At 42.8% G+C, this 1,060,150-nt stretch overlaps 57 protein-coding genes, 2 long non-coding RNA genes and 2 other non-coding genes across 132 annotated transcripts; 31 read left to right on the top strand and 30 right to left on the bottom strand.

Annotated features, from left to right (window-relative positions):
- Positions 1–5,577: 5,577 nt before the first annotated feature.
- Positions 5,578–22,964, top strand: cyhr1 (cysteine and histidine rich 1). The gene is made up of 4 exons (XM_022224554.2): positions 5,578–5,895; positions 9,751–9,989; positions 14,746–14,957; positions 15,582–22,964. Exons 1-4 carry the CDS (start codon positions 5,668–5,670, stop codon positions 15,971–15,973), a joined length of 1,071 nt encoding a protein of 356 aa, XP_022080246.1. The 5' UTR covers positions 5,578–5,667; the 3' UTR covers positions 15,974–22,964.
- Positions 22,965–23,163: 199 nt separating this feature from the next.
- On the bottom strand, positions 23,164–36,614 carry LOC110973749 (uncharacterized). Of its 6 annotated transcripts, XM_087138142.1 has the most exons (3): positions 36,452–36,582; positions 25,804–26,132; positions 23,164–24,987 (listed from the first exon to the last, which is right to left on the bottom strand). In XM_087138142.1, exons 2-3 carry the CDS (start codon positions 25,804–25,806, stop codon positions 24,253–24,255), a joined length of 738 nt encoding a protein of 245 aa, XP_086994268.1. In that variant the 5' UTR covers positions 25,807–26,132; positions 36,452–36,582; the 3' UTR covers positions 23,164–24,252. The 6 variants fall into 6 exon arrangements, with proteins under 6 accessions (XP_086994268.1, XP_022080501.2, XP_022080505.2 ...); XM_022224809.2 differs by lacking the exon at positions 25,804–26,132 and having other exon boundaries at positions 36,452–36,614; XM_022224813.2 differs by lacking the exons at positions 25,804–26,132; positions 36,452–36,582 and adding an exon at positions 30,781–31,082.
- Positions 36,615–36,713: 99 nt separating this feature from the next.
- LOC110973658 (piezo-type mechanosensitive ion channel component 2-like) lies at positions 36,714–94,993 on the top strand. Of its 9 annotated transcripts, none has more exons than XM_087138133.1 (51): positions 36,714–37,567; positions 38,573–38,668; positions 39,282–39,401; positions 39,776–39,818; positions 40,024–40,482; positions 43,120–43,282; positions 44,784–44,822; positions 52,830–52,886; positions 55,073–55,084; positions 57,712–57,930; positions 58,385–58,657; positions 59,729–59,870; positions 60,159–60,370; positions 60,845–60,993; positions 61,869–62,021; positions 63,062–63,162; positions 63,698–63,852; positions 64,591–64,764; positions 65,440–65,523; positions 66,621–66,821; positions 67,257–67,458; positions 67,947–68,039; positions 68,617–68,773; positions 68,882–68,903; positions 69,421–69,584; positions 70,132–70,289; positions 70,878–71,052; positions 71,532–71,621; positions 72,215–72,291; positions 72,655–72,776; positions 73,118–73,199; positions 74,598–74,645; positions 75,237–75,329; positions 75,924–76,093; positions 76,821–76,900; positions 78,406–78,462; positions 79,985–80,279; positions 80,754–80,942; positions 81,102–81,264; positions 81,885–82,023; positions 82,258–82,399; positions 83,230–83,444; positions 83,986–84,144; positions 84,774–84,921; positions 85,595–85,780; positions 86,265–86,357; positions 87,201–87,373; positions 87,511–87,645; positions 87,769–87,848; positions 89,510–89,684; positions 90,287–94,993. In XM_087138133.1, exons 1-51 carry the CDS (start codon positions 37,075–37,077, stop codon positions 90,537–90,539), a joined length of 7,680 nt encoding a protein of 2,559 aa, XP_086994259.1. In that variant the 5' UTR covers positions 36,714–37,074; the 3' UTR covers positions 90,540–94,993. The 9 variants fall into 9 exon arrangements, with proteins under 9 accessions (XP_086994259.1, XP_086994258.1, XP_086994263.1 ...); XM_087138132.1 differs by lacking the exon at positions 55,073–55,084 and adding an exon at positions 54,610–54,627; XM_087138137.1 differs by lacking the exon at positions 44,784–44,822.
- nbn (nibrin) lies at positions 94,145–122,283 on the bottom strand. Its single transcript, XM_087138141.1, is given in 17 exon segments — positions 94,145–95,822; positions 96,398–96,501; positions 96,959–97,018; positions 97,020–97,073; positions 97,835–97,984; positions 100,281–100,382; positions 101,205–101,898; positions 101,991–102,201; positions 103,357–103,448; positions 104,179–104,375; positions 104,627–104,744; positions 105,420–105,523; positions 105,944–106,103; positions 116,402–116,553; positions 116,754–116,836; positions 118,055–118,105; positions 122,136–122,283. Coding segments are annotated over 16 exon segments (2,340 nt in total). The 5' UTR covers positions 122,167–122,283; the 3' UTR covers positions 94,145–95,822; positions 96,398–96,420.
- Positions 122,284–123,250: 967 nt separating this feature from the next.
- Positions 123,251–130,113, bottom strand: LOC110973753 (borealin-like). The gene is made up of 8 exons (XM_022224828.2): positions 129,987–130,113; positions 128,827–128,986; positions 128,153–128,281; positions 127,170–127,366; positions 126,504–126,646; positions 125,494–125,601; positions 125,188–125,332; positions 123,251–124,239 (listed from the first exon to the last, which is right to left on the bottom strand). Exons 2-8 carry the CDS (start codon positions 128,957–128,959, stop codon positions 124,108–124,110), a joined length of 987 nt encoding a protein of 328 aa, XP_022080520.1. The 5' UTR covers positions 128,960–128,986; positions 129,987–130,113; the 3' UTR covers positions 123,251–124,107.
- Positions 130,114–130,321: 208 nt separating this feature from the next.
- LOC110973675 (AFG2-interacting ribosome maturation factor-like) lies at positions 130,322–134,915 on the top strand. 2 transcript variants are annotated; one of them, XM_022224668.2, is made up of 5 exons: positions 130,323–130,477; positions 131,129–131,456; positions 131,974–132,153; positions 132,409–132,521; positions 133,338–134,915. In XM_022224668.2, the coding sequence occupies exons 2-5, from the start codon at positions 131,161–131,163 to the stop codon at positions 133,376–133,378; spliced, it is 630 nt and encodes a 209-aa protein (XP_022080360.2). In that variant the 5' UTR covers positions 130,323–130,477; positions 131,129–131,160; the 3' UTR covers positions 133,379–134,915. The 2 variants fall into 2 exon arrangements, with proteins under 2 accessions (XP_022080361.2, XP_022080360.2); XM_022224669.2 differs by lacking the exon at positions 133,338–134,915 and having other exon boundaries at positions 130,322–130,477; positions 131,974–132,055.
- On the bottom strand, positions 134,242–142,809 carry LOC110973673 (uncharacterized). Its single transcript, XM_022224667.2, has 4 exons — positions 142,447–142,809; positions 138,819–139,196; positions 137,776–137,883; positions 134,242–137,381 (listed from the first exon to the last, which is right to left on the bottom strand). The coding sequence occupies exons 1-4, from the start codon at positions 142,544–142,546 to the stop codon at positions 136,897–136,899; spliced, it is 1,071 nt and encodes a 356-aa protein (XP_022080359.2). The 5' UTR covers positions 142,547–142,809; the 3' UTR covers positions 134,242–136,896.
- Positions 142,810–148,077: 5,268 nt separating this feature from the next.
- LOC110973591 (E3 ubiquitin-protein ligase TRIM56-like) lies at positions 148,078–150,725 on the top strand. The gene has a single exon (XM_022224494.2). It carries the CDS (start codon positions 148,386–148,388, stop codon positions 149,550–149,552), a length of 1,167 nt encoding a protein of 388 aa, XP_022080186.2. The 5' UTR covers positions 148,078–148,385; the 3' UTR covers positions 149,553–150,725.
- Positions 150,726–151,868: 1,143 nt separating this feature from the next.
- Positions 151,869–160,104, bottom strand: LOC110973764 (uncharacterized). Its single transcript, XM_022224847.2, has 4 exons — positions 159,777–160,104; positions 156,377–156,755; positions 155,196–155,309; positions 151,869–154,828 (listed from the first exon to the last, which is right to left on the bottom strand). The coding sequence occupies exons 2-4, from the start codon at positions 156,720–156,722 to the stop codon at positions 154,464–154,466; spliced, it is 825 nt and encodes a 274-aa protein (XP_022080539.2). The 5' UTR covers positions 156,723–156,755; positions 159,777–160,104; the 3' UTR covers positions 151,869–154,463.
- Positions 160,105–162,567: 2,463 nt separating this feature from the next.
- Positions 162,568–169,369, top strand: LOC110973677 (suppressor of tumorigenicity 14 protein-like). Its single transcript, XM_022224673.2, has 5 exons — positions 162,568–162,725; positions 163,709–163,825; positions 164,505–164,870; positions 165,299–165,412; positions 166,498–169,369. Exons 2-5 carry the CDS (start codon positions 163,756–163,758, stop codon positions 166,722–166,724), a joined length of 777 nt encoding a protein of 258 aa, XP_022080365.2. The 5' UTR covers positions 162,568–162,725; positions 163,709–163,755; the 3' UTR covers positions 166,725–169,369.
- Positions 169,370–169,880: 511 nt separating this feature from the next.
- LOC110973676 (uncharacterized) lies at positions 169,881–175,091 on the bottom strand. Of its 2 annotated transcripts, XM_022224671.2 has the most exons (4): positions 174,778–175,091; positions 173,336–173,521; positions 171,963–172,248; positions 171,112–171,246 (listed from the first exon to the last, which is right to left on the bottom strand). In XM_022224671.2, exons 1-3 carry the CDS (start codon positions 174,854–174,856, stop codon positions 171,968–171,970), a joined length of 546 nt encoding a protein of 181 aa, XP_022080363.2. In that variant the 5' UTR covers positions 174,857–175,091; the 3' UTR covers positions 171,112–171,246; positions 171,963–171,967. The 2 variants fall into 2 exon arrangements, with proteins under 2 accessions (XP_086994603.1, XP_022080363.2); XM_087138477.1 differs by lacking the exons at positions 173,336–173,521; positions 174,778–175,091 and adding an exon at positions 169,881–170,771 and having other exon boundaries at positions 171,963–172,196.
- An 8,672-nt stretch (positions 175,092–183,763) lies between these two features.
- On the top strand, positions 183,764–186,486 carry LOC147798726 (uncharacterized). 2 transcript variants are annotated; one of them, XR_015425736.1, is made up of 3 exons: positions 183,764–183,923; positions 184,779–184,953; positions 186,274–186,397. It is a non-coding gene; the product is annotated as an uncharacterized LOC147798726 (long non-coding RNA). The 2 variants fall into 2 exon arrangements; XR_015425735.1 differs by lacking the exons at positions 183,764–183,923; positions 184,779–184,953 and adding an exon at positions 185,383–185,520 and having other exon boundaries at positions 186,274–186,486.
- Positions 186,487–191,078: 4,592 nt separating this feature from the next.
- LOC110973647 (uncharacterized) lies at positions 191,079–195,322 on the bottom strand. 2 transcript variants are annotated; one of them, XM_022224625.2, is made up of 2 exons: positions 193,874–195,322; positions 191,079–193,759 (listed from the first exon to the last, which is right to left on the bottom strand). In XM_022224625.2, the coding sequence occupies exon 2, from the start codon at positions 193,625–193,627 to the stop codon at positions 192,839–192,841; it is 789 nt and encodes a 262-aa protein (XP_022080317.1). In that variant the 5' UTR covers positions 193,628–193,759; positions 193,874–195,322; the 3' UTR covers positions 191,079–192,838. The 2 variants fall into 2 exon arrangements, with proteins under 2 accessions (XP_022080317.1, XP_086994604.1); XM_087138478.1 differs by having other exon boundaries at positions 191,079–193,754.
- Positions 195,323–196,632: 1,310 nt separating this feature from the next.
- Positions 196,633–258,195, bottom strand: LOC110973637 (uncharacterized). Of its 6 annotated transcripts, none has more exons than XM_022224604.2 (10): positions 257,976–258,195; positions 248,822–248,866; positions 205,673–205,777; positions 203,620–204,507; positions 203,133–203,354; positions 202,614–202,694; positions 202,199–202,453; positions 201,298–201,428; positions 200,721–200,875; positions 196,633–199,953 (listed from the first exon to the last, which is right to left on the bottom strand). In XM_022224604.2, exons 3-9 carry the CDS (start codon positions 205,682–205,684, stop codon positions 200,764–200,766), a joined length of 1,701 nt encoding a protein of 566 aa, XP_022080296.2. In that variant the 5' UTR covers positions 205,685–205,777; positions 248,822–248,866; positions 257,976–258,195; the 3' UTR covers positions 196,633–199,953; positions 200,721–200,763. The 6 variants fall into 6 exon arrangements, with proteins under 6 accessions (XP_022080296.2, XP_022080292.2, XP_086994602.1 ...); XM_022224600.2 differs by lacking the exons at positions 248,822–248,866; positions 257,976–258,195 and adding exons at positions 219,333–219,440; positions 219,587–219,791; XM_087138476.1 differs by lacking the exons at positions 248,822–248,866; positions 257,976–258,195 and adding an exon at positions 234,302–235,017.
- A 731-nt stretch (positions 258,196–258,926) lies between these two features.
- Positions 258,927–273,253, bottom strand: mettl3 (methyltransferase like 3). Its single transcript, XM_022224780.2, has 15 exons — positions 272,906–273,253; positions 271,329–271,531; positions 269,741–269,814; positions 269,116–269,182; positions 267,267–267,352; positions 265,968–266,121; positions 265,297–265,387; positions 264,781–264,860; positions 264,294–264,330; positions 264,069–264,124; positions 263,462–263,572; positions 262,504–262,691; positions 261,915–262,062; positions 261,332–261,510; positions 258,927–260,520 (listed from the first exon to the last, which is right to left on the bottom strand). The coding sequence occupies exons 1-15, from the start codon at positions 273,045–273,047 to the stop codon at positions 260,391–260,393; spliced, it is 1,746 nt and encodes a 581-aa protein (XP_022080472.2). The 5' UTR covers positions 273,048–273,253; the 3' UTR covers positions 258,927–260,390.
- A 360-nt stretch (positions 273,254–273,613) lies between these two features.
- On the bottom strand, positions 273,614–285,761 carry LOC110973726 (nuclear factor of activated T-cells, cytoplasmic 4-like). 2 transcript variants are annotated; one of them, XM_022224770.2, is made up of 12 exons: positions 285,546–285,761; positions 284,216–284,284; positions 282,766–283,348; positions 282,385–282,580; positions 282,062–282,261; positions 281,775–281,947; positions 281,464–281,657; positions 281,224–281,362; positions 278,064–278,120; positions 277,602–277,808; positions 277,177–277,440; positions 273,614–275,498 (listed from the first exon to the last, which is right to left on the bottom strand). In XM_022224770.2, exons 1-12 carry the CDS (start codon positions 285,625–285,627, stop codon positions 275,476–275,478), a joined length of 2,187 nt encoding a protein of 728 aa, XP_022080462.2. In that variant the 5' UTR covers positions 285,628–285,761; the 3' UTR covers positions 273,614–275,475. The 2 variants fall into 2 exon arrangements, with proteins under 2 accessions (XP_022080462.2, XP_022080463.2); XM_022224771.2 differs by lacking the exon at positions 277,177–277,440.
- An 8,420-nt stretch (positions 285,762–294,181) lies between these two features.
- On the bottom strand, positions 294,182–297,952 carry LOC110973728 (uncharacterized). The gene is made up of 2 exons (XM_022224778.2): positions 297,770–297,952; positions 294,182–297,243 (listed from the first exon to the last, which is right to left on the bottom strand). Exons 1-2 carry the CDS (start codon positions 297,925–297,927, stop codon positions 296,472–296,474), a joined length of 930 nt encoding a protein of 309 aa, XP_022080470.2. The 5' UTR covers positions 297,928–297,952; the 3' UTR covers positions 294,182–296,471.
- Positions 297,953–302,693: 4,741 nt separating this feature from the next.
- mettl9 (methyltransferase like 9) lies at positions 302,694–310,086 on the top strand. 5 transcript variants are annotated; one of them, XM_022224776.2, is made up of 6 exons: positions 302,694–302,782; positions 303,958–304,175; positions 305,233–305,423; positions 305,835–306,044; positions 306,732–306,907; positions 307,622–310,086. In XM_022224776.2, the coding sequence occupies exons 2-6, from the start codon at positions 304,059–304,061 to the stop codon at positions 307,906–307,908; spliced, it is 981 nt and encodes a 326-aa protein (XP_022080468.2). In that variant the 5' UTR covers positions 302,694–302,782; positions 303,958–304,058; the 3' UTR covers positions 307,909–310,086. The 5 variants fall into 5 exon arrangements, with proteins under 5 accessions (XP_022080468.2, XP_022080467.2, XP_022080466.2 ...); XM_022224775.2 differs by having other exon boundaries at positions 302,712–302,857; XM_022224774.2 differs by having other exon boundaries at positions 302,722–303,119.
- A 605-nt stretch (positions 310,087–310,691) lies between these two features.
- Positions 310,692–314,718, bottom strand: rpl14 (ribosomal protein L14). Its single transcript, XM_022224779.2, has 5 exons — positions 314,664–314,718; positions 313,388–313,489; positions 312,465–312,659; positions 311,560–311,613; positions 310,692–311,002 (listed from the first exon to the last, which is right to left on the bottom strand). Exons 1-5 carry the CDS (start codon positions 314,664–314,666, stop codon positions 310,931–310,933), a joined length of 426 nt encoding a protein of 141 aa, XP_022080471.1. The 5' UTR covers positions 314,667–314,718; the 3' UTR covers positions 310,692–310,930.
- Positions 314,719–314,721: 3 nt separating this feature from the next.
- LOC110973725 (mdm2-binding protein-like) lies at positions 314,722–323,623 on the top strand. The gene is made up of 17 exons (XM_022224769.2): positions 314,722–314,876; positions 315,408–315,482; positions 315,624–315,831; positions 316,289–316,350; positions 316,780–317,060; positions 317,421–317,564; positions 317,837–317,928; positions 318,120–318,325; positions 318,591–318,758; positions 318,961–319,077; positions 319,457–319,630; positions 319,926–320,063; positions 320,465–320,669; positions 320,952–321,428; positions 321,681–321,849; positions 322,154–322,267; positions 322,506–323,623. The coding sequence occupies exons 1-17, from the start codon at positions 314,780–314,782 to the stop codon at positions 322,608–322,610; spliced, it is 2,832 nt and encodes a 943-aa protein (XP_022080461.2). The 5' UTR covers positions 314,722–314,779; the 3' UTR covers positions 322,611–323,623.
- A 194-nt stretch (positions 323,624–323,817) lies between these two features.
- On the bottom strand, positions 323,818–392,164 carry LOC110990022 (axonemal central pair apparatus protein HYDIN-like). Of its 4 annotated transcripts, none has more exons than XM_087137627.1 (84): positions 392,014–392,164; positions 389,159–389,306; positions 388,745–388,870; positions 388,141–388,260; positions 387,590–387,724; positions 387,060–387,259; positions 386,461–386,585; positions 385,948–386,149; positions 385,214–385,340; positions 384,010–384,285; positions 383,116–383,407; positions 382,159–382,373; positions 381,676–381,776; positions 380,069–380,204; positions 379,284–379,448; positions 378,237–378,389; positions 377,767–377,870; positions 377,148–377,282; positions 376,491–376,632; positions 375,398–375,510; positions 374,543–374,693; positions 373,851–373,997; positions 373,135–373,263; positions 372,607–372,960; positions 371,747–372,100; positions 371,264–371,437; positions 369,496–369,705; positions 368,699–368,920; positions 367,836–368,099; positions 367,055–367,239; positions 365,875–366,148; positions 364,573–364,767; positions 364,284–364,304; positions 363,846–363,992; positions 363,460–363,699; positions 362,959–363,139; positions 362,404–362,619; positions 361,773–361,937; positions 361,099–361,365; positions 360,094–360,395; positions 358,717–358,900; positions 358,111–358,255; positions 357,812–357,895; positions 356,664–356,924; positions 356,230–356,402; positions 355,609–355,781; positions 354,352–354,674; positions 354,064–354,142; positions 353,417–353,643; positions 352,538–352,720; positions 351,563–351,842; positions 350,264–350,436; positions 349,530–349,728; positions 349,118–349,317; positions 348,142–348,310; positions 347,705–347,955; positions 347,021–347,059; positions 346,211–346,300; positions 344,802–344,970; positions 343,816–344,100; positions 343,182–343,334; positions 342,020–342,253; positions 341,170–341,275; positions 340,754–341,026; positions 340,096–340,370; positions 339,623–339,928; positions 339,126–339,286; positions 337,978–338,262; positions 337,258–337,621; positions 336,705–336,870; positions 336,047–336,194; positions 335,079–335,286; positions 334,004–334,228; positions 333,260–333,429; positions 332,546–332,711; positions 331,793–332,098; positions 331,092–331,261; positions 330,579–330,714; positions 329,196–329,489; positions 328,706–328,869; positions 327,980–328,130; positions 327,169–327,399; positions 326,116–326,340; positions 323,818–325,362 (listed from the first exon to the last, which is right to left on the bottom strand). In XM_087137627.1, the coding sequence occupies exons 2-84, from the start codon at positions 389,285–389,287 to the stop codon at positions 324,880–324,882; spliced, it is 16,281 nt and encodes a 5,426-aa protein (XP_086993753.1). In that variant the 5' UTR covers positions 389,288–389,306; positions 392,014–392,164; the 3' UTR covers positions 323,818–324,879. The 4 variants fall into 4 exon arrangements, with proteins under 4 accessions (XP_086993753.1, XP_086993752.1, XP_086993756.1 ...); XM_087137626.1 differs by having other exon boundaries at positions 391,997–392,128; XM_087137630.1 differs by lacking the exon at positions 347,021–347,059 and having other exon boundaries at positions 391,997–392,128.
- Positions 355,329–355,401, top strand: Trnai-aau (transfer RNA isoleucine (anticodon AAU)). The gene has a single exon. It is a non-coding gene; the product is annotated as a tRNA-Ile (tRNA).
- A 916-nt stretch (positions 392,165–393,080) lies between the features above and the next one.
- Positions 393,081–398,816, top strand: LOC110990021 (PRELI domain containing protein 3A-like). The gene is made up of 6 exons (XM_087137660.1): positions 393,081–393,267; positions 394,013–394,181; positions 394,724–394,810; positions 395,592–395,662; positions 395,983–396,085; positions 396,825–398,816. The coding sequence occupies exons 1-6, from the start codon at positions 393,236–393,238 to the stop codon at positions 396,945–396,947; spliced, it is 585 nt and encodes a 194-aa protein (XP_086993786.1). The 5' UTR covers positions 393,081–393,235; the 3' UTR covers positions 396,948–398,816.
- A 1,065-nt stretch (positions 398,817–399,881) lies between these two features.
- LOC110990025 (scavenger receptor cysteine-rich domain superfamily protein-like) lies at positions 399,882–408,018 on the bottom strand. Its single transcript, XM_022254796.2, has 4 exons — positions 407,878–408,018; positions 406,022–406,363; positions 403,970–404,323; positions 399,882–403,301 (listed from the first exon to the last, which is right to left on the bottom strand). Exons 1-4 carry the CDS (start codon positions 407,972–407,974, stop codon positions 402,979–402,981), a joined length of 1,116 nt encoding a protein of 371 aa, XP_022110488.2. The 5' UTR covers positions 407,975–408,018; the 3' UTR covers positions 399,882–402,978.
- A 209-nt stretch (positions 408,019–408,227) lies between these two features.
- Positions 408,228–418,784, top strand: LOC110990024 (E3 ubiquitin-protein ligase TRAF7-like). 2 transcript variants are annotated; one of them, XM_022254794.2, is made up of 15 exons: positions 408,228–408,433; positions 409,110–409,378; positions 409,807–409,904; positions 410,504–410,616; positions 411,210–411,337; positions 411,721–411,811; positions 411,975–412,116; positions 412,759–412,863; positions 413,406–413,483; positions 414,059–414,145; positions 414,384–414,519; positions 414,936–414,995; positions 416,238–416,386; positions 416,778–416,897; positions 417,313–418,784. In XM_022254794.2, exons 1-15 carry the CDS (start codon positions 408,228–408,230, stop codon positions 417,382–417,384), a joined length of 1,854 nt encoding a protein of 617 aa, XP_022110486.1. In that variant the 3' UTR covers positions 417,385–418,784. The 2 variants fall into 2 exon arrangements, with proteins under 2 accessions (XP_022110486.1, XP_022110487.1); XM_022254795.2 differs by lacking the exon at positions 414,936–414,995.
- A 410-nt stretch (positions 418,785–419,194) lies between these two features.
- Positions 419,195–437,103, bottom strand: aars1 (alanyl-tRNA synthetase 1). 2 transcript variants are annotated; one of them, XM_022254805.2, is made up of 21 exons: positions 436,982–437,103; positions 434,265–434,430; positions 433,938–434,126; positions 433,290–433,435; positions 431,694–431,888; positions 431,060–431,204; positions 430,788–430,933; positions 430,588–430,696; positions 429,473–429,626; positions 429,164–429,288; positions 428,503–428,650; positions 428,012–428,181; positions 427,303–427,431; positions 426,776–426,913; positions 426,067–426,207; positions 425,289–425,401; positions 424,546–424,654; positions 424,163–424,279; positions 423,452–423,571; positions 422,698–422,898; positions 419,195–421,775 (listed from the first exon to the last, which is right to left on the bottom strand). In XM_022254805.2, exons 2-21 carry the CDS (start codon positions 434,415–434,417, stop codon positions 421,599–421,601), a joined length of 2,925 nt encoding a protein of 974 aa, XP_022110497.2. In that variant the 5' UTR covers positions 434,418–434,430; positions 436,982–437,103; the 3' UTR covers positions 419,195–421,598. The 2 variants fall into 2 exon arrangements, with proteins under 2 accessions (XP_022110497.2, XP_022110498.2); XM_022254806.2 differs by having other exon boundaries at positions 434,265–434,426.
- A 122-nt stretch (positions 437,104–437,225) lies between these two features.
- LOC110990029 (E3 ubiquitin-protein ligase RNF212B-like) lies at positions 437,226–444,755 on the top strand. 2 transcript variants are annotated; one of them, XM_022254804.2, is made up of 17 exons: positions 437,226–437,379; positions 437,759–437,893; positions 438,358–438,419; positions 438,883–438,957; positions 439,484–439,540; positions 439,805–439,872; positions 440,679–440,768; positions 441,010–441,071; positions 441,313–441,364; positions 441,676–441,721; positions 442,130–442,208; positions 442,353–442,413; positions 442,845–442,928; positions 443,358–443,413; positions 443,643–443,704; positions 443,921–443,949; positions 444,080–444,755. In XM_022254804.2, exons 2-17 carry the CDS (start codon positions 437,782–437,784, stop codon positions 444,120–444,122), a joined length of 1,038 nt encoding a protein of 345 aa, XP_022110496.2. In that variant the 5' UTR covers positions 437,226–437,379; positions 437,759–437,781; the 3' UTR covers positions 444,123–444,755. The 2 variants fall into 2 exon arrangements, with proteins under 2 accessions (XP_022110496.2, XP_086993784.1); XM_087137658.1 differs by lacking the exon at positions 443,921–443,949.
- Positions 444,028–464,567, bottom strand: tbc1d31 (TBC1 domain family member 31). Of its 3 annotated transcripts, none has more exons than XM_022254800.2 (24): positions 464,457–464,567; positions 462,915–463,026; positions 462,293–462,448; positions 461,537–461,652; positions 461,149–461,327; positions 460,318–460,466; positions 458,922–459,081; positions 458,303–458,503; positions 457,742–457,966; positions 457,213–457,295; positions 455,940–456,086; positions 454,925–455,058; positions 453,632–453,765; positions 452,807–452,986; positions 452,038–452,217; positions 451,332–451,537; positions 450,787–450,922; positions 450,223–450,315; positions 449,227–449,367; positions 448,364–448,480; positions 447,980–448,057; positions 446,944–447,034; positions 446,630–446,722; positions 444,028–445,611 (listed from the first exon to the last, which is right to left on the bottom strand). In XM_022254800.2, exons 2-24 carry the CDS (start codon positions 462,989–462,991, stop codon positions 445,457–445,459), a joined length of 3,231 nt encoding a protein of 1,076 aa, XP_022110492.2. In that variant the 5' UTR covers positions 462,992–463,026; positions 464,457–464,567; the 3' UTR covers positions 444,028–445,456. The 3 variants fall into 3 exon arrangements, 2 of the variants coding, with proteins under 2 accessions (XP_022110492.2, XP_022110493.2); XM_022254801.2 differs by having other exon boundaries at positions 457,754–457,966; XR_015425561.1 differs by having other exon boundaries at positions 445,565–445,611; positions 446,944–447,059.
- A 66-nt stretch (positions 464,568–464,633) lies between these two features.
- Positions 464,634–470,947, top strand: derl1 (derlin 1). Of its 2 annotated transcripts, none has more exons than XM_087138467.1 (7): positions 464,634–464,975; positions 466,602–466,713; positions 466,869–466,933; positions 467,373–467,399; positions 467,885–468,033; positions 468,709–468,819; positions 468,945–470,947. In XM_087138467.1, the coding sequence occupies exons 1-7, from the start codon at positions 464,817–464,819 to the stop codon at positions 469,087–469,089; spliced, it is 768 nt and encodes a 255-aa protein (XP_086994593.1). In that variant the 5' UTR covers positions 464,634–464,816; the 3' UTR covers positions 469,090–470,947. The 2 variants fall into 2 exon arrangements, with proteins under 2 accessions (XP_086994593.1, XP_086994592.1); XM_087138466.1 differs by lacking the exon at positions 466,602–466,713 and adding an exon at positions 465,690–465,801.
- A 148-nt stretch (positions 470,948–471,095) lies between these two features.
- LOC110990020 (uncharacterized) lies at positions 471,096–535,795 on the bottom strand. 9 transcript variants are annotated; one of them, XM_087138456.1, is made up of 77 exons: positions 535,276–535,773; positions 531,070–531,192; positions 530,263–530,640; positions 528,792–529,034; positions 526,926–527,168; positions 525,911–526,153; positions 524,783–525,043; positions 524,097–524,351; positions 523,635–523,883; positions 523,061–523,315; positions 522,600–522,848; positions 522,026–522,280; positions 521,565–521,813; positions 520,991–521,245; positions 520,530–520,778; positions 519,956–520,210; positions 519,495–519,743; positions 518,921–519,175; positions 518,460–518,708; positions 517,886–518,140; positions 517,425–517,673; positions 516,851–517,105; positions 516,390–516,638; positions 515,816–516,070; positions 515,355–515,603; positions 514,782–515,036; positions 514,321–514,569; positions 513,747–514,001; positions 513,269–513,517; positions 512,794–513,048; positions 512,316–512,564; positions 511,742–511,996; positions 511,281–511,529; positions 510,707–510,961; positions 510,093–510,341; positions 509,519–509,773; positions 509,057–509,305; positions 508,483–508,737; positions 508,021–508,269; positions 507,447–507,701; positions 506,986–507,234; positions 506,198–506,452; positions 504,412–504,660; positions 503,752–504,000; positions 503,114–503,365; positions 501,925–502,038; positions 501,160–501,282; positions 500,468–500,590; positions 499,852–499,986; positions 499,221–499,346; positions 498,679–498,804; positions 497,592–497,726; positions 496,993–497,151; positions 495,431–495,586; positions 494,473–494,592; positions 493,424–493,672; positions 493,006–493,266; positions 492,059–492,319; positions 491,248–491,508; positions 490,866–491,129; positions 489,006–489,269; positions 488,616–488,876; positions 486,432–486,692; positions 485,343–485,606; positions 484,953–485,213; positions 483,701–483,961; positions 482,490–482,753; positions 482,099–482,359; positions 481,403–481,660; positions 479,191–479,445; positions 478,091–478,348; positions 477,069–477,314; positions 476,440–476,529; positions 475,963–475,998; positions 474,847–474,957; positions 474,346–474,465; positions 471,096–473,359 (listed from the first exon to the last, which is right to left on the bottom strand). In XM_087138456.1, the coding sequence occupies exons 1-77, from the start codon at positions 535,340–535,342 to the stop codon at positions 473,166–473,168; spliced, it is 17,409 nt and encodes a 5,802-aa protein (XP_086994582.1). In that variant the 5' UTR covers positions 535,343–535,773; the 3' UTR covers positions 471,096–473,165. The 9 variants fall into 9 exon arrangements, with proteins under 9 accessions (XP_086994582.1, XP_086994583.1, XP_086994585.1 ...); XM_087138457.1 differs by lacking the exon at positions 535,276–535,773 and adding an exon at positions 533,387–533,513; XM_087138459.1 differs by lacking the exons at positions 490,866–491,129; positions 491,248–491,508 and having other exon boundaries at positions 535,276–535,780.
- Positions 535,796–536,469: 674 nt separating this feature from the next.
- LOC110990027 (G patch domain-containing protein 1-like) lies at positions 536,470–573,975 on the bottom strand. Its single transcript, XM_087138465.1, has 16 exons — positions 573,778–573,975; positions 569,807–569,938; positions 569,007–569,095; positions 566,076–566,227; positions 565,285–565,385; positions 564,459–564,694; positions 563,256–563,397; positions 560,843–560,901; positions 560,101–560,275; positions 559,346–559,594; positions 558,671–558,849; positions 557,914–558,041; positions 542,015–542,270; positions 541,229–541,397; positions 539,855–540,234; positions 536,470–537,389 (listed from the first exon to the last, which is right to left on the bottom strand). The coding sequence occupies exons 1-16, from the start codon at positions 573,845–573,847 to the stop codon at positions 537,216–537,218; spliced, it is 2,691 nt and encodes an 896-aa protein (XP_086994591.1). The 5' UTR covers positions 573,848–573,975; the 3' UTR covers positions 536,470–537,215.
- Positions 573,976–576,593: 2,618 nt separating this feature from the next.
- On the top strand, positions 576,594–618,459 carry LOC110974776 (uncharacterized). Of its 2 annotated transcripts, XM_022226641.2 has the most exons (54): positions 576,594–576,991; positions 578,277–578,396; positions 578,980–579,357; positions 580,654–580,896; positions 581,024–581,266; positions 581,900–582,157; positions 582,644–582,898; positions 583,631–583,885; positions 584,106–584,357; positions 584,828–585,082; positions 585,555–585,806; positions 585,950–586,204; positions 586,488–586,739; positions 587,188–587,442; positions 588,176–588,427; positions 588,664–588,918; positions 589,115–589,366; positions 589,749–590,003; positions 590,951–591,202; positions 591,352–591,606; positions 592,078–592,329; positions 592,451–592,705; positions 593,020–593,271; positions 593,473–593,727; positions 594,521–594,775; positions 595,825–596,079; positions 596,808–597,056; positions 597,622–597,876; positions 598,794–599,045; positions 599,684–599,797; positions 600,387–600,509; positions 600,936–601,058; positions 601,704–601,841; positions 602,418–602,540; positions 602,867–603,127; positions 603,339–603,497; positions 603,865–604,020; positions 604,654–604,773; positions 605,448–605,693; positions 606,235–606,495; positions 606,992–607,249; positions 607,457–607,717; positions 608,010–608,273; positions 608,577–608,834; positions 609,471–609,725; positions 610,776–611,033; positions 611,715–611,978; positions 612,495–612,749; positions 613,513–613,770; positions 614,439–614,525; positions 614,732–614,773; positions 615,008–615,109; positions 615,629–615,748; positions 617,248–618,459. In XM_022226641.2, exons 1-54 carry the CDS (start codon positions 576,925–576,927, stop codon positions 617,445–617,447), a joined length of 11,847 nt encoding a protein of 3,948 aa, XP_022082333.2. In that variant the 5' UTR covers positions 576,594–576,924; the 3' UTR covers positions 617,448–618,459. The 2 variants fall into 2 exon arrangements, with proteins under 2 accessions (XP_022082333.2, XP_086993675.1); XM_087137549.1 differs by lacking the exons at positions 585,950–586,204; positions 586,488–586,739 and having other exon boundaries at positions 576,595–576,991.
- Positions 618,460–627,359: 8,900 nt separating this feature from the next.
- On the top strand, positions 627,360–667,948 carry LOC110974758 (uncharacterized). 3 transcript variants are annotated; one of them, XM_022226609.2, is made up of 59 exons: positions 627,360–627,751; positions 630,235–630,369; positions 630,876–631,253; positions 631,530–631,772; positions 632,275–632,529; positions 633,351–633,602; positions 633,717–633,968; positions 634,292–634,543; positions 634,954–635,205; positions 635,345–635,596; positions 635,839–636,090; positions 636,218–636,469; positions 636,693–636,944; positions 637,108–637,359; positions 637,595–637,846; positions 638,263–638,514; positions 638,943–639,194; positions 639,409–639,660; positions 639,935–640,186; positions 640,605–640,856; positions 641,288–641,539; positions 641,734–641,985; positions 642,402–642,653; positions 643,095–643,346; positions 643,663–643,914; positions 644,412–644,663; positions 644,952–645,203; positions 645,449–645,700; positions 646,036–646,287; positions 646,699–646,950; positions 647,567–647,818; positions 648,312–648,563; positions 648,850–649,101; positions 649,579–649,830; positions 650,289–650,540; positions 651,227–651,478; positions 651,979–652,230; positions 652,873–653,127; positions 654,094–654,345; positions 654,811–654,924; positions 655,298–655,420; positions 655,976–656,098; positions 656,449–656,586; positions 657,029–657,151; positions 657,555–657,680; positions 658,178–658,312; positions 658,869–659,030; positions 659,313–659,468; positions 660,037–660,156; positions 660,798–661,043; positions 661,330–661,593; positions 662,093–662,347; positions 662,888–663,151; positions 663,641–663,910; positions 664,388–664,636; positions 664,991–665,083; positions 665,945–665,974; positions 666,439–666,558; positions 666,885–667,948. In XM_022226609.2, exons 1-59 carry the CDS (start codon positions 627,691–627,693, stop codon positions 667,082–667,084), a joined length of 12,954 nt encoding a protein of 4,317 aa, XP_022082301.2. In that variant the 5' UTR covers positions 627,360–627,690; the 3' UTR covers positions 667,085–667,948. The 3 variants fall into 3 exon arrangements, with proteins under 3 accessions (XP_022082301.2, XP_086993674.1, XP_086993673.1); XM_087137547.1 differs by lacking the exon at positions 627,360–627,751 and adding an exon at positions 629,583–629,775; XM_087137548.1 differs by lacking the exons at positions 627,360–627,751; positions 664,991–665,083 and adding an exon at positions 629,582–629,775.
- Positions 667,949–669,035: 1,087 nt separating this feature from the next.
- mroh1 (maestro heat like repeat family member 1) lies at positions 669,036–704,906 on the top strand. 3 transcript variants are annotated; one of them, XM_087137551.1, is made up of 38 exons: positions 669,036–669,307; positions 669,887–670,032; positions 673,376–673,507; positions 673,771–673,827; positions 674,342–674,504; positions 676,806–676,904; positions 677,754–677,905; positions 678,752–678,892; positions 679,376–679,468; positions 680,116–680,305; positions 681,521–681,594; positions 682,368–682,499; positions 682,927–683,034; positions 683,613–683,798; positions 684,730–684,871; positions 685,268–685,326; positions 685,933–686,040; positions 686,159–686,278; positions 686,860–686,982; positions 687,315–687,332; positions 688,572–688,721; positions 689,354–689,556; positions 690,130–690,370; positions 691,044–691,154; positions 691,285–691,420; positions 692,091–692,203; positions 692,927–693,079; positions 694,232–694,386; positions 694,779–694,944; positions 695,976–696,190; positions 696,647–696,784; positions 697,830–697,944; positions 698,147–698,293; positions 698,896–699,084; positions 700,044–700,199; positions 701,027–701,161; positions 701,644–701,812; positions 702,203–704,906. In XM_087137551.1, exons 1-38 carry the CDS (start codon positions 669,250–669,252, stop codon positions 702,283–702,285), a joined length of 5,076 nt encoding a protein of 1,691 aa, XP_086993677.1. In that variant the 5' UTR covers positions 669,036–669,249; the 3' UTR covers positions 702,286–704,906. The 3 variants fall into 3 exon arrangements, with proteins under 3 accessions (XP_086993677.1, XP_086993679.1, XP_086993678.1); XM_087137553.1 differs by lacking the exon at positions 673,771–673,827 and having other exon boundaries at positions 669,037–669,307; XM_087137552.1 differs by lacking the exon at positions 687,315–687,332 and having other exon boundaries at positions 669,037–669,307.
- Positions 703,416–711,908, bottom strand: LOC110974745 (uncharacterized). Its single transcript, XM_022226579.2, has 10 exons — positions 711,797–711,908; positions 711,125–711,278; positions 710,097–710,173; positions 709,484–709,593; positions 709,021–709,117; positions 708,817–708,899; positions 708,294–708,477; positions 706,684–707,694; positions 706,297–706,395; positions 703,416–705,303 (listed from the first exon to the last, which is right to left on the bottom strand). Exons 1-10 carry the CDS (start codon positions 711,806–711,808, stop codon positions 705,169–705,171), a joined length of 1,962 nt encoding a protein of 653 aa, XP_022082271.2. The 5' UTR covers positions 711,809–711,908; the 3' UTR covers positions 703,416–705,168.
- A 1,916-nt stretch (positions 711,909–713,824) lies between these two features.
- ano10 (anoctamin 10) lies at positions 713,825–734,572 on the top strand. Its single transcript, XM_022226728.2, has 13 exons — positions 713,825–713,971; positions 715,463–715,753; positions 716,581–716,754; positions 717,512–717,640; positions 718,208–718,330; positions 718,860–719,432; positions 719,762–719,817; positions 720,011–720,085; positions 720,653–720,847; positions 727,303–727,494; positions 727,831–727,962; positions 728,280–728,396; positions 731,014–734,572. Exons 2-13 carry the CDS (start codon positions 715,486–715,488, stop codon positions 731,116–731,118), a joined length of 2,139 nt encoding a protein of 712 aa, XP_022082420.1. The 5' UTR covers positions 713,825–713,971; positions 715,463–715,485; the 3' UTR covers positions 731,119–734,572.
- Positions 734,564–739,666, bottom strand: LOC110974811 (uncharacterized). Its single transcript, XM_022226693.2, has 3 exons — positions 739,199–739,666; positions 737,396–737,616; positions 734,564–736,878 (listed from the first exon to the last, which is right to left on the bottom strand). The coding sequence occupies exons 1-3, from the start codon at positions 739,308–739,310 to the stop codon at positions 735,160–735,162; spliced, it is 2,052 nt and encodes a 683-aa protein (XP_022082385.2). The 5' UTR covers positions 739,311–739,666; the 3' UTR covers positions 734,564–735,159.
- Positions 739,667–739,794: 128 nt separating this feature from the next.
- On the bottom strand, positions 739,795–745,404 carry LOC110974812 (uncharacterized). Of its 2 annotated transcripts, none has more exons than XM_087137557.1 (3): positions 745,225–745,404; positions 744,512–744,720; positions 739,795–743,344 (listed from the first exon to the last, which is right to left on the bottom strand). In XM_087137557.1, the coding sequence occupies exons 2-3, from the start codon at positions 744,710–744,712 to the stop codon at positions 741,656–741,658; spliced, it is 1,890 nt and encodes a 629-aa protein (XP_086993683.1). In that variant the 5' UTR covers positions 744,713–744,720; positions 745,225–745,404; the 3' UTR covers positions 739,795–741,655. The 2 variants fall into 2 exon arrangements, with proteins under 2 accessions (XP_086993683.1, XP_022082386.2); XM_022226694.2 differs by having other exon boundaries at positions 744,512–744,723; positions 745,225–745,403.
- Positions 745,405–746,117: 713 nt separating this feature from the next.
- cog4 (component of oligomeric golgi complex 4) lies at positions 746,118–756,484 on the bottom strand. Of its 2 annotated transcripts, XR_002597630.2 has the most exons (19): positions 756,359–756,484; positions 755,759–755,841; positions 755,405–755,519; positions 755,216–755,266; positions 754,970–755,096; positions 754,020–754,213; positions 753,462–753,618; positions 752,872–753,034; positions 752,517–752,613; positions 751,931–752,092; positions 751,556–751,641; positions 751,135–751,351; positions 750,557–750,730; positions 749,682–749,858; positions 749,421–749,522; positions 748,584–748,712; positions 748,335–748,426; positions 746,855–747,973; positions 746,118–746,811 (listed from the first exon to the last, which is right to left on the bottom strand). XR_002597630.2 is itself a non-coding variant. In XM_022226735.2 (18 exons), exons 1-18 carry the CDS (start codon positions 756,464–756,466, stop codon positions 747,931–747,933), a joined length of 2,277 nt encoding a protein of 758 aa, XP_022082427.2. In that variant the 5' UTR covers positions 756,467–756,484; the 3' UTR covers positions 746,118–747,930. The 2 variants fall into 2 exon arrangements, 1 of the variants encoding a protein (XP_022082427.2); XM_022226735.2 differs by having other exon boundaries at positions 746,118–747,973.
- A 760-nt stretch (positions 756,485–757,244) lies between these two features.
- Positions 757,245–785,557, top strand: sf3b3 (splicing factor 3b subunit 3). The gene is made up of 27 exons (XM_022226592.2): positions 757,245–757,352; positions 757,531–757,779; positions 762,266–762,342; positions 762,767–763,033; positions 763,924–764,065; positions 764,722–764,834; positions 765,419–765,481; positions 766,468–766,646; positions 767,534–767,699; positions 768,096–768,191; positions 768,778–768,850; positions 772,956–773,107; positions 773,616–773,720; positions 774,081–774,131; positions 774,784–774,939; positions 775,481–775,621; positions 776,526–776,648; positions 777,507–777,661; positions 778,308–778,482; positions 779,448–779,653; positions 780,159–780,315; positions 780,603–780,728; positions 781,219–781,431; positions 782,111–782,353; positions 782,760–782,864; positions 783,608–783,703; positions 784,380–785,557. The coding sequence occupies exons 2-27, from the start codon at positions 757,554–757,556 to the stop codon at positions 784,422–784,424; spliced, it is 3,651 nt and encodes a 1,216-aa protein (XP_022082284.1). The 5' UTR covers positions 757,245–757,352; positions 757,531–757,553; the 3' UTR covers positions 784,425–785,557.
- On the top strand, positions 757,807–761,279 carry LOC147798725 (uncharacterized). The gene is made up of 2 exons (XR_015425532.1): positions 757,807–759,701; positions 760,021–761,279. It is a non-coding gene; the product is annotated as an uncharacterized LOC147798725 (long non-coding RNA).
- A 564-nt stretch (positions 785,558–786,121) lies between the features above and the next one.
- Positions 786,122–823,622, top strand: LOC110974757 (uncharacterized). The gene is made up of 7 exons (XM_022226608.2): positions 786,122–786,910; positions 805,957–806,098; positions 809,328–809,531; positions 812,363–812,524; positions 813,396–813,666; positions 814,257–814,467; positions 816,766–823,622. Exons 1-7 carry the CDS (start codon positions 786,310–786,312, stop codon positions 817,638–817,640), a joined length of 2,466 nt encoding a protein of 821 aa, XP_022082300.1. The 5' UTR covers positions 786,122–786,309; the 3' UTR covers positions 817,641–823,622.
- A 93-nt stretch (positions 823,623–823,715) lies between these two features.
- Positions 823,716–829,102, top strand: LOC110974862 (ileal sodium/bile acid cotransporter-like). The gene is made up of 5 exons (XM_022226772.2): positions 823,716–824,360; positions 825,441–825,539; positions 825,843–826,036; positions 826,389–826,593; positions 827,063–829,102. The coding sequence occupies exons 1-5, from the start codon at positions 824,232–824,234 to the stop codon at positions 827,531–827,533; spliced, it is 1,098 nt and encodes a 365-aa protein (XP_022082464.2). The 5' UTR covers positions 823,716–824,231; the 3' UTR covers positions 827,534–829,102.
- Positions 829,103–829,319: 217 nt separating this feature from the next.
- LOC110974818 (ileal sodium/bile acid cotransporter-like) lies at positions 829,320–835,627 on the bottom strand. 2 transcript variants are annotated; one of them, XM_022226705.2, is made up of 6 exons: positions 835,521–835,627; positions 834,341–834,466; positions 833,996–834,094; positions 833,358–833,551; positions 832,718–832,922; positions 829,320–832,394 (listed from the first exon to the last, which is right to left on the bottom strand). In XM_022226705.2, the coding sequence occupies exons 2-6, from the start codon at positions 834,458–834,460 to the stop codon at positions 831,885–831,887; spliced, it is 1,128 nt and encodes a 375-aa protein (XP_022082397.2). In that variant the 5' UTR covers positions 834,461–834,466; positions 835,521–835,627; the 3' UTR covers positions 829,320–831,884. The 2 variants fall into 2 exon arrangements, with proteins under 2 accessions (XP_022082397.2, XP_086993704.1); XM_087137578.1 differs by lacking the exon at positions 835,521–835,627 and adding an exon at positions 835,033–835,514.
- A 2,436-nt stretch (positions 835,628–838,063) lies between these two features.
- Positions 838,064–842,690, top strand: LOC110974861 (uncharacterized). Its single transcript, XM_087137592.1, has one exon. It carries the CDS (start codon positions 838,266–838,268, stop codon positions 838,599–838,601), a length of 336 nt encoding a protein of 111 aa, XP_086993718.1. The 5' UTR covers positions 838,064–838,265; the 3' UTR covers positions 838,602–842,690.
- Positions 842,691–854,593: 11,903 nt separating this feature from the next.
- bop1 (BOP1 ribosomal biogenesis factor) lies at positions 854,594–867,095 on the top strand. Its single transcript, XM_022226717.2, has 13 exons — positions 854,594–854,737; positions 857,593–857,844; positions 858,464–858,673; positions 858,855–859,006; positions 859,197–859,416; positions 860,368–860,592; positions 861,650–861,811; positions 862,560–862,710; positions 863,252–863,568; positions 864,260–864,445; positions 864,666–864,768; positions 865,563–865,755; positions 866,344–867,095. The coding sequence occupies exons 1-13, from the start codon at positions 854,669–854,671 to the stop codon at positions 866,495–866,497; spliced, it is 2,394 nt and encodes a 797-aa protein (XP_022082409.2). The 5' UTR covers positions 854,594–854,668; the 3' UTR covers positions 866,498–867,095.
- Positions 867,096–867,657: 562 nt separating this feature from the next.
- On the top strand, positions 867,658–872,562 carry LOC110974835 (uncharacterized). 2 transcript variants are annotated; one of them, XM_022226737.2, is made up of 3 exons: positions 867,658–867,840; positions 869,086–869,638; positions 870,562–872,562. In XM_022226737.2, exons 1-3 carry the CDS (start codon positions 867,747–867,749, stop codon positions 870,842–870,844), a joined length of 930 nt encoding a protein of 309 aa, XP_022082429.2. In that variant the 5' UTR covers positions 867,658–867,746; the 3' UTR covers positions 870,845–872,562. The 2 variants fall into 2 exon arrangements, with proteins under 2 accessions (XP_022082429.2, XP_022082428.2); XM_022226736.2 differs by having other exon boundaries at positions 869,083–869,638.
- Positions 872,563–873,149: 587 nt separating this feature from the next.
- dsel (dermatan sulfate epimerase like) lies at positions 873,150–884,743 on the top strand. The gene is made up of 3 exons (XM_022226730.2): positions 873,150–873,277; positions 877,241–880,765; positions 881,294–884,743. The coding sequence occupies exons 2-3, from the start codon at positions 877,384–877,386 to the stop codon at positions 881,500–881,502; spliced, it is 3,591 nt and encodes a 1,196-aa protein (XP_022082422.2). The 5' UTR covers positions 873,150–873,277; positions 877,241–877,383; the 3' UTR covers positions 881,503–884,743.
- Positions 884,744–886,114: 1,371 nt separating this feature from the next.
- On the bottom strand, positions 886,115–901,308 carry tmx3 (thioredoxin related transmembrane protein 3). 2 transcript variants are annotated; one of them, XM_022226588.2, is made up of 14 exons: positions 901,189–901,308; positions 900,189–900,243; positions 897,557–897,596; positions 896,723–896,846; positions 896,422–896,467; positions 895,960–896,040; positions 894,401–894,512; positions 892,861–893,011; positions 892,240–892,344; positions 891,102–891,222; positions 890,386–890,442; positions 889,814–889,949; positions 889,336–889,404; positions 886,115–888,682 (listed from the first exon to the last, which is right to left on the bottom strand). In XM_022226588.2, exons 1-14 carry the CDS (start codon positions 901,274–901,276, stop codon positions 888,455–888,457), a joined length of 1,413 nt encoding a protein of 470 aa, XP_022082280.2. In that variant the 5' UTR covers positions 901,277–901,308; the 3' UTR covers positions 886,115–888,454. The 2 variants fall into 2 exon arrangements, with proteins under 2 accessions (XP_022082280.2, XP_022082279.2); XM_022226587.2 differs by having other exon boundaries at positions 892,240–892,350; positions 901,189–901,256.
- LOC110974751 (prefoldin subunit 4-like) lies at positions 901,301–904,219 on the top strand. Its single transcript, XM_022226590.2, has 4 exons — positions 901,301–901,389; positions 901,824–901,937; positions 902,359–902,426; positions 902,958–904,219. Exons 1-4 carry the CDS (start codon positions 901,357–901,359, stop codon positions 903,157–903,159), a joined length of 417 nt encoding a protein of 138 aa, XP_022082282.1. The 5' UTR covers positions 901,301–901,356; the 3' UTR covers positions 903,160–904,219.
- Positions 904,220–904,894: 675 nt separating this feature from the next.
- Positions 904,895–915,704, bottom strand: LOC110974865 (lysosomal phospholipase A and acyltransferase-like). The gene is made up of 8 exons (XM_022226775.2): positions 915,505–915,704; positions 912,943–913,096; positions 910,957–911,075; positions 910,697–910,795; positions 909,937–910,164; positions 909,353–909,598; positions 908,874–909,027; positions 904,895–908,245 (listed from the first exon to the last, which is right to left on the bottom strand). Exons 1-8 carry the CDS (start codon positions 915,635–915,637, stop codon positions 908,122–908,124), a joined length of 1,257 nt encoding a protein of 418 aa, XP_022082467.2. The 5' UTR covers positions 915,638–915,704; the 3' UTR covers positions 904,895–908,121.
- Positions 915,705–922,526: 6,822 nt separating this feature from the next.
- cyc1 (cytochrome c1) lies at positions 922,527–929,390 on the top strand. The gene is made up of 8 exons (XM_022226615.2): positions 922,527–922,642; positions 923,994–924,038; positions 924,869–925,017; positions 925,675–925,801; positions 926,258–926,375; positions 926,838–927,038; positions 927,596–927,696; positions 928,108–929,390. Exons 1-8 carry the CDS (start codon positions 922,565–922,567, stop codon positions 928,213–928,215), a joined length of 927 nt encoding a protein of 308 aa, XP_022082307.1. The 5' UTR covers positions 922,527–922,564; the 3' UTR covers positions 928,216–929,390.
- Positions 929,391–929,684: 294 nt separating this feature from the next.
- LOC110974761 (tubulin polymerization-promoting protein family member 2-like) lies at positions 929,685–939,302 on the bottom strand. Its single transcript, XM_087137588.1, has 5 exons — positions 939,144–939,302; positions 934,770–934,996; positions 933,973–934,135; positions 933,194–933,385; positions 929,685–932,523 (listed from the first exon to the last, which is right to left on the bottom strand). Exons 2-4 carry the CDS (start codon positions 934,934–934,936, stop codon positions 933,203–933,205), a joined length of 513 nt encoding a protein of 170 aa, XP_086993714.1. The 5' UTR covers positions 934,937–934,996; positions 939,144–939,302; the 3' UTR covers positions 929,685–932,523; positions 933,194–933,202.
- Positions 939,303–939,794: 492 nt separating this feature from the next.
- On the bottom strand, positions 939,795–949,398 carry LOC110974791 (tubulin polymerization-promoting protein family member 2-like). Of its 3 annotated transcripts, none has more exons than XM_022226671.2 (5): positions 949,270–949,398; positions 944,670–944,889; positions 943,332–943,485; positions 942,643–942,850; positions 939,795–942,130 (listed from the first exon to the last, which is right to left on the bottom strand). In XM_022226671.2, exons 2-4 carry the CDS (start codon positions 944,837–944,839, stop codon positions 942,656–942,658), a joined length of 519 nt encoding a protein of 172 aa, XP_022082363.1. In that variant the 5' UTR covers positions 944,840–944,889; positions 949,270–949,398; the 3' UTR covers positions 939,795–942,130; positions 942,643–942,655. The 3 variants fall into 3 exon arrangements, with proteins under 3 accessions (XP_022082363.1, XP_022082364.1, XP_086993713.1); XM_022226672.2 differs by having other exon boundaries at positions 944,670–944,859; positions 949,270–949,381; XM_087137587.1 differs by lacking the exon at positions 949,270–949,398 and adding an exon at positions 948,043–948,063.
- Positions 949,363–959,209, top strand: LOC110974789 (leukocyte receptor cluster member 1 homolog). The gene is made up of 6 exons (XM_022226669.2): positions 949,363–949,491; positions 950,527–950,626; positions 950,790–950,963; positions 951,244–951,425; positions 951,876–952,490; positions 956,601–959,209. The coding sequence occupies exons 1-5, from the start codon at positions 949,469–949,471 to the stop codon at positions 952,486–952,488; spliced, it is 1,092 nt and encodes a 363-aa protein (XP_022082361.2). The 5' UTR covers positions 949,363–949,468; the 3' UTR covers positions 952,489–952,490; positions 956,601–959,209.
- Positions 952,960–962,688, bottom strand: LOC110974787 (F-box/LRR-repeat protein 18-like). 3 transcript variants are annotated; one of them, XM_087137556.1, is made up of 11 exons: positions 962,500–962,688; positions 960,834–961,101; positions 959,703–960,555; positions 959,462–959,606; positions 958,614–958,737; positions 958,194–958,251; positions 957,413–957,567; positions 956,569–956,814; positions 956,025–956,123; positions 955,179–955,307; positions 952,960–954,385 (listed from the first exon to the last, which is right to left on the bottom strand). In XM_087137556.1, exons 2-11 carry the CDS (start codon positions 961,001–961,003, stop codon positions 954,184–954,186), a joined length of 2,181 nt encoding a protein of 726 aa, XP_086993682.1. In that variant the 5' UTR covers positions 961,004–961,101; positions 962,500–962,688; the 3' UTR covers positions 952,960–954,183. The 3 variants fall into 3 exon arrangements, with proteins under 3 accessions (XP_086993682.1, XP_022082355.2, XP_022082356.2); XM_022226663.2 differs by having other exon boundaries at positions 960,834–962,688; XM_022226664.2 differs by having other exon boundaries at positions 959,859–960,555; positions 960,834–962,688.
- A 144-nt stretch (positions 962,689–962,832) lies between these two features.
- On the bottom strand, positions 962,833–970,537 carry LOC147798724 (uncharacterized). 2 transcript variants are annotated; one of them, XM_087137590.1, is made up of 3 exons: positions 970,400–970,537; positions 968,328–968,448; positions 962,833–967,230 (listed from the first exon to the last, which is right to left on the bottom strand). In XM_087137590.1, exon 3 carries the CDS (start codon positions 965,922–965,924, stop codon positions 965,481–965,483), a length of 444 nt encoding a protein of 147 aa, XP_086993716.1. In that variant the 5' UTR covers positions 965,925–967,230; positions 968,328–968,448; positions 970,400–970,537; the 3' UTR covers positions 962,833–965,480. The 2 variants fall into 2 exon arrangements, with proteins under 2 accessions (XP_086993716.1, XP_086993717.1); XM_087137591.1 differs by lacking the exon at positions 968,328–968,448 and having other exon boundaries at positions 970,400–970,524.
- Trnat-ggu (transfer RNA threonine (anticodon GGU)) lies at positions 963,130–963,202 on the top strand. The gene has a single exon. It is a non-coding gene; the product is annotated as a tRNA-Thr (tRNA).
- LOC110974788 (Y+L amino acid transporter 2-like) lies at positions 970,018–999,593 on the top strand. Of its 3 annotated transcripts, none has more exons than XM_022226667.2 (10): positions 970,018–971,231; positions 981,394–981,519; positions 985,721–985,817; positions 986,623–986,667; positions 988,820–988,943; positions 990,771–990,874; positions 991,528–991,624; positions 992,676–992,825; positions 993,218–993,395; positions 993,826–999,593. In XM_022226667.2, exons 1-10 carry the CDS (start codon positions 970,703–970,705, stop codon positions 993,885–993,887), a joined length of 1,512 nt encoding a protein of 503 aa, XP_022082359.2. In that variant the 5' UTR covers positions 970,018–970,702; the 3' UTR covers positions 993,888–999,593. The 3 variants fall into 3 exon arrangements, with proteins under 3 accessions (XP_022082359.2, XP_022082358.2, XP_022082357.2); XM_022226666.2 differs by lacking the exon at positions 970,018–971,231 and adding an exon at positions 973,301–974,776; XM_022226665.2 differs by lacking the exon at positions 970,018–971,231 and adding an exon at positions 978,362–979,570.
- Positions 999,594–999,738: 145 nt separating this feature from the next.
- On the bottom strand, positions 999,739–1,003,562 carry emc8 (ER membrane protein complex subunit 8). Its single transcript, XM_022226748.2, has 5 exons — positions 1,003,309–1,003,562; positions 1,002,795–1,002,871; positions 1,002,473–1,002,542; positions 1,002,278–1,002,372; positions 999,739–1,001,318 (listed from the first exon to the last, which is right to left on the bottom strand). Exons 1-5 carry the CDS (start codon positions 1,003,510–1,003,512, stop codon positions 1,001,165–1,001,167), a joined length of 600 nt encoding a protein of 199 aa, XP_022082440.1. The 5' UTR covers positions 1,003,513–1,003,562; the 3' UTR covers positions 999,739–1,001,164.
- Positions 1,003,563–1,004,743: 1,181 nt separating this feature from the next.
- Positions 1,004,744–1,058,620, top strand: LOC110974840 (b(0,+)-type amino acid transporter 1-like). Of its 11 annotated transcripts, none has more exons than XM_022226742.2 (16): positions 1,004,744–1,004,905; positions 1,014,511–1,014,613; positions 1,014,736–1,015,127; positions 1,017,828–1,017,921; positions 1,034,761–1,034,933; positions 1,035,667–1,035,814; positions 1,040,376–1,040,618; positions 1,042,049–1,042,174; positions 1,042,850–1,042,955; positions 1,043,088–1,043,132; positions 1,043,894–1,044,017; positions 1,048,256–1,048,359; positions 1,049,944–1,050,040; positions 1,050,667–1,050,816; positions 1,052,174–1,052,342; positions 1,053,602–1,058,620. In XM_022226742.2, the coding sequence occupies exons 5-16, from the start codon at positions 1,034,781–1,034,783 to the stop codon at positions 1,053,682–1,053,684; spliced, it is 1,548 nt and encodes a 515-aa protein (XP_022082434.1). In that variant the 5' UTR covers positions 1,004,744–1,004,905; positions 1,014,511–1,014,613; positions 1,014,736–1,015,127; positions 1,017,828–1,017,921; positions 1,034,761–1,034,780; the 3' UTR covers positions 1,053,685–1,058,620. The 11 variants fall into 11 exon arrangements, with proteins under 11 accessions (XP_022082434.1, XP_022082435.1, XP_086993693.1 ...); XM_022226743.2 differs by lacking the exon at positions 1,048,256–1,048,359 and adding an exon at positions 1,046,964–1,047,067; XM_087137567.1 differs by lacking the exon at positions 1,040,376–1,040,618 and adding an exon at positions 1,039,390–1,039,635.
- The last annotated feature ends 1,530 nt before the right edge of the window (positions 1,058,621–1,060,150 follow it).

Below are 1,060,150 nucleotides of genomic sequence, written 5' to 3'. Positions count from 1 at the left end.
ATGTTGATATAGATTGGACACCAGGAGAAATGTAAGATTTCTCATGTCACAGCGCATAAGTAAGATTTGAAGCTTTGCATGCTGGAGGTTACATGAGCTGTGGGTTTGCAGGTACAGCATGGAAACGTTCTCTGGGGAAGATCTGCGGTTCTAAGAAGAACGTCAGTTAACCCCTTCACGGCGGGATTATTTTGACCGCGACTGCTGGGCTGTGGTATGCCCTGAATGGAGGGCTCTGTCCAGCAGCAGGCCCACATTGAACCAGCAGCTGCATGGTGAATGGACTGTATGTGTGGTAGGCACTAATCCTCACACAATGGTGCGGTAGTAGCAGTCCTCCACAGCAGAGGGGTCAACACTCGCCGGTTCTTCTCAGAATCACACATCTTTTAAAGAGAAGGTTTCCATGGCGTACCCGCCAACCCACTGCTCACAGCACATGCTTGAGTCCGGTAGTTGATAACAGTTTATTTTTGCATTTGTCACGCTGACCCATGTCCAAAAGAAATCCAACCATTTAGTTTAAAACCATCAGTATATGCAGTATACTCAAGCAAACTTTTGGTGCAGGGCGATGATCAGAGTGGGGCAAAGCAGACGAGGCTGTTTTACCCATGGGATGCAACTTACCCCAGTGGGGAAACTGTGGTAGGGCACGTGACGCATGAAGTGAACAGTTTAAACAGTTTTGAAACACAAAGTACCATATTCGTGATTTCTTAACAAAGTAATCCGTGCGTGGCACCATCTGGTGGCGGCTTTCCACAAGTTCTATAAATTGTTCAGTACATACTCCAAAGTATATTTTGGAGTGGACTGAAAACTGTCCCAAATCCTAATTTGTACTTTTTTTTTTTTTCCTTTTTTTGCAGAAGAAGAGAAAAGTAGCCAAGCCGGTTGTGGAGACGGGCACGCAGAACCACACAGACATAGACTATGACTGGATTCCCAAGGAGAACATTGCAGTCAGTAAGTTGAAGACAGCTGGGCGATTTTTGTCCAGTTCAGATGTCACCCAGATTTGGGGAGCATTACAGTTCATTTTGGAATTCTTTTTTTTGGGGGGGGAATACCTTTTTCCTAAGATTGTGCTTTTTGAGTAGGAGTGTTGGAAGTTGACCAGCATTGCCTTGTTGAAATGCCGGATGGTCCTATGCTTTTGGCAGCACGGATGGTATATTCTCCACTTGAACAAAGCAAAATCTCAACAACCGCAGTTAAAGTTGAAGTTGCAGTATATTCCCACTGAGTTTGTACGGAGTTGACTGACTACTGGATGGAATTTTGCACAGCTGCAAACAGCATTGGCGATCTCAGGGAAATCTCTGAGCCGTCATCTGTGTAGGTCCGAGTGTCTCAAACCAGACCTACACACACATTGTTTGTTCAACATCTGATGGAAATTGTTGTTTTCTTTATTGTGCCTGGGGCTCTATGCAGAACAGAAAAGTCAGAGAGTCCCAAAGTTGCTCACACGATCCATAGGTCATTTCCAATTGTTTTAAAAATTTTTTTTTTTTTTCATTTTTTCCTCTTTACAGAAAAATCGCCCTCGCCTCGCAAGTCCCCGCGCCGACGCACTGCCAAGAGAGCGACGGGGTCTGGGGACGAGTGACATGCCTGGTCACTCAACCCTTGGCCCCCCCTCCCAGCCTAGTCACACTCTCATCAATAGTTGGGGTGAATTTACCTGTTGGGTAACAAACTCATTATCAGTCAACAGTGCGTTAACATGAAACGTGATTTTTTTTTTTTTTTTAATGCATGGACATCACTATGCAAATTAATGATTTGCCAAATGCTTTCTGAATGGTCCCTGAAAATGTGGTCACCATGAAGTCAGTCCACAGAGTGACACAGTTTTTACTGGCCACCAAATTGGCTGTTGCGGCCACTTCATGGATGTTGAACTACAAACGACTCCCGTACTGACTTGTAGTATATCCCCCTCCCAAAAGCAGGGACGAGGAGAAATATGACTGACACTACCCCTGAGTGGCTGGTATTTGTGTACTTGTTAAGAAGACAATAGGCAGTTGTTTATACTTGGCCACAGCATGTGCACACCCATGTGCATACATCGTGTGCCTCTCCACCGAGTTCCTCTCACAAGGTGTAACCCTGCCTTCACCGACTGTTCACTCAAGGTCAGTAAGGCCACCAACTCCAGTGACTACTGCAGAAGTCTTACTGCTCAGAATTGAGTAATTCAAGCAGTGTAACAGTACAGATACATGTACGCCTATTTTTCCCAGTTGCCGTGACCAAGAGTAGTCCCCTTGAAGGGGTAGAATTTTCATCCATTGATCAAGATTTGTTGACTGATAATGAACCAGATGTTTTTTATCTCTTCAATTCACAAGCCAAAATGCTTTTAACTCCAATTACATTACTATTTAGCCTCATACGATTTTCTTTCAATTTTTGTGGACCGCACAGTTAGATTTTATCTGGAAAGAGCCTCATGAAAGAATAAAAAACACCTGGAAATTTTATACCTTTGTCCGTCTTGTGTTGTTTTGATAATCGTAGTCCAGCGTAAACATAGATCATTTTGATAATTTAGTAAGTAGCAATTACCCCACAAAGACAAAAAATGTTTTACTATGAAGACATTTTGTGTAAATGAAGCTGTTTTGCGGTATAACTAAGGCAATTTGAGCAATTGTAATTGACATGTGGTCAAAACGCACATGTTGGTGCAATCCATCAGCAGTTGAGCAAGTGATCTGTAGATGAATTTGAGGAGACATGCTATTGGATGCCACACTGGCATTGCCACTTTTTTTTTTTAAAGTCAGGGCACATTGTTGGTTGAAAAGGCATTTGATGCGTGCCTGTGACTTTGGCGAGCATAGTGCCGCCGTATAGAGGGTTTCCATGGCTGCCATCTTGCAGGCCAGTGCTGTGGCTCTACTGGGTATGCTCAAAGAAATTTTCCCTATGGAACAGAAGAACTGCCCTGCAAAATGGCAACCACCACAAGGCCTCTATAGATGGCTTCTAATTTGTGTCACTTGATTAGCCTACAAATTGATGTACCATTGCATAAGACACGGCACATGATACTTGGGAGTCAATGGTTATATATCATAACATGCCATGATGTCCTATAGGTTGACAACCTCATGAACAGCCAAAATCAAAATGAAAGCACACGCCACCCTGTTGAATTTTGTGGTTACCTCTGCTTTAAGTAATTGGCTGTTCTAGTTTATAGCGGTAGTAATGTCATTAGGAGTGGAAACTGGACGTCTTCGTTTACCCAGCCAATTATTTATTTTGCATTGTGTTAAGAATTTTAATCACAATACTTGATGAGCAGTCAGCATAACTGCTGGTGTAACTGGAGTTGACAAATTCCGTCAATTAACAAATTTTATTCTTCAGCTTCTGTGTGTGCTGTTTGTAGATATTAAAAAGCGCTTGCACTACAAACCTCTGAATCTCTTTTAAGTTTTTCAGTTTCCAGCCATTGATTTAGAAAGTGGAGAGGAAAAAAAAAAAAAAGAGGAAATTTGAAGTCAGAATTTTCAAGCAGAAAAACTAGAGGTTGGCAAAACTCACATAATGTTGAGGTTCAATTTTGAGATATGCCTTGGGCTATCAGTTTAAGAATTTAAATTTGAGCCAAGGTGTATGAAAGCTACAACAGACTAGTGGAGAGTACTTATTTTTCGGCAGCTTCTTGCTCTTTAGCAGGTGATGGTTCAGACTTAATGCCAGCTGGGCTTGCAAGATTGGTGTCAGGCCATTAATAAGCCTTTGCAAATTAAATTTGAATAAAATCTGTTACACTAGTTCTCTAAACTCACATGAACATAACAATTTGAATTCTCTACACTAAAGACACTGTTGCCATATCTTGTTATTCGGGGCAAGCAGTTGCTTAGTTACATAAGACATGCCTTGCACCAGTACATTGTTGCACAAAGAGCCAGTCAATTCCAGAGATGGTGGTCGCTATGCAAAAGCTTGCCCCATATCATGAGGTATAGCAACAGTGTCTTTAGTCTGGGGAATTCAAATCGTTATCTTTATGTGCAGTCGCATAAGACAGTGCACCAGAGTTTATACGAATTTAACTCTGGTTTATTTTGGACTGGCCAGATCGAGATCATGTTGGCATTTTAGTGTCCATCAATGGAGGCACTCTGTCACTCCATGGGATAAAAGAACTGAAGTGTGATTTCAGTTAATGTGTGCACTGCTGTCTGAATTTTCAGCATTTTGGCTTAGTTCTGAAATCAAACATGGCATGCCGTGGAGCTTCCCTAGAGCATTTAGAATGTACTCCCTTCAGATCTGTTGCATGGCGGCCATTTTGACTGATAGTCATGCAAAAAGTTGATAAGCAGGAGACTGTCTGAAAAAGTCTGGTGCTATTGGCGTGTAACTTAATGCAGGTATATATATATATACACCCAACTCCATGAGGTACCCAGTCAAAATGGCTGCTTGTAATGTTACACACGCATGCAGTGCAACCAAACCGTTATCTTGTAAAAACTGTTCAATTGAAAAGTCGGCATCACATATATGGAAATTAAGGATCTAATTACAACTGGTAAGCTTGAAATACATTTGAAGTGATAATTAAATTGAACAATGAAGCTGGTCGACTTCGTCAGTTTCACTTCATTGTTTGCTTGATATCAAAGTTTAATGAAGAGAAATTGTTCTGCAATTTGCCAAGCAAAATCTTCAGGTTTAATTTTAAATGTCCTTTTTTCTTCATTTTTGTGTTTTTGTTGTTTTTTCTCTAATTGGTGGTGGAATTTAAAACATCCGTGCTTTTCTGTTTTGGGTGAAATTTTGTTTGAGGGATTTTGTTTTGATGGTGAACTTGATGAACTAAAGTCAATGTAATTTCCAGTCTATGAAATGTCAAAAATTATGGTACAAGTTGGATAAGTTTAACATGACTCCATTCCTTGCCTTAAATAAAGAAGGAATAAATTTTCTGGAAATGTCCAGATTAATCAACAGGACATTCAAATTTGTGTCTTGATTCTAAGTCAACAGAGCCACAATCGTATTGTGTTCTTTTTAATATCCAAGCCCATATGAATTTCATAGGAGCAACAATACTCAACACGTCACGCCTTCACATCTTTCCTTCTGCCACACCTTTTTCAAGAAATGGGGATGGGCTTTAAACTGGTGGCAATTTGCATCGCTTGCGTAACGCGTCATGTGATGTCAACGTGGCCATCTGCCAAAATCTGTTGGCCGTTTCGGTGGTCATTTTTCACCCTCACCGACGGGAAAATATAACATTTGCTGTAAGTCTTTAGATCGTGTTTAATAGGTTGCGTGTATAAAGCTTATGAGTAAGGCAATTGTGGTTCAAAAAAGGTAACTTAAATATAGCTGCTAGGAAAGAATGCTTTTATGACAGCAAAAATTTCCACCCCTTCGCTCATTAAAATAGAACCTTCTGTTGAATATTTATTTCTTCGTTATCTGTTCTCTGATTGGCCTACCGAATGTACCTGTCAATCATTTGTGCTGGATCGTAGTTTGATTGGTTGCTGATGACGTCACGTATGTTGACAACTGGTCAGAGAACGTGCAGCTAGCCGCAATGTTGTCAGCTAGCGCAGCTGATCGTATGGTTAGAGGTCGATCAGTTCACTAGAAACAGAAATTTGCAATACATCAACAATGGCAGAACACGAAATCTCTGTGCAAGGAGCTGTAAATGTCATAGAAAATCCTGGCGTTTCGAGCCAAGATGCCGTGGACTGCTCCGAACCTCCTCTGAAGAAATCCAAAACCGAGGTAGAGGTGGAGACGGAGGAAGTGCCACAGGACGAGGACTTGGAACAGAGGCTGAACGATATCCTTTGCTGCTCGGTTTGTCTTGACCTGCCCGTCAATTTAGTTTACCAGGTGAGAAAAAAATTACGGGTTCCTAGGACCTACATGTAGTTCGGCATGTTTCTTGTCTGCGCTGGATGGGCAGATTCTCAAATTATACTTTCAAAGTAAATTATGTATGTAGTGATTTTGTGTTGAGTGGCCCATGTATTGTTTGCAGTGTGAAAAAATGCCAGCAGTATTGTTGGCTGAAGTCCAACTCAACTGTGACCTTGTTTGGAAGTTGGCACCGTGCCGACTTCGTATAAAATCCCATACTTTGACCCTGGTCCCGTACATTGTGTGAACAATTACTTGTACATGAATATATTAATGAAATTTCATTTACAGCTGCAAGACCATCTAGAGGTGAAAGCACAATCTTTCACACATTTGACACACCATTCCTCGACTTGGGGCCTTTATTTCTTGCAAAATTACCAAGTGGTGAAATCATGTGTAAATTGCTGCATTAGGAATCAGTGACGAAACATCTTTCTATTTAAGGCAAAGTAAAAAACAAAACAAAAAAAGAAAAACAAGCATTCAGGTTTTTCCAGAAACGGGGGGGGCTAAAAATTTTATAATTTTTGACATTCAGCTGTCGCTGTATTTTCACAGTCAAAAGACTCAAAACTGAAAGAAATATGTTGAACACCAGTAAGATGTAGTAGAGCAAATGGAGGTTCCAACTCACAAGTTTTTAATTTTCTGATGAATTAGGTAATGTTTTGTTCCTTTCGCCTCATTTTTTTCTGTGGTTAAGGAAAAAATCCAGGTGGCCTCAAAAGACAGAAGCGGGCAAAGATACAAAACAAGCTTTTTTTTTATTTAAAGATACTTGTTCCATGGTTTGTAACAGAAAACTAGGGTTGGCCAAACCAAATAACTCCTTGTATGGTTATCTGCTCATGCATGGAGCCGCCGTGTGGTTTCATTTGGATATCATAAAGGCTGACATTCCTCAGGAAGTAGACAGATTGGAAGGGGCAATCACAAGGCATGTGATTAAGAAGAGGTTGCCTTGAAAGGTTTGACTTGATGGGGCCCGAAGGGGGTGTGAATGCAAGAGAAGAGAAAACGGCATGAAGGTTTACAGTTCTGAGTTCCAGGTCAGGCAGACAGGGGAACATTTCTAAGGTTTTTTATCTAGTCCCGAGCTGTTACCATAAAAAGGAAAATTCTATTTAGTACTAAACAAAACAGGCAAGTGGCCACAAAAATGTGCACCTTGCTGAAACTCTGGCATCGGCTGTTAATATAGAATTTGCCAGCTGGTACTCTGCGGTTGAGGGAACCACAAAGAGGGAAGGATACCCACATGCTCATGAAGGAAGGGTGTGAAATTCTCAGTGAAGGAAGCATGCAAAGAGATTCACGCTGTGAGTGTGTACCGTAGGCACTTTTTGTTCAAGTCGGTGAATGGACCCTATTTTGCGAAGAAGCCATGTTTTTATTATCTTGATCATAAAAATCTGTTCTATCACTGTTAGCTGTTGAATCAGATTTTTTTCAAATTCATGTGATTTGTAAGCTTCACTTCCAATTTTTTTCCAAATATAGCAAAAAAACACTCAAGTATGTTTTTATCGCAAATATGAAATTAATCATCAAATGGACCAGAACTACTAGTATCCATAATATGACGGGAAATTTCATTCTATTCTCTTATTGATGCTTTCATGTTCCAAAAATGAAGCGTTACTAGTAACTTTTTTCAGTTTCAGCAGGGCTGACTCATGACCAATTAGATCCATTGTCTTGCGTGCTGTACAGCAAGAGTGTGGACGTTGTGCGTGAAAGTGATGGAAAATAGCCCGTTACTATGAATATGCCTTGCGCTTGAGCTTTCCATTGTTTGTCAGTCACAGTTGCCTGCTTCCCCCTTCCCAAAAGAGCTGTGCCTCTTAGCAGTAATGCCCATGACCTTGAGAAATAAGCCCACTTTGTAAAGTGTGCTAAAAATGGCATCGCTGCTCAATACTGCAGGGTTCGTGACCACAGTTTACCAGGTGAGCGAGGAGACTTTGGTGTGATACCATAGTACACCTGCACAGTACACACACTCTTGGTACACATTGCATCAGGCAGCAGATTGAAAGCCACGCCCACAGCCTGCAATCACACCACAGAACACAGGCAGTTGCTGTTGGTGTTGATATGCTATGCCAGCAATGTTAACAATTGCAGTTCATCTGGGTTGAGCCCCAGTCACTATACAATATGGACACAGATGTTTGCTGTCTACATCTCTCCAATATTGCCTGTGTAATGCCTCCCCTTCATACACAAACATGTATATGTACATACCCTCTTTTCAGTGTAATTGTAGAAGGAAGTGTAGAGAAATTAAAATTGGGGAAAACTGATCAATCTAATAATATACCGTCAGACTAGAGAATTTTTATAGATCGTGTCCAATAAACATGAGACTACCGTCCTGAAAGTACCTCTTCACACAAGAGACATCTGTTCACTTTGTATCATCCACAAATCTTGTTTTTCGTTCCCCTCAGACACTTTTATATTCTGCATGGCAGTCATCGCAGGAGTGGTTTTTGTTTCGTTAATTACGGCGAATTGATTAGTCATATGTGTCTGTGTGGAACAAAAGCATGGCTAGCCTTGCCTCGAGGTTACCGCCCGATATTTGCTACACGTACACAGACATATTCGTTGAAACCATTAACACATACATCATGTAATATTTGAACTGCAGAGGGGCCAGAAACCAGTCAAGAATTGAACACAAATCCAAAGGAATCAATGCTCTTACAGACTAGAATTGAAACTTCATTACAGTCAATATTTGTAGAAATATGCTGGTCAAAATGATATTTTTGACAATGAGAAAAAAGGATGGAAATGCAGAAAAAAAAAGAATGAAGTTATTGGAACAAGGACCAAAGCACACCCTGAACTGACAGCTGTCATTAGAACGGTTTGTTCAATCTTGCCACCAGCCAGGGCTGAAGTTTTTTTCACTCACAACACAGGATTCTGCTTGATGGTCACTTACTTCATCGTCCCAGATTGGCACAAATAGAATTAATGAAACTCGTCAGCAGTGTATATGAAAAAAATAATCAGAAGGTCCTTGAAATTGGGCTGAATTCGTCATCAGTTTAGAAGCTGTTGGTGGCTGTGCAGTGTCAAGGTTTTTTGTTTCATGCGAGGTGTTCATTTATGGCCCTTTGCTGCCCTAGGCAGGATTTGGCCTTGATATATATGCCGCAAGCAAGGAGGCGCAGAATGGCTCATTTACATGAAGGCGTGTGGATTGCATTGTCTGCCTGGTTATCAGTTGAACAATATAGCAGACAAGCAATATTTTAACAATTTGAACAAAGATTTATATTCAGTCCAACTAAAATTCGCTGTACTACTTCATCAAGCAAAAGAAGGATTTTAATGCAAATGTGGTAAGGAAATTCATACAATAGTGCCCTTCGTATTGTGCAGAGTAAAAACTGGGAAATGAATTATCAGTGTCGCTTTATTTGATAAAGGAATCATGGACGTCAGCCATTTTCTGACAACAGGTGGTGTTTGGCTGACCAAAACTAATGTGGTTCACAAACTGTCGATGGAAATGTAAAGGTTAAATTTCCAAAAGCAAAATCCTGTCGCTGTACTCTCGTTTTTGAGCTTGACTATGAGGGTGCTCTCATCTGACCTTGATATGTCCCGATCATTAATGATAATGGCTGAAGTAGCATGATCATATGTTTTTGTCAACCACTTTTTGGCCTGATATCATTCACTGATCCTCCATGATTTGAAACATTTGTTTTGAAATCGGAATGTACATGTAATTGAGCCATCTTCAATGACTAGGACACCTGTTTACATGAACGTGACCCAGTTGTGCACTTCTTTTTTTTGCAGTGTGTGAATGGCCATCTGATGTGTGCTGGCTGCTTCACACACGTCCTGGCTGATGCCCGGCTGAAAGATGAGCAGTCGACGTGCCCCAACTGCCGCTGTGAGATCAGCCGGACGCAGTGCAGCCGCAACCTGGCCGTGGAAAAGGCGGTGAGCGAGCTGCCCTCACTGTGCCAGCACTGCGCCTGCAGGCTACCCCGCAACGTCCTGGAGCACCACCAGCGCTCTGAGTGTCCGCAAAGGTACAGGCCTTAACCCCCGCTGGGCCGCGTCGTGCCGGCGGTGCCCACACCCACACCGCCTGCGCGACTTTCAGGCAGCCTCGGGTGTGTAGGCTTACCGTAGGGCTGTATCTACCCCCGTCCCTCTCCCCTCACAGTCTGTAACCCCCTCTAGGGCTATAGGGCTAGGGCCGTGCTGTAGGGTTTGGTCGTAGGGCATAGGTGCTAGGCCTAACTCTGTATACTTGTGCCATTCTTGCTCACCCAACTTTGCTTGACCTCCACACAGGGGTATAAAGCTTTGAGCTTGTTGCTGTTTTGATGGAGAAATAAAGCCGGTGGGTACGGTGAGTATAACCTTACAGGATTGGTAAGTCCTATCCCAGAATGGTCACGGTCTTGTTGGGGGGCATGTGTGCAGTCTGGAGACACATATGGTGGCTAGATTGTGAACATATAAACAAAACACAAACATGAAATAAAGATGTTTTTATAAACTCGATCACTGTGCATGTGAAAGGTGATTTTTGTGACACATTGAGAACATGTTAAAGATTGCACAAAAATTGAAAAGCTAACTGATAATTTCAAAAAAAGGAAAAAAAAGCTCTCAGCTATGATGCATGTTAAACAGAAACAGGGTTTTACACATTTTTTGTTTTTTTTGTGATGAAACCAAATGTTTCCCAAGCATGGCAATGTATGCTTGAAAGTTGCAAAAACCTATAGATAGATCAAAAATGAAGAAATATTCGGTCTTGGAGGTGCCAGAAAACCCCAGACAAATATGCCGGGGGGAACCCACAGAGTCGCATGTCTACCTGGGTGGGATATGAACCCAGGCCATTTGAGTTGGAAGGCAGGGAAAGCACCGTACCACACACCAACCTGACCCCCTAAAATCCCAGAATGATTAATCGCACATGTATGTAAATCACCCTTGTCAATGGTTTGCATGTAAAAATTGCACCGGATTTCAAGAGGGCCCCTTTAATATGGCAATCGGAACCAGGCCGTCTTCCCAGTTCATGCGTACATGTTCATGTCTGGTGGCTGTAGCGCTGACCTTTACAGCCTTGCAAGCTCTAATACCTGCTTCCTGCTAGGCCTACATGTACCAGACGAAAGCATGCAAGGAAATCTCAAGCCACAGACATCTTGTTTTGTTTTGGCTACAAAAAATGTAAAACCTCAAGCAAGTCACACATTCCGAAGATTCACATGCAATCAATTTTAACGTCAAAGCTGCTGATCTCTCAGCAGTGATTTTTTAGGCCTTTTGAAATTTCGATTCTTTGCAAAAAAAACAGTCAACGATCAATCACTTCAGCCAATTATTCTCATTCCTACAAAAAAATTGAAGGGACTGAGCGGGACATCGAATTTTAAAAATCCTCTTGAACAGAGAAACGACTTATTGTCCATGCCATCAACAGTTGCATGGTTACTCACCTGTTCAGTGACTGAATAAACACGTAAACTTCATGTACATAAAAACTGACAAGGGCAATTGAACTTGTATCATTTGGGCACTACATGTACATGTAGTTGACGAGCCCCATATGAATGTCTGGCATGATGGATGCCTCCATGGCCGGTGAATTCAAGGTTGACTCTGTGAATGAGTACATTTTTGTATGCATAATTTGAAACAAAAAAAGGAAATTCGTCCCGGAGAGAACTACTGTGGGGAGATTTGGCCCAAAAGGAGAAATTCTCACTTCTTGGGGAAAAAAAGACGAAACCCAATTTAGCCCTGAAAACATCAGCTGATGAGTTTTATTTTTCTGTTCTGTCCTTGTTTTGATGAAAGTGCGTAATACGTGTACACAGGAAAAGTACATACATGTACATGATAAATGTGAAATTGTGCATGAGAAACATAGAGTTCTTTATGGACATTTGATAAAGCTCTATGATAAAAAATGAATTGTCCAAATAACTTCAAAGTGCAAATTCAGTATGCTCTATTGCAAAATGTCACGTACATACCTGTACATAAAGCCATGCACACTGTAGGAAGTGGCAGGCCCTTGACATTAGCATTATTTTCATCTCTTGGAATCAGTCATGCATATTTGCGTGTCACCAGGGGTGTGTTCCAGACTGTGCAGTGCTTTACCAATGGGCCGTGAGCAGACTGGTGACTGACACGTTGTGCCTTCATGTCTCAGTACAGCCAGCATTAAGCAAAACAAAAACAAATTAGAAATTTTTTCTTTTCCCAGATCCTATTGCCATTCTTGCAAAACCCAAGTACGTGTAATTATTAAGCAAAGGCAGTGTTGCATAATTTACTCGCAGTTTTGGATTAAATCCTTATGTCTTTAACACATTTATTCCTTTTCTTGATGAAATCTGCTCTTATGTCTATGTACATCTACATGTATCTGTGCATTTTGATCAAAATTGATAATTCACAAATAGTGCTAAAAATGAATATCTTTTGGCAAAGTCTGTGCTAAATCACCTACTTTTACATGTACATGACATATCTGACGTTGGATCCACATTTGTAAAGCAGATTTGACCCCAAAAAAGTCACAACTTTGCACTGACTGGTCAGTTCGGAATGATTTTTGAATCATTGTACATTGTATGTAAAAAAGAAATGTATTTTTTCCTTTGGAAGATTTTTGGAATTTATTTTTGGTTACATGCATGTAAAATGACATTAATGCAAAATTCAGGACACACAGTTGGATAATCATCAACATGTCAACTATGGTCCTTTTTGACACTTTCTCTGAATGAGCCATTTTGAATTGTGGCATTTTCAAATTGAAACCAGTGTTTGAAGCAATGAAGTATGGAAAAGTGTGATTTTTTTTTCAATTTGGGTTGAATTGGTCCTATGACAATATTTTTTTTGAAATTTCAGTGAGTTTGCACAGAACGGCCTTGATGCAACCCTCCTGGCTGAATGGAATATATCAGAAAATGGATTTCCAGTGAAGACATTTCAGTAAAGTTCAGGGGTGTTCTACAACTATGGCATGGCTAGATTTGACCTGTTACTGCCCAAAGTTCTCCCTGAAACAGTCATAAGTATGCCAAATTCGCCTCCACATTGGGAGCAATTTTGAGAGTACTTTTGTTGCAGCTAGCCTGAACATTCTTTTCCTGTTGTTCATCCAAATCTCTGCTCGGTCATGACTGCTTCTGAACATGGAAGAGCCACGAAGAACAGAATGCTGCGCCAGTTGCTACATGATCTGCGTGTAATAAAAAGCCGGGATTGACAGCTGAAGAAATGAGCCGCGTTAGGCCAGTAGTGATTGGTCAGATGATTGCCAATAGAGGACAAACACTCCCAACAATGATACAAGCAAAACTGCTGGACATTGTCAGTTCATTCCCATCTGGCCGTGTTAAAATGAGTACATGCACCACTGCCTCCTCTTTTTTTTCAGCAGGACTAAGAAATTAGTCTTCCCCAGAAGACTGAATACCGAAGATATTCAGATCAAGACAAAGAATTTCACTTGGAATGCCAAATTTGATACTGTCTAACATGTTCAAAGTACTGAGATATATTCACAAGGTACAATGTGTCGGTCTCATTAATTTGATAATGCCTGCTATTTTTAATGACAGAGCGCCGTGGAAACCCGCTGATACACGCAAGACACAAGAAACAAGATGTCGCTGTCATTTTGGATTCTCACACAGTTGTCATCAGAGACTGAACACGTTGAAATCGCACCCGTCATGTTATGAAATAATGGACACGTGAACCCGAACAAGCCTACGCAGAAAGTGAAAAAAGAAAGCCCAGTTAAACTTGGAAAAGCAAAATGTTATCCAAAGCGTTCATCATTGAACTGTTCAAAACAAGTCCCACATTTAGTGAATTGGATGGCCCAGAAAAGAATCATGAATCCCTGGAACTCCCTTTCCTTGAAGCTGGAGTTTGGTGCGGAGAACATCACCTGATCGATTGCTTTGCAAGTTGATGGTTGAAGGTTGAAGTTCTACCTTCTGCCAGCTGGCTTTACCTTCCCTGTTATCAAGGGTGAAGCAGGAAGTCGATTTTGAAGAGAAAATGATCCAACCGAAAATGTTATGTGAGAAATGGAGCTTGATGCATCAAAATGAACTTGCCCCCTTTTTCACAGACCTGTTTCAATACGAAAGAGCTGAGTTTAGCTGGGCTTTGGAAACCTAACATTGCTATAAGAAGTTTATTCATTGTAATTGTTGAAAGTTCTTGGAGTTTTCTTGGATTTTCTTTTCTGTTTTTGTAATGTTCCTCTTCTAAATAGGCAACAATCACCGATAAGAGACGTAAAAATTGCTGCCGAGTTGCTGCAAGACAAGTGTTAATCAACACAGTTGACATGAGGAACTCTGGACTGAAATTGAGCGAAACAATGAAACACATTATTGATAATTAGGAATCGTTCTGCAGGATCGCGTTTGAAGAGTTTGTTGTTTTTCTCGTTTGTGCTGCAGAAGTTATGTGAAGACACCAACACGCATAGTACCATTGAAATCAAAACACTTCAAAATACCACAGTGCAACTAAAACTCATGTACCAGTTTCAGTCCTGACCTCACTAAGGTTGTATGTTTGCTTGTAAACACATCTACGTTTACATGCAGTTCGTGCCTCATTCCTTCAAACAATGCCAAAGCTCAGACGAAAGCACAACTCACTGATGACCAAACATTGTGACGCTGAGACGCGTGTGAAATCTTTGAGCTAAACTATTTCTTTTTCGTTTCCTCTACTACCAAAAAAAAATTCCCTCGACTATTGAAAAAAAAATCTCAGAATTTCCAAGTGTGGGTACGCGTCCATTGGCTGTCTGTGGAAAGGTCCCAACCGGGAGGTCAAAGGGCATGAGAAGGACTGCGAGTACCCAGGGAAGACCGGAGCCGAAGTCTTGGCCGCTGTGGAAGAGTCCAGTCGGACCTACCAGTCGGAGATCAGGAACTACCAGAGGATCATCGACCTGTTGTCCTTTGAAAAGCTGACTTTCAATGGTAAGCTTGAAGATGATGTTACACACGTGGGTTCACTTGTCTGAGACCTGCGCATGCAGCAAACTTTCCTTGTCAGGAATAAAAGATGAGCTATATGATGAGGCTGGCCAAGGAAAAAGCATTGAACCTGTTTGTAGTTAAAATGTCTGAATGAAATGGAATTACCGGCAAAGTACGTATGACATCAGATCAAACGTAGATGCCTACCTTTCAGTGGGATGTAAGCAAGTCCTTACAAGCTGTCATCCTAGTGAATTTTGATATTATCAGCATTCCCCTCAAAAGCTTCTAAGAGATTACTTGGTTTTATACATCATGCAAATTTATGAATTTGGTTTGTATCGAACGGTACATGTAAGTGGTGCAAATAAAATGATTACAAAAAAACAGAACTTGTCAAAGATATCAACGGTAAAATCCAACTAGAAGTCTATGATTATGTTGGCCTTGTGTCTTGGAAGGTCCATCACAATTTGTCTTGTCACAGGTTAAGTCACAGTCTTTTGAACCACAACAAAGGCATTCCTTTGTAGAATTTATGATGGACTTGGTTATTGCAGTGCTAATGATTGTCATTGTGGCCTCTTGAATATTTACAACTGTAACTCTGCTTTTCAATCCCAGATTTGCAGCTGCGCCCGTACCGCACCGACGACTTCATCACCAAACTGTACTACGAGACCAGCCGCTTCACCGCCCTCAATCAGCAGTGGGTGCTGAAGGCGCGCATCAACGACAGCGAGCGCAACCCGCTGCACTCCACCGAGCGCCACTTGACCTACCAGCTGCTCCTGAAGAGCCGCATCAGCAACCCGCTGGCCTTCCACTTCATGCTGCTGGGTGGGCCATTCACCGACGTCAAGGTGCGGCCCGAGGTGTACCGCTTTGAGTTCACGGCCGACCGCACCGAGTCGCCCCACCATCTCATGCCGCTGGCCAATCAGGGGGACGGCAACAAGCTGCTCTCAGCCAAGACCATCAATGTCAGACTACTGTTGTTCCAGGTGCAGAAGTAAACGACCTAATCAAACCGGCCTAGGTGTCGATATATCTGAAACTGATCTATTAAAGATGATTTCAGGTCGTCAAGGCCGGTATATATTCTGCATTGCTTTCATCTGTGCGTGAAATTTAACAAATCATATTTCCCAACAAGACTAAGTCTGACGTTGATGGTTGTGAAATTTTGTCTTGGTACAGCAATGCAAACAGGTTTTTTTCTGTTTAAAGTGATGCAACCAATTTGCTATGTATCAATGTGGCTGTTCAGAGAAGAAACATCAAATCTGGGGAACATAAAATTGGAAATGGCTTCCCCTAAAACCTTTTCTTCAGGCTGACCAATTCACTACTGCAAAAGCAGTCGTCAAACTCAGTGTTCCTTTATTTTCACACATGAAGGAACTGAGACCATACTTTGTTTTGACCTGTCCTGGCTCTGTCCCGGATTTTGCAGAACAAATCCTACAACCAGGACTATCAGACAAGTGTAACGTAAGGGCAGATCCAGAGCCAAATTTTGGGGGGGGGGGGATTGTTTTGGGAGACCAAAAATGTTGGAAATTTTTCCGTGTGACCCTTTATTGCCTATCCTGGGATTGAGGATATATATTCAGATATATATTCAGATATTTGGGATTTTGTACACAATTTGGAGGAAAGAAAAATGAAATACAGGCCCCCCCCCAAAAAAAAGCCTTTCTGTTTAATTTTTTTTGTCTTTAAACTTTGTTTAGTTTGGGGGAGGGGAGCATGGTCCCCATCAGCGCCCCCTTCCCCCAAATCCGCCCTTGATGTAACATGAGCATATCCACGTGTTTGAAGTTTTACATCCGTGGTCATTTATGGCAACTAAATCCTTGCCTTGTGGTTGAAACTTGTCTGCCTAATTAATGTGCTCTGCATGAAAACCAGATGGGACCAACAGCAAAATACGAAGAGCTCAATGCAACAGGTAACATACAGTATACGTTCCAGTTCCCCTACATTCAGGGACTGGATTCCCTGTGTTGGAGGTAGCCTTGGATGCCCTCACAGTCCCATGGATGTTAGTTTGAACCTCCCCCAAATTTAAATTGACCTTTGACACAGCAGTCTATTTTTTGTGCTAGTCCTGTTGGAAATTCTGCTTGCTGTTCGTCTTCTATTTATAGCTAACGGAGTGTGGGGTATAATTTGCATACAAAGTGCTGTACCAGCCTGCAGAATAAGGTTCCGGCGTTTCTTGTAAAAGCAACACCCACACAGCCAGTGGTCGAGCCAAGATTTCCTTCCTTTGATTCAACGCACTGGGTCACCAGGGTAGTGCCACTTTTGTTTTCAAAGACTTCAAATACCTCGTGAATTCTAATTTTTTGATAGACGAATGCTAATTGGGCACCCAAGCTATTTTTGAAGCGCTATAGAGTCTGTAAAATGTATATTTAGGCAACATGAGATGAGGTTGAGATTGTAATCTTGTATCATAGTTCAAACCCAGTCCCCTTGTTTAGAGTCATTGGTTGAAGTCTGGTCGCAAGATTGTTTGCGGACAAACCAAAGAGGTTTAACACGTTGACTGCTGACTTCGAGTATACTTGTGGAAAATGAAAGGCTTTTTTGTATTGCAAACTGAATACACCGGCATCACCAGAAACATAACAAATACACTGCTGGCTGTGGTGAGGGTATACATCTGTAAAATGCTCAAATTCAAACAGACTTATTAACCACTTCGCACCGGGGTTCCCGGTACCGGAGACACGGTGTGTGGCTCACGAGTCCAGGGTGGCCAAAATTGGAACTTTCCAAAAAAAAATGAAATTACTGGGCGTTTTAAAAAAGTTTACTTGCTGTCAGTCAAGGCAATTCCGTCAGTCATTTGCAACAGTAGATTCCCTGGACTGGAAAACGGGGCCTTTATTCATGGCCAGGGTGACCGAACTTGGAAGCAAAGGACAGAGCTGCTGGGACTTGCCAATGAATTAAGGTTCATATGCTGTCAGTGCTGTGCGGGTCATTAGCATACGTAATCTGTCATTTAAATACGGCTTTTGCCCTTACCCAACATGTATTTATATTTAAATAATCCGTCATTGTTTTGAAACAGTATCATTGTTTGGCACTGCCAGCGTCAGCAGATTGTGAGTGTGGACAAATTAGCGATTAGCGACACAATACCGCTGAGCGCTCGTGGAATCTGGCCGCATTGTGCAGCGGTCAGTGTGCTTGCTGAATGGCCTGGTTCACCCTCATGGCCCGTGCGCTCTGCATAGCAACACCGGCCGTCCAGCGTCGCAACATAGTAGGCTAATTCTCGGAACAAAGAGGAAATTATGCGACACAGCCATGTCGCATAATTTTTGCATAATGAGGGTTCTTTACTGGCCAGCATGCTTGGCTGCAATACTCACACCTCAGTGGAGGTTGCCTGTCAGGTTAGAGTTGCCACAGGACAGTCATTCTTTGGGGTGTATGCATGCAGTATATGAACATGTGAATTTTGAGGAATTTTGAAAAAGGAAAAAAAAAGAAATATTGCCCAGCCCAGCAGCTTGAACATGGATAATTCGGCCTGGCACGAAGTGGTTAAATATGTGCGCATGCAGGCTTCACTTGGCAAATGGAAACACCCTGTAAAATTATGTACAGCAGTCAACTTGTTAATCGCATGAGTCTTACATGTAAATAACTTTGGTCCAGTCGAGGTCACCCAGGTTAAGTTTGTGTTGCCACCCAGTTGGGGTCTCAAGTCACTGTGGTCAAATCAAAAGCCCTACTGGTCAAGTCAAGTCTTGAGTCATTCAGGTCAAGTGTCAGTCATCAGGTCTTGTCTAAAGTTTCACTGGTCGAGTCTTGACTCACGTTGGTCAAACCTCAAGTCATTTTCTCCAGTATCTGTCATCAAGTCTCATTGGCACTCAGGTCTAGTTTAAAGTTTCAATGGTCGAGTGTAGACTCGCACTGGTCAAGTTACTGTGGCCATAGCTTTAGCAGCTAGATTCAAAAGTTCTTTCCAGTCTTAAGACCAGAGGTTAATCAATGTCAAACGCAAATTATAAGAAGTTATATATAACATGAGTAGGAATAAGTAATGTATTTTAATCACCTATATTCTATCTGAAATTATCACCAATGTGTAACATATATGTAATGCTTAAAGTAATGGCTGTGTGTAATATGTAATATAGACTAATGATTTCATTAATGTTAATGGGGCATTTTTAATTGTCACACCTGTGTCTTGGATACTGTCTGTTTATTGGCCCAGAACGATCACATAAGAGAGCGATATATCTGCATATCACACTCATCGTGAGATTTATCATTCTGCCAATAGTGAGAGCACGTGCAGACAGAAGAGCTCTGGGAAGTAGAAGAGCTCCGGGAAGTTGGTGAGCAAACATTTACGCTCCTTTCGTTAGGATATGTTCCGCACTCGTAAAACAGACTCGTTCCTGTCCCCGCAGCAAATAATATAATGCGGGGACCACTAACCAGACTACATGTACTCACTGGTACCCGCACTTATTTCGCATTAAAGTATACGGACTTAAAGACAGTGAGGGAACAGTGCATTTCCAGACGATACCGTGTACGTCTGTTATGTTAATTAGTCGGTGTCCAAATTACTTGGCTATGGCTTGAAATTACACGTGACTGCATGGGAACTGGCCGTGGCCACTTCCATAGACTTGTGTGTAATTTTAGGCCACAGTCAAGTAATTCGGACTTGGCCTTATACAGTTTGACAGTAGGCCTACCGTCTTCTGAAATTCAGAGCTAAGGCATTGGAAGACAGAGGTATGACAAAACCATTGTTGATCGCTTTGGTGTTGGATATGACAGTTTGAACACCCTCGGGCACGCATAGCGCCCTCGGCTTCGATCGCCTTGGGGCACTATGCGTCCCTCGGGCATTCAAAATTTCACATCCCACACTACTGGAGTCAACAGTTGTTAAATGTGTCACTTTTCCTAAATCAGAGCATTTTCCGGAAAGTGAACATTCAAATTTAGAGAAAAAAAAACACGGAACCAATCGTGAACCATTATGAAGTACACTTCTGATGCCTTGTGGATTTTTGCAATGAGAGAAATAAAAAAGGTAATTTGTAATTAAAAACAGTGAAAAAGATAACATAAGAAATACCCCTTCTTGGTTCAGATAAATTTTATTATCAATTTGTAAAAGGGTTATTTAAAGATTATTTCATTTTTGTATTTTGAATTTGGACAAGAGTCTACTGGTAAATAGTATTTTTATTCTGGTGGGCCTAATCGGTTTCCGGTCTCGTTTCTCATGCAACTTTGCTTTAAATTTGGCCTGCCTTCCTCTGTGTCTCAAATTTGCCACTGTTATTTGCCATATCCTATCAAAATTTTAAGTATTCCTTGATTTGGTGTCTACATGTATCTTTCACTTTCTTCTCTTTCTTGTCTCTATGGAAACAGGTATTAGCTCTTTGGAATAAAACTTGTAAATAAGTAGCTCCATCCATGCAAATCAATGTGTTGTAGACATAATGTACAATGTATCTTTAAATTTTAACAGGAAAAGAAATCAAAATTTTTAAGATATATTTTTCTGTGGAAAAGCATGCTGTGGAGAATCAAATTTATCCCAAAATGGATGGTTAAAGTGCAGTATTGAGCAATAACTGGTATTTTGGGCTATGTGGCCTCCATCTCGGTATCTAGGGTAATTCATTGACCAGAAAAAGGCCAAGTCTGAATTACCTGTACTTAGCTTTGGCCTGAAATTACACGTAGGCCGTAGCCAGTTCTTGTAGACTCGTGTGTAATTTCAAGCCACAGCAAAGTGATTCGGACGCGGCTGTAGAAGCCATTCCATTAAAACATGCCTGTGAGTTGCAGTGCCATCGCAGCAATGGCGTCTCCTGTGATTGGGCTATTGTCTCCTTGCAGAGACAGCAGAGGACGTACTTGGACCTACGCACAAGGGCCGACCAGGGGTGCAGTGTTTGGTTGGGTGAATCGATAACTGGTGAAAATGGTTGATCATAGCTTATAGCCTCTCAGAATTAGACAAATACATTTGTGCACCCATGCACAAAAGGATATGATCACCGTTCAGAGTAATATGCCCCAGTTTCATGGCTGAAGGCATGGAGGTGTATGACATGCAGAAAGTATTTAAAAAGAGCCCCTGGTGCCCACTCTTGCTGGTAGACGGCCCGTGGTTATATATGTACAGGTACAGCTATGGTGCTTGTCATAATATGCAAGAACAGAATCTTGGTTGCCACGTTTTATGGGACTCGGTGTCACATTTCTGTGAAACTTTCTGTAGTAGTCTGTTAATAGCATGCATAGAACAAAATCCTTGGATAGGGCAAATTTGGTCTGTTTTTCTTTTCAGTAGATCTGAATAAGGCAATAGATTTGCATCGGGGACAATCCTTGCTTTTACAACGCCTCTACGTTTGTTTCACTCAGTTTTCTTTTCGTTTCTCAAAAGGTGCGCATCAGTCCCAAATTACCTTGGCAACCTGTATTACACATCTACACAACTGAAGGAATTACTGGAGTCATTTTAGGGAGAATGTTGCGGGAAAATGTGAAATTATAACCAATTTTGGCAGTTTTTATGTTAAATACATGCACTGTAGTAGCAGGGTACAAAAAGTAAGGGGCTTCCTCACCTGGAGGTTGTCGGAATTGTTTTTTGTCACTGCTTTGCACTATTAAGGAACTGCCTAGTTTGTCTATTCCCGCAAGCCTGTCCCAGAGTTTCCCCGGAAAGCAGCGGGTAACACCTGGAAAACACAAATTAGTCAGTTGCCAGGACATATGCAGCAAGGTATGAGACGGAGAGAACCCCCCCTGCTTTGTGTTTGTCATTGTCTCGCAGGAATCTGGGGAATTCCTTTCAGACATCTTGGGGGGGGATGTGTTAAGTAACAATAGTCTGGAAGGTGTATAGGGATTGGACATGGGGGGGTACCCCTCGGTCTCATTTCTTGCTGGGTATATGCCAGGATGACGCTGTGCTGAAGTCCCCTTTCTAAAGAAAATGGTCATATGGTTCAACTTTTTGAGTCTGGAATGTGTCAAAGTACCAGACCACTTCCTATGCGATACTTCAATTTCTCACATCACATAATGGTAGTGAAATAAATGTCCATTACAAGTAGATTTAATATAGAGAATCAAAAATGAAGGGCATTATATTAATAACATTATTAACCTACATGTATATTTGAATATTTATTACGAAATGTATTTATCATTTCAATTTTTTCTGTTTTCAAAAATTTTTTATTCATTTACATTATACCCGTGATGAAAGGGTTTGTTTGATTGACCTAAGGATGTGGAATATTGATATCGATGAGTCAGTTTGATGCAGGGGAAAAGAAAAAAAACAAGAATCCATCTTAAAGGTTACTGAAAATTGGCTGTGGACACTAACCAAAGCATGTAAATTATATAACTTGCCCTAGTCAAAAACATTGAATTCGGAGATACCTAATTATTATGTCAAACTTTTAGAGTTGCCTCAGAGCTTGAAATGTTGGCCTTCTTTGTGCATCTCAACCAGTGTTTCTATTCTGTCTGTTTCTTTTGGCGAAAGCTGCATGATGGAAAAAAATGTTTAGGGGTTGGGTGGTGGAGTCTTGGAACACTAGGAGTCCTCCCCATCCATTTGTTGCATTTTCTCAGACATAGTCCAATGGCAATTTTTGTTCTGGCCCTGCTCCCTATCGATTTGGCCGAGCGATTTGTGAAGACAAGCTTTCTCATTTTGAAACATGCACCCTGAATATTAACACTGATATTTGCAGTGGATGTCCATTGCACTTTTTATGCAGTTTTTTGGTGAGATTTTTCTGGGCACTTAAAATGCTTGGCATGATCTGAAGATATCTGTGATTCCACGGGAAAAGAGCATTGATATGACTACATATTGCAGATGTTGCTATGTTTGCCGTGTATGGGGGCTTCCCAGAAATCTTGACTTTCAGTATTAAAAGAATAAAAGCCAGAAATGTACGGGGCAAATGAGATGCTTTGAACAAGTGTTGATTCGTTGTTGTAAAGTTTGTCTTTTTCCCCAGTTGGTTTAAGTTTCCTTTTGGTCATCAAGTGAGAAATGCACACATATCGAAACTGGATGGCTAGTTGCTGGTGCTAATTCGTTTTCAGCACACCCACAGTACGAGGAAAACGCCCGCAACAAGAAATGCACGAATAGAAACCTTGATGCTGATTAAATACATATATTTCACTTTACAAGCTGCACTTTTGTGCAATGAAGATGGGCCTTTAATCTACTGCCATCAAAATTCTATCAAAAGTAGCCTCTAAGAATACAGCGTAAAGACGGGAGTTTTGTCATGAATGGTTTCAACTAGTCTTTTGTATGCAGTAATGAAAACAAAACTTACACAGCTACATGTACAATATGGAGTTACATTACATCAATATACTAAGACTCCACTCTCCTGGCATCGTCATTATCAAAGTGTGTAACAGGTCAACACTGTCAAAAATGAAAGCTTGTGAATGACACAAACCTAAACTAGTGAAAACAGTCATCACAGCAAAATGCAAACAAAGAAACACAAATTCAAATGTGGGTTTTTATACTTGTAACAAGCACTTCAGCAAAAAGGAAACGGTAATGTCAAAAATTTTGCAGACTATCAGAGTGACTTCAATGAAGTGTCCAACTTCAAACGAGTCACATGTATTCTCAAACTATGAAATGTCCTCTCCTAAGTGGCCATATTTGGTTTGCCTTTTTGCAAATATTGGATGTCTTTAGACTCGTGACTAGTCTATGGTTCCTAAACGCTCCTTAGTTACCAAATTCGGTTTAATTCTGCAGTGTTCAATGAGATTTCCACCCTTACGCCAGTTATAATTCCTAAATCGTTTCTTCCCATGAACCCTCTGTTAACAAAGTCAGTTGAAAAATCTAATCTGCCCCCTCCCACCGTATTTACAAACCTGTCACTTCACTAAACTTTGAAAGGACAGGCCTGTCCTGAATTTATGAACATTTTTCATGAGCAGTTCTGCTGTCATTAAGTAATGAAATCGTGGCATGCCACTTGTTTCGAGCACACACACATGAACACATGTAGCATGGAGATTCTGCGCGTATAGTAAAGTGAGCCTTAAACCTTGCTTACTGACATTAAGCTGCATGAAAGTTGAAACTAGTCAAGATGGCTGCACTGTTCTAAGGAAATAAGAACAATTTCAGGCATTGGAAGACTGAGCAAGAACATGTTGCAATCAACTGATCAAAACTGAACAATTCGATCTTTCTGTGACTTTCAAAAATTCAGTTGTCCTTGTAATACACGTGAGGAGTGGCATATGTGAAAGCTCGTAAAAACACCACATTGGCGAAGGCGAGCAGATAGTGAAACCAGTCAACGCGCAGAATGCTAGCCAGCTCTCCTGTTGTTCCAACCGCTGCTGCGATACCGTACAAAACTGCTGCCAAAATCCCAAAGGGGTTGGTGTGAAGGATGCTGAAGACACCGATGGAAACAACAGCCGCAGAAGACACCGCTGACACCAAGAACTCCTCTGTCTGCAGAGCGAGAACGTCTGTCACCTTTGACAAACAAATGAGTGCTAACGCACTGCCCATGTGCACGGCGGACATGACCGAGTTGTCATACCGCCGGTGGAACCCACTAGCCACTAGCGATGTTCCAAGAATGGTGGTCACCCAGGCCATGGCCTGGTGTAACTGGAGGACCGCGGGGGAGGGAGAGGCACGACTGAAGCGGTAGGTCCCGCAGCTCGCTACTGCTCCCATCAGGGCAAAGCCAGCCGAGGCAAAGCTGTTCTGGCGCAAGAGGGAGATAGCCGTCCCGAAAGATGTCAGTGCAAGGACAAAATCCGACACTGCCGAGCTCATCTGCTGCATGTTGCTCATCTGCTGGGCAAACTGGTTTTCAGATCTTTGAATGTCTGACCAAGTAATACTTGGCCCAGGTAAGGTAAAGCCTTTTGTTAGGTCTTTCTTGTTGTACTGGAAATGCAACTTGAATTTTTCCGTTGGCACCTGCAACAATACAAAGAAAAGAAACCAGTTATGTTCAATACAACCATACAACTGAATCCATCCCCATAATTATCATTAATATTCCAGGCAATGGCACCAGCCTGAATTTTCTCAATAACTCAATATAGATCTAGTCTGGAATCCACCCATCATGCACGTCCCACAAAAAGATAACAGACCACTGCTGCGGCCTCGATCGCCTCAACGATCAGCGAGATTGATCATGTTGCTGTAATTGTCTTAAACAATTCACCCTGACACGCACAAACTAAATCAAAACCCTGCGGCATGTAGGCATACCACACCAGACGCAGAAGATCATGTGAAGCCGCCGACTGATTTGCGCTGCATGCATGGGGGGATAAACGAAATCGCGAGAGAGCCACGAGAAAGTGTACAAGTTGAATGTTATATCGCCCTCATCGATCCACAACTAACTTAACGCACGGGATTTAACCAATTTCGGCTTCATGTTATAATTTGCCCAATTTTTACGCCTGATTTCGTTGTTACCACAAACAGATCCCCCAGTCCATTTTTACTAGACAAGAATCCTACTAATATTCTGTTGATCGAAAAATGCTGAAGTATTTTTATATCATTCGAGCGCTACTAGGCCTAGTTTGACCCCAACGGTGAATAAACAGCCTCCAACAGAACAAAGCCGAGTGCCGGAAAACCTCTTCACTCCTCAGACTTCGGCTTGCGAGCGAAGCTCGGCGTACGAGAGCCGCGCGGATGACCTAGTTGCAGTCACGCGGAGAGCGTGCAATCGCTGACACAAAAGGCGGGTCATTATCAACTGCTGCACCGTACCATTCGTGAACTCTCCGTGTCTTTACGCAGAGCTTGCTGGCGTACTCAAGGCTCAGGGAAGATGTCTGCAGTAAGCTGATGCAGTTCTCGAGCCTGATATCTGCAGATATTTGTACACAAGGGCAACCCTCGGAGCTACAGTCTGTTCTTTCCTTCCCTACGCGAGGAACGGGGATTTCGGGCCTGATCTGAGCGGCCGCTGAGTTCGTTGGAGGCTTGAGCTCCCGAGGGATTCGCAGCCATCATGGGGATCCTGAGTGTGGGCAAAATTGCCCTGTCAACAGTGCTGTTCAAGATCTTCTTGGGAGTAACTTTGTTGGCAGGTAGGCCTATGTTAATAAACACAAATTGTCTGAGCTAATGAGAATAAGATGTAGTAGGGATTTGGTGCAGTGTACTCTACATATACCCACAGTCTGTGGGGTCCGACGTCCGCTCCGCTCCCACGAACGTTCCTGGGAGTGGGGCGGACGTCGGATCCCACAGTTCTGGAGGTAGGTGCAGTGGTGGTTTGCCTCTATTTATTTATTATGCTTAACATGCTTCGGCTACCCTTTTCAAAATGTTTTGAACAAATTCTGTATATCGTTCTGTCACAATTTTTGCAATCATCATAAAGCAAGGAAAATATCAACAAGTTTATCCCATTTTCTTAAAAACCTGACTTGCTTGCCCATAGCATTGGACTGTGCCTAGGTCTATGGGGTTTGCCGCACCACCTTTTTGACTTAGGAAAACAGAGCATGTGATGAATCCTAGAGTCTGGCAGAATTCTAGGGGTAGGGCATAGGAGTATCGGCCTATGTTTCCCATAGGCTGTTAGCCGTGCACAAATTTGGATTGGATACTGATCAGAGTAGGACCTGTGCACCATCAAAGGCAACTCCGGAAGCAAAACTGATTTTGCCAGGCGGGCCGCACTGGTGCAGCACTTGCGCTCCGGCACGCGACAAGATTTGGTTCGTGCGGTGGCCCAACTTACAAGGATTTTTTTCAAGTGAAGGAGAGGGTTGTATAATGTAATAAATTAAAATTAATTTAAAAATTGATTGTTTGCAAGCAAAGCAGCCATTGCTAGGATAATCCACTGATGACAATAATACATGCAAGGGTACGAGTTGACTTGGGTACGAATTGACTGGGGCACGAGTTGACTGGGGCACGAGTTGACTGGGGTACGACTTGACTGGGGTACTAGTTGACTGGGGCACGAGTTGACCTGGGTATGAGTTGACTGGGGTACGAGTTGACTGGGGCACGAGTTGACTTGGGTATGAGTTGTCCCGGGTACGAGATGACCCAGATTCATTAAAACACCTGTTTGTGACACTTTCCAAATGTGGTTGTCCAACATGGAACTCTTCCCCAAACGTTCTTCCACAACTGTTATGACTGTTATTAATTAGAAAGAACAGGTGATCAGCTGACAGAAGAAGGATCAATGGATCATACCGGTACCTGAAGTTTAAGAGCAAACGATAGCACAGCAGTGTCACTAATCAATCGATCACATTCAGCATACTGCACAGACATGACAGGGCTCATACCGCACTGTTCATTTCCTGCAGCAGTAGTTTCTCAATGCTTAGTGACAATTGACACTGAATTGAGGGTGTTGTCAGTGTCTTGGATGAGCATGGTTAGCCAAGCAATCAAAGTTATATGTACATGTACTGGTAGACCTCTGTGGTCAATATGTGGACAGGACAGTTCATCTGCATTGTAAGCCCTTAATGAGAAGTCATGCATGTTGTATACAAGTAGATACTTTGGTTTTCGGATGGTACCAAAGGAGTAATGTGATGTTGGAAGGACACGATGAGACAGGCGCAAATCACTGGATCCATGTGATCACTCCATTGCACTGTGCTGTAAATTGCAAATGGTGTGCTCACTGGTGGATAATAATAATAATAATAAGTTAGTATTTATATAGCGCCCGTCCATGATAAAATCGTGCTCCAGGGCGCTTTCCAAAAAGTTAAGACACTGGTTAAAACTACAATACAATTACACTAAAAACAATAAAAATAGTAAAACAAATTATTGTAAACAATAAAAACTAGCAATTAAAAAGTTTTACAATGATCCAAAAATCTGTAAAATATGCCTACCTCAAAAAGGGAATTTGGACAATTAGATTAAAAAAACGCTTGCTTAAAAAGATGCCATCAATTGATCCCGTTTTCTGTACGTGTAATTCATGGTGCATTGACCCTAGAGGATGGCTTAGAGAAAGCTACATGTACACTGTACATGTACATTGTACATACACATGTAACTTACAGTACATTGTAAGTCCAAGATTTCATGCAGTATAGCACAGTGACATTGCAATCAACTGATAGTCTGATGTGCAGATCATGCCCAACATTTTCCATTTAAATGAAATGGCATAGATTTCCACGTCTTCACAGGTATCTTACAAACTTGACTTCACTTACTACCTGACATTGAATGCTACACAGTACGCAACAACAATGATAAATTTATGATCTTATATCTCTGCTTCATGTTGCATTACAGTTTCCAGTGTCGCGTCACTACTAGTACTAAAATGCATGCATATTGGTTAGTTTGCACAAAGTGCCCCAAACACCCTGGGAGTGGCAACAGGGAAGTCAGATTTCACACCGTTGTGCAAAAGCAGCTGCACAGTAGCAGGCAATGATCATTAATGGTTGGTTTCATTTCATTGAGCTATGGTATCAAAGGAGAGATTGCAAACAACTTGAAATGGTACAGTGATGGCATACGTACAAATCATGGATTTAATAAAATATTACAATGCATAGGTCATTGCTCAGTTTAACTTTTCTATGTCCCTGAAGCACAACTGTTGGGCTCTAACTTAAGAGCATTCAGCAATTTTGTTCCGATCAATGTTATACATGTACATGTACTAGTGCATGCATGTAGCCGTATTTGAGACAAAGTGACACTGTACGTAGCCTATGTGGACTGCACCGGTACAAGAGTACGGTAAAATGACAAAGGGAGACTGTAGGTATGACAAAGGGAGACTGTGGGTAGACCCTTGGATGCCATTTCCACCAACCACTATGCACTGCGTGTGCGTAGTGCTTTGTGCTCATTCTGATGAAAATCAGGCCATGCGTACTTCAGACCATTCCAGGCAGACCAGACTGGAGCTCATGCATTGCTCAAATGCATGCCAGTATGTATTGCTTTCAGACCAATCCAATAAAACCAGAATCTTTTAGCAACCTCTGCACGATGGTATTTTTAAAATTCCTCACAATCGTAATCTTCTGATAAAAAATACAATGTACAGTACATGAGGCCACATTTCATGTATTGAGTAAACCATTCCAATGAATTTGAGGTCATGGACTTTGTACATGTAACAGTATGTTTTCAGACAAATTTTCGCAGAAGTGCTTCCAAAACAAAATGTACAGTGTATGTTGTAACAGTAAGGCAACTGCATAGGAAGTGCATGTAGGTCCATTACATCACATCCTTTATGCATGCTTTTAGCAATCGTAATTTATAAATCTGGTACATGTATATGTAGATACCGTACATGTTATCACATGCTCACTCTGAACCTTTTTTAGGTTCTATTCCTCTGCTACTGAATTGTCACTTTCAGTTTTCATGTCGAAGTGGCCACCTGTGATGTGTACACGCAAGCACATGTGTACATGCACTCCCTATTCAGGCTATTGTCTTTGTTACGGTCATACAGTGGGTTGAGTGCACATCCATTTGAATTTTAGAGGTGTTGGATGCTTTGTTTGCCAGCTCGTGCTTTATCTGATCAATGTCGACCATGGTCCAGTGCATGCACATTTGTGGAACAGTGCCTACAAGAACAACAAAATTATTTCTGAAAGGAGCATTCAGAAGTCTTGAGGTAACAGCTGTCGCAGATGACCGACTGTCGTACACAGGTCCAGCGTCACTGCAGAGTGCTGTATAGGCTCAGCCGACCTACATGTACAATGTACATCCCACGACGCAGCTGAGAAATTCCAGGGTCAGTAGCAGCCGGGCCACAACTCAGGGCGCGCACACTTGCCAGCGGACAAAGCACCAGTGGCGTAGACTGTGCCTGTGTGGGCAGCACAAAGGCCGTCCACTATTGAACGTTATATTAAGAGAACAATGGCCCAACCCATGGTACAAGGCATTGGAGGCTGTCATCTGGCAGCGGTTTGGCCTTGGGAAAACTGTTCATTTATAATGTTTATGAATACATGTTGGATACTTTCTTTTTGAACAGAAATTGTTATGAATTCAGCTGTAATTTCATTTAGTTTAAAGCAAATTTACTATTCATTGTAATGAGAAAAAAACGGAATTATACTGTAACTAGTGAGCATGTTAACATACAGTACAGTACCTCATATTAATTAATTTCTTTTTCCTAATTTACAAATCTTAACTAAACTGCCTCAATTTGATGGTTGATTTTTTTTTTCCTTTGGAGAGAATCTGAAAAGGGATTTTTTCATGAATGAGGTTTGGGAAATGATTGCAATAGATGGTGGACTGTTTGTTAGAAGCACATTTTGGGGGTGTAAATTTATTTGTTTTTTTTTAAATTTTGATTAATCCCTTTTCCAATGTTGACCACATAGGACTTTTAATAAAATATGAGTGGGGTTAAATTCGTGTAAAAGAAGGGCCACTGTAGTTTAAATGCTAGAAGTTCTTGAAAACACCAAATGCACTGTGCGTATGCTAGGTGAATGTTTATTTTTACATAAACTACTATTATGACATCATGTGTGCGTTTATCAGCTGGTGAGAATGTTCTGGAAATTGAGCCTGTAGATATATATAGTTTTATTTCTCAACATTGATAACGTGTTACGTTCTTACCCGTGAAAAAGCATGTGTACTTAAGTCAGTTGGAAAAATGCACTACTACACTAACAGAAATCATGCATCCTACCGGTACGTGCACTGTATGCATGTATGCATTCGACACCGTGAATATTCTAATACCTCGCACGTGCGTTCTCCATGCTCTGATGGCGGGGTGCCCAACAGACGCTGTCATACGTGTAGCATCCCCGAGCAGCACCCATTTTCACTGTCCATTGCCGACCCCACCATGCACGGGCGGACACGATTCAGCCAAGATTGCTGCACCTGTTATAATTAATGATGGCGGGCTTGCTGCAGTTGTGTGTGAGCAGATCACGATATCACACATGGACAGTCAGGCGTTCATCATGTTCATAATGGCTTGAATAAATATTGATCCATTGTTTGTCTTCGTTGCCTTTAGCATACATGGATGAATCAGACCTCTGGCTTTGCACCTTAGGTTTTTGGACTGGAAATACCGTACGTGTTACAAATACATGTAGGTTCATTGAATGAAAAGAATGCATATTTTTTTGTTTTATGCAGCACCTACATATTTACATGTACAGTACTTGTAAATGTGTTCAAAATGAATAGGGCTTTCAATTTATAGATGGTATTCACAGATGGGATTGTCACTTAATAGTTGTTATAGCATGACCCAGGTCCAGTGTATACATGTACAAGTGCATGTTCAGGTGCACTATACCAGTTGATTTGGGATGCATTGTTCTGCAAGTGACCTTGCTTTGTCTGATCCTCAGGGAAATTTTCCCCAGGGTAAATACATGTACATTGTACTATCACACACAACTAATACAAACACATTTGAAAAGTACATAGTGGGTGAGTGAGTGAAATACATGTAGGATTGTCTGTCTGGCTTATCCTGCTGTTGAATTTGAGTATGGTACATTAAGGTTAATGTACCGCCACCAGATACTGTTTTTTTCGCACTACGCTCAAAGTCTTCACTCCTCCACCTGTTGGAGGATTGTGGACTGTCTGAGAATAATTGATTTTATTTAACCTTGGGGTTATTGTTTCTTCCACACAATGTAAGATACATTATACACTGAATGTATGTAGTAGACATTGTAGTTATTTGGTGTTCCACTTCACCAGAGTTCAGTAAGCCCCAGAAATCCAATCTGAAATTTACATGTAGAAAAAGGAGCTTCTTGTTGCAAGTTTGAATACAGGCATCTCATTAAGATCTGAAATGAACCAGAAAAGAGGAAAAGAGGAAACAGGTTTTTCAAACATAAGAACAGACTGCATCATAGGACTCGGTCTGGAGAATCACCATCCCCACAGTCTTGGAACAAGAGACATGATGTACTATTGTTTGTAAAGAACCATAGTTACATGTACATGTAGGTACATGTATGATCCATTGTACAAACATTGGTGTCTGGCATCAAGACTATGCCAGCCCTGGTGCACGGAGCCTGACCTTAGCCAGGGGAAGTGCAGTCTCCTAGTCCAAAATAGGCTGAAACTTGCGGCATGGAACTTGGGAAAATATTTGTATCCATTTGGATGCTTCAGGTAACAGGAGATGATTTCTTAAGCTCCTTGTGGATGCTGCTGTGATCTCACTGAGTAATCCCTATCCCCCCCCCAGCAGTTGTTAATAGAGTAGGCAGGGTGGACTGTACTTCACTGTCGGCATCAATCATTGCTAGACTGTGGAGAAATGCTGGCCCAACATGGTCAAACTGGGATGAACATGGGCACCTGCACATTAAACTAGGCTGCATATTGTGTAGTAGTTCTGCTGGCCTGTATGGATTGACGATTGAGATGCCACAAGCGATGTGATCCGGAGATGCCACCCTGGTGAGAGGGTCAGATAGATAATCCTCTCTTGTCATCGACAGTCAATGTGACATTCCAGGGTCATCCCTTGTGGGATACTCAGCTTAAACGGTGTACAAGGCTTCACAAGGCTCCACGGGTAGAAATTGAGTGGTGAATGTCAAGGAGACCAGGTGGCATCAAGTAAGCATTGGCTCCCATCCTAGGGAAAGGACTTCCCTTGTGGAAAAAAAAATGAACTTGTTTATTTGATTCAGTTGGAATAATTCACAGTGAAGGAAATTCATGTTAGCCCATTGGAAAGGAAATCGACCCAAAAATAGCAGTTGATTTTGATTGGACATTTTTCTTTCTACTTTGCTGTGATTCTTGTATCTACCGTGGATCATTGTATTGAAGTCAAACTTGAGCTGCAGTTGGGTTAGCTCTACTCATTACATACATGTAATATTAAACACTAGTCGGGTTGGGGAGTCGGGTTGGCAAGGTAGTTCTTTCCTCGCCTTCCACCTCTGTGGTCCCGGGTTCGATTCCCAGCCTGGTCCATATGTGGATTGGGTTATCAGTCCCTACCTGACTCCGTGGGTTTTACCCAGACTATTCCTCTGGGGTTTACCTCCCACCTCTAAAAATGCAACTGCTTCTTACTGTCTCCCCTTTACTGATGTTGGTGAATGTGGGTCACTTGGCAGCTGCCCGAGGTGCCCTTGTATGCCATCGGCTCAACCATGTTTAAGTGTATTCATTATTCCACACTTAACCCTAACAGTCCCAAATCCGCCGATTTCAATGTCTTTCATTGTACAACACATTTGAACATACCGGTATCTATATGAAATTTGCGCTTTATAAATGAATAAGTTATTATTATTATTAACACTATTTTTACACACATTGGCATATTATCCAAACAAGCGAGGTGTACATGTACAAAATGAAGTTGTCATATACTGGTACCCGGTATACGCGTACATGTATGTATTTGCAACAAATTGAATAGTTTCCCAGCAAGCTTTGTTGGGCTACATACATGTATAATCTGTGGTACAGTATTGGCTACTAGGAATTTCACCTTGACTTGCAAAGACGTGTACACGTACCAGTACACTGGATGACACATATATACAGAATGTGTGCACTGTACATGTACAGTATGTACATGTATGCGTATTCCTGTGTACATGCTTTCTCACTTGCGTGTATGTACTCACCTACATGTATGTAGGTAGAAAAATGACAGAAATAAATGTGACAGGATTGAAAGCAAACTTTCGCTGTGTTTCACATATTTGGTTTTTTGTGCAAAAATGTACAGTAACTGAAGTACATGTACAGTTTAGTTCTGCGATATGACCTGCCACGTTTACCAGAGGAAAGACCTCTTCAAGAGGGTTTGGATCAACAGAACTGCGTTAGACTCTATTTGGATTCAGTGCCGTTCTTCCTAGTGCTTGAGTGTTCCATTTCCAAAAATGTAGATATCCTGTGAATATAAGGTTGTCCGGTTCCAAAACTATTCGCCCATTGTGACCATTTACACAAACACTTTATTTGGAATGACTGTACACACCTGCCGAGTCAGATTACATGAAGCTGTGATGAGTTTGTAGCTGATGTTGTGATCAGAGCATTTTTTTTTATTGTTCTCGCAGTGTATACAGTGTGAGATTGGATACTGGAACCGTAAACTATGGCACAGTACCGTAGTTTGTAGTCTTGGTCAAGATGTTGTTGTGTTCTTGGTATGCGAAAGGGCACTCACAAGACGAATAGCTGGAATGCACAAACCACAACTAGCCATCCCAGTAACAACATCTTGGGAAGTTGGTCGAATCGGTATCGTTTGTGCGCACCTAATTAGCATTATACATAAAGCACGCTGAATTATCTCACTGAATATGTATAACAGTTGAAAAATGCATCATGCATGATCTGTCTATTCCCCAGACTCCTGTTTGAATGTGATTGTAGATTGACTTGTACATGCTGAACATGTAATACCGGTACATGTCGTTCTGTATGTGTACATGTACATTGTCCCATAGAGCTACATGTATACAATGTACATGTACATTGAGCTGGGAACACAGTACATGTTTGCGTGCTATGCAAAAAAATGGCCAAACACTTGGATGATGTTTTGCAAATTGCTGCTCAAAAAGTAGGTCATCCCAGTGTGAAAAGCAAGAAAGTAATGTTCTTCGACAGTTCGTCCAAGGCCACGACCTTTTGTAAACTTGTGCGGTCCATGCTGTTGGATAGAGTTCGGGTCCGAAAACTTAGCCGCCATGATAATGTGACTGTCCATTGTGGCAGACCGTCGACCGGCCAGCCAACAGTGGCAGGTACATACATGTACAATGTAGATGTACCATACACTCGCAATCAAACACATTTTTTGACCAGTGCACCGTGCAAGATTGTACCAGACTATTGTGCAACTTCGTCGTGGCTGTTCAATGTGTATGCGCATGTGTGAACAGAAAACGAGAAGCACCTGCATTCGTACATGTAAGTAATGCATGCGCAGTGAGTTTCCCCCAAGTTCGAAGGGAGATTTGACCAACTTCCCAAGATGTTGTTGCTGGCATGGCAAGTTGCGGTTCGTGTGTTTCAGCTGTTCATCTTGTGAGCACCGTCTCGCGTATCAACATCACAACAACATCTTCACCAAGACTATCAACATCACAACATCTTCACCAAGACTATCAACATCACAACAACATCTTCACCAAGACTATCAACATCACAACAACATCTTCACCAAGACTATCAACATCACAACAACATCTTCACCAAGACTATCAACATCACAACAACATCTTCACCAAGACTATCAACATCACAACAACATCTTCACCAAGACTATCAACATCACAACAACATCTTCACCAAGACTATCAACATCACAACAACATCTTCACCAAGACTATCAACATCACAACAACATCTTCACCAAGACTATCAACATCACAACAACATCTTCACCAAGACTATCAACATCACAACAACATCTTCACCAAGACTATCAACATCACAACAACATCTTCACCAAGACTATCAACATCACAACAACATCTTCACCAAGACTATCAACATCACAACAACATCTTCACCAAGACTATCAACATCACAACAACATCTTCACCAAGACTATCAACATCACAACAACATCTTCACCAAGACTATCAACATCACAACAACATCTTCACCAAGACTAAGTAGTTTACAAAACAGTGACTGGCTTGAAATGAAAAAAAAAGTCCCATTAACTGTGTGGGGGGATATAGCAGTAGGTCTTTCAAGTAGATTTGTTTTAGAAATGAAGTGACAAGGCCTGGGTTTGAGTTCAACCCAAATATGCAGACATCTGGTGACCAGAACGAGGCACCACTTTGTGTTGGTACACGAACGTGCATGTCAGAACATGAAATTAGGGTTGGACATTGACAGTTTTCTAGCTTTATTGGTATTTGTCTGTCCAGAAGCAGATGTGAGGGGACAAACTATCCTAAGGAAAGGTGAGAATAAAAGATCCGTAGTTGTTTTGGCGTGTTTGTCCTTACAACACTTAAATCAGTGTTGTAATCGAGTCCACAACCTTCGAGGCCAAGTCTGAGTCCTGGGTCTCTGAGGCCAAGGCCAAAATTGAGTCACGGCATCAGATTCCAAGGCCATGAAGCAGTTTTTATCATTGGTCAATCTCATCACTGATTACACTGTACAATGCCACACTTGGGTGCAAGTGGTACAGTATGTGCACTGTAGACACACACATGGACCTGTACACAATGGTAAGTTGTACTTGAACACGCACACTCTACGTGTTCAGTGTGCCCACTGCATGCACATACTGGTAGGATCCATTCTGGAATTGGCACGTATCAAGTAACGCAACTACTGGTCGTAAATGAGTCAAACAAGTCATTTGGGTTCCCTCATTTATTTGGCCAGGGCACCGATGAGCTTGTGTCAAGAGACGTACCTGTATCATCCCTCGTTGAAAACGATCGGCTCCCCCTGCACCGAATTACGCATTCGACAGATTATACCCTTGAGACAAGGTTTCCCGCCCGTCTCCAATTTTGCGAAAATGATGAAAGAGGCTCTCCAATAGGTCCCCCAGACTATATTTACTCTGACCTCTGAATGTGTACAGCTCGGGTCTTATATTAATTAGTGTTTGCTTCTAATATCTAAACCACCTGACTCTGCTGGACTTTGCCAGCGTGGAAAGATAAGCAAACTGAAACGTGCACATTACAGTCTGTGCTGTCCTGATGTCTTTACATACAACGTACAGTACCTGTACACGTATTCTGGCTACATGTACCTTCACAGTTTGCCTGTGGACTCTGCAGTATTAAGAGTTTTCAGAGTTGGCACCGTAGCAGTTAAGGCCCCAGGCTTTCGGTTGGACAGTGTGTACATGGTACGTGCATGAAGAGCTACTGGGGCTGCTTGTTTGTTTTTTCATCTGAGAAGGTCTGCAATTTGTTGCTTCAGTCATCGTTAATTACCAGAGCGTTTGGCGTAGGAATGCTGCTTGTGTACAACCCTGCTGCAAAGGATTTGTAGTTTTACTGGATGCGATAGTGCAAGGATAAGATGGCCAACACAGCGAAAGGAAAGTATGCTAAGCTTCATCCCGATGTAGCACTGGCAGATCTATCATCGGCGGATGAGGCTAGTGACGAGGTAGACGTGATGAACCTAACCTCCAAGCCTGCCAAGGGGAGTAGGACCAGCCTGACAGATCCATCCATGGACATCAGCGGCGACAGTGACAAACTGGCCAATCACGAGCCGGGAGACCAGTCCTACGATGTCTACGACCGCGCCAGACCTGTTCGAGCTGCCCATCACGAGCCGGACCAACTCTCCGCCCACGACACCACGACGATGACCTCGGGGATGAGCCTGAGCGAACTCCCATTCCGAGACCTCTGGAGGAATGCCAAGTTGTCCATCAAGTTGGCCTGGTCCAAGTCTCTCCAGGGCGTTTCCCGCTGGGGTCAAGAGACCAAAGCTTGGATCCTCTCCCGATATTTTGTCACATGGCTGCTCTTCTATTTTTTGGTTGGACCAGTAGTTCTGACCGGTGAGATCGCTGTGCTTGGTTTGACCCCAACACTGGATATTTATGCCTTTCTCACAGTTTACAGAGTGGATTCCAATTTTCCCATCAACTCCTTACAATCTCAGTTGTCCAGCGGCAGACTTTCTAACAGTTTGGAATTGCACGTTGATTGTTAAAATACCCAGCCCAATAGCATATGCACGTACAGTCCCGTCCAGCTGGATGCTAGAGTTAGAGCCCTTTTAGGTTGCAGCTTGCATGTGCATCAATCAGTGGTAAAGGCCAACATCTTCTGCTGCCCTGTCTTTTGTGAAATGGGACTCATCAAATGTGTTGAAACATGCCCAAAATATCAACATTACCTCACAAATTGCAACTACATTATGGTACCAATACCTACATAGTTCTGAGCAAAAAATCACTGACAGACCCACATTTCATGTACTAGTATACCATGCCTACTGCATGTACCAGTACATGTACATGTACTCTACTAGCAGAACATGTACATGAATGTACATTTTACACATAGGCATTCATTGTACAATACTTCCATGTCTTTTGCAAACACTTACAAACTTGCATTCATACATGTACAATTTGTACAGGTGTACTCCACCACAGCACTGCTATGTATAGCATATTGCAAATGTATTCACATGCACCTCAATTATATGAACTCATTGCATCTGTATTGCATTGTCTTCGTATCTTATCCATAATCCCTGATGCATCACTATCAAGGTTTTGGAGGATATTGCAGTATTGAGGTTTGTAGAGTCCAACCACATGTCCACGTACATGTATGTGTACATGTACATACATGTAGATGTTACATTTTCATGGGGATTGGCTCCACTGGAAGGAATAAAGAGCGTTACATTTACAGAGAATGTGCCATTGGTTTCCTGGTGTGGGTTTTAGGTCTAGGAAGGGTCAAATCAAAATTGCTCAGGGGGGCATATGTTGTAATTTCAGATGAATATACATGTAGCTGTACTCTGTGTTTATTGTCTTTCTCAACAGCCTCATTACTGCGCTACAATGCCTTGTCCGGTGCGTATCTACTCTGTCTTCTGGTGCTGCCCCTCATGCCCAATCCCAGCCGAAGGAACATGTCTGGTAAGGTTCCCTCCCCAAGTCAAGACTGGCATGCATTTCCTCGAAAAGTGAAGTGATAGCCTGGCTGGCCTGTTACCAGTGTTGTAGTCAAATACTCTTTTAGTACCAAGTTCTCTGCTAAATATTGAACTGGTTAGAATGACAACTTCATTCCATTTCCCTCCTTGAATAAAAATGAAGGGTTCATGATAAAAGCACTGGAATGATACTTTTCTCCTTAAAGCTTAAGTTTTACAAAGCTGAAAGTGTCTGAAGTCTTGCTTTTGTTTTGTAATCTTACCGTTGTGTTTCCACCGTCTTGTACCCATTGTTCTCTAGCTTTGTTTCCTGTATCTGATAGCCTTTATAGTCAGGCGTGCAACTTTTCCTCGGATCAGCTGATTTCCTCATTTATCACTTCATACTCAATGCCGTTGAAAATTAAAAAACACTTTACAAAGTCTTGTAAAGATTGGAATTTCCTTGTTCTTTGCTCAAAGCCCAAATTGCGAACCGGTATAGTCCTTGCTTTTCTGGTAAACTTTAATCGGGCTATCATTGATTTGCTCGTTGTTGATACTTTACTCTTAATTTACTGATAATTCTGTTGTTTGTTTGTCCCTTTTTTTGCCAGGGAGGACCGGGATATACCTCATCATCCTTCTCATCTTGTCTGCCCTTGCCTGCCTCACCCAGGCCGTATTCCAGATTGTCCTTGCCGCTGACTCACCGTATGGCCACGACTGGGAAGCATGTGAGTATCCATCTGGGATACCATGAGACAGAGAGGGAAGAATTGAAAATCTAGAGGCAAATTGAGCCTTTAAACCCTACCCACCTTCAGAAGTATCCCCAAAATGCACCAAGCTCCAGCACCCAGCTTAGATCTTAACCTCTAGGGTCCTTCAAAGTTTGCCAGCTGGTGTGGGACTATTTTGTTGGATTACGGCGGGTGGAAGGTAATAACTTGCCTCATGGATTTGGAAACAAGATAGTCAAATTGGCCTAAAATGTGTGTTAAATGGAGAAACCTTATGTGCATATAAGTTTCAGATCAGGCCCTGCAATGAGACCATGGCATAAGCCGGACTGAATATGAATTAATATTTGATGAATTTCTTTCTTGAGGTAACGGAACTGAGCCAATTTGGAGACAGCTTGGTTATCAGAGGTAAGAGAACAGTTCATTCCTATGAGTGTAAATTACCGGAATATGTACATGAGGGAAGCATACACGTATATCAGCTTTGATGGCAAGTTCTACTAGAATGCTATCGTAAATGAATGCAACAGGAAGCTCAAGCAAATTTTCTTGAAACAGAGCGCTTCAACATTTCCAAGACCTACAATTAATGATTCCGGTATTGTGGTATCAGGTTAAATGAGCTTCCTGGTGGATCCGTTTGCCGCCTCATCCTTCCTGATGTGGTGGTCCTCCTAGTCACCATCATCGTATTTGCGGTCTGCAAGAAGCTCTTTGCCCCGCGTAACCCGGCCGACGAGACCCAGCAGCCGACGGAAGCCGATGGCAGTCCCGCCGTAGTGGAACGCCGCACCCGGCCCAAGTCAGTGGTGGTGGAAGGCCTGCAGTCCTTCCTGGCCATGCTGCTGTGCGCCTTTGCCGCGGTCATCTACCCGTCAGTCACCTCGGGCCTGTACTTTGTCACCTTCCTGCTGGTCATCACCTGGTGGTCGCTCTACAAGTCCTGGGGTCAGCGGTTCTACCACGTCTGCATCGTTTGGCTCCTCTACAGCGGTGCCCACATCTTTGCCTTGTATCTCTATCAGTTCCCGTTCTTTCAGGAGGGTTTGGCTCCAGAAGACCTCTTTGCCAGGTGAGAACTTCTTTTCGTTGCACAGGAATTAACTACTTCCGTGAAGTAATGCTTGCCTCCAGAGTTTCCCAAATGTGAATGGCCTCATGAGGTGACAAGATGAGAAAACCAACTGAGAGAAGGTAAGTCAGACAAAAGAAGAACACCTTGAAAGTACCTGCGTTATCAATGAGGTTTAAAAATTGGGTTCTGTGAGCCAAGCTGAAAGGTACGTGTACACATAAAATCAGTTAAGTACACTTTAGTGCTTGCCTGAAAGAGGCCACTTGTCACCAAGCCGAACCAAACCAAACACCATACAAGAAACAAACCAATCCAACCCATTCAACCCAGCAATGCCCACTCAACTCAACCCAACCACAAATGGAGGCAATTCCTTATTTCGTATCATTCCTGTTCAATTTTTTTTGCCTGCTGTGGTATTAATGCACTTTTGAAGGACATCTGAAAAAAGTGTTTACTGCAGTTGCATGCAAAAGGAGTATTATTGTTTCCGTTGGTTGATCAAATTCAGTAATTTGGGAAGCTTATGTATTTTTTTTCCTGATATCAAAACCACCGGTTTTACTGGGCAGTAAATTATTTATGAGGAAACCTGCAGCTGCTTATTACTTTTATGAACAGCAGAGGGTTTTTGTTTTTACTGATTTTCAAATGCAGTTGTTCCTGAATTGTCCTTTCAGCACAATTGCTTTCATTTCTGACTTGATGGCTCATCGCACGTACATGTACCTCACAATTTATTGATTGTCTGTATTTGTTCAAAATGATGCATATCTGTCCATGGAGATATACATGTACATATATCCATTGCCTCACACATGTGATGGGTATGTTATGTGAATTACATGTATGTGTAGCACAAGCTGTTCTTTTTCACTCCTCAAAAAATAATAAATGGATCCCTGTACTGGAGAAAAAAGGTTGCCTTTAATACCATTTCCATGCCAGCAGGAAATTTAGTACTGAATTGATTGATATAGCTTTCTTCAAGTCTACATGTAATTGCACCTTACTCGTGCCATATGTTGAATTAGGCACCCGCAGTTTGGTGTTGTATGTACATGGGTTTGCCCCTCAAAAATCATTGAGTTGAATCAAATGAGATTGTCACGCAGCGTACAGACAAAATGAGCGACATGCAGATCGAAACGTACATGTACATGTATATACCCCTTGCTGCTAAAAGTAGCATCATCCTTCGTGCAGACTGAAAGTACATTGTACATACAGGTACATACACCATTTCTTAGCATTCTGAAAGTGTTACAGGTAGTCTCTTTACAGCAAGAAGACCGGTTCATCATGACAATTTGGGACTCAAATAGTCTCTCCGTTGATATGTTAACATTAACTGCGCTTTTTTCAGTCTCACTGATAACTTTTCCCCATTCTGAAGTTATGTGGTGATAAATAATTATGTGTGTATACGTACATGTGGACTATTGCGTGTACTTGTATATCTGTCTGGATCGTGATAAGCTGTCTATAATAACAACAGTGATCAGTGTTCGGAGTTTGAATAAACATGCCGTCTCAAAAAGAAGTAAGCCGGGTGTACATGTACATGCCAGCTGGAGACAGCTATGGTGACATAAACATCTGCAGTTTCACAGCAGTACAAATTGATTATTATGCACTAGATGCACGTGCGCCATTGGGTGGTACATTGGGCCCACCTTCTGCAAGAAGACCAGGCAGCTTTGTTGTTCAAATGACCACCACCCCCAAAATGGAACAAAAACTCGCCAGATGTCACGCCCCGATCACTCCGGTTCATTTCAACACCATGAATACAACCAAAGTTTGTTAAAGAACCTGAACCACATCTCCCCATGGAGGGACCCTTCCTGCAAGCTGAAAGAACTTGACTATTCACCAGAGTCTTTCCACCTGTAATGTGGGTGGGTTCGAAATCTCTAAAAGTACCGATACTGTAGAGATACACGCACATGTACATGTACATGCATTATCCTTCAGATGGTAAATGTGTTGGCCTGTGTGCCCCACTCTTTACCTCTCCCCCTCCCCGATACCTCATTCCTTAAAAAACATTCTTTTAGAAAGTGTCAGGAAGGGTTTCGCAGAACTTGGTCAAGGATACCCCCTGGCCCCCCCTCCCCTCTATCAGTAACAATGACGTGTTGCATTCGGCATGGTCAGGTTCCAGTTTAGCTTTCATTACGCGTGTATGAAAAATAAGGGCATGACCATTCTTCAGTAATCAGTGATCTGAAAATGCTGTGTGACTTTGCGTCATGATGTGAAATAGACCTGCATCACCATACTTGGCTCAACAGTAAATGCATCAAAACCAAGAGCAATGTTTTCTGGGCCAAGAAAGTCTGACTGTTGGTGACAAATCACGCTGCTGTGAATAAGAAGGAACCGGTAGTTTTGCACAGTAGTGAATGCCACAGCTTTGAAGTTCAGTACATGCATGTACGTGTATCATACTGTGAGTTTGGCAATTTGATAAGCATTGTAATTTGAAAAGGTGGAATTGTTACACACCATATGAAAAAGTAAACTGCCATTGTAATACCATTACGCACTTGTGTGCTTCGTCATATTCTGATAGCTATGAAAAGTGCCGGATTCTAATGTCAACCATTAATCTTTTCATTGCCCTCCCAGACTGTTTGGACTTAGAGCCATCATTAATGCCACGGAATGCGACGAACCGAGAGAAATTGTATTTGTCGGCGGTCAGCCTTGGTTTGTCTACGTCAACCCGGGGGCTGTGCTGATATTCTATTTCTACTTGGCCATTCTGATCCGATGCTGGCTGGACGGACCGGTGAGTCGTTGACGCTAATTACCCCTCGGCCGCAAATTTGCTGCAGCAGCAGATTAGAAAATGGCTTAGCTTATTTCCCCAGTGTCCTTTTTTGTAGGGGGGGGGGGGTTACGGTTGGAATTAATAAAGCTATCTTTTTCAATGCTCGTGTTCCTGTTCTAGAGATACGGTTTTGGAGATCCTTTGAATACTTGAGCACACAAATTTCACGTTTAGTCTGCTATTTACAAGATCAATAGATCTGCATTTCCTCTGAAAAGGGTTATTTTTTGTTTTGTTTGGTGCTTTTTTGTTTTGTTTTTTCACTTGTTTATTCCTTGAGCAAAGTCATATTTGGCTGTAAAATATATAAATGGGAAATGCAGTCCTTGCTGGTGTGGCATTATAAATGCTTTCATCTCCTGTTAGTGGCAAACCTAGAAGGCAACAGAAAAATGCAAATGCGAAATATGAATGCAAATAATTGTGTGTTGTTTTTCAGAGCCAGTCCAACAACGTCCGATTGTCTCTGTATTGCGAAACTGAGTACAGTTTTTGTTACGATAGCGAAGTAGAAAGTGACGACGTTCCTGTAGGTGTGCTGGTCAGTTTGGGTCGCGAGTTGCACGAAGATACCTTGAAGCCTCTTGTTGCATGCTGCTCGCTTTCCCGTCTGGCTTGGAATTTAAGAAGTTTGGTCACAGGTCAAGTCAGCTCCCGTACGCTTGGTCACTTTAAGCATTGACCAGTCTGAAAATGCATGCACAAGACTGTGGCTGTCCGTTGAACAATTCCACTGTTAGTAGGTAACCCCAAATGAGTGGTCAAGAACAGAAATAGATTAGGAGTGTGAATTAATTATAGAATAAGATTACAAATGAAGCAGTGGTTACACTGAGTGTTCTTTCTCATTGTGCAAAACCTGGGTTTTTGAAACCAAAGTTTCGAAGGATCATTAATTGTTGGAATAAACCAGGCATTATTTTGATTGTGTCTGAACATGTAGTAACAGGTGCTTAGTAAATGTGGAGCCTGTCAGTGAGAAGCCAAATTGAAGCATGAATCAAACTGCACTGACAGTGCGTACCTCTGTCTCCAGGAAAAAAATAACAGAATCATACCTAGATCTGTCAATCCCGTAAGGGCCCAGAGTTGTACATTGTACATTTACAGAACAGTACAAAGTGGGTCTTTTGGCATGTTTGGGAGACTGTCACAGCTTACCAACCCTTCTGTGGCATGGTTCTTAAATAGAGACTTGCAGTCATTCTTTTTTTCTTTTTGGATTCATTAGCTTAGCTAATTTTAGAAAATATTTTGTTTGCTTTGAAATGCATTTTTCTAATTTCATGTCTCACTGAATATAAAGAATACACACATTTTGACTACCTCCCCAGCACATATCATACTGTTTATGTGATGTCTATAATCACAAATAATTTGTTTAAGAGTGTCAATGCCGGAACTTCACAAATTAAATTAAAGTTGATACTTTACATGCATGCCTTGATTTGTACAACAGACCAGGAAAATGCACATTAACGGTAACGCCAAAAGTCAGGTGAGTTCTGAAGAAAAAAATATGTATATTTCATGGCTTACTCAGCTGAATTTGCAGTACATCTCCATACACATTAAAGCTACATGCAGCACTTAATTGACTTTTTAATCGAAAAACTAACAGGATCATTCTGTCATCAGTTATTGTCACTGCTTCACAGAACGATATAGAAGTCTCTTGCAATATCATTATGCTGCAGTTAACGACCTATAATTATCTAACACAGGAATGCATGTGTTACCTGGACATACTAACTGTCTACAAATCTCCATAGTTGGTATTTACAGAGTTCTTTGGTTCTCTGAACAGTGTTGATAATAGTTCATAACATTCCACGTGTAGATACGTTAACATAAAAACCATGTGTACATCCAGCTAAAATAAACTGCAGTCACCCATCTTCAGTCCTTCAACCCTGATGCCTAATAGAAATTAATGTACATGTAATCAACTAAATTGGCTTCCTGCACTACAACCCCATTATTGATGAAAACACGGAACGTCACTTTAATGTAGGGCACTTTCTCGGTTATGAAGCGTTTTCTTAAATTTTTTTTTGCTTAAACATCAGTCATAACACCTGGATGCTCTGTAGATGATTGACAAGATATCTTCAGTGTTGCATTCAAATCCATCACAAGTTAATTCATTGCTCAGTTTGCAAGACCCGGCATGGGTAGCTTAGATAAAAGAAAGCAGAGAGAGGCGTTTGTCACAGTTCAAGTGGCTTGTTACTTGAGAGTTGCTGTCTTAGGAAGGAATTGTGAAGACTTGTGATAAGCCTGCAAAGCTAGTGATTGACTTGTGAGGGCTTTCAGTGACTTGTGATGGAATAGTGAGGACTCAGTGTTACATTGTAAGTTATGAGGACATGTGATGCAGTTGTAGGGACATGTGAGGGCCTGTGAACTCTGAGGACTTGAGAGGGAATTCAATACAGTACTGCACAGCTTCCTCTTGACTAGTCAATACACCAAGCCAGTGTACATGTACATGTATGTATGGAATATGATCACACACATAGCAGAAGCCGTGGATGACAGCAGTAAACATGTACCTGCCCAACCAAGGCAATTTTAGGAGTAGCAATCCCATTGTAGCTTGGCATTAATGAGCCCATTCATCATGCTGAATCATCTCAAGTCTGGAGTCACAGTTTCAACCGCAGAAGCCTTCAGTACATGCACCATTGAGTTTAAGTTCCAGACAGTTTACTGGCACCAGATGCATATTGCAAGGTCTGCTTATTATACAGCCATTGCTCATCAGCATGCACAAGGCTATTTCATAACTCATTAAGTGCCAATTGTGAGGCAATTTAGTTATCCTGTTTTTTGCCAGAGAGACAACCCTAATTACATGTAGAATCGGACTCCTTTCCCCCTCCCCCTGTTTCTGGGCTGCCCTGGAATAAGCCCTGGAAATTAGTCCCCCTTCTCCAGGTCGTAATACTTTCAATGTAATAGACTGTCCTGGTCGTGAATTCCTAGTGAAATGAGCTGACGGGGTTCCATACTAAAAGCCGTACTGGTCGTGAATTCCTAGTGAAATGAGCTGACGGGGTTCCATACTAAAAGCCGTACTGGTCGTGAATTCCTAGTGAAATGAGCTGACGGGGTTCCATACTAAAAGCCGTACTGGTCGTGAATTCCTAGTGAAATGAGCTGACGGGGTTCCATACTAAAAGCTGTACTGGTCGTGAATTCCTAGTGAAATGAGCTGACGGGGTTCCATACTAAAAGCCGTACTGGTCGTGAATTCCTAGTGAAATGAGCTGACAGGGTTCCATACTAAAAGCCGTACTGGTCGTGAATTCCTAGTGAAATGAGCTGACGGGGTTCCATACTAAAAGCCGTACTGGTCGTGAATTCCTAGTGAAATGAGCTGACGGGGTTCCATCCTAAAAGCCGTACTGGTCGTGAATTCCTAGTGAAATGAGCTGACAGGGTTCCATACTAAAAGCCGTACTGGTCGTGAATTCCTAGTGAAATGAGCTGACGGGGTTCCATACTAAAAGCCGTACTGGTCGTGAATTCCTAGTGAAATGAGCTGACGGGGTTCCATCCTAAAAGCCGTACTGGTCGTGAATTCCTAGTGAAATGAGCTGACGGGGTTCCATACTAAAAGCCGTACTGGTCGTGAATTCCTAGTGAAATGAGCTGACGGGGTTCCATCCTAAAAGCCGTACTGGTCGTGAATTCCTAGTGAAATGAGCTGACGGGGTTCCATACTAAAAGCCGTACTGGTCGTGAATTCCTAGTGAAATGAGCTGACGGGGTTCCATACTAAAAGCCGTACTGGTCGTGAATTCCTAGTGAAATGAGCTGACGGGGTTCCATCCTAAAAGCCGTACTGGTCGTGAATTCCTAGTGAAATGAGCTGACGGGGTTCCATACAAAAAGCTGTACTGGTCGTGAATTCCTAGTGAAATGAGCTGACGGGGTTCCATACTAAAAGCCGTACTGGTCGTGAATTCCTAGTGAAATGAGCTGACGGGGTTCCATACTAAAAGCTGTACTGGTTGTGAATTCCTAGTGAAATGAGCTGACGGGGTTCCATACTAAAAGCTGTACTGGTCGTGAATTCCTAGTGAAATGAGCTGACGGGTTTCCATACTAAAAGCCGTACTGGTCGTGAATTTCTGGTGAAATGAGCTGACGGAGTTCCATACTGAAAGCTGTACTGGTCGTGAATTCCTAGTGAAATGAGCTGACGGGGTTCCATACTAAAAGCCGTACTGGTCGTGAATTCCTAGTGAAATGAGCTGACGGGGTTCCATCCTAAAAGCCGTACTGGTCGTGAATTCCTAGTGAAATGAGCTGACGGGGTTCCATACTAAAAGCTGTACTGGTCGTGAATTCCTAGTGAAATGAGCTGACGGGGTTCCATACTAAAAGCCGTACTGGTCGTGAATTCCTAGTGAAATGAGCTGACGGGGTTCCATCCTAAAAGCCGTACTGGTCGTGAATTCCTAGTGAAATGAGCTGACGGGGTTCCATCCTAAAAGCCGTACTGGTCGTGAATTCCTAGTGAAATGAGCTGACGGGGTTCCATACTAAAAGCCGTACTGGTCGTGAATTCCTAGTGAAATGAGCTGACGGGGTTCCATACTAAAAGCTGTACTGGTTGTGAATTCCTAGTGAAATGAGCTGACGGGGTTCCATACTAAAAGCCGTACTGGTCGTGAATTCCTAGTGAAATGAGCTGACGGGGTTCCATACTAAAAGCTGTACTGGTCGTGAATTTCTAGTGAAATGAGCTGACGGAGTTCCATACTAAAAGCCGTACTGGTCGTGAATTCCTAGTGAAATGAGCTGACAGGGTTCCATACAAAAAGCTGGCAATGTCCAAGTTTCACCCCCGGTTTCATCACCTGTGACTTGCTTGCCTCATTGCATCTTGATGCTCGTTGATTCTCCTAGCCGATGGCTTGCCGCATGCTTTGCCACATTTCTGTTTGAGTGATAAAGTCACTGAACCTGGACTGTATGTGCACATAGGCAGCGTCATTAATAGTCGTCAGTAACCCATTAGTATGTTGCACTGCACACTTCATCTTGCCTGCATGTTGATTACCTCTGGGCTAGATGTACATGTACCATTGATTAATTGATGAGACGCAAAGCCAACCTTGTCAGCACAGAATTTTACCGTTAATTACCTCCCATGCCAGGACTGCCCAAGGGTCTGTGAATGTAAAGTCCTGTACATCTTGAGAGCCTTAAGGTGACCCATTCACACAAAGGATTATTCTGCCAGACAAGCTTGGCTTGTTGGCATTGTTCCAAATACGGCTTAACATTCTGTCATTAGCACACGTATCTGTGTTTTTGTTATACTTTAGTTTAATTTCCCTTTTTGTTTTTTTTGTGTGTGTTTTTTCTCGTGTGATTATGTTTCAGTGCTTTTTAGTTGTCATGCATTGAGTTTTCTATGATTATTTTTCACGTCATTGTCATGCGATATAATGCCTGATGCACATTATGTTCAGTGCACATTTATGTACTTGCATACACGTACATGTATATCTGATAAAGTCTATACATATAGTTGAGGAGAACGACATGTAAACTGCAAACAGTAGCGTATTGTGGATACCAGTATGGACATTTTTTTATCACGCTTAAAAATCACAAGCACTAGGCAGTGATCGAAAAATAATATCTGGCCTAACCCTCTGCATTTTTGCTGGTACATGTACATTCATTGTTGGTGGTTTGATCATTCTTTGAAGTGTGTAGGCCATTCTGCCGAGTATACCATAATACCTGGCATTCTTTCAGTCAGTGGATCATTCAAAAAGGTGACAAATGTATGTACATGCACATATACCTACCGGTATGTATACTCTGAACAAGGAGTTGTGCACGACACCATAGCTTCTAGAATATACTCAGAAACTTCAGAAGCACACGTGTTAATGGTCCTCTTCTCGTTATATTTCCCATATATCAGGGGTGAGATTATCAGGCGTTTTCTGATCTCAGGAGTTTTTTAATCCGTTTTTTGGATTTTAGGTTTTTTGAAAATAAACTCTTTAAAATCCGGAAAAACCTGTGTAAAACTAAGGTGTTTTTACGCATGAACATTGGTATTAAGCACAAGAAATGGGTATTTTAAGGAATGCTCAGAGGTAAACACAAAGTTTATGTTTACCCCTAGACTCCATGGTACTGTGGGGCTCTGAAAGGCTCTAGTGATTGTTTCCTGGATATTTCATTTTCCTCCAATCTCGCCTGTTTACATTTCATTTCTACCGGGGTGGTTTTGATGACGATCAGTCTTTACGAGTATTATCCAAACAGAATGGACAAGCACCTGTATATTTATCTGCGTAGTGCCAAGCTACGTGTAAGTAAATGAACTTGAGGCCAAGTCTCTTATAATTAACTGAAAACAATATTACCCTGGCCTATAGCCTGGTTTGTTGCCGGGGTTGTTATTTATTCATGTCCTTCAGCAGCCCTCTTCATTTCAGTTGCCATAGATACAGTCCATTAATTGTTACAGATACCGCATAGATTGCTCCATACCAACCGTACATGTAAGTTTCATCTCAGAATTCATTACTTGCTTTTGAAACTGAAAAGGAAACTCACCTGTAATGGTTATGGTTAACGGTGCTAGAGATAATTACAAAAAACCCTTGACCGTTGTTATAATTAAGCAACTTTGTTGTATGATTGGGATGCAAGTGAGTATTCACAAGTAAATTGCAGTTTTGGCCAGCGATATTCACTTCAGAAATTTTGACCAATCAAACTGCTTCCTTAGTATCAGGAAAAGTGGGCCATTGGCTGTGCATGAAGTGCTTCCAACTTTAAAAGTCTTGTCAATCAATTGGCTCATTGGGCCAGGGGACTTGCAGAACACATGGGCTGCATGCTGTGTCTCAAAAGGCAACAGTTTAAACAGCATATTGAGGGGACTTCGTCTCATGTCTGCATGATGACACTGTACGTGCCCTGGAATGGCCTCCTTAACTGTACTGTACAGCAGTCCTTAGAATTTCATGCAAAGGTATCCAGTGCACTCAAACATGCCGGTTCTCTCGCTTGTGCTGTCTGCGTCAGTTCTGTTTGCACTCATCAAACAAAACCATTTGTCAGTTGAGATTGGCAGATACACTGTACATGTAGTCTTGATTCTGTTGCGCCCATGATGCAATTCAATGGAGTGGACATGCTTTCATGTACATTCCTACACTGTACATGTGACTGGCACATCTCTTCAAATCAGCAGTGTAAACTGTTTACCAAGACAAGGTGTCTCAAATCACCCAATCCTAGATGCAAAAGCTTGAATGTGCAAGTTATAGGAGAACATTTTTTATTCATGTACCGGTACCGTGAATGGCTACAGTGTAGCTACATGTACATGTAGGTTCCAGTTTATTTTTTTTTTATCCAAGGAGTTAATATTTAACCCTAATCCTCCCAAATCCTTCAAAATCCTTCTCTCCCAAGTGGAGGAATTTGAAGGGTTCAGGGTGTATGGCAAAAGTGCATGGTTGATTTCAAAGGATGCCATAAGTGAAGGTCGTGGATTAGACCTTGTGTTGTTCGTTGTTCTTGCTTAGTCATGCATAAATTCAGTCCGATTTTTTTTTTATTCAACTGCACAGCTAAAGAGTTCCATTTACACTGCCTAAACATAATGACAGGAATTGCCAGAGGATTTCGAAGGATTTGGGCAGTTAGGCACACCTCCAAATGACATTTTCAAGAAATTTTGGAGGATTTTGGAAGATTTGGGCTGAATGCAATTTTCTCATGTTGAAAATTGGAGGATTTCGGAGAGAAATATACTGAATCCCAGAATTGTTTGGTTTTTAGTCCCAACTCCTAGTAGTCACACTGCATGGTCAAGCAAAAGTGATTCTACCCAACATAAACACAAGTTTATGCGTGTACATACAGACATCTGTGCATTGTTTGTTTTTCATATGAATGTGCCGTTTGTATCATTTTCCACTGTAGAGTTCTTCCTTTGGGCATTTTGTGTGTAATATTAACCAGTATGAGCCCTTATCAGATGTTTTGGGGCACTTACACTGATGGACTAACTTGTTTTGGTGTTATATGGCTTTATTAAACATTAAATTTCCACAATATTGCCCCTTGATTACAGACTATTGATTTACTGACAAACTGGTAACCTTACTTTGGTCACTCATTTATGAGACCTTGGCTTTTGCGTGAGCCTTGTGGCAGTGGCTTAGCCAAACCAGACTGACTTTGTGACTTCCTACTAATCCACTAATTCAGGCCCCATTGAAAACAGTGTAAAATCAGCATTGTTCGGGGCCCAATAATATGCATACCAACATCCCTGAGGCATCTGAAACACATGTTAAGTTATTGTATGGTCCATAATCTTTCACTTTCTTTTCAATTTTCTGTGGGTTAACTGATTACATTTTGAGTTATTCCCTCAAAACAAAATTACCCCCCAAAACATGATTTTTCCGAAGTCTGCTTGCAGCCATTTTTCAAGTGACAACCCTCAACTTCCTTGGGCACTTAGGACCATTTTTCAACAGTACATTTTAGCCATTCTGCTCTCAGATGAAAGCTCAAAGACCCAGAGAGTTGATTCTGGCAAAGATTTACACAATCTCACCATTTTGGGGGCCATACAATTCTCCTTTTTCAAAAGATACTGTGGGTGGGGGCACTTTTATATGCAAATGAGCCGGCCAGAAATTCTTGCTTGAATTAGTGGACTGCACCCTGTACTTCTCCTACACACTTAAATTTTATGTAAAGCATTATGAGGCTCCAAAGACTAACTGTAGGGTCTAGGGCTTGTTCTGGCCCATATTGTTGGCACGAACCTACTCCTCAAAGATCCAGAGATTGGAAACCTTTTTAATTGTGAAGTTCAAATCAGCAGGAGTCACACAGGACAAGTTGGGTAAGGGACCATTTGTTGACCACTGAGTCATTTCTTCTGTGCAAAAAGTGTCCTGGGTACCAGGAAAATTGGTGGACCAATATCTGCCATATATGAACAATATGAACAATTTCTGCCATATGTGTTTTCATGCCTGAAGTCACAGTCAAATTTGCAGACAAGGTTCCAGAAATGCAAACAAACAACACATACGTTTTCCTGATTATTGCTTGGTTAGTTTTGAATTTGGTGAGATAAGGCTATTCAGACTCCCATTTGCATGCCAGTTTACAACTACTGTAGCTTTTGAAGTTGGAAACATTTTTGATTGTTTTTATTTGGACTAGTATTATTCATCTTGTTGATTTTTTGTCAACAAATCCTGGTACATGTATCATTTTTCTTTTGTAGGGATATACTGGTTATTAAGAGGATTTTTGAAGTCTTTACCCAAATTTCTGTAAATTTGATTAACGTACTCATGCGAAGTATGGAAAATAGGATGGCATTTAATCATATGCCATTTATGGTAACTGGGTTGGTCACGGCAACCGATAAACTCTTGCTTAGCAGTTATTGTGTAAATTTGATTCCTCCCACTCATGCTTCCAGCAACACGAGGTTGTGAGACGGCCAAAGAAACAACGCAAGCAGCATGGAGAGAAAGAGGTAAGACGCAGAAAGCAGAGATGAGGCTTGAAACAGAGGCAGTGTTGGGGATCAATAAGATAGAGGTTGGGACGAGATGAAAGGGTTTAAGTAGGAAAACATCAGAAGAAGCCAGTGTCTCAGAAGAGAGGTGGAAAGAGCACCCGTATACTCTTCCAGAATATTTTGATTCTTTTTTAAGGAAAATGCCTTTCAAAGCATGCATGGGCTATTTTGACCGTATCATTGGGGTTTTCTGAGGGATGTCTCTTGAATCCATTGCTTTGTGCTCTCCAGCCTTTGTATTTCATATTGTGGCTTTTGCTTTGATTGGATTTTCACAGCCACACATTTAGTCTACAAACGAGTCACATTATCATGCTGTCTCAACTGAGTTTTGCAATTCATACACGTATGCAAATTAAGCTTTGCACATCCCATTATTTACATGGGGGTTAATATTTAAAGTCTTAACTTTATAGCTGGTGCTAACTTTACAAGACTGAACCATATGCCAACAATGGTTGATTAATTTTGTTTTTCCAACTAAACTTATTGGGTAATTATTAATGTTATGAAAAGGCTTGTATTATCAACTCAATAATGTGGTCAGTTCATTTGGACAATTTTAAAAGTTTTTTAGTGTTTGGAGATAGTAATATTTTGTTTTAAATCAAAAGATAACGTCCTTTAGGGAACTTACTTCCTTTTCTCCCTGTTCTAACACTTTGTTTTTCTCAGTTTTAGAAACATCTTTGTGATTTCCCACAATACCCTATCTCTTACGTGTGATTGGTCAAAACCCTATGGCCTATTGTTTTTCTGTCTCACACTTGAGGTCCTGTCCATTGAGCTTCTTGTCTTGCAACAGTTCTATTCCATTTCTGATGTAAACCCTTTCTTCTTGTAGTCTTCCTCTCTTCCTCAGTGTTCTCCTCTGTTTATTTCTTCTACCTGTCTGTCATGATCCAAACGCGGTGGTTGTGTTTACGCTTGCCTGCATTCAGATTCCTCAGAATCACCCAGCCTTACCCTTGAGCTGTGCATAGCGTACAAGACAGTTTGAAAGAAAAGCATCCACTGAAATGAGCTGTACAGTGAGAACTAATTACAGGTGTTTCCACACCATTAGAAAGGCATATGCACAGGGGTTTAATCATTGCAATGAAATACCAGACAAACAGAATTAACCTCGTAGTCTGTGGTGTGGATACCCAACCTCATATCATGCATGTATACAACGTACATGTACATGTAGCCATGTCCAAGTGGCTGCGGCTGACAGTACCGCAGGTGCTTGTGAGAAGTGGAGGTAGCTGCTGGTTAGTGGCTCCCTTAAGTGCACATGTTATTTCTAGCTGTAGCCATAATGTTCTCTTCCGTGGACAGACAACACCTGTCTTGGGCTTCTGAAATCATATTGGTTCTACCTTCCACATGAGCAGTTGGCTTTGCTCTTAGCGTATGTATACATGCTACATGATGGGTGCATAGACGTAGGCATTTGCCTTTGTAAATTAAGCTAACCTTGTGTCAGAGGTCATGAGTACAATGATACATCAGCTCTTCTCACACTTTTCGAATTGGAGATATCAAGGCTTGCGAATTGAACACTGTGACCCTTTCCGTCGTTCTTACCTCATGTGTATGTGTTTGTGCTGTCTTCCGTGTATGGAGCTTCGGCACATGTTTTCACATCTCAATTTCTCTAATATCTGGTTGTCATGGCATTCTCTTCATCAAGGTTTCCCCACAGAGACAGGTTTGTATGTTTTTGTTTTCTGCTAAAATTTCTCCCATGTGCACTGTGGGTAAATTTTTTTCATCACCATTCAATTGTCACATCTTTTTTTTAAAGTGAAAATTAATGTTCAAATTTCAAAGTGACGGGATTCACTCGATATTACATAAATTATGTTATGTGGAAAAAAAGTCCTCCAAAAAGGTAATGTTGGACAAGGTGAATGTGAATATTTTTTTTACATTTCCTGTTACATTTTTGGTGTGTTTTTAAGAAAATGTATGTTTTCTTTTGCACCGCACACATTTTTTGCTCTTAATTTTATTGTTAAACAGTGCTGTGCTATAATTATTTACCAGTATGAACGAAATAGAAACTAAGTTTTTTTTGTACCCAAATGTTCTGAAAAGGTTTCAAAGAAAATTAATTTTGCTTTATTTTGCTCTCCATCATTATTATCCCGCAGTCGTCCCCAAAAGCAAGTATTTCTTTTTGTAAAGTTATATTTAATTACCTTCTGATAAGCATCCTTTCCTATGGCGTGCATGATGTGTCTTGTAAATGTTGCAGTGATATGATTTGGCCTATTTCAGAGATGTCTCGCTCGTGACTTTGGTTGGTTTTTCAATTTTTTTTTGTGGTAGAATTGCAGGCAAGTTTCCAGAAACTGTGTGGGCAATTTGGCCAATATTGTCGAGCTTTTTACTGTAACCTCTTGCTGCGCTTTTTTTGTGATGCTGTGGTACGTGTAAATGGGCTAACATGAGAAATGCGAGGCCCGTAGTTCCGTAACTGTGGACAATCTGAAGGCACCGGTAGTACATGTCAGGTTTTGCCAGTAAGAGTTAGAAGTTATTCTAACATGTCTAAAGAAGACTGCCCTGCTGTTGCTATTGTGGCCCTCAACGGGACTTTGTAGCAAGAAGTTCCAGACGCCCCCCCCAAAAGTCATCCACTGTACAGGCAACCAGTAGTACCTTCCTTGTTTTTCACCCTTCAAGGGGCACCATGCTCTTTGCAAAGTAATACACCTAACCATAATACGGGCGATTCACAATAGTGCGCCTCCAAGAGTTTCAATGCATTGGCCAACCACCTTTCCAAACACGCACTGGGTGGACAGATTTTGCGCACTGGGATTGGCCAATGCGTTGCAAACTCTTGGAGGCGCACTATTGTGAAATGGCCGGTACATGGCCGGTCTGTGCGTTCTTCCAAAATTTTCCTCTTGCCCTCGGTGGATTTTGATGGCTCTAGATTTTGAACATGCTTCACATTAAGTCGTGTTTTTATACCAGGGGTAAGCCTTCGGTTATTTTTCGGAAACTATTCAAAAAGTCATAAATGTATGCGATGTGACATCTCTGGAATTGGACTTGCTTTGCAGCACCGTGTTCACTGAGTGTGTGTGTGTGTGTTCGCAGTTTCCTGACTGCCCAGCTTGATTTTTTTTACATGAAATATGGTACTTTGTATTAACCAGTCCCATGGCTGCTCAATACTTCCAAAACCTGTAGAATTTAGAAATATCTGACATTTTGTTCGAAACTTGCGGTTAAAATGGATGTTTTCCAACTTGGCTGCTCAAAGAAGCCCGTTCAGTGTAAACGGAAGGAAATTTTGGAAAGTGTCTGTTTGCACGATGTCCCTTGGAAGCATTGCAGGCAGTGGTTGCGTTTATCCCCTTCGTTTTACCCCAAAAGTGCTTTGTTATTCTGCATTGGATTTCGTCTGTGGGTCCAGTGTGGCACAACTTGTACATGTCATGGACTTCTAGGTTCTGCAGAATACCATATTTCGTGGATGTCCCAGACTCCTAACTTTACTGGCAGTATTGCATAGATATGACACCAAATTAGCTAATTTTAAAATTCCCCTCGGAGATGTCAATCTGAAGCCTATATTTACTATGTACTTGGTACTGTATTAGAAACAAAGCAAGATTGCACGTAATGTACGATCAGCTAGGAAATAAGTTTTGTTTGACAGTAACCAAGTTTCCTATTACAGCATTTGAAAAAGTGTCAGTTTCTGGCCACATCCAGTAAACAAATTTTCGGACCAAAGCTACTGAATTAGCTTTTGAAACTTGGATGGGTTTTAGGACATGGAATGTAGCCCTTCGATAACATAGCACGTTTCTTGGCATGTTGCATTGTACTGCTCATTTTCATTTCATTCTGTCATATGGTCCGCATTTGTGAATCCGCTCCATGCCTGCTATCTGCTGCTTTCCACATTCGTGCCAGTGTAATACTGTGCATGTTGCTTCTATTGTTGGGATATTGCCAGGGCAATATCAACATATTGCCTGGGCAATAAAAATATCTAGCCCGGGCAATATCAACTAATTGGCACAGCAGTGTTTCACTGGCTTTGATCCTGCTGCTCATTTCATTTGTCTCTCTTTCTTGTAGTTTGCATACAACATTATCTATGCATTGAGTGATCTAGTGTATGACTTGTTATTGTAGAGTGGTAGGTACCCTTTTCAATTGTAGCTTCAAATGCAGACGAAATTGTTCCCGTTGTACAGAGAACAAAATCCCCGACAGAAGTTGAATTTGAGACATTTCTGGAATCCATGCGGTTTGCTGCTAACAACTCCAAATGCATTTCTTTTTAACTTCTCATTCCCAACACTGCTGCTAACCCTCTTTACATGTACGTGACATTCAAACGCAATCGCAGTTTCGTTCACATGTCCAGCTCACGTCAAATCATACCTTGAAAAAAAATAATTAACTGTGTATAGTTTCATGGGGAAATTTGAAAATTAACAAATAAATGAAAAATATACATTATTCCCTCATGAATTATTGCAAGTGGAAACTTACCAACATGTACATGTAAGTCATTCACATTCTAACTACATGTAGGGTGGAAAATCAAAAACAGTATGGACATATTGCAAATGAACTAACTTACTCCAGTACACCTACATGTTTAAAATCTAATACAACGGGCAAAGCTGAAGTTCTGTAGTCATAGCAACAATATCCAAACAAAATTGATCACACAATTCCTACAGCTTCATTATTTTGCCAGACAGCCAAATCAAGAGACCACTTTCTCACCGTCTGTTTTATCTCCACCCACCCTCAGCGCCTCATGGACGAGTCTGGCCCATCCTACCAATCCATGGAGCCGACGGACGCGGCCGCAGCCAGCGGGAGCAGAGAAGGGGCAGAGGAAGGGGCAGAGCTGCAGCGACAGGTATCGACCCGGAGCGAGGAGGACGGGCAGCGTAAGATGTCGCCGTTTGCCACGATGGTGGCCTACGTCACCAAGCAGTGCTACATCGGGGCCCTCATCTTGATGATGGTTAGTGCTACAATAACCCCTACTTACCCTACTCTGCCAGAATTTCCACTCCGGTAGGTTTGGATGGTTGGCAAGATGTGCATCGAACTTGATATAAATGAGTCTTGTTGATTAGTTTCTGTCTGATTCAACTTGCCTCCTAAAGATGTCTGTGTAGTCCAGATAATGAAGGCATTTTGGTGTCAGTGTCGAGTACAGACTGTCATGCAACTTCCAATTCCAGTGTAATTTTTCGCACACCCCTGGGGATTTGGATAATACGAGTGACTTCCCTTTTGCTTTGGCACAATGCACAAGGCCATTACACAACATGTGTATAGTCTCCAGATCCACCAAAAAGATTGCAAATTTTTATCAGAAGGAGATCTCCAGCTGAGAACCATCTCCCCACTTATCAAGGCCTTCACCACCCCCTTTGATATCACAACTCGTCTTTGGCCCCAATTCCCCACAGGTCTGGAGTATCACCTACCACAGCTGGCTGACCTTCGTCCTCCTGCTCTGGTCACTCCTCATATGGATCATCCCTGCCTCCACCACTCGCAACCGCGCCCTCTACAGCTCGCCGCTGCTGGTCATCTACTGCGAGGGCCTTCTCCTGATCCAGTTTGTCTACGGCCTGGACCTGAATGACTCGGAGCTACCTTCCGTCACCAAAGACGGAATCAACCTGACCGAGATCGGCCTGATGAAGTTCATGTATCCATGCGGTCCGCTGGCTCTCCAGGTTGGTTCTGTTGGCAAAATGTAGAGGCAGTCAAATAACGACCTACTACGTCTTCTGTTCTCATTCCGGCCTAGTTTTCAGAGATGCAGATAGCATCACAGATCAGTCCCTGACAATGCGCAGTCAGATTAGAAAGCTCTATCATGGCAAGCAATTTTTTTTCCAACGCCATGGCGCACTGTCTCTTCCATGACTGTCTGTGTCCTGACCTGTTGCATACTGTCAGTGGTCTGTACATGAATAAGGGAACCAGGCTTCACTCTTTGAAATTGAATCATCAGTGCTAACGAGTCCATGCACACAAGACCAGTCACAAAAGCGAGGATGAACAGTGATGAAGGAATGCTGTGGTTGCAATTAATTTGAATAACTTGTGACTTAAGATCAGACTGGAGGTCTTGTGTTGATCTTGTGATGGTCTCATGGGGTCCTGGGATGGTTTTAAGGGGTCTCGTGGTGGTTTTAAGCGGTCTTGGGTTGGTTTTAAGCGGTCTCGGGATGGTTTTAAGGGGTCTCCAGATGGTTTTAAGGGGTCTCTGGATGGTTTTAAGGGGTCTCGTGGTGGTTTTAAGCGGTCTTGGGATGGTTTTAAGCGGTCTCGGGATGGTTTTAAGGGGTCTCCAGATGGTTTTAAGGGGTCTCCGGATGGTTTTAAGGGGTCTCGGGATGGTTTTAAGGGGTCTCGGGATGGTTTTAAGGGGTCTCGTGGTGGTTTTAAGGGGTCTTGGGATGGTTTTAAGGGGTCTTGGGATGGTTTTTAAGGGGTCTCCGGATGGTTTTAAGCGGTCTCGGGATGGTTTTAAGGGGTCTCGGGATGGTTTTAAGGGGTCTCGGTTACAATACTGTAAATGTAGTCTAAGCCTTCCCTACTGATGCTGAAATGTACATGCAGCTTAGTTGGCTGCAGAGCCGGTAAGTCCAGCAAACCACGGCTGTTTTTTATTACTTCGAATGAATAGAAATAAGGGTGTGTTGTCATTCAACCTGACTCACATTCAAACTTGAGTCTACATCTTTTTTTTTCCAGTTTTTGTTTTCTTACATGCCAGTTTTTGTCCCCGCGTGTTTCAGCTCTTGTACACCGTCATGCTATGGCTGACATTGCGACAGTTCCTGCGGGAGAGACGCCTGGCCAAGCTGAGCGTGAACTCGGAGGGGATTGTTCTTCAGCCATTTGGGGTGATCTTCTCCAATCCGGATGAGGAGATGCAGGGTAAGAGGCCAATATATTTCAAGGAATTAAGAAATCGGAATCATTTGTTCGAGTCTTGATGCTGGAGTGGAGCAGTACTTACTTCGCGTCCATCACACTGCAGGTGCAACCAGATCCCTTATAATAAGACCCGAGACCAGTGGTTTTTTTTGGTAATTTTGTTGGAGTCTGCATTAGAGAGGGCTGTCTGTTTTGAGGTGTCACTCTGTTCGACATCCTTGACACTTTTCTTTTCACCCAAGTTGTTTTGTTATTCTCATTCCGGAAATGCCTCCTCTTTCACCGCAGCTATTGAAGATGCAAGGGAAGGAGGTGACTTTCCTGACAGGGGGGACAGCGAGACCATGTCGGTCATCGGCAGCACCGTCCTGGGCATCTTCTCCAAGTACTGGATCCTCCTCGTCATGGCCATGTTCCTCATCGTCACCATCCAGCATTCGGTGGACATCTTCAAGATCATCTACATGGGGCTGTTCCTGCTTATCGCCAATATGTTCTTGGTGAGGACTCACTGAGATATTTCTCTCTAAGTTTTAAGTATTAAGCCTGATGCTGTTATTATGTATATAGGGTGGCATAGGTGGATATCCCGTGATACAGGGATCCCAGACCTGGATCTGATGATAACAATGTCCTCAACAACAAAAGTGCAAATGTTACTGTCATTTTGGACACTTTGGAGCAATTACTGTCCTGAGCCTTTGCTCAGATGTGTTTGTATAACACAAACATATGGAGGGGCTTGTGCGCATTTTGTCGAAAATTGTTTAGGTGTACTCATCACCTCAGAGAATGTTAAAACAGTGCATTCCACAGGATCTGCAACAGGGACAAGCAATAAGCAAGTAATAGTATGATTTTTAGAAATAATTTTGTTGTCTACCAGTTGAAGAATTTGGTAGCTCATGTGACTAAACATATTTGTGTTTTTGGTACAAATCATTGCTTTGTTGGCCTTGTTTTTTTTCTTCCAGTGGTCCTTTACTCTCTTCCGAGGGCTGGTCTGGATCTTTCTCTGGCTGGTGGTGCTGTATTCCATTGCCGTCCTCGTGATGATCTACACCTATCAGTTTGAAGATTTTCCTGGCTACTGGACCAACGGCACGGGCATCTCTCTTAAAGTGTAAGCTAGTCTTGAGATGAAAAATTTCCAGCTTCTCTGATGTGCTGTTGTGTGCTCACACGGCTATCTAAACCTTTCAGATTTTTCCAAACAAATATCTTGTTGATATTTGAACTGGCTCGCTGCCTGACTTTAGGAGTCCTATGTCAACTCCTCTTTGGAAGGACAGAGGGTGGGATGGAGGGCATTTCACTGGTTGGCACAGTCAGGTCATCCGTTTTAAGTTATGAATGCGTACCAGGGGCGGTGCCATTTTGTCAAAAGCCATGTTTGAAACTGGATTCCAAAGCTACAGCTTTGTCCGTTGCCGGCGTGTCTCTGAGTATTTCAAACAGGCAAACACTCAGACCGAGCTCTAGATAACAGATTGGAATGCGGCCTGGCATCCTGAGAGGAGTAGGCTAGTCCATTTGCCCCACTATTTTATCTTAAACTTTGAAAGGACAGGGACTGCGACCAAAGTTGAAGTGAGAGTCGTACCTTGTTGGTTCACAGGATTTTAACTTCTTGTAGAGAAATCCATATAATCTGTGTGTTACCTTGCTACAGGTCAGGGTAATTCCAGAAATAAGGGGTCCAAAAGTGTGACATATTTGTGTCTCTGTTACTCCTGACCTTATTTGACATGGATATATACTGGACTTGATTTCAAACTGTCACTATTTGTTTGGCGGGCAATTTGCATTAATTCATCATTCTTGGAAATTAGAAAAATGGGTTCTGAACTTAGAAAATCATATGCCAGATGTGACAGGGACACGAAAACCAGTGGACCCCAAATTTCTGGAATTACCCTTGAGTTTTGGTCTCAATTTTGGCTGGTAATCATCTGAAATCAACTCCACTGTGTCATCTCTTTGCCTGTTTGATTTCAGACTGGAGGATCTTGGTCTTCGTGAGTACGACGTGTCAGAACTGTTCCTGAACCTCCTCATTCCAACAGCGTTCATCATCATTGTCATGGTTTATCTCCACTACTTCCACTCCAAGTTCATGGACATCACCAAAATAGAACAATCCGGATACAAGTAAGCACTGTTCTTAGTCTATGGATTGCTGTCAGCAGTCGTTTTGCTTACGTACAGTGTCATTTATTGATATGTTTTTCCGCTTTGAAGACACTTTTTCAAGAACCAACATCAGGCCCTCCAAATTTTGTAAATTTCTTGTCGCTTCTGTCAGTATTCGCACCAGCATTTTATTTCTAATTACAAAAAATTCAATAATAGATTTTTAAGGAAATGCATACTAAGACAGGGGAAAGAATTCCACATACAGGCGCCACTTGACACCCCATGCATAAACCCTATGAGACTTTTTAGGACATGTTATTGCTTTCAAATGGTTAACCCCTTCGCGCTGGGAAGCGGCTATAGCCGCCGTAAAAATTGAGATCCTCAGCCTGCTTTTCAGCTATTATTCTCGGCCCACACTCGAGCGAACACGGTGAAAGAAGGCTGACCCTGGCTCTTGTGTATATGGTAATTGGTCTTTGTGCATAGCCCAGAAATGAAAAGACCGATTTTGCATCATAATCACCAGCTTCACAATGGTCCCCACTTTGAAAAGAGGCAACGGGAATGTGGAAGGGTGAGTAGAGCCACATGCCACCGAACAATCAGCCTTTTCACTGTGTAATTCAAAGCGTGCAGAGCACGTAGGGCCACAAACCGAGAATTTACGGTTTGGCATGTGGCCTTCGTGGCCAAGCGAGGCTGGAATTCTTGGAATCGGCTTTCGGAAAGAAATTCCCGTCGTCACTGTTGAGAAAAATTAGTGGAAATCTTTCCCATACAACTTGTCCCAAATCGATGTGTTTTAACTTTACCTGTAACCACACCACCCCCCTCCCCAGAATGGCACCTGCTAGTGGTAGAGACTAGCATACCAGCAGCGGTCACTAATTACATGTATATATTGTGAAAGAACCTAAAGAAGGCAGAGTTATAGTGAATGTTCAGTTTGCAAATATCTTGAAGGGAGATGCTGAAATACCAAACAAGGTAAGTCTGTTATCACAGATACTAAACGTGATGTTTGGGTTTTTCTCACGTCCACTGCTGATCAGGCCGAGCAACATCAAAGAGGAAGACGTAGAAGGAGAGGTTGGGGCAGCTGGAGAAGAAGGAGGTGACGAGACGGACAGAGCATCTCACACCAGCAAGAAAGGTATGACGTTGTTTGTGCCGTTTAGCTTGTTAGAAGTTTATCTTTGTACCGTGTTCAACTGTAACTGCTTCTTATTGTCTCCTCTTTTACTGATGTTGGTGAATGTGGGTCGTTTTGCGGCTGCCCGAGGCGCCTTTGTATGCCATGGGCTTAACCGTCCTTTAACGTATTCATTGTTCCATGCTTAATGTCTTCATTGTACAACGCATTTGAACATATCTATATGAAATTTGCACTTTATAAATGAATAAATTAGTATTATTATTATTAAACCGAAACAACCTTAGGATGTCTACCACTAAATTACTATTTGAAATAGGTTGTGCTATTTAATCCATTCAAGAATTACTTTCCTCTAGCATGTTTCAGTATGTTTTGATGCACCAGTAAATAAACATTGTGTTATGTTTTGTTAATTGATTAAACATAGGGAATCCATGTTCATGGAATGCCGCACCCGTCATGTTATTTTGAAGAGCCTGCTCAATGTTGAGCACGAATGGACTTGACCCCATTTTTATGAATTTGTGTTCAGACAAGACGCATTCCCAGTTGAAGCTGTACGTGAAATACATCAGCATCATCTGCAAGACATACTACGACCGGGCGGCGGCGATCCTTTGGCGATGTCTGGAGATACACATGAGCAAAGTCGTCCTCTTCACCATCATCATGGTGGTCACCAGGGAGGTAAATGTCACATTTTCTCTCACCTTTTTGAGTTGTCCAAAATAAAAAAAAATGACTGATAGTGTAGTCAGGCCACAGTTGACCGAGCAGGTGTTCCCTATGTGGTTGTGGTTTTGGTTAGTATAAGACTTAAAACTGTTTTTCCCCAACAGGATTGTCAGGATTTTGCTTTTCTCTTATTTAGCAACTGTGCCAATGCTTCATGAGCATATGAAAATTGGGAAATTGCAGTGAAAAAACTTTTTTACTCCTAATTTTGAAACTGGTCATTAACCCTAATCGCTTATGCCCTTTTGGCTGAGATACACCCTTAATCAGCAATGCAATTTTTGCCATGCAGCCTCAAACCTTCAAAATCCTCCAAACTGCCGGTAGGATTTTGGAGGATTGAGGATGGTTAGGCTTAAGCTCAAGAATTCTACAAACTGGTAAATGTTGAACTAGCTGCAGTGTAAACTTTTCGGGCAGCTGAAAGTAAGAACTAAATTCACGCAAGGTGCTAGAGGAAGGGAAGTTAAAGGGTGTCATGTTGATAAAGTCATTGTCTTAAGGGGGAAATGCGACATTAAATTGTCTGTAACTTAGGGTTTACCTTGAGATTCCGCAAGGCCTAACGGGGACTGAGGAGGTAATACTCCTCATTAAATCTTTCATTGATCCTTTATGGGGATGTCGTTACTCAAATTCTAAAATTACCGTCGTCAAAATTCTGCGTGGATTTTTGTGCCCTGCTTGCAGATGACAGCGGCCAACGGCCTCTTGGTCCTCCTTATCTTTTTGGTCATGCCCCTGCCGTGGTTCACCCGCTGTATGTTCCTTCTAGCGGCACTCTGGGTCTCCATCGTCATCTTTGTCAAGATGGTCTTCCAGCTAGACCTCATGCCCATGGAGAGATTTGCAACCAACTGCACGGTAAGCGGAGGGGCGAAGCAAGATCTCAAATTTGGGGGGGGGAAATGGTGATGAGGGTGTATAGGAGTGACAGCTAAAGTCAAGTCAAACGGCCCACTTTTGCTGTGGAAAGGAAATTGCCAAGTAGCCCATGGCTTTTCCTGGCTTAATTGCATCCGTGGTGCGTAAGACACGGAAAAAAAGATGAAAAATGTTGAAAAAAAGGGGGGTTGTTCCACGGAAAACATTGGGGGATGACGTTTCTAACCCTTTGCTCCACCCACGTGATAGAGGCTCAAGCCTTAGTACATGACGGTCCTCAGGCAGAGAGCCGGCAATGCCAGTTTCTGCATTCTGACTCGTTCTTGGATACAGCTTGAGTAGTTTCTGTCCTGGGCTGGGAATACTGACCCCTCTTGTTTAGTGAGTCGCCCGTATCAGCAGTATGAGCACTCTTTAATGTAGCACTGCTTACTTGGGAGATGTGTTCATTCCAACATGTTTGAAGTGTTCAGGTTTAGCCCCCATCCGCCCCAAAGTTGAACCTGGACATCAAGTGGGCTATAATTTAGTGAGAATTTCTGTCTGTAAAGCTGCTAAGTAACTCCCTCGGGACCTGCAGTCAATGTTAGCTAGATTAAGTACAAATTGCTGCAGATATAAAGTCGAAATGTTGTCGCTGCTCTTTCCTTTCAGGATAATGAAGCCATCAATGGAACATTTAGTTACCTTGAGTGGTTTGGTCTGAGACAGACTAATAGTTTTCCAGCATACATCATTGTAAGTATCTCCACATTGTCGAGTCAGGTTACCTTGAGTGTAAGGATGAATCCATTACGCGTTTTCAGTGTGAAAACTTGCCAGAAAGTTTCTCTATTTAATAAATTTGAGCCAACTAAAGTTCTCATTTGACTCGAGTGTTGATATTCAGTTCAACTTTAAATTTTAGTAGTTGGTTTTGTTCAAATTTTATCTGTCTGTTAAACAAAACTCAGGTATGAGTTCATCGAAAGCAATGAAAATGAGGCTGAACTTTTGGACCATTAACCTATTTTTTGTAAGCAAAAGTTGTGTACATAACAAGTTTATGAAAATGGGCCCCTGGAAGTGTGCAACATAAATATTTTGTTAAAGGGTTTGTGACACAAATGTTACTTTCTGAAATATTTGGCAGTGTTTTGGCGGTTATCGGGAACCCCTTTTGGGTGAGCTTGTCGAAGAGTGCATCTTTTCAAGCATTATTCAAATTTCCAGGCTTCCCCTGAGAAATGAGGGTGCAGTTGCCATGATGTTGTAAGAGGAAGACATGTTTGGCTGGTTTCTGTCCAAAATGCTAAACCTAAACTTTAGCTCATTGAAAATATTGTTTAGAAACTATGCTGGTAGACCACTGTCGTGTACTGAAACAACGGACACCAGGGGTGCGTTCACGCGGTTACTCCTGTTAACATGAGTAGGATGCGTGCGCATTACACTCGGGTGCAGGAGTATACTCCCCTCTAGCGAGAGTATACTCTCACTGACCCTCGGGTCGTTCGAGTCGTTCAAGCGCTTAGGAGTATACTCGTATTTATGCACCCTAAGAGTTGAGAAAATTTCAGACAACAAGACAAGCAAAATTTAGACAAATGCTTTTGCTGAAGTATCTTTAAATATTGAGGTTTCCTCCAAAAATGATCTTACACTTTTGCTCACATAATGCAAATTTGCATCATCATAAAAAAATCCAAAAGGGCTTCTCAGTGCCCTAAAAGCAGCCGAATGAAGAAAAAAAAAAATTTTATAGGATGCAAAGGTATAAGATGACCTTGTGTACATGTAGGTCCTTAAAACACCAACCTCCTCGTGAGTCTTGTTCCCTGTGATCTTGTTTCTAGGGTTACGTGTTCATCATCCTGATGATGATCCTGTGGTACGCAGCCCAGCTTCGTCAGGAGCACTACCGCAACATCAACAACCTGGAGAGGCCCAAGCAGAAGATCGTCTTCGAGGAGGTCAAGCGAGAGCAGGCCGACGAGGGGCTGGTGAATTGCATGAAATTCCTGGCCAACTACTGCTTCTACAAGTACGGGCTGGAGGTAAGGGTGCCGCCATTTTCCGTTGAATGTACCTGTTCCTGTCAAGCACTTCCCAAGTACTTTGTTGACCAAAACAATGATTACTTTCAAAATGTCTGTCGTGAAGGCCTGCTCTGTGTAGGATTCTGAATGGTCCAAAGTTTTTAATATCTGTTTCTAAGTATGTATTATCCAGTGTCTGTACTATGCAGTTTTATCAACACCAAACTATATCAATATCTTGCAGTTAACCTTTCTCAACAAAGTACTCAACTGTGACTTGTGAACGTGAATATGCGCACATTTTGCTCGTGTTTGTGCTAAATGCCGCTCATTGTTGATGTCATAAGATGAGGTCCACGATTGGTTGCATGTTCAGTGATGATTACGATTATTTTTTAAGTGTTAAGTTCAACTGACAGACGCAGTTCTTTGACTCTGCCCGTCTCGTCCCAGATGTCCTACATCACCACGGTGATCGTAGCGGCAGTCCGCCTGGACGTCTTGTCAGTCATCTACATGGTGCTGTTGCTGTGCCTCATCTTCCTGCGGCGGAAGACCGTCTCCTACCTCTGGCCGTTCTACACCATCCTCCTCCTGTGCCTCCTCTTGTTGACCTACGCCCTCTCCCTGGGCCTGCCGCCCATGTTCTGCTTCGGTGAGTGCTGGACGTCGACACTCATCACATCTGCCAAGTCACGCCCACAGTGGACGGGTGGAATAGACAAGGGTCACGAGATAAAGCGCCACCATGTTTGGCCGTGAAGAAACAGCTTTCCAATTTCACAATTTAACATTTTAGCCATGCTGTCTCAGAGTTCCTGTATTTATGATGGAATGCACACCCGAAGCCTCGTTAACAAAAACCATCATTATAAACCAACAAGAAAAACAAACTAATAGCACAGGCTCATCAAAGTTAACTTTATTTGAGCCATAGTCTTGCGCCTTGTATTGGCTAATGCTTTCGAGATGAAAATTTCTCTGAAGATAGCACGTATACCATAGTTCAGCTGATTGTGTGCTTCGGAACAGGGTACCCAAGTACATCCACCATGACACCCACCAGGAACAACCATGCTCATGGCAAGGTACATGTATATGTATTTGTTTAATGTTTGATTGTCTTGATTACCAATGTTGCAGAGTACCCGTGGACAAACCCACTGCCTCCCCGACTGACCACTTGGCTGTATCTGTCCGACTACATTTCCCCTCCAGAGGGGCACTATATCGTCGGTGAGTACCTAAACGTGCCTGTGTTTTTTCTAAACCTGTCTCAGTACGCTTACCAAGAATCCCATACTAATGTTGTGTTCTGGGCAGTGATAAAATTACTTCATAAAACTCCTAAACAGTTTGGTCAAAAATGTTGTTTTCAGTTGCAAGGTTCATCCTATTGAGTTCCTGAGGACTTAGTGGTTTGTGGGTTGTTTGTTTGTTTGTTTTTTTTTGTAAACTGGATCCGTGTTGTAATCATTACCAGACAGGAGATAATTTTGGTGGTAAAATTTCACCATTGAATCTTGGAAGTAAGAATGAATGCGATAGAGAGAGTTTTACAGAAACGCTTTTGGCAACAGCCTCTTGACTTGTGGCATTTGTGAGGGCTGTAGCAGAATATTTAACTTGTCATAAGACTTTCATTCTTTCAATAAAAAAGCAGAAGATATCATTTGCTAATTATGAAGAATAAAAGATGTGTATTTGCCATTCTACAAAAGTCGAGGTTTACAGCCTTCAAAACATCTGAATGCTTCGACTTTGACGTATTTTATTTTTCTATTATTGTCACTTTTTTTTTTCACTTTTGCAGCGGACTTTTTCCAGCTGCTGTTCGTCTGCCTGCAGCTGCACGTGTTCCGGATTGAGAAGAACCGTGGGCCTGCATACGGAGGCGGCGACAACTACGAGGCTTTCGTCGATATTGAGAACATCGCCGAAAACCCAGTCCCCAATTTCACATTCAGCAGGTATGAAACCTAGCCTGGAGTTTACAGTGACGATTTTAATTTTCAACGTGTTGAGAAGGACTTAGTAGAGTTGTTATTTACATTTGTATTTGTGTTTTCCCATTTCAGGTCCTATCTGGATACGGCAAAAGTAAGTTCAGTTAATTGCAATTCACAAGTAATTTGTTAATATTTGTTTTTATTTGAGTATTTGATTATATTTGGTTTGGTAGCTGTGAATGTCATCAGGGTGTTGTAAAAATTCATGGGATTTCATTGGAATGGAAAAATTCTACTGAACCAAGTTACTTGAACTGTTTTACAATCAGCATTTTTACGATCAGGATTGTAACTTCCAGGCTGTGCTGATTTCCTCTCTTTTGTTAGATATTCCAGTCAGACATCTATAAAATGGATTCTGTTTAGATGCTGGAGTTTTAAAGCAACAGCGTTACTGATGTTGTAGAGAACTGAAGTAAATACGACACACGCACTGTTATATGTGTAAAAGGCATTGGCATGAAAATCAACGTTTGAACCAGCATGTGCATGCACTCCATTCGTTTGCACTGCACTTCCTGGTTCAAAATGATGTCACACTTCAGTGTTCTATAGAGGAATTTGGTTTAATTTTCCCAATTTGATTTTTTTCATTCCCTGTTTTCCAGACCCTGGTCTTTGAGTACCTGTTCTGGGTGACCCTAGCGGTTACTTTCCTCGCCGGAACCACCCGCGTCAGCCTCTTCGGACTCATCTACATCGTCTTCTCATTCTACTTCCTCTGGCTGGGATCCGAGTATCTTATCAAGCCCACAAGAGTCGTCATCAAGCGGTAAAGAACTCTAGAGAAATTTCCTTGTTTGTGAAGTGAATCATTTAGTTGTGGTTCGAGAAGGGAGTGAGCAGATAAAAACTGTTTGTGGTTTGTATGCATGGTTTGAAGATGGAATTGAGCTCGGTTCTGCAGACTGCTCTGTCACTGGTTTTCATGTAGAATACGTTTTCATTCTGCAGTGTGTATTTTCTTAGTCTTTGGTTAGCTGTTGGAGTGTTTAGGGTCTGTACCAACCCCATTTTGCTCAGATTTGAAGCAGTTTTTCAGGTCAGTATCTGTCCTGTCTGTGGGTCAGAGGTGGTTAGCAGATGGAAGATGGTTCTTGTTTTAATTTAGTGCTTTGGTTTTTGATTTTCGGTTGGGTTAATGTTTTATTCTTCAACTGCCTCTGTCTTTGTCTTGCAGATGACATCGGCTTCTGCCCTGTGACATATTTCATTTTTATTGAAGTAATTGAAGCTTCCTGCCATTCGATCTTTTTTATCTTGACATGTAAATCCTTTGTTGAATTGAATCTTTGGTTCCACGCCCTCTTTGTCGGCAGGTGGAATAAACTCCTGCTCTACAACCTGCTCGTGATCTTCCTGAAGGTGTGCCTACAGATCATGTCGTGCGTCTACGTCAAGCAGCTCCTGAAGGCCAACTGTTGCTGGCTGCTGCAGCTGCTGGGCGTGGTGTGCCTGCAGTCGGACTTCAACATAGGTAGGTATTCCTCTCCTAGGAAACTTCACAACCGGTCAGTTGTCAGTGACATGTAAGGGATCATTTGTGGGTTTTGATTGCATTCATTAAGGACAGCTGGAAGGGGGAACCGTCTCCGTATACGTTCACAAACTGTGAAAAATGACAATTAGCTGCCATCATTTTCTTGAGGAGGATGAGGATGGGGTAGGAGGAGTCCGAGGCTGGTCCCTGACGTTTAATTTTCATAGATCATTCAGGCTTTGTTTTACTGGTTTTGGAGGGGTTTGTTGGGAGAGGGGGTAGTCTGAACTGCAAGATGTCAGTTGTGCCGTATCAGGGTGTCCGAAACAAGATATTTTATCCTCTGAAGTTACACATAAAGGACAGTAATAGCTTATGACACCGTAGAGAAAAAATTATGCCGTTGTCCCACACATGAACAAGTGGTCATCTGAGGGACATTGGCATTTCTACGTTGTCTTCTCTGAAAGGTTTTGCAACTCCAGGTAGGATTTGCACATGGTTAAATTCCACTAGAGAGGAAAGAATGCTTAAGAAATGACGAAGTGATCTCTGTGAGTCTCTCTCCCTTTTTTTTTATCGTAGGTGACATTGAAGCGGCTCGAGAAGAGAATAAATGCACCTTGCCCGTGGACGATGCAGGCTTGTCGTGGGACGTGGCCGTCTTCATCTTCCTCCTGATCCAGAAGCGCATTTTCACCAGTAACTACTTCCAGTATGTCGTCATCTCGCTGGAGGAACAGAAGAGCCTGGCCTCCAAGTAAGTCATGATGGAACAGCGTCGTAGTCGAGTCCATCACACGTCTCCTCACAAGACCGGTCACAGGTCCTAGGTCACAAGACCAGCTAGAAGGCGAACAGTGACAAAAGAATGCATTTGTCCCTGTTCATTTGATTTAGATTGTGACTTGGCTTGGGACTGAATGACTTGTGATGGACTCAACTACATCACTGTCATGGAGCGGTGACGTAGAACCTCAAAGTAACAAACTGTGTGGGATCATTTAAACACTCACTGTGTGCCATGAATTGATTTCATTTTGATTGATAAAGCAACATTTGTTACACTTGGTGTATTGGTTCATTGGGAGTTAATTTTTTTAATGAGAACATAGCTTGGTTGTGTGTAATGCACAGGAGCAAAGACTTGCTCTTTGGAATTCTTGGAGATGTAATTCAAAGCTTGACACGTATCCGAGCATCGGTATTGAAATTTGCCTCTCCTGTTATTGGATGAAGGGGAGCCGAGCTGATCAATGAGCTACTGGCCACCAGGGTGCGCAACAAGCGGCTGGAGGAGAAGCGGATCCTGGAAGGTATCAAGAAGAAGTAAGTTGGCAGAGTCTGATCAAGACGTCGGCCTGGCCGGAAGGCAAGGGGGCAGGGCTTTGCTGATGAGAGGGGGGGAGGAGTTGGTTTCAACCAGGAATCGGAAACAAGGTGTCAGAATTGAAAAATTCAATTGAAAAGTTGGGTTTGGCGCTTATTTACCTTGTCTTTGTCAGTGATGAGGGAAACAGGATGCATGAGTTGTCAAAACTTGCAACAGAATTCCACAGGCATTGTGGAATAGTGTGTTGCCAATTCACACGGACAAAGCAAAGGTAACTGGAGCATGTGGGTTTTCCTGTGTGAGAAACAGTGGTCACTTTTCACCAGAATGTGCACAAAACAGAAGCCTGTTTGAATGAAAGTCATGCAGTGTTATCAAAGATGCCTGACAGGAATGGGACTAAGGTTTACCCTGTCAACATTCGGGTTTGGCTGAGGGTGTGGTTATTTAGAGTGCCCGCGAAGCCCTTAAATTGAAGCCAGTAACTCATCTGTTGAAGACAGCTAGGCCTGATACCCTTGTGCATGATGCTGTAGTTTTAATATCAAGCTACAGTAATAATACAGCTGGTTTGTTTGGTCTGTTTCAGGATGTCTCGGATCCAGAAGCAACAGCTGGACCTGATGCACAAGGCCGAATGGAGGGAACCCAAATATCACGACGAAGGTAATAAGGCAGCTTGTCATCGTGAAGTTAGCGTCATACTGCTTGTTATTTGACTTGAGTTTTAACTTGACTTTTGGTAAAATATGGTGAGATTAGTAAATAAGCAACAAAAATCTGTGAACCAGTCAAATCAGTCCTTTAATGAACAAACAGTGGGATTTTTGGAAATCGAAATGGCATCTTTTATGCAAATGTTACGTCATAGAAATAATTTAAATCACAAAGGTAAATTTCTATAAATGATGCCTTGCATGGCGGAACAGTTCAGTTCCTGTCATATGACACAAGCGAGCCTCGCCATTGGATGATTCATACAAACATGAGGCTGATTACTCAAATTTGAATATGTGTTTCTGTCTGCAGCCGTGCGTGGCCAAGGTGGGTACTACATGTTCAAGGATGTGAGCGACGAGGAACTGAGCGATCTAGAGCCTGACGCAATACCGGGTGGTGAGGGTGACGAGGGAAAACACTCGGCGTTCCATGTGAGTACTAAGAAATCAAGCCTGGTGCATGTGTGTATGGGGGTCAAGCTGTGTGAGTGGGGGGGGGGGGTCTGGCTGGGCGTGTGTCGGGGGGGTGAGGGGGTTGAGTTACAAGGAACTGAGTGACCTAGAGCCTTACGCTGTTCCAGGTGGCAAAGGTGACAGGGGAAAACACTCCGAATTCCATGAGGCCTTTCTGTGTGAGGAGGGGAGGGGGGTCTGACTGGATGTATGGATGGGAGTCTGGCTGGGTGTGTGTTGGCGGGGGGTTGCGTGATGGACTAACACTATACCTGGAGCCTGGTGCTATATCATAAACTGCATTCTAATTTTGGCTGTAGCTTGTTCATGATGCGGTTGCTATGAGCCCAGAGGATGCCTTGAAGAAAGACGACAAGGCCAAGGGAGAGGAGGATATTGATAGTAAGACTTCCACTTCTGAGAGTATTTGTCATTTTACCCAACCATTTGCCTGTTTTCATTAATAATGTTTTACTGCATACTTAAATCACATAGGGTCAGTTTTATTCATGCGGATCTGGATCTCAATCAGGGATCCCATCGCTGGTCACTCCATCCATTAGGTGGGTTTTAGTGTCAGTGAACCAGTGACGGATCACTGATCGCTGGTACGCTCCATCCATTAGGTGCGTTTTAGTGTCAGTGAACCAGTGACGGATCACTGATCGCTGGTATGCTCCATCCATTAGGTGCGTTTTGGTGTCAGTGAACCAGTGACGGATCACTGATCGCTGGTACGCTCCATCCATTAGGTGCGTTTTAGTGTCAGTGAACCAGTGACGGATCACTGATCGCTGGTACGCTCCATCCATTAGGTGCGTTTTAGTGTCAGTGAACCAGTGACGGATCACTGATCGCTGGTACGCTCCATCCATTAGGTGCGTTTTAGTGTCAGTGAACCAGTGACGGATCACTGATCGCTGGTACGCTCCATCCATTAGGTGCGTTTTGGTGTCAGTGAACCAGCGACGGATCACTGATCATGATCCAGATCCGTATGAAAGAAACTGGCCCATAGATTTGACGTGTAAAGATTCAGCGAGAGTAGGATTGACTTACCAAAAATGGATTGAAAGTTGGTAGGATTTGCTTACAGAATTTGTCTCACGTGCATGAGGGTTCATCGTATTCTACTTGAGAAGTACAACCACCAGTAAATTCTAATTAGTTGAACCTTTTTAAACCAGGTAGATAGTCCTTACCCTTCCTTCTTCCTGAAGCATTCATTATATGTGCACTTCCACCGTCCTTTTCACGATAGTGCTAAGGGGTCTCAGGGATGCATGAAAAGCCCCATTTTTACTCGGTGAGCCTTATTGGTCTGCCCTCCCCCATTTACACCCCACCCGACCTACAGTTCAACAAAGATACTCCAACAATGAGATCCCCCTCGTAACCTGTCTGATCCTTTCAGTTGCTCCTTATTCTCAAGTTTGCCATTTTTAAAATCAGAAAAGGAGGCGATCCCTCCAAGTGTTTGTTTCATTGGCTCCCACTGAGTAGGAGAGAAGATTTAATTGAAGCATATTATTCATTGTGGCTTAAGTTCAAAGTTATGGACAGTTTGTGGCTCAAATCCCCAAAATGAATCAAAACGCTGGAGGCTGGATGCCAAATGGTCTGGCACCCTCTCCAGATAGTGTGTGTACAGTAGATTCTGTGGATGTGGGGAACATGACAAGAAATGGCCACCTTGTGAATGAGGTATACATTGATCTCCTAGTGAATCCCATGCCCGGTTGATATTTCTACTTGTGTGTTTTTTTGTGTGTGTGTCATATTTTGCTAACGTGCTAACAGCTGGAGAGACGTCTGGTGCAGCTGATGCTGAGAAGAAGAAAGGCGATGGTAGGTCCCTTAAGAAGGGAACAAATAAAGCTACTAAAGGCAAGCAAGATATGAGTTAGTTGGCTAGAAACTGGCTTGTCGAACCCAGTTTGCCAGCAGGAAAAATCATGCTAGTTTTTCATTTATCGCCACTCATTTAAGAAATGTGAGGTGATATTCATGAATGAGAGACAGTCATACCGGTTGACAAGAAAGTTTTTCTTTGTAGAAAAACTTTTCCCTGTGCGTTGAAATGCATTTAGTGGAGATGGCACTATCAATTTTGCAAAGTAAGCAATAAGAACAATAAATACTGGATAAAAATCTAGTTGTAATATTCATTTAGCATTTATCTTGCTTTTATCAATACAAATTTATCTTTCTGAGTGGAAGGAACACTTAAAGTTGGAGTTACAAGTCTGTGGGAGAAGCAACTTTTAGATTGAAAGCACAAAGTTGGGAAGTTTGATATAAACAAGGCGTGCTTTTGAAGGAAAGTTAGTCTCAAATCAGATTCTGAAGCTTCATCCAAGGAAGATTCTTGTATTAAAAGTGCATGGGGAAAAGACTGAGAGAACCAAACAGATTTTTTTCCCTTGCTCTCCAAAACAGACAAGAAAGATGGCCCATTGGACATTGAGGAAGCAGAAGGTGTTCTGGCCGAGATCGAAGAGCTGGAGAAAGACGCTGAGGAAGAACAGAAAGGTATAATTGGCATGAAACTGCACCTAACTTGCACAGAGCCTCTGGATGGAAGTAAAAATGTTAGTCATGTGAGGGCACATCACCAAAAGTAATTTATCCTTGGCTACCATAAAAGAGCCATTTTTTTTATCTTCAAACCTCTTGTTGTCTGGGTCTTGGCCATTAAAGTTTGAATTGTGTTGAAAGTTAGTATGCCTTGAATGACAACCATGGTTTACAAATGTGCAAAGTTTCAACTCAATTGGGCAAAGCATTTGGCAGGTACCATCATCGGTATTTCATCCCTGTTCCTGAATACGGCCATTGATGAGAACTGAAGATGTTTGGTGGTCCAGCATAAAAATTGACATCTTGTGAGAATGACATGTCCAAACTTTACAAAAATGGCGTCGAAATGTGAACAAGCCATTGTTTTCTGATCTAGCCAAAACCTGATGCCAAAAAATGGTAATAATATCTTCACTGCCCTCCCAGATTTCTTGAAAAAAGATTGATTTTTATTAGCCATGCAGCATTCACAGGACAAATTAATGAAGTCATGACATTCTGGACAGAATTTTCATCCCAACCAACTGTCTTCTCTCGGTCTTTCAGGCGGCATCTGCACCAAGTTCCTAAACATCCTCAAGCTCATCTGGCGCGTCCTAATGCGGGGCCTGGAGGGCTGCATCCACTTCTTTGACGAGATCTCCGAGGAGTACCGCTATGTGGCCCAGGAGCTGGACAAGCTCAGCTCCGAGGGCAAGAGGCAGCGAGCGCTCAAGGTGAGTACCAGGGTCTCAGTGACGGTGAGAAAAAAATTGAGTTGCTAATATCCATTAGTCTGGAATGGGCAATTCTGTGTTTTAAAGGGCAGAAACAGTGTTTTTATAGATGATTTTGCCGAACAGAACCATGGGTCACGACTGCAATATTACCATGGTTGCACACAGGCTGTATGCATTGCCTCTACTATCAAACATTGCCACTGAAGGATTGTGTGAGGGCTGCCCAGCTGGAACTTTGAGGCTGACGTGCATTTAGACAGTTGACCTCATGAAGTTTGTTATGCTAAACCAGATTCGTCCTACAGTAACTGTTGTATTTGTTTTGCTTGTGGCAAGGGTCGTTGCTGTGGGGTGTGATATATCCGGACGGTTTTTCTCTGAAGATGTCAACTTTTTACCCAAAACGTCCAATTGTTTTAGAGGCTTAATCATTCGGATTTAGAGATTCTCTTTGTCCCTGCCTTTTTGCAGAAAATACTTGCTTTGCTTACTGAAAGCCCTGAAATGTCAAAGTATTCTGTTGTCATGGTTACATCCCCTCTGCTGCTTTTTTTTGGTGCATTTATTTGCTTCATCCCAAATCTCGCCACTGCTACTGGCCAAAGCAATGTGAGGGTTTCTGTCGAGAAAGGTGAGGGAGTTTGAAATGCAGATACTGGGCTCATTGGCTCAACTCCTAGCCTCAGCAGGACTTAATTTGTTGCATCCTGTCATTAATCAACAGAGGAAAGCAAAGGCCATCAAACCAGCCGAAGACGTTGGCGGAGAAGAGATTGAGGAAGTTACGCCCCGTGAGCCTGCCAGGTGAGCTGCTGGTCATTGGCTTTAGACCGCAGAAAAAAAAAAAAAAAAACTGTGGAACGGAAAGATAGAAAATCATGGGTCAGAAAGATTTTCCCCAGGTGTGAAAGTGAATTGACGTGTGAACAGATTTCCTTTCATTTACCAAATAAAAAAATATTGTTCCATAGAAATGAAGATTTCTGGGGTTGTTCAGAATTACTGTTTCTTTGAAAACAACTGCAAAAGGGCGTTAGGCTTTTTTAAATTTTTGCAGCTATTTGTGTTCAGGACTAAGCCCTCTGTTGAAGTTCATGGCAATGCTTTGAGTTTTCTACAAGTGCATTTCATTGCTTGCTATGTAGTCCATCCTTTAATCTATCTGTGGAGAAAAATGTCAGCTTTGCAGTTGCAAATTGTGCGAGATTTTTTCCAGTTTTCATACTCTAACCGCCTGTCCAACTTTCTCTATAGCACATTGTGAAGAGAAGTTAAATGAGAATTTCATTTGTTTCATAATGTCTCGTTTTAATTCTCGAAATGGGAACACATTTCAACTTGGGAGAACTTTTCTTGGTGTGTCTAATGAAAATTAGGCTGAACGTTGATGAAATTGAAATGCTTCAAATCAGGAAGACTAATACTATTTTTGGAAGCCAGTGCATGCACTAGATGTAATTTGCTTCATTTTTAATGATAGAGTAAACACTACCGATTGATGTTTATAATTTACATGTATTTGCATGCGCAAAAAACTTAACCGCCGATTTTACAAACTACAAACAGCAGTGTAACATTTCAGCTGACTGTGCACCCAGCGCCGAGAACAGAAACATGTCACAAGATTGATGTTAACCCCTTCTCGGCGGTAATTTCTTTCCGAAAGCTGACTCCAAGAATTCCAGCCTCGGTTGGCCACGAAGGCCACCTGCCAAACCGCAAATTCTCGGTTTGTGACCCAGCGTGCTCTTTGAATTACACGGTGAAAAGGCTGATTGTTCGGTGGCATGCGGCTCTACTCAAGCTTCCACATTCCCGTTGCCTCTTTTCAAAGTGGGGACTAATAGAATAATAGCTGAAAAGCGGGCTGAGGATCTCAATTTTTACAGCTTGTCTTAACGTGTCCCGGCCCGAAGGGGTTAAACAGTCGCTACCTCAGGCTTTGTTTGTCTGTCGCCAACAAGCATCTCAAATTTTCCACGGCAAATTTTCAAATAAGTCCAACTGATATATTAGTACAAAACACGAATGTCTGCAGTAGCCAAAATTTCTCATTTTAAGTGCCTGTACAATTTTGGTCTTTCCAAGATGCTAAAATCTTGTTCAAAATACTAGTGACTAACTCTGTGTTATGATACACCTTTGCTTCTCCCGTTTGCTCCGCCCACCCTCCCTCTACCCCATCCATTCTTACCTCCCCTGTGCTTGCATGGCCTGATTTTTGTACCTGGCTTTTGTGTGTTCTGACACCCCTCCTTGTGATGGATGGGATGGGTGGTCGCTGTTGTTGACGATGGGCGTGGCTTTAGAGTCTCCATCAAGGTGGAGGATGCAGACGGAGGTGCTGGTGATGTAGAGGGTCTAAGGTTGGTTACCAGTGGCATGGGTACCAGGGGAAGTCTATTAGCTTACACAAAGTGGATCAGTGTTCCTGTGCACTGTTTTGGCTAGCCTTGGAATTGAAAATTGATCTTTCTCCAGGAAAGAGGAAAAATAAAGGTGTCCTTGGTATGGTTGGAGTTCATACCCTTTGGCAAAAGGTTTTTAAACGGGAAGTAATTTTAGAGAAATATTTCAATGTGAGCAGAATTGCTTGGAGATTTTTGAGTGAGCTTTTTGTAATGTAATGGACTTCCCTTACCAAGTCAGTGAGAGTGTTTTAGCACTGCCTGGTTGGAAAATCAGCGTTGTGTGCATATTCATCAAATACATCAGTATTCATTAGTGACAAAGTCATTAGCATGTGAAAGAGCTTCAGGTAAGTGCTGTATGCATGATGCCAGACAACAGATGTTGATGATGCGCTCGCTTGTAGTAGACACGCGGCACCTTGTCCGTTCTTCTTGATGTTGTCACAGGAACAGTGTTAATAGTTCCTCTTTGAAAGTCGCATGAGTCATTTCAAAGTTACAATCCGCATGTATGTTTTTTTATCAATACTTGCTCTCTTTATGAAATTCTGGAGAAATATACCCGATCCTTGTTGTTTTGTGGTGTCCTCATGCAAGTGTCGTTGACTGCGTTTTTGCAATCTTTTTGATTTGCTAATGTTCAGCAACCCTCCCTACTAAAATTCTCATCATTTGTATGTCTACATCCAGTAGTGTTATGAGTACCTTTGCTGTCTCGATATTAACAACATGCTAGTTTATGAGTTGATGAATGGATAAATATTGAGTTATGTAAAGCATTTAACCCCTTCACGCCGGGATTCTTTTGACCATGACTGCTGGGCTGCGGTATGCCCAGTATCCAAAGCTCTGTCCAGCAGCAGGCCCACATTGAACCTGCAGCTGCGTGGTGAATAGACAGTATGTGTGGTAGGCACTAATCCTCACACAGAGCCACGGCTGTGGACTGCTCCCGGTATGAAGGGGTTAAGCCAGGCTGAATTCATTCAATGTATTTTATTGCGAGTTGCATGTATATTGGTCACCGTTCAGCATCTACATGTACATCCAAAGATTAATCTGGTTCAGATTCTGCATATACAGCGAGGGAGAAAAAGCAACAAACCAACAGATGTCTGCACTTATTGACAATGGAGCAGCCAAAATAGCATTTTAGTTGAACATTCTAGCAAGTTCGTGTCTTTCAAATTTGAGTTGTTTTCCTGCGCTGTCCACATTGCCACCTTCAGTAGTTTCATGACTTGAGATTGTTCTAAAATTTCAAAACTTGTCCAATTCTCAGCAGGTCTTGTGGTTACCAAATTTCAATTGGATAATAAAATTCTTGGACAATGAACTTGCTGTTTCAACCAATTCACAATTTCACTGTATCTTGGGGAAATAGACTTATCCATATGAATTTAATACTGTGTGTACACATCCTAGTTTTGTCATGCTGTGTATTACCACGGTCCAATCATATTCTTCACTCCCATAGTCAAGGTGATGAGACAGATGCAGTCGCCAAGGCGGAGACAGCCTCCACCGCCGAGACGACCTCCAGCGAGAAGTTTGTGCGCACCATGCCCCGGCCGATCCGCTTCATTTTCTCCCTACTCTATGCCGTCGTCTCCCAGTCCCAGCTGGTCTGCTACTTCCTCATCATCCTCAACCTGCTCCTCTCGGCCAACCTCCTCTCGCTGCCACTGCCCATCCTGGTCTTCACCTGGGCCATGCTGTCGGTGCCCCGCCCGACCAAGCGGTTCTGGATCACCGTCATTACCTACACCGAGGTGGGTTTGGAGACAGCAACTCCACATGTCACTGCTGTTTCTTAGAAAATGGCCATCCCCCCTATTCCTAATTTGGAAGGGATCTGTTATCGCTAAAACACTCCTACATTTACATATGCATTTCCCAACTTCGTGAAAATGTGACAAAGTGCACACCCTACCGATAGAAAAAGAGAGACTATAACCCATTGTCTAGTTGCAATTTGTGTTACAAAGAAATCTCTTCTTATGCCAGTTATTTTTCAGTGATGATAATTGACAATTTTTTTTTAGTTTTTATATTGTCTGAGAATGCTCCATAATTTGCTCTCAAAATGCAGTAAATTTGATCGAAACTTTCTACAGAAGTTTCTTAAAATGCTGAGAGAGCCACATGCAGATGTCACATTGTCATAATCTTGAACAATGAGATAACTAGTTTTCAACGGAATGAGCACATTTTTGTCTCATCTTCCCCCTGCTGTGACACACCAGTTGGTGGTGATCTTGAAGTACTTCTTCCAGTTCTACTTCTACCCATGGAACACTGACGACGAGATTACCCTGAACGCCAGCAATCCCCTGTGGTGGCCGGTCATCCTAGGCATCAACCACAAGGATGCCTACGCCGTGCTGGATCTCTGCATCTTGTTGGCCGCATTCTTCCACCGATCTATCTTGAGGGTAGGTAACAAGAAGCCCGTTCCCAGATCGGTAGCGGATTGGTCTTACAACCTTAAACTCTCTAGCCACGTTTTCTTAAGTCTGTCATTCAATTATTTGATCCAGGGTTAGCTGCAGACCTTTCACGAGCCAGATTCTACATATTCTTAATGTCCACAGAGACACGGCCTTTGGCAAGAGAGCCAAGTGGTGCCCAACCTGGAAGATCCAGACGGCCAGGAACAACTTGCCATCACCAGCGGAGATGCCTCAGCGGACGATGCTGACTCCAAGAAGAAGAGGAAGAAAAAGAAGAAGAAGAGCAAAGCTGACAAGGAAGCTGGTAAGATGGAGGAGCCAGGATTGTCAGCCACGGTCTTTACAAGCAACCCAATAGTAGTTTGACGCAATGATCATTTACTTTGTCTTGAGCTTATAACCAGTCATGTGTTTGTAATGAGAACAACTGTTGAAGGTTTCTTGGCATTCCTTTGTCATAGTTGTTATGAAAGTCCTTGTGAACGGATATGAAAAATACTTCTAACACGTTAAGATTTGGACTCCAGTGGTGGATTTTGCCCGTCACTGATGTTCAGCAGGCTTCGTGCGCTACATGCTTATACTTTCTCTTGGCCTAACGTAGCCCTGCGCATAAATTTGCTAGGCAGCAGGTTTTTTTTTCCAAATCTCAGCTTTCCTTTGCGCTCCATTTACTGTGGAAACCAAATGCATATTCTTTGAATCATGGCCTCGCACTACGTCAGTAGATATAGCAGAGATGGCAGCGGCCTTGGGCCTAAGGGGCTCAGCGGTGGGGGGGTGCCAAATGCCGAACAGTCTGCCTGAAACTGAGACTTCCAGAGACCCACATTTCCTGCTGGCTTAACCCAGTGAGATTGGGCTGAGATTCTGAGGGCGATGTTGCCTGCAAAGTCGGATGAACGTTTCCTGTTCTGATCACAGAGAAGTCTGAGACTGCGACCGAGGAGGTCAAGGAACCACCTGGGGAGGAGGCAGCAACGGCAGAGGGCGGAGGAGACGAGGCGAAGGGGGAAACTGACGCCGAGGAGAGCAGCGAAGAGGAAGAGGAGAAACACAAGACGTGAGAATCAAATTCTCAATAGACCTATCGGGCGGATGGGCTTGTTGCCGTGGACTTCTTACAGTGTCACGGAATGAAAGCAGTTGAAATATACGCTAAGTCCCCCAGATAGACCGAAGAATATGAGAGAATTGTATTGAATTCAGGTTCATGAAGTAGTGTTGAGCTATCACTCACACAGCAGACATATACCGGTGTGTAGCGTGTACAGCTTCAGTCCTTTCTATATTTCAGGAGCATCTTCACTCCCTTTGTCAGCTTCTTTCACAATATGCTGGACCCGACCTACACGGCGGTGACCGACGTGTACGTTCCCATGTTCCTCTGCGATGTCTTCAATTTCATCCTTTTCGCCATTTTCTCTTATTCGTTTGGAGTAAGTACTGGACATCAAAGATCCTCCCCCCCTCCCCAAAGTCAATGTCACAGCAGAGTCGGGCAAGCAATTTGGGATTTTAAAATTTCCTTTTCTATAAATGGAAAAATCTAGCAACTCTCAAAAATCTTTATTATGTTCTATATTCTCTGTAAATAATGTAGCCAAGATTTGTGTATATATTACAGTGATTAAAAGTCAATTTAAGGTAATTTTGAGGAAATGATTCTTACAGTTGTGTGGGGACTGACAAACTAGTGCTTAAATCTTGTACCAAGTTGGGTCTCAAGCATGGTCGTTTGGTTTGAAAGGTGAGGAAGATAGCACTTGTCATAAAGGGGAATCGGGTTGGTGTAATGGCTTTTTCCTCGCATTTGAATCCCACCTAGGTCAGCATGTGGATTGGGCTTTCAGTCCCTGCTTGATTCTGTGGGTTTTCCCTGGAATATTTATCTGGGGTTTTCTTCCCACCTCTAAAACTGATCATCTCTTCATTGTCTTCTTAATAGTCCTTTCATCCTGTAATTGGCACCAAGTGCGGTTTGATGAACAGAAAAAAAGGAACATACCACCGGAATTGTTGCATGGTTTAAGACATTGTGTTCATTCAGTTTTGTAGTCTATGACCCTAATAAGCGCTTCACAAGTACTGACAAGTACATCACAGATACCAGAACCTCAGTCAAAGCCACAATTTTTCATAGCAAGCTTTATAGAGATATCCCTTTGTTACTGAAGCACCTGTGAAGTACTTGTGTAGTACTTGACTGCAACACTGTATGGATTGCATCAATCAGTGGGCATGATTCCTTTGTTTTTTTGGTTTCCAGGAGGAGCAGTCCCAGAGCGACGTGGCAGAGCTCATCACCAGCAACTCCATCCCCCTGTTCTTCGTCCTCTTTCTCCTGCTGCAGTTCATCCTGATGGTCATCGACCGCGCCATCTACCTGCGCAAGGCCGTCGTGGCCAAGTTCATCTTCCTCATCCTGGTCATCGTCGGCGTGCACGTCTGGATGTTCTTCCTGCTGCCCAAGATCAACAACAGGTGCAGCTCCACGTTTTTTGTTTTTCTTTGTCTGAATTCCAACTGCCTTTGGGGGGTTTCGTGCTAATGAGTGAGCATGCATGAGAAAAGCTGCAGTGTCAATGTTACATTGGTTCATACACAAAAAAGTCCTGCATTTTTGGTAGATTTTTCTGGGCTAAATTTTCTCTTTCCTTGCGGATTGTTTATGTGCACAGCAATGAGTAGGTATCAATTCCTTTCTCAGAAATGTCTTCAGCAAGCAAATCCTGGGTGCACTGAACTATGTCTTCCCTGGATGACATCACAGCAACAGTGCCCTCAGTTGTCCCGGAAAGCGTGGATAATTTTCAGTGTATAAAAAAAGTGCACTTTTCCAATGCATTTAACCAAATAGGAGTGTAAAAGCGTATTCATACATTGAAGAAGAGAAGAAAGTGGCAGAAAATCTGTGTCTAAGAAAAACGCATTACAGCTACTCTTGAAGATATCGAGTTTTTCTCATGAAGAAGCTTGAAGTGCAGTGAGTCACCCCTGTGTGTATTTGACTGGTGTTGCACAGGCGATTCACGGAGAACGTGCCAGCCCAGATATGGTACTTTGTCAAATGCGTCTACTTTGGCCTGTCGGCCTATCAGATTCGTTGCGGCTACCCAACCCGAATCTTAGGCAACTGCTTGTGTAAACGCTACAACTACCTGAACCTGTTCCTGTTCTACGGGTGAGTGCATCTTTGATCAAAATAAAAACACTTCTGAAATGAAAAGTAATGAGAACTGGAAGTCATCAGATACAAGCAATATAGGTAGCGAATACCTGCGTGCCACGTTAGAAATTGTAGACTTTCCTGAATGGTGGAGACGTGTAACCTGAAGTTACAGCAAAAACTTGGCAGTTTCACCAGTTTGGTATGACATGAAAGGTACGCCTATGTGGAATAGTCAACCGTTCAAAACATTTGATCTCTCATGGAGTGGATCATTCGGTGGCGCAGTGCAGTGAAAACAAAACGCATAAGCGGCTGAAGTTTTGCTGAAGGATAAATTGTTGCTTTGCACTGGCCAAAAAATGGTAAAAGTGGGAAGTTATTGCGATGATAGTTACATGTTGTGTCAAGAAAAACTGCTGCCAAGGATTGATTGGCTGACTGAAAATTTGCCATACAATAGAATGTTCAATCAAACTTCAGGTCAAATACTCATTTATGCGATCTTACTTGGGCCTAATGTGAGGGTAGCAACAGGTTGGCAAATCAACCAATCCAAGAAAAAGCCCAAGAATTGTATTAAACATGAAGGTAGTTATCGTACACACTCTTATGTAGCCTCTTTATCTCTCTGGTCGAGCCAGCTACCAAGCCATCCCATTTCTGAAGGAGATCCGGATGCTGATGGATTGGATGTTCACCAACACCACCCTGTCGCTCACCCACTGGGTGGAGGTAGAGGATGTCTACTCCAGTGTCTACACCACCAAGTGCTGGAGAAACGCTGAGAAAGTACATGGTTTTTTTCTCCATAAACTCTGCCTGCTAAATATTCAGTTCTAGTTGGTCACTGATAGCATTGATTGACACAAACTGGTACTTGTGTGCGCGCCTCATGCCTACAATTGACAGTTTCCTGTGTTAAACACCACCATTTATCACAAGTATACGGTTGGAGTGACTTCTCGAACTCTTCTTCCCTGAATTTGCATGCTCGTGTATTTTATATCAAAACAAGAATCTTTTAAGCACAAGTCAGCTTGCAAAATCCACACACGTACCTCCGTGTGAATTTTTGGGTGGCAAATTTGACGTACCAAGGGTTGAGAAAAAAAAGAAAGTTTGGAATACAGTCCGTATGGTGAAAAGAGCATTGCTAATAGCTGATCTGCTTTCAAAGTGTACAGACTGGCCCTCTGCTTCTGTGCTGCTCATCGGCTTAAGTTGTTTTCTACATTACATCTCCTTTTCATAAAGCAGAAGGTCTTAGGACTTGAAGTTGATGTGTTAAAACCCTGGAGTAGCTAACAAGTCTTAACACTTAAAAGTTGCTCGAGTAGTAATCAATAGGTTTCAAGCTTACTCTCCAAATTTAAAACAAGACAATTTGATTCCACTCTCGTCACATTATAAATTGATCACTCGCGAGTAAAGCGTGAACACTCTTTCCTCCATCTCCCTGTAGAATTATCCAGTTGATCGTGGCCGCTTGAAGAGTAAATTGGTCAAGTATGGTGCCGGTGGCATCCAGTTGCTGCTTCTCATCATCATCGTCTGGTTCCCTCTGCTCTTGATCTCGCTGTCCAACACCTCCAGCATCGCCAACCCACCCTCAGAGATTGATATCAGCATCAGCATCAGTGGATATAGTGTAAGTCACTGTCATCGCCTCTGTCATTGTCATTGGCTGGTTTTGTCTTCCCCTGATATCTCTTGGGTGACATGAGATCCTTCTTCATCCAAGCCTGCCCCGAGGGATCGATGGCAGCATCAGTGGGTGTGAGCAAGTCATAGTCATTGTCACTGGCATCGTTTGGTTTCGTCAGCTTTTGATTTCCCTTGTCTGACATCTCCCTCACCCTAGGCGACTTTCAGGGATCACTTTCACCATCAGTAACCATGGGGCATGTCATTGTCACTGTCATTGTCTGTTTTTTTTCGCTCCTGATCTTGCTTGTCTGACGAGTCAAGCTTCCTTAACCCTAATCCACTCTCAGGGATCAACTTCAGCATCAGTGTATAATATGGCAAGTCATCGTCACTGTCACCGTCACTATCACTGGCAAGTTCCTGTCCTGATGTGATTTTCTTACTCCTCATTTGATTCAACCCTCCACAATGTTTTCTTCTTTTAGCCATTGTTTGAAACCACCGCTCGGGATACCGCTCTGAGAACCATCACTCAGAAAGAATACAATGACCTGCTTGACCGCTTCAGTGGTGATCTGGTAAGAAACAACACGCACCTGATTCCTGTTTCATGTAAATTGGTCTGAACAAGAGCTCAAACCTAGACCAACTCAACTGCTGTTCTAGTGTACCGTCAGCTAAGTTATCCAGTCTTGAAATTTCTTTCTTGGGCTCCCGCGCATCCAAAATGATGCTACCATTGAAGTTATAGTTACTTTGATGTCATGCTTGTACTATTGCAGTGCAGTTTTAAATCAGTCAGCTTGACTGTATCAATGGCCATTAGGGTTAACTTGTTAAGATTTCCAGCAGAAAAAAACAGAGATGCACTCATAGACATAGCCATTGCTCTGAAACCTTCTTTCAGACACGGCTTACATAAAGTCCTGTCTTAAAGCCTGGCTTCTGTTGCATAATTGTCCCAAAAGGATTCGAGAACAGCCTATGTGCATCCTCTGGCATATTGTGCATTAAATGAACTAAGTGTGTGTGTGTGAACCGGTGAGGTGTAGTACCCACCAAGGGAGCTTCCTTTACTAGGAATATTGCGCCCTCTCTTGGTCCTTGTTGCCTTCTGATCGTGGTTGGAGCGCTGTCAGAACAAGCACATTCAGTTTTTCAGTCCTTTCCCGATTTGCACAGAATTCAATACCTGGATCTTTATTCGTGGGCCATTCCTCCAAATTCTCTGGCTCCTCTCTGAAGGGAAGCTAGGGCTTGGGCCTTGGGTAATTCAAGCAGGTCCATTTGAGCTTTGAAGCTTTTCATGGTGAAGGTAGCAAGTTATAGAGGTATGCAGTAGTATTTGATATGACACTATTTTCTGTTGTGAGTTGGATTTAGTGGTTCACAGTGGGGATTGCCTTTATTGGCTGTTGTAGGATGCGGTGACATTTTTTAAGAACTACAGAGCGGAGGACGTCGTGGAGGTAACCATCAGCGGTGCTTCTACAACTTCTTGGGACGTCAGCCCGCCAAGCAGGAAAAGCCTTGAGGAGACCTTGCTGTCCAAAACATCCAACATTGATTTCCGCTACTCCTATGCTGTCAAAAGGTTGGCTTTTCACAAAGTCCAATTTCGAAACAAATTTCCAGCAAATTTTTGGTACCCGTTTATTAAACAAGATATCAGTTCCACAGGACAAGTAAATCCATTGTAACTGTATTGATTTTTTCCCTTTTTTTCCCCAGAACCAGTGATAGCTCCTTAGTGACACCTACAGTGGACGGCTACTACCAGATTTCTCTGAGTCCAAACAAGCCCCCAGGCAAGATGATAAGAAAGGAGCTCGCTACACAACTGAACACCAACACCACAGCAACAGCGTAAGCAAAAACGGTGGACGCTACAAGTGTTTTTGCTAGGACCCTTTTCTGGAATAAGCAAAGTCGGCATTTTCTGGAGGTCATGACCACTGTTGTAGACGTAATTGTCTCTCTGTTTTGCAGGATGGTTCCTCGCGTGTATCCCAGCTACCTGAGAGTCCCAGCGACGGGTAACGCCGAGCCAGCCACAAAGCTGCTGGAATGTAAGTTGCCGTCATTTCTAAGACAGTTCTGCTTCTAGAGAACCTTTCCTGACAATTTAACCATGATGTGGATATCCCCGGGGGTACATGGAAAAGCACCTGAGTGGTGTCAGTCATATCTCCAATCTAGACCCAAGTTGGTTCAAATTGGAAGCTGTAAGTCCGACTTAGATGTTCACGATTTTGGAGTGCCTCAAGGTTCGGTTTTGGGACCACTTTGCTTCACTGTCTTTACATACCCCACACGAGATATAATTTCCAAACACCAACTCAACTTTCACATGTACGCTGACGATACCCAGCTGTATCTCTCATTCAGGCCCTGACACGGTTCTGCTGACCAAGGAATTGAGAACATGGAGACCTGTGTGTCTGAGGTCAGAGCATAGATGAGAGATAACTTTTTCAAGCGAAATGACAAGAGAACAGAATTTAGGCTCTTTGGTTCTAATTCACAACTTGCCAAGATATCTGTTCCTCATATTACAATAGGTGATACTGATGTTCCAGTAGTCTCAGAGACCTTGGGGTCATTTTTGATTCAACAATGTCTTTAGACCCTCAAGTTTCAAGCGTTGTTTGTTCCACATCGTTCCATATTCATACTGTTGGTAAAATAGGAAAATATCTTACTTTACATGCAACAGAATGAATTGTCCTTTCAGTGATAACTTTACATTTGGATATGGGAAATGTTTTTTTGTTTGGATTCTAACAATCCCAAATTCGGCTGCTCGTATCATTACTCTTTTGAGAAAGACTTGTCACATTAAACCGATTCTACAAGAATTGCACTGGTTGCCTGTTGAGTTCAGAATCATTTACAAGATGCTCTTATTTGTCTGTAAGTCACTCCACAGTCTTGCTCCAGCATATATTGATGACTTATTACAACCATACAATCCCATACATAGACTTCGATCCAGTAATATGACTTTTCTTAGAGAACCCAGGTCGTTTCATTTATGGGGGGATCGCTCTTTTTCATGTGCTGTACCTTGTCTTTGGAACAATATGCCGGCATGGTTACGATCTTCCCCTTCTCTCCTGCAGTTTAAGAAGGATCTTAAGACTCATCTCTTCAAATGAGGCATTTAATGAATTTCTTTGTACTAGCGCCTTGAGCATCTTGGTGGATCTGTGCGCTCTATAAATCATCATCATTATTATTATCAAACAAGCCAGGATTTTCTGTGTCCATATCACACAGGACGCTTAAACACGTTCTGGGGAATTCCCTATGCAGTATCAGTTAACATCTGTACTGGTACCCACACTCAAGTGATTGCCATTGAGTTTCCACGTGCTCCAAGGATCAGACTAGTGGATGGATATTGAGTGTTGTGTGTTGCCCTCAAACAGTCATGGGCCATGGTCAGGTGTTGGAGCATATATCGCTCTGCAACATTGTCTCATTGTCTTGAAAAAGTGACAGTGTGGTAAGAAATCTTGAACAAATCGTGAATGAATGACCAACATGGTAGAAGTAATACCACACCCGCATCGTAGTATAATACTTCCTGCAAGTGGTCAAGCTAATGCCAGACGGATATCTTGAAGTAACGACTGTGGTGAGGTCATTGGACTGTACGTTCTGGGAAAAAAATTCAAAGTCAGAAACTGCATCTCTCACACGCACCTCCACCCTTGGTACTTTTCAGCACCCACAGTCAACGGTTACTCCAGCATCACCATGAAGTTGGAGTCGGGCCCCATCGCCAACGTTGGCGGGGAACGGGAGTGGTGGGTGGTCAACCAAGGTAATGGTTCCATGGTCATCTACACGCTGAACGACCGAGTGGCATCAGATTTGTTTGCACCGCTGGCTGGTTACGGGTAAGGCCTTCCAGACCCTCCCTAAAACACGGACCGGGTTGCGAGATGGGGGGAATATCACCCAGTAGTTAATGTTCCTAATTCCTGATGATGGGGGGTCGGCATTTGAAATCCAGTAGCTGGTCGTAAGTTGGTAAATCTGATCAAGTTACCCTACCCCTCTCCTGCCAGGAGCATAAAAGGTACCGGCGAGGGCAGTGATGGGTCGTTAGATTTGATAAGCTGTTTGCCACTTGAAATGGCAGCAGTGAGCTGTATACACCACAAGGAGCTGAGATGGCTTTAGCAATGTTTATGGGCCCGATGAGCAGGGGTAATGTATTGCGCCCCCCCCAACAAAATTACTTGATAAAGGGCTTTTCATATGCGAATGCAAGTCTAGCATTTGATTACACAGTCCAACACTTGTCAAGTCCAGGCAGCCTTATCTTTTGATGCATATTTTCCTGCGATAGGTTTTTGACCGATTCAGAGAGCAAAAAGTTGAAAACCAATACTCTTTGATAATACTGGGGAGTAAACGTTTCATGGAGCTGTTATTTCTCATCGATGGTTGATCATTTCTCTCCTTTCCCCCCCCCTCCCAAACTGTCTTTCCACAGAGTAATCGGTCTGTACGTATCCCTGGTCCTTGTCGTCGGCAAGTTTGTGCGTATGATTTTCAGCGGGGTGGCCACCAAGATTATGTTCAACGAGCTGCCCAACGTGGACCGCATCGTCAAGCTCTGCCTGGACATCTTCCTGGTGCGGGAGTGCGGCGAGATGGCGCTTGAAGAGGACCTGACGGCCAAGCTCATCTTCCTCTACCGCTCACCGGCGATGCTCATCGAGTTCACACGCTACAAGCGTGACTAAAAAAAAAAAAAATCACCACCCCCCCCCACCCCACGGTCTCACGTAACGTGCCAGTAACGCCTCAAAGGCAGGGGAGGCAACCTGATTATTGTCGCATGGGTTTGGCTACATGTACAAAGCGAGAACTGTGGAGGATCGAGCAATTTGTGTCCGAGTCTGCAAATTGAGATACGCGACCTCTATCATGATCTCTATCACTGATCTCAAATACACCATTGTGTATTTGCTGATAAGGGCATTGTCCAAGCACACTGAGCATTTGCATTCCTTTGCATTCAGAATCTGTGCTAAAAGGATGACCCCTATCATGGATGTATTTTTAAAAGACAGCATTATGTGGTGATATTTTTGTTATGAGCATGAAACAGTTTTGCGATACAAAAAAAGCTTGAACATGTGCGTACATGTACAAGCAAGTGCTTTCACCTGAAGAAACCTTTTTGGGGTTTTTTTTTTGGTGAAGCTTTTGGCACACTTTTTTTTTTGAACCCTCGTAATCTCTGGTTGTGGAAACTTTGGAGGTTTTTTTTTTAATCACTGTCTTAAATTCAACTCAGGGGACTGATTTCATGAAACATCAGGATTTCATGAGCTTTGAAACATCCACGGAGGATTGCCAAGGTAACAGTGTGTGCTGCATCTGAAAGATACTGTAAACCAGTCTCCCCTCTGTTATTATAAGCCAAGCTCCTGTGTACTCAAAAGGCAGGATGTGATTGCTGGTTAGGTGCAAAAAAATATTTCTGCTTCCAGTTCCTGACCGACCCAAAATTTTTCGGCACGACCCTGAAAATTTTTCTCAGCAAAAGCAAATCTTCATATCTTTTCTGTCTTCACAAAACACCTTTCAACGACCCTGCAATTTTTGCAAAGAAACTTCAATTTTTTCACGAGTTCCCTTTGCATTTCATTGTACACCAGAGTTTACATCATCTGAAATGGTCCGCAATAATTTTTCACCACCTAAATGTGCTACAGGCACGCAGCTTTTCCTTGGATCAGCCCGATGTCCTCATTTTTCACTTAAACACTCATGCCATTGAAAATTGAAAAACACTGTACAAAGTGTTCTGAAGAAACAAAATTCTTTTTTGTCAAAGTCATGTTGCATGCCTGGTGTTGATTCACAGCAAAATTCAGCGCCAATTCAGCGAAAAATTCCCCCTGTGGTGCTTGCATACTTGGCACGATCTTGGTTGATTTCAGAGTAGTGCTTACTTGGGGATACAAAACGTTCTTAGCTGTGGCTCCTTGTGAAACTGGGCACCGCATGACACGTACAGTGCTAGTAACAATGTAGCTCGTCGATAGAGGGCGTTTTCATCCATGAACGATTTCAGTACTAAATCCATGTATCACGTCCATCTCGCAGGTGGTACGCATCAAAAGAGGGCACTACCGCGGCCCATGCAACGTGCACTACATTGACTCTTCAGGATGGGTCATTTTACGGCACGTGTGCAAGATTACTTAAACAGTTTCCGGTAATACATAGGTGTGTCAAAATTGCGATTTGGCAGAACTTTTAGGGGCAAAATCAGGAGAGTTGGGAGGTCTGGGCATGTAACTGGAGGCAGATTTATTATTATTTTTTGGGGGGGGGGCCTTATTGTCCGCTAGGGAAACGGGTAATTCACCAGTGTTGAATATCAGTGTTGTAGTCGAGTACTTTTTTCCCGAGTACCAAGTACTGCCGAGTACTTTGACTGCTGAGTACAAAGACAGGTCGAGTACTTTGCCAGCCGAGTACAAGTACTGGTTTCCCAGTACAAGTACTTCTAATTACGAGTACAAGTAATTCTAATTCAAAAGTAGTTTTATCTTAATTTATAGACTCTAAGACCTGCCACTGTGTAAAAGAAACATCAAATGCACATGACATGGCTACAAGAACAAGTGATCTGGCTAGCAATGTCACGGTCACTGCACGTGTGTTGCAGCAGTTGACACAACGTGCACGGTGCGGCAAAACCTATTTTCCAGACTCAATTATTCACATGCCTGTGATTTTCTGTAAGCTGGGTTCGTCGTTAGAATTTTCGGGTCCAGGAACCAGACTACCAATGCCCAAGTAAATCGCGGGACCATTCTGGAGTACCTCAATATAATTTGCATACGTGATTGGTTAAGTACGCGCACAGACGGCGAATGGGTCGTATACGTTAATGGTCCCACATTCAAGCTTTTTCTTTGTCAGAACCGTATCGAATATCGGGTCATTGGGGTTGATATTTTTGTACCTTATTTTAACGGCCGTGGTAAGTTAACTTAAAGGATTTTTTTATAGAGTACTGTTAAGCGAGTACGAGTACTTTGATGCTCGAGTACAATTTTTGGATGTCGAGTTCCGAGTATTTTGTAGCCCGAGTACAAGAACTGTAGTTAGAGTACGAGTACTTGGACATCCAAGTACAAGTACGAGTACTCTGAAAACAGTACTCGAGTAGTGTATGAGTACCGAGTACAAATACTACAACACTGGTGTTGATTTTGCTGTGGGGGAAATGCATGAAGTGATTGAAACTGATTTTTCGCTAGGGCAAGTTTTATTGTGTAGGTTTAACATGAATGCCTTCTGTATTTCTCAGGTTTCCTGTTTAAATTTTGAAGTTGCGCCGTTTCTTGTGGCTCAATATTACGCAACGCTGCTGATTTTTTAATTTTTTTTGAGTACATATTAGGGTACACTGAGTGACTACAAAATTGTTCATTATGAGAAAGTTTAATAACACGCAAGATTGTTGAGGAATCCTTTGGTTTTAGGAATAGTTAAACTTTATATGCTAATGTAGCACTGGATGTGAACGTCCAGTTTTGTAGACTTTATATGCAATCCTCTAGTTGCATTTTAGTTACTTTTTATTACAATTTATGCAATATAGAATAGGAAAAATTATGTTTAGATTGTGACTGCATACATGTAGTGGCTTTTTTTTGGCAAAATGTGGTCAGTGTTTGCAGTAGCGGTACTGTCTGTGTAACAGTAAGCCTAAAATAATGTGAAAGCTTTGAAAATTGTTGCTTGTATGTTTGTAAGGTGTTTGACATCCATGTAAACAGCGTCTTGACTGATGTTCCCGTGTTTGTAGAATATAATGCGTATATTTATGATCTTTCTGTATGTGCCATAGCCAGTGTGTTACTTGATGGTTACTTGAAGGATGGAGTTTTGTGTCTGCACGGTAGCCATCAAGAGCATAGTTATTCCATGTAGCTGATGTAGTTTATTGACCTCCAATTCGTGATCAGGTCCCCACCCAAGGCCATTTTGTGGGGGTAAATATTTTAGTTTCGATTACAAAGAGCGCACTGAGATTACAGCTATTGTTGTATCACTTGCAGCTTGTGTGTCTTGATAATAATAGGCATTAGATGCGTGAAAAAGTTTGACTGCTTCCTAGAGAGCGAGTTGCATTGTGTAAGATTCTTCTCCGAAGTGGCTCTGGTGACTTGTGCCTCATTTTCGTTGGGTTGGCTCCCGATTTATTGTTGGGCATCTGAGCTGGAGCAATGAATAGACGGGTAGTTTTTTTTTCCCAAGGAAACTTTCACAACTTAAGTGGCCTTTTGTAAACACAAAACCCTGACTGATGTTAATAATCAAGTTGGAATCGCAAGACCTTTATAAACAATGTTATTAGAAGGCGCAGGTGACCATGAATTGACAGGAAACTGTTGAGAAAAGCCATAGCTAACAACGATTTTATGTACGTTGTCCTAAAAGTAACCTTGCATTGGATGACACTGCTTGGTAGAGTCTATTGACCTCTTTTGTGACATAAAAAGAAAATACTGATAAGATTTAGTTCAGTTTTGTATTTCGGCAACTATTGTAAGTAACAAGAGAGCATGAATTGTAGTTTATGTATAGTCGGGTAGACAACTTAATGGCAGCATAGAATGTCCTATGATACACGTTAAAATTGTTAAAGTGGGACAAAAACGTATATAGCTGGTTGAGTTTGCCATGGAATTTGTTCCATTTTCTCTCCACAAATATGCGTAGTGTTATTGCGGAAAGCATTGTCCCAGTTTAACTTGAATCTCATACTGTGCAATGATGTCAAACTTTTGTTGCCAGGGAAAATAGGTTTTCTCCCTCCCAATCGTTCAAGAACTCTTAATTTTGTAGTTTTGGGTTTCACTACGTACTGTAGAACTTTCTAAAAGCAATAAGTTGGTTTTTCTAAGCATTTAAAAATGTGTACAACCGTCTTCAAAATACATCATAATTTTTAAGCTAATCTGTGTGCATTTGATGTATTTGGTGGTGTTTAATTTTTGATTCATTTTCACTTGACATCATATCTTGCTTCAGAAAAGTGAGGCTGTAGTTGGTGGATACGATTGCGGTGTGTTGTCGTTCAAATTTGAGTTGTCTTTGTGAAAACTAGTCTTACTGGGCCTGATGTGGTAGAAAACGTAATAAACTTGCTTGTATATTGCATCAAAAATGCAGTGACTGCAATGTTCAGTTGGAAGTCCATCTCAACCCTGACCTATCATGTATTACAAAATATGATCACGAAGGAAAGGATTTCATGAAAACAACCTATTCAATTTCTCAAAATGTAGAAAAATTCCCCCAGACAGAGGGTGAGATCTCAAATTATCCACACTCCCCAAGAAGAATCAACAGCATTATACAATGTTCTTTGTGTGCCAAAATATACAGTGAACTTGAAATAATGTTTTGGGGCTCTGAATTGGAAGCAATATATATACGGTCTACAGTAAACCCAATAGCCTGTCAAATTTCCATCAGAGTAAAACAAGCTTGAAAGATTAACATCCGACAATTTGTTTTGCCCCAACTTGTCAAAAATATTCACCAAAGAGGTGAATTTTGAAGAAAACTATCGGTTAACCTTTCCAAAAATGTCAAAACTGACGCTATTAAACAAAATTTAGCAACCCTAAAAATGCATTACTGTATTTTTTTCTGCCTCTTTAGAAAGAGGTTTAATTGACTCTTTTTAATATTCCAATATTGCATAAGATTTTGACCAACCTTTGACAGGACAGTGCACCCTCTTGAGTTTGTGTAGGGAGCCAATACCCTTTCAGAGAGGTCTGAGGCTCCCTAGCTGATTGCTTTTGGGGCCGGAATCCCTAGCTGGTGCTTTGTGAGCCTTGGGGTCCACTAGGTCATAACTCCGTCACCAAGGGTTAATTGTGTGTTTGTACTCGCAATTCCTGTGATCTGGAGTTACGGTGTTTCGGCACTGACGGCAGTGCAGCCATGTTGGAGGTAAGGCAAGCTGAGCTTCACTGGCAGGGAATCTACACAGCAAAACAGGATCACATACAATTGACTATTCTGGTACTAAAGTTGATCTGAACTCCTTTATGCTATTGGTTCAGCAGCATGAGGTACCATCTGGTTATTCTTTATGTTCATTGGCTGAAAGGTTTCAGACATTGCCATGTTATCACATCCTCTGCCATTCCAAAGCCCACCAATCAGACAAACCATCAAGTCCCGCCTTAAAGCCACCCCCAACCCTCCAAACCCCTCCCCCATGTAGTGTGAAATCCCAAGAGCTCAGTCCTGGCCTCGGAGACGGAGCATCCTCGCTTCACACATGATGATGTCTGCTCCAGGAAAAACACCAATGAGACGGCCCTTTGCCAAGGGTGCATGATACAGAGCATGGCTGGGACAAAGGTGGTGGCCATCTTGGTTGCTAAGGAAGAGGGCAGAGGTCAAACCTTTTACTCAGTCATCACGAACCTTTCAACTAACCGTGTGCTTGTCTGGGTTTGGCACTACCTCTTGTGTACTTCAACTTTTGATATCCGTAAAATTGGAAATGTCATTCCAACAAAATCTGACATAAATTTCAGGTTATTCATACCTTGACTGGTTGCATGTCGGTTACTAGCGGCGCCGTTTGGGCTTAGGATCCCAGTCAAACAGCTGATCGGCAAGGTTCCTTTCTTTATGTCGTTTGTGTAATGTCTATTTATGGAACAAAAGACAAAGGAAGCTGAGAAAAAATTCATTTGTACAGAAAATGGCATTACAAATCAGAAACTTCAGCTAGGCAAACAGGCAAATGGAACTGAATTCCACAAAATTTGTCTTAAGTTCTCACTCACCGGTTCTTCTCAGAACCACCACTCTTTCACTCATTTTGTTAATTTACATGTAGTTTGCTAAGGTTGGTGAGTCAAGAGTGGTTCTGGTAAAACCTGTGACTTAATTTGTCGGGTTGGGTCACATATGGCCTTCCAATGGAGGGGTTCTTGAAACATAGCACCCCACTACAAGAAGTACTGGAAAATCTGCCTACAGTAATGAAGACCCTCTGAGAATTAATACCAGTCTCACACAAGCATTTCTGAAGAGCATGTCCCACATACTTCCATTTTTCCCCGTGAATACTGCCCACGATGCAATTCTTACACTCTCTCACCTGTCGCTCCTGTTCCATCATTTCCTCCGCTTCCCGGATGTGTCCGACGCCACGATGCTCCCAAGTCTGAGCCACCGATGATGCGAGGCATGCTGTGCTGGCCTGCATAGCTTGCCTTCAGGAAACAAAAATAGTAAAACACAAACCGCAGTAGTCATCAAACTCTGGTGAGATCCTCACATCAGGTTGGGTACTCCTGTCGTGAAAACAACCAGGCTACAAGTCCTAGTCCTGCCACAGCACTGGGATTGGTGAAGCATTATGTGTGAATGTATTCTAACCCAGCAAACTGCATAGAACATTCAACATAATAGGTGTGCCAGTGAACATCCCAAAAGAGGGCTAATCCATTCAGAAAATAGGGGAGTGTAGTGTCGTATTCCATTCACCACAAGTCCGGCCACAAGTCCCTTCACAAGGCTAGCCATAAGTTACTGGGAGAACAATGACAAAAGAATGCTTTTGTCACAGCTCATTTGAATGGCTTGTGAATTGGCTAAAGACTGAATGACTTGGAATGGAATTGTGATGGACTTACAGGGACTTGTGATGGACTCAAAGACAACACTGGGTGTGTGGGCTTGACCACCATGAAACAACTGGTCATGTGCTCTGATGATTTCACTCATTTCCAGAAAAGTATAAATAGATACATCTGTAACTGGCTCACTTGGACGATCAAAATTTCAAATGACTGATGTAGGGCACATGTTTTTTAATCCTTTGGTAGTCCATTGGGTGTGAAAAAACATTATCCAACGTCACAGACATCAACAACTGTCATATGTAAGGTTTTGTTCAAGAGCTGTGAGCAATCCAACCCCCAAACTCCTACCCTTCCTCTGAGGAACCTGCGATGTCCAGTGAGTCTCTCACCTTTCGGAACTTTTTGAAGTTGTTGACTCCCTTCTTTCCGACTGCGGAATGAGTTCCATTCACTGCTAGTCTTCTGACAGCCAGGGTGACCCTCTCGACCACGGCAACGTTGCAGGGCAAAGTAGGATCTTGAGGACTTGCTGGCTCTGACTGATTATTTGAATCAAAATGGGTTGATAACTGCAAGATTCACAAATCTTGCTCGTATACATGTAATTTCAATTTATACCCATCAAACCCTTCAATGAAGGCCATTTGTCAAGCACTTCTGAAAAATGGAGACATCTTTAAGGTCAAGTGATGCTCCTCCAAGGTCACCTTTGGCAGTCAAAAGTCAATCTTATGAGCTTCAACCCATAAGCAAAATTTGGCTCACCCGCTTTTCGTCAAATAGTGATACATCTCTTTCACTGGCAATGTATTGTTGCAGTCGAGTACTTTCCGAGTACCAAGTTCTCTGCCAAACATTGAACCAGTTAGGAGGGATCAAAGCTGAAGTAGATGGACATTTGATGGTGCATACACAAAGGTGAGATTACAAAGTAAACTGATGACTTCAGACTATCACTGTTTAACCACTTCCTGCCGGGGACTCCGGAATCGGAGACGTATGGTTTATATGGGTGGCCGGGGTCTCCGAACTCGGACAAAGGAAGCAGGGCCCTGTAACAAAAGACCGTACTCCGAACAAAAGACCAGGCTGCTGGGCATTACCGACATTTTTCACTCTCAAAAGTGGTGATAATCCAGCCTTGTTTTGAAACCGTATACCAGGGTTTGGGGCATTTATAGCGAACGGATTACCACGGGGGACAAAAGCACTCCACCACCACAGCAATGAGCCACACAGCACCGCTGCATGCTAATCTGGCCCCTATTGAAAAGAGGTCAGCAGTGCACTGAGCCAGGTTCGTGAACAAAAGAAAGTTGCATAACACCGCACGATCTGGGCTCTTTTTACAAGGCTGCAGGCCTGGCTGAAATACTCAGGCATCAATGAAGGTCTAAGTTGACAAGTGTCAACTTAGAGTAGTGCCTAAAGATTACTTCGTGCAGCTATAAACAACCGTTAAATGAAATGATGAATTTTTGAAGGATTTTGAAAACGGAAAAAATGATAGTCATGCCGGCCCAGCATCATCAACGTTGAAAAATGCCCCGGCATGAAGTGGTTAATAAAACTTAAGTTTTCAAGATGAAAGTACCGAGCACTTTTCTCCTTCAAACTTAACTTTTACAAACCTGGGAGTGTCTGAATTCTTATATTTTGTTTGTAATCTTACCTTTGTGCTTTTACCATCAAATGCCTGTACACTCCAGCTTTACTCCCTCTTACCCAGTTCAATAATTGGCAGAGAACCTTGGTACTCGAAAAGTACTCAACTATAACACTGGGCAAATGTACATATCCAAAATAAAATTGTACCAGAAAAGTCATCTATCATTCCTCTACTGGTCTATGTTTTTCTCTTTAATAACCAAATTCCTTGCTGAACCTTCATATTTCACCAGATTTTCAAGATTTTTCCAGGAATAAGAAAAGTAGAGTCCAGCTACGAACATGTACTTTACATGGGGGCTTGGTGCTCTTTGATGGTGCAAAAATTATTCCCATTAAGTTCCCACACAAGAGTAGATTTGGGGGGATTTGACACAGCATGGTAAAGACCATACAAAAACACTGTAACTTTGTTCAGTAGCAGTACCCTGCGTCCGTGCTCATTGCACCAATAGTCCAGTCAACAGAGAATGAGTCAACAAACTTCCCAAAACATTCAGCAGGTTAACTAGAGGCTTCGTACCAAACTCCACGTTCATTCCTCTTCGCACCAAAAAGGACTGCTACAGACGCTCACTTATTCCACGGACAGTCCTTGAATGGAACCAACTCCCTCACTTCATTTGGGAAGCTTCTACTGTCGACACTTTCAAATCCAGCCTGTTGACCCTGGATATCAAGGCCCTTTGAAAACGCGCCCACCCTCTAGACTAAATTGTTGCCTAGTGCCCACACTATGCCAGCGCATTTATAACCCTGCGAGGGCGTTTGCGCAGTATGGAGCAGAAGCAAAGGAAGCAATCTATAATGAAATGAGGCAAAGGGATGTCCTCAAGGAAGGCATCTGGGACTGCCAAGCTAACTGGTAACAAACCTCTCAAAATCTGATCCTGTGGTTTCCCTGGAAGAATATTGTCCAGGGTTTTCCACCCACCTCGATAAAAAAAGGGAACAATTCTTCGTTGTCTTCCAACCCCTAGGCACCTTGGGGGGGCAGTTTATAACTGATGGGGCTTTAGCATGGTTAATCTTAGCAAAACAGAAATACAACTTGTTCGGTCATCAGTGCAGCAGGTTCATCTCAATCATGAGGCAATTAAAAGTCTCCTTCCCAATACAGTGTTTGCATGCTGCGCACTGTACCAGAGCACCTGATACAAACCTGACCTTGAGCGCCTTGTTAGCAGTGATGTAACCAGCAGGAACGTCGTGGGCAGGGTACGTTGTAGAATTCAGCCTGGCGTGCGTGCTGGCCTCCATTTCATCATCCTGTACAGCATGTGAAATTACACAGTGACAAGGAATATTTCAGCAAAATTTCTTCTGAGGCATTAAACTTAAAACAACAGAGTAAACTCTTTATTAGATTCCAGTGAGGCAGAGTGATCACTAAATTCAACATCGCCATTCAACATCAATATCCGCTAACCTCATGGTTCTCAGACAAGAATGTATTACCACACACCATGACTGCAAGAAGCAGAATAGGATCCACTAAGTTGTTGTTGGGAAAATGATTAACAGTTTGTCTTCTTTGCAAAACATTAAGAATTCAACACGTCGACCATGACGAAAAGCTTGGTTATGCTGTATAAATTCTAATGAACATGAGTTTTTTCTTGGTAGGCCTACAATAACCACCATATGCATTTTGAACACCTAATGAAAATCATAACTTCATTTACTGGACATTTACACCCACACAAATGACTGTCTGGTGGCTACTCTAATCTAACAGACAACATCTATTGATGCCCTATTTGAATGCCACCAACAGTGGAATAGTCTTTCAATGCAATGACGGATTTCCTCCTCTACTGACAACTGCAAAAACGTTAGCAATTCCCAGCAGCACGGTCTTTTGTTCCGAGTACGGTCTTTTGTTATAAGGCCTAGCTCTTTTGTCCGGTTTCGGGCTCCCCGGTTTCGAGTATAAAGCCTACGTGTCTGAAACCGGGCTCCCCCAGCAGGAAGTGGTTAATACAGCTGTCTCAGGGAACAGCTTTGGTAAACTCAGGTATCAATGATCTATCTACAACAGTAGCAGGCATTAAGCAGTGATTACACGTTATATGCACTGATTCGTTTTACCTCTTCAATCGGTCTGCTCTTCTTAGCCTTTTTCTTCCACATCCCTCGCTCCATCCCTCTCTCCTCTTCTTCCCTGACCTCATCTGTTTCCACGACAACTGAATCCTGCATTCCCCTGCCCAACCTCTTGCCTCTTCCTTCGACTCCTGATGGAGGGATGACATCGTCTTCGGTCTCAGCGACCACCGACTCGATGATGTCCTCCGTTGGTTTGTGGGGGTTTTCTTTCGAGTCATTCTCCCTCTTGATTCGTGATCTAGTCTCACTGATCCTTTCTGAAGGCGAGAAGAAGTCATCTTTAACGGAAGGCCCCTGGTACAAAGAATCTTCGACGGCAGCTGCTCTTTCTTCTTTCTCAGGCTTGACAGAGCTTCTACTTAACCTATTCTGAAAGGTAGTGGCAACAGTTTCTCGTTTCTTGGCGACGGGCGATGATTTTCTACTCTCTTTTTCGTCTTTGATGTCGGTCTTTAACACATCCTTAAAGTTAGCAGACTTTTCCTCCATTGTTCGCAATATTGGTTTGCCTATGTAAGGCAGCTCTGGGGATGTTCCTGGGATAGGGCCAATGTTGGTTCCTGCTGGACCAGGGGCAGTGACCGGAGTTGATGGTGTCTTGCTTAGCTTACTTGATTCCCTCCTGAGGACTTTGGATGGTGAGGCAAAGTTGGCAGCATCGTCATCACCTCGTAACCTGTGTAAGCAACACACAACTCAAATGGAGCGGGTAACAACTCGAGAAAGAGTGCTATGACCCGGGAGTTGGAGTAGAATTAAGTTTCTCACCTTTTCTTGGATGAAGTCTGCTCCAATCTGTCTCCAGCCTCATCCGGTTCCTCCCTCTGGCCCACGGACCGTAGAGGACTCCTTGACGAGCCCAGGTTGCTCTTTGTGGCCGTGTGGGATCTGGGGAGTTCTGAGGGCTGGGTCTGAGAGGCCAAGACGTCTTGAGTCGGCAGAGAAGGAGCTGCCACGGGATGAATGAGGGTCAGGCCGGCTAGAGATGCAAAGACAATCGTGAATTATTTCAAAAGCTTCAATCACAATTTTAGGCGAAACCAAAACCCCTTGGTTTTCTAGAGTGAGATTTCAGAAAAGGTGCTAGCACAGAGAAAAGCCAACGGTGGAGGACCCCATTGTTTCCCAACGTTCTAGTGAGGCGATATTTCCAGTTTGAAGTTGAGTTCTTTTCTGGGACCCCAAGGTCAACTGAAACGTAAAATGAGGTAGCAGAAATCCGGCCAAGATACAAAGGCTGTGTTAGCAGGGTTGATTGAATAAATGCAAGTTTGGAAAACAAAGACTACATGGGTATGCAAGATACACATATATTCGCAAAAGGACTCTGACAAAAGTCCAGTGAATACTCGGGCATCTCCTTCACACCTTCTTCACACCTCAGATTCACTCTCATAATCACTAAGGCTGAGTTCGGGCGGCTTGTTCTTGTATGTTCACGAACCGCTCAATTTGTTATTCGTGGGTCGGCCGCTCGAACGCCGGGAACATACAACCGGTTACCACCACTAGTTATTTGTGGCAAGCAACATAGAACACGACGGTGTCCTAGTGCCCTCAAGAGTTCAATGTTGGATAACTGGGCTAACGTCTTTTCCATTTAAAAATATTCATTTTATGCACAGAAAATTGTTAATGTTAATTTTGCAAAATTTTCCATTGTCTCCGGCTTTGTAAGCCATCTCGATACTTTTTGCGGCTGTTAAAAAATCAAATTTCACGAGTTTTTCTGTGTGTTCGTGTAAAAACCCTGACGAGGAGGTGGTGTGTGATCCTGTTCTGAGATCATTGTCCTTGGGTCATGTCCCCTCCGTTCGACCGTGAGAACACGAAACCCGAGTCAAGAACAGGCCACTCAAACTCGACCTAAAAGCCACTCATTTGCCAAACAGGCATCACGTTCAAAGTTTGATTTCCCACTATGCCACCTCATCTATTCTGCTATTTGTTGGAGTCAGACAAGGATCCAACTGTAATATTGACTATCTGCCACATGCTACCGTATAACAGGAATCCTGAACAACGATATCAAATTTCAATTTCAATCTAGCAGTGACGATTGATTGGTCACTACAATCTCTTCCTTTGTCACTACACTGAAAGGGTACTTAATCAAGATGGGGGGTGCACGTACCTTGAGCCACTCGAGGGTTACAGTGGACATCGGTGGATGCGTACAGGACAGCCAGGCCAAACTCTGACTGGGGGATGGGGCGGAGACCATTCCTGGTTAAAAACCCGAAATAGAGAAAAATAGTGGCATTTAATGGTTTTTTGAAGTGATTACAAGGCCATTACAAAATTCCAATTCAGGACTTTTGACAAAAGGGGGGAGGCCATATTTCTTCTCATTTGTTTCATCATTTTCACGATGGCAGACATTTCAAGCTGGTGGACACACCGGCATTTTGTGTTTCAAAAAGCAATCACTTCTCTGACTGCAAAGGTTTACAATGTGCATAAACAGTTAAATATTAAGTTAGAAACAAACACGCAATATATGATACGATTAACCCTAACCCTCCTCAGTCCTCCAACAGGTGAAGGATTGAGGAGGGTTAGGGTTAATTAAAGTATCTAACAGTCCTCAGTCCTCCAACAGGTGAAGGATTGAGGAGGGTTAGGGTTAATTAAAGTGTCTAACAGTCCTCAGTCCTCCAACAGGTGAAGGATCGAGGAGGGTTAGGGTTAATTTCAGTAAGAGGCGGGTGGGAAGAAACAACAAGCCAATTTATTTTTTTCTACTCAGTCTAACCACGAGAGCTTTATGCTTTGGAAGCAAGCACTAATTATCTTATCACTTGGAATACCCTTTCTCATGACGACAAGATTGTCAAGTCACTAAAATACAGAATAGGAACAAAGTTGAAACAACAGGGACAATAACAGCAGATGTTGGAAATCAACAAACTAAAGGGTTAATAACTAAATAAGTTGACCAACTATGACCCCTGACCTTTTCAAAAGGTTCATGACCTGGGTGACCCATTCCTGGCCAGCCTGGGTCATGACCTGGCTCTGGTCCTGAGGGTCAGCATACATGACGATGGTATTGGCGTCTACCAGAAGACGCTCCTCCTTCTTGGTCACTCCTTCCTCAATGAGAAGTACCTTGCCTCCTGCCAGTCTCACTGTGTGACCCAGCTGCTTGAACTACAAGGGAAAACCAACAAGCGACAAGCCATCTCTCAAACTCCTTCAAGCAGTCTGTTCAATTGGGCACAATACCGCGGATAGAGGGTCGACTAAAGAAAGTGATCAATTTAGAGAAGCAGAAACTGACAAGCATGATTTCGTTGTCATTGGGATCATTTGGGGGCATTCTTTGTTTTGCTTTTACGGGTCCGACGTTTGAGTAACTACAACATATACTTCGTAGAGTGAAATTTTCTTGACACCTGTACCTGTTTCTGAGCCAGGAATATAGCTGTCTTTCCTTGGAAGAGTGTCCTACGGTCCGGGTTCGCCTGAAAACACACATCATCTTCCTTGATGGCTGTCTCAGCTACGACTGGCTGGAAACTAAAAGATAAAGATTCAACTTGATCACAAAGTGGCTTTTTCCCCTTTTTCTTCTCTCTCTTTTGCAAGGCAAAGCAGATCCACTAACTATAGCCAGTAAATCTCACCTTCCACTGTATCAATCCCAAGGAAATACCTCAGGGCAATTTACATGTACACATGTATTTGAGCAGTGATATACCAGATACTTAAAAGCACCGATATACAGTATGTCTCTTTGTTCAGTAATATGCACAAGAATGCATCGATGATTTTCAAATGTATCTGAATCTCATATCATGATTGCTTTTTCAACTACCCTTTACTCAGATTTAGTCTCTTTTTATTTCCAGTTTGTATTAAAATATTTTTTCGACTTTTATGCTCGGTTTTTACTTCTTAACGTCTTGTCTCTGTAATGATGCCTTTACGACATGAATGAGCCTTTTTTCTTTACCGCTGCGAACAGAATGTCGCTATAGATGTGAAAGCCAGTTCACACTCAACGTGAAAGTAAACACACGTGCAACGTTGTCATGTCAAGTCAAGTTTCTGCTCGGTAATATGGCAAAGTTGAATACTTTGCAACTGAAACAAATTTCACTGTGATTGCTTCGTGACAACAGATCTGCATTCCTGTTCAATTTCAGGCCGAGTGTGAGCCAGCCTTCATGCCACAAATGAAGCTAATCTCACTCAGTGGGATCAGGCATCTGTGTGTGGTTGGATGCTGCTTCCTCCATCCTGCGTAAATATTCCGGAGTGACAACAGGCCGACACGTAACCAGGGCACCAATCACCTACAAAATACAGGTTGCTCTCCAGCATTACAAAATCCTGCAACTTTCGCTTGTCTTTTGTCACAGTGAAGAAAAAAATGAGTAATTTTTCTAGTTCCGGAAGGATTCAGGTTTTACAACTGGCTAATCATGGTACCTTTCTAGTTCAATGAAAACTAATCACTAAGAGCATTTCTTCTTAATCTATTATATTTTATTAGTTTTGGTTTCGTGTTGTTTTTCCTCTTCAGCATGTCATTTCATAAATATCACTAATTGTGACATGTTGAAAACCAACAGAAAGACTGACGGCGATAATGATGGTAACTAGAAATATCGGGGGGCAAACTTGAGGAAAACAAGGTCAATGACCTGTACACATTCATTTTGGAAGTGTGGAGCATAGATCAACTAAATATAATTATCAGAATGCTATCGTACTTTAATGGTGACTGTAAGCTGCGTCATGACCAGGTGCGTGCATTCTTTACTCCACTCGGGCACCACGTGACCTCCCAGTTTACGGGTCAAGGACTTTAAGGCCTTCTTGTCGGCCGACGGGAGAGATGAGAAGGCTACCACCAGCGGCTCGTAGGTCACTCTAAAAGAAAAGAAATTAGAACTTGTCTGTCTTTCTCGCATCCATGTCCTGTTGCCGTTGGTGTAATGGTCGTCGGCCGTGGCCATTGGTCCTTAACAGAATTAACAGAATTATTCCAGGATAAATTTGTCCCAGGCACGGTATTAGTTGCAGCTGAAAACAGCAAACTTTTTTGAAACAAAAAGAGAGCACAACCATAGTCCTTGCTGACACTTAACGATCATTAGTTCAAGGTTTGTGCCACTTTTTTTTACTGCACCATCGCTATTGTGAAGCTGGCAGGCAGCGTCAAAGAGTAACATTTGCTACAATGCCCAGCCATGGCCCACAACACTTGACAGCTCCATCATCAACCTCCACAGACTATGGGAATTACTCAAACATGGGGACAAGTAGACATCACAGAGCCTTTTGTGAGTTAAAGTTGAATATGTGGTACGCAGTTCTTTAACTTCAAGTGAACATAACAATTTGAATTCTCCATACTAAAGACACTGTTGCTATGCCTCGTGATTGGGGGCAAGCTTTCGCTTAGTTACATAAGAGACACCTTGCACCAATACAACATCTTCAGTGGATAAGAAGGGCACAAAGGAACCAGACCATTTTAGAGACGGTAGTTGCTATGCAAAAGTTTGCCCCGAATCGCAAAGTACATGTACAGCAACAGTGTCTTTAGTCTGGGGAATTCAAATTGTTATGTTTGTGTGCAATCAGACAACTGAGTATACCAGATTTTATTCAAATCTATATGTAACTCGCAAAAGGCTTATTGCTAACACATACTGTACATGTATATTTAATGAGCATCAGTGTTACAAAACAGGAAACCCCTGGTGTAAATGATTAAGAGTCATCGATCTTAATTCATTTATTTTCAGTAACATACTATCTGTCATATTAAGACCCCCCCCATCCCTTTGTCTAAGAGAATAGGAACTGAAAAGAGAACAAATGAGGATTTGTGTACTCGGCGTTATCACTTTCTGTTGTATTTTTGAAAAGCATACACAGCCCCTAACCCCTTCCCCACTAACTTATTTCCATTTTAAAAATCCTATGAAAATGATTTGTAAATGTAACAACACCCTTGATGTCAGAGACGCATGAACAAAAATTTTAGGGTGTATCCATGTAACAGCAGGGCTATAATAGTCAGAGCCTGAACATTGGAAGGGCAATTTTTTTTCGGGAGTTGAAGACATCATCCAAGTCTTGCATGACGGGAGTGAGTTCCCGGAGAAGCCGGGAGGTTATACAGGGCATGGCGCAGACAAAAAGTGATTGCAGTGCAAGCAGGAGTATGAAAACAAGATCCTTAAGGATGCCATTCCCCGGTTACCATGGTGAGCCTCCTGTCAATATTTCTAATGCACTTTAAGCTTCAAGTGTACGGGGCCTAAGACAAACAGAATGATGGCGTGCTGCGGTGTTATCTGCGAGACAACGCAAAAATGCGCACATGTACTGTCTGTACCCCACTTCAGGATAGACCTGACGTGAGATGGAAAAAGATAGATCTGTACTTGACCGTATCACAGTTATGAATTCGCTGTGCATGAAGGGTCTAAAAGGTTTGGATTAGTTAAGGTTTGATGTCAGTCTGTATGGAATTCACTTTGTTTTCAAAAACAGAAAGCTTTCTGATGAAAGTGGACCTATTACCTGCTTTTGTTTCTCAAGTGTACAGAAAACAAACTGGTGCATAGTTCTGTGTATTTAGACGACAAAAGGATGACCAGAATATAAAGAATAGGTCATTAGAGTGCCCATCGACGGCCTATTTATCACCAAGCCCACTTTAGTGGGAGAGTGGACAGCATTTGTCACTTGTCTTAGGGCCGTGACAGGTACATGTACAACGTATATATCGGTACCTTATCAGTGAGGCAAGAGTGATATCTTCCTTGAGCAGCCAGCCACTCACTCAACTCTTCAGTGAACAAATGAACCCTCCTGTGCAACACTCAGATTGTCAGTGTGGACCACGCAATGCTAATATCTGTATAAAAGCTAGGACCATCACACTTTGCTTGCTTGTCTAACACCAAGCTCAAGGCACCAAAGAGTCCAAACACGGCCGATTACTAAACATCTCCATTATCTTAATGACTGTGTTGGATGTCCCAAATTACAGACAGGACGCTAAAGTTATATCTGCCTTCCAACACAAGTGATTCCTCGATGACACCATCGGTCTCTCAATTTTAAGAAGCCTTCTACAACTAGCTGGTTTTTTTCACTTGCATGTGTCCTCCACTGCCTCAGAGCTAGAGCGGTCCACTTTTCTTTCACTCAGCAATCATCACTGAAGTAGTGAGTGCAAAATTAAACATGTTTGAAAACGTAACTGCGGCAGGTTTAAACTCATCATCAGGGAACAGAGATGACACAAAACCAGCTACGGTGTACTTGGTGTTGGGCATCGTATTCATGGTCGTTGTCACTCTATTTGGCCTAACGGGGAACACACTGGTTCTTCGAGTGTACTTGATGAAGACACGCAAGACAAGCACCCACATCTTGATAATGGGTCTGGCAATTGCAGACCTAATGGCCAGCATGTCACTGATTGGCTTTACAGCCGAAACTGCCTTGATTCTTGCTGGCGACTATGTCTCGGAAAAATGGCACCTCTTGACAGCTCTGAGCAACACCTGGGTAGGAGTGTCAGTTGGAATCACAGCGTTCATTGCAGTTGATCGCTATGACTGCGTGTGCCGTCTGCAAAAACGCTGGTTCAGCTGTCGCCGGGCCAAGATCGCCATCCTCTTTGTGGTGCTCCCTTCTGCCGCAGCTGAGGCTCCAAATATTGTTTGTGCCGTCTGGTCTTGCAAGGTGACAAATGTAGCTACCTTCGTCATCCAGGCTACAGGCTTCATAACGGCACTGTTGGTGATCTGTGTCTGCTACAGCAAGGTTTACATGATGATCCGCCATCACACTCGTGTTGGAAGTGCCCATTTAGCCCGATGGGCGGCCTGTAGTCCGCACACAAATGCAACCGCTTCCAGTCAGTTTGGCATGACGGAGGTAGTGCGAAGACCACAGACAAATCTGACCTGGACTGGCATGGGCTCGCTGGATACTCCAGCATGCAGGATGCCATCTGCATGTTCTCCATTGAAACCTGATCCATTGCCAACAATGTGCAAGACCGTCTCGGGTGAGTGTTCGACGCAAGGTGCGGGTACCAATCACAGGCTGCTCACAAACACCATACTTCAGCGGAGGACGACAAGGATGCTGTTTGCCACCAGTGTGGTGTTCCTAATCATGTGGATGCCAAGTTGGATATCCATAGCGATCACTTACAACAGAACTTTTGAGGATGAGAATCTCTCCTACATTCTGAGTAACTTGCTGCTAATGACTTATTTTGTGAATAATGCCGTCAATCCTCTGATTTATGGTGTCGCAAACAGACAATTCAGGAAAGACTGTAAAAGGGAACTCAACAGATTATCAAATATATGTCTCTGTTGATCAGTAAACAAATGTAATGTACCCAGTACTACTGTTTTTGTGAGTACATATACCGGTACATGTACATGGCTGACCACTTCTAGATACAAAGCCAATTTTGATATCACCAATTCGAATTGTCCCTGATCGGTTCTGTGTGACCCTAGAATAATCTTTCTTGCATCAAAGAGGAACAAACTAAGCTTTCAAATAAAGTACACACCTTTTGGAAAAAGTTAATTCATTCCTAAGGAATCCATGCCAAAACCTTTGTTTCCTAATTTCTGTCCGGACACCTTGTACTTGTAGACATGTACATGTGTACATGTAGTTTCACAATTGATTAATGGTCATACTTAAAGTACGTGTACGTTCAACATCTTCATGGTTTGTCCATGTACATGTACAGCACATGTATATTAAAGTACAAGAGCATGTAACACAAACTACATGTATGTGCTGTGAATGGCGATGGAAGCATAAATTGACAGGTGTAATTTCATCAAGTTAGAATTGGTTAGTTAGAAAAATGTCTTTGCAACATCGGACATCGCTATGACATCTGACTTTGGACCAAACCGCCAAGCAATTCCCCGACTTAACATCCGCTAGCAAATGTCATTTACATGTACCTTGCAATGACAATGCAAAGATGTATAGTAAGAGTGTTATTTATGAAGCACATCACCACAGTCTTTTGTGGATATTGAACAAACCTACAAAACGAACTAAACTTGTGAGCCTAATTAGAATGTGAACAATTATTGAGTCACCTTTGAAACATGGCACTCTTTGTTATTTTGATGTACCCGGAAAACTCACCTCCACTCAGTGTTGTAACCGGTCACTAAATTTGATGACTCAAGTCAAGTCATTTTAACATTGTGACTCGAGTAGAGTCAAGTCATTAGGTCAAGAAGTTTAGTAAAGTCACTTTGTGTAGTCGAGTCAAGTCAAGTGCTGAGCTCCAGTTAATTTGAGTCACAAATTTTTGAACAAAATACAATAAAACACAAATCATTTTTTAGTATTTTTCTTTTCATTCAGACATAAGTAAATTAGGGTGACAGGTATCTAGCTAACTAAAATTTTGCTTTTAAACCTTTCTGAGACTCGAGCCTTATAAGATTGTACTCCAATGAGAGATTCGAGTCGAGTCCTTTACCTGTTGGGACTCAAGTCGAGTCGCCAAAATTGTGACTCGAGTCGAGTTGCTGACTCCAGTCATGACAACTCTGCCTCCACTACTGGTTCCATGAACTTCCTAGTATCAAAAACAGGACAAATGGCCAAAATTGTGACTCGAGTCAAGTCATTGACTCCAGTCATTACAACTCTGCCTCCACTACTGGTTCCATGAACTTCCTAGTATCAAAAACAGGACAAAAATGGTTCATATGCTTAAATTGCTTTTAAAATTCCACTACTTACAGTATCTCTTGATGAATTATTAACTGTGTATAAGGGATGTATACGACCACTAACAGTTTTAAATCATGCTTTTGTTTATTAGCATTTTATTACATGTACTTGTTCTTGTTTGTTATTCATTTTATTATAATTGTGTGTGATGGTGTCCAGTTGGGTGTTCTTTTTAAACTGTAAACAATGTAGCAATTTAGCCTTTGGGCTACAAATGCATTGTGTTTTTAACAAATCAGAAATAATGATAATAATCCTGCCTTTGACATTTTCAACTCAAGTTCACTTGGTGAGCATCACTACATAGACTCCTGTGAAGTCCACAGATAAGACGATATCAAGATTTGATGTTTCCTAATCATCACAAAAACTGGGTGAAATGTCAGTACAATGATGCTTCAAAATGGCTATCTGTACGGGTGCCAAGTTGAGGTGCACATTAACCAGTTCGGTGCGGGATTAATTTTCACCAAAATATACCCCACGCTGGATATTTTTTAAATCAAAGAGCAAAGTGCAACTGCTGGCATTAGTTTTTTTAATTTATGACAATTTTGTTCAATAAAAAGCTTTCGAAATGAATAAAATGTTACAGTTAAAGAGTAACCTTTATAGCTGTCTTGTTATACTCAATGTCCATGTTCAAAACTATTCCTGAAGACTGCGGGCATCAGTTGCTGTAAAAGGTTTCTAATTTTTGGACAGTTGTTCAGTACAAGTCGATTTCAGACTTGCATACTAATGCCCATCAAAATTATCAATGCCAGTAATGCTTGAATTTCATCTGGTATTACCGGCTTCTATTGCAAATTATGTGATTTTTGGGGGGGAAGCACGGGGAGATGAGGGGCCCGGGCGTCAGCATATTGGTTTGTTTCCTGTGCAATATTCCCTATCAGATCAGGGGTTACGAACTTGGAGGGAATATCCAGAGGTGATGTACTGTGGTCAAAGCTTGGGATTTTCTAACCAGGATTTCCAGTAAAAGGGATATTATTTGGCACATGATCCTTTTTTCTGCCACTGCACAACATCTTTGGCATTTTGATTCCGTCCGGTACCAAGACTCCTGCCACGTACCGCTACATGTCTAGGCCTTTTTTGGAGGTGGCTGTTGCTGATCTGCATCACTCACTTCATCGGAACTAGTTGTAACTTCCGTGTCCCTGCTGTTTTCACTATTTATTTTCAAAATCTGATTCCGAAGACTTGTTTTCTTCAATTGACCTGTCAGCAAAGTCATCTATATTTTCCAGTGAACACGATGAATCTGAGTTTGACGAAGTTGCCGGTACACATAAGCTAAGAATTTCAGAGTCATTGCACACTTTTTTTCATGGAGGCCGCCATTTTGATTTTGTCAGGTGGACCGCACATTTGTGGCAAAAAAGCTTTACTTATTTGAAAACCATTCAATGTGTAATAAAAATGCTTAATCCAGCAAAAAGTGTTATGATGGAAAATGTCCATGAATCAAAGACGAAGCTACGTACATGTATTTAGGTCAATGTTCGGTGTGGCTTTTGGAATCAGTCACAGCCTGGCGGCTTTTATTTCTGAATCTATTCAAGGCCCAGTTTAGCACATCTGAAGTTTATTCCAGCGGCTTTCTTATTTTCAATTTCTCATTCCAGATTGACACAGCTTGTGCCAAGACCTTATGGAGAGGGCCATCCCATCATTGTCAACATACCGGCGCTATCTTTTTTGGGCATTCGACCTCGAGTACTTATCTTCTCAAGAGAAAGAAAATTTTTGCCCAAGTACGATCTGTAATTGGTATTCCATGACTGTGGGCTGTTCAAAGCAAGTTATCATACACCATACATATACACGTACATCTTTCCACAACTCACAATTCTTCTACGGTCAACATTTTTCTTGCAAGGTTTAGTCACATTCCTCAGCTACTGAAGAGCATTTAACATTATGAGGAATGGCATGACAAAATGAGCCTCAAATCTGACTCCCTCCTCTCCCAGATGTAAACGCCAAAGAATGGGAGGAAGATTCTTGTGCCAGCCATAAAACACCTGAAGTTATTCAGAACCCATTTACAATAACCCCTTTCAATTATGTACATATGTCTAACCCTAACTCCCTAGGGTGTATGCAAAATCATATTTAAATTGGAGGATTCAGGACTGTTAGGGCTAATGATCATATTGGCCTATGGAGAAGCTGCACGGAGAAAACAACAGGTTGAAGTTTTTAAAAACAGCAGTGGAGTGAAACAATTTTGAACGGAACTGAAAAGACTGGCACGAGAAAAATGCTTCTCACTCTTCTTCCTGGAATATGTTGTCATCTGCTCCAAGTTCTATCTCAATCTACATGTGACTTTTTTAATGTTTTGAATATCAACTTTATTTATCATTAATTCATTAATTAATAACCCAAACCCAAACAAACAGGAGCAGATTAATACAAAGTGGCAAAATAAAACATCCCAAGGCAACAAGTTACCAGAAATTGTAGCATTTACAATCTACATGCAGATAAACTTGCTCTCAACCAAGTTGTGTGCCAACCAAAGCAGAGAGTAACTTGTTCATGTTGTCTCTTCACAACTGATTCACTCTACCAGTACCCCCACTGGAAAGATTTATCCAGTCCAGAGGACTTAGTCCACTTATTAACAAGCAAGTACATAGACGGTGTCGTGGATCACCCAAGCACATGCGACAGAGTCCTCTTTTTCTAAGCAGGTTGCTGTAGATGCAGATGGTATCCTGTTGGGCTTGCTTCATCTCTCCAAATCAAGAGTGCTTCAAATGGTTCCCGCTGATTGTATTTGACTCCATGAGTCAAAGGACTCATAGGATTCATGAGTGGAGGGCAAGAAGGGGCAAGGAACACTGGATTGAACGACATTTACATGTACGCACTGGGGGAAAGCTAACAGGTGAGACGGCGGTCTTCGGTTCACACGTGTGTTTCAATTTCACGACTTTAGCACAATCAGCAATAATTATGTAGTTTTATGACTGCTGATAGGCTAATGTGTTACATGCTACAACAGCCCCAAGTACAGTAGCAAGAGCAACAGGTGCGTCAGTTGATTACTTTGCGAATAACGATAGCCACGGTGATATCAAACTTGTGTGAACCAGTCAGTTAACATGCACTGTCCAACATTCATTTCAAATTTTCTCGTATCTGAAGAAAGTCTGATTTGGAATGAGAGCCGACACCAAATATCCTTTGCAACAGTGTTTCTGTTTAGTTGTGGCACTGGCTTCGTGGATCACTTCGAGGGGATTGCCATACAATCCCACCACCCAGCACTGCTTCCGAACTGAGGAAACTGACAAAAACTATGGCGAATTCAACTCCTCCTGGCTTTGCTTACAATGCATCATCTACTGTTGATGGGCAGGTAGGCAGGTTAAACATATATCCATGCCAGGTAGCGGAAATCATTCTCTGCTCTGCAATCTTTGCATTGGGAAGCCTGGGTAATGGTCTGATTCTACGTGTATACTGGGTAAAGAGACACAAAACCAGTACCCACATCCTGATCATGGGGCTGGCCTTTGCTGATTTGATGGTGTGCCTGAGTCAGACGTTCTTCATCACCGAGACTACTTTCACTCTCGCCGACAAACAGCTTCCAGACAAGTGGGTTTTTGTTCACAGTGTGGCCAATACGTGGACTGGAATGTCTGTTGGGATCACAGCCGTCATTGCACTCGACCGTTATGACTGTGTGTGCCGTCCGCACAAGCGCTGGATCAGCTGTCGCAGGGCTAAGATGGCAACTGCATTCGTAGCAGTGCTGTCGGTGGCTTCAGAAGCCTCAAACATGGTGTGCAATGTTCTTAGCTGTGAGATATCTGCCCCACTGGAATGGACCACTGCAGTGGCAGGATTTGTCACAGCCCTGTTGATGATTGTGGTTTGCTACGGTAAGGTTTACTTCAGAATTCGACAACATGTTAAAGTCAGCACCCATTCCAGACAAGACGGAGGCACTTTTGGGACAGACAGAAAGAAGCTGAACAGCGGCCGGAGTGGAGTGACCACAATGATAGCAGCCGGTCAGCAACTTGCTCCACCTGCAAGTTCCTTATTCCCTAAGGATCCCAAAGACCCACCTCGTTTAATGACAACGGTGTTAACAGGAGGGCAGAGCATTGGAGATTCTGCAGGCAACTCGGCAGTGAGACCACTCGACACAAATCTGACCCAAACCAACCCACCAATCGGGCAGCAATCGGCAAGATTTACTCGGAGGTCAAGAAGTAGAGCAGTACTGCACAAGAAGACAACACGAATGCTCTTTATAACCAGTGTCGTGTTTGTGCTTCTGTGGCTGCCATCTTGGACAAGCATAGCCGTGAGCTTAACCGTGTTCCGTGACACTAAAGACCAAAACCTGAAGTCTCTCCTGGAGGAGCTCATACCAACCACATACTTCATTAACAACGCAGTGAACCCACTGATTTACGGACTCGCAAACAAACAATTCAGAGGGGACTGCAAGAAGGAGCTGCACAAAATGTTGCAGCTTTGTTGTGGGTAAAAAGAAGAGGCGATGTCGACTTCTGACAGCCCAAGGGAATTTGAAAGTTTGGTTCTTGGTGTCTATTTTTATGTCATGTACTGGTAGCAGGCTCCTAGTCAATACATTGGCTTCATGTGTGCAGAAAAAAAATGTAGCGCAAGAAAAGAAAGGCATAATAACCAGGTCGTTGGACAAAAATGTGAGCTTAAACAGAGTGAACCCAGTGTGTTCTGCAAGCGCTCACACTGACTGTATTGTGCTGTTTGCATTTCGACAAAGACTTGGAAACAACAAACTTAGGCTGTTTATGTTTCTTTTTTCATTAAATACACGAGTGGTCTAATTCTGTGAGTTCTGCTTACGCACATAAGAACTGTGCACAGGTACATGTACGTGTATGTCACAATCGCTTTTCACTCAAACACCCAAAGCTGGGACTTTAATGCTCTTAACCACTTTGCTGCCAGGTGGATTTTTCTTGAGCAAGACAAGATGCCGGCTCATTTTCAAGATTTTCCGTTTTCAAAATTCTTCAAAAATTCACCATTTCATTTAATGGCCGTTTATACCTGCATGAAGGACTCTTTGGGCACTACTCTAAAGCTGACAGTTAACCTTCATTGACTTTTGAATATTTCAGCCAGGCCTCTGCATATAAAGCCTATGTTCTCGAAAACGGGTCGCCTGGCAGGGAGTGGTTAATTCATTTTGTGAGCCATACTGCTGGCCACAATAATGATAGGGACACACTTTCCATCTGGTAGCCATGTTTGACCTGGTAAGTTCAAGTACAAAGTTCACGCACTGGTTTCCTATTGGAGGATTCGAGGGTTGGTTCAGGACACAAAATGGCCACAGAACTGAGGGGTACGTGTACAAGAGCTCTTTCTTCTTTGTAACTCACCTCCACTGATTGGAGTTCATGGCTCCAAAGACAATGCGATCACCGTCTTCGAGGTTGGTGTTGCTTCCAATGGCGACCTTGCTTCCATTTCTCAGGGAGCCAAACTTGGAGGAGTCAATCAAGGTGAGAACCGGCTTCACTTCTGGTTTGCTCTGACAAGGAAAGAAGAATTGAAACATTGCTGACAACTCATGGTCATCTTTCACCGCAAAACTGAGAGAATTCAGGATTCAAAGCACTACACAACATGTACTAACCATTCAGCATCGACAGACACTACAAAAAAATGAGTTGGGGTTTATGAGTACAGTTTTGGACAAAGGGAGAACTGCCAACCAATTGAGTCACGTACCAGATTGGCATCCGAGTGTGTCACAGTCAGTGTTGCATGCTTCCGGCTCACAGAGCTATCATTAAGGATCAAGATCTGACAATCTGGAAAAGAGGACAACAGTTTGAATTGATTCAAAAGAATTTCCAACCAGGAGTAGCACGGACGCACAGGACTGCCGAGCCCTCCCTCTTCTAAGAAAGAAAGCGCTATGTGTCGTCCTCCGTCCAAACCAACTGGCCCCTGGTAATAATTCTTAAAACAAAGTGGCGCCAGCACTTCCCTCTGAACACGCTCTATGTATATACGGCAATTACAGGCCAATCAAACAACAGTAGCACAGCCAAGAGTAGGCAGAATGGACTGGGCTGGAGAATTAAAAGTGAAACCTGGACGCTGACAGAAGTAAAATCAGAATGGCAAATGCTTTTCAAATGCAATATAGAAGCGGTGCAAAAAGATCATAATAGCAAAACCAACCTGGTGGAAATGAAGCATTCAATCACGCATTAAATTGGATAGTGTCTTCCAACTCGTCTTCCTAGCCTGACTTTGCAAATGAACCTACACAGGACAAATAGTCTGTATTCCGAATTGCCACAGATGTCAAACAGGCATAATAGAACATCAATGCCTTCTGAACAGACATAGAAATGTGACGCATTGGGATAATAGTCACTGGTACCCTACAAAGCTTTCCAACATTCTCAATGCATTGTGGGACAGGATGACAAACAAGCCATGCAGTTTATGCATAAATGTAGTGAACCAGTCAATTTATAATTTTCTGCAGAATATTTCTGATGTACCTGGCATCAGGTCAGGGATGGATGCACAGTATGGTAACATTTTCAAACTGACAAATTTCAAAAGTTTGTAAGAAGTAAGAGATCACCAGTAAATTCATCTTTTTTTTAAAAAGGCACCAGTCACTATAGGCTGAAATGAACATAATAGGTCAATGCACGATGAATGAGCTCAAGTCTTGGCTCTGATTGGCTAGTACTAGTACACTGACATTAATCATCTTGTCCAAGACAGAAAGTGGTGTCCATGGAAGGGATTCCCCTAATCTTCAATTTTTAAGCTTCAACATTTTATCTTAATATCAAATCTGCAGTGATACATTGTACAAGAAGAGGACAGCTTGACTTCAAATACTCATAAGGTGGTACTGATTAGCATTTCACACTTTGCACGTACATGTATACCTCTTCAACATGGTCCTGCATAAGATAAATTGCTTGTCTGTCATCCAATCCCATGATGCACTGCACATGCCAAATTTGGTTCATTGCCTCCTTGGCAGGTGTAACCCTTACCTTTTCTTCCAATGGAGTGATTCTGTCCCTCTAAGAGGTAATAACTTTCATCTGAGGTAATATTCAAGAAAAAAGTCAACATTGACATCAGCTGCAATGTCTGTTCAAAAGTACATGTGTTCCAACTTAAATGTACATTTAACTCAAATTCATGAGTACCTCAGAGAGTCTCCCTATTCAACAGCGTGCAACATGACCGTGTACATGTATTAACATTTGACAATGCCCGCTGAGAAGTAATAATGCTCACTGCATAAATCACGGGCTAGCACCTGGATACAAGACAGTTTCGTCCCTTCTGGTTGGTCAAGAGTCTGTGTGTACACCATGCATGCGCCAATTGGACAATTTGCACAAGGAATAGTCCATAAAGTGGACGGGGTGTTCAGGAAAACTAAAGACATGTTCTAGAACAAACTTGACTTCTTTTGACTCTGAATAAAAAGGCATTTATGCGGGAATAAATACGTGCTTGGCCAGTCTTAAATTAACGTTTAATGTAAGACATTGCTCGGGAGAACAAACGCTGATAATGTCCTCGCCTGTGGTTCAGGTACTGGTAGCATCCATTCTCCTGAGCTGGTCTTAAATGCACGTTTAGACCAGCAAAGGACATATTTATACCCTAATTTAACTCACATTAATTGGATCCAAATACATTACATATATATATACTGACTTACTGGCTGTGGATTTGAAATGACTGTAACTAAACATATACCGAATGGGCACTTGCTAGTTGCTACCCTGGAAAATTTGGTTCCAAGATAATTCACTGACCAGAAACAGGAATAGAGACATCAAGAGGATTACCTGGCCACCACCATTCCCAAGCTCACTCTTAACTTTTCTTAACTTTTCCTCAAACTCAATTTCAGTTTTTCTGATCAGACTTCTCTTCAATGAAAATACGAGGTGAAGTGGAGATTGTTACGTTTGATGGTAGGCATACAGTGGCAGGATATGTAACTCATCCCTCCTTCTCCCGGTCATGCCAGTCAAATACTACCAGGGCCTATAGTACTCCCAGAACTTTGCCAGTCAAATACTACCAGGGCCTATAGTACTCCTAGAACTTTGCCAGTCAAATATTACCAGGGCCTATAGTACTCCCAGAACTTTGCAAGTCAAATACTACCAGGGCCTATGGTACTCCCAGAACTTTGCGTCACTCCTCCATGCTACTCGGTGTGACTCGGAGGTGATGCCATTATAACGCTATGTGTTTTTTTAATCCAGTTTTTGTGGTGAAACAACAGTGAAAATCCCGTAACACAAACTCTACTTTTCCAACCAAATTTTCCATTGAGAGCAACGGTGAAGTAGCTATAGCTCTTAAACACCTCCGAACAGGAGTTTCAGACCAAGAGACTGAGTATTTATTGAAAAATATGACCTTTTTACTCACCAATCTCATGTCCACCTGACATCAATCGCGCCGTTCATGCCGTCCGTGTTTGTCACATTGCGCATGCATCAGGCCGGCCAATGGCTGAGCTCGCTGCTCATTTCGATTCGACCATTTATGGAGGCAGGCGATTGCATTTTGTTTTCATTGTGCGACCGTTCTGTGTGACTTGTTTCTGGAGGGTATGAGTATGAGCTGTATAGCTCCTCACTCATGAAATAAAAAGAAACAGAGTTGCTGACTCGAGCCATGTGACTTGGACTCAAGTCGCTATTTTTGTGACTCGTGACTTGACTTGTAAATACCAGCTTTGACTTGTGACTTGCAAAAATGACTTGTTACCAACCCAAGGCAGACACTACTCAGCCGGCTCCATATACATGTATCTTTATAACTCGTAACTTCGTAAGCTGACGCCTGGTTCTTTTTGCTGATTACAGCTGGACAAAATGATGTGCAGCTTGACTTGTTCTTGGACAAAGAGACTTGTGAGTTGACTTGGCTTGCCCTGTGACCAAATGATTTGTGACTCGACTTGTGACTGCACCTAATGACTTGTGACTTGACTTGGATTTGCAAAAAAGTGACTTGCTGCCACCTCTGAAAAGAAATGGGTTGTACGACTCCACTTTCATAGAAATAAATAGATAAATGTAGCACCGAGCATGTTGCGCATCAATCCTGACGTTATTAACTACGACGCAGACAGCATGAATGGCGCAATTGATGACGGGTGGACACCAAAGATTGGTGAGTAAAAATGTCAAATTTATCAATACTCAGTCTCATGGTCTGAAACGCCCATTCGGGCATGTTTATAAGCTACAGGTACTGTGTACTTCACGGTTGCTCTCACAGGAAAATTTGGTTGAAAAAGTGGAGTTTGTGCTACTGGGTCTTCATTATTGTTTCACTGCAAAAACTGGATTCAAAAACACAACATTGCGACCATTGAGAACGCCATCACTTCCGAGTCACATGGAGTAGTGACTCAGAGTTCTCAGACATGTCGGAGTAGGCCTATTAGTAGTAGCATCCCCCACCCCCAAGAACTGTAGGGTCTGACGTCCACCCTGCTCCTACGTTCGTGGGAGTGGGGTACCGGTGGTCGTCGGACCCCACAGTTCTGGGGCTAGCTTGAGGACCAATCACTTTGCTGTTTGCCTGTTTATCTCTTTGCCCACAACTTAACCACTCCACCCACAACCACTTTGCCCATTTGCCGTACCGTGGACTCCATGATAATCCAAGCAAGCCCCAGACTGGGGGCCAGTCTACTGGACTCCCTCCGTATCCTAGGCCCCACAGCGGTGCATTCAAAAAGTGGGGAATCAGCAAAAATGCCTTCTATGAAACCCCTTTTGTGTATATGGATCACTCACCCATCAATAGTCTGATGTATTACTTTGGGCGATTACCACTTTGTGGAAATCCATGAAATTTTTGTTTCAATTTGGGCCATTCGTTTACTACAGCGATTAACTGCCGATCGCTGACCGATGCCAAACACAGTCGAGATCTGTTAGGTCTGGGAACCACACAGCATTATTACGTAGATCCCCAGAGCATAACCTTGTCAATGAACGTTGATGAATGATGAACCAAAACACATACGATGCTTGGGATCGAGTGTCCACTCGTTGCCAGACAGCGTGGGACGTGGGAGCGCACACCACTGGCTCATCCAATCTCCATCCCAGACGATGACGACACGCATCCATGAAAATACCCTACAGCTGTTGTTTTTGACATATTCATTGCATTCACCCATACACACAAGGCTTCATTACGAGTGAGGCACAGTCGCTGATAAAACAGCAGCTCGGATCACCGTCTCTAACGCTGTGTGGTCAGTGGTGGTTCCCAGACCAAACAGACCCCGACTGTGTTTGGCATTGGTCAGCGAAAGGGAGTTAATCGCTGTTGACTGTAGTTAACGAATGGCCCAAATCGAAACAAAAATTTCACGGATTTCTACAAATTTGAAATCGCCCAAAGTAAGCCTAATTGGTTTGAAGGGGTGATTGATCCACACACGCAAAAGGGTTTCATAGAAGAAGGCATTTTCGCCAAGTCCACGCTTTTTGAATGGACCGCCGTGGGGCCTAGGGTCCAGTAGATTGGCCCCAGGTCTGGGGGTAAATCCAAGCATGCCATGGCCGCACTGAAGGCCACAGCAAAAGTTCTTGAGCACACGACAAAGTGTAGGGGTTGGTGCCTACAGAACTGTGGGGTCTGATGCCCGCCCCACTCTCACGGCACTAGCACTGCACAGGGCTGATGTCCATGACGTTGGACCCCGAAGTTCAGGGCCGTTTTCCAATACTCAACTTCGTCTCTGTCGCAGGCTTCGTCCCCGAAACCAATCCCCGATTGTGGGCCCGAAGCGTTTAAATCAAATTTGATTACTATAGTTTTTTGCTCTCTTGCATCTTATATGATGTTTTGTGGCACTATTAGACTAATTAGTGCGCTCACAGCTTCAAAGTCAGCTAGTAAAAAAACAGTTGAAGCCTGAGACGGAGCCGAAGTTGAGTATTGGAAAACGAAACGGCCCTGCTATGGCCTTGGGGTATCACACGATATATACACGATACACATGACACAGACGCCCGCTCATTTTAAAATTAAACGCCACTAAAAATGTTTAAACATACGTATTCATATACCTACCTGGCTCTTTAATATTTTCTAAAAGCCACATGATGTTTTTCTTATAGGCCTAGATAAAACTACCTCAAATTTGCACTTGCAGCGAGCTCGAGGTAGCCAACATTTCGCACCGTCGCGTTCATCAGTGCGTTCATCACTGCGTGCATGCGCCGCGCCGAGCGCGAGCCAGGGAACGATTAAACAGCGCCACCAGGCGTTTAAATTATTTTCCAAACTTGATAATCCACTTATTCTGTAGGCACTTTAATTACACTTCAAAAAAGTTGCCTGGAAATTCCCTCCGAAAAAATAAGGCAAACAAGCAAACAAATATGAAACTTACAGCTGTCACTTTCCTGATCATAGCATCAACAGAGAGAATATTAAAAGATGAATAATTATTTCTCTGCAGAGGTCTAAGAATATAAGAAACAAATAAGGACAAATTCAGCATTTGAGTCTTTCCTTTGTTCTTATTTATTTATATTGATTAATTTGCGCCAATATGTTTAACATTAGTTTTTTTGCAATCATTACTTATATCTTTGCTGACGGGGTAAAAGCTTATTCTACATCACCTTCTACTTGGTGAACTGGGATTTAATAAAAATGGAAACAAAACCAAATCTCAAGTGCAGGCCAAATATTGGCCAAAAATTCAGTGGAACTCCAGCAGTAATGACACAAAATACAAGCACCGTGTCGTATTTCTCGAGGCCATTGGCTGAAACATTTGTTGCCTAACCCAGCAAAGTGAGTCTTACAGTGCCAAAGGGAGTTACAGCTGGATCCCTTAAACCAGATCTGACTCAACAGAAACCTGTAGGATATTAGTAACCTACATTTCGGCTAGGATGTCGAGTGATACACATCAGAAAGAAAAAAAAAATGGTACACCTCTGTGGACTTTCCAATGCAGACTACAATCAACAACGTGGACAGATCTAAGACTCATTTTGAGGGACCTAGTGACATTTGCACGCTTATGAATGTTTCCAAATGAGTTACAACTGAGCTTCTATTTATTCCACTTTCAGTCAAGTTTGATGCAAACTCAGACTTCTTTGGGACCAAGAACGTGCGTAATTCTCGAACTTGCTTCAAGTATAAACATTTTACTGACACAAGTCAATGAATCAAACTAAACAATCTCATTTATTGACCTGTTACGCACTCTAAACCAGTCAACTCACTTTAAATAGATTCTTTTCTTAATCAAAACGGAGACTTTTCCTCACACAAGTATGAAAAAAGCCAGTTTCTACATTGTTCATAAAAAGAGGAAACAGACGGTATAAAACAAAACATTATCTACAGGGACACACTTGCAGCAAATCTACAGTAACGTTCAAGTTGCAATGTGTTTGATCATTACTAAACAGACGAGTAGCTACTGAGAATGTTGGAAATGTTTAATAGTCGCAAGTTAAACTGTACACCTTATTGAATATACAGGAGAATAAAAACTGAAGCTTCTTTTACTGGTGTATCTAGCATTGGTCTAAAGTCGGAAAAGTCCTGGACTTTTTTTACTTCTGAGGGGAAATCAAATGTATTTCTCTCCCGTTCTTTGGATTGGGGAGTTGTCATGGCAATACGACAAGAGAAGTCACAAACGTTAGGCACATCCTGGGCCAGTTCATGCCCCATCCCCACAAATTGTTCCAATTGAGTGCTTCCAATTTTCACACTTCAGTGAAACTTCAAATTTATGCTACCACTATTAACAACAGTGGAAATATTTTGTCGGGCTCTCCATCCTTTAAGGATATTCCACATCTCTCCAGATCTCTCAGCACTTCCACGGCTTGGGAATCCGGTCTAGATGTAATCCTCTATAACTTTTGCAAACATTTTCCCACAACTTGTTAATTTGTACATTTCTGTATCGTTTCCGTTTCGAAATCTAACTTCTGCGTGACTGTTTCCAGCCTTCGCAGACTTTCTGAGGTGTACTTGTGTCAGTCAGGGAAGAGTGATCTATACGGTCCTCCTAGCTATCTCCTTGCACCGGACACTTCTGGAGGATCTTGGCCAGGTTGCTCTGCAGCAGGAGGATGTTCTTGCGAGTGTTTTCGTCCATCGTCATGTCAACCTGCGGAGATGACGTGCCGATCGTCAAGGCCTGGGGGGGAGGGAGGCAAGTGTCACAACTATTAATTCCATTATTGCGAGAATGACTCCTACATTGAATTTATAATGTGTTGCATGATTACAAATAATGTTCCACAGCTACATGACGACAATTTAAAAAAAGACAATTTATGAATTACTTTACTTTAAGGGCTTGTCCTGGACCTGATTTTATGACACCCCTGGGCAAAAAATATTTCTTAGCTACTTTACATGCTTAACCATATGCTGCCGGAGAACCCAGTTTCGGGCACATAGGCTTTATACACAAAACTGGGGAGCCCGAAACCGGACAAAAGAACTGGGCCTTGTAAAAACAAAAGACCGCACTCGGAACAAAAGACCGAGCTGCAGACATTTTTTCAGTTGTCAATAGCAGAGGAAATCCGTCCTTATTTTGAGAGATTATACCACTATTTGTGGTATTCATCACGAGTGGATTACCATCCGGGACAAAAACGCTCCAGCGATGAGCGATACAATACCGCTGCAAGCTAATCTGGCCCGTATTGAAAAGACGTCAGTAGCGCACTGGGCCAGATTCGGGAACAAAAGAAAGTTACATAACACTGCACACTCTGGGCTCTTTTTACAAGGCGGCAGGCCTGGCTGAAATACTCGGCATCAATAGATGTTGTCTGTCAGATTAGAGTAGCCACCAGACAGTCATTCGTGTGGAGGTAAACATCCAGTAAATGAAGCTATGATTTTTTTAAGAATTTTGGAAACAGAAAATCCTGAAAATCTCCCGGTTTTCCATCATGCAAAATTCCACCCGGCAGCAAGTGATAAACAATGATCTGCAGGGGACCAGTGACAAGCAGCATACACTTTAAGGCATTGTTGCCGGTAACCCATTCCTGCTAAGCAGATATTTTTCTACACTTGTCAGGTGTGCTCAGTTGAAATGGGAACCTGGTATGCAGTGTACGTGGCTCACCGTGCCATCTGCCAGTGGAATCACAGCCTCAGGTCGGGACGCCTCTCGCTTGGATGGCACGTTGATGGGACTGCCTGCTAGGGAGATGATGGTCTCACCTCGTCTAGGGTCTCGCATCACGCAGGTAGCTGGCGTCACCGGTAACCTGAGAGACAAGTATTTGATGAGACGTGATTGTGTCACAGAAGGGTGAAGGGACACCTGAAATCAAACGCCATGCAGAGCAACATCTGACTGCTATGTGGAGTGGGGAAATCAGGGAAGAGTTGAGAAGGATTGGGTGGGGGGAGAGAACGGGAAGCACACCTTGGATCAAACTTGGGCGTGACCATGGGCGTGTCCCAGCTGGACAAGACTGCCCCCGACTTGCCCATCTTGGTCGCCGGCGTTACAAACTGATTCCTGGCAGTTTTCCTACAAAGACACAAAAAAATTAAACAGCACATCAAAAGGAGGAAAATGTACCTTAACTTAAACTCTCATTGTAACTATGGTTATGACCACCTAGTGTTGTCAAGTCTTTTTTCCCCCGTCCGACATATCCAGCATACCTGAGTCCAATAATTTCCACTCTTCAAAGTACTTGCCCAACACAGTCATGAAACTCCAACTTGATTCCTATTACACTGACAAGGAGGTTGACAGGGCCTGACATCTCTGCCCTTGAAACCCAAGGTTGACGGGAGCAACTATATCATCTATAATTTGTGTATGAGGAGCCAGAAATTAGGCTCGTCCAGGAAGAGTCCATCTCAGCATTTTTATGCTTTATCAGACTTGGAAAAGGACTTCACACCCCCCACGGTCTGGACAAAATATCTCCTTTTATAGTATTTGACGTAACACAGCAGTAGATTTGCCTTGAAGCTATGCATTCTGGAAGTACTAATTTAGGTCAGGCTTGCGGTTGCACCATGTACAAGAAAATATCTGTTTTATGAGGGTGCGGTTCCGAGAAGAACCGATGGTGAACACTCGACGTTCCGAACAGTATGCTCTGTTCTTCACTAACACAACAGTATTCTCAAAAGGTCTGGTCCTGGCTATCTCATCTTAACAAAGCCCCCGCCCTCCAATTATGGTCACTACCCTGGTGTCTAATTAGAGTTGCCTGCAGGAAAAATGAGCTGATTTTCCGAGGTGAAATCGTTTTTGTTACACAGTAGATAGGCCGCAGTGCTGTGATACAGATCTGAGTGCCTCGGTCCGACGGTTATGCTGTCTGACCCAAGCACTATCACCATGATTAAAAATGATTAGAAATAATTTGCTGATGAAGCAAGCAGGTTTATGAGTTTGTGGGGAGGCGGACGTACTGTCTGGTGGACCGGCGCACCGTCTGAGGCTCTCCAACGTCCTGTATGTTCATCTCCTGATTGTTGGTCAGTACGCTCTGCGTCCTCGTTGAACGTTTAGATGTTGCTGCCGCCGTTGTCTTTTTCCGTCCCTTTGCTCCTTTCTGGATGGAGAATCGGAAAACAACTTAGAGCTGGGAAGTAAACTTACTCACACGGAGCACATGGAGCAGTTCTCTTGGTAGAAAATGAGGATCAAAATATGGACATTTCACACACGAATTCAAAGTTATATTCTTAGAAAAATAATTCAACCTGACCCTCTTAATCCTTCCAAATTTTAGGCACTGAAGGAACTCAATTGCATGTACAGTCTTTATGAATTAGATGGGACACCAAAGGGGAATTAAATCCCTTGGCTATGGAACCAGTGTTGGGCTCTTCCTTCCTCGAACCTACAAAATCCTACAATGTACTGGTGGATTTCGAAGGATATGGGGGTTAGTGTTAGCCGTCCTCTCTTAAAGAGGACTTGTGCTTGTTGGCATTTTGCCTAGAATGAACACACATCTTGGCACACACACATTTCTTTAATGCTAATCTTCCCAGATTTTCCACAATCCAAAAAAATTGGTTTTGAGGGCCTTTGTGGGATTTAGCAATAAACTCAGCCCTAACTGGGTCTACCTTTTTTGTAGTAGTCACAGTCTTTTCTGTGCATTCCTCCAAGGCGCTGGGCGCTTGAGCAGTCGACGAGGACTGCGCAGATAAGGCCTTGCCCTGCTTGGACGCCGTCATGGTCTTGGCGACGATGGACGAGGCCAGCGAGTCCGTCATCTCAGTGACATGCTGCAAGGCGGTGTCATTGATGCTGCCGCCCCTGGCTGTCACAAGGAAAGCCACACTGAATTGAGTACATTTCTAAAAACTTCTCAGGGCTGCCTGGCTAGCTTCCAACCAAATTCACAAGCTGTCGCCAGTTCTGCAGACTAAGGGTGTGATTTTTCATGCCAGTTTATTCTTGAAACAAGAGCAGACAGGAGTGCCAAAGTATGACATCGGATCAAATTTATAGGCTGCAAAATTCACAAGACTTTAACATACGTCAACTCCAGCAAATTTTGCTTTTGTTTAGTGACATCATTTCTACTTTGCTCTCATGCTCGACTGAAAAATAACTGGACGCAATGTGGGTTTCTTTAAAATTGGGTATCCATTTTTTACATCCGGTTGAGTGCAACCACTACACTTTGAGGAAAATAAATTAATCATAAGTTGATTTGGTGGTATACTCTAGCTACAATTGTTACCAACAGACACAAATTTGTGCCTTCCATTAAGGAAAGGTTGTGTAGGAATCTGCAAAGAGGATTTGGCATATTAAAACCGACAAATAAAACCTTTTACTAGCGATTTTTTTTTACGAAGAGTAACAAGCATCCACATCAAATTTTTGTGGTCAAGACCTTTTCAGGAATTTCTGATTACAATAATAATCTGAATTTCCTGAAACAACTTCACGAAGAAAGAAACATACGTGTACTTTTGTACACGTATGTAAATGTGGCGTTTCAAAGCGAGAGTCTCTCCAACTTCTTTTCTGCATCCAGATTCCCAATGAAACACTTACATCTTAAATCTTACCCTTTCCTTCGAACAACTAAACTTACCCATAAAATCTGTTTTGGCCATCTCCCTGATGCTCTTGGGAAGTTTGAACAGTTCAATGGTGAAGGCACTGTTGATGGCATTACACATCGTTGTGGCTTCGCTGCGAGCTTGAGCAATGCAGTTGGCAACTATATTAAAGGAGAAACAGCTTGTGACATCTGGCTCTAAATGTGGATTTCAAAATCAATGGTTGCTCTAAAGCAAAGCCCGCATGTCGTCAAATTCAAATTGCGTGTACGCAAGGGGTGGCAAGTTTTTCCTTATCAGGGGAAAATAGAAAAAAATGTCCCTTCATGGTATTGTCTTCTTTTAAATTTTTTTTCCTTTCCCACTGATTTGCAAATATGTACAAATTTGGTGATGAGACAATTGTGGAAGGACATAACAGTCCTGTAGCAACTTTTCATACACAAAATATCTCCACGTATTTTCCATTCCCATCTGCTCAGAATGTAGCATTCTATGCACAAAGCTTCACTTTCAATAGGGTGAGGGCCGCCTAAAACAGCAAACCCCCAACAAAATTTAGGGCTGACTAACTCTTGACACATACCTCCAAAATCCTGACACCGAGCCTTGAGAATCATCTTAATGGGTGGGGGAGGGTTATTGTGGGGAAGAGCCAGGAGCAACTGAGAATTGCTGGGGGATTTGTAAGAAGAATTCACCTCACCTCTCAAATCAAAGTCCTTGAGGTAGGCATCGATCTTCTTTTGCCTCTCTTCATTGCTGGAGTTCCCACTCTCGTCTCCTGAGGCGGTCTTTGCAGCCAACGTCACTACCTTTGTCCGGCGTTTCTTTGGCATGATGTTATTTGATATTACTCTGACTTGCTATACAGAAAAAATTGCATGTAAACAGTGAAAATGAAAGCTTTGCATGTTACACATCCATCATTAGCAATCACAACTTTTCTGCTTACTGTTGTAAGAAGTGCCATGAAATTTGGCCCAAGGGGACTACTTGATGCCCATGAGCACAAACCTATGAGACTGGTATTTTGTCTGAAAAACTCTACTTGGAAATGAATACACTCTGTGGGAACTGGCCAGAGGCGTATGTAATTTCAAGCCATTGCCATGATTGCCAAGTAATTTGGACGTGGCCAATGCCTGGTTTGACGGCCAGTAAGGGTGCATGCGCACACACATCACAATTTTGAAAATAAAGAGTGGTGGAAGTGAACTGATTGATACACATTGTCTAAGGCTGAGAAATTTTGAATCTGGCTTTGTTGTGAAAAGTCAACATGTACATGTCATGACATGTACTTCCACAACTGTAAGGTTTATACAAACCTTGCAGATAGCCATGTACAAACTCCCATATTTTAAATACATGGGCCATAAACACAGGATCTGTTTGGTCTTGGAACCAAACAGCGTTACTTTTTAACGTAGATCCCCAGAGCATGACATTGCCAATGAATGTGATTGATGAACCAAAATGCATACGGTGCTTGGGATCGAGTGTAAACTTGTTGCCAGACATATCATTCAGCGATCGGGAGTTAGTCGCGGTAGGCCTATGCCTAGTGTAAACAAATGGCCTAAATGGAAACCAAAATTTCACGGTAAGTTCTACAAATTGGAAATCACCCTAAGTTACACATCAGAGTATTAAGGGGGTGAGTGATCATAGAAGGCATTTTTGCTGGGTCTCGCTTGAATGGACCGCTGTGGGGCCTGGGATACGGAGGAAGTCCAGTACAGTAGGCTGCCTCCCCCGGGGGGGCTAGCAAGCAATGTTGTTGCAGTTAGTGGTTATGAATTTCATTCTTATGTCTTGATTCACATTTCTACCAAATTATTTCATATCCATGACATTCCTTACCTTGGAGTAGCTTAGGCAATAATCTTTATGAATGGTAAATTTTCGACTCGGTGTATTTAAGCACAAAAAACAAATGACATTCACAAAACAGCAAACTGAATAAACCGCCAACAAATTAAAAATATCAGTGCGCCCTCTTTTGACAAAAAAGTTAAACGTTAGAAGAAAGCGCCCTCTAGTGAAAATTAAAAGGACGCCCTCTTGTGAAATTTTTTACCTAAATAAAGCGCCCTCTTTTGACACTTTACAAAAATTATTTTGGGGCGCCTCCTTTTATTGGGAAATTGAAAGTAAACTTTCAGAAGCACGCCCTCAACCATGTTTTCTGTGTAAAAGGGCTCCCTCTTGTGACCAAACCTTTTTGACAAAAATTACCAAGGGCTCCCTCTTCAAGCATAATTTTCGCTAAAAGGGCTCCCTCTCTTGTTAGGTGAAAGAGAAGTTGCAGATCATCAGTCTGTTGCTTGCAGCTAGCCTCTGCTTTAGTTCTGGTTAGTAAAACCTTTCTTATCTAGTTTATATATAGACATGAAGTTAGTGGAACACTTTGTTAATGATGAATCATAAGAGATCAGGAAGATTTGGATTCATCTCAAGAAGAGAATAAAAATTCCATTAATAAGCCTCATTTAGGAAAGGCCTTTTCCTATCCTGCGTAACTAGGCTAGTTTAGTTAGCATGTTAGGCACTTGCCCCACAAATAGGGCTGTGGTGGCATAACTTTTATGCATTTTTGATGGCGTAGCGTGGAGTAATATGTACAGAAAAGGAGTCCTTGTAGTTCCCCGTACATTTAGTTGGACGCTCTTTGCCAGATGATGTATTATACATTATACATTTACATCTGGGAACCAGACAAATGAGGTGGTCTTGTGTCCAGTGTACATGTACAAGCTTAAAATACTTTTAAACAGAAAGTGGGGGGCCCAGTCTGTTTTAGTGTTGGTAGCAGCCAGCATGACGTGTGCATGCAGACGCGATGGAGATCGCAAGTTCTACATACATCATTTCCAGCAAAAAAAGCGAGGTTAAATAAAAGCTGCGTTGCCGCACCACTTTTGATTTATTTTGGGGGGGGCCCAAGCAGCAAAGTCGTAAAGTTTGTGTGATTATTCCTGATGTGTATATTCTCTGCACTCCAGTTGATCAATTCTTCTGTCAACGGTAAACTTTGATGTCTTCGGCTCACAAGACAGTTACCAGCGATAGCGAAGAGACCATCCTCAAACAGCTGAGGAAATCCTTCAAGATGGTCAGCCAGCAAGCAGCCGTCTGGCAGGAGGCGTCAAACTGCTCTGCATCGCTGGTGCGGTCTCTGGCCAACCATGCGGAGCAACTGCAGTGCTGCCACTCAGCTTGCAGGGATGGTTGCCGCGACGTTTTGCAGCAGTTCCCCGATCTGCAGGAGAGGCTGGAATTTAAGCTGCTGAAGTCCATGGAGGTGATTCTGTCAAGGCTAAATGCTCACCTGTGAGTTCTTGCAATGAAGCAACGCAACACTCAGACTTCCATTTGTTAGCACTCATACAATTTGAACATAACAATGCAAAAATCAGTGATGGAACAAGACCCCTCCCCAACAAGCCAAGCCCCACCCCTTTACCCCCTCAGAAGTTGAAAAAGAGCACCATAACATGATCATGTTGTGACTTCTGGGCAAGTAACCTTGGGGGTTTTTTTGGGGGGGGGGTTTGGTGGAGGCTAATAGTTTCCTTGCCCAGCACAATTCTGAGATGCAGTTTTGTGCACATTCCGTTGAAAATTTCAATCTATATGCTCTCAAACCAGAAGCCTTATGGACATCTTTTTATTAGAGGAGTGTGGCATTAAATAGAAATAAACAGCCCTGTTAATGGTAATGTTTACCATTTTTATTGTTGGAAGTAAGATGCAGAGAGCAGTAAGTCAAAAGGAAATTTTCCTCTTGGCACGCCTTTATGTACCCGTCGTTACTCACTCTGTGTTCCTTTGTAACTTGTTTTGGTAGGCTGACCATGGAGGAAGTGTGCAAAAAGCACAGCCAGCACAGTGCCTACTCACTCAGGGCATATCACAACCACTACAGGGAGGTGGGTGTGGCTAAAGTGCTTGCTAGGTCAGCAACATGGCCGTCAATAGCCGACATGCTGCAATGGCTAGCTGATGTGAATTCACTCTATAGAAGACTGTATCCTTTCTTGGCCTCTCCGAGAATATTATCCTTGAAAGTACATGCATTTAAGTACACCCACACTTGTTCCGTAGTTGTCATTACTTGGACTTCATGGGACGGAGAAATGTCTTTAAAACTCCGTCCTAATTACCTAACAAAAGAAATGGTCTCTCTAACGCTGTGAAGGTGTGCCCGTATACTTCTGGTGTATTGTTTTTATTTTCAAAAATTTGATGGACATCTATTCCTTGACTTCTGAATTTTGTTAAGATATGCTGAGAAGCAGTGGCTTTATGACACCATCTCCTACGATAAGTTACACGAGATGCAAAGTCTTGCGAGTAGGTGGCAAAGAAATGATGTTAAATTATCAGCAGTGAAAAGTAAGTGCAATAAATGTGCATAGGTAGGACCAGAGTCTCCAATTTTGGTTTTAAATCACAAAACTTCAAAGGACAAAGTTGGGGGGGTGTGTGAACAATTCTTCTGTTGGGTATAGGTGGCCATGGACTCCTGGGTCAAGTTCGGACGGCCTGTTCTTGACACGGATTTCTTGTTCTTGCGTTCAAACGGCTGGAACACGACTCAAGAACACTGTTCTCGGAGCAGGATCACACACCACCTCTTCGTCATCTGGGTTTAAGAGGAACACACCTAAAAAATCGAGAGATTTTTATTTTTGAACAGCCACAAACAACAGCGAGATGGCTTAGAAAGCTGGAGACAATGGGAGGTTTTGCAAACTTTAACATAAATAATTTTTCATAACAGAAATGGTCAGCTCAGTTATCAGAACATTAAACCTCAAAGAACGTTCATGGACGCTGCCACGTTGCATGTTGCTTGCCACTAGCTGCCAGCTGTAGCTGGTTGTATATTTCTGGCGTGCAAGCAGTTGACCCACAAATCACATATCGCGCTGTTCATGAACATACGAGAACAAGACGCCCAAACTCAGCCCTGGGGACTTTTAATCTTTCCTCGTCTTGTTTCCAGACTTGTTTGCTTGAAACTGAACAGTTCTTGAATCTGGAATGCCTAAAGCAGAGATGCTTTTCCAGGGCTTACATTAATCATGGTTCTGAAATGTGGCTTCTCAGTGGTTTTCACAAGTCCTGTTGTTGCTGCAGCATTTCTAGGGCAATCTTTTTTTTACCCGTATTCTTCACGGTTACTTTTTTGTGTTCATTTTCTGCTAGGTGTTTTAGCACATGTGGCCTTCTTCATGGAAGATCGCTGACGAAGTTTTGGGCATGTAAACAGCTTTTTGGCAAAGACAACACATCTGCCAAGTCCACCAGTGCAGGACCTTTCAATACAGAGGCTCTTTTGCACCAGACGTCTCTAGTTGTCAAGTAAATTGTATCACTGGATTGCGGCAAGCATGCAGATGTTGCGCTGGCTTAAGAAAGGTCTTTGGATGAAATTCAAGAGAGGTTTCATTTTGGGAAAGAAATGTATAGTTGGAGATCCCCTGCCAAGTTGACTACTTTGAGCGACCCACACGATGTCTGCTGGCTGGGCCAAACCGAGATGTGACTTCATTAAAATGTCTGAAAATTTGGGCACAGTCGAGAACTGTGTCACATTTGTTGTCAAATCGAGAGGGAACCAAATTCTGTCTCTTAATTCAGGATGCAAGTGAACACAGTAGGATTATGCATAGACAGACGTCCATTTGACAAACAGACCTCTATCGTGGGGCGGCCATCTTGCTTTTCTACTATTCAAAGTAATGTAACCAAACTGAGGCTGGAAGGAGTAATAGTCTGTTCCTTTTATCAATATAAGAAGTTGTATTACTATTATCAGTGGTCTTCCGGGGGACAAGACAAACATGGAAGCATCATGATAAAGATCTAAGGGGGGTGTTGAGGTGGAGTGAAATAAAGGAACTTTCCAGATGGCAAAGGAAATACACTTGTGCCATCGATACTACTGAAGCCAATATCAATATTGAAATGAAAGTCTATTTAGTCTGTGAAAACAGAAAACATGCACATTAAAAAAAAAGAAGTGTGATGTAAATGATGTACTCACCCCTCATTAATATTCATTTATGAAAACAAAGGTGTGGCATGCATACATTTGCAGAGACTCTCGTTGGTACAAACGCACTGCTTTATTCACTGTAGTACTAATCTGTGATTTTCTAATTATAAAAAGATTAAGCTCAGACATGAACGATTGTATATTTCAACAAACACAGATAATATCACTTTAAAGTGTTTGCCACCTAGCTCAGATGCCCAACTAAAAAAGAATAAATAACTCTTTAAAAAAGGTTAAAAATTTTGAACTCCATCGTTCTCAGGCTTTGCCTGTTTCACCTCTGCCTTTGGCTCAATACAAGTTTTAGGAAAGAAACAAGAATAACTGGCTTTTTGTTTTTTAGAGTAGCATCAAAGCGTATGCTACGGACCCAAAAATGGGAATATTAGTAATTTCAGACAACTTTGGTTCAAACAATGTTGGCCAAGACATTTCAGTGTCGGAGATGAAGCCTGTGACGGAGGCAACACTGAGATTTCAAACAAACAAATTTTCAATGACATTCCGGCTGCTAACAAAACAGCTCAGCACAATCTTTCAACTTCCTTATTTGTCCATAATTCAAACTTGTTTTTCCACAGCTCTCGTTACCATTGCTCGAGTTTTCCTAGTCACTTCAAGTACATGTAAAGCCACAACCTTACTCCGAAGAGACCTACGGCATCATACAATGCTTACATCCTGTACTTTCCAATAAAGCCAGTAACCATGGTAACAGTAAAAGATGTCATCAGTGTTCTTGTGCATGTTCTATGTTTATCTCTCATGCGTGTTCATGTACATGAAGTCACATGCATGCCATACACGAGGCACTGAGGGAGGTACACGTGGAAACGTACACCAAATTGACAAGCCTGTCTTGCATTTCTCAAAACAATGGCAAAGCGACCTAAATCCAATGAAACTGCCCAAAAATTTTGGAAAGAAAGTGTCGTCAAGTTGCACTGTTTAGGAGAAATCTCTTAATAATACAACAGCAATCCGAGTGCAGGCAATTTGACATCGAGTATGAAATATAACCTTCGACTGGAGGAGGCAAAGTTTTGGCAAACACTTGGAGGAAAAAGTTCTTTGCAGCTTTTTCCTGGCAAATACATCTTTGTAGCAAGAGAAAAGCCATTAACCCTACAATGCAGGTCACATGGCTACTGGGTGACCTTTTCATCAAAATATCCAAATAGATATTTGGGACAACAGCCAAACCTGCGGAAATTCTGGTAGCATCTTAAACTTTAACAGATTTCTGAGTATATTTCTGTACCTCCCATCCACATCAAAACCCTGTTCCATAATTTTGGGGCTAGCTACCTGTAACAACAAAAAATCCCCATATAAAATGCATCTGAACTGGCATAGTTAAGGGCCGAGAAATGGTCAGAACGGCGGCTCAGAGATTAGACATTTTTGTTACAAGTTGAAGCCAACAATTTTGTTTAATAAAAAGATGGGAGAGAGTCCCCTCTAATGTTTAAAAAAAAGTGTGCGGCTTCCGATGCACAAAAAAAAGAGCCGTTTCATGCAAGTCAAAATGGTCTGCCCGGATTGCATGAAATGTCAATGGTTAAGTGTTCTTTATATTTCAAGGATACCCGTATACCAAGTACTGACATACATGTAAGACGGATACCTGATTCTAAAAATACCCATTAATACACACCCCTATAAAAATTAATGATTCCAGCAAATGCAAGGCACACCTGCTTTTGAACAGGCTTCATTTACTCTAACCTATCCCTAAATATGCTGCCACCCTGCTGAATCCAATGATATCCAACAGCTTTGTAAGTGTGAAGCCTCCTTTACCCAACAGAATCCAACAGCTAGAACAAAAGGCCTATTGTTCGCTACTCACATCAACAAAATCTCTCAGAGAGAGCCCACTGTTGGATACTTTTGGGTTCAGCACGGTTAAGGCTTATCAAGCATACTCCTTGAACACTAACTAGTGGGTGTTAAGAACTAGCTGGCACGGTAGCTACGGTGTAGATGGTACCCAAGTTAGACACACTTTGACTTGTGTCGGCTCTTGAACATATGGTAACGTGTAATTGTTGATGATGTACATGTGTTCTTTGTTGAACCTGTCGGAATTCTGGAATACCTGTACGAAAAGTTGGTGGCTTTTCTTCTAAACACACTATATGGCTGCTAAGGAGTCTTTGCGTGGTAGCCATCTTGCAGGGCAGTTCTTTTGTGTATATCCTGTGGAACAAAGGCACTGGCCTGAGAGATGGCCGCTACGCAAGCCCTCTATTATGCAAGAAGCTGCCTGAATATTTCAGTATGATTTAAAATTGAACTTCAGTCTTCTAATGATGCTGATTATAAATTCGTTACGCTGTACAAGATTAGTCACAATGATTAAAATTACTACTTTCACATATACTACAGAACAACAGTTCAGTATATTCGATGTTATCATATAACCACATTAAACAAAAAACACCCACAGTCAGGTTTTGCTGGTTTCACAGATATCACTGGCCAAGTCTGCACGTCATCATTTGCATTATTAATGAATAATTCATCAACTCTGCTAGAGAGGAACTAATCAGAATGCTGACTTTCAATTCAACCTTGGGATAGGTAGCCAATGCGTAGGTCATAGAAAACTCCAACTACAAACAACCCATTCAAAAATAACAGCAAAACATCTACCAGCATAAGATACTCTGACATGAAAATATTGTTGAGTGTTGAACATGCTTAGACCTTTTCCCCGGAGTAAGCTGTTGGTTGACCGGGAGGGTAGGCTGGTTGGACAGCAGGATAGGCCGGTGGGGCAGTAGGAGATAAACCCGGCTGGCCAGCAGGGTATGCCGGCTGGCCAGCAGGGTAAGCCGGTTGGCCAGCAGGGTATGCCGGTTGGCCGGCAGGGTACGCTGGTTGGCTGGCAGGATAAGCCTGCTGACCGGCAGGGTAGGCCCCTGGTTGCCCATACGAAGCCGGTTGACTGGATTGACCGGTCGGTTGCATGGCCATAGGGGGTTGCTGCTGGGGCGTCTGGGATACAACCTGATATGAGGGCTGCTGCGGTTGGCGTTTCTTGCAGCAGCAGTGGTAGCAGATGCACCCCACGCAGACACAGACCAGCACCACGCCCACGATGGCAGCAATGATGATGGCAACGAGGATGCCTATTGCAAGACCCACAGTTTTATGGACAGTGTCTTCAACATTGATAGAAGTACCTAGGAGGATACACAAAAGCATTTAGGCTTACACTCAACAAATACATACATCAATTATCATTTTGCATTCATTCGCGACTGAAGGAAAATTTACACACTGCAAACAACCCAGCCAAAGTTTAGAAACAGAAAGTGTTCCTGATCCCTGTTCTTATTACACATCTGGAGAATTACTTTTCAAGTTTTCATCGTGCAGAGTGTTAAAATTGTTATTAAACGCATGCTGGCTCTCCAAAAAAAATAGTGCAAGGCAAACAATGCGTGAAGGATTCTGGTTTGGGCATCAAATTCGCTCATTAATTTGAAATTGGTACAGGTATGTTTCTTGCCAAGAAATTCGACCGAGGCAGAGTCTCTGAAGTAAGACATCTCTTCAGGTGTCATCATTACTTACTGAAGGTCTCGTCACTGTTGTCACCGCAGTTGTCATAAGAATTGAACCTGAGGCTCACATCGATGCATCGATTGTTGTCGCATTTGAATTCGTCTGCACCACAGGTCGCTGAAATTAGCGAAAGGCCACATGATATGAATAGCAGGTACTTAGCTGTGCGATGTTGAACGCGTCGGAGGAAAGAGGGATGCGACGTGTTTTGGTTACAACAGAGTTGTAATGACTCAAGTCAATTATGCAACTGGAGTCCAATTTAAGTCAAAATTTGAGACGACAACTCGACTTGAGTTTCAACGGGCAAATGACTTAACACATGTCACGGCGAGCAATTGACTCAACTCGAGTCCTTCATCAGAAGATCGGACTCAAGTGAAAGTTAATACGATGATATTTGCAATGACTTACAGTGCGGGTTTATAACATTCATGTCGTGTTGTCATCAAGACTAAGATGTGGTTGTGACCACATCCAGAAACCATGAGGTAAATTTAAAAAGGCCTCAAAATTTTTTATCACATCATGTGCAAATATTTGTGACTCGAATTGACGCAAGCTAAATACTTGGTTCGACTCAACCTCTCTGCCTAATGACTCGACTTGATTCAAGTCACTGTTATAATAACCTGAGTGACTATGTTGTAACGATTTGACTTGATTAAAGTTACAAAAGTAATGACTTGTTGCATCTATATGCCAGAGTCACTGCATTACAATGATTTGGCGTGACTCAAGTCATAAAAGTTAGTGGCTCGTTACAAATTCTAAGCTAAAGAAGTTAACCACGGTTGCACCAAGTCTACAGACAAATTAGGCAGAACAGGCTCGAATGAATGGGCATTCTTTTGAATGATTTTTGAAGTTGATTCGCCAGGGATTTAGCTTGGACAGGTCATGGAAGCTTTGAAAATATTACGATACACTAGGCTTTGACAGATGCAGGGATACAGAGATTTGCACTGCAGACTTGAGGGGCTTCATTATTCTGGTTTTTGAAAATGTACAGTATTATCCCTCGTAATGTGCTCCGTCAATGAAAAACTTACAGAAGGTAGACGACTCGAAGGACGTGTAAGAGAGGACGAATCCTGTCCCTGATCCGGAATAATCGGTCTTGAACCTCAAAGTGATAGTATTTGTTAATGAAACAATGTTCCCAGCCGAGGTGCCACAAATCACCCCGAGGTCCGGGGAACGGAACAGAGTCGATGATCCCTCGTAGACCTCCAGGTAGTCCGAGTTACAGCCCAATCCACCATCGATGTCGACCTGGCTGAAGGTGAGTAGGATCCGTCGATTGAAGTCGGCAGTGATAGTGACCGTGCAGTCTATGAAGTCACCGTAATAGTAATCCATCTGGGAGTCAAGCTTGTCCCCGGAACGGCCAGCATCGATTGTTCCACCGCAATTTTGGTCCATGTATTCTGCACAGTGTGTAAAAGGTAACAGGAATCATAAAGAGAGAACACGCCAAGAAATGGGGAATGCACCTAAATCCTGCACTGTTCACATCCCACCACCAGGCTGTCTCACCCAAGACGTGGAATGTCATCTTATGAGATTACTCACGCCGACCCCCGGGCAGGTATTCCATGTCTTGCGCCTATGGATGACAAATGAATCCTGGCGCTTGAAAATGTGACAATCTAAACTTTTTAAGACCTGCAGGCACCGTAGGAGTAGAGGAAGAGGGGAAACACTTTGGACAAGTGCAGACAAAAGCAAAACTTATCAAGGTGAAAACACAAATCTCCCGCACTGTAGTTGTGGGGACATACACTCGACATTTCACCTATTTTGTGGGGACCGAAAACGTTGTGGGGACTCAGAAATGTCCCCACAACTCGGTTCAAATTTCCCTAACTCAAGAACTTGTCCCCTATAAAATCCCTCCTATGGTTTTACAGCACAAATGTGCACAAATGCCCACAGTCACTGGTGAGCATGTAGTTTCTATATGGAACTCAAACATGCACAGGTTCAGTGTGTACACAGTAGGTTGTCAGCACAAAATGACCCAGGGTCTTTTGTGCAGTCCTCTTCACTGTATTTGGTTTACTGCACAATGATGCACATGAAACAGTGAAGCACAGTTCTTGGGCAGCACAAAAGTGCAATCTGATATTCCTGTGAGGGACAGTTAGTGCAGTGCACAACACAACACAGCTGTGCTTCTTTGAGGTGTTTACCAAATGACCCAAAGAGTGACTTCAGCATAGGAGGGTTCCAGGTGAATGCCTCCCCAAACCTACAGACTGGCCAAACAAGTGTAATGGTGATCCTGTATACAGTGCACTTATGCGAACCAGAAACACACTCACAGGGTTAAGAAATTGTATTCATTGGTACATAGTTTATTTCTTAATGAATCCATACAATGAATGTTTCTTAGACTCACTTTTCGTGCATCCTCCTTTTGGGGTTTCGTGTACTATAAAGTGCACTTTTTAAAACTTGCTGTTGCTGTAATGTAAATCAAGGAAGACTTTTGGTTTACGTGGTTTCATGTGCAAGTTTCCAACCCGTAATTTGCTCTTTGAAAACATTTCTAAAAAAAAAAAGTTTGCTGGCTTAATTACACTTACAAAACAATACGCTGCAAGGACATGGAAATTTACAACAGCAAAATAGAAAAAAATTCCAAGCTTTCTTGTGCACAAATCATGCAATCATTTGTTATGTAGCTATTCCAGGATGTATCAGTTTGTTTCGAACAACATGGGCCAACACTTCCTTGTGTGTATCATTGTGCAAGTGATGATTACAGACGTTAGTCATCCAACGTAGTCAGTCCCTCCTAATGCCCCATATAGGCAGTGAATTTGATATCAAATTGAGTTCAATCATTTGAGCAAGTTTAGTTTACACACTTTTAAACAATCAAAATTAACCATGTTTTCCGGACAACTGAGAGCGCCGGGGTTTCTGGTGCCGGACTCCTTGGGTATGTGCGCATAGCCACGCTGCCTGAAATCAGACAAAGGAGCAGGGCCTTGTAACAAAAGACCGCACTCAGAACAAAAGACCGAGCTGCTGGGAATTACCATCATTTTTCAGCTGGTATTAGCGGAGGTAATCCATTGTTTTGGAAGGGTGTACCACTGGCGTTCAGAGCCCACAGATTATCAGCGCGGACAAAAGTGCTCCAGCACTCCAGCGATGAGCGATACACTGTTGATCATAATGTACAATTGTGTGCTTTATTGCAACTGATTTTGTATGTGGCTTGTTCATCAACAATCTGCTGGTCAGTACGACTGAATATTTGGATATTCGATCAAATTCGAATATTTGAATAGTGAATTATTCGCATTGACTCAGCCCCAGAGACATTGTTCAGCCTGTATTCATGTTCAAATTCAGGACCCCAAGTTTCCTGTTTGAAAACATGTCTGATGAAAGGTTGCTCACTACTAGCTGACTGCCATATCCATTGTACATGCACTTACAGGTACTTAATGTAATGCCTGAAAATATGGAAAGTACTGCAAAATATTAAAAAATGCCAGCATTTTGTTGGGTTTTTTTTGTTTTATTTTGTTTTTTTTGCACATTAACGCACCATTGTGGTTTAGTGCCCAGGACGGCATCATAGTTTTGCTTCTAAATATGCAAATTTCATTGTCACAAAAACCCAAAGGGTTCCAAAACACAGATTAAACTCGCAAAACAAAATTTGATGCTAAAATTGATTGAAACAAAAAAGTGATTTCAAAGGCTGTAAAATGAAGAATGATCCTTTCATTATCCATACACCGGCCATTGTACTTACTGACCTGCAAGTTGTCACTACAGAGTATGTTTTGCAGTTCTGTAATTACAGCACTAGCCGCACATGTAAAGCTGGTTCACCACAAATCTTACACACAGGCAGCAGCATATCTAGCTTTTGGCGAGTGGGGGGGGGAATTCAAATGTGAATGCAACTTTGAGCTTATTCAACATGATGTTATGGGAGAAAAAAATCAAAAGTCTTACTCAAAGTCCTGATATCCTTGCTTTTATTTGCCATGGTTGTTGTCTTAGGGTTTTACCTTCTCCGTACTCATCTATGAGGTATTCTTGGTTAAAAAAAATTCAAACAAAATCTGTCTGGGGCATGTTGCCCCCTCACCGCTGAATAGCCACTGCACACAGCACCAGGGCTGTAAATGGCACTCTCTTGACATCAGCCTTATTTTGTAATGGTGAGACAGATGTCAAAAGAGTGGCATTTCAAGCCCTATGTAGTACGACTATTTCACCACTCCCTTGACCATGACCTTCAAGGTTCAAACACACTGCATGGTTGCATCGCTGACACGTTTTGCAATGACTCTTCAAACACCTCCTCGTTTCGGCAAGACTGAACATGGGTACCCTTATACATGTACAATGTACATGCAATATGGCATTCATCGCACATTAATTCAGAGAGCAGAACACCCAATGAAACCCGCAGGAATAACAGTATACACACGCGTCATACCTGCATACTGATCATTTGACTTAGTTGCAGCTAAAAAGGACTGGGCTCGGCACTCTTCTCAAACCCCAGGGGTTCGCCCCATGCAAAGACAGGGCCTATTGCATATCAAGCATGCACATATATGCCTACCTACTGTACATTTCCCTACGTTACAGCTGATATAGAATATTAACAGAGAGAATTGAAGAAGGCATCAGTCTCCTTACCAGTGGCGTCCCCAGTTCTAATGAGTAGCATTAAAATCCCGACAGCGCAAGCGAAAACTTGATGATAACCGCATGGAGGTAAGAAAAGAGAAGTCGTCATGTTGACAGCCTATTTCCTGACACCACACTTTCACGACGAATTTTCTCACTGAAGACACTCAGAACTAAGACACCGGGGGCTGAAATTAGTAAGCTTGGCTAATGTGTGCCATATATATAGAGAGCTTTCGGTTCGCTGCAGTGCCGTGTCTTTACGAGCAGACGAATGCACCCAAAATATGCGCTGGGCGTAGCTAGTTACTGTACTAGTTACTGTACAGTACATTTACTGTACAGTGTACCATACGCACATCCCCACGGCCTGGCTCGTGCCCTGCATGCCATGCCGGCCCTGCCCTGCATGCATTATGCGAATGCCCACTTAGGAGAGAGTTAGCGCATGCGCACTCGATTACTTTACTGAGGATTTCGAGGCAGGCGACGTCGGTCATCGTTCCGACACTTCTTTCCGGTATTCCTCGGATGGCGACCATTATTTATTTTCAACAAAATTAAAACAACGGAAGTTCACAGAGATAACCAGATAACTAAAAACATAATTAGAAAACATTAACCCCCTGTATTATAATGAACCCAGTTGCACAAAATTTGAAACAAATTCTGAAAAAGTGATTTTTACAACAAAATAAACACGATCAGATTTGAAAGAAAATACATCCACGGTCTTCCCCATTTTAAAACAACTTCTCCAGTTTATTCAAACAAATGAAATAAAGTGCTGATAAAACGTCGGTAGAATTTGCAAGTTATTGCGAATTTGCACGAGAATCGTTTGTCCATAAATAAAGCAAGGGGTACATGTACAGTATGTCGATACGTTTACGTGCGTTGATACATGTAAACATGACTAACATGCCTGTTTTCCAATACTCAACTTCGTCTCCGTCTCAAGCTCATGATGAAACCAAAGCCCGATTGCGGGCCTGAAGCGTTTAAATTCTCTGAAAAGCTCAAAATAAGCATCACTCAGAACGGAACTGGGGGTTGTTCATTCCGGCTGTTGATGGTTTTGCAGTGCTGTTTTGAAGCTAGATAACTTTTCCATAGAATTAAATTGATGTATTGTTATGTTTGGCTCTTTTGCATTTCACTTAATGTTTTGTGGCACAATAAGACTTACTATTGCGCTTACAACTTCAAAGTTGCTGTAGTCAAAAAAAAAAGTTGAAGCCTGGACGGAGCCGAAGTCGAGTATTGGAAACGGCTCATGACTGGTGCCTGAAGGACGCATTCCACCGAATGGTTGTATTTCTGGGCACGAGCTCATTAATATTTTGTGACCCAATGGTGTTTTTTACAACAAGACATACCGTAATCAGGAGGGATCATAGAAATGTTTCCATAAATCCCGAATTTGGGACTGGTAGTTTCCAGTTCCGGGTCATAGCGTCACCGATTCATCCAGGTTGATTTGTTAGGCCCAGTGGAGGTCAAGTCCTGTATACCCTTACGCTACTATTTTGGAGGTATCTTCGGGGGAAGAGGATTTAAAAATATTTGTGGCTAACCCCTATAAAATTGAAACGAAAAGTGATCTTCTGGCCATAATTTTGAGTTTCCAGTGAAAAAAACGGAGGCCAACCTCTTTCCGAGATTCAACTGGCAGCTATGGAATTCCATATCTGCCGTCGTGCGTCGCCCATCGTCCGTCGTGCGTCGTGCGTCGCCCGTCGTGCGTCGTCCGTCGTGCGTCGTCCGTGTTTTTTTGTCATGATTGCGCTGTAGTATTTTTAACTTTGACCCTTGATTGTTTCACATGTACATGTCCTTGTTCGATCGATCCACCATGCCTGACTCTCATTCTAGCAATAGAACTAAAAGATGTACATGTATTCGTTTTTGCAGTTGCGCCAAACTCCAATTGAAAGAAGAAATAATGTCCTGACATCGGCTAAGTAACGTGTATATGAAATAACACCATTTTGGTTACATAAATAAATCAACAAAATAGACTTTTGTTACGGTAGATTGTTTTTCTCCATAACTTAGTTACTCTAGACGTAACTTCAATTTACTCGTTAACAGCCAGACTTTAGGTCTATAGCCTATGTGATATTTCTGTCTGTCCCTGCACGATATCCCACAGAACGGAATGTAAATAATAGATTATTTACAATGTTTGATTTCCAATAGTTTTCATAAGAGACGAACTGATTCAACATTATTTTGAAGGCGGGTATACCTATGATGAAATCTGCTGTATACTCCAAATTAGACATGACTTTATTTGCAGGTTGGCTCACAGAAGTCTTCTAAACAGTAACGTTACTTGTTAGCCCCATAAATAATGCTGATGTGCTGCACAACCTGTTCTCATTGGTCTATCCACCATGGCATACACGCCCACAAAAACCAACACGTCATATTTTCTGAAATGTAAACCAAGTGGTAATTGCCCCTTAACAATACATTTAATAAACAGTTTGTTATCCACAGCACGTCTAGTATTTCTGGATTTCAAGGTGAAATTGAAAGGACAAGATAGGATATCTGTATCGGTTGGCAGATTTCTTCCTGGAATTTGATGAAAACAAGTCGGCACATTTTTACAGTATGCAAATTAGAATAACACTGTGGATAAGTTGGCCGGAACAATTTTTGCTGAAAATGTTTTTCCCCAAAAAACACTTGGTTGAATTCTCAGAGAGGCGATATTTTCTTGTCAAGGGGCAGGGGTAGTCTAGCATTATTGGAATTAATTATGTGACGAGTATATGCTTTGCAGGTGGGATTTGTACTTGCCTTATTCGGAAAAGATCTTTAGAAGTGAATGGAATCATCACATTGTCATTTGTTAAACAACGGCTTTTGCATGTCCTATGCAACCCATTTGATGGGCGACGGACGACGCACGACGGGCGACGCACGACGGACGACGCACGACGGGCGACGCACGACGGAAAATGGCATGTTTGGAACTGGTAAATGGCAGAATTGGGACACAACAAAAAGCAAAATGCGACAAACGACGGGCGACGAGCGACGGCAGATATGGAATTCCATAGGCAGCGCAGGTCTGATTTTGCACTGGCACATGTTTTCTATGGACGCGTATTTGGTGTAGTGCAACTTTAGTGTTAGCCATAAACATATTGGTCGAGTTCGGGAGTCCTTTTCTTGACACAATTTTCTTGTTCCCTCGCTCGAAGGGGGGGGGGACACGATCCAAGAACACTGTTCTCGGAACAGGATCACACACCACCTCCTCGTCAGGGTTTTACAGGAACACACTGAAAACTTGTGGGATTTTGACTTTTGAACAGATGCAAAACATGGCAAAAAGTAGAGTGACGGCTTACAAAGCCAGAGACAATAGCAAGTTTTACAAAATTAACATTAATTGTTTTCCATAACACATAAATTAAAGTTCCTATTTAGAAAAGAATTCAGCCCAGTTATCCAAACAGAAACTCTCAAATGACGTAGATGGACGCCACCGTGTTGCATGTTGCTTGTCACTAACTATATGTACCAGCTATAACCGGTTGTACTCGTTCCCGGCGTTCGCGGCGAGCGGCGGCTGACCTAAAAGCTGTTCGTGAACGTACGGGAATAAGCCGCCCGAACTAAGCCATTGTGACGTCACGCCCTTCAGACGAAAGCGAGGGCGCCCTCCTCTTCAGAGTGTGGCACCGGACGGCACGTACGGTAATGAGTCCGTTGGGATTGAAGTATTACCGTCCCCAAGAAAGTTCGATGATCTGTGGTCTTCTTTGAGACGACGCCTAATCTGATTGGTCCAAAGCTTAGTGCCGAAACCCGGACAGAAATGACTTCAAATAAACTTCGTCTGGACACCTGACTTATTGATACGCCATAAGGGTACATTCAAGCCCCATTGAAAACACTGTAAAAAATCAGCACTGTTCGGGGCCCAATAACATGCATGCCAACATCCCTGAGATTTCTGAAACACAAATGAATTTTTTGTCTGGTCACTAATCTTTCAATTTCTTTTCAATTTTTTGTTGGTTAACCAATTACATTTTTAATTATTCCCACAAAACAAAATCACCCCCCTAAAAAAGTGATTTTTCCGGAGTCTGATTGCAGCCATTTTTCAAGTGGCAACTCTCAACTTTCTCAGGCACTTAGGACCATTTTTCAACCGTAGTTTTTAGCCATTCTGCTCTCATATGAAAGCTGTAAGGCCCATAGGGAGTTGATCTTGGCAAGGATTTACACAATCTCACCATTTGGGGGGCCAAACAACCTCCTTGTTCAAAAGATACTGTGGGGGCACCTCTAATGCTAATGAGCTGGCCAGAAATTCTCACTTGAATTAGTGGTCTGCACCCGTATGTGATTGGACTTCGCCCAGAGCAGCAAACACCCCAATTAATTGTGGGCATTCAGTGCCAAATCAGGGACTTGAGCAAGTCTACAAGGCTTTTGTCAGGGCGGCGCTACACGCAACTCGCGTTATGACATACCGATCCGCCCTCATATCGACCGCAAGCTCCTATCAGGAACTATACCGCACCATCAATTAGCCCCTCAACCTACTGAGCCCCTCAACTGCACACGCATTACTCGGGATGAGGCACACAGTCACGCCTGGCTAAATAGGTTAATTACCTTTTCCCCTATTATTTGTGAGTTTAAAATCCCGATTTTCCCTTCGAAAAATGAAAGTTTTCTCAAAAGTGCCCGGTTTTGATGGATACGCAACGCTTTGCGCAAGTGTTGACGCGCATGAGGAAAGGCGCCTTAAAGTCGTGCGACGAGACAATGAGTCGTGCACACGAAGACAATATGCCGTGCACACGAGATATATATAATGGGCCGCTTTGTTTCATACGGACCCAGATCGCGTTCAGTAATCTGTTGTTGGTTCACTAATACCAAAACCCGCCTAATGGATGGAGCGAACCAGCAATCAGGATCCTTCATTGGTTCACTGACACCAAAACCTGCCTAATGGATGGAGCGAAACAACGGTGGGATCACTGATCAAGATCCAGATCTGTTTGAAATAAACTGGCCCAGTAAGTAGTGCGCACGAGATAATAATGCGCACGGGTAAAGAACAATCATTGGGGTGTCCCTTTAGGAACTCCGTAGTTTCCCACCTCTCATTTTACGAAGAGGGCTATGGATTGTGCCGTACATGAAAATGTTCCCAAAGTGCTTGTATGGGTGCGGTTTGCTTATTACACAAACATCATAAGGGTCTTTAGAAGCACCTCGTTGTGCGGAATAAAGGGGCTGATCTGCATTACGGAAGCTCCCCTCCGCGGTAGTGCCGAATTCCTCCATTTTCCCCATTTCGCTGATGAAAGTGGAGAGTTGCAAGAAAACGAAGGGAGTATCACAGGAATGGAAACAAATCCAACTATCACGTCGGAAGGTGAAAGTTGGAGACAGTATAGGGACTGGTTTTTCAGCGGTCAGACTGCTAGCTGAGCGAACTAATCAGATGTGCGAAGTTCAAAGCAGTTTACAAAGCGGATCCAGTTGAACTATGAACCATGAACCTAGTAACAGTAGGCTCAATATTTCCCGGTAACTATCGAACCGAACAGAACTTTCACCTTTACACATCACTGTCTGGTAAAACAGTATGGCTGGCTGTCGGGGAAACAAAGGAATACGTCAAAATGTGTTTCAAAATCCCAGGCAGCCCATAACACACTAGAAAATAGCAAATCCTTCAAATTTTTACTAAAAGCGCACGCGATCCTCTTAAAAGTAATTGGACACCTGTACATTTATAGGTAAGCCTGATGTTAACCAAGGGTGATATTTCTGCAAACTTAGGCTGTCCATACGAATAGGCAACATTAGGCCTAGAGAGCTCCATTCGTTGAGCGCCATTTTCAGGAACCGCCCTGCTATGTGTAACAGCACAATTTGCCTCTTGTACAGTCGATAACGTAATGGCGACTGGAAAATCAATCGATTCAACTCTGAAAAGGATAAGCAAGAATCACTTGGAATGCAGTATTTGCCAGGAGCGATACGACCGGCCCAAGATACTACCATGCCTCCACAGTTTTTGCGAGAAATGTCTGAATGAATACTGGACGAGCAGGCATCGTGGCGTGCCGAAAATTCCTTGTCCAGTGTGCCGTCAAGAAACAGTACTACCAGAGAAGGGCGTGTCCGGCCTCAAAACGAACTTTTTCATTACGAGTCTGATGGAAGACGTCACACTACAAGATCAAGTGGCAGACAACACGCACGCACTGACGTGCGACACTTGCGACACAGGCGAGGCGACCCACCGCTGCCTGGACTGTTCAAAGAACATCTGTGCTGGCTGCTTGCGGTGTCACAAGCAGTTCCCAGATTTACTGCACCACACGGTCGCTTCTCTGGAGGACATCCGGCAGGGGAAAGTCACGGCCAAAAAGACAAAACGAGAGGGTTATTCTGAGTGTGAGAAGCATGCGGGAGAGATGAGGCGATTCTTCTGCAAAAGGTGCGAAGAGTTGATTTGCAGAGATTGCACGGTGATAGACCATCCTAAAAACGAAGGACACGAGTATGATGACTTGAAGGCTGCTTCCTCCAAGTTGCGTCAGGTGTTCACAGACCTCCTGCCCAGATTGACTGGAAGGGAAAAACTGCTCCAAGACGCCCTAACATTTGTTCAGAAAGTGAAAAAAAAGCTTGAAAACAATGCCTCTAGGGCGATGCAGAAGGTAAGAGACACCGCTGCTACTATGAAAGCTGAAATCGACGCCGAGGTGGATGGGATTATGGATGAAATAGAAAATGTCATATCAAATCGAAACGCGGTAATTGACGGCATGGAAAAAGATGCCCAAACACTGTTGTCTAGGAGTAAGCATTCCCATGAGCTCGCGCGGGACATCACGAGCCACTCATCTGACAGTGATTTTCTTTCCCTGTATCCTGAAATCAAGCGAAATTTGCAGGCCCTCGGTACTGCTAGTCCTCCGAAGGTTGATCAAGAGCTTTCCGCACTCACGGTCATTTTAAGGCCCATTAACTTCAGGGGTTTATGGCAACTGCAGCTTAAGGAATGCCAGTTTCCAGTTCGTCGGGAAAACAGAATTGTCACACAACCACGTCCCTAGCGGAATATTGACACGGATTAGGTATAGGTCTGAATGGAATTTTTTTTATCTTTATTTTCTTGCATGGATACATGGGCGTCAATCAGTGGGGAACGGGGGGCGTGTCCCCCTACACTTTCCAAATGGGGGGAATTGTTGTCCCCCACACTTGTTTCGAAACCTAAATAAAAAGGTATACTTATTTGATCCTGTATCTCAGACAAGCTCATTAAATGGCCCCTAACATAATACATACATATGTAAGAAGAACAATTACCTGAAAAATTAAACAAATGTTGCCAAAGCATTTGTTCAGCCTGCATGGCTAAAGCAGCCAGAAGTTGTCTCAGATCCCACCGCAGAGCATCTACACTCCAAAAGTTTCTGGGGCCTTTGAGCGGGCCCGGACCCCATGCCGCTCAAGGCTTGGCGCTTCGCGCTTGCATTTGTTCTGATCAGGGCTATGACCCCCCCCATTTTCAAAACGGATTGACGCCTTGCATTGATAGCTGTGAATTGCTTTGAGATAATGGCATTTAATACGTATGGAAGCAATTCATATAAATATTTATAAATCGATTAGTACTTGTAAAGGTATCATTGATAAACTTTCGGATGGAAATTTGAAATTCCATAAATTGAAATAATTGAAATCTTTGTGAATACAGTTAAGAGTCAACAAATATATGTACATAAACAAGTGACTTTGACCGTAGCCTAAAAGGAAAAACAGAGCAACACAAATACCTAACTCTCAGCGATTGTACCTGCTGAAAAGCAATCAACAGAGAGTTGATTATAATCCAAGCTTGCTTAGCAAATCATCTTTATGCTTGTCAAATTTCTATGATTATTTCTGCTGTATGAATTTTGGCAAATGAGGCCACGTTACTTGTATAAGTGCATTTAGTTCGTTTGTCCGCCAACTGTACACTGCCATACTGTGATCTAACTTTGATAATGGCCTTGTTAAGCAACGATTTTAAATGCTTAGACTGAACCTATAAGAGTTATTAATGTACAATGTTAATCATTAGGTTGGCTTTCTGTGCGTTCATATCTGTAAATTTCAAAATATAAAAAGTTTGTGTATATTAAATTTTATGTTTTTTATCAGCAGCTTTCAATACAAAAACTTCTAAGAAGATTATTTACCCATTAAAATTTCTCTGCTCTCTACGAGCTTGCAAACACTGGATGCATACTCCTTAACTTTTTGCGACCTTCATCCTTACCTCATTTCCATAAACGTATTTTCCACTTATTTTGCAAATTAATTTATTGTGATCTGAGGGCTGTGAATGAGCAATACCATAGGCGGCAGATATTGTCCATGATTCAGGGCTTCAGTCGGAAACAAAAATGAGCACCGTGAACCTTGCATAAGACCGTACATGTATTTTGAATTTGTAGGAGTTGCTTCGAGCAAATGGGCCTGTTCCAAAGGGCTATTAATGGGGGAAGGGGGTGTCTGCCTCTTGCAGGATGTCTGACATTGGTAACCGTAAGATCCAGGTATCTTCTCTGGTTTTCACTTGAGCTTGTTTGGAAATAACGATGGAAGTATTTCTTGAATTTTCTCACCCTGTCGGGGGGATTCAGATGGTCAGCACCGTCTGGTTGCATGGCAGCACCGGTAGCGGTCATTGGTGGTGACAGCTGGCAGACGAGCACCACACATCAATGATAATGTCATTTGGAACTTTATAAGGGGTTGGGAAGTGTGACGCTTTTCCCAGTTATTTTAAAGTCCCATTTTATCAAGCTCGGTAACAGCAAACGGTCATTCCGAGCGATATTTAACATTCACACAGGAGCGAAAACCCGTTTTGCATTTATGTTACCAGCATTCCACAAAAATAGCGCACCAAGTCTAAGCAAGCCTTGACAAAGTAGCCCTGATTTCTAAACGCAGCAGCTCCTCAAGCGACCGTGCGGTTTATCCGCTCTGAAAAAAAAAAATCATATGCCTCTTATTCAATGTTTTGACCGCGCAGAATGTCATTACCGGTTACCGCACGCATGTGTAAATGAGCCTTAGAACGTTTGCAGGCCTGGCACTGTTTATACCTTTCCAGTGGCTCACAGTCAATAGACAAGGGGAATTCCCTGAATAATTGTCAATTGCCCACAAGTAGTCGCAAGTCACGAGCAATTATCTGTAGCACCAACCCATCACGTTGTGATTGGCCAACGCGTTGCAAACTCCGAGTGGAGGAGCACCATTGTGAGTCGCCCGTATTACAGTTCTACTTGAAAATCAAAGTTTGAAATGAAAAGCTGAAACATTACCGCAACGAGTTCAAACAGTGACATACAAATACACTGTCTCTCTAGTGGAATTCAAGAGAGATTTATTCTGCAAAAGAAACAGACAGTTGAATATCACCCGGCAAGTTAACAACTTTGAGCGACTCACACAAGTTCTGTTGGCTTAGCCAAACCCAGATGTGACTTTGTAAATCTTGATAAAATGTCGAAAAACTGGACACAGTCCAGAACTGTGTCACATTTGTTGTCAAATCGAGAGGGAACCAAATTCTGTCTCTTAGTTCAGGATGCAAGTGAACACTGTAGGATTATGCATAGACAGAAGTCCATTTGACAAACAAACCTCTATCACGGGGCGGCCATCTTGCTTTTCTACTATTCAAAGTAATGTAACCAAACTGAGGCTGGAAGGGGTAATAGTCTGTTCCCTTTTATTAGTATCTGAAGTTGAATTATTATTGCAGATGGGTATACAGGGGGCAGCAAAAGCATGGCAGCAACACGATAAAGGTCTATGGGGGATTTTTGAGCTGGATTGAAATAAATATGGGAGGTTTCTGGGTAAGAAAGGAAACACACTTGTGCCACCGACACCACTCTGCCAATATTAATATTGAAATGAACAAGATCAAATATTTAGTCTATAAACACTGAAATCATACATGTGCAGTTTCAAAAGCCCGAGAATGCAATAAAAAATGTGATGTAAATACTAAAATATTTATGTAATCACCAATCATTAATTGAGGCATAAATGAAACTGCACAGTGTCACATGAATACTAGTCTTCGATAGGAACTTTTAAAATTTTGAAAAGATTAAGCACACACACAAACAAGTGTAAATTTCAACAAACATACAAATGATATCAAATTCAAGATGCTGAACTATGTAAATAAGGCAACTATTGAAAGACTCTTTTAAAGGCAAGAAAAGGATAGAAATCTCTACTTCCGTCGTCTTCAGGCTTAGCCTGATTTTTTTTTTTTCACTTTTACCTTTGGCTCAACACAAGTTCAGTTAAGGAGCAAAACTACGCTTTTCTTTTAATAAACATAGCACCAAAGTGTATGCTACCGACCAAAAGGTGGACCTTATTTCTGCATCAGAAATAACACCTTTGAAGGACACAACTCTGAGATTTCCCCAAACAATTAATTGACACCCCCGATGCTAACAAATTAGCTCAACAGAGCATTTCAGTGTTCTCATTCACCCATACTAAAAATCTCTTTTTCCGCAGCTCTCATTACGATTGCTTAAGTTTTCCCACGGCGTGGTGGGCCTCAAGTCAAGCCACGATCTTACCCTGAAGAGATCTATGTAATGTTGACATCACATTTTTGTTCACATGTATGCACTTTCCTATGGAGCGCGTGGAGGCCCACAGTCCAGGAAGGCACAGATGTCATCAGTACAGTGCAGTGCGCCATCACATACATCTCATACACAAGGCGGCTAGGAAGGTCCGAGAGGCGAAGTGTACGGTACATGTACATAAAACTGTCACGCGCGACTTGCATTTCTCAAAACATCTGCAAAATATTCCGCCTCCGTCTCGTTTCTGATTTCAGAAACATTTCACCGATTGAAAGACTCTTTAGGTCGAGAATGGGCTTGGGTATTAAAACCGCTTCGAAGCACCTACACTCTAAGGAAACTATCCGAACACTGCTTAGGAGATATCGCTTAATTACACACTAGAGGAACTTGAGGGCAAACAGTCCGAGGCAGAGTTTTAACACTGAAAGATACCCTCCGAATGGATTAGACAAAGTGTTGGGAAACGCTTGAAGGAACAAGTCATTTGCAGCTGTTCCTGGTAAATGTGTCATTAAAACCGTACGCAGCAAGAGAAAAACATTAAGCCTACACTATACGTTTCCCCTGGCAACAGAGAGACCGTTTCAGCCAAAAATCTGCTAGACGAGGTAGATATTGTGCTGAAATTCTAGCAGATTCGTAAAAGATATCTGCAGATTTTGGGGCATATCATAGAATTCTGGAATGCTTCCACAAGAATTCAGTGGCTTTCCTGTAGTCACCCAATATGGCTGCAATGGAGTCTTTGCATACTAGCCATCTTGCAGGGCAATTCTTTCGTTCCTCAGGGAAACCTCCTTTGTACATACCCTGTGCAATAAAAGCACTGTCCTGCAAGATGGCAGCAATGCAAACCCTCAATAATGCAAGAAGCTGCCTGGATAATTCGGCAACGACAGCACCGTATTTCAGTGTGATTTAAAATGGCTCTTCTAGGTTTTCTAAAAGATTCTGATTATGAATTCGTTATGCAATGCAAGGTTATAGTCACAATGATTAAAGTTCTAATTTTACTTTTTTCAGAGCTACATTTCAGTATGTCAATATGATTACATAACCACTGAAAGGGAAAACAACCACAGTCAGGTTTGCAGGTTTCACAGATGTCACTGACCAAGTCTGCACGTCATCATTTGCATTATTAATGAATAATTCATTAACCTTGCTAGGAAGGAACTAATCCGAAGGCAGACCATGGATGAATTCAAGCTCGAAATATGTAAACAACGCAAAGCCGTTTAACAACTCCAAACTCAAATAACCCACTTGAGATGAAAACCGAGAATCCACCAGTCTGCGATTCTATGAGACGAAAATACTGTCGAGTGCTGAACATGTTTAGACCTGTTCCCCAGGGTAAGCTGTAGGATAACCAGCAGGGTACGTCGGTTGGCCGGCAGGGTACGCCGGTTGGATGGCAGGATAAGCCTGCTGACCGGCAGGGTAGGCCCCTGGTTGCCCATACGAAGCCGGTTGACTGGATTGACCGGTCGGTTGCATGGCTATAGGGGGTTGCTCCTGGGGCGTCTTGGAAACGACCTGAGACGAGGCCTGCTGCAGTTGACGTTTGTTGGAGAAGTAGCGCCAGCAGAGGCGACCGACGAGGACACAGACCAGTACCCCGGCCCCGATGGCACCCAGGTGGACAGCGGCAAGGATGCCGGCCTTATTACTCGCAGTGTTTTCGGTGTCAATGGTGCCATCTAGGAGGATGCACACAAGCATTCAGGTTTACACTCAACAAATAACAACCGCTATCATTTAGCATCCATTCGCTATTGAAAGAAAACTTTCACACTGCAAATACCCCAGCCAAAGATTTGAGGAAAGAAAAGGTGATTTCCTGACACCTGTTTTATTATAAACCTACAGATTAGTTCATGCTTTCAAATTTTCGAGGCGCAAAGTGTTGAAATTTTTATCAAACAAATACTGGTTATGATCCCCCGAAAAAGACCGCAGAAAAACACAGCGTGAATGATTCTGGTTTGAGTATCAAATCTTTCATTACTTTACAATAAGGACAAGTCTCTGTCATAAGAAACGTCTCAAAGTGTCGTCATTACTTACTGATGAAGAGGGTCTCATCACTGTTGTCACCACAGTTGTCATAATCATTGAATTTGAGGCTCGCATCAATGCATCGATAGTTGTCGCATTTGAATTCGTCTGCACCACAGCCCTCTGAAATTAGCGAAAGGCCTCGTGATATGAATAGCAGGTACTTAGCTGTGCGATGTTGAACGCGCTGGAGGAAATAGGGATGGGACATGTCTATGAAAAAAGTTGTAATGACTCAAAATCAATTACTCAACTTGAGTCCGATTCAAGTCGCAATTTGTGACGACTCGACTTGAGTTTCAATGAGTAAATGACCCTACACAAGTCACTGCGAGCAGATGACTCAACTTGAGTCCCTTATCAGAAGACCCGTCTCGAGTGAAAGTTAAGTAAATGAGAAAAAACAAACGTCTTTGCCAAAAATAAACATTTGCAACGACTTACAGAGCGGCTCTTTGCAATGACATACAGAGCGGCTCTTTGCAATGACTTACAGAGCGGCTCTTTGCAATGACATACAGAGCGGCTCTTTGCAATGACTTACAGAGCGGCTCTTTGCAATGACTTACAGAGCGGTTCTTTGCAATGACTTAAAGAGCGGCTTTTAATATTTTGGGAGGTAAAGCTTCAGCAGGCAAGTACAGTGGAAAACAACGAGGACTGAATGCAGGTCAAAATGTTCTTGTCATGTCTTATCATCAAAAGTAAGATGTGGTGTGACCACGTAGAAACCGAGGTAAAAATAATATAGAATGCCCCCAAATGACTTTCCCTTTGTTTTCACGTACCATATTGTGTTCGAATTGACTGGAGCTAAATACTTGATTCGACTCAATTTTTGGACTAATAACTCAACTTGACTATAGAGTGACTGTTTAAATGACAAGTCACTATGTTACAATGACGTCATTTGACTCAAGTCACAAAAATTAATGAGTGATTACAACTCTATAAGCTACAGACGTTAGCCACGGTTGCGACGGGCCTACAGATAAAGTAGGTAGAGCAGGGTCGAATAAATGGGCATTATTTTAAATGATTTCTGAAGTTGATTTGATTGGGATTTCGCTTGGATGGATCGGGGAAGCTTTGAAAATGATGATACACTAGGCTGTGATGGACGCAGGGATATGGAGATTCACGATTGCGCTGCGGACCCTCGTAATTTGCTCCGTTAATGATAAACTTACCGGAGGTAGGCGACTCGAAGGACGTGTAAGAGAGGACGAATCCTCTGCCTGTTCCAGATTTGTTGGTTTTGAATCTCAGAGTGACGGCATTTGTTCGAGAAACAATGCTCCTGGCAGAGGTGCCACAGATCAACCCGAGGTTTCGGGAAAGGAAATAATTCGACTTTCCCTCATAGACCCCCCAGGTAGTCCTGTTTACATTTCGGTCTATCCTTGATGTCGACCCAGTCGAAGGTGAGTAGGATCCGTCGACTCGAGTCAGCGGTGATAATGAGCTTGCAGTCCATGTAGTTCCTATATTTGTGATCCCTCTGGGAGACCAGAATGCCTCCGGAACCGCCAACATCGATGGTTCCCCCGCAGTTTTGGTCCATGTATTCTGCAAAGTGTTTAAAGGGGACAGCAGAAAAACATGAAGAGAGAACATGACAAAGAACGGAGAATGAAAAACTTTCTAAACGGTGCAGGGAACCCCAGTGACGGTGTCTGTGCGTATAACAAAGGCAAACCGTATCATTGTGAACACAGACCTATAGCATGGGCATATAATGACGATCCTGTATATCATGCATGTTAAATAACAAACAACACGCTCAGAAAGTCAAGAAATCGTAATGATACACGCAGCTTTCGTACAGTGACTTTTTCTTTTTCACATTTTGTGTATCTTTACACTCTTGTTCAGTGCATGTACTGAAAAGGGCAGTTTTTGTTCAAGCATTGTTCAAACTTGCCCAGACAAGTGAGGGCGCTGTTGCTGTGACGTAATCAGGGAAGACACTGTTCAGTTCGCTCGTCGCAAAGCGCCCGAATAGGGCACTGGGAAGGGCTGATGGCCTTGCACAGATTTTAGTGAAGGAAATACGTCACACGGGGTCACAGTTAACGACACGCAGAGCATTGTGGGTAAATTTTTGCCAGGCGCGCGAGCTCGCTCAATGCGTTACACAAGTGGGGGGGGGGGTTACCTCATTGCTGAGAATATTCTCTCTACACTTTATTCGTTCATCCATAATTGATCAAGATAACCAATGATTTGAAAAATATCGCCAAAAGACACACGATCAGTGATACTTAGTGAAAAGTATGTGATTGTACCAAGGCCGTGTTTTTATCATATAGCCGACACTTTGTCTGTGCCAAAGCATTGCCGTCGGCGAAACAACAAAATTCAATAACGCTTCGCTAACAGGAAGTGATAACCTCATGGTCACAGGTCGCGCATAATGTAGCCAATCGCAGTGCAAAGCCATCAGCCCTTCCCAACGCCCTATTCGGACTTCAGGCGACGAGTGAATTCAGTTACATCTATTCCTGTCCAAGTTCTGAACCCTTAATGTGCTCTACGAAAACATTTCTCAGAAAAGGTTGCTCGCTAGCTTATACACTTACAAAGCAATAAGCTGTTAAATCAAGAAATGGAAATTTACAGCAGAAAAAATATTTAAAAATTCAAAATTTCTTGTGCACCGTAATATATCTATTTCGGGATGCATCAGTTTATTTGAACTAGCACGATCCAACACTTCTTGTTTGGGTTATGGTGCAGATGACGATCACAGACGTGAGTCATCCGAGTGTTTCGTTTTGCACGTCTTTAGGTCTGACACACCTCCTCCATTCTACGCAGGCCATCAGCCCTTCCTACCGTCTGGAAAGGGCGATGGGCACGAACGAGTGAATTGAGTGTCGTGTCAAATTTAGTCCAGTTAATTTAACGATTTTCGTTGAAATCGGTCGGGCTAAAGTGTCTTGCAATCCACTGTTCTGCTGTGAAAACCTCATAGCATCCTGTGTACGTAAGTAAACCAAAAGTTTACGGTAGTCTCGGTTCCAACAGCAAATGCTGAAGAATGGGCCATACAGCCTTACAGGCCAGTCCGTTCATAAAAGTGGAATTTGGAAACTATTTTTATCTGCACAGCTCAGAATTAGTTTGGGGCTGATAATACGGCAAAAAAATTAATTTACACAATGCTATGCTGTACACATCTGTCATAAACTGGACAAAAATTACTAAAAAGGTGTACTAATCCACCGGAAATATAAAACAATTCAAGAAAAAACACATAAACCTTATATTTGCAATATAACAGTGCATACAAAACATGTAGGTGCTTGGAGTACAACCTCGAGGAAGTCCCCCTTCTGTCTTTGGGTTCTTCGTCTTAATGTTTCCCATGTTTTGCACAAGAAATGTTCTCTTGAAGCCAAAGACCATGCATAATCTAGCACCCATAACCTCTCCCTTTCGTGCGATCCAGATCTGCGCGAAACAAACAGGAACCATGCAGGAACCAGTAAGTGCACTGTACAGAAGAGGGCACTTTTTAAACTTTTAAAGTTATCCAAGCTTGCTTGTTGCTGCTGCCGTCACATTATTCAGCCTGTCTTCATGTTCACTTGAAAAGTGTATTTGGTCTTTAAAACACTTTTGATGAAAGGTTTCTCGCTGGCTTATTGTGGATGCGATATACTTACACGACAAACTGTCAGCAAAATAATTGATTTTTAATTTTTTTTCCAATTAGTGCACCATTGAGGTTACGTGCTTGGGACTGGCATCACAGTTTTGACCTTGAATTTGACCTTGAATATGCACATATCCACTATGTTAAAGACCAAACGAAAACTTCCAAAATACATATCGAACAAAACAAAAATTGAAAGTACAATTGTTCAAACATCATGGAGGAATAAGAAATGTTTAAGGTCTGCAGTGAAATAAATGTATTATGGTCCTTTCGTGAACAATATAAAAATATACTGGCAAATGTAGGCTATCTCCAAAGAGTAAATGGTAGAATTTTCCATCCATGTCTACGATGCTGTATATGCATTTAAATACACTGGCCGAACATAAAGATAGCTTACTATTAATTCTACTCACTGGCCTGAAAATAGCTCTTTTTTTAAAATCTGACTTAATAATTAATTCGTAATGGCTACAGGAACAATACAGCTAGATCTCAAAAGAGAGCCATTTGTGTGTAAGGCTATATATTTCCCAACTCGCGAGATCATGATCTTCAAAGTTCAAATACACTGCATCAAGCTTGTATCACTGACAACGATTTTGCCATGAACGGCTCATTCAAGCAGTCACTCGTAGTTTCGACAAAACGGAGCATACCCGTTTCAGATAAAGAACGCGCGGTCATTTCAGAGCGGTGTATATGTAGCGCGCAATGAACCCCAAATGCGCGCCCTGAGACCTGGAGGAGAACTGCACAACTGCATCATGTGAGCCATGTTGTGGCTGAAGAACTGGGCTCTGTTTTCCGCTTCAACCCGGCCCTGGGATGGAATACAGGCACACAAGGGAGATCAAGCACTCCTACATTTCCTTACGTTAATATAAAATAATTAACAGAATTGAAGAAGGTGTCTGTCTCCTTACCGATGGCGTTCCCAGCTCTAACGAGCAGTATCAAAATTCCGACAGCACAAGTGATACCCGGATGATAACGCAGAGAAATCGCCATGTTGATAAATTATTTCCCTGATTCTAGACTTTCGAGACGAATTTTCTCGCTGAAGACACTCAGAACAAAGAGGTAGAACAAAGACACCGGGGCGGAAATTGTTAAAAATGTAGTACGCGCATGGGTGACCTTACGCTTTCGGTTTGTCGCTGTGTCGATCCAGCGAGTTCATGTCCACTGTTTTATAGACCGGAACATGGACGAGATTATAATCACATTATAATTATCCGCACGGTACCCAAGCTTTGCCTCCGATACTCTGTAAGCATAATAGCACACAGGTCGCGGAGGAATGTTCATGTATAGAATAATTGGTCAGCTGTCTGACCGGAACAAGAATTATTATAATTTCTGCTCACAGGCCATCGAGAACGGGTAATTGTGTGTTTGTAGTGGAAAACGAAATGATAGTGATGGATGACACTTTCTTTATCATCTGATAGGTGGAAAGGCTTGCGGTACGCAGTACCATGCGAAGGAATATATCTCTCTTATGAGTATGTGTGGTTCAGAAAAAGAGCAGGGAGTATACTCAGTGTCAGTCTCCTGACGACGGACAGAGCACGCAGTCCGATACATTGAGTATGCTCCGATTCTTTTTCTGAACCACACATACTCGTATAAGAGAGATATATTCCTTCGCATGGTGCTACCACAAGCCTTTCCACCTGTTGCTGTCCTTCACCATGAATAGCCTGAAATCCCATCTGACTTTCTCCTTTTGACTTTGGGTGGACAGCTGAGGTATGTTGGGTGCACACGGACATCACCCAACGTAGAATGCAGACAGTTGTCATCAGATTCATCCATTCTTTCAAGTGACACAGTGCTCAGAGAAACTTCAGGTTAAGCTGTGTTTCAGCTTAACCTTAAGTATTGTTAAAACAACACTTTTAGTGTTATCAGAGGTCTACACCAAAATGTGTTACTTTAACACCGCTGATGTTATTTTTTACTCTTACAAGACTTGTTACAATGCACTAAAAATTTTAGCACATGGGAAAAGTATTGGAATGATCTTCTAACAGCACCGGATTTTTTTGCAGTGTGTAAAAAATAAAAAATAAAAAAATATGCAGCTTGGCCACCCGACTCCCCTCGGAAAAAATTTCTGAATCTGCCTCTGCTATCAAGGCGCGGTAGATCCGCTGCTAAATTGCATGTAACTTCGGACATCAGATTAGTTCGTTCAGCTAGCAGTCTGACCGCGGGAAATCTCAATCCCCTGTCTCCAGCTTTCACCTTCCTTCACGATTATTGAAGTTTACCCATTCTCGGAATTGTACATGTACCCTCAGTGTTTTTGCTGCTCTCCATCATGGGGAGAAGTGGCGGAATTCGACGCTTACGAGGGGGAGAGCTTCCGCAATGTGGATCAGGCAGGCTGTGGCATCATCATTAATTTTGCACAGCGCAAAGCGTGTGATCAGTGAACCGCATCCACATAGGCACTTTTGCCAACATTAAGGCCTGGTGCAAAATTCGCAGTAATCCTTTTCCGTTGGCATATGAGAGGATAAAAACTGCGGGTACCGCTGAAAACTCTTTAATTTCCCGATGGGAAATCCGGGTAACTCGTAAGGGTAATGAATGTATTCAGTGCAGTGGCCAAGCTTTAATTTCCCTCTCTGATTAAGGTACCACAATCAATGATTCCCTTTGCTGCGCCTTGGCGTTTCCAAAATGTGAAAAAATAATATCAATTCGAAAATATGTTTACGGCTATTAAATAAAGCAGATGACAAAATGAAACAAAATACAGAGGAAAGAACACGTCATTGGGTGTGCAGGTATTAAAACACTGCATGCTGGCATTGATGTAAAATACAATGGTGTAAAATTGCTGTAAAAGGGGGGTTAAGAGGGGAACAGAAAAATGAACAGAGACCGTGACGTTCCTTGCACGAAAATATGACTGGTGCCTTGCGGTGCTTAAAGTTGTACGCTCTCTTTCTAAACTAGGCTGGTTTACTGCATGTAACGCCCCGAAATCATGTTCGTCGTCTGGATGAGTTTCAAGGTCCAATGATACAAGAAGACGGATATCTGGCGGAAACTAGTCCGTCGTCGATAACTGATCGGCATAACACCGGAGGAATAAATCTAGGAATTATCTACCCCCATTGTTTACCTTTTTTCTCAGAGCAAGGGGTCGAATATTGCATAGGCCTATTTCATCATTAGTTCTAATGCATTCATCCCTTTAAATGTAAATGGATCCATGCGACAAGGCAGTACTATATTTAAAAAAAATCAGTGTTACCACTATTCGGTATTCCACAAATTCTATTCCATAGAACCACTAAGTATGTCGCTGGGCAGAACTTAACGCTCTGTTTTCTAAACGCAGCCGTGCATCGGCTTTGACATAACTTCAAGTTAGCTATAGCTGTTCGACGAATGCTCATTGCTTGTCGTCAGCTGGGGTCAGGTTTACGGCGAAATTGATTGCGTCATGGGTTCCTTAGAAACGATTCATTTTGGCGTCTTCCACTGTATAGTGGGGGTAGTCCGTAGAAACCATGAATGATTTAATTGAATGCGTGCCTTCATATAGCCATTATTCTGAAGTGATTGAGTCTGATGTGATATACTTACAGAGGAAATTGTCGAAATGTGGAGAAAAAAGAATAAAATTCAAGGTGGAAATTTAGATTTTTTTCTCTCTGAAAAATTATCCCTCTTGTATGAATGTCGTGCTGGCCTTGCTGTGTGTCAACAACATATCCAAGATGGCGTCTTACACTTACCTACAGAGTGTGTGATTTTCCTGCTTTTGTAAAAATGATCGACTTCAAAGTCTCAAAACATCAGGAATGATCAAGTTTGGGTTTTCTGAGGTTTATTGTACTGAATATTGCGAGGTAATGTATAGCCTTAATATTGAAACGGCGTTTCATATACTTGAATTTGAGAGTGGTGGTTGTTCGATGTTCGTTGTGGTATGGTGGTGGGAGGTTAGTTGGGCCTTTACCTCCTCCTCGTTCGACGTTCGTCATTCAATGTTGGACAAATTACCGTTTGATATTTCAACGTTGAATAAGTAACCGTTTGACATTCTAGATGCACATCCTTAAAAGTGATGGAGTGCAAAAGGGATAAAAACAAACTATACCTACAGCATTTCAGGGTTTGTTTGACCCCGAAAATCCCCATCATGCCCCGGGTTGCAAGGAGTCGTCTGCGATTGAGGAAAAGAACGACATCAGATTCAATGCAATCTCTAGGCGGAGCATGGGGTTTGGGTATTTGATTTTGATTGGAGAAAAGTATGGTGCGATGTATTCACTTTTCCACTCTGGTTTGCAAGTGAAGAACTCCACCAACAAGACAAGTTAATTTCATCAAAGCTATTTTGACCATGGAAATCTGCCATTGCCCGGTTGAAATGGAGGCAACGAGGTTGCTAAAGTTACAGAAGCACTCTAAAAGAAACAAGTTTAGAGCTGGGGGCGTGGGATTGATATCTTTTCGATGGACTGAAATAGTTTTAGTGAAATGGCAAGTATATAAATAAAAAAACTGTTTTATTTCCTCAAATAATTATACTGCCGTAAAAAACCATTGCCTACATTTCATGGCTTGTTTGATCCCGAAGAACCTGTACGCTAGGTTCCCTCTATAGGAGACAGTTGCTTGTGTATACACGTACATCATTGTAAAATGGCATGTGGAATGTAAATTGGGTACATTTAATAATCATATACCTAATGGAACTCTTTCTGGCAGTTGTGTTTAGAAAAGCAGGGCACCACCGTCGGATAATGGTGAGACTGTCTTTTTGATTCTGAAAAGGTTTAGAAGAACCTGCCACCTCAGAGAATATTCTCAAAATTACATTTTATAGGCCTACAGTCCGTGGCGGAACTAAGCAGAGAGAACTTGGCAATCAGTATGAAGGTGGTGCTTCTACTGGTCAGCTTCTGTCTTCTGATTGGGCGATATGAGTGTGCCCTGCCCATCGGTAAGTGAAGTGCCTATTAATCATGATCATAGTACTTGGCCACTGTATGGGATTAGTTGCACATGGTACCATGTTTATCACCTGGACGCATGCATCACTGCAATGCTCATACCATTGCCGCATTCCTTCTACAGTGACAGCATTTGCCCACACTGACGTTTGTCATTGAGTTGAATGTTTAGACTCGAGTCAAGTTATTTAGCCATTGTGACTTGAGTCGAGTCATATTATTAAAAAACTGTTACTCATTTATGGTCATTAAAAATTTGTCATTCACAAACATGCCTTCCGCTTTGGCTTTCAATGAAAGTGCAAACTGAGCCCATTTATCAAGTGAAAGATAAAAGCATTTTACAAGTTGTGGTATTTGTTATGAAGTGCAGGAGAACTCGCACGTGGACATCTCTACTTGGTCCCTGCAGTGGCATATCAGCCATAAGAAAGCAATAAATGGCCCTTGAAAGACTAATTTACTGGGAATTTTTTTTAACCGGGCTCACGCACACACCCAACAGCAAACGCAAAGACTATACATTCAAACAGAAATTTGTCCCAAGTGTTCAGGGAATCCTGCACCAAATGCGTAAAGCCTGTGCAGGCTCATGATGAGTTTACACCAAAGGACCATCGTCTCTGAGCAAAAATTCCCTCCCTTGTTCCTTGCTCTTCCGCACTCCAGTGCACCTGGCCGACAGCTGCAACAGCACAGTGCAGGCCAGCAACGGTGGCTTCATCGAGCCGGACAAACGCCTGCTGTACAACAGCAACCTGGACTGCACCGTGGTGCTGACTGCCGAGCAGGGCAGCCGCTTCCTGCTGCGCTTCTACCGCTTCAACCTGGAGGAGCCAGTCGGCGGCAGCTGCGTGGACCACCTGACCATTTACGACGGACTGGATAGGCTCAGCCCGCTGTCCGGGGCCCTCTGTGGCCGGACCAAGGTGGCCGACATTGTATCAAGCAGCAACAGTATCACCTTGGACTTTGTGACAGACGAAGACGGGAGCACAAACGGTTTTGAGATATTCTACTCAATTTTCACTGATGGTAAGTTGAAAATCAATATGCCTTGAAATCTAAAAAGCTCAAACTTTAATATTACCTAGCTGCCTAGAAAACTTAGCAGAGAATATTCAAATATAAGAAGGTTCAAAATTCAAGTTAAAATTACAGTTAAGCAGTTTAAAAGTAAGACCTTTGTCTCTGCTTAATTATCTTAGCCTGTTACATATATTATCATTAATTATTTCTGGTAATGACACTAAGGATTCTTCAAAAAGTGCCCTAGGCACTGCAGCTCGCGAGCCTCAAGAAACCTGTAAAGAGGAGTCAATGAGAAGCAGTCACAGTTTCAGAGGTTCAGAGGTGGGAGGAAAACCCCAGAAGGCTTTGTCAGGCACGCCAGTCGCACAAGGCAGGCTGCAGCTGCGTATTTAGGACTAATGGATTCAATCTTGTGTGATCCCCTCTTGTAGCTCCTTGCACTATTGATCAGTTTGCCTGCAGCAACAGCAGGTGCATTGACGCTGCATTGAAGTGTGACAGCTACAACATGTGCGGTGACAACAGCGACGAGACAGACTGTGACGGTAAGGGAGTGTTTCCTGACTCGGAACATTTCTGCTCCTTTTTGAAACTCTGTATTTCCTCCGTTGAAGTACGCAATTAACAGGCAACATTTTTATTCAGATCAGTTTTCTGCCAGAGCAGTTGATTTTTCTGTGTTTTTAATTTTTCTCCCCAAAGTTTGGGAATAATTGGAAAATTCGACATCGTGCAGCTCCAAATGTGCCCATCTGAAATTGAACCCTGCCTGACTTGTACGTATGGATCAGCCCAGGTTCACATGCTGACTTTGTTTCTATTCAAAACTTAAAACCGTGTCTGATCGAACTCGAGGCAAAAAGCACTGAGATAGAAATTTAATCAGCAACTGGAATTTATTTGCCCTGAACTTGGCCTGGAAATATCATGGGTGAAACTTTCTGTTGTTGAATTATCCAAGTGTGATCTTATTTCAACTGGAAGTATGTTGTGGCGCCCTCTGCTGTTCAGTCATAGCCACCTCGAGTGTGCCACGCTTTGTAAGTTAAAATCAACATGAAGCAAATTATAAAGGAACATAAAGGTATTGTGGGATCGCATTTCTGACCATTTCTTACCTTTTTGATGTCATTTATCATCATGCTCTAGTTCATTTATCATCATGCTCTAGTTCAATCCCTGCAAAATATTTTCACTTAAACAAAAGCTCTGACGTAAGTAAATGATATCTTGCGACAACCATACAAGCAGTGCCTGCAGGTGATGATTAGAGTTGTTCTAAAAATATACATTTATTACGACTAAAGATCACATCTGTGATACCCAATATTTCAAGTATCAAGAGGTCATTCTTTTTTTAAGTGGTAGAGAGTGTTGAGTGATGAGTTATTCCATACCAAAAGACAAAGTATTCCTATGTACTTATTTCACTTTGTTATGTGCAAGATTGAGATTAAGGACAATACCAGTTATAGAATTTATGGAAGTATCTAAGGCCAATTTCAAAAACTGTCTGTATTTAAAAATAAATTCGGTTTTGTTTTGCACAGTGGTTTGTTATTTGTTTAAAGTGTGGAACAGTGCATGTTTTGCCTTTGACTGTTTGGACAAATTCCTCTGCTATCTGCAGATGTTGTGGCCGAGGACACTGGTTTGAGTGCGGCCGCCATTGCAGGTATTGTAGCTGGTTCCCTGTGTCTCATTCTCCTCATCATGGGGGTGATCCGGGCAATCATACACAAGTACCAGTCAAACCAACTGCTCAAGCAGCTGATGGACGAGATGAGCAAACAGCCCACGTCCAACGAGTACTCGGACAAGGACTTCTGGGGAGACAGCAAGCCCATTGACCAGTAGGGTAGGCACCAGCCAAACATTTACAACCTCCGAACCTAGTAGCACATAGATGAGGATTTTTGGAGGCATTAAAAATCCACTTTGGGACCAGGATAGAAAGACCTTGCAATAGATTGGTTCTGTATATGTCTTCTGGGTGTCCTCAGAAGCTCATTGTACTTTGACAGGAATCTTTTTGAAGACCTTGACAATGCCTGTTTGGGACAAGGATAAAATAGACCTTTCAATGCATCTGTTCTGTAGACATTCCAACCAGGATGTCCCCCAAACCCAGGAGCACTTAGGCGAGGAGTCAATTTAGACATTTAGAGTCCAGTTAAATACATGTACTGATAAAGGCCTTGCTGTGCAGTGGTACGGGAGACGTCTCCACGTTCCCAAATGAATGTCTACAGAACCTAGGAATACTTACAGAGGACCAAATGCGCTATCTCTTTTTTACTATTCAAGCTATCGAAGTTAGGTTTTAGTTAGTAATTTTTGTGCAGTTACAGCAGTAATTTTGTATGTAGCATAATGACAATATGGTGCCATTAACAGCTTGGTTGCTGGATATGGGCAAGGTATAAGTACATCAACCATTTTAATGTGTATGTTTTGTATACAAGTCACGGCACTTTGGCGGGGGAGTTTTGAAAATAGGACGACTCACTGAGGACATTGTAAATTCATGTCTATGTATGATTAAAAGTGTTTGGATTGGCCTTCACCAGGTTAAAGGGACAGTTTCTTTTGTTAGGCCAAAATAAGACTGACATGTGGGGACATTTCTCTGTCCACATAACGTCTTCGATCGCTACAGAACAGGTGAAATATCGTGGGTATGTCCCCACAGCTACGGAACCAGAATGGGTTTACTTTTTTGTTTTGAATGTTTACATGGAACACTGTTCAAATCAATCGTCCAATAAGCACTCTTATGTTGTTGACTGGGCCATGTTGTTGGAAGATCGGGTCATTCATGTAAGGCTGTATAAATGTAGCCTGACCAGACATTGGTGTGTTTTGTGAAGTGGTGAATTTTTTGCCTGACATGAAAAAGACGTTTGAAAACTCACCAACACAGCAAAAAAGAAAGGACTGTGTGCGGGAGCATGGGTACCGTGAGACATGGTCGTGAAATGTCCAGAACGTTACCAGGCTGTGTGTTCTTTTGCCTGCGTGCCATGTTCATGTAGTTGAAATTACATCCTTGACATTTTATAATTAATTGGGTTGTGGTCTTGGCTGACTTGGGACATCCGTCAGCAGGAATGGTAAAGACAACAGATGTTGTCTGATCGTCTGGTAATAGTTCATTCGTACCATATGATACAAATCAAATGCCGCAGCTTCATTCTCAATAACCCTTGTCCCATACGGAGTGAAGCCAGAAATACCAAATACACAACAAAACAGAAATATGCAAAGGCGGGGGGTGGACCGAAAACAAACAAAAAATTCAGTGAATCTCAATATAAAAGAAAACACGATTAAAAAAAGTCCCAAGTCACAAACCTCATGAGAAATGATGCAGTCTTCTCCACCGCACCCTTCTTTCTTTTCTATTTTTTGCGCTCCGGGATCCCAGATAAATAAACATGACGGTTTAGACTTGATATATGCCGTCACGCTTGGCCGGTCTCGTCACGTGGAACACATTATACGCATGTGTGCAAAATACAGGGCAGCGTTGCAGGCAGAATCTGGGCCAGGCGAAATGGACAAACCATGCGAGCTGGGATAGAAATAATGATTTTCAGCTCTTCTGACAACACCTCCCTCCCCCCTCTTTTTTTTTAACCCATTCTTCACACCGGATCGGCAAGGTACCCCGGCCCCATGGGATACATCAGACACAAATCGCACATTAAAGAAGAGACAAATTAGTTTCACATGCTCAATGAATAGCTCTGGTCGGTCCAGGTATTTAATTTTCTTTCCGATTTGAACATCTGTTGCAATGTCTCATATTTATTGGATGCTGGATGCCCGCTGCCATTTACAATTTCACAGTTTGCCTGTCTACATATTGACGCAGCGATGTATGTACATAATACTTCACCTTTGGACGTCTGTCCTACTTTCTGGAACTAAAGCCGATCGCCGAAGCTGGGCCTGCCCACACGCCAAGTATAATGATAACACAACTGAAACTCAAGTTTCCCTCAAAAAGCTACACTTCAGCTAGAAAATGGCATTTCATGCTCCGTGTACGTATCAACACATGTCAACAGAATTCATTATCTTCCGCCGTGCTGAGCAGAAAGGGTTTTAAACGCTTATCCTCATATAAATTCAACAACTGAAGCATTTTACCCGAAACAGGATTGTTTATCCAAGCTCCAGACATGTTAATGTTTAACTGCATTTCTTTCACAACTCGTTATTGAGGAAACTTGTTCAGAATATTTTGTGCACGTTGCGTTTCCCAGGCAAATGGAATATACTGGGTTTTACACCTTGCTTTTTTATCTACAAAATGAAATACCCAACCTATTTTTCTTTGAAATGTAACCTCACAAGAAATGTTAGAGTGTAGCTATTACAGTCTGTGCCAACAGCCTACGTGTCCACAGCTTAATTTGGCCATTTAGAGACACTGGGACACAATCAATACACATGGTATTCAAACTAAACACATGGTATTTTAACTAAACGTTAAAAATGGCGTTAATGAGGAAATGGCGTTAATGAGGGTTAGAACATGACACGGTTAATGGTGCCGTCAGTGGCATAAATGTGTGCCGGAAATTGGGGGATGGGGATTTGTGTGTACCCCCACCTATCCCGGGATTTACGCCCGTGGCTGACGTTTTTACATCATGTGTGGAGCCGGCCTCGGATCTTAAATAGGAAATGTGATTTTATCTGTAAATATCGGTTCCAAAAGAAATTGTGTATTTGATTGGCGGGTGTTTGTACCAGCTGTAGATTTTGTTTCGATAAAAAGATGTTTGATTGTGACAAGAAAACTGTGTTCTTTTTTTAGAAGAAATATGTACGAAACTGCTTTCTGTCAGAGGCAGCCAGCCATTTGGTGGCCTTTACATTCCAACTGAAAGGTTATTTAGGTTTTCTCAAAATTTGAAACAAATTTGTAATTTATTCTACACAGCTATGGTGTTTCAACCGTCTATACGTTACCTTCCAGTCCTTTGTTATCAGTTTGTAAGCATTTTTCGAAAAAAAAAATCCGTCCATTTGTGAAAACGTGCAAAATGTAATCATTGCGAATTGTTCAAGTTCTGTCCGAATAGGACTAATAATTCTTGTAGTTCTTCAATCCGTAAGTCTTTTCTACTGTGTATTGTACAATTTTGATTTAAAAAAATTATGAAGGCAAACTGTGAATTTAGGAAGCATTTGCAACCTTTATTTATTAAAGCGGTGGACTCGGTGTTTTCATGGAAAAAATCATGTTTGATGAGCTTGTTTGATTTGCTCGGTCAGTGTGAAGAAAAACCGAATTCCGATTTTTTTTAAATTTTATTTATCTACTCTCTCGGACGTGTCCCCCGTCTCCCCCTGTATTCCAATTAGCTAGTTCCCTCTCCGACGGCATGCCCTTATCGTCGTGTCCCCCTCCTGGCCCCTGGTGTCCCGTCTGGTTCCCATTATTCCCTCCACACGGACAACAGAGGTAACTGATACCCACTGCAGCAGCTCCTCTTGGTCTCCTGTTCCGCTTCCCGCCATAGGCACCAGACTGCCCCGGGCTACCAGCTGGCTCAGAGTGGCCTCCTGCATCAACAGTTGTCACAGCCTCAGACCCGTTGCCACGGCAACACCCGCCAAAACTTCCCGGCGGGCGGGTCGGGCAACAACAGGAGCTGGAGGGGGCGCACCGTCCCGACTTTGCGCACGCGCGACAGGCGCAATCTCGGCAACAACCCCTGCAACAGTCCCGGAAGCAGCCGCCGAGGAGATTGCGACAGCAGGCAAGGCGCCAGGGGATGTAACCCGGTCGCCAGCACAGCCAATAGAGCACAAATGCAGCGAAGAGTGCCCCCGCCACAGCCAGGAGAACGTCCCAGGGAAAGTCGACAGGTTCGACAACGGTTGTCACTGTCGATTGAACAAAAGGCCAAATGATTTCAGACTGTAAACCATGTGAGGTACGAAAGCTGAAGAGTATAATGGACGCAACCAACCGTCCGGAAGAACTCTCAGCCGTTTGCTGTTAATGCTGTGTCCGGCTATAGGAATAACACTCGTGTGCCAATGATTTGACTGCATCAACTTACAGCTGCAGCCACTATAGACGTTTGTCTTACTGCTGGCCACATCTTTCAAACACGACGTAGGCTCCTTTAAGTTTGAAAATTGAAATCTCACAAAAGCAGCTGTTTTCTCATTGTTTTGTGCGTATAGTATCTTTGGATTTAGTTTTTTAAAAAGAACTTACGGCTGCAGTTGGCCGGTGGCGAAGGCCGCTGGTCCGTGTTGTCCCCACAATTGTCGGCGATGTCACAGCGGACGCTTCTCGGTACACACCGCCCGTTATGACACTTCAACTCGGTCACCTCATCGGTACACGGTCCTGCAGAAACACGACCGTGAGCAATTAAATACAATGTTTTTAAACCGTAGACACTCTCGTAAGTGAACACGTTTTTTTTAAGGTACGGACCTATATAGGCCAAATAAATAAACAGTTCTCGATTCTCCAACATAATTAAATGTAGGCCTATGTTGAGAGTTTTACAATGTGGAATGCATGTACATTGTATTGTAGGGTTTTGTATCTTCCTCTTAAAAACGATTCAAATTTGCTGTATTACGTTCGTTCTGGGGGGGGGGGGGCGGGGGAAATCTGCTAGTGAGTTTTCAGCCATTGACCGCATAAGTTTATTTAGGCCTACATACCTATTTGTATTTCAGTCCAGTTCACGCGTCAACCACCCAAAAAGTGCTGGGTTTATACTTTAAGACGTTTAGTGCTCGTGTTTATGGGATTCGGCTTGCAACTAAGCTAACGTTTCTGGGTTCCCTAGCCACTTCCCTCTAGCAATGCACCCCCTCAATGGGTGAGTAATGCTTAGTAAGTGCTACAGATCTTTTCTAGGCCTTATTTCCAACTGGAGTCCCTGTAGTGATGGCTTGTTTGTGTCATGTCCTCATCCACGGCTTAGCCATATAATGCAGCATGTTTGTGGAAACACTTGGGGAAGAAAGCACGTCGGCTTTCCCCCCGAGGAATTCGACCCTCGCATGAGGGGGCTACAGTGAGTGGAGTGGTATGGTGTTAAATTTAACCTGCATCAAAAGAGGTGGTAACCATGGTAACATTGACCGTAGCCGTTGGGTGCACGGTCAGCCGGACGGTGAGGAACTGGGTCTGGGACTCGACCACGGTGGACGGGGGGCCGAGCATGGGCTGGGGTGGTGCCGCAGACTGTCACGAGGTGGTTGACGTCATTGATGACGTCACCGTCCCATATTTGGAGATAGGAGCTGTTGCAGCCGGAGGGGCTGAAGAGGTCTGGCTGAGTGGAATTGGTAGCGTTGGCCGACGGTGCTGTGGGGATAACTATTGCTTCATCTACGAGAGAGAGAAAGTACTATGGTCGGTGAGGCGTGATCAGTTTTTTTCTCGTGCTGAAATTGCGCTCTGCGTTTTCACAATTGGTTCTGTGACATTTTTCACTAGAATTTTCGTTAAGCTCTGCTCACCCACTCATTTCCCTTCGAGTAAAATGTCTGATGATATTTCTGACTATAGTTTCTCTGCAAGCTTTCGTAAACTTGTTGCTCTTGTTAAAACTTATGATGGTTGTAACTTTATAGTGGGCCAGGGTTTGTACGATGGTAGTACATAATACATCACAGCTATACGTGCGCGTTGGTGCGTGCATGCGCTGGCATCACTCGGCGACATTCTGGATTCACGCTGGATCAGACGGTTACGAAAACCAAAGCCCCGGCCGCGGCATGCAGGAAGATATGGCGCTGTCTATTTATAGAAAGCGAACTGGAGTGAGCGGCGATGACTTCCATTAAAGCCCTTGTTTGCGGAGTGGATGACAAGAAATCATTCCTGTTTGAGTACGAGGAGAATAAAATGGAGAGACGAGATACCGCCCACACGGCCGACGTGCCTTGGTGGCAGAGATGCAAGAGAAAAGTGATGTCTGCTGGCTGGGATGTGAACCCACTTGACTTGGGGAGTTGGAGTGTGCTGCCGCTTAAATTGGAATTCATCAACCCCACCATGTGACCCGCAGTTCCATCTTGTGTTTACGTCACTCAAGAACATAGGCGTCGCGAAGGAGTGCCACAAAGGGGGACGCTGGCCCTTCCCGCTTAGTGAAAAAAAGGGAACTTTGATATAAGGGGGAGAAGAAAAAGCAGAAAGACAGGATATTGGACGAAAATGGCCGGATATACCTTGGAATCGACTCCGTTCTACCCTAGTTCCTCTACCCCCCCCGGAAAAAATCCCAGCGACGCCCATGTTCCAGAGTATCCTATGCTGTGACACATACACCTTCCAAAATAACTTTGGGTGTGGTTTTCCTTTAATTTCGGAACTTCAGCGGTTCATGTTACCCTTGAAAAATTACTGGAGAGTATACGCTTCGTAAGGACGAACTAGTTCACTGTACTGTCATCACTTTAAGCACACGCACCTTGTAAGATGAAGTACTCCTCGAAAGAGACCGCGAAAGCCTGGCTCGTTTTCAAGGCTTGCAGTACGAATGTGCACTCCGGCCGCAGGAGGTCCCCGGTTGTTGCATCTTCGAGGTTGTCATGTGAACGCAACCTCCAGGCGTCCTTCTTGTCGACGCGGTGGCCGCACAATCCTTGCATGCTGACTGCGTGACAACCATTATTGAGGTTAAATAAATCACGTTTGGTTTCAGACAGTGATGAGGAGAGGCAGTTTTTTTTTTGTGAATTTGATAAGCACTCAACTTTCAGTATTCCACTTGGGGATCCATTAAGTGTCAGGTTCTGCTTGTCACACATTTCCAGCAATGCTATACTGGTTAGTTGGGTACACTATAATTTGCAATGATGAATGGTACTACCCAATTGAAACCCTGTTTATCATTACACATAACTGTTTGGTTTTAAAGCACACTTTGTTTTGTGTTGTTATTTTTAACGACTCTGCACAAGTTATTATCTAAAGCAAACCTTTAAAGTGTAATTTGGAAGCCGGCTATAGTCTTTCACGACCCTTGATTTGTAAATGATTTTTTTCTATTTGCTGTTAGAAATTCTTGTCAACATGTCAAAATGTCCTGGCATATGCCTTGACTTTTTGGGGCGTTTTTTTTTATTCAGTCTTTTTTTTTTAAATTAGCAATGCAATTAAAAAATTCAATGTATTATCTTCCTGATACATCTTTCTTCCCCTGGACCAACAACACACGGCGTCTTGATTTCTCCCCACCTGCGACTCTAGATTCATATCCGGTGCTGTCAGCTCGCTGCGATTAAGCAGCTTCTTAATGCATGTATTCCAAAGGGGGAAAAAAGAGATAAAAAATACACCTCTTTAGCTGGTGTGAGACAGGGTGCCTACCTGCAGAGCTTTATTATATCCGCCGTCTCCAAGGTCGCTTGTAATTCACTCTCCAAGATGAGACGGTATACGGGGTAAATAATTTGAGGACAATACGCCAACGCGACATACAGCTCGCGACAGGGCCTTAACCCCATTAATGGAGTTCATTGATAATTGTAGACTACAAATTTTCAAATTACTTCAATGCTGTCGCGCAAGATCTGATGATAAATCTTACTCATGTAAACTCTATATTTGCTACTATTTTAAGAACCTTCCGATAAGCTGTTCGTTTGGTAATATTCAAATTGGTAAGCCAATTTCGTGGAGATGTGTGAAACACATTTTGCACTGCTAAGAAACGAAATATAATTTGCTCTTGGATTAACTTTGCTCTTTTGAACTTACCGTGCATTCAAGTATCGATAGATTTTTAGGAAATAAGGTTACTTTTAGGTAATAAGTCGTTCATTGACATTTTGCTGGGTTGCCTAAAAAGTGCTCCAACCTTCTTCCTCCGAATGCCTGGATAAATCACTTCTTAGAGTACCTACTTACCAGTTTGTGTACTTGCACCAAGTCCATCGAGCAGCGTCGCTAAGAGCAAGATGACCAATTTTGCGTGTGATGTCTTCATGCCGACGGATTTTCTCGACTTCACTTTTTGGGGGGGGGGAATCTCTGTACACTCAATTTACTGCTTTTATCACAGCGACTAATTTGCCTTTAATCTACGCCTCCCCGCTGTCCTTATAGATGCAAAGCAATGTTGTCGTTTGCCAGGCCTCATGAAACACTCAAAATATTTGGGTCGTGAAGTTTTCGCCCAGTGCTCTTGATTTTGTCGATTCGCTGTACCGCTTTGTTAGCACAGAGTCAATATATTCTACCCAGGGGTACATTCCGCCAAGTCAGGAAGGCGATCACTATAGGAACATGCAGCGTGTTAAACATCTTTTACTTTTCAAAATGTCGATGTTTGCATTGTTGATTTTGACCGACGTTTAACAAAGTGCTGTTCTGTGGAATAATTAAAACAAGGCTGGAGATTTCAACAAAATGCCAAACTTACAAACATACATGCATGTTCGTTATAATTAGTTGCACATAAATTCAGTTGGGCAACAATTTTTGGAGCGAAGAGAACGGCGCCATCTTTGAAAGTACAACCACTGTGGTGGGAATTTACCTGCAAAACAGTTCATATTATACCACCATTACTCATCTGCCTATGATGCATTAATGTGATCGCATATTTTATTCAGGGCTACTGCATGCAATATTCAACACTGATATATAATTATGAATTCGTGATAATGAAATAATGATCGTGATCATTTGAGAAAAAGTGATACTGAGTAGTTCTTTATTACACTCCTGAATGGCTTCCATTTCATTATATAAACATACATCTCACAGGGTTTAAGGTTTAAAGGTTTGCGCGAGTGTCACTGATGTGCTTAAGAATTAGAGACACTAATTTCATCACGTGCAACCACTGAATAAGTACAACATTGATGTGCTTGCTTGCTTGCTTGCGTCCGGCAAGCTAACATGAGCAGTATTTATCGCCTCACAGTGTCCATGTCAGAGGTTGTCTGTGTAAAATCTTGTTATGAACAGGAAATCACGTCCAAAATGAGGAAGATTGATTTATCCTTTTAAAACAAAATGGAAAATCCGTGTTACCTTTTATGACATCAATAACCCTATTTAGTGGAACCCCAAACTTACTAAGCTCGCCAAGTAATGAAACGATAACGTATATACAATTTACTGTGCAACTTTGTAGTGATGAACGCGTGCTTGTGAGAACGTTGGGTTAAATTATTTGTAACGACTGTACAGTGTGGCAAGTATATTTGTCCAACGCGCCGCAAATTATGCGTGTGTAAGCCCGTTTTTGTGATTAAATTATACATTCTATTGGCATCCGTGGAACTGCACGAAGGTATTAAATATAGCAACGCTGAGGAGACCCGTGCAGCAATGGGAGAGCCCGTGGCGGAAAAAATCGAAGAAAATTCCGCGCAGAAATCGCTTTGCAGTGCCCCCCGGGCTAGCTCCGTAGACAGGGCGAGCGGTTTTTGTTCTTGTTTTCTCCCTTCCCAAAAATTGTCATTTGTTATTCGAACAGGAAAATCTCCCTCGTTCGATTGAAACATCGAATGTTCGGCGAATTCGGGGCGCAATGGCGTTGTTGTTGCTCTACTAGTGGTTGGGGACGAGGAGCATTCGGCACGAACGGGACAGTCCCTGGTTATATCAAAAACCCGTCGTGTGGGGTACACGCGCGTCTTCTTTTCCGCTTGTGGGATAGCGAGCAATTTTATCCAGCGTCAAATCTGTTGGTCCACTGCATAGGATCTTCGGACTACACCCATAGACTTCGCTTATTTTATGCGTACATCGAAAAATCGTAGCGGACAAGGCCAGCAGTTTGATCATTTTTCTGCCTGCTAAACTCGCTCGGGCCCTTATTATGCCCGTACTCTTTTATGTGAGTATGTGTGATAGAGAGGCAGAGACGTGCACGGGCTTTTGTGCCCAATTGTAACCGATCCCTTCCAGGAAATAAGACAAAACACGACCACAGGAAGTGGCCCCTCCAAGAACGCGAGGGCGAGTTTGTCTGTCTCCCCCCGGGGAGGGTGCTCGCACCGAGCCCGTGCGCAGAGAGAAGCCTTCTCTTCCCCGCTTGCTTCGATCTCCTCGGCTGAATGTTCATCTTCCCCCCCCCCCCCACCTCGCCTCGGGCGGGAAATGGGAAAGGATGCCTTGGCGAGCGAGACGAATACGACAAGAGGTTGGGATTTGTCCGTCTGCCATAGGGGATGTAATATTAAAGCCGTGATTCGAGTACACCCAGTAACACCGTCGGAATTTCTGCTGTCTGAAACCGCGTCTATCGGAAGGTGATCAAATTATATCCTCGAAAGAAAAATTCTTAAAAATTATCCCACACCGCAAAAACGGGGATGTTAATTTAACACCCTGGGTGTTGTCAGAGTCTTCTACACTGAGTAAGCAACACGTTTTTGTAGTGCATAAATCAAATCTTGCTTTTCGAGTTTTTCTGAGAATGCATGGAATTAATCACTCCTTTTAAAAACAGAGATTGAGATAGTTTGGCCCTATCGCTGGAACCGGCAGTAGAACTGAAGACTAGAATTTAATAATCAGTAGGGCCTACCTGTATGTTGAGTGTAAATTACTTTAAAGGTCTTAATTATAAGATTTTGGCTTTTAAAAGCGCTTAGAGCGGATAACAATTGAATTGCACACTTCGTTCCTTTGAAACATAACGAATTATTGGAGAGGTTCGCGCAAGCGACGGATGCCATGCATATTGAGAAAAGATAGTCTGGTTTCCGTCTTTGCCGAACACTTTGGTGAAAAACCCGCTCAACATGGCGGCCGCCATTTCTCGCACCTAAACAGCACTCCTGTCATTGTGTGAATAAAATGGCTCAGCCGGACTTGACTTCTTTGTCAGCCCGTACACTGATAATGACTTCCATTTCGTGAATCTGTTTGTGAATCACACACACAAAAATGGAGGTCAATATTTTCATTACAGGTGAGAGGGAAGCCAATTTTTCTGCAGGCTCGCTGCATTTAATATCGCATTAGCCGAGTACTGGCTCATCGCGTCCGATTGGATTCAAGCTCTTGAACCGTTTTGGAATTAATTCCCCGGTTGATAAACACTGCCTTGGAAATCTCATTTGAATTCGTATTGGGTCATTACGCGAAGCGGACAGCAAATACGGGGTCTGCTTATAGTCTCCGCGTGGCATTCGCACACCGATACGGATCGCATGATACGGCCGATGCCGTTACACAAGCCAGGCAGAAAGTGGAGAGAGGCAGTTTGTAGCTACAAAATCGGAGGGCCGGGCCAGGGATTCTTGTGAGCAACTTAATTACAGGACGCAAACAGGGACGAGAAGAGGACTGAGAACTCTATACAGGGTAATGATCTCGCGCGAGAGGTAAATCAATGCGCCGAGGAAATTCAACTTTCTAAATTTAGAGGCGGATTGTGTTTGGGGCGGGCTTGGCTGTCGCGAGCGCCCCGGCATCAATTGCGGGGCCCGGGGTGACGGCGGGGCAGGTGGCTGTGCCCGACCGAGCAGGTGAAGGCTCCCGCCCCGGCCACGCTCCGGTTTCTCTTCCTCCTTCTCTTTGCCAGACTTTACCTCGGATGACCAAATTAAATAGACATCTTATCAAACCAAGCAATGCGAATGAATCTGTGACAGTAAGGCGTTGCATACAGGGCAGCAGTGTAGGGTTCATCCCAGCAGGAGAATGCACTTGAAATAAGCGAAAGAGTTTAGTCTTTTTTTCTGGGAAGGATATCGGTCAAACACGGTGAAATGTTCATGGCAGACGCAGCAGTGTGACGAAGTCTGCGATTGGCACTTTTAAGTTGAAAAGGACCGGAAAGGTGTATTCCACGTTCTGGACATTTATGCTCAGTCCATCGCTGGACATTTTCACTTGGCGCACCGTGTACATGAGGTATACGTACCATATGCAGCAAGGTATGAGACGGAGAGAACCCCCCCTGCTTTGTGTTGGTCATTGTCTCGCAGGAATCTGGGGAATTCCTTTCAGACATCTTGGGGGGGGATGTGTAAGGTAACAATAGTCTGGAATGTGTATAGGGATTGGTCGTGTTGGGGGGGGTACCCCTCGGTCTCATTTCTTGCTGGGTATAATATATACAATGATACCACCGCAAACCTGGTCCTTCCACAGAACGGGTCAAACATGAAAGCCAAGAGTACGACCTCATATTTTTTTTCTACGCATCTGGTCACCAATTCTGTGACCCTCATCGTCCCAACCAGTCCCTCCCCCCCCAAAATGGTCAAGAATCGCGCTTGCTTGCTCGCTCCGTGAACGAAACTGGAATTTCACAGTGGAAATTTATCAAAGTCTGTTTTCAAGCATTGCATCTCTTCACCAACCAAAGTCTGTCCTGCCAAGCACCTGTGACGGGATACCGACCACATTTGTGAAAGGGGCAGTTGGGGAGAGGGGTATTTGAACATTTCCTTGTGAGTTTTCTCGGGTGTACGCCTACATTATAGGTACTTTTACACGATTTGAGGAGGAGAAATGTAATAGTCCTCTTTAAATTGAGAAAATAAAATTACAGAAAAAAAAGTATTTTGGTGCATGGTTGTCTCAGTTTGCTCGTTTGACCCCACCCGTTCCGACCCCATCTGATGGCGCCCTTGGAATTTTACTAATTTTTATTTGACATTTTTTTCAGTTTTACTCATGCTACATATCTTTTAATAATGTTTAAAAAAGAATACACAGTTAGTAGACATGTGCACTTGACATTATCACAAGTCAACCGTAATGTACATTATGGATTATGTAGCTATAGGCCTATTCAGATAACGAAAGAATTGTTCTGGGGCAATTACACAACCATCTGTGAGACAATCAAGGTCAAAAATGTCGCAAGAACGAAACCTGTCCTAGACCTGCACGTCTTTGACTACCAGCTGCCGAGTCGTTACATGTTAATTATTTAGGTATTCTGATACTTAAACTATGCATAATTTATGTATGCAGATTGACAACCGTGGGGGATTGTTCGAGTGGATGGATTGTTTAAATGATATGCATGACCCGTACATGATAGCCTTGAAGGTATTTATATACTTTTCAACGCGACATCAGATGTGCACAAATGAAAGGAAGGCCTGCCCTTTATTTACAAGTTGCAATGTAAGGCCACAGACTGAATATTTCTCACGCAGATAGACTTGCTTGAAGGTCAGGGTTCCATGCTGTCGATCATCACTAACGTACCACTCCCGATGCACTTCAGCTGGGCAATTTCTAAAATCCTTCTTTCGCGCATTTTACTTGCAAGTACATGTATAGGACACGTAGATATCGGTCTGTACTCCATTTAGCGACCGCACATTCATGTCATTGACGCAATGCGTTTATGATAAAACGGAATTGCCTCTTAACCATACCCATTGTTCACAGAGGGAAAGCGTGGATTTTGCACACTCTATTGCCAAGGGCAATGACGTATGCAGATTTTGGGCGGGGGCGAAATGGATGTTTTTTTTCTGGCACTGATCGAGGGAATTTCTCAGTCAGCATAAAACAGAAATGAAAAAGCAACAGACACATTACTGATGGCGGCCACATTAAATTGGCCGCTGTTGAACTTCCTTGCTGTAATATCCGAAAACATGAAATGACACTCTTGTATATTTCCTTTGGGGAATCTGGCTACCAGCCTGTTCAGAAAATAATCCTGGTATATGGATTCTTCATCGTCGCACATAAATCTAGGTCCTCGGAACTCCTGGCCTAAATAACCTCAAACTCAAGCCGTCAAAACCCGGACAAGAACTCGCCGGAAAACTCGATTATTCCCTCCCCCAACTCCCGCGGCGAGGCAGATGTTTAGATGGGCTTTACTTAATCCCTTATTATTTTGTTGAAGCAATTAAAGTGATTTGGCCAAATACCAACGCCTTTTCCAAAGGTTAGGCAAACGCCTCGAGTAACCAGAGAGGTTTAAAGGATAATTAACCGGCCAAGAAGTGTTTTGTCCGGTTGTCTAGTTTTTCTGGCACCCGGCTGAACAGCATCACGAGAATAACAATTCAACAATTTCCCGCATTTTTTGTTGCATTTTTTAGAAGACTTCATACGGCAACTAAGTGCAACACTTTGTCATCATCTCGTTGTTTGTTGCATTACTCGTTTCACTGTGCTTCTTTGCTTTTTTCTGTCTGTATTTTAAGAGAAGAGGTTGGAGTAAATTTAAGTGAATTATAAATTATTGACGAGATCTGGTCCACAACGCAGCGCTCCCCTGAGCAATGAAAAGGGTGTCAACGTGTGTGTGTGTTTGTTACATTGTCTGACGTGCCGCGGCCTGGTGACAATGAATTTGCTTAGGGCGTGCGTCTAAAAAAAGTGCAATTTTCACCGTCAGACTTGTCCCGTGTTATCCATTAACCTGCTCGAAATCACAATTCGGCATGCACAGTAAACAGTATACATATTATTTCCGGCCACACTTGCATATGCAGAGAGATACAAGTCTTGCATCGTGTATAGCATCGCTGAAGATCGATATGAGATTTCAAATTTGAAATTTGACTCGCATCGCGGTGCCAACTAAAATATTCCTAACGGTGATTTTTTTTTTTACTGATTCATTCTGTTTATCGAGATTTTTTTTTAAGGTCACTTGCTTGTAAGAAATCGATACTAAGCGAGTCTCGGAGGAAACCAAACCCTTGTGACACAGTCTAACTCGAGTTCTTATATAGTCCTTTCATGCAAGTTCCTGCCAGGACACGGGAATCAGGCAAATTTAAAATACGACATCCAAGCTTTAATCCTTTGCGAAGTTGTTTGTACTATACTTGCTATGTTTGCTGCCGCAAACGTATTGTTACTGATAAGTATCTTGCTGTTAAGCCTTTATTATAATTCATTCAATTAATTCAATTTTAGTTAGCATTCTCGTCTACCAATTTGCGACTCACCATCCTAGATTTGTTACTTCTTGCTCCTTTTAGACAATAAATCTTTACTTTCAATAGTCCAGAAACATCCAGAAACAGTTTCTTCCATGCATACAAGTAATGATTTGAAATAGAAAAGACAAAATTTGATTTTAAATTACACGACTTGCTTGTCACGTGCTCTCTGTTGCCCAGTTTGAGTGATCCGCTGGGCATGTCTGGGTCTACGTGACTGCACGAGCGTTTGTAGGCAATAAGACTCTATCTCAGCTGATAATCATTCCCAGCTCATGATTAAGCATAGCAGCGGATACAGCGAGAATGATGTCAAGATGAAACGGCGCAGAGTGATTATGTACATTACAGACGCCATAGTTTTGAAGACGGGGTCTGGCTCGTAGCATAGCATCACAATACTGCGGCCACGCCAAACCACATCACCATGGGCAACCTTCTTTCTGAATGGGAGGGCATCCGTTTATGTGTCATTCGAAATTAGCGGTCGTGAGATGAATTGGTATTCAGCCTGAAGATCGTTTGTCAAAATAACCACCTGACTGAGAGATAATGTCGGTTGGACTTTTCAAAAACTGCGCGCGGGCCCCTTGCACGGTCGAGTCGAAGAGGAGGCTCAGCTGGCAAGCTTCGGTCACTTGCATGGGTTCTGGCGTAATGTTAGTAACCATGGTAACGTTAATGGTAGCATTAATCGTAACAATGCGAAAGGTCTGCTTTTCGAGCGCAGTCTCTCCACGCACAAAAAACTGATACCGTGTGAAGGCCTGATGACTTCTCCGGATGAATGTCACTGAGATCAATATTCTACAGTCACCGTTCCAGCCATTTCCTAACTGAACCTAATAGAGGAAGAAGCTACAACATTCCAAAGTCGAATTTCGAAATCTCGAAATAAATTTGTACATGAATAGCCCAAACCAGTGATGAATGCCCGAACCTTACAAGAGGTCTTGATGTCGAGAGTTATTTTATTTTCGTCTGCCACGAGCGTGCTAGCTGTCTTTGCCACAGAAAGCCTAGGCCTGTGTTTGAACCAAACTCTGAACAAATCGTTGTCGAGCAAATTAAACAAAAACAAATATGAAAGGAGACGATAGCACAGACAGTTGCTACACTACACAGAACCTACACAACTTCACTTCAGTCTCCCAGTATCCAGCGACGGCATTTATTTCACGAATTATTTACAAATCCAAAGCCCTGCACTTGCAAACAACAGGCTTAATAAATTAATTTTAGTGCACCGATGTATAAAATACCTGACTTTCTGGCACGTCCCTGCTCTAGAGTCTAGTATAACTGTGTATAAAGTTTGTGTTTAATACCTTTTTTTTAACGAACGAACCTCCGCTACCAAATCATTACTCCAAGTATTTTACATGTTAAATAACTTGCACACTATAGGCCTACTCTGCTTTATACAGATACTTCTAAATACTAAATTTTCCAATCTTCAATTTTAATTGTACAAGGCTAATACAGGTAAAAAGAACATTCTATCGCATCTGAAAATGAGCCGTACAAGCAGCTTTTCTTCAGGTGGTGGTCAGGCTTTAGAACAGAAATTAAAAAGATGATTTGAGGAAGCTAAGGTGCATATTATCCACGACATCAATTACACAAACGGTGCTTTATCTTTCATCCTAATAGGCGGTATATAAGCAAAGTCCATACCACGCTCGTTGTTTGCTATGCATCATCCCATAATGTAAACGTCAACACGCATACATACGTGTTTGCCAACTTTTTCAGAGCAAAAGTTTGCTTTGTTTGGCGTTTTTTTTAATTTGACGTCATCGAAAGGAAAATACACACTTACTCATTCCGCAGAGTGTGAAATACTTTGTTCGTTTTTCCTAGAAACGACCTAAGAAGAATTGCCAACTGACTGTATTTGTTGCTTTGGCAACCAATCATAGAGGTGCATTATATTAAGCCATACGTTGCACTTGATGTATTATCATTCGAGAAAGTACTTTACAGTAACAGGAAAGAGCACAATGGATATTATGAAATCATTTGAGTTTTGTTACTGCCATAACTCATGCGAATGACATCAAGAAACCCCTCTCATTTGGAATTAATAATCCAACAGTTCTTATATTCCCAACTGAGGTCAACAGAATATCTTGACATCCGATTGATTTCAATTTTAAGGTGAGTTTTCTTGATCTCTGTTGACTTAAAACGGCAGGCATTTTAACGGTGCTGCAAAACAAGCAAGCCAAATATTAATGCACAATAACCAGTGCATGATGGATAAACCATGATTTTATGATGTCTTGTCTTGTGAACTTATTTTGCCGAATTTTCTGGGGTTTTATGAAGTTAAGTCTCAGTTTGAGCCGGTTAACCAGGCAGGGACATTAAGTGTCGATGTACTCTGTCAGCATCAAGAAGATTTCGCTTCGCCTGAATAATCTGCCTTATAGCCTGCTGTTTCTTATTAGAGGGACAGATTCGTGGGCGGATCTTATTTCGCGTGGGAGGCAACCCAACGTCAAATTATCAGCATTAAAAGTCTGGCCCGCGTGTTCTGCTGGCATCAAATTACCATTCCTTCGATAGAATTGAAAAACTTCAAAGATACGATGCAATTACCAAAATAATTCTTCTAAAGCTGCGCTTGTTTCTCTGAATCCTCGCGGTTCATTTCGGACATTCAACCCGCGTTTCATTTCCATTTTGTAAGAACGGATTGGATTTTTCTCTCACGAGCCTATCCCGGGAGATCTGTGTCAGAATCCCTGCCTCCGGTGAGTATGCATAGATAAAGGCTCAACACCTGCGGAAGACAAGAGACCGATCCACCCTTCTTTGAATTTGAAGATGCTTGTCCATGAGTTGTATAATAGAAAGACACATAACGATTGATAATTGATGAATAATAATTGATTGAAGATTAGAAGTGGTGACCTCTTCCTTTATTAGTGGGTGGTACATGTATTTGATATGAAAAAAAGAAAATTATTTTGTGTGAGCTTTTGACCACTTTTTATCCTTTGATATTAGAGGACAAGCGTGGCCATTTGATGCTGCTAAGAAGGAAATATAGCACTGTCAACATGAAGGCATGCTAAGTATATTGCCAACTTAGCAGCTTCAGCATCGTGTACCACAGAAGGCACTCTGCATGACAGTTTCAATTTGGATATTCAGCCGAATAAGCTGCAGGTCTTGCACGCACGTATGCATCTACCGTGTATTAATAAGTCACAATGGGGATCATGCATGTTGTATGAACGTCTTATTTTGGCGCGCGAGAGCAATATTGGCCGGTGGAGTGATCTAGCCGCGCGCTTCGCCCAAAGGAGATAAAACACCCTTTTCCCCGCCTGATCGATTTTATGCACTAAAATTACTATAGATATATTTATGAACGTGGCTTTAGAAGTGTAAGGTTTGAAACAAGATAGTGGCTACACTGTGTCAAATTATAAGAAAGTGACTGACGAAATAAAATGAGAATAACCACCCAAATAATTGTTTATTATGCAATACATGCATATAAATCCTCGTCATCTGATTGGTGGATCGTTGATCACGTCACTTAATTATTTGATCTATTCTACGGTACTCGCTGATTAGAACTTCATTTCACTTGACTGGTTCCCGCCCCCGTTTCGTGTATATAAGTTAATTTGGGGTTCACAATTTGAACAGAAAACCTATATGTACTGAACGATGTCTTCCTTGGATGACGTCAAAGCAACAGCGCCCTCAGTCGTTCAGGAAAGCATGGATGATTTTAAAGGTATAAAAAAGTGCCTTTTTCAGTGCATTTAACTAAGTAGGAAAATAAAAGAGTTGTCATACATAAAAGAAGAGTAAAAAGTTGCAGGAAAATTGTGTCTAAGGAAAACTCATTGCAGCTACACTTTAATACTTGAGGGTCGTTTGTTCTCCTAACGCTAAGCGGAAATGATGCGGGTATTGTAAACAAACAATGAATGTTTTATATTTGTGCAGTGGTAAGAATAAATTCATGAGAAGACAGACGAAATGTTCCATTCCACTTGGCTTCACCTTGTCAAATGGAACATTTCGTCTGTCACCCCATGAAATTATTCTTTCCACTGTACTCATAAGTATTCATTATTTGTGTAATATCCGCGGGAAAAATAGATTTTTTGTCATCCGCTTCAACTCATCCGTCTCTTCCCAGACTTACGCACTTGACAACGCGGTATTTATGAAAGGCACTATGCACACGTTTCTCACCATATAAGAACGGCTGGTAGTTAGCGAAGCGACTTGCATTTAGTGTGTTGCCAGGATCGCGTTCAACAGCTCCATGCAGCCATCTTTTACTTTTCTCACCAAACTTCATTAAAAAAAAGAGACTTTCTTCAATACAGCAGAATTCTGCTCGTAATTGTTCATGGCATAAAACGACATGCCCTTTTCTCTGTTCATGATATAATCGTAAGAGATGTATAGGCAAGGCACTGCAATTAGCCCGTTATTTTTGCGTGTCTAAAGTGTTTTTTTCCGGCTCATTTTTCAGGGTGAACTGGAGGGTTTGCATCGATGCGCAGCACGGCGCGACCAGAAAGACGAGACCTGCATGTGGACCACGATGACGGATATAACTCAGCGTCGGGGCGCCGCAGAACTTGTAAAGCTGGTCATGCCTGGACAAGATGCAAACGGTACTCAGAAGACGTCGGCCATCTTAGAGAAGGTCACCGAAGTTAACCCGAAACGTTTTGTCCAGTAAAAACCAATTTCTGGGTAACTCGCAAAGAAGAAGGTTCACGCGTTGTGAGAGGCCCATACTGCAGGTTTTTCGGAAAATTACACCCAATTGGATGCACCAACTGCCGGATATTTTTCTAGATAATTAACGATTCGATTACGTTCACCGATTGAACTTACTTTGGCGTCCCTTTGTCGCTTCCTTTTGCCCGTTTTCATTCACGCGATTTGAGAAGCAATGCATTTAAACATCCAGATCCGAACGTCCGACCCAAAAAAATATTTGAGTCCTATATATGTATCGTTTGTAATTATTAAAACAAATTTTGCGCCATCCGGACTACTTGGAAATGCTGATGACTGTTTCATGTACAAGGAAACAAGCTTGTACATTTTTTAGTTTAACTCAAAAGTGAAATAGCACACGAAGTGACGACCTTGTTTAAAGAATTTATTTCAGAGAGTACATTGCTCAGAAAGGGCTTACTCTATGTTTGAGTCAGAACCAAAATATTTATCAAATTGATATTGTACACGAAAGAAAGAAATATAGTTTCCTGTAGTTTATGAAATATTAACATTCAGGGATAATCTCCGGAATTAATTTTGAAAGGAAAAACTGTTCTAGTATCCACGGCAGACAAACTATACGGGAGACACGGATGAGTAGTTCATTGCAATATTGATAAAAACCGCATCATCAAAGCAAATCCCGACCTTTTTTTACCACTCTGTAAATTCAGTTTGACAAATGTTGGATTGTGGGGCGTTTTGAAATGGTCGTATTTTCCTTCTTGGGACCAAACATTCGCGACTGAATTGAACGAAATTAGACTTCCATTTCCTGGAGTTGACAACTTCACCCTATTTGAGTGATTACACTCCAAAGTTCGCCTGGACTATTGTTAAAATATACTTTTAAAGTAGCTGTTATTCCACGCGAAAAATAACACCAGAAACGGAAGTCGGGGGGGCAGTGAAGGGTTATTAGATATTTGCAATTATCTTAATTGCATTATAGTTTGAATGTCGGTCTTACGTTTCATATTCATTATCCGGAAGTGATGAGTCCGACAAGAACAGCATGTCAGAAATGCCGATATGTCTCTGTTTCGTTCTTTTTTTCCAAGTGTTTCATTCAACCTACGTTAATATTTCGCGTTCCTTGATTCAGTAGAGCCCCCTTGTGACTTTGTTTCAATATTTTATGCTTGGGTTGGCCATAATGACCGTCCCAAACAGCAAGCTTTTAGGGGTAATTTACATTATAATTTCTGGTTTATAAGTGTGATTTAAACATGTTTGTAATGTATAAATTAGGCGTGGGTGACCCTCCGAACTTACTGAGTTAATGTTTAGGAGTTATTTTTGTCACCACTCCGTCGTATGGACTGAAATGAAATCACTGAACTCAATCTGTCCATTTTCTTTTCAATTACTGGGGGCTCGCCACATTTCCATTAGACCTATCTGCTCCTCAGGAATCTACGTCGCTGGCAGACGTTTTAAAAGTGATGAATTTTTATGGCATTCTTTTTATTGGGGAATGAATGATCAAGCCCAGTGCAGAATGTGATGACATTTCGATATTAAGAGATTTATCTACGTTGGTCATGTCGGCATTTGTATGTCATGCAATAGTCTGATGGCGGGTTATATACCAGTGCACTCGAAGTTCAAACCAAGCTAGATACCAGATCTAACCTTTTTATGCATATTTGTCAACCATCTGGTATAAGCTTTTACGTAAACGTATGAGATTATGAAGTATTTATTTATGAATTATCCTTGAAGCAGCAACTACAACGCGCGAACAAAAGACAGTTTTGATGGTTGAAAATGGCGCAGGAATACAAGAATCAGTGAACCACAAAGCAACGACGCCATGCCCACTGCAGTGAAACCCGGATCACGATGGCCAACTTAACGTCCACAATTCCACAGGGACTCCAAAGACTGAAACTAAATTATTCCATTTCTACTCGAGTTAATTCGGCTTGCGAGGCAAGGACACCGATCGAGTCGACATTTGGGCGAAACGGATCGGGAACCGCCTCCGCGCACACACCGATGCCAATGACGTTGACATTTTGCAAATCGGTTGAGACATAACGCGACGAGACATTGAATCAGTTTTTAAAGGGGTGTGTCGTGGCGGGGGAAAACTTGAAGAACAGTGACACGTGCACGTTCCGAGACACATCATTCCTTTTTCATCTGAAAAATGTTTAAAAACCACGTTGTTTCAGACCCGAGTTAGGACCATAAATGGAATTTTTCCCTTTATACCTCGTTTAGAATCATTTACGCACTGTTGTTTTTTTGGGGGGAGGGCTTATAGCCTATACACAGTATCTATATCCGAAAACCAGTCACTACAGAAATTTCTCTTTGCCTAGTGCAATCATACAGCAAGGAAAATCAACATGTTAAATTCAGGAGTTTAGGTTATCATAAAATGCACGCCGGGGGTGTTTGCTCGATTATATTGATTTTAGGTGTTTTTGTATGTGTTTTATTTACATCTTTTCTATATAAATTGTATTGAGGTTTATGTGTAAATAGTGTGTGTATATAGGCCCCTATGTTATTGAGGATTTTCAATTTAACGGTAATTTTTGTGTCTTTAAATTTTTATGCATTTTAAACTTAAACACAATATTTCTAACCTGCTGTGCACACCTAGACAAACTGCATCTGTGCTCGATAAGAATTCAGAGCGTTCCTTTAAACCACTCCTTTAAACCACTCAAATTGAGAACCAAACATTTTACGGTGGCCTAATTTCCCATCGGTCGTGACTGTGATATTCAGCACCGGAACATATTAAGATCCAGCCCCAGACAATGAGGTTCGCATTAAGGCCAGCGTGGGCTTATTGGAAAAAGATCCCCTGACGAATGCGAGGGATGACTTCCCAGCGAGGATCGCTCCAGCTAATAGACGCCATGATTCAGCAAGAGGGACGACCATTTTAAAGAATAAAGATGGCCAAAATCGAAAGTAATAAATTCCGATATTCATTGCCGGATCGTAGTGAAAGAAATCATGAATCGTGTAGGATAATTTCAAACGTTTTAACAGCAAATTCGTCGTCTTGATTGCTCCCAAAAGTAAGCTGACGCAAACTTTGCCATAATGAACGTTGCATGAATGATTTGTTGTAATGAAAACGCGGTCTAATAAATAGCAACACAAGATCGAAAAAGCTGTCATCGAGATTTCACGAGAATTCAAGAGACAGTGCAAATGAGTTCAATTTTATGCGCGCAGGGGGCCCAATATAAAACATACCTAAAATGCTATGTTATAATTCTGAGCTTTATTACTTAACAGGAACGTATAGGCCTACACTATTAAATATCTGGTAGAAAATAAAATTGAAATGATAAAAAAATTTGAAAGCTAGAATCCAAATCCAGATACGACCAGTATATACCTTTTCCAACCCGCAATATTTTAGTATCTCTTATGTGGACAACCTATTTCAATTTCCTCCGAAAATTTTACAGATGTTTTTTACCATGGTAATTAAAAACGGTATTGGACACAATGAAACCAATAATTGACAACAGCTAAAGGATAACCCAACGTTGGTAAAGAGGGTAAATTCTTGGAAGTTTTGTTCACAGAGCAAAACAAAAATAGTGAAATATCCATTTTATCGGAAATCACTTCCTGGAAAAGATGCGACAATATCCTAAAATTATCCGTGTATTTCATTTAGAGAGGAAAGTGTATTGACCGTTGAATGTACGTGTTGTTTTTATGGCTTTATGGTCAAGGTTTGTTCTCTGTATGCATGCAAATGAAAAACAGATATGGCGTACATTATATATAGGCGTGACCTTTAAACGCACCATACCTGGAAGGCAGTTCTCGAAATGTTGTGATAAATGGTTCGAACATTGGCAGGGCAAGACGCTGCAGTTTTTTTCCTTCTTGCGCCCTCTTTTTTCTCTTTTGTTAGGAGGAAGGAAACGTGTGCAGAATTTATTCGGCGGAACACAATCCGCGACACGAACCGCCAGGTAAAATTAATGTACGGCCACAGACGAACTGCTTGCAAAGAGGGAATGGGTCGGTGCGCGGGCGTGTTGTAGAGAAAACGTTGCGCATGCCAATGGGGCAGAGGGAGTCCTCTATGGAGGGGAAACGATTTTCGATTGGCATATTTATGCTCTTGAACCCAAATTGTTGACTGTATTATGAAAAAACAGGCTACAGGCTAAGGATGCACTCTGCATTTGTGGCCCACTATTCCAAACCCTGAAGAACGACAGTAGCCCTGTGTGTTACGAGCTATCTGGAAAATGATAAATGCACATTTACAATGCAAACTCTACAACACTTTTAAATTTCATTGCCGTAAAATTACCAATGTTTTCTGCAGACATCGTGTTTTTTTTAATACTTTGGATAACTTTGAAGTATAAGATCCAGCAGTGGGGGAAAATTATCTACTTCAGCCTAGTTTTGAATGATGGGTTACATTTTCTAAGCAGTAATGAATACCCCTCTGTTTATATAGGAGTGCTCTTGGCTTTGAGAATTCGAATAATTTATAACCACTATGCAAGTTGGCATTCAAATAACGAACACATACCAACAGGATGAACTTTAAAGGGTTACTTTATCAGAAAAGTGACACCTTCCAGCATTTTACATCAAGTAATCAATTCAAATCCATTATAATGGTAAAGGATGTTTCGAAATCAAGACTACCAACAAGGACACGTTATGACGTTACTGAGCCGAAATATTCATTCACAAATTTATCAGCACTGACTTCTCGGCGGGTGGAGCGAGTAGACCTACCCAGCACGGGCGTGTGCCAAATGAAATTTGCCGACGCACCGTCATGCAAAACGAGCGCACTATAGTCTGATTCCCAAGCCCCGACACCTACATAACGGTTTTTATTTTACCGACAGACCATGATTTTGCCGACAAGACTAACCAATGGGGTTGTGACACCCCCGACCCCCCTTCCCCTAGCGACGCCCGTGCCTACCAGATGGGAGGGGGGGTGCAATGAATATTTGTCGTATAAAGCATTTCCCTGCAGGAAACTTATTACTTTGAATTAGCAAATAGAAAGAAATTTGCGGTAACAAAAGCGTTTACTTTGCAACATACGATCTACATGGAAACGGTGCTTGGTACACGTGTTGCGCTTGCGCACATAAATGACATGCACTCAAAATGGCTAACATTATATTGTGTATGTATGCATATTAGATTTCAATCTACACTTTGCTAGAGCATTGTGACTGTGGTTAGCATTCGCACACATAAATTACGACTATGAAGCCACACTTACGCCATACCGCATATTCCTTTTTAAGGATGATTTTTCGAATACAAATTTATACACACTGTAACTGCTTATTTTGGTGCATTGGGAATGCTGTGAACATGCATTGAAATTGCAAAAACTGTTTATCGATACTAAAGGCTACCAGACTGTATAGTGGGGGGAGATTTCTGTGGGTGTATTGGGTACTGTACAGAGGGAAAGAACTAACTCGTCATGCTATCACTGTGTATATTCTCTTGTAGGAAACAGGTACCAGGCTATACCAACCTAATATAGGGCGCAGTGACGCATTATTTGGGTTATTTCCTAATGAGTTAACTTCATTTTTTAACATTAAGGATTCTCATATTGTAGATTTGAATAACAAAGGTTTTGCATTATTGCTACATATTCATAATGTCATATAGGCCTACATCAATAGCGCCAGTTTGGGAAAGCAGTGCACTTTTAGAACTGAAAAAGCACTAATTTCCAATCTCACTGAGGAGGCTTGTGCATTCGATTCGATGGTAGGGTTTACATGTCCCTATTCAAAAAAAAAATGCCTTGTCTAGCAACGGACTAAGTGAGTAACTCGTCGCTGTGACTTATTGGTCCATTTTTTATCGCTTTACTGGATGTTACACTTTGGACTTAAATGCCGTGTCACGTTCTTGCGTTTATCGCCTCAGTTGATTTATAAATGCTCAATGTACCCTTTTAGTCACGTGGGACGCCTTGGTCGCAGAAAGAAGCGTGGTGGGACCCACGATGTTGTGCAAAGTCGGCCAATTTGTCTCTTGCAGTTAACAACAGCAACCTTCGCAAACGCTACACGCACGTAATCGTCACTCTAGTCCCGTTTAATAAGCACTTCGGTTGAATTAACCCGAAGAACCTTACAAAGGGAAAACTGGGTACATGTGTTAATTAAAGGGGGCAGAGAGGAGCCAGCAAAGGCTGGATAAAGATTATCCCAGTTTCTGAGGCATGTGACATGGGAAGTGGCGAATTAAAATTTGAATGCACAGGTCTCCGCTAAGCAAAGATTATGAAGTAGTCCAAACTCAAGATGTTACGAGGTTATCGGTGGTAGACTATGACTCGACGAAACCCCTGAGCCATTACTCCTGTCGTACCCGGCTCTTGATTTCTCCAAGAGTTCGCTCTCTTCTGGCACCCGCGAGTTCGTGTTGAGCAACTCGAACCGCGCCGCCACCTCAGCCAGAGAGCACGACATGAGGCTGTTCCTCCTTGGAGGTGGGTAGAATGTCTCCAGCATGACTGGGCTGCGTTGGTGGGTGGAAATCTCCGGCATGGAACGCCTCCTGGCCGGTGCCGAGCCAGGGGCGGAGACGGCTTTCAAGAGGGCCCGCCTGGGGCTGAGGTGCGCCCCTCCTCCCCTCCCTCTCTGCTGAGCCAGGCCCTGCGTCATGACGGCCGGGGTGCTCTTCCTACGACAGCTGACCTGGCCTTCCTCGATAGTCTCCAGCAGGGCGGGATTGGAGCACCGTCTGGAGATGGAGTCCTCCTTCTGCAGCAAGGTAGCCGGCGCACTGTCTCTCCGGTACAAGCCGGTAGGAGCCACGGCTGCCTCCGACCTCATCTGCCACCGGATGGGCGTCACCAGCAACCGGTCTTGTAAATTCTCGATGGCTGGTGACTCCAACTCTCCCAGTGTATCTCTGTCCCGTCCTTCCCCTTCCTCCGTGACATCATTGTCCTGTCTGTCATCATCAACTGAGGAGGATTTCCCCTTTCGGCAAGACGCTGCTGTTGATGTTGCCGCTGATAATGATGATGATGACATACCAACATTGATGTCGTCTAGTGATAACGAACGAACTCTTGAGTGATCCTGCATGCTGGTTGATGGCTACACGTATCGCTTACTTACGGCCATGTGTCCGAATCATGAACGCAAAAGAGTCACTCTATGTTGATTTCCTCATTCGCTAGTCGATAATCAGGTTTCGGTCGCAGAATCGAAACTAAACTTTAAAGGGCACAGAGGGAGTAAACAGAACCAACGAAGTTATTCAAGCTGCACCATTCCACATACAAATTCCGGTTTCGGGTCGTGCCGAGGATGTTTTCAAAAAATACTCACCTAACTCATCGACATCAGATCCCACCAGATGCTGTACATTAGGCCTATCATTATTGTTCGCAGCATGGGACCACTTTGTTGTTGGTTATCTTTGAAGTGTTACCCTCCAAATTTGGCGTATTGGTTCAACGTCTACATTTGACCCCCAGGTACAACACAGAACGTCGTTTGTAGGGTTCTGGATCCATGACCAATTTCATAAACGTCGAAGCATACTCCTTGATTCGAAAAGGTTTACTGTCAAACCGTTAAACTTCGATGAGTGTTGATCGGCCGATCGTCAGACAAAAGCAGGGGGAAGTCTTGTGAATTGCGGCCTAAAATGGTGACAGGGCGTCAGTTACTCTCAAGCTTTTTCCCCCACATCCCCGACAGACCTATTGCACAAGTCAGTAGCAGAACAACGACTCTGTAAATCTTTATTGATGAGGGCTAGAGCCGGAAAGTTATTCTCCCTGGCTATGGTGGGTCGCGTTCCCCAGGCCTCTCTTGCCGTTGTTTACTCATCCGTCAGGCCAGCGGCGGGGATAGTTGAAGCCACTCTACGGAATCTTGCAGCCGATAACGGCGTCAGATAATCACACACCACGGCAAATCGAAGTGTCCCCACGACAGCGTAACCGGGCGCAATACTCCGTGCATCTGCGCCCCTTAAGCGACGAAAGCCCATCTAGCTCCAGCCCTGCATTGTAGCGGGCGACAAACTGGAGGTCATCACTGTACCCTGTGTCGATGTTGCATGCGCACAGACTAGACACGATCGTCGCATCTCATTTTAAAGGGTTAATATTTTTCCTCTTGGGTTATTAAAATCATATGCACCAACCGATGCGTAACCAACTGTCAATGCTGTACTGCTGTGTGCATAATGGCCAGGCAGGGTCTCTTTCTTTTGCGCGGTAAATCTCGCAGGTAGGTTCTCCAGCGGTGAAGGCAGCATAGGGCGACACACCGTTGTAACGTCCACAGCGCTGACCCTCATCGCCCGATTATTAGAATGACTGGAATATCAAGGACTCCTGCCCGCCTCCGTTCATGGCCTGGCTTCCTAGACTCCCCCTACGCTCCCATCCCCTGTTACCTCTGCTTCTGAAGCCAAAGAGAAGCGATTTGCTTTACTCCAGTGTACACATCCGATGATGAGGTTGTCATTGATCGGGGGAGCTGGTCATGTGATCCACATGTCATCTGCAGTCAGCTCTCCGTCTGAGGGATGCGAGGCGATCTTGTTCCCCGGAGTTGGGGATTTTAGTCAACGTCCCTCGGGGCTGATTGGCAGGCGCGAGCCTCCTAGTTAGTGAGATGGTTTAATAATAACAATCTCGTGGGCTCTCACAAGTCAGCAATCCCGGCCGAAATGGCACACGGATGTGTTATTCGGGGACGTGCGCATACAACGCATAATCGACCGATTTATCACATCTCCGTGCATCGGAATGGCCGCGTTGAGTGTGCGGGCGCTGACGCTCAATATAAAAAAAATCCAAAGGAGAGTTAACTTAATTCGGCAGGCGTGAAGCTGCCAATCAAAGAAAAGCGCCATCTACTGCTGAGTGTGCAACAGCGTACATCAACGTGGGGATGTTAGCAATGGAAGGCTGGGGTAAGCAGAGTTGAATAAAGGCTATAATCGTGGATCTGGAGGACTTTTTCCTAAAGGGGGAAGCAAAGTCCAGTATTTCAGCAGAGGGAGCTTCCACAATGTGTGAAGACTACTCACCTGTCAAGACTGGCAATAAAACCATTTCTAGACAGGAAAGTTCATAGTCTATTCCAAACCGTTGTGGAACACGCCCCTCCCCCCTCCCCGCAGTCGTGTAGCCAGGATCTGCTCTCAGAGGAGGGCATTGGGGGAGAAGGGCAAGAATCTTGTTTATTAATAGGTCTGTGTCCACACCAAAGCGCATATATCAAAACACTAAAGATAGCGTGGCAACAGGACCTCCTCCAAACATTCCAATTTTACGGGGGAGGGTCCCTCCTTTCCACCTCGGCTGCGCCACTGTGCAGTGACGCCCCTGTGCTACGAAGTAAACGTGTAACACGTACGATTCGTGTACGCACATAGACATGGACATTGAAAGATCCAGGGGCAAACAAGGCCACCCCCCCAAAAAAAAGAAGACAACATGAGAACGCTTTTTAGGGAACTATTTCAATTACGTTCCACACCAAGCGTGTACAAAGTCCCCAAATTTAAATTTAGCCCCACATCTGAGAAAAGCCGTTCAGAAGTCCTCATTCTCCCAAGAAAACCCTCTCGAAAACCGTTGGTGCCGAAACTCGGTCTGGTTTCCAGACCAAAACGATTCCAACGACTTGGAGAAATTTTTAAAAATGTTAAGCGCAATCTTGAACCTTGCGCAAATTTATCGTACTCCCCTGAGTTATTATCTTATGAATGGATGTTATTCAAAGGCAGATCAACTCAGGATGGAGTAGAGCGAACAAGCCCAACACGACGGACATACTTGGTGACAAGAAGCTCGTGGTGTTTTGTCCGTCGGCCTGACCGAAGTTTACCAGCGCCTTGCTGTGTCAAGATTCGGAGCCGAGTGCGCACATACACCCGCGCACTTTTTCGTGCTGACCATGAAAATCCACTCTCATCGTATTCGGATTTCGTCCACTGAGATCCAGAAAATAATTGCGATATTGAGTGGATGTTTTAATTCATCTCAGCAAAATCAAAATGCCTCTATAAACAGAGTTGATCGCTCATATTAAAAAAACAGAAACATTGGAACCGTGACACCTGCTTTGCATGGTACTGTATACGGAAATGTTTTATTACTTTTTGTTTAAATATTGTGGTAACAGACAAAGTGCACTTCAATAATTTAACTTTGGAAATTCAATAGAAAATACATAAAATATTCACTTTCATCCTGGTCTGTACACTTAGTTGCCTTGGCAACTGTCACCCAGCAATGAGCAACTTTAATGTCGGAGACAACAGAACAACACAAGGTTTTTTTTCAGTATTCTTTTTGTTTTCAGATTTGAACTTGCTACAAAAAAATACAATAATGAACATCAATTTGAGAATTTTGTTTTCAAGGAGAAGTTGGTTTCTGGAGAGGGCAGGTTTTTATCCATCAATACAAAAAGAAATTAGTTTATGTACAATAATTACAGGCCCAAAACTTATGATTTAAGCAATATGTATAAGCAGAACAGGATTTTTAAAAAGTCATGTTCAATTTAAAAAAGTCTATATTAAGCACATCTGAAGAAATTGAAAAATAAAAATGCTACGATTCCACTGATGCAGCGGACATATTTCAAATGTCTCCAATTTTTTGTTCTTTGAAATAATTTTGTAATTTTAAAGGACTTTGTTCTGGAAAGACAGGTTTTTTTTTTTTTTAGAAATGACAGAATCTCTTCTGCTTAGCCATAGACCCAAATGCTTTATACGGACACAGTGTTGGTGTTCCACGAGAGCTTGCTGCAGAAAACTATGGTGTTGGTGACGACAAAACAGCACCAGTCTGGCACAGACTGCGGTCATCCGTGAAAAACTCCCTCTGCTTTTTTTCTAAACCTGATCACAGAATGTAAAGTTGCTGTAACTCTCAAGAAGAGCACAGACCTCCACTTTTCACTCATGTGCATGTATGCCAATTTCTCATGTTCATGGGGTATTTATCACTAAACTTTCAAAATTTCAAAACAAAGTGTGATGCTTGTGTAGTTTAATTTCCCTTGGCTGTGTACCATGAAAATGCCACAGCGCCCTCGGTGGACTGCAGTAGGAACCATTTTCTTGCAAAGGTGGAATAAATGAGTATTTTTGACAACCTGATTAGCGGATGCCTATTCACAGAATTACATCCACTGGATCTTAAGCATCTGAGAAGAGAAAGAGAGGAAAAAAGAACAGCTTGCATTTTCCGAATTAATAAACAACGTCATCACAATTTGTCTGCCACTCTTCCATTTCCACCAAATGAGGGCTTCATGTACAAAACAATACAGTACCACTGAAGCGCACCTGTGATGTTGCTGCGTATTTAACCTACACACATCCGTTAAAGCTGGTTTTATACTTCAAGCAACTGCAAAAACGAAGCCAAGGTGATGTTGCAAACATTTCACTTGAGTTGAAATAAGTTCAACTTGTACAAATTCACAGCAAAAACTTTTGATCTGATATCACAAAATCACATTCGTATTCGCTTCCGCACCCAGTACGCACTGGCCATTTATGTGAGAAACAAAACATGGGTTGCTGACAGAATGCTTGTACAAGATTCCACTGAAAACGTGACAAAGAACAAAAAGATTCGTTGCCTTGTTCTTTAATACATAGGACAGCCTTTTGAATTACAAGCCGTCGAGAGAAATTTCAAACCTTTTCAATAAACTCTGTGAGAGAAAACTTAACATAGACATAGGCCACTCTCATAGATCTTTAACCTTTGGACACATGTGCGCTTCTTTGAAATTTCTCACACATTCACAAATGACCTCTCGCAAATCTTCGCGTATAAACTGAATGACACTGTTTGCCGAGTTTGGAAAGAGACACATATTTTTTTCTTTGACAGTAAAGATTGAAAGTTTCCACAGAAAGATGTCACAAATACAAAGTGGCATGTGTCTGGTACCTTGGCTGTACGTACGTTTTCACACACTCTGAATGCAGGATGTAAGGATTGTTTCATCAACATTCAGATCCGACTCTTCAAGCATGCAGGGGGGGGTGCAGGAGAAACTGTTGTCCGACAAAAATGGATTACCAGCCAAAGCTGTACATAATAAGACTGACTCTCTTCGGATTTGTTTTGCTTTAGCAAGCTTTAGCAAGTAACAGCCATGTCTGAAACGAGCTTCCGGAGCTACGGCTAGGTCTACTGTCTGCGTGTCTCCACATATTTCCAGTGCAGTGAAGACCTAGGCCTAGATCCAGACAACGATTCGGATGCAGCCAACCACTTGACGGTTCCATGAATACGGGCCTTTGGGGGTCAAGGTCATATTGCATGGCTCTGAAAGGGTTAAAGCTACGATAAGATATCGGTCTTTGCCAAAACTGGCAGTTTTCCCAGCGTTCAAGCTGAAAATGTGCATCGATTTTTCTGTCACTCCGTTATAGAAGTTGGAACGCAACTCTGCGAGACTACCTCACTAGAGGGAGCCCTTCGTACGAAATGGCATCCACCTAAAATTAAATACAACATTCTACAATTCCAAAATGACAACAATGTACTCTGTAAATTAAATAGTATGATAAAATATACCCATGATTGCTTGCAACCATAAATAAATAATTTACCAATGAACAATACATGAGCCACTGACTCCAGAAAAAAAATTTCAAACAATTTCTAGCAAAGATAACTACTCGATTATTGCTAGTCATTTACAAAGTCATTCAAGAATTGTCTCAAATTCCTGTTAACTAACATCTTTTTGATGATTTCCCAGCAACAGTTGAAATTTTCCTGTGGGACCTGTTCATTTTTTTTTTCCATTCACCTCAGCTGCGATACCTCTTAGCCAATCAGATTTCCAGCATAAATGATGCGATGAAGATGGGCCATCAGAACTGAGAAAGACTCTTGTTACCACTCCAAATTTTTGTCACTGTTTGGTTATTATTATTATTTTTGGGGTTTTTAATGGGGGGAGGGTTGGGAGTTCATTTTACAAAAGCATCGGAACGGGGCTCGGCCAATTGAACAGGGGAATAACAGGTTGAACGGCTCTTTCAAGTGTCCTAGCTCAACAATTCTGAAAACTAACATCTGATTGGTCGAAAGGAAGAAAACAAGTCACCTGACTTGCAGCACAGTGACAAACACTCACACAGGCCCATCAGAAATATTACAGTGTTTTGGGAAATCATCGGTAAGTGTCCATGTTGCTGCTGCTTGGTTCGAGCTGCCCCGGAAAACCAGGCCGGGTTGGTTGATCGCAGAGACAAAAAAATTAAAAGAGGGGTTGCTAAGGTGCATCGTGGGAGACACTTCACACGGGTCTACAGCGCTCGCTGGTCTTGGTGGTCTCATTTGACGGACGGCAGCATGCCTCCGTTTGGACCGTTTGAAGCCACCCAAGCTGTGAACACATCTCTGGCAAGGTTAGAAAAAAACATGAAGGGAAAACGTAAGAGTCTTTACGATCTTCTTTTCTGAGGCAAGGTGGTCAGGACAAGCACGACTGCCAAACAAGCTGACATTTAAGACATAATGGGCAGATTGCGGGTAAGGTGTGTTGCCAAAACATGGCGCTGAGGGTGTGACTGTGTTAATGGCTACCTCTGATTACATGGCGTGTACGGTTACAGTGACAAGGATATCATGTCACAATAAAGAAGGGAATAAGCCATACCTAAAGGATATTCATACATCATACGGAGAATCCACGCAGACAATTGGATTTAGGGAAATATATTTACAGGATGTAAAAGCCAGTTTTAACAAAAAAGAGAACATCTCAGTCAGTTTTCAGTCATTTCAATTCCGCGACCCAATTTCATAAATTTAGTCAGAGGCGAGTTGGCTGACACTGGGTTTCAAATAACACGGGTTTACACAAGTCCTGCCAACGTAAACATGAAGGGGAAAAAAAAATTCCCAACCCATGAATTGTTTGATTTCAGAGTCCCAGCATGGGTTGTCTTGAGGGATGATACAGGAAACGACAGAAATTCTTAAAGATAGTTTTCTTGCCTTTGAAAACCTGCATTTAATTAATGTGCAAAAATACGAATGAATATAGAAAAAAATTCCCGTATTACGGCGCCAGATGGTTATTAAGCAAAAACAATTTCATCCATTGCCCTGGAAAACAGCACAGTAAAAACATTAAAAAAATATATATATATATATAACTTTACCAAGATTTGATTGAGGGTCAAACCACCTCTATGTGGGGTTGTGTCAAGGGTCAGCCTGACCTCTGACCCAGGCAGGATGGGGGTAGACCCTCCCATCTGTGTATCGTGGCCCGGTCAAGGCGTAGGGTGTCCACTCGTGCCTATATTTCGGTAGTCTGTGCACACAACAAAATGTGGGAAATATAGACACTTCTGTAAGGTCTGCAACAAAAAAGTTCCAGTTTCCCGGTCTGCAAAATGCACCTTTTTTTCGTGGAACACTTCTTGTTTTTTCAAATAACGGAATACTTTTCCGACAATTCAGCCAACTTGAAAAACAAATAATGATCATCACACCAAATGTTATCAAAAGATGAAAAACAAATCGAGTTCTTTGGGGTCTTTTTTACAATGAGAACAATGATATTTTCTATTCTACAACAACTGCACAGAAACACGACAGGTTTCACCAACTATTTCACAACCAGAATTCTGGAACTTTTCTGTCAGTCCACGAGTTGGACACCTAGCCCCTCCCCTATGCTCTGTCCCTTCTACCACAACCACGTCGATTTCATGCACGGTTTCCGACTCTCACCTGCAGTGATCCACAACACACTCATTGCTGCAGTACTCGTTGTCCCAGTCGGGACTCTCGATGCTGGGCTTGTTGCAACCGTTTCGGGTGCAGATCTGGTGACTGTGGGGCGGCATCCCGTCGATGCCCATCTGGGAAAAAAGAAAGAAGAAAACAAACCGGCGTCATTAAGTTTTCTTAGTTACATTTTTCATGCAACTCTATACTCTCCTTTAACATAAAAAAAACACCAATATGAGATCCTTTCGGGGGTTAAGTGTGATGAAATAAAAACACTTTATGAAACATTTAAAACTATTCATGCTTTTCCAGACAAGTGAGGGCGCTGTTGCTCAACTGTCAATCAGGAAAGACACTGCTCAGTTGACATGTTTCTTTACTCAAACTGTGAACCCCAAATTTGCTTGCGGAAAACATTTCAAAGAACTGGCCGCTCACTGACTTATTGCCATGTAAACCGACAGCAATGAATTGACAAAAGAAAAGGAAATTTAGAGCAGCGAGGTACCGGTATCAAATATTCCTTCAGATTTTTGTGTAAAAATCAGTGCATCATTGACGTTTTCTGCCCGGAATGACATCACAGTTTTGCTCATGGCTATGGCAATCGGCATGAACAACGCAAAAAAAAAAACAAGAACACAGCAGCGTCAAAGTGCCTTTTAAAAATAGGTACATTTTCAAGGCGCACAAAATTTGCAAAGCTAAAGTCATGGATTGAAAGCTGCCGAGGCTGATAAACACTGTATTCTACACAAGCTGGCAAATCGGTGGTCCAAGTCAGGCCTACGATGTAGTTGACTCACAAGGGATAGGGCCCTCGTAATTATGAACACAAAGCTTTAATGCATGGTATTTGTGGGACAACGGGTGATGCAGCACCTCTTCTGACCGTACTCACCATGGGGTGCGCCTTGACCACCCGCTGGGCCGCCTGCATTGGGTTTAGGCCGGGCTGCATCATGGGCTTCCCCGCAGTTGTCATGGTGACCGTGATGGGCACGCCGGTCACCACGGGCTTGGGCGCTATGACTCGAGGGGCAATGTGCGCGTGCCCGGCCTGGGTAGGGGGCGCTGCGGTGCTGACCGGCGCCGCCGAGGTCTTCTTCTGTTTGCTGGGCGACTGCTCTTCGCTCTGCGTCGTGTCGACGGCGGCCTTGGGAGCAAATGTTTGAAAACGTCTTTCAATCCGCAACTGACATGGAAACAGTTCACTCATATGGTAAAGCAACCAAGAGTTGATGGTGTGAAGCAGGAAGTTCACCCGATTGTTTCTAAGACCAAAATGGAATCCTCTTCACTTCTGCGCCACTTACCTTTGATACTAAACTTGCTCTGTAGGCTGCCAACTTTTTAAGATACTCTTTCTTAGCCGTTTCTGTCCGTTGTTTGTATGCCTACAACAACAACAACAACAAACAACAACAAGAAAACACCTGAATCAGTGAATACAGAGCATAGAGGAAACAGACAATTTGGTTGCTTTACAATTTTCTCATCCAAGTAGAGTGTTGTGAGTTGGTGGTCATGAGGACATTAAATGATGTTGCGTGCTTCCTCCTTCCAACTTAGTTTGGACGACAGCCTTAGCTTAGATCGTAGTTGTCTCATGGAATGGGCTGTAGTTAGCTAGGATAATGTCATCTACGGTTCCCTGCATCTCCCGAGATATGTGTGGCTACTGGAAACCAGCAACGCAACAAATCTGAGAAAAGGGGTCTAACACTAGTTCCCAGACTCGTGCATGTAGAACTGTGTAACATGACCAGGATACCAGGCACTTGAAACAGAAAATCTCCAAGCTAACTTGCGAGTAAGTCCCACTGCCAACCCACCTGCTTTTGTTCGGTTCCGAGACTGTCCCACATTGACGCCACAATCTTGGAGACCTCTCCGAAGCTGGCGTTGGGGTTCTGACCCTTGATGGCCGCCTGCGTGTCCCTGAAGAACAAGGCGTAGGCAGAGACCGGCTTCTGGGGCTCATTGGGGTCCTTCTTGCGTTTTCTCTTTGGCGGCTTTTTCTTGGTCTCCTTGCTTTCTGGCCTTTTTGCCGCAAACTATAATGCCATTGGCAGAAAGGAAGAGAAATTCAAAGTTACTTTCATCAATTATTAAATGACCAACAAAATAACAATTACGATTTTTCTGAAAATTTTGGAGGCTATGACAACAGAATGAGGTTTCTCCATTATTTATCTGAAATTCCACAATCCTAAAAACCAGACCAATATTAATTTCAGCGGCTGGACTTTTTTCTTCTGAAATTTTGTATGGGGTCAAATCACCGCATGAATCATTTAATTTTGCATGAGGAAGTTTTACCTGCGCTAGTGGCGTGTTATCGTCACTGTCCTCGCTACTCTCTTGGTGTGGGGACCTTGTGTTCCCCGGACCGAGATTTTTTCCTAATGTCGGATGACTTCCCATCATGCCCTGCCCCGGCTGGAGTCCGCCGTGCATCCCGAGCTGAGAGCTGATCGCCGACTGGTTGATGGTGGAGAGCGGGCCCAAGTGTTGGCCGGAATGTGAGTCCATGGGGAACATATCCATGCCGTGTGAGACGTGGGGCATGTGGTAGGAAGGGCTGTAGATCTGGGTGGTCGTCGGCCCTGCGTGGCTGAACGACGTGGAGTGGGACGGCTGCAGCATGTCGCTCATGGTACCGAGGCTGCCGGTGGATTCCGTGATTGGGGGAATGTCCAGGTTGTGGGGCGGGAACTGCGGATTGACTGGCATGGAGGTGGTGGCCGGGTTAGGCAGCGACTCCGTCATGTGACTCAGCGGTTCTGTGAAGGCCGCGTTGGAGATGGCACTGGGGAAGTGGTTGGCAGGGTCGGTCATGGTGTGGCCATGGGTCGGAGAAGGCAAGGTCATTGCCTGCGACAGCGACTGTGACATCGACGGGGAGCACGACATCGGCGGATTGGCATGATTGACGGGCGAGGTCAGCATCTGCTGCTGGTGCTGCTGCTGCTGCGGCGGCAGCGGGGGCGGAGTCTGATTGTTTAGGGAAGAGGGGCTGGACATGACCCTGCGGTCGTGCATGGAGTCCGTGTGGTATGGAGGAAGGGCCTGGCTACCCACTGGCTCCGAGACAGGCTGGGCTGTGAATGCGTGGTCCGTCATCGTAGTGATGTTGCTCTCCCCGATCCCTTGCGATATGGGTGGAATGTCAAACTCGTCGTCTCCAAAACTCGGAGTGTGAAATGTCTGCAAACACACAACCACACACACAAAATTCATGCAAATCAAAACAGACTAGAGGCTCATTGATGATTATCAAAACAGGGACAACAAGCAGACTGTAAATGGCACCAGGGTTCTGCAGCCTAAATGTATCAAATTGAAGCAAAAACGGGCATTTAATTCCATAGATTCAAACAGGATACAGTTCAATAAAAGGATGCCAACCAAAACGGCATCTTCACAAAACTAACACCCATCTATTGTTTCTGGATGCCAAGAACTTAGAAGTTAAATATTTGAAATCCTCAGTTTTTAAGGATTAGTATTCCCAAACTTGGTTGCTTATTAAATATTACTAAACTTTTTCCATTAACACAAAACAAGAACTCTTGTGTCAGTAAGCCAAGCTCCAAACAGTAACAAATGATATCAAATCTACTGACATCAATAGACACAATACATTTGTCTTTCCTCACAGATGCTGTATTTAGAAAATATCACCGAGTGGAGCAAATTCCAAGTAGTGATAGGCACAGTAAATCATTATTTATGCATTCGTTTTATGGGCGACTCACTGTTTCGTCTAGGTCGAAGTTTAACACAGCATGCATAAGCAAATCCAGCAATTGGATAATAAATTTGGTTGGGTTTGAAAAAAAGCCATTCAGCTCTTTCCTGATTCTATACGCAAAATTGAAACTGCTTTCCCCCTCTTTTTCTTGAGAAAACTCAGGATCATTTGCTGGATTCCTCAGTGGTCACTCCATCAAATTGGAAATTTGGACATGCCAAAAAATAAACAATTACATGAATAAATTCAGTCCTGAGGAAATGTCACAGAAGCATTCTTGTATTTCTTTAAAGTCAATTACAAAAATTACCAGTAAATCTCCAAGAGCTTCATTTACTGTTTTTACAGAAACAAGTCATAAACTTATACTCAAAGTTGTAAAAACAGACTTGGAAGCCAGCAGTTCACTTCAAAGACTCTTTGATTAAGTTTAAAGGGCCAAATGTTCTCCGATCCGAAGTTAAACACCTGTAAGTCTTTGCGTCCTCAGCTCCGTTTGTTTCACGGATACTATCCATGATTGATAGAAAGAAATAAAAGTTGTAGACTTTTTGAAAAACGAACACTTTCCAACCACGCAAACGTCCCCTGTTCGGAGCCTTCGCTTTGTAGACTTACCTGAGAGGACATAGTGGTGCCGGCCACAAAATTATTGTTATGGTGGACACCGGATGAATTGCCAAAGTTAAATCCGTTTACAAAGCTGACTGCTGGTGTTTGCCCCTGCAGAAAACAAGAACGATAAAACATGCCATTATACAATTTGTATTTACACAAGAAAACCACATCAGTTTTTGTTGTTTCTCTGTTACGGACCAAGTCCTGTAAATCAGAATATTAAAAATGTTAAGTAGAAGTTGACGAACAGCTTGCATTTTTATGTTTTCGACGATGCAAACTGATTTGTAAAGATTATAAGAGAAAGACTGCTTTGCACATGTATCTGTTCCAATAAATGCCACAATCAAAGTTCAAATCGCAATGGAGAATAAAAACCGGCACATAGCAAGTGTGAAACCCAAACCACTGCTGCACAATGATATGGCAATCCTGTATGCTGCCCTCTGTTGTCGAGAAATCAAGAATTATGGCCTGGCATTATGATCAATTTCTTTCTGGTTTTGGTATGCTTATTTTTCTTTAACAAGTTTTTTTCTAAACAGCGGTCATAAAAAGTCATTGATCCTGAGTAAATCAAACTAAGAGCCTTTGGGTAATTCCAGAAATTAGGGGTCCAAAAATGTGACATTTTTGTGTGCCTGTTTCATCTGACCCTCGTCATTTGACATGGTAATATCGCCGGACTTGATTTCAAACTATTACTATTTGTTTGGCAGGTAATTTGCATTAATTCATCACTCTTGGAAATAAGAAAATGTGTTCTGAGTTTACAAAATCATATGTCAGATGTGACAGGGACGCACAAAAACGGACCCCTAATTTCTGGAATTATCCCAATGCAAGCTATGTACGTGTAGATACACAGCCTCCATCAACACGTTTATTTTCCATTCCAAAATGTACACGGCTTTAACCCAACGATCACAAAGCAACATATGCCGTATCTAGTCATTCATTTATGAGGAACCATTTCATAACAGCAGCATACAATCCAAGAAAAAAACAAACCCAAAACCAAACAGAACATGAAACAAGTCACACCAAACAACATGACAAAAACAATGAATCAGTCAACTTAGGCCGTGTCCTTAACAGGCTTCCAGAGCTACGGCTAGGTCTATTGTCTGCGCGTCTCCACGTACTTCCAATGGAGTGAAGACCTAGACCTAGCTCTAGACAACAGATTCGGACGCAGCCTTTAGTGCCATTACTTTTTAACGACAAAGGAAATTACCAGAGATTAATCAATCATTTCAGAGTAGCTACACTTGCATGAACTTTGAGACAAGATGGGGTTAATAAGTGATAGCAAATCGTCAACAATGTTGACTCATTTATTATCACTGTATGGGGGAAAAGAGCACTTTTGACACAAGTATTTCTTTTATCAACAGGAATATGACAAGAAGTTTAACACTGTGACTAAATGAAAATACATGCGAAGAGATGGAAAATAAATGTCAAAAAGCAAGATAACAGCTCTGGCTTGTGATCTTGCTGTGGTGGGACGGAGTGTCGTAAGAAAAATACTCTCACAGAGAAGAAAAAGTTTATTCAGTCTCAAAATGATACTTGAATACCTATTCCTAGAAACTTACCCAAGGGATATTTTGATAGGTGACCGATTCATTAAAATCGATCACTAGTACCATCAGGCTATTATGTACACTTGTCCACTTAGAGAAATAATACTCTTAAAGTATTTTTGCAGTGTGCAATAACAAATGATCTTCCATCAAGGTTCGCCTGACAGGCACTAAGACCGTTAGTCTCCTAACTCTTGAAACACGAAAAAAAAAAAAAAAAGGGAAGAAAGCCTGACAACCGCATTTGCTGACGACGGACGACATCCATCCATCTCTGTCCCGAGTGCCGCAACGAACGTGATGAACTGTGCTTTGCACTTTGCTGCCAGAACTCTTTGCCTTTTTTTTTTTTTTCCCTCCCTCTCTCGAGTCCTGTACATTCGCGTGTGAGCTGCTTGCGTCGCGGATTAGTCCTATTAGAGCAATCTTGTTTCAAATTGAAGACACGAGTGGGCCAGGCTGGCATTATTTCTCGTGTTCTTGTAAAGAGGCGCTTGATGAGGGGGTTGTAGCAAGGGAATTTGCTCATTAAACAACAGAATTGTTGGAAACGTCCCCAGCGCTTTGAATCTTCACCATTCCTCGTCCACTTAAAAGCACCCCGTGGAATGTTTCTTCGTGACTAGCGCGTATTTTTTGGCTGTCGAAATGTGAAGATCTGCAGTTCAAATATCCTTCAATTCCCCCGTTTCTCTCTTACAAAATCTCGCAATGTCTTTTCTCTTAAAAACCGTTGCTTCAAACCAAAGCAAATGCATTAACTGAACAATGAAAGGCGAGAACCAAGCTAAAAGCCGCATTATAAACCGCGTGAAACATTCAAAAGGTTTACCATCTACAATTCTAAACATTCCGGAATGAATTCATTTGTAATCCAAGTCACTGAGTTCTGATCTGGTTTCAATTAAGTATTTTACAAAAAAAAAAAAAAAAACCCCACAATGTAAACCAGGACATTTTTTATGCATACATGGACATCTTGCAGTCAAATTTCACACTCCAATTATCTCACCTGCACAAGCAATAATGTTTGTTCCTGGAATTTTTATAGTGGGGAAGAAAACAAAAGTGTTGTAAGTGTATGCGCAGGTCCTGTTTATACGAGCATAATTCTACGTTGTAAACATTAATCATTCATATGACTAACGGTCTTTCTAACTGCTGCGGATGTCACAGCGTGTTGGCAGGGGCCGGTTTCCACACGTTTGAGCCGGCCATCAGACCTGGGCTCCGGGTGGATCAGGTGGCGCATTTGGCAAGCTAATTAATATCATTCTGAGCTCTCACAAATTACACAGGTGGCTGAATATGATTGGATTTTGGGGGGCGAAGGAGGGGGGGGCAGAGGTGGATTTCTGCTCTAAGATGATGGTGTGTTTAATGGGAATACAGAGTATCTTGTCTCATCCGGATGTGGGAGAGAGGCGGAATGAGGGGCAATGGAGGAGGTTGTAGTTAAAATACATTACGGATAATCGCCAATATACTGTCTTTGACGGTCGAAAGAGAGTGCCCAAATTAAAAAAATGATGGGCGACACAGGTTTATGATTTGCAGCATGCTGGAGAACTGCATTGTGATGTATCACTTCTAAATGTCCAAATCAACACCAATTCTGCTTTTCTAAAATATCTCGACAATTTTTACGGGCAATATCCAGCAATTCCAGCAAAGGAATCTTCACTGCATTTGTTTCAATTCTTATCCATTCTGAACAGTTTCCAAGTCAAAACTAATCACAGTGCATTTTTCTCAATACTCCTCAAACTTCCAATTCCACTGCGTATGTTTCACACACCCCGAGCATTATGGTTAATATTTGAAATCCCGAAAGCTTCATTGACATTCCGACCGAGTCATGAGAGTTTCAAAATACAATTGTTAGACTTAGAGGCTATTTCAAAATATAATAAATAGGTCAGAGTCTTTCAATGATTTCTAGAAAAAAAAACTGAATCATTCCCATGAAGAACTACTGAACCTAGGGGGGCGGGGGGAATTCAAGGGAGGACGGGAGAAAAAGGGGAGGGGGGGGAGGAATCTGAACATGACATAAGGGCTTAGCCAGAGATAACCAGCAATATTGAACGGAAGGAAAAGTGATTAAATTTCACACCTGTGTTTGCGTTGGGACAATTTGGCCGGGGCTGCCACAAAATCAATATGTTGTGATGTGTCATTGGTGATTAGGACTGCACAAGTCCTTTTGCCCGGCAGTACTCCCATCGCCACCCTACCCACTCCCCCTCCCCCCCCAAACTCTTCAATTCAACAGAACGCTGACATGTTTCCAGTGGAGACCACAATGGATGCACCTGCCTGCAGAACAGAAAATAATTAACTTACTTTATTTAGCCGCGTGACAACAGCGTGTCTTCCCCTCCCCCCCAAAAAAAATTTACACCACTAGGTCAACTTCAAATGGGGACCATTATTGCTCGAGACTTAAATAGGAGCCCATTATTTGTTCACTCTGCTCATCCGTCTGCAAACAAATTGTCTGCGACATCCTAGGATACATGCAATTACGCATGCCAGTTCCCGAGTCTTGTGGTGTCACAATTCTTCCTAGTCATTTGTTGGTTTTCACTTTATAAATACATACCATTCTTACGGTAGCTTTTAGTTATTGTCGTCATTTTCCAAAAGAAGCTTTCAATTCAAAGCCGTTGACATAAAATTAATCCAAACCACAGATCAATGACCTTTACTCTATTGTGAAAGCTTTTTTAAGCCAAAAAAACAGAGGCATAGTTGATTTTCGTTATAAATTTAAATACATGCATAAAAGAGCCAAATTTTTCACACAAACAAAGAAGTCAGGCAGACAATTTCCCAACAACACTACCATGAACCAATGCACATGTACGTGTTACTGTGGCAACACAAATGCAATTATTTGTAGACGTGAGGCGAGCGCTATGAAGCCTAACAATGATAAAATGAAATTGAGAATATTTAACTGGAGATACACAAATCCTTCGCGGTCCCTACTCCTACTACAATGGGTGGACGGGGAGGGGGAAAATCCATCGCATTTATTTTGCGCATGTGGAAAAACAAACGTGATTGACGCTGCATGGGATCTGTTTTTCTTAGCAACGCATTATTGATCAGTTTGACTAACAACGAGTGTCATGCCTCTCTCTGACCCGATAACATTTCTGTCAGAATTTTGCGGTGAATGTATGAATAATTGGCAGTTTTTCAACGGACCAATGACAACTGTCCAATAAAGGAAGAGAAACTGGACTCGGTACAAAAACAAAGATATAGACCGGTGTCTGCCATGCCATATTTTGTAAATATCAGACAAAGACACATATGGTAAGGTGTGCAATACATGTAAAAGCACTGTTCACATAAATTTTTTAAAAGAAATTTTATTCATGAATTCTAGGTGTGGAGAGATTTGTGAAGGAGACAAAAGATAGGTCAAAAAATGCCGTGCACTGTTTTTACGTTTTCTTTCACTTGATACAGCGAAGGCAAATTATCCTTAAAATAGGTACTACACCCTCGTTACCTTTAGGAACGAGACACTTTGCTTCACAATCTCTAAGAAGTAAAAAAAAAAAAAAACACAAATAACTGGGTATCAACAACTTGGGCACATGAATGCGTACATGTAGATGTCTTAATTCATCGGTAACTTAATTCACGCATACTATATCATTTGAGAACAAGGACAATGCATGATTATATGTTACCCACTCTGTGAAAATGAGTCAAGAGTCACGAGAGTCACTTTGGAGTAACAAGTCCTGTAGAATAATTTTGCCCAGTGTAAATCGATAGGAACCCACACCCACAGCATTTTTCACCATGGAGTATCCACTTTCATCAGGATGCCAAACTGAGCGATACATCAAAACAAAAAACTCAATTAGCTCTTTCCAATACAAATGAAAACTCAAAAAGTGGCTCTGGTGACTCAAGACTCATTTTCACAGAGCGGGTCACATATATCAGTATGCAAGGATATAAACAGACGCAGACATGCTAACAGAGTCTTACATGTATATAACATTCCCTATTACATACATGGCTCCTCATTCATCCTCTTCGAACTCGTTAACGAGAAAAATACAATTCCAAACTGGACCAGCCACAGACTGCATCTCAAACGCAAGCAAATACGCAGTCCAATCAAAAGACGTCAGAGTACCATAATGATACGATTTTCTTGAATTTTTACGTGCGTTCGCTCCAGGGCCAGCCTGTTCAAGAGTAATATTACATCCTGGTTAAAAAAAAAACACAACAACAGGGCCACACTACGTTCACACTTAAAAGATTGAATCAGATGCAAATCTACACACATAAAATCTAAGAGGTGTGAAATGCATGTCAAGCGGGGGCCAACCTAAATGTGCTAAAAAGGTTTCCTCGAGACGGGCAAACACTGCAGCAGGCAGGAGGTTGGATAGTAACCTTACTTTGGACGTTGTAAACTAGAAAGTGAGGCATATTTTTAAGTAAGATGACCACAATGTCTTGATCAACTGGCGTTCAGCAATGGGCGCTGCCTCCGCATATTTCTCGTACGGTACTTTCTGCCATCTGTAAAGCTTTGAAGGCCGTTCCACAATACTTCACCAAAAAAAAAACTGTGTGCGTGGCGAGGTCTGTACGTATGACAATGGCGGATGTGAGTCAGGTCACGTGAGGGAGAGTGTGCCGTTCTGTGTTGTCAAGGTAGAACGACTGGCTGATGTCGTTTGCCGGCTAACCACTATCCCATCCATCCCCACACATCCTGTACCTCCTTCTCCGAGGCACATGCATACAAAAATCCAATCACCGGTATAATTGGCTTTCTTTGTTTGGGGCACCTGCTTTTCAGTCCCTCTTCTTTTTTTTCAATTTCAATGAGGGGGGAAAAAAAAAGAAGAAAATCTGAGATGACCAACAAAAACTGTATCATCTCTTCCGCTGACTGACAACAAGAGAAAACTGTGTTTGATTGAAAGTCTTCTCTTGGGACGTAATGCAGGAAAAAGCGACATGAACGAGGGTATCATTTGGGTGCACCTGCTATGAACAATGGTAGAATGAATGAGATATCCGTGGGAATGGGGATGGGATAGGGAATTTACCACTGCATGGAAGAGTGAGACGCGAAAAAAAATGTGCCGGTAGTTTCTTTGAAAAAAGAAAAAAAAACAGTTTTAGGAGAATCAATTATAATGACTTATGAAATGGTTTTTGGTTTAGGATATGAAACTGAATTCATTTCGTTTCCAGTCCTCATGAGGAGACCTTGAATAGAATGAAACTGAAACAAAATAGTGACATGAAATCAACGATAAGCTCTTTGTTTTGAATCATCCAAAAAACATCAGCTTTTCTCGCTAATCATTAATTAAACCGCAGAACACAGAGAAATTGTTTCTTTTTGTCCATACTGAAAATGCCAGGATTTCCATGTTATCTGTTACATATACATGTATTATTAAATCAATATTTGGACGGAATGTACGAGTACATGTAATAGAAGTATCTGAAAGGATGATAGCTTTGGTTCAATGCTATCAAGAAAATGAACAAAGCAGTGTTATTTAGCCCAGCCCAATAATTCAAAAGGGATCCCTTGCTTGAGAACTAATCACATTTCGACAATCACATTTGCTGAATTATTCCATATTAAACAAAGTCATTTCCTCCTGAAATTTGTTCGGCGATTTAAACGTTACCTAAGCCACACTTCAATTTGCGCTTTAGTGGGAAAGAAAAATTGGAAGGGAAGGGGGAGTTTCCGAGAAAATTAGGCCAACACCAGTGACAACATGTGAAACGCGGCCTGCCTTAGACCAAGCCACTCGGTAACCTGCGCTCTCTGCAGCATGGGTTGCTATGGAAGCCATCAGTGATGCAAATGATCCAGGAAGATGAAGAAAAAAGAAAAGTGCATCCACTTAATTCCTGGGGCTGATGATTGACAAAGCTGCAAGTGAAACACACACAATGTATTGCATCATAAGCACGCATTAGGGCTGGCGGAGCAGCAAGACTGAACATGCTAATGTACATGTACGGTCCTTCTTTCACTGAAAAGCATCCAAACACCTCCCCCCAACTCAACTAATGGAGGTCACGACTATATTTTCATGTGAATTTATTTAGACATTATATTCAGGGAACAACTCCAAAGTTACAATGCCATGGCAGACCAGTTGAAAATTTGGGATTCTAACCATGCTTTCTGAGTTACATGTATGATCTTGTCAAGTCCTGTCAAGAGACAAGACTTTGTGTTCAGAGAGAAACATTATGTCTGGAGCCACAACTCAAGACAAGTCCGTATTTCAGGCCAAAACTGCATGTCTAAATTTGCCCCGAATGGAAAAACTGGGCACTCCTGTTGCTGAGCATATATGCATTGAAATGTATATTTGCATAACAGGAAAAACGGCCTTTGTGGCGGTCAGAAGATGGCCTCACTAACCACAGGCTAAACTGCACCTTTGAGCCCATTTCTTTCAGTTTTGGAGCCAAGTTGACCCTAATTATCGCCACTGACTTGAGATGCAGACAAAGGCACTTTGCCATGTACCGTGTAGTCAGAAAGTGAAACACTCAGTTAGACACAGCATGGGAACCCATCAAGCTCATTGAGGGTTCGTTCTCATCGAGCTCGGTTGTATCTGGCAAAAATGATTGCTGCACAAATACAGGTATTATGTCATATAACGTATGCAACTAACAGCTGTGAACCAGTGACCAGTTTATCTGTAAGCTCACTCACATTTTGGTTGGTTACCTTCTTGGGCCAAGCAAAACTCTTCCAGGCTCAGTATACATGTACATGTACTTCTGCATTTGCCGGCTACAGGAAATTGTTCACAAAGATTGACGATCACAGTGTATTGCAAAGAACAACCGATTGCCTCACAAGACACTTACAAAATGAAATTTCCAGTGATGTTCTGGTTCCTGTGCAACTGGTACTCCTCACATGGAAACAAAATGTGTGGTCAGTGTTTGTGACAATGCTACAATGTTACAAATGACATCCGCAAGCAAGTTCCAAATAAAAAGCGGAGCTGTTTTAAAGCTACATTTACATTTGCAACATATCTCCAAGGCAACCACTCAGAATGAAAAACCCCTTTTAGCAATGGTAATTTAGTATTATTTGTCAGGGAGATGCAGTGATACATGTATTATACATGTATTGACATTTCTTGCAGCTCCAAATAAATACAACACAAATTACGCCCAACTGGTGAAGTGTACAGTCAATATGGGTAAATGAATTTCAGGCTCTTGCGGTCAAAGATGATTATCTACCAAACAGAATCATTTAAGACGCTTAAACCTCTAAGCAGAAACATATACATGTACCTTGTCTCATGGCTGGGTGAGGAAGGGGGGGGGAAGACCACATAATAAAAAAAAAAAATATAAAAAAAAAATAAAAAAGCTTATAACCGGCTGCCTTTCGAGTCAACGTACTTTGCTAATTCTCTTGGCAACGGCCCAGGGGTACACGGTTTGCCGGGCACGTACTATCAATGACTGCCTCCGTCGAGCATCTTAAAAAGATTACTAAATAATTGCTGCTTTGTGATATTGCTGACAACTCGCTTGAGTGTAAATGGCGCGTCGGGGGGGGGGAACCAACAGAGGTTCATCCCCTGCAGACAAAATTGGGGATGTGCCAAGCATCTTATGTCTGCAATTTGTAAGTGTAATCTCATCCATTGGTTCATGTCTTAATGCCAAAAGGGAAAACAAAATTGTATATAAAGGGAGGTCACACATGTATGTATACTTGTGTGGAATAAATGACTGATTAAGCTCACCGGTTCATGTAATTTATGGTCATAGCCTTACATTACAACACGTTCATCTGACTAAGTGAATACATCAGTTTCTGAAATACATGAACGTGTAACAGCTGTCAGTAATGTTTGTACTACTACAACAATTTTTTCCTAAATAAATATTTCTGCTGAATGCAAGATTGATTTTTCACAAATGCTAGTCATATGGAGGTGTGGAAAGCACACTGTTATTATTTTATGTGCATTTTGTTTCACTTACTAAATTTCGTAAGAGTTTCAGTTTTAAAAAGGCAATTTCAAGTGCCAAGACAAGTACAAGGGCAATTAATTGAAGTCAGAGTCACTTGGACACTAATGGGAAAAACAGAATTCCTTTTACTCCGTAAATAACGATCCCTAATCCATCAGGGTCAATCTACGCACACAAAAAAGCACACAACGGCAGAATCTCTTTACATTTGCATCTTGATACTACAATCTTTCCAGTGCTGGGCACAGGGAAAAAAAAATCCATTAGCTTTAGAGTGGTTTGCAAATTTGAACCAGTTAGTAGAAGAGAGGATGGCGGCGGGGGGGGGGTGATGGAACAGAATAAAAAAAAATGGTCCCCAACATGAGAGAAGCCAACGATAGCTCGGGGGTTCATTTGCATGGCTTGCGCCCCCCTGAGGCTGTCTTGTTAATTTTCGAGGGAAGGCTCGTTTTTTAGTGCCGTCACAATGATCGTCAACAATTGGCCGTCACAGATGTCATCACTGCTTGTTGGCAAGTAGCGAAAGGAGAAAAAAAAAAAGAAGACTTTTCAGAGGAAGGGTGCGCGGGGGGGGGGAGGGACACGGCTGGCTGAATGGAGGGAAGACAGCACTGTTGGTTTTTGCACAGGAACTCAGAGGTCCATGTTGCACTCCGGCATTGTGCTTGAAAAGAGAAGACAAGTGTAGCCCGGCATGGAATCAGCCATTACATGTTGTCACTGGCACACTAATTTGATTTTTCTAAATGAAGCTTTGATAAGGCTGTGTTTGGTTCAGGCAGGAATGAATATTTTAATTAAACGGAATAAATTTCCATTTGAGTGATTTCCTGAGCTGGTCCTTCCCTAACCTCAGTCAAACATGTAATTTGTTTTGAGTACTCCGCACGTCCCACTTGTAAGATTTAATTTGCTCTGGTGAACACCGGTAATTAGTTTCTTTTGTTTATTCAGTGTCTATCGTGTAAACAAGACAGATCTTGTTCCATTGAAGCACTTTACAAACAAATGCAAGAAATATAACAAGTAAAAGAAATTTAGGTGAAATATCAAATCTATTAAAATAAAAGCAGAGCATTCATGAAAGAATACAATTTTGTATAAACACAAATGGTGAATGACTTTGAAATATTACCTTATAATTATGAAACAATGTTGAAAATCCTACACCAAAAATCAATGGAAATTTTTTTTTAATGCATAAAACAATCAGTTTCACATGGCTAAAAAAGTCCAGACTAGAGTTGTAAAGTGTTATCTATCCTTCCAAACGGACAAATAATGCTTCTTTTCAAACACGAGGAGCCGTCCGGCCATTTACCTTAAAAAGCTACCGGTCAGGAATGGATCATGATAAACTCTAGACAAGCAGCCCCATTAGATAGATTGGAAAAAAGCAATCATATCTGAGTACTTAAATAAATGTGAAGGGATCATTTTAAAAGCTGTGCCCGTCCTCTCCAATGCACCCCGAATAACCCCAAATAATCTCAGAATTTCAAGGAACTTTCTCAGGAGAGCATTTAACAGAAATGTGAAGAGAGATGGATTCTTTTTCTTTGCTTTTCTTTTCATTGAACTTTAATGGGGAACAGTTTAATCACATTGAATTGACGCTTGAAAATAATGTTTAGCACTGATAAACTGAAAAGAAAAATATTATTGAAGTAAGCAAAATTATTTGACATCGATGAACATTGGTAAATTCTGATAAACATGCAAAACTAAAGCCATTAAAAAATGAAGTGCTTGGTTTTAAAGAATACAGGAGGAAAACTCCAGATATTTTCTAGTGAATAAAAAAAAAAAAAACTTCTAGAAACTTATTGTGCATTTAAAAGAAGAATAAAAAACGCAAAGGTTAAAACACACTGGGGCAACAGCCAGCCAAAGAGGATTTGCAAAGATCAGTCTTACATATCCATTTTACATGACTCCAGATTCCGGGCTCTTGTGTGCGGAGGGCCCCCGGCTTGTCAGAGCAAGGCAAATTTACCAGATGCGATAGCCGTGCACAAAAGCTCGGCATTATACAGTATGGACACCGGGGGGGATCGATGGGAAGATGTCACTGAGTAAATAAGAGAGGGATTGTGATTCCTGTTTATTCTGGATCTGCTGCTGTGCCAAATGCACCACTCAATAATTGTCAAGAGGAAGATGACCGGCCTATCGCATTCCACTCCAACGAAAAAAACAAAGCTACGAGAGAGAGAGTGGCAGTTTCAGTCCTGTCTCTCTGCCGCGGCTTTTCTTCCAGAAAAATGACGGAGAGAGCGCTCCGGGGGAGAAGCAGAACGCAACAAAATAATCCTGCGATCAATTAGGGTGTATGATCAATCTGGAAAAACATGCGAAATCAGGGATCTGTCAAGAGGTGCTTTAAGAGCACCAGTGGGGGGGGGGAGCAATGGTGGAACTGAAAGAAAAAAAAAAAGATTTGAGCATTAGAAAACAGGAGCACCATCCCTGAAGGGAATCGGAGTCGTCAGGATGCTCTCGAGGCATTACTCCAAGCATGATTTCCAAGCTTTCACTCACACATCAAGTGATGTACAACCCACTTGTCATACAACGTTGTGGAGGGCTTTTAGCCTTCTAAGTGTGAAAGCAGGTACGAAGCCATCCAGAGGAGAAACCAACATCAGAAAGAAAAAAAAAGTCTTGCCGATCACCAAGAACAATCTGCTGGGGGAACTACACACCCTTATGGTCCTTGCTGTATGGAAATGGACTCGCCCTTGCCCGGCATTCACCCTGTGTATCAGGGTCTCTTTCCCCCGGTCTGACACTTTGTCCCCTCATCCTTGCTTGTAATGGATACCCAGGCTGTCCACAATGTATAATGCAGAATTTGAAAGTTGCCACCATTAGGAAAACATGCCCCGCACTCACGCGGCCTCTTGCACCTCTTACGGAAGTCAAGAACCCAACTGCGTTTTCCCAAACTTCGTTCAAAGATGGGCCCGCTGAAGGGGTCCAAGGAGCGCAGCAGCGCGGAGGAGGGAACGGAGGGAACAACTTGAACCCTTCAAAGTTTGTCCTCGTACCCACCAAAACAAGATGAACGCCCCTCGTTCCGGAGACTGACTGGTATTGACCCTCACCTGGCCTGCAGGTACCCGTACCAGTCTGTTTCAAAAACAAATTTCAGAAAACCTGAACAAGGCTGTTCAGGCCACACCTTTTTCTTAATATTGGACGGGGGGGCGGAGGACAAAAGATATCTTACAGAGGCAGTGTATTACGTCTTCCAGTTACTTCTCTCTCTCCCTTTCTCAAAAAGAATCTTGCGTCTGGAAAAATAATTACAATGACAAATGCACACACACGCTTGCTACAATCAAATGTGATTAATGTACATATCAAGGACTTCAAAATGCATACAGCCCGACACAAATAAATGTGTACCCCCCAAAAAAGTCCATACATATGCATGAGAGATAAGTAGACCCAGTAATAGATAGGGTTGTTACAAGTCACAAGAATTTACAATGCCTGACTGATTACGTGTCAAATCCAACAAGCCCTGGTAATTAGAATGCTTCCTAAATAATTGATGAATAATGAGCAATGCTCGCTGGAGTGACTATCTTGCCCTTTTTCTGTTGCCAGTTTCGCTTCCACATTTCTGAAAAGAAATTTTTGACGTATCGATGCAAGGGAAATCAACCTGCATACCGGTAAATCTAACATGTCTGACGAAGATTTATATTTCAAGCGATTTGCACTTGGTAGAGGAGCAAATCTGTTCTGAAAACAAAATTCAGCTAAATTCTGAATTGAACCTGGCATGAAGATTTTCCTTTTTTACCAAAAAAAAAAATTAATGAAATACATGTACACAAATTCTCATTACTGTGATGTACACGTAAGGCTGTGGCAGTTTAATACTCAGAATTATTTACATGTAGTGCATTACTCATCAATTACTCATGGCAGGACTCGAGTATAAGTCACAAAGACAATCAACTACATATAAAATAAACAACAGCACTGTCAGTTCCAATCATCAACGACTGTCTTACCATCGGCGGCCAATATCCCGTAGGCATTCTACTGTGGTGTCCGAGAGTGGAGCCAGCCCTGTGTAAGATCCACGCGTTACACTCTTCCGTTTGACACTTCATCCCAGACTCGGGGGGAGAAAAAATTATCAGCTGGAGATAATTTCTCAGCCCTCCAAATGAGACAAACCGATCAAATCCAGTACAACTCAACCAAAAATAACCCCCACCGAAAACCCTGAAGTCCCGAGGAGTCCTCGTTAATTAACTCCTACCTTGGTTGCTCTTGGCCGTGTAGTTTGGGCAATCTGGGATGCAGGCCCACTAGTGGTGTGCGTATGTGCGTGAGCCCTCGCAACACAGCCACAGGTTGGATATATACGACACAATCAGGAGCATGCCGTGTACATTAAAACCTCTTGCCACAACACGATGTGTATAACAATCAATCAGAGACTACGGCGGAGGAGGCAGGGGGGGAGGAGAGAGCCCAAGCGGGAGACGGGGGGGGGGATACACGGCAACGATACGGCGGAGATGCTACACACTGCCGCTGACCTTGGTCCGTAGCCAATGGCATCGCATCATACAAATTGTATGCCTCATCCCCTTGCATGCCGTGGTTGAGTCATCATTTACACACTCTTCGTTTCTACATGTGCATACGGACGTACGTACGGCCACTCCAACCATAAATTCTGTTTCCGGTGCCTTCAGGAGTTTCTACCTTTCAGGGAAATGCTGACGCATGATGGCAGAACAAGGCAAATGGCAAATGGCGGAACAGAGAACAAAAATGTTGAGATGTCTTTTAAATGAAATCGTACAACTGCTGTAAATTGGAGTTTTTAATTCCTCACACTAGTAGAAACAAATTCAATAATTTCAATATGTACACGTAAGAGGCATAAAAGACTTCGCATAATGTAAAAAAATATTCCGCAATGCATCAGTGATTGAAGATTGAAAAGAAAAAGGGGACACGTAAGAAATGATGAAAAATAGTATTTTAGAAAAATCTTTTATTTTAAAGATCCAAAGTCCAAAGCAAAGAATCTTCTTCGGCCCAACAAATGTCATTTTCTGTGCCGATGGCCTGACTGCCACTTCTTTGGCAGTCCCTGTTCATGGTTTAATGGACCCATTGTTGGCACAGGAACGTCAATTTGTGACGCAGAAATTAATCTTGCTCATATTTCATTGAAAACTGCTTGGGCCTCTTTCCCGCAGACTCTGGCGATGGAGCTAAATTATGTTTAAATAAGGGCAAGTGGTCGGCGATAGTCAGATTTCGGGAAATGTAATGGTACAAACACTCCCAACAATGACAACATGTTTCTGCCCCAGCAGAATGCCGAGTGCATTATACTACAAGAGATTTCACTTTCAAGTGTGAAATTCAATCACTACGAAAATGCAGCCACATAAAAAAAAAAATCTTCGATAAAAGGATTGTTACTTGTTCAAAAAGGCTGACCTACAATACAGGCAAATGTAATACTTTCATTCAACAAAGGCAGCTTTCAATGCACCACAAAACATGTCAACGGCAGCTTTTGTGAAATATACTCAAATGGGAACAACTCCCATGGAAAAAAAAACCACCTCTGCGAGTCCAGAGGGCAATGCAACGGAAAGTCAACAAATACCAGATGTATTTTTCCGGCATTCTACATGTACAGGTATTATCATAATGCCTTATCACAGAGAAACATCTCACTTGTCCAAATACATCATGTATGATGTAGAAGGAAAACATCTGCCCAGCCAGTGAAACAACTGAAGCCAGCAATCACTACAAACCCACTGCAATATCACCATCACAGCATCACTGTTCCCTTATTAATGACAGACGACTATTCAACCATTTCCCTACGCAAACATCAGTCTTTTAAAAAGGTCAGTTAGCGATCGTCTAAAATGCAACAGATAACATATGTAAATGTCACGATAGACTGTGCATGTTAAAGGGTGTGCCGAGGTCGTTTTCTTTTTCTCTTTCACTTCTGATTTTTACAAATTCCCCGCGTAATTCACCTGTGCAAGTATTTATGGGTAAATCTATTCAAATGGAATTTTTCTCCTTTGGTTTCTCTTCATGGCGAGGTGCGTCAACATACAGTTTTCCAAAATGTATCAGAGCTATCCCGAGCGTCGAGATAATGGGGTGTGTAGGACAACGTCATCTGAATTTAAGATCTCGCAGTATTGATGGCATTTACGGAATCAACTTGTACAACGAGGGCATCGAGGGGACAGAGAATCATGTGTGAACCCCCCCGGGTTGTAAAGTGAGCATGAGCATTTTGCCGAAGCAGATCAGCATCGCATGGCACGACCCTTGTGGGGGTTTCGTCCCAGCGATATCAAATCCCTGCATCGGTGATACAGAGATCGCAAACAGTCGGTGGCATTTGTAGGCCAAACGGAATGGGGGGGGAGCATGTACCATGTAGGTACGAAACGCTCATCCGTCCCCTCCCCCCGTGGACATGAGCCGCACTGCACAACTGATGTTCCCAGGAATCACGGGTCTCCATTGGACAATCGACGAGCAACATCTCTGTGTCAATGTTGGATGTCACCCACAGAGCTACTCCCCAGAATCCCTGATCCCTTAACAAACATTTTCCAACCGTTCCAACTGGTTTGTGGTGCCGCCAAAAAAGTCAATATTGTTTAGATGATAAGGCATCCACTTGCATGCTTCGCATTTCAATCAAATTTCAATGCTGTCAATGTCCATTTCATTTTCCGTAACTGAAATAAACGACTCCCTAAAAGATCTGAAGAGACACGGTTACACCCATTCTCCCCCTCCTTTCCCCTTGACAGAAGAAACAAAGACAAAATGAGGCACACAGCTGGTTATGCTCTCAGAGTTCTCTTTTCAGTGGCATAGTCTCAAATGTGTGAAGCGCATCTCAAGGCATACAAGTATGCCACCATGACAATGACAAGCAATCTTACCAAGCACTGATAATTTGAATTAAATATCTGGTTTAAAGGGTGACGGACGAATCTAATTTTCTGACTTTTCGGATTTTGATGTTGACTTTACAAAACCACGCATTATCGCAAAATTTGCAAAGGTTCAGTGATGCAAGACTTTCAAGTCAGTTTTTGTGATTACATTCTCAAACCTGTGCAAGGTCAAGGAATTCCTGCATGCGTCCCTTATTTTTTTTTTTTTTCAAGAAATATTAATACTATAAAAATGCCCACTGCTTTTCAAATGCATCCGTCCGGAATTCTGCTTTCATGCCAGACAACACAGATTTCCGGCAGAACATGTCTCTATTACCCCAACGGACACCCCAAGGCAAGCCAGCAAATTAAATTGCCAATTGTAATTGTTAGGAAAGCTTTAGATGGAAGACAGGTTCAAGGATTGTGGAAAATTAGACACTGGCCTTGGGGGGAGGATATAATGAGAAATGATGGGTTAGATAAACACAGCCCAAAACAGAGAGGGAAAAAAAAAACAAATTCACTGATTAAAATTCTTGATGGTGAAATAAATTTGATTGTCTACAACCAAATGCCTTTTTATTTGAAAAGGTCAATTGATTTGGAATCTACCTCTTTGGTATTTTTTTTGGGCAGGAGCACTGCAAGCGATTTAAATAAAAATTGGAAAAATTGAAGTCGTTCATGTCTTCTGACATTATATTCAAGGCCTGTTCAATATTCAGTGAGGCACAAAATGGGGAATTCCAAAGCATGGTTGGTCTCTCAACGAAGCAATCTTCAATTTTTTTCTCCCTTTCAACATTCCCTCACCACTAATTGCCAAGATTGCAGATAGAGCATGCATTCCAATTTGAAAAACTGGGACCAAATTTTGCCACAGCCTCACAAGTCAGGGTTAAAACATAGCCCCTTTGTCTCCAACGCCAATGACAATAAATTACAATCTTGGATTTTCGACCAACATTCTCTGTCATCAAGCGAACAAAGATCAACATCAAATATTTCTAACTCCTATTAGTCACCTGAATTAACATACCATAAATTAAATTTACGAGGGGGGAAATTTATTATCTGCTCAGGGTTAAGTGACAAAGACGATCAACCGCGCGTGAAACTGAAGCAATACACCCATTCTGAGGGCCAAATCTACACTGCTGCCAACTTCTTTGTCGTGCGAGATTTTTTTTTTTTCAGAGTTGACATGCAATGTTTGCATTTTTCGTGTTCATCTCTGCAGAGATGCCTGCCCTTGGTACGTGAGCCTCCCCTCTCAGTTCACGCATCTGTTGTTGTAATTTTCCACTTTGCATATAATGTGAATTGTGCCCAGGCCTAGATCTCATTCGGGATCATTTGACACCCACCGCACGTTTTGCCAGCAAATTTAAAAGCACACTCGTTCTTTCGCCGACGGTACAAAATTTCTAAAAATATCATGCATAAAATTAAGCGTCTGTCCTCCCCTCCATAAAAAGAATTTAATGTAGTGAACAGCAAGGGGACAAAATTAATTTTTATTTGAGTACATGCATGTTTATCTTGTGTTTATCTCATGGTTCCCGAACAATCCCAACCCTGAAATTTTAAGCAATTTATTTCATGAATCCATGGAACCAACCTAGTCCCAGTTTTCTACCTCCAGCCTTCCGCGGTGGTCAGCTGTGTGTGTAACCCTACATACACTGTATATTTAACCAGAGGTTTGTCCCGTAAGGAACCATTCTAAGCAACAAAAATTGGCTGAGCATAATGAGAGCAGGTAACCCGCTCGAAATGCCTTGCAATGCACACCGTCAGTGGCTCGTTCCCATCTCACGTTTGCTGAGCAAATAAATTTCCTTTTTAAAATTGGAACTGGGGATTGGATAAGATGAGGCAAAAGGAAAAAAAATGGATGTGTACAGAACCAAAGTACTGGGAAAACGTGTGAACACATGTTTCATTAGCTGTATGGATTTAGTCAATATGCTCCATAAGCCATAACCATGGCAACCCAAATTGAGGCACATGTAGTCTGGTTTACCCCCACTGTGAATTAACTGCACGGACATGCACAACGCTTGGCATTAACTGTGGACAATTGAGGCCGATCCCAAACTAATTAAGTTGTCGAATGACATTTCTGACATGGGAGCACGAACAAATATCAATGTTGGTTAATAATGACAGTGTTCGGGAAGTGGACTTTGAAAACGCTCAATGCATCGCCGTTTTCTTTGTTCATGCTCTGCGTTGCTTGGGCAACAATCATTTTTCAGCATCTGAAATCCTTTTCAACATTTGTAACAGTTTTCATTTTGGGGGATTTGGCCATCACAATATTATATCCTTTTTGGTCTAGTAGTAAATACATCATATAGAAAAGTGGAATTCAACTTGAAATAACATATCCAGATATGACTTCAACAACAATTTTTTAGAAAACTGGAAATAACAAAATGAATCTGTTAAGAGATCAAAAAGAAAAAGGCATGCTTGGGTACTCATGACGGGACCATCTAACTCTTTGTCTGACACAGGCAACTTGCTTTTCTTCAGAAATATGTGATTGCCGAGCTTTCGGTAACCGAGTACCTTCTTCAGGGCAAGCAGATTCAGTTCTGAATGAACACGGAAAAATCCACGTTCATTCAGAACTAAATCTGCTTGCCCTGAAGAAGGTACTCGGTTACCGAAAGCTCAGCAATCACATATTTCGGAGCACTGATTTGATTTTATATTCTCGTCAGATATTGACTACATTACATACACTGTAAATTACCTGAAATATGACATATAGCTGTCCAGTGCTAGGAAATTTAAACACTGCACAATTTATCTAACTTGATACCTACAAAATGACTGCCACAGGCCTTGGATAATTTCACAGCAGCAAATCGCAGATGAGTGAAATGTTACTGGATTGAAATTTCTTTGTCGTTCATTTTTTAAATGTCAGGAGTTCATAAACCACATTGTACAGTGTATCAATGTATGCATTTGGATACCTGGACGACCGATGCATGTGCATCTAACACGTGACATGGCTCTTTTGTTGGGATTGAAGAAATCATTTCAGGATTTCATGATCTGAGCCTGACAGTCCCTAACCCAGTGTCCCGCAGTGCTCCTCAGAGAAGCCAAAATTGGGTCCCACCGGGAAACTGAAGACGTTTTGACATCAGGTTCACCAGCTCCACGGTGAGAGGAAACTGTGCCGTCATGACAACGGAGGATCGATCACATGAAGTCCGACACAGAGAGACATCCAACAGAGAGAGACAAAAACATTCATTTCGGAAGAGTAACACTTTCATTTTCTCCAAATGACCGTATTCATTTGCATGGATTTCCAAACTATTGCCATGAATTTCAGATGAGAAAACTAAATGCTGGCCTTTGGCAACAGTCTGGTACCCAACATGGGCAGCCGTAATTGCACAAAATGCATCCAATCGCTTTGGGCAAGTCTGGGAGCGGACTCACATTCCTTACACATGTTAAATTAATGCACTTTTAGAGATGGCCAAAGTTTGGGGGGAAATACCCTTCCAGCAATACACATCATTTGTAAAAGCATCCAAGTACCAGACTGGCACCAGCCTAGGGCCCCACTACTTGTACGTCTCTATGACGTCAGTCACTTGTGTTGTCCGAGGCGGAGGAGTGATTCCAAAGGAAACAAATCATAGTAGACAGAAACTACTCCAGAACGCTCACGATGTAGCCATTACCTATTTCAAGTTTATTTAGACACTAAAAGGTTGTCGGAGCACACCATTCATTTGTCACTGTCAGCGCTTCCAATACACGCAGCCTTCCCACGAACCTTTCCATCAAACAAGGAGACAAGCAGCTGAATGCGTAAACAACTCCTTAAAACAAAACCAAAAATCTCTTAAAACTTGCGATATTATTAAGTGCTTGATGACATTTACCAAGTCCAAAGCTCCGAATGTTTGACATGTTTACATTTGTGCCACACAACCAAAAGCTAATATCTCAAGCAAATTTCAAGTCTCTCTCTCTTTTTTTTCCAACTCAAAAGTTCAGGTGGTGTATGGGAGCAAACATTTGAACCATGCGAAAAAAATAACTTCTGAAGAGTTTGCACTGTATTCCTCAATAAAGCAGACACACTGTGAGGAACGTGCCCCATCACTTCCAACTATCGGCGCCTTTCTTTGTGGTGTGGTACCAGTCATTTACAATGTAAATCTACTTTGACCAAGCCAGGGTCGCCAACACATGTTCATGTACCTATAAATCACATGAAAACTTATTGCCAGTTGGGATTTGTTTCATACAAGCTCCATTAGTATTATTTTTAAGTGCTGTAACCCTGACACTGCAGTACCGGCTCGGTGTAGTACCTGCAACCCAATAATGCCAACCCCCTGCTGAAGCACACATTCCGCATAGGGAACCAACCTAAACAACCGCAAGAAGAAAGCCCGGGTGGCAGGGACAAAATAAGATAAATATGATGACCTTGTGGCCTGACCTTTGGGGTCAACCCCTATGGGGTCCCTAACTATCTGTCATAAACTTTTAAGAGTTAGCAACTTGCACAGGTCCCTCGAGTCACATGTTCTGCCCCCCCTTGTCAAACATGACCTCATTGTTAACCCCTTTCTCCTTCAGGAGAACACTACCAGAAGTCATTCCTGCTGGGAACATTACCAGTTTCTGACCAAAAGAGACTCCAAAGCCTTCAAAAGTGGGGAAGTGACAATACAAAGTGTCTCTGAATTACCAGATGATGCCTTCTGAGTTCCCCCGGGGTTTCCCCCAGAGGACCAGGCCCCCCCCCCCAAAAAACCCAAATTCTATCAATTTTCCTCCGCAGCAGAGCTTACACGGCACATGTGTATTCAAAATTATATCTACACGAGGGCCCCTTTCTGAGAATCCTTGCCCCAGCCCCTAGAGATAGACACTGCCCACTGTTAATTAGCTTTCAGTTGATGAGGAGACACTGAAAGGGAGCGTGACTGAAGACACTTCTTGATTGTATTATCATTCGCTGCAAGTTGAAAACTAACTAGCCCCTTGTGCGTTTGTTTGCAGGCTTAGGCAACTCAGTTTATGCACCACAATTTTGCTTCTTCCAAAAAAGTCGGGGCTTTCGTCACATGTCAATTTCTGTGATTTGTTTTTGAATTTCCAAGCACGACACACCTAGAAACGAATCTGCTAAACAGTGCATTATGAATCCTATTTCACAATGACGCATCAGAAGCTAACTACATGTGTATATGCATTGTCTACCACTTTACCAAGGAAAAAAATTAGCTTTGGTTCCTCCGAATGAGTTACAAAAGTCCCCAAACTGATTCATTGTTAAGAAAAGTCTCTTTGGTCATTTCCCGTCTGTCTTTGGTAGTCAAACTGGTCATTGTGTTCATGTGAAAATGTAGACAAAATGCATGACCTGTATGGATTGTACAATCCAATGCCCACTCGATATCAAGTCTTTCTACAGTGCAACAAAGCACATGCTTACATGAGCTTTAAGGTCGTTTGTGTAAATGACTGATTATAAGTCACCTAAGGAAGTGCACTTTCTGTCTTTTGTGTCCTGTAATGGCACCCGACCTACCAAGCTAAATTAATTTTTTTTTTAAATTCAATCAGATGATTGATACTGTCAGTGTTAACAATGCAGAGTTCAAAAATACAAAAGCTATTTGTGACGCATTTGGCTAGGCCAACAGAAGAAATGCTCACTTTTTTTTGCCCGGTTACCCGATGCCAAACAGATCTTTTAGATCAAAAGTTCGGGGGGAGGGCATGCAAAGGCAGAGGTCGGACAAATCCACAAAATGTTCAAAGTTACTTTTACATATCCGGTAGACAACACAGCAGGGATATCTCATGTTTGATCAACATGCAATAGACCTTGTATATTAAAAGAAGTATAAAAGAAGTCTTTCTTAGTGGGTTCACGACAGTTACGACCAGCCATGAAAGTACGTGTACAATGGTGCCTAATGCAACATTTGAAAACAAAGACAGTGACACTGAATGTTAGATTTTGAAGGATTTAGAAAGCTTCTTTGAAATGCCAAGCATACCCAGAGGGCTTAGGGTTTGATGGAGCATTTTACGCAGTTCAATAGTCAGTGCTGAGATTGGTCATGACAGAGAAAGCATCCAAATGAGGGTTTGTTGTAGCAATGACTATGTTGGGCTTGATTGGTCAATCTGCACTGATCGCGCAATCGGGCTGTGCTTTCAGTCCGTCCTGTTTGAAATCTCTGACTTCACTTCCCTTCTTCGAAACAGTCTGCCACAGGGAGGAATAAGAAAGAAAACGCGGTTGGCTGATGGTGGAATTATCGGCAAATGATGCAGCGAGATTGACAGATCGTGTAAAGATCAAGTGATCCCACAGATTGCGTGATCGTGCCCAACAACAAAAAACAATGTTGACTTTTCACGGCTTTCAGTAGCCAACAAGACGAGAGTCCTCTTCTCCATGTAAAAAATTACAATTCTGTCAGTCTAGCGCTTTATTTTTTGGTGCAAAATCCAAAAATGCTGAGAGACCTGAATGATAAAATTCTAAAAGTGCAGAACTTTGGAGGTAATAAAAAACTAAGAAATCACACAGTTGAATCATTGTTGTATAACTTTCTAATCTTTCAACCTTCAACAATAGGGAGAAATCCTGGGAATTTTTTTAACAAAAAAAAAAAAAAACCCCAGAATACAAACGACAAAATTCACAGCACTTGAGGGCCTATGTTTGTCCAGATGAATGGCTACTCAACTCACTGGTGAGCCACTCTGGGCTAATATCTTGGGCCCAATTACCACTGGTTCCCTCACACACCTGCTTCACAGGAGAATCAATTAGGTCCAACTACAGGTCCGTGTGGCCTATGGGGATGAATGACATTGATTCAAACACTCCAAGGAAGTTCCCCCCCCCCGGAAAAAAAGTGAGAACGAGCAAAGAAAAAAAATGGGCTGAAATTGGCGGGCACAAAAGAGGCATACTCAGCACATAGATGGTTGTTTCTTGGTCAGTGAAATATGCCACGGCTTGATTCTGGAAACCCCACTTGAACTTGTTTACTGACAATACATTTTGTTGAAAAAGTAACTAAACTGAATGAAACAGATTAAATTTGTCAACAATTTTGAATGCATCGAGGAACTACATTGTTCCGGTGAAGAAAAGAGAGCCTCGACAAGATTTTTCAGTGCATTTAAATGTATTTCAAGACCTAATGAAAAATTTTATAAATACGACATTAACAAAATTACTGAAGTGCCTATGGACAATTTTAAACATGTGGGGCATCTTGTACAAATGATCACAACAACAAAGGTCTCTGGTAAATTAAACAATGAACACTGTCAATGCAGCTCCATTGGCTTTTTTTTTTTTTTTTTAATCACACGTTTCAGCCCTCAGTCTTTCACCTTTGTCAAGAAGTGTACAAACACACAACAATACTAATGTCGGGCCGGGCAAGTTCCATGAAAGCTCTACTCTGTGTAATTGTAAATGCGGAAAATAAGCCACATGTTACTCGATGAGTTACAGAAGTAACGACTTCTCATAATTAGTGAGCTCTTTTATGGCCACAGAGGCAATGCTATCATCAGCGGGTCCAATAGCTTCTCCAGATTCCTCGTCATCCTGCAAAGCAAAGGGAACTCAGGGACTCGAGGAGAAGGACAGAGAGAGAGAGAGGGGGAAAAAAAAGCCTTTCTGTGTCTGTCTCAATCAATTCATCCTTTCTGAGCCTCCTGGCCTTGAGAGTGCATTAGGCACTCAGCAGCAGCTGGACCAAACAGAACAAAACATCGGCAGATTTCCCCCCCCCCTCCTCTTCTTCTCGGAGACTAATAATAACAAGGCTCCCTGGCAGATATTTCTTCCCTTTAGAGTATACACACAGGTGGAACACCAATTAGTCAACTGACTTAAAGAGACTGGTTTCAAACACTGGAAAGTGGCTTCGATGGAATCAGATGTCAACAACCAAAATGCTGGCTTTGAGTGGCTCTCAAAATGATTTCCACCTGTAGGAAAAGAACAAAACCTTCCTGTCCTCTTTTGCGGACAAAGGAGAAAGACGCATGTGACACTGTAGTCTGTAGAATGGCCACAGCACCTTGGTATTGTGAACTTGGATTAAGAACAATGCACGGAGTATCCAAAGAAGGACCATTACCTCCAAGGCTGATAATTGTTGTGCGTATTAGTATTATAGTTGCAGTTGTTGATTACCTAAGAACATGGGCAATAATTCCAATCAGGGTACGCTGTACTTAAATCACAGGTGTTAAACATTACAGGTAACTCGAGGTAGGATATGCAGATCAGGTAGGGCAGCCACCTTTGCTGTCCTGTCTCCGTCAAACAACGAGATCATCCAGATGTTTCTGGGTTAGAGGATGATAAATGTTAACATCTGATGGAAGGACTCATACAGCCAAAAATGGGAGAGACCTGTGAAGCAGAACTCGCCGAGTGAGCTAGCAATGACAGATCTTACAGACTCTATTCTGGAGACTGTCGGGAAGATTTCACAGGAACAAACCCAAGTATAACAATGCCTTCTGCAGATCCTGTCAATTATCCCTTGGACAGAGAGTTGAGTCCATCAGGGAAAATGAGAATGAAAGACAGAAGAAATGAAACCAAAAGGAGGCTGTGTTTCAAAAGATCGCCCATTACTCCCACAGGAGGCCAAACAGAACAAAATAGTGTTTCTGGTTATCTTACCCAACCTACAAAAATCATTCAAAACCTCTTCATTTTATTATTTAACTGTGACTCCATGTCTTGGTAACACAACATCATCCCAACCACACATTTCTGGCTTGAAAAATTCTGAAGAGAAGAAGTTTTATCAAACTACCCACCTTAACTGTTTTCAGTCTGATAGGAAACAGAATAGGGGGGGGGCTTGGCCTATAGTAAAATCATCAATCAAAATGGCCCTCTTTGAAATCAGAACTGAAACTAAATTATCAACACAGGACGAAAAACGCTCTGATCAAATATTACAAAATCCTTGATCGGAGGCTCAATACACACAGCAGCTTTAAACACAGAATATAAAAGTTCACGGGAAATTTCAATTTCAAGAGATAAGGAAATTCCCTAGTTATTACTTCTGGCTCAGCGGCTGTCTATCAGCTGAGTCTCATGTGGCTGGTGAGCATCAAACCAAATGCACCAAAGCACAAACAAGAATATCCATGTGCACAAAGTTTTCGGACGAACAAAAACTCTGGCTGGCTCATCAATTTAAATGTGTAAATGTCATGAGCATTACATACACCTGTCCTGAATCCATGCAAACGACTCCTTGGCCAGTAAAGTTGTTGAAGTAACATTTCCTGATTACTAAGTCAGTTGCCCCGCAGAGGAGATTGACCTTACAAATATGGCTGGTGATGTCAGTCAATAAAAAGAAACATGATTTAGCAACAGATCAATGGATTATCTGGATAACTGGGCAACCACGGATAGGTCAGGAGGGGGATTAAACAGTGCATGAAGTGATTGTCAAACAAATCCCACTCTGTCCCAATCGATGGAGGAGAATGGTAGGCAGCTGGCTGCCGCGATGTACAACGTCCGTGAAAGCATCATTGGAGCAACGGTGGGCCCGGTATTTACCGGTACATGTGGAAGCATCCTTTTCTAACTTCAGCAGTACATCAACATGACAAATGATTCCCTCTGTGCATGTATATCTGCTCGGTATCTTCCCAACTGCTGCTGCTGGTACCCAACACCTGTTTCCTACTTTAGTTAACAATTTTTCTGAGGGCACCGAGTCCCTGGTAAAGTAACACCGGCAGTGAAGTACACCAAAGTAGTAGCATACCAGCAAAGTCTTCTTTAAAAAAATCTGCCGATGGCTTTCAAGGGACTCGGAAGGTTTAAGATTGAGACAGTGAGTATTTCACTTGGGCCTGATGAGGAGTCTCATTTCCGACACTCTTCAATCCGCACTCATTTGGATCAGTTGAGTAAAAAAAAAAAGGGTATAAAATTTGCAGCTTGCTTTTCATGACTTCAGAGGTAATGTCAGCTCTTTGTTTCCACATTCTAGTTCATGTGCATCCTCCGCTTAAATCTGATTTCATGCTGGCGCGGCAAAATGGCTGTTATCCAAAAATCATAAAGAAAAAAGGGAGATTTTCTATTGAACAAGCACCGGAAAAGCTCCTTCTTCTAATGCTTAATACACAAAATGTATTTTTGCCTACATCCAACTTCATCTTTTTAAAACCCTAGCTTTCATGTTCTGACGTCTATGCACACAACCGAGCCCCGATAAAAAACAAAAATCCACACACAGTTGTCAACAGTCTCCCTCTCTGATCCATCTTCGTTTGTCCCATCCACAATCCATGCACGATGACATTTAAAAGCCATATTCAAATGTCAATGCAATCTAATGCCTGATCACTTTAACACTGTTATGTACACTACAGAAATTTGGCAAAGGGCCCCGAGGTTTTCTTTTCTAGGGCGATACTGTAGTGTGCGTGTGTACAAAGTTATCAGGGACTGTGTAAAAAGAATGGCCCGTTGTAGCCACACTTATGGTTCAAACAAATTGTGGCTGAAATATTAAAGGATCCTGCTTTTCAAAAACACCTCTCCTGCTTTTCAAAAACACCTTGGAGGGAATATCTCTCTCCATTCAAGTAGGTGAATTGAAGTTTTGATCACAACTTCAATTAAAAGCCTTTCTGAAACACTTACCATTCTCTTCAGTAACAAATTTATGTACCACTGCGGAGGTCGCTGTTGATATTTCACAAAGCAATTAATTCAAATGAACCCCACCAGCCTTGAACTAACCATTCCATTTGTATTTGTCTTTACTGAGGACATGCAATGTTTATGACAATGTCAACGTGTTGTTTTAACAAAATCTAATTAGAAATTTCATAGCTTTGGTCTTTCCACTTTGAAGGTTACCCAGGTTTTGAATATGCTTACAATCTTGAAACACACTCGCACGAATAGTTTTTTTTTTAAATAATTACACTACCACTCAACTGATCTTCTCTCAACACAAAAAATCATTCCTACTTGACCATGTAAAATTGTTTTCAAAGTATTCACCAAAAGCAAATATTATTTTCAATCAAAATGATTTTATGACACAAGATCTTTGAAGGAATATGTTTCGATCTATAATTCACAAACAGAAACAACCTCCTTGCACCGCAGCAAAACAACTGGAGAAAAACAAACATTTCTGCTACGATTGATCTTCGTCACTTTTCGTGCTCTCCCCTTTTAGCGCTCGCACCTGCCCGCCACAAATCGTCAGGCGCACAAGTGAACACCACGGACGACTTATAATTTTGGAGTACGTGTGAACATTACAACATAAATCTTGACAGGTCCAAATACCAGCCAGCTGCTGGATTTGAAGACGATACTGCGCACAGCGTCCAGCACTCCTGATACCACTGGAATTAGGCTTTGATCAATCACATTCGAAATACATTCTCTGCAAATCATGTGAAAGATTCTTCTTGACGCGGGAACAGATTGGAAACATTTCCTTGACCCTTTTTTTTTTCTGGGCTTACGTGATGCACAGGCTTACTCCCATGAATAATTAAAGTCTTCCATCAGTGGGATATTACCCGCACATGCTTCATATTACAGTGACATTATTCACGAACTATTAAAAGCTGCCATTAGTCAATATTACTATTTTTCCAATGGCTTCCGCAGTTTCAACACGGGAGATCTAAATATATGGATGACGTCCAATATGCGATGCTGTAAACTTGGAATCATCCAGTCACATTATCGAATGTATGGTTAGCACATTATATCCCGCCATGGGCCACATCAATAAATTAAAGCCAGACTGAAGCACTTTGCTAATCGGCACCAGCCTAGTAACACATGCAAACACACACAAATTAGTAATAAAATTCCCTGGCAGTCCACGTAAATCCAACGGGTAGGAGTCCACAAATCCCCCCCCCCTTCTTTATCAGCATCGTCATTCTTAAAAAACAGGTCTTACCTTGTACAGGTACTGATCAAAAGCTCCCGGCTCAAAATCGGTCTCCAGGCAGAACACACCTTCCATGCTCCCAGAGCGCCGAGGCCAACGAGCTTGGCCGCCAGTTCTGGCTCCCTGTTCAATTTCCCGAGTCTCTTTCCCTTCCCCGAAAAGGTTGGAAGAAAAAAAGAGTTTACGGTCCCCCAAGAGCTCCTTTTTTTCCTTCAGGATGGGGAAAAAAAAAAAAAAAAAAACCCCACACGCAACCGGATGAACAAAGAACAGCTTCCAGGAATGTTGAAGTGTCACTGCACCTTGGTCGGCGTACCCGAGGGGGTACAGTCAACGAGAGCGCTTCAGAGAAAATTCTCCTCAGAGTGCTTCTAGTTTTCCCGAGGATAACATCGACTCCACAAGAAAAAGAGAGGGGGGGGAGGAACTAACACTAATAATTCTCTCTGAAAGATAGCCGAGTTGACTTAAAAGTGAGATGGGACGGACCACTTGTTACTGAGCTGACTAGTTGCTACCCGTAGTAATGAATTTGAGGCCCCAGTTGTTGGGGAGAAGTGTCAGTGAGGCCCATGCACATGTGTACCTGTTAGTGAGCATTGGGTGCTGGCCAAACAAAGCCCTTATGGGTCCTATTCACCAAACTCTGTATGCCATGGGAGTCACACTACGATCTGGATCTGGATGGGCCCCCTGAATGGTCTTACTACTCCATATAATAACAACAAGGCTCCCCTCCCCGTCCAAGACACACATAACAGTCGTCGGGGCTTATTACCTATGCGACCCAACAAGGGGGAGAAAAAAAAAAGAGAGAGAAAGAAAGAGAAACCCACAGAAACTCACTCTCTCTCTGTGTCAGCTTTGCATAAGTAAGTAGGTATGGCACGAGACTGGGCAACCGCACACGTGCCACCAACAATGGGCCAGTTGGGATAATTGTTTGCCCACGCGCTCTCAATGGCAACAGCCAACCATGGCCCCTAGTAATTGACCTAAAGTTGGCTGTTCCAACAACTGATGGCTTCCCCTCGCACTCAACAAACCCAGCTTTGTATTGATCTGGTATTTCTGTCATCCTAGAAACTGCGTGGCTTTTTTTTTTTCCATTCTCCCCTCATCGCTATGCCCTCCACCCCCCCTCCCAACGAGTTTGTGTAGTGATTACTTATATTCAACCTGATACTGGTGATCTACATGTACATTGTACTCACAGTACAGGTGACAAGCTCAACAGGTATGCATTCGCCGACGTGAAATGGATGCATTGTACTATACATATTGACCAGATTAATGCTTGGCTTCCGGCAGAGGCCTACTCCAGTGACTGTTCACGGCAACTGAACCTTTGACAGAAATATTCCACATAGAATCAAATCTGCTCTGGGGGGGGAAGCGATTTAAACTGGAAGCAATTTTCGATTTGTAATATTCCCATTCAAACCCGACTTTTCAGAAAGTTGGCCGTCACCAAATATATGGAATATTTGACCAACACAACAACAAAGGATTTTCTTCCATCGCTCTGGAACCTGATGAGTCCATCCAAGCTATTTGTTTTCTGTCCTTTTTTTTTTTTTTTACCAATTACGAGGAGTCTACCTTTAGATGATTTTGAAAAATATCTCAGCCAAAATGCAAATGTCCTTTGGAGGTTGCTACAAGAGTATCAGAACCAACTTTCAGTTTTCAGTTAAAAGTCTCACGTGATAAATATGTGCAGGTATCGTTCACCTTCTTCCACTCAGATTTCAATAATCAGATTTGAAAGAACTATCAATTACAATGCATAATTTCTGAGGCTGACCATACACGTACGTGATTTTTCAAGTTCAGCAACAGAGTACATTGAAAGACAATTTTCACAGCATATGGCCCTCAGTATTCGGTTTCACAAATCCTATCACCTTCGGGTTGATTTACAAATGTGTTCCGATGGTTATGTCACCCCCTTCAACAGACATTCAAGATCTTGACATACGTGTGTGCCTTCCTAATTCTCGCCAACAACCAACAGGCACTAGATTGTTGGCCCAGTTCAAGACATCATTTCCATGGGCTTTTCTCCACTTCCTTTTACATTTGTTTAATCTGAAACGTTTCCCTGGCAGTGAAAATGAACGCTTGACCTTTACAACGTACTTAGCAAACAGCGCAGACTCATAAATCATGAGAAGTATAACACTCCCTGTGGCCAATGCTGGCCAGGAACAGTCCTTTGACAAGTCGAGTGTTTAGATAAGCTATTTATATAGCAACACAGGAAAACACTGTGCTTTTAGTGAGGGGAGCCCACAATAAAATATACCTCCCTCCCTTGTATCAAACTGCCACAATTTTCAGCGCAGATGGCGATGACGATATCCCACTGATAGATCGCAATAGAACAATAAACGCCGTCTGCACGTATTTATTTACTTTTGTGTGCAGAGTAGCAATGATTTACCAACTACATTATTATATTTTGTTCCCAATCTTTGTGCTTTAAAAAATTTTTTTGGGGGGGGGTTGGTCTTTTATGGGGCACTCCCGAAGAGTTAAGCTGTCATTTATTTCAAGCCCAAAGTCAAACAAAGAAAAGGGAACCCCGTCCCCCCTCTGCAAATTGCGCAACTGTCCAGGAGTTATCAAGCTTCATACAGGAGAGGGGAGCAAACACTTGAGTAAAAGCCTCAATGGCAATGACCAACACCCACATCAAATTTCTTCCGCATTCAAGCAAGACAGAACAGAAAATATTCCCCGGAGTGACAAATTCCTCGGTTAAAAAAGTCAATGCAGAGGGTCGAGACATTCGGTGTTCATCTAAAGTACCACTTCTGACATCTTTGCTTGTTTCGTGTCACATGATATGATCGGTGCCAACAGGTGGAACGACCATTCGCAGTCGTAGATTTTATTTCAGCTAATTACATGCAAGAGTGAGCATCATGCACATGTGATTACACAAGATGTCTGCGGCTGGTAAATACAAATGCGCAATATCTGTTCTGCTGTCCTCTCTCCCGGACAACCATTTTGTCCATACTTCCATACATACGCAGTAATCTTGCCAAAAAGCCTTAAAAAATGGCATGCTTTCATATAAAGCAATTTAGAAGCTATGGGGCTATCATTGGTCAAAATGAAAATTATTGTTTCTGGTGTTCTGTTGGCAGAGTCTGCAGATGACAGAGTTTGATTTCGACACAAATTTAAAAATTACAAAAAAACCCGTTGTGATTTATTGCATCAACTACAAGTAGCTTTTTCAGAAGGAAAACGCAAACAAATTAAAAAAAAAACCCTGATCACTATAAAAGTTTTCTCATTTTTCTGTTTCTTTTCTTCGTATTTTGAAATGGCCACTTCAATTCAGTGTAGCAATTTCACAAATGGTTGCTTTCATTTCAAACAGTGTTTTTAATGCATAAAGGTGTCTTCTTTTGCTCGGCTGAAAAGGATCTAGGCGCTTGCTTTTCTTAGCATCGAATACTGAACATTACGACCATCTGACTCTGTCATTTTCAATTTTATAAGGACACAGAAGTAAATGCGATATAAAACAACACAAATATAAAAACAGATCAGTTCAAACCCCGCTATGATCCGCTAAAAAAACCATCCAAATGAATGTTCAGCTCTCACATTTCTTTCCAAGTGGTCACCCCAATTAATTACTTGGTCACACGTTCATCAACAACCTGATTGAATTCAAACATGTGGGTATCAAAAACACAGTAGGAGGACGGAGTGGGGGGGAATTTCCTCCATGGCTCTTCTAGAAAGCCCCACCATATCAAAACCTAATAGTTAACAACACAACGCGAGACAATTACAACCCTCCCCCCCCACCCTGGGGATGTTGTTGTAATATACCTCAAATCAAATTACTACGTGCTACAACACTGTGGCTGGACAGGTCTGTTGTAATCATAATCCTGGCACTGCAATTATGATTTTGGAGTTACTCCATAAATCAGGCACTGCCCAGGACCCTGCCAAGGATAGGAGAGCGTAATGCGGGCTGCCACTCCGTGGTCTGCCCAGGATACAGTAGCCTCCAGCGTGGGATATCATCCCATTATAGCGATCATTAAAGGCCGGGATTCTCAAGCCGGGATATGGTTACAAGTAATGGATTTGTGAGATCTCTACTCTTAAATGATATAGAACAACAGCTGTGGCTGTCCTTTCTTTTTTTTTTTTTTTTTTTTCCTTTCCTTGTCTTTCTTTTCCCAACCCCATCGCTCAATTTACCTTGAAGATTGATCGGAAGACTGACAGCACGAATAAAGCTCAAGGTTTCTTGCAAATCAAACTGAAATAAACGCTGCTTTATTAAGATTCAAACCAAACAAGCCACATACCTGGAGGGGTCAGATTTCCCCCCCCCCTCTTGTCTAGCGGCACAACAAACCTCCGCTAATGAAATTTTGCCTGCGTTGTTTTCCCTCACAACAAAAGCTTCCAGTTTAAGCATGTGGATATTTTTATTCTCTGCCAGATTGGGAAATCTTGCCACAGGCTAGATTTTCCGGCTGGAGTTAACAATTAGCTGGACTGACTTCAAATTTGAGGAACTTATCTACAGAGCAAACATGTTTAAGTCAACAGATTTAACATTTCAGAATTAACACCCGATGATAAAGACCTGCACAATGCAAATGTGGTTATGCTGTCAGCTGTGTTAGAATTGATCAGGGAGGTTATGTAAAACAGATCCCGGCTGATCAGGAAACAAAGAGTAAATGCAAACGGCATAAAAAATGAAAACCTGCATAAATACTCGAAAGTATTATTCATTTTCAGCATGAAACAAATTCCTGATTTCAGTTACTGGATTATTTAGAATTAATGTTTCAAATTGAGCTTAACGTGAAAATAAAAGCAATGGAGATAAAATTCAAAGCACAGTTAAATGTTTACAGTCTATTTGAATATTGTAAATGGTATGATTTTAATGCTTTGTGGGCATTTTTCCGTTGACAAACAAAATTTTAACACACCTCAACTCAAAATTAAAACAACTTTGAAATGCAGTATCAAATCAAATTCATGTTCAAATTTAAGACAGTATTTACAAAGAATGATAGCCTCAAACTCCAATGATTTCACAGCTTGCCTCATGTGCATGTCTCAAAATGCACAAACGTACTTGGCATTTTGAGGAGCACTGGGCCAGTCTTAGGCTTCAACGTATCCCAGATTCAATTCCGACACAGCTGGGGACATGACCAGTTCCTAAATACTTAATTTAGCAAAATGCACCACTGTATTGTTTGCATAGACAAAGAGATCGTCAGGGAAAAAAGGCTACATATCATTTTTCAAACCTTTTAACCTTGTTTTTTAACAAACTATGATCGATAATCCTGACCAACTACTAGCTGCTTTCAAACAATCAACAACAAAAAAATTCCAATAAATGTGGTCCCATTTTGGCTAAGCGTGTCGAACAATCCACCAACTCATCTAGTTCAATTCGATCTGCATTAATGACTCAACATTTATCCCATCTCCCTAATCCAAGGCTGCCAACGGAATGGGCAGGGGGTAGAAATTTAAAAAAACAAAAAAAAATCACCACTCGCCACTCGGCCTTCTCGACCTGCCCGGGTCAAGCCAGCAGACATCTGTTGGACTTACTGAGCCAAATGACATAAAATTTTATATCAAAGCCTGTGATATTGGGTTTCACTCATCGAGTTTGTCTGCCTGTGGTTGAAGGGGAAAGAGAGTTGGCGGCTTGTAACACATTGTGACAAGGCAATGTGTCTTTGTGATCATGGAATGCGCCAGCTCCTACTGCAACCACAAGACAGAGTTACATCTCTTTGTTGTCAACGACGGATGCTGCATGGGCCAACACTAATGCCTCTCTTTCCTTCTCTTTTGTTTCTATTAGGTCGTGCAATTTTGCGACTTTGGGGTTGCAACCCTAACGGTACATGGCTGCGCTAATGAAAAAGCAAGGATTGAATTTTTCTACCGAAATTGTAGGGCCACAGGGGAAGGTACATGTATTGAGCCGAGCTATTCCCCTGAAGCAATTCAGCTGGAGTGCACTACGATGACACTGTCATGAATGGACATCATTTCTGACAAAGGGACCCGACTGTCAGCGCTAAAGACGATTGTTTGTGGGACATGTCAGCCTTCGTGATGGCTCATAAGCCACACCACTAAATCTTCTGGGAACGTGCAAATCAACCATGTTACCAAACCGAGTGTCTTTGACCAGTGCAGCAAGCAAGCTGCGATGCAAATTTCATTCATGAATATTTATGACCATGCAAATAAGAATTTTGTCCACAGCACGCTGATGATTGCCTTTAACCCGATCCAGCTGCAGATATTTGTTGTAAATATTTATGACCAGCCCGGTTCAATTTCGTTTAATAGCATGCTGAGAGCTTAATCGAGTCAAGCTGCTCAGATACAAGAAATTTTTTTTATGAATATTTACAAAGACTGATGATCACTCGAGGCATTCTGACTGAGCACATGCTCAAAATGTGTGCTGATTACTGTCAGAAAATTGGCCATGATTAACAATGAATAAAAAATCCGACCAAGCAGTAAATGTTAAACATCCATGGCATATTTCCTAGTCTGTATGCACTGGGTAACAATTGTGGATTGTACATGTTGAAATCTACAACAGCTTACATGTTTGTGTAGACAGCAACTTAGTAAAATGTCAGTAACATACTTTCTACACACCCCCCCTCAAAAAAAAGTTTTTCATGATTTATTAAAATTCATACAGTTTACATGTAGGCCTGCATCTAGCAGTATAGTAATTATTGACGGCAAGTTTTTTTATTGCAATAGGAAAATACTAAATGCATTTTGCTGAAAAAAAAAAGAAACATCTGTTTTCTTTGGAAAACCTATGCACTGAACACAATCTGGGGCCTCATTTCCGCTAATTGACTGTGACAGTTGACCGGGTGGCTTTTGGTTACAGGTGATCTTCAGGTGGATAACCTGGTTCTTTCCATTCATCTCTTTTAGCACACTCCAGCCTGTGCTATTGCCGGCCGATCATACAGTGTGGAGATGAACTGAGATAATTAATGTCACTGACAGGTGCTCCCAGCACAATGGCCGCATGTGGGGGACAATTGCGGCCAGCAGAATCGAACACAAGCTCCCCCAAGATGAAGAGAAGACCAACATCAATCAATGCTGACTTATGCCACACCATACAGCACCGCACCCGAGCACCCAACATTCTCACAAAGGCTCAGCCGACCATGACAAAAACCCACTCGCCCAGCCGCCCCTGTTCAGAAATACCCACTTGTGGAACAAGGGCAGTCTCCCCGTACCGTCACCCCCTTTTTTTTTTAATTTACTTTTTTTTCCCCCGAATTTTCTCCCCATCCTCCTTGTCCCCAGAGGGGGTGAGCCCCAGTAGCCCAAGAGCTTAGCCAGCTCTTTAAAAAGCTCACCACCTGTCCCCCAACATTGACATGCTAATAAATGGCGCACAAAGACTAACGGCTAATCCTGAACAAATAGAAATTAATGAGGCTGTGTTTACTTGCTCAAGCAGAATCATTCTAGTGGTTTTTTTTTTTTTTTAATCCTCCAAGATTTTTTTTTCTTCCTCTTACTCTTTGTGATTTTTTTTTCCTCCTTTCTATTTTGGAAGTGAACAGAGACCAAATGTCAACCCCCCCTCCAAAAAAAGAAGTCAAACATTGTTTGGGGGGTTTAGATAGTGCTATACATGTAATGGTTTCCCCCAGTGGGTACTTTGTCCATGGTTACAACCGAGCATTCACGCCACGTCATTGTTATGCGCATACTTACTTAATAAAAGTCGGAAACTGGAATAATAACAGGAGACATATGAGCATACCAGGGAATAAAGATTACAAAGACGGCTGGACATTTAATGATGCTTCATGACTATTTTTGGAAAGGCACACACAGCTTCTGCATACACTGGTTAATATACTCCAGTTTTCTGGATTTAGCCAAGATTCAACAGAGAGACATCAAGCTGCCTTTTTTTTAAGTGGTCAAATTCAAAATATGATCACTACGCACAAATGGGAACAAGTTGCCAGGTGCAGGTAAAAGATTCTGGGGAGGTAGAGCATCTGATTTGTATGCTTGCTTTTCTGCAACACTGGCCCAGCGCCTAGGCCGTCATTACCTTTCATCACAAATCTGTCAAAAACCCACATCAGAGCTACCCAACACTTAACAGTATAAAGAACAAATTGAAAATCTACAAAACCAGGTCTATGTAAGTAGTTGCATACGGTAACTTTCATAAATTTACAGAAGTTCAATGTCAAATGAAACCATACGGCCGAGTTCTAAATCATCAAAACCATGGTTTATCCCATCACTTTTGATGAATGCGTTATATTCTATGCCACGTGAACTAGCGCACACAGTCTAATCTAAATCAATCTAATCTGTGATCAAAACAGTAGTACCCAGCTGAATAAAAACTTGGAAAATTGTCCTGCTTAAGGCTGGTAAGTCTAGCAACCCTACACTGACTTAAAAAAAAAGCCAAGTTTACAGATTCTCCACCGGTGTTCTGCCTGTTAAAAATCGTTCCTTGATGCAGCCTGGCCCCCACCTCTCACTGCAGCTAGTCTCTCCACCAGTATGTACACAGCTGTAGGCTGGTGACATATCAGTGGCCCGATCACATCACGGCAAATGAGAGAGTAAACGGGCAGCGGCACACAAGGGACTAGACCACAACAAATCCTTCACATACAACATACACGCACACATGGTGTACATGTACCTGGTGACGAAGATATTTTGTCAGTCTCGGTAATGCATCTAACAGTCTCACTCTAAAACATAAACAGCGCCCTCTAACAATCAGTGCGCATTTGCAGATGTTCTGTCCTGGTCAAAGATTCCCTGCTTTACAATGAAGTAATTTCCTGATTCAACCCAACAAAAGAGTTGAAAAGTACCAGGACCCTTGTCATGTCGTATCAGACTGACTTCACAAAGGAATTTCCGCTGCAGAAATAAACAAAAACTTTCTTATTGATCAAGATGCCAAATTACCCCCCTCCCCGGAAACACCCGTGTGAAGTGCAAAGACAACTTGCTTGCATTAACTAATACACATTTGTCCTTGGTATTGCTTAAAATTTAATTCTAAACGTTTTCAGGGGTTTACACGTATGTACGTCAATGGATTCGACGAAAAGCTGATTATTTTCCCAGCTTCCAAGTTTCAAACATGGCACCCATAAAAACAGAGTCTACAGAATGGGGAAAACAACACTGCCTGTAATGCAATCAGTAATTTCATCAAAACAAGTTAAGTTAGTGGCCAAAGAGATTAATCTTACAAAGGCTCTTATTTCTACGGGCATGTACTAAACCATCCCAACATGTGTCCGAGCACACAATGCCATGTTAAAAAAACAGGTTGTAGGTTATTACTGGTTTCAGTTCTGGGTAAGGGTGGAGCCAGAGGAAAAAACAAGTGCAGGGACCCCCCCGCACAAAAACTATTTTTCTCAATGAAAAACAATGTAGCCTCAACCCTAAGAAAGCCACAAAAAGTTACACAAAAAAATTCCAAAACTTTTACTCCCTCCCCTCAGAAAAAGGTTCCAAATTCACCCTTGATTCTGGGCGGATTTTTTTTCTTCATAGGTTAATATCTGAAAATACACTTTGAGGCTATAACACAGAAAACAGAAACAAAAAACAATTTTTTTCAAATACAAAATCCAAACAAACAAATAAATACAATAAAACGCAACAAATCCGTCCCAAAGTTTCTTCAGTGTTCATATTTGTGGTTTCTTCCTGTTCTTCCTGAACATGTCAGAGTAGCATCCTACATGTGCCTCAAGGGTCAGTAAGATAAAAAAGATTTTTGTTTTCTATTTCTCAAAAATGTTTTACCAAAAAAAATGAAGGCAAAATATGAAAACAGATCAGACCGCACAGCCCTGGACACAGTGCTTTTTATTTTTGTGGCCTCACCCTAAACACTATTCACATCTTTATGATTATGATTCATGATTGACAGGTGGACTGTTTGTATAAGACAGAGAGTTCTCTTCTCTCCTTGTAGTCTTAGCACACGGGGAATGACAGCTGCAAGTGTAGTGAAAGAAAACACCACGGCCAGGGGGACAAGATAGGTATCCCAGATTGACTCCCTGGATAAATAGTCTCTCCTGGTATTATTTTACAGCCGATTGAATTGTTATCGTAATGGCTGCCATTACTGCTCCTGAAAGCGAAGGAAGAAAAAAAAAAAAACCCAAAAAAACTGGCATTCTCCAACTGAATTCTAATATTCAAGTGTCTTGACAGATAAACGGAATGTTATCATATTGGGTAATGTTACCATGCAGATAAAAGACTAACTTGAGATCTCTGTGAGCAGGACACATATTGAATGAGAGCATTTTTTGGGGGACGGAACTGATGTGCTCTTCTTGAAAATGTATGCGCTTTGCACTTCATACTTACACTTATGCTTTGTGCGTCACTGGACTATTCGCAATGATGGCGAGATTTTTCATTACAGTTAACTAGACAAAAATCTGCTACGCTTATCCTCACAGAGCAAGGGGAACAATTTCTCATAAATTATAAATTCAGCATGCCAACGATGAAACCTAATCTCTACTGGCATTTTAAATCATTTGACATATTGCCATGACACTAATTTCGACAAACAACTCTGAGATTTGGACAGCATTTGTCTCACGTTTGGAATGGGACATCCAAACAGCCTCTCGGGTGTATGACCTCATGCCCACTCCACTGTGATGTTTAAAAACGGCTGAACTCCTCGCTCACAAAATGGTCCTTCCTCTAACCCCAATCGCCATCTTTGTTCTCAAGTTGAAAGTTCTACCTTTGTGTACTTATCAAAGCACACTCTCCACAGAGAAGTTGTTCACTACTCATGCCCGAACTAGCGACAAGAAGTGACAAGTCTCTCTGGGGGATTGCTTGAAGTAATAAATGCCTGATTAATTGGAGGACTTAACAAGCCCTCAGGAGGGCAGTACTTTGAGTGGTTGGGTTGTGAACGTTTGGTTCCCTGCCTCCCCCCCTTCCCTTTCCTGCAAAGGATGCCTCACTCGGGATCCAACAGTGGTAGTGTGCATTAGTCTGTGACGCTGTCCACCTTGCCCTTTCCCAATCGCTTCATGGGCCTCACGCCCCTCCCGGTCCCTGCTGGACGCACATGGCTGATTTGTATCCACACTTAGTGTCTTCCCTTCCCATCGATTCTGACAAGTGTCCTTGTACTCTTCCGTCCCCCCCCTCCCGTTGCCGAGCAACGCAGTACCACCGATAAATGCAATCGCTGAATTAAATTAATCACATGACCACTGTCTTCAACAAGAGCCAACAAATGAAAACAAATTCTCTGAACAGCCTGTAATTCGCTCCATGATTTGTAGGTGGGTTTGGCAGATTGACTGTTTCTAGCTCACAGGAGTAGGATGTTGATTTCTCCCCCGTTCTCATCCAACTAATTTCTTATTTGTTTACAAACTGTTTATGAATCTTGGAGCACATATTGATGATGCTCAACGATGTTAGCACATTATGCAATGTCAATGATTCACTATGCCAAAAGACAAGTTACAGAAATCACAATTTTTTGGGGGGGGGAACTGAACTCAGGGCAATTTCTTTCACTCGGTGGCATAAAAAGCCATTTTTAACACTGGCCTTTCTACATGTAATTGTCATTTTCTGACAGGAGTAAGCTTTGATTTTTTTTTTTTCACAATGTAAGAGGTTTGGAAAAAGTTGATTTCATAACGTTGAGTTTTCACCGTGGAAATCTGCTGAATATCCTCTCTGGGAGGAATGAAAACATGAGCCTCTGAAATCATTGAAGCTATTTATTTGTAAGCAACGAAACACTAGTAATATCATCCTGTGCAACAATGAAGTGCAATGTGAGTGACACCATGCACTGAACCCTACACTCGACGATAAAAAAAAAAAAGTGATCACAAACATAATCCTCCCACTCCATCTCTCATCAAATCCGTAAAAAACCTCACCAAAGCCGTACGACAGGTCATAATAATGTATTATACACATGCACGTGGCCGCACAATTTCACTACTATTTTTGGTAACATTATTTCTCCCCGATTCTTGCATAAAGTGACGGCATATTTACTTAAGCATCTTATTGATGACCTGGTACGGTACCTGACATTTCAGAGGTTCCAAAAAAAAAAAAAAAAGGCAAAGGCAAAGTAAATGTCAACACAGGACTGAGGAGCTCTTCACCGGCCATGTCCATTTACAATTCACCTGAAACCTTTGTTTATTTATACAACAAACTCAATTTCCCCTTGGATGTTGTTATTGTAAGATCACGTTTTAATCTCAATTTAACACTTAGCCACGCTGTAATTTACATCAGGACGTTTCATGTTTAGGCAGATGAAAGGCTGTGCTGTGAATCATGCCATGTGCTGCGGGACTGTTTGCAAGAAAAGCTTGATTTTTGACGGCCGTTATTGGAAGGATATCGGTACAAATTCCTTCAAACAAATGTAAATTTTATACATGTGTAATCTTATGAATGATTCACAAGAGAGACGTGTCCAAATGCAGCCTGCACAATTCTGCAGAACAAGGCTGAGTCAATTACAAGAAAAAAACTGAATATCTATTTTAATTTCAATCAAACATATGATGCTAATGGAAGAAAGGGTCAACAAACTTTACCAAGCGCAGTTAAACCGGCAACTTCCTTTTATTTTTTTAGATTACAAATGCACTGGCTCTGAATTGAATAAAGAAAAGACAAAATAATGATAGTTTGGTGCATTTTTTTCTGGACAAAGAATTTTTAATATTTGGAGGAAATTTTTATTGAACATTTTCAAATCACCATGTACCGGTATGAGAGTAATCAAATGATTTTTTTTTCATCCGATTTTTTTTCTGTCTCCTGACCTTAACCATTTCCGTTGTGTTCACAATCCAATTTATGAAAAATGCTGACCATTTTAATCAATACACAAGATTGTTTATTACACACTGGTCCAAAGATATGACTTGAAGTGGTTTCTGCAGCTTGAAATTACATGTACATGACAAATTACGTGCCATTACAAATAAGCAAACAAAACACATTTGAAGATTCAAATATTCTGGCAAAGCTCACAGCACATGCAGGGGTGCACACAATCCTGATTTCTCTAAAATACAAGAAGTGTATGAGGGGTAATAGTGCCAGAATTACTAGAAATCCTTTCGAACGCAGGATTAGCTGTGGATTAATCCTCTAGAAACGTAGAAACTGCTTGACAAACTGCACCAGGAGGAACCATGTGATAAATACGCTGAATCCTAAACCCACAAGCCACAGAACGTTCAAGATTTTAGGGAGGATTTAAGGTTTGAGTACTGTAAAGTTTTTAATGAAGGGCATCGCAATGCTTATTCTTTCAGTTATCCATAGGCGAACACTTTTATCTTCCCTGTGTCATTCACGAAAGAAAATCCCTTGAGAACACGGTGAGTTTTGTTAACCGGCCACTACAATGCAATTTGTTTTCATACAAACTTTGAACATTTGCCTTTACATGTCTGTCTCAATATGGCTCTTTTTCAAGTTCTGTTTCAGTACTTTGAAAGTTGGAACATGTATGCAATGTTTTTATACAATGTACGCTGACAAGTATTTTCACATTCATGAGCACATCTGTGATGTCATCCCAGAGAGAAAACCTCAATAAAACCTTGGTTTGGGCACAAAAAAAGTTACTGGAATTTCGTTACACTTTGCTGGCCTTAATTTCTTGTCTTATGCAAGGCAAGAACAAAACAATATGCAAGCAAGTAATCCTTTCTAAAAATCTTTTCAGAAAATAAACTCCAAGTTCATAATTTGAACATTAAAACCTGCGCACCGAACTGCGTCTTCCCCGAATGACATCACAACAACACTGCCCTCAGTTGTCCAGAAAAGCACAGAGAATTTGGAATGCTTTTAAAAAGTGCACTTTTCAATTACACTCAATCTAAAAGGAATTTTAAAAATTTTTTATAAATTAAATATGAAAACTCAGAGCAAGCAATTTTGGATAAAATTCTGCCTAGCTCTAAACAGTAAATAAATAAAAGTAAATAAAAGTAAATGTATGCAGGATGTATGTATGTTAGTCAGCTGCAGTGTACCGGTACTGTAGGTGCATTCAATTGAATCCATATTACTTACAAACTTTCACATCCATCACTGAAACATATTATTAGCCTAAAAAAAAATAGAAAACAAAAAAAAAACACGTAGAATTTTAGGGCCATGATTTCAGACCGGGCATTAATAATGGATGGATATGAGGAAAAGCGAACTAATGAACAGCAATCATCGCACTGGTACATCAATTTGGGAGTCGTAAATTATGAAACCTGGAGCCTCAATGGACCGAAACAATGTTTAAAACCTGTCCAAAGGTATACATGAGCGGGGACAAACCGATCAACTTCAACAATCTTCCACATTATACGGAACACAATCTGTTTGTATTAAAAGTCCTACCTTTTTGTGCTCTTCTGCTTATGTGAATCTTGTCAGTAGAGGGCGCTATACACAGAAATAAACAGAAAAACAAATCATCACACACTGTAATAATGAGTGTATTTTTACAGTATGGATTGTACTTGTATGGAAAAGGTCCAAAAAATCATCTGCAGAACAGGACGAACAATACACGGTGTGAGATGAAAAACTGGTACAGAAATGTATGGGAAAAAAAACCAAATTCCCAAGGCATTCAAAACAGAAAGCAAAAAAAAGGTGACCTGTATCAAGATATGTACAACTGGCCTACTCACATACTTGCACATTTAGCAGTACAGTGTTTGAAAAGGTAGAACCTACATGTAGGTGCCTGTATGCTGGGATTATCAAGAGGCCAGGGACAAAATGATTACAGCTTAGTGTCTTTTTGCTGAAGTATTCGCTCTCCTGTGAAGTAAATGTACAAGCTCTCTGTGGACGTTTTCTGTTCTTTGTAGTTACAACTGTACTCATTTCGAACTGTGGACGCTCTTTCTAGATTGATTTTTGATGACTTTCTTGACTGTTCTTCTTCATGTGATGATGATAACCCTGACCCCAAAATGCCTCTAAACCGGTTTTTTTTTTCAGGGAGGGGAAAACCTTGTGTGGACGTGGGGAAGTCTACACAAGGTGTACGCTACCTGCCTGTGTGGACGCCTTTTGTTCAGAGCGACTGACACGCTTGTGCGCTGCAGATGGTGCTGCGTGTGTTGCCTAGTAACACACACACAAGCTAAGGCCAATGGTGTCATAACAGATTTGTATGAGTTATTATTCAAATTTTGATTTGGGAGTCTTGTTTTCAAAAGGGAATCCTTCACAATAATGAATTTGGCAAAATTCAATTTTAATTTGAAAAGAGGAATTTAACTTGAAAGATTGACTGAACACAGCCAGAAGATTATTACTTATGTCGATCAATCAATCTTCCCCTTGTTCAATTTCGGTAATAATTAATTGAATAATAATTACTGCTAATGGGTTATTAGGGAGACATTCCCATTACAATGTGCACACAATTTTTCCAACTTTACTGTCCCATAATTCAATATTCCCTAGTCTGATCTGAGCCAAACTTTGTATGTTTTCATTTTAGGCCCTAAACTATCATCTCTCAAAATATGGACAGCAAAATTCGGCCTCCTTCTGGTAGTTGAAAAATTTACCACAAAATGTCTCCCAAATGACCTATTTGTAAATATAACTGATTTTCTAAATAGTTATTACACTAATTTTCTCATCAATTTCAATAAAGAGAAAGGAAAGGAACACGTAGTTCACCCTGAAATCATCAAAACAAACAATTCTGCAAAGAGAATTTTCACAATGTTTGTCATCCATTTGCATTTTTGAAACTAGCAGGCCTGTCTCCGTTTGGGCCCACTTTTTCTGGGGGGTGAAGAACGTTTTATGCCCAGTATCGTTTGAGACTTTTGTTTCAATTTTCAGTTATCTTGCATCCGTTAAAATAAAGTCTTCAATTTCAACAAGTATTTCTTTTTTTAATTCATCACTATGGGCGGGAATTTACGTTTAATTTGAAAGACATTTAGAGGAAAACTTCCCCATACTGTTTAAATGTTTAGCCAACACTTTGCAGAGGCCGCCGCCTACCTTGGTGGTGTTAATTATATAGTTCAACAATGAAAATGGTCCAATCAATGTAGAAATGTGGACTGATGTTGAGGCATTTACATGTAAAACAAGCAATGTTTAGTGTTTTACAATCTACTTTCTTTTTCTCAAAACATACATGGATGCCAAAAGGGAAAGTGTTTTACAGGCATTGTTTACAGTAAAAATGAATGCCAGATTGCATCAATCAAAACGTCAAACTTCTAAAAGGGGCGGTTCCATTTGAACTGTTTGGGAAAATCTGTAAATGGATTTGGAACTTTTTCATTGAAACGTGTCAGCTGAATCAGAAGTTAAATACCTGCCGTGAGGATCAATTAATCATATACTACACTGCACCGGTGCACGTACTTGAAAACGGTTCATAATGGTTCTGATTGGGGCTAAACAATTTCGGATTTATGAAAAGGGATCGCAACTTACTCACGACCTTTCCTGACACATGAAGCAATCCAAAACCAAGACTTTTATTCTCCTTTTTGTTTTCAATCCTACTCCGGGAAATCTCCCCCCTGACAACAGTGAGCATGCCGGTTTACAATTAGGCCATTTGATTCCACTGCAGCAAGCAATAAGGACAAAATACATTCCCTCTTTTCGATCGACCAAAAAAAAAGAGAGAAAAAAAAAAGGGGCAACTGCCGGCAACCACTGCACTTGGCTTCAAAATCCTCAGACAGCAAGTCAGCTTCGGAAGGCCAACCAGCCGTAAAAATCAATTATCCCATCAGTCCCCTTTGCTGAATCCATTCAACAAAAGGCGCTTTATTATATATATGTAGCTGTTTGCTGTCCGACTGATCGCTTTTTTTTTTCAATAAAGCCGAATAAGATTACACAATTGTCAAGTAATTCCAGAGTTTACGCCGGGGTTATAAACACTGACATTAAAGTTTATTACAGGGCATGCAGGTGGTCTGGCTTCATGTTCATGTACTTGTCTTTTAAGTGTAATGGCCAAGATAATGAGATAAGGATGATGTTTCAGCCTCAAGACTGTCCCAACTCCTTTTAAAAAATTGCTCAAATGCTTCAAAATCTCTGGCACATGGCGTAAAACCTACTGGTACATGAAGATTTCAATAAAAAGGTTTAGTGGTTCAGCCACATCTGGCACACGAAAGACAGCCCCTTGAGACCGCATTTCCACAGAATTTAAGCACAACGCTATTTGACGCACCGGTGGATATTCGGGCATCTTGCCAACACTGCACAAACAAAATGGTGGAGGATACAAAACAGCAGAAAACTGTGGCCACTGTGCCTTTGCCCAATGGTAAAATGCCCTTGGATACTTGTAACATTTTGTCCTTCCATCACAGGATGGCTAACGGAACTACAACTACTACCGTCATGAGCCACTGAGGACCTGATGGAATTAGCCACACCATGTCCAGAACAAACTGAGGACATCAGCTCCATTGTCTGAGGACATCACCATTACCCCACCCCCCCCTTCACAACCAAAACGGTAGTACGAGTGAAGCACCCTTAATTTCCCGAGTACTCAATGCAACCCAGATGAATGAATCACCAGCGTTCCCACTCCTTCCTTCCGTCCGGCTCCTCTGGGGACGACAGTGGACTGATACAGCCCTTGTTTGTTCAACTTGCATCACTGCGTCCAATCGCTAATCAATTACCATCAACTAATAGGTCTTACTCATCGGACCAACCAATTAAGCCCACTCCAGTGGCAGGGGAAAAAAAAAAAGCAGAATCACAATTCGGCGAGGGCTCTCCTTCCACCAAGCTCTCCCTGCCACAACCTCGTCCTCCCCCCCTTCCCAACAAGTCTACCGCATCCTTCCCTCCGCTGATGAAATTCTTAGGTTGCCAGGACACATCCTGAGGTCTAATTCAAATTCATTATTTGATACTTTTTACTGTCTCAATTCCTAAAATGCTGCGCAGAGCTCCGGTTTGTTGATTTAAGAGTTTAGGCCTTGGAAGGAGGAAAAAAAGGCTTGTCGTCTGTTGACTGTTTCATACATAATTAAGAGGGACCCGAGCCTTTCAATAGGTGACTTATCAACTCACTTGATTGATGCAAGCAAACAGGGGAAGATATCCCGTGCACAATTAATTATTTGCGATGTCAAAATTAATAACGGAAAAATCTAATTAGGCAGAGTTTATGTCTGGCAACCGTATGATTGATGTTGGTTTATGATAGCTAAATAGTAAGGTTCATCAACAAATTAGTTCTTTTAGGTCATGTCAGACTCAGACATGAAGCCAAGACCATATATGTTTACCTCAAACACTAGGCCATTCCCAATCTGTCGCTTTCTGCTACAAAAGCAACAATCATTCCTTCAATTGTTCTTATTTTGTATTTTTGTTATTTGAATAATTTTTGTTCACTACACTGAAACTTCAATCCTCACTGATTCAGAAAGACAGAACAAAAGTACAAGTAGGTCTATTTTTTTTGGGAAGGGGATTGAAATAGGAGTAACAGGCCAACCTGAAGGCCACACAGGCACAATAACGTAGGGCAGTAAATGGAGCAGAAATTGCACGTACAATGTTCTAAAATTACCGATGTAATACGATAATAACCAGAGTACTTCAAAAGGTTATTTGTTTAGTTTTATTTATTGAATTATTCATTAATCTAATAAAACCGCTCAGTGAATCAATAGCCCCCCCAAGCCCCGCCCACAATTGGCATTAATGAGGTACCGTACCTGTATCTGCCGGTACAACGAGGTCACGGGGTACCAGGCACATGCACACAAAGGAACACAGTATCACATCTGTTTTGTCCATTACTTGAATTTTAATCTCTTTTCACCTCTCCCCCCCCTCATTTTTTTTTCCAACCCGCAGTCACTGCAACATGTAGGGTTCATAAATCTTCATGATCTGTATATTAATCTCCTGACCTCAAATCACCTATTTTGAACATGCGCCGATTGATTTCCACCACGTGTGGCAGACAGTGGGCCAATTTGTGTTGCCGCTTGCATCAGCCGATTTGAAAGCTCAAGTTAAAAAGAAAATGACATGCGTGCCTATGTTAGAATTAAAACCTCAAGATTCAATTCAACTTGAAAAATGACTTCTCCAATTTCCAATATGCTGAAGCACAGGAAAGTTTGGAAATTACTTCTAGAAAATTACAGGTAGTAGAACTCTGTGATTTGTGAATTTAGGACATCATCATCAAAGGTGGACACAATAACACTATGGAAAGGCACAAATAAGAAACAAAGCTTCACCCCTACACCACATCTTGGGTGCATTAATCTAGAAATCGACTAAGAGGCTGGCTTGAACCTCTCCTAAAACTGACGATCAGTTGACTGACCAGAGCCACAGCCCACCCTGAAAATAGATTTCAAAAGACAGGGGCACCTTGAGGCCACTTCAAAAAAAAACTGGACAGAGGACAAACCTATTTAGGGTGCGCCTTGCACATGTCACGTAAAATGGTCCCTTTTTTTCATGATTTCTTGACAGCTTCTTTGAGGGGCTTGTCACTACAATCTCAAGGCTTGTTATTTTATATACTGATCTCAAATTACAACATGTATGAGGAAACACATGCCCGGAGCGCCTGACAATTCCAAGTTTGATGAAATAGAGGTGATTTGGCATTACTGACCAACTTTCGGTGACAGTTGCAAGAAACTGCTGAAACATGTTAAGACATGTTTAAATATTCGCCTCAACTCTTTCGTGACTTCCCCATATTAGTAAAACACCACGGAACTATCTTTCATCAGCACCAAGCATCTGGGGCTCAGTAGACAAAAGCATACCTGCATGTTCACAAATAACCATTTCCTTCCTTTTAAAAGGTTCAATTCTGAGCGACTTCTGACCAGAAGATTTCAAGATAACCTGCTTTGTTTCCATGGGGAAACCACAGAATGGTTAGATCCCTTGTTAATGTATCGGTAAGGAGAGCCAGATCCAACTGCCTGCAATACTGTTTTGTAAACGATTCTACATGTACAAATTACAGCTCTACAAATTTTAAGTAGCACTCAAAACTGCTATTCGCAATCTGGTTCAGCCTAATGGTGTTCTTGTTTTGATTTACAATCGGTCCTTTCCTTCACAAAAGATTGCGATCATGTGTTTGGTGAAGGTTTATTTAATATTGAAAGGGAAAATATCGCCAGCAGCTCGATTAAATCTCAGCTGGTTAAGTTATGGAAGTCACCAGGATCTCATCTGGTGACATGTTCACCCGTCTCTTGGATGGGGAGCGAGTGATTTTGGATGGGCCAAAATAGACAATAAAACAGGACAGCTAGAACTTTGGAAAATGGACATTAAAAACGACTGGTGGGAATTTTGGCAAAAACTGTATACACTTGAGACGACTATTTTTGTTATGAATAAAAATACTAGCGCCTTGAACTCTACATGTGTACGCTGGACCAACCAGCCACGCTGATTCGTGTCGAGTCGTTTGCATATACGTCAGTGCATTTCACACACACAGTACAACCTTACCTGACACCAGCGTAACTGGTCGATGTGTTAGAGCATAGTATAGATACGTGCAGAACTTGCCTTGATTCAAACATTTTAATGGGTTCGTAACACTATGGGATTTTACATGCGGCCCCTGCAATGTCCTTCCATTTGTCATCGAAACGGCAGTGCACTTTGTGTATCAAAACTTCTCCCCAAAAAGCCACCAAAACTAAATCCCATCTCTTGAAAAGGCACGACCCCAAAGTTTTTGGACCATGTGACCAGCCATTTGGGACAATGTTTTCACTTACCATCCTGCCTCTCTTCACAAAATTATCTGCACATCTGCATACCGAGGCCATTTACGACACAATTTATCACACGCTGCACATGTGCAACATCAATGAACACGGTCGCACCGACACCGGATGTTTGCGACTTTGCGCATGTACATTGTGCCATGCTGCCACAGTGCGCAGATGTGCGGATCGTGGATAACAACTCACCAGTTACACGTCCAAAAACCATGGGCCATGCGTTTTAAAGAGAAACTACCGTATTTAGTTGATGGCTTTTGGGGGAACGTTTAAGAAAGTACAGTTTCGACAACAAAAGGACACTGCAGGGGCTGCATTTAAAATCTCACAGTGTTACGCACCCAGTAAAGTTTGGAATTTTCTTAAAATAAATATTATGGCTTACCATTTCCTTAAAATTCATGTCCATTTGAAATAAGAAAAGAAAGTCAGCTGAGAAGAGGTGATGATGGAGTCTTAGCCAATCAGGAAGTGGTATTCAGGTCACGTGACTCACAATTAGTATACGGCTTTATTTCCTCAATAAAAGTGCAGCAATACAATATTTTTTCATCTTCAAACATAGTAGTCTGAACCGTCATTTCCAATAACAAAATCCACCGTAAACACATCTACACACTTCAAAAAATCCATTAAACTTAATCAGAAGCAATAAAGGGACAATGTATCAATAAAAAATCTCGTCAGATTTCACAAATCAACTAATAACTAATCAAAAAATCAATATTTGATCCGGACGAGAAGAGTGAATTTCAAGAGGTTTTTCAGAAATATTTTCTGGGCAAGATAAAATGAATGACCTGTGACTACGTCATCACACCTTGTGTATTTCGTGTACATATCAGAAAATGTCACAGAAAAGGGGTTTCCAAACACTTTGGGTTATTTTTAGACATGGGGAAATACATTACCAACACAGCTGCGCTGGAGTGCTAAAATTGGACTGGCGAAAAAAAGGAAAACGAGGCCGTGTACGTACGAAATGGATTGCACTGTTCAACAAAGACGGCCACATAAATCTAAGCCTACATGATACACGTTCATGAATATTACAATCGTGACAATTCCCTTTTTAGGCAAACAATCTTCTTCAAGTTCAACCACACAGTAGACAGAAAAGCTGATTGGCTGGTTATGGCAAAATTATCAACAAATTGTGCACCAAGATCGCTATCAAACAAAGACAGACCAATAGCCATGATTGATTGATAACGCAGATCGACTGATCGCGCCCAATATATTTCTGTGTAGACTATACCTAGCCCCACAAACAGGGCTGTAGTGGCTCTCTTTTACAACTGCAGGATTGTCACAAACTTTGAATCTTTATATCTTCCGAAATGAGAGTGACTCGACAATTTTACTTACACCGGCATATTCCTCAGAGTTTAACTTTTATTTGAGCACCCTACAGCTTTCCCAAACCGTATATTTTTCGAAATATGGCGCCTTGACAACTTGGCCTGTGATATTTCTATGCTGACCATGGGCAGCGCCATTTTAAAAAATGAAGGCAGCGCTTTGTGCATTGAATTTCAAGGCACCCGATAAGCACTCCAGCATAAGTTGTACCATACAAAACTGGTTCCCCATCACACCTTGTGTAACAGACGAACAGGGAACCGGTGAAATTAAATTTGAATAACGGTAATATGCATGTCAATGTTTCATGCTCCACACACATGCTGTGGGCGTACTGTACACTAGCAAAGTGCACACGCCACTGATTAACCCTAACCCTCTCAAATCCTTTTCTGCAAAATGGAGAAATTTGGAGGATTCAGGATGTATGTTAAAAGTGCATGGCTGATTTCCAAGGATGCCATACGTGAAGATCGTGGATTAGACCTTAAGTTGTCTGTGCTTAGTCAAGCACAAATGCAGCCCGATATTTCTTTTGAATCAACTACACAGCTCAAGAGTGCCATTCGCACTGCCTCAACATAACAGGAATTGCTGGAGGATTTTGAAGGATTTAGGCAGTTGGGCACACCTCCAAATGACATTCCCAAGAAATTTCGGAGGATCTTGGAGGATTTGGGCTGAATGCAGTTTATTCATGTTGAAAATCGGAGGATTTCGGAGGGTTCAGGATGGTTTCTAGTAAAAAGGCCTAGGGGGTCAGTTAATAAGCAGTACTGTGACTACATGAATTATGCATCTATGGCACCTGTCGGGTGCCTTGACTTCCGATGCAAGAAGCGCTGCTTTCGTTTGTCAAAATGGTGCCACCCGTGGTCATGTCAGCCAGGTTTTTCAAGACGCCATACATCAGAAAATTTACGATTTAGGAAAGCTTTAGGGTGCTGGTATGACAGTCCAAACTCTGAGAAATGCCGGTGTTGATAAATTTTTGAGTCATCCTCATTTCGGAAGATATTAGGATTCAAAGCTAGTGAAAATCCTGCAGTTTGGATTTCAGGCAGTTAAGACATGCCTTGGAGTAGGGCAGTAGTGGCGACAGATAAAAGACAGATCGAAAAAGAAAGCCACTACAGCCCTATTTGTGGAGCTAGGCTATACCGTACACGTGACAAAAATGCAAAATCGGGACATTTACCATCACTGACCATGTTAACATCGCATCGGGACAATCATTATCACAATTTAAATCCACTTACCATTCCCTATCTTCGAAACCACAATATCTGCAATATGGAATAAGTTCTTAGAAACAACCATTACTGTCTAAGAGAAAAAGCAATTTCTAATTTGAAGAAAATTTAATGAAAATCACCAACCTTTGGGTTTTGCTTCAGATCGCGCTCATTCCTGGCAAGTCTCGCTCCCAGACACATTTGCCCTCGAATGTAAAACACAACTAGCAGGAAACTTTTTCACCAGAAGAGCACCCGTCTAAACTCAGCACACCGAAATAGAGAGCACGCCCTCTTTAGTCGAATTTTGTACTTCATATCAAACTTCTGCACACAATGCTATTATCGCATGGAGGGTGCAGACCACTAATTTAAGTGAGAATTTCTGGCCAGCTCATTAGCATTTAAAGTGCCCCTACCCGCAGTATCTTCTGAAAAAGGAGATTGTCTGGCCCCCAAAATGGTGAGATTATGCAAATCCTTGCCAGGATCAACTCCCTGGGTCTTTGAGCTTTCATATGAGAGCAGAATGGCAAAAAATCTACGGTTGAAAAATGGTCCTAAGTGCCTGAGAGTTGAGGGTTGGGGGATGATTTTGATTTGTGGGAATAATTAAAAATGTAACTGGTTAACACAGAAAAAATTGAAAGAAATTGAAAGATTTGCGACTTGACAAGAATTTCATTTGTGTTTCTCAGGGATGTTGGGGTGCATGTTATTGGGCCCTGAACAGTGCTGATTTTACACTGTTTTCAATGGGGCTTGAATTAGTGGACTGCACCTTGGAAGTTAGAGCCAGTCGTTTAATGCCACTTTTTCCCCCGAGAAGAGGATTTCATCATCAAGAAAAATCTTAGTTAGGGCATGGTTCTGTACTCAAACGATTTGAAATTCATGAGCAATATGTCATTCCCGCGTAAGAAACTATTTCAATCATCCTTCAACACATGGAACTGTGCCACACCTATCATTTGCCGATTGTACTTTTAACATTTTCCCTGATGAAAAAAGTACTCACACGGTGCAGAGATGTTAAATTACTTTTTACAACAAATTTTGTTCCCTATAAAATGAAAGAATATGCACACACAGAACTGTTTTTCAATATTTTATCACCTTCCACAACTCCAATGCTATTTTTGCTATTTCGTAACCTACCAATGGAAGTGCAGACATGCTTTAAGATTTACAAGGTATAAAAAAAAATGCACCCAGAAATGTGGGGGAAAAATTACAACACTTTGATTTCCATAAAAAGTGGGTATGTTTCAAACTTTCTTTCTTGGGCACGTTTTCGCTTCGTCTCAAAGTCTCTAAAGTCCTGCTTCTCAATCCTCTCAAAACCAGATATATTTCCGGTGGCACCACCAGTCACAGCAGAATGATTTTCATAGTGGGGAGGGAGCAGTTGTTAGACCATAAAGGCATCAGCCATTAAGGGCTCGATCCACTGAGCCCCATCCAATAATAGGACCTGCAAAAAGTAGGGGGGGGCATGCCCCCCAGTCAAAATGTGGATGGGGCGACAGGCCTCCCCCTCTGCCCGCTTCCGGCACCAATACCAGCAATGCTCACCGTAAATTCTCAGCCGGTAATGGTTCCTTTCAACTAATTTTTCAAAAAAAGGTTTTTTTGCTAATTTAAAGATGGACCTAGGCCCATTTTGGGGGGAGGGAAGGCCCCCCCAAAAGAATGAGGCAACATTTTGGTCCTTTTAACACTCTTTTTGCGGGAAGGAAAATTAAACACCAAAAATTTGCCTTTCTCCCATTATTTTTAAAAAAAATATGTGGATCTGCCCTTGGATAATTTGAAATCAAAAGGTTAATGAACTTAAACAAGAAAATACTCGCTTTAATACAGACCAAAATGTCATGCACAGTATATTTGGTGAGACAGGTTTCCCTGCCGAGTGAACTGAACTGGTTAAACATTGCTCTCTGCAATGCTACCCTGCTGTGCCTAAGCTCCTCCTGGCGGGCAAATACTTCAAATTACAACCTGCCGTATTTTTGAACAATTTGAGCCTGTTTTGAAATGCTCCTTGACAGGTCCATGCGATGGAAATTTCTTTGGTACAGCCCATGTAAAAGCACCTTTACATTTATTGAACTTTTGCCAGTTTAAATGCTATTTGGGAATTTATTGGTTTTCATGCAGACGCAAGTAATAGGAACGTTGCTTGTGGTGACACCATGTGATCAATCTCTTTTGTGAGCAGGTGCGGTTCTTCTAAGAACGATTCTTAGCAGAACCACACCTGCTCACAAGAGACTGATCACATAATCTCACCGCATGCAAAATTCCTCTGCCCCTCTGCTGTTCAGAAAATCAGGGACAATTTGAACTTTAAAAACAGACAAAATAACTTACTTTTCAGTGCACTCAACTACCGGGTATAAAAAAAAGTCAAATGGTCTTCTTACTTCGAAGAAGAGTATAAAGTTGCACAAAAAGTGCATCTCAGAAAATCCACTGCCTGGACCCTTTCAACTTTGCCCAAGCCAAACAAAATGGCCGGTTGGAGTTTGGTTCCATTCAATTCAGGTATTAATGTAGCTAAGCGCTCGCAATTGCCTTTTTCTGAGGCGGTATCATGGCGTTCCAGTCGGGATACACCTCTTTGAAGCGGTCGATCAGATCGGGTTCGACGAGGTGGACTCCATCCAACTGATTGCCGAGTGTAATCCTGAAAACAAATATTAAAACCCCCAAAAAATAACCACACAAAAGTGGAGTTAACAAACAAGTCAGTTTCCTGGGAAAAAAAACTGTGTAACGATTCAATTTTATTAAATCCCTGTCCTTGTCAGAACCGCAGTCCACTTTTTACTTTGTCAAATCTCATCTGGTGCTGACATCAGTAACATGCGTACCTATTATGGCATACTCAATTTTCTCTAAGTCTCAATTGACTCAAAAAGCCCTAATCACGCAAAACTCGTGAGTTCAAACAAGAACTCACCTTTGCGTAAAGGTAATCTGGAAAATTAACCCAAGTACGGTGGAACTCGTACGACTGTCAAATGGGAAGTAGTTCGTTCACAGTGGATCAGTCTTCTCGTGTTTAGCTGTGCCACGCTAACACAGATGCACGAAGTTATTCTAAACTGATCCATTTCGGAACAAAAGGGGCAACGGCGTAAACCTGCGGATAGCAAGGGGGCCCCCTATAAGCTGGAGCGCTGGAAAAGGTTCCAACTGGGAGCTTGGCTTAATCTAATTGGATACACCTGCTGTTCCTACTGGGAACAAGACATGTGTTCCCAAATGGGGAATGTGATCATTGCCTTTGTAGGATTTACTCCGAAACAGCCCCTTCCTCATTGGGGCATGGCAATTTCCCAAGGAGAACTCACAGGGTTCCCTAAAGCAGTGTTCCGTTTGGTCCAGAGACGTTGCAATTTTTTTTGAACACTCCCTAACCACAGCAGAACTTGTGGAATAGCACCAAGAGGGGTGAGTTTTCCGCTTGTTTTGATGTGGGGACTTCGTCTTACCAATTTGGTTGGACGTTGTGGGCACGTCCAAACAGTTCGATCTTGCGGGTGCCCGGTGCGAGTCTCTCAATCAGGCCGTAGATCTCGTCTGGTTTGTGGCTGGTTTCCCTCACCTCGGCAACGATGACATCACAGTCCAGACCTTTGTTAAACCCCTTCGGATCGCCCTTCCTTCCAACCTAAATACGGAAACATGGTCCAAATTTAACACCACCATAAACATCAAAAGCCTAGTACTGAATGGCATGGAATTGCATCTGCCTCCAAAGTATGTTAGGTTTTATCCATTTCCTGACAACATCTTCTTTCTGTTGACCTCATCTTCAAGTTGTGATTAATGTAAACCTGTTCAATGTTCCACCTGCATCGTGGGATTGGACGACAACAAACACATTCTATGTGAAATCCAATGGGGGAGTCACCCAGTGGAACTTTTTTTTGTATGAATTACACCAAAAAAACAAGAAATTGACAAATTTGGCAAAACTCTGTCTTCATTCCTGCAACTAAATGTTCGCCTTTGTTGGAATACTGTGGCTTGCTGAAACCCTACTACAGACACACTGATGCATTCGATACATACCAGGCAGTGTTCTTTCCCGTGGTTCAGCCAGTGACCTGTTCGCCCCGTCCGGATCAGCCTCTGCAACTGGTTGGTCTTGACCCAGATTAGTTCCTCGGTCCGCTCGTAGCCCCACAGGCTCAAGCACTCGCGCCCCAACTCCATGGCTCTTGGATTGTGCAAAAAAAAAAAAAAGAAAGAAAGAAAAGAAAAGAAAACCGTATCTTGAAAAAGTAAGTCTTGAGGGACTCGACGAAACACTGACCTCGAAGAAAAACAGAGACTGGTGGGGGGGGGCCTGTTTTAAAAACAGTCCAGTTGTTTCAATTTGAATGCAAATCAACTTTTCTGAGTTCCATCTGTGTATTAGCAAAGTGGTCTCCATTGTGCTGAACTTGCAAGTCGTGCTGAAAATAATTTGTACGTTACAGTCCAGGGTGTGATGGCGACCTGCACTCCAAATGTAGATCATGGCTGATCAGTTCTAAGTACTGAGCATTTCGTCAACTTTGTCCTTTCTCCAGGACAAGGTACGAGGCATTCTTTTGTCTCTTCTCCGCTGCAATCTTCGCTCCATTTGTAAGTCACCACAGGACCGCATCATACCCACCTTCCGGTGACCCAGAGGAATATGTACCCCTCGTCCTGCAAGACGGGGACGTTGAGATGCCTCATTTCGTCATCCTGCATGGTCCCGTAGGGCAGCTCCATGTGGATGTCCCAGGGTGGGTCTGCCATGACGACGGCAAACTTGCCCAGAATGGTCGTGTCCAGGTGTCGGAGGTCACACTGGATCCACTACAAGCAAGCAAACAAAACAAGAAAGAGACAAAAAGTTAACAGGACCCATACAACTGAAAAGAACTGCTCATCGATGTTGGTCTAAGGAAGATTAGAGAGGACTAGTCACAGGCCACTGCAGGTTTTCCAAACGGTAGCTAATTCCCTCATCAATATTAATAAGCTCATGAATAATAATATATCATGTGGTATTCCAATTTTTCGACAGTGTTGTACTTAATTTGCTTAATTTGCAATTACTGTCACCGAACAGAAACTTCTGGTTCATCACCAGGGAAGAGAAGCTAGAACACAGTCCAGGGCTGACGTGGAAAGTTGAGGTCAAATTTTCCTCCAAACATTCAGTCACATGTTTTCAGAGTTCCAAACTGTTCTTCTAACTTTCCACTCGACACTGATTTCACAAGAGACTGGGTATGTTATTGGACGCGGTCCACCACCGTTCCGCCCTCATAATCAGCTGTGGGCAAGGTGAAGTGAAGACGACTTGTGCCGCGACAGTGCTGCAGGGACTTCCAACAACATCCCTTATAAACTGATACGCCAAACTAACGTATGTTATTGGACGCAGTTCACCACAGTCCCGCCCTCATAATCAGCTGTGGTCAAGGTGAAGTGAAGACGACTTGTGCCGCGACAGTGCTGCAGGGACTTCCAACAACATCCCTTATAAACTGATACTCCAAACTCATGGAATGACCTGAGTGTTCATCCTCCCCCAATCCCCAACGACCGACTCCAAACTGAGCCGCACCCTGCTGCCCTACCTGGGCGGGGATCATGGTCACGTTGCTGTTGCTGCGGATGCCCCTCGGAGCGCCCAGAATTTGCTGGCCGTTGTCCGGCTTGGATGGGTACTCAATCTCATAGTGCACATACTGCAGTATTAAAAGATGTAACTCAGGTCAAGTAAGTGTGATTTCCGTGACTTGAATCTCCTGCGAAATTGATTTGGATCCTTCTTTAACAAAGCATAAAGCTCTGAAGAAATCATCCGAGGTTCTTCAAAACAGGAAGTGCAGTTTCTATGGGCTTCCATCATACAATGCAATGGGTCTTTTTTAAAGAAATATTTGATTCCGTTTTCAGAAATATTCCATAATATACACTTAAATAAAATATTTATGTAGTTTGTAGAAGGATACTGCATGAACCTCTGTCCCAGTTCCATGACTTATTCTCGCCTGGCCAATTTGCGTGAAAATCAAAGACAGTGACTATTAAAAAACCTGTTCTTGTTTCTTGGCCAAAAAAAAGAAACCTCTGCCTTCATGACAGATACATGTACCTGGAAACAAAACTATAAAATGAATTTCCTGAGTCTTGCTCCAAGTAGTTTAACCGTGTCATATGTATTTAGATGTCACAGCATACCTTGCAGGTATCCATGTGGAAACAGGTGTTCAGGAAAGAACAATCACCGAGTGACTCTGGAAAGAACGACAATCACAGGTTAAAATAAATGTACAGGGACTAACTTTTTAGAAACATGAAAACAGCATGCACAAACAGTACTTAAAGTCAGTACTCAGAAATTAAAAAGTACTTGGAGAGGACTTGATTTGGCACCCTGATATGAGGCAATTTGGGACAACTTACCGTCCGTGTGCTTGTTTATGAGTCGTCTGAAGTGGAGCTGAAACAAGATAAAAGAAGGTCATGTCTTTATTCACCACTGGTTAAAATTACTCACTGACCATCAAGAAATGAAAAATGTGGCACCCAAACGATTCCTAACGGGGTTGATGCATGAACTGTACAGATGCCAGACCTTGTGGCGAAAATACATAAGCACTGCTTTCAAGGGCTGTGTCTGAATGTCACTGCTATGGTTTAAAAATAATACTTGCGCCTATGGAAGCCGCTGGGTAGGCGACTGCGGCTACTTCCCATAGGTGCATGCATGACTCCAAGCCACAGCCCGTAAATTAAGACACTAACTGCAACATTATCCTGGTACGCTGGCCCAAGTTTGGCCAGCAACCATTCGCAATCAACTTTTTGATTTCCCTGGTACCCAGGATGTTATCCGTGTACGGGTTACCGGGTAAACAGTCACTGTTGGCAACTGGGCTTTCGATGTTACCTTATTGCACGTGTGATTGGCACCCATTTCTTTAATGCAGTCAGCTCGGGTTCCATGCGCACAGAATTCTTGCACAGTTCCTTGAAGACGAAACCACACAACAGAGAAAGTGCGTGAAAAGTTTGCGGCTGATTTTAGCTTCTAACTTGTGCCCCAGTGTATAATTGTGTCCTGGAGCATTCGAAATCTCTTCAAGTTTCTGTAAATTTTCAAAGTGATCTCGGAAGCACAAGACGAGTCTAGAGGAAAAAACAAGTCGAGTTCTCTGTTTGGGCGTCTCGCCCATTTTGGCATCTTGATTAAAATGGACACTACATGTACACTGGTGAAACAAATGGTGCTAGATTCTCTTAAAGGCCTCTCATTCAAAGTCTGCTCTGACGACGTGCGACTCATATGTAATGAGGTTGGGTCACGATTGCCTCATTCCATGGCAAAAGTCAGAGCGCACGATACGGACTGACACTGCACTTGGGATTAGGGAATTGTGGACTATAAACTGTGATTGGTCATTACCTCCTTGGGATTTGAATTTTTCAACCAATGACTGCTCCTTAGCCGTGGGAATGCTTAACAGCTCAAACAACTCTTGTCCCATCTCTTTGTTCTGGAAAAGAATTGCAATCAGTGCAGTTAAGTAGGGTAATTACTCAATTAACTCAATGCAATTCTTCCATTATTACTCTTAAAGTCTGACGAACTGTCGTAAAGAGTGCAGCTGTCTTCCAAACAACCAGTGCTGACTGGTTCTGGCAAAGCAATAGGTCTTTGCCAAACATTACCAATCCTACTAAACTTTATAATGCATGATAGAAAACAATGCAATGGTTTCCCTACCCGCTCCTATGTACGCACAGCAAGATTTCACCGACTACCCTGTGAACCCTTTTGCTGGGACGCTCAGTGTCTTGTCTAGCTACCCCGTCAAAAGGACAAGAAGTGCACAATCCTTAACATAAATCTGTAAACAGATGAGCACGGATGGCACCAGGACGTAACGATTTTCGACAATTTTGCTGAGAGGGGTCAGGCAGTTTTTTTTCAACCCTTGCTGGGACAGGACAGGCGGGTATTTGATTCCTAGATGAAGCCCTGGTGGCAACAGCTACTGGCCACGCTGACAGGGATTTCTTAGTATACCGCCATCCTGGCTTCTGCTTCCTCCGGGGTCAATGCGGCCGACCAACCTCTTGCTCCTTGAAGGACGTGGCCGACAGCAAGCTCTCCAGGTTGTCCTCCCTCTGCACGTCCAGCTGCCCCTCCTCCTTCTGCGGCTTCTCGTTGGAGGCTGGAGTCTTGGCGTTTTTGGAGGCGTCATCTTGGGCCTTGGGGCCGGGGGATCTTAGGGGGAAAAGTGAGAACAAGGAACTATTTTTTAATGCTTTGCAGACATGAGTCCTCTGGTGAATGTTTCAAGCACTTGTAGTTGAGTAACGGAATAAATCTTATAGAGAAGAGGTAGCTCTTAACCAGTTTATGTAGAGAAAGATCCTTCACTTTGACGCGCAACATTCTAGTGTACCAAAACCTAGTGTAGCAATTTCCAAAGACTCCTTTTGAGCCAACAAATGCAGCACATTACGAACTAAGTGAGAAAAAATCTCAACGACGTCTGTTTGAGAAAGTTGGCAGGTCTGACGCTTTGATCCTTGCAGAGTCCGGTCTCCATCAAATCCTCCTAATACACGTACAGGTCTGTAGACGACAGTCACCAAGATACTGATATAAATTCTGAACCATTCACTATAAAATACTTACACTACAAAATACTACTTAGTATTTTAGTCCCTTCAACTTTGATGTCAAAATTATCATGACTGCAGTCAGGGTAGTACTTTGGGCTATAAAGTACCATGTACTAAAAGTACTACAAGAGCCTTGTACTAAAAGTACTCCATGTGCCTTAAATGAATAAGTTAGGGACCTCTTTACTAGTTACCATTTACGGAGAGCAGTTTTTCCCACAAGGTTTTTTTTTGCATCAGGGTAGTACTTAGGGCTATAAAGTACCATGTACTAAAAGTACTACAAGAGCCTTGTACTAAAAGTACTCCATGTGCCTTAAATGAATAAGTTAGGGACCTCTTTACTAGTTACCATTTACGGAGAGCAGTTTTTCCCACGAGGTTTTTTTTGCATCAGGGTAGTACTTTGGGCTAAAGTACCATGCACTAAAAGTACTATAAGTGCCTTAAATGAATGGGTTTAGGAACTTTATACTACTTATCATTTATGAGGGGCAGTATTTTCCAAGAGGTATTTTTTTCACGTCTGGGTGGGGAAATGTTAATTTTTAATCTGGGGTTTTGCCTTCACACCAACTTATACTGTACACTCAGTGTTTGTTCCAGAGCTTGTAGCTTCAGTTGAGGTCAGGGTCAACCAAATCAGATGGCCAAAACTAACTGGTAAATTTCTAAGCATCTGAGTGGTTGCCACGGAAATCCTACCAACATCCTTCATGCAAGTCACTAAAGACGACTTACCCTTCCCGTTTCCTCTTTCTGCTTGACGGCAAGGCGGGGCTGACCCCTCGATCTCGATCACTCAGCTCAACCGTCATGGCCGAGATCTGATAACGAGTGAGAAACAAGTTCAAACGCAACACAACTTCTGCCGGTGCAATTTGTAGTTCTGTTTGAGCGAGGAGTAAGACCTGAGTCTATCAAATGTGTACACGCATACACCAGCGTCAAGGACTTTAGCCTGTGACTCAGACTCCCACCTTGACGAGTATTTTTCATCACTCGGACTTGAGAGAAAACACAAAAACAAGGGATAGGGGCCTCGACCAAGTACTTCTTGTACCAAGAAAATCAAGATTTGGACTTGAATTTAAGGTAATCCAACATCAATGTTAATACATGCCATTTCCACACACACAAACTGTAAGTACTGACCTGGGGGGTAACATTTGTTATTCACTGCTTTATCATGTTAGGTAAAAATCCATGCACAGGATTTTATATTTTATATTGGGAAAATTTCCAGAGAGGACTACAGTATAAATGACAGGCCTTCTCCATCCATATCTTCACATGGAACAAAAGTTGCCCCAATCTGATCCTGGCATGCAATGTCTGTTTATCATGAGAGTGATCAGTCATGGCTTCGACTGTCACCATGGAAAAATAAACAGTATTGTTCTAGGGTTTCCTCAAAAAGGCTTTCATACTAAAGAAGGTTTGTGGCCATTGTCACCGACACTGGAAAACCCGCGAGAGTGTCATAACCCTAACCTTTCCCAAATCTCACCCAAAACCTCCTTACGAAGGTTGGAGGATTTCGAAGGAGTGACACCCTATGGCAAAAAAATGTGTGGCTGATTTCCAAGGATGCTTTGTGTCAAGGTCTTGAGCCAGACCTGTTGTGCATTTATGCTCAGCCATACACAATACATGCCTAGAGCACAATAGAATTCATTCTACACTGTTTCATATCAGTGACACCACCTCAAATATACTAGCAGTAACAGCCGGGCAATTTTGAAAGAAGGAGGCTGTATCCAATTTCTGCCCAGACGCAGTCTGAGGAGTTTGAAGGATTTTTGATCAGGACTTTCGCATCCTAGTAAAAAGGCCTATGAATTTCCGGTTACCCCGATCTCCTCTGGGATTTTCAATATATCCCACTATATTCTTGGACAGAGGTGCCCGCAGCTGCGTGGACCAACGTGCAAAGTGGGGGGGGGCATTTGTGAGACCATCATGCATCAGCAATTAAAGAACCTGCCAAAAGTGGGAGGCCATTCTAGTCGAAAAAGTAGGCGGCTGGGGCCAGTGATAGCCCCCTTCCCCCAACAGTGGTCAACCCCCTACGAACTCGGCCATCCCACACCTGGTTTTTTTTTAAAACTTGGCAGGCACACTCCTTATCAGTACAAACGCTGCGTTTCAACTTGATCTGACATGTGGTTTGGTCGTTATGGTCTTTTGAAGTTCAATGCCACCCGTGCGCACTGAGCACGACAGTGACAACATTTCTGGCTGACCTGTCTCGGAAAAATGGGCACTATACTCCAATTTTCACAAACTTGGTGTCAAAATTAAAGCGCAGAATTGCTGGAAAACTCCTGAAGGCTTGGCTCATGAAAAAAATATGCTGTGGCAATATGAAGAAAAAATGCTGAGGGGGGGTTAAGTTCCATATTTGTATTTCTTTCTTTTTTGTGTGTGGTTTTTTTTTTGCATTTTGTTTGTTTGTTGGGGTGTTTGTTTGTTTGTTTGTTTGTTTGTTGGTTTGTTGGGGGTGTTTGTTTGTTTGTTTGTTTGTTGGGTTGTTGGGGGTGTTTGTTTGTTTGTTTGTTTGTTTGTTTGTTTGTTTTTCTCCTCCTACCTTGCTGTATTCCACGGAGACGACAACCAAACATGGCTTCCCATCAGCTGTACTACCCTCTCTGACGCTAGTGAACAAAAATAGGTTCAAATCTTCAAATTATAAGATACAACAACCAAGTTTTCCATAATGGAAATGACAAATTTGGAATGGCGTAGGTCTGCTAAATTGTATGCACCAAATTATGACTTCAAACAACTTAAAAAAAAAAAAGGAAAGAAACTTGTGTACACTTACTGGCAGGAGCTATATTTAGAAACGAGTGGAGCACGATTACTCATTAACCCTAACCCTGCCACATGCAGCACAGTGCACCAAGTGAAAAGTTTGATGCACTTTGATGCACTTGGCAATCAACAGCAGTGGCACACACTGGCTATGTTGAGACAATGGCAGCTAGTCCTATTGAACAATGCCACTGTTGGATAGTGTGGTAACTGGCAACCACAGACCCCCAGGCTATTTGGCCTTGGGGAGAGTAGAACTGGTGGATCTTGTTACACTGGGCAGGTAAGCCACTTTGGCAAATGATGCAGACTGAGGTGTCTGGCAGGGTTTCTAGCCAAAGTAGGCTGGAGGGTTAGGGTTAATGTACGCTCGGGCATTCAGCGATATTTGTACTCACGTGATGAGTTCCTGGGCAAGGAACTTCTGTAGCAAACTTTCCACGCTCGCCTGGGACACATCATGAGCTAGAATCTGGCAAGTAGGAGAAAAAGACTGGCAAGTACAGTAAAAAGCTAATAAGACTAGCATTGCTGTGACCAATGTGGGCCCAATTTCACAACGCGGCTCAACAGCTCACGTGAAAATGTTGTGTTTACAATAACAAAATATCATGGTAATGCTTAAGCAAACAGTTCCACGCGCATGGAGCGTTTTTTTCTTGATGGTCAAGTTTGGGCGGCCTGTTCTTGACACGGGTTTCTTGTTCTCGCGCTCGAACGGCGGGAACACGACTCAAGAACACTGTTCTCGGAACAGGATCACACACCACCTCCTCGTCAGGGTTTTACAGGAACACACGGAAAAACTCGTGAGATTTTTGATTTTTGAACAGCTGCAAAAGTAGAGAGATAGACAATGGGAAGTTTTGCAAAATTAACATTAATTATTTCCGTAACACCGAAATGAATGTTCCTGTTTATATAGAAAATAATTCAGCCCATCCAAACATTAACTCTCGAATAACGTAGCCTACATGGACGCCGGCATGTTGTATGTTGCTTGTCACTAACTACCATCGGTAACTGGTTGTTTGTACCCGGCCTTCGAGCGGCCGACCCAAGAACATGCCACTGATTAAGCAACTTTTCCCTCGGGGGTTAAGGTTAATTTTTTAGTGTGCTTACCACTCGACGGTCTCGGTGAAACAGAGGAAGGCTCTGCAGCCCCAAATATGTTGAAATTATGGAATTAGGCTATCAGGAATTACAAGGAGATTCATGCTTCTACCGCATTGCCGTCGGACTGTCCAATGGGAAAAGCTGACATGAATTGTTTCTGTTCTTTATGCGGCTGCATGAGTGCGGTGTCTTCCCAGACCCCTTTTATAACATTGGGAGTAATTGCAGAACACCCCAGCACTCGGAAATACAGTACATCCCTGAAATCACTGGTTACGAGGGCATGAGGCGGAAAATCCCCATGGGAATGCTGTGACATTTTGACCTTGCAGCCGCCCAGGAGGTGGGTCATGCCGGGTGGTGGGGTATTCTGTAATTGAGCTTAATATTGCATTTTTTGGGGCGTAGAAGCTGGGTGGGCAAAGTCACTTGCAGAAAAGATAACTAAATTTTTACTAGATCATTGGTTAGCATTACTAACATAGTTTGCCAATGTAAGCAGTAAAAGGCATTGGCCTGAAGTATTTGCTTCCCTTCACGGTAAATAGGCATGGACAAGCATGAGAAATTCCTAACAGTAGCAAGTGACAAAAAAAAAACCCTTGCAAACAGACGAGATGAGGTGTTGACTGCGCGAGAGAAGGCCGTCGTTTTCTTCATTTGCCAAGTGGACAATCTCTCATGCAGTTTCCTGAGTTGAACAGTCGTTCGTATAGTATGATGTGTTATGTTCGTGGCACCAATGATGCATTACTTTCTATGAGATTTTCCTGCCCAGGAGTTATTTGTATCCTAAACGTGATGTCAAAATTGACTTTCCCCTACACCAATCACGTTGGACCAACTACCGTAAATTGACAGGGCTACCTTGCTGAGGGAAGAGTGTAAGCTGTCCGAGTCCACAGGGAGCGACAGAGAGTGATCACACAGCCTTTCAAGCAGCTTCTTCTCAGTTCGAGGATCCAGCTTTGGTTCAGCAGAGGCTGGGACCACCGTGAGAGGACTGCTGGTGTCGCTTCTGGAGAGAGATGCCCCAGACTGAAAGGGAGTCCCTGGGCTGGTTGAGACATCTGAGATTGAAAGGGACTAAACGTTATTTTCTCTGGAAATTGGGAATGGTGTAGTTGCGGACCCCTGTTCCTGTAACAGAACGGAAAATTACTTCTGCAGGATTGATTTTTGTAGGAAGAGCGCAGGGTTTTGATTTTTGTATAGACACGATCATCCTGAGTGTCCAAACACAGTCAAGCACGGCTGCAACCCTACAGTTTCAATAAGGCCAAACAAAAAATAGCTGTGTTTCCAATCACCCGACCCAACCTAGAAAATCACGCAGAACCCATATCTTTTTATTCGACAAATCAATAAAATATAAAAACCCATGGTGTCTTGTTTCTTGACTCCCCGTAACATTAGACTTTGTTTTCTAAAGTGGGGTCAGCCAACATTCTTTCCAAGATGTTTAAACAATGACTGAATTTATTTTTAAACACAATGTTACTGCACAAGCATGACTTCGACAACGGCCGAGCAGAGAGAAAAGATATATAGGCCTAATTATAAAAACCATGTAAATCTAAGTCCTTGGTTCTTTGACTTGAGAAAAGCAGGCAGGCGCGGATCCAGGCATGAGACCAAAAGTGCAAAACAACAGAGATACAAAGAGGGGAAAATAATGCACCAATGCCACTCTAATTTAAACAATGTCCACCTAAGTCATGAATAAAAATAATGTTTCACCACCGTTTCCGCTTGTTCACTAAAATGAGACATTTAAAAGAATCCCAGGCCTGCCCTCCCCCCCAAGAAAAATTCCTGAATCCGCCCCTGGGGATCACTACACTATTGATTCTTTGGCCATGGTCATAATGGTTGACCAACTTAGCATGCTCGTGGTGGGGATGACATCCTTGAATCTGGATTTGGCTCTCTGAATAGTCAATTGGTGGCTATTCCATATTTCACAATCGAAACTCAAAGGAGCAAAAATAGCGTTGTGCTACCCCCCAGAAGTGTGGCATGTGTGGGGTCGGACGTCGACTCCTCTCCCAGAAGGGAGAGGAGCGATGCCGGACCCCACAGTTCTGGGGGTAGTCATAGTGTTGTGCTTGTAGTCTATCATGTCTATGTGGAAAATCTAAATTGTTGACTAATCTCTTATTTTAACCTTTACAATTACATGAAATATGCCAGAAATTTCATTATTTATGCGATATGAATATTTCCCACACTGTTCCGAAAAGGTTTCAGTTATTTTTATTCTGTCATGCCTGTTGCAACAAAAACAAACAACATGCCTGTTGCAGAAAAACATGCAAATCTCTGTACAAAGTGAATGGAGCACAGACGTGAGTGCAATAAACGAAATAAGACAACCTCCGACCATTTCTACCTCCATGCTGCGACCACAAGCAGCTGACAAGAATGCTTAGCCTTGGGCCTACCTGCTATCACTGCGTTTGAACTGCCGTCGCTTTGGCTACTCAAGCCAAGGTTCTGTCGCTCTTTTTTTCTGCGCTGCAAACGCTCTCTGAGATTTTCTTGACGGCGTTTGACTGCCTGAATATCACTCCAGGTGTCTGACATTTTGAAACCTTAACCTTTCTACAGTAAGTCAGATCACATATGAACACGGCTTAACATTTGCTAAATTGCACGGCCACATGCACAGTACACATGTATACTACATTGTACACACTTGTTTTCGTGCATGGTCAGAGTGCGCCCTCTATAAATCCTTTCCGACCACACTAGCCATGTTGTTCGAAACGAGCTACGTTTCCGCGTCTTTCCATACCAGCTCCAACAGATACAGCCAGCTCCTGGAACACGCAGATACCCACCCAGTTGACCGACAGAAATGTTCTCCCACGTGCGTCGCTAGGGGGAGTTTTGTCGGGAAAAGAAGGAAGATGAGGGGAAAGGGTGCAGCACACTCGTTTTACATCGCGGCAGCCACCCCCCCTTCAATAGTCTAGCAACGCCCGTGTGTTTTCCCATCCCCTCAGGACTTCAGTGTGTTCGGGTAACCACGCTGTTTACAAACTTTGCCCAAGGAAGGGGTTCGGTGAATTGAACTTGACATAGCGATCAATCAAGGGATACAAGGGGACCGAACGGTAGACAAGAAAATATCACACGATTACGCCACATTCCAATTTTGCAATGACGATGCACGATCACTTTTATTCAGTAACTGCAAGGCTGTTTACAGAGCAAAAGAACCAGCGGCGGGCAAATTAGTAAAATGTACGTTGGTTATGAGTCTTTTACAAGATTCTTCAGAGTGATTCCATGGATCAGAAAAAAAAAATTCAAGCTATTAAAAACCAATGTGACATGACAGCGTCTGGTCAAAGCACAAGTACTTTCATGTTGCATCCAGGGGGAAAGATGTGAAAAACAGTTCACACTTCGAACATCTAAGTTTAGAGTTTCACAAAAAAAAACCTACTCCAGTGTGAAACAGAACATGTCTAACTTCCAGTGTCAGATGGGAAAAAGATGTCCGACGTACAAAAATCGGGCATTAAACTTGACAAGAAAATTCAAGTACCCTGTTTTCCCCTTCCATCTTTTAAATAGTACAAAAGCTGTGAACCAAATTATACAACCAATCTGTCTTATAAAGGGACGGAAGCCGAGTACATGTATATGACATTTCTGAAAAACAAAGTCCTTGACAAAAGGCATGTGACCTGGCACTACGAAATGAATTTCAAGCTGCTGGATATTGCTTGAGAAGTTCAAGTCAATGTTGAACTTTACAAATTTTGCGTTTCTGAAACCCTTATGCGTTTACATGAATTAAGGTAGTTTTCCACTTCATGGCGTTTTCATGCAATTTGTAAGTGCTTTTACCAAGTGCACTACTGAAGTATTTCTTTTTTCAAGCATTTTTTTACACACCTCAATTTCTTCGCCTAGTTTTTTAACAGCTGTCTTGCTGATTTCCAAAGCTCTTAAAAGCATCAACATGCCCTTCGCAAGAGAATTGAAACAACTAGATCCACATTATTTCATGGGAATCCCACTTCCAGGTCAAGTTGCCAAGTCACATGGTCAATGTATTTGTTCATCTGTGATTTGGGTCAACACAAAATACAATTTTTAATCGGGCAAGAGTGGACTTGAGTTGAAGTCACACCAAACTTGTTTTGTAAATTTCACCAAAGTACGGCATTTCTCTCTTCTACTGGAAGTCAACGTCCCCCAAATATCTTCCTGTTCTTAAGCATAAATAATTGCAACCTCTTTGGTTATTGACGCTGCAAAGACAATGGCTACAGCAAGTACCAAGTGTAGAGAATTTGGCTTAGTGAAAATGTTTTGATTGAAAAAGTATCTTCCAGTAAACGAATTCAATATTAGATACATCCAAATATTTGAGTACTTTGATACATTATACATTGCGTTACAGAATATACGTAAATGAAAAATGGGGCGGGGGCAATGAAAAGCAATACACTGCTTCACCCTATGCACCAACAGAAACATTTCTGCTTACGAGGTTGACAACCAGTTGTTTTAAATATTTATGCTGTATGTAACAATACAAACACGCTTTGCGAACAATAAACATATAGCAATTCAGACTATTTACAAATGTACATTCACCTGCCAAAAAAATGATGGTCAAAAACCCTTGGCAACCTTAAAACTGGTAAGCGTACTCATTTACAGCATGATCACCATGTGAACTGAGGGTGTGGTTGTGAAAAATGATACTATAAATCTCTTTAATTTTTCGTCATTGGTTTCTGTATCTTTTGTTGCGTGGGGTTAAGAGACAATGAAATCCTCTGGCTTAATATAATCGGCTCTGTACATTCAAGGTTCTGCTAAGCAAGAATGCATTTACAAAACTAAATACAAAAAGACATGTACACATACGTTGGCAATGCGATTGCCCCTCTTAAGGTTATAGGTTAATATACAATATTTACAGTGTTCTCTCATCTACTCTTACTGTTGAAGTCAGATGCCGCGCAAACGTCGGTTGCCACTGAATCCTCTACAATGAAAGAACGGATGAAACTGTGGGGGGGGGGAGAAAGTGAAAACAAAGAACAATCAGAATCAAAGCAACTCGGGAAATGAAGAAAACCTGACACCAAACACACAAGAAGATCTGAAGGTGTGAACAATGCCATGGGAAGGAAAGACAACACACGTTGACATTTCCTATGTTCAACAGGAAGAAAGTGTTAGCATTATTATTCAGTTATCACAAGTGTGATCTGCCCAGTGGAAGGTGGTATATATCCTACAAAACTGTACACAGGGCTCCAAGCTCCACCACTTATTATACAAAGGCTACTTGGGGTTAAATACAGACACCATGTAACTTGTACCATTCTGAGAAATACATGCTCTCCTTTGACTACACCCAGTTTAAAGGTTTACTTGCGATTCGCACACACAGAAAAATCCCTTCTGCTCACAATAGTAAGGGAAAGAGAGTGATGGTGAAAGTAATCATGCTTTTTTTCAATAATGATATCAATCATGGGAGATGTTCTTCATGGTTTGCTACTGAATAACTGTATCTCATCCACATTCATGTCTACCTTAGAAAATAAGTTAGTGAAACACACAGGAGAGAAGATGCTATATCCTTGTGTACTATAGACTCATTGCAATGGGTAAAAGTTCACAGGCTTTCCCTTTTTCTCAAGGCCTGGGAATTCTCTATCAGGGAACATTCCTCTATCTACCCTGATCCAACACTTTGATTGTGGCGCATGCTTCACTTGGGACACTGAACAATGTTTGATGCCCCATAGTGTCAACCACCACATAAGTGTTTTCCATGAGGGACCTTAGTGCGCTTTCACGTAACACAGCACTGCCCAAGAAAGTAATTCTCTATCATGCTAAATGGAACAAAAGTTCTGTAACGGCAAAAAATGACATTCCAAATGTAGTGTATAATACATCCCAAGTCTTAAACTCTTTTCTAAACACATCATGCGGTACATGTTATTTTACAAAATTGTGGATGGCCATTGAAGTGCAAGGGAGGTAGGCCTGTATAGTCCTTTTAGTATCATTAAGCAAACCATGCTGTTGAGTGAGTAATTTTGGAGAGTCAGAGGCTACATTTTGTAACCAAGAGATGAATGTGTTGAAGTACAGTAATCAAATAGACAGGCACATCTAGGCAATGCAGTAAGGCCATGGTGTAACAAAATCTAGAAGAAATGTACAATTTCTGACCAACTCGGTGTCTATTTTTAACAGAATCCAAGATTGTATGAAAAGTTTTTTCTAGATTTTGCTTTCCACGAAGTTACCACACTGCTGTCAGGATTGTTACTCCTGCCATGCAAAACAACCCATCTCATTGATCCTGCAAAGGACAAGTACTGTATCACTGTGGCAAAAAAAAAAGGGATTATTAAGTATCTAAATGCCTGTAGTTTTAGAGAATACGGCAATGGCCCCACATTATTGGGGCTGGTTGCTTTTACCCTCATTGTACACATGTTCCTGTTCTGATGAAACACAAGAATCAAAATCATTAGGGTAATCTCATGTGAAGTCTGGCTCCCTACAGTGGGACAAGAACGTTAAGAGATGTTTAATGCTATGACTCAGTAGGCAATAAAGTACAGATAACCAGATTTCAGTCAAATTGAACAGATGGTTACGAAGTGTCTTGGCTTCCCATCCTTCAATTGCCCTGGTCTGGTTATTTATAATCATATCATACCATCATCCAAAGTCGCAGTTGGGACAGTCCCATTGAAGTGAGCTTGTTCCTTCCACCAGGCAAGGAAATTTTCAATGTCATCGGGTGACGCCTCCTCAGAAGTACCTTCCTCTATAACCAACCCCTTTTCCTCATTGTTCATCATGCCCACTTCATCTTCGTTATTTGTCACTTTAACGTCAACAATGCCTAACTGCATAAGTTCTTTTAACACTGGCTGTCCCAGAGCCATAGCTGCAGTGCCGCTCGAGTCCACTATCAGCCCTAGAAAAATACGGTCAAAATTAATGCAGCATTAGTTTTACCATGAATGGGAGGACAAAATGGATCCTGAACTGAAAGCCCTGTGGCGCTTCCTGCAATGTAATTGAAGGAGCGGCCGGTGCTTCCTGCAATGGAAGTCAAGAAATGAGTGCTTCACCTACCAAGAAAACTTGATGCGGTGGAATTCTGACGAGCCAACTTAGCAAGAAGTCCAGGGCTTTTAAGTTCAAGTTGTGCAGCTGCTTTCAGTGTGTCTGCAAAGCTCTTTCCTCCGTCAATCCCGAGGGCCACGGCTTGAGGCACACTCTGTTGCACTGGCTGCATCACAGGCGACGAAGCAGTCTCAACAGTTTCGGGTACATTGACGGCTGGATAAAGAAAATGCACTTTTCTTAGGCAGTCTGAAAATGCAGTAAACAATTTGTGCCATAACTTTTACATAGGATGTGGTCCAATATAAAGGTAACTACGGTAAGGCGCAGCTGTCTGTATCCCAATTTCCAAGAATTAGGGAGGCCATCAGTGTCTCAAGTTCACTATAAATGAACTAATTCATAACCTGTGCAAGCTCTGAACTCGAGCATAGTTAAATGTTTGTTTGATAAACACTGGGATCCACTCACCTGTAACATTACCCAATGGCAACTGCATGGGAATACTCTCTGGTTTCCTTTCAGATTCTGTTGACAAGGTGGGAATAGAATGAATTAGCCAAGTAGTAATGCTCGGTTTTCCATGAGATGGAAATAGAAAGGCAGGGATCGTCAGGTCAAATCTCCAAAACAAAACCAAATTCTGATAAACTAAGTCCTGAAATTTCTCAAGTTGTTAGCAAGACCCAGCATCAACCACAGGCCAATAATACTTGACAGAAAGCATAATGATAGTATTTCTTTGGTTTGAGTTTAATGCAGAAATTAGCGCAAGTTGTAGGAACCTTCATATAATTCCACAAAACAAAAACAGAATCTTGTAGGAGAAAAAACACGGTATCAATGTGCCTTTTGTGTCAAGTTTGTAACCGAGTGGTTTTTCTGGTTATCGAAATCAGAAAAGTTAAATGGCCTGTGGGACAATGCAGGTTTCATGAACATCATCAAATAATGAGACAAACTGATTTCAAATTACTACCTTGAATTATAAGCTACCACCATTAAAAACTTGCCTCATGATTTGAAATATCTGTTCATGGATCAATCTTTAAAAAAACATGCACCATTGTCCACACTTGGACAACCCACCACTTCTATACTTCTTTGTCCCTTCTTTTATTACTTTGGTTTTGTTTTGGAAAGTTGTCATAGTCAAGAGGAAAATAAGAGCAGTTCACTCTTCGCTGCTTGACGTAAAGAACCTGTTTGGGAAAAAAAGAGTTATGCCGAGGCCTAGACTTCTCAGTCTCTCTGCAAAAAAAACAAAGCTCTCAAATTAATATGCACGTCACTAGGTCAAAGTCTCTGCTCCTACAAGCCCAAAATGTTAACGGTGCACCAAAACATTCCTCGTTTCATAGCACTATTTTTTTGTAATAGATCAGCTCAAATGGAATTGCCAAAATTAAGCCAACATGTTTCCTTTCTCCAGTCAACATTGCAATTAAATTGCATTTATAACAAAGGCTATCTTCCCGTCTTTGAAAAATCAGATGTTTTGTCAATTTCCTTGCCGAGTGGGTTTGAAACTACTTTAAGCCATTTTCAAAAGTAGTTTGAACAGTATTTCAATACATCAACCTTTGCTTGAGTAGCAAAGCAAAAGAAAACCATAATGCTGATGTTGTTTTTCCATAAAACAATGTAGTCATGAACATGGCTGACCAGGTAACGGCCTCTGAACCTTTTTTTATTACATAAACATTTCTGCAACATGGATAAGGGACAATGTTCAGCGACTACCATCAGCACTAATGTTTTCCATTGCCTCTCTCAGCAACTCCAAGCATAGGTCTCAGTAAGAATAACCAAAGATATTTGACTGTACTGTACTGTTGAGCCGTGATCCAACTGTGGGCCTGGATGAACGTTAACAGCTAGTTAACGCCGCAGCCAAGTGCTATGGGAAGCACAGCACAATGTGTGCTTTAAGCCGCAAGGGCAAACAAATCTGAAGGGAAGAGCAGAGTTCATTGATGAATAAAAACCCACCCCACTTTTTCCTGAACAACCCTTCCCCAGGACAGACTACATCATGGGTAACAACTTGGACGATGAACAAGAAATGAAGATGAAATGTGCTCAGCAAAATGTGCTTTATATTTGAGCGAGTATGTTCTGAAGTCAGTTCATTACGCAGTGAATGAACGGTTTTCAGTTTCAAAGAGGAAACTCTTTTGGTCAAATGGAACTCACTTTTCTTTTCAATAACAATGAATTGACAACTATCTTTTATTTTGGGGTTGCTTTTTGTTATGCATTTTATATTTGGCTCCTTTTTTATAAAGCACTCATAAGACGTTTATAAAGATTCAACTAAAAATTTTGGTGGTGTACAGTCTGCGAAGCACTTTCCACTTTTTTTATTTCTCCCCAAGCGATCAATGTTAAAACTGTTCCAATTTTTCAACCGAGTTTACTAACTCAGTTTTCGACTTAGAAAGTGTAGCTAGCAAATGAATAACTTTGTAACTGTATTTAAAATATGAATTGGTTTAATATTTCACACGAGGTAAATTTTTATTTTAAAAAAATAAACGAAGTATAAAACTGACCAGTTTCAACATTGATCACTGCCAAAAAAAATGAACTGGTCATTGCATCAATTGTTTGTCAGACCTGATTTCACTTGAACTTTCAAAACTAATTTTCCAAATTATGTTTCAGACCGAATAGCATCTTTACACTTCGATTTTGCAGAGATTGGTTTGGATTTTCTTACAGTTGATACAATGACAGAATAGTAAATTTCATCACTCAAAATAAGGCCGTATTGGATTTACAAGTTTTAACTCCTTGCCCATTGCACAAAACAGCAGGGTCCATCGCAGGCACCGTATACAACCAATTGATCAACAATTTGATCCAGTGAGGGCTTTTCTCAGTGATATTTTCAAAAATGGATGCTTGATGATATCAATGGGATGCAAGTTGAAATAATACCACTTCAGACTTCAAGGCTTTTGTAACTCCTGCTGAATTGCTTCATGGCAATGTAATTAAAGAAATAAATGCATGCATCCCAATTCCAGCAGTTACTTTCAAATTGAGCTGAAAGAGCTAAACTTTGGCATTTAGTATAATTCACCATGCGCGGCAACCACTGGATTTCCCTTGTAAAATGTCGGATTAATTTTCGCCTCCTACTCCTGATTTATGCCAATTCAAACAACTTCCTCAACTGTTGACAGCCTTAAATTCCGCCTGGTAACTGCTAAAATTGTAATGAATCCAACTTCATGCATCTTGCAAATCCAAGAAAATTCCACTTGTGTCCCATGCATCTGTTTGGCCGAATTAGAGCAATTTACAGACATTAAAACCAACAATCAGCAGCAGGTATCAACACGCCTTATTCAAACATTCCGCAAAAATGTATAAAGCGGAAGTAATGAAATGTTTTGCCAGAACCTCTCCAACGTTATTGAAACATTTCTCAAAATTTGAGGTTATTTTTATGCGGATGCAAAATTCAACTTGGCTGTTTCAATTAATGGTAGTTTTCCACTTAAAAACGATGTAGATGCATGGCAGCGAATCGGCAATTACACCGACATGACAGAAGTGAAAGTTTCTGATACGACCATAGCATATCACTGCATCCAAGCACAGCATGGACTCTTTTACTTACCAGTCAATGGCATGTAGTTGAAGGGATGAGCATAGAGCTCACTGGTTTTGTTTGGACCGCTCGTAACAACCAGATAGACTTCTTTAGGTCTATCAATGTCCAGAGTTTTGTAAGGTGGTACTTTGCACACAATGTGGGTCTGCAAAAAGAAAAAAAAAAAGGAATAGCAAGTCAATGTCAAACATATAACCATCTCAATTCATCTAAACAAGAATTCCAATCACCCAAGGAATGACTTACATTGTGGAAAAGTGTTTTGTCCATCTCACAGTTGCCTTCCCAGAGGACTTTCCCAAGAGGGCAGAGTTCCTGCAGCTTCACCTTGGTGTGTTTGGCTATGAAGTTTTTGCCAATAATGAACAGATCCTCGTCTCCTTTGACGGAGCAGCATGCCATGCTCTTCTTGACTATCTCAGGGTGGCCAAGCGGCTGAGCTGTTGACAAAAAAGATTGAAACAGTTCTCAGCAGAAAATCTACCCATCAAAAAAGCTGAACATGCTCCACGACAGTTTCAGTCCGGGTGACAACTTATCGCATGTACTTTACTTACTGCAGCAGATGGGCGAGGAAATTTCCTGCAGTACTGTGTTGGAACCATCAGGCCTCTTCATGAAGACTCTGAATACAAGACGCACTGTAGTACTTTTCCTCTTTGACCTTGCTAGTCCTATTCTCTGCTCAACGTCCGCATTCCTCAACTTCAGAATACCAACGCAGTCAATACTAAACACAGAAATGAACCGGGGAACGAAATATTAAACTTAGCTGCTCGAGTTAACTGAAAGTGTTGCAATTTTGAGCGAGTTTGAAAACAAAGAGTATATTGAAAGATTGTACCTGATCTCCATACTGCCAGTATTGCCAGTGTTCTCCCAAGGTATCTCTATGACGGTTGTCCCATCAATATCGATCTCTTTACATGGGGTTGTATTCCTGCCCGTCACTTTGCATGCTTGGTAGTAGCCATGTGGTTTTATTTTGCCTTGGTCCGACGCAACAAAGACATGCAATGTCACACCTTCAGTCACTCCATCAAGCTGTTGTGTGTAAAAGAACCAGTTTACATTTTGGTAATATGAATAAATAAAGGAATCACATAATGAACAGCAAACTACCTAAAAAAAAAATCTCATCTCCAGATATGAGCAAATGGGGCTTACCTTCAAGGTGGGAAATGCCTGTTGTGATTCATCTTTGACACTGCCACGGCTGCCCTCTGTGAGGTATCTTGCTCGGTGGTGCTTCTCGGGCTGAATAAGTACAGACAGTTGAGCACCCGCATCGCTGTTTGGGAAGGACAGGTTCAAACTAGGAGGCTTGGACTTGGCTGCTTTGCGTTGACTACTCGGTTTGGTACTGTTGGATCAATTAACAAACTTGATAGTCAAAATCTCTTGCAACCTTGTTCAGTTTTCCTGGATGGGAGGAAGACGGGTTAATAACAACACAAACAAAAAGATCCACACGTCAACTTCTACGCGTTTCACGTGTGAATCTTTACAAAGAATGAATGGGCCCGAGGATGGACACCTTAACTGTACCTGGTTCTGACTGGTACAGAGCAGTTTCCGTTTTCTGTAGAAGCACCTTCTAGGTTGAAGGTTGTACACATGAAACTGGGGTCAGAGACTGCCAGTCCAAAGTCGAAACCTCCCACTGGACTTCTTGGAACCTGGGCTACAGAGCCAGGTGATAACTGGGAAATGGAAGTCCGTCGTACTTTTGCTTTAGGCTCCTCTTCCCAAAATCCGGGATCGTTGTTATTTACGTCGTCGTCCAACAACGATGCTAGGGAGCTGATAGTGTCTTCATCAAAGCAGAGATGGTGTGTGCTTTCGATAACTGGAGATGAAGCTGTGCTTGAACAGTCCAGGCTGAATGGGCTTGAGGGTTCACTTGGGGAACTGGTGGACATGGGTGATGCGACGGCACACGAGCTGGACTCTGGGCTGCCAACTGCCTCAGTCTCGCAACTCTGAGAGATTTGACTGGCCATCAGGAGGGCCAAGCTGTCACTTACCTTGTCGTTTGACAAGAACGGGTTAAATTCTTGACATTGAGCCAAGTTTGCAGTTTCGGACTTCACTGAGGATAGGTCTGAAGTTGCCTCGTTCATTGTAAGATCTGGATATTTCATAAAATTCAGATATAAAGGCAGATACTATCAGGTTGTGTCCTTCAACTACCAAAACACTTCTCCTCAGGCTACCTTCAAGGGTGGGAACACCACATAAACACAAATGCAAGGGTTGTTGGTTTTCATTTATTTGCACTTCATTTTTAAGAAAGCAACTGCAACTAAACGACAGCTGCCTTGTACATCTCAACTTCCAATGAGGCCAAGAACCCAACACCATTACATTTGCATAGTTACTCAACACTCAATAACACAAAATTAAATTACTTAGTTCAGACTTGTGTAAGTTTTATTAGCAAATCAACACCAGACACATCACTTCTCGGATACATTAACATGCAAGTAACATACGTGTAGTTATTATTGTGCTAAAGAAATAAGAATTCAATTGAACAAATTTAGTACACTTACGTAAAAAAATCACTATGGCTTTACTTCAGTAATTGGTTCAAGCAAAAAAAGCGGCAGTTGTTGGTAGGCCTGGCAACTTTGTTAACAAAACCTGAGGTTGCTTTTGTTCACACATTCTTTGAAAAACAGCTTGGGGCTGAAAAGTAAGCAGCTTCAGAAGGCAATCATGCACCTCATGCATTAGAATTGTCATCAAAGAACAGACAGTACAGCTACACCTTTTTTCTCAAAGAGCTACATGAATCCTGACTTTTCCAGCCAGACTTTCAAGGTTTCAAAAACTAAACTGTTACAATCACAAGTTTGGACTTTTTAATACAAAGTTAAACTACAGAATCCAAAAGAGCAACTAATCATAAAATACTTTCTATATACATCAAATTGTTAACACATTCCACAAGTGTAACAGCTCAGAATTTCAAGTGAAAATGGACCACTCTTACCAGTCTTTATGGATGGGCAGTTATTGCCAGAGATCGAGTGCTGACCATTTCCTAACGTAAACGTGAACCCTGCAACAAAACAGAAGACAATATATAACATGAAAACGTGCTTCCCAAGTTTATCTCAATAGTTTCCTGCTAAAGTTGATGACATTTCAGGGCATTTTACTCCTTTCAGGTGGCTGACATGTCAACTACACGGACAAATCAGAGGAGTCCCCAGAAGGCCTGTGGAATTCTTTCCATTTTTCTGATAGTGATTTTCTGGATAGTGATATTGAAATAGGCACAATTATGGATTTTCATTTAATTAGGCGTAACTCCCAGGAGAAAAAAAACGAAGTGGCTATCGTTACTATTATTACGGTACTGAACTACACAAGTGCGATGACGAAGCTGATCATCACAATGGATAATATATATTTTAAAATTAACTGAATCCCTGAATGCTTGTGGCTGAGCAATCAAGTTGGAAGGTTTGGAACCACTGGTGTGTGAGTTCGAATCCGCGCTTGGACTTTTTTTTGGTCTAAATTTCATGTTTTATAGCATAATTGTTTTTTTTTTATGCTGGTTTCTAATTGTATAGGCCATGGCAGAAATCCTTTTTCCTTTTCTCATCGGAAGCTTTAGAGGATTTTTTTTTTAAAGGGAAATCTGCACTTTAAGTGGCGCGCTTGCGCAGTTGCACAGCCGTACCGATAGAAAATGGGAGATGCGTTACAGCTGCTGTATCAACAGCCACTGCGAAAAAAAAGGCCCAAGCAAATTCTGTTATCATATTTGTCTTATGTTTGACGTTCCATGCACTTTCATTAAGAAAGCCCATTCTATTTCTATTCGTAGCGCGCGTTCTATGCTCACAATTTTACATCAAATCATTTCCCCTATAACTGTCAATCATTTCGTTTCTGCTGTAGTCTGTACGTTCACAAAGACATTGAGCAATGTCTGGAATGCGACCGCGGGGTCCCAGAAAGACCCCGATTGTTGATTGGTTAGTGCCTCGTTACATCTCATTAGCATAGTGGCCGTCCACCAGGCCACGCCCACATTGCGTTTTTCGGCGCCATTACTGTGTCGACAGCACAACCAGCCACAAAGATGATGAAACACGCTTATAATTTACTTCAGTGTCCAAAGCTATTGAAATTTTTCACTACCTTCTGATTTTGCAAGACACTGCTTTCTGTGAGCAATGAAAAACTAATCACTCTAACTTACGGTCCAAAATTCACTCCAACAGGGAGGGAAATAAAGGCAAACTAGCAGTGGCATGCCGGCATGACTGGAATTTGGGAGAATTCAAGAAAACAATTTCAACACGCACCTTTAGAGCAGTTATTGAGAGAATTTAGGTCTTCTACTCGTAACACGTCCAGCCCTAAGGACTCCAAAGAAAGTATCGGCATGGTATAGGCGCCGCTTCAACCTTGGTTGGTAGAATTTTATGTAAACTTTCGAAAATCTGTCGCTCGAGGACGCAGAGACTTCCAGGTACGTCTGTTCCCTTCGCCGCGACAACAAGAAATGAACACGTGAAGGGTCGCTTCTTATTGGCTTGTATCATGGGTGTGCAAGGAAGGCGTATGTCTTACGTCATTTTCCTGAAAGCCCATTGGAGAGTTCAGTGATATTTTTATCTTCATTTGCATTGACGTTATCTTCAGTGACCACGTGATCTTTGACGTAAATGGCATCGAGCAACAGGAGCGTGAGTTTTATATAGTAACTGACGTAATGCATCAATTTTCGACTACAATTTTCAATTTTTTTTCACCTTATTTCTAATTACTATAATCCTCTGTCTGTCGTGCCTTTTGTCACCAATGTAACTGTTTTGCCTAGTAAAACACAGAAAAAATACTTAATTTTGCAAGTCATTAATCTCACATCTCAACAAACTATCTCAACTTACTGAGAGAACATATGGTGTTCCATGTCTGCCACTCAATGTGACGGTTATCAATTCCAGATTTTTTCTTTTTCTCCTCATTAGCTGAAAATATCATGATTATAAATACACTTTATCGGTTCATCAAAATTGATCAAGATAACCAATTGGGTGCGTTCGATTAGCTTACACGTGTAAGTAGTCAAACTTACTCAAGAGCGTTCGTTTAGCTATCACGTGATCTGTGTGCCTGCCCTGGTGTCAGCCACCACTACCCCCGCTGGCGAGCAGGTCTCTGGAGGCTGCCCGAGTGTGATAACGTCACGGATGAACTGTTCGAGCATGGACATGATGGAACGTGGCTGGGACTTGACCTTTTTCCCAGAATGCCTTGGCTAATACACTTCAGCGTTCAATTTGGCTTCCCTTGCCTGTAACACTGGTGTATTCAGGGAAGGTAATCGAACACACCCAATGATTTGAAATATATCCCCAAAAGACACCTGATCAGTGAGATTTAGCGAGACGATAAATTACCGTGATTGTACCAATGCCTCTGTTTTTGTGATCTAAGCCGACACCTTGACTTGGGCCAAAGCATTGCCATTGGCTAACCGAAGACTTCAAATAACGCTTCTTTAACAGAAATTGCTAACCTCGCGGTCGGAGGTCTTGCACAAAGTAGCCAATCACAGTGCAAAGCCATCAGCATTCCCCAGCTCCCTGTTCGGGCGCTGAGCGACGAGCAAACATTTGTAGATTTAGATGTTCGGGAGTAATGGCGATTTCCGGAAGTTTCGTTCTCAAAGCGCGTAACAGACGATAACTTATTTTGAATGTGGGATCGTCCCAAAAGCTGTTTTTTCCGTGTTTTTTGTTTTTAAATATATGAATTTTTAAAACAAAATTAAAAATGGGGCGGGCGGGGACGATCACCAACTATTTTTTTGGGGGGGTGGCCTAATACCTGCTGCACTAACGCTACTTTAACTCAACATAGCTTTTATCAAACCATAGCGTTTTGAGGTTTTGAGCGAGCGATACAGCTTCATCGCATATGCAAGACAGAATGGAGCGCATCCGAGACAAAACTGTATGCCGTCAAAATTTCGTTAATTTTGCAAGTTTTTCCTCGGCAGAAACTTTCAACTGCCAACCCTATCCTTCAACGCCCAGCATGGCACCGGCTGGGTGTGTGGAAAATTATGTGCATGTGTCAAAATTGAAGTATTGAGGACTGTATGACGCAAGGGAAGAGGTTCAAAGAGGGACCAGACTAACCGCAGGAAAGAAAAGATGCCGTAGGGTGCAGACCACTAATTCAAGTGAGAATTTTGGACCAGCTCATTAGCATTAAAAGTGCCCCCACCCGCAGTACCTTTTGAAAAAGGAGATTGTTTGGCCCCCAAAATGGTGAGATTGTGTAAATCGTTGCCAGGATCAACTCCCTGGGTCTTTGAGCTCTCATATGAGGGCATAAGGGCTAAAAACTACGGTTGAAAAATGGTCCTAAGTGCCCGAGAAAGTTGAGGGTTGCCACTTGAAAAATGGCTGCAATCAGACTTCGGAAAAATCACTTTTTTGGGGGTGATTTTGTTTTGTGGGAATAATTAAAAATGTAATTGGTTAACCCACAAAAAATTGAAAAGAAATTGAAAGATAAGTGACCAGACAAGAACTTCATTTATGTTTCAGAAATCTCAGGGATGTTGGCGTGCATGCTATTGGGCCCTGAACGGTGTTGATTTTACACTGTTTTCAATAGGGCTTGAATTAGTGGACTGGACCCTGTAGTTGCAGCATGTCCGGTTGTGTGCGCGTGCGTGGGCAGTGTTTTGACCCATTTTACACAAGTGCGTCGTATACGCGTTGTTGCGAGTCCTAAGGGACTTTCCCTGTTTCAACCGTGAACAGGGACTACGTCATAATTCGCGGGTGAAAGTAATAAGCACAATGCTGTCATAAGGTTTCCGGCAGTAAAAATGCCATGTAAATAATGCCTGAATTGCTTTATAGGTATTATCCATGTGTGTGCATTTTGATCGTATTGCTCATGTATACGTACACTGAAAGTGGAAGTAACAAACAGCTCAGGGTCTGCTATAAACTGATTAGTAAAGTGCTGCATGTACTGTATATAATTTATGGCAGTACATGTAGGGCCTACATGTACATGCACACACACTCATTGGTAATCGAATGCAATCAGTACTAGGCCTACTTGCATAACACGATGAAGTGAAAAATCGTCCATACAAGTGCCTACGGTGTCGAACCTCTTTGAACACTTTGAGCAAAACAGTCAAATCTCAAAGACGAGCAAGCGAATTTTTGTTGGAAACAGTAATTTCTAATGTGGGCACGCAGAATCAGAAAATCCCTCCTTCGGTAAACAGATTAATGAATATAATAAGGGCGCACTGGTCTTGGCGCATGGGAATAACTGCAGCATAGGCCTGCCATGGATGTGTAGGGGGAAATGATGAGCTTGGAACGGTTCATGAAATTACTCTAAAGGTATGCAAGGCACTTTGCAAGTGTCTTGGCAAGCAAATTGATCTGTTCTTCCGACTAGTGAGAGAATGCAATGGAGATTAAAATGAACTCATTATTCAACACTAATGCCTACACTGTAAAAAACGCCAGGCAATTTTTTGGGCCCAAGGGGAATTGCTTAATTATTGGGCAAAATGATCAAAACGCTGGGTTAAAACGTAGTACTATAGGGTTATATATAGCTCTACGGGTAGTACAAATAACATTTTCCAAACAAATGTTAGGTAAAATGAGACAAGTTTGCTCATAATAGAGACAATCAACGCGGTTGGGTAATCCGTCTGCGGGCCAACTGTTAGGCGGTTTACCTGACCCAATGTCGGGTAAAATATTGCACATCGTTTTTATTGTGTAGGATGAATTTCAACCAAGGAAGGGTGCCCCCAACTGCCCCCAAGAGCCAACTTCCCAAATTTTAGGAAGTTGTTTTCATCCTTCCTTGAGGTATGAAAAGTTTAACCCGGCCTGCAGGAGGGCAGGTAGTTTTGCGGTGACAGAAACGGGCAGCGGCGCCGGAATATAACGTTACCCATCCTGAAACTGCAGTTTCAAATATTAAGACACTGTACATAGGCGTACATGTACATTGTAATGAATACTTCTAGTTATATTCAACGTATGGATTTTGATGCACAAAAATGCTACTAGTTGTAAGAGTGAACAACTTTCTACAAACTATGGCCACCCATAAAAATGGCAGTCTTTGTATGTCAACAAATAAAACACAGTGTGTATTGTTCTACTTACAATAATGACCTTTAACTTTAATTTTGATTCAAATCAACACGAGTCCACAAGCCAATGCAAAAATGTCTGCAGTTGTATGCCGAGTCCTTCTGAAGATACTGTGGGAAACTGCGTGGACGGGAGACAGGAGGAAGGGACGGACGGACGGACCATCAGACACATGAAAATATTAACGCAGTATGCCCCGTCCGCTTCGCCGGCGGGGCACAATAATCACAGTGGATTCAGCTCTTAAGCGCAACGTTACGCATAGTAGGCCCTTTGTGCTATTTTTTGTAGTTACACAACAGTACCGTCACGGCCGACTGTCAATTGTGAGCTTACAAAAGGGTCGGCATTCGTTCATTGGCTCTTTTCTGAGCGGTAGGAAATTTCCATGGAATGTTTTTTGAAAATCCACGGACGCTTTCCGTTTTCCTGCTTGCATCGAATCTCCACCTTATTCACTTTGTCAAAAATACATTTACATGTATATTGAGTTTTACCGAATCGAATCTCCACCGTGGTCAATAGTACAACAGGAATCACGAGCCGGGCGGATGATAGAAAAAAATGTTCAACGAATGAGTAATGCCATTATACCAGAAAGGGTATTCCCTTTTATTTCAATTATATTAGAAAATGTAAACAAACTGCATCATCATCCAGGGATGTTGGCCCAGTTCCCGGAATACTTCCTTGTCTGTATAAATAGACCCTTTCATTGTTTACAAACATTCAGATCTTTTCTCATGTTTACAAATTTTGAGCGCGGCAATGTGTTGCCAAAATTCCTCTTAATAGTAAAAAAATTGACGTCATTGAGGTCGATGAATATATTTTTTCTTTTGCTTGCCGCTGAAACTGAGTTGAATAGGAGAGGGAGGGTGAAATAAAAACGTGACTTTTTCAGGGGAGACCTACGGAAGCCCAATCGTGCCAGGTTTTTAAAGTACATTTTTTCTAATTGCAAAATAACGCAATAGTTTTGCAAAATAACGCAAAAAAAGGAACGCTCTGTGACAAAGAGTCATAAGTCTCAAGAGCTACGTTTTGAGTTTTCATTTGTATTGAAAACAGTAAATTTAGCTTTTTGTTTTGATGTATCACTCAGTTTGCTATCCTGGTGAAAGTGGATACTCCATGGTGAAAAATGCTATGGGTTCCTATTGATTTACGCCGTGAAAAATTATTCTAAAGGACTTTTGCTCCATAGTGGCTCTGCCGACTTGTAACTCATTTTCACAGAGTGGGTCACAAATACTCATACACGAAGAAAGCGCCCCCTGTTGTTAGCCGTCCAAAACTGAGAGCAGCAAGGCAACATCCGACCTTGAAAAGATGAATCCTGCCAATAAGCACTTTTGATGCATCCATCGGTATGCATTTTGAAATCCAGACTCTTGTGTTTGCTCCAGTAAAAAAGGAGCAACATTGACTATGGACGACTTATGTCTTCTTCTAAATAGTCCATATTGCCACAAACGTCGCTTTAATGTTCTTAAACTTACAATAGCACTGTGATTCACAGCTAAAAACCGTAAAATGTCAGAACACCTTAAACTAATACAAGTAAAAGTTTACGAGGGTTTTAAGCCTCATGTTCCTTAAGATGGTTACCCAGCCTACACAATCAACGAAACAACAGTAATCACGACAAGCTAATCGGCGTTATTTCGCAATAGTATTGCATTATTTTGCAATAGTATTGCGTTATTTCGCATTACTATTGCGTTATTTTGCAAAACTATTGCGTTACTTTGCAAAAGTATTGCGTTACTTCGCAATAAAAAATGTACTTTGAAAGCCTGGCACGATTGGGCTTCCGTAGAGACCGTATCGTGACCCGTAGGGCTAGGGGTGCACTGAACTAATTGAAGCCCCATTGAAGACAATGTAAAACCGACCACGTTTGCAGCCCCGGTGCGGCAACCGAAGTCCTCAGGCCTCTCAAACAAAGACGAAGTGTTCTGGGGGTCATTCAGCTCTCAATTTATTTTCAATTTTTAGTAGGTTAACCAATGAAATTTCACCTCCCAAAAGTTAAGTGAACGTTCCCAAGTCTGTCAGGGGCCATTTTTCAAATGACATCCCTCCACCTTTTCAGGCTCTTGGGACAATTTTTCAGTAGCAGTTTTCTGTGCTTTGCCTAGGGATGGGAGCCCTTGAATCTAGGGAGTTCATTCTGGGCCATTCTTTCACAATCCCACAATTTCTTGGGCCACACAATCTCCTCTTTTTCAAATAAACTGCAGGGGTACTTTTTAAGCGCCTCGGCCTACCGAAGAATTTTCCTCGTGAATTAGGGATACATGTACATGTACATGTATATATGCACTCGTACCTTAGCCAGCCCCATCGCGTTCGTACACTTTTGTCAAATCTTTTCCTTTGTGGGGGAAAAAGAAAGCCGTGTCTGAATTACTTTGCTGCGGCTTACGCAGCCTTCGTCATACAATTACAAGCCGCAGCCTAGCCATCGGCCGCTGGCATTTCAACTGCGCATGCGCAAAAGGATCAGCATGTCATCCATATCCATGTCATTCGGGAAAATGGCGTGAATTGGGAAAAGTCTAAGCGGCTTAGTTTTTCGTCGCTTTTGAGTGGTTCTACTTTGTTTTTGTCTATTTTGGCTGGCCCGCATTTAAAACGGTAAGCCGTTAATTTTTGTGCAAGCTCTGAAGGGTATCATGCCACATGAACATGACTGTTTTCTCTTCACAGACTCTTGACAAGTAGGGCATGTATATTTAGGGTCCGTCGTCCATTTGCGCAGCGCGCGGTGGACAACGGAACTCACAGTTTTGGCATGTTGGGGATAGGGTCCAGTCCACTAATTCAAGCCCCATTGAAAACAGTGTAAAATCAGCACCGTTCAGGGCCCAATAACATGCACGCCAACATCCCCGAGATTTCTGAAACACAAATGAAATTCTTGTCTGGTCACTATTGTTTCAATTTCTTTTCAATTTTTGGGGGTTAACAAATTACAGTTTTAATTATTCCCACAAAACAAAATCACCCCCCAAAAGTGATTTTTTCCGAAGTGTGATTGCAGCCATTTTCTCAAGTGGCAACCCTTAACTTTCTCGGGCACTTAGGACCATTTTTCAACCGTAGTTTTTAGCCATTCTGCTCTCATATGAAAGCTCAAAGACCCAGGGAGTTGATCCTGGCAAGAATTTTCACAATCTCACCATTTTGGGGGCCCAACAATCTCCTTTTTCAAAAGATACTGCGGGTGGGGGCACTTTTAATGCTAATGAGCTGGCCAGAAATTCTCACTTGAATTAGTGGTCTGCACCCATAGGGCTCTGCTGGTTTGTTAGTCAGAGCATGGATGATTCCTCCATGGTCTGAGGAACTTGGACCCACATGGCCATACCATTTGAACGGTTTGCCAACTCGACCGTTGAGAAACTCGACGGGTAGGAAAACTCGATCATCTGTGCCTCATATTGATAGCCAACTTAACTGGAACAATTCGTTGATCGAGTTGACTCGACTCATAATGAGTGCACTTTACAGTCTCTTTACAGTCACAAAGTGACAATTTGAGTTTAATCCCCTTTTAACATTTTGTTATTACTACAGGAACATGCGTATTTGTGCAGTGTTTGGCTGTTCAAACAGCACCTACCATCTTCGGAAATGGATGAGCAACATTTGCAATCTACATAACTGCAACTACGGAACTTCAAGATGCATCTGCCCTGCTCCATTCAGACTGATCCCTTTCCCAACAGAAGCAAGAGATCCAGAAGCTCGTCTGCGTTGGATTAAACTTGTGAACAGGAAGAACCCTGACGGCAGTAGTTGGCAGCCTAACCCAAAAGGAAACAGCCGCATCTGCTCCAAACATTTTCCCGACGGGCAACCGACTGCGCGTAATCCGGACCCCGTTTTGCAGATGGGCTACACTCCCTTATTGATCGCACAAGTAACAACTGTAAAACGGCCTCTCCTGTACGTACAGGACAATCCAGTGTTGGCCAAAAGACCCCGAATGGCCGAAAATGACCGCCAGTCTGTGGCTACATCCTCAAGAGCCAACCACTGTGACCACAACTACACCTCCAAATGCATGTGTCAGGAAAACTGCGCCTGTATGGGCTGTTGTCTCAAACAGAAGGAAATCAACAAACTGATGGAGAAGGTTGCCGTTCTTGAAAAGCAAGTAGCAACTCTGCAGTGTCAGCTGAAACCAATATGCTAGAAAGCATCTGTCCGACTGGCCCATGTACAAAAAATGTGAAACGGATGTACAAGAAGCAAGATGAGCTTAAAGATTGTGTCCTCGTTTTTAAGTCATTGATTCTGACAGGACCCTCGAAATGGATGCTCCTTTCAGACAAATCGCACACCTGGATAAAAAACAAAATTCTATTTTGTGCTTTTTTGGGATTACAGGAGTGTTGGATGATTGAATGTAAATAATAAAAAAAGATTCACATCTGAATCGAAGTCAGCTCTAGTTTTATCTTAGTGAGTTGGTTAAAAATTGGAGAAAGTGACGAGAGTAGTCTGATACCAAGCTGGGCTTCAAGTAGGCTACATGTGCTATATCTCCAGCAAAACCGAGACAATGTGTGGGGCTGGAAAAAAAGTGGAATAATTCTTACAGAAACAGCTGTAGGCTTTGTCTTCTTTGTAATCTCATAGGCAATTCTTCACCAAGCTTGTGCACTGAAGAATGTCCAGTGTCCCAGTTTTTATTCAGATTATTTGTGATTTCTGTGAAAGATTTTGGAGGCCAGAATGCAAGACCATTACTTTCTCGTGACAAGGTATCAGTTAAGACCTAGAAAATGGTTGTCACTTTATTTTATCAACTGCCATCTAAAGCAGCCACAGTGTCATTTTGAACCTGATCCCTTTATAAAAAACTTCCAATGCATTAACTTTCCATCCAAGAAACCACCCAAAACAAAGAATATCCATACTCACACTTACCCCCCCCAAATAAAACTGAACCGTAAGACAAAACAGGCAAGTCCACAACTTTGCAGAGACTCATAATGAAGTTGAATAGTTTATCCCATTTGACCTTTGACCCGCACAACTCCATATCCAGATAGTGGACTGCTCACTGAATATATGCTTTGTCATCACACTTGACTTGGCAACAATGCAATCAGCAGTGTACATTAAAATAGTGCAGTTCTCATCTTTAACACTTGCCACAGCCTGAATGCAAAGTGTTGCAAGCCCTGCTTGATAAAATGCAGACAATGAAAGAAATACATTCTTAGAGTATGATAGGTTTCTTTTGCACTCGGCTAAAAGTAAACAACATCAACAATACACATTAGAAAAGCCTTAGGAATTGTTTTTCACTTTAACTAATGAATATCCATGCATACAACCCTGACCATGCTGAACCCAAGAAGGTTATGCAGGATTTCAGTGGTCCCGAGGGGGGTTAGGGTTAATTAATTGCAACACTCTGTCCATACATTTATGTGGAAAATACATTGAAGTTCTTGTAAATTGGGTTTTGAAGTCTCTCCAGAAACACTTTCTTTTCAAAAGGGCCAAAGATACAAAATAACTGATGACTTATTTGTCTGGTAAACTGGTTTTCGTGAACTTTGTAAATTTGCCAGTTAGTATTTTAAAAACCCTGGATTTCAGCTAAATCAGGAAGTTTAAATTACATGTACCCTTTGGGGTTATAAGACTTTCGAAATTAGTTCAATGGGAATAAAATATTTCTAAATACATTCCATGAATTAATTAATCTCTGATGCCGTATCAGAAAACTTGAAATCTCTTAAATTTTAAATGCTCTAATTGCTTTACAAGTACATTTTGGCAGTTATGCAACAATCATTAAATAACAGAGGTATAATATATACAAATTTAAAAGTTAAAAAATTAGGTCATCAAGAACCCAAAGGGAACCAATCTAATCAGCTTTAAAATGTACATATTTACAATACATTCAACGTGTAAATGCACACTCCAAACAAGAGAAGTGTTACAGTACTTGGACCTGTGAAGTAAATAATTCAGAGTTAATTTGTATGTACCCCGAAAACCTTTGGAATTACAAAAACCGGCATTTGGGGCTGAGTTCATAATTTGGTAATTAACCATTTTACCACTGAACTGTCTTGTTGAGAGGGCCCACTAATATCCCATTGAGAAAAAAAAGAAAAAATCTTTGGTCAAATTCTATTCTAAAGGGGAATTTTAAAGTCATTTTCCCACTTTGACTTGATCAAAAGCCGAAAAGTATGAGGTACATTTTTAAATTTTCAACTGCCACAATGGAAAACAAACAGCGCAAAAGTTTCAATGCATCATTTTGATGCAAGCCATTGTAAGCAAATAAAATGGCCAATTTTAGGGATAACGGGGAATTTGTAGGTATTTCGGTTGTTAGCATTCCCCACTTGTCCACTTACAGGCTACTGGTCAGCACTGGATTCCACTCTATTCAATTGCAGATCCAGAACCCACTTTGGGGGGGAATTAGAATTTTATTTTCCTGTGCAGCGAAACCTTTTCTGGCCTTTCTGAGGGGTGAGGCTACTTTTCTGGGCTTTCACTTGCTTTGGAACATAAGGATAACGAAACAGACCAAAACCAGACAGGCCTTTCTCTTATTAAAAATGGGGGGGGGCCACATGACCCCGGTCCACCCTGAAGCAAGATGCTAAAACCTGCTAAAACCTTTAAAACGGTGGCATATCCAGTGGAATTTTTGCAGATTTTTTCTTCCTTTTTTTTTTTACAAGGAATGGGTGAGTAGAAAGAAAGTATTCGGTACATTTATTAATCAATTACTGGCAACAAATCCCTAAGAAAACAACAACACCAAATAAAAGCAAGAATGTCAAGACCTGAGTAAGGCTTTTGATTTTTTTTTCCCAACGCCACCATATTGAATGAGCCCGAAGATGCATTCGGTTTTGGATCTGCCGGTTAACCCCCCCCCAGCCAAAAGCTAGAGATGCCGCTGCTTAAATATATGATCACTTACTGTATTACAACAGCGCGAGAGTTGATTCTTTGGTTGTAAACATTTTTACATTTTTTTTTTCGTGGTTTTTTGCTTCCATTCTAACTGAAGCTTCACAACTTGCCCTGGCCCACTTTCTTTAACTTCCTAAGTCGCCTCATATAGGAGTTCTTGGATAGTTCAAGAATTTTTCTGGGGTTGGAAGGATCATATTGTACGACGCTTTTGAAATCAGGGCTTCGGGCAAAGCAAACAGTTGCTGCCGTGATGCAAATGCTGGCGGTCAGTCCGAAGGTTACGAACTGCTTACCACCCTCCAAATGATTAAAAAAATTCAGAGTGTACTCGTACCCGCTGTCATCTTTCCACTCTCTCTGCATGTGATCCTCTGTTCGAAGAAAAGTCGAGAAGGGTACTGTGAAGACGTCCGAAACTTCATCAGGGTTGGGAACGGGTGTGAAATCGTCGGGGATGAACCCGACGACGGGTATGACTAAAGTCCCCTTGAGAGCAAATGTGGGACCAAGTTGAGCGACGACTTGGACTCTCTCCCTGGCCAGTCCGATTTCTTCTTCCGTTTCCCTGAGTGCTGTGGTTTTCAAATCAGCGTCACCTTCATCACTCTTTCCGCCAGGGAAGGCCACCTCCCCGCGATGAGATTTCAGATTGGTCGACCGCACTGTCAGCAGGACGTGTAGCTGGCGGTTGCGGTAAAACAGTGGAATTAACACCGCAGCTTTCGGGAGCGACGTTGGCAGAGGGGGAAGTCCAGCCAACATTTCAGTTGCGTCCATCTGTCGCAGTCGTGCAACCACCTCATCTTTAGACGGTTCCATGAAAGTTGAAGAGGACGTTGATGGTATCTCTGCCATTTCTCGAAAGCACCTGGGCAAAAAGATACGCCTCTCTTTATTACAAGCTTAAAGAGCCCCTTTTGAAGGCATACAGCCTAATAAGTACGATCTGCTACAAGCAGTAACAAGGGAGGGCATGTGAGGGTCCTTTGAGAGGAACTTCCCCATGGGCGCGCAAGTTATGTGCGTTAGGCACCAGGGCATGGAGAGTACATGCAACAAATTTATACTGGAATGGATTAATCTCCATTATGAAGACTGGATAGAACATTGTACGCACATAGAGACCAATGCTGGATGATCGGCAAACGTGTGCAGGAGCTGGATTGGAAAACTTCTCTTCAGCAACAACCAGACAACATCGGTAAATGTGTCTCACTCAGTCCAGAATTCGTGTCTTTCCAGCATTTCTGTAATGACCGACTTTTATTGAGATGATATATGATGAGAAAAGTGGAGTCAGGATGCAACATTTTTTCCACTACAGAAAAAATGAATCATGATCAACAGATCAAGTGATGAAGAACATGAAGAATTGGACACAATTTTTTACCTACCTGAAGGGATGAAACAGACCTTTAAAAAGATAAATCCTGCACAAAAGTGGGCGTAATCTACCGATATTTAAGTCATTTGTATGCAGACAGTTTGCCAAAGCGTACATGCACATCGTCATGATCATGTAACTCGTACAACCCACCTGGACTTTAACCATGTACACTGTACATGTACATTTACATATCCCCATGTGCGTTTGGCCGGGGAAAAGGTCAGTCTAGCTACGGAAGCGTATAGGGGCCACTTGCAACATTTTGTTCGAGTGCCCGATCTCCCTGTTGCTTCTGTACTGTATGCAGTGTAGTGTCGCGTCATGTGTTGCCTGAAAGTCCAGACAACTAACGGCACAGAGGCGAGGAGTACATTATTTCGATGCAGCGAGATATTAATTTTAAAAAAAATCTGAAAGTGAACCTTACATACGAAAGCCCGTTAGTGCCACATCTTCATCACGCAGCTACATGTATAGTTATGTTCGACGATGAACTGTTTTTTTTATCCTCGTTGTACGATAAATACGGGCGATTCACGATAATGCGCCTCCAAGAGTTTGCAACGCGTTGGCCAATCCCGACGCGCAAAATCTGTTTGCGCTTTCCAACGTGCACTATTGGAGGTGCACTATCGTTCGTATTGTACAGGACACAGATTTATTTCCACAATTCATTCAAAACGTTGTTAGTGTTATCATTTGCTCAGCATTCCTCGCAGACATACAACACATGAACGAGCACGGATTTTATAATTACACACATGAACAAGGCCAGCAAAAATGCCAGGAAAAGTTAACCTAATAACTGTGACCCGAAGGCCTCCATATCCAATGCTACTACAGGCTTAACGAGAAAAAGTTAATAAATGCTCTCGAAATACTCTTGAAAGAAAATAAACAGCTGCACTGGGAAATAAAAATAACTGCTCCCGAAAATAGAAATAGCTGCTCACTGGAAAAGTTACTGCACGTCCAGTGGCCTTGTTGAAACGGGGCTGCAGATCGAGGTTCAGCCAATCCGCTGCAGGCCAGCTGTTGTCATTGTACGTAGAATAAGCCACGGCCCGCGACCAAAACCTTGTGTTGTAAAGGTCTTGAAAATATGAACAGCTGCTGTGGGAAAATGTGCTGGCGAAAATAAAAATAACTGCCTCTGAAAATAAAATTAAGTGCTGTGAAAAATAAAATAGCAATGGCACTAACGGGCCCTCGTACTTTTACGTTTCCTGTACAGCCTGCAGGTCTTTTAGATTGCCTGAGATCGAGAATGAGAGCGGTGTTCCCTTCCAGACACCTGATCTAATTTTTTTTACCCCAAAGTCATAGTTAAGAAAACTGCCATTTACATGCATATATGCTTTGTCACCATGTTTGCTTCAGCAATAATGCAATCATAACTAGTGCCTGATAAACCTACAGGTCTCACGTTTAGCACTTACCCACAGCCTAATGCAAAATGCTGCAAATTCCGCCTGATAAAAATGCAGACGATGAAAGAAATACATTGCAACAGTATGACAGTTGTTTTTTCGCTCAAACAGCTAAAAGTGAACGACGTCGACAACAGACATTAAAAAGGCATTAGGAATCGTTTTCCACTTCAATTCATGATTATACATACAGACATTATAAATAGCTAAACTTTGTCCTTACATTTATGTGGAAAATACATTGAATTTCTTGTAAATTGGGTCTAGAGGCCTCCCCGGAAAGTTTCTTTCTGAGGGGGCCAAATATACGAAATAAGCGAGGACTTATTTATCTGCTCGATGTCCAAAACAATGTGTCTTTAGTGTAACCACAACTACACTGTACCTCAAGTCAAATCTGTTCAATTCCAAAACTGATTTTCATGAACTTTGAAAATTTGCCAGTTATTTTAAAAAGCTGGATTGCTTGAAGACTTCCTAAATTTGTTCAAAAGGAATAGAATATTTCTCAATACGTAGGATAAATTTATCAATCTCTCATGCCCTATTAGCAAACTTGCAAAAAATTGGCAAAATTTTAAATGCTTTAATTGATACAAACTGTGCATTTACGCAGATATGCAAAAAATCATTAAATAACCGTTGTACATGTACAAATTTAAAAATCAAGAATCCAAAGGGAACCAACTTAATCAGCTTTAAAAAATCATACAATACATCTTCAACATATGTAAATGCACACTCCAATCAAGAGAAGGGCTACAGTATTGAGATCTATGAAATGAATAATTTGTATGTACTGCCCCCCAAAAAAACCTTTGATTTAAAACAGGCATTTGGGGTTGAGTTCGTAATTTGGTAAGTACAACCTTTTAACCACTGAACTGTATTATTCAGGGGGCTTATACTGATAGGGCTGTGCCATGCCCCTTGCCTGACCAGAGACTGGGGGGGGGGTCGTCAAACCCGAAAGTGGAACTTTTCTTAGCACTGTGAACACATATTTTTATACAAAGGCCTATCATAATGTGCTTTAGAGCACAACATCAAACAAGTTCCATGTTTGGCGCGAACCGAAGGATGCATGTAAAACTTGCATAGGCCCCTTACTTCAATTTTCAGTATTCACGGCGGATTGTAAATTGGCCTGGTAATGAATTTACACCTTGAATCGGGCGCTGGGTGACGGCGAGCGAATGACATGAACATTATTATTAAAACAATCTCAAAAAATCCCACAAAAAAACAGAAGTTCTAAAAAAACTGATACGTTCTAGTAAATCATTATTACCCCCACTCACCTAACTAAAAATGGTAAAAAAGGAATATTTTAGGGCGAATTTTAGTTGGCACTTCGGAAAAGAAATCGAAAAATCAATCATGTTGCTCCATACACAAACGTTAGAAGTGAAATTTCGAAGTGCCCATAGGGTCCGCGCCACTTTCCGGTGCGCATTCTTCAATTGTAATGGGAAGCAGCGCACCAACGAGTGTTTTCATTACGCCTAAACTTTCTTGAGTCTCGAAAATACCAATTTTAGTGGGCTGGATTAGTGTCCTGGGTCCTCGCTATGGGTGGATAAACAACATGGATTACACAACCGTAAAAGACAAAAAACGAACAGACGTACCGCACAATGTTTGAGGTGCGAACGGTACTTACAGGGCATTTACAAGTCTTTCTGGACTGGTTTCCTTCATTTCCAACACGTGAGCAGAGCCAATGTAAACGACAACCAATGAAAACTGCCTTGTCCCCGCGTCCGCCGGAACGCTGCGCCGCGCCGGTGGTACGCGTAGCTGGCCGGCCGCGGCGTCGGTCCGGGTTCTGCTACGCTGCAGGCATGGAGCGGCGTTTACTGACTGATTTCATTCTTTAAACGTTGCCGTATAAACCGCCTGCAGTTCGTTATAAACCGCACAGATATTTTCCGCCTGAGAATCAATGTATAAACCGCAGCTTACGTTCAGAAAATTGTAGTAGGCCCCTATATTAAATTTATATATTTATTACAAAAAAACAAAAACAAAACAAAAACAACCACACACACCAACGAGCGGAACTCGGAAGCGAAGGGGGGGGGTTCGTTCGAACCTCCCAAACCCCCCAGCCTACGGGCCTGTGTGCCGAATATCCGAATAACCGAATATTCGATCGATTGTCGAATATTCGAAAATTATTTTAGAAATTTGAATATTCGAATGCAAAATTCATGAAAAGGAAGAAAAAATTTGCTTCTGTTTTAAATGAAAAAAATTACACTGGAGGCTTGTTTCAAGCAGATTCAAGTGACAAGCGTCAGAAATCTCACAACGATTTAAAAATTAAATTATTCATAATATAATTTTTCAACAGGAGTCTTGGTCATAAATCTTGCTAAATAGTGGTTGGAGATGCTCCTACATGTGAGAAGCTTTTATATTGATCATAATGTACAATTGTGTGTGTTATTGCAACTGATTTTGTATATGGCGTGTTCATCAACAATCTGCTGGTCAGTACGACCGAATATTCGGATATTTGACATAATTGAGGGTCGAATATTCGAATAGTGAATTATTCGAATTGACTCAGCCCTACCTACTGATATCCCATTAAAAAATAAAGAAAAGTCTGTTGTCATATTCTGTTGTTAGGCCTAAGGGGTATTTTTTTAAAAGTCATTTTCACACTTTGTCAGGATTAAAAACTATAAAGTATTTTGAGGTAAACTTTAAAATTTTCAACTGACAAAATGGAAAACACTTGAACAGCGCACAATTTTAAATGAATCATATTGGTGCAAGCCATTGTAAGCAAATAAAAGGGCAAATTTTAGGGATATCGGGCAATTTAATTACAGTATTGTAACGTGTTCTGATAGGGACTCAGGGAGGATTATTATGAATAGCCAACAATGGGAAACTGAAAAGGGAGGGGGGGGCTAAACTAAAGTGGAAATCACAGAGGAAAGGACAGCTGGAAAATGAATGAATCTGGTGCTTAAATAAAATGCACTACATGCATTTTTACTCTAATTCTCTTTTCACCCAACAAAAAAGAACCAATCATATCACTCACTTCGGACCCACTGCTGCCCAGTATTCTAGGTGCGCCGGAGTCCTAACCTTGTCCAACTACTAAAGGGTACTTCAAGCCAATCACGTGGGCGAAGTGCGGCAAATGTTAAACCCTCTAAAACAATAACACATCCTGGCCGTGCGCTCTAATCATTGTTGCTGGCCGCTACTGAGAACTTTGTTACAGCAAGTTGGTCCCACTTGTACACTTTTGTTAAGCACTTGAGTTAGGCCACTGGTCAACAGTGGAGTCGACTGAATTCAATTGCAGGTCCAGAAGCAAAGCTTTAGGGAAGTGGGCAAACTTGGGGAAGAGGGATTTGAAAGTTATTTACGCACAGTGTAACCTTTCTAGCCCTTTGGAGGGGCGAGGCTACATTTTGAGTCTTTTTACACGCCTCCGTACCGTGGGGACATTTTCTAGCTGTATTTATTGGCCACCGTATTTTTAAGCTGGCCTTGCAGCGTATGTGTTTTACGGAGTGGTTTTACCGCAATATCAATTCACGATTTGCGAAATAATGAAACTGGTACGGTCTGTTTGCCGATGTACATCCTAACTCTTCATAATTCCCCAGAATCTCCAGAAACTCACCGTGGTCGACGTAAATTTAACAATTCATCCGAATCACAGATGTACAGATATACTGTAGTACAAACAGAATCTTTTTTTAAGGAGTAGTTTCGCGCTTGGCTAAGGGGCCGTCCGGGAGATCTCCACGAATTCAAGCTGTTCATGTCACCGCAAATCTTGTGCCCAGGATGAGCTTCCTGAAGCCACATATCTTCACCATGTTCAAGGACTGTTGAATTGGTGTTGTTTCAGCACTCAATGCGTTGGCCCATGGAGGAAGGACAAAACTTATGGTTGGCCCGACGTCAAACCCCACATTTCTGGGGATACAATTTCCGCTACTACTAGTGACCACAATTGCAATATTTATTGATCTTAATTTGTACTTTGTAGCAGAGCTTTAACCATAGGCAGGTTTGAAACACGGTAAATGTCCCTCCTAAAATAGAACATCACCCCCAAAACTTCTCTTTTTATTAACCACCTTGGTTAACTTAGCATTTGATTTCTCGATTTTTCATCGTTAAGTTTACTAAAGCAAAATAATTGAGATTAGACTGTATCCGTTTGGTGACATGGGCCCCTACTAACAATTTGATTTTGAAGATTTATCATTTTGAAGAGATGTGCTTATGATTGCACACTATACGGTATATACCCTAAATGTGTTGAAAGACGGTTTGATGTGTGCAAATAATTTCTTGGTCTGAAAGTTTGGATCCAATAGATCTCTGCTATTGGAGTCGAGACCACTTAAGACCTTCACAAGACCAGCACAAGACCTCAAGTCTGAATTCAAGTCACAAACTATTCTACTAAACAGCAACAAAAGCATTCTTTTTGTCATTGTTCATGCTGGTACTGGTCTTGTGATGGTCTCGACTGCAACACGGAAAAACAACCTCAAACTTGTGGAAATCACAAAAGCTAGGGTAGAGGATTCATCAAGTTATTGGGCCATCTGGTTTATGTTCAGGCATCCGAGGTTTGGATGCATATTTTCATAAATATTGTAAACAGCTGTGTAGTTGCAGATTTTCTAATGCAAAAATTGGATGTGATGTAAGGTCAAAAATAAAGCTAAACATTAATTGCCCTGTAACAGCCTGTTTCTTGAAATCTTTTACACAGGTAAAACATGCCAGCGGTTAGGATTTAACCCAAGTCATCAGTCTCATAAAGATGGAGGTCTTTGTGAATACTTATGATGCGTACAGCGAGCTGTAGCAACCATGACCCAGCAGCCTCGCCCATACATCCGCAACCCTATGTTGCGGATGGCCTACGAGCATCAGACGAACACCAAGTTCACCAGGAATAAGATCCGACAGCATTTTGATGTAGAAAAGGTGCACTCTTAACCCTTCCTACAGCAATATTTGGAGTGCCGTTTTGCTATTTACTTGACTAAAAAGAAAAAATACGGCCAACTATCAAAACCTTCCATGATATCCTATTGCTGTTCATGCTGAAAAGCCTGGTTTAGTCACTGTATACACAGGGGCTTCCCCTTAGCCATGAAAAAAAAATACTCAAGCCAGTCCCTGAGTAAGGCCCATTGAACTGTGTACAAACACCTTCCAGATGTAAGCCCCAAGTGATTGTCTACATCAGGCCTGCACTTATCAATGGAAATGCCCTCCAAGCACCCTTTCAGTGGGGTGGGGCCCCTTTGATGTTTGTGGCTTGGGCTGACCATAGAGACACATGTCTAGACATGCATTAACCAATCAGCTCTGCTCATACCCAGTCAGATCTTCCTTTGCACCCCACTCCACCCACCTACCCCCCCCCGGTCCCAGCACCTAAAAAAAATGTCAATGCCATTTCTTTTTTGGGGGAGTGTGGAGGACATCCATGTAGCAACTTTGAACCATTTGCAACAGCTTTTGGGCCAAAACAAATACAATTCACACAGTTGTAATGCCACTCTCTAAAATGGAGCGTCAAACTGTACCAATGAAATCAGAGGAAACAATGCCGTGTAGGGTTAAGACATGTAGGCCTAATTCTGGCATTATTTTTGTATGAGAGATTTGTCGGATCATTAGCTTTATGGTAATAAGGTCACTGAGAAGTCCAAGATGCCTCTCAAACGGGGTATGAACAGCACTGAAGCACTAATCAACCGAGTGGTTTGATATGAGTATGAGTGAGCATGGAATTCTGGGAAATGTGCTCGAGTTCTACACGATACAAGTATTGGATGTGATTGGTTGATCTGCGCGGTCTTTGCTGTCGGTTATCCTCCAGGAGATCTTGGACTTTTCTTCCCTGTTTCAAAGCTCTCTTCCACAACCATGTATTAGAAATGGGGATTGACCGATTGTGTACTGATCAACCAGCCACAGATTGGCCAATAGTGCTCAACACAGGTATTTTTGTCTGTTTTCTTGGTTTTTTTAGTGGTACAAATGCAACTTGGACATTTTTCCAGAAGATCTCAGGGTTGTGTTTCATCAGTCTCACATGGACAGGGCTACTGAAAAGTTCTTGGACATCAGCTACAAGAAATCAGATTGGATCATCACTCAAGCATGGCATTCATTGGCCAAGGCATTTCTGGGTTTCTTTATGTCAACTACCTCAATTAATGGGTAAGGTGCCTGGTGGAGGCATTGTACTCATTCCGTTGAAATTCTGTAACATGAGGGTGCAGTTTGGCGAAGTAGCCAGTGCATGGTGTATTGGTGTTAGTCAACGTGATTCGCATTTCGAGTGTTCATAGAGCTAGATTTCACTTTTTCAAAGTTGGGAATAGTTGTTCAGTGCCTTATGTAAGTAAGGGAAGATTGTTTCAGTATTTGTAATGTATTTCAATTTGTTTGGGAACTCCTTGCTTAAAGATATTCCTGAAGACCAACACAGGACCTCCATCCCGAGTTCAAGTCGCTCTTTTCAAATGAACTGCAACAAAGTCATTCTTTTGTCATTGTTTACTCATCAGTTGTCATGGTCTCAACTACAACTTTGAAACACAAACCATTTCTACTTTTCACTCGAAAAAGGTTACTCGACCGGGGAAGCATGTTCGTCTTCTCCAAGGAGCAGTTTCGGTCGCTCCTTGAGATCGACGCCGACTTCAAAGCCGACCATCTGCTGGACCTCGGCGCCGGAGATGGGAAGGTGACGGAGATAATGGCCAGTCATTTCAGGAGGGTGTCCGCCACGGAGGTGTCTTACACCATGCAGAGAAGGCTGCGCCAGCTGGGATACACGTAGGCTAGACATCCCAGAGCACTTCCAACTCAAGTTGTACTTGCAGAAACAAGGCGATCATTTCAAATCAGCCTCTGCGTCTTCTTGATTCCTCACATGCCGTTCCGATATGAAACCTGTGAAATGCACTTTTAAGTTTTCCCATCAACCTTTCATTAAGTAAGTTGTGGTCAGGACCAGTCACAAAACTAGACACGAACAATCGCAGGCAAGTGCAGGGTTAAGAATGTCGCAGGTGTTTTTAAAAGCTTGGCTTGAATTCAGACGGAAGGTCTTGTGTTGGACTTGGGGTGGTCTTATTCGGCCTGGTGATGATCTTAAACTACAACACTGTTATTTAATATCTGAGGGGCTTTACGGCCTTTCTTTAAAAGTCTCAGTCTTGGACCATATCTCAGCCTTTGCCTTAGAGCGAACTTTCATAAATTTGCAGATTAAACTTCTATTTAACAAATTGGCACATGACTTAAAGTACATTTGTTTGTGACGATTGCTCCTCAAATTTCAGGACGAATATGGACTACTGTAATTTTGGACGTTTGTCCAACAGAAAAAGTACAAAAAAATCAAAAATAAAACATCATGTCGAGAGGGCAGTGCTTAATTCCTCTCTGTTTATTATACACATGTGTATCCACTGAGAAAAATGCCATGGCTCCATTTCTCATCTTTCCTCTTCCGTCTAGAATTCTCGGTCTTGAGCAGTGGGCCGGCCACAAGTATGATGTCATCAGCTGCTTGAATCTGTTGGATAGATGCGAGAGACCAGCCACCATCATGAAAGACATCCACAGGTCACTAGCACCCGGCGGTGTGACGATTGTCGCCATGGTGCTTCCGTTTAAACCGTTCGTTGAGACGGGTAATGACGAGAGCATTAATCTTGCTATGAACAAAAAACAAGGCAAACATAGTTGATGTTGTGTGCTAACTAAGCTGTCAAGTTTACCAGCAATGAAAGACATCCACAGGTCACTAGCACCCGGCGGTGTGACGATTGTCGCCATGGTGCTTCCGTTTAAACCGTTCGTTGAGACGGGTAATGACGAGAGCATTAATCTTGCTATGAACAAAAAAACAAAGCAAACATAGTTGATGTTGTGTGCTAACTAAGCTGTCAAGTTTACCAGCAATCAGTCAAATCTTGTCCTGAAAGGGGACAGTCTTGATCCACCTCAACTCCAAGCTAAAGTGGGGGTGTTTGATTTTTAGTACAATGGCTAATTTAAACAGCTTAGGCTAATGTTGATCAGATGTGCATACCATGAAAAAATTGCACTTCAAATGTTCTACGATATTTCTAGGTGGAGAAGGCACAAGTCAGTGCCTGTTTTTGATAGGTCCAGTCACAAGTAGAAGGATGAACTATAACGAAGGAATACTTTTGTCTTAGTTCATCGAATCATCTTGTAGCTTGGCTTGAAGCTGGATGACTTGTGGCTTGAAATCAACCGTGGCCCTATCCCAAACCGCAAACGCGCTGTCTCATCGCAGGACTCAACTCTCTTTTCAAAATGTTCCAGCGCCCCGGTGAAATCTGCTTCAGAAGAATTCCGTCTTTGCTATCTTTACGCAGGCTCGAATCAAAACCAGCCCATCGAGGAGTTGCATCTCCAGGGCAACACGTGGGAAGAGCAGGCCAGGAGCTTCATCTTGGACTTTTTCACCCCTGCGGAATTCACGGTCCTGGCCTTCACTAAGTTACCCTATCTCTGTGAGGGCGACACGGAGAACCCCTTCTACGTCCTCCAAGACGCTGTGTTCGTCTTGAGGAGGTCTGCCGATGCCGGCATGGCGTTACCTCGGGCATCATGTGAGTCCGGGGCTGACGACAGTGACGTTGTGGTGGACATTACCAGCTGAGGAAGATCGACTTCTGGAATACCCCACTTCCTGTTTGAATTTTATTTTTGTTATTCTATTTCCGATAGGAAGTGGTAGTTTCAGCACGTTCCTTATTTCGTGACCGGAATTCTCATTACCAGAAAACTCGAGTGCAGCATCTGAACTCGGGCCTTTGGCCAGGCCATACCAGGATTTCGAGCATCTCTCATCTGCCACTACGATCTCACTAAGGGGATTTTGTTACCAGTTAAAAAAGTACCAATCCCAGCCGTGAATAATTACCATCGCTTGACTGAACAGCACGTGCGGTATACCTGGAGTTTTCTCAGGACTCATTAAGTTAATAACCTGTGTGGTATTTAGTTTTGTAAAGTCATGAAACAATATTTTCCAGTTTTAATTGCTGAAATAGAGGCACAAATGCCCAAATCCCAAATGAGATATGGAGAGGAGCCCATAGTTCTTGGGGAAATTGTCCTGTGGGGTCCAGTTTAAAGAAGTATAGATTGGCGTGTAATTGCAAAAATGGTGGACTGGCTACTTGCAGTGTTGATAGATGCTATGAGCAATTGAGATGTCACCTTCCCGTGGGCAAAGATAAACAATGAAATCCTGTTTCGAGGGGAAGCTAGATTTTTAAAAGGAAATTTGCCTTTATGCAAATACGTTTGCTCATACACGGGCCCTCTCTCATGGAATTGCCAAGCTCAGAAATCTGCTGTAATAGCTGCTATTGTCAGCTTAGCTGACGTTGGTTACCAGCTCAAATGCTACGCAAAGTATATACATGTAATGGGAGACCGGTTCTGTGTTTGTTCTTGTGCAACCCGGCTATCTGCTAAGCAATTTCTTCTGCTTCAGAGGTTTATGTAGTTGGATGCTTCTTGCCTTCCTCGGTCACTCTGGGGTTAAACAGCTCTTGCATCCAATCAGGGAACAGTCCCAGTATTTTAAGTTTTGAGAGGTTCTGTAATGGTTTCAGGCTAGACTGCATTGAAAATAAGGGAATATGTGCTTGACTGGTCTCAAAAGTATGTTTAACCCGGCTCGGGAGACTACACGCGACTAATGCCCGAGCTGCAGGCGAGGGCATTATCACAGTTCAGTCTCCCAAGCTGGTCTTAAATGTTAGTTTGAGACCAGCCGAGCACATAGTGATTTCCGTTCATAAATACCTGTTTAGCCCGAGTCTAAAGAAGTCACTGTATGATGGATTTCCTATGATTTTGTCCTAGAATTTTACTTTCATTTTCCTGAACACCCCCGTCCATTTTATGGTATATTCCTTGTACAAGTTGTCCAGTAGAATCTCCTTGTATGCACTTGGCGTGCGTGGTGAGCCGTGTGCACACTTGACTAATCAGAATCAAACTGTCTCATATCCATGTGCCAGCGCGTGATTAACGCAGCGGGCATTGTCAAATGTTAATACACAGGTATTTATGAACGCCAATTAATTATGGACTGTTCCCGCAAAGACTACCAAAGGCCTGAAATGTATGCATAATACACTGTTGATTTTTATATATATTTAGTTACACATGGAATAATTTGAAAGATTTGGTTCTGTCGGAAATATTAACCTTATGTTGTTTGAATGCAAGGCCTGGCAGTGACAAAAGGTCTGGGGCCAATTTATAGAGCTGCTTAAGCACAAAATTTGCTTAAGCGCAAAAAAGCCTTGCTTAAAAAACAAAGGTTACCAGCTCAAAATCCAAGTGATTGTCATGCTAACCACAAGACAGGCGAATACCATGCCAGAACAGTATACATCACATGGAGTTTTGGCTGGTAACCTAATTTATCAAGTAAGGTTTTTTCACGCTTAAGCAAATTTTGTGCTTAAGCAGCTCTATGAAATTGGCCCCTGGTGTTGTGTGAAATTTGGACCTGATGCAACTGTATTGCGAATCATGTAACTGTGGGTTGGCGCCCAGAACTGGGAGAGTCGTTATAAAGACCAAATTTTTGGGCGGTCCAATTTTCACACGACACCAGGAGTGCGGTAAATGCTGGTACAAAAGGCTTGCAAGGCGAAATATTGATACTTGCCAAGCTGTGTTGGGGGTCCGCAGTTACTGAAGAAAGTTAACTTGCCACATCTCCTGACAAAACCAACATTGCATCAACTTTCAAGATGTTGTGCTGTTATAGCAAGGTCATCTCCATGGCAACCTTAAACCAGGGTCAAAATTCTTTACCAGTGTTTTACTTGTCAGTGTTTTTGTTGACTGAATCATTTTGTTACTTCTTTCATGTTAATAGGTCACCGTAACAGTTGAGTTTGTGACTCCGAAGTGTTAAAAACTAACAGGTAATAAGGAATGGAATTGTGCAGTATTAAGATACCGAGTCCACCTTTCTTGTTCTACGCTAAAATTGATCTGTGCAGTTTTCCTGGGGGATTATTTTAGTGGGCAAGTGCAAGGTTACCAACTCCTGGGAAAATAAAGATGGGGGTAGCATCAGTTTCAAATAATTTGAAAGAAACGTTAGCATGTTAAAAAACCCTCAAAATCTTTGGGGAATGTTCGCAACCGTGAAACTGCATTGCATGCCCATTATGTTCGAACAAAACGTAATCGACTTCCAGCTTTGGGTCTAAAGCACACAGCAGCAGTTTCAAAACAGCAAAACACAACTTCTTATTGAGCTAAAAACTCTACAAAGTGGGACGAGGGGTGTCAAAATCAGGTGAAGAAAGTGCCTAAGCCCAGATATGAAGAGCCCCCGTAGACACCAACTAGATCAGGATGGCGCTGTCGTGCACTGAAATGAAGACAAGCAAAATGCCCAAACAGTCATTTTTCTTCACCATTCCGTTTATTACTCAAACAGTGACCTGATTCGATTTGGCTGAACCAACGGATTTACATCGCTTCTGAGAGGTCAGTCTTGATCTTTACTACAAAGCCAAAAAAAGTTTAAAGGAAACAATTTCCCTGGCTGTGCTAGTTCAAGAAACTAGCACCCCAATAGGGTGCGCTTTCTGTAAGATGCCTTGCTCAGCTGATGGCGGCGTGGCGGATGGCGACCGCGTCTACTTGGCAGCGGCAGCCTCCTTCTTCGCTTTCTTCAGTTTGTTCACCTCGGTGTTGATGATGCGTGTCCTCTGCAGCGGGGGGAAAGGTGCATCAGGTGGAGAAGAAAAAAATATCGGGGGTTGACAGAATGCAAATGTGGACAAGCAGAGGAAAAAGGAAAGCTGAAAGCTGCACTCCCTAACTGTTGATCCATCTTTTGATCCAGCGACTGTTACTTCCCCCCTTTGTGAACAGTGCCCGAGAAGATGTCATTTATTCCATGCCTGACAAGCAAGATATAACGAAAGGTTTTGAGCGCAGCGTGCTGAACAAAATGAGCAGCTAGGCACCAGACTATAAAAAATACATAGACTATACACGAAATGTTTCAACACTGGATCTAAACCACTAACTGAGATTCTGAACAGTTTCACGCTGCCACAGAACCCGCTGAAAGTTGCCAGGTATTCTGTGGGCGTCCATGCACGTTCACGAGTCACGAAGCTTCAAAAAAGGGGCAAGGAGGGCCCATTTTGAAATAGGCTTTGCTGTGTACCCCATGCACTCTGAAAATGTTGACAAGAAAGGGCCCGAACAGACGCTGGAACGGCAAAGCCCTTTCAAGGGGTGGAATCGAGGGACGTACCTTCTGCTTGGCTCTCATGAGCTTGTAGCGGTCAAAGTCTGTCATGTTGGCTTTCTGGAATAAGAAAAGGGAAACCGCTGTAAGACCTTCGTCAGCACTTTTCCTGATCCGAATGATATTGCCTGTAAAGCCAACACTGGACCAGCCAAGAAATCAAGCAATATTTTTTTTTCTGCAAGGATGCTGAAGTCTACGAGTGCGTCACTCGGCTTGGCAAGCGTGGTGTCTCTTCCATGCCGTCTGCGAAGCCTTCACATCACACCAAGAAAGCACCAACATTCTCAGAGCCCCGGGAGGACGGTGTACCGAAGTCTCATCATTAACCTTTAAACATTATGATGTGGATATTAAGCAAGATACAGGGTTACGGCTCAATTTCAGAACTCTGCTAACCATGGCATTTCGTGCGCCATTCCGTGCTTACTGCTCAAGCAGAGAAGTGTAATGCCAGTTCTGTACGCACAGAGGGTATCCCATGTTTACAAGATGTAAACCTTCCCATGAGAAGTATCTTGCTGGCTAGTGAAAAACGCTGTAACTGCAGGTTGGGGTGAGACTGGGGACATAAAGATGAAATCTACAATGCATCCACAAAGAGGAGTTGTCGCCATCGAATACAGTGTCTTTTCAGGGTATGAATAGCTCACGAGGCATGGGTTTTCTCCCAAATAGCTACAATTATCTGGGATTCACATTTGTTCTTTCGTGCAAAGTGGTAAAAAAAGGTAGCAGAAACTGAAAGATTTTCTCTCTTAAAAATCCACAATTACCAGGCCCAGAATCCTAAAATCGGGAAAAATCCTGTGGATTCACCACGACGCTATGGTCAGCAGAGATTGTTTCCTTGCAGAAAGCAGACCCCCCCCCCAAGAAAATTCCAGACGAAGTCACTGTGTTCTCCTCACCCTCTTCTTGGCGGCCAGCTTCTTGGCCCAGGTGGTGGCCCGCCACTTCTTCTCCACTTCGGCCTTCTCCCACGCCTTGCGGACCGTGCCGGTGCGGGCCGAGTGGGGGATGCGGATCTTGAAGGAGGTCAGGTGGAGCTTCTTCAGCCGGATCTGCTGGCGGGGGAAGCCGGTGCACGGGCCGTCCACCAGGGCCTACAATGACGAAAGGCGCGTCCAAAGGGTCATAGGGCATCTGTTGTGTTTGGTAAACTTTTAATGGTCGAATGAACGCTTGGATGACGGCAAAGTGGATGTGCGCTACAATGCCCAGCGATGATGATGCTATTTGCCATCTTCGGAGGCTTTTTTCGTATCATTGAAATTGTGTTTGATAACAACTGTAACAGTACTTCACCACTGCTTCCGATGTGTTCTGAATATCAAAATTAATTTAAAATGTATGCAACTTTTTCACTCGTACAGCCTGTAGACAAAATAACACATGCCACTGAGTCTCTGGTATGCTATGGAAACTAAAATCCATGTTGAAAATATCTTTTAAGTATGGACAGGCAATATGCCTAAAGTCAGTAAACCTACGGCATCTGTTTATGTTGGGTCATTCTAAGTGATAGTAATGTCAATGTAAGGCTTCCACCCTTTTATGCAAACAGTATTAATTAATGGCGTCCGGTGTGGTCTGAAATCAAAAGCAACAAATTTTTCGTGGCATTTTTTCTATAATAAGCTTTGACAATAGGAGATTTGCTTGAAAACAGCTTCAGGCGAAGCGACTGAGGTAATGTATATCAAATAATATACGAAAATGTCAAGATGTCAGATATGTCAACATGGCTTCTCTGAGAAACAATTTTTCACTGCAGATGACCTTCACTGAAGGGTTCACTGGTTAGTTAGGGCGATTTCTGCACATTAGTTACCCTTTTCTGGTCGATGACATCAACGATGGCGCAGAGAGTACCCCTGTTCTTGCCAACGGCCACAAAGGCCACGCGGCCGATCTCCACAAAGCGTTCAAAAACCTTCCAAAACAGAAACAAAACTAAGTGATCCTCAAAACTTTCACTTCAAACTCATTTAAACAAAGCACGACTACAGCATGTAAGAGTCAATACAGTCCGACCAGCTCCGCTTTGAGGCTTGCCGAAGGATGCACCACGGCGAGTCTTTGGGCCACATCCCAGGAGCTAGGAACAATACCGACCTAGAAACACAAGCGCAAGATATTGCTAGTTCTTAGGGTAACACTTAGGCCTTACACAACAACACTCATTGATATGACCGTGCTTCATTCTACCTGCTGTAGCAAAAAGATATAGAACGTGAGATATCAAATGATATTTGTGGTTTGCTTAAAGTTAAACATGTACAACCATGACTCAAGTTCAACTTAGCCTGTGGGACGGCGCGGACATCTGGGACTCTCGCAAAATAACGGGTAGCAACCACACCGTGAGAGTCCTGGATGTCTGTGCCGCCTTCCATCTTTCACACTCGAAACTCAAAAAATGGGGAAAATGTGAATTATTACCTCAAAATCTTAACCTTTACATCAAATGTGCCTGAAATTTCACTGTTGAAGTGCTTTGAACATTTCCCACACTGTACTGAAATGGTTTTAGTTATTATTTCTGTCACGTTGCTGCCAAAAAGGAGGAAAACATGCAAATCCCTGTACAAAGTGAATGGAGAGTTGACCAGACGTGGGTGTAATAAATGGAAAAACCTCCGACCACGAGAATTCCTCAGACAGAATCAATTCGGCATGTTCAGGGTGTTTGGTAAATTGTAAGAATTTATCACATTAAATTTTAACTTTCAGAATTTATCAAAATAATAAAGTTTTACAAATACACATTAGAAATACTACATTTAGCAACAATAACAAAATAAACCTGACTGAATAAATGCGTAATGACCGTCCGGAAACTGGGCACATTACATTACCGGCACCTTCTTGCAGCACGCATGTCATCGTGCCTGCATCATGCTTTGATTAACTGACATGACTGACTATTTTCATCAACAAATATACGAGTAAAATTAACCCTCTGTTATCAAATACAAATGTTTGTAGTCAGATTTAAAAGTTACTGTACTTTATAATGTTATTTCAGACAGGAAATATGGAACGCTACTGTCATATTTAAGAGCACAATCTCAAGAAATTATGGACAACTTTCGACCACGCTTTACCATGATTAAGGGTCGGCACGAAAGAGACCGAGGTGACGTCACGCCGCTACAATAACTTTTGACCAACAGAGGGCGATGTTGCGCGAAAACATGGTCTACTTAACTTTGAAACGATAATGTCTACCAAAAAATGCTGTTCGCGCCCTTCTTTTGGTGATTTGTGCGCGAATTCAGAGAGATACATTCTCTTTTTATCATTTGAAAAGCTTTACGGTAAGCATGTCGTTCAAATTTAAAGGTTATGTATGATGCTCCCAAAAAGCTCCGCTTATAACAACTCTTCATCCTGTTCGCATGCCTCTGCCCACGTCCGGACAAATTACACGTTTGTGTGTATTGCGGTTCACGTGCCATGTGGGGATTACGACCGCTGTCCATGGTCCATCTAAGCAGTGACTTGATTGGGCAGGCAACTGGCCTAGCTGGCCGTGGACATGGTCATGATGGTTAGGTAGCCTATGTTTTCGGTTTTTCGGGAGCAGTTGGGGGCGAGGGGGGAGATTTGCCTTCCATAACTCAAAGGGCCTAATAGTAATAAGTAATAATGAGTGATTGCTCAGCAGTGACCCCCTCCTCAGGAAAAAAGAATTCTTCGCTCAATTTTGCTAGCCTGACAGAAGTTTCCAAATATCTCAACTGCTGTAGGCCTAGTATTGAGTATGGAGATGCATTTCATGTCAGTTTTGTTACTCTCAAATTACCAAATTTCATATCATACATGTATGTTTGCATTACAACTCGTAGGTGATAACCAGGAACCACTGAATTCATTGCTGCAAGACGTCTTGTTGGACCTCTCCAAACGTGACAGTCGATGTGGTGAGATCATCCTCTCTATATACAGATAGCTCATCACTTTTCCTAACTCATGAAACTCGTTCTGTTGGCCTACTGCAGATGTGGAGTGTTGTTGTCGTTTGCTGATCATTTGCTGCTTTTCGGTCTGTCCGGATACTGCAGGTAATCTTAGCATTCCAGAGAGAAAGTGTCACTTTGCTGTTGTCGATCCCACCTCCTGCCGAAACGAGCATGCCGATTGGTTGGCCGTTGACGACGTCCATAGGAGCTCGCCCTCTAAGAACGGTGGAGGGTCGTCCAGCAGGGTGGCTGAATTGCAGGACACGGGGGAGAATCTTGACTTAAAGGAAACTGACGGAGTGAGCACAGAGTGAGTTCAACCTCCTGGAAAGATAGGAAAAATGGCGTTTATTTGGTTATCTTTACATAATTTATATAACAGGACAAGCACTGAGCATACAGTGTTTATTAATATGTGTGTTGGGTAAGGGCAAAACCTGTTATATAAATTAACATCTCCCCAAGGCAAAAATACATCTTGAAAATATTTGGTTATCTGGCAAACTTAACTTAAGAATGTCAAATTTGACTAGATCATTTCAGTCTAGAATTATTAGGTTTATTGAAAAGATTTGGGGAGAACCAGGCAGTACGAAATCCACCGACAGCTGTTCGTTACCAGTGAAGGAAGCAATTACAATCAACTATCTTGCTTAGGGACACAACCTGCAGTAATCCCCAGGCTGGAGGGAACCCATATTTGAATTTATCCCCCAGTTCTATAAAAGTTGGGTAAGGTGTTACTGTAAAACCTTTTTTCCCTCTAGTGAATTGGATTTTAGATTATCCGAGAGGATCCATGCTCTGGCAGACAAGCTTCCTCTTATCGGTGAGTTTTAATGTCAGCTGAAGTCTCAAAGCCTCCTTGAACTGTTGTATTTTCTAATTGTGCTGGTTGGAAATTGTCACGATTTTAAAACACCCATTCTTTGGGTTTTACAGATGAGAAACTGTCAAGTTAGGTTTTTGGACCGGGATTGGATTTAATTTACCACTTTGAGAGGCTCAGTCCACAACACATTCCATTCATTGTGGTGTTTGAAATATTTACTCTGTCCGCAACCTTAAAAAAAATTTCATATTCCAACACTGGATTCCACTTATTCTAAATTAGGATGCCAATTAACTTGTTGGGCTGTACACTGGATATGATATTAGATAACTACGTAGTTGTTCTTGGGTTGACTCCAAGAAGAAAGAAAAATCATTGGGTGGGAGTTAGGGTTGTTTAAATTTTTTGCTGTCCGTTTTACGGCAGGGCATTATTTTGACATCGTATGGCTCACAACATCCAGAACCAACGTGCCAATTACCGATCATGTTTCGCTCTACGGCGCGCTGCAGCGCCTCTGCTCCTGGCATTCCGGGCTTCTCACCGTAGTCTGTGACGACGCGAGTCCTAGGGAACCCCCCCACGACACCCTGAACGACTGGGTGAACTGTCTCCAGGGGAGAGTGGCGAGGGGTGCAGAATCAGTCGCGGAGGCAGTGGGTCGGGGCGTGGCCTGGCAGGGGGAGGTGGTTCTTGCTGATGGGAAGGTGAGATAAGGTTTGACTATTTCCACTCTGTCAGTTGTATGCATCCCTGTACCACCGTGTTGTCCAAATGCTGAGAACAGAACAGAAATATGCTGCGCTACGCATGAAGAGATTGCCATGAAAAAATGTCAAGAAACATTAACATCATTGGACAAGTAGTCTCACAATAGTTTCACTTGTTAGAAAGTGGAGTTTTGTTGTTTGTCGGAATTTTCTCTTTTTTTTAATTTTTCCTCCCCATTTTTGTGGTTTGTCTGTCAAAGGGTTCCGAAAGTATTTGTCATTTGTCAAAGATACCAATGTCTAAGTTATCGACTTGATGGAAATCAGGTAGCACACTTTTGTTTTCTTTTTTCCCAGGGACAGAAATCTTTACGTCTTCCTGGCTTTGTCCTGGATTCAAAGCTCAATGATGACACGACATTTCACGTCCCGGAGGCTGCCGTCATCCAAATCTGTGCGTCCCCCAAAGGGAAGCCATTAAAAACACAGGCAACCAAAAACGTAGGAACCACACATTCCCCGATAAAGTTTGAGTACCTTGCAGAATCCTTTGAATGCTCACGCTAAGTTCTGTTGGGTTTTCATGGGTTTGGGACCTCGGAACCCTGACTCTATCACTTTACATTGACACGCCAATTCAATTTAGGTACAGATAACATTCCTTCACTGTACAGTTTGGGAATCTGGGGAATTTGGGGATCCTCACTTCAAGCAATAAAAGGACTACAAACTTACAGCCTTGATTTTTTTTTTTTTAAATCTATTTTCCACAGACCGTTACTTTTTCAAGACAGTTGGAAGTTGTCTGTTGTGTCTGCCGATCGGATGTTCCCAGTCAGTTTATTTCTCCTCTACAGCTGTCACTGTATCCTTTGAATGAAATTGTCCCCTGCGGAAGAGTTGTTATTGCCACTATTAGTAATCAAATATAGTCTTTTTGTTTTTAATAGTGACATGCACGTTTGTAGCATTTTCTGTCTAGTTAACTTTGTAGTGTTCTGAGCAGACAGCATCTTCCAGTCATTTGGTGTTTTGACCTTTGACTCCCTGACCCAGACACCTCTTGCCGGGCAGTCGGCTGCCGAGATCCGAACATTTCCTGCATTGGTTGTCGGAGGTGAGCCAGTCAGAAGATGCGGCTATCATCATGAGGCTACCCTGTAGGACCCTCACGCCAAGTGCTCGCTCCAGCCGCAACGCCAGGCCGACCAGTACCAAGGCTTGGAGGGAGCACATCAAGAACTGTAGGGGTGACATAAAAGGTGAGAATTTACACCCGAACTGTTGAACATGTGACATTTCAGACCTCCAAGATTGTGTTGGTCGTTTGGAAGGCATTTAAACTTTAAGGATAACCTCCGTTTAGTTATCAATTTCATGTTCTTGTGAAAAGCAAATTGCCCACAGAGCTTCTAAAAAAGTGACAAAAATTCAGAAGTCAGCCGGGAGCGGTAGTTTAACCATTCAGTCCAATTTTAAAAAAAATTTGACCCTTTGTCAATTTGGCTTTCTCAACTTTCTCTGCAGTACCAGACTTGCATCTGACAGAGAGCCAAGAATTCTATTACCTCCTTGTGCATGGTGACAGGGAACTCGGTCAAACTGTTGTGGCTCACGTGATGTACTCACCTGGTGATCTGAGCGCCGTAGTGCACGCTCAGCTGGCCGAGTACCAAAGGTCACTCACATTCGATGGTCAGTCATTTTTGAATCTTATTCTTTTTGGAATTTTTTGGATGATAATCTTTTTTCCCATTAACTTAATTTTTCTCCAACAAATTGTACAATTTATACATATTAGTCACATTTAACTCTCGTACTATTAAATACACCTGTATATCGAACATTCTTTCATTTGCCGCTGTTTCCAAGAAGTTGTTTTTATCATATTCCTCAGACCAGCATGGTGCTAGAACTGTGCTGAATGCCATCCCCAGTCTGGATGGTAGTCAAGTCCAGACCTTACTGGAAACAATCAAGTCTGCCCAGGCCGACTCAATCAAGACATTCCTGGGTAAGTCTTTGTAGTTCTTTGCCAAGGTTTCGATTTTTTTTCCCCCTGAATCCCAGCAAGGCCTGGGATTTGGAACATTTTCACAAAGGAGTAGACTTCAGATTACACCTTTTTATACCAGTCTCACTGAATTGTGAAAGGTTTACTACCTTAGAAAACCATGAGAGGTAGGATGTTCTGATCATTTTCATTAATTTTTTTTTTTAAGTCCATGAAAATCGTGTTAATGATAAGATTTAGAGAGATAGGCGAAAGATTCATTATTGCATCTAGAATATAGTTATGACACTGGAGAATAGTTTTGCCAGTGTTGATTGTCAACATGCTATTCACATAGGTGATTGTTATTTTTGGCAACCAAATATTCTGCCGTTAACAGAAGAAAGGAAGTCAGAGGGCAGGGAACCGACTATGACCTGCATGGAATTGCAGCTTCTGTTGGGAACCGTCTTTTCCACTGCCATGGCTGAAATAGACAAACTTTCGACAGTGAGCAAAGCACACGATGAAACATACTCCGAGGGTGACTTGAAAAACGGAAATGTCGTATCAGGTAAAAAAAAGAAACATAAATGGTCTTCATCGTGACTTTTTTCATCACTGTAACCATCGTTTGCATTTTAAAAATGCTTTCCATTTTAATTTCTTCACTGTGATTGAGAGTGACTCTGCTATTTGGAATTTCATCGCACATGAAAGAGAAACCAGAAACCCAACCTTTTGATTCGTTTCAGGCTAGTTGATGGCACAGAAATATTGTTTTAACAAAACATGGTTGTGCCCATTTGCCAAATGAAATGACTTTAAATGGGCCAGACATGATGGTTTGGTTTGGTTTGGTTTGGCAGAAATTGATTGCAGTCCATCACACTGGCTGGAGAAACTGGCTCTGCAGAACCACGAGGCCGCGGAGCGAAGAATCAAACGCTTCAAGTCGGGCGAGCTGATGCTGGCCGGAATGGCCGTGCCCGCCCCTGCCAATAACAGTGAGTGTTGAACCTTGACCGTAACCCTCCCGAACCATTCGAAATCCAACAGGAAGGGTCAAGGAATATTCGTTTGTCAGATTGAGGAAGCCAGAGCCCAGAATTACTGCTTTACACGTAGCTTGATTCCCTGTGAAACTTTGAAGTTCAGAGAAGGTGCCGTTGGTTTCCTTCTCTCTGAAGGATTTTGGAGGAATCAGGAAGACTCCATGCAAGTGACAGTGCGTTTAATTCTGCAGACGACATGCGTGGATACCACCTGCCTTGGGAATTTCAGACAAGAATTGTACCTCTGGTGTTGCATTGCTGGAGAATTTTCCCTTTTCGGACAGCACAGTAGGAAATATAAATGTTTACCAGTGTCCATGCTTTATCATTTCTTTCTTTTTCTCATGGACTAGCCATCGCCTTGACTGCAGAGGAGTTTCTGAAGCATTTTCAAGCCAGCGGTTTGCCCAGTGCAGAGGATCTCTCCCCAGTCTCCGTGGCAACGGGAGACAGACCATCTGGCCTGAGTGCAGGAAAGAACCCTCCCAGCCTGCCCTGTGGTGACCTCAAGAAGGCTACATTTGAGGAGGCGCAGAAATACACCGTCCCCGGAATTCAGTCAGTGTCCAGTTCCTCCTTCTCTGTTCTGTTTTGTACATGGACATCCCATTGCATCAACTGCAGTATCCAGTCAAAATGTTTGTAGACATGGGCTTGCCAATCGTAGTGTTCTTATTGGAAACGGGGTCCAACCAAAGATATCTGGTTATGTAGATTCTGCTGTAGTGACTTTCTCTGAGCTGACTCTCAGTTGGTGGATAAATGTGGTGGGCATATTTTGTCTAAACGGTCTCGGCAAGAACTGAGGCTTTGATTGATTTTTACGATGCTTTCCATCAGGTATTGTTTAGACTCTGGGCCCAGCCAGCAGATGGACAGCCGCTTCTCCAAGATGCAGCAGCGCTACATCCGATACGAGACGGCATCCACCTGTTCCTCCGATCAAGCCGCCTCCCCGGCAACCCTGACCATCCCCCAGCCGTCTTCCTCCACAACCGATTCTGCCACTGCTACCGTTAATTCCACTTCTGCCTCCAGTAGTCCCACTTCTGCCACCGCTAAGGTGAATAGTCATCTCCAGAGGGACAGGCTCAGTGGCAGGGGCCAGCGGTTGGCCGAGAAAGCCCGCAGATCAGCGGAAAAGGGACAGAGGTCGGTGGACAAGGGTCAGATGTTGATGCGGGTTCAGAGGTCAGCAGAGAAACGTCGGAGGATGGTGCTGGAGAGAAACCACAGGATCAGCCCAGGGAGGTCTCTTAGCAGAGGCCTGAAGAGGAAGGGGCAAGACACAGCGTCAGTCTCCCCGGCAAAGAAAAGGTACATCTCAATCAAGGCAAGAGCCCTTCTGTTTTTGCCCTTGTGGTTTCTAACATGCTGTAAAAGTTCACCAAGAGAAAAATATTGTTGAAAGATTAGAAATCGGCTAAAGAAAAGCTCGAAGGAGAACGTCAAAACAGTCGAAGCCAGAACTATCAGCACTTTGATTCACCTGCCAGTTTGTAGCCAGTCCTCACCCAGTCTTTGCTTTTCTTTTTCTTTCTTTCTTGGGCATGCGCTTCACACTTTCAGGCCGATACCGACTAGAAAATCTCCCCGCAAAAGAGTTTCATCAATCCAGGTTCAGGAGGGGAAGCCCCTGGCAGAGAAGACAAACAAGGACTCCTGCCATGCCTCGTCGTCGTCGTCATCTTCCAGCTCAAAATCACAAGCGATGTCACGTTCCCAGAGGACAAGAATGGTAGGAATATCATCTCATTCCTACATCCAGTATCCTGATGAGTCAGTGCCGCGTTGTACAAGTGAAAGATTTCAAGCTAAATTTTGAGACCCCAAGAGGCTAGGATAAGAGAGCGGATAAAGTTAAGCTTGATGACTTGGAGTAATGATGCACAAGATGGTGGAATTTTCAGTTCTAATAAACCACATTTCTCAGCTTGTTGAACTTCAAAAAAAGGTTCAAAACAATATCTGAACTGGAGCTGTTGGATGACCTATGTTATCCCATCTTAGAATGTCCCGTCTCGTTTTATTGCTCAACACAGAAACTAAGGGCGATTGTCAAAGAGTCGCTCGCGAGCCGGGGAGTCACCAAAGGGAGTAGGTGCTACGAAGCGTGCATCGAGCGACTGTACAAGATGGCAGAGATGTATGTCAAGGTACGTGGGGTTCTGAACAGACCCTGAAAATCAGTCTGTAAAAATTAACGCAGTGTCTGCGTCCTATTGCTGGAGCTCCACTCTTTTAACGCGAGTCGTAAATCTTAAAATGTCGTGAATTTAGAGGCAGGTGCAGTTTATGAACACTCTGTTAGAATCAAGATTTCACACCCTCCTTTCCTTAATAAACAGCCTGTTACTTTGAAAGGATTCCACTTTTTCATCTCCTTTTCCTCAGGACTTGAAAACATCCCGGGGCCTGAACGAGCAGATGAAGAGTATAGCAGAGGCCAACGCAGACTTCGTGGTGCAGTTCGAGCAGAACAGAATCAAGAATTCCTGAGACAAGAACCAGTCGCGAGTGGTCAGCTGGAGAAGAGTTGACCCGTGGGAAGATTCAGAAAGAAGTCGCAAAGCTGACGGCGAAATTAGAAGATTAGGACATGTAGACTGTGCGAGGCCCATCACAAGAAGGGCAGGTGGAATGTAACACTCCGGCAGTGAGGCTTTTTATCTGACCCTGGCCTCAGTTTCAGATGCCGTGACTCCAGGTCAGTGCTTTGTTCTTGGCTGGGTAAAATCGACACGCGACCACGTTTATCTAAACAACTGTTTAGATTTTCGCGGTCAATTTTGCTGTTTCAAAATTTCGATCCTACAAAAAAATACTCATTCATCGTCATCTGCTCAGAGCACTTTTAACGCAAGTGTCCATCCGAGACCAGAAACGTTAAAAAAAAAAAAAAAGACAAGATTTCAGGGGAGACTATACATTTCATGACTCAGGCCATCACCGGTCATCACTCAGCGAGACTGGATTTCAAGTATTATGAACTAGTTACAGCTTACACCTCGGGGCTTGGTTACAAGAGTTCTACGTTAGTGCCCCGAACCATCTATGCACCGAGTGGATAAAGTATCGACTTGCACCTTAATGCCCTTAACATCAGGGATCTAGAGTACCAAAGCACGACATTATTTGAACCAGGACGTGTAGCGCACTGGTTCTTGTGCTGATTCCTTTTGTACAAATAACTCTGTGCACGACGTATTCACGTTACTACTCTGTAGACATTTCATCTATGCAATTCGAGCCCATGTTTAATTTCGTGCTTGATTTTTTTTCCAATACTAATTTCATCACCTTCCATGTATTATTGTAAGGCCATGTTGGAATCACTTGACTTTAGCTTACAACTATAGAGGAATTTGACGCGAGCTACAGCCAAGTAATTCCAAGTAATTGGCCTAGTCGAAGTAGACATCTGCATTTTTTTTGAAGATTTAAAATGAAGGTGCACATATTTACTTTTTTACCATCGAGAAGAAAAAATTAAAATTACGAGTGCTCATTGAGCTTGTTTGTTTGTGGGTGTATTTGTTTATTTTTCCCAGGAAATTTTCCAGCTTGCGATTTCACCGTATGTCGGTGTTTGTCAAGCATTCTGTCTTTACTAAAGGTTACTCAGCCCTTTAGTAAATGTAGGTACTACCAAAAACGGAATTTGTGAAACAACTGTAATCAAGAACACACCGAACTCCCCCCGAGATAAAACCTTCAAAGCACTCATTTTATTTTTCTCTTGTCTTCACACAGTGACCAAGCAAAATATAGTTATAAGACAAAAATCCTGTTTTTGAGAAGTGTTAACATTTCTATGTACAAACAGGAACATGGCATGGAATGGTTTACAACAGGACGGAGATTGAAGCTTTTAGTAATGCAATTCATTTGCATATTTTAATCTTAGGAAAATCCAATCATTAAGATACAAATTCCATTGGTTATACAGTGAATATGGACGGATACCAGTATACCATTAATGAATAATTAAAAAAGCAATTCAACATTCAGTCATAAATTTCTCATGTATATCAATTTATTAGATGAAGGAAACCTTTGGAGAAGTACTACCTAGAAGTACCTAATTTATTAGGTTCTAATCAACTGGAAATATTCTGTCTCATAAAAATTAAGGCCCAATCAAATATTTACAAGAAGTAATGGCATTTTTTTACACAATGCTCTAATTTACACAATACAGAAACACAGCATACTAGATGTTAGACACCAAGTGCCTTCCAGAAAACTTCGAAACGCAGTTTCCGTGGCAACAAATTCCTGAACGATAAACTGCTCCCTGTTTTAAAACTCAGGATAGACTTTTAGCTCAAATTGTTATTAATTAGTAAAAATTCACAAAATACTTCATAACCTGTACACACACATAATGCTTTGTGAAGACTTGGAGTGACTTTCATATTATTAACAGGCAAAGAATCCGGTGAATATAATACCTTGTGTCTACATGTACTAATATTTGTGCAGTCCATGGAAGTCTCTATTTCTGCATGATACCCTTTTCTGGGGCAAATTCTCCTGAAGTCAATATGTTCCTTGTGAACATGTATTTCTTTGGTTTCCATGGAATGGGTGGATGTTGGCAGATGATGAAATTGGAGTCCGAGAGAAGAAACTGAAGTAAACTAACACCTTAAATTATTTTGATTATTGCAAAACTTCATATCTTTTGTAACTGAAATCTGTGTGTCTATAATACATAAGATGAATGACCTTGTTGAAAACCTCATTAGATGGGTCAGTACGTAGCTCAAGGTGTAACTCCTTTCAGGTAGAACGTCCAAGCTACGTTGGCGTTACCACCGGCCGACCGTGGGCAGGTCACTACCAGCTTGCCCATCTTGGGGGCCTTGCTGGGGTCGGGGTTCCCCTCGTAGCCCACGATGATGTTGTGCTGCTTCTTGCCCCGGATGCTCTCGCCGGGCTTGCAGGAGAAGGCCGGGTTGTCCACCTGGAAGGTGAAGGCGGTGGTGTGGGGGAAGATGTTGCGGAAGGGGATGGAGGTGGTGGAGCCAGCCTTGACCGCGTAGGGGCCCTGGGGCTTCGGCGGGATGCAGGTGCCAAAGAGCGGAAAGGTGTACTCGCCGCCCACGCTGGAGGCCACCGTCAGGTGGCCCCGGGTCTCGCCCAGACGCGACGGCTCGAAGGTGATGTCGATGCTGACCTCTGAGCCCCCGCTGGAGCCTGGTGCAGCCGTCAGGTTCTTGTCGGAGTGGAAATCGCTGTTGTCAACCTAATGCACAGAAGCAGAAAACACTTGCTTTGCAGTCGTCTATACACAAGTATTGCAACTGAGTACACCTCCACGAGGATGAGTATGAGTAACGTCTGCAGGAGTATCACTGCATTTTTATGAGTACAATTACTTCTGCATGAGTACAGGTACATGGAAACCTTCCTTGGATTAAAGTAAACAGTATAACAAAAGTTTCATGAGTATGAGTACCCAAATAGTACTCCAGCATGAGTACAAGTCCTACCAAACTGATATAATCTGTACAAAATCTTGTCAATCAACTAGCACCTTTAATGCACTACACTGCAATGCACACTGTATTCATTTATTTGTAAATCCACCCAAAACATAGAGTGCTTGGGCTATAGTGGTTTCTAGCAGTAAAATGACGACACGGTTAAAATGCATAGTGCTGTTTGCATAGAAAAATTCACTTTGTAGAGTTTCAGGGTGAAACATTCAAAGCTGGTGTAAATCAAATACCTCCAATAAGAAAATGATAATGGACATGCCCTTGTTATAAAAGAAAAGTGCTAATGTGCATGGATGTCAACATTATCCAACATGGTTGAAGATAAAACAATACATCGTGATGGCAAAATTGCAGACGACATGCAAACACCTCTGAAAAACACACATTTCTGGCAAATAAACTAAAGACTTGAAACCTTGAATCCTATCTGGTCATACAAACCACAGAGAGACACCCTTCAAAGAACTGGCCGAGTTGGTGTGACTTCCCTGACCCACCTTGCAAGTGTACTCTGTTTTGACCTTTGCGAAGTTGACGAAGCGGGCCGTCTGCTGCTGGTTGCCGCCCAGCGGCGCCCGGAAGTACACGGCCTTCTCCGGTCCCGCCGCTGTGGCCGTCAGCACCAGGTCGTACTGGAACATGCCCAGCTCGGCGCTGCTCAGCTGCAGCTTGCTGTGAGTGACGCCCGTCTTCAGCGGCAGGAACTCAAAGCTCAGGGAGCCCTGGAGCAAGACGAGAAAAGAGATGTTGACGTCGTGCGATCTCTGCGACACAAATCATCAGTCTTCTCAGGAACTTACCAGACATTCAAATACTTTGCAACCAAGTTGAAGTATGTTGTACATGGAACTCCAAGACATTTCTACAGTCAAAACGTTCCACAGGAAATCTTTGCAGTTTGTTTCTGGGAGTAAGGGAACAATGCAGAATGAAATATGGAACAATTCCAAGTTTACATTTTACCCTCAGGTACCTGTAAGCCTCTGTAGAACCTAGAACAACCTCAAGGTGACCCCAAGTATAATTGTACATTCTTTCGTAACGGCCAATGTTGAAGTGAACCTTTTTTATCCAACAACTGCTTTGCTGAAGTCCATTTGAGCGTACTTTCACTTCTCGACTATTTAACTTGAGAGTGTAAAAAAGGCATGTCAAAATTAGCAGTTCTACATCAACCTTGGGGAGAAAGAGGGTGAGTAGGCAAAATGTTTTGTGACAAATATCTGTCTCGGTCGGCATCAGGTTTTAGAAATTCTGGCAACTTGGTGTTAAGATGCATAGAGAAGCTTGACAAGGATCGGTCAACCCCACCAAAGCAACAAGGAGCTAGTAATGCAGATTTCTTTTAACAATAACAGTTGTCAAGATGTATTTTTGCGTTGGGGAGATGTTAATTATATATAACGGGTTTGCCACTTCACTAACCTGGCTCCCCCAGTTGAAATATTGACAAATATTTGACACAACTATTGTAGCTTCATGTGTCTCCCACAGTATACACGTACACATGACCGGATCACTTCAGTCTCCAGAATTCCAAGAGAGCTCACCTCTGACTGTGGAGGCACCACCAGCTGAGGGGGCAGCATGACGTCGGCGACGGGGCAGTTAGTGGTGAAGGTGACGGGCACGGCCAGCGGGTTGTCCAGGCAGATGGTGTGGGAGGTGCTGAGACGGACCGGTGTGGTCATGGCGATGGTGTCCATGACGCCCGGCGCCGTGCTCTTGAAGGTCACGTAGTAGAACTGGAACTCGCTCGTCACTTCGTTGCGGAAGATGACCTGCGAGAGAAGGGACGACACGTCAACGCAACAACCTGAAACTATGTGGAGGAGGTCACCATGTCAAGAGAGGACCGGGCCGACAGTAGACGGAGGAGGTAACCGCATAGAGGGAGGAGTGGGCCAACGTGTAGGAACAGAGTCTCTCCTCGGATTCACTGAAATTTCAAAAGATGTATCACTCGACGTATCTTTCAAGAGGACCTTTGTTGATTTCTTCCAAATGACAACGTACACGATGGAATAGCTTCAAAGGGATGGCCATTACTATCTTTTAACCATGTCTGATTGTTACAAATTTTGTCAGATTTTTTGGGGGATAGCTGCAAATGGTCCACAACACCTTTCACTCTAACCCTCTTGCAACCTTTAAAATCCTACTCAGAGATTTAGGGGGACTTTATTGGATAGAGGAAGGCAGAGCCAAACCGCTACTGCTATGCACTGGGTTTGACGATCCCAGTAAAGTACAAAGCATTTGCCACTGTTTCCCGTGAAATGAAGGCTTCAGGGTGGCTGTAGAAAGATTCCCGGCAACAAAATGCCACGGCAGGAGTGTTCAAATCCAGCCTCTACTCACCTTGGCCGAGTAGGAGGCCTCCTTGTGGCAGAAGAAGTTGAGCTTGTAGTCCCTCTTGCTGTGGCCCGGCACGTCGATGTAGTCCAGCCCCTTCAGCGTGGTGGCCGTGTCCAGCTTGTCCGGTTTCATCATCTCAATCACCACCTTGAATCTGTGGGAGGGGGGGAAGACAATCGACGGAGCATTCAGCTGCCAATTATTAGAACCTGACTCCAGGAAAACAAGCAATCTGACAGCTTGTAAAATGGAAACATGACAGTGCCACAAAGAAAGCAGCACGACACACTTCAAAATTAGCACGATCATGACGCACGCGGCGCAAATGGAGATTTCTAGTTCGCAAGTCCCAATTCCAGTTGAAATCGCGCTGCCTGTACTTGGGTCTCAGTTGTCACATTTTTTGTGTGGATTCAGGACACCATTTGAATCATTGGTATATCAAGAACTCCCCTTTCACCATTTGAATCATTGGTACATCCTACATCCAGAATTCCCCCCCCAGATATATTCACAATTTTTTAGCTTTAGGGTATAAATTTTTCTCTTAGTTGAAATAATCAGCACGTAGAAATGATACCATCAACTTTCTTTGGTGATGGGGGGGGGTTCTTTTACAAATGAAAAAAAATTAGACAGTCATTTGGGGAAAACAATTCAAATTTGCCACTCGCATTCTGACAACAATCACGCTTCCTTCCACCATAAAATGCCCAACAGTGAACCCACCTCTGAGGCCTCTTGAGCCAGTTGGAGACTGACAGCAGCTCCGTGTAGTAGGTCTTGCTGGGCACCTCCTTGTTGACGCTGCCCGCCGCCTTTGGAGGCTCGGACACACCCGTCAGATTGTACAGGAGCCCTGAGCCATCCGGTAAGGCGAAGAAAACCGTCCCCTGCAGGAAAAGGAGTTTAAGACAATTTACTGAGGTATCCGGTGAGGCACAGAATACCGTGCTCTGTGAGAAAGGAATCAGTTTGAAAATTACGGAGCCATCGAGTAAGGTAAAGAATACTGTCCCCTAGCAGGAAAAGGGACCCAAAAAAATCACTGAGCTATCCGATGAGGCAAAGAATGCTGTCCTCCGTATGAAAAGGAACATGACGTTCAGTGAGAAATCAAAGGAAATGCAGCAAGGAAAGACATCTGGGCGAATTGGCACTCATCAACTATGTGAGACTTATGAACTGGATGCAGGCATCGCAAGACCAACCAACTCACCGTGTGCTTCTTCCCCTCGGCTGTCATGATCAGCGGCCGGTAGGTCATCTCGTAGGGCTTGCTCTGCTGGGGCTCCAGGACGATGGAGTCTCCCCCCGTCCAGTGCTCGCCCTCGATGACCGGCCGCAGCTCCCAGCGCTGGTTGGTGCGGTTGTGCAGCGTCAGGCTGCGGGTGTCCTTGACTCGGACGTGGGTGTTGAAGTGTAACACCTCCTTCTGGGGCTGGCTGCCGACGCACATCCCCGTAAGGACCAGGCGTAGAGGACGACCGCCCTCAATGTGGCATCGCAGCTTCTGTTGATGAACAAGAAGAAACATTTTTTGGTAATATTTGTACTAAATATAAAGAAATAACTGATTTCGATGTCCTGACGGTCTGGCATTGCCAAATGATTTCTACACAAAACTTCCACCGATTAGACATTAATATTGAATTTGACAGTAGATAAGCTGTACTTTGTACAATTTTAAGTATATTCTGGCAGTGTTATAGTTAAGGCCATCACAAGTCCTTTCACAAGACCAGTGCTATGGTGACAAAGCATTGGGATGCTTGTGTGACCATTCCTTTAAGTAGCTTGTGACTTAAGACCGGATGACCTGTGATTAACTTGTGCTGGACTTTGCAGGGACTTGGGAGGACTTTGCAGGGACTTGGGATGGACTTGCAGGGAGTTGGGATGGACTTGCAGGGAGTTGAGATGGACTTGCAGGGACTTGGGATGGACTTGCAGGGACTTGGGATGGACATGCAGGGAGTTGAGATGGACTTGCAGGGACTTGGGATGGACATGCAGGGACTTGGGATGGACTTGCAGGGACTTGGGATGGACTTGCAGGGACTTGAGATGGACTTGCAGGGACTTGGGATGGACTTGCAGGGACTTGGGATGGACTTGCAGGGACTTGAGATGGACTTGCAGGGACTTGGGATGGACTTGCAGGGACTTGAGATGGACTTGCAGGGACTTGGGATGGACTTTCAGGGACTTGGGATGGACTTTCAGGGACTTGGGATGGACTTGCAGGGACTTGGGATGGACTTGCAGGGACTTGAGATGGACTTACAGGGACTTGGGATGGACATGCAGGGACTTGAGATGGACTTGCAGGGACTTGGGATGGACTTTGCTGGGTATGCAAGATTTGACCTTGGTCATATTCCACTCTTGATACTCGACAAATTATGAGTGATCTTAGCTTGCTTAGTCCAGTAACCAGGCATTTTTTGTAATTCATTTTTGGCTAAAAATGGTCTAAATCTCCTTGTCATTGTAGAACCCTGTGTCTGGCTTCTTGGTGTGACAAAGTAAGCAAGGTGGGTAGGCCACTTGTACTTTTTGCACAGAGACTCTGAAGAAATCCAGCTTTTTGGGGACTTACATCGTAACGGATATCCTGGCTCAGCTCCTTGGGGAAGAAAGTGACTTCAAAGGGGACCGTCATGCCTGGGGAGATGTAGCCCTCGGTTGGGTTGATGGAGAAATCGGGAGCAAACTTCTCCACATTCCATTTGAAACTGGAAAATAGAAATTCATGCAATACAGCCTGGCATGTCTAGTTCCCGGCACTCACGGCACATGCCACTGTGCTGGTTTCACATAACAGATAAAGGTAACCACGCTGTCATTTTATTTTAGGAAGCTTCAAAATAAACTCTAGAATTTTTCACAACAACACAAGAAGACTGGGTGTAACAAAGATCTCTGCTGGAATCCTTGCAGACTTTTTCGTCCACTAACCTACAATTGATGCAATTAGCAAGAAACAATACCTGAACGGCAATTGAAGCATGCCCTTCCAGTAATTTCTTTTGGAATATGAGTCCATTCAATTTGCCAGAGAGAATTTCAGAGGGCTGGGGGGGCTCCGTGGGTGGTGAGGTTACGTTCTTACCCTGCTCCTATGTCACCAGTGTTGCACATGAGAAGCTTGCGCGTGGTGCTGCTGCGCTGGACCACGGCTCCGAAGGGGATGGACTCCTGATCCAGGCTGATGTCGATCCCCTGGCAGGAGCCCGTCACTACAAACAGTGGCTGCGACAGGCCGGCGCACTCCAACATCACCTGGAACGGAGGTTAGGAAGTGTAAACGATTTGAAGAGTTTCACTGCGAGGTGAACCGTGGAAGATTTGCATTCGATTCTGTTGAAAACTATCGCAACATCCTGAATCAAAAATGTTGAGTCTCTATCAAAACATCTTATAACGGTCAGAAGTTTTGTCCTGACGTCACCAAAAGGCTGCAGGCTAAACTGTGGAAAGGAAATTAAACCAAAGAAGAAAACAGGCGGAAAATAAACATCACAACACTGACCAACCAAGATGACCTCCAAGATCAAGTGCCCTTACCAGGGTGAAAATCGGGGATTCAAATGACCTCAACCTTGTTTTTCTCGGTGTGACGCGTCCACCAACCGCACTAATAGGAGAGTCCATATCACACCCAAATCGCTTGCAATATTGATGCTCACGGTCGGGCACAATGGTTAATGCGGATGGTCAAGCTGAAGGTTCCCATGCTGTTTGACGTGGATTGTGCGGGGACTCTTCTCCGACCCCGTTCCCCTTGTTCCATCCCCTCCCCCCCGTCCTTACCTCCTCCGTGAACTGTGGGATCCGACACTTGGGTGCAAAGACCAGGTCCAGGTTGCAGCTGCCCCCCTTGGGCTTGAGATGGATCTCCTTGGTGGGCGCCAGGGACAGCACCTGGGGCAGCTGCTGCAGGATGGGGCTGAGCGGGGTGATGACCACGCTGAAGGCCAGCGGGGCGGGGCTATTGTTGACCACCGGCACGGTGCGCTTGACCGCCTCGCCCACGCGCAGGGCGCCAAAGTTGACCAGCCTGTCCTTGGCGTTGGCCACCTCCACTCGCATCTCGGTGCCCTCGCCCAGAATTTCAACCTGGGTTGGGGTGAAACCAGATCAAGAGGCTCACTGCATTTTAACCAACTTTGGAACTGGCTAAGAATTATGGAACAATAAAGTCTCTTGATTTTTCTAACCCCAAAATTTTTCAATGACAGAAATTTTGCCTCGAGACAATGAAATTAGTTTTCCTTGTTTTTTTCCGTTATTCACATTTTTTAAAAAGGAGATTTCAATGCTCTTCTTGAGAATTAACGGTTGTTGTCTGCAGAAAACCGATGCAAAACAATTTACTGACTCCAACGACAGAACTCAACAGCAAAGTTTTGTCAGGTCAAGCGCACCTTTAGTTCAGAGTATGCAAATTTTCTTGTAAGGTCAATTTAACTCCCAATGCTGCAACATGCCAGATTGAATATGCACCCTTTGGTAAGTAAAAAAAAATGTTCGAGCAAGTCAGCAGAGCAAACGGCCTAGGCATACCTGAGTCCTGGACAAGCCATTGATCTCAAACACCACCAGCTCGCGGTACTTGACAGCCTCCCTGGGGTAGAAGGTCAGCTGGACATCTCGGCTGTCCCCAGGCTGCAAGACGCAGGCTGAGAACTGTACCTCCAGGTGGGAGGTACTGGTGTACAGACAGTCAATGCTGAAGGGACGAACAAGAACCAATTCAGGTCATCTGCATCGATTTTGGTTTTAATATTTAGCCATACATTTTGTTTCCTGTTACTGAGAGTAGCCATATCGTTTTGTGGGTTCAAGCAGACGTTGAATGCCCTCTTTACAGAAGCAGGTTTACTTATCTGACTTTTGACCCACTTCAGCCCAAATGTATAATTTGGAGCTGGGCTAAAATGTAGCACAATATGCATAATGCTATTGGCTATGTGCGTGAAGTGGCCCTGTAGTGGCGAAAACGTAAACTCTATCGCACAGGTTAATAAAGCACTCAACTGGTTGTGTCTACATTTGCTCGAGCGAGTATTCGTCTCACGTAAACACAAGTGTACGCTTCATAACGTAGCCAAGTAGTGTGCCAACCAAAAAAGTATCCTAACAGGGGACACAAGAATATTGTGCGCGGCGCCCTCAACTGATCCTGCCCAGACCCAATAAACACCCCAAACGCGTGCCTTTAACAACTACTCATCTCGAGCAAATCGCCTCCCTGTTAAATCCCTGATCCTTCCTTACCTGATGGCCTTGGCGTCCCTGTTGGTCACCGTCAGCACGTTGGACAGGGGCGGCATGCCAGCCCGGTGGATGAAGCAGGGCCCGAAGTCGTACTTGGTGAAGGAGAAGTGGAGCCCCGGGGCCACACCCTGACCAGCCAGGACGATCTGGTAGGTGGGACCGTTGGTCACCTGATAGGGTTGGGGGGGGGTCAAGTCAGTGGAAACAGATTTAAACTTCCTTTTTTAATGAAAGACTACTATTGTGGTTTTCTTTTTGGGAGGGGGGGAATATGATTGGTTGATGTCTTAATTTTGTATGACACTGGAAAGATCACCAAAGTACACTTGCACGACCTGTTCTAATTTTTTTTGGGGGGGGGAACTTAAGTCCTGTAACAGCAATGTCTTGATGATCAGGAGCGATAACCAAACAAGTGACAACCAAACACAGCTGGGTATATTCGGCTTCATGATCAAAAGTAAATTGAGGTAAACCGTCCTGCTCGAGAACAAAGAATTGTGATTTACTGGTAGGATTCAAGTCCACACTGTACAGACTGCCTCCAAAATTTCTCAGCAAGTTCGAAATCACTGGACTATCATTCAAGGGTTTCACTCTGATGTCTGAAATTGACTGTTTCCCTTTCATTGTCGTTTACAAGGTTTACAGGGCACAGTTCTCTTTAGAGAAAAACTAAACTAAAACTAAACACAAGTTAGTTGCAAGTTTGGTTTGAAACCTTACTGCTGCCGCAGCACATACCTTGAGCAAGAGCTCGCAGCCTCGCAGGGAGGTCTTCTGGGGTGGCTTGAACGCCAGTACGCAGCGTTTGCGGTCGTTGCAGGGCACCAAGCCGGTCTCGGGCGAGATGGTGACCATCTTGATTGTTTTGCCGGCTCGCTCCTTCATGGTCCACTCAAAGTCAAAGTTGAACTTGCCGGAGTTGACGATGAAGATGGACCGTACGGCCTTCTCGTTCACTTCCACCTTGATGACGGAGAAGATGAAATAATCAATCACAATTTCTCTAAATACACAATTTTTGTTCAAGGAATTTAATTGGTAAGAACACCGAGATTGCTTTTCACAAAAGTTGAAAGTTATTCAAAAGTGTTCAGAGGTGACTATATTTGAAAATAGAAAAACATTTAAAATGTATGACCCGTCATGACAAAATGAGCGTAAAGTCACATCTCGCTCTTTCCTACTTTGAGGGTTCAAAGTCATATTAAAATGGAGGTCAATGTGGGGGTTTTGTCATATTTGGAAAGAGTAACCCGTTTCCTATTTAATTCCAAATATTTCGCAGGATCATATATTTAGAAATGTCCTTTTCTCGGTAATTTTGACGATAGCATTATTCATGCCTGGTCTGAAATGTTGAAACAATGTCAGGAACAAAGACGCAAAGCTGCCAGAATAATGCCACACTGTCACCTTATACTTCTACCCTAAGTGTTCCATGTACGTACCACTGGAAAGCTCTCTTTCTGCTGATATCATATATACCAATATCTCAATGTTCGAAAAATTCTTACTTTCAGCTCATTTTGTGGTGAGAGGTCTCATATATTTCACAATTTTTATAAGGAGCAAAGGGGTTTAAGTGTTTAAAGACAGTGGAATGCGTTGCAATGGTTAATACACTCTGTCTCGTACATACTAAAAATATATGTTTTCAATATTGCTAACACAAATCACCAAAATTAAGTTCACTCAATGGCTATTAGCCGAGTCAGGGTTACAGGAATAATTTATTTCAGAGAAACGTTTTTCTTCGCTTTCAACAAAGCCATGTCAGCCCGGCCCACGGATTTCACAGCCAAGGTGGACTCACCTCCCCAAAGTTAATTTCGTTGATGCCCCTGGACGACAGGGGGATGTTCTTGCCTGTCGAGTCCTCGCACAGCACCTTGGCGTTCATGGAGTAGCCCTCCGCCTTGACGTTCAGGTAGATGGGCAGCGTCTTCTTCTTGACGTTGATCTCTACGTTGAAGTTGACGACCTTCTCCTTGCGAGGGGTGAAGGAGACGTCGATGGGAATCCTGAAATAATGGGTACGACAGATTTGTTACAAGAAGATTTGATTCAGTTGATTTCTACCCCAAATAAAGACACTGGCAATTTCATGACACACGCCACACAAATGGAGATTTCTAGTTTGCAAGTCCCAATTCCAGTTGAAATTTTTTGCGTGAATTCAGGACACCATTTGAATCATTGGTACATCCAGAACTCCCCCCCCCCCGACATGTTCACCATTTTTTAGCTTTAGGACATAACTTTTTCTCTTTAATAGTTGAAAGCATCAGCACGTAGAAATGATACCATCAACTTTCTTTGGTGATGGGGGGGTTCTTTTACAAATGAAAAGAAATTAGACAGTCATTCGGGAAAACAATTCAAATTTGCCACTTGTATTCCGACAACAATCACGCTTCCTTCCGCAATTTCTGCGGCTGGTTGCAACGTAGCCAGAGGACTGTCTGTGGGGTGTCCATTTTGGACACCTCGTTTTGTTACACAAGTTCCAGAACAAAAACCTCCGTAACTTGGATGCCCGGTTTTTCACTTCAAAACAGACAGGGGCAACTCATTTTGAAATGCTTGCTAAAAAGAAAAACCCTGGCCAGTGGTCAAACACAGTTGATCTCCTGTCTTTGACTGAGCTTTAATGCTTTTACAACACTGCTCTTCGGTGAGCAAAATGGACTAACTTAAGCAAACGAGGGGGTAAATCTAGCCGATATCAAAGTCTATGCATTCTGAAACTAAAAACAAATAACGGTGGTGATTTTGTTTTACCTGCCAAATGGGGGCACCACACCGCCCTTGGGTGCGACATCCAATTCTGAAGAGAAGGCCTCCGAGTGACACGATGCCTCCGAGATGTCAAAGGTGAAAGGTCGACTCTCGTTATTGATGAGGTGAACCCTCTCACTGGCCATGTTACCTGCAATGGCAAACAAATAAATATGGTTGCAAATAACATTGATTTTATATACAAATCCTGTGCAGTTAGCCCTGGCAGTTCCCTGCCATCAATGTGTAAAGCACCACGAAATGTGGAATAAAAACTACCGTTTTCTTTTTGAAAGGCAAAATATTGACATCTCGTTCAAAGACAAATGGGGTTGAAGTCACACAGTAACTAGAAGGTGAAAAAAAAACATGATTTTTACTTCTGAAATATTTGCAGTGAAGTAGGTGGCCGAGTACTACAGTCATCAAAAGTGCTTTCACTTCAAACAGTGAAAAAAAGGAATGTTTGAACCACAGTTCATGCTTGAGTTGCCTGTAGCTCACTTTATGACTACTCACGAGTAAGAACTCATCAGGCAGGTGTGAAGTACTAGTGGATTACATGACTACAGCACTGCCGGGAGATCTGATTGGGGGCATTAAACAATTCAACTTAGATGGAAGGTAAGGGAAGGAACTCAGATGCAGCAAATGGACTCACCGAGGAGCAGTGACTTGAAGTTGATGTGGGAGCGGTCGGTGGCCACGGCCGGCTCCCTGGCATCGCCCACCAGGAGGAAGGGCACCAGGATGTTCTGTTCGGGGATGGTGAAGCGCCAGAAGGACTCCACGATGCCCAGCTGGGAAGGGGTGAACTCAAAAGTGATCTGGAGTGCAAAGAAGAAGGCAACAGGGACTTTACTCGGTTTGACTCGGACGGGAACGAGCTCGGTGCTTACTCAAATGGGAATGGAGGTTGGTGATGTGGACATTCTTCCTGACCTTTCATCTTTGTGGCCCAGGTTCGACTCCTGGTTTAGTCCGCGTGTGAGTTGGGCTTTTGAGTCCTTCACTCTGTGAACTCAAGACCTGTGCATACAGGTTCAGGCGTGTTTTGCATGGTCTGCGCTGAGTGTGTGAGGCAGATTTCTGTTGATATGTACATTCTTTGTGTGCGCGCGGGTCGCATGCACGATGCAGGTTCAAAAGTTTCCACCAGCTTGTCTACTCTTTGCAAGCAAGGGCGCTGCTTCTTGTCACGGCAGATTAATTACCTCGGTCTTCTTGCCCGGCGCAACGAACCCTTTAGCAGTCAGGCAGCTGAACTGCTTGACCTCCTTGGGGTCCTCCTCGTCCTCGCAGGTCCAGACGAAGGAGTAGTGGGCGTTGGTGGGGTTGACGATGTAGAAGCTGCGCCGGTTGTGCACCTGTATACCGACAGAGCCAAACTCGATCACCCGGGTGTTGGGGTCCAGGGTGGCGCCGGGCGGTGCCCCGCCGGGCCCCCGCAGCTCCGGGTTACGGCGGGACCCGGTGATGTAGTCAGAGTCCTCCAGCTCAAAGTGGCAGTAGGGCATGAGGCTTCGGCCGCGGACAGAGATGACGGGTCCCTGTTTGCCCTCTTCAAGATTTGGTATCCTATGACAAACACGAAATAAAATTACTTTTTTTCAGCCACAGCAATTTCAAATCGTAAACTTCTATAATTCTAACACTTATTGACCACTGTAAAAAAAGTCTCAAAATGAAAAAAAAATGCAAGAATATAAGAATTTAAGGGAATTTAACCTTTCTCTAATAGTCACAGTTTTACTCAAAGTAACTTTGTAAGTAAACATTTCACTTTCAAACAAGAAAATATCTTCACAAAATCTGATCAAATGTACGTCTCGAAGCGCGCAAATGTTGTCACGAAGTAGAATAGCCTCTTTGCTAGTTCGCAGAGACCAAATTTGAAAAACTGCCAAAGTAAACAGAAAAGTTCTCTAGCCCACCTGCAGATGATGCGCCCCTCAAAGTCCTGCATGTCCAGTGGCGAGAACTTGACCACAAAGCTCTGCTTCTTGCCCACGCCCACCGTGCCCGCCTCGGGTGTGATGGCAAAGGGGGAGACGTCGGCCAGCAGTTCGGCGCCGCTGAGTGCCGTGCTGCAGCGGGAGGGCAGCCGCAGCTGGTCCTCGTCGGCGAAGCTGACCGACTTGCGTCGGAGAACCTCCTCCTCCATCACCACCTGCCAGTTGTAGGAGAGCTGGACCGTGCCCTTGTTGGTCAGTTGGAACCTACAAAGGGGGGTCGAGGGGGTGTAAGACGGTTCATGACAAGGGTTGTCTTGTCCAAAACGTAACAACGGTCATTTGCAAAAGTTTAGGACCACCCATACAAAATGCATTCACCCGAAGAAAAACCAAATTTCAACCGAGTAATCAGAGAAATTATGTTCATTGCCAATGTGTAGCCTTGGCTGAACGGCTATATGACGACATCTCCGTGATTTGGAGTGTCAACTGTCTAATCCTTAGTGTTACTCCCTCCGTTTCTGATGGCTTTCTTACCCATATTCCATTACAGAAAAAATGTCGCACGAGACCTGCCTTTTGCAAAAACTTTCATTCAAATGGGCTCATGGTGCAACTCTGACATGCCTGATGCTATGAACCACTGTGGAACAATGTTATGTAGTCATTCAATGAGAGAATGTTATGCAGGCCCAGTGACGGAAACACCAACGAAATTTCAGGGGGTCTTAAACTTTTGCAAATGACTGTAGACGGACAGATTAAATGAAGAAACGTGGTTGGATTTAAAATGTCAGCTTTTTCATCAGCTTCTAAAATCCTGTTTCATGAATCTGGGTCCCCGAGTTGAATCACAAAGACTAGTCACTCAGGCACTTCAAGATTGTTAGTACGGTGGCAATTGCTGCGTAAAAAGGCATTATTAGCTCAAATTGCCTATTGAGAGGCCCAAGTTTTGAGTGGTTTGCATTTGGGTCCGACAGTAAACATTTGGGATCAATTGGGGAACAAGATATGAAACCAATGACCAGACATGAAACCAGGTTTGGGAAGAAATGGCCACGGTTGAGCATGAGACACCTCAGATGCAACCTGTTACGTGGGGTACCATGTCTGGATGAACTTACGAGAACTGTCTGGTCTGGAACATGAGCGTGTCCTTGAAGTGGATGGAGTCTGTCTTGCACTTGTACTTGGCGTAGTCGGCGTTGGCACTGACTCGCAGCTCAACGTCGCGGCCGGTGTCCTCCAGGGGCGTGTGTGTCGGCTCGGGCTCGGTCTCGATAACCTGCAGGAATTTTAACGAAAAAGGATTAGTTATTTTTCAACGTTTTCATTTCTACATGCAACACATTTCCTTTAACAAAACATCAGATATCTAAAATAATAGAAATAGACGTTTGCATAAATGATAACAAAAATGGGTTACCAGCCAAACTGTAATGCAATCAATGTTTTTCCCTGACTGGTCCTCAGCTAGAACTGGCTTAGCACAAAAGTTTCCTAAGCAATATTTCCACTCTATGGTAAATTATGCCCTGGCCACATGATGTTATCAACAGGTTCGAAAACCACAACTAGGAAGATGTTTTCTCTTGAGATCCTCATCATCAAAGGACCTTGCCTTCTTTTTGGACGGGCGGGGCACCTCGGCCGCCAGCTCCCCGGCTGCGATCTTCCGTCGGATCTCCTCCTCTGTCTTCTCCTTGTCCATCAGCTCGGTGGCCGCCTCCTTGGCCGCCGCCGCCTCTTTCTCCTTGGCCCCGCCCTTGCGGTGCTCCTTCTTGGCTTCCTTCTCCTCTTTCTTGGCGTCCTGGTTGGATTTGGGCCGGGCAGCCGAGGCCTCGCCCGAGGTCGGTGGTCGCAGGAGGGCGGCCACAGGGATGTCCACCCACTTGACGGTGCGCATTCTGTCATCCCAGTCTGCCACCTGCGAGTCAAACAACGCTAAAGTACTTTTCACCGGATCCCGCAAAACGGACATCTTTGACGTCTTTCTTTTACTAGTCGTTTTGTTTCAGTTTGCATCAGAAAGATTTGTTTGACAATCTGATGAATATGGACATTCAATGGGTGAAATATCGGCATTTTTCTGACCTGATCCACCGGCTTATCGAAGGAGATCTTGCAGACTTTGCAGCTGACGACGGAATCCTGCAGGTTCACCGCCTCGTCCGTCTTGAACGTGACGGAGATGTCCTTGGACAGCCCACCGTGCAGGTGGCCCGCGGAGGGTGAGAACTTGAGCTGCGGGTGCTCAGGCCACTGGAAGCGCACCGTGTCAGCCGGGCTGTGATTGGTCATCGTGAAGGTGAGCTGGTAGGACTCGCCCACGTGGCAGTCGCCAAACTGGATGTGATTGGAGGGCATGGCTGAAACCGGGAAAAAGTGTCGGGAAAATATTTAAAAAGAGTTTAATATGCAAATGTTAACTTACTCTGAACTTTACAATCATGACAAAAATTCTTGCTGGTCCATTAATCATCACATTACACTTTCTATCTTTGATATTTACCGGGTGAACACACGAGGATCCATTCGCAGATCATAACTGTACATGCACAGTAGTAAGGGTAACGGTCTACCATGATACATCACAGCATAGGCCAAGTTCAATTGTTGAAGTCATTTCCTACAGTGCAGGTTAACAATCCTGCACTGTATTCCTGACAGGAAAAAAAAACCTTCCCGGGTACCAGCCCAAACACTGACCAGTGGTCGGCAAACGGCAGCCGGTCAAACTCCGGCCGCATACCTGAGACTTGGTTGTCATCCCCCAGGAACTGCTCCACGCTCTCCTCGGCCGGCAGGCTGTGGATGTTGTCCAGGGTGATCTCGTCCTGGTAGCCCTCGCCCACCAGCTGGATGGCCCGGTCCTCGTACTGGTTGTCCACCACCGTCACCCGGACCGAGCCCTCGCAGCGCCCGGCCGCATCCGGCCGGAGGACCACTTGGAAGGTGGCCTCCTCGCCCACGCCCACGATGATGGAGGCGGTGTGGGGGTGGCGGACTGGCTCCTCCCCATCATCTGTGGGAAGCAGTGGAGACAGGAGTATACTCAGACTGTAATTTGTGTACAAGTTCAGGGATGCTGAACAGTAAAATTCCAAAATAGGAGTCCGTCATCTGTGAATGCACGGAACTATTCAGAATTATGAGAATTCAACAAACCATTGACGTATGACTGGATGTCCGTCTGCATTGGGTAGATAAGCTTTGTGTCTTCAGAGCTCTGCAGGCTGTACACCCCGCTGGGATCATTCAAATCAATATCAACCTGAGAGACAAACATTAAAAAAGAATTAATTCTATTACACTTCACTGGAAAGAAAGTTGAGCCTTTATCTTTTAAATCATGATAAAATGTACAGATTCAAACCATCAGAGATTTGGTGTTTCAATCGGGATGACGTTAGTTTTAGCATTGGGACACGAAGGATTGCTGTAGGGAGACAGGTGATAGCTGTTGGTACAACCACACAAGAGAAAGTCACTGTTTTCCAGCTGAGCAGCGGAAAAATAATGAAGAAAAGATTAAGGACTATATACACAAAAATTAGTATCTGCAGTCAGACCACAAGTTTTTAGTTTTCATTAAATGTTGAGGGCAAAAAAAAGGAAAAAAGGTCTGCAGGACCTATTAGTTTGGCCTAATTTTTAATTCAATACGGGTGACTCACAATATACCGCGCCACCCCCAGGCTGTTGCTGAGAAGCTTGTTTTTTTAAATGCATTTGGGAAACGGTCAACAAATTTATCTTGCCGGCTGTGCCCAGGGAACTTGAATTGTTCTCTGTGTTTGTCCAGGTAGAAGACTCCCAAGCGTATTTTCTGCCAACTTCTCTCTTGTTTTTTTCCCTTGCGAGGTACGCCCCAATCTAGCAAGAAATTTATCAAGTTGCCCACCTGACTCAAAATAAGATAACGACCTTGTTTTTGTCAACTGTAAATTGAGGAAAATGGTCTCTCTGCAGCAGCCCCCCCTTTGTGGCACTGAGCCGTGAACCGCCCCCATCTTACCTTGCTGGGTAGCGTGCCGTCGTTCTTCAGGCACAGCGGCAATGTCTGCGTGGTCCCCAGCAGCAGTCGCTTGAACAGCAGCAGGGGGCTGCCCTTCTTGTTGCGGATGGATGGCTTCTGTACCGAGACGCGGGGCAGGTTACCCTCTCCCTGGACCTCAAAGGACAGGTTTTTCTGCTTGGCCTGAGGGCCAGACAGGCCGTCCAAGATGACCTCAAACTGACCAGTGTAAGTCTGGACGTAAAGGACAGATCGTTTCCATTAGTTTTAAACGTGTAAACAACTGACACTTTTCAGTAAAATCTCCGACGAAGAATGCTGAAGTGAACTCTATTTTGGAGAAACCAATTTTTAAAAAAAGCAAATTTATGGGGATTTTTTCTAAATACCATTCATAAATTGTACATTTTTTAGGGCCCACTGCCTCTCCACTGCGGAATTTTATGATAACTACTTGGGTAGCCGCATGTCGTAGCTACAAAAACAATTGGGATTTGACACAACCTCCTTCACTACCAAACTCATACCACTTTACCACAGCGCTGAATAACCCCTCACCTAACATCTTCGTGAATACAGTCGTTTGTTTGGGCAGATACTGTGACACTGGTTAAGCAAAATTACTTGAATGATACAAGACAACTCAAGTTTATCTACCTTGAACAACATTTACCAAGTTCTACAGCTCTTTCGGAATCTTCAATGCACTCAATGCAAATAAGCCACTTGCGAGTTAAATTTGAATAAAATCTGGTACCCTGTGTTATCTGATTGCACAGAAACGTAGCAATTTGAATTCCCCAGACTAAAGACACTGTTGCTATAACCCCGTGATTCGGGGCAAGCTTTTGCATAGCGACCACCATCTCTGGAATGGACTGGTTCCTTTGTACCCTTCTTATCCATTGAGAACAGTGTATTGTTGCAAGGCGTCTCTTGTGTAACTAAGCAAAAGCTTGCCCCGAATCACAAGGTATAGCAACAGTGGTTTCAGAATGGAGAATTCAAGTTGTTATGTTCACGTGAATTTAAAGAACTCAGTGTACCAGATTTTATTCAAATTTCACTCGCAAATGGCTTGTTGGACAAATCTGTATGACTCACAAATTCAAAGAGATTTTAGACTGAGAGTGGATTTCAGGCGCAGAGAGAGCCCTAATACCTGCATCGAGGGTGGGCCAAAGGTGACCGTGGCGTAGGCGTGACTGTGAGCCGGGATGGATGCTCTGGATGGCTCCACCTCAAAGATATCCTGGAGCTTGGAGGAGGGCTTGGAGGTAACAAGCTTGCAGGAGAAGATGACGTCGCAAGACACCTGGGATGGGAGGAGACGACGGAAGATGAAAACGCCATTCATTGTAGAGGTGTCTGTTCTCACTACCATTGGTAGCTCAAGGCTGTGACTGCGGCTGGGACTCACACATGTGTCTATGGGAAGTAGGTGCAGCCGTCAGCAAGTGGCTAGCCATGGACCACCATGCTATACACAGCCACAGCCATAAACTCAGACTAAGGGCCAATTTTCAAATATGCCAAGCTGCAAGAGGCATTTTGCTGAGCAAAACCGATTACCAGCCCCAAATGCTATGTACTATATTCTACCAGTGACTGGCTCTCAGCTGCTTTCCGGTAAACATGGAATTTCCACTAAGCGATGTTTTCTGCTTACCGCAAAATCCCTCCACTCCATGATGCCTATGAAGACACACTCAACCGACGACCAGCAGCCCCGAAGACATCACCGGCCATGACCACAAAAACAAAATAAACGACCCGATAAACAAAACCACATTCACCTTATTGGCGTTGGAGATCTTGAAGCGCGCCTTGACCTTGCGGCCCACCAGCACGTGGCCGAAGATGAACTTGTTCTGGTCCTCGCCGTACACCCCGCCCCCGCCCAGCTCCAGGTGGTGGCTGTTGAGGAAGACGCTCAGGTTGCGCACCACCCGGTGCTCCTCGAAGATGGAGGCCAGGTCGGTCAGGTTGATGCCCGGGCTGCAGGCCTCAGCCAGGATCTTGTAGGGGATGCCCTGGGGGTGGTCGGCCGGGTCGCGGTCCGTGATCTCGATAGCCAGGTCCTGGAGGGAGAACATTTTTTTCGGTTTGATTTGTTTTGTCGGGTCAATCATCACTGTCTGTCCGGAAACGGACGTGTCATCCTCAAATTTTAAGTCCACGGGACGCTCGATGCTCTGTGAGAGTGAACAGATCTCTACAAGGGGGCAACCGTCTTGCTCGTCTACCATTCAAAGCAATGCAACCAAACTGAGGCTGGAAGGAGAAATAGTCTGCTCCCTTTTATCGATATCTGAAGTTGTGTTACTACTGCCAATGGGCCTACAGGGAACAAGACAAACATGGCAGCATCGTGATAAAGCAGCAGTACTGCGGTAGCCACAGAATTACTCCTGCATTCTTTAACTTGAGAAGTACACAGTTAGACAAGAAGCTATTCCTGAATAGCCAGATGTAGCAGAACCCCCCCCCAAGTAATGAGGACTGAGCTCTTTGTTTTACTGTATGACTCAGTTTGGCATACTGATGTAAAATGAACATTATGTGAGTAAACAATGTCAGGGGTACCTATTTATTTATGTTGGCAAAGATCCTCTCACAGCCCATTATCTCAAAAGTGGCTCTGCTAACTCTTGACATGTTTTGCATGAGGTCGGATCCAATATTTTTTCTTCTCTCAATAAAAGTGGCTCCATAATCACAGGCCACGGCCTCGGCTAAACGTTAATGATAGTCCAACGTTTGTCACAAAGCCAACACTGACCTCGTCTCCCTTTCCGGTGCTCTCCGGCAGGCACTCCACCTGGATGACCTGCTGGTTGTTGGGGTAGACCACGCCGTAGGCCGGGTAGACGGTGAACATGCCCAGCTGCAGCCTGGTGGTGCTTCCTCCCCCGCCGCCTCCCCCACCCCCACCGGCGCCCATGTCTTGCCTAGCGGACGGGGAGAGAGGGACATTGGATCTTTAGGTTTTGTCTCCGCTCAAGGAGTTTAACTCACAGCTTACTTCGATTAGGACCACAAAAAAAAAGTTAACCATTTTTTTTTTTGTTTTAGGACACAGGTTCGTAAGAGAGTCATTTTGATGTCTGTCTACCGCTCTCGTCCCCAAAACGGAAACAACATTTTTCTATTGTTGTGGGAGACTGAGATAGCTTGAGGTCTAACACAGAAACATCGAAAGTTAGGGTTGGGTTGCCCGGGGTAGGGGTCATAGGTCGAGATACTTTTATACACAAGAATTGGAAAAAATCTTTGCAAAAGCCTATTTGGGTTTTTTTATGTCCTGATATTGAAGAGGTTCTTGTTTTTGCTTCGTGTTCCATTTCCTGGAAACTAATTTTTCTCTGTAATTTTAGAGTTTGTGTCATTCGTTTTTTATACTTCAGGCACACAACTTGGACTTTGACAAAAAAACGAGGATATCCAATTTTTACAAGACTTTGTGGAGTATTTTTCCATTTTCAGTGGCACGAGTGTGACGTGAAAAACCAGGAAATCAGCTGATCCAAGGAAAAGCTGCAGGCCTGATACTGCCAAAGATCTCCACTGGTGCATACACTGTCGGTGAGGATGGAAAGCACTGCACCTGAGTCATTTTGGTATATTCACAGAAAGAAAGAGGGCAAATATTTCTGTTTACTTTGATAATATCAAGATTTACTCTCCAAATTCACAATATTCACTCAACGGTGCATTTCTGCTGTTGTACAGAATTCTGCGTGCACAATGAGAAAGAAACGGCGTGCCCAGCTCCTCTTTATCCGACACAATAAAAATCCTTCTTGCAAGAAAGTGCAACTGCTCATTGCAAAGTGATGCTGTAGGTAGGTTCTCTTTTAGAAGTAACGTTCCTCTATGATTTGCGTATAAGGAAAATGCAGTGCAGGTGTTGACGGTAATGTGATACATATTTTTAACTTTGCCACCAAGGACAGCAATGCCAAAAAACCAAGCTAAATTGCAAATATTGTGCCAAAAATAAAAACACAGAAAAAAAGGCATTATTACCTGGTTGAAAGCCTGTCAGTTTCATAAATGGTGACAAATGATAAAAAAAGTGGGCGTTATGCTGTTATGCCAATTCATTTTGCCTCACATGAAATTATTAAATCAAACATCAGTAATGAGAACTTCAACATGGAAAGGCTCGGATGACTCCAAGTGACTTACCTCATAGAGTCGGCTCTCTTGGGTTTGGCCACAGAGCGACCTGAGCTGGAGCCATCCCTGGATTTACTGCGCTTATTGCCTCCTCCAGGCCTATGTGTGAAAAAGGACACCCGCATCTTATGAGTCGAGCGCACAATTTTGTGCGTAAATGGCGTTACCGTGACAACCAGCACCTGAATCAACACGCGCCCGTGCTCCATTTGTTTGCACTACACATTCTGGTTTAAAATGACGTCGCACTTAAGTATTCTAAATGTTAAATCACAAGGTGCCGATCGATTATCTTTGACAAGTCACACAAAAATCTCTACTCAGAGACAATTTTAAGTCAATTCAATTCAGTTAACGTGTAAACAAGTGTTATCTCAAAAAGATGTTAAAACACAGCATGTGACAGTGAGACTGTTGTGACTGACCGGTTTATGTCACTTCTGGTCAAAACGCCTCTCGGGCGCCTCTCGTGAAAAGGGCAAAACGCCTTCAGATATCCCCTAGCATGTGCAGTGCGTCAATGATCAACTCCGTTCATCTTCATGAGGTGAGGGCGGGGGAACAGGGGGATAGGAATGGGAATATGGAAGTAGAGAGATGGATTTTAGCTGGAAGTATGCTCTAGGTGAGGTCTATTGCGTGCGGTGCAGCCCTAGCCGTGCGAGGTACAGTGGTCTCGGCGGACAAGTGCAACTTTGATCACCAAAGGAGAGAATTTTCCAGAACTTTCCAGCTTCACTTTTCGTAGCAAGCGAGGCTGGGTTAGTAAAGGGGTGAAGGTGCAGGTACGGTGTCGGTGATATTCCTTTTAGGCGTTACCTCAGGAACTGGAAGGATGCCTTTGAAGCACGAGATCCGCTACAAGACGGCAAGCCAGCAAGGGAAGGATTTATAGCAAGAATGAACACGAATGAGCTGTCTTAATAACTGATAACATTGGTCAGGGATTCTAACAAGATTTTAATAACAAGTGTGAAATGAATAGATTTTGGACATCGGAGGGCAACTTTACATCAAATACAGCAAAGCAAAGCAAGTGTTCAATTAAATTGGCAGGAAAGCATGAATTCTGCTCGTGGAAAGTCTTGAAAATATCATTCAATCTGAAGGCAGGAACTTGCAAAGAGCAGCCAAGTGAGCAATGATTGGAACAGCAAGCTGGATATAAAGTAATGCAATTCAGAGCAACGACATACAGAATGCAGAAGAAACTACAGCATGACAGAACCACAGTGACGCGAGCCATAAGAAGTTAACAGGAAAAAAAGCAGTAAGTTGACAGAAGAATAAACACTTTTTGTCAGGTCAAAGCAACCAGCTGACAACTTCCAAGGTACTAGACAAGCCTACTTCTGTGTCATGATACTGAAATTGTTTCAGAGTCAATTTCCAAGACTAAGTACATTTTTACACACTGACAAAATTGGAGATTGATAACTGAGACTTCCCAAACTTGCTTGTCCAGAGAAGTCAAAAGGGGACGAGAAGGTGTGCGGTACTCACACTCTCCCCCTGAGCAGGGGCTGGACGGGCTGGGTGTCCCGGCTCATCCGGTTGACGTTGTACTTGAAGTCAAACTCCCCCTTGTTCTCGATGATGAAGGAGCGGGTGCGGCGATGGCTGACCAGCACGGCACCGAAGTTGATGTCGCTGACCGGGTAGACGTTGTACTTGCTGAAGATGCTGCGCACGCCCAACTTGACGGGGATGCTGGCGATGGTCTCCCCGCCATCCGAGATGTTGGGCTCGATCACCTGGGTTGGGGGGAGGAAATGAGTTGGTTGGAGGGGGGGCCCAAAAAATCTGGGATTTGGGTAATTTGGTAAATGCTCTCGGAGGGGTGTATGCCTCATTCTTGTTTGAACTGTTCCATCATCGGGTGTGTCATCCAGAAATGGTGCGACAGGTACTGACACTTCCTCATGAATATTCATACATACTTGGCACTTCAGGATTGGCTGGTCCCTGATGGTGACCTCCTTGCGCGACCTGAAGATGACCTGGACCTGCGTGGGCCGATCGTTGGGCACCAAGACTCCCTTCTGGGGAATGACTGAGAACAGGTTGATGATCTCCTGGCCGCAGGCTTCCGTGGTCTCAAAATTGAAACTGCAAGTTTGGAACACAGACACAAACAATCTGGATTTAAAACATGGCAATGTGCTGCCTTGTAAAAGTGTGATCGACAATTCTTGATGAAGTTTATGAGCACTGCTTGGCTTTAACAAAATTAGCCAAGATAGAAGCCACTCCTCCGCATTCATGCAGAGTTAATGGTGTTTATGTTAAGCCCTCTTTAAGAGTGTGTAAGAAAAAGTCCACATTTGCTCGTGTTACCATACTTAGCCACTTATAATGGTGCAGAAGACATCACTTCAGTCGTGAACTAGCAAAGGCTGACGAGCCAGTTCTAATCTGCCGTGGGTAAGGTTATTGCCGTGAATTACAAATGACGACTTTTCGCCTTCGAATAAGTACCATTATTAACCACTTGACGCCGGATTATTTGTTCCACGGAGGATGTGTTCACTCGTTTTGAGAATTCTTTTGTCACTTCAACGGTTAACGTATTAACGCGTCACGCTTGGTTGGGTCAAAGTGCAATTGTAAGGTTGAAGAAATTACGGGTAAAAAAAACTGCCCCCAGCTGCAGCCCTTTCAGATAAAAAAATCTGACAGTAACTGGTTAACATGGTCTCCCGGGTTCGTTCTTATAGCAAGTGAGCAAAACTTTAACTGGTTGTGTTGCTATTAAGCAGAAGAAATATCTACTCAGCAAAAATGGGTTACCAGCCAAGGGTAATGATGCGTGTATCGCTCATGAATGGTTCTCTGCCAATTTTTGCTCAGCACAAACACTGGCTGAGCAGGAAAAATGGGTCATGTTCATTACACAAGCTTGGAGAGCTTTCCCACCTGAAAGCGATCTCGTATCGGCCCTTGTTCTTGAGGGAGCAGGTCTGCTTAGTCTCGTCCATGACCCGGATGGTGCCAAAGTCCAGCCCGCCATCCGCCCCCTTGGGAAAGCTCATGTCCAGGGCCACGTCGTACGCTTCGGCCAGGACTTGGATGTTCTCGGTCTGCAGGAGACCCATGATGTTCTCCACGTCCGAGACCTGGACGAGAGAACGGCAAGTTCGGAATACAGATGAAAGGAAATCAATTAAAGATATCAAAACTTAGAACATAAAATGCTCAAATTAAGTGGTGTTCCACTACTAGAAAATTTGAACTACTTTCCAGAACATTGGAACAATATTTGAGGGTAACTTTGAAAATGAAATTGAGAAAAAATACACAACAGCACAATATTATACAGCATGCCTACCTCAAGCCGGATCATCTTCTTCAGGTTGGTGGGCCTCATGGCCCGGAAGTGGGCGTTCAGCGCAAACTCGGACTTCGGGTCGATCACACCCGAGTCCGTGGTGACCGAGAAGTCATCCCCGAGGTTCTCCAGGCCGCTCAGGCGCCAGGCCACAGGGAGGAGGGTGCTGTTGCGGAGGTAGATGGTCTTGGTGTCCTTCCTGGGATGTCAAGATAGAAGGGGTGAGGGACGAAGAGTGGATTAAATGCTTCCCAGATTAACCAAACCAAACAAGTTTACAAAGCAAATTTTGGTTATAATTACTGTACAAATTATAATAATAATGGCCATTTATAAAGAGCGACACATATCCGCCACGAAGGTGCTCAAAGCACCGTTATTACTATCCCTGCACGCTGGGCTCACAACATCTGAACATTCCTGAAACCATCTCAGCACCCTGGGGAGTATACTAACTGATGCAGCCATATCAGACGCCACAACCAAATCTGCCCTCACAGGTACCCATTTACTCCTAGGTGGAGAGAGAGACATCCTAGGCCGCATGCACCCCTGATGGGCTACAACTTGCAAGCAGGCCTAGGCATGGCCATGTGGCTACCTGCATGCATGAAAACGTTCAAATCGACCAGAAGTAAGCCTCTCAAGACCCTTGCCGATCTCTCTCAGCATCGTCCCCCCGGGACTCGAGGGGCAGAGGCGTAGGCGGCGGGGTTTCCCCAGCTCCCACCGACCTGTGCAGCAGGACCTTCTCAAAGTGCAGCTGCTTCTTGTCCAGCTCCAGCTCGGGCCGCACGCCGTAGCAGCTGATCTTGAAGAGGATGGGCTCGGGGTTCTCCTTGACGCAGCAGACGATGCAGTCCTCGAAGAAGCCCTGATTCTTGGGGTAGGACCACACCATCAACTCCTGGACCGACAAGAATATGACATCAAACATTTTAGAACATGGGAGTAATTTTTTTTTATATCCCAGGGTGAATGACAGAAAATGCCGGCACAATAACAATCCAAGTTAGGATTTCAAACAACAATGTATCACTATTTATATTTCAGGCACGGATCCAAGGCAGGGTGTGGAGAAAGCCGCCTCTCCACTCTGAGACCCCCCAAAACGAGATAAAAAGGGAAAAAAAAATAAATAACTAAAGCGAGTCCTGTATATGATGTTTCCTTATATATAAAACGGCTTTGCCCTTACCCAACGTATATTAATAAACACTGTATGCTCAGTGCTTGTCCGAGAGCTTGCGAAAAAAACCTCACAAGCTTACTCGGGTGGGACTCGAACCCACGACCTCCTGCTTACTAGTGCAGATGTCTTAACCACTCGACCACCGAGCTTGCCGGGGTCGGCTGGCCGACCGTTTGTCCGCAAGAAATGAGACATTAAGAAAAATCTGCAGCCTGACCCCCCCTCCAGAAAAATTCCTGGATCCGCCCCTGTATTTACATTCAAACATGTATTCCCTGCAGTCACTACAATGCAGAATGAGTTCAGATAGAGCATACAAGGACAGATATCACTTTGTCTTCTGTGGTGCAATGCCCCCCTCCAAAAAAAAACACACAGCAAGTACAGAAACAGGTCAACACGGTCTGGTCTTTCCATATTACAGCAGGCTCATCTCTTGAATCTTGCAGGAGTTTTCGGACGATATGCACAAAATGGCTCGAGGGTTTTCGGGATAAAAATGTCTTTGACAACCACTGAAAGGTGCGTGAAGAGCGCATTCGATGGCGTTCCCCTGGGCTAGGAATGGCCAATTTGATAACCGACATAAAAACCTGGAAATCTAAACGTCAGGAAATTTGAAAGGTTATACTGAATGCCTCCTGTCAGGCTTTGTATTTGACATCGAAACAGTTGGCTCATAATTTTTGAACAAATGAAAATACATCCCTTTTGACCAATATCATACAGTTTGACTTTGCTCTAACAAAACATGGGCTTGTTATCAAACTCAAAATGTCAACGTCTGGCAGTCAAAAAAAGACAAAGTGAAAGACGAAGCCTATGCTATCCTAGTACCGACCTGAGATTCACCGGGTTTGAGCGTCATGGCTGGGGGCTCCATCAGGAAGGTGGTGGCGTTGCTGTCGTGCTGGAAGCAGAAGGTGACGTCCGCCTCCAGCGGGGAGGAGTTGTGGATGGTTAGTTTCTCCTGGTTCTCCGGGTAGCGGCCGTCCTTGTAGCGGTCCCGGGACTTGCCGGCCAGCAGCGGGCCCATCTGAAGTGTCTCCGAGCTCAGCACGAACTTCTTGTGGATGATCTCGTCCGCGCGCTTGCTCTTTTTGCGGTGAGGGAAAACAACCCTTCAATAAAAAAAATCCCCAAAGAGAAACAAAATATGAATTTGTAGTTTTGACTTGTCCATCAATCCATGCAATGATATACGCCAATCTTTCAATGAGGACAGCATGAACATGTTCCATTCAACTCACAAGATGACGTGAATTCCAAAACTCTGACATCAACTTTGACACAAACCATGTTTTATCTAACAACGTTATTATGGGTGTACTATAAATGTTTGACATAAAAACATTCCACACAAAGTTTCAAACTATTGAGGAGATTTTTTGATCATCAAAATGGACGTTTCTACTTTCATAATTTCATTTGGTTGACATTAAACATTCAGCCTCTATATGGTCATACTGTGAGAGTAAAGTTTCACGATCAAGTAACAACGAAGAAAGCCATAGTTTCAGAAATGAGAACACATACAGGAAATCAGAATTCACAAAACAGAAATGATATCCACTTCAATCGATATATCATTATCTCGCCTCAAAAGAGTTTCTGGCAGTTTGAGGGGTCAAAGTCCACCACAAGTACTTGTAAGTCCATCACAAGCCAAGTCACCGGCTTTTCAAATGAACTGAGACATAAGCATTCCTTTGTCACTGTCCGCTCTGTTATACTCGAGGCCGATATTGAGGAAAAAACTTGTGACTCGACTACAACACTGGTTTTCACTGAACTGGACTCCTCCTCGAAGACCTACCTCGGTTCTCTGCTGATGTTCGGGAAGCTGCAGACGCCACGGCAGTAGAGCTGGTAGCGTCGGCGAGTGCCCACGATCTCAAAATTCAGCGTCTGGTCAAACTGGCCCAGCTCGTCCGACTGGAAGCGCAGTCGCAGGACGATCTCCGACTCGGCTCCGACGGTCCAGCGGAAAATACCAAGCCTTGGAGAGTACAAAAATTAAATGGAAGTCACTGGCAGCCAATGCCACACATCAATGCTCCTGACTTCAACAAACTGAAATGCGTCCATCTCAAGTCGTGTGCCCAGGCACGTATCTCAATGACGGAAAATTTGTTTTGTTTGGAAATTCGGTACAAAGGAGCAAAAATCTGTCCCCGTAACAGTTTTGATTCCCACGACATACATCAAATGTCCTGATTATTTTCTCTATTTGAGCTGACGATAATCATGCACTATCTCCAAATCAATCCAATGGATAGATCTTCAAGTATATTTGTGCTGTTAATAATTTTTGGAGTCAGAAGTGTTCGCCACAATGTGGCTTAAAGGCTTGGAAAACCCTGACGTGACACGACAATTGGGAAATGTTTACTTTTGGAAGACAGAAGACCATTCTGGATAAATGTAACAAAAAGTCCCAATATTGGAAAGGGAGTGGAAGGAGACATGTTGGGATGGGCTTCATACCTGGATAATAGAGTTGGGAGACCAAAACACATCGTGCCAAACCAGACTCCTGGACCTAGTTTCATGGAAATGCTGCACGAATTAACACTGCCTAATATGTACTGGTAACCAACTGGCTGGTAACCTGCATTTACTAAGCAAATTTCTCTCATGCTTAGCAAATTCTTCTTACGCTTAGCAGCTCCCCTGTCCATTGGTCAAAACTCACTTGGGGTTCTTGGGCTCCTGCATGGCCGACATGTCTCCAGCCGTGCTGCTCTGACCGTCAAAGTCCGAGCCCGGCGTGGTCGTGCCAGGGGGCGGGGAAGTGACCGTCAGGGAGCCCTTGCGGTTCCGGCCGCCCTTGGCCGAGCGCCGGCGGGAGCTGGTGCTCTCTGCCCCTGAGCGGGTCTTGTCCTTTCCCTTGCCTTTGCCAGTGGGTGTCGTGTGGTCGTCCTGGAAAAACCAAGAAACAGAGATGTATAAGAATTTTTGCATTCTGTTAATGGAGATTTCTTGTATGTAAGGACTTCAATCTAACAAGATGAGTCAAGAGTTACCCAGGTTACTTCTGAGTTAAAGGGCTTTCACAAAAACCTTGTGCAAAGTAGGATGGAAATCTTCAATATTTTCCAGCCACAAAATGTCCCTTTTCACCAGTATGCCCAACTTCAAATACACCAAAAAAAAAAAAATTCTGTCAACGCAGCCTGTAGGATTACGCTTTGGGAGCACGCCGCTTTTCTGAAATATCTCTTTCACAAATTGATCCATCTGTGAAAGAGTTTCAACTTGATGAATTTACAAGCAAGGCCTTTCTGTCGAAACTGAAACTCTTAGATGGCTTTTTCTAAGTAAGTTTTTTAAACATCCCACCTTTTCTCGGGCCTTGTCTGGAGTAGACGAGTCTGGCTCCTGATCAGCATCCTTATTTTTCTCTTCTGGAATCACATTGCTGTCAAGGTCAAGATTTCAATGAGAGAACGATGAGGAGCGAAAGGCTGAAATCACACAGCAATATGACACTCATGGGCGTTGGGTATTACGTTGCTGGTTAAACATTGAAATACAAAGTACTCTGTCAAACTCCACTGAGCGGAGTTGAATTCAAAATATACACGAAGCAAAGGATTTTGCTTTACTATCTAAAAAGTTACAACTTACGGGTCATCTGGAGATGAGGCCACGAAGACGTAGTGACCGGAAGGATCGGCGCCGAGCGGAGCCTTCCGCTTCACAGGGAAGGGCACGACGGAGAATATCGCCGACGGGGGTATGGGAGGACCGTTGGGGCCCAGGCCAAGCCCGTCTAGTACCTCGGCGGCCGTGGGCAGGCGCTTGGTGGCCAGGACATGGTCACCAATCCGGGCGTCTGGCTCGCTGGCGTCCATCAGGAGGTGGGGCACACCCATCTCGTCCTTCTTGCCGCCGTCCTTCTCATCCTCGCCGTCCTTGGGGTCGCTCTGCTCGCCGCTCTCGGCCAAGGCCTGTCGAGGACAGAGGAGATGCTTTGGAATGGTTTTGATGACTATCAACAATGCGAAAAATAGTAACTGCGCTTGAAAGGAGAGAAAGAATGAATTGACTGGAAACTTGGCACGGCGGTGTTATGAACAAGTGAAGATTTGTAGTAGCACCAGGTGAATATCTCTTGTGGGAAGATGTGTGGCTCCAAAAAAGAAGTGGTAAACTAAAACTTCACATTTCCATCCGCATGCTATGATCATCTTCAGGAAAATGTGTATCTTAGGGAAGGAATTAGTTCTTGACTGCTGAAAACACTGTAAGTATGTGTCAGTAGAACATTTGAAATGATTAACGTTAACAATTTGAAGTTGCGTTTTTATTATCCTACAGGGGGATTTTCTAAAACTGGCACAAAATTCATCCCAAAACTTTTGGTCGAAACTTTACCCAATAAAATCATTTATAAGCGCCTAGTCAGTTTCTCTATATAGCTTCTTTCATAATATATGTTCAAAAAGCCGTATCCTCTTTGAGTGATCCCTGTTCACCACTTCCCAGGTTGTATCGTGTTATTGGATTGTGATCCCTGGCTACAAGGTGTTTCAGGTTTAATGGCTTCTGGCTAGCGCCCCCCGAACAGAGATATTGACCAATGGGAAGAGCCACCAACGTGGGGCTGGATAGCTCAGTTGGTAGAGCACTGGTACAATGTTCCAGAGGTCGCAGGTTCGAATCCCACTCCAGTCAATTTCTTTGTTCATCTTTATAATCAAAATATTACCCACTTAGGATCACGGTGTGCGACATTTTTTTATTGATGTAGGTTACGAACATTGTTCGGTACACTGTAGCTACATGCCATGACACCTAATTTCAACTTAAGAGGTTAATTTTTCTGAAGTGATCTCACAAAGACCTCAGGGTTCCAAGAAGTCCACTTCCAGCTGAGCTCACCTTTTCCGCTTTCTCCTTCTCCAGCCGCTCCTTCTCCAGCCGCTCTCGTTCCTTCTCTCGCTCCCTCTCTTTCTCCTTCTCTGCCTTGCTTTTGCCCTTCCGTCCAGAGGGCGGGTGCACGGTTACCTCCTCCGCCTCCATTTCGTCGGCCAGCGGGTCGATGACAACTTGCCCTGTTGCAGAGGACAAAAATGCAATTCTGGTCTCAAGCCTGGCTCACATTTGGGCGCAAATCGGTCGATTCCTGAGTGCGAGCTCATTAATATTTTGTAATCCCATGGGTCACTGCCAATATGAGTGGCCAAAATTAGGACGGACTGTAGAACTCAGTCCATAAATCAAACATTTGGGACTTGCCGCTGCTAACCTGGGGTATTTCGTTCACAAAATTCTCCAACCTGTGGGCCTAGTTTGCGTAGAGACGGGCAGCTGCATTCAGGCCCGTGCCCCCAGAGTTTGAGAGTTATTTTGTGGTCATTTGGAAAGGGGAGAATGAACGTTTTTAGGTGGCTACCACTTGCGAAATTGAAAAAAAAATGTCCTGGCAATCCTATTGAATCCTAACTGGATACGGAGGAAAAAACACAATACCCTGAAAACCGCCAGAACAAAAATATTTACCAATGGTCCTGTCCCAGCGATCCAGGATCTTTTCAATTTCTTTCAGGCCATGCTCGAAGGCCTTGAAGCGGCAGGTCAGAAGGATCTCGGCTTCCTTCATTGGGTCCTTCTCCGGTTCTGGCTCCGGAACCACCTCATTCGAGATTGGCCGACCTTTGTCCTTCTTACGTTTCCTGTGAGGACACAAGACAATTTCTGTTACGATATCTATCTGAATCATGTCACCCCCAAGAACTTTGCTTTTAATGCTTTCAATGGTACATTTTTAAGCTGAGAAAATATCAGCAGGGAACCTGCCAGACACAACACACATAATGCGGTTTTTGGCTGGTAGCCCATTTCTGCTTAGCAAGGTTTTTTTCCCATTTAGCCAATTCTCACTTTCGTTGCTTGGTTTCTGAGCTGTCGAACCCCCCTTGAGGTTTTGTACTCACTTCCCGCCATCATCCTGAGACTCGCTGCCAGCCGTGCCATGTGACTCGGGCCGCTCCATGACCGAGGAGGGCCCTGCCTTCAGGCCGTGCTCTGAGGGCGGAGCCGGCTGGTCATGCCTCCCCTGGGTGTCCCCCGCCGGTTTCTTCATGCCGGCCTGGCTGGCCGTGGGGCCCGTCTTGCCGCCCCCTTCCTGGGACTTCTTTAGCGGGGCTCCCTTGGCGTCCTTCTCCTGGCCCTTGGCTCCTTTCTTCTTCCCTTTCCTGGGTAAAAAAAAACAGGTGCAGAAACTTGTGAGAATCTTCGGCTCAGTAAATGCTAAGCTCACATTTTCACGTCATATATGACTGCATCCCTTATTTATCTCCCACGCAGGAGAACGTTTATGGACTCTCTTGACATATCAAATCCAGTGACATTAAGCATTATTGTACCGAAAAAAAAGGAAGGCTTTCTCATTTAATGTCCTGCTGACACAAATAATTTTATCCATTACATTTTGACTTACATGGCATTACGTAACTCATTCACTTTATGTTCAGTGCTCATCCCGCTTATCTCTCCATATTTGTTTGCTCTTCATTTTTGGCCAGATGTACTTATTATAATCAGTCAGTCAGTTGTCAGTCAGTCAGTCAGTCTTCAGTCAGTCAGTCAGTTGTTTGTCAGTCAGTCAGTCAGTCGTCAGTCAGTCAGTCAGTCAGTCAATCAGTCAGTCAGTCAGTCAGTCAGTCGTCAGTCAGTCAGTCAGTCAGTCAGCCGTCAGTCAGTCAGTCAGTCAATTTCAGTAACCAATTCTGCAGTCCTATCTCAGTTTATAGACAAATGCAGTGACCATGGTGACGTCGTCTCTGGCCACTTGTGGTGGCCCCCGCTGATGGCGGTATAAAGCACTGTGACAACTACTGCATGGAAGATATGTTCTGTAACAGGCTCCCTGACCAAACCAAGCAAAATGCTTTCCGCCACTAATAAGGACCATCAGAAATGTCTTGCAGAACGTTGCTGAATTTGTCTAATATGTTCTGTAACAGGCTCCCTGACCAAACCAAGCAAAATGCTTTCCGCCACTAATAAGGACCATCAGAAATGTCTTGCAGAACGTTGCTGAATTTGTCTAAAAGGGTTTAACTTAAAAAAAAAAACCTACTTATCATCTTCGACTTTCTTCTCCTCCAAGAGAGCGGCTAGTTCCCGCTCCTTTCGTTCCCTCTCAAGTCGCTCCTCCATCTCCCTGTAAAAGAAAATTTCAAAAGCAAAGTATAATTCAGATTTCCATTCAAAGTTCAGATATGCACAAACCTAGCAATCAATCAACCCTAACACTCCTCAATCCTTCACCTGTTGGAGGACTGAGGACTGTTAGGGTTAATGCAATTGTGTTCACCCTTGAGATTTTGGGTACCTATCAAAGTGTCAGTGCGGGAGGTTTTTGGGGAGAGGGCTTACTTTTTGAGGAGCCGTTCCTTCTTGGCCTTGAGACGCTTGCGGTCCACGTCGGCTTTCTCCTCCTCAGTCAGGTTGTCGTATTCATCTTCCGACATCTCCTCCAGTCGTAGCTTCTCTTCCTCTTCACGTTCTTTCTCCAGACGCTCTGTAAAAATGTAACGGCGGTCAGGTTACACCCTCAAACTTTTGTACAAGGGCACAACCTGGTTCATTTGAAATGACTTGTGGCTGGACTAGTGACTGGATGACTTGTGTTGGGCTTGCTATCCCCCTCGAGCAGAAGCGCTCCCTCGTCGGTTGAAAAGAGCCATGTTGGTCACGAGTGCTCATTTTTTTTGGGTAGCGATGCGAAAGTAACGTGTGCATTTCCTAGTTGTTTGTTACACCGGCGAGGTGCAACTCCTAAGGGGCCTGCGTTGCTAAGAAAATTGCGCCCTCTCTTGGTCCAGCTCAGGCTCAAGACTTTAAGGAACTCGTGATGGACATGACTACAGCAGTAACTCTTACAGATGCCTTACATACAAATTCACAAATTCCACTGTTATGAGCTGAGCCTTTCCAATAAAATACTTCCGATTGAGGGCGAGTTTTCAGCTTAACACCGACCTTTCTCTTCCTGCAACCGTTTCTCCCTGGCCTGGAAGACCGACTGCTCCAGCTTCAAGGTGACAAAGTAGATGTATTTCCGATTGTTAAAGGCCTTCAGGAGGGCATTGGCAGTGGCGGTGTGATTGGGACTGAACATAGTCTCCAGGCCGTCAAAGACGATGCCGCGGTGGCAGTCGTTGAGCTGAAGGGTAGTAAAAAACGGAAAAATTTCAATACTGGTTGAAGAGTTTATTTCAAAATAAATATCTACGAATGCGTTGTAGATCGAAATTTGCAGACACGAGAACAATGCCATCAGATGTTCCCAGTAGGAACAAAGTTCCGCAGCAACAAAGTTGTCTTAGTTTTAACCTGCATACATACATCCCACAAATCGAGTCTCCAAGCCATTCTCTTTTACTTATTTTGTTTCAGTTTGAATTAGAAAAAGCAAACTGAGCTCTTGGCTTTGATGCATCTCTCAGTTTGGCACACTGGTGAAAATGGGCATTATCTGGATGAAAAAAAAAAAACAGGGTAAGAATTCAGATCCCCCTCGAGCAGAAGCACCCCCTCGTTGGTTGAAAAGATCCATATTGGTAGGGAGAGTTCATTTTGTTGGTAGTGATGCATTGCCTAGTCTGTTTGTGGACCAGCCAAGTTCATTTCCGACCAAAGGAGCCTCCACTGCTGAGAAAATTGAGCCCTCTCTCAGTCAAGTTTAACTCAAAGGGACCATATGCTGCAGGGTTTAATTTGAAGTTGCATGATGTATACCCGGGGGATTTTCAAGATTTTTCCGTTTTCAAAATTCTTTAAAAATTCAGAACTTCATTTACTGGACGCTCACACCCACACGAATGGTGGCTACTCTAATCTGACAGACAACATCTATTAACGCCCGAGTATTTCAGCTAAGCCTGCCGCCTTGTAAAGAGGGGCCAGATTGTGCAGTGTTATGTTATTTTCTTTTATTCCTGAAACTGGCCCAGTGTGCTGATGGCATCTTTTCAATACAGCCAGATTAACGTACAGCGGTATTGTATCGTTCATCACTGGAGCGATTTTGTCCCTGGTGGAAATCCGCTCACGCTGAAAGCCACAAACAGTGGTATAATCATTCAAAACAATGCTATTGACAACTGAAAAAAAGTTGGAAATTCCCAGCAGCCCGGTCTTTTGTTCAGAGTACAGTCTTTTGTTACAAGGCCCAGTTCCCTTTGTCCGATTTCGGGCACCCCAGCTATGCGTATAAAGCCAACATCTCCGAAACCGGGCTCCCTGGCAGCAAGTGGTTAAGACAAGGTGTTAGCTCAGAAATAAAAGCTAATGGTGAGGAAAAGGTCTGAACATTTTGAATAGTGTGCTCTGTTGGCCTTCAGGAAATTGTCTTACCTGCAGCCTCTCGGCTAGCATCTCCACCAGCAGGTCCTCGGGGAGCAGGCAGCTCATCAGCCCTTCCTCTCCGGCCACGCTGGCGCTGACACTCAGCCGCCGGGAGATGGGGGCGGCCGGCGGGGGGCTGCCTGACAGCTGGGTGGCATTGTCTTCCTGCTTCCTGTCCTTCTTGTCCTTCCTGTCGGGCTTGTCCGCAGCCGGGCCCGCCTCGCCGCCCGTGGGCTTGTGGCCCGAGATGGTGCTGGTCTTGCGGTTGCTGATGACCGAGTGGGCACCACCGCCGGCCATGCTGACCGACCCTAGAGAGATGTCGGTTCCGAAGGAGAGAAGGAATATAAGGTCCACGAATTGAAACGTTTATTACCTCTCCATAAACAGTTTACAGCTGCTCTAGTTTAGTCAACAACTCTACTCGGTGTCTCCTGCACCGGGAATCAAACCCAGGACACCGTGGTTAGAGGCAAGTGCATTACCCATCACACCAGCACGTTATGTACAGCCCCTTCTTGATATGAGGAGCACTCTTACTTATAAATACTGTCATAAAGATCAAAAGGCCCAGGGCTCTCTGTCATAAAGATCAAATTCGGAAGGCCCAGGGCTCTCGCGTTCTTTAAAACAAGGTTCTGGTCATAATCTTTTTTTTTGGTGCTCATTGTAAATGTCATGTAGGGTTGGTAGTTTTTGTAGTCTACCAATAAATTAATGTAATTTTCCCCATTTTTATGCCTTCTTTTGTAACTGTACCATTAAATGAAATAATATTGGGATTAATGTAATAACATATTTGATGCACTTTGAAGTAATGTTGTAATAATATCATTATATTGATGTATTTTTTTAAATTTGTATTTTGTAGATTCAAATGTAATTCGGCCTTTGGGCCGCAAAGTTTAAATGTTTTAAAATAAACAATAACAACACTAATGATAATCTAACTAGTCCCTGCACCCTGGTTATCACAAGGAGTCAACTGTGCATCAGGATTACAGTTTTTCTTACCTGAGCCAGCACCGAGTCCCTGGGAATGGGCAGTCACGGCCTCCACGCTGAGTCCCCCAGCCCCGCCGGTGCCCCCGGCCCCTCCGGCCGTCTCAACACCGTCCCCTTCTTTGGCCAGCTGGGCCCTGGCCGCCTGGGCGCACAGCTCCCGGGCCCGCAGGCCGGCCGGGGTGTTGCCGTTGGAGATGGCTTCCAGAACCACACCGTCCACGGTCAGAAGGGCGGCCTCGTAGTACTTTGCCAGGGTGATGGCGGTCGACGTCTTCCCTGTTGGCCCAATCAGTTATTACTTGATTCTTAAAAACGGGCACAGATTTTGTAACTGCTGTGACCAATTCTTCACATTAAAGACCATTTCAAAAACACTTGTGAAAAAAAGTAAGGCTGGCACATGCTTTAAGACATTTTTTAGAAGAAAACTGTGAAAGTAATGGGAAATTCAAAACGAAGCTCTCACAAACTCTGACGCACTGATGACGATAATCCAAGACACTAATGTGCTTTATGCATTAATGTAAGAGTAAACTTTTCCAAAAGACTGAATAAGACCATTCGTTCAAAGTGCATTTCAGTTTTAAAAAAGTAGAAATTCAAAATATCCTCTTGATGTTACGCATTCTATGAGCAATGTATGCTTTTAAAGACATCTCTGCTCAGTGTTGGGTTAAACATACCTGACATGGGGGCGCCATGGACCACGATGGCTACTCCCCGGCGCCTCATGGCCGCCTTGCCCTCGGGCGACAGGTCGATGCCCAGGTGCCTGGCGATGGCCGCCGAGATGGGGGTGATCTCCAGGAGCTCTCCCACTCCGACGCTGCTGGCTGCGTCCTTCTTGTCTGCGGGGACAGCGAAGTCAAAATGAAAAGGATCGATGAAGACACATCCATCAGTGGGTTTGTGACCGATGAAACATTGTGACTTTTAGGGACTTTTAATAGCTAACGCATGCATTTTCTCCGCAGTGGTGATAATGTGAATCTTGCACTTGGACTTTTGGGTTTAAAGTACAAAATAAATAACAGCACATGAATGATAGCATTTTAAAACTTGTAATCTTTGTCAAAACCCTGAAATCCAGAAAAAAAATTGAGAAATTACGCCTCCACAGAATACAAGCTCCCGCAGTTATTTTGAGGACATCTCTGAAAATATGCACAAAGATGAACAAAAGGAATCTGAGTTTATCTTCTTTTGTCTTCGTAGTTCAATATTCGGTTCCCTCAGGTCCAAGCTTCAAGCATCTGACGCTAGTTTTTAGTAAGAAACATAGTGGGGAAGGTTGAAGACTTTTGACCCACAAACCTTGGGGTCCGTCCTGGTCCTTAGGCAGTGGCAGCCTATCGGTCTCGTCCCCACCCTCGGGGGCTTGTTTGTCACCCTTCCTGTCCCCCTCTTGGCTGGCGGTGGGGGAGGCGGCTTGCCCCTTGGTGGCGGGGACGGGGAGGGAGCTCCCCTGGTTGCCTGGCTCATCCTCGGTGGCTCCGCCCACCCCCTCCTCACCCGCGGCTGCTTCGTCACCTGAACACAAGAAAACTCCCCGAATTAGAGATCTTTAAATGTAATCCTCGCTAGCATTTAACAGAATGCCCTTCAGATGACTCTTATGAAATCATGCATAGATGTGGTTTCCAGTTACCAACAAACCTTCAGTTTCAAGTGTTCAGTCCTCCGTGGTGAGATCTTTTGTCCTAATGCAGCCAAAATTTTGGTTGAAGAAACATCAGACTGTCTAGTAAGAGCCCAGAGTTTGGATTAATTCTCCTTCGGTTCCACGGTAAATCCTTGGCAATTAATACGGAAGACCACGAGGAACTGAAACGTCACCCAAAGATGGCATTTGACCGACGGCATTCCTACCTTGGGTGGCGTCCTGTGCCGCTGCAGCGGCAGCCTCGGCTTTGGCCTTCTCCTCTTCCTCCACCGCTTTCCTCAACTCCTCATAGTGCTCCAGCAGCTCTGGGGGCAGCTTGTCCCCCGGGACACGGGGCGGGAGGAGAATGGTGCCGTGTTCGTCATAGTCCTTGACGGTACGCAACATCTAGGCAAAAAGACACAAAAAACAAAGACTCCGTGTACACAATATCACATCCTCGGCCTTCTATTCAGGGTATTTATGATCACCAGTCGGACGTTCTCAAAGCACTGCAGTCCACATACAAACAACACTGAACGCTCAACAGCATATTAACGCAGCTACTGTTGGAAATTTGGAAACAGAAGTGAACGTAATATTACGAAAAAAGATTTCTTTCCATCTGCTTATATTCACAACCGTAGATAGAGAGACAGTAAATCTGGTTATATTTTCTAAGAATTGGCAAGCGAAGAGTTCCAAAACCCTATCTGCACTGATCGTACCTTCTCTTCATCCAGGTACTGGTCGTCAAACTCCAGAGAGTAGAACTCGATGGGGAAGGAGCACGGGTTCTTGACGACAACGTCCACCTCGTCGCCCACGCTGTGGGGCAGGATGGGGTCAAACTCCAGCAGGGTCTGGCTGAAATCCATGCGGGGCTCCAGGCCGGTGCCGTGGGCCAGCAGGGTCAGGCGCTGGCTGCTCTGACTCAGGCGGACGACGATGCGATCAGCGTAGACTTTCTGTACGATGGGTGGAAGGGGGGAGGGAGACGAGGATCGTGATCAGACACAAGTGGGAACGTCAAATTGGCATAAAATGGCATAAAGTGAACATCTCTACTAGATAAATGAGGAAGTGTCCTCTGGACTGTTGCAGAGAGGTGTACCTCTTCGGTGGGCATGAACTTGACCTGCACGTTGACCCTCTGGCCGGGCAGCAGCATGCCCAAGGGGGGCATCATCTCGAAGTTGCGGGGGCGTGCCTTCTCTGGGCGGAGCTTACGCCGCAGGTGCATCGGCATGTGCTTGTCAATCTAAGAGGAACAACAGCACAATTCCTGCGATATCAGATTAAAGATTGCTCCGTGTTTTGGCTGCAAGTGTTAGGAGCACACACACAGGTGAGTATTGCAAAAGTTGGGGGAAATCAGTTTTTGTTCACATAAATTTAACCTCAAGTTTATCACAACAATCCATATCATATCCTTAATACCTCCCTCCCCTAAAAAAAGTTATCAAGCACATGGGCATACCATCTGTTAGTAACAAAATAAATTTAGTACAAACAAAAACTCGAGTGCCAAACATCACTCCATAAATGCTACCTTGAGGATCCTCATCATTTCCTGCAGACAGTCCAGCAGAAAAAAAACAACAAAATGCCGAGATTTTCAATTGAATGGGCACAAAAAGTCGCACCTTTGCCTAAGAGTGGCAATAGACATGGTCATGAATGGTCATCAATGATAATGATATCTTTCACTCAATAATGGTTTTAGTTTTAATCCTGAGGAAAGATTTAATGTTGTAGTCCATGAATGAGAGTCTTTAAAAGAGAAGAAGAAATGATGAAGTTGATGGAGAAACAAGGAGCTACGTCAGCCAGTCACTCACAAGTTTCCTCTCTTTGTCAGTGGGCAGGGACGTCCACTCGCACTTGACGTGCTGGTTGTTGTGCAGCTGGACCGTGATGACCTTGCACTGACCACACTGGACGGGGCCAAAGTCCAGCGCATCAGTGGAGATCAGCATGTCGGGCATGGTCACGCTGGCGCGCAGTCGCAGGAATACGCAGGGACCGTTCACAACCTGAGGAAAAAACGAAAGACAAAGAGAACCTTTTACAAAGCCTATCACACTTCAATTATCTTTCTTTGAAACGTTTTTTTCGGCAATTTAGTCTGAAGACGATTTATTTCAGTTTAAGCCCGAGAATCTAAGCAGTTTACACAAACAAGATCGTTATTTAGCCGCATGCAGCAAACTGAATAATTACTAACAACTGCACATTATTTGGTTAATTTCCCCACAAAAATGAGGAATTAGTTTTAAGTTCACAGCCTGTGAACATTTTCTACAAATGCCACTTCCTTCCAAATAATCCCACATGAGTCTACAGTTACCTATGGCATCTTTTAGTTCAGATTAAAACCATTACTGAAAGGACTATATCCACAATCCTTAAATGTGACCTGTCACCACAAAATGAGCCAAAAGTCGGAATCTTCAAAAATTGAGATATGGATATTTTTTAATTCAGCAGAAAGAGAGCTTTCCAATGGAACGTACATGAAAAACTTGGGTAGAAGTATAAGGTGACAATGTGACATTATTCTGGCAGCTTCGCGTCTTTGTTCCTGACATTGTTTCAACATTTCAGACCAGGCACGAATAACACTACTGAGAAAATGGCATTCTTAAATATGTGATCCTGCAAAATAAAATAGGATTTGAAATAAAATTGCAATCAAATATGATATGGGATACTCTTTACAAATATTAAAAAACCCAAAATTTGACCTCGACTTTAATATGACTTTGACTTTGAGCGGAATGTTGTGACAGGTCAGAAATGATGAGCAAACTTGTTTCGGCCAAGAAACAAGACAGTCACACAGAGATCTTACAAGCAACATGAAGGACAGTCACACAGAGATCTTACAAGCAACATGAAGGACAGTCACACAGAGATCTTACAAGCAACATGAAGGACAGTCACACAGAGATCTTACAAGCAACATGAAGGACAGTCACACAGAGATCTTACAAGCAACATGAATGTATATTTCCAACAAAACAGAAACGTTAGTTATCTAACTATGCATGCAAACAGATTAATGCAAGCTTAATAATGTTCATTTTCCTGGATTTCATATACCAAAATGCCAACAGTGGGTGCTGCATGTGTTTACGTACATTGATGGGGACGACAGCTTGGACATCACCCAGGCCTAGGTTTGCTCCCCGGGGGTCAAAGCTGACCCTGAAGTCCACCATCTCATGCTCGGGGTAGCCTGGCAGCTGCCGGACGCGGTCTAGCTCCACGTTGAAGCCAGTGCCGGACAGGCCAGTCCGGTCCACGGAGAAGGAGGCCGCGAAGAAGCCTGTATTGGTGGCGCGCACTATGTGGGTGCGGACCGTGCCCAGGACGACGTAGCCAAAATCCAAAAGGTAGTCTGGTAGACGGGCCCTGGCAGGACAACCACCAAACAAGTCCACTTTCATTCGAAAGCACTGATCGTTTTGGTTTTAAGTTACCTACAAGCAAGGCTACAATTGTCTTCTATAGCATTCTTGAAATTCACAAAGCAATGGGAGACTATGAGACGCTTGACGGCAGCAATCATACTGGTCCGTCCCAGTTCTGAGCATGTTTGTGTGTTGTTCCGAGCATGAGTACATAGTTCAGAGTTCATAGTTCAACACTGTGAAAAAGAGCCAGTGCGTCTGCTGCCACCAACAGCTCAGTACTAACAATGAACGGAATCCCTTATTTGCATTATTTGCATATGGGTCATTCCACGAAGTTTGGGCACAGTTTGTGACGGCGTCCCTTGTTACATCAGTGAAATAAACATCTTTTTTCCCTACATGTGGATTCTAAATTGACATTGCTCTAAATCTTAATAGGTTATTGTAGTGGTGTGCTTCATCTTTGCCGAATAATAATGACTTAATCTGTTGTAATGTGAAAATAAAGGGCAATCAAAGTTGCCGATGTAACAAGGGACACCGTCACAAACTGTGCCCAAATGTCACGGAATGACCCATATGGACCTTCACTCATCTATTTCTTTGTTTTCCCTGTCACACTAACATATATAAAGACCACATTGTTGAACACTTTCAAATTGGCCATCTGTCTTGGCAGCAGATGTCACCAAATTTTACGCAACGGCATAACTTCACACAGGCCAAATTTTTTTTCAAAAGTTGAAGAACACGTTTTGACATTTGGCCTTTATAACCTCAAAAACAAAATCAAAAAGCATGCCCACGATCCCTCCATTGGCTTTCTATCACTGAGCTGCACACCTAATGTTAGGTGCAAAACAGAACCGTGTTGCTCAAACTCATGAACATAGTTTCGACTTACTTGTGTTTGGTGTTCTTTTTGCTTCGGGAGGTCCTGGGCGTCTTACTGTAGGTGGGCCGGGACGGCCCCGTGGTGACTATCGCCTCGTGGTTGGACACGTTGCTCTGTTGCATGTCCACGGCAAACTCCTTCACCACCAGGCGTTCCACTTCCATCTGGAGTTCCAACTCGGACGGGAAGTCGTGCTGAGGAGGGCCAAAACGACCAAGTTTTTAGAAAAGATTCTAAATTTCACGATAAAGCCGAGGTGGTAAAATGTTAAGGTGATCCAGCCAGCCTGGGGATTTGACATGTTTGTGTCCTTAAGCAGGAAGTTTTACCACAATTCATCTCTCCCGTTACAGTAACTGGGTTTCTGGGGGAGTTTCAAGAAGCCACAAGCGAGGAATGAACAGCTTTAATTATGTGATTTCAAGCTATTCGTGGCGACAGACAACTAAGGTGGAAAGCTTGCGGAAGCACCATGCAAGGATACGATCTCTTTGTGAGTCTGTATGGTTCTGCAACGAAGGATTTCTTTTTGTAGATTTCATGACTCCCATTACCCTGGCGCTTCGCACGAGAACAGAGGCCCGCTTCTTTCCCACGGATCTGGATCTGGAACAGTGGTCCCAAGGCTGGTTTGCTCCATCCAGTTAATAGGCGGGTTCTGGTGCCAGTGAACCAGCGGCGGATCACCGATCACGATCCGGACCCGCATGAAACAAACAGGCTCCAGATTTCTACGTCAACATCACCAGTTAAAGTATTCCATTTCCAACTCTGACAATCGTCCCTTTACCTGCATGGACAGTATGGACTTGGCGTCCTCGTGCGAGGGATCCCTGGGCGTGGGAGAGGGCATGGGGGATACCAAGCCGGTTCCTCCACCGACTGGCTTGCCCTCCTTGCGGCTGTCCCTGCCCAGGTGCTCCTTGGCCTCCTTCAGGAGGGTGGAGTAGAGGCCCTCCTCGTCGCCGAAGCGGGGCAGGTCCAGGGAGACGCGGGGGAAAACGCCCTCCCCACAGAGGTTGATGGAATCGGGCTCAAAGTGGGCCACTTGGATCTGAAGGTACAAAGGATGGGTACAAAATCAATAGAAATATTGCAAATTTGAGACGAGTAGGGATTCAGATTCACACGGATCTCAAGAGCAAGTTGTCCAAACAATCTCCATAAATAAGAAGTTCAAGACCACTTCAAACAAGCCCAATTTTCAAAAACTTGTTTCCAAAAAGTTCTTAACTTTAAAATGTTTACGCTAAGTTGCATCAAAGACTTGTGTGGGTGAATAGTGTTTACTCAAAATTTTAACTTGCCGTTGACGTCTCTTACTGCCTATGTTAGAGAGGACGCATTCGTGTGTCTCAGTTTTTCGCATAAACATGCTTTTGGTGAGTGGCTCCTTTTTTACATCAAATTCAACTTCCATTTAGGACTAACGGGTCAAAAGGATAGGCCGGTCCAGAATTCCACAAATCTATTAATAACAATGAATTCAAGACAGTGACATGTACAGTCAAACACTCAAGATGGTTAGTGCTATTAAGCTACAGAAGAAAACCTTAAATCTTCACTGAATTTCGATTGATGGACTGGTTGAGGAATTTCCAGCACAAAGTTTGAGATCGCCGTTTTCAACACAGGCAGAGCAATGCAACTCACATCAAAGCTCTTGTGGAATTTCTCCGGCACGCCCGGCAGAAACTTGACCAGCAGGGTCTGTTCCTGGTAGGCCTCGATGTGGCCGGTGTGGGGGATCATGACTGGCAGGCCAGGGACAGGGCGCCGGGCGGCACTGGGGTCCATGTGGACCGCCTGGAAGTCGAAGCCCACCTTGCCCGTGTTGCGCAGGACAATCTCCGCCTCGGCCACCTGGTCATACATCTGTGCCAAAAGTTGGGGGAAAACATGATCGTGTCCTATATATGGGTATTTTCCATAAGGCCCGACACAGCTATGCATGCAAAAAATGCCTATTTAGAATAGGTAAACTATTCCAATTTGCCACAGTCCACAAAATTTCAAATCGCCATTTTTCACACTCCTAATTCCTTATATTAGAAGGACTCCATTTTATATCGTTTCATTGCCATATGCATTATCATTATTCATCATCAATCTGTTCTAACCAATCATATTACACTTTAGGTTCCAAATAAATAGAAGAATTTTAATTAAAGTCTTTTGATACCATACTTAATGAAAGGTGAAGTTCTAGAACATACTCATATCACAAGCTACCATTTAAATAAGCACACTATGCATATTCATCAATCTAAGGAGCTGGTTGGTGAGATCATTACTTGTGTCATATCATCCCAGTTTCTAAAGTGCAAGGAGCAAAAGGATGAATGACCGTGAATGGATGCTGTTTAGATTTGGCACATGTTCGTTTTCTTCTTGTTCTAGCGGACAGACAGCACAAACTACAACATGATTCGCGATTGCCGACAGCGTACCCGTTTGCCGTAGTCAATGTGCTTGGTGTCGAAGCTGTACTGCACGATGGACGCCTCGCCCTTCAGTGCCAGCTCATAACAGGGGCCCCCCTCCACGTGGCACAGCGCCTTGGCTTCGCTCCCGATGTCGGCGTGGCCGTAGAAGGTGAAGGTGATGGTGTCTGACTCGCCAGGCATCAGCGTGCCGTACAATGGCAGGATGTCGAATACCTTGATTACAAAAACTCGAATCATGAGGTGCTTGAAACACAGCAGAATGGCATGCAGTGTCTCTACAAATTTGCAAAAGAGGGTAGGTGATATTTATGCCATCAGCAAAGAAAAAAGGCAGTAACATACTGCCTGGCACCCTCTCCACCGTGCATGCGTCGTGTTCAAACACATTCCTCTAATACAAACATCCAATGAGGTTTGTGCACATTCTGTTGAAAATGAGTACATGGTCTTCAAGCCATTTGCAAACTTAACTGTATGGACAAATGGGACATGGCTATCATGAAAAGGCTGCATGAAATCGTCTTAGACAGAGTCTTCACAGATTAAAATGCCACGCTTACTAGATGTACTGTCTGAAAACGCTTACTGACTGTACTGTCTGAAAACGCTTACTAACTGCACCGTCTGAAAACGCTTACTAACTGCACCGTCTGAAAACGCTTACTAACTGCACCGTCTGAAAACGCTTACTAACTGCACCGTCTGAAAACGCTTACTAACTGCACCGTCTGAAAACGCTTACTAACTGTACTGTCTGAAAACGCTTACTGAGTGTACCGTCTGAAAACGCTTACTGACTGCACTGTCTGAAAACGCTTACTGACTGTACTGTCTGAAAACGCTTACTGACTGTACCGTCTGAAAACGCTTACTGACTGTACCGTCTGAAAACGCTTACTGACTGTACTGTCTGAAAACGCTTACTAACTGTACTGTCTGAAAACGCTTACTGACTGTACTGTCTGAAAACGCTTACTAACTGCACCGTCTGAAAACGCTTACTAACTGCACCGTCTGAAAACGCTTACTGACTGTACTGTCTGAAAACGCTTACTAACTGTACTGTCTGAAAACGCTTACTAACTGTACTGTCTGAAAACGCTTACTAACTGCACCGTCTGAAAACGCTTACTAACTGTACTGTCTGAAAACGCTTACTAACTGTACTGTCTGAAAACGCTTACTAACTGTACTGTCTGAAAACGCTTACTAACTGTACCGTCTGAAAACGCTTACTAACTGTACTGTCTGAAAACGCTTACTAACTGTACTGTCTGAAAACGCTTACTAACTGTACTGTCTGAAAACGCTTACTAACTGTACTGTCTGAAAACGCTTACTAACTGTACTGTCTGAAAACGCTTACTAACTGCACCGTCTGAAAACGCTTACTAACTGCACCGTCTGAAAACGCTTACTGACTGTACCGTCTGAAAACGCTTACTAACTGTACCGTCTGAAAACGCTTACTAACTGCACCGTCTGAAAACGCTTACTAACTGCACCGTCTGAAAACGCTTACTAACTGTACTGTCTGAAAACGCTTACTGAGTGTACCGTCTGAAATGAAGTTGAGTTAGCGAGTTCGGTAATAGAGTGTGTGCTCAGAATGAATCAATAATATATTCATGCTAAAGTCGGCAACATCAAAGCGGCTGTCTAACAACTCACACACACTGAAAATGTTTGAACTGGCACAACATAACATGGCGTGTTTTACTCTCAAATGACTCTGCCTTTCACAATGGCACAGTTTACAGGACTGACTGACCTCTTCGATGCCGACCACCGTGGGCTCGGTGATGGTCTGGAAGTAGGCCAGCTTGGCCTGGCGCCTCCTCATGGCGCTAGTGGGGCGCAGGGAGGCCCGGCTGCCCACGCTCTGCCTGTCCTCGGCTGCCTGCTCCTCCACGGCCACAGAAGACATGTCCACCACGCTTAGGATCTGATCGCAAATGATTCGAGCCAGCATTGTCAGAGCTTTGCAAAGCTTACAGACTGCTTGAAAAAAACCAAGAGCTGATCATCGTGGCAAACCACTATTTGCTGTCTATTTAATTTAAAATGGATGTTTTGGCAGTATTTGTAGAAATATAAATACATCAACCAGAAGTAAAAACAACACTGAGACCACTAGAGAACCATCAAATGTAGACAAAACAAACAAGGTAATTTCTTCCTACCAATAAAAACATCTTCCCCATTTTAGCAAAGCAACTTTGAATTTTAAAGCAACAAAAGTCTTCCAAGGAACCTGCTCAGCTGGCGTCTCGGACTCCCTCATCTCCTCCTTGTCCTCCTTCGCGGTTTTCTTCCGGTGGCCGCTGCTCTCCTCAGTGACGGACGTCTTTCCCGACTTGGCTGACTTGCCCTGGCTCTTGCCGGTGGACTTGCGGGGGGTCTTACGGGGGGACCTCTTGGAGGACTTCTCTCCACCGTCTTGGTGCTGCTGCTGGTGGTGGTGGGGGGACTTATCCTCAGTCAGCGAGTCCTTGGTGTCTTGGGTGACCAGCTTGACCGACTGGGCATCCTTCACGCTGTCTTCGGCGGGGAGCTTGATGTTCACAGTGGACAGGGGTTCCTCTCTGGGGGTCGATTCGGCCGGTTTCTAGATAGGAGCATTACAGCATGTTATCCAATTTGCGGATGCTGGTAAACCTAGGAAATTTAATCAATGCTTTTCCTTTCCTTTTAACAGAAAAGAAATAACTCAGCACTGACTTGGAGCTACAGTTTTGTTAAGAGAAACTTATTGTGTTCTGCATTTGGCATTTCATATCTGCTACAAATCACTGCAGACTATTTTTAAAAACTATGCTAAAAGTAACAAAAATTATATTGAAATTGATGGATCAAGGAAACAGAGAGTTAAATATTGAAGCATTTTTAGAGGATGCCAATGGCAATCAAATAATAGAAGATAATGTTTCTTTAATTAAGAAATGTAAATACTTTTCAACAAAAGCAAGAAACGATTGAGCAAAACCAACTAATGTCACACCTCACAACTGGGAACACCTGCTAAGCAATTCTTTTTCTGTATCTTCAGGAATAGGTCGCATCAGGAGAGAGAGGGGGTCTTTTGGTTTTGGTTGTTTTCTTCTCTGGTCTCACCTCCAATTCCTGTTCCTCGGCCTCCATCCCCTTCTCCTCGCCGTCAGTCTCCGGCCCCGTCTCCACCTCCTCGGGGGGCTCCTCGAACGCCACGTGCTGATCCCCTTCCCCTGAGCCGGTGCCCCCGTCCCCTCCGTCCCCTGTCGGCTGGGCTGGAGGAGGCTGGGGGTAGACCAGGATGGGGTCCGGCGGCTCCAGGAAGGACCAGCGATAGCTGACGGCCATGGGGCTGGCGTTGGTGATGTGGACGTAGCGGGTGACCTCGGTGTCGTTCAGGATGCAGCCAAAGTCCACCTGCATCCTCTCGAAGGTCAGGTTGGGGAAGTAGACCTCACCCCGCAGGCCAACGTAATCCTTACAAAGAACAAACCAGTGGCATTACTAGGGTGAAATTTCCAAGGGGCCACCCGGGGGTGCCCCAAAAGCTGATGAAATGCGGCTTGTAAATAGATTGTGTACAATTTCAAGATTCCGCCCTTCAGGACAAGAAACAATGGATTTGAGGAAAATGAGGACGGAATTACTCACAATGTGTGGATGTTCTCGGTATCTAAAGGTGAGCAACTTCTCGGCTACCCTGGAGTAAGAGTCCTCCACATAGGCAGGATTGAACTGAATCTTCAGCGTCTGAGATTCACCAACCTCCATTGGAATATCCTGCACACACCAAATACACAGCAGACTTAGCGTTTGCACCGCTAACTCAACAAACACTTGAGCACTTGTCACACAAATATTGAATATTAAAAAGACCTCATGCTGCATCACGTAAAGATGCACAAAATGTAACCTGGTTAAGAATGTTACAGATGCAACCAAGCGGAAAGTAATCAAAATAGGCTTGTGGACATTGTTTTTATTAATCTGGCATCTTGGAATGTTTGTCTTCATTCAAGGCAATGGGCTGATCCAACAGTCTCACTCACTGAACAAGCAAGCAATTAACACGTGCTCTTCTCTATTGCGCCCATGCACATGTGGAAAACTCTCCAGCAGGTATCATCAGTCAGGCCACAACCGACATATCACGTACAGTTGCTGCACCAACAACTGATGTATCACGTGTGCAAAGTCAGTGGACAATACGCAGCACAATATGCAGCAGAACTATCATGTGTAATTTTGCAGTGTCTTCGGCATTACATTACACCACATTCGGGGCTGCAATCGGTCAAATGAAAAAGGGTGGGAGGTTAAGCCCCACCCACCACATTTATAACAAGACAGCAACGGTGTTTTCGTACCATGGAGGAGATTTCCTTGGGTTGGCCCTCGTCCTCCGAGATGATGACAAACGGTTCCTCCAGCTCCACGTGGGTGTGGAGGGGTAAGGAAGACACGTTGGTCAGCGTCAGCTCCTCTAACTGGTTCTCCAGAACGTCGTTAGGATGCTGCAGCGACGAACCAGAAATACAAGAGAAGACTGTGATTTCTCCCTTGAGCGTATATTAATCAAAGCCGCTCGCGGGTTGGGTTTTCAGAGTTTCTGATGTGCCTTGGGTTGATTTAAAACGAGAAGTCTGCTTGAATCATATGTGTCGACCGTGGTACAGTACACGGGGCTGAGTCAGATTTAATTGGAAGGTGCCGCCACGATCTTAATTTCTGGGAACTTTTTTCCCAGTAAAGTTGGTGGTTTATATAAAAATGTCATGTCATCCGACTTCCTCACGACAGCCCGCTGGTGCTTTGGACAGCTTAGGCAAACCCTAGATTTCCAATTGGGTCAATTTGAGAGGGGTCTGGGAACTGTTTGGGCTCATAAACGCGCAGACAGAGGTCACGTCCGAATGACTTGGCAACTGCTGGAAATAACACATGTGCCGAGGGAATCCGCAAGCATTTCTCACAGATGCATATGCTATCTCAGGCCGAGCCGAATAATTTGGACGCGGCCAACGTCCGAGTGTGCAGGGCTGAGTTGTTTTCTTTTTACCTTATCCACTCTGAACATGACCTGCTTGGTGGAGAACTCCAGCAGCGGGCTGATGAACTCGATGCTGATGTCTGTCTTCATGATCTTCTCCTTGCCGCTGGCCTTGCCGATGATGGCGTGGCACAGCATGCGTTCCTTCACCACCTTGGGCCTGCCGGAGCAAGGGAAAATAATTATCGTAGGCAAAAGTGAGACGTGAAGTGAAGTCGCTTCAATTTTGGGTTTTTGTTTTTTTTATCTAACTCTGACAAAAGAAAATCAAGCAGATTTGAGTGACAGGATGAAAAAGCACGAGTTTAGAGAGAAATTTATCTAAACTAAAGGGTGCGTAAAAAGTTTCCCATCTGTCACAAAAACCCCATCCACTGAAATATGACGGTTTCCCGTTAGATCCCTTTTGCTCTTTACTGCAAAATAAATCTTACCAATGAAAACATTTAAGAAACCGGCTAGGTTGTTAATTTTACAGAAAGCGCTGTGCGAGTGTCAAGAATCGACAACGGGGGAAGTTTGCAGAATCTCAACCTTGCCAATAGCGCTGCTAGGAATCCCTCTGGAATTGAACCCGGTAGTGGTGTCTTTGCAGCCACATGTACCCTGTAGTCGTTACCTCCAAACGGTCCACCCGGGGACTACGCTGGAAGTTGACAAGGGTGGGACGGTGCTGAATAGAGGGGTTTTAAAAACTGTGGAGCTGGATTTTGTCCACTAATGCTTCAGATAACTTATTCCCGAGTCAGACGGTTTCTGGGGGAAAAAAGACTGGATGTGGGGGTTGGATCTACTTGTAACTTAATTCTCCCTTGGGGGGGTAGGGGTAGGGGATAGGGAGATCGAAGCGGATGCGTTGCTTACGTATCAGACTGGCCTTCAAGAACAACGTCGATACTCTCTCCGGGCTCCAGCTCAAAGCGTGATGGGGTCAGGCTGAAGACAGGCTTGGGTGGTGGAGCCGGTGGGGGCATCCTCTGCAAAGATAAAAGGAACGGGGGCGCTTCGGTAATGCTTCTCATCCCTGCAGGTGTCTCCGGGGTGCCTCGTAGTGACCGCTCTTGCTCACTGAGCCACGGCATCAGTTTCTACAGCAGTTTCAGATCCGTCTGATTTTTTTCTCTACCCACACGGGCATCTACAGAAGATTTTCAGTCACATGATTTTTGACGGTCGGCGCTCAATCTACACAGATGTGCGCACTTACGCGCGCGCCTTCAAAGTCTCTCAACATTCTAGTGTACGTAGAAATTGCCAATATAAATACGCAGATCCAAAATGCACTCTATGGACACGGTACGCTTCCTGAAATGCCTTTAGCCGTCATGTTACGTCACGTGAAAAACCTCTATTTGTACAGCCAGGCGGGAGAGAAGAGAGGAGACATTGTTCCAACATTTCAGAGCAGGCACAAATAATGCTATCGTAAAAACTGCCAAGAAAATGACATTTTGAAATATGTGATTCTGCGAAATATTTGGAATTAAATAGGAGGCGGGTTACTCTTTCCAAATATGACAAAACCCCCAAATTGACCTCCACTTCAAAATGACTTTCAACCCTCAAAACAGGAAAGAGTGGCATGCGACTTTACTGTCATTTTGTCGTGACAGGTCGCATGCGATAACCCAGACACACACAGATACTGCAGGCCAATTCACAGGCTCTGGCAGGTTAGTCAACTCTATGCTTAATGATAATAGTTGGCTTAACTCCATTCAAAGACAAAGAGGCTGGTGTCAGCAAGCGCTATCTAGGGCAGGCCCTGAATCGGATCTGAAAGATGTTGGGAAGAGCAACAAGCATGGAGATTTGGGGGGAGGGGGCTCACAGGGGAAAAGGGGGGGTAACTAAGCCTGTGGAAAAACATAGCTCCGTCGGAATTCTAGATCTTCCGAAAAATCCAGGCACTGAACTGAGGAGATGAGAGCCAGGATCAAAGCCACGTTTGCCCTACCTGGTACTTGACGTCCAGAGGGTTGTAATAGGGGTCTCTGTTCTTCAGCTTGATGGGGTTAAAGCCCTCCGTGCTCCAGAAGAGCTGCTGGTGGCGGCGTCCCTTGTTGGTCAAAGTGAACATGCGACGGCAAGGCCCACTACTGCAGGGTTGAAACATTTGGATCATTTGGATTGGAGGATTTGTCACAGATAAACATTCAATTTTCTTACTTTGAAAATGCACATGATCCACAGATTTAATGTCTTTGGCTCAGATCTGAAGGGTGTCAATCCAAAAATCTCACCATGCGCTATGTCCTTGAGCAAGCCATCTTACCCAAACTATCTCTCTAAAAGGCTGAAAAGAAATGGAGCAGCCACTCCATTGGTGCAAAATTAATGCACCCTCTCACTTCAAACTAGTGACAGTTGACCAAATTTCAAAATCCTAAGATAGCAAAAACAAATGAAGGAAATAACTTAAATGCTCGACTACCAATCAAAAGCAATATCCTTCACATATCGCTACTGACTATTAACCCGTTCAAACAAAGTTACTTGTGATCCTAAAAAATTTTTACCAAGTTTGCAAGACAGTAATGCTGTGCCTACAATGCTGCTATAGCACACGAGCTACCCCGCAATGATGTGCAAGCTATGAATTAGAGCTTAATACCTGAAGTGGTGTCCGAGCTCGATGCTGGGCGTCATGGGTGGGAAAGACACGACGGTGGTGCCGTGCCCGTAGGCTTGGAGCTTAATTGTACGCGTCTGGCTGTTCTCAAAGTTGATGGCCAGCTTGTCTTGAAATCTGATGGACAAATAATACCATTTTATTCTGAATGTCGGTACCTCTTGCCGATCAATAGAAAACTTGTCACAGATTAAAGGAGAACATTTCAAACAATGGCAAAATGAGAAAATCGTTGAGTGTGATGGACCAAGAATGTTGTTCTTCCAGATAACATAAACCATGAACAAAAAATTTAAATACAGGAAATCTAAGCGAACAGACATATGCATCACAAGACAATACATGGACATTTACCACATCTGAAAATAAAAGGAATTTGCTGCTGAGAAAGTGACGCATTTTTGTCAACAGATAACTCAACTGAATGAATCACAAGTTGGGAACAATAGACACTTTTCACCCGCTGTCTCAGACACAAACAGGACATTTGGTGAATTATTCATAATTTCAGGATACTTTCAGCTTAATCCTGCAAAATGAGTGCAAAGTAATACAGGAAATCGGGGACTTCAGGACTATTTGGGGCTAGGGAGATGATTACCTAATGCAGTCATCCAGGTTGACTGTTAGTCTGAGATCCAAGCTCTCCTCTGGTGGGATGACGGACTCCTTGGGCTCAACTTGCCACAGGGAGTTGGGCCGCATCTAGGCAGAAACAAACCCATCGACAAAAACTTCAAATCTAATATCATGGTTTTTGTAATCACTCATCAGTCACGTGCTGAAATGGCAAGGTGGTAGTCGAGTTCATTGCAAGACCAGACCTAAGTCCAGTCACAAGACCAGAGGTATGTAGATAGTGTCTAAGGAATGCTTGAGCCGCATTTCATTTGGATAGATCATGACTTGGCTTGAGACTGGTTGACTTGTAATGGACTTGCACAGACTTGTAAAGACGTATAGACTCAAGTCAGCCCCAAAGAATTATCACACATTCACCTGCATTTCTTTTGGTCTAAAGGGTGTGCCGGACGCGACTGCCAAGCTACAGTTTTGCGAAGACCAACTTACCAGCGTGCAACAGAACGGTGCAGGGATCAGCGATTCGTTGGACAGCGTGACTATCTTGGTGACGTCTGTCAGGACCGGTGTCTGGCCCCAGTCAATCTCGGTGGGTGTCACGTGCACGACGGGCCCCTCTCCTATAGCCATCAGTTGAACTTGCTGTTGGGAAGATAAAAGTGTCGTGAGCATTGGTACAAAAAAATTGCTGGGCACATTCTTAATTCCTAAATATCTGCAGTTCTTTTTCAAGTCAAAAATCTGCACTGACTGTGCAAAATTAACAGCGTTCATTAATGAGTGCCACTAACTTTGTAATAGCATTTTACCGCGATGCCATTCTGAAATTCTGAAATTCAATAGGAATATTTTCAGAAGTAATGTCATATCTTACTTGGAGCTTGGTTAAAGCCGGTTCCTTCTACCTTGTTTAAAAGTGATTACCCTTCCTCATGAAAAAAAAATTTGTAGAGGTTTTAAAAACCAAATTTTCAAACAACAATATGGCCCAAGAAGTTTATGCCAAGACAGCTTTATGGGTCGAACTGTGTGAATGTGAGTATACTATCTTTGTGTTTCCCCCAAAGTTTCAAATGTTAACGTTTGATGTAAAGTTTCACCTTTAACTGTGGCAAACAATTATAACCACTTGGAAAAAATTAAGAAAACAGGGGGTCGCTTAAGGGAGCCTGGCGGACAGACTGACGCGTGAAAGCCTTTGAAAGGCTGAGCCAAGCTGCAGCCAAGCCTGGGCCGATGGGCCTTCGTAATCCCCAGCTGATAATAGACAGATCTCCTATGAATAGACCTCTCTTCCCAAGCTCAGACTTGACTTGACTATCAGCCCTCCTTGGTGTTCTTCCCAGCCGAGATCAAAAAGCGAGATCATTTTTAGACGACGCTCAAGACAGAAGATTTTGTTCTGAGCAAAGTAGATGGGAGTGCTACAGCCGACGGGTACAATTACAGATTGTAGAAAATCAGTGACTATTTCTCTGTACCCAAACAAAAAAAATTACAACTTGTTAATATTAAAGTAAACTGGTTAAGACTTACCAGTGGTGGTTCGGTGCTGCCAAAGATGCTGAACTCAGCCACGGCCTCAATCTCCTCCAGGGCTTTAGGCATAATAACCAGGGGGACCTCGGCAGTGGAGTGGGGCTCAATGATACCCGTGGCCTGGGGGCTGGTGTACAGCATGGGGCTCATGTCCTCTATCTCCTAAGACGGTCCAACAACACAAGTGGAGGGTATGAACGATACCTCAAACCGTTTGGATATTGCAACCCAACGGAGAAAGAATTCCCATGTAAAAAAATTTTTTTCCAACAATTTCCAACAACTGGAGAAGTGAATATACGTGCACACTGACATCTTTCTTAAGCAAGGTACTTTTTTTCACAGAGGCATTCTGAGTTTCAAGACACATTCTCAACATGCTCCATAACAAATGTTACACCCACCTGGATACATTCTCAGGTCAAATGGTCAAAACATGGGATCGTTCCCTTTCCGTTTTTTTCCCCCCAACTGAAATGACCAATGACTGTTTGTGTACCAACACAGTGTTCAATATTTGATTGCTAACGAGACCGCAAGTCACAGTTTGCATGAGAAAAAAATTCCATTGGTCAAAACCACTTACACCCATAGCAGTATATATAGACAGCTGCACGAACTTCAGACTGTGGGAACCAAAATGGCCGCTCATTAAATGTGCAGTACAGCCTTCAGCTAATGTGCGCATGTGTGCTGAAGCATAATCCGCCATTTTGGTTCCAAAAATTGAATCCCTCATGTCGCAACTCTACTCTAAACCACAGCCGTATCTGGCTTTTTACCTGAGGAACCAAGTCGTATTTGGCGGGCAAGTCAGAGTCATTGAACAGCTTTGTGTTCAACTCGTAGGGATGGTTCAAGAAGCATCTTGTGTAGTCCATGATGGGAGTCACCACTACAATCGCAGGTACGACACACCTGTCATGCAAATTTCATTTCGGGAGTGTACGTAAATGTTGCAAATGTTAAACATGACATTCTACCTTTGACAGAGTGCTGAAGTCGAGACCCCTGAAGACCATCGTGACACCCTGCAAGATGATTACGAGACCAACACAAGACCTCCATTTCTCAATACAAGTCACAAGCTATATAGAGTACCGAAGTGAATACGTCACGCGCACATCTAGTGTGTAAAAAGTGTTAGCGCGAGAACCGCCGCGTGGACCAACACGCGCGCGTACTCCATTCATTTGCACTGTACTTTCTGGTTCACAGTGACGTCACACTTCGGTAGACTCTATTCGAATGACCTGCAACAAAAGCATTCCATTTTCACTGTTCACCGTGTTTCCTATGACTGGTCTTGTGACTAGTTGTGACTGGTCTTGTGACTGGTCTTGTGCCTGGTCTTGTGACTAGTTGTGACTGGTCTTGTGACTGGTCTTGTGACTAGTTGTGACTGGTCTTGTGACTGGTCTTGTGACTAGTTGTGACTGGTCTTGTGACTGGTCTTGTGACTAGTTGTGACTGGTCTTGTGCCTGGTCTTGTGACTAGTTGTGACTGGTCTTGTGACTGGTCTTGTGACTAGTTGTGACTGGTCTTGTGACTGGTCTTGTGACTGGTCTTGTGACTAGTTGTGACTGGTCTTGTGACTGGTCTTGTGACTAGTTGTGACTGGTCTTGTGACTGGTCTTGTGACTGGTCTTGTGACTAGTTGTGACTGGTCTTGTGACTGGTCTTGTGACTAGTTGTGACTGGTCTTGTGACTGGTCTTGTGACTAGTTGTGACTGGTCTTGTGACTGGTCTTGTGACTAGTTGTGACTGGTCTTGTGCCTGGTCTTGTGCCTGGTCTTGTGCCTGGTCTCGACTGCAACACTGCTTAGGTATAAAGACAACTGTCTTCCAAGAAGTATGTTTGCAGTCCACTTTGTATCCATCTCAAATTTTATCCTGTGGGCCACCAAATTGACCTAATCATAACTATGACAAGGCAGCTTAACCCCTTCGCTCCGGGACGCGGCTAGAAACGCTTTTCAGCTATTATTCTCGGCCCACGCTCGAGCAAACATGGTTAAAGAAGGCAGACCCTGGCTCTGGTATATATGGTAATTGGTCTTTGTGCGTAGCCCAGAAATGAAAAGACCAAATTTGCATCATAATCACCAGCTTCACAATAGCCCGCACTTTGAAAAGAGGCAATGGGAATGTGGAAGGGTGAGTAGAGCCGCAGGCCACCAAATAATCAGCCTTTTCACCGTGTAATTCAAAGCATGCAGAGCACGCAGGGCCACAAACCGAGAATTTGCGGTTTGGCATGTGGCCTTTGTGGCTAGAATTCTTGGAGCTGGCTTTCGGAAAGAAATTCCCGTCGTCAAGGGGTTAATGCTGATCAAATGATAAATATTACTCCAGTTTTAGAGTGCTATTTGGAATGATGTGCTCACTTGGCTGTGATCGGTAGGGCCAACAGTTCCGTTCCAACTCCCTCGACGTCAACAACTAGAGACATGTCGTACTTTTTCACTGTATTGGACGTTAGCTCCACCTGGAACAAAACATTAACAGAAATCTCTTTCCCAATATGACTGCTGCTTGTAAGGTACTTCTTTGCCATTATATAACGGGAAATTTGATATGGCTTTTGTAAAGGACTACCGGAAAATACCTGAAAGTGTAAAACCTTATAAATTCTGAATTCTCAAACATGCCATTTTTTCCATGTTGTTGGGACTAAAAAGTGGCCTTACATCATTCATTCCATGTTTGAGATTCAGTGTTGTGGGTGACTGTTTGTTTTAATATAAATTACTTACTGTGCATTGACAACTTTATTAATGAAAGGCACAAAAAGATGGCAAAGTCAAATGTGGAAATCCCTATTAGCCAGGTTACACTTAGCTTTGTAAGTTCAAATCTCTTGTACTTACTTGTATTTTGACTTCACTCTGCGAAGGAATAGTGCCCTTCTCTGGCGTGATGCGGAACTCCGTGGGTGGCACGCTCAGATTGCTGCGGTTCAGCGTCGGTTCCCCGCTGGTTGCCGACACCACTTCCCCTGTGCCGTCGCCTGGTACCCTGAGGTTAAAGGTCATGGGGACCAGGGCAGTGTTGGCGAGGGTCACACTCCTGGTGCTCTTGAATCCTGCAAGTGAAATGGAAATGTCGCAGTGAATATCCCTTTGACCAGAATGGTTCTTAATCCTCCCATTTAACATAAGTTGGAGTGCTCCGAGACAGGAAAGTTGAATAATTCCTTGAAAAAAATACAAAGGATCTCGTTTACGACATTATGTTGACGTCTTCCAGCAACTAACGTTAGCATTCCCCCTCCCCTGCAAGAAGAGATGCAGTTTTGATGGCTGGATTTGATGTAATGGAACATGAAGCTGCTATTCAAAATTGCAGACACTAATAGTTCTCATTTGCTGTGATATTTTGAGCATGACTCTACCGTGTGTTTTCAGCTCTGAAAAAAAATGAGGCAGCTTCACATGCTGTGATGTAAATTGCAAAAAAACAGTGCTGCAGTCGAGCCTGCAACCGAATCTGTTGTCTACAGCAAGGTCTGGGTCTTTACTCAGACATTAGACCTGGCCGTAGCTCATGGAAGCTCACTGCGAACATGGCCTTTATCACAAGTCCAGTCACAAGTCCTTTCATAAATAATAGAACGAACGATGAAAGAGGGGATGTTTTTGCCGAAGTCCATTTGAAGGGCTCGTGACCTGGCTTAAGACTGGATGGATTCTTAATGAACCTGTGATGGACTTGACTGAAACAATGGCTTGCAAGCAATTTGCTTCTGTGGGCTTGCTTATAAAAAGCTGGTATTGAGTTGCTAAGTCATGTTGGTGATGCGGTGGATGGAGTGTGCTGACGCTCACCGTAAGACACGGTGCCAAACTTGAGCTTGGGCTGGTCAAAGTGGAAGGTGGGCCCAATCACGTTCCCCTTGAAGTTCAGCCTGAGCTTCTCCGGCAGGCCCCGGACGGAGCAGTGGAAGTCCTCGTCAAAGTCGCCCAGCACGGGGGAGGAGAAGGCAATCTTGATCGCCTGGTGGCTGCCGGGGGTCACGATGCCCTCACTGGGGCTGAACTGGAAGCGTGGGCCGAAGGTGGTCTGGTTGGGCAGGAGGTTGAAGGTAGCGTCGATGTCGCCTTGGTTGCTCAGCACCACCTGTGGATTGTAAAGGGACGTATAATTCAATATGAAACTAATTCGAACCAAGAGGTCAAATGAAGAACATTACCGAACAGTATGTCTTGGTTAAATTCAAAAGCACATTTTTAAAATCTACTAAGCATAAATACGAAACCCTCACTAGTTTACATTCACATTTTTACTGAATAAATTTCAACTAGATCCGTACATTGCCTGCATAAATCCCCACATTGCCTGTATAAATCCCCACCTGAATAAATCCATTCATCCCCTCAGGCTAAGTAATTTCTCTAGACTGAGCATTAATGGAACTTCCATTTAGCAGTTGAATGTAATGTCTGTTTCTATGGTTTGCCATGCAGTGCACTGGGATGCATAATTTGATGACGTGATCAGTGATTCACCAATAAGATGGTGGAGAATTTTCCAGGCACTGCTTAATATGCAACATCGGCCTTAATAAGCTGTGTTCCTAACTGGATTAGATTTGCATATGCATATTGATCAGCATTCCCTAATGGAATAGCTTGACATTCTCAGATCGTTTGTGGTTGCACGCAAGCAGCTTTCTGGGTTTGCAGGCGTCCCATAACGACAACCTCGTCAGCAAGATATACCTCATAAGTGTGCGTGGATCCCACAAAGATATGGCCCATGTCCAGTGCGTCAAAGGAGAAGACCACCTTGGGGCCCACGCCGTCTCCCCGCATCCTAAGCGGGAGGCGGGTCTCGCGGCCGGTCACATCGCAGTAGGCGGTGCTCCAGTAGGTGCGAGCCTCCTCGGGCTTGAAGATCACATTGACTTCGGCGGATGAGTTGGGCCAAATGTCGCCCTCTAGGGGCTCGATCGTGAATGCGCTGTCGGTGTACAGCATGCTGTCCCCCTCCACCATCTGTGATGAAAAAATTGAAGAAAAACAGTCAAATTCAATGCGTCCTTAACTGGTTTTCAACTGGCCACAAAGAGCAATAAATATCCATTTTTCACTGATGGCTTTAGTGACATATTATGCCGATAAGCCTGTCCAGTATTTCAGAGAAGCAAGGTCATTTGGGATAAAAAAAAAACACCTGATGCTACAGCCCGGTTTCCATATCAAAGTAAGAAATGCAAAGAGCAATGCAATCAAGACACCAACTGCAACGCAGACACATGGAAACGTTCCAAACGCAGGTATCACCGACAACGCAGACAAACGCAAACCAGCCCGCAAAGACCGGCAAAGTTGAGCCAGGTTCAACTTTGCCAACTGTCTGCGTCGGAGAGCACGCTTGCGGGCATGACCGGCGTGCAACAATGTCCCTCTCGCTTTAGTTCCGGAAATTTTGCCCATTTCCTCCTTAATGCTTAAGGCTTACACCCTTACCATCCACGAAATGCATGACACTGGAGTACGTGCTCAGGTTTGGCATCATGAGGCGGTACGGTCAATCTAAAAGGGAATTTTCCCCAAAACAACACAAAGTTTCGGACGCCATTTTGTTCAATGTTTCGAATGACATCATGCACCGTCTCTTCCGTTTGTGTCTGCGTCTTCACGTCTTGCGGACCATCTGCGTTACAGACGACCGCATGAACACCAGGCATCAGCCAGTTGTTTGCAACATGTTCAATGCCTATGTCGTACAGTCAGACTGACAGAGCCAGTCTCGCGCTCATGTACTGATTATCCCTAGTGACCAAAGACACGCTTCATTTTCAGCAGGCTCTGGACTCCAAATCGGCTCGTCGTCTATGAGCAACTTTCAAACCCTGCGTCCACTGAAGAGCCACAGTTAGGACAAGTTTCCAGTGCCAATAATCACTGTTACACTGCTCACCTTTCTCCTGTTGTGGAAGGTTCGGGTGAGGATGGCCATTTTGTCACGCAGCGTGTGATCCACGATGCACTCCTCCAGGAAGCGATCATGCTCCGCCTGTTCCTCCTCGGCTAGATCGGTGCAAAATCTGTCACCAATACAAAGTTTCATATACATCACTGAAAAGAATCTTAAGGCCATTTCTTCATTCAATCTCATTACCGTAAGCCATAAGAGATAGCAAAGTAAGTGCTACATTTTGATAACCAGTCATCATCTTCTTGTACTTAGTAAACAGGGATACATAGGGGGTCGTTTATTATTTTATTGCTATCACCAGAATGTTCCGTATCACTGGATTAATTATTCACATGTCTTTATCTTTTATACTTTTGTTTATTGGTATTTGTTAATGTTTATAATGTTTTTACTTATCCTATGCGTAATTCTACGAGTCTTTGGCTAGTGTAATTGGACCATAATTCAGCTGCTGGCTGCTATCGTTGAAAAAGAAATTAAATTTCGATGGATCACTGAGATTGGCATCCTGATAAAATGAGCATCACATGGGCGAAACAAATGTTGAGGGGTCCTACTGATTTACATTGTGAAAGATGCATTTCAACTCAAAACAACTCGTTTGATTAGGTTGGGCCACATTGTTACGGGTTGATTTGAACATCTGGAAATATTTTCCCGGGAGATCTTGATCAGGAAACAAATCTGACCTGGAATCAAATTTTGATCCGACCCACCTGTCCTTCTGTTGCCCCTCCTCGTCAACGGAGGCAAACGGCTTCCACTGGAAGTGAGCGATGACGTCGCTGCGGTTGTTGATGGTCACCGACCGCTGATTGGCCATGGAGATGAAGGTGTTCTCGATGCGGACGGTGTTCTTGTCCAGTCGGACGTTGGCGTCCACGGCCGCACCGTACAGCGTGACAAAGATGTCTTCACCTGTTCACAATTTGACCATGTACACTGTTATTTGCATTGCAATGATCTTTGTGCAGTTAAACCAAGGATACCATCAGACGGGCAGTAGCGGCTGATGAAAACCAAGTCTGAAACTCAACAAGCTGAATTTTGATACCGGATTTACTGTGATCTGCAAGATTTCCTGCCCTTTCAGTTAAATAACAGTGTCTCAGTGGGTAGCTGTGTCTCTATGAAAGCTTCATTTTGACGGTTTTCTCACATGGCAAAGATAAATAGTGCGTAAGCAACTTTGATCCCAACAAAAGTTCACCCTGTCACTCTATACTGACCTGTGTCGTAGGAGATGGTAAGGTCTTGGCTGTGGTCTCCAATGGTGCTCGGTTTGAACGTCACTTCTACCTGAAGGCTCTCGTTCACGGCCAAGGTGCCACAATCAGGATGAACCGTGAATGGCCTGAAAAAAAAAAGGAAGACTCCACCAATAAATTCCTGGTCACAAGGCATTCAAAGCCCAATGTTAGGAAAATAACAAAACAATTATCACAAAGATTTCTCATCTTTTACTGAATTTCAGATCCTAGATCTACTTCTAAACTTTTCATTTTGCGAGATCGGAATACGGCTGAAAATCGCACAGTTCATCCGGCTAAAATGCAGGTTTCCACTAGTCCAGTCCAACAATATCCTTGAATATGAAAATATTGGAAAGAAGAATTAACAGCTAAGGGCAAAACAACATCTGCACCGTTTCAGTTTGCAAAGGTCATTCATTCTCATTAGGCTTGGCAATTTGTCCAACCGAAAATGGTATTTCAAGGAAGTTTTTATCAACAAGAGCCATATTTTACAACAAACACTGTGATACAGTGAAGTCAAAAATACAAACGTTACAGTGAAATAGATCATTGTTATTTTTCATCCAACTTACAGCGGCACGTCGAGGGAGAACCTGGCATCTCTGTTGCCCACATTCCTGACGAGCAACGTCTTGGTGGAGGGGTACTTGACGGGGCAGGTGGAGAAGTTGACCTGGTCGGGGAAGTCCAGGAGGGCCCGGGCACCGATGGCCTTCACCGGTACTACGAACTTCTCTCGCTCCGTCATACAGATCAGCTCGTGGTTGTAATCCTACATAGAGGGGGAAAATCAGCAATGATGACATCTCAGGAATGATTACAATCAAATTATGATTGATTTTTTCCATGTGAAGTTACGGCAAAAATCCTTTAGGACGTATTTTAAACTGCTCAAATTACAGTACACTGCAGGGTCAACACAACAAAGCAATATTAAATGTCAACTGCATTTACAAAAATTACAGTAAAAACAGATCACATAAACATTAGCAAAATTAAGAAGTTAATAATGTCAGAAGGCGATGATCGCGAGAGAAATGCTTGAGGCTCTTGTCGCGGAGAAAGGAGCTTGGAAAATTAATTCGAAAGTTGAAATGCCAACCTTCTTCTCGGCTGGCATGAACTGGATCCTGAAGATGATGGCCATGCCAGGGGCGACCTTGTTCCCGATGTCGGGAGGGCTGATAATCTTGAAGTAAGGTGAGTCTGCCTGGAACACTTTGACCAGTCTAGAAACCTGTGAAACAAGCAAAGATGCAAGTCATCGTTGACAGAGATCTGAGATCAGAGATGAAATGACAATACAGGACAGGTTGCTCACGAACTTTTCAACATAAAAGAAATGCAATTATTTCCCCAGAATCAATGCTGTGTTTAAAACCAATTTCCCTACTTCGTCCAACGACCTGTAGCTCTGAAACTGAAGAGACACATTCATTAAGATCAATTTGCAGGTACAGTTTTGGTTACAACGCTGATTGCTGGCAAATTGAAAGAGAACAAGTCCAGAAGTGACCATTCCATTATTCAGTTGAAAAAAAAAAAAAGTTCTTAAAAATGATACGTAAGCATATTTTCAATGCAAAATGGCAACGCGACGAAAAAGTCTCGTCAAAGATCTGCTTAGCAATCACAGCTGAGGGAGCTACTCACTTTATCACTGTTCCTGAGGAGCAAGGGAACCTCGTAGACCTCGTGAGGCTCAAACTGTTGGAAGACAATCTCGGACGGGAACGGCTGGAACATGGGCTCATCGATGTCCACAACAGAGAACTGGACAATGGCGACGTAAATCACCAGACCAAAGTTATTTCAATGAGCGCAGGATAACGTAAGAGAGTTAGTAAATTGTCACTGTGATTTGGCCAAAAGATAGATATAGGAGAAATTAAAACAATTTGTGTTGAACAGTTTTTGGATTGAAAAAATTTGTCCCACTCTGGTTCCGAGAAAATGAATCAGTTCGGCTCTTCAAATAAATATCATCTTATGAATATCGACCACTGCTTACGACGGTTGCAAAGTTTCTGGGAACAGTTTGTGCTTACATGTTTGAAAAGACACTGAGAAATGTTACCAAATGTCTTATCTCATTGCTTAATTGAAGTTCACTACACAGCCCCTGTGCGAAAGCAACAATCAGCTACAATGTGATTCATGAGGGATTTGACCCGATTTGAAATACACCAAATTGGTGAATTTTGTGTTTCGACCGTCAACGTGGTCCAGTGTCTCTTCAAACTGCCGCTTCCTCTACCTTTTGGTGAGTTGTGTCTCCCATGTCCAGGAGTTCAATGACCTGTGGGATCCGCATGTCGTGCGTGTTGGCAAGCTTCTCCGAGGTCGTCTGTGCCATCTCCTTCATGAAGGACGACGGCGTCAACTGCAGGATATTTTTGTGAAAAACGATAAAAATGCCCGATATCACACAACTGACTTTAAGGGTAGCCAACGTCTGCAGAAGGTTCACTCTAGGTTAGAAACAGCCTTTGACCTCAAGCTGTACGTTTTATTCCCATTGTCGTCAAAGAGAGTGGTGTTTTTATTTTAATAGCATTTATTTAGTACATTGACAGAAGTGAATTCTGCAAGCTATACTTTGAAGACCACTTTAATGGCAACAACCATGACTGTGACACAGCTAGAACAAGGTCTGCCAAGACCTGCTTACTTTAGGTTCTTCCACGGGCCCTCTGACCAGTTTGGGGTTTCTGGGAGCAGTGACTTTGCTGACATATTCCGGTGTCTCCCCACAGTCAGTGGCCCGCTGGGCCGTCTGCTTCTCCAGACCCGTGGGCATGTTGGCAATATCGCTTTGTCTGTAAATTAAATGTAGAAAAAAAAAGTTAACTAATCTACGGTGACAGGATGCAAAACATAAAATGCCCTTGTCTAGTAGGGCTTGCCAAATGTAAATTTTTGAGGAATGTTATCTCAGGGCAAAAAAACAATAATAGTTTGTCTCTGGTTAGACTGATGTTCCGGCACTGATGCAGCAATGCGGCTTTGTTCAACATCGGGATCTATCGCCCTGAGTAAAAGATCGAGCTGGCTGCAAAAATGTTGAGGCAGTGCAGCAATAGAGGGCGCTGTTGCAGCTCTTGCAGAGAGAAAAAAAAGCGCATGCTTGAAATTGATGCACGCGCTGACCAGAGAGGAAAGACTTTTGGGGGGCCTTATGGAAATAAAAAAATACCTTGCCTTGCACTTTTTATTTCAATAGTTCAGCAAGCCTCAAATAACTCCAGCCCAATGCTCCTGACATTAGAAATTCTAGACATGAATTTTCTGATGCTGTGAGCATTCGGGCCGTTAATTACTTAAGCTAAGTGATGGACAATTGATGTCATAATAGTCTGCATGTCGTTACAGGTAGGTCTGGGTGTTTTACAGAATAAGGATATGCTGAAAGAATTCCGTACATAGATGCCACACATTTTTTTGGGCAGCAATCTATTAGCCATCTGAAGGCAATAAAATGTCGTAAAAAGTCAAATTTAATGGTAGAAATATTGAGGTATACATGTACACCAAAACCCCACAAAGAATTGTTCAGAACAGACTCATGAGGTTTGTGCACAAGGTATCAAGCACTTTTTCTTGATATGTGCAGACAGAAAGTGAAGTGAAAATTAATTTGGGCCCCGAACCTCTAAACCTGAGCAAAATTCTAGAACCAATATGCATGGCAGATCTCCAAACACTAAAATAGTGTGTTTGTGTAACATGTTCTTCAAGTTTATATTGGGCTCGGACAACTTGACTGTTTGACAACTCGACTCAGCCCAGGACAACTCAACTGTAACCCTAGCCCTAGCATGTCTAGGGTTCGTCATCCGCTGAGCTCTAGGCTAGTTCTAGCATGTCTAGGGGTAAACTCGACTTTTGAGACAGCTCAACTGTCTATGCCTCACATTTTATTGCCTTTTGAATATGCTCCGCCGTGCTCCAGTGTTCTGCATGTTGAGACCCCAGTTTTTGTCATTTTGATTTTGCAAAACTGGTCGGCCCCCCAAAAAGACAAAAGCAACACCCTCTTTATTGCGCTCACTCTATTTTTTCAAAATTTGGGATTGAAAATTGTGAGAAAATGTGACTTTCTTACTGATAAATCAGCCGAGATTAAAATGACAACAAAACTGGGAGGTCCCCAAGTATACAATCCCCCCACCATGCATCGTGTTAAAACATTCACAGCTCCCCTCATAATCAGTGATAATTTCCCTCAAAATTCAAACCCTGCCTTATTTTCATAACCAACCCTACAGTTATTGACTATGATTTCATCATGGTCATCGGTAGGGACATGCATACATGAGCTAGGGTGCTGTTTATTTGGGAACTCATTTCCTTAAGGAGGAAATTGTGATTAAAATTTGTCTTTTTCTGCAGGCTCTAGCTCTTCTATTTAATTTCCAATTTCAAAATTTTTGAAATTTCAGCATTTGATTCATTGAAATAAGACACAAATAAGAACAAAGATTTTACAAAAATGTGAATGTTGGGGTTTTCAGCTACAATCCACACTCATTATTGTGTACAAACTAATCAGTTTGCTCTGCATTATATACATGTATGTAGGCTACAAAAACATCTCAACACAACCCCGCTTCAAATTGACTTGCTTTGCTTTATAGAGTCTCCCTAACCACTAACCATGTCCACCGCTAAGTTAAAGGTGAATCCAAAAGTTAGAATGTAGGTCTTCCATGTCTTCCTTCTATTATAGAAATGGGATCCCCTAATACACGATCCCCTCCTTAATCTTAGCCTAATAATTAGGCTACTGAAGCTCACTGACATCACGATCGGCCATGGTCGCCCTGGCTAGAGACATGCTTAATGAGTGAGGGCGCTGTTCATTTGGGAACTCATTTTTTTTAAAGGAAATTCTGATTGAAATTTGTCTTTTTCCACATGTTCCAGCTCCTCCATTAAATTTCCAATTTCAAATTTTTTTTGAAATTTCAAGAGAAGCCAACATTTAATTCATTGAAATGAGGCCTGGAAAGAACAAAGATTTTATGAAAATATGAAGTTTAAGCTTTCCAGTAAAAATCCATACTCATTTTTGTGTAAAAAAAATCACAGTTTTCTCTGCATTACACATGTAGGCCTAGGCCTACAAAAAGTCCCAAAACATCTCAAAATATATTCCTATTTAAATCAATGTTTCTTTGCTTTGCAAATTGCAGGTAGGCTACTGACACTGATGGAATTTAAACTTACATAAAAATTTTCTTATGACATCCTGTCCAAGATAACGTCAAAAAGAAAACCGACAAAAATTGTTGAAAAATGTATGAGCCTCCCTACCCTGGCCTGACTCACACTGACTTGATACATGTGTGATAGGCCTATGACTTGACTTGAGTCTGCACGTACATCTGCTGATTAATTGGGTGACGTGACCAGCATGACCAGCTCCTAGGTTGGCAAAGACTTGATACTGGTCGTCAATTGCCAGTTATTATTTCACACCAGTTACCCTTACCCTGTTAACACTTACGTGTGGTTAAAACTTACTCAGGCCGTATTCAGCACAAATAAGATCAACATTTCTTCTGTTGCTGGGCTGTATTCCGAACGACTAATAGTACTTCGCCATCTTGTTTTTAGATTATGGGGGTTGTCAAGGAACGAACCAACACTGACTCTTCATGCCATCAAGTTTTTCATTGGTTTAATATAAAGCTTCACCTTGAGAGCTAACCAATAACATTATGTGTAACATCAACTTATAGCCAAATCTGGTTCCCTAATGAACGCATACTTTTCTGACAATGTTTTAATCCACGGGGATGGGCTCTTACTAATACTGCGGAAGAATATTTAACTGAAGTCTTTGCCGAAAATACACTAGTGAGTCGTCTGAATCTTATTAGGCTTGCATTTTTCTTTTACAATTATGAAGACAGTGGGGGCCTGGGGCCACTCCCCCAAGAAGAGAAAAACTTTCTAAAGTGATGGCCAAGAGCCATTTCAGACTGTTTCATTTCCTTTCCTATCAAAAGTAGGCAAAAAGTACCCTGTCACTCGAAAATTTAACTGGAGCTGCCAAGCTTGTCAAAGAGTGAACTGAAACGATCGATGACACGAAAATTCTCATACCTTATGAGGAACAAGGATCAAGATACACTGTAACTGAACCCGTTCACATGCCGCTACTCCTCACATTCTCAACCGTAGACTATTATATTTGAGTACACTAAAACAAATTATTGTGTAATATCTTTTTTGTTAATCACCAGTCAATCCTGGGTTGATCAGCTCTTTCATACGCTTTTTATTCAGTTAACACTTTTGTGTTATTCGAAAAAAATTTTCAAACCAAAGCATTTTATCAAATCCATAATTACACCGTCGCATACGTAATCTGACATGCAGAGGGGATTTGACTCGATAAGAAAGGAAGGTACTACATTGTCTAGTAGCGGAACAAAGTTTGCCTTCAGTCACTGAGAAGTGAGTGAGTGAGTGACACCTACGTAAAACCACCCACATGGCTCCCAGTCTTCCCACGTGTTTTCTTAGAATGCCGGGTCAGTGCACCAGCCCAATCGTTGCTAATAGTTCCGGGGCTGTGACCCGGCATCTGACGCAATTCATTCATGCTGCACATACGTAACTTGCGGTAGTAACCGGTATTAGTATAGTGGAAAGTTGTCTCCCAACATAGTACTAGTGAGGGTATTTTCTTGTGTATGAGAATCAGAAACTGACAGAAGTACATGTATATGTAGAAATCATGAAAATCTGGAGTACCGAGCACGTTTTCTAGTAAGTATTGTGGCATTAACCTTTCTGCTTATTTCAGTGCACACACATGGTGCATGATCACGGTTCGATGGTGTAGGAAAGTTCGGGAAGTTTGACCCGCAGCTGCACACTGCCGTAGTGAACGTGGTGATATTGCACCGAGTATTAAGCATTGTCCAATGCCTGCTCCACAATTACCATTGCCTACAGGGGTTGCTTTGTGTACCCGTGGTGTACCGGCATGACCTCAGCCTACCATTTAAATGGAGGGCGTGATCACCACCCACAATTCTTTCAAACTGTTATACTTTTATTTTTTCAAACAAAATCTCAAGAAAAACATGAAAAAAAAGTTTGGCTGCTGTAACCATGGTAAGCCTACTTCCTGAACAGTACGCCACAGAGTAGTGCCTTACTGTTCAGAAAGTAAACCATGGTAACCTATTTAACATAATGTACTGTTTGTTAGGCATGATTGGTCAATCTGCGTGTTCTCTCAGTTATTCTTTGCCTCCATTGCTAAGAGCATTACGCCCTCGCTTGCCCCAGCTCGGGGCTCATACTGTGGTTAGTCTATGCTCACGCTCTTATATTGAAACATCACATTCACACCCGTGACATCAACTTGTTTGTCGAAGAAGCTCGACACCCATGCAGTGAGTGTGCTGTCCGACTGAGTGCGTTACCCCCTCAGTAAGTCGGACACAGACAGTTACGATTAAAATCTTATGGCTTTCAAAGTCTTTCTTTTATGTCTTTGTTCCAGTCATCCGTGGGAAACAGTCGCCAAAGCTGCGTGGCGGAAGTACCCCAATCCGATGAACAACAGCGTAGTGGGCGTGGACGTGGTGGAGAGACGAGTCGAACCAACGGGGAAGTTGTACAGTCACAGAATACTCACAACCAAATGGGGCCTTCCTGGATGGGTGGTCAGGGTGAGTAGATTTTGAGTCGAACCAACGGGGAAGTTGTACAGTCACAGAATACTCACAACCAAATGGGGCCTTCCTGGATGGGTGGTCAGGGTGAGTAGATTGACCCGGCGACATTGTTGAAAGTTGGAGTTTTCCCAAGTCCTGGAATTTAAGCGTTTGTACTAATTTTCCTTTGCACCTGTTGTTTCAGATGGCATTTATTTCCAACCATCGAGTTTGAATTTCTAATCAACAGAAATGCTTGTGTAAAGCAAGTTTACATGTACCTGTTCAAAAAAGCTGTCAGAAGTCTATTTGTGAGGATAGAATTTCTGTCCAATCTCCAGCAGGGCAGTCAAATCTCAAACTTTTGGGGTCACCTGATAGTGTGCATGGAGAGCTCCGTAACGTAAAAGCATGCAGGACAAAAAAAAACGCATGATGCTGACTGACATGTCAGCATCAACAGCAAATCCAACATGTTCAGTACTGCAATACTGAAATGTGCCATTCTATGACAGACATAAACTGAATCTTGTCATGAATTCCTTCTCTTCCGGCAGTTTCTTGGTCTGAATCCAACATGTTACGCAAGTGAACACTCCCTCGTAGACGCACAAGAGAAAGTACTAAGGCTCAAATCTAAAAATGTAAGTATCAAAACCTGCTTTCATTTTGGTAGCCCCTGCAAGGATAAATACTGCCCTCGGCAGATTTCTGGATTTCGTCCACGAGAGCCAAACTAATTCGCCATCGTATTATGTTGGATGCAAGTTGGGCAGTCCATTTTGAAATGGTTGGTTTCTGTTTGGCTCAAGAGAATCCAAAGCCTTAAGAAAATGGCTTTTTCATGGAACGCAGTGCAGCACATCGATCCCAGATTCTGAGAAACTTTGAAAATCAGCATACAATCTCATTCAGCTTGGCAGGTCATACACTAGGAGGGACTTCAACAGTTGCAACCGACAACAATTGTTGTAAAGATCCATATCGTTGCAATGTTACTTGAGCCCCAGCGCGATAAATTTAGGCGCTCACTAGGTTATTATAACTTGATATGTTAATCTGACCCCTACAAGATTGTTAAAGAAAATCCACCAGATGGCTTTGGAAGATTTTGTAGGATTTGGGAAGGTGGAACGCATCCGTTATTACTTGGCATGGCGTGTATGTCATTGGTTTCTACACATTGAAGGATATTGGAGGTTTCAGGAAAATTCAAAGCAAAAATGCCCTTTGAGTTTACATAATTACACGACTGTCTTCTCCATGGATCCGTTTACTCATCTCTGTACCTAATTTTTGACTGACAGGATGTGGGAGTCTGTTGCTCGTGACTCATGCAAACTGATGCATGGTATCCGCACTAAACATACCATATATAATAAAAAACCATTGAATTCCTCTATCCTCTTTCCTTTTTTTTATTAGATAACTCTGAACAGCTACGTATCAATTGATGAAGAGCTTGTATATAGGCCACATCCAACCCTGAAAAATGCGTAAGTATCATTCGGGTTCGTCCAGAGACATTAAAAGTAACAGCTATTCTTGTCAGGATTGTCACTCATGATAAAAGGTTTGCATTCTAAACTTTTCTTGAGGACAGCAGCTGTGTTTTGCGACACTGGTGTCCTTAATTTTGGTGAAAACAATATGTGAGAATCTTGATCAATTGAGATCAGGAATGAATTTAGTATATGTATATACATAATCCACAAAGTTGACACCATTAACTAACTAAATCAAATCAGATCAAATCAAACCAAATCAATCAGTACCTGATAACCTGACTGAGTCACCAATTTTTTTTTTTCTTCAGAACGTTACTGAGGCAAGAAGCAATAGTCACTGTCAACGGGTTTAGGTTGGCTGGTCATCTAGAGTCGCTGGTTACCAACACGATCTCATCAAAATCCGCTGCCGTAAGTTGCTAAGTTTCACAAAGTTCACATTTGACTGTTGGCAGACGGGCTTCTTTTGACAAATGAGTTGATGCCAATTCAAAGATTTGTTCTTTTTAAAACCAAGAAATGCTATATTCCATATTCGTCAAATTGTCACTGTGCTTCGCTCACACAATCCAGGTTTCTCATTCAAAGCCAGATTAACCCGCTTGCTACCGGGCTGGGGGAATTCAGCTTTTTTTGTTCATATCTTTACTCTGAATTTCAGCCTGTTTTTACACCTTCTCTGCTCAAAAATATTACAACTTTTTAAATTCCGGCTTCTCGTCAGCCAACTTCAGCTTTTTTTTTTGTAGGCGGCCACTCGCACCCCTCTTAGCAACAAATTCCATCTAAAAGATCCAGTCACTTTTTCAGAATGCTGATATGTTCACAAATTAACACAGAATTTAAAATGCAAACCTCAGTGCTCTGTTGTAGAACCAGCCAAGCCAGTGGTCTGCTTAAGCACTACAAATGTGCGATCTTTTTTTTTTAATTGAGAAGTGTTGGAAGGAGGAAAGAGAATTGTGCATTTTTTGGTCAGGAATGTAAATAATGTAAATAAGACTGATCAGACGGCATCGACCCAACCATCCCCACTTCCACCATTCACACTTGCAAAGCGCCCTAACTTTACAGGAGAAGTCTGTCACGGAATTGCTCAAACGATGACTTCATAACATGGCAGCTGTTGTTTTTTATATCCGCGCGACAGGGTCGTGACGCGATGGAATGGGTCATCCAGACCATCAACCAAGAGATGAAAGACCTGGCTTCCCAAGTCAACAAGAGCATGGAAGACATCAAGCACAGCATGGAAGGACTCAACTACGAATAATGCTAACCCCTCCCCACCCCAGCCGCACGCTCCCCCCGGGGTGGGGACGAGTGCTACAAACGTAAGCCCGCCTTAGATGTGTTACATTTCGGGCAGTCGCCACTCTGATGCCAAAATGTTTGAAGTACATTCTATGCACTTGAGTGAGAGAGGTGCTCACGCCAGCCGGACGTACCTTGTTTTGAGGCTTTAAGTAGCCGTGACCAGTGGTGGACAAAAGGCTTTTAAGCACTTATGTCCTGCTTTTATTTTTATACACTTGTATAAGGTGCAGATCTGATATTGTGAGTTTTTACAGATGTGGCTTTTTAATACTTTCAGTTTCTCGTTGGAGAAATCCTTGGTAACGACCCGCACATGGGATATCCCAGGCAGTATTGAAGTTTATTTGTAAAGCATGTATGAGGTCAGAGAGTCTTGTATAGTTCTGACAGGGTTGGTACTACTCAAGTTATTGGTTGCAAGACACTGGGGGTCGTGAGCATCACCCAAATTTGTTGAGGATTTATTTTTTGCCGAAACTGGCACCTTTTTTGGAATTTGAGTTCTTGCAGGTATTGAATTTGAAATCGACGCATTATGAATTGAACTCCTCGCTGCAGTGGGAGTGAAATCAGACCTGCAATGCAACTCTTTTGCTGTAACCGTGCTTCAGTCGCACAATGTTCGGTGAGAGTATGACACGACCCGAGGATTTGGTTATGAAGATGTTTGCGTACAAGAGAATGAAACCTTGTGTCCAATATCAATGATTAGCCTTTCTTCCTTCTTTGAATCTTCAAGTTTTGTTTGCTTATGTATGTTATCAAATCTTTTGTAATTCTGCAGGGATTAGCATATCTTCAGTCCAAGTAGCATACTGTTGTAAATCTGTTTATAAAAATGTGTACAAACCCAAGATATTAGGAAAGGTTTATTTCTTTAAAGTTTGGCTGATGAGCTGAGGATGCAACGATCATTTGCCTGCCAATCAATGTCATCAGAATGAAGGTGAATAACAGATAGTCTTAGACAACTGAGGAAACATATAACCATGTCAGTTGACATAAATTCAGAAAAATCAGTCTTTTTAAAATATGAATTGCTTAATGTTCACAGCAAATTTCAACATCAATGGCACAGGTTACCCATCCCGAGCTGAAGTGCACCCCCAATCAGCGAAAAGAAAGACAGGTGGTTACAAGCAGGTTCTTGCACGCATTCTGCGTGTATGCAAAGACCATACAAGCCGGAATAAATAGTTACGCGTGCTCCGCGTCAAACGCGCATATATTTCCGGGCCTCATGGCGCGCTTTTGTGGAGAGTACAAAAAAAAAAGGCTCACTTCGTTCCGCTCGGAGTGGATTGCACATTTGTATTCCAATATTGAAATATGCCAATTGTGTCCAAGCATTGGAATTATTCATGTCCATGAACATTAATATTCGAAACCTAAGGACAAGTTTCAATTTTTGGCCAAAATTTTAACTTTCCGATTTCTTTCCCTCAGAGTTGGGTTATTCATGTCTCTAAAATGTTAAATATAAACCCCAATGATTGGTTATATTTTTCCAAAATTTAAATTTGCCCATTAATGTCTGAGCATATTAATCACTCGTGTCCTTGAAACATAAAACCCTTAGTGATTAGTTTTAATTTTTTGTACTGTACAAATAGCAATTTTATTTATATATAAACAAATGTTTGTAATGTCATTTCTTTGAGATTGCAGTAAATATTTGAGGGTTTGTGATTGGGTATTTGTCTGTTTTCTCTGTAATATGAAATGGCCATTGATTCTATTACTGTTGAAGATTTGTATATTTAAAAATACTGTTTAGAAAAATTCATCCGGTGGCTGGGAAAATTAAATTTCAGTGACACCAACATTTTTTGGCTAAATTGTGTGTTTTTGTGTTGAGGATTTTTCTTGACTTTGCTGGAAACTGATTGGCTTGTAGATCAGAGTATCATCAAAGCTTGGGCACAATTTCTCTTGAAAATCTTTTCGGCATAACAATATGGCTTCTAGCAAATGACTAGGTTCATTCTGTGGAGACCTTCTCTGGTCTGGTTGTGAAAGTATCAGACAATACTAATCCTGTGCACAAGCAACACTCAGACAGGAGTTTGACCTGTTTTGATGTACGAGCCCCAATGCCCTATCCCCAAATTCCAACCCCATCCACTGTCCCTTAAACAACCTGGTATTAAGAAGTGTGACAGAGTTTCCCCTTTGGGTACTGACCTGTGTGAGGCGGTCAAGCAAATTTTGCCGAAATTCTAGTATCTAAAACAAAGGGAATGTTTTCAAAATGGCCCAAAATATATTCCATATAGTCTAATAGTACATTTACTCCAAATTTCCCCACTAAAAAAAAATCTGTATTATATTCTGTGTCCCTCTTTACCATTCTGAACAATTTGAATCTGATCCACTCAAAATATCTAAGCTATTTTGCTTCTTCCTTCCATCTTTGTCTATTTTAAGTGTGCGGTGGTCACTCAAATCAGTGAAGTGGTTACTCAAATCAGTGGGGTGGTTACTCAAATCAGTGAAGTGGTTACTCAAATCAGTGAAGCGGTTACTCGAATCATTGAAGTGGTTACTCAAATCAGTGAGGTGGTCACTCAAATCAGTGAAGCGGTTACTCGAATCATTGAAGTGGTTACTCAAATCAGTGAGGTGGTCACTCAAATCAGTGAGGATGACCGCCTCACAGTTGAAACCCAGGAGTGTGATTGCTGAATTTGAAGGATTTACGGGCTTGACATTTAGATTTCAGTGTAATGTTTTACATTTTGTACAAAAACAAGCTGGGTTCCTGCGGCCAGGAAAAGTCATGAAAAATTCACAGAAATTTGTTTTGTTTTCCAGGCCTGGAAAAATCATAGAATTTAGTAGAAATGACTAAAGTCATGGAAATGTCATGGAATTTTTCAAACACTGTGTGTGATTTCTTTTGTCAGAAATAAGCGCATAAATTGCGTGATTTTATTTGTAACTTTAAAAGTCTGAACAGTCCAAGAAATTGCATTATCGGGTCGTGGATTTCATAATTTGCTCATGGAAAAGTCATGGAATTTAATTGTCCTTTAGGTGCAGGAACCCTGAACGAGCGCAAGTTTCACATATTCACACACTTTGGAGAGAACTCGTCCCTTGTTCGCTATTGTTGATGTTTCAAGGATTTCTCTTCATCCCCTGACTTCAACCTTGTAACCACAGTCAGTCAAAATGCTGACCTCAGAATATGGCCGATGCACTTATAAGAATCCTACACTTTGTTTACACTTTCCTATCCTATGGACCCAGTGGGGACTCACGGTCCACTGAGCACCATAGGCCCGCACACTGTAAACGTGTGGCGTTATCAGTGCAGGGGTCTACTGATTATGGGGTCTACCGTGCACAAAAGTGTTCAAGGAACCATTCAATTCAAAACACAGGTTATTATAATTTTTTGGGGGGGAGGGACAAATATGAGCTTGGCAACAACAAATAGAGCGATTGTGCCTGCTATTTCAGTCACATGACCTAGGGTGGGTATCAAACATCAGAAAGCACAGCGTCCTCCCATCGTAAAGTCTGTCACAAGTGTCATTTACCAAAAATATAGCCGACGGTCGGTAAAGTACTCCGACTACTGATGTGCTGAGCACGATATCAGTACCAAAAATCGGCTTTGGTAAACAACATTTATGACACACTTTACTATGGAAGGACACCATGTCTCTTGAATGTTTGAGAACCACTATAGGTCAGACGACTTAGCAGGTGCAATCAGTCTATAAGTAATAAATATAAAAATGCGCGTACATTTCATTTTTAACTTGCAAATATGACTTGTCTGCACAATATTACTTACAAGTAAAAATACCTTTTCACAATAGGAACTGCATAAAGTTTGAAACAACATCAAACATTCAAAGCTATCTTCAAAGTATAAAAAGTTAATAATCAAATAACTTCTTTGATCAAAATTTACATTAGCACACCATTAGCAAACAGTACAAATTATTCACAGTCCGTCAGGACCCAGGATGACCAGAGACACGATGATTTCATAATGTATATACCTGGCCAAATTCTAAGAGTGAGATTCCGCGGAGTTGCAGTAACAATCCCACGTTTTATGGGATGTCTTTCCGCGATGTCTTTTTTCGACTCGTCGGGTAAGCAGTTACCGGACACTGATGCACGGGTAACATCTTCTTTTAGGTGTGCTGACGAGGCAATTCACCTATAACGCACTTACAAACCTCTTGGCTGTGGTGTTACGGACAGACGTTCCTGATAACCCCCTTCAAACTTTTGTATGTCGCAAGTGCGCCATGCCAGTCGTGCCGAACAGAAACCCAACTCAGTGCTTCCCATCACTGACGGGGGCCAGTGGGAACGTACAGTGACAATGTTGCCGGTCACCACTTATTATTATCATTATTACGGATTTCTCAAGCATTCAAAATGTACACTGGAGAAAGTGGGGTTAATAGGGTACAATGTTCCAAGTAAGAAAAATGACAATTTTGTATCATTAATTGCTTCATGGGAGGAGAAGGGTCACAGGAAAAGAGAACGTGTTGTTAGGTTTGTGAAAAAAAGACAATGAAAAAGACCCCTAACATTTGCAGACACGGCAGGGTCACCGCCATTTCAACATCCACGTTTGTTTCGACCATTGGAGCCCAAAATGCCGAGAGCTGGTCTGAAAAACTTGTCTCTTTATGTTCCGACCCGGCTCCCATGTGTACAACAGAGTAAACACAGCATGCCACAATATCATTAAATCGCAAGGCTATTGAGTACTTCAGTAGTTACATCCGTAAATCTGTTTTTCAGAGATGAGGAAAACCTTATGTGGACATGGGCAGGTCCACACAAGGTTTTCGCTACCTGCACTGTGTGGACATCTTTTGTTCAGAGGTCCACACAGTGACTGACACACTTGTACACTATACAATATGTTGTCGAGAAACCAAAGGCTGGTTTTTTCGGACATCTGTATGCGCCCACATCATCTTCGTATATGCATAACTTGTATATGACAATTTATCATTGACAGTGGAATGCCAATAGATAAATCTTGGTAGCGTTGACTAATACTCACACTTTTTTTTTCAAATCCACTGATATCGGGAACAAAACATCTCCTTTTAAGAGACGACCACTGCTGGAAAGATTCTGTGGTGAATTATGGTTTTTTTGGGGGGGGGGAGGAAATCTGAAATCTGTGATTCTTCAAAATGTGGTTAGAAAGTACAGGCACATGACAAGAAAATCTACAAAGACATGGAAAAATGTAAAGACTACAGAACCCCTCTTCATAGTTCTGTTTACATACGTGAAGCGTTCAATTGCTGAAAACAACAACTTGCATCAAAGCATAAAATAATAACTCACTTTGAGTTGCTGCTGACCAACAGTATATGCAGTGACTACTCAAAAACTCACAGTCTCCATTTCTCAATCTGCACGTTTGATTAAAAGCTCATTTTAATTTCTCCTTCCGATGGAAGGTGAACCTTGAACGTGATTCTAAAAACAACATGGGTGCTACCATTTTAATTACACACAGCACATGAAATGAGACCATCTATCTCATCACAGTTCCCAAGCACAGTCTCCCATGCATGTGAATGACTCACGTCTTTCTCTTCACCTTCTGATGCATCACTTACTTTTTTTGTGAGACAAAATGGTAAAACCGATTCGCACAAAAAAATTTCGACTTTCACTCTCAACATGCTCAGAACAGCACAAATAGTTCCACTTAATCTGTAGCAATCCGTATGAAGTTTCATTCATGTGTTTGTTAGTGCAAATTGTAACAAAGAAAAATAATAAATACTATAACAAGCCCACAATTTCACAAAATATTAGTTTTTTAAGTGTTAGCACCTTTGAAAATGAGACACAAACATTTTTTTGCACTCTTTAAGAAAAACTTGCAGATCTAAAAGCAAAGAAATAAACTTGTGCTCATTGTTTGCAAATAAATATCCAAAAAAGACAAGAAGATGTAGAAATATTGCAAACAATGCCCTGGGTTAAACACAGGTGTCATTCTGAAGCTTCATTGCCTCGTCATACTCGGGAGGTGGGGTCTCAGACTGCTGCATGATGTACACGTCCCGATTCTCGTGGACGGTGTGGTAAGGGGGCGGGTCCTCGGTGTACTCCCAGGGGGTGTGGCCGTCCCCGGTGGCCCCTCCCTGCGTGCTGGCATCTTGGGTGCGTCTGAGCTGGGCGCGGCGGGTGCGGCCCGTGTATCGGTCCCACAGTTTCAGGTAGCAGTAGATGAGACAGCCGACAAGGATCAGGAGGGCGATTAGGCCATTGATGAGAATGACGAGAAAGGGCAGAATGGAATCTGTATTGAACGGAAAGCAACTTTACCATGTATTGATAAAGACAGGATTGAAACAAAGTCACAGGACAAAATAAACCAACACCACGGGGTTAACAGATCCATCAATGCAAAGAGATAAACAAAAGAAAGTCAATTTAACATTTTGAAAAATACGCATTTTGGTTAGCAATTGATCATATGCAGGTACAGGTACAGGTTTGGAATGCACACAGCAGCAATACATGTACAGTATGCCAGCAGGTAACACCGCCCTCAACAGTTGATGCCCACAGCCATTAAAAGGAAGCCCGTGGGGAGTCATGATTGGCAGTTTGCCATTTGACTGACCTCTTGCAAGTGAGCAACCCATTTGTGAGAGCTTCTCAACGCCAACTCTCTCTAAACGTGAAATTGTAAGATCTTGGTTTTCACTCGGGCTGCTGACTAAACAAAGTATGTTGGCCCCACACAAAGAATCTGAATAAGTTTTCCATCATTAAGGCCAGTTCACACTTTAAGCAAATACAAAAGTGAAGCAAACTTGCCGTCAAGAAACATTTGCAGCAAAATTCACTTTGGTTAAAAAGTGTTGATTTTTTGCAAATTTCCAAATCAAATATTTAATGTCACAGTTTCATGTTCGTATTCGCTTTCTTGCCAAGTGAGGATTGGCCTTTCCTGGGTCTTACTTGTGATTTCGGGTGACAGCGTCTCAAGCTGGGTTTTATTGACAGTGCATCGGACGCCCGCGTCCTCGCTGTGTTTACAGTTGTGTTCCCCGATCCCTGAGTGAGGGCAGTTCACGATGCTGGTCTCGTTCCCCTCGCACGCGACATCGTCAAGTAAGATGGGCCCGCTGCCCTCGCCAAAGTAGGCCGTGGTGGCGATGGCTTCAGCGGTGTGGAAGCCCAGCTGCTGGCAAACAACGTCCGCGTCCTTGTAGTCCCAGCTGTCGTCACAGACTGTCCCCCACTGGCCGTTGTAGGAGATCTCCACCCTCCCTTCGTAGGGGAACGTCCCGCCCACCAAACGGACCTGAAAATCTGCGGCAGAGGTCCCGGATCGGGCCGTGAAAAGAAATCCACACAAAACATCCAGCAAGGGACTTACAACAATGAGGATAATGAAAAAAAATGCTGTGACCTTTCAGAGATTTTAATTGCTACAGGCAGCACAGCAAGCAGTTCCTCACAGAAAGCTCCGACTGTGTGAAAGCCTGCACTCTTTGGGACAACGTGTGGGTGAGAAAAGTAGCAGAGCCCTAACAATTAACCCTCTTAAAAAAAAATCACTGATTTGAAGAGCCCAAAATTCTAAAAATCTGCAAAAAGTCTAGAGAAATAACACCTCTAGCCGGAAGTTTGGATGAAATGAAACCTTAAGTCCACGGACGAAAAATTAAATTGCAAGTAAGGTTGGACTATACAATTCTTGAAAGTCCAAGCACTGGTCATTTCAAGCTTTGGTTTGAGAACTTTACTATTAACTAAAAAAACAAATAAAAGATTGTCAAATCAATGTGTTTTTAGCCTCTGGCATTATTGGTATGATAATGTGTGGTTCAGGGAAAACTCTCTTGGCCCGTGTGACACAACTTGCACCCATCACTGTCTTAGCCAAAGACAACAGTATTTAGATAGCAGGTGAGCCCTCAGAGCTTTGATAAATGGCGAAAAGCACGAGAAACCCAAGAGACCAGTGACAAGAGCTGCACATGACCCAAGTGGTGACCATTATGTGCCATTTGATCAATAACTCTTGTTTCAAGAGAGTAAGCATCAGGGTTGCTAACACCTGCTTGCCGACAGCAATGGTAGCTCATCTCAGGAAAACTGTCTGATGATGACTTTTGATTGGACCCTGCCAACCCCACGAGCACAGACCAGGCTTTGTTGGACCATCTCACAGCCTGGGGGGGGGGAATGGATTTCGTCACCCCCTCCCAAACTCACCTGTGCCAAACCCAATCTCTCTGAAACTTTGCATGTATGTAAAGGCACCCGTTATTGGAACAAGGGTGAACGTTGAACTCATTCCAACATACGGTATTTTTTTTTTGCGGGGGGAGGTGACGTTCTCAGCTACATATGTCAGCTCGTGTGCATCAAGCATACCAACGGAGAAACTATACCTTCTTGGCTGAAATGTCTTTGCAAAGTGGGCATTGCACGAGAACAGTATATCAAATATTCACAATTGTAGTGTCAAAATGATGGCGAGACATTACCAAAAACCCTCCCAAAGGCTCACTCAGCAGGTTAGAAAATGCATTTCAATGATACGACAAAAAATGTCAAAGGGGGGGTTGAAAGCCATTATCTTCTACGAAAAACACACGAATGTTTTTTTTGAGGGGGATTGTACATTTAGGCCCCGTTCTTAATAAAAAAAGGGAGACCTACATTTTAACATTTTGATTCGCCTTAGCAGTTGCTCAACAACTGTAGGGTTGATGTTGTCAAAAGAGTCTAGGGTTTTGAGTTTTGAGGGAAATTATGAGAGGAAACTGGGAGTATTTTAAGACATGACACGCGGTGGAGTTACAGTTGTATGGCAGCAAGAAAGAACGTCACATTTTCTCACAAGTTATAATTCCAAATTTCCAGAAAATTTAGTCAGTACAATAATCAGAGCATTGTCTTTGGTTTTTGTTGGGGGGGTCTGACCAATTTTACCAGATTAAAATGAAAAAAAAATGGAGGCGTCCCTGAATATACAATCCCCCCTTTTTTTTAGCTTACCAGGCAGTGGAGTTGCCATGTTATCCTTGCATTTAATCTCTGCCAAGACGCCTAATGGGCAGGAGTAGGTCTCGTCCAGATAGTACTTGCAATCTGTGAGCGTTTTCTCAGTTCCCTCACACTCTATCCTGCCAAACCGTTCTTGTTTTGAGACCCTTAAGTCATTTACGGCGTTAACCCAGCTGACGTTGGTGAAACCCAGCTGACGACAGACCAACGACGACACAGTCAAGTTCACGCCCAATCCGCATATCCACCACCAATCTCCTTTATAGCTGACTTGGAGAAGTCCGGTTGCTTGAGTTCCGTTGACATCATCCGTAAACAAACGAACGATGTCTCCTTCGGATTGTCATGAAAAAAAAAAGTTTTTCCCTTTAATTACAAAAAAAAGGTATGCCCAAGAGAAGTACTCATACATGAAAATGAAGGGTTTACTTCCAAAATGATGTATCCATTTGAGAAACGTGCAATTTTTCCACAATTGACTCATTAAATTTGTGTTAACGTGTAGCTGTCTGAAAGATGTAGAAACTGACTGCAGGAAACTGAGAGAGGGTAGGATTCTGACACCAAAAAGACACCAAAATGGTGCTCATCGCATGTTGGAAATAAACTCTTCTAATGTTCTTCAGGATTCAACACCTGGCTTTTCGGCATTTTGATAAGTTCAACCTTGTACAGCCCAACCACTAAAACTTACACAGGGCTTGATGTTTAACTTTTACATAAGTACAGAAAACATTCCAATGCATGAAAGATTCGGTAAGCTGGCTGGCAAATTTAAACAAGTTAAAGTAGGCCAATTTCTTTCACCCACCAAATTCAAAACTCTGAACACCAAACAAAAACTATACTTTCTTTAATATTCTGCCAATTGAAAGGTCAATATTTGAGTATTTTCCGAGGAAATCCTTTGTCAACATTGTTGAACATGACGTTATTGGGACAAGTGGAAGAGGCCACTAGTTTTTGCGAGAATGGACAGCCATGATTTCCGGCTCGGACAAACCCGGTTTCACATCATTCCGGTTACTACAATTGACCTTGACGGTCATGCTACATTCACCAGCCCTCAGACTGTTTTTCCGAGCTCAGGAAAGAATTCCATTCCGACCCAGCCATCACTTCTCACCCTTACACTTACAGTTTGATGGAAGTAATAAGGCCATGACCCTTATAAACCCCCATTTCTTTCCAATGCCTGTCATGCTCAATCTTAAAGGAGTTGGTATTTTTGGCATTTGTAATGTGGGGCGGGAGACAATTCCAATCATTGCTGACTCTTTGTGAGAACAAGTCCTGCCCACATTTTAGTGCCTTGTTGAGCCCTAGTTTATAGAGTTTGAGACTATGGCCTCTTGTATTTGTAGAGGCCAACTGGAAGAATCTTTTCTGATCCGTTCTCTCAAATCGGTGTCGGATCTTGTAAGTTTCGATGAGGTCTCCCCTCATTGGCTCACACGTTTAATTCTTCCAGTCTCCCAGTGTAGCTGTACAGGAGGACGCAACTTGTGCATGACTTCCGGCCAGCGCCGTGAAAATAACCGGGGCAAATGCACTTCTGCCATGCAAAGCAATGTAAAATGCATTTGTTTTCACCTCGCACTGATCCAAGGTCGTGCAAATTCGCGTCCACACAATGCTCAAATCCAGTCCTTTCCTATCACTTAGTAGGGCAGTATCAGTACCACTCAAACAGGTCTGACAAATTCTAAGTAAATGCTTCAACATTTTCCCGACATAACTTGCTTTTTTGCAGAATATATGATTGCCTTCTAATGGCTGATATGTCACGACAGAGAAGTTAGCAATGTCCATGTATGGAATTTTATCCAATAATTTCAGTAGGCTACCTTTCTGCGAAGTGCTGCTGCATGAGTGTGACGTCAGGTTGATCGCAAACCACATCCACCATGTCCACAAGGCAAACACTGCAACTTTTGCGGCCATCGGCTCTACTCAAAAACCCTATATTCTGGAGCTTATTTTTAAAATCTAGTCAGAATTTCTCCACTGAGACTTAACAACGAAACTCTAGCATCGTTTCGCACAAATCAATACACTGATACACCCGTCATCGAGAAGACGTCGAAGTTTTTGTTGCAGTGGTGATGTTGCGGCTTTACATGGCCTCTGCACTTCGCTGACTATTGTTTTCGTAAATAGCGCCCTCCTTTGACGGACATTTTGCCACAAATTTATCATGGCGACTTCCGTGTTCGCCGAAGAACCTTCCGTGCACCTTTTTTGCCCCTCGTGTAAAAGGCTCTTGCAAGATCCTGTGATCAGTGTGGTATGTGGGCACACATTCTGCAGGCATTGCCTGACGGACGGCAAGGATTCGGTCATTTTGGATGCTTGCCCCGTGGACGAGAAGCCGCTGAAAAACACGTCAGTCGTTGCGAATAGGTTTGTCATCATGGTCATTTGTGTGTGTACAAAAGTAATTGGGACTCGCCTTCGCGAAGTTCACGATGCACCACCCTGACCACACCGGAACATCCGGCGCAGGCCTAATGCAGAAATGCTTGATAAAAAGTAATAAGTCTTTGGGATTCTTTGCTTGTGAAAGGAGAGACTACGGCTTCACTTGAGTGAGGTTCAATTTAGTGAAAACATGAAAAAAATAGATCAACTTTACTCCATCTTTACCCGAAAAACAACAACTCCAAACAAAAACACTGAAACTGAGCAGAGAAGGTTCTCTGAATTTCACCAACTAATTTTCAGATCTAAAACTCCAAATTGTAAATTTTTAGGGGTCTGGAGTAGCTGTATTTGTGTGTGTGTGTCATCTCAGCAACATTATTTATTTGATATTTTATTTTAACCTATCAGTTTTCAATTTTTTTAATATATTTATGAATGGGACAAACAAAGTGAAATATTTCCAACTTGCTTAAATGTGCATAATGACCTGAAATGTATAAATTTTTAGTGTTAAGAAGATAAATAGTAAGGAAGGCAACCAGAAATTTAACTTTTTAAGGATTTGTAAAAGCTTCCATCAATTTTTATGAATTGTAATTTTCCCCCATCAACAAGCACAGCTTGTAGGAAGTAACTTTTATGTAAATCTGTACAGGGCCATCACCTCGCAGCTAGATGACATTCTGGTGTACTGCAAGAATGGAATCAAGCGGTTCAGCTCGCGCAACGACGAGCTGATCACGGACACCTGCGGCTGCCCCGAGCTGATCCGTCTCTCCCAGAAGGCCGAGCACGAGGCCAGCTGTCCGTACAGCTCCCTGCAGTGCCCCAACAGCCCCGAGTGTGGGACACTGCTGCGGCTGGACCTGGAGGAGCATGTGGTGACGGTCTGCCCCTTTGTGAAGTGTCATCATTACGAGAAAGGTGAGCAGTGGAGTCCGTTGTTGTGCAAGTGCGTCATGCTAGTCGGGCGAAAAAGGTCTATTCTTAACATGTTGGCGGAATATACGGAGATGGAAGACTCTTAACAGGAAATATATGACAAGAGCTCTGATATAGCAGACCCACTACGTGGATGCTCTGATTTTCACGTGCATGGCATGAATTGCACTTGACCAATTTTCATCAGAATGCGCACAAGCCGAGGGGGTCAAGTGCACAGCATTCATAATATCTGCTGGTATGTCTGCCCGTGGCACTGTTCAGAGGTGTACTGCATTCACTTGTCTCACTGTAGAGTACCTTGCCTATGGACGCATTCGTAAATCATTCCAGGCTTGGCTGTGATTTGCCGGATTTGCGGGTTACGGGAATTCCTCAAAGATTAATTCTCCTTTTTTTCCTTGTGACAGGGTGCACCTTTACCGGTACGTCGCGTGCTGTCGAAGACCACTGCCTTTCATGTAAATATGAAGCGAGTCCTTGTGCAGTCGTGAACACCGTGTCTCAGGTAACATTGTTTGTTTCAAACCTGTAATGAGGCCTTAACCCCTTCACGCCGGGATTATTTTGACCGTGACTGCTGGGCTGTGGTATGCCCTGAATGGAGGGCTTTGTCCAGCAGCAGGCCCCATTGAACCAGCAGCTGCATGGTGAATAGACTGTATGTGTGGTAGGCACTAATCCTCACACAATGGTGCGGTAGTAGCAGTCCTCCGTAGCGAAGGGGTTAAACTGTCGTGCCATTTCATGATCATTACACCGTTGCCAAGTGGAGAGCACCCATGGTCGTACACACTGTAGAGTTTGACTCACTACTCCATGCTGAGACTGAGAAACTGTGAGGGTGTGTCCAACACTCGGCTTCCAGACACCTTTTGAAATGTTCAACCCGTTGGCTCAGACCCCATTGCTGACTTCCAGACCCTCTTGGTTGCATTTTTCTGCAACAGGAGCACTTACAATGTCGTCGAGGCTGGGAGTATTTTAGTTCGGTCCCGGTGATAAACATCTGAGATTGGTTGTGGGCAAGACCAGCTTCCTTTTCAGTCGTAGAGCCACAAACTAGCTTACTCAGGGTTCTTGACATTTTGATCTTTTGCCGGGCAGCCTTCCGAAGACCAGGTTCTCCTGCAGAAGCAGGTGCAGATGCTGATCGAGAAGGTGCTGTTCCTTGAGAATAGCCGAGATGAGATGAAAGCTCAGCTGGAGGCTTGCACAAGGTCAGTCAAACTGGATGAATTTGGGACACCGCGTTTTACCACAAGGCTGTTCTGCCCTAAATGATGTTATTTTAACAAATTTTTTTGGTCTTGTCCTCTATTCTAAAAATTATTAACAAATGTTGGTCGTAAAATCTTGTGAGGGTCAAGAGGTCAAAAGTTGGAATGGATTCTCTGACATCTTTTGCCAGCTGTGGTGAATGCCTTACCATTCGTTTCAGGAAATCCAGGTTTTGGTAGAGCGAGTCACATTTTACTCGATTTTACTCTGAGACCTACAGTACACTGGTTTAATTCAACCACTGTGCACTCATTTTGAAGTACCTTTTCATGGTTTCTTTTACCAGCCATCTTCAAATGTTGTGGTAATCTTCAGCAGTGCCGTGAATCGATTTTTAGATAATTATTTTGATACATATTAACTTGTCTTGTGGTCAAATAATTTTCCAAACCTACTTAATGAATGCTTTGACTTGAGAGCTAGCCTCCCTGTAAAAAAGTGTATATTTGTAGGAAGAGATATGGTCAGTGGTTTGGACCTTGAAGGTTATTTTGTTTCTTGAAATTCATTCCGCAAGTCCTTTCCATTTCAGGGCCTTGACCGATGTGGAGTCCAAGTACAACGACCTCAAGGCCACCATGGATAAGCACGATGCTAAGCTCAGCTCGTCTTCCTTCAGTCGGTCGCAGAGACCTCACATCAGACCGAGGACCGCATCTGGTAGGTTGTCCCTGGGCCTCGAGGAGGGGTTAGGGGTGGGGATTGCCCTAGAGAGGGGAGGGTCAGACGTGGCCTATGAAAAGTCGTGCCAGGTTGATGTGGTTGGCGCAGTTAAAGATTGACTTTAGAGAAGCCTTTTGCGGCATTTTTGTCAAAGTTTGTGTGAGTGCCCCTTTGAAATTGTTCACAGCAGGAAACGTACATAAGTGCCCTCACTTTGCATTGAAACAACCGAGAGCTGATCTGCGTACACAGCCATTAATCGTAACTGGGCATCTGTTCACATTTTCAAGCAGCCCAGCTAAGTTGACCTTTGTTTTAATTCTGCACTGAGTTCTCATTCAAGCCTCGAAACTCAATGACCCTGATATTTTCACTCATAGATCGGCGGGATTCGTCAAGCCCTGAAAACACAATGACTGGGCACGATCACTGGCAGGTTCCGTTTGAATTCAAATGCATCGGAACTCTAAGGTAAGCTGAAGGTTGAATGAACATCGTCATCAGGTAGATGTTGTTCTTTTGACTGATTTTTGCTGAGAAATGCTTGAAGAATGAAAGTAATCATATGTTGATAGAGTCACAGAAGTTGGTGATAAAAAGAGAGATCAGCCACTTTTGGTCTTGTCTTTTTCAGAGGTCACAATGCTGCCATCCACTGCCTGGCAACAAGAGGTCATAGGCTATACTCAAGCGGACTAGACAAAGTCATCAAAGTGTGGGACGTTGATGCCCTGAGTAAAGGCTGCGTACAGAACATCAAAGGACACACGGACACAGTAATGCTGCCTTGGGGGATAAAAAGGAAATTCCTTTCAATGAACAAATTCAGACATTTGACAACTTCACATCAGAGAGGCCTCTTGTACTGTGTGAAAAAAAAAACAACGGTGTGAGCTTTGTACTTTGCTCTGGTTTCTGAGAAATTGCTGGCAATGTTTGTGCCGTAATGCAGGGCTTTTCTGAATGCACATTGGGGGCGTGCCTGGATATATGCCTCTGCGAAGTGTGTGGCCACCTTGTGGCAACTTTTTGTTATGGATGAAACAGAGAAAGGTTTGCATTTTTGCCTTCGTTAAAATGAATTGCAATTTCCTGATTATTTCAAGCAGTCATCTCAGAGAAGGTGCCAGCTTTTCCTTCTCGTTTTTATTCAAAGGATACCCTGAAATCCCAAGCTCTGTTGATAGCCTGGTTTGAAATTTCCTCACAGAAATGTAATCGAGTCATTATAACGTCATCGTGTTCGCGAGATTGCATTCCTCATTCGGTGTTCCAAGATGACAGTCTGAAATTGTCCAAACTTTGCACACTTTTTTTAGGAATGCGGAATAATTTTTCCTCCTCTTACCTGTGATGGCGTAATTGTATGCGTGTTTGTTTCTCCTCAAGAGTCCGTTCTTCTGTCTTTCCTCTGCCAGGTCAACGCCCTCTTAGCTGGTAGCGAATATCTGTACAGTGCTGGCGAGGACCAGAGCATCAGAATGTGGAAGTACGACACTATGAAAGAACACAAATGCGTCAAAGTGAGAACACGTTTCACACCTTTTAAAAATGGAGCGATTAGAAACAATTGCACATCGGGGCTCAAGGACGGATCCAGAACTCAATTTTTTCGGGGGGCCCCAAAAATTGGGAATTTTTTTTCATGTAACCGTTTATGGCCTTTCTGGGTAGATTGACCACACTTTGGAACTTATTACACAATTTTTGAAGGAACGAAATGAAAATATACCCCCAAAATTCCCTGTCTCAGTATTTCCCCCCCCTCAATTTGCGGGGTTTCTTCTGGGTCCCATGGCCCCGTCCAGATCTGCCCTTGCCAAGGCTGTGTGCGAGTGTACTGCTTTGATACACATAATTGGAGGAAAAGGTCATGCATACATTATTCCAGATCACATCTCGCAAATGCCGAACCGTTTACCTCTCTGCCATCTTCGAATAGCAAAACAACAAAATCTTGGGGGAGGGTGGACCCAGTGGACATGGAGGGGTCCTAATTTGCATATGACCTTTGACTTGGGAACCGTACGTTCAGAGAGTCCTCAACTCTTTTGCATCCTCGCAGAAAGCCCACGACAGCGCCATCTGCGCTTTGGTCAAGAACAGCAAGTATCTCTTCTCCTCGGGGTATTGCACAATCAAGGTAAAGAACTATTTGCTCAGCAAAGGAAGAGGTTACCAGCCGAGAAGTTCATAGATTGGGCATTTTGCACGACTGGTCCCCGCTGATCGTTGTTTAGCGCATAATTTTTTCTAAGTGATTTTTTTCTGCTTCTTGGCTGTATGAAATCAGGCCCGCGGCCTGACAAGAAGTGGACAAAGTCGAAATTGAGATAGGAAATTAGAAAAAGTGAGAAAAATCAAAAAGAAATCACTGTTAGTCACAGTGCATTGGTTCCACCTTCATGGTTTGTCACTAGGTTTAAGTAGGTCACTATTACACAAGGACCTGTTGCCCATTACTGGTTGGCAAGGTCCTTCACCCCTTCATACCGGGAGCAGTCCACAGCCGTGGCTCTGTGTGGGGATTAGTGCGTACCACACATAGAGTCTATTCACCACGGAGCTGCTGGTTCAATGTGGGCCTGCTGCTGGACAGAGCTTTGCATACTGGGCATACCGCAGCCCAGCAGTCATGGTCAAAAGAATCCCGGCGTGAAGGGGTTAACTGTTCTCGGTTTTCGTTATTTGAGGTTGGTACTGTTATCTGTTCTGTAGGTATGGCATGCAGACACACTGGAGGCCGTCCAAAGTATTTCTGGCTTACATCACTGGGTCCGAGCCTTGACGCTGGAACCTTCAAAGGTACTCGCTTGTCCGTTGCTTCATTACAACCCATTTGTGTTTTTTTTATATTTAAAAAATAATACGCGAGGGGCAGTTTTTCTGTCCTCTTACCTTTATTTGACACCAACTAAATATTGTGCATCTCACCTCCTTGTTTAGTATCCCGAAGGAAATCAAATGGTCAAATGTTGCTCCCCTAATTACGTCCTAAATTCTTATTTTACTCAAGATCCACTTTCTTCCCTTACGACAATAGGAGGCACTGTACAGTGGTTCTCACAACGTTGTCTGCATATGGGATGCCACGGGCCAGTTTAACTTAAAGAGAAAGTTGGAGCACCAATACGGTTCAGTCTATGCCTTGGCTATCACTCCCAAGTTTATCATTGTTGGTAAGTGTATCGCACCATTCACCATTCGCTTAATATTCCCCTATTCGTCATTCTTGATCGTTTATCTGTCCTCTTTTGTCTATTTTGCTGTTCACATTTTTGTCCTGTCGTTCTGTACACAAAGAGTTTGTGAATTCTGTTATTAATTGTGTTGGTCTGTTGTCGTGGAGACACAAGTTGCACGTTAGTTTCGACACATCAGCAGTGGGATTTTCTACGTAAAATTGTGGATGGAAGTTGTGATGTATTTCAGCAGTCCGCATAAATTTGGATGGCAAGTAAAGCATTGTTCACAAAGTTCAGAGTTCGCTTGCTGTGTGTGTGTGTAGCTCAAATGTCTGTGTATTTTTTGTGCTCTCCCAATATTGTGTACGCTCTTTTCCCATGGCTTCCTGTGACCTTTGCACTTTGACCAGGAACACGGGGAGAGAGTGGAAATGAGGAGAGGTCAAAGGACTCTTTGGAGGGTCATTCAGGTAGGGCTCCCCTTTGCACTTGGATCAGATTGGCTGGTCCCTTTTTTAACACTCGGCCCATTTTAGCGCAGCCGAACACTAAATCTTATCGTACCTCACTATCATAGCTGCATACTTCTCAATTTTGCTTTCCAAGTTCTCCAAAACTCTCCATCGCACCAGGAACCATTGCCACATTCTTTCTAATTTGAGCTCTTGTCAATTCCACAGTCAAGCATTGTGTGGCAGGGGCATTACCTTCCTCAGTCCTACAAAATTCACACAAATGAAAACCTTGTGGATTTTGTTGGATCGGGGAGGGTTAGGGTTCATGACAGTGCATGATACTGCATTGTGTTGTGGCAAAAGTGACAGTCACTCCTGGCATGCCTGTCCCATAGTCTATCACATCCATGATATTTTTCTTGCAAGTAGGAGTTGACATTTTTTCAGGCATAGCAGTGGAAACTTGTATTGGAATACTAATAAGTAACAGCAGGTTGATTTCCTTTTGTTTGTACTTACCTCACAGTTACATAAGTACTTTTTTAGAAGGTCGTTCTTTTCATTTCCTCGTTATTTTGCTCTTAGTCGAAATGACAGATGAAGCGTTCTGTGAATAGTTTAAACTGACATATCAATCTGATCTGCGATGAGGTCTGTGATTGGTTAAGGGGTTGAGGTCAGTGATCAGGCCAGTGACCAGGTCTGTGATCAGGTTCGTTATCAGGTCTGTAATTTGTGTGATGAGGCCGGTGATAAGATCTGTGATCACACATTTAATCAAGTCAGTAATCTGGTCATTGCCGAGGTCATTGATTGGGTCAGGGATCAGGTCTGTGATTGTCTGTGATCACGTCTGTGATCTGTACAGTGACCTAGACTTTAGTTCATGTCAAACCTGCACACTCCATCTTGCTGCAGCATCGCCAGTTGACATTTCAGGCATCAAATACTTCAGCCCCATCCAATCACAAACAGTCGCCACTTGCTTGTTTTTTTGCAGTTCTGTTTCCAATCCAGTCCAGTCAAAAACCGCATCTAGAAGGCAAGCATTAAAAAGAAGCGCACCAATTATGTTACGAGGTTTTAACAGCCTGTCAACTCTATATCTGACTCATTAAGTTTAGCTAATCCCAGAAATATTAAGTTTAGAAAAAAAAAGATTTCTTTTGCTCAGTCCGGCTAATAGTTTTCTCCTGCAGTCTTTTGGCATCCTTTGTCAGCAACAAACATCATGATTGATCTTTTGATTGTTTCCAGGAACATACAACAGGAACATGCAGCTGTTTGACGTTGTCACCCACCAGCACGTCAAGTGTCTCGGCGGCCACATTGGAATCGTCACCGACTTGGCCACGAGCCCAGCTGGCAAGTTTGTCATTTCCAGCTCCTACGATAACACCGTACAGGTGAGTATAGCAGATTCTGCCCAGTGCGACCTTTATGATAGAGTTTCCTTTAAAAACAAAAACAAGTGTGAATAATTCATGTTTCTTTGATGTTTGGCAATAAGAACATGATGTGGATTTTTTGAGGATAACTTGTCCGTTTCCTATTTCTTTTACTACTTTAAGTAGGTTATTTAATAATTTTGACATAAATTTACTTCCAGATTAAAGAAAATAGTACTGCCCGCTGTAAAAAAAAGTCCATATTTGACTTTGTTCTTGCATTCTGCTTGTTCTAACCAGCCCCTTACATATTCATTTCCTAAACCTAACCCTGTTTAGTCAATTCTGGATGTCTAAACCTTATGCTCTCCAGTATTAAGTTTGCAATTTTTTCATTGGTTTTTATCAGATCTGGGATCTACAGAATTTCCTTTCCCTCCAAGTTCTGTCCCGCCACCAGGGCAGCGTGAACGCCATCGCACTGTGCCACAGTTTACTCTTCACCGCTTCTGAAGATAAAGAAATCAAGGTAAAGTCCTGAAATTTAAAAAAAGCTGAAATGTTCAAACTCCTCCCCCCCCCCAAAAAAAAGAATGTCTAAAAAGTCATGTGTGGTTTGTCCACCCATTTTCAGTTAATGATGCGATGTCCGGAGGTGCTGCTGCTCAAAGCAGTGTTAGAATTATTATCCCCGTTCATCAGGCCAGAGACCATTTTTGGCAGCCGATGTCCATGCACATTCGACCTCTGACCTCACAGGTACCCATAGATGGCTCCTGGGTAGAGAGAGGTAACTTTAAAGGTAAAGCGATGTGACCAAGGGTCTAACAAGCTGCGGGATTCGCACCCCCGGACCCTTTGATTAGGAGTCACGAAGCCTAAACTGCTAATTTATGGTCTCTAGTTCTAGAACTTTCAGTAATTTCTTTCTTTTCATGCTCTAGATCTTCAAGTACTTCCGCCTGATTACGTACAGCAGCTTCGGCAATCACATCTTGCCAGGGAAGGACATGTGAGAATACCGTAGTCAGCTTTCACCACCAGTGCATTTTTTTTTCGTTGGTCACTGAAATGGACCAGGACCATTTCAACTGTGCAATTTTTTGGACTTTGTATTAAACCAACCAAGCGTCCACAGTCATGTCCATATTACTCTGCTGCAACCTCAAACTGATCATTACCTGTTGGAGCCACCGACTGCGTTTTTTAATATCCAGACAACTGAACACAGGCTCGCCGATGCCAGTTTTACACCAGTGAACTCGCCCCAGTTGTCAAGGGAGGGGGGAAGAATTTTGGCGTTTTTAATGTTAGGTTTTACCCTTGGCAGGGTAGAGCTGTACGCACTGCACGGGCGGCGTATTTCCAAGACCTTGAAGAAATTTAGAGTAAGGTTTGCAACCTTACTCAAGTGGGATTTGCACCCACAACGTCCAGTTTACTCGACCACCGAGCTTGCCATGGTGGCTTGGGTGCATTTTGAATATCCAAGATGGGTTTACGTCACTGTTGTCCTATGGTAATTTTCTTCACAAGATTTTTCCAATGCAATGAGTTTTTCAACATTACTTTTTAAGTGTAAATACAATTTTTTGGTCAACTTTAATAAAAACAGGCAAACGTGTGTTTACTTAGGTGAACTGCACTTGAATGAAATATGCATGTCAAAAATTAAACAAATTGAAATTTCAAACATCCACTATTTTTGTATAGAATCGGATTTTTATATTTAAAGATTTTTTGTATGCATCCAGATACTTAATTCTTTCCTTTACCGGCCAGTTAAAAAAAGACGTTCTGTAACAATTCAAAAGTGTCAGATGTATAATGAATTTCAATTTCAATGCAGACAGCAATTATTCTCAATTATTATGGAATTGGTAATATTTTTAATGTGCCATTTCTTGTATGTAAATTACTTTGGATATGTTTGGGGCAGTTGAGTACAAGAAGTAATTTTTTTTTCCTTAGTTTTTTAATATTATGAATACTGCTCATTTATTTATAATCGTTTATCAGAAAAATGAAGAAATTGTTTATGTGTAATCTGTAAAAAGGCACATATGTGAGTCCATGGTTACTTTTTAAAAAATGAGGTCAGTGTTACATGTAATTAAATTTTGTATGTAAAATTGTGACATTTGAAGGTGATGTATTGTTACACTATGCCTTTCCCTGCAATGACGCACGGGGGGGTAATTTCTCATAGAATCTCAATTTTGGAGGTCAAAAATAACATCTTCAAAATCTATATGGTTTGGGGTTTTAGGAACAAGCTGGTTGCTACGGAGATTTAAAGTAAGTCTCTCAAGCCTACATAAGACTCAACCTTTTCAAACCCCGCTTTCCAGTTGTGATAAGTTGAACTCCACAGAACGAATAAATTTGAAAATACAAAAATGATGATTTTCTGGAATGGGATGGACTATTGAGCTTCATGTAATTCCTTACCTTCGTTCTTGTGACATAACAAATATCTGCATTGGATAACTTCCATTTTTAAACTCGACTACCGGTTGGCCCGCGCAAGTTGTGCTTTCTGTGGAGAAATCTAAAAGTATCTGTACGCCGTAAGACTGTAAAATACCTTTCGTTTCATCTTTGCCTCCCTGCTGCATTTTTTTTACACATTGTTTAAAGTCGGTATACATCAAACCGACATGTCTTGACCTTGATCTGACATGACAGGGTCTCCCTGCCTGACGTCCCTGACAACCACTACCTGGCGACATATCTCATCAACAACCATTTCTGACTGTTGAAGGCAGTGGTCAAATGGAATGCCAGGAGTTGGGTTGCAAATGCACTGACCACAAGATCAAATACTTACAAATTTTGCTCTTTAATTTGCGCACTGAACTCTGTTGACACCACCTACAGAAAATTGTAAAAGCATGCTTTAAAGAAGATGAAGAAGTGTAATACGGTGGAACCTCGTTAATAAGAGGTCCCTAGGACTTTGCAAATTTAAGTTTGTTATAACATTGCATTATCGGGAGAAAAAAAAAAACGGAACAAAGGACTGGAACCCCAAAATATCCTTGCAAGCAGAATGCTGTATTAACAGTAGTCTTGTTAACAAAGTTTGACTGCATATCAATTACTTTCCATGTAAAATTCACAGCCATTTCACTGGCTCTTGAGTGACCTTGCAATTACGATGATTCCACTTTGCGAATGGACAAAATCTGTAAATTTCCCCTTTTGTGGCAGTCTAGTAATCTTCGTTTTAGTCCTCAGAAGTATTGTCAACTAATACCACTCATTACAGAAGCTGTATTCACCAAGCAGCGTTTATAAATAACGGCAATCCCTACTCTTAGGACACCTCTACAGTTTGTTGCAATGATTTTTTTCCCCACTTCTTGAAAGCTGCGCATTGGTCAAAAGTCAAATTACCTTGCCAACTTGGGGTGAGTCTTCCTTTTACACATCTGACCGACTGAGTAGTCATTTTGGAGGGTGTTGCTAAAACAACTGCACATTTTTTTCCAATTCTGGCAGTTATGGCATGGACACAAATAGTAGTAGGGCGCTGAAAGTAAGGGTTTCCCAAATATATATACAACTGGTTCCCTCTGTACCCCACAACAAAAACATTTTCACCTTGGCTTGACACCAATGAATAAAAGTGACCATCCCACATATTTCAAACTTTCCAAGCTTATGTTCAACCCCAACCCACCAAAGGGTCTGAGGGCACATATCCCCATTAAACCTAAAGGTCCTCGATCTGCTGATTTCAATATGATTTTACATACACCATAGAGGGTCAGAGTCAATATTGGCACCTCAATGTACACCTGTCATTTCAGAGTTTTACAGGCCAAGAAGACAATGTTTTTGAACAGTTATAAACAAGTTAACAAAAAATGACTTGATTTACCTTCCATGATAAGTACAGTACGCCACTGCACTGAAAAAATTTATGAAACAAAAACACACAAACAAAAAATGAACATTATACCATACTGTTATGAGGTTCCTTTGAATTCCTTGAACAATAAACCCTGCTAAGCAGATATCTGTGCCAAGCACAAAATGGGCAGGGAACCAGCTGCTAGTAATGTACACTGTATGTAATCTTAGCTGGGAACATTTTCTTGCTAAGCAAAAATAGAACCTCAGAGGCAACGTTTGCTCAATAAGTAATTTACAACAAAAATCTGCATCTGCACACAAAGTTTCAGCAAGTTTGGACAGTGAAGAAGGCTTTTGTGTTGGCTGTCTTCTACTAATATTAAGCAAAATTGGACCCTAGATTGCCCACACAATGAAATTGAAATGACCACTTCAATATCATCATCACAACATGAGAAATTTCATACCGATTTCAAACTCTGATTATCAATTGCCTACGAGAGGAAAGTTCCTCCAAGTTACACATCAACATTTTGGTAATCCTGGGTAAACTGTAAAAAAAAAATATCTTGAGTATCAGATCACTTTTATTGCCTCAAAATCCACCACAATCTGACATCTTGTTGACAAATTCAAGATTTGACAGTGCAGCTGCTGTCTTTAACCACTTCCTGCCGGGCAACCCGTTTTCGAGTACATAGACTCTATGTGCAGAGCGGGGGAGCCCGGAACTGGGACAAAAGAGTTGGGCCTTATAACAAAAGACCGTGCTCAGCACAAAAGACTGAGCTGCTGGGCATTACCGACATTTTTTTGCTCTCAATAGTGGAGATAATCCAGCCTTGTTTTGAAACAGTATATCACGGTTTGAGACATTTAGATTTTATACTTTAATTTCTGTAAATGTTAAAACATTACTAGCCAAGTAACGATAAACATTTTACTAATCCATTAATTTTCGTCCACCCAAATTTAGTTTGGATCTCACCAAAGTATTAGGTTCCAGAGCTCACTGAGAGGACGTGGCAGAGAATGCTGATTTTCCACATCAACTGTTCACGCTGAGCATTTATTGTCCAGCTTGGCCTCAGCCAATTCAATCACCCTGGTAAGTTTGTGCATTCGCCTAGGTCTTATGAGCAAATCTGGAGACAATGTTCATGCCATCGCTGGTCATTTGTTGTGGCCCCCGTCAATGGTGGTGTGCATTGTGAAAATGAGCGTACAGAGCCACTGTTCTGTGACAGTCACTTTGTACAAAATCCAACTGAATGCTTCTGCCATTAAAGGGGGCCATCTCGGATGTTCAGTGAAACGTCTGTACATCTCAGCAAATCTTTCATCCCACACCTCTGGCTCGTGCCGTGCACTAACTGCTCAGTTTGAGCTGAGCGAATTCCTTGGCCAGGCGGAGCGCCTCGTCGATCCCGCCCGTCCGGTCCCCTGTGGCCTGGGCGGCCAAGTCTTTGCCGCCGCCTCTGCCGTTGATGACCTCAGTGACCTGCTTGACCCACTCGTTGGCCTTCAGGCCTTTAGCAGCCACGTCCTGAAAGAGCAGATTGGAAATGGAACAGGTTCATACACTTACGGTGTAAAATTGGAGGATTGAAGAATGTTAGGGTTAGAGTAAACTTCATTGGAGGATTGAAGAATGTTACGGTTGAGGTAAACTTCATTGGATTAATGTGTTCACTCTGACAATGTGAAATCTTGATGAAACCATGAGACATTTCAAACCCTTCTGTGAAAGCTTTAGCATAACTGGTGTGCAGCTGTTCATAGTAGAAATTTAATGTCAATGGAATGAACATCAGGACCGATAAATACCAACAGATCGTGTCATCCGTTTTCAACCCTCCTGGTAATGACTGCACTCTTTGTGCAAATCACTTCAATGCTCACTCATCGTTCAAGACTGCCCCGTGCTTTGCTGCAGAGACATTATTTCAGTGGACGTCAGCAACGCACTCCGAGGACTGCCAAACTAATCCTTTAATACTGTAGAGCTATATTAATTTACTAGAGTTCTGACTTTTATTATAATTATTACTAATAATAACTGGTAATGAAACCAAGGATTCCTCAAAAGCACCCTAGGCACTGTAGCTTGCAAGCCTCAAGAAACCTGTAGAGAGGAGACAGTGAGAAGCAGTTACAGTTTTAGAGGTGGGAGGAAAACCCCAGAGGAATATTCTGGGTAAAACCCAGGGAATCCAGCAAGGACTGAAAACCCAATCCACATGTGGATTAGGCTCGGATTCGAACCCAAACCGCAGAGGTGGAAGGCGAGGAAAGAAACCACTACACCAACCTGACTCCCCGGTGCAGAGTGAAGCCTGCTCGGCATATCTCTGTTTGTGCACAAGCCCATGGGAAACTCGAATAGCCTGACTTCGTAACTCGCAGGAGTTGTGAGAGAACAAACTGGGAACCAATCCAAAATACGCCGGAAGTCTTTGGGCACTAACCTTGGGCACTTGGGCCATGCACAGGACCTTGCCCAAGTCGGCGTCCACGCTGAACAACATGGCGGCAGTGTTGGGCGAGCCGGCCTTGTACTCCTTGAGGGCACCGTCCAACGCCTTGCCGCTGCTTCCCGCTTCCAGTCTGGCCACCACGTACGGAGCGTTAGGGGATTCGGCTATCATTTGCTTGGCACTCTCCTTGGCCTGAAGGAAAAAAAAAAAGCAACGTTAACTGCTTTCAAAAGTAAAAAGATTACAATTTTTTGTCAGTCGCTTCCTCAAGAGCATGAAAAAACTGGTGTCATTTGAGTCAACGGTTTTCAGATTTGGATACCTTTCAAATAGAAGACAGACAAACTGAAGTGGACAAATTGATGAACGCTTCACACCGAAATCTCATTTTCAGACCAACTGGCCAAAAAGGAAGTATTTCTTTCAATGTAACCGACAGACTTAATCCGACCATGCATCTTGAAACAAAGATGAAACTTAAAATGTCAGTGCTAGAAAATGCTACGCGTATGTTCTCAATATCTTCAATTCTGTTCTCCTTCGTAACTGAAAATAATTCCACAACGACAAAGGTCGAAGAATTTCAGCTACTTGATTATTTTATTTGCAGACTGAATTAATTTGATAGCCTACTTATACGACTGTCATCAAAGGGTGAGAAAGATGAAACACAGGCTGACGACACAAACATCGGGACCTTCGGGTTTATTAGCGGCAAACGAGAAGATCAGCAATGCATTCTTACGGCTTGGACCTGGGCCGCTTTGCACGCTTTGTCCATGTCGTCCATGATCTTCTTCAGGTCCTTCAGCTGAGCGCGGAGCTCGTCTTTCTTCCACTGCTGGATGACGGCCACGTTCACGTCCTACAACGCGAGCGAGGGGAAAAAAAAATGAGGCTTCATAGGCACTTTGCCAGAATGCCCTCTCGGTTGTGCGTAAAAGCAAACATTGCACGGAACCAGACGGGCTTCGCACACCTTGTCCGTGTTGCCCCTTAAGAGCCGGGGGGGGGTGGTGCTATTTTCCCGATCATTTTCTCCGATATCATCCTTTCTTTTCCCCCCACTGAGCCTTCGGAAGTTTTGCAGGTAACGCCTTACAATTGAAGCGACAACAACTTTTACAACATACTGATCGTTGTTGTGGACTGCCCATTTTCCTGAGAAAGGTTAGCCCAAAATGGTAATTTTTTCCACTGACATGAGCTCCATGTATGAGGGTCGGCATGAGTGAAAGCTTCATCTGTACATGACCCTAACAACAAAATCCCACGCTGGATGGAATTGAATCTTCAGAGAAGTAATTACAATGAACGTCTTTAATTGCAAGCTAAATTTCAATAAGTTCAGGCATGGGACAACCGAGATATGAGGATCAGAATCTTGTTTCAGCCCCGGCTGTGAGCTGATTCCACCCCTCCAACAAGCAACTCTTTTGATGGACCTGGGACTTACATCTCCAAGCTCCAAAACCTTCCTTAACAGTAGCTTCTGGTTGGCGTTGCCGTTGTCTTGAATCTCCTTGGCGAGTTTCTCAATCAGGACCTCCATGGCCTTGCCTCGACTGATGGCCTGTGCGAAAAAACAAAAGGAAATTCAGCAACTAACGATCGGGTTGGCAAGATCATAGCAAAAAGCTGGCTAAAATTGATGGAAGGTCATTCAACTGCATGAGACCTCAGCCTCACCGGGCAGAATTTCATAAGCACTCTAGTTGATGACCTGCTTTCACGAAACAGACGAGCATTTGCCTACACGATAAGCCCATCTTAAAGGTTATTATTTCATTACTTCTTCGAGACAATTTGTGATCCTCAGTTTTGATTTGATCTTCTCACCTTGTCTGCGTCCTCGCCAGTGATTGCTTGAATGCGACGGATTCCCTTCGCGATGGCCTCCTCCGAGGTGATGACGAAACAGCCGATGTGACCGCTGTTCTGGAGGTGCCTGTTTGGGCCACAAACAATCGCGCGTCAACAACCGACGACACACAGTTGAACTTCAAAAACTGCCCTCACAGTTTCTGAAGCTGATGTAACACTTGTCTGACCTTTAACCTATGGTGACCTCCATCGATTACAGGGATAACCGTGTTAGATTGACTTCACATTCATTGGATGGATTAGTTACAGTACAGCCTGGAATTCTATTACAGAATATCTGTTCTCATCCGCAGCTGTTTCAGGTCATTTATCAGAACTTGGTTTTAAGTCGAGCTTCGGCACCGTCCCTAACCTCCAGGGACCTAAAATCGGCAAAATGGAGCCCAACACTGAAGTCACAGACAAATCCAACCTTACTTCTTTTACTTTCACCTTCAAATAAAGTATCTACAACAGCTTAAAAGGGTAAACCTTTTTACCCTTCGCTAGGGAGGACTTCTACTACCGCACCTTTGTGTGAGGATTAGTGCCTACCACGCATACAGTCTATTCACCATGCAGCTGCTGGTTCAATGGGGCCTGCTGCTGGACAAAGCCCTCCATTCAGGGCATACCACAGCCCAGCAGTCGCCGTCAAAAATAATCCCACCCTGAATGGGTGAACAGGTATTTGTTCATTCCTCATTCCAGGGACTTACGTGCCACCGCAGAACTCCACGGAGGTCATGGAGCCCCCGGGTCCAGCGGGATCAGCCACCAGTTCTTCGACGGGGATGCCGATGCTGACGACACGAACAGGGTCTGGGTAAACCTGAACACAGGAACAAAGATGCGACAGCTTAATAAAATAGAGGTCAAAAGCTGATCCGTAATGGAAACTACGTGCAGGTTAACGTCATACAGCATGTATAGCCTAGATGAGAACAAAGTGTAAACTATATTGCCTTTGGTGACCCAACTTGCTCGCCTGAACTTGGTTGAGCCATGCACAAATTCAAAAAAAGACCAACTGAGTTCTGGATAAACAACCCGAGGACACCGAGGACTCCTCCAAAGTGCTCTACGCACCATAGCTCACAAGCCTGAAGAAACTTGTCGAGAGGAGACAATGAGAACAGTCATACAGAGGTGGGAGGGAATCCCCAGAGGAATATCCTGGGTAAACACCACGGAATCAGGACTGAAAACTCAATCCACATGCGGACCGAGCCGGGAATCGAACCCAGACCGCAGAGGTGGGAGGCAAGGAACGATCCCACCAGGCTAGCCCGACTCCCCGGTTTGAATGGGCATAAAACTGTACATGCCTGAATATGACAAGGACACAAACTGAAAACTGCTAATCAAATCTTCGGGTGTATCTCAGATTTTTGGGGTATCGGGTTAAGGCTACTGTGACAAATCTTAGCAAAGCACACAGGAATCACCAACCATCCTTGAAGAGAGCAGGGCGTAATCAGAACGAGTCGTGCCTACCTCGTCAAACACCGCTCGGAGTCCCTGGATGGCCTTGGCCTGGGCCAGCGGGGTGTTCATGGCATAGACTTTGTCGGCCTTGCCGATGACCTCGTTGGCGATGCGCTCGGTCTCTTTGACTTCTTGTGTTGTCATGGCCCCCTGGCAAGGGAGAGACAATGCACTTACTACAAAGACTTCAATACGGCCGTTTTACAAAAGTGCGCCACCAAGAGTTTGCAATGCATTGGCCAATCACAGTGCGCGAAATCTGCCGACCAAACGCGCGTCTGGAAAGGGTCGACAGATTTTGCGCGTTGTGATTGGCCAACGCGTTGCAAACTCTTGGTGGCGCACTACTGTGAATCGCCCGTATTGTTTATGTGTCAAATCATCAGTCATTCCAATACTAAACATTCACAATCATCATCTGATCTTGGATTCATGCTTTAATGTCTCCTTCAATGACAACTACGGCATCAGAAGAGTTACCCTAGCTTCATTTCTTAGTAAACATTTTAAATCATTAGTACAAAACTGTGAAAACATTGCGGGGTAGCAGTCAAGTCAAAAGAGGAAGACATGAAAAAATGAATTACTCTTTCAAGATGGAAAGATAAAAAATAGAGATTTCTCGACACATGTTGAGAACAGAAATTGTTTTCAAGATGACCTGTCTAACCTCAAATCTGTAAGATCTGTAAAAAACTATAAGAAGGCTTCTTCATACCTTGGCAGTGAAGTCAAATCGTAGCCTGTCTGGCGCCACCAACGACCCCTTCTGGTCGGCTTCTCCCAACACCTGTCGCAGGGCAAAGTTCAGCACGTGGGTGCCTGTGTGGTTATTCATGACGGGCCTCCTCCGAACCTAAAAATAAAGCCGGTGCCAAAAAATGTTCAGTCATGAATCAGTCAGAGACACGCAAGCACTAGAAACGCGCAAAGCCATCCACAGAGTCATAGCACACGGCAACCTTGGACATCTGTAAATGTTGCTCTAAGAAAAAACCCAAACCAATCTAAATCCTTAAAAAAGAAAATGCTGGTGTTTGAATGGATTCCTAGGATTCAGTACTTCAGACACTGTAGACTTCAGACACCACTGCTTAACACCGGATCTGAAACCCCAAAAAAGAAGGGAATATGCCATTGGTTTTCTGCTGTGTAAGATTTTGTAGGATTCAGTCAGGATCTTTTCTTTTAATGATTAAGAGGTTCTCTTTTATTTAGAGTTGATACAAAATTGGATAAGCTGACCTCATCGATGGCCAGTTTGAGGCGATCTCCGATCTTGATCTTCCCGTCTAAATCCACGGCGGACACCTTGCCGATGTGAAGGCAGTAGCCACCTTTGACCTGGACATTGGTAACCCTGAACTCAATGTCCTGAAATGCAATGCAGGAAACCAGTTAACTACAACAGTAAAAAATGGCATATGACTGTAAAGCAACTGTGAATAACATACACGGTGAATTTTGTAGGCAAATATTTTGAGGGCAGTCTTTGAGAACTCCTTCATTTGCAAATGGTTTTAGCTTTGGCAAAGGCACCCCTTCATCGGTGGAAAAGAGCCATGTTGGTCGGGAGTACTCATTTTGCTGTTAACGATGAGATTGTAACACATGCATTTCATAGTCGTCTGTTTTGTGAACTGGCAAAGTGCAGTTCCTACCAAATGCACCTGCATTGCTAGGAAAATGGCGCCCTCTCTTGGTCTAGCTCGAGCCTCATAGATACAAAACTAATAGAATTACAGCTGAAATATATTTCTGAGAGCCAATAGGAAAGGCAACAGGAGAAAAGTCTATTAATTGACACTGCTAACAAGCAGGGTACGAGCCCTGGCCCTCAAAATCGAGGGACTTGAAATTCACGTTGCCTTCCGTGACAATGCCAACTTGTCGTCACTGTAATCGACGAAAGGTTTAAAAATGAAACACAATCAGAGACGAATAGGATACTTACGGCATTGTCTTCCTTCTCCATGAAGCCCTCGTCGTAAATCTGCCCGCCCGCCTCGGCGTAGAAGCACGTCTGGTCCAGCAGGACGCCGCACTCGTCACCCCGCTGGACCTCCTCCACAAACTGCTTGTCCCTGCGCAGGGCGATGACGGTGCCCACCGTGGACTCAAACTCTGCAAAAGGAGAGCGAGAACGTGGCAAAGGTGGTCACTCCACGGTAACCCAACTCTGTGGAGTTTCACAAGGAAGACTGTGAAGAATTTACTCACAGGCAAATTACTGGAGAACAATTCACTCTAGTTCCTAAATCTGCTTACTTAATCGGACATTTTCTTTAATCCGTTTCTCTCATAATCACATAATATTTTTCTCTGAGCTCTACCTCAACAAACTCAGAATACCACTTAAGACAGTTATTTATATTAATCCTACATGTGTATTCAAACATCTTTAAGTTTTCAAACAAACTCCTGTGGACACATCTTTCAACTCACGATAGTTCCCTGCTGCGTCGCTGGTGTAATTGTACTTAACCTTGTCGTTGGTGGGTGGCACTTTTCTCTTCTCCTGAAGTTCGTTGATGGCGTGGACGTCGAGACTGATGGTGTCGTCAACCCCTGACCCCTTGCCCTGGGACAGAATCTACGACGATAAGTAGGCAGAAAATAACAGACAGTTACAACGCAGTCTGTGCTACACAATTATGAATGACACCTGCACGGTCAATATGGCCTGTGTGAAAAGTGAATATAACTTAATAATCCACCACATTTTTATGAATGTACTTAGGTCACATGTGCATCTTTATGAATTCAAGAACTCCCCTGTCCCGTCTCAACAGGAAAAGCAACAGCCATACAACTTTAAACAACATAAGAAACCTGACGGAATAAACTAAGAAGTTTTTATGAATAGGAACAACGAAGTTTCTAGAGAGAAAATTAAGACTGCTCTGATCATCAGACCTATATATCAAAGTGAGATGGGTGCAAAGACGGTAGAGGGCACTATACGGACAAGATACATCACCAGAGAAAGATTTCTGTTTGTTTAATCATTTAAACTGATCAGACGGTAACACCCAAAGAACTTGCAACTTCTTCTATGCATAAATAGCGCCCTCGCTTCGCCACGCACAGAGCGGAAGGCCAGTACCTGGGCCTTCTTCTTTTCTTCCTCGTATTCGGCCATGTTGATGGTCATTCCTTTCTCCTCCATGATGAGGGTCGTCAGGTCAATGGGGAACCCGTAGGTGTCATACAGCAGCCAGGCGGCCTTGCCTTCGAGGAAAAAGAAAGTAAATATTTACGATTTAGCTTTGACTAAGCAAACCTTGCTCTTGTAATTTTTAAATCTGAGTGCGTAACCACAGCACAACATGAACAGTTGAACCTAAAAAAAATCTACAATTTGAGGGCACAAAAATCACAACGCCTGACTTTGAGACTAAGCCCTTGCCCTGACCTGGCAGCACTTTGACATCCGCCCCCAGGTTGTTGACGGTGCGCTCCAGCACGCGGCGCCCTCTGGAGAGCGTCTGCAGGAACTGCGCCTCTTCTTCGTTGATGACGTCCATCACCAGCTGGGGGTCCTTGGTGACCTCGGGGAAGGCTTCGCCCTGAAAAATCCAGGGCGGGATAAAAACAAAAATAAGGCCCAAATTTTCTTATCCCGATTAAACTATAGACCATTCCAAGGAGACGTTATCACTAATGTGGAACCACACTCGGTCATGTTAACACGAGGTGCACACGCATTTTGAGCGAGTCACAACATCCCTTAAGGCCCAAATGGGACCGAGAGAGGTAGCAATTGTCCAAGCAACGGGGTTTCCTTTGGGGAGCACGGAATTTACCGCTTCACAAACGACTATGAAATGCACGCGTTATGGTCGCGTTGCTACCAACAAAATGAAAGCTCCTCACCAGCATGACTCTTTTCAACCAATGACGGGGTGCTTCTGCTAAAGGTGGATTGGTTAAACAGGGTTTTAACGTCCATAGTAATGGCTACTTATTTTGCTGGATTGGCAAAAATTGCCCTTATATACAATTGTGGATAACATCTTTGGCATCTCAAACACATTTGAGCTGAAAATAAAAGGAATTCTATCTCTTCATCTTGTTTTTTTTTTCCAAAATAATGAGCTCACTCAATACACTCCTTTACAAATTCTTAACCCCTTATTTTGACCACGACTGCTGGGCTGTGGTATGCCCTGAATGGAGGGCTTTGTCCAGCAGCAGGCCCCATTGAACCAGCAGCTGCATGGTGAATAGACTGTATGTGTGGTAGGCACTAATCCTCACTCAGTGGTGCGGTAGTAGCAGTCCTCCCTAGCGACGGGGTTAAACGAACATTGAAACATTTCCACCTGCATCAAAAACTTCTTGGATGCTCAAATTTCATTTAAACTGGCCAACTCGTTAAGCAGACTAATTTTCCAAGCCGATGACACCTTCTTGTAAAGTGCTGCAAACGGTGTAAATAAAACAGTTGACTGTGGCTGCTTCGTCAGGTTAGCATCTCACTTTCAGATCTTGGAGTTCTATCTCGGATATTTGCTTGACAAAACTTACCAAGCTCTCCACGACTACGCTGACCAGGCTGGCGAACAATCCCGGCTTGGCTTTCAGTTTCTCGGTGGCGTATCGTATCCCCCTGCGTAGAATGCGTCTCAGGACGTATCTGGAAACCAACAAAGTCCAGGGGAAAATATTCTATAAAAACCAATTTAATTCATTGATGGGTTATCAGAAGGTATGAAAACCATACCTACCCTCTGCCTATGTTGTCAGGTCTGCCTCCGTCAGACAAGGCTATGGTCAGTGTGCGGATGTGATCGGCGACGACTCGGTACGCCATGTCAACCCCGTCTGTGTCTTCGGCGGCCAGTTTACCGGCATAGGGCCGGACCCCGGTGGCCTGGGGAGAAATGACCAAATCACAGACTTGAGGTGAAAGTTGGTCCACAGCCTGACGCATTTCCCTTTGCACTTGGTGTTATTCTGGGATAAAAACCAGGATAAATAAAGTGCGCATACTCCTTACCTTCTGCACTGCCTCAAAAATGGGCATGAACAAATCGGTGTCATAGTTGGAGTCCTGGCTTTTCAGGACGGAGACGATTCGTTCCAGACCCATGCCGGTGTCGCAGTTTTTCTTGGGTAGCAGCCGGAGGCTTCCGTCTGACTCTCTGGGAAAGACGGGGCAAAATACAAAGTTGATGAACATGGGATGCCAATCACATTCTTAAGACTGGTTCGCGCTTCACGCAAAGATGGCGGCAACGAGAGTTTGACGTCACAGAGCATTTGCGGCAAGATTTATCACAGCTGAAAGGTGCTAAACATCTTTCGGGGAGGGGAGATTTGCAGTGCAGAAATAAGGAAGTTGCCACAAATTTGTATCTGCATCCGTTTTTGCACAGAGGATGAAAGGGCCTTCATGAGCATGAAATACGCAAAGGAAATGCACCTGACACTGCACCTGACACCAATGCCTCTGGTTGTGAAACAATAGGATTAAGAACAGTTAGGATTAAGCACAGAACTTGTGTCTGTCAAATTCCACTGGTAAGTTCCCATCAGAATCCAACAATTCTTCAAAATTTAGCAGACAAGGCTAACCTAATAATCAAAATATCCGACAGGTTATGATGTCATGCATTCAGACTACATCTTACCTGTTGAACTGCGTGAACACGAGGTTCCAGAGTTCAACCACGTTGGGGTCGTCCATGTTGACGTACTCCGAGGCGTCCCGACCTCCGCCGACTCGGTCGTAGTGCACCTCCGTGCAGGGCCCACAGGGTCCAGTGGCACCCATCTCCCAAAAGTTGTCCTTGGTGCCGAACGGCATCACCCGTTCTGGTGGCACGCTGGATGGGGAAATTTTTAAAAAGGCAATGCAATTTTTTTACATCAGAAATATCAACATTTCCAACAAAATTTCTCATAACCACCTCTGAATGTGTTAAGAAAAATAATACATATATGATACAAGACCTTTTTAACCCTAACCCTCCTCAGTACTCAAAAATCCTTCGGGTGGTTTTGGAGGATTTTGGAGGATTGAGGAAGGAAGGAGATTGAGGTGTGACAGGATTCCGGAGGATTGTTTTCTGTAAAGGCTGCGGGGAGGGGGGGTGGTACCATTCAGTTCACTGATCACCAAAGTTGACCCCCATGGTTTATTGCTGGTCACAAACTATATCAGGGTAATTCCAGAAATTAAGGGTCCATTTTTTTTTCGTGTCCCTGTCACATCTGACACATGATTTTGGAAGTTCAGAACACATTTTCTAATTTCCAAGAGTGACAAAGTAATGCAAATTACCTGCCAAACAAATAGTAATAGTTTGAAATCAATTCCGGTGATATTTCCATGTCAAATAACAAAGGTCAGATGTAACAGGGACACAAAAATGTCACACTTTTGGACCCCTCATTCTGGAATTACCCAGAATCCCCTTACTTCACTGTGTTGTTTTGTCTTTATTTTGCTTTGTTCATTACTCCATACAGTTAGGATTGAGGAAAGGATCATCCCTCACCTGAGATTGATTGAAGTGGGAAATTTTGAAGGATTTTGGAGGATTGAGGAAGGTCCTTTTTTTGGTGAGAAGCATATTGGAAGATCAAGGAAGTTGCCCAGCAAGAAGGGCCTTGGGGATTTAGGGTTAAAGCTGCAAATTAGCTTTCCTGGAAAACTCTTTTCATCAGACAAAACCTTCATCTTTGATTAAAAAAAAACAAACTTTCTCTTACCCCTCCAAGTTTAATAAAACACTGTTTTGGGAGATTCACAAAGACTGCAAAATTCCGAAAGCAAATATGCACAACGTCCAAATCCAAACAATTACAATGCAGCGTTATCATTAACGCACAGGCCTTACTGCGTTGAAGAGTCACATGACAGTGAACAACAACAGATCATTTCACGATCACAGCTCAACACAACTGCACAATTATTTGGTCTCTTTAACCACAACCATCATGAACCAAGCTATGGGGCCAGTCACAAGTCGCAGGGTGAACACTAACAGAGGAATGCTTTTGTGGCAGTTCATGTGAACAGCTTAGGACTTGAATTCAGACTGGAGGTCTGGTGTTGCTATCGTGGGGTCTTGTGTTGGTCTTAAGAGGTCTCAACTACACCACGGAAAATACTGAGGTTACGGGGGAAAAAACGCAAAATTGTGAATAAGCCGGTCAGAGAAAGGGCTCAAACAAGCAAATGTTTTTTTGGGGGGGGAGTTTGACTGAGCAGAAGTTTTTACCCGAGGTCGATCCATATCTGTCTGGTCTCTACGTCCTCCTCCAAGCCGTCCTCTTTGCTTCCGCCGAAATACGTGACGTACAGACGATCCTTGGGGAGTTTGTACACCTCTGTCAGAAGTTCCCACGACATCTGGCAACACTCTTTCTGTTGAACGAAGGAAAGAAGTGGACTTTACGATGAATGTTTGCGGGCAAGAAGACACCACGGCAAATCACCTGTCAGCATCACATCCAATAACAACCAGTCGCAGATCCAGGGGAGAGGGTTGACTGCACCCCACACCCTAATTTTTTCTTGGGGGGTCTTTTATTTTAAACCCTTACCCTCCAGGGTGTATGTAAATTCATACTGAAATCGGAGGATTTGGGACTGTTAGGGATAGCTATGGTAGACACAGTTTCCTTTTGACCCACTTTTCAATCTGCCCTCAACTTGTTATTTAATAAATTTGACATTAAAAAGAAAACAAATCGTCACTATACGTACAGCCCGCTTATATTTGGGCTCCACTTCATTTGACACCTAATCCCTTTCGTGGGCATGCCTTCCTCCCCTTTTTGTAATTGTATCTTTAACTGACAACCTCTCCAATTTGGTTGACGCTTGAATACCCATCACCCTAAACAAAGCATGAGCTCAAACTGACCTTGAAGTAGTCGCCGAAAGACCATGTTCCCAGCATCTCAAAGAAAGTGTGGTGGTAGGTGTCCTTGCCCACGTCATCCAGGTCGTTGTGTTTCCCGCCGGCGCGGATGCACTTCTGGCTGTTGACGGCGCGTTTCAGCCTGCCCATGTCGCTGTTCGGATCCACGGTGCCGGTGAAAATCGCTTTGAACTAGTAGATCAGAAAAATGAGAAAGACGTTACTAAATTGTTTCAAATTTTAAAGCGACTGCTCTGATGACAGTGGCACCTCAACTACAGCGTCGAGCTAAAAAGCCAAAAAAAAACACCTGCCAACTGTAAAAACTACCTGGTTCATGCCGGCGTTGGCAAAGAGCAGTGTTGGGTCGTCCAGCGGGATGGTGGAGCTGGACCGGAAAAAGTCGTGCTTGAATAGGGGATGGTTGACGTGGAAATCTATGAAGATTTGCCGCACCTGCTGTGAAGTCAGTGTAGCGTCCATGTTGGAGAGCTATCTGAAAGAGCAAGAGCCCAATCCCCATCAACTGGTATACATGTACTAGTTCATGCAATTTAGCTGGTTCTCATGTGTCATTTTGCCACACTGGTATCTTGACTAGCCTTGCTGATTCTGATGCAATCACAGCGCAATTACCGGCCAAAATTCATGTCATGCCATTTTTCACTTATGACACCATTCTTCACCTAATAATATGCAAAACAACAGCCCCAAGCAAATACGTATTATTTTACGATGTTGCCTGTTAGAGTGAAAACCAACCCGACTTCCCAACAGGACTGACTTGAGGCCTGGTGATCATACAGTCACAGACTAGACATCTAGGCAGAAGGCAAAAATTCCGTAACTCACGCGCCACTTTCATGTTCTCTCGTGCGCATGTTTTGTTTCTCATGGTAACAATCATGGCGGCCTCCACTTCGTCAGTATCACATGAAGTATAGCGCATAAATATTCCCCAATTCATCCACACCTACGACACGCTCAGCTTCCAAACACGCCTCAAATGATTTGTTGGTAAGGGTTTCATAAATTAGTGCTTAACACTTGCAAAATAGTTCGGGGAGGGTGACGCCTTAGTACAGAATTTTTGCCAAGCAGAGAAACATTTGAAAACCACGTTGACATTCATGACATTAAGTTAATCACACCACTAATGCTACAGTTATGACTAGTGTGACGGACATGAGAGACGAAAGTCAAAATCTGACTATCCGCGACACTGGGTCTGCTTTAGATTCTCGTGGACTGAAATCCAGGAGCTTCTGTGCATTACTGAAGAGTACAAAGGGTAAATTTGCCCCTTTGCCGTGTGTCAAAAGTCCATAGTGATGTCACGCCAACCGCGAGAATGGGTCCCAATGCGACTGTGACGAATCCTAACCAAAATTTGCCTGCACAACCTTGAACAGCCTGGTGATGCAGTGTGCACTTTTTCAGAACTGTCAAAACTTGTGCGCTACGGAACTGTCTGTGACCACTGGGTTGAGTCTTGTGCAAAGGTGGGGATCTATTTTTCTTTTGAAGAGGACCTATGTGAAAGTCACTCGGTCACTGGACATGACCATGTGATGACCAACAAGACAGAGATTCTGAATACACACTCGACATGAGGGATTGTACACTTGGGGACCCCCAGTTTTTTATCATTTTCATCTTGCAAAACTGGTCAGTCCCCCCCCCAAAAGCCAACACTCTCTTTATTGCACTGACCCTATTTTTTGGAAATTTCAAATTTGTAAATTGTGAGAAAATGTGTCTTTCTTACTGATAAATTAGCCATGCAAATTTGAATCCACTATGTGTTAAAACACTCACAGTCAGGGTGACCAGATTCTAGAAATCGAAATACAGGACAGCACACATTGCGAGGGCGCGGAGCACCTGAGAGGGTGGGTGTGGGAAGGGGTATCCACCCTCCCACGTTAAGAACTTTTCTTGAATTGGGGGTGCAAATCATGCGATTTACTTATTTAGCACACTTTTGGTATCCAGACTGAGCCAGAGTACAATTTACAAACATATGCAACGAGCTAGCTAGTTATATTATTAGCGGGAGGCTCAGCCTTAAGCAGCTTGCGATCTTCAGAACATTGCACACTGGTAATTTCTTTGTATTTTCATGTAATTTGTTGAAATTGTACAAATATGGGACAAACATGGCCCAGAAAGGGTCGGTACTGGACGAGGGACATTAGGGAAAATAAGGGACAATCCCATAAAATACGGGACATCTGGTCACGCTAGTTACCCTGCTCACAGGTTCCCCTCATAATTTCCATCTAGGCCTACCCTAGCCCCACAAATAGGGTCTGACTTCCGACGAACGAAGCGCTGCCTTCGTTTATCAAAATGGCGCTGCCCGTGGTCAGTATGTAATACTACAGGCTGGGTTTTTCAAGGCGCCATCACCATCGGAAAATATACGGTTTTGGAAAGCTTTAGCGTGCTCATATAAAAGTCCAAACTCTGAGAAACTGTCGAGTCTTCTTATTCCGGGAGATATTAGGATTCAAAACAAAGTTTGTGACAATCCTGCAGTTTGGATTTACTAGACATGCCTTGAAGTAGGGCTGTGGTGGCGACAGATAAGAGACAGATTGTTCAAGAGAGCCACTCTGTAGTACAGCCCTATTTGTGGGGCTAGGCCTAACCCTGCCTTTTTTGACATCAACCCTACACTAGGCTACAGTACAGTTATAGACATGATTAAGCATGATGTCAAAGTCATCTACCAAGGTGAATTCAAATGCAAAAATGTAGCTCTCCTTCTATCATGTCTAAAACAGAAGGAGGGTTAAGGAGGGTTAAAAAGTATTAGGGGCCTATAGGAACAGGGTCCCCAAATTTACAAATGTATCCTTTTTAGTTTTGCATGTCTTGGCTAGTCTTAAGACTACGTCTTGACATGCTTCACATGCGTGACGTTAAAAAGCCTTGACACGTAAATTACAATATTTACAGCAAAGAAACGGAGACTGTCCGTATTTATACTGAATTTAAACAAGGGCTGGCAACGAGACCAAAAATAACACGGTGGTACAAACCAGTTCCTTGTAAGTTGTACCGCCTTGAGAGCAGTTCACAGATGTAATGAACTGATGATTCACTATTTTTCACTGCTGTGAGTGTGACACGCGTGTTTATTTCTGAAGGACATTAGTGCGGCTTCCAGCCTTCGCTATGTAATGTGGACACATAAATAGTCGGGTGCCATCACAGGATGATGAAACTGCCAAATCTCGACCAGCGATCAAATCTCGCGATATTTCCGTGCCCATCAAAATTGCGTAGCTAAAAACTTGCGACCAATCATGCCAATGGACGCCAAGTGTTGTAACCCGTCGTTCAGCCGCTATACTGAGGTTGTAAATTTGGCTCCGCAAAAAATCGTTGAATACGTCCCACGGGCAGCTTTCCAAAAACGTCTTTAACTTCTGTGCAGGTAATGTGTGAATTCTGTCAGCAACTAAAGTATTTTATGGAATTGTTTTTGGCTAAAAATCGGTCCTCCGTCTTTCACTTTGTCATTCGGATTTTTTTACATGCTTGAGGCCAAACGTTACATGTAGGCTAGCGCTAGGCTATGTCGGGTGAAGCGATCACAAATTTCCCTGTTTCGGGTCTACATTTTTGTGATAAAAAGCATAAGAATTGCGAGATGGAAATTTAAATCCTCTCGTCTCTATTTGTAGTAGACCTTAACTTAGGCCTTGTCACAATTTAACTTCCTGATTACAGGTTAAAACTTTTGCGAGAAATGATTTTTTTCCTCTCAATTTATTTTTGCTCTCTGATTGTGTATTCATCCATCTTTGTTTTAGGTGTCTGGGTAGGCCCCTAGTTCATGATGGCAGATTGGGTGCACTGCAATCAATGCTTTCTCCAGCCAGGTGGAGGGAAGAAGTTCTTCCTCACAAATTGTGCTCACATCTTCTGTGATGGCTGCATCCAAGAGGGTACTCCCATCCTTGATGTACTGATTCACCACTTGTTCATAGTTGTCATCATTGATCCTGTAATCGCAGATAGGACATTTAGTCATTGTCATTTGATTGATGCATTTGCTACAACTTGTAAGTTACCTCAGTCACAAACTCACAAAACAAATTTACCAATCGGTGAGGACAAGGGCAAAAGCTGGTAGAAAACCAACATCCCCAACCAAAACCTAAATCATTCAGTGTAAGCAATTTAAAAGCTTTAGATGTGACCACCTCCCATCTAGGCTAATAACGTAAAGAAAAACATTTCGACACCATCTCCCTGCATGTACTCAAAGTTACCAAAGCATGCTCTCGTCATTTTATGGGGAGATTACACTGGAGACTGCAATTGCATATGAAAATCTAACCAATTTTGAAATATCCGATGGCTGAAATACTTTACTGATAATGTTCATTCCTTTCTTTTTTTTAACTAGGATCAAAAAATCAGTGCCATATGTGTGGCAGTCACTGTACAACAATAGAATTATCATCCAAGGTAAATTGTAAAAACCTGAATTGAAATTGACACATACATGTTGTTTCTGAATTCCTATACTGAAGCATATTTTGAATTGCCACGACAACAAAATTAACATAAAGAAACTCACCATTTTGTATGTCAGTTTTCAAATTCTGATGCTGGACTTCAGTACATGTCTGAATGACCAGAAAGATACAGAGGCTTTGCGCGGTAGCCATCTTGCAGGGCTGTTTTCTTGTTCCTCAGGGAAACCTCCTTTGTGTATAGCGTGTGCAACCAAAGCATTGGCCTGCAAGATGGCAGCCGTGCAAACCCTCCATATTGTACATTACATGACCTGGAATAAACTAGGCAAATCTACAAGTTTGTGAGTTGCCATTCGCCCACATGCTTATATTTACTTTTCATGCAAGTTCTCCAGAGAAATAAGAGGGAATTTGTTGCGTAACTTTGTTTCTCATGATTACTTCCTGTAAAGATGAAGCCAGACGTGGAGATTTTCTTCCAAAGTCCTCACGAGATTGCCAGGAAACAGCACAAGCAGTTGATGCAGGTGTGTTGTCTGATTAAAAAAAAAGTTAAATCTCCCCAGAATCACCCCTGCTATTGAGAAAAAATGTATTTTCAAATTGAAAGCAAATGTACTGTGCATGACATTCCCCCAAAAAATTTAAAATCAATTTTCTCAAGAACCTCCACTTTCCTGTACTCTTCATTGAAGTATTTAAGTGACATTTTACTTGTTATGTCTGGTACCATTTCCTTGCTGCAAATATGTTAAGTTCTGCTTATAATTATTAAAATGAACAAGTTGAAATAACCAATAAATAAAATACAATAACAACTTGTATAGCCGAGGGCAAGTTGCTACCCCCGTCCCACTCAAAGCTTCTGCCACCCCCTCCTGGACTTGGAGACAGAAGAATTGTTGTTTTGTTCAAAATAACAAGGACCACTAAGTGACGCCTCAGGAAAACAACACGACCGAGTGCGTTCTTGCAAGTTGGACCCTATAGCGAGACAGAAAGTAATCCAATTATCAGAACAATATTCACTCTCTATTTGGGTTTGTTTTGTAGGTGATGGATTTTCAGAGAAATCACGGCCAACGCCTTGCTGCTTACAAAAGAGACCAGGTACAAGAGTTTATCCGTTAAGTAGCTCAGTTTAGAATATAGCAAAGTTTTTGTACAGATCAAATTTGGTACTTCGGAGTAAAGTAATGATCTAGTTTCAGTATTCCAACAGTGCATGCAGGGTACCAGGCTACGCAGGTGCAGTATAGTCTGTCTTCGAAGCGCAGCCATATGCTGACTTTATTTCTGAAAAACCTTGGTTTTTTGAGATTTCGAACCAGCTCATTGCAGCTGTTTTTGGTTCTTTATTCATATAATTCGAAGGAGGCCAAGATGCAGTCAAGGATGCAGATGACAGTGCGACAACTGGATCAAGCCAGGGACTTGGAACGGTCAGCCATGTCATAAATTTGAAGATCACTGAAAAAAAAAAAATCAAGAAATGTGTCGGTGTCATGGTCAATCCATACAACTTTGCTATTTAAATGATTCAGACTTCCCAACCAGGAAAAAGGACATGCTATGGGGGAACTCGCAAACAACATAAATCTCTAACTAAACCAAGGATCTTTGAGGGAAAAGTCGCAGGAAACTAAATTAATAAGGACTCAGGCACTGATAGAATTTATGAAAGAAAAGAACCAAAAAAAAGCAAAAACCATAAGGACTAAAAATCAACACAGTGTGTCCCATAGATCTAAGAATGAGAGAAATACGAAAGGGCTGCGTAGCACCGTGATCAGAATCGAGACAAAAATATAATTTAATCAGTGCTCTGAATTATGTAACTGCCGAGCTTTCGGTAACTGGGTTCCGGCAATTACATAGTTCAGAGCACTGAATGTATATTTTATTTTTGTCTAAGGAGGAGAGGTTGGCTTTCGATCACTGCCTCATAGAAGCAGACAGAAACCTGACTCAAGCAGAAACGCACACTCCATTTAGGGGGAAATACATGAACAGTGACTGTGTCTCTTCTGGTCTGCTCTTCAAACTAAGTGTGGTCAGAGCATGTGACTACATTTAAAGGGGGAAGCTGGTCTTTAAACATAAACAGGGGGGCACACTACTGAAAAAACCAACAACTCTAAACTAAAGCTAAACATTTTTAAAGGGGAACTAATTGAATGTGGCATAACCTGAGGCAATGATTCTTGAAGGTTTCACTGGCTTCTCCGCTGCCGTTTCCCAAAATCAGGGAGGTCCTCCGTCTGCAAGAGGAAAATTGTAAGCTGAGACGGCTGGTGAGCGGATCGCCTGGCCCAGGGGGCGCTGCAAAAGTTTACAGGTATCATTATGAGCAACGGGAAATGTTAGCCAACCAGGAACCAGCATTTAAAGCCATCCCTGAACAGTTGGACCGATTTTCAATATGTTTCGACAACTGAAAAAAATACTACGTAAATTGGAATTTCTCTGTCGTACCTCAAAATGCTTATTTCATCTGAAAATGCCAAAACTGCATACAGCTCTTTGCACATTAACCTATGTTGTCAAGTTTTAGAAGCACTGAAATTTTTACCCCTTAGATCTAGCACTCCTGGTCAAGTTTTGGCAAACTCCAGCATCCCACCAAAGGTGCGCAACATGGGTATGTTTAGCGTTTCTTATTTATCCACTCTCCGACAGAGATGCAAATTGGTGGAAATGTTTCTTTGTTAAAATCCAACCATCTGCCAATGGTTTAGTCTTACAGTTATATTCAAGACATGAGATTTTAGGTGGTTTTTGTACCAGTGTAATATTTTGAAGGCTATAACATTTTCCAATACGGACAAAATGTTGGTGCTCACGGTCCGACATATTTCTGTTGAATTTTGATTTATTTGCAGTTCATCAGAATTCCTCCCAGTCCATCAGTAGGTCGTCATCACCATACGGAAGGTAGGGCTACCTCAAATGTCTTCCAAACCAAATTAACTCCAAAATCTTCCCTTAGTTGGGGATTATCAGTCTTCTGATACACTTATTCAAGTTTTTAATAGCGCTTAGAAATGCCTGTTTAAAGCACTTCATAAATGCAATTTATGACTTACTATTGCTTTCGGTAGATATCACATTCACACCAATCCTTTAAAATACAGTATTGATTTTCGAATATCAATGCAACACCCTCTCTCCAAGAAATAAGTCATCTTGGTTTCCGACTGTTTCCTTTCATTTTTCTCGGGATAATTTTTCTCACCGCACTGCAGATCACAGCATATTCAGCAAATGGAAACGTCAAAGACACCCCAGTCTGTGAGTTATGACTATGATGCATTCGGTTCCTCAGTAAAAGTAGGATATGCGAGAACAGTGTGTGTGGGTTCGAGTATGAAATGTTATGGGAAGAAAGCGGTGACGAAGTTGCGGTTGAATAAAAAATGGTAATCTAACTGGGAACGTGAGGAGAGAGGAAGGGGCATGAATGTTTGTTGGGAAGTGGAAACCTTTTGGAGAATTTCTCCAAAACACCTTTAAGATTTCTAGTCACATTAATGATTCTTAATGCCAACACACACCAAAATACTTCATGAAAGACACAGTTTTTAAAGTACCAAAGTCGGGGAAGGAAGGGCTGTTATAAAAAGATACAGAGGGGTTCAACTGGCTAGTCTGGTGAGTGAAGAAGTCTCGCTAGAATAACTATAGTCTTTATTTACACAGCAACCAATGACACCCACCAGGACCCCACCAGGCCCAGCCAGGTTGAGCATCCGAACACCGCCCGTCAATGGAAGGATAGGTGAGTCCACGTCTCTGGGACCTGAACAGACTCGGACACACCCCATCTGGACACGGTTCCAACCACCCCAACGCCTCACCACATATCAGGGGCTCATTTCGCAGAACCTTTCATTCATTTTTTCTACGGTGCATTTGTTTTCAGGAACGGTCGGCACCCCCACCCAGGGGAATATGACTCTTACCCCATCTGGCACCTTGATAAGGTAAAATGGTTAATGCCGATGAGATTTTGAGAAGCCTTTTTTGTTTAGAAAGTTCCTTTTTTGTAGGTGTCCTGCATTGTCAGTATTTGGATCAGAACTTGGAGCTAATGCAGAAAATATAGGCAAATATGGTAACCACTGTAACGCTATCGCAGCAGTGGCCCCCACCAATGGCGGTAACCACTGAGATAACTTATTACATGAAGTTACTGTCACTCTGTTCATAAACCCTACACATTGCTTTCCACCATTAAAGAAGGTCATTAAGAACTGTCCAGTGAAACATTGCTGGATTCGTCTCCAGCAAGCTGTCAAACATGAGTCAGCGTCCAATCTCGAATTTGATTTTGAAAGTGCAAGGGTGCCCGTCAAGTAATTATTTTGATTTCTTTCGTTTTTGTTCTCATTTATTTGGCATTTTGAACCTCTAGGTCAGCCAATACTCCCGGGGCAGTGGTTGGCATGGCAACCCCGGGTCGTTCCTCACCCATGAATGTTAGCCCGGCTTCCAATAGGTCTGTAGACAGAAAAGTTTTCTTATATCAAAAATCTTATCCCATGATTGTCAGATTCCAACCAAAAATGTGTGACTTTTGTTGTCATTTCATCATTTAAGGATAAGTCATCAAACTAGGGAATTTCCTTTGTTTTTCTCAAAAATTCAAAGTTCACTTATCTGCAATTCTGTTGAAATGTTTTTGCGAGTTTACACATTGTATCTCAGCTGGAATTATGAACATTTAACTTTTAATTGCTGGTACCGATCACGAGAAGTTTTTGATTTCCCGTTTGAAAGTAAATGACTTTTGCAAAGTTAGAAAATTACATTTCAGCTACAAGAAATTTTTCAGTTGTTGATGACTTACAAATGGACATGGAATCAAACTTCAATTATCAATATTCCTGGTCATAATTCACGAGCATTTTTTTGTGTTCACTTCCAGCTTTTCTTCCTTTAGCAATTTCCGGTCTTCTCAGCTCCACAACGACTGCTCCCAAGGTTTGTAAAATATATTCACATTCAACAAAAATACTCAGTTATGCGTATCAAGTCAAAGTATTGGTTTGAGGAATAAATACGAACAGTAAATATCACATTGACCTTTACTCTTGGCAGTCCCTAGTTGGTCAGTCCATGGTTCGATTTCTCTCATTTGCTTCTCGGACATGCTATCAAAGTGCTGTGACTGATTTTGTCTTGTTTTGCTATATGGGGGGTGGGGTTGTAGGCAGCACAAGATTCAGTTTGAGCCAATCTTCTCAGAGCGACCAGGCTAGGAGACCAATTCAGGTATTGTATACAATCTTGTATTAAAGTCTAAAAGACGGGGGGCCTTGGGGGTACTTTTCCAAACATCCCCGACTTCCACAACGCATGGGTGTTAACAATTTAGAAGATTATTTGAGCAGTCAGTGACTAATCAGTGACTTGGACTTGAGTTTGATGCACAATTTTCTTCTTAATTGCTGTTTGTTATGCTTCATATTTCATTTACCCCCCCCCCAGCTAAACTACACCCCCAAGACTCCAACTCGGTGAGTATTCCAGTAACATCTCTCTTGTACGTCTATACCAACTGTTACAAACGACAACCAATCGCTGTAACAAAGGCGTAATCATTCCAAAGATGATGAAATTTAATTTTTCTCTCGTTCATATTTGAAGCTCCGCAGCTCCCGTCAGCCAGTACCGACAGGGTAAATCGTAGTCAGCCTCGGCCGGACCTAGTCTCCTACCAGACGCAGCTGGCAACTTCAACCATCCAAACGGCCGGGTGTATGAGATTCCCAGTGACAGCTATAACGGAAGCAAGGGTGCCGATATTGACGACTTGACCGTGCGCTGCGACGGGACAGCTCCTCATGCTGCTGTTTATTGTACTGATGGAGTTTGCAAGAACACGTTTTCAAAATCGTTAGCGATCCCAGGCGTCGTGAGTTCCTCAGAGGTCAGAGATAAGCTGAGCGTTCCAACCTCAATTGTATAAACTGGACTTAAGAGTTTCCAAAACTGGACGGAAAATCACCAGATCCAAAGACTCTGTGCTGGTTTTGTACATATATGTAAACACACATGCAGTCATTTCTTGTAGACACAGTCTGGCCGAAGAAATGGGCAATCTGAGTTGGTATTCAAATACCGCGTTAGTGTAAAAACCCTTCAAAGCAAGATAACAGAAAACAGACCAATGCGGAATTTCAACCCTGAATTTCACAGATCTCATCCCGTGCAAACTAAATGTGCGAAACTGCAACCGCATTTACAATATACAGTAATATGTGCAAGCAGGGAGTTCAGAGCACTGGATTGGAAAAAGCATAGTTTCAATTTTACTTACAAATTAGCTCAAAATGTGGTGGTTTTTTTGTTTAAATAGTTACAAGTAGCGTATAAGCAAAGAACACGCATTCACTGATGCAATATTTCGGGTGCCACTTGAATCATTTTCTGACACCAAGGGCACGCAAAAGTGGTTAACTAATGTGCTCAGTGAGCAAAGTACCCCTTCTGGTGGTGAAATTGCTTGATTTCTGTAGAATTTTGTGCTCATTCCGAAGAAAAGCCATAGGCAGATGCTGTGCACCCATCATACGCAGGTCAGTACTTCTACCACCTGTGGACAGATTTGCGTCATTCCACTCTTTGTCCCACAGTGCTGGAATGACTTCACTTTGTGTCCCCTTAAATGGCTGTGGATGACAGTAACATATGTTCATATGGCAAGTGACTGGCAGCCGTTAGCCACTGGCTTCCAAGAGCATGTTATATTCATCTGCACCCAAGAGACTGGGACGTGGGTTTCACTCCCAGAATTATGCTACTCAACAACCTCAATGATGCCTGCGCAAAGTACATGGGCAGAATTCATACCTGGGTCAAATCTTTGGGTTCAACACGGGATTCTTCACTGGCCTACCACTTTTGTCTTACAATTCAAAGTTGCCATATTTTTCAACAGAAGTCCTAAGTTCACAGAGCCCTCTGTACGGTGAATTGAAAAAATGCAGTATGGTGTTTTGTCCACCGGAGCAAGTCCACTGGTTAGTCCCGATCACTTCCCCCACCGTCCACATCAAAGGACGGCGGAAGATGTTGCTGTCTGGTCTCCATGGCGATCTTCTTCCGGAGTTCCTGGACCTGCCTCATCAGGTTCTTCTCCCGCTGCTCAAAGGTGTCCCTCCCTCGATCCAGAGAAACTAGGAAGAAAAAAAAGCGAATAATGGAGAAAAAGGTTATCATATCTACACGTTCTTTACAAAATAAGCAGACCCAAAAGTGGTTTAAATGGCTAGACGCACAACTTTATTCATGAGTTGGCAACATTGAAAATGAAAGCACGGTTGACTCTTCATTCTGGAAACTTGAGAGAAAAAAATAAAAGTGCTAAAATGAAGCTTCATCACAAATTATTACCTGTCTATTACAATGACTATTTTCTGATCTTGTTTATGCTTTAAACCAGACTTTGAAAAATTGTAAACAGGAGGCTTGGAATGCACGCCCATCATAAAATAATCTGGTGCCCTGCCACTGAACGCTGTACATCTTATACAACAGATTCAGGGAATAAGATCAAAATGGCTTCCTCGCGGATCAAGGTGCACTGTCCCACTTCAAGGCAAATTTTGTACTGGGCCAAGGCGCTTAAAAAGTGCCCCTACAGTTTTGTGTGGCCCAAGAGATGGTGGGATTGTGTTATTACAGCCCAGGATCAACTCTCTAGATTCAAGGGCTCCCATTCGAGGGGCAAGGCAGACAAAAATGCTATTGCAGAAAATTGTCCAAAGAGCCTGAGAAGGTGGAGGGATGTCTTTTTCGGGGGGTGGGTGGGTTTGTTTTTGGTGGATAAATTAAAAATCTGATTGGATAACTTACTGAAATTTGGAAATCAATTGAAATCTGAAGGACCCAACAAACACTTTTTTGAGAGAGAGAGGCCTCAGGAATTTCAGTTGCCCGCAAAGGGGTTCCGAACTTTGTTGATTTTACACCGTTTTTAATGGGACTTGAATTAGTTCAGTGTAGCCAGTCACAAGGTCTATCAGTGCTCATTCAAGCACTGAATACGTCATGGACATCGTCAACACCGTGACCAACAAACTGCACAAATGGGGATTCAATTTTAGTAGCCATTGACCAGATGAACATCTTGCGTTAATGGACATTTGAGGTGCTCCACAAGACAAGTTTGTAAGACGGAACTCGTTTACTGACTGGGAATGTCGTCCTCTTCAGAACTACTGAAGTCGTTCAAGGCTTTTCTCCTCGTCGAACTATTGTTAAGGTTTACAGCCCCTGTGACCTGACCTGTCAAAAAAGGAAATACAAAAATTAAGCAAAGAAAAGTGATTTTGTCATATATTTCTGGACATTTTAACAAGCCTCATTTGGCAGAAAGTAAAGATGTAGAGACCCCAAGTTGAATTCAAAGCCGAAAAGACAATATGCCTGAGAATCAAAATTTTAGCGCCTTTGAGCAGTCAAGAATATCAAATGTGCCAAAGTCAGCTTTGGCAACTTGAGTGTACCTTGACCGAGTTTTGCTAGCTGTTCATCATGGGCAGTGGAAAGCGCCCTCTGCTGGTGGAATTCGGCCACTTTCCCTTTCGCCTCTCCCAGCTGCAAGTTCAAAACGAGAGGAAATCTGTTGGCAGCCTATTTTACTTCTCCATTCGAGACTGACCGTGCAAAATGTCATGAATACGGACAAGTAGCTTCCACTGATATTAAGAAAGTACTAAATGGAATTACAATAATATATATCGTAATTTATATCAAAAAAAGTACTCGGAAATGTCGAATTTATCCACCACTGATAAGGGAAGTCAACACCTTGAAAAAAAATTTTTAAATGCAAACCATAAGAATCGGAGGTGCTCACTTATCTAGGATTTTGCACGTTAGGATAACACAGCACTCCCATTCTGTTCAGGGTTCAAAACAGGCCCATGTTGAAGTGTGAAATCAAGTCAAGCTGTACCTAATGATGGTTTCCAGTTGGACACTACTTAAGTTTCCGACTGGAAACCATCCAAATCAAATTGGGATACCTTCCAGTTGAGACGTCATACCCATCAGGTCACAAACTTATTCAAAATCAGCCGTCACATAATCACAATAGATACTAGTTTACATCTCGACGGGCCAATGAGGGACAACAGTCAACAATTTCAGAGACCCCGTATGTCATCATCTGCATTTCACCACTTGTTTTATCCAAAAACTTATAAAAGTATAAATAATCTTCATCAGACCATTATTGATTCGCCTTAACCCGCAGTTTTCAGCCAAAACTTCAGACGACTACAACGTACACTGCAATAACCCCCTGAAATGGAATTAGTTTCCGCTCTCCCAAAGGCTTCCTCGCTAATCTCCCTAGTGGAGAATTCAGGAGGAATTTCTACGAAGCCAAACCAGTGCACCACCCAGATTGCAACGGCGAAAAAACTGTTGGACCTCGGTCAGAAACGATTCCTCGAGGGCACCACAGACATCCAAACTTGGGAACTTGTCTAAAAATCCAATCCATTCTCTTCACCATTATTTAGTAAACCCGCGTACCTTCCTGTCGGCAATGCCTCTCATGATGGACTGGATTTCCTCCTCAAGTCTGTGATTCTCCTGGTGAAGTCTTGTAACCTGAAGACATTGCATAGAAAATAAGAGCATGACTTCAGACTACGTTATCCACCAGACCTGACCAGAGAATGCACCAATAAGTGAGGCTCTTCTCACAGGTAATAACAAAACGTCAAGCGTTCTCTGGGGATGAAAGATCAGTCCCACCGACTGAACTTCACATCAAGGTTTTGCAACAGGCCAGATGTCTCAATTTTGTGCAGCCAAAGGAAGATGTGAGTGGGCTTTTTACAGCAACGTGATGGCTTTTGAGAGAATCAGGCAGCCTCTCAACCCATCACGCCCGGCGATCTGACGTCATCCTACCTCCGAGCCCCTCAGCTCTCGTTCCAGGTTGTCCATTCTCCTGCGGTACTCCGAGTCCCTCCTCAGACCGGCCTCGTCACTCATCTCCTCTGCCTTGGCTATGTTGCTCTGGAGTTGCTGTTTCCCAAGTGAAACAAAGAAAACACCCTGCAACTCTTCTTCAAATCTCTCAACAAAATTTCTCAATTAATTCAAGTAAAATAAAGCATCAGGCTATTAAATAAAACAAATATTCAAATGTACATCTCCCCGGTGTAAAAAAAAAATTCCATCGATGGTTCAACAAAATTTTCCGGCAGAGAGAGTTGTTGACCTGCTTCTTTAAGACCAGACTTTCTTACTTTTTCAATCAACCACTCAAATGGCATAAAGATAAATTAATCAACTATTAATCAAGGTGCAATAAACTCTCCAGGACATTTGGATGAACAAAAACACTGATTTAGACCAGAGCAGAATCGTTCAGGCCCGGACAAGAACCAAACAATTTGACCATAGAGATCCAACGTGGATATCATGGGTCGCCCAAACCTTAAATAGCACTACTGCTTTACTTGACTACCAAAGGGGGTTATAGTGACCTTCAAGCCTCTCAGGAAGGGACCAGCTATCACCAGTGGGCAGCTGCCCAGCACCGGTGACCGGCTCAATCCAAGTGAGTCAGGAACAAACACAACGTCTTTACCGAATACCAGGCTGACTCGAGTGCTGGAAGTGCACTGACAACGTCCAACGCCAGCCTTGCTGGAACCTGAGTTTGGAGACACCTCGCCCGGCCCAAAGTGGAGGTACTGATGGCCCCAAGAGCGACACCTCTCTACAGGGATACTGATCAGTGTCTGCGGCAGTCTGTCTCTAGCTACCTTTCTGGTCGTGTGCTGCTGATCTTGCATGTCCTCCCAGGCCCTCCTCCTGACTCTCTCCTCCAGCTCAGCCTGGCGTCGGTAGGCATCGGCGTCTGCTCGCTCCTGGTGCGTGGTGTTGGCCAAACTCTTTGCCAGGTCCTGTGCAAAAGGCAGACAGTTTCATCTTACTTACAGCTAGGCACCGTCAATATATCGATATGGGTTTGATATCGATATTGCCGGTGTTAGGTATTTGGTAATATCGATATATCAAAAATATCGGATGTTGGAGAAACATCAAAAATATTGATACTTCAAAAACATCGATATTGAAAAACACATCGAAAATATCGCTACTGAGGAATGATCTTTATTAAAAAAATATCAAAGTACATCGTCACATTACCGCAATTTTCAATAAGCCACAGCTTACATTGATTCTTATGCTGAGTGAAAAAGTCCCTGTAGCTTCTAAGCTGGGCGGCTTATACGGCGACATTTGAAGAATAAATTCAGTCGCCTATCTCAGTCTCGCTTTCAATAATTCGCATACACTTTGCCGTGAAAATATCACTAAATTTATCCTCCAAAACACAATTATTTGCTAACCAAACATACGTAGACTAGCACCACATGCTGATGATATCGCTATGCACAGCAGCGAGTATCCCATCCCATGTAGGCAACAGCAATACGGATGCTACAACATGTCACCAAGGTGAATTGGATCACACCATTACGGTGTAGAGGTGTACCCTTTGAACAATTCACCCGTTATAATACCTTCAAAATTAAAATGAATAAAACTTGATATATCGATAATATTGATATAAAAAAAACCGATATATCGGTATCAGTCAAAATGCAATATCGACGGTGCCTACTCACAGCTGCAACAGTTTAGATCCTTGGTGATTTTTTTGATGCGTCTACACAACCCATTCGATCATTTACGTCCTGGGAGTGTACGACACCCCTCACGAGAAACCAACTCGAGCAATCGGCTGAACCCACCTGCTCCAGGAGTTGTTTCTGGGCCTGTAGCTCCATCCGTCGGATCTCCACATCGTCCATCGCCGCCTTGGTCTCTTGCTCTCGCAGTAGATTCTGTGCCAAAGATAATCCATCTCTGCTAAAAAACACCTGCTGACAGATTCAAACTAACCGCGCCAGTTGAGTCAGACAGAACATGGTGGACAACGACTTTCTGTTTTTACCACGGCTGAAATCATATTTCCTCATCTATTACTGGTCCTTACCAATCATAATCGGTGCTGTGGGTGATGTTGTTGTTAGTCACAGTGTTGAAATGCAAGACGAAGAAGGCATTGCCAATTTTAGAGCCAGCAGAAAAACCTTGCAGAACAGCAGCCTTGGCCATCTGACTCATTAAGATGAAGTCTTTAAAATATTAACGGGCACATCGCTGGCAAGAATCACACTGATATCACCGGATGGACCCCAGGGAGGAACCACCAAATCCTCCCAACTACCCACTGACATCAGACCAGAACAACGACAGTCAGTCTACTGGTTTAGACCTGTTCATCTAAACATTCTGAGCGACAGCGTTCCTACCTTGCGGGCTATCTCGTCGTCCAGCCGGCCGAGCTCCGCTTCCTTCTGCGTCTGCTGGTGATGCATGAACTTCCGCTTGGCTGCGTCCAGGAGCTGCAGCTCCCGTATTCGCAACTCGCGCCTCATCGCTTGCAATCTGATGATAAACGGGCGGAGATACAGAGGCCTTGGAAGAAGTTAGCAAATGTCTGTGACGCTCTCCCATCCCCTCAAATAAAACCACACGGTCCAAGAGGATCTCCGTGATGGTAGCGTGCCAAATAAATACAATCCTACCATCAAACTGTCACATCTGTGAGGCACAATCCTCACTTCCAGCTGGTTGCCCAAAACTTCTGCAGTGGTGCAACTTGACTAGAACCTCATTTTATTGCATTAGTTGGTGTATAAAAAGGCAAAACATGGAAGAAAAATTTCAGTTTAATATAATCAAAACGTTGCGCACCGGATTAACTTTTCATGAAATTGACCGTAAGTACGGTGCAAAGTTGTGCCAAGGTTTGTCAGATTGGCAGCTGACCCTTTTGTGAAGGTGCAAACCTCACCTGACCCGTTGGTCTATAAGCTTCTGTTCCTCCTCGGCCACCAGGCTCCGGCGTTGCTCCTCGGCCTCTCTCAGCAGCGCCTGCTGGCGGTACCAGGCCGCCTCCTCCCCCTGTCGCTTGTCCAACTCTCGCTGCAGCTCGGCCGCCGCCTGGCGCTGGTGCAGGTACTCCAGCTCGTCCTGCCGGATCCGCTCGCGTTCCTGGGCCTTGATTCAAAGGAAAAAAATATCCGTCGTTGCTTTGTGAAAAAAGATGTGTACAGTGTCCCTACCATTTCATTCCCGTCTAGTACGAACTTGTAAAAAACCTGATCCTTGTCACAAATTTATCCAAATTTATTCAAATTTATCCAAATTTATCCAAATTTATCCAAATTTATTCAAATTTATTCAAATTTACTGTGTCCCAAAGGTATCCTGTCAATCTTTGCCGTCATTCTCTTTCCTTTTAATGCGAAATTTTTAAACATGCCTTCTCTTAAAAAGAGAGAGGGTCCTCATGAAGCTTAAAGTTATGTTACCTGCACGTGCTGGACCCCAGAAGTGCACAATATTTGACAGTGGGTAACAGTGACAGAATTTGTCCAATTTCTTTTCGCCTGGGGAGTCTCACAGTGAAAGTCTTCAACTCAACGAATCCAGGGTCTGGAAGGCAGACAGTGGTTGACGGCCGCTAACGTTCACTCAGGAACTGCTCTTCCGCATACCTGATAGTCTACGATGAACTTTGGGTATTTGTTGAATATCGGGTACTGCCCCTTGGTGAGCGGCTTGAAGTCCTCCAGCATCCTCTTGGGGTGAATATCTGCGGGGGTGCTGTCCCACAGTCGATACGCTTCGCTGATCACTGTAGCGATGTGGACGGCGTTACGATGATGGAAGAAGTACTAAACAGTAGGAAGGAAGAACATGAGAAGAAGAAAACCTCAGCATTTATAACATCCGATCAAAATCAGTCGTCATCAACCGTATGACCTCTGATGGTGCTACATAGTACTTTGATGCAGACAGTTACACGAGTTTGTTTTCTCTTCACTGGAAAAAGGTTATAAGCATGTTGGACTCGGTCCTTTCTGCAGTGTTGTGGGTGAGAGAGACCTCTTAGGATCATCACTAGGTCTCGTGAGACCATCATAAGCCCAACACGAGATCGCCAGTCTGCGTTCAAGTAAGGTTACTCAAATGAACTGCACCACAAACAATCCTTCCTCACCGTTCGACCTGATTTGTGTGACTGGTCTTGCTCCACTGCATCACCTCTTCGTTCCCACACATTCAGTTATGGGAAAATTCTGACAGAGATCGCCTCATTTTGGATTCAAGATGGCCGATTTGGGAATAAAGCCAATAAGGAGTCTTTTTACTCCATTTTCCCAAATCCTCTTGCAGGTTAAGTTTCTACCCAGCCTTGGGGAATAACGTTCAAGGAAACGGATCTACAAGAGACGACTGGAGCGCCGTTCTGGGGATTATCACCTTGAAGTCGTCTATGTCGGTGCACTGCAGCAGCGGCTGCCGGGAGCAGGTGATGTAGGCCACCACCACCAGGAGCAAGAATGCCGGGGGATTGGTGAAGACGTTGTCCCACAGTACCTGCCACTCCTCCTTGGTGACGACCTCCGACAGGAGGGTCTGCAGTAGCGGCCAGGCGTAGATCTGAGGTGCGCAATGTGGTTTGAGAAATATCCAGAGATTGCCAAATGAAATGAGTTTGGATACAGGTTATCCGTCAGGAGTTACATATTCAGTTTGCTTCAAACAATGTAATCAAATTAATGCTTACAGTGTTCCAACTGAACTAAGCGCAAAGTGCTTCTTTCCTTGCCTTTCATCCCCTGCAGCCCGGGATCCAATCTCAGCCTGGTCCACATGTGGATTGGGTTTTCAGTCCCTACCTGATTCTGTGGGCTTGACCCAGAATATTCCTCTGGGGTTTTCCTCCCACCTCTAAAACTGTAACTGCTTCTCACTGTCTCCTCTTTACAGGTTGCTTCAGGCTTGCAAGCTACAATGCCGAGGGCGCTTTTGAGGAATCCTTGGTTTCATTACCAGAAATGTTCGATAGTTACAATAATAATCTTCATTTTTAACCACACAATTTCAAATCATTTTTAAAAGACTGAAATGGCTTTAAACAGAAATACGTCAGATAAAATAAAAGTGAAGTATATTTGCATTCTTGAAAAGCAGAAAACAGCATCACTCCTCGTTTTTCCTTCAACTCTAAAAATACACATTTGTACATCCTCCGGGACAGATCTTTGCTATCCCTGCGGTAGGAGCATCTGCCCGGGCTAATACCTGCGAGGTGACGCCGTACTTGACGAAATGCTGCAGCACGGCCCGGTCGTGGTAGGCCAGCACGTTCTCCACCGTGGACAGGACGTTGACAGGAGGGTTGGGGAAGTATTCAAACCATAGCTGGCACCAGTTACCTGTCCGAGGAGGCAAATCAGAAAGGGGTGTGAGAGCGGTGATTGGAGGAATCGTTGACTGCCATTGAACTCTGTTTAAAAACTGCAGCAGTCCATTGCTGTATGCGCTGAAATCTCATCTGGACGTTAGACTGGCGTGCCTACCTTTGGAAAGCAAGAATGAGATCTGTTTAATTCCGGAACATTTGGCTAAATACGCCGCTTGCTTCCATTTGTTAGAATCTCCATATTGACTGCATCGCAGCTCCTGAGCATATAACCTTGGGACGGGTTTTCATGTTTGGTTTTTTTATTTACAGATTAACCACTTGCCCCCGGGGAGCCCGGTTTCAGGCACATATTCTCTGTATGCATAGCCAGGGTTTCCAAAATCGGACAAAGGGAACTGGGCCTTGTAACAAAAGACTGTACTCGGAGCACAAGACCAGGCTGCTGGGAATTACCGACATTTTTTCACTCTCAACAGTAGAGAAAATCCAGCCTTGTTTTGAAACAGTATACCACTGTTTAGTGCGAGCGGATTACCACCGGGGACAAAAGCGCTCCACCACCGCAGCGATGAGCCACACAGCACCGCTGCATGCTAATCTGGCCCCTATTGAAAAGAGGTCAACAGCACACTGTGCCAGGTTCATGAACAAAAAAAAAAATTACGTCACACCGCACAATCTGGACTCTTTTAACAAGACGGCAGGCCTGGCTTAAATACTCCAGCGTCAATAGATGTTGTCTGTCAGAATAGAGCAGAAACCAGACAGTCCTTTGTGTGGGTGTAAGTGTCCAGTAAGTGAAGATATGAATTTTAAAGAATTTTGAAAACAGAAAAAAATGAAAATTATCTAGTCACAGCATCATCAACATTCATAACTGCCCCTGGCGCAATGTGGTTAAAGTGTTTCAGACATGCCCTTGTTTCCCTGAAAATACCTTGGCCAAGGAATTTATCCGTGCAAATGGCAAATTCTGTAGCCCTTGGTTGAATGTGCAAATGAGCAACAGTCAACCAAGTCAAATGGCCCAGTCCATCAACAGACTTCGGACGCTCAAAATATAGGTTCAGAAGATTAGAGCAAGTCACACCAATTAAAGGCAGATGACCCGCTGAGAAAGTACTGTCTTCCCCCCCCAAAAAAGTTCACAAATAAAAAGGCACTCTTACAAAGGACGGTCGCAATGACCTCAAAGCAAATCAGCTGGTTGTTCTGGAAGAGTTTCACAAAGGGGAACGCCAAGAGCGGCAGGTAGTCGGCCTCCCCAAAGATGGCCGACCAGTGGGCCAGGGCAGACAGGGTCCTGCAAGGAGAGGGGAGTGAAAAGTGACCCGCTGCATTAGCGACAAGGAATTCCTACTAGACTTTATTACTGTCCGCTTGAGAATCCACAGAATGCTGACAGCCGAAATCTATATCATTTGTTTCATGATCTTGACATTTTGACGGTTAAGTGAGTGAGATTTGAATTTTCTTCAGTTAACTCTCTTTGGTGTTCCTAGGGTGCCCCAGGCCATTGGATATTCCGTGATGTGGACAAAAAGCCGTTGGGATCAATTATGTGTGATGCGCACAATCCGGACAGGTTTATACAAATCTGCTTCGTCCTCCATAAGACCTGATCATTTGCAGGTTGACGGCCAGTTGAAGAGATTCAAGATCAGATGACACTACCCTCTGATATTGATATTGTAATGGTTCTTCTCTAGCCTCTCATCTCAGCGGCCGGGGTTCGATTCCCGGCTTGGTGCAGATTAGGTCCCAGTCCCTACCTGATTCCGTGAGCTTTCCCCAGATGTGTTCCTGTGGGGTTTCCTCCCACCCCTAAAACTGTAACTGCTTCTCATTGTCTCCTCTCTGAAGGTTTCTCCAGACTTGCAAGCTACAGTGCCTAGGGCACATTTGAGGAATCCTTGGTGTCGTTACTAGATTTACTCAATAATTAATAACGAAAAAAAAAACATGCCGCACAGAATCGCCACCATAATATTTCACTCCCTAAATCAAACAATCGAACGCTTGAACACCACCCCTGCAAAGACTTTTTCTGTTTAAAAAAAAAAAAAAGCAAATTGAACTTTGTATTCCGTGCACATTTGCACCTCTAACGTAACTCAAGGAGTTAATAAGTCGTTTAGTCTCTGACAGCTGCCGAAACTTTGACAAATGGAAGAATGAACTCACCTCTGCAGGACCCTGAGCAGCTTTCGGCTCTTGATGGGGTACGTCTCGTGCACCTTTGCCCAGGCAAGGTGCGTTCCCTTGTCAACCAGGCTGCTGAAGGCAGTGTGATTCTCGGGCAGACGCAGGACAGAACGCCAAATGAACATCCTGGTATTAAACAGGATTACAACAATACCAAAGCATTTATAAGGCACACAGGATCTCATAACATCTGCGATTCCAAGGCGCCGATATATCATCATTATCCCTGCACGTACGGCTCACAACATCTGGGCGTTCCTGAGTCCGTCTTGACTCCCTGGGGAGTATACTAGCCTGATGCTACCATACCAGGCATCAACGGCCAAACAGAACCGTATCTAGCCTCACCATTACCCATTTATTGCAAAATGTCCAAACAATGTGACAGGATACCGCACAATTAAGTCACTAAAGCTGACTGCATCTCATTTTCACAAATCAATTGCAAACAAGGTCTTCTGTACCAACCTAGATTAGCATTCCAGCAGACCACAGGGTACCATGCTGGACAGTGTGGCTATTCAATTCTACCCATAACGGGGAAAAGGCAAAAAGGCGTGTGAACTATTAAAAATGCATCTCATGCGCACCACAGAAATAATGAAATTGGGTCATTCTATAAATTCGGGGGTCCAAAAGTGTAACATTTTTGTGTGCCTGTTACACCTGACCTGTGTAATTTGACACAGAAATATCACTGAAATTGATTTCAAACTATTTCTATTTGTTTGGCAGGTAATTTGCATATTAAATTTATCACTTTTGGAAATTTGACTATGTGATCTGAACTTAACAAAATCACATGTTAGATGTGACAGGGACACAAAATAATTGGACGCCTAGGTAATCAGCAATCAGGAAGTCAGCACATCTTCAAGAACGGCACTTTGAAAAGCTAGAGGAAATCTCACCAGCATTCACACCTTCGTTCATCAAGAAACTTCCGAGCGATAACCGTACGTCTTTGCTGCTACCCCGCAAATAAAAGTTACTCAAAACTCCTACTCCCCTCTAGTAGAATTGTTATTCAATTTTATGTACATTTCCCTGAAAGTAGAATCCGCCTCAAGCAGAAGCACGCCTCCCCCATCGGTTGAACAGGGCCGCGTTGGTAGCGACCTGACTGCCACGCTTGCATTTCCGAGTCATTTGTGATCCAGCAATGTGCAGTTAGTACCAAAGGAGCCTCCGTTGCTGAGGAAATAGCGCCCTCTCTTGCTCCAGCCCGGGGCCTGTTACAAGGAGGACCCACCTGTATTTGGCTGGATATTCCCCGTAGCCTTTGAGGATGGCGTGCAACCTGTTCAGGTCAAGTCCCTCGGGCAAGTCGGCGACCTAGATCAATAAAGAATAGGATTCATTTGTGGCGATGTTATCAAAGTCGAGCGATTGGAAGTTGACAAACCGGGCTTGAAGTGGCCACATGGAACAAACACAAGCAAACCGTCTGCGGTCCCACACTTTTAGACTCCAGTGCCTTCTAAAGTTCATCCATGAAGCGTACAAAGACGACGAAACGATCAACAAATGGATTAAACTCTGGAAGGTTTCCAAAGCTCGGCTTCATCCACATCCCCGGTTCTGTCTCTCAAATCAAAACCACAAAACATGTATAGGCCAATAATGTTTGAACTGAAGAAAAATACTTCTATCTTTGGGTTAGCAGCACACAGCTTGATGCTTCTCCAGCAAAACATGACTTTTCTTAATTTCAATATTCACAGAGGTAAAAATCCGGCCAAAACTGAGAGGAAACAACGATTTAGAGAAAACAACTTTACAATTTCAAGTACTTCTTCTCTGTCCGACGTCATACTGCCCTTTTCCCCTGCCCTCCTCCTGACCCCGGTCGTCGCCATGTGCGTCCTCCCCGGCGTCTCCTTCGTCGCCTTCGGCATCTGTAGTCTCCCCGGGGTCATGGACCTGAGTGTGGTGCTGGTCGTGTCCCTGGACGTGTCTCTCTTTTTGGTCCTGCTGGATGCAACTTTGACCAAGGCGGGTGGAGGCTGGACAGAGAAAATGAAAAAAAGCAAAAGGAAACCAACTTGCGGACTTTTATTTTGGGAGAAGCAAGATGACTGGTTATGACTGTCGGTAGTAGCCAATATCTATTGAATTTCTCACCAACAAATTACAAAAAAGGTTAGTATTTGAATAGAAATTATTTCTCATTTGCGAGAAAATCATAGAAATTTCAACTTCTCAAAGCAAGGAAACTCATACTATAAAACGAACAAGAATATAAACTTTTTGAAAAAGTTAGAGGGCCGGGCGTTTCGATCCTAACAGATAGTTTCTCAATGGGTGAAAAAATTTTTTTTTTCTCAAATACGCCGTCGCACCTTGTTGAAGTCGGACATCAGTGCCGGCACGCTGTACACGTTGATGCAGCCGCTGTCCACCACGGCGGCTACGTGGCGCCCGGCCGGGCTGACCGAGACGTTGGCCACACGGTCCTGGAGGGAGCCCAGATCGCACAGCATGCTGCAGGCGGTGACGTTGATGAAACGCATAATGCCGTCCTGACTCAGCACTCCCACAACCTGGAAGGGAGCCATTCATTCCGCTCTGACATCTTTTGTCTAAACGCAGATCAATTTTTGCCCGGTACCCAGGACCAATGGTTGGTGCTCTAACCAACCCTGAAGGACTCATTCACACATTAAGCAGTATAGGACATTCAAGTGGTTGAAACAAATATCAAAAAATAAGTAAAAAACATGCAGTTTCCTGTGGCACTGTTAGCAAAAAAGGCAAACAAACTTTGCAATACAGACAGAAACTACAGAGCTTAGATAGCCCAATCAATTTTATCCAATCAGTGGTCTCACCATGTATGACGTCATGGACTGGCTGACATTGGTTGCCTTGAGTACAAAGCTTTGTATGCTGACTGGTTCCCCATTCCAAATTCACGCAGTAACGTACTTATTAACCGAAACCTGATGAAATCCATTTTACCTGACTGGAGCCCCCGTCAAAGCTCTCCGGTAGGAACTCCACTTGCTTAACAACGTGTACTTTGGTCGGCATCTCAATGACGCGTAGCAGACGGCGCGTGTCCAGGGCCCAGATGTGAAGAAAGCGGGACTTGCCCCCCGCAACCAACAGTCGCCCGTCCCTGGAACGATGGTCAATAGTTCAGTAATTTATTCATTAATTTTGTCAAGTTTCCTTTCATTTCGCAAACAACTTTACTGCACGTTTTACACGGGCTGCCCAACGGACTGTTTTACAGCCCAACTTTCTTGGTTTTGTAACCGTAACTTTCAATACATGTTTTTACTACATCACTGTCATTTTACGGAAAGTGCTCATTGACGGGAGACTCAAACCTTATTCTCAAAGACATGAATTTCAACCCCCAAAAATTCAATAATTAAAAAGATGAAAAAAGAAATTGACTGGAGCGGGATTTCAACCTGCAACCCCCGTCCTACAACTGAGCTATCAGCCCTACGTTGGTGGCTCTCTACCAGCTGAGCTATCAGCCCTATGTTGGTGGCTCTCTACCAATTGAGCTATCAGCCCTATGTTGGTGGTTCTCTACCAGCTGAGCTATCAGCCCTATGTTGGTGGCTCTCTACCAATTGAGCTATCAGCCCTACGTTGGTGGTTCTCTACCAGCTGAGCTATCAGCCCTACGTTGGTGGTTCTCTACCAGCTGAGCTATCAGCCCTATGTTGGTGGTTCTCTACCAGCTGAGCTATCAGCCCTACGTTGGTGGTTCTCTACCAGCTGAGCTATCAGCCCTACGTTGGTGGTTCTCTACCAGCTGAGCTATCAGCCCTACGTTGGTGGCTCTCTGTCAACTGAGCTATCAGCCCTATGTCGATGGCTCTTCCCATTTGTCAATATCTCTGTTTGGAGGCGCCAGCCAGATACCATTAAACCGTAAACACCATGTAGCCAGGGATCACGTCCCATTTACACGATGCAACCTGGGAAGTGGTGAACAGGGGTCACTCGGGGAGGATACGGCTTTTTGAACACAAATCAGTTCATTTTTTAAAAAACAAGTTTAACCAAACACAGAGACTGAAGCCAAACTCCAAATACTTCAATGGCTAAACGCTAGATTATTTTAGATAAGACTTGAAGCTTTGCACGGTGGAGCTTGCGGTACTGAGTGCGTACTCCACATTTTGACCAGTGTGCTCTGGTCATCCTCGGGGTCATCCTAGAGTCCACTTCAAAAAGTCCCACGATCAAGATGACCAATGGTCCAAGACAAAATACGCATTATTAGCACAAACAAAATCTGCCAAAAAAAACCCCAACAACTTGCTCATCTGTGTAACTGTCAGGTTTCTCAGAGCTGGTTTATAACTCTTTTAAGCACCTGTGCGAGATTTACCTGGGCGTGGCAAAGGCCTTGTAGTTGGGCCTCTCCCCGGGGGGCACGGGCAGCTGGTACTTGCACTGCAGGGTGTCCGACTCCCAGGCAAAAATGGAGTCGTCCCGGAAACAGGTCAGGATGGTGTTGCTCAGGGGCAGGAAGAAGACCTGATGGGGGGGGAGAAGGAATCAAACAAATGGTCGGGAAGAGTCGGGCCAAGCTTTGGGAACCTTTGGAGACAGAGACTGCGGAGTAAATCGAACGACTACGGGTTGTGAAGCGACTGCAGAATGCATGGCAAGATTGCCGGATCAGTTCAGGGAATATGGAGATATTATAGACAGAGCACTGTGCAAAGTACGTGAAGAGCTGTCATCGCACAGCTCTTCTGCAGAGTCAGTGGACAGGTTCCTCGATCCATGAACAAATGACAGAACCGTTGGAATGACTCACGGAATCAATAAAAAGACTACACAATGTCTCAAATAAAAAGGGTGCATCTGACAAATATTTTCCATAGTGCGCATAAAAACTACAGAATATGAGAAGACGGCGGAATGTGTTCCAAAACTGCACAGTTGGTTCACGGAATACACACACACACGGTACTGAAAAATTGTCGAACGTACGAAAAGAAAAGACAATCAATGGACAGGCTCCATAAATCTAGGGGCAAATCGTTGAAAAAGATGACAGAATGAATGAAAAAAGATAACAGAATGTCTCAAGAATATCTACGGATGCACATGCAACGCCTGACAGGCACATTACTGTAGGCAATGCATGTTCCTGAAGAAAGGCGGTCGCGTTGAAATTTGTTCATTTGGAGAAACTGATGGGATTGTCGACCTTTGAGATGCCGACGGCGTCCCGCACGTTGAGCTTGCGTTTCCGGGTGAACGTGTCCAGATCCCAGAGGAGGCTGGTGTCGGAGGACGTCGTCAGGGCGTAGCGGCCCGAGGCGTGCACGGAGATGGAGTGGATGGGCGTCCCGTGACCCTTCATCCAAGCCACAAGCTCCTTGGAATCTGGGTGCAGGGAGAGAAATAAAGCACCGAACGTTAAACAAATTTTCAGGTGGTGGAGTCCGAACTCTGTCTACACATTAATTTCAAACTTGAAACATAGAGAGAAATGTCCTACTGTGGCTTTTCCCATGTGGCCATAGACTGAGTTTTTTTTATATGTCAGAGCCTCGACAAAAGCGAGCCTGAAACACCAGGGCTCAAAGGTTTACCAGTATCAAAGCATTTGAGGGAGCAGTCTGCGAGGGCAGCGAGGTACTCTGTCTTCCTGCGGAGCGTGAAGGCCAGACACGTGCAAGCTTGTCCCGTCCTCTGGATCAGTTGGAACCTGGGAGACAAGCAATGACCAAAAAGCACTCACTTGTACTAGGCCAGGTACTAGGTCTAGACTTCAAGTACTATTTCAACTCTAACTCTGAAGGTTCTAGAATCTAGAGGTATTATGGCTTGGCTGACATTCTATTGGCTAGTCACATGCATGAAGAATTTAAGAAAGATTATGGGGCCTTGAACTGGACCAACAGAGGGCGCTATTTCTCAGCAATGGAACAAAATGGGCACTCCTGACCGACATGGCTCTTTTCAACTGACGAGGGGGTGCTTCTGCTCGAGGCGGATATTGTCCAGGTGAAAAGTACACTGTTTAGATCAGGGAATTGTTCTTGTTTTGTAAAAACCTGAAGATTACGATGGCGTGCACAAATAATCAACCACTACCTAGGAAAGAGAACTTGAAGGATTTGTACGCATCTAGCTCTTAATTTGAAATAGGAAAAGCAGGTTGCAGACAGAAAATTGTAAGTAGTGAGAGTTGCAATTAAACGCTCAGTTCTGCAGCTGGCTTTTTCTAAGCAGTGTTGAAAGCAATCTTCATATCTTATCAACTGCTTAAATAAAATTAAATGGTAAAATTTCACAATTTGGCCATCTGGACGGAACTCTGGAGGAGAGGCAGCATTGGAGCAAACCTGTTCTTGGACAGATCAAAGAGGTAAATGTTTCCAAGGTGGTCTCCGGCGATGAAGCTGTCGCCGGTGTTGTTGAATGCCGTGTGCAGGAAGCGTACCCGCCGACCGCTGGGTGCCAAGGTTCCACTCACATCCTGCTTAATCTGAACCATCAACCTTTGAGGAGCAAGAAAGTGGTCACTATGTGCAGTCAACATTTTTGCACTTGATCAATCAAATCCTTAGAGAAGAGCTGGGCTAGATCACATTATTGAATATTTGACATAAACCTGGATCAAATTCTAGAAAATCTGGTCAACGATGCCTCCAGAGAAGCAATCTTTCGTTAGTACAAGAATATTTATTACACTAACTCAGTAATAGTTGGTAACCGGAGGAACAACTCAATGTATTACTTTTGTTTTGGCAGGAAGTTCTTAAGAAAGTCATTCTGTGACAAAAAATGTGGAGTTTTTCCTTTTTATTTCACTGCACCGTACCTGTGAATATTTGAATCAAAATAAATATTCAAATATCAAAAAACGATCAAATATTTTAAGAGCATGGAAAATGAAATTTAAAACAACAGAAAGAACTTTTGTGGTCATAAATAGCAGTCTTGGGTGGGAAATGTGTGACCTACCCATCATCTCCAGACGGAGAGGGTTTCCGCAGCCAAATCTTGCCTGCCTCTTTTTTGTTTATGTCGCATGTCTGCATCCTGCATTACAGGGACATCGTGTCCAAATTCCAATCTAAACCAGGGCCGAGGGAAAAAGCAACATTAAATCTTAGTGAAAAAGACTTTGATGCATTTCGTTTTTCTTTACTGTATACAAAGTGATATCACTAACTTCGCATACATGTACGATGTGCGGTTTCTTGAAGTAAAACATTTCCCAAGTGTTCGTGGGCAAAATGCAAAATAAATAACCCTTTAAACTAGCATGGGATTCATCACACCCCAAAGGCACCCCTAGACATGTCCCAGAACTTTGAGGTTCAAATTATTACCTCCCAAAACGGTGAAACAAACCCCGTTTCATAAGGGGTAAATTGAGTTTGATGCTTTGATTGGCATGTAACAATCCAAGTTAACTTGAGTCCCATATTTTTGCGGTCGGGATGACATAAGTGAGTCTTGATTCTTCTCTTTGATTGGTCAGTTGGTGGCTATTCCATATTTCACACTCGAAATTCAAAGGAGCAAAATTCGTGCTGTGGTCTACGGGGAAAATCTGAATTACTGTCTAATTTCTTAACCTTTCCATCAAATATGCCCACAATTTCACTGTTTATGCACAGTGAATGGGGAGAACATTGATTCACATGAAAACATCAAACTTTAAAATTATCAAGGAAAATTCAATAGGCCTATAGCATAGTTAGGCTGGGCGGCTAGGCTAGCCCCATACTGGGGGCCTATCTACTGGACTACCTCCATATCCTTGGCCCCGCAACAGTCCGTGACCCCACGATCGTTTGACCGATCTGTTTTGTCTGAACCAATCAGCATTGTTATCAATGATTATTACGTAGGTCCCCAGAGCATGACGTTGAATGATGGAACCGAAATACATGGAATGCTTGGGATCCAGCGTGAACTTATTGCCAAAACGTGGCATAGGCGCACCATTCACTCGTCCAATCCCCATCCTGCACAACGATGACACACACCCATGAGCGACTGTTGTTTTTGACACATTCGTTGTGTTCAAGCACACACTAGGCTTCATTACGAGTGATACAAAGTCGATGACAAAACAGCAGTTGGAATCACCATCTTTCATTAACGCTGTCTGGGCGAGGCCCAGACAGCGTTAATTAAAGATTTATTAAAGATTATTATTAAAGAATATTAAAAATTAAAGAAATTACTTCCAGAACTAAGAAGTTATTTACAGCTCTGGAAGTAGCCTTGGCCTACTCTCTTGAAGACTAAGTCTTAGCCTACTTTGTACTTTGATAGGCAACTAAATCACCAATCTAACAAGATGAAACTAAGTCACTTCCAAAGTTTCTACTGTTGACCTCAAGGGGCGCCCGCTACTGGCAGTTCCTTTAACCATGGAGGGGATGCTTTAACGTCATGTTCGTATGCTAATATTTATTAAAGAAATTACCCCAAAAATCGTTCTGCCAAAAAAAATGGTTTAATGGCATTACCACGGTCTTGAATACATACCTATAACACTTCGTTATCACTAAATTACAGTTTCACGTTTTCATTTACTTTTAATGTAGAAAATGAGTGGTGAGTCAGGCTTTTGACGTTAATAAACAATTTCAATATGGCGCTTTATGAGAGATGCATTGTGGGAAGATTTCGTAAGGTCCCTTATCACTTGAGGGCGGACTTCAAATCGGGAGCGATTTGGAAGTCGCCACGTATTGTTAACCAGTACAGGCTTTGCGTCAAGTCGGAAAGTTACTACAATTTTAGTACAGATCATCATTTTCTGTCTTCGTTTGATTTTCAACGACTGCGCTATTTCCCAAGGAATTCTACCGTTTTGTATCCGCAAGGAGTGAGGCCAGTAGCAAAATGGCCCAGAGCGACATAGGCGATTGGTACCGAGGGATCCCGCAAATCACTCGTGGGTGGTTCACCGGTTCTGTGGTGATTCCACTGGCCGCCAAATTCGGTCTTCTGAACCCCATGTGGTTAATTCTCACCTTTCAACAAGTGGTTTACAGATTTCAGGTGAACTAAAAGAGAGTTTTCCTAGGTCTTGGGGGAAGATTTCCAAACATGGACACCAGCCTTCTGAAAGCAAAAACATGTCCTGTAAAGTTCAATTTGGGAGGGAAAAACCAATTCATGATTTACTTAGAAAACACTTAGAATTTTTCAGACCAGTCTCATAGGGTTTGTGCTTGGGGTGTCAAGTGGCATACGTTCGTATATGAAACTCTATCCGGTCTTCATGACCTTGGATTTAAAGTCATCGTAAAATGTGAAATTCTTCTAAGCTTTGTGGTTGAACATACCTTCACAGGCCTCTGGCCTACTGAATGATTTTTTTCCATTTTAAAGATTTGACCAGGCCTATTTCCCCAGAGAAAGCATAGAATTACGACAAGAGATACCACATATCATTTAAGAGTTATGATATAGTTTTTCTTCTTACTGCATATTCGTGCATTCATTTTAAAAGTAGTCGGTAAGATTGTGCCCATGACTTTTTCGTAGTTGAGTTAGGGAATCCGCAGTATAATTTGTGTCTCATGCAAGTTTTTTCTCACGAGTTTGGAAAATATTTGTTGACATTAAGCGTTTTCAATATTTTGTAATTATTGATGTTTTCCCCACTGCATACGTAACGTCCATCCTTTTATCTCTTCATAAGCTCTTTACTGCTTTATCGCTTGCTCAACTTCCCTCCCGACTCACTCCTTGGTCATGTTGGTTTTTTAGATCTGGCGACCTGTTACTGCCCTCTTCTACTACCCCATTACCCCGATGACTGGCTTCCACTACCTCATACAACTCTATTTCATGTACAGCTACTCGTGTAGATTAGAGACGGGTGAGTGCTTTGGGAAGGGGTGGTGTCTGCCTCATGTCATTGTCTCCTCCTAGGATCTGATTGGTTTAATCTACTTCAACGTAGACCAAAATCAGAAAATTCTTTCAAACAGTAATGAAAGAAGATCGGGTTTTCAGTTACTGAGCGTTTGAGTTACCTGCCTGGTTTCTGCACATGGAGAATGCTTAAAAAGTGCATGAAATGTCAGATCCAATGTTGGAGCCAAGGTCATTATACACAAATATATAATGAAATACAGTCAAGTATGTTGAAAATGCTAGCATGAAAGCTTGCTGTAAACGATATTGTCGTTGGTTTTAACAGCAGTCAGCTGAGGGTCACAACACGTGAATATATCTCAGTCCGCTCATGTTTTGGAATGAGTCAAACTCGGGCACAATGTGTTGCAGAGCTTCTGTGAGAACCTGGAATTCTGCTGGTAGCCTGCATATCAATTGAATTCATGATTTGTTCGGGACAGTCTCGTGCAACTGGACCTCGTGTTGACATAATGGGTACGAATTCACTAATCTGCCCTAGAAATCATGGTTGACTGTAATTCATACAGTGTTGGCCGCTGAAGTTGTGCATGATATAAGTGACTGCTGCTTTCCCACCTCCTCTACCTTGTGAATTTTTCATCTTGGCGAAATCTCCTCAAATTAGTGCTCTGCGTAAAACCTTCAGGCCCCCCTCCCCTTCAATTTCACCCACCAACTCTTGCCTAAATGAAAGAGCCATTAAAAAGATGTCAAGAGATTTTATTTCCTCTGGATTGCTGGCGCGGATTTGTTGGATAGCTGTGGAGGCCCGTGACAGCACTGTTCTACACCCCCCTGTCACCAAGAACAGGGTTCCACTATCTGATAACGCTGTACTTCATGTACAATTATTCCATCCGACTTGAAACAGGTATTGTTGATTTTTAAAAGGCCCACCCTTCCCCCATTTCAGTATCAGATGGTTTCATTGCACGATGAAGTAAAGACGCCGATATTTTGATTGAATTAAAAGAGTAATTGTTGTTACTTGAGAAACTGATGGAGTTTTTTTTCTTCCCTTTCCAGGAGTGTTTGACGGCAGGCCAGCTGACTATTTGTTCATGTTGATATTCAACTGGATTTGCCTTGTCGTATCCTTTAAAGAAGGGCGTGGTAATTAAATTTTAGGGACTGAATTTCTAGCAACCAGTCTGAGAAAGAATTCTTGGTGGGAGATTTGTTAGTCTTTAAGAGCTGGTTGATAGTGGCAAAAAGGGGATGTAGGTCAGGTTATCGTCTTGAGTCAAAACAGAAGATCGGGAGTCCGAATGCAGCTGCTGTCTTGCATTGTGTCCTGGGGCAAGTCACTTCACACCCATTTGCCCCTCTCCACCCAGGAGTGTGAACGGTTACCAGCGTCAGCGTCATGCACTTCCTACTGTGCCAGGTTTCTGACTTTATTCTCAGGGAGCAAGAAATACTAGGTTTGCTCTGGCCCCCAGCTGTGTCTCCGTTCGAAAGGGCTTCAGGAAATTGTAATTTTGGCTGTTTTGAATGATTGTTTCTCTTCTTAACCCTGCTGTTATTCAGATAATCGGCTTCATTGCACCACTGATGGTAAATTGACCTTGAACTATACGGGCGATTCACAATAGTGCACCTCCAAGAGTTTGCAATGCATTATGCCAATCTTGATGCTCAAAATCTGTTGATCCAATGCGTGTTTGGAAAGGGTCAACAGATTTCGCGTGTTGTGATTGGCCAACGCATTGCAGACTCTTGGAGGTGCACAATTGTGAATCGCTCGTATTGTAATTCCTCTTTAAAATCATTCAAACTTAGCCTTGAACAAATCCTTTCATTTGTTAGTCAGACCATTACAAATGCTTTTTCTCGTGATGCATTCTGTGAACAACCATGGAAATCCCTGGAGAGACTACTGTGGTTATTTAACCAATTTCTAAAATTCAGAATTAGTTCATGACAGTGCTTGCCATCTTTTTATATTTTTTTTTTGGCAAGAAAAAAAATCTGTTGAAATTCTCATGGATCATTTCTCGCTCATAGATTTCACGACTCCTGGGATGTTTTTTTCTTCTCAGCTACTGATGGATCCGATGGTGTTGAGCGTGCTGTACGTGTGGTGTCAGCTGAACCGTGACACCATTGTACAGTTCTGGTTTGGCACGCAGTTCAAGGCCATGTATCTACCCTGGGTCCTGGTGGCCTTCAACATGATCATCAGAGGAGCGTAAGTCAACAAATAGCTAGTGAACCCCTCGGAAGATGGCGGTTAACCCGATGTTTTTTCCATAGGGCAAGATGCACCAGCCCGCTTTCCGAACAAAGCCAAACACCCAGAGATGCTGACTTTGGAGACTCATTTGGACAGCATTTTCTGTACTGAACGGCATATTCTGCCACGCTGTGAGGCCCTGCCACAGAGTGACATTTGCTACAAGAAGTTAATCTCAGTGGTAAAGCTCAAGTTCCAACGTGTCAGCCATGTGCACAGGTGCACAAAGTGACGTGCATGTCTTCGGAGACAGAGACTATAAGAACACTATACAGTTTCGTCAGCTGTCCCTGTGAACGTAAATTGTCGGGTCATGTTTGAATGTCCTCCATTGGGAACTGGTGGAATCAAAAGCGATTCTGCCCAAACCTAACATTTTTACCCAGTGGCATATCGATTGCATCGGCATCAAATCCCATGTAATGCCACAGTGCCAGGGTGCTGCAGTCCTAAATCCATCAAATTCTAACAGAACCAGGATTTGGATTTAGATGGGTTTTAAAGGATTAGAGTCAGGCATCAACATTTGACGAAGATGATTAACTTATCTGCTTGCATATGTCAGTTTCGTTCGATAAAGCTGTTTGGAATATACCAGTGATGGTACATTAAACTGTTCTCTTTATTCAGTGGCCTGTCGGAGCTTCTCGGCATTGTAGTCGGCCACCTGTACTTCTTTCTGATGTTCAAGTATCCACAAGACTTTGGTGGTCGTGCCTTCCTTAAAACGCCTGAAATTCTGTGAGTACATTTCTAGTAAATGAAAGCTTGGCCAAATTGCCCACATTATGCAAGCAACATGTGATTCCAACAGGTTCCAACAGTGACAAGCCTTGTAATGCGGCTTCATGCTTCTTTAACATTAGATACAAGTACTTTCCCAATCGCCAAGGTGGAGTGAGCGGATTCGGTGTGCCGCCCGCGAGCCGGCGCCCTCGGGATGAGAACAATGACCAACCTGCTGGGATGCGACACCGATGGGGGCAAGGGCACCAGTTAGGGGGACAGTAACCCTACTGGGGTCGAGGGTGCGACTGTCATGAATGCAGCAATAGGGGCCAAACCCAAGACAGACACCGAGAGACAGGCAGGGAGTGTTGTTCAAATTGTTTGATTTCACCTTTGAATAGTTACCCTGATTGACCCACAGACCTGCGCAGAGTAAGGTTCGGTCATATACTATTATGCTATTTGCTTTGTCATGAAACAGTTGTCAAAAAATCCGCATTAACACCAGAATTTACAAGAAGAGTGTGTGTTGTCCTTGTTACCTGTGCAACCAGTTTGTCTTAAAGATATTGTGGTGAATAATTACAGAATGTGTTGAAGCATTCTAAAATAAGAAACTTAAAATGTACCCAGAGAGACCTCTTTATACCATAGATGTGTCCAATCATCACAAAACGTGACCCAAATTCCACGAATGCCCAGAAGTGCAAGAATGCAAAGTGCAGCAATGTGTGGCGGCAGTGATATTGTTGAGCCAGTCTCTTCATTGATTGGTCATTGTTGTGTAGCGTTTTATGAAGATAAAAGCAAAATTCTGCATGCCCGGTGTCTAAGCCATAAATGAAAGTGTCCGATGCTACTTTTGAGTACACGCATTCAGTGTTCACATCAATTATGTTGTTTCTGAGCTCATGACAAGACACTTGGGGTTGAATAAAATGTGCAAGCCGAATGTTAAACCGCTGAATAGAAGCTCTCCAATTTGAAAATTATTTAAGAACAAAATGTACAAATGTAAATATGGATGGGGTTATTCATGGTAAGGTCAGGGACGACACAAAGTAACAAGTCCCCTAGAGATGGATAAATTTAGGCTATTTAAGTGGCTTTGCTGTATGAGCCTTGAGCTGGACCAAAGAGAGCATGCAGTTTTCTTAGCAACGGAGGCTCCTTTGGTCGGAACTGAACTTTGCTGGTTCACGAACGACTAGGAAATGCATGTATTGTGGTCGCATCACTACCAACAAGATGAACACTCCCGATCAGTATGGCTCTTTTCAACCGATGAGGGGGATGCTTCTACTCAAGCCGGATTGCGGCCTGTCAAACGAGAACTGTGCATTGTACTTTAAAACCTGTGTATATTTGGAGTTTTATATGGAATATCTTAGCATGCTCATTTTCATCAAAGAATAGCCATTAATATACAAAGGTAGGCTGTGCCAATCTTTCTGTTTGGTTTGGGTGGGGGGAGGGATTGTGTTCTTACCTCGGTATGCGCCAAAATTTGACTGCATGTATTCTGGTCAGAAATCGACTTCATTCTTGTCAAATTTAAATATTCTTGTTACATAATCAGAATACAATACCTGTAGTCCCATCTCTCCCCCGTAGAAATGTAGATTATTTGTTTTGCAGCAAAAGGTGTACAGGTCTTTCTGACCATCATCTTCCAGTTGAGTTAAGGTGATTTTTTTTTCTTAACCCTCCAACGCAAAGATGCATTCTTGATACAGTCGTCCTATCAGTCAAAATCACTCAAGTGACATATGATATGTCCATGTACTGTACAGGGAGATGTGGAAGGAATTTTTACTGTTTTTGACGGTTACAGCAAAAGGAGGGTTAAGGGAACACTGACAGAGTAACTTCAGTTTAGGTTGGGTTTCTATTTATATGGAGAATACAAAAGGTCAAATCTGCAGTTAAATTTATAAGAAATCATTCGTTCAGTCCGACAGTTTTATGAGTTCCTCTAAGCTGCTCTCATGTCACCAGTCTTTCTCGTGTCCAAGCGCCGTGTGCCCGAACGTGTTCAGTTTGTGGCTGGATAAGCCTGATTTGCAAAGCTTTCTTTACTTTTTAATTGTCTCTTTTGATTGAATAATAAAATGTACTGAGTAATGTGGGAGCTAAGAAATCCCCTCGGTAACTCCTATCTTTTATTTGGATGGTGTTTGAGCCCATGTACGAGTTTAAAATGTTAGACTAAGAACGCTGCAGTAGGTACTGCTCTGAGGCTTTGCCCAACAAGCGTGAATCAAACAGTATTTCTTAATGACAAGCAATGCCAGATTCATCAGTCTTGCACCTGTTAATATTCTTCATTCGGTCAAATGGAACAAAAAATCTAAGAATTCATATTTATTGCTGTAAAGATTATTTACTTAATTCGGAAGGAAATTGAGTTACCGCAACCTAGCACTTGCAAGAAGTATTTATTTGTGAACACTAGGTTAATTCCTAGCTGTGCACAACAGCTTCGGTCTCTCTAATCTTTCAGGTTGACCCCAAAATCTTGAAGATACCACTTACTGTCAAACATCCTGGATGAATATTTATTATAATCACACAGGAAGTCCATTTTCGAACAACGTGTGAAGGGTATAGGGTGGGATAAAATGATCTAGAACAAAACTTTATTTATACACTTTTCTCTCATGAACTTTTCCATACACTCTGCAATTAAAGTAATGATTAAATACTTGTTTCTCGGTGACAAATGAAATGCAACACCCCCGTTTCTACATTACTAATTGGCAACTTAAAAAATGGGTGCTGACTTTTTTCACGGACTAAAGCTGTGAGGTTAGTTGTATTGCCCAGATTTCGTATCTCGAACGACGCGCATTAAACATATTTATGATGCTTCTAAATTGCTGGTTTCTTAATCCTGGTTAGCTGAAACAAGCTCAGGAGGGATTCGCTAATATAGGCTACTGAAAAACGTGACCTGGTCGCGTGCCAAGACATAGCACACAATTTCCATAGTATAGAGCCGGCTTGGGCACAACACAAAAACTTCATGACAGATTACAGCACCATTCCTCGCATATTAGAGCAGTAGGCAGCGACTCAAACACTGGAGCTAGGGATACTAAAAGCGTTATCATTCTAGTTAATGGCTGCATGTAAAGAGTGCGGTTAACTGTTTTAAAACCCTGGAAAGTTTCCCTTCTTATTTTACCTTTTGTGAGTGACCAGGAGAGGCTCTTCATTCCTTTGGCCTTTGACTGCAAGAAATGGGACCTTCTGGTCACTCACAGTCCCTCAGGGCACAAAGGCATGCTCTAGTGACCTCATGGCCAGTCCATATGTGTATCATATAAAGCTCTGGAGTTGTTATATTTGTAAATTATCCAAAAAAAAGTAACATATAAGCTTCATTCATAGATCTAATTACTATTGATCTAGGAGCAAATTTCAAAGTAGCAAGAGTGCTAAAATCTCGGAATTTTACATCCACTATAACTAAAATTAAAATAGCCACCATTAATGGAGTTGTACGAACACAAATTACTGATGAGACTAGTGATATCAAACATTGATTATCCAAAATTATTTTCTCTACGGAATGCCTGATGACTACAGGGCATAAACAACGGGCATTCACCAATTAGCTTTTCACATGCATTTTAAGCTGACTAAACATTTGCTGCGAATTGATATTGATATCTGGGTATTTGAAAACTTGGCAAGAGAAGACTGATACACTCCCTCCCCCCTAAAAAAAATGTCAAAATCACCTTTAAAAAAATGCTCCTGTTACTACCAGTAGGAAATCAAAATGTTCAGAGCCTCTCACTTCTTGAAGTGCAGTTTGGTTGGGGATACAAAATAAAGCCCATCACACTGGCGATTCGGGCTTAGAAAGAAGGTCCAACGGTGGGATTCTGCACCAATAACAGAGTATGAGAAACAATGTTGGCCTGTGTCTGCGATGACAATACCACGTCCCTGTCTATTGGAATGTGGTAACGTAACAAATTACTCTCTGCGGCCTGATGCAATGTTTAATCGATTGCCTTTTGGCATGCATGCAGCCTCAGATAACTGTTTAAAATGGGATTAAAGAGGAGCAGAGGAGATAGCATGGCTTGCGTCAATGAATGATACACCAGCAAATCATAAAACACTTATTTCATATTCTTATTATTTTTCAGCATAAACACTTCTAACAAACTACCAAATATATATATTTATCAAGCATTCACCACTCTAAATTTGTGCAGTGTGTAGTTACAATGAAAAATCTCATTTAAAAACAGTACTGACTTAAAAAAAATTGAAGTAACTCCACAATCAGATTGTTGTGAACAAATAGATTGGTGTGCCGCTCCCTTCCGTCAGTTGTCTCATCAATGAACGATGGCAACTTCATCACTGCGGAGCTTGGAGTTGGCCAGGCGCGGGGCCAGCCGACAGAACATGGCAGCCAGGATGACGGCAAGGGTCAGCAGGACTCCCGCCACGGACATCATGATCCAGGTCAGGGTAGAGTGCTCGGTGGAGAACTCTTTCAAACTGTTGGCTTCACTTTCCCAACTCCTGTCTGTGGTGATCAACAAACGGGCGATCAGAAACCCATTTGCCCATGCGGGGAGGAGGTGGGGGTAAGGTTGAGGTTCAGATGAGGGCGGCTCGGGGGAATTAAACATAGTGGCTCATATCCGTTACAGTACATAAGTACGACTACAAATGCATCTGTGCAAATACTGAATCCTGAAGATCTCATCAAAAAGTGTAACTGCTTTAGTCCATGAGGGCGACATGAAATAAATTCAGGACAAAAGGTGCTTAAAAGAATTCTACATTTAAATCTTTTGGGGCCGACTCTAACTTCGACACAATCCTTCAAGAATTATTTGAGACAATGTGCGCAGTCCAACTTCATCCACCTGGTTCAAGCAAGTAATGTGCTGAGTGATGAATACACTTGCTCTGCAAAAACAGATCACCAGCTAAAAGACAAACAAAATGCTAAACATTGTACATCTCTTCTGACGGGCTCTCAGTAGACTTTTGCTTAGCCCTAACCCTACATAATCAGTACAAATTACTACTTGTCGTAAAATGTAGTAATCAGTCCTGTCGCTTGTAAGAGGACAAGACCATATTGTTCTCTGAAGCCATAAAATACAATGGACAGGACAATGTACCATACAGTGCTGTGGCACTATGAATGCATGGCTTTATTGTTCTCTGTACGAGTAACAATGGAAGGCACCTAGCCAGAAGTAGTAATCTGTAGCGCTAGGTCCTTCAGGCTCAGGCTACTACTTAGTATTTTGTAGTACTGAGTGCTGTAAGCCAAACAATATGCTTGGCGGTTAGGGTTAATGTATATATGTGCCGAGCACTATTTTCAGCTCAGCATCACTTTGAAATTGGGTCCTCCTTACAAAACTGGTGTTACAATCATTTCTACTGCAGAGACATTTTCCTTGATATTTCATGAGGTAGACTGGAGTCCAGGCTCTTCGGTTCATCCGTGATCTACAATCCAGTGAATTTTGCTCTGTGAATGAGCACACTTACCTCCGCAGAGCTGTCCGGTCCAGCCTCCCTGACAGTCACATTCATAACCGATCGCACTGGAACTTGTTGGATGGCAGGTTCCATTGTTGGCACAGGGGTTAGGCTCACAGACGGTCTCCTCTGATGAAAGTAAACCACGGAAAATAAAAAACTGAGTACAGGGTTCTGGGAATCACACGACAGTGATCAACTGGAAATTTAGTATTGACACAAAAGCCAATTTACTGAGGATTAGTCAATTTAAGAAAATGTTTTTTAAGACATGGCACCTGTCAACGAAAAGGTTACGAGTAAATCTTAAGGCGAGGTAAAAGAAAACTAATCTTCTTTTCAGGTTTTTTTCAGAAGCTTCAAAGTTTCTCTTCTGCAAAGTGCACCAACACACAAGCCCCGAATTCCTGTACAGTGGATTCGGTCAACTTTTGGTCAGCATGAAATATTCCATCCTCGTAAATCCCTTTTCATGGTCTGAATGAGGGACCTTTTTTTTCTCGAACTCACCCCTGTCCTCACACAGTATACCGGAGTATCCATTCGGGCAGGCACAGTGGAAACTAGGGGGATCTGTGCTGACCTCAACCAGTACCCCTCCATGCTCACACGGACCGTGATCTGCGACAATGGTGTAATAATGTTACGCTCGATAACAGCACACTCGTTTCCCCCAGTTCGGAAGCGCTCACTGATCTAGGGCCCCAGTCCATCCAAGAGAGGGAGACATTTCTAAATCAATGATCCGTCTTGGAGTGATCGCATCGCACCGCATACATGCGCTCTTTCATGCACATCAAGCACAGGAATACGCTAATTTTGCACAATCCACTGGAGCCAGCAGCACAATTTGAATGACATCAGAGCGGCCCTTGTGTTTCTACCACAGACGAGGGTGTAATTAAACACAGCAGAATAAAGCAGGCTTTCATAGATCTCTTCATGGGACTGCCATAGTACACAGCTGATATGGTCGTTTCACAATAGTGCGCCACCAAGAGTTTGCAATGCGTTGGCCAATCACAATGCGCAGAATTTGTCGACCCATTGCGCGTTTGGAAAGGGTCGACAAATTTCGCGCGTTCTGATTGGCCAATGCGTTGCAAACTCTTGGTGGCGCACTTTTGTGAATCGTTCATATTGTATCACATTCCAGTCAACCAGTTATCAGATATTTGGAGATCCGTGTGGCATACATTTTGCGCAGAAAGGTTTGCCTATAGAAGCATCACATTTTTGGAGGGGTCCAAAGTTATTAAAAACACTTTGCAGCGCCACTTGAGTGGGACTTCACTTCTTCCCATTGGACAGTGTACAATTTCTCTGAAAAGCCAATTTAACAATAATGATTAACAAGTCATTGTTCTTCCCAAATGACCTTGGACGAGCTTCATTTTGGCTATGCACTGTAGGAAGACCATACGGGCTCATTCCTTTTTTTACCATGTATTTATTTTATGATACGCCATCAACATTTCTTTCCCTGAAAGTTCAGCCACTACCATTGAATGTTTCTTGAGGATTTTCATTGTGTCAGTACTTCAGACGGGGGATAATTCGGCACAGTGACGTAAAGTTTTGCTCGCAAATTGTGAGACAAACACTGAACTGACCAGTGAAGCTTACCGTCATTAATGTCCCTCTTTCTTCGACCTGGCGTGGCTATAGAAACAAGTCAAGATAGAATTGCAATACACCATTACCGTTATGAAATGCACCCACAAAGCTGAATGAAACAAGTGACACAACATATGCAAAAGGCAAAGAAAAAAGGTTCCAATTTTGCTTCTGTAGTAATTGTAGGTTGTAAAAGTTCTCCCACGGACCTCAAATCTTCTGCAGTTTGCTTGCATATTATACTCTTGAAAAGCGTAAATAAATACTCTGTCTGAATTCAAGGAACTTTATAGCTGAATCACTAATTAATGTCAGTGTTTAATCAACTTTTTTTAATCTATGCTTCAGAGAAAAAGAACAAACATACACAATTCATTTATTTTAGCCAAAGTGCTTCCCATAACGCAATTTGAATCTCTCCACTAAACACCACCCTTGTCAAACGAGAAAAGCGCTCAGCCTACCGTTATCAAAATCAATGCTTACTTCGACAAAGGTATTCAGAGGCCGTGTAGAAGCAGAAGGGCGCTGATGCAGGGCAAGGGTTACTGGAGCAGGGATTGATAGTAGTGTCAGCTGTGGAGAAAATGGGGGGAGGGAAATATGATGAAACCGTTCTGCTCGGGCCAAGTAGTACGGGGCTGAATTGGGTAAAAAGAGGAATCCGGCAACAGTGCCCCCCCCTCCCAGAATTCCCTGGTGGCCCCTCTGCAGTGGAGAAAAAGCTATGCTGTGTTTTATACCAAACGGCTGTCACAGAACAGTGGGCTGTGTATTGTCGTTATTGTGACATCCAAATCAACAGGGACCACCCCCAACTTCTCCCATTAGTGTGCAGCATTTGCCATATTTTCCAAAACAAGGAGAGTTCTCACAAATGAGTAGGCTACACAAGAGGGTCAAACCGCAGCAAGGGACGTAGAATTTAACCTAATCAGGACAAGCGGAGGGAAAAAGGAAATCTGGATGGACCTTGACATCCAGATAAATGTGGAACTCTTTTTTTCCGATCTTGTTATTCTATTGATGCCTCCTTTCGACCACACCATAAGCAACGTGGAGTTCACTTTGAATCATGCCAGTACTGTCAGCTGAAAGGCAGCAAACTTCCAAACCTTGGACAACGACGTTAAAGCTGCAGTTGGCTGTATTGCCGGCACGGTCGAAGAAGGTGTAGAGGACTTCGGTCACTCCGGCACTGAAGCTTTCTCCGGGCCGATGACTGCTCTGGGTGTTGGCTATGCCGATGTTGTCCATGGCGACCGGCTCTGTCCAGATGACTGCCACACTGGTGCTACTCTGTGATAAAGTTGCCGTCCTTTGTGTTGGGCAACCAGAGATGGTGGGAGCTTCGGTGTCCACTGCAGAGATGATAAACCAAATGTACAGGCTGTAGGATCTTATCCACTTACCTCAGTAAAATAGGAAATGATACATTTAAATGCCACCCCCTAACAAATTTACGCAAATTACATAAGAAATTAGGAACTACTGTGATGAAACTACCATCAGTAAAACCTGCACGGAATGTTTCAACCACACGTATGCGTGAGGTCTTTGGGGAGCGTATTCATTCTCAGTGCATTTTTGACCGGGGTGGATCTTATTTCAATGAAATGTACTTTTTACTAGTGCTGCAAGTAGGCGCTCAGGTTCAGTTTGGGTACAGTTCGGAAACGGTTCAGAAATTTTGTGCCGAACTTCAGTTCAGTTCAGGTTCGAACATGTACACACATGTACCTACATGTACAATGCACCTTTGAGACATCGAAGAGCTCGCAACGAACTTGCCGTATTGTACTTCCATGTATAAAATATGTTAATACAAGCAATGAATCTCCTGTCCATCCCCTTCCACGAGCAACTTCAATTTGAACATAAATTTTTTCAAAACTGTTCCCCCAAAGTTTGTTTAGGAGTTAAAATTCCCCAGAAAGTTACCGTCAGAGGTGTGACAGTTTCCGACTGTGTTTTGCCGACCAAAAGCAGCTGCGTTTGGACCACACTTGACTCAACAAAATAATTGTAGGATATGTGAAAACAGAAAAAACAGCATGCTCAAATGGAAATTTCCTCTACTACTACTTTTAACAGTTTTACAAACTCTCTTGGTGGCAAACTCCAAAAAAGTACTAACGGACAATTGTGATGGTTAATGTGCAGGAAGCCGCATTCCCAGATTCATCTCTGGCTGTGTAGACGATAGAATATACGCCAAAATCAAAGACTCCCGAAGGGCTGGGATAGAAGGGGTTGGAGGTGATCACGGGTGGGATGCCACTGTTATCCACAGCTTGCGGAGCGGACCAGGACACCGGAAGGGTCTGCTGAATGAACCTGACATAACCCACTACGTCTGCAGGGCAGGTGATGGTTGGAGGGGTGACATCCCCGACTGAGTGCAAAATGAAAGAGATGAATCGGTTATCATGATGATTAAGAAGATTTACGTGCTCATGTTCAAAAAGTCTGGGTTTCAGACTCAAGAAATGACTACTGCAACTCTTTTCTTTACCGATATGTTAGCACTGAATTCTGGGAAAGCGTAATCATAAATGTCCGATATGGCACCAACAAGAGTTGCCTTTATCATGGACTGTTGTGATGAGGGTTCAAGTCCTTGACAGAAGGAAGGAAGCATCTGAACTACCACCCTCAGATTTATTACCAATTCCTAAATACTTGGACAACAAAGCCATTCCTTTTGGTCAGGAACCAGTCATAAGTTCTTGATAAAGAACCGGCCGGCCATGTGCCATGCCCATGCCATTCTCTACATCAGGAGATTGTTTACAACTGCTCACGATAGGAACGTACCATAACTTTACCATAGGGGTATTTTGTTTCCTTTTTTTTTAAGATTAAGTAACATCACTGAACCAAACCTTTAGAAATTTGTAATCTTTAGACCTGATTGGACTTTCTGACTCAGAACCTAATTACGCGCAGGAGGCTGTTGTGTGCATATTTTTCTCAGATCACATCTTGAGAACAATCAACGGTATGCTCTCACTCAAACACGGGTTGTGCTCCTTCTGTTTACGCTCTCTGAAATGTACTCATGTTAAACACAAGTAGTGTGCCTAGATGCGAGATGCAATTCTTTTTCTGTGACATACACTGTTACCACCCAGCATGGTGAAGGAAAGAAACCATTCCCGTCAACACCCAACAAATTTATCAATGACTGCTTTTAACACTAGTGATGATGACTCCTATTGTGTGTCAGTGCCATACCGTCTTGTGTGATGGTGACAGTTATTGTGCAGATGGCCTGGTTTCCAGCCGAATCTGTGAATATGTAACGGACAGTGGTGATGCCGACCAGGAAGCTGCTGCCGGGAGCGTGGGTTCGGGCCACTCGCACCGGCAGGTTGTCATCGTCGGCAGCCGTCGGCTCGGTCCAGGTGGCGGTACCGGTGCTAGAGCCGCCTTGGGCAACCCCAGAGGCCACTCCAGGACAGCCGCTGATGACAGGAGGGCGCTCATCAACTGTTGAAATGTGCACCAAACATCGAAATAATAAGTGATTGGGTCTGGTTGGCAAGGCCAAAAAGAACAAGTATTTGCGACATTCCTCCCTGATATTCACAATTATAACACTAGGCCACCAAGTAAGTTTCATCTCAAATTTAGAACATCTCTGCACGCCTCAACTATGAGCTACTGGGACCAATCCTTTGTAACAAAATCAGAACAAGAAGTCAACTGCAACTTATAAAAGGTATTATAAAAACTTCTATTCAATGTGGCGGTTAATGACAATGACAATTTATGTAATAATATTACTGCGATAATGTCAGACAAAGTTATAACTATAGTTGCAAACTAGGAATTAGGATGGTTATTCCCTACATATTAACATATCAAACTTAACTTAAGTGATGAAGAACTTGACACTTCTGTATCACATTTTGTCCAGAGAATTATGAAAACACATTATACATTCTCCTTACGGGGGGCAGACCCAGTGCAAGCTTCAGCTTTTTATCTGACCTCCCCCATACTATTATAAGTTTGTTTTGTTAACTTCTGTATTATTTAACTTATAAAAAGTATAGAAATAAACCTGAAAGAATAAAGTTCATTGCGTATCTGTGAACCTTTCCTTTCCAGAGCTGTCCAAATATATTCATGCATACCTTAGTTGCTTTTCTCCCCGACTGAGCCAGTACTTTTTATCCAATGATAAACATACCGACTGGGCCTAATTTCACAGGGCTGCTTAGCACACAATTTCACGCCAACAGACGCTCCATGTATTTCATGGAGACAGTAAGCAGTAGGCAGAGCAAAAGGCATGCTAACCTTGGAGGGAAAAGTTTGCTTAAACTTGGTGATGTGACAATAGATATCTCTATGTGCGCACAACCATTAGCCCAACCACGCCAGGCACTACCATGACCAGTGCTCAAGGTAGTGGCGTACCCAGCGGGGTGGACAGGGGGGCAACTGACCCCCTCCCTGGATTTTTTTTTCTTTTTACAAATAATACTTCAGAGGTGAGTAGGAAAGAAAGTAATCTATATATTTATTCATCAAATATTAGCCAAGAAAAAACAAGAAAACAGCATCATTTTATTTTTTCTCCCCAACATCACGTTGAATGAGCCCGCAGTTGCATCTGTGTATGAGTTTGCCCCCTCCCCAACACCAAAAGCTGGATACGCTGCTGGCTCAAAGTTAGCAAATTTTTCTGCCAAAATTAGCATGACACTTCTGCAAACTGTTAAGCAGCTCTGTGAAATTGGGCCCTGGTTTGAAACACTATTCCCATTTCATATGATATTTGACGTCTATCTCATGGACTCTAACCTCATCTATGACAATCGTCTTCACGTTACCAAGGAGTCCGCTTTTCGCAGCTGGACGTTCCCTCTACACCTGCTCTACTACATTCTACAACACAGCACGCAACATCACGTAACCCCATTTCCAAACAAAGAGAGTAGTTTTGTTGCGCGCATGCTAAGCACCGGCCATAGATATGGCTTGGGGATTGTCTTGCGAACCACAAGGTTAAATTGAACAACCTGTTAAAATCTTTGGGCAAAATATAAATTTGTCAACTTATTTCAATCTTTCCACCCCAAAAAGGTGTTCAGGAATGGGAACAAAAGTGTGCTGGGTTCAGTCTAAACCTACCACAAGCTTTAAGCTTGGTCCACTGTCATCTAAGGCCCCTATTTCATTGCAAGCATAAGAGTCTAAAGCTGCCTTATTACTTTTAATCCCTTGTTCAAATCTGCAAGTGAAATGTCATTCACCCACCTGATGAATAAATAGATTGAATAATCTCTTTTTGATATATATGTTAAGTAAAACATATCCTCTGTTGCTTTCTTTCCATTCGTTCCGATATCCCAGAAAACACCCGATAAGTATGTTCTTATGTTCTTTGCATGCATTTAAAAACAAGGGTACACTTTCACCAGATAGAAAACCTTACCTATGACGTTGACAGTGAAGGTGCAGGTTGCACTGTTCTGAGATGGATCAGTGAAGGTGTACGTCACTTGTGTGATTCCAGTGGGAAAGCTTTGGCCTGGTGAGTAGTTGGACACGACCGTCACCATTCCTCCTGAACTGTCGGTGGCTGTTGGCTCCGTCCAGGTCACTTGACCGGTAGTTGAACCCATCGGAACTCTTACTGTCAGCCCCACAGTGGGACAACCACTGACAACTGGGGGCGTCCTATCGCCACTGACTGTCAACAAAAATTCCATTCAAAGATGTGCAAGGCTATATTCCTCGTTTTTTTTCCTCTGTCAAAATATTAGACAAATAATTTGCAGGTTTTGCTCTATGTTGGCTGTCTAAAAGCCATTGACAACTGTCATGAAATGTCATTAAATTGTCAGCTGCTCTAACACATAAACTTAAGTGAACAGAGGAAGAATTTTTTGGAAGTGTTTGTTAAACAAGTCTATAATCTCGTATTACACATCTGTATGAAGTTGAAACGTTAAAATTCTACGTTGATTCTATGAATCTTGTGGTGGTTTCTCTATTTTGAGTGAACCATTCTGCATGCGCATTGAATGTTAAAAATGCATTTGTTGAAAAAGACAACTTATGCAACTGGTCCCAAACTTTTACTTCGGCATGCTTAGTCAACCAGAAATATTCCTTTAATGTGTCTTACCTTGAACTATGACCATGAAGATACAAGTGGCCTGATTGCCAGATGGATCAGTGAAGGTGTACTGAACGGTAGTCGTTCCAATTGGGAAGCTTTGGCCTGGTGAACGGTTGGATGTCCGGGTGACAGTTCCTCCAGAATTGTCTGTTGCTGTAGGTTCAGTCCAAGATACCACTGCTGATGTAGCACCAGATGCAGCGGATACTGTCAATGGATCTGGGCAACCACTGACTACTGGGGGTGTCATATCACCTCCACTACCATCTGTTCAGATTTGGGTGGAAACAAAAATTGTACAATTTGTGAGCTGCCTTTTCATAACAAGCAATAATTCTTAAATGGTCATATGAGAAACCACTTGATATAAGAAGAAAACTCAATCTTGTTTCCATACCTGTGACGCTGACCGTGAATATACACTGGGCAAAATTGAAGCGTGCATCATAGAAGGTGTAAGTTACTTGGGTGACACTGTTGATATTAAATCTGTCTCCAGGATTGAAATCATTTAGTACAGTTGGAGCAACTCCACTGTTATCTACTGCTGTGGGTGCTGTCCAAGTTACAGTGGCAAAGTTTTGTCCAGGATCGGGTCCAACAACAATGTTAGGTGGACAGCCGCTAATGACAGGAGGTTCAGTATCTTGACCCGTGAACACTGAAATCAAGTAACAAACGGTGGGCATGTTATAGTCCGTACACTGATGCAAACAAGTATTTTAAGCAAAAGTGTAAGGTTGTGGAGTTTATGTAATGATGTCTAAGGTTACTGAGTATGTGTAATGACGTGAAGATATATGGAAATGTGACAGTTGTAAACCTCTTTTGAGTTTGATATTCTTAGAACTGTTTTTATCGCAGTCTTAATAAGCAACAACCATCTACTTGCTGAATATAGAACAACCCTTACTAACAGGGTGCTATAGCCGCCGTAGAAATTGAGATCCTCTGCCCGCTTTTCAGCTATTATTCTCGGCCCACGCTCGAGCAAACACGGTGAAAGAAGGCAGACCCTGGCTCTTATGTATATAGTAATTGGTCTTTGTGCGTAGCCCAGAAATGAAAAGACCGATTTTGCATCGTAATCACCAGCTTCACAATAGTCCCCACTTTGAAAAGAGGCAACAGGAATGTGGAAGCTTGAGTAGAACCGCATGCCACTGAAAAATCAGCATTTTCACCATGTAATTCAAAGCGTGCAGAGCACGCTGGGCCACAAACCCAGAATTTGCGGTTTGGCAGGTGGCCTTCGTAGCCAAGCGAGGCTGGAATTCTTGGAGTAGGCTTTCGAAAAGAAATTCCCGCCGAGAAGGAGTTAAAGTACTTCTTGAATGTTCATCTTGCATTTTTTGAGATTTGTTTAGGTGTACCACATTAGGGACCATTCAGCTGAATTCTTGCCAAATTTCAAAATTCTGATGATGTTCTTATGACACTGAAATTGTTCACAAAAGTTCAACAGCGTGTAATATGAAGATTGTTGTACTTGTACTTAATGAAATGATTGTCAGGTTTTCAACGAGAGGTTTGGCAACAAAGTAGGAGGAAAGTCAAGTGTAAGTTGAAGTGCGCCACGTTAGGGGATCAACAGTATAACACACTCACCTGTCACAGTGACAGCGAAGGTGCAGGTTGCGGTGTTCTGAGATGGATCGGTGAAGGTGTACGTCACTTGTGTCGTTCCAAGCGGGAAGCTTTGGCCTGGTGAGCGGCTGGACGTGACTGTCACAGTTCCTCCGGAATTGTCAACTGCCGTCGGCTCTACCCAACTGGCAACTGCTGAGGTGGCACCGGCAGGGGCTGTTACGGGCACACCTGCTGTGGGACAGCCGCTGACCACTGGGGGAGTGGTGTCTACCACACCTCCTGGAGAAAAGGGAAAAAAATCCAAATTGATTACCACAGGAAATACCTGTCAAAGCTCTGCATTTATATCAACACTTGTTCCAAATAGTGCCCAATTAGACTCCATTTCAATTTTGCTTTAAGCACTAGTTCAGCTTAATAGAACGTGAATTTTTTGGGTTTAATTATCTTGCTGCCATAACGGTGATTTCAAACACCTCAGAGGGTGTGTTAAGTGCTACACCAAAACGGTTTACAAATTTAGAGCAATGTCCACGATTTTAGCTAAAGCGCTTCCTGTTCTGTAAAATTCTTCATTTTTTAGCCAGTTCAGTCAACATGGAGTTAAGCAACAGGCTTTTGGTGGCAAACTTTTGTTGGTAAATAGGCACGTTGGTCCAGCATTCCACACATGTACACGTTGCATGGCTGCCACGTTGTCACACATACTCGTGAATGTGACTTTTGCCATTTGCCATTGGTATTTCCACTCTGCCAATTCTTCAGATTTCTGTTGCTGATCACTGATCATGAGAAATTATAACAGGCATTTCAAGAGTTTATCATGGCAAAGCCTTCTGATGACAAAAAAAAAACAGGTCAGTGCTGAGATGAGCAAACAGGAGCAGGCACTCCCTGACCCAGCTCTGCAAGAGCAATTGCTGTTGTGGGCCTCTAATTCCACCGTGACAATATCGTCTAGTATCCCAAAACTGAAAACGGAGCAGTGATTTTCCTCTTTTTTTTTTCTCTTTAATCAATAGCCGGACACAATTAAAACTTCAAAAATTGATTAGCTCCATCTTTTTAAAAATTGTCTTCTTGTGAGGATTTATTAAAACATTAAACTGGACTAATATCTTAAACGTAATTCCGGCAGAAAGGGAACCATTCTGCATGCGCATTGAATGTTATAAATGCATTTGTTGAAAGAGACAACTTATGCAACTGGTCCCAAACTTTTACTTCGGCATGCTTAATCAACCAGAAATATTCCTTTAATGTGTCTTACCTTGAACTATGACCATGAAGATACAAGTGGCCTGATTGCCAGATGGATCAGTGAAGGTGTACTGAACCGTGGTCATTCCAATTGGGAAGCTTTGGCCTGGTGAACGGTTGGATGTCCGGGTGACAGTTCCTCCAGAATTGTCTGTTGCTGTAGGTTCAGTCCAAGATACCACTGCTGATGTAGCACCAGATGCAGCGGATACTGTCAATGGATCTGGGCAACCACTGACTACTGGGGGTGTCATATCACCTCCACTACCATCTATTCAGATTTGGGTGGAAACAAAAATGTACAATTTGTGAGCTGCCTTTTCATAACAAGCAATAATTCTTAAATGGCCACATGAGAAACCACTTGATATAAGACGAAAACTCAATCTTGTTTCCATACCTGTGACGCTGACCGTGAATATACACTGGGCAAAATTGAAGCGTGCATCATAGAAGGTGTAAGTTACTTGGGTGACACTGTTGATATTAAATCTGTCTCCAGGATTGAAATCATTTAGTACAGTTGGAGCAACTCCACTGTTATCTACTGCTGTGGGTGCTGTCCAAGTTACAGTGGCAAAGTTTTGTCCAGGATCGGGTCCAACAACAATGTTAGTTGGACAGCCGCTAATGACAGGAGGTTCTGTATCTTGACCGGTGAACACTGAAATCAAGTAACAAACAATGGGCATGTTATAGTCCGTACACTGATGCAAACAAGTATTTTAAGCAAAAGTGTAAGGTCGTGGCGTTTATGTAATGATGTCTGAGGTTACTGAGTATGTGTAATGACGTGAAGATATATGGAACTGTAGGGACATTTTTTAAACCTCTTTTGAGACTGATATTCTCAGAACAACTTTTATCGCAGTCTTAATAAGAAACAACCACCTACTTGCCCAGTATCCTCAAATCACAAATTGCCAAACTTACTGTATTGCTGGAATACTCTCTGATATGCTCTCTGATATGGCACATTTTGATTTTTCACCTTTGGTGCCTTGACAGAGCTAAACATTTTTACCTTAAATTTCATTTTTTAAGTGAAATGTCATCAAATTCCTAACCTCAACTGTAACTCACCCGCTACAAAGTTCTCATGACATTTTGTTTTGGCTCGGTTTTCAGGTTTTTTTTTTCTGAAGCACATCATGAACTCTTTTAACAAGTGCCCAAATCTTTGAAAATAATTTTCCAGCACACGTGTGGTTAGTTGTGCAAGAGGTGATAACAGTGTGTGGAATTTACCACCTTAAATGTATATCTGGGATGTTCTGAGATTTTTTTCAAGTGCACCCCATTAGGAAACACTCAGCTGTATCTTTGTTTACAAAAATTCAACAGCGTGCAATATGAAGATTGTAGCACTAGTCCTTAAACAAAAAGGATGTCAGGTTTTCAACGAGCGGTTTGGCAAAAAAAGTAGGAGGAAAGTCAAGTGTAAGTTGAAGTGCGCCATGTTAGGGGATCAACTGTATAACACACTCACCTGTCACAGTGACAGTGAAGGTGCACGTTGCAGTGTTCTGAGATGGATCAGTGAAGGTGTACGTCACTTGTGTCGTTCCAAGCGGGAAGCTTTGGTCTGGTGAGCGGTTGGACGTGACTGTCACAGTTCCTCCAGAATTGTCAACTGCCGTCGGCTCTACCCAACTGGCAACTGCTGAGGTAGCACCGGCAGGGGCTGTTACGGGCACACCTGCTGTGGGACAGCCGCTGACCACTGGGGGAATGGTGTCTACCACACCTCCTGGAGAAAAGGGAAAAAAATCCAAATTGATTACCACAGGAAATACCTGTCAAAGCTCTGCATTTATATCAACACTTGGTCCAAATAGTGTACATTCAGACCCCATTTTTAAATTTGCTTAAAGCATTAGTTCAGCTAAATAATTTGATGCAATTTCCTTGGTTTTATGTTACTGCTATAGAAGTGAATTTAAACACCTCAGAGGCTGTGTTTAGTTCTTCACCAAAACGGTTTCAACACTGAGAGAAGTGTTCGTGGTTTTAGCTAGAATGCTTCCTATTTTTTGCAAATACTTCCAGTTTTAACCAATTCAGTTGACTCAGAGTTAAACAACAGGTTTTCTGTAACATGCTTTTGTCGGTAAACAGGCCTGGTAGTTCAGCACACTGCATACAGTTGCATGGATTCCATGTTATCACACGTACATGTACATGTACACGTGTGTGATTTTTATCATTCATGAGTTGCATTTCAACTCTGCCAATCTTCGGATTTCATTTTTTATCATTGATCTAAAGCAATGGTAAGGTGCACTTCAAGAGTTCATCATGGCCAAGGCTTTTCGTAGTGACGCAAAACAGGTCAGTACTGAGATGAGCAAATGGCAGCAGTAAATCCCTGCGCAAACTCTGCAAGAACAATCATTGTGTTGGGTCTCTACTTCCATTATGACAGTGTCATCTGGTATCACAATGAATGCTGAACCTCGAGCTGTAGTTTATCCTCTTTTTTCAATGATCAATATCCAGATACAATTAAAGCTTCAGGAATTGATGAGCTCCACCCTTGTCAAAATTGCCTTCTTGTGAGGATTTATTAAAAACCAAACTAATATCTTAAACGTAGCTCTGGCATAAAGGGAATCATTCTGCGTGTGCATCACTGCAAAAGCAAAATCAAGTTCTTTGTTTGCACTTCCGGGTTCCTTACATTCCAAGAAATTCGACCTGAAAACAATTCAATGAAATAATCCCAATTTTTATTTCATCAATTTTTCTTCCCCACCCAAAGAGTCTATTCCAGCCGTACAAACGCTTCACATGTTCAGAAGCATGAACGTGACGAGTGTCTAGCAGCTTTGTACATGTTCAGGATCTAGTGCCAGCTGAATTCAATGAGAAGTTCTATATGACCCAGAGAAACCAAGTTAAATCACTTCAGGTGGAACTTCCGGTATAAAAATGGTGTTGGAACACTCAATTCATTTTTAGTTTTACAACTGACCATGGTGGCGAGCAACCATTTTAACCTAAACACTCTTCATAAGTCCAGAGTGCTGTGATGCAGAATCAGTTTTAGAAATAAATAACAGTGAAGGAGAACATTAGTAAGAGTGAAAGTGCAAACATTCTCTAGTTGAGAGACAGAGTGCATTCCTAATCTGTAGCTGACATTAAAAACAAGAAATTTCCCTGATGGGAAAGCACCCAACCCTTTAAAATTTTTAGACACTCAAAAAGCCATTTGCCAGTTGAATTTGAATAAAATCTGGTACACTGAGTTATCTGATTGCACATAAACATAACGATTTGAATTCCCCCGACTAAAGACTCTGCTGCTATACCTCGTAATTCACGGACAAGCTTTCGCACAGCGACCACCATCTCTGGAATGGACTCCTTCCTTTGTGCCATAATTATCCATTGAGAACAGTGTATTGGTGCAAGGTGGCACTTATGAAACTAAGTACAAGCTTGGGTATAGCAACAGTGGTTTTAGTATAGAGAATTCAATAACTCAGTGCACCAGATTTGGGTCAAAGTTAACTCACAAAAGGCTTATTCATGTACTATATGTGGGATCACGTATCTACATAAATATTCTTTGAATGTTCTAAGTGCACTTGTTGAAATGGACAACATATCCCAAACTTTTACTTCAGCATTCATAGCCAATCAGAAATATTCCTTTAATGTGTCTTACCTTGAACTATGACCATGAAGATACAAGTGGCCTGATTGCCAGATGGATCAGTGAAGGTGTACTGAACCGTGGTCATTCCAATTGGGAAGCTCTGGCCTGGTGAACGGTTGGATGTCCGGGTGACAGTTCCTCCAGAATTGTCTGTTGCTGTAGGTTCAGTCCAAGATACCACTGCTGATGTAGCACCAGATGCAGCGGATACTGTCAATGGATCTGGGCAACCACTGACTACTGGGGGTGTCATATCACCTCCACTACCATCTATTCAGATTTGGGTGGAAATAAAAATGTACAATTTGTGAGCTGCCTTTTCATAACAAGCAATAATTCTTAAATGGCCACATGAGAAACCACTTGATATAAGACGAAAACTCAATCTTGTTTCCATACCTGTGACGCTGACCGTGAATATACACTGGGCAAAATTGAAGCGTGCATCATAGAAGGTGTAAGTGACTTGGGTGACACTGTTGATATTAAATCTGTCTCCAGGATTGAAATCATTTAGTACAGTTGGAGCAACTCCACTGTTATCTACTGCTGTGGGTGCTGTCCAAGTTACAGTGGCAAAGTTTTGTCCAGGATCGGGTCCAACAACAATGTTAGGTGGACAGCCGCTAATGACAGGAGGTTCAGTATCTTGACCCGTGAACACTGAAATCAAGTAACAAACGGTGGGCATGTTATGGTCTGTACAATGATGCACAGGAGACAAGAGTAGCTTTCATTTGACATAAATACAAATTAGTAAGCTCAAGTAATAACATTAATATGATAGAATATGCTGACGTTGTGTGGAATTCTTCACTTACCAAAGAACAAGTTCATATTTTAGAAAAATGGCAAAAAAGAGCATGTAAAATTATGCTTTGTCATAATTATAATTCATATCAGGATGTTATGGTAATGTGTGGCATTGAAACCCTTGCTGACCGTCAGCAGGCATGTTGTTGTAAATTTGCTGAGTCTTTGTCTAAGTGTAAACAAACTGATAACCTTATTCCTCCTGTAAGGAAAAACATTCACGGCAGGGAGTTGCGTAACTCTCGTTTTATTTCACTGCTACCCTGTTGGACTAACCGATTTAAGAATTACCCTATTCCATTTTACATTAACCTATTAGATTCATAATTCCAGAATGTACACTGGCCTTCTTGTTGCTTACGAAATTCCGAAAATCAAAAATTACGAAAATAGAGAAATCTTACATAGTTCAACTTGCTGAAGTACTTTTGAGCTATTCTATTTGTCTAAGTGTTTATTTGTTTCAATTATTAGTGATTAACGTGTTTGTGATTGCTATTTTTTTAATGTACTTTTGATGTAATTTTGAATTTTAATTGGAACCTGTAACATTTTTGTAATTTGGCTTGTTGGGCCGTGATAAGAATGAAATAAACTGAACGAAAATGAAACGAAAAAAGGAAACATTAATATAAAATCATGAAACAAGCTATACAGGAAAAACTACGTAATTGACAAATGGGAAGAGCCACTAACGTAGGGCTGGGTTGCTCAGTTGGTAGAGCACAGGTACTGTATTCTGGATGTTGCAGGTTCAAATCCTGCTCCAGTCAATTTCTTTGTTCATCTTTAGTCGGTTCGTAAGTGACTTTGTCACAAAGGCGGAAGCGCAGGCGCATTTGCAGGCCCCCATTGGAATCGCTGAAGTTGCACATTGACTTCTGTTTCCACGGCTCCATGTAAACGTTGATCTATGCAAGTAAGGCTCTTTGTGCAGTGTATGAGCAGTGGACATGGTTTAAACTGAAGTGACGCCACACTTACGAACCATATAATTATTTGTGAGCACCTAGTCAGTTTCCCTATTAAAGTTTAGTTCATGCTTTGTGCTCAAAAAGCTGCATCCTCCTCAAGTGATCCTTGTTCGCCACTTCCCAGCTAGCATTGGGCAATTGGGGCGTGACCTTGGTATTTCAGGCTTCATGGCGTCTGACTAGCACCCCAAACAAAGATAATTGAAAAATGGGACGAGCCACCAACATTGGTAGAACACCGGCACGGTATTCTGGAGATCATAGGTTCAAAACCCCCTCCTGTCAATTTCTTTGTTCATCTTTAAAATTATGACATTCAGATAAGATAAATATATTTGGGATATTTGTAAATATCTAATTGTTTTGTTATTCTTAATACAGGCCTCACCTTAGTATGCATCGGCAACAATCATCAAAGTGCCCAATATCCTTATTGTGTAACAGCTAACCTCTCATTGGGTAACACACTCACCTGTCACTGTGACAGTGAAGGTGCACGTTGCAGTGTTCTGAGATGGATCGGTGAAGGTGTACGTCACTTGTGTCGTTCCAAGCGGGAAGCTTTGGCCTGGTGAGCGGTTGGACGTGACTCTCACAGTTCCTCCGGAATTGTCAACTGCCGTCGGCTCTACCCAACTGGCAACTGCTGAGGTAGCACCGGCAGGGGCTGTTACAGGCACACCTGCTGTGGGACAGCCGCTGACCACTGGGGGAATGGTGTCAGTGACTCCTCCCCCTGGCAAAGAAAAACCAAACAACTGTTTATTTAACAACAATTTTTTCCAACTCTTACAAAAGTGGTAAGCTACTAACATTTCCTTTTCACCGTAAAAGATGAATATTGCTGTACTTACTTGTAACAGTAACAGTGAAGGTGCAGGTTGCGCTGTTCTGAGATGGATCAGTGAAGGTGTAGATTACTTGGGTGACTCCAACCGCGAAGTTCTGGCCTGGAGAAAAGTTGGACGTGCGAATGACTACTCCTCCTGAATTGTCTGTAGCTGTTGGCGCTGTCCAAGTGACAACCGCTGACGTAGCACTAGCAGGGACTGTTACAGACACACCTGCTGTGGGACAGCCACTCACCACTGGGGGGATGGTGTCGACACCACTTCCTGTTGCAAGGGAAAATGACACTTGTCACGGCTTGAAAGAATCCGTCGAACAGCAATTTCGTCATGAAAGGGATACAACATGCTCTGTCGATAGTTGTTTGGGTGGTTCAAGTTTGAAATATAAAGGAAAACCTTGGAGAATTTCTTGAAAAAAGAAATGTGGGAGAAACCTTTTCTCGCCAATTTTTATTTTTTTTTCAATTATGTAATTTATGCACTGATTCATTTGTGTACTTCTGAGCAGTTTTTCATATCACAAAACAAAAGCACTTTGGTAAATATTTTACCAAGTGTTGAATAAACTATAAAGGTGAAAGCCACCATGGCAGACTGTGCTACATGAATTGGAATTTCTTGAAGATGCAACTCACATTTCCTTAAATTCAACTTCGCTGAATTTCATATCTCATTTCATGCGACTGTGTGAAACGTCCGTCAACAAGCATCAAACAGGCCAGCTTGATGCTACAATGACGTCGCTATGGTGTTCACATGATTGACATTCTGCTAAATTCCACGAACAGGGATTTCTTTCAAAAGACACACTCACCTGTCACAGTGACAGCGAAGGTGCACGTTGCAGTGTTCTGAGATGGATCGGTGAAGGTGTACGTCACTTGTGTCGTTCCAAGCGGGAAGCTTTGGCCTGGTGAGCGGTTGGACGTGACTCTCACAGTTCCTCCAGAATTGTCGACTGCCGTCGGCTCTACCCAACTGGCAACTGCTGAGGTAGCACCGGCAGGGGCTGTTACAGGCACACCTGCGATAGGACAACCACTGACCACTGGGGGAGTGGTGTCTCCTGTTTCCACTGTAAGTATCATTAGCAACGGAAAGAAGCAAAATTAAAGACTAATGATCCAGATACGGCTGCAATGGACATAAAATACTTCCCTAGGGAACAGGAGTCTTCATCCTCCCATTTTTTTTTACCAGGGAGGATACACTATGTGATCATAATCTAACTGAGTGCAAAAATGTCATGCATATCAGATGTAGCTAATCTGCATCACGACCAATGTCCCCCCCCGGTGTGATGTGGTACCAAGGCAGCCCTTCTTCCTTTTTGGAATTTCCGAGGCCCAGCTTTTGTAGGTTTCTTTATGCCACTAAAGGACCCGCTCACCGTTCTGAAATAACAGTACGAGTCCAACACATGCTGATGTTCACAGTGCTGTGCACTCTTTAGGCATTCGCTGCTTTTACTGTTTGGCATGTTTCGGACAAAAAGATTTTTAAGCATCCTTATGTGTTCAAAAACACACAGCAGGATTTGAGTGCATATTGAATGTAAGAACTATCGGATCTGTTTAGATGGAGGAAAAAACAAGAACGCAAGGATTTCAAAAAGTGTTTGTTCAATTCTGATTTTTCAGTTCACAACTGGCCTAGGAAATGGCAAACTGTGGCAATCGGTGCCCTAATTTCTCTAACAATCAACTTCTAAATAAGTGCCAGTTGTCAATGCTGAGAAAGAGAGGCAGGGACAAATCGCACCTGTGACCGTGACATCAAAGCTGCAGGTGGCAGAATTGCCAGCGCCATCCACGAATGTGTACGTCACCGTAGTGGAACCCAAGGTAAATATATTCCCCGGGCTGATATTGGACGTCCTCGTCACCTGCACCCCCGAGTTGTCGATGGCAGTTGGCTCAGGCCATGTCACTGCGATGCTTGAGGTGCCGGCGGGAACCGTTTCCTGGAAGCCCTGAATTGGGCAGTTGCTGACTGTGGGTGGAATGTTGTCGGTAATTCCACCTGTAAAAAAAAAAATAAATAAAAATCTCAGTTCAGATCCACCAACCAAAGATGGCTTAAATCTCAAGTAAGGGGAAAGCTTTCTGACGCACAGACAAAATAAAAAAAACCTATACTTCTGTGGGATTACACCACACCATCTCCTGTCTCTTCTTACTTGTGACTGTGATGAAGAATGAGCAAATGGCGTAGTTCCTGCTGGGATCTGCAAACACGTACGTCACCGTTGTGGTGCCGACACCGAGGACAGCACTAGGATTCGGGTGGGTAGAATAGACCAGAGAGACTGTGCCTGAGTTATCAATGGCTTGTGGAGCAGTCCAGGAGACAAACGTGGATGATCCCACAGGGATGTTACGCTCGAAGGACACTGGACAGCTGGTGATGACAGGTGGAATGTTGTCACCTGAGAAAGCGGCAAAACAGTAAACAGTGAGAATTCGTTTAAACCTAACTCATTGCCAATTTTACACATTGTCTATAAAGCCTTAACCTACCAAAACATCAAAAACTGTTCACCAAAAATGCACCGGACATCATCTCCAATTGAAGGAAAGACCAATGATCTCATTTTGACCCTAACTACTCTAATAGTGCAATATGAACTACATCAAAACTCGTTCAACGGAGTAGAATTGATGAATGTCAAGGTCTGGTGAATGGTGCTTAATTTCACTCCAACTGTTCTCATTACAACCAGTGCTGTCCTTTAAAGTAATGAAATGCATCTGGAAACTGCTGACAGAGACCAGATATTCAAACAACTTTGATAAGATGAGTGCCTAGGGTGTTAACTGTGGCACATCTATGCATTGTTTACCCTGAGAAGGATCATGCCACAATCGAAACATTCATGTTAACTTTAACAAGTAATCAATTCATTTATTCCATTTACTCCAAAATCAAATTCTACATGTGTTAAAGTAAACGCTAGACAAGCTTGACAAAAGTAGTTAGATGTGCATATGCACAACAGTTGAAGAACAATACTATGACTCTGAAATCTTGTCATGAACACTTTGTCGAATGTTTAATGTTTGTCCAAATCTAAGCAAATACCACAACAGTGTCAAATAAATGGTAGGATTTCGAGGAAGATTTCCTTCCGTGGGTTCATCAGTATGTGAAGTTTGAAAAGTTTCCTTCCATAAAAAGACTCAGACTGATGATGTGGACAGAGAGTTCAACTGGTGGAAACTGTCTTACCGACGGGCACCTCGCAAGTCGTTCCGCTGTAGCCGTTTGCACACTGGCAAGTGAAGGACGTGCCGAAGGACGTGCATGTGCCACCGTTTTGGCAGGGCCCACTCAAGCACGGATCAACATCTGTTGGACATTGTAACGAGATTACTCACACTGTCAAGTTTCAAATACATATGCAACCGATAGGACCACAGTTTGGTCTTTGACTTTGTACTTTCTGGTGTTGCTGTTATTCATTCACCACAGGCTAAGTTCAAGCAAGAACCACTTGATTTGTGATGTACCTATTACATGTGCCGTGAAGTTGAAGTACGAACGACCTTAGTCAACCGTTGTCAGGTCATTAGGCCGAAGGGGAGAAAAGGTAGCCGCAGAGAGGGCAAAATAGCAAAATTCAAAGTGAAAATGGTCGTTTACCAGTGATGTACTGTTTTTCCGGCATTTTCCTTATGACTTGTCCTTTCTCCACTGTGCTATCAAAAAAGGTTCACGGCAACCAACGGTGTGACCAACCTCAATAGGCTGGTCATGAATAGTTGATTAGACTGGTTCAACCATCATCGACTAGCCTGCGTTCGATCAGAGTTAGTCAAGCTGTGGTTAAATATGGTCCTTGATCAAACTTGCCTAGATTTACCACAGGCTCATAGTAGAATGGCACTCATTTAGGGTAACCTGTGGGGGGGGAATTGCACGGTATGGAGGCTTGAGCTAAAGTCATCTCATCCTGACAAAAACCCATAGTGACAAAGTTTCACAAATTTCCAAGAAGGGGGAGCGGTACTCAATTTGTTTTCAAACTTTTTGCTATGATGACTACTTTTTTTTCTTATCAAGTAAAAGAGTTCATTCACCAGTGAGCACTGTTCATTGACAACTACTGATTCCATTGAAGCTTTTGTAAATATATACGGCATTTTAAATTCCAGACAATGTCGATATAACCACGGTAAGAACTTACATGTGGTCTCGCAGTTGTGGCCAACAAAACCAAAAGGGCACCTGCAGAAGTAGTCTATGTCACTGTCGTAGCTGTGATACGCATTGAGGCAAGGTGCGGATTGCTCACAAGGCGGCCGTGTTGCCACACTGCAGATGTCGAGACTTGGATTTTGGGCTGAAACAGAGGGTGGAAAAATCATTCCACTTTGGTAAAAGACGTAACGCAGTGGCTTTACTGTTTAACCTGAAGTTCTATGCAGTCCCTGCAGTGCACATATTCGGGCCAGTTTCAAAATAATTGAGGTAAAAATGCTAGTAGATAGCTCTAGCGGGAGAAGCATCATAATCTTGATGCGCTACAGTGTGAGGACCACGCAACCCTACATGGGGTGTGAATAAACCTTTCAATAGTCACTCCACAATCTTCAGTTTTGGTTTGCACCAACAGAAACAGCGAGGCAATACGGTCTTGTGATCTCAGAGGCATGTTTTGGCAACCCCTAACAAGAAACATGTTTGTGACATCAAAACAGTAACCAGGAACGTGTTAAGGGTGACCCATAAAAACAAAGAATCAGAAATGGTTTCGTCATCTGACAGAGGCAGGTGCAAGGAAGCAGATGACACTGTTGATGAACATCATCATTTTCACTCGATAGTTGGCATGTTTTTCACCAGTGCTGCTCTTTCTTTCTTTTCGCATACGAAAACTTGTAACACCAAATTTTGAAATGTTGGATTCCCTCGTTTGAGGGGCGTCTGTTTATTTTCCACCATTTTGAACCGATGCTGAACCATCTCCAACATTCGATTCTGGTTCAGTCGGAACAATTACGTCATAGAGGCATAACCAAGTCGTAAAATATGATTTACAAATGACCAAAGCTGAAAACAAGTTCATGGCTCTAGTTACCAAAACACGCCCAAGGCTGCATCCAAATCTGTTATCTAGAGCTAGGTCTAGGTCTTCACTCCATTTGAAATAAGGTGGCAATGCACAGAAAATAGACCTAGCCGTAACTCTGGATGCTGTTTTGCAATTTGGACACCGCCTTACATCGTTGATGTCAAGATTCAGTGCTTTTGGACGGAATCAGTTGCCCCAGATTTCTACAGAAATGTACGAGGATTACTTCTAGGTCACATTTCACCACCAAAACCACTCGTTCCTCGCTTGTTTACAAAAGGATTTTCACTGCATTCACTGACCAAATCTGTACCCATACATTGCACTGCACGATGCGTACTGTTCTTGCTTTACGAACAGTGTTAAAAAAAAAATCAAGGGAAAAAAGGCGGCTTGGCTGTGCCTACACTTTTCAACAAGTGCCTGCGAGTAAGTTCGGCACTGGCTACCATGCGAACACAGACTGTATGAAAATGGGTGGAACAGACGATCTTAGAGACCTTCAGCTTGCTAGTGCTGTTTTTGAAAGTCAATCGAATGAACGCACATTGGTATTGATTTTATTCCAAACTGAGTAAATACAATCATTTGTTCAAAGCACACTGGCGAATCGTATGCACCACACCAGGCTTGACAGCAGTGGTGAGGCCAAACGATCTTTGAAAGCTACTCACTGAGAAGAACGTTGCAGTTGTTGCCACTGAAGCCCGGCGCGCACAGACAGGTGTACTGGATTTGGGGAGTGCCGCCTGAATTGCTGTTGTAGCTGTTGTGGCAGGTTCCTCCATTGACGCACAATGAAGTCCGACAGCCGTCAATCTGTGGTATGCTCGCTGGAGACCATAAAAAAGAAAGATTCCGCGGTAACTCAGAACTCAGCCACCTTTGTTGGTTTGATTCCTTGGGCCAATTTAGTCTAGTCTCAGAAAGCCTGTTGGTTGGAAGGTATACATTTGGTGGGATTCTGATACTGTTTTCTGTGTCCAGAGGTCACTTGTATGCAGTATCCAGCTAAGATAAACAACCTACAAAGAGAAAGGCGGGCTCAGTAAAGGCAATGCCAATTCCCAGTGCTGCCTCCTGAAGAATGCGAGGAAGTACTAACCAAAGGGGAAACCTAAAGCTATGGCACTTGGTGTATCCAGTCCCATAAAAGGTATGAACAGGAGGGGGTCGTGGCTTCCTCAATCCTGCCAACTCCTCAATGTACAGTCTGGAGGATTTTTTGAAAGATCCGGGGAGGATGAACTTAACACCTTGAGTCTCAATTTACCGGAAGTGGACTGGCAGTTCTGTCCCAAGAAACCATCCCGGCAGACACAGATGTAGTAGGTGCCATCCATGGTCAGGCAGGATCCGCCATTCTGGCATGGGAAGCTGTTGCACAGGTTGGGGTTCACGGTGACGACTGGTTATTGGACAACAAATGGACAGAGAAAATAGGTCACTTCATTTTATGAGTTCGGATTGATCAGGTGGTGGAAGCTTTCACAACAAGGAATGCCAATAGTAATGCAGAGCAGTGTTTCACTCCAGATGCACCTCGCAAAAGTGTGACGGAATTTAAACTTCTCGGCTGAAAAATAGTAATTTTTGGGGCCTGCGTTATGATTGTTTAGCAGGCAAAAGTTGCCAGAGCATTTAACGAATAATCGACGTAATGCTACGTAACTACACAGTGACAGGGCATGGTGAATTTGCACAGGAAGGCGTGGGTGAGTTGAAAGGAGTTAAAACGGGTCTTCAAGCTTGCGACTCCGCGCAGTCAGGACATATCTGCGTCAGGTGTTTTGGAGGGAGTATTAACAGATTAGACAGGACAATTCACCAGGGTCCAGCTAATAGCTGCAGGAGAAGGAAAATCTCCTTTTAAAAAACCTCCCGCGGAAAGAATGATCTCACAAACAAGTTCTTGATTACATTTTAGATTTTTTTCCTGATATTGCTTTTTTTTTCATGAGCCGAGCCTTTAGGAGTTTAAGAATAACTCTGTGGTCATTTTGACGGCACTTTTTGTGAAAATTGAACATTTCATTCTCACACAGCACCATTTTTGAGAGACGGGTCAGCTAAACGCGTATAATTTTCCACCACTATGTTCAATGCACACAGGCCAGAGGCCTAGAGATTCAAATGACCATAACGAAACCATCATATCAGATTAAGCTTCACGTTCACATTTGTGCCGATGAAGAGTTTCTCCGCATGTATGCCAAGCTTTAAAAACTTCTCGAGAGCCCCCCTCCTCCTGAAACATGGTTCAGAATAACCTAGATCTTTTAGGGCTAACCTTCTCACTCATCCTGAACACCTCTAATTGCTCTATTCAGCAACTAATCGATTGATTTCTGGTGACTTACTGACTTCGCAGTGCGTGCCGGTGTGGGTATTCGGACACTGACAGGTGTAGCTCAAGCAAGTTCCTTGGACGGGGCTGCAGGTTCCTCCATTCTGACAGGGATTCTGTGAACATGGAGACTGGATTGCTGGAAAGCGAAATGTTACAACAGTGTTAGAAACCTTTGAACTTAAACTTGGAACTGACAATGTTACGATTCAAGTTTGACTGTTAAATGAAACAGCTCAAATATTCTGTTAGAAGTAAACAATATTTACTGTCTCAGGTAATCAAAGAAAAGCAAAGATATGCATTTTTATTGAACACTTAATTGTGGTGAGAATGTCGAAATCAAAGAAATTCCACCAGAATCTTAGCAGCTGGGCAAGCAGCATTTCAAGTCTCCCAAGGGTCCATCCAAAATGAAATTAATCCCCTCATCAGTCCATAAACCAGACCACAGCTGTAAGTCCTTTAGACTAGCATGAGCCTTTTCCTAAAATGAGAGAGTTCTTTCAAGGAGTCAAAAGATGGCTATTTCCTGTATTTCTGGGCACTTTATACCTCGTTCGCAATTGAATCCGGTGAAGCAGCCCTGGCACTGACAGGAGTAGGAGTAACAGTTGTTGTCTGGTAACGTCGCACAAGTGGCACCATTCAAGCATGGATTGGGGTTGCAAGCATCGCGTGCTGGAAGGGAATACAAAAGAAACCACGTGCATCAACAAATTTAGTTCAATAGTGACGTTTCTTTCAAAAAGTGGAACAAGAAGCAGTGCAGTGAAAAGTGTCTGCAGGATTCTGCCAGTCAGTAGAGCAGCCTGGCCGGCGCTGCATGTGATGGAAAAAAATTAAATTAAATCTGGACTGGATTGTGAGGGCTTTGGGTGTTTCCACAGCACTGCGAGTCCCCATAGTGGTTAGCATTCGACAGGCAGGTAGTATCCACAACTGTGGGACAAGTATACCTGACAACTGCTAGGTATACGCATGTGGAACTGCAGGTGGAATTTCAGAAAGCCAAATGTTGGATGCGTGTCGCATCTTTGAATCTATAGGAACACGGGAAAAGCCTGAAAGGGAAAGCTGTGTATGAGAGATTTTTGGGGTCAAGTTCTGTTGAGGTTTGGACTCCGTGGATCGATCACATTGGTGTGTGGCTGTTTACTGCACGGTACCTTGTCGAGTAACCTACCCACTTCACAGAACTGGCCGGTGAAACATCCTGAGCAGACGCAGTTGTATTCATAGCATGCAAAGGTAACGCTGGACGTAATAGGTACACACATCCCTCCATTTCGGCAATTGTGGTTGGCGCACTGAGAAACAGCTATTGCACATGAAAGGCAAGGAAGTGGAAGTGGAAGTGGCTTAAATACAAAATTATGAAATAGTAATGGACAATGAAATTTATTCCTCCACTGGAGATTTGCTCCTATACGTTAATTGAAAGATATATTTACTTGTTTTACTCAGATTGATGTTTACTCAAGGACCAAGATAACGTTAAAGACTGACTGCATTAATAAATCGGTGCTGGTGATTAACCCTAACCCCTAGGGTGTACGTGAAATTATATTGAAATCAAAGGTTTTAAGGATTAAAGAAATATCTGAACTGAATCTTGTGCCAAAAAATGCAAGTGTCTTCAATTTGTCTCTCTATATTTGTTTCGATGTGAGCACCGCATATTAATATTCTCCTCGTACCAAATTACACATCCATGGCAGAAAAATTCAAAGTGTTTTCAGAGCGTTTTATTGTTCTAACCTTCTCAGGGAAGACATCCAATCAAAGTAATCGCTACTTACGTATGCGACAGAACTGCCCAGTGAAACACGGCGGGCAATAGCAAGTGTATTCCAAACAGTTGTCCACTCTGGACATGCAGGTGGCCCCATTTGAACACTGGTTATTCTCACAGCTGTCAACACCTGTTAGTTCAATAACCAATGAGGGTGGGACGTTTACACGTTTCAACGAAAAAAGTTCAAAATCCGTTTGTAGCTTTTCCCAAACATATAGACCAAACTGCCCCTTTTAAGGTTTGACATCTTGATTGATGATATTTGGCCTTCATTTTTGTTGTAAACGATGCCTGTCAAATGTAATCTGAGTTTCAGAATACTTTACTGATCAGTCATATCAAGGGCACTTCTATGAATTCATCACTGAAACTTGCTATCAACTATTTACGTTGTACACAATTATGCTGTGTTTAATGTTTTCATTAAGGGTGGGACATTTACACATTTAAACGTTTAAACGATATGGGAAAGTTTTTCAAATAAAACGCAAATTAACCCTGAACCAAATAACCAAACAAAGAGAAATGTAAGCTGTCTGATACGATTGAGACTTTTGTTAAAGGTGTGACATATCAACAAGCAGAATCTTAGTTATCCGAACAAAAACAAGGGATATTTTGATGCTATCGATTTTTTGCAGATTTGGAAAGCATCTTAGCAACAATGACATGGACAGTGACAAAGAATATACTCACGGGTTTGGCAGAATTGTCCCGAGAAGCAGTTGGTGCACTGGCATTCATAAAGAGTACAGGAACCGGGGAAAGGGGTGCACGTGCCACCATTTTGACAGTTGTTGAACTGGCAAGCGCTGATAGCTGTTTCAAACAAAAAACCATCATTTTAATCCAGCTTTTGCCCCTACGCCAACATAAATACATATTCCCAATATATTCTCAGCATGGCCTGTAAGTTGTGAAAGGATCATGAGCTTGCTTGGGCAGAATTCAAAATCACGGCTTTCTGCTTACGAATTTCTTAACCACTCAAGCAGGGAATTTGCAAAGATTGGGTGGCTGGCTCAAATCTAATGCAACAGTGAGTAATGTAAAACAGTAAAATCTTCTCTGAAGTGTTTTTCCTCTTCCTAGCTGGTGTATATGTAACATCTGTGTTTGTGAATTACACCAGTTGGTGGAGATGGCACTGTCTGAATTCAATTATTGACATGAATTCTTCCTGACAAATCATTCCCAAAAAGATGTGATAATCACGCTTCTTGTCATATACAGCCAAGGGCAATTCCAAGCGCTGCGTGCATTACACACAATGCAGTCACAAAACTCTTACCACCGATGGCAATGGCCAATATCGGTACTATAAAAAATGAACTCCTATCAAGGTCTGCCACTCCGTCTCAAATCCATTTGTTCCAATTCAAAATAATGTTTGGTAACTGTTCGGGTCCCAAGCAAAGGAGGACAAGTTATAACATCGGACCGAGCTTGCAAGGGACTCACAGCTTTCACACAAGGTGCCCGTGAAGCACAAGGGACAAATGCAGCGGTACGCGGTGACTGACTCTGGTACACACGCTCCGCCATTCATGCAAGGTTGAGACAAGCAGGGATTGGCTGAAGACAGAAAAGACGACACAAAACAGTTGGGGTCAGCAGATATTCCATCTGAAATACGGGCGATTCGCAATAGTGCGCCACCAAAAGTTTGCAATGCATTGGCCAATCACAACGCGCAAAGTTTGTCGACCCTTTCCAAACGCGCACTGGGTTGACAAATTTTGCGCACTGTGATTGGCCAACGTGTTGCAAACTCTTGGTGGCGCACTATTGTGAAATGGCCATATTGACATGTTGCCAAATTAATACCTCCATTGGGATCTGTTGATCCACATGTGAAAGAATTAAAAAAAATTCAATTAACGTGTAAACATCAAAGAAGGTATATGTGGTAGTTCAGATGTGCTTCCTTCCTCTGTAAAAAGTGGAGAAAGCACAATCGGCCATTTGTCATTTACCAAAGTCCCCAAGAGCCCAGACGTGGTGGTCATTACGATGTAGAAATGCAGATAAACTCATTCACACTACTCAGAGAAACTCATTCCCATTACTCAGCAAAACTCATTCTCACAACTAAGAGAAACTCATTCAAAATATTCTACAATTTGCCATATCAAAGTACAAATACAACAGGCTGGTGCACGTTTAACCCTCTTCCTGAACGCATGCAACCTGCCTGTGACAAATCTGCCTCTGAACAGTCCTGTGCCCATGTGTGCAAAGATTACAAGTTCTTAGGAAATGCACGTTAATTCGCAGTATATCTCATCAAAAAAGAGGGATGTTAAAAAAAGATTGCAAGCTCATGCACATCTACTCAAGTTACATACCAAGTGTGGGCATTCTCTTGTTTTCCTACAGTTGAGAAAACTCAGTGAAAATACTCATTTTTTCTTGAACTGGGAACACGATTTTCTGCTGGATTTTTGTAAAATGTTTCCTTGACTGTTCCTCTTCCTTTTACGACTATGGCCCTCACCCCAAAGTGCATCTAAACTTCTTTTTCAGAGAAAGGGAAACGTCCTGTGGACACGGGTAAGTCCACAGAATGTCTTCCGTTCCAGTACCGTGCAGACATCTTTGGTTCACAATTCCACACCGGGTATGTAAGGTTAGTGCACATAATGCTCACCCTCTATGACAGTCACTGAGAAAGAACAAACGGCAGCGTTCCCAGATCCATCCTCAAATCGATAGGTGACCACTGTATTGCCCACTGAGAAGCCATCTCCAGGGTTGAAGTTGTTGGAGACGAGTCGGACATTGCCAGAATTGTCGGTGGCTGTCGGTACGTTGAATGTAACAGCAACCGGAGCAGTGCCAGCAAGGATGGTGACAGAAATATCCGATGGGCAGGTTACGATCATGGGAGTTGTTCCGTCCACTGCACACGAATTGAATTGGGTTAAGTTAGTACAATTGAAAGAGACACCCAGCAGTTAATCTGTTTTGTAGTAGATTACACTTTTGTTCTCACCAGACAACAATACAACAAAGACTAGAAATGTTCTGTACTCCAAAAATTAGGGGTCCAAAAGTGTGACATTTTTGTGTCCCTGTTACACCTGACATTTGTTCTTTGACATGGAAATATCACTGGAATTGATTTCAAACTATTACCATTTGTTTGGCAGGTAATTTGCATTAATTCATCACTCTTGGAAATTAGAAAATGTGTTCTGAACTTACAAAATCATATGTCAGATGTGACAGGGACACGAAAAAATAAGGGACCGCACCCCTAATTTCTGGAATCAGCCGTATTACTACCTTGAATAACTGTGACTGTGAAAGAACAGGTGTTTTGGTTCTGAGCTTCATCCCTGTACGTGTATGTCACTTCTGTTGCACCAACGGGCAGGAGGTCCCCGGGGTTGTGGGAGGACTGAACAAAAAAGGTCTGCCCGGCATTGTCAGTGGCGGTTGGCGTGGTCCAAGTCACTGCCACCTGACTGACTCCGGTGGTTACTGTCATCGTAAAGCTGCTGGGGCATATCACTCTTGGCGGCACATTGTCCTCTGCAGATAATGATGCATGAATGGCCAGATAAAAACAAAAAAGGACTACACCTTGGCGTTCTTTCAACAATTTTACCCAATCTTGCAAAGAAAAGACCCTTTTCACATTACAGTCCAAACCTAGGAGTCCTCACAAGCAAAATTCCAATGGTAATTATAAAATGCTAACTCAATGTTCATTCGGTCTTAGCTTCTATGAATTAATTACAATTGGAGCACTCGTTTGAAGGCATGTAACTGAGTAGGAAAACAAAAACATTTCATATTGAGTGTGTGACCTTGACTTTACAAACGATCAAAAATTCTAACATGAAGTACAACAGCTAAATGAATGCAGCCATTCAGTAGAAACTAATCCAATTTCTCCAGTGGTAGTCTATGTTTATTACAGGATAGACAGAGGAAACTCACGAACGATGATGAGGAAGGTACAACTGTTCATGTTGCCAGCATTATCAGTGGCTGTGTAGGTTAACGTGTAGGTTCCAAACATGAAATAGGGTCCTTGACTTTGTCCCGAGAGTGTGACAGTTGGGTTGATGTCAGAGTTGTCAGAGACGGTTGGTTGGCTCCAAACCACATTGGCGCCGTTCTCGTTGCCAGTGGAGACTTGTTCTACGACATTAGCTGGACAGGTGATTTGGGGTGGCACCCTGTCCACTGAAAGAAGAACGCAAATGCAAGAGGTGAATTCTGGTCGAGCACAACACTCCGCTGTCTGAATGCACTCTCTGGCATGGGCAGCCAACCAGAGGTACAAAAAGTATTCGTGGAAACAGAAGATTCTGAATTGCACAGGGCTATGGCAGAAATATCACTCTTGCTCCAGTATCATTGGTTGAAAACGATCACATGCCCTGTCTACAAATATGCACACACCAATGTTAGTCGCATGTAGAATGCATATGGCACATGCTTGTGTAGAACTGGTATACACACTCTGTCAGGAAAAGCTTCCAGATATCAAATTCAACACTACAGTAATCAAATTTCTTGCAAAGCAGGTTGTAACTGTTCAGCATTTTGACTTTCAAGCATAATTATTATAATTTTGTTTCGTTTCATTTCATTTATTTGCCAGATAAAAGGGCATACAAAGATACGCAAATTACATACAAGAGGCACACCTAAAAACATGACAGACATTACATGAGAGATATAAATAATTGCACAGTAACTAAACAACCAGAAAAACACCTCACCAGCCAGACTACTCTAGCAAACTATCAACTCAGCACAAAAAAATAATTATCAAAAAAGGCAACAAATCAGTCCAAATATTTCTGAAATAAATTGGCTATATTTTTTGTCCCCCCATTATCATGTTGAATGAGCACGACTATGCATTTGCTTTTGAATTTGCCCCCCCCCGGTCACCAAAAGCTAAATACGCCACTGGCAATCAGTGCTATGAAACAAAACACGGGCACGCCTTAACTACAGAGAACTGAAGTATGACACCATTTGAACCGGAAAGTGTAGTACAAATGAATGAAGTGGGTGCCTGTGTTGGTTGACGCACTGGTTCTCGCTCTAATATCTTTTAGGCCAAACAAAAAATAGCTGTGTTTCCGGTTACCCGACCCAACCTAGAAAATCATACAGAATCTACATTTTATTTGACAAATCAACAAAATATAAAAAGTTAAGGTGCCTTACATTATTACCTCCTGTACATTATATTGTTTTAATTTTTTGCATGACATGGATGGCTCTCCTGTGTTTGTATTTCAACAACCAGCTGCTTTACTACTCAATCACAGTGCTGATATGTAATATTGACGTGCACATGTACAGTATGAATCCGACACTGACTTAGTACCTGTTACCAATATAGGCGCCTCCCCCCTACAAAATACAGACCATCATCTGACCCTAATTGTTAGGGCTATAAAAATTCAGAATAAACAAAAATATTTTACCCAACCAACCACCCAATTTATTTTCAGTGTAATAGGAAATGCAACTAATTTTTTGTTTGGCCTTATGCAATTTTGTGGGTCAACGTATTCAGTTTGGTACTCTATACAGGGCACCCACTAAGGCAAGAGAGAAGGTGCTTAAGTCCCTCGCTTACACTTGCAAAGACTTTTTCACCACTGGGTTGAGTGCAGAAGATACAACATACAAATCTTGATAAACAAAGGTGGGTTAAGACTCTCTTCACCGATATGAAGCCTCAGCAACAGAACCTTACCAACTGTCACAGTGAAAGTACACGAGACTGAATTCCCTGCTGCATCAGTCGCTGAGTAGGTAATTGAGTGGCTTCCAAACTGGAAGAAGGAACCGGATCCTTGTTGCAGATTTGAGGTCAGGGTGACATTTACCGGTCCAGCATTATCGGTGGCTGTAGCTGGGCTCCAGCTAACAAAGGCTCCATTGGCATTCCCAGAAGACACCTCTTGAAGGATATTTGCTGGGCAGGTTATGACAGGTGGCACAATGTCCACTGAAAACAAGACACAGATTAGAACAGGGGTTACCATCCGCTCTGATAGCCTGTCAGTCTACGATTTCAAAAACTCTCACCCAAAAATGGCTTCTTTGCAATGGAAATGTACAAACCCGTTTTTTGTTCCATTGGTCGAGACCTTTTCTAACTACTCTGTTACCATGTCAAAAAATAAGCTGATATTAAGGAGGGTTCAAATGTGGAGCGACACTTAGTTTGTAAACATGCATACCACAAATGTGCTCTTCAGTTGTATTCATTTACACAGTAATATGGACTGCACTCGAAGAAGTAAAAGAACCTTTAAACAAGTAAACAAAAGAACTCCACACAGTTTTTTGACATGTCACTTGACTGGAATGATTCAAAACATTTTTACTCCAACAACGTACAATACTTTTCTTGTCCAAAAATCTGCACTTCAAAATAGAATTGCTCAAAATGAATGTAAAAGCAGACTGACATCAGCTTGTACAAAATGACTCAAGTTTGCCAAAGAAGTTTCTCGAGAATTCACGAGTGGAACCTACCAAATGTGACGCTAACAAAAAAGCTGCACACAGAGGACAGTCCATTTGCATCAGTGAACACGTATCTCACTTCAGTTCTTCCTACTGGAAAAGACTCCCCTGGATTGGCAGTTGTCGATTGAGTAAATGTACTGCCATCTGTTGCAGTTGGTGCTGTCCAGGTGGCTACAGCAAACCCTTGGAAATTATTGGTGACTACATTTATATCACCCTGTGGGCAGTTGCTAATCACGGGTGGAGCCTGATCAACTGTAATGAAAGGAAACAAAGTTTGTATTTATCAAATGGATTATTGTAATATCAATATACAACAATGTACCCTGCCAATAAACAGTGCTTCCCGATCAAATTTATCCTCCGATCAAATCTTGAACAGACTTACAAAACACTGCTGGAATCACAAAAATAGGACAATGCTTCAGATTCAAAAATGCATCAAAACTTTGTGAAAGAAACCTTACCAACTGTCACGGTGAAAGTACATGAGACTGAATTCAAAGCTGCATCTATAGCTGTGTAGGTAACCAAGTAGATTCCAAACGGGAAAAATGTATTGGGGAATCGTGGAGGATTTGAGGTCAGAGTAACATTAACCACTCCAGAATTATCGGTGGCTGTAGCTGCTTGCCAGGTAATAATTGCTCCAGGGGCATTCCCTGATGTGACTTCTTGACGGATGTTTGCTGGGCAACTGATGACAGGTGGTACATTGTCCTCTGAAAATATGGTACAAAAGTAAAAAGATGCAAACTGTGATATTTTACTTTTCAATTTATTTTCATGTCAACTTTATTACCCTCAACTAAATGAAACCAAAACTCTTTCCAGAGAATTTCAAATCAGCACTTTTTTAAATTGCACTCTCTTATATGCAAATATTGATGGTATACATGATTGGTCATTCAGAAGAAAAACACTCACGGAAAGGATTTCTATTTTAACATATTTATACAATGTTATTGGTATCGGTATATATTACACGGCTCAAATTTGACCAACGAGCAATAATGCCTTAAATGTTTGAGTTGTACCTACCAAATGTGACGCTTACAAAAAAGCTGCACACGGATGACAATGTATTTGCATCAGTGAACACGTATCTCACTTCAGTTCTTCCAACTGGAAAAGACTCCCCTGGATTGGCAGTTGTCGATTGAGTAAATGTACTGCCATCTGTTGCAGTTGGTGCTGTCCAGGTGGCTACAGCAGACCCTTGGAAAACATTGGTGACTACATTTATATCACCCTGTGGGCAGTTGCTAATCACGGGTGGAGCCTGATCAACTGTAATGAAAGGAAACATAGTTTGTATTTATCAAATGGATTATTGTAATATCAATATACAACAATGTACCCTGCCAATAAACAGTGCTTCCCGATCAAATTGATCCTCCGATCAAATCTTGAACAGACTTACAAAACACTGCTGGAATCACAAAAATAGGACAATGCTTCAGATTCCAAAAATGAACCAGAGCTTAAAGAAAGAAACCTTACCAACTGTCACGGTGAAAGTACATGAGACTGAATTCATAGCTGCATCTATAGCTGTGTAGGTAACCAAGTAGATTCCAAACGGGAAAAACGTATTGGGGAATCGTGGAGGATTTGAGGTCAGAGTAACATTAACCACTCCAGAATTATCGGTGGCTGTAGCTGCTTGCCAGGTAATAATTGCTCCAGGGGCATTCCCTGATGTGACTTCTTGACGGATGTTTGCTGGGCAACTGATGACAGGTGGTACATTGTCCTCTGAAAATATGGTACAAAAGTAAAAAGGTGCAAACTGTGATATTTTACTGTTCATTTTATTTTCATGTCAAATTTATTACCCTCAACTAAACGAAACCAAAACTGATTCCAGAGAATTTCAAATCAGTACTTTTGTAAATTGCACTCTCTTATATGTAAATGTTGATGGTATACATGATTGGTCATTCAGAAGAAAAACACTGATGGAAAGGATTTCTATTTTAACATATTTATACAATGTTATTGGTATCAGTATATATTACACGGCTCATATTTGACCAACGAGCAATAGTTCCTTAAATGTTTGAGTTGTACCTACCAAATGTGACGCTTACAAAAAAGCTGCACACAGACGACAATGTATTTGCATCAGTGAACACGTATCTCACTTCAGTTCTTCCAACTGGAAAAGACTCCCCTGGATTGGCAGTTGCCGATTGAGTAAATGTACTGCCATCTGTTGCAGTTGGTGCTGTCCAGGTGGCTACAGCAAACCCTTGGAAATTATTGGTGACTACATTTATATCACCCTGTGGGCAGTTGCTAATCACGGGTGGAGCCCGATCAACTGTAATGAAAGGAAACATAGTTTGTATTTATCAAATGGATTATTGTAATATCAATATACAACAATGTACCCTGCCAATAAACAGTGCTTCCCGGTCAAATTTATCCTCCGATCAATTCCTGAAGAGACTTACAAAAAACTGTTGGAATCACAAAAATAGGACAATGCTTCAGATTCCAAAAATGCATCAGAACTTTGTGAAATAAACCTTACCAACTGTCACGGTGAAAGTACACGAGACTGAATTCATAGCTGCATCTATAGCTGTGTAGGTAACCAAGTAGATTCCAAACGGGAAAAAGGAATTGGGCAATCGTGGAGGATTTGAGGTCAGAGTAACATTAACCACTCCAGAATTATCGGTGGCTGTAGCTGCTTGCCAGGTAATAATTGCTCCAGGGGCATTCCCTGATGTGACTTCTTGACGGATGTTTGCTGGGCAACTGATGACAGGTGGTACATTGTCCTCTGAAAATATGGTACAAAAGTAAAAAGATGCAAACTGTGATATTTTACTTTTCAATTTATTTTCATGTCAAATTTATTACCCTCAACTAAACGAAACCAAAACTGATTCCAGAGAATTTCAAATCAGCACTTTTTAAAATTGCACTCTCTCATATGCAAATGTTGATGGTATACATGATCGGTCATTCAGAAGAAAAACACTGACGGAAAGGATTTCTATTTTAACATATTTATACAATGTTATTGGTATCAGTATATATTACACGGCTCAAATTTGACCAACGAGCAATAATTCCTTAAATGTTTGAGTTGTACCTACCAAATGTGACGCTTACAAAAAAGCTGCAAACGGACGACAATGTATTTGCATCAGTGAACACGTATCTCACTTCAGTTCTTCCTACTGGAAAAGACTCCCCTGGATTGGCAGTTGTCGATTGAGTAAATGTACTGCCATCTGTTGCAGTTGGTGCTGTCCAGGTGGCTACAGCAGACCCTTGGAAAACATTGGTGACTACATTTATATCACCCTGTGGGCAGTTGCTAATCAGGGGTGGAGCCTGATCAACTGTAATGAAAGGAAACAAAGTTTGTATTTATCAAATGGATTATTGTAATATCAATAGCAGACCCTTGGAAATTATTGGTGACTACATTTATATCACCCTGTGGGCAGTTGCTAATCACGGGTGGAGCCCGATCAACTGTAATGAAAGGAAACAAAGTTTGTCTTTATCAAATGGATTATTGTAATATCAATATACAACAATGTACCCTGCCAATAAACAGTGCTTCCCGATCAAATTGATCCTCCGATCAAATTGATCCTCCGATCAAATCTTGAACAGACTTACAAAACACTGCTGGAATCACAAAAATAGGACAATGCTTCAGATTCAAAAATGCATCAAAACTTTGTGAAAGAAACCTTACCAACTGTCACGGTGAAAGTACATGAGACTGAATTCAAAGCTGCATCTATAGCTGTGTAGGTAACCAAGTAGATTCCAAACGGGAAAAATGTATTGGGGAATCGTGGAGGATTTGAGGTCAGAGTAACATTAACCACTCCAGAATTATCGGTGGCTGTAGCTGCTTGCCAGGTAATAATTGCTCCAGGGGCATTCCCTGATGTGACTTCTTGACGGATGTTTGCTGGGCAACTGATGACAGGTGGTACATTGTCCTCTGAAAATATGGTACAAAAGTAAAAAGGTGCAAACTGTGATATTTTACTGTTCAATTTATTTTCATGTCAAATTTATTACCCTCAACTAAACGAAACCAAAACTGATTCCAGAGAATTTCAAATCAGCACTTTTTAAAATTGCACTCTCTTATATGCAAATGTTGATGGTATACATGATCGGTCATTCAGAAGAAAAACACTGACGGAAAGGATTTCTATTTTAACATGTTTATACAATGTTATTGGTATCAGTATATACTACATGGCTCAAATTTGACCAACGAGCAATAATTCCTTAAATGTTTGAGTTGTACCTACCAAATGTGACGCTTACAAAAAAGCTGCACACGGACGACAATGTATTTGCATCAGTGAACACGTATCTCACTTCAGTTCTTCCAACTGGAAAAGACTCCCCTGGATTGGCAGTTGTCGATTGAGTAAATGTACTGCCATCTGTTGCAGTTGGTGCTGTCCAGGTGGCTACAGCAAACCCTTGGAAATTATTGGTGACTACATTTATATCACCCTGTGGGCAGTTGCTAATCAGGGGTGGAGCCCGATCAACTGTAATGAAAGGAAACATAGTTTGTATTTATCAAATGGATTATTGTAATATCAATATACAACAATGTACCCTGCCAATAAACAGTGCTTCCCGATCAAATTGATCCTCCGATCAAATCTTGAACAGACTTACAAAACACTGCTGGAATCACAAAAATAGGACAATGCTTCCGATTCAAAAATGCATCAGAACTTTTTGAAATAAACCTTACCAACTGTCACGGTGAATGTACATGAGACTGAATTCATAGCTGCATCTATAGCTGTGTAGGTAACCAAGTAGATTCCAAACGGGAAAAAGGAATTGGGCAATCGTGGAGGATTTGAGGTCAGAGTAACATTAACCACTCCAGAATTATCGGTGGCTGTAGCTGCTTGCCAGGTAATAATTGCTCCAGGGGCATTCCCTGATGTGACTTCTTGACGGATGTTTGCTGGGCAACTGATGACAGGTGGTACATTGTCCTCTGAAAATATGGTACAAAAGTAAAAAGATGCAAACTGTGATATTTTACTTTTCAATTTATTTTCATGTCAACTTTATTACCCTCAACTAAATGAAACCAAAACTCTTTCCAGAGAATTTCAAATCAGCACTTTTGTAAGTTGCACTCTCTTATATGTAAATGTTGATGGTATACATGATTGGTCATTCAGAAGAAAAACACTGACGGAAAGGATTTCTATTTTAACATATTTATACAATGTTATTGGTATCGGTATATATTACACGGCTCAAATTTGACCAACGAGCAATAATGCCTTAAATGTTTGAGTTGTACCTACCAAATGTGACGCTTACAAAAAAGCTGCACACGGATGACAATGTATTTGCATCAGTGAACACGTATCTCACTTCAGTTCTTCCAACTGGAAAAGACTCCCCTGGATTGGCAGTTGTCGATTGAGTAAATGTACTGCCATCTGTTGCAGTTGGTGCTGTCCAGGTGGCTACAGCAGACCCTTGGAAATTATTGGTGACTACATTTATATCACCCTGTGGGCAGTTGCTAATCAGGGGTGGAGCCCGATCAACTGTAATGAAAGGAAACAAAGTTTGTATTTATCAAATGGATTATTGTAATATCAATATACAACAATGTACCCTGCCAATAAACAGTGCTTCCCGATCAAATTGATCCTCCGATCAAATTGATCCTCCGATCAAATCTTGAACAGACTTACAAAACACTGCTGGAATCACAAAAATAGGACAATGCTTCAGATTCAAAAATGCATCAAAACTTTGTGAAAGAAACCTTACCAACTGTCACGGTGAAAGTACATGAGACTGAATTCAAAGCTGCATCTATAGCTGTGTAGGTAACCAAGTAGATTCCAAACGGGAAAAATGTATTGGGGAATCGTGGAGGATTTGAGGTCAGAGTAACATTAACCACTCCAGAATTATCGGTGGCTGTAGCTGCTTGCCAGGTAATAATTGCTCCAGGGGCATTCCCTGATGTGACTTCTTGACGGATGTTTGCTGGGCAACTGATGACAGGTGGTACATTGTCCTCTGAAAATATGGTACAAAAGTAAAAAGGTGCAAACTGTGATATTTTACTGTTCAATTTATTTTCATGTCAAATTTATTACCCTCAACTAAACGAAACCAAAACTGATTCCAGAGAATTTCAAATCAGCACTTTTTAAAATTGCACTCTCTTATATGCAAATGTTGATGGTATACTTTGACCAACGAGCAATAATGCCTTAAATGTTTGAGTTGTACCTACCAAATGTGACGCTTACAAAAAAGCTGCACACGGATGACAATGTATTTGCATCAGTGAACACGTATCTCACTTCAGTTCTTCCAACTGGAAAAGACTCCCCTGGATTGGCAGTTGTCGATTGAGTAAATGTACTGCCATCTGTTGCAGTTGGTGCTGTCCAGGTGGCTACAGCAGACCCTTGGAAATTATTGGTGACTACATTTATATCACCCTGTGGGCAGTTGCTAATCACGGGTGGAGCCCGATCAACTGTAATGAAAGGAAACAAAGTTTGTATTTATCAAATGGATTATTGTAATATCAATATACAACAATGTACCCTGCCAATAAACAGTGCTTCCCGATCAAATTGATCCTCCGATCAAATTGATCCTCCGATCAAATCTTGAACAGACTTACAAAACACTGCTGGAATCACAAAAATAGGACAATGCTTCAGATTCAAAAATGCATCAAAACTTTGTGAAAGAAACCTTACCAACTGTCACGGTGAAAGTACATGAGACTGAATTCAAAGCTGCATCTATAGCTGTGTAGGTAACCAAGTAGATTCCAAACGGGAAAAATGTATTGGGGAATCGTGGAGGATTTGAGGTCAGAGTAACATTAACCACTCCAGAATTATCGGTGGCTGTAGCTGCTTGCCAGGTAATAATTGCTCCAGGGGCATTCCCTGATGTGACTTCTTGACGGATGTTTGCTGGGCAACTGATGACAGGTGGTACATTGTCCTCTGAAAATATGGTACAAAAGTAAAAAGGTGCAAACTGTGATATTTTACTGTTCAATTTATTTTCATGTCAAATTTATTACCCTCAACTAAACGAAACCAAAACTGATTCCAGAGAATTTCAAATCAGCACTTTTTAAAATTGCACTCTCTTATATGCAAATGTTGATGGTATACATGATCGGTCATTCAGAAGAAAAACACTGACGGAAAGGATTTCTATTTTAACATATTTATACAATGTTATTGGTATCAGTATATACTACACGGCTCAAATTTGACCAACGAGCAATAATTCCTTAAATGTTTGAGTTGTACCTACCAAATGTGACGCTTACAAAAAAGCTGCACACGGACGACAATGTATTTGCATCAGTGAACACGTATCTCACTTCAGTTCTTCCAACTGGAAAAGACTCCCCTGGATTGGCAGTTGTCGATTGAGTAAATGTACTGCCATCTGTTGCAGTTGGTGCTGTCCAGGTGGCTACAGCAGACCCTTGGAAAACATTGGTGACTACATTTATATCACCCTGTGGGCAGTTGCTAATCAGGGGTGGAGCCCGATCAACTGTAATGAAAGGAAACATAGTTTGTATTTATCAAATGGATTATTGTAATATCAATATACAACAATGTACCCTGCCAATAAACAGTGCTTCCCGATCAAATTGATCCTCCGATCAAATCTTGAACAGACTTACAAAACACTGCTGGAATCACAAAAATAGGACAATGCTTCAGATTCAAAAATGCATCAAAACTTTGTGAAAGAAACCTTACCAACTGTCACGGTGAAAGTACATGAGACTGAATTCAAAGCTGCATCTATAGCTGTGTAGGTAACCAAGTAGATTCCAAACGGGAAAAATGTATTGGGGAATCGTGGAGGATTTGAGGTCAGAGTAACATTAACCACTCCAGAATTATCGGTGGCTGTAGCTGCTTGCCAGGTAATAATTGCTCCAGGGGCATTCCCTGATGTGACTTCTTGACGGATGTTTGCTGGGCAACTGATGACAGGTGGTACATTGTCCTCTGAAAATAAGGTACAAAAGTAAAAAGATGCAAACTGTGATATTTTATTTTTCAATTTATTTTCATGTCAAATTTATTATCCTCAACGAAACCAAAACTGATTCCAGAGAATTTCAAATCAGCAATTTTGTAAGTTGCACTCTCCTATATGCAAATGTTGATGGTATACATGATCGGTCATTCAGAAGAAAAACACTGACGGAAAGGATTTCTATTTTAACATATTTATACAATGTTATTGGTATCAGTATATATTACACGGCTTAAATTTGACCAACGAGCAATAATTCCTTAAATGTTTGAGTTAATTGTACCTACCAAATGTGACGCTTACAAAAAAGCTGCACACAGACGACAATGTATTTGCATCAGTGAACACGTATCTCACTTCAGTTCTTCCAACTGGAAAAGACTCCCCTGGATTGGCAGTTGTCGATTGAGTAAATGTACTGCCATCTGTTGCAGTTGGTGCTGTCCAGGTGGCTACAGCAAACCCTTGGAAATTATTGGTGACTACATTTATATCACCCTGTGGGCAGTTGCTAATCAGGGGTGGAGCCCGATCAACTGTAATGAAAGGAAACAAAGTTTGTATTTATCAAATGGATTATTGTAATATCAATATACAACAATGTACCCTGCCAATAAACAGTGCTTCCCGATCAAATTGATCCTCCGATCAAATCTTGAACAGACTTACAAAACACTGCTGGAATCACAAAAATAGGACAATGCTTCCGATTCAAAAATGCATCAGAACTTTGTGAAATAAACCTTACCAACTGTCACGGTGAATGTACATGAGACTGAATTCATAGCTGCATCTATAGCTGTGTAGGTAACCAAGTAGATTCCAAACGGGAAAAAGGAATTGGGCAATCGTGGAGGACTTGAGGTCAGAGTAACATTAACCACTCCAGAATTATCGGTGGCTGTAGCTGCTTGCCAGGTAATAATTGCTCCAGGGGCATTCCCTGATGTGACTTCTTGACGGATGTTTGCTGGGCAACTGATGACAGGTGGTACATTGTCCTCTGAAAATATGGTACAAAAGTAAAAAGGTGCAAACTGTGATATTTTACTGTTCATTTTATTTTCATGTCAAATTTATTACCCTCAACTAAACGAAACCAAAGCTGTTTCCAGAAAATTTCAAATCAGCACTTTTGTAAATTGCACTCTCTTATATGTAAATGTTGATGGTATACATGATTGGTCATTCAGAAGAAAAACACTCACGGAAAGGATTTCTATTTTAACATATCTATACAATGTTATTGGTATCAGTATATATTACACGGCTCAAATTTGACCAACGAGCAATAATGCCTTAAATGTTTGAGTTGCACCTACCAAATGTGACGCTTACAAAAAAGCTGCACACGGATGACAATGTATTTGCATCAGTGAACACGTATCTCACTTCAGTTCTTCCAACTGGAAAAGACTCCCCTGGATTGGCAGTTGTCGATTGAGTAAATGTACTGCCATCTGTTGCAGTTGGTGCTGTCCAGGTGGCTACAGCAAACCCTTGGAAATTATTGGTGACTACATTTATATCACCCTGTGGGCAGTTGCTAATCACGGGTGGAGCCCGATCAACTGTAATGAAAGGAAACAAAGTTTGTATTTATCAAATGGATTATTGTAATATCAATATACAACAATGTACCCTGCCAATAAACAGTGCTTCCCGATCAAATTGATCCTCCGATCAAATCTTGAACAGACTTACAAAACACTGCTGGAATCACAAAAATAGGACAATGCTTCAGATTCAAAAATGCATCAAAACTTTGTGAAAGAAACCTTACCAACTGTCACGGTGAAAGTACATGAGACTGAATTCAAAGCTGCATCTATAGCTGTGTAGGTAACCAAGTAGATTCCAAACGGGAAAAAGGAATTGGGCAATCGTGGAGGACTTGAGGTCAGAGTAACATTAACCACTCCAGAATTATCGGTGGCTGTAGCTGCTTGCCAGGTAATAATTGCTCCAGGGGCATTCCCTGATGTGACTTCTTGACGGATGTTTGCTGGGCAACTGATGACAGGTGGTACATTGTCCTCTGAAAATATGGTACAAAAGTAAAAAGGTGCAAACTGTGATACTTTACTGTTCATTTTATTTTCATGTCAAATTTATTACCCTCAACTAAACGAAACCAAAGCTGTTTCCAGAAAATTTCAAATCAGCACTTTTGTAAATTGCACTCTCTTATATGTAAATGTTGATGGTATACATGATTGGTCATTCAGAAGAAAAACACTGATGGAAAGGATTTCTATTTTAACATATTTATACAATGTTATTGGTATCAGTATATATTACACGGCTCAAATTTGACCAACGAGCAATAATGCCTTAAATGTTTGAGTTGCACCTACCAAATGTGACGCTTACAAAAAAGCTGCACACGGATGACAATGTATTTGCATCAGTGAACACGTATCTCACTTCAGTTCTTCCAACTGGAAAAGACTCCCCTGGATTGGCAGTTGTCGATTGAGTAAATGTACTGCCATCTGTTGCAGTTGGTGCTGTCCAGGTGGCTACAGCAGACCCTTGGAAATTATTGGTGACTACATTTATATCACCCTGTGGGCAGTTGCTAATCAGGGGTGGAGCCCGATCAACTGTAATGAAAGGAAACATAGTTTGTATTTATCAAATGGATTATTGTAATATCAATATACAACAATGTACCCTGCCAATAAACAGTGCTTCCCGATCAAATTGATCCTCCGATCAAATCTTGAACAGACTTACAAAACACTGCTGGAATCACAAAAATAGGACAATGCTTCAGATTCAAAAATGCATCAAAACTTTGTGAAAGAAACCTTACCAACTGTCACGGTGAAAGTACATGAGACTGAATTCAAAGCTGCATCTATAGCTGTGTAGGTAACCAAGTAGATTCCAAACGGGAAAAACGTATTGGGGAATCGTGGAGGATTTGAGGTCAGAGTAACATTAACCACTCCAGAATTATCGGTGGCTGTAGCTGCTTGCCAGGTAATAATTGCTCCAGGGGCATTCCCTGATGTGACTTCTTGACGGATGTTTGCTGGGCAACTGATGACAGGTGGTACATTGTCCTCTGAAAATATGGTACAAAAGTAAAAAGGTGCGAACTGTGATATTTTACTGTTCATTTTATTTTCATGTCAAATTTATTACCCTCAACTAAACGAAACCAAAACTGATTCCACAAAATTTCAAATCAGCACTTTTGTAAATTGCACTCTCTTATATGTAAATGTTGATGGTATACATGATTGGTCATTCAGAAGAAAAACACTGATGGAAAGGATTTCTATTTCAACATATTTATACAATGTTATTGGTATCAGTATATATTACACGGCTCATATTTGACCAACGAGCAATAGTTCCTTAAATGTTTGAGTTGTACCTACCAAATGTGACGCTTACAAAAAAGCTGCACACAGACGACAATGTATTTGCATCAGTGAACACGTATCTCACTTCAGTTCTTCCAACTGGAAAAGACTCCCCTGGATTGGCAGTTGTCGATTGAGTAAATGTACTGCCATCTGTTGCAGTTGGTGCTGTCCAGGTGGCTACAGCAGACCCTTGGAAATTATTGGTGACTACATTTATATCACCCTGTGGGCAGTTGCTAATCAGGGGTGGAGCCCGATCAACTGTAATGAAAGAAAACAAAGTTTGTATTTATCAAATGGATTATTGTAATATCAATATACAACAATGTACCCTGCCAATAAACAGTGCTTCCCGATCAAATTGATCCTCCGATCAAATCTTGAACAGACTTACAAAACACTGCTGGAATCACAAAAATAGGACAATGCTTCAGATTCAAAAATGCATCAAAACTTTGTGAAAGAAACCTTACCAACTGTCACGGTGAAAGTACATGAGACTGAATTCAAAGCTGCATCTATAGCTGTGTAGGTAACCAAGTAGATTCCAAACGGGAAAAACGTATTGGGGAATCGTGGAGGATTTGAGGTCAGAGTAACATTAACCACTCCAGAATTATCGGTGGCTGTAGCTGCTTGCCAGGTAATAATTGCTCCAGGGGCATTCCCTGATGTGACTTCTTGACGGATGTTTGCTGGGCAACTGATGACAGGTGGTACATTGTCCTCTGAAAATATGGTACAAAAGTAAAAAGGTGCAAACTGTGATATTTTACTGTTCATTTTATTTTCATGTCAAATTTATTACCCTCAACTAAACGAAACCAAAACTGATTCCAGAGAATTTCAAATCAGCACTTTTGTAAATTGCACTCTCTTATATGTAAATGTTGATGGTATACATGATTGGTCATTCAGAAGAAAAACACTGATGGAAAGGATTTCTATTTTAACATATTTATACAATGTTATTGGTATCAGTATATATTACACGGCTCATATTTGACCAACGAGCAATAGTTCCTTAAATGTTTGAGTTGTACCTACCAAATGTGACGCTTACAAAAAAGCTGCACACAGACGACAATGTATTTGCATCAGTGAACACGTATCTCACTTCAGTTCTTCCAACTGGAAAAGACTCCCCTGGATTGGCAGTTGTCGATTGAGTAAATGTACTGCCATCTGTTGCAGTTGGTGCTGTCCAGGTGGCTACAGCAGACCCTTGGAAATTATTGGTGACTACATTTATATCACCCTGTGGGCAGTTGCTAATCAGGGGTGGAGCCCGATCAACTGTAATGAAAGGAAACAAAGTTTGTATTTATCAAATGGATTATTGTAATATCAATATACAACAATGTACCCTGCCAATAAACAGTGCTTCCCGATCAAATTGATCCTCCGATCAAATCTTGAACAGACTTACAAAACACTGCTGGAATCACAAAAATAGGACAATGCTTCAGATTCAAAAATGCATCAAAACTTTGTGAAAGAAACCTTACCAACTGTCACGGTGAAAGTACATGAGACTGAATTCAAAGCTGCATCTATAGCTGTGTAGGTAACCAAGTAGATTCCAAACGGGAAAAACGTATTGGGGAATCGTGGAGGATTTGAGGTCAGAGTAACATTAACCACTCCAGAATTATCGGTGGCTGTAGCTGCTTGCCAGGTAATAATTGCTCCAGGGGCATTCCCTGATGTGACTTCTTGACGGATGTTTGCTGGGCAACTGATGACAGGTGGTACATTGTCCTCTGAAAATATGGTACAAAAGTAAAAAGGTGCAAACTGTGATATTTTACTGTTCATTTTATTTTCATGTCAAATTTATTACCCTCAACTAAACGAAACCAAAACTGATTCCAGAGAATTTCAAATCAGCACTTTTGTAAATTGCACTCTCTTATATGTAAATGTTGATGGTATACATGATTGGTCATTCAGAAGAAAAACACTGATGGAAAGGATTTCTATTTTAACATATTTATACAATGTTATTGGTATCAGTATATATTACACGGCTCATATTTGACCAACGAGCAATAGTTCCTTAAATGTTTGAGTTGTACCTACCAAATGTGACGCTTACAAAAAAGCTGCACACAGACGACAATGTATTTGCATCAGTGAACACGTATCTCACTTCAGTTCTTCCAACTGGAAAAGACTCCCCTGGATTGGCAGTTGTCGATTGAGTAAATGTACTGCCATCTGTTGCAGTTGGTGCTGTCCAGGTGGCTACAGCAGACCCTTGGAAATTATTGGTGACTACATTTATATCACCCTGTGGGCAGTTGCTAATCAGGGGTGGAGCCCGATCAACTGTAATGAAAGGAAACAAAGTTTGTATTTATCAAATGGATTATTGTAATATCAATATACAACAATGTACCCTGCCAATAAACAGTGCTTCCCGATCAAATTGATCCTCCGATCAAATCTTGAACAGACTTACAAAACACTGCTGGAATCACAAAAATAGGACAATGCTTCAGATTCAAAAATGCATCAAAACTTTGTGAAAGAAACCTTACCAACTGTCACGGTGAAAGTACATGAGACTGAATTCAAAGCTGCATCTATAGCTGTGTAGGTAACCAAGTAGATTCCAAACGGGAAAAACGTATTGGGGAATCGTGGAGGATTTGAGGTCAGAGTAACATTAACCACTCCAGAATTATCGGTGGCTGTAGCTGCTTGCCAGGTAATAATTGCTCCAGGGGCATTCCCTGATGTGACTTCTTGACGGATGTTTGCTGGGCAACTGATGACAGGTGGTACATTGTCCTCTGAAAATATGGTACAAAAGTAAAAAGGTGCAAACTGTGATATTTTACTGTTCATTTTATTTTCATGTCAAATTTATTACCCTCAACTAAACGAAACCAAAACTGATTCCAGAGAATTTCAAATCAGTACTTTTGTAAATTGCACTCTCTTATATGTAAATGTTGATGGTATACATGATTGGTCATTCAGAAGAAAAACACTGATGGAAAGGATTTCTATTTTAACATATTTATACAATGTTATTGGTATCAGTATATATTACACGGCTCATATTTGACCAACGAGCAATAGTTCCTTAAATGTTTGAGTTGTACCTACCAAATGTGACGCTTACAAAAAAGCTGCACACAGACGACAATGTATTTGCATCAGTGAACACGTATCTCACTTCAGTTCTTCCAACTGGAAAAGACTCCCCTGGATTGGCAGTTGCCGATTGAGTAAATGTACTGCCATCTGTTGCAGTTGGTGCTGTCCAGGTGGCTACAGCAAACCCTTGGAAATTATTGGTGACTACATTTATATCACCCTGTGGGCAGTTGCTAATCACGGGTGGAGCCTGATCAACTGTAATGAAAGGAAACAAAGTTTGTATTTATCAAATGGATTATTGTAATATCAATATACAACAATGTACCCTGCCAATAAACAGTGCTTCCCGATCAAATTTATCCTCCGATCAAATCTTGAACAGACTTACAAAACACTGCTGGAATCACAAAAATAGGACAATGCTTCAGATTCAAAAATGCATCAAAACTTTGTGAAAGAAACCTTACCAACTGTCACGGTGAAAGTACATGAGACTGAATTCAAAGCTGCATCTATAGCTGTGTAGGTAACCAAGTAGATTCCAAACGGGAAAAATGTATTGGGGAATCGTGGAGGATTTGAGGTCAGAGTAACATTAACCACTCCAGAATTATCGGTGGCTGTAGCTGCTTGCCAGGTAATAATTGCTCCAGGGGCATTCCCTGATGTGACTTCTTGACGGATGTTTGCTGGGCAACTGATGACAGGTGGTACATTGTCCTCTGAAAATATGGTACAAAAGTAAAAAGATGCAAACTGTGATATTTTACTTTTCAATTTATTTTCATGTCAACTTTATTACCCTCAACTAAATGAAACCAAAACTCTTTCCAGAGAATTTCAAATCAGCACTTTTTTAAATTGCACTCTCTTATATGCAAATATTGATGGTATACATGATTGGTCATTCAGAAGAAAAACACTCACGGAAAGGATTTCTATTTTAACATATTTATACAATGTTATTGGTATCGGTATATATTACACGGCTCAAATTTGACCAACGAGCAATAATGCCTTAAATGTTTGAGTTGTACCTACCAAATGTGACGCTTACAAAAAAGCTGCACACGGATGACAATGTATTTGCATCAGTGAACACGTATCTCACTTCAGTTCTTCCAACTGGAAAAGACTCCCCTGGATTGGCAGTTGTCGATTGAGTAAATGTACTGCCATCTGTTGCAGTTGGTGCTGTCCAGGTGGCTACAGCAGACCCTTGGAAATTATTGGTGACTACATTTATATCACCCTGTGGGCAGTTGCTAATCACGGGTGGAGCCCGATCAACTGTAATGAAAGGAAACATAGTTTGTATTTATCAAATGGATTATTGTAATATCAATATACAACAATGTACCCTGCCAATAAACAGTGCTTCCCGATCAAATTTATCCTCCGATCAAATCTTGAACAGACTTACAAAACACTGCTGGAATCACAAAAATAGGACAATGCTTCCGATTCAAAAATGCATCAAAACTTTGTGAAAGAAACCTTACCAACTGTCACGGTGAAAGTACATGAGACTGAATTCAAAGCTGCATCTATAGCTGTGTAGGTAACCAAGTAGATTCCAAACGGGAAAAACGTATTGGGCAATCGTGGAGGATTTGAGGTCAGAGTAACATTAACCACTCCAGAATTATCGGTGGCTGTAGCTGCTTGCCAGGTAATAATTGCTCCAGGGGCATTCCCTGATGTGACTTCTTGACGGATGTTTGCTGGGCAACTGATGACAGGTGGTACATTGTCCTCTGAAAATATGGTACAAAAGTAAAAAGATGCAAACTGTGATATTTTACTTTTCATTTTATTTTCATGTCAAATTTATTACCCTCAACTAAACGAAACCAAAACTGATTCCACAAAATTTCAAATCAGCACTTTTGTAAATTGTACTCTCTTATATGTAAATGTAGATGGTATACATGATTGGTCATTCAGAAGAAAAACACTGATGGAAAGGATTTCTATTTTAACATATTTATACAATGTTATTGGTATCAGTATATATTACACGGCTCAAATTTGACCAACGAGCAATAGTTCCTTAAATGTTTGAGTTGTACCTACCAAATGTGACGCTTACAAAAAAGCTGCACACAGACGACAATGTATTTGCATCAGTGAACACGTATCTCACTTCAGTTCTTCCAACTGGAAAAGACTCCCCTGGATTGGCAGTTGTCGATTGAGTAAATGTACTGCCATCTGTTGCAGTTGGTGCTGTCCAGGTGGCTACAGCAAACCCTTGGAAATTATTGGTGACTACATTTATATCACCCTGTGGGCAGTTGCTAATCAGGGGTGGAGCCCGATCAACTGTAATGAAAGGAAACAAAGTTTGTATTTATCAAATGGATTATTGTAATATCAATATACAACAATGTACCCTGCCAATAAACAGTGCTTCCCGATCAAATTGATCCTCCGATCAAATCTTGAACAGACTTACAAAACACTGCTGGAATCACAAAAATAGGACAATGCGTCAGTTTTCAAAAAAGGATCAGAACTTTGTGAAAGAAACCTTACCAACTGTCACGGTGAAAGTACATGAGACTGAATTCAAAGCTGCATCTATAGCTGTGTAGGTAACCAAGTAGATTCCAAACGGGAAAAAGGAATTGGGCAATCGTGGAGGATTTGAGGTCAGAGTAACATTAACCACTCCAAAATTATCGGTGGCTGTAGCTGCTTGCCAGGTAATAATTGCTCCAGGGGCATTCCCTGATGTGACTTCTTGACGGATGTTTGCTGGGCAACTGATGACAGGTGGTACATTGTCCTCTGACAATAACAAACAACGGGTAGAAACATCAATTTGGTAATGCATTACTAGTTTACTTTGACGTACAACCATTGTCCCAACAGAAGGAAATTTCTTACCACTGATTTTAAATTCAACAGTTTCAAATTGACACTCCTTCAAGCAAATTTTGATTGTAGAGCTGAACAATATCATTCAGCAGAAATTCAGTGGTCTCTGAAATAAGACAGTAAGTACGAAAAATGTTACGATACATTTTGACGGTCTGCAGACTGTTTTTGACCCTCCCTAGGTTTTACTTAAAGTAAAGCAGGCTACTTTACACTGCAGCTGGACAAATATAGAATTCAAAGGGAACAGGGGATGGACAGTGGGGAAACGAATTGGGATTATCAAAAAATCCCTTCGGAGAACCCAGTATTCATTCACAGTGAATTCAGGAACTACTAACCCTGGCGTACAACTGTCACATCAAATTGACAGCTTGCTTGGAGCCCAGCATTATCAGCATATAAGTAGAGAACACTGGTTGTTTGACCAATTGGAAATCTGTCCCCAGGTTGACGGGATCGGAGAATAAGCATAACGGTTCCTGTATTATCATTTGCTGTGGGTTCTATCCATGTCACTGGAAAGTCTACGCCAGCACCAAAAGGAGCAGTCTCAGTGATGGAGTTGGGACACCCAGTAACCACTGGCGGAGTGACATCCACTACAAAACAAAGTAAAAAATGGTTTAAAAATTGTGTGTGCATTAAATACGATATAAATGGAATGGAGGGCAACAGATGTTATTGATATGTAAAACTAACATCTAAAACTTAGATCAATAAGAAGTCACGGTTCTAGTGCAAATCGGGTTTACAGGATAATAGAAGACTGCTGACTCCAGAGTTTGAAACCCCAGACAAACGACCACTCACAAAATTTCACAGTTCTCACAATTCCATGCCTTTTCCTCAGCATCCATGTTCAAATTGTGCGCACCATATTTTGATCTTGCATGAGTGGTGATATATTTCAGAGATACCTCAACAATGTCTCCTTAAAATGTGGATGGAGCAATAAAAACATGGAAATAACCATACAGTGCAAAGATTAGACACTCCAATTTCTTACATTTTAAACAAGGGATTTTTACAGGTTCTGAGCTATCAAACTTGACATTATTTTTATGAAATGTTCAGATGAGCTTTGAAGCTTTTCACGGTGAAGGTGGCAAGTAAGGCAAACACACTTGCGATTGCACCGTGCAAGGATGTCTCTTTTTGAGTATGTGTGGTTCTGAAAAGAAACAGAGGATATTCATCGTTTCAGATGGTACGCTCTGTCTGTGGTCAGGACGCTGCAGTCCGGGCACTGCGGTTCTTTTCAAAACAAAAAGAGACATTCTTGCATGGAGCTGCCACAAAATTCGTTACCTCATGAAATGTTCAATCAAATACCTCCTTTCGAAGGACTCTTCTGATAAAACTAATTCTCACCTTCTGATTTGTTATAGCAATATCCACAACGATCTAACATGAAGTATCTTTGAGCGGCATATGCAAATGTTCTTTCAGCATTTTTCTGCTCTTACCAAATGTCACGACGACAACGAATGAGCACATGGATGCCAGATTGTTGCTGTCAGTGAATGTGTAAATGACTTCTGTCCTGCCAACAGGAAAGTTTTGGCCTGGAGTGTGAGTGCGTGTTACAGTAATGGGACCATCATCTGTGGCAGTAGGTTCTACCCAGGTGGTAGCAGCAGACCCTTGAAAAGTGTTGGTGATCAAAGTTCTATCACTTGGACAGCCGCTAATCACTGGTGGCCTGTTGACTGAAAGACAGAGAGAGCACTTTATTCAACATGGCATGAATAGAGCTGTTTCAGTAAGTGCATTTCCTAACACAAGTGTAGTTTGAAAAAATAACCAACATATGAAAGTTTGAGGGATTTTCAAACATGTAGGACTGAAATAGCCCTCTTTTGCAAATAATTTAGTACTTGAATAAACCACCTTGGACCTAACATTTGAAAATTAAAAACTCGCCAGACATATTTACAAACATCAGCTACTAGTTGCCACATAGCTGGTCAAGAGTTGTATGCACAATGCTTGTGAATTTGCAAAGGGCAATTGATGGGTGAATTTTCAATCATGTGTCATAAATCATTTGTTCAAATACACAGAACACCAAGTTTGCAAAAACTGTCAATGGATCAATAGACACTCTATCCATCCAGTTCATACACAATTTTGGACATTGTAAGTGATGTAGGGATTTATTCAGGCCTGAGAAGTTTTGTTTAGGTTTTTTTTTTCAAGAGTTTTGTGGACAAATTTCAGACTATACAAATAGTAATTGTGAAAAAAAAACAAATCATGAATGTTGCGAGGATAATTTAATTTGGAGAAAAAGATGAAGGTGGAAAGTATATTCCACCTTCATGTCATGGAACTATTCTTTCTACTTTACTCATGACCATTTATTGTTTTTAATTGAAGAAACGTATGGCAAACAATGTGGAAAAGACAATATTTACTTTATGAAAAATGATATAAAAATGAGGTATATATTTCATGACATCAATTCACAAGTGTACTTACTCAATTGAACGGTTATGGAAAAGGTACACACGGAGAAGAACCCATTCACGTCAGTGAAAGTGTACCTTACTTCAGTGGTTGCCACTGGAAAAAGCTGCCCAGGAGTATGTGTCGATTGCGTAGTGAAGGTATTTTCATCTCTTGCAGTTGGTGGTATCCATGACACGGTGACGCCGAGTGGATTTGTAGTTGTCCTAATCATATTTGTTGGGCAACCACTGATCACGGGTGGAGATGTGTCCTCTAAAAAACATAAGAAGTAAAAAGGAAACAATCCAAACTCTCAATAAGAGTTATTTTTGACTAAAGAAAACCCTTTGATTACAGATTTGACTCCAATTTAGATGCTCGAGGGTCGTGCGATGCATGATGTGGCGTCAATGTGCTCCGTCGTGTTTGATTCTCAGCCAGTCATCTGATTATCACTTCTATGTCTGTTTACTACTCACCAAAGGTCAATCACCACTGCCTACTCCCAGTTTACTCTATGCCATCCTCTCCTTCTTTAAGCCATTACTGTCCATGTACATGTACGCGTATGGGCTTGATTTCAATCTTCTTTTAACATCATCATTTGACACAAATGGTTAAAGGACTTGATAATATCACAAAGCCTTGGTGAAGGCCTTTAGACCAAACTCCTCTGTGTTTTGATTAGGCAGGCTCTCTGATCTTGTCATTACATGTACTTTAAAGTATTTCCAAAAACGGGTTGTGAATTGTAACTTTCAATTAATTCTTGGGCCTACCAGAACGTGTCTGAAGTACAAACCTAGACCTGTGAACATAACACATTTTGTAAATATCACAAATGTACTTGTTAAAATATTTATGAAAGATACATGCCCCAACACTACTAGAGAATTGGAAAAACATCCAACAGATACATTTGAAATTAGAGTACGCATCTGTTTTGCTCAGAAAGCAATGGTTTTTCTGCTTTTTAAAAGCTTTTAAAGCCTTCTCACTGGGTTTGTTGTGAGGAAAGATGTGTACAATTAAAATGGGAGTCAGTTACAGATTTAAAATTCATATCAAGTCACTTAATAATGTCATTACAATGTCATTGTAATAGATACTTACAACATTCAAGGAAATTTTGTATGAGCACATTGGTGGTGGGTCAGACAAATGTAGTAAATGGCCAGAAAATGTTCAATGTCCAACTGTAATTTCACACTCTGCAATGTTCGGAGCACATGGTCTTAACTTGGTGTGAGTTTTTGGCCAAAGTGCTGCCAACAAAATTATGTAAAAGTCTACGGGATTTGGGGAAGAAAAACAACAACAAAATCTTTTAAAAAATAGTGCTTTCCTGCAGTTTGTGGGAAAGCAACTGAAATCTAGATAGTGTCTTCTTCTGAGGCAAATATTTGTAAGCAACTTTCAACATTTCAAGCACACTCAAACTTAACAGACTGGCATATTTGTTGAATAAGAAAGCAGAACATTCAAGCATTGGGATGAATATGTTTGACTGGCACACAGATTCTTCAATTACAGAGAATACATCATTCTCAAGTTTTCTTTTATCTCTACAAAGACACCACTGTCCAGAAGTGGAGAGTTGCTCACGGAAACAATACAGACCTCAAGTTAATGTATTTTCTTTGGTTCGATCGATCACTGTTATGCTCACATATGGAAACTGTGTTAGCATAAGACAAGAGATTAATCTTTCCAGGTTTGTCCAACAAATTTCAGCTGCACAAATCACAGGCAAAAGAATGCATAGCAGCTATAAGTCTCGGCAATTGTAATAACAATTTGTTAACTGTGCTGTTTGTATCTAAAACTAAATTTGATGATTTTTAACGCTGTAACGTTAATTTAGGTTGACATGCAAATTTGAATAAATTTACATACGTAGAACGACAGTGATGACAAAACTGCAAATGGTTGTCAGGCCGCCAGTATCCACAAATGTAAAGGTCACACGTGTTGGGCCAACAGGAAAAAAATTTCCAGAGGAGTGACTTGCAGAGACAGTGAAATCACTTGCATCTGTTGCTGTTATGGGATCCCAGGAAACCCTCAGGGGTTGATTGACAGTGGTCACTCGGGTAAAGTCTCCAGGGCATCCTGATACCACAGGGGCCTCTGTGTCAACTAATAGAGAGAATGCACACCAAAAAAACCCTTTATAACCTCCCCCAACAAAAATCTACTCAGCAGATGTCAACAGCACTTTGCAGAGTTAGTTTTATCTCTAGGGTGCGTGGCAAAATATCTTCCTAGGTCAGAGACTTCAAGATAATTCACAATTTGGCCAAACTGTGAGTTGAAACACAGAGGAAAATTAAACATGTTAACTCACAAAACCGGGGAAGGCTTTTAAAGATGAAAACTGTGATGTTCCACAATCCTAATTCAACTGACTGCTTCACATTTTCAGCCAAAATGACTTTTTGGCAAGTAAAATCCACAAAAGTAATTCCTTTTATCATCAAGTGTGTGTTAAATGATTTATAATCAGTGAAAAGGCCAGGATTCATTCCAGTAACCCTTTCTTGTAGGGGTGCCAGGAAACTGGCATGGTGGACATTTCAATGACCTATCACTCTACTGGGTTTGAGCCTTGCATACCCGGGCTTCAGCTGGAGTTGCATGTTGCCCGCATGCAAGGGGGGATGATGTTGGGCCTTGTTCTCACTTTTGTTACAGCCAGAAAAATAGCTGGATGGTTTAATGTTTGCTCTTCATAAATACACCTGTTACCATCCCCCATTCCCCTTTTACATTTTGGCAGTCAAAACTCGTTACTGACCATATTCGGTGAGTTTGTAATTTTTGGAGATTTTTTTTTTAAATTAAATGTACAGTTGCAATAAGTTTCTTCTGTGTTCTAAAGATGTGTTCAAAGTTTATGTCACACACACTTGTAGCTTTGGCTAGTGTTGGGGCTGTGCACCGTGTGGTGTCAGAACAGTTATATTAAGTGCAAATAGGCTTCGCTTAAATACAGCATGTGGCTGTGGCATAAACCTTGTCCTTTTGTTTCAAGTCTGAGTCACCATGGCCCAACTTCACCTGATGCCTGGCTTTAGCAGTGCATTCTGCAGTCCTTCCATTCACATACTCACATGTTTAACCCATTCCAGAAACAGTTTTTAAAATGTTAGACCTTTGGAATTTTAAGGAGGAAGGATAGGAGGTGAGACACACAAAAATAACAATATGGTATTAAAACAACTTTTGCAGCATTGGTTTTGTAGGCAAAACACAAACAAGATTTTCAATGCAAAGTGATTTTTTGTCTCAAACAGAAAATGTGCTAATCTGCTTAGACACCACTTTTAAGCAATAAAAGGTTTAAAATTTTTTTAGAGGAACTTACCAGTTTGCCAACTGACGCGGAAGCCAGGAAAATTAATGTTTTTGTCAGTGATGAAGTACATCCATACTGCATCAGTGTTCACGACTGAGAAAGGCATGGGAGGAGTGTGGCCTTCAAAAAAGAAGACACCTTCAACAGATGTGTTCACCCCATTGAACTGGCTAAAGGGTGGAACTAAACCACTGCCAATGTAGAGCTCATCTTTATCCGTCTCGATTCGAAATATCGTATCAAATATAAAATTGAATCCACTTGCTCCAGCAACATATAGCAGATACAGAGCTCTGTAGCGATCCGGGTAGTTACTTGGGTAGTTGACAGACATGAAGCTTCCAGTAGAACACTGAGATCCGTAGCAAGTGAAAACGGCCTGATTCTCTAAGGTAACAAAGAGGGGGAGGTTTTATTTTTTTAGGGGAAGCAGCTCTTGTGTCTACATGCTATGGCATCAAAAGAAGAGAAATCATGGCACTCCGAGGCACAAGCGTTCTTGAAAAGATTGACTATTGGTCAACCCTTTCAGAGGACAAACCTATCTGTGTGGTCTATTAAATGAGGTACATTGCATGGACTACAATGGGAATAAGTAGGGTTTTAGCAGACATTTGAAATATCAAACCACATCACACTTAGTTTACTTCACAACCAAACTTGTATATGACATATTGAAATGACAGGGAGAGAGACACTTGACTTTGGTATACGCACAGCACCTGCTTGCGTCTTAAACTTGACCATTTTGAGTAATCTATACAAATTCTGATTTTGGCAATGTCCTCAGCCAATTATTTGAAATCTGAAACTTACGTGTTTGGTTTGTACAGTCAAATCCACCCTGATTGGGCATATTACACTCACAGACGTAGCCCTCTTGACTGTTTCGGACAAAACAGTTGGCACTATCACGACATGGGTTGGGGTTGCAAGCACCTACATTGTGTAATTGAAACAAGAAAATATTATTTATATCTCTCAAGTCTTTGGTAGCATTACTGACAAATTCAATGAAAACAGGCAGTAACAATTCAATTTGTCAAACATTTTCTAGTTCAAAATTAATACATTTTTTTCTTCAATGGACCTTATCACACTTACTTACAAGAGTGCTTATTTCTGCCACATGAGCTGATATTTATAAGATAAAAGCATACACCATTAACTTAGTTAAAACAGCCTGTAGGCACTGTCAAACAAGCAGCATAGATCATATCTTCAAAATATGTTAAAATAAATAATTTATTTCCTTAAGGCTGATTCATACATGGCATTAGAGCAAGCACAAACCTGATTTTGTAGGCTGCAATTTGCAAAAACTGAGCACAGTTTAAGTCCAGCAAATTTCGATGGAAATGTTTTGTGGTGTTAGATCTGCTTTCACTTTGCTTTATTCGACCTTTAGAATGTTACAGTCTTGTGATGGAAATAAACTTTAAATGGGAACGAGTTCCATATTCACCATCATATTAGATCTCGTTCATACAGTCTATGGGCCATGACAGAAATTTTTTTAAAAGTATTTTCAAAGAAAACCAGAGTTTTTAGATATCAATTTATACATTTTGGTAGTCTTCTAGACACATAAGAAGATAAACAGTGGCTGGACAGGGAATTCTTTCCTTTAACTGGAGCTTACCCCACACCTAGCCAACTTCCCTGCTTTTGGAAAGGCTGATGAATGCTTCATTTTTTTTGGTTCAAAAGCCATTGTATACTCCGAGCTGATAGACAGTACTGAAGCTGAAGCTGGAAAACCTCCAAAGAACTGTTTGGACAACACTGAAAATGAAGCGCCCACTTCACCTATTCAGAGCCTCCCCCCTGGCCTGCTTCATTTTTAATTCATTTAATATCTCATTTTTCTGAAAGGCCCAAAAGAAGAAAAAAAATTCTCTTCATTGAAGGTCAGTTTTTATTGCAGAAATCTCACTGAGATAGAACACAAATCTAAAGACTGAGAAATATTTCCCATTTGGTTAGGCCCGAGGCTTGTGTTATTTCCCATAAAATACAGGAAATTCCAGCATTTTCTTGAGCTAGTTTGTACAGTATTGTTCATGTTCACATAACTTAAATTGGGAACTCCTCGCATAGCACATGTTTTACTTCAAATTTCACAGTAAGTGAAATTTTGTCAAGTTTTCAATATTCATGTTCCTAACTCTTGAAATTTGTACCCACTACAAAGGTCTCATAACAGTTAATTCGTCTTAATTTTGTAATTTTTTTCTGAAGAGCAAAATGAACTCTTTTAGAATGTGCCCTAAGATTAGACGACAACTTTCTGAACAACACAAACTGTTGTATTCTTATGTGAGTGAAATTAATATTAAGTAGGCCCGGGGGCCTAATAAATTTTACTACAATTTATGGACATTCAAAAACGTTTATTGAAACCCTCCTATGCAAGGGTGCATTCTCAACATAGTTGTACTATTAGTCAAAATCAGACAAGTGACATATGATATGTCTATGTACTGTACAGGGGAAGTGGAAGGAATTTTTGACTGTGTAATGGAGTGCAAACTGTGACTTATATGTACACAAAAATGAGTGTGGATTTTGAATGAAAAGCTGAAAATTTTCCATAAAATGTTTGTTCTTATTCATGCCTTATTTCAATGAATTAAATGCTGGCTTCGCTTAAAAATTTACAAATTTTTAAATTGGAAATTAAACAGAGGAGCTAAAGTGTGCAGAAAAAGACACATTTTAATCACAATTTTCTATTTAAGAAAATGAGTTTCCAAATAAACAGTGCCCTCGCTCATTTATGTATGTCCCTACCATTCTCGAGGTCGGGATGACGTCAATGATTCTTCTCTCTGAGTGATTGGTCAATTGACGGCTATTCCATATTTCACACTTGAAACTCAAAGGGGCAAAAGTAGTGTTAAAAAAAAATTATTGACTAAACTCTTTACCTAGGCTTTACATCAAATGTGTCTGAAATTTCATTATTAAGGCCTGAGGCATGCACTCAGTCTCCAACACTGTACCGAAAAGGTTTCAGTTATATTTATCATGTTGCAGCAAAAAAGGAGGAAAACATACAAATCCCTGTACAAAGACAAAGTGAATTGAGAATGCCCCTTTGCCCAGACGTGAGTGCAATAAACAGAACAACCTCCGATGAGAATGGGGACTCCGGTGCCGGTCTTCATCCTGTTCATCGTGTTCATGAAGACGTCGCCGGGCGTCTGACTTCGAGATCACCCAAAGCAAAGGCAAGGCGAACGCCGCGCCACCATGGCCACATGATCAAATTATGGATGGGGTTACCGAAGTAAATTCTTGTCTGTGCAAGCGTGTGATTTTCAACATTTAATTTCAAATGCTAGAGCCTACAAGCATGACAAATGAACACGATAGGCCTCAACCCAGCTGGCTCTAACGCGGGTGAAGTGGCGTCGCTATTTAGCCAACTTTTAACTCCTTTTTTGTCGTCTGCTTCGACAGCTTACCTAAAACCTGACACATTGTCGTACGAAACCATAAAAAATCAGGCAAGGAACCTAACTACAATTATTTTGAAGGCAATGTTGTCCCCAGAAGCTTGGATGGGATGTACACACGCACACGTACGAGGTTGAAAACCTGCGGTCAGCATAACCTCACTGTGGTCCTTTGTACAAACTGCTAAGACCAAACATCCAAAAGACCAAGTTCCCGGATGTCTGACCGCGAGAATACTTTTTGTTCTTTGAACCATGGAGGTAGAGTGATTCTACCTCCATGTTTGAACGAAGGCAATATAATATAATATAAAAGTCAGCCATGTTTTTGGTATCAATGGGTCAATTAAAAGAATGGCCACAAGTTGGAGAAACTTTAGAGATTTACATCAAATTTAATAATCAGTGACGTTTCATCAGGCTTTCAACATTACCCTTCAAAAATCTTGAGTAAATCCCTCCACAAAGTTCAAGTAAGTTTATTTTGGCCACATAACTATTCCGAATATCGAATTTTTTACATTCCACAATGAACTCTTTTATAATTCGCCCAAAAACAAGAAAAAAGTTTTCTTACGAACTTGGTACGTGAGTGGAGGTATTGATGATTTATCTGAATGTAACAAGTTTAAGGCAATTCTTAAATGCTAATGAGGATTTCCAGAGATTCTTTCAAGTAAGCCACGTTCGGGAACACTGCCCTGAACAATGCGCATGATTTCTGAACACCACTTTTTAAAAATTAACTGACACTGAAATGTCCCTAACGGTTGAACAGCATAAATTCAAAAGTTCACAGAACCGATTTTTTACTCAATGAATTCGAAGTTGTTCTTTAAAACAAGGAGGTTTGACATTGGGAACCCTGCCGAAGGTGCCAGTAATTTACTCAAATTACGACTCGACAGTTAACATTTCTCTTCCGGGCCGTGCAGGCCAAAACTTTGTTTAGTTTTAGGCAGACAACTTTTTTTGGCCAAACTACCATAGATGGGAAGGTTTATAAAATAGTTTGCAATTAGTTCATTCAGCTCCGACATATTTTAATCCCATCCCCGCGACTACACTGCAGACGCAGCCAACTATTCAATGGACAGGTCGTTCAATCAATATTGATCAATAAATCAACTTATCACTCAGTCATCACGCACTTACCAACCCGAACTGGCTAAACTTAAGAGAGTATACCCTCTATACAAAAGTGTTCATGCGTGTTAAAACCACCAGCCTTCCTTACGAACTCATAAAGCGGCCCCACATTTGGGGGGAAAGATCTTTTTGTGAACATAATCCAACATACCCTTTTTTTTTTAACTCAAATGATCGAAAGGTTAGAAGATTTACAAATGAAAACATCAACACAAATTAACAATAGAGTACTAAAGAGATTACAATGGAAAGGGACAAGAGATTACAAAACGCAACAGCACATAAATTAAGACATTGAACAATTAGATTTAACGGCATCCAAATCACATAGATTTAGGGATTTCCGAAAAGGCAAGCTCCAGAAGATGAATTGATATCTTTATTGTACTGTTATTCATTACATGACACTTACTAATCTGTCCATGCGAGGTTCTAGCTAGACCCAATACCAAGATAATCAACACGGCAAGTCGTTCCATCGTTGTCGGCGGTCTTCGTAAGTAGCGATCCCGCAAAACTTTCTCTTTTGGGGGATCACCCGCCCGACACAGCAGGTGATGTCTTGTTTTCCCCCGGCGAACACCAAGCAATACCAATTTCAAAAACGGAGATTGCGGTGGAGCAGTATCGATACTCAACCTACCAGGGCGAGAAACGACTCCGCTGTGCAGGACTGTCGGTGTTGAACGAGCCCCTCATAGTTCCTCTGACGGATCCAACGGCAGCCTGCCTGCATGCACTGTACTGGCAAGTCCCGGTTCAGAAGTTCACAAAAACACGCCCCGATATTGTCCCCCGAAACACCGTCATTGGTCAAGGTTCCAGTCACGCTCCGTACTTTTAGTTGGTGCTGAAATAACAATGCATCTGTTGTCGCTGACAACTTTTACACATAAAGTTCGCCAGCAATGTAGATGGCTTTTTTTTTTTAACATGCCCGGCTGAGTCACACAGGCGCAACACAAAACAAAACTCATACACCTTTCTCTATCCAATCTAAACTAACCTAAGCAAATTTACACATTAGTCTTTTTCTAACCAGACAGCAGAATTGTTTGTTTGTTTGTTTGTTTGTTTTTTTAATGATCACTGAAACGCTGCAACAGCTTTTTAGTTTCCTATTAAAACGAATCATGTTTTCCCTTCAATGACAACATTGTAAAATCAATGTAAAATGCCGTAAAAATTTCATTTCCATCATATAATGAAAACAACATGACATTCGAGTAACTTGCTATGCAATGTAAGTTCAGTCATAAAATTTGAACATTTTGCCTAATTTCTGTCGGACAGTGACTTCTTCTTTTCCTGTTTAACCTCAAGCAAGGATAGATCCAAAAATCATATTTTCGGGAGGGGGAAAATCTTGAGGGGGAGGGGTTCTTCAGGTAATCTTCATGATGTTCCTAGGATTTAACATTAAATTCTGGGTATTTTAAACACTTGGGAGAAAGGGAACTGAAACACAAACAGTCATCTTCTGTCCTCTTTTTTTCGGGGAGGGGCGTGGTTTGCTTCCCCAACCGTCTCGGTCAAAGGCATGATTAATAAACACAAAAATTACAAATCTGCCAATTCAGAAAGGACCTTGAATATCAGAACAGAATTCATTGTCAACTTTGTTGTGTCACGATTTATTGGCACCATTTACACGCTTACATCTCCGTACTACCTTCAAACCACAAAAGGAATCAGACATTTCATTTTTGTTTGAATGACGTTGACTGGACTTTTATTACAATTGAGAATCGAGTCAGGTTACGGTTAAGGACAAAGAAAAGCCTTTTATTTTTTTACGAAACCGCGTGCAGTGTCTGAAACCAGTCAGTGCTGACTGGGTGTGGTCATTTTTGTGTCGACAGTATATTTGCCGACCCCATTTCCTTATCCCATCCTCTCTTGCTCTAAAGAACAAATATTTGGCATCCCGCCACGATGAATACTGACTGAAGCGCACTGCAGGTTGGCAATGCATTATAAAACAAAACAAAAATGTTTTTTTGTTAAATACACAAAAACAAATAAAAAAGGCGAAGAGTCAACCAAAAATCAAAATTGAGTTTCCGCGCTCTGGGGAGGTGAATCCCTTGAGAAATAAAATTGCTGGGTTTCTAGTAATGTCTGCAGCAAGAGATGAGCTTGATGCTGAGACACGGCACTGTATACAAAAATTGTCTCACAACAGCAACACATCAGTGCCAATCAAAGGAGCCTCAACTGCTTGGAAAATTGTGCCCTCTCTTGATCCTGCCCAGGGCAGACGGCAAGTCCTTTTTTTCGTTATTCACCACTATTTGCTCCCCTGCACCCCACCCCCACCCCGCAATCCTTTTAAAAATACGACGACTGCAGTTAGCAAGAGTCTTCAGAACTGCTACTTAAACCACTACTTCCACTGGCATCATAGTCAGAATTAGACGGTGACAGGTCACGACCCCGATGATCTGACCTGGAAGCTGATCTGTGATGACCTCTGTGTCCCGTTTCGCTCTTCTTTTTTTTTGTTTTCTTTTTCTTCTTGAACTTCTGCAAGAAAGACAGAAAGAACAGCAAACGAAAGAAAGTGACAGAACGAAAAGGACAGGAGTTCAAATTTGAAGTGAGAATTTCGTGGTGTACCTCTTGGGGTGGAGACCATGGCTACCCTCGATAGGAGCAACCATTTGTTTTTGTTCTGAAAATACCGGTATAACGAGAAAAGGGCAATATTGTGGGGACTTTTTCATATCTCTCCTTTCCCAAGTCATAAAAAGCCACAAATTGAGCCTCAGCCATCAAAAAAGTCATAAAAAAAGTTAGATATAGAAATCCCCTCATTTGGCCCCTTCAAATAATGGTTTGAGATTAACCCTTGACCTCACTGCAAACTACTCTTTGACATTCGGGTGTCAAAATCGACTGGCAGTGGCTGAAAAATTATACATGTCTGGGGCCCTCTCTCTACTGGCTTCAGCAGCAGCAACCTATCATGTAGGTGGGAACCTGTTACATCCACACCGGCCTCGTTTCAGTGCGCTCTGCTGTGATTAAGCTATGACCAAAAACATCAATTTCAACTCATGCACATCGAGGACAATGCACGTGCGATCTGTCAGGTGATTGGCACGTCATTTCTTTTATCTCCGCCCCCCCCCCAAAAAAAACCTCATCAGTCATGTGGTGTGGCATATCACAATGGCAACGCTCGTTTGGGCCAGGGAGGGGACTGGGAGAAGGGATTCAAACCCGTGCCGATTTCAGACGCCCACACAGCACCGACTGGATGCCAACACAGAGTCAAAGAGACAGACTCGCTCAGCAGGGACTACATGCACTTTGGGAAATCCACAGATCGCACTTCTATACCCAGCAAGAAATGAGACCGAGGGGTACCCCCCCAACATGTCCAATCCCTATACACATTCCAGACTATTGTTACTTAACACATCCCCCCAAGATGTCTGAAAGGAATTCCCCAGATTCCTGCCAGACAATGACCAACACAAAGCAGGGGGGGTTCTCTCCGTCTCATACCTTGCTGCACATGTGCACTTCAGCCCACTCCTACCCCGTGCAACCCAGCACAGACTGTGCGACAACAAATAACAAATCCTCTCTCTCTCTTTTGGAAAAGCCTTTGAAAAAGAGCCCTGTGTGTGCTTTCACACATGAGCTCAAGAGATTTGTGAAAAAAGAAAAGGAAAGAAAAGAACAAAATGGCCTTGCTAGACTTGTCCAAACGAAGGGGGGAAATAGGTATTAGAGGAATTCAATACAATGGACTGACGTACAAGGCCTCAGGTCTGACTCAACTGCAAAGTGAATTTTCTTTTTCAGTATTTCAGAATCCTCCCCCCCCCACATTCCCTCTGACCAATCTGAAAAGCAGAGTCTCCGTCAGGCAAAAGAAAAGGCACATAGCCCCAATTGTGGGTACACTATTGTTGAAAAGATACCGTGTGAAAAAAAAAAAAGAGAGAGAGAGAACTAACAGGATTTCACATATTATTTATTCAATGCATCCATAAGGCTTCCCCCGTGCCTGGCTTAGGAGGAAAATATTCGGCAAAAAATAGTAGATTTGCCAAACGATGCACATTTTCTTGCGTCCATCACATAACCATTTTATATATTATAATATGCTCTTATCCTGGACCGGTTTGTATTTTAAATAAATATAACACAGTAACAGTTACTCCTTTTTAAATAAATGCAAGAGTACATTTTTAAACTGTTAAACTGGTAGATTTGCCAAGGATTAGCACTTCTTTTCTCTTCATGTTTTAAAATCGTATCAAGTGTACTCCAAGATGGAAGCCATGTACAAAATAATTGTGCCAGCTATTTCTCAGAAAAATAAAAGTCAAGGGCAAGTAATGCTCTCTACCATTACTGTTGGGTTTGGGATTTAATGTTACTCTTGGGCTTAACTGCTCTTTCAGCAAGGACAACTGCTTTTTTTTGGGGGGGGGGGATTAAACGGGTCAATGCATTATCGCTGTTTCTTGGTCACCTGAACAACACAGCTATCCACGGGGAGAAAGAAACGCTCTCCGAATTCAACTGCCCTTTGAGCAACCCTTTGTTGAAAACAACCTTGAAATGATGGCTGGTCCAGCTGCCCACTGTGGCAGCTAGTGTTCCCCTCACTGATCACCTAAAGGTCTTCAATGGGCAGGAAAATCTGACAGTGAATGTGTGCCTATCAGATCACATGTTGATCTGCTTTCTGACTGTGAAGTGGCTGGCAACAACTTCTCAATGCCACAAACTGACAAACGATTGTCCCCTGCCGTCAATTTTAATTAAATCTACTGTGCGCATCGAGAAGGGTTTGTTGGTGAGTTGAGGGGGCTGTGCAGTATACCGAGGGTGGTGGAAAACAAAAGAAACAAATTTCACTTCATCAGCCCAAAGGGTTTGCTTCATTCCCCAGTGTTCTTTCGGAAGAAATATTCATGGCATGCCCAAAACGAGACGATACAAGCCTTGCTCGTCCCTTTTCCTCTCACCTTTTTGTCTTTGTTGCTTGTGTGGCGACTGCTGCCACTCCGACTCCCCTGCTTTTTCCTTCGCTTCTCCTTCCTGTGGCTTCTGGAATGTCTGCCGTCTCCCCTGGGGTCCTTTCGCGACCCCGCAGGCACCTGACCTCTGACCCCCGCACTGTAAGGGACGGCCGTGACAGAGGCAGAGGAAGGCGGGGGTAGGCTGGGGCCGTACATCTCCTCGGAGTCTGACCCAGAGTCCACGGGGGGAGTCTGGACTCCACTTCCATTTCTGGCTGTGATTTGAGGGGAATTCGTAGCATTGCTCGCTGTTGGCATTCCAAGGGGGTGGCCGCAGTCTGCCGGGGGAGTACCAGAGGGGTGAGATGGCCTCCCTGGATCAACATCTGAGTAAAAATAATACCCCGCTGGCGATGAGAACTGGTTTTAATGTACGTATCTGTGCAAACTATCCTGAATCAACCATTTTAAATACAATGTTGACACACTGTTGGGGGGTGGACGTTAGAGTTTTAACAACATTTTCCTGGTAATTTCCCAAGAATATTTAGATCAAACTTCAGACACTGAAAGAACATCTTGATAATGATTCTTATAATCCAAATTACCCTCCTTATAGATTTCATGTAAGGACAACATTAATTTTCCTTTATAAAGGTTATAACAGCTGTCAGAAAGTAATAACATGTCTGAAAAAGTGAAATTTAGCTTAGGAAATTCTGAAGCATTTACTAAGAAAACGCTCGTAGTCTGATAGTTTTGTGCACAGGGCCTCAAGTGTTGTCTGTATATGGAACTCGTTCCAGTACTGGCATTGCTGTAGACATAACTATGGTACAGGTAGAGGATACTTCTTTCATGAGGCCACTCAAAGTGCTTCCAATCATAAACTCAGGTGTTCCAGAAGTGCCCTTTCCCTCTGAAAAATAAATTGGTTACTTGACTTGGGGGGGGGATTCTGCAGTTATTCCCCATCCCTTTCAGTTCCGCTGCGCTCCTACATTTGGTACCATTCATTAACCCTAACCGCCAAGCATACTGTGTGGCTTACAGTACTCAGTACTACAAAATATTAAGTAATAGCCTTAGCCTGAAGGACCTAGTGCTACAACTTACTACTTCTGGCTACGTTACTTCCATTGTTACTTGTACAGAGAACAATAAAGCCATGCATTCATGGTGCCACAGCGCTGTATGGTACATTGTCTTATCTACTGTATTTTATAGCTTCAGAGAACATTACGGTCATGTCCTCTTACAAGTGACAGGACTGATTACTACATTTTACTACAAGTAGTAATTTGTACTATTATGTAGGGTTAGGGTTACTACTTTTTACATAAACTGAAGTTGGGCTCTTTCCCTAGTCCTCATCCTTACCTTCCTGGCGTTGCTCTTGCCTGCTGGGCGTCTCCTTCGCGCCCTCTGTGACTCCTTCCTCCGCGCCTTCCACGTCGTCCTCGTCACTTGAGCTGGAGCTGGAGTCGGCAAAGATGGCCTTGAAGAGGTCCATGGGCGGTCGGGTCTCGGGATCCGCTTCGTCAGGATTCTGAGATGAAAAAGCATAGTCAATGACAGTCGCTGAAAATCTGTCAATAAATTCCTTTGAAAATCGGTATGGCAAGAAAGCATCAACCCTCCTGTTTTTTTTGGGGGGGGGGAATTAAGTTTGTTTTGAAGAGAGGATTAACCGGACACAAGGCATTTAAGTGCATTCAACACATCACTGATTACTGTATCTTCTGTTATTGGTCAGGTAACGTTACTGAAGGCACAATGGGTGAAACATGTAATTCAGAAAAGAATGATCCATTTTCAATGAACATCATATAGGTGCCTATTGACCACTGCCACGTTATTGTACTTCAGCTGATTGTGACAAGGCCATGATTAAAAGTGGCAAATATGTATTTGTGGCCTGATCCCATGTAATGAATTTGACGGTCATTTTTAAAGTAGTTTTGTTTTAGTTTGCATTACAGAGAGCAACTTAGGCCTTTGTGTTGTCCCTTGGTTTGGTATCCTGATCACAACAGGTGCAACGCAAGAGTGAGCAATGTCGGGGGTTCTTACTGAGTTACATTCTGCAAGATTCTGTTAAAGGCATAGACTAAAAAGCAGTTCCGGGACTTCCAGACTCATACTGTAAGAAATGGTTTGCCATACCCCGCGCTCTACAGGTGCCTGGCCAGTTGAAGCCCTGCCCTCGATGTCTGGAGACGCACCCACATTTGCTAGGAGGGCGGGTCTTCGGTCCCACCGCGATGGCTTGTCCTTCGGCTCCTGACCTCCATCGCGCCCAGTCTCGGCGGGCGTGGAGGTTGAGGGCGCTGTCACCTCACTGGCTGGTTGGGCCATGGAGAGAAAGTTGAAGACTGAGAACTTGTCTTTCTTTACTGTGGGTAAACCGATGACAGATGACCTGGTGGACAATATCACACACAAACACACAAATTAGCTCTAAACTAGAAACTTACCAGAAACCTAGCAAAATGTAATTTCCAGTTGGATCTGATAAGTCTTTTACAAGTTAAATTTGAACAAAATCTGGTACACTGAGTTATCTGAATGCACATAAACATAACAATTTGAATTCCCCAGACTAAAGACACTGTTGCTATAGACGGATCCAGTGACATGAATCAGGATCGATTACCGTGGTGTTCCCACGTGAGTGAACAAAAGAAATGCACACTGAACGCTTCCTCATCAGCCAACGGGAGCACACTGCTAACCAAAATCACACGCTCGGCAATCTCAGGAATGCGCGCCTGGGCGACGGGGACACCACAGTAATGGCATCAGTGAATTGGTCTACACCTCGCGATTTGAGGCAAGCTCTTGCATAGCGACCACTATCTCTGGAATGGACTGGTTCCTTGGTGCCGTTCTTATCCTTCGAAAAACAGTGTATTGTTGCAAGGCGTCTCTTATGTAACTATGCACAAGCTTACCCCAAATCACGAGATACAGCAGCGTTGTCTTTAGTACGGCGAATTCAAATTGTTATGTTCATGTGATTTTTAAAAACTCAGTCTACCAGATTTATTCAATTCGACATCACATTAAACTCGCGAAAGGCCTATTTTGCCGGAATCAGGACTAGTCATGACTGAATCACTACGTCAATGCAAGCAAGGTTATGAATAAAGGGAGATGTTATCCAAATCACGCACAGACCGGGAGCACACTTTCACAGAGTAACTGTGTTTCCAGGTGCACTCCGGCAGGTTTGGTAATTTGAGCCAATGCAGAAGTGTCTCCTCCCAAAGGCAAGCAACTTGAAACGACAGTTTCTGGAAGGTCTTTGTAACCTCCTTCCAAAAAACACTTGACCGCTTCACTGGGCAAAAAGTGCAGCCTGTTCTAAAAATGTGCAGTCAACGGCAGTTTGAAGAAACGGGACAAAAAAATTTATAAATGGGGAGAAGTAAGACAGATCATTTTGAAGTAACCGAAAAGGACTGATCACAGGGCAATGGGAAATTTTCCCAATAGAACTCTGCCTGAAAAGGACCACTTACATGTATATACATGCATGGCAACGCAAACTATTTCATGTCAGAACGTTGCCAAAATGCCAACCTTTTTTCAAATTTGAGACGAGGCCGATAAATAAAAAGGCTGAAATAAAGAGCCCCCAAAACCAAAAAAAAATTGCCAAACGGCAAATACAGTTATTAAGTATTTGAAACCAGGACAGACTTTTCTTCATTCAAGAGCAAAGCATATCACTACAAATATGTCGACAAAAAATGAATCAGTACGTAATCTGAAGGTAACCAACAGACATAAATGTAAAACTTTAAATGGGAATAATGCGACCACAGACCCATAAAAAAAACAGGAAATGAAGACCAGTTGACAGAAACAAACAAAAAAGGAGCACATACACAAGATGAAAAAAAAAACAACAACACATTCTTGCGATTAAAAACTGGGAATGTTTTAACCAACTACAGTTGCAAAGTTACCAGTGAGTCATACAATGGCTTAAAAATAGATATTGTTGAAGTACTCGCAATACAACTGGGACGTCCCTGGTGGTGCAACTATTAAACGGCTTTTTTTGGGGGGGGGCCCAAAGATGAACACATCAGAGCAATAGACCGGCAAACTGGATAGACGTCAGACCTATCTGGCGTCCTGGTTTATTCCGAACTCCTTTGCACAGTGGGGGACGATGCACGTACATGTATGACAGCGTGGCGGCCAAGGTAAAGCACTCCGTGTGGGTTGGTCCAATTCAGAGCTTTTCCAGGTTGAGTAGACCACAACAATGCTCTCGGATTAAAAACTCATGTCTCCCCCCCTAAAAAAAAAAATTTCATCTCTTTGTTGGCCAGACCTCACCGTCTTGAATGACCCTGTCCCTCTATGAAAGGAATTTGCCCGGAAGTGTACAACAAAGATAAACCTCAGACCATTTCGGGACCACCTATATTTCAGGTCGGAGAAACAGCAACTCGCCCACTTGAGACCTGCTTATCTCAACTACATAAACTCCTTCCTCGGAAAACTGAAAACGCGTGTTCCAGTGGAAAAAAATCTTGACAAAACTCCTAAACTTAAACACAGATTCCCATTGTTTTTGAGAGGGGGGGGTGTCTTTTGCTCTTCATGCTCAGATTTCTGATTTCTGATTACAACCCACTGGGTGGATATTTGTACAGAACAGGCCCTGTAACTAAAGCATAACATGGCTGCGGCTGCATTTAACACGTGTATACATGTACACGGAAGTCGATAGCCAGTGGCTGAGCAACTTCCCACAGGCATGTGAGTCACTCCTGTCCAGTCCATTCTGATATGCCTACATATGTACATCATGGAGTATTCACTCTACCCTTCTACAACTCCAATCCAATCAAATTTAAAGACTTCTCACTTTCTCTGCGTGAGGGGATATGTTACTGGGACACGGCAAGAGCTAAATGTAAACAACTCGTCTTCTCTCTCTCCAACAGCCAAAACCAAGCACTGACTACATTCATACTCGTCTCTTTGTCCTACGATATTCAGGGGCGACGGTCGCACGCCCCAGCAGTTAGGGACTGCTCACAATTGGCCCAAATTCCGCACATAACGGGCACTCCTATCCCGCTCAGAGACCAAATACCTGAAAAAAAAACCTGCCTCTCTTTCCGGGCGGAAGCTTACACACAAATAGCTTCAACTAGGCTTTGCAAGTTTACTGCACATGAAAGCCAATGATTGCGGATCGACAGCCCTCCCATTCAGAATGACAACAATGGGCCAAGCTAATCACTTAAAAAGTACAACTTGGGCCTACGCTGAGCTTTGCAAAAACCTCCAAAGTGTTTCAATGTCAGTCAGGCACCAAAGTGATAATTGTTCGTGAGAATATTTCAAAATAGTTCAGTATATGTAATGAGGGAAGTTCCCAAAACCTGTTATCCTGAGAGAGTACACCTGTTGAACAATTGTCTGCATCTTTGGCAGATTTGTTGTTAACTTAGGGTTAAGTTTCATACATCACAAGCACTGACAAAACACTACACTCTTGCCAAACTGAGAAATGTATGGTAAAACCAGATACAGAGGAATAAGTTTACTTCGGTTAAGAGAAACATCATGCCAAATTTCTTTTCCATTTCTTCTTGATTCAGTCGAATTAATATCATTCTTTTTGCACCCCGCAGAGTTTGGCTCTGACTAATGCTGACAATTGGCCGAGTTTGGCAATCTCCCCCCAAAAATTGTGGAGAATTTCCGCCATCACTGAGATCTCATCTGGAAAATCTCACAAAACCCCACATGGAGATCAAAGGCTGAGATCCATGTCCAAAATAAACAAGAACAATAATACAGGTAGTACATTTGTATCGCTAACCATGCGAAGCGAGCAGACCGTTTGGGGGAGAGAGAGACCGTTCACTTTCTTGTGCAGTTTTAATTTGTTACGGCTGTGTGATGAAACCAGATGTTTCACTTAGATTTTCATCATCGGAAGTAACTGTTCTAGAAGATTTGCAAATGAAGTAACCATACCTGATCACACAAAATGTGTGAGGCTCAAAGCTGTCAAGTGTAAAAGCGGCTTTTTAATTTTTTTCTGGTGTGGAAACCTTTGGCAGAAAGCAGAGCCATTTCTAGGCATGCTTCCCAGTATCTGTCCCGAGTAGCGGTAGACCTACACCCTCACTAGCAAACATGAGACAGACCGGTGGGAAGCTTCTCAACCAGAACTCCTGCAACTAGGCAACCAGGCAACCAGGCAGAGGCCACACCATCCAATGGAAACTGCTCGCGTGCGCTCAGCACGTCCTGCACTGAGCATGCATAAACCTGCATGGGCATGCGGGTGAGTTCCCCGCCACTGGACTACCACGGCTGTGTGGAAGCGTAATCTCTCTTATTCTCACTCGAAGCGGATTGGGGACGGTTAAAACACGAATGGAAAATTTGAACTGGTTTTTATTTTTCATTGGGTGCGTCCGGGCAGATTTTGAATCCTAATTCAGAAATACCTGTACCTAAGACAGGTTAGCCATTCCTATTTGTCGATAGCCCATCACGTGCCTGGTACTGAATGAGTGTTTAAGCACTGGCTGGCTCATCACACTGCCCGACTTCACGCAGTACAAGCCACTCCTCTGCCAATTTTCATATAAGGAGATTGGCATGTGACTACTTGTGACAGGCACATGAAGTAACATTGTCAACAAAATCATAGGAAATCTGTACTTTAAAAAATTGTTTCTTTAAACTTGCTGACTTAAAAGGTTTTTATGATTGAGAATAAATATGCTTGGCTAGGAGAATAACACTGACAATGAACTCGCCTGCAGCTTGGGCATTTGTCGCATCCATTCTCAAGAAACCCGTCTTAAAGGAACCATGGCTCTATGACAAACCCAAGCACATATTTACTCCGTTAACAAAACACTCGTAATACATGTAATAGAGGGTTTGCATTACTGCCATCTTGCAGGCCAAGCTTTTGTTCCACAGGGTCTGCCCTAAGGTTTCACTGTGGAACAAAAGAACTGCCCTGCAAGATGGCTACCACGCAAAGCCTTTATACATGTACGTATCCCCCTTTTTCTCAGGTTATGGACAAAAGGTAAACCCATCATGTACCAATGGGTGGATGGACATAAAAGCCAAAGTCAGTGATACGTACTTCCCAATGAACATGTACACAGCCTATGGACAACTTATGAGCAAATTATTACACCTTCAATGATCACCATCAAAGTACTATGATCGTGGTGACTTCAGTTGCCAAAATTATATCATGTAATGTCTTATTATGGCCTCATAATCAGCTGCAGAAACAAGTGATTTTGCTGCACATCCGCCATATTACTAACTCGACGCATTCTATAACCCACTCCACTTCAATATTTATACATGCATTTTGGGACATGGCAAAATGGGATTTCTCATAATGAGCATGACCCCCACATGTTAAAGGATAACATCGCAGTTTGTATGACCTGCAAAGAATCCAAACTTTCACACAATGGGCCAAACAGGGCAAGGCCATTCAGACAAAATCCCAACGGCGCACATGCCTTTGTGCCTGAACAGATCCAAGGAATTTTTTCTTCTTGGCTACCACGAAATTTCCATTTCAGTTTATACCTTAATGCACAAAAGTCAATCTTTTGGCAGGAATTGAGCCTTGAAAATACATCTATTGACATTCTACCAATTTGAAGAGTAATTTTCAAGGCTCAATTCCTGCAAAAGAGTTGACTTTTGTGCATTAAGGTATAAACTGAAATGGAGTTTTCTTCTTGTGTATTTGAGGAGATCTTGAGGTCCAAGTGATGAGACCGATTTTGAAATGTCCCAAATTGGGCAATTTGAGATTATCAATTTCACATCTCATCAAATGATAATAGACTATTTCACAATGGTTCATAATGATCTGCCCAACTACACATGTATGCTGATAAAACTTAAAACTTTTCTGGACGTGAACTGTTTTTTTTTTCAAGAGGGATGCAAAATGTGTGTTTTCAGTATTTTTCCCCTTCCTATTCATCGGTTTCTCACTTTCATTCAGGCTCCAAGATTGTTTGGAGGTTCAAACCTTGCAACTTAGTGACAAAGACGACGACTTATTGTGGTACTTTCCCAATAGGTAGGAGAGTTGGTGCAGGACTAGAAAATGGGATTTAAAAAGTCACAGAGCGCTGAATCTAACATCAGATTATTACCTCATTGTGAGAAGCAAAGCAAATTTAACTCGCAACTTTCCAACAGAAAATTAACATCGCACAAGTAAACGGAAAAAACCTTCTCGTGAAAAAAAAAGTGTCGGGGTATTCTTTCTTCTTGTTTCCAGTCGTGGTGTGTTACACATTCGTAGTGCTGCTACCGTCACCGGCTACATGAACTGCATTATGCAAGTTATAAGGAAGTGTTCGTTTGGTTCATTCTAACTCGGACCGTTGAGTTGGGAAGTTACAAAGACCAGGACGGACATGTTCACTATTACTCTGCAAATAAGGAGAACAGACCTCAGTTGCCGACTGGCTCAGCAAACAGTTGGAAGTTTGTTTTCCTTTGAGTTCTTTAATTCAGATGCCAAACGACAAAAATGCCCCCAATGTATCGCCATGCATGAATGACTCTGTACACAGTTAGATCGTTGTTGAGATTTGGGGGGGGGATGCAACAGTTATGGCTGTGTGGTATGCCCCGAAAGGACAGCTGAGAGTCCACCAAATACTGAAGGGCAGTACACCTTACAGTGCAAATCTATTATCTCTCATTTCAAAGAGCATATATGCCGATGCACTATAAACATAATCAACACCATTTTCTTGGCCTCGGGCCACTGCTAGTCAACCAGATAGCCTTGATAACCTTTTGTTCCCAGATTACATGGCTTATGCAAGTGTTGTTGTTTTTTTTTTTTTACAGAGTCCTTATGTATCCCATTCAACCTCCTTTTTTGTAAATTTTTCAGTTTAGCCATTTTTTATGCAAGGGCCATCTACAGTGTTATTTTGATTTTTCCGCAAAGGTCAATTTGCAACGTTGATGAAGAAAGTGTCAAAATGTGCAGTTCCAGCATGGCGACTCTGGGATTAAAAAAAATCAGGTTTCGGGACATCACAACATTACACTTTCCTGACACTAACTGACTACACCGAAGGTCTGCTTTTATCGCACATTCGGAATACTCTCAAAGGTCTTACTATTTCAGCAGTTTCTCCTGATTTGACGGGGAAGAAATGGAGAAAAAAAAATGAAAGGGCATTTTTCGAGGTCATTTGGATGGGTGACCTGAAGTAAAATTGCTCAGTCAGATGAACTGAACATCACAAAAGGGTCGTTATATCAAACAGGTTAAGCATGGAATTTACCCCTCTTGGTATTAACGCTAGGTCAGGGTTTAATATTTAAAAAGTGCAGGCTCCAATCCTCGACCCTAGCAGTTCAGCACTTTGAAATCTTGCAGAATTTCCCCATGAAACCTATTCGATTCTTTTCAAACACTTGTCAGCAGTAAGATATCTAACAAGTCGAGAATTTCTTTCACAAACTCTTGATGCCTCCGTTTTGCATCATTTCAAGGCCAATGCTCTTTTGCAGTACCCAAGTATGTAAATGCTTACTTTCAGGCCGTTGAATGACGTAATCTAAAACGAAATGTCACTTTACAACAACGACCTTAAAAAAAATGCACCCCTCCCCCGCACAAGGTGTGCACGTTTGTGTCATACGTGAACTGTAAGCTCAATTTCACTTTCCAGACAAACAGAGCAGCACAATGGAACTCCACCGGTAACCAGCCTCGCTTATTCTGTGCATTCAAGGCTAAGTGCCTCCAGCTGAAAATGTCCACATAAAGCACGACAAAAGGACTTCCAAAATGGCCAGCCTTTCATAAGCTCTCCACCCTGGGAAACCTGCCAATTTTTCTTCCCTTCCTTTTGTTCAGTGCGACTATGACTATGAAAATTAAATAGCACCCGGCGGCCTGGTGGAACCTGTCCAGAAAACAAGTGATGGATTACTGAGCCACACGAATGTGACAAAATTATATATCAATTGAACCAAAAGTGTTCATACCTTGCCATTTCTTCTTTGCCACAGCACGTTCAACTGCTTAGGGGCTTTTACCGTGGCAATGCATTTGACCATATTTCAAAAATGAGGCGGTGGATTTCAAAGTATTCTCAAAGATGCCGTGCCTGTCAATTGCTCTATCTGAAGCAAAAGCCTCATTCAAATCCACACTGGCGCGGTAGTGCGTGATGTATATGTTGTTTGTTGATGTTGTTGTTTTTAACTCCCTTAGAAACAAACAAATTCAGCTCACATCAGCCTCCTGACTCACTGACTGACCACGCCTCCTTCCGTCAAATCCTCGATGCACAAAGCCACTGTGCTATTACAAGTATCCTTTCTTTTCAGCGGTTACTAATAATCTGGGGGCAATACAGAATGACGCATGTGAAATGCGGTGTTGTTTGAACACTTGCAAAATAAAACTAGCTGTTTTTCTTTGGCATCTTTCACTTACCAATGGCATTTACATTCAAAATTTAAAAAGATCAAGTAGTTTTGAAAAGAGAAATTCAATGCACCTGTGGTTCTTTGGCTGGTTTTAACAATACTCCCACAGCACCATTTCTAATGTGTCAAAATGTGTCAACATGTTCCTTTACCATGGAATGGACCTATCCATGAAATATGCAAATTAGACAGGTGCATGTGCGCTACTCCCGCTGGTTGGCATGCGCGGCTGTCAACACTGTTGGTAACATAGGACAGCTGCTCTAACCATGACCTGGTGCGCTGAAGGTCAATCAAAACCGTATTACAGCCTTTGTCCGATACTTCGGCACGCTTTTCTCGGAACTAAGCGAAGTTTTCAGTGTCCAGAGGTTGGAAAATAACAATTCCTCTACCTTAAGTCTGGCACTCGTACCAAACTATACTAGTACAGAAACGGCATGTATGTATCTTTTTTTTGTAATCATGCCAAACTGAATCAGTCTTATCAGAAAGCTTTACCTGCATGGAAAACCAGTAGCCTATATTTCACAAGTTCACATGCATTTTTAGCGGCAGTATCATACAACAAAAAGGTTTTTGCCCTTACACTGGCATATACGCATTCACACTGTGTTCATGGTTGGGTCCCAGAGTTGCCAAATACAAACAATCATAAGCTTGCTGGGGCAAAATAATGTCACTGACTATTTGCGGTATCTGCTGCTGTATTGGATTTGAGCCGACCAACCCATCCGGTGAATGAATTGGTCAAGTGGTCAAATCCCATCCGAGCCATCAAGTGATTTTTTTTTTTTACTACCCTCGGGCTGTGGGTCAGCCACACGCAAGAATTCTGTAACAGAACTCTCCAACATCGCTGTGAAAATATGGAGTGTGAGTCAGCTTCCCCAGAACTACAAGCTATTATTGTGATGGCACAACGCTCATGGACAGGTGGTGATGTGCGCGCGTTACAGCCTCTCCGACCAATAGGGTGTCCCGATTTGCCAAGAGCACGCTTGCGTCAAGCTTAAGAATGCATGTGCGAGTGTGGTACCATCATAGTTACGGCGTCTCCTTGGAGTAGTCTGTACCAGCTGTTCAACCAACATTCAAAGTGGAGACAGACTTTCCCGTATTGCCAAGCTAGCCAGGGGCACAGCAAAGAGGAGGCGTACCAGGGTCAAGTTGCTGACTTGTACAGTGTAACATGTTTGCTAACCTCATGTCATGTACAATTCACAAAGTGAGGAAAATGGAAATCCATTGCACACTACATTTCATACTTAAGGGGCAACGCCGATGGCCAACGTATATTGTTTATGTACCAATTTTTGATTAATTAGCCAACTGAAACTCCATTTGCCAACTGGAACTGGGGGGTACTACACCCACCCACACCCCTTAGTCACTACACCCCTGCAGCTAGCTTTTGGCAAGGGAGTGCTTTCTTGCTTAAATATCTAATTGCGAACCAAACAGAAACAATTCCAATCATGTTCTCTCCTTCACTGCATCTTTACATTAGTAGCCATGAATCCCTGTTTTTTCACCACCAAGACTTCTGGAGAAAGTGGTATAAAAAGACATGTAGACCACAGTGCTGTGATTTCATGACTCACCACTTTTTACACTTTACACAACCAAATTTACAAAACTTGAATGACCTCCAAAGGTTTTACATTGTATCTGGGTGGTAGTTATGCAAGTTGCTTTACACAAGCGACTGTGCAAAGAAAATATTGTTCACGGCAAGAAAAAGGTTGCAGTTAAACTCACGACTCGTTACATAAATTAAAGTACGTGTATATGACATTGACTGACAAACACTATCCTTGTTCTTAGGGCATTCGGGGGATGCTTTCTAATTCCTGGGAAAAAAAATTTAAACCAACAACACATCCTTTGCCCTCGATAAAAACTGACACATCAAGTCCCAAGTACATGTCAGGCAGTGGTGACTGTGGTGTATAGTCTATAATCCACCAAGGGGATTTTTGAAGGACTTGGGAGGGTTAGGGTTAACAATGTGTAAGCCTGGGTCCAATTTCAGAGCCCTGGTTACATGTAACCGTTAGCACAAACATTGTGTTACCATTTCATGGCAGGCGATTGCATCAATAGTTGTGTGCTTGTGGAAGTGCATGTATGTGTCATTGAGTCATCAATTGCAGCAACTTTTTCTGTGCAGTGCTTACTGCTTGAGGGTCTCTGAGGAATGAGACAGAGGCTGTGCTGGCTCAAAAAAAAATTAACCGAGAGTTTTATTGGGCCCTGCTTGTCTTAGCCAGGTGATCTGGACAAGAATATTCAAGTTAGGGTATTTGTATCTCCAATGATGCAGTGCTATCAAAAGCGAATGGGTATTTTTGAAATGAAAACGGCAACGACCAACGGCAATGGAACAGAACAACACAAGTGCCAAAGCAAAGCAGGAACTTATTTCCAAAAATCTTTTGGAAAGAATTAAAATGTTGACCTTGGTGACTTGTGTCAAAAGACGGTAATTCAGTCGATACACCGACACGGCCTTGGTCGTCTTTGTGCAAAACTTGTTGAGATCTCGGTTCCCTCAGGGAAATATTTTGGAGAGTGCCACTACAAGAGTCTGCTCCAAATAACCCCAACTGTGAAGCGAGAAATTGTTTTTTTCAGGCCTCGCAGGCTTAAGAGTTATGGCAATGAAAACCAGGAACTCTTTTTTTGTCTTTTTTTTGTGTACATTCAACAACCAACACTTTTGGAACCGATTTTTAAGTGGGCAGAAAATGAGTAATGTCTGAGAACCAAAGTTCATGGGAAAAAAATTTAGGGGTTCCCACGAATAAAGCTAAACAACTTGAATAACTTCCTTTACTTTAGATGCTTCAAAGGGAGAGGATGACTTTGGTGCCACAGATGCCAACAACTTTCCCGATGAATACAGCGTTGTGAAAGTTCAATTTTATGATTGCAAGGTTTTCAACAAGTTCTGGACGGGGCAAATTGGTGCAAGTCCTGTCTGCTTCTAATCACTTTGTCGTTGGCTAGAGCCACGGGTATTTGGGACATCTTGAGTTCAACCAAACAAAATTGATCCATGAATAATGTCACTATTACTAAAAACCAAATTATCCGGAATCCATTCGTCAAAATGAGGGTTCCACGCCGCAAAATCACGCAGGTTTACGAAATCAATCACGACAAAGATGTTCAATTAACTCATTTAGCGTAGATATGTCCACGTACATTTAACCCACTTTAATGCCAGTCTTCGGAACCATTCATGAGCATTGACGGCTTGACGGCACGCACACCTACATATTTATAAAAATAGCTTTTCATTTGTGCTTTTCAATGAACCCCACCCGGTGAGCCCGCTTACCACTTAGCACCCACGCACATGTGCTGTGACAAACACAATCTTGGGCTTTTTTTTTTTTTCCCATTTTTCATTTTTTCATTTTGCACACAGAACATTAAACCACCTTTACAGAAACGAAGTTCTGTGAAGACCTACTTCGCTCCCTAACATTCAATAGTCAATCATCGCCATGTTATTTCTCACTGTGCCCACGACTTAAGTTATGTTGCGCACGGCGTGGCTTGGTAATGTTTAATAAATAATGTGAAGGCTGTGTTGGGTAAAAAACAATTTTTACAGGATGAATTGAAAGCATTATTTGCTCTGTGTTTCAACCTCAATTTTCCCATCTTTACCAACCAACCATGAATTTCTATTAAAAAAAGAAACAGAGCAGAACTCACAGATGGTCTCAAAAAGCACACGATAACAAGTCTAAGAAAACATTTCTCTTTAGAAAATGAAAAGTAAACAACAGGCGAGGGAATATTCAAAGGTATTTGAGAAACCTAGACCACCCGGAGTAGAAGACTGTATTCAGCTTCTGATTTGTACCCTTCTAGCACGGCAGCCTGAGGCACAATGTGGTGTGTGACTTGAATTTTGAAAATGGGCAATTCAGCGGTTAGTTCGACAGCATTATTCCCACAACAAATTGTCCAAGACACGATATTATTTTTGGCCACAAATACCGGCAGTTTGAAAATGACAAGATAACACGACTACAATTCTTAATCCTCACAACCTAGGGTGTACGTAAAATCATATTGAAATCGGAGGTCTTGGGACTGTTCTATCAAAGCTGGGTGTTACGGACATTTTCCCTCGGCAGACATTTGTTCACTCTCTAAACAGCATTAGTCACTGCAACTTCACAGTTTTTTTACACTTGGAGGCAACGTCACAGAGCAATACTTGCTACAGCAGTCGGGCCCGGTGCAGGGACATCTGAGGGCTCGGCATATGCTCAACTCAACCCGAACAAACTAGTCCGAACCAAAGATCGTATAGCGCTGAAGGCACAAGATGGATAACTCTGCCCAAAAGGTGTAATTACCATGGGCACCATTTGAGCAAGCCATACGCCTGCGCAATTTACGGTAATGCTTAGGAGCAGGCTCACCAGATGCACGTGCCTGCCGCGGCACCTGTGCCTACGCAATAATGTGCATTGCGCAGGCGTATCGCTTGCTCAAATGGCGTCTATGCAATTACAACTTTTACCTGTATTCACATCACATGTCTTCTTACGCAAGTTTTTCACACATGGAATACAGAAAGCAAACAAGACTTTGATTGTTTCTGCATTTGCTTAGTGCCAGTCGACAAATGTTTTGACATACATCATGGCGCGATTTCTCGCAAGGTTTCCAGGCATCGCCACACGATCTCGGTTGGTCATGTTGTGGATAGTTACATTACTGTTTGTTGGCACATGTTAGAAAGATATAACTTGTAACCAAGCAGAAGCTCTTTCCGCAGAGAATGTGGAACATTCTCTATGACTTGCTAACAGAAGTGTGCATGAAGTGCTGCCTTTTGCAGGCTAAAACAAGGAGCCAAACTAACTGCTACAAATCGACGACTTTAGCCAGAACATGTCTCTTCAAGATAGAGGAAAATACACTCGTCTCACCGCATTCTTTCTTTTTGATCATTTTCGACATTTACAACTCAGATGTGACACCACATTTGTAACCATGGTGCTTGTTGATTTAACAATCTTCCTTTATTTTGTAGCCTTGTCAAGTTCTCTATGGAATCGCTCAAATAGGCATGCAGACCAGCTTTGCTTGTACATGTACGTGTATTTATCCATCCTTCAAATATGCTAAAGTTAGGTAGATGTATTGATCGAGTTCATACTCGGTTGATCTAAAGGTATGCATTATGCAGTGTCCCAATTTTTTTTTTTTTCTTCGGCCATTCACCGATCCATTCCAGGATCCCCTGTGGTATTCAGTTCACAATTTCAAAAGTGTTTCTTGACAAAAAAAAAAATGTGATTTGATTGTGAAAAATCCTCCCCGTATCAAATGGCAAATTAAACCTGGGTAAGCTGCTGCTTTCTTGACCTGAATAATTGCTGCTTTTTTTCGGTTAAAACCTGTTCTTTTTAGGACAAGTGAAGTTGTTATGCATTAGCCCAACGTCTATCTTCCACCATTCTGGTATCGTGAAATTTCAGTCACAGGTACAGGTCTTGTTTCCTTTCAGTTTTACAAACTTGAGGCACTGATACAATCAGGTTGTTTGGCCAAACAACTCAAAACTGACTTAAAAAAAAAAATTGTCGGGAAGGTGTGCCCCTGGTGAGTATTCAGCCTGGATAAAAGGCCAGCCACTCTGTCAGGAATTTGGGTACGCTTCACTGGTTCCATTTTGGGGGTCTTTTCTCCCAAACAAAAAGAAAGTTCAAGAGCCCTGTGTAAAGTTTACCCCTAAGTAAAGTCGACACCGCCATGTGGCCACTAACGGTGCTGGATAGGCTCCTTGATGGTATCAACCCTCCTTTGGTTTTACAGCACAAATTTCCTAACACAAGAACTTGTCCCCTTAAAACCCTCCTATGGTTTTACAGCACAAATGTGCACAAATGCCCACAGTCACTGGTGAGCATGTAGTTTCTATATGGAACTCAAACATGCACAGGTTCAGTGAGTACACAGTAGATTGCCAGCACAAAATGACCCAGGGTCTTTTGTGCAGTCCTCTTCACTACATTTGGTTTACTGCACAATGATGCACATGAAACAGTGAAGCACAGTTGTTGGGCAGCACAAAAGTGCAATCTGATATTCCTGTGAGGGACTGTTGGTGCAGTGCACAACACAACACAACACAGCTGTACTTCCTTGAGGTGTTTGACCCAAAGAGTGACTTCAGCAGGGTTAATATCCTCCAAATCCCAATTGTAGACGCCTACTTTGTTGATAAACATTAGCTGCCATTTTGTATGGGTGGCCGAAGTTTTCAAAAAGTTCATCCGTGACTTGGAGCAGCTTTTGCCCCAAATTGCTAATTTGTTCCATTTACATTCAAGAGGAAGGCATTTTAACCCTCCTATGCTGAAGTCACTCTTTGGGTCACTTGGTAAACACCTCAAACAAGCACAGCTGTGTCGTGTTGTGCACTGCACCAACATGCAAGAGAGTGACCTTGGGCACTTGTGCATATATAGTGTATAATAGTATTGGTTATTATTCAGTGTTGTTGGTTTATTCTTTTGCTTTTGTGCTTGAGGCCGGCAACAGTTTGCTAACCACTAATTGACAAATATTGTGACTGTTCCAGAAAGATCTTTCATGTGACAAACAAAGCTTGTACTGGTCAGGGAGGGCATGACATCATGTGGCCACTAGGTGGCGCTACAGCACTCAACTGGAAACATCCCAATGGTGCTCCTTCAGCACCGTGACTTGAGTTTACCCCAAGCTGGTTGTGTTTCTAATGGGTGTTGCAAGGATATTGTCCAGGGGAAGGGGGAGGAATTACTTCTTTTCAGGGAGGGAAAATTGCCAGACTGGAAAAAAGCACTGACAAGCTAAAAAAAAAAAATAAGCAATTAACAAACAATCAACAGTGGGACAGGGTCAAGTTTATATCTCAATTTTTTTCCCAAGAAAATTAGTGATATTCGTCCTCTTTCCTCTTTTTTTTTGTTTCTTTTGCTTTTTCCCATTTTATTTTTTTTTCATTTTCTCGTCCAGAAAGGGGGGTCCCACTTGCTCCCCTCGGAACACCCAGTTTTGTTTCCTTTGAAAGAAACGACTGAGAATAGTTCTTTTCCCCTGTATAATGAGATGCCACCTCTGAGACAGGTTACTACCCTGCAAATGTTGGTACCCATTTACACTCCTGGGTGAAGTGAGACAGATTAGGGGTAGGGTGGCTTGTCTAAGGACGCAACATAACTCTGACTCTCTGATCGTGGGTGGTAAGACCCTAACTGTTGCTAAATGTTCCCCCTTTGGCTGCCAAGGCATGAGAACAGGGGACTAAGCTCTGGCACGGGCACCCTCTCATGTCCCCCTTAGTTACGCCACTGCAAAGCACTCTGACCGGGGATGGAGTCACTGTGTCTGAAATCACTCCTTCCCAACCAAGGCATTTCAACACGACATCACATCAAGGAACATTGCATCAAGGAACAGCACGTGCCTGGGGGAAAACAAGACTTTCTACACGTGGCCCTCGCTTGGAATACGGCAAAGACAAGTGTGAAAACCAGACTCACCCAGGGTACGGGTTGGGGACGTTGAAGCGTTTGCAAAGTAGGCTGTCCGGGTGCCATTCCAGCGAGTCGCGGGTCAACTTGCCAAACATCTTCATCTCGGCCGCCTGGGCTTGCTGTGACTTGTCCCCCTGAGGAAAGGTCAAAGGTCAACAAAGGTATCAAAACCCCAGGATGGAAGAAAAAGTTGTTTGGAATTGCAGCATCAGAAGACACAGTTTCAAGGAGCTGATGTAAAGAAAATTTGGCTCAGCAAATGTTACGTGCTCACCAAACGTCAGAAGAGAACCAATCACAAGCAATATACATCCCATGGTATTTTGGCTGGTAACCCATTTCAGCTTAAAGCAAATGTTTCCCAATGCTCAGTAACTTTTTGTGGTGAGTAGATGCATGACATTAGGGCCGCGTCTGAACTTCTTGGTTGCAACTTGAATATACAAGTGAGTTGATAATTGTGGCTGCGACCAGTTCCTATCAAGTCACACGTAATTAAAAGCTGCAGCCAGGAAATTTGGACATGGCCTAAGCTCAGAGGCCAATCTGCTGACCATAAATTATAGCTAAACAGATTTAAACGCTGAGCAAAAATTAGCTGGGAACCTGTGAAAGAAGCATGCAATGCATTACGCATTGGCTGGTAGCCTGCATTTTGCCGAGCGAGTCTATTGTAAGCCGAGTAGATGTCTGTGGGTTGGTAATTCTAGGAAAAGACGTCATGGATCTTGGGGCAACCGTCAGGGAAACCAAGACCACTCACCCCTTCCTCAGCTGGGACGTCCACGGTGTCCTCGTCATCCTTGTGCTTGGCGGCGACGAACCGCGTGGCCATCAGGCCTGTTAGGGGCTGGTAGAGGGAGGCAGCGCGGACGAACTCCTCCGCCTCTCTCTGCCTCTCCCATTCCGTTAGATCAGAGGCAGGTGGTGCTGCGTCCAGGTCTACAAAAATGAACGGCTGTTAGGTATTACAAACTGGAAAACTGGCATTGCTAGAAGAGACTAACAGGAAGAGCCCGCAAATGGATCATTATTCTGTTATCACATCCAAAGCCACCCATCTAAAACAATTCCGGCATGATCTTGATTTCCATGACTTTTCCAGGACTTCTAGACAATAGGGTTCCAGGACAACCTACTTTTTTCCCAATTTTTCCATAACTTTCCTATGACTTTCCAGGACAACTTTTTTTCCCATGATTTTTCCATGACTGTGGGAAGCTTCCATAGTTTTTCTCTTCAACAATTTGGGTGGGGTTTACTTCACTATCATTTATCGGGAACAATGAATTGATTTTCTGAAGTAACTCTCATTTTCATTCGGTAATAAGAAATAATAAAAAAATTAAATAAGGAATTTCAAAATTTAGTGATTAATCCCAACTTCACCAAAAATCAACCTCCTTTCTCATCTTTTACAAAATGTGAACCCATTTACCTTTTCCACTTTTCCGTCTGGCCAAGTATTCTTCATATCTCTGCTGTTTGGCAGCGTCTCTGGCAAAGGGCTTGAACCCGGAACCCAAAGCCTGCAGACGCCGAGGGTCCATAGCGGTAGGCGTGGCCAGGGCGGGGCTCGGGGCATGGCGGGTTCGGTCCGGGGCTGTTTCGTCCGGACTAGACACAGCACCGCTCTTCAACTTCTGACGATCCTCCGGGGAGAGGAAATCAAAGACAGATGATGGGCCTACAAAAGAACAACAAACAAACCGACAAGACAGAAGAAAACATTCAGAATGTTTCACTTCAAATGTTTGCATATCCAAAAAAAGAACAACCAGCGGAGAAACACTTGCAACCAACAGCAACCGTGAATTTTTTTAGGGCTCTTTTGATGGTTTTTTGTTTTCTTTTCCCCTAGCAAGAACAACATCTGGTCTGATTTCCAGACCGTTCGGCAGAAAACATTTGAGGCAGCTTTTATAAAATTCTGTTGACACCATCCCTTTCAGCACCCATTACCCCAGTTACCAACAAACTTTGGCGCACAACTCAAGTAGGACGGACGTCTGCACATCGTGGGGATGAAAAAATAGTTCCTATTGCTTTACACTGCGTAAGATTCTTTTATAAAGCCTTTCACTCAATAGTGGCTCTGGCGACTTGAAACTCGTTTTTGCAGAGAGGGTCACAATGTGGCAAATGTACACGGATAGGTGATTGACAAAGGCGCGATGAAGTCTCAGGCCATACCGGGCAGCTGTTCTTCGCCCAGCAGGGCGCCACGCTGCGTGGCGCTCAGCAGGAACCGACTGCTTTTGAAGTCTGTCGCAGCTGAGGCCTGAGGAGGCCTGTTCTCCTTGCTGCTGGAGCTCTCGAATATGTGGAAGGGGCGGAAGCCCTTGGGCAGCACTGGCGGTGGAAATACCTAACAATGGAAACGCAAAAACAGGGAAATCACGAATACCCAGTGAAAAAATGTCCTCAGAAAGTAACTGTTTCCACCCCTCCCTGAAGCATTCTACACAAATGAATGGACTTTGGGAAGAGATTTGACAGTTCAAATCATAGGAGGGCTTTGCAAATGTAAAGTTGCTGGTTATCATGTACAGTGTGAATCTTTAAATTCTTAAAAACTTCTTCAAAAAATCAAAAATGAGCAATGAAACAACAATTCCTGATGTCTAAATCAAATTTTACAGCTCTGCTGACCATGGAATACTAAACTTACAATCGCCACTCAGCGCTTACAGCGCTAACACAAAAACTGTAAGCACAAAGTCAGGATATACAGAAATTTGTCGCTTCTCCATGCAACACATTGACCTTTAGTGCAGACATTCTCTACTCTGTTTCCGCAAAGAGAATCGGAACGTTGGGTGCGGATGCTGACCACCTTGCATTGCTCTGCGAGGGAGCTTAAGTTAGACAACTCTCCAAGCAGTTGATGTTTGTGAGTAGCTGATAGGGAACTTATCATAGCTTCAACACTCACCTTATTCGGGGGTCGTGCTTGCGCTGAAGACTTGAAATTATCTAACACTCCTTTGTTTCCTGTACCAAAAGGAGAGCAACAACGTTTCAAATAAACAAAACCAGAAGTTTGTGAACCTCTTCCAAATGAGAAGTTGCCAAGCATGAAAGAAATCTACTTTTAAACAAGACAAAATGATGTTTGTCCACCCAAACAAGACGCACAAAATTACACATGAATTTTTGAGTTAAATACGAGATTCAAACTAATTTTCCGCGGTCCTCAAAAATCTACTGGGCAGTTTTGAAGACTTGGCAGGATTCCAGAAAGCACAGCCAACCAAATCGGATGTGATGCTCCTTGATATTCAATGTACAAACAGTATTTCCCCGTGTTTTCTGGAGGATTTATCAGGTTACTTGCATTGGGAGTCGGGTTGGCAAGGTAGTTCTTTTTTCGCCTTCCACCTCTGTGGTCCCGGGTTCAATTCCCGGCCCGGTCCACATGTGGATTGGGTTACCTGACTCCGTGGGTTTTACCCAGAATATTCCTCTGGGGTTTTCATCCCACCTCTAAAACTGTAACTGCTTCTTATTGTCTCCTCTTTTCTGATGTTGGTGAATGTGGGTCGTTTTGCGGCTGCCCAAGGCGCCTTTGTATGCCATCGGCTCGACCACGCTTAATGTCTTCATTGTACAGTGAATTTGAACATATCTATATGAAATTTGCATTTTATAAATGAATAAATTATTATTATTATTATTGCATATAGACCTAACAGTCCGAGTTTAACTTACAGAGTACAATAATGAATTTAATTCATATTGCCTAAAGAGGGCGCTGTTACATGGGACCACTATTCCGTTTTAGGTGGACACTCAGAGCTCCCTTGGAGCAATGTTCATGTCAAGTGTGTGAAATCTTCATAGAAAAAGCTACAAGTCAGGGTTCATTCAAGTTTTTGTCACAATGCATCACCCAAAAACTAACAATGAAAGAAAATATCAATTCTGTCTACTTGTGCTTTGAGGCGTTATCTTCTTGAAGCCCTGCATCGGCTTAATCCTCCAATATCCAACAAGGCACCTTAAGTGATTGACTGCCAATAAAGACCTTGTGTCTCTTCCCATGGAGACTGAGTGGATTGTTACAGCTAAGTGGTTAAACAGAACTTTCTGGAGTTTTTCTGCTCTTTTATACACTGGAATGAAGCAAGTCTCTAAACAGGAACATATTCAAGAAATGTGTCGTAAGGTGGATCATGGCCATAGACGTATCCAATATCAATATGGAGACAGCAGGAGAATGTTGCAGGACTGAGTTGCATCCAAGCAAAAGGGGCCTCGGAAATGGGCGTTAAGGCAAATACTGAAGTCATTAAGGGGATGCAGAGAGGAAAAGGTTAAAAGAAGAAGTAAGCAGGGGCTAAAAGCATCGGCAACTCAAAATCCTGAAGCCAAGCACCACCGCAGTGCTCTCAAGAGCAGCTAAGAATGTGTGCCGGGTACTCTTAAACACACAACCTCTGGCTACGCACAAAAGGGTCAATGGCTTAATCTCGCCATATCAAGCCAAGACCGCCCTAAACCTCTGGTTAGGTTTTTTTGAAGGGGGGAGGGAACACACAGTCTTGAACAAGTGGAGCCACAAGCCCCCCCTTCGCAGAGTTGTATGGTAAACGGACTGATCCACTGTGTCCACACAGAGTAATCAACAAAGTCTCTGAATAATTCTATTCAGGATTCTAACATAACTTCACTAAGTGGCATTCCTTCTTATTTGTACAAGTCTCCCCCCCAAGCTAACCCACAAACAAAGGCAACATAGGAGAGCGCGTTATGCACCATTGACCATTATCACAGACTAGGGGTAGTGAGCTGTCCTTTGATACCATGGATGCAGGATTCTGGTCATGCATGATTGACTACCGTTTGTCTTGCAAGATGCCTCGTAAAAAAAATATCTCGGGACAACCGGTAAAAATCGAGTAGCGATTGTTAGCTTTGCTTGTGCATCACAGTGATCAGGTTCAGAGGCGACTTCAGTTATTTGGGTCATTTATTCACCGTGTCCTTCACAATTGCATTTTTTTTGTCTCCTTTTTCCTGTTTTTTTTATTCCACATTTAACAGGAAGAGACTACTACTTTAGGTCATGCGAATTTCTAATGATCATCAAAAAGAGTCACAATGTTATTCCTACTTAGCAACAGACCTCTGTCCAGTAAAAAAAAAATTAATCTCTGCATTATGAACACAAGGGTTATTTTAAGAGAAAGACATGAAGTATTATTTTCAATCATTCCCTAAGCGGGCGACTGCTCTACTAGTCAACAATTTCGGATGATTACAGATAAAGCAAATGAATTCAGTCAAATCTCTTGATCTAAAAGGCATTTTTCAGTTACAAGAGGCCCTAGCTGAGTTGTCCTGACCTTTGCCGTGACTTTTGGGCGCCGTCCACCCATAGGTGCCCCCTCCTGGCTCCTCCCCTCCGAGGACGCGGTCATAGTTGGCCATACTGTCTACGGCGTATATATCGTCATCGGTAGTCTCAAATGCACCCACACCAAAGGCCTGGTGGCAAGATTGAGTAAAAATACATAGTTACTTTCGATGCGCAAGTTTTACTAAAGATGAATTTGATAGCACACAGCTTTGTACAGCACTTGTCAAAATGTAAACAGCCATTGGCGGGGGCCATTGCAGGTAACAAGTGCTAGTGTTACGGGGGACATCAAATTCGTCTACAGCGGTAAAAATTCCCTGTCACAATGAAGAAATTGTGTTCACCCTTTAATAATAATGGATTTGGAATCAGGTTTTGTTTTATTTTCCCAGTGAATGAGTGTTTCCAAACTTGTAGCATTTGCCAGCCTGCTCCACGATTTGGATAAACAAAAATAAACAAAACTGGACAAGCTTCTGAATACAGAGTTTGATTGTGAAGGGGAGGTTTCCATCTTGATCTCTGGCATCCAAACCGACTGTATGCTTGAACTAGGTGAAAGCAGACTGTCCCTCCATTTTAGGATTGACAGCGTTACGTTTCTTGTTTCCCTAGCAAAACGTGACCTGTTACCGAAATAAAAGCTCCTAAGCCGTTGCACCAACGTTCACTTCCAACAGAATCTGTTGCAGTTCTGCAAATCCACAGACACTGACAGAGCAGATTTTGATGCCTTTCCAGGCTCAAGAGGATATCTGTGACCTTTTACAACAAAATGAGCGTAAAGTCAAATTCCGCTCTTCCCTATTTTGATGATTTATGGTCAGATATTGAAGTGGAAGTCAGTTTGGGAGGTTTTGTAATATTTGGAAAAAGAGAAACCCTTCTATTTAATTGCAATTTTTTGGCAGGATTATATCTTTAAAAATGCCATTTTCTCAACAATTTTGACAACAGCATTTTTGATGCCTGGTCAGAAATGTTGAAACAATGTCAGGAACAAAGACACAAAGCTGCCAGAATAATGTCACATTGTCACCTTGTACTGCTACCCTAAGTGTTCCATGTACATGCCATTTGGAGAACTCTTTTTCTGCTGAACTCAAAAATACCAATATCTCAAGTTTTGAAAATTCCGACTTTCGGCTCATTTTGTGGTGACAGGTCACCCTTTTTTTTTTGGCTGCACCTTTCCAGACATGCCCCGCCTTCCGCTGCGACTATACGCCGGCTGCTCCTTGAACAGTGAGAAGTGCTGCCCCATGCCCGCCAGGGCTGGGTCCAACCCTCGGTACCCGATGCCGTGGTGGTCGTCTTTGGCCAAGAGTGTGATCTCCTCAACATCAGCGGGCGCAAAGAGGAAGTCCTTGTAGAACTCGCCATCTTCATCATCGTCAACACTCATGGATGCTTTCCCCTCAGGACCTGAAACATAACCATGATGTCGTGAGCGCCAGTCGGGCAAAAATTTGGGGGTTTTTCAGTTCAAATAGTGGAGACAGCTTGGTATGGGGACAATTAATCTACTCTAAATGCTTTAAAAATCACCAAGTGCTAGCATTAGTGTTATCAAAGAAAATGTACTATATCAATTCTACCTCTTATACGACATTGCTGAAATTGTCTCACAACGGAAAACTGTCTTTGTATGAAAGTACTTTCTAGACGTGGGTAAATGTGCAGGTAGAAACTACTGTGATTTTATTTGACTGAGCTTGATTGTGAAGCCAATAACAGGCATGCAACTTGGACTGGGAAGAAATTCCGATCTTTACAAGACTTTTTACAGTGTTTTTTCTATTTTCAATGGCACGAGCGTAAAGTGAAAAATGAGGAAGTCAGCTGATCCGAGGACAAGTTGCATGCCTGCATTAGGGATCTCAAGCTTGGGGCCATGTGGAACAAAGCGGTTCTCGGGAACGGAAATGTAAGCTTGAATGACCAAGCACAGGTGTTTCCATTTGCCATTCGATTGTAACGAGAACTAATCAATGGACGGCTTGACTGTGACTCACCACTGGGGGCGCTCGCCCTCTTCCTTCTCCTGACCTTTGGCCCCACGCCCTGCCCCTCCCTCCAACCCATCTTCCGGAGGAGCCGCGCCCCAATTGACTCACTGGGCAGGAACAGACAGCAAACCACATGGATTTGTCAGCGACTGAAGATGTAAACTTCTTCCAAGAAAGGGCTGGACTTAATTCCACATTACATAATGACTCATTTCTTTGGCATTTCAAGTGTAGGACAAAAACGGATGTGCTTACATTAACAATGCACTGACCAGCTGAACTGGAAATCATTTTTGCCTCTGTAAGTTCTCAGAAGAACATACATCAAGATGATGTCCACCGATACGTAACTGGTATTACATTAGACAGATGCGGATGTGATTCAAAGGGAATACAATATCAGTTTTGTATACTGTTAAATTCCGAGTAAGATTAATCTAAAAAATCTCCAACTACAATTACTTATTTAAACCATTTTAGAGAAGGAAGTCATTTTTTTTATTTGACAAACCAATCGCTGAATTTCTCCTGAATTTCCCAAACTACAAACATTAACAAGCTGATACCAGAAGTGTTACACAAGTTCTTTGTTCTATCTTGTGATCATAAAATCTGAAAAAAAAATCAATTTGTCTGACAATATTCTCATTTCATGGCCAAGGATCACAAATCCGTCCTCTTCAACTTTGCAAGACACAACTTTTGGCATGGCTGAAAAAAAAAATCCAGATTTCTGTTCAAATATGCTAGGGAGGGAGCATTGTACTTCCCATCCCTCGACCCACCACTGTGCTCACTTGTTTGGCACGATCAGGTCCTGTAGCGGGTGGTCCCCGGGTATGACGCTGGGCCCAGCGCTGGCTGCCGGTCTCTTGGGCGGCTTCCCTTCTCCGGCAAATTTGTCGGTGGTCACGACCTTGCGCGGTGCGATGCCAAAGTCGCCAAGGTCCTTTAAATACGATTAACAAAAAATGACAAAATGAAGATGACACTCAAAAGGACGACAACTTTTAAACCAGGTTATCAACATAAGTCTTATTTCAAGCACAAACGTATTTTGCTGACTAGGTTTTAGGTGTTTTTTTTCCCCACGCAAAAGATGGATCTCACTACAAAAATTATGACAATTGGCAGACAATTGGACAAAACAGCAAATTACGAATGGCAGTTGACCTTTAAAAATAAATCTCTCTTATAACAGCTTCTCTGATAAATGTCTACCCTTTTGCTCTTTTGTCCTTGGTAGCTCAATAATCATGATGATGCAAATAAAGTTGTGATTGAAACTTACTCAACCAGGGCCAATGTGTGAAAAGTGAGTGTAAATTTGGCACCAAATAGTTGTATGAAGAACGATGCATATTACGTTCAATTTTTTTTTTCATATAACTGTTCTTACATTACACCACGAAACCACTGTCTGCCAACAAGAACAACAGAGCCAACAGCTTGTTTTAAAATGTACATGTAGGTTTAGGCGTTGAAAATTAACATACTCTCTTTTTGTGTGTCTGTCTTGAGTCAACTAAGAAGTCTGTTAGTGATGGTCTGCCATGGCTAGTACGGACTGGGCAAACCCACTGGCCTGGTTTCAGGCCGACTTATGACTGGGACTGGCCAGCACAAAAGGAAGTCACACGCAAACATTCCGACACGGCTTTGATTGTTTGCCTGGGTCGGATTCTGTTTGCGTTCCGGGACGTGCATGCATCTGTCTTGGATACGCACACTGACACAACTACTCAGAAGTGTGGAGCTACGTTTGCTGTGTGGATTATCTTTGTTACAACAAACAGGGATCTGAGTAATGCATTACAAACAAGAAGATCTCCGATCGCGAATAGGCCAAGATGCTGTGCGTTCCTCTGCATGGATGAAGTTATTAACAACTAGCCAAACACGCTCTTGAAAGTCAAAGCGGAAGACTTCAGAAGATGAGGCAGGGTCAGATGGTATGGCTTCTTCGTAAAAAACTGTGACACCACACCCTCTTGAATGATGACTTCCTTTTGTTTTGGGGGGAGTGGAGTACCAGACCACACCAAGCCCCAAAACAGATTTGATAGTCGACTTACTACAAAGTCCAAACAAGTTGGAAAGTGGTATTGAGTAGGGTCACTCGGTGGGCTGCCAGAGTATGCTTTTCCGACTTAAAAAAAATAGAGCCAAGTACATACATGTGACTTGGTATGGCAAAATGAGAGTAAAGTTCCATCCCGCTCTTTGCTGTTTTGACAGTTCAAAGTCATTTTGAAGTGGAGGTTAATTTTGGGATTTTTGTAATATTTGGAAAGAGTAACCTGTCTCCTATTTAATTCCAAATATTTCGCAGGATCATAGATTTAAAAATGTCATTTTCCCTGTAATGTTGACGATAGTGTTATTTGTACCGGGTCAGAAATGTTGAAACAATGTTGGAAAGAAAGATGCGAAGCTGCCAGAATAATGTCACATTGTCATCTTGTTTGGGCGTTCTACTTTTTTCAGACTCCTTTTTAAATTTTTTTTTTACTGGAAATTGATGGGTCAATAACAAAGCTGAGAACGGGATTGGAACAGACAACAGAGGTACCGGTAAGTGGCAACTTCTTGGTGGCGAACAGGATTTTACATCACCCTATTTGAAAGTGTCAGCCTCTTAGAAACTGCAACAGGTACATGTAAGACCACAGGGAGGCCCCAAATTTTTGTTCTGTGTGGAACATCACGTTCTCTTTTATTACACAATTACCACAAAAAGTACAAATGAGTGCAAATTTCCTTTTGGGTTATCCCAATCCGACCCACTGTGAATCGAACAAAAAATGCAATCCAAGAACATTGCTGAGGGTAAGACTCCCGTTACATGCATGTATGGGACTGAGTGTGGGCAGAATTGGGAACTTAGATGTACCCTACTCCAATCTGTCTTTGGAGCGGGGGTTCTTGTATGGATGGAAAATAAATTATTGTTCATTTTCAGAAGAAAAAAAATTCCATTTTGTTCCCGTCTAGACCCAGGACTTGGATATACCCAGCAAGAAATGAGACTGAGGGGTACCCCCCCAACATGTCCAATCCCTATACACATTCCAGACTATTGTTACTTAACACATCCCCCCCCCAAGATGTCTGAAAGGAATTCCCCAGATTCCTGCGAGACAATGACCAACACAAAGCAGGGGGGATTCTCTCCTTCTCATACCTTGCTGCGTATGGACTTGGATACCTTGTGTTTGAACCCCTACCCCGCCCATGTCCCAGAAAGGTCCAAGGCCCCACCAGGGTGTTACACAGGAACCCCCTAGTCTCATTCAGTAGGGGTATGCTCCTCTTGTGAGGCACTGACTCGAATGACCCTAACAATGCTCCTTTAACAAGTGCTTATACCATCCACTATTCAGGTGCTTCTCTGTATGTGTTAGACTGCTATGTCTCAATTGTGTACAGAGGAGCTTGGGAGGGACCACAATGACTCCCCTTTTGAGGGATCTCGGGCAAAAGCCCCAGCTTTGCCTGAGATTTGGCAGACAGGGTGCTTTCAATCAAGCGCATCAGCCCCAGTGGTTTTTGTATAGGAGCGGAAATTAAATCTGCAGGTCAGGAAAAAATGGGTGGCGGGTGGAGGTATCACTTTTACTGAACAAGTCACCAAGCTGATTTGGTAGACCGGGAATTTAAGCGCACTCAAGCTCTTTAGGAGTCCTGTCATTTGGTGCAGTGATCAAATCAGTAAAATTGTTCCGAACCTCTTCGTCCATGAAATCTTCGGCCCTCTGCCTGGATGGACCACCTGCCCTCTGGCCTCTGGACGACACAAACGCAGAGGGAGTCCATCCTAATGTCAAAAAGAAATCAAATCAACACCCGATAGAAGTCAAGCATGTCAGGGACTTTAGAGTTAAAATCCTGTACACAGAATCAGAATTCTGAACAATAGCGATATATTACACGCAACAAAATGACAAGTTGCAGACACAAGCATGTAGTGACCCGCTCATCATTTCACTGAGAGGAAGGTTAACACCGATGTAGGCATTGCATAATACCAGAAAGCTTTTCCCTACAAGGAGGGGAACTTGGAACTTGGCAGAAATGAGGCCGGGGATGACAAAAAAATTAATGAAACATTCATGCAGAGGGATTGTAACGATAATGAAATACGGTGACTTTTAACGATTTGAATAGCAATGAGTAACATGACTATCAAAAGGCTTTGAGTTCTTTTAAAAATGACTACGATGATGTGAATCTTGTTTTTTTCCCCAATAGTGCCAAATGCAGCAAACTATGACATTTCAAAAGAAATTCGACAAGTTTGGGTTAAAAATTCCTGAAATCCCCCCAAAAGTCAACCCCTGGCATTGATATGATCACAGCTACTGAATGATGGTGTGTTGTTCGCGCATCTTTTATGAGAACATTCTGTCTGGTCGGGGAGGACACCGAGCGGGAACGATTCATCTCATCCACCACAGGTGAGAGGCAAGCACCGCCCGGATGATTTGACCTTGAGAGCCACATGGCACCACAGAACGCCGGGACTCACCTTCTTTTGTACCCACCGAGTTGAAGTAACCAGCCGAGAAACCGCCGGTGAAGGCTCCATGAAAGCGCCGGCGGCCTTGCTTGTCGGTGACAATCTGATCCTCGAGCGAGACTGGTTTGCGCCTCGACTCCTCTGTCACACAAAAAAAAAAGGGCTGTGCTAAAATCTGACACATTAGTTGCACCTGGCACTCAAGTGAGACAGGAGAAGATATGATCGACTGATCCATTTTTTAAAGATCCTATTCACTCTTGACCACATCTCTCTCTTTCTGTTAGCTTTTTATCTCTTCTATCTATTTCTTTCAGTTTTATTTTAACTCAACTAGTTGTTCCGTACTAGTGCACAATTTAATATCTCTACAGTCTTATTTTTAATCAAGAGTTTGCAAAGAGGACAATTCGATAAATGTGTCTATCTTGGTAAGATCAAACAATAAATTAACTAGTCATTTATCTAATTAAATACAGGCAGGTCGAAGGGAAGATGTGTCCCACGATCTCAGAAAAGGGATAATCTACACAAAAATTGTCTTTTGAAGTATTTCGCTCCATGCTAGGCAGTGGCAGACCCAACATCTGGCATTTCGGGGGGGAGGGGTGGCCAAAATGGAGGGGAACCTGACGTTAGAGCAGGACGTGCATTTTATTAATAACCAGAAGAGAAGAGCAAAAGAGGCTGGGATGTGGTTAAGAACACTGTACAAATACTGTTACAAATTTTCCCTTCTGCAAATGGCTGAAATAAATAAGTGAAGAGTGCTGTAACTTGTGCAGCAAAACTGAACCTTCTGCCTATTCCAAGGACTACAAAGGCTTATGGTGATGAAGCCTTTCCTAGTGGTGCTCCACTCTTATGGAATTCTCTTCCGGTCTCCTTGTGTTCTGAACCCCGTTTTGGTACCTTTAAAAGACATTTTAAAGCTTACTGTTTTGAAAAATTATCTTGACTTTTCTAGTCTGGTTTGTTTATATGTTATTCTACAATGATTAATTTGTTTGGAGGGAATTCAAGCAGGTGTTTTCTTCATTGGTTAATTTTTTGGGGTTGCTTTTCTTGAAGTAATAGTATTTTGATCTTTAAAGCGCTTTCATATAACTCCTGTTATGAAAAGCGTGGTATACATATGAATTATTTTTATTATTACTACTATGAGAACTTGTCACAAAACATGGAGCATCTGTGGAGGGTTGGTATCAAGCTATTGTGTTTTTACTGCAGATTTTGTGTGTCCTTTGCCTTGTTACTGTTTGATTTGACCTTCCTTGCAAAGAAGTAAAGAAGACATGAAGGAGCCTTTCTTATAATCATGTGAGAGGGTTGTAATGTGCTGAAAAGTCATTGCTTAGCCTTGGTCTTTCTTCGAGCTGACAATGCGAGATGGTGATTGCTTTGCATGAAGAGATTCAGCACGAGTTGTAGAGCAACTTTTGAAGTGACAACACGGGGGACAATTCATCTGAATTGTTACTCGGCCTTGAAGGCCACCATAATCACCTGGAAATTAAGCTAGTCAGTGGAACCAGACACCCGTCCTTTTTTCAATCAATCCATTATCTATCTTTCTATCAATCTATCACCAATTGTAATGAAAAGCAAGAACGGGATAGCCTGGAAGTTAAGTACATGTGTGTACATGCAGTGATCTTTGAGGTACTTGTGTACACAACGCCACGGGTGATGGACCAACTGGCCTTGCATCTTCAGAAACGATGCAACTTGGCATGATGCCTAGCTTTACACAAAGCCCCATGGAATGCCAGCACAATACCAGGGAAACTTTATCTTCTTGGTAGTGTGCATACGGGAGAGTCAAGCAACTTTTCTCTTTTTTTTTCCCCTTCGACTAAGCTCTTTTTGTCCTGAGGAATTTATGCTTTTGCTACACTTTATTACACATTGAACAGCGGCGTGCAAACAGCCCTGCTCTCGAAACATGGTTTAAACTAACACCATGCCAGGTGTTAGGCTGCCTGACCTGTGTCTGGAGACTTGACAGGGTCTGTGCGATGCACTTTGAACAACAACCAACCTTTGTGTTTCAGGTGACATTATTTTCAAATTTTGTTTTGCAATTTTATTGAGGCTTCTTTGATGTTTGTGTGTGTTTTTATAATGCGTATGTCCATGAGCAAGGCCATGATGTCCAGCAGGATACATGTAGCTACGAAGTGCTCCCGGCTAAGAGTTTAAAAACGCAATACCAGGGAAACGTTGTGGTTCAGTGCATAGATTCAGACATGGTTCAGTGCATTTCTGTTCAAACTGTGAACCCAGAATGTTCTTAAGAAAATGCTGGGATGTGCGTCCCCCCTCCCACTCACATGAACAAACAGCTCCTCCCACTTACCCCCTACAGTGAAAACCCTAGATATCTTGAGCAAACAGTTTCAGGTTACGGCTATTTTAGCACAAAAAAAGTTGCTAGAAGTTTAGATTTTTGCTGCTCTCGTGCAACAAACTGTCTTTGGCGGCTTATCATTGAGCAGTACGCCATAAAGCAGAGAGCGTGCAGATGTTTTCAATGAGCAAATTTGAGCAAAATAAGGCACCTGGGTGTTAGCACAAGAACTGTAGCAGGGACCAATCATGTCGATATCAATGGAATGTTTAGGGGAGATTGTTCACTTAGGGATCCCCCCAGTTTTATCATTTTAATCTTGCAAAATTGGTAAGTCCCCCCCTCAAAAAAAAACAATGGCAACACTCTCTTTATTGAGCTGACCCTATTTTTTTAGAAACTTCAAATTGTGCATTGTGAGAACATGTGACATTTTTACTGATAAACCAGCCATGCCAATTTGAATCCCATCATATGTCCTGTGTTAAAACACTCGCAGTTTCCCCTCATAATTTCTCTTAAAACTCGAACCCCTGCTCCTTTTTGACAACATCAACCCTACAGTTATTGGGCATGATGTCGCGACATCGACCAAGGTGAATTCAAAATTTAAAATACAACCCTCCCCCTTCTATTATACTGAATAGGGTCCCCAAATTTACAATCCCCCGTTTAGGCCCAGACTAGGCCTATTTGATTTGGTTTATACGTGTACATCATATCTAGGCCTACTCTCCGGTTTCAGATTTAAGTTTGATCCATTTAAATAATCTGTCAACACAGTACAACAACTTAAAATGTAAGGGATGAATTCTATATACGGATGCCAGAAATTATTCTCTACAGTGACCTCTAAGTCTTAGCCTTCAGAAAGCAAACACATTCTCGCGGTCAGGATGACATCACTGAGTCTTGATTCTTCTCTCTGACTGGTCAGTTGGTGGCTGTTCTACATTTCACCCTCGAAACTTAAAGGGGCAAAAATAATGTTACAGTGGGAAAAATCTGAATTACTGAGTAAACTCTTCTCCTTTACATCAAATATGACCAAAATTGCACTATTTATGGTTTATGAATCATCGTATGAACCTGATGAATATCTCCCACAATGTACAGAAGAGGTTATGGTTATTTTTTATCAAGTTGCAACAAAAAAAAAAAAAGAGGAAAACATGAAAATCCCTGTACAAAGTGAATGGAGAGTTGCCCTTTCGCCCAGACGTGAGTGCCATTGCCACTGAAAGCTGGTGCCCCCACAGGATGCTGGTGGCCCTCTGTGCTCCCCTCCCCTCCCCCAGTAAAATCCTAGCTACACCACTTGTGAGTGCACTGCAATCATGGCAATGAATGGAACAGCCTCCGACCGCAAGAATGTCCAGAAAAGTTCAACTTGGGAGGAAAAAAAACAAGCTGTTTATTTACATGTAGAAAATGCTTTTTCGGGCCAGTCTCATAGGGTTTGTGCACGGGGTGTAAAGTGGCGTCCGTATATGAAACTCTTTCCCAATGTAACAAGACTAAAAAAGAACAGGCCTGTGTGGTAATATCATTACTGGGTAATATTATTTCCCACGCACTTCCAATGTGTCCACATTTCGATTACAAATTGGATTTTAATAGGCCTACTTACCATCCTCTATCGGTTCCAGAGGAGTTCCATACGAAACAAAATCTTCTTCGTCAGAATCGTCAGCCATCATTGACCATTTCAGGTGTACTCCTTGGCTGTTATTCCACAAACACACTTAGGAGAAGAAGATTTGGTCGATCTACTCGAATGGGACGTTGGACAGCTGTTCACAAAACTGCCCAACTACGAACATTTTAACCGCTGAACCCAATTGAGGAAAACTTAGACTTGCAGCCAGGCCACAGTTGGGCATAATTATATCCAACTCTGTCTATGAACCAGGAATAAAATCATCACTTCGCTGTTTAACGCTTTCTCATCCGTCAACAGCGTGCATATAACTTCAAAATTTAGGAAACACCGCCCAAAACTTAAGTCGATATTCGTATTTTGTTTCAACTACATTTTTAATTCAACAAAGTGACAAAACTCATTCAGGCAACAGTGGACTCAGGCGCAGACACTGCAGGCGGGGAGACGGCTTCAAGAGACTATAAGAACTTGAATCGACTGATTTTCTCTCATTCTCCTACAACCTAATCAAGCTATTAATTGACAAATTTACACTTAACAACAAACAAAACCACAAAAGGGCAAAATGTATCGGGAAATATTTTCCATGCTTGACATTCTCTCTTAGCCCCCCCCCCCCAAGATTAACAAGCGGTGTGACCACGAGGGCGTGGTCCGGCGGAAGGACTCCCTTTGAAAGTTCAAAATGATGTGTACGGGTGCTAGAAAGTACATGTATGTGTACATGCCGCTGCTCGTTTACTATTATCGTGGCTCGATTTCATAGGCTAGTTCAGACAAAGTTTTGGAACAGAATGATGAAGGTCTACAAGATCACATAAGGTGCCAAACCGTTACATCTTCCAATGCTCCCCAGCATAGATAATGTAGATTCTGTTCAGAAGACAAACAGAGAAAACCTTGAGGCCCAGAGCAGAAAACATTTATTGATCCGGGCTGAAGTGTTTGCTAAAGCCTCGTGTGAGTCAGTCGTGTATCTCTTTTTCCACCCTGTCCGTATTTCGCTGGGTCGGACGTCTGTCGGCTGGTGCTTGGGGTGCGGCGTGTGAAGGTGACTCTGATAATTGGGGTAGCGTTCTTACTACCCCATTCAGGTCTCTTAACTATGACACCACCCATAGACACCGCAATTGGGTAACTTGATCTTACCAAATGACGCATGACCACATTGCTCCATTAGACTGTCGCAACGCGTTTCTGGCAACAGCACCCCATCGAAACTAGGAGTGAACGCCCACCGCAAGTTATGAGCCAACAATTTCTCCTTATTTGCAAAATCCAGCGGTACTACCATCACTATTGGTAACAAAACAAGTCGAAGAAAAGCCTTAACTGAGTGGTGGCGACCATTTTCTGTCCTCCAAATAAACAACAAATTTGCACAACTAGAATCATGTGCCGCACACTTTCCAGTTCAACTCAAATTGTACCGTAGAGAATAAATGACCTCTCTGTATTTCATACATTTCAACACAGGTGACAATTGTTCAAAGATGCATAGTGGAGCGACCTGAATCAATCTTCATTGGAGTACAAGTTTTATATAATGACACAATTGTACTTTTCTACAATCTACGCATTGTGCATAAAACAAACCATTTTATATTTCGAAAACTTCGAGAACAATTTCAGGTTCATTATACGTAAATCCCCCCACCCACCGAAAGCCCTGATTACGTGCTTGGTGCTTCCACTAAACGCCTGCACACTGTGTATAGCGTAAGGTCGGCGGCCGACCCGAAAGTCTGTGACCTTTGCAACCTCTGAAAGATTACTGCATAATAGTTCAAAGCCTAAGAAAGTTCTAAAGATGTCCCTGAAATGCCAGTATGCGGACGATTTGGTTCGCTTAGGACATGCACTCATCTCCCTTACTACAATTATAGCACCTAATACATACAGAAATGGTTATATCTCGCTGCATTGATTAAAGACATTGGACCTACTGGTGCGGAAACGTTACCTGTCATTACAATTACAATAATAAGCGCCATACAGTGGAAACCTGAATAGCCAACATGACTGCGTTTTTTGCTTTGCATGTTCTGTTGTTGTTGATCCTGTATATTTCCTTTGTACTTTTTAAAAGAAAAGTAGGCTTTGATGACCTCAAGGGAAAATAATCGTCAGCTTATTTGGCGTGAACATGACTCTTTCCGTTGGGAAGTCTGCTTCACTGTTAAAGAGGACGTTTCACCACTGTTTTATCCAGCCTTGCTCTCTATTAAGCTCTATTATGTAAATGTAATACTCGGCGACCTGCGTTCTTCTCTCTACCAGATGCTTGACGGTATGAATTCCCATAAAGTTTCAAATCATTCTGCAAATCAAGCTCTGGTTCCACACGTTCAAAGAAGTACACAGTGAACTATTTTAACATGCAGGTTTAATAAAAGTCTTAATATGACATTATTCTTTAGGTTTCGTGAAACCTGAATTGCTATAGTTGATGAGTGACGAAAATGGGTAAATCGAACATCACAAAATCTAAGCGACCCCCACCTGGGTAAAAACTAACATGAACCATCTGAGACCAGTGTACGAGTCTGGGGAAGCATTCGGGTGTAACTATAAGTATAGATTTAAACCCACGATGCATAATTCATTCCACAAGTCTTGTAACAATACATTCTGCATTCTCCTTTCTTCCTTTTAATTTTTTTTTTTAAACCCCTGATCCAACAAGAGAGTTCAATACAATCACGAAGCTGTAGTGTAAGCATCTTTACAAGGACAACAGCGACTACGAGGGGGTACGCGGTGGCAAGATTTGCATAACAACGACGAGACAAAGGAGGAGAAGTTTCCTGCTGGAGGGCCAAAGCCCCCTTCAGAAAACTGTCTTCGTACGGTCTACTGAGCTAGGGGACTCTCTCGCCCATTCACGCGGTCTGGACCAATGAAGACCCCGAGTCCTTGGGCGTGTCTTAGCGGTGATGTGACACTGCCGTCTCTTCGGACAGGAGCCGGCCATCAGCTCATTCCGGGCTCTTTGGATGCGTAGAGAAGTCCGGATCTCTTCTCCGGACACAGGTGATTTTCTTGTGAAGGCAAGGTCCTTCTTTCTTTCTTCCACCGGGGATCTTGGAACATTCTTGCGTGGCCGCTTCCACCATGGAGCGAACACTGGTCATCTTGGTGATTTCGATGGTCCTTCTGGCGTATGAAACGTTCGCCCAAGGTTAGTAAATACTTTCTGAACAACTTTTTTGGTTCCGTGCCTTGTACTTCACAGCACAACTTGCGTTCTTGTTTGGACCATGTTTGGACCCATGCACAGCATACACTGCGTTCATCCTCATACACATGAGGCTGTGGATTTTCAAGGAAGGGACACACTGGAAACACGAAGGACGGATTCAATGCTAGAGATGTATTCATAGTTGGTCCCCGTAGATCAGTCACAAAACAGATAGACGGATGAATAAACTTGCCTATTTCGGAATAAAGTTACATAACTTGACCTCCCCCCTCTTCAGTGAGAATGATGAGTATCCAGTGTTAGTGCGTCTTACGTAAGTGGCACTGTAGTGGGTGAGTGACCAACCAACCGAGTATGCCACGAATATACCTGATATGCAGCTTTCTGAAAACTGACTTTTGAGAAAAACACGCAGAACTCAAAACGGAACTTTTTCTTACATCTGCGAGTTGTGTGTTCTCTGATCTGACAGACTGCGTTATTTTCTTGGGCCCCCAATTTTTCGTGAAGCCCCCCCCCCGTCTGTAGGCTAAGGAAGTTGTGCCAATAATACTGTCCTTGATTTCGTGTGAAACATGTTTTAAAAATTGTGACTGTGTTCCAAGCAAGCGGAGCGTTTGTGTGTGTGAATATCATGTCATTCAATTGTTAAATCAATAACAGTTACGTAAGGTAGTTTCAATTTATGTAACACGGTAATGCCTGTACATGTATCCCTCCTTTTTAAGCTTACCTGACAGTTCAATCTATTCACCAGAAACGCAACAATTATTTCAACCGTTGTGCATCAATGCACTCAAACGGCAGGTTACGGAAGTGCTTCCCTCGTACGAGCGAAACGGAGTGCCAACTAAAATTTGCCCTTTTTCTTCACAAGAGGGCGCTGTTATCTTAAGTTCAAAATGGAAGCGCCCGATGATGTTTTACCACGTGCTCCGCGGCCACGTCGAGAGACCAGTGAGAGCGCTTGTGGATATACAGATGCGAAGCGCATTTACTCACTTCGCGCTGTACAGAAGTCAGGATTTGTCGAGCCCTTGTTCCAGCAATATCTTGTTATCTGTTTTCCTCCATTACCTGTTAGCTGTGGAAGACCGTTTTCCAAAAAGTAGGCCTCGAAGATTCCCTACCAATGTTACTTTGCATGCTTGCAGGAACGGCTATAGTGCGGAGCGATCCACCGATCGTTCCTAAGCCAAGCACATGTACATTCGTACTTGTACTTCGGCCGTCCACATTTGTAACATGTTGTTTTTACATCTAGAATGTGCTGTGAACATGTGCACCAATGGGGAAAACTGCTACACTCGGAACAGCGCTGAAGGCTACGTGTGTGAATGCAACCTTCCATTCAGAGACTCGTACAACTGTGCCATTGGTCCAGGTAAAGAATTAAGAGAAACGACATCTGTAGGGCCTATTTTTCCTTTTTTTTTTAATGTGTTAGGTTTCCCAAGATCTTGCTAGAAGAGTTTTTGTAGCTCTTACTAACAGTAATATCAAGCAGTAAGAGTTTTTGTCTCATTTTACACATTTGTAAAACTCGCATTTCAGGCTGAATATTTTATTCTAGAAATAAAAATTAAGAGAAGAAGGCAGTCGTGTTGACAGTTGCAACAAAACTTAAAAACCAAGGTTAGGTCTGGGTAAAAGACCAAAATTGTGGTTGGCAGGGACTAGGAACTATTGTTATATCTCACATAGCTTAACTTTACCCATCCAGAGTGCAGTCCTTTGAAATTTTTGCTTGCATTTTTTTTTGTCATTGAATTTTACTTGTTCCAGTGATAGTGTAAAAGGACACAATTTGATTGGCATTATTGCAGGTTTCTGTACCAAATGATTAAACATGCAAACGGGAATTTTTACAACTGTTTTGAATTGAAATTCAACCAGTGTCCTTCCTTTTATCCCAAGTGCCATATAGTTTACATTGTTTTTATATTATGTTAATTTCTCTGTCTCAGACAATCAAGAGATATTCACCTGCTATGGGCCGAGCTGCACAGCAGGGGTGTTTGAGAGTTTGAATTATCCATCACCCTACCCGAACCGCTACCGGGCACTCTACCTTCTCTACATCCCCGGCGCCAGTGGGATCTCCTTCACCTTTGACGACGTCTTCGGGATCGAGACGGACAAGGACGAGCTGTACGTGGGCAAGGGCCTGACGGTGGACTTCACAGCCCTGAATGGCGTGAACACGGTCGGTCCCGACGTCCGCTTCTTTGAAGGGTTCGCCAGACCGGCGGATTTCACCTTGGAGAACACCGACACGGCCTGGATGTACTTCATCACCGACAAGAACCTGGAGTACAGCGGTTTCTCCATCCGATATCAAATGGGTGAGTAAGAGAAGGGGTGAGTACAGGGTTTGTGACTGCAGTCATGGGGTCGGGGGTTCGAATCCAGCCGGGGGGTTACATATTGCTACTTTAGACTTGCCACTATATCCCCATTGCCTCTCCAGCAGTGTGCTCTCCTGCCACATGTTAACGAGGACGCCAGATTCTGAAATGAGCCGTGTACAAGTTGCTCGGATACTTTCCACAGCTGGAAGTGGAAATGATTTTAGGGATTACAATTCCAAACGAGCAGAGCTAGTGATGTCAGAGCATTTTGAGACAGTAGGAAGGGATAAGCTTGTACACAGCTCCCTTTGGTCGAGTGCAAAATCAGATCTAAATAGGGCGAGTCAGGACTATTAATATGACATGAAAGTACTTGAGAAATTGGCAGCCCCCACCCCCTTAAAATAAAGTTGAATACTATTTGAAAAATTCAACTGTAGTCCGATCCCTGCTATTTAGTGTGCTTTTCCCCCAGAATTTACAATAAAACATAACTTTTTCAAAAATTTTTTTGGGACATTTCCCCTAATTTCTGAATATTGGTTTCTACAAGATCAAAAGATGTCATCCAGTGGTGTGGCAGGATTTGGTTCTGTGCTCCTCATTACATTTGTTTTAAAGACAAGATTGCTCATTGGCCATTCGATAATGCTGGAAATGTGTAGCCTTGGGCATGTCTGAATCAGTTTCTGGTCTGGTCGAGTGTTGCAAATCCAAGTTTTTGACAATCCCTGGACAATCTTGTGAATACTTGCACAAGCGGGTTTTCATAGTTGTTCCCACTGTTCAGTGAGCGAGGCAGTTTACAGAAGAGATAGCTGTCCGTGTACATTGTAAACAGATTTCTAAAGGGTAGTGTGGGGAGTGTTATGTAATTGGCTTCACATAGCAAGTGGCATTTTCCCACAGTTTACACAGCAGGGCTGATAGGATTTGAGGAGGTTTGCCCACGAAAGCCTGGAATTTTCTTCCAAGTGTTTTCTTGCCTTTATTTTTGTCAAACGTATTCAGAAATGCTTCACAGTTTGATTTTTTAGGGGGAAATGTAGTCAGACAGCCTTGTTATCTTCTACTATCTATTGAGTATCCCTCAAATGTAGGAAGGGACAAGACCTGTTGTAATCATTTTGAGAGATAAGACGACAATTGGAGGGGTTGTACACACTTTTAAAAGAAACTGCCTTTCAATACTTGTCGGGGATCATTTATTACTCTTTTTGTTCGTCCCTTTGGATCCTAATATTTATCTTGTGAGAGTATTGTAAACCTTATCTTGTAAATATTTTTCAGTGGATGATATGGCCCCTGTCATTGAGAACTGCCCGAACTCCTTGATTGTATCGAGCACCAACACAGTGGGAGGTCAGGTCTTCTGGACACCGCCAACTGCAACTGACATATCACAGATCACCACGTTGTCCACTCACAACCCAGGCGACGTATTCCCCATTGGGACGACTACGGTCACGTACACCTTCACCGACACATTTGGGAACTCCAACCAGTGCTCCTTTGATGTGACCGTCCAGTTTGGTAGGCCTGTGTTTTGCTTGACCGAAGAAAGAGTATCTTTGATCCCATGAATGTGCCAAAATCAGCTTGATAGTTTTAATCAATTTCATGCTCCAAACTGCAATTTTATGCCTTTTTTGAATTGTAGTTGATAACGTACCCCCGGTCATCTCCAATTGTCCCGCCTCCTTTACTGTGACGACCACCTCCACGGCGGGCGGTCAGGCTTTCTGGACAGCCCCGACTGCAACGGACGTGTCGCAGGTCACCACCTCATCAACCCACAATCCCGGTGCCACTTTCCCGGTGGGCACCACAACGGTCACCTACACCTTCACGGACACAGCTGGAAACAGTGACCAGTGCAGCTTTGACGTGACAGTCCAGTTTGGTAAGTCGGCACGTTCACGCAAACTGTGTTTTAAGGTTATTTTTCCGTTATGGATTCAGGATGTGCAGGAGAAGAGTTGCATGCGAACGGTCACTTTGTATCACGTGACTGGTACCATCCTTTGATATGCATGTATCAATTTTGGGCAGTGAAGCATGGAAGGGTAATGACTATGCTAAACATATTAGGGTTAGTTGAAATTGAGTGTTTATTTGAGAGTGGACTTAAGGTCCTACTCGTCCTAAGACATAAACAAATGTACTATTCTGTGATTTATCAATTTTTTAACAGTAAAGCATGGAAGGGTAATGACTATGCAAAAACATATTATGGTTAGTTGAAATTGAGAGTTGAAGGTTAGTTGAATTGAGTGTTTGAGTTTTGGTTGTTTATACGGGTTGCCATTTAAACATGGCATATTTTGTAGGGGGGCAATATTTTAAAAAGTAACAGAAAACGGAAACAAGTAACAGTACAAGAAATGATAAAAATTTAGAAAGAAAAAAGGAAAATGGACACCTTTTTGCCTGCTTTTGATGGACAACATTTGTTGTGGCCCTAGTCAAATTTTACCCAGGAAAACATTGAAGATCTGATATATAAATAATTATTTTCAATAATTTCTTTTCTCAGTTGACACGATACCTCCGACCATTACCAACTGCCCCCAGTCCTTCACCAGAACAGCTCCATTTGGCTCGACGACAATTCCAGTCACCTGGAATGAGCCAACAGCCACAGACAACTTGGGAACACCGACCCTGGTCATACGGGAACCTGTGTCCGGTAGTCCTTTTGCCGTTGGTCAGACCACCACTGTACTTTACAGGTGGACAGACAGTGCCGGCCTGTCATCCGATTGCACCTTTGACGTGACCGTCATTCCGCTTGGTGAGTGGCGCCCCAAAAGGGTGTGATTTAATTAATGGCCCATTTCCTTATTTGAATGGATAAACTCTTTGTCGTGAAAACTTGCTACTCACGTCATAAAATTAATCGCCTGGACTCCTAGGAAGAAACTCTGTATTTTTATGTGCGGACCAATATCGCATATCACAAAAGCGTGTGTACAATTTGTGATTTGTCAGTTTGGAATACAAAGACAAGTAAAAAATTCCTTGGTAAAAAAGTGTCAAAATTACCTGTTTGTAGCTGGACATGTGAGTGCTGACAGGAATCACTGGCTAGCATCTGCAGCCATTTTGTGCATACCTGCAAGCGGTAGCCAAGTAATATGGACGCTGCACATGTTTCGATGTGACCATAGCTAAGCCCTAATTTTGCCCCTCCCCCAAATAAGTTCGTCCCCCCCCCAAGAAAATGGATATGGATTCACCCTCAATAGTGACACCAGTTGATCATTGGCTCTCACCCAAGGTGACACCACGCCGCCCGTGGTGACCTTCTGCCCCGATGACATCACCAGGTTCGTGCCCTTCCAGAGCACCGGCACCACAGTGACTTGGACGGAGCCCACGGCGACCGACAATTCTGGGTCAGTGACAACGACCCAGACTCACACATCGGGGTCCTTCTTTGCGACGGGCAGCAGCCAGACGGTCACGTACACGTTCCGGGATGCCGAGGGCAACGAGGCACAGTGCCAGTTCAACGTGCGCATCTTTCAGCAGAGTGAGTACAAAAAGAAGTTTTTTGTCCTCCGTCTTCCAGTCGAAGGCATTATGGGTAGGATTCTTTCACCCATCTGAGATGGAAGCCCAGTCTGCCCAGATTTGTTAAGAACTAAACGGCCTTATGTTCCGATGACATATCAAAGTGTTCAATACAGTGTGAGTAGAACTTGGATCATAGGTGCATGCAGTGTAGGCCTACACGACTATCATATGTCACAAACAGAAATGGCAGGAATAAAACTGATTTTCATGTTTATCACTTCACACTCGTGTTATTGAAAATTGAAAAACACCTGCAAAGTCTTGCGAAGATTGGAATTTCCTCTTTTTGGCCAAAGTCCAAATTGCATGCCTATATATCTCCAGGAATTTCTAACAAGCCATTTACAAATTACATTTGACAGTGTGTAGCACCCTTGGTTTTCTGCATTACACTTGCGTAATCATTCTGGAATGAGCCAGACTAACACACTGCTGCCATCTTGCTGACTCGGGGCACGCTCTTGCAGAGTCTCGTAAGAGATAGATACCACTTACACACTCTTTTATACGGGTTAAGAGAGGCACAAAGGGGCCAGACCAATCCATGGCATCATATTGTTGGCCATAGCTTGTTCCAGAACAACATGAGGGATAACATGAAGTTCTTGACTGATGTCTTTTCCACTCCGACCTGCCAATATACAAACACTCTCCAGCTCAACCGAACTCTAAAATTTTGATCAAACAGGCGACACCGTGCCACCAGTTGTCAGCGTTTGTCCAGAAAACATAGCCCTGACCGTCCCCTTCCAAAGCACCGGAACCACCGTGTCCTGGAATGAGCCCACGGTCTCCGACAACTCTGGAACCTTCACCACCACCCAGACGCATAACTCTGGAGACTTCTTCAACGTCAACACCCAGACAACAGTCACCTACACGTTCACGGACGCAGCCGGCAACCGAGCCTTCTGCACCTTCACTGTGACTGTGACAGGGCTGGGTAGGTCTTACTCCCTTAGGATTTTAGGATGTCATTTGTTCTATCACCGTCTGAATCATACTTCTAAGTGAGTAAAGTTGGGGAAATGTATTAACAGGAAAGTCATTTCTAGAACAATAGCCAAGGATCTCAAAGTTCCTGCCTCTAAAGGAAATTAATTTGTTAGATGCAACCAGGAACGATAGGGATTAAGATGGACAAAAATTCTTGTTTCTTGTAGGGGATAATACTCCACCGGTGATCACCTCCTGTCCGTCCGACATCACCATGTTTGTGCCGTTCCAGAGCACTGGCACCACGGTCACTTGGACCGAGCCAGTCGTGTCGGACGACTCGGGGAGTTTCGACACTGTACAAACCCGTACCTCGGGATCATTCTTCACCGTTGGGGATAACACGGTCGCTTACACATTCCGGGATGCCGCAGGCAATGAAGTCTCATGCTCGTTTGTGGTGAGAATCATTGAATTAGGTGAGGATGGCACTGTTTGGCTAGACATACCATATTCCTCTGTGTCACTAATCAATAATACTTATATTAAGGTTTCATTTGAAACTTTTCGAACATCATATGAGACCTATTCAGCAAGGCGGCTTTTTCAAACTTATTTTTGAACAAGATACCCTGTCGCTGCAGTCCGTATATATTGGGGAAAACGTTCATAGAATGCTGTTGGGAGGGGGTGAGCCAGCTCTGTATTTTTTTATTTGGGAATCATCCCTTTTTTTAATTGGTATCTCAATGTTGTGTTTAAGAGCCATTCTGACTCTGCTTTAACGCGGTAATATGGAAGTTCAGATTGGGCAGGTTTTGAAGGAAACTCATGATTTTTTTTGATAGGCAGGTCAGCTAGTCGTTCTTAGCGTGTTTTTGTGCAATTTCCGTGCCCAGTGGCATTTATCAAGCCGTATGCAATTTTGTATCCTTTATTTTTTTTTTAGGTGACACCGAGGCTCCAGTTGTCGCAGACTGTCCCCCGAATGAAGCCATTACCGTCCCCTTCCAGAGCACCGGAACGACCGTGACTTGGGCCGAGCCCACAGTCAACGACAACTCTGGAACCTTCACCACCACCCAGACACATAACTCTGGAGACTTCTTCAATGCCAACACTCAGACGACAGTCACCTACACTTTCACGGACGCAGCCGGCAACCGAGCCTTCTGCACGTTCACCGTGACTGTCATTGAACAAGGTTGCTATGTGTGTTTTTTTCTCCCCATGTTTGCTGTGTTTGTATTATTTCCTGTACTCAACTCCTGCCCCACTAAATTCTGCAAAATAAGTCCATAGTTACCTCAAGATCTAGCCACCCATTTCAAGGAATTCATATACACACAAAGTCTTAAACTTGAGTTAAAATATATTGCTGAATCATAAAATTTATGTATGAACAAATATTTCTTTGACTCATACACCAATATTCAAATGTCATAATGACAATGGTCCTGGGATAGAGCTAGGAAAACTTTGTCATTTTTTTTGTTTTTTTTTTGTTTCATCATTTTTTTGTGACCTTGATAAATTTCCTAACTAAAATTCATCACGATTCTGCCTCGTGCTGAGTAAAGTTACGGACACTGTTGCTTAAATAAATGAAAGAAAATGGGATTCTAATCATGTGTATGCATGAGGTATGAAACACTTATTTCTGCATCTTTCCCAAGGTGATACTGCCCCACCCGTTGTGACCTCCTGTCCCAGTGACATCACCCAGTTCGTGCCCTTCCTGAGCACTGGTACAAGTGTAACGTGGACCGAGCCAACCGTGCTCGACAACTCGGGCGCTTTTGACACCGTTCAGACGCGCACCTCAGGATCCTTCTTTCCAGTTGGCGAAACTACGGTCACTTACACATTCCGGGATGCCTCAAACAATGAAGCAATCTGTTCGTTCGTCGTCAGAGTCATCGAGTTGGGTAAGGTTAATTTCTCTTTACTTTTTTCCTCTACATTTCTTGAGCTGATATTGTCCAGCCCAATTGGAGAAAAGATCACTGATTTGGACAGAACAGTTTGTTTAGAGTTGAGACTTTCCTGAATAGCCTGCTTTTGTCAACAGGTGACACCGAAGCACCAGTTGTCAGCGTTTGTCCAGAAAACATAGCCTTGACCGTGCCTTTCCAGAGCACTGGAACGACCGTGTCGTGGAACGAGCCCACTGTCAACGACAACTCTGGAACCTTCACCACCACCCAGACGCATAACTCTGGAGACTTCTTCAACGTCAACACCCAGACACCGGTGACCTACACCTTCACGGACGCAGCCAACAACCAAGCCTTCTGCACTTTCACTGTGACTGTGACAGGGCTGGGTAGGTCTCAAATTTTTAATCATACACAAATGCCGAAAGTGTAGACTATGGCCGTGAAATTGTTTGAAAACAGAAATTACTCCAATTACTTGCCCACATTCCAGAATACAGATCTCAGTACTTTTAGTGCTTGAGGGTTAGCATACTGGGTTATGATATGAATACGATAACTACGAATTCGAGCAAAGATCTGTGACTGATTGGGGTATATTTCAAAATGGAACAAACCTTTGTAAAATTTCAATTGTTGAATCTTCTAACATTCCTTTTTCTGTCTTCCCAGGTGATACTGTCGACCCTGTGATCACCTCCTGTCCATCCGACATCACCATGTTTGTTCCGTTCCTCACCTCCGGCACCACTGTCACTTGGACCGAGCCAGTCGTGTCGGACAACTCTGGGAGCTTCGACACCATCCAATCCCGCACGTCGGGATCGTTCTTTGCCGTCGGAGACAACACGGTCACTTACACATTCCGGGATGCTGCCGGCAACGAAGCCTCGTGCTCTTTTGTCGTGAGAGTCATTCAGCTCGGTGAGTAGAGATGAGCACATAGTGTCCTTCAATCCGTCTCAAGAGGGAAAAAAGATTTCTGTTTTCAAAGAGCAGTCACATATTGTTCCGATCAGTTATCGTAACACTAAGTATGTTCAGGACAAGTTGAAATTGTGCAAAGATTGTAATGTTTGCTCCGTTTAATCTGAATTATGCTACTGTGTCAAGGCAATAGCATTTTGTTGTTTAGATCACTAAATTGTAAAGTTCGTAGACTATAGTTTACATTTTTTCAGAAATGAAGATGGGCTTCATCAGAATGAGAATTGAACTGTTTCCATTCATGGATTCTTGTGTCTGTTTGGAAATTGTCTTACAATATTGATTGGGGAAATGGTTTACCCTCACAGTTTTCCAGTAGTTGGCAAGAGAGATGGGTTTGACTTAAGATTGGTAAACATTGTCTTTCATACATTGTGTCTTTCAGGCGACACCGAAGCACCAGTTGTCAGCGTTTGTCCAGAAAATATAGCTTTGACCGTCCCCTTCCAGAGCACCGGAACCACCGTGTCCTGGAATGAGCCCACGGTCTCCGACAACTCTGGAACCTTCACAACCACCCAGACACATAACTCCGGAGATTTCTTCAATGCCAACACCCAGACACCGGTGACCTACACATTCACGGACGCAGCCGGCAACCAAGCCTTCTGCACTTTCACTGTGACTGTGACAGGGCTGGGTAGGTCTTAAACACTTTGGGTTTCAAACAACAATAAACATCAAATTTGTAAAATCACTGTAACCAAAACAAGGTGAAGTGTGTTACAGCCACTTTCATTTAAAGTCCAAGTACATCATTTGTGCATTATGTCTGCTTGAGGCAACGGAAGCGCTCAAAATCTACAGAAGGGTGCAAACAGCTTACCTGATGTTGTTTTGAGCTCAGTGAATGTTGTGTATTGCGAGAAACACAAACTTTTAGGATATCAAATGAAACCTTTGCGGAGTCGCGCTTTCAATTGCTCCTGAATTCAGCATTTGGGACAGGTTTCCATTTGGCCAACTACAGCTCTGCGATGTCAACCACTCAGAGCCGTTGAAGTATAGTGACCATTTGTGCATGTGCGTCGTGCCAACGCTTGCCCACAACTACTAAGGTCGATTTCCTAAAATGCGTCTTCAGGTGCTTTGCTGGAGATGGCCTTCTTCTATTGTGCTCTGGCCAGAAAGAGTAACTTCATAGGGACATTAGTTCCATAACTGTATTTGACTGTACTAGTTGTTTTGGGATAGCTGCAGATTATGGGGGTGTATCCTCCTTTGGTTGCAGGCACCACTAAATTCACAATTGAGCCCTTTTGCAGTAAATGATCAAGTTACAACCCCTCTTTCCAAACTAAATGATTGAATTAGGAGGATTTATGTATATGAATGTGTGAGGTGTAAATATTACCCTGCTTTCATTCCCCAAGGTGATACTGTCCCGCCTGTTGTGACCTCCTGTCCCGACGACATCACCCAGTTCGTTCCCTTCCTGAGCACCGGCACAAGTGTAACGTGGACCGAGCCAACCGTGCTTGACAACTCGGGCGCTTTTGACACCGTTCAGACGCGCACCTCAGGATCCTTCTTTCCAGTTGGAGAGACTACAGTCGCGTACACGTTCCGGGATGCGGCAAACAACGAAGCAGTCTGTTCGTTTGTTGTCAGAGTCATCGAGCTAGGTATGTTTTATTCAATTCTCTCTTGGCAGTCCTGAAACAGACACAGATGTTCTGCATTTTCAGTGCTTTTCTTGATGAAGTCTTGTCTGATATTGGGAAAGCTTTTTCATTTTGTCACATGTGGTGCTTGAATCCCCTGAGCTCAATAAATAATGAATTTTTTTATGCAATAGAGGGCAGCAAACTCGCTGATGGCAGGACATGATGATGTATGAAATCCGCACTTTTGTTAACAGGGGACACCGAGGCACCAGTCGTCAGTGATTGTCCTGACAACATCGCCCTGTCAGTTCCCTTCCTGAGCACTGGCACGACAGTATCTTGGAATGAGCCCACTGTCAACGACAACTCTGGAACCTTCACCACCACCCAGACCCACAACTCTGGAGACTTCTTCAATGCCAACACTCAGACGACAGTCACCTACACATTCACCGACGCAGCCGGCAACCAAGCCTTCTGTATATTCACTGTGACTGTGACATCTCTTGGTAAGTCACAAACCACTGGCGTTAGGTTGCGTAGGGGAGACTGCGAAATGAGACATGTGGTGTTTTTTTTTTTTTGGTAGCACTGATTAAACAATCAAGCAATCCTTATTTCATCGTGCATTGTTAGCCCCAGATTTGTTGTTTGCGGCAAAGACTTTTTTTCTGACCTTTAAATGATTTTATTATTACCTGCCAGGTGATGCTGTTCCCCCCGTGATCACCTCTTGTCCGTCTGACATCACCATGTTTGTTCCGTTCCTCACCTCCGGCACCACGGTCACTTGGACCGAGCCGGTCGTATCAGACAACTCTGGGAGCTTCGACACCATCCAATCCCGCACGTCGGGATCATTCTTTGCCGTCGGAGACAACACAGTCACTTACACATTCCGGGATGCTGCCGGCAATGAAAACTCTTGCTCATTTGTCGTGAGAATTATTCAACTGGGTAAATAGAGATTAGTCTTTTTGTCTCAGAAAGTGCAGTTTTTGGCTTTGCCTTTCCAGACAGGTTTTTAGGGGAAAGTGCTTCAAAGTCGACAGTTTTAGTCCACAGCAATCGTAGTTTGTTTCAGACCAAATGAGCAGGATGTAAAGTCCGTCTTGTATCATGTTTTCTGTAGGTCACCCTTATCAGCCACAGCAACATACATGGTGACCGATTGTTTTTTAATCAGTGAAGACCTGTAAATCACAAAATTTGAAAGGTCCCCCTTGTATTGGCACAAGGATTGCTGTTATTCACTACTACTTTGGTTTTTATGTTTCCAAAATATCATTTACAAATAGGAAATGCTTCTTGTTGGACTGAGAATTTTTCTCTCTCGTAGGTGACACTGAGGCACCTGTTGTGGCAGTGTGTCCGCCAAACGAGGCCATCACCGTCCCCTTCCAGAGCACGGGAACGACCGTGACTTGGCTCGAGCCCACGGTCACTGACAACTCTGGGACCTTCACGACCACCCAGACCCACAATTCCGGGGACTTCTTCGATGCCAACACTCAGATGACAGTCACTTACACTTTCACGGATGCAGCCGGCAACCAAGCCTTCTGCACATTCACCGTGACTGTCATTGAACAAGGTCCGTACGTGTGTTGTGGATTTGCCCTATCCATTGGCAATTTTGACACATCAACTCAACCGGGGCCCATGAGTTTTTGTCAAGTTCACCCAATAGTTTTTTGCAAAATCCTCGTCACACATATTATCACGCCCTTACGTACGTATACTTGTGGGGTATTTCTTTTGTTCTTGTGTACAAAACTCCCACACAACACGGAAAAAATGTCAAATCACTGCCATTTCAACCAAGTTCAGTTTCCTGGGTTGAAATTTCGACCGTTTGTCCCTTACATAAAACACTTCAATTTGCGACGATGAACGGCACTTGAAAATTCCTCCTTTTTGAGTAAATTTGAAATATCTATTTCGCGAAATTCTTGTGGGGTACCACTTTAGTACCCCACAAGGATCAAAACTGGCCTTGTGGGATACCTTCCATTGTTCCGGTACCCCACAGGGCACCATGTACAAGCGCATAGCACCTTACAGATGAGAATCTGTGTCGCTGTCCGCTATGCTCGACATTTTCAGAGCCAGGCAAAGGCACTGGACAGAGTAACGAGAAATGTACACCATGCAACATTGGGCCAGTAACTGGGTTTTGCCGGGCAGTTATTTTCTGTACTTCACTCCTGCCCTGCGACATCCGTCCAAATCCCTTTGATAGTCGCCTTGAGAGAATTTCCCATGCTCCGTTGCACAAATATCACCAAGGCGATGACGGGCCCACCTACTTTAAGCACATCCAAGCTGATGCCTGCAAACGCCACCCCCAGAGGTCACTCCACCGGGAGTGTTTGCTGAAGTGCACACTGGCAAAACTGCCAACCAAAAGAGCAAAAGTTGACCAAATTTGTGTTTTTTCAGTTGCCGTTACAGGTTTGGACACCAAAAAAAGACCTTCAAAGAAATGGTGAATAATTCCACAAACATGAGTAATGCTTATTCTTAAAATACTCCTAATAGGGGATACTGTCGCACCCGTTGTGACCTCCTGTCCCGACGACATCACCCAGTTCGTTCCCTTCCTGAGCACCGGTACAAGTGTAACGTGGACCGAGCCAACCGTGCTTGACAACTCGGGCGCTTTTGACACCGTTCAGACGCGCACCTCGGGATCCTTCTTTCCGGTTGGGGAGACTACAGTCATGTACACATTCCGGGATGCGGCAAACAACGAAGCAGTCTGTTCGTTCGTTGTCAGAGTCATCGAGTTGGGTAAGGTTTGATTTCCTTTGTCCGTCTTTTTTCCTCCTTTCCTGAGCTGACATTGCCTGAATATAGAAGATGTCAATTACTGGGAAAGAATAGTTGGTGTGAATGGCAGGACCGAGTGTTTGTTTAAAAAAAAATGCTTTTGTTGACAGGCGACACCGAAGCACCAGTTGTCAGCGTTTGTCCAGAAAACATAGCCCTGACCGTTCCCTTCCAGAGCACTGGAACGACCGTGTCGTGGAACGAGCCCACTGTCAACGACAACTCTGGAACCTTCACCACCACCCAGACACATAACTCTGGAGACTTCTTCAATGTCAACACCCAGACAACAGTCACCTACACATTCACGGATGCAGCTGGCAACCAAGCCTTCTGCATCTTCACTGTGACTGTGACAGAGTTGGGTAGGTCTTAAACGTGTATTATGTCATAAAGACGCTGTTGTGATAACCAAAGCACAAATTTATTATTCAAAATTGACCACATTCCAGAATTCAGATTTCCCTGCATTTTACTGCTTGAAAAACAGCTATTGATTATAGGTGTGGCCTTATGAAAGCCAATGGATTAGGTGCATGCGTCTAAAGATGCAAGTTACAGGAAGTCTAAAACTGTGCATTGTTTATTTATAGAAATATTGTAATATCTGCAAATTTGAGTTTAAAATGGTAGAAAATACCAGCTTTGCGGGTAAGATTGCTAGGACTGTAAATTAAAACAATGATGGTTGATTGCAATTTGTAAAATCTCGCTGTAGGACAAACCGTGATTTAATGACATTCGACATGTTTGTCCCACCCTTCCCAGGTTTTTTGATATTTGACCGATTGATGTAGTCGATTTATTGCCTTTTTTTCTCCATTCGTCACAATCAGGTGATACTGTCGACCCTGTGATCACCTCCTGTCCGGCCGACATCACCATGTTTGTGCCTTTCCAGAGCACTGGCACCACGGTCACTTGGACCGAGCCAGTCGTGTCGGACAACTCTGGGAGTTTCGACACCATCCAAAGCCGCACCTCAGGATCGTTCTTCGCCATCGGTGACAACACGGTCACTTACACTTTCCGGGATGCTGCCGGCAACGAAGCCTCGTGCTCGTTTGTAGTGAGAATCATTGAATTAGGTAACGTTGACGTTTTTGCACGCACCATTTCAAGGATTTGAAAGAGGTGGAAGAATACTCCGCCAGTAATTAATAATAAAGTGCGGCATTAATATATTGCTGTCATCTGTTCTTACATTAGGCGACACCGAATCACCAATGACAGTTGTCTGTCCCGAGAGTATGTCCATCACTGTGCCTTTCCAAAGCACCGGAACAACTGTTTCTTGGAATGAGCCCACAGTCACTGACAACTCCGGTGACTTCACGACCACCCAGACCCACAATTCTGGAGACTTCTTCAATGCCAACACCCAAACCCAAGTCACTTACACATTCACAGATGCAGCTGGCAACCAAGCCTTCTGTATATTCACTGTGACTGTCATAGAGCAAGGTAAATTGCCGGTGTCAAAGTTTTTAAGTAGTTTGATTCTGGAGTTGAGTAACCTTGGTGGGGCTTTCTTTAAATATGCCAGTGGAATAAACAAGCCTTTTGGGTGAATCTAAAATAATCTATTGATATTCCTCGGTACGTTTGAAAGCCTTTTGTAAAAATCAACTTAATGATTAACAAATCGGTGTTAAATGTGTGGGTTTTTTTTAGAACCCTTTGAATGTTAAAGCAACATATGGTATTGTAATCCATTAACATCGACCTAACTGCCGTTTCTTTATGCCTAAGAACTGAAAAACGTTTTTCCCTTTCAGGTGATACTGTCCCACCTGTTGTGACCTCCTGCCCCAGTGACATCACCCAGTTCGTTCCCTTCCTGAGCATCGGTACCACGGTAACGTGGACCGAGCCAACCGTAGTTGACAACTCGGGCGCTTTTGACACCATTCAGACGCACACCTCAGGGTCCTTCTTTCCGGTTGGCGAATCTACGGTCACCTACACGTTCAGGGATGCAGCAAGTAATGAAGCAGTCTGTTCATTTGTCGTCAGGGTGATTGAGCAAGGTATGACCGATTTTGTTTTTTTCCCTTTTTTTTTCTCGAGTGTTTTGGCGTCCCCTTTAATCATTTTTACCCCTTTTTCACATTCAATTACATTTTAATCAAGTTTCGTTTGTTCCTACAATATTATTACAACATTTTACATGGCGTATAATCAATACCCTGTTGCATAATCGATGCTTTGATTGAACTGCGATCTTCCAGGAGACACAACCCCTCCTGATGTCACGAGTTGTCCGGACAGCACGGCCGTCAATGTCCCCTTCCAGAGCCCAGGGACCGCCATCACCTGGAATGAGCCGGTGGCAACGGACAACTCGGGATCCTTCACCACGACCCAGACCCACGACTCTGGAGATTTCTTCAACGCCAACACCCAGACGACGGTCACCTACACGTTCACCGACGCAGCCGGCAACCAAGCCTTCTGTATATTCACGGTGACCGTGACAGAGCTGGGTACACCAATGCTTCGTTCCTCTATCCCAAGCTTGATTAAAAATATCAACAGAAATTGCTTTTGGTTGAGCGTGTGTGCAATATATTGAAATTGGGGAAGTTAGTAGCTGCAATCGTAGAGTTTTTTGTTTAAAAAGTTTCTGTTAATGGACTATGTGCTGTCGATATCATTTTGGGCTAAAACCCAACACTCAGAAACTCAAGATTTGTAGGCAAGCTCTCCAATATGGCCAAACACTACAGATATCGTCCCTTGAGACTGTTGCAGTATTGTAGGCGAGACCACTTCAGACATTCACAAGACCAGAACAAGACCAGCATAAGACCTCCAGTCTGAATTCAAGCCACAAGCTATTCAATTGAACTGCAACAAAAGCATTCCTTTGTCATTGTTCACACTGGTACTTGTATCTGGTCTTGTGTTTGGTCTTGTGCATGGTCTTCTGTCTGGTCTTGTGTCTGGTCGTGTGTCTGGTCTTGCGATGGTCTCGACTTCAACGCTGGATGCCGGTGTACATTTGAATCATAGTTCTGGCCACAGTCTTATAAATTTGTAACACTCTGATGGCCTACCACGGAACAATTTTTGCTTCAACAGGCTGTGCAGAGTTAAGTTAATTCAACACATGATCTGTCATGACAGGCTTCCCAAACATGCTATAGCTAGGTGTACCAAGCTAATTTTGAACCGTTCATTTGGGGATTCATATTATGTCTCCTTTTATGCAACTTTTAAAAAGATCTGACATGCTTTTTTCATCAGCAATAGCTTGTTGACTTTGGTGATCTGCAGGTGACGTGACCCCACCCGTGGTGACCTCCTGCCCGGCCGACATCACCGAATTCGTGCCCTTCCTCTCCAGCGGCACGATCATCAACTGGAACGAGCCCGTGGTCTCGGACAACTCTGGCAACGTGGCGACGACCCAGAACCGAGCCTCGGGCTCCTTCTTCACCACCGGCTCTGACATCACGGTGACCTACACGTTCAGGGACGCGGCTGGCAATGAGGCTGTCTGTTCCTTCAGGGTCAGGGTCATTGAGCTGGGTGAGTGTTCCAACCATTATGCTTGGCAGAAGGCCCTATTTTTGTTCACCTAAAAAACTTCAATATTGACGGAAAAAGATGAGAGCACAAGTACTTTCCTTGAATATTGTTTTGAGCTGAGATGGTCTTGGGCATGTTCAGATGTTGTGAGCCCAATGTGCCGGGAAAATGATACTATATCAGCACCTTTGAATGACAGATACTGTGAGATGTTGCATCCATATTGATTGCTAATCGTATATATGCCTTGAAATTATTACTGGGCCAATTTTTTTTTACCACAGTCTTGTTTGTGTGACACACTGGGGCCAATTTTGTAGAGCTGCTTAAGTACAAAACTTGCTTAAGCACGAAAAAAATCTTACTTGATAAATCAGGTAACTAGCCCAAATCCCATGTGATGTATATTTTTTTTGGGATCGTATTGAGCTGCTTTCTTGTTAGCATGACAATCAGGTAGAGTTTGAGCTGGTAACCTTTGTTTATTAAGCAAAGTTTTTTCCTGCTTTAGCAAATTATGTGCTTAAGCAGCTCTATGAAATTGGCCCCTGGGCCTTTGCCATGGAGGGATATTTACGACAGCTGGCCATGCACACTAGTCAAATTAGTTTAACACGTGGCCAGCCTACAAAGACTTCCAAGACATTTTCTGCATGTAGGCCCATGCGGAGTTACTGGGGGCTTGGACATGTGCACAGATTTATCACTCAAGTTTCTGGGTACCCTCAACTGTTTGACCCATCAGTGACCACTGACAGACAGTGCTTTCATACCCCTCAGATTATAACTACTTTAATGGAAGCCTGTGACTAAAATAAGCTTCAGACAAGTTTTCTGTTAACAGGTGTTTTCAGTTCATTCCCCTATCCATTTCCAGTATGTGTATTTTCATTTTATATGCACAAATCTGTTTTGCATGTACATAGAGCAATGATGACGCATGTAGCCCGCTTCAATGCGTGTTCTCCAAAATGGAACTGATTGTAAGTAGACTTTGCCGAGGACAATTTTGTTCACTTCGGATTATTGGAAATTGTGTTTGTTATCAGGTGATGCCACTCCTCCTGAAGTGACCAACTGCCCTGCGGACATCACCATCAACGTCCCCTTCCAGACTGCGGGAGCCACAGCGTCGTGGGCCGAGCCAATTGTCACCGACAACTCGGGTGACTTCACGACCACCCAGACCCACAACTCCGGGGACTTCTTCAATGCCAACACCCAGACACCGGTGACCTACACGTTCACGGACGCAGCCGGCAACCAAGCCTTCTGCACTTTCATGGTGACCGTAACGGAGCTGGGTTGGTGAAACTTTTGAGAAAATTCTTGCAATTTTTCAACTTACGAATTTTAACCTCCTGAAAGTTGGCCTGTTCAGGAGAAAAAGTTGTATACAATTGATCAGTGTACTTTGCCCCCAGGAGAGGTAACCCTGTTCCACTTGTCTTCAATCCTCCATTTCCCCCTTCATTCTAGGGCATTATGATTGAAGCGTAGGCAGTGTTGTAACGAGCTACTAAAGTTGGGGACTTGAGGGAAGTTGAGTCATTTTGACATTGTGAGTTGAGTTACAAGGTCAAGAACATGAGTTGAGTCACTTTGTGTGGTTGAGTCAAGTACCGAGCTTGAGTCAATTTGAGTCACAAACGTTTGAACAAAATGCAAGGTATCTTTTGTATTTTTATTTTCATTAAGATAAACTGAAAATAAATGACAGATATTTAGCCTACTAAAATTTTGCTTTTAATTTTTTTGAGACTTGAGTCTGATAAACTTGTACTCAAATGAGTCTCCTTGAGAGATTTGAGTTGAGTCAAGTCATTTGGTTACGGAGACTCGAGTCAAGTCATTTTACCCGTTGGGAGTCAAGTCAAGTTGCCAAAAATTGTGACTCGGGTCGGACTTGAGTCGAGTCATTGACTCGAGTCATAACTCTGAGGGTGGGATGTTAGGGAGACATATGGGTTGTATGATAATGTCAGTTGGCTCTTATTTTGATGCACTGGACAATTTTTTTCCTGAATTACAGGCGATGCAATACCACCTGTGGTCACTTGCCCTGCCAACATCAACGAAATCGTCCAGTTTGGTGCTGGCGGTGCAGTCATCACATGGCTGGCCCCGACGGTCACCGACAACTCGGGCAGCTTCTCCCTGGTGGAGAACACCAACAATCCTGGGGACTTCCTGCTGACAGGGCAGACCATCGTGACGTACCGTTACCGGGACCCAGCCGGAAACGAGAACTCTTGCAGCTTCACCGTCACTATTATGGAAGGTACCCGAGAGCAGTACTTGTCTGCACTCTTTTATTCTTTTTTTTCTCGGTGTTGTTAGCAGTATCGGCTGGCCTGTAGCTTTTTTCTTCATCTGTGGAATACTACCCCAAAATTTGGTCTTTAGAATTGGATCCGCAGAATTGGAATTGAGTTCTTTGTAAGACTGTTCCAACACCTGCATTTCGACCGTTCATCTTCCACCGTGTTAAGTCACTTGTTAACATCCATATATATATATAGAAATGTAATTGACTTATTACAGAATTTGAATACATGGGCAGGATGAAGCCTTCACAACAATTTTCGGCTTTTATCAATATTTGACTAAAATATATAGGCCTTCAGTGATGCTACTAAAAAATGTCATGGGTGCCGAAAAAGTGGCAATGCCCCGCGAACTTTCAGACACTACTACAAGAAATCAAGCCTAAACTTTAGATTACTTCGTTTGGTATGTCAAGGTATTTTTAGGAATTTTGGGGGCAAATAAAAATTAGGTCACATGTTGGAAGGAATTCAAAACTGGCATGGAACGACCCTGTTTGTTGGTCCTTTTCGACACAGTTGACACCATACCACCGGTCATCCAAACTTGTCCGAGCAACATCGTGGACCAGGTGGAGTTTGGGGTGTCCGGCAAGTCCATCGTGTGGACCGAGCCCACGGGCATCGACAACACTGGAGGGCAGGTCATCATCGCTCAGCGAAATTTCCAGCCCGGCGATGTTTTCCCCGTTGGCGAGACAGTCGTCACGTATGTCCTGGTGGATCCCTCCGGCAACCAAGCCACCTGCCAGTTCACCATCACAATCATAATGGGTAATTATTTCCCGACTGGATTTTTGCTTTCTTGGTTACTTTCTGATAATTTTTTAATCACACGTTCTACAAGAAAGAGAATATTGTGTCACTGATTTGACGTAAATTAGTTGAAGTCAGAGCTTCACATGTTGACCGAAGCGTGCTATTGTTTAAAACATAACGCGGTGAAGTAATTGAGCGTTTACATCTGAATAACAACAGTGTTTCTAATTTCTTGTTTTCCTTTTACCCATTAATGATATTTACAGCAGTTGCGTAGAATCCAGAAGTAACATGAATTTACCCCCTCCGGGCCAAAGTTTTCTTTCAAACGATTGTCCTTTTTGTCATGAGTGCCCTTTTTTTCATGATTGCCGCTTTTTTGACAAGCGAGTTTCATTACCGCTGTACTTTACATCAGTAATTTTGCCACCATGAAGAATGCCACCTTTTGTCCAATACGGTCAACTCGTTTGAGCCTTGTTATTTCACAGATGTTGGGTGACCTGTGCAAAAGCCCTATCGATGTTGAAGTAAGATGCTAAGTGCATTGTTTTACACAAACAGGCCCCTAAATCAAAATGACCTTGCGGCATCACAGTCTAGTCTAAATTCTTGGAAAAATAGGACAGTGAACAGAACACAAGAAGTCCCGAAACTGTGTATGAGCCGCTCGGAACTTAATTACATGGACTTCAAATGCGCACTACTTCAGGTACACCTGACATCATTATTAACCCCCCCACTGGGATCATAATGCTCCTAAAAATCATCTCACCTCGATGCTGCCATTTCGGGCACAAAAAGGATAGCACTGAAGAAATTGAGCTTAGCACATGTGTAGCGCCTCTCCACTTTGACTGTGGTGCTTGCACTTTTAATTATTCAAGCATGAGCGTTGCTGAAAATTGTTATCCATCTTTGTTGAACCACAGTGGACACAATACGTCCTACGATTGTCAACTGCCCAGCTGGCATCACTCAGACCATCTTGACCGGGACCGCCCCAATTGCTGTGCAGTTTACGGAGCCCACCGCTACGGACAACACGGGCGTGGTCAATCTGGCCTTCAACTCGCACAGCTCCGGCGATCTCTTCCCGGCTGGCCAGACGGATGTCACCTTCATCTTTGAGGACGAGGCGGGGAACCAGGCAACCTGCATGTTCACCGTGACCATCAATGAAGGTGAGTCATCCCTGCAGGGCAATATCTGCAGAAATGTGGTATCTGTCCCCGTTGAAAAGTAGCGCCTAAATATAGGGCAGAGTCGGGAACAGGGATGCACATTCTTCAGTTTGGCAAATCACGACACCCTATTGGTCGAAGAGGCATGTAACGTGCACATACCACCTGTTCATGAGCGTTGTGCCACCGCAGTAATGGCTTCTAATTCTGGTGGTCAAATTACACTATACAGCAGAGCCACCTCCGAGTCAAAGGCCTTCATCGAAATTTTTCGCTATGTCATCCGTCTGAGCCTCTAAGGGTTCTCAGACAGGCATATCGTCCATATTCACCAGAATGTCAAAAATTGATATCTAAAAAAAAAAAAATAGTGCTCTTTTCAGTGCCAGTCAGACAAAATAACTTGCTGAGAATTGGTCTTATGACTCATTTTGTTAGACCAGCTAGCAACTGTTCAACTCTATGGTGGGTCACGGTCAACACATGTTGGTACTTTGTGCTGCGGAGCTTTTACCATGACTTCGCCAATTCACATTTGCATTAATTTTTTTGCAGTCGCCTTTTTTTGTAATTTTTCTTTCTCCAAGACATGTTTTCTTTGTTTGTAACGAGAGACTGTTTTGTGGTTTTGACCTCAGCCAACCCATGCTTGTCCCAGCCCTGTCTGAATGGCGGCGCCTGCATTTCAGAGTCACTCACGGCCTATCGCTGCTTGTGTACCGAGTGCTTCACTGGTGATCGCTGCGAGCTACGTAAGTTTTTTTTTCAAGGAGAACGTAATGGCCCTTCTTATTTAGAAAACAGTTTCTGATATCAGTGCTGCTTCTTGTAATTATTCCACGACATTCAACTGATGATAATTAGAAATCCGAAATCATATTGCTCAAATTTATATTGGTTAATGAAATAACCACATTAGGAGTTCCGCTGAAAAAAATTGCGGTATCACACAGCCTCTGATGCTGTTCCATGGTTGTTCCTATTTCTTTAAAATGAGATTAATGTACACCATTACACCACCACAGTACTGTGGATTTTGTGGGTGGTGCTCTTGAACTGGTTCATTACCTGCTTTGATAAATGTAGTCTGTTTTCTCAAGACTTTGGGGACATTAAACAAAAGTGTCAAGGAACAGCAGTTCAGGGAACTCGGAATTGAAATTCTTTATGATTTTCCTTTATTGCTCTTTACCTGAGTAGGTTTTGAAAATAATCATGAATATGTAAATACCGAACGTAAATTATCTCCTGCTGATGTATCAGCGTACCGTTTTTCAAATTTGTTTTTTGACGAGCCTGGATTAAATGAATAAAGAACTATTACGTCCTTGCAACCATCAGCGAGGGATGCATGCGACGGTAACACCTGCCAGAACGGAGCAGCCTGCGCCGCCCTGCCAGGTTCCTGCACGCAGTACGAGTGCCAGTGCCCCGGCTGCTTCATCGGACAGTTCTGCGAACGAAGTAAGTCCACGTGCTTCTCTCTTAAGGACATGGCACTTTTTTGACGAGAAGCTCTTTTCCCAAAGAGTCGGGATCTGCAGGTTTTCGTACGGTCCCCTTTGTTTGCATGCGCAGCTATTATGTAATCCCATTTCATTACGTTCCTTTTTTTAACTTGCGACAAATTTTAACAAACTCAAGCTATAGCAATTGCAAACAAAAGCCACCAAAGGTGGAATTTCCTCCGGCCTTGAAGCTCCTTTGAGAGTTTGAAAAATTTGGTTGCAGTTGGAGGGCTCAAAATTAGATGGGTTAATTTGTCGGTTAAACTGAAAATTGTAAATAACAAAACGAGTATGAGTCAGTTTCATGAGCTCTGCATTGTTGGATGCCTCATCCAGAGGCTCGCCTGGTTTATTGACAGTGCTGTTATTCTCTCTTTATCAGGAGTGGACAGCTGCGAAAACAACCAGTGTGCCAATGGGGCGGTCTGTGTCAGCAGCAGCCAGAACTGTATCGAGTACACTTGCCAGTGCCCGCCGTGCTATGCTGGACAATTCTGCGACATCCGTAAGTATTCTGCGCGGTCGGCCCCTTTGTCCATACGACACTGGGCCTCTTCCCGTACAAAGATGGCTCTACACTATATTCAAGCATAAAATGTCTATAAAAAAGTCTTGCTACTTCCTCCAGCCCCAAACAAAACAAAAATTGTAAAGATGCCCTTCAGCTGCCTTGTCTCAGACAAAATGAGTTTTAGACGCTTTTTTCGGTCAGAGCAAACTAGGCTCTTTTTTTACTTTTTTCACTCAGTTGGGTGTCCTGGTGAACACGGAGCAAATGTTGAGGGTTTCAATTGAGTCACGTCGCACAAGATTTTAAACCGATGACTCCAATGACTTGTGGCTTGGATTGTTAGGTTGATCAAGTCACATTTGTATGGTCTCTCCGCACAGAACTGTAATTTTGTCGACATCGTACTTACTACTTCTTTTCTGCAAGCCACTCTCTTCCTCATCTTATCAACTTACAATTAATTTCAGGGGTGTATAGTTTAAAGTGTGGCTCCCACGGATGCTTTTTTTTTTCTCAGCAAAGTTGGTAAATGTACACAGAAACCTAAGCCCCGAAACTTTTCCGATTCCCCAAATGTTGTCGTTGGCTCTGTGTATCATCGAAGGAGAAATAATTCCGCCGTTGCTTGTATGCCAACAGCCATATCTGCCTGTGCCAACCATGGGTGTCAGAACGGAGGAGTCTGCGCGCCGGTTGTCAGTCCGAACAACGTCTACGCTTGTTCTGAGTACACGTGCGCGTGCACGGGCTGCTTCACCGGCGAAAGATGCGAAGTCCGTAAGTATATAAACACAATGGACTAATTTTTGCCAAGTCCAGTGAGATGCTCCTGTGAACCATTGTGCAAAACAGCCTTTTTAACGTTTTTTGCTATTGCGTTTTCACCGATAAATCCAAGATTAAGTTTACGTCCTAGTCGTAGCAATCAGACCCCAAAGTGTGCTCTTGCATAGAGTCAGTGTTGCATGATTTATAAACACGTTAAAAAGTAAAAAAATCCTCTATATGAAGTCTAATAGAAAAGGAAGCTTGCTTGCTCAGTGGTCAGCGAGGGTGACAAACAGAGCTGTTGGTTTCACATTTTTGAGTTGTGCCTTTTTAAAAGAAAAAAAGAAAATTCATCAAATTGTTTCAAAGGCCTTAACATGTCGTCAGAAAAGAGTTGATATGCCCATTGACAGTTTCAGGTTTTGAAAATCATTCTTCAAGACAGCCTGGTCCTTCTTCTTCACTGTGCGTAAATGTCTGATCGAGTTGTCCATCTCTTTGTCGGTTTTGCCCACAAAAATAGTCAGCCCTTTGTGTTTTCTGCAGAGATGTAGATTAAACCGTGCCGGCTCATTTTAATTCCAGAGCGTGATGCTTGTAATCCCAACCCTTGTCTGAACGGAGCCGAGTGCTCTGTCCTGCCCGACAACTGCTACTCTTACACCTGTCAGTGCAACGGCTGCTTCAGCGGCTTCAACTGCGAAATCCGTAAGTCACATTTCTTTCAGTTTTGATCTCTTTTCAAGTCCCATTCAAGCGTCAAGTTAGGGTTGATCTGAAAGAAGGGAAAGCTTCGCAAAACTGTTTGAAAATGGAAACGTTTGTTCTGAGACTTTTAAACAGGGCACTGGTCAAAATTCTGTTCTATATATATTGCTATGACCAGTTCTCTGCAAAATTCTTCTTTGGTGTCAAAAAATTGAATTCTGTAAATTTCTTTGTTAAGTTCTATGTAGGTTTAATGCAATTCAACCATCCACTTTTAAATCACCATTCTGAAGTGTGAAGGTCTTGATTTCGATTTGTACTTGCAGCCATCAGCTCACCATGTGACGACAACCCATGCCAGAATGGTGGCGTCTGCAGCGTCATTCAGGGGACGTGCGCGTCGTACGCCTGCTCGTGTCCCAACACCCACATTGGGGTCAACTGCGAAATAGCGGTCACCGTGAATCCCAACCCGTGCAACAGCTTCCCCTGTCTGAACGGAGCATCTTGCCTGACCATGGACGCCAACCACTACGTCTGCCTCTGCTCTCCGAACTACGTGGGCCAGAACTGTCAGAGCACCATTGGTGAGATGGGTTCAGATTTCATGTAAAACAAGTTCTTTGAATTGTTCCCTGAAATATTGCGAAGAAGGGCTAGTCTCGCTATGTATAACAGGCCTTTGGACAATTTAGGGGTTAAGAGTACTCAAAACTATTAATGTTACCCCTGTTCATCGGGCACAGATGATATTCCCTGGTATTCATGTTTGCTTGTGTGCATTCCTCCGCAATGCAGTCAGTGTACCAGCCATGGACCTGTGCGACACCAGCCCGTGCCAGAACGGTGCGACGTGCTTCAACAGCTACAACAGCAACACGGGCACCAATCTGATCCCGCAGTACACCTGCCAGTGCACCAATGGCTTCACTGGCCCCAATTGTGCCAGTCCTGTCGGTAAGAGCGATTTGAGGACTGGACTTGGGACTCACTCTTGTGGTAATAGACTAATCCCATTAAGCTCCGGTGGCACCGCATATGCACGCACATTCTTCAGCTTAACGGAATTGATAAATAACGACACCCTATTGGTTGAAGAGGCACGTAACGCGCGCATACCGCCTGTCCACGAGCGTTGTGCTGCCGCAGTAAAGGCTTCTGATTCTGGTTGTCAAACTCTGTCGTATGCAGAACATGGGCACACTTTAAAATGTCTCTTTAACCAATAGCGTCACAGAGGCAGATTGCATTTGAATTCAAAAGAATTCAACTTTTTGTCTCCAAATCCTTTCTGAGATGTCAAAATTCTAACATTACTTTTCAGTTGACAACCCCTCCTTGAACGTCTGCTCCCTCGAGGACACGCCAGACTGCGAGCAAGGGGCAACCTGCTCCAATGCATTCCACAGCTTCGACAACAATGTGGACTACATCTGCAACTGCCCGGTTGGTTTCATTGGCCACAACTGCGAGACCATCAGTAAGTTTATCGGGACCCTGTCAACCGACGTTTCTTCAGGGAAATTATTGTCCCTGCATTTTTGTCCGTTGGCCTCACGGACGTATATAAAAAAAACCTGGACTTGCAACGCCTTTGTATGAAAAAGAAGCCAACCAGCGGCCGTTTTACCGAGCCGAATACAAAGGCGTGGGTTGGCTCCCTACTATTGACGTCAGGAAGAACAAAGGCGGGCATTACCAGGAAAGCTTTGTATTCGGCTCGGTAAAATGGCTGCGAGTGGATTCAATGACTCTATAAGCTGATTAAGGGCATTGCGAGTCCAGATTTTATTATACACGTCCGTGGTTGGCCTCCTCAGCAACTTCAATTCTGCGGAATAGGCCGAGCGATAGAATAAGAAGAAATAAAATACAGAACAGTTCAACTTACCGGTTTAGAAAAAACGAGAACACCAAACAAAAAGTGAACATCAAAGTGTTCTGCCTCTTCGTTTCCATAGTTTCCAAATCATGTTGAACACAGATGCTCACATGGTTGATATCAAGGCACAGGCGAGTGTGTGCCTGGCTTTTATCGTGTAGAGAACAAGAAAAATGTAGATATTTTATTTTCTGAAAGTTTGAAGTTAATATTTTTCTCTTGTTCTGGCAGGCGCCAATCCTTGTAACAGCAACCCGTGCAAGAACGGTGCCCAGTGCACCGCCTTCAACACTTACTTTGTGTGTACGTGCCCTGCGGGTTACGCTGGCTCCACCTGTGAAATCCCAGTCGGTAAGTTATTTTGGAAGAAATGTTTCTCTTTCTAAGACAACATGGCCCAAGTGCTTGGTGTGTGCAGTCTGTCCTCTGTTCTGTCTGTTGGAACGGGGGTGGGGTGTTGGGTTACACCTACATTAATAAAGGCATATAAATACTCTTCCTTACACCAGCAAACACCTGCAGCCCCATGCAAAAATGTATTCAGTGGCCTTGAAACAAGTTTCTGCTCTTCCAAATCCCATTGATTGGGTCATACTCTGGGGAAGGCTCCCTTCTGTACTGAATTTGATTTCCTGAAGAGAGAACTCCTCAAATGTGGCCCAGTCCAACGGTTGTTTGTTTGCATAGTTTGGATGCACTTGGGTCCAGCAAAGCCTCTCTTCAATTCACAAAGGGCTTGATGTCATCTTTGGTCAGTCCCAAATTTGGGGGGAATTCAGAAGGTTGTTGAAAAACAACCCTGAAACCTTAAGGTCAAGAACTTGATAACTGATTTAGAAAAAGATTTCTTGGGTCTGCCTCAGAGCAGGCCAAGTCGCAAGCTGCAACTTCTCTTTATTTCCATTCGCCAAGGCGTGTGTAAACTTCCATAGAGTATTGGTACTTTGAAAATTCCTAGGGCTATGGATAACACCCACAGATGTTGGGGAATTTTTCTAAACCAGTATGTTTTTTCCTACCAACAGGTGATAACATAGATCCCGTCATTGACGGCTGCCCGGACTCGGTCAACAGGATCGTCGGCACCGGTAGCAGCAGCGTCGTCACCTGGACCGCGCCCACGGCCACCGACAACTCGGGCTCAGCGTTCTTGGTCTACAGCTCCCACGCCTCTGGCTCCAGCTTCCCCGTCGGCACGACGGCCGTCACCTACGTCTTTTCCGACCCCAGCTCGAATTACGCCATCTGTACCTTCTTTATCACCATCTCTAGTAAGTCTGTGGTCCTTCCCCTTCCGGACCTCCCACCAATTTACCATAATGTGTGATATAAGGGGCAAGATTCACACAACAGAATGCCTGTGTTTTGTTGCAGTGTGATTTGTCCATACCCTAGACAGGGTCATTCAAAAAATGTTTGACCAATTAATTTACCCACAAGAGCCTGAGGTTATTTTAACGACCTCTTAATAGCAAAAAGTGAAATTTGAGAAGTCTGATTATCCAACGCATACTGGTACCCCAGATATACGTAATAAATGATCAAGAGATGTGAAGTATCCATTAGTATGCCTTAATTGTTCTGGCTGTAAAATTACACGGGGCCCTTTCTCAGTCAGATACTTGTCCAAATGAACTCTTGTTTTAATTAATGATATCATACTTCTGAGATTCACGTCTCGTTACAACTTGTCAGGAATGCGCTCTAATTTTATTGCGTTGTTATTTTCAATTTTTCGCTTTGAAGACTTTGACCTCGAGGTTTATACATTTAAGAAGCAAGTATAATGCTCTGCCTTTTCATCCGATTCAGCAACTGTCGTGGACAACACTCCACCAGTCATCAGCAATTGCCCCAGCAACCGAGCGGTCACAGCAGCGGTCGGTGCCACCAGTGCAGCGGTCAGCTGGGTTGAGCCGACGGCAACCGATAACTCCGGTGCTACGGTCAACCGGGTGTCCACTGCGTCGCCCGGTGACACCTTCAACCTGGGGTCCACCACGGTCACCTACACGTTCACCGACATCTCTGGCAATGACGCCGTATGCTCATTTGTCGTCACAGTGAACCCAGGTAAAATTGAGATTGTGAATATCGACAGTCTGTGCTCAGCATCAAATGTTTTGTCCTTTTTTTGATAACATACTTCGTAATTCTGGAAATGAGGCAATCCTTGGTTATTTTGTTTGAGAGGCTTTTCATCCAAGTTAAGTCAACAAATAAGCTTCATTTTCCACTCAACAATTTAAAGGAGTTTGCCCGACAACAGAGCAGTTTTACTACACCACATGTGTAAGATTTTATGTTTCTGAATTATGTTGGTACTCGCTGCAGTTTCTGATCTGTTGGAACTATTTTGTGTACTCGCTTTGAGCACAAGAATGAAATATCAAGAAGTGTGAAACTTAAACACTTTAAATTAGAGAGATCCCCAAAACTGCTGATGATTAGGAGTTCTTCAAAGATACAGATGTCATTGTTCTTATTCTGGTTGAAGCATTTGTATTTTTAGTTCTGACGCATTTACAGAGAAGTTGTAGTTGAACGTTGCTAATTCATTCCAAATTAGGGACTGTCACGGACAACACTCCACCGGTCATCAGCAACTGTCCCAACAACCAAGCGGTCACAGCAGCCGTTGGTGCAACCAGTGCAGTGGTCACTTGGGTTGAGCCCACGGCTACTGATAACTCCGGCATTGCCGTCACACGCTTGTCCAATGCATCGCCCGGCGACTCCTTCAACCTAGGATCCACCACCGTCACCTACACATTCACCGACAACTCGGGGAACGAAGCTGTCTGCTCATTTGTTGTGACTGTTAACAGTAAGTTGGTACTTCTTGCATCACGCCGTCCTTTTGATACTAAGTTTTCTTTCTAAGAACAGGAAAATGAAGCTTTGGGATTGCTTCAGACGAACAGTTTTATAAATATTCAGTACTGGGGTATAAATATTCTTATACAGAATTGCTGTGAAAAAATTTGGAGGCTTATGTGCCAAACCTGAGTTGTCTTTTGTTTTGCCTGACCAGGTGGGACCGTTACAGACACTACACCACCGGTCATCTCTAACTGCCCAATGGGCCCCTCAGCGACACTGTCACAGGGTGCCACTTCAGTTGCGGTCACCTGGACTGTCCCAACTGCCACGGACAATTCTGGCGGCACCGTAACCAGAACCTCTACCCACAATTCTGGAGACTTGTTCTCCGCTGGCAACACTCAGGTCACATACACATTCACCGACCCCTCTGGCAATGAAGCACGGTGTCAGTTTGTCGTCATGGTTTCCAGTGAGTCACTCTGTCATTTTAACAGGCTTGAAATGAAGAAATAAAATCAAATCTGATTTAAAATCCTGTCCACAGTTAAATCAAATGACTTGAAAGGATAAATAATTTTAAAAGTAAAAGATTTGTTTAAACTCTCCAATTGCGGAAAGATTAATGCCATAAAATTATGTGCAATAATTTAGGATACCTTTGGTTGTCAGAGATTTCCCTTGTGCTAGAACAAACTTGTGAAAACTTACAGTAAACTTTATCTTTGTTGCATAGCGTTACCCTGTTTCTCTTCCCTTTCCAGGCTTCAGCGGTGGTGACACTCAAGCCCCAGTAATCTCAGGTTGCCCCGTCTCCCAGACCGTGGCGCCGGACGCAGGATCGAACGTGGCCACCGTCTCCTGGGTGGAGCCCACGGCGGTGGACAACAGTGGCCAGGAGCCGGGCGTGGCCAAGTCCCACCAGCCTCCCGCCACCTTCACGTCCAACACGGTCACGCGGGTCACCTACATCTTCTACGACAACTTTGGCAACTTCGACACGTGCGACTTCACCATAACCGTCACAGGTGAATTGAATCAACCCCCACCGTTGCCAGTGGTCCTCCATCGGGGTAGTTTTTTTGTGAAAGGATTTCGGTGATCAGGAAAGAAGAAAGTACTCATGCTAACGACAAGGAGGCATCAAAGATTTTCATTCTGATTTGATGTTGCAAGGGATGAAAATGGTTTTCTGTTTCAACTTGCATTAATAATGGGGAAGTTGCAAGGTTTCCTTTCATGTTAATCAAAACAGAACCAGCGTAGATTTGTGGTGGTTGTTATGGCCATTGTATTGGTGATGTTTGTTTCCCATGGTGTTTTACTGACAGCGAGCTCACCTGGTACCGACAACATCCCACCCATCATCAGCGACTGCCCCAACGGCATCACGGTCACGGGAACCAACAATGCGGTGGTGTCTTGGGTGGAGCCAACGGCGACAGACAACGACGGGCAACCCGTCAGCGTGGTCAAAAGCCACGAGCCCAACAGCGTCTTCAATGTCGGTTCCACGACTGTAACCTACACGTTCTCCGATACGTCCGGCAACGTGGCCATCTGCAGCTTTGTCGTAACAGTCACCCCAGGTAAAAATTTGAACTCTAGGTCAATACCAGTTTAATCAGTGTTACTCGGTAGCATAGCTCGGGTGAAGTTTCTTGAAGGGAACAGAGGGAGGGCGCTCATATTTTCAAGGGGGCACTAAAACCATGAATTCCGGTGTGCACATGTAGACCACTTTCATTTTGCCTGCAGCTTGTAGGGGCAGAAATATCCCCTTTTGGTTGGTTTTGGATTTCACCTCAAATTTGTTGAAAATGGACATTTGTCCCATTAATTTTAAATTGGGTTATATTTTCATTTAATATTCAGTACTATATGCGTTATTTTCTGGTGTTCTGATACACGTAACTGCGTCAAATTTTAACACTGCATCAGTCTTGTAATTTTGTACCGATGGCTAACTATAATGTTAGCAACCACTCAGGGGAAAAACATGACTGAAATGGGGAACACACAGGGACAGGGGCACGGACTTCCAGTGGGGACATCAACACCCCCCTTGGCATAGTTACGCCAGTGGTATCACTTCTGGACGTTGACTTCGACAGGGGAGCTCATCAACCTGAAATCAAAATGCCAGGAGAACCCAAGGTGGAGAATATCCTGTCGTACGATATCAGTCGAATATTGATGCTGTTTGCTTGCTTAATTACATTCAGCCACGGACAACACTCCACCGGTCATTAGCAACTGTCCCAGCAACCAAGCCGTCACAGCAGCCGTTGGTGCAAACAGCGCAGTGGTCACGTGGGTCGAGCCCACGGCTACCGATAACTCCGGCATTGCCGTCACGCGCTCGTCCGATGCCTCGCCCGGCGACTCCTTCGACCTGGGATCCACCACGGTCACCTACACATTCACCGACAACTCGGGAAATGAGAACATCTGCTCGTTTATAGTGACGGTGAACCCAGGTAAAATGGTCGCATTTGTCTCGTATCATCTGTACATTTCAGGATACTCTACGCAGTGGCGTAACTTCACTCATGTCGCATTTTGTGTGAGTTGTCCAACAGATCACAGCACATTTTAAACGCAAGTTAAACACTGCGTTAGTCTGCGTCTTGCGCAGCATGGCGTAAGTTATGCAGTCTTTTTAGGTGGTGCAAGTTGCAGGAGGCCAGTAGGAGGTGAACATTGAAACAAATCATGCATTTTTATGGGTCATCGTTGCTAGCCTTATCTCTTAATGAATATTGCAAATTGTAATGATTATATACATTTAGTTGTATTTATTACAATTGTATGTTGGATGTAACCACTTCACAGTTGAACCTGCCGGTTGCAAGAAAGTGGAAATAAACCAAAAAGAGTTGTAACACTAAAGGTGCATAGTTACAAGAAATGTACAACTTAGTTTTTTGGAAGTAATGAAAAGCTTGTTTGCTGTGAGAGAACTCTGAGATACTCCAGTCAGTCTCAACAAAGAAAAGAAATTTTCAAAATGGCATGAAGAGGAGCTGTAGCATTTAAGAGGCATCGTTAACCCTAACCCTCCTCAATCCTTCACCTGTTGGAGGACTGAGGAGTGTTAGGGTTAATGTTGCAATATGTCCTCGTCCAAGACATTTAATGTAATTGAAACGCCGCACATCCAGGCAACTTTCACGGAATCACCATAAATTGTGGCACAAGGCTGTGCACAGGGTGCCGGGTTCTCCCAATTTTTTCTGGAAATTGACTGCCGATTGCTTTCAGTAAGTGAATTTTCAAACAAGATTTTGCAGTCAAAAAGTTTCAAGTCAATAGAGCACTATTTCAAGCATGTTGATGATTACAATTAAAAGCTAATTTTTGGCTGCGTTTGCCAGCGTACATTCTCATTTCAAAACAGTTATTTTTCCGTCTTTATCTATTCGGAAGCTCTCAAATTCACTATCTATTCTAGGGTGGTAAGGTTAAAGTCAAGATTTATACATTCCAGTTTGTATATTGGCATATCTTTGGCTTTGGTATGTACACAGGCTCAGTAGTGGACAATACACCGCCGCTCATCTCCAACTGCCCGACGGGTGCCTCAGCAACACTGCCCCAGGGTGCCACTTCGGTCGCGGTCACCTGGACCGTCCCGACTGCCACCGATAACTCTGGTGGCACTGTGTCCAGAACATCTACGCACGATTCTGGAGATTCCTTCGGCCTCGGAAACACCCAGGTCACGTACACGTTCACCGATCCCTCCGGCAATGAAGCGCAGTGCCAGTTTGTCGTCATGGTTTCCAGTGAGTAGAAAAAAATTGACATTTTTGATACGAGATGGCTCACTTTGTCATATCAGTTTCTGAATACTTAGAGAGTTGTGCACATGAGCGGACAATGTACAAAAAGTTTGCATACGTTGGGCTGATACTCATTAATAGAACACATGGTTGATAATTACCGTTTTTTTAACCATCATCAACCACTGGCAAAAAATACCTTTTTGGGCAAGACCTGTAACTTCCGAGAAAGACAAGTTGTAGCAACTATCTTGTATGAATTTTTGGGAGTCATTTGAACAGTACTCGATCATTTTTACCGCAAAAATGCATATTTTTCAACACTTGGCGAGTTCCCTTGGAGTGACATTTAGCTACCTCAGTAGGCTGTGCACTTTGGTTGAGTCCATTGCACGATATGCCTGTGCTTTTCTCAGACTTTGGGTCTGTGTGAAACAGATTAGGATTAACTCATTCAAACATCCACCAGAGGTGAGTCATGGTGTGCTTGACGTTTTAGCTGTCGGCCATGTGCCTGGGTATAGTAAGATCGAGTCTACTTGCCTTCTTGCTCAAAGAGTTTTAAAAACTGAAATTCAGAAGCACTCGGACTCTGTAATCGAGCACTAATCGGTGGCTGTAAATTCATATTTGTCCAAATAATCTCGTAATCATGCGGTCGTGCTTGATTTTTCGTTACTTTAGGTCCCACTGCCAGTGACACCACAGCACCGGTCATCTCCGGCTGCCCGGCTTCCCAAACGACGGCTCCAGACGCCGGCTCCAATACGGCCACAGTCTCCTGGATTGAGCCGACGGCTACCGACAACAGCGGTGTGGAGCCTGGCCTCAGCCGGTCCCACACGCCCCCGGCCACCTTTTCGGCCAACACGGTCACCAGGGTGGTGTACACGTTCTTCGATAACTCTGGAAACTTTGACACCTGCGAATTCACCATCACTGTCACAGGTAAAAAAAAAATTGGGACCGTTAAGTCAACATTCTGAAAGCAAATTCACATTGCTGGATCAATATAGCTCTTTTCAGTATCCTCCCAAATGCTTTGTTGGTATTGTTTATTGAAACATTTTTAAACAAATTCATTATTCTGGTAAAAGGCAGCTTTTCATTTTTTTGGAAGACTGTAACAATTTGTTTTCAAATAGCCAATTCATAACATTAAGTCAATGAGTTTACAGATTTGCCGAAATTGGTGCCATGGTTGGCTTAATATAATTCACACTAACAGGATTTGAATGAGTCCATCCATTTTTATTCCCAGCTGGTAACTCTGATGGGGCATACTATTTCTGCCTTGGTGTACATATTTTTCGGAATAATCCCTTTTGGTGTGATGTCACCAAATGTGGTGGAATTACACAAATCAGATGAAGCTAGCTTTAAAAAAATCAATGTTAGTTCACCCCCAAATCACCGTCCTGTGACAATCTGCTCCGATGTCAACTGTGATGTCATTTTTCACAGAGGGCACGTCTACCGGGGACAACACCCCACCTGTCATCAGCAACTGTCCAAATGGTGTCACGGCAACGGGAACCAACAATGCGGTGGTGTCATGGGTGGAGCCGACGGCAACAGATGACGATGGACAACCTGTCAGCGTCACCAGAAGCCACGTGCCCAACAGCGTCTTTAATGCCGGTTCCACGACCATCACCTACAGGTTCGCTGATACATCTGGCAACGAAGCCGTCTGCTCCTTTGTCGTGACGGTGGCAGGTACAAATGACATCCAATATGGTGGTCTGCTCTTCGCCTTTCTTGCTGTTTGTTGCTTATATGCTAGTTGTTGTAACTTTGGCGTTCTCAAGAAGAACCGTACTGTTTTGCACTCGTATTGGGGTTTTTCTAAAAGCTCTTTTTTATGTAATGGCTTGAGGGTTTAGTTTGAGAAATTTATGTTCTGCAAATTGACTCTCCAGCTCGGGGCTTTCCTGTTTTCTGCTGCAGAAGTGCCAAATTGTGTAATATGAAGCCATTTTTTTTTTTCATTTTTATTCCAACAGTTGGAGACGAAAGACTAAAACGCTGAAAACTGGTCAAAGTGCTGATGCAAAACGAAACTAAACAAGCAGGCCAAGATGTGGGGGGGGGAAAGAAACCTAGCGCTGTATTGAAATAGTGAGGAAAAACTGACAAATAACCTCCGATGTCTCCTAAACAACGTTTCCAGTGTTGTGATTATCCTAATTTGTGGGACATCAGGATTGTTCACCCTAAAATTGTGCATTGTTAGAGGTTTAACCAGTCTTGATTGGCTACAAAAACCAACCTTTGGACAAAAGCCAAGTGCACAATTTTTTTGGTAGCCATTTCGCCAAATGGCCATTTGTGAAAAAAACTCATGCCTCGATAGCATCGAAAAACCACGAAAACCCTGGATGTGTCTCAGATTAATTTATTTCCAGATCTCACTCCCATGTTTTTTTGAACAAATGTTGCTTACTCTGTGACCTAATTTTTGTCCCGTCATCCTCCGTAGCTCCGGCAGACAACACTCCACCCGTAATATCCAACTGCCCCGGCAACCAGGCGGCCACAGCAGCCGTCGGTGCCACCAGCGCAGCGGTCACTTGGGTCGAGCCCACGGCAACCGACAACTCCGGCACAGCGGTCACTCGTTCGTCCAACGCGTCACCCGGTGACTCCTTCAATGTGGGATCCACCACAGTCACCTACACGTTCACAGACAGCTCCGGAAACGAGGCCGTCTGCTCTTTCGTTGTAGTTGTCAGTGCTGGTGAGTAATGTCACTGAAAAAATTTCCCTGATTTATTGAGTTTTATTGCTATAAATTCTCTTCACTTCCGTTGCTGTCGGTGTGAATTTGTGCATTGTACGTGTGATTTGAAACCTGTACATTTGAAATGTTCGCATAATGAATTGTCAACAGGTTAAGTTCGCTTTTCAGTGAGTGTTGGTTCTGAGCAGAACCGATAGCTCGACGTTTTGGCGAGACTGCCCGAAATGTTGAGTTATCAGTTCCACTCAAAACCAACACTCACTAAAAGAGATAGTTTATACATCATGTAACCACAAACCCGACTTACTGAATTTGATCGTATTTCATTACTTTGCAAGAAAATCTTAATCCTGTCGAATTTTGCCAATATTGCTAGCAGAATTTGCCATGAGGTCTCAAGTGTGCCATTGCATGTTTGTGGAACAGAAACAGAGCAGCAAAACATTAGGAATATCTGTCCGCAAGCAAGTTCACCAAATTCAAAACAATTTAGCAGTATAAAGCGACCAAATGCCCAAAATTTAATGCTCAGTAAAAAAGTAGAAACAATGGTTCAAATGCCATGAACTTTATATGCATTCGAAACAGTCGGAATAGAAACTCGACCGTTTATTACGACAGGGTGTCAGGTTTAAAGCTCGGGGCATTTTTGTTCCAATCCACAGCCATGACCAATACAAACCCTTGCAACAGTAATCCGTGCCCCGCCGACCAGAACTGTTACTATCGAGAAAACGAATACCTCTGTCTGGGTAAGTGCTCACTGTTACAGTACAGTGTCCGATTGAGGTTTGAAAAAAGGAGAAACAAACATGTCATGTATTCGGTTTTTGTTCTTTCATTCAATTTTATCTCACTCGTGTTTTTCCTCATCTAACGCATCTAAAAGGTTCAATCATTACTATCTGGGCACTCTGCAAAGTTCAGTGTTGAGTTTTTGTTTTGTTTTGTTTTGTAGCCGATGGAAGACGAAGACGTGATGTCGATCAAATTAAAACAGGTAAGTGTACTCCGTTAAGTTTTACCATAGTGTAACCGATCGGTGTATTATTACCATGACAACTGAAAGGCAGATCCAGGTTCGGAGAAGTTTAAGCCACGAATAAGTGCCAACAACAATCTGCCACCCCCACGGTCATTCAATGCTATTTCAAGTTAGGAGACATCTAGTCATAGCCTATACGTTGAACTGTCATTGACTGATATCTGTCCACCCTCCTTCCACCCAACACAGATGGCTGCATGTGTAAGAATGGTGGTGTCTGCATGGGAGACAAGGACAGCGGTCACATGTGTGCCTGCCCCACGGGCTACGAAGGAATACTTTGTGAACAAGGTACCTGCTTTCATCAGTTACGCCTCTGATCCTAGCATAAATGACCATTCTGTCTAGTGCTGGAAATCGCAGAGGTTTGCTTCTTCTGGGAGTGGTCACCAATCACCCTGTCATGTTTATTTGAGCTGGTCGCATCTGGTTCTTGTGCTGTGTTTGCTCAGTCCTACAAATTTGTTTGGCCGTTTTTCTTTAACCAGCTGCAACAAATCAGTCAGAAAATTGACCAGTTGGAAGATGCTTAATCTCAAGCTAAAACATGTCCACTGCTGAAGTACGACTTAATACAGTTTAATCTTTTAATATAAGTAACAGGGTAAGAAAGCAAATCTTAACATAACCTGCTACAAAATGTTTTCCCGTTTGTGCAATTTTTTATCACCTTTATTAAAACACAGTGAGTGACATGTTTAACCAATAAGTGGACTTGAAAATTCCATGGCTTTAAATGTTTATGAAATGAAAGATCGCGATGTTTACCCCTGTCAGTAAGATCCATTTTTCAAATATTTGGCACTTTAGCTTTGGTGGATGTCTGCCAGCCAAACCCCTGCGCCAACAACGGTACGTGCATCGAATACACGACGACAACCTACGTGTGCATCTGCAGCCCTGGCTGGGCGGGCCGGCGTTGCGAGCAAGGTGAGCGATAACATGCACCTCCGGAAAAGTCTGGACCAGCTTGGGTCTGCGTCTGGACCCTTCCGGGGTCGTTGCATGCCTGGCTCAGTGGATGCCGTGTTCTGTGGACCTTGCTCCTGTGGACCTTGAAGACTAGACTTCAAATATTCCAATAACAAAAAAAATATAAATCCCTTTTGGGGCATAAAGACTGACTCCCTTTGCATGTGGTCCTTCAGCCAAAATGTGCCCTCAAAGTGGCATTCTGACACCATATTACTTGGTAAAGTTCGTAGCATGTCTGCCTCAGAGAAACCTCAAATTGTGAGTAGTAAGGCATGTGGTAGTAATGGCAGCAGAACGATTTTCAAAGCGAGGAGGGAGAAGTTATGAGATCACACGTGGCATGAGCCATCAGTAGGCCAATCCATTAAGACCGGCCCCATTAGCCCCTAGTCAAGAAAGTGGGAGGGGGCAGGGATTGGCCACGCAGTCCCCACCACAAGTGAGTGTCGGTAAAGAGTTAGAATCACTCCGTTTGCTCCGTCCTGTTGTTTTTCCCCCCTCCGTAAAGATTGGGTTTGTTTCGATTCTGTTGGGAGTGTATGGTGGCCGTGGGTTGCGGCGCTTGCTGAGACCGGACATCCTGAATTTAGCCAAAGACTGTGAACGAACTTTTGATACTCCTATGGGCACGTTTCTCTTCGCAATGTCCACTCTCCTTAAGTCCAGCAATATTCCACGATCCTCCAATTCCAATCACAGGATTTGATGAAGGTCCTTTTCAAGAGGGGTGCTTTTACAGAAATATGTAAGATTGACAGTTAAGGACATTCTTCAGCCTTGTTCAAAATCTCGCGTGAATTGACTCGACAATACCCAAAGATTGCCTCCCACTGAGAGAGTTGTTCAGAAACCCTTTACACAAGCATTTTCCTGTAGGCGTATAGTGCTGAAAATGAAAAGCAAGAATGTTCCCCAACAATGAGAATTGCAGATCAAAATTCACCTCGTCTGTTGCTCACAGTTTATACTGAAAGGAATTGTAACTTTTGTGGCCGTTCTACTTGTCGTAACAAATTTCCAGTCTGCATTTCACCTTGTGCTGATCATGAAATGCCACTTCATGGAAATGTGGACATTTATGAAAGTTACAAACTTTCAAACAAGCCCACGTAAATGTTTGATGTAGTGTGTTCAAGAATTCTCCCCACAATTGCAACAGTTATGCTTGGCTTATCCAGAGATCTGAGCAGAATTAAGAACCAACTCAAGAAAATAATTCGCAAGTTGCCCATGCCACTTTTGAGTAAAAGGCATTTAAAAGAATTTTGTCACCCACATATGAAATGTCAATTTTCATCTGGATGTCGGACTAAGGTTCGGCACCAAAACGAAGAAGTCACTTTGCTTCTTCTAATGAAAACTCTAAGATTACGGGAGTGCCTTAAGGATTGTTTCGTGAGACACCGTCGCCTGACGAGGCCGAGTAATTTTGTGTGTGTCCCCCTCCTTTCCAGCCCAACGGAAACCAGATCCTGACCACAGCATGGCCGCCCGTTCGGAGTGGAGTTCCACCGTGCAGCTGATGGTAGGCTGCTCCCTGGCCGTTTTGGGCACCGTCGTCATTGTCTTGGCGGCCACAGTCTGCCGCCTGGCTCCCCGCCGCTTCAACGGCGCCCAGAAGTTCCGCATAGATGAGGCCACGCTCGTCCAGTAACAGCTTGAAATGGCTATTATGAAACTAGAAAAAGTGTTCCTCTTGTCCGCATTACAAAATTTTTAAAATCAAAGAGTACTTGATCACGATTTTATTTTGAACCTTTTAATCTTCAATTATACATGTATTCTTAATGCAGTTTTAATTAACACTAGTGAAATTAGCAGTTGTAGCCCGAAAATATTCTATTGCAGCTTTATGTGTATATGTTAGTACAGTTTTTATATTTTGATATTTGTAACCCAAGTTTGGCCATAAATGTGTAGGTTGTGGTTTATTTTTTGTTCAAGTCACAGCTGCATCTGAAGTGGGAAGCACTTACCAGTGAAAAGTGCTTAAAGCAGGTTAACAAGTTGACGTGATGTGAAGAATCCTGTTTGTGTGCACTTCTGTTTTGGTGACACAAGCTGGATTGGTAATTTAAAGACGTACATAATGATTAATGTTTTCTTGCTTGAAATATTTTTATCCCCAAACACGGTATTGTATTTTTAACAGTTGTAGGTTGAGTTTTGCTTTTTTTTCCATTTTTTTTTATTTTGCAAACCCCATTTGGAGGTACATGTTTGAAGAACCTGTTTCTAAATAATGCATTTTGGTGTAAGTGTTTAGCAGATTGAAAACACAGTGTTAAAAGACTAGAGAACATTTAATGTTGGAGGAAAAAAACGTATCACGTAGCTTTGGTCATGTTTGGCGTGGTTTGAGTTGATTTCTTTGACGAGAATTATTCCGCAGTATATGTATGTCAGTGGTGTGAAAGATCTTTTTATCAACATTTTAGCACGCGAGATTAGGTCATTTTCTTCAAACAATGTGCTATACGTCAGCTTCCGCATCAATATTTTTTCTAATGTATAAGTTCGTAACTTGTAGCTTCTGTACAAAATGTTTGTGTAGGCGTAGAAGAGATGAAAGAAGCCATTTTAAAACGGAATTTTAAAACTCTCCCTGGCAAGAGAATCAATAAAGAATGTAAAATTCTGTAATTTTGCTTATGGTTCGTGAAACAGCCCTGCATCTCTTTTGTGTGATTATTTGGAGCTCTCTGCCTTCCTGTGACAAAGCAAGCCCTTTTTTGTTACTTATTTTTTCCAACTCCCTAATATTTTTATTGGGGAGGTGTTTTCTTTTGTTGGTCTTTTTTCTCTTTTTGTTGTTTGTTCGGCGTGGGTGTGTGTGTGTGTTTACAAGACCCCATAGTGATTTCCTCATTTGCTGCCCTCTGTTGACCCTTTCTACACACAGGATAGGGGTACTATTATAATATTGGTTTCAAAAATCGGGACCCCGGATTTTTTTTGCTTACAAGGTTGTTTTTCAAAACCGTTTTCCTCCTCGGTTGTTTGGATGGACCCGCTTTATTGAATTATGGCAAAGTTAACCCAAACCATACTGAACCCAACAAAGTTAATGCAGGATTTCAATGGTCCCTAGGGGGTTAGGGTTAATAGATGGCGTCTTTCGCGATGACTTTGAGCAACGGCATAAGTAGAATCGGAATGCTCTGTGTTTCTTGGGCAAGCAGCTTCTCGCACCGCTGATCGGCATTTTTAGGGATTTAATCTGTTTAAGTCGCATGGTGTTCCACTGAATGGTGGGTGACGCCCAACTAGGGGCCTAAAATCAGGCTTAACCAATTTATAACGACATCTATTGGGACTTTTCAGAGCGCGCGTCGCTGAAAAGGGAATGAACTGATGACTCGAATATACATGTAGGTCCTAAAGGGCGTCACCGAGAAGGTTTTTGACCACTGAGCTTTGTCTGAACCGCGACTATTCAGACCCACACGTCATTATTACACCCCAATTCAACTTTAGTGCGATGGGCGCTTCCATATTTTACCTGTGATGACACGCATAAGTGACCTCATCTTGGAGGTGGGGGAAAGCTCGTGAAACCAACAATTATTGATCTTTCCAAAGCCGGCCTCTCCTTGATGGAACCCACCGTTGTAAAAAAAAAAAAAGGCGCAAATCACGCTTATGTAACCTATGAGGTTCGACAATAGGCCCTTGCGGTGTAATAGGCCCACAGAGAAAGGTGGCATTTGAACAGAGCTTAAACGGACAATGGCTGGAGGTCGTTCAAAATCCTCTCGCCAGGTCTCTTCTTTGCGTCCCGTCCCCGGCAGAATGCCTCAGGATTCCAATTGCGTGTCCGGTCTCAGACAATGTAAGCCACAGCCTCGAATTCAGTGCTTGGCGCTCACACTTATACCCTGGTGTTATATGAGCCGCCCTGAACGGTCAACAATTGTAAATGAACAGTCTGAAATCCCTCTCGCAAAATAACTTGCGGTTGGGTCGCTCTGCTGCTTTTTGCAAAGTTGCCTACTTTCTTAGACCCAGCAAGAAATGAGACCGAGGGGTACCCCCCCAACATGTCCAATCCCTATACACATTCCAGACTATTGTTACTGAACACATCCCCCAAGATGTCTGAAAGTGAAAGGAATTCCCCAGATTCCTGCGAGACAATGACCAACACAAAGCAGGGGGAGGGGTTCTCTCCGTCTCGTACCTTGCTGCATATGTACTTTCTGAAAGACTGAACTCGCTGAGTGGATGGGGACGCGGTGGCGACCACATTCTTCATAAGGAGCAATTAACGGAAATTGTTCGGACATCCTAAAAAAGTCTGACCCCTTTCTGTGTAGGGAGGTCCCCTGGCTTAGTGCCAAGTGTTGAAGTAATTGGATATTTTTAAACTCAGGCCATTGTCTTGGTCAGAAAACTGAAGCGAGCACGTGTGCGTGCACGCGCACTGTACTTGCCAGGAAGGTTGACTGATCTCATTCCTTCACCAAACTTTGTCGGGGGGGGGGTCACAGCTAGGAAGTTTTTGTCAGCAGGGAAATGGGAAAAAAAATGTGTGAAAGCAACGAGATAATAGCATCTTGTCACTGAATTCCAATTTGTGACCTGCTGAGACAACGTCAGTATTTAATTACATATCTTTCACTTCGGGAGCTGACAACTTGTTATTAACTTTTCAGAGACATTACTCATTTTGCCTCAGCGGGTCACATTTTCTTTTGAGTGCTTCCCTCTCAATGATGCGAACGCGATGTCTAGAGGCCGCTTGCGTGGTGGCCTTCTTGCAGAGCAGTTGGGAAAACCTCCTTCGTGCATACCCTGTGGAACAAAAGTTTTGGCCATCAAGATGGCGGCCATTGCAAACCCACTCAAAGAGGCTCCTACATTAAACAATCAAAGGGTGAATCGTTTAACGAAGTTTGAGAATCTTTACGGCATATTTTGCCATTTCGTTTCTAAAATACATTATGCTAGGCTAATGTGCCGTTCCAATTCGAAACATAGTCTTGAGAATTTGTACACTGTGCACCATTATAACAATTTAATTGGTTGCCTTGAGAATAAAGTAGGTCATAAACAAGGTAGAGTCAATAAAAATACATGTACATTTTTTCCCAGTTTGCGATAAGCAATTTAAGGGCGTCACAAAAGGCGCCACCAAGTGGCATCGTTACCCCATCATACCCGTGCACGCGCTCTGGCTGCCAATGTCACAGTTTTATATGGCTGCGGCTAGAAATTATCACCGGTGCCCATGAAAGTCGCATAGCTAGCGGCTGAACGCACTTCCCATAAAAACGCATGCACTCCTTGCCGTAGCCGGACGGATCACCGCGGGTCGCCCATAAACGACAAACCACGCTCCAAACTATACGGGAAGGATGCGTAGTGTGTTATCCCATTACGTGTAAATTTGTACATACAACTATTTGAGTTGCATTTGCGTAGCCTAGGTGTCAATGTGTTTTCTGGCCTTGTCACGGTGTGTTTAATGGTAGCCCCTACCCCCTCCAAAAGGCCCCCGTCAACGCAAGATGGATGACACAGTGAGTGGTGAACAAAAGCTACGAAATTACATTCAACCTGTGTGGCAAGTTGCTTTGTCGGAAAGTACTTACTTTCATAACGCTTGCCTAGCCAGACGCAAATCCTTTTCTCCTTGCCGTATAAACAATGAGCTATTGGTGCCGCAGATCCCCTCTTCCTCAAGGTCATTTCTTATCTCGCATTCAGCAATATGACATCCGATTGTACGCACTGTTCGACACTTGAAACCTTTTCCCTCTTGATGCAGCGATTATCACCGTAACCCTCAACTTTGACTGGGAAAAATTCATCTTTAGTGCTACAGTTATTCACTGACTTAATTGAACATGTTAGGGAAGGGCTGTGAGTACCTGTGCGTTCCAGGGGCAAGGGTGCCCCGCCCCCGGGGAATTGGAAACGAAAAGTAACAACCCCCTCCCATGAAAGGGGACGAAAAGAACAATTTGCTTGAAAAACTTCAAAATTGAACCCTACCTCCAGTAGTCATCTTTTAATCATTTTTTTTTAACTGATGAGAGTGCTTTGTCCGCCCCCCTCCGGACCCCTCCCCGAAAAAGTAGTTTGCCTTTCCCCTTGTAAAATGTTGGCGACGCCCCCGTGTTCATTTGAATGTAGCATATTTCTCTTTAAAAACTAATTGCAGTGCACGAGAATAATGTCGGTAGCCCAGAGTTGAAAATCGGTGACAATTTGCCCTTTTTTTGAGATTATGCGAAGAAGTTCCCGAGGAACTTTATAGTACATCGTACCCAGCTGCGCGTTCTGACAAGGCCGCGTATGTAACTCCAACTTGAATAGTTCTCGGGCAAAATTCCAAAAGGGTCTAATGGCATCCTCTCCATCTGCTGTGTTTGAACTGTCCCTTAATCTCTTCAAAACTCAGCTTTAAAGAAAATAACAAGACACCGGATCAAAGCAGAAATTTACTTGCCCCCCCCCCATATCCTTAGTCGATTCAGATTATTGCCTCAGCAATACCGTACGGAGGACATCAGTGGATACTTCATGCACGGCTGCCTTCATCGCAGGAAGTCGTCTTTACGTACAAATGTTCACTTGTCTCTGCAATCTTATAAAGGAGAGAAGTGACTGTCCTATCACCACTCCCCGTTTCCGTGCAGAGAAGATGCTTTTTGAAAATGCTGATGCTTGGCCTCATTTTGTTTTGTGATCATTGATTTTCCATAAAAAAATAAATAAAAAATTAACTTTAATTTTCCAGTTGTTATGTCATATAATAATGTCATAATGTTATATAATTATTACACTTCTTATATCGTATTGAATAACAAGGACTGACCCAGTGTCAGCCTCGGGCGTTGTTGTACAAGTGACAAGAGAAAGTTTCTCATCCGGAAAATTTATTTCAACTGCCAAGGTTGTCGAAAAAGCCTGTCTGGGTCTTTTATAGCAGGTCATACGGTCGGCATATCAAAAGAAAACAGTTACGCCATCGTCAGGGGACTCATACTTCAGCCCTACAAATAGTACTTGAAAAGAAGTCACGGAATAATGGCAGTTGGTCACAAAACACAACTAGAATAGCGACGAAGATGGGACGCCACTGTTACATAACTTGGCAGAATTTGCGCATTGTTCGACAAAAATAACCTTAGGTGGAAAGGCTTACGGTAGCACCATGCTGAGGAATATATCCCTCACGAGTATGTGTGGTTCTGAAAAGAACTGGGAGTATACTCAATGTTTCGGACTGCGTGCTCAGTCCGTCGTCCTGTCCTTTCCACCTATTGCTGTCTTTCACCAAATAACCAAGGCCCCCCAAAGGACCGTCAAACTACTGACGGACGATAAGATGGACGATGACAATAGACTCTTGTCGGTGCGATGTTGGACAAAAAGCCATCATGTAAAAGAGGGAACCTTTCAGGGCAACATTTGTCACGCATTCACGTGGGTACTTCACGTTTGTTGCCCTTTCGTCTATTCAAACTTAACATCAGGTACTAAATCTCTTGCAGACGATCCCTGCAGGACACTGGCGTAACTCAGGAGGGCATGAAGGACGGGGTATAGCCCCTCGAGCTCGAGGCCTGTGCGCCCCCCTCACTAATTAGAGAAGGAAACAATCTGTTCTCCACCTTGGTCATTGTTTTCCCGTGACCGAACCCATTGAGTGCACCTTCCAGAAAATGAGGACCCGAAGTCCCCCCCCCCAATGGAAAATATAGTCAGGTGCGCCACTGCTGAAGAGTAACGCGAACGGTAGGGTCATTGAGCCGATAGGCCATCCGAAAACCACACTTTCGAGAAAGATTGAACGCTGCGATCATTTTAGCAGACTAGAGTAAGTCTTAAGTGTTCTGTTCCACGGTTTGAAGGTCTACCGAAAGCGAAAAGAAACCCAAGGCCGTCGCCTGTCGGTTTAAATTCAGTTTCTTTCTGAAAAACAAAGATATAATATACTACTCGCTCTGATATAGCCATAAATCCCTGTTCCTCGAGTATCATCAGCTATCTTGCGAGTAAAGTTCGGCCACGAGTCCCCCCACAACAAATCCAGTTTATTAAATCAGCTTTTCAAATGTCATTCAAAAACTGATCGCAGTGACTATAAGCTTTCTTGAAGTGCCGTCCTCGACATTAAACGGTGGTCTAGGATGTTTGACTTGTGCCTACCAGCGAAACTGGAGATGAACCACCTCAGGCCTCAGGACGCGTTGTGCCTCTCTCGATGATATTTCGTGACGAGGCATCGTTTTCATCATTTCAATCACGAACTAGACGTTTGCAATTTTACCTTCTCTCGGACAAGCAATGTTAAGTGAGTGTGTAAACAGGAAGGATTATAGAGGACGCAGTGGTTTTACTTCGCGAGTAATTGACACTCAGTTGAACACTCGAATCGTAAACGAAACCCAATTGGCGAGTAAACGAAATACTGCACGGAACCCAAAGCATTGATTTAATACCTACACACCTGCACGAGTCCATAAACACTTATTTTGTTTGAAAATTGTTCACTGGAAGGCGTACTAGTAGTATCTAATTTGATAACGCGACAAATTCTTGTAATAGTAAAGGTTGACAGCTGGTGGGGACGATCTACATGAATATGCATGCTATAAAGGGGCGGGTCAGTACATTTTGTGTTTGTATGTGAAAAATGCAGAAGAATGTTTCCTATCACCAAGCACCTCCTTGTACTTGCTAAAGGCCGATATTTTAGGTGTTGTATTCTCGGCCATTTTTGTTTGGTTTTCAACGAAGAGCTTGAGGTAGTGCCCGGAGCCAGTCTACACAGACCCAATGCAAATTGTATCTTTACCCGATTTTCCCGTTTTTCTTTCGAAATAAATTAAATCTGTTAAAATGCTGTCAAAAATAAGAAAATAATCTTACAAACTTGTAGATAGGTACCGGTATGTAAGTGAAAGTAAAAAAGGTTTATCAGAATTCATAAACTTTAAAGAAATTGTTATATGTTCGTGTGGGATTTTCTGAGATTGGTTCAAGCGCGCCACATCAGGGAAAAGTCTACTGAATTTGTACCCTGTTTCCGGACGCCACCGTTTTGGAATTTCTGACAAAATTTCTCGACACTAAAGTAATTTACACAGTTTCGAGTCATCAATATTTGAACGCAATACGGTGAATAAAAACAACAGAGAAAGTCACTCTTATGGCATCTTAAAAATTAAAAATTGGGTTTCTATTGTGGTTACTAACCTTGGATGGTGACACACGATACATTTATACGATCATCATAAACCGGCACTCTAAGTCTTTGCTAATGTCTTCTCCAAACTTTAACTTGGATCGTGCCGTGTCTCGAGTCAAGTCGAGTCAGTTTCTCGCAGTGACTCGAGTCGTATCATTTACCTATCGGAACGCGAGTCGAGTCAATTTCACGGTCGCCAAAATTGTGACTCTAGTCGGACTCGACTCCAGTCATTGACTCGAATCAATCATTACACCTCTGCCGTAGGACGGGCTTTTAATCCTCAGATGGTATGGTGCTCTCTGTATGCAACTGCTTTGATTTTAGTTGTGCCTGGAAATCGACCAGATAAGTAACTGGTTACAAAATGTCTATAATCATTACGTATGCGCACCTTCATTTCACTACACATGCGGCATACAGTTCTGCTTTGAAGATAATTCTCTTGGAATTTCAATCAACCCGACACAACATTTCACCGGAGTGCGTATAGTGTGTGTAATGCCCCTGGGTGGAAAATTTACCCGGGGTTTTAGGGGGGGGGGCAAATTGTTGTTTGGCAAAAGGGGTACTTTGGGTCGAATGCTTCCTTTAAAATTGGGGGAGGGATTATCAGGGCGGCTTTGGGTACAAGAACAATTCAACAAAGCACCACTCTTGCCATTTGGGGATCTCGGAAGGTGGGGGAGACTTAGCATAAACCCCTTCCCCGAGAAGGGAGGGGAATATGTTACAGTATACATGTATAGAGACCATGTTTTGTTTGGGTAAGATTTCCTTTCCCTTTCTTCCTGGCGCGTGTCACAGCCCCATAGCTCTCAGAAAGGCAATATGCATTTATAAGGGCAACACTAAGAAAATCCCATGTTTTGCCCTCCCTTCAAACAGTTTGACCCTCTCTCGAGAACGAGGTTCGGGAACAGACCACAAATTGGGTCTGAAAGTTAGAAGATTTTCAAACTATAAGAAGCTGATTTGATCCTGGCTTATTGACAGTGATGTAGCCAGCGGGCGAGGGCATGTGACCCCCAGGTGATATAAGTGTTCTGTGAAATCTTTGAGTGAGCAAGACTCGGTGCCCCCTCCCCACACGCACACGTTCAGTGCCCCTTCAAAAAGAATTGTGCCCCAAGAAGTTTCGCCCCAGTTACCAAGCCCACCCCATTCCAGTGCCCCCATTGTGTCCTCCTTGTCGGAGAGCCAGGAAAGTGTATAGCAGCTACACAATAACCTCCTTTCATCCGTTTTGTCCATCGATTCCACGCTGTGGTCAAGTATGGCCGGGTATACAAGGAGAAAGACCTAACTGGCTTCTGTACCACGGTTCCACAACATGTACAATTATCCCCCTTTTGATACAACGGCGGAATTTGGGTATGGTTATACCCAGCAAGAAATGAGATCGAGGGGTACGCCCCCAACATGTCCAATCCCTATACACATTTCAGACTATTTTTACTTAACACATCCCCCAAGATGTCTGAAAAGAATTCCCCAGATTCCTGCGAGACAATGACCAACACAAAGCAGGGGGGGGGGGGTTCTCTCCGTCTCATACCTTGTCGCATATGGGTGTGGTTATCCAGTCACTTCGGGGGGGGGTACAATCGTACGAGGAAAAACTTCTGACTTCCAGACTTGTTATTATTTCCATCCATTCCGATTAAGGCATAGACATGAACAGGCACTGCACGGGATGAGTGGTGGTAGCTGAAAGAAAACCATGGCTATGGTACTTGGGAAAAAAAGCATAAAGTACCCATTAGACGAGGGATAAGTTATTCAACACAAGGAAAGCAGGTGAAACCAAGCTAGCCAGCGTCTATAATCGTCTTCAAAATTGGACTCAGACGAATGAACATTGGATTACTGGAAACGTCCTCAATTTCAATTCCTCTCAACGCTTTGATCTGGTGCATCATGCTTTATCGTCATAAATCGGAACAAATAATTAAAACTAAAAACTCTAAGCAGAGTGTTTAAATGAGGTGATCTGATTCCTCCTCATAAAGAACAGCCCAAATTCTTCAGATTGGATGGAAAGAAACACCTTTTCTTATGTAAAACCAAATCGCCTCAGACACATTAGGCTATACAGTATGCAACGTTTTAAAGCCCAGTCTGAAAGCTGGGACATTCCTTGCTTTTGTGCGCAGTTATGTCATCCCTAGGGCGCTCTCGCGCCTGGATAATGTGAATGAAAATATCGATTCGACTCTGACTGCATCTGGACAAATGTAATTTGCATAGGGCGTTCGCACCACTGCACCACAGCCGAATCAGGGCGGTGTTGAGAAAGGGTTTCTGCGCGGACATCGCGCTAGAAGCAAAGTTTGGGAGACTCGGGATTGGCTCGCTTGCGTCGCGTTATGTGCGCGCATGTTCCCAAAATCTATCCATGTTCTCCTAGATCGACACTCGCGCACAGTAAGAAGACGCCGCAAGTAACAGGGCGGCGGCTTGTCTTGGCCAATAGCGTCGCGAGAGAACACAAAAGATACTGGGGTTCCTTTAATTCGGGGCAGGGCGTGAGCTGCGTGCAGGAAAAGACCGGCACAGTCCTTGAGGAGCGTCTTCGAGGAGCCGACGACAGTTCATCTCCGATTGGACTTGGCTGGAAGCATCCCAGCGAATTTCTCCCCGAGAAAAGCTTCCTCGCCCTGCATCGACTCCGGCGGGAAAGCGTGTCAGCATCATGGGTCCTCTACTTTTGATGGCTGTGCTTGCGCTCTTTACAGACCAAACTCTGTCGCAAGGTATGATTTTTTAACAAAACAAACCCCACAAGTACACCTTTATTCATCATGCTAATGAATGATAAGTGCTTACTTTGTTAGCATGTTCAATAATATACATGTATTAATTTTGGCTACCATTCTTCTACAAGGAGCATCAAGTGCATTACGTTCAATACAATTACAAATTCCCTATGCGATATCCTGAAAGTTAATTCACCGATCAATCCACGCTCAGCGGTACCACTAGCGGATCCAGTTCCCTGAAGAATGCTCGTCTAATTTTTGAGATAGGACGATTTTAGAGGTGAATTTTTCATTTTCACCCTTCCTCACGTAGCGCGAAAAAGCTCGAAATTCAACTTCCTCCTTGGCTAGGCCTTACAAGGTCAAATAAGGATTTTTCCAAAATGAACCCCATGGAATTTGGTTCTAGACCCGCCCTTGCTCAGCATATAGTTTTCCTGTTGGCCGAAATAGTCTCTCTTAATTTGATTGCGAATGCTATTGTGAATTTTGCCGAGAGATTAAATCGGGACCCCTTCAAGTTTGTTTTTCTGATTATGCTGTCGGTTGCTCTAAAATGATATTGACTGGGTGGAATGAGCTGTTGCGGAATGCGAAGTTATGAGGGAGCTTTCCATTGTCTCATGTGGTTCGAGACCGAGAGGAAGTGCATTTTCGTATAGCTTACGGAAACAGTTCCGTATCCTTGGCCTTACATTCAACTTGGGAAAACGAAGTTTGTGTAAACTGTTTAAATAAAAGAGAAAACAAGACAACCATAGTGGCAAGATTTTGATTTCTTCACTTTGGCAGTGAAGCATTCTCGACAAAGACTAATCGAGGGTGTAGCGCGTTAAAGGGAACCTGGTTATGACGCGGGGCAGCTTCAAGAATGTTCAAAACTGGGTTGGGAGAGGAGACAGTGGCCTCTTTGTAAGTGCCCCGAAAGACTGCTCAATGTGAAAGCGCCAGAAAGAGGCTCAATCGATGATTCATCACTAGGGTTGTGGGACCGCCATTCATCAGGTTCATTGAAAATCATGATAGCCACGCGGTAATAAAGCCCACTAATGTCCTTGGCCAGTGGTGTCTTTCTATGCGCTGGTCTTCTTAGACGCTGCACTTCCATAAGCCAACACAGCGCGCATCTTCTGTTATGCAAATTGTTTTCCACTGGCTGCTATATCTTGGAAATTGGCGTCCCGTCCAAGCATTGTTGTCAAAATGCTTTAAAAGGGGAAAATTCGCCTCCGTTGATGTTGGTGTCGACGGCGGCAATCTTTACAGGAACGAATATTGAATCCTGACTCCACTTCAGCGGTTGTTTACGAAATCTAGTATGATATGTGGGGAGTCGAGCCAACTTAGTCCTAATAATAACAACGATAGAAATACTTCTCAGTCCTAGCTTAGTCCCAGATTCATGTCTTTAAAGTTTTTCTGCAATGAGTGACCTTTGCCGAGAAGGTTTAAGAAGAAAGTGGAGGCAAGATGCAACATTCTTGAACGGACAGGTGGATTTGTAGTGAGGGCGCTTGTGGATTGCTTCCTTTTTAATGAGGGTTCATTCATGGTCTCGCAATTTGAAGAAAAATAAAATATTGCTTTTAATTTCTGTGGTTTTGCGCTATGAAATTAATGTCCGCAAGTCGCAGAGGACTGAAATCGAGTCTAACTTATTGTCAATTGGGTCAATTCTTTTCCGGGTATCGCTGCTTTTCAATACATTGCAACCTCGTTTTCAAAGCGTCGTGGACGCTACGAACATCAGATTTGCCATGAACAATAACCTGAGACGAAGCAGGATAAAGTTTCATTTCGATTTTGGACATGCATGGTGTCGTCTGCTTGCGAATTTACCGTCGATTGCACAAATTGCACTTGACAGTAACTTTACACTTACAGATTAGGCCTAAGTTTCATATGTGATATGTGATAAATTGTTCAACTGAAGAACAATATGGTGTATATAAAACTTGATACACGTGGTTCTTTTGAAGTACAGGGGAAAATTTCAGCTGAATGTTCTCTAACGTGTCGTAAGTCTTAATGTAACACTTATCATATCTCGAAAATCTTACGCTAATAAATTCTGTAAAATTTCTTCCACTCATATCTGTAAGTCTGTAAAATTATTTTCTTGTTTTTGGGGCACATTTTAGAGTTTGGTTACTTTTCAAAAAACAATTGGAAGTCAGGCAAAATAGAATTTCATTAGAACCTATGTAGGCCTAGGCCTAATTAGTTCTAGCTGACTCAAGACTTGAATGCAGAATGGGAATGTGGAGAGCGTAAAGAAATTTGACTCTTGTGAAACTTCAGTAAAAACAGTCATTACTGCAAGGCACAAGGTGTTTTGATGTTAGGGAACGTAACACATCAATATTAAACTAGACGTGGTCTTTATTGACCACGCTCAACACACATTTCCAAACTGCGCACTTGGATTGGATCTGTGAAACAATTAAATGCTAATCAATTTTTTTCGTTCAATACAGAAATGTGTGTCACAAATCAGTGCCAAAATGGGGAGAATTGCTACAACCGACCAGTTGATGCCATCAGCCCCGAGGGGTACATCTGTGAGTGTAACCTGCCCTTCAGAGACGGCTACAACTGTGCCATCGGCCCTGGTACGTACATTCCTACTCTAGCCGGAAGAAGATAAGTCGTCCCTCACACTGGAGCCGGAAAACACTATTTTGTTTAGAACAACCTCCAAGGACAAGCGAATTTAAATGTTCAGGTTTCCAGATCCTGCATTAGAATGCGATCGCAAACCAGCTCACAGATTTCGCGTTCACAAGTTTCCGAATGGAACTGTCATTCTGGAACTTGGGCATTTCAAAATTTATATTCAAGGGTCATAAAATGAAAGATGTAATGGATTGTGTGGAAAGTTTTTATCTTGTGTTTGAACATGAATAAAAACTTATAAACTTAAAACAATTTATGATTATATTAAGGTTTGGAACACTGTTTATCATTTCTATATTAATGCCAAGAGCTTTTTTGTAGCTCTAGAAGTTCCATTTGTTACTTTGTTCAGTCTCGTTACAACATGGCTCCAGTTACAACTGATCTGTAACCCCCTTTAATTTGTGTGACGTTGACGGCTTTCGTTCTTCTCTCTGTTCAGACAACCAAGAGGTCTACACTTGTTTTGGCAGCTCCTGCTTGACGGGGACATTCACGAGCAAGGACTGGCCCAACGAGTACCCCAGCCGATACCGCGCCCTCTACCTCCTGTACATACCTGGTGCCAGCGGCATCAAGTTCACCTTCAATGCGCCCTTCTCGATCGAGATGGATAAGGACGAGCTGTACATCGGGAAAGGCCTGACGGTCGACTTTAACCAGCTCCTTGGGACGGACACGGTTGGGCCCGATGTGCTGTTCTTTGAGGGTGACCAGCTGCCCGGAGAGGCGGTCCTCGATAACACCGACGTGGCCTACCTCTATTTCATCACGGATAAAAACATTCAGTTTGCTGGCTTTTCCGTGTCCTTTCAGATGGGTGAGTGGCAATACTTGATACATTTTGGTAATGACACAAATTGATCACACAAGTCTCATGCTTCCTAAATATAAAATTTTAGACATAAATTAGAAGCTTTTTTTGTCATGGATTGTGTGTTTATCCATGTTTCAAGAAGTGTGGTAACCTCAAATGGACGAAATCTACCAGTGCAATCCGTGGTTGATCTAATGAAGTATAATTCATACCTACCGGAATTTGGATGAGCGCCGGTTCTAAGTTTAATTTAAATGTTGCTATATACTCTCTCAACAGTGGACATTGATCCTCCGGCTATCATCAACTGTCCGTCCGACATCTCACTGACGACAGAGGTCCCTGAGGGCACGCAGGCCGTTTGGACAGCACCTACGGCCACAGACGCGAGCGCCTTCACCACCACGTCAACCCACGTCCCCGGCCAGCTCTTCCCCCAGGGCCCCACCACAGTGACCTACGTCTTCCGAGACGCATTGGGAAATGAGGCCACTTGTTCCTTCACGGTGACGGTCACATTGAGTAAGTGTTTTGCGGTATGATTATAAAGCGAGGCTGTGGTTGTGGTCTTGCGAGGATTCTGTTCAAATCTAAAATCCGATTATGCATAAAGCAATGGCAAACCATATGGATAAAACATGTAGTGACTAGCTTGTGGGAGTTCTAAGATGTCGAAGTGCTTTCCATACCAAGTTGGCACTCTTTGTATTGAGGACTTCAAGTGAACCTCATAGCCTGAAAAAAAGGTAAAGATTTCTTTAAAAATGAGATTTGAATAGTTCGGTTGATAGCAGATCCTGCAGCATCTGGAAACTTTGGACTCTGAGGGTTTTGGGCACTTGGGAAGTTGATCTCCAATGTTAGTCTTACACTGGCAACAATATTGCATGTCTGATAGGCTTCTAAGCCAAGTACACTTAGCATTGTTGCTAAAGACTTGGCAAACTTCCTTTAAATAATGGCAATATATTTTGTCATCACAACCAAATATGAATCCTAGCATTTTTGTTCACACCTCCCACAGTTGATGAGCAACCCCCCCAGATCCAGACCACTACGGATGACATCACCGTGACCGTCCCCTTTGGCACAACCGGGACCTCGGTCAACTGGAATGAGCCGACGGCAACAGACAACCTGGGAACCGTGTTCACCAGCAGAAGCAACGATCCTGGAAGCTTCTTTCTCACCGGAACGTCTACCCTGGTCACTTACACCTTTGCCGATACGTTCGGTAATACTGTAAGCACGTCGTTCACTGTCCAAGTCGTTGAAGAAGGTAGGAACTGTCTCTTGAGTGCAGTCTTTCGTCTGCACTTGTGATATTTCTTTATGGGCTGTGGGCCTCGAGTTGGACCAAGACAGGATGCTAAGCTTTCTCACCAACTGAGGCTTCTTTGGTCAAAACTGATATTCGCTGGTTCACGAACAACTAGGTAATGCATGCATTACGGTCAATCGCCACCAACAAATTGAACACTCCTACCAATGCGATTCTTTTGAACCAATGGGGTGGGTGCTTCTGCTTGAGGAGGAATCATTATGTAGAGGTCATGGAAATTGCCCCTCCCTTTTTTTTAATTGTTGGTTAACTTTTTCCCCCTTCATATAATGCATCGACCCAGAATTGTTCTCCCCTGTAACATAATGGACTTGACCAAAAGTGCCACATCAGCAGGGACAGGAAGTTGCCTTCATTGTTTCTTATGCAATGTTCAAGGCAACACCATCTTCATTAAAGTCACAAGCTTTCCTGTATTCCTGACTGGTGTATTTCCATTATTTTTACAGGACTGCGTATCACGTCATATTTTAATGTAACACCTGCACATGTATGCCCTTTCGGTCATACACGGGTGTAACAATTAGAAATCGCAAGGCCAGTAATTGCAGATGCTGATGATGTCACACTGTTCACATGTTCACCTTCCTCTGGAGCTAATGGGGGCCTATGGTCCACTGAACACCACAGGAGAGCACAGGCATAAACAGTGTGGCGTCATTGGTAAAGATGTCAATCAAATGGCATTTCATCCACCCAGATGCTTTGTGTTTAGTCTGATGTTTTAAAGCTCGTTGATGGAATTTTCACTCCAACAGCTGATGCGATTCCGCCGGTGGTGACCAGCTTTCCATCAGACATCACTATCACCGTGCCCTTTGGAACCACGAGCGCTGTTGTCAACTGGGACGAGCCGTCGTCCACAGATAACTCTGGCACATCCACTGCAAGTTCCAACTTGCCCTCCGGAAGCACCTTCCCCGTCGGAACCACGCCCGTCACCTACACCTTCACTGACCCAGCCGGAAACACGGCCACCCAAACATTCACCGTGAATATCATCATGCTGCGTGAGTATCCCAAGTCTTTGAAGAGATGCAAAAAAACCGCATTACGATTCACTGAATTCCCTCTTGAGATTTTTACGGTCAAATATTCACGGCCAATTTGCTTGTATCACACAGCCGACACTGAGCCACCCAACGTCCTCACTTTCCCCGAGGACATCACCTTGACCGTGCCATTTGGAACGACCAGCACTGTGGTCAACTGGACGCCCCCAACGGCCAACGACAACTCGGGCACGGTCAACACTGTCTCAGACGTTCAGCCAGGAAGTTCTTTCCCACCAGGAGAAACTCAAGTGACCTACACATTCACAGACCCAGCTGGAAACACTGTGAATCGTGTCTTGAACGTCAATGTTGTGGTTCTATGTAAGTGTCGAGGTGCTTCCCTGTGTCGATTTTTGACGGTCAGTGTATCTGTTCACATAACTTAGCGGGCGCAATCAGTCAATTGAAAATACACCCATTACATGTATACTGTGCACCTAGTGCATGAATGTCGTGCATCGACTTTAAACTAACCCAAATACACTCCAGCATCCAGCGACTGCAGCTTTTGACCTTTTTGCCATTTTGCAATCTACCATCAAACAGGATTTGTTCATGAAATTGGCAAGTATATGGGTATGTTTTTAAAAATCTTGTTTAGTTGAAATGTGATTGTATGTTACCGCGTCTGGCTTTTCTTACAGCGGACACCACGCCACCAGTCGTCACCAGTTTCCCAACTGATGTCACCATCACAGTGCCTTTTGGAACTGACAGCATCCCGGTCACCTGGGATGAGCCCACATCAACCGACAACTCGGGAACCTCTACCCAGAGTACCAACATCCCCTCAGGGAGCACTTTCCCCGTGGGTACAACACCAGTCACATACACCTTTGTCGACCCGGCCGGTAATTCGGTGACGCGGACGTTTGATGTTACAATCATCATGCAGCGTGAGTACATGCATCAACGTTAATCAAAGACGAAGTTAATTTTTTCAGAAAAGCTGGGGCAAGGGGAATACTTGACGAGCTTTCAGTCTTTTGTAAAGTATGCGCAGCGGTGAATACAAATCCAGTAGATCTAAAAACATAGCATCAGGGTTTGGAGACTCTGTAGATCGGGTCCAATCTCTCTGCCTTAGGAAAGTGCACAGGTAAACAAAGCGCGGGAACATTGTTGAAGGTCTGTTTTTTTCAGGCACCTGATCAGCGGCTATTTACAGGCTGTTGAAATGTGTTCATTTCCACTATTTCCAAATGTGCCTAAAGGTGATTTCAGCTTCCCACTTCCACAGATTGTTTTGCAATCACCTCACAATGTTGTTTGTTTTCTTTTGTTTTTAATTTTCAAAATTTCACAGCTGATTCTGAGCCACCATCTGTGCAGACCTTCCCCAATGACATCACTGTGACAATTCCCTTCGGGACCCCCAATTCCGTTGTCAATTGGCCCGTGCCAACAGTGACAGACAACTCGGGCACGGTTAGCGTCAGTACCAACCAGGAGCCAGGGACGTCTTTTCCCATCGGCTCAACTCCGGTGACATACACGTTCACAGATCCCGCCGGAAATACAGTCACGCGTACTTTCACTGTCAACGTTGTAGAACTGCGTAAGTCTGAAGCATCTTATTTTGGAAAATAGTGACACGTTACGTTGATATTGCATTTTAGTCTCGCATGATAGAGCAAGGCATACGCCATTTTGTCCAGTGAATGTGGTCATGAAATTTGTGGTTATTTTTCCAACAGCCGACAGTACTCCACCCTCGGTTAACAGCTTCCCAGGAGACATCACTATCACCGTCCCATTTGGAACCACGGAGACGCCTGTCAGTTGGAATGAGCCCACGTCAACGGATAACTCTGGAACCTCAACCCAAAGTTCAAACATTCCTTCCGGTAGCACCTTCCCTTTGGGAAGCACGCCTGTCACCTACACCTTCACCGACCCAACTGGAAATTCAGTCACTCAAACCTTCACAGTGAATGTCATTATGCTTGGTGAGTGATATTCTCCTCAGTTGACTGCTTGAAGGAAAATAAGCACTTTTGGACAGTGTAAGTTATTGAACTAGGGCACGAGTACTTTGAGTACTTTCTCAGTCATGTCTGTACCAAGTGCAAAGTGTTTTGTTTTTAAACTTCTGCTTGCAAAGGCCACCTAAAGGTCAAAGTTACAAGTTATTGTGGAATTAGTTTCCCAGAAGCCATTGAACCAAGTCTTTGGTCGTTCTATCCCACAGCTGACAATGAGCCACCATCTGTGCAGACCTTCCCAGAAGATATCACCGTGACAGTCCCCTTTGGGACCTCCAACTCTCTTGTCAATTGGCCAGTGCCAACAGCGACCGATAACTCGGGCACGGTTAATGTCAACACCAACCGGGAGCCTGGAGGGTCGTTCCCGGTTGGCTCAACTCCAGTGACTTACACGTTCACAGATCCTGCCGGGAATACAGTCACTCGTACTTTCACTGTCAATGTTGTAGAACTGCGTAAGTTTGGCAGCACCCTGTCTTGGAATACAGTGGCATGTTGATTTTGTTCACACATGTTAGTGCACAATGCATTTTAATTGAACGTTGTTGTCAGCCCATGTTTACTTTGTTTTGTCCTTAACAGCCGACAGTAACCCACCCACGGTTGTCAGTTTCCCAGAAGACATCACAGTCACCGTCCCCTTTGGAACCACACAGACGCCTGTCAGCTGGAATGAGCCTACCTCAACAGATGACTCTGGAACCTCGACCCAGAGTTTCAACATTCCTTCCGGAAGCAGCTTCCCCGTTGGCAGCACGCCTGTCACCTACACCTTCACCGACCCAACTGGAAATTCAGTCACTCGAACCTTCACTGTGAATGTCATTATGCTTGGTGAGTATTTACTTCTCTTGAGTTGAGTCAACTGCTTGAAGAAAAATAACAATTATTTACTATTTGGATTGCACAAAATACTTTTTCAGTGATATTGGTAATGAGTACAAAGTGCTGTTTTCGAGTTAATCACAGGGCCATTTGATTTGTCCAATCTTATGTGTATTTTGGAGGCTGTATTACCAACTGTATTTCAACTAAGCCTTGGTCTTGTATCCCACAGCTGACACCGAGCCACCATCTGTGCAGACCTTCCCAAGGGATGTCACCATAACAGTTCCCTTTGGGACCACCAGCTCTGTTGTCAATTGGCCAGTACCAACGGTGACTGATAATTCGGGCACAGTCAGTGTGAATTCCAACAGAGAGCCTGGACAGACTTTTCCGGTTGGCACCACCCCAGTGACTTACACTTTCACTGACCCCACTGGGAACACGGTGACTCGCACGTTCAGTGTCAACGTAGTTGAATTGCGTAAGTAAGAAGGTTGTAAACAGCGCCTTTGGATTTTTGTTGGGGGTGTGTGTGCCGGATGAGTTGAGTTGTAGGGTTGCATTGTAGTTCAAATGTATCAAGGTGTCCTAGAAAAATGCATTTTAATGAGATGTTAGATATCAATCTTGCTTTTGTCCAACAGCCGACAGTAACCCACCGACAGTTACCAGCTTCCCTAATGACATCACGGTCACCGTCCCTTTTGGAACCAGAGAGACACCTGTCAGCTGGAATGAGCCGACATCCACAGATAACTCCGGAACCTCGACCCAGAGTTCTAACATTCCTTCCGGAAGTAACTTCCCTGTTGGAAGCACGGCTGTCACTTACACCTTTACCGACCCAACTGGAAACACTGTCACTCAGACTTTCAATGTTAATGTCATTGAGCTCGGTGAGTGATAACTCAGTGTGGATTCCTTGAGAGTTTGTAATTCACTTTTTGCTTGGCAGTTGCAAAGGAATCCATTTGAGTTCCACTGAAAATAAGCACAGTTGTGTAATCTTTCAGCCATGAAAATATTTCTGTTGTAAGAGTTAATGTGCAGCACTTTACATTGGAAGGTGGTTGAACGGACTTTTTCTCAACATCAATTGAAGCCTTCAATAAAGTTTCATTTGTCCCACAGCTGACACCGAGCCACCAGCTGTGGAGTCTTTCCCCAATGACATCACAGTGACTGTTCCCTTTGGAACCACCAGCTCTGTTGTCAATTGGCCGGCGCCAACGGTGACAGATAACTCGGGCTCAGTCAGCGTCAATTCCAACAGGGCGCCCGGAAGTTCGTTCTCTCTCGGCACAACCCCGGTGACTTACACTTTCACCGACCCTGCCGGCAATACAGTCACTCGCACTTTCAACGTCAACGTTATGGAATTGGGTAAGTTTGGAAGTATCTTTCGTACAGTTTCAAACAATTGCTGCTCTGGAATTCCCTGATGAGGGGTAGAAAGTTTAAACTCAAGTCTGAAGAGTTTTAACACCAGTTGAGAATAGTGTGAATGTATTTGTGAACCAGCTAGTTTCATATTGGACATTAATGTTGACGCACGGTTTTTCAATAAGACTGAAAATCTGCCTAGAACTTTGCCGAGTCCTATGAAATTCCACATGCTGAGATATCGGCAGCACTTATCTTTGCCCTCAAGCTCCAAAGGACATCAAGTACCTCAATTGTTGCAAACTTCTGATTGGTTTTGATGGACCCGAGAGGGTCACACATACACTGTATATGTACTTCCAAGTGTATCTTAATTTACATGAAATTGTTTTGCTTTTGCTGTGATCTGCCAACAGCTGACAATGTCCCACCCGTGGTGACCAGTTTCCCACAGGACATCACTGTCACTGTTCCGTTTGGGACCACAGAGACTCCCGTCACCTGGGACGAGCCCACCTCCACAGACAATTCCGGCTCGTCCTTCCAGAATCCGTCCAAGCTGCCCGGCAGCAGCTTCCCCGTGGGAAGCACGCCGGTCACCTACACCTTCACCGATCCATCCGGAAACACCGTCACCCAAACTTTCACCGTGAACGTCATTGAACTGGGTAGGCGTTACTTGATGCCCAGTTATTGAGGCAATCAGCCTATGTACTGATGACGTTGTGCTTTGTTTACATGTGTGCTTTCCAATGGAGATGTGATTTGTGAGAAAGTGTTCCTGTATACAAAGTGTACACCAGCACACAGTGTTACATCAGTACAGAGGCCCAGTGTCACAATAAAAGTGCAACAGAAAAAATGTTTTTCTTTTTACATCTTCAGTAAAGAAACGGTTCATTTTCGTAGGGACTTCTCATTAATATTAAACATACTATCAGAGTGAACACTAAAACTTGACTAACACTGTAAAATTGTCCTAATTCTGACATTCGTAGAGGGCTGACTTTGAAGTTGTTGAACGAGCCTTGGACCATGGTCCAATCATTGCAACAAGCCTTTGAGCTCAGTTTCCGGTTCTTGGTTAATCCTACAGGTGACACCAGTCCACCAGTGGTTCAGACCTTCCCCAATGATATCACTGTGACAGTCCCCTTTGGAACCACCAGCACAATCGTCAATTGGCCGGTTCCGACCTCCTCGGACAACTCGGGTACGGTCAGCACAAATTCCAACCGGGAGCCCGGAAGTTCTTTCCCGATTGGGACAACTCCGGTGACTTACACGTTCACAGATCCCACCGGTAACACAGTCACCCGTACCTTCAATGTCAACGTCATGGCTCTGCGTAAGTATTACATAATAACCTTACAGGGATAACAAAAGCTCCTTTTGCTTTGAGTGATAGATGAGTGCGTAAATTTCACTGTTTGAATTATGGTTTCTTCGAGAACCCTTTTTCGTTGACTCTGATTATAGTGAGGAACATAATTTTAGAGACACATCACATAGATGGACTGATCCATGAAATGGTCATTGACGCCTTTTTAATTCATTGACAGCGGACACAACCCCACCCGTTGTCAACACTTTCCCGCAAGACGTTACTGTCACCGTCCCCTTTGGAACCACGGGGACCGTTGTCAACTGGGATGAGCCGACGTCCACAGACAACTCTGGAACTTCAACCCAGAGTACCGACACCCCTTCTGGAAGCAGCTTCCCCGTGGGCAGCACGCCTGTCACCTACACCTTCACCGACCCCAATGGAAACTCAGTTACCCGGACTTTCACTGTGAATGTCATTGAGCTCGGTGAGTGTACTTGCAAATGTAGATGGATGTGAATGTAAAAAAAAAGTAATAGCTTTTTCATATGTCTCTGAAATCAAATTTTACCATTTTGTTTGGTAATCGCAAAGCACAACTGTGTGCTTTAAGAAGGCTCATCCTTTTTTAAGGTCCAGAAACTTCAAAATGTTTGGTGCCAGAGGTTATCAATTTATTGCTATGTTAGATTTCAATTGAACTTTTTCTCAACTGTTGCTACAAGCCTGTGAATCAACTAGCTTGACTTCTTATCCCGCAGCTGACACTGAAGCACCAGTTGTGCAGAACTTCCCCAATGACATCACAGTGACAGTTCCCTTTGGAAGTGACAGCACCATTGTCAACTGGCCGGAGCCGACAGTCACGGACAACTCGGGCACGGTCAACTCCAACTCCAACAGGCAGCCCGGCAGTGTCTTCCAACCAGGAACGACTGCCGTCATTTACACATTTACTGACCCCAGTGGCAACACGGTCACACGGACGTTCAACGTCAACGTCAGGGTTGCATGTAAGTATTTTGTACCTCAGTCACTTGAGTCGGCTACCCACCGCTTATGACGAACAAAGCTTTTAAAGCAAAATGCCATGTTATGGTTGTAAGTACAAAAGGCAAAAACAGTTATGGTTAATTTTACTGAACTTACAGATACAAATCCAATGGACATTCTTCCTGAATTTGACCTACCGGTTTGTAAATGCCTCGTCAATTATAAAAATGTCATGCTTTATCAAACCATAAAAAGCCATTTCATAGCACCATCAACAATGTAACCATACCACGAAACATCCCTTGATGTTGAATGGAACTTCCATTTTCACAACTGTAAGTCATTATGATATGGGTGGTGGTAAAGTTACGAGCCATACAAATTCCTTTAGAAATGTTTTCACTGTAATTGTTCAATTTGAATGGCTTTTGAAAACAGCCGACAATAGTCCACCGGTGGTGACCAGCTTCCCTGATGACATCACTGTCACGGTCCCCTTTGGAACCATGGAAGCCACTGTCACTTGGGACGAGCCCACGTCCACGGATAATTCTGGAAGTTCCTCACAGAACCCCAGCCGGCCGTCCGGAAGCACCTTCCCCGTCGGGAGCACACCGGTCACCTACACCTTCACGGACCCATCTGGCAACACGGTCACGCAGACATTCACGGTCAATGTCATCGAGCTCCGTAAGTTCATCTGTTTGACTCTGTCTCTAAACATCGCAGCTTTTCAATTTTTTTAAAAGTTGGATTGCAGTCAGCTACGATGCCGAATGGCCGATGCTGACAGTGACTAGACACTTGAGCGGTCCCAGGCAGCTTGTAATTGTGCAACATTTGAGCACTTCTGTGAGCCAAATACGTGCAAAATATACAGATTTCAAGCTTAAGCTGTGATGAACACAAGCGTACTGACCAAATCAAAACAATCACCGTCGACCTTTGGCGACTAGTCAATGGTGTTTCAGCAAGTACAAATCACGTGTAGGATGACGATCATATTAATTTTTCAGGACCTCGACTAACTATCACATGGCCTTAATTTTTTTCACAAGCATTTATTAAGGTCCGAGCCTTCCAATTTTGTCCAAACTGGCTCACTTTTGTTTCATTCACAGCTGACAACGAGCCTCCCTCCGTCATAAGTTTCCCCAGCGACATCACGGTGACCGTACCGTTCGGTGTCAGCCGCACTCCGGTCAACTGGTCGCCACCAGTGTCCACTGACAACTCGGGCACGGTCAGCGTCAGCAGCAACAGGGAGCCGGGGAGCTCGTTCCAGCCCGGCACGACCACTGTCGTCTACACGTTCACCGACCCCGCAGGCAACACCATCACGCGAGACTTCGACGTCAATGTTATCGTTCAACGTGAGTAGTGGAATAGTTTTTTTTGCTCCAGGCTTTGGCCCATGATTCATACAAATTCCAATGCAGGACCTAATTATGATCTCATTGGTCGAAAAAGAGGGTGCTCAAAATGAACATTCCAAACTTCCAATTAGAAAGGAAGGGTGCTTTTCAAGATTGTACTCCGTCATCTCGCAACTGTTGTCTCTCCTCAGCCGACACCACCCCACCTGTGGTCACCACCTTCCCAGCTGATGTCAGCGTCACGGTGCCTTTTGGGATCGACAGCGCCACGGTGACCTGGGAAGAGCCCACGTCCACGGACAACTCCGGTACCGCCACCCAGGTGGCCTCCATCCAGTCTGGAAGCAGCTTCCCGCTGGGCACCACGCCGGTCACGTACACCTTCACCGACCCCAGTGGGAACACCGTTGAGCAGACTTTCAACGTCAGAGTCATTCAGCTGCGTAAGTTTAGAAATAAGGAATCCTTGGAGATAGCCGGGTTTTGTATCTTAATTCTGGAAAAGTTTCAGTTTGAAAGTGTCATTGACTCCTAATTAATTTTGATCTTTTTGTTACCAACTTTATACCTCTGTTTTAGAAATTAAGACTTCTTTTAAGCTGAATCTTTTTTTCAGTGAAAACCTGTCAAAAAGTCGACATTGCTTTTGGAAATACTGTTTCATACTTGGCAAAAATACAAAATGTGAAATTTTGTCTTCTGATCAACCATTTTTTGCTGAGAATTTTGCAAAAGTTTGACACATTTCAAGTGTTTGGTTATAAGTTACAAATTCACCTGGCTTTTGCCGTTCCCTGATGTATGAACCTGCCTTAACAAGCAAACAGATGTGAAACCTTTCCCTTTTGTCACTATCCAGCCGACGACATCCGTCCAGTGGTCACCAGTTTCCCATCGGACATCACCATCACCGTCCCCTTCGGCACCACAAGTGCAGTGGCCACCTGGGACGAGCCCACGTCCACGGACAACTCGGGCACCTCAAACCAGAGCGGGTCCATCCCCTCTGGTAGCACTTTCCCCCTAGGCATCACGCCGGTCACCTACACTTTCACGGACCCCTCGGGCAACACGGTCACCATGACCTTCAATGTCAACGTCGTCATGGAGTGTAAGTGTTTCGCACGACTGTGGGCAGGGATCCACAGCCGAAATCATGGGGGGAGGTCGGGCTAAAAATTGTCTTCAGGGGACAGAACAAAATGTCGGAATGTTTACATAGCCCTTAACGATCTTTCTGAGGGACGAGGTTTCATCTCGGGGCTTTCCTGGAAGGGAAATGAAAGTTGCCTTCCTCTTAATTAAAACAAAATGTGCTTCTTTTATTGGGGGGGCAAGGACTGATTACCCCCTTTTGAAGTGCTAGTTCAAATGAGTGACTTCAGAGCTGGTAGATTTTGCAAAAGGTGGAATTTGCGTGTTCGATGTGTGTGCAGTAGCACGATTGCTAACGGTTCCAAGATGCTGGCCATTGATCAATTTACAAATGTCTTTTTTAGTGATTGAGAATTTGTTTTCATGGTGGTTGTGTATTGTACCTCTTGCCCCTCAGCTGATAACGAACCCCCAGTCGTCGATAGCTTCCCCAATGACGTCACCGTGACTGTGCCGTTTGGCACGTCCAGCACCCCGATCAGCTGGCCCACCCCGACGGCCACCGACAACTCGGGCACGGTCAGCATCAATTCCAACCGGGATCCGGGCAGCAGCTTCACCCCGGGCTCCACCCAGGTCACCTACACGTTCACCGACCCATCTGGAAACACCGTCACGCGGTCGTTCAACGTCAACGTTGTTGTTCTGCGTAAGTCGAGGCCCTTCCATTTTCCGTCACTCCTCTTCCCAAAGCTGTGGCCATAGAAGTAGCTGCGTTTCAAATGATCACTTCCATTACCACAGCAGCACCACACTTGTCGGCAGGTGTGAACGCATGTTTTACATGCCTTTTTGACCAATAACAATCCACAGAAAAACCCATGCACACCCCAAGTTGAAGGATGCCCAGATGAGTATTGTACCCATGTGGTAATGGTGTCTCCCTAAGTTGGCCTATACAGACACAAAAGAATCTTGTAGAACCATTCAACATTTCTATTGATTGCTTGTACTCTGTTCAACAGCTGACGGTGTCCCGCCGGTGATCACCAGCTTTCCCTCCGACGTCACGGTGACGGTGCCGTTTGGCACGACGGGCACCACAGTCACCTGGGATGAGCCCACCTCAGTGGACAACTCGGGCTTCTCTTTCCAGAACCCCTCCAAGACCCCCGGCAGCTTCTTCCCCGTAGGCACCACCCCGGTCACCTACACCTTCATGGACCCCACCGGCAACGGCGTGGAGATGACATTCAACGTCAACGTCGTCGAGTTGCGTAAGTGTTCTAGAAGTTGTTTCTGCGTTGACGGCCAAGTCCCACATAGATTATAGATAAGCTGTAAGAGTCCCAAATCCTCTGGTTAATACCGATGGAGTGTGACAACTGACGTTTCCTTCAACTGCAACGGTTACGAAACTTTCCTCTTGACAGAAAGAATTTTCGACTTAAATTAAAGTGACGTTGACCTAAGCACTCACTTATTTTCATGCAGAGTTTTTTTCTTCCTTGATTGGCTGCCAAAGGAAATCCAAACAGGAAAAGATGAATAAAACGTGATCACATTTGCAAATCTGGTTGAATCAGTTAACTCTCGATGTTCAGCGATTTCTCTAAAGGAAAAAAGCTTGCCTCATTTTGGAATGTTGGATCATGCATATACTCGTCTTCCTGTAGACATCGAAGGTATCCGGTAACAACGTGAACTTCCATTGGAGCAAGAGACTGCAGCAGGTTTAATCTCACTTTTCTTTTTACTCTTTTTTTGCCTCCAGCTGATACCGAGCCTCCGGTCATCGCAACATTCCCCGAGGACATCGTCCGGACGGTGCCATTCGGAACCCTCAGCACCCCAGTCTCGTGGCAGCCCCCGACCTACACCGACAATTCGGGCACCACAGAAATCGCCACCAACATCCAGCCGGGAAGTTCCTTCCTTCCGGGCACCACCCCGGTCACCTACACCTTCACCGACCCCTCCGGAAACAGCGTCATCCGGTCATTCAACGTCGTGGTGGTGGTTCTCCGTAAGTACACACGCTGTGTAAACCCATCGAAAGATGTTCCAGTCTTGTGCGGCGTAGAATGTTTTATCAAATCTGATTTGATTCGGGCTTGTTTGTGTACGGAGCACAGGATTTTTCCAAGCTAAGGAACACGTTTGACTTGTAAAGTCAAGGAACATTAAAGAGATGTTACATATCGATATTGCTAACAAGGTTTCTAGCCAAATTTACAACAGGGTTTAGAGCCCAGATTCAGTCCAAATTAATTTTTCGGGTTTTCCTTTTTTTTTTTTAAATATTTTTCAACAGCCGACACTGATCCACCAGTCGTCTTGACGTTCCCCTCCGACATAACCGTCACTGTTCCCTTCGGGACCGGCAGCACCCCCGTCACCTGGGATGACCCCACCTCCACTGACAATTCTGGATCGTCCTTCCAGAATCCTTCCATCACGCCCGGAAGTGCCTTCCCTGTTGGAACTACCCCGGTCACCTACACCTTCAACGATCCGTCTGGCAACACGGTCACCCAGACTTTTGAAGTGACCGTCATTGAGCTGCGTACGTCTTGCTTTACTTCATTAAAATCCTGGAAAGGAGACCGGGCAGTAAATAAATTTCTGGCAACCTTTGGGATGTTCACAGGGATTATATTTCTAGTGTGATACGTAGGCCAGATTTCATTGTATTGCAGCACAGCCGTTCAAGCTTTTTGATCGAAATTTATAAGTGGAAAAAAATGTGTTCTTTTGGAATGGGTGTTGCTACTTCTGAACTAACCTCTGCATCTTACCTTTATCCCACAGCTGACACTGAGCCACCGTCTGTCGAGACCTTCCCCAGTGACATCACGGTGACCGTACCATTCGGCACCCCATCCACGGTGGTGAATTGGCCCTTCCCGACTGCCACGGACAACTCGGGCACGGTCAACACCTTCACCAGCAACGAGCCCGGCAGCAGCTTCCCCGTAGGACAGACCACCGTCACCTATACGTTCACTGACCCCTCTGGCAACACCGTCGCTCGGTCGTTTGACATCAACGTCATCACCCAACGTGAGTGGCTAGACATCCCTCCGGTTATTGTCCAAATGAAAAGATTCTCTAATGAAAAAACAATCTTAACCGAAAATTCCATTGTTGAATATTGCAGTTTTTATCAGCTTTGAGCAGATTATTTGAATGTTCCTTGCTTCAATTGCTGTAATTCGAACTCACAAATCTGAACAAACACAAAAAATTGCAATGCAGTAATCGTGGCAGGCTGAAATCATATTTGTTGAAGGAATCTTCATCTTCAGCCTCCAAGTGTCTTTGCATCGCGACTTCGACTTCTTCCACACCTGTGGTCGATGCGTTCAAGAACAATTTCCTTTTGCTCTCTTCCACAGCGGACTCGGTTCCGCCTTCAGTCACCTCCTTCCCGGACGACATCACGGTGACCGTGCCCTTCGGAGCCACCGGGACCGTCGTGACCTGGGATGAGCCCACCTCCACAGACAACTCGGGCGTCTCCATCCAGAACCCCTCCAAGTTGCCCGGCAGTACCTTCCTTGTGGGATCCACCCCCGTCACCTACACCTTCACGGACCCGTCTGGGAACATGGTCGAGCGGACCTTTACCGTCAACGTTGTTGAACTGCGTAAGTGTGGAGATTTTATGCTGATGGGTAACTTGAGTTTTGATGCCAATCTTATAAAAATTGGCACATTACTGGTCTGGAAAAGTGCTCATTTTCAACCATACTAAAGCAACCAAGGCCTTGATTCAGATTGATTTGAAACTTTCACATGCACAACTTGTACTGCCGGTGTTTATGCGGATGCCAAGTTCCTTAAAGGTTGGTTGTGAAAAAGCTGAGCAGAGGGGTGTGGAACTTGATTCTATCCAGCTGTGTGAAGGTAAAAAACCTGGCCCTTTGGGGGGGGTCAGTGAAAATTGCGTATTTTAAAAAATGTTCTACAGAACTCTACCGCATGTATTTCTGAGTGATCCACTCGTGGACAGAAAATGCAAATTTTGTTGAGTGAATAAATTGTTGTCGCTTCTACAGCGGATACGGAGCCTCCTGTGGTCACCTCCTTCCCCAGCGACATCACCGTGACGGTTCCGTTCGGCACGGAGAGCACTCCAATCACCTGGGTGCCGCCCTCGTCCACCGACAACTCGGGCACCGTGGAGACCAACTCCAATCGGGAACCGGGAAGCTCCTTCCCACCCGGCACCACCCCCGTCACCTACACCTTCACCGACCCCGCGGGGAACACCGTCGCGAGGACGTTCAACGTCAACGTTAACGTGCTGCGTAAGTAGCGGCAATTGTTGTCTGTACAGTTGACCCAACCTGACAAAGTGACTCGCCGCAAGTCACCCTAGCCAGTCTTGACTCGTCTTCCTTAGATGTAACTCAAAAGCAACTCTCAACACACCACGATCACACAGCATACATTTTTCTATCAGGATACCAAACAGACTGTTGCATTACAATCAAGAATTCGACCGACTCTGTGAGGCGAGAATTTTTTTTTGTTGGGGGTCGGATCAGCCAACCTTCTGGGTTCAGAAGTGAAAAAAAAATTGTTTTGAGAAGTCTCGGATCTACCAACCAACAGTTTACCAATATAAGTTTTAAAAAAGTTGTTCCCTGTCTGACCACGGCGACGTCCCCGGTCCTAGTGCTAGTGGTAAGGAGTACCTTTTTTTTAATTTCTCTTATTTTGAAAATTTGTTTTTATTTGTTTTTCTTCAGACCACAAAAAATCCTCTTGTTTTTTTCTCTGTCCTCTAAAAAATTCTGAGTACCGACTTGTGATAAAATGCTGGCTTAATGTTAAATAGCTAAAATGTAACAGAAACAAGACCTAAGCATCACACGATGGAATCCAGACTTTGAAACCTGTCCTTTGTCTTTCTGCTAATAGCTGACACCCAGGTGCCAACCATTCTGACGTTCCCCTCGGACACGACCATCACGGTGCCGTTTGGTATCGACAGCGCCGTGGTCACGTGGGACGAGCCCACATCCTCCGACAACTCTGGGGGAACCTTCCAGACTCCGTCCAAGCCCTCAGGGAGCGAGTTCCCCCTGGGATCGACGCCCGTCACCTACACCTTCACCGACCCGGCTGGGAATGAAGTGTCCCGCACGTTCACCGTGAATGTGGTGCAGCTGCGTAAGTGGCACTGCATTTTGTCGCGTCGTTTGCTTGGAAATGAGCCCCTGCTGTGTTTCAAAACCCAAATGACCTCAGATGTGCTTCATTTTTGGCTTATTGGACTGTAGTTGCTTAAATTTTGCGGCCAAATTATTGAAGACTTTATAACGCAAATCCAAGCAATGTTGTGATTTTCACTTTCTGGTGGTTCTTTCCTTGCCTTCCACCCATGTGACCCAAGGGTTTGAATTCCATCCACGTCAGCATTGGATTTTCAACGTATACCAGATGCTCTATCTTTTACCCAAAGTTTTCTGTTTTTTCCCAAACTGAAACTAAACATTCCTCTTGTAAATTGCTAATTAAAGAATTTGGTTTTCAATTTTTTTTGCATTGTCCAACCCCTTTCATCTCCTTTTGATGTCATTAGGGGTTTGACCACCATGCATATTTCAGCACATGTAAACTGCCGTACAATTACTGTGAATATTGACCATTTTTTAATGTGCAGCCGACTCAACTCCGCCAGTCGTGACCAGCTTCCCCTCGGACGTCACCATCACCGTGCCGTTCGGTACCACCGGCACCCCGGTCACCTGGAACGAGCCCACCTCCACGGACAACTCGGGCACCTCCTCGCAGAGCGGGTCCATCCCCTCTGGCAGCGTCTTCCCCGTGGGCAGCACGCCCGTCACCTACACCTTCACCGACCCGGCCGGCAACTCGGTCACCCAGTCGTTCATGGTCAACGTCATCATGCTGCGTAAGTGCATGGGCGTTGCAGGGGTGGAGGGTCGGGTGTGGATAGTGCTTCCCCTAAAAAAGTTGACTCGATGTCTTATCAACACCAACCCTCAACATTTTCTGCCCATATAACTTACATTTTCATTGGAATCTTGACAACCAAGAGAGCTTGTTTTGCTCTCTCGAATGCAAACTAAATAATTACTCAAAAATAATTGCCCTACCATTAACATTTGTGGGGTCCAGCCAAGAGGACTGAAAACACTTTCGACCGTTTACATTTTTCTTGTTTGTCACTTTTTCAGCTGACACCGAGCCGCCACAAATCATGGAATTCCCCGACGATATCACCATCACGGTTCCGTTTGGCACGGACGAGGTCCCCATCAACTGGCCTGTCCCGGCCGTCAGCGACAACTCGGGCACGGTCAACTCCAACAGCAACAAGCAGCCGGGGAGCAACTTCCAGCCGGGCACCACCCCGGTCACCTACACCTTCACCGATCCTGCCGGCAACACCGTCACGCGGACGTTCAACGTCAACGTGGTGGTCGAACGTGAGTATGCGGAAAAATTATTCGCGCCCACGGTAGGGTGTCTTTATGCTATGCCACGCTATGCAGGAGAATGGCTTTTAAGTAGACATTTTAATGATCATATTTGCCCCCCCATTTCATAGACCTTCCATAGCAGAAAAATGTTGCACAGCCACAGCCGTGGCCAAAGTTACTAGGCCAAGGCTTAAAATTACACGCGACTCTATGGGAAGTGGCAAAAGACACTATCATAGACTCCTGTGTAATTTCAAGCCAGTCAAGTGATAGGGACATGGCCTAATTTGTGTGCTAAGCAAGAGTCGGCTGGGAACCGGTCACATGAATTGTACAGTGCATTGCATTTTGTCTGGTGAACAGATTTTCTTTGCTTAGTAAATTTCTGAGCTCCGAAAAATTGGGCCCATGTACCGGTGCTTCTACATACTAAACATGAGAATTATCTGAGCCTATATGAATCCGGTTGTTGTCTTTCAACAGCTGACACGTCGGCTCCAGAGATCAACACCTTCCCCTCGGACATCACCGTCATGGTTCCGTTCGGGAGCACGGGCACCACTGTCGACTGGGATGAACCCACCACCACCGACAACTCGGGGACCTCGATCCCGAGCAGCAACCTGCCGTCGGGAAGCTTCTTCCCCGTCGGCTCGACGCCGGTCACCTACACCTTCACCGACCCGTCGGGCAACACCAGGACCGAGACTTTCAACGTCAACGTCGTCATGATGCGTAAGTGTGGAGCCGCACGACCTGTCGAGTTCCCGCCCAAGTCTGTTATCAGCGCTTTGAAATTCCCCCAAAAATATAACTCGTAAAGTTTCAGCATGTATACCAGGATTTAATTTTAGGACTGAACATTGAAAATCTGATTTAGACCGACCTCTCCAGTGCTGCCCAGGATGAAGAGGCTACATTCCATATCTCGGAGAATCTTCTCAGTTTTGAAAATGTCTACGCCAATGGGCATTACTCTTGCGTACAAAAGTTGTAGTTTTCATCCTTGGCAAAGTGTGCCCAGCAGTCCGAAAAATTCTTTGAGGCAAAAGCCGTTACCAATCATTGGTGAACTTCATATAAATGCGGGGCTGTCTGCAAAACAGCAGGATCCCCCCCCCCCAAAAAAATCTGTTGCCATCCACTGAGTTTCTAAATCTCTCCTTCCTTGTCGTACTTCCCCCCCCCAACAGCCGACACAGAAGCGCCCGTCGTCCAGGAATTCCCCGAGGACATCACCGTGACTGTGCCATTCGGCTCCGATAACACCCCTGTCACCTGGCCGCAGCCCACGGTCACCGACAACTCGGGCACGGTCAACAGCATCACCAACAAGCAGCCCGGGTCTTTGTTCCAGCCGGGCACCACCCCCGTGATGTACACGTTCACCGACCCGTCCGGCAACGTCGTCATGCGCACCTTCAACGTCAACGTCATGGTCCTGCGTAAGTGCCGCCAGGCTGCTCCTGAAAACGGAGTTTGCTCTTTTCAGTTTCGGCACGTAAACCAGTTTGTCTTGGAACTGCAACCTACAACAGTGTACTGCAGTCTCCTGTAATGCCTGTGCCAAACGCGTCTTGAATTACGTGGCCAATCTAGGCAAACTCTGGGATCTCGTTTGCGCATTGTGTAGTGTTGAAAAAAAGCTGTCCTCAAGAACAAGCTGCTTCATGCATCAAGGCGCCTTTCCATATGTTACGTGATGCATTCATGCATTTCACTTTCGTGGACACAAAAATCAACTCCGTTAACATAACGCACGTGTGCATTGCTTTGGCCATCAAAATTGCCCCGAGAGCGATTTTGACGGATGCGCAATGCTTGGCGCAAATGTTTGACTTTCATATGAAATGGCATCTTTAGTTTGGGCAAGGAAGAGAAATAATTGAGGGAAATTGAGGGACACGTTTCTATTCGTCATGTTGACCAGAAATTCAGTCAGGGGGTCCTTAGCATAGTGTTGAACCTGTGTAGTGCCTTTTGATTGGAAAAAATTTGACATTTCCTTTTTTTTTTTGAAGTAATCGTCATAGCACATATGTATACAGTTGAGCAGCCTTTATACAGTTCATTTTTTAGCCAGAAAACTCTCTTCCCCGTAATTACCAAAGGAAATCCCTTATCTTGACAGCCGACAATTCGCCTCCCGTGGTCACCCGCTTCCCGTCCGACATCACGCTAACGGTGCCCTTCGGGACAGACGAGACGCCGGTCAACTGGCAGGAGCCCACGTCTACTGACAACTCCGGGAGCTCCTTCCAGACTCCCTCGCTGCCGTCCGGTAGCACCTTCCCCGTGGGCATGACGCCTGTCACCTACACCTTCACCGACCCGTCGGGCAACACGGTCGAGCGCACCTTCACGGTCAACGTCGTCAGGCTGCGTAAGTTGAGCAAAGTCCCCCTGCATTTTCAAAGGATTTTTTTGGGCCCTTCAAAATCTGTCAGATTTTCAAGTTAGTCCCGCGTAAGTGCATTCCTTGTGGTACCAGATTTAGTCCTGTGTGGTTGCGTAGGCAAACGTGAAGGTTATCACCTGCATTAATTCTGTGCATCCTAACAGATCCCTGCTTTTCAAAAAAAATTCCTGAATTGCAAGTTTTCCTGTTTTCGATAATCCGTGGTCGTAACGGTCATTGTGACTTTTTCAACTTGTTTTTATGCCTCCGTTCTGTCCCTCACCCTAATTGGGCTAAACAGTGCGGTTTTGATGCGATTTTGCAAACACCCAACTGCTTCAATTTGTTCTCTTATGGCTCATCATTAGTCATTGCTCATCTAGTATGTTCATTTGGTTCATTTCTCAAAGTCCCCCGACAAGTATTCTTGCAGTCTTGCTGTTGCCAGACTCTAACTTTACCATTCTTTTGTTAAAAAACTCCAGCGGACAATGTCTCGCCTCTGATCGTGGACTCCCCAGAGGACATCGAAGTCTTCGTTCCCTTCGGCAGCACAGGTACCAACGTCAACTGGTCCCCGCCGACGGCCACCGACAACTCGGGTACCGTCATCCCCAGTGCCTCCCAGGAGCCCGGCAGCTTCTTCCCGCTGGGCAACACCCCAGTCACCTACACCTTCACCGATCCCGCCGGCAACATTGCCACCACCAGTTTCATGGTGAAGGTGACAGAGTTGCGTAAGTGTCTCTCTGTTTGTTTTTTTACGTCGTCATCACGTCTGGTTAAGTTGGCAAATTTGCTTGGATCTAACCCAAGTCTGGCAAATTCGATCCCCTTGATGCAGCTAGAGTTTCAGGGGATCTAAAAGTCGAGCTGTGGCATAATTGATTTACTCCAGCCATGCCGTCTTCATCTTGTGCAAACGCAGAGAAGGTGTCTTTGGATGAAGGCTGCCTTGAATTTCTGGGATTTACAGTTTCCAGGAAGTTGGACAAAGGGACTTTATAAGAGGTTTTTGTTTTTGTCCAGACACGTCCCAACTTGAGCTTCCAGGGAACCAGTAGACTGATTGTGCCTGCTCAGTCACGCGACCCAAAGTGGGTATTAAACATCGGCAAGCATGGCGTCCTTCCACAGAAAAGGGTGTAGTTTACCCCAAAATTAAGCCGACGGTCATTTTGTTGGTAAACATTCATAACACTGTCTTTTGCGGAAGAATGCCACATTTGCCCATGTTTGATACCCACTATAAGTCGCGTGACTTCGAGCGCAATTGGTCTATTCAAATCAAAACCATGGTGTCCGAGTTCAGCAAATCTTCATGGATTAGTTTTGCTGTCTTAGTGTGTAATCACTTGTCCTTCATCGTTCATCTGCAGCTGATACCATACCACCCATGATCACCTCCTTGTCCGAGGACGTGACGGTCACCGTGCCCTTCGGGTCGCCTGGCACCACGGTCAGCTGGCCCGAGCCCACCGCCACCGACAACTCGGGCAGCTTCACCACCACCAAGACCGACGAGCCTGGCTCCTTCTTCCCGACGGGCTCGGTCACTCCAGTCACGTACACCTTCACCGACCCGGCCGGCAACACGGTCAGCACCACCCTCACCGTGCGAGTGGTCGAGGAACGTAAGTATGGTTGCCCTCCGTGACTAACTTTACCCCTTCATGTTTGGAGACGGTTACAGCCGAGGCTCTGTGTGAGGATTAGTGCATACGACACATACATTCTATTCATCGTGCACCTGCGGTTTCAATGTGGGCCTGCTGCCGGACAGGGCTTTGCATACTGAGCATACCGCAGCCCAGCAGTCACGTTCAAAGGAATCCCGGCACGAAGGGGTTAAAATCCTTCTCCCAATTTTTAAACCTTTACCAAACCTTTGACCAAACTTTCACCCAAAACCCCGGATCCTTCACCGATTCTTTTCAGAGCTAGCCTCAGCGGAAAGGAACAAAGAACTAAGTCCTGCAAAGTCTGTTTCAGCAATAACAGCGAACAATAATGAATGTTGCGTACAAAGCGGTTAAAACATTAACCCTAACCCCCGAGGGTGTATGTAAAATCGTATTGAAATTGGAAGATGTGGGAGTGTTAGGGTGAAGATATTCCCTGTGGATCATGTATTATTCAATATTTACTTGTACCTTATCCAGTTATCTTCAATATTTACAGGTGTCCTTAAATGCTTAACCCTAACCCCCAAGGTCGTATATAGAATCGTATTGAAATTTGAGGATTTGGGATTGGACAGAAATCTTAGTGTGCCCCTCAGCAAATTCAGTGTAAAGCCTTTTTGAAAATTGGAAAGAGACCGTATTTTGTAATGGAATCAAGACAGCCATGGGCGTTTTAAAGTGTGGGCGGCTATGAACTTTTCCTCTTTGAATAAATTTGCCAATGACTTGAAAGGTTCCGGAAGAAAATGACTTTCCTTCAATTTAACGTTAAATACTTTGCTTGAATGACATGTTGTGGATCATTACTTCGAGGTCACTTTGCGGATTGGATTGCCATCATTTCCAAAACCTCAGACCATGTCCAATATCTTGGCTGCAGCTAGAATGATGCATTCTTATTTGTTTTTTTTACAGCGGACGAGGTCTCCCCCGTGTTCATCACCTGTCAGTCGGACATCACCTTTCACGTCCTGACGGGCAAGGCACCCGTGCCTGTCCAGTTCACCGCCCCGACGGCCAGCGACAACTCGGGCTCGGTCAACCTGGTCATTCGAACCAAGAACCCAGGCGACATGTTCAACGCCGGCCGCACGGCCGTGGAGTACAAGTTCGAGGACCAGGCTGGCAACTCGGCCTCTTGCACCTTCAACGTTGACGTCGTGGAAGGTGAGCTCTCCAAATCCCTTTCATTTCTGGTCGGTGAAACTGTGAAATCGCTAATCTTTCACAGCACCGTTTCCAGGGTCCCAACTAGAAATTACATCTCATGGAATAAAAGTTAGGGGAGACAGTAATTAAAGAAATGTTTATAGTCGGAAAGAAGACCCTAAATATTACAGGAGAAATTAACAGACCTACTTTAACTTGTCCAGCGGCAGATCTAATGTAAGAATGTTTTTTTTTAGGATCCTTCCCTCTCCGTTTCTTCCCAAAGCATGTAAATGCAGCCCCACAACCGAGTTTTTAGTCCACTCGTATAGTTGTCAATCCAAGTGGGTTGTTGACCTTCGGCACCACTACACTGAAGGGGGTCTCGGTCCATATCGACACCGAAAGCTGTGGCCTCAACGGGAATCGCGTTACCCTTGATCGGTGATCCAACTTTTAACCTCTGACCTTTTTTCCTCGCAGCCAATCCGTGCTCGCCCGAGCCCTGCCAGAATGGAGCTGCCTGCGTGCCGGCCACCCTGACCACGTACACTTGCATCTGCCCAGATTGTTACTTGGGCGATACCTGCGAAATTGGTAAATTCTTGTACTTGACGGTGATTCCCATGAGAAAGGTCTTTTTTTTTATAACCTTTAAATAAGAGTCAACTACTCGGGGCGTATTTCACAGACCTCAAATGTATGCCAAAATGCTGTTGCCAATTAAGCTCAGAAATGTTGTCGGCAGTGAAAAATGCCTGCTTAGCAAACAGGGTTACCAGCTTAAATGGCATGCAAAGTACTACGCTATATTTTTGGTGGGGATTAGCAGCTCTAGGAGAGTGGACGTTGCTGGTTACCTGCCAAAAATGTTGTACTGTGACCACTGCGTTTGTGACCGGCTCCCTGACCCATCCATCCGTAGCCACAAATTCCCCAGTTTCTCACCGTTGTGCATTTTCCTTGACAGCCATGGACGCTTGCGAGAACAACGCTTGCCTGAACGGTGCCGCCTGCGCGGCCCTGGCCGGCTCCTGCACTCAGTACGAATGCCAGTGTCCTGCTTGCTACATCGGACAGTTCTGCCAGACCTGTAAGTATAAGTTGACCGATAAATTCCAACCCTGTTCCCGAAACCACCTTCGCGAGACCTTTCAAAAGTTGCATGCTTTTGTGAAAAACAGCATTAGCCAACTGGTGTATTTTTCACAAGTGTGACCATCTGAAAATCAACAAATTACTGCAAAGTCACAAGTTAGAGGGCTGACTCAATTTTAAACATGTCGGAAACCTTATCAATAACTCAAACAGCCTTCATTTCTTCAATTATTGGAGCACGAGGGACTCCTAAAATTAATGCAGAAAATCGTTGTTGCCATTTTACAAACACAAGGGGAAACCCTTGCATACTTGGTCGGACTTTTTGAAATTTTTCTAGTGCTCCAAGAAGCCCCACTGCACGACGGTTGTCCTCCCTCGACAGTGGTTCCAGCTCCCTTGCCATCAAATTGTCCATTTGTTGAAACTTTGCGAGAATCTCCTGTGGTCCACTGACAAATTCAAAATGTTTACACGCTCCTGCAGGGCCACCGACTCTCCCCTCCCCCAAAACACCAGTGCCATTGTGATTCTGTTTTTTTTTTTTCAGTTGTTGACAGTTGCGAGAACAACCAGTGTGCCAATGGAGCTCAGTGTGTCACCAGCCCGGACGACTGCCTGGAGTACACCTGTCGCTGCCCGCCTTGCTTCACCGGACGCTACTGTGACATTCGTGAGTTCTTCCACTCTCCCCCACCATCCTTACCCCGATTCTTAAGACCTGAGATGCATTTCAAGCAAAAATAAAACCCTAACCACCCCAAATCCATCAAAATCCATTTCTACGTTTTGCCGTGGATGTTCATGGGCTTAGGTCCAGAAGGCCCGAGGTGACCAGACGTCAATGGCTTACGATAGGCTCGACCCAGGAGGCCTAAAGCAACAAATGTGAATTGTGAAGAGAGTGTCTGATTTTTGATGGATTTGGTCCAGTGCCTAAACCTAGGGAGTTAAGGTGTTAAAAACCTGTCCACGACAAGGGAGAACTACTGATTTCACTCGCATTACTTCTTCTCCATGTAGCCGTCGATGCGTGCGACAACCACGGATGCCTGAGCGGCGGTATGTGCGTCCCGTCCTCCCTCACCAACTCTCTCTATTCCTGCTCTCAGTACACCTGCTCATGCACGGGATGCTTCACCGGTGCACGCTGTGAAATCCGTGAGTTTCCATTGTTCAACAGCTTTCAAAAATGTTCAAGATTTACTCTGGAAGCTTGGACTTGAGCTTCGACAGTGGGAGAGTTAAGAATGTCTTCAGAAATGTGCTGCATTTCCACCAAATGAGTCTCAAGGCCACGTTATTCAGGCCTTTTTTAGTTTGCGTTAGAAGGAGCAAATGCAGCTCTTTGTTATGTTGCTTCCCTCAGTTTGGCCTGCTGATGGAAGTGGACCCTATTTTTTTGGGGGGGGGAATTGTAGAGGATTCCTATTTGTGCACGTTGTACAAGGTTCCTTTGAAGTCATTATCAAGCGTCTCTCGTGATCGCAGAGTTTAATGTTGATGTCGGGTCACTGCTAGTCACAGATGTGTTGGGATTGGTCAGTCGTTTGAGATGTGACTGATTAATTGTAATCTGATTGGCTGTTTTCCCTGTGATCAGAGCGTGATGCCTGCAACCCCAACCCATGCCTGAACGGCGGAGCCTGCTCGTCCCTGCCTGATTCCTGCTACTCTTACACCTGTCAGTGCAACGGCTGCTTCACGGGCTTCAACTGCGAAATCCGTAAGTATCCGACCCCCATCTGAAGAATTGTCAGCATTTTGACCCTTTTGGGGACCACCCAATCTTGTAGAAGTTTTGTGTAGATACACATAAGAAATGTCTTTGGATTTCTTGTCATGTGATCGGTTACTATATTCTAATTGGACAGTTCTGATTACTTTGGTTCCGAGCTTGGCATCTGTCATACAATTAACAGCTAATTCCATTAAACTGTCCAGGGAAAAAAGTTGCGTCTAAAAAGCAATAATCAAACTAAAGAAAGAAGAAACTTGATTTTGCCTGACTGTGCAGCACACCACTGCAGGAAATCGTATAGATATAGTCATTTTGGAATGATTGGACTGTAAAACAGCGTCAGTTGACCAGTTTGAATGGTTTGCCTACATTTTATCTCATCTTGCAGCCATCCCCTCGCCGTGCGACAACAACCCCTGCCAGAACGGCGGCGTGTGCAGCGAGGTGCAGGGGGCCTGCGGTGCGTACACCTGCGCCTGCCCCAACTCCTTCATCGGCCTCAACTGCGAAACGCGTAAGTCCCTCGCAGCTCTTGTCCCTCTCTGCTCATCGGGGTCCATGCTTTGTAGACTAAACCACAAGTTGGTGCCGTTACTGGGTAGGCAGTACACTTGTGCTCCTTTCCCGAACCCAAGGCCACGAGCCTTCTTTGAAAGTAAAAGCGTCATTTTGGTCTGTTGTTTGGCATGCATGTTTCTCTCGTGTGTGAGCAACGAGTACCATCAATGTAGCGGCTTTGAATTCTGGTTTCCAGATTAACCTTCAAAAATGAAAATATTTTTTTCTCGCATATTTGAGTGAACGTGGAAATCTGGTCTCTTTTTTTGGTCTCTTGTTTAAAACTTAGGAGTGCACTCTTGGGTTGAATTTAAAATTCAGTTCACATAATTATGAAGTAAAGATTTTTATCTGAAGTCTCAAGTCTCTCAATCTGTCAAGAATATGGAACTCGAATTGATCGGTCTTTCTTGCACAACTGTATTTCATGCCCACAATGTGATCGGTTTCCAGCGATCAGCGAGAATCCCAACCCTTGCAATAGCTTCCCCTGCAAGAACGGGGCGTCCTGCCTGACCATGGACTCGGACCACTACATGTGCCTCTGCACCGGCGACTACGTTGGGCCCAACTGCCAGACCCAGAGAGGTAAACCACTCGTTCATGGGTTAACGTCACAGTGATTGATACACAGCCACGGTGAAGGGCTGAACAGTAGTCGTGTTACAAAAATCCATCCATGGCAGTCCCCAGTCCGCTCATTCCAATGTACGATTCTACAGTCCATTCAAGTTATAAATCGTCGGGTGTCCGTGTGAAACAAACAAGGCCCTAAGATTGGCTTTCGTAATACAGGATCACAAATATGCTTTGAAATAAATCCCTTCCACACAAGTGTTTCCAGAGGTCCATATCTTTAGCATGCAACCCCCCCCCAATTCAAGAGCCTTTTACTTATAGCAGAATAAGCTCGGGTACCAGATAAAAGAATTTTGAAAAATACCTGGATATTGACGTGACACTCATTCATTGTTGTGATACTCGACCTTTGCCCTTTTTGTCACTGGTTTGTTAGAACATGCCTCGTGGCCCAAACAGTTGGCCGAACCTGCAGAAGAAAACGTTTCGTTATTCACTGCATTAAGTAACATTTCCTGCAATTTGAAGGGACTTCATGATCGTCCTCTTTCTCCCTCCCTGCCAGGCAACGCTCCTCAGCTGGACGCCTGCGGCTCCTTCCCCTGCATCAACGGAGCGGCTTGCTACAATAGCTTCAACAGCAACTCGGGAACCAACACGTTCATCCCACAGTACTCCTGCATATGCGCCGACGGATTCACGGGCACCAACTGCGACACTGCTACCGGTGAGCGAGAACTTGATTTGGCATCAGTAAAAGTTTCGTCATTGGTTATACAAATGTCGGCATGTATTGTTTATAGAGGCTTGGGAATGGAATGTACTGCTATGGATTTTGGGCATGTCGGTCGTCTCCGCCTGATCCAAACTTTTGATATGTAGGCCAAATGTACATGTAATAACTCTGACACTAAAGCTAATGATCTTGGCTGTGACTGTCTGCAACTGTCTGCAATTATCTGTGATTCTGACTGTTACCATCTGTGACTGTCTGTGATTGTTTTTGTAGGAGATGCGCCAGCCCTGAACATCTGCTCCCTCGGGGAGAGGCCACCATGTCAGCAGGGTGCCCAGTGCTCCAATGCTTACCACAGCCTGGACCAAGACGTGGATTACTACTGCGCTTGCCCGGTCGGCTTCATCGGCCACAACTGCGAGACTCCAAGTGAGATACATACCTTTTCCTCTCTCGATTAAGCCTAGAAATCAGTGATGGGCCAGTTTTTAAATTTGTACAAGGGGTGACAGGCAGGGTGACCAGGGGCAAACAGGTTAACGTACAACTCCAATTGATGACTTTGATATTACAGATTTTATCTCTGCCCGTTAACCCTAACCCCCTAGGGACCATGGAAATCCCGCATAACCTTGTTGGGTTCAGCATGGTTAGGGGTTAATGAATAACGGGTCAATAAATATTTCAAAAGGAGGATCAAAGTAAATGACATGAATAGGTGGATGACGATGCTTTGTTTCTAAAACTGCACACCGCTGTACAACCTTCATTTAGTCTGGAATTTGTTATAAAATCAGTTTTCCCCCAAACTGAGTCTTGTGCAAAAAAACGAGGAAGTCTTACAGCATTTAACTGACAACGGTGAAAATCTGCAGCCTTTTTCTTGTTAATGCCCTCAGTGAATTGTGATTTTCCCATAGTGTTTGTGCCCTTCAATTTCCCCTTCAAACCGAGTCTTCCAAGTGTCTTCATAGGCTTTGCTTTTTGATCCCTACAGTCAGCGATCCCTGCGCGAGCAACCCGTGCAGGAACGGAGCCAACTGCATCGCCTTCAACACGTACTTCATGTGCGAGTGCTTGCCCGGCTTTGGCGCCAAGACCTGTGAAACCCGCGATGGTGAGTATTCGAGACCGAGACTGAAATGATGTCTCGGCTGCGACCCCGATTGAGGAGTAATGGTTTTGAAAAGCTTCCAGCATTTGTAAATTGTGACCAGCCAGGCGATATCGGCCAGGCTGGTGTAAGTTGCTGGATCTCAATAGTCCAGTGTCTGTAATCAATATTTATTGAGACACTGAAATAAAAAGTTCAAATACGGAGGCATTTTCAGAAGACAAAATCTTAGATAATGCCAAAATATAGAAATGCCTTCTTTACACGAGAAAGAACCAGACAAGGAAGACTGACGACAGATTATACATGAAAAGACGATTGCAGTTCAAAACCAGGGCGACAACAAAACAAACACAAAGACAAACCAACAGACTGAGATGTAAGAAAAACTGGAATTACCAAACACTAGAAATTATTGTGCTAGGCAGTGTGGGCATTTTTACAATGTTGCAAAGATAAAAATGGCTCAGCAATTAATGGTATGAAATTGAGTAGCATTAATGGATATTGGTAATTTTCAATTTAAAGCAATCCAGTGTTTTTACTTAACCCCTTTGTGGCAGGATTATTTTGACCGTGACTGCTGGGCCTTGGCATGCTATAAATGGAAGGCTTTGTCCAAATTTTTTTTCTGTCACTTTCAGGCGACACCACCCCACCATCCATTAGCAACTGCCCTGCATCCGTCTACCTCGGCAACAGCGGTTTGTCCGGCCAGACCGTGTCCTGGACCCCACCCACGGCCACTGACGACTCGGGCACGGTGGTCCAGGTCTACGCCTCGCACCAGCCCGACTCGGTGTTCCCTCGTGGCGTCACCCCCGTCACGTACATCTTCGCTGACCCTAGCCAGAACTACGCACGTTGCGTCTTCTTTATCAACATCGAAGGTGAGAATTTGTGCAACGTACATGCCCGACAGCTTTGGATTTGACAAGGAGTTGTTTGGCCCAAGGCACTTTCTATTGAAGCTTAGCGACAATGGTCATATGATGTACATTTCTTCTTATAAATTTACCCTCCGGGAAGCCAGTGACACGTTCTCTGTACAATGAAGTTTTAGGGGGCAACTCCGACCCCACTTTTAAAATCATCTGCAAAATCCTCTGAACAATTTTGAAGGAGGATTTGGAGGGGAACAGATTTAATGGAACCGTCTGACACTCCTTTATCCAGATGGCAGCCCCGTTGCTGACAACGTCCCTCCGACCATCAACAACTGCCCCAATGACATCTCGGTGACGGCTACCTCCGGTGCCAACATAGCTGTGGTCACCTGGACGGAGCCCACAGCCACGGACAACGCGCCTGGCACTGTCACCCTGCAGTCGCCGACCGGGTCTGGCTCCAGCTTCAATCTCGGCAGCACGGTGGTCACCTACACGGCCACTGACGCCTCTGGCAATCAAGCCACTTGCTCGTTCACCGTCACTGTGAATGGTAAGGCGATCTCTTGTCAGTTTTGCTTTTGGTTTGTCGTCTCGCGATCGAAAAGCAGCTTTTGGCACTGAATTGTGGTATAGAAGGTCCGTTTATTGGGGGGTGTGAAAGTAACATTAGCAACTGTTGTCACTGAAGGACTTACTGCTCAATGGTTATTGGGAATCGTCGGGCGTAAACTGGCCCAAAACTCTGGAAATTGATTTACCCCTCCCTTCACAATCCAAAACGTAACAGAACTACAAAGACGCTGAATATCTCAAGCCAGGTTCTCTCCTTGACCGTGAATTTGACCATCGGTCCAATTATGTCCGGTCACAGGTTGCCCTGGAAAATCAATCAGTGGGTGACAGATGGTCACTGACTGAACTCGGCCCAAGTTACAAAAAAGAGCCCACTATTTATAGCCTGTTGCACCCTGCTTTAGATTTGGCTCCCCTGGACGTTCTATGTGAAGGCTAATTCTTTTTTTTTTCTCTCAAATCATTTTCCAAATCAGCTCCAGAAGACAACACTCCACCAACCATCATCGGCTGTCCCACAGGGGCAACAGCCACCGCCTCAGTCGGCGCAAGCTCCGCCCCTGTCACATGGACTGCCCCGACAGCGACGGACAACTCCGGCGGTCAGGTCACCATTTCGGCCTCGGCGCAGCCCGGTGACAGCTTCCCCGTGGGAGCCACCACCGTCCTTTACACCTTCACCGATCCATCGGGCAACGAGGCCACCTGCTCCTTCATGGTCGTGGTTAACGGTAAGCCCCACCCCCAAACCAATTTGAAAGCTGTGAGCCAACCTAGAAAGGTGAATTGCCCCACCACCAGAGCCACCTTCGAGTTAGAGGCATTCAAAAGAATCTCCCTTAATTTAAAGTAAAAGGAATCCACATTTATCCAGCTTATACCCGTGTGATGTTTTTTTCATAAAACAATGGCCATTTTTATCAGGATGCCAAACTGAGTAGTACTTCTGAGAGCTGCGTTTGCTTATTGCAGTGGAGAACGAAACATTAGAAATTGGCCTCGAGACTCATTTTGTGCAATCTGGTCACAGATAGTTTTGAAAAAACAGTTTTACAGCTTTACACAAATTAGTTACCTGTGTGTGGTAAAATTTTTAAACCCCATTTAAATTTTTTTTCAAAATTTGATGGAGGTGAGCGTAATTTGTCAGCGTTTCTTCACCTAGCTCTTTGGAACCAGATGACCGGTGACAGAGAACATTTCTACTGAGCTTCTGATATCAAAAACTGGACCAATTGAAAACATTTTCTTTGCTGCTTTGTGCCCAACAGCTGTGGAAGGGCCAGACAGGGAAGCCCCGGTCATCTCGGGCTGTCCAGGTGACCAGTCGGTCAGTCCGGACCCGGGCTCCGACTTTGCCACCGTAACCTGGGTGGAGCCCACGGCCGTGGACAACAGTGGCCAGGAGCCCGGCGAGGCCAAGTCCCACCAGCCTCCCGCCACCTTCCCACGCGACACCATCACCCGCGTCTCCTACGTCTTCTTTGACAACTCGGGCAACTTCAACACCTGTGCCTTCACAGTTACTGTCTCGGGTGAGTTTAGAAGTTTCTGTAGTAACTCGGACCTTCCCAGGACCTTGAAAAGTTTTCTTGGAGGATTGCAGGATTTTGCATAGTTGAGGAGTGTCGGTGTCAAGTATAACTCCGATTGGGATAAACGATGAAGGAAAATGAAAGGATTGCTCAATTCAGAACAGTAAAGCTCAACCTTGGGCATTGCAAGGGGGGGTATGAACAAAACAGAAATGGCTAAAAAAAAACAAATAGGGTGGGATAAAAATCACCAAATTGGTTTAAAATTCCTCGGAATCCTTTTGACTGTTTGATGCCGACAAGTGCTTTTGCGCCCCCTCCTGGGAAAAAGAACCTGGCGACGCCCACGAGCTCAGCTGCCTCTACAGTACGGCTTGAGGTGTCACTCTGGTTGGGTATAGAGCCTTGCCGTCTGATTGGGACACGCTCAAGGTTTCTCACAAAAAGGGGGGCTTGGCCCAAATTAAATATTTTGCTTTATTTTTTCAGGTAACGGAAACGGAGGAACAACGGACACCACGGACCCCGTCTTCACCAACTGCCCTGACAACATCGTCTCCTACGTCAACGGTCCGGGTTCCACCGCCAGTGTTGAGTGGTCGGTGCCCACCGCCACGGACAACTCTGGTGTCCCGCCCACCGTGACCGGCAGCCTCGCTCCACCCGTGAACCTGGGTGTGGGCTCGACGACGGCCTCCTACACGGCGACGGACGCTGCCGGCAATCAGGCCACTTGTACCTTCAGCGTCAGCATCATACGTACGATTCCGCCTCATATCTTTTGCCCATTCCTGACCAAAATGTGCTTTTTTATCAAGGGGAAATTTGTAGTGGAAAATTTTCAATGATTTCAACAAAATAGTTTAATCTTGATTTTTATGGGGTTGCTCGGTGTATAGCAAATGTCATACTGGAGATATTTATCCAATCTGTTCTGTTTTTTTTTCAGAGAAAGTTTCTTCGGCCCCAAAATCCCTTTTACATTTTAGGAAGAGGGAATCGTTCTAACCAACCTCCCAGATCCTCGACAAATCCGTCAGGAATCTGAGGATTTTGTTGAATTGAGAGAGGTGGAGCCCCATCCACTTTAGGGGAAGGACTTGTCATTTCTTGAACGATTAGTCTAAAGATTGTATTGTGCAGTGGTCAGGGAAAGTCCCTTCAAAATTTTGCACAGCTAGGTAGAGATAAGACTCCGAAACATTGACGCCTTTTTACAATATCTTACCCTTACAGTGGACACGGAAGCGCCAACAATCACCAATTGCCCATCTGACATCACAGAGGTCTTGCCAGCCGGCAGCAGCAGCGTGTCGGTGCCCTGGTCGGAGCCGTCCGCCTCGGACAACTCGGGCTCGGTTTCGGTCACCCGCAGCGACAACCCGAACTCTTTCTTTGCAGCCGGCGTCAGTGTGATTACATACACCTTCACCGACCCGGCCGGAAATGAGGCCATCTGCTCATTCACGATCACAGTCACCTCAGGTACCTAGTCCCGCCCACTAACCAACCCCCCTTCCTGTTTTTATTAACATGGCTAATTCTGCATGACCACTCGATGTTCGTACTAAAGTTGAGCCTGTCGACCAATTTGTAACTTCCTGAAAATCCACTGTTTTTCCCAACATCAACCCAGCAACACTTAAAAGTCTTACCACGGTATCAAACCTTACCCGTTTTTCTGTTTTGGCTAAAATGTAAAAAATACGATACGACACTGACAGATGACAGTGGCCGCGGGTTTGGATAGGGCAGGGTTTGTAGAGGCTGTTGAAAAAAAACAGAAAAGTTTGATATTTTTTATCTTCAAAGATTTCGCTATCTGGTCTGTCTTTGCAGGTAATAACACTGGCAACCCCTGTGCCAGCAACCCCTGCCCTGCAAACCAGGACTGCTATTACAGACCCGACCCTCCAGAGTACCTCTGTCTCAGTGAGTGTCTCGGTAGATGTTCTTGAATAAACCCCTCCCTCCCCCTTATTGACGAGCCCACGTGCCAATGATGTCGCGCTTTGTTTGCGCGCGTGCGCTTTCCTGCCGGAGCTATCTCGGATGACGGATTTCGAGCTCCACAGGAGAGCGTACTTGGGAACAAAGCCAGACGTCATCGACATGCAGGCTGTCTGATCGTGTAGGTGATGTACACTGATGCACTTTGTCCATTTGCCATCCTTGACTTTCGGTTTTGGGCACTGTTGTGTGGTTGTGGTTTTTCACCCTGATGTGACTGCATCAAAACAGGGAAGTTGTAGCCTGCCCCCTTCGGCTGTCCAATTCAGACATGAATGCAAAGGATGTTGGGTAATGTGGTCTCGGGTGCAAAACAGTCCGACTAATCGATTCAAAACGTAGCCGGAAACCGCTGAAAGTGTTAACCTCGCCATCAAGTGTAAAATTCTGCCGTATAAACTCCTTGCTTCTCCTGCCGATTGAATGTTAATATCCTAACCTATCAAACTATCTAACCGAGTCCTTTTTACTTAAAGACTCTCGTGTGGAAACAAATCGTGGTAACGAGGGCCGCATTGTTGGCTACTGTATACTAACTTTCGAAATGATAGATGACGCGTTGCTGTCACCATTACCTGGGACCGTACAAATGACCCGTCGCCCTGTAGCCTAGACTTGTAGAGGGAGATATTTCGGGGAACTCTTCAGTTTGTACAGCCCCCTTTTTTTTCTCTGTAAAGCGAACATTCTCAAGCTTCTATTACGAGTTTGTGCCGACCCCAGTACATTTTGCCATCTGTTTTCAATCGATCAACTGTTCCCTTTCTGTCCCTTGCCCAACAGATCAGAGAAACAGGAGAGATGTCAGCCAAGGTACGTGAACGAACAAAATTGTCTTGATTATTCTGTCGTGAAATTAATGTATCAGTTCGACTTTCTCTGTCGCTTTGAGACGACTGTAAAGGTCTGTCTTGGATTGAAAAGTCCTATTCCCACACTCCGAATGCCAACGAAACCATTTTGTATTAAAACCGGTGCAAAGATTTTTGAACTTGATAGTTTTGGCAGATTGACCATTTGATTGGACTTTCTGAGCAGCCTGATATTCGCAATTTCTATTGGTCTCGGTCTCAATTTAATGTATAAATGCAAACCCCGGGGGTGTTATAACTAAACAATCACAATGAACCACTGGGGACATTTTAGGAAGAGCCAGTGTGTGGATAAAAGTTAGAAAAGAAAACCCTCTAAGCACCCTTGTGCTTGAATTGAGATGCATCTGGTGTTGACTGGTGTCCTTGGACCGGTATTCCACTTCGGTATTGTTTGTCACACAGATGACTGCATGTGCCTAAACGGCGGTGTTTGCATACCTGACGGTTGGAGCTACTCTTGTGCCTGCCCAAGCAACTTCACCGGTGTCCTGTGCGAAAAGAAGATAGCGAACATGGGTTCCGGTACGTGAACTGACTTTGGAATCTACAGAAGTAATCAATGGTGCAGAGGTGGCATGAAGACTTGGAAGATCCGTTGCATGTCCCGATAAGTTGTGTCAAAGTGGTTTGCATTTCTCTCTGGAAAATCATTCAGGAAAAGTTCATTCTTGAGAAATTAAGTTTGTCGACTTACAGTTTTAAGCGACCGTGGTCATCTTTGCAGTGTGAACTTTGTGGAGAAAGGGCTCTACCACTCGATATGCACAAGATTTTTCACGGCGTTGGGGAAAGTCTGCTTGGTTTTTCAGAATCCCTTACACTCTGCTTTCGCGTTTCACTTAATGCAGATTCGACCAAGCCGCTGACCCCCATGGAGCTAGAGATGCACCAGGACCGGGACGGCTCCTTTGAGATGTGGCTGATGGGGGCCGTGATGGTTCTGCTGGGCTTTGTCATTGTCATTCTGGCCGTCACTGTCAGCCGACTGGCGCCCCGCACCGCCGCAGCCAGGACAGACGCAATCGACAAGGCTAATCTGGTCTACTAAAAAGGCCCCCAGGGACTGTTTTGTGTATTTATATTTTTATTGCCGCAAAATTAGAATCGGCTTTTGATATTTTTTAACATTTTAAAAGTTGTAACTATTTTTTTAACAATAGATGTCTTAGTTTGCTTGAACTCGTTTTGATGTAATGCTGCGCTTAGTTTTGTGTTTGCATTTTGAGGAGCTCGGTACTCTGATGGCTGGTTTATCCACAGTTCTGGGTCACTTTTTGCAAATATACTAAAATAAAAATCATTTCTTAGAAGCTCACACATAGAAAACATGTATCTTTCCGTGCTATTCTTGCTAAGTGTTTTTTTTTTTAGTAATTTGCTCTGTATGTATATGTAGCTGTGGGGAAATGTTTTAAGCGGCTATTTTTTTAATTTTTAAGTTTTTAAAAAATGTGTTTGCAATCAACCAAGAACCAAATTGTTTGGAGAATTTCAATCTTTTGTACTGGCTTAAATGGCCCCCTTTCGGAGTCTCTGTATCATACCCCTTTATTGAGAATTCTTTGAAAACATTTTAAAAGCTGAAACGAATATTTCAAACGCTTGTGCTTGTTTTTTGGATTTTACGAATGCGTTGCACGAAAAGCACATATTTTAAATTAAACTGGACTTATAATAGTGACTTCCATTTTTGAAAGGGTAGTTTTGTGGTAAACATTACAAAAATTGCAACATGAAAAATGAACAGTTTGTACCATAAGAATGACTTTGAAATAAAATGTTGTTTAATTAATAAGTCGTTTTTCTCGGATGCAGCTTAAGGATTTTTAAAAGGGGTCTTAAAATTGACGCTGAAAAGGGCATGCAAATTTTGAACACTTTTAAAAATAAAATTAAAACGTTTCTCCTGAAATTGTGGTTTCTGTGCATTGATTTGTTCAGTTGTTGATAGCCTTTTTTCACCCACTTAATTTTTTTGATTGGCAACTACCCTTTATAAATCCTGTCTTGTGAATAAATAATGCATCCATCCAAAATAAAATACCCTTGTATGGAGATTTGAACCAACGGTTGAACACCAAATGAATGAGAAATGAGGATTTCAGTGGTTAGGAACGCCTTGACTCGTCTTAACTGAAAGAAATCAACTGAAAAAAGGGCCTTGTCTTGTTTCCCCACTGGACAATTCTTTTCAAACTAATCCGGCCGTGCATTTCGTCGCGGCTTTGTGAGATCTGTCTCGTTTAAACACTCATGTACTACAAAAGGAAGTCTTGTACCGAGACTTTGGAATTCATCAGGATGGAACATCCCTTGAAAAGTTGCCATATACGAGCCCCCTGCCATACAATCAGGTCAATCATAGTCAATCAGTTATACACCCCTATGTGAGATACGGATCCTAGAGTAAATTCAAACCGATTTTCCCCATGTTCGAGTCAAACTTGAAACCCTCCTTGATTGAAAGTGAAACTTATAAATTGCGATGTATGATATTAACCTGCCCGAAAGTACTGCAATATGAACATCTAACAAAAGACGCACGATGCAATAACAATGGACGCTTAGTGCACTGTTTCTTTTGTTAGATGTTCGTAGTGTGTATACGTGCGATCCTAATGACGACAGTCGGTGCCATTAGTAACAAGTTTAAAGATAGTAATGTATTACGTAACCCCCGAACATGGGCCCCCAATTTTTTTTCTGGGGAGGGAAAGGCAATTAACACCTTTCCAGGGAGAACTCGTGGGAGGTCCATTTCGAGGTTTTTCCAAGTGCATTGCTGATCGTCACCTCCTTTAATCTTTTTTTTTATGTCTTTCGCTTTGTTTTTTCATTTTCATTTTTTTTTCTGGGCAGGGCAATAGACCACCTCCCTGAATAAAGCTACACGACGAATGTCAAAGTTAGTCTCCTGTGCAGCCGTCAAATACTTAAGTTTGACCTGGGAGTTGACCTGCAGGTGGTCGCGTGACTAGACTCACGCCTTGCTGATTTTTGCCCACATCACCGGTGAAGGCGTGAAGTGTTGTCAGCTGACACTGAATGTACATGCACAATAGGTCCTACATTACATGAAGGCGTAAATTTATACGCCGTACATTAATGTTCTCGCGGAACGAGGGATTGATCAGCAAAAAACACTCAGAAAAAATTCTTTCTCCTCAGAATAACACCCGGTAAGCCAGCAAAGTGTCAGGGACACTGAGTTGCATGATCATGCCGTTACCTGGAGAAGATGAAGGATTCTGTACAGGCGGTCAAATCGACGGTAAGGAAAATGAGATCTGGTTGGTGCATCTATTTCGTGAAAATTTAGTGCAATTCCTTTTTGTGCGAATTAGAATGGCACATAGAACTGAATTGAAATAAAACAAGCAAACATAGGGCCTACATACTAGCTGAACATGTGAATGTATATTTACCCTCATTGCAACTGACAAACATTTCGTTTTTTTTAAAACAAGTTTAGAGTAAACTTGTCAGTTTTTGTGACAATCGAGATTGCCTAGGCTAGGGCCTATGAGTATGAGTACAAGGAATATGATTTTGATCATGTTAATGGTCCAGAAATTCTTTCCAAGAAAAACAGTTGTGCAGCATAGATGCACTCTGTGGAATTGAAACACAAAATTTTCCGTTTCATTTGGCCCATGGGAAACTGTTTATAAATTATAAAACTTGTGTTGTCATTTCAAGAAGGTTTTGGGATTTTCTAAAAAGGTACATTAAAAAAAAGTCCGTAACTGGGTTCCACTTATTCTCAATTGGATCTTGGTTTTCAGGCTCTCTAGTCTTCAACAAGTCTGATCAACTGTATTATTCCCCTTGTTTAAAAACACTTTTCCAGCCATGGTGATGGCTATGATTGATACAGCATACGACAAGAACACGGGCGTGCGCACCATCATCGCCACGTCGTTGGTCAACATCGGCAAGAAGAAGCCGGGGCTTGTCCTGCACTCTTGCCACAACTACCTGCGCAAACACGGCAAGGTAGGTTGCTGGAGAAGCCCTGGAAAGAAATAATGCATCCTGACTCCGCATCTTGCAGTGGAAGTCAATTGTCATTTTGAAAGGCTTGATTCTGAGACTAAGGTGCTTGAGGAAAGTTGATGCCCCACTATAGACTTTGTATATGCGATCAGAAATTTGGCATCAACATCGGTATTCTTTCGAAATTTCCCCTGGGTAGTCCTTTGTGTTACATCTGTGACTGTATCGTCGCCAGGTCCCTAATTTTGCCAACTGTCGTCAAGTCTGATTGATTTTCACAGTAAGTGGAATAATAAGTTACCTGGCGTTTATATGATGGTGGATGTTAGAGAACAAGCAGTGTTAATATTTTTCCCAGTCAGTCAAAAGGTCATAGGTCAGATTTACCCAAGAGTGAGGTACGCTATGAGTAGACAGAAAAGGAAGCCACACAGAACAACTTGGGTCATATGCATATGATGCTCAGAAATTGTGCAGTACGTACGTCAGGCGTCCTGAGCATGTTATGCACATGATGCACGTCGTTCTACATGGCCTCCTTTTCTATCTACCGTACGCTATGTGTTGTCAAGGAAACACTGTGGGGGAGTAGTTATTGTTGATGTACCGTAATGTGGCGGGCCCCTCACAATAGTGTACTTTGATTTTTCTCCTCCAATGCCGTTTTTTTACAAAAAGTGTAATTTTGTCAAGCTCTCAACTTTCCTGTTCATAAGCCTGGAGTTTTACTCACCCGCAACAAAGTGTCACTGAGATTCTATGGGGGCTTGATTTTCCAATTTTTCTCTTTTTTTGTGGTGTGTAATCAACTCTCAAAAAAGTGCCCCAACATAAGAAAATAATTCTCTGAAAAAGTTGTAGTTTGGTGTATGTTGTATCAGAATTTGTCAACTTTTAAAGAAATTTGATATGTTCATGTCTGATTTTGTAAGATTGGTTCATGTGCGCCACCTCATGGGAAACTCTGCTGTTTTTTTGGCCTGATATCCTGATGCTACCATTTTTAAATATCAGACTAAATTTGGTGACACTGAAATCATTCACAAAGGTCCAACAGAATGTACTTTGATGGCAATAGAACCTGCAGTTAAATGTAACTGAATTAATTTGAATTTTGATTTCAACAAAGAGGTTCGTCAACACTGAGGAAAGTCAATAGAAACATCGAAGTACGCCACCTTAGGGGATTGTGATAAAATGATTAATAAAAAAAAAAGATTAACCACAGACCTGCCCTGAAAGGCATGTCGAGAGATATATTTAATCATTGACAAGATAGTCATTTCATTTAAGCAGGTTGCAAAAGAGTCCTTCATCCATTTATGTGCATTCATTTCTTCAACATGTGCAGACAAACCATATAATAGTCACTCATACATGTACAACGCACATATTATCATAATAAAATCATCCTCTGTGTCGTTATGTCAAGTGCTGCAGACTTTGCACTGCCCTGGGTTTTGCAATAAATGCTGGTACCAAAATGCTGCCGTGGCCTCCAGACGGAAGTCACAAGAGCCAGTCGGATAATTTTGTAAAGAGTAGGGCAAAATACACGGGGCTGAGAGGACATGAAATAATATATTTATTTTGACATTGGAGTGGACATGTTTATATCATGTAGATTTTTGACTGGCATTGCAGTCAGTCCACTGCATTTCTGTTCTGGACTGTCCATGTTTACAATGCCAGTTATAAATGATAGTTCAAAATTGAATAAATGTATGTACATGTGTCTATTTGGAAGTTGCTATCTTCAACAGGAAAATGGATGCCAACCTTGGCCCTTGATGTTCTCCGTTTAGTTGATAATGATCACAATTTGCCGTTTAGCTGATAATGATCATAATTTGCTGTTTAGCTGATAATGATCATAATTTATGTTTGCAGTAGCCCAGTTTCCATTGCCAAGTTGGCACAATGCCAATGTTATTTGAACATCTGTGAAAGTAAACCAGGTGACTTTGGTACCAGTGTAGGGTTCAATTACAGTATCATTTTACAAGAGCCTGTGTGGACATTGTAGCTGCCTGTGTCTGCCTCACCAAAATTTATTTAACACAAACTGGGTTCCAACGCTCTATCAATATAATCTTCACCAAATCCCAGCTTTTTGCGCCCATCATCATGTTCTAATATTCCTCTTTATCTTGATAGTTTTGTGAAGTTAATTGCCGCTTTTCAAGTGTTCCTTCATTTCATCAGGGGTGTGTGTGTTTGTTTGTTGGTTGGTTGGTTTTTTTTTTTCTTCTTCTGGATTTCAGAATTATTTTTTAATCAGAAAATGCTCTATTTCTTAGCACTTGGGTCGTTCATGTATTGCAACGTTTTTACTTCTTTGTTCACCCTCCCCCAAACAAACAAAAACCCCAAATACAAGATTCGCATAATCAGAGCCATTTCTGAGAGATCATGTGTTCTGTTGAGATATTAAAAGCCTCAAGAAAGTCGCACTACTTTCTTGTCACTGTTTCAACCCCTCTTTCCAAATACTTTGGGCGTATTCCAAACCCCACTCTGCTGGGACTCCCAAACAGTGTTCTTGGGTTTTTTATTGCAAATGCCGAAGTGCAAATGGAGCGCATCCGTGCTAAAATGGAAGATGGCAGTTGCCATTTTAACACTAAATGAAAAGGTGGCGTGATATTTATGATTGTACCATAAATTGAATCCCAAAATATCCATGGAAAATGGTCGAGGTAAATTCTCTCCTTCAGCTTATGTGTATAAGCAAGTCTGGTCGGAGCCACTTTGGCTCATCAGGCCGGTGTTTATCTCCGGTTTCCTAGCCATGAAACGACTGAGAATATTTCTATTCCCCCCTGGATGGGATGCCAGTCCCTCGCAGGTTGCTTCCCCAGCTAACGCTGGTACCCATTTATACCCCTGGGTGGAGGGAGGCAAGCAGGGGTGAAGTGGCTTGCCAAGGGCCACAGCATACTGCCCGCAGCTGGATTCGAACCTCCAACCCTATGATTGGAAACCACAGACCCCAACCACTTGGCCACAAGCCCCCATGTATATGAGCATTTGGTTATGTTTTCCCCATTGTGAGGGCTTTCTAGTTTATGCAACAAAATTAACGTTAATTTGCGGTATGTGCCCATGTCCGCCATCTTTGTTCCTGATGTTCTACTTCCACTTCCCAGTAAGTGGGTAAGGGTGAGAATCCTGTTAGCAAACAAATGTTTGGGTGTTGATTCTCGTCATTCGGCACCCTGTTCTCTTGTTCATCCAACACGAGAACAGGGTTTTGAAGACGCCCTCTGTGAATTTCTCTTCCTGTCCCAATCTCACCCCCTCCCCCCGTTTTGCATCACGCTCTCCCTGAAACCCCACCTAGCTCCAGAAGGACCATCGGGTGGTCGTCCTGCAGACTATGGAGCGCATCTTGAAGGAGACGCTGGACAGAGTTCCGGAGCCGCTGATCCCGGACCTGGTCAAACTGGCCTCGGACGAGCTGACCGCGTCCAAGGTACGCCGACTTGCAGCTTGAAGATAGGGCCCATGAGTCTCATATATTACCTCATTTGAGTTTGTTCAGTTTCAAGCTGTGGGCATTTGGACGCACGGATTAGGTAGATGGAACATCGTACATATTTTGGCCAAATAAAAGCTGTCAATATTCAGAGGAGGAAACATTTTGAAAGGGGCTTTTTTTGGGAAGAGGGCTCGTGCCATGAAGGGGAAAAATGACAGAAATTGTTTGTTTCTGTTTGTGTACAATCACATTTTCAGGATAAGATGTGCTTCCGCAAGAAATTGGCACAGTTACGGAAAGAACCGGCAACCAGTGTAACATAACTGTTCAGTTCTGAGACACTCTAAGCTAACGATGGCATAGGTTTTCATTCCATGCATGCAAACAATGGACTGTCGCGTAACACCACTTAGGCAAACGTCAGTTTGCTCATCTTGGTGGTGGGTCATGAAAAAAAAAACCAGGAAAGATTAACGGTGGACATTTTGGACCGGTATTTGAGAGATTCCTTTGTTTCTCACGGAAATTAATAATCAGCTTTTGGGTATCATCTGGGTAACTTGAAATGATTTCGCTCGGAGCACTGCATGTTCCTGAAGGGACCAGCTTTTCCCAACGGATAGATTTGGCTTTGTGCTTCACTCACATGAATAAGCATACTGTTCTGGATAGAACGTGCATGCTCTCACCAAGGACAGATGTGTCTGAAATGGAACATTTGGAAAGGAACAGGGTTTTAAAAAGAGCTTCAAGGAGCACCTGAAGTTGTTCATGTTGGGTCGGAATCTGGCATCAACCAAAAGTTTTTTGTTTCTTGTTTTACTTCAGGATGTGCAGCCGGAGTGGCAGACCGCAGCCAGCGGCGTCCTGGTGGCTCTCGGTCACAAGTACTGCAACGAGGTGATGGAGGAACTGGTCCGCAAATTCCAGCCGGGGACGCTGCCGCATTTCTTCGTTATCCAGACAATGGCGAACCTAGCCACGGCAAATAGTGAGTTTACACCGTTGGTAACAAACATTGTAGTGCTGTCTCCGTTCTGTAGCCATCTGGTATGCTGCTAAAATGCTATTAGGTTTGTACGCGTACAGTTGCAAATTTGGCTGTGCTCATTCAGTCGCAAATTTGACTGTGCTCATTCAGTCGCAAATTTGGCTGTGCTCATACAGTTGCAATTTTGGCTGTGCTCAGTCAGTTGCAATTTTGGCTGTGCTCAGTCAGTTGCAATTTTGGCTGTGCTCAGTCAGTTGCAAATTTGACTGTGCTCAGTCAGTTGCAAATTTGGCTGTGCTCATACAGTTGCAATTTTGGCTGTGCTCATTCAGTCGCAAACTTGGTTGTGTGCATTTAGTTGAAAATTTGGTTATGTGTATCCAGTTGAAAATGTTTTGTACGCATTCACTTGGAAATTTGATTGTGCACATGGCAAAACAAGTTAATGATGTATTTTCTTTGGCCTTGGGGCATATTTTGGCCACCAAAAGTGACAAATTTCTAGAAGCTTGAATTTGACAGAAATAGCCAACTAGTATGTTTTTGTGGGTCAAATCGTATCATATAAATTGCATAGTCATCTATCATCGACATGTTTGTCCCTGCAGCTGGCTATAAATCATTGGGGATTATTTGGTAATTAAATATCGGCATGCCGATCAAATATAGAACTGTTTGTAACATTAGAATTGATGAACAGGCCAACCATTTACATGTAAGTGCACGTATAAGCTATGTATAGTTTCATATTTTAATGAAGAAAATAATATGACTGCCGATGAGTGTTAATTACTGTTCTTAAAATAATTTGCTAATGATCAGTGTTGAATTCCTCAGAGAAAATAAATGCATGCTAGTCATTTATTGTACATGACACACCAAAAACCATTTAGTAGTTTCTCGTCTGGGGTGATTGGTTTCATTTCCGCATGTGTTGTAGAAAGCATTTCTGTAACAAAGCATTCGATAAACTTGCATAGGTCATCTGACTGTTTTGTGAATTCCTGTTGCATTTCTGGCTGTGTTGTACAGGTGGAGTGTACGTCAACTAAATAACTTGAAAAAGTGAAACAGGTTTTTGTCGCTTCATGGAGTTTCACTTTCCAGTGCTGTTTTTTCCTCATTTGTCATAAACAGTTCTCAGCATTGTACTTTTATTGCAGGTTTTTTTTTTTATAATTGAATTTATATTTATGTATTTGTTTATTTTGGGGGTGAATTAGACAATGCTTATAAAATTGCTTAGAAGTATCAATTTGATGGCACTCCTGTCAATTTTTCAGTTTTTACCAGAGTAACTTGAGGCCAATTTTTTGTCCTTCGTGGCGCCAGCCGCTGTCAGAGTTTGAACCTCAACCCTCCTAGACCCTGCAAAGTCTATCAGGAGGTCTCAGAGGATTTCTTTTTTTCAGATTTTGGTGGGGCTGTAGTTTTTATGCCCAGCTACACGTCCTGTTCATTAGCACGGGGCACGATGCCCCCTGGAAATTCAAGCCTGGGAAAAACGTACCAGTAGTTAGGTTCCCTTGGAAATTTTGAAGAATAGCGGAAGATTTAAAAAGACTGCTGCAAGTTTGCTTCAGACAATTTTTGACTTGGGGGACAACACATCGTGTTCATTTCATTACCAACAGATTGTTAGTGTAAAATGTTAATATTATGATATCCCTGCTCGTCGGCCTATGTGTATACACAATCCAAAAGCCATTTCCTCTCCCTGGGGAGTGTGCTGTTTGAATGCCACCATGCTAGGTGAAAATGGCCAATCAAACACAGCAACCCGTCGCCGTCCTCGCACATACCGATTTATGCTCATAAGTGGGGAGAGGCAAGTTAGGGTGGAGTGGCTCACCCAAGGTCACAACACGTATGCAGCTATAGGTTCTGAACCCCCAACCCTGTGATCGGGAGTTGCAAATCCTGGCTATTTTGGCCACGTGACATCCAGAGGCTCCAAGTCAACCACTGTGTATCTTTATAGGCTTTCTTTTTGTAGCTGCATCATATTTGGTTTGGGTTTTTTTGTCGCTGGCCATTGTATAGTGTTGTACATGTAGTCGAGTCCTTACAAGTTCCTGCAAGTCCATCTCAAGTCCATCTCAAGTCGTCCAATCTTAAGCCAATTCACAGGCTATTCAAATGGACTGTCACAAAAATATTCGTTTGTCACTGTTCACCGTGTCGCCTATGACCGGTCTCTTCAAAGGACTTGTGACTGTACCTTTGAAGGGAACTTGTAACAGGCTTGTAAGTTGCGATGGACTCACGCACAACACTGAACGGCTGTTTTCCTACCGACAGGTTTTGGATTTGTGCCATTTCTTACGGCTACCCTGGGAACCCTGCTACCCATGCTGGGCATGGCCAAACAGGACAACATGAAGTGGGTCTGTGTGCACGGTAAGTTGGGATCTGGTTTAGCCTGGTCATTAGGTCCAGAAAACGGGATACTGTGAGACTGGTCTGCGTGCATAATAATTCGTGATCGGGCTACAACACAGTGGCATGTGACTTGCACATGATAATCCAAATAAATAGTTCAGAAAGGGCAAAGTGACAAGAACCAAGATAGAAACAATCGAAGACTGAGCAGTTTCTACACTGATTATAGGATTGATGACAAACATCCGGAAATTCGCTTTTAACCCTAGCCCGCTAGGCTCCTGCACTAGAAAGCATACTGAACCTCACAAAATCCAACAGGTTCATGTACTTGTCAATGTACTTCTACATGCAGGGTGGTGTACCAAACCTGATAAACTCCAACAGAATGAGCCCGTTGGAGTTTGAGTGATATGGTATGGATGGGTCTATGCAGTATAGGATGACTTGCACTGAACAGTACCAAACCTGACAAAATCAAGCATAGTCCAACAATTGGTACAGCAAGCCAGACACTGCACACAGTGACCCGTGTGTGTCCCAACTCACACAGAATCCAACACCATCTCCCTGGGCCTTTCATCCCAGGTCTCACAAAATTCAACAAGTTCCTCAGGTACGGTACCAAACCTGCCAAAACCTCACAAAACCTGCTGTTGAAGTATGGCAGGTTTTGGGTAGTTAGGGTTAAATAAAGCCCTATCTACTTCTGACAACCAAAATGGCTCGTTTCGAATTTACAAAATCAGCCGCTGAAACCAGCTGTCCTCTTTTGAAAGTGTCCCCATGCCCTGGTGAGCCAGCCCCTGTCCTTTTGGGAAGAGTCGCCCTAAAGTAGCTCCATTCCCATTGGTCTTCGTTTCACAGCACTGGCTCGTTTCAGTGAGAGCATTGAGGACTACGTGGCCAACATCGACAGCGCCCCCGACCCCACCATCACCAAGACCACCTACTCCACCCAGATCTTCACCGCATTCGACCACATCTTCAATGCCTGGCAACAGTCCAAGGAAGCCAAGGTGGGAGCCCGCGTCGACCCAGCCCAACTAAACGAGTTGCAAGTCGCCAGGGCCACGTTTGAGCCGATGGCCTGGGAAAGAAATCTGACACCAGATGAATCGATAGGAGCCCTCGACACTTTTCACCTTTATAACGCTCATTTCAGGACGCTGTACTGAATGAGACATCAAACCAAATCCCAGGTTGCTCTTTCCGCTGCAAACCGAGACAAAATTACTGAGCAAAATTGCGCTAAAGACTCATTTTGCGGGATCAGGCTTACATATAATAGCATGTTAGGCACCCCCAAAAAGTCTTTCTTCTCTAGTCAGTGCGTGCGTTGATTTGAAGCATGCTCGCGTCAGTCTTTTTTTTTTTCTGTGCGAGAGCTTGACCAGCGCCCTCTATTGGCACACTGCCTCAACATTTTTGTGGGCAGCTCCATCTTTTACTCAGGGCAATAGATCCCAACGAGATCGATGTTGAACAATGATAGCAGACCATGGATACAAAGTTATTTGTTGTCAGCGTATAATCATAATGAAGCTGGTCTAGTCCCACAACTCGATAACGTGTCTGCCATTGTCCGTATAGTGCATCCCTGGAAGGGGGAAAAAAAAGCCGTGTCACGGCATCGGTTTCAAAACATCAATTTGATCGGAGACAAACTACTTTTTTTAAGGGGTCCTTACCCCGAAAAAGGTGTTCATCAAAACAGATAAAACTTGTAAAACTCCATTTGAGTCTGACTACACTGCCAAGTAACTCTTTCCTCATGCATTGAATCATCCACTGAGCAGCATTGATTTGCATTGGAACGAATCTGACAAAAACCCATGAGTGTGATTGTTCTGCTTGTCTCGCAGCTGCGTTTGATGGTCGTGGAAGCGCTGGGCCACATGTCCAAGATAATCCTCCAGGAACGCTTGGAGGAGCAGGTTCCCAAGCTGATACCGTCCGTCCTCAACTTGTACAAGAAACATCCGGAGCCCTTCTTCGTCACACAGGTTCTTGCAGTTGCCTCTTTACTTGAACAGTGCTACGGCACTTTGATGCCTGTCATAACTCGGTGTTTTGACTTTTGTCACACGCAAAGTTTCTGAAATTAAACAGGCAGTCTAAGTTAGTGGAACAGTCCGAATATTCTGATGATATTTTGATGCCTGTTATGCGTCAGTGTTTTGATTTTTAAAACTTTTTTCAAACATCTAAGGAAGTGGAATGATTGTAAGTCATGGTGTAAACTGTACCGATATCAAGAATTCAAGTTTTAGGTCCGACGCTGTGTATCTATCATAATGTTGCCGAGGCAGGCATTGCTCCTTAGAACGTTTCATTTTGAGAATTAAACTAAACAGTCGAAATAGTTGATTCTTGTTCAGTGTAGATCACGAGCCAAGAATGATCGTACTCACAAACCCTACCGATGTTGAAAGTGACATGGATGAAGTGCGTGTACAATTAAAGTGGGGTCTTTTATTTCCCGACAGGGATTGTGTATGATTCTAGAATCAGCCGTTGCCGACGGAAGCACCATGCTGGAAGCACAGTTGGAGACCATACTGAACACACTTCATGCCCAGGTGAGAAAACAAAGATATGCCTCCCCCGGGGCAATGCTGAACTGGCACCATCTCTGACACATCTCCCTTCCCTCCATCCTCCGAGACCACTACTAAAAACGCAACACTAAACGCTATGCATGCCCAGCTATGAAAGATAACATCAACAACCGTCGTCCTCCCCCTCTGGCCCCACAAAGTGGGACCCACGCACTCCACCTTTAGAGAATTTAAGGTATAACAGGTGGTTGCAAAAGTAATTGGGTTCAGAGTTAAAAACGTCAGTTGTTTTGGCCAAGAGATGGAGTTTGGCTCAAGCCCATAAGCCAAACCTGAACACGGGGCAGAATTGGCTTCAGTACATGACCGTGTTTGGTCTGCTAAAAATGATTTTTTAAGGAATATGAAACTTGAACAAAATTGAATTGACAGTCTTTTAAAAGAGGATGTCTTTTGTGGTAAATTCAGGTTATTATTCCGATTAATTCGTAGCTACCTCGCTCGGTCAATCTAAGCATTTCGCATTTTCATCATACAGTGTGTAAGTTTCTTCCTTAAGGGATGACTGTTCACAAATCTTTAAAGGTTATAGATTGTTAAAAGCTATTGAGAGTGTATGCAGATGGAATATTTTTACAACTAACTCTCCCAAATTGATCCTTTGGAAGGTGTGCGTCCCACCGGATTTCAACCACCCCTTGACCATGAAGAATCACAACGAGCTACTCCGTTGCTTCGCCATCGTGGCCCGTTCCTTCTCCGACCGGGTGGTGGCCTATCTGCTGCAGAAACTCGAAGGCAACGAGAAGGTCCGCATCGGCACTCTGGCCGTCTTCAAGCAACTCATCAATTCCGCCGGTATGGATGAAAAAAAAAAGAAGAAAAGAAAAATGGACAACGCGTTCAAAAACTTCAAGGGCTTCTCATTGGCGTACTCGGGATGTAAAATTACTTTCCTTTCCAGGTTGACGCAGTTCCCTTCATGCATGCGAGTTTTCATTGCAAAAGCCAGAGTTCTGGCTTCTTTTTTTATCTAAAATTATCGACAAATTTCAGGACATGATCAAGTTTATATTTATGCTCCTTATCTTTGGACTCTTGACGAGAACCTGGCTGGCACCCCTGTCTCTTTATCTTAATTCCCAAGCCAGATTTGGCTGAGAACTTTCCTAAATCCTAACAAATCCTGCACTGTGCAGAAAACCAGTGGAAGAGTCTTTGTACTCAAACCTATTAAGACATTTAAGTCCCATCCGGAGCAGCAGAGACGATGCCCACCTTTTCAATTGTGTGAAACCTGTGAGAGTTTTTTATAAACTGATGAACATCTTCCCACAGGGGATAACAGACCCTGCGTTTGTGGAAAATCAGTAACCGTAGATTTTTCCAACCAAAGGGAATAACATGTGGTTAGGGTTTGTAACTTCTATTCGTAGGCTTCGGGGTTTAAATCTCGGCAGGTGGTTTCATGTTGTGACCTTAGGCAGGTCACTTTACTCTATGTGTGTCTCTTCACCTAGGAGTAAATGGGTACCTATGGGGACAGATGTGGTTATTGAATTTAGCTGTTTGCATATGCAGCAAGGTATGAGACGGAAAGAACCCCCCCTGCTTTGTGTTGGTCATTGTCTCGCAGGAATCTGGGGAATTCCTTTCAGACATCTTGGGGGGGGGATGTGTTAAGTAACAATAGTCTGGAATGTGTATAGGGATTGGACATGTTGGGGGGTACCCCTCGGTCTCATTTCTTGCTGGGTATAGCTGTTTGTGTCTGACATGGCAACCTTGGCCTTTTATACTCCCCAGGGAGCTGAGATGGTCTGTGGAATGTTCAGATATTGCGAGCTTGGATAATGATAATACATTGCCACCGTTAAATGGCAAGATACTGGACATCTTATAAATGCTCTGACATTTTTATTATCATGAAATATTTTTCACGTCAGGAGAAATGAGCCGATATTTTAGAGCTAGGCAATATTACACACAAGCAAGTGATGAAAGCTTGAATCTGTTAGGATGTTTGTTATCTTTTGCTTCTAATAATGGTCAATTTTGTATTTTCCTTTGCAGGGCCTCACATGGAAAACAAAAAATCTCTCGTGCTGTCCGGGCTGAAAATAGTGTTGGCCGATCAGAGCAACAAGGTGTGTGAACATTCCAAAACTTTTTATGAAGGAACAGTAAATCCTTATTGCTAATACAGCATGGGTGATGTTGCACAATGGAAGAAAGGCATTGTGGGAAGGAAAAAGAGGGCAGTGTTTGCTCCTTTTTCCTTCCCACAATGCCTTTCTACCATTGTGCGAAATCACTCATGCGGTATGAGCAATAAGGCTTACTCTAAAAATGCTGAGGGTTGTCGTTAAAAAGATGATTATCTATTAGTTTTATCCAATAATATGTAATATTAAAATGATTTAGATTTTAGGTACGGAAGTTTTACTTGGAACAGCTTCGTCTTGGTCAGAATCCTGTGTATGCCATTACAAATTGAGCAAATATTTCTATACAAACTTCTATGCATTGACTGGGTTCCCACGGTCATTGAAAATCTTGAAAACTTTTGGGGAAAAATTGTCTTGGACAGTCGTGGAAAAAATTGCAAAAACAGGGGGTGTCTCGACTGCTGTTGTCATAGGAAAAGTTATGGAGATCGGGATTATGGAGGGTTTCTTTGGGTGGCCTCCTTTGGATGTGATTACGGAATAATGATAAATGTCCTCATAAGTCCATGGTAGTTGCAAACTGGCATTTAATGTCATGGAAATTATCACAGTTTCGTCCTGGAAAGTCCAGGAAAAGTCACGAAATTTGGTTTTCAGATTTCCTCGAGAACGCTGATTGAAACGTGTCCTCTGTTTTTGCCAACGTCCCAGTGTTATGGCTGTGGATTTTATAAAACATTTTGTGTCAACAGGTAAAGAAGATATTCGCTCAAGTTGTCATCGCCATGGCCCACCACGGTTACCTTGAATTGGAGGGCGGAAACTTCATGATTGAGTTTGTCGTCAAGCAGTGCGCCCTCCAGCTCAACGACATCCAGCAGACGGTATGTGCAGCATTGTGGATTCAGGACCAAAGTCTCAGGTTCTGGTTTTTAAGATGTGGGAGGGTGGAATGCATGTGAAGGCAATGGGTATGAATTATTGATGAGAGGGGGAACTTATAGGTGTCCACTTCATGTAGACCAAAGAGTCTCGATGAAGCAGTGGTCACTTCAGTAAAGTCATTTACTACGCACAAAATCTGCAAATTGAGCGGAACAGTGCTCAGTTCCGTGAAGTCAGTTACTACGCACAAAATCTGCAAATTGAGCGGAACAATGCTCAGTTCCGTAAAGTCAGTTACTACGCACAAACTCTGCAAATTGAGCGGAATAGCTGATTTGTACGGCAGATCTCACGAGACTTTGTTTCCTGTATCTGTAACAATGCACAACTGTGTGTCTGTCTTCTGTCGTCTCTCTGACCCTGCAGAGCAAGAAGGAGAAAGCCGATCCGGACCAGGTCACCAATGCCGCCCTGCGCGCCATGTGCGACAACGTCATGAATCTCATCACAACCACCGTCGTTGACATGGAATCTGTAAGTCAAAAATTCTGTCTGCACATTGCTGACCATGGCATTTCCCCAGCCTTTCGGAGAAGTCAGTACTGTCAGGGTTTTGGGTAGTAAACCAAATTCAGTGCTTTTTTTGTCAACGGTTTTATTACTGGTAAATATGCTATAAGTTGCCGCTTGCTTTGAGCCAGTCTGAGGATCTAAACTGGTCTCATTTTATGGAACCAGTGTCAACAGAATGTGCAGAAAATGTGTTAATTGGCACCTGATTACCTTCACTTTACAGTTAATGAATGTTCTCATCACTAGAGGGCAGTATATACACGAACAAAAACTTTTATGTTGTATTTTGTAAAAGTTTGAATGAAGTAAAAATCTGCCATGAAGCACCCTGACGATTTTAGGGCAAGTCCGAGTGATCACCTTTTGGTGACCACCGGTCGAATTTCCCTAGTCATCTGTCTGCAAACTATAGCCTGGTTACCACTCTCCAAGCAACATTGATCGGTGGTTGATCTGATAAAACGTTAAAGCGCACCTCTTTTCAAAGCCTCAAGTAAAAACAGTCCAAGTCGGACCAAACAAACATCTTTGTCGCTCAGGTCCTGTGGCCCTTCCTGCTGGAGTTCATCGTTCAGCCGCAGCACACCGACGCCATGGGAACCCTATGCCAGAGCCTAGCATTCATCGGCGCCAAGAAGCGTGATGAGGAGGCAGACGACTACCGCCTTCTCTACGAGGAGCTGAGCAGCCTGCCCAAACCGAACATTCTCATGGCCAGGCTAATGGTGAGCAGTTTTACAAATGACATCTGCACTCCTGTAGTGCATTTAATTGGGAACCGGTTAGGGCTGAGTCAATTCCAATAATTCACTATTCGAATATTCGACCTTCAATTTGATCGAATATCCGAATATTCGTTGGTACCGACCGGCAGACTGTTGATGAACAAACCATGTACAAAATCAGTTGCAATAACACACATAAGTGTACATTATGATCAGTACAATAGCTTCTCACATCTAGGAGTATCTCCAGCCACGATTTAGGAAGATTGAAAAGATGAACAAGACTTCTTGCCCTGTTGAAAATTTCTGTTCCTTTTAAATTGTTTAATGAATAATTTACTTTTTAAATCATTGTAAGATTTCCAATGCTTTTCATTTGCAATTAGTGCAATTTTTCTCATTTAAAACAAAAGAAAATTTGCCCATCCTTTCATGACTTTTGCATTCGAATATTCAAATTCGAAAAATAATTTTGGAATATTCAACAATCGATCAAATATTCGGTAATATTCGGCACAGCCCTAGAACTGGTCAGCATAGTGTATTGTTACCCCTGACCAACAAGCTTGTATTTACTCCTGGATCCACTTGGAATGCGTCTTAAACCCACACAGCCTCAAAAATTGATTCGTACTTTACACAAATATATATTTTACACATTCAATATGGAGAAGACTTTTTGGCGTGTAAGTAAACAAAATTTCTGGCAAAGTGCCAAAACTTTCCATCAGTCAGGAAGGAGATGTTGAGATGGTCTGTCTCCTGGTGCCAAAAATTGAACACAAAGCAACAATAAGTAAATTTGTAAAAAGCCAAAAGCAGGAAAAACAGTGAAACTTTATACAACCTATAAATAAAGAGGTAGGTTTTTATTTTTGTTAAATCGAGTTTGATTAAACTCGCGTGTGTTGGACTTTTTGTGTCTCTGCAGGTCATGGCAGGACGACCGGGCAACGGGCGTAAACGGGGAATCCACGTGCTGAAGCTGATGTTAGCGATGTCGCCCAACATCCATGACGCGCTGGTGGACATGTGGGATGCCGTCATCCCAAAACTCATCCAATACCTAGAAGGTGGGTGGGAGGAAGAGAGCACTTGTACTTGCGTTTCTGTAACAGGGGTTCGAACCCTGTTTGTCACGGGCCAAGCTTTATTGAACCCGTGGTGGTGGTTGGTGATACTGTCATCCATTAACTCAAATCCAGACTTAGAAGATTGGTTTGAGGTGAGACCACTTGACTTGTGGTTCTCAGGTGAAAGGTTCGAATCCAGCTTGCTTAGGGTCAAGCAAGTTTTAATTTTGGGATCTTATTATGTCATGAATTATTTCTCATCTTTACATTGAAATGAAATTAGTTAATTTTTCATTTTTGGGGGGCTGCAAACAATGTGTAGTTTAAGTAAACATTTATTCCGTATTTGGATATTATTCAACTGCTTAGTTTTCCAATTCTGTTCTTTTGGCACAGAAAATCTCGACGACGAAAACAAGTGGTCCCAGAAGTCGTGGGAAGATTTGCTCTTAAAAGTATGTCTTTTAGTGACATTACAAGATACAAAATAATGTTTGTTTTTCCCAAGCAAATTGGTGAGGGATTTTGTCATTTGTTTATCAAGCCCATCACAGAATTATTACATTATTACATCGGGGCCAAGCAACATGATCGCGTCCCCCTCGTTCTCGCATACCACCCATGAAACATCCCGGTACGTAATGTTCTTCTCAAACATTTTTATACACTCGGAGATGATGCGGCTTCCATTTTCACCAAATCTCTGATTTGCACGTTTAGGCACGATCTTTCTGTCGGGGACATGGTTGTGCATTCCCAGTTAGATTCTGTCTCGCCGTCAAGAGCAGGCAGCAATTCCCCTTGTCAGCGCCCCAGATGTAACACCTGCCCTTACAAAGTTAACGGCCCATCGGCCGTCGGCCCCTGCGGTAGATACAGAATACGCGGTGATCATACATGCCTTTATACAAGTAATGGGGTTCATTGCATTACATGTCATTGCTGTGGCAAACTGTACATCGGAGAGACCAAGCGTCGCCTTGGTGACCGCTCCGTGGAACACTTGTGGTTTCAGTTTGTGACGTGCGGGCTGTTTTTTTTTTGGTTTTTGTTCCCTGAAGTTGCTGTCCAAGTCTCTGGATACCATAGAGGAAGAGGATTGGCACTGTGAAATTGGCACGGCCCTCGGCGATCACCTACCTCTCTACCAAGACATGCCCGAGGAAAAGGTTAGCGTCGCCTCTCTGTTTTGCCTCTACAATACGAGATATTAAGGTCTGAACACGACCGTTGAATGTCAGACTGTGTTAGTTTTCTTCTTAATTATCTCCTTTTGTTTTGGGATAGAACTTTCTCTACAAGTGTCTGGGTGTGGTGATGAGAAAAGTCAAGAACACGCAGTTCGTTCAGAAGCATCTGGACATCATGTTCTCCTCGGTCCGACACAGTAACCACTTGGAGAGAGAGGTCAGTCAACCGTCCTTCTCCCTCGTTGTCTTTTGGCAGGGTCGTCTTCGTCCTCATCAGCGTCGTTGTCGTCTCCGTCATGGGTCATTGTCACCGTCGTTAGTTATTCCCAAAAACCCTCAGATCCCTCATCTGGAGAAGGATTGCAGGAGCTAAAACGTGGGTGGATCCCACTTGAATGAATTAGTCTCGGAACCATATTTTGGAAGTTTGGGCATATAGTATATTGTTTGACCAATAGTCAATTGCTTTTAACAATGCACACATGAAGCATAGTCGCACTTGAACGACCCTAGAAGAATTATTTCTTAAGCTGTCACTGTCCCTCACATTTTGCCGTTGGCTTCGACTCTCACGGCGTTCACGGTCAGCAAAATCTCGGACAACTGTTTTCATGTGAGTGGTTGAAGTTCTTGTTGCTTTACACCCTGCAAGATTCTTGGGAAGGCTCTCAACTCAAAACTGGCCCTGGTGACTCATAACTCATTCGTTAGGTTGGCTGGTATTGAGGCTTTGTTGTAGTGGTTGAGTATTTCTGTTGTTTGTATCCGTTTCTCATTCTATCTTTCTCCCCTCCCCAGGGTTGTGCCTACGGACTGGGATTCTGCGCCTCTTCCCATCTGGACATCGCACTGGCTAAACTGGAGAGTGTGGCCAAGATGGACATGGCCCGCAAGTCCACCGGTTTCTTTGGACTGGTCAAGGTGAGTCTTTGGGTTTCCAGGAATACGCCCTCTTGTCTTCTCGATCTCCTGCTAAATTTGCAACAGTTTGAGCCCGGTGTAGGTGTAAGGTTTGTTAACTTGTCAGCTCCTTCCAGAGAGCATCTTCACGTCTATTTTTTATTTTCAAACCCTGAAAGCAACAAGAAATGCTTTTTTCTTCTAGACAGGACACAAGGAAGCCAGTAGAGTAGTGAATTTGAACCTCATTGGCAGAAGTATTCGGCCTTCGGCATCATTTTGGCCATTTGCTTTGGCATTCCTAATTTCTCAACTCTTTCTCTCGTCTGTCTCATTTTATCACTTCCCCAAAGAACCAGGGCTTGTTCTCTGTAAGTTCTTATCCGCGAACCCTTCTCGTGTCGATGTTTTGTTGCTGTGAAATCAGCATGCTGTGTTTAGATGCGTGACGTGCTCAGAATAGGCATGACCTTTTGGTGCCTGTCGGCTCCTCGTGAAAAGTTTGTTCACGCCATTTTGTACAAATGGATTATTCCCTGCACTGTGCATCGTGTGAAATGGTACCTTGTAGTTTGTAGTTCACCTGGATGAACTCTTTTCACTCTGACTTCAAAGCACCAATAAGGCCCCCCCCCAAAAATAATTGTCTCCGGTTTCTGGTCAGCGCGCATTGCCATAGACCTGTGCGTTGGCAAAATAAAAAAGTTTGTTATTTGGTGTAGTACGGTGTCCAAAAGCTGCCAAACTTGCTCAATCGACTAGAATCCTGCTGCTGCTTAATTTTAATGTGTTTTTGATTGGTGCGGTTGAGTAATATGTGCAGTAAAGGAGTTTCTCTAGGCCCCCCATACATTCAGTCGGACACTCTTTATCAGATAATGTCATTTCTGTATTGTACATTTACATCTTGGAACCAGACAAATGAGGTGGTCATGTGTCCTGTGTACATCTACAAGCTGAAAATGCTTTTTAACAGTAAATAGTGAGGGGGCCCGTCTATTTCAGTGTCGGTAGTGGCGGTATGTTTGTACAAGAACATGTATGTGTACGTCATTTCTAGGGAAAAAAACAAAGGAAAAAAAAAGCTACATCGCCACACCAGTTTGGGAGCCAACCCTGACCAGAAACCACAGACTTTTTTATGCCTAATTTTCCTTTTTTTTAATTGTAGAATGAGACAGTGATGAAACAAGTTGTGACACAGTTGTAGTCGATGTTTTGATCCAAACGTATCATATTATTTGATGTGATTATTAGTAACGGCTGTTTACTGCTATGTGCAATAACTCGAGCACCCTGTAGAAACTGCATGAAGTGTTACGGTGGCCTTTAGATGGCAACATTTTGTTGAATTATAGTTCATGTTTCTGGCCTGTGGAGTAGCCACTCGTCAGGAGTCCATTTTGTGTGATGTGGTAACGATAGTACTTACCTGTTGGTCGCATCTCATCGTAGCTGTGTTGAGTTTGTTGGCTCTTTTCGTTTTTAGCGTTGTGTGTCCATTCGTTTTTGGGGCTCTCACAACTTTCACTAACTGATGTTTGACAGAGCGTATCAATTGAACTGGAACTTCTCTTGTGGTGAACTTAAGTCTGTGGTCTCCTTTCCAGGATAAATCGGAGGCGGACGTGGAGAGAATCAAGAGCACTGTCATGCTGTGTTACGGCTACCTGACTCTGTTTGCTCCTAGTGATATAATAGCGTCTCGAGTGGAGGCTAACATCCTGCGGAACATCAACCCACACTTTGCACATGTCAAGGTAAGTGAGGGAATGATAGTGCTTGTCTGTGGTGTGCGCTGATGAGGTGGAACAAAGGAACATCATGAAGAAGACAAGAGGTCCTCTGTTTGCAGCCTGTCCTCCTTTGCACACTATACAGACACAATAGGAAGTCCTCAGTGAAGTCCTCGGTGACACGAGGTGACACACAAGCATGCATGACTAGTCCAGCTTGCATTGAACCTTGGACAAAACCTGTTTGGCATCTTAAAATCCAAGGGAAATTGTTGAGAATTTTGCAATGTTAAAGAAAGTAGAGCTTGACTTTTCATTAACTTGTGATTTTTGATAGACTTGGCATTAACTTGGGTTTGTGATTTGAAATTGATTTAGGATTGATTTAGGAATTTACGTACAATTTGTTTGTGATTGCTTTGTGATTGACACACGATTGGTTTGTGATTGACTTGTGATAGACTTATGATTGGTTTGTGGTTGACTTGTGATAGACTAATGATTTGTTTGTGATTGACTTGTGATAGACTGATGTCTGGTTCGTGACTGCTTTGTGATTTATTTATGACCAGCTTGTGATTGCCATGCAATGGGCTTTGATTTGCCATGAACTGATTGTGATTGTCTTATGATTGGTTAGTAATTGTCCTTTACAGGACACGGCTGTCAGGCAGAACCTGATCCGTGCCGTGGATCTAATCGGCAAGGCCCTCCACCCCGACCACCTGAAGCGCAATTACTCCTTCAGCAAGAAGACGGAGCTGCTGAACCACATGCTGAGCTACATGAAGGCCGAGAGCACCAAGGAGCTTCAGAACGAGACCAGGAGCCTGGCTATGCAGTCCTGCGCTACCTTGGTGTATCCTTGTCCGAAAACTTGGATTCATCTGCCCGGCCGATTGTCGGCCTGTCAGCCCGAAGAGACGCGTTGTAGACAGTGCTCACGTGCAGAGTTTCAATTTTCAGTGCCGTCCGATTCCGTGTGGAATTTATTTCTCAGCCTCTCGGAAATTACAAAATATAGGAACGTGCATTTTCTGTTGGAAAAAGCAATGGTCACGATGCAACATTAACCCAGTTGTGCACGGAACAAATATTAATGAGGTTGGAATTAAGTTTTTGTTGAACTGTTCGGTGCTTTTCAAATTCATTTTGACTTTCGAGAGTGATGAATAGTTATCATTTTAAAAGCATCCATAGTTTAAGAAGTGCATAGAATTGTTCTTAAAACAAAGTCACAGAATTTATATGGGTGAGATTTTTTAAGGGTAATTTCCAGTAGATAGAGATTTAATTCACACGAAGTACAGAGCTGTTACAAAGGTGCAGTGTGACCCACTATGCAGAATAACTTCCAAATGATCGCGTCTAGGGTCTCGATCTCAACTGGCCAATTCCTCCTTGACTTTCCTGCGACCCTCTCCTCCCTCAGCAAGCTGGAGCCCCACCTGAACGACGCCGACACCTTCGACCTGGTCAAGACGAGCGTGGAGTGCCTCTTCAAGCTGCCGGAGGGTCTCCTGGCCCCGGGTAAGGGCAAGGAGGAGGTGAAGGAGGAGCAGGTGCGGGAGAACGAGGCGCTGGCCGGGGCGTCCTTCCGCAGCCTCCACGAGCTGCTCTGCGAGGTGCTGCGCAAGGACTTGACGCCCCAGGGATTTCTCAACCTCTTCAAGGTGAATGGCGAATCTCTGTTTACACACACCTGAAAGAAATATTTCTCCTTTCAGGACAGTCATATGCTCACGGGCATCACCACGATTTTATCCAGGGGGGGGAGGGCAAAGGACTTTTCCGGGAGGGGGGGAACACTCATCAGCAGTGAACTGACAAACCATTGTCAGTAAAGAGGGGTCAATTTCAAGATTTCTTTTCTCTGATCACCTCTCTTTTTTTCATATCTTTTAGTTTTGTTTACCTGGCCCCCCCCGTGCCTATGCAATGTACTGCTGATACCCGTCTGCACTCTGAATGTTTTGTTGTGAGGCGGGCAGAAGTTGGCAAGAACAGTGTGGTGTATCCAGTTCGGGGGTCGGGGATGGGGCAGGGGGCGTCCTGGCCCCCTTTGGTACTGGCACCCCCCCCTGGGGAAATTGTGTTACTTGTGGAAAAAAATTCCAGAAAAAAAAGTTCTCTTTGTACTGCCCGTGGACTCAAAACCTGGATACGTCACTGCTTCCCCAAATAAGAACCTTTAGTGAAAGAGAACGCCAAGCAAAGTAAGGGTGTTGGTGTCCACAAATCCCACATCGTTGCCCTCAGGAATCCTTACGTAGAAAGCACAGTAAAACCTAGCCGTGTACATGTGGCACAAGTCCCTTTTTTGTTACCCTGTTGTTGTTTTTGCAGCATCTTGAACCTTGGATAGTCTCCACCCAGGATCATGAGAGACAGCGATCCGTCGCCGCCAACCTCACCCTGCTGAAATTCTACCTGGAAAACGTGACCGATATGAATGCAGTAAGTTGGATTGTTTCTTCCCAATTCAATCAAATTGGATGCACGTAACAAAAGCCTCCATCAATGTCGTTCAGAAAACTCATGGAAAGTTTTACTAAAGGAAAGGCAACTTTCTGGTTTGAACTTCCAGGGTAACGGATCCTTCACTAACATGGGGATGTTGGTGGGTCGACTGGTACCCCGTTGCTCGGATCCCAACCTGACGATCAGAGAAGATGCCGTGCAATCCGTTCAGATTATCCTTCGCATTGATCTTCTCTACCAAGGTAAAGAAAGTTTTTTCCCCTGTCAAATTTTTGTAAATTGTACCTGTACCCCCTGATTTCTAAGGCTTAAAAAAAGAAGATCTTTCGTCTCGTTTTGTGTGGATCGGCAATTGATTGATTGATTGATTGATTGATTGATTGATTGATTGAGTGATTGATTGATTGATTGAGTGATTGATAGATGGAAAGCAAGCCTTGCCTTAATATTTCTTTGACTAAGAAAGTCATAATTGCACAAGGAAATGTCAGAGAATATTGGGTATGTGAACATGCTATGATGTGTACTTCAAGACCGGCCATTTTACATTGGAGGGGCTTAGGTGTCGTTTGGTCTATCAGTGTTGTATTCTAGTCCATCACAAGTCCCTGGAAGTCCATCAGTCTTGAGCCAATTCACAAGCTATTCAAGTGAACTCTGACAAAAGCATTCTTTTGTCATTGTTCACCCTGTTACTTATGACTGGCCTTGCGAAGGGACTTGTGAAAGGACTTGTGATGGACTCGAAAACAAAGCTGTGGTCTATTGCCCGAAGTGTTGCATACGACACCTGCTCTACGAAACAAGTGAATCGTTGGATTGTGTTAACATGTTTTGCTGTTGGGGCTTTGAAATATAAGAGTTTGCCCGTGGAATTGTTTTGGTTGTTATGATTTTTGGATTTCTTGTTAGGTAAGACGTCATCCTTCCAAGATCCTGTCGTTGAAGCCCTGACGGTACTGAGAGAGAGGGCGGCGCACACCGACCCCAATCTCCTCTACAGCCTGGTCAATGATCTCTCAAAGGTAGGTCAAAGGTCAGCCCGACTGGGAACTTCAAGGCATGGTTTTGGAGAAATGCTTTCTTGACTAGATGTCACCAAAATTAATGGTCAAGGGAAGAATGATGTTGTCACTTAAAAGGACCCCCCCCAAAAAGATGTCACCAAATGATGAAGGGAAAAATGATGTTGTCACTTAAAATGACCCCCAAAAAAGATGTCACCAAATGATGAAGGGAAGAATGGTGTTGTCACTTAAAATGACCCCCCCCCCAAAAAATACTTGCCTCTGCTTGAGTCACTGTGCTTTGTGTAGCCTCTTCCCAAACATTTGCTGAGAAAACGTATTAAAGGTGACTTATTCTCATTGAGGTGTGTTATTCCCCCAATTGATTATGATTCTGTAATTGTTAATAACATCTACTTGTTTTTTAAGCGTTCATTCAAACAGCCAGATTTGCATACAGCTTAAGGAAATAAGGAAACAGAAATGACATCGGAGACAATTGGAGAAATTGTATGAGTTGAAGAATTTGAATCAAGTTTCAGAAGAATCTGCTGGGAATGGGAATTTCATTGAGAAATAAATCCATCTGTCATTTCAACCAAGGTGGGGTTAGAACCTTGTTCACAGAAGTGCAAGTCTTGTGTCTTAAGACCACGTCATCCTGGCGGAATGCCAGCTTTTCCCCCACAACAACTCAACACCAATCACCCCCCTCTCTCCCCCCTTCTCTCGTCCTCCCAGGCCCTCGCCAAGAAGCTTCCCTCAGACCACCTCAAACCTTTCATCTATCTGCTGATAGAGGGCCTCCTTGACTTCCAGTCTCACTGCTCCAGTGGGGCCTGCGTCGTCCTGAACACCATACTCAAGACCAGAGGAACGGAACTAGTGGTGGATGTAAGCAAGGGCGACTCTAGTAAAAAATTTGGGGGGGGGGTTGTTTTTTGGGGACTTCAAGATTTTTGAACTTTTTAATTTAACCTTTTATGGCCTTTCTTAGGATGATGTCACATTTTTGGGGCTTTCTGCAAGCTCTTGGAACATGAGGTTAATGAAAAAGACCCAAAAAATTGCCTTTCTGTCATTATTTTTTAACCATTTGCTGCCGGGGAACCCCGTTTTGAGCACCATGGGTTTATACGCAGAGTCGGGGTGCCCGAAATGGGACAACAGGTGTAATGAAAGACTGTACTTGGAAGAAAAGACCTGCTGCTGGGAATTGCCATCATTTTTTGGCTTGCATTTTTCGAAGGTAGTCCGTCACTGTTTTTAAACAGTGTACCACTGTTTTGGGCATAGCGCACCCGCGGATTAGCACCGTGGACAAAAGTGCTCCAGGGCCCCATTGATGAGTGACACAGCACCGCTGCATGCTAATCCAGCCGCGTTTGAAGACGTCACTCGCATTCACTGGGGAAAAAGGAAATTACACAATACCTCACTATTCTGGGCTCTCTTTACAGGGCGGCAGGCCTGGCTGAAATATTCAGGAGTCAGTGAAGGTCACCTGTCAGATAAGAGTTGCAACCAGAGAGTCATTCATGTGGGTGTAAACGTCCATTAAATGAAATGATGAATTTTTGAAGAATTTTGAAAACTCAAACTCTTGAAAATCGCCCGTATGTATGCACTGCATTTTTCAAAGCACCCAGCAGCATGTGGTTAACAGAAATATTGTTTGGCTTTTTCAATGGAGGGATGACCTCTGTTGACCCCCCTGGATCCACCCTTTGGCCTTAAGTTGTTACTGCCAGTCAATGTTTCAGATTGCGAGAGGGTTTAACCATTTTTCTGCTGTGATTTTTCATGAGAATACTACTTTCATTGTGACAGCTCCATTCCAGCAAAAACTGTGGTATTGTGTATAGATTACAAAAACAGTTTTACTCAATCCAAAAGAACAGAGCTGACGATGAAACGTTCAGATCGCAGGAAGACTAAGACCGTGCACTTCATGTCATAAGCTTGAGACACCAGTGTACACCAGTACCTTGTTTGGTTTGTACTGTATGTGGAAATTGGTTTTGTATTTTAATTTTTTGCTTGTAGGTGGATGAGATGATTGCGGCCGTCCACTTCAAGCTAATCAACATCACCTATCAGCAGACTCGCACCGGTACCCTGCGCGCTGTCCGCACACTGGCATCTAACTCCTTATCGAATGTCACTGACACCTTGCTGAAATATCCACTGCCCTATGATGTGTAAGGAAGACTTTTCCTTGAGGGTTATGAAATTAGTAAAGCCAGTAGTTTGTTCTCCCAAGACATCAACTGTTCTTCCGTATTTTTGTCAGGCCGAGAGGGATCAACAAAGAGATTGTGTGTTTTGAAGCATACCCAGTTCTGTGAAAAAGTCTTGTTGATTTGAAGACTGGGTCTCTTTCGAAATGTTGAAATGACAAATTTTCTCGGAAAAATTACTCTGGAATCTTTGAGAAAATTTTCTAGAGACCTGTCAGTTACAAATTATCAGGAGAGTTGGTTGCATTGCCAACACAGTTAAGATCCTCAACTCTTTCGCTGAAATGTTTCAGTAAGTTCACTGGTACAATGTTCTCAGAACAAAACCGCAATATATTCCCCCGTCCCGACAGACACATCCAAGACTGCTGGAAGTCCCTTGCCAGCGATCCCGTCATCCTGAAGCACCTCTTCGACAGCTTCATGGACAGTCTGATGCGTAATGTCCACTATGAGGAGAAGATTGACCCCAAGACCAAGAAGACCCTCTCCAAGACGGCCCACCTGTCTCCCATGGCGGTAAGACACCTGACCTGGGCCCGTCACTCCGCAGCTACGGGACCTGTCTCAAGACCAGCCATGAGACCAATTACTGGGCGTAGCGAAAGAAAGGAAACCCAAACTCAACCGTAATTTACAGGAAAACTGCAGATTCCCTAATGAAGCATTACATGTCTCCAGGAAGACCTCACTTTCTTCTTACCAGTGACGCCACGTGCTCAATGTTGCGGTTGGACGAATAACAATGCATTTTTGACTAGCAGGTGAAGTTTGCACTGTGACAGGTTAGCGTACACGCTCATTCAAAAGCCCTTGTTTGTGTTGATCTAAGCACATTGAAATGTCTATCATCTTACTGTACGGCGGAAGCTAACTTGGGTTTCCTTTGATTTTGATGCGCCTCGTATAAAGAAAAGGGTGAATGTTGACACAGGAAGACTTTTGTTACCATTCATCTGAACAACTTGCAATTTTCATTCTGACTGGAGGTCTTTTGTTGGTCTCACGATGGTTTCGTGGATTCTTGTGATGAAAATAATAGGGGTTGACTCAAATCAGCCGTGAACCAGCTCCAACAAATGGACATCAATTGTACGAGGTTTTCGGCTGGTGACTGGCGCTTATATAAAGAAAACCTTGATGGGGGGGGTCATTGGGATTGCATTCTTGGGCAGGATTGTTTACCACAATCGCCTCTCTCGGGGACGGGGATCTATGGGTTCCATAACCTGCCCCAAGTTGAGGTGCAACCGCATCAGCAGAGAAGAGAAAGCTTGGTTGAAATTATTTTGGGTGCATACGTAAAGACCGAGCTTGCAAACAGAAATCGGTCGTGCTTGCTCAGCATATCCCCCCCCCCAAAAAAGGGACGAGCCTGCGCGTGCATGCGGTCAAGTTTTGTTGCCACGTAAAAACGGTCTCCCTCTCGTTCTCGCTCGGAGCAGAGTAGGGAGTGGAATGCGCATATATGGAACTGGGATGAAACTTAATCTCACGGGGCAGGCATTGTGTAGTGGTCGCAGACACTTTTGAGACGCTGTTGTTTGCAGATCGTCCATGCTCTGATTGAGATCCTGGAGGTAGAGGAGACGGAAGCCTCGCTCCGGGACCAGTTCCACCGCATCTTTGCCACCTTGCTGATCTACGTGGGCTCCAGCGTGGGCGTCAAGCCTCCTGCTCCCCCCGAGTCCACAATGAAGAACGGCGCCAGCAGCAAGGACAAGAAAGCCATGACCAAGGCCTACGCGTCCATCAAGCCCTCCGTGTGAGTGACTTCTCTTCAGAAGTGGCCCAAATTTTTGTATCATAGCGCTGTTAGTTATGCATTTTAAATCTCTGACATTAAGCTCTCTTTCTGATGCATTCAATTTTTTGTTTTTTTTTAAATCATTCGTCATGATTCATAGCAGTTTAATTACTGGTTTCCATGGTAAAATTTGAAAATGTTGTCATTGAAACAGACTGCAACTCAGAGGACAGCCATGGTGTATTTAAACTTAGCATTGTCACTTTGACACTTCTGCGATATTGCCATGTTTGAGACATTCTATCTTTGATTTCGTAGACGGCCCTTCTCTTTTGTCTGTTTTCGTTGGTTTTCAATCCAAAGTTAATGATCTGAAAAAAAAAGGATCTTTGACTGACTGCTCTGATAGATCAATTTCATGCAATACTGCCTTGTGCCTTAGAGCCTTGTACATGTCCGTCTTAATCCCTGCAGGGTTGCAGTAAACGCCTTGAAAGCCCTCATACTGAGAGGTCAAGGGTCAGAGTTGATTCAGCTCCTAGACACAGAGGGAGTGTGGGACGCGCTGCAGGACGCCGACAAGTACCCGGACGGGGTAACCATCTTGGCCCAGTAAGGCGGTCCTTGATTCCAAATCCATTCTCTCACACCCTGTCTGTTCTATCCATAGCTATTGCATAATCAACATGCTTCCATCTCAGCCGGTTTTGGAGCCAATTTGGCTGTTTTTCCCATGACGTCGTTTCTCCGTCTTTCCCTTTGTCTCTGTCTCTTTACACTGTCTGATGTCTAGGCCGTGTCAGAATTACTTGGCTGCGACTTGAAATTCACACAAGTCTATGGTTAAAGCTGTGGCCTCTGCCCATACAGTCGTGTGTAGTTTCCAGCCGCAAGCAATTCAGACACGGCCTTAGTTTTCCTGATTTTTTTAAATTACGGCTAAGAAGCCTTTTGCGAGTTAAATTTGAATAAAACCTGGTACACTGAGTTATCTGATTGCACATAAATGCAACAATTTGAATTCCCCAGACTAAAGACACTGTTGCTATACCTCGTGATTCCGGGCAATCTCTTGCATAGCGACCACCGCCTCTGGAATAGACTGGTTCCTTTGTGCCCTTCTTATCCACTGAAAACAGTGTATTGATGCAAGGCGTACTAAGCAAAAGCTTGCCCCGAATCATGAGGTATAGCAACAGCGTCTTTAGTATGGAGAATTCAAATTGTTATGTTCACATGAATTTAAGAAAACTCAAGTGTACCAGATTTTGTTCAGATTTAACTGGCAAAAGGCTCATTGTGAATTGCTGGTTTACCCTGAGAACTTTATACTGCACGATTTAAAGTCAAGAGTTTGGGTCTCTTCACGTGGTCTGATTGTTCAAGGCCTACAAATGATTGGTTCCAGGGCCATCGACGAACTGAAAACTTGAAGCCTGTCTTTGAGTGAGGAGTTGTGTAGCATTGACCTGTTTTTGAGAACGACACTGTCCATTTCATGCCAGCTTGTTACCACATATGGGCATGCGGCCTTGTGGTTAGGCTTTGCGAACTGCAATCACACCCTTACTCACCTCATTCTGCCGAGGTCACAGATGGGCACTGTACAAAATGGTCATTATTATTTCCCTTTTTTCCCCCCGACCTACAACCTCAGGGGCATGGCCAAGCACATGACAGGCTACATTGCCAAGATAGTCTCCTGTCTGATCCCGTCCTTGGCCAGTCTGTACGAGCCGCAGCGCGTGGTCACGGCTGCCTTCCTAGCAGAGGTGAGGTTCTCTCCGTTCACACTAACTAGTCCCGCCTACTCAACTTAATTCCCCCATGTTCGTTTCGACCCGAACTATCCAGGGTACTCGGGCCAGAAACCCTGCCAGACGTATTCATATGCATCAGTTGTCGAGAGGCGACTTGCCCGCAGGGTGAGAGATTCAAAGTTTTTAGTTTCCCATTTCAATATTTGTCTCGCAGTTGGTGAACCAGAAGTGCGCCGGGGACGTGCAGTTGGTGGAGGACATCATGAACAATTTGCTGGGCCGAATGGTGGACTCCTGCCACGTGGTGCGCATGCTGTGCATCCGCGGAATGGGAAACGTGGCCAGCCTGGGCCCACAACAGGTATTTTCCACTTTGCGTCTCACTGTAGCTTTGTATTTTGCAACTCACACCGTAGTCTCTTCTGGGTAATATGAGCCGTATTGCAGGCTGCACACGGCAACCGAGGTCGAGTCAAGCACGCAGTCCGTTTCGGTGGACTCTTCGGACCTTGTCTCTGTGCACCGAACCAGTTCAGAAATGAGGCGCATCCCAACCGCTGAAGACTCAAGAAAAGCTTTGAGCCGATTGCTCAATAGGTGCAGAAGGTGCTGTGCCAGGAGCCTTCAAAATTAGCATTTTTTAAAAATTTGATGGCGTTGACATCTCGCTCTTAATGTTCAAGTTTGGAAAAGCTTGACACCCAGTACAATACAGCGTTACATCAATGAAATGTGCAGGTTTGGTGCTTACTGCAGCACCGTGAAATTGGTGTTGGTGCCCAGGGCAGGGTGGGGTCTCAGTAACACCGGTGCCCAAGGTTTACAATAAAGGCCCCTCCCCATAAACATAGGCAAGATCATGTTTTATACCATTTCATGAAGAGACAGCAGGCATTCCTGACAGTCGGTGACCTTACGCTAAGTTTTATCATCCTTTGAATTTTTCTTATTTTTGGGGTTTAGACCCAGAAATACTGCACGACGGTGTTGTCGGCCATGATGGCAGGCATGGACGACAAGGAGGACACGGATGATCAGATTCTGCTGGAATCCATGACCGGTCTGTCGCGCATCCTGATCAAGATCGACGAGTCCAACATCAGACCCATTCTGGTCAACATAGCTCTTAGGATTAGACCGTGCTTTGAAAAGGTAACAAAAATAAGGACTCTTAGAGAGACTTGTTCTTTTCAATTTGCAGTTTTTTTTTTCAGAAAGTCAATAAAAAATGAGAAAATATAATGCAGAATGATGGGTTGGAAATTTATCTTGTTTTGACATTGAAAGTCTTCAGGAAATGGCATATGTAGTTAATTCTTTGGGTTTTCAAAGAAAAACTGGGCCAAAACCAAAGCATTCCTTGCTGGTTCCTTCTCTGTTTGCCTACTGCTTCCTCACATTCAGTCAAGCAGTGACGTATTAACCACTTGGTGCTGGGGTTCCCAGTGCCGGGTACCTTGGGTTTGTACGCATGGCCTGGGTGCCCAAAATTGGACAAAGGAGCTGAGCCTTGTGACAAAAGACCATACTCAGAACAAAAGACCGAGCTGCTGGGAATTGCCATCATTTTTCAGCAGGCATTAGGGGAGGTGATCTGTCATTGTTTCGAAGCGGTATACCACTGTTTGCGGTATTCAGTGCCCGCGGATTATCAACGGGGACAAAAGTGCTCCAGCACTCCAGCGATAAGCGATACAGTACCGCTGCACACTAATCTGGCTGCATTTGAAAAGACACCTCTGCCATTCAGCAATGTACTGGGCCAATTTTGGGAACAAAGAAAATAACTTAACACCGTGAGAGGTTGTTACTTAAACCCGTCTGGTAATCCAATTGCCTGATCAAGTTAAGTGAAATGGCTGAGCTAATTGACAGGTACCAGTTTTCTCAGCCAGTTCAATGAGCGGGTGTAAGAGAACATCGGTGTAAAAAATGAGTTCAGTAAGCTGGTTTTTCTTTAACCAGGAGACTGAACCAGTTTATGAACCGGTTTGGTTAAACCAAGTTTGATCGTGAGCTCTTTGAAAACACCAAGCACACAATGTTATGAATATTCATCAGTACAAGGGCACACCCTGTATGTTGAAATCTTAATCACCTTCTCCCCCCAGGATAGAGCCACCGTCAGGGCTGTGTCCTTCTCTCTCTTTGGCAACCTGAGCCGGTTTGGGGACGGGCCCTCCAAGGCACCCTTCCTGGAGCAGATTCACACCAACTTGGTCAGTCTCCTTCTCCATCTCAATGACGAGGATGACGATGTCAAGAAGGTAATCCAGGCCAAGTTAAAAAAAAAAAAGAAAATTAGTTTCTTGGGCCCGCCCTGCCTGCCTCCATTTGACAAAAATTGTTTTCCATTTGTAATTATCCAATTATTTTTATGTTTTTACTTGTTTTCCAATAAGATGCATAGATCTAACTACAAGTATAAATGCAACTGAAAGCTTCTTTAACTTAAAAGTATCAGCATGAGCCGTGAAAAGGGATCTACCATCTTGGAAAAAGTCCACCGTCTGAGGAAATAAAAGTACCCAGTACGGAAGAGAGACTTTTCCCTGTCTGCTCGACATGTGGCAGCGTCGTGTTCGAGCCCATCACAAGTCCCTGCAACACCATCACAACTCCATCACACGTCCTCCAGTCTCAAGCCAATTCACAAGTTATCCAAATGAGCTGTGACAAAAAGCATTCTTTGTCATTGTTCCCCTGGTTATTTGTGACTGGCCTTGTGAAGAGACTTGCGATGGACTCGAATACAACACTGACAAGCGTAATAATTGTAACGCCAATACGTGGCACCTTCCTATTGTACCAATGATCTCAAGGTGCTTACAAGCACCTCACAAGCTCATCGCAAAGGCGTCAGGTCTCAAGTTTAAGTCCAACATTCTTAATTTCATCCAGTTGTCATATGTCCTGTCAGATCAGCCCCAATGTTTTTCAGCACACACCTCGCCCATCTGTACATCAGATCACATCGGAAGGGTTTGCGGCAGGCTTAAGACTGTGTTTTTCACTCGCCCAAGCTGTCTCTGTGAAAGGAATACAATACCTCTAGACACTAACAAGGTGATATTTTTCCCCGTTTGTCTTGCAGGCCTGTAAGTTTGCACTGCGGGAGATAGGCCCCCTGATTGGCTCCGATCCCCTCAATAAGATGTTTCAGAAGCACCTGTTGGACGAAGGGTCGCTCAACTATGGAGAGTTCATGTTTAACCTCTCCAAAGTTATAGTAAGTGTGGCGTACGAGACCCAACCTTGACAAAATGTCCAGGATTTTGGTTTGAACAGTGAAATTCAATGAGACGAAATGCAAATTTCACCAACTCGAGTAATGACCAAAGTATTTTTCCCCCCAAACAAAAATTAACAGTGACATTGGGCATGCTTTTTAAGGACGATAACGGGCATTTCAGCCTCAAATTGTGGAAGTAAGTGAACGTCATTTCGTAGAGGGTCTACTCGATTTCCTTGTTTCAGACTCCAAAGACAAATTTCATGCAAGTACTGAACAAAAAACCTTACGAAGCTCATATGATGCTTCCACGGCTGATTAGGTTACCAGTTAAAACATGGAGTGCTCTATGTACTTCTTGCGACCGGTACTCGGTTGATTTCAGTTAGGTGCATAATTTTGTGCCTAGGGACACTTTCAGCAACTGCCTGAGATGGGACCCTGGCTGTCATGTCACGTTCTGTTCCGTTTCCCGGTAGATATCCGACTTCCTCCAGAAGGTCAACTTCTACGTGATGGCCAATGTGGGGTTCTTCAAGAGCTCCTGGCCAGACGTCCGTGGGAACGCGGCCATGTTCGTGGGCTTTTTACTGGGGAACTTGCCCGAGGCCAGCCACACGCTCATCACCAAAGAGCACGTCTGTGGAGGTAAGGGCACTGTGCCTCTCTCCTTCTTGGTATTTGATGACGATTCTGGTTACATTTGGATTTGATGTGTTGGCAACTGTTTCAGGGGTCTGGTTTTTTTTTTTAAATTTTAGTAGTTGCTATAAATGTACCTGTCATATTTACCCTCCGTCTCCCAAATCAGACGAGGGGGGGGGTTAAACACCAACCCCATGCCAAAGTAGGTCTCATCTTCAGCAATTAACGATGCCTCTGAGTGTTAAACAGCAGAGAATGTAAAAGGAACTTTCCTAATGACCCGGCAAAGGATTGGAATTCTTCCTTTTTTTCCATTCCACTTCTAGAGGACGTATGCATGTTTCGTTTCATTAGTAATCGGTTTCCTTATTTCTGTCTCCCCTCGCCGTTCAGCCCTGATTCTACTCCTGAAGGACCCAGACCCCACTGTGAGGATAAAAGCGGCGGAGGCCATGAGCCTACTCCCCCAGTACTGAGAAATGTCCCATGCTGCACTGTGTTGCCGTCACCTTTGAACTCCTGACCTGGCCGGCCGAGGTCAGGTTGTCGAGCATGTGTGGTACCGGCCTAGTGGGTATCGTCACTGTTGTACATGTAGAAATATGGTCGAGACGGAACTCAACTCGTTGTGATCATGTCCTGAAAATTTGAACCAAAAAAAAAACCAAAACAAAACAGGTGGCTGTTCTTGTAGTTAGTAAATATTTCCTCTTTCAAATGGTATAAAACAGCTGTAAACCATCTGTAAGTCTTTTCTTCGGGGATGTCTGGTTGCCTTGACAACCTCTGCATCATCATTGCTCTGCGTATATATACATACAAGTGTGTTTTGTCATTTTTTGCGCTTTAAACAGTAAAAATGTGTGTTCATGTGAATGAATATTCATGCGCTCTGTAAAATATGCAGGTTCACATAATGGGGAAGTGGGAGATATTCGTTTCTTGAAAATGTTTACGCCCTAGCTATATTACGATATACGTCAACATTCCCAAATGAGTTTACCAATCGGAATATTCACCAGGGATCACGCTGGAGCACATTTGACATAGACTGTCATTTTTTTTTTTACTGAAAGTTTCACCTCTTTCAAACCAGTTTCTTAGGGCATTTGAGACATTTTTTTCCCTCACAACCTACCACGCAAAACGGTTGGTTCAATTCTGCCCTTTTGCCAACCTGCAGGTGGGGTGCTGTCACTCGACAAGAAATTCCCTCAAAACAGAACCGCAAGACAGCTGCAAAACGGGAATGGAAGTTTTACTGTTGCTCTGAGTGGGGAAAACAGTCATTTTGCAAAAAAAAAAAAGAAATGTTGTGGTACTTGGGAGGTACCATACTTTAACTTTCCAAGGGGGATGGTTAGCTGTGCCTTCTTGCACTGCTGTGGTTGCCAGGAAACCAAAGAGTCGTGAACAGGGAGTTCTCCGATGCTTTGAATGTCAAGGAAAGAGCTTAAAAATGTTTGTACTGCATCGGTGTTAAGGATTCATCCGGCTTTGGTGTTTGCCAACGAGGCTGTTATTTTTCGACAACACTATCTTTAGACTCGAGTGCCTGTTCTTGGATACGGCCTGAAAATGAATGACAACATTTGAGTCTGGTGCCTGTTGTGCCACCACCCATTTGTGAAAGTGGTGTATGCCGTCGGGGACATGACCAAGATCTTTAATGTGCAATTATTTAGTTCAAGTAGGAGTGGTCCAGTAAAGAAAAAAAAGAAGGTTATAGTGCCACAACAGTGCAAGGGAACATACTAGTTTGATAGACAATATAATCTATTCATGCACAGGTACATTGAATGCACCGTGTAGACGAAGTCTACCTCCAGAACATTGTCTAATGTGGCACCAACACTGAAAATGTTCAGGAAAGATTATACATTGAATTGTAAATGCTATGGTCAAATATTGATATTCTATCTACCAAATGAAAACTATATAGATTGATCCTTTGTTTTCCAAGTTATTTTTAATTCTATTTGTATTAGACAAGAGCCATATGAAAGTGTAAGACTCATGTCGCCCCGTGAAGATGAACAGCGGCAGCTTTATTTTGCTTTGCATAACATTGAAACAAAAACACCTCAAAAGTTACTATTTTATAATTTTGTTAATTGTCACGAAAAATTTTTTGCAGATGTATCACAGTATACGTACTCCATCATCACTTGAATTATCCATCAAAACTACAGATGTATATGTTAAAATGAACAATAGTATATAAGCAACGTGTAAAGTTACTAACAGGAATTCAGCAATGTGGATTTAAAAAGTGGCTTTGCGCTTTGAAAATCATTGCCCTATTGTGCCTATTTTTTTTCATTTTGTCACGTTTGGAATTTTACGGTAATTAAGCTTGACAAATATGACGAGAAGTTCTGATTCGATTGATTTCTTTGGGTTTAGAATTTAAATCGGAATTATAAAGCATTAAATGCAGCAACCTTTTGTACAGATAGAGAGTGCGGTATAAGATGCAATTTATAGCTTTCCTGGTATTTTTTCATTTTCTGGTATCAGTGTCGTAAAAACGAACCGTATTGTTGACTTCAACAGTTGATTTTTCCTTTTATCGGATCAAAAGATGACGGTTTGGTTCAAATTAGGCATTTCTTTAGATTTCCACAGTCTTTTTGGAGAAGTAATGGAAATGCGTAAATCTTTTGCTGGTATATCTCTTTGTCCTGGTCATGTCCAACTCGGTTTCCCTATTGTGCTTTTGAAGCATTAAAAAGGCTTACTGTTAGCATTAAAAGAATAAGAATCATTTGCCTTTAAAAGTACAGAGGGATTTGACGTAGACCATAAATGTATTCCTGCAGTGCGTTCACTTGTATCAGTGTTGTTGCAGCTTCAACAATTCCTAATCATGAATATGCATTTATGCAGATTTCCAATTAAAAAGGGCAACAGGTGCGCGAAGGATTGCCAGTGCTTTTCATAAAATGTGGCACAGTCGGTGTGATGCTATATTATATAGTCTAGATAGAAATTTCATTCCGAGGTGGCCTCGCTAATCATGGATTTAATCTGCTGTATGAATTCAGTTTGGAAAATTGTCAAATAAAGAATCGACACGAGTCAAAACAGTACGGCATGCCAGCGTAATCTGGGTTGAAATCTTTGTAACAGTTGTCTCGCACTCGCTGTACAGCCAGGTTCCAACTGTGAATTCTTTTTTTAAAAAAACCCTGAAAATTCTATCAATTTTGTTTCCTCAGCTGAACTGCGGATTAATTTGTCCAGTAGGGTTTTTTGGCACTCATTTCTTAAGTGTTGTGTTTTGGTTTTTTCCCACTGTTACTGGATTTATTTGCTTACTCGATGTAACTCGTGCTTGATCTCCTACAGCACTTGCTTCAGTCTTCGATCGAGTTGGCGTGGATGAAGTCGGCCACTTTCTGCATGAGGTCGGATTTCTTCTCCTTGGCTTTGACCGGGATGCCCTTGTCTTGCAGCCACGTCGCCAGGGTGATTGTATTCACTTTGGACAGCTGCAGATAGAACGAGAAACTTACCAATCCAGCTGGAGACTTTTATGGAGAGCCCAAATAAGAAGTGTGACCAAATAACCCCTAAACTGATGAATATACATGAAAACAGGGCACAAAAACCACTGGATACTAAGTGCTCGTGGCTCTTACATATATATATTATCATTAACCCCGAACCTTGAGCTCACATTAGAAACATTCCCCAGACCATCTCAGTGCCTTGAGGAGTATAAACTAGCCCAATGCAGAAAGCTTTGTTATGTTTTGGGCAATAAAAGGTGTGGAATTTGATACATTTCATATGGTGTCACCAAGACACAGCTTTAACCCCAGTAAGTTTTTAAGGGATGTTTAATTACACTCTGTTTGAGAAAATTTCAGTTGAAAAGGAACTTTGTGTTACTGTTGAGCACATTCATGCTCGTATGTCATTAACCACTTCTTGCCGGGGCATTTTTCAATGTTGATGATGCTGGGCCGGCATGACTATCATTTTTTCCGTTTTCAAAATCCTTCAAAAAATTCATCATTTCATTTAACGGTCGTTTATAGCCGCACGAAGTAATCTTTAGGCACTACTCTAAGTTGGCAGGTGACCTTCATTGACGCCCGAGTATTTCAGCCAGGCCTGCAGCCTTGTAAACAGAGCCCAGATTGTGCGGTGTTATATAACTGTCTTTTGTTCACGAACCTGGCTCAGTGCACTGCTGACCTCTTTTCAATAGGGGCAGATTAGCGTGCAGCGGTGCTGTGTGGCTAGATGAGATAAACATGTACTCAGTCTACAATGATGCATCTACTGAGAATATATTTTGTCTTAAAGGAGACCAAACTTTTTTGCAGTAATTCCATGATAAGAGACGGGACACTAAAGCTGTTCCTAGCACCTTCCCAGCAAGTCCAGTTTGCAACTCGGTATGGTAACTTTGGGGATGATCACTTTTAAGTACCACAGATTTCTCAAAGAGCATTTTTTCTATCATTAGGACTTGCCTGATCGTTGATGGCAAGTAACTGAACGTTGACACCTTCCTGGACTTTAGGCTTCACGCGGGCCTTTTTGGTAGCTGTTGGCCCTTCAGTAGTGTCATCCTAAGTGTAAACGTGGACAGATGTTAAATGTGACTAGGCTTGTCATATTCCAGAGGGGGGTTTTCTTTTTTTGAGTGTGATAGCAAGGACAGATGCTAAATGGAAGGAAGCCGACAAACTGTTGATCAATGCAAATGAATAACTTAACTGACAACAGCAAACGAGACAAAGATTGAGCACAGAATTATGTAAAATCCTCATTTTCAGATGGTTGGAAGAAAGAGACCCTTTTTTTGAGAATGATTCAAGTATGCAGTGAAAAAATATCACCTGAGTGACAACAGTTACCTTGGATTTTCTTTTTGTAGACTTGCCGCTGTCGTGCTTCTGATGGTTGGCCCCGCTGGGAATCTTTATGACCACAGCATCCAGTGTCTGTTGAACCTGCTTTTTAGCAGCAGTGGGCTCTCTTGCGGCTTGAGAGGAGTCTCTGTGGGGAAAGGATGGCACGAACACAGGATCGGCTGCTTTTGGTTGATCAAAAGCAGCCTGCATTGGACTTGAAAGGCCCACTGCGTCCAGCGCACGTGGTTGTGGGAATGCTTTGTTCGTTGTGTCGAGAGCTGATGTGCCAAGCTGGCTTTTAGGGTGTAGGTGAACCTTCTTGGTGGACTGGAATGATGGGACAATCCTTGGAGATGGATCTTCCCCTCTGACACAGGCTGTAGAAGCCGGGAAGTAGTTTGATGTCCGGGGACGTTGGGTCTTGAAGCTAGGGATGATGCGTTGAGGAGCCGGAGCCACAGTGTGGTTACCGGACTGGTTGGCACTCAAAGCTGTCACTACAGGAAGGCACTGACTGGTTGATTGAAAACCACAGCTGGTCATCTCGCTGAAGGCAGAGTTAGCGTAAGCTTTGCCGTTCCAAGTATTCACCAAACCAAAACCAGCCTGATCACCCACAATCGGCTTTGGTAGCACAGGCCTGAAAGCCGTATGTCTTACCGGTGGAGAAACGGCAATCTGGGCACCCAACGTAGTGTTCGCCGGTCCGTTGAGTGTGCGATGACCATGTGTGGCAAACTGGCTGTCGACGTGCTGGTCGGTTGGGGAGACAGGGTGGGCCCCAGGGAAGGACACGCGGCCAGCGATGGAGAACGCCGCGTTGATCTCCCCAACGGTCCCAGTCAGTAGGTTGGCGGTGGGTGACCCGAAGACGGAAGCTGGTTGGGTCAGGCTGGGAACGCTGAGGACGTGATCACCGGCAAAACCTTGGAGAGAGATGGGTCGGGTTGGGATGCGACAGATGGATGTCGGTGGGGGAGTGCTTGACAGGTTTAGGTGAGGCAACTTGTCTTCCTGACAAAAAACCACAGGATTGCTCAAAAATAAAAACCTTCTTAACAAATTCTCAAAAATTCACTCGCTACCTGTATTACTACAGACAAATGGAGTGAAGTTAATATTGAAAATGGTTTTCTGAAGTTTGCCTCCAAGGAGGAGTTTCTTTTTGGAGAATGTCTTTTCTGTCAAACTGCCTGGAAGCAGGGATACAAGCAGGTTTTTAGCAGGGGCATCAAAGTGACTGAAATAAGTTCCTCGTCAGTGCAGAAATTCTTGAATTTAGAGGTAGGAATGTGTAATCAAAGAGGACGAATAAAAACCCCTCCTTGAGTGGCAAGGCGCGATGTTATACAATTGGCCACTTAAAATAAATCTGAGAGAGTGATTCAGTGAGGACACATAAACTCTATACTCAAAATTAATTTCTCTATTAGAAGAACCTTTCGAAATTCTTATGATCTGAAAAACTGGAGAAGCTACTCTTTTGGCTATGATACGTCCTTCAGAGCTCTGGTTTCAGCTCTGAGAACTTTCTGCCAAATCACATCCGATGATTGTCTTCAAGATTCTCGGTTCCTAGCTCTGTCTTGGATGTGATTCTTTTCTCTTTCTACCTCCTTGCCCGTAGGGTAGAATCCCGTGCTGGTGTACAGGGCCTTTGGGGTGATCTGGAAGGAGCTTCCACACACGGACGGCAGCTTGTGTCGCAGGTCAGTCAGGAAGGCACTGATGATGGGGGCCGGGTCTACGCGGGCCTGGAGAATGGGCTCGTCCTTGCGAATGCAGAACTCGGGATAGCTGGTTTGCTTTCAAGTTACAGAGACTTTTCAAAAGACTTTTGAGATCTTTCAAAGTGTCAATATTTGCAGTTCTGATTTATGATATAGTAAAAGAATGTGACGCCAATGTTGTAGATTCTGGCGAGGATCAGATCCGAACTTGATTGTTTTACTACAATTAATGTACAATTCCAAACAGATATAATTCTGTGATATATTATCATGGCAACACCCAATTGATACATTTGTGTTCTGAAGTTATTTTTTCTTTTGGACAACAGGCATTAGACTGCAAAAAATAGCTGATTTCTGACCAACAAAATGCTTCAAGTAGCTCAATTTGGAACATAAGGGATACGTGAAGAGTGTCGGTCCAATGGCAGGGAAATAAATGTTGTAGTAAAGAACTCCGACATCAGACTCGGGTAGTCGATAGCCATACTGTGGACAAAATGAACCAGCCAAACACCGTGATCGGAATGTTAGCTCATGCAGCTCACATTGAGGGATAACAAATGACGGTGGACGTGTCAGATGACAAGCGTGTCTGTCCTGTACATACCGCGTTCTTCCAGTATCTCCTAATTTCCTTGTAGGTCTTGAAGGGACTGGTTGACGGAATGTTGTGACTGATGCTGACCACTTTGCCTTTTTTGAGACTGAGAAGGAAAAAAAAAGAGCCAACTTGATAAAAGGTCTGACTTCACTGGAGTACGACTTCACTGGATAGATAGGTGGTGATTCCAAAATTCATCATTTATCGTGTAGGATTTTGACAGATTTAAAACTGCATACGGGCAACCACTTTTACTTTATATTGGCCCTGGTTATATTGCCCGGCTGTAGAGCATTTTATTGCCCAATGATACACTATTCAGCGCGGGATTTGGTGTATCCCAGAAATGGCCCAAAGTCTACAAAATGCTCGACCAACTAGTTGAAGAGTTTAATTTATTTTAACCTTAATTAACAATTGCCAGTGCATTTGCAGTGATCCCATGATTCCTAATTGGGTCATTTCCTACCTGGGTAAAACAAAGCACCACTTGCTGTCAATGGAGTACTCAAAGATCACGTTGTTTGTAGATAGGAAGAACTGATCCAGAACGGGTTGGCACACTTCAAAATCAATTAGCTATTATTGATAAAAATAAAAACTGTGAATGGACAATGACAAATTAATATTCAGCAAAGGGTAGTAATACCCTGGAATTAGAATGTAGGCATTCAAAAAATAATAGTGTAACTCTAACTGTGCTGAAACTATATCCTGAGATTGTAGCTTTCAATTCTGTTCGATCTCTTTGTTCTATTAATAGAAGAGTCTCCTTATCAAAGCTTAAGAGATTTTCAGAACAAAAAAAACCTTACTGATGTGAGGTTGAAACTTAAGAACAAAGGTGACAAAATGAGTTATTTTGAAGGATAGTCCTTTTTTTGGCCAGAGGAATAGTCCTTGTCGGAGCTCTGTCTGAAAGTCATAGCTGTGGTTGCCGTGAAAATACCACAAGGGCTAGTGAGGTCACCAGCCAGTGGCTGCCAACATTTCTCATAGGTTTACAAATGCGGTTTTACTTCGAGCTCGAGACTGTGGCTTCAGACCCAGCCTGCCGATCAGTATTAGTTGGAACCACTTACAGAGCACTGAGGCAGCTTCACCGTGAGGGGGCGCAGAGCCAGGCAGATTTCAACCTCAGTCACGTTCACTTGCAGATCTAATGACGCAGTAAGAAAAAAGCATCAATCAATTTTGGACTTTTTTTTTGTCCTGCCCGATGTGTATTTTAACACTGTACACTCAGTGTATGCCCCCGAAGGCTTGTGACAAAAAATCACAAGCGTACTCGGGTGGGACTCGAACCCACGACCTCCTGCTCGCCAGTGCAGACTTCTTAACCACTCGACCAGCGAGCTTGCCGGTGTCAGCTGGCTAGTTCAAATCAGATGTAGCCGCGGGTACCACAAACGACTATTTCAAATCCATCTTTGAAAGAAGCATCGAATTCAGACTAATCTAGTGTGCCTTTGGACTTGCGCACTTTTCAGGTGATACCTTGTTAATTATTTTTTGCCGGACAAATGAGCTTCACAGACTTTCACAATTTTTCTTCACTAACATTTTACTGTGCCAACATCTTTTCTTTTCTCCTGGGTCATTTTAAAAATAAAAGGCAGAGAGACATTTCCCTGTTTTATCGTTTTTCCTTTAATGGCACACTTTGAATTGTTGCTGTCTAAGGAAGGGAAACATTTGGAAGTTGACTGTTCTCAAATTTATAAGCTACCGCAAATAAAAAAGAAAAATAAGAGGCCAGTCTAGTCGCACTAAATCATGGGTATTAAGCACCACAATTAATTATGTTAATAACACAGACATGCTCAGCTGATTTGTTTACAAATAAGGGACAGTCAAGAACTCTGGTAAAAAAAAGTAGGGAACAGATATACACTTTGATTCTTGTAGACGATAGTAGGTGCAGAACCAACTTTTTTTGGGGGGGTGCAAATTTTGTTGGGGGTGGGACAAACAGTTCAGGCTTTTTCTGTGGGGTTTCTTGGGTGTCATTTGGGGCTTTTTGCATACTCTGGGGTGGAAGGAAAATGGAAACATTCCAGAAAATTTGTTTTGAAATTTGCCCACCATGCCTACAGAAAGATACACTCACCTACTGCAGGCACTCTGCCCGAACTCAGCAAGAAATCTCTGCCTTGTATGTACCAGTTCCCTGCCTTGTTCCACAGAGGTGCCAACCTGGCTCTGATGGTGTAGGCCAGGCAGGCTTGGAAGATGGGACTGATGACTTGCATGGGTTTGCTCACCTCGAAAATCACATCACAGGAAAGACATTCAAATGACTTAATTATTCATAAACAGATTAAGATTCGTATGTTGACAGATTGAAAAAATTATGGATCTCAACTGATTCCCCCCCCTTTTTTTTCAAGAATTCTTTCTGGCACTCTAAGAGAAAACCTTTCATTAGCTTGAAAATCAATACTGTAATAATATGAAAAGTCTTGCAAAGTGTCTGTGTCCATTTTGTTTCCAAACCGTGAGTTAATAAATTCTGCCTTACAATACGTTTTTGTGTCTTTCAGTAAACTTAAAAAGTACTTGTGCAGTTTTCGTAGCTCCATTATTTCCATCCAACCAACTCCTAACATGTTGCCCCTTTATTTGAAAAAAATCTTACGCTGACATTATGCATCTTTGTAAAACCCTTTCCCAAATTTGCCTAAACTTGAGGACCCCTTTATGAAATTATTATTTTAGGCACAGAATCGATTTTTCATGGCGTCTCGCTTTACGACAGACCAGAATGTGTCTGTGAGCTTACCACTAGTCCCATCTTTTGGCATCGTGACTGCAGCCGGCCCGATCGCCAGACTGATTGCTGGAGGACGACATAGATGTGTCCTTCCTGCTGAAGGGAGGGGGACGCTAGTAGGCCAGGCTCTGTGAATATCAACTCTCTGAAGGGCAAAAAACAGAAATCTCTTCAATAAACCTCTCTACTGAACCTTCCTGGATCTGCTGAAGTCCAACACATGTAGTGCAACCCAATACAGCTATTGGCAGTCATCGCACTTGTATAAATTTCAGGCAATTTGCTCAAGCAAACTAAAGGTGAAAGATGGGCTCTACATTTCTGACTCAATTTATAATACAATAATATTCAATTATTGTGAAGTTTTCGATATTTGGCAGATGGGGAGACAGATGAGGGCAATGTATGACAGGTAAACAAGAACATGAAAATACAAAGTCAGAATACTTGGGATAAAAATGACTGTCCTTGAATACAACTTGACCAAAAAGATTACCTTTTCTGAAGAACAAAACAATTGTATTAATGTCACTTGTGCAAAGCCCATCAATTGTTTTGAACGTTCACATTTATAACTAGGCCAACTTGCCTGCATTTCACAATCTGAGGCTGGGAGCCCACATATTTGCTGGCCGTCCCGCCCCTTTTTGCAAACGACGAAGCACTGTCCTGAACTTGAATTGTGACGGAGCACAGGTCCCTGTAGTCAGGCACAGTTGCAAAGAAGATACTCGACGTAGTCGGTTTGGATGCCATGTATTACATGCAGGTTTGCTATCACTGAATTGAAGATTCTGGTGCTGTAACCTAGATAACAAAGTTAGACCTAAATACACTAAAAAAGAAACGATCCCCAAGAAAAAAGTACATAAAAACATACAGTGAATTGTGTCAAGTTGGGTTAGGCTTATTAAGGGGAGGGGGGGGGACTTTGTAACAGGTTAAGAATGAAAAATGGTGTATCTTGACAGACATGATATGCTTTACTAGGCATACCCTTTTGTGTAAATTTCAATGACAGGCCTACTTTCTGTATAACAGTCAACATGCATGCTTTCAGCTCAGGATATGTAAACAAAAATGAGAGTGTTTAGCTAGGCCTAAGCAAAATACAGGCCTAGCCCTAGCTTTTTCAGCTAAACGGGCTCTAGGCCTAAGTGAAGCCAATAGGCAATAGGCCCACTAGTAGGCCCTACTACTAGTTTCAGCAAGTGGCTGATGATGGTTTTTGTGGAGGCCTATAATTATTATAGCCCTTCATCTGAGTGGCAAAAAATTGATAGGCCTAATGCTCTCAATTGTTTTCTTATTCTAGCCTAATTACTAGGCTAGGTCTTCTGTCATTGTCTGTGATGGGCCTATCAAGCCTTTTCATTAAAAACACCTCTAAAATTTTCACCTAACATAAAGTTAAAACCATGAGGTGCCCCACTTGACAAATTTTCTACAGGACATGTTCTAGGCCTACCATGTCTACATGGGAGGATGCTGGCCTAGCTGGGGGAAATCCAACTTGGGCTTAGCCCTACATTATGACTTGAAACTTTCAAAAGGTAAAATCTTGGCTCTGTAGATTTCCAAAAGAGGGAATCTTCCATGAAGCATGAAGACTAGTCTCTTTCCAAGAACCATCTTTCTCAGGAAAATACATGTTGTATACCCAGACAGCTGGGACGTTAAAAAAACAACAAAAAACACGTCCGCGCTCTGCCCGTTTCAGAACATCTAACGTTAGGCCTACAGGTGAGCGGTCTTCTTGTGCAAGTTGTGGTGAGTTTTTAACTCGCTAAACATGCTAAACAAGAACAAGTATCCCTTTAAAAAGTGAAAGTTACCTTGACTGTTATGTTCAGCCTGCTATATTGTTATAAACATAATTTTCGGAAATTTGGAAGTTATAACGCGCTGCAGACGACCGTCACTCGCGTCAGCGCTGAATGTCAAACTTCGGAACTTTTTCGCGGTTTTACCAATAGTTGGTACTCTTTCGCCAATTACTAACATCAGAATGACGTGAAGTCTGGGTGGCAGATTTTTAGCTTAGTTACTGTACTTCTAGATATTAATTGTAATGATCATTTGCTGGCTGTTTAGCAGGGAGCCCGACGGTATAATCACATCCAAAAAGGTGTGTCGTGTATCACAGACATTGACAGATGGAGGAACTCATTTGTTACTATTTTGGTAATTTGCCGAGAGAATTTAATTGTCTTTGTTTAAAATCTTGGGAAGAGTTCCATATACGGACGCCAGTCAGTAATTCTTCCCTACAGTGACTTAGTAGCCATCAGATAGCAAAAACATGTCCAGAAAAGTTCAATTTAGGAGGGAAGTTTCACCATAAAGTACTGAGAAAACACTCAGAGATACCAGACTTTTTCAGACCAGGGTTTGTGCACAGGGTGTCAAGTGGCGTCCGTGTATGGAACTCTTTCCAAAGTCTTTAAATCTGAAAGATTCGGCATGTATTCATTCCCTGAGTGGCACGATTTTATTTTCATAAAAGATTAAAGAAGAACTGCTCCAGTCTTTCAATTTTTGTCATGTTTGTCTGTCAGTCATGTTGGTGGTTGCTGGTTACACGACAGTAGAGGGAAAAGGAGGACCTGTTGAACGACGTGTGTCGTATGCATATTAAATCAGAAAGTGTAGAGTACGTATTTTGTGCGTCCTGAGCATAATATGCATAGATGACGAGTGTCGGTCTACGTGTCCTCCTTTTCCGACTAGGCTTACTTTACGTGACTGCCAACTGCCGTTGCTAGTTAGTTGAGTAGCCTAAGTGCAGTAAGTGAGAAGCAGTGTGATCGTAGGCTTCATTGTGCTGCGCTAGCTTGGAAAATCCAGCTCTTGTCTTAGCCTCTTGGCTTTGCTGGGGTTGCGTGGCCAATATGCTTTTAGAGCGATTGGCCAGCTGATCTGCATTGTTACGACTGTACGATTGCTTTCTTGCAGTCGGCATGACGTCTCTATGGACTTTCAACTCACAGTAAAGGGGCAAATTTACCCTTCGCACTGTTCAATAACGTACAGAAGTTCCTGGATGTCTGACCGCGAGAACAGTAACTCAGGGCCTACGACAACCGTCTTCCACAACCGTGAATGAGAAAAAAAAAGTTGATTGGCCATTGGCAGAATGGTGCAGTGATATTGACTTATTTTGCAAAGGTCAAAGCACGTCAAGTGATTGTGCATGTTCAGCGCAATCTTGAAACTTGTACCAATTTATTGTATAGGCCTACTCCATCCTGAGTTGATTTGCCTTGGAATAAAATCCGTTGATGGAGTATTAAATCAGCTCAGGAGGGGATTCAGTAAATTTACGCAAGAGTCAAGATTATGCTTGACGTGCTTATTGACCGGTTACCCCTGTACATATGCATTTCAAGTTGTAGTTAGTGGCCTCAGAGAGAATACGACATCCTGAGTCCATCCTTCATCCATTCATACGCACAGTTCAGAAGATTGAAAAAAAAAAGATTACAAATACACGAGTCAGTGTGTGACTGAGAAACATTTTCACTGTTGTTGGAAAGTATCAATTGTCATTTCTCAAAAGAACTCTGTACACAACTGAGGACTTGGTTTCTCGGGATATAACGTTCTATCTGTGGTCACTTACCGAACTGATATTTTTCCTACTAAATTTTAGTTTCCCCCTTTTGACACTTTCAGTGTCTGCACAGTAGTCTAGCACCATGCCTGCTATCCAACGTCAAGGGGCAGTGACCCAGGTCAACGGGCACAGCCACCAAACTGACCACCACGATGGTGACCCTCACCACGATGACCACGACGGCCACCACCATCACCACTACATCCAGGATCTCCATGGCGACATCTTGACGCACGAAGGCGGCCATCTCAGGCCCCTGGTCATCATGGAGATATCGGAGAAGACCACCGAGGAGACGAGGAAATGGCTGATCGAACGCATTGAGGCGCCCCCAGAAAATGGTGGTGCTGGTGAGCCGGTTTCTTTTGGAAGACATGTTTGAAAATTGGGGAGGCCTTTATTGTTTAGCATCAGTCGCACATGAAAAGATCAGATAGTGTACGTTATTCTTGATTCATTAACACTTGGAAAATTCAAAGAAGTTTTGTCAATGAAAATATTAAATATCTATTTGTTAAGCACACATATCAAGCTTTGTGAATGCTGAAGGTGATACAGTGTTATTCCTCCCCTCTCATATTTCCATAAACTCTCTGAGTAATTTACATGAAATCAGTCCTGTTTAATTTATATGAAATCGGTCCTTCTGTTTAATTTATATGAAATCGGTCCTTCTGTTTAATTTATATGAAATCGGTCCTTCTGTTTAATTTATATGAAATCGGTCCTTCTGTTTAATTTATATGAAATCTGTCCTTCTGTTTAACTCTGTTAACGTTGCTTCTGAAGCAAACTACTTTTTGCCCGTCCATGTTATTCTTGATGGGCATAATTGGCCAACTTGCACAGTCACCAACAAGCTCCCTGTGATTGGCCGATCCTGTATGAATTCTCCAACTTTACTGTCCTTTTTTGAATCAACGCTCATGTAAACAGAAATTGTGATCGACTGATGGTGAAATAATCAACAAATCCTTGATCAGCCGATTGCACAAAGATCAGACGATCGGGTATATCGACCGATTGTACCCAACATCCATATTGAAAACCAATGTATATCTTGTGTCATTTCCCCATGGTAACAGACGTCTTCTTACCAACAAGATTTAGATTTCAGCCTTACGTTCACATTCAAAGCACAACGGTATCTATGTGTATGTCTGTGCACGTGCCCTAGGTCTGAAGGCCAGGCAGTCTGTGAGCGAAAACGGCGGAGGTATGGTCCTTGAGATCGGAGCATTGCGGGAGCGTCTACTCGAGGGCGCCGAGAGAGCTTGCCTGAAGAAGAAATGCAAAGATGGCACCGTTCGGGAATTCACCCGGGTCCACTCGGACCAGTTTGAATGTGAAGGTAGGCCAAAGGACTGAGGAGTTGATATTTGCCATTAACTCTAACCTCAAGAATGTATGAAGAATTAATATAGAAATTGGAGGCTTCAGGACTGTTTTATACTCGACACTTTGTGTATTGATTACATGTAGCGGTGTTAGACCGCAGGAAAAAATAAAATAGTTTTGTGTATCTACTGGGTTCCTTGTCTTTCCTCTTTAAATTCTTTTTTTAAATTTGCAATTTCTTTTTCACTTTTTATTCATTTTCTGACTACATATTTGGAGCATGTTGAGTACTTTGGGTTGAAGTGTCTTTGCTTTAGACTCAAAAAATATCAGCAGAAGAGTCCAGAAAATCCACCCGCCATCTGGGAAAAATCCACTACCTAAAAGAAGAGAAAAATTCGAAAGATGGCTTCCTTCTTTTTTAAGCCTGAAATTTGCCACCCTGCCTTAGATGTGGAAGAAGTGCATTAATTGGCAACTTGCCAAGCTGCATACATTTATAATTAACTCCAAACTTGGACTGGTTACAGTTTTTGGAGACACTATGTATTTTTTTCTAGGATAGCTTTTGAACACTTATTCCAACCCAAGTACATTTGTTAATTAAGTGTATTGTTCCATTTTTGTCAATTCAAATGTTTTGTAGAAAGCAAACTGAGGTTCAAAGATACAAGAGCAGCAACATTAGAAGCCAATAACAAGTCAACCTTGGGAAAGCATACGATCAAATTTCATAAGAATAATGTAGTTGTGTTTACTGGTATTTACAGAGCCCCATTTTTTGACAACGTGTGATTGCCAACGGATCATTTATTACCTACTCCTACACATTCGTAACCCAACGACGAGCCACATCCCCGGCACCAATAAACTGGTGCTGTACGAGAAACAACGCATCAGTAAGTCACGATTTCACAAATTCAAAATTAAAAAAAATGTGCCTTTGATACCTTATTTTGTGGATGGATCAAAATCATTTAGCGGCCTAATTACACAGTTTTGACAACAGATTGGTTCCAGAAATGTCTGTAGCCCTTTATTTTAGAGGTTAGAGGTCACTTTGCCTGTTCTTTAACCCTCCTATGCAAAGACACATTCTCGAACCAGTTGTCCTATCAGTCAAAACCAGTCAAATTTCCCACATGTGTCTGCGTACTGGGGAGCGGGAGGAATTTTGACTGTTTTTGACAGTTACAACAAAAGGAGTTCTGCCAAAAATTTGTTAGCATTTTTTTTGGTTAATTCACAGGTGGTGCATCCCATAAGATTTGTGAGTTCATTATATGAATAGTCCAGTATTTTCATATCACAAAATGGACACCTAGTGTTTATCTATGATTTCTGAATTAATTACTTTATTTTCATTGAAACAGAAATATTTTGCCATACCATGTAACGGACGGACAAATTGGAAATTTGAATACAAGAGACTTCAAAATCCATTCTTTTATTTTTTGCCGTCACAGTTCCCAAGTTAATGGATGCTGAGATCGTGACCCATCTGTACCCTCTGCACATTGCCAGCGAGCTCTCCTCGCTGACCAAGATATGGTACAAGAGTTTCAACAGTCTCAACGGACAGCCCATCGGTAAGACAGTAATCGTGGGGCTCAGCCTGGGCCTCAAGCTTGACCTATGGCGTAAAAATGAGCTTGACCCACGATGTAAGATACTTCTGTGCTGGGGAAAAAACACAAGGACCAGTCTAGGAAAGGGTCCACTTTTTGTCCAATATGTAATGCCATGTTTTCTTTAATCAAGCACGGATTAGTGGTGTTAAAATTCTTGATGTTCAACTGTAAAATGAAAAACACTGACATCCGTCACGGTGAAGTGTATTGATTGCAGAGAGTTCTGTGAATATTGAATATGGACGTCCAAGTCTAGTATCATAACAAAGACCAACTTTTAACATGAGTTCTCTTCCATCCAAATGCATAAATAAAAGTACTTTATTTTTTTGTGAAAGGCAAACAAGTTTTATTTTAAGTATGACATCACTAAATTGAATTTGAAGTTTTAAAGAAAGTTTCTGAAAGACTTAAAAACTCTGTGTGTTCCCTACACTACCACAAAGTTGTTTTTTTTCCCATTTTTTGGTAAAATGCTGCAATCTAGAGAGAATCCGCGAGTACTTTGGTGAAGCCCTAGCGATCTACTTCTCCTTCCTTGGGTTCTACACGGCTGCCTTGGTGCTACCTGCTGTAGTGGGTCTTTTGTCCTACCTGCTCGCTGCCTTCCTGGGCCCGCCAAGCCACGGCTACGCCCTGTTTGCCATCTTCAACCTCCTCTGGACCACCCTCTTCCTGGAGGCTTGGAAGCGCAAGTGCGCGGGCATGGCCTACTCCTGGGGCACCTACGGCATGGTGAAGTTCGAGGAGCCCCGGCCGCAGTTCTACGGCCCGCTCCACCGCAACCCCATCACGGGCCGGGAGGAGCCACACTACCCGAAGTGGAAGCGGAACATGAAGAAGTTTGGCGTGTCCCTACCAGTCATCCTGGGCTTCCTGGTGGTGGCGTTCGGGATCATGCTGGCCAGCTTCACCTGCGAGGACTACATCAAGGCGCGGATGGATATCACCAAGATGCCGGGGAGTGTGGTTTTCCTGCTGCCCAGCATGATCTACGCGGTCGCCATTGTGGTCATCAACAAATTCTACCGGCAGTTGGCGTCATACCTTAATGACTGGGGTGAGTTTGGCCATCAACAAAAGTTTGTCAGCGATTAATATTTGAAAAATCAATAAATCTGCCAGCGTGGCTTTTCTGTTAGTATTTCTACAAAATGTAGAATGCATTTTTATCTCAAAGTTCTTGTTGTTGGACCGATTAATAAAATTTTGAAAATGGTGGAAAATTATTTTGGTTTGGTTCATCAAGCAAGATTAACTTTTCAATTTACTTGAATGAGATGAGTATTTAATTTAGAAAAAAATCAAATTACAACAACTAAACTTCATAAAACATGAAAATAGTGACAAATCAATTATGTGACCCAAAGTAATTTGTTGTCTTTGCAGAGAACCATCGTCTAAATTCAACTCATGAGAACAACTTGATTATGAAACTGATCGTGGTAAGTTTGATTCTGGATGTGCATATCAGATGTAAATTGATGCACCAACTGACAACATTTGAACAGTCGACGGATTTGTACGGAAAAAGTTTCATGAATTACGCTGTATCTTTAAAGAAGATAACTTGTAAGTTAATTGATTCAATGATATATGATACTGTTTGAGGTGAAATTGAATTCTTGAACTCCACAGTTTGACTTTGCCAACTGCTTCATGGCCCTCTTCTACGTCGCTTTCTACCAGCAAGACATGGTCCGACTGCAGAAGGTGAGTCTACGAATGTCAATGCCGAGTCCTTTCAGGGCAAAGTCTAGCTTAGATCAGAGGAGGCAAGGGACATTAGGGGTGTATTGTACGTGAGTGTGAGCGAGGATTTGAAAAGTAGTTCCTGCCCGCATCAATAACTGTGCTGTCACTTTGGAACTGGCTAGGTGACCTTTTCAAAGATATCCACTTCCAGTTAAAAAAGATTTGCCGAGGGTGTTGTCTTTATTTGTGCGCATTCAGTTGAAAACTCATTTTGCCAGCAAGATGAATGGTGTGCCTTGAAAATGTGGAAGCCTCCGAGTGTGCGCATGATGTTTTGTCACTTGGCTTTTGACAACACAGTACCCTCTATGTGCCACGCTCAGAGCTGATATAAATACGAGTTTCTATTGCAATTTTAGCATTTGCATTATTAGACCATGCTTTGGATTTGTGCTACAACCTGCACTGGCAAGCACATGAAATCACCCCGGATGGTTGTCGCGGGCGTTAGATTGTGCAGCGCCCTCAGTCGCTTATGCACACAGCTGATAGAACTTTTGCTGTCTTTATTTCTGACGTCCGCAGTACCTGGCCACCCTCCTGATTGTCCAGCAGCTCATCGAGCAGTTCCTGGAGACGGGACTGCCTTACCTCATCCTACGCTTCTGGCGCAAGGGGGACAAGGTGCTGGAGGCAGCCGAGAAGAAGAAAGACGACGACGCCAACGTGGAGGCGGCCAAAGGGCTCGCCGAGGAGCAGAGCAAGATGGACGTCTATCCCGTAAGAAGAAAAAGGGGTGTGGCTCGAGAGGGAGAGGAATAAATTTAGCCGTGAAGAGGAGCAGTAACTTGGGCTCCAAGCTCCCTCCTTGGGCTCCATTAGGCTTGTCGGTCTCCACTTTTAGGAATGATCTCGTGAAACTGAAGCTGAATTGTCGTGACAAAGCTGAGATTTGGAAAATCGTACGCAACTTTAAATATGCAAATGACGTTTCCAATTCATGATGCACTGTATTGGCCATGTTTCAGTTTTCAACAAACTAGTTGGTTGAATCCTGTATTGGCAATGTTTCATTTTCTACAAACTAGTTGGTTAAATCCTGTATTGGCAATGTTTCATTTTCTACAAACGAGTTGGTTGAATCCTGTATTGGCCATGTTTCAGTTTTCAACAAACTAGTTGGTTGAATCCTGTATTGGCCATGTTTCAGTTTTCAACAAACTAGTTGGTTGAATCCTGTATTGGCAATGTTTCATTTTCTACAAACTAGTTGGTTGAATCCTGTATTGGCAATGTTTCAGTTTTCAACAAACGAGTTGGTTGAATCCTGTATTGGCAATGTTTCAGTTTTCTACAAACGAGTTGGTTGAATCCTGTATTGGCAATGTTTCAGTTTTCTACAAACGAGTTGGTTGAATCCTGTATTGGCAATGTTTCAGTTTTCTACAAACGAGTTGGTTGAATCCTGTATTGGCAATGTTTCAGTTTTCAACAAACGAGTTGGTTGAATCCTGTATTGGCAATGTTTCAGTTTTCTACAAACGAGTTGGTTGAATCCTGTATTGGCAATGTTTCAGTTTTCAACAAACTAGTTGGTTGAATCCTGTATTGGCCATGTTTCATTTTCTACAAACTAGTTGGTTGAATCCTGTATTGGCCATGTTTCATTTTCTACAAACGAGTTGGTTGAATCCTGTATTGGCAATGTTTCAGTTTTCTACAAACTAGTTGGTTAAATCCTGTATTGGCAATGTTTCAGTTTTCTACAAACGAGTTGGTTGAATCCTGTATTGGCCATGTTTCAGTTTTCAACAAACTAGTTGGTTGAATCCTGTATTGGCCATGTTTCATTTTCTACAAACGAGTTGGTTGAATCCTGTATTGGCAATGTTTCAGTTTTCTACAAACTAGTTGGTTAAATCCTGTATTGGCAATGTTTCAGTTTTCTACAAACGAGTTGGTTGAATCCTGTATTGGCAATGTTTCAGTTTTCTACAAACTAGTTGGTTGAATCCTGTATTGGCAATGTTTCAGTTTTCAACAAACTAGTTGGTTAAATCCTGTATTGGCAATGTTTCAGTTTTCAACAAACTAGTTGGTTGAATCCTGTATTGGCAATGTTTCAGTTTTCAACAAACTAGTTGGTTGAATCCTGTATTGGCAATGTTTCAGTTTTCAACAAACTAGTTGGTTAAATCCTGTATTGGCAATGTTTCAGTTTTCAACAAACGAGTTGGTTGAATCCTGTATTGGCAATGTTTCAGTTTTCAACAAACGAGTTGGTTGAATCCTCTATTGGCAATGTTTCAGTTTTCAACAAACTAGTTGGTTGAATCCTGTATTGGCAATGTTTCAATTTTCAACAAACGAGTTGGTTGAATCCTGTATTGGCAATGTTTCAGTTTTCAACAAATGAGTTGGTTGAATCCTGTATTGGCAATGTTTCAGTTTTCAACAAACTAGTTGGTTGAATCCTGTATTGGCAATGTTTCAGTTTTCAACAAACTAGTTGGTTGAATCCTGTATTGGCAATGTTTCAGTTTTCAACAAACTAGTTGGTTGAATCCTGTATTGGCAATGTTTCAGTTTTCAACAAACTAGTTGGTTGAATCCTGTATTGGCAATGTTTCAGTTTTCAACAAACTAGTTGGTTGAATCCTGTATTGGCAATGTTTCAGTTTTCAACAAACTAGTTGGTTAAATCCTGTATTGGCCATGTTTCAGTTTTCAACAAACTAGTTGGTTAAATCCTGTATTGGCAATGTTTCAGTTTTCAACAAACTAGTTGGTTAAATCCTGTATTGGCCATGTTTCAGTTTTCAACAAACTAGTTGGTTGAATCCTGTATTGGCAATGTTTCAGTTTTCAACAAACTAGTTGGTTGAATCCTGTATTGGCAATGTTTCAGTTTTCAACAAACTAGTTGGTTAAATCCTGTATTGGCCATGTTTCAGTTTTCAACAAACTAGTTGGTTGAATCCTGTATTGGCAATGTTTCAGTTTTCAACAAACTAGTTGGTTGAATCCTGTATTGGCCATGTTTCAGTTTTCAACAAACTAGTTGGTTGAATCCTGTATTGGCAATGTTTCAGTTTTCAACAAACTAGTTGGTTGAATCCTGTATTGGCAATGTTTCAGTTTTCAACAAACTAGTTGGTTAAATCCTGTATTGGCCATGTTTCAGTTTTCAACAAACTAGTTGGTTAAATCCTGTATTGGCAATGTTTCAGTTTTCAACAAACTAGTTGGTTAAATCCTGTATTGGCCATGTTTCAGTTTTCAACAAACTAGTTGGTTGAATCCTGTATTGGCCATGTTTCAGTTTTCAACAAACTAGTTGGTTAAATCCTGTATTGGCCATGTTTCAGTTTTCAACAAACTAGTTGGTTAAATCCTGTATTGGCAATGTTTCAGTTTTCAACAAACTAGTTGGTTGAATCCTGTATTGGCAATGTTTCAGTTTTCAACAAACGAGTTGGTTGAATCCTGTATTGGCAATGTTTCAGTTTTCAACAAACTAGTTGGTTGAATCCTGTATTGGCAATGTTTCAGTTTTCAACAAACTAGTTGGTTGAATCCTGTATTGGCAATGTTTCAGTTTTCAACAAACTAGTTGGTTGAATCCTGTATTGGCAATGTTTCAGTTTTCAACAAACTAGTTGGTTGAATCCTGTATTGGCAATGTTTCAGTTTTCAACAAACTAGTTGGTTGAATCCTGTATTGGCAATGTTTCAGTTTTCAACAAACTAGTTGGTTAAATCCTGTATTGGCCATGTTTCAGTTTTCAACAAACTAGTTGGTTAAATCCTGTATTGGCAATGTTTCAGTTTTCAACAAACTAGTTGGTTAAATCCTGTATTGGCCATGTTTCAGTTTTCAACAAACTAGTTGGTTGAATCCTGTATTGGCAATGTTTCAGTTTTCAACAAACTAGTTGGTTGAATCCTGTATTGGCAATGTTTCAGTTTTCAACAAACTAGTTGGTTAAATCCTGTATTGGCCATGTTTCAGTTTTCAACAAACTAGTTGGTTGAATCCTGTATTGGCCATGTTTCAGTTTTCAACAAACTAGTTGGTTGAATCCTGTATTGGCAATGTTTCAGTTTTCAACAAACTAGTTGGTTAAATCCTGTATTGGCCATGTTTCAGTTTTCAACAAACTAGTTGGTTAAATCCTGTATTGGCAATGTTTCAGTTTTCAACAAACTAGTTGGTTAAATCCTGTATTGGCCATGTTTCAGTTTTCAACAAACTAGTTGGTTGAATCCTGTATTGGCCATGTTTCAGTTTTCAACAAACTAGTTGGTTAAATCCTGTATTGGCCATGTTTCAGTTTTCAACAAACTAGTTGGTTAAATCCTGTATTGGCAATGTTTCAGTTTTCAACAAACTAGTTGGTTGAATCCTGTATTGGCAATGTTTCAGTTTTCAACAAACGAGTTGGTTGAATCCTGTATTGGCAATGTTTCAGTTTTCAACAAACTAGTTGGTTGAATCCTGTATTGGCAATGTTTCAGTTTTCAACAAACTAGTTGGTTGAATCCTGTATTGGCAATGTTTCAGTTTTCAACAAACTAGTTGGTTGAATCCTGTATTGGCAATGTTTCAGTTTTCAACAAACTAGTTGGTTGAATCCTGTATTGGCAATGTTTCAGTTTTCAACAAACTAGTTGGTTGAATCCTGTATTGGCAATGTTTCAGTTTTCAACAAACTAGTTGGTTAAATCCTGTATTGGCCATGTTTCAGTTTTCAACAAACTAGTTGGTTAAATCCTGTATTGGCAATGTTTCAGTTTTCAACAAACTAGTTGGTTAAATCCTGTATTGGCCATGTTTCAGTTTTCAACAAACTAGTTGGTTGAATCCTGTATTGGCAATGTTTCAGTTTTCAACAAACTAGTTGGTTGAATCCTGTATTGGCAATGTTTCAGTTTTCAACAAACTAGTTGGTTAAATCCTGTATTGGCCATGTTTCAGTTTTCAACAAACTAGTTGGTTGAATCCTGTATTGGCAATGTTTCAGTTTTCAACAAACTAGTTGGTTGAATCCTGTATTGGCCATGTTTCAGTTTTCAACAAACTAGTTGGTTGAATCCTGTATTGGCAATGTTTCAGTTTTCAACAAACTAGTTGGTTGAATCCTGTATTGGCAATGTTTCAGTTTTCAACAAACTAGTTGGTTAAATCCTGTATTGGCCATGTTTCAGTTTTCAACAAACTAGTTGGTTAAATCCTGTATTGGCAATGTTTCAGTTTTCAACAAACTAGTTGGTTAAATCCTGTATTGGCCATGTTTCAGTTTTCAACAAACTAGTTGGTTGAATCCTGTATTGGCCATGTTTCAGTTTTCAACAAACTAGTTGGTTAAATCCTGTATTGGCCATGTTTCAGTTTTCAACAAACTAGTTGGTTAAATCCTGTATTGGCAATGTTTCAGTTTTCAACAAACTAGTTGGTTGAATCCTGTATTGGCAATGTTTCAGTTTTCAACAAACGAGTTGGTTGAATCCTGTATTGGCAATGTTTCAGTTTTCAACAAACGAGTTGGTTGAATCCTGTATTGGCAATGTTTCAGTTTTCAACAAACTAGTTGGTTAAATCCTGTATTGGCAATGTTTCAGTTTTCAACAAACTAGTTGGTTGAATCCTGTATTGGCAATGTTTCAGTTTTCAACAAACTAGTTGGTTAAATCCTGTATTGGCAGTGTTTCAATTTTCAACAAACTAGTTGGTTAAATCCTGTATTGGCAATGTTTCAGTTTTCAACAAACGAGTTGGTTAAATCCTGTATTGGCAATGTTTCAGTTTTCAACAAACGAGTTGGTTAAATCCTGTATTGGCAGTGTTTCAGTTTTCAACAAACGAGTTGGTTAAATCCTGTATTGGCAGTGTTTCAATTTTCAACAAACGAGTTGGTTGAATCCTGTATTGGCAATGTTTCAGTTTTCAACAAACTAGTTGGTTGAATCCTGTATTGGCAATGTTTCAGTTTTCTACAAACTAGTTGGTTAAATCCTGTATTGGCAATGTTTCAGTTTTCTACAAACTAGTTGGTTAAATCCTGTATTGGCAATGTTTCAGTTTTCAACAAACTAGTTGGTTAAATCCTGTATTGGCAATGTTTCAGTTTTCAACAAACGAGTTGGTTGAATCCTGTATTGGCCATGTTTCAGTTTTCAACAAACGAGTTGGTTGAATCCTGTATTGGCAATGTTTCAGTTTTCAACAAACGAGTTGGTTGAATCCTGTATTGGCCATGTTTCAGTTTTCAACAAACGAGTTGGTTGAATCCTGTATTGGCAATGTTTCAGTTTTCAACAAACTAGTTGGTTGAATCCTGTATTGGCCATGTTTCAGTTTTCAACAAACGAGTTGGTTGAATCCTGTATTGGCAATGTTTCAGTTTTCAACAAACTAGTTGGTTGAATCCTGTATTGGCAATGTTTCAGTTTTCAACAAACGAGTTGGTTGAATCCTGTATTGGCAATGTTTCAGTTTTCAACAAACGAGTTGGTTGAATCCTGTATTGGCAATGTTTCAGTTTTCAACAAACTAGTTGGTTGAATCCTGTATTGGCCATGTTTCAGTTTTCAACAAACGAGTTGGTTGAATCCTGTATTGGCAATGTTTCAGTTTTCTACAAACGAGTTGGTTGAATCCTGTATTGGCAATGTTTCAGTTTTCAACAAACTAGTTGGTTGAATCCTGTATTGGCAATGTTTCAGTTTTCTACAAACGAGTTGGTTGAATCCTGTATTGGCAATGTTTCAGTTTTCAACAAACGAGTTGGTTGAATCCTGTATTGGCAATGTTTCAGTTTTCTACAAACGAGTTGGTTGAATCCTGTATTGGCAATGTTTCAGTTTTCAACAAACTAGTTGGTTGAATCCTGTATTGGCAATGTTTCAGTTTTCAACAAACGAGTTGGTTGAATCCTGTATTGGCAATGTTTCAGTTTTCAACAAACGAGTTGGTTGAATCCTGTATTGGCAATGTTTCAGTTTTCAACAAACGAGTTGTTTGAATCCTGTATTGGCAATGTTTCAGTTTTCAACAAACTAGTTGGTTGAATCCTGTATTGGCAATGTTTCAGTTTTCAACAAACTAGTTGGTTGAATCCTAGTTAAGTGTTTTGTTGTCATAGGTTCAACACTGGCAGTTGTAAGTTTCCATGTTCAACTGGCACTTAGTAAATGAGTCAACGTTGTTGGGAATCTTTCCTTCATTTTTGTAGGGCACTTTTGACGACTATCTGGAGCTGTTCCTCCAGTTTGGCTACGTCTTCCTGTTCTCGGCGGTCTACCCTCTGGCCGCGCTGTGGGCCCTACTCAACAACATCATTGAGATCCGCTCTGATGCCTTCAAGATCAGTCGGGTGTGTCAGCGACCCTTTGGCCAATCGGCAGAAGATATAGGAACCTGGCAGGTGTGTTAAGCTACACTATGATTTGTAAGGCTGTGTTGTGTAGATCGTTTACGTTAAAATAAACTGTGATTGTACTTTCTGTGAAACATTTTCTCGTGCATGTGATGAAAAACCAAAGTCGGTTGTATGCCGAGTCCGTATTGATGCTCGTTACATATGCGTGTCTCAGAAAAGTGAAACGTACCTTTGTAACTTGATTCAGAGTGTAAAAACTTTGCACGTTCATAGCTCCATCTAGGAAACAATATGTAGTTCTTATAACTGGTTTGTGTGGTGAGGATGGCGCTTTCTTGTGAGACCGTTCTTTTGTTGGACCGGACTGGTCTTATTTTTCAGGTTGTCTTTGAGATCATGGGCATCGTTGCCGTTCTGACCAACACCTCACTGATGGCCATGTCTCCGGAAGTCAAGGCCTTCTTCCCTGACATGAGCGCCACCCACTACATCCTTATGTTTGTCGCATTTGAGGTAAGTAGACCCAATTTTTCCCCCCTCCCTTCAAAAAAGAGTAGGTTTTTCCATTTCTGCAAATCTGCACAGAAAAAAAAAACCCTCGTGGTTGTCGTTCGTCATTCCTTGGTCTTTGTCTTTCCCTGCTTCAACCAGACTTCCCCAAAAGTGTGACCAACACGGAGCAGCTGATGTGGGTAACTTTCTCCATGTCGTGGGTAGACAACATTGTGGTGAAGTATTTTTGAGACTGGAAAAAAGTGGATGACCAGAGTGCTACCCAGAGTTCCGTGGAATTTTGTACGCATTGTAATGAAATTTACCTTCTTTTTCAGCACATTCTGCTGGGCCTGAAGGCTGCCATCGCTATTCTGATCCCTGATCTGCCCAAGTGGATGGAGGTGGAGCTAGCGAGGGAAGAGTTTGAATCCAGACAGGCATTCCTTCAGATGGTGAGTATCACCTAGGCTGAAGGTGTTGGATTTGAAGGTCCAACACCTTGGATACTTGGCGTGTAGGTGCACACCTATAGGTGGCATGCAACGAATACCTATTTGAAGGTGCACACCTTCAGATCCAACACCTTGGATACTTGGCGTGTAGGTGCACACCTATAGGTGGCATGCAACAGATACCTATTTGAAGGTGCACACCTTCAGATCCTTCACCTAGGATATTTGGAGTGAAGTGTACACCTGAAGGTGGTGTGCACAAGATATCCAGGTTGAAGTTGCACGCACATACAGATTCTGCACCCAGATAATTGGTATGTAGGTGCACACCAGTAGATTCTACACATGAGACAAATGCACACGCCTTCAGACCCCATTTTTGTTGATAATGCACACCTGCAGATACTGCACCAAGGTTTTTTTGAAGGTGCACCTTCGAAGCCTTTCCCATGTGAAGGCCTTCACTGTTAGACCCTTCAACTGTGATTTCCAGGTGGAAGGCTCACACCTGCAGGTCCTGCACCTCGGATCAAGGCAAGCACCTTCATATCCATCACGTGGGGTCTCCTGTGTGGAGTCACTATTCTCCTAAACCTGCACCCAAATGAACGAATCTCCCTTTTCTGTAAAAGACGTTAATCCTTAACGTAATTCTCCAGAGATCAGAAGTTTTCTTCACAATGGTCACCCCTTTAAATGAAATTAACCCTCGCACGTAACTCCAAAATGTTTGTTTTCGGGCCCACATCTGCCTCTGTCAATAGCGCTTAACACCCACTTGAATGGACCTTAGATATACCAGAAAATAAAAGGGCTACCAACAGTTTTAGTCTTGAACAGGCTCAGAAATCCTCTGTCATGACCTTGCGTCTGGACTGGTTCCCTGGTCAACACAGACATCTTGGCACGCCAGAGGAACATGAATACCGACCAAAATGGAACCAATCAAATTGTAACTCATCACTCCATAAAGTGGATTGCCTCTGGAAAGTGCTATGCAAGGTCACTGGGTTAATTGACCTACGTGCTGAGCCTAGTTCTAACTTTTGTAACAGTGGAAGGGCCCGTAATGTGTAAATATTGTCACTGTTCTATGAAGTTGGCTACAAGTCTAAACAGTGGAATGCACAAAAGGACGGTTTTTTAGTTAGGAGAAGAAAACCCAGAGCATCGATGTTTGACAAATTAAGCGGCAAAGTTGGAACCGATAGACCCTGTGTGTCACACAATGCACTGGGTTGAATTCGAACAGGAATCCTGGAATGTGTAACACAAGAGTACCGGGGCACTAGTTGCAAACGAGGAGTTCACAGCTCTGCTTGCAGGCTGACCGCTGAATCTTAGGTCAGGGAATTTTGAATTAGAAAGAATGCTAAATACGTTTCTTAGTCTGATCGTTCAATGTGCTTGATGTTTTCTGCACAGAGAGTTGAAAGACGTGTGAGTATTTTTATTTCGGTTTTCATTTGCATGCCGAGCTCATTTCATATGTACTAGAAAAGCACACTGACTTGTTCGTAATCGTGGTGACTTCACAGGTGTTGAAATGTAGGTGTTGTGGGGACCCCCAAAATGTTACGGGGACAAGTTTTGTCTCCACAACTCGGTCCCAGCCATCCTAACTTAAGAAACTGTCCCATCAGTACGTTAATGGCACCATAACAGACACTCGCACACAGGTTCCTTAAGAAACTTACACATATTTTGCACAGTTTGGGTCATTGGCACTTTACTAAACAAGCCCTGCATTAGACATTGGTGGATATCACCTCAGTCATTGTATATGTCATTGTTTGAGCATTCACCTATCCACTCTTCACCATCGCCACGAGCACCGTGTGTAATAACACTTGACATCTTCTTCGTCAGACTAAAAGGTGTACAGGCTTCTCTTTTTACGTCTCCATTTGTGACACACTTTGGTTCTGTGTTGCTAATCATGCCTCTGAGGCTCAATAGATGTTCCATTGTTGGGGTCGTCAGCGGAAATCTCTTCAGTCGTCATTGATTTTCACTTCAAAATGACACTTCAAATTGTTGACATTTGTCACTGGTGCTAACATTTGTGTATCTAACGCATGGCACTCTGTCATACAAAGCCTCCCGGGAACGTGACTTCTCCAGTCCCCCAAATCAGTTTTGTGGAATTTCACAGACCTGTGAGGTTCCAACTTCCAATTCAAGGACTTCAAAATCACCAAACGTCCCCAAGTCAATTATTAATTTTTTAATAATTATTTCATGTCCAAAGTGTGCATTACACGTAGCATTTACACTTTCCATTTATAACAGGAAGGGAAAGTAAAAGTTAATGCTAACGTTGTATTTGTCGAAATCAGTTGATCCCAAGACTGAAGGTACTTTTGGTTTGGTCTCAACATTCCTATTGAAGCATTGTATTCACAACGGTATCGCCAAACACAGACATCCTCGTGTTACTGGAAGAGTCCCTTACAATCTTGCTCCACCCCTCCATGCTTCACCTTTGTCTTGTCCCTCCCCGCCCACAATACCCACCCGCTGGCCACGCCCCTCCTATGTCTGTTCCTAGGGCTGGTATCTTTGGTCTTACCAATTGTTTTTGACGTTTAAAAAGAATATGTTGTCATTGCTGCAGCTTGCCGAGAAACGGCATGCAGAAGAAGAAAATAAACAACTGGAGGCGGCAAAAGCACCACTGGAGAAGACTTCTCTGGAAGAGGTTGGAGAAACCACTGCCTGATGCGGTAACCATGGTAACAGAATACCCATCATGTAACAGGGAAATTGTCACCTCGTGTTTATTTGATGTTCATTTCATGTTAACGTTAATTGGATAAGATGAGAACTTGGAGTGGGAGTCGAGCCTTATTTGACTTTGAAAATCTGAGAAAAAAAAACAGTCTGAAGTGTCAAAATTTTAAAAAGCCATCTTTTACATTCAGATCATCTCAAACCTAAAAAAGTACTTGTTTGGTGGTCATGAAACCTCTCTGTGACATTGTACCAAGGAGCTGTAAACATCACCTTACAAGTGAAAAAAAAAACGGCCATTTCATTGCCAAACCTTTTTCCTTTCTCATTCTGAACAAAGGTTGTTACTTCTATTTTTTTCTTTTTACAAACATACCAGGTAAATACTTCTGGTAAATACTTGCCCATATTGTCTTCACGCCAGGTGCAGACCTTAAGATATATTCAACAATCCATTTGAAATAAACTCGCCATTTTTGTATTTTTATACTTTGTGTACACTCATTCACAGTTTTATTGCAGCTGATGGTTGCCTCGTTATGAAAACTGCCTCCTAGTATGTCTGATTGTGGGGTCATTGTGCAACACAGTAATGCCCGTGTACCAGGAAGATTGTTCAAAATGGCTGACATAATGCAACAGGGTTCAATGCCTCAGAAATGCATTATGGGGCATGGTTTACGGGCATATTAGTTGAGCACAGGGGCCATTATGATTGAGTTGTTAAGTGGAGACTATTGCCATTCAGAAATCCTAATGCTGAGCTTAAAAAAATGAAAGAGAACAAATGGAGAGCATTAGACGTGGTAGGATTTGTTTGTGAGGTATCTTGACGATTGTTTTGGGGAACAACAGTGGTAAAGATATCCCGCCCAGGAGTGCAATTAACTCATTGCAATTCGAGAGTTGCCCACACCCCTTAGACAACTCTGGAATTTTGTACGTCAAGTTTTGGTTGCCTCAGATATTGCATGTCCAGCATTTAATGGACAATATGTCACAAGCTGCGTTGATGTGATTCTACCACGATGGGTCAATAACCATGATCTTTCTGAGGTGAGACCAGAACCCACATTCTCAAATCCTCGGCGGGAAACAATGAATTGGGCCTCGGATGGATATAACATGGGCTCCGCTTCAAGCCACTTGCTAGTCACTCTCTACATACATGTTTGTAATGTCCATCCACAGCTTATCAATTCAAACATAGCCCTAGACTCCCGAATAGCCATTCCACAGCACAGCTTCCATCCAGGCATGAATGGTTGATGTGCAAACGCTTAAATCTTAAGATGTACAGTCATTTGCAAAAGTTTAAGACCACCTGGAATTTCATTGGTATATCTGTCACTGGGCCTGCATTACACTGTCTCACTGAATGATTACTTAACATGGTTTTACAGTGGTGCATAACATCAGTGTAGTGCTATATACCCATTTGAATGAAATTTTGCAAAGGCAGGTCTTGCATGACTTTTGTCTGCAAGGCAGCATGGGTAAAAAAAGCCAGTCGAAGCAATCAGAAATAAGGGAGGGCACACTGAATATTAGACTGATAACATGTCTTATCATGGAAATGTAGTCAGAAATGTTCAACCAAGGTTACACATTGAAAATAAACATTAGTTGCCATGATTGATTGGTTTAAGTTTGGTTTTCCTTCAGGTTAATGCATTTTCTATGGGTGGTCCTAAACTTTTGCAAAGGACTGTAGTTGAGGTGATCAGCGGTACCTGGTGTATTGGTGTGAACTTTTTAGATGTTGGTTTTTGAGTTAATGTACAACTACGCATAGTTGAGGTACACCGAGGACATACATAACAAGAGATCCTTGTCACAGGCGCAGCTGGTCCTCAATTGACAAGATGTCCTCAGACACTGTGTTTAAATGGACTAAAACAAGCGGGAAAAAACTGAACAGATGAGACCATGAAGCGGATAACGGGAAGTCCTCGGTGTTTCCTGTCAAAGAAGAGTGCATTGATATACATGTGCAAGGGATTTGAATGATTTACATTAAAGTGCCTTTATGGGAAGTGTCACTTTCATATTCTGTAAGCTTTCCAACATTCTACTGCCTTTATTTTTATGCCAATTTATTTATAAATGTCTTTCAGGTCTCGTGAGGCATTATTTAGTCTATTTTTTACAGGGTTGAAAGACACGAGTTGGTCAATGAAAACTGCCAGGCATTCCAGATTTTTGAATTCCAGTTGCCTTTAATTCCATTTTCAGAACAAATGCACATTTTCTATGAACACTGCTTATTTTGTAACTGTTAATGCTCCTAGCTTAGAGATATTTGTCTCAAGGCTGGACTGAAAAATCTATATGGATATAGAAATTATGAGTACCTTTAATTAAAGTCGGTTTGATACTGCCATCATTGCAGAGGAGTAACCTAATAGGCAAAATATTTCCTAAATGTAGTGGAGCGTGATAATGATAAATCATGTACAAGTAGTAAGTAGATTATACGAAAAATTGAGCTCGGTTGCTAATGCATTTAATCATTTATTTTTGGTTGTTGGGTAAATAATTGTTAAATGTAGTTTATTTTTCAGCAAGGTATAACACGTGTTTTGGTTTTAACAAAAACACTTTATTTGTCGTATTTATTCTGCTAACTATACTTGCCTTACTAATGGATTGTTGATTTCAGGAATCAGTAAATCACATTTCTTTGCAGTATATGGAACAAGGCATTAACTTGTGAACTTTCAACATGTATTACTACAGGGTATAGTTAATTTGCTCATCCATTCTTTTCTCTGGGTCTGAACATTCCACCATGTCATCTCACACGCAGTTTATGTTAAAGTTTAGATAACGGTAGCGAACAAGGTGCATATAGTGGCTAGTCTGAAGTTGAACTTTCAGTAACAAGGTTAATCAGCGCATCAATTGTAGCATATTGGCACTAAGAACAGTACCATTATAAACATTCAAAAGTTTTTGATGTAGGACACATACTGGGCAAAATATTTCTTTAAGTTTGTCAAATGATCGGAGATTTTGTTTGAATGTACGAGCTAATTACTGCTCGTTCAAACGTGTCGCATAGTTTCAAAATACCCTGTTCAAACTGTTTCAAAAATCTTGCACTAATTAGCACTATGTATTTTGCACAAATTTCCAACACTTATATGTGCACACTATTTATTTTTGTATTGCACCTCATAAAAAGTAGGTGTCAGCCTCGTGTTGCACTTTCAGCATACAACACAGAACAAGAATTTTTATTTGGACAATTTCTTGTCAGATAGCAATTGTTTCATTCATTTCTGGACTCGACTAAAAGCTGCACACGAAATAACATGCGTATACTTTTGGGATATTCATAGATCATTTGCTTGTTGAACTCATGCATTGCTTATACATGTTAAATATAGTGAGCTCATACTAACAAGGTAATAAAGGAGTTATATTTTTGGTATATCAAATCTGGCTTTGTTGTTCTCTTTCATAAATAGTATTCTACGTCCAATGCAACTGTCAGGACTCCGTCAAAAAGGCATGGTTCACCGTGATTAATTGACGTAGACTTAGAACTCTCAGATTTTTCTTTTAAATTATCTCCTTACATTTGCTCCTCCAGTTCAGAATTCTGACTGAGTCGCTCATAGTCCAACGGTAGAAATGACCTCATTCTTTGTGTACTAAACAAAACACCTGACGCAACGGCTGTACACTCTGCCGTTCTGGTGAAAATGTGTCACAAAACCTCTGTCCCGTAGGTGAGCAAACCTGTATGTGCGCACTGTTAGCCAAAGACAACATAGAAATGGGCCATCTTTGGTTTGTGTGACGGGAAAGGACGAGTCAAAGATGGAATTCATGCATGTTACTTGCTGTCGCTCTAATATGTAACTCATGAACTTTCCACCAAAGCATTGCAGGAGAAACACGTGTCTGCATGTTCCGCGTAGCATTCATTCTCTGCCTGCTACTTCCAAACTTACTCTTCTTCAAATGCCAAATGTTGTTACAACAAAAAGACAGTTGTTCACTTAGTCCAAGATTGCCCATGCTACAAAAGTATTTTGTCACTTTTTGGTAGACACCACTCAACTGCTCGGACATATCCTCTTAACATATTGAGATCACGTGCATTCAAACGGTACTGGAATGGAGCGAGTTTGTTCGGTCCCTTGCGGAAGTCTCGCATGAGCATGCCGTTATACTTCTTGACAGTCTCAAAGGATGGCACGTCCTGTCGTGCTGGTACGCCTGGCCCCCCTGCCATGAAATCGGCGCGGAGAAACTGGAGAAAGTGAGGGGTGTTATTGTAATACTCTGTGAAGCTGTGATGGGTCATAAAGCCGTTAAAAGTTGGTTGCACTCCTTTCCAATGACACGAAGGAACCATGTCCTGGAAGAAGGCATGCACTGCCTTATCACGCTGGCTACCTTGGAGATATGGAGCATAAGCTGAGTGAATAGAATCAAACCATTTCATAGTCTCAGTGGCAATCACCGAGCAGCTGTTGCTGGTGTTCAGCAGTGGCTTGAATGACTGCAGAAGAGCGGGAAATCCAAGGTAGTCAGCCAGATTGGAGGTGAAGATCCGGTCATAGTTGGGCATTTGCAACGTACGATGCTGACTGGGAAAGTCCAGACAGTTGGCAAGGGAAACGTGGATACGGAGCCGTCCGTGAAGGATGAGGCTCTTGACTTTCTGGAGGAGGTCAGTCATGTAGTTGTGGTACATCTCCATGGGAGACGAGAAGGACCTACTCGAGTGCTCTCTGACCCTCAGACAGTCCCAAGCTGTGAAGGGAATCAACTTTGGCCCAACGCAGAGCGTGAAGTCTTCCATTCCTGGAGGATCCTGGTCAAGGAATAGACCCTGTGATAGCAGAAATATACGTGGATCACCATCAGTTAAGTATGTGTTTACCTGTAGACCAGTTAGTGTAGGATTGTCAAATGGTATATCTGTTTGATTTGCTTCATGGGGAAGAAACAGTCCGTGGCCAAACCATCTTTTCATCTGTGTCCTGTCTTGCTCATTTATGCTCTCCAAATATGAAGAACAATCATATTTTGTGAACTTGTCACTCTTTTTCAACAGATCCTTTCTTTGCTGTCCAAGGTTAATTGATGTTTCCTTGTTTCGTTGACATTCTAATTGTCTCCACTTTTGCCAAACGAAGCGCACGTACGGCAGCTCCTCATCCAGGGCACGCACGAGTCCTCCGGTGGCATCGTTGAGTTCCTGAGCACTCATTGGAATGAGTTCATCTAAGCTTGCCTTGATCAGGTCATACTCCCTCTTGGATAGGTGGAATGAGTACCAGATGGTTGTCAGACTGGATGCAATGTAATCTTTGTCTGCGTAGCGGACCAGCATAAAGAGGAACAGGACGTTCCTGGCCATAAGTGAAGAGTCAAAGTCACTGAGGGTGACGTGGAGTTTTCCCCGATACTTGTCGGGTAGGGAAGCAGCCGTTAACACCGTGTTGCGCAAGTCCCCACAGCCAGCAGACAGGACATGATAGTCCCTCGCCAGCTCGTCTTCTGTCACTTGCTTCGAGGACCATTCATTGTGTGGTAGTTGAAGGAAGTCTTGAGCCATGGTGTTGCCAAAATATTGAGGAAAATCCCAGTAGTTTTGTCGCGACCTCACGATTGTCGTTGACATTTGTCTTATGGAATCCCTAATAGCCTGACAGGCTTCTTTGTGAGTTGGAAAGCAACGTCGTTGACAGTCTGTGTTGCAGTACCATGCATTGTTGCATCCTGAACACTAGAAACAAGAATGAGAGAAAAGTGATTGTTTTGAATTCATTTCTTCAAGCTAACAATTATTTCTAGGGGGGGCAAGGGAGCGTCCTTTAAACATTACACAGGCTTTAAAACAACACAATCACGTCTGCACTAGTAAACAGGAAGTCGTGGGTTCGAGTCCCACCCGAGTACCCTTGTGGTTTTTTTTCACAAGCCTTCGGGGGCATACACTGAGTATACAGTGTTAACATACTCGTCGGGGAGGGCAAAAAAAAGTCCAAAATTAATTTACATTCATGTATGTCTCAAACTACCAGTTGTATAGACCTCTGCATGTGACATTATGTCAGAGGGCATTTATTTCTTCCTCTCGGATAGGCTTAAGTAAACGGTTTGTGCATTCATTGTAATTAAATTCAAATAACAAGGAACAGCCTCTGATTCCACCTTAACACTAGGGATCTATTTCAACACGGCGGGAGCCGTTTTTCTACAAGTCAAGTGAAATTAACAAGTCAGCACTGCCAACAGCCCACCTCAAGTGTTTTGCCAAGTTTTCCACAAGCGCTGCATTTTTTCTTGCTAAATAATTCACACTCCACTGCACGGTGTCTGGCACCATCCTCATCTCGGCAAGATGCCGAGCAGTACTTGGCAGTCGGACATCGGGTGCAAGGCACAGAGCAGCTTGGGAGAATTCTCTCACACCGCCAGCAGTGGCCAGGGGAGACATCCATGGTGGTCACCTCTAGGCTCGCTGCATGCGGAACATAAAGCAAATGAAACAGTTCTCCAAGCTATCTCCACTGAGGAAGCTATGGAATGCTTTCACCTTTGTTTATGCTCGTATGCAGAATATCTCACATGTTATAAATAAAATACAAAGTCTGCTGCAAACTGCTTGATGGAGATAGACTTGAAACACACCAATGAAAAAACATTTGAAGGCCTGATGTTTTTGGTCTTTCTTAAAAGCTTGGGATCAAGCTGTCAGGTCAAGTAATTTTTTCAACAAGTTATGGACAAATTTTAATGCAATTTTTTGCAATCGCTGGTGACACAATTAGATTTTGTTGTGCAATATTGTCATAGAAACTTTTTTTTTCATTTCATTTTGGATATGTCTGCCTCATAAATTCTAAACTCTGTGGGAATGTAGGCCCAGCATTTTTATCAGAAGTGACAACATGACGACATCATCAGTTAATCTTTGGATTTTCCCGTGGGTCCAACATAATGTTACTACAGGGCACTCCACATAACCTTCGATTGTAATAAGAGCAAATGGATCACTTTGTACGTAAAATGATCTAAATCTTTCTCTAAAATAATTCTAGTCCAACAATTCAAAATTGAATCTTTCTGTTGAAATATATATCAAAACTCTCATATCCTCCCTATTTACAAACCTACCAACAACTGTTGTTAGTTTCTTCAAGTTCTAGCTGTATTATGACATCAGGCGAAGTAAAGAGAATAGTTTCTTGTCTCTTTTATATGGATGTGGCATTTTTTTTATCCGCGTATGTTTTTCAGGGCAGATGGATTTTGTTAAAGTAAAGGAGCTTTCGCCCATCTAACAGTTTCTAAACTTGCATTTAAAGCTACATGAGTTACTTACATCAATTAAACTAGGGTGACATCGAACAGAAAAGGGAAAAACTGATGAAAAACAAAGCAACGTGCAACTTGTACTTTGAAAAAAAAGGAAATTCTAATCTTTACAAGACTTTGCCCAGTGTTTTCCACTTTTCAATGGCGTGAGAGTAAAGTAAAAAAAAAATGAGGAAATCCGCTGATCCAAGGAAAAGTTACATGCCTGAGAAAGTTGGTGAGTGAGGAAAGGGGACGTAGGCTTGGACGAGAAAGCTATTTAATTTTTTGCTTGGCCAAATAAAAGTTGTGCGAACCTGAAAACTGTTTGGGGAGGGGACAACGACAAAAACAATATCAGTAACTGCAAGAAAAGCCAGCTCTATGACTGATCATTGCGCTTTACCAAAAAAATGCAAAAACTGTCACATTTACAAGACAGAAATTGAAGCAAACCAAAGAAAACGAGATCAACCAACAAATGTGTTTTGAAGAGATGCTTGAAAGTCTTGGGGGTACCAGCCAATTAACCATTAAGGGCTACAAAGTGCAAATGTCTGTTTGCCACATCCCATTTTGTTTTAGATAGTAGGCCTAACCCTTGATTTAGACCAAGGTAAAAAGAAAATTGACATCACAGAATAGAGAGCTTAAGTTGTAATTTTGCTTAGTGTGTGAAACATTCAAACTCAGTGGCCAAACTCTGAACGTGAATAATTAAACCATAAGATACGATCATCACTCACCTCTTATGAAAATGAATGCTGTGCCGTGATATTCTTGCTCTATCTGGTTAGACAAAATATGGCTAATAGTGGCTAGCCGGCCATGCATCTGCTTTATACGGACTTCCAGCATTCAGGATTTCACAATGTCACTGCCAGATTGCACATGACTTGGGGAAATCACATTGTGGGTAACACAGACTTGGGGAAATCACATTGTGGGCAACACATGCACACACAGCTGTGAAGTTGTGGGAATTTGCAACACATAGCAGTAGTACGAGTCAAAGGCAACAGTGTGAAATTCCATATGGTTAAATTTAGAGCTCCATTTCCTAGATGGAACAAAGCATGAAACATACCGGTGAAAGTTTTATTTATTCGACAGTGGTGTAGCTAGGATTTTACTAGGAGGGGGGGGGCCACAAAGGGGCACCAGCTTTCAGTGTTGTGGTTTGTAAGCCTTATTCAATATCCAATCCTCTGTTTTGCCCCACCCCCCCTGGCTATGCCACTGTTGCTCGAATATTTGTGCAGCTAAAGAATGTAATTTTTCACTAAATCATTTCCAAACCTCTCTCTGTACAATTCTTACAAATTTTTAACACTTCACTCACTATTCATACTCGGTTTATTCACATAAGTTCTGAACTCTGAGAGAAAACTAACATGCAAAAAAGATCAATTTTTTTCAGAAATTGTGATGAAAGAACAGAAAAGTCAAGTGACATGTTGCCAAATAATCTGAACAAAAGTAACTGCAGTGTTTTCAAGGGCAACAGTAACAAAGTTTCCATTTACATGTAAATCTTGAATATCCTTAATTCCCCTTTCCGTTTCTCCAAGCATATCTTTGTGCCTATAACTTCCACAAAGATTTGGAACTAGATTATAACTTGATATTCACATCATTTTAGCATAAAAGTGGGATTTTATACTATGTGTGTCGAAATCAAAGGTGCATATTGCACATTTAACATACAATACACAACAAAAAATATTTTGGACAGTTTTCCAATATTTTACATACACCAAGGGAGTCATTTCAACTCCAAATGGAAGTTGAAGGATGAAGTAATATATATAAATGTGGAATATTTCCAAAGTTTTGCTTGTTGAACTCGTATCTCGGATACCCAGGTTCATTAACCCTAACCCTCCTCAATCCTTCACCTGTTGGAGGATTGAGGACTGTTAGATACTTTCATTAACCCTAACACTCCTCAATCCTTCACCTGTTGGAGGACTGAGGACTGTTAGATACTTACATTAACCCTAACACTCCTCAATCCTTCACTTGTTGGAGGATTGAGGAGTGTTAGGGTTAAAGTACGCTCTTATTAACAGGGTAATAAAGGAGATATTTTTGTATGGCACGTTAAGTCTGGCTGCCTATGGCTGTGTCGTTCTCTGACTTAGAGCCGGTGGGGACTCAAGGACTTATCATTTACATTGGAAATTTACGTGGAGTGCCGTGGCCTTGTGATTAAGAGCATCAGATTTGTAGTCGGCCGGGTAAAGCCGCAGGTTGCGGGTTCGAATCCACGAATCCAACCTTTAGGTCATGGTGTGTGTGCCCTCGGGCAATTAAAGGCCTTTATCACTCATGCCCTCTCTCCACCCAGGAGTTATTGGGTTCCCTGTAAGAGCAGAGATCGTTATTGTGGTTGATTTAGTTGCTATGCGCCGAAATGGCAGCATCGAGCTGTATACTCCCCGGGGAGCTGAGATGGTATTTGGAATGTTTCATGCGCCCAATGAGCAGGGGTAATAGTAATGGAAAGTGCTTTGATCTACATAAAAACTGTAATTATTATCATTTCTGAATGTATTTGACACCTGTCTTCTCAAGATTATACCTCAAGTTCAGGTTCCATTGTTGCGTTTTGATTAGCTAAATATCCAAGGAGATTAATGATATCTCTCTTTGCTTTCAAAACACGTAGCGCAAACACATTCTGGTGGACATTTGTTGCACAATTCCTATGTGCCACCTGCAGGTGGCCTTTGCTATATATTCCACAATGTACCAGCCCAACATGACACGGAAACTATGTTTAAAACTTCTGTTTATGTTTAAAATGAGGATTACGCACAGAGGATGAAAGAAGGGAATTAATACACATGCTTTAATCTAGTATGAAACTGAAGAATCTTTCCTCAACATGGTAAAAAAATCACATGGCAGCATGTGCCACACAGTATTTGGCAATCCTTACTTGTAGAAAACCTCTCCCATTATAAGACTCACCGCTCTTAAACTCCTCAGTTATTTTCACCAAGTCCAACATTGTCCAGGCTACAAACTTATCTTGTACGTTTACAAAAGCATTTTTTTTCTTTAGAGTAATACTCCAGTAGAAAGTAAAATATGTGTAACTAGGGTGGGTACATTGATACTCAAGCTTAAAAAGGTAAAAAAAGAAAGGGTGTAACTGCCAGTGGAGGTGTTCTAAGGATTGCTCAGTATTAATTTGTCTAACTATCACTTTTTGGTAGACACCACTCAAGCGCTCGGACATATCCTCTTAACATATTGAGATCACGTGCATTCAAACGGTACTGGAATGGAGCGAGTTTGTTCGGTCCCTTGCGGAAGTCTCGCATGAGCATGCCGTTATACTTCTTGACAGTCTCAAAGGATGGCACGTCCTGTAGTGCTGGTACGCCTGGCCCATCTGCAGTAATGTCTGCCCGGAGATACTGGATGAAATGGGAAGTGTTGTTGTAATATTCGGTGATGCTGTTAAAGGTATTTTCGATTCCTTTGGTCTGACATGAAGAAAACATATCATGGCAGTAGTCTTTCTTTACCTTCTCAAGCTGGCTACCTTGGAGACAACGGACATAAGCAGTAGGAATACTATCAAACCATTTCATTGTTTCGGTCACAATGACAGAGTAGTCGTTGCTGGTGTTAAGAAGCGGCTTGAAGGACTTTAGGAGTTTGGGAAATCCAAGGTAGTCAGCGAGATTGGAGGTGAAGATCCGGTCGTAGTTGGGAATTTGCAATGTACGATGCTGACTGGGAAAGTCCAGACAGTTGGCGAGGGAAATGTGGATATGGAGCCGTCCGTGAAGGATGAGGCTCTTGGCTTTCTGGAGGAGGTCAGTCACGTAGCTGTGGTACATCACCATGGGAGACGAGAACGACCTGCCTGAGTGCTCTCTGACCCTGAGACAGTCCCAAACCGTGAAAGGAATCAACTTTGGCCCAATGCTCAGCGTAAATGGGAACTCCTCCTTTGGCATAGCCGGGGGAGCCTCTTTACGAAGTAGCAACAAGCGAGCATCCTTATCCACCCAGTATGTGCTAGCCTTAGGAGCGGTTAGTGTAGGGTTGTCAAATGGCACATCTCTCTCTTTTGCCTCGCAGGGCAGAAAGAGTCCGTGCTCAAACCATTTCTCCATCTGCCTTCTGTCTCTTGCGTTGATTCCCTTCAAGTACGAAGAACACTCCTCCTTTGTCTGTTGGTCACTGTTTTGCAACAGATCCTGTCTCTGTTGTCTAAGATTGATTGAGGTTTTCATGTCTCGTCGACATTCCAATCCCTGCCACTTTTCCCAAACGATACTCAGATATAGAAGTTCTTCATCAGTTACACACACCAGTCCTCTGGTCACATCACAGAGTTTCTGAGCACTTATCAGAATTAGTTCCTTCAAGCTAATCTTGATTAAATTATACTCTCGCTTGGGCAGGTGGAACGAGTACCAGATGGTCACCAAACTGGAGGCAATGTGATCGGCATCTGCAAAGCGTACCAACATGAAGAGAAACAGCACATTCCTGGCCATTAGAAATGGGTCATAGTCATTGAGGGTGACGTGGAGTTTCCCCCGATACTTGTCGGGTAGGGAGGCGGCCGTTAACACCGTGTTGCGCAAGTCTCCGCAACCAGCAGACAGGACATGATAGTCCCTGGCCAGCTCGCCCTCTGTCACTTGTTTTGATGACCATTCATTGGTTGGCAGTTGAAGGAAGTCCTTAGCCATGGTGTTTCCAAAGTACTGTGGAAAGTCACCGTACAGCATCGTCAACCTGCTGAGTTTGGTCGACATTTCTCTGATCGATTCCCTAGTTTGCCGACACTGCACTTTGTGAGTTGGAAAGTTACGCCGTTGACAGTCTGTGTTGCAGTACCATGCATTATTGCATCCAGAACACTTGAGAAACAGAATGATAGAATTTTTTTTTGTTATTAATTCATTTGCACTCATGGGAGGGGGGATATTCATTTAGTCATAATTTTCAATAATACATAACTCAGTCCTTTCATCTTCCCCATATTCTGCATGTGTTTGCATTGAAAGTTGGCCTCCAACTGTGGACTCTTAAATTTCATTCGAACAGTGAAGAACAGTTTTCATGGTTGGGCCAAATTAAGCCCAAGATCAATAGGGTCTCTCCTCAAAACAAGGTAGAAAAAAACCAAAAGGATATCAGAATTCTGTTGACATTGTCACTCATTGACCAGTTTATTTTCAGCCAGTAGAGTGACTGATGCCCCTTAAAAAAAAATTAGAGGCATTTTTTTCTCCCTACAAATTTTTAAGCATTTGTATATTTAAAAATATTGTTTTAGGCTACACATCTATCTGTGAGGAGGGGAATAAATATGTGATTGGCCAGTGTTAAACATGCGTTTAAGACCGGCTCTGGAGAATGAATACAACTAAGGCGAGGGCATTATCAGCATTCAGTCTCCTGAGCCGGTGTTAAACATTAGTTTAAGACCAGCCAAGCACATATTTATTCCCATGCATAGATACCTTTTTCAGCCAGAGAGTCAAAAGAAGTCAACATGTGATGGATTTCCAACGATTTTGTTCCAGAATCTTACTTTCATTTTCCCGAGTATCCCTGTCCATTTTATTTTAAAGTCTTTGTGAAAGTTGTCCAAAAGAATCTCCTTATGTGAACTTGGTGCATGCGTGGTGAGTCACGTGCACACAGACTCTTGACCAATCAGAATCGATTAAACTGTCTCGTATCCATGTGCCAGTGCGTGATTGACGCAGCGGGCATTATCACTTCTCAGCGGGCGTTATTAAATGTTAATACACGGTTAAGTTGCTTGTTGTTGAATAGGGAAACTGTCTGAGGAATTTATCACTAGGTATTTATAAAATGTTCTGAAAACAATTTATTTGAGAGCTGTTTACATAGTTCACTTCCCCCAGAGTTCACACATAAGGTATGACCTGTTTGTCGTACAATACCATGATCAAGTGATCATGTTAAAAAGGTTTCTGGAAGGTTCTTAATTGAAGGGATTTATGGAAATGAACCTTAGCTAGCTTTTGAATTGGAGAATGCCACAAACAGCCCACCTCGTGTGTTTTGCCAAGTTTTCCACAAGCGCTGCATCTTTTCTCGCCAAATAATTCACACTCCACTGCACGGTGTCTGGCACCGTCCTCATCTCGGCAAGATGCCGAGCAGTACTTGGCGGTCGGACATCGGCTGCAAGGCACAGAGCGTCTTGGGAGAATTCTCTCACACCGCCAGCAGTGGCCAGGAGAGACATCCATGGTGGTCACTTCTAGGGCATTTGGTTCAAAACAAACAGAAAATTCGCTTGAAAATATTGGTACTGCGAGAAAATAAAAAAATATTCAAAATTGTACACATAAGCCCAAAGGATAATTTTAAATATAATGAGAACAAAGGTCTGTCACTTTGCATGCTGCGCCATCTATTTTCCTTGATCTCTGACCCTGCAGCTGTTATGCCTAGCTGCAATGGAGGTAGTCAAGTTACACAATTCTAATGGGGAAACAGAAAACCAAATGAACCTCCTTCCTTAGCGTGGGACCTAGTTGATTTAAATTGTCTGAATTTATGAGCAATAAACAGGAAATATTTATGTCTTTTTGACAAATTTCATTTTCTTCAATGGGTACTCCCTACCCTACCTCCAGTCAGCCAAGGTCAAATTTCTAATGTCAAAACAAGACATGTGCTTAATTGCAACCTAAGCGTGGAACCCGTTGACCAAAATGAAAAGCTGAATCAAGTTTCACCTTACAATCTCCCCTCTCACCTTTTTTTGATGTCAATCGGTAGTCGGTATGTAGTGTTCTTATGCTCTAGTCAGGGAAAATATAGCCAGTGCTGCTATGGCTGGGTATTGCTGGCTATTGCTGGCTAGCAGACAGCCAGACTGAAGAAATCAGCAATGTCATTGTCATATTGCACAAGAGAGGGAAGTCCCCTCATGAGCAATACGCCCACTCACGGCGCTTCTGAAAACTTGCTGATATGCATACACATACATATATGGAGTATACAGTGTGCTCTCCCAAAGAGGTGCAAACAAATACTGTCCATTTTCAAAAATAAAATGTAAATTGGTGGTATTTTTAACTCATGCGGTTTTAAAGAAGAAACTCTAAAATTGAATATTTTTTTATTTCAGCTGAAGTGCTCTTGGTGATCCAGAGATAGGCTTCCATATACACAGACAGCAATCAAAGTAGAGCTTGTGTCACTTTCTGTTCTCGTTACTAGATCTAACAGTATTGAATCACCTTCACTGTTTGATTTCTAAGGAGATGATGTCTGTGCTGTGCACTGAAACATGAAGAGTAACCCTTTTTTTACTGACGAGTTATACGTGTAAATATCACTAATTAACCTTTTCTGTGAATTTTTACAGTATTTTGCTCGCAGTTTTTTGGGGGGGGTTGGTGCATAACCTTTCCAGGGGAGGTCATGCTGAAGATTTTTTTTAATGTCTCATTTTTTTGCGGACAAGCAGAAATGATGAATGCACTTCCTTTAAATTTTTGTTTACCTTTTTTGTTTTTCTTTTTTTTATGTCTCAGAGCGGGGACGGAGGGGGATTGGACCCCCTACCTGCCCATCCGCACCTGTCATGGCATCATGACATGTCTCACTATGGATACAATCAAATAAATATGTACAGGTGCAGCCTCCGTTATTATTGTAATTTATTTTATGTCTTTTCACTTGGATTAGTGAAAGTCCAAATAACTTTTGACATCAGGTTTGGGATTATTCTGAAATTCCTCTGTATATGCACACAGGTCTCATGACAGATATGTTAAATTTCGAACTCTTTTTTTTTCAATCAAACAAGGCATTACACAGAATGTCATGATGGAATTGTTATTTGTTCAAAGAACGTTTTGGCAGCAACAAACATGATTAATCATGTCATCTTTCCAATCCTCCATCTGTACAATTCTTATTTATATACACGTACATTTATCAACCATTCATTTATTTATACACAGGTTATTTACAGAAGGTGCTAAACTGTAAGTACCCCGATAGAAAATTAAAATGTAAAAAAAAGAAAGAAAAAGAAACCTCTCTTTCTAGAAATTGCGATAAGCGAACAGACATTTATAATGTCAATGGCACGTTGCTAACTAAACTGAACGAAATTCACGGCAGTATGTTTGAGGGAAAAAGCAACAAAATTTCCTTCAGTGCAGAGCTCCCTTTTCCCAACCACTTCTCTGAGCGCAACTTTGGGCTGGCTAATAACTTCCACCAAGATTCGGAACTTTACAAAAAATCATAACCTTTGATTTCAGCGCAGTCCTAGCATGAACTTGGTTATGCTGTGTGTTGGGGTCAGTGTTACTTGAGTGGAACAAGCCTTTTTCTAACACACCTGCCTTCAATGTAAACAAAAAACGTACCAGGTTATCTCAAACCAGTCCAACTACCCGCTTAAATGCAATCAAATTGAAAGCAGATCAATACTGTGAAAATAACGCATAACAGTCTGCCCTATTCAGTTTCACGGCATATCTTGCTCAACATTATTCAGTCTTTACTCGAAAGATGCTACCGGCCATCGGCCTTGAACAGAAGCATCCCCCCTCAGGGAGTGTTCATTTTGATGGAAGCGACACGTTTGTAACGTGTGCCTTTCATAGTCGTTTCTGGACTGGCAAAATTGCACCCTCTCTTGTTACAGCTCGGGACTCATAAACATCATCAAGCTGTGTTCCAAAAATGTGGACCAGTGCAGACGTATTCATTCTGAATATTCGTTTCTGCATTGCCACAGGTTTAATTTAAAACTACAAGGGTCTGGAATGTCCGTGTCAAATAAAATAAAAAATGCAGTATAATGCATACTCACGCATGTACTACATGAAAGTCTGGCACCCTATGACACATTTCTAAGTGAATACAAAATACAACTTTGCATTTATACAAGGCACTCGAATGATATGAGGGCTCTTGAAAGGAAACTTAAAAACCCCAAAAATCTGTTTGCGTGCATTTTGACTGACTGATGTGGGAGCTGTTTGTTTCACACGGATCCGAATCACGATCAGTAAATCCCTCGTTGGTTCACTGACAGCAGAAACTGCGTAATGGAGAGTGCGAGCCAGCTTCGGGATCACTGATCCGGATCCATGTGAAACAAATTGACTCATAATGTGGGTCCATAGGAGTTGCTACCCTCTTAAGCTTTGCTATGCAATCTCTTTGAGTATACAAAACATTCTACGTTGCACCAAGATACAAAACCCAAGATTGCAAGACGTAAACCAGAAAATCTAAATAATGCAAACATTTCTACGAATTCGGGTCCAATAACTGACAATTCTATCCAACTTGTCCCGTGATATGTCAGGTGATTCTGGGCCAATTGGAATGGTGCAATGGCGCTTCCACAAGGCAGAGGAATTATATTGGAAGAAGCCACGTCAAACAGGTGGCAAACAGGTGGAGACATTTGTCGGCAAGGATTTCAGGAAGTTCAGAGCTTCAATCTCTTGATGTCCTCAGTTCGAAAGTCGATTCTGAGAAAAAGAAATCAAGAAAATGACCATTAAGGATTTCAATGAGGGATTTGTTAAACATTTTATTTAAAAACATGATGGAACGACACGATGTCCTTTAACTAGAGACATGAACAATGCCAACTTATTTTAAAGTCTAGTCAAGCATTTGTGTGACTTGATGCAAATAAGCTTAGAAATATCTAATATAGTCTGCAGTGCACAGGGATTGGTTTACAAGTATCTTGGGTCATATTCGGTACTCTGATTGGCTTAACACAGGAATTCAAACTGGCAAGGGCGCCCGGAAGATTTGTGTACATCGGTGCACGCCAAATGAAGGTACAAATGCACAGAGAATACGTGGTCATCAGTGACATACCTGAGAGACAGCACCTGTCTGACCTCTGCCGGGGTCAACCTCCAGGTCAAAGGTCCCGAGTTGGAGCCCCAGTAATCAAGGATTTCTGATACCTGTCCACATGAATCCACAGACAGGGTATGACTACAAGGACAGCATATGACCACTTATCAGAGAAACTGACACGGGAGATTGAAATGTTTTGACAGCAAGTGATAGTTTTGACTGTCCAGGGGGCGTGAAATGGTTCGGATTGGCTGGGTTACTCACTCTTTCCAGATTCAAGATGGTGGCCATCTGGGTGAGCCTGGCAAACTTATCTCGGATGGTCCACTGAGTTACAGAGGTAAGATAACCGACTAAGGAACGTAGCTCTTTGTCGTACTGTAAACCGCCAAGCTAAAAAATGGCAAAATACAACTTCCACTGTTGTTTAAGAGTCCTTGTTACTCTTTGTTACAGTAAAAGTGACAAAAATCAAATGAATTAAAGTATGTACTGAAGATGACCTCTTTGGAAAATGAGAAATTTGGTAAACTGTGGCCTCTTTGTGCAAGTGTGCCCTCGATGTTTAAAAAGAGAGAGTCGAGGCAGACACTTGCATGGACTATAGCAAGTCGAGTCACGAGAAGCAGGATGGACAGTGAGAAAGGAATGCTTTTGTCACGGTTCATTTTGAGTACACTGTGACTTGGCTTCAGACTGGATGACATGTGAGGGACGCGCAGAGTCTGTGATGGACTCAACCACAGTTCTTGCACCCACTTGAAGATGGTGCGAGTTCGTGCACAAGTTATCACAAAGCAACTAGTGATGTTCCACGATGGGAACCCTGGTCGGAGTTGCTTGCACAAATTTCGTTTTTGACGACGATCGGACCCGTTTAAAGTCACCAATTTGAGGTCAGCCTTTGGAGGCTGGTTCCATCACTGGTTACCAGCAACTGTGTGCATTGCAAGGCACATCAGGGAGCCAGGATGTTGAGGCTTGTGGTAATGTTTCACCGTAGTTCCAGTAAACCTCATTTGAGCACAGACTTTTTTGACAATTTTTTCTCACAGAATGTTGATTTGTAACCCACTGCTGAGTTCTGTCATTCAAACTTACTCTGTTGAAGACTGATTTGAGCACTGCCTTCTCAAGTTGAGTTGTGACCTCGTTTGTGAGTAACCCAACGAGTGCGTCATAATTTGCCGGTGTGAGTAAATCCTGTATGCCAGAGACACAGAATCTATGTTTAGCAAGCTAATTGGTTGCTTATTATTGAGTTCTTCTTACATACGTGAACTACTCAACGAGTAATGAAACTCTTAGTTCTTCCATTAATTGGGACTCTCTCATTGAGAATGAAATGAAGGTTGGACAGACCTTGAATTCATTCAGGAGCTGCTCCAGGTTGATGATGAATACTTGTACGAACGGATCGTTGGCCTCGTAGTTGGAGAACTCCTCCTCGGATATGTTGTGGCTGGTGGAGAGGAAGTTATCCACCCAGGGCTTGAGGCGAGGCTTGATGGCGCTGGTGCTCAGCTGGCTCAGACCGTACTGCAGAGACAGTCACAGACAGTCACAGATGGTCACAGACAGTCACAGATGGTCACAGACGGTCACAGACGGTCACAAGATACATAATCATACCACTGCAGGTCAGTCACAAGCCAAGTTGCAAGCTCTTCAGACAATCCATGACTCAACTGTCAATGATCATCCCCCGTTACTTCAGTACGTTTGATTGGACCTTGCAGTCTGACGTGTGACCTGGCTCGTTTTAACTTGACTTTGTTTACAACCGAGATTCCAACGCCAGTTTGTGCTGTTTGAACATTTCCGCTCTGAATTTGTCAAGGGGTGAACACATTTTAACTTTGCAGTTTTCCTATGTCAAATTGTAAAAGTTGCCTTCACCCTTAGAATGAACCAGTTTTAGGGAAAACGGCGTACACGGAGGGTACAGTGGCAAGTCAGGGAGAAATATGCATGTATTTTGTGGCAGCACCACGGCTATGTTCGGTCGTTTGCACCGAAACGGCAGCACCGGGCTAGTATACTCCCCAGGGAGCTGAGATGGTTTCAGGAATGTTCAGATGATGTGCGAGCCCCATGTACAGAGATAATGATAATAAGCGAATAGAGCCATTCCGTAATATGCGCTACATAAGAACTGATTATTATTATCATTTATATGGATTTTGCATTCTTTGTCGTCAAGGTAACAGAGAATGCGGTACGGTCAAAACTCCTACCTCTAAGACGTCCTTGAATTTGTGCGTGACGTTCCCCAGGTCGGCCAGACAGCTCTCCAGTTTCTCTCTCTCCTTGTCGGCGAGGTGTTGATTCTTGGAGGAGCACTCGTCCCCGAGGCTCTTCTTGAGGGCTTGTGTGTACTCTATGCTTACCTCGGTGTTGTTTAATGTTGTCTTTAGTGAAAAAATCGAGTAAACGAGCACATTTTTACGGATCTCGCAGGCCAACGAAAACACTTTGAAATGTACCTCAAGGGGCCAGAAAATGATAAGAGAAACATCGTCACTTTTGAGTATCAGCTTTTTGGTTTGGGGATATATTGTTGCCAGGCATTCTTGCTGGAAACCCTCCCGAATCCTTACAAATCCTCCATTTTGCAGAAAAACAATGGTACATTCTCTGTACTTCAGCTTTTAAGGGACATAAAACCCCAGAAGAGCTCTGCCTTCCTTAGCTCCGCAAAAACCTCCTGGCAGATTTTGAGGAATCTCGGTGGGTCCAGCCTTTGTCAGGGTTGAAGTTGCTTCACCTTGAAACAACTGAAACAAAACTCCCCTAGGATGTCAGCCACACTCACCAGGAACTCTAGCTTGGCTGCATTGGTGTCTGTCGTGGAGGTCGCAAACCGGCCCTGCTGCAGCATGCTGTAGGCTTGGCTGACGTCAAAGGAGCCCGAGGGGTAGCCGGCACGGAGCTTGTTGTACAGGACGTCGCGGTAGGAGCCCTCCAGTAGGGAGCTGGTGTGGTTGAGCATCGCACAAGCGCAGTCAGTGCTGCCGCTGGAGATTGCTCTCCTGAATACAATGATGGAGAGGACATTCCGTCAAGGTTTTCACGAACTGAAAGTGAAGCACTGTTGGCTGACACTTCATGAAAATCGTAGAAGAGGAACAACATTCATTTCTTGCACCATGCTTGCTTAGTGCCATTCTTTGTGCTTAGAGTCAGAAATATCAAACTTTCTTGACTGGCCCTCCAATCTCAACTCACTGACGTACCTTGTGCATTTCTTGACAATGAAGAAAATGTCATCAACCATGCTGGACGTTTGCGACCCGGAGTCTAAGCTGTCTAAACTGACCGCCTTCAAATAAAACAGTAAAAAAAAAAAAATTAAAATATTGAATAATCAAAATAATTAACATGCATGTGTTATTTTATGGCACATAATTCACACCACAAGTTTTCATCAAAATGTGCACAACAGCATTTAGAGTGGGCATCAGCTGCATAGCAACAATGGCATTCAATGTCTCCTTTAGGGATTACTGTGTAGAGAAGACCGTGTCCATTTGTACAAAATGCATCACAAGAGGATGTAATTTCAGCTCGTTTTGTTGTGCCACCGGCAGAGTCGACCAAGGACTACGGACCTTTGTCACTGTCTCGTGCATGAAATATTCCTCCATCATGATGTAGTTGCCGATCAGCTCCTGCATGTGTCTACTGAGCTGGCAGTTCATCAAGAACCTGTCTAGCTCGGCTTGTCTGGCTTGCTTTGTAGCTATGTCTTCATCCAAGACTTCTATATCACTCTGTTCAATAAAGAGATTGAAGCTTATGGTTCCTATCCATCCTTTCAAAGTCAAGAACATTATAGAAAGAAGGGAACCAGCCTATCCCATTTCATTGCCACTTGCCCTTTATTCTGAATCTATGTGAACTTTGACCTGGCATCAAACAACTGAATGTTTCTGTGGGAGAAAGTGACTGGTTTTTAAACGGAATTGTTAAAAAAGTCTGAGGCCTAAAATGGAGAAGGCAGTGAGATTTGGAAAACCCCACCTGTCTTCCATCAAGGTTGGCCTTCTCAAGAGATGGGCCAATTAGAACACAGCAAATGCACCGCTTTCGAGACTACCCGTGCTCGGGCCATGAAAAACAGATTGCTAGACTCTATTCAGGTTTGTCTGAAGTTTGGGGACCTTGGCAAATTGCCCAGAATCACTGTCTACTTACCATAATTCTTCTCTTGACGAACCTCAGGTACAGCTCTGTCCTTGTGTTCAGCAAGGTGCATTCTGCTAGCATGACGTCTAAGTCTCGTGGGTCTAGTCTGTCAGACAAAAACTATGAGAGTTAGAAGGGCCAGGTTTTGGGATTTTTGGAGAATCCTTTCTGTAAGAATTATAGCTGTGAATTAATTCATCAACTTTTAAAATGTAGTCTCCCATCAGTGAATTCAAACATGTCCGTACAAAAATGACACACGAAAAAGAAAAACATTGCCCATAATTTTTTTCAGTTCCTGGTTAAAAAGTGAATGTGTGTCTTTAGTTCGGCTATCAGAGACCGACTATGAGAACGGACATACTTGTCGTTAGGGTTGGACGATTTGTAGCCTCGTAAGCTCTGCTGCACCTGCTGGGCCCTGGTGTCAAACTCACGGTTACGGACGAAGCTCTCCACGATCTGCTTGGCTTGGATGTCGCACTCTTGCTGCAGCGACTGCATGAGGGTGAATAACCTGCCAGGACCTGTTACTCACAGAGAGAAATAAAAGCAATCGTTACTCATTGAACTTTATTTGGGCTGCAATAACTCATTTCAGAATTACACTTTCAAGAAACTACCTCTGAAAAGCTGCATATCGAAAAGAAATTATTCCTTTGGTAGATTTAAACACTCTTACATAACTTTTTATTTCGTTCCACAAAGTGAACAACTTCAAATCAATACTAATTGCGCAATGTAATGATGCCAGGGTTCTGCAATGCTGGATCAACCAAAATTAAGTATATCTGACCCCAGTTCCAAAAGACTGCTTAGCAATTCACGTGTTTCAATAGCAAGATTCACCCGAGAACCAGCTACCACAAATATGCTGTGCTTGATAATTTAGCCGGTAACCTGCTTTTGCTAAGCAAATATTTTCTTGGCTTAGCAACTTTGCTGTAGACTGACCGTAATATGTCTCCACGAGAGGCTGATGGATCTCCACGCTCTTGCCGATGTCCTCAAACAGTATGGTGATGGTGTCAGCGTAGACAACACTGGCCCGTCGGTCCGTGCTGTCCTTGCTGAGGGCCAGGGTAAGACTCTCCTTGGCCTTATTAGCAATCTGGAAAACACAAGAATCCTTCTAGCCTCTCAAATTATGGAAGGTTATGTTTGTTGGCAATACCACGGCAGAAGCATTGCTTGGCATTTGGGGGAATAGGCATTTAAGTTTTTCAACCCCCCCAAAAAAGCATGATTGTGGAATAACATTTTTGGAACACAAACCAATTTTTTGAAAAGCGAATATCACTTAGTACCTTATTTGCTCATTTCAGAATACAAAAACGAGAGAATTAGATTGATTTTGGTGGAGCCAAAGTCCTAAACATACAGAACTGCATATATATAGGTTTCTTCTAAAAGAAAGACAAAAAACAGCTTTCCAATAAAAAAAACTTTGTTTTTTTGTTTAATTTACTTCAACCATGCCAAAAGCGTTCACATCCTGTCAGCTTGGCTCACCTGTGTCCTGAGGTACGTTGAGAATTTCTCCAGCCCCTCGTCGTGGAGCCCCAAGAGCGGGAAGATCTTGAAGAATCTCTCCACGGACCCCCTGTCTCCACTCTGGATAGCCGCGTCAAACTTCTCCCGGACTAAGGCCTTTAGGTTCTGCTCGGCCTCGTGGAGGAGGCCGATGGACAGATCGATTCCACCGCCTGGATTGGGAAAAAAAAACAACCAAACTAAATAAATCAAACCAAATAAACTGCATTTCCTGGGTTAGGTGCATAGCCAGGGATTGTAGCTGTCTGTTGCAAAACACACTGTGTGTCCCCCGTAAGGTAAATTACAAAATGGGGATATGAAGATACTGGTAAGTCAATAGTTGATTTGGGAATATTTTTGTAACAACGTTTAAGGCCTTTGTCATCAGTTTTCAACGTTATGGTTTTGCGTTTCTGATCTATTTGCATCGTTCAAACTTTGCGTTTATTATCCATTCGCAGCATCTGCTTTCAACCCCTTTGCTCTGGGAGACGGCAAGAGCCGCGGCTTTGTGTGAGGATTAGTGCATACCTCACATACACCATGCAGCTGCTGGTTCAATGGGGTCTGCTGTTGGACAATTACGGGCGCGAAGGGGTTAAGAGTGTCCTAATTTCACTCTTCAATTCAACAGCCTACTGCGTTGTGTTATGCTGCAACCCCCTTGGCTGAGCCCTCCTAAAGAGGGTCTCGTGAGGCAGCGTCGTGTGGAGTCCATCACAAGTCCATCATAAGCCATCCCGTCTCACGCCAAGTCACAAGCTATTCAAATGGGCTGTGACAAAAGCATCGCGTTGTCTGTGCTAACCCCATTACCTGTGACTGGTCCTTGGGACAGGACTTGCGAGAAGGGACTTGACGGTGACACTGCTTTGAGGACAAACACAAGGGATGATTTTGTTAGAGTATCATGCAGGGCACACTACCTTCTTTATTATCCGCGATGACCTGTTTCAACACCTTCTCGTCAAGGCTCAGATATCTGTGTATATGGCCCGCTGCCTTCTCATAATTCTCTGACTGGAGGGCAGTCTGGACTCCGTCGGTGCAAAACTGATTGAAATAAATTGAAAAGAAAGGGTAAATGCATTGTACACCCTTGTCTAGTACAATGAGGCAATATACACTCATAGCAAAAGATGAATTTACAATTAACTTTTCAATAAACTTACCTTGAGATCTAGTATGTCATTCACTCTTTGGATTGCTATTTGAACTCTGTTCTGTAGGCCAAAAATCAATCAATCAATCAATTTATTCAATCATATATAATCACAAAATGTCAAGCCTTAACATAAGTAAACATTTAGGGTTAGGGTTAACAGAAGGTTCCAAATGATGGGGAGAAGAGTTGTTCTCACTTTTGCTACGTCAAGCTCTCGGACTTTGCCGCTAACATTCTCGGCGAGGTCGGAGGTGAATGAGATCATGCTTCCAAGCTGCCTAGCATCAGTGTGAACAAGCTGCAGGTTTTGACTAAGTGGGAAAACAAAAAAACTTAAGTGTAAGTATGAATTTGACAAGGGTGCACATGCAATATAGTGTGACTATTATGAGAATGCTGATGCTAGTATTTGGACTGTCATTGGTATTTCAGAGGAAGAGATCCCACCCTCCGCCCCTCGAGCTACACCCACCTCAAAAGAAGATGCACCGGCAAAAAGTCAATAAAAAAATTCTTATTTAATCTACAGTCATCTGCAGCTATTCCTCACCCTTGTCGCTGTAAGGTGTTCATCTTAGCCTCTAGGTTGGTCTGTTTTTCCAACAATCCATCAATATCATCCGTGATTGCTTGCTAAAAAATAACAACGACAACAACAACTCAACGACAACTCAGGAATCGCTTTTAATGAAAGATGAAATTAAAAAAAAAACACTTTTAGACATACTCCTAAATCCTGGAATGGCAGCAAATATGTGGGGCCTCCTGAGTCTATGGGTAAACAGATTTTTTTAAAAAGCAAAAGAATTTTGCAAGCCTTGCCTCTTATTATCTTTTCTATATTTTGTTGGGGGTGGGGGTATTAAACGTTTATAATAAAGTACTGCCAGACTGCATGAAAACTTTGGGGTGATTACACATGGAGAAATAAGAAAATCTTGACCCTCTCCGAGCCAGTCACCGGTCGGGCCGGTTCGGCCGTCTAGACTTATATTAAAGACGGTGACCGAGGCAGACGTGTACGCCGCAGACAGGGCGACCAAACCGGCTGACACAGTGACGGGTTCCCGGTGCTTTGACCTATCGCCATGACAGCACGACTCAGCCTGTTTTAAAACCAACTGTGAAGAGAAATATATAAGCAATTTACCTCCTCCACGCAGAGTTGTTCAAAAGCCTCCTGTATATCGGAAATATCGGTTAAATTCTGCACGCCCATCGCATCAAACACCGAAGACGTGGCGGACGCCATTTTCATGAGGATATTATCGGATACGGTTGAAGGGGAAGGGATGAGTCGCCAACTTGAAGGAGATTCCATGGAAAGTAATTTCTTTTACAATTTACAATTGACATTAACACATTTGCATGATTTTCTTTAAAAGACATGGCTACAACTCTTTTACCGTGTTCAGCATGTAACAGACATAATTTTTCAAAATGGTTTTCAGTTAAGCATTTACATCTTTGTTGCTAGGCATGTTATGTCAAATCATGGTCAAATCAGTGATGTTTCTCCTGTAACTTTGCTTTCTTTTCAGGGTGTGTTCTTTTGCCTTGAAAATACACGCCTGGCTCATTTTAACCCCTTCATTTAAGCTGGAAATGTTTGCTATTTTTCTTTTGTTACACAGACTCACCTCTTAATACGCAAGCTAATTAAAAGTGTCAATTATGCATATAAAAAGTTAAAGAAGGCCTGTTTGGTTGCTGGAGTGGTGGGCCTTTGCATTGTATACCTTTGCCTTTCTCAAAATTCTGCTGGATCAAAATGTCAGGCCAACCACTTTTTCACATGTAAATGTACATTTTAGGTCGCTGCAGTCGGACAGCAGTTTACTAGTATCTTCTACTAGAAGTTGGTTCTAGTTGGTAAAACTTTTTTTCTGGAGTAGCCGATACTTCTTTAAAGGCGACCCTGCCAACTGCAGTATCCGAAGGCAGTTATCAACTGGTACCCCTTCGTAGTCTTTGTTATTTTGATTTAAAACGTCTGGTTTTCAGACTTAATGCAGTAACGATTAGTGTAGTACCCTGTCTCTTGAAAACGAGTAGCAATTACAAAAAACATGTTAGTTTGTTAACAGTCTATTATTTAACACGTCGGGGTGACGCGAGCTGTTCGTTCAGTGATTCTGATAGTGGTAAAGTAATCCTTAAACATCTCTTTTTCCTTGACAGAATATCCAAAATTTCTGCATTGAATAGGTACTCGTGATCTTGCTCTACCTTGGTGGATCTTTTTGCCAAAGTTTTATGAATAATTATCAAGGTTAACCTCTTTTTATTTCACTACTGTTTGTTGTCTTTGAATTGCTGCAGCATCTCACGCTGCCAGTGCCACCATGTTCCTGTACTCGCTGACTCTGCAGCGGGCCACGGGCATTGTGCAGGCCGTCCACGGCAACTTTGCTGGCACCAAGCAGCAGGAGATCGTGGTGGCGCGAGGGAAGACCTTGGAGCTTCTCAAGTTGGACCCTAACACGGGCAAACTCCATGTCGTGCTGACACATGAGATTTTTGGTATCACACGAGCGCTGATGCCGTTTAAGCTGACAGGAGGCAGTAAAGGTGGGTCTAACGAATTTGACTGCTTGATATTTGATATATCTTTGTGATTAAATTATCTGAATTGTTACTTGTATCAGTAAACCTAGCAAGAAGTTTGGTTTTATTATCAATAATATTAACCCATTGTGTTCATCAATAAAAAAAGGTAGTGTTTTCATAGCCCCACTAGTAGGGACAGAAATGGGATTTTTGAAGTTGCTCTATAAGCTTTATGACTGTGTTGTGTTGAAAGAGGGGATAATTCTGAGCACATTGATACCAATATGTCTGTATTTGGTCGAGGCGTTGCTGAGATATGGCGATTTGAATTTTCTGAAAATGGGAATTTTTCGTTCTTTTTCTTAATGGAGATCATGGTTAAAGTAGTGCCACATTTTGTGTGTTTACAGCAGTAAACAAAATGATAAACAAATTGAGTCACAGAAAACATCTCTGTTGCTCATGTATTTTCAGCCGTTCTTTTTTGAATCAACAAAATTGTATGCACAGTGTATGTTGTACACATAAATCTATGTGTGGAATTTTGTTTACAAATAGGGTTGTCATGGAAACGCGGCTATTTACGTTTTTCCTCAATTGGTTGTAATGAGCCCCAATTTTACAGTTCAAACTTCATAATATCAATGAAAAACTGATGAATCACCCTGACTTGAAATTGGATTAAAATTGGGATTACGATTAATGAGTTATTTACGACAGCATTTGTTTACTAATTTATAGTGTAGTAAACAATGTAGTAAACAAATTGAAGCTTCTATATCTTCGGATATGAAAATGCTAAACGGATCCTGTTTTCACTATATTCCAATAGATTAACATCTCTTTCCAATTTTAAGGATTCATAACAATTCTAAAGGTAGATTATTGGAGAAGGTTGCCATAGAAACAGACAAAAAACTTTGTATAAAATAAGTTAATTTGCCGTATCTTTAGACATGAAAAGGCGAGAAAATTGCCATTTTCCTTATGTTAGCCATATTTTTCTGTTTCCAGTGTTTAGGTGGAATAAAAAAGTATGTTAGCCATACTTTTCTTTTTCCAATGTTTAGATGTACAGTATTACTGAAAAGTATGCTTAAGCCTAATACTGGCAGTAACCAGTTGCCATGGAAACGATTAATTCAGTTGAAATTTTCATGGTGATAGCAAAAGCATAGTTTAAGAAATTTTAACTTCAGATCAGGGACCATTTTTAACAGTACATGTATGTACACAATGATATTGCATTTTTCTTGTCACATTAAACCCTCAACTGGATAAAACATTAGGAAGATAATAAAATCTTAAATCTAAAATCTGAAACAAGTCAAATTCTAGAATCTTTGAAGTTTGACATACTTTAACGTTTCTGTTTGGTTCAAATGAACCATCTATTTATTACCACACAGTAATTTAGTGCAGTTGGTTGCCCTGAAGTATGTATTAATACAGACAAAAGTTCGGGTAGCCAAGAGCATACATTAAGAGATTCTACGCATTTTCTAAAACGAATGAGTTTTGTTTCACATACATGTACATGTGTATTCAGGGCCATGAACTGTAACACAAAAGTAATGCATTGCTCTACGGATGACATGTAAATGAACAGTATGCATGTATTGAAATTGTTCACACATCCCATGCAATGAATACAAATAAAAAGGGACCTGTATTATGTAACAAGAGCAATAAAGTCATATTAAAACTATATATGCATGTACATGTACATGCAATACACGTGCATCTTGGTTCATTTTGAGTTTAGTTTCAAATCCAATCACATTTATATTTTATAATCCTAACTTCATCTCACATTCTTACTTCTGGCTTGTTTTTGAAAGGAAAACACGGTTAATTCTTCAAAGTTGCTGGAAAGTAAGTCAGCTTTCTAAGCACCAGTTGTGGTTTCATCCGTTTAACAAACTGTAAGAAGTTAACTACTGGTAGGTGAACCAGTTCCTTGCATGATTTTAATAGTAGTTTGTCTGATTTTCTCTGATATAGCTTAGTTTTCTTATTGCTGACACTTAAGAATATTAAGGCAAGAATGAAGTTTACAGAAGTCCTAGAAAGAACAATTTCTTTATGTACAAGTAGGTCTACTTCGAGGATATAGGCATCCATTATGTCCTACGATCAGAAATTGAAAATGAGGAGTGAATGAAGACCCTTTTCAACATACAGGACCAATGGTGATAAGAACAGATTCAGATGCTGTTTAATATTGAACACATTGAAATGCATTATTTTCTCTTTATGTAGTTATGGGTGGATTAGGAGGGAACAATTTCCAAGTTGCCATCTCTGTAATCCTCAACAAGTTTGTATGAGTACACAGCTTCATCGTCATCTTATGTGATGTTGAACCAGTGAAGAAACCCAGGAACCTGACTAATGACTTCACCCGTGTACATCTGTCTCTCCCCATCCTCAGAGGCAAAGTAGTGGCTGACAGTTTTACCGACTAGCAATGGAATTGTTACATTCATGTCATCACGTGTGGTTGTTTGAACTGACTCCCCATCGGCTAAAGAAGTTGCTGCATCAATAAACAAATTGTTTCTCAATGCTGAAATTGTTTCTGCCATTGAAACTAGGAGGTGAAGTCCACAGAAGAAATTGTTCATTTCAATCAACTTTTGCTTGGCAGTCTTGCTTAAAGAATCCCAGTTATGTTATTTTAGGAAGGCATGACTCTCTATAAGACTGGAGGATGGCATTGAACTTAAATTCAGTAGCAGCACGATCACTCATTGTGTTCTTAATCTCACACAGTATTTTAGAACCTACATCGTCTTTTCCATGGCAGATGTCTGTGATATCGTCTTGAATCTTCTTAAAAGTTGTAAGGGTATCCCCAGCACTTTTTAAACCATTTCTCTTAAACCTAAGACAAAGTTGTTATACTCTGCATCAGTAACTGTGTATGTCATTTAAACATCACCCTGTTTTGGCGTTTCATCCAATCCTGGACCGCCACAACTGAGTTGGGATGCCCATAACTTTGAAGGAAATGGGCTGTTTAAAAACGGACAGAAAAAGAAGACTTCATAATTCCAAATATCTGCCGAATAGTTTGTTTTATTAAAGGAATCTTCTTTCAATAAATCATAAAATTGAAGGATATTAATCCATTAAGCATACAGCGTTAACATATTATGTAAACCAATAAAGATTGTGAAAAGGCAATTACAACATAAATAGAAAAGAATCAAAACTAAACATTCAAATGACTTACCAAGCAACAGTAAAGCAAACCAGAATGTTTGGGGCATTTCATATGACAAACATCCACCATACAAATGACTACGTCTTTTTCTCGAAGATTTTTAGATGTAGAGCTCCACTTATTAAAAAAACTTCGAAGAAATTTTTCAAAATTTCAGTTTTCATCCAAAATATATAGTAAAAAAAAAAACTTGGGCAGAACACTCAGATATGAAAAACATAATTTTAACTTAAATGAGTCGGTGTAATTTTTTTAAATACATTAAAGTTAACAATAAAAACTTTGAAATAAATATTGTTAAGTCTTTTGTCCTTCCTATTCAGCCTTTCTTTATTGGAAGTCTCATAAAATTCCAGGTTCATTCATCATTTCACCCATGGTGTGCATGTGGACAGTCATTTCATATTCCAAAAAAAAATTAACATCGACATATTCATGAATAGATGTAAGAGCGGATAAATGTTGGTTTCAAAGTCATTTCCCCAAACAAATCTTCATCAAAAATGATGTTACACGAAATGCAAAGGTGCGTGAAAAAAGCTCCGCGCTGCGCGCTGTACGAAACAACGCGGCTACACCACCGCGCACACGATTGTTGACAGACCGTGCGACGCGTTGGTCCCATGGCGGTCACTCGGCGTGTTACGCTAACTTATTTCGCTCGGCGGTCAAATGCGCTCACAGTCTTTTATACAAGTCCAAATGATTAAGGGTATTTATAACCTGAAAATTTCAAAAATGGACACTAGTTTCTTGTATATACGACAGAAATGCTCCAAAATCGCTTGTAGAAGAACCAACCTCCTTTTCACGGCCGTATTTCGAAGAAAAATCGGGCGAACTTCGCCAAAACTTCGACGAGGTGCTGACGGAAGTCGTCAGCTTGCCGTGTGTGAAAAACGAAGCGATTTGAGAATGGTGCTGTGTGGAAGAACCGGTTCAAACCGGAGAGTTCCGGTTTGGAGACGCGAAACCAAACTTTTGTACACAAAACTGTACGTGCGCAGATGATGTGCGCAGTAGACCGTTGCGGTCCCTACCACTAGTGTGGCACGGACTCTCACTCCCGATCCACCAAGGATGGATCGGGAGTGAGAGTCCATGCCACACTAGTGGGGCTACTGTTTTCATGACATTGTCATGCAAGTTTTTGCTTTCTTAGATGGTGTTGTCATTTGTTTTATTCAGAGCTGACAAACCTTTCCTCCAGCCACTTATTTTTCCCTGTATGCATTGAGCATTGCTGATTTTGCCTTTCAATTCTGACCTTTATCGCAGATTACATTGTTGTTGGGACTGACTCTGGCCGAATCGTCATCTTGGAATACAACCAGTCCAAGAATTCTTTTGACAGGGTAAGGTGGAATGGTACACTGTGTCTATGTTCCGAAAAATTTATCATTGAGATTATGGCAGAGATGCTGGTCTTGGATGTCGGTGAGTTTGTTATTTTCTGAGAGACAGCCTTCATCATCCGCAGGGGTAAATGTTGTTCTTGATGAAGTCTTTGTTGCACATAATTTGCAGCTTTATTGCAAATAGCCGTGGACAGTTTGGACATGATGAAGTGATTTAATCCGTGTTTCAGCTGATGTTGTGATTAATAGTACCGAAACTTCTGATCCAAACTCAAGAGTTCACAGTCTTTGAGTTGAATATTGTTGTGGGTTAAAAAAAGTCACTCCCCCCCCAAAAAAAACCCCGAAATTGTCTAGATTAGCTAGGTTTCAGTCAGTCAGTTTTAATTTAATTCACCCTGTGTAACTTGGTCTCTTGCAGGTGCATCAAGAAACGTTTGGCAAGAGCGGCTGCCGTCGCATCGTCCCCGGCCAGCTGCTGGCCGTGGACCCCAAGGGCCGCGCTGTCATGATCGCGGCCGTGGAGAAGCAGAAGCTGGTGTACATCCTGAACCGCGACTCCCAGGCCCGGCTGACCATCTCTTCCCCGCTGGAGGCCCACAAGTCCAACACCTTCTGCTACAACATCGTCGGGGTGGATGTGGGCTTTGAGAACCCCATGTTTGCTTGCCTGGAGATCGATTACGAGGTCAGGGGAATAAAAAAGATTTGCGATAAGGCATGTCAAAACCAAGTGGGACTGGGCGTAGTTTTGTGGTCAATTTGCATCGATTGTCAAACATTTTTTTACTTACTTTGTGATGGTACGGCTGTTTGTTGTGTTCTGTAAGAGTTTTAAACTAAAGTTTCACTGACAAGACATGCTTCACCAAACTCTTTAACCCTAACTTTCCCCAACCACACAGAATTTAACAGTAGTAAAGTGTTTAATTCTGTGGGGATAGGTCTGGTAGGCCCATAACAGCTGGCTTTCGCATTGGGTTTGGCATACCTCAGAAAAAAGTCCAACAGCCTCTGTGCACAAAGTCCCATATGGGTGTGTTTAACTTTGTGTGAATGGGGAAGGTTAGGGCCAGCAACCCTTGGGCAGTTAGGGTTAAAGTCCTTTGATTTCTCATTTGATACACTTCCAAGAGTCTGTCTTCAAAATTTAATAAACCTCTTTAATACACATATATACATTCTCAAAACACAAAACTGTATTTTGATCTCTCAAAGACAGAATCTGGTACATCTCGTCCCATGGTAAAGAATGATTTCAAAATCTGTTCAGTGTCCAATCCTTTGAAAACACTTCAAGGTGTGGATTTGGAAGAGGTTCCATGAAGTGCTCTCGCCATACCGATGTAGCTTTGGTGGTTTTTGAGGACCTGTGACCCGTCAGTGTTGTAGTCGAGACCACCACAAGACCAGGCACAAGTAACGGTGTGAACAATGACAAAAGAATGCTGTTGTCGCAGTTCATTTGAAAAGCTTGTGACTTGAATTCAGACTGGAGGTCTTGTGCTGGTCTTGTGAAGGTCTCAAGTGGTCCAGACTACAACACTGGCGACTGTGATTTCATTTGCTTGTACACAGGATGCCGATTCCGACCCCACCGGGGAGGCCGCCGCAGCCACTCAGCAGATGCTGACCTACTACGAGCTGGACCTGGGCCTGAACCACGTGGTGAGGAAGTACAGCGAACCGCTGGAGGAGCACGGCAACTTCCTCATTGCGGGTGAGTAGGCAGTCGTGCGAAGTGGGACCCAGATCGGTCTGGGCGAGAGAGGAAACTCCGTGAGCAGAAAGACCGTGACTGTGCTTGCAAATGTGTGTCTGGGTAGATTGGATAGACTCTAGGGTTTTGGAAATCAAAAAGCAGATATTTAGCTGTTCTGCAGCAGTGATTGATCCCACAAAATGGGTCTTCAGGCAATTTTTTTTGGTGGACTTCAACTCATAAGTTGCTCTGGCGACTTCAGTTTCATTTTGTGAGGTTGGGCCATGACAGTGTTTGAATATACGATGTCACCAACGTAGTGCAGTGCTGGTGTTCGACGTCTGGACATTGTCTTGATCGGCACTTCGGTGACATCTAAAACCCCAGTTTTTACATCAGTGAGTTAATGGGTTAGTTACGGCATTTAACTGTGTTGTTTGTGGAATCTGTGTACTTGTTACGTAGCCTTTTTCAAACGGCTGTTTGTGGACGATGGTAGTTTGGACGTGATGAAGCAATTTAATCCGTGTTTCAGCTGATCTCGTGATTAATATTACTGAAAATGCTGATCCAAACTTCAAATCTGTCTGTGAATTGAATAATGTGTGTCTCCAGTAAACATTTTCAAGTATCTCAAAAAAGTTTGTATCAAATTTTCCTTGTTCGGATGCAAGTTCCCGGTGGCAGCGATGGCCCAAGTGGCGTGCTCATCTGCTCCGAGAACTACATCACCTACAAGAACCTCGGGGACCAGCCTGACATCCGAATGCCCATCCCTCGGAGACGGGTAACTACCAGTGGAAATTCTTCTTAGCTGAATTATTTGCTAAGCAGAGTAGTAAGCTGACCACAAAGCAGCCTCATGGTTCCTGTGGTCTCAGAAAATCATGGAAAAGTCATGGAAAATTGGGCCGAGGAAAAAACTGTCATGGAAAGGTCCCGGAAATCAAGATCATGCGAGGGTTATTTTTATTGGCCTGGTTTTTTTATCAACGGAATAGTGATAAATTTACAAGCTATCCTTGCCAGTCAGTCGAGTGGCTGTAGCAGACTTCAAGTTTGTAATACCAAAGAACTTTTTTTTTTCTGCAAAATGGCATTAAATGTTGTGAAAATTTTCATGAGTAAGTCCTGGAAAGTCCGGGAAAAGGTGCGTGCAGAATTTGGTTTTCAGATTTTTGTGGGAACCCTAAGTATTGAAAAAAGGAATGTAGGTTCATTTCAGTCAGCTAGCCATAACGTGAGACGGACTGCACATAGTACGTATGGAAACTCGTTGCAAGTTTGGTTTGTGCAATGATGGCTTCACTTGGAACTCATGGTTCAGGGCAAATTTTTCAATTGATTTCTTTTCATACCCCCCTCCCCCAGAATGACTTGGACGACCCAGAGAGGGGCATGATCTTTGTCTCCAGTGCAACCCACAAAACAAAGGTACGAATGAACGTTTGACGGTTCTTGAATCAAGTCTTTCCCCATTCAGTCCTCCATGTAGACCACTCTCATTTTGCCTACAGCTTGTACGGGCGGCCAAAGTTGGCAGAAATGTCACCTTTTAGATGGTTTTTCCATTTCACCTCAAACTCATTCAGAATTGACATTTGCCCCCATTCATTTTAAAAATTGGGCTGTACTTTTATGTAGTATTTAGTCGTATGTGTGTTACTGTCTGGTGTCCTGACTGCTGCGTGGGATTTTTAACACTTCGTGAATGAGTGTTTTACTTTTGTACTGATACACCAACCATAGTTTTAGCAGCCATTAGTAGGTAAAATGTGACTGATGTCAAAGTAGCAAACCCTAGACCTAGATTATCAGTGCCACGTCATGTACTCCAAGAACACTCTGTAAATTTGAATTTTTTTGGCTGTGCTGCATGTGAGAGTTTTGCGACTTGGTATTTTTGGTTGAGTTTTTAATAACCCTAACCGTACATTTTTCTACAAATTACTACTTGTAGTAAAATGTAGTACTGAGCGCTGTCGCTTGTAAGAGGACATGACTTTATTGTTCTGTGAAGCCTTAAGATACAATAGATAAGACAACGTACCATACAGTGCTGTGGCACTATGAATGCATGGCTTTATTGTTCTCTGTACGAGTAACAATGGAAGGCACCTAGCCAGAAGTAGTAATCTGTAGTGCTAGGTCCTTCAGGCTCAGGCTACTACTTAGTATTTTGTAGTACTGAGTACTGTAAGCCAAACAATATGCTTGGCGGTTAGGGTTTTAAACATTTCTATGAATTGTCACATCTTGGATTGACTGGTTTGCTTACAAGTTCTGTTCTCCCTTTGTGCAGAACATCTTAATAAAGTTCCCTCTGTGGTAACCCTTTTTTCGTAGCTGTGGTCCATCATCAACATGTTCAACTGTCAAACCAAATTGAGCAAATTTTCTCCGTCCGTCTCTCTCCGCAGTCCATGTTCTTCTTCCTGGCCCAGACGGAGCAAGGCGACATCTTCAAAATCACCTTGGAAACGGACGAGGACATGGTGACGGAGGTCCGCATGAAGTACTTTGACACTGTGCCCGTCGCCACCAACATGAACGTGCTCAAGACGGGATTCCTTTTCCTGGCCGCCGAATTTGGAAACCAGTAAGAATTGTCCCACTCTCGTGTTTACTGACGGGTTTTTACCTTCCCGCCACATCTTTGTAGAAATACTTGCGCTACATTAAAAAGAAAACGAACCGGTCGAAATGTCATTTTAATGTTGAGAACTTGCTGTGTCGCCGCTGCAGATCAGCGGAACGTATCATGATCGTGACAGAATGTTGTCGGTGTAACTTGAAAGTGCAGATCCGCTTGGAGATGATGACACTCTATTCGCGCTTCGTATGAAATGCCCATGATTTCAAAAACTAAACTTTCTTCACAACCTTGTCTGATCTAAGTTTGAATCTGCACCTGCCACAATTAGTGGAATACAGTGTTTCCAACATAAAATATGGGGTTCATCGAGAGGGTTATATCTTGACCTCTTGTCATCTGTGATTCCACTGATTTGTCTGTCACTGGTGTTTGGTTTTCCTTTGTTGGAAGAAAAGAAATTGGAAGCACCCAAACCTAAAAAAGGGATAACTCAGTGAGCCATTTTGGAATTGAATTCAAGCTGTCTAGAACCCTTGGATGTCTAATGACACTTGTGTAATCACAGTAGAATTCCCCAGGCTACTGCACTGAAGCTATCTTAGGTGATTTCGGGACCAGATTTGTGCCGGCAACACTGAAGAATGTCTTAGCACTAGGCATCTCTTACAGAACTGTGCAAGAGCTTGCCCAGATCACATGGGATAGCAGCAGTTTATTTATAGCCTGGAACATTCCAATGTGAGGATGTGAGTGAAGCAGGAGGAACCAAGGGTTCTAGACACTATTCAAACTGGATGCATTAATTAATTCATTGGCTGTCCTAAACCATTTTGGTGTACAGAGTGAGTTTCCCGGTTCAACTTTTGTCATTTTTGTGTGACGACCCACAGCTACCTGTACCAGATTGCCCATCTCGGGGACGACGACGACGAGCCCGAATTCAGCAGCGCCATGCCCCTGGAAGAAGGGGACACCTTCTTCTTTGCTCCCCGGTCTCTCAAGAACCTGGTGGAGATCGACCAGATGGAGAGCCTGTCGCCCATCATGAACTGCCAGGTAGGCTCGCCGTGTGCGGCCCCGATCTGCCTTACGCTTGAGCGCGCGAGGACGCCATCATGTAGTCCTTATTTGAGACAGTGTGGCATGGACATGTTAAAGACACTAGCTAATGACTGCAGCCATTTCCTATAGGCTTGTGTGAGACATAGCCGCAGCTACTTTATTCAGACATAGCCTATGGCTTACTTGAATCTGCCATTGTAATCTCCTTTCTGGGTGAAGGATCTTAACTCAACTGTAAACATTCCGCAGTGGTACTTTGAAAACAAATGGCTAGCCCACCCAAATCTTCAGGATTGTGCGGAAAACTTTGCCAAGTGTGCAGTTTTTGAGAGACACGCCATTTTTGTGAAATATCCGGTTGTTAGTTACCATGGTTTCCTCATAATTCAGATTGCAGATTTGGCCAATGAAGACACCCCACAGCTCTACGTGGCGTCGGGCAGAGGCCCGCGATCATCTCTGAGAGTTCTCCGCCATGGTCTGGAGGTACCGCACTTCCCTCAAATTTTCCCAAACTCGTTAGTTCTCGTTATAATCAGCAACCTGCCAGATGCAGCACAATTCAACAGGTGCGAAAAGGCCTGTTTGTTTCATACAGATCCGAATCTCATTCAGTAATCCGTTGTTGGATCATAGACACCAGACCTCGCCAACGGATGGAGTGAACTGAGGTCGGGATCACCGATCGAGATCCAAATCCGCGTGAAATAAACCCGCCTTATTAAACTCTGCTGCACAGTCATTGTTGCTCTTGGCAGTTGACAGCAGCCAAATAAACTGTCCATGTCGAGACAAGGGGAGTTTGTCCCGTTGAACAATGCCAGTATCCGATCTTGTTGGGACTGGCAACCACAGACTCCTTAGGCCTTTTGGTCTTCGGGTCAGCGGACCCGTTGGATCTTGTTGCATTTTTGCAGGAGAGCCCCTTTGACAAATGATGCGTTGCGATTAATCCGGCATGGTTTCCAGCCAAAGTAACCCTAGAGGATCGGTGTGAATTAAGTTTGATGGGAAAAGATTTCGGACCCATATCCTAATGGTTGATTTCCGTTGTTTGGACTGTCGCTTGTAGGTCTCAGAAATGGCCGTGTCCGAGCTTCCAGGTAACCCAAACGCCGTCTGGACCGTCAAGAAACTCAGTGACGGTAAGATCAACTTTTTCAAAATTGGTCACTTGGTTCTAAGAGAGTAGCGTTACCGTAGTTTCTTTATGTAAAAGTTTTTTCCCAGTCTAAAGTTGTAAGGAACAAACTTGTGTTTTGTGTCGTGCTTTTCCAGGGTGAACGCATATTGGCGAGACGGTGTGTAAATCATGGGTACCGTGTACTCGGTCAGGAATCCTTAACCCTAATTATGCTGAACCCATCAATATCCAAAACAGTGGTCACTTTCCATCGGATTTTATTGATGTGAGCAGTGAGCAGAAGGCCTTTTGTTCCAGCTGTTGGATCCTGTCGGGTTGGGCAGGCTTCACACTTTTTCTAATGTTGGATTTTGTTGGGGTCAGTCTAGAGAAAACCTTTGAGGGGTATGGTCAACCTTTTCCTCAAGCCCCCCGAGGTTTGGTGTTTTCACTTGCTTTACATTATATTTACACTATGTAGTCTCGCTACTTCTGTCTGAGCTTAATTTAGATTTGTGTTTCATGGGCATCAAAAAGTATGCCACAGATGTTACCAAGGTTGTTGGGTAAACTGAGAATTTACTTCCATTATATTAAAAATCATTTGCCCTTAACCAACTGCCCATCCTGTAGATGCTTTTATTAAGGACCACGCACACTAGTCTTGCCTACAAACTAGGGTAGAAATCCAGTTTGCTTCTTTAAAAACGGCCGAGAACATGAGCAATTGGGAGCAAGTTAATGTGGCCCATAGGATATTGCAACCTGGCACTTATGCTTTGGTATTAACCGCTTGGCGCCAGGGCATTTATGAATGTTGGCGATGCCTGGACGGGATAATTTTCATTTTTTTCTGTTTTCAAAATTCTGTAAAAATTCATATCTTCATTTACTTGAAACCTACACCCACACGAAGGACTGTCTGGTTTCTACTCTAATCTGACAGACAACATCTATTGACGCTGGAGTATAAAAACGCTGCCTTGTAAAAAGAGCCTGAATTGTGTGGTGCTACGTAATTTTCTCTTGTTCACGAACCTGGCACAGTGCGCTGCAGACCTCTTTTCAATAGGGTTCAGATTAGCGTGCAGCGGTGCTGTGTGGCTCATCGCTGCGGTGGTGGAGTGCTTTTGTCCCCGGTGGTAATCCGCTCGTGCTAAATGCCCAAACCGTGACACACTGTTTCAAAACAAGGCTGGATTTTCTCCACTATTGAGAGTGAAAAAATCTTGGTAATGCCCAGCAGCCTGGTCTTTTGTTACGAGTACGGTCTTTTGCTACAAGGCCCAGTTCCCTTTTGTCCGATTTCGGAGACCCCGGCCACGCGTATGAAGAATACGTGTCCCCGGCGGCAAGTGGTTAATACTTGTAAATTGGCAGCGGTGTTGTAGTCGTGTCCGTTACAAGTCCATCACAATTCATCCAGGTGGTAAGCCAAGTCACAAGCTATCAAAAACGGACTGTGACTACAGTGGTCCCTTGTCACTGTTCACCATCTGACACGCGAGGGGTCACAGGAAAGGACTTGCGGTGGACTCGACTACAACGCCGAAGTAGCAGGGCGTGTACGCCTTAACTCTGCCCCGTAAGACAGCAACGATTTCTCCGTTCACTGTTGGCCCTCTCGAAACCTTCCACACCTCAGAAGCCCCAGCACTGTGTTCTCGTACCCTTCAACATCTTTAATCATTGTACACTCAACAGGCCCTATGAAAAGGTTTTGACGGCCCTTAAGTCTCCTTTGGCAGTTGTTACCAACAGCGGGAGGGTCACTATTTCTCTCAGAACTTCCAAGGACCTGTAATACAATGCCGTTTGAAATGTAGATGCCGTTTGTGTAGAGGGTGTGACCCTGGGACGGTAAACCTTCGCGCAGTATATGGACTTCTCTGTATTAAAACGTCTACAAAGACTGTTTCCAAGTCTTGTCATAGCTTTACTTGAATCGGGATTGTGTTGCTACGAGCTGAAAGATGGGGTTTCAACCGGGACTGAAATGTCCGCCTGTGCCAGCCAAGCTTACAAACTGCCCTGCACTGTGCCAGTAAATTTGTTAAAACTGACACCCCTTTGTGCTGTTTGAAGCTACGTGCCCACTGTACTCAATGTTGTGGAAGGAGATTTAAAGACTTGTTCATCAGTGTTAGCGATTTATGTAACATTGGGGGCTTGTAAAGATTGAACGAGCAAAAAATTGCCTGTCCAAATTTGTCCTTGCCTGTCCTCAGGACAAGAAGACAGGTGCCCAGGGGAGAAACTTGTGGGTGAAAGAGTAGTCTGTAGTAACTTGAAATATCTTGCGAGCACCAAATACTTAACCAGCCGGTGTGTGGTTCTGACACCAACACCAGGCCGATCTCTCTTCTCTTACAGGACGACCCCCGTTAAAGTGTTGTTGAGCTTCAGTGGCCTCCCTGAAGGGTTGGTATTTATCCCAGGATGAATGTTTGAAAATTGTTTCCAAATTACTGCATGGATGTGTATGAGCAGCTGTGTGGATTTTAAGAACCCCTTCCTTGAGGAAGTTTGGAGATTAAGACCTTTGGAGATACAATGGTTATTTTACCAGATCAGTCTTCCTGGTTTGGTTTGCGGTCAAACCGGCTCTCTAATGCCCACTTATTTTCATTTTCATCCTCAATTTAAATAGCGGAATAAAGAATACCCAAAACATTGTTCCCAGAGTTTAACTCCGGCTACCTCTAAGTGCAAATATCTTGGATGGAAAATTGCAGAAAATAAGTGTTGCCATAAATGCTGGTGTTGCGTTTTTAACAAGTTTGTTTTCATTCAGTTCAAAAACTGTTGTATGTAAATGCTCAATGAAAAACTTACTGCTAATCATTTCCAGAATATCTTCTCTCCTGTAGGAAGACACAGTGGTTGATCATTACAGGATGCGTCTTGGATTTTTAATCAACCCACAAAAACTCTTGAATTTACATTTACTTGCGTGTTGGAAAAATGTAGTGATGTTTGGTCGACTGAAAAGCAATGTTTGACCCATTATGGAGATGAAGAAGCTTAGAGAAAAAACATTCAGACGTTTGAGTTGAGCAGACAGAAGATCTTCTTGCCTTGTCTGTTATTTATTGGTTGAAAGTAGAAATGGTCTGCCCTAAATTGCCATTGTAACCTGCCAGGATTGACTGCAGAAGCCAAAAGTTCAGTGACCTTCAAGGAAATTTCCACCTGGAGCGGAAGCACCCCCTCGTTGGTAGAAAAGAGCCATGTTGGTTGGGAGTGCTCATTTTGTTGGGAGCGAATGTGACCGTAACTCGTGCATTCTGTACTTGTTTTGTGAACCAGCGAAGTTCCGTTCCGACCAAAGGAGCATGCATTGCTGGGAAAATTGTGCCCTCTCGTGTTCTCATCAGGGCTCATCGTGCGAGGATTCAGGTGTCCGAAAGCAGTTTGCTCTCTTGGCTAAATGGTACTAGCTTGCATCTCAGAGGAGGACAGCTTGGACAGTCAATGTAAACCGTACTCGCTCAAGAATGTTTTTTTCTGTGTACTCCCAAGGAATGCTGTGGTTGTCTGTGACAGACCACAAGCGCCGAGCATGGTGTGGGATCCTCAACTGACACCTGACTGGAGGCCAAACGAATAGTTTCGAGAAAGGTTCACCAGTAGTGGTCACAAGCAGGAAATGTCATCTACTTGGCACGAGTTGGAGGTTCTGCCGTTGCACTTACCAGAGATGACAGAAGTCATAGCTGAAATTCCAGCGTAATTTCACAGTTTTCCCCCCGATGGTGACATTCATCTGAAAAAGATTGATACAAATTCAGCAGGACATAGTCAGTGGTCGAACGTCAGGTGTTTTTTATGACTTGCCTGTGGACTTCATCTCCTGTACGTAGGTGGATAAAATGTCTGATGATTCCCATCAGCCGAAATTCTCATCTGCCGATAAAAATGTGAAATTATTCTCTCGTCATACTCCTCAAAATCTGAGAAATTTCATCAAGAAGTTTGAGTTTCATGCATCTCTGAAAAAAAAATTGAAGTATACATGTCTGAATGCTCTGATAAATGCTCTTGACGCACCACGCATTTTATTTTAAGCAACTTTACATCGCTTTTCCCCTTTTTTGTCCTGTTTTTGTATTTTTGTGGCCGTGCAGATGAGTTTGACGCCTACATCATCGTGTCCTTCGTCAACGCTACCCTGGTCTTGTCCATCGGCGAGACCGTGGAAGAGGTGACGGATTCCGGATTCTTGGGCACCACGCCCACGCTGTCGTCCTCACTGATCGGAGACGACTCTCTCCTGCAGGTAACTAAAGCGTCATTTAGTCCATAATAGCCCAGGCCAGAGCCAGAACCAAATTTGGGAGGCCTGGCAAAAAATATGAGATGTTTTTCACATCACCGTATTGTTGTTTCTTTCTAAAAGATGAGGCTGAATGTTGGTGCGTGTTGCGTGCTTTGCTGGAGAAATGAAATGGTTAAATAAATGTCCTTATCATAAATTGGTTTTTTTTTTTTTAATTTGCCTCTTTTGAAGAGGCAATGACTCCTTTTGACTCCTTCCATGATCAACTGACAGTTTCACAGAAATACTTTTTAAATTTAAGTACTTACTTTAGGTACTTTTTTGTTAATTATGAATATAGAAGTTTGCCCATGAGTACCAGTGTGGATGCTCAGAGAATTTGTGTGGAATATTGAAAAAAATTTTTTTTACGATTTCCTTCCTAGCAAGGGAGAATGGATAATATGTTCACAAATCAATCAATTTTTCGGGGGGGAATGATGATTTTCTGGGTTGCTCTTTTTCCCAGATCTACCCTGACGGTATCCGTCACATCCGAGCAGACAAGCGTGTTAACGAATGGAAGACGCCAGGCAAGAAGAGCATCGTCAAGTGTGCCGTCAACCAGCGGCAGGTCAGTCGAATTCCAAGGCTGATCATCTCGTTCGACTCGGTCAAATCGTAGCATAGTCGTTGGGGTCAAACAGTGCTCAGCACTTTTGCTGCAATTGATGGATTTGGTAATTTGCTAAGCAGATGGAGGTATCTTTGAATTACAATTAAAAAAAAACTGGTACAAACTCTGAAGAACTTCATAAACGTGAGAAAATGGAGATCCTCCCGTGAAACTGCCCTTGGTACCTAACTGCTCGCTGATCGAGTATAGTGCAAACTTTGGCCTACGGATGAGGTGTTTGTGTTTTGTAGTGAATTGAATTAACCGTCTGTTAGTCACAGTTGGATCCCTATTAACGTTAACTCTGTTCCTGTGTAGGTTGTCATCGCGCTCACTGGAGGGGAGCTGGTGTACTTTGAAATGGACCCAGTAAGTTCTTCAACTGTGTTTTATACCTTCCGGTTTTTTTTTTGGCTGATCCTGCAACCAGTGTTACGGGGATAAAGAGCGCAGAAAGGCACTTAGTGCCAAAAAATGCTTGCTTAGTTAAAATGGATCACCAGCCAAAAATGTCAGGCACTGTTTCTCGTCGCTGACCGGCCACTGGCTGAATTTTGCTCAGTTTATAGTGCTTGTCAATATATTTTGTTGGCGTAGTTACTTCATGAAGTTTTGTGTAGCAGTTAGTCCAGTTTTCCAATGATATCTTCAAGGGTGGATCGGGGGGAACGAAGGGGGCCATGCCCTTGTCTCCCCCCTCCCAGCCCCGAAAGGCAATTTTGTTGGTCACTTTCAGTTTTTCTTCCTTTGAGAGGCGTGCAAAAAGCCTTAAAATGTAGCTTCACCCTTCAGCAAGGCCATAAAAGTTTGGGGTTAAAATCTTTCCAAATTATTGGTCCTACAGAAAAAGTTGTCTCCCCCATCCCTGACCCCCCCCCAAAAATTTGGTTTTGGATCCACGCTTATTCTCTGGTAGCTGTTTTCAAACCGTTCTCGGTGCAGTATTCAAAATTCAGGCAGTTTGAAATTCTCCCCGGCGGCCACCATGTGATTTACGTTCACCCCGTTCTTATTTGATCAGACGGGACAGCTGAACGAGTACACGGAACGCAAGGAGATGTCGGCCGACGTCAAGTGCATGAGTCTCGGCAGCGTCCCCGCCGGCGAGCAGCGGGCCCGATTCCTGGCCGTGGGCCTGGACGACGACACGGTCCGAATCATCTCACTGGATCAGTCGGTGAGCCAGCGTTTGATTGGCCCAGTTTTCTCTTGCACAACATTGCTTTCCCTTCCAGTTTTGAATAGTAACAATCAGTAGCAGATTTTTATTTGAGGTTTTAACTAAGACCTCTGTCTCATCTTGCAGGGATAGACATTGTCAGTGCAGAAGGTAAAAAACTTTCACCCCTTGTCCAATTTTACACACCAAAGCCAGTTTAAATTTGATGGCCTTTGAAAGAATCGGGCTCAGTAGAAGTTTAAGAAACCTTCATCATCTGTCACCTATGTAACGTCCGTGTTTTTATCTGGATGCCAAACTGAGAGATAAATCAACGTTAAGAGTTCGGGATGCCATTGTAAAGCAAACGAAAACAGACTTACTGAAGAATGGACTTAAGTCTCATTTGGTTGGATCTGGTCACACGAAATGGCCTCGGCCCTTACCTGACAGCTAAAAGCCACCATGTGGATGCACTTCCATAACCTCTCGTTACACAGACTTGATCGCCGGTACATTTTGTCACTGTCATTGTCATGTTGTCATTGTCATCTCACAGGACTGTCTGCAGCCGCTGAGCATGCAAGCCCTACCGGCGCCGGCCGAGTCACTCTGCGTTGTGGAGATGGGCGGCACGGAGGCCACCGAGTCGGGAGAACGGGGAATGAGCGGAGGTCTCTTCCTGAACATTGGACTGCATGTGAGTAGAGTGACCGTGACTGAAGTGAGCCTTTTTGGCTGTGGCTACGTCTACCGAATTCTACAGCACATTATGGTCAAGAGGCAATAGAAGCCGCAGCCACTTTTGATCAAAATGGACGTGTGTACAGGCTTGCGGGATCAGAGGCTTTCATTTATTGATCCGTTTTGTGTTGACATGTACAATAAATCTTGTCATGCACAGATACAAATGGCAGTCCAGAGGATTACACAGAGTGAAATAAATCTTTGTAGAAAAGGTTATCCAAACAAGTAACATGTGAGCATGGTAAAATATCATTCACAGAAGAACAGAAATCAGTGCAAACATTCTCTCAAGCCCAGGAATTGTAACGGGACAAGACTTAATCAACCCTCCTTTGGTTTTACAGCACAAATATGCACGAGTGCCCACAGTCACTCTGTTGCATGTGTTTTCTATATGGAACACAAACATGCACAGGTTCAGTGTGTACACAGTAGGTTGTCAGCACAAAATGACCCAGGGTCTTTTGTGCAGTCCTCTTCACTGCATTTGGTTTACTGCACAATGATGCACATGAAACAGTGAAGCACAGCTGTTGGGCAACACAAAAGTGCAATCTGATATTCCTGTGAGGGAATCTCGGTGCAGTGCACAACACGACACAGCTGTGCTTCTTGGAGGTGTTTACCGAGTGACCCAAAGAGTGACTTCAGCATAGGAGGGTTAAAAGAAAGACATAATTGCATAGTGGCTGTAAAACAGTGTCAATATTACCATGCAAGAGAGTTACAAGAGTTAGTCTTGTCCTTAATGTTTCTGAGATGACATGCAGATGAGTGTAGAATAGTCGGAGATCTCTTGAAGATTTGTCCAATATATGCCAGTGTCTCTACATGTCAATGACTTCTTGCACCCACAGAATGGCGTCCTGTTGAGGATGGTGCTGGACTCGGTCACAGGAGACCTATCCGATACCAGGACCCGGTACCTGGGTTCCAGACCCGTCAAGCTGTTCAGGATCAAGATGCAGGGGTCGGAGTCTGTGAGTGTGTGTTTCTTACCTCCAGTGCAGCCCCGTAGCCCCCGGACATGATGACAAACCACATTCGCGCTTCGTCTGAAGAGCCTGTGATTATAACCCAATCTATTTCTTCACAAACTTTGTCTGATCCAGGACTTGGCTGTGAAACCTTAATCATAATGAAATTTATATTGTGCTCCCTGCCGGACACACCTGTCCGTAAGTTACCCGCACACCAAGCTTGATTTTGAAGGATTCAGAAAGACAAAGTCAGGCTCCGTGTGAGTGTAGGATATGATTGAAGTGGGGTTTGAACCTGCAACTTCAGAGTACCATTCAGATGTTCTACCAACTGAATTGAATCTATTGAATCTGAGATGAGACCATTGTCAAAAATTTGGTTGGTAAGAAAATCAGTTTTGCCGTCACTCCTGGGCGAGTTCGAGCAATGACAATAGTTGACTATAGTTTGACTAACACTGTATGAACGATGGATGGTTTGGACTATCTACTCGACCATTTAGGGCCAGGCTCCAGGGCAGGGTCGCACCGCTGGTTATCAATAACCGATTTCATTTATCTTCACAGAGGGAACCATTGCACATGAGATGGTGTACAACTGTTTGAGATTTCAGTGACCATGTACACTGCGAGAATCGCAGCCAATGGGGAACGTTGGTAACGATGAGATTTTTAAAAATGGAACGACCCCAGTAACAGAGTTGCGCTTGTACACTGGCCAAAAGCAATTGACCACCGGTCAAACTATAGTTGGCTCCCGAACTTGACCCCTGTCGGTATTCTTCGTCCACTCCATCACCGACTAAGTGTAAACCCAAAGTACTACCTATTGCGGCTTTGCATTGGTCACTTTGACAGGTTCTGGCCATGTCAAGCCGGGCCTGGCTAAGCTACTGGTACCAGTCCCGCTTCCATCTCACCCCGCTGTCCTACGAGACGCTGGAGTACGCTTCGGGCTTTGCCTCAGAGCAGTGCCCCGAAGGCATCGTGGCAATCTCCACAAACACTCTCAGGTGGGTTCCAAGTGTTGAGTGTCAAGTGCTTCACTGAGACCAGTGTACCTTGTGATGTACTTGCGAAGACTTGCATTGCGAAGTCTATGTTATAGTCAAGACCAATCACAAGACCAGTCACAGACCAGTCACAAGATTAGCTGCAAGACCAGCCACAAACCAGTCACAGACCAGTCACAAGACCAGTCACAAGACCAGTCACAGACCAGTCACAAGACCAGTCACAGACCAGTCACAGACCAGTCACAAGACCAGTCACAAGACCGGTCACAAACCAGACATAAGACCAGTCACAAGTCCATTCACAAGACCAATCACAGACCAGTCACAAGACCAATCACAAGACCAGTCACAAGACCAGTCACAATATTAACCTGAACAGTGACACACAAATAAATTTGTTGTTTTTTAAAACGAATAGCTTGTGACTTGAAGTCGGGCTGGAGGTCCTGTGGTGGTCTTATGGTGGTCTCCAGAGGTCACAACCATAACACAGGATTTTGACTTGAGTGAATCCTTTTATATCATGACTTGTGTTGCACCTCTGAAGTTCACAAGACACGGAATTACAGTATCAAATAACGTTTGAATAATTCTGAGATCCCGATGATGTTTTGATTATTTGCATTTTTTTCCTCACCTGCAGAATCTTGGCGCTGGAGAAGCTGGGAGCCGTGTTCAACCAGGTGTCCAACCCGCTGACCTACACGCCGCGCAAGTTTGCCATCCACCCGGAGAGCAACCACGTCGTGGTCATCGAGTCGGACCACAACGCCTACACAGAGACCACCAAGGCCATGCGCAAGCAGCAGATGGCCGAGGTAGGGACAGTCGAGCACGGCTCTCTGGCTTGTCAGTTCGCTTACACAGCCTGGTCAGTTTTGTACGCGTCCAGAATGCACTCACTCGGGGAAGCGAGGGCCTCGTGTTTAGGGTTGAGTGTGGTACAATTTCAATACAAACTGTGGCTTGATATCTCTTACATGGATGTCAAGTTTGGCGTACCTTCCGCCTTGAGCAATTCTTGATCGTCGACTGTTGTCTAGTTGGTTGTCTGTTACCAATCCATATGTAGCAGTTCACTGTATTCCAATCCATATGTAGCAGTTCACTGTATTCAGAGGTGTGAAAATTTAGCTTTTTAGCTGATTTCACCTTTTTTTTGTTCTGATGTTGACCCTGAATGTCAGGGTTTTTTTGTGCACCTGCTATGAACAAACGTATGGGAACTTCTTACATTTCAGTTTCTTGTTTTCAGCTTTTATTTTAAGTGGCCACACCCACCCCTGTTACTCCTACCAGACGACGCCAGTCGAACTATTGTTTTCAAATTTCAGCTTGGATCCAATTTTGCCTCTCTCGTAGTGTCTGCGATCTGTGCCGCATTGTACAGCGGTTTTGTTCAATCAGTGGCTCCATCTGTACTTAATTATAAAAAAGGCTGTTGATTACCAGCAATGTGATTGTGCCCCCAGGTCCCAGTTCCAAACAATTGACTGGATAACTCGTCCCAATCATCCACTGTTCAAGTGACACCGGTCAAGTAGTGAACAAGAAAGGCCACTGTTTATTGAACTCTGGTCGATTTTCCCCGGCGTCCATGATATATTTTGTGCAGAGGTGTAGATGTAATACAGCGATTAAAATGACTGGTGGCCAACAAATGGTGGTCGCTCAACTTGAACTGTGTTTAAATATAGTTGGCACTCGAATCTGCCCGAAAGGATGAAGAGAGATTTGAACCCCCTGATCGCATTCAAGCTAGTTGACTTTTTGTCTCGGCCAGGAAATGGTGGAGGCGGCAGGGGATGAGGAGAGGGAGCTGGCGGCTGAGATGGCGGAGGCCTTCCTGCAGGAGGACCTGCCGGAGAGCCTGTTTGGCGCCCCCAAGGCCGGCCCGGGCATGTGGGCCTCGCTGGTGCGGCTGCTGAACCCAGTCAGCGGGACCACGCTGGACACGGTGGCGCTGGAGCAGAACGAGGCAGCCTTCAGGTGAGGAGAGTCCCTCGAACCCGTGAACGGCTTTGATTCATTATTCTTCCCGCATCAGAGAGTGAGGGGACTGTGTACTCCGTCCGGTTCGGACGTGACTTTGTCGCACATTGGGCAACCACCACTGATGGCGCGCTTCCTTTGGAGGAGCAGTCGTGTTTCTCACAAACTTCCGATTCCACAGCCCCGTATGACTCAACAGTGCATCGGGCGTGGCTGAAACTGAAGAGACGTCACCCTTCAGAACCGCACAGGGAGTGCGGATGACACTGAGGCACTCCGTGTACATCCTAGCTTACTCGTGGGGTCGTCGTGTCTTTAAAAATGAATGTGCACAAATCGAAAACCAGTTTTCATCAAAATGGACCCCTGGGGTGTTGCGTACGGCAGCGGTATCATATATCTTTTTGGCCCATTTTGTCTTGGTGTTTCGATGACGCAGTATCACAAACGGGGATATTTTTCACACTTTTCATTGTTTGATTTTTGTTCTCTCCTCTTGCAGCCTGTGCGTATGCAAATTTGCCAATCGGGGTGATGACACCTTCGTCTTGGTCGGCACAGCCAAGGACGTGACGCTGAGCCCGCGGACTTGCTCCGGTGGCTTCATACACGCGTACCAGCTCGTTGACGACGGCAAGAAACTGGAACTGCTCCATAAGGTAACTGAGTCACCGTTGTACGGGGATCAGTCTGACACTCAGACCAGTCTGTCTGTAGTCCGTTTCACATCCACCCAGAGGACTGATGTACAGGCTTTAAAAAAAGTCCTCCGGAGTACTGGAAATGGTAGTTAGGACTTCACAAAAAATCCCTGTACATCTCAGTGAAGTCTTGGGCTCTTTAGGTGTGTGGTGAATACTTTGTGGTGCAGATACACAGAAAAACAAAATTAAAGATTGCCACTTAAAAATATGATTTTAAACCGATTATTTCCTGCTTTTTGTAGACCCCAGTGGACGATGTTCCTTCGGCGATTTGCCCATTCCAGGGGCGTGTCTTGGTGGGTGTGGGCAGACTGCTGAGAATCTACGACCTGGGCAAGAAGAAGATGCTCCGCAAGTGTGAAAACAAGGTAAAACATTAATGAGTGTAGAGCCTAATAGAGGGTTTGCACGGCTGCCATCTTGCAGGCCAGTGCTATTGTTCATAGGGTATGCACAAAGGAGGTTTCTCTGTGGAACAAAAGAACTGCCCAGCGAGATGGCTACCACGCGAAACCTCTACAAATTTTATTCACAAGGATGCCTGTTTTAAATTTGTCCCGTGAATCTGTCTGTTTAGTGTTATCTGTTAAACAGGTTGGTGCCAGGCTATTTGGGGTTCCAAACTTCACTTTCAGTTTTTTTAATGTGGCTTCAAACACTTAGATATAATTTATCACCAATTTTAAATTATTATATACCAAAACTTGCATGAATTTGTACGAACTTTTATTTTGTCGCTGTTATTTTTCCTCTGAGGTTCCCCAAATGAAAAAGTTTTATCTCGCTTTCACTCCAAGATGGCTAACGCTTGAATAGAGTCTTATTCTCCTTCCGTTTTTATCCCCCCCTTTCCGTCAGCACATCCCCAACTTCATCATTAACATCCAGACCTCGGGCCACCGCATCATCGTCAGCGACGTGCAGGAGAGCGTCCACTTCGTCCGCTACAAGCGCCCGGAGAACCAGATGGTGATCTTTGCCGACGACACCCACCCGCGCTGGGTCACGGCGACGACCAGCCTGGACCACGACACGGTCGCGGTGGCTGACAAGTTTGGAAACCTCAGCATAGTAAGAAAGCCCGTCTTGCTGCTAGTTACAGGGTTGTGCCGATGCCCTTCTCCAAGAAGTACAAGTGTTTTGAAATACACAGTGGCATTGTGGCTCAAGTACTTACACTATTGAGTGTTGATTGTGTTTGTTCGGACAAACAGTTGTTCCAAAACTAGTCAAACTTAAGTCGGCGTGTTATATGGTTATGACAATGCATAAGCCGATTTTGACGCTAAAGGTACCATTTAAAGGTGGGTGCATTTTGGAGGGTCAGGTTGGCGTAGTGGTACTGTCCTTGACTTCCTCCTTTAAGGCTCGGGTTTACATCCCACTTAGGCCAACCTGTGGATTGGGTTTTCAGTCCCTGCCTAATTCAGTGGGCTTCCCCAGAATATTCCGTGTTTCCCTCCCACCTCTAAAAGTTAGGATTTCTTCGTGGTCTTCTCCTCCAGTGCTTCGACGGAAAACGGTTTGTTTCTGGTAGCACTCTCCTGGTGAAGTGGAAATAAAATAAAACAAATGCTTCTTGATGTTGCCAATTTTTTCCCTGGCCTTGTTTGGAAATCTCTGGCAGTGCGAACCTGCCTCGCTGCTCATTCACCTGTGTTTTGTTGTCTTCGAAATTTTTCACTTTCAAGACGTACGGTAAGCGTGCGTTACGGTTAAAACCATCCCCAAATTCCTTCCCCCGACGTAGATTCGGCTGACCTCGGGCACCAACGATGAAGTGGACGAGGACCCCACGGGCGTCAAGGCCCTTTGGGACCGGGGCCTGCTGAGCGGCGCCTCCCAGAAGTCGGAGATCATCTCCAACTTCCACGTGGGCGACACCATCCTGTCGCTGCAGAAGGCCACGCTCATCCCCGGCGGGTCGGAGTCGCTGGTCTACACCACGCTGTCGGGCGCCATAGGGATACTGGTGCCCTTCACGTCACACGAGGTCAGATATTTCTAGCCTGTTGGTTCAGTTAGCAAGACTTATCAAAGGCGTGCGCTTGATTTCTGGGAAAATTCTCTCGGCTCAAAGTTTAAGGTCAACATAAAGTAACTTTTTGCAAGTCGAAACACCTTATAAAGACTTGATTTGTACTTGGCATGGAAGCTAACATAAATGTGATTCGATGATATCTAATCGAATAATCATGCTGCGAATTTGTAAAACACGATTCATGACACCATATGTGCTCTACTTTCATATTTGCTTTAGGCACGAACTGCCTTCACACTCGTCGCTGTTGAAATGTATAATAGGTTTATTTTGGATTGGTAAGATTTCATCCAAGTTATTAAAACGTTAGAGAGATTTTTGTGACATTCAATTTAGTCCTTTTTCTTTCATTCTTTAGGACCACGACTTCTTTCAGCATCTGGAAATGCACATGCGGTCAGAGTTCCCGCCCCTGTGCGGCCGAGACCACATCTCCTTCAGGTCCTACTTCTTCCCAGTCAAGGTAAGCGACTGACTATGGTCATTTTGACGCCCCCTTGGTTCATAACTGCCTTGATTGTTCCCCATCGGCGAGCGTCGGAGCTACCCCCACTGGGACCCACTGGATTTTCCCCCAGTGTTCTAGTCGAGACCTCTTAAGACCATGGCAAGACCCCTCCCAAGACCAGCACAAGACCTCCAGTCCCAAGCTTATTCAAATGAACTGCAACAACAGCATTCCTTTGTCATTGTTCACTCTGCTACTTGTGACTGGTGTTTGTGATTGGTCTGTCTGGTCTTGTGTGATGGTGTAGACTAGCACTAGTTCGTCCTCTGCCCAAAACTGGCTGAAATGGTTCCTTGTTCACTCGTTTCGTTGTATGGCCCAATTTTGTAGACCTTTCTGAGAACATAAAATTTGATGAGCTCAGAAAATTTATCCTTGGCATCAACAAGTTACAAAAATGCCTACAATATACACTTTTGGCAACTGGATCTCGGCCAAATGTCGCTAAGCTGATAAATTTGGGAAGTAGTTTCTCCCAACCAATGAGACTGGGTCCAGTTTTTGACAGATTAGAAGCAGTTACATTCAAGACGAGGACTGTAGAGTGACTGTAGGACTTGTCGCCATGTACTCCGAGAGAGTTTACCTAACCCAAGTGCTGCGAAACACCCTGAGTCAGTACATATCTTGCCGTGAGCGATTACTCACTGTCTGGGTACTGAATATCTGATTTTCCTGTTTTGTTTCAACATCTTCAGAATGTGATTGACGGCGATCTGTGCGAGCAGTTTAACTCCATGGATACCGGCAAGCAGCGCAGCGTGGCCGACGAGCTGGACAGAAACCCAAGCGAGGTGAGTATACACGAGTCTCTATCGGTGCTGGGCGTTGTTCAGAGAACGTTGAGCAACTCTTGCCCCGAATGAACTTGTACGTCAAATTTCACAAGCATGTGCTGAAGAACAACATCAAATCCTCTATCCCAGGCTAAGCTCTCTTCCCTGACTCCCCCTGACTGCTGGCTCGCCGATTGGTCCCATTCACAAGTCGGCCATATTGAATTGAAAGCGAGGTTAACTATTGTAGCGGCAGTGAGCAAAACTGAAAGCACTAAAAGAAAACTTCATCACAAAGTAACGTCGGTGCTGATGAAGAATTTGAAAACTTGTGATCAATTGTATGTAGATGTTTAAATGAAAGTGAGGCATGGAACCCCAAATAGTCTGGCACTTTTCCATGTAACACATCACATTGAATAAGGTGAATTCTGGGAACACAACCAAAATGGCTTCCCCAGAAATAAGGTCTATGATGTCATTTACCTGCAGTCTGCAGTGTCTTTTATTCAGAGCACTTTGAAACAACAGAGAACATTGATTCTTGCTCCCGGACTTTTCCCACACGCAGATTTTCCTGTCTTTGGGTTCAAATGTAATGTCAACTCCTGCGGTTCATTCTGAGCATTGTTGATCTGAATTTTTGCCAGCTCTGACGTTTTAAGTCTTTTTCTTTTTTCTTTGCGTTCCTCAGGTTTCAAAGAAGTTGGAAGACATCCGGACCAGATTTGCATTTTAATAAAGTCATGTTAAAAAAATTCTGGAAAGAACCGAAGCCTAAACGGGACAAAGTACCATCTGTTGCGTTTCCAAGGCTGTTTAGATCTTACCTTCTGCGGGTTTGATCCTCGTGTGAAGTTTCTACTTCGTGTAAATGAAACTTCTATGAATCTTGTACATCCTTCACAATCTGCAAGAATTACCATCCACAGTTAACTGCAAGGATTTTTGCAGGATTTTGCAAGAATTTGATAATTGAAGGATTAAGAGCAGAGCATAATAGAGGGAGATTCACCGGAACAAAAAATGCCAATGGGGATGTTAGGTTAAGTGGTTTTGTGAGCCAGTGAACCCCTTTTAAAGAGAATTTCAGTCGAAAGAAATGCCTGGGGCTTTGTCAAGTTGAAGAAGTTTTTCCTCAGTCGTCTGTAGGTCGTCGAAAATGTTGATTTGTATCACTGAATTCGATGCTAGCAGCAAATCGTGGCGACAGTTTTTATGACGAGGGCAACAACAGCTCTGTAAAGTAGCCCTAATTGTCTTCAGGGGGAACTGTCCACTGGCCGTTTTTTACTTTGGATCCATTGTACATATTGCAGCTGCCACACAAAGCTTTGTTTCCCTGGTTGTAAATAAATTTGCCAGTTACTTCTAGAGTAGACCCATTTGGGCATTTTTCGCGGGGGGGGGGGGACGTGTACATGTGCGTGATACACATGCGAAATTGTGTCATTAATTTTACCCATGCATATTTCTAAAAGTATTTTTTTGTCCATATTGAAGGCCTGCATTCACTCTTGTATTCTACATTTCAAGGGAACAAACCTGCAAAAACAAGTGAAAACATGATTGTTTACTGCCCCCCCTCCCAAAAAAATGGTTTCGATTTCGAGCCCCACGAATGTTAAATGTTTTTATTATTTCAATTGGTTCTTCAGTGCACATCTCTACTACTAAAATATACATTTCACTGTTGCTTAATCTGTTTTCAGTATGATTTTACTTACACTCTGGGGGGTTAGAGTTAAAGAAGGGGCCCGAATGTAAAATATTGACAAATTGCTTTCCACTATTGATCATTGTTAGTTGTGTTAAATCATTACTTTTTGTAAAATACCTTGGCAATAAAATCATGGTATTAAAGAAAATGAAGTGTCTGTATTAATTGAATTCATCTTATGTGTGAGTGCTACAGCTTTTGTTTTGATCGGGGTGAACCTGTTCTGTGTATACTCATCTGTAAGTTCTGTTCTCTTTAATTAACTCTAGTTAATTTGAAAGGTAGAAGATTAAACGTTCATGGTTAAGGATTGTCATATTCGAAGTTATAACTTCGGAAATCATTGTTATCTATAATCATGCCCTTTGTCACTCGGCAATTTTCTTCAAGACGTATTTGTATTTATTAGTAGACTTGCTGATATTTGTCGTTGCAGTCAAGAGCAGTAATTTTCTATTTTGAATATAACGCCTTTCACAGTGCCAAGCATATGTCTGTGGTGCCAAGTGCAATAATACAGTGCCCTCTGGTGACAATTTTGCAAGCCCACTTGACTGACTGTCGTTAAGAATCAAAGACCGTTATTGATTGGTCCTTCTTGGTAATTGCTCCTATAAAACACTGAATGCCCTGACCCAATGGGCGGGCGGCTCGTATTAGGTTCGGTGGGCCGGCACTTGACATGCTCACTGTAGGTGCGCAGTTAGATGTAATAAACATAGGCCTACATGACATTATGCTACATTGCTGGTGCGAGGCGACGGTGTTTCGTTTGTCAAGTCGGACGAAAGGACGGAGGGTGAGGCAAGCTTCTTATCAAAGATTTTCCCAAATCCACGGCATCAGATTGTACTAACGATGTAATCTTCTGGAAGAGCAGAATCCAGTACTTACGGCTTCCACTATGAGCGGAGCAGCGGCGGGGTACAAGTCCAGTTACGATGGGAAGATCGCCGGCATGTACGATCTCGAGGAGACGCTGGGCCGGGGTCACTTCGCCATCGTCAAACTTGCCCGGCATGTATTCACGGGCCAGAAGGTCGCCGTCAAAGTCATCGACAAGAACAAATTGGACGACATCTCCCGGGCCCACCTCTTCCAGGAGGTCCGGTGCATGAAACTGGTCCAGCATCCCAATGTGGTGCGCCTCTATGAAGTCATCGACACCCAGACGAAGCTCTATCTCATCTTGGAACTCGGGGACGGAGGAGACATGTATGATTACATAATGCAACACGAAAATGGCCTAAGTCAGGACCTTGCGCGAAACTACTTTTCCCAAATAGTCAGTGCAATCTCTTACTGCCATAAATTGCATGTCGTTCACCGTGACTTGAAGCCAGAGAATGTTATATTTTTCAAGAAACAGGGCGTTGTCAAGTTGACGGATTTTGGTTTTAGTAATCTGTATAGGCCAGGTGAAAAGCTTGAGACATCTTGTGGAAGCCTAGCGTATTCAGCCCCAGAGATTCTTCTAGGAGATTCCTACGATGCCCCAGCAGTCGGTGAGTACATTAATGACCCGAGTTCCATATGAAGACGCTGCTTAAATTCCTGTGTATGAAACGTATGAGACTGGTCTGAAAAATTCGAAGTGTTTTTCATGTGAAAACTGCAACATTTTTCCTGCAAAACTTAAATTTTGTTATTGCTTTTAGACTAATATGGCAAGTAACTATTGAGAAAAATTTGTGGCTGTCTGTAGGCCTATGGGATTTTTTTTCCGGAATAGATTTCAAGTTTTGTGTCTGTTGTTAACATTCAGACATTGACCATTGCCTTCGCAGAGCTAGAGTGCTTATTGATACCTCAACTCTCCCTGTTGTAATTGCCTGATAACCCCGAATAAATCTCAAACTAGGCCGTGGGATTTATTGGAATCTCATCTTTTTTTGTTAACATGTGTTTTGATGTTAGGAAACCCCAGCTCATAATGCTCATGACAACAGGAAACTAACTTTAAACATGGTCTTGATGGTTAACTGATAAAATTGGCCTGACTTTTAAGACACATTTGTTGTTTAGTTTTCATGTTTGATTATCCTTTACGAGCCAAAAGAAACCCAAAAGGTGAGAAAGCTAAACAGTGCCGTCATTTCTACAGAAGCATTGGTTACTTTGACTTGGAAAAAAAATTGTCTTACTGTTACCGGTAGCTTCTCTCCAACGTTTTTTGTCATTGAATGAATTTTATCATGTTTCACCAGTGGGGGTGACCTTTAATTATTCCTTGGCCATTCACATCACTGTCGAAGGCCTTGGTGAAATTTGCCCAGGCAAAGCTGAGATATTTACAGGAGGCGAACAAAGGGGGCATGCCAAATTTCAAATGGATACAAGATTGGATTTCAGCTTATTCATGCAAGAGGAGCATCCTTGTAGGGATTAGGAAATTTAAGCTTTTAAGCTTTTTCTCTTACTTTCTGGTTGATTGAACACATCTGGTGCTGTTCAGTGATTAGCTACTCAGTTTATGTTCTTCGGTCAAGCTGTGCGTGTATTCTGGATGTGAAGTTTTCTGAAAAGTCTGGTGGAAATGCACTCGGGAATAAGACACAAAACAGTTGAAGTGCACGTGGTTTGAGAGAAGCTCAGACTGGTTCCTAAAACAGGCATTTAGGAAACGTACACCTACTATTGAAGTGCCACTGTGCTTTGAAATGCATGTGCTCAGTCTCCTGGTCGGGCCTGCATTTCTTGGGGGAAAAACACTCACATGTACTTCCACAAGACAAAATAGGGGTTGGTAAGTCATCAAATTGGCTACTACATGAGAAAAGATTGCGTCAGACCAAACTTTTGCAAGAATGTAAAGAGATGTATGTTATTGACATTTTTTTCTTCGGCCATTAAAGGACATGTACTCTTTTTTAACCTAGCCACTTGTCCCACGGCCAGGCATAAAAAAATTTGGGACAGGAAGCACACTCAAGTACAAAATTGCCAAACACCTCCCCTGTTTTCTCCATAAATCTTTAACATTTCTAAAGAATTCTTTGTATTTCCTTCCAACACATCGCGCGGAGTAAAAACACAGGACTAGATACCGGTAGCATCAAGGGTTATTAGTCCCAAAGATTTGTCTGGGCGCCAACCGGCAGTTCTTTCAAACACTGGCTGGGAAGAGACAGACCGAAAATTGGTGAATCCCAGAAACCTGGGGTGCACTTAAGAGTGTCATTTCCTACAGAGGTAACCTCTCTTGTTTCTTGCTATAGGAACAATTGGAGGAAGTTGTACACTACCTCTGTATTTGACTATTCTTGTGCCTGTGTTCCTCTACAACTTCATATTCTTTGTGGTGTGCGTAGCGAGCAAACTTGCTGGGTTTGTTGTCGTTAGTGGAAACAGCTGGTAGCCTGTCATAGAGCTGCTTAAGCACAGAATTTGCTAAAGAGTTAAAAAACCAATAAACAAAGGTTATCAGCTCAAACTCTACGTGATTGTCATGCTAACCAAAAGACGGGTAAATACCATTCCAAAACAACATACATCGCAATAAGTTTGGGCCAGTAACCTGATTTGTCAAGCAAGGTTTTCCACGCTTAAAAAATTTTTTTCGCTTAGGCAATACTATGAAATTGGCCCAACTCAGTAGCTGGACAGTCCAGCATGTCTATATTTGAAGCTGTGCTGGTTTGGGGGACTTTACCTACTGGTACTCTTCCAGTAATATGGCCTCATCTGTGTACATGTATTAGGCAGGCCGTGTCACGTTACAGACAAAGCAGGCCAAGTGATAGAAACAAGAACAGTTTCTCATCCTGTTTGAAAGGGGAGGAGTGGTCCTTATTTTTAAGACGGAAGACTTCCCAAGATGACAGTCTGATTTTTCATAAACCTTCAGCTAGGTAAATTTTTTTTTAGACAGAAAAAAGTTCAAAGTGCTAGTGCAGCAAAACTACACCAGTAGCCAAAACAGGGAGAGAACAAAATGTAGGTAGGAAGGTACCGAAGAAATGAAGGAGAGATGGAACTTTTTTTTTTTTATTATTTGGCCTTATATAACAGGCGCTGAACCTCCACTGGCAGAAGTCGTAGGGGGAAACAATCACTTTCTGAAGCTTTCCTGAGGAAATCACTTGGATAGCTTTGTTAATGGTCCATTGAGTGTGGACATGAGTAGGTTGCTGATTGAAGTTGCAAAGTGTGAATCTATTTTCAGTAAGTTAATATTGCTGAAGCAAAAATTAATCAGAACCCAATCTCTTGTGGCTCACTAGAGCTGTAAAAAAACCTGTTAAAGTTTCACTAAAGGCCCCCCAAAACTGCTAGCTGATTGGCCCCGAATCTCGTTGTTGCCATGGAGAAACATTTGAATTACAGTGTGATTTGTCAGCCAGTGGGTTGGAAAAGCCTGAAATCATGCCTTGAACGTTTCACCGTCTTTTCGACAATTCTCCTCATGGGGGTCATACTTTTTTCATTTGTGAGCATGATTTTAGCGACCGTCCTGAGAGCCATATGTTTGTATTTTAGCCTACAAATCCACATGCACCGAAGTCTGATAACAGCGGTATATAAATAGATGAAAGACCCAGATTAAATTTAGAGGCCCGGGAAAAGTGCCGCATCCGTCCAGCCCGGGTCACATCCGAGTCTCCTGGGACTGGGTTTGACGTCATAGCCTCCCCCATTGAAGCGTGCCGACTCAAGCTCCCTGCGGAAATGGCGGTGTCTTATCTTTGTCTTTATACATCAGGGCAAAAAGTGTTTTCTTGCAGTTTGAAATGCTCGAGGACTGTAACCAAAATAGGCCGGAATCCAGATCGGAGTGAGACATTAATTCACGCCTCCTGGCTATTTTGATCGTCCCTCTTGTTTGACCTGGAAAACCAAGTCAGAAATTGAACAAATATGACAAAGTAATGTCATAAGATGTCCAGAATCTATTTTTTTGAAAATTTGGACCGGGATTTGTTTTTGTTGAATTTGTTTGATTGTGTTGATTCAACTTTATGCTCGGGGGGGGGGGATTGTATGTTTATTTGTTCACGTTCATCCTTTTGGCCTGTTTTGTCTTTTTGCACGCGTTCATTCAGAAGAACTTTTATTTTGTAACATCAGGTTTTGTCTGCCTGCCAGCCAGCCAAAATAAACAGTACCGTCACAAGGAAGATCCTCTGTCCTTCGAAGATCCTTATTCTGCCTACATACAGAGTACATACATACAAATGTATGTACATGCTACATGTACAGAGGGCCGCAGCTGTGCTGAACTGCAGTGTTGACATACACTGTACTACATGCCCTCTGCCAGCGTCGCTGTCGTCACTATCGTCATCTTATTCAACACAGTGTGGCCGCACTGTCCACTTGACCTCCGGAGGTGTATTGGTTTAATATGGTGGCATTGCACTTGCAACAAAGTTCCTGTGTGCCTTGGACTCTTTTTCTCCCAGATCCTTCAAAATCCACATGGAGATTTTGAAAGATCGAGGAAGATGTGATATTAATGACATGTGATTAACCCCTTGGCATATCGCCTGAGATATAGGACTCAGTGCTACAAAGTACTGTGTCCAGTAGTAGTCTGAGCCTGAAGGACCTAGTGCTAAAAATTACTACTTCTGACTAGGGCACTTCCATTGTTACTTGTACAGAGAACAATAAGGTCATGTACAGTACTCATAGAAACCACAGCACTGTATGCTAGTATTGAGGCACAGCATTGTATGGTACGACCAAAACAGTCGCATTTGCTCCTAAAAAATGATGTGGAACCAACTGTTTAATTCTTATCGCCAATGGTGACCATGATTTGTGCCTGTCAGTCACCCACCTTGTCAGTCATATTTGACGAACGATCGCAGCCCAGTTTTCTTCTACGTGCACATACACGCACACACAGGTACTAGGTACCCGAGTCGACTGGTTTGTGGTCGCTTGCTGTATAGAGTGTGTATGAGGAGCTGCGACGTTTTGCATATTCATTAGATGCACTAGCAGTCTGTGCATGCCACAATTCCAGTGCCGGTCCAGTCCCAGGTACAAAGTAAAGAGAACAAACATGCCTTGTCTTTTCTTCCAGCTTTTTTTCCATATCATTGGTTGCTATTTTTGATTTATTCCACAAGCACAAAATCCAAAGCCTGCCTGTCCTGCAGATAATGGACAGAACACTGTTTCTGTGTGTTTTGTCCGATTTTGTTGTAGGCCTAACTCGTGTGTGCTGCAAATGTGCGTACTGCATGTACAAAAATCGACCTCGCGCCTGACTTTTTTTTTTCCAAAGAGCCAGTGGCTCCTCATTTTAATTTTCTCTGTGCAGCACTGTTGAAGCCCTCAATTCTACTACTCGGACATCTAAGTACTCGGCAGTACTCAGTACTCGGAATAAAGTACTCGACTACAACACTGAGTGAGGTTGAGCTTACTAACAAACATTAGGCAGGTACAAAATGTGCTCATTGAGGATGTGCACATGTACATGTACACAGGTTGAACATGCAAAACACTTGGCTGTCGTGACTTGCCAAAATGGTAAGTGCACCCGAAGTATAGTCAAGAACGTGCGCGACGTGCATGTGATCGTGTCGCCACTGCGATCACCGTGTCTCCTTGGATTAATTTATCGGAGCCGGGCTGTGTGTGCATACATGTACATGTCTAACGGCACATGTATTATACTTGGAAGTAACGCTATCAAACAATCACAGTGGCCTTTATCCACATTGCACTGAAATAGATTAAGTGAAGATACAAAGTACCCCTTGTGCAAGGCGAGTTTGTTGATTGCTTCATTCCAATCTGTCGACCTTGATCGGGTCGGGAGGTTTGGGGGGGGCGGCCCATTAAAGGGGTCGTGCACAAAACAATTGACAGCTTTATGAAACCTTTGAGGTTATGAAAACCTTTGCTCTGGTATGGTAAACTTTCTCCATGTGCTAAATGAGGGAAGGTTTGTATGCTTTAAATTCTCTGTCCATCGTGGCTTGGAATTAAGTGCTTTGCAGGTTTTCATTTGATTGAGATACTGGGCTCTTTTTCTGATTAGTCTCTGCCCCAGGGGAGAGGGAGAGGGCTTGGATGTGGGTAGTTCCAGAATTCGGGGGTCCATTTTTTTGTGTGTGTCCCTGTCACATCTGACATATGATTTTGTAAGTTCAGAACACATTTCCTAATTTCCGAGAGTGATGAATTCATGCAAATTACCTGCCAAACAAATACATGTACGTGGAGTAACAGTTTGAAATCAATTCCGGTGATATTTTCATGTCAAATAAAAAAGGGCAGATGTAACAGGGACAGAAAAAGTCACAGTTTTGGACCCTAACTTCTGGAATGACCTTTGTTCTAAACCGTTATGAAAAGTACCGGCAGTTGCTCCATGTACATCACTTTATTCTCATTCTAGAAATGCCACTGAATTTTTAATGTGAAACGAAACAATTTTCAGCGTAACCCTAACAGTCCCAAATCCTCCAATTTCAATACGATTTTACGTACACCCTAGGCTTACAGGAAGGCTCAAATAAGTCAGCGTTTTGGATGTGAATGATAGAAATAACTTTGTGTCAAATCTCTCGAACACTGCCATGGTAATGCACGCGTCATGTACATCGTATCAGGTGGATTATTTTGGCCCCCGTCTTGTCATTCGCATACAAAACTATGGTCAATTTATGAAAAGATGAAAGAGCTCCTGTCCAGCAGGTACCCAGTAATACCCACAAAAATTAAACTTTATTAATTGGTAATTTATACTTCCTTTTGGGTGGCAATATTTTTACGTTGTGAAAAAACATATACTTGAACATAAACATTGTTAAAGGTTTAAGATTTTCCTGAAATTGTTTGAACGCTGACAGATTTATAAATGCACAACTACTGATATCTAGGGTTTTGAAATAATTTAGTTTCACCGTTGTCTGCTGATGCAATTGTAGCCCAGAATGTGATTTTTGCTAGCCCCTTCCCCCAGCACTGCGGAGTTTGTGTATCATTAAACTCGTCATTTATCGCACGGCCTAAGCAGTGCGCATGTACATCACAAATGGATTTATGATGTTTATCCAAGGTTAAAAAAAAAATGTCCTTCACGCGACATAATCTCTTCAACATGAGGATCAGGGCAAGTGAAAAACCATCACAGAGCTGTGCTGGCACTAGTCAGGAGCATGACCTTTGTAACGAAGAGTGGATGCATTCACAAACATGTTGAGATTGTTTGGATTTCTGGTGAACTTCTTTGTGTGCTGCATCATTGAGCTGTCTGGAAATGCTCCGACCGCATGTACGTTAGGTCAGAGAGGTGTCGCGATATTCTTTGTGAAATTCTGCACGAATTTTTCAGAGTATCTTGTTCGTGTGTTGTGTACATCAAATTTTATTACCCTGTCGTCGTCTTGGCTGGAAAATCTTGTGTCTGAATTTTAAGCAATAGGTGTTCTAAAAACGGAAATGTGAAACGCTCAACGTAGCCATTTGACAGAGAATTCAATTTGTGCATGTACCAATGAAGAGCAGTGAATGCTCACGAAAAACTGTTTTCAGAACAAAACACAAGTGAGGTGTGAAAACAGAAAAGAAATCTGGGAAAATAATTTTAAAAAAGATATCAACCCATAAATAAATTGATAAAATCAATTCCTTCATCAGGCCAAAAATGATATATTCCTGCCAACAAAGCTAGAGTTGTACCTGTAGCTATTAACATGCATGACTGGGTTGTGCCTGTAGGATTACCGGGTTAGATTTGGTATATTCCACTTCTCTTAAAAGTATAATTGTCCCAAATAAGAGGCTCCTAGTACCGGGATATTTGCAGAAAAGTCATAAAAGTGTATCGGAGGCCTTTGAATATTCCAGTAGTGATATCTACAGACTTGTGCGTTATGCAAAGAAAGGCAATGTACCATAGATACAGGCAGTGTTTGCTTGCATCTGTTAAATGCTCATTTTAGAAAGATCACCTCCTAACAGTACGTACATGTGAATATGTGTTCTATGAGAATATCACCAACAAGCACATGGCAAACCCACCCATACATGTACCTGTATTAACAGTATATATGCACCAGATGCAGACCAGAAAAAAATCCCTAGCCTTTCACTATTTTGGTAGTGTTCAATACTGAAAGCATAACATTTATATTTCATGGCCTGATATTTTGGAAACAGGTTTTTTTTTTAAAAATATATCCGGGCCGTGATTTTGCAGTCTCATGTCTCGCGAACTGCATAAACATGTACATGCATAGCATATTGCTTGCTGCGCACGTCTTTTATGCCTAGCCCCTGCCTGGACAATCACAGTGATGCAAATTCTCCCCACCCCCCCTTCGGCATTGTTGGTGCCACACGCATCCACTCGACCCCTCCCTCCTCCGTGCGAGCCGGGGAGAATTATGAGATTTCCCCGGGGTCAGAGGTCACCAGTGACACTTCTGATTACGGAACAGGGTCCCGTTGCCCGCAGTGTATCCAACGGATAAATCCAACTGGGAGCATGTTTATTGCGGGGAAGCTTGTAAATTCTTATGAGGTCGTAAAAATCTGTTTAAGTGACATGGTTTGAATGTCATCACTTGCACATACGCAATGGTACACATTTCACAGACAGCAGTCTCTTATGCACGTTTTGGTGCAACCGCACTTGTTTTGCATACGAAGTGTGGAACACTCTCTTGTTCTCCTGTGGAATAAGGAAACTTGAAGAAAATGCTCCATTTTCTCCCGCTAGGATGACTCCCTCGAGATGGATTCTTGATGATGATTTCCTGGACGGTTTCCTCTTCATTTTGCCACAGATAACATTGACCCCAAAATGCCTCTGAAACTGTTTTTCAGAGAGGGGAAAACATTGTGTGGACGTGTGCAAGTCCACGCAACACCATCGTACCGTGCATTGTGTGGATTTCACACTGTATCACACACCTCGTACATGTATTTTTGTGTATAATATTTTATTGATTGGAATTTTGAAAGTGGGATTCTCACATGACTAAGCTGAAAAGTTTTACGGGTATTTTTATAACAAACCAATGTTTATTGAATTTGGCCAGTCATTTAAAACCCACCCATTGTTTGTGCCATGTTTTTATGCACACGCTCTGTACATGTACACGCATATGCCTTAAGAGTATACGTATGTCACACATAAATATTTTCTGCAGTTTCAATTGTTGCAACAAAACTCCGGTGTGGGAATATTTTGCAAATGTGTATATCCAGCCGTCCCACTTTCCGATTTGATGGCAACAAAAAAATTCGAAAATTCCTCATCGGACAGGAGAAATGTGTTCACATGCGCAGTCTTCGAACAGAGTGATACATTGCTATGTGGTCTTCGTGAACGTGGGTTCTGTCACCAGGAAGTCACGGAACTCAAAGCGGGACCCTGAAAATTAATCTACTCTCTATTGTTTACATGTTCCCCTTGTGATGTTGACGGGGGATTAGGGGGGTGTTTGTGGCAGGCAAGGAATTTCAGGAGCATGCAGCGCGTTCGGTTGGGGTTTGGATGCGCGTGTAGAGTACATGCTTCTTCTCGCCTTCTTTTTTTTTTTTTCCCATCGTTTCCTTTTAGCTCACATCTGTGGGTAGGTTTATGCATTTACACACTGCACGTGTAAGGACGTGCACACAAGTGGATCGGTGTAGACACGATGTGTTCATTCACAATGTAAGGCCAGAGTCCGATCATTTCCTGGAAGCTCTTTAAAAAAAAACCCTCATGGAAACAGATGATGCCAAAGTGGTATTTCATACACAATGCACCTGTGCTTGCTTGCGTCGGATTCTAAAAATACGGGAAAGAAGGGAACTATTTTTACATCCGGCTGGAATGCGGGCTTACATGAACGGCCGGGCTGTTTGAGGGATGGTTAGACGTTTGAGATTCCAGCCCGCTGTGCTCCAGATGCCTTTTTGGTCTTAGTTTCAAGAGAAGGGGGGGACAGGATTTCGTCCCCTGCCGTCTCATGGCTTGGTTTTTGCAGAGGACCTCGGCATGCATTGGGATTGAATGGAGTGATGTATTCTTGAGAGTGTTTGTGTGGCACTCAAGGTGAATGCCCCTAAATAATCGGTGTGGCCTGATTACTGATAGCTGGCTGATACGCTTTGGAGCGTCAGTGGGGTCAGAAATAATTTGCCCAAAGACCCGAAGACTGATACTCCTCAGGGATTGTTCAAGCATATATGCACTTACATGTACATTGTACCTGTACGTATGACGTACAGGTACAATGTACATATGAATCTGTTCACATGTACAGGTAGTTTCATTTAGAATAAATATGATGAAAATATGAACAAAAATTAATTTAGTACATGATTTTGCATTCAGGAAACACTTCTGATGTGTGCCTCGCTGCTCACAAAAACAAACTGCCAAAAAATGCTAACCAATGATCAAGGCATTTTCCCTTTTTGACAAATCACATATCTGAATCTGTAGGTCATGGTAAGAAAAATGTATTTTGCGGTCACTGATGCCCACTTTCGCAGGGGAAAGGCAAACTGGCGGTTCCATTTGACCCGTCCTTTTTTATCACATGCAGTGTGGGAAGGTTTGAAAATGATGTTGACTTTACACTTGTCCGAGATTACAAGGCTTAGTTTCCCCATGAAGGCAACCAGTTGGCATGACATCACAGGCAACTTGATCTGTGAACCCAATTGCATTACTGCCTCCCCCCCCCGGAGAATTTACATTATGGGGAATTTTATATTTCTCCATTGGTAAGGTATTGAAAACCCTAGAACCCACGACAATGAACTTGAAATCCGGCCTTCCTCCCCAGTGAACCAAAGTGTTGACAAACATATTCACGGTCGTAATGATTTTCACACATGTACAATTTGTACTATGTTTGGAGGCCAAGCGCATTTTTCCAAAGTACAGTCCACCTTGTCAGTAGTTTGCTGAGTGCCAATTTTTCTCTCCTCCCCCGCAGACAAACGTTCTTGCATAATTCACCGGTACACGGAGGAAGTAATAATTTTCCAGCCTTGTCATTCATCCTGAAATGCCAAACTCTTGACAGTCGGGAAAAGTCCCCTTTAATGCGTGCATGTGCTAGCACCGAGGAAAACCAGTTATTTTCTTATATTTCTTATTAATGCTCGATGCGCACACAGGCATCTTTAAATTGGTATCTTTTCATTCTAACTACTGTACCTTGGCATTTTTGCTAGGAAAGCACCTTAATCGTTCAAAATCCTCCACCGTCTGGAAATCCAGCATAAATTCTTTGCACTTCGGCAGTCGGCACACCGAAGACAAACAGTGCTTCATGGCCAAAATCGTACAAAATCTTCCTGTGCGGTTGATAATATTGTCTGAACTGGTAATGAAACGCACTTTCAATTACATGGACAATACTCAGTCACGTTTGTAACCAAGCACTGCCTCCATTCCTACTAAAGCCTTTAAAGTTGCAACCACTGTGTACACAGTTTTCTGTCCGGTTAGGCCCAGCTCAAAGCGGTTCAGTTGTTCTCCTTGTCTTGACCTAGGACAAAAAGCGTCAGTTCCGTAAATAGCCTGTAGGTGCAATCAAAGATAGATTTTTTTAAAAAAAGAGCATGTGATATTTGTGTGTAATAGACTTGGCTATGTACATGTACATGTGTGCATGCACAGATGTTGCATGTGCATGTTCAGTGTAGGTACAGTACATGTATGTCATTAGATGCCCTTTGTAAACTTCATTCGGCAGTGAACTCGGTCGAAAATCCCAGAGGTACCGCACTCCACCGGACTAGGATTGTCGGTCTTCATTTGATGGTGTGGGACTTTCTCAGAATTGCACATTTACACAACTACCTTGTCTGAGTTCTTTTTCCTCCCACATGGCCAAAATATCTTCTTGTCCCCGCCGACAGTTTGGTGGCACTTAACCCTCTGAGGAGTTTCTCCAATTCATTGGCTGATAATCCTTTCCGGAATTATCCACTGGGAAGACTCGCAGATTTGCCATGATGCATCACTGTGCAGTCAACATATGGCACGTTATTTTGGGGAAATCAGAACAGCATGTTCTCGTGTTTGAGAGGGGAAAAAATTGGCCAGCCAGGCGGTACCATCGTGAATCCATCAAAATACTTTCAAAGCAAGGGAACTCTTGAGAAATCCCAGGTTGAAGGGGCTCATTCGAGGCAATTTTTAAACGCAGTCCTTTAGGGTTGCATATCAAGGCACCTTTTTCCTTTTTTTGGGACTACCCTTTCGGGTTGTTTACGTTAATGCAAATTTGCACATTCACGAGAGAAAGTGTGTTGTCATTCTAGGGGAGACACTCTGGTGTGACGGTTATTTCAGCAACAGAATTGTCATGATAGTTGGCCAGCAAGTGAAGTTTCCTCACAGATCATTTTCAGCAGAAAACCTTTACATGAGCAATGGTGTTTTTTTTTCTACGAAAGCGTCCTCATTTATCTAAGAAAAACATGGATATTCCTCAGCAGTTGAACGGGGCCACTTTTAAAAACAGTGGTCATGGAGCAGATGGCGCAGAATTTGTTTCAAGGTGAAATTCATGGCATGGTCCCTTTAAAGCAATGACAGTTCCTGCACTGTGCCGCAGCTGAGCTTTGTTAAAGCTGTGCTGTGCACAGTTGTGCATATAAAAACAGAAGCGGCCAAAGCCACGGACCACAGGCTGAATAGGAGAGACCACATCTTCAGTTTACCGATTCACATTCATTCACCTGTGCAAACCTCGACAGAACACATGGTCCCCTTCAGCGTTCACTCCCACACACTGTCTCGGACGTACTCGGGTGTGCCAAAAAGGGGGCGAGCAGTACGTCACAAGTGCGTCAGACAAGTAGACGGGTTTGGCCGTCTACATTGATGTCATCGCTTCATTGAGACATTTTTCAGTCGTTATGTAGTCACGGGCAGGGAGCCTATTTCCCGTTGCACAGAAAGTGAACAGGATGCCATGCGGTAGCCACATAGATGTACGGACATTAGCCTTGAAAAACGTCTTCCAAAACTGTAATCTTCTGCATGTATACATAAATCTTGGTCCAGTCGTTTGCATCCTTCATGGAACTATAAACACAACAATTGGAAAATGGGAGGGAAAAAGAAGATTTTTTTCTTTGAATTGAAAGTAAAAGCGAGTGTTAGTTGTGCACACGCACACGGACACGCGCTAGAAGGTTTTGCGAAGTGGATTGGACACTTTTAGCCGTACCGGTAAATGATGTCTTGTTCACAAGACGACAGTGAGGGTTGCAACATGCTTTTTGAGTCAATTCAAATAATTGAATGGAGTCAATTATTGGATCTTCCATTTGTACCAAATTCGTACAGTGGCAGAAAGAAAATATGCATGTTTTCACAGAAAGTAGAGGAGAACAAAATTGAAGGAAAAGTGAATTCTGGCTTTATTGTTGGTCGTGTATTCAGCTGCCTTTAAGTTGACTCGAAATGGCCTTTTAAAATGTAATTTTGTTATTAGCCCACAAAGGTTTCCCTTTTTTATCTTACGGATTTACAAAACATATTTTCACATAGATTTATTAATCGACTGAATACCTGAATATTTCAAGAGTTGGTACAGCCTGAATTTCCGTCAAAACAAAATTTACAAACGGTTCTTGCCATCATGCCTGTGAACCAGCTGCACATATGCAGCCCCTGTGAACATTACATATGTGCAAACAGCGGTTGCCTGGCACTCATGCCGAAATGCTGTCTAAAATGTCAGGCCTGTCTTTCATCCCTCCCTGCCAGCTACAGAGGGACCCCTCCGCCGTGCCATTCATGTGGACAGAGATTCTGGTCTTGGCACGGCGTCGTGTTGCAAGGCCCCCCCTCCCTTCCTCCCGAGTATTATCAATATTTACAGGAATGTTGTCGGGGACGTCGAGAGTGTAGCTCGCCTCCTCTGTATGCAGCATTTATTGCATGCGCTTGTATTCGAGTCCGATGTGCTTCCCACCAGTAGGTACATGTACATTGTGAACTTGTAATCACAAATGGAAGGAATTCATTTAAAACTGTTAGTCAGTGAACACTGCAACCTCATTTGACGAGCTCTAATTTGTTTTGACTTACTGCTAAAATATTTTTCGCCTTTAATCTTTGCCCCTTTAATTCAGCAGTAAATTTTCAATATACGGCAGATTCCATGATTTCATGTACATATACTGGTACTTTTTTTTAATGTCTGTGGTAAATCAGTATAATTGATAAAGGCTTTGTTTGCATTTACTTCAGTTATTCAAATTAAAACAAGATAAATTTCCATTTAAATTTACCAGAGTTTTGTGAGCTGAGTTAGGGATAATCTGCACATTAAATCCATTGAATTAATGTTGTTTGCGTGTATGGACTGTAGCAGGTGCAGTGTACTGTAAACAGTCAAATTATCAGTCCAAACATGAAGATGATTAAATAAACTCTAGAACGGTGCATAAATTAAGAGTCAGTGCTGTGCGATGGGGTTGTCCCATTCAAGCCTCGGGCACAGCGGATCCTTTTTAATGTGGATATCGCATACATGCATCGCGTTCTCTCACGCGGAGGGCTCCAACGCCACAGACAATGCAACCTTACAGTGTGTAAGTCATATTTCAATTTCCCTGGGTTTGTTATTCATTCACCCTCGGCAGCAGTGGGCACCGGGTTGGACGGTCCCGAAACCATTACAGCCCCGGAAAGAATGCATGATTATGGGGCAATCACGCCGCCGGAGCAGCATGTTTATTTGCAGACCCCTTATATGCAATCTTCTCGACCGCATGCCGTCACCCCACCCGGAGCAGTCTTTTAGCGCAATTTTTATTTGTCTCCAGCATTTCTGTATTTACCGTGGACATTTATTCAATCTCAGTTTTCAAAACCCTGGTACTCTTCTCCCTAAGAGAAAAAAAAAAAAAAACCCAAATCCCTGGATGTTAACAACTCAGAAAGATTTAGGAGAAACAAATATAGAAGTTTAAAAAAAAAAACCCATGCGGGTTTCCAGATTTAAATTGTTTTTTTTTTTTTGTTTTTTTTTTAGTGCGCGGTAGAGACCTTCAGTTCCAGGTGTGTTTTTTTCCCTGCTCGTTCATTTCCATAGCCTACGAAAGGACAGCATTGACGTCATTCGTCTAGGTGCTCTGCAGTGGTTGGGGGGGGGACTCTGCCGATGGCTGGCAAGGTAAAATCCTGGCTGAGTCGAGCCACTGACCGAGGTTTTCCCCAAGGCAGGACTTGTGAGGATCTCCTCATCTCTCGGTGAAAAACAAGCCCCCGACTTGTTGTTTGTCTAGAACCGCCACCGACGATGCAGCGTGGTGCTGTACTCAAAAGCTATTGACAATTGACAAGATTTTTGTTATTTTTTTCTTCTTTTTTTTGGTTGCGGCCAGAAAGTGGAACGTTTTCATTTCTGTGCCACTCAACCATTGGTGCATTGCTCTCGTGTACATTTGGCTCACTTAATTTGGTTTGGGTTTGTTTAGGGTGTGGAAGCCAGTTAAAAAGAAAAAATCAAATAGACTTGGAGGGATTGGAATGACAGCTCTGCTTCCTTACAATTCAGGATTTTAATGCATCTTGCCTCTTTTCTTTGATTTTGAATCCTGTAATATCAGTGAAAAAGTTAATGAATTATGATTCGGTAATGACGTGGAAGCCAAGAGTTGTTATAAATAAAGGTTAAACAATTTCTTTGTTGCTGACTTTCCTTGAGAATTTTTTTGTGCGGACGTGCACATGCCTCAAATATGCCAAGTATAAAAAAATAGATCATCCCATGGCTCCAGGAGGACGTGATGTAACCAAATCTGGGATTCCAATGCTTGCAAAGCTTGGAGAACATACTCGCACCAGTGTACTCGAAAAAGAAACCACACAAAACTGATGTGAGTGTTTACCCTCCCTAGGAGCACAGAATTCGGGGAACAGAAAAATCAACTCCAGTCCTCTTAGCTGACATGTTATTCGCCCGGGGAAGCTTCCTCGAACATCAGCTCGGTTTGGAGGAAGAACAAACGATACTCTCCTTCCTCTCTGAATTTCAAGGGGCACCAAGCATTTTATAATTATAAAGAAGCAAGGCCTGGGCCTGACCTCCCTCAAGCCGGGGAAATCCCAGAAAGTATCCTGGTGCATACTTGTATGTGAGGAATTTAGAAAGGGTTGGGTAAATAGTCGCAGCGTCAAGGTCTGTCTGGTGGATGCGAAAGCAAAATTTTTTGATTTTAAAGAGAGAGTAGAAAAAACTCTCCTGGATTTTAAGCTTCACACACTACATGAGTGTATCCAAAGTATTGATTATAGATAATTATATGATATTTATAAAGAAAGAAAGAATTAAACTTGTACACCAAAGGATTTATTTTACAGCTCAGGAATTTTGTGGGGATAAAAATGAAACTTTTGAAAAGAGGAGTGGGCGGAATAGCTCTGGAGTAACAACCTTCACATTTCACGGAGGCACAGACCTTTCACAATTGTTGTCCCCGCCCACACATCACCTCAGCATACGTAATATTGCAAGAATTTACATGTCTTGTCTTCCTACTTGCCCCACCCCCTCTTTTTTTTAAAATTCTTGCCACCAACCTTAGGGCAAAGGTACATTGCATTATGTCAAGACTTGTAGCAGGGTGAAATAAAGTCCCCCGCCATCTTAAAAAGATCGATGGTAAAAAGGGAATGGGTTACAGATGTTTTGCCCGACATTTATCTAATTTATGTACGCCACTGGAATGACTATTTTGCACAGAGTTTGGCAATGGGGTTTGCTTTTGTTTACCCTAGCCCCTCGGGGTGTGTCAAATTATAATAACTGAAAGGATTTCCACTGCACAGCATTCGTCTCTCAATTTCGCTATTATATGTAAGGTTTCAGTGCGCCCTCATTGGCGAAGAGGAAAGGGGTTGGTGGGAAGCTTTTCAACTGGACTCATGAGTGCACGCGCCAGGCGTACGTGTGCAAATCAACCAGTCAAGTTGGAATTGGTTGCGCCGTCCGCGGCGCATTCCGCACTCACGGGCTTGAACTCGCACGCATGCAGCGAGTTTCCTCTACGCAAAAGCTCATCGCTGCTATGTAAAATGACACCCTGAAATGACGCTCCGAAATTACATTTCATAGGCAACTGCAGTGCACCTGGACATAAAACATGAGACCTCAGTACGTGCACTTGTCATTCTGTGCAGATCCAAAACATAATTGTATGTGTAGATACACTGTAAATGAATATTGTACACGTATGTACACATCTCCAGAGCAGCGTATAAACTGTACACCAGATGCATTGCTCTGCTCCTACAGGGGTCTGCTAGGCCACTTACAAAAAAGCTGAAAAAAAGCTACAGCGGCAACAAGTTGAAATTCAAAATTTTGCAGAGTTTTGTAGAGAAAAAAAATGTATTCAGAGTAAAAAAATCCAACAAAATGTTGTCATCGGCGGAATTCTCACATCCCTGATCTACTCGTTACACACCACATACACTTACGATGTATATGTACATGTATGTGCATTGAACATGTTCCAGTACATTATAAATTCGTTTCTGCTGAGTGTATTTTGTAAGCACATAAAATTGAGAAATTCAGGTCGCCCTGCCCCCCAGGGCAAGACGAGCAAAGAGTCACTAGCGGTAGAGCTAGACGGACTGTACATGTACCATACATGTGGATGGTGCTGTCCACGCAGGTTTGAGCGGGGGATGCTAATTTGAGTAATTTATGGCACCCACTCCAATCTCCTCTCCCCCTTCGGGTGGGCGTGCTTACATGCACCAGCAAGGCTGCCCAGAGTGTCACAGTCACGGGCAGCCTTGTTACCCCAGACGGAGACATTCTTGAAATTTACCCTGAGCGTGGTCTAATCAGGACACGTACTATTAATAGGTCTGCCGGAGGAACTGTAATCAGAAATTGTGTCGATGAATTGTTTGTTTTTTAAAGCAGAGTCCAAGGGAAAATTGTATCGGCCCTCCGTAACGTGTACAGAACTGCAGAATGAACATGGGCTTGTTTTCCAGTCAGTAAAGAGTTTTCAATTACCTGCCTACGCATCCTTGGCATTGGAGTTTGTATGCTACAGGGACAAATCCGTCGAGACATTTGATATGTTTTTCAAAAATCACATGTTATTAGCACGTTTAATATTTAGCATAACGCCTCTGGTAAATGAAGCTGTTAAAAATGATAATAAATATATGCATCAAACTATCAATTCTGTTGAAGGAAATAACAGGTACATGTAATTTGGATGCAAAAAATTTATCACTCCGTCTTTCAGATATTCATGATCAGAAGACTTTTTTGGGGGGGGATTCTGAATCTCTGCAGTTCCGATGCAGTGTTGTTTCAGGTGATGTCAAATCCCCCGCTTGAGGCAGCCAGACATTTTTCCGCTCGGCAGAGCGTGGCCCTGGACAGGCATCCTGCATGCTGGACTTGTCCTCTTCCTCCCGTCGCCGACCAGCAACCCCCTTCCCCCCCACTCCCTCATTCGCAATCTCAATAATTCATCTCCTTATCGCTGGCAGGGCCTGTCATGTCGTACATCACCGAGATATTTAATCTTGTTCCTTGAAGGATTTGTGTGGGGAGGGGGAGAACCAGGGAAAGGCCGATGTGGTCTGAATGAATTCGTGTCATCTTTGTGGCACACGTGAATGATCTTGCTTTCATAACTCAGAGACAACCCCCCAAAAAAACTGGTAAAAATAAAAACCCAAAGGAAAAATGACACGCCCATGTACATGCGTACATGCATAACAAACATGAATCAAAATCGTGCGGTTAGAAAGATGTCATGTAAACAAAAATCGAATGGCGGTGTAAACATAGTGTCCTCACATCCATTTCTCTGAAATACCTAAACCTGTTAACAACCGTAGAATCAGAAAAATAGTACATTTTACCTGTAAACAAATGGTGGGTGTTGCCTTTTTTGGGGGGGGGTAAAACAGGACTCATGAGCAGGGAACAGAAAAGCTTTATATTGCAAGGTATTTTGAATCAAATTAGCAATTTTCACTCACCTTCTCCCTGTCTTTCCCCTTTTCTCCTCTGTGTCTCCTGTTACATTATTCAGATATTTTTCTGGGTGGGGGATAGGTGTGGTCCCCCTTGGAATGCCCATGAGACAAACTTGTGCTAGTGCTTTTTCCATTAGTCATTATCGACTTGAGACAGGGTGCTTAAATATTTAACGCGTTGGAAGTACGCGCAGCGCCGCTGGCAAAAGCCCTCCTTGTTAAAGCGAGATTTGTCACCTGCCTTGGCAATTTGCCGCAGATACAAACCTGTACAGCATCTAAGATCATGGCAAATGGAGGAAATGGTGTTTTTAAGTAGGCCAAGGTGCTCGTAAAGATTTTGGCATTGGCAAAAATTCAAGATAAATCATCCACGATTCTTCAGTCTGGTTCATTTTTGAACACCTGTTCACAGTGGATGATTAACATCAGTCCAGTTGAGTTTTGATTCGATTTTTCTATTGAAGTTGAAATATCTGCGGGTCCCAATCCTGAGAATTGCAGCCCGAGTCTGCGTAATCACCCAGACTGGATGCGTAAAACGCGATATCCCCACACCTTAAGATGACTTCCATGCATTTCTCTTTCCCCCTGCAGACGTGTGGAGTCTAGGAGTTCTGCTCTACATGCTAGTATGCGGAGAGCCCCCCTTCAATGAGACAAACGACAGCGAGACACTGACGATGATCATGGACTGTAAATATTTCCTGCCCGATCACATCTCAGAAGACTGTAAGAAGTAAGTCCACCCACCCCCCCCGCCCCGCCCTTACAAAGATTTCCCGTCATGTTTCTTCTTTCCATCTTCTTTGACTCTCTGGGTCACAAGGCATCAAGGGCATCACACTTCTTTCCTTCTGGCACTTCCCGAAATAATAAATGACGTAGCGCGGGAGCCAAACTGGCAGCGTTTTCAAGCGTCAGCCCGAGTGATAGATTTTGTGTTCTTCCTTCTCCTTCTCGTCTCAAGTGCCAGCAGATGGCAACTGGCGAGGTAGCGAACGCCGAACGATAACAATCGGCGCACGTCCCACCGTCGTCTGTCTGCATTTTCCCCCCCGTATGCGTAATCGGCCCGGTGCGTCGTCTGAAGCTGCGCTGGTTTATGTTTGTTTGGTTTTTTTCTTGAAGGCGTAAGAAGCCCACACTGTGAGGGAACATTTCTCCAGGAAAAGAGGAGAACAGAGTTCAAGGATTTTGAAAAAGGCGTCTTGGGCATTGTTATTTTTCCTTGCCCATCAATTCCGGTTTCTGGCTGCTTTATGGTCTACAGACTGGACCTTTGATGGCTCTCTCTATAAAGTGTCTCTCTATAAAGCTTTAGTAGTTTATCGGTACCTGTATGGAAAAAAAAACCCAACGTGTTTAGGACTTTCATTAACAAATCCCAAATGGTCTTCCAATTTGATGACAGTTTTTTTTGCACACCCCCGGGGGGGGGAGATAGTAGTTTTGTTGCTCTGTTTATACCTCATATTTACTTTTTAGAGAAACTTTACATGCACTCAAGCAGTAAACAGGAAACCCTTACCAAAATCTTTGGGTTTCATTCTCATGCAAAGTTGCCAGGAGGATGTTCATGTGTTGACATATATGTAGGCCTTACATTAAATTGAGGCGAGAATCTGTCCATGTCGCTGTGGTGAAGGCATACGGTTGACCGAAGGAGTCCAACTTCAGCGAGCGTTGAAAATAGATGGGAAACCTCACAGTGAAACCAGACACATTTTTTTTTTTTTGGAAGACTGAGAAACCAGTGCTTGATGTTGTGATAACGAGCAGGGTATCGGCGTCCTTCCCCTTTCCCTACGACGCCACCGCCAAGAACGGGCGGACAGTCTTTTCCAGAATTAATTTGTTTTGTTTTTTAACAACAATACAGTAAAAAAGTCTCTCCTCTTGTGCTTGCCTGAAAAAATGGAAAAAAATTGAAACTTTGGTGGGGGAAAAAAAAGAAACGAGGGTACGATGTTGATTTGAGGAAGAGGTTGCGTTACACAGCGCCGTGAGCATCACGCTACCAACCGATCAAGTCAACATCATCGCTGCCTGGGCTTGCTCTACAGCAGTATCTGTATTTTGTTCGTCCTGCTCTGCCCCCTCCCCCACCTGTTGTCTGCCCCCCTCAAGTTAGCGGAAAGCTCTATTAGTGTGTTGTAACAAAGGCTATATTCCAGGATGGGGTGGGTTGTTGGGAGGTTAGTAACTTCTTTCAGGGATGCCAGTTTCATGCAATACAGTAGCCTGGTTTCACTCATTTTTACTTGCAATTTTGGGCTAATTTCAGGCCCCAACAAAGGTATATTTTGGCTTCTCTGGCCTTCGTTTGAGGCCCCAACAAGGTATATTTGGGCTTCTCTGGCCTCCATTTCAGGCCCCAACAAGGTATATTTGGGCTTCTCTGGCCTCCATTTCAGGCCCCAACAAAGGTATTTTTTGGCTTCTCTGGCCTCCATTTCAGGTCCCAACAAGGTATATTTGGGCTTCTCTGGCCTCCATTTCAGGCCCCAACAAAGGTATTTTTTGGCTTCTCTGGCCTCCATTTCAGGTCCCAACAAGGTATATTTGGGCTTCTCTGGCCTCCATTTCAGGCCCCAACAAGGTATATTTTAGCCTCTCATGCTTCCATTTCAGGCGCCGGACAAGAACCTGGCCGACCTCCCCGTTCTCATCTTTTTGCTAGTTATTGGTCGTTGATTTCTTCAGATTTCTGTAATTCTGCAACAGTGCCCCACCTTCATCAACAAACTTAAAATTTGCAAAGAAAAAAAAAATTGTTGAAATTGAAGGTTGTCTCCCATCAATCCACAGATCATGTAGGTGATTTTGACACTGGGTGCCTTTTTGCTTGATCCCAAAGTTGGTTTCCCTCTATCAGTTAGGTGGGTTCTGGTGTCAGTGAACCAATGTTGGATCACTGATCACGATCTGGACCCACACCAAACAAACAGGCCTCTCATGACCCAGCCGCCGGCCGCCCGACTCATTACGACCTTGACAGAAACCCCACATTGGTATTTACCAATCCCTTTCACGTCTATGCCCGATGCTGTACAGTGCTTGAAACATGAAAGTGCAACACCTAGGGGAAAAAAAAGAACACTGTGCGTTGTGAGTGGGCGTGTGGCTATTGGCGCGTGACTGTACCGTTCATTTATTAAACAGCATCGTCAGTAAATGATCTGATTGCGAGGAAAATTGAATGAAGGGTGTCCGTTTCAACACGCCGGTTACGGTCTGTTGCCTGGCAGACAGACACTATGGGATAATTTAAAGTATTTGATATGAAATAGAGCCGACGCTGTCCAGGAGATGTTTGGATTATTGAAGACAAATAGAAGCCAGATTCTTATTCCATATTGTCCATTTTTGTTCAAGGCCATTTTTTTTTTTTTTTAGACATGTACTGTACTATTCTCGGTCATTTATTTGTCGTTATATTTTGTTTTGCCAACACCGTCCTCTTTTGGGTGTGAAAAATTTTAGGGGTGTGCGCTTACGGGTATTTTGGGACCTGGGTATTTGTTTTATGTCAAAAACCGGGTATCCGGGTACCCTTAGAATATAAGGAATACTTAATAAACGGCATTGTGCAAAACCCCGGTGGACCGTGTGCCTGAAACAGGGCTCTGTTTTCATACGTAGGAAGCAGTACATTGCTTCTAATTAGAAGGGAATCACCCCCACCATTTTTTTCAACAAACTTGTTACCATTATTCCCGTAGGACTGGGTTGTTCAGCAGCACGATGTTTTTCCAGCTATTCTGCCCTTCGCCATTAAAGGGCATATGCATTTTGTGTGTGGAATTTTTTCAATGGATACCCGGCCCAAAAAATGGAACCAGTTTTGAGATTGACGGGCGATTACCTGGGTACCCTCCCCGGACATAAAACTGTACTTTTCAGATTCTGCCACAATATTCATGGTTGCTGGATTCTGACAGGCTTCGTTTGTCTTTACTGGTCAGTCTCATCTCCAGCATGCTACAGCGAGACCCTGAGAAGAGACTAACCCTGGAGCAGATCGTGAACAGTGCTTGGCTGAAGCAAGGGGGTGCGGCTAAGCAGATGGAGCCGCTCATAACCAGGCACGACATCACGGACAGCGTGCACGAGAGCATCATGGAGAGAATGATCAGCGGGAATATCGCCGACCGGACTACCATCATGAAGTAAGCACCGGGGTGGGGTTTTTTTGGGTGGGTTTTTTTGGGGTGGGTGGGGTATATCCGCCCCCTTTTGACCAAGGTTTGATAGGCCAGTTGGTCATTTCTCTACTTACTGGAGATGAGAAACACAAACAAACTCATACTTTAAGGTTACCTACAAACCGAGGTACATGCGCGTAAAAGCTCAAAAGACATGCCCCTGTATCATTAATCCTGCATGGATTGACACCACTGCCACTGTATCCTGAAACCGTTCATAGTTCAGGCTTCCACACCATGTGGAAGGTAAAAACCGCTTTTGTCTTCCGGACACCTTCCATATCAAAAGTCACAAGCTGATAAAAGGCTCTCATGGACTCTTCCTTTGTGAACAAGAGAGGGCGCTTTGCTACAGAGCAGTGACATCCCATGGGCCCCATGCATTTATTTATGTTTGAATGCTGGCGGTGCAAAGTGCAGGAAAGTAATTTTCGACGGAATGAGTACAGACCCATAACATTTATTACTCACAGGCACATGGTGCAGTATTGTACATGTAAATGGACACAATAACGAAAATGCCACTTTCCAAGGTGATTTTCTCAGTCTAATCTTCCGCTTTCTGAAAAGTTGGTCACAGTTTGCTTTGCATTAATTTATCTATCTTTGAGGTTTCTGTTTTCTTTAAATATACACACCCAATATACAGAAGGAAACACAAACATTTCCTTCATTAATTGATTTTCCTGGGGTCCCACTTTTCTCAATATGACAAATTTATAAAGAGCAAATTCTGAGGGTCCCAGTCTCTTGAGTTCTTTTGCTCTTCATTGTCTGTCTCTTCCTGTCCAAGGTTCTGGCCATAATGTGATTCGGCGCTTACATGCAAATCCTGTTAGAACAAGAGATGAGTGTGGGAAAGATGCGATCATATCTATGGAGCATCATCATGTAGAGAATGCATCAATTCTTGAGAAACTACCAGAATACATGAGCCAAAAATTGTTAATGTCAAAGGCTATTAGATCTCTCTGTCGTAATGCAGACATCGTCCACTTGCTTATGTCATGAGCACGTGTACCGGTAGGCAAAAGTATACTTGGGAACATCTGCATTGAATATTTCTCAGAACAGATTTCGGCATAAAATTCTGGGAACTGTTAGACCAGAACACATGTACACGTACAGTACGTGTTCACACACATCCATGTAATGTCAGTACATGGTAAACATCAGCTGATAAAAACTGGCAAGTGGAAGTCAACAGAGGGGGTACTTCCTTGGAAGAGACAAAAGCATCTAGCCACAAAGAAACCTGACAGGAAGGAGAGTATTGAAATTACAATTAGTATTCACAGCTGATTAGATTAGTTTAACATTCACACGTAGACCTTGGCTGCAGTTCGTGCTTGGAAAAAAGAAGGACTTTTTGTAAAAGTGCAGTGTAATATGGGCAGGGGAAAAGAAAATTGTTTAGATGCAGGAAAGGGACTACATCGGTGAGTTCCTATAATGGTTCTGTCCAGGAACTTACAATACCATGTTCATGTCATGGGAGGGGGGAAGAACTACATTGATGCACTGCAGAAATGCAAAAAAAATGATTTGGAAGTCAGTTGCCATGCATTTAGACCAAAACTTTGATGTGATTTGCAACCCGGGCAAGTCAAATGAGTCCCAAGTGGCCAGAGCCTCGTTGGAGTTAGTTTGCCCAGTTAATGCAAAAACCAAAGGCAGAATTACCTCACAACTAGCCCCAAGTCTCAGTTTGAGGGATTTCGAATATGCCGTAGCAGTTAAAAAAAAAGAAATCTTACAATCTTTATCTCGCCCCTCTGTGGGTTTAAATACGTAAAACATCAATTGTGGTTAGTTTGGTTCGGGGAATAAAGCATGTAGTCCTCGAATCCATGCATTGTGCATACCTGCACGGACGAACGATACCGTGCAAATACCATGACATGACATTGAGCCCCTGATCAGGAAGTGAAACAGGAATTGACTGTTGTCGTTTCCAGGGTCTGGCCACCTGCCTTGCTGGTGCGCGAGACGTGTTCTGCCGAAGGTCATCGCATTATTTGTAGCACAGGGATTGTCGAGGGACAGCGGTTTCCGTTGTTTATGCAATTCATCCAATGTCAAATCCCTTTTTAAATGTGCAGAAAGAACCTTTTCCAAATTCAGAATAGTGCGTAAGACTTTTTTAAAAAGGGTTCTAACCCTGAATTCATACTCGTCTTATAAACCATGTTTAATCCTGTTTGCTTCAATTTTGTTGAGGTCCAACACCTCAGACTTTTAAAAGTCTCTTTGAATCAGCACCGTGTTTCCTGTACTCTTTGAAGGGCAAAAAATTTCAGGAAGCTTCAAAAGTGTTTTCAGCATTTTTTGTAACTTGTAAACAACATTTGTGTACTGTACGGGCACATGTACATGTGCCCGTAATAAATAATAATAATAAATACCTTAAAAACATTGCCAGTGACTTAATAAGTTAATCAGTTGATTCTTTGGCCTGTGCGCACAAGGAAGTGAAGGTTAGAGGAAAAATGCATTCAGTAATTTCGAGTTTAAGGGGGAGTGCATGATTTATCTAATGACAATTTTTGGGGAGCCATTGGAAACTGTTTCTGCCCATGCTAACAGTCTGCCCCATTTAGACTTGCGACATCAGGGCTGGTCATGTGCAGATCAGTGGCCGAACACTGTATGCAGTGATTTCAAGCAGACGCTGCTGCAGCGACATTGCTAAGCCACAGAGAGATGATGTCCAACTGCCGACGAGAAGTCCAGTGAGGCAAATGAATCTTCAAGTCGGATCATGATTCCATTCCCTCTCTGTCCCCTCCGTCCAGGTCCCTAGAAAGTGACAGCTACGACCACATCACCGCCACCTACTTCCTCCTGGCCGAGCGCAAGCTCAAGAAGCAGGTGGGGGACCTGACGACGGAGGACAACAGCCTGAGGAGGCACTCGGCCGTCCAGCCCCAGCTCGCCTCCTTGGCTCTCTCCCCAAGGTGAGGAAGGAAAAATAGGGGGGGGAAATGCCACAGGCTCGGAACGGTTGATCGTCGTGGATGATCATCCCTCCAGCCTGGTTTTTTTTTTCTTTAAAAGACTCACATCATTGTATCAAGCTCTCTACAGTCAGGATGCACACCATCTTCAGAAAGTCTGCCCGTCTTAGCGGCAGTGTTGTAGTCAAATACTGAATCGAGTATCAAGTTCTTTACCAAACAGTGACCTAGTTAGGAAGGCATAAAGTTGAAGAACGTGGGCATTAGATGGTCAATTCACAAAGGTAAGATTGCCCCCCAAAATGATGACTTTTGGACATTCTTTTTCAATAAAGATTACCTTTAATTTTAAAAAGTGCTTTTAAGCTGTTTCTGTATTTTTCCATTGCTCTCTAGCTTTGTTCCCTCACAGAAACTTGACACCCCAAAAGTGCACAATTACGACATTGCTTAAGAGTGTTACAAACCTGGATTTGTTTTCCCTGACAGTCGGCGTAGGGTGCCTTAACTTTAAACCAACGTTTTAAGGAGTTTTCCTCCTTGATAGAAATCGCAGTGGAAGTAGGAGTCATATTGTGGATTGTGAGTTTTCACATGATCCCTACATTGCATTGGTTTGGACCAATGCTTTAACTAAATGAATGGGTGTATTACTATTCACCTAAACAGAATACAAAGTGGAGAATCTTTATCTTCAAACTTAAAGCTAAAAGTATTGTTGGAAACAAGTCAGTAGCTCTTTATCCCATATACATTGTATGTAAACAAAAAGTATCACATTTGAACAGTTTAGGGGTTTGAAATGCTTGGAAACTCCCTAAGGAGATCTTTTGATTTCTCGTTATTTAATGTTTTCCTTCCTTTGCCTCAGGACTCCACTCCCGGACCACCCAACCTTGGAAAAGCCCATCAACAACAACATCGGCCACCTCTGCTCACCCGTCGCCGCCCAGCCGTCGCCCGCTGCCACGCCCATCCCCATTCCCACACCCCCGTTGGCCGTCTCGCCTGCCCTGGCCCGCTCCAGCTCGGAGGAGGAGGTCTCCTGCAGCCCGCGGCGCCACCGGATGGAGCGGGAACATCTGACCATTCACCCACGCCACGGGCGGAGCATCGTCAAGGAGGGGTTGCAGTCACTGGAAGTAAGTGCTCCCCCCTCTCCCCCATGGAATCGCTCCGTTGGAACACTCCGCCGTTGTCGCCACCCTGTCCCTAACTTAACCCCACCCTAGTTCTCTCCTACACTGCCGTGATTGCCACCTTGTATTGACGACGCATGCCACTTCTTCAACCCCCAACCCCTTCCCTCAGTCACTCAACCTCCCCCCCTGCCTTTTCTCAGTTCAAGCGGCCATTAGTAGATAGAGTAGATGCATCATTTTTAGTCAGACAGTGTCCAAATTGTCCCAAGCTGTTGTGAGTGCCGTTGAAGTTCTCAGTTGGGCATAAGTTGGCTCCTAGTTGATTGTGTCTCGGTGCTTTTTTTTTTTTTTTGCCAGTTCGTCCAAAATCTCGCTGCGGTGGACGCTTCTTACTTCCAAATGATCTTACTTGCATTAAACTGTATTAGTCAAAGAACTGGGTGAAACTTAAGACCAGATAAATGTTCTCTTCAAACATTTTTACATCCATACTTCCATGCTTTTGTTTGCCCCCCCTTTTGCTTATTTCCTTCCGGAACTCGGCGCAAACGTTTACCCAAAAAAAATTCCAAAACCAAACTGGGAATCAGGAGGAAGAGTTCCAGCACATTGCCGACGAGGAAATGGAGTTGACCACGGAGTCTTTGGTTTCGCCATCATCGGCCGCCACAGCAGCAGGGTCGTCGCCGTCAGATGGCTCATGGGGAAAGGCCCGCCGTCCGCAAGGGGCCAACGCCCGGCCCAACAATCCGGCCACGAGACTCAACCCGACCGTCCTGAATCAGATTACTGAGGAAGAAGGTGTGTATGGCCCAGCCGCTGCTTGATGCTTGCAGAAATGTCCCCCAGAGAATTGGGGTAGGGCGGAGAAAGTCATAAACTACGGGGGGGGGCTTTGGTTTTAAAGATAAACCTCAGACTTTACAGTGACATGCCCGTATAGAAAGCTTAAAAAAAATTGCTAAGTTCAAAACAATGTGGCATCGAAAAAAATAATCCAATGTGTCAGATAAAAAAACCTTGGTGAATCTAAACTTTTGCTAAACCTCTCGATGGGTTCCTGCGATTGGTCACCGTTGTGTGATGTCATCTTCGGGGTCGTAATCTCAACTCACGAGCAATGTCAAATTCATTTGCAGTTGGGTAGAGAAAGACAGTAATGAGCATACTCAGAAGCCTTCAGCCAGAGACACAACTACGAATTGGCAAATCGATGTTAGATTTCCCCCCCCCCCAGTTCCTTCCCGCCCGGCGGTTGTCGTGGTTGCAGCAGAGTCAGTCGGGATTTCTTTTTGGCCCAAAGCACCCAGCGCTTTGCCCGCCAGCACCCCCTGTGTCTTTCTTATTTTGCAGTGTGCAGTTCTCTGTGCGTGTCCTCGCAGTATTGTCAGTGGTTTTTGTCCATGTCAGTGTTGCGCCCAGAACTATCCAATCACTACACGTTAAACATTTATGACCTATAGGTCGAGTTTGGGCGGTCCGTTCCTGACACGGGTTTCGTGTTCTCGCGCTCAAACGGTGGGAACACGACCGAAGAACACTGTTCTCGGAACAGGATCACTCACCACCTCCTCGACAGGATTTCACACGAACACACAGAAAAACTCGTGAGATTTGATTTTTGAACAGCCGCAAAAAGTACCGATATGGCTTTGAAAAGCCAAAGACAATGGAAAGTTTTGCAAAATTAACATTAATAATTTTCCATGACAGAAATGAATTTTTTTAATGGAAAAGAAGGAAGCCCAGTTATCCAACATCAACTCTTGAAGACTGCACAAGGACATTGCCATGTTGCATGTTGCTTGCCACAAATCACTACTAGCACTTATAACCGGTTGTACATTCCCGGTGTTTGAGCGACTGACCCACGAACAACAAATCAAGCCGTTCTGAACAAAAACGAGAGCAAGCCGCCCGAACTCAGCCATAGTTGTAGCCCACGGACAATTCAATGCTTTCAGGACATGTACATAACGGTTCAAGAAGAAGAAAGAAAAAGCCAGATTACGACACTTTTTTTTTTTCCTTTCCAAGAGGACTGAATTTCCTCCGAAACTGAAATTTTCAACACACTTTTGAAAAAATTCCCCGAGGATATACACGTAGAAACGGGTACTAGTAGCCTTTGCATATTGCACGTGCGTGTCACTACCAAGTACCTGTATCCCAGGACTGCCATGCCTTCAGGCTGGGTCGCTTGCACTGGCTGTGTCGTGTAGATTTGGTCTCATTTCACTTGCTTGCATCTGTGTTGCTTTATTAACTCACAGTCTCACCCCTTCATTCTTGCTTTTTTTTTTAATACTAGTGTGCCGCCGTTCATTCACGGGAAGCTCCACTTTGTCAATCTGGTTGTATTTATATAAGGGAAAACTTCTCTTAAACAAAATCAGACTTGACTCGAGAGAAATGGAGCTTGGAATTGTTGTCTCATTATTTTCTTGTCGAGTGACGAGATACCCAGTGTTATCTGAGAAAGAAACCCTACAAACAGGTTTACACCTGTCTCGCAAACTGTTACGAAATATTAGGTAGAATCATCTCACAGAAATGTGGGAACCGACATTCTGCCTTCTCAGATCTGGCCGTCACTCTCTTGAGGTTGATATTCAGTTGGTTTCTTCCTGCGTTTGGAATCGAACACCAACTCTTTGACGGTTCTAACTTCACCGGAGAGAATTTGCTGTGCCCAAGTTCTGATTGGGTTTGGCCGCTGCTGGTGTTTCTTGTGACCGCACTATATGCAATATGTTTGCTCTGACCAGTTTCCTTCTTGCAACGTTATTTATTTATGTATTTATTTATTGTTTTAATCCTACTCCTGAAGTTTCTCCCATTCCATTGCACCAGTATTCTTCTGGCAAAATTTAAAGCCGTAGAAAATACGTTTTGGTCTACATGACAATGGGAGTGCTGAATTTATTTTTAGGAGTCTGTTCATGACCTCTTGGATTGCTGAAGTAGGGATGTGCAGATCAGGGACAGAGAAGGTTGATTGACAGTCCCTTTTCTCTGTTAATCTCTTTCCTAAAAACTTGTTACTACAAGAGCCAAATTGGCAAAGTTTTAACTTGTCCTCTTTGGTTTTTTGGACAGACGAGCAGGAGTCCGATGATGAGAAATCGGGAGGGTTGGACCGCCCCTTCGTAACCCGTCAGATCCGCCATCGTAAGACCCTCCCTTCCAAGGACACGCCCCACCAGATCAAGCCCAGCACCAAAGTGGCCGCCCGGGGTGGCTACAGCTCCTCGGACGCCAGCGACGAGGACACCGAGACTCGCCGGCGCTCAGAGAAGTTTGACCTCCCCAGCAAGGGCCAGCGACGGGGCAGTAAAGACGGACCCCCGAACGGCGGTAGCAGCAGCGGGGCGGGCAGCAACAACGCCGGGCCTGGCGCCGCCGCCGGAGGGGGGAAGTACACCGGTTCCAACAGCTCCGGCGGGGGTACCGGTGGTGACAACCACAGCAGCAGCAACCCGGGCGGCGGCAATGCCTACGAGCGCAAGAAGAGCAACGAACTGCGGGAGAGCTTGAAACAGAGCAACCTCAGCATGAACTCGTCCAACTCTTCCAGCTCCTACAGCATCAGCAAGTTCGCCATCGACCCCAACAACACCACGCCCAGCGATTCGGACGACCCAAGCGCGGACAGCACGGTCAAGGCGTGGCCGAAGAAGGACAACCTGAGCCACTCGGACAGCAACCTGTACATCATCCCCAGGGACGCTGAGAAGAGCAATCTGCCAAACGGCTCCTCACCGGCCAAGAAGCAGCTGAAGAGGGACAGCTCCAACCTGGCCGGGGAGAGGAACGACCCGGACCTCAACAGCAACGCGGCCGCCGCCAAACCGACCAAAGGCCGCAACAAAGAGATCCGGAAAAAGCGGAATCGCATCGGCAGCACAGATACAGATGAATCGCCGCTCAAGCCCGGGGCCAAATCAGACAGCAGTTGCTGCAGGCTGGTTTGACAACGATGAACAAGTTTGAAGGGGTCGGGCAAGGCACCCGATTGTCCAAATCACTTTTGAGATTTTCCCATGTAGTCCATGAAAGGTTCAGTGTTCTCTGCAGGAGTGTCGCGATTTTTGTTTATTCCGGCGATTTCTAATGAAACTGCTGCCCGACCCCTTTAAACTTGCTCGTCTTTTTAAAGAAACAGTTCACTACACTCTCAACTTTCCCATTGAAACCCTAACAAATCTATCAAAGGCCAAGTAACTGTACCCTGTGTCGACTGTTGTAGTGTGTAGGGAATTCTCATCGAGAACTGTAGCCGAGTAACAATAATTCACCCGTTTTCTGCCTGCGAGGGGTCGATCAGTGATCAGCATCAAGTATCCTCAGTCTTGTCTATGTTGAAATGAAAAAAAAAAAGTGAATTGAAACGTAGAAGGCCCAAGATTTTCCCCCCCCCCTCGCTTTACGCAGGAATGAAGACGACTCCAGTAGCTGATATGTTTAGATTGGTTGTATGTGGTCATGTGATTGGATGGACAAGAATCGCGTGGATGTAACTCTGCAGATGGACCGGGGTAGCCGGGGGGTCATAATGATTAAGAAGATTGTCGATAAAATGTTACCGCAAAAGTTAGTTTAAAATTAAGCTACGTGTATGCTCTACAAGGAAGTAGTTGTAAGTTGCGGAGTTGAAGATGTACAGGAGAAAAATGTGTTGTTTGGCACCACGTGGGAATGACCTTGTTGGGGAATTTAAGAGTAGTTTGTTAATATAAAGTAAGAAATTTTATGAGACCCACGCCGCTGGTCGGATTGGGCCTCTGTCCGTTTACGATAAAATGTCATACTCACTAGAAAAATGAATTTGATGTGACGAACTGACAGCCCTTGGACCCAAGACCTGTTTGAAGGACCCTCCAATTTGAGAAATGGACATAGACAAATGTTTTCACAACATTTGAGATTTTTCTCTTCAGACTTGGTGGAACCATGTCGTTTTTTTTCTTACTCATTTGAGCAAGAAAAATCAAAGTAAAAGAGACAAATCAAGGTTTTGATACGAAAACAAAATCAAACGGAAGAAATAATTCAAAGATTAAGATGGCGTTTTGTTTATCTGCTCCGAGAAAAACATTGTCTGAGATTTGTTTGGGTTGACAAATTGTTCACTTGGGCCCATGGCATGGAACAGATTTTCAACCTTTATGCGACAACACGACCCCCTCTTTCCATATAATATTGTTGTTTTCATTTGCCTCTTTTAATTTATTGTTTTTACGTTGTAATATATGAGAATTCAAAGACGCCGAAGAACAGAGCTTTCACATGTATACAAATGTGTGTACATGATTGTTTATGAGAAAATGCGTACGTTAACAGCGGGTTTGCTAGACTTTTAATCAGCGTGCATATTATCAGAGTCATTTTGGTTTTGTGTGTGGGTGTGTGTGCGCGTGTGTATGCATGTAATTCTTGTTTGCTTTGTTGGTTTTAATTTATATCTCGCCAAATTCTTGGTGACAGTGGAGACCTTTCCCCATAGCAGACATCTTGGAGTTGTCTTTTCTTATTTGCATTATTCATGCCCTCCAAAATGGCTGCTGTGCGCGCACTTCTGTCTCGCGTGCAGGTGGGTCCGTTGGCGATCGGTAACGGAAGCTGGCATGCAGGGCGATGTTGGGCATCAAGTCACACAGCAGAAAAACTCATTCTCTTCCACCATGACATCTTTCCACAATAACAGTGCCCCCCCCCTTTTGTAAAATGCAAAGACATGATGTAATCATCACCAAGACTGCTGATTGATCATAATGTGCAGTTCACGTGCAACAGTGTTGCTACTGAATACAGCGCTTTTAATCGTCCTACCACAGTTTATATTCACGTGCCGTCAGTGACATCAGCCCTGCAGAAACCTATCGTGGCCCACAGTTTTACCGCACCCAGTTCCGTTGTCGCTGGTCGGAGTCAATGGGCCCTACCACCGTGTACATGTACATAGTGTACAAGGCTGTGTTGGTCACCCAGGTGTTTGTCGAATCAATAGACTGCCGTAGCGGGCTACGCAGTAGGGGATTTTTAATGGTTTTAATCTTGTGATTGTATGATAACTTTGTTTTTGGAAGACACTCTATGTATGCAGATGTACCATAGGTTGTGAACTCTGTAAATGTACATTCGGTATATGTAAATTAACGTGTGCAAAAAAAATTGTATCAGAAAGGATTAGTATGAATATAATCAACAACAAAAAAAGCTGAACGTAAGTTATTCTTAATCACCTCCAAAAAAGTTGTTCATTGTTTTATTGTTTGTATGAACCAGGAGATTTTAAGGCTATAGATTTTAGAAGTTGTGATAATTATAAAAAAAAAAGTAATAAAGGGATGGTTTTTAGAATGTGTTGATTTAAGTACATGTCTTTGGTTTAACGTCTTTGAGAATTAACGCAAGATCTTCGTGCGATTATGAAGGCGAGTTCGGGTCATATGGGTCCCTGTTAGCGATCTGTCGTGACAGAATTGCTTGACAGCAGATAGTAGTTGGTAGCGTAGGTTTGTTGCCATGGCAACAGTCATCGTTTTATCTAATGGTCCTTGTACGCCCACTTTCAAGATAATTTGGTCGGTTTGAGAGCAATTGTTATTTCTTTTTTTTTACCATGTCTTGTCAGATAGAGCAGCGAGTAATGTATTGTGGGTAATTTTACCCTTCTCGAGATTTGTCGAGCAACCCAAAGTACTGAACCCAGATTTGTCCATTGTTCTGTATGTGAATATACCTAATTCTCCATTCTTTAGTTTGACAACTTAATTATAAAAAAGGGATGTGTTTAGGGGACGAAGTAGCATAAATTGCATCCTCTTTGGGGAAAAAATGAGATTAGTGGTAAGTGTTAACAGGTAATCACATTTTTAGGACTTTCATCAAACACGCGGTTGTTAACTGATTGCAGTTGACATTTAGCAGTATTCGTCCAGCATTGGTGCTCTAATATCGTATATAGAGTAGCGGTGTATACACAGCTCAGTGGTGGAACCTGTGCGAGCTCTGTGGAACTGAAGCCGCTTTGCTTGTTTGTTCTTTTGCCAGTTTTTGTTCAAGCTTTGCAGGGGTGAGATTTGTCAGGATTTTTTCCACCAGGATTGTCAAAATCTGGCAAATCCTGAGATTACCGTGAAGGTATTTCTTTGTATAAAAATTGATGTGATGAACAAGAAATGAAACCAGAAGAACGAACAAGCCCCTATGTTGCCGTAGGGGCCCCTCAGAAGTCAGGTTGGTGTCGTGGTTCTTTTCTCACCTTCCACCTCTGCGACCCGGGTTTGAATCCCACCCAGGTCAGCATGCGGATTGGGTTTTTCAGTCCCTGCCCGACTCGGTGGGTTTTCCCTGGAATTTTACCCGGGGGGTTTCCTACCACCTCTAAAAGTGAACAGTTCTTCATTGCTTTCTTAATCATCACTTCATCCTGTAATTGGCGCTGAATGCGCTGTTGGATATACATACAGAAAAGTAAGAAACCTCTTTTGATTATTAAGTGGATATTAAACGGCCCTCCGATCTCACCCCTGGCTCCGTTACTGATTTCCCACCGCCCATGTAGATTTTATGTGTCTTTCTCGTAGTTCCCAAGTGTATTTCAGTTCTTTCTTGGTTGTTTTTTAATCGTTCCTACCTCTTTAGTATGTCACCTGTTACTTCATCAAAAGCTCAGGAGATTATGTCTGGACGTTTTGAGGGAGGATCTCTGTCAGTTGAAGTAGCTCTTTTGGTAGTATAGAGATTAAAAAGTAAAGGCACAAATTTTGATCGACAATCGGTTTTTATTGGCTGTGAAAGTTAAGATGCCGTACACCAAAAAAAGGAAGAGGAAAATGGAAGAGAAAAAAAAGAAAGATATCCATCCACGCTGTCCCTCCCCTTTGACAAACACAACTAAAATACCTGTTTTGCTCATTTTTCACCACCGGCCTCCACACTGTGCCCCCACGTTAAACAAAAAATTCCTGTGTTTCACTTTCATAGAAACATCCTCAGAACTGTATGTGGCATTATGTAAAAAAAAAAAAAAACCAACTTACGGTTGCACTTTCGCAGCCAGACGCATAAATCCAATCGATGATAACGGGGATCGTCTTGACACCACTTCTCCCCATGTCTTGAATCCGCTGTCCCTGTTATTTCTTTTCTTTGCCAGTGTTTATTATTGAATTGCTTGAAGCCAAGCGCATACTCTCCAAAGCATTGAAATAACCGCATACACGAAGTGGCAAGACTGAAAAAAATGAAAAAAATATCTTCAGGAATACTTTTTGCTAAGGTAAAGAGACTTACAGTAGCGCCGTGCAGTGAGATCTCTTTTTGAGTCGGCGTGATTCTGAAAAGAATGAGTACCGTCCGGTTCTTTACAGCACCACACATACTCATAAAGAGAGATCCTTGCATGGTCCAACTGTAAGCCTCTTCACTTAACTCGCCACCTTCACCGTGAAATAGTAAATTGAGAAATCAACCATTCTGTATTTCTGGTTTTTGTTTCTGGTATTTGAAGTATATGATAAATCAATTATAAGTTGTGCTTTGTGTGTATCAAACCCTTACCTTTATTCAGCATAATTTGTTATATCCTCCTGGTAATAAAAATGCTGGGAATACTTAATGGAAAACAAGAATGTATAAATTCGGCTGAGCATTTAAAAGGTCCAAAATTAACGGGTTAACATTGGTCAGTTCAGACTGGAGGAAGACCAGATTTTGTTTGTTTGTTTGTTTGTTTTTTCTTTTGGAAAGTGAACTTGCATTTAACTGAAATAAATGTGCATAAAGTCTTGTGGTTGAATGTTTGGAATTCAAATCTCCGCTGGTCGTACTTGGGAGAGGAATTTAATACATTGTATACCCAAACCAAAAATTGTGTCTCTTTTGGACCTGGTCAAAAGTTGGGCATCTTTAACAAATTTGTTTGGTTTCACAACTTAAGCTGTCCAGTTTTTTTAAAGTATGTCATAGCATAGCATAGATCAGTAGCCATAGCAACAGCTCTAGGCATCCAATCAGAAATGTGCTATTCTACAGTCATCTGTTTCATTTTTGTCAGTATTATTTCAACTGGATTTAAAGTTGTCAGCCTTGTTGGTCAGAGAGATGGCGGTATACTGCTCCTGTCTATTGATAATCCTTGGGTGAAGTATTTAAGTTGTTCAGAACGTGCACAACTTATAACGTTGATATTTCCCAAACTACTGGTTTAATGCCATTTTCTGCCCAGTGAGCGTGGCAGGGATAGCCGCAAAGTGGAGGCTTGATACCAACCTCGTTCCCATGGATATGACCTCGCCGCGCCATGTTGGTTCCCACTTGCCTTGCACGATTTAACCCCTGGTATTGGATAATTTAAATATCCCGATATTTGGGATATTTAAATGAGCACTGCAATCAATGCGTTTGTGCGTGACGCAGAGTTACGCGTGCGTGACGTGCAGGAGAATATGCGGGCGGAGCATCTAGCTTTTCAAAGACGCGCGCGATTGACTTGACATTTCTGTATATTCATCTTGAATAGCCAGTCAGCGTCATTTTGGTATTCAACATGCCCGGAGGCCAGTGAAGGAACGCGCACGTAGCCCATGGAGTCGAGGTTAGCTTCACACTGCTTTGGGGGGGTTCCTTTGTTTTTGTCTCTCATATTTTGGGACGATGCCTTGGGATTGCGTTCTGATTGTAAACATGCAGTTCAAATGTACACAATAGGCAAATTCCTACCAAAGACTTGCACGGTTTTTGTATACCTCACTCATTTGTCCTGTTGGCAAATATTAATTTCAAACCGTCATGGGTGTTTTGCCTTGGTCCCTGCACAATGGCAGGTTTTTTTTTTCGGAGGGTTCATATTCTATGATTTGGCAGTCTTACTTAAGTTTATTACTTTGCCTCAACGTTGTTAGAAATGGTGGACGAAAGGGAATAAAACATGTCTGGTGAAGTATTTATGATTGTGGTCGGTGTATCTCACTTTCTTTGAAGGCTCACTAGTGGTAATGATGAGTAGGTTGAATGTTTTTGTGATATTTCATGTTGTGTGGTGCATTTGATCACTTACATGCGCGTAAACCCAACTCGAGATTCAGGAGAATGTGGGCTCTAATGGGACCCAACGGTGTAGTGTAAACTCTTTATGTTGGCATTTGGTGGCTGTTCCATTTAATACTAGAAGAACACTATAGTCCGGTCCGATCCGATCCATTTCTGAGTTCCAGTTCTGTTCTTGGGATGAAAGTCTTGCCTCCCCTGAACTCTGGAGTAGGCATCTACATTTGATCACCATACACCATCCTTCTGTCCTCATTATAAATGCTAATGTCAATTTGTTAATGTTAATTAATGCGAAACATATTCATGCCACTCTGCATATTCATAATTCTCAGGCCGGCAAAGTTTTACATAGATTAACTTTAATCACCAAACCTAGTGAATAACATGGCAGAGTTAGAATATTCGCCTTCAAGTTGCAGCGACTGGCTTCGGAACGCTTGTATTTTGCAATTGGACGTTGACCGCTTGCTTGCCGTCTGTTCTTTTGACCAACAAATACTGTTGCGATGGCTGCCGCAACCGGGCCTGTGAACATCTTGCATTCTCTTCCCGGGAAAGACGGGACCGCCAGCTGGATGGCAGAGGCAAACGTGACTGATGCATCCCCAGAAGAAGGCCTGCCCAAATACGCCCAGGTATGTGTTGACCAATGTTAAGCTTTGCTGATAGAGGGGTCTCATGGCTGGACACTGCTCGATCAAATCTGGGTCTGTATTAATAAACATTCCCTTAATCAGGTTCGGGGGGGGGGTAACCCACTCAGAGATTAAAGAAAATCTGGGTCATTGTTTTAACTGTGATCAAAACAATTGAATACCCACCTCCAGAAAATGAGGCCCCTCAAGTCCCCCCTGCAAAGTGTACCCCAGATTCACCACTGGTAGAGTGGTCCAGATGCAAAGTATAACTAATGTAGAAAACCATGTTCACAGAAGCCAAGTTGTTAACAACTCGGGCATCTTTTTTTCGAGACGTAATTTTTGTGTTGGGGATGTTAATTTATTTAATGGGTTTTGCCCTTACCCAGCGTATATATTAATAAACACTGTATGCTCAGTGCTTGTCTGAGAGCTTGCGAAAAAAGACACAAGCTTCCTCGGGTGGGACTCGAACCCACGACCTCCTGCTTACTAGTGCAGACGTCTTAACCACTCGACCACCGAGCTTGCCGGGGTCGGCTGGCCGGTCCGAGTCAGGTAAAGCAGCGGGTAGCGCAGACTATTTTCAAGATGTATTTTTGCATTGGGGATGTTAATTTATATAGCGGGTTTTTTCTCGAGTCCCATCCGAGTAAGTTTGTGTCTTTTTTCGCAAGCTCTCGGACAAGCACTGAGCATACAGTGTTTATTAATATATACGTTGGGTAAGGGCAAAACCCGATATATACACTGAGGCATCAGTACCTTTCAGTGACTACCATTTTTAAATTTTTTTTTTAAAGATGGCTTTTCAAAAACTTCTCAACACTTGACTTGCAGGCAATGAGTTAGGTATATTAACACCACATTAATGGGTGTTGCTTTAGGAACAACATACCTTACTATCCAAAGAAAATTTGAAAATCACCCACCTAACAAAGTGTTGGTATGTTTCTGTTGCCCTTGATCTATGGACACAATTTTTGTCTGAGTGGAGCTTCTTTCTCGGGCATTACTTAAATGTCATGTTTTTCAAAGATGTAAGAGGAGGAAAAATCCCCTTGTTTTTCAAAATAGGCTCTCCGGGAAGCCAACAAAGTGATCGTCATTTTTCTAGTGGTTGTGATCATGTTGGCTGTGGGCTGTGTGGTCACTGTGGACGACTTCAAGAGAACGGTGAGTAACAAACAAACAGTGAACAAACAAACAGTGAATTGATCCTGAGAGGTTCACATCTGAACATCAAAAGTGCATTTTTGAAGAAAGACCTAATTAAAAAAAAAGAGGAGCTGCCCAGCCCCCTTTTAACAAAAAAAAAAAGTGTGGATGAGAAACTTGTTTTAGTCAGCTTCAGAAAAAAAGTGTGAACATCAGTACCAAAACTAATCCTGTCACCCTTTGCCTTTAACTGGCTCTCCGCTGGAATCCCATATCTTGGTCCAGTGTTCAGTCCACCCTTGAATGTATTTCTGCTTCCAGCTGCGCCGCCCAGTTGGCGTCATCATCGGGTTTCTCTCCCAGTTCGTGGTCCTCCCTCTGACGGCGTTTGGTCTGGCCCACGCCTTGAAGCTCAAGGCAGCCTATGCACTGGGACTCTTGGTCTCTGCCACTTGTCCCGGGGGTGTCACCTCCAATTTGTTTGCTTACTGGATGGACGGCGATGTGTGCCTCAGGTAAGCCAAATATTATAGGTGGACTAGCACAAGAGACGAAAAAATGAAAATAAAGTGGTGGTCCGGGCAGGGGGAAAAACCTCTGCATGCTTCCAAAAGTATCAGATATTTTGGCTTGTTGAAAAGCAAACATATTCAGTGATGTAATAATTTGTTTTGTTTTGTAGCACTGACAACTGGCACTTTCAACCGATTTTCAGTGTCCAACAACAAAAATTGTTGTTTTACTTATACACAGCTGCAAGTCACAACTCACATGGAGCTGTGGCTTGTATTTCTGTAAGTAATTTTGTCCCACTCCTAATGCTGCATCAAACAGCAATTTAAAAAGCTAGATTTCTTTTACTGATAGCATCACCATGACGACCCTGTCGACAGTTGCTGCCATGGGGATGATGCCTCTGAACCTCTTCCTTTACGGTCGGTCTTGGACCAGCGAGAGCGTTGTGATCCCATATAGTAACATCGCTATTGCTTTAGCTCTAACATTGGTCCCAGTGGCTGCTGGCATGCTTATCAAGTATCGGAAACCATCCTGGTGCAAGATCATCACCCTGGTAAAAACTAACTCCACCCCTCCGAATAGGAAAATAAAAAGCAAAACCAAACCAACCAGACGCAACTCATCCAATCCGACTAAACTCAAACAACCTAAGCCAACCCAAAACTAACTCAGCCAAATCCAAACTAGACCAGCTCAACCTGACCAGAACTTGATCCAACCCCACCCAACCCACACATACCCAACTCAACCCTACCCAATCAAAACCATAAACACACAAATTGTCACGTCTAGCTTGGGTATGGTTTCTCGTTTTTATTGTGCACCCCCCCCTCACTCTCACAGACACAAAGAATAAACCAAAAATGAATGCAATTCTTTTCAGGAAACAATTTAGAATGATTCCTCAGAAGTATTTTTTTCTTGTTTTTTTCAAAGTTCCCCATTCCTGCACTTCATCTGTCTGACTCTAACTTCTCTTTTTCACGCTGCCATCTGTTTGTCCTTTCCATTGTTGTACCTAGCTTGGCAGCATCTTTGGATTTCTGGCAATCTTCTTCACCATCTCCGCCGGCGGCATCATCGACCCCTCTATGTTCGCCTCCCCCTGGCAGGTCTGGTTTGCTGGTGCGATCCAACCCCTCCTCGGCTACGCCTTGGGTTACCTCTTTGCCCTGGCCCTGCGCCGCCCCCACGCCGAGTGCCGCACCATCTCCATCGAGACGGGCACCCAGAACATTGGCCTGGCGCTGGTCCTCCTCTTGGTCACTTTCCAAGGCAGTGACCAGCTCAACAACCTTCTCGTCATCCCCAACGTCTACGGAGGTGTACTCGCCCTGCACAGCCTGTGGCTGACTGGGCTTTACCTGGCCTGGAAACGGTGGTGCAGGGGTGTCAGTGGGGCCCAGGACCACCACGGATCCCCATTAGCCCAGCAATCAGAAGAACCCGGAAAGGACCGGTGTGAGATGGAAAATTACAATCACACTGAATAAAAATGGCAAACCAGCCTCAACAAATGGATAGGAGGGAACATAATGAAAAGGGAAGAAATGGAGGAATGATTGTGTTCATTATTTTCCCCCAAGTTTATTACTATCAAGGAAATTCAGGCTAAAACTGCAAAGTAAATAGCCCTGAAGTTGAAGTTGAGTGTAATCACATAGAATCTTGTTTGATGCGGCATTAGCCATTCCTGTTACTTTATAATAATGCCAGCGTAAACATGGAGAATCAGGTTGAAGTTTTATGAGGTCAGAGATTTAAAGGTATTATTTTTCATCAATCATAGATTATATAATATTCAGGTTTCCTTCATTCATAATTTGAGATGACAACAAACGATGAAAATTAATCTCTTCATTTAATATTTTGCCCAAGGCGGATTATTATTTGTTTACTTATAATACATCATAGGTGAAGGAAGACGTACCTTTCATCTGATCACATTAGTTTGTAAGTCTCACACTGGCTTTTTCATCACAATTATGCAACTGCTTCATCCATGTTGCCAATGTGCATACATGTAATACAAGGGCCGTTTCTTATGGTGACCTTGTTCCATTTACTAAAACTAAATCTGGTGAGCGTAAATTTGTGGTTCGTGGGAACCCATGCATTTAATGCTCTCCCAACACCATTGAAGTGTCCTCTCCCTACATCAGTAGTCAATTTAAAAACTCACTTTGGAACATGCTCTACTCCGTGAGCCTCGTTTTTGTTGTTTTTGAAGTTTTGTTTTGATGTTAGTTTCCGGTGCTAACTTCTCTGTTTTCTTACCTGTACCTCATATATTTTGTATTTTCTGTTTAGTGCTATGTACTCAGGGGTGAGATTGCGCAATGGTAAAAATAGCTGGAAAAAGGCATCATGAAGCTGAACTGTAAAAATCTCCTGTACTTTTGTACACAGCCAGTGAGGGGAAAAAAACTGAAATCCAAAATCTCTCCCCTGTGTACTATCGGACTTTTAATTATTTGGCGAGTAATTCATAACTAATAGGAATCAATTTGTAATGATTGTAATTGCTGGGCACCTAAGGAAAACAGTGCTTTGACACTGACAGTCTCCCCAGGGTAAAGAAAAAAATGAAATCAAATAAAAAAAATAAAAATAGGTGAATAGGAAAATAAATAGGTATATTTATTTATCAATTATTAGCACAAAACCCTCAGAAAACAACATCATGTTGAATGAGTCCAAAGCCGCATTCACATTTGAATTTGTGCCCTCTGGCACCAAAAGCTGGATACGCTGCTGCGGAAGATATATTTGTATTTTTAGTAAATGCAACATAGTCATCAGCAAGGTAAAAAAATGACAAGAATGTCCATTCTGGGATAATATTCAGCCAAACGTATTTTGGGAGACGTTCTGGCAACTAAAACCAGGCACAGGTGGGAGTCCAGCCAAAATACAAACGCACTGAATTTTTTTGAAGATCTGGCCTCACAAATCTTATGTTTACAAAACAGTTTTGACTATAAAATGGTGAGAAACGCAGAGTACAAGTTTTTGTTTTGTATTGTAATGAAACCAATCCTTCATTTTCAAGAGTACAAAACTTCAACTTCATGTATTGGCAAGGGGACTTGAACCCCCTCCATCACCAACAATAACCCGCACTCCCATCCATTTCCATCTCTGCCAAATTCTGTCTCATTTTGTGAGAATATCTCACATTTATCAAGTAGCTCTAGTTTTTCAGCAATATCACAGCTGACGAGAGGCAGTATGATCAAAGCTCGTTAGCTTAAAAAAAGTAAAAAGTGGAATAAAAAGTCACAAATTTAAATAATGGTTGTTTATTCAATGATGATATTAATAATGGTGACTTGCATCAAATAGAAAATTATTTCCCCTTGGTAAAATCACATTCTTACCGAGTATAAGGTCATTTGTTACAAATTCTCATCAATGCAATTAATCACTTATTACTTGGTTACCAAATATATAATTCAAATATAAAATATGTTTGCTCTCATAAGGCATATATTTTACTTGAGTTGGCAAATGTATGGAATAGAACGTAGCTATGAAAAGGGAAAACACAATCGGGCGATCTGCTTTATCAATTTATGCACAAGCAAGGTTTACAGGGGTGAGATTGACCAATGATAAAAATAGCTGAAAACAGCTGCAAAAGGCATAAAAAACTGAACTGTGAAAATCTCCTATGATTTGTACAAAGCCAGTGAGGAAAAAAAGCTGAAATCCAAAACAAATAAATGCTGAAATCAGCTAAAAAGCTGAGAAATCTCTCGGTATGAAAAAGATATCCATATAAAATATTCACAAGTAATTTAATACCTATAGTTGTCAGAGAATATAATTGCCCTTGGGGCAGGGGGAACACTTGTCAGCATCAAAGTGCTAAATCACAAACAGTGGAAGGGTTAATTCTGAGGAATTTTTCAAGCAATTTTAGATTTTCACAGGAGAGGAAAACACCTTCGCTCTCTTTTCGTCTCCCAATGACACCCATTTCAAAATATAAAAGTAAGTACTTTTTACTTAGTAGGTCCTCAATTAGCTATCAATATAAACAATACAGAAAGCATAAACAATGTTCAGTTTACTAGGGTGTACTGTAAAGTTTAATACATGTACTGTGAAGCAGCTTTCACGACACTTACGTATGAGCAACCATCCTTACATTGCGCATATTAAAAAGCCACCCACACAATGTACTGAGATAAGTAGCTTGGTAGAAGTATTATTTCAGTATGGTCAGCTCGTGGACGGTTTAAATTATGGAATAAATATGTGCTTGGTCGGTTAATACATGGTACATTCCTTGTGCAAGTGGTCCAGGAGAATCTCCTTATATGGACTTGGCACGCGCGTGGCAAGTTCTGCGTGCACACAGACTCTTGACCAATCAGAATCAATTTGGCTGTCTCATATCCAGGTGCCAGCGCGTGCTTTATGCATTGGGAATTGTCACATTGAGCGGGCATAATCAAATGTCAAGACACGGTCGTGTAACGCGTTTCGAGACTGATATGAGTAGAAAGATTCGCTTTCGTATTTATGAATTATAACTGTCAATAACCTGCCTTAAAAAACATGCCCTTAAATTAATAACAACTTCTCTGTATTGCAGGAAAGAGATTTTCAAAATATGAATATGAATGTGGTGCGACGGTAATCTGTGGGGGGGTGGGAGACATCCTGCTCCCCAAGGTAAAGAGCTAATTTTCTGTGTTGTTTTTGAAATATGGAAGGCAATTTTCTAGACCATACAGGACCGTTTTGTTCAAAATGGCATGCGCAATGGACGTTTCCCTGTGGAACAAAAGCAGTGCCCTGCAAGATGGCTACCACGCAAAGTCTCTACATTACATTTCCACTCCTTCAAAACGTGTGTAAAAAGCATTCATATGTGGCTGCAACCTTTGGAAAGGTCAAAGGTTACTTCATTCCCAAATTTTAGCCTCCCCCCTGAAAAAATTCCACCCCAAAAAAATATTTTGGTTCTGGATCTGCCCACGCAGTGTCGTTAGCACAAATGACTGGTACCGTGCAATCTGGGCACCAGTTCCCTTACAGAGTGTACATGAAATCTCCATTGGACTGTACAAAGGTGGTATCAGGACTTTCATTTCAGCCAAATGGTCGTGCTATAATCCTCTTTGTTGAAAAGCCTCTAGGATCAACAACTGAAGATTCTTATCCAGTTCACAGCATGTCAGAATGGATATGAATAAGCAGTCGATTTTCTGTGACAGTAAATCAAGATTTCAGCTAGAAATGAAATCACACCTCAAACTCTCTCAGTGGAACAATATTTATATACATGTACAAGTACTTTACACGATAACTTCTGCCAATGGTTGATCTAATAAATTTGATTATTTTTTTTCCTCATTTCATTTCATAAAAAAATAAACTTACAAAACATTAAAATTTGTATTATTTGCATAAAAAGTCACCAAAAAATGTTGGTCTTCATTCAATTTTATCCCCCCTTGCAAAATGTACAAATGATCTCATCACTGCCAATTCTGGGTAAAATCTAAGAAGTTTGGGAGGACCCTGGAAGACTGAGGATGTTAGGGTTGGTGACTTATTTCAGGAATGTGCAATTTCAAAGCAACTAGTTTATAGTACATATCTGTTAAGGAGTCCTTTGACCGATGACCTTTCCACCTCAGGCTACAGTCAAGACGAACAACGGCGGCAGATCTCCACCGCTTAGTTTGAAATTCTGACCCAAACACTTTTAATAAAAAGAAAGAAATTGCATGAATATTGCCGTTGCTGTCATTAGGATAGACAAGGCTAGTTCTTGTTGTTTAGGCTTCTGTGTTGAACATACTGATTAGGCACTTGGAGAAAACATCATCAAAAGACTCGGGGCGACTCGACAAGGTGCACTTCTCTTGGGCTGGCTTCCTTGTCTTTTTCACTGGTCTCAGATTCTTCCATTCTGCTCATTTGTACAGCCTCCTCCCGATGGTCCTCGGCCCCTTCGGCTTTGTCGATACTGCCGCACCATCTCTTCCACGCCAGGTACAGCCCCACCAGCACCATGGCGTTGAAGAGCAAGAAGGGCCCGAAGAGGGACGGGATGACGAACATGTCTGCCAGGAGCTCACTGTCCTCGAAGGTGACCAGGAGGAGGGCCAGCGCCAGGCCGATGTTCTGGGCGCCCGTCTCGAAGCTGATGGTGCGGCACTCGGCGTGGGGGCGGCGCAGGGCCAGGGCGAAGAGGTAACCGAAGACGTAGCCGAGGAAGGGCAGGATGAAGGTGGCGAACCAGACCTGCCACGGGGAGGTGAACATGGAGGGGTTGATGATGCCGTTTAGGATGATGTTGATGAAGATGGCCAACAGTCCAAAGATGCTGCCCAGCTGGTAAAAAACAAGAAATAAGAGTGATGTCAGTCTAAGAAAGCGTGTGACCCTGAAGATCAGAGTTTGTAACTGGGACTTAAATTCAGCAGCTCAACCTCGTCCCCAGTGGTTACTTTATTTCTAGCATGGCCTCCAGTAAGTAACCCCTGGAAAGGAAACTTTCTTTCTGTATCCCCATTCGATGCGCCAACAGTGAGGAAACGATTTGTCTCATGTCGGTGAGCTACAACTCAATTGATGGTATTTTGACCACAAAATTGTTTCGGTCATTTGTTTTACGGCGCAACGTGTGACGACAAATAACTTTGGAAGGTCTTTACTCGCGTGATCAGTTTACACCAGGATGGCTTCTTGTACTTGATGAACATGCCCATTGCCACGGGCACGAGGATGAGAGCCAAGGCGATGGCGATGTTGCCGTATGGGATCACGGCGCTCTCGCTGGTCCAGGACCGACTGTAGATGAAGAGGTTGAGTGGCATCATCCCCATGGCGACGGTTGTGGACAGGGTTGTCATGGTGATGCTGGCATATTGAGAAAACACATTCTGAATATTGTCGGTGTATGTTTTTTTTTCATATTCCGTTAAAGACACAAACCAATCAAAGCAGAGATCAAGTCCGTTCCAATGACATGTTGCTAATTTCATTTTCTGTTTTTGTTTTAATTGGAAGTGCCAGCATTTTCGAGACAGCTAAGAAATGGCAAGACTCCTTTCTTGCAGGGAGTGAGTGAGGATTCTTTTGTGGACAAACAACTTGGGCGGTGAATTTTAGAAAAACAAAACCTTGCCCCCCGGACCCAAGACCTGGATACCTCCGAGTAGAATAGACATTCAACACATCACATCTCTAGACAAAAAGGAACACGGATGCAAATCAGGAGAGGCACTATATTTTTTCATGACGATTTAATAAAATACACCCTCCCTCTGTCTACAAATCTGAACCACTCTTCACCTGAGGCACACATCGCCGTCTGACCAATACGTGTATAGATTGGAGGTGACACCCCCGGGACAAGTGGCTGTGACCAAGAGTCCCAGTGCGTAGCCTGCCTTGAGCTGCAGGGCGTGGGCCAGACCAAACGCCGTCAGGGGGAGGACCACGAACTGGGAGAGAAACCCGATGATGACACCGACGGGGCGGCGCAGCTAGGGGTAAAAGACACGCAAAGCAAAATTGTTCTGAGGCACAAGTCTTCCATGTCCCCCTGGTTGCTGTTTGCAGAAAACTCGCCCTGTCCTTGTTTGGAGGAGTTGGCATTTTCCCCACTCCGGACAAATTCAATTCGTTTGGAGTGGGGGAAACACCAACTGAAGGCAACAGTTTTTCCTCCAAACGATGAAAAGGCGAGTTTTCTGCAAATAGCAAACTGGGGATAGTTAGCCCAGTAAGTAATGAACATATCGGCGCAATTTCAGCTCATAAGATCCAACAGATGTCTGATAATATCCCCGGACATCCCAGTTAAATTTGATCGAAAGAAATCACTGTCAATCGGTACAGGGCCAAGTAAATCAATGGAGTATACATGTACCCTCTATGTAGGGCCCTGTTTATGGGTCTAGCACCCGCCTGAACTGGACATGGCTTACCACTCTCTTGAAGTCATCCAAGGTGACTATGCAACCCATGGCAACCATGATGGCCGCTAACAAGGCCGTGATGATCACCTTATTGGCTTGCTTCAGGTCCTGCCAAAACAAACAAAAATCTACTCTGTGAACACTAATTGTTAGTAAGGAAGTTGTTTTCCAACTGGTTGTGACCTCGTCTGAGGTCAAGCAACTGTTACCTGCTCCATTAGCAAAGCAAATACAATTGTGTCAAAGGTCCCGAAGGCCCATATACATGCATATAAACGATGCACGACCGAAATAGACTTGTACAAGTCCCTGTAAGAATGATCAACAAAACTAAAGATATATCTCGTCCCATACCTCAATGTATTTGGGTGGGGCTTGGTCCATGGATGGAGTTGTCGAATTCCAGGAGATCGTCCAATTCCCATCTAAATCTCCATCAGCAACATAGGCTTCTAAAGTTGCGGTCTCTGCCATTGCAAACTACAGCCAAAAGAATTCACGAAAATTCAGTGAGGATATAAGGCCAAAGAATAAAGCAAGTGACCTTCCTGGCCCACCTAGCTCTAGTTCCGGCAAGATTGTTTTTCACTTCATGTGCTTGAGTAAGAACAAGAATGTAAAATGTTGCAAAGACTCGCCTCCCCGCAATCAATGGGTTCTAGATTCATTCGAGCTGACCTGACACAGTTCTTGTCCACCAAGGCTAGACAAGACTAGCCCTCTATCTATGACCAATCATGGAGGCAGGATCAATGAAGGAAACAGTCATGCCTTGGACAAGTTTAACACAAGAAGTAGAATAATTTGTCATGTGCGCGTGTCGTTTCATCTTATAAATCCAGCCAGTACTCTGAAATGACACAAACTTGGATTTTTCCAAAGACTTATTTGAAACTAAAGTTCATATTAAGAGATGAGGAAGCCGTCTGCTCAAATCTAGACACTTCTCTCTTGAGTCTGTCTACAAAATCATGAAAGTACATGGCCATAAATAAAAGCCAAAAACTTATAACCGTACAAAACAAGGAAGTTCAGCAACAACTTACCAAGTCTACAGCAGACCAGATTTTCAGGGCAGAATTTGCGGATACAGAAGGAGCAAGGAAAACATAAATGTGCTTACTTCACTGCCGGCCTGCAAACTGGGTGCATTCGTGGCTACTTGGAAAAGGCATGGTAGGGGGACTTGGCCCAAGTGTCCTGGCTATCATTTGCATACAATGTAAGAGGGCTGCCCAGCTAAGACCAAAGGGCACAACTTAACTCTCAGAAAGGATGATGCAAGATATGGGGGTCGGGTTCGGGGTGTCACCTTAATTACAACAAACATTTCAAGGGTAACGCTCCTCGGGCCAGGGCCTATATCATCAATACATCTGAAACACGACCTCTGCCAATACCATGGCCAAATCAGCGACCAAAAAATGGCATTCTAACTTATTCATCCATATCCATCATGCCCATATCTTCAACTTCAAAGTTCAAGTATACCTTGGACGTGGGCTTTATTATCTACTCTCCAAAAAAAGCTTACTTGAATAAACTTTGAGGACCAAGAATCTCGATAGAACTTCGAAGTAAATCACAAGAATATCTGAATAACTTAGAGGCTAGTGAGTGTCAGAAGAGGGCGCTATTTCACTGAAGCACTGCACAGACTTTGAGCCGGAGGTGACGCTAGCACCAGTGCAGAAGATTGCCCGGAAAGAGTTCCGCATACGAACGCTTCAGAGTCACTTTCGCCCCATTTCCACGTCGCCTCAACACTAATTTTACCTTATACTATTATAACAACTGTCAGAAAGTTATAACATGTTCCAAAAAGTGAACTTTAGCTAGGAAACTTCCGAAGCACTTTGAAAACATTCGTTTTTTTTTTTTCAGACAAGACTTATAGGTTTGTACACTGGCGCATGAAGTGTTGTCATGATGTATGGAGGTTTCCTACCTCCGTGGTGTATGAAACTCTTTCCCATTGGACTCTTCATTTATCAAGTGCCCAGCCGTGACTTTTTTTCAAATGATTTCTTGCGCAAAGTTAACACTTGTTTCACCGTATTCACACATTCTGTGCAGCGTGACTTTTCCAATGTCTTTTGTAATGTAACTCACGAATCCACGCGCTACATCATGTATACATCAACTCGGACTCGTTAAGGTCTGAAGCAACACTGAAAAAAAACGAATTACCCGCCAATATGTTCGATTTTATGAAAAAAAATGGAAATTCAGGGTCATACTCAATCCATCCTTTATTCTAAATCGCTTGCTCTCAACTCACAGTAATTAAATAAAATATTTTATAATTATTTGATATTTGTATTGAGCATAATTTAATGAATATGTTCACCTGCGTTCTACACAGACAGATTTTAAAAAATAAGTTATTAAAATTAGACAGAAATCACACACTGAAATCACAAGAAGCCAACTATAAATGCCATTTAAAAAGGCACCTGAAAGGAAGAAAAAAAACACAGGAAAGAGCGGACAAAAAAATGGTATAAACAGTTGGTACCTCTAAACGAGGCAAGCAAATTACTTTTAAAAAAGAGTCTATATAGTTAAGTTGTTCAAAGCGTCAAAAAGGTATTCACGGTGGTCGCTTCAATGATACTGGAAGTTCGATTTATAGGGGTTCGTCATCACCCAAAGTAATGAAAGTGGAGGAACATTTACAAGCTTTATGGTGAAGTAATGATACGAGGGATGGAAATTCCAGGACAATAATTTGTGCGGTCAATTTAAAAAATCAAAAATAAACAAAGCTCTCTCTGGAGAAACTCCTATGAATGCTGAAGAAATCTATGCCCTTCATTGGCTCAGGTTTCCTAGGCAACAAAATGGTAAAATGTGTACCAAAGTACCTAATAATAAGCTTATTGATCGGGATTTCTCGTGAGTTTTCTGATACATACGACAAGCATTTCTTTCCTTGCAACCTGCTTCTCTGTTCTTTCCCGTGTACAGTTTGCTGAACTTCGCAACCGAACAAATAGCGGTGTTATCGTTTGCATTTTTTGGTATGTTTTGGTATTATGATGTGAGGAAAACAAAACACACCTCCATGAGTATACGGCGGGAGAATATTTCACGCAATACATTGCTGTCCTTGTGCGAAACGAGACTGTTTGCTGTTTTGTATAGCGCCCTCTTGAAGCGTTGTAATGCGGTTGAGCACAGCTGGCATGAAACTCTGCCGTTTTTTAAATCTCGGTAGAAACTTCAATAAATTCCACTTTAACATAGTCTCTGTAACTGCTTTCGCACACTTGATGATTTATTGTATATTTTACTGTGTATTGTACATTAGAGTTCCAACTTTTTGCCCGGTTCACATGTGCGGTGACATGGACATGTAGCCTGGAATGTTAGCAAGATTAGAATGCAAAATATGCCTTCATGTACAGTACATGCATGTACTACACTTGCTTCAAGACCAAATTCAACATTTTTCAGATTGAAAAAAAAATCCACTCATTTGTGGGAAAGTGCACATTAGCAGAACAGAAGCAAACACAGGGTCCCAAACGTGTACATGAACAGCGAGACTAACACACCCCATTGGCAGCGACACAGTGGCTGCGGATTTTCAAAAGCTGGATGATAGATGTTTTTTCTGCCGCAGGAGCGGAGATCAAGGACATGCAAGCATTGTTATACCACAATGCATGGAGGCAAGGTACGTACAGTACAGATGTACATGTACATGAATGTGTGTTGTAATTTTTCGCGGCCGGCTGATGCACGTCAGTTTGGGAATAATATGGGGGAAAAGTTCCAAACACACCTCAGCTCCCAAACCAGCTGGTGGGCTGGGATCGAATGAATGACATTCATTCCCATATAAGGAATAATTATTCAATCGACGTCATCTAGAACGTGTGCTGATTGGTTAAATGTAGCCATTTGTCCAGGTACGCGGGCAACGATTGGCTGATGCCTGCGCATAACCGCGAGACTTGCATTGAATTAACTAGCATGGGTCAGCGACGCGACGAGGGCAGCGCAGTGCAGTGGCGCGCGCAACAATTGGATTTTTTTTTCGTCGTCTGCTATTTTTTTCTAGTGGAAAAAAAAATTCGACAGGCCCAATGTGAGACGTGTGAGTGTGCGTGCGCACGAAATACGCGTTGTCGAGGAACTATCCACGCCCAAAATTGTCGATCTCCTCTCCGAATCTTGATCAGCGGTTGCCCACAAGACCCAAGTCTTAAAAGTTCGACATTTTTTCATCGAATTCTTGTCGGAAAGTTAGCAGAGACGACAGAAAGTGAAAATGGGCGAGTGGCAACACGGTATCTTCGGTTGTTTCGACAACATCGGGCTGTGCATCTTCACGTACATCGTGCCATGCTACACCTTCGGCAAGACAGCCGAGGCGCTCGGGGACGACTGTCTGCTGTGCGGCCTGGCGCTCTTCGTGCCGCTACTAAACATCTATGCCCTGGTCACCACCCGCGGGAAAGTGAGAGAAAACAAAGGCATAGAAGGCGGCCTTATTGGAGACCTGCTGATGATCTGCTGCTGTGGAATCTGTTCGTTGGTTCAGGAGGCCCAAGAAATGAGCGTGTCAACCCCGCTGGGAGCTGGCGAGTCCATCGCCCGATCGTAGATACACAACGTCATTCTCAGGGTTTGTTCCCTTCTTCATAATTCCAACCCCTTTACAAACGAATGTATGTAACAAATCAGTTCTACACAGCATAGACCTCCGTGACCCTAACGATCTATTAAAAATGCAGCGTGAACATCCCTTTTTAAACTTGAAATAGGCCTCGGCCAAAGTTTTGTTTCCTGTCTGAATCCAAAGGCCGTTACGCTGATGTCTCAACCACGTTCACATCTTAAGTCCTGCCGGTCCGAAACGACCCTGTTCCTCCATGCATTCAGTTACGGTTTCACCACCAAAGGAACGACGGAATAACTTGAAACGTGGCTTTCGAGGAAACCCCGTTGAATTTAACATTAATCTAGGCCTAGGCCTACAGCATCTGCTAGGGCTGCAATGTTTTGGCACAGCAAAACAGGCATCAGTGACAACGCCCTGTTCGGTTTCAAAAATTGGATGAACATCATGCTACATAGGCCTATGCTGTTTCACTTGTCGAGCTTTAGGCCTGATTGGAATTGGAACCTTCCAGATTGTATGGATATTGATGCCTATCATGTAGGCCTATACAGGGATGCAGTAGACCGTCTCACCCAGGCCACACCAACACATTAATTAACACAGACCTGCCTGACCTTAACATTTGACCCCCAACGATACACCCATCTCCCCCACCTATTCCATGTTCGGAATGGATCTCATCGAGGAACTCTAGAACCTTGTCCAGAGGTTGGTCACTCCTTCCAGGAGCAGCATTCCGACACAGGCAGGATTGATGCGCAGAGCACAACAATATTGCGCAAGTCCCAACTAGTTGGATCGGTGCTGGCCGTGCCACGCCCTTGCACATGGAAAGCAGCACTGAGATTCTTGCTGTGACTCATTCATTGCAGACTCAACATCATAAAGCTATTCAGGGATCATCAATGGACAGCAAGCACATGACTACTTCTTGTACTTGCAGATTAACAGATGCAAGATAGTGCATGGTGGTTAGGACCTTCAATGACACACGATTAGGCCTAGAAATTAAAATTTTCATATCTCAAATAATAGTTTTGAATTTGATCACGCCAAATTCTGAGGTATTATGATGTGTTTGTACCATTTGATGGTTGGTCACTGAAGGGGTTCAAAATTGACAGGGAAAATTATGATTGTAGCGCCAAACAGAATTTGGGCAATTTTATTTCTCATTATTGAAAATGGAGTCAAAATGATTTGGATCAGCTCAGATTACATGATTTCCCTTTTTTTTGCGTGTTTCTTTGAGTTGATAAACTGGAACTTATAACCCAGGTTCATTGCGAATAATACGCAGTTGGCTAGCTCATGTCCATAAGGGTGAAGTCCTTGTCAAATAAGGTTTTTTGTTTGTTGAAAGGTACAGAAAGGATTGTTCTGGTAATGCTGTCAGATTTGTCAATTTTCTGTCATGTTTTTGCCCAAAGCTGGAAAGTTCCATTTTATTGTTTTTTGTTTGTTTTCTTTTTTATGTGTGGGATGAGAAGGAACAACAGAAATGCATTCTGTCAGTAGAAGTCAGAGGTATCCGTTTACATCGCTGTAGTGCTTATGTATCCAAAATAGAAATATTTGCGTAGCAAAGCCAATGGTTTCTGTGCAAATTGTTCACAGTCTCAACAAACGGACTTCAAACTTCTTTCTGGAACTGTAACTTGCATGACTTGAAATTTTAAGTGAAATGTGTGGCGAAATGTGGCACACATCAAACGAAAAAAGGGAAGTCTGAAAGTGGTCTGAATTGTAACTACTGATGTGTAGAACCATTGGCTTTATAGATAGAGAACAAGTAGAATTTTATGCATATATATACCTGCGGCTGAGTGTGTACATTTAAAATTCGTCTAAACAACTCAATGGACTTGAAATACTTGTACGTTCACAATTTCAGGAAAAGTGTTGTCAATTTTGCTAAAACGTGTAGTTATCCAAGGGCAAAGTGTGCATATATGTACCTAATGGCAACGAATGTGTAGAATTATAATTTACAAAAAGAGCTGTCGAAATTGCCATGATTTTCCTGATTGATTTCTCGAAATGTCCTATAAATGAAACCTTTAGTGAAATTATCCCTTCGGAAATCATTGCCCCTAGAATCAACATCTGCATGCATAGTTTGGGTACCGGATATAAAACGATAAATGGGGGTGTAGTCTGTTGTAGTTTGTTTGCTCTGCAGTTGTAAAAACATCCAGTCCGGTTCGATAAACATCGAGTTATTCAAGCTCAGTTTGGGCAAATTGAAAATCCAAATGGACATCTTAGTCTCTGAGATTATCTTTTCATTACACGATACTGTCCAGATAGAACAGTACTGTAAAGAACAGCGATTTGTGTTTCCCACAGAGATTTGACTAGGCGTGGCAGCGACCAGGTTTGTTCACTGTTCCGCCACGTGTTATGTGTAGCTCAGCCAGCCGGCTGCTGAAGGACCTGTGGTTCCCATATGATGCCAAGCTTGGCTGCCTGTAGTGAACAAAAGCTGGCATGGAATATGTAAAGGCACTTGTAACAATAGCCAAGGTCCAGGTGGGTTTTTGCAGTCTCCAGTACTGCAGCGGAACCTCCATGTACTTCAGTCAAGTCTCTGTACTCTGCTGCATGGGGGTGGTCATGCAAACATCATGATCAAAAAGGCTGGTTTTGATTAAAAAAAAATACGGCAAAGATTCCATAGATCTCTTTCCATATGTTTCACAGCAGTGAAGCAGAAATTGATATTATGGATGGCGCCCTGGCCATAACCTTTGACCTCGGAAACCTTGCACCATTAATTTTGTTCAGAACTCTCTAGAATTCATTTGGCTGTTGCCTGGAATGCACAGTAGTCCATGGCGTTTGCCTCCAGAGTGATAAATATTACAAATTTACAGTTAGAATCCTAGTGTTTACCCAAGTAAAGTGTAGCGTGATTTAAAAAAAAGAAGATATAACGATTAGCCCTTAACTGTCGTGATATTGGTGAGATTGTACTCAACTGTTTTGCCATCTAGTAATCAGTGGAATTGGCAGTGTAATGCGTTAATTGCAAGCGTTTTTGAATGTTAGAGATAGCTCAGTTACGAATCATGGAAGGGTTACATACACAGAGAGAACAAGATCATTTGCCCATGAAATTCTACACTTTGCTTTGCACGAAAGGAAAGTGCTGTATTTTCTGGGTTGTACTCTATCTTTTTTATTGCTTTTCAGTACTGCACGTGGAATATCTTTCTTGAAAAGTGTCTAACGTGAAATTTCTGATTTTTGGTTTGCATGAAATTGGATATTATAGTACAGGGAGTCTTCAAAAGAGGCTAAATTTGCCGGTTCGTGTCAACAGTTTCCCGTTTGTTTTTCAACTCTTTTTTTTCAGTGTGTGAATGGTGTTAAGACAATCATATTTACCTAGCGGATGACTTGCTTTGTAGAAAATACTGTGTTGTCACAATGTTCATACTTGCCACATGCCTACTGGCTGAACATACTGCTGATCGGTTTTTGTATGGAAGACACTTTGTCACTTCCTTTTCTAATAGATGTGTCCATTAGTCAGTGTAGTGTCCATTTAAATGAAACAAAACTACATGCAGTAGAGTCACTGTCTTAGTCATACAAATTATGTCATTTTCTCGGTTTTTTTCCCCCTAGTATTGCTGCAGTTCAAAGAAAAGCAGCATACATGTATATCTGAAATGGTCGGTGGCATTTTGTCTGACATTGCCTCACCTGAACACCTTTTCTCATCACTGCTCACTTTGCAGGTTTATGAAATGTCAGCAAGACAATCTGAAAATAATTTCTAATGATTTCTAATTAGTAATAATTACTAGAACTTGCCAGATCCAGAAATATAACTTGAGAAATACCGTATCAAGATGTATCTTCCCGAGTGGGAAAGCTAGTTATATTGATATCCATGTAGTCGTTACTGTGTGTCATCTTACTTGTAGTGTAATCATTTTATGAAATTAGTTGATACAGAACCTTCAGAATTTGCTGATTTTTTTTTAATGTGGCACGTGATGTAGAACTAGAATCAACAACAAATATTAAATACCCTGTCGGTTTTCAGTTTCAAAAATGTCAGACATTCGTCTCTCCTGCTTTATTGTCAAGAACGGGGTAACGCTGCGTTATAAGACTTCCCCAGTGTTTTGCCAGCAGCTGCAAATACGTGTCGTGTCATCACCAATTTAAGCACGTTTTCGCAACGGAGACAAGTTCTGATGCGACTTGACGGAGAAATCCCGCCTAGTTCACACATAGTGTTCTTTGTTTCGAAAAGCCATTCGGGCATACCTTCATTCAGTTCGCGGTACATTGTGAAGCAAGATATGAGGCGGAGATCGCTAGACCCCCTGCTTTGTGTTGGTTATTGTTTCACTGGAATCTGAAGAATTCTTTTTAGACAACTGGGGGGGTGTGTGTTAGATAACAACAGTCTAGAGTGCGTGTGGCGATTGGATATGAGGGGGGTACCCCTTGGTCTCATTTCTTGCTGGATATATCATGGTCGATTAACACCAAACGCATGCACAAATAAACCCTCTGTTCTGATAGATGATGACGTTTGCCGGCAATGGGCATGTCGATCTTGCATTAATGCATTCATTCAAGCGCAAACAATGAAAGGAGTATATCATACTAGACCGGGTTGGTTCCATTGTGCATGTCGCGCCTGAACAGTGCAGCGCCCAATGTACACATGTACATGTACAGTGTGTATTACTGTGGTGCACACAGTAAACCCATGCAGCTAGAAACCCATGGTAAACCCTACGTTTGCCTAGTTCATACATGACACGCCCTATGGTTTAGGGTATCGGTTAGGGTGCAACCATCGAAAACAGTGTAAAATCAAAGTTCAGGGCTCAATAACATACAAGCCAACATTATTAGAGTTTGTCAAACAAAATTTAAATTATTTTTTGTCCTTAATATTTTCAATGTTTGGTGGGTTAGCTAATTACATTTTTCTTACACAAAACGAAATCCCTAGGTGATGTGATAGAGCCTGCTCGTCGCTATTCTTTTCGGTGCAAATGACATCTCTCTACTGAGATTCGGGCACTCTGGACGATTTTTCAGCCGTGTTTTTATCAACTCTGCCCTCGGGTGGAAGCCCCCCAAACCAAGGACTTTTTTAGGCCAACAATTCTCTTTTGAAAAGGAAAAAAATGAGGCACTTTTCATGCTAATGAGCTTGGCAGAATTGTCACCAGGGTGTTCACTTGACTTCGTGTACTGCACCCCCGCATCTGCATTATTAATAACCACAGAGCCGAGCTGGTGTATAGCCGGCATACACGTCCATGTCCATGTACAATACAGTGTTACCCCAGTAGTGTGTAAGGAATCGTGCACTCCGTGCGTCAACCTTGACCCGTTATAACAAGCGCCGCTTTGGTTGTAGCGCGGAGTCATAGGCCGAGGTCAAGCGTGCCTGACAAACCCTGTGGGAGACAAAAAATATGTGCACTTGCCGCGCTTTCCATTTTCACTTTCGATTTACCTGATGTTTTCTGTTGGAAAAAGCTCACCCAACATTCCATGGCCTGTACTTGGTGCTTGTTTTTAAGGATTTTGATGTGTTTGAAAAATGTTAACTAAAAACTAACGGTAGTCCGAGAAGGACTTGTATCGATTTCTTTTTTTTTTGTTACCAAAAGTGACTATTTTAGCAACTCACTTTTACTAATGAAAATCCAAACGTCTTCATTGGTTAAAATGACTTGATCATTTATCGCAGTTCAAACATGAAGTAACTTAGGCCAGGGTCAATACCGCAAACAAAAATAAGCATTGTTGAGGACATGACTGTTGAGCCCGAGTTTCGTTTCATAAGAAACGTATACATTTGACACCCTAAAGGGAAGGTACAAGGTGATTGGGGGGGGTCGGAATGAAATTGTAAAATAGAGTCTAGTTCTTTGAAATTAACATTTTCAAATGAGTACACTACATTGGGGTATCTGACTGAAACTGGTTCCTCGGAAATACTGTCCAATGAGCGGTGAGGCTAGGTAATTCGTGGTTTAATAGGGCAGGTTTATTTTCCTTTTCATATAGATGATTACACGGAAGGAACCGATGCTGACTAATGGAAGAGGTAGTAGTTCTTAATTTCTGTTTCGAGATAATAGCTTATAACTATTCATGATCTCATGAGCCATGGACAGGCGGGTGAATAGAGGTCTACACATTGCTCAAAGCCTACGTAAAAAGCAACTGTTTGGAGACAAGTTGTAATTTTCCGTCCACTTTCTCTTGTACTGGCTATGACTGGTTTAGGCGAGCATTTTCTTACAAGTTAGTGTTCGCGTTTTATGAGGGCCTTCAGGTCGAAGGCAAGAATACAATTGTTTGTTTTCTAAAGAAAGAAAAAGCGGTATATCGCTTAACTTAACACTAGCGCTTATATGTAAATTGTTGGTCGGCGGATCTGAGTCTTCACTAAATAAAAAAAAATGTTTTTTCCCAGTTTTGAATCCAGACGGTCTACAGATCCGAGCACCAACTTAAAAAAAACTGTCGCTTTTTAAGCACTGCAAGCGTCTATAAGATAACTGTTTACGTGGGATGCCGGGGGCATGTGCGAGTTCGTGAGTTCGTTTTCCTGTTACCAAGAAAGGGAATGCGTCTCGTATTTAATGGGTCAGAAGTCGTAACATGTGCTGCTGGTCTGGTATAATACTTTTTTGGGTGGAGATTTCATGCCCTCCTTTCCAACAAATCGGGTAGGGGTGGCCCTCGGGTTGGCGAAGAGTTTCTTTCCTCGCCTTCCACCTCTGGGAGGCCCAGGAGTCGAATCCATCTTGGTCCACATGTGGATTGCCGGGGTTTTCAGTCCCTACTTGAGTCCCACCCCTTAACCTGAGCATTTCTTCACCGTCGATCGTCTTCATCCTGTAATTGGCGCTAAAATGTGCTTGTTCATGATCTGATACAAATAAGGTGCTAGCATCATAAATGTCGATAAACGTGAATTCCCGGGCTTGCTTTTGGATAACATGGGCATTTCGCCCCAATTATTTTTTTTCATGAATGCATGAATGTACATGTACATGTATACATGTACTGTACAGTACACGTATGGGCCTACAGTACGGCATATCACATACACGAAAAGTAGATGTACTACCGATTTCCCGCCAAATCTGCACGACCACTGTGACACTCAGGAATTTACCTGCCTTATGGGCGTTCTAAAGTGGTAGAGGGTCAAACACGAATGACCTTTGCATGCGATACGCTGGGAAGACAAAAATCCAGTAGATCATTATATATACACGGAGTGAAGAATGTTGATACACCAACATGGAGGAATAAATAGATAGGCTGCCTGTCAAGTACCAGCAGACTTGGGTATAAAGCGTGGGGTGAGTTTTGTCGTAGACACAGGGCCGCACGAGTCGAGGCCACTGCAGCGGTCCGGTTGCCTGATGAACTGTTTGTGAGTTGCGTTGCCACGGTGATATTGACTCTTTCATTCAGGAGCATAAAATGCGATGGGGTATAGCAACCAAATGTTCTTTATGACATTTTTTCTCTGTTGAAGTGTTTACAATTTGCAGAAACTTTCTGGCGTGACTGACATTATAACGCCCCCAAGACTCTATATGGCCCGGAGCTAATCACATCACAATCGCTGTTTTTGCGATCTTGATTCTCACAGCAAACAGCATCATTATAAACTGAACAACAGTCACTTCTTCCGTAGCAACCAACGTACGAGCTACTGGTGTTGCTTGCGAATGCATACTGCACTGAAGCGCTAGCGCCACAAAGCTGTGTTCAAACATTTTCGAGGAGGGGTGGTTTCGAAGAGTGCTTGTTAATATTCAGCAAATCGCGTTTTCAAATATACATGCCTTCAAATATACATGCACTTAAATCCAATTAATCATCACTTAAATCAAGCAGAATGTGTGGGATTGCTTCGAGTACTGACTGCTTCGAGCATGCTCCGAATGGTGTAACATAACTAACCTCCGAAGGTGATCCACGCAGAATTCCGTTTTCAGCTTCACATCTGGAAAATAGAATGCGTTATGGGTTTTGGGTGGGAGGTCAGTTCCGCTACGCCACTCAAAGAATTAGTCAACATTTGCACACTGCATGCACTGAAAAACAGGGACGAAAAATTGAAAAGAGAAAACCAAATAGGACAGTGTTTTTACAAATTTATCTTGGAGCAGAGTGTCTTTCTGGCGTTATGATCTTGGGTCACGAAAACTGAATTGGATGCCAGTTGTATAGTTAACCGCACTGGATGCCCTATCGACATGATATCCATTGTCAGAACAGTGTTTGATTCCAGGTGCCCTCGGGAAGTGGGCAAGCTGACGTTAGGGGTGTAGACCACTAATTCAAGTGAGAATTCTGGCCAGCTCATTAGCATTAAAAGTGCCCCCGCAGTATCTTTGAAAAAGGAGATTGTTTGGCCCCCAAAATGGTGAGATTGTGTAAATTGTTGCCGGGATCAACTCCCTGGGTCTTTGAGCTTTCATATGAGAGCAGAATGGCTAAAAACTACGGTTGAAAAATGGTCCTAAGTGCCCGAGAAAGTTGAGAGTTGCCACTCGAAAAATGGCTGCAATCAGACTTCGGAAAAATCACTTATTGGGAATAATTAAAAATGTAATTGATTAACCCACAAAAATTGAAAAGAAATTGAAAGATAAGTGACCAGACAGAAATTTTATGTGTGTTTCAGAAATCTCGGGGATGTTGGCGTGCATGTTATTGGGCCCTGAACAGTGCTGATTTTACACTGTTTTCAATGGGGCTTGAATTAGTGGACTGTACCCTTAGCGCAGCACTGAAGTTAGAACACAAGTTAACAGATGAAGCCTAGTGTATAGTACATGTAGTATGTTTTTTTCAAAGATACTGCGGGGGCACTTTTAATGCTAATGAGCTGGCCAGAAATTCTCACTTGAATGAGAGGTCTGCACCCCTAACGTCAGCTTGCCCACTTCCCGAGGGCACCTGGAATCAAACACTGTTCTGACAATGGATATCATGTCGATAGGGCATCCAGCGCGGTTAACTATACAACTGGCATCCATCCTTGCGGACAAAGCTGGTTCCTTAGGCTACGCTACAGCAGTGTTGGAACTGTATCAAGGGCGTGAGACAGCGCATGGTTGTGAAAAATGGGACGTGCAGTTAGGTATGGTGTTCCATGTGAGCCAGTCGCATTTTTCGACGGGCGTCGCATTTTTCAACGTGCGTCGCATTTTTCACCGGGCGTCATGGCACATATGGAACACCATAGTTAGGTCTTCCGTATCAGCAGGGAATTTTCTTTGCACACACCTGAGTGGTCCCCCTTTACCGTTCAATTGCCAGTGGGGTTACTTTATGATTTTTGAGGTCGGTTTTTATGATGTCAGAGGTTGGTTCAGCTTTAGCAATGAAACGAAGTTCAAGAGCAGGAACTGCGTGGTTTGCAGCCGTAAAAGCTTTGCAGCTTGATCAGACCTTGAGTCTTGAAGGACAGGAAGTATGCTGGCTTTTGCATTCCCGGCCCCGGCACGATTGTGAGGGATGGTTGTTTTATATCGCGGCGGTGGGAATTGTTTTGATTTCATTGTATTTCGTTTTCCATTTCCCATGGGCATCTTCTTCAGCAGACCGTTCATGCCGTTCAGGCTTCTGCAGTAAGCTCGGATATGATCTGGAAGAATGATTCAGATCGTCCGAGGGGAGATTTTCTTATGGGGGGAGGCTTTAAGCCTCACTGGCCGTTCTGAGGGGCTGAGCTAAACGTGGGGAATTTTGGCAGGCTTTTGGACTTGAAATAAAAGTAATGGTCCAAATATAGTGTCCTCTCCAAATCGTACAAAGAAAAAGTTTGGAGAAAGTGATGTCATCGTTTAAATATTCTTGCTCACTCTATCAACAGGGGATGATTGTACATGTACATGTAGGTCACCAATGGGTTGCATGTGCTGACATTGGCTACACGCATGTGTCATACACGAGATGCGGCATGGAACGTGCATTATTCATGGTCCGTGTACAAGACAGGTTCCGACCTCCCGTTGATAAAACATTATCGAGTCACGGGCGCGGTCACTCTGACCATGCAGCGTCGGCCGCATGCATTTCACCTAATTAATATGCAGAAGGCTGTGCCCTAGACGCCTCATTTGGCTGGTCGCATAATCACCCTTATGATTGTAGGCCTACTGATCTAAAAGAGGCGGACACACATCACTGGGCCAGTAATTAGAGAACCGGGTAAAATGAAGTAAATTTGTAGAATTTCAAATAATTGATCGAACTCCACGCGTCATTTATACAGTAATAGATGGTGATTTTCTTTATGACAGTGTTGCTGTTTGACCTTTGAAGATGGTTTATCCACGCTGACGAGACACCACGCTGTCCCAATGTTTAAGGTGTGGAGTTTCTGTCACACGTCAAGTGTTATAATAACCCTGTGGACCCAATTTTTTTTTCACCAAAAAGGCCCTTGTATAAAAGCATAACCAACAAAAACATAGGCTGTTGACGCAAAAAAATTCAAGTGGTTATCTCTAAACCAATAATCTTATCAGCCGTCTGGTCGTTGACAGTCAACACGCAGATCCATTGACCCTCAATCAAATACTAAATTTGTTCGAGTATCTTGATAAGAATGCGTTCTGCTTCATATCGATAGCACGCGTATAGCAGTGGCTTGTAACTCGTGCAAGTACACGCACACCACACTAGCTTGAAGTGTTTACTCAAGTTGGTGACTCTCGATAGTTGACAGTTATAAACGCCAACCCAACTTGGATTCAATGCGCCGACTAGGGTACGCCCACAGAATGGGGCATTATGAGAACACTAGATCAAAAAGTCAGAATATGGCTTTAAAAAACCACAAACAGGTGAAGAAACAGAAGGACAATCAATCAACATTGGGAGATTGTTCTTTGGTCTGCACTACAGCTTAAACTATTTCACTATATCGAAACATTTTTGATAATCGGCTTTGCCTTTATTTATTGCTTGTCAAAACTCAACGTCGCTTTTTATTGTCACATTCATGTAGCTGCTAACTACTTTATTGCTGGAAATACCTGCGTGTTGTGTCCTGCACTGTTCGTGTCAGCCATCACACACGTAAGCCACGTAAAAACCCACAACCCACAAGGAAACAGTAAATCCGGGTTGGGTGACATGGTGCAGTTCACGCACGTGCTCCTTTTCTTCCCTGGTTTATGTTACAAAGACTGATGTCAATTGGTTAATCGACACTTTAATTATACGCAACTTGAAGCTGCGTGTACTATGCACCTTACAAGTGTGTATATCCTTGCTCAATGGCATTAAACCCATCAAGCCGATCCGATCAGCCTGCTCACATAGCTGGCCGTGGAGTCAGTCCCTGCCAAATATACTTCAGATATTTGTCCTATAACCCCCAAATATTATGATTGTAAGAATTACAGCAGCCATACTGTGACGTCACAGTATGTCGTTTGGCACCTGGCCAGTAATTTCTCGCTAAAGCCGAACCGTCAAGCAATCCTATATACACCACTCAACTTGACCGACGTGTCATGTTCCCGTCAATATCTAGGCTATGCTATGTTTTGACTTCTAAAGTTGCAGATATCATTTGAACAAGAAAACAAATCCAGCAATGAAAATTAACACCGACCGCCCACCGTCAATGTGTATGTTTTAGGGTCATGTTGGGGCTGTATCATTCGAAAAGCGTTATGACTGACCGCCAAGTTCCAAAACCAAATTTCAGAGGAAAAAAAAATGGCGGTCGATTTTCTGTAAACCGGAAGACAGTCAGTGTTTTCCAGCCGATCCAACTGCCTTTCAGGTTTATTGGTCAATGTTGTAATTATCTTCACTCGTGCATTAAATGAGAAAATCACATTGCACGACCTTTGCTTTTTCAGTGACCCACTCAGGCTCATCGGCACCTTAACATCAGATTATTCGCGTTCGGAGAGAGCCGAGTGTACAACAAAGTGAAAGGTTTTTTGATGTCATGCAAAATGCACGCATCCGACTGCAAAAAAAAGCCATCATTGTTGCGCAATGCCTCGAAAGTTGCCGGTACGGGATAAAAGGTTGTTGCCAAAAATAAATGAATAAAAAGCATAGCATTCATAAAGCTCTTTTAACAGTTATAAAACGCTGTAAAAGGAAAGAACAAAGGATAAAACAATGAAAGCTGTGGATAATTTGGGAAGAGCACATGAGGCTAAGACAGAGTTGCCACGATGGCTGGACCAACCACAGAGCCTGGACCCACCAACAGAGGGCGTTTTTTATAAAATTTGGACGTTGGTCTTCCTGCTTGGTGCGCTCCCCCCCGTGCTTGCCTGGACTAGGGCAAATACACGACGTAATTTTTGTCGAGCACTCATTGCACAGAGTTTGCTTGAAAAATGCCATGGGTTGAAACTTACGCTTGCGCAATGCAAGTGTACGCTGATTGGGACAAGTGAATATGCTTTTTTGCCAGTCTTGATTCGATCAGTGTTCGAGTGAAAATCGAACCCACAGTCGCCTGCTTGACTGTGGCGGAAAGACACTCATATGAATAGTGAAAATGGACAATTTCAAAAGTTTACCAAGCAAATTAGTGATTTTGATCCCCTTTGATCTTTTTCTAATACATTTTTGGCCATTTTTTCCGGGAAAAGCGCCCTTCCTTCTGCCGTTACCTCCACGACTTTAATCGTCAAGTTTTATTAAGCTATAAGAAATGATTTTGATCAATAGCAGACTGAAGAGTATCAACCGATTATGAAATCAAATCGAACGTCCGGGGGGGGGCTGCATTAAAAACTACTGAACCATGAATCCCAATTTCTATTCAGCCTGGACCACCAAGGCAGCAATAATGTTGAGAAAATTGCTCTACATGACAATGTCACGAAGCAGCGATATCAACAGAGGCATAAAATTAATGTACACATAGAAACCGTGTCGTTAGCACAACCGCTGTAGGCCCACGTTCGTCATAGACTTAGTGACAAGTCGCTAGATAGCTGTGTTTTGTCCTTGAACTTCATTCGAAATTCACAACCACAAGTACAGCTAAAGTGTCAGTAACATAACCGGCCGAGCTCGAATTTTGTTTTTTAATGGTCGATTATCTGCAAAAATTGGCTGTCACCATTGCGAGTTGGCCACGTCCCATATTAAAACACAACCCTCCAGGAATTTGATCGTTTATTTATTAAATTTTGTCTCTGGGTTTGTGCGTCCCGCGTCCTTTTGTTAATTATGTTATTGGACGATTTTTTACAAGCTACGTAGACACATTCTCCGGTCTACCGACTTGGTACCATGTCTATGTCAAGTCACCGTGACGTGTTAAATTTTGTTTGATGTCGACCTTCGCTGCCAACGTTCATTCAAAGCACACGTCAGCTATCCTATTAAGTTCATGAATCATAATTTCTGAGTATCATGAATCAACGGCATAGATTTGGCTATGTGTCGATGATTGGATAATGCACCTGGCAAATTAATTCTTAACTTATGAGAATGATTCTAAACGGCTAGCCCCTTGCCTTAAACATGCCTCCCTCCACCACATCCAAGCCCCGAAATGGGCATTTTTAAAATCACGACGTAAATGGCTGCTTTTATGAAGTGGACGCTTGGCATCAGGAAATTGGAGCCTGGAATCAAGCCTGTAGTTCCTCACCATTGTATTCTGATACAGCTTCCGAGTCCAATGCGCAGTGGAGTGTAGGATTTTCATTATACCACTTCCTACAGCTAAATGGTTTCAAAAAGACGCATGCATTCTGGTGAATATTAGATGCCTGCAAAGAAATTTGAGCTCACATCGTCGAAAATGTGCAATAATTGCTGATTTTACTGTCAACTTGCAACCATCCATCACACTGAGGTTTTCCACAGTAACCTCTATGTGTTTGTAGCACCCGAAAGGACAACTGAAAATCTGAACCTACATGTCATTTTCATGAATGTCTGTATCGTTTGTTGTTAGCTGGGGATCATTGAGAATTGAAATCATAATTACAATATTCCATTTTGAGAGAGGCCCTCAACTTTGAAAGATCCGATAGATACCAACAATTTCAAATGCGATGTTAGCTCATCGTTTAAGAAAACAAAATACATGTACATGACGCCCTCAGAAAGGTTCTCAAAATCAAACGATTTTACTGTTTGACCCTCAAAATTGTGGGTCCTTCTGACTTAGAGCGGGAAAATCATGGGCGTAAATCCCTGGGAATGGGGGTATGTATCCCCTCCCTACACTTTTTTGTGATGAGCAAAAAAATTAATTACTTAATTAATAAATTAATTTTAAAAATCTGCCGATTGCAAAGAATTTTCAGGATTTCCACTAACAACTAAAATGCTTGCAATATTATTTAAAAGGGAAAGCGATTTTAGAAAGCCATATACCATTCTGATGTACGATTCTGCATGCATTTGATACACATTACAGACGTACATCTTTATCATGAACATCGCCCCCATAGAGTGTACATGGTGTCGCCCCCCCCCTTCAAATTTCCGTAGCTGGCAAGTCATCCCCCACCTTTCCCCATCCCCACACTCCCCCCCCCCATTTGCAACGCAGATTTACGCCCCTGAGTGAAATCAACCAAGAATGGAATGCATATTCCTCATGCAAGACAAGAAAACTTTAGTCTAGACACTTGTCGCAAGTAAAACTGCCGCCACGCTGTACAAATGACCCTGACAAAAACAATAACTGCGGAGAATTTTTTATTCTTGCAACTTGCATTTTCTCCTTTTTTTTTCATCAGCTAAAGAACCTGTCTGTAGACTGACGGAAGTTGATGTGTGGCAAGTTGTGAGAGGCTGATTCAGCAAGAGCCATCGACAGCATAGCATCGGAGGGGGGGTGTCTCAGTCCCCTCAGAAAAAAAGGAACATAACTATCTTTAAAGGGGACGGGAGAAAACGGAATTCACCTCCAAATAATGTGCTAGGAATTGACCCCTTTTTACCGTAGATGTTTTGTCAGCTTCCTGCTGATGAGTGCCCCGGCTTTGGAAAGAGTTTTCCCATTCACAACTGTCTGGGCCCACATACTTTGCTATGGGAAAATTAATTTTATTGCCAGTCTTGAGAGGAGAGTAGTCTGCATGTCGTTCGGAAGCCTTCCCTGTTGACATGTTGGACTTTATTTCCGTGTGAGCTACAATTATAGCCTTTATTCAAGTCGAGTTTCCGCGTTGTGTTAAAAAAAAAGATACAGAGAGTGGGTGATGTTGCCACAGGGGAAAAACTACCATGCATTCCCATCTGATCTTTTAACCCATTAAATTTTATGACGCATGTCTAAAACGTAAAAGCTCTGCTTGGCAAAGAAATAAACGATAGAGCGGGAAGCAGCAAGCAGTAATTTGAAAGCCAAGAAAGATAGCTTTGATCATCTGAAAAATAGGCTATTACTGCAAACCAATTAATTGATAGATGGCCATTTAATAGCCAAGTGCTAAGCAGCACAAGGTGATGTAACGACACGTCCCTCTCAATTAATATCTTTCACAGTCATTTTAGACCCACTCCTCTTCTGCATCACCAATTGACTTTCCGCTTCGTTTGCTGAGTACAAAAAAGCTAATAACACAACAGTGTCAGCAAAGGAATTACCCCTTTCTTTCTCCTCATAATAAATGTATAACATCTTTGACCTTGATCCCAACGCTATCCTCATTTTCCTCGCATTCTAAAGTAACTGTCAATTATTTTACTCTTTAACTGAGAGAGGTAGATTGGAAAAGATGTCTACATATTAACGGTTAAGTTTTTACAATTAAGAGCACTATAGTATATCTACATGTACATGTACATGTATATATAAAAAGATTTATCGTGTATTACATGTAATAGTATTTGAACCCAACAATTTGAAATAGCGCCCTCTATAGCAAAGTTGGGAGGTTCGTCAAGTACCCTGACGACACATTCACTGTTTCGTCAAGAATGCAATAGGGCCGAGAGGGTAACTTACTCTTGGAAAAACGTGTTTCGTTTTCGTGTGTGCTTTTTCTTAATGTGGGAACAAGAGCGTGATAAGCATGTCGACAATTCTGAAGAGAAAACGCAGCGACTTCGCGAAAGAAATAGAAAGCACTGGAAAGGAAGAGGTAATATTAATCAAACTCAAACATTATGTAAAGAATGACGTGCCCAGACTGCTTTTTTGTCGGCTATTAACATCCTTGTCCAGATTAACAAGTTACAAGATACAAGATAGCGCTTACTCAGTGCACGGAGCGTTGGAGGAAGGAAACGATAACCACGCGCGTCGAGAAAGTGTTCAGAGTTAATCAGCAGAAGTGGACCCCCCTCTGCATGCTAAGCATAATTTCTTCTTCGAAAATTCCATTTTTTCCTCTTTAGAATTACAGCGTAGGATTCTTAATTCGGGAAGAATTCCATATACGAAGTCCACTGTAATATCGCGTAATTACTACAAAAGTATCCTTACTTTGATCGCTGAATGAAGACGATTCCAATAGGCATTGAAGAGCTGAACATCATAGGACAGAAATGTGGAGTTTTGGGCACACTTTTGGAGCTACACATGGACCAGGTTTACATCGACAGGCGGCCATCTTTGCTTCTGAAGAACATGGCGAATGCGCACGACGTGTGCGCATGAACCGAATCATATCCGGAAGGGGTTGGGCTGCCACAAGCATTGAGGTAATTTTATGCATGAATCCGCAACACGAGGAGTGCAGAGGGCCGTCATCTGTCTGGATGGATCTACACAGTTCACGAGGTGCCGCGCAATGTGCCCTACTGTACATGTACATATACAATTTTTACTTGGGGGAAAATAGTGCGTGTTTTGCGACAATTTTTAAGTTGGAGGATTTGGTTAGAAGGAAAAATGGGCCCAATTTCTTTTACAGACAGTTTGTAAGTTGGACAATTTGTTTAGAAGGAAAAAAGGGCCAAATTTCAGTCTTTTAGAGAGTGCTTGTCAGTTGGAGGAGTTTTTTTCTATATTTATAGAGAGGGAAGGGGAAAAGGGAGCTGAAACCTGTCTTTAGATTATTGTGTGGCTATCTGCGCTCTAAAATGTGAGGGTAGGCTTGTACAGGAGAAGAACATCCTTAAGGATTTGATTGAAGTGGTCTACTCCGGCATGTCGGCAGCGCCACATGTATTCGGCCAGGTAGAACCCAAACTGGTCGCTTCCACTGTATGGTGTGGATAGTCACCTCTGTCACCAATTGCGCGTAAGACTCCAATTCTCGCTCATAGTGCATGTATTGCTAATGGATGAAGCAACACTCCACCTAGCCTGAGTTCTTATACAGCATTGGACTGAAATTCCTTCTTTCGTACGGCCGACTGCATTTCTACTTGTTCTTTCTCTCTTGGTTTACATAATACGACGTACGGAGATAACTCACGTCATACAGTCAATTGTGCTCAGACATGTACCTTACCTAGTTGATTTCCTTTGGCACAACCTACTTATATTAACAACGGATAGCCACATTTATTAATATTTAAATATTCTAATTTATACAAATATTCGTGAATAATTACATATTCAGTTTCATAAATATTTAATTTTTTTAAATATTCATCTTGACCTCATCTTGACCTCTCCTTAATTCAACCGTAACTTTATATGGAACATATCGACTTTCTCCGGCAACAAGCGCTCGTGTGGCGTGGTCAGTTAGACTGCTGTATTTCTATACCTAACAGTTCTCTTCATTGCAGGTTCGCTTCCCCTTTACGACACAATTTGGATTAAATGTCTTAAATGTGTATACTAACTGTAATAATCCTTGTACTAATGACAGGAAAACTGTGGAGAAATAAAAGGACGGGATAGTGAAGGAAAGAGGAAACGGTAGAGGATATAGTAGGGAAAAAAAGAACGGCAAAAGGACTCACTTTTTTGCCGTTTTATTGCGTGGGGCCCCTTCTTTTTAAACCTGTCCCCCTAAGTTACTGAACCCCCTTTCACATCTCTATCCCCCAAAAATAAATGTCGCCCCTTTTTAAATCTGTCCTGGAGCAAAAATTTCTCCTAAAAAGTGAACTTCGTATATGGAATTCTTTCCCTTAATTCTAGTCCTTGTTAAATTATGCTTTGCTGCTGTTTTTGACCAGGAGGAGAAAATTAACGAGCCGTACAATCATGATGATACGTGTAGCCTATATAAAAACTACACAATCGATTGAATTTCGTACTTTTCTTATGCGGTCGAATACCCTTGCCTTTACCCTAAGGGTGTGTTCGAAGTACACGAACAGCAGGACTACGCCCTACGGATCAGTGAGAGTATACTCCACGTCATGCAGGAGTATACTCCTGACCCAGGAGTAATGCACGCATCCTCACTCGTGTTAATACTAACAGGAGTAACCGTGCAAATGCACCCCAAGTATCAAAAAGGGAAGTTTATTTAGGCCATGAGGACGAGAATGACCAATCAGATTTACGTCCACTGCTGAAACAGCCACGAAAAATTTTCGTTATTTAAAAAAGAAAAGACTTTGCTTCCCTTTTTGAAAGCAATCTTTGGTCTCTCGGTGTTGATTCAACTTGCTTTAGTTGCTTTTGGACCTGACTGACATGAGTGGTTGTCGAGTTGGCTCAGAGACAGGCGATTTGTGGGATTAATTCCCGGATGGACCGTACCAGAATATCGCAATTATTGTCTCTGCCCGAAAAATCCCAGTATCTTTCTTAAATGTAAATCAAAAATTTGTTAAATTGCAGGATACCTCACTTATTTTGAATTTTTAAGAAAAGAAAAAGTCTGAAACTGCACTAGGTAAGAATTCCATCTAGTAATATGAACTTATAGAGAGCATGGAACCAGACCAAAATTTGCCGCAGTAAAATGTCTCAGTCCCCCCGAAACACTGTGCTTGTTCAGGTGCCGTGCTGGCAAGAGAGGCAAATGGATATCTGTACACAGGTAAACGTCCACCACCTTTTTGTTTGGCTCTTGGTTCATTTCAGGAAGACTTGTTCGTCGATGTACCCATGGATGAAGACGATGACGACAGCGACGGCGATGACAGTGACTTGGAAGAGGACAGCGATGACGAGCAGTTGGAGGAAGAGATGACGGACAGCGAGGAGGGTGCCGTCTCTAGTGGTGAGAGTCAGGATTCGGAGGAGAATGGTGACAGTGCAGGTGATGGTGGTGACGATGTCGGAGAGGAGGATCGCTCAGACGGGGATGATGAGGAAGATGTGGCGGAGCAAGAGGTAGGCGTGCTCTCTGAGGATACCTTTTTGCCACTCAATCCACTGTCTTCATCGGCAGAATATCTGATCTAGATGGACTGCAGTGGCAGATGGCGGCTGATTCTTCAGCAGAGAATTTGAATAGATTGATTTAAAGGGGGTTTATTTGGGTGCCTTTGAAGTAGGCCACGTTAAGAAAGATGCCTTGTCCTCTCATTTCATTTTAATCGTAACCTCCTAGAGTGTATGTAAAATCATATTGGAATCGGAGGATTTGGGACTGTTTTAAGGTGTCGGTTTGTCCAACATGGTGGATAGATGATTCCCTTTTCTTGCATTTTCGACTGATATTTCATGTCTAAGGGATCTAACACTCCTCTAACTGGCTTGGAATCGCTCAAAATTCAACTGGAGACAACATGCAGTAGGAACTTTGATTTCACCCCCCCCTAAAATGAAAGAAGTGGACAGGAAAAAGGACGGAATGGTTGACTGTTCACTGCTGTCAATCCAGTGAACAGTTGGGCATTGTAAGGATAAATAGTGAAGTGGTTTGTAGAATGAAGTTCATGGTCAAATCAAGCACGGAACAAAGTTCTCACAATGCAGTGCTTTAAATTTGAGTCTATCGTCTAAACAGACCTCCAAACCCAAGAGCAGAGGGAAGCTTGCCAGACTGACCTGGCAACTCCGACCGCGAAGGTCCCACCTCCAGTCCTCAGTCAAGCTGGACAACGAAACAGCGCCCTCACAGTTGACCCCAGCAGACGACAACTCGGGAGAGTCAGGTGCTGGGACTTCCACAGGCAAAGAGGTCGACGAGTACGAATTTGACTCTTCAGATGAAGAGGTGAGAGTAAATCTGGGCGCTGAACATTTGCCCCTCGGTGGCCATGATTGTCTGGCACCCAGAATCCAGTATGTTGCCACTTTATGAATCGACTGCAATGCTCTGTCCTCTCCACGCCCGCTGGAATTTTCATCATTTATTTCCAAACCACTGAAATTCGTATGTTTCCGGCTCTCCTTAGGACATCAGAAATACGGTTGGCAACATACCCATGGAGTGGTATGACGATTACCCCCACATCGGCTACGATGTCAGGGGACAGAAGATCCTACGACCTCCAAAGAGAGACGAACTGGAGGAATTCCTGGAGAAAATGGACAATCCTGACTATTGGTTAGTTGAACTGGGTTGTTTCATTTGCAACCCTTAACCCTCACTGTCCAGAATCTTTTAGAATTCAGCGGGAGGATTTGTTAGGATTTTGTGGGATTCGGGTTGTTTAAGCCTGGCCAGTCTTACTTCACACGGGATTCAAAGGTCTTTGAAAAGTTAAGAACAAAGAATGTGTCATTGGGCCCTTTAGGCGCACAGTGCACGACAAGATGACCGGCCGTGATATTGTTTTGCCGGACGAAGACGTGGCATTCATACAGCGCATCCAGGACGGCCGCTATCCCGAAACAACCTTTGACCCCTACGAGCCCTGGATCGATTTCTTCACCCAGGAGAAGATGATTCACCCAGTGACGCGGCGGCCAGAGCACAAGCGCAGTTTCATTCCCTCACTGCTGGAGAAAGAAAAGGTCGGTTCGACTTGGGTAATTTTCAGAAATGATTGTTGTCAGAATTTCTGGTCAGTTCAAGCCACTTATGAAGCCCTGGGTCTGAATAAAAATTGCAGATCAGTGAAAGAGTGTCGTAGTTACAAGATTAAACTAAAGAAAACAATTCACATCAGAAGAATTAACTGAAACATTAACCCTCCTTTGGTTTTACAGCACAAATGTGCACAAATGCCCACAATTTCTGGTGAGCATGTATTTTCTATATGGAACTCAAACATGCACAGATTCAGTGTGTACACAGTAGATTGCCAGCACAAAATGACCCAGGGTCTTTTGTGCAGTCCTCTTCACTACATTTGGTTTACTGCACCATGATGCACATGAAACAGTGAAGCACAGTTGTTGGGCAGCACAAAAGTGCAATCTGATATTCCTGTGAGGGACAGTTGGTGCAGTGCACAACACGACACAGCTGTGCTTCTCTGAGGTGTTCACCAAATGACCCAAAGAGTGACTTCAGCGCAGGAGGGTTAAAGAAATGTAAAATTTAGACCAAGTGAATTGCGAGTCAGGCGAATGCAGATTTCATAAATGTGAACTTAATTTCCATTGATATGCAAGGGTACGCTCAGGAATTCCCCGCTTGTTTTGACTTCAAATTTTGGTGGAACAAAATAAATTGACAGGAATGAGATTGGAACCTGTGACCCTCGGAAGTTTTGCTGCCCAATGAGCCATATGCAGCCCTCTCCAGTTCTTTACATACGAATAAATAGAACACAGTAAAAAAAATTCTCTGGTACTGGATTTCGTTTTCTGAAGCTTCCTGGGTGCGTAGAACAGAGCTTGAGTTGTGTGATATTTGAAGAATTCTTTCCAAATGAAACAGCGTATTCAGTTTGTGGTGATGCGTTAAATCCCCGGTAGCTGGAACAGTTTGTGATTTGATTCCATTATTTGTGACCCCAGGTCAGCAAAATGTTGCATTCCATTCGGATGGGATGGATGAAGCCCCGCCAGGAGAAAAAGAAAGACGAAGACGACCGGCCAAAGTTCTACGACATCTGGAGCAACGAGTCCCAGGTCGAGCTGACCAGGCGCCACCACGCGCACATCGCCGCGCCCAAGGAGAGGCTGCCCGGTCACGAGGAGTCGTACCGCCCTCCGCCGGAGTACCTGCCCACAGAGGAGGAGGTCGGAGATAATTTCGCGGCGATTTTTTTTTTCTCACTCCGATCGCTGGTTTTTGAAGCATTCTGAGCCACATTTGACAGTTTCTCAGCCAAGCCAACGTTGGCAAAACGTTCGCCTAAAAATTTCTGTCTTTAAGTGTAAAAGGATAGAGGGCCGGTTACGATCCTGGCAGAATCTCTCGCAGTGTGACTCTGAGAAAGATTCTGCCCGGATTGAAACTTCAAGGCCTCCAACTTTCTGAGTTGTGTGTTTCAGGTCACAGTTTTGAGCAGTTCACGGCCGTTTTTATAATTTTACTTTATACAGTCATTTGCAACAGTTTAGGACCACCCGTAGAATATGCATTGACCTGAAGGAAAACCAAACTGAAACCAATCAATCCTGGCAACTCATGTTTATTTTCAGTGCATAACCTTAGTATCTTGGTTCAGCTATTTGACTACATTTCCATGATAAGACATGTTATCAGTCTAATATTCAGTGTGCCCTCCCTTATTTCTGATTACTTAGACTGGCTTTTTTTACCCATGCTGCCTTGCAGACAAAATGTCATACAAGACCTGCCTTTGCAACCAATTTCATTCAAATGGGTACATAGCACTACACTGATGTTATGCACCACTGTAAAACCATGTTAAGTAATCATTCAGTGAGACAATGCAATGCAGGCCCAGTGACAGAAATACCAATAATATTCAAGGTGGTCTTAAAATTTTGCAACTGACTGTACGATTACCTTCGACTAGTAATCACAGCAGCAGTAGCAATAATGATCTTAACCCTCCTTACCAGCTCTTCTCAGATCCAAACTCCTCCCCTAAAGAGATTTCTGCCATGGTGTACCTGCATTCTGTCTGTGCACACACGAACAATATTCTTGTAAACGTGGGAAAAGATAGGCAATTGTTTTGCATCGGTCAAAGATACCAGTGGTCATTAAATGTTGCCTCATGGCAAGCATGTTAGGAGGGCTTGTTCGCAGGGTTAGGATAAGTATGTGCACAGTTGTCAAAAAGAGAAAAAAGAACTAATTGTTCCCTTCCGATCTTTGCCTCAGATCAAGGAGTGGAAAGAGGCCCACCCCGAGGATCGGAAGATGGACTTCCTACCTCAAACCTTTGACTGCTTCCGGAAGGTACCGGCCTACCGGGATTACGTACGGGAGAGATTTGAGCGATGCTTGGATCTGTACCTGTGCCCACGGCAACGGAAGATGAGGGTAGGTCACCTGTCATAGGAGGCGTCATGTGACGTGTTTTGTCTTTGCTAATGGGATAATTGGAACAGGCGTCACAGGTCGATGTTGAACGTTGGAAATATTGTTTCAGTCAAGAAATTAAAACCATTCTGGCATGCACAGATTTTTTGCTTCAAAACTCTTGACTCCAGAAGTTGTAACATGAAGTCTGTAATTGAAATTGTCTTCATTTCCTAGGAACGTGCATCTTGAGGAATGTGTGTTGACATTATTCAGGTGGTTTTAGAATTTTGATACTCCTCGATCATATTGATATAAGCTCGGAAAGGCTCGTGACTTTTTTTTCCAATTAGTTTTGAAACTGAAGGACCATGTACCTGACAACCTTTGTAGCCAAATGACAACTCCAAACCTCCTTTCAAAGATAATTATGCCTGTCCATACTATCTGTGTTTCTTCTGCAATTACTCGGAAGTTAACCAGCAGAGCCTTGCGCATAATCAACAGCTATGTGTGGATTTGGTGTCTTTTGGCTACGAACCCATTTTTCATTGTCAGTGTGCCATCAAAAAATCTGTATATCGGTAGACAGTAACACCTGTTTCAAATAGGGCTTAGTTTCTAATCTGTTTCTCACTTGCAGTGAGATGTGTAAGTCTGCTGCCCTGTACTGACACACTTCTACATTAGTCCATCTCCGAGAACTTCTGGTACCGTACTCATGTCCCCATGTCCTCATTTCCTCATGTCCGCGTGTCCTCGTGTCCAGGTTCAAGTGCAACCAGAGGACCTCCTGCCCAAGTTACCCAAGCCCAAGGACCTCCAACCGTTTCCAACCACCCAGGCCGTGGTCTACCTGGGCCATCGGAGCTACGTGCGGACAATCAGTGTCGACCCCACGGGCCAGTGGCTAGTGTCAGGTGAGGAGTGGTGTCAGTAGTCACAAAAAGATGTCGGTTGGGAAGTGGCCATTTTCAGCGAGCACCGGGGACAAAATATTAGAAAGAGCATCTCTCTTAAATAATTGTGCATTTGTTGGCCCGCCCGGTTACATTTCATTACATTACGTTGCACCCTGTTCATGTACGATTGTCAGAAGGTTGGAAGTTTATGAACAGAGATAAACAGGAAGCCCCTTTAAGTACTAAGAAAGTGAAGTGGTCAGTGAGCCCAACTATCTGATGGTCATCATGGCCAGTTGGCCAGTTCCTTGGAATGTGTGAGGGCTGCGTGTAAGGCAACCACACATTGAGCTTTTTCGAGGAGCGATATTTCTTTGATATGGGGGGTGAAACTATAAGAAATTGAGATCAGGCATTGGTTTACATCATTTAGTTGCATTTTGATTGGTCAAAAGATTGGGTCATGAATAAAGAACAGGGTGATGTAATGTATTGTTATTGTAGTATTCAGTTTTTCTATTGGTTGTTGTCCTTGGCACTGTTTTGGCCCGATTGGCAGGATCCGACGATGAGACGGTTCGTTTCTGGGAGGTGTCGTCGGGCCGCTGCATGAAGAAACTGGACATGGAGGGGACTGTTAAGTGCGTTGCTTGGTGCCCCAACCCGGCCGTGTGCCTGGTGGCCGTCTCAGTGGAGCAGAGAGTCCACCTGGTCAACCCCGGGCTCGGGGACAAGCTGGTCGTGTCGGACACGGATCGGCTGCTGGAGGCCTACGAAGAACCGGAAGAAGCGAAGACGTCGCCGCTGGTGGAATGGTCGGAGGCTCCCGAAGAGGCCAAAGAGAAGGGTTTCCGACTGTGCCTCAAGCATTTCAAAGTAGGAGACAATGATGAATGGCATCCAGTCAATCTGTGCATAATCACTAGAGGGCGCTGTAGTTAGTAGCCATCAAAGTTGCGCGGGGGCGCTTGCGCGGTCCACAAAAAGCAGCTTGACAGAATTTTTCTGCTCTTGTACTGAACTGCACTGTCACTCCCATCTAAGCATCATCATTATTCAACCATTGGCCGAGTCTGCGTTAACTCTGTTGTGGCTTGAAATTAGGCAAAGTCTATGGTAGTGGCTACGGCCAAGCCCCAGAGAGTTGTGTGTAATGTCATGCCGCAGCCAAGTAATTTGGACAATGCCTTTCACCGTAAAGACTCTGTAATGTCGTTATTATAATGAGCTCGAATTTGGCTTTTTATACCAAATACAATGACTTCTGTACTCCTCTCAACTCTGGTATGCAAGCAAGGGCAAGGCGTGTAAATGGCCATCTCATCCTTGTACATCCATCACAAGTCCATCGCACTCCGTGCAGTCACGAGTCCTGCTACAAGCTAATCAAATGAACTCCGGCGAAGCATCACTTTGTCATTATTCACCCTGTTGCTTGTGAGCTGTCTCAAAAAAGGGTAGTCGGTCATTAAAACGATGTCAACATTTGACGTTATGAACTAAACTTTCTATTCACAAATTCCTTGTAAGTGTTTACGATTGCATGTCCTTCACAATTTATTTTCAGCCGACAAAGCAGATTGCCTGGCACGGCAAGGGGGATTACTTCGGCACGGTGGTCCCCGACGGCGGCCACTCCTCGGTCCTGATCCATCAACTCTCCAAGAGGCGATCGCAGACGCCCTTCAAGAAGAGCAAGGGCCTGGTCCAGACCATCTCCTTCCATCCGTCCAGACCCTACTTCTTTGTCGCGGTGAGTGAAGTCGTCTCTCAGCTTGTGGAAAGAGCTGCAATGGCAGATGGAAATGTGTTCATCATCACGCAGTAGTTCAGGAAGTCGTGCCGTTGTGTAGTCGCGGGGAAGGGGATTCGGAGAAGAAGGTTGTAGGGTTGAATAGAAGAACAGTATTGGGGCTCTGAATACGTACAGCCATAATCCTGATTTCCTTTTTTGACTATTCTGTCTGTTCCAGACTCAGCGCTTTGTGCGCGTTTACAATCTCCTCAAGCAAGAGCTCACCAAGAAGTTGCTGACGACTGCCAAGTGGATCTCCAGCATCGCCATCCACCCTGGAGGTGAGTCCAGTATCACGTGTTATGTTGCCCGCCCGCCTGCCTTTTTGGTCTGTCCGTTTGTGAATGAAGAAGGGAAGGCATTGTGCGGGCGACCTCAGCAGAGTGAAGCGAGACGACTTTGGACGACGGCGCAGACCAGTCTAGACTGGCAGGTCACGTCTTGGGTGCGGACGGCGAACAATTTTCACATCCCGTTTTCTCTGTCTAGCAAGAATAAAATCTTTGCCAAAAAAAGTCTTTCAAGGGAATTTTTGTAAGAAAATTGCATGCCCATTGGTAGAGCCCCACTCTTCACAAGTAGCGTGTTTATTTTTCTGAATCCTGCACGCTGGATGGTTTTGTTTTGTAATTAATTCGTTTGCAACTTCTTGAGAATCTTTCTCTTGGGTGCAGTGAGTCTGGAGTCTTACCTCTACGTTTTGTGGAACTTTAGCCCGGTTTTCATGGCACTGAAGCACATCGACAGCCTGAATGTATTTATTTGTCACTGCTGGTTAGTGCATGAAATTGAATGCAAAGTGAATCTGACATCAAGACAGATTTGCCTTGAAGTCCACTAGAATTGAAAAACACTCAGCTTTTGTGAATTCCTGCTTGCATTTACCAAGTACGCCCGAGCCGAGAGGCTTCTAAATCAGTTATAGTCCAAGTTGTGGACCATGGAACCAGTTGTCGGGCATTGGTCGATTTTGCCTGGCACCCAGGGTATATATTTTGTGAATTGGTTACCAGTCAGCACGGACTGTTGGTTCACGGACGGTCACTTAATTGAGCTTGGCCTGTTCATTCCACAGGGGACAATGTATTGGTGGGCAGCTACGACTGCCGGCTGAGCTGGTTCGACATGGACCTGTCCGTCAAGCCCTACAAGACGCTGCGTCACCACCGGCAGGCCATACGGCACGTGTGCTACCACAGACGCTACCCGCTCTTTGCCTCGTCTGGGGATGACGGGCTGGTCATCGTTTGTCACGGTCAGGTGTACAAGTGAGTCAGCTGTTCAGATTACGTCACAAAATGACGCATTTTTACTCACACTGCATGTGTCTGTTTGTATATCCCGGTTCTGGAACCTGAGCAAAATAGTGGACTTCTAAACTTTTGCTGCTCAGAGATTCTTCTTAAAGGGATGGGACTGTTGTCATCTGAAGTGATAACTTGTGACAGTACGTGACAGTGTTGAACAAAAGTTACTCGGGATGTTTTGCGGTTCGCATACGTTGGTTGTTTGAGTGGACAAATTTTAAGGAGGAAAGGTTCGGGCTGTTGCCTCCACTAAATATGTTGCTGGTGTATGATCTTTTGTATAAAGGCTTTGCGTGGTAGCCATCTTGCTGGCCAGTCCTGCTGTTTGACGGGGAGCCCTCCTTAGTGCGTACCCTGTGGAACAGAAGCTGTCCTGTAAGATGGCTGCCATGCAAAGCCTCTGTTGTCTATTACCAACCATTTTTAGTTTATCGATCAGTTTTGAAGGAGGCTGAAAAACTTGTCGAGAGATATTTGGACTGTATTAGACTGTTTTCGCTTCGTGAATGAATAATCCTAAAAGCCGATGATCTTTGTCTCTGGCCGCAGTGACCTTCTCCAGAATGCCCAGATCGTCCCCGTCAAGATACTCCGAGGCCACGAGGTCACCAACAGTCTTGGCGTGCTGGCATGCGAGTTCCACCCCTCGCAACCGTGGCTGTTCTCCAGCGGAGCCGACGGCACAGTGCGACTGTTCACATGAGGCTTCAGAAGACGAACCACGGTCTTCGACTGGCACCGTGGATGTGAACAAAAGAGGGCGCTGTTTTGCATAGTTGTGCACAGTTTTTTTTTGCTGGCTCAAACACTGATCATCAATATTCATTGTTGGACTCTTTATTTGGGGAACATTGAAATTACTGCTTATTTTTTTCCAAAGAGAACCATCTTTCTCACATTTTGAAACCTTTTTAGAAAAATTATGTTGAATTGAATAATATCTTTGTTAACTCACGGTGCCACGGTGCAGGCAGACTAGACCTTAAAGACGGTATGTCATCACGGTCACGTGAGCAGGTCGTAGCCAATGAGAATGTCTGTGTGGCAAATGATCGGGAAAATTTTCAACTTTTATCTCATCCGTCATATTGATCGTGGCCCTGTTGAGTGGGATTTTGACTGATTCACTCATTTTTTTTATTTGTAATAAAAATCCACATGTAAGGGTATGTGGGGGAAATTAGGGAGGGGCGGGGACGGGGAAGGGTTGATGGGGGGGTTGAAGATGGGATGTTAGGATGTCTGATGTATATTGAGAATATACATAGCACTGAATAAATTCTGTAATATACATGTTTTCACTTGGTGTTTCCATAATTTTTGTCTTTGAAGTTTTGGTTGGTAGATTTATCGATTATGTTGTTCGTATTAGAATGTAAATTCCAGTGGCTACATTCCGAACGTCTGATGCACTTTGTAGTGAAATACATCAGGAAAAAAATAAGTGATAGAAATCTCTTGGAACATAAACAGATGTATGATTTCTGTCTCCAATTTTTTGGCAGGTCAATCTTCAAATTTTTTCAATGAGCCTTGTTTGAACGCCTGAGTATTGAATTTTGTTTAATTAAGAGAATAAGAATCTTTGGCTGCTGCCCCGAGGAAATGAAGAGAAGGACTGTCGAGGAATTTGTGGTGAAAATTTTTTTGTAATTGAAAAAATCAGTGCGTCACCGGGGAAGCATTTTTTGACCCCGGGCTCCTTCAACTCCCCCTTTGAAAATTTCGTTCGTAGCCCCGCCTACCATTTTGTACCCATAAATCGCACGTGGCCTCAAAACTTAATCACCGAATTTTAGTCTGGAGTCAAGACCGCCAGAAATTCTTCCTTCATATAACGTGCTAGGCGTCTGGGTACACTGATAGTATTTACATTTTGTGGTGTACGTGCGAAGCATGGACGTTGAAGTTAAGTGAGTTAGGCCTAGTTGGTTTGATGTCAAGGTTACAAAATGGCATTATTTCGGAATTTCAGTAAATTCAGAGCTTTTGCAAATGATGTGCAGACCTTAACAGAGGGTTTCTGCTTCAACACACGGGCAAAAGGTATGAACTTCGTATAAAAACGACAACCATGACTTAATGAATGTGACCTACGAAAATTCAACATGGCTGAATCACTGCAGTGATGATGTAATAAGTGAACTTAGGCCTAACGTTTTTGTAGTCTTATTATTGCCTGCAATTATTCGAGTACAGTTGGCCTCAGGATTAATGGATAAATTTTGATTAGAAGTAGGCACTCTGAACAGTACAGGAAACTTGTGTGAAAATACAGACATGACGGGCTATGTCACTTTTAATGTTATTCACTTACAATGTCATATCTGTCAGACTTTGTATTCAGCATGTTAGCATGGTTAGTAATTGCTACATTCAGCAGAGTTCAGAGTCAGTGATGTTAAGATAGTAATCGCATGTCGAGTGCATTCAGGTAATTTGTACATTCGAGGCTTATTCTCTGGGTAATGAATTGGTCAATTCTCCGTGAATTTTCTAATTTTGCTTTCATTCTTTGAAACAATCCTTCACAACCATGAGTTAGAAAGAAAACTGAGAAAAGGTGATGGGCCGGCAGAATTCCAAATTGGTAACAAGTTGTGCTGTATGATTGACGGATCCTGCAAAATTACACCCAATATATATTTTTTGAAGTTGCCGTATTGGTCAGAATCCTATCCCACAAATATGTTTGGGGTAATTAGTTGATTTGCCTGATTATCTGATCACGCTGCATCATTGGGCGATCCTGCAGTAAATCTCTAACTATTGGAAATTACAAAGAAGCAGCGGTTGTCAGATGGTGCAATTTTCAACAAATTCTGCATTGAGATCGACTGATCATGCAGGGATTGAGCAATCTCGCAGATCGAAATGTGCCCAACAAAAATAAAGTCACAACAACAAAAGCGTGGCACTAAGACTGACATAACTAAGATTTCACTGGGTAAAAATTTTGATGTAAAAAAGTAAAAAGTCTAGTTCTACGGGAAAGAGTTTCATACACGGACATCATTTGACTCACTGTGCACAAATCATATGAGACTGGCCTGAAACATTCCAAGTGTCTTTTTTCCAAGTAAAGGTTACAACATTTTCCCTTCGAAATTTGGCTTTGTAAGACATATCTCTTTCTGATGGCTAATGAACCACGACAAGGGAAAGTGGAACTCTCTGTGCACGTGTCCTGGTGTGCCAATTAAAAAATGGGGAGGGGGTTCATTGTCAAATGCCCACTGCCTTCATTTATGTTAACATCTTTTCTTTTTGGTCGCTGCTGTTTACCAGCAGTTACAGTGGTCGGGACACTGGACAACAGCTGGAGATCTCTACAGCTGCATACACCTGTTACATCTTTCACCACATACCAATATAGGGTATCAGACTGGCACCTCTTGGCTCATGGATACAAGCCACATCCGATAGTAACAGATGATGTGTTGATCTCATCAAGCAGCAGTTGGGGGCGGAGCTTAGTCAGTGGACGTGGCTTCCAGACCAAGTCTCACCCCGACCACAGCACCCTGACTCAAAGTTCCAAGACGGAGAATGGCGCCGAGTCAAAAACAGAGAAAGATGCCATGCAGGGAAAACAAGAGGATTTGGCGCCCGACGCCGGGCGTAAGGACGCGGATGGCAGCGTCGAGGCAAGACAGGACAGCGAAGAACAAGACGAGGATGACGATGATGAGCCAATCGTCGCCAAGTACGACGAGACGGGTAAGCCACTGAGTAACTGGACCAGGATGAAGATGATGATGAAGGCGTATGGTTACGTCATCATTCCGGTCCACTGGGTCATCGCCCCGTTCTGGTTCGGCGCATTCTACTACACCATTAAAATGTGAGTGCCTCTTCCTCAACCTTTTTTGTTGCAGTCTGAAGCACCCTGTACCGGTTTACTGATGGATTCTCTTTGCCACAAAAATTGTTAATTCCCCCGTGGACAAACGCTTGAGGGCGCTCTACGCCTGTATGTAGTTGCGCAGTGTGTATGCACCGTTGGGGTCTGCTTTTTCAAAGAAGGGGTTTTTTTCAAAGTCTGGGCTCTGTCTTTCGTCTGCGGAGCTCTGCAGTCAGTAATAAGTGTTTACCCTCAGAACGAGATGTCTGAAATGTTAAAAATTTGATATTTCTGTCTTGGAAAGTGGAGCTGCATTTAGGTTGACACTTGGGGGTTGCATTCATAAAAATGAAGCCCGAAGACAAAAAAGCAGATGAAGACGAGATTTGAGAACCCTAAAGACTTACATAACAGGTGGTGAAGCAACACTTTTCAAAAGTTTGGTTCTAAAGAGTCAAGTTTTCAAGTTCAAGGTGCGTGTTCTCAGCCCTGATTTTTCATCAAATTGATTTTCCTTAGGTTATGAGGTCTAATTGTTTGGTCAATTTTTTTCTCAGTCAAGTTGCCGTATTTTAGAAACCAATCAAGTGACATCATCTTTTAAATAATTAAGTGAAAAATAAAAACCAGTTGATATAAGTGGGACTAAAGTTGAAGTTATGACTCAATTTGCTAATTCTACCAAAGCTACGCCATGAGTCAGTGATGCTCTTCAGGTCACATGTGTATGTATATATAAAGTTGGGTGAGTGACATTCACAGTTGGCTATTTCCAGTTAGTTTTTGTCCACGGTTACTCCAAGTGAGCTAAACCTCACTTTTATAGATGGAAGTGTTTGCTGTGCCTGCATGAGATAGATTTCCCGATCCCGAGACATTATTTCCATTTTCAGTGCCTGGATTTTTTTTCAATCAATCTCCAGGGGTGTGGATATTGCGCCCTTCCTCCTCAAGATCGGCATCAGCGAGCACCACGTCGCCACGCTCAAGAACTCGGGGGCCAGCAACGCCCTGATGGCCTACGCCCTGTACAAGATCTTCACCCCGCTGCGCTACACGGTGACGGTAGGGGCCACCGAGATGACGGTCCGGTACCTGAGACGGAAGGGTTACATGAAGCACCCGCCGCGCAAGGAGAAGACATATCGGCAGTCACTGAAGGAGACTGTGCAGGAGGTCAAAGACAGAATCGACAACAGAAAATGAAGGAAAGAGAGAGAAAGAGAGAGATAGATGGAAAAAAAATGAATCAGGAACAGTCTTATTGATGGAACTGTACAGAGAAACATCTCACGTCTGTCAGCGTTGCCACCAGGGTCAAAGGTCATTAAGCCGATGTGCCGAAAATATGGCGTCAGGTCTCATCACTTGCTGGCAACTGTTTGTGTGCTTGTGGAAATTTATGTGCTGGAGGAAATGTCTCCTAAAATCACTAGTGCTTTTTAACCTGTGATTTTTTTTTTCTGGTGAGCCATAGCGTAAAATGTACCTTCACAAAATAAGAAATTGAAGAATTTTGATAAAAATGCTGTGTGTGATTGTTAAAATTCAAACTTGTCAAGAGTTTTTCCAGACTATCCCAGATACTTCAAAATCCAGAGAGAGATTTGGACAATTTTGCAGAAAATAAGCAATGAGATGTCACCTACTGTGACTTTACATGACACTTACATACCCCTGTAATGTCATTAACTTCCTGCATCTGTGAAGGATCTCAGGAATATCTTTAAGATTGTTGGAGAGATTGGTAGCTCTTTGCCGATCTGTCCGTGTTAGAAGACCGCTTGTAGCACATTTGAGCAAGGAGCACAGTCGGAACCTTTGCCTTGCTACCATTCCTCTACATTTGCAACATCTGATGATGAAAGTACAGGGGTAGGGAACCAGACTATCTTCCAGTGTCAAAGTGTACAGAGTACCAAAGTGACTGTGTCGCGCACACCATCATGTGTGTGAGAGGCGTTAGGCGGAGAACCGGCGCGTGAACCGTCATGCACGCATAGTCCATTCGTTTGCACCGCACCGCATGGTTCAAAATGACATCACACTTTAGTATAGTGTTGTATTGAACTCACTGGGTTCATTTTATTTCATTTTGTATCTCTCTTAAGCCCCAAGGATTTTCCGCTTATATTGATGGATCATTTTGTATTCATTGTACAAATATGGTAGATTTCATGTACTTCCATTGGCTTAAAGAGAACATTTAGCTTAGTGCTGCAATCATCAATCAATTGTTACTACATGTAGTAAAAATGTCTATTCAAGCCACCGATAAAATTGTTTTGGCTGAATTATAGAATTTGATGTCCCATTGCATGGATGTATACTGGTTTTTATTGTTTATTTTGATAATCAGTGACATCAAATGAGTAATTGGCCTGTCTCCATTCAGTTTCTGTTTTGAAAATCAACGAGAGGTCTCAGTTTGCTTTGCTGTCCACTCCGAGCGAAACAAAAGAGGGCGCGTTTCATTAGCACTCATCGCATAGGCGCTGAGTACGCATAACTAATTTACTCCGGCATGTATGGTCTTTGCATACACGCAGAACTCATGCAAGAACCCGCTTGTAACCACCTGTCTTTCTCTTTGCCCATAGGGGGTGCTCTTCCGCTCGGGGCCGATAGGGGAGGTTTGGTTAAGTTTGGCAACCTTTAAAGAAATTAATGTGGCATCTGCTGCAAACAGTGGTTAAAGATCTGTTTTTACTGTAACATATTGAATTGTTTTTAAGTAGATTCTAAAATCGAAACAAACGGTAGATGAACTTGGATGCTTGATGGTTCGGTAGTCTTGTTAAATGCGTGGCTGTAGGTAATACTTCATACTTGAAGATCACAGTGAAGTGTGAAGTGTCTGGTACAAACTACATGTATTTCAGAGTTGTTGCAAATGGAGATAAAGTACATGTGGCAATAATGAAGTTATGCTTGGTTTGTCTAATGATTTCCAGTTATCAATAGCCGCAGTGAATCAAAATATGCTGCTGTTTTTCCCATTAGAAAGTAGCATGTCGATTACACCACCGGAACTTAAAAGGTTGCTTCTTACTATCTCAAAGTCATTCCTGGAAATGCTTCTGTGAAATATAAATTCTGTGAGCTATGAATTTAAGGCAGGTGCAGCTACCCCTTGTTATCGACTGATCTCTCCTTGAAAGAAATAAAAGAACAAATGAAATATTGGGGAAATGTTAGAAAGGGAAAAGTTCATTTTTTTTCCAGTTACAATATTTCTTTGGGAAAGATGAGTCTGAAATAGTTCTCCCCCTTAAATTATGGGTGGGGCCTGGGCGGCTTAAGCCTTTGCCTAGTTTCTTTGCTATTTAGCTGACTAGCTCAAACTTCAGAATTTCAGATTGATTTCCTGAGAATGGCTCTTTCCCGGTTGGGCGGGCCGGATGCCAGCATTTTACATCACGAAAAACATCTGCTGAGCGCATCCCTTTGTTGCATCCAGAACTTTAGTCCTGAAATCTGGTTTCCTGTTTTCATTACCCGCTTATGCGCTGTATCAAGTACGCAGGTCGGGTACCAGTTTAAGGGTTTCACTTCACTGAAAAGTTTGGCGTGACCAAGGTTGGCGGAAGTTTGCCACGTCGTGATTTGCTTCTGCTAGCTGCCTTATTTTTGAAAGAGGTAAGGTTTGGACATAAACAGCAAATTGTAAGTGGCCTTTTGAACTGACATGTTCAATATTACGAACATTACGGTCAGAAACTAGCAAAATCCACATAACGTTAGGCCAGTCATGTCAGTGTGAGGCCCCGCTCCCACGAACCCAGAGAAAACGAGCCTTTTTCGCCGCAGGCTTTACATGGCGTGTAACATGGCACGAAAAGAGATTTATTCTGGTTGTGTATCCATAGAAATGCTGCTCCATTTCCCCCAAGAGTTCTGTGTAAGTTAGCTTACATACCTTCGTACGGAGTACCAAGAAAAAAAAAACCGGGCCAAAGCCATAGGCCTTCCGTTTTCAAAAAAAGGTGTAACTATTTCCTTATCAGCGAATGCGGTCATGCGGTCCACTTTGCGAAGACGAGCTGCAACCAAAAGGTTGGCTACTGCTGCAGTAAACACATAAGATATGGCAAATGGCTTCAGCCGCTTTCCGTGCATGTGTGTGTATTTCTTAGCTGCGCTGGTTGAAATGGCAGTTGTCTGCGGCACACTGGGGGTCACACTGGGGGTCACACTGGCCAATCACAGGGCTCCTCATTCTTTATGCCCAAATGGCAGGAACGACCAGTGATGACAAGCAAGAGCCGTTAGGTGCCAGTGCACATGAGCGTGCTGTCGCACAGTGAACACTTTCTGTTGGGGCCTCACGTGGATGCCGACAGGCAGTGAGCTTTGTCCGAATCTATTTGCGGCCTCAACAGAAAGTGACAAAAACCCCCCAAAACAAGCGACGGAGGACGCGTGACGGGTGATGCACGATGGGCGACGCACGATGGGTGACAGACAACAGGTGACAAATGACAACAGATATGGAATTCTATACATCATAATTTTCATTTTTGCATTTATGATTGGAAGCATAGCACCAACAACTCCCCAACGAGTCATGCACATCATTGAAATTATTTAAGTGCATTGACTATTGTTACAAATGTTTCGACAGTTTTTTGTCCACGTTTTGTACCAGTCAGGTGTGTTGGAAACATGAAGCAGTCCATAACAAATAGATTTCGGACTTTATTTCCCTGAAAAAGATTCCTCCAGGAGTATGAATCTACCAAAAAGGAAAAGAGAAACATGCGTTGAAGAAATGAAAGAGGAAAAAACAGTGGAAAAAAGTGCATTTCGAGTGGACTCGATCCCAGCATGCCAAGAATGCAGAGCTTTTGCAACACAGTGGCAGTGAACGGAAATTGAAACCTTTTATAGATTTGCAATGATAATTTGGAAGTTGCATTACGGTTACTGTACCTGTACAGTAGCCACTTGGTGTTTTCAAATTTCAATATTGTCGAAGCCATTTTTTTCGTCATTCCTGGAGACATTGAGCTTGTATTTTTAAATGTTACGGTGAAAAAGTAATGTTGGCCATGCTGGTACATTGTAGTTTCTTACGTTAATGAAAGCTTTGGTTAGGCAGGCTGTTCACCTATATACCTTGAGCTTTAGATAACATAACTCCATTGTAAGTGTGGGCAAGAGTGCCATATACAAACATCACTGTTCTTTACCTATTAAAAGTGGTGTATCAGCCATCAGAAAGTGATAAAATGTCCTAAAATGTCAAATTTACTGGGGAACATATGGAAGTGTTTACTTAGAAAACAGTCAGAATTTTTGAGACCAGTCTCGTAGGGTTTGTGCTCATGCTGTCGTGTGATGTCCGCGTATGGACTTGATGGAACTCTTTCCTACATGTAACAGTGTCAACATTTTTAAGAATTCTTTATTTATAAAAAACGTTATTCGGCCAAAGGATCATGTCCTGTTTCCAGGTGAAACAATTTTGCCAAACGTCACTCTTCCCTGATGAGAATTCCACGTACAGGAACTACTGACTCCACTTGACACCCTGCGCACAAACTCTCTAAAACTGTTGTGAAAACTTCCAAGTGCTCTCTAAGTGAATACCTCAATATCTTCACTGCTAAATTTGACTCATGTTGTTGCTTTCAGTCTGGCTAATCAATCATTGCAGGGAAAAATTAGGGGCACTGTAGGCCTACATGTGTCTGGAATTCTCTCTAACAAGGATCCCCCAAATCTCAATTTTTTTAGCTGAATGGAAAAAAAAAATGAAATTTTGGCCCATTTTTATTTAGTTCAATTTAATGGTTTTCTGCTGGAGAGCTTGTGTCAATGGATTAGAAATATCTATTTATTGGTCAGCCTAACCTCCCCAAAAACTGAATTCCAGGGTCTGAAATTGGACTTGGATGGACAAGAAATGGGATACAATACCTTTAGAAAGATGAACAAAGAGATTGACCTTAACAGTGGAACAGCAGTACTTTAAAATAGTTTCCAAAACTGAGCTGAATGTGGTGTGGAATAAATTTTGGGAAACTGTTTGAAACTGCTTTGTTACCTTAAAAGTTGAAGGGACCCACCGTCACAACGTGGAGTTAATTTCAAGCCGTTTGCTGCCTTATTTTCGTTTTCACTTGCCAGTGTATTTTTGTTTGTAAAGTATGCCCTCTTCTCTCAGGCTCTCTTAGAAACGAGTCTTCCTCCAGGTGAGTGGCAAGATGAGAGACTCGTAGACATGTAAATAACAAGTATGCAAATTAAGTGTTGGTTGAGTGACTTTTCTCAATCTTCACAGATGCCCTGTATATACCCTGGGAACTGCTTTAATAGCCTTCAGGGTGTGTGGTTACCAATATTCCTGTGTGGAAAAGTGTGTGGTCTTTTGTGCGCTTATACATGGGGCCTTGTGGGGTACCGGAACAATGGGAAGTAGCCCATAAGGCCAGTTTTTATGGGGTACCACACAAGTATTGCTGTGTTAGGGTGGGTGCACCCATGTGTTTTTATTCCTCCGTGGTGCACCAGGGTGTGGCCCTTGATCGGAAGCAGGTTTGTGCCAGAAACTTTAACTTTTATTTCGTTTATTATTCGAAGATTACATATCAGTAACAGTATTGTTGCAGTAGAAGAATCTCTGTGTTTTTTGGTTGAAAATTTGCATTCCCACAACAAAACTGGAAGTCAGTTATAAGGATTGAGGAGGACTCTCTGTAACCAACTTTAGTTGGCTGTAACCAACTTTAGCATTAAAAATAGCTGATAAGAGTTGAATTTATGAGGAGCAGAATAGTTTGTATGCAATGTCATCCTCCAAAAAATGCATTTAGTGTTAATCTTTTAAGAGCATGGAGGGACACTCTACGGTTTACTCTCACCTTGGAATTATGTATTTGTTTTGAAGGGCTTACCCCTTTGAGAACGACTGGTGCTCAGAGTCTCATTAAACCCAGTGTGGTGAGTGCTGAGCAAAAGAGATTCCCGTGTGGAATAAGTCAGGATCAAGTGTGGAGTGGGATCAGGTGACCAATACCTGTGTGAGCGGTCAATACCTACCTGAGATGATTGTGTCAGTGACTGACCTACCTGTGACCGCTACCTTTGGTGATTGGGTCAAGAACTGTCCTGCCTTGTAGCCTACAGGCTGGGACAGAGATTGCTGAAACTCCGGTGCCAAAAACAGGCGAACTGTTGAAAAACACTTCCTTTGTGGAAACTTGTACACTTCAGCGACATTTTCTCTGGCTGGCATCGGTACTTAAAAAAGCAGTCACTCCAGCTCTAAATTAAACATTTCTGGGGGGTAATAACTTTTTCAAGTCTTTTTTTTTGTTTGGTATAATTAAAGAATGCATAAGTAATAATTCAGTTCATGCAATTTGGAGATCTTGAGTTAATATTTTGTCTCTTTACTTCATTTATATTCACTGCTGTCCTCCATGGGAAAAACAGACCCTTGGTGTGACACCCATCAGGTTGGGAAAGACCGTGTACTGGATTTTTTGATGAAATGTCCAAATCCTGTCAGGAATTGGGATACACCTGACAGAAACCAGTGCCTTATCCTTGTTTTCATTTTTTAGTGTATTCTTGTTTATTTTGTTGCTTTCTCAGGATAGCACGTACTGATGACCGAAAGCAGATGCCATTGGCTTGAGGAAAACAACGCTGATCTGTGTTGCCCGTGTCCCCTTACAAAATATTATACGAAGATGATGGTTGCCAGGTGACCTCTGACCTCCAGGGTCCACCAGGCCATGTGCAGTATGGCCTTGGACAGAATTTACAGTTGGAGAGGTGCGGCCTATCTGGCCACGCCCATGTCTTGGGGCGGAGCTTTTCAGTTGTGGTTTGGTCTAGCAGTAGTATCGATCCTCAGAGTGACTAGCTGCGAGTCGCAATTCACCACCCACCCAATGCTGTTTTACAGCAAGGATCAGATCCCAAGCTTGCGACGCCAAGCCAGGACCACCCACAGTAACATTGCCGGCGTGCTTGAGGAGGCGGCGCGGACCATGCTCAGCAACCAGCGCCATTACCTTCCCTCCTCTGACTATGAAACCTTCGGCGGCCGCTGGAACGAAGTCTACGGCAACAACCTGGCAGCCCTGGCCATGTACTGTGTGTTGTACCCCGAGGATCACGACGCCAGAGATTTCGCATTCAAATACATGGATATCATGGCCTCGTTACCCAAGTGGCAGGTCATCAGTGCACCCAAGGACGAGGTTCCAGTAGCCCATTCCTTGACGGGGTTTGTCACAGCTTTTGATTTCCTGTATCCAGTCCTAGGTAAAGAGAGACGTGCCTTATACTTGGGGAGAATCATCGAGGTTACCGAAGAAATGTACAAGTATTCCAGAACCCGAAACTGGGGCAGTCAGTACATACAGAACCACGTAGCCACTAATTACCTGTCATTGCTGCACGGAAGTCTGGTTGCCTCAATACACCAAGTGCCGAACGCGGACAAGTGGGTCCAGCATGTGCAGGAGAACTTCGGGAAGACCATGAGGCTTCTCAATCATGTCATTGATGGGTCGCTGGATGAAGGCGTGGCGTACGGCAGCTACACGTCCCGCTCCGTCACCCAGTACGCTTACCTGGCGCTGCGCCACTTAGGGGTGGACTACACGCAGGATTTGTGGATGAAGGAGCATTTCTGGTTCTATTACAACACCATCATGCCCAACTTTGAGCGCACCGTGGGCATCGCCGACAGCAACAGCAACTGGTTCTACGGCCCCGAGAGCCAGCTAGTCTTCCTGGACACCTTTGTCATGCGGAACGGGTATGGGAACTGGCTGGCCCAGGAGATACGCAAGCACCGCGTGATGGAGAGGAAGTCACGGCTGGCGCCGTCGGAATCGCAGCGCTGGTGCACCCTCCACACGGAATTCCTGTGGTACGATCCGACAATCTCACCTGTGGCCCCTCCCCGCAGCGGGACGCATGACCTCCACGTCTTCAGCGACTGGGGTGTAGTCACATATAGCAAGGTGGACCCCAGCTTAACTGACGATACTTTTCTCGCTTTCAAGTCCGGCAAGATGCACGGGAGGGGGATTTTTGACCTCGTCCAGAAAGACATGTACGCCTCGTGGGTCAACAAATGGAAGAGTTTCAACCCGGGTCATGAACACCCCGACCAGAACATGTTTGTGTTTGCCCCGAACGGACAGCCGTTCATCACCGACGGCCTGTACGGGCCCAAGTACTCGTTCTTGAACAATGTGATCATGTTCTCTCCTTCACCAACGAGTGGTTGCTTCCAGCCGTGGGAGGGACAGCTGGGAGAGTGCAAGAAGTGGTTGGACTGGCGCAAGGAGGAAGCTGCGGAGTACGGCGGGGAGTTGATCACGGCAAGCACTAGTGACGGTATGGTGCATCTGAGCGGCGAGGCGGCAGACGGCTACAATTCCAAGATGAGACTGAAGTCGGTCTACCGCAGTCTGGTGCTCCTCACTCCCGGCCTACTGGTGGTCCTGGACCACATTCAGACCCGGTCTAAGTCGCCGCTGACCCATGCTGCGGCATTCTTCAACAACGTGGAGAATACCTTTGAGCAGGAGCGGCTGGGGAGACTGTACGGCGCCAAGGCGACCATCAAGGGGGAGGACTACAAGATGTTCTGGGTCAGTCCCGAGGGCCGCAGCCCCAAAGCCTCCTTCTCCAAACAGTCTCATCCCTCGGAGTTCAGGTCCCGCGAGACCAATTTCGTCAATATCACCTTCAAATTGAGACCCCGTCTGACACGGATGGCCTTTGCATTCTGCGGCCCCTCTGAAAAAATCGTCGACATGAGCTTCCAAGACGTCAAGGAAAATGGTGTTTCATTTGAGATACAGACCGAGAAAATGAAATATACGATCAACACAGTAACAAGGCACAGTGATCCGAGGACGCGTCAAGAATTCCTGGGCTACCCGGGATATGTGTCCGTGCAAAAAGGAACACATCTTATCAAGTTTGGTGTCAACAGTACACTTGAAGGGACCAGGCACAAGAGACACAGAAACTGGGACCTTTTCACCTTGATGAGTCTCTCTCTGGGAGTGGTAATGCTCGGGTTGGTGGTGCTGTATTTAATCAACCGTCGCTTCCGAAGGATCGTCCCAAAGAACAGAAACCTCTTCCTTGGTGTGGTACTGCTCTGCTGCTTCACCCTGGTGGCTTTACTCTCTACCACTTGCCAGAGTGAGTCCTGTGACCCAACGCCGGTGGCCCACGAGACCACAGTTTTGACGCCTTCCCCCAAGCTTCCCTCGGTCGTCGTCACATCTCTCCCCGGGTCCGGCTCAGAAATCCTTGGCTGGCTGTTCTACCGCAACCCCGACTTCCTTCACATAAAAATACCATCAGACGCGGTCAAACTGCCGGAGACCACACGCTTAAAAGTCAGCCCTTTCCTAGATGCTTGCGTCTGGACAGAGAAAGACGTGACTAGATTTCCTGCCCTGACCAATAGGATCAAAATGCTGCGCTGGAGCAGGCATAGGGTTTTTGAGGGAGCTAGTTGGCCCATTCGCTCCTTTGAGGATTTAGACCTGAACAAATCTGGTCATCAGCCAGTGAGCAATAGCAAACAAAACAGTGTTTCAGAGGACGCAATCAGGAGGAAAATACATGCGAAATCAGCCGATCAGTCCTCAGAAAATGCCGGGGATATCCAGTATAAAGTTTACCAGACCGCCGACTTTCTGGAGCACGCCGTCCGATACCCAAACGCCCAGAGCGTGCTCCACTTCGAGAGCGGGAGCTGGGGCCTGAAGCTGCAGTGGCTGCAGGGCATCCTGGGGGACACCATGCGCAGCGTCCACGTGATCCGTGACCCGCGTGGCTGGGTGGCCAACTACGTCCGTAGCAACCTGAAGCTGTACACCTTCATGGACGTGGCCCGGCACATCCAGGTCCTAGCCCAGCAGCTGCAGGCCCCCTGCCAGTTCGAGGGCCTGGACAGTAACCGCTTCTACGACCTTCTGGGCACCCCGCACAAGTTGCTGGCCACCCTGTGGGCAGCTTACATGGACCAGTTGCTGGACACCGTCGGTAGCTTGAGGGGCCAGTACCGGATTGTGAGGTACGAAGATTTGGTGCGATCACCCAGGAGTATGGCAGACAACATCTACAAATTCATTGGTGAGTCCCACGGCCTGAACCAATCCCACAGACCTAAAACTGAACAACCCTTCAAGAAATGCGGATAATACTTTGTAATAAATGTACTCATAAGAGACAAGAAGGTGAGTGCGGTTTCATACCGTGTGCACACATTGGCTTAGGTGCAAATTTGGTAGAATGCATTCACCAGTTTTCTGCCCAGATGTGTACAGATCTTTAGAATATCTGTGCTCAGAGCACTTTGGTTAATCACAGATGCCCCTTTAACGTTAACGATGCACTGTTTCCAAGGCCAAGGTTATGCGATTTATGCTTTCAGAGTCTATTAAGCAGAAGAATCCATTTTAATAGTCATTGTTATTCCGTGTCTCGAGCGGTAGACCACACGAAGTTTGGGCTGCTAGCAAACCTTTCCACCTTTGCTGACTATCTCAGCATCGGCCGTGAAATTTTGTAGAAAGGTCCTTAAAGAAGTGTGTTGAATATAATAAAACCGTCTCCTCGGAAACTTTGTTCCCCCCCGTGTTGTCTTCATTTTCCCCCAAGGTCTCCCTCTTCCGCCAGCCATGCAACATCAGATGGTCCAGGCCGCCCACTCCGGCGTCTACCAGAGCCCGCATGAGGGGGTGGTCCTGCCGTCCGCGCTAGATAACTGGGAGACGGAGCTGACGATGAGACAGATCCGAGATATCGAGGCCATCTGCCAGAAGGGGATGAAACGACTTGGATACAGTCCGATGGAAGTAGAAACATGAGCAGGAATGCTGTTGCTACGGTACATGTACGTTACAGGTTTGAGAATGCATCATTTGTTCAAAGTTACTGATGGAACTGTGAAAATACAACTTTGATTTTTAATCATCATTTGTAAAATGATAACAAAGTTCCTGATGTTGAAACTATGCAAGCTTGTCAAAATCATAAATGTTTACTCTTGTATCAGAGCTAGGCCAGTAGATATGGCCAATGTGACGTGACACGTGACCTGTCACAACAAAATGAGAGTCAAGTCACATCCCCCTCTTTCCTATTTTGAGGGTTCAAAGTCATATTGAAGTGGAGGTCAATTTGGGGGTTTTGTAATATTTGGAAAGAGTAATCTGTTGCCTATTTATTTGCAAATATTTCCCAGAATCACATACTTTAAAATGTCATTTTTCTTAGCAATTGTTAAGATTATTCGTGCCTGGTCTGAAATATTGAAACAATGTCAGGAACAAAGACGCAAAGCAGCCAGAATAATGTCACATTGTCACCTTGTACTTCTACCCTAAGTGTTCCATGTGCATACCATTGGGAGAGCTTTCTTTCTGCTGAATTCAAAAATACCAATATCTCAGTTTTTTAAAATTCCTTCTTTCAGCTCATTTGAGTGGTTTCTTGACCCCTGGCATTGTAGTCATTTTTCCTGAAAGTATTTTTCCGGTAGTGTCCTCAGACTCGCCCTAGATTTTGAGCGAATGGAAAACTGCATTTGCCAAAGTGATGCAAGAGTGGATTGCCTCTGAAAAAAACATGAATTTTGCAAGGACTCGAAACTGACTTGATGACCGACCTAAACCCAAAAGTGCCTTGGAATTGCTTGCCACCGCCATTGTGGGGCTTTGTGTCCCCAAGTTATGGCTATGGCTAGATATCATGTGTGTTCCTATGCAAGCCAATGACAAGTTACTACAGCCTCTTTCCACAGACACGCTTGCTATTCCAAAAAAAGCAGGCTACGGTCTACATTGTTATGCAATCATGTACTTGTATCTGTCATTTAACTACTAACTAACTTACTAACGTTTAAGATCTTGCTCAGGACACGGACCATTCACCCAGGGATGTGCAACCGCGAGCGGCCCCAGTGCAAACACATGTGCGACCTTGGTTCCATGCGTGTTACGGATTGTTATTACCCCTGCGGGCGCTCTTGACTTTCTGGAAAAAACTCGCGACCACATGACACACGTTGCAGCATGTACAGTGCAGCCGTGGTTATGCTGAGACGACGCGCCGACGCGGTGCTTAAATCTGTTCGTTTTGACAAATAAATCTTCTTCATTCATCGATTTCAAGGAGAAACGAAGTTTTTAAGGAGGCAAAATTCCCCAATTTTGTGGTACACTTTTCTCAGAATGTATAGGATGAAATATCTTGAGCAGCATATTTTTAGAAAGGGTGTACCCTGACTTAAAATATTACAAGAAAACAAAGTGGTAGACAGGAATATATGTTTTATTATTAGAGAAAGTGTTACATAATCCAACTTAATTTCTGCTGTGATATTGTGCCGGCCGTAACACACACTGAACCAGCTCTGAGCTTAAGTGGCACATCCCTGGGTAAATGGTCCGTGGTCAGGAGAACGAACGCCGATTATGCCCTCGACTTGTGGCTTGGGTAGTAGTGGCATCCATTCTCCTGAGCCGTCCTCCCGCATCCAAGCACATATTTATTTCCTTGATATGACTAACAGTGATGCATCTGTACGAATGGACCAAAGTATTCTAATGTACTGTGCAGTATTGCAGTCGAGTACGCTCCAGCGCCAAGTTCTTGGCCAAATATTGAACAGGTTAGGACGGCGCAAAGCTAGAGAACATGGGCATTTGGCAGAGAGCTCGGTACTCGAAGATGTTGTGCTCTGCTCAATTGCAGAGTCAGCTTTTTTTATCCTCGATTTTTAAAAAAAAAAATAATCTGTATATTTGTATTCATTGGGACTTAACATCCGAGGTTCAGTAACAAATTGTCGTTCAGTCATGAAAGTGTAGTCCTCAGTCCTGTAAATTAAATCTGAGAAGAGGCCATTCCTGCTGGGCTTGTCACACTCACGCAGAGGATTTCACTTGGTCCAAGATGAATTCAGTGCGTTCGTATCCCCAGTGCGTGCTCAGGATTGGCCCCCCCCCACAGTAACGGCTTCTAATTTGTCTACATGGGTGGCCAAAGTTGGCAGAAAATTAATCCTTGGTTAATAATCGGGTTTGCCTCAATTGGCATGTCTGTCCCCTAAGGGCCCTCCCCCCTTAGTGCCAGACAGGGAGATACTTTCATTTGATATTGAGAAGTAGTACTTGTTGTATGTTTTGGTGTTTTTGCACAAGATTTCTTTTTAATACTTTGTGATTTAGACTTCTTTTCGTGCCGGTGGCTTATCATAGTTTTCTAAAGCCACAAGACGGAGTATTTCCTACATTTCTTTTTTATAATCAATCAATCTTGAGTGCTATTTTAAATTGTGTATTGACTCAGTGTGGTGTTGCGTTGTTTTGTTGTAAAACTATGCAGCATTAGATAATTTTGAACAAACTAGAGTGCATTTTTTTTTTGGAGAGTCGGATTGCACAGTCATGGAGCATTTTTGAAATGAGTGGATTCAGCTTAGCTTGAACGTGGTTTCAAGCGCTGCTTCAAAATGGCTGGAACCAGCGAAACCAAAGTCTAAGCCGAATCCACTCATTTTGAAAACGCTCTTACAATATATTCTGCCTTATAATGTTGTCCATATTTCCAACGTTTTGGTGCTATTTTAGAGGCATTTAGACATTCAGGGTTTGCGTGATCTTGCCATTAATCAAATATACATCTACCGGCAGTTGGCACTGTTAAGAACGTTTATAAGGCTCATGTTTTTGAAAGAAGTCCATCTGAGGATTTGGCCCAGGGACAGTACATGAATTTTAAAAGTATTAAACTGCGCATCGAGTTGGACACCGTTTTGTTTGAAAGCTGGCCGTCAGATTGCTTCGGTCCAGTTGACAGGAGAAAAAGAGGGGATCTAGATTTACTTCTTGTAACACAGCGACGTACACTGTACAGTCTTTTTTTGTATGTTGAAATGCAGTTTTTTTTTGAATAGTCAAAGTCTTAAGGAGTCAAAATCTGTTTTATTAGGAGCAGGGTGATAACGGAACACTGTTTGGCGATCTGTAATCAGGAAACTGGTCAAAATTTCTCATGAAAGGGTGCTATCTTCAGGTTTGCTGGATTTAAGTCTTCCACAGAAATGTTTCACTTTAATTGGTGTCATGCTGTCAATGTGAAAGTGGAAATGCATCATGGCAATCCAGGAAATTTCAACTTTGAGAGTTTGCTGGAAATGTGATCTATGGTTTTGAAATTTTTGTTTGGTTCCCTCCCCCTAAAATGAGATGAAGACGAGATGAAAAAGAAAGAAGTGATATCATTTGGAGTAAGTGGTAGTAGCCAGTTGGAATGTCTTAACCATCTTTTCTGTGCATCCTTTTTTTTTATGTCAAAGCCAAAAAAAAAAAGATGGCATAAAAAGTGCCTTTTAACAGTTATTGCTCTACATTTGTAAGAATTACATCTGAAATATATCTGATAGGTATTTAACAAAAAATGTGGAAATGGCTAAGTTCACAGTTGGTCATCTGTTTTGGGAGTTGGTTTTTCTCCAAAATAAAATGTAGTTTTAAAAAAAGGGCTTTTGGATTCATTTTTTGAGGAAGGCAAGTGTGTTGTCACTGCCCTTCAGAGGGTGAAAGAAGATTTGGAGAAAGTTGAAGCAGAGTTACGCGAAAATCAAATTTGGTGAAGTTCATTTCTAAATAAGATCATCTTAAATCATGGGCAGAATGTGTCCTTTGCAAATGGTTGAACAAATTTTCACGAATAACTTGACCAAAAGAGGCCCCAAAAGACAGCATGACACGCTGCTATGTTTTTCAAAATGAAATACAAAAACTGACGAAGAAAAAAAAACCCAATCACCTCCCCCAAATTTTCTGAACGTGACAGGACATCTTTATTCAGTTTTAAGATTTTCCCAAATCACTTGCATCACACTTCATTGTAAATATTAACCATGTTAGAATTCCCTTTATGAAACCTGTCACAGGAGCAAGAAAATCCCCCGAAACTGATTAAGGAAACAATTTCAAGAAGATTAGTGTGATTTCTACATTTGACATTTCACTGACAACTACAAAAAGTAGAGGAAATTAATCCACGATATAAATATCCTGTGGGGGGAGAAAAAGGGGCAAAGTCGTCAGGAATATTGCACAGGAACAAAAAATTCCCCCATTTTACTAGAGATACTCAATCTGTGTACAAATAAAATGAGATGCAACACAGTACAAGTCAAACACACAATTCTGGTCATTAACCCTAACACTCCTCAGTCCTCCAACAGGTGAAGGATTGAGGAGGGTTAGGGTTAATGAAAGTATCTAACAGTCCTCAGTCCTCCAACAGGTGAAGGATTGAGGAGGGTTAGGGTTAATGAAAGTATCTAACAGTCCTCAGTCCTCCAACAGGTGAAGGATTGGGGAGGGTTAGGGTTAAGGAATTTCTACCCACCTGATTTTTCAGTAATTCAAAACAACTTCACAGCTTGGTGGACTAAACCATGCCTAAACTTATTTCCATTTATTCACTTTAAACAGAAACGCTTTTTGATGTGCCAATTTGACGGCAAAGTTCATTGTGCAGTCGGCGCTCACTGACACCGCCATTGAAAAAAAATATTCCAGTAAACAAAAACTATATTTTAAAAGAATGGCTGACCGATTGATTGAGAAATCGTGCGGTGATTCTTACAGGCTTTGGAGGTGCAGTTATTTTTTGGGGGGGGATGGGAACTGTAAGAATCGGGGTATTCATTTTTTTTTGGAAAGAAACTTGTGCATATTACACCACCTTGCGACCAAAATAAAACCACTAGGAAATCTCAAAGCCAAGGTGAAAATGTTCTCGACAGTTTGCAAAAGCTGAAATTAGTCTAGAATCTACAACAGTCTCAAGGAGATTTGCATTTAAAGAAGAGAAGAGATTAACTCAAAACCTTAGCATCTGCAGCAAGACCAAGGCACAGACAAATACGACAAGGATTTCACAAATTCTAAATAATGAAAGGTCATCAAGGAGTTTGACCAATGAGGGGGTCTCGGACCCAACACCCCTGGACATCAGCTCCAGGGTATAATTCATTCATCTAGCTTTTAGATGACACTCCTTTGAAGGCTTGCTCGCCAGATGTCTCATTCCCTGAATTACTATTTAGTAAGAACAGATATACTCCCACACACGATGTCGTGCCAAAAACTGCCGATCCAGCTTTTGGGTACAAATTCTACACTCTACGTAAACAGTCCTGTGATTTCAACAAAACTAAATTTCATTCATAAATGACTTTTACAAACTCCACAAAGGAATCTATTGTCAGTACTGCGTCTTCCACACACAACAACCGTAGGGTTACCAGCTAAAGTCCTTAATAAAAAAGAAGTCTCTATGGAGTACAAACTCTACATCATGTCATCTCGACTCCAATTTCATAAACTCACAATAACAGTTTCTTGGTAATTAAATGTAATTAGGTCATTATAAAACAAAAACTAAACTCTTCTCAAAACAAATTTTAAAAGTGTTCATTCTGACCCCAATTTTGATTTACATGAGTTGGTTGACAGGCTAATTCTGTTGGTAGTTCACAGTCCGGTTAAGTGCACGATTGCTCGCTGTCAAAACAGATTGTCGTTTTTTGGAAGCTGCCAAAGTAAGTCAAGGGCCTGCTCCGTCCCTAGAAAACATTGCTTTTAAGACGAGAACATTTTGGAGAATAGCGGCACTTCTATAAAATGATTTCGGGTATGCACTTCCTTGGCAAATTACAGTCAACAGGTTGCATGAAAAAAATAAAAAAGCAACAAATAAATTGATCCCCTTTGGAACATTTTCACAAGCCTTGACGGCGGACTCGTCTAAAACTCAGACTGACAATGGCAGTGCCAAGCTTCCGTGTTTTCCGTGGGACCTTTTCAAAGGCCTCCCACAGATGTTCAACAACGATTTCAGGTTCGACTCAATTCTAATATTAATAAGGAAAGACTCTGTGCGCGCATAACAGTTGTAAACGATTTCATGAAGGAAAACGGATCTTAAATTCTTGAAGAGGTCTCTGTGAGACAAAGAGAAAAAGAGACAGGCAAACGCATTTCTACTTGAAATTAAATATATCTATCCCTAAACAAAGGGAAAAGAACAGTTTCTCAGTTGGCTCCAGATTCATTTCGTCTTTTACTACTTGAATAATTGAAATACAGAGGATTTTCAGTCACATGATTTTTGACGGTCGGCGTTCAATTTACTCAGATGTGCGCGGAAACGCGCACGTCTTTGAAGCCTCTCAAAATTCTTGTGCACATGAAATTGCCGATAGAAAGACTCAGATTCGAAGATACACAAGCCTCCACGGACATGGTACGCTTCGTGCAATGACTCTGCCCGTCATGTTATGTCACGTGAAAAACCTCTATTAGTCACATTTTGGGAAGGTTACGACGACTACACTGCTCCACTCACACAATACGCTCTCTCACTGGCTAACACACTTTGGAGAAAAACCTTCAAAAACTGATGCTGTGATAAGTTATAAGGTGAGGTGCAGTTAGGTTGACCCTACCTCAGTGGCAGTAACATTCCCCAAAGGTGGGAGACAGGCAGGGGGAGGGGTTGAATGAACAGGTTGGATATGATAGGCTTCGTGCATGACAGAGAGAGGGCGCTGTCTTAGCCAGGAATGGTGTCCTGTTGGGCCAATGCCATGTGCATGCTGTGGTTTGCATGCGTACATCTTGATGCGCGTCAGTAATTGGGGTCTGCGCGATTGTGTTCAAGTGCGTGCCCAACCTCTCCCCATGTCACCAGCGAGGGCGCCCTTCCACACGGAGCCTCGACGAAGTCCCAAACCCCTTACTCTGACTTGATGTGTCTGCTGGCATCGTCCAGCTCGGTCACCTTCTTCTCCTCGTCGGCGTCCTGTTGGCTGTCTCCGTCTTCAGCTTCGTCTTCACTGTCCGGGGGCAGGTTGTCTTCGTCGTAGGGATCGGCCGACCAGATGCTGTAGCAGATGAAGATGATGAGGAAGGAGGGAACGACCAGAAGGCCTGTCGTCAGGATGGGATTGGCTGTCCACAGGGCCTGGAGCAAGAATGCAGATAATAAAATCGGCGAATGAAGAAATTAACATCTTTGCTCTGTAGGGCTGCCAAAGCACCCCGGCTCCATTTAAGCAACCTTGAGCTGAGGGGCCCCTTATCTTTTTGTTCTGTAGTCAAGTTCGTTCTCCGAGTTGGCAAGAACTTAACTGTGCCCACAGGCCATGCAGTAAGAGGTAGCATGAGTTGGCAGCTGTATAAAATCATCTCAACTTGCAGGAACCTAGTCACGGACTTGACAGGAAAATTGAAGTCGGAGAAAGTGAAACAGAGATTTTGCTCAGTCTTTGAGCAGGAGGTCTGGCCAGATTTCTTTTTGAAGCCGCACAATGTCAGATGTTGCAGATAGCTCTGCCCATTATTTTCAAGATTCCCACCTGCAATGCCAAGCCCTCACTGGTGAGCTTAACACTTCCTGTAAAGTGGATTAAATATCTACAAGAATAAGCCATTTCTGGGTTCGAGTCCCTCCTAAGTGACTTTATGTTTCTTTATGGAAAGCACTGAAAACAAGTCGCCTGTAAGCATGCTTCAGTGAAGAGTAAATTGAAATACTAAAACCTTTCGTTTCCATTGAGGAATTTTCTGCCTTTTTTGGTACAAAGCAGTAAGCTTCCATTGGCACGCTCTACTCACCACCAAACTGTTAACAACTTCGTAGATAACCCTGTAGATCTTCCTAAACCAACCGTTTCCTCCGTGAGCCTGCATGACAGAGGAAAACAACATTAACATCTGAGACAAAGATAAAGAGTTGAGCGACAATATGGAAGAAATTACGATTTGCCACGAAAGATAACTGAATAAAGGAACTCTCTGAACAAAGAGAAAACGTCAACACAAGCACTATTAATTTCCCAACAATTTGTCTTGTTATCTAACACCAAGGTATTGTCACCTTCACCTCAACTTTGGTGTTCATCTTCTCGGCAAGAACTATGAACTTGAACATTTTTCTAGCTTTTTCTAAGTAAATCTTTAGATCGTGGTTTGTTTTCAGCTCATTTTGTCCATTGCTTTTTCTAAAAGTAACGGTGAATAAACACTCAGACACACTTTTTTTGTGTTTTTTATATGTAAATATAAAAAAAAAGAAAAAAGTGGCAATGTGTACCTCAATAGCACCAATGGCGACGTCCTCTAGGAACCTGGCAAGCGATTCTTCCGTCACCTCTACGGCATCGTCTTCATAGACGTAGTATAAATAAGTCTTGGGATCAACCACTAGGATGCCTGGGGTCTCCAATCGACTGCGAAGGGAACCAGTGAGGCATTTTGAATACGTAGTTGGTAACAGGCAGCCGTGTTAAAAAACCGACTAGTCAGGTCGAAAGGCTATTGTTATGTAAATTCAATACACTGGCACCGTCGAAGAGCACAACAATTGCGTTGCTGGCAGTGGTGGGAACGTATAATCGTGAAATCCTCACGTTCTTAAAGACACCTGAAAGGTACCTATAAAATATGCGCGCATGCGTACAACGTTTGGCAAATGGGAACGCCCTTTTGAAATTGTGCCTGGCGTTCAGGCGCAGCGCTTGACAAGAGTCATTCAAATAATTTATCACACGTGTAGTTTTCTTGTACAGGTTTTAAATTTGCAGCTCTATGACGGGGGCAACCGGAAACAATTGAAGATTATCCCAGTCGCGTTCTGTCATATCTACGGGTAACAAATTAACTCACCTTAGAGTGATGTCATTGGCGATGTCAGGTGTTTCCATAAAACCAAACTGAAACTTCCTGAAGTTCAGAAAAATCGTTGAAACAGGACCAATGAAATTATCGCGGTTTACTCAAAATGTTTGACGACGGTAACAAACGACAGTCAGTTCATTAGCCCAGTATCCACTTTGCTTAACATTATTTGATGTCAACATGAGGCTTTTGTGCCAAAACACAAAATTGAAGAATTTACACAGCGAACATCATTTTGAGTATGCTCGTCTAAATTTCTGAATAACGTTTACCTGGGTTCTACCCACCAGGAAGTCAAACATTAAAGACACCTTTGACAGAAAAGCAACGCCACACATGGAGCACATTCAAAAAATTAAAAGCTTCCTAACATTACAATCGCTATCATGGTTTTTTGTCAAAACTCAGCCACAAGTACGTTGTCAAGCTAGATATATATATATCCCACGACATTCACGTTGGCAAAAGGAATTTTGCTCAGACAATATTTTTGGTGGTTAGCAAGATATGACTGCGTTCAAATCACTTGGCTGCGGCTTGAAATTACACGCAACTCAATGGGAATTGGCTGCAGCCACTATCGTAGACTTGTGCATTATTTCTAGCCATAGCCAAATGATTCGGACACAGCCTATCTGTGCTCATCAGCTGTTCAATGAAATCCGCTCTCAAATTCCCCTTAATACGGCACAGAATCCTCTTACTTGTGAAACCTGTCTCTCTGCTCTAGGGCCACTCTACGTATTGTGTCCTTCATGAGGTAGTGGGGATGCGTCTTGAAGTTATCGATGCTGGGGTTGACTAGCGCCAACACCAAGAACTTATCTGGAATGAACCGTAAGAGTACAAAATCAGTCAATGACTGGTGTTGATGCTTTCACACGAGCGATGGATGTTGGAAACTTTCTGATTATTGCGTCGGTGAGTGAGAAGTCGCACTCTTGAGACAGGTGACTCTGATGTGGCTTAGGTATCAGTCACTTGTCTATAACAAAGCGACTAATTGAATTATTTGGTCAGAATAAAGAGGGCGACAAAAAGACTGGTTAATTACCCAATCGGCTGACTCAACAGAAAACTGACAGCTCAAGTCACTGATTGGCCATCTGATTAACAAACTGATTGACTGACTAAATGATTGACTGGCTAAATGATTGACTGGCTAAATGATTGACTGGCTAAATGATTGACTGGCTAAATGATTGACTGGCTAAATGATTGACTGGCTAAATGATTGACTGGCTAAATGATTGACTGACTAAATGATTGACTGGCTACTTAACAATACATCGACTATTCAACTAATTGATGGATCACTTACAGTCATCTGCAAAAGTTTAAGACCACCTGGAATTTTATTGGTATTTTTGTCACTGGGCCTGCATTACATTGTCTCACTGAATGATTACTTAACATGGTTTTACAGTGGTGCATAACATCAGTGTAGTGCTATGTACCCATTGGAATGAAATTTTTTGCAAAGGCAGGTCTTGTATGACATTTTGTCTGCAAGGCAGCATGGGTAAAAAAAGCCAGTCTAAGTAATCAGAAATAAGGGAGGGCGCACTGAATATTAGACTGATAACATGTCAAATCATGGAAATGTAGTCAAATAGCTGAACCAAGATACTAAGGTTACACATTGAAAACAAACATAAGTTGCCAGGATTGATTGGTTTCAGTTTGGTTTTCCTTCAGGTTCATGCATTTTCTACGGGTGGTGCTAACATTTTGCAAATGACTGTATTTGATTGGCTGACTGACTTGTGACTAATTGATTGACTGACTGATTGACCAACTAATTGATTCTTTGATCGATTAGTTGATTGATAAAAATCATACCTAACAGTGCCAAGTAATTAATGTTGTTGTTCTCAATCAGTGGGAATGCTTGAAATTTCTCATCCACGATCCATTTGGTCAAACTCTCTTCAGTAACGCCATCCTCTGGAACTAACAACAAAATAATGTGCAGTGAAATCTTCCTGTTTATTCTTGAATGGAAATTGACCCAGTGTGAAGGAAACATCACCGGTCCCAGTATACCATTCATACTGAATGCAATCAAGGCAAATTGGTATTTAATGCGTCTCCAATAAATCACCAGCGATCAATATCTCCTTTTCATCGATTGGTTGGTACTCGTGTGCAATGTACTATGTCAAGGCTCTTGGCCACCGCATCGGCGTAATGAAGCAAGAGCTCAAGGGTCGCATGTCAGATCGGCAACAATCATGACAATGGCAACGTATCTGGAAGACCACTTTCAGACGACCCGATCGCTGAGGACAAACAAACAGACACAGCCTGAACCTCAAGTCTTGATTTGAGACCAGCTCAGCAACTCTCCGGACAGGTTTGGGTATTAGACCAGCCGAAAACGACCAACAGACACACAGGCAGACAGACAGAGAGACCAACCAGCGGACCTGCAGCCACCCGCTGCCAAAGACTCCTACGCACCTTCATATCTGTAATGTCTCTTATCTTTGAATACCATCAGAGTTGGCAGGTCTTTCGCTTCTAACCGCATGTCTTTAGGTAATACTTCGTTGGGCCCCTTGAAATAGAAGCTCTCTAGTATTTTACCCTCCGCCACTTTACTGTAAAGTTTCTGAAATGGAGACAAAAACACCAATTAATCATTCGATGCATCTCTGGAATGTCTGTCATTGAAGAGATGTTGGGCTTGGGTAAATGAAGGAGGATAAGACTCCTGTGAGAATCTGTCAGTGATCTTCAAGAAGGGATCAAATTCACCGCATTCTGATTCTAAAAGACGCCTTCGGGCAAAAGTTAGCCAACAATGTTACAGTGGTCGAGTCAGCCACTGTTTCGTTCAGAAAACTGTCATAAGCCTATTATCTGATGTCTCGCGTGAACTCTGACATGTAAGTGGATTTGTCTAAGTTGGCCGGGCGAACCTGATAAAGCTCGGCCGTGGAGGGGCTCGGATGTCTGCACTAGCAAGCAAGAGGATATGGGCTTGACGCCCACTTAAGCAAATCTGTAAAATTTCTCCCATGGTCTTGGAAAGAAGGAAGGATACAGTGCTCAGGAATGGTTTATCAGAGGCAATGACCTCTGTATGTGAAAATCGTTGTGTCAAATTTTCCACTTGGAATCACATCTTCAGTCACATTTTGTTTTACAAAAGCTGTACAAATTAACTGAGAGGCCGATGACAGGCTTCCCATGATGCCATCGGGCAGCCTTCACAGGAAGGGGCTCAGTGCCTTCAAGAAGCTGTGAATCATTTTTTGATTGGCCTTACATAGTCCCAGGCTTCCCCTTAAGTCCATGGAAATGTGCTCAGACTAGTCCGAGCACATTTCTAGGCTTTTTTCCTTTAAAGGTAAATTAACCACTTCCTGCTGGGGATTTCGGATCCGGACACGTATGCTTTATATGTGTGGGCGGGGTCTCCGAACTCGGACAAAGGGAACAGGGCCTTGTAACAAAAGACCGTACTCGGAACTAAAGACCAGGGCGGTTTGGGGCACTTAGAGCGAGTGGATTACCACTGGGGACAAAAGCGCTTCACCACCGCAGCGATAAGCCACACAGCACCGCTGCACGCTAATCTGGCCCCTATTGAAAAGAGGTCAGCAGCGCACTGAGCCAGGTTCGTGAACAAAAGAAACTTACATAACACCGCACAATCTGGGCTCTTTTTACAAGGCTGCAGGCCTGGCTGAAATAGTCAGGCGTCAATAGATTTAGTCTGTCAGGCTAGAGTGGACACCAGACAGTCCTTCACGTGTTTGTAAGTGTCCAGTAAATAAAGATAAGAATTTTTCAGGAATTTTGAAAAAAGAAAAAAAATGATAATTATCCCGGACCAGCATCATCAACATCGATAACTGCCCCCGGCAGCAAGTGGTTAATACTGCATTGGTGTCTTTCCTTGAGTTTTTTCTCAACTTCCAATTAGCAGGTTTGTCATCTTTGAAAATAACTGACGGATTGGGTCACGTGTAAATAAAACAAAAATCAAACTCACGCCTAACTCGGTCTCCTCATCCTGTTCACCGGTTACCAGGAGGTAGAAAACTTTGCGTTCCTTGAGTGCTTGCTTGTACTCGATGGCTTTGTTCATACTACGTACCGCTGGCCTGCGAGGTAGGCACAGACACGGGAAAACAAAACACATCCGAGTGAGGACTTGGTCTGAGACTCTGGTAAACTCAGACTCCAACTCAGGAGACAAAGAGACATTTCAGGCTCTTGATTTGAGATTTTAGGACTTGCACTCAGGGCGTAGGACAATACAGTCAAACGCTGACAATGAGAACGCTGTTAGGACAACCAGGTCCAGATAAATTACCTGTTCAACCCTCCTATGCTGAAGTCACTCTTTGGGTCATTTGGTGAACACCTCAAAGAAGCACAGCTGTGTTGTGTTGTGCACTGCACCAACAGTCTGGCACAGGAATATCAGATCGCACTTTTGTGCTGCCCAAGAACTGTGCTTCACTGTTTCATGTGCATCATTGTGCAGTAAACCAAATGCAGTGAAGAGGACTGCACAAAAGACCCTGGGTCATTTTGTGCTGACAACCTACTGTGTACACACTGAACCTGTGCATGTTTGAGTTCCAAATAGAAACTACATGCTCACCAGTGACTGTGGGCATTTGTGCACATTTGTGCTGTAAAACCAAAGGAGGGTTAAGGCGTATTTTTTGTCATTTTGTTTTTAGTGTGAAAAAGAGCAAACCGAGTTCCTTGTTTTGACATAGCAACCATTTTGGAATCCTGATGAAAACCGACGATATATGGGGAAAAATGATAAGGGTTCCCAGTGATTGACACAGTGCAAGATTCCTTTAAAAGACTTTCACTCAACAGTGGCTCTGGCAACTTGGGACTCCGTTGTCAGGTTGGGTCATCACTTTAGATCCCGCAGTCCAGTTCTGTCACAACAAAGTAACTGTCAAGTCCAAAGGACTTTGTCGTAATGACGTTCGACTGTACCGTCACCAAAGTCCTTGATCTCATTTGTGATGCCATCAGGCAAAACGGGTCGCTTGTCGCATTTTCACTTAAAAAAAAGTCTCAGAAAATAAAACGTCCCAAAATCACATCTTTTCAGGCTTCAACTTCCACTATCATTGATTCAAAGGCTGTTTCAAGGTTGGAATTGTTACAGAAAAATGGCATGATTCACCTTGGGAAAGAATGAAATTCAAGAAATTGGCCTGGGTTGACAAGTGGATAATTTCGCTTGATTGCGTCACGTGATCAGATCCGGCAACGCAGTCCTTGGAGCGTGTGGCTGCTCACCACGCTGCAGTGAGGACGGGCATTTTTCTGAGGGCAAGTATTTGATTTTGGTGGATGCAGAATAGCGGAAGTTACCGTGGGTAAGGAGCTCAACGTCAAGTCGGTCAGTAGCACTGCAATGAGGAACTCCACTCATACATCCGAACGCTTCATCGAGCATCGAGGCAAAAATCAAAGCCACCGATTAGCCTCTGAGTAAGCTACGACCTTCATCCAACTGATTAGAACGCAGAATGTTAAATCCAACTTTGGGGCAAGAGTTTGTCGTGGACTCACCCGTGTGCTCTGATAGCAAAGTCCATGATGTCCTTTGTAGTCCTACCTCCTCTGTGGGTGTACACCTTCTCACCGCTTATACTGAAATAAAACAAAACGAGCTAGTCATTTTCAGGCTGCGCGGTGCCACCGATGTCGCTGGCTTTTGTTTTGGCTATTTCTACGTTCTAAGTTTGATTGCAACCCTCCTAATAATGGAATCCTGAAATTTCTGTACGTGATTGTTGTATGTGATTGGCCTATCTGCACGATAGCCTGATTGCCCTGCGCCACCGGTCAATCCTGTATGAAATCTCCAACTTAACTTCCCTTTCTTGAAACAACCGTGCAACCGTGAATTAAAAAGAAAAAGGTGATTGGTGGAATGATTGACAAAAAACCATGCGATGAGATTAACCGATCGTGCGAAGGTCAAGCGACAGCGCCACATGAATGTCATTGAACCCTGGATCCTTGACTTACTATTTTATAGTAGGGAATCCTCTGACCTCAAATTGGTCCATGATATCTGCAAAGGGTGAGAAGGAGACAAGACCACGGGAGCATTAGGGGTACACTTCTTGATTGTTATAAGGAGATGATCTCAGATCTGTTACAAGCTTAATGCACATCTAAATATTAGACCGTAACTGTTGGTATATGGATTCCGTCAAACACAAGGCCAAACTAGAAGCCCAAAAGTATTGCTTTCCAATTACATTTGGACGTGCACTTCAGTTTCCAAATTCAACTTGGAGAAAAGCAGGCTAACGAGCGGACTTACTGGAGTATCGGGTGCCGTCTAGTTTCCCGACTTGTATATGAGGGTGTTTCTGCCTCATTTTGGACCCTACATCGGCCCAGATGGGTGTCAACTTCTGACAATGGCCACACCAGGGGGCATAGAACTGTAACACACAAATTAAGGCAAGAAACTTTTCAAGAACTTTCTATGAAAAATAGTCTCTCTACAAACATTGCCTTCTAAGTTGATCCACATACAAGTGAAGTGGACATATGTTCAAAAATCAAGTCTCTTTCAACCGTAATTGGTCACTTGGTAATGAAAATGAGCCAATCGATGAATTTGTTGATGAATAATTGAAATAATCACATATGCAACCGCAAATACAAAAATTTATAAATAATGCATAAATTGATATGCAAAAAAACATCAAATTGATTTACTTGACCATTTCTTATAAATATTAATTAGCTTGGTACTCAAGAAAAAGAAAGGAAAAAATTCCCTGAGTATGTTTATCCTCAACAATCTAATCATCTTTGCTGTTTGCTTGCAGACACATCATTTTTAAAATCAACTAGATCCAATAAATTAACCAAATCATCCGATAGTCCCTCCTGAATATTCATGAAATGCACATCCACACAAATCAACACACACAGCAATTAACTTTGTGTGTGATCATAATTCACCTTAATAAGCCGATGGTTTTTGTTCTTTTCTTGTAAAAACCCCATTTCGTCCAATCAATTACATAAATTGAAACAGAAAATCAACCAATCAGTTAATCTGACAGTCCCTCCTGAATATTCATGACCTGTGTTCCTCCACACCATTTACTACACAGTGGGAGAGTCGATGATTATGCATTACCTCAACGAGCCAATGACCTTGGTCCTTGGCTTGCAGAAACCTGCAGAGAAGAGAATGGGAATTATGCAGTCGCAGTCAGCAACTGAAGTGTCACAACGTGTCAGACATGACACACACAGCTTCACTCATAAAATGGATTTTGCCTACACTGGAAACGGAAAACGCATCATTGGTGTTCCACTGTGACTGTTTCACTCCTAATTTTAAATCAAATTGTTTTAAGTACAGCCCATCTGTACAAGGTTTGTCGTTGTAAAAGAGTTTAAATCTCCCTATAATAATCAGATCTTCTCCCTCTCCGGATATTTTTGAAAAATCAACGACTGATTCCTGTTTACCACAGACTCGATAATTTTAATTTCAACCCTAGTAATGTTTGTATTGTTTTTATAGGTTCAAATATTTTTTTTACACATTTGATATTGATATCTATCTTGACGTAGTCTCATTATGCCTCATCGTGTATTTACCTGGATTATTTCCTTTTTAACTGTTTTATGATTTGAAAGTGTTTGTCGATGCAAATGTCTTTTTAAGTGCATTATCTTTGTATTTTCGTACATGTATTTATGTCTCTTGTCCCAGGGCCCTGTGGGGGACCATTTTGTTGTGAAAAAATAAATAAGGAAATGATAATAATAATCCACAGTCTTTATACATGTAATGTCTTTATTGATCCCAAGTCATTCATTTATTAATTGACGATGATAAATTCCATCGTTACAATCGGCGGATGCATATTAGTACAATTTTCAAAGTAAATTAATCTACTGCTTGGTGACTCAATAATGCTGTTTAAATTTCACTGTTCAGGGGTTTTAATCTTCATTTTGATAAACGTGTATTAAAATATTGTGTGTAAATGGCCTGATTTGTGCTAAAATCTTCAATACATTTTTCAGTCTGTTTCCCAGAGCCACAAAGTGAACTAATACTTTTGTCAGAATATCTTCAAATGTGAAATTCAGATTGATTTAATGATTGATTCATTTTTCTTGGAGGAGGGGAGGGGATGTTTAGAATAAAAATGTTTTGATGAACACTGTTCCACATCCTTTTAGGAAAGCCTTTGTGTCATTGTTTTACTCTCGCCTGTTTCTCTCCAAGGAATGATCACGTTTTATCATTCGCATAACATGAACCAAAATGTAACAATTCATGGCATATTTAAATCACCTCATAAATATATAACTTAAACATATGGAAGAAAAAAATCATTAAGAATTGATAATTAATTTCTAGATCTCTAACAAAATTTTCTGTATATTTAACAGCTATTCTGATCACTAAAAATGTGCTTTTCTGTAAGGCCTACTATTCATGGGTTGTTGGTGTAATTATCCCCCCCCCAAAAAAAATGGTTTTGCCTGTGGTTTCCTGACTTACACTATTTGACTGCGCAGTGCCAAATTTTTTTTTGGGGGGGGAGGAATTTTTTGAAAATATAACACTGACCCTTTTGTCATACATGCCAGGCAATGCAACCCACGTGTAATATCACGTCAATTGCCGGTGAACAAAGTGTCCTTTATTCCATTTTCAATAAATCCAACTGAACCTCTCCTGCCCTGGTCATCTTTAACCAGTTACAATGTGACGTGTACCTGCAAACCGAATCAGCATTAAAATAAACACACACAAATTTTTTGGCTGGCTTATCAACCTCCTTTCCAGAAGCTTTGTAATAGGAATGTAGAACTATTTATTTTTGGCCTTATGATCTATCCATTATGCTGGTACCGCTTAGGGCCCAATTAAATATTGCTTATTGCTCTGTTATGTTGTTTAAACAGCGTGCACATTGCTGCAGGCTGCGATATCCAACTTGGAGGTCATTTTTCTGATATATCTACCAGATAACCCATTCTGTGAATTATTTCTGTGGTAACGGTGATTATAATGAGTGCTGACGAAATTAATGTGAGCTGTGGAACTGTTCATGACATGATCTGCTCCTTCAAAAACAAGACTGAATTGGCGACCATATTGGGTGACATTTTATGAAACGGTTAACAATGATAGCTTCAATTTGGATGTTTGCTAAACACATTTTGTATTATCTAATTTAAAAAAATATCATTTTAACATACTCATAAGATCCTGTTAGTGAACAGCATTTTGTTTGGCCCAGTGTTCTTTTTAGAGCTAACTCCACTGAGCACAGCAAGAACGCACATTCTTAAATACCAAAGCCGATCAGGGCACTAAACTTTCAGTCCTATGTGAAATGCATGTAACAGAGGTTGGGTTGCGCAATGCCGAAACCTTCAGGATTATGCAAGGACCATGTGCTTAATCTTGGCTGGCTTTGGAGGGCCTTGACTGAGAAAAAAAAAAGGTACAGAATCCAAGATGACGCTAATTTCTGAAACTATTCCTCCAACTGATTTTCACATGTCGATGCCGCTCGGGCTCAAGATGTTTTCTTGCAAAAACATACAACAGCAGAAAATACGTCATGCATCATTAAAACTGTCGAACAGTTTTTGTCCAAAAAAAAAAAAAGAAAGAAACTTTAATTTGTCATTTAGCCAACAGAAACCTGATCTTGGTTTACTTTTTTTTTCCAAATTGTTGTTTTGCATTTGAGGTTTTAAATCTGATCCCACGGCATCCTGAAACAATATCTTACCTGTCATCCAACTCGATTACATCTCCTCCCACGCCAACGGCTAAAACTAGAAAACCTGTGAATAAATAAAACCACACCTACATGTACCAAATATCAAACCTTGTTTAGAAACTTATTACAAAGATTTGAAATACGTATCTCCAAGCATGGAAAATTGAGTGTATTAATTATCTACAATAAATGGGCAAACTTACTAGCCATCATTTATTCTCAAAAGAGCCAAGGTTTTAATAGAGGTTATGGGTAATTCCAGAAATTAGGGGTCCAAAAGTAGGACATTTTCGTGTCCCTGTTACACCTGACCTTTGTTATTTGACATGGAAATATCACCAGAATCAATTTCTATTGCTATATGTATTTGTTTGGCAGGTAATCTGCATTAATTCATCACTCTTGTAAGTTAGAAAATGTGTTCTGAACTTACAAAATCGTAGGTCAGATGTGACAGGGACACGAAAAAAAAATGGACCCCTCATTTTTGGAATTACTCTTACGCACTCCTGGTGCCTTCGAGGCTGTTCTTCGTTTTCATACAAAAAGGTTTACCATATTATTTAATTTGAGCCATGGAGGAAGGAATAGAGCCAGCCATCCTCCACGCTCTCGAGCTAAATCCAAGTAATAAACCTTTGTTCTCCAGCTCCATAAATTTATTTATTAATACATAACCTCTTTTAAAAAAAATCACCCGTTTTGTATTTATCAAGAACATAAGACTCTACACAATGTGCAAAATTGCACAATCATGCCAACAAGCTGGGCTGAAACTCAAAACATGGAGGTAGAATGCTCAAAAACATTGCTTTTCCAAAAATTGCACGTTCAATGATTAATTTACGGTATGGTTGCCACACAAAGTTGGCTTACGGGTAACATGCTGCTTCGCTAGGTCAAGTTACACACAAAATCAACGAAATATGCATCCCACAATGGTTTTCATTTCACCGCAAGAAATAAGCACACAGTTAAAAAAATTAAAACAAATAATTCTATACGTTACCCGAAAGACAAAGCAAAACTACGCCTAGAAAGTCCATTGCTTTACAGCATGCATTCAAGGAGGAAATAAACGCCACCGACACACGCATCCGGCCGGAAGAACCCTACTAAGAGAATAAAACGCGCGGATGTGCGTAGATAGCGCCCTCTGTTGAGATCAACAATCAAAATGGCTGCGCCCGTGTCTCTTCACAACACATCGGTAGGCATAAAAAATTGTTATTTTCCCCTGTGCACCCTGGCCTGAACCTATTACACATGCACCTCTTAGGTGGGGATAATCTGTTCCATTATATATCCGATGAGGAGGGGGTATTGGTCCTTGAAAAGCTGTTCGTATCAACCTGCATAAAATGTTACTAGGCCTAGGTACAAAAGTACATGCATGCTTTGACAATGTTTGAGGGCCGGGGGCTAGCGCATGGCTGACTAGGCCTACTGTGGGCTACACCTCTTTTTTCAACGTCACGTCCAGGTGTGGCGCGGTGCCGCACGCTGTGGGCATGCAAAGGCCAACTTCTACCTACTGCTTTTTTTGGAGAGCACTGTGGTCACCTCTGCCCTGTCTACTTGTTCGTGCTTGTCAAAAATTTTAAATGCAGCCCCATTTATTCTTGTGTCTGTGTTCACGTTCAGTCAGCAGATTGTGACTCTGTTCAGGTGACCCTTGAAGATCAGCAGAAGATCAACATCTTTGCACGAAAGACGAACAAACTCGGTGAACTGCAGGCAGAAATCCAAACCAAACAGGTCTGTCTTTGGAGTTTCAAGTTGTTGAAGAAAGAGTTCCATATCCGGCCACCACTTGACATCCTTATTATGAATTGAAAACTACCAAAGAAGTGTAAATCTGATGAAGAAACACTAATTCCGGAGTGAAAAAAATTTCAAGTTTTCTTACTTACACCATGGGCCATAAACTTTGTGCACAAGGTCTAAGATAACGACTGCATATGAAACCCCAATGAAGAATTTGATCGGGACTTTATGCAGTCAATTAGAAACTGGAACAGAAAGATTTGAATTTGTATTACCCCATTAGAGGCCTATAGATGCACTCTCTTTTAGGTAAGAGTTGCAGACTAACATTTATTAAAGTAAATGATTAAATAAAAATGTGTTGCATTTCAGTATTAATTAGATTCTGATTTTGTCAACTTTTTACCCTTAGAAAGATGTACAGAATATGCAGGATGCCTTAGATGAACTTGAACTGGGTGATGAGGATTCCACAGTTCCATATCCTTTATTCAGATTGAATTCTTGTGGCATTGCACCTAGCTCCCCACAGTTCTGAAGTAATTATTTATGTAACGTATGTTCAATTTGCAAAGTACAAAGACAGTATACCACTGGTTCTTATTCGTCTTTTTCCAAGAGATGCGCCAACTTCGTATGCTTGAAGACTCGGGCACTTTGAAATGAAAAGCAGTTACAGTTTTAGAGGTGGGAGGAAAACCCTAGAGAAATATTCTGGGTAAAACCCGCCGAATCAAGTAAGGACTGGAAATCCAATCCACGTGTGGACTGAGCTGGGAATGGAGCCCGGGAGCAGAGGTGGGAGGCGAGGAAAGAACCAATGTGCCAATCTGACTCATGCAGAGGTGGATTTTTGGATGATCCACGAAGGTTCTTAATAGAATAACTACAAAGTGAGAGTTAAATCCTTCTGGACTTGCCTAAATTTAAGCACAAACTTTACACGGGTAAAGATAAGAAATAAACACAGTTTTATCATCTGTAAACACCTCTTCCTTGACCGCCGTGTACTTACCTCATTGGCGAAGTCTTCGTCAGTAAGACTGTCAGCGATGCCCAGGCCCTGATGGAACGGGCCAAGTCGGAGAAAGAGGAGGAGATAGCAGACTTGGAGAGGAACTGCGAGTCCATCAAGGAAACCCTGGCAGATCTCAAAGCCCAGCTGTACGCCAAGTTTGGCAACAACATTAATCTAGAAATGGACGAGGCGTAGCACCAAATCAAACTTAATTAGGTTTAAATTTATTTAAAAGCCTAAGCTTACGGGGCCTGGTGATACTCGGCCTGGTATGGTCTTGTGACGAGCTTATGCACAAACAGTGCTCTATTATTTGCATAATTATGCTCAGGTTAACCTCTTCAGTGAAATTGTTAAATAGCCAAAAACTTGATGGGGGGGGGACTGCTACTGAAATGGTCTGGTATTGGGAAGTGTGCATGTGATATGGGTCTTCCTTGTGTTCGCTAGCTAAAGATGCTAGGTTACAGTGTTGGCAAGGGTTAGCTTTTTAAATTCATTGACCCAAACTTGTCATTATTTCAGCTCTTTTTTTCATTTAGATTTTGCTGTGATCAGTTGAAATTCTATTTCCAACTAGTTACCAGCCCAAAGGTGCCTTTCTATATGTACCTTTTTTGGGTGCATTGCATACACAATGTGTTCAGTGCATTTCACTTTCATGGACACAAAATTGACTCTCTAACATAACACAGCTGTGCACTGTGCTCGGCCTTCCAGATCGCCCCGAAAGCGATTTTGACGGATATGCAACGCCTGGTGCAAGTGTTGACGTACATTTCGAAAGGCGCCTTAAATTAGTAAATAGTATGATTTTAGCCATATTGGCAGAGGTTGAAGATTTCACTTTTTCTGAGGCAAGTGGAAAATGAAATCTTAAACTCACAGTGAAAGATGAATAAACTCCAACTTTGTCCAAGGTCGAATATGAGCCGAGGAGTTAAGGTTGGACTGCCAGATCTGTTTGTCACAGGCAGATATGTCCCGTGTTTTTTCCTCAAGCTTTGTTTAAGGCCTTTTTTCTTATGTTTTGTACAAAGTAAAAAAGTTCAAGCTTTTGAAATGGTTCGAGGAGGGACTCTTTTGTTCTTTTAAGCACAGTATGTACGATGCTTAAAATTTTTTTTTCACATGAAACAGATAAATATGTCACCATTGAGATTAGCCATGTGTTTGCATTTACACCTTTTTTCCCAACCTTGCGGTGTTCGTTGTGTGTCCTTGTAATCGGGAAATAAATTAAAAGATGCCACAATGCCTTCATATTGTTCCTTCTTGCGTACGATGTCTAATATTCATCCTTGGAACTGTGGAATTTTACATAAGGGGATTCCTTCTTATTTTGGTTATAGATGTCACGTCAGATATTCCCCTGTTCCTGGCCTCCTGATTTTGTGTCTAGCCTTTTCCTGTGAATGACAAGTGACCTCTTCACTCACACTATACTTCTTGTGTGTGCTTTCCTGTGGTGCGCAGTGGACCATGGGTACCCAACTAGCTCCCTAAGTTGAAGTGCGCCCTCATCGGCGAAAGAAAGACTGGTGCGAAGTTTTCCAACCGGGTTCTGCACGTGTTCGGCGTACACGCGAAGACCATACATTCCAGCATAAATTTGTTGCGCGCACTCAGCATTCCCGGGGCCAAACCCACATGAGCCTGCATGCCTACGCGGTGAGTTCGTACCAAAGGACTGTCAATTTTATTTTAAAAACACACCCTCTTGTGTTTCCAGTCGGAGCGGATAGGCCTTTCAGAGAACTTTCCAGAGAGATGGAAACACAAAGCCACAACCAAACATCTTTGGAATCCCTTAGAGTGGCTTGTTGACACCACTCGCATCCATGCCGACAGAATCTGCACAGGGCACTGTATGACAAAACTTACAAATTACCATTACATTGACCTAAAAGCAAGACGAAAAATGAGAACATTTTTCTGTCAGATGAATTCATGTTTTATTTGCAAATGCCCCAATTGCCAACTGACAAAGTATCATTCACATGCACTTCTCCCTAATCTTGAACATTCCTGAATCATCCAATTTCAATGCGAGTTTTTACAAAACCTCAGGGATTAGAGTCAAAGAATAAACATTGATAACCAAGAAATGAGGTAAAATCAAACCAAAAATATATATATTACCTGTAATATGTATTTGATGCATACATTTCCCCCCCCCCCCCGGATTCAAGTGGGACATGTATGACGTATGACCATCTCTATGCCTACCGGTGGCTGATCAACCATCGATGGCTGTCAGCAGAAAAATTCCTCACTACACTAAAAATTTCGAGTAATTACCACAATGCTAATGGTACGTGAAAACACAGCTCTCTTTAAAAGAAATCAGACAAATGTACATTTTGAGGCCAAACTTGCCATAACCAAAGGTGAGGGTGTTTTTTCTGCTAACTTTGACCGGCCCATGGGAAAACTAGGCTATGAGAAAGAGGTCTGTCCGTTCATGCTGAAGCAAGCCTCAAAATGTCAACCAAGATATACAATATGTCCAAAAGATACAATAATTTGACAGTGCAATTAAAAAAAAATCACATAAATCTAACAGCATCAAGGAAAGTCTGAAAAATGGTTATACCTTGAAATAATATTTCTAGTTCTACAATATTTCTGAATGCATGAGAAATACAGGTGAGTGCATTTGAAGAAAATAAATCCAATCAAACTTCTAGTATATTCATGATAAGAGACAATATATTTCTACACAGAAGACATTAGCATTGCTTAAGTTGGATAAAATGTTTAACCTTTCGACGACATATACTAAACGATCTCTGTACATCAGCTAAATTTTGGTTAAATTACACACTTGCTTTTCTCACCATGGCACATCTAATTGTTAATTTACATCATCCAAAACACTGAACTGACAGTTTTACCAAGCTTTTCCCATAAAATTAAACCACCTCATGACATTTTCCTGGACTATAAGATTCTATCTGACCCCACCAAAGTGTTACAAAATCTACCAGAACTTGAAAGCAATTTCTTCTATAGTTTCAAAGATACAAAATGGGTGGTAGGAAAAACGTACAGTCAAACCTCATTAACCCTAACATTCCTCAGTCCTCCAACAGGTGAAGGATTGAGGAGTGTTAGGGTTAATAACAGGTCCTTCAGACTTTGTAGCATACAACGTGAACCGTGTGTTTTCAGGAATGAAAACAACAAAGAACAAGGATTTTGACCCAGAAATTTTCCTTTTATGAGCAGAACACTGTATTAAAAATGTGAAAAGCTAAATTCAAGGAAGGCAATACTGTCTTAGCACATACATACGAGGCTAAGAACAAATAAATAGCCATTGTTCATTGCAGCTCACCTGAGGTAAATGCTGGTTAAAGTTGAAACCGGAAGAGAAACAAACACCCCTTGATCCACCAAGAGATGGCAATGTAATAACTGCGACGGAGCGACCGGCAACCGATCTAGAGCAACTCTTCTTGTCTTGACTAATCAGTTGTAAACAAATGCAACAAAGGTTAAGCGGAAGTCAGGTATTTTACTCAATAAATAGCACAGTGCTTCGTATCGGCACTTTGGTTTAGTAAGATTTGGTTCAGTTCGGTAAAAACTTGCATCTACATATATACACATATTATGATAACAGATGCAACTAAGTTACCAATGAGGCCCAACTGAAAACTGATGATTCTGAATTCAAACAATCAGAGCAAACCTCCAATATTAATTATTTATTCTTTTTACAGCAGCAAGTAGACTTGAAATCAAGTCGTTAGTCAGTTGTCTTCGTCGTCCAGAACACTACAGGCCAGCACGCTCCATTGTTTAACAGTTAGTGCTGCGCCTGTTCATTGATGCCCACGATCCAGCATGCCGGGATGATTCGGCTGCACCCGAATGCGACGCGTGGTCGTGGGCTGTTCAGTAGCAGGTTTCTGTGCCCATCATGCCCATCTAACCTGCATATTGGGAGCAAGGTTGCACTGATTGTTCCCGCGTGTTCCCGCCAAACCGCATCGTGAGGAAGGTGGACTACACCCGGCCAATGACCGACTTGATTTCAAGTCTAAGCAGAGAGCATCGATCACACACATCAATACATCCGGAAGGCCATATAAATGCTATGAAATCCAACCTTAACCCCTTCGCGCCGGGACGGTGATAGAGCTGCCGTAAAAATTGAGATCCTCAGCCCGCTTTGCAGCTATTATCCTCGGCCCATGCTCGAGCGAACACGGTGAAAGAAGGCAGACCCTGGCTCTTGTATATATGGTAATTGGTCTTTGTGCGCAGCCCAGAAATGAAAAGACCGAATTTGCATCATAATCACCAGCTTCACAATAGTCCCTACTTGGAAAAGAGGCAACGGGAATGTGGAAGCGTGAGTAGAGCCGCATGTCACCAAAACTCAGCCTTTTCACCATGTAATTCAAAGCGTGCAGAGCACGCAGGGCCACAAACCAAGAATTTGCAGTTTGGCAGGTGGCGTTCGTGGCAAAGCGAGGCTGGAATTCTTGGAGTCGGCTTTCGGAAAGAAATTCTCGTCGTCAAGGGGTTAAGGTACAAGTATGTTTCACACTGTTCCTGTTGAAAAGTTTACAAGTAAACCCTATTGTAAGAAGTGTATTCAAAACCAACTCCAAAAAGAGATCACCATGGATACACGAGGAAAATGGTAGAGCATTGGGATCTGGTGCACTGAAGTCAGGATTGTGCGGGTTACTCTGCACGTGGTGGGTTGGAGGCCAGTCTTGCGGGTGGTGCTACGAGCATAAATGAATAGTTTGAAATCTACTGTGATCTTCCAGATGAAGATGTCAGTCAGAATCATGCACAGCGCCCCCTAGTGTAATGTGGTGTCCCGCCCCCCTTTCCTACTCGTTGGCACGGATTTACACAAATGTAACATCCATGATTCCATGTACCAACTACAGTCTTTGCTGTTGACAATTACTCGGTTGAAGCCTGGCTCTCCAATTTTGGGACTCTGTCCAAGATTTTTGCCTCAAACCCAGTCAAATTCTTCCCCATGAAATCAATTTTTTAATTAAAAAAAATATTCATATGTACAAAAAGTGTAAATTGTCAGGAGACACCTGATGCTGTCGCCGTGCCGATTCAAGGAGTCCGTTCCAGCTGAGTGTGAAGAGTCAAAGGTCAGAGGTCGATCAGATGTCATGGCAGATGAAGCACTGTGTCGATAATGTACTTGAAGAGGGTCGTGTTCTGTAGAATGGCCACGTGCTCTCCACCAGAAATCTCAAACTCTGAGACGGGCTGCTGTTGTTCGTGCTGCCACCTGGTGGGGAAGAAGGGGGGGTTCAAATCTTTTCATGAGTTGACGATTCAAGTGAGGAAATCGACGAGAGAGCCACGTGCGCAAGCAACCCCCAAAGTTTCTGACTTTTGCTCAAAGGGTGCTGTGTTGTTCAATATGAGGCAACAGGTATGCCCCAAACCATTGAATGTGCAAAGTGCTGAATGAACAATAGACCAATCTGCTAAGCCCCGCCCTGTTGCATTCCGACCCATCACAGCCATGATTTATGTCCGATATTCGTGCACGCCCATATGATGTGAGTGGCTGGAACATGTAGTGTGGCATTGGAAAAGAGCGCATGCTGAGTGCCCAAGAACGCAGTGGGTGGGGCTCGCTGAATCAGTCTATCCGCCCCGAGCTGAAGTGCACCCTCACTGGTGAAAGTTTTCCAACTGGGCTCTCGCATGCACTTGGTGTACAACTGAAGACCATACATTCCGGAATAAACTTGTTGAGCATACTCAGCCTGCCCGAGCCAAACGCGCATTAACTTGCGCCTATGAGGTGAATTTGTACCAAAGGACTGTCCATTTCATTTCAAAACTAGCCCTCTTTTGTTCCTGCTGGGAATGGATTAGCCCCTTCTCATATAGCCACGGTAACTCACCTCATGTAGGCTTTGAGGCTTCTCATATTGACTGTTCCGTCCCCTTGACCGTACGTAATATACGGTTGGTAATCTGGAAACGGCTTTTCCTTGTTGTACAGGTAAAATTGCTCCGTCTTTACGTCTCTGCCATGAATACCGTACACTGGCACGCCTAATTCATGGACCAGAAAGCAAATTTGTTAGAATAGAATTCATAAAATGCAGTTTATGTTCCATCCATTTTCAGTTTCATGTTTCTTCACTGCGGTTCTTCCAGGATTTACACACGACAGTAGATGCAAACTTCCAGTCATTACTGAGTCTATGGTGTCATGCTGACGCGACAATGCAGCCAAGTTTTTGAGTTGGCAAGGTACCACGGAACATGACCATGTTATGGGGAACACGCTTCTTAACTATTTGGTTCTTGGTAATTAGGGCTTACAACGATGACATGTGGGCACCAGAGACGGGCGAGCAATGTTGGTGAACTTTACCTGGAGGCTTCAGATCATAAATCAGATCCCTGACATCCTTGTAGATTTCCCAGCCCACCTCGTAGTTCAGGTCATTCATCAGTGCCTGGTAGTCCTTCACCGTGTAGTTCCTCTTCTGCGTCTGGATGATCACTTCGTCGGGGCCCCAGAATCGGTCGGTGGGCAACAGAAAGCTCAGGCTGGGCCAGCTCCGCTGTGCTTTGCGGACGTCGACAGCGGAGACGACAAAGTCGCCTAAGTTGTCACCTGGACACGAAACGCACCTCATAGTGAGTTTCGTCGTAACCTTCTCTATGACCAGTTTCAACCACATGCAACGACGACAATCTCTTGCAATCGGCTTCTACTAACCTACATATATTTGAACCGACTAGAAAATGTCTGCAGGATTCAGTACAAAACAATTGTCATCAATTCTAACACGAAAGCAAAATATCTGGAGAGTTTGCTTCAACATCACTTAACATGAGCAGAACAGGGACAGCAAACATGTGGAAAATCACTATGAATTGGTACTTTGGTACACGCTTGTGCGCAGGGCAAATTAGTCAGGGGTACAGCGGACTTAACCTTCATCGACTCACCTGACATCGTTACTCGCAGGCTTTTTGTCGCTCCTGCCCAGGGCCCGGCGATGGGGGCAAACGCCTGGATGTACTTGGCTTTCCATGGGTCTGACTGTCTGTTGAGGAAGTACAGCGCGTAGACGCATCCCAGGCTGTGGGTCAGCAAGACTATCTTACGATTTCCATTCAGTCGGTAGGTGTCTTCGATGAGGCTCGTCAGATTCCGGAAGAAATCTTGGGCTTCGTCTGTGGGTAAAAATATCCCCCCAAAAATGATAAATTCACTTGTGCGTAACACTGCCTTTCCGTCCTCAAACTTTTCAAGAATTTTCAAAGCCCACTGCTGAGGCCCAAAGAAACCGGGTAAGAGTAAAGGCCCATCGGCTGATACATGCAACAGAATTCTACATTGGCAAACTGTGAAGCCATAAGATTCAACAAAACAGACTGCTGAGCGTAACAAACCAGGAAGTCCCTTCACTCCTTGAAATGACACAGCCAAATATAACTTAGCGAAAGATGGATCTTTTCTGATTAGCAAGGTTGCAGTTAAGTTCCTCAGACTGTACCTAAGGAACACTCGGCCTGATTCAACAAAATTCAACACAGCTGAATGCAACAAAATGGAACAGTCAATTTTGAGCAGCCTTGACACTGTGGAATAACACAGTACATCCCTGCCACTTGTGTTGACAGCGAGGCAATCACATACAACCAGTTTTCGAAAGTGTTGCATTTTCGTTGCAATTTTGTTGCACACTGAAAAGTCTAGACTTACTTGGTGCCTTGCGGAAGTCATACGGAGCTCCTCGAACAGATACGCCGCGCTCGTAGCCTACTGCCACTAGAGCATCCACAATGCCGACAAAGTATTTGCCTACGAAACAAAAGTATTCAATGACTGGCTAAAAAGGAAAGATGGAGGGCCAGACTTGAAGTCCTGGCCTTCCTCTCTGACTACAAAGTTTGATTATCACTGGAACTCCACCTTGCCCTTTCTAGGTTTTCCCAGAAGCACAAAATGTACAGGCGACTTACTCAGAGAGATTTTGCTGGGGTCTAGATACTCCACCGAGCTGGTGTTGCCAAAGTCGATGACTGTCACATTCACGCCTGGGGAATCCGACGTTGTCCTAGTGACATTGTTGTACACCAGCCTGTGGGATTGTGGAAGTGAAACCAATGTGAGTACAACGGAAGGGTTTCTGGAAACTTATGGGGGCTTTGTAGAGTCTTTCTTGAGACTCCCTTGACTGCGACTCTCTGAAAAGATTTGCAAGGAACTTGTTGGGATTCCTTCAAAATTGTTGAACGTGCAACAGCCGAACAGTTTTGCACTTCAACATTCAAGAATGGGTGGGATTCACTTTCCTCACTCCCACAAAATCTTACAAACCCTGATAGATTCCCAAGGATCTGGGTGGGTTGAGATAGAGTACTGGCAAGAACATTGATTTAAACCCTGAAAATCATTCTCCAGCATCAGCAGGTTTGCGATGAAGAACTATTCAATCAAAAAACTATTCCACTCTCCATTTTAGAGAAAGTTCACTCCAAGGTACTGCTGCTTTTCGTGTGATCATTTGTGTTCTGTTTAGGTCTGGTTAGTGGAATCAGCTTTATTTTGTTTGTGAAATCACCAGGCACAGAATACAAATCCACTGACTTGAAGGCTCCGTCCTGAGCTCAACTTTACGGACATATTTGAAATAAATTGGGCTTACAGCTTTCATCTCTGGTCTCATATGCCAAATTCTGTACTTCATCGTTTAAGGCGCGCGCTCTTGCAACTTCTATTTGATTTTAAATGAAACTACAACAAAGAGGCTGCTATCAAACAGAAACCAGAATATAAAATGACAACCCTGCCTGGGTGGCCTGAAGTCACAGTGTTGCGACAGAGACCCGGACATGAATCTGTAAGTTTCTAACAGAAGCAAAACACTGTGCAGGTTTCATACAAATAGCACTTGTAAAAAGACTCACTTCCTTCTTTCAAGATGGAATAAATGGGGATTTTTAGGGCCTTTGTGTGGATAGGTACTGCTGCATTATGGATGGATGGATATTTGGATGCATTATATAAGTGATCTTATTTGAATATACATCAATATGCAAGGTTTTATAAATAAGAATGGCATGATCCCCGGACCAGGCCATCCTCACAGCTTGTCAACAGAATCTACGCATTCACAACCATGATCCTTTAACATTCTCTTGAACAATGATGACATGTGATTGCACGCCTATTTCAGAAATGACTGAAGAAGTCTCTTAACCCTCAAAGAGCCGTTGATTTTTTCTTAAAGCATCTCCAAGATTATTTTCTGCGAGCTAACACTTTATGACAATTTTTTCCAATGTTTTAGCTTCATTTTGACCCCAAATTTATGAAACCTGGACGTGGCGCTCTCTCTCAGCGACGAGTTTTAGAAGGCAGGGTGAAGCGTTATGTGAAATTTACCATGACTTTGTACACAACAGCACACCGTACACAGGACAGAGTGGTATCCTACCATGAATAATTAATTAGTCATAATTATGCAAAGATTTAATTAGTTTACATGAAATTTCACACAGATGATAAGTATGGATGCCTCTATGACACTGCCAAATTTCATTGAAGTACATCATCGTATGGCCGAGATCTGGAGAGGGCGGATTCCAACCTCCCCCCCGGGCTGTGACAAGACCAACAAAAGCCTGGCTCTTTGAGGGTTAAGCATACTTTCCCTTTTGAAATGGTTTCATTTCATTTAGGGGACTGCAAAGAAATGTGGTCCAACTTCACACTGACGAAAATATTTTACCATTACTGAAACTGCGGCCGTTTTTACACTACAGATGACTGTCTTTACGTGCACCTTGGATTTGCTATTTAACATCTCACATTTCCTCTGACCTTGAACAGCCGGAAGTTGGTGGTCGTGACATTTTATCCTGGACAATACAGGTTTGCAAAAAAAACCAAAACAAAAACAAAAGGAACAAAACCAACCAAATGAAATACACAATGACGTTCACCTTGCATTGTCCACAAAACAATCGATCAATAAGGGAATAAGTTCCTCCACGTTTAGCCAGAGGTTGAACAAAGACTCCTTTTGTCGGCAGACGTAATGTACAGTGGACGGTTTGTCAATGGAAGCCCAGAGCTGTGTTCCGCCATCGCCAGGTACTGCCCAAAGGAAAAACAAAAACAAAAAAGATGAAGAGGAGAATACAATTGTATCCCGTGCAGAACCTCCCCCAAAGATGAAAATGGAATCACTTGAATCTCCCCCACAGAACTTCCTGTGCCCAGAGCGGTAAATCAGCACGGCAAAAGCCGCTTTCGATAAAATAGATGAGCACAGTGCACGTTCTGTAAACTATCGCTACAGGAAATAACCAGTCCATAGGCCTGAAATATAAAAGACTTAAATGTTGCAAAGATTCATGTCGTTATGAGTCATCTTACATGTATTTGCAAGCAAAAAGACAAAGACATCGCTTGGACTAGAGTAAATCACTGCAACCATTAAGATATGCAATGATTCACCTGACTGCATTGTGAACACATCAGGCCAATTCATTACAAACATTTCAAAGGAGAGATGGAGAACCGAATACTATTTCTGCTGGCATTTCAACTGAAACTTGGTCCCAAGCCCACTTGTCTCATTGTCCAAAAAGAATGATCGCTAAGCCATCCACAACTGTGTGTGAATAAATAACAAATCATCGGAACGAGGAAATCTGTGGCCGCTTTAAGGTGCTACGAGGCATTTTGGTGCAAAACTAACACAATCTCCAAAAACATCAAAAGAAATTTTGTTGCGTTTTATACGCTCTGTAATGGATGATTTCAAATCTTTAACAACTAAAAACTTCAGTTTTTAAGCTCATAGATTGAAAATATTCTTTGTGGTATCTTATCCAACTTTTGTCCAAAATGACAACGTGAATCACATTTCTTAAACTTTTTCCCGGTTTGGGAGATTCAGATTTTTTCTTTGTAGTCGATGTTAATCAACCACTTAAACTCCTGCATTTCAATGTTGCATAATGAAACAGTCAGCTTTCTGCACCATATGGTCCAAGTGCATATTGAATAACACTGAAGTAGAGAGGTACCAGACCTTTACGCAAGAACCCTATTGAACTTTGTCATCCGTGTTTACATCTTAATGTTGACTTATCAGTGTTAACGACATGTATAACAACTCACCTCTTGACACTGAAGGCGTATTTGTGATTAGAGGCAGCAAACAATATTGAAGGCTTTTGTCATGAAAGGCTCATTGTCAAACATGTTTTTGGAGTGTTTAAAAAATCTGAACTTTTGAAATGATGTCAAAGCAGCTATGTTAGGATTCCAACATGAATGTTCTGAGGAGAAACTGTTAGGCTTGAACTTCCTAGGTCCTTTTCAGCAGATGTCAAGTTCTTCGTGTTACAAAACAAGATGAAGCCTGACATGGATTTTGACCCTATTTACACAGATAGTAAAAGATAAAGATTGTGATCAATGCTATTTTTAGTAAGTTTTTTCAATAGAAAATTCAATAAATAAAATCACAGAAATCATCGGGTGTACAGCTTCTGTGCATAAAGCATGGGCATCACTCTGTGGGGAATGGGGGACACGCCCCCCACACCAAGTGGGGAGTTACTATATCAATCCCCCCCCCCATTTTTTCCCAAAACCTAAATAAAAAACGTATACCTTGCAAAAGCATTGTTAAAAAAACTGGCTAAAGTAGCCAGAAATTGTCTCAGATCACACCACCTGACCACAAAGCATCTGCATTTCAAAATTTTCCAGGGCCCTTGAGCGGGCCCCAGACCCTACACTGCTCAGGGCTTCGTACTCGCATTATTCTGATCGGAGCTATGTCCCCCTTCCCACTTTTCAAAATGGATTGATGCCCTTAGCATAAACCTTAGCAGAAATAAGCCAGAAAAACTTTTATCCCACGATACAAGCATTCAAATGTTCCTTCTTTGCTTGCCATGATAGGACATGAGAATTGATCCCGTGAAAATCTGTCAGTACATTTTTGGCCACATAAAACTGAAAACAGTTTCTTGACCTTGGTTGATTTTTCCATGACAGCAGACGAATTCCTGTATTTTCAAGACTCTCCTGCCGATCTCAATGATCTACTTTGTCATTCTATAATTATCTGGCATTCTGGGCCATGGACATGGAAGTGAACGCTGGGTGTGATTGGTCGATCTGCACAGTCATACTACGGTATTGGTTGATTATATTGCCAACTGGAAATCTCAGACTCTGCTTTCCCTATTCAAACCAATTTTCCCCAATGAAAAAGAGGATCAGAAGCCTCAAACTGACTGTGAAAGAGAACATGATAAACCACGCCTCCAATCGAGTATGCAAAGCTGTACTGTGTACTGTAGAGCATGTTTAAAACAAGTAACATAAGCGTACCAAGACCCGTAAACAGACATGATGGGCATGACGGCCGGCCCCTTCGTATGGGCCCTGTTTACCATGTTTACGGGTCCAGGCGTACTGCGTGGAATGGAATCGGTCGTGTCGGTGTATTTTGGCATGGGTAAGCAAATGAGTCTACTCACTTAAAATTACAGGATAGCCTTTTGTAGGCGGTACTTTCCCCGTCTGCGTACTTAAAACAACACTGAACCACCAAATAAATGTCAGAGCGGAAAGTAGTTTCGGCCGAATCGCTGTTGTTGTTCTTGCCTCCATGGCTGTTGTGTTGACGATCTTTTGATCAGTGTGTGTGTCCTTCGGTCGCGAGATCGCCTGATATCTGTGTACATGTACATTGTACACGCAGCCCGCGTGATAATCACATGATCAGAAGCCTGCGTTCAGTGCACAACCGGATACGAGACAAAGTAGTCCAGGTACCACTCTCGCACTTCAACGACGAAGCGGCATTCGCGATTCAGATAAATCAAAAGCCTGAGCTCCACTTTTCCCGAACATTTCCGACTGGATGCGGTTTTGGAGCTGATTTATCCTCGTAGATATAGCCGGTTTTCAGGGAATCACGGAGCTATTTACAAGAATAGCCACGTTTTGCTCGCCGGATCAAACTGCCATGATGGGCAATTTCAGATTTGGGAGACTGGGCAGGGCATGGGCGCGGCAGGGCCAGGCCCACTGCGTAGCGTCAGATTCTTACGACGACAAGCAGATGACACAATAGTACTTTGGGGAGACCGGGAGAGACAAATTACTCCTTTTTTTCTGAATGATTCTGCCAATTCTTTTAATCATTAATTCCAGATCTCCGTTTGGGAAAGTGTCTCCGTCCTCCATGGTGTGACCATCCTGGGACTACCCCCCCCCCCCTTGACATGGGGAGCGTTTCCTGCAGGTTTAGAGTCGGGGAGCAATACATGCTATTTATGAAACAGTCGTCCAATTTTACATTTTAAGAAGGTGCTGTAGCACTGTTCTGAAGAAGTGTTGGCACGTTCAACCCACCAACAACGCACCCCCGGGGGAGAGAGGATTCCCCCCCCCGATACGCGGGGGGGGGTTGAAACAAATGACACCGAAGGCACAGCCTGCGGTGTGACATACATATTGTAACTTGTGACGCTTTTTCCTGATTCTAAGACAAAGAAAAATAAATGGTCAAGCTTTAACATATCCAATTTGCTATTTTAATTTTAGTTCCATTTTATGACGTGAATTATTGCTATTTCCTCATTACCAGCGTACTCTCAGGAAAAGTGGCCCAGCTCCCTTTCTTGAACTTCTTAAAATTGTAGCAGCAATTAATTTTTCTCAGACACAATATTTCTTCAACTTTGTACCCCTCTTCAAATTCATGGAAACGTATATATTGAAAAGTGCAATTTTTAAACGCTTAAAATTACCTATTCTTTCCTGGGCAACTGAGGGCGCAATGCATTTTTTGGTTTTTTTATGTTAAAAATCTTGAACCCGGAATTTACTTAATGAAAACATTTCTGAGAGAGGGATTGAACAATTATTTTGCAAAAACGAGAGAATTTAGTCCAGCAAAATCTACAAAAATGCAGGACTTTTTGGCCAAGGTCTGAGACTGGATGTAGATTTGCATTTTGTTCGTACAGTTCGTCTAATATGGATTAGCGCCCTCTACCTTTACCCGCTCTTGGCTGTACTCGCCATGCATGTTGTATGTAATAAAATTCTATTATAGAGATCAGTGAAAACAATGTACTGTACATGTACATATAAAATGTACATGTGACGACGGTTGGCCGGTATATCTATTGTGGGTGCGCTCTTGTAAACAGGCCAGAAATTCCCCCCCCCCCACGCGAGCTCATTAATAAAACTGTTGAAAATATTCTACATTAGAGACTCCTGCTCAGAGCATGGAATTGCGGGGAATTGAAGAAATATGGCACTTAACCTCTGACTTGGAGGGCTTCCAATTTTGAGCAATTTGGATACAACTGGGTCCGAAAGTGGCACTATAAGTTAGCCGTTTGCAGAGGGGTACACTTTCAGAACGGCTACTTTTCTGGGCAGGGGAAATTTCCTTCAATTTAGGGGTGGTCTGCTTTAGGTGAGAATTTCTCAAAAATACATCGGTCAACCCGCTAAAAATTTAAAGGAAAATGAAAGAGGACTATCGAACATAATTTTTCTGTCCAGCATGGACACATGTTAGGGTTGTGAGTATTTTTTAAAAATAATTTTGAAGTATAGGGATTTATCACAGGTGTCTAAAAAATTTGACCTATAGGGTTGCACCCCTATAATGGCACATTCTGGGGAATACACGTACTTTCCTATGGAAATATTGGTTCATTTCCAATATTTTGCACTTGAATTCCTCCTCGCGTTTGAAGCTTTGCGTGGTGGAAAAGACGTGAGAAATGGGTTTGCAGGTACACCATGGAATCAGTCCTTTTGGGGCGAGGTGTGGTTCTCAAAAGAACCGGTGACGTTTCGTCACTCTCTTGAGGACGGCCAGAGCACACTGGCCGACTCGTCGAGTTATAATAACACTCACCGGTTGATTCTATGGTGTACCCGCAAATCCATTTCTCATTCCTCCCCGTGCGTTATAAATTCCCCACACTGAAAGGGTATGTTGTATGTGACAAAGTACACCGACAAAATAACTGATTTAAAGCTTTCACACTTCATTTGCCATAAAAAAAGCAATGTTGGCAACTAATAATTTGCAGTGTATTTTTTTCACGCCTTACCCATATCGGTATCTATATAATGTGGACCTGACTCTAACCCAACTCGGTCACCGGAAAGGCAGACAATGAAGAAATTATTTTATTCAAAGCCGCCAAGGGTTATTTGCACGTAAAAAGGGTAAACTGACATCGATGTTGGCTTTCGCACGCAGTGCATCGTGCTATGAGGTTTTATATACCTACCATAAATCTTTCCATCTGTAGGCCAAGTAACATATCCCTACCTGTAACCGTTTACTAGCTTTCAGTCCAGACGTGCAGTTGCAGGGATATGGTGTCACAAAGATAATAAGAAATATTGAAAAAAAAATTACAAATTGCATGATAACGTCATATTCGATTTTGTTCTAGTCCCCACACCCAGTAAATTTGGTGACGAATGCTGTCTCATTTGTATCAGAAAATTACATTTAGCCTGGGTTGCCGACTTGTACATACTTCAATTCATCAGGATGACTGATTAAAAAACTCATTCGGGTTCGTGTATTTTCCTAAGGCATGAACACCAACAACTGCTTGGACAAGGATCGACCATAAATCTACTTTGATTCTATGGTTGGCCGGCTGCCTGTTGAAAGGATTACCGCACCTTTTCATTTATACTGATACAAATAACCATATTTACGTAAGCACAGCGAAGAGCGGCAGTTAAAAAAAATTAGCTGCACTGACAGTCACTGATGGTGGGTCAACCTAACTCCCACGGTGTATACAAAAATATATTAACATAATATTTAGGATTTAGGACTACTCTGTCCCATGCCCCCTTTTTGTTTACTTAGCATGCACGAAAAAGTGGTGTTCACCAGTACAAATGATTTTTTATTAAAACTCAATCTGACGTACAGTTTTGAAGTAGCAGTCATTTGAAGTTGAGAGCCACGCGTGCGAGCCCATGGGCGTTGAACACGGCAGTGGAAAAATATACAATTTTGCTGACCTATCTCGGTAAAAATGGGCGCTGCTCGAGAACGGAATGTTCAATTTTCACAAAATGGCTGCAAAGCCAAACAAAACAAAAACAAAACAAAACAAAACAAAACAACAACAAAATCCTCAAGATTAGGCTAGCGAAAAATGCAATGCGGTGCTATTGGAAAAGATGTTGAGGGGCATGCTGCCCCGGGCTTGGCTAAAATAAGGATTAAACATCATTTTAAGCTATAAATTCTGCATTTATTATGTAAATTTAAAATCATCGACGAAATTCGAATGGAAAATTGATCTAAGCTGCTTATGCTCCTTGTGACATATCTTGTCTTTTAAATACATGTATAGGATAGTTTTCCACAGGATAATTAAATATAACGTTATCATGATACATGTATATAAAGATGTGCCTTTTTAGTGATTCCAGTTATTCAACTGATAATTGTGGAATGCTCTGAAACTTTTCTCATATACTTAATGGAATGACAAATAACGAATGACACTTTTACCCGGTCGAGTGCAAAAAGGCCTTTTGCGTTATTGTCTTATTTATTATTTATGGGGTGTCCTTTGAATAATGCACTAAGTAAATTAAACACGTAACATGCATAATGGTCATGTTCGGTGAAGCGGAATATTGAACGAGGAGCAGTCGTTGTACATGCATAGGCAAAATAACATTATAATATTATTATTAACTTACTTTAAAGGTCAAAGTGCAGACATATGCACTGCCGATGCCAATGTTGCAGACAAGTCGTTTGAAAAGTGTCAATTTGCCTGAATTACAGCTTACTTTCTCTCGTGTTTGGAAATAATTTCTCGGGAATTTACTGAATAATACTAGATTTACTGTCGACACCGAACACCTGTCAGAAAACTGCAACTAAGCCGTCGGATCTAACTAGTCACCGTGATACCTAATGTCAGCTTGTACCGAAACATAAATGCGAAGAGCGCCGTCACATGATTGGGTGATCTGGAAGGTAGATGTCACCCCGCACGTACGCGTGCGGTGTCTCGTTTAACCATAGAGCCAGTAGCCCTATGATCAAACGTACCCACAGGCCCGCATTACCCCGGGCACCTGTGGGTGCGTGTGCGCACATGAATGTGCGCCGAACATTTCTCCCATGCTGCACGACAGCGCATGTACATGCGTGTACATTCTTACGAGAGAAATGCTCAATTCCTCGAGCTCACGAGCTCGATCATGCCGATACCCACATACTGCACGACGTTGCAGGGTAGGAGGCAGTTTACGCATGAGCTTAAGAGCTGATGCCAGAATGTGTACAGAACGGAGCTGCGGTAAAGTTCCACAGTATCTACTGTACATGTGTTATTTAAAAGCTCGTGGTCATGAACCTCGGAGCAACTAGTGCGACCACTTATCAAATAATCCACTGCATAGGGATTACGGTGGTTGTCAGCACATCTGCCTTTCGATCACTCTTTTGTTGGATTAAAAAGCTACAGTGAAGATCCCGACTCGTGGAATTCCACAAAAACCATTGTAAACATCGACACATGAGCCATGGAAGTAGCTTTGTGTTTTTTCCCAAGGGAGACAGTGGTGGGTAGCGGTTTATAAATAAACCTTGCCACGTGATGTTCACTTCATTGCATCTGATGAAGTAGCTGTAGCTACGAAAGCTTATGCAGAGTTTTACTTTAATAGTCAGTCATTAAAGTGCTACTGACTCTTTATATTTGATTACAATGGAGAGTCAAAGCACTTTTTCACGGGGAACATGGGGGGGACTCAGAAGCTACAAGATCACAGACCATCAACATTATTGGAAGGGGGGGTCAGTTTTGAAGTATTTTCAACCAAATTGGTGATTTTAAATCGGTGGCATTTTTCTTTCTACCCATCTTTTGTTTTGTTTCATTTTATTTTTCGGGGGGGGATTGAGGCTAGACGCAAGAGGCCCTTAACCAAACCATGCTTTGTCAAATTCTCTGCTATTAGAGGATTTCGTGGTACGTGGACTTCATTGCTTTTAAAAGGATGGAACCTACCAACAGGACCCTGCCGTTTTGTATTTCTGCAAGTGGACAAAACGCGGGACCCTATAAAATCTTTCTACTTCCAATTAGGAGTGTAGGCATCGATTTGCAAAATGGCCAAGGGCCTCGTGACTGCTTTAAGGGCCGGCTTAGTGGTCGTCTCTGGAGAGAAATATCTTCAAAGGTCATCGGTTAAGCCAGAACAAGTTGACAGGCAAATGAAAATGGGGAAATGAGCTTTAATTTGATGTGTGTCTTGAACACCTGAGAAACTTGTATTTTTTCTTTTTTAAAGCGGAGCTGTTTGCAATTGTTTTATTTGGTGGCTTATCATTACTGGTCTGCAATCAGAGGAGGCATGGTCCTATCTTGGTGGCATCTGAAAGGGCACATGTTCCTCTATCCATTGATCTAAGTTTCATATCCATATTCGTTTAGTTTGGGAACTATCCGCAAAAGAATGTTTTGTTGCTGCTCGTTATTTTTCTGGAATTTCCGCTTCGTCTGCACATTATTGGTCCTGTTCCCGCCAAAAGGTAGCTCTATATATGGCATCATAAAAGACTTGACAATTCTTTAAATCTGGCAATCATGGTTTCATCGGAAAGGGCACATGTTCTTCTTTCCATTGATGTAAGTTTCATATCCATATTCGTATTAGTTTGGGATATATCCGCGAAAGAAGGTTCTGTTGCTCGTGATTTTTGTAGAATTTCCGGGAAGGGGGGGGGGTCGGCAGGGAGCTAGTGCTCTCCTCACTTTTCACAGGGAAGGCTTGGGTTTAAATGGACTGGCCTATTAATGACCGATGATGTCATAACTGCCTCCCATACCAAACAATGAATCAATCCGCCCCTGTTGCCTATCTCTAGAGCCTAGAGGTGGTAGCAAGTCAATTTTGACAAGTCCAAGTCACATATGTCATTGGCCCAGTCACAATTTTATCACAGGTCAAGTCAAAGGTCAACAACTGAAAGGCAGTCTTTTTAAGACGGATACTTAAAAAACATAAAAATATACTAGTATAAAATGAGAAAATTGGCTTGACCAGTTTTGGAGCATGTCATAAATTCTGGCTAACAGGTATTTGAAACATTCACTTGTCTACTTTTGGGGCGCCGCGAGAGTCGTCAAAGTAAAACGCTACTTTCTGCGAGCCAAAAACTATCCCGTCACGGGCTGTCCTCTTTTGAACCATCACATAAATTTTTGCCTGTGGAATGGCGCCGCAAGAGTCGTCACAGTAAAGTCCAAGTTACTTCATGCAAAAAACTGATCTTTTTAAAAACAGTTGCCACTAATTCTAAACACCTCAAAATAACCAGCAGAAAATCAGAAATCTGGCTTATTCGCTAATTAAGAGCCTGCATATTAACCGCACTAAACACTGGATCGTGATTGGATCAACGTTACGTGTGTATGTGGCGTCACTTAATTTCATCTTAGTATCGATACCTCGGTTTCAATACGACATTCACAAAGAATCGGAATTGGGAATTACACAACCAAAATGGCGACGGCGGCGTTACGAAAAGTTCCACTCTTACTCCGGCAGTCCCGGCAAAATGGGTCCTTATTGTGTCAAAAGGTTTGTCATAAATTGATTTTAAAGCAAGGACAAAGTAGTCTTAATTATTTGTGTGTGTCTAAAAGTTGTACTTACTGGGTGAGAATATCCAGTTACTGGCCTAGTCAATGTTGCAGGCCTGCCCTAACATTTTGTAACAACATGCCTAAGTTCCCCGTCATGCTAACGTAATTGGTCATGTTTGTAACGTTACTCCGAACCGAGAAAGCGGCATGGTTGGTATCGGTAGGCATTACGAAGGCAGAACCTTAATAAAATGCCATTAATGTAAGCTTATTGTTAGGCCTATCAGTATCAGTCATGTCAGCCATTTTCTTTTGGGAGGCCTAGGCCTGTCTAGTCCCACTGTGTGGCACGGACTCTCACTCCTGATCCATCCTTGGCCACACATCCGTATGCGCAATTTCGTGTCGGCGTACTGAACATTTTCTGCCCACCCACTTATCATCGTGGGCGCAATTTCTTTCGCACACGAACATGATCCTTGACCTTTCCGTTTTCTAAAAACCATTTATTAAATGATTTCACTCACGTTATTCAAGTATTTTCCAGTCTTTTTGCCTTTATCCATTCAATCTAACGGGCTCGCTCTCTCAGTCGCCATCTTTAAAATAAGATCGTTGAACAATACGTCACTTAACCTCTCATCGTCTCGACGGCTCTTCCATGTCGAGACATATGTAATAAACGGACTGGGCGATAAGATACTGCATGTACCAATGGGCTCTTCCAAAACTTTGGCAGCACTTTAGGTGTAACCTGCATCTAGGAGTTTCGCAAAATGGCAAGTAGCAACCACACCACGCCAATGAAAACAACTGCAATGAACACGCTCGTACATACTGAATTATAAAAGTAATGATTGTGTAATCCGATCCTCTGACTGGCGGATGCATGCATACGTCACCATTGTTGCGGTTTTCATTGGTTACTGGTCCGCCATTCTGCGAGAGACCTGATTGTCCATGCCCCATTGTCAAGTCCGGTTGGTTTTCACAGTAAATGGTGAAATAAGGGACCTGACGACTGAGAAATTTTTACAGTTAGGAAAATTAGATTCCTAGGGAGCAGCAAACCATGGCAGCTTTACCGTTCTAGTTTTCTATGGGGTTCATAGCCGCTTGGCGGATGATGAACCCCAGAGTTCTAGAGGTACAGTTTGTCATGGTTGTCTTGCCGTCCCAGCTGTGTGTGGGCCGGGCCGTTGCCAACTTGCGATTCCCTGTAACGCTGTATCATTATATTCCTATTGTGTACATGTATGTTCTTCACAAGCCCTGTAGACTATGTACCAAGTAATGAGCTTGGTGACGCTGGTAATTTAATTCATCGAATTGCTTCTTACTTCTAGGCAAACATGTCAGCCTTTTCTGGGATTTCTACCGGCAAAAAAGCAGTAAGTAACCAGAACATAGCAATATTGATTGTCATTATTACAGGCGTAGGCTTGTAAGTTGTAGTGCATAGCGGGCGTCCCCTAGACCTGTCGCCCTGAGAATGTTCATGGAGGATCCGTTATTCCCCCATGCCACGATTTACGTACACATCAACACTGCATATATTGTCACCTAAGGCTAATTATAATATGATAACTATTGAGCCAGTGGCTTGGCCTAATGGCATGACTGGCCATGGCATATTATCTAACGTGGCTTTGTAACGTACCTAATGTTGGCTTGCCTTGGACATGCTTGATTTATCGGCATTTAAGGTCAGTTAATCGTAGCGTTAACAGACCATTTAATCCTCAAATCAGCAGTTGTGGATCAGAGCTTGTTTGTAACATCGAACCTATCATGGTATCATAAATCATGTCAACATGATCAATAAGTGATCAAGTCAGTGTGTGGGCGCACTTTTACTGTTAGTTTTCGGTCAGTGATTGTGATCTTGAGGTAGGAATGTTGATTGTTTTTTCCCATTGGGGACTAAAGTTCTAATTCCACAATTCTTAAAGTTTGGAGGTAGAACCTTTTTGTATTTAATGGACAAAATAATTCAAATATGCCACTTCTTGTTTCAAGTGTGAAGTTCTGGGTTTTGTTATATTGAAAAGCCTTTCCTATCCAAAATTGGAATAGACTTAATTCGTATCAATATACAATACACACAGTTGTATTTACCACACATTTTCAGGCTTTGCAAATTTGGTGAGATTTCTAGCAAAAACATTCCCTGAGGTGAGGGTTAAGTGATTTCTGACTGTGTTTCGGTGTTGTCCCTCAGATGTTGGGGACGCTGGGCCTGTTGGCCGCAGGTGGGGCTGGCGTGGTAGCCACATTACACATGTCCGTCAATGCCGAGGAGTACGAACTTCACCCACCCAAACACCCCTGGAACCACAAGGGATTGTTCAGTTCGTTCGACCATGCCAGGTGGGCAACATTAAAGTCTTTCACGCTGGATGATTCCCCCAAATATATAAGAAGTTTGAAGAGTGTAAGAAATTTTCTAAAGCCTTGGTGGTTGGGAGTAGGAAGTTTGCCTGAAATTTTCCACCATTTTGAGGAGCGTGGTCTACTTCAGTGGTTGAGAGTTGGGATAGGAAAATAGAGTTGGAATAAAGGTGGATATTTGTCCTGAAATGTCAGATATATACAAATGTAGCCCTGTTTTACATATTTACGTGCTTGTCAGTTGACGTTGTTATAGTTAACGCTCCTATGCTGAAGTCACTCTTTGGGTCACTTGGTAAACACCTCAAAGAAGCACAGCTGTGTCGTGTTGTGCACTGCACCAACATGCAAGAGAGTGACCTTGGGCACTTGTGCATATTTGTACTGTAAAACTAAAGGAGGGTTAATGTATCTAAATTGGTTTGACAAACTAAGCAGCTCCCACAATGCGCGATAAGTCATGTGAAGGTGTGCATTGAATGTGTGGACATGGGGTGAATGCCGTTCAACATGTGGCATGAAAGCTCCGTCCTCAAACCCGCACAGCGATTCTTGCCTGAAGTTAATGTACAGAGCCCACAAATCCTGCAATCTTCACACACTGACCAGTTTTTGAAAAAATGTTGGCCCACTCAGTCTTCGCCGGGGCTACCAGGTCTACAAGGAGGTGTGCTCGGCCTGCCATAGCATGAAGTACCTGGCCTTCAGGAACCTGGTGGGCGTGACCCACACGGAGGACGAAGCCAAGGCCCTGGCCGAGGAGGTGAGCCGCAAATCTAGGAACCCTGACAAACAAACTCTGGTTTGAAACCCTCCTGAATCCTCCAAAATCCTTCATGTTTAAAAAACTGTGGATTGTTAGGCATTGAGTTACGCTCAGGGTGTGTTTAGGAGAGGAGTTTCCATCAAGCATTTCCTTAAACATTATTGCAGTGTTTGAATTCCTTGGAGAACTTTTTTCATAGAATTCTATTCTCAATGTATAAATTTAATATTTCAGATTAAACTTTTTTCCATAGCCTATTTGAGTCAATACTTGAGCTTGTTTTCAGAATGCTGAAACTACAAATTCTTCAAACCATTGATACATTGATGTTATACTCCGATGCTTATGCTGTGGTGCTCATAATTGCTTGTGATTAATCGTTCTCTTTCTTTGAAAGAATTTGGTGTGAATCATAAACGAAAGTTGCATCCTTTATCAATTTGTCTTTCACAGTATATGTTCCAAGATGGGCCCGACGAGTCGGGTGAATACTTTGAGCGTCCTGGCAAGCTGTCCGATTACTTCCCCAAACCGTATTCCAACGACGAAGCAGCCAGGGCAGCCAATCAGGGTAAAGCAATTTTCCAAATTGAGGTTACGGTATGTGTTAAAATTTCACATGAAGAGATCAAAAGGAAGTTTTGTCCTTGGTTAGGACATTGCAACCAGTATTACTGTCAGTTTATTGGCAGCTCATTTGGCTTATTGACGTATAAAATTTTTATTTTCATACCTTCACTAAGTAAATATGTAATTCTATCTCTTTGTCTGAACATAGTATCCAAAGTTTGGAAATGTTGTCGGATTTTGTGGGGCTCTGTCGAGCTGAGTGTAGTCGATGGCGAGCAAGTTCTGTTGCGGTCTTCTCTTAGTCTGGTTAGCATTTGTCTTGCTTGTCTGTCATGAAAGCCCGCACACATGCAGGCCAAAAATATCAGGGACAAGAACCAATCAAATTCATAGATCTGTTTATGAATATGCAAGAGATGTGCTATTTCAAAAAGTGCTCTTTTTTCAAAATGTTCAATTGTAGGAGCACTGCCGCCGGATTTGAGTTACATCGCCCTCGCTCGCCACGGCAATGAGGACTACCTCTTCTCCTTACTGACGGGCTACTGCGATCCTCCGGCTGGTGTGGACGTCCAGGATCCGTTGTATTACAACCCGTACTTCCCCGGCCAGGCCATCGGTATGGCGCCGGCGCTGTACAACGAGATCATCGAGTATGAAGACGGTAAGTGGGAAATAAACACTGTTCGCAGTCTCAGAAGTTGGGTCAAAGACAAACTTCTGCATAGAAGCAGGTTCGTTGTCTGTTCAGTACCAATTGTAATTAGCTCATTCTTTAAGGGGCAGTCCCACACTTGCTGCTCTCTGGAAAGTTACTCACAATTGTAAATTGAGAGCATTTTTGATTCAAATATAATTCTGGGACTAATCTCCCAGTAGAGTAATTCTTTTCTGGCGAGCTGTTTTTTTAAAGCAAACAGTGAAAGAAGGTAATGTCAAGCGATGTGTGTAACAATACATATTTGGAAATTGTCGTTAGTAGTTTGCTTTTCATTTATCGGAGCGTGTGCAGGTACTGACAAGTTGCTCACAGGTATGAATTTTTGCCATAATTCTTGGGTCTGGTGCCCAGCATTGCGTAGCTGCAATTGGCAGAATGAAAGTGTGTCCTACGTGCTGAATGTGACCGCTATTCAAAATGTGACTCTGCAACTTCTGATTTGAAATTGAGTTTGACCGCTCGTCTCGCCCTCATTTTGACTATTTTTCCCCGACCCATAGGCACTCCTGCGACACTCAGTCAGTTGGCCAAGGACGTATCGACCTTCCTGCGATGGGCCGCCGAGCCAGAGCATGACCAGCGCAAAAGAATGGGTCTTAAGGTAAGCTAAGATCCAGGCCGGGCCCGTCGAGGCAGCTAGAAACAAGAGGTTTATTGGTTTCTAGAAATTAAGAGAAACTTCTCTCAGGCCACAAATAGGCATCTTCTGTCACCTGGTCCCTGCCTTGCTACCCCTTGATTCTACTGTCCAATTTTAATATTTTTTTCTCTTTAATTTAAAAATTCTCCCAAAGTGCATTTTTCTCTTCCATTTGGGAAAGGAAAAAACAGTTGGTGGAACTTTCAAAAGTGTGGCCTTAGGAAAAGGTTCAGCCTTGAAAAAATGCTGGCAGAAGTCTCACTGAAAACTGGAGGGGGGGGTTGGGAATCCACTGTCGTACCACAGCGAGGAGTTGCTAACGTTGCGAGGTTTCAATGCACGGCTTTGCTCACATTTTTGTCTGCCTCACAGGCGCTGATGATCCTGTCCCTGCTACTCGGCGCCTCCTACTACGTGAAACGGCAGAAGTGGTCGGTGCTGAAGTCGCGGAAGATCGCCTACCGCGCCCCCAGCCATTGATATTAGGAACCCCCTGCTCATGTTTGTTGGGCAACAGAGAAAATTAGAATTTTTTGGAAGGGGCACAAATCTCTAATATTTCAAGTGGGAATTTATGCAAGGGTGACTTATTAAATTCGTTATCCACCCTCGGAAGAGTAGAGTTGACTAAATTGAAACAAAGTCCTTTTCAATGTTGAGAGTAGAGATTTGCGACTTACTCTAAAAGCGGCGTTATTTTTCATACAGTACCCCCGAAGTGTCCATTAATGATTTTAAAAATTGGCAAGTTTTGTTTTTTCAGTCTCCAACTTTGCAGGTGCGATAAAAGAGTTTTGAAAAAGATTGTGTGTCAAAACTGGTTGCAGATCTTGAACCCAGTATTGAAACTACCTAAAAAATGTGAAAGCGCCCTCTAGTGGATTTAGCATGTCACAAGGTTAGGACAAGTTATTTGATAAGAGTTTGGAAATGGTGGGCATGTAAAAAATGTTACAAAATCCTCTCTAAAACACGTCATTGATTTTGATCAGTCCGAGTTTGTTGTCTTCTGGGGCCTTAGGTATTTAATTCCTGTGATAACACGAACTCCTGCTTTATTTGTTGGAATGCCGTTTTTATTTCTGAAAAAAAGATTGTGCTTGGGTTGAAGTGTCGGGGCCCCGAACTTTCTCAGTTTTGTCGGCATGTCACATTTTTTACGACAATTTATGCCGTCTTCATAATGCACCATGTTCAGGCGCCACTTGTAAAGATTGCAGAAGTGGCTGAATAAAAGGCCTTTTTAGAGCATAATGCCCTGTTTGGAAAGGGGCAGTGAAATCGAAAGCTTCAGAATTATCAGAATGTAAGCTCTGCCTGGGCTTTTTTAGACCATATAAAGACCCTCTTGCAGATTTTAATTGAATGTGTAAATACACGTAGTGTGTAGGACTTTGAAGCCCTCTGGCTATTAACCGTTGTCAAAGTGTTTGATTCCACGATTTCTGGTACTTTTGTTTCTTGATTATTAGCGTAAAGTCAAACATACAAACATGGGTCAGAATTCTGAATAAGACTCACACTGGTTGCTCCAAAACAGGCTTTAGTTGTGTGCATAACTTATTGACCTCAAGAGACTAGATGACCACGACTTAAAAATGACCACTCTCGTACCTTCAGTGTTGAATGTTCAATAAAACTAGAGTTCAAGTAAATTGTGGATTTGATTTTTCTGATGTTTACAAGCTTTTCCGTAAAAAAAAAAAATTAGGGAAATTCAATATGAAATTCCCTCAAACGTCACAAATGAAAAAATATACTGATTGTTTAACACAACACCACCACATCACTTTAAGTGTGAATCCTTTTTCCTGTCCACTGGACAATTGTAAAGCAACTTCCTCATCCTGTGGTATCTTGGTTTTTGTCCAGCTTGGCTCGTGAAGATTGTCCTGGTTTTTTTCAGATTGGAATGTTAACAACACCATTACCATCCAGGATCCAAATAGTTGTTACTTCAAAGTTTTATTGCAGACTTAGCATTCAAAATTGCAGCGAAGTTCACAATGAAATTAAAAAAAGGGTACCCAATTGTAGTCTACAAAATGATAAAAATAACTTGAAGTATGTCACTACTTTCAATGCATATAAGGAAAGTTTTATAATAATACTGTTAAAAATAGAATTGCTCAATCTGAGATTACGTACTTGACCTGTTTTTTTACCATTGCAGAAATGACCTTTTGAATTGCAAAGCATGCTGAAAAGAACATTGGTTCGGTTGAACTCTAACCCCTTGAGGAAATGAAAAAAAATTGATTGAACTTGGAGAATTCAAGTTGTCAAGTAAACAAATCCCAAAGCCTTTCCTTTCTTAGACCTTTAAAAAGATCCATTAAAATCTCAGGATTTGTTGAGCACCAGTGAAATATTCTTTTTCCTGTCCTTGGATTTAGACCAATTGAGCACTGATGCTATGAAGCTTCCAAAGTGTACAATTCCGGTGGATTTAAATTTGTTGGCAAATCTACCCTCACAGGCCAAAAAATTGACAAAGTATTTCATGTCTAAAATCCATGCTACAAACACGACAAAGCCCATAAGAAGAATAATCAACAATTAAATCTCAAGAGGTGGTACCGATCGGTGTAAAAACATTATTTCTGATTGGTCAAAAATTGCAGGGAATTTCTGCTTGTTTTCAGAACTCAGTAAAATAGGTTTCTATCTGATTATTTTCCCTTCCATTTCTCAAAGCCAGGGCTGCCACTCAAGTCGTAATTGGCCGTAGAAATAACAAAATAAATTTTTTCCAGCACTTCAATCCTGCTCTGCAATGCAACAGTAGAAGCGGCTGATTATACTTAATATTTGGAAAGCTGCACAATTTTAGATCACATTATCCGTTAGAGCTGCGCACATTTTTCTACCTCATTGCATAATAATATCACACATGTAAATAATATTTGAATATATGAATATTAGATTGAAGGAAGTAGCATTAATTCTGCTCTACTTTTTATCTTAACCCTGCTAACTGCCCACATTTGGTCACATAAAGCAACATGCAAGTACAGAAAGATAACAGCATTTTTAAAGAACAAATACAAGTCTTCATAAATACCTCAACAACTACAAAAAAGAAAATACAGCCTGCAGAAGTCATGCCATGAATAATGCAAGTGTCAAAATACATCCTTCTCATAATATGACAAGCTCGGATCGAATTGAAATAAAACTGCATCGGGCAAGTCTGCTGGAGTGAGTCGTCTGAAAATATTGGAAATCACATTGCACCTGGTTAAAACGTAAGCAGACGCCCAGCAAGTATCGTGGCTTCAGCAATTGCATAAGACAGCAGCCAAACTTTAAAACAATCTTTTTTCTTTTATTGTTTATCTACGAGCGGTAAACTTATGCACGTCCATGTATATACTTTGTTTCTATTTATAAGAATATGAAATATGATGTAATCATTTTATTTTTGTTCAAGGCACAAAACATGTATTGAGGTTGCTTCAGAATTCAGTGTTCATTTAACACTAACTCCAGGGTGTTTCATAAAAATGGGAAGATTCAAGACTTCCCAGGTTGAAAAAGCAGTAGTTATTTTGAAAACTGGCAAGGAGATCGGCTGTTATTACAGAGAAAAAAAAGGACTCTGTATGGTTTCATTCTATTTGCTTGTATTATTACACTACAAGCTGACAAACGTATTGATGAAGGCTAAATTCATCTGAGCAAAAAAAAAATAATTATCGGTCACACTTTTTGTTGTGACGTTTTTCATGAATATTCATGGCAGCGTGGTAGTCTCAGTTGAAGCCAAATCTTGGTCTTGAGCAAATGAAAGACAGGAATAGTAGACAAAATAAATTCTTCATTTGGTTTTTGTTGACTTGCATATCGATATCTTTGCATAAGTTTGTGTAAAGGTGCACTTAAAATAATCATGATAAAAAAAACCAATAATTTATTTCCAAATATTTGGTGAATTTGTTGTCTTTCTCTTAAAAATTAGTTCAAATTTAGTTTTGGTTTCAATGTAATCATCAAAATCAATAGAATTTCATTATCAAGCTGTTTCAATTAATTACTGTTGGAACTTAGGAACACGATCTATCAAATTTAAGAGTTCACGATTGCCACATAATTCAAACAAACTGCTTCTTACTACACTCCACTAGAAATCTGTACAAGAAATTTCAGAGCTGGAGCACGATTAAAAACTGCGGAAGGAAAAATTTGGAAAGTGGACAGGGGCATCTGCTGAAAAAGACTCTCAGTCAAACTATGAAATTCAGCTAAAGCTAGGTAGCAGTTGCTATGGAAACAAACAGACTCGATGATTACTGTATTACTGTCGCTACGTAGTCCCTGGAAGTTTTAACCATGTCATCAGTCCTGATCTGAGAACGGCACAGATATTGAATAGCAGGCACTAGCAGTCAATGGAAACACACACATAAATTATCCATTGAGTTTATGCTTAAAGAAAAGGGGGTGAACCTTCCTTTTCACGTGATGAGTTCTTGTCGGGAGAGGATTAACCAGACACTAGACCTATCATTCAGGTAATACACCATAGGGTTATCTAATGTTGGCACGGGGATATTACTGCAAGGCCAATGGGTAAAACCAACAGACCGGACAGTCAGTATCTAATGCTTGGAATGACGAATTCCTGCTCCAAAAACATTTTGAATTTGTGCGTGTGATAGCATTTGCACAATATTATTCTTTTGATTACTAATTATTGGGAAGAAAAATTAAAATGTTGAGCCCTGCCAGGTGTCCAATTAGCTTCAACGCGTAGTTCATGTCATCTTAGCAGGCTGATCAACCAAGCTGTGGAAAGAGCAAACTTAGTGAAGGTTAATAAAAACAGATCATGCAGATTGCACATAAAAGTGCCATTCGACATACATGAGAAGCATATCAAGGCCTGCACATATTTCAATTCAGATAATTAACTGACAATTTGAATTATTTGCCAAACTATGTCATCGAACCAATTAATCATGTCATCTTATCTTATTAACAATAGTGTGCGATCCGGAACCTGTTCTAAAGGTCTGCCAATGATCTCATTTTTTTGTCTATTTGTATTTTAAGTTTGATTTATTTACAATTTTTCTCTTTCCCGTATTAATGTTCTATGTAACTTCATTGTAAGGAAACTGTTTTTTGCTGTGCTTTTTAAGTGGAATGGTTTTTATAATAATTTCTGTTTTTACTGATTGTATTTTCATTGAGGGCCTCTTTGGACAGCAGTGCTGTGCATTGGTGGAGCTTACCCTCATTAACTAAGACTTCAATTAATAAATAAATGAGAAAGAGTACACAACTCCAAGCATTCAACTGTAAACACAACACGATCAGATGTTTGGAAATTTCCAATCTTCCCAGGGGGTCCACCGGTGGTCTAGATAAATTTCTTCCGTGTCACACAGTCCTTTCTCAACCAATACACTAGCAGAAATCTATTCCCACGGCACAGCAGGATCGTTGGACTCACCGGTCCTGTCTAGTGTGTGGTGTCGTACGTCCCTTCCCCCTTGTAGTTTGTCACGTAGCCTGTATCTCTTTTCAGGTCCTTCCGCCCCTCCAAGCCTCTGCCTTTGCCTCTCTCGTCAAAGCGCTCCTTGTGCGAGCCGGTGTACTTGGAGGTGTCGGTCAACCTATCCACGGCCCCGACCCTGGAGGTACCCTGGAGGGAATTATGGGACACCAGATCAGATTTTACAGGATGTTTTTTTTTTTTCTGTGATTGCTTTCTGTGATGAGAATTAACACCATCACTGAAGCAATGCACTTTGCTGTCAAATACATTTGACAATCAAAGTAAAGAGACCGCAGGTGGAACAAATGAATGTATACTTTCAATGGATGCTTGTTTTCATCTTGAGTAAAATTGAGAGGTAATGAACAGAATTCATAATCCTCTTAGATCAATTTAGGCAAAGTACAGCATCAAATCTAAGTGTACCCATTTCTGCACCACTCGGGACTAGTTTCAGGGCATGGTAAGCTGAGCAATAAATATGCCAAGCTGATTCAAGTTTGTGCTAAGTAAATGCAGGTTACCAGGCAAAAGTTTATGTGAAATCTAGAGCTCCCGACTGGCTCCCTGCTGACTGTGCAGAGCTCATAAACTCACTAAGCAACAGATTTCTGCTTAAGAGATGCTGAAAAAATGGCTAGCCCCCTCCCCGGATCTCTAAAAGTGGAAACCCCTCGAGAAAAATGGAAGCTTTGATGAGAGGACACAGCACATGCACTGAAGGTTTTAACTACCGTTGTGTTGGGTGTGGACGGCCCGCCTCCTGCTATGACCTTGCTTTTGATCTTTTCTGTGTTTTCGTCCGACTCAGTGCCGTACTTGGATTTGCCAGCCATGACCAGCGCTTTCTTGAACAGCTCAAAGGTCAACACCTTGTTGCCTGGTCCACCTTTGGCCCTGAATATGGAAGTGAAAGACAAAACAATTGGTTTGATAATTTATTCCATTCCATTCTGGGATTGAAATCACAGGTTCCTGAAAAGGACCAATAGGAAGCCGAGTCAGAAAGCTGAAGGATCTTGTCAAAATAGAGACAGCGGTGGAGTACCACTCAACTTAAAGAAGAGGAAGCAAGCGCCAGCCCCCAAAAATGAATAAATAGAGAGGAAAAAGGAGACAACAATGCCACTAACTAATGCACAAACATTACGTGGAATTGTACTTGTATTCCAACTCGGTTACAGCGGCGGACGGCTAGGACACGACCGCCACACCAACTTGATTTCTTTGGTAGGTTTCTTCTCTCAAAGGTTGTTTGCGAGTTCTTTGGGCTCTGGGTTTCTCACGAGGTTGGCTAACATTTGTATTGAGAGGGGTCGAAGAGGGAAATTTCTGCTTCAGACGCAGGACGAAGACTTTCCAGGAAATACACTGGGGAAAAAACAAATTTGCATTTGGATGCAATGGAAAACCAAGCGTTTGACAGAGTTACTGCACCAACGTTAGTATCACTGAATCACATTCTCCAAACTGACGACCCCATTTGGGGGGGGAGCTCATGTAACCCACCTCCTCTCTACTCCTAACGTACCTTGCAAAGATTATATCCACCTCTGTGCCGTCCAGCTTCTTGCTGTCAATCAGCCCCTTCTCCTTGAAGAGCTTGGTGAAATTCTTGCTGGTCATGTCTTTGGTTTGGCCGGGGCGTCCGAAGGCCGCGTACTCCTCGAAGACTCTCTTCAGTGTGGCGTCTGCCATGGCTTGGGAGCGGAGAGTTTGTGGCTTTGGTGCACCAAACGCGGAAATCCAAGCAAGGATCTGTGCATGCCAAGAGGGAAGAGGAATAGTTGGGAAAGATTCAACAACTCCCGATACGACAACTGCGCATCCGTCTTGATGCCACTGGGGGCAGAGCAATATCTTTTGAGGGATGCATCTCGGAAACAACAGACATGCTTGGAGATCATATTTAATTTGTAATTAAATGATTAAAAATTTTTTTAAATGCTGTGAATTGTGCACTGACTGAATGACCTCAAATATTAAATTTTACAATCACCTGAAAAAACCCATACTCTATAGTGAGGAAATTTGAGTTATTCAAATGTTACAATAGAATTCGCATATGCATAAATGTTGGGTAAGAAGCTGATATATATATATTTTTTATGTGTTTATTCAACAAAAACAAGACATGTGCGAGAAAAACCTGACAACATGTAACTGTAATTAAGTCGTAAATGTTTTTTTTTGATGGATATCGAGGCCAGACTTAATTGATTTTCTAGGGTTTTCATTATTAATTACACGTCTGGATGTGACCCTGCAACCTTGAAGGTACTGTGTACATATACCTGTGTATTGTAAACCTCAACTAGTAATATTGATCTGATGGACAAATGTTACAAAACCATGTCCATTCCTTCACAGACTGAAATGATTAATTAATCCAGAGATCTGGACGGCTGTAACCTAGCTGAACCAGATGATGGATAAATGACGGATGAATCCACTGAACGGCAATATTGACATTGTCCAAGCTTTGCTGAACATGATATCTGGTTGACAAGATTAAAAATAACAGCTGTCCTTCCTGTCCTGAAATAACATGCGACCGAAATAAATCTTCCCCTCTGTGTTTCCAATCTGTGTAGAGGGTTAAAAGTAGATCTCGCAAGTAAATTTACAACCAAAGCCTAAGACCTGAAATGTTTAAGAATGAAAAGAACAAAATGAGGGGTTTGAGTACAAGACAATTCCTCTTTTAAAATGTCGGGTTTGGAACCGAGATTAAGATGAAATCCTGAGGTCGGTCAGCAGAATGGAAAAAGGAATTTAGAAGGATGAAAAAAAAAAGAAACTTCAGGCTAAACAATGTACATGTACACGATGTTTGCCTTCCTCAATCGCCATGGGTGGAGAATGGAGAAGAGGGGGCGGGGGGAATAAAGGCCCCTCCCTAACCTTTTGACTTATAGTTTTGTTTTGTCCTTGTTTTACTTTGACTGTATTGAACTGCAATTGTCTTTTCATGTATAATCTGTCGTCAGTCTTCCTTGTCTGGTTTTTTCTCGTGTAAATAAGGCATTCCTGTCTAAGACTTTGTCTTCTGAATATGCCTCCGTATTTGCCCCCTTTTATTCCAGTGTCTCATTCAACTTTCACTCTTGTAGTAAAACACTTTCATTTACTTATTGCTCTTGTGTATAACTTGATATATACGTTGCAATTCGGAAATAAATGTTGAGTTAAAAAAAAGCCCTCTGGCTCATTTAACCCAATGATGTGAAACTCAAAAACCAGGGTAAGGATTCAATCAACAATTAAACTAAGTCAATAATGCCTTCACATTATCTATGTATTGTAGGGATGCATGTTTCAGTCAATATGGCTATCAGCGATACATGTCAACTGAATTTTACTTCTTTGAGCACAATACAACAGAAAGGTAAGGCCACCCCAACTGACAAGGGCATGTTTTCATACGGATGTTGAAACGCATCATTTCCTGAGCGTCACAATATGATATGAGTGTAGTGTGAACTAAATGGATGGGTGAGCTGGCAAGAGTGTGAATGCGAACTCAACTACCCTAGACGACGAGCTAAATCAGAGTAAGCGTGACCAGGCTTAGGTCTGTGTGAGATTGTTCTTGTTGCTATGGATACATGTACCAATCTTCGGTCTGCTCACAAAAATTCACAAGTTACAGGCCTAGGTGTTGATAAACGTGCCCTTGGCCGCTGGAATTTGGTATGAACCGGTTGGCTGCCTACATTGAGCCATAATTGGTAGGCCTGTGCTTTTGTGATATACTGGAGGCATGTGGCCTAGTGGTTAGGGTTTGTAGCTTGTGATCATAGGGTCAGGGGTTCGAATCCAGCTGGTGGCAGCATGTTGTGATCCTGGGCAAGTCACTTTACTCCTATGTGCCTCTCTCCACCCAGGAGTAAATGGGTACCTGTGAGGGCAGACAGGAGGCATGTGGTAAAGTGGTAAGGGTTTGTAGCTTCTGATCATAGGGTCAGGGGTTCGAATCCAGCTGGTGCCAGCTTGTTGTGATCCTGGGCAAGTCACTTTACTCCTATGTGCCTCTCTCCACCCAGGAGTAAATGGGTACCAGTGAGGGCAGACAGGAGGCATGTGGTAAAGTGGTAAGGGTTTGTAGCTTCTGATCATAGGGTCAGGGGTTCGAATCCAGCTGGTGGCAGCATGTTGTGATCCTGGGCAAGTCACTTTACTCCTATGTGCCTCTCTCCACCCAGGAGTAAATGGGTACCAGTGAGGGCAGACATGGTTATGTTTAGCCATTTGCGCCGAAATGGCAGCACCAGGCTAGTATACTCCCCAGGGAGCTGAGATGGTTTCAGGAATGTTCAGATGATGTGTGAGCCCAATGTGCAGGGATAATGATAATACAGCGCCTCAGAATGGTTTGCTAGATAGAGGGCGCTTTACAAGTGCTTGTTATTATTACTGCAAGAGTGGGGCAATGCAATTCCAAAGTTACGTGCAGAGCTGCTGTGTTTGTATTTCAAAGTAATACACAGATCTCCCGAGATTGCAGCACTGCTTAGAATTCTGCATGATCGTATACATGTATATGCCTTATCCGATGTCAATGTTTCACACTTTTTCTTCAATAACGTCTGATCGCTGTCCAAAGTCCAAGGTGCTTTTCAAGCTTTGATTTACAGTAGGCGATTTGTTCACATCAAATCAATGTACATACAAAGTACTGTTTTCCTAATGGTTAGAGAAAAGACTTCTTATGTCCGCATTTGATTGAAAGAAAACAATTAATTTGCTCTGAAATTATTGTTTTGAAAGCCGGGCAGTGTCAGAGAAAAAAAATCATGTCAACTGGGTTGCCCTTTTGTAATTAACTGACAGGCTATGAAAATAACTTTAAAAAAAGTTGCCAAAAGTAAAGAGTTTGAGGTTTGCTGAAAAGACCACATCACTGACTTTTCATGAGCTAGAGTATAAAATTTGACAAACTTTTCGGATTGTAAAAATCTATAATTGAAGTCTCCAGCAGATCACGGTATCATAAATTCTTGAAAATGTTTTCAACACCTTCAGCTGGATCAAAATATCTTGTGAAATGTTTAATTTTAATACGGGCGATTCACAATTGTGCGCCTCCAAGAGTTTGCAACGCGTTTGGCCAATCACAAAGCGTGAAATTTGTCGACCCTTTCCAAACGCGCATTGGGTTGACAAATTTCACGCATATTGATTGCCCAATGCATTGCAAACTCTTGGAGGTGCACTGTTGTGAAACACCCATATTCGAACAAAATTTATCAAGTGCACATTTCTGATGTAAAATATAGAATTCCATCATGTGCAGGCCTAACTGGAAATTTGCATACTGCCAATTAAAGAAAAATTAAAGAAGTCCTACTTGAAGCAATTGAGATATGTTTACTAGTTTGCCTCAACATGTCAAAAGCTCAACTCCTCTTCAAAAGGGAAAAATCCCACAGCCTAATTAACATTTTCTTCGAAGAGGGAAACGTTGGCCGCCCTAGCACTGTGCAAACATGTACAATGTCATGGTACATGGTCCAAGCATGGAGGAAGGAATGACCTAGAGGCTGTATAGACGATAACAAGGTTTACTCATCATGTAGTCCAGTACTGTGTATGTGGATATTTGATATCCATGTACTTCGTGCTGCAATATGTCTAGACGTTCGCGTAATCTTACTTAACTGTTCTGTGTCAACATTGAAGTGTGCATGATGCATGATAAGCATGACCCACAGGGCCGCCCGTAATGGTTAACTTAATGTATCTACATGTAATGATGTAGGCCTATGTCGTGAGTAAACGTTGCAGTTTCCTCACGACACGCACGCAAACATGGCAAAGCGGGAAGTGAAATGCGGGCAGAGCGAACGATGCTGAAAGCTGAAAAAAATATTTCTAAAATGCAGCAGGTTTGAGACCAACTCACCACCTTGCAGCTTCTTTGTCCACACCGCTGGACAGAGTTCACTTGGGACGGGGCGAAAGCTCCGAAAAAGTTTCTCGAGGCGACAGATCGACAGCTTCTGTTGTCGCTCGCGCACGCGGCTAGCTAGTGAGAGTTTATTTACGTTATTTTCCCAGTCGATGGAGGGCGCTAGTAAAAACAGTGAATGTTTTCGTGTGGAATGGAACATTCTATTCAACGACCAACTTTCTATTCTGCGGTCGCCGAATGACATCATTCTTTCCATTGCACGATTGTGAAACATTCGAGTGGTCTTTTTAACACAGTGCCAAGATAAAACAAATTTCCGCTTTAATACATCTCTCAATTACACCTTTAAGGGGAATGTAAGTTTTACTTTCCATGAAATAGAACGCCCATTTTAGCAACGCTTAGGTTTAGGGCCCTTAGTAATTTTATCTACTTTGAACAAAGGTTTTGGATGTTTCTTCTTTTAACAGATTTTATTTTACAATTGTGGAAACTGCATTCGGAGGCTCAATATTCGGAGGAGCAATACGCTAAAGCATGTCACAGCCGAGATGTGCCATCTAAATCTAACCAGCGCAAAATAACCGATATGTTTTTTCTCCTTATGATTCCAGGAAAATGAAATCAAGACAACACCTGATCTGTCAATCAAATGAATACTTATTTATTACTTGATTTCAGCAAGTCGGGTCAATGATCAATTCATCACATTTCTGACATTTTATGTAAAACATCCGTCAGACTTGTGGTTTAGATCTGGCACGGACATGACATGGAACTTATTAATATCAACAAAGTTGGAACTTCAATGAGTCTCATGTTACTGCTGAGTGACCGGTGTTGACAAAAACAAGGGCTTCGAACTGTTGGATGGTGATTTCACCACTTTGTGATCCAAGTTTTGTAATCTGGGATCATAAAAATGTAATTAATTTGTGAAATTTAAGGCCAAGTGTACAAAACAAAACAAAATCGATGTGAAAATCCACAATCCTATCGGGATTTCAAATTTGCATCTATAACAGTTCAAATCTGTGACATCTCATGCTTATCTTGACTTCCAGAAGTCCGGAGGTCAGGACAAAATTATTTTAGAAAAAAAGCTAATAACTGCTAGTTGACCTTGTGAATGCCAAGAGTCTATAACTCTTCAAGTTGATGACACTGGAAAAGTATGTTACTTATGTCCACACTTTCATATAAACCCTGTGGAAATTGCAAGCATTTGGTCACATTAAACAGCATGCATCAAAAGAGAGATCACAGCAAACTAAACTGTACCACATTTGATCAGAAATAATCAGGTTCATCTCACTCACATTTATCCAACATCTTATCAACATCAAATCATTTAAACAGAGAAAAAGTACAGCATTTCAGAGACCACTTCCTCATAATCTACACATCAAATGCTACTTTCATTGTTGTTTCTGTTGTCATAAAGTCTAACACCTCTCACGTCAAACGCCACAAAAGTCTGACTTTTCGGACTGACGAGGTACCTGACTAATGAGGCGTCGGGTCTATAGGTCGAAATAAACTTATAAAAAATTGTTGATAACATCTCCCCAATGCAAAAATACATCTTGAAAATAGTTCGCGGTACCCGCTGCTTCATTTGACTCGGACCGGCCAGCCGACCCCGGCAAGCTCGGTGGTCGAGTGGTTAAGACATCTGCACTAGTAAGCAGGAGGTCGTGGGTTCGAGTCCCACCCGAGTAAGCTTGTGAGGTTTTTTTTCGCAAGTTCTCGGACAAGCACTGAGCATACAGTGCTTATAAATATACGTTGGGTAAGGGCAAACCCGTTATATATAATTAACATCTCCCCAACGCAAAATACATCTTGATAATAGTTCGCGGTACCCGCTGCTTCATTTGACTCGGACCGGCCAGCCGACCCCGGCAAGCTCGGTGGTCGAGTGGTTAAGACATCTGCACTAGTAAGCAGGAGGTCGTGGGTTCGAGTCCCACCCGAGTAAGCTTGTGAGGTTTTTTTCGCAAGTTCTCGGACAAGCACTGAGCATACAGTGCTTATAAATATACGTTGGGTAAGGGCAAACCCGTTATATATAATTAACATCTCCCCAACGCAAAAATACATCTTGATAATAGTTCGCGGTACCCGCTGCTTCATTTGACTCGGACCGGCCAGCCGACCCCGGCAAGCTCGGTGGTCGAGTGGTTAAGACATCTGCACTAGTAAGCAGGATGTTGTGGGTTCGAGTCCCACCCGAGTAAGCTTATGAGGTTTTTTTCGCAAGCTCTCGGACAAGCACTGAGCATACAGTGCTTATTAATATTCGTTGGGTAAGGGAAAAACCTGTTATATATAAAGAATTGTTGGACTTTTGAGGCGTCGGACTTATGGACTTGTTAACGCATTTTTCGGACTTATGAGATGTCGGACCTATGAGGCGTTGGACTCACGAGCTGACTCCCATAGAGTCACCTTGTAGCTAATGGCTAAATTGAGTCACCTTCACCAGCAATGGAGAAAAAGGCTGAGCTAGCAGGGACCATTTCAACTGGCCACCGGGCAACCATGCCAAAACGGTGTATTCCAACGGAAACTTAGCATCCCTTTACCATTCCTATGCCCGGAACACTGTCCAGGCATGCTACTGTGTAGCCCAAATGAGACATTGTTACTACGTAAAAAAAATGTGCCATTTCTTATTCGAACACACAGCTAATAAGAATCTCATACACTGCATAATTACTTTTAATAGCTCTAAAAACGACCTACAAAATTTACATGTATAAGTATATTTGTTGGATACATATGAATCTTTATACATTTCAACCAACAGTTAAGAAAGGCAATTTACGAGACATGGAAATATCTCTTTTGACAGAGAAAATAGCTCATACAAGATCTATCACATTACACTGATTACTTTCCTCTGATGCTATTTGCTGATGATACAAGCTACTTGACGAAGAGAACTTCTTGATTATTGACAACAGAAAACAAACCTGTAATCAAAAAGGTCAAAAAGAAAACTTACAGAGCATCGTATAAAAATTCACAGGAAAGCACTCATAGACCTCCAAACTTCATTTTCTCTTCAGAAATAATGAAGACATCCTTGCAGGACCCTGTGAACAGGTACACTGAAGAAAGACATCAATTTTGGTGTCAAATCTAGGAGCACAAGTTTGAGAGACACCCATTTATCGATCGCTGGTCGATTTCCTTGGTTAGTTGTGCACAAAATACAACATGGGTACCGGGCAAGATCGACCGGCGGTTGACAGATGGTCATTGCTCAAATTTGCCTCACGGTGATACTGGCCCTCCTCAACTTATAATTTCAGTTCAACGATGGGATTTCTGTTTCAAAGTAACCCATAAAATTGCTGTAACTTCACTGAGGGCTATTTATTTGATGATCACACATAAACTTCTTGGAATGTCACATGATCCATTCTTGGCCAATCAAGCTGCACATTCAGTTCATATGGTAGAACAGCTTTGTTCAACTCACCAGCAGTCCCATTTTAGTGTGTCTTGTCGTATGTATCTTTCCCCTGGTAGCCTCCAACGTAGCCAGCTGAAGCTTTTTCGTCAAAATCTTTCCGCCCCTCCAGGCCCTTCCCTTTCCCCGATTCGTCAAACCGCTCCTTGTGCGAGCCAGTGTACTTGGAGGTGTCGGTCAGCCTGTCTACGCCCCCAGTCTTTACTGCTTTTGTGGCCTTAGGGTAAAAAACAAGGAAGAGAAAATTAAAGTTCAACAAGACACGATTTCTGGGATGGACGTTCTGTGATTGGAATAAACTCCAACCCTAACAATGAAGTGTTCTGGTTCTCGAAGCAGAAATCAAAGTAAGGAGACAGCTGTATTCACGAACATGTGAAACACAAGGCAGAGCAAATTTGACTGACGCTTGTTCTCATCCGTGTTAATACCAAGGGTATCCAACAGAGCCCTTCAATTTGCTAAGCAATAGAGGGTTTGCAGGGCTGCCATCTTGCAGGTCAATGCTTTTGTTTCACAGGGTATGCACAAAGGAGGTTTCCCCATGAGACAAAAGACCTGCCCAGCGACATGGCTACCACGAAAAGCCTCTACAGGCTTCTGCTCACGAAAATTCCCCCTTCCTACCCAGATCTGAAAAAGCAGACATTCCTAGCAGAAATGGAAGATTTGAGGAGTGGGAGAATGGATGTACTGACCCCTGACGTGCCTGGCCCTTTACCGGCAACAATCTTGTCGATCAACTTTTGGACGTCGCCCTTGCTGCCGTACTTTTTTTCGGCGCACAGTTCCAGGGCTTTCTTGAACTGGGAGAAGTTGATCTTCCTTTCAGTTTTGGATTTTACCTCGGGCCTGAAAATTCAATTAAAAAGAAAAAAGTTTCTTTGGCATTTCATTTCACTCCCTTCCGATGCTGAAATAACAGATTCTCTCAAAACACGTGTACCTCAAAAGGAAATATGGCTTGAGGAATCCTACCTAGAGGAGACAATCATAGAATTATGATACATTTGAAGGAATAAGAGGATTACTACTACTACTAATAGTAATAATTGAAAATTTATGATGCGCCGTTTCCATAAAAATGATCAATGGTGCAGTACAAGTTAGCATAAAAAATAATTGATTTAAGAAATGAAAGGATAAATGAATGTCATCGTGCTAGTAACCAAACCACAGTATGGGGATACGTCTGCCCCGCTAACAGGGAGAACCTAACCCTGCTGGCATCGGTGATGTCTCGATCTTTCCTGGGGAAAGACGCCTCTAACCCTACCTCCAATAAAAGAAAAGTAATTATACCAGACACGGTGACACTAAAATAATGAATCACAGGTAAACCTACAATGAAATTAAAAATAATAATAATCTTACCAGATAAAACTAATAAACTCAAGAATCTTGCACTGCAATATCATTGTGCAAATGCAATATTAAAAAGGTAAGTTTTTACTTTACATTTAAAAACGGCAAGGCTCTGCTCGCACCGTATATGCCGTGGCAATTAAGGCATTCCATAATTTCGGAGCAGCCATTGCAAATGCCCTGTCACCAAGTGTGGGTAGCATTTTACCGTTAGGGTAACTAAACAAAGGACCGTTGCTTGCTGACCTGAGATGATATCTAGACTCCTTCTTAATGATGACAAGATTCATTAAGTATCTAGGAGCAAGACCGTGGATGGCTTTGTATGTTAACGGGATGATTTTGAAGTTAATCCTGTACAAAACAGGTAGCCAGCGAAGATGATACAGTATTGGTGTTATATGTTGAAACTTGGGTGTATTCGTATACTTTAAGCAAATGTTCCAGGAAATGCACTCAATGTGAAAAAAATGGAAAAGGCTAAAACAAAGAAGATACAATGAAAACAGTTTAAATACATGTACAAACAAATATCACAGAATCTCGTTACCACTTCCTTTGGATTGGAAGGGGCTTACCTCTAACAGTCTTCAATCCATCACCAATTGGAGGATTGAGGAGTGTTAGACTTCAACCATTACACGATCGCTCCCCCCCCTTCCCAGACATACCTGTTGAAGATGATGTCGGTGTCCGTGGATGTAAACTTCTTATCGTAGAGTTTGAGGTCCCTGAACAGCTTGCCGAACTTTGCGTTGTCCATGGCCGCCGTGGTGTCTTTGGAGCCAGCGCCAAATGCGCAAAAGCTCTTGAAGACCTCCTCCAGTTCAGAGTCCGACATGGCTACGTGTCAGGGAGTGTCTGAAGTGATGCGGAAATCAAAGCGAGGATCTGTACCCAGAGATTAAAATAACGGAAGCTACTTTGTGCATGTATCATCTCCATAGACACGCTAATTAACGCAAATTTCCTTATAGGAGACACTCCTCCACCATGCAAGCTTCCATCGAATTATTAGGTTAAAAAATCTATCAGAAACTGGTCAAAGGCTTCTGTCGTGTCTGCTCTTTCAATGTTGCAGTCGTATTTTTTGCTACCTGCCATCGGTTGGGAAAGCAAAAGAATAATTCAAGACTTGTTAAAACTTGCTTTCAGAAGGGATGCATCCCACTGGGGCTAAAATTTGTTTCGCGTCAGTGAGAGGCAGGGAAGTACATGTACCCGTACATGTACTTTTATAAAAAAAAAAGCAAGAGTCCTGCTTCAGGCTGTGAATGGACGGAGTGACCTGATGCTGGGAATAATGCCACAAATGACCCAAAGAACTGATCTCCGATTTTGTAGGAACATTTCAACACATTGAAACAGTACTTGGAATAAAAGGGCAGTCGAACCTCATTAATAATAAGAGCACTGTTAATACAAGAGTCTGCTTGTAACTAGGAACTGTTTAGGTCCCAATCCCTTGTTTATTTTTTTTTTAATTCCTGACAATACAAGGTTCCTGTTAAAACAGCGGAATTCGCTAAGTCCGGAGGACCTCTTATTAATAGGGTTCGACTGTATTTCGCTTTGAGTAATTAGCACATTTCTGTTGTACGAGTAAAACTTCAGTTACTCACAACTAGGTGAATGATCGAGGCAAATGCTGCCATTGATTTTTCTCTCTATAATTTATTAATCACCGAGGGGGGGGGGCACTGTACGTGCCATGTTAACCACAAACCATACAGTGGTCTATTGTTATCAAACAATGGCCATTATTATGTGGACTGAGATTATTTATTCATTGAGAATTGAAGCTGCAGCCACCAGACTGGATACGAGCATTTTTAAATAGCCTGCGGCAAGTAACCCCGAACCAGCAGATTTGTGTCAGGTGTAGGGATCCATCGATTGAAAAAAAAAAAGGTAACACAAAATCGTTGGTATGATCATGTACACGGCTAGGATTATTGTATTATTTGAAAGAACAGGCGTGTTTAAATGAAAGCTGATGATTTTTTTAAGGACCACTTTTATCGTGATGATGAGATGCTGACATCAGCTAAATAGGAAGGCTTTGAAAAGATACGAAGTGAGCAACTTCAGTTTACTAGTAAACTGATGTACACAAACACACCACAGAACATGCGTCTACATGTTTAACCAATAACCATGGAGGACAACTTGCATAAGAGTGCACATGTACAGGTATAAATTTGCCTCCATGATGGGCGATGGGGGGGGGGGAATCCATCCCCAGAATCTTAGCGAGATAGAATCCCAGTTGCTGATTTCATCTACTGATTTCAAACTTGTCTCAGTCTTCGCATCTGAATTCGGTTGAACCTTATTGTTGCTTTATTTGATTTCTTTTGTTTGTGTAGGAAAACAAAGAAGTTCCCCCTGGGTGAGAATACATTGCAAAGAAAGGTAGTGCATACAGAGTAGCATCGCACCTTCCCACGGTGTTTATACGAGGTAAACAACCTGCTTTGGGTTCAGTTAACAGGACTACAAGTTGTATGGATGCCAACTCCATTTAATTTCTCTGGGCACGATACAACAGAAGGGCCATGCCACCCCGGGCCAGGCCTGGCAAAATGGGATATTGTCATGCGGATGTTTGTTTGAATCCAGGATTATCTGCATTGGAATACAATACTAGCCTAGCACGCAATAAATAAATTTAGGCTCCTTTACTGCCAAGGGTGCACATAACAATGTAAGCCTAAAGGTGTACATGTACATAAAGGCCAGACTAGCTGCACTGAACCACGGTAAACATGACCAAGCCAGTGTTTGTGCTTGATTGTTAGTTGCTATGGATACACCAAGCTTCCGTCTGCTCACGTCTGTGTTGATAGGCTGCGGTCCCTAGCAACCAGTCAGGAGCAGAGTGAGCTGTGTATTGAGTTATAATTGGCAAGCTTTTTTTTTTTGTCACTGTAATTCTAGGTCAACAATTCAAAGGTGTGTGCCTCAAATGCAAGTACTAAGTCTGTATGGCTGCATTTGGGATCTTAATCTATACCTTTTTCAGTTAAGATTACTACATTAAGTGCAATCCTCAGTTGCACGGAGTCCAGCTGCCTTCTTTCTGTGACATTAGATCGCCATCCAAAGTACAAAGGGCATTTTGGTTTTATCTCAAAGGAAGCAATTCGTTCACACCATCAAAATGTGCATGAAGTGTACATTTTCCTGACACTGTAAAAAAGTGTCGAATCCTAAACTCAGAGGAGTGGAATGCAATCTGATCATTATCACCCGTCCTCAGTCATGTCAGAGACACAAAATGAGTATATCTGCAATTTATTTCAACCTCTCTGGACCCCCCCATGTAAATGGAGGATTTGTGGTTTGTTACTATAGATGAGACTACATGTATTTCAATGAATTTAAAGTAAAATCAAATATGACAAATTTACTGGATGCAATGCATTTCATTTTCAAGCCTTCCTTTTCAAGCCTTCCTGCTGGATAAGTTCGTCAAATTAAATAGCTGCTAAATCTCATTTTCTTAATTTAACTAGATTTGGAAATCATGATGCTTTTGAATGTAAACAGTCATTGGTTTGATAAATGTAAACAGTATTTTGAAGTTCTCAAGAAAGTGTTGTAATTTGCTGAGGCCTGGAAGTTTTTCCAGCCTCTGAACAAGCACTTTTTATCAAAATAAAATTTTCTTGGGCCAATTTATTGGCAATGTTCCTACTGCTACTGTGCCTACGACAATGTTTACACCACTGAAGCATTCTCCAAAGCACATCTAGACACTTCCATATCATTTTTATATAACAGAGCTCCCCAACGACAATCGGTGCGATCACACCCCTCAACCACAGTAAGGTCACACTGTCAACTCTAATTAATCAACGGATTTGAGACGATGCATTCTGTCTCTCAAGAAACTTTCCTGAATGCTCTATCTTGTAAAGAGCCCACCACAACAGATTTCTCCTGCATAAAGTTCAATAAATTCTGTGTCATACCAAACCAAATCAAATGAAAATTAAAAAAACAAACAAGGAATACACCTTACATCAAATGTAAACCAACCTGATGGATACTTGACACAATTCTCTGTGAAATTGCGACCTGTGGGGGTACACTTGATTCTCACTTGTAGTAGAAATAAACATTGCCATGGTGCCAAACAACAAGTCCTCTCAACTGTACCACTGTGAAGCATATCTCCCCAACCCACTACATTAAGGCTTTGGATGGCATTCATAATAACGATGATGGGGGAAGGGGTCAAATAATGTGCAGTGAAGCATACAGTTGAACGATGCGATTATACCATAGAACAAAAAGCCAGGGTGTGGAAGAAACAGCCTTGAACCGTCCCAGTACAGGCATAACTGGCAAATTTTAGACTTCAATTTCAATATCAGGCCATAAAACGTTTAGAACAAAAAATCATCTTGTTACAAATATTGGCAATCCTTACTTTTTTAGGACACTTTCCCCCCATTATTAAAATCAGAAACAAAGACTGCTCAGGCTGCAATTAAGCTGTACTTTAGTACAAGCTGTAACAAGTTTTAAAAGTTGAGTGTAACAAGCATGTAAAGCTTCCCCCAAAAGTAAGGATCGCCAAGAGAAAGTCATTTTGTAAAATTCATACGAGTTCTGTGATCAAACTCCTAGGTTATTAGAACTACTTATGTTTTTCTTTATGGGTAAAAATAAGGCATAAGCCTCTCTGGAGGCAATGCGTTTGGGCAGAGAGTTGGAGGGTAAGGATTCTGTACACAAGGACATGCTCAAATAACTTTTTATGTTAAAATAACAAAGAACAGCCTCCATGGCACCAGCAGTGCATAATCCCTATACACCCATAATGTTATTGATGTTTGAAGACGAATTTTTGGCATTTACAACAAAACTATTCTATATGTTGATGACCTGTCGGCTAAAAAATCGATTCCATAACTTAATGATTTGCACAACCCCTACATGCCTCTCATTACTCATAATGATAATGTTAATTGAGGCAGAATCAGTACAGATATAGCCGCAGTGGGGTCGGGGGACGTCAGCCCCGCTCCCTCCGCCCACTAACAAGGAGTGGGGCTGACGTCGAGCCCCACAGTTCAGGGGGTTAGTCCTAGCATGGAGGTAGAATGGTTCAACCTCCATGGTCCTAGTCAGTACGCGCATGCAACTAGTAACGTTACACTGAAACGCGCTTTTTGCGGGTGGTCAAAGAAAAAAGATGCTGAAAGTAGATATGAAGAAATAAACATTCCTAAAATGTGAAAAGATCGCTATAAAACTCACCCGCTATATGATCCTGTGTTTGGTGTGAGCCAGGTAAGCTTCCCTTCGGGTACTGATGAGCGAGAGCTCCGACAGCAAGTGCCAAAGGCGTGTCAGGTGTAGGCCTTTATTTACGTTTTTTTTTGTCGAGAGAGGGCGCACCCACTGAAAAGAAATCTGAGCTGAATGCAAGAAGCTGACCGCGAGACGGTAGATCAAGATGAATATTCTTCCAAAGAAAAGGTTTGTTTTTATGTAATTTGACGGATTTTAACATTTTTATTAAGTTGGACTTCCCCGGATTACCCCCATTATCAGACATGGATCATGTATCGTTTTTTTTTTGCTGTAGGCCTAACGTTCGAATCTAATGTCCGCCGAGTAAAAGTACTTTAGGTAGGTGCTGCCCATTTTTCGGACAATACAAAAATGTTGCAACTAAAACTTGGCTACTGTACTGAACTAGGCTTATTCTTCACTTTAATTGGAAGAATTGCAGAATACCCCGCCACTCCAAAAAACGACCCCTGGAATCTGTAATTATATGCTTTATACTATAGTTGTAGCCTACTGGTGCGATAGATCATGAGTTAGGCCTGTCCCAAGTACTAAGTAGCGCTATAGCCTAGGTCATGTAAGTCTGGTTTTCAGGTTACTGCTTTGTAATATGGGAGGGCCTGTAAATCAATAGTGTTATTGCCTTTTAGTCATGCAACTTTGTGTAGTTTTGTGTGGATGATTCTTACCCCCAGAACTGTGGGGTCTGATGTCTGTCCCCTCAGTTCCCAAGAACCCAAAGAAAACAAGCCTTTTCGCCATAGGCTCTGCATGACGTTTAACAAGGGTTTTGTGGTTGTTGTGTACCCATGGAAATGTTGCTCCACCCCCCCCGAGTTAGCTTACATACCTTATTTTGTACCAAGAAAAAATGGGCCATGCTGATTTTGAAAAAAAGGTGCAAATATTTCCCGATGGACGTCCGAGAGTCATGCGGTTCACACGTGTACATGTGACCAAATGGTTGACTACGACTGCGATTGATACACAAGATACAGAAATTGGCTGCTGCCACTTTCCGTGTATGGCTGTGGTGCGCTGGGGGTCACACTGACCAATCATAGGGCTCCGCATTATTTATGCCCAAATGGTAAGAATGACAAGCAAAAGCCGTTAAACAAAATTCAAATGTGTGGGGGACACTGGAGCGCGTGGCCCAAAAAGAATGTCTGGATACTCACCGAACTACTTTTCTTGCTACTCCTTACCTTTTTTTTACAGTTGGCATGTAAGAAGCCTGAGAAATATTGAACGAGTAAAGCGGGATGAGGCACGGGCAGCAGAAGAGAATAAACAACGTCAGGAACGGGCCGCCCTGGCAGTAAGTCAGTCCTCCACTCAGAGCCCCTGAAGATTTCTTAGGGGCCGACTTGCACGGTGGCAGTAACGTCTTGATATATGTACATGTACATATTACAAATGGATCGTGTACACTGGCCAGAAAAGTTTGGGTTTGCAGCATGTGTTTATCTCTTTCCCTTCAGGAGCAGGAGGCCAGGACAGCATTACTGCGGCGAAAAGCTCGTCAGTTGACCTCCTCAGATGACTCACCACCCTCTGGATCTGTCCAAGATGATCGTCTTGCTTTACGGGCCTCACTAGACCAGGGCATCCAGTCACTGCATGTCGATCTTTTCAGTGATCTTGGTTCTGAGAAGGTGAGTTGAGTAGGTCTGCACGAACCTAACATCCAATCCATTTATTTTTTGGGGGGGGACTAACTGAGATCTTCCTGTTTCTAATGTTTCTATTTTGATTGAACATTAATCTTAGAAAGACCTTTCAGAAAACTCACTTAACTGAATGTTACAAATAGTTTTTTAATGGATTTGTACAAAATTTTAGGAACTAAGGGGTTTGAATCCCTCAGCCTATGTGTATTTAGCCCATGTGTTAACTCTCTACAGAATTTGAAAAATGGACTTTTTACCCTTGCAGCCCAAAGGAGAAAAGAACAAAGAACACGAGAAAGAGGAGAAAGCTGCCAAAGAGCAGTACGAGAAGAAAATTGGTCTGCTGGCCTACCTGGGTCAAAGTTCCGCTGAGGCACAGACAGCCAAGCCCTGGTACTTCAAGCCTCCTGACCGAGTTGCTAAAACCGCGGCATCTGAAGAACAGAGGTAAAGGCTTAATGTCCTCTTGGCTGTAATATGCCTTCAAGTACTGCTGTTGACCTTCATTGTGCCGAAGACAAAGACATAAGTCTCTTATATCTCATGGGGTGTGGTACCAGACCGGGCCAGGGCTGCCCACATGATATGAGGCACTGCGCACAAAGTAAGGCGCTATACTTCACAAATTACCGTGAGGTACTGCAAGCTGGAAGCCCGTTTCGGACACAGCCTGAATATCAATACATTGTCTACCCTGGAGAAGGAAAAAAATTAATAAAAAAAAGTCGCATTGCCGCATCAATTTCAGAAACTCTGTCTGACCAGAGACAAACTGGTATTTTGCCTTATTTTCCTGGGCACTGATATACCCTGCCTACATGTATGTAATGGCACAGAACTCCCTCATTGTCACTTTCCAAGTTACATGGTCCTTCTTTGGTCTACTTGCATCTCTAGCTGCATGGATGTGAAGAGGAAGGCGAGCCTAGATCCCATGGTGGAAATGGAGAAATACCTCAAGGTGAAGAGGCCAAAAGGAGAGACTACCGTACCACCGATAAAGTCCACTCTGAAAGATGTACATGTCGTCACCAGCAGAATCCAAGCAGGTTTCCAAGTTGGCGTGGATTCAGATGTCAAATCGCCGTCAAAAGAGCTGAACATTAGCAAAGCCAGTTCGGACGATAGAAGGTCAAAACACCGCAGCCACAAGAGTAAACACAAACATAAACACAGACGAGACAAGGACAAATCTGGAAAATCCAAAGAAAGACGAGACAAACATCAAAGCAGAGGGGACTCCAAAACGAAAGACGTACGCAAAGATCCGAGCCGCGGGGGAAGGGAGGCGACGCAGGGGCCCAGCGTACAGCAGCTACGGGAGGAGCGACTGAGACGCGAGGCAGCCGAGAGAGCCCGGACGAACAGGCTACTGTCTGGGGAGAAACCTGAGGGTGGAGCCCAGAGGGATTTGGTGGAAGAGGTGGACAGACCGGGACGGTACAATTCACAGTTTCACCCTGAGCTGGCCCGTAGCCGACACAGGCAGGCCCACTACGGTGGCACGTGACGGTAAGCCGTTTTTCAGGACCAAATGAATTCTGGTACCAATCTGTCGTACTGTTTAGCAATAAAGCTTAGTAAATTGACTTATTTCAATAGCAAAACTTTTTGAGAACAATGGCAAGCAATAAGCATGTATATTGAAGTCGATCGTTGTGTGATTGGTCGATCTTATTGCATGATTTGACAATAATTCCTCCATCAACCAATTACTATATCTTTATGATTCGTGTTTGTGGAGGATTATATCATGATGGGGAAGCCAAGTTGGAGATCTCAAACAGAACTGACCAATCTTACATAGCGATAGGGCAATTGTGCAAATCGGTCGATCACGCTCGACATATAAACACTCACTGCTGGCTTGTAAACAGTTTTCCTAAGGAAAACACAAATGATATTAGCACTAACTGTACATATGTGTTTCAAGATGTCAGTAAGGACTCTCTGAACAAAGCGCCGGATCCACTGTGTCATCTCAAGTTTCTGGTCCATTTATTTCGCAATCCCCTTTGCAACACGTTTTCAGTATAAATGCCCATTTCTAATTGGGCTCTAGCTTTAAAACAGGAACTAAGTGAACCATCGAGGATCGAATCGCACCATTTTTCATGATGCACATGTAGATGTGTACCCATGCCACAGACAGATCTGTCAATGTTATAAAACGTCGTGGCAGCGCATTGTCATAGTAACTCGCATTTGTTTGGTACACGAGATACGACCCTGTTGCACTGACTCGACAAAAAGATGATTAAAACTTTGGTTTTATTTCAGAAAACTGATTCATTGCATATCATAAAAAAATATCGCAGAATGTATAAAGTGCTAAATAACAATACTCTTGATGTACGAAAAGACATCTGGAAAAGTAGAAAACAGAGTCCAATATACGATTGACAAGAACAAGAAATGCGGACAGAATGAGATGAAACAAATCACGAAGGAAAAGGTTTAGAGCCTGAGTAACCGATGCAAGTCATTAAAATAAAAACTACTTGCTAAATGAAAACTGACTGCTAGAGAGAATGGCATACTGTTTTGATTTGGCCCATTTTTCAGCTGCTTAGCACAAAAATCCGCGGAGTACAGTAGTATTTGCTGCTTACCAGCGCCTCTATGAAATTGAGACCTGCTGGAGTTGGAGTTCGGCAACTTTGGCACAGACTTTCTTCACGAGTTGCCCATATTGAATTGAAAGCGCCGTTAGCATTTGATTTGGGGAACCTGAGAGTAAAACTAAACACGATAATGTAAAATATCAATAAAACTAATTGCTGATTGACGTTGACCAAAACATAAGGTGGATTGTAAGGCTTGGAACCCCAAATAGTCCAGCACCACCGCCATTTAACAGACTACTCTGAATAAGACTGATTCAAACATACATGTATTTGAATAGGTAAGGGTTAAGCCATGAGGCAGACAGCGAGAGTAGCGCATTGTAAGACTATCTGCCGCAAGCAGAAGCCCCCCTCATTGGTTGGAAAGAGCCATGTTGGTCTGGAGTGCTCATTTTGTTGGTAGCGATGAGACATACAGGCATTTCCTACTCCACGACCCATCCAAGTACAGTTCCTACCGAAGGAGCCTGCGTTGCTAGGGAAATTGCGCCCTCTCCTGGTCTATCTTGGAGCTCATTCTAGTGATTGTGTGTTGGCTCTTGTAGTCAAGTAGACACAGGAGCATTTTTTTGTCTTCGTCAGTCTCCCATGAGCTCCCTTCGTCGGATCTCCTGTATCTCCCTCCATGAGGGCGCCTTGGCAGCCACGTTGCTCTGAAACAGCGTCAGCTCCTCCAGGTGGACGAACGGGACCTTATCGCAGATGTCTCGCCATCGAGTCGCCTGGCACTTCTTGTAGGAGGCGATGATGACGTGAAGGGCGGGCCTGCCCGGCTTGTACCTTGATTGGAGTGCAGTGGTGGCATTGTGTCAGATAAACAAATGTTGATCTTTGAAAATGAAAACGTTGACCTTTATAGAATTCTTGGATTGGGGCAAAGTGCAGGTTGTATGTATCTTGTCTTTGCTTTGGGGTTATTGATCTTGCGTATGTATTTTTCTTAAACGAGGAGGAAGACTTGAAACTTTTGAATTTGTTTGTAATGCTTGCATGTAGTTTGGAATTCTTGTACATGTACACGGAAAGGGTGGGACATTTACAGGTTAAAACCTTTAAACCAAAAAACTTCTAAATCCGTGTACCTATTGTCCCAAACGTTTTAGAGGTTTGACATTTTCGTTGATGCAATCTCAAATACATTTTTATTTTAAACAATGCCTGTAAAATGTTATCCGATTTTCGGAAACTTTACTACTGCGTCATATCAAAGGAATACCAACTATTAACATCGTAGGCAATTTGTTGCTTGTTATAAATGCCCCAACATCAATCTACATTTCTTCATTGGTTGGACCACGTACATTATTGAACTATATAATTATGCAAATTGAAAACACCGAGGTCAAACGGTTAAGCGGTGTGGGAAAGTTTTTAAAACGTTTTTCAAGTAAACCATAAATTTCCACCCTTAGTGGGTGGTCTGATCTGGTGTAGTTTGGTTTAAACTAGATCGATTTACCCCAGGAATTTCATTTGAGATTGGCCTGATTTTTTTTTTTATACTTTGGCTGTGGACTTCCAGTGTAACACTCTCTGCTTTTCTAAAGTATACAATGTTGACGACGATACTTACTTGTCCAGTAAGGTTTGCTGCCACTTGGCACAGGTTTCAAAGTAAGAGTTGCAAATCACTTGCAGAACCATCAGATCCTGGCACTTGTCCATTACATCGTCCAGGTCTTTGACGTGTAGAGATTTAAGTCTATCCAGATCACAAAAATGAAAAACGAAAAAAAAGGGACAAATCCTTGAGACTAGATCTCAGTGTTTGAGCCTTGAAGATGCTACTCTTGAGGTTCGGAAGTTTTTAGGAATAATGACAAGTGAAGGAGGGCATCAGTATTTGATTTGCTAAACATTCCATCGGACAAAATGTTTCACTAGAAGCAAATACTCAGAAACTCAGAGTACCTACTCGGAAAGGCTTTGGGACAACAGACAACAGTGACTTTGTGTTGAGATACTTAATGTGAATAGTATTGCAGTTTGGAACATGACAGAAATACGCAAGGAAGGTTTTAGGGACTTACTCCCTTGGAATGTATACCACCTGGGCGCCAATTTCAAAGCTCCACTTATAAAAAAGTACTTACCGCTTAAGCGTGAAAAAACTTGCTTAAAAAAACAAAGGCTACCAGCTCAAACTCTATCTGATTGTCATGCCAATCAAAAGACAGCTAAATACGATCCCCAAACAATATACATCACATGGAGTTTTGGCTGGTTACCTAATTTATCAGGCAAGGTTTTCTCGCGCTTAAGCAAATTTTGTGCTGAAGCAGCTCTATGAAATTGGCCCCATGGCTGCATGAGAGAAAAACAGAAGAGGAATGGGCTAGGTGGAGCGAGCCTGATACTTGAATCTGACGGCCCATGGAGACAGTGCTGCAAGAGGTGGACATGCATACAGGCTTCTTACCCTCCGCACTGTGTGATGACGCACAGCCTGCTCAGTCGTTTACAGCTTTGTAAACTCTGCAGCAGTGACGCCATGCCAGCGAGCTTGGGCTGCTCTAATCTGGAATGACAGTTGAGAAACAAATTCGGTTCGAATCTGGTTATCGGTGGCACAAAGTCATCAGTGCAGAGTTTTCGTCCATCATACGTGTAGGTTTCCTTGGATGCAAAGTGCAGTGGTCTCTGATTTATTTGCATAGGCCTACTTTATGTAATGAAACTATGGATTTTTTTTAAAGTGCTGGTGACGATTTACATTACTTCTCAGGTTATAAAAATCTGTTGAGAGATAATTGGGAGATTTTTAGTCATGGAGGTTGAGAGAAAACTGATTGAAAGCTCCTCTCTTGGGGGAGGGGAACTGACTTAAATAGGTGCTGGACAGTCTCATCAGAACATCTGCCTAGATTTGGTTCTAACCTGATTCAGTCAGTCCCAAAATTTGACCGTGTTTTGTGAGAGTGACCCACTGCTTCTTTTGAGTTAAATTGTCGAGTTGAACTGACCTGAAATCCTGCATTCTTTTGGCGTATTTCAGCGCCTGGCACAGACCCTCCATGAACAAGCACTGGTCGTATGGGTGGGGCCCAAGATGAGCCAACGACAGCCGGCGGAGCTCCGGACAACCCTGGGTAACGGCAACCAGGCTCCGCCCGTGGAATACGCTGGGTAGCCCCGCCAGAACTAGCGAGGTCAGATGCCTCCATCTTGAGATGCAAAGGAGTGTACTCTCGGGATCCATGATGTCTCCACTTGGTTTGAAAGGCAAGAATATTGTAAGATCGTTTGGTTCCTGTGATTCCTCAATTCACTGAGCACTACATGGTCACAAAGGAATGCCATGATCATTACTTCGAAAATTTTGGTTTAAGAATTGGAACACTCGCAATAAACCCTACAGCTGTAACAAATACCCAAGGACATGATATCCTTCGGAAAATAAAAGGTACTGAACTTTTATTTCAGTTTTTATCTAAAAGAGATACACAAATTCCAAATTAACTATTGATGAAAGCATCCATTACTCAGTTGCTAATAACATGCTATATAAAAGATGTCTCCTGTCTGAAAAATGCCTCCAAAATAGCAGCATAATATGGCAGCAAAGCGAGAGAAGGTAGTAGTAAAATTCTCTTTGATTTTGCTTGAGGTTTTTAATGGTACATGTACATGGACTTACAATTTTGTCCGTACTCTGCAATATTGGACATTTTTTTTGAAAAAAAAATAACACTACTGCATTAATACCCCATCATCTCAGAAGGTGATCGCCAAAATGTATGCATGGGTAAAGTCTCTTGTTTTGAAAGTCAAGATGAGAAGTCCTCATTTTTTTTGTGATGCACTGACCATCGTATGACGTCTTCATCCTTGGAGGCTGATCTGGGGCTCAGGAAAGATACAAATCCCGTCTTGATCAGCTCAAATGATTGCATCTTGAGGCAACCCCTGACGAGCTCAGAGAGGTCACTGGTGCAGTACGCACAGCCTTCTTGCTTTGCCAACTGAGAATTGCAAAAATTTTAGCTCCAAGTTCAAACTATTTGTAGGGGAAATGTGGTCAAGTGGTTTAGGATCTGTTGCCTCCAATCATAGGGTTGGAGGTTCGAATCCAGCTGCTAGCAGTATGCTGTGGCCCTTGGCAAGCCACTTCACCCCTGCCTACCTCCCTCCACCCAGGAGTATAAATGGGTACCAGCATTAGCTGGGGAAGCAACCTGCGAGGGACTGGCATCCCATCCAGGGGGAACAGAAATATTCTCAGTCGTTTTATGGCAAAGAAGCTGGAGATAAACACCGGCCTGATGAGCCAAACTGGCTTGGACCAGACTTGCTCAAACTATAAAATTATAAGAACTGGTTCTGTAGAATGGCGTGGTACGAATGGTGCCGCCAAAAACTAGCCCTCTCTTGTTATCCTGGAAAAGGTCCAGGGATACCCAATATTCAGTTTTTGTTTCTTATTGTCAGAACTTTGACAGTGTGATGGTAAGATGAGTGTGGTTGATCACAAAACTGTAATATCTTAGTCAGAAAAATGTAGTTGAAAGCACGTGTACATGTCAGTTGATCCATCAAACTGATTCATTCACTTTAACTTGTTGCCAGTAATGGTTTAAAGTTTACCTACATCTTTTGTGATACTGGTTCCTGGGCTTCTCCATTCATTCTTCAAACAGTGGTCGCACCTGGTTTAAAGAAACCAGACTATACAGTGATCAAAAGTGTTACACCCTCTTTTAAACCTCTTTTTGTCTGCATTTATGAATAAACACGAGATGAGAAGTGAGTTGTTACTTTCAAAATATGCTTCTGAGAGACATTTCTCAAATTCTGGCTTTGTTTCTAGTGATGGCTCCTGCTTTAATGGTGTGTCTGAAATGGGCTTTGAAGAGCCACAGTTGTGATACATCTCTTGGCAGCATAAGCCCAAATATTTGCGACAGGGGAAAAACCTACGGCTGAATGACCAATCTTTAATTTTTCCAATTTTTGTTAACTTGTTAAGTTTATTGATTGCCTGTTCAGTTCAAGTAGGAAATTAACTTACTTGATATCAACAGAACCGCAGCTTCTGCTCCTACTTCGGATTTGACTGAAGGTCAAACCATCAACAGGTACTGAGCCTCTCCTCTCCGGCAGTCCACAGACTGGCAGTGAGATGGAAACCAGACCTGTGTGGGTGTGGGGGGGATCAAGTCTTGTCACCAGTGTTTGGGAAGGGGATGGTATCGTTTTCTTGTACAGAACACCAGTACCCTGCTCTGTGCTGCAGTTTGGACCTTTTAAGGTCACTGACCAAAAGATGGACTTATGATGGGGTGCGTTCGTGCGGTTACTCCTGTTAACACAGTGAGGATGCTTGTGCGTCACTCCCGGGTCAGGAGTATACTCCTGCATGACGGGGAGTATACTCTCGCCGATCCAGGGGGCGTACTCCTGCCGTTCGTGCGCTTCGGGAGAGTAGTTGTGTTAACACGAGTAGCTTGCTCGAACGCACCCTAGATTTTATATAACGTAGATAAGGTTGATGTGCTAATATTTGCTGCCTGCTGGATATGGTCTCAGATGCAGCAGTCTTGGAGTCTGCTGGAAAAATGCTCAGATGGAAACAATTGCTAATAAATATTAAGTTGTCAAACAAAATGCCTTTGAAGTAAGTTCATTGGTTCAAATCTTTTTCCCGATACAATAAAAAGTATTCAAAGCATTGTTTAGCCGATAATTGCGCCCCGGTCGTTTAACAAACGTCTTGGCACTGGAAATGGAAAGCTTCATTGATCGAACCCTGAAAGATGCCACAATACAGAAAAGGCCGATGTTGCCTCCAGTAGAAAAGTGCGACAACCCACATGCGCGAGCATCCTGAATTGTTCTGGCATTGGAAATCGATCTTACCGGGAAATTTTGCCAACACTTCACACAGCTCGTTGTCTGGGAGATGAAGATGAAGGCCACTTATATTGAGATGTTTCAGGGGCGTCTTGGCCTCGGCAAAGATACGGAAGGCCGACAGGTCCGTCCACTCTTCCCTCTTGTAAACCTGGAAAAAGTTAGACCTAAAACTTATCGGCGATACCGGACAGTGATTCTTTTTAAAACATCGGTAAGAACATTATATTTCAGCAGGCATGCCTACCCTTTTCAAGGCATCCCTGCAGAAGCTGATGTTTAGACTTTCTAAGAAGGGGCAGTTTGCGGCCACCGCACGCAATCCTGTGAAATTCACATTCCCAGCAATATTCAAATATCTGAGACTGTGATACAATGGGAGTTTGAGGTCGGGCGCACGAACCATTTGCAGTGAGAACATCTTTGGTGAAGAAGCAGTTGCCGTGGTATCCAGATTATTATCCTCGTGGGAATTTACTTGGCTGAAACGGCCGTCGGCGAACAGCACAGAACACTGATTGGCTGTCAACTTCAGCGAGTCAAAATCTAAGCTCCTCCGGTGCGAGTCGCGCGCTCGCTGTCCAATCATCACGTGTTTGAGATTGTCAAATGGTAGGACGTCATCGAGACGTACACTACACGAACATTCCATGTCGACATTCTCCGTGTCTCTGGAGTCCACGCTGAAAGCCTCCAACTTTCTGTAATGGCTCCCGTACTCCAGGAGGGACCGCTCGCCGTTCTTGCCCACGCATTTCCCGGGGACGCACACCACGTTCAGCTCCCTCAACCTACGGAGGTTCCGCACGGCTGGCCGGCTGATGTCGCACAGCTTGACTCCGCTGCTCAGGTCACAGGACAAGCTCCGCAAGGATGTAGTGTGCGAGAGGATTTTGTGGAGGGTCTTGAAGGGGAGGTCCGTGTGGCGGACGTCTAAGTGCCTTAGGTTTGGTAGTCGGAAATCTAAGGATCCGAAGTCTTCGGAAGACAGCCAGTAGCAGTTGGAGATGTCTAAATATCGAATGTCATCCCTTCGTCTCGAGAGCAAGAGTTTAAGTGTGTCTCTAGTAAGGTGGTAGCACTTACTCAGAGTCAAAGTCCTGGAAACATAAATGAAAATCGTGAAAAAGGACCAAAAATTCGATTAGAACTACACAAAGTTTTATAGTCATGATCTAAATCTGATAGGCCCATATATAAAAGCAAATTTTCAAATGTGAACATGTAAAGGAGTGATTGCATATGAGCAAGTAAAGAATTTACGAAGGGACTCGTTCGTGCGTTTAAGGGCAAACTTTGGGCTGCATACGAAGGAATATAGACTTTCTTCATAGTCAGCGAACACAACTGGATGGAAGAACGATCTAATGCCTTTTACCTAAAAACCGAAGGGTCTGCAGCGATCCGGCCCAGCCTACAATCTGGCCCCAAATTAGCCAAGGTTAAGATGTCCTCAACCGGCAGCAAGTCCAGTATCTTGAAGATGATTTCGGCCGGTAGACTGTTCAGTGTCCAACCAACAATGTCCGTGTCCTGTTCTGCCGCCATAACTGCATAGTCATCAAATGCATGCGGCTATTATTGTATCGGATTTTTTTGTTACATCACGCGTCTAGAACTTGAGCGAGAGAACGTCACCTGAAGTCCTGCGAGTATAACGAGAAAAACCGATTAAAGGTGCAGTCTTGCCGGTCCTTTATAATGTGCATAGAAGACCAACATTAACGGTCAGTGGGCGGAATTGGAATTATTTTTGCTCATGATTGACGTCTTGGAAGGGAATTAAATCCCGTGTATGCATTAATTAGGCCGGCGCATCCGAAACGGCAAAGCAAACACGAACGCGATTTTGTAACATCCGATCAAATAATTCGCGAATTAATCGAATACATTTTCGTGCCGTCATAATGGCTTTCGTTTCGCTCCTGTAAAGTTTGCTGTTGTCAAAACCGATCGGCCAACAAGTTGGTCAGATAATATGCCAACACAAGATAGTGACGGACACATCACATATTGTGCAAATCTACCGGTTTTATGAGGTGGCTACAGCAAACTAGACAAGTGTTGGTAATAAACAACCATGACCAGGCCATCGTCGAATGTTAATGTTATGACTGCACAAAATACTACGTTGTACAAGTCTTAAAAAGTCGTTGTGTTGCAAAGTGTAAAAGTCTTTCCCTTTAACGTGCCACATGCGCGCGTAAAATATAATTGTATGCGGAATATGTCCCAAAGTCCAACTTTGTAGGTCAAATTTCACGTTATCGTGCGGCTTCTTTTTTCTTTATCTTACATGCAGTGATGGACGTGTTATGAGAATTCAGATGGGAGTGTTTAAGTGTTTGTTGAAATTGAATATCATATGAAACAACAGTCCCCATTCTGCCCATTAGAAGATTGATTGGGCTGATTATATCGCTCATTATGCGATGTACCTTCGCAGTTTATCTGTGATGACGGTTAACATTTCCAGCATAAATGTATCCGTGAAAACGGATACAGCAAGTGCAGATACAACAGCGCATGAGTGGTAGGTCATCTTTGATGGGGGGGGTTACGTCTGAACGACTTACACGCCTTTAGGTCGGTACACCAGGCAAGATATGGGACGGAGGGGTACCACCCTTAGCTGTCCAATCCCTATACACACTCTAGACTATTGTTACCTAACACCCCCCCCAGAAGTCTGTAAAAGAATTCCTGAGATTCCGATCAAACAATGACCAACACAAAGGCGCGGGGTCTCTCCGTCCCATATCTTGCTTTAAATGTAGGTCGGAGCTCGGAGGAATAATTTACATAATATAGGCCTATATTAACACGTGTTCTCCATGAGAGTGCCTTTGATGGCTGGCATCGCACCATGTTGCCTTCCCACGCACGCGTACAACGCAACCGCTGTACTGATCTGATGAGGTTTTAACCGGTTTATTGGGACTTGTCATGAGGCAGGTCGCTAATGGGTACTGTAATCTTTAGCGGGACGTGCTTTAATTTTGCCTGCCTTCACGATGTTCCTTACGCCTCTCAGTGTTTCCTACCTTCTCGATTTTACTTGCTCACGCCTATCGGTTGGCGAAGGAACACGAGGCCTGGACCATCTGCCCCAGACTCTGTCTCGGTCAGTGGCAGCGTGTTCTGTCCCTCTTAAGACCAAAACAGCTTCTAGGTGGATCTTCATGGTTTCTCAGTATAGGCCATAGCTTTTATTACCCTCTATTGCCTTTTGATAATAGACTTCGAAAACTGCAATGGCACCTGGATTTTTCCCCTGAGTTTTTTATCTTCTTTTATTTGCTGTATGTATTAAGTCCAGCACAGCAGACCTGATCGCCATTTGACGTCGACGGTATTGAACACGATTGAAGCAAGTGTGAAGGGGCACGGTGTAATTGTTCACTTTTGATTTAAAAATTCTAAATGATTATATAAATATTCTAAATGATAAATAATTTGTAAGCACCTGGTCAGTTTTCCCATAAAGTTTCTTTTATAATATATGTTCAAAAAGCCGTGTCCTCTTTGAGTGATCCCTGTTCACCACTTCCTAGGTTGTATCGTGTTATTGGGGTGTGATCCCTGGCTACGTGGTGTTTCAGGTTTAATTAATGGCTACTAGTTAGCGCCCCCCGAACAGAGATATTGACCAATGGGAAGAGCCACCAACGTAGGGCTGGATAGCTCAGTTGGTAGAGCACTGGTACGGTGTTCCAGAGGTCGCAGGTTCAAATCCCGCTCCAGCCAATTTCTTTGTTCATCTTTATAATCATTCATAAGCACCTAGTCAGTTTCCACATAAAGTTTCTTTCAGTTGTGTCAAGTTAATGAACAAAAGTGTATTTAACCTAATTATTGTGTGACCAACGTGAGTTGTCTGAAAAATTCAGTCTGTAGTCGCAATTCAAGGCATTGCTTGTATTGTCACTGACTGTGTGGTGCATGAAATATCAAGTTGGGTCGGCTTGAAACGAAGCTATGTCTTTCCTCGTGTCTGAGTGTGATTCAGCTTTGGGAAGGCGACAAGGGGGAAACCAAGTCCTAACAGCTGTTCTCGGATATAGCAGACCGGAAGAAGGAATGTACGAGTCACGACGCTGGCCTTTGTAAAGTTTAACCACGTATTTTCACCCAGTACTGCCGGTGTATCAATTTAGTTAATACACGGGATTGTATGGGGCAGAGCATGACAGGGGTAGCTGTAATTCGGTCCTGTCTCCTGCGATACGGCTTCGAATTTTGATCAAAAGAGGCAGCGGTGGATAGCCGTAGCCAGTGTTCGATACTTGTGCATACCGTCGTCTCACATGGAATTTTCACTGCTCGAAAAAGGCTACTTGATTACATAAGATCATTGACTCACAAAATAATTCATCAAACGTCTCGTTTCCATCACAAAAGCTCACTGGCGTTCCAGTGTGCGACCCTGAACAATAAGCAAAACTAAGTTAAGGAAGGAAACAAACATTTTATCCAAAACGCTGCCTCGACGCGAGGCAAGTGGGAATGCGAATAGGATTTAACGTACACGTAAAAACCCAACCCCCTAGTCAACCCAATCCGACTCGACCCCACCCAACTCAACCTGACCCAACCCAATCCAAACCGGCCCAACTCCATGCATCTGACCCAACTCAACCGGACCCAAGCCAACTACAGCTCCGTGCACATTCCCAGATCAGCTATCCATTGTCAAATCCGCCTCAAGTTGAAGTGCGCAATCACCAACATAGAAGAAACCAGTTTGATGGGAAGTTATTGGCCGTGTCCGAATGACTTGGATGCGGCTAGAAATTGCGCACGAGTCTCACAACCCTTTCCCTGCATAGCGTACGTGCTCAGCACACGGGCGTATATAAAAAACCTGGACTTGCAACGCTTTTGCATGAAAAAGAAGGCCATTTTACCGAGCCTAATACAAAAGCGTGGGTTGGCTCCCTTCTATTGACGTCAGGAAGAACAAAGGCGGGCATTGCCAGGAAAAGCTTTGTATTCGGCTCGGTAAAATGGCCGCGAGTGGATTCAATTATCTCTATAAGCTGATTAAGGGCATTGTGAGTCCAGATTTTATTATGCACCTCCGTGGCTCAGCACTTCACGGACTCCACGGCCTCGCTCAGTTGTGTACGATTGCGTGCATATCACTTGTAATAAAAGGCCAGTTTGAGTTACACGGATCTCGATCAGTGATCTTGGTCAGCGCAATCTTGAATCTTGCACAAATGTATTGTATTCGCTCCATCCAGACTTGATTTGCATTTGAATGAAACCTATTCATAGGATAAACAACTCAGGAGTGGAATACAATAAATTTGCGCAGGTCAAAATTGCTGAACAATCTTGTAAGTGTTGGTTTGTTCCTTCCATTGGGCGCGTTCTCGTGTCTGAACCAATTACGGATCACTGATCGAGATCCAGATCGGTGTGTAATGTTTGTTCCATACGGATCTGGGCTCAATCACTGATCCCGCCGCTGGTTCGCTCTATCCATTAGGCGGATTCTGGTTTAAGTGGACCACTGACTGATCGCAATCTGGATCCATGTTTAAACAAGACAAGCCCAAAAAGATTATACATGTATACGGTATGCCAATACGTGGCATACATATTGCGCTGTTGAACGTGCCGCATTGGTCACTGAAGCCACCGATGGCCATCTTACCGTGCCGAACATAAAGGTAATACACATAAGAGGCTTGCTCGATATTGTTAACCAAATCGTTCGTCGCAACAAAAGTTGCAAAGGGGGCCCGCCAACGTTCAGGTTTGTGTTCGGCCTGGTAAAATAGCCTTTGCTGGCTTCAGTCGATGCAAGAGCATTGCAAATCTGCACTTGAATCTTCACAGGCGCAAGGTCACTCCCTTCTCGATGCCGCTCAGAGAGGGTAAGGTAGCTAGATGCACATGGTCTGAGCTCCAGACTATTTCACGTGTAAAGCAGCAAACGTTGGTTGCGAAATCCACGGGCGCAGCTGGATATCAAAGGCTACAAAGAAGAGCGAATTCGACACTGGTTTACATCGTGCTAAATCTCAGGAAACATGGCTGACGTGGGTGGTAAGGAGGTCACCTCGAACCCAACTCCAAATGCAGAGAACTTGGGTGCAGCCGCGGAGGCTGCTCCACCGAAGACCGAGGAGGTATCCCAGGGGGGCTCGGAGGTCCGCCTGGCCCCGCAGATCGGCCTGTTCACTTGCATCACGGTCATCGTCGGCAATATCGCGGGCTCGGGGATCTTCCTGACGCCCGGCGGCGTGGTGCAGCACACGGGCTCCTTCGGCCTGTCCATGGTGGTCTGGATCGTGTCGGGGCTCTTCTCCCTGATAGGGGCGCTGTGCTTCGCCGAGCTGGGCACCACCATCCCAGAGTCCGGGGCTGAGTACTCGTATATCCTTGCCGCCTTCGGGCCGTTGCCGGCCTTCCTGGTGCTGTGGGTTTCGCTGATCATCATCGTGCCTACCGGTAACATGCTCGTTGCCTTTACGTTCGGTAATTACATCGTCCAGCCGTTCTTTCCCGACCCCGATTGCCCGCCACCCTACGTCTTTGTCCAGATTATGGCTTGCCTCTGTATTGGTGAGTTATTCTTCATTAATAAAATGAAAATCTTAAATCTGAAGGTTATGCCAAGCATTTATATATTTCTTAGGACACCTGGGTGGTTATTTTCGAAGAATTGGCTGTTCCGGAGTGATTCTGGTAGGGTATTCAAGCGATATCTTTTCTAAAGACCCGCGTTTGGTTCCAAACAAGAATTTCAGTCCGCCTTTTTGGGGGGGGGGAAGGGTTGCTATTTGGTTTTTGTTCGCTTCCCGTTTTGACCTCATACCGTGTTTACATTGAAAACGAACCTTTCTTTCTCCTCATTGCCGCAAAATTCATGAATCACAGTGGATTCCAGAATTAAATGTGGCTGGGCTAAATCCTTCAGTAGAGACCCTTAAGGCAGAGTTGGAGAGTAAAGGCTTTGTATCACTGGGATAGACACAAGTAGATCCTTTACGCCTTCGATGCAACTAAATGGAGTAAAACCGCAAAAAGCCTCCTGGGCGCCAGAAGTGCGCAACCTCTATTTTAACGCGATGTTGCAGGCACAATGCCCTAGGGAGAGTATAGTACGTTCTATTCTCCCCAGGACACCAGTCATGCCTTGTTATAACTGACACGAACTACCTGCGTGTTCTTGTCATTGTGTCCCAACACCGACCCTCCGGGATTGCTGTTTTCATCCCATCCTTAACAGGGGAAGGACACCAAACTTTTCCCGAGTGTTCCCCATCCATGTATTATCATACATGTATACTAATCTAGTCATGGAATCGTCAGTCTCCAAACCACAGTCCGTTATTTGAGGCCTCACAAATTCTCAAAAATCGTGTCGTTGTCCCACGTTTTCCTCTGTTCTGATCGCAGCTGATTCTTTCGTGCGCGAGTGGACTTTGAAATAACTCCATTTTGCCATTGTTTTTAACCTTGACTTTATCGGTGCGTCATTTTGTCCACATCTGGCCACCGAAAAAGTACAAAGTCTTTCCTCTGGGGGTCACACTCCATATGTTCAAGCCTCGACAAATCGCGAACTTGTACGCATACAAACGAACGCAGGTCACGTCCCCTGGTGTACCTGATTATCTCCCTTGACTATCTAGGTGTTTTTTCAGTGCCCTCAAGTGTATTATGACACAGTGGTTACAGGAGCAGCCGTACGGCATTTTTCCATCAGGATTCTTTCAAATCATAATTTTTTCATCCCAGTTCTTATCGCTGTGGATTTTCTAGGAAAAAAAACAGAAAACACTTTTGAACAAATGCTCAAGGAAACGAACAAACTTTCTTTTCGTGTTAAAAACTACATGTATTAAAGCCGTTAATCTGTGGCAAAATGCTTCCCGTTTTATATTTGGGTATGTACACTTCTCAAAAAAGCTAAGGACCACTTTTTACTTTGTCATTTGACCTTTTCCCTGAAAGTGTCCATTTGTGAGAAAATGTGCATTTGATGTTTTGAAACAGGCTTTAATTTTTTCATTCCAATGAGAAAACCATCTAGACAAACAAAAAATGAAAGAACTAAACCCCACTCATTGCTTGGAAAAAAATTACAAGCTATGAAAAAAGTGGTCCTTAACTTTCTTTGAGTAGTACATATCAAAGTGTATTTTCCAGGACTTGAAAATAGAGAAACGTGAATAAATTTGCACAGGGGAAAAACTCCTTTTCATGTTCAGACTGTAGTCGATTATCTGCTTTTCTTAACTTACAACGGCTTAAAATGTAGTCTTTAATGCCCGTAAACGACAAAGAATGGCTTAAACACCATGCTGGTTTGCACGATAACGAAGGGGAATGCGATAGGTGTGAAGAAAAACCCTAACGTCAGTATAAACAAGATTGAAAAGTACACACAAATTTTAACAAATGTTATGAAAATGGAGGTTTTTTGAAATTGGCGTACAGTAATGCAAAAGCAAGAGTCTTGGTAGAGAAATTAAACTCTCTCCCTTCGGAGCGATGCATATTTAAATAGTTCGATTTCTTTACCGCGATCTTTTTGTTGCTTCGTTTATTTACAAATGGCTTTAGTTAAGATCACCTCATGCATTCTGCATCTCGCGTTTCTCTTACAAATTCCTGAGTTTTGGTCAATTTTAATCTGCCTACACTTAGGAAGTGATTAATGTCCTACAGAGACTTGAGCTTCCCGTTGTGAACCCGGGTCAACGTAGTCTTGATTCAAGAGTCACAGGTTTGTGATAGGCTGTCACTGATTCAGAGTTCTAGGTTTATGTTTTATTTTCATCTGATCTGCTCAGGGTTCCAACTTGAACTGTACTTGAACGGTTCAAGGCCAAGACTATAAATTCGGAGTTACCTTACTTGTTCGTCGAAAATAGCCTGCCATTGCCAGATGGAAAAGTACTTATGCCTTGACCTACTTCTCTAATGTATTGTTGGCTTTATGTGATGTGATGTAGGCTAGCATTTATTTCGCCCTGAAAGTGACAAGGATTCAAAACGGAACTGAAAGATAGTAATGCCGACTGTAATGAAGAGAATTTTGCTCGCTGCACAAGCTTTGCTGTCTTTGAACAGTTTATCGAGAAATTCGAGGCCGAGTGTACAGTTGGGATAGGATTCAGATTCCAACTCTTGTGTTTAGACTTTAGTTGCTGGTTGCAAGTACATGTACATGTACGTGGGTTGTGCTGATCCATGACTAAATCGTAACACTAGAAGCTCGGGCCATTTGCTCGTCCCCGACGCTAGGGTCGCACGCGCGAGCTGAGTCAGAATCGGAAAACGGCCTGTGGGTGCACTGCCCAATTCAAGGGAAATTCTCCGCCAGGCCGAGGCGCAGAAAAAGTACCCCCAGAGATTGTTTCGAAAAGAGGGGTCTGTTTGGGCCAGGAAATGGTGGAATTGTGTCAGTATGGCCCAGGATCATCTCTGTAGATTCAGGGGCACCCATCTGGGGGCAAAGCAGACAAAAATGGGATTGAAAATTAGTCAGAAGAGCCCCAGGAAGGTGAGGGATGTCATTTGAAAAATGGCCGCTGGGAGGGCTTGGCAACATTCACTTTTTGGGGGGTGAGTTTGTTTTGGGCGGATAATTAAAAAATTCATTGGTTAACCTACTAAAAATTGAAAATCAAATGAAATCTGAAGGACCAAACAACACATTGATTTTTGTTTGAGAGGCCTCAGGGACTTCAGTTACCTGCCATGGGGCTCCAAACTTGGTTGATTTTACACTATATTTAATGGAGCTTGAATTAGTTCAGTGCCCCCCCCTGTACACATGTGCTACAGCGCCCTCATTGTCCTATTGTAGACCAGTCGTTGAACTTTCGCTGATGATGACTGTGCGTGTCAGTACGGCCTTGCCCATAACTCGCGGCAGACAGTGATTCAACCCACGCTTCTCTTAAATCACGCAAGAATACAACTCTCCAAGGAAACGGAAGGCCAATTATTCACTCATTTACAATTGATGGGTGACTGATAATTCCATGAAAAGATGCTCATCTCTCGAAACTGTACATGGAGTTCCTTCTGTACCAACCACGCAGGAATTTTGAATTATGACCTCCCCTCTAAATTGCAAATTAAAGTGACGTTCTGGTCATTTCATCTAAATATCCCAGAAAAATAACCTCACAATTTTGTCAAGAGCTTGGCTTTTCTTTTTTCATTAAATTGAAAACCATAACAATGTAGCCAATGTGGTCTTGTTTAGGCTTTCGGTGGCAGGAAAAAAGCAAATACCCCGCCCCCTCCCCGAACCCCACCTCAAATGTCAAACAACCAGTTAGCCGACAACCCCGTCCAAAAAAATAAAACCTTTTGACTGAACTTGCGCAAACACCTATAACAAAACTAGCACAAACACAAGCCTTCGCTGAGTCTGGACAGTTTTACCTTCGACTATACACAAACATTTAATGTGCACAATGTAAGCCCATTCCGGGCCTGCGCTTCCACATCCGACTCGGCATTAATTTCATTCAACCAACATCTTTTTTTTTTTTGTATCTCAAGCGCCACATACTTCCTTTTACTGGCTGGTTAGTCATTAACTGTAGGGAAACACGGAAATCCAGATAACGCGCTCCGGACTATGTTATCTGCATGTGGCGGAAGCATTAATGTTTGGTTCCTTTCCAAGAAAAAACGCGGGAAGAAATGGCTGCCTATAAAACCCCACTGGAATAGAGTAGTGCCTGGCAGTCACTTGGTCTCTCTCACACTTTGATAAAACTGCAAATTCTGGGGCTATCGAGGGCAACACTGATACCAACGAAGATTTCACAGTGCGGTAATGGTACAGGTCATGAATAATGCATAGTCAGTGCCCGGTGTTCATGTTGTGATGAATGAAAATATTGAGCGTCGCAGCTCAAACTGCTTGGTATTCACTTCATATATGCATAAACATGTACTCACGGTGAATGAAACCAGACTGGACAAGCTCAACGGTCGACTCATCCCACGAGGCCTTGAAACTTGTCCTGGACATTCAACAGAGACAGAAAGAGTCTAGGCGTTTCGGCCGCAGACATGATCCACTTCCATCTGAAGAAGGACCGAGCTGACCCTACGAACGAGAATTTTTCTCCAGGACCCAAGAACTGACATGGGTGAATGAAGCGTCAACTGGTCCAAATTGCGACAATGTCATGCGGTGACGCAGTCTATATATGAACCTGTGAGAGACGATACGCATTCCTGGTAAGGACAGGGAGAAAGATGGCGCGAGGGACTCAGACAGTCGATGGTGGGGAACATATAGGGGGTGGTGTCGTAGAGAATGGGATCCCTGACAGACCTGGAGGGAAAGAGGATGGGGGAAGCGACAAGAACAGTGTCCGGCTTCGTCAGGAGATCGGACTCTTCAACGGTGTAAACATCATCATGGGCTGCATCATCGGCTCGGGTATTTTCTTGTCTCCTAAGAGCGTCCTGGACAACGCCGGCTCTGTGGGCTTATCCATGATGGTTTGGGCAACCTCGGGTATCTTCTCTCTGATCGGGGCTCTCTGCTTCGCCGAGCTGGGCACCACCATCACAGCCTCCGGTGGCGAGTACTCCTACATCATGTACGCCTTCGGCCAACTGCCCGCCTTCATCTTGCTCTGGAGCACCCTCATTATCATCAACCCAACAGGGCAGGCTATCATCGCCTTAACATTCGCAAACTATGTGAGCCAACCTTTTTATGGCGAATGTGTGGACCCGTCGACCGGCCACGTGCAGATGTTAGCAATTCTTTGCCTTGGTAAGAGTCCACGAGATTTTATTCCATGTTAGTTACATCTTTGCATTTTTTCACCCGGTTTCATTTGGAAGCTTGCAAATCTACATATCGAAAGCACAAATCTACGTTCTAACACAAACAAGCAACGCGAATAATACATCACGAAACAACTGTTTCTGCAATCACTGTATCATTGCAAATTTGTTTCTGACATGTTCTCTGATAATTGATTTATCATAATTCTCAAATAATTACTAAGAATTTATCATTCTTGATTCTGTTTTAAAGCGTCTGGCCCAGCAACTGGCTCATCAGCGACTGAATTTTTCTCCGTCTTCCATATGTCGCCTATTTCTGGTATAAAATCCACCATGAAATTAAATTTACCCTATATAGATTATCCAAATTATCCACAGTTTTTAATCTTAGAATAACTGGTCTTCCTTTTGATTGCCAAGGGGCAGCTGCACTTTGAATACGTGCCCACGTAAACTGCGCACTCTCCATGCGCAAGCGAGCACAACAAGCTGGCTGCATTGCTTTCGTACACGTCTGGACTTAAAGGGTAGCGTAGCAGCAATGATTTTTCCTGAGATTTCCTGTTTTTCTGCAACTTTAAACTCTTCTACAGTGTATAAAAATTGTATTTCCCTTTTAGTTAAATGTGTTGGAAGTGTACCTTTTTCAAACATGCAAGACGTTGTTCATGCTTTCCTGGACGGAATTGTTGCTGTGATGCCATCCACGGAAGACATGACTCATAGCATTACATTCAAATTGTGAACCCAGAATTGACTCACTGAAAATATTTCCGTTCAGGGTCGCTCAACTAGCAAAAATCTGACGAAATTCATCATTTTTGCATTGTAAAATTTAGATTTTCTTTCATTATGACACCACAATGTAACTCATGAATATAGAAATTCATTAACATAAAACCGAAAAGGCAAACAAAATTGAAAATTAGATTAAATGAGATGCAAAGATGCATTTTGGAGGTAAAATGCATTGCAGAGCCTATAGACACATTTGAAAAGCCAGGTTTCTCAAGTTTGACCAAAATGCTCACCGGAGCGGCAAAATACACATTTATGTATAATTTCACAATGTCATTCATTCACAAACAACCATTCCAAGCTGTCGCCGAGGTCAGAAGAGTCTGAATAAATTAAGTAACTTAATATGGAATTCAGTCGGCGGGAGGTCTTCATGTCAGACTAAGCTTGACTGCATGTTTGTCAACCGCTGGCTGGGTTCACTCCTCGTACATGACGTATACTACGTGTTGCTATGTGCAATGACCGACAATATGGCGGCATCCATCACAGTTTTGGCGGGTTATGAGGTTCAAGTTTCAAGCGATATGTTGGGGATTTCCCTAACGTACACCGAAGTCAGGCCGGGTCGTCGTATTCCCGCCTTGTTTGTATATGCATGGTGTGATAGAAATTCACCATAAAACCTTTTCATTTACATATCGTTTAATTTCCTTGTTTAAGCTCGTCATCCCATGTCAAACTTGAAGAAACAGCTGTGGACCGTCTCCGTATTTTGCGTACAATCATTCCTGTGTTGTCTCATACTTCAGTATAGTTGGCAAACCTTCAGTGTCTCTGCCATGTTTAGAAAGACATTATATGTCACCAAAATTTTTCGCTATCGTGGAAGCCTGGGTGAATGTATCCTGAAGGGTCGGGTTTTAATTTCCTTCGCATGATGAATGCATGTACGACAATTATGCATGATGTCGTCGTTAAATCCCTGGAATCATTCTGCTTGTTGAAGTTTGGAATGGAAGGGTTTCTTTAAAAAGAGCGCTTTAGAACCCAATGGTTGTAACGAGGACAGTTATTATAAAACACTTTGTTATAAACATTTTCGGCGTTGTGGAAAGCTGTAACGTGGCGAAAACGTGGATAGATTCATTGTCCATTTCTGTTGCTGCAGAATTAAAAATTCGGAGAAATCTTAGACTCTAATACGCGGCAATTTAGCAGTTGGTTAAATTAATGTTTGATTAGGATATAATGAGATTTCATTCAATCTCGGAAGAGGGTTTTTTTCAAATGTAAATGGCATGGCTCCTCTGCGTCATAGTCTTCTTGGAAACCTAGTTGTGTTTACCTTCTCGTCAGTCATGTCAACGAGGTCGTGCAACTTGTACGGAGTATATTTTCTATTCCTCCGTTCTTATTAGCAACACCATGGAGGCAGGAATATTGTGAATTCATTGTACATTGATATGATTACTATGGGTGTTAAGTCCAGTAGATTCGTCCTAGAAAGTTAAAACGACTGTATTTAAAATACCCATGTCCTCTGAGTTGTGGTAAGTTGGTATGCGTGTGAGGGCCGGGCAGGGTTCCAGAGCAAGCTGCACATACCCCCTCGTATGGCCCATTATACCCCAACCACGTGCCCGCCATTTGCCGGTACAAGCAGGCTTTTGAAGAAAGAATTATCGATTGCGTGGGTTAAGATCAATAGAGGCTACGCGTTTATTGACTTCTTGTTGATCACGTTTTGCCGCGCCTGAGCACACTCAGTGTGTTGCTAAGCGGAACGACCAACCAAGTGGCGCGAGACAAAGCGCGCCATAACCGAAATTTTCGCGGGAGTGCTACACACGTACGTTTGAGCATAGCGGTGGTTCGAACAGTACACACAGGTTTATGTTACCTTTGGACAGGCGGGAATGAGGATATGATTTTGTGAGATCTTGTATGGCTTGCAGTACTGTCTGATGATTCGGTGTACGAAACCAGAGCCTGGCATTAATTCATGTGTTCGTCTGAACGAGGGGCAACGGAGGCCAATGTTGTGTCTTGCCGAGTAGTCGGTCTGCTGTTTCGACCGTATGTGACTCATCCTGATTTCGCATACGTGGACGTGAGCTGCTGACGAGGTCGGATCGGACCGAAGATCAAAACACGCTTCGAGTGCACACGTACACCCACGCACCGCGCGAAAAGCTTCGAGGAGAGACGAAGATCCAAAGATGGCGGGCGGACTTAGTTCAGACGGTGAGGAGGTCATCCAAGACCCCATGGTGGTAAAGAAGCAGAGCCCGGAGAGGCCCTCTGGAGGAGGTAGGATCGAAGATGAAGGGGGAAAGAAGGGAGGTAGCACCCTGGATATAATGGACACGAGTTACGTTCGTCTGCGCCGAGAAATCGGCATGTTCAACGGCATCACCATCATCGTGGGCTGCATCATCGGCTCGGGTATCTTCTTGTCTCCGAAGAGCGTCTTGAACAACGCCGGCTCAGTTGGAATGTCCATGCTGGTCTGGGTCATCTCGGGTATCTTCTCTCTGATCGGGGCTCTCTGCTTCGCCGAGCTGGGCACCACCATCACAGCCTCCGGTGGCGAGTACTCCTACATCTTGTACGCCTTCGGCCAACTGCCCGCCTTCGTCTTGCTCTGGAGCACCCTCATTATCATCAACCCCACGGGCCAAGCCATCGTGGCGCTAACTTTCGCCAACTACGTCAGCCAGCCATTTTTCAATGATTGTGGGGGTCCACCAGTCGGTCTGGTGCAGCTTCTTGCTGTTCTTTGTCTCGGTAAGATCCTTAATCTTGTCTATCATGTTTGGATGGGTTCTCTTGGCGTTTTCCAAACTTCAGTGTATACTGTAGTGGTATTGTGTTCACCCCTCTAACTCGAGCTGCTGTTGGTTTAGAAAGGTAAAAAGAAGTAAAGATTGAAAGCTTTGTGTCATGTTTATCGTGAAAGATATCAGAAGTAAGTATACAACTGCAGAATCCCAAACCGCAAGTTTTCTACTGTCAAGATTTAAAATGCAGAACCCTGGCCTTAGTTTTAGTCATTTTACAGTCCATGCTCCTCACTGTCCAAAGTAAAAATCTGCGTGTCTGACAAGTATCACAAAGTGTCTTTTAATGACAAAACACCAACATCCATAATGTCTGTGGTGGATCCAGATTTTACCGACTCCCAAGTACGCCTGGACAAGAAATAAACGTATAAGTTCGAAGAGTGGACCATAAGTCAAGATGTATATTAACATTTTATTTTTTATTGGCTCCTTGTATTTGCGAAATGTTCCTTTGGAAATTGGAAGTCTTATATTCAGATGCCCACCAGAGACCGTGCTTGCACAAATCCTGTTAATATGGATACTTTCTGTTCATTTCTTATCAGGATTGACCCCACAGCCTGCACATTCCCTATAAATCATCTTGCCTGGTAGCTCCAGTAACCTAGGAGAATTTGTATGAAGCGTGCGGATCATGTGACCCCATGCAATCGACGCCGTTGATAATTCAACGTGTTGAAAATAACAATGAATGAAACTTTTTTATAATTGCTGAACATTTTCTGCGCAAAGTGAGTTATTCCTTTTTTTTGAAATGATAATGTGGGCGAGTCTCTCCGTGTGTCGAACGTGCAATTACAGCCAGTTTCGCCTACTGTCTTGTGAATTTTTTTTCTCCGGCCGGTTTCTTATAGACGAAAGTCGCACTAGAATTGGAAACAACCTCGTACTTTTTCGACAAGCTGATATATAGTACTATGTACGCCTCCGTGCGGGTAGGCATAATTGTGGAAGGTGAACAAACACGGGTTAGCTCCTTTTTTAAGGCAAAATATACTTACAACGGCCAAAATACAAAGGGGGTAAAGTCGAGCAGAAAAATAACTTAAAAATAGCTTTCTTTATTACTTTAGTGGTAGCAATTTATACAATAAAATAGCGTTTATTGGAGCCTCTTTTATCAATTTTTTCTCCTAAATGCTGCCATTAAACAATCGCATACATGTAATAGGAAACGTCAACTTATAATTGCATGAATTGACTAGACTTTTTTGCCCTACCTTGACAGCCCTAACAGCCCTAAATCCACTGATTTCAATGTGATTTAACATACACGGCTAGGGGTCAGGGTTATATACATGAAAATGGACATATTGCTCTTGTTTTTAATTTCATGAATTGTGCAACTATCGAGACATACATGTACAATTTCCCTTCCCTAAAATGACGCTCCTATTATAGCACACGATACCAATTTGGCATTTGCGAGTGTTTTACCGCGTGTCACCTCCATGGTGTGGTAATTGTTACTGCTCTGTGGGTGTTCCGAAATGCTGTACCTACGGCCTTTTGGAATGGTGGTGTGTGATGAACTTGGCGGGAGAAAATTTTGGCGGTCTTTTATTTCCTCGAGACTTTTTTGTCTCCAGCTCGTTTCCATTGACGCAATTGTTCCTTTCCTGTCGTACGCTTTTCTGGCATTGATCCAGCTCTGGCGAATGAAAAGGAAAAGTTAAATACAAAAAGGTTTTCAGCACCTCCGCCACCTTGTTGAAAAGAAAAATCGAAAACGGAACGTCAATTCGGTCCTCTTGAGTGCACTCCAGGCTTGTGAGGAATATCGACCATGCACGGTCTTACAATGTGCGATGACCCTAACAGGCGCAAAAGCTTGGCTTCGAAATTAGGCTTGTCCGGGGTCTTTGTAAGTTAAAAGTGTATTGGCTTTTAATAGGGCAGACCTTTGAAACAAGATTGTCCACGAAACCGTATGTTACCCCGTTTTACTTTAAAGGGATTCTGGCATTCAGCAACTTGAAGATTTCCAAATAAAAGAAGCGATGAAAATGAACCTGGTTCAAGCCGTATAATGGCATTGATGTATCATTCGATTTTTTAAATGAATGAATTGGAAGAAAAAATTGTAGGTCAGGGCGTCAGCACTGGTGTTAACGTTGCCCTCGGCTTGGTCGATTTATTTGTTCACCCAACCTAAATTGAAAAGCCGCTCCACAACACTCGGTATTTCCTTGTTTGGGAAACCACTTTTCTTTGAATTGAGCGCAAGGCGCGCGCACCCTGTTTGCGGCGTTTTATGAATGAACTTAATCTACCCTACGCTGTCAATGGATTTTCCCATGGTGTGCGCCTGCGTCGAATGCTAATTTCTGCCTACGCAATCACGCAGTCACTAGAAATCATCCAGTGTAGTAGTAATGCATCGTCAACAAACGGCCCGACCCGATTGGCTTTTTCGTTAGTACGCTTTGCACTTGCCTCTGATGCCTGAACTTGTGAAGTGGCGGGAAATTTACGATTAGAATTTACCTCAATTCCTGTACCAAAGAGACAAGAATACAGACAAGCCAGAACGTCCAAATTGTACAATTTTTATGGTATTACTTTCGGATATTCACTTCCCTGACATGCTAAGCTTTGGCGTTGAAAACGGTAAACGATAATCTGTTTTTTACTAGTAAGATTTATGGGCATTCGACTTTTCCCCCGCAACTTAAAGTCATGAATTATTGGATTTTAGATTTTACCAGGGGTATGGTGGTCTTGGTGGAATAAGAATTATTCAGGCTGCATTTACCTTAAAATGCTCGGTTGTTTTGATTTGTGACTGCTGTTAACAACCATCAAAAATGATTGTGAATGTGATGAAAAGATTAAAATGGCATAAGACTTTCAGGAAGGGTTAAGAAACAGAAAAATAGTACAGGAGCAAGGAAAGTGAAAAGCATTCGAGGTTTGTTGGGATAAATATACAATTCAACGGTGTAAGTAGAAATCGAGGAAGCGTAAGTTAAAGTCAAACGCTGGCAGAAAAAAAGAAAACTTAAATCTCTTGGGGCAATTTTGAAAGGACCTCCAAGAACAGAACACAGGTCTTAGGAAGCCTTTGTGACCGTCACGACCGTGCGATAAGTATTTCCCGATTTGTTAGACAGTCAAATAGATGAAACGTTGATACGAACGAATTAAAGGATTATAGTAGGTTGAAAACATGTCGGAATATGGAGACACCGTCATGGTAAGATTTGTCTTTCTTTCCCTCATCTTCTTAAAACCATGGAGAATCATAGTTTCTTCCTTTGAAAAAGAATTGTAAGTAGGTGCCAATCGCTGTAAGTCAGTTTCAAAATACGTGCATTTCGTGTAAATTCAACTTCGGTTTCTAAATTTTAGCGCACGCGAAAAGGGAATGAAGCTACAGTAGCTTTACATGAAGGCTGCTAGTAGAAAATTGCTGGAAAGAATAATACATACGCGTTTAAGCACGTGGCATGGTCGAAGCCCCGCCCAATCGTAAATTGGAACTGCAGTAGATGGATTCCAGTGAATTTCAAGGACTATCAACCGCACATGATTAGTATTGCTGACTGAAACGGTCGTCTGCCCGGTATGCTATCTTTTTTATATGATAACAAAATGACAGCAGGCGGCTGTTTGGAGTTTGGCATAATATTTATGCTGAGATACGGCGCGTGATGACGAAATCACCAGCTTGATGACCGTACCGTACTGGTGACCAGTGGGACCGGTTGTCGAGCACGAGGTCGACCGTACGGGGCCGATATGTACATGTACACTGTACGTGGCATGCAGATGGCCTTTATGCATGTGGCGCCTATTGGTTCCCGCCAAACCCTGCTGGTATGTCAGAATCCTTAGAAGCCGCTCGAGAATCTCGATCGTTCGTATTCATCTTTGCCGTGATTTGACATCCGGCTACAACTGTCCAGCGAGACGATTCTTCTGGTAGTTGTCTTGATGGTTAGATCGTGTTTTCGGTAATTTTTTGTGGGGGAAGCGGAGAAACATCGATGCCGGTATTGTCCGAAAATCGCCATCCTGACCACAATACCATCACTAGTAGTGCATGTGCATTAGTAGGTCTGTAGTTAGTTGCATTGTGGGATCCGGTTGAAGGCTCCCATCTCGATTCACAATCGCAGAGGACCATCAGACAGAGTGAGTGAGTGAGCCAACATCATGAACATGGCAGACGTCGAGATCATAGATCCGAATAGAACAATCGACAGCAGCAGCGATCATCATGCCAGCTCCAAGATATCAGAACCTCCACCGTGTCCACCGTACATGCCCGGCGAGGAGCAAAGGGCCAAGTTGGGGGAAGGGGCCAACAATGGTTCGACGGTTCGACTTCAGCCACAGCTTGGACTCTTCAACGGGATCAACCTAATTGTGGGCTGCATCATCGGCTCGGGCATCTTCCTTTCTCCCAAGAGTGTCTTGGAGAATGCCGGCTCGGTTGGCCTGTCCATGATGGTCTGGGTCATTTCTGGTATCTTCTCTCTGATCGGGGCTCTTTGCTTCGCCGAACTAGGCACCACCATCACAGCCTCCGGCGGTGAATACTCCTACATCCTCTTCGCCTTTGGGTCCTTGCCTGCTTTCCTTGTCCTGTGGGTGACTGTTTTGATCATCAATCCAACTGGCCAGACAATTGTTGCTATGACGTTTTCTTTCTACGTCCTCCAGCCTTTCTTCCCAGATCCTGACTGTCCACCTCCCGACGTGGCTGTCCGTATTTTAACAGTTCTTTGTCTTGGTAAGTTGAGGTAGAGTGACCCCAGCTAAATTTAAAAATGAGGATTGTAACGAGCCTATAACAGTAACATTCAAGAAAGCATGTAACAAGCGAGACTGGTAATGTATTTCTTATGCCGCAAAGGTCATCTGGTCATGGTCAGATAAGTCTGTTAGTTGATGTCTGTCCATGCCTTGAGGCCTGCATATGGCTTGGCATGTCTGTTGATCCATCTGATCGTTGGCCTTTCCACAAATACATGCATGTAAAAACGACAACATTTCAATCAGCCTTCCATCTTTTGTCAAGGAATTTTAACTGTTTCGATATGATATATTCAAACACATCTCCTATGTACATGCAGTTTTTAAAACCTTGAACCAACATCTGACATGTCTGAACTTACTTTCTCTTTAAACAAGAATGAAAAAAATACAACTTACAGCAATTCCACTACAATTCCATTACGTTTACGCCACCATACAAGGAGTTCCTGGATGGCAGAATCTCCACTGTGTGCATGTTTGTATTTGAGATTCGCAGAACTTCTAATCACTGGTATGAACTCGAGTTTTGAAAAGAAAAAATCTTTTTTTTCCCTTTGACAAATTTTCCCTGACAGTAAAGAGGAGTCCAAAAGAGGAGAGTAGGTTTTAAAGATCACAGAAATCCATCTTTAGTTATACATGTACTAATTGATTGCAGTGCATTTTTGTCCAGTTTGCCTAAGGGAAAGTAAATGATGGAATGGGAAAAAATACCAAAATAGCCCGCAAAATTGTACTCAAGATATGTGGTCTGCCGTGAACCAAGGTTAAATGGTTTTTTCATAAAAACTTCAAAGCGTTCACGTGCGTGCTTTATGAGCTTACCGAGTGTGTGTTCACCTGGCCAAGGCTGTTCAATGTAAGTTGATAGTGAACAGACCTGCTTGAGGGGGAAACAGGGACTTGCTTTACCTCGGTGGGCTAAAAAAAACACCTGGCCTTGCTATGCCGCCAGCTGTCACATTGGTTTTTGTTCTGCCATGAAGAATGAATTGAAGTGAAAATGGCGGGAATTTAATACCCTGTGTGGTGGCAAATTCAAGGTTAAATTTGTTAGATGGTTGCTCAAGCATTAGAATCGAATCTCTTTTGTTGTAAGATGGGAAGTTGGTAGTTCCTTGACTTCAATACTTCATTATCTTCCTTGACTGTGTGGTTAGAAAGTATGTCCTTCAGAAATTAAAATGAAAGCAGAGGCCTTGCAAACCTGACTCCTTATTGAACTGCATTGAAGGTTGTTTTGAGGAGTTTAGTGTTCCTGAAAATAGGACAAAAGGTTGTCTAAATTGTTCAATCATTAGTGGGAAATAGTTTGCATGTAATGGCTGTAAAACAAAAGACTTTAAGTTTAAACATGGCATCCTAAAAAGCTTGACCAAACATTGGAAAGTCTATAGGAAGCGGTGGCTAAAAAACTCCAGATCATGGAAATTGCCAATGGAACATTTACATTCCATTGTTTCAGCATTGCAAGTCGGATTTCGGTTGAGGTAGAAAAGTTGCTTTCAAAAATGTCATGTTGAAGTTCCATTGTTATCAGCATTGAAAGATTATTTGACTAGATACATAATCCGCTTGCACATGGGCAGGTTGGTGTCAGCCTGCGTATCTTAGACTTATCAACATCGATATCGAGGCTCTGTGGGATATTTTTGTATTCAGGACTGCATCTGTGGGATTTCGATTTAGGTGGAAAAGTTGCCTTCAAAAATGTCACAAGCATTTGGATCACAGCCATCTTGAAATGCATTTCTGAGTTTGTCTTTTTAAATTGAAAACGTCAACCTCTCTCTGCAGCTCTCCTGACCTTTGTGAACTGTTGGAGCGTGCCTTGGGCAACCAAAGTGCAAGATGTTTTCACTGTCGCCAAGGTACTGGCTCTCATTGTCATCATACTCTCCGGCCTCGTCTACATTTGTATGGGTAAGTGCCTTCAGTTTTTCCTGTCAACCAAAGTAACGTGAAGGAAGGTTGAAGTATAATGTGTTAACCACCTAGTGACAGATCTCCAATCTGATCTCGTGGTTTTGTTGAAGCTGACGCGAGGGCCGAAATTGGACAGCTTCATGAGCAAAATAAAAAAAGCTCTGCTTCTGGACACTATTTGCAAGGAAATGGCATGACCCAAAGTTATTTGTGGAAAATTTTCTGAAACTTATTGGAAATGATCGTAAATGAAAAACAAAGTGTGTCTGGTTCACTGTAGCCTACAATTGAAATTTGAACGTGGTGTGAAAATGTTCAATGAAGTTACTTATGGATGCAACCCATAAAAAGAGAAAACTTTTGAGGGCATACTCCACTTTTGTACTTTACCCAGGCCGATTCCATCCGTGCATACACACACTATGAAATGCACAGTGACATTTGGTTGTGACAAAGCTGCCATGTCAAACAGTGATGAATATGCCCCCCTTCAAAAACTGGGAAAAATCTAAGTTTCTCAAGTGTTTTTAAAGGTGCATTAGATTAAAGCGTGTTTCCTCATCTTACAGTTTCTTGTTATGTTTTATGCGGTTAAATGATAACATAAGATATTTCCACCCAGAGATGATCACTCCGAAACCAGTCCTGAGGCCCATAGTAATTTTGAAAGATGATGCCGACACTTGGGTGCAAAATAAAGCCATTTGCAGACCCCATTTTGTCCACTTTCTAAAGAAATACAAACAGGCATTCCTGCCACCATTCATTTGAAACAAATGCCTCCTGATTGACGTCGCTTGCTGTTATTTTTGACCAGTTAACACACTAAAAGGAAAAGCCCCCCCCCAAGTGTTGCTGTTTTACCTACCAATATCTACCCCATTTTGAGATGCCATATAACGTACAGGAAGCAGAACTTGTTTTTCTTTGGGGGGGGCTTATCGAGGATCTTGGACAACCTAACCCTGTGAGGGTCCCAATCTGGGTGGCAGCACAAAGAATAGGCAGCTGGTTCTGGTGGAAAGTATAAGATTTTGTAGGATTTGGAAGGTCTCCTGGAAACTAGATAGATTTAGGATCAGAGTTGTGTGTTTGTAACACCCCCCTGAAATTTCAGTTTTCAGGTGTCGTCATCCGGAAGGACGTGTTTAAATAGCAGGTGTATTCATGAACCTTTCCCGGACCAGCTTATTGATTGGTGTCCAACAATGCTGCTGAAATGTCATCTGCTTTGGAAATTACCCGAGTATGAAGACTAGTGCCAAAGAATGCTGGAACAAGCAATGGGTCTTTTTTTGAACGTAACCCTCCCATGCTAAAGTCACACTTTGGGTCAGGTGGTAAAAAGATGCACAACTGTGTCATAATATTGTGCGCTGCCACAAAGGCTCCTGCACAGGAATATCAGATTGCATTTTTTTGCGCTGTCCAACAAAATTGTGCCTCACTGTTTCATGTGCATAATTGTGCAGTGGACCAACTAACCGTAGTGATGCGTACAGTACCAAGTCTGTGTCCTTTTGTGCTGCCAGCCAACTGTGTACCCACAGAAGTGTGCATATTTGTGTTCCATATCCCCCTTGAGCAGAAGCACACCCCTCCCTTCTCATGGGTTGAAAAAGAGCCATGTCAGTCGGGAGTGTCCGTTTTTGTTGGCAACCATGCGACCGCAACGCACACATTTCATAGTAATTTTTGTGGACCAGTGAAGTGCACTTTCTAGAGGGTTAACAATGTGGACATCAAGACCATGTTGAATATTGCCAGGCTCTAGCAAAACTGTAAAGTGAGATGCCTGAGTTTTTTTGAAAAACAAAATCCCTTGAGCTTTTTATTAAAAAAACCTGACGGACTAATTGTGTCCTCGATGTCAATCTCAATTTCAATAATGGCCCGCATGCTGAATTTAGACGTGTTACAACGCCCACGATATTACGACGATGCGGTAACTATGACTATGTCGCTCCAGTGGAGCGTGAATATCAAAAGCTCAAGTTGATTGCATCATCCGTCTCCTTCGCTACATCCTTCCTTGTTCCATCACTTCAGCATCGGGCAGATGAATCCAAATGCTTGACTTGAATTCGAGCATCTCATGTTTATGAATGACCTGCGTCAGCTGAAATGGACAGGTGTTTTGATGTGTCCTTTTTTCAATGTTGTCACACAGGTTTGTCATGAATGGTTTGATTCCTGAAGTGAAACTGAAACGAAAATATGCTCTTTATGGGGTCTCAAGCGAGGATTTTTTTGTGCTGAAGGAAACAGAAGTTTCATTAAATATTTGTGTCTTGAACTTAAATAGTTTTTTTCAAATGGGTTTTATACTCAGCAATATTCATGACTAATTCATGAGGTTATCTCATGGATCAGAATTCCAACTGTTTAAAGAGTTTCAGAGAACAGTGACCATAAGATGAGACTTGGGGACAAGTGTTGAATGGATCAGATGGAGCTGAATTAACATGTAATTTCAGTCAACCGTAAATCCTGCAGCACTTGTGGCCAACCAATTTATTTGCAATTCACATGAAATGCAGACTCCCAATTTTGGCATGTTGATTGCTTGCTAAATCCCCAAGATTAAGCCCAGTGTAAAGTACATTAACCTGGCTTGCCCTGTTCAGAATTCACCAAAATACGCAGTAACGCAGCTGGTTATAATCCTGAGCTTTTGGGAGGATATTTAGCACTGCCTAAAAAAGTGCATTGGGTACCTGCAAAAAATATGTATTGGGCCAACAGCATGGCTATTATTTAATAATGTTGATAGACTTCAACATGTTTTGGTTTACAATTCATTATTCCTGTGTTGTCTCACTAAAATACGTGAGATAAATACATGTGCTGGCTGCCTACTCTTTCAGTGGGAATTCAAAATGTAGCTACTCTCAAATGTGTTTCACCGACCCCCACAAGTTCTAGATAAGCGCTTTTGAATGTCCACAGATGTTGTGTGACAAATATTTGTATCATTTTATCTTGAAAGTATCGATGTAACTTGTGTGGTGTACATTTCAAGGTAACCCATGGAGGCGCAGTCTTTCTGATATACATATTTGACGTCATTACTCTTTGTGCGTAGTAATCTGCTCATTATCCATCAGCCCACAGATAGACACACTGGTTGCACGCGCTGTTGACAGTCCGGCGCGTCCACGGATCCGCCCTCTGGGTGGACGTTGTTTGTATGCCTGTGGTTTAGACAAACGTCTGTACATGTAGGCTCCCCATCTGAAAGTGTTTACCTTGGACAAATACACAGCCTGTTTGCAGTGTGTTGCATCTTGCTTGCATCCAATGCAAACAGGAATACTTTTTCTCTCACTGTAGAGTTACACATTTTATTGAATGAAACAGAGACTTGTGTGAAATCACGCAAGTTCGTGGGTTTACATTGTACATCAAGTCAAATTTCTTCGTGTTTGTACCAGTGTTATTTTCTTATGCCAATCAACCAGTTGTGGACAAGAAAGATGGCTTTAAAAGTTCAAATTATGTACTGCTAGATTGGTTTGGAATGTGGAAAAAAGTGGAATATTGAAAGATTCCATATTAACCCTAGGGCCGGGGCCCTTGTGACTGGGATACACCCTCAATCCTTCAAAACGGCCTCCATGGAAAATTGGCTATAGCCTCAGTCCTCTAAAAGTCTCTGATATTTCCTGAATATGTTCTGTGGACAGTGGACTCTTGACCACCACCTCAATCCTTCCAAATCCTCCAGCAATTCCTTTCATCATGTTGAAGCAGCGTAAATGGTATCCATATGGAGCAGTATCGATGAATTCATAGACCTGGGGATGAATGTTTGCATGGTTGAAAATTAACAACACAAGGTCTAACCCTCGACCTTGAGACAATGCATCCTTCGCAATCAATTTTTCTCATACAGCCTCAATCCTCCATAACCGCCCAGAGGAATTTGGATTGAGGATAGCTAGGGTCAACTTATGATTAAAATCTCTTGAACCTACCTCCTTTCTTTTGAAGGGATTTTGCTCACAGCGAGTCAATCAGTAAAACACGGCACTTGCTGCTCCGTGAAAGTTTCAGTAGAGAGACTGTGCCATCGGTTTCCTTCACTGGTGAGGATTTTGGAGGTTAAATTAAAGCTTGCCAAATGCTTTTGGAGCAACGATTAACTTGAAATCGTTCTTTCTGATTCACTTTTATTGTATATATATATTTTTTTCAGGACACACTGAGAACTTTCAGGAACCGTTTAAGAACAGCAAGGGAGGGACTGATATTGCTCTCGCCTTTTATGGGGGTCTGTTTGCATACGCAGCATGGTAAGTAGGAATGATAAACTCGGCATCTAGTCCACGTACTTTCATGGAAAGTTAAAAGGGGAAGAGGTCACATAACCATTGCCACTGCTTACATGTTTAAAAAATTGTACAACTATCAATTAAGATAGCAAAGTATTTCAATTGACGCTATCAACTGATTATTTGTCACGTTTTGATAATTTCTGCCGTATTATTTATGAAATTTTTAGCCTAATCACCAGTTTGCACTAACCGAAATAGTACATGATAATCAAGTAAGGAGCCAGAGATGCATGTATTTTTTAAAAAGTGTACTGATAAAAATATTTGTAAATGCACAAATTACCTTTTTGCGTGAAGTGGATCTGTAACTGAAATTGTCACAGTAACTTTCTGAAATGCTAAATGATTGCTTAGCTTCTGTGACAAATAAAAACTATAATGATATTTGTAATGCAAAATGTAATTGAATTCATTTTTAATGGCCGCCTTTTTTTATGGTGGACTTCCCGGTATGTGTACATTTAGGTTTTCCTATTATCAGTAGGTAATCGGACTGCAACTTGAGCAAGAATTTTTCCACTCTGGATGTGAATGCTCTTGTCAGAATTGGAAATTGTTCGCAGTTTTTTATCATTTATCGTCCTTTTGTTCTGGTTGAATTCAACCTTATTTACTGGCCTCAGTTGTTTGCTTTGAGAGAAATATGCTAGTCTCACATACCCTCAAATTTTCCCGTACTAGTAGCACGCACTTGTGACGAACCCAAACTATTCCTATTACAATTTTCAGCATCGATAATGAGCCTGTTATGAATTTGTTCCAGGAATTATCTGAACTATCTGACGGAGGAGATTAAGAATCCACACAGGTAGGTTTGTGTGGTCGGATATGCCGCTCCCCACCACAAATAATCAATCATTTATCAACGCTTAACCAGCCCATCAGTTGAGTACAGATTGTCAGAATTATTAATAACGCCTTGCTGTGAAGTGTAGCTGCATTGCAGACTGCCTGATGTTACACTCCCAGACCCAGCAAAGCTGTAACAGGCTTCCTGAGTAGGAGCTGCATGATTCAAGGCTAACTTCTGACCAAATGTTGTCATCAAAATCTCATTGTAGGAATTTGGACTTCAAATGCATGTAACACAATCCACCTGAAGTGAGTTGATAATATCCTTTGCTGGCACGGGAACCATTTCCTGGTTGTCAGGGGTGTGTGTGGTTTTTTTTTACAAAGGTTGAGTATCAGTGAGCCCTACAGGTGACCTTTTGACCTTGTAATATTTCTAATTAGATTTGACAGGCAGTAAGACATATTATTTGACACAGGAGCCCTGAGGTAAAAAATCGGACAATGTTGCCAGCATTCTTTCCTGTCTCTGTAACTATTGACTTGGGACTTCAACAAGTACCAAAATTCATTATCCCGTCTTAAATCTGACAAAATGAAACCAAATTTATTTTGACAGTAAAAGAAAAAAGTGAAATGCTCCCTGCTACATGTATACACTCACTGTCGAATTGGCCGTGCTGACACTGCCCAAGTAGCTTCATGAATTGCTTCAAAATTTGAGTCATACACACGTCTGTCAAAGCACTTCTGTCCTATAAAAGCGCATTAAAATTTTTCCAATTCCTGTCAGAAATCTGAGCATTGGGGAAATAAACACAAACACTATCCCTATTTTATGGATCCTTTTCGTGGCACCAGCTTTTTTAGAAAATTTCAAGGCCTTAGGGTAAAATTGTCGTGACTTTCATGACTCCGTCCATCTATCCCGACACAGACCCGTGATCCCTTTCAACCACCTCTCTGGAGTTGTTGATAAAGCTGCTGTCACCAAAAGCCCAGTTGTTTGACTGGGATCCAAGACAGGTTGACGTTTGTCCTTTTCTGTTCCCCTTTTCTTTGATGTCTGGTTTTCCTGTTTCTGTTGACCTCAGCAGTTTCTGGTGTTCCTTCAGATCTTTTTTTTGTCTAAAAGTTCTTTCACATGCAGCCGGCTTACATTTGATAAAATGCTATCAGATCTCACCAAATGAGACAGAATGAAAGCCAGTCTTCTTTGTACATTTGTTCTTGTTTGCATTGCAGAGAACAAAGTGAGCTATTGGTTTTGATGTATTGGCTAGTTTGGTGTCCTGATGCTGCTGGACAGTGTATTGGCGGAAAATGCCAAGGGTTCCATTTCCTATTGATTTACATTGTGTAGGGTTCATGTGAAGGACTTCAATTCCGACAGTGACTCAGGCAATATACAAACCTCATTTTGTTAAGCTGGGTCACACGTTCTCATTCTCCTGTCACTAAATGAGTGAATTCCTGTCTCCACGTTCAGGAAATTAAGGACGTAAAAAAAGTGAGTTGCTCTCAAATCTTTCACCTTGAAGAAATGGGTCATTTTAGTGTTCAGAGTTATTGCCTTCAGCCAGTCAAACGTGGATGCATACTCCCCTGAGGCACCTGTTGTGAGTTTGCTGTGAGGGCTCGTGTTCCAGCCATGTGTTGTGAATCGAAAATTGAATGTGATCGAAAAGACTCAGAAGGTTATCTCTAGCAGTCCTATATCCTTCATTTCAAAAGAAGTCTCCAGGGGCCATGGGGGGAGGGGGTGTAATCATCGAAAATTGTCCGGTTGTGTTGTCAATCAAATTCAGCTGGTGAGGTAATACGGCAAATAAAAATTTGTGTCAAAGAATAATTCCAAAAGAACCCCCCCCCGAGAAGACCCTTTAGAAAAAGCATTCACAGAGTTTTCAGAAATTTTCTGGAGTGTTTTCAATTGGAGAATTCATCTTAAATATAATTGTAAAATATTTGTTCATGTCTGCCTCAACCTTTTCTCGAGGATGGAGGAGCATGACACTTCTTTCAGCAACAAAATCCTCTCTGTTATACAGTTGTTCAGCGCTTATTCACTCTTAAACGCTTTGCTCATTTCTAAAGAAAGTAGACTTCTTATTGTCGAATTCTTGTACTAACAGAGATTCTTTGTTTTTTGTGCCTAATTTCTCCAGGAATCTTCCGTGGGCCATCGGCATCTCTCTGCCAACGGTTACAGTCATCTATGTGCTGGCCAACATTGCCTACTTTGCTGTCCTAACCCCAGATGAGCTGGAACAATCCAATGCAGTCGCTGTGGTAAGCTGGCTGATCACTTTCACATGACCCTTGACACGACTTTACCCTTGACATGCAGGTTAACCCTTGACATAGGGATATATTGCCAACATTGGGAGCTACTATTTTTAACCTTAGACTTTCCCAAAAATGTCTTTGAAGATTTTTTTTACCTACGTCAGTTGACAATTGTCAATTTTTTTTTCTGTCGAACAATTTGAATTCTGCAATGATTACAGGCCAAGAATCTGATCAGATTGAAATGTGACATCAGTACTTGTGATTTTTGCTAGATTTATAGACTAATTTTAGCTTTGCATGCCAGTGACCTTGTGGGGTAGGGTCACAGATGCACGGATAAAGAAAGTTCACTTACCCCCCAGTATCGTCTCAGCCTGACTGTCCAGCCCAGGCGTCTGGCCGTATGGCGATTCATATATATTTACTCAACAAATTATCATTCACAAAGTGGACAGAAACAAACATAAAACAAATGGCGACTCTGATGTGTTAATGAAAAACAAGCTGGCAAAAAATCCATGCAGAAGAACAAGACATGAAAAGGAAATTTATCGACAAGGTTCGCACATGTGCTTGGTAACTATAGGTGAGGTGTAGACAGTGTGCAAGACGGAAGACAATTCCAAAACGTACTTGTACACTATATACATGTATATAAGTTCGGCTGCCGTTGGTGGTCATATCATTTTCAGCGGTGACCTGTGGCAAGGAATGTCAAGGTATGGCGTGCCTATATCGGCAATACGTACTTTTAAACAGAGTTTTTGTGCCGCTGCAACTTATTGAGGTTTGGGGGAATTAAGTACAGGTTTTTCCTTGTGTTGGCAAAGTTTTCCTTGTCAAGCCCGATTGACAGATTTTAAGATGCTTGAGGAGACAATTGATTTATTTATTTTATTTGTTTATTTTGTTTATCCAGGGTATGACCAAACAGTTTAAGTTTAAGTATTATCCTGCAACAATGACACTCATGCCTACTTGGGAAGAGCGAAAATCCTACAAAACCAAGCTTTTTTGTGGGGGAAAAAACCAGGAGAATTCCCTTGTAGGTCCTAGATGAAAACTTAATTTAAAGTGACCAATATTCTGGAGATTCACCTTTCCTCCCTTAAATTGAGGCATTGCACTTTGTAAGGAGCACAAGGTTGGATCTCCCTAAACAAGGCTGATCAAAATTATTTGCCTTTTCCCCTTGGACAGTGCACGGACCCTGCGCTCTCTGTAGTGTGTGTGTGTGGGGGGACTGAGGTTGGTATTAACCTGTGACCTTTGTTCCTGTTTGGAGATGAGGTCAACAGGTACCCTTGAGCAGTAGGAGTTAACTCATGCACCAGCTGTTTGTTCATGTCATGCATACCCCCATGTGGACTGTTCCATTTCCTTGGATGGGGTGCCCTGCAAAATTCCTTGCCAGAATGATTTGAAGGTTTTACAACCAAATGCATGGTAGCGGTAGGAAAAAAAGAAAAAAAAGTGGAAAGTATATTTATCACTAACTGTCTGTATGGCCTAACATTTTCAGTTGTGATTGGAAATATAGGTTACATATTTCATATTATTGAGTTAAGTGAATGTTTTGCAAACCTGATACAGAGTGTACCTGAAAAGATAGTAATGAATTTTGATTTATTTTGGAAAAATTTGTAAATGAACAGATGAACTCTTTGTCCCTTGAAATCTTTGACTGTGTCAACACGATATCTCTAGTCCTTGCACGCATATAAGTTTTGCAAATTTTCCGAAGAGTCTCTCTGTTCTGGGAAGGAAAAGGTTAAATATAGAATAAGTGGTAATAAAATTTTAAAAAAATTCTCTTTTGATTTTCAGACCTTTGGTGAGAAACTGTTTGGCCCCATGGCTTGGATAATGCCAGTGTCGGTTGCCATGTCAACCTTCGGCAGTGTGAACGGAGGATGCTTGTCACTGTCCCGGTAAGAATTACAGAGGAAGCCACACCAATAAGAAAGCCTATAACTGTGAATTTTTTTGAAAGAGTTCCTCGTTGGAATTTTGTAGGTCTACATCAAAGTTTGCTTATAACTGTAACTTGCTTATCAAAGAATGCATCACCTACTGGAGTTGAGACTTGCCCAGTAAATGAGGGTACACTGGCCCTAATGAGACTTCTCGAACATATCAAAGATTTACCACGAGTGAATGTCGGTAACATTGCGCACTATCATTCTGCTCTGAGTGACCTTGACCTGTCAGTTTTGTGAAGATAATTATTTTGAGTTCACTGTGGACGAAAAATGATCTCAGCTGATTTGAGTCCAAAATGTAAGGATTTCCTGTTCTGAATGGCTGATTCTTGGATGGTTGTTGGTAAAGTAATGCACTGCTCAATTTTGTGAACTCCTATCTGCCTTGAGCAGAATCACCCTTGCATCGGTTGAAAAGAGCCATACTGGTCAGGAGTGTCTGTTTTGTTGCTAGCGATGCGGAGGCAATGCACGTATCCAATACCAGTGTGGTGAAGTTCCACCAAAGGATCCCCCAGTTGCTAGGACAATCGGGTCCTGTCCTGGTCCAGCTCGGGCCTATATCTGGTTTGAAAATGTTTTTTTTGAATGTCATTTCACAGGTTGTTCTTTGTTGGTGCCCGTGAAGGTCAGTTGCCCGGCGTCATGTCCATGATTCAAGTGAAGCGCAAGACACCTCTTCCCTCCCTTCTTTTCACGGTAAAATTATTGTTGCAAGTAGTCATTTCTGAAAACCTCAAAGTGAAACCACAGTGAAGATATCCGCACACTTCATGGATATGTTGTAAGCATTAACCACTTTGCGCCGGTGGCATTTATGAATGTTGATGATGCTCCGACGGGATAATTGTCATTTTTTTTCTGTTTTCAAAATTCTTTAAAAATTCATGTCTTCATTTACTGGACACTTACACCCACACAAAGGACTGTCTGGTTTCTACTCTAATCTGACAGACAACATCTATCGACGCTGAAGTATATCAGCCAGGCCTGCCGCCTGCAGTCTTACGTAATTTTCTTTTGTTCACGAAACTGGCACAGTGTGCTGCTGACATCTTTTCAATAGGGGCCAGATTAGCGTGCAGCGGTGCTGTGTGGCTCATCACTGCGATGGTGGAGTGCTTTTCAGTGGTATACTGTTTCAAAAGAAGGCTGGATTATCTCCACTATTGAGAATGAAAAAGTGTTGATAAATCCCAACAGCCTGGTCTTTTGTTAAGAGTACGGTCTTTTGTTACAAAGCCCAGTTCCCTTTGTCCAATTTCAGAGACCCTGGCCACGCGTATAAAGATACGTGTCCGAAACCAGAATCCCCGGCGGCAAGTGGTTAACCCTAGTAATAGCAATCATTTATTCATTTATAAAGTGCCAATTTCATAAAAAATATGTTCAAATGGGCTGTACATTAAACATCCAGTAAAAATCGATTGACAAAACACATCTACATGTATAAGCACGGCTAGGATGGGATTGAGGAAAGGGAAAAGTTTGCCAACCCGTGACACCTCAGTAGAGATCTCCGCAGATGTATGTACGTTCACTGAAATAAGCAGTGGCATGTAATGTGTACTTTCAAGGTTGAGAGGAATTTTGCTGGAACAAGCAGGTTGGATGTTTTCCCTTTGAACCGTCAAGAAGCACAAGAATTTCCAAAATTTGCACTTTTTTAGTATCGCTGGCGACGAAAGTCTTTATTTTTCTGGCTGATGATAAGAATCCTTGAGTGATCTGGTCTCGTCCTTCCCCACAGTGCGCATTGTCCATCCTCTACGTCTTCGTGGAGACGATCGAGACACTCCTCAATTACTTCAGCTTCATGACGTGGCTGGCCATTGGTGTAGCAGTGGCCGGCCAGATCTACCTACGATGGGCCAAGCCAGACCTTCCACGACCAATCAAGGTTTGTTGCTCACACAACCAGACAACTTTTGTTTTGGAATTCTGATAATTTTTCAAATCAGCAATTCCAACTGTATCAAAGGAGTGCTTACCTTGATACAAAGATCTGTTTTCTTTGAGCAGAAAGTGATCTGGAATTGTCTTCCATTTTATAAGTGTTTCAGGCCTGAGAACTTTGAGACTAAGTCTTAAAATCAAGACTCCCTAACCCTTTTGATCTGAAATTGAAAACCTAGAATACCTTTTTCTCAGAATATGCAGTATTCACCGAGCTCAGGGTTTGTCCTTAAGCACCCTTAGATTTTGAGTAATTTTGTTGCTTCAAAGGAACATAATGCATGAATGACAAATGATGGATTGTACCTTGGATGGATTTCATCTTTTCCTCTGCAGTTCAACATCATCCTCCCCATAACCTTCGTCCTGGCCTGCCTCTTCCTGGTCGTCATGGGAACCATTGCCGCTCCCATGGATACCCTCATTGGCATTCTGATCACCCTGACCGGATTCCCCGTGTACTTCATTGGTGTCTGGTGGAAGAACAAGCCCAAACGCCTTGTGCAGTTTAGCCGTAAGTTTGCATTTGTTTGAGACAGAGACAGATTTCAAAATATGCAGGCACCGGGATTTAACACCGATCAGATGATGTCTTTGTTTTCCGTTCTCATACATGCCACTACAGATTAACCCTCCTTTTGCTTTAAGAGGTACAGTCAAAAACTTCTTCCTCTTTATTTGCCACAGTACATGGACACATCAGGGTAATATGACTTATTTTGACGGAGAAGACAAATTTGTCAAGAATGCATCTTTGCGTAGGAGGATTAAAGAGCACTGAACAAAATCTTTTATTCCGAACAATTCAAGAGATCCTTATATCAGAGACATTTTACATTTCTCTCAGCCCCGATCAGTTTGATTAAAAAGTTTTTTCAAGATGTACTTGCGTCGGGGGGAGATGTTAAACTTAAAAAGTTTTTGTCGATACTTTTTTCTTGCAGAGCAAGTGACCATTTTCCTCCAGAAGATGTTCATCATCGTCGGCCAGGAAAAAGAAGACTGAGGCACAGGGGTGGGACGGGAGGACTTGCATGGATTGAATTCAACTCTTGGGGGCGCTTGTACCTTGTCAGCACGATCATGTTCAGCTGTGGATGGAGCACGCCTGTTTCCGTACATATGCAGAGCTCACATGGGATGCTGGTCCGCACTTAACGCACAAGTAAACAGCAAACAGAAATCTACCTCCTTACCTTAAAGATGTTCAAATACGGGCGATTCACTGTACAGTGCACCATTAGAAGGTTGCCACAGGGAGGCCATTTTTTAACTGTGCCTTTTCACAGCGCATTCATCTGCTGCATGTGGGGAGCTTGAATCGTTCTAATGTTTGTCGGGGAAGAAGGTACTTCAGTGTATCTTAAATAGCAGTAATGAATGGAATGTTCAAATAAATCAAAAATCCCCCAAGTTGTCTGCTGACACATGCTCAAATGCAATTTGTTGCTAGGGGGCCATGCTTTGGTTGAAACCTGAAAAGTGGCCTCTCCGTGACAACCTGTTGGTGACGCACTGTATCGTGAATCTCCCCTTTGTGGGGAAAAAAAAAAGGATTGCACATTTGATCATAAATTGATAAGGTGTCTTTATGATGGCATCGTGATCAGAAACTCAGGAAAATTAAATCTGTTACTTTGGAGCACGGCTTACATCTTGTATCGCGGAGGTCGTTTTGCGGTATGAAAAAACCAAGTTTTGCAAGTGACAGATCAAACTTGTTGGAATATCCATTAAAAACACAGAACAGACCAAGTGAGCGTAGTCATGGGGAAAACAAGGAATCCAGTTAAGATTTTCAAAGTGCTTTAAATGACGGGTCATGCTTTGACAAAACGGATTTTTAATGGAAAACCAGGACTTTCAGCAGAAAAATTACGTGCCACATTTTGGGTTATATGCTAACACAAACAAGGCAACGTGACAATGCGTTGGATATGTACATGCTTGTGTGAATGTGTGTAATCTTTGTGTAAATACTTCCAAGTTGAACAAATATGAGGGGAGAAAGATACTGGGAGGGGTTCTCCTCATCTCGGCTGTTCTGTTGACGAGAAGTTGCAACTGAAATTGTGGGGGAAAACGTCACAATCTTAACTGAAGAAAAAAATGATGTACTTCTGAAGGTCAACATGGATGTCATTCATTCAGTAACCATTGATTGATTTAACTGGGAACCTATATACATACATGAATACCAGGCAGGAATCAGACCAGTTGTTGAGTTGATGGTCATCAGTCGAACATTGCCAAAAGCCTGTTCAGAGATGGATTTTATCCTTGTAACAATGTCTGTTTCCCCATCTGTCCGGGCACTCCACTTGGGACAAAGTTTATCCCGTTGTGGAAATGGGCCATATTCCCAAATGGAGCTCACAGCAGCAGAAGATTGTGGCCGTGACTAATTACTAGGCTGTGGCTGGCAAGCTGGTGGACTTCCATGGGAATGTGTGTCATTTCTCAGCCCAAGCCAAGTCGTTTAGACAAAGCCTGTCATGGGCCCAGCTGCCTTCTAAGAAACTGTCCAAGTAACAAGTTGTAAAAATAAATTAATCTCAGGGCTATTTTCTGGATAGTTCTGATTGTCATGTACGCATAAGAGCAAACGTCATTCTTCGTTTTGCTTCACAGCCTCTTTGGCGTAAAAACCTCAGGCTGGACTTTTTAATTTGTTCCCTGTTGAAGGTCCTGTGATTATATCGAAAATGTGCTGCTTCATGTCATTCAATAAGATTCCTATTTTGAAGCAGTACTGGTTAGGATGACATAAACATATGCAATGAACAGTTAATTCAAACAAAAATACAAATATTGAAATTCTTGGGACAGTCTTAATTTTTTTATTGGTTACTAATTTCTGGGAATAATATGCAGTAGATGAAAATGCAGTCTTCAGGGATGACAGTGAGGCCTTCTTTCTGGACCAGAAAATGTTCAATTTTTCAGCATTTATGGTCACACTTCCAAGTCAGTTTTGCCCAATAGCTATGCCAGATTCACAGTAATGAAATCAGTGCATGCGGTGACCAACAGCACAAGTCATATAGCACAAAGTAGCAGGCTTTTGGAGCACAAGTTGTGACCAAGCGGAAACCATAATTTTAAGAGAATTTATCGCCGTTTGTGCTTTTTGCCTAGTTTTGCTTGGCTTGTCATGTAAGCCTTAAGCTGTAGCTAATTAAAAAAAACATGCTTTGACTATTACAATATATGACCTGCTCTGTAAAACTGACTCACAAGTCTCCGGAGCTACTTTTGAGATTTACATTATTTTTGAGGAATCTGAGCTCTTTTTTTTGATGTGTCACTCAGTTTGGTACAATGAAAATGGACGTCGTGGAGATGTGAAAATGTTGAGAATTTCTATTGCTGGCAAGATTTTTTCAAAGGCCTGTAACTCAAAAGCGGCTCAGGTGACCCATGTGATGCATTTTCACAGAAACTATGAAGTATTTAGCAATATGCCAGAGAAATATTTTTTTCTGCACTGTTTGCGAGGAAAGCGGTCAGATATGGAAAATGTTTGAACTGGAAAATGATGTAAAGGGAAAAGAAATACTCTCCTGTTCATTCATTAAAAACGCAGAAAATTAGAAGCTATTTAAGAAGGTTGAATTTTGTAGCTTCTGGGTTGCTTTAGTTCGGACAGAAATGGCAAAAAGAAACTCGGGGTTTTTGGGTGCCACGTGAATAGGTCCATTTCAGGCTACTCTGTCAAAGTAGGTTTTTTCCAAGGCACTAGAAAAAAATGCACTAGTTCACTCATTTCTGCATTCAATCTCAGTAAAATGTGGAGAAAATGAATTATGGATTCGGCGTTGTGTTGTAAACCAATGAATTTGGCGAACTGTGCACTCTGTTGCATAATTTGAATCTATTAAATTTTTCTTGTTTTTGCTTGTGCGTTTATCTTTATTGTGTTTCTGCTTTTTAATTTTCAGGGAGAGAACTGTGACCAGTGCTAAATGTTGGCCACCAACAGTGTTAGTTACTGTTGTGGTTAAAATATAGCTAATATTTAATGTTTTAAAATAGTGTTGCAGCTAAAAATTGTCAACATTCGGTTTAGGGGACAGGTTTATATTATGCTTTCTGAAATATCACAGTTTATTCTTTGGGTTTGCTCTTTTTATTTCTTGTTGAATAATGATTTTTCATGTAAATAATTAAGAATTAACGATTGAAAAAAAGCATTTTGACCTGTGGGATATTGTTCAAAGGTGCACTCTTGTAATGTGGAAAGAAAACCCTGTGTTCTGAAAAAATTACTATGTGACTGAATAGTGTCACGTAAGTTAGACATACTGTCAGAACTAATTGTTAAGATTATTAGGGCCCGGGGGGAGTGAATTGGTGAGACAATTGACATAGTGTTCAGTATTCCGAATGAGCTATTAAGATTTTAGCATCACAGGAGTACACCTTTAAGAAGGCTTTTTGGGTAATACTTGCTCATTTGTTGAGCTATGGGGTCATTTGGTATCTCTTGCTTTGTAAGATATTTAAGTTGTGGAACAATTATGCAGTGACATTTTATTTTCTGTATAGTTTCCAGAGCTGTCAGTGTATAATGCCAATTGAAATGTCCAGGTTTTTTTAGTCAGGACATAGGGTTCGGTTAGTGTATCTACAGAACAGGGATTACATTAAATGATTTGTCATTAATTTACGTACTCGTTACTTTCTGGATTTCCTCTTCAAATGTTGAAAATAGCATTGTAATGATGTAGGATATACACTGACTGTGGGCTGTTTACAGTACGGTCATACTTGCCTTTTTATATGCAGCTTAATAACTGTGCCGTTCTCAGACGGAGAAACTACCTCCATGTCATTGTTACAGTTTTACTCTGTCATGTCTTTGAGGGATTTTATTCAAATGTGGATTTTTTTCCAGATAGCAATATGTATGTTCATTATCAAAACAACCTAGTCTACTTGACACATTCACATCCAGGTTTGGTTCATTTTTGAAATGTGACAGTTGTAAGGCACAGATTTTGTGAAACATTTCTGTTCCTGTATTGTATACCTCTGCCGACATCAAGCCTATTAATGATGAAGTTTTTGTACAAATTGCTCCAAATAACAGTCCCTAATAATGTGAACTTAACCAACTTGCAGTCAGGAAATTCGTAGGTCAAGTTTGGGTCATTGTCTTAAAAAGGTATTGCTAGTTGCTAGGCTGGGATGGTATTTGTTACTTGCCATAAACTGCTTTGATCTGCCATCTTTGATCTCGGTCTGTGTTGCCATGTAACCATTCACTGTGGTGTGGTACATGTATTGGCGGAAACTGATGCTACAAAGATGGCAGACTGCAAAGCATTGTGGGAGAATGCCTAGTATCCAAAGCCATCCCAGTGCTATACTGTAGAGATATGTCAAAGGTGATGTTACTGGCTAATGAGTGTATATCACGGATATTTCTCTCAGGGATCAGTTCAGAAACCTTTACCACTTTCATTCTCCTTGAAGAAGTATGGAAACAAGACTGATGGTGCGTAACTTTCAGTCCAGTGCATGCCTATTTTAGTGTTTACTTGCCCTGTAAAAATAGCTAACCTTTATAATAGGAAAATATTGAATTTTTAAAATAGCTAACCTTTATAACAGGAAAATATTGAATTTTTAAAACCTGTGGAATTTGAGAGCATTTTAATATGTAATGTGTATATTGTCTAAATTTTCTGTTTTACGTAGTAAAAATTATCCTGCTGCCTTGGAATTCCTAAATCCAGAAGGTTTAGTTCCTCAAGTCTTCACTTAGCACTTCCTCAGGCGAAGGACTTAATGACAAGTCTACTTTAAGACTGAGAATATGCTGCCATAGTTTCTGCAAATAATTCATGTACATAACAAGTCATGTTAAAATGATGTGGTAAGACACACAGATAGGGCATGACAATCCAGACACCATTGGGTGGAAATTTGTGCAGGTTGTAACACGCAGTGTTTGGTAGTCCTCAGTAATTTGCATATCTACTGTGCATGGGCATTAGGAATGAATTTCATTAACATAATTATTGAGTGTAATTCAGACTATGCAGCATGCATGAACGTAATCCAGTAAGATAGTGCCTTTCTCTCTGATCAGGTTGTAAAATCAAACTCTGTTTTTCAGGCCATTTCTCTGAAGTTTCCAATCATTCCGATTTTCGCTTAACGGAATTCAATTTTTCTACTTGTACGGAATTAAGATCCTCCAAATATTGGCATGGTTGTGAATGTAATATTCGTGGGCACACAGGTAGTCATTAAATTTGGTGTTATTTTTGTTTTTTTACTTCTTTGTGTATGAAGCATGGCTTTTGTTGAACAAAATATGGGAAATTAGGAAAAAAAATGAACAGACGTTACCTCAAAAGTTCCCAACAAGATGTTTTGCAGTTCAGCAAAAGTGGTCAAATTTTGGCAACCCTTGTGAAATTGGATCGCTGCATCAGGAAAGCTCCGGGTATCTCGTGCCAAGGTGATCATGTTTCGTGTAATATTTTATTAATGAAGAGATGGGATGATTCCCGGAAGATCGCATTTCACAAAGTTTCAGGGTAGACTTTATTTTAAAGAATATGTGCATAGTTTTAAGTACAGACATGTTTCTCTCAAGTTAACTCGAGTTCTCCGAGTGAAATGTATTTCTTGTCTTGAATGAACATGTTAATGCAAACTTTTTGAAATAAATCAGTTACCTCTCGATTTCCAAACTTAAGTGACTGGGAAACTGTAATTATTGTCTTTCCGTCTACAGTTTGGATGAAACATTGCACTTAGCATTTTCCGGGGCGAAAGGCTACTTTTGATGGGAAGGGGGGGATAAGTATGATTTAATTTGGAATGTACTACAAGCGGTGTGCTTCGGGATTTAAGATGCTGGATTTATTTCCTCAGGCCTCTAAATCGTTGAGATGTTGACAATATTTCTTACTTGTCACATAGAATCATGCCTACTTTAGTGAATGATCAAGAGAGCAGTCTGCATCTCATTATGAACTCGACATAAGGGGTTGGTTCCAACTCGTAAATACAAAACCTTGAATCTGAATTTTATGTTGCAAGTCTGGTCGGAGCCAATTTGGATGATCATCAGGGTGGAGTTTATCTCCGGTTTCCTAGCCATGAAATGACTGAGAATATTTCTATTCCCCCCTGGATGGGATGCCAGTCCCTCGCAGGTTGCTTCCCCAGCTAATGCTGGTACCCATTTATACTCTTGGGTGGAGGGAGGCAGGCAGGGGTGAAGTGGCTTGCCAAGGGCCACAGCATACTGCCCGCAGCTGGATTCGAACCTCCAACCCTATGATCGGAAGCCACTGACCCTAACCACTTGGCCAAATGTTCCCCTCTCTAATTTTATATTGAGCTCAATTTAATTGTTTTTCCAGAAATGAACACCAAAAAAAATGGTAATGTAAATAACATGGATTTCAATTATAATTTTGAGGATGCCTCTTTTATTAACAGTTTGGGAATTTAATGAGTGTTGTATTTTCAGTGTTGTATTTGAGTCCATCACACGTCCTCCAGTCTCAAGCCAATTCATAAGCTATTCAAATGAGCTATGACAGAAGCATTCTTTTGTCATTCAACCCTGGAGAATTTTGCACCAAGCTATCCTAACACATACATCTATCCTAAAGTAGAGGTTTGCTACGAGGGAAACTGCTTATGCGGGCGTGATTTAAATTCCAATATTTGGTTCTACCCTTAGCAGAGGTAATTCAGGAACAGCAAAACCAAAGGAGTTGATTTAACTTCCAAGTGCACCACATGTTCTGGGATGATTGGATGTGGAAGATTGAGAAATTATCAGTACTTCCGTTGTGTAATAGGGTCAAAGTAAAAGAAACTAATTCTGTGAACAAATGTTGGACAATCATCACTGGAATTATACGGTGCCTGTCTTGGCTGATTGACGGTGTACGGCATTGTTACCCCTGATTAACTGGCCAATAATTATTCTGGGGAAGTTGTAACATCCCCTGCTGATGCAGGTGGGGGGGGGGTTAAATACTGTCCTGGCAGCAGTCTTCCAGTGGCAATCAGTCCTCATTAGTCAATTAAAGTACTCATTTGCTCTTGGGTGGAAAGAAGCAATTACAGTAATTGGCTTGCTTAGGGACATCAGCATCATTATGCCTCTGGTCAGGTTCCGGACCCACGCTCTTTATGTCTCCACCAGGAAAAAGGAGTCCGGTATCCTAACCACGAAACCCCACCACCCTGTGTATGATGTGTAAAACCTCTCTGGTTGGGGGTAAAATATTCCGAACAGCGTGGATGCTACGTGCAGGAATTGAGGTGGGCGTTGATTTCTGGATTCAGCCAGTCACTAGTGATATCGTCCAGATGATTGTCAAAGTCGACCAGGTCCTGGTAGGTCTTTTCCCTGAGGAGATCGGCGGCGATGGACAGGCAATCGTCAGAGAGCAGTGGACTGGAAAACAAGGATTCCAACTTATGGAATGAGATATTAGCACTTGCAATCATTGGTCTACCTGTAAAAATCTGGCTGTTCAAAGCTGCGCAAATGAGTGAAGCTGTGCACTGGTTCCAGATGGATTCATTGGAATGTGTGGAGGGAACCAGTCTAAACCACTTCCATCGTTCAAAAGAAAAAACAGTCTCTAACAAATCTACTATTGGTGGGGTGGTTAAACCGAGGATGCAGACTTCGCTGCTGTTGGCGTGTAAAAAGTTACTGGAATTTTATGATTGCTGTCACTTTTCAGTTTGTTTTTGCTGACTTACTTTTCAATGACAGACGTAATGCACAAATCACTGTAACAGCCAAGTTTGAAGTTTAGGAATCTATTTTTTCATTTCACATAATTTAAAATACATGAAGCAAATTATGTAAGGAAACTGACTAGGTGCTTACAAATGATTATAAAGATGAACAAAGATGAAGTACATTCTTTGTTCATCTTTCACGATAATTAATAATTGTCTGATTTTTCAACACTGAAAAACATCAATGGTATTTTACGCGGCTTGAGTGGGACCAACAGTGGCAGAAATTTCCTAGCAATAGTGACAACAGTGATGGTTCACAAACAATGAAATGAACATGGTATGGTCGTGTCGCTGCCAACAAAATGAACGCTTTTTCAAGATGTATTTTTGCGTTGGGGAGATGTTAATTATATATAACGGTTTTGCCCTTACCCAACGTATCCAACATCTGCACTAGTAAGCAGGAGGTCGTGGGTTCGAGTCCCACCCGAGTAAGCTTGTGAGGTTTTTTTGCAAGCTCTCGGACAAGCACTGAGCATACAGTGCTTATTAATATACGTTGGGTAAGGGCAAAACCGTTATATATCAAATGAACGCTCTCCACCAACATGGCTCTTTTCAACCGATGAGGGGGTACTTTAGCTCAAGGGGGACACTCACCTATTGGTTGATTTAGGCTTCCATTTGCTATCTTGCACTGTGTATTGTTTAAGTATGCACTGATCACAGTCTATGAGCATCTTGGTGTTATCGATCTAAACAGAAATCAGAGTTCATTTCAACAACTTCCTTTTCATTTGTAACACTTTTGAAAGGATGAATTATCCATTTTTAAAGAAGATGCAGAGTACTTACCATGAATAAACAGGCTTCATTGCAGTTGTCATATATTTTATCGGCAATCTTCAATGCAATTGGACTTGGACTAGAAAAATCAATTGAAATAGTGGTAATGCACTTGACTAAAACTGACACAAAACACAAATTTTTAATTAATTCCCTAGGTTTGAACTAATGCAAAATTGTAGTAAGACGCTTGTACAAGAAGACTTTTTGAAAAAATCTAGGTCAAGCTTAGGGCACTCAAAAACAATCATTTTAATTATTTTGAGGAGACAAAAAGTGGAAAACACAGACTCTAAACTTGAACATCCCATCAACAGTAAACAATACTTACTTGGAGTCCTTCAGATGCTCATTTGCATGATAATAGCCAGCAATAATTAAACCGTTCGCTTGGCAGTAGGAATCAATCTGGGAAAACAAATTGCAGACATGACAGAAAAGTGTCACTGGACAATGCCGGGCACAGAGCACAACTGCATTATGCCTCTCACCAGCTCTCACAGTTGCCATATCTAAACTGCTGCCCAAGTTTTGGAAGAGCCCATTGGTACATGTAGTATCTTATCGCTCAGTCCGTGTATTAGAAATGTCAGTGTATGTCTCGACATGGAACAGCTGTCGAAACGATGAGGGGTCAAGTGACGTAATGTTCAACCTACCTTATTTTAAAGATGGCAACTATGAGAGCAAGCCCGTGAGATTGGATTTCGGTACTCTATAGCCAGAAACAGGGGAACTCTGTTTGGACTTCACTCTGAAAACAGACCTTAGTAAATGGCTGCCGATTTCATCGAAAACGGGTATGCCTTCTGTGTCGAAAATAGACGGTAACTTCGTATACTCACCTGAAAAAAAGCCACCTCCAAAACTGGAGCTAATCCAAGCGTTAAATGGCACATGGGCACACAATCTACAAATCTGAGGATTTTGTTTTCTTTGAGTTTCCTCTTCTCTGCAAGTAACACCCCATTTAACGCTGCATGTGGGTATTTCGCAGCATGCATAATCAATTTACAGTACGCACGATTCGATAAAGTTGTCTCTGCCATTTTCCTGCAGGCTCATTCACGGCCGGTTCCTGGCAATGGAGGGCGCTATCACCAAAACCCGCGTCCTTCAAGCTTCTCCAATACAAAGAAAAAAGAAATTTTTAACAGCTGAGCGGGTCAAATGATGCATAGCTAAAATCACGACCTCTTCACAAGTTTCCAACGAAAAATGTCGCTCGTCTGATTGAAATGAAACGTGCGGGGAGTGAGGGTTCGGGTTTCGGAAAAAGGTTGCAATTTCGCAAAAATTTAAATTGATTAACACATAAACAAAAATCATTACAAACAAACACCCCCATACCCTCTTCCCCCCCAAAGAGGACGAGAAATAATTTATCCCCCTCGTCCTGTTTGACGTGCCCACAGTCAGCTTATTTTAAAAGCAAACAAACAAACAAACCAGCAAAGCAATAATTTTATTGTCAATAATTTTGATATCAATTTCATTTAAAATAAACAAGGAAAACAGTTGTACACACGATAATCTCGACAACTCTTCAATCAATAATTACACTCAGAACTGCCCTATCTTTTCCGACCAACATGTTTGAGTTTTCATATTTCAACATGATCGTTTTTCCTGTACCTCTAGACCTGAAAATAAATAGCCACTAACGTAATTGGCGGGGTAGCTTCAAATGCACAGTATAAAGAATGAAAGTTGTCCATGGCGCCACTATCGTATAGTAGTCTAAAAATGGGCCGTGACGGTGGTCGAGGAGCCCTGGTGCATGTGGGTGAAAACTCCGACAGCTCGGGGTCTGAAACAGCCGCAGGTAGTTTAAGTCGTAACACCGTACGCTGTCAAAAGTAGCTGGTGGTTTAATTAGTGGACAGGTCTAAAAGTAAGTGATGGCTGGGGCGGATCCAGGAATTCTTTCGGGGGGATGGGTCAGGCCAGAGAATTTTTTATGACTCATTTTTGCGTACAAGCGGAAACGAATGACACATTGTTTACAACAGTATTGGTGTACTGCGAGATGCTATCCTGTTTTAAAATTTACTTTGGTTATTTTTTATATATATATTTTTGCCTCAGAGCGGGGGGGGGTCCTGGATCGGCACCTCGGTGGGTTCGCAAGAAGTGTCCAATTTTTATACGACTTACGAGTATCAACTTGCAGCACCACCGTGACCTCCTAACTCCGCACGTTCGTGTTCTCGTCTAGAGAAGTGAGCCCTCTAACGACAACTATTTACGGCATGTTTAACCGGCCTTTGGTCGCGGGCTTTTGTAGGTAAACGGCGCGGTGTCTAGCTAGCTAGCTGCAAGCGTAGACCTACAATTTTTCAGATTAACGCGCCAGGCATACATGTAGGTCTTTCAGGAAATCGAACATCTGGGGAGTGTTCGTACTCGTAAACCTTCGTTCAACTCAAGTCTGTTGATCTCGTAAGTATATATTTCTTGTGTGCTGCAGATTGAATCCTGATGATCGAAAATTAAAGTGTAAGTTGGCAGAATGGTTGATATCGAAACAGACGTGTTTTTTTCTACCTCCATTAAAAAGTAGGCGTGGGCCTAGGCCTATAAACTGAAGCCTATAAACTGTTCTGGTGGAGTTCACCAGTCATCCACTTGCTTGATGATTGATCCTGAAATCAACAAGCCTAGCAATAAATGAAATTAAAAGGCCTTTGTATTGAGCGCGCTAGCGGAGAGGAAGGAATGACTTCAGCATCAAATTCAGAGCATCCTGACTCCAGATTGTTGCCGATGTTGGTTGTGTATAAAGTCTGTTCATGGGTTAGTCAGTGTCACTTTTCATACTATTTTCTAAGAAATCAAAAGAACAGTTTTCAGTCCCAGATTCATATCATAGGGTCTATCAACATTTATATCATGGCTGACCTTCACTGAAATCCTAACTCAAAAATTGGAGACAGGTCGCAGCATTTCTGATTGGTTCAAAGTGGTGGACGGAGTTTCTGATCTCGTTTATGAAAATGTTAAACTAACATTTAACAGGAAATACAGGGATGAGAAACTAGATTGTGAGTATTCTGCCCTACTCTTGTGCCAATCTGCCATTGCTTGTTTTAATTATGGAGGTAGCTCCACGTTTTAATGTATTGTACCCCCCCACACACATCGGCCCTCCCCTTTAATAGGTGACACTTTTCAAGGAAACTTGAAAAATAAATAATGCAAAAACAAATAATTATACAGGAACAACTTAGGGCTGAGTCAATGTGAATAATTCCCTGTTCAAATATCCGACCTTCAATTTGATTGAATATCGAAATATTCAGTTGTACCAACCAGCAGATTGTTGATGAACAAACCATGTACAAAATCAGTTGCAGTAACACACACAAGTGTACATGTACATGTACATTATGATCAGTACAATAGCTTCTCACATCTAGGAGTATCTCCAGCCACGATTTAGGAAGATTGAACAGATAGACAAGACTTCTTGCCCCGTTGAACATTTCTATTCTTTTAAATTGTTTAATGAATAATTTACTTTTTACATTGTTGTAAGATTTCTGACGCTTTTCACTTGAGTCTGGTTGAAACAAGCCTCCAAAGTGCAATTTTTGTTATTAAAAACAAAAGGGAATTTTCCCTTCCTTTTCATGAATTTTTCATTCACATATTCAAATTTCAAACATAATATTCAAGTATTCAAATTTGAAAAATAATATTCAAATATTTGACAATTGATCGAGTATTTGGTTATGCAGATATTTGGCACAGCCCTAGAACAACTGAAGAGATAATGAAGCATACCCGGATATCCCACTTTTTGCAGCTTGATTACCATTAGTTTTGAATGCTTGGGAGAAAATAAATATGCAACAAAGTCAGGCCCGAGGAAATGAAGATGTTTTACATGTATACGGTACAGTAATGATAGTAAACTTGTCCTTTGAAAATCATTGCGAGCCGACAGCCAATTGCCCCTCCAAAGGCCCGGCTGACTAGAAATTCACTGTACACATTTGACTATTTGTTCCAATTTCAGGGTCAAATAATCAATAAGTTTGTTCTGACTCGGCCGTATTCAATAAGAAATCAGTCGACTGGATTTTATGAACTTTGAAAGGGCATCAGACCCCAAAGGGAGCAAGAACATTGGTTGGCCTTCTGTGATCCAGCTTGCAAAGCCTCCTGTGTAGTTTTGAAAGGCAAATCAGTTCTTTGGAAATATCACTGCTTTCAGTAAGCAAGTCTGGTATCAAGATCTTAGTTGCTGTATGGAAATTTATACATGTCCATTCTAACTACGTGTGTACTGATTAGAAATAAATATTGAAGTGTTTGATTTAAAGTGATTAGATACTGAAATAGTCAAATGTATGGTACAGCTAGCTGTGTTACTGATCACGGCATAGTCACTAACCAGCCCTGTTTCAGATTGACCCAAACAAACTTTCTTGGGCATCTTCACCGCCTGCTGTGGTCAGTTCAAGTTGATAGACCCTACCACTGGTACCTATGCCAGACGGCCTACTAATGAATCGTCTCCTGTAATTAGTCAGAGCAAATTTGCAAGGTCTCCCAAGAATTCTTGTTATCCGAGACTCATGAATCCAACCAGGAAGCTGGGCCATCTGGCTTTACTAAAAAAACACCACAATCCTAGAGGGAGATTTTAAGCGAAAGAATGGGGGGGAGTCTCGTTTGTTGACTTCTGTGTCTCCTAGTGTCATGGTCGTTACTCATTTGTGGAGGTTAGACAAAAATTCTGTTCATTTGGTAGGATTACAGAATTTTTATGTTTACAGAAAACTGAATTCCCCTTCTCCGATTTGGAATTGAAATTTGTCATTAAGTTGGATACTATATATGTGCTGCTGTTCTTATCCAATGGAAGTGTGCTTTCCAAGTGACTTCTTCCACAGAAGTGTTTAACTTCTGAAGAGGAGGCTCCACTCCCGGAGCATTCTGTCCCTTTAGAGCAAGAACAGTTCCACTCGTGTTAAATTGTGTAATTATAAATTTATTCTGTCAGATCACTCTTAGATGGTTGGCTCAGAAGTCAAATTTTTTTTACTGAATTATTTTTAACTTCTAAACAGAAGTCGAAACGAAGGAAAAGGAACAAGAAAGGAATAGCGTGCCCAGTAATCTAGGTCCAAGTGGCCATGGCCTAATTTGAAGAATCTGGAATCATTTCTTCTGGCTCAATAAGAGGACAGAATCGATCGCCACGGCAAGGGTGGGGGGGGGAATAAATCCCACTGAGCTAGGTTAGATTACGAGAGCGTGTGCTACCATCTGGTCAAGCACGTTAATTCCATTACTGGAGTAGCCATGGCCCTCTAACCTCTTGAACTTGAGAGTTGTTTGCCTGTCTTGGAGTTTTCTGGTAGCGTAATTTGAAACATAAAGCACAAGCGTTTGTTCGAAACATTGTAGGGTTGGGTTCACTGAAGTTTGGCCTGTCCGTGCCCCATGGTTGGAGCACTGTTTTTGTGTGCTAGAACTACGATAGGTGTTTGCTCAATCTGGATTGTAAATACTCAAGCATTCAAGCACCTGTTACAGGTAAGTATCGCCGGGCAAAGCCTTCTCCTTTGCTGACAAAGTCACTTCAAATTCTCAATTGTGAGTGGACTGTACATGTACGTGGTTCATGCCTCCGTTGAATGTTGGCTGAAGTGTCGCACTGTACGTGTGAAAATCCAAGTGCTGGGTTAAGGTCGTGAGCATTCTACCGGGGTATTGGTGATTTTTGCCATTTACAAAGCATTGTCAGAATCGTTGTTACTTAAGCTTAGAATGTTCTAGGTCATGGTATGCTCATTGAAGGATCAACCAGTTTTTATTGTGTGTCTTTAGGCGAAAGAACTGAAAGCAAGAGTTCAGACTGTGTAGTCACGTTTTCAGTTACGTTATGCATTTGAAACAATTTTCTGTGAAAAACCCTTTAAAGGGATGTTGTTTTGTACTGGTGGTTGACATTACGCGGGGATACAATTTTTTTTAGCCATTTTTCTCCTAACTGCTTGTTAGGGGGAGGGTGTAGCACAAAAGGCCTCCCCTATGTACATGTAAGTACATCTATCCTCGTGGCACAAAAGCTCTCAGCGTGCGTTGTGTCAAATGCGCATATATACTGTACTTGCGCGCCTCATGGCGCGCCTGTGCCGTGAATACCAGAAAAAGCCCTCTTTGTTCCACTCAGAGCGGATGTCCAGCTACGTGTACTCCAAGTAACAAGGATTCTTACAAGTTGCCTTTTTCAAAATTTTTAAGCATCCGACCATGTCCAAATATCAAAAAGGCAATTTGTCAAGTCCTAGGCTGTATCTGAATCTCTTGTCTAGAGCTAGGTCTACGTCTTCGCTCCATTGGAAATGCGTGGAGACGCGTAGACAATAGACCTAGCCGTAGCTCTGGAAGCCCATGTCGGACACAGCCCTAGTCACTCAGACTACTGCCCAAGTTACTCCCAAATCCTAAACCTGGTTTTGTTTGGATACCTGTACAAAAATCAGTTTTGCATGATGAGCGATGGGCACCTTGTTTGCCACATGGAGGCAGCAGATGTTGGCAGAGATATGGAACATTTTCTGTCAAACATAAAGATATCTGTAGATACTGAGAAACTGGATAATTAAACCAAAGTTGTTAATTGTAGTGAGGCCAAAAAGGAGGAAAAATTGTTCTGCTTTCACTGACACGGCATCTTCCAACAGGGAAAGTAGACCTTTGAAGGAAATATTCAGGGGGGCTCCTTTCTACACATGTAGTTGTGTAGTGTGCAGCTGAAGAAAAAATAGCACGAGAAGTTGGGTGGCATTTAAAAACAAAAATGAGCAACGCTTTTCTTTTATTTCCAATTTCACATTTTTCAAACCCCCCCCCAAAAAAACCCATTGGGTCAGACCATCACAATATAGAGTACATGTACATCTATGTCGGGAAACTGAAAGCGTTATTTTTTTTGGGGGGGCCTTATTCCAACACCTGCCTGCAAGGAATAGCAGATTTCTTGCTGCCCTTGCAAGATTCAATATAGTGCCATAAAGACGTCCACAGTACACTGTACATCGCACGTGTTTTCATTTGGTGTCTCACTACCCACAGTAATGCACAATAGGCCCTGCTTGATCTCATTATATTTTTCGTGCCTGAGGCAGTTGGAGAGATTGGGCTGTACAGTTGTAATGCATGCCTGTAGATAAATTGACCTATTTTTTTTTGAGAAATTGGCGGGAAATCTGTGGAGCGGCAGTATGAGTTTGTATTTTTTTTCCAGGTTAGGGTTTACAACATACCGGTACATGTTTGCTCATGAAATCAGTCAATTTGCTAACTGGAGCGTAAAATTTCTCCAGCGTGATTTTTCTGTGCATCTGTTCCTTGCTCTATGTTCTGTGCTAGTGTTGTCAATTCGCTGAGAGCAACCATGGATCAAAGAAGAGAGAGTGCCTGTGAGAATGATTGTTGACTAGTGCTGTTCAATATGGCTTGCTGAATATTGCCTGCCAAAGAAATGATTGCTCACTATATTGCCTGTTCAATATGGCTTACTGAATATTGCCTGCCAAAGAATGATTGTTGACTATATTGCCTGTTCAATATGGCTTGCTGAATATTGCCTGCCAAAGAAATGGTTGCTCACTATATTGCCTGTTCAATATGGCTCACTGAATATTGCCTGCCAATGAATGATTGTTGACTATATTGCCTGTTCAATATGGCTTGCTGAATATTGCCTGCCAAAGAATGATTGTTGACTATATTGCCTGTTCAATATGGCTCACTGAATATTGCCTGCCAAAGAAATGATTGTCGACTATATTGCCTGTTCAATATGGCTTGCTGAATATTGCCTGCCAAAGAATGATTGTTGACTAGTGCTGTTCAATATGGCTCACTGAATATTGCCTGCCAAAGAATGATTGTTGACTAGTGCTGTTCAATATGGCTTGCTGAATATTGCCTGCCAAAGAATGATTGTTGACAAGTGCTGTTCAATATGGCTTGCTGAATGTGGACTGCACCTCACTGCCAGGCCATTCTTTATAAATTGATAAAACATGAGTGAGTTCCTGCTATTCATCTCTGTCACTGTGAATTCATTGACCCTTCATCTGTGAAACAGCTTGGATATTTTCAGCAGTGGGGGAGGGGGAATACTGCACGTATAAAAATTATTGATCTGCTTGGAAAATGAAAAACGTGTTATTCATAATCTGCTACTTTCCCTTTGTAGCTAAATACTTCTATGCAGGCAGCAGCGTCAAAAACATATTACTGATGTCATTTGGAACAGGAAATCGATACACTTAAAAAAACATATAAGCCCATACCAGGTACTGAAGGTGAATGTACATATTATGTGCATTGTCAGGAACTTGTTGTTGACAAAATGAAATTCCAAGCCAAACAAAATGGAATTTATGACACGCTTGCTCTTGCACGAGAAACAGTTGCTGTTAAGCAGCACACCAAGCTTTTCCCGTATAAAGCGGTTCAACCAAAGCTACAGTGAAATCATGGCAGGAAAACTGAAAGATCTACAGAGTAACAGAGACCAAAGCATCACTGGGGGCTCTTTGAAAACTAGCGTTTGAGTGGTTGAAAGGGAAATTGACTGACAAGGGACTTTGCAAATATTTGCTAGGAAGCCTTCGCAGTCTGTGGATAGTGTTTACATCAATGAGTTTGAAGTTTGACAGTTAGTTGGCTGAGTTTGGATTGAGAAATATTATGAGCAGAGTCCCATAACAGTAATGCATACAGTACTGTGCCATTGAAGCCCATTTCAAGGTTAAGAGAAGAGAATGTTGCTAGCTGCTTACTGATTTTCCTGTTGCTGTTGCGTATTCCTTGTGTGTTCAGTTTGGAAAAACTTAAGGGGAAATAGTAATTTACATTGTGATATTGACATCAACTTGAATTAGTGAACAGAACTGAACAGAATCCAACTGCAATGTGGACATCAAGAGACTCTTTGTCGGTCTTGACAATTCATCAAAAGTCACAAAGTGCCCACTGTTATATCTTGTTGGTTGTAGCATTTAGGGAGGATTCGTCGAGGGAAGGTTCTGTCATGGTATCAGAAAAGTTCGATATTATCGGCACCCCTGTCACGCCTGTCCCCTTTCTGCCTCTGAAAACGAACCCTGATCCCAGCCCGGCGGGAAACACAACACCCCCGCATCCTCTTCCACCACCCTCGGGGTTGTCTTGGAAATCCTGTCCACCGAAAGCTCTGGTGGAGGGGCACACGGATCTCACCAATTAAGACCGTGTCTCCTGTCCGTTTCCAGAATTGAAAACAGACCTGGAGAGGGAGACAGAGAGACAAAGAAAGCACACACCCCCACGCAGGGAAAACAAACCCCTCCACTCCCAAGGGTACCCATCCCGATGTACAGGTACCGTACACCGGGAGAATGGATTTTTTGAGATGACCGTGTAGTTTATTCCAAGCGGCGAATTAATTCCGCTTCCGGCAGCTTGCGTCAATGATAATACTTCTCCTCTCATTGTGGGGCTGCGATTGATTCAGTCATCGACCAATCAATGGGGTAGCCTAAAGCCAGAGCGTTTCTTACAGGTTGTCTGTCTTACAGTCCGATCCGAACATCGGCGCTTGTTCTATTTTTCCTCTGTTTGATTAACAACGATTTTGTTTCTTCAGTCCATTTACCCCAGAGGTACGCCGTAATTGAACATGCCTGTGATGGGGTATAACATTCTAATGCCCGTTACAGAATTAGGTACTCTGGATATACATGCGTACATGGAACTAATGGTTAAATTGTTCGTTCTTGTTGCTAGAAATGTTGCTGCAATCGGATGCAAAAGCTTTATCTTTCGAGCCACTATTTACATGTGAGAATAAAATCGGATCAATTTGGTCACGGCAAAGTCCGGGTTTTTTTTGCACACTACATGTACGTGTACATATCCCATTTTTGACGGACATTTTACCAGCAAATGTATTCATGGATCTTAAATGTTTTCCATTCTGCTGTTGGATATCTTGATGGAGAATACCTGCAAGATATTTTACATCCATAGCTGGTCTTCGTGATGTGTTGTGTAATTGAGGAAAACATGGCATGATGTGTAGAGCAAAAAAGAGCACCTTGTCGAGGACTTACCTCGAGCATCAGTGTTGAACTCTAAATCAGAGTGTGGTCTTCATCCTTCATCCACCAGTGTGAAAATTTTGCCGAATGCAATTGAGGAGGAAACAAAGATTTCACGCATTAAGCCCACGTACTGTACTAGAGTACTTTTTTCTAGCAGCTAGAGGGAGATTTTTTCAACATCAGAGTTTGAATAAGTCTTGCTGAGTGCAGGCAGGATGTGCCTTTTATTTCAGTGAAATATGTGTAATTTGAAATTATTTCAGTTAAACTGCTAAAAATGTCTTTGGTTGGTTTCACAATGTCTTATTGAAGAATTAATTACTAAAGATTTATACTTCAAAAGTTCAGGAATTTTCTTGTGGACGCTTGAAAGAAAGATAGGCCTTATACATTTTAGGTATCTCATTTTAGGTTGGATGTGGTGGGGGGATTGGGTGCACGCCCCCCCCAAAAAGGAGCCACAACAAGGGTGATTTTTTGGGGGAGGCTGTGTCGTATCCTTTTTCTTCCAAAGTGTGAAAAGCCTCAGAGTGTAGCTTTCTTTTACTCAAAAGCAAATCTGCCGACCATCCAAATATTTGGCTCAAGCCCCGCCTTTGATATTGTGCAATCCATGCAGTAGGATTTTTCATTCATGAACATGATTTGAATTTCGAATTTGTATTCATTTGTGGTACCGGTAAATGGGATTTTGGTTATGTTGTCACAGTTTTTGACTCTGTAGTATCACTAAAAATGAAGTCCAGGTTTGACCAATTGAAGATTTACAACACTTGCAGAAAGTACAGTATACACCTGTCAAAATTCCTAGGACAAATTAAATGCAGTGTGGTTTTTATATTCATGAATATGCAATAAGCAAGTGCAGCCATTGGTTGATGATAATGTTAACCCCAACCGCCAAGCATATTGTTTGGCTTACAGTACTCAGTACTACAAAATACTGAATCATAGTCTTGAGCCTGAAGCACCTAGCGCTACAGATTACTACTTCTGGCTAGGTTACTTCCATTGTTACTTGTACAGAGAACAATAAAGTCATGGTCTTATCTATTATATTTTATGGCCTCAGAGAATCATAAGGTCATGTCCTTTTACAAGCAACAGCGCTGATTACTACATTTTACCACAAGTAGTAATTTGTAGTATGGCACTGTGGCAACGCATTATGGAGGAAAAAAGGGTGATCGGGCGGCCAACGCCAATACATTACCTCCATGGAAAAAGAAAGGAATGAAGGGGAAATAAAAGAGACCCCCCTGGCTAACCACGAGACTGTACTTGATCTGGGCTCTTGGATTACATCCATGCTGGGCCAGACTCACAACGAAATAAGCCCCAACCCGCAAATTAAATGTTGCCACAGCTCGGCATGTTATTTCTGATGGTCCAGTAAAGTGTTTGCTTTGTGTAGCACATGAGGCGGTGACCGGAAAATCCTTTTTTTTTTTAAATTTCAAAGCTGTCCCGGGGAGTTATACTTATAGTGCACGAGAGCTTAATGTTCAACTCGGTCGTCGGATTTTCTTTTAATGCTGATTAGGTCTTGTGTTATTATGAATTGCATTTATATCGCAATTTATCCTGTGCGAATTTGGAAGCTGGGGAAACACAGTGTGTAGAGATGCTGAAATTGCAGTTGTAATCTCAGAATGCGTCTCAGCGAGTCCAATTACGTAGAAATTTCTTGTTGGTGAGCGTGGGTGCTTCAGATGATTGCCGCCAAAACTGCGCAACCGGAACCAGACGATAATCTTATTTTTCAGCAGCATGAGCTGCTTACATGTAGATATCTGTTATCGCTCGCCGATGTGACAACAGTCACCCAGTGACGTATTCAGTTGACCCCACTTCAGCATGCTGCAGCCTGCAGGGTCCCATGCATTGTTCTGATATATGTATCCCTTGCCTTTTCTCTCTTGCTTTTCACAGGGTCAGGTGTACTTCCACCTTGTGTGACAAAAAAAGGTGGCTGTGTTCCAAAGACAGCCGCTGTTTTCTCAAGGAGTTAAAGCCACGTACGTGTGGCAAACAGGTAAGATGGATTAGTATTTTTTGCTTTAAAGTGTATGGATTTAGGGATCTTAGTTGGAATCTCTCTCTCTCTCTCTGTGGATTTTTAAACAGCAGCTATTTCTTTGACTGGTGTACGTGTAGACTGTAGGTGCAGCTCTGGTGTCACTCTGTGACTGTCCGCATTGCCGTCGTGGCCTTTTAGAATGAGCCGTCGGCGGGACCCTACGCTAATAGACGAGGGGGTTTATGTTGGCTGGAAACCAGGACGGTTGAGCTTTTGCGAGGTTTGACTTGACTTTAATGTCAGTACTAGCACCGTTGCCATCCCCCTGTCGCCGGGAGCCGTTGAGGACCAGCTCTTCAGGCAGAACAATTGACGTCTCCCCTACCACCGTGCTATTTGCAAGTGGAGCTCTTGCTACAAGCCAAGAACTCACCCGGGCAGGATTAACCGGTGCCCTGACACCGACTTCTCAAAGTTGCTGTTATCCGATTCCCCCATAACTCATAAACACTGTCTTGGGGAGACACATGTAAGTTGTCAGATTAGACACACTTTGGTACCTTAAGGTGAGAGGTACTTTTTGAATCTACATTTCTTTTTATAAAAAAAATAAAACATGAGCAGCGATAATTTGCATTTCTTCCACAGGCATGCACAGTGTATGCACCATTGTACCATGTGTTTGGTTAATTTGCATGTTCCTTTCAGTAGACAGTTCAGTTTTACTCCAGTGCACCCCTCACGAATCCCCCTTGCATGCTTGGTAGAAGGCCTCGAAAAATGTCAAAAATACCGTTTGCGATCATCGCCGGCGCCGATCAGTGATTATTTTATTCTTCATACTAACATGCATGAGTTGATGTGGTATGCTCTAATGACCGTACATGCAAACCACGCATTCATGTAGTCTTGCATGTGTGTTGGTATGAACTTGTTAAAACTGCATATTAATGTGGCCCAGTGTCCTGCCATTACCTTGCCTTTTAACACCATCTTAAAATAAAAATGTATACATTTGCAGCACTTGTTTTCGTTTGTGAGAATTAATTATGCTTCATAGGTTTATTTTTGGGGGTCGTTTATGATTAGGATACAATTTCATTGTCAGAAAGAATTGACTGATGAAATGACAGGGGATCCTGATTCAGGATTTCATTGCTGGCTAGTGTAATTGGAGGAGGCTGGTACCAGACTGTCAATACGGGGCGAGTTCGCGCGTGAACTATATTTCAACCAGTAGTTAAGTGCTTTTAACAGTGCCCATGTGCAGTTCAGTTACACTTGAATGACCCTACTTGTAGTTGGTCAATTGTTTAAAATTCCATCGTTACTCACATTTCACCATTGGCTGCGATTCTCGCAGCGCACATGGTCACTGAAATCTGGTACAGTTATTTTCATGAGAATGGTTCCCTCTGTAATGAAAAATGAAATTGGCTTATGGTAACCAGCAGTGCGACCATACCCCTGAGCCTGGCCTCAAATGGGCGACTAAATAGCTGAACTGTCCATTGTTCGGGTGGTGTTAGTCGAAGCATAGTTAACTGTAGTTGTCGCTCCAACTTGCCCATGGCAACATTTGCTGCGATCAAGTGCAAAAAATTGTGGCTGTGTTAGATGTATGACTATTTGTCAACAACTGGTCGATGTTTACTCGGTACCCATGATGTATTTTATACCCAAGGAAAATTGACCAATGACTGACAAGCAATTGGTGATCCACCTTGCGTTATATTTTTTAGCAGTGCATTTCCGGGGGACCTGTGAACCTGACCAGTCTGTAACCAGTTTGCAATTGTTTGCCTGATCTCAAAGTCCTCTGATTTTCTTACAGCTAGACCAACCCTGGCAACCATTGTCATACAATCTTTCTCTTTTCTGTCCTTGCCTTTTTTAATGGGTCATGTTGCTTGTTTTGTGGCTTGGGCTGTGGTAAGCATTCACACAAAAGAAACCAGAAAATTTATAGAGAGACCCAGTCACTCAGTGTACTGCTTGGGTTGACTTTGTGAAGTACTGAAATGCAGACATTTGATAAGGCCCCCGAATTCAAATCAAACCTGCAAACTCCTTTAGAACGCTTCACTGATACAAATTACTAAAGACAAATGACCTCAAGGTGTTAATTTATGTCTTCCTCTGTAAAGATTATCCTACCCATGCTGACTAAAAGACTTTCAAATTAAGATATTTATGAGCCTGGTGCATTCTGGTTAATACTTTTTCCCTTTTTTTAACGGAAGTGCCGAAGTGAAATCTCAATAAAGTTTCATGTAAAATGATCAGTTTCCTTAGAAGCCTGGTGTCCAATGCAAGCCCCTCTGTTGATCAGTGATCAAGACAGGTCCACTGGGCATGATCAGCAAGAAGAAAAGCGAAGGAAAAAGAAGACAAAACATAAAGGAAAAAACAAGATCTTTTCCGAAACCCTAACCCCCTTAAGACTGTGTGTAAAATCATATTGAAATTGGAGGATTTGGGACTGAGGCGGGACTTTAAATTTGCTACTTTTGACAGTTTCTTACTTGATTCTTGGATTGCCCAATTGCTTGTTAGTGCACGTTTAATTTCCTGTTCATGGGGTATGTACTCATTAATTGAAGAAATGCCTGTTATACATTTTTATAGATGTTTGGTTTGCAAATCTTGTCATTTTCCTTGCTGCTAGGTAAAATGGCATGTTTATGAATGAGCTTGCTTGAATATACACGTAGTTGTAGAATGTGCGTTCTGGGCAGATTTAAAACCCAGTGACGGTCCTTTATTGAGTTTGGAAGTCAGCTGTTGTTGCAGTCAGTTTATGTAACTGTCTGAACGGCTTCATGTCATAGTTGAGTGGTGTTGATGAGGCTTGACCGATACCAATGGTCAAGTTTGCTTTGAGCATACTCATACACGTAAACTCGATGGGTACAGTTCGCATCAGAGGTACAGTGAAAAGCACTAAGATAATGAGACAGGACTTTGGTCTTTTCTGCCCTGGTTGAAACCGCCCTCCTATCTGCTCAGAAAAAAAGCAAACAGGGCAATTGGGTGATAAAGGTGATGTGTAAGCAGTTTAGTGTTTGTGTACCATCCCACACCTGTAGGGCCGTTTACAGTCAAGTGGGGCCTTTCGTAAATTTTACACCTCTGTTCTTTGCTTCTGCCCTTACATGTGGATGCATTCGCTTAGAAGGCTTCTGTTTTCATGACCCATGTGTACGGTACTTTTTGTTTTTGATTCCAGTCAAAGGATTTTTGGTGGCATTTGGACTTGGGAAGTGATTTTCAAATCTCTTGGCGGCTTCTGCCCAGACAGAAACAACATATTTTCACCAACGGTGAGTACGGTAAACAGAACAAAAGAACCTTCAAACTGTGCCGTTTTTTTTCTCAATCTCTCAACTAAATTGTTTAATTCTTGGATTATTCCAGAGAAATGTGGATTTCATGACTTTCGACTCGCACATTCCCTGGATTTTTCTTTCTTCCCAAAAGACTGGCTGTGACCGCCAGTAGCTCTTTGTGGATTTTTTCAATAGAGACTTAAACTGGGGTTCTGTTGTCAAGGAGACCCATTTACAGGTTGACACAATGCTAGATTTTCATTGTGCCCCTGAACGACAATGAGGCGTGTTTAGAGGACCCCAGAGGAAAAAAAAAATCAACTTTGTCAATGAGACCAACACTGAATCGAAGCAGGACCTGAAAGCGAGCGAGTACAAACTATACTGAACATACCAACCACATTTTGGCAGGAATGCTTACAGGTAGCTGACACAGTCGAGTCGAGTTCAAGACACAATTCACTAAAAGCACAGAACGATCACTTCTTACAGTTGCAAACTTTTTTTCTGCTCAGAAGTATGTTTGCCCCAGATAACATGAAATGCTCTTGGCCGTTTTGGTCAGATGTCACCTCCAATCCATTGTTCTCTTGTTTGGATTTGATAAAGGCATTAAAGTAACTATTTGTTGCAAAAGCAAATACAGGTTTATGGCATTATGTTCAAAATTTGAGGGGAAAAAAAGCACTTGTGGTGGTAGGTACCTGCACATTTTAGTTGGTTGCTTTGTAATGACGATGTCTATCAGGCCGAGGATAATGCAGTAAAAAGTTTTTTATGTTACCCGAGTGGCTGAATTTCTCTGAAAAAATTGAAATGGGAAAAAAAAGAGAATGAGTCTTTGCGCGATTGTAAGGATTCTGGTGGTCTGAGCTGTCAACTTCCTAAGAATGTTTGATTGACCTAGGATTTGAAAAAAGGAAAAAAAATTAAAACTGAGCTTTACTTGCTTCATTTTCTTGATTTTTCCCCCGTACTTTTAAAGTATATATATCTCGTCAATTAGTGTCGCATATTTTTACTCTAAACAAGATTTTTGGGTTGAAATCCCCAACAGACTTTGTGCACTTATATGGAAGTGGGCACCACCAACTTGTACGTGCTTTTACTACGGTGTGTACCTTGAAAGGGTTGGTACAAACTTCAATTTACTTGAGAAACTCAACAGAATGTTTCCTTAGAAACAGTGATGAGGAGGTGGGTGGGTGGAGCTTGGAGTAGAGGAGGAGTTGTTGGTCCTAAGGGGCATTTGCTTTTCCCATCATGGCTCATACATGTACATATCCTGTGGAACATAGCAAACATACGGGGGGGGGGATCAGATATGGCAATTTGCCAAGCCCGCCATTGCAGGATGCCGCAAACGTGACCACGATAATCGGAAATTATTTACAAATTTCTTGTCAAGGCTCAGCAAAAACTTGAATCCCCTCCAAAAATGTGCTATATCTATTGTACCGGTATCTTTCTGGAATATGAATCTTTGTAAACGCAGAAAAAAAATAGTTTGGGTGGTGGACTTAGTAGCCAAAATTTCCTTTAATGCAGCCAGTACATGTTCCTAGCCTCAGGCCAGCATTCTGATAATTATTTCTTGGTGGAATTCTTTGTGGCGTACCTTTCACGTTCAAGGTCTGTCATTGAGCAAATACTCCAAAATGAATTGCCTGTTTTTCTAGCACCCCAAAGCTTAGCTTTGTAACTGGTAGAAAATAGGTCAACAGAAAAGAGCCAGGCTTTCGCAAAGCCGTTCAGTTTAAACTCAGAAATTCCTAAGTGCATGAGAGTTTTGCTTGCCAGAAAACATGGGCCCAATGTGCTCAGCAGATTTTTGTGCTAAGCAGGAATAAACAGATAGCCAGTGTTAAGAAGTAACCCTCTGCATGGCATTCTAACTGGTAACCCGTTCCGTCCGTGCTTTACAAATTTCTGCAGAAATAAAATCTCTTTTTCAGTTGGAGTGTGGTGTGAAAGAGTTCAACGGACTTATCTGAGCATGCAACATCCAGGGGCCTTTAAGGCGTTATTCATTCCATTATAAAGAAAGTGTCAACCGACCTCTCTAACAGTTGTTATATGTAACCAGTATAAAACTCTGTGTATTGAATTTGTACAAAAAATTAAAAAAAAAGCTCGTTTGTACTTACCTACCCCATTTTCAGATACCTTGTAAAGGAAGCAGAACTATTTTTGTTGGCATTAGAGCTCAGTGTGATTGACTCCACTAGTCCTCTGCTAAATTTTTACAAGTTTCCCTTTTTGGCTTCGTCTCTCCTTTAAACTTGGCTTCCGAACATTCTGAGCGCACGTCGCGCGCCAGGCAAAACATAACCTTTGAAGCATTCAGCACGGATTCCCCCCCCTTCCGCCTCCTGCCTGTCCATTTGTGGCAAGAGCAGAGCACGTGTATGTATAAACACACATAGAAAAGCTCTTAATGGATGAAAATATGCAGACCACGCTGCCGATAGGCACCCCGAGGAGGCCAGACGCTCTCGGGTTGCCAGGCATGAGTTGGCCTGCCGTTCACCTGCATTCCCCGTCAGTTTCAGCAGGCTGGATGTGCCAACCAGCTGCACTTCCCAGCCCACATACCAGTCCGTGCATCTGATGCAATCCAACCCCTTGGCACTTTGCCAGAAATGTGTCCGTGGGAGGAAGGGAAATGAATGGAGGAGAGGCGTTGGTTTGATCCGCTACACTTCCTTGAAAATTAAACGAGATTAAATGAGCATCCCTCTCTTGTTATTAGTGCATGACATGTTCCTGTCATAACATCTGGTCTAGAAACAAATTTATGTCCCACTGCTTGCTGTTTATTACCACTTTTTTTCTGCTTTCTGTATTTTAGCAAAAAATTTTTTTCATTCACAATTCACTTTCTTTCTGTTTTCTGCATTTTAGCGAAGCTTTTTTTTTTCACAATCCACTTTCTTTCAAATGGTAAGCTTAAATTCTAATTATTTGCTTGGGTCAAAGTCCAAATTTCATTTCAATAATGACAAACGAAAGTGTTTTACCCCTATTTTAGTATTTTAGCACTGTGTAGTATATTTTGATAAAAATATTTTCATAACTACAATTATGCTTTTGATGCAAAATGAAATCATAAAAAGATATTGTATTAACTGTCAAGTCAAAGGAGTAAATGTACCTCAAGTAGCTACACATTTCTGGAGATAGGACTTGTCTGGAAATTGCATGAGAATTGATATTGTTCCAAGTAAATATATTGTGCTAAAGGTCTCAGCATTTAATGATTGATGAAGGAATTGTTTGCATGCACCGGAATACAGTGCAGTCTGATTTCTGTTTCATTGGAGAGCTCTCATCTGTTGACTGCTGTTATGTTTATGATCATAAATTCGAAAAAAATGTTTACTCATCGTACTGTGAAGTTCCCAATGGACTGGCCTGGTCAGCCTACTCATTTTCCAAGGGCTTGTTAGACTTTTATCAAATACTTCTAGATCGACTGGCATACCATACCATTTTAGAGAGTTTTCAATTCAGGGGAAACCTGCCTTGTGCCATGGTTATCAGAAATAGGAAAAAAAAATCATAATTAGGAAAAAGAACCCCAACAACATTAATAAGAAAAAAGAAGGTGTTTTGAATGAAAATGGGGCAGAAAGGTTGGTTCAGTGTCGGAAGAAAAAATATGGAGGCATACATGTGCAGGGTACTTGCACATACATTGGTTCTAAATTGGTAGTGATGCAGATGGCTTTTTTTGTCTGCATCTGACATCTTTGTGGAATACTTTGCCCGAAGCCTGCTTTCCTTCCTCCAACTTTCTGCTTTCCGTGAAGGAAGAGTTCCTCTGCATCCCCGATCCTTCTCATAAGTTCTTTTTCCATTTTCCCCTCTGGCAAGTCTAAAAGACAACTTCCACAAAAGAGTTCTTTGTTGGTGTCGGAAAGAATCCGGCTGTGCTCCCTGTGGACTGGAGCTTTTGCCATTTTCGTGAATGTACAATGCTAAGAAAATTGCCCCTAACGCTGTTTACAGGCAGAAACAAAATCACGCTTTCATCGCCTGCTCTGTGTTCAGACCTGAGGTTGTTAGAACTCAGGATTTTCAGTGGAGGGATCCAGCATTTACAAAAAGGGGTACCTCAGATGGGGTCAACCTGATGTAAGTGGTCATATTTAAACTTGTTGAATGACCAGTTACCGGTATCAGCACAACGAAAGTGGAGAAAGGAAAATGTGTCTCTCTAAAACAACACTTGGGAGGAGGGGTTATATCCTTGGTTCCCCCCCCTCGATCTACTACTGACGTTGATCAACTGTCTACCTCAAATTCCCCTTTCGTGATTGACATCTCGTCCCGAACAGGACACGACGTATCATTAATGTTACGTCATTTCTACTCTACTAACATCCAAACTTAAATCCCAGATAACTTGTCTTTTTTTTTACATTACAGAACTTGCCTTTGTATCTATTCTAAGTCTATGTGGAGAACAGTGGTAATCTTTTATCGTCACCGAGGTCTTATCGTTACTAAACCAACTCCGCCCCACCTTATTACCGATAAGCTTTGCGGATCTACCTTGCCTCTGTATTCAAATGATGCCCAAGCTAACACGCTATGTGTCTCTCCAGCTAAATAAAACCTGACTCATCTAAGCAAACAGAGACCTGTTTTTCCCATATGAAATGTGATTTGACTTTGAAAGAATTGAGAAAACTCAAAAAAAAAAATAATTTGGCCTAAAAATAGAAAAGGCTGCTGCATAATGCAGAGATGGACGAAGAATATGGACTCAGCTAGCACAAATGTAATCCAAAATTGGCTTGGAGACATTCATGTACAAACCTTTTTTTCGCTTGCCAAAAGGTCGGTGTTGAAAGAAACTAATCTCTAAAGCTATCTGTGTGTGCATACATGCTTATTCCAACAGACTATAAGTTCCATTATAATTGACCACAAATCTTATTTGGTTGGCATGGAGACGGGACATTAGAAATAGTCTTTCAGTATACCTTTAGGACTATAACCTTGTTGAAGGAAAATAACACAGTCAAGCTTATCCCCTTGTGAATAAGTTACGAATCAGTATATGTACATGCAAAGCTATGGTAACGAACTACAAATCATGGCTTTTGGAAGGTGCCTGGCAGTAGAAATTTAGAAAATTTGCTGTAAAATGGCAGATGGATAGTTGACAAAGTAGAAGAAAGACAGAGCAGAGGTTTGACAAGTTGCAAAAGTGAAAGGACTTTGTCGGAAATAATCAGAGAATTGTACAAAGAGAGAATAAAAGAAATAACTCTTTGCTGTTGTTTTGCTGCTGGCGTAGAGCCATAGCTCTGCTGGATAGTGGACAGTGCAACTGAGTCGTGTAGAGCCATTCTGTCTGCTGTTCTTGGCAGTGCAGTGAATTAAACCGATTGAGTTCAGACACATTTCCATTGAGGAGGAAGTGAAACTGCCTCGGCGAATGGTTCTCAATATCACACATGTTGTTTAAAGCAGCCAGAGTGCATCTGAGGGATTGTGTTTCTTGACACCTACTGGAAGACTTGTTTGCCCATTTAAAGACAGGTGCGATAGGGTCAAGTCATTGTCGTACTTTTCACTTGAAGTCCTGGATCATGTTGTTTCTTTTTTAACTTTTTAAGCCAGCACTCATGGTATCCGGTGCCAAAGCCTCACCTTGCTGTCCCTAGGAAGTGAGTGTTGACTTTTGTAAACCTTCCAGATGCTGCTCCAAGGTCTGTCAGTGCCAGCTCGCTTGCTTTCCCTTGACTCGCTCTTTGCCTGTGCCACGGGCGAGGGCTGTCGAGAAGCGCGAAGTGATGGCACAGGCCGGCAAGGAGAAACAAAAATAATGGGTGATGACAAGACGGGAAGGATGGACACTTGACAGTCATCAGGGGGTATTGAACCCGACGGTGAACTCTAGGTGATCTCTTTACTGGTCAAGGAACTCTGTATTCGGTAACTGATTTGTAACTGGGCTGATTGGTGATGTGTGTCTGACAGACACAATCAAGTCTTGCCCAGCTGAATTCTTCGATTTTGAGCTGTTGTTTGATTAATTTTTTAGTTGATTGGTGTTTGTGTTCGATGGGATTTTTCTTCTATTTAACCCCCCCTTTTACATGTTGCATCCTTGGAAATTGACCAGGAGGTGTTTTGGAGGATTTTGTAGGAATTAGGGAGACGGAGCCCAGAATGCCACTTGAAAGTCTGAGTACTGAGATTCGCACATATTTGGAGGATTTGAAAAAGGTTTCTTGTCAAAATTTCTGAGGGAGTTTGATTTAAGTAGCTTCATCAATTACAGTAGGGTTTTGAAGTCCTCTTGTCTTTTTACTGTACATGCACTTTCCTAAAGACCACTTTAGGGGAATGGCCCTCCTCTCTGCCCTGCTTTATTTCAACACCCTAGCCGTCTCTGTAATTTCTGTCACTTCTGCTTGTTGCTTACAACTTGCAGCCGAGTGCTATCTTGACCCAAAGATGCAGTGAAACTGTGATGGGATTCAACAGATCTACAGACGGGCTAGCGGGCAAAGTTTCCTTAACCCCAACTTGCGACCTCACCGACCCCCCTTGATGTCTCCTTGTACTTAACCTCGTTGACCCCTCATGTTCCAGATGGGATGTGTTGATTAGTGCATACATGTACACGTAGTTTCAGCATTTCCGTGCCGGTCTCATGGATTGCTTGTGGAACTTAGCTTAAGTGCAAAAATCAATTGGGAATGTTCATCAAGTTTGAAAATGTAAAAGTCAAGGAACACACCAGGAAGCCCAGTTTAGTGTACATGTACACGTACATTCTTTATTGCTGTTGTGGGTTTGACTTAAAAGCCTCAGGTCCATAAAGTGGTACTTGCTATGACATGCGGTGGATACTATTTTTGAAATTTTTGTGGGGGCCCTCTTTTAACACATGACCAACTTTTGTCCCAGGTCACTTTTTTGTAGGCCGTTCAAGACAAGCCAGTTTTGATACTGGTATTTCACAATTGAGTATTTTTTGGGTTGATGCTATGACCTTGTTCCACATTCCTGCTATCCCCAATCAAGCACTCTTTTGAGCTGTAAACTTTGCTGTTGACCCATTGCTTCATTTTGTCCATGCCTTGAGTTAGGGCTGAGTCAATTCAAATAATTCACTATTCAAATATTCGACATTCAATTCGATTGAATATCTGAATATTCGGTTGTACCGACCGGCAGATTGTTGATTATGAAGAAACCATATACAAAATCAGTTGCAGAAACACACAATTGTACATTATAATCACTATAATAGCTTCTCATGTCTAAGGGTATCTCCTGCCACTATTTAGTAAGATTTAACAGACGAACAATACATCTTGCCCTTTTGAAAATTTCTATTCCATTTAAATTTTTAATGAAGAATTTACTTTAGAGTTGTAAGATACATGTATATTACTCTGTCGTTTTTCATTTGAATCTGCTTTAAACAAGCCTCCATTATGCAATTTTTCTCATTTGAAGCAAAAGAAAATTTTTCCTTCCTAGCAATCAAATATTTGAATTTGGAATATGATATTTGAATAGTCGATAATTGATAGAATATTTGGCACAGCCGTACCTCGAGTTCAATCCACAGCCCTACCTCGAGTTCGGCATTTTACCAAAGGATTGTGTTTTTACATGTAGCTCCAAATATACCCCTGTTTTTTTTTTTCACCTCTCTAAATGTCTGGGAACAATGGCACCTGTTTACTTTCTTTGTCCTGTCCAGTTTGCTTTTGGTGGCAGGTTTTTCCATCTGCACTATCTACTGATAAGTCAATCAGATAAAACCTGAGATAATGGAAGTAATAATGCAAATATGCAAAACTCTGTATGTGTAAATGACTTATTTACCAAGAGGGCCTACTGCAAGGGCACCCAAGTGTAGGATCTGTACTGGATACAGTGTAGGTCAGCTTCTCAAGTGTATCTTCAACCTTTGAACTGGTCAAAGCCGAAGGTAGTGACCGTACTAAACCATGACAATGCAAAATTTCACATCATTCCCTTAATTGTGGGCAGTGACCAGCTGCCTTTGCTGAAACTTCAAACCTGAATTTTAATCAAATTATGCTTTTTCATGATATTCCTGCTTGTTCCATAAGGCACATGAAGAGTAAAAAAAAGTGACACTTGGTGCATTGTGAATGTGTAACCATAGCAACGCAACCCTGCATTCTATGCGGGCATTTTTGTTTCTGTTTTGTATCACGGAGGATGACATCGGTGGATTTGCTTGTTATTTTGCAGAGGTAGTAACCCTTCGAAGAACTTATAATCATTACCTAAAGGGGTTGATATTTATCCTGTGATCAGGAACCCTTGTTAGCTTGCAAATGTTTTGGTGGGAAGTCATTTTGGACTTGTTTGAAGTACAGTACATGTACGTAAGGAGCAGGCACGGGCTCGCAGGAAGATAATACTCTTAACGTTCCTGGTCGCATGTGTGGTAATAGATGAAACTTTGTATGCAACTACAAGTTGTTCATGTCAACCAACATACATGCACATGTAGCCTCCATCCATGCCCTGAAGATGGTTTTAAGTCAAGATTTTGTGCTGTTTGTGTGAGCTTTGGGAAAGTAGATGAAAGTTGGGTTTGAGTAAAAAAAAAAACTAAGAAATTCATTTTCATGCAAATGCCCAGAATGTTGGAGGCAGGTGAGCGTATACATGTATTGGTTGCTGGCCGGATGACAAAGAAACACTTGTGTTGAGCTGCTTGTTTTTTTTTCTGTCAACCCCGAAAAGACTCATAGCTGAGTGATGGGGGGAGGTGAACTTGCAATAAAGAAGCAGCTTCTGAAGGGAAGAAAAGGCTTCCAAACTGTTGAATTGTCGGTTTTGAAGCTTAAAGAATGTGGGATAAAATGAATGGAGCAACTATTGGTACTTTGCTGCTCACTTTGAGTATCTAGACGTCTGTGCTTGCAAGCCATCACAAATTGAATCAAATAAAATAATAATCTTTGGATTAAATGAGTTTTTTGGGGGGGATAAATGGAATGATTATCTGTTGGCACTGGTCTCTTTTAAACAGATTGGGAAACCATGTTTTGGGAGATGGGGGGAAATGTTTGTGGTTGACGGAAATTAATGGGGCTCTTTGTTCATTGCTATCAGTCGTTTCCATTTTGTTGTATTTTTGTGCGTGTTTCGTAAGGCCTTGGTCCCACAGCTGGCATTCATGCGCATGTGTTGATCACATTGCATACTGTTACTTTAACCTTGACTGGTCGGGACTTTCCCCTGTCCCCCCCCGCCACTTTGCCCTTGTTGGCTCCGCCTGTCCTCTGTGTCTAAATTGTGTGCAGCAAACCTGGTTTGCACTGATCAGGTTTGGTCAAGACGGTGTCCAACTCATCACGGCTATGCTTTTCCTTAGGGCTACATGTACACGTAGGTCTGCGGAGAACACAGGATATATAAATTATTCATAAATCCCTCCCCCTATCTAGGGGGGGGCAGGAAGAGGGGATGGGAATGTTGTGCTTGTCGTTGGTTAGTTGTGACCATGAGTGGTGTAGTGCCAGACTTTTTTTTTTTTTTCGTGGGTGAGGGGGATCGATGCATCGTGGGTGCGCTTCAATTAGTCGCTGTCTGCTCGTCATCGCATCCGCACTGTGCATTTCAAGTTCCGAATCGGGCCCGGTTTGAATGGAAAGAAGCCGGGGTTCTACCGAAATTGTAGCAAAACTGTGTTCGTTGCATGTGCTTTTTGACGTGGGAATGCTTGTCACTGTTTGCCTGGAGGGGAATTGACTTATCTGAGATTGATTCTCATTGCGGGGAAGTTGTAAGTATGACATCTTGGAGTACTATGGCAATTCTAATGGGTGCTGGTTTGCGTCAGGTTTACTGATAGATTTCAGAGTGATTTGGAGAGCTCATTAATCAATTCCAAGTTTATCACAAATCCTTAAATGTGAAGCCGAGGTTGCATGCTATTTGAATGGACTTCTGCGTATTTATTCCGCTGTCACAATTAAAGTACTTTAATTTTCCCTGTTACGTGTGACAAGACTTTCTAAACTGATTCACAATGGACTTGTGCCAGGGCTGAGACAAATAACCCAAGATGTCCAAAGAGCTGGCCCAAAATATAATGGGTTGCTGGTTTGGGGTTTGTTTTTTTATACCAGGCAAGATATGGAATGGAAGGGTACCCTCCTTACCTGTCCAATCCCCATACACACTGTAGACTATTGTTACCTAACACATCCCCCCTAGAAGTCTGTAAAGAATTCCTGAGATTCAGATCAAACAATGACCAACACAAAGGCGGGGGGGGGTTCTCTCCGTCCCATATCTTGCTTCAAATGTTGCTTTTAGTTTCATCATCAGCAAAATTATGAAACAGTGTTTTTTAGAACAAATTATGGCTTTTCACCAGTTGGAAGAGTAGAAAAGAAAGAAAGATCGTTGCTTTTACATGTGTAGGTCTATAGAATGCCTGCAAGGGAAAAACTCCTTCATTTTCTTTCACAATGGTGCACCTCCAAGAGTTTGCAACGCATTGGCCAATCACAACGTGCAAAATCTGTCGACCCCTTCCAAACACGTACTGGGTTGACAGATTTTGCGTATTGTGATTGGCCAACGTGTTGCAATGTATTCTCCCAGGGAAAAGCTTTTTCTGATTACTAAAAATTCTTGGTTTTCAGAAAAACTTTATGATGTTTGCATAGTAGCTTAGCAACTTATCCCAACTCTTACTGGCTTGTAATACTCTTTAAATTGATTTTTTTCTCGCACATTTATTTGTTTTTAGTATTTTTTTCATGTGTGAAAATGTATATGAACATTTTAAAATTCTGTATAGTATTGTGTGATTGATGGCATTTATTCAGGCGACTGTTAACAACACATTTTCTATCTCCTAAAAAAGCAACAAGAGTCGTTCTCATGATATTAGATTTGTGTGAAAGAAAAACCCCTTCCCAACAAAAGCCTTCGGAACAGTTGGAATCCTTTTCAATTATCCGGCTGAATGCATGTTTTGTGGTTTGGCCAAGGAACATCTTGGATAGCTTGTTCCATTTGTAATTTGATGCTCATTTTGTACAAAGGCAATCTGTTGACTAGGCTAATCGGGCCAGAGTAAGCACTGTACTGTACATGCAACCTGTGTCCGGTTACGGTAAACAGCTTTTTTTAAGCATGGTCTGAATCATTTATGAACTTTGGATATGGGTAACACATCCAGGTCCCATTGTTAATGTTGCCTGGAGCTCATGAAAGCCTTGGAGATGATCTGTTATCCTTGGTAATCATTTATAATTCTATGAGAATACTGTAGATTGGATTTCCGATGCTACAAGAGCTGTATAAAGCTCTATCGTCCAGGATTTTGGTGTTATTATTTGAGAAGTAGGGATTTGGCATTTTGTTTAACTTTCTGAGTTCAAACATCAACCTTCAAAGATTTCAGGAAAGAAACTAGTTTAAAAGTAGAAGTTTATTCAGTCGTTGTAATCTGGAGGCAGTGCTTCTTCCAAGTTAATGGCCGTCTGTGTAAGCTCAAGTTATTGGTTTTCTGTCGAAAAGGGGAGGAGGGCTTCAGGCAGAGGTATGAGAAATCGAAAAGTCTGGAAATCACTGGAAATTACTGAAAACCACAAGACGGAAGATTTTTGTCCCCGGTGATATTGCACTGATGTGATGTTGGAAAAAAGTGACTTGTAAGTTAAAAAAGCAAAAAAGCTTGGCCTATTTGTGACCAGCTCTAGAAAAGTGGTTACTAAGTGGCCAGATTCAGGCTATGAGTTTTGGATATGGCTGGATTCTGTTCATCAAAAGCTACAATTTGATATATGAATGATCCCTATAGTGTGCTGCGTTCCGGAGATATATCCACATTTTTGGATTGAATAAAAGGACTTTTAAAGAAAAAGCTCATTAAGTGTAGCGCTTGGAAACACAATGCTATATAGGATTTCCTACTGAATGATCAATATTTCATCTTTATTCAGTATCCATGTTGGTAGCCACACATTCTGAAAATATAAATATTATAGACGCTATTAAAGGAAAAAAACACAGAATCACATCTTTGAAGAAATTTTGCCCTCTCTAAATAGAACAGGCCGTTTCGTGTTTTGGTATTGCGCGACCTTTTCTTGCAGAGCGGGTCACACATTACCTATTTGCCAGAAATTAGCTGAAGAACATCAGTACGCAACATGAATACAGCTGACATACATTTTTATAGTTGCGCTTTTCATAGTTTGGTTAGATTATCCTGCCCCTGAGAAATTTTGTGAACACCTTGTGACATTTGGCGTTTCTGTTTTCAAATGACAGAAGTCTGGACCAGAATTTTGTGTCTGTCTTATTGGAGGAAGTCGGTTTGAATGGTTCTGGCTAAATGAATTGCTAATTGACCATATTGCCAATTACATGTAAATGTACTACATGGCATACTGCCAAGTCCTACTATGCTCTCTCCAGCTTGGCACATGGCCAAGAATTTTATCAGGAGATCATTTGTTTTGCTTTTGTTTTGCAAATCCCGAAACTGTTCTTTGTTTCACTTTAGACAGACGTTACACGTACATGATGTACGTTTAAAGCTACCAACCTTGATTATTGCTCAGGGCATGAATGATGGATACGAGCAGATGAGAACTATGTATTCCAAACTGTTTTTGCATGTCGGTTCATTGTAGATACATGTAGGAGACCAAGGTTGGATTGTTGACAGATTGTCGCGGAAAATGTGCGTCATCTAAAACTGGCCTTTGCCGTGTTGTAGCTGCTCTGCTGATAATCTGGAGGGCATTCCATTGCTCTCTCACGTGCCACAAAGTTTGGCCGACCTTCCCTGGGATGCTCGGATGATTTTTACCCAAATGGCATTACATCTGTGAGAGGCTTTTGAACTTTTGGCAGGACTGCCAGACAACTTCAAGTCCCCGGGAAAAAAAGCTCAGCTCATTGCGTATTTCCCGACAACCAATTTCCATGATGTCCTTGATTGTAACAAAGGGACTTTAAACACTCAGAAAAAAGTATGCTTGAAAGGACCAAAGTCTCAGTTGAACCCGTTGAAATGCCTCCCCAATTCTTTTTTCATCCAAATTATTCCTTCTCCTGCCTTTTATATTGTCCCTCAAAGATTGCTCACATAATGCCAGCTACTTAAAAACACCCAATAGGCTGCTGCGTACAATTGAAGTTCTCACATCTCCTGCCTGTCGTTGTTATACTACGGCCCCTCTGATTGGGCCATTTTAATCATACCCCTTCTTTAAGCAGACCCACTCCTAGTTGTTCAGTATCAATCTGTTGACGGAGGGACTATGTATTTGAAACTAAAATTTAATAATTTAAAAACTGACCGCTTACTGGCTAACGCACCCCCATTTTGGTACTTTTATTAATGTAGATTTAAAAATCATGGTCGAGTGCTTGTGCTGCCAGGACCACTGATGAACATGACTTTATACATGCATAACTTGGATCTAACCATGCTTTATCTTGCTGCCATGGGATTCTGTCCTTATGTAATTTTATAAATTTGTGAGCTTTTTTTTTTTGAGATTTCATTTTGTAATGCATTTTATTCCCATGTGTTTCTTTATAATATTTTAGGCAAGTACATTTACCCACTCTTCACATGTTGGTGGGTTCCTCTCTCTCCGCGTCATTAATTCCAGCATCGCAGTGCTAGTGAGTGCATCAAATCCATTTGCGAGAATTACATCAAAATAAGATTGAGGCAAACCTCTGTCTGGTTTCTGGTACATTTTTGCTTTTACATATGACCCGGTAGTGTGAAAAACATTCAACACCCTCATGACAAAATGTTGGAAAAGTTGGCACCTGTATGTTTATTGATGATAAGTGGTGTTTTCCATAGAACATTGACCCGTAGGTGGAAATGTTTGACTTGAGTGTCCACATCCTGGTTTGAGTTGGACTGGTTTCCAGTTCGTTTGAGCGTGTAGTTGCCAAACAAAGTCTTGTGGTTGTAGCTTGGCATTCTTCCAGGAATATGTACCAATTACATCGAGTAATAACTGATATGACACATGTACGTATGATGATTCATGACATGGATTATATGTTTCGGAGCAGAACACAAAATACGTAGAAAAGATCAAGGCTGTTGCGCGGCAACGATCCAGAAAGTGACCACCAAAGCAGGAAGCCTCCATTTTGTTGGGGGTACGCGACCCGGCATGAAAGTGTGACATTTTGCAGACAACATGCTTTGAAAGTCAATGCTGGCTTGGATCATTTCACTGGGCATTGAGCCAAATCTCTGTCAGCATTCATGACATGGAATGGGGATGTTAGTAGTGGTAGTAGATGTCACACTCCGTTTCCGCTTTGCAAGCGCCATTCAGTTTAGAGGAGGGGCTTCCCGTGATATGCTTTGTTTCACTTTCATTGTTGAAACTGAGGAACTTTTTGGGGGGCATGTGTTTTGAGTCAGGATTTCCTGGCGACCTCTGCCGACTGTTTCAAGGCTTGCAGTTCTGTGTTTATTTTGCTTTGTTTTTTGATTGTAGTGAAGGGGTTTATGTCTTTTGGTTCCAAATGCCAGTGCTTTTTTTGTGGAAGCCAGCTATTGAAAGGATTGGTTTTTGCTATAAATTTTTTTTTATATGAGTGGAGCAGGATTGTAGATTCAAGACATACTTTTATCTCAAAGACATACATACTCTGTCTCAAAGGGATCATGGTCACCAGTGGGTTGAATGGGTAGAATGCCTGGTCTTGCTCTAGGCTTTTGTGTTGTCTCTCGATCTGCTCTACACACCCAAGGCTAGACCCCCAAATCAATGGCACAGTTTTATGCTGAGCCATTGTTTGCAGTCCAGAACAGGTAAACTCTTGTGGTGGGGTGATATGCATCTATTGTCGGCAGTGGGCAAATAAGAACCCTGCTGTTATTGGCTATTGTGTTTGGTCAGTGATCATAAAGGCCTCTTGCAAAAGTGGGATATATGCAGTAAACTGTTCTACCACAATCCAACATGTCCGACTTGGGATCATAGGTGAAGAACATTTTTCCCCAGTTTCTGAGGATTTGGTGGAGTTACAGTAAGTTTTGATGTTATGTTACCAGGAGGAAGTCCTTTTTGTCAAGATGTGTCAATCTATCTTCATGAGCAGTTGCTGATGTTATTGAGTTTCTTGTGAGTTTGGCTAACCGTCATGCACAGCCTGACAATTGTTTTTCTCCATTTTTTTCCCATGCAAACATCATGATAGACTTTCACTTTTGGTTCAAGAGTACAGTTGTTGCCATTCGTGTCTTAATGGTGTAGTTGGGTGTTTGTAGTTGGCTTACTTTATCTCAGCATTTACACTCGGTAAATCTGTGCTTTGTAAACTAATTCGAAGGTACTGAAAATAGGGGATCCAATTTCTTGTTTGGCACGAGTGCATTTATGAGGTGGCACATACATCCAGATCTAAATTATTAAGAATTCAAGAAAGCAGCGGGTCCTTACGCACACAGAAAAAGACGAATATCTCTTGGCATGCATTCGCTGGCTCAGGCCCAGCTTGCTTTGGTCTAATGTGCATCTTCCCTGACATTTCCGGAACTATTTTGTGGCTGTGGTTCAAATATTTGAAACTTGTAGAAAAAGTGTGGGATGTATACATCGATGTGGTTGGAAGAAAAGAATGCATAAAACGATAGCATTGTTAAACTTGACATTCATTTTTCATTATTTATTGGACACATTTCGTAAACAGCAGATATAATGTTTAACCTCTGTAACCTCTGTGAGCTCTGTAGGCATTACCGAAGGGCTACTCTGCCATTTACTTCGTTCAAAGTCTCATTGTTTCAAACATTCAAGACCTGATATAGCTTCCGAATGCACGCATGCAGAGAACTATAATCATTATTGCCCTAGGCCCATGATAATTTGATAAAAACCATTTAGACAAAAATGTGAAACACCTCAGACTGACCCTCTGTCAGATCTGTTTGCAGACCGCAAACTAAAATGTCCGTAATGCTGCTTTTCAAAAAAAAGGGATACTTCTTGTAGACCTAGACTTGATTTTGCCCGAAAGTCTGGTATTCTTGCCGAGTGGATCCTGTAACTTAATTTTATCCATCGTTAGAGAGCACGGATCGTTTGAAAGCTGTTATTGCTCAGTTGCGATAACTGTTTCACCTTTTTAGTATTGAACGCCCCCCGAGAAGTGTATTCTGTCAATCTGTACAAGCTATAGAGGTAATTACATGGGTTTACTGAAACCTTTTGGCAATTGAAAATGTAATAGGAGATGTGTGGCAATGTTTTCCTGTCGCTGAGTTTCCTGTCTGTGTGAGCAAGCACACCTCCATGAACATCCTTGTCAAATGATCTTATCGTAGATAATACAACAGTGTGTATTCCAGTCCATCACTAGTCCCTGTAAGTCCATCACAAAGTCATTCTGTCTCAAGCCTATTCACAATAATAAGCTGTGACAAAAGCATTCTTTTGTCATTGTTGACCTTGTTACGTATGACTGGCCTTGTGAAGGGATGTGACTGGACTTGTCAAGGGACTTGTGAAAGGACCTGTGATGGACTTGAACACAACACTGTTATGCATTTTTTCCCTGTGGTATTTTGTCACGGTACAACAAATGACTATGCACAATTCAATTGCACTCTTATGTAAAAAAAACCCTAAAGATCTGATAGCATTGGCCAAATCACGATGCGCGAGGGTGTGTTTGACCATTTCCCATAAACATATACATGTACCAGTTGTATCCACGACTGAGAATAAATACTCTTATCGCTTTGCAACATCAAGCTGTAATGTTTCATTTCCTGGCTCCTATTTTTTTTTGGTTGTCCACTAGGGAATAGTCTCCAAACGGCCATGACCGAGGTACGGGAACGGGAAGGTAGGAGGGGAGAATACTCCTTGGAGCCCAAGAAGAATGGCGGGACAGAGGCCCTGGAGAAGAAGGCACCACTCGACGGTGATGGAGTGTCGGTGGGAGACGGGAAGGGAGTCAAGCTGAAGAGACAGGTGGGGAAAAAAGAGCCATGCTGGGAGAATTTATGACCCATCCTGACAAAATGAATCTGAAAGCCGTCAGAGCCACTTTTGAGATTTTAACCACATGACGTGTAAACACGTATAATTTTCCTTATTAGTTCCACGGAGGACGTGTACACTTATTTAAGAATTTTTTTTTCATTTCTGCGGTTGATGTATTAATGCGTCATGTTTGGTTGGATCAAAGCACAATTGCAAGGTTGAAAAATTTACGGGTAAAAAAACCCGTTCCCGGCAGCTTTCTCGGGTACGAAAATTCAACGTTTATAGGTTAAATGACTTGAAAAGGAATCGATTCAAATCAGTTGGAGCCCCTTGACATTTTTTGCTAATGCCATGCCCATTTTCGTCACGATGCCACCCTCAGAAATCCAACCCAACAAAGAGCTCAATTTGCTCTTTGTCATGCAATCTCTCTTGTTGTGGGATCCAGCGACTTTGGTGATTTTTACTCAAGATGGTTTGTCTTCATAAACATGGACGTCAGATGGTGCCAAGCGAAGTCAAAATGGCAATTGTTCTCATGTGTTCAGAACATAAAGGACCTGCAGAGGGTTTGGAGGTCTGAGATGGAGCTGGTGACAGACTCAAGCTTTTGTGGCTGTGGAAAAATTTCTTGGCTCTCTCTGAAAATTTTCTCCCCTTTTTTGCTCGTTTGTGGGCCAAAATAAACCGTTTGTCATTCCCCGGTTTTTCGTTTCAGGTGGGCCTGATCAGTGGTATAGCATTGATTGTTGGTACCATGATTGGATCCGGCATCTTCGTGTCACCAAAGGGAGTCCTGACTCAGACGGACAGTGTAGGAATGAGTCTAGTTGTGTGGTTGCTGTGCGGCATACTCGCCACTATGGGTAAGGAGAAGATCTGGGTGCAGTTTGGGTTTAACTGGCGTAGTGTAGGTGAGGGCTAGGATATGAAAGGAATGACTGGGTACATTTGTGTGTTTTGTGTGTTGTTGGTAGGTGTTGAAGGGTTGAACTGTGGCAGTTCAGGGCATGTTGGTGTTGTGTTGAACTAGGGGTACTGCAGTTGGAGAGGACTTGGGTTAGGCAACTACTGGGTGCATTTGGATATCAATGGGTGAAGCTGGATGCTGTAGGTGGGAAGACTAGAGTAAAGGAACAACTGGGTACATTTGGGTGTTGAGGGGTTGAACTGGAGTACTTTAGTTAGGGGGGACTTGAGTAAGGCAACAACTGGGTGCATTTGGGTGTTTTGGGGTTAAGTTAGGGTGCTGTAGGTCAGGCGGACTGGGGTAAAGAAACAAGTGGGTACATTTTTCAAGCGGGTTAGGCTACCGCATGTCAAAATCTTGTGTCCAAAACAAGGTCTAGATTTTTACCGTTTGCAAATACGTTGGCACATAACTAGAGTAATATTAGCGACAGGTCTGGAGACCTTGACCTTTTTCAAAGGGCATTTTAATCACACTTCATTGCTGTCAGTGAAATTCAGTTATAAAAGTGAGCTGGTAAGGGTGAACGTTTCAAGGGCATTTTAAGTTCAGATTGTACATGTAAAAATGTAATATCTTGGTTTTTTTTTGAGCGGTCAGACTTGGGTGATGGCAAACATGCACTTTGGTTTTTTCAATTTCGTACCTCCGCTTGTCCTAGACCCCTGACTTGCAGATGTTGAAATCCATAATTTGTTATCTGAGATTAAAAGGCAGGACAGAATTGGCAGTGCCAGCCTCATTGTAAATGTACACCTGCCGGGTCGTTCCGACAAGAAAATTGCAAACTAGTCGGGGGAGGGGGCATCGTATTGGCACTTATTCCTGATGCATACAGTGGGGTTTCTAGCAACACAAACGTGACATCTCCAAGATTTCCAAGTGCCCTTGTCGGGGGGGGGAGGCACCCTCCCAGGGGAGATCTAGATGGCACTAGGTCGAAGATGGAAAGGAGTCTGGAATTAGGATGCAGAAAGAAGTCAGGTGCCTGACCGTGAATTTTGAATGAAGCTAGTGTTGCCTGGGCGTAACAGTTAAAAGAGATTTGAGGGTTGCATGTTCCCCGGCGCTTAAAGGTACAAATGTGACATTAACTTGTGATGGTTTTTTCTCGTGAAGAGAACTTGGAAAGCAGAAACAACTTTGTTTGTAACCCTGAGCATTTGCTACAGTGGTTTATTATTTATTTTTATTCAATTGTTGAAAAATACAGGGGCTTTGATTTTTATCTTCTTTATTGTTACCATACCGGTATACATGCTAGTTGACCCCAACAAATTAAAGGTGGAGGTCTGTTTGACGTTTCTTTGTATTTTCAAATTCAGTTTGTTGAAACGTTTTTGCAGGATTTAACCCCAAATTTCCTTTTTTGGGGGTTCTTATTTTGGTTTATATCTCTAACATGTTTCTTCTTTTGAAAAGGTGCACTTTGTTTTGCCGAGCTGGGAACAATTGTGACCAAGTCGGGGGGAGAGTATGCCTATCTAAAGGAAGCCTTTGGACCCGTGATTGCCTTCTTGTTTGCTTGGGTTTCAATTTTCGTCATAAAGACGTCATCAGTGGCGATCATCTCTATATCATTTGGCACATATGTTGTGTCTGCCTTTTTTGAGGGCGAATGTGACCCACCGGTCATTTTAATCAAAGTGCTGGCTGCTGTCGCTATTTGTGAGTATTCAGGAATCACTCTGATTGGTCACCCTTCACAGCCATCCAATTGGTCAACAATGACAATTCATCATATTCATAACAGCACTTTCATCTCTGAACTACCTGTTACAACACTAGCCACTGGTCACTTGAGACACAAACCACAATGTTCCGTGCTTCATCCCGAGTACAGTGCAACACCGCTATCATAATCATGGCAGGAACTAAACAAAATGTTTGGTATAGTGGTTGTTCGGTAAAGCGATTTTCTGTTGCCGAATGTTTCTGCAAAAAAATGGATTTTTTTGAATACTTCCGACACATAAAATCAAATTAAAAATAAATAACACTGAAACCTCACGTGTTGAAATCACAAGAGCTTAATCTATCTGGGAATGTGTTTCTTCTATTTTGAAGAGTTTTATTTTTCAAGGCAATATCCTTTCCTTTGTAGCGATAACATGAAACGAGATTTCCGCATAAGAGTAAAAGTCTTTTGAGTTGCATGCACAAACTTGGTGGCCCGTCTACGTGGCTGTGCACCTGTGCTTGCATGTGAGGGGCATTTACATGTTCCTATGAATGACATGGACTGCCGGCGCTGTGTGTTGACTGTTGCTCCTTCTCGAGAAAGATTTTCTGTAACCTTTTAGTCATTATCCTCAGTCCTAAAGGTAATATCTCTATTTGAAGCAAATTTTAAATGTTTGATAAAAATGCACAGAAAATCGAAAGCCAAGGGGCTTGCTTGGTGTCCCTGGTAACCTTCCCTTTCATCTGTCACAAGACTCAAGTCGTCGTCATTTGTACTTGCTGAGAGAGTTACAAATTCTTCGCATATCTTGTTGAGTAATTTGTGATCTGTTTTACTTTCAACGGTTATTCACATCGTCCAGGAATCAGGTTGAACGTTGTCACTGGTTGTTGAAACCTGTCACATTTTCTTCAATTCCTTGTCAAAGTTGCGGACGCTGAGATATTGTACAAGTTGTTGCCGCTGCATTTTTGGTCAAAAGTTATTGGGAGAGACTCTTTGTTTTGCTCATGCAGTGAATTATTCAGTGACCCTGATATGCCTGGCAGTTGTCTCTACAGGAAAGGAACTGGTTTCAACTGGTTCCGTCCGGCTTGAACTGGTTGCATGCTTCAGTTGGAATATCGAAGTGTGGTTTCATGATTCATCAGGATGCTTATCTGATTTAAAGCAGCTAGTTGGCACCGGCAGCTCGGTGGTCAAGTGGTTAAGACGTCAGCACTAGTAAGCAGGAGGTCATGGGTTCGAGTCCCACCCGAGTACGCTTGTGGTTTTTTTCACAAGCCTTCGGGGGCATACACTGAGTATACAGTATTAAATACACGTCAGGCAGGGCAAAAAATCCAAAATTAATTTACATCTCCCTGACGCAAAGCCATCTTGTTGAAGGAACATCATTCAGAATTCTTAAAAGACCCACTGATAGTTTAATATTGATTGTTCTGGTTTATGTCTGCTTCACCCATAAAGGGTGCCGTGAAGCAAAATCCCCTGTCAAAACTGCCAGGAGGGGTTATTCAGCAAGCTTAGCAGGCACTCTCCCTAGGGCCTGCGAAAAGGTTGAGGGCCCTCATATATAGGTGCAGGTGTGTCAGAAAAACACACCCCTTATACATGCTCACTGTTCTCTGATTTTTTAGTTTAAGGGAAATTTTAGACTGGCTAGTTCTGAGTGTAGTCCAGTTGAGTACTCCTTGTGCCCAGGGAGGATCCTGCAGAGCATGGTGCCCACAGAAGCCTTGATCTTGCCCCGAGTACAGGGTTCGTAATTGTTTTGGGTTGTCAAGGTGCTCTTTGTTATGCTGAGCTTGGCTGCCTCATCCCCAAGTCTGGAGGTGACTATTACTACCTTAAGGAGACCTTTGGGAACGTCGTGGCATTCATGATGGCTTGGGTGACAACCCTCATGATCAAGACATCCTCTCTGTCCATCATCTCGCTGAGCTTTGCCAGCTACGCCACCGCGCCATTCTTTAACGCCGAGTGCGGCCAGCCGGTCGTGGCCCAAAAGATCCTAGCAGCCAGCTGTATCAGTGAGTACTGCGTGGGACTTGCAATTGGCCAGTTCTTGTCAACTCTCCTGTCATTGGTTGGTCATGGAGCAGATATCATCCAGCTCACGGTTCAGTCGGGATGGAGATATTTCTTTCTGTATTGTCGTTGCCTTGCTAGGAAAATCATGATGGTGTCATGTTAGAAGTCAAGATGGTAACACCACTGAATGTCAACTGCTGTCACACATGTACAGATATGCTTTCCATGGTAACCCACAACTCTTGGGTAGTGATCCTTAAAAGGTTGATTCCCTGTAATCAGTGTTCATTTATGCATGTACGTTCATCTATAAATTTCTTTATCAGTGTGAGCCTCGTTCCATCCAAGAGAAAAACATACACTGAGAAATTGCAGTGTTTGGTTTGTTGGATACCAGAGTTTATAATCTGTAGTTTTTAAATTGGAAACTACCCCAGCTTATGTACAGGTTTATTGGGTGACTTGCCTGTAGTTATGAAATGCAGCTTGATTGCTGCATAGATTTACATGCTATTAAATCCACTTCTCTGATCCTAAATGATCCCCAAAATAAGCCTGACATTTTCATTCAAATGTCATCTTGCAGACCCTTGTAGCTGTCTATGGAGCAGCTTTTGGATGAATATCGAGGCACTGATCATTTACCGATTATCACCTTTTGGTTCATTGTACATATTGATATATCATCACAATCATTTTTGGTGTCATCACCTCTCCACTATCACCTCCTGTTCGCCAGGGGCGCTGTGTTACGCAGAGCTAGGCACGGTGGTCCCCAAATCGGGGGCAGAGTACGCCTACCTGTGGACTCTGGGGCCCGTCCCCGCTTATCTCTTTGCCTGGACGTCCACCATCGTCATCAAACCCTCCAGTTTGTCCATCATTGCACTCGCCTTTGGGGCCTACGTGGCTGAACCCTTTTTCAGCGGCGAATGTGGCCCACCGCAAATAGCCATCAAAATGTTTGCGGCCCTGGCCATACGTAAGTAATCCGTCCCCCCAACCTTAAAATACTCGCCGTCTTAGGTAAAGCTTTGCTTCAAAATCTGACACGTTCACTACCCACCTTGTTATGATGCAGTGACCCAGCAACTGGGGGACAAGTTGGCATGAACTGCATTCGGCATAATCGATACAATTTCTGTGTCCCCTCAAAAAAGAAATTGAGATGCTGAGATTCAAAAATATTTACTCCAGTATTACAGTGCAATTGGATTGTCTTTTTCTTGTAAACGTCTCGTGGGTATCAAAAATATAAACCAACTACCCTTGTTACTCATTTTGTTACTTATCACATTTTTGGATCACCTGGGCGTCATCGTATCGCCATTTGAGTTACATGTAATCACACCCAATGGATAATTCAAAGCTTAACCATCCATGTACTCATGATCACCCACTGGTAACACATCAAGTATCTCACCAATTCAAATTTATTTTAGTTTCTATTAAGTCTTAGAGGCTGATTTAGCTTTGCCTTTGACAAGCAGAGTTTTTTTTTACCATATACTGTGGTCTTTTTTGCATTTGAATGTATGTAAGTCATGGTTCAAAGTCTGGAAGTTTTGATCGTCGCAATCCTTTTCTGAGAAGGGGATCATGTCTGCACTTTTTTGAAGCTTCGAAAAATTGTCAAACCTTCAGAAAAGAGTCTCTTGACCCAAACACTCTACTGAATGGGAATATGGTAAATTACAAATGCCTTAAATTGGCCTTTAAGAGAACGGTTTGTATCTGCCCAATCTGGAGGAAAGCTTGCTTTTCCTAGCTTCCCCAGCAAAATATTGTTTGCTGTAATGAACTGGATGAAGCTATTATCTTTAGCCCGTTGTTGGCATTAATGTGGTGAGTGTAAGTAGTGACAGTAATTTTGGAGAGGGGGTGTTATCTGATTGGAATCTTCTGATATGGTCGTCTCTCACGGTGACGACGGTCATGCAGATGATAGAGGCAGTGGAAATCACGTACCAAGGTGGAAAAAAGATTTGGAACATAGGGCATTATTCCACAACTGGTCACAGCAGCGTTAACGCAATGCCAAGTGAATATGTTGAGTCAATGGTATGCAACTTGGCATCAATATTATTGCTCTCTGTGAGCGGAATGTGTTTCATTGGGGTCTAACAAAGAGGTGAGAATCACATGTTGTCTAATGAACAACTTCCACATGGCCGATAGTCAGATTATTGTACAGAAAGTAGGCTTTCAGGCATGCCTGGCACTTCAAATGTCACCCGAGGGCAGTCAGTGATGTTTATTTTTCGTAGATCTTGTTTCAGAATATAACAGCTGGGCAGATACAAACCTTTCGATTCTAGCATGAGTTATGTTTTGTTGTGTGTGTTAATCGTGGGATTTCTGTCAAATATTCTGACTGCTTCTGGACTTCTGTTATGTGTGGCACATGTGCAGTGTTGATCGTGTTCATCAACTGCGCAAGCGTCAAGTGGGCCACGTCGGTGCAGAATTTCTTCACTGCTGCCAAGATCCTTGCATTGATCATCATCATTGTAGTGGGCTTCGTCAAGCTTATCCAAGGTCAGTCGGGTGAAAAAAAGGAAACAAACTTGTATCTTTCCCTGACTGGTAGAAAAATTTGTAATCGTGATCCAACGCAGCAAAGTTTGGCACAAGTTTCCAAGGCCCCTCTTGAGTGGAATTCTTGGAAAGAGAATCTTGCACAGGGTACATCATCGGGGAAACATTGACCTAGTTTCATATGCATGTACTGTCCACTTTCACCTAGATGCTAAATTGGATGATACACCTAAACCAAAAAAGCCCACTTTGCACTGTCTATTAACTCAAATTAAAATAAACTACATGTACTGTCAGAAAACCTGCCATAAAACTCATTCTGTGGGAACCGGTGCAAACGATTGTTCATTTTCACTTATTCACTCTTAAAGAGACCAGTCGGCATTACCTGAACCTTTCCCAAGTTAGTTGCTGTAAGAAATGATTGCATGCTTAAAGTTAATCTCCTTTCAAATTGAAGGTATATGTTTAACCGTACCAGCATCCTTTGATAGATATTTGACTCAGCCTGCCAGAATGAGTCGATCCTTTGAGCAGATCTTACCTAAAGAAGCCAATCACAACTGACTAGCATGAATTGCTGGGAGTTTAGTATAGCAGTTAATATTCTGAGGACCATCTTTTCTAGGTCTAATTTTGGTGGCCCCCTTGCTTTACCTTTTTGTCGTTTTCCAGGCGAGGTGAGGTATTTATCACCGTCGGTGTCGTTCACTGGGTCTTCCACCAATGTCTTTGCCTACGGAATCGCGTTTTACCAGGGACTGTGGGCTTACGACGGATGGTGAGTGGCCAGAGACATTGTCGGTGCCATTTTTTTTCTGAAGAGCATCAGTACACACCTGATTTTTGTCCAAATAAGAGTGCGATAAAAGTGTGACGTTGAGTGACGATCGTTCTCTTTGTTGCCTTGCAGGAACCAGCTAAACTACATCACCGAGGAGCTGGTGAAGCCATATAGGTGAGCAAGATCTTGCGTTGTGGTTTTTTCACAACTTGAGCTTCAGGCCATGCTTAGATATACTAGGTTATGGTGGCAGTAAGACACGAATCCATGGATATGGCCGCATCCACGTCCTAGCTGCACTCCTAGAGGTGCATCTTGGTTCTAGTTGTAGCTGAGTAACTCAGGCAGTGCCTAAGACTGACTTGAGCATTGGTACAAGTGACTCGGATCAGTTGAGCACTTAAGAGTTCACCTCAGGAGGAAACTGCTCCCTTCTGTCAAAGACCACCAAAAGTTGCCAAGAAATCAGGGATGCCAGTTGTCAGGCAAAGCCTGATTTCAGGCTATCCTTTCAAATGTTGAGTTAATTTTTCAGGCTTTTAACAAGGTACATGGAAATATATTTTGAGGCATCTCCGATCATCTTTTCAGGCACTGGATAAGAACTGAGAAATGGCCGAGTTAATATTGAAGGAAATTTGTAATCCTTGGAAATCTTGTTTCTACTCTCTATTTTTGGTGTGATATTTGATCCAGTACAAGCCTGGCAGTCGTCTCTGTAACAAACTCTTTGATCGGATCCTTGTCCTCTTCTTAATTCTTCTCCAGTCCTCAAAGACATAAGCGTAACAATTAGTACGGTGCTACCAACCCAACATTATCAGCGCTGGCTTCCTTCTGATTTTAAAAAGACTCAAGTTTAGCCTTTTTTGCCGGAAGTTAAATGACCCCGTCTTTCTGTAAGGTGGATTGAATTCTGGACTTTGTCGTTGCAGGAATTTGCCGTTGGCTATCATCATCGGTATCCCGCTGGTGACCATATTGTACCTGCTCGTCAACATCGCCTACTTCACCGTCATGTCCCCAGAGGAATTGCTGCAGTCTGGTGCCGTGGCTGTGGTATGACATCTTGGTCTTGTACCCAATCTCTATCTGGGCTTAATACTCTGGCTATCTCTGCATGTTAACCCTGTCTTTCTTTCTTGCTGTCAGATGCCTCCTCTGCTTTCCTCTCTTATTATATTCCTTTGGGTCTGTATGACACTGTCTGTTGTCTAGTTTGTTTTGTCTTGTGTTATGTTTCTGGCCCGTTACATTTTTATCAGAAGTTCATAACACTTGACGGTTGTTGCTACAGTAGTCAGTGTGAACACTGAAGTGGTCTGATCTTCCATAGAAATACATGGTTGTCGGAGAATGAAACTTGACTCACAGCAAACGAATCCCGGTTGTTATAAGTGATCATTCCACCCAATGAAAATGTTAGCTGTGAGCATGCTCAGTTGAATGAATTCCTCACATGAGTAGAATGGACCAACATAAAGGCTTTCTTTAATTTGGCTTTGGATTTTTTATGTGGTCACGACAGGCTCACTTTTGCTCCTGGGTGGAGAAGTCCTATCATACATGTAGCTCACTGTCCTGCTGAGGGACATGTACCATGACCCCACGGCTAGGTTTGGACCTCTATGTTGAAAAAACTTAGCCAAAGAATTTGACATTTTGTCACATCTCATTTTAATTTGTTGGTTTGTGTGTGTGTTTGTCACATGTTCCGTGTCAGTGTGAGTACGCCTGTTATGACTTACTTATTCTGGTGGTTTGTGTTGCGTGTCCCTGGTATTCTGTCTGCACAGTGTCTGCATTGGCATTTCTTTGCAGCACTAGAGAGGGCGCTGGAAGCCTGCTCGTGATGGCCAAGGTGGTCTTCAAAAGCTTGTCTTGGTCTCCGGCTTTAAGCCTTAGAGTTTCAGTAAATTAGACAGCCAAGATGAGACATTTTGGCTCTTGCAAATTTTCTTTTCTCCCACTGAAACAGCAAAATGTCGGATGTGAAGGTTAAGATACAAATGTTGTCTTTTTAAGCCTCAACAGTAAATGTTTTGAAATGATTCTGGAATCTGAGTTTGAGGACAGAGCTGGAGACAGAGATGAGATTTGAAGAGTCCCTTTGTCACTGAGGGCACTTTGATAGTAACAAGTCTCATGCCCCCATTTCTGTTGCGTACGAAAGTGAATAAAGGCCAAATGCTGACCAGGCAAGTCCAAAACCAAGGCTGAGTTTACCTGTCGTGATCCGTATGGCCGTCCTGGCTTGGTATTCTTGTTTATAGTTGGCTGCTTGGGCAACTGTTGGCCAAGACAAATGTGAATATTTGGTGACATCCCATGGCATTAATTGCAGCTAGTAGAAATCACAGTTGAAGAACGTTTTGCATTTTATGAACAACTCAGAAATAAAAGAGAAACTCAGAAATATGTGGGCATTGGAAAAGGTACTAAGGAGTACCCTCCACTTACGGTATGAACTGTTTGTAGAGTTACCCGGGAGGGACATGATACGCACATGGCCATTGTCGCTTCAGTCTGTTTGTTTATCTCTTTCTCTGTGTGTTGTCAGTGACACTCTTCAGAGATATTGATTGTACATACGCTTATCTGCCATTCTTGCAGCTAGCAATCATAAAAAAATTCTTTTGGATTTTTTTCATGACTTTGTCTTTGTGTTTTACTGCCCCACAAAATTGGACGAGGATGCTGTTTCTCATTGTTAATGAATCCCGCATGTTTATTTGAACTGTCTGCATTTAAATAATTCGAAACGGAAGATGACACCAAGCATTTAATTGTTTTGCCTTGGAGAAACGTATCATGTGTGCTGGTTACGCGTTTGCATAAGTTCCACCCCAGAACAGTTAAACTTCAGGTGTTTTTATGGCAAGAGGATGAACTAGTCAGTTGCTTGCAGAAAAAGTTTAATGTGCTTTGGTTACGCATTTGCCAAAAAAAATTTCACCCCAAACCTTAAAATTGAGTGTTTATGTCGCGTTAAGAGAATAAGTCACTTCATTGCTAAATTGATTTTTTTTTTACTTTACCAATCGCAGCTGAAATTGTCATTGCAAAGTATCCTCCAAAAACAATTGGCTCATCAAATTTTAAAATAGCATCGAGCATGATTAGTATTTCACTTCTAGTCACAAAACATGTAACTATAAAACTAATCACTCATGAATTGCAGTTCATTGCATGTCCAGAAAAATTTATGAGGAACCTGAAACATGCACCTACGTTCCTTTAACATCCGTTTCAGATGCTCAGCACGTTTCTGGAATGCCCTCGAGATAAATCATCATGATTTCCTTTTTGAGTATAACCTAACGCACTGCTCTGTATCTGACTTGTCGTTACTAACACTTCAACATCAGTGTTTCTTTGACAGGTATTTCCAGTTTGACTGGCGAGACAAGTTTTGCCTCGAGAGGGAACAATAAGCCTTACCTAATACCCCACAGAAAGAAAATAAAATTTAAATTTAATAAAGTTGAACCCCCCCAAAATGCAGTAATCATTTTGCTGTTATAGTACCTTTGGTGTTGTATTCTCACAAATGTACAATGAAAAAGGCATTTTGACATAAAAATAAAACAAAGAATGGAAGTTTATCACATGGCCTGCTGATTTTTGATTTCTCAGCACTTGAAACACAAGAAATAATATCCCCAATCCAAGGAGTAAAATTATGGTTCTCTGAAAAAAATTAAAAACTCAGTCATTTCCAGATTACCCAAAAGAAAAGTGGCCTGTCATAAAGGTTATATCAAAAAAGAAGAAAGAAAGGATGACCTTCAAAATGGCAGGCTTATTGTGACCCTATCACTAATTACCTGGGCATTTGTTGTCGCGGCAGTTGCTTTGGATTTCCCTAATGTTTTTTTTTCCTTTCCTTTCCTCTTTTTTTTTTTTTACCTCCTCCTCTCCTTTGAAAATGTATTTCCCCCCACCACCACCCACCCTTAACCCTGACTCTCTGGCATGATGGGTAACTGACGGGGGTGCTGACAGACCTTCGCCAACCGCACCCTGGGCGTCATGTCGTGGCTCATGCCCGTGGCTGTGGCTTGCTCCACGTTTGGGGCTGCCAACGGCACCTGTTTCACGGCGGGAAGGTACAAGTCTACAAGTGATTGGCCAGGCAGCGCCAGCATCCAAGAACCACTCTCAGTCAATACAATTTCACTCGAAGGAGCCCCCACAAACACTTGTATAACTTTCCTTCAACAAGAAAATGTCAGTTAAAACCTGTCCTGTCACTTTTGGAAGTAGCAGAATATGAAGTCGTTTTCTATTTTTTTTTCTGAGGGATCCGCCTCAGAAGCTTTATTTCTGCAATGCAGTGGGTCAGCTGTTTTCTTTACTAACCCAGTGTAAGATATAAACTAGAAATGAACTGTTGGCAAGGTAAAAGACTGGTTCTTTGTGACTTATTTCACCGCCATTTTTTACTTGACACATTGTCGCAGTGGGAGCAGTTTACAAGTTTGTCAAGGGGCTTCTTCAAGTGAATGGAATTGAGACAGTGTTTCTTCGGTGTTGAGTTGTTTTTGCCTTTTGCAATCTACCACCAGCCCTTTTGTTGTGTCTTGCCTGCGTGTGGCACCATTTGCAGATGTTTTGCACCTGTCCTGTCTTGCCCTATCTTGTTCTGTCCGGTTCAGTCTGGTTCCATCCAGTTCCACCCAATCACCTGTCTGTACTAACACTCAGGTTCCTTGGCTCACTGATCCATGTTCTCCATTTGTCTCATGTTTGCCTCATGTTTGCTGCAGCCGTTTTGCTATGTTGAATCACACTGAATGACTTCCCCACCCTCCATGTCTCACCAACTCCCATGACTGTGTCGAGATTGAATCACAAGTAGGCATGATTCTACAAAGCGAACGAATTTTACTTCTGTAACTCCAACACTACCAACCTAAACATTTTGCCTTGCTCACTGATGCAATAATTCAGACAAAAGTTGGAAATGCCAGCTTTTCTTCTCAGCCAGCTCTTCAAAGATTCATGCCCTCCCATCAAATCTCCTGCGTCCTATGTTTTGGGTTAAAAAAAAAAAGTACAAGTTGTGGTGTGCTCATGGCAGTTGTACTACCACAAGAGGAAGACTAGGCACAAGACGTTCAAATCTACTGCTTTACTGGTTCCAAGTGAGAAAAACAAACAAGCAAACAACAAATACAGGTAGTCTTGGAAGGATTCAATGCAGATTCACAAAGCAGCTCTTGTCCATTGTTGCCACCGGTACCTGCCTTGTTTTGTCGCGTCACTTTGTTGTGTCACACCGTATTGCTTTGTAGACCCTCGCCGAACGCTCCCTTGGTCCCATGGCATGGGTCATTCCATTCTTTGTTTGCTGTTCCACATTTGGTGCCGCCAACGGGTCACTCTTCACGTCAGGAAGGTAATTGTACTTTAACTTTTCTCCTCCCCCGTCCCTGTCCCGCATCTTATGCTTAGGCTGCCCCCACATTCATCATGCTCCCTGAAAATTGTCCCTTTGAGCTCTTATCCAGTTCCTCCCAATGTAAACCCCTACCTAGCTCCAACCCAACCCCATTCCTGTCCCATTTCAATCCAAGCCGCAGCCCAGCACCACCCATCCCAATCCAGTCCCCACCCAAGCCCGATCCCCACCCAAGCCCGAGCCACACCCCCGCCCCTTTATTGTTCCATCTCAATCCAAGCCCCAGCCCAGCACCATCCAGTCCAGTCCAGACCCCTGCCAAATCCCATGCCATGCCCCAGCCCCATTCCTGCCCCATCTCAACTTAAGCCCCTACCCAGTGCCACCCGTCACAATGCTAGCCCTACCCAAACCCCAGCTATACCCTAAAACCGGCCCTTTGATCCCTTGAAAAATGTTTGAGGAAGGGGTGTCCTTAAAATGGAAAAGGGGCATTTTTCTTTATAGGTTCTGAGGTTTTCAAGACTTTCAAAAATCAAATAGAAGATCCGGGAGAAATATCAAAATGTTCTGGGGAGAAAAGATCACCCACAGAATAAGTCTTGTGCAGAACAGCATCACCCCCCTTCCCGTCCATGCCACCAATCCAATTCCCCCTGTCATGTCGTCATCAGTGCTGCCGATAGCATCCCATTGTCGGTTAAAGGTGCCATGTTGTGTCATGCCATGTTTATGACACCGCTTGTGTTGTACATGTACGGCCCACAATACATGTTCCCCGCTCCCCAAAAGCTGGTATTAACCCCTTTGTTTACTGTGTTTTGCCTCCCTCATGTGAAGGTTAATATGTTTTTCAGACTTTTCAAGGAGTTCTACTCGTAGAATTCAGTGGGACATACAGTAACCTACGAAAAGTCAGACAAACCTCATTCAGAGAGATAACCATCAACCACATATACAGTAGTCATATAGCATATATTTTCTTCTTAAGCAACTGGTATAAAGAAGGTATAATTTCTTTCACAAGAGTTGAGTTTGTTTTTGTTTCTGTTTCAAAAGTATGGACTGGTGCAGCTGGTTGACTTGCAAGGGGAATGGCATTTGTCTGGTTTGAGATGGGGGGTAGTTTTGATGAAAAAGATGTAATCGTTGAAAAATCTCAAATCTCAGTGTAAAAATTTCAGGGACCTAAAGGGTTTGAGTGTTGTCCCAAGTTCTTCCGAGAAAGTGATGGAGTCATCAGACTTAAAGAAAATGTGTAGAAAAATGGACAGATTTTTAAAATATTCCTTCAGAAAATGGAGATAGCACAGATAATTCCATCTAAATTTAATGACAAAAAGCTCCTGTGAAGTTGGGGGATTTGTCGTATTTGGATTTGGAGGAGGGATAGGAAACGAGAAGACCGAGAAGTTTCAAAAAAGAACTTTGCGGGTACAAAATGGCGTCCAGTTGTAGCTTACCAGCTCAAAAGTAAGGTGCAGGCCATGTCTAGGGTTACATCATTACAGAAAAACTTGCCTTGCACGTGTACCTGTATTTGCCCTGACCAGGGAATAATCTTTGTTTGGGAATCTGTAGGTTGACATTCGTGGCTGCCCGTGAGGGTCACATGGTGGAGATCCTCTCCATGGTTCACGTCAAGAGGTACACCCCCTTCCCAGCTCTGGCTTTCCAGGTAAAAAACAGGATGTCTCCACAGTTTGTTTGATATTTGGTATAAACGTCAGTCCACATACAGTTCCCCCGCTTATTAATATGCTTTGTGAGAAAAAGTATCAGTAAAGATGTGATTGTTAAGACTGAAAAATCTGCCAACTTGTCACTAATTTTGTAGCACAGACATGATCCTGCTTGCATATTGTCTTCGCAACTTTTTTCTTATGGTTTCCATAAAAATGGACGGAGGTCATATCCTGAGAAATGATAAGCTTGGCCCTTGGGCTTTGCGACAGAAAAAAACCCTCCCAGATAGATTGGAAAGCAACAAAGACAAACTGGAAATAAAGGAAATAGGCAAAGGGGAAGACAAAGGCCAGTTCTCGTGAGAATGCCTCTGAATTAGCCCCTTCGTCAGTTGATGGTTTGTGAGTCTGCTGCTGCCAAGTGCTGTGCCCCTCCCTCCTCCAAAAAGTGGGAGGAAAGAATTCGTGGTAACACCCATGGCTTGGCAGTGTTCAGAAACTTGGCCCCCGAGTTTCATGAGTGCGTGTTACTTCCCCCGCCCGTGCTTATTCGCTCCATGACTTCGGGTCAAGGGCTCCGATTATGCTAATATCATTTTGATCTTTTTTTTTTCTTCAGTCGTTCATCGCTCTCTTGATGTTGCTGCCCGGCGACTTTGAGACCCTGGTGAATTACTTCAGCTTTGCTGCCTGGCTGTTCTATGGCGGCACGGTGGCGGCATTGCTGGTGCTGCGGTATCGACATCCAGAGTGGCACCGTCCCATCAAGGTCAGTCCCAGAATTCTTGGTTTGAGTTCTCGAACTCGTTTGGTTCATTTTGCTTGTGTACATTTTTTTACATCAGCTTTTTTTTACCAATCATCTGTGAACAATAAAGGTACAATTTGAAATTGGTTTGCAACAATGATAATGAAAACAATGTGAGAGGATGGACAGTATATGTCAACATGTCCCCAGCTGGAAATCAGGTTTGATTCCAATGAGAGGACTTGAAGTGAACAGAATAATGCCACGTCATCGGTATACACTTGCACAGACCTGTTTGTATACGTTTATGGTGAACTCTTGGGACACAGAATAAAAAGATGACATAGGAGGGCAGTGGGTCCCCAGTGGTGAACTCTTTGGACACGGAATAAAAAGATGACATAGGAGGGCAGTGGGTCCCCAGTGGTGAACTCTCGGGACACAATAAAAAGATGACATAGGAGGGCAGTGGGTCCCCAGTGGTGAACTCTTGGGACACAGAATAAAAAGATGACATAGGAGGGCAGTGGGTCCCCAGTGGTGAACTCTTGGGACACAGAATAAAAAGATGACATAGGAGGGCAGTGGGTCCCCAGTGGTGAACTCTTGGGACACAGAATAAAAAGATGACATAGGAGGGCAGTGGGTCCCCAGTGGTGAACTCTCGGGACACAATAAAAAGATGACATAGGAGGGCAGTGGGTCCCCAGTGGTGAACTCTTGGGACACAGAATAAAAAGATGACATAGGAGGGCAGCGGGTCCCCAGTGGTGAACTCTTGGGACACAGAATAAAAAGATGACATAGGAGGGCAGTGGGTCCCCAGTGGTGAACTCTTGGGACACAGAATAAAAAGATGACATAGGAGGGCAGTGGGTCCCCAGTGGTGAACTCTTGGGACACAGAATAAAAAGATGACATAGGAGGGCAGTGGGTCCCCAGTGGTGAACTCTCGGGACACAATAAAAAGATGACATAGGAGGGCAGTGGGTCCCCAGTGGTGAACTCTTGGGACACAGAATAAAAAGATGACATAGGAGGGCAGCGGGTCCCCAGTGGTGAACTCTTGGGACACAGAATAAAAAGATGACATAGGAGGGCAGCGGGTCCCCAGTGGTGAACTCTTGGGACACAGAATAAAAAGATGACATAGGAGGGCAGTGGGTCCCCAGTTAAAAAGCAACTAGTCCTCAGTCCGATGTGAGGAATGAATTGAATGATTGGAATTACCAAATGGTGCGAGCCGCAGGAAGAACACGGGAGAATGTCCGTACACCAGAAATATTGTTTGCCGATGCCCAGTCAGAATACTGGAGTTAAATGGAATGGAGTTGATTTTTACCTTTTGCTTTTTTTTTTCACTTCGATGTCACCACAGGTTCCCATTGTGATTCCCATCATCGTCCTGATTGCTTCGGTGTATCTAGTCATTGCACCCATCATTGATGAGCCCGCCCTGGAGTACCTCTTCGCGTTCCTCTTCATCTTGGCTGGCCTCATCTTCTACGTCCCGTTTGTCCACTACAAATACGAGCTCCCTTTCATGAGTGAGCCTGCACAACTTTTTTTTGGTCCCTTGAAATGCTCTGGCAGCGTTTGCCGGTGTCTTGCGTGACCGCAGCCGTGGGGTCTGACATTTTAGTGTGGGCGCAGATTGCCCAAGGAAGAGTGATTCTATTGACAGTCCAAAGATTGTGAAGAAATCCAACTTTTGCCAGGTCTTTGTTTTTAAACAGAGACCCTGAACAAATTTCACTTCTTAAGATATCCTCAATCTTGTCGTGGCTCACAGCCAAGAATTAGCAAGCAGAATGAGGTGTGCGTTTATCCATGCGTAGTTGCACTCGGTGTAAATCTGGCTGTTCCCCGTCCCCACCTCTCCATTCCTTCACTCCGCCCCATCAAGAGTACCTATGACTAGTTGAAAATTAGACTAAATCCCTGTCTGTGCCCTTGCCTAGTGCTTACTCGTTCGCCAGTTTCTGATACTCGACTCCATTTCTGTCTCAGGCTTTGTCTCCAAATCAGTCCCCGATTGTAGGTCTGAAGTATTCAAATTGAATAGAAGTATTATAATATTTTGGTCTTTTTGCATCTTATTTTATGTTCCTGTGGTACTATCGAACTTACTTTTGAGCTACGAACTTCAAAGTCAGGCGGTTGAAAAAGAGACGAAGGCTGAGATAGAGACTGAGATAGACCTTTCCTGGAGATACTCTTATTCAGACTATAAAATAGTCAGTAACGCAGAGGTTTTTAGTCAGTAACACAGAGGGTTTAGTCAGTAACGCAGAGGTTTTTAGTCAGTAAGGCAGAGGTTTTTAGTCAGTAACGCAGAGATTTTTAGTCAGTAACACGGAAGTTTTTAGTCAGTACTGCAGAGGTTTTTCTCCATGGACAAGATGAGTATAGAAAATGACATCTTTCACTGAACACTTTGTTATTGGTGTTAAACAATCAGGGCTGAGCTTTTTAGCTGATTTCAGCTTTTTTTGTTCTGGATTTCAGCTTTTTTTCCCTCACTGGCTGTGTACAAAAGTATAGGAGATTTTCAAAGTTCAGCTTCTTTAGACCTTTTCTCAGCTGTATTCAGCTATTTTTATCATAGGTCTATCTCATGCCGAACATCACAGTGAACTAAATACTTTTCTACAACAGCGTTCCCCCCTTGCAAATATTCCAACCAGCGAATGATGTTCCTGCAAAAATGTCAGCCCTGTATACCCTGACCTAAACAAAGAAGAAACCCAGCGCCGTTTGAAATATTTAGTCTTAAAGCAATTGGTTGAATTCTTTCTCTCCCCAGAGCACATCACTGTATTTTTTCAGCTGCTATTGGAGGTTGCACCAACCAGCTACTTCGAGACCGAAGAACTCCAGAATGCATAAGCGCTACACCGTCTCGAGCACCTCACTTACCTTGTGCTTCCCTTTGGAAGCGCTTCGCAGTTGGACGGCGTTGGTCAGCCGGAGTCACATGACCAGCAGCTGCTGTTTGGATTGGCTGAATGCTACACATTTCAGAGTGGCATACAGGATATAGTCAGTTACAATTATAAACGTTTTCAACTCTTCATCTTGCTATTGTTATGAAAGCCAAATATCACTTGTAAAGTACCCCCCCAAATGCAGTTGAACCTTATATTTTGTTCAGTATCCGAATTCGTCAAATTCTTTATCTTTGATTTCTGTGAGCAGTATTCCTGCTTTAAAGGGTAGTGATAGTTAGTTGATATTAAAAATCAGTCAGAAGAGAGATAATCCTTGCCAGAAATAATTCTGAGTAAATTCAACAGATGAGAGTACAGGGGAAAAGAGCTCAGCTGATTAAAACTCTACGACAGTAATTGACAGTATTCTCAGGTTCAACTCTGTGGTTAGTCACAAGTTAGATGAGTACGTACTGGACTGTGCACCTAAAATCTGTCCCAATTCCATTGTTCAGAATTGAAGTGTTGTTTCCAAAACAACACAATCTTATTCAAATGTAAGCAACACGTATTATTATTGCTCGTACTGATGAGGGCTGAAGCAAATGATAGCGAAGATGGGATGTTATATTGATACTTGTACCAGAAGAGAGTTCAAATTTGAGCCTGAATGAGGTCAAACCAGTATATCAAGTTTTCAAGTTCTCAAGCATGTAATGATTGTAGGTTGTTCTGAGCGTTCATTTTTGTGTAAATACATTTCAGTGGAAGAGAAACCCGTTTTGTAGATTTTCCCCACAATGCAAGTGCACTACATCAGGGTTTGCAATGTTTGGACGATTGTTTACTTCCAGTAACATTTTAACCTCTGTTTTTGGGGAGGGGGTTGAACTCCTCCCCCCTCGTTAGTCTGGTATGATATTTGGGCCGAGTTGCCCTTTCCGATCAATTGGGTGTTCAAGAAATCTCGGCCAGTGAAATCATCGAATGCATTTAAAAGTGAAAATTTGTAGAGACTAAGTGTCAAAAACTAGAACATCTTTTAAACACTGTATATATGTCGACCCGTTATAATTTACTAAGGCATTATATCTAGTCTCAGAGTTTTCTGTTTATTTTTAGGGGTTCGAGTATTGTTTGAAATCGGATTTTTTTTTACTAAAGCTTAGACTTAAAACGTGTCATAGTATAGTCAGTCTGTCCTTGTTCAAGATGTGCATTCGGACATGGACAAACTTATATTCTTTGGTACGACGCCATTTTGAAGCTACCTGTGGTACATGCATGAACTTGTGCCGATTGATAATTCTTATCGGAAGCTTTTTTTGTCCTATCAATTCATGTACTCATTTGTGGACATTTCGTGTTTAAATGGACGGTGGTATCACAAAAAAACGCCGATTCCTGTGGCTGCATGCAGGCAACCTCTCTCTACCAAAACTACGGGGTCCCCGCATGCCAATCTGAGGAGAATACACAGACAGGCGTCCGTACGTTAAAATCGAGGTGTGTAGAGAGCCGACCACGAAGGCATTGGCCGTCTGTCCACAGCCTTCCAAGGAGCGAAGAACCTGGAGAAACTCCAGTACCCCCGCGAGGAAAAAACCTCCCTTCAAGTTGTAAAGAAAGCAGTGTTAACTTCGGCTCTTTGTTCGAGAGCCAGTGGTGTCAGATGTCACTGCTGGCGTTATTTGAGGTAGCCTGATACCACGGACGTGTTGAAACAGGTGTTCCTTTTTCCTGTGACGAATTGGCTAGACAGAGACGTAGGAGATGTCTGCTGACAGCCATCCTGTTTGCGTAGGACCTCTTGCCTTTTTATAAGTATAACCACTAAGGTGACACTACTAGATTTTCCTCCGCATCAAAGGCCGAGTTCGATCCTCGACAACTTACCGGCCAGTAATCGATGTTGCCTGGTACGGAGGGTGTAGTTTGTGTACGGGTTTCTACCAGCAAAGATTGACCACTGCTAGACACTCCATCACTGATGGGATTAATGATTGAACATTTGGAGCTCAGTTTTGGTCGATACCCCGTGTAGGGCTTGTTCGCCAGAGGAGGACGTTTCTGACTTGAGACATTCATCCTGTCGGTTTCACAGTGCCAGAAATGAAATGACATTTCCGGAGTATTCGATTATGCCAAGCCACCCCCCCCCCAAAGAATGATTGAACTCGTCTTGGAACTCGAGTGACGTCTCAGCATGGAGGAATAATCGGGGTTTTGGAACCTTCTTGTGCCACATATTGGTCATTGTTGTGTCGCGTGTTCGGCAACTGGGGTGAAATTAGCCAGAAAGCCGACACCTCTGACATCCCACAGCCGCTATCTTGACACTAGTCCCCACGGTGGCAAACAGGTGGCAAGTTCCCACACATGATTAATTGAAGGGTGGAAGAGAAAGCCTCGGGTCGCGTCTGCAGTTTTGTGAAAAGCAGTGACACAGTTCTTACGGAGTTTGTTGCTTTGTGAGACATTGCATGCGAAAAACACATTTATCACGACCACGAGTGCCGTGCAAGGGTTGGGGAAGACTTTTTGCAAAGTCCGGCATGGATTTCTCCACAAATGGTTTATTTGTATTTGGGGCTTGTGAAGTTAAAAGAGAAGGGAAGTCCTTTGAGTTTGAAATCATCCTTTTTTCTTCGTTTTAAACAAATCTATATTTTTGTCTGCATCTTCCCCGTTCGTGTGTATTTAAACACAAAAACGGGGATTGGTTTGGCTTCCGTTTTGATGTTTTGTTTTAAGTTGAATTGCTGTTTTGATTACATTTCGAACAATACGTCTTGAGGAAATTTTCAAATTTGTAGTGTTGTAAAACTGATCTGCAACTGAAATTATATAAATATGTATTTGATTGGTGCGAATTTCTTGCATAAGAAAATGCTAGTTTGCTGTGATAATGGACAAAACAGTAGGAATGGTTTTATTCTAATCATATCTAGTTAAAAGTTATTTGGACAGTTGCACAATAATGATGAAATTATCTTCAATTCTGCTTTTGCCGAAAGGATTATTTGTAAAAATTTGTTTGCTATCCAGAAATCGATGAGCACCTGACGGCTGTAATGCAAGTTTGACTATCAATGCACCTGAAATGAAAAGAATATAAACCATTTTGACGTATTCAAAAGAGGTATATTTTGAAGACTAGAAAAAGTGTATATCCACTTGTATATAACAGCTCCTCCTAATTTTACTTCTTTGATTAACTAGATTGCCCACTCGAAAGAAGTAGTTTGAAGCCGTTTGTTATAATTTTACCAGTTGGAATTAGTTAAGACCAACATTACTTATCGAAAACTGTCCAAATATTATTTTAATAATCCTGCTCGTGAAATTCGTCGGAAAAGCTTGTTGCAGCTGTCATGGCTTTTTTTTCAAAACTTTCTTTTAGGCCCAGTGCCACTGCCGTGACGTTGTCGTTCCGAACTTAATAGACCTTTTTACCAATAAATTCAAAATTATGCACGCATGCGCGCAAATGGCCTTGGCGGCAAGAAGTGTGAGCGGGCCGTTGAAAGCATACGATATATACAGGGGTGCGATTTCTGATAATTTTTGTCTTGGTTTTTCTGGCTTTGTTGAGTTGTTTTCTTTAGAAAATCCCATTTAATCGTTTTCGCTATTAGTTTCTAATCTAAGGGGGATTTCAGTGCTCTGTAAAAAGACTCTACAATCGTGATTTTTCCTGTGCGCGCGAGATTGCCGTGTCTAAGCTGGTCTCCTTTCGTGCAGTTTTATAGACAAAGCGACTTAATAGGATTTTCATGCGTGCGTGCAAATTATGAATTTATTAGTGAAAAGGTCTATTAAATGAGCGCGGAAACATCGCGGCAGTTGCGCTCAATGTTGAATTTAAATAGAGCGGCGCCATGTCTCTGCCCATCTGGAACGACGATAGCGCGGCATACCTTCTCGAGCGAAAGGGCATGCCGAGTGAAATTGCGCTAAACGCCTTGCTATTGCCCCACCGAACCGAATGAATCGAGTCCGGCAAGGCAGTAACACCAACTACACACTGGTGTAGCTAGTGGATGGATTCGTGTGAAGGAATTGAGCTGTAAGATTATCTATGTGATTCATTCACGAAACTGGCCAGCGGCGAAAATGGCATTTGAAATGACCATGAGAATAGATGTGAGCCAAAATGACAGTGAAAACAAATGGTGAAAGAATAGAAGAATTGTATTTTAGGTTGGCCCAGTTTTATTAGTGATAAAATCAGTTACAAGCAGAGAGTTATGATTATCTATCATTTTAAACCCGGTGCTAAATTCTCTGTCAGCGTCCTCGAGTAGATAAAAGCCTCGGGCAAATCGTTATATTGTCATGAAGGCATTGGCGACTTAAAACTTGTCGGTTTAGCAGGTGGGCCTTGTTGATAAAGTAGTATTTGAAAAATTTCATAGCTATATTTTAGTACTTGCACCTTTCCAGTTTGAAAAAAAAAGTTTATTCGCTTCATCTCTCATCGATAATTACTGCTTCGCAGCATATTCTCTCACTAATGTAATGTCGAATTTCCCTGCATTTGCTTTCCCTCAAGTCTGACTTGATTGTACATTAACTGCAGCGTCGCACTACGGGCGATTCACAACAGTGCGCCTCCAAGAGTTTGCAACGCGTTGATCAATCACAGTGCGCGAAATCTGTCGACCAATGCGCGTTTGGAAAGGGTCGACAGATTTCGCGCGTTGTGATTGGTCAGCACGTTGCAAACTCTTGGGGGCGCACTATTGTGAATCGCTCGTACTATGTATCCTATTGGAAACTGTTTACTAAACAGCGTACTGTAATGTAATAAAAAGTATTTCTTGAAAATATATGCACTGTTGTAGTTAAGCAGGGGCGTTCTGGAATAAGAATGTTCATATGAATAAGGAGAATTATTGAGTACTGGAACTATGTAGTTTTGTTGTAGTCGAGTACATTTCCCATGTAATAATAGCACTTTGAAAAATTAAGAGTTCTACTGCGCTGCGAAAAAAGCTGGAACTTTACAATTACACTGAAGCCGGTGGAAATGCATGATTGATTTCTGAAGTTAGTTGGTTTCATCGCTGGAAGAAAACCACCCCGTATAAAAACCTAAAAGAAAACAACAGAAGAAGATGGACGACGCTATTATCATCTCCATAAACGTGCAGACGATGGACTGGTAGTTGCTTTGCGGGAACCGTAATGCGATCTTCAGCCGTAGATACAAAAAGAAAAGTCAAGGGAGCTCTCCGAATATTTGATGAACATTGGTGCGCCGAGACGAAGCGACAATGCTGCAGTGTTCCTCTTCATCATGATTAATTGATCATTTCCATCCATTAATGTCTGTTTGCATTTGAACGTGTACAAATACACGTAAACGAAGGAAAAGGGGTTTTCAACATTAATTTTTAATGTTGCTTCCCCGGGCCAATAATATGAATAATTCAACTAATACCATAATCCCATGATGAACAGCCATCAGCTTCAAAATAATAATACGTAGTACAGAAACAATGCAGCTCTTTTTTTCCCTTCTGGCGATGTCCATGTGTTGAATTTCATCAACACCAAGCAGGAATTTTAACCTTTCTTTACGAGGATATTGTGGGAATGAAAGAGTTTCTTTAGGAAATCTGTTGTAAATATTTTTGCATTTTCTGATACACATATTTTCATATTTCGTATTTTGATGCCAGATTTCCAACCGAGTATCGGACCTGTTGCGCTCACAGATCTTTTGTTATGCGCCGTCTCGTTATACGCCTCTTACATAAATGCGCAGCGACGTAAGCCGTAAAGCAATATTGTCAGAGACAAAGCTGTCTTACGGACATGAAGAAAACAATATGCGATATTTCTTGAGCTAACTCGTACGCACGACGTACGTCCGTACGACTTCAGGGGCGGACGCATGAGGTGGAGGGTCAGGCCTATCATAAAGTACACATACTTGTGCGCTCAGAAATAACTCCGGATTAATATCATGTGCCTGGACTTATTACGTACAGCTTTTATGTCATACGTACGAGATGTAACTCGTGCATACAATACAATGTATTAGTCGTACGCAGTAGTTATCTTAAAGAGAAGAGATTTTTTTCACCCTGTCCCTAAAACAGCTTCGTAGAGATCCCTCTGCAACTTCCAAATCGAGTAAAACCCGTCGGTGAATGCGGTCATTTTGAGTCCGTTAAACCTTCAGATTCTTCTGCGTTTTGTCCGAAATGTGCTCGATTGGGACTCGAACCTACAACCCCATGTATGCTGCCCATGCACTTAACGCAAATGCCGTCTAATGACGTCAAATCGGCTTGCTTTTGACATCCGGTAAATTTCACACCGCATCGGTAAACGCCGTCCATGTTGGTAATACGGCCGTTTCACAATAGTGCGCCACCAAGAGTTTGTAACGCGTTGGCCAATCACAATGCGCG

This window comes from Acanthaster planci, linkage group LG06 (assembly GCF_054643075.1).
Source record: "Acanthaster planci isolate LZ-2023a linkage group LG06, COTS_SCS, whole genome shotgun sequence".
In the NCBI taxonomy this organism is placed as follows: Eukaryota; Metazoa; Echinodermata; class Asteroidea; order Valvatida; family Acanthasteridae; genus Acanthaster; species Acanthaster planci.
This window is presented reverse-complemented; position numbering and strand designations above follow the sequence as displayed.

Bases quoted from the DNA above. Each gene is read 5' to 3' on its own strand.
- tmx3 (XM_022226588.2), bottom strand. From the start codon at position 901,276: ATGCGTGTGTCGGTGGCGTTTATTTCCTCCTTGAATGCATGCTGTAAA. The intron at 896,847-897,556 runs GTAATGCATAAT...TGTGTGTTACAG, and splicing joins AAGGTCATTGGCTCGTTGAG to TTCTATGCCCCCTGGTGTGG. The intron at 890,443-891,101 runs GTAAGAGGATTC...TCTGAACTTCAG, and splicing joins CAGAGAGACAGGTTTCACAA to GAAGTTTCAGTTTGGTTTTA.
- LOC110990022 (XM_087137627.1), bottom strand. From the start codon at position 389,287: ATGCCCACGGGTCTGGAGAAGCAGACGGCCCAGCGGGCCACTGACTGT. The intron at 364,305-364,572 runs GTGAGTGACTGG...GACTGTCTGCAG, and splicing joins CTGACAAAGAGAGGAAACTT to GAAATGATGAGGATCCTCAA. The intron at 337,622-337,977 runs GTGGGCTAGAGA...TGTTTGTCATAG, and splicing joins GAGGGGCGCATCATCTGCAG to GATACCAAATCTTGAAGAGG.
- LOC110973764 (XM_022224847.2), bottom strand. From the start codon at position 156,722: ATGTTGGCGGTTCCGGAGGCATTCTGGTCTCCCAGAGGGATCACAAAT. The intron at 155,310-156,376 runs GTAAGTTTATCA...CGCTAATTTCAG, and splicing joins CTTCGAGTCGCCTACCTCCG to AGGGCTGTGGTGCAGACGAA. The intron at 154,829-155,195 runs GTAAGTAATGAC...GCATCCTCCTAG, and splicing joins TGATGAGACCCTCTTCATCA to ATGGCACCATTGACACCGAA.
- emc8 (XM_022226748.2), bottom strand. From the start codon at position 1,003,512: ATGGCAGAGACAACTTTATCGAATCGTGCGTACTGTAAATTGATTATG. The intron at 1,002,543-1,002,794 runs GTAAGTATTGTT...TGATTTTTCTAG, and splicing joins GAGCATCTGAAGGACTCCAA to TCCAAGTCCAATTGCATTGA. The intron at 1,001,319-1,002,277 runs GTGAGTGTCCCC...CTTGTTTTCCAG, and splicing joins AAGCCTAAATCAACCAATAG to TCCACTGCTCTCTGACGATT.
- LOC110990027 (XM_087138465.1), bottom strand. From the start codon at position 573,847: ATGATGGCTGACGATTCTGACGAAGAAGATTTTGTTTCGTATGGAACT. The intron at 566,228-569,006 runs GTTCGGAACAAT...TCGTATTTAAAG, and splicing joins AAGATTTCATGGACGAAGAG to GACCTTGGCGACTTTGGCAT. The intron at 542,271-557,913 runs GTGAGTCTGGTT...ATTGTCCACCAG, and splicing joins GTCCCCAACCCGTACCCTGG to GTCATCTGTCATCGGTTTAC.
- LOC110990021 (XM_087137660.1), top strand. From the start codon at position 393,236: ATGAAAATCTGGAGTACCGAGCACGTTTTCTA. The intron at 394,811-395,591 runs GTAAGTATCAAA...TTTTTTTATTAG, and splicing joins TAAGGCTCAAATCTAAAAAT to ATAACTCTGAACAGCTACGT. The intron at 395,663-395,982 runs GTAAGTATCATT...TTTTTTCTTCAG, and splicing joins CATCCAACCCTGAAAAATGC to AACGTTACTGAGGCAAGAAG.
- mroh1 (XM_087137551.1), top strand. From the start codon at position 669,250: ATGATCATGCCGTTACCTGGAGAAGATGAAGGATTCTGTACAGGCGGT. The intron at 679,469-680,115 runs GTGAGAAAACAA...ATCCTTTGGAAG, and splicing joins TGAACACACTTCATGCCCAG to GTGTGCGTCCCACCGGATTT. The intron at 694,387-694,778 runs GTAAGGAAGACT...CCGTCCCGACAG, and splicing joins TATCCACTGCCCTATGATGT to ACACATCCAAGACTGCTGGA.
- LOC110974811 (XM_022226693.2), bottom strand. From the start codon at position 739,310: ATGCTGGAAGTCCGTATAAAGCAGATGCATGGCCGGCTAGCCACTATT. The intron at 737,617-739,198 runs GTGAGTGATGAT...TTCCGCATGCAG, and splicing joins AGCATTCATTTTCATAAGAG to CGAGCCTAGAGGTGACCACC. The intron at 736,879-737,395 runs GTGGGCTGTTGG...TCTTGTTTCTAG, and splicing joins AACTTGGCAAAACACTTGAG to TGTTCAGGATGCAACAATGC.
- LOC110974761 (XM_087137588.1), bottom strand. From the start codon at position 934,936: ATGGCAGACGCCACACTGAAGAGAGTCTTCGAGGAGTACGCGGCCTTC. The intron at 934,136-934,769 runs GTACGTTAGGAG...TTCCATATTCAG, and splicing joins GTGGATATAATCTTTGCAAG to GGCCAAAGGTGGACCAGGCA. The intron at 933,386-933,972 runs GTAGTTAAAACC...AATTCCCTCCAG, and splicing joins CGTCCACACCCAACACAACG to GGTACCTCCAGGGTCGGGGC.
- mettl9 (XM_022224776.2), top strand. From the start codon at position 304,059: ATGACCCAGCAGCCTCGCCCATACATCCGCAACCCTATGTTGCGGATG. The intron at 306,045-306,731 runs GTAGGCTAGACA...TCTTCCGTCTAG, and splicing joins CTGCGCCAGCTGGGATACAC to AATTCTCGGTCTTGAGCAGT. The intron at 306,908-307,621 runs GTAATGACGAGA...ATCTTTACGCAG, and splicing joins TAAACCGTTCGTTGAGACGG to GCTCGAATCAAAACCAGCCC.
- LOC110973647 (XM_022224625.2), bottom strand. From the start codon at position 193,627: ATGCAGGATCACTCAAGAGTTCGTTCGTTATCACTAGACGACATCAAT.
- LOC110973753 (XM_022224828.2), bottom strand. From the start codon at position 128,959: ATGCCAAAGAAACGCCGGACAAAGGTAGTGACGTTGGCTGCAAAGACC. The intron at 127,367-128,152 runs GTAAGTTTAGTT...TCCTTGTGACAG, and splicing joins GGCCAAAACAGATTTTATGG to CCAGGGGCGGCAGCATCAAT. The intron at 125,333-125,493 runs GTGTGCTTCCCG...CTTGTCTCTCAG, and splicing joins ACGCCCAAGTTTGATCCAAG to GTTACCGGTGACGCCAGCTA.
- LOC110974788 (XM_022226665.2), top strand. From the start codon at position 978,991: ATGAACATGGCAGACGTCGAGATCATAGATCCGAATAGAACAATCGAC. The intron at 981,520-985,720 runs GTAAGTGCCTTC...TATTTTTTTCAG, and splicing joins CCTCGTCTACATTTGTATGG to GACACACTGAGAACTTTCAG. The intron at 993,396-993,825 runs GTAAGTTTGCAT...TTTTTCTTGCAG, and splicing joins ACGCCTTGTGCAGTTTAGCC to AGCAAGTGACCATTTTCCTC.
- rpl14 (XM_022224779.2), bottom strand. The intron at 311,614-312,464 runs GTGAGGAGAACA...TTCTTATTCCAG, and splicing joins AGCTGGCCGCCAAGAAGAGG to AAAGCCAACATGACAGACTT. The intron at 311,003-311,559 runs GTACGTCCCTCG...CCCCCGCTGCAG, and splicing joins TCATGAGAGCCAAGCAGAAG to AGGACACGCATCATCAACAC.
- cog4 (XM_022226735.2), bottom strand. From the start codon at position 756,466: ATGAAAATGGCGTCCGCCACGTCTTCGGTGTTTGATGCGATGGGCGTG. The intron at 755,842-756,358 runs GTAAATTGCTTA...GTTATTTTTTAG, and splicing joins AACAACTCTGCGTGGAGGAG to CAAGCAATCACGGATGATAT. The intron at 752,093-752,516 runs GTAAGTAGACAG...TTTATTGAACAG, and splicing joins TCGTCAAGAGAAGAATTATG to AGTGATATAGAAGTCTTGGA.
- LOC110973658 (XM_087138132.1), top strand. From the start codon at position 37,075: ATGGCCAACACAGCGAAAGGAAAGTATGCTAAGCTTCATCCCGATGTA. The intron at 60,371-60,844 runs GTGAGGACTCAC...TTTTTCTTCCAG, and splicing joins TTATCGCCAATATGTTCTTG to TGGTCCTTTACTCTCTTCCG. The intron at 76,901-78,405 runs GTGAGCTGCTGG...GCGTGGCTTTAG, and splicing joins ACGCCCCGTGAGCCTGCCAG to AGTCTCCATCAAGGTGGAGG.
- LOC110973673 (XM_022224667.2), bottom strand. From the start codon at position 142,546: ATGACGACTTCTCTTTTCTTACCTCCATGCGGTTATCATCAAGTTTTC. The intron at 139,197-142,446 runs GTAAGGAGACTG...CACACTGTGCAG, and splicing joins TAGAACTGGGGACGCCACTG to AATACATGGACCAAAATTGC. The intron at 137,382-137,775 runs GTAAGTAATGAT...GTATCCTCCTAG, and splicing joins CAACAGTGACGAGACCTTCA to GTACTTCTATCAATGTTGAA.
- mettl3 (XM_022224780.2), bottom strand. From the start codon at position 273,047: ATGTCAGACACCTGGAGTGATATTCAGGCAGTCAAACGCCGTCAAGAA. The intron at 266,122-267,266 runs GTAAGTCGTCTT...TTTCCCCCTAAG, and splicing joins AGAAAGAGGAAACGGGAAGG to ATCCCCCGGCCCCAAGGCCC. The intron at 261,511-261,914 runs GTATGTATCGAA...TTCCGTATTTAG, and splicing joins ACGGGAAAGAACACTGCCTG to GTTGGAAGGAAGGGCGATCC.
- LOC110974865 (XM_022226775.2), bottom strand. From the start codon at position 915,637: ATGGAGGCAAGAACAACAACAGCGATTCGGCCGAAACTACTTTCCGCT. The intron at 910,165-910,696 runs GTAAGTCTAGAC...TTTTACCCACAG, and splicing joins TGACTTCCGCAAGGCACCAA to ACGAAGCCCAAGATTTCTTC. The intron at 908,246-908,873 runs GTGAGTTACCGT...CTTCCCCACCAG, and splicing joins AGCCTCAAAGCCTACATGAG to GTGGCAGCACGAACAACAGC.
- LOC110973726 (XM_022224770.2), bottom strand. From the start codon at position 285,627: ATGCCGATACTTTCTTTGGAGTCCTTAGGGCTGGACGTGTTACGAGTA. The intron at 284,285-285,545 runs GTGCGTGTTGAA...GTTTTGTTGCAG, and splicing joins TCTCAATAACTGCTCTAAAG to GGTTCACGTTTACGTTAGGA. The intron at 275,499-277,176 runs GTATGATATGAT...CCCCCCCCACAG, and splicing joins AACTGCGACTTTGGATGATG to TTTCATCCGTTCTTTCATTG.
- LOC110973728 (XM_022224778.2), bottom strand. From the start codon at position 297,927: ATGGTTAAAGTCCAGGTGGGTTGTACGAGTTACATGATCATGACGATG. The intron at 297,244-297,769 runs GTAGGTAAAAAA...CTTTTTGCCCAG, and splicing joins GGTCTGTTTCATCCCTTCAG to GTGCTTTCGAGAAATGGCAG.
- bop1 (XM_022226717.2), top strand. From the start codon at position 854,669: ATGTCGACAATTCTGAAGAGAAAACGCAGCGACTTCGCGAAAGAAATA. The intron at 861,812-862,559 runs GTAGGTCACCTG...CCTCGTGTCCAG, and splicing joins CACGGCAACGGAAGATGAGG to GTTCAAGTGCAACCAGAGGA. The intron at 864,769-865,562 runs GTGAGTCCAGTA...TTCATTCCACAG, and splicing joins CATCGCCATCCACCCTGGAG to GGGACAATGTATTGGTGGGC.
- dsel (XM_022226730.2), top strand. From the start codon at position 877,384: ATGTGCAGTATGGCCTTGGACAGAATTTACAGTTGGAGAGGTGCGGCC. The intron at 880,766-881,293 runs GTGAGTCCCACG...TTTTCCCCCAAG, and splicing joins CAACATCTACAAATTCATTG to GTCTCCCTCTTCCGCCAGCC.
- LOC110990025 (XM_022254796.2), bottom strand. From the start codon at position 407,974: ATGGCCGCAAAAGTTGCAGTGTTTGCCTTGTGGACATGGTGGATGTGG. The intron at 404,324-406,021 runs GTAAGCTAAAAA...CCTCTGCCGCAG, and splicing joins CATGGCAACTCCACTGCCTG to ATTTTCAGGTCCGTTTGGTG. The intron at 403,302-403,969 runs GTAAGACCCAGG...CGTTCAATACAG, and splicing joins GCTGTCACCCGAAATCACAA to ATTCCATTCTGCCCTTTCTC.
- LOC110973637 (XM_022224600.2), bottom strand. From the start codon at position 219,434: ATGAAGTGTCAAACGGAAGAGTGTAACGCGTGGATCTTACACAGGGCT. The intron at 203,355-203,619 runs GTAAAACTTCCT...ATGGCATTATAG, and splicing joins ATAACACGCCACTAGCGCAG to TTTGCGGCAAAAAGGCCAGA. The intron at 201,429-202,198 runs GTGAGTACGGTC...CTTTTTTCCCAG, and splicing joins TGGTCAAGGCGCACCCCATG to ATGGGCATCGACGGGATGCC.
- LOC110974745 (XM_022226579.2), bottom strand. The intron at 709,118-709,483 runs GTAGGAAATGAC...TTTCCTTCTCAG, and splicing joins TGGTGCTTTGTTTTACCCAG to TCTCAAAAAAGGCAAAGTGG. The intron at 708,478-708,816 runs GTATCCCTTATG...AAAGCAAACCAG, and splicing joins ATTGGACCGACACTCTTCAC to CTATCCCGAGTTCTGCATTC.
- cyc1 (XM_022226615.2), top strand. From the start codon at position 922,565: ATGGCGACGGCGGCGTTACGAAAAGTTCCACTCTTACTCCGGCAGTCC. The intron at 925,018-925,674 runs GTGGGCAACATT...TGGCCCACTCAG, and splicing joins AGTTCGTTCGACCATGCCAG to TCTTCGCCGGGGCTACCAGG. The intron at 925,802-926,257 runs GTGAGCCGCAAA...TGTCTTTCACAG, and splicing joins CCAAGGCCCTGGCCGAGGAG to TATATGTTCCAAGATGGGCC.
- LOC110974758 (XM_087137547.1), top strand. From the start codon at position 629,697: ATGGTGTATATAAAACTTGATACACGTGGTTCTTTTGAAGTACAGGGG. The intron at 636,091-636,217 runs GTAAGTTTGGCA...TGTCCTTAACAG, and splicing joins TGTCAATGTTGTAGAACTGC to CCGACAGTAACCCACCCACG. The intron at 642,654-643,094 runs GTAAGTGTTTCG...CTTGCCCCTCAG, and splicing joins TGTCAACGTCGTCATGGAGT to CTGATAACGAACCCCCAGTC.
- LOC110974757 (XM_022226608.2), top strand. From the start codon at position 786,310: ATGAGCGGAGCAGCGGCGGGGTACAAGTCCAGTTACGATGGGAAGATC. The intron at 786,911-805,956 runs GTGAGTACATTA...TTCCCCCTGCAG, and splicing joins CTACGATGCCCCAGCAGTCG to ACGTGTGGAGTCTAGGAGTT. The intron at 814,468-816,765 runs GTGTGTATGGCC...TTTTTTGGACAG, and splicing joins TCAGATTACTGAGGAAGAAG to ACGAGCAGGAGTCCGATGAT.
- LOC110990020 (XM_087138456.1), bottom strand. From the start codon at position 535,342: ATGGAACGACTTGCCGTGTTGATTATCTTGGTATTGGGTCTAGCTAGA. The intron at 520,211-520,529 runs GTAGGTACAACT...CCATATTTTCAG, and splicing joins TTTTGTAAGCGTCACATTTG to AGGACAATGTACCACCTGTC. The intron at 478,349-479,190 runs GTATGGCACTGA...TTTTGCACTCAG, and splicing joins TGTCACCATCACACAAGACG to TCGGGGATGTCACCCCTCCA.
- LOC110973591 (XM_022224494.2), top strand. From the start codon at position 148,386: ATGGCGACTGGAAAATCAATCGATTCAACTCTGAAAAGGATAAGCAAG.
- LOC110974791 (XM_022226671.2), bottom strand. From the start codon at position 944,839: ATGTCGGACTCTGAACTGGAGGAGGTCTTCAAGAGCTTTTGCGCATTT. The intron at 943,486-944,669 runs GTATGTCTGGGA...TTGAATTTTCAG, and splicing joins ACCGACATCATCTTCAACAG to GCCCGAGGTAAAATCCAAAA. The intron at 942,851-943,331 runs GTCAGTACATCC...TTTTACCCTAAG, and splicing joins AAGGGCCAGGCACGTCAGGG to GCCACAAAAGCAGTAAAGAC.
- LOC110974862 (XM_022226772.2), top strand. From the start codon at position 824,232: ATGGCTGCCGCAACCGGGCCTGTGAACATCTTGCATTCTCTTCCCGGG. The intron at 824,361-825,440 runs GTATGTGTTGAC...TTTTCAAAATAG, and splicing joins GCCTGCCCAAATACGCCCAG to GCTCTCCGGGAAGCCAACAA. The intron at 826,037-826,388 runs GTAAGCCAAATA...TTTTACTGATAG, and splicing joins GACGGCGATGTGTGCCTCAG to CATCACCATGACGACCCTGT.
- LOC110974812 (XM_087137557.1), bottom strand. From the start codon at position 744,712: ATGGATGTCTCTCCTGGCCACTGCTGGCGGTGTGAGAGAATTCTCCCA. The intron at 743,345-744,511 runs GTGGGCTGTTTG...CTGTTTCTCAAG, and splicing joins AACTTGGCAAAACACACGAG to TGTTCTGGATGCAATAATGC.
- LOC110974835 (XM_022226736.2), top strand. From the start codon at position 867,747: ATGGCATTATTTCGGAATTTCAGTAAATTCAGAGCTTTTGCAAATGAT. The intron at 867,841-869,082 runs GTATGAACTTCG...GCTGTTTACCAG, and splicing joins CTTCAACACACGGGCAAAAG to CAGTTACAGTGGTCGGGACA. The intron at 869,639-870,561 runs GTGAGTGCCTCT...ATCAATCTCCAG, and splicing joins TTCTACTACACCATTAAAAT to GGGTGTGGATATTGCGCCCT.
- LOC110974861 (XM_087137592.1), top strand. From the start codon at position 838,266: ATGGGCGAGTGGCAACACGGTATCTTCGGTTGTTTCGACAACATCGGG.
- LOC110974840 (XM_087137569.1), top strand. From the start codon at position 1,034,781: ATGACCGAGGTACGGGAACGGGAAGGTAGGAGGGGAGAATACTCCTTG. The intron at 1,042,956-1,043,087 runs GTGAGTGGCCAG...GTTGCCTTGCAG, and splicing joins CTGTGGGCTTACGACGGATG to GAACCAGCTAAACTACATCA. The intron at 1,052,343-1,053,601 runs GTGAGCCTGCAC...TTCTCTCCCCAG, and splicing joins ATACGAGCTCCCTTTCATGA to AGCACATCACTGTATTTTTT.
- sf3b3 (XM_022226592.2), top strand. From the start codon at position 757,554: ATGTTCCTGTACTCGCTGACTCTGCAGCGGGCCACGGGCATTGTGCAG. The intron at 768,192-768,777 runs GTACCGCACTTC...TGTCGCTTGTAG, and splicing joins TTCTCCGCCATGGTCTGGAG to GTCTCAGAAATGGCCGTGTC. The intron at 778,483-779,447 runs GTAGGGACAGTC...TGTCTCGGCCAG, and splicing joins GCAAGCAGCAGATGGCCGAG to GAAATGGTGGAGGCGGCAGG.
- LOC110974751 (XM_022226590.2), top strand. From the start codon at position 901,357: ATGGCTGCGCCCGTGTCTCTTCACAACACATCG. The intron at 901,390-901,823 runs GTAGGCATAAAA...GTTCACGTTCAG, and splicing joins TGTCTCTTCACAACACATCG to TCAGCAGATTGTGACTCTGT. The intron at 902,427-902,957 runs ATATCCTTTATT...ACCGCCGTGTAC, and splicing joins GATGAGGATTCCACAGTTCC to TTACCTCATTGGCGAAGTCT.
- LOC110973676 (XM_087138477.1), bottom strand. From the start codon at position 172,080: ATGCTCGGCCCCCCGTCCACCGTGGTCGAGTCCCAGACCCAGTTCCTC. The intron at 171,247-171,962 runs GTTAAATTTAAC...GTGTTTCTGCAG, and splicing joins TACCACCTCTTTTGATGCAG to GACCGTGTACCGATGAGGTG. The intron at 170,772-171,111 runs GTAAGTTCTTTT...TTCAATCGACAG, and splicing joins GCCACCGGCCAACTGCAGCC to TGACAACCGTTGTCGAACCT.
- LOC110973675 (XM_022224668.2), top strand. From the start codon at position 131,161: ATGTCTTCGGCTCACAAGACAGTTACCAGCGATAGCGAAGAGACCATC. The intron at 131,457-131,973 runs GTGAGTTCTTGC...TTGTTTTGGTAG, and splicing joins TCAAGGCTAAATGCTCACCT to GCTGACCATGGAGGAAGTGT. The intron at 132,154-132,408 runs GTATCCTTTCTT...AATTTTGTTAAG, and splicing joins AATTCACTCTATAGAAGACT to ATATGCTGAGAAGCAGTGGC.
- tbc1d31 (XM_022254800.2), bottom strand. From the start codon at position 462,991: ATGCAGACATGCGACATAAACAAAAAAGAGGCAGGCAAGATTTGGCTG. The intron at 457,967-458,302 runs GTGCGACGGCGT...TTCTCTGTCCAG, and splicing joins TGATGTCCGACTTCAACAAG to CCTCCACCCGCCTTGGTCAA. The intron at 450,923-451,331 runs GTGAGGTTTGCA...GTTTATCATCAG, and splicing joins CTTATAGACCAACGGGTCAG to ATTGCAAGCGATGAGGCGCG.
- aars1 (XM_022254805.2), bottom strand. From the start codon at position 434,417: ATGGACGCTACACTGACTTCACAGCAGGTGCGGCAAATCTTCATAGAT. The intron at 424,280-424,545 runs GTGAGAAGATCA...TTTTTCGCACAG, and splicing joins CTGGCGAGGACGCAGACAAG to GCCATCAGTCGAGGCAAGGC. The intron at 421,776-422,697 runs GTTAGTGCCCAA...CTGCTCTTTCAG, and splicing joins GCATGGCCCAAGTGCCCAAG to GACGTGGCTGCTAAAGGCCT.
- derl1 (XM_087138467.1), top strand. From the start codon at position 464,817: ATGGCCCAGAGCGACATAGGCGATTGGTACCGAGGGATCCCGCAAATC. The intron at 464,976-466,601 runs GTGAACTAAAAG...TTTGTTGGATAG, and splicing joins AAGTGGTTTACAGATTTCAG to CTGTGGAGGCCCGTGACAGC. The intron at 466,714-466,868 runs GTATTGTTGATT...TTCCCTTTCCAG, and splicing joins TTCCATCCGACTTGAAACAG to GAGTGTTTGACGGCAGGCCA.
- cyhr1 (XM_022224554.2), top strand. From the start codon at position 5,668: ATGGCAGAACACGAAATCTCTGTGCAAGGAGCTGTAAATGTCATAGAA. The intron at 9,990-14,745 runs GTACAGGCCTTA...AAAAAATCTCAG, and splicing joins CGCTCTGAGTGTCCGCAAAG to AATTTCCAAGTGTGGGTACG. The intron at 14,958-15,581 runs GTAAGCTTGAAG...TTTCAATCCCAG, and splicing joins TGAAAAGCTGACTTTCAATG to ATTTGCAGCTGCGCCCGTAC.
- LOC110974787 (XM_022226663.2), bottom strand. From the start codon at position 961,003: ATGGCGGCAGAACAGGACACGGACATTGTTGGTTGGACACTGAACAGT. The intron at 960,556-960,833 runs GTAAAAGGCATT...TTATGTTTCCAG, and splicing joins GCAGACCCTTCGGTTTTTAG to GACTTTGACTCTGAGTAAGT. The intron at 957,568-958,193 runs GTAGGTAAACTT...TGCAATTCTCAG, and splicing joins GAACCAGTATCACAAAAGAT to TTGGCAAAGCAAGAAGGCTG.
- LOC110990029 (XM_022254804.2), top strand. From the start codon at position 437,782: ATGATGGCAGATTGGGTGCACTGCAATCAATGCTTTCTCCAGCCAGGT. The intron at 439,541-439,804 runs GTACAAGAGTTT...TATAATTCGAAG, and splicing joins CTGCTTACAAAAGAGACCAG to GAGGCCAAGATGCAGTCAAG. The intron at 442,209-442,352 runs GTGAGTCCACGT...ATTTGTTTTCAG, and splicing joins GCCCGTCAATGGAAGGATAG to GAACGGTCGGCACCCCCACC.
- LOC110974776 (XM_022226641.2), top strand. From the start codon at position 576,925: ATGGAGCGAACACTGGTCATCTTGGTGATTTCGATGGTCCTTCTGGCG. The intron at 586,740-587,187 runs GTGAGTAGAGAT...TGTGTCTTTCAG, and splicing joins CGTGAGAGTCATTCAGCTCG to GCGACACCGAAGCACCAGTT. The intron at 591,203-591,351 runs GTAAGGTTTGAT...TTTTGTTGACAG, and splicing joins TGTCAGAGTCATCGAGTTGG to GCGACACCGAAGCACCAGTT.
- LOC147798724 (XM_087137590.1), bottom strand. From the start codon at position 965,924: ATGTTACCGGTAGGCACGATGATGATCAGCGAAACCCACAGCACCAGG.
- LOC110990024 (XM_022254794.2), top strand. From the start codon at position 408,228: ATGGCGACTTCCGTGTTCGCCGAAGAACCTTCCGTGCACCTTTTTTGC. The intron at 410,617-411,209 runs GTCAGTCAAACT...TTTCCATTTCAG, and splicing joins CAGCTGGAGGCTTGCACAAG to GGCCTTGACCGATGTGGAGT. The intron at 413,484-414,058 runs GTAAAGAACTAT...TCTGTTCTGTAG, and splicing joins CGGGGTATTGCACAATCAAG to GTATGGCATGCAGACACACT.
- LOC110973677 (XM_022224673.2), top strand. From the start codon at position 163,756: ATGAAGGTGGTGCTTCTACTGGTCAGCTTCTGTCTTCTGATTGGGCGA. The intron at 163,826-164,504 runs GTAAGTGAAGTG...TCCGCACTCCAG, and splicing joins TGAGTGTGCCCTGCCCATCG to TGCACCTGGCCGACAGCTGC. The intron at 165,413-166,497 runs GTAAGGGAGTGT...TGCTATCTGCAG, and splicing joins CGACGAGACAGACTGTGACG to ATGTTGTGGCCGAGGACACT.
- LOC110973725 (XM_022224769.2), top strand. From the start codon at position 314,780: ATGTCTACCAAAAAATGCTGTTCGCGCCCTTCTTTTGGTGATTTGTGC. The intron at 316,351-316,779 runs GTGAGTTTTAAT...GTTTTACGGCAG, and splicing joins AGACAAGCTTCCTCTTATCG to GGCATTATTTTGACATCGTA. The intron at 318,326-318,590 runs GTGAGAATTTAC...CTTTCTCTGCAG, and splicing joins CTGTAGGGGTGACATAAAAG to TACCAGACTTGCATCTGACA.
- ano10 (XM_022226728.2), top strand. From the start codon at position 715,486: ATGCCTGCTATCCAACGTCAAGGGGCAGTGACCCAGGTCAACGGGCAC. The intron at 719,433-719,761 runs GTGAGTTTGGCC...TTGTCTTTGCAG, and splicing joins GTCATACCTTAATGACTGGG to AGAACCATCGTCTAAATTCA. The intron at 728,397-731,013 runs GTGAGTATCACC...TCATTGCTGCAG, and splicing joins GACAGGCATTCCTTCAGATG to CTTGCCGAGAAACGGCATGC.
- LOC110974818 (XM_022226705.2), bottom strand. From the start codon at position 834,460: ATGGCAGAGACCGCAACTTTAGAAGCCTATGTTGCTGATGGAGATTTA. The intron at 833,552-833,995 runs GTAAGCCATGTC...TTTTACCCCTAG, and splicing joins TGGATGACTTCAAGAGAGTG to CTGCGCCGCCCCGTCGGTGT. The intron at 832,923-833,357 runs GTGAAGAGTGGT...TCAATATGCCAG, and splicing joins GACGGCGATGTGTGCCTCAG to CATCACCATGACAACCCTGT.
- LOC110974789 (XM_022226669.2), top strand. From the start codon at position 949,469: ATGAATATTCTTCCAAAGAAAAG. The intron at 950,964-951,243 runs GTGAGTTGAGTA...TTACCCTTGCAG, and splicing joins GTGATCTTGGTTCTGAGAAG to CCCAAAGGAGAAAAGAACAA. The intron at 951,426-951,875 runs GTAAAGGCTTAA...TTGCATCTCTAG, and splicing joins GCGGCATCTGAAGAACAGAG to CTGCATGGATGTGAAGAGGA.